Source organism: Myotis yumanensis, unplaced genomic scaffold (genome assembly GCF_028538775.1).
Source record: "Myotis yumanensis isolate MYYU_CA2020_CCGP unplaced genomic scaffold, mMyoYum1.0.hap1 SCAF_8, whole genome shotgun sequence".
Taxonomy (NCBI): domain Eukaryota; kingdom Metazoa; phylum Chordata; class Mammalia; order Chiroptera; family Vespertilionidae; genus Myotis; species Myotis yumanensis.
This window is the reverse complement of record NW_027223759.1, coordinates 40,149,102-41,302,534: the sequence shown is the minus strand read 5'-3', so window position 1 is coordinate 41,302,534 and position 1,153,433 is coordinate 40,149,102. Positions and strand designations below refer to the sequence as shown.

At 39.7% G+C, this 1,153,433-nt stretch overlaps 13 protein-coding genes, 3 long non-coding RNA genes, 1 other non-coding gene and 6 pseudogenes across 47 annotated transcripts; 10 read left to right on the top strand and 13 right to left on the bottom strand.

Annotated features, from left to right (window-relative positions):
• The first annotated feature begins 107,203 nt into the window (after positions 1 to 107,203).
• On the top strand, positions 107,204 to 116,899 carry LOC139015637 (uncharacterized). Its single transcript, XR_011472471.1, has 3 exons — positions 107,204 to 107,281; positions 107,585 to 107,677; positions 116,724 to 116,899. It is a non-coding gene; the product is annotated as an uncharacterized lncRNA (long non-coding RNA).
• Positions 116,900 to 123,168: 6,269 nt separating this feature from the next.
• HNRNPA3 (heterogeneous nuclear ribonucleoprotein A3) lies at positions 123,169 to 142,420 on the top strand. 4 transcript variants are annotated; one of them, XM_070422698.1, is made up of 11 exons: positions 123,169 to 123,302; positions 125,273 to 125,395; positions 125,488 to 125,634; positions 125,713 to 125,923; positions 126,188 to 126,277; positions 126,360 to 126,455; positions 126,553 to 126,630; positions 127,087 to 127,227; positions 128,311 to 128,433; positions 128,527 to 128,596; positions 142,120 to 142,420. In XM_070422698.1, the coding sequence occupies exons 1-10, from the start codon at positions 123,231 to 123,233 to the stop codon at positions 128,577 to 128,579; spliced, it is 1,134 nt and encodes a 377-aa protein (XP_070278799.1). In that variant the 5' UTR covers positions 123,169 to 123,230; the 3' UTR covers positions 128,580 to 128,596; positions 142,120 to 142,420. The 4 variants fall into 4 exon arrangements, with proteins under 4 accessions (XP_070278799.1, XP_070278798.1, XP_070278797.1 ...); XM_070422697.1 differs by lacking the exon at positions 142,120 to 142,420 and adding an exon at positions 131,382 to 134,770; XM_070422696.1 differs by lacking the exon at positions 142,120 to 142,420 and adding an exon at positions 128,690 to 129,060.
• On the bottom strand, positions 137,879 to 187,681 carry NFE2L2 (NFE2 like bZIP transcription factor 2). Of its 4 annotated transcripts, none has more exons than XM_070422695.1 (5): positions 187,611 to 187,681; positions 141,949 to 142,215; positions 141,205 to 141,294; positions 140,000 to 140,188; positions 137,879 to 139,584 (listed from the first exon to the last, which is right to left on the bottom strand). In XM_070422695.1, the coding sequence occupies exons 2-5, from the start codon at positions 142,210 to 142,212 to the stop codon at positions 138,364 to 138,366; spliced, it is 1,764 nt and encodes a 587-aa protein (XP_070278796.1). In that variant the 5' UTR covers positions 142,213 to 142,215; positions 187,611 to 187,681; the 3' UTR covers positions 137,879 to 138,363. The 4 variants fall into 4 exon arrangements, with proteins under 4 accessions (XP_070278796.1, XP_070278793.1, XP_070278795.1 ...); XM_070422692.1 differs by lacking the exon at positions 187,611 to 187,681 and adding an exon at positions 169,599 to 169,795; XM_070422694.1 differs by lacking the exon at positions 187,611 to 187,681 and adding an exon at positions 168,066 to 168,148.
• On the top strand, positions 155,915 to 163,433 carry LOC139015208 (uncharacterized). 2 transcript variants are annotated; one of them, XR_011472420.1, is made up of 4 exons: positions 155,915 to 158,366; positions 161,075 to 161,179; positions 161,720 to 161,812; positions 162,136 to 163,433. It is a non-coding gene; the product is annotated as an uncharacterized lncRNA (long non-coding RNA). The 2 variants fall into 2 exon arrangements; XR_011472419.1 differs by lacking the exon at positions 162,136 to 163,433 and having other exon boundaries at positions 161,720 to 162,078.
• Positions 187,682 to 192,106: 4,425 nt separating the features above from the next.
• Positions 192,107 to 285,650, bottom strand: LOC139015209 (uncharacterized). 2 transcript variants are annotated; one of them, XR_011472421.1, is made up of 3 exons: positions 285,598 to 285,650; positions 236,646 to 236,770; positions 192,107 to 192,274 (listed from the first exon to the last, which is right to left on the bottom strand). It is a non-coding gene; the product is annotated as an uncharacterized lncRNA (long non-coding RNA). The 2 variants fall into 2 exon arrangements; XR_011472422.1 differs by lacking the exon at positions 192,107 to 192,274 and adding an exon at positions 219,165 to 219,259.
• Positions 209,581 to 210,335, top strand: LOC139015636 (small ribosomal subunit protein eS6 pseudogene; annotated as a pseudogene).
• LOC139015635 (ribosome biogenesis protein BRX1 homolog pseudogene) lies at positions 213,481 to 214,859 on the bottom strand (annotated as a pseudogene).
• LOC139015633 (myosin regulatory light polypeptide 9 pseudogene) lies at positions 250,289 to 250,829 on the bottom strand (annotated as a pseudogene).
• Positions 285,651 to 285,805: 155 nt separating the features above from the next.
• AGPS (alkylglycerone phosphate synthase) lies at positions 285,806 to 415,212 on the top strand. 2 transcript variants are annotated; one of them, XM_070422690.1, is made up of 21 exons: positions 286,624 to 286,666; positions 286,801 to 286,881; positions 309,953 to 310,042; positions 317,451 to 317,541; positions 320,428 to 320,548; positions 320,648 to 320,722; positions 322,421 to 322,492; positions 325,827 to 325,906; positions 331,534 to 331,614; positions 337,724 to 337,849; positions 341,344 to 341,452; positions 354,402 to 354,529; positions 367,042 to 367,093; positions 370,679 to 370,755; positions 374,013 to 374,125; positions 378,356 to 378,425; positions 379,940 to 380,001; positions 384,468 to 384,557; positions 393,742 to 393,841; positions 395,884 to 395,941; positions 409,364 to 415,212. In XM_070422690.1, exons 4-21 carry the CDS (start codon positions 317,467 to 317,469, stop codon positions 409,483 to 409,485), a joined length of 1,611 nt encoding a protein of 536 aa, XP_070278791.1. In that variant the 5' UTR covers positions 286,624 to 286,666; positions 286,801 to 286,881; positions 309,953 to 310,042; positions 317,451 to 317,466; the 3' UTR covers positions 409,486 to 415,212. The 2 variants fall into 2 exon arrangements, with proteins under 2 accessions (XP_070278790.1, XP_070278791.1); XM_070422689.1 differs by lacking the exons at positions 286,624 to 286,666; positions 286,801 to 286,881 and adding an exon at positions 285,806 to 286,068.
• Positions 299,592 to 299,663, bottom strand: TRNAE-UUC (transfer RNA glutamic acid (anticodon UUC)). The gene has a single exon. It is a non-coding gene; the product is annotated as a tRNA-Glu (tRNA).
• Positions 397,721 to 401,563, top strand: LOC139015420 (dolichyl-diphosphooligosaccharide--protein glycosyltransferase subunit 1-like; annotated as a pseudogene).
• Positions 415,213 to 421,981: 6,769 nt separating the features above from the next.
• On the bottom strand, positions 421,982 to 424,266 carry LOC139015632 (intraflagellar transport protein 70B-like). The gene has a single exon (XM_070423407.1). It carries the CDS (start codon positions 424,107 to 424,109, stop codon positions 422,112 to 422,114), a length of 1,998 nt encoding a protein of 665 aa, XP_070279508.1. The 5' UTR covers positions 424,110 to 424,266; the 3' UTR covers positions 421,982 to 422,111.
• Positions 424,267 to 478,691: 54,425 nt separating this feature from the next.
• On the bottom strand, positions 478,692 to 481,277 carry LOC139015631 (intraflagellar transport protein 70B). The gene has a single exon (XM_070423406.1). It carries the CDS (start codon positions 481,266 to 481,268, stop codon positions 479,271 to 479,273), a length of 1,998 nt encoding a protein of 665 aa, XP_070279507.1. The 5' UTR covers positions 481,269 to 481,277; the 3' UTR covers positions 478,692 to 479,270.
• A 9,414-nt stretch (positions 481,278 to 490,691) lies between these two features.
• On the bottom strand, positions 490,692 to 776,112 carry PDE11A (phosphodiesterase 11A). 2 transcript variants are annotated; one of them, XM_070422681.1, is made up of 21 exons: positions 775,201 to 776,112; positions 739,058 to 739,216; positions 694,863 to 694,913; positions 682,845 to 682,934; positions 675,474 to 675,614; positions 662,132 to 662,196; positions 645,756 to 645,888; positions 628,773 to 628,848; positions 626,561 to 626,628; positions 625,525 to 625,617; positions 600,889 to 600,939; positions 572,416 to 572,562; positions 572,071 to 572,178; positions 559,814 to 559,923; positions 549,705 to 549,795; positions 545,977 to 546,077; positions 533,275 to 533,352; positions 527,674 to 527,737; positions 520,121 to 520,195; positions 517,142 to 517,225; positions 490,692 to 491,780 (listed from the first exon to the last, which is right to left on the bottom strand). In XM_070422681.1, exons 1-21 carry the CDS (start codon positions 776,110 to 776,112, stop codon positions 491,625 to 491,627), a joined length of 2,853 nt encoding a protein of 950 aa, XP_070278782.1. In that variant the 3' UTR covers positions 490,692 to 491,624. The 2 variants fall into 2 exon arrangements, with proteins under 2 accessions (XP_070278782.1, XP_070278783.1); XM_070422682.1 differs by lacking the exon at positions 694,863 to 694,913.
• Positions 524,666 to 525,017, bottom strand: LOC139015630 (small EDRK-rich factor 1 pseudogene; annotated as a pseudogene).
• On the bottom strand, positions 719,728 to 1,095,466 carry PRKRA (protein activator of interferon induced protein kinase EIF2AK2). Of its 5 annotated transcripts, none has more exons than XM_070422685.1 (9): positions 1,095,253 to 1,095,399; positions 1,094,540 to 1,094,709; positions 1,090,885 to 1,090,966; positions 1,088,637 to 1,088,715; positions 1,086,833 to 1,086,950; positions 1,085,316 to 1,085,410; positions 1,082,375 to 1,082,549; positions 1,081,216 to 1,081,275; positions 719,728 to 719,738 (listed from the first exon to the last, which is right to left on the bottom strand). In XM_070422685.1, the coding sequence occupies exons 1-8, from the start codon at positions 1,095,315 to 1,095,317 to the stop codon at positions 1,081,253 to 1,081,255; spliced, it is 807 nt and encodes a 268-aa protein (XP_070278786.1). In that variant the 5' UTR covers positions 1,095,318 to 1,095,399; the 3' UTR covers positions 719,728 to 719,738; positions 1,081,216 to 1,081,252. The 5 variants fall into 5 exon arrangements, with proteins under 5 accessions (XP_070278786.1, XP_070278789.1, XP_070278788.1 ...); XM_070422684.1 differs by lacking the exon at positions 719,728 to 719,738 and adding an exon at positions 1,079,682 to 1,079,767 and having other exon boundaries at positions 1,081,215 to 1,081,275; XM_070422688.1 differs by lacking the exons at positions 719,728 to 719,738; positions 1,081,216 to 1,081,275 and adding an exon at positions 1,079,280 to 1,079,767 and having other exon boundaries at positions 1,095,253 to 1,095,466.
• RBM45 (RNA binding motif protein 45) lies at positions 812,796 to 827,046 on the top strand. 3 transcript variants are annotated; one of them, XR_011472418.1, is made up of 9 exons: positions 812,796 to 813,162; positions 818,963 to 819,085; positions 820,039 to 820,165; positions 822,692 to 822,814; positions 823,603 to 823,782; positions 824,655 to 824,784; positions 824,944 to 825,036; positions 825,221 to 825,387; positions 826,846 to 826,934. XR_011472418.1 is itself a non-coding variant. In XM_070422680.1 (9 exons), exons 1-9 carry the CDS (start codon positions 812,863 to 812,865, stop codon positions 827,036 to 827,038), a joined length of 1,425 nt encoding a protein of 474 aa, XP_070278781.1. In that variant the 5' UTR covers positions 812,798 to 812,862; the 3' UTR covers positions 827,039 to 827,046. The 3 variants fall into 3 exon arrangements, 2 of the variants coding, with proteins under 2 accessions (XP_070278781.1, XP_070278780.1); XM_070422680.1 differs by having other exon boundaries at positions 812,798 to 813,162; positions 824,944 to 825,028; positions 825,224 to 825,387; positions 826,846 to 827,046; XM_070422679.1 differs by having other exon boundaries at positions 812,798 to 813,162; positions 824,944 to 825,028; positions 826,846 to 827,046.
• OSBPL6 (oxysterol binding protein like 6) lies at positions 873,633 to 1,051,803 on the top strand. 11 transcript variants are annotated; one of them, XM_070422668.1, is made up of 28 exons: positions 873,666 to 873,701; positions 884,639 to 884,783; positions 953,734 to 953,914; positions 974,983 to 975,238; positions 990,897 to 990,989; positions 999,131 to 999,253; positions 1,001,925 to 1,001,978; positions 1,003,032 to 1,003,145; positions 1,003,262 to 1,003,432; positions 1,005,952 to 1,006,084; positions 1,008,701 to 1,008,804; positions 1,009,370 to 1,009,462; positions 1,013,667 to 1,013,741; positions 1,018,818 to 1,018,983; positions 1,021,730 to 1,021,863; positions 1,022,884 to 1,022,907; positions 1,033,903 to 1,034,010; positions 1,035,665 to 1,035,802; positions 1,038,276 to 1,038,363; positions 1,038,856 to 1,039,109; positions 1,039,838 to 1,039,975; positions 1,040,330 to 1,040,393; positions 1,041,801 to 1,041,879; positions 1,043,389 to 1,043,533; positions 1,046,177 to 1,046,321; positions 1,047,485 to 1,047,611; positions 1,049,536 to 1,049,658; positions 1,050,872 to 1,051,803. In XM_070422668.1, the coding sequence occupies exons 4-28, from the start codon at positions 975,137 to 975,139 to the stop codon at positions 1,050,978 to 1,050,980; spliced, it is 2,904 nt and encodes a 967-aa protein (XP_070278769.1). In that variant the 5' UTR covers positions 873,666 to 873,701; positions 884,639 to 884,783; positions 953,734 to 953,914; positions 974,983 to 975,136; the 3' UTR covers positions 1,050,981 to 1,051,803. The 11 variants fall into 11 exon arrangements, with proteins under 11 accessions (XP_070278768.1, XP_070278769.1, XP_070278771.1 ...); XM_070422667.1 differs by lacking the exon at positions 884,639 to 884,783 and having other exon boundaries at positions 873,633 to 873,701; XM_070422670.1 differs by lacking the exons at positions 873,666 to 873,701; positions 884,639 to 884,783 and having other exon boundaries at positions 975,023 to 975,238.
• Positions 1,095,467 to 1,099,588: 4,122 nt separating the features above from the next.
• On the bottom strand, positions 1,099,589 to 1,105,757 carry LOC139015196 (uncharacterized). Its single transcript, XM_070422665.1, is given in 2 exon segments — positions 1,099,589 to 1,099,783; positions 1,100,098 to 1,105,757. Coding segments are annotated over 2 exon segments (4,713 nt in total). The 5' UTR covers positions 1,104,616 to 1,105,757.
• On the top strand, positions 1,105,663 to 1,111,734 carry PJVK (pejvakin). Its single transcript, XM_070422666.1, has 6 exons — positions 1,105,663 to 1,106,423; positions 1,107,042 to 1,107,237; positions 1,107,744 to 1,107,885; positions 1,108,927 to 1,109,044; positions 1,110,891 to 1,110,989; positions 1,111,208 to 1,111,734. The coding sequence occupies exons 1-6, from the start codon at positions 1,106,213 to 1,106,215 to the stop codon at positions 1,111,498 to 1,111,500; spliced, it is 1,059 nt and encodes a 352-aa protein (XP_070278767.1). The 5' UTR covers positions 1,105,663 to 1,106,212; the 3' UTR covers positions 1,111,501 to 1,111,734.
• Positions 1,111,735 to 1,115,408: 3,674 nt separating this feature from the next.
• Positions 1,115,409 to 1,117,275, bottom strand: LOC139015475 (ADP-ribosylation factor-like protein 15 pseudogene; annotated as a pseudogene).
• A 130-nt stretch (positions 1,117,276 to 1,117,405) lies between these two features.
• FKBP7 (FKBP prolyl isomerase 7) lies at positions 1,117,406 to 1,128,313 on the bottom strand. Of its 5 annotated transcripts, none has more exons than XM_070423403.1 (4): positions 1,128,002 to 1,128,313; positions 1,126,399 to 1,126,550; positions 1,121,861 to 1,121,994; positions 1,117,406 to 1,117,734 (listed from the first exon to the last, which is right to left on the bottom strand). In XM_070423403.1, the coding sequence occupies exons 1-4, from the start codon at positions 1,128,208 to 1,128,210 to the stop codon at positions 1,117,573 to 1,117,575; spliced, it is 657 nt and encodes a 218-aa protein (XP_070279504.1). In that variant the 5' UTR covers positions 1,128,211 to 1,128,313; the 3' UTR covers positions 1,117,406 to 1,117,572. The 5 variants fall into 5 exon arrangements, 3 of the variants coding, with proteins under 3 accessions (XP_070279504.1, XP_070279505.1, XP_070279506.1); XM_070423404.1 differs by having other exon boundaries at positions 1,121,861 to 1,121,991; XM_070423405.1 differs by having other exon boundaries at positions 1,117,622 to 1,117,730.
• A 2,287-nt stretch (positions 1,128,314 to 1,130,600) lies between these two features.
• On the top strand, positions 1,130,601 to 1,151,424 carry PLEKHA3 (pleckstrin homology domain containing A3). Its single transcript, XM_070422664.1, has 8 exons — positions 1,130,601 to 1,131,006; positions 1,134,917 to 1,135,033; positions 1,138,003 to 1,138,158; positions 1,141,130 to 1,141,266; positions 1,141,708 to 1,141,872; positions 1,145,004 to 1,145,047; positions 1,146,939 to 1,147,054; positions 1,150,144 to 1,151,424. Exons 1-8 carry the CDS (start codon positions 1,130,967 to 1,130,969, stop codon positions 1,150,269 to 1,150,271), a joined length of 903 nt encoding a protein of 300 aa, XP_070278765.1. The 5' UTR covers positions 1,130,601 to 1,130,966; the 3' UTR covers positions 1,150,272 to 1,151,424.
• Positions 1,151,425 to 1,153,433: the final 2,009 nt, after the last annotated feature.

Sequence of the window (1,153,433 nt, the reverse complement as noted above, 5' to 3'; positions counted from 1 at the left end):
CAGGTTACTCTTAGTGCCTGCCCTGCCTACTATGCCATCAGGACCCCCTGCTGTAAGTGGGGCTAAATCACCTTATGACAGAAAGGGACAGGAATATGTTCATTAACACAGTAGCAAGGCATGAATACGAAAATAAAATACTTCAGTAAACTAGATATGTGGGTTTCAGTTTTCACCTCACTCATATCTGTGCATTTCTTAGATGCATTATTGTCTTGGAATGGTACCTAATTTACATATTTATTTTTAATTGCACTGCTGAGACCAAGTACAGGACAACCACTCTTCTCACAGCTTTATTAATACATTTAATTATTATAAAATCATTAGCTCAATATTGTGTTTGAGGCTGGCAAACTCCTTTCCCTAAATCACCATTTCCAATTTCCGATATTCATGCTCAACAGAGCCTGTGACTGCCACCCCCCTATCCTGACACATTCCGCTCACTTTCCTGCACCCCCACTGTAACGTGTACCCTTGATCTCCTGGGATCTAGAAACATCAGCGGCAGTCCTTGGCCAACTCAACTGCAGGAGGACCTCTCCTCTAGGTGTCTGCAACTCTGTCCCTTCACTGCCCCACAGGACAGCCTTCCTGCCCCACCGGGGCCTTTCCAGCCAACCCCAAAGCATCACCTACGTTATATTCCATCGCTGTTCACTGTCTACTGTGATGCTATATGTCATTTGCTTATTCCTTTGCACCAGTTACCACTTTATTAGCTTTCCCTGAATTGTGGTCATTTAATTGGCAAACATGGAAAGGAAATCAACAACACAGGAGTATAAAGATGTAATGAAGGTGGCAAGGAAGGTAGTGAGCAGAGGAATTAAAATAACGGTTGTCATTTCAGGCAACCGAATGCCCGAGAGGCTGACTCCAAGGTTGGTTTACAGACTGTGTTGCAGCACAATCCATGTCCACACCCTGCCTCACTTAAGGCCCCGCCTTCTGGAGACTTCAATCGGAGGTTCCGTGTTTCACAGCTAAGCTTGGAAAAGGCAGCCTGGCCTTACAGGTGGTGAGAGAGCCGGAGGGAGGGCCAAGGCCCGTGTCCTTTACATTGAAGATGTGACCAGAGGAGTCCATGGGGACATCCGAGGGGCCAGCCACTCCCCGGGAAGCCAGTCCCTGGGCCAGCCTCCCTTCCCCAGGCCAAGAAGGACTGAGTCCATTGCTTACACACTGTGACACAGGCAGAGCAGGTGGTGTAAGTGAGTGGGGACAGGAATGCAGCAGTTAGGAGTGCGTGTGCAAACTGCACAGAAGGAAGCAGCCACTGCTCAGTTTGCCCAGTAACGGCCACATAGGACTGTGGTCAGTGTTGCTAGCTCCTCTGATTTTCCCAGAGAACTCAGAAACCTGCGTTTTTATGCAAAGTTTCTGTTTGTAAATGTTATCAACAATTTTAAAATAATTTTAAACTATGTGTACCCTTGACTACAAACACACAGATGTCACCCATAGATTGCCAGTTTGTAATCCCTGCCTAATGCCCCAAAATTAAGCTCCGTGTCCTCTTTCCTTTCATTTGATTATTCCTTTTCATTGTGCGATCACTAAGCTTCCACCCTTCCCCTTGGCATTCCTTCTGCCTTCTCTTTTGTTTTGACTCACACCATCCTAATTCCTTCAGTCCAAACTCTCACTCCCTTCTCTAAATGCTGCCCTATAATTATTTTTAAAAAAAACCAAACCCCCAATCAACAAAGCAATTTATGAAAATGAGTAAAACTTTTAAGCCTTGCATTAAAAGCCACCTAGAAGACTTCTCTGTCACCTGTAGGCACTTGAGGCTCATCTTTGAATTGAATCTGTTTTATTCCTATTTGACATTGTCTCATACGTACATACACTGTTTTTTCTCTTTAAGTTCTTGACATGAAGAACCCTGTCAGCTTCCCCTGCTCAACCTGTCACTTGCCTCCTCTCCACAAGGTAACATTTCTGACCTCCCTCTTGGGAGCTAGCTGACAGTGGTGCCCCCTTGGACCTCCTGAGGGTGCTAACTCTGTCTAAGGAACTGGAGCCATGACTGGAAGCTCTGAGGGAATCATCTATACCAGTGGTCAGCAAACTGCAGCTCGCAAGCCACATGTGGCTCTTTGGCCCCTTGAGTGTGGCCACAAAGTTTCAATCGCACTGTACGTGTGTACCCGCACATGGTATTTTGTGGAAGAGCCACACTCAAGGGGCCGCAGTTTGCCAACCACTGATCTATACTAATAATAGCCTAGGTGGTTGTCATGCCCTCACGCATCATGCCCTAACGTCGTCACAAGATGGCCACAAGGGAGGACAGTTAGGGGCGACCAGGCCAGCAGGGGAGGGCAGTTGGGAGCAATCAGGCTGGCAGGGGAGCAGTTAGTCATCAATCAGGCTTGCAAGGGAGCGGTTAGGGGGTGATCAGACTGGCAGGCAGAAGTGTTTAGGGGCAATGAGGCAGGAGAGGGGAGCAGTTAGGGGGCAATCAGGCTGGCAGGCAGAAGCAGTTAGGGGCAACTGGGTAGGTGAGCAGTTAGGAGCCGGTGGTCCCGGATTGTGAGAGGGATGTCTGACTGCCGGTTTAGGCCCAATCCTTCAGTCAGACATCCCCCAAGGGGTCCCAGATTGGAGAGGGTGCAGGCCGGGCTGAGGGACACGCCCCCCCCCCCCCCGCATAAATTTGTGCACTGGGCCTCTAGTTTGTATATATTTATCCAGCACCTCAGAAGCCCAACTCTCTGCCAACACTAAAGCATTTTCATTCCTCATTTTCTGGATTCTTTCTAATTTCTGGTCATTTCACAGGACTAAAATGTCAAAAACAGGGCCAATCTTGAGTCAAGAGACAGTAGACAATTACCTATATACCAAGATTTACCAAAACATTCAATAGAAACTAAAAACTTCCCCCTCTGTCTACGATGGCTGAAACCTCTAGCCAAGTTTTTCATTCCACCACAAAGGTGCAGGAGGAGTCTGTGCCCTGGGAAAAGCTTCAGCAAATTTCAATCCATCCTAAGGGGGAACTGCCCCATGTCAGGCATTCCCCTGAAAGCCAGGTTTGATGATGGAGAAGGGGAAGACGTGGTGCTATGAAGTAGGGAGGAGGCCCACTGAGGTACTGAGATGAGAGGTGTGGCAGTTGCTGCACTATTTTGCCTGCATTTCTCACCTGCCCTGCTCCCTCTTTGCTCCTCCTCCAACCTGGAGCACAGTGAGTATTTTTGCCTGCCAATATTAGAAAATTTGGGGAAATACTTTGCATTTCCTGCAGTCATTCAGACAAGATTAAAACCCTAACCCACCTTCCACCCCACAACTCTGTACCACCCCAGCATTTACAACATTTTCACCGACAACTCGGGAGACAGATAAAGTCTGCTGGAGTGTTATGCTGGTAATTCCTGAATCAAGACTCCAGGCAGGTCCTTTCTCATCGAGGAATTTCACTTTCCTGGTCCAACAGAGATACAGCCCACAGGGCAAACTCCCATGTTGGGTATAATTCTTTGGGTGAAATATTTAGAAGAGTCCTGCCAACACAGAGCAGCAATTTCCATGCAAATTAGTGCCTGTGGGGAAAAATGCAATTGGCCCAACAACCGTACTGATGGGACAGCCCCTTCCCACTCCAGTGGGGTGTGGAAGCATGACTTGGAGAAAGAGATCTATCTGTTTTTTCAGCTTTTCTCCCTCTGAGCATAAACAACTCCTGTGTTTCAAAAGAGGCGTTCGCTCCACACTGCTGCTCCATGGCAAGGACTGCATGGAAATGAGAAGTTGTTTTCCCTCCTTCTCAGCAGGACTGTGAGAACAAAGGCAGTGTTTTTCAAAAAGAAAAGGGGAAAAAGCCAGGGCATTGTGAAACCAAAAAAGGCTGGTTAACCACGAGGACTTTACAAAGAATCATCACCATCATCCACTGAACTTGGTTAGTTCCAGGTGATGACAGTGCTTCAACACCACCACCACCACCACCCCGTGCCCCCCGCCCCCCTGCGCCCCCCCCCCCCCCCCCCCGGCCCCAGCACACACACACTTGACTCCCAGGGCCTGTGGCCACGCTGGGGCAGTGGTAGACGTAGTGGTGGAAAGAGTTCAGGAGATTGTGCTGCTCTCCTCCGCTATCAAGATGAGGCAGGGGAAACTGCAATGAATAACTGTGATGGAGTTGAAGTAGCTCAGGGGGCAGTATAGTGGAGGACAGGTATGTTTGCCCCAGTGCATGAAGACTTTCCAAGGGGTTCATGGGTAGGGATGGTTTTGACAGTCAAATCAACTCCTCCAAGTCCTCTTCCCTGAACTTAATCTGCCTAAGATGGGGCCACGAGGACTCTTTTCCAACAGTCTTTTTCCCATTTTGCAAATGAAAAGCATACCCTTGGCCCAGTATATTGCATTGTCTTGGGATGTGAAACCTCTATGGCTCTTCCTAAGGGTTGTCCTTTACTAGAAAAGCAGAGAGCTTCAGAAAGAAATACTAAAGGAGGCGGGGGGACTCATGGGAAGCCTCTTTCCTTCTTCCTTCCCTTCTTTCTTTCCTCCAATTCCTGGAGTCAATTCAGAAGCAAAAAGTTTCCAAAAGGTTGCATACTAGCCCACTTACTTGAATTAAAAAACAAAATAAGGGTTTTTTCCAGACTGAAAGTAGGCCCAATTTGGCAGAACGATTTCACAATAAGGACTAGCTTTGCCAATTCATTCATATGATGGACACTCTCCATAAATTTAATGAGCTAAATCTGCAAGGCCAAAATTTTGCTGAAAATAGATTTTAACCATGGATATGATATTCAGCACATCTAACATTCTTTGTAACTATTTAAATTTAAGATAAACATTTCAGATGTCAATTCAAAGAGAGTCTTTCAACATTTTCTTATGGGTTGTGGAGAAAAGAGAACCCTCATTCCCTGCTGGTGGGGATGTAAACTGGCACAGCCACTATGGAAAACTGTCTGGCGGTACCTCAAAAAATTAAGATGAGTTTCATATGATCCAGTAACCCCTCTCCTGGCATCTGCTTGAAAACTTGCAAACATTATTCACAAAGATATATGCACCCCTATGTTCGTAAGCAGCATTCATGATGGCCAAGATATGGAGACAACCAACATGTCTTTCAATAGAGCATTGGATACAGAAGGTGTGGTACATATATACTATGGAATATTACCCAGCTATAAGAAAAGATGAAATACTGCCGTTTGCAACAACATGGATGAACCTTGAGAATATTATGTTAAGCAAAATAAGTCGGTCAGAAAAACCTAAGAACCATATGATTTCACTCATATGTGGAATATAAAACTGAAACACACACACAGACAATAGTATGATGGTTACCAGAGGATAGTGGTGGAGGTTGGGATAGGTAAAGGGAGCCAAATATATGGTGATGGGAGATGGTTTCATTTTGGGTGGTTGGTTCTCAATGCAATATAGATATCTTGTATCATAGAGATGTATAATTGAAGCTTATATGATCCTACTAACCAATGTTACCCCAATAAATTTAATAAAAAAAAATACTATCAGTGAGGTTATTACTATTGTTCACTCAACAGATGAATAAATATTATGATTTCCTGATAATAGCTTGATTATTTGAAGTTATAAAAGAATAGATTTTTATAGTAAATATCATGTACAACAAAATTTCATCTTAAAAAAATAAAAGTGGCATAGTCAAAGGGCTAAAAATATTCTCTTATGGAGTACATGAGCGAAAAAAATAAGCCACTAGTCTACCTCATTCTTTCCAGATCAAACTACATATGAAGTGTCATGGCCTCTTTTCTTTCTCCCTCTCTGCCCCCAGCTCTATCCCCCACTCTCTTGCCCTACTGTTTTCTCAATCATTGTACTTGAGAGGAGCCTTTGTTCCTAGTGTTTAGTATTCCTTTTCTCCCCCCAAATAAAACGCACCTAAAAGACAGAAAAGTGGAGGGAGAATCAGTGGAGGCCAGATAATAAAGACCCCAGAGGACATCCCAAATATCTTGACGATCCTACAGATGAGGGGGCTGGAAGGAACAGACTGAATATCTCTGTTTCAGAAAAAAATAATAAACTGGTTTTGCTCCAGTTCCCCTACTGGACTAATTTAATATTTCCTTCTACCCGTAAGAAACACATACGATGTTCAAGGTCAAACACAGAAGCAACCTTTTTATTTAACTTTCTCTTTGGAATGCATTCCATTAATATAATTCCTTTTTTGTCCATGATGACCACTCCTGGCTGTGAAAATGAGTAGGGAAAAAATATGTAGATATAGATATAGATATAAAGATAAATATAGAGATAGAGATGAGAGAGAGAGAGAGAGAGAGAGAGAGAGAGAGAGAACCCATTCCCTTTGCTTGATTTCTAGGACACAGTGGTAAGTTTTTAGCATTACCAACAATCCTCAGAAAAGGAGATAAACTCCTCAGTGACTGATTAGCATTACTGCCTCTCTGGATCTTGTTCTAGACAAAATTTTTAAATTTTTTCATGCCATAGCCCCCTTTGGCCCTCTGTGGACTCTTATTTTTTCCCCAGAGTGGCTGTACCACTTTGTTTTAATTGTGGTAAGAACACTTACTAACTCATGTACAGATCAAATTTTTAAGTATACATTAAAGTACTGTTAGCTATAGCTACTGTGCTATACAGCAGATCTCTAGAACTTAACTCAGACTTTATGTCCATTGAACAACTTATAGTTGTAACCACCATTTTCTCTTCCATGAGTGACTATTTTAGGTATCTCCTATAAGTGGAATCATGCAGTATTTGTCTTATGACTTTTATTTTGCTTAGAATTTTGTCCTCCAGGCTCATCCATATTGTTGTATATGGCAAGATTTCTTTTGTCTTTTTTTAAACCTCTTTATGGAGTTATGGAGACATGCAAACAACTGTGCATATTTAATGTGTGTGACTTGATTCGTTTTGAGATAAGTGAAACCATCACCATAATCAATGCCACAAACATATCCATCACCAAGTTTCCCCTTGCCCTCTTCCTTTGAGTGTGATAATGACTTTAACGTAAGATCTACCCTCTTACAAAATTTTAAGTATAATAAACAGAATCATTAACTGTAGATACTATGCTGCACAGATCTCAAGAACTTTTTGATCTTGTATAAATGAAACTTTGTACCCTTTGACCAAATAACCTCTCCTCCCAGCCCCTGGAAACCACCATTCTACTATCTGCTTCTATGAGTCTGACTATTTTAGCTACCTCATCTAAGTGAGGTCATGTAGTATTTGTTCTTCTGTGTCTGGCTTCTTTCACTTAGCATAATGCTCTCCAGATCTGCCTATGTTGTCACAAAGGTCAGAATTCCCTTTTTTAAGGCTGAATAATACTCCATTGTGTATGTGTGTCTGTCACATTTTCTTTATCCATTCATCCGCTGATGGACATTTAGGTTGCTTCCATATCTTGACTATTTCATATAGTACTGCAACGAATATGGGGATGCAGGTATCACTCCTGGAACCTGATTTCAATTCTTTTGGAAGTGGGATTTATATGAACCCCTTCTCAGAATACATAAAGAAATGAGTAAGGTGGGGAAAGGAGATAATTATCTTAAAATACTGCTATAAAAATATTTTAAAACAATTTTGTGGCATAACATTTTATGTACTTTTTATTAACATATGAAATAGTAAGCATTGGCAGCAGGACTTGAGATCTATCATAATTTTACAGTAGTGATTAGTATAAATGATATTTTAAAATATCTGTAACCACTATAATATATCATTAAAATATCTATGATTTGGTGACAAATTCACAGATACTGCTGCTATTACTGAATTTGTTGCTCATGTACATAATAAAGGAAATGATACATTTCACTTAGAGCAGAGTGAAAATAAAGACAAGTATTTTTCCCATCCAATTTCATGGATCCCCTGCTCTAGACAAACTGCGGCTCAGGTAATATTTTGAAGGTCTGTGCACCTTCCCTTTTTGCCCCCTCTTTACTCTCTGGTGGGCTCTTCCTCCTTAAAGCATCTACCGTATAGTAATTTCAGTTCGCTGATGCGATGGCTCATGAATAAGAACACCAGTCATTGTCTATCATACATTATTTGTATACCTTTTAATATATATATATATATTATTTCAGAGAGGAAGGGAAAGGGAGAGGGAGATAGAAACATCAATGATGAGAGAGAATCATTAATTGGCTGCCTCCTGCACGCTCCCTGCTGGGGATCCAGCCTGCAACCTGAGCATGAGTCCCAACTGGGAATCAAACCGTGAGCTCCTGGTTCATAGGTTGACGCTCAACCACTGAGCCATGCTGGCCAGGAAATTATCTGTATAACTTTAAAAACCATTCAGGACATTTTATCAGTGAAACAATTGAAGTTCAGAGAGGGTAAATAACTTGCCCAAGGCCACAAAGTGGAAGATTTGATATTTAAATTCAGGTCTGTATGGCTTAAAGCCATTTCAACTACACCATACTGCCTCCTTCTGGTATAGAGAAATTTTGCATTTTAATAGAGAGTCTAAAAACCAAATTTCTACCAAAAACATTCCTAATGGATTTAAGGGGTCATCAGAAGTAGAGCTCTTTGGAGATAAGGAGTCTTTAGACACCCCTCAAATCTTGCTACATAAATGACTGTTCTCACCTACCACCCCACTTCTATGAAGAGATAAGGAACTGGGCCAAACTATAGAAATATGTCCATAACCCTTGTGAGGCCTGCACAAGTTACAAACATGTAGACAAACAGAACCCTTATACTATCTTTTTGAAGAAAAAAAAGGCGACTGTGGGAAGGATATTTCTTGCCTGGCTGCCATTGCAGGCGATGTTCTAGATGCATTCTGGATACATGGCCATGTTTTAAAACAGTTACATATGGGCTTCTTATGTTAACTTATAATTTCTCTTCTAAACTAAATGTGGCCAAAATACTTATGTTTGTTCCCCTCCCACCCATTTCCTCCTCTTCTCAAGTCACCCAAGTGTGCTAGCGTTCTTTTGCCTTTTCTGCTCACTCCGCCTGTGCCTGTCCCCTGTGGTATTGTGTTGGGTGGTCGCTTCCTGAGTCAGGTCCTCATTACAAGAGATTCTCAGTCTTCATCTATGGCTGCATAAGGTACACACTGAGGGACTGAGTCTTCATTACTTTTATTTAAAGGTGCTGGTCCTGGTTGTTTCATGCCAGGAATGGCTTCTTTCTTCACTGGAGCTTTTGCATTGTTCTGTCCGTGAGGCACTCCTGCTACATCCTTGGGTGTATGTCTGCTCTGCACTGATGTCGGCAAAAAAACTGAGCTCTCAGAGCAGGTCTTTACCTACCTTAATGCAATGTCTTGTGTTCCTAACAATACACTTGAGACTGAATTGCGGCGTTGATAAAAATGCAAGCATTGGGGTCAGAAAGATCTGGATCTCATAGTCCTTGCTCCACCACTTACTATGTGATCTTGGCCAAGCTACTTAATATCTCTAAGCCTTAGTTTCCTAGTCTGGAAAATGGACACAAAGAAATATATACTTCATAAAGTTGTTGAGGGGCTTAAAAGGGACTTTGTAGACAAAACAATTATCTCACTGCCCACTACTTAGTAAATCCCCCCTAAATGGTAACTATAGTAGTGGTAGCAGCACTGCTAGAGGTAACAATGGTGGTTAACAATATCTAATGGATTGAGGACAAAGATGACAAAGTAAAGTACTCATGAACATGCAAATGAATTTTAAAGCTCCGACCCTTTCTCTATAGAATATAAACTGGACTTAAATAAAAATATGATTATGGATATGGATATGGACATACATACATGTGCATTAAATCAAAATATTTATCTTTTCACCAGGTATATTTTATTTATATTTCTTAAATGTTCACATGGGTATTTTCTGTCATTCATTTACACCAGCTATTCAAATAATTGTACTAAGAGACTCTACCTGTCTTAGAAAAACATGCAGATGCAATAGTGGGGCTCAGCAGATCACAAAAAATATAGCATAATGAAAATGTCTCTAGAGCATCATAAAGAAAGACTTCAATATTTAAGATGGTTGGATTCACTCCAAGGACCGAGGCACAGTCTGCCTATCACCAGCTCAGCTTCAAAATATAGTTCTTGGCTCCAGTCCACAGTTCAATGAATGTGATCAGTGCAAATACAAGGCGAATAAATCTTAAAGATACTGGACTAAGTTGTTTCCCAACACAAGAACACAAGGGACAAGACATTCTTGATTAGTCAATACCCAAGCAAGTATTTCATCTTGGACTGGCTGATGTGAAGTTTCATGTTATCGACTCCCTGTTTGAATCTTCTTTGGAGAAAAGCAATATTCCACTTTGAATTGGTTATTATCATAACACCCTCCCCATAGTTAAGAACAGTCAATATTCCTTCATCTGGGAGATGCTTAAGGTCTAAGGTTTTATTGGTCCTGACATGAGGTAATCTGCATCATAATTCACATGCAATTCATGTCACTTATGCAGTTCACCCTCCTGAACAAGGGAGAATCCTCCCAACAGGGACTATATTTATCTGCCATTCACCTGCAGCTGTGGAGAGGAAACTGGGTGCAGGATAAAATTAAGGGCATTTTACTAGGAGAGGATCTGAAATTTTACTTCTCAATAGGCAGCAAAGAATTGGAGGAAACACCAAAAGTTCCCAGGCTTGATTTAAGCACAGTGTATTAATTTCCCAGTCCTGCCGCCATAACAAAGTACCATAAACTGGGTGGCTTTAATGATGTTTATTGTCTCAGAGTTCTGGAAGCTAAAATCCAAAATAGAAGTGTCAGCAGAATTGGTTCCTTCTGAGAGCTGTTCTGTGGCTGTCTCCCAGCTTCTGTTGGCCATAGGCGTTCCTGAGTTTGAGGACCGTAACTCCAGTTTCTGCCTCCATCATCAAGCTGTCTTCTCCCTGTGTGTGCTTACATCATCTTCCCTTAGTGTATGCCTATAACTGTGTCCAAATTTCTTTTATAGGAGAACTTTTATCATATTGGATTAGGGCCCACCCTCATGACCTCAATTACCTCTGTAAAGACACTATTTCCAAATAAGCTCATGTTCTGAGGGGGTTGGGACTTCAACAGATCATTTTTGAAAGACACAATCAACTCATAATATGAAACATATAAAACTTTGAGCAAAACAGAGCAAGGAAATGCCATAGGCATATTATAGTAATGTAGGCCCAGGAAAAAATGCCAAAGTAGCACAAAAGATTCCCATTCTAGTCTTCCAAAACTATCTTTCCATGGTTTAACCTCCTTTTCTGCAAGCTACCATTAATATCCTTTCACTTTCCATCTCTGTAATTCAAAGCACAGAGAACAACTTCACAACCTTTTCCTCCAGATCTGTTCTGGGATATCTGGCTTCCAAATAGGTTCTTCTGTTAGGTACAGGATCCCCTGGGTTTTCCATATTTGTTATTTCTTTAGCAAGAGGGTTTGGAATAACTTGCAGCCAACTGCTCTGTATGTTATTTTGTTGAAAGTTAGATGCACATGGTAAGTATCAACAGATGTGCATTAGTTGTAAATTGATAAAAGTCCTTCCAAACATTGGATTGTGACTTCATCTTTCTCAGAGAACATTTTTCCTCTCTTCATCTCTGGCCTCCAGTTTCTTAGAACTAACACCATTCAGGGGAGTTTAATTAAAGAAACTAGTAGGTTTATGATGTTGTTAGCCTGTAAGTGTTACCTCTGCCAAGGATTGGTCTTCTAGTAATGGACTTTCAGTTTATTTCAATGTGCTTCAAGGAAGACCACTGTGAATCTGGGAATATCTCCTTCCTTTACCAAAAGTACTAGAATATGTTTTAAGCTTTTGAACCTCCTAAAGGACTAGCTTGCATACAATATGAGAAATTAGGGACAAGAGACCATTTCATAGAAACCATATATCTGAACCCAACTCTGGGTATATGTGAGATTTGAGATTGTACCCCACAGCAGAATCAACAACATAGAAAGTAAAGCCAATGTGAGCAATGTTTAGACTAATCCTTGTAACTGTATCTTCCTCAAGATTGGATGCTGAGTTTTAAATATTCCAAAGTCAGAAAAGAAGCCATAATTCAAGGAATATGGGTTTTTTTACTAGAGAAAAATACCCAGTTCTGGGACTTACAAGAGTTACAGAATTATAACTAATTCTAACAAACCTGATAATAAAATACCAAACTCAAATGACCATTTAGTGGCATCATATTTTTGCCTGGGTAATTGACATTATAGGTCGGGATATCAAGTTACGGAAGGTACATAACTTCAGCAACAGCCCCCAAATTCATGTTCAACATGTGGATTTCTAGTTATTTCAAAAGGTACCAATATGTGTTATACGAAAGAAAAAGAACCATTAGAATCATTTTCCCAAAACTTGACCTATTAATTCCAGAAATAAAAGTCACTTAGCTTAATGGTTGTTTGGCTGCTTGTGCTAGTGTACCGATTTTAGATATTTTTCTTTCAAGAAAAATTGTCGCTTTACCGTAATACATTTTATGACACCTCATAACTAGGAGAGTTGAGTTGCATGATCTCAAAACTAGGACGGCCCTTAGAGATTATTATCTATCTTTTCAAAGTGGCTTTTACATACATGATCACTGTATCTTATATGAGCTTTCAACAGCTCTCTAAGGGAGATGGAAAGGATGTTAATAACTCAAAAGAATATGGAGGTCCGGAGTGGATGTGGGACTTGCCCAGATTCACCTACAAGATGGAGCCAGGACCTTGTACTCCATGCTCTCTGCATCCTCTTTTTCATTTCTATCTCACATTCATGTCACCTCCAAACACATCGCTCAAACACTTCCGCATCTGAGTCACAGTTTCTTTCCCCAGTCTTTGTCCATCATTCTCAATAACAGAATCATCCATGTTGATGACCACTAAATTTCTCAACAGCTCTCACTTTCAACTCCATCATACATTAGCCACAACTTGGATTTTCTCATCACCTCTAAGATGTCCATTCGGTTCTCCTTTCCTGACACAATCTCCTCACTTTCATCTCCTATCTCTATCCCCATATATCTACTCAATCTGCCCTTTACCATAAGAAGTCAGTCTTTAAAAAAAAAAACTATTAAGAACCTACTGCACTTGGGCCTGGGAAATCAGTGGAAGACTAGCTAAAGACAGGCATTGCCCATTCTGAACATCCTCTCTCAGCTTACCCCACCCTTTACCTCTTACTCAGTTAGCAGCTCCCCGTACACCAGTCCACACCTGCTCTGAAGGACTCAATTGTCTCTCTGGTAATGGATGGTGATTTCAATGTTACCCTCCCTAGCATCTTAAAATCCTTCAGTTCATTGATCATTCATCATCCCAATCCCCAAATCTGAGTTGCTTCATCGTTCATGTTCTCTGCTCCCAGACTACCTTGCTGCTGGATATGATCACAAAACTATGATGATTAGGTCCATTTCAAATTCAAATTCTCTAGCTTGACCTAAGACCTTTAAATTACTCCAAAAGGCCCAGAGAAAACCAAAATATGGGTGAATGTTTTTAAAATGCAGAGATTAGTTTGAAACAAGGTAGCAACTTATAACATCAGCTAACCAAGAACAGAATAGTAATAAATTCACTGTTACTGTTGGTGTTTACATAGAGATCAAATCAGAGGTTCCCAAACAGGAACATCTGGGGAGATTTTTTTTGACATACAGACTCCCAAGTCCCGTTTCAGACATACTGCATCTGAACCTCTGGGAGGCTTATGTCTAAAGCTCCCTAGGGGATGCTGATGCAGCCAATCCTCAGACAGGCATTAGAGTCCCTCTGGGCTATACTGTTGACTGGGCTTTATTCTGGGACACAATGAGGGGGATTTCTTCACTGAAGAGAAGTCCAGGTTGGATGGTCTGCCTTCATTTTTTATTTCCAGTTCTTTCTCCTCTACCTGAATCTGAAGCATGTTCAATGTTGTCTATTGCTTACACCCTTCTGTTCCATGCATGCCACTTAGAGCTGAACATACTGATACAACTTGGGAGCACAAACCCTGCCCGGATCAGCTGTGTCAGTCCAGAATTCCTGCCAGTGTAGAAACAACAGCGAGGGATGCACATGCGAATCCAGCTCATTCCAGCCCGCCAACCCAAAGCACACAACTTCCCATCTTCCCACTAACACCGACTGCTTGCTCTTTATGCTCCCTGCTCTCTTGCCTCGTGTGTAATGACTTCATGTTAGCCAGAATGAGCGTTTCTTCATTTCTGCCCTGTAGCAGAAATAAAAGCAAGATGCACGTTTTGTCTTTGCTGGACTAAACACTTAAATACATTTGCTGCTGCAGCTGGCCTCAGTGGATTCTACCCAGCGCAGTTCATGCCACTGTTTTTTAACATCTTTATGGTCAGTGAAAAGATCAAGCATTACCTTCAGTGATGGTAAGGTCCAAATAGCCAGTTCCAGTAAATCCCTGAAGATGAGTCATAGTCTGCTCAGTTGATTTTTAATAAATCTCCCCCACATGCTTCTTGATAAAAGCAGACTTTTCAGGATGTTTAAAAGTTCCCTACCACGGCTTTCCTTTTTGTACTTTTCAGTTGGCAAATTATATAAAATTATAATTTCCATCATTTAATATGGATATGACTACATGGTCCTTTAAAAAAAAAAGTTACCTGCAAATATAGGTACTTGACCCCAATTCCACACACACACACACACACACAAATAGGTAATACTCTAAATGTTGTCTTTTCTTGTCTTTTTTCATTACATTACAAAGGTTTTATACAGGTCAGCATTGTGGTGCCTCTTTACTTTCATTTCTGTAACAATCTTCTTTATTATTAATAACACTGATGGCAATAAAAGTAATAATAATGCCTGTGTTTCTTCCCAAGAGCACAAAGGTCTTAGCCCTGAATACCAACTTGCACTAAAATATATGACAGATGCTATATATCATTTTTTAACATCTTGAATTTCTTCAACAATTTTCCTTTAGTTACTATGGAAATTCCTAGCAATTGCCATTTACTAAAGGCATGATAGTAAAAAAAAAATTTTTCCCTTCTTTTCTGTTGTCCCTTTAACAGAGCAGCCTCACATTTTTAGTCTTTCAAGTCTCATATATACATTACAAAATCATTGAATTGAACATATATTAGGATATTAGAGAAATACTTGAGTTTTTCTTCTGAAGGCCAGAATTTACATAGGAGTTCTTCTAACAGGAAAGGTACCTAGAAGAGATGGCCATTACTTATCTAGAGGTAAGCTATGTCCCTGAGGAAAAGATGGGCTTCAGGCCCACAGTCTAGACGATTCTCTTCTCAGCCAGTCATTCACTCATACTCTTCCCTTATTAAATCAGCCTTTTGGAAATGTAACTTCTCCTTGAGTCACCTAGACTACTACTTACTGTCAATTAAATAGACTTTGATTTGTTGGTTATTTCCTTCTCAGCACCATATCTACCATCCAGAGGTAACCACGTGATAATGGATCACAAAATACAAATCAAGTTCCTATGACGCACAGAAAGATGAGAAAATCAAACAAAAGCCTTTGTTTAGCCCATACTTTTATTCATTTCAATTTACTACACATTTCTGGAACTTTTATTGTCCTGAAATAAGTTCCCTTGAAAACTGAACCTAGGGCAAGGCTTAAATTCTAAGCTTTATTGGGAGATGTAATCCAAGGGCAGCAAGACACAGTCTCTTGGTATAAGCTATACAGAAAGCTCTCTTGGAGTAGCTCATCAAGGGGTGGAAGAGAGGAATTATCTATCAGCTCCCTCCCATCTGTTATATCCTGGGGTCATACCAGGTCAGTTGCTACTCAGCAACTGGAGTGGAAGAAGGAGTCCAGAGTTCTAGAGAAACAGGCAAAGGCCAGAAAATCAGACACAAGAGAGGTGTCTGATACATTTACTATGTGCAATGAAATGTCTTGTATACTGTTTCCTAGTCAAATAGGAATCAAAATCATAATTAAATACATCCTACCTATATTTTCAAATCATAACTAAGAAAAAAATACCTTCTGACCACTAGTTTCCTTTGAAGAAGACATGTAATAGCATATGACTTTTTAGGTTATTTTCACCTGTGAATTTCATTGATAGCATTGCAAAGCAATGAACATGAGTTAAAAAAAAAAAAAAAAACAGTTGATCTTCTGGAGAACTTTCATTTGCTAAAGTCCCTCTAAATTAGCAGAATCAAGTAAATATTAATAAGAGCTTCTAAGGAAATATGAGAAAGCCAGTGAGCTCCCTAAGAGTCCTCCCATCAGGAAGGTGCTTAGGGATGACTCTGACTTCCTCAGCAGGATGGTTGTGAGTATTGTGTTCAAATGCTGTGGGAGAAGCCAGAAGAAATTTAGGAAGAGTAAATTACTCCCTTCATTAGTATGCAAATAAATATATTATGCAAATAATATGAACAGCACTGTAGTAGCTGTGGTTATAGTATTTTAAGTCTGTCTTACAAAAAAGTGTTTTAAATTCATCTGCCTGAAAAAATATATATATATATTTTCCTACCAAATTTTCCACTGAATTATTTGGGCCAAAATAACTCTGCATTTGATGCAATCTGAACCAGTATCATTGGACATATCTTTAAGTGTTATTAAAACACTTCAGCTCAGTCTAATTTATTTCTATCCCAAAGGTGTCCAAATGTCCTTAAGGACAGATGACTATACCTTTATCACTACCATCATTAAATATTTGGATTGAGTTGGAAATTCATTTTGGTTAGTAATGCCTGATGTGAGAGGAGTCATTTATTTGAAATACAGAGAAGACAACTGAATTCTATGATGTACCAAGTCTTACTTGCATGAATTAGAAGTTCAAGGTGCTTACACAGTTAACCCCAAATCCTTGGGCCACCTTTATTTTCAGTTTATCCAAAATTCCTGAAAACACAAAAAGTCTATTATTTACATTTGATCATTCTCTACCTACAGGGAGAAAAAGGCCCTCCAAAATAGTATGGGGGACCCTATCTTGTTATGGGTCTAGTCCAGCCGTGGGCAAACTACGGCCCACGGGCTGGATCCGGCCCGTTTGAAATGAATAAAACTAAAAAAAAAAAAAAAAAAGACCGTACCCTTTTATGTAATGATGTTTACTTTGAATTTATATTAGTTCACACAAACACTCCATCCATGCTTTTGTTCCGGCCCTCCGGTCCAGTTTAAGAACCCACTGTGGCCCTCGAGTCAAAAAGTTTGCCCACCCCTGGCTCTAGTCCATACGAAAGATGTCTTAGTCCCTGTATTAGTTTGCTAGGATTTGATAATAAAGTATCACACAGACAGTGGCTTAAACAACATAAACTAGTCATCTCATTTTCTGGAAGCTGGAAGTCCAAAATCAAGGTGTTGGCAGGGCTGTTTCCTTCCGGGGGCTGAGAGGGAAGCATCGGTCCCAGGCCTCTCTGTTGGCTTGCAGATGACCATCATCTCCTCATGTCTCTTCACATCATCTTCAAAATGATCAGTTTAAACTGAAAAGTAAAGCTCACAAACCCAGTGGTGGAAAAGAAAACAGTTTCTAACTTTTCTCTCCAACCAACTTAATCCCCTCCAAGTAAGGATGCCTTTTAGATTAAGGCAGACTCCCACAGCCAAGCTCTCAGGAACAGTTGGCCTTGATTATAGTGGCTGATCTCCACCTCACTCCACCTTTTAATGCTTTAAGATTTCAAAAGAGTGAACTTAGTGGCCAAATGTTCTACTTTAGGTGGGGATCCTCTATACTGAGACAGTATGCCACACAGCTTCCTTCTCACAGTATCTGCTTCTCCATACCTCAGCAAGTCATCTCTACTACTCATATCCCACTTTTAAGCAGTTCATATTTTCTCTATTATTCAGCCTAAGTTGGATTACCATTTTGTTGTTGTTGTTGAATTTCTTTTCCAAAACTGTCCTTTGCAAATTCTTTCATATCCATGGTGTTTATATATTAAATTTACATAAGTCTGTGATAAAAGGGCAGTCTCTGCTCCCAAGATTCTAATCTCATGTAAGGAGGCTACCAGGCTTATTGTAAATACATTTTTATTATTTTGTTGTAACGTTTGGCTTTTCTGTTACCTTCTCAGGGAACCAGGAATAAAAACAGAGAGACCTATGCAGGGGATGGGTCTCTGACCACACGAATACCCTCCTTTCCTGATGCATCTCAGGAAAGGGTGAAATTAGCATAGATAGACATCACTCAGCCTGACATGCTCAACAGATACGTTTCCTGGGAGAATCTAAAACTTCATTAAAGATCCAGGGCTACATTATGACTTGCATGGTCCCCTTCCTCCATTAAAAAAAATTAAAAACTATATTTTCAACTGCATTGGTATAAAGATGTCTATATTAATGCTATATATTAAGATATTTTCCTCAACCTAAAAACTCATTTTATCCTTCTGATTTAAAAAGAAATTAAGCCTGGCCAGTGTGGCTCAGAGGATTGAGCGATGTCCCATGCACCAAAGAGGTGGCTGGTTTGATTCCCGGTCAGGGCGCATGCCCAGGTTGTGGGCTTGATCCCCAGTAGGGGGCATTGGGAGGCAGCCGATTGATGATCCTCTCTCATCATTGATGTTTCTATATCTCTCTCCCTTCCTTTCGCTCTAAAATCAATAAAAACATAATTTAAAATTATAATATTAAATAAAATTATTTCATGGGTCCCTAGAAATATTGTAGATACTGTGTCTGTGCCTAATAGATGTTGGCCCTGGAAGCATCTGAGACACTACAGTCTGACATAAGGTTCCTAGTTGCTGACTGCCTTAACCAATTCATTATACAGCGTCAGAGATGCATTCGCCTTTTGTAACCCTTCTGGTACTAGCCATAACCTAGAGTTCTAGAAAAAAGGAAAAAAAAAATACAGGCCTACCGTGGCTCTGCATTTTAGCATATAGTTAGAGTAAAGACTGCATAAATGCTTCACACATATACACACTTATCACATCCCAATTCTCTCTGTATTTCCTTTATAGATATATAAAATAGCATCTTCTGCTTTTAAAGTATGCATTTTACAACCCAAAGTTACTGATGAAGAGAAAAAGGAAATTAACATTTACTGAGGGCATCCTACTGCCTTGTAGTAAGCACTGCCTTGAATGAATCCACATGTATAGTCCAGGAAAAGATGACTCTCCTCTTTTTTATAAATAAAGAAACAGACTAATTAGGTCAAGTAATTTGTCTAAGATAACAGAAGTTAGTAATGATTGAGCTAGGATTCAAATCCAGGTCCTATTCATTTCAAAGTCACTGCCTTTTCTATTGCATCAAATAGATTGAGTTGTCCCATTTAGTATCTTCAGATAAGAAGATTTGGAGTGACCTTTTTTTTTTTTTTTAAGAGAAAGTACCATTTCAAATTAAGGCACTTATCTGGTAAAATCATATCTTCTAACTGAATCACAAAGTTATTGAACCAGAGGTTACATTAGAAGATATGACTCATTCAATCCTTTCATATTCTGGATGGGGGAGGGGGAGGGGGGAAAGTCTCAAAGGATTTGTGAAATTCCCAAGATCACATAGATAGTGGTGCACTAAACACAAAAAGTAAAAAATAAATAACTTTTATAAATAAAGTACAAAAGAATAGTAGAAAACAGTTATATAAATAGTTATTTAGAACCATGTTTCATGGTTCAAATTGCTGCTAAACACACCTTTTTTATCTGTCATCACATGACACTAATGAAGTCAATTTCATATGCCTTTGAGTTGGTGGAAAAGCCGTGAGTCTCAGTAATCACGGCAAGCTCTATTAAGCTATAGGAATTGAGCTGAACTAGTGAAATACAATGCAAAGTGCTTCTATGATCAGAGAAAAGCCACGAAGCAGCCTTTAGCATTTGCCCTGAGCCTTAAAACTTTAGAAAGCAATTTCATAAACCCTACCTTCATTATATCTTACAACTTTGGGAGGGAATTTTTTAACCAACATATATAATTTTATTGTTTTTAAATTAAAAATAAATACTTGTTTTTAAAAAAGTTCAAAACAATACAAAGGTATATAGAGTAAAAAGTTAAAGTTTCCCTTAACCCTTTCTATGAATTCTATCTCAGGGCCCTTTCTCATCGGCAAACTTTAATATGTATCCTGTCAGAACTTTTACACACACACACACACACACACACACGCCTGTCACATACAGAAAAGCTGGGATAGAAGAAAGAGAAGGTTGATTGGAAGGAGAAAGCTTGGGGACAGAACTGAGATATTTAAAGATACATTAACATTTTATTTGTGACAGGCAATATGCCCCATGCATCACTAGAGCTATTAGAATTGTATTTTATGTTTGGTTTGGGACAGGGAGGGAGGGAGAGAGGGTAAAAAATAGTGAAAATCCTGCCAAAACCGGTTTGGCTCAGTGGATAGAGCGTCAGCCTGCGGACTGAAAGGTCCCAGGTTCGATTCCGGTCAAGAGCATGTACCTTGGTTGTGGGCACATTCCCAGTAGGAGATGTGCAGGAGGCAGCTGATCGATGTTTCTAACTCTCTATCTCTCTCCCTTCCTCTCTGTAAAAAAATCAATAAAATATATTTTTTAAAAAATAGTGAAAATCCTCAAGGTCAGTGCTGGATGACAGCAGATCCATCCCAAAGAGGATGGTTACTTAAGATACAGGGATTATAGAAATTGGGAGGAACAAAACCGTCGAAGACTTGAATCCCCAGGCTAAAGATTCTAGACGTGTGTGTTTTTTTCCTCTCTCTCTCTCTCTCTAGGCAATAAGAAGTCACTGGGGGCTCTTGAGCATGGGATGAATGGCGTAATTGATGTTTTAGGAAAATTCTTCTGGCAGCAGTAGGTAGGAGATAGACTGAAGTTATGGAAACCAATTAAGAGGTTAATGGATCCTTAAAGCATATATTCTCAAGGAAATAGTCTTAAATAAGGTCAAAGGTTTATATACAAGTATTTTCTCCACAGTGTCATAAAAGCAAAAGTGTTTCTGAAACATGGAAACAAATAAAATATCCAAAAATAGGCAAGTAAAAGAAATGATGGTATTCCCAATTCAATGAAACTTCATGGAGTCATTAAAAACAATATTTTTGAAAAACACTTAGTGACATGGAAAGTGTTGGCAATGCAACATTGAGTGAAAACACTGACACAAAACTGTGTATAACTTTTACACCAATTATATAGAAAATTTCCTTAAGAATACTGTTGTGATTATCTTGCTGTAGAAAAAGACCACTAGTCATAATGAACATGTTTCAGTTTACAATGTTCTTCTTCTTTAAGTAAATAAATTAAGTAAAAATGTTCATATATCAGCATAACTTAGTTAAAGGAATATTTTGATTTCTATTATTGGTCCCTGTTTACCTCCTGAAGTATAAGAAAGGTGAGTCAATAATAACTGGACTTCACTTTTCTGAGTAGGTCTTAGGAGTAAATAGGCCAGTGGAAAGGAAGACCCACTTCAGATGCAATATTACTGAACGGAGGGGAACCAGCGCCGCCTGTGCATGGGCCGCTCACAACACCAATGTTCAAAAACAAAAACAAAAATTACACATTCACACTCACGTGGAAAGGAAGAAATCGAAGTCGGAGCAGGGATTATCTCTGGAAAATGGCAGTATGGGTGATGTGTTTCATTGCTATGTTAATAAATAGGGATCACTTTGGTAATTAGGGGGATTTTTTAAAATTGGGTTAATTTGTTTAAATAAAGAAGCAAGTGCTTGCCCTGCCAGGTGTGGCTCAGTGGTTGAGCATCGACCCAGGAACCAAGCAGTCACTGGTTCAATTCCCAGTCAGGGTATATGCCCGGGTTGCAGGCTCGATCCCCAGTAGGGGGGCATGCAGGAGGCAGCCAATCAATAATTCTCTCTCATCACTGATGTTTCTATCTCTCTCTCCCTCTTCTTTCCTCTCTGAAATCAATAAAAATAGCCCTAACTGGTTTGGCTCAGTGGATAGAGAGTCGGCCTGTGGACTGAAGGGTCCCAGGTTCGATTCCGGTCAAGGGCATGTACCTTGATTGCGGGCACATCCCCAGTAAGGGGTGTGCAGGAGGCAGCTGATTGATATTTCTAACTCTCTATCCCTCTCCCTTCCTCTCTGTAAAAAATCAATAAAATATATTATATATACATATATATGTGTGTGTGTGTGTGTGTGTGTGTGTGTGTATATACATATATATATTCTTTTAAAAAAAAGAAAAAAGAAAGAAAGAAAAGAAATGCAAGTGCTTAAGTCTATGAAGTAAAGGAGCAGAGAAACCAGAAGAGATCCAGAATTGACTTCTGATTCAGAATCTAAAGACCTGATAAAATATAGTTTACAGTGTATACATATTTCATAGGTTTTGCAAATAAAGAGGATTATAGACATTTTAGACATTAAAGAAACTTACATAGGTAATTGTCTTGGGTTTTTCCCAAAAAGTCTGTGTAGAATAAAGTAGAAAAGTGAAATAGTACATTCTTTCTAACAAATCTTCCCCAAAACCTCAATAATGGGCCTTCAATCAGCACTGTCAGTATAACACAATATAAGAACTTTTGGACGTTTCAATTACTAATACAAAACACAATTTTTAAAAAGGGAATATTACACAGTATGACATTTTTGAAGGACATTGAGTTCTTTTCTTACACAAATTCTCAAACCATGATTCTATAGATCTTAGCACTGTAGCTACTTCATAAATGCTAATAGGACTATCAAGTTACTATAATGATTTATAACAATGAAGATGGAATTTCCCAAATTAGCAGTCCATTCTCCATTTTCTGTCAAAATAGTCAACAGGTAAATTCCATTTTTGCCATCAAGTTTCTATATTATTTCAGTCATTAAACTGAATGGCAATAAAATGAAAATTTACAGTGCCCGATTAACCCAATCCTCTCCGAGGTTTCCATGAGGAATTGCCTGTGGCCTTCCTCCCTGCCCTCAACTTTCCCCAGGAGAAATGGACATATTTGGACCACCCAGAGCTTTCTATCAACACTAACAAGAATTTTCCTGAATAAGTATGTAAAGCTCAAACAAAATCAAATAAAATTAAATATAAATCAGATATGCTCTAATTTCACAAATTAGAAGGAACAACTAAAAAAAGTTTATACCACAATCTAGAGGATTGGTGTCTGTAACAGCAAAGGATGTATAAGACATAGACATGGAGAGAGATTAACTAAAAAGTTTCACATGGTATGTTTTTTGCAGTCTTTGTTTGACATGTTCATGGTTTTTTCTGACCTCACACTAAAAAGCTCAGTCTTCTAATTTGTTTTTAAACCTCTGCATTGCTAGATAACATGAAACTAGTAAATTAAACTTCCTGAGGCACACTGGCATTATCAGAAAAATTTATTTAACAAATATTTACTAACCAGTTACTCTCTGAAAAGCACTATTAAATAAATAGATGTCAGAAAATATCCATTCATTTTACCAATAGAAATTTTAAAACCAGTAATTCATTTTCTGACTGTTGCCTATTAGCCACTCTTCCTCAAAATCTTTCTCTACCCAATAAGAAATGAAAAGTCATAAAATCCAAATATTAAAAAATTATTAATGTAAAGCTTTCATTTACTTATATTTTGTGATCTATTTAAGTACTATATATATATATATGGTATTTTTGTTTTATATATATACTAGAGGCCCGGTGCATGAAATTTGTGCACTCATGAGGGGGGGGGAGGGGGTCCCCTCAGCCCAGCCTGCGCCCTCTCACAGTCTGGGAGCCTGCAGGGGATGTCCGACTGATGGCTTAGGCCCACTCCCCGGTCATCAGTCGTATATCCTCAGCACTACTGTGGAGACAGGAGAGTGGGAGAGGCTCCCACCACCATCTCTGCACTCGCCAGCCATAAGCCTGGCTTCTGGCTGAGCGGCACTCCCCCTGTGGGAGCACACTGACCAACAGGGGGCAGCTACTGAGTTGAGCGTCTGCCCCCTGGTGGTCAGTGCATGTCATAGCGACCAGTTATTCTGCCATTTGGTCAATTTGCATATTAGCCTTTATTATATAGGATAACAATTCTAAGCTTCAAAACAGTAATGGGTCAATTAATGCATCTTTGCTTTTTTACCAATTTTATTGATATATAAATTGACATAACACATTATATTAGTTTCAGATGTATAACATGATTTGATATATGTATATGTTGTAAAAATGATCACAATAAGTTTAGTTAACATCCATCACCTCACATAGTTATAAATTGTTTTTCTTTTGATGAGAACTTTTAAGACCTACTCTTAGCAACTTTCAAATATATAATGCAGTATTGTTAACTACAGTCACCATGCTGTACACTATATCCCCAGAACTTATTTATTTTATTAGAAGCCCAGCGCATGAAATAGTGTGGCCCAGCCCACCCGTGCGGCCTCCCCATGCTTGCAGCCCTGTCCACCTGCGTGCGCCTCGCTGTGCTCACAGCCCCACCCAACCACGTCGATCTTTGGTCATTATAGTGTTAGGGCCACTGGGTTTTTATAATATAGATAACTGCAAGTTTATAGTCCCTTCACCCATTTTAGAAAGCTCCTGAAGGATACCAAATCCTACGGGATCTATATGTTCTGCAGCATGATTATATATATTTGGTAGCCTCTAGCTGTACAGAAAATTTTCTATGTATACAAATATGATTGCAATCCGAGTTTCCCCAGGCCTCCCCAACCATGGAATACAAACATAACCACACTAATAATTAGAACTCTACTAGTAAGTCTATGGGCTCTTGCCTCCTCCTGGCAGAACCTCAATACCCTATAAAAGTTTCTCCAATGCTCGAAGTGCTCTCTGAGGTCAGGTGCTTCTGAAGTGCAGGTGTGCTCATAAATAATCCCACAGCATCTGTTACTGCTCTCTCCGGCATCCACTGGGCACTTCCATGTCACCTGTCACTGCTGCCATTCACCAGAGGTACCAGAGAGGTACAGTGGGATGGGGACGATGCCCGACGTCTGCCTAATGTTGACCTTATAACCTGCTTAAAGTTTCCAAAGTAGTGATGTTTGTTTGACAGTATCAAACAGAATTTTAGCTTTTGTTTGTGGTTTCACTTTTATTGGCAACTTGCTCCCCACAGTAACCAAACCTCTGTTAGTGAGCCAGGCATGCTTGGCTCCTCCTTTCTTTAAAATTGGTTCTCTCCTTGGAAGTTCCCCAGCGCCCCGTACAAATATTCTTTAGGTGCTGTCCCATGCGTCTACCAGATGTATCCACACATATTCAAGCCCAAGCCCAGGCTCAAGCTGAGATCCCATATATATTAATCACACCTACTGGAAGGCTAAATGAAAGTGCTAACTTTGGAAGAAAAAATACCTTTTTAGTTTCCTCTAGAGAAGGGCTCTTTGGGTTTATTATTTTGAGAGAAATAATTTTTTTAGTTAAAGTAAGTCATTATATTTCCTCCTTTGGTATAAAATTTCACCAAAATAATTTAAGTTATGACCCCAAAATTCCCATTTGCTCACTCTCGCAGAATAAACGAGTCCTTCAACCAGGCAAACAGAAACATTTATATTTAATGGTGTCATAAATGGTTTGCAAAACATTTTAACCCATTGGTAATCCCCTGGGCCCTTACAAAGACTAAGAGAGCAGTTTAGGAATGCTTTTTCTAAGATTAGTAACATACACAAGAGTTCTAGTAACTATTTCACTTGGTAATTTTCACCTGGCTACACTGACAGTGAGTCTCAGGAGAACTGTTTTTCTCTGCTGATCTCATCATTGCTGGAGACTTATTCCCCACACACAACAGTTTTCTCACTGGTTATCAATCTGGTCAACGACACACTGCCTTTCTTTCCACAGTTCATTTTAAGATCAAGAGTTCTGATTGGTGTTTCAGGCTTCTTAGGGTATATCAAACATGATAACTATCCGATCTTGATCTTCTCACCTCTTTAACCCCCCCCTGATTCTAGTGAATACATCTGGCAAGAAATCCTGATTCCATCACAAGCAGAACTCCTTTCTTTCCGTCCTCAAAGACTTGGTTCACAATTTAAGAGGCAGGATAGCACAGTAGTCAAGAGCACAGACAGTGGACACAGATCACTCAGGCTCAAATCTCTGCTTACCTACTTATTAGTAAGCTTGGACAAGTTACTTGAACTCTCTGAACTCCAGTTTCCTCATTTTTAGAACTGGGATAATGATAATAGTAGGACCTACTTCATAGGGTTGTTTTAGGATTAAATGAATAATACATATAAGGCAGTAGGAAGAGTGTCTGGTACACAACAAACATTGGTTGTTGTTAATGCCTTAGAACTATTCTTTTCAGGACATGAGGAGGGAAAGCAGGTGTGATTTTAAGTCAGATACCAAATTCCATTATTTTAGCCTAAATCTAAAAGCAGTCTCTGGATATTTGGTCAGTGGCTATTGAGTGGCATTGAGCAAATGATTCTCTAAACCTGTCTCCTCACCTATAAAATGGTGCTAATTGAAAAAAATACATGTAAATTATGTGGCAATAACCTGACCTGCAGTAAACATTAATATTAACTGCTATATCATCTGTAATTATGTCTGCTTTATAGGAGTACTGTAATGAGATAAAATACATGAAGTACTAGCTTAATAATTTAATATTTACTAAGCCAGGGGTCAATACATAGTTTCTTTCTCTTTCCATTCTCCTTTTAAACCCTATAAAATTACATATCGTCTCTTCCTCAATTGCCTTTCCTTCCCTTGCCAACTATACCTGGAAGCTCAAGGAATAGACAGAGCCAATGATCATGTGGACTCTACCTACCACCAAGACCCTCCACATACTTATAATTGATAAGCAAGCCTTTATCAAAAGTGAAGATTTATGTGGATAATTCTAGTTCAAAACAGGTAGTTGAGTTTTGGGCAACATATCATATTAAGTATCAGTGCCAACTCTTCCTGGTAATGACTAAAAATACTGGATAAAATTTAAAACAACTTGAATGCATCCATATGAGTGCAAAAGAGTAAGAAAGACCCAGGAAGGCAGCACTGAATCAGCGTTACCCTCAAGACATGTTGCTGAACCCAGTATACGTGAGCATAGATTTCCATGCTCTGGAGACAGGTGACACAGCCCAGGAACCACCCAAGTTGGAGTGTCCTATTATAGAACCCTCATAAAATTGGGACCCAAAATCATACACTCAGTGAAAGAAGGGACTAAAATAAACTACCCATTTCCACCCCCAAAAGTTTGCATGGAAAACTAACAGTTTCAAAACTTGGCAGTGAGCAGAGTGGGGAGAAATTATACAGAGAATTAGCAACCACAAGCTGAACCTCACACAACTTTGCACCACAAATTTGCATTTTTGAAGCAGCCTCAATAAAACCTGAAGTCGATATTACTTAAACTGGTTCTGAACTGGTAATGCCCCAAGTACCTAACAAAAGCAAATGTATATCCTTTGTAGGAAACTGTCTCTTTCATTCCATGACACAGAGACACTCAATGGATAAATTTCCAAAGAAAACTAAACAACTCAAGAGTCAAAATTACTAAACACACAAGGAATCAAGGCCATGCATCAGAGGCAGCAGAAACAAAAGATAGCACAGACTCAAAACACTTCAAATACTTGAATTATCAGATAAGAATATTAAAAAGCATATTTAATCCTATACATTTTTAAAAGTAGCTGTTGAAATTAAACATTCAATGGACAGATTTAGCAACACATAATACATAGTGCATATATGAAATTAAAATATTACATAATTATATGAAATAAAAAGGGACATAAATTAGAATGTAACAAATAGATAATTAAGAGATGTGTGAGCATTATTTCAATAATGAAAACTTAGTTAAAATTATTTGTATAAAAGAAAACATAAAAAAGAGAAAGAAAGAAAGAAAAGAAAAGAAAACATATCTAAACTGACTCAAGAAGAAATAAAAAATATGAATGATACTATTACTACCAAAGATATTTAATCATTGGTTTAAAAAATCTTTCCCCAAAGAAAATAACTCTGGAGAGTTAACTGGTAAGTTATACTAACCACTCAAGAAACAATTTCAATTTTAAATTATTTCAGATTATAGAGAGAAGAAAAAATAAAGACACTACTCCACTCATTTTATGAGGCTAGAATAACCTTGCTACCAAAAATTCAACAACAACATTCAAAAAGAGGACTTTACAAACCAATCTTACTCGTGGACATAAATGTAAAAATCCCAGACAAAACAACAGCAAACTAAATTTTTCAAAGTATTTAAAGAAAGAAAAATAAGTAATGTAATTTCCACATTAACAAATTGAAGGAGAAAAACATATAACTATCACAACAAATGCATAAAATGCATTTGATAAAACTCAACATTCCTTAATAGTAAAAATTCTTAGTAAACCATATATTAAAGTGAACTTTCTTAATGTGATACAAGATATCTACCCCCAAAATTATAGCAAACAACATAATCAATTTGGAAATTTTGAAAGCATTCCACTTAAAGATCTGGAATAAGATAAATGTATGTTATCCCTACTTTTATGCAAAATTAAACTGGGGGGTCTGAACCAGTCAAATAAAGCAAGAAAATAATAACAGATAAAGAAAGAAAAAACCTGCCCGGCTGGTGTGGCTCAGTTGATTGGACATCGGCCCATGAACCAAGCAGGCACAGTTGGATTCCGGGTCAGGGCACATGCCCAGGTTTCAGCCTCTATCCCCAGAAGGGGGCGGGCAGGAGGCAGCTGATCAATGATTCTCTCTCATCATTGATATATCTATCTCTCTCTTCCTCTCCTTTCCTCTCTCTGAAATCAAGTTAATATTTTTTTAAAAAAGAACAAACTTGTCATGCAAAAATGATGTGGCTCTCTAAAAATATACGCTGTTAAAACAAAAACGTCGATAAATATGCTAAATGTAATATCATTATGCAAAATTTACTGTATTTCCCTATACCAGTAATAAGTAGAAAAGAATTGTAAATATGTAATTTCTTACAGCATCAAAAAAAGATGCTTAGGAATAAACCTAGCAAAAATTGTGCAAGATCATTAAGGAGAAAAACATAAAATTTTATTGTCAGATATTAAAGAAGACTTTAATTAATGAAGAACTCTACAATGTGATATTTTTTAAGAAGTGAGTGGTATATAGAACCTTAGGTCAATGAAACAGCACAGAGTCCAGAAACAAACCCATACATAAACTGTCATTTAACCTATGACAGAGGTGTTATTGCAAATCAGGGGGGAACTTAAGATTTTTTTTTTTCAGTAAATAGTAATGGAAGAATTTGTTTTCAATATGAAAAAATTAAATTACACTCCTTCCTCTTGGGGAAAGTCTGGGGAAGGGACAGGGATGAGGTGGAGGGGGCCAATGGAGGGAAAAAAGGGGGCATCTGTAATACTTTCAACAATAAAGATAAATTAAATTTTTAAAAATTAAAATCTTCTCTCACACAATAAACAAAAATCAGTTCCGGGTGAATTAAAGACCTAAATATAAAAAGTAAGACTATAAAATTTCAGAAGACAATCTAGTAGGACATCTTTATGGTCTCAAAGTAGAGAAAGATTTCTTAAATCAGACATAAAAAGTTCACACTGTAAAGGGAAATATTGACTCCATTAAAATTAATGTATTCTGTTGATCAAAACACATTTTAAAAGGTGAAAAAGACAACTCCAAACTGAGAGAAAATAATTGCAACACATTAAGTATCAGAATGCAAAATATATTTTAAAACTTCTGCAAATCAGCAAAAACGACAAACCAAATAGAAAATGAAGCGCAAATAGCCCATAAACACAAGAAGATATTCAACCTCGTGGCAAATAAAAGACCAATCCCAAATTGCCTGGCTTAAAAAGTGTGATACAGGCCCCAGGCTCTCTCCCAGGAGCACGCCCACCGGAGCCTTTCCCTTCCCCTCTACTTCTCCCACAGGCACTCATCTCCTAACCCCTAGGGGACCCCCGGAGATTTGCAATCAGGGAGCCATGGGCAGCAGCAGCTCAACCTGGGCTAACCCTGAACCTGTCCTCAAGGCCTCTATTCTCTGACTTCTCAATGAGCCAAAGTGACCCCACCTAGGCTCTCCTGTCACTTCTTCTATGCTAAGCCCTTCCTTGTTTCACTGCCCCCAGTTTTTTTGTTTTGTTTTGTTTTTGAATTTTTGTAAGAATTTGAGCCAAACTGATGACAATGTCAAGAAGCAAGATCTGAAATGCTCCAGAGAATGACAGTTTTTCAGTTTCTTTTATTTTTTTTCTTTATTGATTAAGGTATTACATATGTGTCCTTATCCCCCCATTGCCCCCCCCCACATCCCCCCACCACTCATGCCCTCACCCCCCTGATGTCTGTGTGCATTGGTTAGGCTTATATGCATGCATACAAGTCCTTTGGTTGGTCTCATAAATGTACTCTTAAAACCAAAAGAATAAAATTTAAAAAAAGAAGTGTGATACAACCAACTGTTTATGAGATTGAGGGGCAATGAACATGCTCATGTCCTGCTGGTGAGAACATAAATTGGTATAACGCTTTTGGAAAATACCTTGGCATTACCTAATAAAACTCAGTGTGTATATATTCTTTATGATCCAATGTTCCCACTCCCAAGTATATATGCTAGAGAAATCTTGTATATGTGCACCAGGAGACATTTAGAAGGATGCATATAACAGCATTATTACAGTGAAAACTGGAAAACAACCTCAATGAATTCAACAGACTAGGTCAATAATGTGGTATTTTTTTCATAATCAAATACCATACCATAAAAATTAATCTACTATAGCTATAAACCAACATGAATGGATCTCAAAAATAGTGTGTTAAATTAAAAGAAACATGTCACAGAAGAATATGTAGAGTATGTTTTCATTTATATAAAGTTTAAAAACAGTCCAAACTAAGCAATACTAGTACAGTGTTTGGGGGCATATAAATAGGCAGTGATGACCATTTGAAAAAGCAGGGAGAGGATTACTAAAGTTCAGAAATGTGTGTATTTCCAGAGCAGGAGAAGGACACACAGAGGATTTCTGGGATATGGTAATGTTCTATTTCTCAGCTTAGTGCTAAATTAGAGAAATTCATATAATTTTCCTTGAAACTGTAAACATATATCTCATACATTCTTCTGTACGCCTGTTATGTTTTATAACAGAAATTAAGATTTAAAACATTTAACATTTGCCTTGATTATCTGAATATTTTAGATTAAAAAAATTTTGCCTGAATTACAAGAATAATTATTTCAGTTTCCAACTTTGCACCTGTAAAAGAGTCACAGAACTGGGCGTTTTTCTCTATGATAAAACATTAAAAAGTACTTTTGCACAAACCTGTTTATTTAGCAATAGGTTTCAATTAAGCAGTGTAGGTTTTCATAGTCATTCAAAGCATGGCAGAAAATGATATCCCATCTCTTGTAATCTTAGCAGCATTTATAATATTCAAGGAATATCACTTCATATTAGTACTGTCCAACTGAAATATAGCACAAGCCAAACATGTCATTTTTAAACTTTCTTACTAGCCTCATTTCAACATCTGATCAATATTTTTTAAATTACTAATGAGATGTTTTACTTTTTTTCATACTAACTTTTTAAATTTTGTTGTGCCTTTCACACTTACAGCACATCCTGATCTGGACTAGCCTCACTTGAAGTGCACAACAACCACAGGTGGCTTGTCAGATACCATACTGGACAGCACAGCTTTGTAGTCTGCAAATGAAGAACAATCCACTTGGCTTCATCTCTAGAACTGAGGAGACCCACACACCAAACCCAGAGGCTTATTAGATCTCCAAACTACAAAGGAGAAAATTTCTAATTTTAGCATTAAGTAGATGGAGGTATCTTATTCATACAGAACAATAGAACTGGTCATTTTTATCACATCTTTCCTTTTTATATCCCTGAATTTCCTCTGGATTAAGCCTAACAGGAACTTCTTGTAAAAGGGAAATCATAATGGTTTGGACTTCATAATGGTTTTCCTCAGGAATCTAAAAAAAAATATTTTTAAAACATTGATTCTTTAATCAACAATCTTGACATATTCTGCCATTGCGATTCGTGTTTATGTAGAAAAAAAATAAGCCTTAGACTAGAATGTTTAATATCACATATGACAATCAAGACTGACACTGGGTCCCATGGGTCCCCTAAGCACACATACATGTTTCTTTAGGTTATTAGATTTTCTTTTGATTCCACCTATCCAATCATTCATGCTTAAGCCCAATCATTCATGCTGAAGTCCTTATATTATTTCATATTTTAGCTCTCTACTTCATTTCAATATTCTCCCACCTCTCAGTTGACTGGAGAAACAAAATTTAATATGATAACTTCATGCCTTATTTAGTAATGTTTCTAAAAGAAAATATACAATTGGTAAAAAGGTTTTGTTCTTTTTAATTTTGTAAAGACTAAGTTATAATTTTGGAGAACAACTTTTGTAGCAATAAAAGCCAAATACTAATTACTAGAGAGCTGAAGGATGAGATCATCAATATTTATGGGACTTTTCTTTTGACTCATTTTCACTATTTTGCATAGGAAATGTGAATTTTCTTAGTAAGTGCTGCTTAGTGAGTGTATTCTTTCTCCAGCAGTAATTGCATAAAGGTGTTACTAATGAGAACCAAACATTGACTTTCTGGGACTCATTTGTATGCTTATATATACACTCATTTTCCTGGTCTGTCCCTATTTTGTAAATTGTATTTTATCCATAGCAGCACAAAATGTTATTTCACTAATTTCCCATACATTGTTTTTCTGACTTTCAGATTTCAAAAAACCAACAACAACAAATACATGTTTTAATTGAGGGACTAGCATAAAGTTACCAAGTTCTTATTTTGCCAAGTACAGTTATAAAATTTTTTTAATCTACCACTTATTTTATCACCATCACTTCACTAAAGCAGTGATTCTCACACTTTAGTTCCTGACTCAGTCGGTCTAAGTTAGGGTTCAAGAATTTGCATTTCTAACAAGTTCCCACCTGCTGCTGCTGCTGCTGGTCTGGGGACCACATTTTGAAAATAACTGCATCCATGAGAGATCATTTCAGCAGGGAAAATGATAAAAAGTAATATCAGGATAAAAAAGGATCATTTAAATTGAGTAAATTTGGCTTATTTTTCTCATTTCTCCTGAGGTCAGTGAAAGTTTCACCAACAGTAGCAGTCCTTGAAGTAACATTTGGAAACCAATGCCCCAGTATGCTGTCTGATAAGGCAGCCCTAACCGGCCATGTGTGGCTATTGGAAGTTTGAAATATGGCTGCTTGAACTGAGATGTGCTACAAGATACACACTAGATTTTAAAAATTTACTACCAAAAAAGAATGTAAAATATTTATTTCATTAATAACTTTTATATTGATCACATGTTGAAATCATAACATTTTGGACACATTGAGTTAAATAAAAATGTGAGGAACAAATTGTCAGATCCTATCCCAGACTTACTGAATCAGAATCTCTAGGGATAGAACCCAGCAATCTGTATTTTAACAAATTCTTCTGATCCAGGTTGAAGTTCCAGGAGCATTTCTAGAACACTGCTTATCAAACTTTAATGTGCATACAAATCACCTGGGGATCCTTTAAAATTCAGATTCTAGTTCAGTAGGTCAGGGTGAAACTCAAGATTCCACAATTCTAACAAGCTTTCCCAGGTTAGATGCTGCTGGTCTGAGCCATACTTTGAGCTGCAAGGACCTGGAACATTTACTCTTTATGGAGCACTCCAACCCATAACCACTACAGACAAATCAACACACACTTCTCCCAACTCCAAAGAGTTCATGTGTCAAGATTCCAGTTGGGCTGCTCTAAGGGAAAAGAACTGTGTTCCTCTAATAGAAGGAATTGTGTCAGACCCTTTGAGAGCTATAAATAAATGCTCCCACTTAATTGTTTGCATTATCAGACAACCTGCCATGTTCATCTAATAAGAAAGTGTGTGCCTGTGTTCCTATTTTTCCAGTAGGTTAATGGTGATTCAATCTATTTAGAGCTGGAAGCTACTTCCACTAAGCTGAGACATTTGAATGAAAAATGGGCACTCCAGCTACATCTCCCTTGGCAAAGTGATCCATTTAATCAGCCCTGTTGTTTACATCTAGAGAGTGAGTTTTAATCCGAGCTACTATCTGCTGATTTGAACTAAGAGAAGGCAAAGAGGATTAGGGAAGGAGAGAAAACTCTTCTTCTGGGCTGTGCTGAGTCAGTTTGTAGTTTATCCATCATCTCAAGAGCCACTGAAGACAGGCAGACCTTCTCAAATTCTGCTTCATTCCCAGGAGACTGCATCATACTTCCAAGAAACAGCTGTCCCCATATTTGAAAGAGATGTTATATTTTTCTATTTTCTCCTCCTCTGAATCTCTCTTATGTATTCCCTACAATTTGCTCTAGGAGAAGAATATAGAAAAAAAGCATATTTACAATTGACTGGAGAGAAAAAGGCTTATGATCCAACAGAAGAGGCAGAAAGTGACTATTAATTGTTCTGGTTTAATAAACCAGAACACAGAAATAAGAAGTTAAGAAATGTCTATTATAAAATGTTGCCAATCATCTTTGAAATAAAACCATAGAAAGCTTTGTTTTTTAACTAAAATCTCTTTCATTATTTATTGTGAGTATAGGAAGGAAAAATAGAATTGAGTTTTTTATGTGATACATTATCCATCTCTTTTAATTTTGACAAAACCTATAATATATGCTACATAATCCATGTGAGGTACAAGAATATGCTATAAAATAGATGTTTGGCATATACACACCTAAATACATACATTTATGTGTATACTTTCTGATTTTTCAACATTTATGCAGTGACCTAAAACCAACCATTGACTTTAATTTATAAAAGCTTTGTCATGAGAAGTCAGTCCACTTTGTACCTAGTCCAGATGCCATTTGAAGAGACAATTATATAAATGCTGTGGCAATAAAATGAAAAAGCTGACTATTGAGGTCTGTGAAGATTGTTCCTTATAAATATACAATAACCACTTATTATTTGGATGAAGAAGGTAAGAACTTTAAATCACTGGGTTAGCTACAACGCAGTAAAAGGTTAATGTCAACTCTCCATTGTACTTAAGAACAGCCATCTCCTGGGGTAGGACACGCAGTCTCCTTCTGGTCACATGCAGTCTGACAAATTCCCCTTCCACAGGCCTGGTTTGGATCCCTGTTCCAGTTACCAGCATGTTGACTTTGAACGGGTCACTTACTCTCCTTACACCTTATACCCTAGTTCAGTGATGGCGAACCTTTTGAGCTCGGCGTGTCAGCATTTTGAAAAACCTTAACTTAACTCTGGTGCTGTGTCACATATAGAAATTTTTTGATATTTGCAACCATAGTAAAACAGACTTATATTTTTTATATTTATTTGATATACTTAAATGCCATTTAACAAAGAAAAATCATCCAAAAAAATGAGTTTGCGTGTCACCTCTGACACGCGTGTCATAGGTTCGCCATCACTGCCCAAGTTTCTTCAATTCTGGTTGACCCTGAGTGAACAGCAATGTTTTGCCCAATATCTTCCTCCTTGGATTCTAGTGCCCTGTGATTTTGAGTTCCTTTCTGAACACGGAATGACAAAATCTTTTCAGAGTTGTGAGATGTGTTCAAAGTAACACGTGTCCAGTTCCTGAAAACAGCTGGTGCTCAGTGGCTGTATGTGCAAATGTGAAGGCAACCCCAAGAGGAAGGGGTGCCACGGGCAGACCTCAGAGACCCGGTGCTCCTCTTTCCCTCTCCCTCCTGCGTGGAGGCCCTGAGCCCTGAACTCCGGCTCCTCTGACAACTGGGAGAGATACTTATTTTCTTTGATTAAACCACTGAAGGCTTGTGTAATCTTTTTAATGCCGTGGGATTTTCAGTTTATTCAGAAACCAATGCTTACTCTGCTATGTTCCCATTACACATTTTCCTTTCCTAGCTTTGCCCATTCTTTGGCCAAAAGATGATAGTGAGCAAATGATCTAACTGTAGGTCAGAAAGGTTCCGCATTGCAGTCACAATAAAACACCAACTCCTAGTGTGGTCCCTGCCCACCTCTCCAGGAGTACCTCTCCCCTCTCTGCACCAGCTGTTCCAAGAGAGTTCAAACATTGCCTTCTCTCAGAAGTTCCCGTAATGCCCGCAGCCCCCTCCCCATCTCCACTACACCCGGCACAGTGAACAGTAAGTCCTCACTGAACTTGGATAGGTCCTTGGAAACTGCAACTTTAGTGAAACGACTATAATCAAACCAATATTTCCTTAGGCTAATTGATATAAAAGCAAGAATTAAGTTCCTACGGCATATTTCTAGTCACAAAAAACATCACCAAACTTCTAAGACCCAAATCATGTAAATTAAATATTCAATAAATGTGAGCTACCCATACATTTAAGAAAGATTAATAAAAACAAATAAGAAAGCTGTTTTCCAACCTGTTGATTCCAGTTCAGGGTTGAGGGTGGCCAGAGCCTCTCCCAGCAGCTCTGGGGGCCAAGCAGGAACCTCCCTGGGCCAGCATCACAGGGCGCAGGCGCACACACCACACTCACTCAGACTGGGACAATACACAGAGAAAACCCACGCAGACACGAGGAGAACGTGTAAAGGCCACACGGTGGCCCCAGCTGGAATCGATTGTTTTCTCTTCACATCAACATCCAAATGAAATGAACCTGAACGAAACGAGAATCTGCTGTACTCTAATTGTCTGCTAAACTGAAGCTCCTGCTAGAGGCAGAACAGTGATTACCAAATTTTATCTGAATCACCTGGAGGGCTTGTTAAACCAGAGTGCTGGGTCCCCTCTTCCTGCCATAGTATGTCTGGAGTGGGGCACGAGAATTTGCTTTTCTAACAAGTTGGGAATGTTGATGCTGCTGGTCCAAGATCGTGGGCAGAGAGCCCCTGCTCTAGCCTACCAGTCAGTTCCTTGAGGAGAAGAACCCCAACTTCCTTTATTTGGTATCCCTAGTGCCTGACACAGAATCTGACATATGGTAGACATTCAAACAATACCTGTAAAATGGAAGAAATGGGTAAACTAATGAATCCCTTGCCATTTCATTTAGAGATGAAATGACAAATTGGTCTCACAGTACAGAAAGAACCCGAGATACCTTTCCACTAGAATTTAAATTCCCTTGTAAAGCAGAGGGTAAAGGCCACTCTGCTGGGCTCTGAGCTGCAGCACACTGACTATTTGGCACCACTGAAAGCTGCCATATGAAAATGTAAATTTTATTTTTAATGCATGAAAGCACCCCCTAGGATCAGAGACTGTGGTTTGATTAGAGATAAAAATGGTAAACCTTCTCTTCTCTTACATATCTCTTTGACAGTATTCATATGTGAATAAGTAAAAGAAGAGAAATAAGACACCGGCATTAGCAATGTCTTTGGGACTACTAATTTTATTTCAAAAATGTTATCCCCAAATCAACACCCTAACTCAGGTTGACCAAACTTCTCTCATCATCCGGGCATCTTGTTTAGAATATAGATACTCAAGGCTTCCGTGGAGCATAAATTCAGTAGGTATGTGATGCACCCCCCCCCCCCCCGTCTTTTTTCAAAGTTCCAGGTGGGGCCCAGATGGTGGGCTCATTACACACACACACACACACACACACACACGCCCACCCCTCGTGATTTTAATGTGCAGCTAGGGCTGAGGACCACTACAAGAACCAAGGAAAATTTTCTATTTTGGTCTAATATTTTTCACCTGGAGTAGGTTAGGTCATGGTGCAAAAGGCCAGGTTCTCAACCTGGAATGTGGCTTTGTTGCTCTTTGGTTTCCTGTAGGGAATAAATGTGTAAAGCATTTCTACCAAAGATCAAGTTTTGCGTCATGGCTCCATGTGGTTTGAGCTACTCCAACAATAACAATAGGGCTATTAGTCAGAAGACCTCAGGAAAAGGGGGAACTTGTCACAGGATGATGCCAATTACCCAATTATTCTGAACTCAAACTCTGAACCTTTAAAACTTGTCTTATAGCATCAGAAACATGGGTATAATCTGGAGAAGTAATTACATATCGAAATCTTGAGTTGGGTCAATGTCATGGTAAAATAAAGGTAGGCTCTGCAATGTTGGGGGGTAGGGCTAGGGATGGTCTTGCATTTGAGTGTAAATATGGTGGTTTCAGCAATTAATCTTCCAATGAAAAAAAATTTTCCTGTTTATATGCATGCTCTGTTTCGAGGGGAGGGATTTTATGTCATGGATATTATGTTTTAAAAAGAACTTCCTTTGTGCTATTTATTTAAGGTAAATTGTAGTTTTAATTCTGACAGTAAGCATTTCTATCTTTTTTAAATATATTTTTATTGATGTCAGAGAGGAAGGGAGAGGGAGAGGTAGATAGAAATATCAATGATGAGAGAGAATCATCAATTGATTGCCTCCTGCATGCCCCCACTGGGGGGTCAAACCCACAACCTGGGCATGTGCCCTGACCTGGAATCGAACCATGAACTTCTGGTTCATAGATCGACACTCAACCACTGAGCCACTGTGGCCCGGCAATTTCTATCTTTTTTAAATTATATTCTTTGGAATCATACTTGCTTTCCTACCTTTCTTTCACTCTCTTGCCTTCACATTAAGTCCCAAGAATAAAATCCAAGGTAGTCATCATGCACTGTACTGGCCTCTGCTCAAGGATCTAGGGGAGGCTAGTCAGGTTCAGTGAGGTCTGAGGCTCTTCGGCTCCTTGAACTGTTTAGTACTAGCACTATTTTTTACTATTGTGTAATAAAAGTAAATGTTTTCTAAAATGAACAGTAAAAAAATGAAGAAAAGTATATAGGCTTCCAGGACACATACTCATGGGGACTTTACAGCTAAGAAGTCATTTTGCTAAAAATAAATAAATAGTGTTGTGAAGTGCCATTTATTATTAGCACAGCATGAGCACAGGGAGTCACCAGATGAATGTTTGATGACAGTTTTCTTTCAGGAACTGCCCACATCTTTCATGAAACAACTACCATCAAAAAAATCATTTCTTATAAAAGAATAATTTGAAAGAAGAAAGAAGAACAATTTGAGGACTGAAAGGCTGCAAGTGTGAAACTAAAGTTCACTGAATTGTTCATAAGAATTTCAGGCACAATAAAGATTTTACACCCAAATATATTACAAAGAAATAGATGTAATGCTACACTAAAAGGTTACCACCCTAGGTTCATTTGCCTCAGTCTTTTTTTCCATACCCAAAGCCATAGCCTTCCCTTAAACAGGGGGCTAACCAGGTCTTACATCCATGTAATAGTCCCCAGTTTGATATTTGCAAAGTCTTTGGGTATCATTTGGTGCCCTGGACCCCACTGTTCATGATGGGAACCTGAGCTGCACAGGCTAAGGAAGGAAGGCATTATAGCAGGCTCCTGTCTGCTGTGTTCTCCCCTTATCCTTCCCTTTAAACTGGCCTAACTTATCTTTAACAGCTTCTTCTGTGGGAGGTAAAATAGTTGTGATGTACAGAAAACCTACAGCAAGAAAGCAGGAATAAAAAGCACCTCCCTCTCTCCTATCACCTGCATGCATGTGGCTACTTAAAAATTGTTAAATTCAATAAGATGTAAAATGCCATTCCTCAGTTGCACTAGCCACATTTCCAGTGCTCAATAGCCACTGTGCCTAGTGGCCACCATATTCAACAGCACAGACATAGAAAGATCTATTGGACAGCAGTCGTTTCCAGAGGGCATAGCTGAGGGCGGGAAAATGGTTCCCTTTCCACTGGAAGTGTCAACCAAGAAGAAGAGAAGGAAGACATACAGCAGTCCCCTATTTCTCAGAAAATGTTTTCAGTCCCACCAAATTCACCCCAGTCTTCTTCCCCTACACTTTCTCCTCCTCAAATCTTTTCCATATTTTCTGAGTGCAGAGGAGGAAGGGGGTGGTACTGTGTGAGAGATGTTAAAGACAGTAAATACATCTTGTTTTTAAAATGTGGTGCTGTGCCTGCATTTGTACTGCTGCCCCACATGGTAGATCAGCTCACTGGGGTAGCTTCCATATGGAAGTTGCTCTTGTAATTCCTAGATGCTCAGCAGGGGCAATTTATTCAGTTATAATTGTTTTTGCCATACAATCATGATACTGGTTGTTATTTGGAATTCATATTCATGCTGTCTCAAGTAATAGCCTTGGTAGTTTAATTTCAAAGATTTAAAATAATACTTTTAATATTAATAAATACTGATTTTGCTACTCCTTTTAAATAAAAATCTGATTGGCAACAACCCACATACAGTTGCAACACAAATAAGTAATACAATAATTAATAAATAACAATACAAGAATAAACTCTGTGTTCCATCTACTCACAACTGTAAACCTGCTTTTGCCTACCCTGTGTATTAAAAATATAAGAAGAGGAGTAACTAATAGTAGGGAAGTCATTTTTTTCTTCATGTGTGAAAAGCACAACCCTTTTACTTCTAACACACATGGGGAAAGACTATACTACTCCCATCCCCTTGAACTTAGATAAGGCCATATAATTATTTTTGGCCAATGCAATGAGGGCAGAAGTGAAGTAAATCACTTCCTGGCAAAAGCATTCATTGGCAGCCCTTGACTCAATGCTTCTTCCCTGCTTTGATGAGCCCTGAAGGATTCCACTGGCAGGTCATGTCTTAAGATGTTGAAATCTACATCTCTCTAAGAGATGACTACCTAGAGAAGAATTCCCCTCCCACCTACACACCATCCACATTGGACATGAAGGGTAAGGAAGAAACAAACCTTTCTAGTTTTAGCCACTGATACTGGCTAAATCCCATGATGATGCATCATGGATTTAACCAAACACAAACACATCATCCCCCATGTGCTTGGAGCTGTCCTTTCAGTACTTCCACGTGAATCCTTCTCCAACATTTCTTCCCTTCTGGGCCCACGAGCAGATCTCTACAACACATGGCACTGCTGCTACTTAGATACCAGAAAGTGAATCCCTGAGAGGAAGAAGTCGTGTATGACTCACCTAAATTTCCCCAACGTATAGCACATTACCTGAAAGTGGACACCTAGTGATTAGTTGAGTGGAGAATGAATGGACAGATATATTTACAGGTTGGTTCATCACTTCTTTAGCTCCTTTTTAATCCCCCTCTTCCAACAAACATCTCAAATAAATATACAACCTGTAAAAAAAAAATGTACTTTTTATTCAAACCAACTTCAAGGCAAGTCCCCGAATACCCCACCTGCCGCTGAAATCATATTTACATGTGGTTAAGCTCACAACCTCTGGAATCAGACAACCTCAATTCAAATTCTGGCTCTACTACTTGCCAGCATTATGATCCTGGCAGGTTGTTGAACTTATGTAGGCCTCAGTCTTCTCATCTGTAAAGTGGAAATATAAACTGTACTTCTCTCATAGGCTTGTGAGAAATCAATGACTGTAAAGCAGGGGTCCTCAAACTACGGCCCTCGGGTCACATGCAAATACAAATATTGTATTTGTTTCTGTTTTGTTTTTTTACTTCAAAATAAGATATGTGCAGTGTGCATAGGAATTTGTTCATAGTTTTTTTTTAAACTATAGTCCGGCCCTCAAACGGTCTGAGGGACAATGAACTGGCCCCCTGTTTAAAAAGTTTGAGGACCCCTGCTGTAAAGTATTAAGCACAGGGCCTGACACAGAGTCAACCCTCCATAAGCATTAGAGCAGTGATTCCCAAAGTGGGCACTACCGCCCCCTGGTAGGCGTTGCAGCGATCCAGGGGGGCAGTGATGGCCACAGGTGCATTTGGGGGCGGTGAGTAACTGCTATTAAAATTTTAAAAAAATTAATTTCCAGGGGCTGAGTAATATTTTTTCTGGAAAGGGGGCGGTAGGCCAAATAAGTTTGGGAACCACTGCATTAGAGCTAAAGCTTTGTTGCACCCAAGGTGGTCCTCAGGCCAGCAGCACATTGCATGATGCTTGTGAGAAATGCTATATCTTAGGTCCCACTTCCAGGCACCTAACCCAAAATCTGCTTTTTAACAGAACCCCAGATGATTTACATGCACATGAATGTTTAGAAGCACTGCTCTAGGGTAGTCTCTGGTTGCAACATTCTCTAATTTAAAGTAATTTTAAAAGATGTGAATGATCTTTTTTTCTCAAAGTAAAAGTGCTTAAAGCAATGGTTGGTTCTTAACCCTCACTGTGCATCAGAATCACAGGGTAAACTCTTATTAAAGAAATCACATATGCCTGGGCCCAACCCCACCAATCCTATACCACCCCAACTCTCCTAGGGACTCATTCTATCGGTCATGGGTAGGTGGAACCTAGGCATCCTATTTTTAAAAAAGCTTCCGAGGTGGCTCTAATAAGATCAAGACTCGCCGACTTAAAGAGAGTATTAATCTGATAAGGTTTTCACATGACTAGGCTTACCAGGAAAAGAAACTGGGTCAGTGGAAAGCAGTTAATCTGTAACTTGAGGAAAGGGTCCCAGTAAGCCCTGTCAGGTTTCTAAGCGCTCCACTGTCCTCCCCCAGGTTATGGTGGCCTACTCCAGTCCATCACGCCCCTCTCCTAAAATCTTGACCAAGCTGCTTTGACTCTAGCCTGGTACCCTCTCTCTCTTCTCCACTCTGCTTCATCCCCAGCTGCGGCTAGCCTTGGTGCAGACTATCTGGTGGCCCAGCCTTGACTTCTCAGTGCCCTTCTACTGGTTCACCCACATCCTATGTTTTTTACCATAGCTAGTCCTTGATCCTGGTCCTGATCAGAATTAGAAGAGATTTCATGAATATTTGCATAATATTTACTATGTACCAAGCACCATTCTAAGTGCTTTAAAATATTAATTTCTTTAATCCTCATAATAACCCTATGAAGTAAGAACCACTATTATTCCCATCTTTCAGATAAGAAAGCCAAGAAATGCCAAATTAAGGAACTTGCCTAGAGTCATACAATAAGTAATGGCAGCGCCAGGAGTTAGCCCCAGAGTTCATGCTCTCAATCATGCCACTCTAAAATGAACAAGTAAAGTAGGAGCTTCCTTTACTGAGATAGAGTTTTTTACAAAGTTTTCATGTTGTAAAACACTGGTACATTCAAAGCTGTTGCTGAGATCAAAGCCAGGTGAGTCTGAATGTGCCTTATATTCTGTGCCACCACCATCACTGAATTCTCACAGTAGACTGGGATATCTTAGAATATATAAAGGCAACACTACAAGGATGACATACACTTCTTTTTTTAACTTCAGTACGGTAGTTGAGTTCACGGTAGATGATCATTTGTCCCTTCTACTTCTCCCCACTCTATAGATACACACTGCAATGGACTTGCTAAATTAACTTAATTTGTCTGAATCCTTTTAATCTATGTTGTGATATTTTTGTGGCTGTTTTAAATTTATGTAAATGATATTATGCTAAAGATACCACTCTTTCACACATTTTTTACTGAACACTATTTTTTAAATCATAAGATGTTATTGTAAATCTATAGTGCTTCTATTACAAAATATGCATCCACCCCATTTTATTCATTCACTCCCTTTGTGATGGGCACATAGGATGCCTCACATGGTCTGCTGCCACAAACAAGACTGTGATGAATTTCTTTTGTGTACTAATGGACTTATGAAAGAATTTATCTAGAATATATACCCAGAAATGGTCATAAGACATTTATTGACAGATGGCTTTTCAGAATGGCTATACAGTCCCGACTCCCATCAACAGTACATGGGGGTTCCCCTTGCCCACATCCTTGCCAATATTTATTATCCACCTTTTAATATTGACAATTGGGTGAGTATGAAGTGATAATGTTTTCTGTGATTACTGATAGGTTTCAGCATCTGCTCATATATGCATTTGTTATATATTTCTAGTATATCCTTGCAAAAATAACCCATTCATATCTTTTGACCATTTCTTTGTTGAGTTTCTTATCTTTTTAATGTTGATTTACAGGTCATTGTGTACACCTTATATAAATTCTTTGTTGTTTTTAAACATTATAAATATCTTTTTATAGTCTATTATATGTCAGTCACATTTACCTATGAACTTTCACATTTTCTAGGACAAATAATAGGGACTTTTGGTAAAATGACATTCTTATTGTGGAAAATGGAAAATTTTAAAGGCATTTACTAGTAGCTTTCATAATTGCAAAACCATCCTTTCACCAAACCATGAGACACAATTACAAAGGAGACTGCCTGAAAAATACATTTGAAGTTCTAGTTCCCAGATTAAGATTAAAGAATGCTTTGGGTATATGCTATTAATAAGCTGAAGCCATTTTTTATTTATCCCACCTTGTTCCACAAAGGATCTGAGGAAGCTTACAAGAAAACAAGCAATAAAATTGAAAAATATAAATAACAAAAAATAATACAGGAACAGGGAAAATACAAGGCAGAATTGAAGGTCAAGACCAGGAGGAAACTAAGAATGCAGATATGTAGGCCATGGGGTCCTAAAAACTTACTAATGTTGAGCCAAAAATTTGGCTCTGAGCTTCTTGGCAACCAGAGGGAAAAGGGAAAAGGGAATACAATTAGGCACATTCAACGATACTCTCTTTGTTGATAAGAAAACATACAAGTTCCTTAAGGAAAGATAATCTTTTCCTGACCCTGAGTTCAAAAAGAGTTTCTCAGGTGGGCTTCATACTGGGGACAGTTTCCTAACTGATATCTCTGTGGTAAAAGCAATGTGCCTTATTTCTTGTGACACCTCTCAGTGAAAGCAAGTGGCCACCAAATATAATCAATTAAAACATTGGAAATGCCCCCGTCTATCATTTGCCAGTTAAATGTGGGAAGAAACGGAGACCAAAATAAAGTCCATCCAACTGAACTCTTTAAGAGTTCAATTTAATGTAAGAATCAAACCAAAAAACATCTGGAAGAATTAATGACACATTCGTTAAGCTAACACTAGCTGCCGAAATAGAAACCCCTGAAACTCTCAGCAGCTGAACACTGAATTTGGGAAGTTTGGGAACAGCAGTTTATTTCTTACTCATGTAAAGCCAAAATGAGAACCAGCCTCTTCTATCTTAGGCCGGCCGTATTCCAACACATGGGAACAGAACCATGCAGGGAGGTGGGAGGTAGGTGGTTATAGGCCAGGCCTGGAAGTGAAAATACATCACTTCCACTGGCTAGACCTTAGAACCCACTCAGCCACAGATTACCAGTTGTGTCTTTTAAACATTCCTTTATAACTTCAATTTTCCAAACCAGGGTACAGCAAATTACAGGCCAAATCTACCTCACCACTGTTTTCACATGGCCCAAAAGATAAGAATGATTTTTTTCATTTTTTAGTGATTGAACAAAAAAGTCAAAAGAAGAATAATGTTTTATAACATATGAAAATTAGGTGAAATTCAAATTTCAATCTCCATTAAGTTTTATTGGAAGAAACTGCATTCATTTGTTTATATATATCTACTAGAGGCCCGATGCACGAAAATTCGTGGAAAAGTAGGCCTTCCTTCCCCTGGCTGCCGGCACCGGCTTCCCACTGGCACCGGGGACCCAGGTGGCTTCCCTCCGGCCACCAGCAGGCACCCGGGACCCGGGCTTCGCTCTGGCCCCGGCTCGGTCCAGAAGGACATCTGGAATGATGTCTGGAAGGACATCTGATCTAATTAGCATATTACCCTTTTTTTATTATTATACATGGCTGCTTTTGCATTACTACACAACAGCAGAGTTAAATGATTGCAACAGAAACCATTAAAACTGGCAAAGCCAAAAATATTTTCTATATGGCCCTTTATGGAAAAGGTTTGCCAACTCCTGCTTTCAACTGATAAGAGTAACACATTGAGCAACACGTACTTCTAAGCAGTGACCTGAAACACAAATATTCCTGATTGGTGGTTGAAGTGACTCTGTGAACATTAGTGATCCAATGAGCTGATGGTAAAATTGATATCTTTGTTGAACATTGAGAAATCTAAACAAAATTCTGGCCATAGAATTCTCTGCAGAATTGGACCAAGGGGAACCTGCAGGCAAAGCCAGACGTTTTTATAAGAAGCATTTCTGGATCCACACCTATTAGAAAACAAGTGATCAATTAGCAACTTTTACATAAGTAAGTAAAGATACACTTGCTTTCTAAATACTTGATTAATAAGAAAGCATTTCTTCAATAGAATTGTTCAATAGTACACTAGCATGATTTGTTTATAAATCATTTAAATAAAACTTAAATGTTTAAAATAATTTATAATTTTATTCTAGAAAGGATTCTATTTTCTGAGAACTCTAAATACTTTAACTCCAATGGTGATGGGGTAAAGAATAATGGTAAATGGCTAAGAATCATATTTCATGAACCCAAATAACAAGATATTTATTTATACGTAGTTTCCTGAGGATCATGCTAGCATAACTTTCTTTGTTTCTTGATAACTCTAAAATCATATCAAGAACAAAGTAACTTCTTTTTACCAGAATGTCTTGTCAAACTCAAATATTAACTAATAGCATGTCTTTGTACTGAAGTTACAGAACATAAATAGGTTCACAAGGAATATACACAAGACCAGTTTAAGAACTTAAGAAAGAATAAAATGTACCAACATCTCAAAATAAGCTTTAAAAATAATCTTAGCATTAATATCATTATACTTCCTTCCCCCTTGAGCATCACAGTGACATAAAGCATAAGCCTCACAACAGTTTTTCTTTTCGCCACTGTGGTCCTCCAAAAGCAAGCAAAACTCGCAGCCCTGGGAACCCAGGCTGGCTGAGACCAGGAAGCCCAAAATTTGGGGATAACCTCAAATGTTTTTGTTCCAGGATCCAATATCAAACTCCTTATTTTATAGGAGGACACAGCCAGCGATGGACAGCATTGGCATTAGATTCCAGCCAACCCATTTCTTGTCCCTTAGTTCTTCCTCTATACCACAACTCATCCTCCTATGCACTGGCTCTCTGGAGTCATCAGTTTGCTGATTCAAGCAAGGTTCACGTAGCCTCCTGCTAAGGTAGATAAATGTGAGTCCAATACTACTTACTGCATGAACATCTTCCCAGCGAGACCTATAAAGCAGAGGCCCTGTCGGCTCTGTGGGGTCGGAAGATCCCATAATACCTTTTTGTAAGAGCTGAGTTTCTTTCAACCCTCAGGCCAAAGGCTCAGATGTCTCTCACCTTTCCCTTCAGACTGCACTGATTAACCATGATTCTTTTCTTCTCTTCTTGCCTGCTACCTCTTTCCTCTGCCACCTTCTTTGCAGATTATTCTTTTGTGGCATGCTGGGACAGATGATCCAACAACTACACAACTGCTCAACCGCTAGAGAATATGTCCTGGGCAACCAGACCCACCACATTTCCCTTACTATTCCACAATGCTGTGTGACAAATCCAAGATGTGTTTGTAGATTTATTTCTGTGAATATAATGATTTCACTAAGTAACTAAAATCATGATGAAATTTTGTCAATTTCCTAATTTTTTAAAATTCTAAGTCACCACAATCTGGGCTGCTTTTTCTTGGCAGATTAATTGGAGGAAATTTCTCTAATCAACCAAACTAAATTAATGTTATTCATTGTTACCTGAGAAAATGAAAAAGTAGTTTCCTATTTCCCTCATATTTTGGATGGGACCAGATCTCAATTAACAGCTTTGATTTATTTAAAATAAAAATAATGGTTCCTCTTTATTCTCTAGCTCTCAATTGTAAAATCCCACAATCTTCAATTAATAGTGATTTATTTTAAGCAAAAATACTAGCAACTTTTCCTTTTCTCATCCATTGCCAAAGTGCAAAACGTTACTTCAGTGCTTCTTCTACACCAAATCAGAGGGCTGAAGCGTGTTTACAATGCAGCATGGGAGATGCCATTGAAATGGATAAACATTGGCATCCTGATTTTCAAAATTCTTACCCAGTCATAAATATAACTTTTTTTCAAGAGGCTTAACTGTAATACTTCCAGGTAGACATCTCCTGGAGCTTCTGGTTTCTTTACCTGGGCCAAACTAGTATCAACACACAAAGGCTGGGAATACAGACTGTAAAGCATCTGGATTTAAAAGTTTAAAAAGGCAGATATCTGGGTGTTTGGGGTGTATATGAATCATCCAGAAGCCAGTTCATTTTCACAGAGACTCTTAAAAGTAGTTTCATATGAGCTACAAAGAGAAGGGACCATGAAAAGCATATAGTCGTACCCTTCTATTTAAAAATATACAAGCAACAAAAGGTTGTGGTTAAGAGCTCAACTCTTGCCCTAGTTGGTTTGGCTCACTGGATAAAGCATCAGCCTGCAGATTGAAGGGTCCTGGGTTTAATTCCAGTCAAGGGCACATGACCAGGTTGGGGGCTCCATCCCCAGTAGTGGGCGTGCAGGAGGCAGCCAATCAATGATTCTCATCATTGATGTTTCTATCTCTCTCTTCCTTCTCCCTTCCTCTCTGAAATCAATAAAAAAAATGTTTTTTTAAAAAAAGAGCTTATACTCTGGAATCAGATGGTTAGGGTTCAAATCCTGACCACCACTTTCCATTCTAAGAAACTGATCAAGCAGATTGTCTTCTGTAGCTTGGTGTTCTCAACTATAAAATAAGGATAATAATGACATTTACTTGGTTAGTTTTGTGAGGATTAAATAAAATGATATAAATATATAGGGTATCCCCAAAAAATGTATACACACACTTTGAATAATTATAAAGGCAGTGTTTATTAAAGTACATTTCATTTTCCAAATTGAGCTATTAGCTGTTACACTTTGTATACATTTTTTGGGACACCCTGTATATTTGAGGAGGAACACTTAGAACCTATCATTTGGTAAGTACTTGATAAACATTAGATTTTTTTTAAATATAGGTCACTAAGTTAAGGGCTGGGCAGTTATGTGACTTACCCAGGATGACAACACAAAAAGTCCTGGAATTCCTAGCCTTACCACTCCACGCCTGGTGCTCACTCCACTCTGCTATTCTCCTTCTTACAAATGTTTTTATCCAGTAGACTTAGCTATAAACATTGCTTAGCATTAAAGCAACAACTGAGGCTAATGCAATTGTTTTTGTCAAAAATAACGAAACACTCCCGCAGATACGGATGCAACTTGCATCATGTTTTCTAATTGAAGGCACGGTTGTGATACTACCCACATTTTCACAGCCGTTTATGGTGACTACTGTTTCCACCAGTTGTTACTCTCATTGCCCTCTGAGAGGAGTGATTAGTTCTGTCCCTACTCACAAAAGTGGAAACTGGGGACTAGATTGATCATAGAAACCAATCTCTCTACAAACCTGTAATTTTATGAAATTACACAAAGGGTTAGCTAGGTATCAACTTCTTCTAGGAAATGTGAACACTTATATTCTTACTTCTTCCATTTATATGACTAAATCTAAGAAAGAAACTCACTTTTTATGCCACAGAAGACCAAATGAGGCCAAACAAGTCTTCTAGAATCAATTTGAAAAGAGAAAGTAATCCCATTATCATCAATCAGGGTAGCAAGTCCTGGTTTAATAATTTTTTCAATCTTAGACCATCTCATACACTGAAGGAATTCAAATAAGATATATTTGGTTTTAATACTGGGATGGAAGGAAAAGGAATACAAGCTTACCTAACTTTTGTTTGTTTAAAAAAAGGATATTTAAAATATTTTCTTGATAAGTGCCCAAAGATACTAGTATATGAACAAGGTATTCATTACAATGTTGTTTGTAATGTATAAGGTATAAAGTAGATAGCAACTAAAATACCCAACATAATAATAAGAAACAGCAGTGGTAAATAGTAATTTGTTATGATCCCATTTTGATAAAAATCTAAGTGAAAATCATACTTCACATGTATAAGAATACAGAAAAGCCCCTAACTGGTTTGGCTCAGTGGATAGAGCGTCGGCCTGCAGACTCAAGGGTCCCAGGTTCAATATCGGTCAAGGGCACATACCCAGTAGGGAGTGTGCAGGAAGCAGCTGATCGATGTTTCTCTCTCATCGATGCTTCTAACTCTCTATCCCTCTCCCTTCCTCTCTGTAAAAAATCAATAAAATATATATATTTTTAAAAAGAATACATAAAAAAGAAGTTTGGAAGGGTATGCATCAAAATAATATGGTTTACTTCTGGGTAGTAGGATTATAGATTAGGTTTTTTATTTTTTTTGCATTTTCTAAATGTTTACCCTCATTTGTTTCATTGCAAAAAAAAAAAAAAAGTTTGTAGTACATCAAAAAGAGTTGTATCCAAGCCCGGCCAGTGTGGCCCAGTGGTTGAGGATCAACCCATGAACCAGGAGATCACAATTCAATTCCCAATCAGGGCACATGCCTGGGTTGCAGGCTCAATCCTCAGTGGTGGGCATTCAGGAAGCAGCCAATCGATGATTCTCTCTCATCATTGATGTTTTTATTTCTCTCTCTCCCTCTCCCTTCTTCTCTCACTAAAAATCAATAAAAAAAATTTTTTAAAATTTTATCCAAAAAAGTTAATATTAAGAGATTGTTTCCAATTATGTGGTACATTACTTTCTGCGTACCTCATACCAGATAAGTGAGAAATTACTTTATTTTCCTTCGGTCCCTGGGTAAATTGAGTTACCAACTAAAAGTCAGAGACAGAACTAAGACCAAAATACAAAGGTTCAGGATTTTAATTTTCAGCACTAAAGTTCACTTATTCATTTTTTCAATAAATATTTATTATGCAGGTAAAATGTAAGGAATAAATGATAAATAAATCCTCCTCTCAAAGACCATAGTTACTAAAAGAAAAAGGAATCTACTTAAAGTTAAAAAAGATAATATCTCAAGAGGTATACATGTGAAGAAGAGGTTTCTTTTTACTCAAGGAATTCAGGAAGTGATGTGAATCAATAAAAAGAACACAATTGAGATCCGATATTGAAAAGTTAAACTTGTATGGTTAGATGATGTACATTACCTTCAAAAAATTAACTCCAGCCTGGCCAGTGTGGCTCAGTGGTTGAGTGTTGACCTATGAACCAGGAGATCACTGTTTGATTCCCTGTCAGGGTACATGCCCAGGTTTCTGGCTTGAACCACAGGTGTGAAGGAGGCAGCCGATCAATAATTATCTCTTATCATCGATGTTTCTCTCTCTCCCCCTCCCTTCCTCTCTGAAATCAATAAAAATATTTTTAGAAACAATTTGAAAAGTGAACTCTATAAAGTACAAAGTGAAAAAAGTTGTGAAATAAAATGTGTTTAATATACATATGTTACATAAACAGGCACACACAGAAATTTGTATACTAAAATTCAGCAATCTAAATCTCTAGATGGGGGAATTATAAGTGGTTTTAGGTTTCTGTGTTTTTATCATTTTGTTATCCATCAGACTGTTTTGCTACAATGAACCTGAATGGTGTATTGCAAAGCAATAAATAGGGAAAACTTGCCCATGGCAACCAAATAAAAGCTTGCATCATGCCAAGATTAATGCTGAACTCTGAAGGAGTTAATGCTGCCATGAGATAGATTGTGACCGGAAAGCAGGACTTGCCTACTTTTCTGATAGCTCTGGCTCTGATTCTCTGCATCTGACAACACTGAATGAGTGGGACAAAATTGTTGTCTCTACTTTGGTGTAACATTCAGAGAACTGAGTAGATGCCTAAAGACTGAAAAAAAGGACCAAAATAACTAGAACTCTTAAGGGTGTTTGCAATTATAGGATCATGAATAACCAAGGTGACTTCACAAAGAACCTGCCCTGTCTTGGTAATATACAGTCATCTTCTTACATAGCAAAGTGGCAGGCCTGGTTGGTCACAGAAAATAAATTGATGAAACCTAGCTTGACTTTAGGAAGGCTTTTGATCCTGTCCTATAAGACATGCTGGTAAAATATGACCAGGAGCAGACAACTGTTCATTAGCTAACTACAGCCTGGCTGGGGAGCAATAACTAAAGCATTCAAATTTAGGAGATCACAAATGGTGTTTTGTAACATCAAATAAGACTACAGACAGAGATGCCAAAAAAGGGGGCTTCAGAAGGTTAAAATAACAATTTAAGATGAAATTGCATAAATTACCAGGAACAAAATTAAACTTAGTATGAAAACTGTGCTCCAGGTATACCTGGATTGTGGAAGACAAAGAATTTGAAATTATTTGGATAGAAATGTGACTACCAATGGGCATTACACTAGCAATTTAAAATACAGCTCTGACAATGGATCCGGAGTTAGGACTATGACATGCATTGTACACACGTCAGCACTTACCACACTGTATTGTCATTGTTTGTTGGCAAGTCATTCTCTCCCTCAAGGTTTTTGTTCTGTTTTTTTTCTTACTGTATTCCAAGCACCTAGCAGTCTGGCAAGAGGGGCTTTTAATAAATCTTTTAAAAAATATTTTTTATTGATTTTTTACAGAGAGGAAGGGAGAGGGATAGAGAGTTAGAAACATCGATGAGAGAGAAACATCGATCAGCTGCCTCCTGCACACTCCCTGGGGATGTGCCCACAACCAAGGTACATGCCCTTGACTGGAATCGAACCTGGGACCCTTGAGTCCACAGGCTGATGCTCTATCCACTGAGCCAAACTGATTAGGGCTTAATAAATCTTTAAGAATAAATGAGCCCTAGCTGGTTTGGCTCAGTGGATAGAGCACTGGCCTGCAGACTGAAGGGTCCCAGGTTCAATTCCTGCCAAGAGGACATGCCCAAGTTGCAGGCTCGATCCCCAGTCGGGGGCGTGCAGGAGACCAATCAATGATTCCCTCTCAACATTGGTGTTTCTATCTCTCTCTCCCTCTCTCTTCCTCTCTGAAATCAATAAAAATATAATTTAAAAAATGAATGCATGAGATCATCTTCCTGTCTTCCTCAGAATACCTCCTTGGAGCTTTGTATTTAAAGGTGGATATGAATAATTTGCTGACTATTCAGGGGAGAACTTAGAAAAGCTGAGGGGTTGATAAATGAGAATTGGATTATTCAGTTTATAGAACTGGATTATTCAATTTATGGAAAAGAAAGCTGGTGGTACATTAGATACAATACTCAACTTCTGAACTTATCTTACACAACGTATGTATCTTTTTTGGCTAGGAATGTCCCAGAATGGTTGGGTCTGCAGCCTAGTTCAGGGAAATAGGACATTAAATATTGTAATGGATAATAACAGCAACAACAAAACTAAAATATATTTTACTGAGTCCTTTCACAAAAGAGCAAGCTACTGAGCTCTGGTGATGAAGGTTACATATGAGCCCCTGTGAATTAAGGAACTGTCCTCTCAAGGAACCCCTTCCAGAGCCAGAACCCCACAATTTCATGATAAATATGAGTTACCAGCCATCATCATAAGCTTTGCACAATTAAGAGAAAAATGCAAAACTCGAGTTTATTTTTATGGTATTTATGTTCAAGTCATTATAAAGATCTGTATCAATAAAATACAAAATATAATGTGGGCCCTAACCAGTTTGGCTCAGTGGATAGAGGTCGGCCTGTGGACTGAAGGGTCCCAAGTTCGATTCCGGTCAAGAGCATGTACCTTGGTTGTGGGCACATCCCTGATTCGGGGTGTGCAGGAGGCAGCTGATTGATGTTTCTCTCTCTCATGATGTTTCTCTCTCATCGATGCTTCTAACTCTCTATCCCTCAACCTTCCTCTCTGTAAAAAATCAATAAAATATATCTAAAAAAAATATATATATATATATGTATATATAAAATAAATGTTATTATATATATAATGTGGATGGATAGTATGTAGATTTTTGAAAAATTCTATACTTCTTCATGTATATTTGTATAGATTTTTTTAATTAGCTGGTTATTTATTAATTCAGGAAGTTCTAAATAAAATCTTTAATAATAAAAGTATAATATGCTAATTAGACCGGACAGCCAAACAACCTCTGGATGTCCTTCCGGATGACCTTCCGGATGAAGCCAGGGCTTCGAGGGCTGACTGAGGCAGGCAGGGCTGTGAAGGTCAAGCCCCTTGCATGAATTTCGTGCATTGGGCCTCTAGTATAATATAAAATACAATATAATTATTTCTGTTTAAAATGTGAAACCTTTGTACCTAATGTTCAGTATATGCAGTAATATATGGCTGTAGTAAGAAATAGTGAAAAACTACCCCAACTCTTGTTGATTCTTCTGGTTTAGTTATAGAATATTATATTGTTCTATTCCTTGGCCATTGTTTTTATTTGCAATACATAACTGTTCTAATAACCCATTTGTCACCAAAAAGAGCCTTTGGGTTTTGAGGTGCTTTTTTTTCTTTTCTAAATATTAGTGAAAGGGCCCCCCAGACCTATTGATTTAGCACCAAATTTAAATAAGCCCAGAAATAATCTCTCTCTCAATCTTTACATTGAGTAGAACAAGGTCAGAGTGGGCATCTTCCAAATGTGAAGGCTTAATTGGAACTAATTCTTTCATGATAATAATGTATATTTAAGATAGCCACTAAAAATTGTCAATGCTAATTTAGTAGATCAATTCCATTAAATGCTTTGAACTTTTCACCACTTGCTAATCTCATCTATTAAATCAGCTATTTTTGTTAAAAATCTAAAGCTATGACTTAATATCAAATTACAACAATGCTGGCCAGACCTAAGAAATACTTCCTATGTGTGAAATATAACCCTAAAGGATCTTATGTTGGATTCAGCTATAAGATTCTAGCCATAAAATTTCCTGCAGCCAAAATGTGGAGAGATTTTATCAGTCTACTGGCAATTGGCATTATGCTAAGAAGCTTGCAGGATTGTTTTTGATTTCAGAAACACATGGGATTTTTTTTTCTGAAGCAAAGCTTTAATATTTGTGATTATTGGTTATAGACTAAACTATATGTTTCAAATTTTATTATCAAACACCAAGTAACTTAAGTAATAGTTCAATTCAGATCATTAAAGCTATCAAGATTTTGCTCAACATTTTAAGCAATATAACTCATTAATGTAAAAATAATACTATATTTATTAATTAGCTAATGAAGAATTTGGAGAGAAGAGACTCCACAGCCCTATCAAATATCTACTATGTCTCGTCTGTTTGGAACTGGACTTCTAAGGCTATTTTTATTCCCTGTGATTTACCACCGGTATCCTCTGGGTGATAGTTGAGGAAACAGATGCTGGGAATCTCTCTGCGCTCAGTTCCTGAGAGGAGAATTCTGACTCACAGCCCTGCCAGCTCGTGGCTTTGTACTCGCACATGCCGAGGGGGTGGAGTAAAACGTAACCGCCTGCCCAATTTCCAGTCTCTCATTGCCAGTTTCCTCAAAGTTTCCACTTACGCACTTGACTCCCTTACCAACTTCGTTTGAAGTTCCCATTCCGAAATCCTGAACGGCATGTTCCCAGGATACGTTTAATTTAAAAAATAATAATAATAACTATTCTACGGGGATTTTCCAACTGAAATTAAAAAGTAAATGGAAAACTGGGGATTGGGTATTCTTTTTTCAGGGTTTTTCCTTGACCGTTAATTGGTAGGACTGATATCTAAAGAGGGAAGATGCAGAAAAAAATTGTAGAATGTTCCCTTCTAAGCTCTAAGCCCGCTTTCTTGTGGGGAACCATAAACCTTCCCAGAGTTTCCTGCACCCTGTGATTTATTGTGAAAGAATTTGAACTAAAAGAGCTCTATATCTATTTGGAGATTATAATTAAACTGTTAATAAAAATTAATGTTTATTAAATGTTCATAAAGTATAGCGCAATATTCTTTCTTCGTGCACCTGGACTAATAAGAATATGGGGGTGGGGGCTCTGCAGTTTAAATACCTTTTATAATGGATTTATAACAGAAGCACCTTATAGATTGAGAATTCAGTTTCGGAAAGCAACAGTTCCTATTAAAACTATTACTTTGTGGAGAAATTAAATTCACTGGTTAATCTGTGCTTTACAAAGTTCTTTTAAAAACCTACTTTATTTTAAACAATAGGACCTAACTAGGTCATTTTTATAATTTATTTTTACATAAATCGATGAGACTTCCTAAATCAGGCACCACTGAATTATCTAAATGTTTACTTATTAATTATATTACTTAATGTGATTTAACGATAGCCCAGAATAATGGATTTAGGCTATTTTTAAATTATGGAAATTTAGCAATTGTTATCGCATTTCAGATCAAATGAGTTTAAGTCGATGAATTTGGTTTCATAACATAACTGCAACACCTCTGTGAGAATGAGGAAACAAGTCAACTTACTAATTTAATGAAAATCTGTCAGTTCTTGGTGGGGAAAAGAAATGTTTATGTTTATTAGCATGTAGATCAAGCAACCACGTAAAGACTAAACTATTGATTTTCCATCATAGACACCTAATCACACTCAGGTTTACCACTGTGTGATTCTCTGTGGAAGACCTCACTGGTAGGTAGATTGGGCACAGTGCCTCCTCACTGCCACCAAATAAATATTTCCCACCAGCCACAGATAGACATGTACATACAGTGCAAAGTTAATAATATTCTAACAGAAAATGAGGAGCTTTGCAAAAGGCTACTTGAATGAAAAAATTTGGTGAGGTGCCCACAATGAGCAAAGAACTTTAAAATGCAAGGGATTCTCCAGTGGAAAATCCTTACAAGCAGCTCTACAACAGGCAAACAGTCAGCATAAAAATTTACATTTTAAAATCTATTCTCCAATAATATTGTGCACAGATATTATAAGGATTCTAAGAAAACCACACACACACACACACACACACACACACACACACTGTAAATGACGCTAAACTACTCTTGGAGTTGCAACAAATAACTGATGTGTAACAGTTACACTCTCGGTCTCTCTGCACTAAAACACGAAAATAACCAATTGATTCAGTCAGACATTTGAGCAAAGAACTTCAGTCAACGGTGCTGGTGGCCAAGTAGTTGGCCACCCAGGCAAAGAGGTAAATTCACCACCACTTACATATAAATGAAAAAAGACAGGTTGGCAATATGCTGATGGTGACACAGACGGGAGCAGGGGAAAAATTTTTTTAAATGCATACTTCAACTCTGGTATATAAATCACAAGGCTAAAATCCCTCCAACATACACACTTACAATTGCCTAATTTAAAAGTCCCAGGCAGCACCATCATGGGTAAGATATATTTTCATTTTAATGTATCCCTTATGCCATCAAATGGCCTGATTAAGTGTAATATTGAAAGTCAATCCTGTGGCATCTCAAGGGTTAAGTTCTGGGTTGTGAGTAATTTTGAAAAAAATCTCCCAGTAAGAATCAGGCTTGAGCTAGTTCAGCGAAAGGTACTGTTCTATAATGAGGCTTGGCCTGGACCAATCCCAGTAGAATTAATTTTGTGCTGTAGGACACCTAGATAAATTAGTTTTGCTTTAAATATTGAGTCCTAAAAGAGTTAAAAGAGGGAGAATATCAATCAATAATTTTTAGATTAACTACTTTGTATATGACAAAACAAAATTAACTTTGGCATTATAACCCCTTCTTCTGGCATTTCAGATGAACCCCAAGTTTAAAATAAATAATTGGAGATTTTAAACCAAAGCAAACATGTGCATGTGCTTGTTGGCACAGCATATCAACTCACTTTCTGGTTTGTAAAAAGAAAAGATTACTCATATTTTATAAAATTATAAATATGTTTACTTTTAGTTATTAAAATCTGAGAATTAAGAATGCCAAAAATATAGAAATAAATATAGAAATATTTCGGGGGGGGGCGGGTAATGGAAATACTGAGGTAGTTAAGCTTCGGAATTAAATGAAAAAATAATATCTCAGTTGTTAGATTCCCAAATTCTATTTTAATTAATTCCCTCAATGTTTACCCATTATTTTCCTTTTATAAAATTGATTTCTATTGAAATATTTGTGCAGAATTAAAATCATGTCTACAAATAACAACAAATTTAAACTAAAACTCCCTTGTATTTTAATGGCTTTTTCTGGTTAAATGTCCACCAAAAATGGTAAGTACAAGATTCATTTCCATGGGAGATGAAATCAGGCTTTTAACCTGGCCAATCGCCCATATAAACAATCTTCAATGTTATTTTGTCATCATTTGGTAATTAAAATGGGAAATCACAACCATACTGAATTTACACCCATGTGCCAAAAAGTTATTTAGCAGATAACTACAGATAGAGGAAATATCTCTTTAACAGACTCTTACGGATACATCTACAGGAAGCATCGGGCTTTTAAACAGCCGTAAAAAACAAGCAGCAGTTGAACAGTGGCACCCAGAGGTGAAAAGTATATTACTCCTAGAGATTTATATGGTTAACCACGATCTGTTTTTGAGCCATCCTTTTTGTCACTTCTAGGTTTTTCACTAGTAACATATCAGAAATCATTTTTTTCTAAGTTGCATATTGAAATGCCATATTTTAATAAATAAAATGTTACATTTTTATAAAAACACTACTTGTGGATTAAATGGCATATCAATTTCCTTCCTTCAAAACAATAAACAAACCAGCTGAACACCAGGCCAATACCTTCCAGAACTGAATCTAACGCTCACTCGCCTATGGCCTATCAAAATTATTAGCTAAAACATTTTTAAGAAATGGTTCTGCAACTACTACACAGTTTCCATACACCCCAAATTGTGTTTTTACTCAAAATGTTTATGTCAAAATACTGCATATTCCTGAACCAAAATTATAGCCCTGGGGAGATTTTCAGAAATCCCTACCAAACCCCCCCATCATTATGACAGCGGAGGATGGGGATGGGAGTAAGTGCTGTGCAGAGATGAGAAAAGGAAACAAGAATAAGGTCTTATTCCACGGAAAGTTTAAATAAAGTCTATTTTGACCCAAATGAAAATGTGCCTGATTTTTAATTAAAGAAGCTCCATACCTTTGAACCTGCCAACTAGCAGCTGCACTTAGCATTTGGCTGGCGCTGGCTCCTAAACTAAACTGCAGAAAACACCTCCTCCTGGGTCTAGTCACCTGCAGGGAGCCTCAAATAAACCTTCGTTTGTGGGGCCAGCATAGGTCAGGTTTTTTAAGAGCCTCAGAAGAACAGTTTTATTTACGCTCCTGAGCTGAAATGCACAGATGTACTTAGTAGAGAGGGTTTTTCCAGGCCGCTTATGCCTAATCTATCACTGCTTTTCATCTGTTACTGAGTTTCCATTACCTTTTGTCAGACGTTCTCTCCAAGATCCCGCTGCTTCTTTTTAATCACCTAAGAAGCAGCACTGATGTCACAAGCTCCAGAAGAAGGCTCATCCTTTCTTATCTGCATCTTCAGACTAATGGTGAGAGATGAGCTCCCATAAACTTGACCAAGGCAGGGAAATGCTGCCAAAGTCATTATCCAACCACTTAGAATTGGAAGCGATCTGTCCCTTTTTTAGAAGAATGCTAATAAAGTTTAAAATAATTTTACAAGGCCTTCAGCATTTCATACGCAAAATAAAGGAAATGGCCCAGTGCTATTCAAAAGAAAAATAAAATATCTCACTTCCTACTATCTGAAATCTACATCAGAATATAGTCTCCATTTCGCATATCATTCGTCTGACAGAGCTGAGAGAGGCTTATGTCTGCGTGAAAATTAGTATTAAAATAATCTCTCCTTTTTGATAGCTTCTTCTTGTCTTTTTTTTCCCCTCTTTCCCATAAGTAGCAGCATCTACATCAATATGTGGACATTCAGGGGTACCTTCTATGCGGCATCTAAGTCGCTAGCAAGCCGTTTGCCCGTGAACGGGCCGTGAACTGCAGCCACATGCCTTGTGCCTGCTTGTGGCTAAGTCGCAGAGAGCACAATTGCAGGCTTTCTCGGACTCAAACCCGCACCGTCATTGCTCATCTTTGGTGATTGCATGATTACAGTAACAGCGTGAAGGAGCATCAGACTTACAGCATTTGGGAGCAGACCTTACGGACGCTGCTCCTCATGGACCATATTGATCTCTCCAGCCATTCTTCCAAACCCCACAGCCGTTCCCAAATCTGCGCCCAGCGGAGGCAACACGCAGAAGTAGATCCGGGCGCCATCTAGTGGATTCTCCCGATCTGGGGGCGTCGGCAAGAGACTGTGGGGTTTAGATGAAGATCCTGGGAACAATACCTAAAGCCAACCTGTAAAATAAAATGTTCTTCAAACTACAATAGAAGCAGTGGGGAAGGGGGCTTATCTAAAGACAAAGGAAAAGAGGAATAGATACATGCACTCAAACGGCTCTTACAGGAATTTCACAGCTGATTTTTCAATATGAATGTTAGTGTCAAAGTGCCTCATTTATTTATATATTTACTATGAGAAGGAAAATGTAAAAAGCTTATTTTGCCAAAATATTGCCACTTGTCTGTGATCTCCTAATTGCTTATCTCCACAAACAGTATTTCTGTATGATCTGAAGCCTCTGCCGCAGTAGCGGAGACTATTAAATATTGAATAAATAGCTATGACATAAATAGATGGCTGTCTCTCTGTGAATAAATGCTCCGGTTATTCTTCCCTTTTGATGAGCTAAATATATCAACAATAACTGACATTTACTGAGCTTTACTAAAGCAGGCTTAAGTGCTTACACATGTTCTTATTGGATGCTCACGGCAGCCCTATGAAATAAGTACTTTTGCTATCTTTATTTTATGCTCAGGAAAGCTGCCTCTGAAAAGTTAAAAAGTTCACCCAGTTGACACAGGTAGTAAGAGACAGAGCTAGAACCGGATCTCAGTCTGTCTCCAGGGCCTGGCCTCTGAACCACTATACAAACTGCGTCTAACCTCTGAGTTATTGAATCTATGGCACACTATGATCTTTTTACTGGTTGTCATATTTCAATGATTCACTTTACAAAAAAGTAAATAGTTATCATTTATCCCATGCAAAATCTGTTATTTAGATAGCTGTTAAAAGTATTCAAGTTGTTCTGAATTTTTACCATTTTTGTTCTTCAAAGAATGAGCTTACTAAAATCAAAAGATTTGCACAGAGGAAGGAAGAGAAATTACTTTGCTGATCAAAGGACTAATGTGAACTGACTGCCTTTAGCTAAGACTGCAACAATGGAGTGGAAGAGCTAGGGGAAATGTGAGATCTGCTAATAACTGTTTCTTTGTTTTTTCAGTTCACCTGACCTCTTCAAGCATTTTAATTTAGAATTGCTCCTCACAGCCCTCAGGGTTGGTCTCATGAGTAAGCAAATCAGGAACCTCACAGGAACCACCTGCGGGGGCTTATTTCAAGAGAATTGGAAAGGACTCCCAACCCCCTAAAATATTTAAAGATGTTTAAAATTGCTTTCTTAGAGCTTCTTGCCTTTGACTGAATCGACAAAGGGACATTAGTCACAATTGTTCAAAACTGGAATAAACCACAAAATGGGTAAATAACATGATACATTCATACAATGAAATATTATTCAGCATTTAAAATGAATGCACTAGGCAGGGTCGGCCAGTGGGGGGGGGGGGGGGGGGTGTTGAAAGCTTCATATTCTCTCTCTCTCTCTCAAAAAATAAAATAAAATAAAAAAATAAAATAAAATGAATGCACTAATGGCACACACACACACACACACACACACACGACAAAATATAATTTGGAGCAAAAAAAGCAAGACACAGAATACACAGAATTCCACTTACATACAATACCAAAGCAGGTAAAACTAAACTGTTGCTTAGGGATGCATAATTCAGATGGGAAAACTACAGAGAAATGCAAGGACATGAGGCCACAAAAGTTGGGCTAGTAGTTGCCTCTGAGAGGAGACTGGAACAGGACAGGAGACACAGGCAGCTTCTGGAGGTTCAGCAGTGTTTCATCCAACTCTTACGCTCATCTCATGTTCACTTTGCTGTATGTTTTATTTCACAATAAAAATGTAAAATGAGCACATCCAATGGTCATTCAAAAATGCATCAGGAAGAACACAGAAAGCTTTATCCATCACTTATGTTTTGGTGAGAATAAGTTTATTAGCTCTATGATTGCGAGCAGACTTGGGAGGAGAGGAGAACAGAGCAAGCATGAAGATTAAATTTTAGAAGAGGGTAATGGTTGGATTGTGAGCTCTGGAATCAGACAGACCTGGACTTGAACTAGAGGCCTGCTGCTTGCCAACTGTGGGCCATGGACTGAGGTATAAACCTCTCAAACCTTCCACTCTCCACCTATAAAATGAAGACTAGAATAGGCCCTGCGTTATAGGATTATTATGAGACTTACGAAATGTACTGGTTTTCGTTAATTGCCCAATAAATGTCTTTTTTTTTCTTTCCCAGAGATTGGGATTGGAGGAGAAAACCACCATAGGCAGTAGTAGAAAAATTGAAAGCTCAGAGACTACCCTCACTGTATGTATTTTCCACTCATCCCTTGTCACTTCCCCGCTGGCTTCTTTACAAACCACTCACCTGAGATTGCTCCAGCAAAGGCCACCAGGGACCTTCTTGTTACTACACCCAATAAACATCTTTTTCTACATCCTTTGACATTGTTGACTGTCCTTATCCCTTGAAACTTTTCTTCCCTTGGTTTCTTCAATACTCTAAGCAGTGGTTCTCAACCTTCTGGCCCTTTAAATACAGTTCCTCATGTTGTGACCCAACCATAAAATTATTTTCATTGCTACTTCATAACTGTAATGTTGCTACTGTTATGAATCATAATGTAAATATCTGATATGCAAGATGGTCTTAGGCGACCCCTGTGAAAGGGTCGTCCCATCGCCAAAGGGGTCGCGACCCACAGGTTGAGAACCTCTGCTCTAAGCTGCTTCTTCCTTGCCAAACTCCTACCCCTAGCCATGGACAGGCCCTTGTCATGTCCCTCCTGTCCTCCATAGCCTCCTAACCGGTTCTCTCCAGTGTGGTCACTCCCCACACTTTAGCCAGAGGGTTCGTCCTAACATGTAAATCTCATCATGCCTCTTCTCCAGAGCCTTCGTATGAACCGCTGTGATCCTTAGCCCTGGAGCAGCTGATCTGTCTGTCTGTCCTGAGGCTCCTCTATCGCCATGCTAACTTACCCAAACTCATGTAGACTTTCTTGCCTTTATACCACCTGTTCTCTCTGCCCGGAAGGCTCCACCCTCCCACCCATCCCTCAACACTTGGCCTACCTCACTTACACATCTTCAAAACTCAAGAGAAATCTCTTTCCCACCTACTACCCACCCCTTCCTTTGCAATCAATACAATCCCTAATTATTCTTGAACCACTGCATTACTTGTGTGATGATCTATGTCCTCAATAAGACAGTCAATTCCTTAAAGACAGGTACTACTTCTTGCTCGTCTTTGTATACCAGCACCCAACACAATGACCAACAAACACCTAGGTAAGTGAATTGATGAATCGGGCAAATAATCAATTCTATCCCAGCTTTACAGGACTACCATTGCCATCTCTTCTACTGCAACTCTCTCATTCATTCCCTTTTCTAAAGGGAAAAAGAGTTATGTGTCATATCCTGGTCCTTTAAGCCCTGTCTTCTAACATTTCTTAGTCTTGTCATAATAATTATATTTTTCCAGATTATATTTAACTAATGAGCCACTTTCTTCAAAAAGGAGAATCTCATCACAATAAGATTATTATGACAAGCATTTTCCACACTTTGTTCTTCATGCCCAGAATGGCATTGGTAAGATAAGACATTTTAAAAGTCAATAGCACTTATTTTGAAGTTTAAACTATCATGTTAAAAAAAAAAAAGTCATTTCCTTAAACAGGAAATGTATTAATAATGGCACAAAAGACAGTACAAGTCATGCTATAGAATACAATGTTTCCCTTCAAACAGAAAATAATGTCCTTATCCTCAAGAGTAGTAATTCTTTACCTTAGTTGTTTAAAAAATAAATATAGGAGGGGGAAAATCTTAGCACCCTTCATCTTGCATTTGCATATATTTTGCTGAGTTATGATCATGTGATTTAAATAAAGATTTAAGTTGAAACTATCTGAAATTTAAATTGCAACAATACTTTCTAGTTCTCACTAATCAAATAAGTTCTTTTTACTTTATACATATATTTTTACACCCATATTTACAAAACTATTATATTTTTGCCATTCATCCATTCTATTAAGCATCATAACTCAACAAAATGCTCTGCAAAGAATGACTTGTTAAAATACATTTTTACAGACTCCCAAAGTTTTTAGGTTTACTTACAGAACAGGAATTTAAAATGGAAACACTTTTGGCATCGTTTAACTTATGTTTTATTTGCAATTACTTGGGATTAAATAGTATGATGGTGGGTTCCAAGCAATGTAATTATACATGGATCTGAATTCCTGAGGTGTTACAAACAGTGTATTTTCATTTCCTATTAGCTAAAAAACATATAGCCTTATATTCTGTTTCAGTTCACTGCCTAACTCATTTCACCAACAGGTCTGATTTTCCCATTCTTACCTAAATAAAATGTCCCCATTTGATTATAATGCAAAAATTTAGTTTTGGTTTCACAAAAACACGTCAGAATTAATGAGTTTAGGTAAAATATTCCACTCTTTTTCCAAAGTAGTTAACTAACAGATTTCCTGGAGCCAATGGATGCTGGTATGGACTGAGTCAGCTCATCAAGTGAGCATATGATTGAGGAAATGGTTATGTGAAGATTGTAAAACCAATGGAAGCCCTTATTTTCCAGGCTCAGGAGAGAGAGAGAGAGAGAGAGAGAGAGAGAGAGAGAGAGAGAGAGAGACATCAATGATGAGAGATAATCATTGATTGGCTGCCTCCTGCCCACCCCCCACTGGGGATTGAGCCTGCAACCCAGGCATGTGCCCCTGACTGGAATCAAACCTGGGACCTTTCAGTCTGCAGGCTGATGCTCTATCCACTGAGCCAAATCAGCTAGGGCCATCATTGATGCTTCTATCTCTCTTTCTCTCCCTCTCCCTTCCTCTCTGCAATCAATAAAAGATATATATGTATATGTATTTTTCAAAGAAGCAAAGAACAATCGGTGAAAAAGGAGACATATGTAATACTTTGAACAATAAAAAAAAGTACATTATTTTAAAAATACTGTTTTGAGGAATGATTTAGAAATGCTTATTTTCTGCTCATTTTTTTGAGCAAAGAGGGTTCAGTTCTGGGTTGATGACAGAAACAGAGATGAAATTTTATTTTTCCATAAAGCTAGAGGTTGCAAAAATACCTCAACATGAAAAGGCACATCTTTTTTTATGGGAATTCTTTAAAAGTTAGAGGCCCCGTGCACAAAATTCATGCACGGGTGCAGTCCCTAGGCCTGGCCAGCGATCAAAGCGCAAGCATCTGGCGTGGGAGGGCAGGTCTCAGCTGACCTCTGGGCCCTGGGCAGCACCTGGGCCCCTGCGTGCCCCCCCTCCACCTGAGTCATGGCGACTGAGGCCCCACGCGGAGATGTGGTGAGTGTGGCTGGATGTCGCAGGCCAGGGCGCAGCGTGGGACTCTGTGCCACCCATGGCGCCACATGCAAACCGGGCGGGCAGCAAGCTCTCTCCTAGCTGGCCTCACAGACCAGCTCCTGCACAAATCCACAGGGAGCCGACCGGCTCCTGTGGCCCCGCTCACCCGGAGGAGGCCAAGCCAGTGCAGGGCGGGCTCCTCAGAGCCCTGGTGTCCCAGGGGAAGGTAGCAGAGGGAGTGACAGTGAGCTCAGTAGACACCCCACATTCTCACTGCACCTCCGTTCCCATCACCCCCGCCCCCAGGTAGCCTGTGAGAAGTCACAGCACCCACCCAGGTGCCTCAGGAGGTTGGTCACCAACACCCACTCCCAGTTCCCTGTCCCAGCCCAGGGCCCAGCCCCAATCGGGCAATCAGGGTCTGCTGGCCGCTGGTCACCATCTGCGGAGCGATTGGTGGGGTGATTGGGCCCCTGCTCACATCCGCCTTGGCCTGGCATCACCCACTCACCTGCTCCACCATCCTGCCGAGGTCCCACTCTCATTGGGTCCCATCGGGGCTGGCAGCACCTCCACTGCCTCCTGTTGCCAGTGCCGCATCACTGACAACCGCCATGTTCTGAGCCACCCCGCGGTGGTCAGTGCATGTCATGGCAAACGGTCAAACTCTCAATAGAACTCCGGGTTGAGGGGACAATTTGCATATTAGGCTTTTATTATATAGGCTATTTTAACCAAAAGCCAAGCAAGAGAAAACATGGTGACATCAAATCTACCTTTTTAATAAACTTGGATTGGTTTGAGTTGCAAAGGGTTGGGTGCAGAATTCACTCCACTGACTTAGTGAAAACTGAGAAATATGCCCTTGAGCACAGTGTGGGTGTAAGAATGACTCACTCTTCCACTGTTTCTTTTTTTGTTTTGTTTTACTTTGTTTTTGTTTTTATTAATTTCTTTTTTTATTGTTTAAAGTATTACATATATCTCCTTTTTCCCCATCGGCCCCTCCCCAGCCACTTCCACCCCCCAGGACTTCCACTGTTTCTTGAACTGGTTTGTGAGCAAAGATACGTGTTACTTTGTCTGGTGTGGTTTGAAAAGGATTTAAGGAATCCAGAAGTTCCTCATCTATTCAAAAACAAAACAAAACAAAATTATTTTTTTCTGCCCCAAAGTATCTTCCTTATGAATGTGTGGAATTGCACCATTCTATTAAAGTAAACAAAGGAGTGAGTCTATATACTCCCAGGGGACAGAGGCCATCACTGCCTCACAATCCCATCCCCAGGACGAGATCAGGGCCTGGCACAGAGGCTGATCAATAAATATCTGTTGAATGAACATGTTTACTGACATTTTTATGCAAAGGAGGATTTTTAAATGTTGTTTGTTGCTTTTTTCTTATTAGATCTCTTCCTAATGCATAAATGCTAGAGTTTAAAGAATTGAAAAGCTAAGAAAGGGAAACTTTGGGGTAAATAAAGTGTATTTATTCATTCAGAATGGAGATGAGGGCAAATTTCTGACTTGTAACAGTTTTTTTGGCCAGCCTGGTTACAATGTAATAAATGAAGAGGACAGAATAAGTGTTCTCTTCTAACATATGAATTTGGTTACTTAATAATGGAGTACATTCTTTCTTTAGTTTTATTTTTCAATAGAATGTTGAAAGTTTACTCTCAGTATTATTTTGCATTGGTTTCAGATGTACAGCATAGTAGTTAGACAATCATATATACTCTACAGTGCCCCCCCCCCCCCACCAATATTCCCAGTAACCACCTGGCACCATACGTAGTTATTACAATATTATTGACTTTATTTCCTACACTGTGCTTTACATCCCGGTGACTATTTTGTAACTCCCCATCTGTACATCTTAATCCCTTCACTGGAGTACATTCTTTATCATCAAAATTTTGTGATCCAAAAATCAGTGGGTGGTAGTATGTCCTTGTCTTTATAAGTTCCTATAAATCCTAATTCTAGTTTTACTTAATTGAGCTGTTGGGATGGGAGTGGTGGGTTGACTGACAAAGAAATAATTCCAGCATGTAGATTTTCACTAGCCTCTCCTATTATCAGATTTCACAGTAATGATTATTATTGAGATGGAGCAGTAATATACAAAAGGAGGACAAGTTACTGATTTTGGACACATTTTAATCTTTATGAAAAATCTTACCCTATCACCAGGGCACTGTGGTCCTGTGTTAATTTGCAGTTTGAACCTAACGATTGAGTGAGGCATCGGAATATGTCGAATGGAGAGCTGTGTACTGTAGTATTATGCCAACTATTAGATTACCTTTTAAAGAGGGAGAAAATATACGGCAGGTTTCATTTCAACACTTGGAAGAAAAGGCAGTAAGGTTATGTTAAATTCAGGAAGGAAAATTGTTTAAGTTGCATCTTGGTTAACAATTTGGAAGCATCCATTGTATTACTTTTGTAATGTTATTGAGCTAGTTTTATTAAGGCAAATTTATAGCAATGTTAGAAATTAATACCACTCTTATTTCCTCCACTGCCTGGCTTTATTGAATGCCATGGGGCATATTAATCAGTAAAGCCAAGTAGTGCATGAAATAAAAGTATAAATTAACCTGTAACATGAACATAAAAGGGGCTTAATAAAATAGAAATAAATAACACTTTAATGATAATCAACCTGACCTATCTGAGCCAAGCAAAAATTGTGATAATGCCAAACACAGGATCTAAAGAGCTCTATATATTTATATAAAGTTAGATGGAAGCAAGCATTGACATGGAAGTCAAAGATGACAATCACGGCCACATAAGTCAGAAATGACATGTTGCCTGAATGGTGGTCCTCTCAATTCAACAGGTAAGCACATGTACTGCATTAAAAGATTGTGAACACTGGGCAGCTAACTATTCTAAGTTCCCACTTCTTGTCCAGTGGTTTAGAAGAAAATGATTGTTTTATTGGACTTCCCCCTCCCCCCACCACCCCAATATATTCAGGTATTTTCAAAAGTACAGTATATAGCTCTTAAATTTATTGATATATGCCATATTTTCTCCAAAAAATTTTAAAATATTGTATTTTATTAAAATTTTTTAAATATCTTCTCTATCTGTAATTAGGACTCTTTTTTAAATTATTGTACCTTTTCTTTCTGGATCAAGTACAGTACAGTATTAATATCACTATTAATAGAGGATGTTTATAAATCATATTTTTTTAGAAAAAGGACTTTACTGAACAACATTTACATAAAACTCAAGGACACTCTAATTTATTGCCCTTCAAAAAGTGTTTCCTATGAGCATATAATTGAATCAACTATGATACCACAGTGTATAACCCTTACTAAATGAAAGTCAAAGCTTATTTAAAACAAGTAGCCATAGAATGATATTCTCGACTCTTCACAGAAAAACTGAAACAGCCATAAACTTCAATCTAATCTATAAATTGACATTTACCTATGAAATCAAAAGGAGTTCATGGGGGCAGAGGGAGAGACATGTAATGCCTATTATTTTTATAAGCATCTGTTAACCTCTCCAGGTTGATGGAAGAACAAAGCAAAATAACCCCTTAGCATTTGAAATAATAAAATATGTTCCCTGAATGTAAGATATTATTACTAATATTCATGGGAAGAAAATACCCAACACAGATCTACTTGACTTTTTCTCCTGGATCTTAGCATTAACAGTATTAATCAAGGAAGATGATATAAAAACACTTTAAATCATATTCTAAAAGTGTGTGAACAGTGACTTTAAATTATAACTTCCTTATATTGCTTTCTAATGCTAATGCTAAATCAATTTGATTGCATCTTCAAGGATCCTGTTCCCTGTCACCAAATCAATCTCCCTGGAATATTATTCCTATTACATTTCCCTCTAAAACCCTCCCTGACTCCCTCTGCTCCCAGAATAAAGCCCTAACTGCTCAGCCCACATCAAAACTTCACAGATAGCCCTACCTGGTTTGGCTCAGTGGATAGAGCGTCGGCCTGAGGACTGAAAGGTCCCAGGTTCGATTCTGGTCAAGGGCATGTACCTTGGTTGCGGGCACATCCTCAGTAGGGGGTGTGCAGGAGACAGCTGGTCAATGTTTCTCTCTCATCCATGTTTCTAGCTCTCTATCCCTCTCCCTTCCTCTCTGTAAAAAATCAATAAAAATAAAAACTTCACAGATAGCCCTCATACTCCCATAGGTACCCAAACTTCCTATGTCCTGGTCTAACCGGGCCCCTTTGCAATCCCACCCCTTTGTGATCTTTCTGCCCTAAGAATCTTTGCCTCTCACCACAAGGACATACTCCAGGCCTACCATCAGCCCCTTCCGACCTTCAAGGCTCTCCTCAAATGCTACTCCCCCTGAAAGTTTTCTGATCACAAATTGCTTTTTTACAAAATAAGTTTTCAACATGGAGGGAACCATAACTGTAGATCCACAGAATTGTTGATCCATCATAGAATTTTTCCATCAAAGAATTTTTGTTGTTGTTTTTGTTAATCTTTACCCGAGGATATTTTTTCCATTGATTTTTAGAAAGAATGGAAGGGAGGGAGGGAGGGGAAGGAGAGAGAGAGAGGAACATCAATGTGAGGTGTGAGAGAGACACATTGATTGGTTTCGGGGGCTCCAACCTGCATCCCAGGTACTTGCCCTAGACGAGGAACTGAACCTTCAACCCTTCAGTGTGCAGGGCCAATGCTCTAACCACTGAGAACACTGGCCAAGGCCACCTTAGAATTTTAAGTCTTATATTGTTTGTCTTAAATTCTTTCTCAATTTTTAAAAAATTGCATGTGTTGTACTGTGTCTTTAGCAATGTAAAGTTGATGCTTAGCTTTAAGCTATTTCTTTTGAAATTCAAAAATTACTAAATAGGAATTATTTAAATTTACAAAACCCTTCGTAACATAATTATGAAACTTCACATTGTGAGGTGACTTTTCTGATATCATGGGCAAAATCACCAATGCAGGTATGTGAATTCCTTCCCCTCCAATCTATATATTTAAAAGCCTAAGCAACTGTTACGACTGGACAACCAGATGGCTGGCCAGTCACTATGACATGCACTGACCACCAGGGGGCAGACAATCAATGCAGGAGCTGCCCCCTGGTGGTCAGTGCTCTCCCAGAGCCAACTTCCCGCAGCCGGCTAACCTCCTGCGGTCCCATCCCCTGGCAGACCGGCCTGATAGGAACTGGGCTAGACTGCCCTGATCAGCCCCAATAGCCAACCAGGCCAAGGGACCCCACCTGTGCACGAATTCATGCACCAGGCCTCTACTAGAGCAGAATAATCCAGGATGAGCTACAATATATGAAATGTATGCCCAGAGACATTACAATGGCTTAGAGAGCAGAAAGTCATTCAGATATTCTGAATTATTTTACGGAAGTGAAAACCTACTGACCCAAGAACCTCATCAAACATAAGGAAACAATATTAAAGGCCACTGGGCTTCTGCATTTTATTAACTTCAAAATTGAAAATTGTCTCGGTCATAGTAGAACACCAAGTGATTGTGGTGGGACCTCCCCTCACTGTCATAATCTCAAACATATGCCAGATGGTATGTTTTATTTTCTATGCTTTATTTCAGATTATTTTTTAAGTTGTAAGTGCCAGAGAACAGCCACAAAGACTATATAGAGATTTTAGCTGATTTCATTTTTTGTAAAATAACAAAATTCAGAACAGGTTTTCCCCTGGATTTAAAGACGGAGAAGAAGCCCAGCCAGCATGGCTCAGTGGTTGAGCATAGACCAGGCCCAGGTTGGGGACTCAATTCCCAGTGTGGGGTGTGCAGGAGGCATCTGATCAATGAATCTCTCTCATCATTGATGTTTCTATCTCTCTCTCTATTCCTTCCTCTCTGAAATTAATTTTAAATTTTTTTAATAAAATAAAGACAGAGAAGAGAACTCTTACTGCCAATTTCTTGCCTATCAATTATTCATGATGATATCCTAATCATTTCATATAATTAAAGAATAAAAATTGACCCTCTTTGACTTAAAATTATAATAGTCTAGCAATGGTGATTATCTGTATTCTAAATATCTATGTTATAAATGTACATAGATTGTAAACATCTTTGTTATAAAAATGTAAAACAATTATAATTATTATTATTATAATAATCCAGCTGGAGAAACTGCAGAGCATAAAACCATATGGGCTCCCCCTGCTGTTTCTACTGCTAAACTTAACTAACATATCCGGTTGCCAGAGCTTGGTAACCTGATTTTTAAGGCTGATTCATAAACAAAGGGTAAACAAAACAATAATTAAAATGTTAATAAATCAGTGGGTCAAGGGGAAGCGGAGACATGAGATTGTCCATGCGTTTAGTGTAGTAAGTAAGCATTGTGCATGAAGGTGACCATTGTCTGGAATTCCAAAGGCTATGCTGATGCACTTCTGGGGACCATCAAGGCTGTTCTGCCACTGCACTCAGACTAATAAGTTTGCTGTGGAACTTTGTCAGATCTGAAAATTATATACTGACCACTGGCAAATTGGACACAACATCGCCATTTCGAAGCTGCAAGTGCGACATGTAGACTAGCCCAAGCCCAACAGGGCACACTAAGGAGATGATTTTGGAGAAACTGTAATGACATTGAACAGGAGGCTAGCTTAACATCTTGTCCAAGTGAGATCCCAGGCCTCCTCTGTGATGGCTGCTTGGCGTTCTGCAAGCTAATGAGGGGAACCATCTGCAGGACTGTGCTGGCAGATGTGTCCCCCTCATACTGTGCCAACGGCTCCTAAATGGGGAAGTCTATGGAGGGCTCCAGGATCACTCTGCGAGGGAAGATTGTGCAACTGTGTAATCTAGACGCCAAGCAAATATTTCATTATTTGCATATATGCATTTTAGTATGCTTATCTTTTCAAATGTGAATATCAGAAAGATGGGTGAATGTACTTATTTGGAAATGTGTTTATATGTTGTCACATTCAGAGACACCCATGAGTAAAAATGATACCCTACATATATTTCTTTGTAAAGATTCCATAGCCTACTTCAAATGAAAGGAGGATCCAAATTGAGTGGACTGGTTATTTGCCAATATTACTATTTCATCAGAAAAATCTCCAAAGACATTTATACATACTCAGGTATGTTTTCCTGCCTTCGAATGTGTTCATTTTGCAATGTAGAGTAAATTTCTAATTTTATAATATAAAAAAGTAATATGAAAGTAAACTCAAATGATAAATCTTAAAATAGTTATGAGTAAATTTCAAATTATGATGGAATGACATTTCAAAGCATTCACTCAGCAGCATATGGGAAATTACATAAGGGTTATAGTAGGCATCAAAATATTTTAAGGCAACCATTAAACAGTTTTAAAGACAGACCTAGTCACAAACTCAGCATTTAAAATAAGTACTTACATACCACAAAGCTGTTTTAAAAGAGCATAAATTATTTTATCTTGCTGAAATTCTCAAAATGTTATGGCAATTCAACTCTATCTTCCAAATTTAGTTCCAATTAATCTACCGTCATTGAAAGAGCCTTGTTAAAATTATTTTTCTTTTTCCAAAAACAATGATAATAATACTCCTTTTCAGGTCTTGATTTGAAACTCTTATTCAATGATATAGGCTCAGCTTTCATCTCAAAAGAGAAATAAAAGAGACACAGAGGAGACCAAATAAACTGAAGATTTTAAGATATTTAACCAGGGCCTTATTATATATCAAAAGTTACAAGATGCTTAAGACCAAAGAGAAAATGTCTACACTTTAAATTGGTGAGTAACAAGGTTAGATGAGTGTGTGTGTGTGTGTGTGTGTGAAATAAGCAGCTTTTAGCAAAAGTGTAAAATAACTTAAAATAGCAGTTTATGTAAATCTCACACAGCAGCACCATGACCAGCTATTTTACTATCTAATGTTTCACATAGAGAAGGCTTTAATGTATTTAAAATGTAGTTCTGTTATAGCAGAGTAACATAATTTAGACTGCCAAGTATAACTGCGACAATCTTCCTGCCTGAAACCTCCTCTTAAATTAGATCTGCCTTCCAAAAATATTATTACAAGAAATTTCATTTCTGATTACCCTCTTTCTCTTTAGCATAGATATAGATGTACAAATGACATTTAAAGAGAAAAGTTCCTCTTACAAGCTTCAGCTTGTTTTCATAATAAATTCCACCTTGAATATTAGTACTAATAATTGATTTTAGCAATAAGCAATAGAGTTATAAACAGCTCCAGTTACTTAATGAATGTTTCAACTTCCGGTTTTATTTATTAGCATTTGAAGTCCCTGCATACCCCTAGTAAGATCAGTTATGACTTAATTAAATGAGAAAAATGGCCTGCCAAAGATTCTTTGTTCTTAAAATAAATACTGCATGTTTTCAGTTTTCCTGCAAATCATCATAACCTATTTCAATTTGAGGATAGATTGGGCCCTAAGCCTAAATTTATTTCCTACATCTCAAATAAAGTGGGGGACTTTTTTTTTTTTGCCTGAAATTTTAATATATTTTTCATTGCGTACTAGCTACAAATACTATCTTAAGAGGTTTCTTCTGCTTTATTAACCATTTGAGAGTTATTCATCTTAGGGTTGTAACAGTGAGAAGGTTACTGCCCTGCCTGTTCACAATAGAAATATTTGCTACTTAAAAATTATCACGAATTTAGACTTACAACATGTCTGGCCTCAGTGTTTGTGAAGAAGTCCCATAGTTATCACATGTTCTAAGTATATATTCAAATATATCTACAAATGAAAAACAAAAAGCTAAGCATTCCCTGACAAAAGATTAAGCTGCTCCATCAACATGGCAGGAATATTTCAAATACATGATCTCTTCTCAAATCCTTTGGGAAAAGATTGCATTTGTCTGGCCTCTCCCCACCCCGTCCACCATTTTTCTCTACTTTTGTCTATAATCCCGGTCCACTCTGCAATGATCCCCCATTGTATTGATGGGAGGCATCGTTGGGGAAGGAGGAGGGCAACAAGATGACAGACCTCTGATTTGAGACCAACAACGTGGCTCCCCTCGCCTACCACTAGCTGGCGCCAGAGCTCTAAAGATGCAGTGATATAGCGCGTCTTCGCTTGCTAATTAACAAAGATGCTTGCAAACTGACAGTGGTCATCCGAGGAAAATATTAAATAATTTTAACTCTGAACATGCCATACAGCAGCAGCACAGAGTTTACCATTCCAATTAAAATACCTTCATGGTATGCCTCCAAGCTCTGAGAGAGAGAGAGAGAGAGAGAGAGAGAGGTAACATTAAAGATTTCATGAAGGGTTTTTTTCTCATCCAAATAAAACGAGGCGAAGTCTTTTTTCCTCCACTGTACATATAAAACTTTAAAAATTTCCGGTTATATAATGCTCTGTTAACCTAAATAAAGTGCCTTTTTTATTGTGCCTTTAGCCTAAGACAGAAGTGTCTGACACATCAGGGTCACACAGGGAAAGCGACTTGACTGCGTTAGCTCCTAACTCATGCCTACACCTTCCTTTCCTTCAGCTTTGCACTCTTGGCCTGTACGCTCCCAGACAGCAGCTTTCTCTCCTCCTGCCCTGCCTCTTCTTGTGTAAGCACGGCACTGACTTTCAGACACTCCTTGGCGGCAGATCTGTGGGGAGGAGCTGGCCAGCCATTCTAAGGGCACATAATTGCTCATTTGGGGGGAAGGTGGCCTCTGGACAAAAGAACAGGTTTGCTTCATGACATCAATTGTCATAATGCAAATACGACATGCTGACATTTGGGTCTGGATAGAAGGTGAAAATGAAATTTGATGGACAGTCCAAATTTGTGCATAGCAAACACAGTGAAGGAGCTCCGTGTGCCTGCAATGTAAGGGACGGTCGGGTCCTATCCTTTGCTATCAGTCGTAATTTTGTTGGGCCTTTCCTGAAGACATGAGGGGGAACTACGTTAACCACAACCTGGAATGCTCTGATCTTCATGCGAACTACAGTTATCTTTCATTACTTACTGGCCTTGACCTAGATAGATGGGCGGCATCAGTTGCTACTGAAGCCTGCAGGTCCCTCTCCGAAGCCTAGGCAGGCCCGAGTCCTATGCACAGTTTAATTCATATTCCACCCAACATGCCCGTTTTATTTCCAGTTGAAATTGCTCATTTAATTGCACTGTAAGTTTTATGGGGTATGCCCCAGGCTGCGTTCTTTATGCTAGGCATTTCAGTATTTATGGGCAGAGCTATACCCAAAACTTCAAACATAAAGTGAAACCAGCAAAATATGCTCTCCTCCGGTTCCATAAATACTTTTCACCAGTTTCATTATTTTTTCCAATGAAATTAAATGAGTGTGTTAAACCTATCACATAGACTATTGCTTGGTGTCTCTAGAGTGCTTTTGTCCTTCATATTCATATCTGATACAGCTCTGCTTTCCTGCTTAAGAATGAGACTGCAAAAGAACAAGTGTGGTCTATTCTGAGTAACATAAAGACTTCCTCGGTCAGTAGTCTATAGAATTTTTATCCATGAAACTAACCTTTTTTATTTTTTAAAATGAACTGTGACACCTACACACAGTATATAAACACTCCAGATTACAGATCTAACACATGTATTGCAGAATAGGGTTAGTTTAAAGAAATAAATGTCTATGTCAGCTGGCTGCCAACCACGGTTTCTGTGTTTGGGGGCAGGGGCAGACAGGCATATAATGTTACCTGTAGCAGATCAGAATACATTCCTAAACTCAAATGCTAATGAGGTTCTATTGTGTTTACTAAACCTATGATTGCTTCTATCTGTTGCTGTTATCCCATTACATTCCTTTGCCTGTGTCCTCAGTAGTGGAAGCAGTGGTGGAGCTGGAGCCCTTCTACGTATCAGCAATGGGCAGAGTCACCTGCTCACCAGCACTGGGAAGATAGTGTGATCAAGAAATACACTTTGGTGCCCTGGCTGGTTTGGCTCAGTGGATAGAGCATCGGCCTGCAGGCTAAAGGGTTCCAGGTTGGATTCCAGTCAGGGGCACATGCCTGGGTTGTGGGCTCAGTCCCCAGTGAGGGGCATGCAGGAGAAAGCCAATCAATGGTTCTCCCTCATCATTGATGTTTCTGTCTTTCTCTCCCTCTCCCTTCCTGCCTGAAATAAATAAAATGTGCGAAAGAAAGAAAGAGAGAAAGAAAGAAAGAAAGAAAGAAAGAAAGAAAGAAAGAAAGAAAGAAAGAAAGAAAGAAAGAAAGGAGCTTTGGTTGTGTTAAGCTATAGTTAAATTTCTTTCTCACGCAAGGCTGAATGGGAGGGCCAAAACTGATACAGTAATCCATGGTATTAGGGACCCACACTCCTTCGGCTTGCTGGCCAAGTGTACAAGGCCATGGACTCATGCCCTAGGATCCCCAACAGCAGGAAGCAGGAAGCTCCCAGAAGCAGTCTCCCTTTCACGTAGACACCCCCCTGGCCAGAACTCGGTCACATGGCTACACCTAGAGCTGCAAGGGAAGGGGAATGAATGAGGAGAATGAGGCTCAGCAGAAAACTGTGGACAGTTTCACTACATATTCACTTAACTATCAAATTCACTCAACTCTCAAACACTCCTTTGGTAAATAGATTCTGGTGATAGGACTGCACTCCCCGCCCCCCCACCCCCACCCCCACCCCACTACCACCACCATACATTTTTAAAAAATATATATTTTCATTGATTTCAGAGAGGAAGGGAGAAGGAGAGAGAGATAGAAACATTAATGATGAGAGAGAATCATTGATTGGCTGCCTCCTGCACGCCAGGGATAGAGCCCACAACCGCCCTGACTGGAAATCAAACCATGACCTCCTGGTTCATAGGTTGATGCTCAACCACTGAGCCACAGGGGCTGGGCTCCACCACCATACTTTATACAAATGCAGAAGCAATTAGACTATTGATCAATGTGGATGATAAGAGGTTGAGGCACCTGAATTTACTTCATCATTGGGGAGAAGCTTTTTTTTTTCCCCAAAAAACTTTGTTAGTGAGACATTCTGAGATAAGAGTCCTTATCATAACCTTCAACACGATTTGATATAACACTATTTGTATTAATTCCATGCACTTGCTTATCTGGCTACTTTTAAAGAAACACCACAAAAATCACATTTATATTATCTGCTATGATATCTCCTTAACATCCCAGAAATACAAGATGTGGAGATAATGAGTTTGGCTGTATATTCATTGTTTCTTGCGAAGACCAGACTAAAGAAAAATTGATTGATATAATCAATTCTAACTTTGGGGAGTTGCTTTCCCATGTGTCTGAGCTTTAGCTAGCAGCAGGAATTAGTGCTGCCATCTTTTTAAAAATATGTTTTTATTGATTTTTAGAGAGAGAGGAAGAGAGAGGGAGAGAGAAACATCAATCAGCTGCCTCCTGTATGCCCCTCACTGGGGATCGAGCCCACAACCTGGGCATGTACCCTGACCAGGAATCGAACCAGTAACTTCTTGGTGCATGGGTCAACACTCAACCACTGAGCAACACGGGCCAGGCTAGTGCTTCCATCTTTAAGGATACACAACACAGTTAATCCACTTCCGAAGACAGCCATTGAACAGACTTGGTGAAACTGGTCACAGCAGAACTATGTTACTGCAGAAAAAGCCTTGTTTATTTAACAATATACTCAGTTCAAAACAAAGTTAAAAGACTGTATGTTTGTTTTAGTTTCACATCTAAGTTCATTTTTGGCCACCACTCCTGTAGAAAAAAGTTTTATTGTCAAAAATGTGTTTAAGCATTTCTTATGAGCACTACACCTAGGCCAGGAAGGAACATGACCCACAAAGTATTTATGGTCCAAGATGTGGGGAGAAGAAAGACAAACCAGTGGGTATGTGGCAATTTTTGTACCAAATTAACCATCAAATTGCAAATCAAAAAAGGACCTGAGGAAGGCAGTGGCATGGTGTCACACCCTTCTCTCATTATCCTTTCGTTTTCTTTGCTTCTTTTCCTCCTCCCTTACTTTATTTACATAGGGGGAGATCTATTGTCCATTGGTGGATTCAAGCATGCCTGGATATGTTTGTCAAACTGGTGGGGCAGGCCCAGCAGAAGCCTGAGGGGCCCCTGGCAATGGACTCAGACTGGGTCTGCTACTTACATTCAAACACATCCAGACAAGTCCAGCGAATTAGAAGAGAGTAGGAGAAGGGGCAAAGCGTGAGATGCCAAAGTCTCCCAACAAAAGAACTCATTCTCAGGGAGGAGCTTACTTGCATGATGTGAGGACTGCTTTATTTTCCCCTCTCAAAATAATTCTCTTTTTTAAAAATTGAGGTTTAATCAACACACAACATTACATTAGTTTTAGGGATACAATGTAATGATTCAACATTTGTATATATTATAAAATGATCACCATAATAAGTCTAGTTAACGTCCATCACTATATACAATTACAGAATTATTTTTCTTGTGATGAAAACTTTTAAGATTTACTGCCCTATGTCAGATATGTTCATCACTTTGGAATGTCTAATCACTATGTTGTACACCTGAAACTAATATAATATTGTATGTCAACTATAATTGAAATTTTTTAACATTAAAAAAAGATTTACTTTCTTAGCAACTTTCAATCAGACAATACAGTATTGTTAATTACAGTCATCATGCCGTACATTCCATTCCATGACTTATTTTATAACTACAACTTTGTATCTTTTAATTCCCCTCAACCCCACTGCCCCAGCCAGGTAACCATCAATCATGCTAATCGGTCCAATTTTAGCATATGTGCTACTGAAGGGAGCACTCAGAATCATTCTTATGACTGTTCTTAAGCCTAGGAAATTGGACACAGGATCAGAATCTGTGTACCTAATGGGATCATCACTGTTAGAAGCTTAAGCAGGATTTGCTATCAGGTTAAAAAACAAGGCTGAAGGGTGCCTTTGTATACATTAGAGAAAGATGCCCTACATCAGAGCCTGGCCAAGGGAGAAGCTGGGGCAGGTAACTGACTATAGTTCAAAACCAGATAGCCACATGTGGCAGCCCTGATTGGAATGAAGTTCATGCTAGTAAATGAAGGATCCGAAAGTGCCTAACTTCTGCATCGGCCCAGCCACCCCTCTCCCCAGAGGTCCTGGGAAAGATATTGAAAGGCAATGAGAAATGGAAACTCCAAGAACCAGACACCTAAATGCCAATGCAAAGCTTTCTAGTTAATAGGCTAAGCACATGGTTTAGGCTTAACTTCAAATGAGTTCCTTTCCTCCCCGTTAGCCTAACTCACATCTTGGCATCTTCCATCCCTTAAGCCCAGCTAGTTTCATGGGATAAAAGACCAAAGTAAAAAAATAGCTCAAATAGTGACCCACCAAAGCTAAAATCTGGCCTAACAAAAGCCTGAGAAAGAAACGGGAAAAGGAGTGGGGACAGAGACCGAGGGAGAGTGAGCTCATGCTTAAATTGCCAATACTATGATACCATGGCTGACCCCAATAGTCTCAAAGTACAATTTTAGGGAGCCACTACAGCAAACTGGTGAGGGGAAAAAATTGGAGCGCCAAGAGTAATGTGGAATAAATCAATACAGTATCCCAATACCATTACCCAAAAGGAACAAAAATATTAACAAGAACTTAAAGAAATATTAACACTGTTCCCTGGCACATAAAACACAGAGGAGTGGCATTTTCCCAGAACACATCCATTTCTGTAATTACTTAACTGATTAATCCACTAAATGCTGAATTTACAAAACTCCAAGCTCACAATCAAGAGTTTTTACTTCTTTTGATACATCTTAAGACATTTTACATAATTTAAGCTGTCATTTTGTGTAGATTTATTAGAAAGCTAATGGTATGTAATGTAACTTTATTAGTTTTAGGAAATAATAAAATCAGTACCATCTCTTAAAACAAATAGTGATGTAAAATAATAAAATGACTCAGAGTTCTTCAAATTATAATATTTACTCTGCATTTTACTCAGAAATGAAGCAAATATCCAACCGAGGCATGGTTTTCCAACTTCTTTGTGGCCCAGAAAACCTTTTTGAAAAGCTATATTTTACATAGGCATTCTCAATAAATACAGGTAAAATCAGATCTGCTCCAGGAGTGTGCTCATAAATGTTTGACAAGGAGCTCCCCAAGAAAAACTGATTTGCAGGTTTGCTGCTTTCTGTGATGGAAATGTTCCCATCATGGCCATCGCTGAGCAGACTTGGGAAGAGATGTACATCATCTGACCGTGTGATCAGCCACCTCTGAAACCTCTGCACACCTCAGCACTCATCCTCTTCTTTCTACCTTAATGACTCCAGGGACACAATTTGAAAACTCGCAGTTAGATAACTTGGTACAGGAAACTTGTTGGTGATGATCTCTAAGATTGCAAAGTTTCTGCTTACTAATACTCAGAAATTCTTTTTTCCTAGTCTTATGATTCAGTGACAGAACTTTACAAATACATAATAGGAACTTAGTAACCACCAATAAACAATTTCCCTCAACTCATTCAAATAACCTTTTGCCCTTCATCCTATGGCATTCTCAATATATAATGTAATACATTTTGTCTTAAATTTAACATGATACAGAATTTTTAAAAGGGCACATAAATTCTTAAAAATTTCCTCTTAACATTATAAAAAATTAGACATTATCTAATCCCCACTTTTCCTGTCTCCTTTTCCTTGTCTCTTTCTCTCAAATTCTCTTTCATCTCCCTCTCTCACTCTCTCTTCTTTACTCTCTCCAAAAGTTATAATAAATTTGGAGACATATAGCCTGGTTGAATGAGAAATTTGTACAAATGTGGAGCACAGTTTAATCCTTTGCCTTCTTAGCCTTAGAATTGAAGGATATGAGCCTTTTGATTTGGGGGAGTCTAGAGAGAAGGCCAGAAGCCAATTAATTCCTTCTCGTGTTTCTGTCTCAGCCCATATGCCCAGTTAGAGAATGCTTTTGGGAACGTGATAGTCACCCATGGATAAAAGGATGAAAGGAAGAACTGATGAAGAATCCCATCTTTTGCAACTTTTTAGCAATACCCATGTTTTCTCTCCTTTTTTTTATGTTTTGCTTTCTTGTTAGCAAATAACCACTCCATTATTTTCTTCTTTACATGGCTCTCTCTCTAGTCACCTTCTTTAGATTTATATTGCTGGATTATGCTACCAGGGAACAAAAAATAAACATTTCCTCACACATGCTATGAATCCACAGTGAAATACTACTTATGCCCTGACTGGTGTGGCTCAGTTGGTTGAGCATCATCTCTTGCACCAAGAGGTCAAAGGTTTGATTCTCAGTCAGGGCACATGCCCAGTTTGTGGGCTCGATCCCCACTAGCGGGGCATGCAGAAGGCAGCCGATGGATGTTTCTCTCTCTCCCTTCTCTCTCCTTCTTCCACTCCCTCTCCCTCTCCCTTCCTCTCTCTCTAAAAAAAAAATCAATAAAAATATCTTTTGAAAAAAACATAAAAGAAATACCACTTATGTGGTAGGCAGTTAGGCAGACATGAGCAGAGCAAGGATGATGGGCCAAGTACAGAAGATCACCAGGGTGGAAAGTCCCAAGTGCCTAGCAATGAGCAAAACTGGGAACAAGGACAGCGCTCCCAGAGTAACGTTTCTTCCCCTAGCATATGACTGGTCATGTGGCTAGGACCCTCCCCTGACCTTTTCTCCCCTGGCATGTTGCTAGTCATGTGGTAGAACCCTCAAAGAGTACCCTCATTCAACTCCCATGTGGGCCCTTGCACAACCATTCCCTTAAGCATTACCCCCTAGGGATTACATCTAAGCCTCAGTTATGCTTCAGCTCCAGGCCAAGAAAAGCAACAAAACCAGACAAGTGACACCATGGCTGACATCAGGACCAGCTGCATTGACTAATGACCCCCTGCCCTGGCAATGACTAATTAGTGGAGACCATGACCCTGAAAGGACACGCTCAGAAAGCTAACGACTATTTTGTTGAGATCCTCCCCTGGACCGCCCCTAAAATCCCCAACCTTAAAAGCTTAGGATGGAGGACCCAGACTGCTCTCCCTCTTGGGAGCATGACTGTGCCTTTCAGTCCCCTGCCTCTTTCCCCCTCCCCCTGGCACATTCCCTTTCACTTTCCCTTTCCCTCTCCTAAGCTCCAAGTGCCCTTCTTTTGCCCTATAACTTGTTTCCTGAGCCCATGCCCAGCTGGCTCATTAGTCCTACCTCTGTGACTTTCTAAATAAACTGTATCTTACAGTTTGAGTCTTGGCTCTGAATTCTTTCTTAACCAGAAGGCAAGAACTGAGGTTGCTGAACTGAGGTTGAACCACTGGTAGCATTATGGTGCCGTTCCTGCAGCCAGCACTTCATAGCTTTTTTTCTCTGCAGATCAAGTTAACCAAACAAAAGAAGGGGGTAGGCCCAGGTACACAGACTTAAGTATAAAGAAGGAGCCCTAGAAGGTGGTCCTTCCCAGACTGTGGCCCAGCTGAAAGGCTAAACCAGTTCACAAATTCCACACACATTTATGAAGCAATTACTCTGTGCTAAGTACCTGCTAGGTGCAGAGGCTCTGGAAATCTCTTCTGCTATCCAAAAGCTCCTGTTTGCCCTCATTCTTGCTGTTTGTTTTTGTCCTTTGTTTTTTGCATGGGCAGGGAGGTGGGCAGTCTTTTTCATTCCAGGCAATGTTTACTTACCATGCATACGCCCCCAGAGAGTTATCTGGGACGCTAAGAAAATGTCCACCAGAGTGACTGTGCCCTCTGCCTGGAAGGAAGTGGGGAGTGGTGATGCGGGAAAGGAAGGGAAGGAAGAGAGGCAAATATGTCCTCTAGATCAGGCTAGGCACATTGAGGACTTGGGGAGAGGGGCTTGTGAAGGACTAAAGACTTTCAGAAGAAACCATAGGAGAAGATCTAGCCAGGGGTCCTCAAACTACGGCCCGCGGGCCACATGCAAATACAAATATTGTATTTGTTCCCGTTTTGTTTTTTTACTTCAAAGTAAGATATGTGCAGTGTGCATAGGAATTTGTTCATAGTTGTTTTTTAAACTATAGTCTGGCCCTCCAACGGTCTGAGGGACAGTGAACTGGCCCCCTGTTTAAAAAGTTTGAGGACCCCTGATCTAGACTGTACTAATTTAGGGAGAAAGAACTCCAGAAGGAGCAAGGGTAGGAGAGGACAGGAAGAGAACCCTTGCTAATGGGTTCTCTTTCACAGGGAAAATGATGAGAGGGTGAACTTTCACAATCAGGAAATGCCAGGGAGCGATTCCAACATTGGTGTTGTAGCATTCTTTTATGTTTTAATTGACCACCCATCATTTCTATTATTTAAAAAATTCATCATATATGAAAGAAAGGACATGTCTTTCATTATAAGTACCTGTGTAAATATTTAATTGGCATTTCGAGACCTCCAAACATGTAAGTGATTTAAAAAAATTGCTTCCCTGAAAAACATAAATTCTAAATTAACCAAAGCAAATTCTGAGTTATCTCAGAAGCTTACTAAACGTGAGCAAACTTCTAAATGTTCTTCAGACGTCTCATTATCTGCACCTTCTGTTCTTTTGCTGTCTGCCTGTCCTGGGGTCTTTACCCTTCACTTTCTATGAGGCTCCATTAGACCCCCTTGCTCTTACCACCCCATTTAAAGTTAAATTGTTGCCAAAACCGGTTTGGCTCAGTGGATAGAGCGTCGGCCTGTGGACTAGAGGTCCTGGGTTCGATTCCGGTCAAGGGCATGTACCTGAGTTTCGGGCACATCCCCAGTGGGGGATGTGCAGGAGGCGGCTGATCGATGTTTCTCTCTCATCGATGTTTCTAACTCTCTGTCTCTCTCCCTTCCTCTCTGTGGAAAATCAATAAAATATATTTTTTTAAAAATAAATAAATAAATAAATAAAAATAAAGTTAAATTGTTGATTGTGCTTGTCCCTAGATGACAGCCTCTTATTTCTTATAGCCCATGGACAAAAGCTGAGCTCTATGACATTACTAAAGATTTTCCTAATCCCAAAGAGGACTCCATTGGGTTTGCTAGAGAATTTCTGCTCACTATCCAAACATATGAGCTAAGGTTCTCTGACCTCTATCAGTTTATCCGTATGCTTGTAGGAGAAAGAGAATGGCTAAACAAAGTGTAATGGCAAAACTTTGGGAGGATTTTTCCCATCAAGAGGAGAAACCATGAATGAAGCCTCAAAGCTGGCTCAGGGGCTTCACATATGCATATAAATTCTTTGCTTAATCTCTTTCCATTCCCCCACCCTTCTCTCCCCCCACCACCCCCCCCCCCCTCCCCGAGATCTGTCAGTCTGTTCCATGTTTCTGGACCTATTTTTTTCATCAGTTTATTTTGTTCATTAGATTCCACATATAAGTGAGATCATGTGATATCTGTCTTTCTCTGATCATCTGAAAGCCCATTCTTATTTGCTTTCACATAAGAAGGAAGTAATACTTGGACAACAATGCCTCAGGGCTACCCTGAAAATGTGACTCACTTTTTCTGATATGTGGATGACCTTCTCCTCTGCTCTCCCTCTGAGAAGCATTCCTTGAAGATTGCCTTCACCTCCTTCGAGAACCAGCAAAACAAGAGACATAATGTATCTCAAGAGAAACTTCAACTCTGTCAAACTCGAGTTAAATATCTGGGACATTTAGTTACTGATAAAGGTCTCCTCTTGTGAGAAACCAAGATGGCGGCATAGGTTAACGCCGGAGTTTGCTGCCTCGAACAACCAATTCAAAAATACAACTAAAAGATGGAACGGACATCATCCAGAACCACAGAAAGGCTGGCTGAGTGGAAGTTCTACAACTAGGAGGAACCGAGAATCAGAGGAGGTGCAGTGCTGAAGTAAAATACTAAGGTGCGGAATGCGTGCGGCGCGGGCTGGTGGCTGAGGGCGCGGTTGACTGTTTCAATCTGGAGGGAGCCTCAGACTCTGAGCTCCAGATCCGGGCGAGTCTCTAGGGACCCAGACTCAAACGGGAGAAGCGGGACTGTTTGGCTTCGTTCCCTCCGAGGTTTGCAGTGGTTGCTGGGACAGAGAGGCAGAGCCCCTGGGGACGGACTGAGAACAGCCATAACTGCTCCCTCCTCGGCCCTGTTGATCCTGTGGGACCCGCCCTGCCCAAGCCCTGCACAGAGCCATTTGCCGTATAGCCTCAGGCAAAGGCTAGATTAGCACCTCCCTAGAGGACAGAAGTTCTCCCACTGCAAACACAGCTGATTATCACAGCCAGTTGGCCTGGAGGTCAAGTAGTAATTATCTACAACAATCAAGGCTTAACTACAAGACTGCTCACAGAGACCACAAGGGGGTGCACCAAGAGTGTCTACCTCAGGTAATTGGGACACTTAACACGGAAAGCCACTCTATCGACACAGCGAAGCATAAAAAAAATGCCGAGACAAAGAAACAGGCCACAAAGGACAGAACCGGAGGAAAGCAGGCTACTGGATATAGAATTCAAAACCACACTTTTGAGGTCTCTCAAGAGGCTTCTAGAGGCTGTTGATAAACTTGATGAGATGTACACGAAATCTAATGAGACCCTCGATGGTGTGATAAAGGACCAACTAGAAAGTAAGCATACACTGACTGAAATAAAGAATATTATACAGACTCCCAACAGCAGACCAGAGAAGCGCAAGAATCAAGTCAAAGATTTGAAATGCGAGGAAGCAAAAAACACCCAACCGGAAAAGCAAAATGAAAAAAGAATCCGAAAGTGTGAAGACAGTGTAAGGAGCCTCTGGGACAGCTACAAGCATACCAACATCAGAATAATAGGGGTGCCAGAAGATGAGAGAGAGCAAGATATTGAAAACCTATTTGAAGAAATAATGATAGAAAACTTCCCCTACTTGGTGAAAGAAATAGATTTACAAGTCCAGGAAGCGCAGAGAACCCCAAACAAAAGGAATCCAAAGAGGACCACACCAAGACATATCATAATTAAAATGCCAAGAGCAAAAGACAAAGAGAGAATCTTAAAAGCAGCAAGAGAAAGAAACTCAGTTACCTACAAGGGAATACCCATAGGACTGTCAGCTGATTTCTCAACAGAAACTTTGCAGGCCAGAAGGGAGTGGCAGGAAATATTCAAAGTGATGAATAGCAAGAACCTACAACCAAGATTACTTTATCCAGCAAAGCTATCATTCAGAATTGAAGGTCAGATAAAGAGCTTCACAGATAAGGAAAAGCTAAAGGAGTTCATCACCACTAAACCAGTATTATATGAAATACTGAAAGGTATCCTTTAAGAAGAGGAAGAGGAAAAAGGTAAAGATACAAATTGTGAACAACAAACATGCATCTATCAACAAGTGAATCTAAGAATCAAGTGAATAAATAATCTGATGAACAGAATGAACGGTGATTATAATAGAATCAGGGACATAGAAAGGGAATGGACTGACTATGCTTGGTGGGGGAAGGGGTGTGGGAAATGCGGGAAGAGACTGGACAAAAATCCTGCACCTATGGATGAGGACAGTGGGTGGGGAGTGAGGGCGGCAGGTGGGGTGGGAACTGGGAGGAGGGGAGTTATGGGGGAAAAAGAGGAACAAATGTAATAATCTGAACAATAAAGATTTAATTATTTAAAAAAAAAAAAAAAGGTCTCCTCTTGGATTCTGATATAATCCAGGGCATTTTAACTTTTCCTATACCCAAGACTAAAAGGCAACTCAGGTGATTCGTAGGTTTGGCTGGACGTTGTAGCAATTGGATTCCTAATTTTTCTGTCATGGCTCAACCTGTATATTCTCTTCTCAAGGCTGAACAGACAGAGTCCCTTACCTGGACAGAGGGATCCCAGAACTCCTGCAATGAAATAAAAGTCAGTCTTTATGATCTGCCTGCTTTAGAACCTCCTAATTACCAATTGCCTTTTCTTTTCTTTTTGTCCATGAAAGTGAGAGAAATGCCTTAGATGTCTTGACCCAATGACATGGAAACCAACATAGGCCCATTGGATATTATAGTCAACAATTAGACCAGGGGCCAAAGATCACCAAACTTGTATGAGAGCTATTGAAGCCACCACAAATTTACTACAACATGTAGAAGAGATAATACTGGGCTCTCGACTGACTCTTTATGTGCCTTCTTCAATTGAAGTCTTACTTAACTTTAATCATACTCAGCTCCTCTCTGCTACCAGACTAACCTCCTACAAAGTTCTTTCGTTGCCTTAATGTGACTATTGCTACTCTAAACCCTGCTACTCTCCTCTCTCTTCCCTCTGACAAAACCCCTATGACTGCCCAACATTAGCAGACCAACTAATTCTCAAATTGATTTACAGGAAACACCTTTTGAAAATGCTGAGATAGTTTTGATTACTGATGGCTTTTACCTAAAAGATGAAAGGCCATTATCAAGCAGGCTATGCAATTGTCTCACTAAATGAAACCATTGCAGACAGTCTCAAAAAGCAGAGCTCTAGGCATTCATTTGAGCTTGCAATTTGGCCAAAGATAAAATGGCTAACTTTTATACTGAGAGCAGGTACGCTTTTGTTGTTGCATAGGACTTTGGTATGCTTTGGAAACAGAGAAGATTGTTGACTTCTTTCTGACAAAAGATAAAAGGAAGTTCTTATCTTCTAGAACTCTTAGAGCAGTGGTTCTCAACCTTCCTAATGCCACGACCCTTTAATACAGTTCCTCATGTTGTGGTGACCCCCAACCATAAAATTATTTTCATTGCTACTTCATAACTATAATTTTGTTACTGTTATGAATCGTAATGTAAATATCTGATATGCAGGATGTATTTTCATTGTTACAAATTGAACATAATTAAAGCATAGTGATTAATCACAAAAACAACATGTAATTATATATGTGTTTTCCGATGGTCTTAGGCGACCCCTGTGAAAGGGTCGTTTGACCCCCAAAGGAGTCTCGACCCACAGGTTGAGAACCGCTGTCTTAGAGGCTATCCAATTACCTGCATCTTTAGCAATCATAAAAATTCCTGGACATTTAATGGCAAATGTGGAGAAAAATATAGAGATAATCATTTGGCTGACCCTGCTAAGTTACCAACATTAAAACAATCTCAGCCCTAATGGAAGCACCTATGCTACAGGGTGAAGCAATTGGGGATTTAAAAGATAACATTATGGAAGCACAGCATTTGGCTGTTGAACAAAACAGAAAGAAATGGTTAGAACAAGGCTGTAAATTTGACCCTAAAAGAAACTTATGGGTAGGTCCAAATTACTGACCACTTCTCCCTGATTGCATACAACATCATATGTTATAATTTGTACATGAATTAACTCACTGGAACACTGACAAAATGGTTTCATGGGAAAACAGTATTACCGGAAGCCATCTCCAAAGATAGCTTCACCAGCATACTAAAAATGCCAAAAGCACAACCCTAGAAAGTCCATTCATACCTCTACAGGGCATTTTCCCTTGCCTATAGGACACTGAGGTCTGGCAAATGGACTTTATTAGTCGTCCCCTTCTCAAGGATACAAATATGTTAGTAATGAGCTGTATGTTTTCCCATTAGGTGGAAGCATTCCCATGCCTCACAGCCATAACCTCAGAAGTAAATAAAATACTCCTGGAAAAGATCTTCCCCATGTGGGGAACTCATTTCACTGGGCAAACTCTACATTCTGAAAGATCTGGTCAATTTTGTAACATTTCCTTTGTGCTTGTCATTCCTAGTTCTCCAGTCTTATAGAACTGACTATCAGGATAATCAAAACTCAATAGGAAAAAATTATATAATCTTTTTTTATGATTCAAGGGTTTATTAAGTCACACATGCAAAACATACTGCTAATTGCATTAGCAAAAGATCAATGAAACATATATATTTTTAAACTGCCTTGGCCTAAGGCTCTCCCCTTGGTATTGCTCAACCTAAGATCTACTCTCTTTGGCAAAGACAGACTGTCTCCTTTTGAAATTATTACTGGCAGACCATGAGATTAGATCAAGAAATGTCTGAACCTGCACTGATAAGAGGAGACCTCCTGATTTATTGTAAAGAACTTACAAAGGCCCTTAAGACTAACTCATAGCTTGTAGAGCAATCTTTCCACAGCACGTTCCTGGGAGACAAAAATCTGTAGCATCATGGTCTTCACCTGTAGATTACATCTATTGAAAACACCTCTCCATAAAGATGCCCTTCACAGAGAATATAGTCAATATTCTAATATTGTAATAGCTATGTATGGCATCAGGTGGGTAGTAGACTTATTGGGGTGATCACTTTGTACGTTATATAAATGTCTAATCACTGTGTTGTACACCTGAAACTAAGATAATATTACTAGAGGCCCGGTGCACAAAAATTTGTGCACTGGGGGGGGGGGGGGCCCTCAGCCTGGCCTGTACCCTCTTGCAGTCTGGGACCCCTCGGGGGATGATACCTGCTGGCTTAGGGCTGCTTCCCGGGGGACTGGGCCTAAGCTGGCAATTAGACATCCCTCTGGCAGCCCGGCAGCCCTCGGGGGATGTCCACTTACCAGCAGGGAGCAGGCCTAAGCTGCAGTTGGACATCCTTAGCACTGCTGAGGAGGCGGGAGAGGCTCCCACCACCACCACTGTACTGGCAGCCATCAGCCTGGCTTGTGGCTGAGCAGAGGTCCTCCGAGGGAGCGCACTGACCACCAGGGGGCAGCTCCTGCATTGAGCGTCTCCCCCCTGGTGGTCAGTGTGTGTCATAGTGAGCAGTCATTGCCAGTCGTTCTGCTGTTAGGGTCAGTTTGCATATTACCCTTTTATTATATAGGATAGAGGCCTGGTGCATGGGTGGGGGCTGGCTGGTTTGCCCTGAAGAGTGTCCCGGATAAGGGTGGGGGTCCCGCTGGGATGCCTGGCCAGCCTGGGTGAGGGGCTGATGGGTGTTTGCAGGCTGGTCAAGACCCCTCACAGTGGGGACCCTCACCCCATGGAGGTTTGGCCAGCCTGGGTGAGGGGCTGATGGCTGTTTGCAGGCTGGCCACATCCCCTTTAGGGGGGGTCCCCACTGGGGTGCCTGGCCAGTCTGGGTGAGGGGCTGAGGGCCATTTTCAGGCTGGCCAAGTCCCCCAGAGATGGAAGCTCCCAGCCTCTCCTTTTTCTCTCTTTTTTTAAAATTCTGGGATTTATTTACCTTCTATAATTGAAACTTTGTTGCCTTCAGTGGAGCTCAGAGACGGCCGTGGCAGGCGGGAGCTTGGCTTCCTCCATCATTGGGGCAACCAAACCTCCTGCTGGCTCCAGCTCCATGGCTGCTGGCCGCCATCTTGGTTGGATTAATTTGCATATAGTTGCTCTGATTGGCTGGTGGGCATGGCTTAAGGCATAGCAAAGGTACGGTCAATTTGCATGTTTGTCTTTTATTAGTGTAGATACGTCGACTGTAACTTAAAAGTTAAAAGAAAAAAAAGATGCCCTTCAGACCCAATGGAAAGTGCATATCAGGTATTACCCTTCTTCAGGCTTCTCCCTTATGTGCTGGAATCCTACTATATTACCCTACCCAAGCTTGTCATTCCACTTTATACTTGATACTGTCACTTATAGGCTTTCACTCTCACCAGAATCTTACTGTATTCTGTTTTCTTAGGTTTAGAAAAGTTAAGGTCTCTGCTCCTTTCTCCTAATTTCCTTTCTTGCTTTTGCCCAAACCAATCCCCAAAGGAAATGTTGTTGATGATTGATCTGAGTCCGAGACATCACATTAGGCCAAATTTACCATTGAGCAGGTTTATTGTGTGTTTAAAGGTCATCCTCCCCTCTTTTTCCCACGACACTACATCAATTAGTAGACAGATTCAAATTCCCAGAAACCTCTTTCTCTTTATATTCTTTCATGTAGCCAAATTAGATGATAGCAAATGAAAGCAAATTTGAGAAAAGGATTGTCCACAACCTCAAAAGAATCAAATCTTCTTTAACTTTGATTGGACCCTTAACCAGCACTCTCCAGAGGAAATACCTAATGCAAAACAAATGCAAAAATTTAAAAAAAAAAAAAAGCTATTTTTATTTTAGGAGTGATCCAGTTACTTCAGAAGTGACAAATACTGAAAAAGGAAATTAATCTAAAAAGTCACATTTTATGTTTTACATAGTAATAACAATACAAATATTCACAAAAATGTTCCTATGTAAGAAAGGTAGAAGAGGTGCCTGGTTAAGTGCTGCAAATTTGTCCTGAGATGGCGTGAAGAGAAAGTTACCATACATATATACATATATAAAAATAATCTACTAAAACTTCTTTGTTTAGCCTGGAAGATATGGGCTAATGAACTGAAGGAAATTAACAGACAGGAGGATATTCTGTTGCTGGAAGAACTTGGTGAAAGTGCATTAGGAAGGCGATAGAGCTCTGGTTCTGGTCTCTATAACATGGCGCTCACTGAGAAATACTATCTGCAGGAATATACTATTGATTCTTTCATGAATATGTTTTTATTACTTTATAAGTGCTCTGGATATTTTTTAAAAAAGATAAAGCAAAAGGGATAAGGAATTAAAGCGTGGAGTTTAACTTGGACTTTGCCCATGTTCAGCAATTAGACTTTGGTCAAATTACTCAACCCACAATGAGGAGACAATTTTTGACTGAGTTGGGAGGAAATGATAATAAATGGTTGTAAAGTACTCCATTACTAAATACTATCATGATCAAGGTTTGGTAATGTTTTGTGATTAAATTTAAATTAAATGTTTAATTTCTTAATCCTAAAACCAACATTTTCTCAGAAACATGATGCTAGCCAGAGATTCCTGAGTCTTCCTGAGGCAACCATAGGAGACTGTGCAGACAAACCCGTTTAGAGGAAGAATGCTTCTAAAAACATCACAGTGTAGTTCCTACCTAAAGTATTGTGATATTTCATTTCAAAGTCAAAAATTGAAACAGGTTCCTTGGGCAGAATAGCTTTTAGACACCCCAAAATCAGCCCTGCAGAACTAAGTCCTTAACCTGTAGGATCTGATGCTATCTAAGGGTAAATAGTGTCAGAATTGAGCTGAATTTTAGGACAGCTAGTGTCCAAGAATTGCTTGAAACCTTCCATCCAGTGTTGGAATAGGGTGCAGAACTTTTACATGTCTATCATGAAACCTTCGTCAATCCCTAAGACCATCAATTCTTTCCCCACCTCACAGAGGCACAGCACTTTAGTCTAGATCAGTGGTCGGCAAACTCATTAGTCAACAGAGCCAAATATCAACAGTACAACGATTGAAATTTCTTTTGAGAGCCAAATTTTTTAAACTTAAACTATATAGATAAGTACATTGTTATTAACTTAATTAGGGTACTCCTAAGGCTTAGGAAGAGCCACACTCAAGGGGCCAAAGAGCCGCATGTGGCTCATGAGCCACAGTTTGCCAACCACGGATCTAGACCACAGGAATCAGTACTCGTATATTGTCTCCCTGTCCTAGTCATATTCTGAGGACAGTGAAGGTGTCTTAAGACATTTTAGTGTTTCTAAAGCTTTGCATAGTATTGCACATATACTTGATTATCAACAAATTCTTGATTAATTAGGATATAGGTCTTAGGAGTCTGAGGGAAAAAAGATGACATTTATATCCAAGCATTATATTGCCTCCACATTTATATCAAGGCAATTATTTATTATGCATGCAATTTGAAGATATTGGTATAAGAATAGGTCTTTATCATGAAAAAGGTGAAGGGATTAAGTCAACAAATTGGTAGTTACAAAATAGTCATGGGATGCAAAGTACCGCATAGGGGATATCCTACATAATAAAAGGGTAATATGCAAATTGACCCTAAGGGCAGAACAACCAGTTGGTTGCTATGATGTGCACTGACCACCAGGGAGCAGACACTCAATACAGGAGCTGCCCCCTAGTGGTCAGTACACTCACACAGGGGGAGCTCTGCTCAGCCACTAGCTGGGATGACCACAGCTGTGAGCACAGTGGCGGTGGTGGAAGCCTCTCCCACCTCCTCAGCAGCTCTAAGGATGTCTGACTGTGGCTTAGGCCCGCTCCCCGCCTAAGCCATCAGTCAGACATCCCCCAAGGGCTCCCAGACTGCCAGAGGGATGTCTGACTGCCAGCTTAGGCCTGATTCCCCAGGAGGGGGCCTAAGCGGGCAGGTGGACATCCCCCAAGGGGTCCCGGACTACAAGAGGGCACAGGCCTGACTGAGGGAGGCCCCGACCCCCCCGTGCACAAATTTTCGTGCACCGGGCCTCTAGTAGTCAATAATCCTATATAATAAAGAGCTAATATGCTAATTAGACTGAACAGAGGAACAACCGTCTGGACATCCTTCTGGATGACCATCCAGACAACCTTCCTGATGAAGCCAGGGCTGCAAGGGCCGGCCACGGCAGCCGGGGCTGCAAGGACCAGCCGAGGCTGCGAGGGGCTGTGAGGGCCTGCGAGGGGCTACAAGGGCCAGCCAAGGCTGTGAGGGGCTGTGATGACTGAGCCCCTTGTACGAATTTCATGCATTGGGCCTCTAGTATTGTAATAACTATGTATTATGCTATGTGGGTTATTGAAATATCAAGGGGATCACTTTGTAAAGTATATGATTTAACCACTATGCTGTATACCTGATACTAATACAAAATAATATTGAATGTAAACTGTAATTTAAAAATAAAACAAAAAGATCTTTATCAGTTATTCCTAAGACCACCTGAGTTTATACTGTACATATTCTCAGGATTTTATTTTTTCAGATTCATGAAGCAGGCCTGTGCTTTTGCCAGTTTACTGGAAAATAGAGTCAGAGGAAGATTAGAGTGCTCTTGTTTTATTTGGTAGGTGTAAACCCAGGGCAGTGAGAGAAAGTAGAGTCAGGAGAGAATGGGAAGCAATGAACAGGTAGGCTTTATGGAAAAACTGTGCCATAGGGCATTTAGTCCATGAAAGGGAGGGAGGAGGGTGATGATCGACCTGCCACACTCTCCTGTTTCTACTGATCAAAGTTCATCCCATGTGTAGTTAACAACCAGCCCTGTGCATTGCATCATTCAGATCCTTTGGCTGCCATTTGGGAAGCCAGATACCATGCTCTTGAGTGTGATGTTTCATCCAGTCTCACAGTGGAGGGAGGAACCAGAAACTCAACAACTGGCACAGCAGCAGCCAGAAAGAGCCAACACTCCCCACAAGCAACTTGGCAGCCCCAGTCAGCTGCGTTTGGGCTAAAACAAAGCAATCTGCCCTGTAGGGGCAGAGAGAATCTAAGGAAGTGCATAAAATGACTCTGATATAGTGTAGCATAAGGTTCAGAGGACAATAAGACCATCTCCCATTTTCTCTGAGAATTCTTTTCCTGAAATCTAAAAGCAGCATATGTTCATTACCATAATCAAATGGGACGCCTGGGTTTTCATTCGGCGTGCATAGAACAAGGATCTTTGCTCACTTCAATGGAATGATATCAGAGTGTGTCTGAGATAAAGAGGTATCCCTTCTGGCAGCTACACCATACAGGGGTGAGCAGTGAGAACTAGCTTCTCTATTTTCCATGTAATACATGATATATAAATAATCTATAGCTTAGTTCAAAATGTATTTCACAACAATTATATACATTTTTCAGGGGACTCAAATGTGCAGCTTCCACAAGGAAGTGGGCTATTGACAAAATGGCTCCTTACATGAACTCTAAGAGAAAGCAACACATTTTAGTTTCCACATACAATAAGCCCTTTCCATTGTAGGCCTGGCCCCAGGGTGGGTGGAGTAAGCCCACTTCCGTTTCATCCAGGGAAACAGGTAATATCTGCAGGGTCTGGGGCAAGAGTACAAATGGAGGCCACTGCCTGCAGGCTGCCCCCACCTTCTCTCCACCTCCTGCTCAGACCCACATTAGGAGGGACCTCTGGAGTATTCTTGTGGACAGGACAGCCCATTCGTCTAAGGAGCTCACAAAATGGTGCACCTTAGGAAGGAGAGATGTAGAGAAGGGACACTGAAGGCTTTGCTGTGTGCTCTGGGTTTGTGGGGAAGGAATTCAAGGGTCCCAGGAAGCCAGAGCATGGTCTAGAGCAGGGTTGTCCTAAGAAAATCATGAAAGTGCATATCCTACTGAAGGTAGATGAGGGCAGAGGACTGGCTCTGCTCTGTTTAGGCTGAAGGCCTTCCCAGGAGTGTTTAGGAACAGAATCAGTACTGCTTGTTATCTGCAGATGACATACTGGCATTTGGGGTGGGGTGAGTGGCTGCGTGTATTTCTAATGCGAGATGAGAGGCTTTGTTTCTTGTGCAGCAATTTTTTGTTTTGTTATCCTATTATGTACTCTAGTCAAGGAATTGATTTTGATATTCAATAGTTTCTAGAGCAGAGCTAGTTTTGAGCAGAGAATTGCCGAAACAGACTGGTGTGAAGATGTTAGAAATTATATGGTGAGAGATTACTAGGTGATAATTATAACTTCACTTTAAATTGTGTATTGCAAACGGCTTTGTTTCTCTCGTGGATGAAGACACAGGGAGGATTTGAGGATTTAGCCAATCTCCCAACCTAATTTCTCAGGGAGAGACCTTGGAAATAATTCATTCTTCTGGCATGAAATGATATCATATACTATTTTTATTACAATTTATGCCATTTTGCTCTTCAATCTGAGAGATTTATTGTGAGAAAGTAGCTAGTGGCTTAATTTATACCCCTTAACTCACACGTCTAATTAGACGAGCAAAACCCAATTAGCATCTACATTTCACACCACTTTTAAAAGAAAAATAATCTTTACTAAAAGCCAGTTCTGGGAGAACCAAGATGGCGGCGTAGGGAGCGGACCTGTGTGTGCTGCTCTCTCACAGCATCATTGAAACTATCAACTATGAAGTAAACAACCGCCACTCAGAACCATGGGGAAGTTGGCCCAGTGGGAGATCTACAACTGGAGGAAAAGAAAGAAGCGCAGTGAGACTGAGTGGGAGCTACGGAGGCACCAAAACCAGAGGTACGCAGTCACACGCCACGCGGGCTGCAAATGGATTCTCGGTTTTTTACGAACCCTCGAATCCTCTGGGTTTGCTCGGGGCGGGTCTCTGAGGCCCCAGATCCCACAGGGAGAGGCGGCCACGGCCTTGCAGTGGTCGGAGAGCGAGGGAAGCTCTGACACGCGGCTGCTCGCCAGCACCGAGGGACAAGAAGTCCTGGTGTCCCGGGGAGGCGAGGGGCGCGGAGACGCCGCCATCGCTATTTCCTCCATGCTGGCGACTCCCTGTGACCCCGCCCTACCCTCAGGGCTGAGCCAGAGGCACAAGAGGGAATGACTGTGCTTTTACAAACTCTCAAATCCACTGAGCCGGTTCGGGCGGGTCTCTGAGGCCCCAGGCCCCAAGGCGAGAGACGGCAAGGCCTTCCAGCGGTCAGAAAGCGAGGGAGGCTCTGGCGCTCGGCTGCTCGCCGGCACTGGGGGACGCAAAGTCCTGGTGTCCTGGATAGGCAAGGGGCCGCTGAGTCTCCGCCCTGGCGACTCCCTGTGACCCCGCCCTACGCAATTTACATTCCCATCTGGGCTGTGCCAGACTCAAGTAGAAACGCCTTTGCTTCTGCAAACTTTCAAATCCACTGAGCTGGTTCAGGCGGGATCATGAAGCACCAGACCCTACGGGGAGAGGCAGCACGGCCTTGCAGCCATCAGAAAGCGAGGGAGACTCTGTTGCACAGCTGCTCGCCGGCACTGGGGGACACAAAGCCCTGGCAGAGATTCAAGGGGCTGCGGAGACTCAGCCAGTGCTATTTGCTCCGCCATGGCGACTCCCTGAGTCTCAGCCCTAATCAATTTACATCCCCATCCAAGCTGTGCCAGGTGCACAAAAAGACCCACCTGCGCTTTTGCAGCCTATCCCAACAAATTGCAGACTTCAACTGCTCGCAGCCATGAGAGACACACTCAAGAAGCAGACCCAGGAGAACCAGGATGGCGGCATAAGGAAGAGACCTGTGCGTGCTACCTCACACAACAACATCGAAACTACCAAATATCAGACAAACACCTATCATACAGAACCATGGGAAAGTTGGCCCAGTGGAAGCTCTACAACTGGAAAGAGAGAAAGAACATTGAGACTGAGTAGGATGTGACACCAAGTACAGAGCCCAACCCAACAAACTGCAGATTTCAACTCCTCGCATAGAAAGAAGCGCATTGAGACTGAGTAGGATGTGCAGAGGCACCAAGTACAGAGCCCATCCCAGCAGGCTGCAGATTTCAGCTCCTTGCATCTGGGAGGGACGCAATCGGGGGGCAGAGTCGGGTCCGGGGCCGGCCAGGGCTGGGCCTGACTCGGCCGGCACTGTGGAACTGCTGTACCAGCAAGTGCACAAACATGCCCACTGGTCCCAGTCTCTTGTGGGGCGCTGGGGGACAGCAGACAGGCAGTCTGTGCACTTGGTGGAGGGCAGGAGTGCTGGATGTTCAACCACCAGGAACGCCTGGAGATTTTGTCTGGTGGGGAGCCGCCGGCAGGGGACAGAGGGCCAAACTTCCTGTTTCCCCGGTAAGGCTGGGATGGCCCCGGTGAGGTTGAAACGGTCCCGGTGTGGTAGGGACGACCCCGGTCAGGTCGAAACGGCCCCCGTGAGGTAGGGACCACCCCAGTCAGGTCGAAACGGCCCCGGTGTGGTAGGGACGACCCCGGTGAGGTTGAAACGGCCCCCGTGAGGTAGGGACGACCCCGGTCAGGTCAAAACGGCCCCGGTGTGGTAGGGACAACCCCAGTCAGGTTGAAACAGCCCCGGTGTGGTAGGGACAACCCCGGTCAGGTTGAAACAGCCCCGGTGTGGTAGGGACAACCCCGGTGAGGTTGAAACGGCCCCCGTGAGGTAGGGAAGACCCTGGTGAGGTTGAAACGGCCCCCGTGAGGTAGGGACGACCCTGGTCAGGTCGAAACGGCCCCGGTGTGGTAGGGACGACCCCGGTGAGGTTGAAACAGCCCCCGTGAGGTAGGGACGACCCCGGTCAGGTCGAAACGGCCCCGGTGTGGTAGGGACAACCCCAGTCAGGTTGAAACGGCCCCCGCGAGGTAGGGACGACCCCAGTGAGGTTGAAACGGCCCCCGTGAGGTAGGGACGATCCCGGTCAGGTCGAAACGGCCCCGGTGTGGTAGGGACGACCCCGGTCAGGTCGAAACGGCCCCGGTGTGGTAGGGACGACCCCATTCAGGTCGAAACGGCCCCAGTGTGGTAGGGACAACCCCGGTCAGGTTGAAACGGCCCCCGCGAGGTAGGGACGACCCCGGTGAGGTTGAAACGGCCCCCGTGAGGTAGGGACGATCCCGGTCAGGTCGAAACGGCCCCGGTGTGGTAGGGACGACCCCGGTCAGGTTGAAACGGCCCCGGTGTGGTAGGGACGACCCCAGTGAGGTTGAAACAGCCCCCGTGAGGTAGGGACGACCCTGGTCAGGTCGAAACGGCCCCGGTGTGGTAGGGACAACCCCGGTCAGGTTGAAACAGTCCCAGTGTGGTAGGGACAACCCCGGTCAGGTTGAAACGGCCCCGGTGTGGTAGGGACAACCCCGGTCAGGTTGAAACGGCCCCGGTGTGGTAGGGACGACCCCGGTCAGGTTGAAACAGCCCCGGTGTGGTAGGGACAACCCCGGTCAGGTTGAAACAGCCCCGGTGTGGTAGGGACAACCCCGGTGAGGTTGAAACGGCCCCCGTGAGGTAGGGAAGACCCTGGTGAGGTTGAAACGGCCCCCGTGAGGTAGGGACGACCCTGGTCAGGTCGAAACGGCCCCGGTGTGGTAGGGACGACCCCGGTGAGGTTGAAACAGCCCCCGTGAGGTAGGGACGACCCCGGTCAGGTCGAAACGGCCCCGGTGTGGTAGGGACGACCCCGGTGAGGTTGAAACGGCCCCGGTGTGGTAGGGACGACCCCAGTGAGGTTGAAACAGTCCCCGTGAGGTAGGGACGACCCTGGTCAGGTCGAAACGGCCCCGGTGTGGTAGGGACAACCCCGGTCAGGTTGAAACAGTCCCAGTGTGGTAGGGACAACCCCGGTCAGGTTGAAAGGGCCCCGGTGTGGTAGGGACGACCCCGGTGAGGTTGAAACGGCCCCCGTGAGGTAGGGACGACCCTGGTCAGGTCAAAACGGCCCCGGTGTGGTAGGGACAACCCCGGTCAGGTTGAAACGGCCCCCGTGAGATAGGGACGACCCCGGTGAGGTTGAAACGGCCCCCGTGAGGTAGGGACGACCCCGGTGAGGTTGAAACAGCCCCCGTGAGGTAGGGACGACCCCAGTCAGGTCGAAACGGCCCCAGTGTGGTAGGGACAACCCCGGTCAGGTTGAAACGGCCCCCGTGAGGTAGGGACGACCCCGGTGAGGTTGAAACGGCCCCCGTGAGGTAGGGACGATCCCGGTCAGGTCGAAACGGCCCCGGTGTGGTAGGGACAACCCCGGTCAGGTTGAAACGGCCCCGGTGTGGTAGGGACGACCCCAGTGAGGTTGAAACAGCCTCCGTGAGGTAGGGACGACCCTGGTCAGGTCGAAACGGCCCCGGTGTGGTAGGGACAACCCCGGTCAGGTTGAAACAGTCCCAGTGTGGTAGGGACAACCCCGGTCAGGTTGAAACGGCCCCGGTGTGGTAGGGACGACCCCGGTGAGGTTGAAACGGCCCCCGTGAGGTAGGGACGACCCTGGTCAGGTCGAAACGGCCCCGGTGTGGTAGGGACAACCCCGGTCAGGTTGAAACGGCCCCGGTGTGGTAGGGACGACCCCGGTTAGGTTGAAACAGCCCCGGTGTGGTAGGGACGACCCCGGTGAGGTTGAAACGGCCCCCGTGAGGTAGGCACGGCCCCGGTGAGGTTGAAACGGCCCTGGTGAGGCTCAGACAGCCCTGGTGAGGTTGAGACTACTCCAGTGAGTTGGGACAAATAAAGGGGACCAGTATGGACTGATGAACAGGGGTAGATACAGAAGCAGAGCAACATTGAACAGAATGTTAAACTACAGTGGGAAGCCTGGGGAGGGTTGGGGGGGGGATTAAGAGACCAACTGAAGGACTTATATGCATGCATATAAGATTAACCAATGGACACAAGACACGGGGCGGGGGAGGCGGGGGGTAGGGGCCGGGGGAATGTCAAGGGGGGGAAGAAAGGAGACATATGTAATACTCTTTGTAATACTTTAAGAAATAAAAATTATTATAAAAAAAAAATAAATAAAAAATAAAATAAAATAAAAGCCAGTTCTGAGTCTTAAGAAACAAAATGCCGATTAATTGAGAGAATCAATTGGGGGAAGATTTGAAAGCACAAAAATAAGCCTGTAAGCCTTATTTGAAGTCACCAGAAAAGAAAACAACTCTGGTTCAGGCACCCCCCCATCATCCTGCATCCTGAGCTCTACCGAATCTATATGGAGAATTTTCACTTCAAAACTTCTAATAAAAGAAGGAATTCAATATTATACTTTAATTTTTTTTGGCATTTTACTCCAAGTATACTTGGCAGATCATGGGCTTTATTTCAGAAAATTAAAGCTTTTATGGAATGGCAGTTGCCTTCATCCTGCACAGAGGCCCAGGGCTGGCTAAGCTATTGCCGGTGTTAGTGTGGCAGGGCCAAGAAGAAAGACATGGGTAGAGTTGCTTTCATAGAGATACATTTATCTCACACTATCCCTGTTTCTTGTCAGACCTATTTTTTTCTTCCAATCTTATTCTTATTAGCCATATGATCTTAGGCAAATTAGCTTCTCTGACACGTAGGGTTCTAAACTCTAAAAATGGAAATAACAGCCCTGACCAGTGTTGCTCATTGGTTAGAGCATAAGCCTGAGCAGTTAAGTGTTGTGGGTTCAATTTCAGGTCAAGGGCATGTACCTGGGTTGCAGGTTCAATTCCCGGCAGTCAGGGTGCCTGTGTGAGGCACCAACTGATATCTCTCACATCTATGTTTCTCTCTCTCTCTCTCTCTCTCTCTCACCCCCCCTTTCTTATTCCCTCCCTTCCACTCTCTCTAAAAATCATGGGAAAAAATACCCTGGCGTGAGGATTAACAAAATCATATATAATAAAAGGCTAATGTGCAAATTGTCCCCTCAACCGGAAGTTCAACCAGGAGTTTGACCAGGGGGTGGGGCCGGCCAGCCAACCACCCACAGCCTCTCGCCCTGGCCGATCTGGCCGACCCTGATGGGGGAGGGGGGGTGCTGGTTGGACCCCACCCATGCACAAATTCGTGCACCGGGCCTCTAGTGAATAAATAAAAAAAATAAAATGGAGATAATAAACCTACCTATGGCCAATCAAAAGATTAATTGAAACAATGTTTGCAAAAACTTTTGGCAACTAGCAGGCTCTTAATCTATGTGCATTTCCATTCACCTTCTACCTTTTAAATATAAGTGGAAGAAGAAGCCATATTGTTCCTACCTTGTTACCTTTTTTTTTTTAATTATTGATTTGAGAGAGAGAGAGAGAGAGAGAGAGAGGAAGGAAGAGAGAGACAGAGAAACATAACTTTGCTGTCCCATCCATTCATTCAGTCATTAGTTGATTCTTGTATGTGCCCAGACCAGGGAGCAAACTTGAAACCTTGGTGTAGCCAAACAATGCTCTAACCAACTGAGCTCCCCAGCCAGGGCCCTACCTTGTTATGTTTATTGCCTAGAAATTCAAGCTCACAGCACAGGAAACAGCACAGAATCTAATGTTGAAATTGACAGAGAGCCAGGAATGGGGGAGATGGCTGCACAGTTCTTACCTGACAATTATTCAACTCTAGTTAAACTGGTTCTCAAAGAAATGAGCAAGAATCTCTTTTTAATTTAAATATTTGTTTTTAAATTTTTTTACTAATCAGGAATTTTGCTTTATGAATACTTTTTAGAAACAACCTTTGCTCCACATATTAAGGGATACTTTAATGACACCTTGGACTTGGCTCATACTACCCATGTAAAAAAAATGCATTGGCTAGAATGTGATATTCTTGGCAACTAAAAATAGCCTGGTGTCTGTCCTTCCATTGCTATGCTGAAAGACTCCTTTCAGTTCTCCAAGGTGTGTGGTCACTAAACATGAACAAAACTTAAGTGTTTGACACAGAACTTTAGCTTGATGACTTCAGAGCACATATTCTTTATTAACTGAGATGGTGCCTTGTTCATCAGAGCCCTGCAAATATTAATGAATATATTATTGAAAAAAGCTTTTGTTATCAAATAGCATAAAGGGTGCACAAATTCTATTGTAAAACTTAAGTAAGCTCTTCATATTTGTCTACAAATAAAAATCTCAACATCAATGATAAATTTATAGTCTATGTATATTTGAGGCTTTTATGAACATAACAGAACTCCTAAAAGTTGGTTTTATGTGCTATAATAGAAACCATAAACACAGCCACCTTCTTATTTCATATCTGTAAATACTGTAATTCAGGTAATGCAAATAAAAACAAAAATCTAGCATATAAATATTCAACTAATAATTATGGTGTAAATGAATAAAGCTACACTCACTGATAAAGATGCGGCCTCATTTGAATTTCATTTCTTCTCTAAAAAGTGCTTCATTTTATGTAGTTTTGGATTTTCCTATTCCTTTATGCTACCTCACTAGTATATTATTACATCAATAATTAGAAGAATAAAATATGGTATAAGTTAATGAGGGAGTTGGACTACATAATTTCTAATATTTCCTCCAGGTCTAATATTCTAAATTCTATTACAATAAAATTTCATAAATAATATAAAGAGAGTGAGAGGATAATGACATCATCATAGAAACAATTAAACTAATTGAAACACCTGAGGCATAGAATCCTGTCTTTAATCCAATCAGGCAATTATATTTTGATGGGTTTAAATGTACATAGAACTTCATTATTATAAAGTGAATTATAATAACTGAAAAGAACTGTCCCTAGAGAGCAAGCAACACACTCATGGTCACCTGCCAACCTAATGAAAATTTTTTAAAATTACAAAATATTGAGAGAAAATTCTTTAAATAACCTTATTAGACTTTATTTGTCTGTCTTGGTCAGTTGGGCTGCTATAACAAATACCATAGAGTGGGTGGCTTAAACAACAAACATTAATTGTTATAATTCTGGAGATTGGGATGTCCAAGATCAAACCAGATTCAGTGTCTGGTGAGGGCCCACTTCTTGGGTTGCAGAGGACAGCCTCCTTGCTGAATCCTCACATGGCAGAGAAAGAGAGATCATCTCTCTGGCGACTCTTTTTATAAGAGCATTAATCCCATTCATGAGGGCTCCACCCTCATGACCTAATTACCTCTCAAAGCTACACATCCAAATACCAACACACTGGGAACTAGGGCTTCAAGCTATGAATGGGGGTGGGGGAGACATTAAGTCCATAACATTGTCCTTTTTATTAATGTGAGTTGTTTGCTAAACAGTATTTATATTTTTTAAATATATTTTTATTGATTTCAGAGAGGAAGAGAGAGGGAGAGAGAGATAGAAACGTCAATGATGAGAGAGAATCATTGATCAGCTGCCTCCTGCACGTCCCCTACTGGGGATTGAGCCTTCAACCCAGGCATGTGCCCTTGACCAATCGAATCGGGGAGCCTTCAGTCTGCAGGCCGATGCTCTATCCACTGAGCCAAAGCAGCTAGGACTTTTTAAATTGATTTGAGAGAGAGAGATAGAGAGAGAGAGAGAGAGAGAAACATCAATGTGAGAAAGACATATCAATCAGTTACCTCCCAAATGTGCTCAGACCGGGGATCAAAACTGAAACATAGGTATGTTCCCTGACTGGGAATCTAACCAGAGACCTTCCTGTGCCTGGGACAACCCTCCAACCAACTGAGCCACAAAGACCAGGGCATTAAATAGCAGTCCTGAGAAGCATGTGAATTTAGAAGTACAGTGATAAAAAGTTGAATCCAGCTCCATCTCCAGTGAACTGTGTGGCCTTGGATCACTCTCTTTGTCTGGGCTTTGATTTACTCTTCTGTAAAAGTGTAGAGAGCATAGAAACCAAGATGGCAGCATAAGTAAACACTGGAGTTTGCTGCCTCGAACAACCACTTCAAAAATACAACTAAAAGACGGAACAGACATCATCCAGAACCACAGGAAGGCTGGTTGAGTGGAAATTCTACAACTAGAAGGAAAGAGAAAAGCATACCGAGACTCAAAGGAGGCGCAGTGCGGAAATAAAATACTAAGGTACAGAGGCGCACATGGAGTGGGCCGGCTGCTGAGGGCGCGGTTGTCGTTTTCAATCGGGAGGGAGTCTCAGGCTCTGAGCTCCAGTTCTGGGCAAGTCTCTGGGGACCCAGACTCATACGGGAGAAGCAGGACTGTCTGGCATCAGTCGGAACTCGAGGGCAACTTTCTCTTGAAGGGGCTTGCAGCAATTACCGAGACACTGAGAAGCAGAACCTCTGAGAGCAGCCATAACTGCTAGCCCCGCCCTGTTGATCCCGTGGGACCCGCCCTGCCCAAGCCCTGCAGGGAGGCTTTTGCTGGATAGCCTCAGGCAGAGGCTAGATTAGCACCTCCCTAGAGATCCAGGAGCCAATGTACCTAGAGGTCAGAGTGGGACCATCCAGTTTGCAGCTCTGTGGAACCATAAAGGACACACTCAGGGGGCAGACCCAGTGAGCACCAAAGCCCCATTGAAGCAAGTCTTGCCCCGGAGTGGTGTCTCCAGCACAGAAGTTCTCCCACTGCAGACACAGCTGATTCTCACAGCCAATTGGCCTGGTGGTCAATTCCTCCCAGTGATACCTACAACAATCAAGGCTTAACTACAACAAGACTGTGCACAAAGACCACAAGGGGGTGCACCAAGAGTGTCTTCCTCAGGTAATTGGGAAGGCTGAACCACTGGGCCTTAGAGGACACTTAGCACAGAAAACCACTTTATCAACACAGGGAAGCATAAAAAATGCGGAGACAAAGAAAAAGGACACAAATGACAGAAATGGAGGAAAGCAAACTACTGGATATAGAGTTCAAAACCACACTTTTAAGGTTTTTCAAGAATTTTCTAGAAACTGCCGATAAACTTAATGAGACCTACAAGAAATCTAATGAGACCCTCGATGTTGTGATAAAGGACCAACTAGAAATTAAGCATACACTGACTGAAATAAAGAATATTATACAGACTCCCAACAGCAGACCAGAGGATCACAAGAATCAAGTCAACGATTTGAAATATGAAGAAGCAAAAAACACCCAACCGGAAAAGCAAAATGAAAAAAGAATCCAAAAATACGAAGATAGTGTAAGGAGCCTCTGGGACAGCTTCAAGTGTACCAACATCCGAATTATAGGGGTGCCAGAAGAAGAGAGAGAGCAAGATATTGAAAACCTATTTGAAGAAATAATGACAGAAAACTTCCCCTACCTGCTGAAAGAAATAGACTTCCAAGTCCAGGAAGCGCAGAGAACCCCAAACAAAAGGAATCCAAAGAGGACCACACCAAGACACATCATAATTAAAATGCCAAGAGCAAAAGACAAAGAGAGAATCTTAAAAGCAGCAAGAGAAAGAAAGTCAGTTACCTACAAGGGAGTACCCATACGACTGTCAGCTAATTTCTCAACAGAAACTTTGCAGGCCAGAAGGGAGTGGCAGGAAATATTCAAAGTGATGAATAGCAAGAACCTACAACCAAGATTACTTTATCCAGCAAAGCTATCATTCAGAATTGAAGGTCAGATAAAGAGCTTCACAGATAAGAAAAAGCCAAAGGAGTTCATCACCACCAAACTAGTATTATATGAAATGCTGAAAGGTATCCTTTAAGAAGAGGAAGAAGAAGAAAAAGGTAAAGATACAACTTATGAACAACAAATACACATCTATCAACAAGTGAATCTGAAAATCAAGTGAATAATCTGATGAACAGAATGAACTGGTGATTATAATGAATCAGGGGCATAGAAAGGGAGTGGACTGACTATTCTTGGGGGGGGGGGGGGGGGGGTGAGGGGGATCCGGGAAGAGACTGGACAAAAATCCTGCACCTATGGATGAGGACAGTGGGTGGGGAGTGAGGGAGGAGGGTGGGGTGGGAACGGGGTGGAGGGGAGTTATGGGGGGAAAAAAGAGGAACAAATGTAATAATCTGAACAATAAAGATTTTTTTTTAAAAAGGGTAGAAATGAATTAAACAATCTCTAAATTCTCTTCCTGCTCTAAAATACTGTAATTACTACCATGAGGGTTTGAAATTTTCGATAGTTCTAAATATTTTCAAGAATTTTGATTTATCAAATGTCTCTCCACCAGATCTAGGGTTAGAATTAGAAATTTGGTATTTACATTTGTTTGAATGAAAATACACTAAAGAAGAAAAGGACATACATAGAAAATGATACAGGTTTAAAAAGTAAGTGTTTATTCCCCAACTCTGTCCACACTGCAAAGTTGCTCCTACAAATTGTTTATTTTAAGGTCTTACCAACTGGGTATCATAAAACCTAGCTAACATACTAAGAAAATGTCAGGGAGTATTAAAATGTAGTAATTATTGCTATTTTGAAATGTCATCTTCCTGTTTGTTTTGCTATTTATATTCCATTTTTTTGTTGCTGTTGATGATGAGTAAGATTAATCCTTAACATCTGGGAGCCCCGTAACCAAGGTTGATTGGATCAAAGATAGACACCTGAGGTAACTAGTCTGTCCACTGGCTTTCCTGTTTGAAACGGTATTCTGTCCCCTCCCACCAAAGATTTTAAATATACACCTAAAGCCTGAAGGTGGTTTGCTGAAAGGTCACATACACTTAGAGGCTCTCTGCCACTTGGGGAACGTGTGCATTAACGTGCCAGCTACATGAAAGAGGAAATGGAGTAGAAGTGCTACAGAAGAGGAGACAGTGCTTGGCCCCGGTGAGACAGAAAGGGGAGAATATAGATTCTTTGGTTCCTGACAGTTTCACAGTTAACAGCCTTATTTCCTATGAAGCCTGACTATATTTGATTTAGTGAGATCTTTATTATACCATGTCCTCATCCTTTTTATTTAAACTAATTCAGATAGCTTTCTCTTCCTACTTACAAAAAGAGCTGAGTTTAAAACAACTGCCTGTAGGGCTGGCTTGATCTCTGATGGGCAGTGAATAGAAAGCAGTGCTTTAAAAGGACTCCATGGACCATCTAAAGTTCTTGGTTTAACAAGCTCTCTGTTGCTAGTTTACTAGGAACAATTATATAAGCGCCTCGCCTGGACTTAACTGACTCAAAGTGCTTCCTGAGAACGGACTAGAGACCCAGAGAGACTGGAGGGTGAGTTAGGGGGTTCTGATTCAGTGGAGCGGTGAGCACACCCACTAACTGAAGTGGCTTTACCTTTCAGTAAATAGCAAGACTCATTGAAGGAGAGTCAGTTTTCTGTATTTTAGGAACTTAACTCAGATTAACTATCTCACACAGTTCTAACTTTAGCAATTACACTCGCATGTGACCAGTTTGTCTTTGTTACTTATTATAAGGCCTAGACTAAGGATTATGTCATTTCAAAAATAAGGGGGTTTTTTTAGCCAAAAGAAGAAAAAAATTCAAAATTATTTCAAATTTGAGGATCAAAATTTGTGCCAATTATCCCTCAGACACATGGAATCAAGTATTCTAAACATGTTAGCACATTTTAAGCTGCTATGTACTAAATGATTTTTACTTAAGCTGCTGGGGTCACTGCTTAGGTGTATTTGAAACTTCCTTTCTCCCCTCTCTCTCCACCTAACATTTTTTATTGCTCTATTATTTAATAATAATAGTTTCTGTTTTTTAAGTTGTCTTATACCTAATAGTAATAGTTAAGGCTTAAGATAAATTCAAATGTAAAATAATATTAATGAAGTAATATATAAATTTTATTTCTAGAACTCATTAAAACTTTTTTAACTTTAAATCTTTGTATATTAGAATATTCGTAATTATTTTTTCATACAGTTCATATGATATCATCTGATTTAAGGAACATTTGACCAAAACATAGTTAACCTGCTGAAAAAAGTACAGTAGGAATATAATTATATGCAGATAATTAAAATAATTAAAATTAAAGAAATCTGAGATATAAACTGAAAAGAATTCATCTGGATTTACTAGTATATCTAATAGATAGTATTTAAAATATTATAACTACAACTTTCAAAGACCATAGTAGTATTTGGACTGAACTGATTCACAGTTGATATTGTAGTTTGAAGTAAACACAGATAATATGCTGGTTAGAACATTCTATAAATAAACTACAGGGTATAAATAAGACCCAGAGGTGTATTATCATTCTAAATCCAATATGGTTAGTTCTACTGAATGGAAAATGCTTGTATCTTGCAAAAAGGGAAAAAAAATATTCAGTGTTCTATCTGCTCTGTCCATACAATCCTTTATAGTGTTTTTCTATTATGTCAGATTTCTAGTAGTGGTCCTGCTTTGTTCTCTCTTATATTTACCCTCAAGAACAATCTGAATTGCATTGATTTCTACTTGCAGTTTTGTGATTGTCATAATTGCTGCAAAGGACTAACCAAAAGCATAGATCTATCACATAAAGATCAGAAAAACATTGTTTGGATTTAATATTGCTCAACTGTAAAAATAAGTATAAATCAGCCTTTACCCATTGGGACCTGCCATTTCCTATGGATTTAATGTTATTTCCATTTCATTAATTGAAAACACAACTGAAAGCATATTTATTCATCTACTAACTTTTGAAAGTATTGTGGGTTATCACCATCTACATCATGCTACATCAACATCTATGAAGAATCAATAAACACCTATTTTCTGAGCCTAAGTAGACTTCTTAGAGTCCTATTCTTTCAGCCATTTTTCCATTTTGTTATAATAATAATCCATATATATAAAAGCCTAAGCAACCGGCTGACCGGCAGACTGGCCAACCGGCCAACCAGTCCAGTAGCTATGATGTGCAATGACCACCAGGGGGCAGACGCTTGATGCAGGAGCTGCCAAGCTGCGGTGACTTGGCAACTGTGGTTCTCGGGTGACACATCCAGAACCAGAGAGGAGGGAGCCGGATTCCGGGGTGCTGTCACCCAAGAACCGCCTTCTCGCAATCCAGGACCCCTCAGGGGATGTTGGAGAGACTATTTTGGCCTGATCCCCACAGGCCAGGCCAAGGGACCCCACCAGCAGATGAATCCATGTACTGGGCCTCTAGTAATACATAAAAGTTAACTTTTTGAGTTTTTCTGTATGTCATATTTTAATTAATTTAATCATATAAGAACCTTATAAAAACCTTGTAAAAAACAAAACCAGAACCACTGGCAAGAAATCTGACATTATAGGAAAGGCACTATGCAATGCTATAGGGATAAAGTAGAGAGAATCCCAAATGTCTTTAAAAAAAAAAAATACAAGCAATCTCTATTTGGCAGGACCAACTACATTGAATTTTACAATAATAATGTACCTCTGGTCTTATGTAGTCATGTAGAATGAGGAAGGTACTAGTATTATTATCTCCTTTCATACAGGAGTGATTAAGTAACTGGTCTTAAGTTTCAGAGATAGCAAGGAGTAGTATAATGGGAAATGAATATACTATGCTTATATAAAGCTACCCATATTAATCTTTGTAAATGTTAAAGCCAACTTGTTACTCCAACCTGATTTTTCTCCCAAACTAGAACTTGCATGTTAAAATATTTGTTTAAAATATACTTTACAGTTCAGTGGTTTCAGTTCCTAAAGAGCAGCCTGACCTTCAATGCTCTGGCTAATGCCAACTGCCCAGACACAGAATTCACTGACAAAAAAACAGACGGCCAACTCAAGAATGCTGACCATGAAAGTCCATATCAGGACCAGCAATGTCCACAGCCCTTCCCCCTGACCTCTTTGTTCTGTTTCCCCTCTCCCTCCTTATAAAAAAACTCTGCATGCACTGAAATGTTAAGATGGGCTTTGAGACAAGAAAATTCCATCTTCTTGGGTGGCCAGCACTTGAATAAACCATTTTCCTTCACACTAGCACCTGTATCACATGTTTGGCTCTTATTACAGCAGGCAGCTGAACCTGGGTTCAGTTACAGTGGTGCTGGAGTTCAAATCTGAACAGTCTGGCTCCCAAATACTTGCTGTAAATCACCATATTATATAGCATCTTTGCCAATGTGGCAAAAATTGAAGGCCAGAACAAAACAGAGCCCCCTCTGAAATTGAAGGCATCAGAGCTGTGCACATCCCAAAGTACAAACCTTCACCTGCTGCTACTCATCAGATCCCTTAGCTAGCTAGAGGCTGAGGTCCCATATTAGAGGTTCTTGTTAAGGACTTTCCTACTCCCTTCAGCCCTACCTCCAGGCTCTTCAGGCAGCATGGCAAAGAGAGATATCCATCAGGCTCCTTTCCCTCTTGGGACCCATTTCCTGAAGAAGAAGCCACTTTGCATATAGTAGTTTATATTATTGAAGACAGGACAGAACCAGTCTTAGCTAAAATTATAAGATAGAGAATATTCCTTTGTCACTTTCTCAGCTAGCAAAACCCATTTCCCAGCCTCTTGTTGTACTCAGAACTAACCTACTCTTGACACTCAATACCTTCACAATGGGTTGCCTTTGGGCTCCCCAGAGCTCCCTACCCCAGGCCCCATTATGACTTTCTACTCTGTAATGCCCTCCATCTTGAAGTCTCATTCTTCAAACTACCTCTCTTTTTTCTGTGGCAGAAATTGCTCATTATTCCCTCAATATCTGTATGTCCCTTCTTCCATAATGATAGAGATCCCATTTTCTGACTTCTTCGGAGTCACTTAAGATCATGTCACTGAGTTTTGCCCAATGGGATATGAACATACATCATGCGAGCAATTTACAGGAAATGTCCTTAAAGAAAGGTGATGTATCCTTCTTTCCCTTTTCATCCTGCCTGCTGGCTACAATGTAGATTTAATTTCTGGCATGAAGCATAGCAGATAGCAATATAGAAGAAGTCTAAGTCTCCAAGTCTTGTGGAATGCCAAGCCAAACTTGGACTGACAACCTAATGAACTAAAAAGACTTCTGGAATATGACAGAGAAACAAACTTCTACTTTTTTTACTATTATCTTGAACATTTTGTTACTTGCAGGCAAACTTAACCTAACTATTTCCCTCTTTCTGTTATTGAGCAGCAAGACTTGTGGCTTTGTTAATATAAACAGAAGAGTATCCTCTCTGTATCACAGAACTGTATGAGCCCGTGAATATTAAGGGAATTTAGAAAAATACTCTCTTAAAAACTCAGTTTGCAAGGCTGCTGACATGCACAATACTATTTTGCTTTCAGAAACTATCATGTAGGTTTGTTTCCTTTCTATCTCAAATCTTAATTTCCAAGTTCTGCCAGTTAGATGAACACATCTGCCAACTAGAGCAAAGGTTGTGCTCTGAGAAAAGCAAAAGAGAACATCACAATAATGGTTTTCAAATATCATCCTGTTAAGTTACCCGTAGGAAAAGAGCTAAGTCTTGTTCTTTTGCACTTCTTTAGCCATTTCCCATCCACAGAACCAGCAAAATTCATCTTTTAAAAATGACAAATTCATGGAGACAGAAAGTAGACTATCAGTTCCCAGGGCTGGGAGGAGGGGAATTGGGGAGTTAATTGCTTACTGGGTACAGAGTTTCTGTTTACAGTAATAGAACAATTGTAGACATAGCAATGATGGTTACACAATGTTATAAATGTAATTAATGTCACTGAATTGTACATCTAAATGGCTAAAATGGCATATTTTATGTTATACATATCTTACTATAATATAAATAAACAAACAGACAAACAAACAAAATGTTGGGAAAAAATGTTTATTAAGGGAATAGAGATAATGATGCCCATCTCTAAAGCCTTATAATAATCTGTCTCTTTCTACTTCTACTTCTTTTTATTCTGTTTCCTAATTTTTGTATATACTTTTGGAGGTTAAAGAATGTGTCTAAGATACACTGCAATGGTAACCAGCATATTTTGTTTGTTTAGCTGTATAATTGTAAATAAAAGCACTTTCCTTAGTACATGGTTTCCTCTATTTATATTTAATGATGTGTGGGCAGGAGAAGTAACTTCTTAGTAGCTCATACCAAGATTCCTTTTACTGAGAGAGACTTTATTTGAGCAGAGCTCTGAGGTGAAAGGGAACCTGAGCTGGGGACAGACATTCCTTCAGCTACACCATACAACACAGGAGAGAAGGAATACCTCACTCACATTTAAGCCTGTCAAACCTTCGACCTTGATTAATTTATAAATTATCTATCTCCTAAGACTGTGTATAATTTTACATAGTGTATAGGATTAGCAGACTCTCTTTCAGATTTATGTCTTCAGAAAAGACTTAACTAAATCAAGAAACTACAAATATCCTTGTTAGGAAATCTAAAGTTTAAAAAAAAAAAAAAGTGCCCTAGCTGGTTTGCTCCGTGGATAGAGAGTTGGCCTGTGGATTGAAGGGCCCTAGGATCTATTCTCATCATTGATGTACTTTCTTTTAAAAAATATATTTTTTATTGATTTCAGAAAGAAAGGAGAGGGGAGAGAGAGAGAGAAAGAGAGAGAGAGAAACATCAATGATGAGAGAGAATCATTGATGGGCTGCCTCCTTCACATCCCCTACTGGGGATCGAGCCCTGAACCTGGGCATCTGTCCTTAACCGCGATTGAACCCGGGACCCTTCAGTCCACAGGCAAATGCTCTCTCCACTGAGCCAAACTAGCTAGGGTTCATCACTGATGTTTCTATCTCTCTCTCCCTCTCCCTTCCTCTCTGAAATTAATAAAAAATATACTAAAAAAAATGTCCTTGCCCTGGCCAGTGTGGCTCAGTTGATTGGAGTGTCTTCCTGTCCTCTGAAGGGAGGTTCAATGCTCAGTCAGGGCACATACCCAGGTTGCTGGTTTGATCCCATGAGCACATACAGGAGGTAACCATTTGATGTCTCTGATCTCTCTCTCTCTCTCTCTCTCTCTCTCTCTCTCTCTCTCCTTCTCCCTCTTCTTCTCTCTTCCTTTCTCTCTAAAATCAATGAAAACATATCCTCGGTGACGATTTTAAAAAAAGTCCTTGATTGGAGGCAAAATGACACTATATCGTATGATGCTAAGGCAATGATTAAAAGGACCAGATAAACCAGAAGAAAGGAAATTAAAATCAGCAGATAAAGTGAAAGTATTCTAAAATGTAAATGGGATCTAAATAAAGAAAATATTATTTCCACAGCTCATGAGTATCAGAAGCTGGTTCTGCTGACTCAGAAGTTTACCTTCCGGCTCTGGCCAGGTAGCTCAGTTGGTTAGAGTGTCATCCTGATACACCAAGGTTGCTGGCTTGATCCTGGGTCAGGGCATGTAGTACATGAATCATCCAGGGCACAGGCATAAATAAGTGGAACATCAAATCAGTTTCAGTTTCTCTCTCCAAAATCAATCAATCAATAAATTAAAAAAAAAAAAAAGACCCGGCTGGTGTGGTTCAGTGATTGAGCATTGACCTGCGAAGCAGGAGGTCATGGTTTGATTCCCAGTCAGGACACATGCCTAGATGCAGGCTCGATCCTCAATGTGGGGCATGCAGGAGGCAGCCAATCAATGATTCCCTCTCATCATTGATGTTCCTATCTCTCTCCCCGTCTCCCTTCCTCTCTGAAATCAATAAAAATATATTTAAAAAAAATAAAAGTTCACTTTCTATCTTCTTTTGACTACCCAGCATTAAATGCCGTGAGACGTCATCTTTTTCATCTGTACATTTTCCCCTAGTCATGAAGATGTCTTCTCACTTCCCTGTATTACCTGAGGATGTGGCATCCAGCATAGTTTTCTACTCCAAGCCCTACTGTTATCAGAGATAAATCTAATGTCCTTTTCCAAATAACCCAACACTCTGCCTTCACATTTCACTAACCCTCTCACTCTCAGGAGGCATCATCTCCTCTTTATTTCAGCTGCCCAGTTCCAAGGACTTTGTCATCACAAAGGACTTCTCTGCCTCTGAAATATTATGTTTATTTACCCCACTTGACAACAACCTTTGATCACAGCTGTGTTGTCCAATTTTTTCCATACTTCTTTTTCAATATCTGGGCCCTTGATTGTTCAATTTTCTCCCAAATTCATCAGTCTTAATTTCTTTATTTAGTCTTCATGATCCATAACCTCAGCCATTCTTATCAATACTCTCAACTCCCTTGTTTCCCAAGACCTCCTATCCCACTCCACAATCCTAGACCAAACTAACTGGCTGACTTCTTTGTTCACACTCTCAGTCTACAGAGACCTGCTGGAGAAAATTACCCAGCTAACGAGAGAGTCAGAGACCCCACATACATGAGAGATTCAGAGACAGAAAGGGAAAATGAAAAACAACAACAACAAATACACACACACAATGTGTCCCAAAAAATATATACACACTTTGAATAATTACAAAGTTTATTAAAATACATTTCATTTTCAAAATATAAGAGCTATCAGCTGTTAAAGTGTATATAAATTTTGGGGACATATATATATACACACATATGGCAAAGGCCTTGGGGCTTCAGAGAGGAGGAAGGTCATTACAGGATATTAAGAAGAGTAGATGTTTAATAATTAATAGTTTACCCAGTCATACAGATAGGTCAAAAGGTTATCTCTGACGCGGGGGAAGGAAGGGGAGGGATGAGGGCATGTGCTGGGGGTTAGGGGTGGCCGGGAAGAGGTCAATGGGGGGGAAAGGAGACTTATGTAATACATTAAACAATAAAGAATTTAAATTTTTTTTAAAAAGGTTATCTCTGACATCTCTTAGTATGGACAATACTTTTAATTTAAATTCCTTCAAGCAGTTAAGTGGGGATGCAGAAGTTTCTCTTGCCCACAGGGTCTCAGTTGACTTTAGCTCAAAATAATGCCTGTACCACAGAGGCACACCTTGTTCTGAATCCTTACAGCAAGAACTTTTGTCTTTTCTTTTTCCTAGTGATGTATTCTTAGCACCTAAAACATTGTCAGGCACATGGCTGGTGCTCAGTATATATTTGTTGAATGAATAAATGAATCAATAAATAATAAGTCACTTGCCCAATCTTGAACCAAGTGCTGTAGTAGAGGGATTCAATGTTCTAATTAGCTAGGGACTGAAACATATGGTCTAAAATGAGTGATTCCATAAGAAAATCAAAGTACTATTACTCTTAGGGAACTATATGCTAGGCAGGCAAAAACACAGATATTCATCTCAAAAGATGTGGGAAATACAGGGAAGTCAAAGATTTTAGCCTTTCAAAGGTCCAAGTTGGGACCTACCTGAGACATAGCAGTCATTGTGTATGACTCATCAGTACTTCTAGTATCAAGTTACCTCCTCACCTTTTAAATTACCCACCCATTGTATGTGTGTGTGTGTTTGTGAAAGAGGGTGTGATACTTTCCATCATCTTAATCCACTAATCCAGTGGTTCTCAACCTTCTGGCCCTTTAAATACAGTTCCTCATGTTGTGACCCAACCATAAAATTATTTTCGTTGCTATTTCATAACTGTAATGTTGCTACTGTTATGAATCGTAATGTAAATATCTGATATGCAAGATGGTCTTAGGCGACCCCTGTGAAAGGGTCATTTGACCCCCAAAGGGGTCGAGACCCACAGGTTGAGAACCGCTGCATCAGACCTGACCACCACCTCAGCCTCCCAGGAGACATATACAAATTCCCTGTGGGCTCTCAGGCATGTACCTCACTCACACCTTCTTTCTCAGGAGAGTGGTCACTCCGTGGAGAGCAATGGGTGCATTTCACCAAGTCCCTCAAGAGGTTCCAAACCTTTATGTTACAAAACCTTACAGAAACAGAGGGCAAAAGATACGAAAGAGGGGAGGATCCAGAAAGAAACAGAGACAGCACCTAAAGGGAGAATCAGTGTCCTTAATAAAGACAAGGGAGGAGAGCATCAAACAGGAAGAATGGGCAATAGTAATGTCAATCTGTGGGTTAGGGAGGTGTTATGAACTGCATGTTTGCATCCCCCCCAAATTCATATGTTGAAACCGTAAATCCCAATGTGATAGTAATGGGAGATGGGGCCTTTAGGAGGTAATAAGGTCATGATGGTGGTACCCCATGATGGGATTAGTGCCCTTACAAAGAAGAAACATGCCCAGCCAGTGTGGAGCAGGAGGTCATGGTTCAATTCCCGGTGAGGGCACATGCCGGGGTTGTAGGCTCAATCCCCAGTAGTGGGTGTGCAGGAGGCAGCTGATAATGATTCTCTCATGAATGATGTTTCTCTCTCTCCCCTCCCCTTCCCTTCCTCTCTCTGAAATCAAAAGAAAAAAAGAAAAGATGAAGAAGAAAAAGAAACACAAGAGCTAGCTAGTGTGAGCCCTTTCTCTGCCCTGTGAGGATACAGCAAGTAAACCAGAAAGAGGCTCTCACCAGAAACCAACCATGCTGGCACCCTGACAGACTTCCCTGTCTCCAGAGCTATGAGAAATAAATGTTTTTTAATTCACCCCGTCTGAGGCATTTTGTTAAAGTAGTCCAAACTGACTGAGACAGGAGGATTAACATTGAGAATAGAAAAATTAATTTGACATTTAGATAATCATTTGTGACTTTGGAGAAAGAATTTCCATGGCCGAGGGCAGAAAACTTAAGAAATTAGTGACTAATGAGGAAGTGGAAGTAAATCACAAAATGGCAAATGAATAAATTGCTCAAAAGGGAGTGACAGCCTGCTCTAAACAGAGCACTACACTAGGCACCAGGGCCAGCTTCATGGGCATCTGACATTTACAGTCACACAGGGTCCTGTGCTCAGAAGGGTCCTGGCATGCTTACTGATTTGATGTCAGGATCTTGAAATTTTAAATAAAATTTGAAAAAAGGGCCCTGCATTTTCATCTTGCACTAGGCCAGTGATGGCAAACCTTTTGAGCTCGGCGTGTCAGCATTTTGAAAAACCCTAACTTAACTCTGGTGCCGTGTCACATATAGAAATTTTTTGATATTTGCAACCATAGTAAAACAAAGATTTATATTTTTGATATTTATTTTATATATTTAAATGCCATTTAACAAAGAAAAATCAACCAAAAAAATGAGTTCGCGTGTCACCTCTGACACGCGTGTCATAGGTTCGCCATCACTGCACTAGGCCCACATACAATGCAGTAGGACACTTGGGGTACTGAAGGTGACTGAAAATATTTCATGCATCATTCATTCACTTATTTATTCAATGACAAATACATAAGTTGCCTACTATGAGCCAGGCACTCTAGTAGTTTCTGTAGACATGGTGAAAAAGGTAGTGAACACAACAGAGGCTTGACAAAAATATATAAGAAAGGGTTGTTACTTTCAAGAATATTAAGATGTAAATACAGCAAACTATGACATGACATTCCACCTCAGTTCCTTTGTTGTGTGGCCTATATGGCCCCAGTAAATGTATTCAACTTTCCTAAAACCTAGTTTACTTAAACAAAATTCAACCTAATCTAATTGGCGTTATTAAGTGATTTATAAATTGGGCAGCATCCAATCTAGCAACGAGAAGGATGCTCCAAGGGGTTGTACAAAATGGAAGTTTTTCATAGGCAGAAAGAGGATGTGACTAAGTTGAGAGTGGATTATTTCAGTCAAGAAAATCTTCCCTTAGGGGAAGGCAGAGGGTCCTATCAGACAGATTACCTCACTAATGTGGGTCAGGAAATTCCAGACTGATTGGTTTAAAATTCCACTATTGGGAGAGGCTAAAACCACAATTACTTAAGTATTAAATTTAGGTTTGGTATCCAAGTGACACCATATTGGGCTGTGGCTTTTCTTTTTAATAGCATCTAAAAAATGAGAATAACAGGACCTATTTGTAAATTAGGGGAATTAAATAAGATCAGGAATATAAGGCTCTTAGAACAGTGCAAGATACGTGTTAAGTGTTTAATAATGTGTGACCATGGTAATTTCTAGCACCTAGTATGGCCAAGCACATAATAAGAGTTCGATAAGTGACTGGTTTGTTAAATGGGGGTAAAAAAGGAATTTCAGATCTGGATAGGTTGATATATTTTTGTATAAATGTAGCTAATATGGTTATACAGATTCACACACACTTAAAACATTGATTAGGCCTAGAAAAAGATATAAAAGAATATATAGAGTGTCCCCAAAAATACACACTTTACAACTCATAGCTCAATTGATGTTTCTTTTCAGATTTAACGCATTGGGATTAATAATTATTCAGTGTGTATACATTTTTTTGGGACACCATGTATACTGAGTGGTTGATTGTGGTCAAATCTGTGTCATAAGATTTTTAAAAATATATTTTTATTGATTTCAGAGAGGAAGGAAGAGGGAGAGAGAGATAGAAACATAAATGATGAGAATCATTGATTGGTTGTTTCTGCGTGCCTGCTATTTGGGGACTGAGCCCACAACCCAGGCATGTGTGTCCTGATGCGGAATCAAACTGTGAGTTCCTGGTTCGATGCTCAACCACTGAGCCACCCAGGCTGTGTAATAGGATTTGAGGGAACAGATTTTTGTTTAGTGTTTTACTTTATATACTCCTTATTTAAAAACCAAGATTTTAGACAAATAAAGCTACCGACATATTCTGAATATGGTGGCAGGTGACAAAATTTATAGTTTATTACAATTTTTCTCTTCTAAAAATTACTGTCCTCCTATCTAAAATATTTTCATTCAATTTATATTCTCTTTCTTTTAGTTCTGAATCTGTCATAATTTGCTATTAATCTTGGAAAAAATCAGTTCCTTAATCTGCATTACAGCGTCCTCACTCATAAAATAAATCACACAATCTAGACAGTGCTTCTTAACTAGTGGACTATGGCATGCTAGTGTCCTAAATGTGAGTGAGAAATTGGCCCCTCCTGCAATGAGGCCGTTGAGAGGGGTCAGGGGAGGTCAGAACCCCCCCTGGACCAGTACCTTTCTCCAAGAGCAGCCTTGTTGAGAGGTCCTCAGGGCAGCGTGTGCAGAATAGTCTGGGGCGTATGCCAAGCACTGTAAACAACAACCAACACTTAAAATTCTGCTCTCTGTGCTTGGCCAAGGATTCCTGCCACATGGACAACTATCTGCAAAGCTCAACATGGACCAGACATCCTGGAACCAATACACAAGTTTCTGTTCTAGGTGCCCAAGGGGGACAGCACACAGCTCCAGGGGTAATTTGTCAGGGACTGAGAGAGAAGACTTGACTGACTGGGGTTCCCAGTGGGCTCAGCTGCCAGCATTGCCCTATAATATTTGTCTTAACATGTAAGTGTCTATTTCTTTCTCTTTCTTTTTTTCTCTCTCTCCTCTCTCTCTCTTTAGAGAGAAAGGGAGAGAGAAACATTGATTTGTTGTTCTACTTATTTATGCATTCACTGGCTGGTTCCTGTATGTGCCCCAGCCAGGACCAACCTGCAATCCCATGCATCAGGACAACACGCTCCAACCAACCGAGATACCCAGCCAGGGCTAGTGGCTATTTCTATCCCTCTGTGACGATGAACTCTTTTTTTTTTTTTTTTTTAAATATATTTTATTGATTTTTTACAGAGAGTTAGAAACATCGATGAGAGAGAAACATCAATCAGCTGCCTCCTGCACACCTCCCACTGGGGATGTGCCCGAAACCAAAGTACATGCCCTTGACCAGAATCGAATCTGGGACCCTTGAGTCCCCAGGTCGACGCTCTATCCACTGAGCCAAACCAGTTAGGGCATGATGAACTCTTTTAATGGCCTTCAGACTAGCTGTTGACAATGTAGGCTAGAGTTTCATTGTGGAAATCTTGATATAAAAATGTACTATTAGTTTGAAATTCATTTGCATGTTCATATAAAATTTCAACATTACATTTGTCAATAAAAGAAAAGGAGGAGCTGTTATTCTTTAAATATAATTACAATTGTAAATTTTGAATGATGGTATAAAATGGTTTTAATATTTTATCACCCACTTATGCGATCAGAGTCCCTTACTGATAATTCCTATTTGGAATATGAGAAGTTTATCATTAAAAAGTCGAGATCAGAAACTGCATAAAGCCATTTCGACCGTAAAACCTAATATCAAAATATATTCATAGGAACAAGTTCAAAATGATCATGAAAAAAATGTGGAAATTTTTTATTTGTATGTTTTATTCAAAATGATTTTTTAATATTTTCTCTAATACATTGTATTTTATTTTAACATAATTATATAATTTAAAGAAAATGTTATGAATTTTTTAACCAGCCAGCATTTAGATGTCTCCAAATCTTTGTTTATGCAACCTTGTGTGCTATACACAAAATAACGTTTTCTGCATGTGTTGTGATATGAAAGTCGAGGCCCTAATAGATTATTTGTAAAATCTGTCTGCTACTCCAACCCACCTTAGAACCCTTGTCCCCTGTTCCTCACCCCATGTACAGTTTCCCTCCCTCCCCCCTTTTCACACACACACACACACACTTACAAGAGAGCCAGGGCTACAAGGACAGCCAGCAACCAGGGGTCAAGTTTGTGTCTACCAGGGTCAAGAACTCAAGCAGGGATATTTATATGAGATACCATGTGTCCACAGAGTAGAAACTTTGTAGAAGTAAAAAATAGCTAATGTCTAAACACCACAGAGTCTGGATGAACAACAAATCTGGATGAATCCAAAGGGAGGAATCCACATTCTACTGAAGGACAAAAGGTCTGAATAAATGGACTGACATTCATGTTTCTGGATGAAAGTACTTAGTATCCCATCCCCCACCATTTCTCAAATTAATATCAGAATTTAATGCAATTCAAAGAAGAAAGAATAATAACAGAAGTTATTAAAAATAATTGATTAGAAAAAATAAAAATAATTGGCTAGAAAACACCTAGACAACATGCCAGAAAGTGAAGCCAAGTGATCCGTTTTCATGATCATCCTTGCAGTTTCTCACCAGGTACTTTTGTGTGAATACCCTCTTCCTAAGGACTTTAATTTTTCGTTTTTCTACATATTCAGAATTGAATCAGAAATCAAGTTATCGCCCTAGCCGGTTTGGCTCAGTGGATAAGAGCCTCAGCCTGCAGACTGAAGGGTTCCAGGTTCCATTCCGGTCCAGGGCACGTGCCCAGGCTGCTGGCTCGATCCCCAGTACGGGGCCTGCAGGGGGCGGCCCATCAATGATTCTCATCATTGATGTTTCTATCTCTCTCTCCCTCTCCCTTCCTCTCTGAAATAAATAAAAATATATTTTAAAAAAAAAGAAAGAAAAAACGAAACCAAGTTATCCATGCCTATTCATAGTAAATTCAAGAGCCTTTATATGTTAAGGGTAGACATTTCCCAACGTCTCAACGTGTTGTTGTTGGGTATCCGCGCGCCTGAAAGGCAGAGACGGAACAGTTTGCTGGTGACACTGGAGTCAGAGCAACAGGAGGAGGCTGGTTCGGAGGGTTATTTCTTCCAAGTTACATTAAGGACTGGTGACTGGTTTCTGCCCTGAAAAAGTACCTTTTGTTCCTGTCTGCCAAATAAAACACCGGTTCTGCTTGGGCAATGCTAAATAAACTAACACATTCTTATTTTTTTGTGCTCCTTCTTTCCCAAGTCCCAAGGAGACTATTCCCTATTTGTCAACACAAACTGTTTTTTAAACAATTTACAATATAATTGATTAAATTCCTAATCTTTCTTACGGTAGGGACACTTGCCAATTATAGTCACTTTCACCGGTACCTTTGTTTAAACATGGGTCTAGAGATGAACCGATGTTTCCTGAGTGTTGGAGATGACCAAATCTTATCCCCATTTTCATTTAAAAAAAAAAATACTAAAACTGAAGCTCATTTAGGTCAAATGATTTAAAATCAGTTCGGCCAAAAAAGGAGTGCATCTCCAGTTTTGACTCTGTAATGGATCTTGTTCATTATGCTTCACAACACAATTAGAAGCACTAAGGAAAAAGTTACTGGCCATTAGGGAGCGTACCTTGCTACCCGGCTTCTAAAGTCTTGTAAATCATTCAATTCCCTAAATTCCATCCCCAGGAAAAGTTGCTTCAGCTCTTTCCTTGGTCACTAGGAAAATGTTAGAAAATAGTGCCGGCGGATTTGAGATCAGTGCGAGGCTAAGGAACTGACCTCGACCAGTCCTGCCGCAGGTCCTTAAGGGGACAATTTCAGTGTGAGAGCCGCGTTTTGAGGCCTTTCCAAAGGCTCGTGATTCATACATGTCGGCGGCAAAGGGATTTCTAGCGCAGCCCCGACAGCGGGCGCCGACAGGCACGGAGACTGGCCGCTTGTATTTGGAAACACGCGAGGAGAAGCCGAGGGGCCGAGGGGTCTTTCTTGGGACCTTAAAGTACAGGAGAGAACAGCGTGGGCTCATGCAGGCCCGGGCAGTGGAGTTAATTCGGACATGAGACCTACAGGCCTACATGGGGGAGAAGAAAGAAGCGCGAGAAGAAAGGGAAAGGCCTCTTTCTCCGGTGACGCGCGGTCACGAGGCGTTCTCCCGACGTGTGCGCACACCATTGGCCGAGCCCGAGCAGACGTCCCCGCGGCCGCCCGGGCGCGAACAGCGGCAAGGGCGGCGCCGCACTGGAAGTTGAAGAGGCGCGCGCGCTCCCGCGACCTGCCACGCCCCCGCTCTCTGCCCGCCAATCCGCTCGCCCAGTCCCTCTTTGCGCCCAGTTAGCCACGCCCCCCCGCGTAACTCGCCCCTCCTCCACCAGGTCGGCGGCGCGCGGAAAGCGCGTCACGTGACGGCTGGCCCCGCCTCTTCCTCTCGATCCCATATTGAACTCGAGTTGGAAGAGGCGAGTCCGGTCTCAAAATGGAGGTAAAACCGCCGCCCGGTCGCCCCCAGCCCGACTCCGGCCGTCGCCGCCGCCGCCGGGGGGAGGAGGTATTAGGGGGAGAGCGGGGGGTTGATGGGTAGTGGCCGGCGTGGGAGGCCTGGCTCGATGGGAGCGGGGAGGCCGGGTGGCCGGGTCGGCGGTCCCGCGCTCTGCGTTGAGACGGGCGGTGGGAGGGGGAAGGGAGCGGGCCTCGGAGACCTCCTCGGGGCCTCCCGCCCGCCTCGCTTTCTTCTTCGGCTGCACAGGTGGCCTTTCGGAGGCGCGGCGTGGCTGGGGAGACCTCGGGAGGGGAGCCGGCCCGCCAGGCGCGCGGCCTCGGATTTAAGGCCGAGGGAGGCATGGCGGGCCTGGGCGGGAGCGGTTGGGAGGAGGCGGTGGGGGAGGGGAGGGGACGACCAGGCACATCCGGGAGAGCGAGCAGGCGGGCGGCGGCCACATTGACATTGATCCGCTGCCGCGTTACGAAATGGCGCATTGGCCCGCAATGGCCGCCGCCTGATTCCGCCGCCGGGAAAGAGCGCGGGATTGGAAGGGAGAGAGAGGAGGCGGCCGGGCAGAAAATGCCGCAAATGGCCTCGAAGCTTGGGCGCAGAGCTTTTTCTGAACTTAGGCTGGCACATTTCTAGGCCTGACAGACGAAAGAAAATAAAAATCTTTTTTTTTTTCCGCAGCATCCAGTTGAAGATAAATTTTTAAAAAGTTTGCTGCTATGTAATACTTCCTGATCTGTTCTTGCTAAAGTGCTTAAAACTATACATATCTTCGCGCCATTGTACAATGGGAACTTCAACATTTTTTAATGTTTTATTCCCATGGCTCTGGTTATAGTTTTGGGATTTTTATTTTGGAGGACTGCAACCACAGTTGCATTTTCATGTGCTTGAGATAATTTTATGTGAGGCATAGTTTGTGTGTGTGTTGTTTTTTTAGTCATTTTGGTGTTGCTAATTAAATGCACTTAACCAGGACTTGAAAAGATAAGAGAATTAATGCTGTAGGCTATTAATCATTTAACATTTTTTTCTAGCATGTGACAGTCTCTTCGTATTATTTGACTTAACAACTGTACCTTTAGAAGACACACGAAGACATTAGAATGTAAATGTGAGCCCCTGTATGTAAGGACTTGGGATGAACGATATCTTAATGCATGGACTAAATGGCAATTCATGTAATTTATTAAAGAGCTGGTTAAATTGTAAAATAGTTCAGTCCACATCTTTAAGGAAAATCTCATTCTTTTCAAGCAATAAGCTTTATATTTAAATCCAGCTTGCCCTTTTTGTGACCTTACAAGATGTATTTGAAAATTTTGCTATGTGATACATACAAGTGCACATAGGTAATTTTTGCAGCACATAACCTGGTTACCAAAAACTGTCAAGATACATGGTGGATTTTTTTAAGAGTTTTTTCTGAGGTGGGGAGTGGCGTGAATTCCCCTTTTAAAAAATAATTTATTTGAGCCACACTGACAACGATGTCAGGAAGTAAGATCTTAAATGTTCCGGATAATGGTAGTTTTCTATTTTATACAGTTGGAATTAAAGAGGGAATGTAAGGAAGATTTTTCCATTTCTCAGAAATATCACTCAAGACTTTTACGTTGTACCTCACAGCGTTGGTTTAAAATGAAATGCTTGACATGAGAAGAAATGGCATGGATGAAAAAGTGCTTCTACAATACTTAGGGTTCTTAGTAGCAGCATCTGAAATAATCTATTTCCAGGCCCTTTTGTAGCTTAAAATTGCGGGACTTTTGATTTTGGGATTCCCTTGGACTAAAATGTAGTTGGAGTGATGTTGGCATTTAAATGGCTGTTTATAGGTTTTCTTGGTATTTTAGTTCCTTTATTAAGTTGATGTGATTTGTATGATCCTACTCCAATTTTTAACTGGACAAAGTGATAATGGTACAGAATTTGATACTGAGTTTATTTGTAGCAAAGTAAAAGGCTTGTGCATCTTAGCAATTCACTAAAAGATATAAATAAAATGTGTTGGTTTATTTTCTCAGGGCCATGATCCTAAGGAACCAGAGCAGTTGAGAAAACTGTTTATTGGTGGTCTGAGCTTTGAAACTACAGATGACAGTTTAAGAGAACATTTTGAGAAATGGGGCACACTCACAGATTGTGTGGTAAGTTACTAAAGGACAAAAAGGGGTTTTTAGAAAGAGGTGGAAGACTTGTGGAGGAGTGTTTCAATGGTTTAAAACTCTTTATTTTGTAGGTGATGAGAGACCCCCAAACAAAACGTTCCCGGGGCTTTGGTTTTGTGACTTACTCTTGTGTTGAAGAGGTGGATGCAGCAATGTGTGCTCGACCACACAAGGTTGATGGGCGTGTAGTAGAACCAAAGAGAGCTGTTTCTAGAGAGGTATTTTAATACCATGTTGTATAACATGAAATTGTTGTAAAGATTTGTGTCTTTTTTTAACTTGCATATTTCTTGTAGGATTCTGTAAAGCCTGGTGCCCATCTAACAGTGAAGAAAATTTTCGTTGGTGGTATTAAAGAAGATACAGAAGAATATAATTTGAGAGACTACTTTGAAAAGTATGGCAAGATTGAAACCATAGAAGTTATGGAGGACAGGCAGAGTGGGAAAAAAAGAGGATTTGCTTTTGTAACTTTTGATGATCATGATACAGTTGATAAAATTGTTGGTAAGTAGCAAGTTAAATAAGAAAGCAGAAATGGCTTTTTTGTTCTCCACTAAATTTGCTGAACTACTTAATCTGTATTGTGCATAAAGTGTATGGTTCAGTTTTCATAAAGTGACTACACTTACGTAACCAGCATCCGAATCAAGAAATAAACGGTAACATCCTAGATATTTAATGTTACGTGTAGTGCTACAGGATATCATTTATATGTGCTTTTTCAAACCCCAAGTAACTTTTGTTTGTTTGATTTTAAAAAAAATTTAGTTCAGAAATACCACACTATTAATGGGCATAATTGTGAAGTGAAAAAGGCCCTTTCCAAACAAGAAATGCAGTCTGCTGGATCACAAAGAGGTGAGTAATACCGTACATACTTAAACAATAAATGTGAGTGGTGTTTGTAAGATTCTTAAGATCTTCCTTGCCTGTGTTAAAGGCCGTGGAGGTGGATCTGGCAATTTCATGGGTCGGGGAGGAAACTTTGGAGGTGGTGGAGGTAACTTTGGCCGTGGTGGAAACTTTGGTGGAAGAGGTAGGATGATTATCTTATTTCTAAGTATGTGTCTTCCTAAAATTTATTGGTGGGCTGAATGTTACACTTTTTAAATTCATACCTTGCTTTTCCTCAGGAGGCTACGGTGGTGGAGGTGGCAGCAGAGGTAGTTATGGAGGAGGTGATGGTGGATATAATGGATTTGGAGGCGATGGTAAGTTTTTTTAAAATTTGATATTTTGTTTCCTGGCTTTATAGACAATTAAGTGTTTTTATTTTTCTAATTTCAGTCAAAATTGAATGGCTTGATGGCTAAAGTATGCATCTAAACTAATATAGAAGACTTAAACTTATTTCCCCCTAAGGATTTAACAGTAGCTAATTATTTTTGGCCAGTTATGTTTATTGTACTAGTTAGTTGAGCTGGCGTACTATCTTAGGAGACTTCACTATTTTCCTTAGTGAAATTTAAAGAATTAAAAAAAATTTTAATACTAAAATATATTTAAGCATTTATGTTAAATTCTTACTAGCCCAGATTTCTTGGTTCTGTTAACCAAGCTTTAGTGCTAAATCAATTCATTGACTTATTTTCCAGTGGTCTAAATGTAATACAAACTAGAGTTCAGTTATATATTTGTTTTTGTGACCCAATTTTTTTTTTTTTTAGGTGGCAACTATGGCGGTGGTCCTGGTTATAGTAGTAGAGGAGGCTATGGTGGTGGTGGTGGACCAGGATATGGAAACCAAGGTGGTGGATATGGTGGTGGTGGTGGATACGATGGTTACAATGAAGGGGGAAATTTTGGCGGTAAGTTTTCATTTGTTTTAAATGTTCATAGTTTATAGTTCCATTACAGATGTTTAAAAGTGTTAAAACGTAGCATTTGGTCAAATTTCATGATTTGTAAAATCAGAAATTACTTAATTGATGGGTAATTGAACTGAATTTTTTTATTGTGCTTATTTAGTAAATTGGTAAAATGTATTCAACTCTATCTTGTACTTGAAATGGGTGTTTATCAGTAATTAGGATTTTACTAATGCTAAGCAATTTTAAACTGGACAAATGGGAATTGTAAATTGTTGAAATGAAGAGGGTGTCATCTGGGGTTTAAATGAGGAGAGCACTTTAAATCTCAGTGTGTCAAAGATACATTGCAGACTATAAGCAAGACTGCATTATTATATTACTGCATGACACTAAAGAGCTTTGTTACAAATGCACTGCATTTTTGGACTATTAATGTATCAACAATAGATTTTTATTAAATTAACTTAGAGTACTTCTATCATTGACTTAAAAGTTGTACTACATCAGCCCTAATCAGTTTGGCTCAGTGGATAGAGCGTCGGCCTCCGGACTCAAAGGTCCCAGGCTCGATTTCGGTCAAGGGCATGTACCTTGGTTGTGGGCACATCCCCAGTAGGAGGTGTGCAGGAGGCAGCTGATGGATGTTTCTCTCTCATTGATGTTTCTAACTTTCTATCCCTCTCTCCCTTCCTCTCTGTAAAAAATCAATAAAATATATATTTTTTAAAAAGTTGTACTACATCAGAATTAGAGTGAATCAAACACAGTTTTGATGGTGTTAGTAGTATGAAGGAGAGAATGTGCTGGAGTTTAGCATCAAATACAAACAAAATATGAGCTGTCTAGATACATGCTCTTGGGACCATTTTTTACTCTTTTTCATTCCTTACCCATGTCTGAGGTATGCTAGTGGGCCTCAGTTTGTGGTGGAGAGAATTTGATAGTTCTCAAATCACTTTTCAAAGAGTTGCAAGTTAGTGTTGTAGAGTATGCTGTCATGATGGTTAAGATGATATATGTATATTAGAAGAGGAAATAATTGTGTAAATCAGCCACAAGTAAAAACCTTTGTAATTTCAGGTAACTATGGTGGAGGTGGAAACTATAATGATTTTGGAAATTACAGTGGACAACAGCAATCGAATTATGGACCCATGAAAGGGGGCAGTTTTGGTGGAAGAAGCTCGGGCAGCCCCTATGGTGGTAAATAATTTTCATTAAAACTTTTTAGAACTTTTTAATTTACAAACTCATGTATCATATTTCTTTTAAAACTCTCTACCTGCATATTTCCAGGTGGTTATGGATCTGGTGGTGGAAGTGGTGGATATGGTAGCAGAAGGTTCTAAAAACTCAGCAGAAAAGGGTAGGTATAATTTAAATTTTTAACATAATGATAAAGCATATGTGGAACTGTTCACTGAGTGTAATAATTTTTTTATCCTGTATTATTCAACAGGCTACAGTTCTTAGCAGGAGAGAGAGCGAGGAGTTGTCAGGAAAGCTGCAGGTTACTTTGAGACAGTCGTCCCAAATGCATTAGAGGAACTGTAAAAATCTGCCACAGGAGGAACGATGATCCATAGTCAGAAAAGTTACTGCAGCTTAAACAGGAAACCCTTCTTGTTCAGGACTGTCATAGCCACAGTTTGCAAAAAGTGCAGCTATTGATTAATGCAATGTAGTGTCAATTAGATGTACATTCCTGAGGTCTTTTATCTGTTGTAGCTTTGTCTTTTTCTTTTTCTTTTCATTACATCAGGTATATTGCCCTGTAAATTGTGGTAGTGGTACCAGGAATAAAAAATTAAGGAATTTTTAACTTTTCAATATTTGTGTAGTTCAGTTTTTCTACATTTTAGTACAGAAACTTTAACAAAATGCAGTTTTGAAGGTGTTTCCTTGTGAGTTAACAAGTAAAGAAGATCATTGTTAATCACTATTTTGTATGAATTTTGCTAAAGTTAACTGTAAAGAAACACCTACTGACTTGCAATTTAAGGGGAATCTATTCTCCCCATTTCCAAACCATGAAATGAATGGGCTCTGACATGTGGAGAGAATAGATATTTGTATGTTTGCAATGTGTGTTTTAGATAAATAGAATTGGGTATTTAAATTAGCATATTTGTGACTTTGATGACATTAAGATTTACCTTCAAATGAAAACTCAAAATTCCTACTTGGTTTTTGTGCATTTTCTTTCCAAATGTAATCATGGTTTTAGTGTGTTGGCTTTGCTGAGAGTCTGAGCTGTGTTTAGAACATCTCCATTCTACATTCACCTTGGTCACATGTGAACTGCTGCCATAGATTTATTTGGGTGTAAAGAATGTCTGCTGCCCTCTGTTTAAATTCTGGAAAGGGGTAGTGGATGTTTTTCCTTTCCCCTTCCATTAAAAACCATTTTTTAAAACTTTTCAAAGTATAGGACCACTAAGCCTGCTGTATCTGAGCAAATTGGTGGCTACCTTTTTTTCCTTTTTAAAGCACAAGAGGCCCGTAAATCTTTCGTTATTTTCCTTGGTTTAACTTTTTTTTGATACAAGCTCTCAAAGCAAGAGAATAAAAATCATGCATTGTTGAACCCTTAACTGGCTGGCATGCTTTCCTGTTTGTACCCTCTACATTTTACTGGATGAAACCAAGGACAGTCTAGATATAATTGGCCCAGATGACATAATGCAGTAGAAGTGTACCACAGTTGCTTAGTACAAGCTTCCCACTTCCCAAAGATCTGAATTCAAATTTGGATTGTCTGAGTTCTTAATCAAAATCCCAAAGAACACACTGTCATTTCTCTGTGTATGCTTGAACTTAAATCATGTTGGTATGAGCTAATTTGTTTGGAAGACCCGGGATAAGAAGATTTTTAGATGATAAGGTCATACATATATATAATTATATATATAAACTAATGTCTACTGTTTTGCGCCAGCCTAGTGCTCACAATTTAATTCAAGCCCTAAGTATGTGCCCTGCTGTTGTTATTTCTTTGGCAGTTGAACATTGAATTCAAGGTTCTTACTTTTGTTTTAGGAAGTACTAAGCAAAAACAAGCAATAAAAAGGGGAGTTGGGCGTGCTAGTGTTTGCATATGCTCTCTTGTTGCTCTAATTCTGTGCCTCTGTGCATTAATATTTGGATGCATGCAATGCCAGCATGGAAATTGGTCTTCACAGATACTGCAGTTTTCCAGAAAACACTCACAAACCAATAAATGTAACAGACAACATGCCATTTGTTAATGGACGTATGTGAATAAAGCAGCGTAGAAAATAGGCAAATATTAGAAAATGGTTAAGTCTTTACAACTTCAAGTGTGGTTATATAAATGGACACTGTCAATGTTTATAACTTAAACCTGGGTACCTGGTCAAAATAATGCTTGGGAAACATTTTATTAAAATTGAGCTAAATTGTCTAAAGTTCTTTTATTCATATAATAAAGGTTGAAGGAATGGGGGTGATTAACATTTCCTGTTTCTATTTTTGTGAAATTGTTTGACACAACCTTGACAGTATCCTTTAATGGCATATGAAGTTAATTGTACTGTTAACAAACTTTCTTACGTTCTGGAACTAGTTTAATAGTGAAATATATTTTCAGTAAGTTGATGTTTGCAACCTATAAGCAGGTGAAATGTGTGTATGTGACCTGTTTATAAGTTGTATTTAGCTTAGTTCTTGTGAACAGTGGAAAAGTAAGCCATGAGGAGAGCGATTTAACCAGCTTTAAAGGACCTAAGATGTGCTGTTTGAGCACAGTGTGGATCAAAGGAGACTCACTAAGACAGGACTTCAGCAGCCTTTTGAGTATGGACAAGTCAGCATAAATAAAGAATGACAAGGCAGCAGCAAGAGCTTCAACTGAGAAGTGAAGGCATAAGATACTATGGTGATAGTGAGCAACTTTTCAAAAGCTAGTTAAATCTGCTTATTACAACTGAAATATCGAAGAAAGTAGCAGGAAGGAGCTCTTCGCCTTTTGGAACATCAATGAGAGATAGTTGCCCCAGTCACTAGGTCTAGCATTTAGACCTGCAAGGAAGGGCAATAAGCATTAGGTAAGGCTTGAATTTGAAATTTTTCACTTATTAAAAGAGTACTTTTTTGTAAAGCAAGGTAAGAGTAATCTTTTTGATTTGCAGGTTGAATGAGAACCCTTCTTGCCTAAATGAGGAATGTCTTTCCTACCATCTTAAATACGAAGGTTTCTGGCTGGGTAAGGTTTGTAGCTCACAGTAAAACCTGATGACACCATTTGTTTCCCTACAAATTTATATTACACATTTAAAACTACTAGGTACATTAGTAAAATTGTTCAGCTGAAACTTGATTTTGGAACCACATCCAAAACATTTTAAACAGTTTTTAAAACTTTCCTGCAAATAATCATGAGTGTTCATGTTGAGTGACGTGTGGCCTCATGTATATAATTCATTGTTGGTGTCTTTAGGGTAAAGTCAGTTTTTGATGAGAAAGGGAGTGACCTCAAATTTGGCAGTTTTGTAATAAGCATGATTTAGTTATAACAGAAACATTAAGCCTGCCAGTCCTCGTTCTAGGGAAAACCTTGGGGTGAATTTTTAAATTGCCAGATTGATAAAAATATAAAAATGGTCTTCATTCAAGTGGCCTCATATATAAATTCTCTTGCATATAAAATCAGGGAGTCATTTAGATTAATGGCATAAATATTTGGTTCTTTTTAGGGTTGTTTTGTGTGTGTGTGTGTGTGTGTGTGTGTGTGTGTGTGATTTAACCTGTTAACCAGAAGCAGTGGGGATCTAGTTATTCTAATGCTCCCTTTTAAAAGACAACTTCCCAAAGAATAATTAAACTATTAATTTCTGTGCAAATCAGTTGCTGATTTCATAAGGGCTTGTTAAAAATTGAAATTTGACAATTTACTTTAAAAACAACACTTGGGAATAGATGCTGAAAATGAAACTAGTTTCTAAATTATAAACAAATGAAATTCTTACATAAATAGGAGTAAGTTTGCCATAGTTTATTCTCACAAAATGAATGGCTGGCTATCTAAACCAGAACTAAATTTCTACACCACTTTAGAAAAGTATTAAAAGCAAGGCAATTATTTTGATGAATTTTATTTACAGCATGGTTTTAGTGAAGCAAATTCCCTAAGATAAACATTTTCTTTTTTTAAAGGTGTTCTTTTCAGTCTACCTAATTTTTTTTATGAAATAAAGTGATTTAATTTAAATGGAGTTACACTGTCATTACTGAAAAATGTGATGCCCTTAAGTCATAGCACCAATAAACAAAGTTCATAAGGGAAATGGTCAAGGCAAACTTATTTACATTGTCAAAGCAACTCAAGGGGTTACTGCTTTTCACATGTTTTAAAAACAAGCAAAAAAACTACCTTTACACCCATGTCCTAATGAATAAAATTTGGTAATGAAGACCATTTGTTAAGGAACTAAACAATTGGGATGCGCTTGGTTTGAGGAGTTCCAATATAGAAGTCACAATTTGAAACATTTCTAGTTAATAACAGTATCTTGGATTTCTAGTAATTATGTCACAAAGTATAGGGGAAAAGCATGCTAATGTGCAGAGGTAATATATTAGCCTATGAGTATTCAAATTTTCTATTTCAATGTCTTGATTTTTAAGACTTAAGAGGTGGTCTGCAATGGATTCAAATGTTTCATTTGTAGGATAATGAAATGTTTACAGAAAGCTAACTTTTTCATTAAAATATTTTTAGAAATGTGTGTGTGGTTTTGTCACTTCACAATGTCCGTGTAACTTAAATGCTATAGGTGAATATGACATATTTTACTAACAACAGGAAACAAAAGTGGGTTCTATTCACTGGAAAACATTGACCTGGGAAATGGGCATGGAAAAATATCTAAAACATAAAGCTTACTGCCATTTAAGGATTTAAGTCTTGAAAAACAATATGTACATACTTGGGTGATAGGTGAGGGATCAATGATTTATTGGGGTGGGGGGTGGCACATGTAGTTAAGGATACTGGAGCAAGTGAAAAACAGTTTGGGAGGATGAAAAGGGGACTCCTCCCACACCTTGGAAATACTAGGTTTCCTAAAGGCATTGCATTGACTGGTTGAAATTTCATGCTATGATGGTGGGTTGGGCAAAAGCTTTCATGAGATCAAGTTCTAAACTACAGTGTTGCAACTTAAACCAAATAAAGATAATAGTCATCTGTTAAGTTTAAACAGTTTTTGAGTTAGGATTTTGATAAATGTGAAATAAAAATATAACACAAGTTATGTGGATTCTTAGTATTAACAGCTGTTAACATGGTAAGTGAAATAATTTGAATTGAGTCCACATGGGACTTTTAGCTGTCAATAGGATTGCAACATATTTTGTTTGTACTCAACACTGGTTACATTATATGCAGTGGTTTTATATTCTGTAGCTGTAAGTACTTTATAATTCCAGTTAATACTTGAACCCAAAACTCATTTCCACCAAAATAAGTATGTTTTCTCCAAATGAAAATATTAATTGAAACTAGGCAAAGAAGAAAAATTAGAATCCTACATGTACTCATCACAGACCAATTAAATTTTTGATGATCAGTGTTATTTTTGCAAAAAAATGGGATCCTGTTAATATTAGATTGACTTAGAATTAAAAAGTACCAAGGATTAAGAGAGTAAGGTAATAGGTAGCTTGCCCATCACGTTTTCAGACTGGTAATGGCAAAGGTGCATTGAGAACTGCCTTCATGTATGTGGTAGAAGTTAAATGGGCACAGTACTGAAAATCAGCTAGGAAATAGGAATTTACCCATATTCAACTTAAAAACTTTATTGATAAGTAATGGATAAGTAACATACAAGGGTGTTGACAGCTTTAAAATACTTCAAAGGAGTCAAAATGGTTAAATTTCACTATGCCATTGCAGCTAAAGGGTTTATAATCAGGAAAATTCTAATTGTATCTGAAGGTTGCAAGGTAATTTTTTAAAATAAGCTGTGTTGGTCCATGCATTCTATCAAATGAGTTAACATTCTTTAAGATATATACTTAACGTAGAAGGAGCGCTGATAAATTTTCTATTTTGATTCAATCTTCTATTACACCTTTAAATTTTTAAATCAGTAAGAAAATTAAAAACTTGAATTTTGTGAGCTTGGGCAAGTTATTTGGGACTTAAACTTACTCTTATGCCAATGCTATCTGTCAGTAGTTTGGTGATGCCAACTGACCCCCTTAGAATGTTGATTTCATATGTATTAAATATGTAGAAATAAACATTACATTGGAAATAGCAAAATATTACATTTGGTTTAGTAAATGTGCCTTAAACAGAGGAGGCTGGTGGTGGGTCTGATGTCTAACTTTGAAGTGATACATAGGTGGTATTTTAAAATACTTGGCAACAGTAATTTGATGTTAAAATTGTGATTTTTTTTTTTTAATGATAGAAGTACTGTGTATACCATTTGTGGTTTGCTGTCTATAATGAAGGATTGTTGAATTTTACTAGTGTTACTGAAAATAAAGTAACTTCTTCCAATCAAAATTCTCTGCCCTAAATTCTGTCCAATTAAAAACTTGTTTTTACCTAACTCCTTAGTGGGTGGGGTGGGCACTAGGAAAGTAAAATGGAGATAATACCCACCTTCATTGAGTGTATGGTTAAATGTAAAAAATGAACTTAAAAGAGCTAAACCTAGTGCCTGGTCCATGATCTCTAAAAATAGTGTGTTTGGTAATTAGTGTTACTGCCTTAAGAATATCCTGGAGCAAATCTAAAGTTTTAATGGGTGATAATTATGCCAGTGTGTCTCTCCACAGTGATTAAAGTTTTTATGGCATTAAAATTTTTCCAGTTCTGAAAACATTAAAAAATAAAAAGCAAGTGAAATTGGCCTAAGTAGGCCAATAGGGATGAGAATTGTATATGTTGGAGGCTTAAAAGCAAAAGTACGGGTATGGGAAATACTATAAAATACATTTGAGCAGCCATCCTCTCCCTTAAAAGCATGGGCTTGAGAAAGCAATTTTTTTTTTTTTAAATATACCAAATGCACTGTCGAGCAACTAAGGTTTCTAATAAAATGTTTGTTTGGCCCTGGCCAGATAGCTTAGTTGGTTGGAGCATTGTCCCAATATGCTAAGGCTTCAGGTTCAATCTCTGCCTTGGACGAGAATAAACCAGTGAATACATGGATGAAGGGAACAACAAACCTCTAAGATCAATTAAAAATACAAAACAATGATTAGCTAAACTTAATCAGCACACAAAGCTCTCATTTCAAATCCAGATCAAGAGATGAAAACTTGGCTTTTTTTTTTTTTTTTTTTTTTTTTTTTGGTCAGTAAGTTAGGGTTTGTTTTACACAGACCTCAGATTGTGGATTTGTTCCACACCATGCAATAAAGTGAGCTGTAATCTTTGAGGGTGGAGAGTCTTGCCTTCAATTTGTAAAATATCTAAAGTGCAATAAAGTGAAGCATAAACAGGTGTGCCAGGATTTAAAGGTTTTGTTTCTAATACACAATATGTTCAGTAGTTCAAAGTAAATTTTTTTCCCCCAAGGTTGGTAAAGTTATCACCACCATTACAAGAGGAAGTTTATTTTTAATTTTTACTGATTTCAGAGAGGTAGAGAAACATCAATGAGAGTATCATTGATTGGCTGCCTCCTGTACACCCCCTACTGGGGATCAGGCCTGCAACCTGAGCATGTGCCCTTGACCAGAAGGGAACCTGGGACCCTTCAGTCCACAGGTCAATGCTCTGTCCACTGAGCCAAACCGGCTATAGCCAGGAAGAAATTCTTGACCACACAAGGAAGCTCAACAGAATCTTCACATTAAGTCGTTTTCAATCTGAGCTTCCCAGTTACCAGTCAACTTCTCAAGTTAATTTGACTTGAGTTTCTTTCACTTGCAACCAAAAGGCATCCTAATGTAAGGCTAAAGAAAATGAGAAAATGCCCATAGTGTAGATACAGTGCTTTTTGTGTAGTAACTCAGTGTTATGCTCACTTTACAGATAAGGAAACAAGCCTGATTGCTTTGAGTTACTGGAGGTCATTCTAGAATGGTGGTAGCAAGCCCAGGCTATCTGGCTTGAGCCTGTGGACCTCTGCACTGTATTGCCTCTAATGATTAGGGTTCTGAATAATTTGCACGTAGTGTTTATTCTAAACATGCCTAATCCTCAAGTGAATCTACATTTCCCCACTTTAAAACAAAACCAAACAAGACAAACATTTGATTAGGCGAGGAAATAGTGGATCAATGCTGTGAATGGTTTATTCAGCAGCAGATTTTGAGGGGCCTTGATTTTTTACGTTTAATCTCAATGTGAGATGAAACTGATTTTAAGTGAAATTTTTTCTTTCCTACATCTTCCTATAACTAGTCTTTGCTATCTCTGGGGATCTCAGTTCTTAAAGGTGTTCAAGTCCTTGACTTCACCTTCATCCCATATCCATTCTGTCAAAACACATTTAGTTTCACCTTTGAAACAAAATCCAGTGCCCTATCACCCCAAGACGCCATATTCCATGTGATCACTGCAAAGCCTCCCCATTGGCCTCCTTGCTCCCCACCTTTACCCTATAGACCAGCTAGCGGTCGTCAACCAGTGGTCTGCAGATCGCTGGTGGTCCGTGAGGTCCGAAAGGTTGGCAACTGCTGGTTTAAGGAAACCTTTGGAGCAGCGGTCGCCAGCCAGTTGGCCGTGAGGTCCAAAAGGTTGGCAACCGCTGCTCTAGACTATTCTCAATACAAGGCAGGGGAGACCAAAATCTGATGTTACTCTTACTTGACACCTCCCCACTTTGCTGGGTAAAAGCCAAAGTCCTTATGAAGGCTTAAGAGAGCTCTGCCACGTTCACTCCTCTACCCACTCACCTCTTTCTCTCCCCCCAACCCTCATTTTCAGCCATATGGGCCTTGTGGGTGTTTTTTAAACAGGGTTCAGAGCCTTTGGACTTTGTGTCCTGTCTGAAATATTCTTTTTACTCAACAGAATGGGTTTCCTATGCAATCTCAATGAGGTTTTACCCTATTTCAAATTGCAATGCTTTTTTACTGGTCTTCCCAATCCTCTTGCACAGCGTAGTACATTTGCTGTCTTTCCCCAGTACTAGGAGGACGGGTTTCTGAACAGTTTTCATGTCAAGGTAGAACACTTTACTGGGTTGAGATACCTGATGTTGAAATGATAAAATAGCTTCTTGATACACTTTTCTATATTTCTAGCACCAGAAGTTTAGTATAAAATGCATATTTTCACCCTGTTTGGCTAAGTGGATAGAGCTTGGGTCTATGGACTGTAGGGGCCCAGGTTTGATTCTCGTCAAGGGCATGTACCTCCATTGCGGGCTCCTTCTGGTTCTAGAAATATAGAAAAATGATGTGTTTCTGTCTTTCCCTCTCTCCAAAAAAAACACACACATAAAACAAAACAAAAACCCCAACCCAAAACCAATATAAATAAAACAAACCAAAAATATATATTCAATGGAAAAATATCCTCAGATGAAGATTTTTTTTAAAAAAGCGTATTTTCAATGAAAGCATTCTGAAAAAAACACCTAAATGTGACCACGTAATGTCATTGAAAATACTGTGAATAAATGCAAATGAATTACAAATAATTTAACAATCGTATTCCTTTATTAGTACCAGCTTTTCAACTAAACAGTTTTATTTTTGCCAGAGCTAAACAATAAAAAATGCCATTTTTTTGTTCATATGATATTTATTAAAAAAGTACATAGTGGTTAGTTTTACAACAATTTGCTTTTAGCCAGATGTCAAAACATATAAATCTATGAATGTAACAAATGAGATAAGAACAGTATAAATAAGTTTTTGTAGTATTTACAGGTATACAGAAACTAGCCCAAATGGTGTTCTAAGAAATTAAGTTTGCAGTTAAAGTGAAACTGATTTCTGCATACTGAGAACAGTTTAATGCTTTTAAAGTTTTGTATTATTTTCTATACTAGTTTTGACTATAATTTTGCATAGAATTATAAAGTATATTTCTGCATTTCACATCACAGTAGGAGCTTTTAGTATATATAATAGTACAAAAAAAAACAACAAACAAAAACAAAACACTAGCTCAGAAAAGGTCAGATCTTTCCATATCTAGGTTTTCTTAACATCTGGCCTCTTACTCTTGGGAACAAGGAATACGTTGCCATCTCTCGTCTGCTGCAGGGAGTATTCACTAGGAGAGTAAGGTTTTCCGTCTTCATCTCGGAGCATGCTGAAGACTTCTAGATATAAGGTGCTGAGTTGTTTTTTCAGTAGATGGAGGTTTCTGTCATTTTCTCCTTTTTCTTTGAGCAATTTTTCTTTTTCATCTTTTAAATGATCCAAATCTTGTTCCAGTTCCACTATATTTTCCAGTTTTCTTTTTCTGCAATTCTGAGCAGCCACTTTATTCTTACCCCTCCTACGTATATCTCGAATTAATGCAAGTTGAGCCTCATTGAATTGTTCCTTGGACATCATTTCATTGAAGTCATCAACAGGGAGGTTAATTATTTTTTCTACAGGGAATGGGATATGGAGAGCTTTCGCCCTTAGCTCATCTCTTGTGAGATGAGCCTCCAAGCGGCTTGAATGTTTATCTTTTGTGAATGGGGTTTTGCGATGACCAGGACTTACAGGCAATTCTTTCTTTTGTGTATTTTCACACTGGGCATCACTTACTGGGGCACTGTGCCCCCGAGATGGTGACGGGGGGTGAACTGTCTCCCCAGAAGTCTGAACTGGCTGTGTTTTAGGACCACTGTGTTTGACACTGCCAGCGGCACTGTCTGTCTCTTCCATTTCAGAATCACTAAAGCCAAGTGGTGTGTCTCCATAGCCAGAAGATTCCACTGAGTGTTCTGGTGATGCCATGCTGGGGCTTGTGTTCGGTGAAATGCCAGAGTCAGAATCATTGAATTCTGCTGTGCTTTCAGGATTGAAGGCTTTACAAAGTGATAGATCAGAAACATCAATGGGCCCATAGAGAAGTTCAGAGAGTGACTGGCTGAAAGTAGCCGAGGAAGACATGCTGTTGTTGATACTGGGCTCCTCTACGAAAGCAGAATAAAATTCATCACCAAAATCTGTGTTTATGGTGGCATTTGAATTTAATGAGTTCACTGTCAGTTGGCTGGGGTCTTCTGTGGTGAGGATGCTGCTGAAGGAATCCTCAAAAGCATTGAGAAAAGGTGGACTGCAGTTACCTACTTCCTTTTCCAGTGTAGGGATCGATGAGTAGAAATGATAACTGTTGTCAATGTCTGCCTGTTTGGTTTCTGGACTTGGAACCGTGTTAGTCTCAACCAGCTTGTCATTTTGAATATTAAGACACTGCATGGAAAATAAGTTTACATTCTGTAAATCAAGGTTAAATATTTTCAATACCTGATAATCTATATCTGAGTTAAAACTTCCCCACCCCCATTCTCTCCAAGCTGTTTTCGTCTGTAATTCAGAGATAAATATCCATTTCCAACAGATATTTATGCCTCAGCATCTGTATTATTTTCAGAGTTTCTAGGTCAGACCTCAGGTTTACAGCTTATCTATCCTCACATCCAGCCCCTTTAACTAACAAAACTGCATTTGAGTGAGCATGGGCAGCTCTCATGACTAATTTAAAAGCACTCTCTAATCATCCCTATAAATAGGTGGCATATAAATAATAAATAACCAGAATGACTAATTTAAAGGGACTGAATATAAAATAGCATCTTTGGTATTTATTATTTTAGATCTTAGTTACCTGTAATTCTGGAATGGATAGTAGTTCCTCCCAAACTTGCTCAATGTCCTGCTGCATATTACCTAAGTCACTGATTAGCTGAAGGACAACAGGTTCAGATGACTGAGTCTGACTAGGTGCAGTAAAGACTGGGCTCTCGATGTGGCTGGGAACATCAGGAACAAGTGATTGAAACGTAGGCGAAGAAACCTAAAATCAACAAGGCATTTATCCTCATGAATCTGCTGTCAGCAGTGGGTGAGTGCCCTCCAAGACACTATCACAACACCTCAAGCTGGAACTGGCTGCAGTTCTGTATTCTTCTTAGAACTACTTATGACCCCTATTTCCATACAAGGAAACATCTTTTTTTCTTACCCACCTGACTCCAAATGTACTTATTTACTGGTTTGTGTTATCCTATGCATCTGAAGGCAAACTTGAAAATGGGTATTCTTTAGGATTTAATTTGTATCTTTTTTTCCCCTGCTTTTATTTTTTACAAGAGGCCCAGTGCACTAAATTCGTGCACGGGTAGGGTCCCTAGGAGTGGTTGGCGATCAGGGCTGATCTGTGGGGTGACTAACGGGGCGACCGGGTGGGGGAGACCCCGCTGGCACCCGCCTTGGCTGGCCTGGGCCTGCGGGCAGCTCCTGCATTGAGCATCTGCCTCCTGGTGGTCAGTGCTCATCAAAGCGACCAGTTGTGGCTTTTCACATATGCATACCCTTGATGGCCTGGGCAGTTTTCCCGAGTGTTCTTAAAGTGAACACACAGATTTGAACCTCTTGATATGCATGATTTTGTGGGGTTTTCTAGGTCAAGTGAATAGTGGACCATTTTCAGAGGTAACCTCTTGTTGCTTTTGGGAAGAAGAAGCTGTATCTTTGTGCTTCAAACACAATAGGTTTATAAAAATTGTTAAACAGGTTTTAGTGTATTACTCTGCTTGCCTACTCACCAAAATTTATTTTTTAGTACTTATAACAAATGTGTTACTTAGTTCCATGGTTATGCTAATCCATGCTTCTGGCTGTGCAGCAGTAAACGTTTTGGGTTTTGTATTGTGTGGGGATCTGTAAAGTTACATATAGACTAAGGTTTCATTGACAGATTTCATCCTAAAAAGTTTTTCATTTTTTTAAAAATGGAGAGACATTAAAGGGACCCATATAGGATATATCAGATATAGCTGTGAATTTTGCTGTGAATCAAATATTACATACCTCATTGTCCTCTACAAACGGGAATGTCTCTGCCAAAAGCTGCATGCAGTTATCGAAGTACAAAGCATCTGGTTTGGGAATGTGGGCAACCTGGATAAAAGGGAAAGATAAAAATGGAAAACAATTTGTTTAATGTTCCATTCCTGGGTTAAAGGTTCATGATTGATGTTCTGAAAATGTTTACATCTGTTCAAATCAGATTTCTTAGTTCAGAAATCAGTTTAGTGTCATAATTAAGAGCAGAGAATCGAACCAGACTGCCTGGGTTCAAATGGGCTCCCCCAATTTCTTTAATGCCCGGGAAGGTTTTTAACCTCTTTGAGCTTTAATTGCTCATCTTTAGATAAAATGGGGATAATGGTACCTAATTCAGATAATCGTTGTATTGATTAAATCAATCAGTATGTCAGGTGCTGTAGGACAGTCAGTGCCCATCACAGTTGGTGCCAAAGTAATCCCTACTACTGGTTCCACTGCTGCCACCACCACTTCTGCAGCCTGATCCTCCGTGACGCTGCTATAGCTTACACAGCTCTTTCATGTGATTTATGTCCTCCTAATCCTTAAAATTCTGTGAGGTAAATCAAGTATTGAACTCATCAGAAGGCCAAGGTTGGGAATGACTTAACAGTCATGAAGACATAGTAAAAGGCAAAGCTGGAATTCAAATACAGATGTGTTAACTCCCGAGTCAATGTTTCCCCTTAAACCCTGCTATCTTTCCAAGAACTGAGTACTCGGTACCTGGGAGTAGTTGGCAGATCCACTGGTTTCTGATGGGATATGTTGAGCTGGCTGAATTGGGAGGAATTCACCTGTCTCTTCGTCTAGTTGTAACTGAGCGAAAAAGGCTTTCTCTTGCTCCTTTTCGAGTTGTTCTTGTCTTTCCTTTTCAAGTTTTTTCTGTTTTTCCAGCTCATGCTCCTTCCGTCGTTGACTGAAGTCAAATACTTCTCGACTCACTCCAAGATCTATATCTTGCCTCCAGAGTATGTCAATCAAATCCATGTCCTATGTTCAAGACAAAAAAGGAAGGACAGAGACATGGTTAAGATGGTTTTAAAATAGCAGATACCACAAAATTCACCTTATACCATTGTTGATGATGGGTAGTGGGGCAATTACAAACAAAATCTGAATGGGAACGTAGATCCAATGTTTTAGAAGGGCACAGTTAATTCCATACTTAAAGAACAATAAATAATCTACAAACACAGCCATCCATTTTAATCATTTCTTACTTGGATTATTAATGACTGGGTGATGGTGAGATCATGAAAGAGCAAAGTTAACAAATGTTGCAAGTTAAAATTCCGAATTAAAAGAAATCCCAGAATGCAGAATGTAGAAATTAGATCAAGCACGCCAGGCCATTAGAGTGCTTATATGGATTGAATACATAGAATTTTTTTCCAAACTCGCTTAGCAGATGTCCAGTTAAGAGGAGGAAGAAAACCAAACAAATTGTCAGTCTAGCATTTTTGAAATACTAGTATTACCATTCTTCCTACATTGGTTTATCTCTGCCCGCATCACTTTTTGCTACTTTGCTGCTGTAGCTCACTTATTAAAACAATTTCACCTTGACTTCAGTTTTACCTCCTGAGGCATGAACAAATGGGTAAAGTCTTAGCTAAAGGCAATCCTGTGACATGGGTGAAGCAAGGGGTTGCCTGTTGACTACCAAAAAAGTTGGGAAAGGGATACTGCCCTCTAGGTTTATTCCTAAGAATTCATAAATAACCCTCTTTAAAAAACAAACAAAACACACAACCAAAAAACATGGCTCCAGGGAAGGATAGATGGCATTAAGTTTTAAGATAATGGGAGAATCCTGCAATGAGGGGATGGTTATTTTGATTTATATAACAATGCTTTGACTGAGAATCGAACCGTGCCTACCTGGTTTATAGGTCTACACTCAACCACTGAGCCATACTGGCAGGCCATTCTAGCCTTAAACAGTATAATCTATAGCAGGAGTGGGGAATGTCCAGCTCTTGGGCTGTATAAGGCCTGAGAAATCATTTGGTCTGGCCCTGCCAAGGCATTAGAAGTAATTTAATTAACTGTTTGACCAAATATAGCAGGCTTTTTAAGTTGACAATTTTGTATGGCCCAAGAATCCTATATAATAAAGAGGTAATATGCAAACTGACCATCACACCCTCGCACAAGATAGCCGCCCCCATGTGGTCCACAGATGGCCTGCAGGGGAGGGCAGTTGGGGGCAACCAGTCCTGCAGGGGAGGGAGGGCAGTTGGGGGGACCAGGCCTGCAGGGGAGGGCCGTTGGGGGAATTGGGCCGGCGGGGGAGCAGTTAGGCGTCGATCAGGCTGGCAGGGGATTAGTTAGGGGGTGATCAGGGTTGGCAGGCAGGCGAGTGGTTGGGAGCCAGCAGTCCCGGATTGTGAGAGGGATCCCAGATTGGAGAGGGTGCAGGCTGGGCTGAGTGCATGAATTTCGTGCACCAGGCCCCCTCCAAGTGCACGAATTTTGTGCACTGGGCCTCTAGTGATGTTATAAATATCCAAATGGCCCCTGGCAGAAAAAAGGTTCCCCACTCCTGAAAAACACATGGTAGGTATAGTTAAAGCAACACCTGTAGTCTTTAGAACTGGCTAGGATAAACCTGTTTAAACTGAAATCTTTAAGGGCTTTCTATGTCAGGCATTGTTCTAAGTATTCTGCATATACAAACTAGTCCTCAGAACAACCACATAAAGATAACATATCCCTACTTTACAGACAAAAATAATGAGGTTGAGAGAGAAGGGAGACTACTAGAAAGAAAGTGGCTGGGAGGGACATGCACTGGGCAGCTGCAATCATGGACTGACTCATGCTTTTTAAACTATTAGCCTGAACTAAAAATAAAAAATCTGATCACTGGCCAGTGGTTCCTAAATTGGACAGGGTATAAAATCAATCCATTGTTTCAGATACTTTGCTTTGACATTTTGGTAGTGTGAAGTGGCCAGGTTACAGAAGGCTGGATTGAGACAAGTCAGGTGGATCATTTTCCTGGCCACAAGCAAGAAAATAAGCAATGTAGAAGCTTTCATGGCTGTCTTCTCAGGGAACTCCCCATTAACATAAGTCATTGGAATAATTTCCATTTTAAAATAATTTGTTTCCATTTTAATGGGCATGTTTACCCAAAGGTCATGTGAAAGACAAAGGCCAAGGTAAAATTTCGGTTAGGTTGGGTCATATCTTCTTAGTGAATCTAGATACATCAGAACATCTTATCTAGACTTTTCACATCTACTAAATGCTAGCACTAAAATGCATGATCTCACAATCTCAACATCCTAGTCCGTATAAAATAGGCAGTACCTTTCCTACCAATCTCAAAAACTGATGCAGAGTGTGCAGTGAGCTATTCAGAAGATCAATAAAGGAGAAACCAAATACTGTACTTGTCCTAGTGCCCAGGGACCACTCTGACACATACATCCCCCCCTCACTTTCCCCAGACTGCCTAGGCCTGGGGCTTCTCCTTGTTAAGAGATCCCAGGCCCTGGCCAGTGTGGTTCAGCTGGTTGAGCATCGCCCTGTGCACTGAAGGGTTGCAGGTTTGATTCTTAGTCAGGGCACATACCCAGGTTGTGGGTTCGATCCCCTGTTGGGGCGGATATGGGAGGCAACCAATCAGTGTTTCTCTCACATAAATGTTTCTCCCTGCCTTCCATTCTCTACAGAAAATCAATAAAAACATATCCTTGGGTGAGGATTAAAAAAATAAAAAGATCCCAGGATAAGAACCAGTATCCAGTTTTTTAAAAAAATAAATATTTTTATTGATTTCAGAGAGAAGGAAGAGGGGGAGAGAGAGAGAAACTCAATGATGACAGAGAATCATTGATTGGCTGCCTCCTGCATGCCCCACACGGGATCAAGCCCACAATCCGGCATGTGCCCTTGACTGGAATCAAACCCGGGACCCTTCAGTCCGCAGGCTGACGCTCTATCCACTGAGCCAAACCAGCTAGGGCTGTATCCAGTTTTGAGTTTTTGTGTTTTTTTTAAATATATATATATTTTTTATTGATTTCAGAGAGGAAGGGAGAGAGTGAGAGAGAGAGAGAAACATCCATGAGGAGAGAGAATCATGGGTCGGCCGCCTCCTGCACGCCTGCTAGGGGGCATCAAGCCCACGATCCAGGCATATGCCCTTGACTGGGAATCGAACCCGGGACCCTAGAGTCCACAGGCCAATGCTCTATCCACTGAGTCAAACTGGCCAGGGCCAGTTTTGAGTTTTCATAAAAGAACTGAAAGAGCACTTAAGCAATTTATGTTGGAAACAACTCACAAATCTATTCCAAAGTATCCCTAGAATGGCTGGAGGAAAATTTCAAATGTAATTCACAAATTATTAGTGACAATCACACCAAGAGTTTGAATAACTCTATTCTTTCTTTTTTTTTCCTTCCCACCAGATGAGATGTCTTGAGTGGGTTCAGATGGTTTAGCTATAAATTTAATACAATTATTCCATCCCACCCCTGATCATACAGATATTGGATCAAATGAATCAAGTGAAAGAACTCTCTATAAATGTAAAGCACATGCAAATACTGTTATGCATGCTGACAGTGGTGAGTCCTGCTACTAGCTATAAGTGAAACCAAACTCCAGGCTATAGGATAATCAAGTTGTGGACCTAACTATAGTGAGTTCCACAACTTTATTATAACAAAGCAATGAAGCTATCTGGTTCCTCAGGGGTCTGAAATCTGAAATTTCCCATAATGTGATCAGGAAAGGACATCTTGATGAATCCTTATTAACAGACAGGAAAAATAAACCATGAAATGAGTATCATTTGGATCAGATCCTGAGCACCTGTTCTCATATCTGATCTCAAACAATGGGAACCATGGGGGACAGAGGACTCCTACAGCCCTAGCATACTGTGTCCGCCAAGAATGCCACCAAAAGATGTTTCAAGTGACACCTGGGCAGCCTTCATTGCAATAACAATGGGCCCCGAACAGGTTTCAAAGTGTTCTCGGGCTTCCTCTGTGTTTGTGTTTATTTTTATGTAATGTTTAGTTCTGCTATGAAAAGTCTCTAGAAGAAAACTCCTGCTTTTGAAAACTAACAGTTCTGCTCAAATCTAGATTGCAGCAACAATGGGTTTCTTGTCATAGCCTTAATATGTAATACTGTGTTACTCAGATTTTTGCCCAAATTTCAAAAGAAAAACACCTGCAGGGATCTGATACTGTATGAAATACTCAAAGCTTTATGTTGAAAATGAGAACAGTTTGTCCATCCAAGGCTCAGTGCCAGGGCATCCCACAGGCTCAGGACCGTGTGTGTCCTATGCTCACTTAACAGGCAGTGAGCGTTTCCTATAAGGAGCCCTGTGACTAGACACATGACTTCTTCCACAAATGACCCATCCTGGCAAAGCTGAGCACCATCGAAAAGGAAACAGTCTGGGTGGAGCCGCAACGAACAACATGACACTGGTCAGGGGGAAGGGAAGTGCCTAAGGAAGAACTGAAACCGCTCTGCACGTAAATCCCAGGCCCTGAGGAAGTACAACTGTCCTTTCCCCTCCAAGCGCCATGCAAAATGGCGGATAAGAAGGGTTTGGGGACAGAAGGGAAAGGAGGGGGATGGTTTGTACAGCATCCCAACAGGTGTTTCCTTAAGATCTTTCCAAGGGCAAGGCAGGCGCTGGCTGTGAACCTTCACATGCCGCATGGAGCCAATGCTGCAGCCACTTAGTGTTTGAATTTTTGCTGTTGTCCTTTAGTGATACCTGACTGTGTTCCAAATTATGTTACCAACTGGTCTTAGACAAAAGATGGTTTAATAGGAAACACAGGGTGAGGGCATGAGCAGGGGTGGGGAGGGTAAAGGGGGGATAAGGACACATATGTAATACCTTAATAAAGAAAAAAGAAACATAAATGTTCAACAATTCACATGAAATCACCATCTGGTCAACAGAAATACTCATATTTAACACATATATATCATCATTTGCCATCTGGATAATCTGTTACATGTTTTATGGGAAATCTGAAGTTGGACAATTAACTCGAACCAGTTTAAAACAAACATCTTCGTTCCAGGATAAACAAATAAGAAAGGCTTTGAACACAGAATGCCATATTAAATAGTTTTTTTGCAAGCCAATTTTAGTGCCTTGAACAAACCAGCATTTAGCATGCTCAAAAAATCCTCCCAAAATCAGAAAAAATAAAGCAAAAATGAAAATACCAGAAAAGATATCACAACCTTCTCCTAAATTAAAGCAATTCACTAAACAGAGGCTTTTTTGGAAAGTATTTGAAATGAAAAATAAAATGGTTACTATCATACATTCAAATGTGTAAATGGGACCTGCACCCTCCAATATCCTTTCTTTCCTTCCGTCTCCCATATTCTGTTTTGTCCTATGAATGACAGGAAGGTGGTGGGAGGTTTCCTTCTAAAAGTAAATTTCACCAATAAACCGCTAGAAAAAATAAATTATAGGTTACTAACTTCATTAACAGAAAATAAAAACTGATCCTCACTTCCAATTTTATAGTATAAGGTTTTTTTAAAATATATTTTATTGATTTTTTACAGAGAGGAAGGGAGAGGGATAGAGAGTTAGAAACATCAATGAGAGAGAGACATCGATCAGCTGCCTCCTGCACACTCCCTACTGGGGATGTGCCCGCAACCAAGGTACATGCCCTTGACCGGAATTGAACCTGGGACTCTTCAGTCTGCAGGCCAACACTCTATCCACTGAGCCAAACCGGTTAGGGCTATAGTATAAGGGTTAGGACAATATCTCATGTTATCCCTTCTTAAAATCATGTATTTTCATTAAGAAAATAAATCTTTAAAAAAAACATTTTTTTTATTGATTTCAGAGAGGAAGGGAGAGGGAGAGAGAGATAGAAACATCGATGGGAGAGAATCATTGATCAGTTGCCTTCTGCACACCCCACACTGGGGATAGAGCCCGCAAACCAGGCATATGCCCCAACTAGGAATTGAACAGTGACCTCCTGGTTCATAGGTCGATGCTCAACCACTGAGTCATGCCAGTAAGGCTAAATCTTAGTTTGTTCCTTTGAGATCTGGTTATCCAAATATTAATCACTACCATTCAGAGTCTAAGTTACACCTGGTAATGTTTTTTTCCACACATTTCAGTCTTTGTATTATACCCACGTTGTTAGATTATTTACTTAAAGTTAAATCTGATCTAATATTTTTTCCATAGAAGCTACTCAAGTATTTTTGAGCAAAACCGGATGGAACATGAATCATATCCTACCACATTAGGGTATAAACCAAATGAAAAGCTATAGCCTACAAAAACAACTGAGGGCATGCCTGAATTTTGCAGAATTTGTAAAACAAGAAAATTCTCCTTGATTCAAAAGGCTATTCTTTACAGTATAATCCTTACTAAAGTAAAATGACACCAAGCAAATGTATTTTTAAAATACATCTATCTTGCTGATGACCATTATGCTTTATAAATATTTATCTATCCGTTTACTTCTCTTTGCTTCTCTCCCACTGTTTCATTACAAAGTACACAACACAATGCCAATCATTTTCTCCATGAGAATTCTAGAGAGGGCAGATGACAGCTTACTCTTTATAGCAGGGGTCCTCAAACTTTTTAAACAGGGGGCCAATTCACTGTCCCTCAGACCATTGGAGGGCCGGACTATAGTTTAAAAAAAAACTATGAACAAATTCCTATGCACACAGCGGCAGCAAAAACACCCGGCGGGCCGGATAAATGTTTTCGGCGGGCCGCGTGTGGCCCACGGGCCGTAGTTTGAGGACCCCTGCTTTATAGTTATCCAACATTCAAGTACTTTTGGTTCTACTGGATTGATTTGCTAACTTTTGCACATATTGCTTCAATAACTGTGAACTAGGTGATTAAAAAAAATCATTGGGGGGAGGTGGAAGAGGGTATATAGGGGGAATAAATGGTGGTAGAAGGAGACTTGACTTGGGGTGGTGAACACACAATACAATGTACAGATGATGTGTTGTGGAATTATGCAGCTGAAACCTGCATAATTTTGTTAACCAGCAGCACCCCAATAAATTAAAAAAACTAAGATTGCCTGGCCAGTGCGGTTCAGTGGTTAAACATTGGCCCATGCATGAAGAGGTCACCAGTTCATTCCTGGTCAGGGCACATGCCTGCTGCAGGTTCGGTCCCCAGTAGGCGGCGTGCAGGAAGCAGCTGCTTGATGTTTCTTTCTCATTGATGTTTCTATTTCTCCCTCTCCCTTCTTCTCTAAAAATCAATAATAAAAAAAAGCACATTTTAAAAATAAATAAACTAAGAAATCTCCCCGATTCTCCCCCCCCCCCCCCCCAAAAAATATAGAGTACAAATGTTGTCGATGGAAAGACCTCCGGCCATCTAGGTCAAATGTAAATGTCACCAGGTTTGTTTCTGTGTAATTACAGCTCCATTTAAAAAAATAACTGACCTAGCAACTAGTTATATATGTCAACAGAGACTCTTTCAGTCTGCAGGTCGACGCTCTATCCACTGAGCCAAACCGGTTAGGGCTAACAGAGACTCTTAGTGTAGTAAAAGTTACCACTAATCCAAGTTTTTCTTCTAGATAAGTCTAAGGATTACTTCCCTAACCTTCAACAACTAGAGATTTTTAACAGCATAAAAATTCTCAAACATACACCAAGAAACAAATTATTCAACAAAAGAAAACCGTAGATCACAAATTTGCTCTTCCCTGGTTGTAAACCATCCTGCTGCCCTTTTGTTTTTCAACAAGAATTTTCCTCCGTCTGACATGTTACTCTGTACACTTTCATGGACTGCTTCCTGTTCAAAAAAAAGTCTCTCAGCAATGATTCAATCCAAGAAATATGATACCGCCAGTTTACTGGAACTCACCCATTACATTTGTCTGCAAACTGCAAAGCCTGATGCAAAGATAAAGCAAGACTGGAAAGTGACTCAGAATAGGAACTTGGATTATTTATTTTCCCAAGACACACAGGTAGTGGGCCCAAAATAAATCAGAAAGTTACTTTCCAAAATAGTAGGTGATCCCACTTGCAACCAAAAGTGCATGGATCTGACGTTCCTATTAGATCCAGGTATGAGAAGTTTCATACCTGGATTCTAATAGAGCAGTGATTTTCAATCTCTTTCATCTCATGGCACACATAAACTAATTACTAAAATTCTGTGGCACACCCAAAAACATACTTTTTGGCAATCTTACAAAAATAATAGGTATAATTTTGATTCATTCATACTGGACAGCTATTGTTGTGTTGGCTGTTATCAATTTTTAATTTGACAACCTAAGGGAAAAGAGGTCAGCGCCCATAACTAAATAGTTAGGTATTGAATGTTTTTTTGCTTGTTTGTTTTTTTTAAAAATATATTTTATTAATTTTTTACAGAGAGGAAGGGAGAGAGATAGAGAGTTAGAAACATCGATCAGCTGCCTCCTGCACATCTCTTACTGGGGATGTGGCTGCAACCCAGGTAGGTATATGCCCTTGACCGGAATCAAACCTGGGACCTTTCAGTCCGCAGGCCGACGCTCTATCCACTGAGCCAAACCGGTTTCGGCGGTATTGAATGTTTTAAAAGTTATTGCGGCACACTGGTTGAAAATCACTGCAATAGAGTTATTTCTTGTTGGTTAGTATCTATGTCAGCAGGATGCTGCTGCTAGCTCTCAAGGGATTTATGTATGGGTTATCACTATAGTAAAACCTCGATATAATGGACTGAATAATTCAGGGGAGGGGAAGTCCATTAAAGCTGAAAGTCTGTTATATAATAAAGTAGGTTCTTCGAATGTGTATGTTAAAAAAACTGACAAATTTGTATACCTGTTTTTACTTATGTAGACATATTTGTATAATTAAAATAAATTATGTATGAAAAGTTTAATTTCACAGAAAAGGTTTCTATATGTATTACAGTAATGTTAAATTTATACTGAATAGGTCTAGTAAATGCATGCATTCACCAGTCACCAGGAGTAAACAAATGCACCTGGCTGGGGCTCGGCTTAGTGCAAGTTGGAATATTGGCTGGCACTCGGCTGGCAGTGGTTAAAACTGCTGCAGAAAATCATACCACGTGACAATGGAACCAATTACTGCCCTCAATTCAGTGTAATCACGTGTTAATCATTCGCAGAACATTGTTTAGGAGTGGGGACCCTTGGATTTAAATATGTAGACTACAGTTGTAGATATGTAATATTTATTTATGCCGGTAAAATTACTATAGTGTTTTTTTCCAACATATGGCCTATTTGCTAAAATTTGTTAAAAATAACAGTGAATAACAAAAAATCTGTTAATTTATTATAAGCAAATCTTGTTTAAAAGCATTTTAAAATTAACAAGGTGTTGCCCAGCCGGCGTATCTCAGTGGTTGAGTGTTAACCTATGAATCAGGAGGTCATGGTTGGTTTGATTCCCGGTCAGGGTACATGCCTGGGTTGCAGCTCAATCCTCAGTGTGGGGCATGCAGGAGGCAGTTGATCATGATTCTCTCTCATCATTGATGTTTCTATCTCTCTCTCCCTTTCCCTTCCTCTCTAAAATCAATAACAATATATTTTTAAAAAAATTAATGGTGTTTTCACATATGACATACAGACCGGAAATTTTGTCTCATATCTGTTGAAGTCCACAAAAGGTTTTACTGTACTTTGCCAAGAGAATGACTTGGTTTGATAAGCAAATTTTAGGATACATTTTTCTAATCTCTTCCCCACTTCTGAATAAGCCATATATGTATTCAGTTCTGGATGCTGTCCTCCACATAAGGAGCCTTTGAGAGTAGGTCTCCCATTACTCTGAGAATGATTCTCCAGGGAAACACACACACACAGGCACCCACCATTATTGGCACCAGAATCTTCAGGAGCATTGGGTCTAACTCCCTAACCTACGTTAACTTATGTACACTGACATTAAGTGGGTGTGGACTAATGAGGTGACTCACATATCCACTTTGGGGCCAAACAGCCCTACATGGCCGACCTTGTGTGCCCTCTTCTACAGGACACCCCCTTGCCCCCGTGAGGGAGGGCAGTGCTCCAGCATGCTCAAACACTTCTTGCCCTAACTGGTTTGGCTCAGCGGATAGAACGTCGGCCTGCGGACTGAAGGGTCCCAGGTTCGATTTCAGTCAAGGGCATGTACCTTGGTTGTGGGCACATCCCCAGTTGGGAGTGTGCAGGAGGCAGCTGATTGATGTTTCTCATCGATGTTTCTAACTCTCTATCCCTCTCTCTTCCTCTCTGTAAAAGAGTAAATAAAAATATATATTTAAAAAAAAATTTAAAAAAAACCACTTCTAAACTGAGTGATCCTTTATCTAATTTGGGTAATGAATATGTAGAAAGCAATTATTTATTTCAATCTTAAAGCTCCTTTTTCAGATTTAACTGCCTACAATTAGCTCTTTTTCTAAAAATTTAAATTCTTTATTGTAGCTTTTCCCCCCAAGATATATGTGTTACTGATTTTAGAGAGGAAGGGAGGAGAGAGAGAGAGAAACATCAATATTGAAAGAGAAACATTGATTGTCTGCCTCCTGCATGCCCCCTACTGGGGATCAAGCCCACAGTCTGGGCATATTCCCTTGACCAGAATTGAACCAGGGACCCTTCAGTCTGCAGGCTGATGCTCTATCCACTGAGCCAAACTAGCTAGGGCTACAATTACCTTAAAAAAAAAAAAAAAGAAATAGGACAGTCATCCAGGCTTGGGGGACATGTAAGTACTATGTGAAGTTTGTTGCTGTTAGCCAAAGACTTGTGTGCCCATGGTGGTGCTAAACACTGCTATCGATGATGATTTTTAAATATGTATATTACATATTGTAATATAGAGAGAGCCTATTTAAAATACTTAGCTTCCTTTTAAAAAAAAACTGCAGGTCCTGTTAAAATATGTTCCAAGGGGTTTAATTTTCTTAGTGTGAACTTTAAAACTATAAATTATTTCTTGAAATAATAAGCTACTAATGGTTAAAATTTCATTTTACCAGAATGGTGGTAGTTACAATAAAGGTGATCAAGATCAACAAGATTAGTATACATATAACCATAAATGGATCATTAATCCATCTACCCATCTAATACATATGTAGAAATCACCTCTCAGGTGCCAGGGACTGTTCGAGGTGCCGGGGACACAGATGAAAAATGGTCTCTGATCTTAGTTTTGAGATATGATGAGAAACTGTTAGAGATAAGGCATCACTAAACTGCACAGAAAGACCGCACATGGGTGTGACAACTGACAAAGTACAGCAGTCACAACCATATGAGCATCCTACCCAGTAAACCAAGGGTTAAGCCTGGTTTTCCAAAGGTCTAGTGCAAGCCAACATCTAATAGCAAAGGAGGTTACAGAGGTGGAGAGAACACAAAACAATGAAGACATCCCCACTGTATGCATTCTTAGAGGCAATATTTTCCTCACAGAGGCTCAGATTTCCAGTGCAAGGAAAATTCTCATATGCAAAGACACTTCCTCCTGGCATTTGGACTTTTCAGTGAGTATGATTGATTCATCTCAGCCAAGATGGGAATTACTGCTAATGCCACACTGTCACCGAATGCTACAAGTAGAAGGGACCAGCGGACCCACACAGGCAGCCCCTTTCGTTTTTCAAATAGGGAAACAGGTCTAGAGGGCGCAATTACTTGTGCCAAGGTCTGAGATCAAGGATTTCAAAATCACCTTTGGTCTACTTTCCTGCTTTTACAACTCATGCCAAGTTATTTGGCAGAGGGAAAAAGATATGTTTTTGAATTAGCATCTCTTGCTCCAGCTTGCCAGCCTCTGGGTACCTAACAGCCTCTATTATAGCTGGTGTTGCATGGTTTACAGGCATGTTCTTGGGCCGTCCCTATCTCATTTGAGCCTCACTGAAGTAGCATGAGGGAAGGTGCTTTATTTTTATTTATGGATGAGCACATTTAGGCTTTGGGCATTGAGCAACCTTGCCTGGAATCACATGTCCAGCAACTAGCAGAGCCAGGATTTAATCCAGAACTGTTTCTGAGCCTGGCAGGCTCTTCTCGTGCTGTGGTGCTGATCTCGGTATTCACACAACAGGACAAGGGCTGAAAACTGGGTTAGCCCCAGTACCCTCTCCCCAAAGCACAACACTAAGACTTGGAAGGCAGCCCTCTTGACACTCAGACCTGACTGCCCTGAAGACTTATGGGTAAATCAGGTCAACGTAACTGAATAAGGAGAGCTTAGCATATATTAATCCTTCCACAAAGCCAGTATTTTATACTTTACATGTCTTATCTGAGCTTTCTTACAATGGTCTTACTAAGCTGTAAACTCCTGGCTATGTCTTCCGTAAAAAGATATTCATTATTCATATGTACCATAATAATGTTATTTAACATAATTATGTAATAATCAGCCCCTTTTGGGTTTTAAGTTATTCCTAACCTTTTGCTATTACAAATAATACTATAATGAGTATCCTATACATAAATCATTTAATAATGTGTGAGGATACCTGTAGGATAAATATGTAGAAGTAGAATCATTATGTCAAAGAGTATATGCATTTTAAACTATGATGGATACTGCCAAATAGCTCTACACAGAGGTTGTACCTTTTACACTCTCACCAGCCATGTGTGAAAGTGCCCATTCCCCAACTTATGTGTGTGTCCTTTACACCTTGCAGCATATTGGCACATGGTACCCACTCAATAAATACATATTAACTGTTTGTAAAGATCTCCTATGTTAATTCCAGAATCATTTCAAAATTAGCCCTTCCCACTATCTTTTAACAATAAAATTAAGGCTAAAGAAGAGAATAAACCTCACATACAGAAATGTCAATTGGCCAGAGGACAGCATTCTTTAACCACCAGTCCATGCCCAGCCTCGCTCCAGCCAAGCTAAGTTTGGTTGGTGACTTTGGAGCTGGTAGAACAGTGGCAAGGACAAGAAACGTAGAGGCCATGGTGCACACAGATAAGAGAGAGGATGGACAAAGTCTCAATAGGTGAAACACTCAATCATAACAGGCAAAATCAGCAACTTCAGCCCTTCTAACAGATAAGGTAAACTTCAAAGAAAAAGCAAGTCCAGCCCGGATGACCCATTTACCAACTCATTAAAGAGCCATTCTTTCTAGGGAAGTGTTTCTCAGGAACAGATGTTTGTTGGCCATTAAATTACATTTAGAATGCATAACTGACTAAGGAGAGCTGACAGTGATCTTGGAGATCATAGTCCAAAGCCCAGGTTTATGAATGAGGATCCTGAGGCCCAAAGATGCTAAATGGGTATCTGACTGAGCAGAACCCAGGAGGGGTCATCTGGTCAACCCAATACAAATTAGATTTTAAACTAGACTTTCCTATTACAATTTCTATTAATTAAAGATTCATGAACTATTAGGAATTACTCTGAAAACAGACCTTTACAAAACTGTTATATAGGATTTGATCCTGCAGCCAAATTACTGGCCTATAAAACTCTGTTATTAGGAGAAACCGATCAAAGTTTGACGCTCACTTTTCTGTAGAAAACTTTCCTCCCCCCCCCCCCCCCCCCCAAGCTCAATACAATCTGGCTAAGAGCCTCGAAGCTCTAAGCCCCTTCAGACAGGTCTCTCTGCTACCAAAAGCAAAAGTGGTTCAAAATTAATGTGGAGCCCTAAGAACTCCCAAATCATGAGGTCAAGGCCATGTACCCACTAAATGCACATTCCAAATGGACTCATCCAAAGGCTCACTAACACCTGGGAACAGTTCTACGTCTCCCCGGAGAAAGAAAGCCCTTGGAGACACCAACCCTTACATCCGTAGTGCTTTAAGAGCACAAAGCACTTGCATCATGATGTGGCATTTGTAGCAGAAGCAGCCCTGTAAATCTGATGGACAAACCCATAAATCAAATCACCACTCAGTATGTCATAATGCCTCCCTTTGCTTCTCTACTCCTCAAAATATAAGTCAGATTCTGGTTTGCTCTAAGAGTGTTCACTGTAGTTGTTGTGTTTCCTTTAAATCAGTTTTGCTACACGCCTAGGAAAACAATAGCATAAAACAGGCTTAACACTTTTACCAAATGTTCTCAATCTAACTGAATAATAAACACATGAAGTCAAGCCTTTAGTCTTCTCAAGGACAAAAGCTGTGGGTTTATCTGCTTTAAAATCTCTGGCTTAAAAGGACTTAGGTTAAAATCTGAAAGACAGCCCTGACCGGTTTGGCTCAGTGGATAGGGCGTCAGCCTGCGGACTGAAGGGTCCCAGGTTCGATTCCGGTCAAGGGCATGTACCTTGGTTGTGGGCACATCCCCAGTAGGGGGTGTGCAGGAGGCAGCTGATCGATGTTTCTAACTCTCTATTCCTCTCTCTTCCTCTCTGTGAAAAATCAATAAAATATATTAAAAATAAAATAAAATAAAAAGGTTGCTAGTGACAATGTCTTTGGGGGGAATTCTGTTGAATTCTCAATTCTTCCGTTTTATAATCTACTTCCTGAGGATACAGTGGGAACATTAACCCTTCCAAACTACACGAGGTAGTATTTATACTATTTTAGCAATTATTTGTAAAAAGCTTTCTCAATGACCTGAAAGTACTCATGTGAATCGAAATTACTAAGAGGGCTCCAAATGACTAAATGAGTCATCTTAACATTCTTCATCAAAGTTATGGTCCAGGTGCCACACAATCACCATGATTCTTTATTGCCAAGGTTATCTAATGACTGAGTAGAAATTAAGGGGCATTAGGTGATGGGAAAGTGTTATCTGTCCCAACTAAGATATGAATAATCCTGAGTCTGGAAATATTTCAACTGCTTTCAGATGTATGTATTTAAAAACGCACAGTACCCACTTATTGCCAATTGCCTGGCATCTATTTGGAGCTCTTAAAAAGGAAATTATAATTAGTGTATATATCATATTACATTCACTTCAAATAAGTACAGGAATCTTATTTTTCCCTTAATGTAAATCTTTTCAATTAATCCAATAAATAAATATGTAAGAACAGTGGTTACTTAGTGAGCCTTCACATTAAAATTTGAGAATGAAAGATTGCAGTGCCAATATTTTAAGTACAGATTAAAGACAGGTATGGCCCAATCTAAGTAATAATAATGGCTACCACTTATTGTACACTTTCTATGTGCTCAACACTATTCCAGGCACTTTTATTCATTATCTGTTTTGCTTATAACAATCTGTGAAGTGGGTAGTATTATCATCACCCTTTTGGAGTAAGGGAACTGGAGCATGGAGAGGTGAAGGAATTTTGTGTGAAGACCCCCATCTAATAAATGGTGACAATGAGATCCAACCCAGGTTTATATTACAGAAGCACTTAACTAGCACAGGCTCTTGCTTCAGACTGACCTCGGCCTCTTTAAGGGAGTAAAGAATACTCGCTTAGGAAGACCCGCGGGGTGCCAGTTGGGGCTAGATTTGGCCTGGCCACCTAACCTCACTGTGCTGTTCCTCTAAGGGAAAACCCGGACAGAATATACATCCTCACAGAATTCTTTTTCATATGAAAAAACAGTATGCAGATACTCCATAGAAGTACAGGACAACTCAGGGGTGAGGTATTAATACTATTAATAAATTCAACTCCTATTGCAGATGTCAAATGAACATGAGAAGCATCTCATTTTCAGGCTTCTGTGTCTGACCACATACAAAAAATAGACAGTGAGGTCCTAACTTGCTTATGTATCTATCAGACATCTGCATGGCAACAACAGAGGGTGCTGAGTGTAAAAAGTTTTCAGCATGTCATCTCCCCGAGGGTCTTAGAGGGTTCTTTTCCTTTTTTTTTTTTCTTTTTTTTTTTCGGTCAGTTACTTAGGTAGTTATTACTAAAGAAATACTTTAGTCTTTAAAGACTAAAAGAGGGCGTGGGCTTTGGAAGAAGGCAAGGCCACAAGGGTCAGCTCAGTCCATGATGGGATTTAGCTTTCCACTAACGTACTTCTACTCTCCAAACTCACTCTGTTCGTACAGCTTGCTTGTGGACACTATTCCGTTCCTAAGCCCAGAGCCCCAGGATAAGAAATTTGCCACATGTGAAGGAGTGTATCTGGGAAGGAGTTCAGTGAGATGGCTTATCAATCCACGTAAGTACAGGGGACCCAGCAGACAAGCCGAGGGTCCCACGGGGAAGCTGGGCAATGTGTGGCTCTCTGCTGTCCTAGGGCGCACATTAAGGCCTTGCTAAGGATCGGTTTTCTGTTTGAAGACCTTTCAGTTGCCACAACAATCAGCCCCTCACACGTGACCAGGGACATGTATATGGAAGACCACAGGAGAGTGAGAAGTTTATAGCAAGGAGCAAGAAGTGGTATGGATGTTTATGCTGTTACATGGCTAGAATTCAAGGAGGTAATCTAAGATGACCTCCACACATTCGAATATCCCTGACAAAAAGGAAATGGGACAATAATCACAACCACCAGTTGCTGAATGTGTACCGTGTGCTCCATCTTGTGCCCAGTTCTGTTCTTCATTTAGGAATGCTGTGATGCAGACATCAGCTGCATCTTAAAGAAGATAAAAAAGGCACATCCCACTGTAAAGTCTATCAGCTTAACCTCTCACGGCCTGAGTTCTTTGCCTATAAGACAGGGACAATGCTCCTTACCTCACAGGGCAGAACAAGGAGTGCATGTGACAAAACCGGCTTGTTCAAGCACTCAGCACTCTGCCCAGCCTAGGGCAGGGCCTGAGAGGCAGCAACTGCCATCACCAACACGGTCAGACGCCCACCTCTGCTAGCTCGGGACTCACAGCAAAGCCCCTGGGAGGGAAAAGCGAGGATACTCGTTTGTTTTTTTCCTTGGATGAATACTGCCAATCATTGGGACTGGCAGCCATGGATGAGACTGTCAGAGGTGACAGAAGACAGTAAGAGTAAATCAATCTTAGAAAAGGACAGAAACAGAGAAACCCCCCCCTGTGCCTCCCTGAAGAAAAAATCCATCCTCACAGCAAAATGGCATCTCTGGCTTGTCCTCCTCTCCTGACATCAGTGGAATTAGTACACTGGCGGGTGGGGTTCTGTTAAAACACCGCACTAACAGGGCATGCAAATTTAAGCACAAATGGTTGTGTCCTGGGGCCAAAAGTAGGAGCATCGACTCCCCTACAAACTTTAAAAAAATTGGTTTTAAACAGTTAACAAAGGTACAGTTTAGAGTTGGAATTAGAGATCCCAATATTTGTGCTGATGCCAAACCTGCTCAACCGCACTCACACACAGAAGAGCGCCCTCACCATCTCTCTGCCTTCAACCTCAATTCACAGGCCATAACAACTCCTTGTCCACATCCACTTCATGTGTCTTGCCCTTTCCAAAACCTCCCATGATTTCCAGCTGCCTTGTATACTTGCAGTGCCATACACAGGCACGTGAAGGCCCTCAACAGACCCCAAAATAACCTTTCCAGCCCTAGTGACCGATTATGCAGCCACAGCCCATCCAGCTGGTACCTGCAGCTTGAGCCAAATGAAACCCAGGGCTTATAAAAGAGTCCAGTTAAAACGCTACCTCTCCTCTGTACAGTCATGAAGCTGTCATGTATCACAGAGGAGCTTATATGAACACAAAGTTCCTAGAGCGCAGTAACAGACTCACGCTCATGTTTATTGAGCAATTACTATCAATTAAGTACTAGGCACAGTGCCAGACATTAGTTACAAAAATGAATAAATGACAGTCCCTATCCTAGAAGAAGTCATACCTTAAGCAGGAGGATAAAGATGTAAAGTAATTTATAGTCATTATGATATGAAGCATGCCCTATAACCCAGGTGTGAACAGAGCGAAGGGATTGATTAATGAGGAGGGGCAATTTGAAAAGCAAATGTCCTTCAAGGAGGACAACATATTTGCTGCATTATCTTGGAAGAGCAAAATAACTGCATGCCTTGAAAGTTCCCCAGGGTGTGTAAATACCTAATAAATATTTGCGGAATGAATAAGTGTACATTTACACCCAGAATTCAGTATTTTCATTGTATACTTAAGATATCTGGGATTAAAGAGTTCTAATTATCAAAGTAACAAATGTATCATGTTTAATATAATTTATGACCCAACTATTTGTCATAGAAAATTATTTAACTTCATTTACAGTATCGATACTTCAAATTATTCTTTGGGTGCTCTACTAGACACAAAGTATTATATCTTAAGAACTATAAATGCACACTCCAAGTTAACAATGAAATTGATTTTTTGAAAGAACATGATAGTATCTTCAAATACCCATTAAAGAATTTTGTAATTTGGATAATATAACAATTAATTAATCAATACAAATGTTAAGTGTATTGTATTAGAGAACACTAGTTATTTCCCTCAGAAAAAAGACAAGAAATGGACAACCTCACTTTGCCCCCATAATCAAGACTTTTGTGCTAAACCATCAAATTATTACATTGCAACCTCTTCAGTTATGCTACAGCTTTCCTTACTTTTTTACCTCAGTTTTCTGACATCTTCAAAAAGCATCTAGTATGCTGAAACCGGTTTGGCTCAGTGGATAAAGCATTGGCCTGTGGACTGAAAGGTCCCAGGTTCGATTCCGGTCAAGGGCATGTACCCTGGTTGCGGGCACATCCCCAGTAGGGGGTGTGCAAGAGGCAGCTGATCGGTGTCTCTCTCATCGATGTTTCTAACTCTCTATCTCTCTCCCTTCCTCTCTGTAAAAAATCAATAAAATATATATTTTTTAAAAAGCATCTAGTAAAACAGGCAGTAAAGACCCAGAAAGAGATTTTTAACTTCATCTTGAATATTAAAAATGCTGTTTATCTTTTTCAGACCAATTCTTCCCAGCTACAGGCCCAAGAAATGGTAAATCATGGTAACAACTACCATCAAATAACATCGCTCTGTTAAGGGAACTGGACTACCTACTCTACCTGAGTAAGTGAAATGTACCTGGTCCCTCTGGTTTCCAGGGCCGTCATCAGTTTCTATGATCTCTCTCTCTCTCTCATTACCCCCTTTCAGTTTAGAATACAAGGTGTGTGCGGGCTGCCATCTGAGGAGATGGTGGGCCTCTCTATAAAGATCAAAGAAGATTTCCTGAGAACAAGCAGTAACATTCTAGAAGTGAATGCATCACAATGATTCCATTGGGTTGCTGCCACCACTTTGGAATGTTTGAAATTGTATGGGGGTGGATGGGTCCACTTTCCGGTTGTCGTAAAATGTCCTGCAATGTGGAACTGTCCTCCACTCCAAAGAGAATCCGTACAGCCAACGTGCCAGCAGCACCCTCTTTGATAAACACGGGGTGAGCCCCTTGAAACTGGGACACTGTCTTAGTTAATTTTTGTAAAGAAGTCCCTTATTCTTTAGCATTCAGGAATAATCCAAAAAAGCTGCATTCCTCCTGGGTTCATTAAAAGGAATCCTGTAAACTAATCTTTTTCTTCTCAGTCCCTCTCCTTTTCATTGCAGAACCCATTTTTTCAAGTGAAACGTAACCTGGAATCTCCCACTTCAGAGTCACCATCCTCACAGTCGCAAGGACTCTCCCAAACGCGCAGCCTGGTAAAGAAGTTCCCAGCAGAGAACTGTTTCTGGGGAGAGAAAAGAATCTGAACCAGAGGACGGTTTTCATTCTTGGTCTGGTCTCAGCTTGGGAACCAGTGGAAGGGAGCACATGGTCAGGGGTGAGGGGAGGACCCAACCAGCACAATGTAAAGCTGCCCTGTCCTTTGGAGTTGATTTTAATTATGTTTCACCAAGAACTGCCAAGAATAAAAACAACGTCCTGTATTATTTTCCTATTACAAGTAAAAAATGATCGTTTTAATGTTGGGTGGTTTTCATTACCAGAATTTTAATGATTAAAAAAAATTATTTTTTGCTAGGTCAAAAAAATTGATGGTTCCTGAACATGCTCTACACACAACAGCAAGACTACAGTATTGTAAAACAAACCAGCAAGAAGTACAGGTCAGCCCTCAAGCACCTGAAGAAGGAGCGTAGTTCCATATGTCATGCCTCTGCTCCCATTCTGGTCACAGAAGGCACAAAGCACGATGATCATGTTCCCCTCTACTCTATTCCCTTAGACTGGGAATAGGTTGGGTTCTGCATCCATGTCTGATATAATTTTGTGCTGAAGCAGAGCAGACAAAAGATTGTCAAGTCTGGAGTAAAGCAAAATTCCATACTTATCAGTAGGCCACCTACATACCCAGTCAATATTGTCAATGCTGCCTCTCACACAGACTTTAGAGGGTGAGGGCCAAAATGGTACTAACCCACCCTGAATGTCGGCTACATTCCAGCAAAAAAAGAAAGAAAGGGCATTTAATGGGGAAAATGATTCATTAAAATACAAGTATAGCCCTGATCAGTGTGGCTCAGTTGGTTGGAGCGTCCTCCCGTACACCAAAAGGTGACTGGATCGATTCCTGGTCAGGGCACATACCCAGGTTATGGGTTTGATCCCCTGGTTAGGGCGCATACAGAAGGCAATCAAAAGATGTTTCTCTCTCATTATCGATGTTTCTCTCCCTCCCTCCCTCTCTATAAATAAATAAAATAAAATAAACCTTTAAAAAAGAGAAATACAAATATGTATCACACAGAACCTGTTAACACTGAAATTCTTCCGTTTTGAGGTAAACAACTATCATGCACATCTTCAGCACAAAACTCATTAAGAACAAGTGAAGGAATAGAATACTGTTTTTTAAATCTTAAAGCAATAGGAGGGGATGAATTAACATGACTAGTTAGAAAAGCAGGCAGCTTTCCAGGGGAGATTAAAGGTACCCCTCCAATGGGAGGATGGTTGGGACAAGACTGGAGTTGGGCTGCACAACCTCTGCTTGGCAACACTGGAGAGAGGCCTGGCTGGCTGGCACAGGGTGCAGCTCCCTTCTGGGCGTGTTCCCAAGTTGTCAGCAAGGTGGGGCTAAGCCAGCTTCAGAAAGCCGGGAACCACACCCTCAAGTCTCTCAAGTGGGACTGCTGTGCTGAACATCTCCATGTCTCTCTCTCCCCCTTCCCATTCCCTCCCTCTTTTTCTCTCTCAAAAACAACTCAGAAGTTAGCCCCAGTTTCCAAATATGTAAACCAGGAAGCCATTCAGGTGAGTACAGATGGTAGCCATTGTGGTCAGAATATAAAGTGGACTTTACCAAGTAGATACCGAGAATCAAAAAATTGAGTTGCTAAAAAATGCTTTGTAGATTTAAGGTTTTTTATTTTTTTTATTGGGAAACAATAATAAGGCTCATAAATACAGCTGTGTGGCTCAGTTGGTTGGGCACTGTCCTATGCACCAAAAGGTTACCGTTCCGATTCCCGGTCGGGGCACATGCCCAGGTAATAAGTTCGTTCCCTGGTAGGGGTTGTGCAGGAGGCAGTGGATTGATGTTGTGCTCTCACATCGATGTTTCTCTTTCTGTGTCCCTCATTCTTCCTCTCTAAAAATCAATAAAAATATTAGAAGAAATACAGAGCTTCCTAGGGTAAGGATAAGTTCATCTGGGCCTCTAGGCTCTACAACACCTATCCCAAACACCTGTCCTCACTGCCTTTTCTATGCTATTCCCAAATAATCTAGACTGCAGGTTACCACAGGCCACATTCCTGACAAAACATGAAAAACTTCTACTGACCCACTTGGGGAAAACCTTTCGATAAAAAAATTACATCCAAATCTCCATAAAGGATTAAAGAGCTCAAGTTATATTTACTGAATTTCAAACATTCACCAGGCACCTTAAAACAGTTCTCAGATTTAGGTGTTGCTCTTAAGGCTGTGAATCAGTGAACAAATATAAAAACACTTCCTTTCATGATTTCAGTAAGACATCCTAACCAGCTTTTCTAAGTCACTATATAAACATCAGTGGCCACCAGGCATTGGCTGTGCAGGGTTCTCAAATCTGACTGCACATTGAAATCCCTTCAGAAGCTTGGAAAACTTCTGTTGTCTGGGTCCTATCCCCATAGACTTTGATTTAATGAGGGATATGGCCTGAGAAGCAGTATTTTAAAATACTAATGGTGATTCTAATAGACAGCAAACAAACTGCTATAGGAAATAAATATATAAAGTGAAAACAACCCAAATATCAACTAATGAGAAGATAAATAAAATTTTGTGTATCGACACAATGGAATAGTATTCAACAACGAAAAGGATTGGACATGCTACAACATGGTCAAACCTTGTACACATTAATGTTAAGTAGAAGAAGCCAGTCATACAAAACCACAAATGGTTTGATTCCATTTACATGAAATATCCAGAATGGATAACTTCATAGATACAGAAAATAGATGAGTGCTTACAAGAGACTAAGAAAGTTAGAATTGTGGAATGACTGCAGTGGATATGAGGTTCTTTAATATATATAATTGATTTCAGAGACGAAGGGAGAGGAAGAAAGAGATAGAAACAGCAATGATGAGAGAGAATCATCGATCGGCTGCCTCCTGCATGCCCAACACTGGGGACTGAGCTCATAACCCAGGCATATGCCCTGACCAGGAATCGAACTGTGACCTCCTGGTTCATAGGTCCATGGTCAACCACTGAGCCACAAGGGCTGGTAGAGGGTGTGAAGGAGGCAGTGGATTGATGTTGAAAATGTTCTAAAATTGAGTGTAGTGATGGCTGTACTAGTACAACTCTGAATATACTAAATCATTAAACTGTCCACTACAAACAGGTGGACTGTATGGCATCTGAATTATATCTCATAAAGCTGTTAAAAAAGAGTGAGAAACATAAATTCTATGCTCAGCTCTCAAGGAACTTAAAATTTAGTTGTAGAGAGAAAAAAAAGATACAGATAAGACAAGCATCGAGAGATTTTTAGAGACAATTAAAGAGAATTGTCTAATGCAGAAAGTAAAAACTCTTAGATTCAGGAGGCTTGAAAGCCAAAATGTTCTGATATTTTTCTTCTCTAATTTGAAAAAAAAAAAGAGAGAGAGTTTGGATCTCCCTCAGTATGCCCCTGATACCACAGACCCCAAAGTCTCTATTTCCAAGCTTGTGAGAGAGGAAATGACTACTTAGAATTGCCAATTATATATATATATACACACATGTTTTTATTGATTTCAGAGAGGAAGGGAGAGGGAGCGAGAGATAGAGACATCAATGATGAGAGAGAATAATTGCACATCCCCTAATGGGGACCGATCCTGCAACCCTGGCATGTGGCCTGATCGGGAATCGAACTGTGACCCCCTGGTTCATGGGTCGACGCTTAACCACCCTTTGAGCCACACTGGCCAGGATATATATATATTCCTTCAGATTACAGGCTGTTGATGGATTATAATGAGTCTCAAGTCAATTATCAACAGGGCCTCTGAAAGACAGATTTGGTGCTCTAAATTGTTCCAATGTCGTGGATTTGTCTTTGCTACTACCAGAGTTTGGGTTAAATAAACTTACACACAAAAATACTTTCATATATGAGGCTTTGTGACAAATGAGTATTGTAGAACATGTACTATAAAAATGGGATGGAGCCTGCAACCCGGGTATGTGCCCTGACCCAGAATCAAACCATCAACCTTATAGTACATGAGAGGATGCCCAACAAACTGAGCCACACTGGCTTAGCATAAATATGTATCTTTACTATCAAACTTACTTTGGACCACTACTTGAAAAGATAGAGTCAACAGGAGAATGTTCTAACTAACAAGGCAAACAAAGGTGAACAAAGACTCTAGTAGCTAAGAGATTTCATTAAGAAAAAGGAAACTGTCCATGAAAAATATGAGGCAAAATCTAAGACACCACTGAAATCCCAGACATTTTTAAAACTATTATTAATATTACATTAATAATCTCTGTAGTTCCTGCCTCTCCTTTCCTCAGTTTTTCTTAAAGTGTGAGCTTTTCCTCCTGTTCAAAACTTAACTAGTCCTGGTCCAGTTTGGAAGTGGCGATTAAATGCTATGTGAGTCAGACTGCTTAGATTTGAATCCACCTGTACTGCTTAATAGTTGGGTCACTTTAAAGCAGAACTCTTGGCCTCTCTATGCCTCTTTTCTCACCTGGGAACTAGAGATAATAGAATCTCCCATGGGATTACTGTGAAATTACGCATATGAAGCAATTATCGCACTGCCCTCACATGCAAGTAAGTGACCAATAACACATCTATTATCATCTTACTGCCAAATTCTTCCAAGTTTAAGACACTGAACCGTTAACCCCAGATGAAGGAAAAATTAAAGAGGAAATATTATTTATGCAAAACCCTTTAAATAAATTCATTCAGCCAAGAGAGAAGAAATTCCCAAGGGGGAGGGGATGGGGGGGGAGGTAGTTCTTATAAAGATGGTTCCTTTTCTCATGCAGTTCTGTAAGTATAATTAAAATACTTACAGAATAAAAAAAATAAATATTATGAAAACTAATGTTTTTGGCTTCTAACTCTTCCTAGTAATCCTAAAGACAGACAGGGTTTTTGTTTTCCCCAACATTGTTTATAAAAACCCAAGTTAAAAAGGAGAGATTCCAAAATGGCCCAAGTTATTCTTCATGCAGAAAGACTGATGTGAGTAGTGTACTCATGCCTACATGCTGCTTCCACAGTCCCTCAAGACATTTTTCACATCGAAAAAGGCAAGTTGTTCTCTGGTTAACATTCATTCAGGAGAAGAGAGGCCTGTCTTATTTTTCTTTTAAAAATAATCTTATCAGGCTAGTCCAAGATTAGTTTCATCCCTCACACATTTTCTCTCTCCAAGAAACCCTTGAAAAGAGTAAGGGATGGTTCCTTCCTCCTATGGGAGATAAAGAATCTAAGATTCTCCTCACCGACTTATTCATCAACACCTCCTCTGCACAGAGGGTGAAAAACATACCCTAATACCACATCAGACCTGGAGTTTCTTTGACAAAAGGTCAGAATCCATTTCGACTCTTTGTTCAAATCTTTCCCGACTACAATGATTTAATATGAATCAGTTATAGATATGAAATTCATTCTAAATTTTACTCCATTATCTTTTTTCATAGTCGTCAAATATGCAAATTGATGTCTGATTACAAAGGTGGAAAAGGAGTTCTCTTATCAAACATAACTAGAAAATTCACATTTAAATGAGAACGTATATAACCTTTATGTACTATATAGAATGTTAAATTACTCAGAAAAGAGAAAAAAAGTAAAAATGGGGAGTTCTAGGCCACAACTCCTGAATTTAGGAAAAGGAAAGTCCATTAGCATCATATATCCTTCTGACTTGTAAATTACTGTATACATGGCCATACACATTACTCTTGAATAGCAGGTAAATCTGAAAGCATACTTCTTCAGACCAATGAGAACCAGAGGGTTAATACAATCCCAATCATTACTGGGGGAAAGTTCAAGACAAACAGTTTTAAAGAAAAAAAAAAAAAGCACAATACATTGTCACTTTAGGTCTTCAGATCAGTCACATTAGGTATTTACTGTACTTATTAAGTTACACATTTCCTTGAACCAAATCACAAGAACAAAACAAAACAACACACCAATTACAAAAGAAAGAAAAGGAAATATAAACATCTACTCCTTTAAAAGTCCCTACAAAGTATGAACAGAAACTGATTTCCACGTTTTTAACAAGTTACAGAACTTCATAGCAAAGCATTATGAAACACAGGTGTCCCATCCTCGGTTCTTATAAAGGCAGCAGCATGCTCAGAAATTGAGGCAAATTCTCAAACAGAAAAGGAAAACCATAGAAAGCACCCGAGGGAGAAATAAGACACGAAAGCCTAAAAGCAACAGAAATTCTAATCTACACTCGCAACTCTTACCCTTGACAGCACAAAACAGAGTATCCTGCCTTACACATTTTGGAATTGCAATTCCGAAACGCTCAATCCAAAGACAAAGCCGCCCTGGGGAAAAAATAACAATTGCGCAACAGATCAACAGCTCCAACTTGTCCCTTGGCTCCGGCGAGGCAAGGTTTGCACGCTATGAAGCAGGAAAGGGCCAACCGAGGGCCGCCCTGACAGCCAACCGGCCGCTGTCACGGAGGCCAAGGCCACGCACGCGGGGCGCGCCCCCGGGAGGCACCGTGGGCGGATGGAGAAGCGAGGGGCGCGGCCGACCCCCACCGCGGAGTCCGTGCCCCGCCCGTCCTTCCCGCGTGGGGACCGGACCAGGGGTCTTCCAGTGGAGCCTTCCCCACGGCGCGAGGCCCGGTTCAGCAGCCGCACGTCGGGGCGCAGTAGCGCACTGGGCACTTGGGGCCTCCTCTGCCCCGCACCGGGGGGCTGGGTGCTCTGGCCAAGCTGCTAGGAGACCGACCCCAGGGAGGGACAAAGGAGCTCTCGGGGCGGCCGGTGATGAGTGAAATGCGTCCGTTCTCTCTAATGGCTTCAGACTAATAGCTCCTGCTACATGGTTTTGACAGTTCACTAGAGGATTCTGCTTGAGGGACCCCTTTCTCAGTAGAAGAGGTGGGGAAATACATAAAAGAACTCCAGAACCAGACTCGGATTAATTAGCAGGGTCCGCCGGGAGCACAGGGGTTTGGAAAGGTGCTCCTCCTCGGGCACCTTTGGGTGCCTACCTGTATACCCCCCCCCACGCCCACCCTTTGCCTCGCCCCTCCTCCTTCTTGACAGTAAAAGATGCCTGGATGGATCTGAGAACAGTTCGCCCAGTGCTCAAGCTAGGCCTTCTCCAGCAATAAACCCGTCTTCACCCCAAACTCGGATGGACTGAATAGTGGCCTTTCTTTTGAAACCACGGGCGCACGAACCCCGTCTCTGTAACAGGCCCCGCGGGGTGAGGAAACTCCGGCTGGTGCCATCGCGGGGCCGCGGGGCGCGGTCCGGCCGGAGGGGACCTCAGCTCCCCCAAGAGCGGCCCCGTGACTAGGCACATTTTTGCCGGCTCCCAGGCGGGGGAGCCGCACGGCCCCGGAAGTGCCGGGCCGGGCCGGGCCGGGCCGCGCCGGCTCAGACCGCCAGCGTCCGCCCTCCTGCCCTGCAGCCTGTGGGCCCGCTCAAACTTGGGGGGCCAGCTGGGGAACCGCGGCCAGAGACGCCCCACTCGCTCCACAGCCCCCAACCCTCACCCACACGCCCTTTGGGGCGGCGGGCACCTGGCCGGCGGATCACCCGGGCGCGCCCCCAGCCCCCTCGCGGCCCCTCGGGTGCCCGTTCTCCCGCCCCCCGCGGCACTAAGGCAGCGGCTCCAGGGGCGGCCGCGGCAGTGCCGGCTCCGGCCACAGACGGGAGGAGAAGCCGGAGGCTGCCGCTCCTCCGGGACCGCGGCTCCCTCGCGCCCCCGCCCCCATCCTGGTGCCACAGCGGGGCCGCGGGCGGGGGCAGCACCTGCTGGGACGGCAGTCCCGGCGGCGGCAGCTCCAAGTCCATCATGCTGAGCTGGGGACCGTGCTCGGAGGCTCCCCGACGGCGGTCCGGTGCGGGCTGCCCGGCGCGGCGCGGACCAGGCGGCACTGACGGCGGCGGCTCCTGCGGGCTCCCGGGGACTCGCTTCTCCGCGGCCCGGCCCTGATCGCCGGCCGGGCTCCAGCCCCGCCACGCCTCCCGCCCCCGAGGGCGGGGCAAGAACCCGGGCCTTTCCTTCCCCGACTGGCCGCACGGGCAGAGCTTCCGAAAATCCCCCACCCACCCCCGCCCCGGCCCCGGCTGACGCAAGAAGCTCGCGGGCGGGGGGCGGGAAGGGGCCGCGGGCCGGGGGCCGGGTGGGCGGCGGCGGCGGCGGCGGCGCCGGGAGGAGGGCGGCACGGGCTCCCGGGGCCCTGCGCTCCGGGCGCCCTTCCCGCAAGTGAAGCCAGCACTCTCCGCCCGAGATTAGGGGTTGTTTGCCGAAGGCCTCTCGGGGTCAGACGCTTCGGAGCAGTTTAAACAGTTGGAACAAACGCGGCGGGGGCCCGGCTCCGGCGCGGGTGTAGCAGCTGCGCCTCCCTGATTTGGAGCCGAGTACCGGGCCCGGCTTTATCTCGCCTCGCCGCCCGCGAGTGGCGCCAGCCGGGGGCGGGGGCTCACGCCTGGGACCCGGCGGTGCGCGCCGCGAGGGGCCCTCTTGCCCTCTGTCCCCTCCGGGGCCGGGGCTGGAGGGACTTGCCCAGGGGAAGTGGGGCCGCGCGGGGACCTCGTGCTCCCGGTCACCCTGGACGCCCTCCGCCGGCTCCCACGCGCTCAGTCCGGCGGCGCAGGACCCGAGGGCAGAGAAGTCTCTCTCGGGCGGAGACCGTTCTTTTCCCACCGAAGCTCACACACCGCACCGCAGACGGCGTCCTGTAGCGCTGCGCGACTTCGACATGCCATCGTCTTTATACGTTTCTTTTCACGTACTCGGGATATAATTTTAAAAGTGAACATTTTAAAAAGTTATCAAATAGTTTGTATAGTATAGTAGGGATCCGTTCTGTAAAAACATGTGCTTAGGAAAAAAGGTGAAAGTTCACTAAATATTAATAGTTGTAGGATCACGAATGATTTTTATTTTTTTCTGTTACTTTATGTTTTCAATCTATGATGAATATACATTACATTTTACATTAAAAACAATTACATAAAAGTGAATCACTGCCCACAAAACTTAAAGTTCTTGAAAACAGGAATGTTGTGACATCTTAAAGATTTAAAAAAAAGAATAAATGGGTTTTTTTTCTTTTCTGTATTAATAGTATAACTTTAACAAGTATGGTTTTAAGTTTCTAGCTTCTTGATATTATGCAAAACCAGGTGAAGTAGAGCCAGCGGTGGTGGTTTTACTATTTCATTCAAAAAACTTCTCTCTCTCTCTCTCTCTCTCTCTCTCACACACACACACACACCCACCCACACACACACATGACCATAGCAGGTCAACACTCAACTTACTTTCTCTAGGTTGCATAATTTGAACACTCCCAGGTTTTATCAGTAAACTTATATGTTCAAATATTCCTTGAGGTAAGTGAAGCCTAAATTAATCGCTTGTAATTGAAGCAAGCTTCTTCAGCTTGAATTAAACCCTTTCAGATGTTATGTGAAAAGCCTGTAAAATGATCTGCACACTGAAAAAGAAGCCTTAGAAGAAATTATTTACAATGAACCTGACATGAAACTTGCAGAAACAAAGTAACATTTCTGACTCAAAGAAGGGCAAAGAGTATATTGTTTAACAATTCGAGTTACTTATTAACTACTACATCCCAGAAGGTAGACAATGAACCCAAGAGATAGGAGATACCAAAGTCATATATGACATAGCTGCTGCCCTCAAGGAGTTTATAAAGTATTTGGTATTTCCTTGTTAAGCAACAAATTTCCATTGAGTTTAGACTGAATGAAATTACTTTTACAAAACTGCAATTGCTGGGAGTATATTATTTCAGCCACCTGCAGAGTATTTTCAAAGGGAGTAGAACAATATCAGAAGAGTCTGAACATGTTTAAGAAAAATAAACACTAAGGAAAGCTGTTTGGTACTGAATGGTGGTTCAGCACACAAGCAAAAAGGGAACCCTGGTCTCAGACCGCTCATGTCAAGCAGATTTCCAGTCTTGGCAAACACTGAAATGGGACTGTCTTCATGTAAGACTTTAGGCCTTGCCCTCTACACTTACATATTGTGCTGTGGGGGCACCACTACTAGACGTTAAGAAGCTCCAGAGGAACAGGAAAGATAATGCCTGTTTTTCTCTCCTGTCCTGGTGCCAAGGGATTCCTTTTTATTGCCAGGATCTCCTACCTACTATTTATTTTTCCCCCTAATTGCTTTCACATTCTACTAACCCTTCTACATTTCCATTCATGTCTGAATTCTCTGCTGTCTTTGGAAACACAACCTTCCATATATGCTTGAAACTGTCAGAATTATAATATTTGCTCTAGAGTTGAAATAAGCATTATCAAATAAGCCTTCTGAGCACAGCGTTTGGATAATGATAATGCAATGACCCATTTATTTCACCTTCTCTGTGATCTAAGCTGCCAAGTTTGCAAGGCCCAAGAAAGTACTTACTGTTTCAAAACCTTTCATTACCTTGAGGTGTCTTTCCTCTTCTTTTCACTTTCCCTTGATTGTACTCCATGTTTGAGCCAGAAAATATCCAGACTCTGTTGGAATTATGGTTTAAGTTCTAAATTTAACAATTGGAGTTATTAGTTTATACTTGGAGTGTATCAGGCAGTTAGTTTTTTTTTTTTTTAAAAAAAATATATTTTGTTGTTTTTTTACAGAAAGGAAGGGAGAGGGACAGAGAGTCAGAAACATCGATCAGCTGCCTCCTGCACACCACACCCCCTACTGGGGATGTGCCCGCAAACACGGTACATGCCCTTGACTGGAATCGAACCTGGGACCCTTCAGTCCGCAGGCCAACGCTCTATCCACTGAGCCAAACCGGTTAGGGCAGGCAGTTAGTTTTTAAAGATGGCACCTAAAAAAATCACCACCCCCACGCCCAATATTATGTAGTTTTCTGACACTGAATCAAGGGTGGCCCTATGACTTGCTTTAAATTATGGATGGAGGCTGGAAGTGACATGATGTCAGGTCTCCACTTTAAAAAGATCTGACTGCTTTTAATGTTACACTCTTAGAAGTCAAGTAAAAAGTTTAAAATTTTCATGGGAAGAGGGGCTATGGGGAGAAGTCCTGTGGGATGAGTCTCCAAGTGGTGAGAGAAACTATGTGAACAAAATCACCAGACATGTGAGTGAAGAAACCATCTTGGCCCTTCCAGCCCACCTAGTCATGCCCCAGAGGACTCCAGCCCCAGCTGCTATCTGACTGCAACTATACACTGAGTGGCCAGATTATTATGACCACTCCATCAGTACTTCATTGGGCCACCTTTTGCCTTCAATACTGCGGCGATTCTTCTTGGCATTGACTCCACGAGATGTTGAAAGGCAATGCGAGGAATCTGACACCATGCCTGATGAATAGCACTGTCCAGTTCTGTGAGGTTTAATGGTTGTGGAACCAGCTGCTGGATGGTTCTTTTAACTTCGTCCCACAAATGCTCAAATGGATTGAGTTATGGTGATTGTGGAGGCCACGTAAGCAAGGTAAAGTCTCCCTCATGTTCTTGAAACCACTCCTGCACAATACGAGCACCGTGGCATGGCTCATTGTCTTGTTGGAAAAAGCCATCTCCATTGGGATACGCCATCAACATGATAGCATGAACTTGATCAGCAACGATACTTAGGTATGTTGTGCTATTCAGACGTTGTTCCACACGAATTAAAGGGCCCAAATCATGCCAGGAAAACATGCCCTAAAGCATAACACTGCCCCCACCAGCTTGAAGGGTTGTACTCATGCATGTGGGGTGCATGCTTTCATGCTGTTTCCGCCAAATTCTCACTCTGCCATCTGCATGATGCAACTGGAAACGTAATTCATCAGACCACATGACTTTTTTCCAGTGCTCGACTGTCCAATCCTTGTGTTCCTGTGCGAATTGGAGACGTTTTATCTTGGTAACTGCAGACAGCAAAGGTGTTCGAACAGGCCTTTGGCTTCCATATCCCATATGATGCAGTGTACGGCTAATTTGCCTACAAACGTCAGGTGGTCATAATAATCTGGCCACTCAGTGTATATGACGACTCCAACAAGACCAGCAGAAGCCTGCCTGGCTGAGCCTCATCAGAATAAAGAATTGTGAGAGATTATAATAAACTGTTTTTAGCCACTATGTTTTGGTGAGGCTAACCAAAACAGCATATATTGATTATCAATATATTGAATATCAAGGGTATGTTTTCTCCTGGCTGCTTTTTGTTTGTTAACCCATCACTGTGAGCACATATAGGCACGGTACCTTCCAATTTAATAGTGTCTCAAACCCTCAGAAGCAAACTGACCTCCCTGTGCATAAGGAAGTTATCTTCCCTATAATATATGCTTGTTGCTACATACAAAGTAACACCTCCTCACAGCATGCACCAGTATCATACCATTAGATAAGTGATGGAGAGATATTCTACTTATCAAACACACTTAAGGAATTCAGACATTTCATCAATTAAGTAGGTGGAGGTTACAGAGATTCTGGACCTGACATGATCTTATTTAAACCAGTTATGGAAGATACTTTCTGAAAATCTGCTGAGGGAATTTGAACTTCAGGAATAGCATGCCCAGTGGATAAACTGAACTCCAGTACAGCAGTGTTCAGAATAATTAGTGTATTAATTTCAAAACACACCCATAACCTTGGTTCCTTGGTGTGCATACCTCACTATGCAAACTACTAATACAAAGAGCTGTAAATCTCCAAAGCCAGTTTTAACTTGTAGTTTCCTGCTCATAATACAAACAGTGCTCTGTAGAAACTGCAGTGCAATGCATAAAGAGAAAAATCCAGAAGTTTAAAAGAGTGCTTTTGAATTATATGTGGTGATACCTATTAAAATATACATGCACAGAAAAAAAAAGACTGAAAATATGCTTAAAATGTTAACCATAATTAGCCCTCACTGGTGGGCTTAGAACTCGGCCCTCGAACCAAAGGGTTTCAGGTTTGATTCCCTGTCAAGGGCACATACCCGGGTTGCAGGTTCCATTCCTGGTCCCTGTCGTTGGGGGAATGTGTGGGAGGCAACCAATGGATGTGTTTCTCTCACATCTATGATTCTCTCTCTCTCTTTCCTCCCTCCCTTACATTCTCTCTAAAAATCAATGGGAAAAATATCCCCAGGTGAGGATTGACAACAACAACAACAAAAAAATGTTAACCACAATTATTCTGATGGGTGATGATTTTATTTTTCTGCATTTTCCTAAATAAACATATATTACTTTTATAATAATAAGCAAAAAATGTGGGGGGTGGGGGTAGGAGGGGTTATGGGAGGAATATGGGCTTCCCCCCAAGCTATTGGGTCCACTTCATTTTCAAATTAAATTTTAATTACATGCTTTGCAAATCTTTCTGTATCAAGAAACAAACTAAAGTGGAGCCTGGAGAATTTGACCACATCTTTAAGTGTGGTTTAAGGGTCTAAAAATCCTTTGCCCTTTCAATCTACTGCTATATTTGCAAAGTTTCGCTCAGCAGACTAGGACAAGGATGGAATTTTGTGAGTACATTGAGTAGAGCACAAAGAACTACAGCTTTGGAGTATATGCAAAGTTGCCCATACATAACACTGTTGTATGGAGAAAATAAACAGAGTACAGAAAAACACTTATGCCTAGAGCTATGTCAGCAAGGCCAGTTACCAATTTTTTTTTTTATATATTTTATTGATTTTTTACAGAAAGGAAGGGAGAGAGATAGAGAGTTAGAAACATCAATCAGCTGCCTCCTGCACATCTCCTACTGGGGATGTGCCCGCAACCCAGGTACATGCCCTTGACCGGAATCGAACCCGGGACCTTTCAGTCCACAGGCCGACGCTCTATCCACCGAGCCAAACCGGTTTCGGCAGTTACCAATTTTTAATAATGGGCATCAAATATCAGATAATTTTCACTTTCCTCTTTCTACTTTTCTGCACTGTTCAAATTCTTACAGTAAGCATTTTTAGAATTAGGGTAAAAATCAGTTAAATTCTTTTCATTTTGACAAACAAAAAGCAAGACACTCTGATGGACAAACAGAGTATCCCCATGGGCAGACCTTGCAGACAAAGCCTTTAACACTCTTGGAGACTGGAATGTCAAAAAAGGGAAGTAAGTTTTGCCAAGATAGTTATCTTCTGGCATTTACTATACCATGGACTCTTATTTTGGCTTTTGAGGAATATTATAATTAAAATAACCATTCAAGGTCTTCTTGCTCAGAGATGGCAAGTAGATTTTACTTTGCCAACTCCAGTTGGTTTGGTAGTGGCTTCCCACAATGCTTTGCTGAGAAGAATTCAGAAGCAGCTTCCTAATTTGGTAGAAAATTTTCAGTGATTGATTAATAATGTCTGCCATAGACACAGAATGACAGGAGTGGTGGCATACATCAGGTGTTTTCCCTCCCTGATTTAGTGCAACATTTGAAGAAATAGGGGTGAAGTGGTTACCAATGATCACTAGCTATTGGCAGAGCCAGGAGTAGAATAATATTTCCTGACTCCTGATACTATGTTCTTCTTATGCAACAAATTGACTTGGACTTTTGAAGGAAAATCTAGTACTGGGCCAGACCTGAAGGGCCAGGTGTAAATTTTATTTACATGTCAGCACCTTATTTTTGGAGGAGATTAATAACCCAATTTATTAATGATAATAATTCTATCATGTATTTGATTCCCACAAATCATGGAGATGTGATTAGGCCCAATATTATAAATCAGGAGGCTACAAAACAGTTGAGTTGCTCAAAACTCAAGAAAATAATTACCTAAAACTGGCTGATTCTAAAACTCGGGCTCAATCTACTCTAGGTTAGGTCTCTGTAGAGTCCCTTGTCTGTGCAGTATTTACTGAGAGTACTCACAGCAAAGCTCCCTGAAGATTACATTTTTCCACATTCTGTTTAATTAATTCCCCAGGGACAGAATGATAAAGTAGTTTTCACTAGATAGATAACTTGCAAACAAACATGAGAACAGAATTCTACATTTAAGAACCTCAAAGTGAAGAGCAGGGAGAAACTAAATGGATTGTTTGCAACTTCAGCCTTTCTACCTAATGGCGGGGCTTTTACCTTTCTATTTTAATGATGAGGTCTAAGAACAAGGTATAAAATGTACCGACAAGACTATAAGCTATTGTGACCCTTGCACTTCCTCCAATAATTAAAGTCCTCTGGCTGTATGCTTCTAAAAGGCCTAAGATACTAGTAAAGGGGTGGGCAAACTTTTTGACTCGAGGGCCACAATGGGTTCTTAAACTGGACCGGAGGGCCGGAACAAAAGCATGGATGGAGTGTTTGTGTGAACTAATATAAATTCAAACTAAACATCATTACATAAAAGGGTATGGTCTTTTTTTTTTTTTTTTTTTAGTTTTATTCATTTCAAACGGGCCGGATCCGGCCCACGGGCCGTAGTCTGCCCACGGCTGTACTAGTAACTTGAATGCTAGTTTAGGGCTTTCTCTTCTTATAAGATTCAGGTATCTGTTCATCACATTTTCTTTCTCCTGATGGAAGATAAAATATTTCAGTCTTCGGGGTTCATAAACTGTCAAAAGTTGGTGATAGTGGTAACACACAATGGAGTCAAGACAGTCTCTTCAATAAATGGTGTTGGGAAAATTGGACAGATACATGCCAAAAAAAAAATAAAACTAGACCACCAACTTACACCATACACAAAAATAAACTCAAAATGGATAAAGGACTTAAATGTAAGATGGGAAACCATAAAAATACTAGAGGAATCCAAAGGCAACAAAATCTCAGACATATGCTGAAGCAATTTCTTCACTGATACAGCTCCTAGGGCATTGGAAACTAAAGAGAAAATAAACAAATGGGACTACATCAAAATAAAAAGCTTTTGTACAGCAAAAGAAACCATCAACAAAACAACAAGAAAGCCCACTGCATGGGAGAACATATTTGCCAATGTTATCACCAATAAGTGTTTAATCTCCAACATTTATAGGGAACTCTTACAACTTAACAAAAGGAAGATAAAAAATCCAATAAAAAATGGGCAGAGGACCTAAATAGACACCTTTCAAAAGAGGACATTCAGAAAGCTAAGAGACATATGAAAACATGCTCAAAGTCACTAATCATCCAAGAGATGCAAATCAAAACAACAATGAGGTACCATCTCACACCTGTCAGAATGGCTATCATCAACAAATCAACAAAGGACAAGTGCTGGAGAGGATGCGGAGAAAAAGGAACCCTCCTGCACTGCTGGAGGGAGTGCAGACTGGTGCAGCCACTATGGAAGACAGTATGGAGTTTCCTCAAAAAGTTAAAAATGGAACTCCCATTTGACCCAGTAATCCCTCTTCTAGGAATATATCCCAAGAAACCAGAAACACCAATCAGAAAGGATATATGCATCCCAATGTTCATAGCAGCACAATTTATCATAGCTAAGATTTGGAAACAGCCTAAGTGCCCATCAACAGATGAATGGATTAGAAAACTGTGGTACATCTACACAATGGAATACTACACTGCTGTAAAAAAGAAGGAATTCTTACCATTTGCCACTGCATGGATGGAACTGGAGAATATTATGCTAAGTGAAATAAGCCAGTCAGAGAAGGATAAATACCACATGATCTCACTCATTTGTGGAATATTATGAACAACATGAACTGATGAACAAGGACAGATCCAGAGATGGAGAGGCATTGATCGGACCGTCGGGCCTCAGAGGGAAGGTAGGGGAGGGTGGGGATAAGGGGGAGAGATCAACCAAAGGACTTATATGCAAGCATATAGGCCTAACCAATGGACACGGACAATGGGTGGGGGTGGGGGTGAGGGCATGAGTGGGGGGATAGGGGGTAATGTGGGGATAAGGACACACATGTAATAACTTAATCAATAAAAAAAGGTAAAACAAACAAACAAAAAGAATTCACCTGTCTTTTTAAAATTGAGTTTGGACTGTGGGCCATGTACTTTATATGGATTATTTCATTTAATCTTCTCAGAAAGCCAATGACATCAGTATATTATTACCCCTTTAGAAATGAGGAAACTGAAGCTTGGAGAGGCTAGCTAATTTCATCTATGGTCAAGCAGTGAGTAAGTAGCTGAGCAGGTCACTCTGGCTCTAAAGTTCTTAAGCATGAAGATTTGCTGCCTCCCATGGATATTTAAAAAAAATGGCAAGGGTTAATTGGGGATTCAGGTAGCAATGTTTTGCCAAAAATTATCCATCCAATTTATTCACTTAAAAACCAGCAGTTGATGAGGGTACCATGCTGGGGGAAGACCAAGATGAATTCTACTCTCAAGGTCCTTATGGCCCAGTAATAAAAAATCACAATAGCCCATTTCCAAGAATTGGCGAACGCCACAGATGAAGCAGGCACTTGAGCTACCCAATCTAATGGCAAAGGGTCAGAGTTGTCTCTTCACGTTTATGAAAACTGACACAATGTGTTTTTTTCCAAACAGCCTTATTGAAGTATAATTGACATATAATAAATGACACATACTTAAAGTATACAATTTTATAAGTTTTGATTATATATATATAGAGACATTAATGCAATCCAGGTAATGAACATTTCCATCACTCCCAAAAATTTGCTTGTGCCTCTCTTTTTTTTTAATCCTTATTCCAGGATATGTTTTATTGATTTTCAGAGAAAGAGAAAGAGAGAAACATTGATTGGTTGCCTCCTGTACTCACCCTGACCAGGAATTGAACCTGCAACCTTTTGGTATACAGGATGACACTCCAACTGAGTCACCCAGCCAGGTCTGCTTGTGCCTAATTTTAATTCTGCATCTCCCTGTCCCCCATTTCATCCCCAGGCAACCATTGATCTACATTCTGTAACTATGAATTAATTTGCATGTTCTAGAACAGGGGTGGGCAAACTTTTTGACTCGAGGGCCACAATGGGTTCTTAAACTGGACCGGAGGGCCGGAACAAAAGCATGGATGGAGTGTTTGTGTGAACTAATATAAATTCAAACTAAACATCATTACATAAAAGGGTATGGTCTTTTTTTTTTTTTAGTTTTATTCATTTCAAACAGGCCGGATCCGGCCCGCAGGCCGTAGTTTGCCCACGGCTGTTCTAGAATATTATAACTGGAATCATGTTATGTATTTTCTTTTAAGAAATAACCTGGCTTCTTTCACTCTGCATAATTGAGATTCATATATTGGCTTGCATGAATTAATACTTAATTCCACTTTATTGTTGGGTAGTGTTCATGGTGTGGATATACCATAATTTGTTTATCCATTCACATATTGATAGGCATTGTGTTGTTTCCATTTTTTAGATCTTACAAATAAAGCTTCTGAACATTCATGGACAAGCTTTTGTATAGATATACATTTCATTTCTCTTGGGTAAGTACCTAGGAGAATGACTGGGTATTATGGTAGGAGTATGTTTAACTTTATATGAATCTGCTAGACCTATTCCTATTTACATTCCCACCAGCAATCTATCAGAGTTCCAGGTCTTCCATATCCTTGCCAAGACTACTTGGTATAGTCATTCTAAAGTACACAGACACACACACACACACACACATACACACACGCGCGCGTGCGAGTCACTGTGGTTTTAATTTGCATTTAATTTTCATTCCCCTAATGACTAAAGATGTTGACTATTGTTTCATGGCACAGCGGTTTTAATGTATAATGTAATGTTTTCTATATGTTCACTGAAAGGAAGGGATACATCCCTACAATATACTTCACTTTTAAAAATTATGCTGTTAGATAATTAAAACCATGCTGTTAGATATGGTAAGAAAATGTCATTAACTATTAATTTAAAAGACATAAAAATTCCAGAAAATATAAAATATGTACCTTCGTGCATATTTGAGTTCTGAAAAAAAGAAACTACAAAATACTACTTTCAACTGGTGCCTCAGAATTTCTTCTACACATCATGCTTTGATGGACCCACTTGTGTTTCCTGAACTGCTTTGAGAAGCAGCAACTATTACCATTTTTTTCTCCTTGATTCCTTTTCCTTTGAAACCCTTGTTATTACCATAAACAATTTTAATGAACTTAGTTAAAATACTCTATTAACTACCTTGACAAGGTCACTGCAGTTTTTTTTAAAAAGGCTGTAAACACTAGATAGATAATTTGTGACAATAGTGACTTATAAGACAGAAAGTTTTTATTGTACACTATACACTACCTTTTCCATAAAGGAACATTATGGAGGCATTTCTTTTTCTTTCTTTTTTATTGTTTAAAGTATTACAAATAGTAGTACATATGTCTCCTGTTTTTTCCCAGTTGACCTTCACCCAGCCTTATGGAGGCATTTCTTGCTAAAGTTTGCCTATTCTAGTCTCTTGAGGAAGTAAATACTGTATTATCAGCATTATGTCCTCTCAATTTCAATTGTGCACTCCAGGAAGGTCACTTAATCTCCTTATAATCAATACAAATAATAAAGAATCATTGTGTGTACTGTGTGTTGTGCCCTATGTGAGACTTGAGTTTATTGAGCACCTACTATGTATGAGGTTTTACTTCCACGCACTTTATATGTGTCACTTCTAATCCTCACAACAACCACTTTACAGGTGATAAAGCTGAGTTCAATCTGATACAGTAAATTGGCCAAGGTCAGCCAGTCCCATGATTCAGTAACTTGTCAGAGTTCATGTGAAATCCTAGGTTTAACTCATTCCATAACCTTTGCTCTATTCACTGGGCCAAGCTAGGTCCCAAGATACTACCCAATGCTTTGTGAATAATTAAATAATGTAGGGACTATGATCTATACCATTTTTGTCACATGACACACAGTTATTAAAATTCGGTGGCACATCAAAAAATATGTTTTTTGCGGATCTGACCAAAAAATAGGTATAATTTTGATCCATTCACACCGGATGGCTATTGTTGTGTGGCTGTTGTCATTCTTTAATTTGATAATCTAAGAGAAAAGAGGTCAGTGCCCCTGACCAAATAGTTAGGTATTGCATGTTTTAAAAATTCTTGCGGCATACCAGTATGCCTCTTGCTGCACACCAGTTGAAAATCGCTGACCTATACAATAATTTTTGCCATGGACCTTATTTAAATGAATGACAATCTTTGAAGAGTGAAGTAATATAAATTGTGCCATAATTTCCATGTTGAAATTCAATTTAAGATGTCCATATATTTGTTTTTCTTTCTTGATCGCTGTTTACCAACCCTTTACTATTGATCGTAAATACATTGCAAATAAAAGTTCCTAGAAATCTGTATCTGATTGCTAGTAGCTCATGGGTAAATTTGAAGAATATCACTCTAAGAGGCATAATTCAGATTTTATAATATGATTCCAGGTCCATGGTCTTCAAAGCTAATTGCCAATCAGTGCCAAATTCAATAATGGAACTTTACCCAAATTATCTCTTTTACTACAGATCACTTTCATGAATGAAATAATCTATACCTTGCTCTGAGTGAGCTATGCATTGATCATTGGCCAGAGAGTAAATGTCTTACTTCTTAGGAGCCTTAAGTAGAAGAGTGTGTGTGTTAGGAGGAAATTTGCACTAACATGGCTATAAGAAAAAACAACCAACAGGTACGTCTTAAAAGAACATAATAATAGTATAAAAATATTATAGTACCTTTAAAGATATAGCAGCCTTGATATGTATATTAAACACTGTAGAGCAAAGCAGTTCAAATGAACAAAAGATAAGGTTATTAAGAGTTTGAACATAAAAAGGTAAAGGAATATCATGGAAAACCCCCAAGTAACCTCACTTCTACATCGATCATTAAATAAATATTTGTTAAATGAATGAATAATTGTATCAGTAGATTTGTTGATTCCTAAGATTTCTTCCAAAATTAGCACTGCTTTTATAAGAAGATGACAGGAAAGAGAGTACATTATATAATCACTGTTTTGTTGTGTTGTATTAGGGCTCATATTAAAAATATCAGCTGCTAGTATGGTTAGAGACCATGGTGTTTATGGTGAAAGAGGGAAACTATATATGTTGTTTTATAAATGTTTCTTATTAATAGATTTATAACATTCATTTTCTACTCATCAAGGAATTATTCTGAGTCAAAGGAACATGATCTTGAGGGGTGTCTTTGTAATATGAGGTTTGCTTTATTGCACTAGTAGAATGTCAGGCTCCAGTCAGAAAATATTTTTATAATTTAAAATAATGGCAGTGGAAAATAAGGAATAATTCTTAGTGTTCTTTGTAACATTTTATGTTTGTAACTTAGAAGTCCTTGCTGGCTGAATTCTGTGGTACTACTGCTAAGAATATGCTGAAATGTTAGTGTCTTAATTTCAAATCCACGTAATACTTAGTACATTAGAGCGAATGACCTCTGCTATTCCCTTTTACATTGTGACTTAATTCAGAATTATTTTCCAACTCACTTTTATATATACCCAAAGTCACACAGGATTGTGTGTGCTATGTAAGCCCATTGGCGCACTGTGAGCCTGCAGAAGGGGATCAATATTTATTTCAGCTGCTTACCTTTGATCTAAGCCAGCGATTTTCAAACAGTGTGCCATGGGACGCTGGTGTGCCACAAGAATTTTTAAAATATGCAATATCTGACTATTTATTCAGGGCATTGACCTCTTTTCCCTTTGATTGTCAAATAAAAAAAATTACAACAGCCATCACAATAACTGTCCAGTGTGAATGAATCAAAATTATACCTATTTTTTGTCAGATCTGCAAAAAGTATGTTTTTTTTGGTGTGCCGCAGAATTTTAGTAATTAGTTTATGTGTGTCATAAGATGAAAAAAGTTGAAAATCACTGGTCTAAACAAATCTGGCATTGCTGCAACAAGACAACTTCAGGGACTCAGAAAATAGTTCTTTCCTTGCCTAATACAAAATTTTTTAAAAAGTCTCCTATTGTTTATAAAGTTAGCAGGAAAGCAGACATCCTGATCACAAGGGCTGATGATTATGGACCTCCTGTCTGAAGACAGAATCAGTAACCAGTCCTGTTTAGCTAAGAACAGCTCAGTGTAACAGCACCAATAGGAATCCCCCCTCCCCCATGTAATTATTCCTTTTCTTCTTCTCATAAAAACCCCTTACTTCACCCTGTAATTGAGACTATTTATCTTTCTACCTAAATCTGTATACCCCAAATTGCAATTCTTTGATTTCAAATAAATGCCTCGAAATGGATTCTTGTTGGTTTTTTCTTTTTTCAGGTTGATAATAAGAAATACTATATATTAGGTCTTCGTCACATTTCTGGTACTGAGCTCCTAAAACCCTTGTAATGTCTTAAGTTAGGAGAGCAGGGAACGTGTCTTTTGTTATGTTAATGAGAAAGTACCGGAAGATTGGGGGCTGGTTGCCAGGGGAGCCAACTGCGTGATTAGAAGGTTGGAGCTTTCAGTCCCACTCCCCAACCTCTGGGAGGGGAGAGGAACTAAGGATTGAGTTCAATCAACAGTGGCCAATGATTTAATCAGTTGTGACCCTGTAATGCGGCCTCTATAAAACACAAAAGGAGAGGGTTCGGAGAACTTCTGGTTGGTGGACAGGTGGAGATTCCGGGAGAGTGATGTATCTGAGGAGGGCATGGAAGCTTCGAGATCTTTCACGATACTTTGTCTTATACATCTCTTCCATCGGGCCATGCCCCGGGTTATATCCTTTATAACAAACTGGTGATCTAGTAAGTAACATGTTTCTCTGAGTTCTATGAACCACTCTAGCAAATTAATTAAACCCAAAGAGGGGGTTGTTGGAACTTCTGATCTATTAGAAGCACAGGTGACAATCTGGACTTATGACTGGCATCGGAAGTGGAGGGTGGACAGTCTTGTAGGACTGAACTCTTATCCTGTGGGATCTGACACTATCTCAGGTAGATGTCTGAACTGAGTTGAACTGTAGGCAATCCAGTTGTGGAAAAACTCCTCCACCCAACACACATTGGAATTGGTATCATAACCCTTTAATTATTTATTCATTCCTATTGACCATTTTTCTATTGTGTTGTCAATTTTTTATCTTATTTATTTCAAGTAGTGCTTTGAATGTATGTTTGTATGTATGTGATATGAATAATTTGTAATATGAGTTGAAAATACTTTTTCTCAGTTTGCCATTTTTTCATTTATTTTTAAAAAATAAAATTTACATTCAATACTATTTTATATTAATTTCAAGCCATATTTTTACTTTAACTATGGTGATTTATTTTTTGCCACACAGCATTAAAATTTTTTTTTACATAATTGAGTCTATCAATTTTTAAATGGGTCTGATTTGAATCCTCATCAAGAAGAATGCTGGCTTTTAGCATAACGTCTATGTTTTTTATCACGTTAAAGAAGTACTCATCTGCCCTGGCTGGGTAGCTCAGTTGGTTGGATTCAAGGTTGTGGGTTCAAGGTTGTGGGTTCAATCCCTGGTCAGGGCACATACAAAATTCAACCAATGAATGCACAAATAAGTGGAACAACAAATCAATGTCTTTCTCTCTCTCTCTTTCTCAAAAATCAATTAAAAATTTTTATTTAAAAAAGTACTCTTCTATTCCTATTTTGTGTGCTTTTTATAACACTGTGAATCTATAAGCATTTCAATAAATACCAACCACAATAAAACTATTCTTCTGACCTATCTATCCTCCCAAACTCCAGTCTCTTGCTGATCACTCCCACTGGTGGAACTAGACAGAAGACAGGAAAAGGAAGTGCCCAAAGGTCAGCTTCCATAGCACAGAGCAGGAGAGAGAAGGGTAGAAAGTAGATCTGGAAGAGCAGACATAGTAGATCCAATGCAGAAGCCAATAACAGCTAACAAGGCAGCCTCTCCATTAGTTGAAAACAAAAAGGTTACTAGAGGTGGCAAAAGCAATTTTCTTGAAGCCAGTAGCATCACTTTTGTGTATAGAAGTGGGGCCTCAGTTTTAGGCCTTTTTACATTTTGGAAAGCTGCTCATACTAACCCTTTCTACAGCTAATGTTAACAGGCCCAGGGATTGCATTTCCTGGTCAGGACTGACTGAGCTTTTGAATATAGATTCCCTCCATATCTAGCACCTTATTTTAAAAAACTTGCCATTCCTTCCTCAAACCTAAAAATAATGTTCTAGTACAGTGGTCGGCAAACTGCAGCTCGCGAGCCACAGGCAGCTCTTTGGCCCTTTGAGTGTGGCTCTTCCACAAAATACCACGTGCAGGAGTGCACGTACAGTGCAATTGAAACTTCGTGGCCCATGCGCAGAGGTTGGTATTTTGTGGAAGAGCCACACTCAAGGGGCCAAAGAGCCGCATGTGGCTCTCGAGCAGCAGTTTGTCGACCACTGTTCTAGTATGATGAGTATTAGACGGGTCAGTTGTCAGCACCGGAACCAAACACTGTATCTTTGGGAAAGAATCCAGCAGAACATGCCCTTGTTACTGACACCTTGGCCAGCCTCCAGGGGTGTCCTGTTCAGGCCTACCTCAGATGCCTCACACCTCAGCAGCCCTGGCTTGGAGGACAGAGATTTCACGTGACTGTACCACACGATGCCCTCTTGGATGGGCTGGTTCTTCCCTTCGGCCAAACATGTGGAAACTGTTCCAAAGTCCACAGCAAACCTGGCCTTCTACTATACAGGCTGTATATTCTGGGAGAAATTGCAGGTCATGGGGTTGCCAGACAAAATAGAGGACACCCAGGTAAATTTGAATTTCAGAGAAGCAACGAATAATTTTTAGTATAATTACTTCACAAACATTGCAAGGGACATCCTTACATCAAAAATTTATTCATTGTTTAGATGAAGTTCAAATTCAACTGTTCATCCCATATTTTTCTTTGACAAATCTGGCAACCCTCATCACAGGGCTGTTCCCAAAATAATTCTCCACTATGCTTCCTACTCCCTCCTCCAATTTCAAAACCCCTCCACCGGAATTAGATTCACTAAAGTGATAAGACAACCTAGGAGGGGTGTTAAGATTTACTTTTGAGGCCTTTGCTTCTGACTTTAACTCCCATTAGCAGGGATTAATTTATCTGATCAGTAACTTGGTTCGGGCACTAAGAAGGACATTTCCGTGGTGGTTGAGAACAAGGGTGGATCGTGAAAATGTTCAATCCCAGCAGGGGTGTGGAGAGGGAGGATGGGTGAAGCTTAAAGGAATGCATGCAGGAAAGGGAATGTTGAAGAGCACTTGTACCATGTGACAGTTTTGCCTGACTGGGATCTTGGCATTCTTTCCTCCTCCATTCTCCCTTTTTCTCCCTTCTTTATTCAACCCATACTCATCCCCAGGTGCAGGGCATGAGCTAGAGGCTGGGTCTCCGCAGAACAGAAAGCAGAGGCCTGGTGGAGGAAACAACTGCCAAGCAACCAAGGACTGGGAGCAAAACAGACCAGGAGGAGAAATAAAACCAAGAAATATTTTAAAATTAGGCACTTGACATTTAAGAACAAAAAAAAGCCCAAAGTTAGCCAACAACGACTGCTTATTGCCTGATTCAAAACCTCTGAATGACAAAACTTCTGAAGGAGGAAGTGATGGGAGCACGGGGCAGCCTGCTGACCCTTCTTTCTGCCTGAGTACTTCTCCATTCCATCCTCTGGGCAGCAAGGGAGCAGAGACAGACAGCAGCAGCCCTCTCCGCGAAGGCGCTGAACCACACAGCCGCAGCTGACACAGTGGCCCTGTCTCAACTGAATAAACCAGATCACAGACTGATTTTCGGAGACTGACTCCATCTAACCAGCTTTCCCTGATGCTGTGGCCTGAGAGGCAAAGAGTGCAGTCAGTCAGGAGGCAGACAAAGCTTTACCTCACATGGTGCTTCCACGGGGCCTCCTATTGGTGCTGGAGACTGACCGTTCAGGGGAGCCAGCCTTGATAAAGCTGTGAGGTGCAAATATGTGTTTGCTGCTATTTCCTCACCGAGGGTTTTGAGCTGTAGCCAGCATTCCTGAGGCTCTGCTGCAAGGCCCTGCCCAAGTCCAGCCTGTGAAGAAAAACAGAAGGCTCCAATCAAGTAGAGTGGTCAACTCATCTTGGTTTGTCCAGGACTTTCCTGGTTTCAGCACCAAAAGTCCACACCCCAGGACTCCCTTAATCTCAGGTAAACGGGGGCAATTGGTGAACCATAACCAAGATGTTAAGGCTTGGGTACCTGAACGTCCGTTTCCTCAGCTGTACAATGCATGAAATAGCCAACACAGTTTCTCACCTTACTGCCCCATCTAACAGTCCGTGATCTACCCTCATACTCCCAAACAAAATGCACTAGACCCAAGTCCTGAGTTCACTTAATCTGATGATAAACTAATGATTGGTGTGTTAACAGGAAAGGTTGATAGGGTTTGCAGAGAAATTTTAACAATGGCTCTGGGAGGAAGGCGTATGGCTGTAGCCGAGTGGTTCTAATGGGAGGAGTTCAGCTGGGAAGATGGGGTGTGAGGCTCTGTGCCATCCTAAGAGGAAGATATTTTGGGGCAGGTGGGTGTGGAGGCAGCCAGTCTGAGAGAGCTGGGTTGGTGGGCTGGTTTCAGCTGCTCAGCAGGAACAGTAGCCACAGGCAGGGCAGTCTTGTCGGACTTGAGCCAACTTTCACTCTATGATGTGAATCAAGTCCGGTAGTTGAAACCAGAGGCTGAAGAAGAAGGAAAGTATAGTCTACTGATAGCACTATTTTTTTATTTTTAATTTATTTTTTAATTTAAGTTCTTTATTGTTTAATGTATTACATAAGTCTCCTTTTTCCCCCATTGACCTCTCCCAGGCCGCCCCCAACTCCCAGCACATGCCCTTCCCCTCCCCCCACATCTGTGTCCATTGGTTATGCTCATATGCATGCATACAAGTCCTTTGGTTGATCTGTTACTCCAGGGGTCCTCAAACTTTTTAAACAGGGGGCCAGTTCACTGTCCCTCAGACCGTTGGAGGGCCGGATTATAGTTTAAAAAAAACTATGAACAAATTCCTATGCACACTGCACATATCTTATTTTGAAGTAAAAAAACAAAACAGGAACAAATACAATATTTGTATTTGCATGTGGCCCGTGGGCCGTAGTTTGAGGACCCCTGTGACTTACTCCCTCACACCCACTCCCCACCCCCGCCTTCCCTCATAGGTTGGACAGTCTATTTGATGCTTTTATGACTCTAGTTCTGTTTTTGTTCATCAGTTTACGTTGTTCATTATATTCCACAAATGAGTGAGATCATGTGATGTTTATCTTTCTCTGACTGGCTTATTTCACTTAGCATAATGCTCTCCAGTTCCATCCATGCTGTTGCAAATGGTAAGAATTCCTTCTTCTTTTTTTTTTTTAAATATATTTTTATTGATTTTTCACAGAGAGGAAAGGAGAGAGATAGAGAGTTAGAAACATTGATGAGAGAGAAACATCGATCAGCTGCCTCCTGCACGCCCCCTATTGGGGATATGCCCGCAACCAAGGTACATGCCCTTGACCGGAATCGAACCTGGGACCTTTCAGTCCTCAGGCCGATGCTCTATCCACTGAGCCAAACCGGTTAGGGCAGAATTCCTTCTTTTTTATAGCAGCATAGTATTCCATTGTGTAGATGTACCACCGTTTTCTAATCCACTCATCTGCTGATGGGCACTTAGGCTGTTTCCAAATCTTAACTATTGTAAATTGTGCTGCTATGAACATAGGGGTGCTTATATCCTTTCTGATTGGTGTTTCTATTTTCTTGGGATATTTTCCTAGAAGTGGGATTACTGAGTCAAATTACTGGGAAGTTCCATTTTTAATTTTTTGAGGAAACGCCATACTGTTTTTTCACAATGGCTGCACCAGTCTGCATTCCCACCAGCAGTGCAAGAGGGTTCCTTTTTTTCTGCATTCTTTCCAGCACTTGTCATTTGTTGATTTGTTGATAATAGCCATTCTGACAGATGTGAGATGGTACCTCATTGTTGTTTTGATTTGCATCTCTTGGATGATTAGTGACTTTGAGCATGTTTTCATATATCTCTTGGCCTTCTGTATATCCTCTTTTGAAAGGTGTCTATTTAGGTCCTTTGCCCACTTTTTGATTGGATTGTTTATCTTCCTTTTGTTAAGTTGTATGAGTTCCCTATAAATTTTGGAGGTTAAACCTTCCATCATAAAACTACTAGATTTAATAAATGAATTTGGCAATGTAGCAGGATACAAAATTAACACCCAGAAATCTATGATTTTTTAAAAAAATATGTATTTTATTGATTTTTTACAGAGAGGAAGGGAGAGGGATAGAGAGTTAGAAACATTGATGGGAGAGAAACATCAATCAGCTGCCTCCTGCACACCTCCTACTGGGGATGTGCCTGCAACCAAGGTACATGCCCTGGGACCTTTCAGTCCACAGGCCAACGCTCTATCCACTGAGCCAAACCAGTTAGGGCCTATTGCTTTTTTATACATCAATAATGAACTCACAGAAAGAGAAACTAAAAAAAAAAAAAAATCCCATTTACCATTGCAACACAAAAATTAAGGTACCTAGGAATAAATTTAACCAAGGAGGTAAAGGACATGTACTCAGAAAATTACAGAATGCTAAGAAAAGAGAAAGAGGAAGACATAAATAAATGGAAGGATATTCCGTGTTCATGGATTGGTAGGATCAACATCATTAAAATGTCCATCCTACCCAAAGCAATCTATAGATTCAATGCAATCCTCGTTCAAATACCAACAACGTATTTCAAAGATCTAGAACAAACTCTCCAAAAATTCATCTGGAACAAGAAAAGACCCCGAAAAGCTGCAGCAATCTTGAGAAAGAAGAAAGAAGTTGGAAAGATCACAATACCAGATAACAAGCTGTATTACAAAGCCACTGCTCTCAAAACTGCCTGGTACTGGCATAGGAACAGACATATAGATCAATGGAACAGAACAGAGAACCCAGAAATCGACCCAAGCCATTATGCCCAATTAATATTTGACATAGGAGCATACAATGGAGTCAAGACAGTCTCTTCAATAAATGGTGCTGGGAAAATTGGACAGATACATGCAAACTAGACTACCAACTTACACCATACACAAAAATAAACTCAAAATGGATAAAGGACTTAAATGGAAGACAGGAAACCATAAAAATCTTAGAAGAAGCCATCGGCAGCAAAATAGCAGACATTTGTTGTAGCAGTATCTTTACTGATACAGCTCCTAGGGCAATGGAAACTAAGAAAAAAAACAAAACAAATGGGGCTACATCAAAATAAAAAGCTTCTGCACAGCAAAAGAAATCACCAACAAAACAAGAAAGCCCACTGCATGGGAGAAGATATTTGCCAATGTTATTTATTTATTTTTAAATGCATTTGCTCTAAGCCCCGGTCTGTCATCTGAAATACAGATACACAGTTATCATTTGGAGGTAGTTGGGAGTTCAAACTCTGGAATTAGCACCTACTAACTTTGTGATATTGGGCAAGTATTAGGTGGCCTCACATAAACTTTCTGATATTAGGCCTTTTTTTGACCTGCAGAAACAGGAATGCTACATGGTTAAGCCTGATAACTCACTCTCTCTTTTCCCTGAAATGCAGATAGGCACCAACCTACCTGCCGAAGACCCATGGGAGCCCAGAACAGACAGATGCACACTCCCTGCTCGGTGGTGTGGCTGCCTCCTCTGCCTCCATAGGCAGAGAAGCACAAGGGCTCAGAGACTCCACCAGCTGAACCTAGTGGGCCAGATGCTTCCGGGATGTGGGACACTGACAAACCAAGGTGGATCAGACACCTTAGCTGAATGCAGAACTGCCTTCGAATCCCAGGGTTAGCAAAGAAGAATAAGGCCTTTGACTCATTGCCACAGATTTTTCAGGTTGTTCTGAGAACTGAAGATTTTGTTTTTCCTCTCAGTTCCAGAGCATAGCAGAGGGCTTACATGATGGGGTTTTGCTCTAACAAAACTGGGCCCCATCATAAGCCTTATATCTGTGTTTATAGCAACCACACAATGCATCTGTCTTATTCAATTTAAGCATATACCCACACGTGCACATGCATTTGCGAAGCAAATACAAAACAAATTAGATAACCTCATCATTATCAGAGTACAAAAAAGTTACACTGGATTTTTTTTCTCTCAGTAATGAACAGGAAGCAATAAAGAGAGGAAATATAAAAAACATTTTGCTGTAGTATTAGCATTATAACTAAATAAAATTTATTAACTTAAGTAAATTCACTTGGCTTTTTATATCTCAAGGAATCTAAGAAATAGCTTTCTTACATATAATGAGGAAGTACATCTTTAAGTCTCTTAATATCTTTCTTCCGTATAACACTCCTATGTCTTGCCTGTTCTTTTCTAGTTCATTCTTTTGGCGCTGAAGCAATCTGTTCACAGAAGAAAACACCACAATCCTTAATTCAAATGATAGCTGGGAAAGTCTTTGGACTCCAAGGCCAGCACTTCCCTACTGTGAAGATCCCAAAGATATGATGTCAGAAATCTAAAAAAGAAAACAGAAGAGAGGAAAAGAAAAGAGAAAAGAAAATAACCTTGAAACTGGCTTGGTTTAAATTATCTCTCAAGCTGGATTCTTTCAAATGTGAGAAAGTTCAGCGCTCAACATGTATTAACAAACGGTGTTTACAACAGAAATGCCTGGTTGTGCCTAATAATGGCTTTGCTCTTTGAATTAATTCCTTCCTGGTGACAAAGACTGAGCTCATAAACTATGGGTATGGCTAGGCAGGGCACTTTTGTTTGGCTTGGCTCTCTTGAATGAGTAGAAAAGGCTTGGTTAGGCACCTGGTATTTTGTGGCCAGTAATTATAATACAATTGTTACTCTGCATTACCGAAACTTCATTTTTTGACCAAAAGCCAACTGTACTCTTTAAAGCAAACTTCTTTTGAAAGATTAGTGTGCTTTGAAATGATTTTAAAATCCAATCCACTTTGCAAATAGGATTTGGTACAAGTCAGATTTTTTTTCAAGTGATGTTTTGCTTTAATGCAGCATCTCTGCCTGTCGTTTGGTCTGAGTTCCTTCAGCTCTTATAAGCAGTGTGCAATCTTTCCACTTAAGCAGTCTTTAAATATGTGTGTGTGTATGTGTGTGTGTGTGTGTGTGTGTGTATGTATGTATTTCTATTGATTTCAAGGAAAAAGGAAGAATGATAGGGAGATAAAAACATCAATGATGAAAGAGAATCATTGATCGGCTGCCTCCTGCATGCCCCACACTGAGGATCGAGCCTGCAACCCAGGCATATGCCCTTGACCGTAATCAAACCTGGGACCCTTCAGTCCACAGGCCGACGCTCTAACCACTGAGCCAAACCAGATAGGGCAAAAAATTAGGTTGATTTATAATGGAATAAAGATATACTTCTTGCATACTTGAGTTTGTATACTGAGATCTGTGCCTAATTTAGTTTGAGCCTCTGGGGAAGACAGTGTGCTATAGTGGAGGGCCCACTAATGTGAGAGAGAGTTGTGTGACTTTGGACAAGTCATGTGACTACTCTGGATCTCAGGGTCCTTGATTTATAAAGTGTGTGTATGATGCCTGTCCTGACAACTCATAGAGCTGTTGTGAGAAATGGGATGCTGCATGTGGATGTCATAGAACCCAGTGCAGGGCAAGGAGACAGACTAAATAGTATCAAATGCAAAACATAATCAGAAGAAAAATACTATGTAATAACTTTAACTTATTTGAACTGGAAGATAGACTGGTGACTCAATTTCATTTTTCTCTTTCTGACACACAAAGGCAACATTTCCCTGCCTCCCCTGCAGTTAGGATGGGGCCTTATCATCAGGTTCTGCGTGGGATGCGGCAGAAGTCATGGAGAGTGCTTGCAGACTTCGCCACAAATCCCACTCTGTGGCAACTGTGAAGGCCAAATGTTGAAGATGATGGTATTTTAAGATGAAAGGAGAATGAATTCCAAGGTCACTTCTTGAAGGAGTTAGTTGTTCAGGAGGGACCCTACTTACAGTGGATTGTGAAGTACCATGTAAACTTTTATCATAAGTCAATATTTTGGGTTTAATGTGTTATCTAGTCTATCCTGATTAGCATAGTAGGATAACAACGTATTATTCTAACATGATATATACGTATCAGGTATGTATATGTAAGTTATAAGGTGTCAAGGCATGAAGAAATGGCTCAGTCTATTTCTTTCTTTCCAAAGTATGAAGAACATAAATGTTCAATTTGTGTTCCTGGGCAAAGATGTCACAAGCACAAGATACGATGACATTCAAGTCTATGGCTTTCTCATTAGAAGCACATTTACCTATAAACCTGGGGGAAATTGCTCACCTGGAGTTGACAGACCCCGGGCTCTCTGCATAACTCATGGCAGCTGCTCCTGCATTGAGGTTTTTACCTTGCAGGGCTGTCTTAGCTAGGAGACAGCCCCTCCCTCCTCCGCTCAAACTCTCCATGGACACTCAGCATTGTAACAGAGAGGACCCAGGAGATGTTCTTGGACTAGGCAATGAGGAAACCCATACTGTAGGGAACACCACCATTATAAAACATATCAAAGCAGCATGTTTTGCAGGTTTGCTTACTGCTCCCTCCATTCCCAAAATAGTTTCAACATGCACACATCTGCAGCTTAACTTCTGTTCCAGGCACCAGAGCTGTACTCAGACCAAAACCTCACTGCAGCCCTGGAGACTGTCCAGCTGCAGACAGCAGGACAGTGATGCTTTCCCTAGAAATCACACTTTCTTTGTCTAGGACTGGCAAGGAAGCCCTGTTATCTTTGAGGCCCTGGGCTTCAAATATCCTCTGTGGCATGCCTGGTCACCACCCCTCTGCGGGTAAAGCTTTATTCTAACGCCTTTGGACCTGTGAGTAGCATCCCTAGGGAGGGCTGATCACTTCTTTCCTTAACAAAAACTACCTCCTTTGGACCAGTTAACTGGCTTTGATCCCTGGTGGAGAATCCTGCCCAGTGGGCATGCAGACTTGGGCCACTGGTGACACAGGACAAAAGAAGAACCATGAATACAATGGGAAATCTGTCAACAAAATGAAATAAAATCTTAAATCTTCCTCCTGATGAAGACCGGTAAGTGCAACTGTACTTTGAATAAATGGTGCTGACTTTCAGAAGAGAAGGCATTAATATACTTTCTCTAGATATTATTATTCTTCTGAGAATTGATAACCTGAAGAATAAAGATACTTTGTTTCTAATTGTTGCTTTCTGAGAATTGGTAACCTGAAGAATACACTTTGGCTGTTTCTAATTGCTGCTTTCTAAAATAAATGCTTTAAAAATAGTATTACCACTATGTGCTTATTGTAGTACACTGCCAAGTACAGAAACATATAAAAAATGTTTTAATAAGATCTATCAGCTTCTGCCTTTTGATAGTTAGCCATGTACATACATGTCTATCTCTCCTCTACATTATATGTTTCTTGAGGAAAGAAATCATAGCATTTCTTTAACTTTGTGTAGCTCATAACACCCAGACACAGAGCCTTGACTACAGTAGAGCACAGTAAATGTTTATGAAATGAATACCATTCTATTAATTTAGGAAAGTTGGTGTTTTCACCTACCTTTGTGGACCAGAGTCTCCAAGGTTGAAAACAAAATTAAAAAAAGATACCTGCAATCAATATTACCTATACCTGGCAGGGGTGGTGCCTGATTATGGATTCTGCAGCCAGACAGACATGGTCTAGAACCCATCTCTGATCTTATTAGTGGTGTGAACACAGCCAGGTTATTTCAATGCTCTGAATCTCTGGGGCCCCCACTCTTGGACCCAAGCTGATGGAATGATCGATACCTGAAATATTGATGCCTGGGACTGTCCCAATTTTAGCACTGAAAATTCCATACCCTGAGAAACTCCTCAATCCTAGGTGAACCAGAAACACTAGTCACCGTACAGAGAAGTGGGACAAATCACACACTGGCTCTTGAAGCTTCTATTTGAAAGCAAAACACAACACTTCTGCTCATTTCAGTGACTCAAGCAAATCACATGGCCACAAAGAACTCCAACAAGTGGGGACATGTCATCCCCACTATATCCAGAGGAGGGGACCTGGAAATATTTGATTGCCAGCTCTAATGACTACCACACCTGCTTTCTTCCTCCTGCCCCATCTGGGTTTATAGTCCCTCAGGTGACTTTCAGCTCTAGCACCTGACCCTAGAACATTTATTGTCAATGGACTTCTGTTACCTCTACTACACTCTAAGAACAGCATTGGTAAGTGGATGCTAAAGACAGTATCAGCTTCTCCTTCAATGATATCCATTCATTTATTTATCGATTAGCGGATTCATTTATTAGACAAATGCTGATTGAACCCCTATTGTGCTGGAGATGTGCTATGCAATATTATGTAATCTTCAATACAATCCTATATAATAAAAGGGCAATATGCAAATTGACCTTAACAGCAGAATGACTGGGAATGATTGGTCACTATGACACACACTGACCACAAGGGGGCAGATGCTCAATGCAGGAGCTGCCCCCTGGTGGTCAGTGTGCTCCCACAGGGGGAGCTCTGCTCAGCCACAAGCCAGGCTGACAGCTGCCAGCACAGCAGTGGTGGCGGGAGCCTCTCCCGCCTCCTCAGCAGTGCTAAGGATGTCCGACTGCAGCTTAGGCTTGCTCCCCGCTGGCAAGTGGACATCCCAGGCTGCCAGAGGGATGTCTAACTACCAGCTTAGGCCCGATCCCCCGGGGAGTGGGCCTAAGCCAGCAGGTGGACATTCCCCGAGGGGTTCCAGACTGCGAGAGGGCACAGGCTGGGCTGAGGGACTGCTCCCCCCCACAGTGCACAAATTTTTGTGCACCGGGCCTCTAGTATATTTATAAGCCCAATAAATAGTGAGCTGGTAAGAGTAGGCTTTTACTATGCTGTATATAGATTTCATTTCCTCTATTAAATTATTTTATGTTTTTTCTCCTGCCTCTTCTCAACATTCACTAAATAGACTGAATTTAGAAGCTTAAAGTAAGTTATATTAATAAAGTACTCAAACTAATAAGCTGAAGACTGCTTAGCCAAAGAGCACTGCTGGGTTTGGGGAATGGGATAGGACTTAAAATTGGGAAGTTGTGGTGCTCTTTCATATTTGATGGTCCCTGCAGTTTGATTATATGCCATTAGTGTGCCATTAGCCATTCCCAGATGCAAGTAGCTGCTTCCAAAAGTCTAGGTCCTAGTGTCTCAATCATCTGTGGAACATTGAAAAACCCATGCCCAGGCCACATCCTGAGCCAATTAAATCAAGATTTCTGGGGTGGGGTGAGACTCAGGCATTATTTTTTAATACTTCCCAGGTGAAGCCATTGGTTCTCACATTTTAACATGCATCAGAATCACATGGGGGGCTTGTTCAAAACATAGATCTCTGGCCCTAGGCCGGGTGGCTCAATTGGTTGGGTGTTGTCCCGTGCACCAAAAGGTTACTAGTTCAATTACCAGTCAGGACACAACTCCAGGTAGGGAGCTGATCAATGCTTGGCTCTCACATTGATGGTTCTCTCTCCCTCTCCCTTCCTCTCTCCCAAAAAATAAATAAAAAATATATTTAAAAACCCCCACAGATCTCTGGGTTCCATCCCCAGAGTTTGTGATTTAATCAGTCTGGGGCAGGGCCTGAGAATATGCATTTCTAACAAGTTCTCAGATGATAATGTCTGGAGACCGTATTTTGAGAAGCACTGGTCTAGGAGATGTCCAGTATCCTTAAAAACTAAATAGGATAGTGACAGGGAGGGCTATTCTTGGTTTTTATGATCTCTGGAGGAGTATATAGTATGATAGTATGCTATGCAATGTTTTGCAATCTTTTAAAAAAATATACCTAGTTATACAAATTGTTTTTTACTTAAGACTATATGTTTTAAAAAATGAATGGAGAGGGAGAGAGAGATAATTAGAAACATCAATGTTTCTATCATTGATCAGCTGCCTCCTGCACACCCACACTGAGAACCAAGCCCTGACTGGAAATCAAACTGTGACATCCTGGTTCGTAGGTCGATGCTCTACCACTGAGCCACACCACCCAGGCAAGATTATAACTTAAGACTATTTTTACTTAAGACTATATGCATTTCATATGAATGCATATGAACTTGCATTATTCTTTTTCATGAGTCTATATCACCCCATTGCAGCTGTGTAGCATAAGTTGTTAAATCAGTTTCCTATAAATGGGTTTACTTTTTTCTTTTGCATTCAGACAGCAAGACAAACAGCTCTATGAAATTTTTTGATCAAGATTATGTCAAATTTCCATTTTGATCCAAACTGCCAAACTCCCTGGAAATTTCCAAGAGTCAGTACAGTAGCAAGGGTTCTTCTGCCAGTCTGCCTGGGGTCAGCTAGTGGCTTAGCCACCTACTAGTTCTGTAACCTGGGGCAAATTATATTCAACCTCCCTATGCCTTGGTTTTCCCAAGCATTAACTGGTGAGAGTAGTAACTCTTTCCTCACTGGGTTGTTATGAGGACTAAATAAGAGACTACATGTGAAACAGTACAACACCTGACACAAAGCAAGTCCTTGGTAACTGACACAAAACAGAAAACAAAAGGACAGGACCAGGCAAGTAGAACCCCTGAGACAATGGTTGTGACACAGATTATCCCATCTTGATTTGGGCCTCTGCTTCCATGTAGCACGAATGGTTCCCAATGACCCCTACATTTAGGCTACACAGTTATGCTGCACTGATGGGGCTTGTGTTACAGGCATAGTATGCCTAAGGGGTCTGGCGCTTTCACTAGAACCAATGTGACTTCCCTGAGGCTCAGGCCCTTGCCTTTGCCTTAGGTCCTATCACAAGAACTGACACAGAGTAAGTGGGGATTCTAACACTAGAACCTTCAAAGGAGTGATGTGCCAAGAATGAGATTTAATGCTGACTACAGGTATAGGAGGCTTACCTGGAGAAACTGAAGCTGAAAGAAAAGTGACTTGCCTAACATTACACAAAAGGAAATGATGGAGGTGGAATTAGTCCAGGAGAAAGCATTGCTTTCCATTGTGCAAAAGAGTCTCCAGGTCTCTCTCTGATGAAAGGAATGGTGTTGCCCATGTAAAGAAATGATGACGATGATGATGGACTAGGACAAGAACTGCTAATTAACGTCACTTGAACACCATGGATCAGTTGCTGTACTTAGCACTTTACATGGATTATTTTACTTAATTCTCATGACCCTATGGCTGTGTTCACTGTGTGCCAGCTGTACTTTCAAGCACTTTGTACATTCAGATTCATTTCATTCTCACAATCCCACCAGGTAGGTACTAGAATTATCACAATCTGTATTATTGTACAGATGATGAACGAGGGATAGCTAACTTGCAGAAGGTTAGTGAGTAGTGGGTTCACAGTTCTGACCCAGATATCCTTGCTGTTTTGTTTGGATTTTTTATTTTTAAGATTATTTTGTAATTAAAAAGAATTTTTTTCAAAACTATAAAAGAAAGTTTATTTAGAAAGTCACACAGAGAGAAGTGAGCCGTAGAAGAAATGGTCTCAGGAAACAAGTTGAAGAGGCAAAAGAAGGGCCTTTGGAGCTTCAGAGAAAGAGAGAGAGGCAAGGAAAACATCCCTTGGAAAGGCGCAAGTGTGCTCTACAGAGAGAGCCGCCTCCTGTGGGAATTTTTTAAATTCGGGTGGAGGAGGTTGCATTAACCACACTGTTTCATCCATAGTACCCTCTCTTCATTGGTCTCTGCAAGGCCCCTCTTTGGTTTTTATCTGTCTTCTAGCTACCTACCTACCTACCTACCTACTTATCATCTCCTCCCATTCTGCTCCCTCCCTCTAGAACAGTGGTTCCCAACGTGGGGCACACGTTGGGCGATTTGATTTTTTAAGGGGGGCAATTCTAGAATGAGTTATTAACAGTGATTTTTTTTGCATATTTTATGGTTCTAGCGGCCTCATATACAGTATATAAATATATATGGTGACATATTTATGCATTTCAATTCTCTATATGTTTTGAAGCTTTATTTGCTATTTTTTCATATCACTTCATATTATTATTTTTAAACAATTTCTTTTTAAAAAAAATATTTTATAGATTTTTTAGAGAGAGGAAGGGAGAGGGATAGAGAGTTAGAAACATCGATGAGAGAGAAACATCAATTCAGCTGCCTCCTGCACACTCCCCACTGGGGATGTGCCCGCAACCAAGGTATATGCCCTTGACTGGTATCGAACCTGGGACCCTTCACTTTGCAGGCCAACGCTCTATCCACTGAGCCAAACCAGTTAGGGTTAAACAATTTCTTAGTGATTTCTTCCTCAGTACTTCAACTATCCTTTTGTTCTTTTATTTTTCTCTTTCATGGATGCCATGTTCTTTGGGAGCTTGTTTAGAACACGTTAATGGCCTTTTAAACTTCCTCCACGTGAATAGGAGTTCACTTTTTGAATAATAAGAATTACATGTCACAGGTGGGGCATCAGGATTTTAGAGATGCTTAGGTGGGGCGTGGCCAAAAAAGGTTGGGAAGCAATGCTCTAGAAGCAACCATTCTACTGTACTTAATGAAATGTACATCTTGCTGTTTCTGTGAGTTGCTGTAAAATCTATGCTGTAACAGGTTGCGTGTTGTGTTGTGTGCAGTTTCTTATCCACTCTTCCAAGGGCAGCAAAGGCCTGTGTTAAGACTGCTGCTGCTATAGGCTGCCCTAAAATGCCTCCACTACCGTTCTAGAAAAGTTAACTCTCATACTGCTCTCACTCTTGATGTGCATGGAGCCAGTAAGTTGAGTCTGAGGACATGGAAATCATGTGGTCTTAGTTCCATTTACAACTAACACATTTGGGTTAATATAGTTACAGTAGATCTGGAAAGGTCAGCAAGATGAAAGGATAAGCTAGTCCAAGGGTTGGTGGAGGTCTGGCCTCACATTCATCCGCTCTCCTAAACCCGGGTCACCATGTAAACACAATAGGCTTGCCATAAAACATGGCTTTAGGAAATTCCCCTTGCCTTCCACTTCAAACCAGATTAGGAGCCCAGGCCTCTGCAGAGAACTGCGTCCATCAACACTGGAGCTTTAGCAAAGCACCTAACTCACATATCCTAGTCAATTCCTGATGGTCAAGAAAACAATGTTCTAAAGCTAGAGGTGCAATTAAATCTGTATAAACCAACCAATATAGTCATCCCAAACTCAGACCCAGTTGAGGGCAGGAGCACCTCTACCATCCCCTAGTTCAGAATTCAACCTTCATTCCTGCCATGCTTTTCTCTCAAGGTCCACATTTCAGCTGCCTACTGGACAACACTGCCTGATGCTCACTGCTCTAAACTCAACAAATGAACTCATTGAGTTTCTCCCCTGCCCTCCAGGCCTGCTAGATCCTTATGTTTATTTATTTATTTGTTTGTTTATTTTTCATTTATTTATTTTTAAAAAATATTTTTATTGATTTCTGAGAGGAAGGGAGAGGGAGAGAGGCGTAGAAACATCAATGATGAGAGAGAATCATTGATCAGCTGCCTCCAAAAGCTAGGCATATGCCCTTGACCAGAATTGAACCCAGGACTCTTTAGTCTGCAGGCCAACGCTCTGAGACAAACTGGCTAGAGCTAGATCCTTACCTTTATCTTTTCACTCCCCCAAGCCAGAGATTCCTCCCTTTGTCTTGTCTTCTACATGCTATACATGTCAATATCAGTAAGTTCTAACCACCCAGTGACTCATATCTCTTTTCTCTCTCAGTGCCCACCACCTTTGCCTTTATTACTCTCACCATATAAATGAGTTAGTACGTTAGCACTCAGCAAATGGCAGCTATTGCCATCTCATCCATCTCTTCTTTCTCATGAGTGTCATACACGGTTGCCAACTCAGTTATGAAAGCATGGTTGTAAGCATGCCACTTTCCTGCTCAGAAACCACCCATGGCTTCCAAATTCCATTGCTTGATATATGCCCTGCACATAACTCCCATCTATTGTTACCATAAATTTTTCAACATTCATTTCCCTTTATGTGCCCTTCGCACCAGCTAAACTGAATCAGTATTTCTGCTGCGAACACTCCACACCTTCTCACCTCCTTTTCCATCACCATTGTTTACAGTTCATCTTCCCGGAGTAACCTCTGTTCCTCCAGCTCTGCATTTTCAAATACTAGTTATTCTTCAAAACTCAATTACCATGCCACTTTCATAAAGCCAGCAATGGATGCTTTGCTCTGCCCTGCCCCCATAACTGGAAGTTATTGCTCCAGCCTATTAGTTTTCATAGCTCTTTATCTAGACCTCTCCTACAATACCAAACATTTCCTTTGTGTATTAGTTTTTTTTTAAATAACAAGACATCATTTGTTAAAATGTTAATGGTCTTTTCATTTAATCCTCCTAATGTCTCCATGAGGTAGCTACTATTATCCCCATTTTGTAGGTTAGGAAACTGAGATATGGAGACGTTAAATAATTTATCCAAGAATGCTTAAGCGGTCAAGCCAGGGTTCAAACGAAAAGAGGCTTACACTTCGTAACCACGACTACACAAGACAATAGACAAGGAGCTCCTGGGTAGCAAAAAACCTTGTATGCTCCATCCTTGCAGGTCACAAAGTACATAATGCCATTCATTACACTTTAAAGAAGCTCAGTAGAAAGAGGTACAGATTTGGTGGGTAAATTCATGACTATTCTATGGTGTTTGATGCAAATACTGTGGTTCCTTTTTCCTACTGCTCCCTTTCCCTGTTTCTTTCTTTTTGCCCCTGTTTTGCCCTCAGCCTGTGGAGACGACAATAGTTATCAGGAAGGACCAAAGGGCCTCTTTCAACTCTAAGGAGACTCTGGAGGGGTTCACCTAGGGCAGCGGTTCTCAACCTGTGGGTCGCGACCCCTTGGGGGTCGAACGACCCTTTCACAGGGGTCGCCTAAGACCATCGGAAAACACATATATAATTACATATTGTTTTTGTGATTAATCACTATGCTTTAATTATGTTCAATTTGTAACAATGAAAATCCATCCTGCATATCAGATATTTACATTACAATTCATAACAGTAGCAAAATTACAGTTATGAAGTAGCAACGAAAATAATTTTATAGTTGGGGGTCACCACAACATGAAGAACTGTATTAAAGGGTCGCGGCATTAGGAAGGTTGAGAACCACTGTCCTAGGGAGTAGAGGCTTCCTGAGTAGCATTCAGGCAGCACCCTTCTTCAGCTGGCAAATGCTCTGCATTTTGTAACCTCAGGTCATTCCAGAGAACAAACCTTTTGAAATAAACACAGGGGAATGGGCCTTTTATTATCTCCAGATGGACAGAGCAGCCTTGGAAGATGCGGAAATAATTCTGGTATGCCTGGATCACACTTCTGTTATCTTCCAAAGGGAAAGAAGGATCCTTTCACTTAGAAGTGGTAACTTGTGTTAATTAAAAAGCCAACTTGGACTAAATTCTGAAGATTGAACCTTTCCCCATCCAGATTTTTCTGGTTTGCGTTTTATTTAATTTTGTATCCCCTTCCCTCTTTTAAAATCAGATATTAAAGTGGGTAGTGTTAACATAAAAAACATTCAAACCTGTAAATAATTTTTGTGAGTTTATTTGAGCCAAACTGTCGACAATTGCCAGGAAGCAGAATCTCAACGTATTAGGATAATACTCCGGAGAATGACATTATAATGAGTGTCACACACGGTTTTATATATTACAATCAAAGGAGACATAAGTGGGTTACATGAAATCCACTGATGATAGGTTAGGGAGGCAGGAGAAAGAAAAGCAGGGAAACCTCTGGGATTGGATAAATAGCAAAAGGATAGAAACATACTTCTTTTACTTAAGTGGGTACAGGATAATTAACAGTCAACAATTAACATGATAACAATAACAATGAAGGAATTTATGGTGCATTTGGTTGTGCCCTGAGAGGTCAGGAAAAAGGAAAGTTACAAGTTATACTGACATTTCACAGGTTTGTTATCTTAGATGCAAAAAGACAATAGGCTCAGTTAAAGTAAAGGTTGACCTTTGTCAAGGAAGATACACTACCCACTATAAACTGCTTTTAATTAAAGTTTTAATTTCAGCTCATCCTTTGTGGTTACTTTAGGTCTTTGAGTCTGCAAGACTGCTATGCAGGCCTTCCCTGAGCTTGTCAGGTTAGCATGTGGCCCCTTTTTTTCATCCACATTAGGAACACACACACACACACACACACACACACATACACACACTTGCAAAACTGTTGTTTTTGAGTAGTTACCCAAGATTTAGATGTTATTTTATAAAACAAGGATAAAAGTAGAATGTCCTTTAGGGCATTAATGGAAGAGGATTTGATAAAGCATATCTGTGTAATTTTAATTTTTACTGTTAGTGGTGGCTGGTTGAGCAGCATTCACATAGAAGGTGCCCAATAAATATTTATTGAATGAACTCCATACTTAGATATTTGGGCTATAACAATATAAAATATAATTTCAAAATTGATGGTGCTACCTATTGGTGAAGATATAAAAGGTAAAATGATCACTTACGTAATAAGTTACTTCAAGTCTCCCAATCATTTGTTATTTATTCCCACAGAGGTTCTAAGAGTAATTTGAGGGGCTGGAAGGAATAGCTTGCTTGGTCCATGCAGACATGAGGCACTAATGTTTTCAATTCAGTTGCTCTCTACTGGGTACCTATTAAGGGCATAGTAATTTGGAAGATGTCAGAGAAGTGAAGATATAACTAACCCCTGCCTTCAAGGGGCATCTTAGCTGGGTGAAAAGAGAAGACATACCTTCTGAAAACAATCAACAAATGCAATGAAACAATAAATAGTTTGACATTATAATGCATAATGCTCATTCAAAATATATAGTATATTTTATATATTATATGGTAACCATGCTTTTTGGACTCCCAGGGCAAAAACATATCACAGTGCCTGGGACTTAGTAGGCAATTGATAAACATTATTGAATAATTGAGGTCTTAGTAGATACATGTAGCTTATAGAATTTAAAATCCAGACAGGCAAAACAAATAAAAAAATATGTGTCAACATAGGAAGTCCTATGGAAGAAGAAGTTTGAGTTCTGTTCTGGAAAATCCCTCAAGGGATTTATAACCTAATACAGATGAAGCCAGCAGTCTAGGGAGACCTCTTCTAGTCTTGGGTTTGTGTTTGAGCTTGGGGTTTTGTAATGTGTTGTGCCAACCCATACTTTTTTCTTATTCAATGACTGAGTTTTTACTCATTCCTGGTGAAGTCCGAAAGCAAAGGAAAAGAAGGTGGCAGATAGGGGGTACTTGCAAGACTGTAAACATACATTTTACTCCTGAAGTGTGTTGTACAGGAGTAGTATCTGGAGTATGCAATTGGCCTAGAAAAGTTGTTCCTTCCTCTCTTCAACCAACTCCACTATATACTCCAAATTCTTATAATATTTGGCAATATGTACTAAGTCTTAGAATAATCATATCTTTTGATCCATTACTTTTCCTTCTAAGAAAGTATGCTAGAGGAAATAATTAGAAATGTGAACAAATGCTTTCTGGAACAAAAAGAAAAATGTGTATTCAATATGGAAACAGTGAAGTGTTTTGCCTTCAATGAGTATCTGTAGAGAAAAAAAGAGAAACTTTATTTTTTTTGCTATAGAGATGAGACAATTCTCACATGCTATTAAAAAATATGGCACAAATGTGTATATGTAGGTGATGCCTAAATAAAAGGATTACGGGTTGTTTTGATTTTATTCTAGTGTAAGAAAGTCTTTGAAATTCAGTGGGTAAAATTTAGTTTACACATTCTAGTATTTCTCCTTTCACTGTTTTTGACTAGACTATTTTACAACTTTGTAGAGAAAAAAGTTAACATATAGAAAATGGATAGCCCTAGCTGGTTTGGCTCAGTGAATAGAGCATCGGCCTGCAGACTGAAGGGTCCTGGGCTCAATTCCGGTCAAGGGCACTTGCCCGGGTTGGGGGCTTGATCCCTAGTAGGGGACGTGCAGGAAGCAGCCAATCAATAATTCTCTCTCATCATTGATGTTTCTATCTTTCTCTCCTTCTCCCTTTCTCTTTGAAATCAATAAAAATATATTTAAAAAATAAATAAAACAAAATAAAAAGACAATGGATAGTAATGGACAGTTTCCTGTCCATAGATATATAAATGATTCCTATTAAGACATATACATGAATTTTGTCTGGTAGATAATATAAATCTCCATAAATCAAATCCATTTGAACTGGCTATAACATCTTACTGGTTCCCTCATTAATTAATGAGTTAAAAATCTTTGATATGTTTTCATTTGCTATATAAATGAGTCATAATTTTACCTTTTTTGAAAGTTTTCCTTTAATACTCTATACTTCCTATATTCTGAATTTTCTACAGTAAACATGTGTGGCTAATTTTTTTAATTTTTTTTTTTTTAGAGAGAGAGGAAGGAAGAGGGTAAGAGAAAGGGAAACATTGATATGAGTTGAACATAGATTGGCTGCCTTCTGCACGCCCCCTGCTGGGGATCAAGCCTGCAACCCAGGCATGTGCCCTGATCTGGAATCGAACCAGCAATCTTTTGGTGCATGGAACAATGCTCAACCTATTGAGCCACACAGGCCAGGGCTGTGTTGCTAATTTTTAAGTAAACTTTTAATTTTAATTTAAATACAATATGCATATGTACTTAAATTTAAATATAACATGTATGCATACTAAATTAAAATGTATGTTTTAATTTAAGTAAAGCATGCCTGCATACATAGGTTTATAGCTCAATGAATTTTCACAGAATCAATACACCTATGTAACCAGTCTTCAGATCATGGAACACATTATTACCAACCCAGAAGTTGTCCCTGTGCTTCCTTCCTAGTCTCCCCACCAAATAGGTAAACACTATCCTGATTTCTAACATCAGAGATTCATTTTTTCTGATTTTTACTGAATTTTCTATCCATGGAGTCTTATGGTATATACTCATTTGTGCCTGGCTTCCTTTATTCATCATGTTTGTGAGATTCATCCATGTTGTTGCATAAAGTTTTAGTTCATTCAGTCTCATTGTTGTGTAGTATTCCATTATGTCAGTGGTTCTCAACCTGTGGGTAGCGACCCCTTTGGCAGTCGAACGACCCTTTCACAGGGTCGCCTAAGACCATCCTGCATATCAGATATTTACATTACGATTCATAACAGTGGCAACATTACAGTTATGAAGTAGCAACGAAAATAATTTTATGGTTGGGTCACAACATGAGGAACTGTATTTAAAGGGCCAGAAGGTTGAGAACCACTGCATTATGTGAATAGATTATAATTTATCTATTCTACTGTGGATGGGCATTTAGATTGTTTCTGATTTGGGGCTACTACAAATATTGTGCCTATGAATATTTCTGTACATATATTTTGGTGAAAATATGAATACATTTCTGCTGACTATCATAGATATTAATTTAAACTCTGAAAATAAGCTTCCCATTTTTCTCTACAGAAAATTCTTCTGATTAACACATTCTTTTTAAATGTAAATGTATTCCAGAAGAATTAATCCTTACTAATGCCTTATTGTGAATTCTATAATCAATAATGAGATCAAAAACTAGTTGAGAAGTTTCCACTGGTACTGAAGGATGTGAAGAAATAATCGGGGGAGGAAAAGGGAGTGGAGATTTGGATCTGACAGAAGACAGTGAGCCTTGGGACATTAAGGGTGGGGCCAGGAAGAAGAAGGCAGGAGATGGGAGATGCACTGACTTTTCCACTCAAGGTCTTGGCTGTTTGCCTTAGCAAAGAATCACTACAACGATTGCTAACATGGTTTATTTGCTTTAAGTAGTTTATAGCTGGCAAAGTGCTTTCATATCTTTTACTTCATTTGATTTCACTTTCACAAGAAGGTTGGTCTTTTATAGCAGTTCTTATTTTAGACGTTTAAAGCTTAAAACTAGACATCATGGTTGCACTGATAGGTGAGGATTCCATTTCCTCCCCATTGAGGCCAAGCTCCATGATCTAAGCACACCTAGTTCATCCTCTCCAGATCAATTTGGTACCTCCCTATCAGTGCCCTTCTCAGAAGTAGGGAAATAAGGAGGAATTAAAAAGCAGGAAGAAAAAAAGGAATGGAATTCTGATATAAGCTAGAATACAGACAAATCTTGAAAACATTAGGTTAAGTTAAATTAATCAGACACAAAAGAACATCATCAACAACAACAAAAAAGCAGGAGGAGCAGAAAATACACAGTCACCATCTCTTTTATTATCAAACATTTAAAGGGCCAGAAGGTTGAGAACCACTGGTCTATCCAAGGTCTATCATATGTGATCAAGGTCTATCATATGTGATCAAGGGCCAAAAAAGATAGGTCAGACTAGTAGGGGTTACACTTTGGCTTTCTGATAGAGGGCACTGACCCAACGAAGAAGATGGTGGGGTAGGGTGGAGTGGGTGAGGGTAGTGTGAAGATCTAGGATAGGCCCAATTCAGCAGGCTGGTGGGGGTGTGCATGGAAATAATTGTTACAATGGCATTAGAGTTGCTGAGCACAGTCAAAACTGGAAGGAAATATTAGATACCTAAAAGTTCTGGGTAAAATGGTGCGATGGACAGAATATCCTAGAAAAGTTATGCTAAGTTTGGGGATGCAGTTGGGTATTGGATAAGTGTTTTAGCAGCAAGTCCAAGATCTTGGAGGTGATGAACAAAGAGACCCAGGTTGAGGTGTTGTCAGGCATCTTAGTGGAGCTAAGAAAACAGATCTTTGTCTCAAGAAAGATTTCCAGAACTTATATCTGGACTGGTACCTGTTTGAGATTTCCCCAAATATGGTTCAGCAGTCCTAATTTCAGATGACAGGGGAGGCAGCGGTGGTGCCGGCCTCCTGTGAATGGTCAGGCAGAATGGGATTCACTTGAACATCCCTGATAGGTACTCTTCTTTGTCTTGCTTTTCAGCGCCCTGAGAAAGGATTAAGGCTGATCCATGCCAACCCTGTCAGTGGGCTCACTCTAGCTTGGCTAGCAAATTGTTGTTGACAGCCTCCAGGTGTGTGTTTTCTTAGAGATGGATTCCATGCAAAAAAAAAAAAAAATGCAATTCTTGTTGCCAAGGCATTAATTTAACTAGTAAACAAGGTGCAAAATGCTTAAGGGGAACATGAAGGTTTTTCCAGGCTTCCCACTTGGGCTTATCGAGAACTGCTTGTCTGCTTCCCAACTGCTCTGCTGTATATAGTGTGTTTTATCATTTTTTCTTAATAAATATTTTAAAGATTATTCTTATACTTTAGAACCCCAGCATTATACACCCATAGGGAGTCTCTCATTTAATTTGCAGAATAAACAGAGTAGGATTCCCATTTTAAATCTGTAAAAATAAAGGAGCCCAGGAAATTAAATTGTCCTTCATCACATAATAAGGTATTAAAACTGGATCCCTTGTAATGAGGCATCTATCCATGCATCCATCCTCCATAGAGCACATGCAGTCTTGGAGTGTCACTCTCTACAGATCAGAACCATTAACCCTGAAACTTGGTCAGGTGACCACCTGGGGCAGATTTCCACAGGATTGGACCCCAGGCAGCGTTCAGCTGCATCTTACTCTCTAACTTCGAAAGTTGCTAAAGGATTTGCTTATCCCACATGCCAGAGATAAATGGTTGCTCGCTTGTCCTTTCAGGATTTCAAAATTATTCTCTGGGGACAGCCCAATCCTGATCCTTCAGGTTTGCAGTCAGAAACGTGGATAAGCTTTTTCGTGGCGCCTCGGAGACTGCCGGCTGCTTCAGGATGAAGCTCAACATCTCTTTCCCAGCCACTGGCTGCCAGAAACTCATTGAAGTGGACAATGAACGCAAACTTCCTACCTTTTATGAGAGGCGTATGGCCACAGAAGTTGCTGCTGACACTCTGGGTGAAGAATGGAAGGGTTATGTGGTTCAAATCAGTGGTGGGAACGACAAACAAGGCTTCCCTATGAAGCAGGGTGTCTGGACCCATGGCCGAGTCCACCTGCTGCTGAGTAAGGGGCACTCCTGTTACAGACCAAGGAGAACTGAAGAGAGAAAACATAAATCTGTTCAGGGTTGCACTGTGGATGCCAACCTCAGTGTTCTCAACTTGGTCATTGTAAAAAATGGGGAGAAAGATATTCCTGGTCGCACCGATACCACTGTGCCTCGTCGCCTGGGGCCCAAAAGAGCCAGCAGAATCCGCAAACTTTTCAATCTCTCTAAATAAGATGATGTCCACAAATATGTTGTGAGAAAGCCTCTAAACAAAGACGGTAAGAAACCTAGGACTAAAGCACCCAAGATTCAGCGTCTTATTACTCCACCCACATGTCCTGCAACACAAACGCAGGCGTATTGCTCTGAGGAAACACTGTACTAAGAAAAACAAGGAAGAGGCCGTAGAATATGCTAAGAGAAGAACAAAGAGACATAGACTGTCCTCTCTGAGAGCTTCTACCTCTAAGTCTGAGTCCAGTCAAAAATGAGATTTTGTAACTAACAAATAAAGGAGAGGAAAAAAAAAACAACAACAAGAAAAAGAAACGTGGATAATTCATCAGTGAATTCCTTTTCTATGGCATCTTCAGTTTTTTGAAAGACTTTTTAAATTTATATAATAAAGTGGTAGCGTACTTAATGTTTCTGCTACAAATATCATTTTCCAAGTATATATCAAATTCTGAAAATTTTTTTCTGACTGATGAATATAAATTTGAGTTTCTTAAAATTTTAAAAAGCATTTTATACAAGGAAAAAGAAAAATAATTGGGCTAGTTATTAGTACCATCTGACACAAATTGGAATTTGATGAGGTGTGTTTTTTCCTTACAACTTTGAAAAAGCTTTACTTATTTTTTTGCTGTATAAATTTTATGATTTTAATTGTTTACTGATTTTTTTTTTTTTATTCTTTTATTCTTTCAGGTTAATTTATTTTGTGTGTTTTTTTCCTTTTCTAACTTTTGTTTTGAATGTATAACTACTTCATATTAATTTCTTCCTATTCTAGTAGTTAAAGTGTTTAAGGTGTACCTTTGTTTGCAAGTAAAGTTTTATTTTCCTATAATTTTAGTATTTTTGTTGTTGCTACTTTAGAGATATTCTATTTTAGTTTTGATTTCCTTTTGACTCAGAAGAACTTTATTTATTTATTTACTTTGACTTTTCAATTAAATTTATTGGGGTGACTTTGGTTAATAAAATTACATAGGTTTCAGATGTACAATTCTATAATACATCATTTGTATATTGTATTGTGTGTTTACAAGTTAAGTCTCCTTCCATTACCTTTTATCCCCCTTATAACCTCTTCTACCTCACCTGTCACCTCTTCCCCTCTGGTTGGGATTGGGTGAGTTTTGTAAGATACAAAACTATGGTGCTGTGATATCATTTTTTAAAAAATGAACCAGGGTTTACAACCTGGGGATGCACCCTGACCAGGAATCGAACTGTGACCTCCTGGTTCATAGGTCAACACTCAACCACTGAGCCACGCTGGCCACTGGATGGGCTGGTATTATTACAAAGTGCTCTAATTGAGGCAGCAGGAGGAAATGAGTCATGAAATCTTGTTGCGTTTGGAAAAGAGAATGAGCCATCGGGTGCCCACAGGCCAGGTGAAGGTGGAATGAGAGCTATGGATATGGTTAAATTTTAAAATGTAGTTTTCTATATTACAAAAGGAACACTTCCTCATTATTCAAATAGAAAATAGGACTAAATAGAGAGGGGGAGAAAATAAAACACACCTTAGTACGACCACTGATTACTAATTTCTGCACTAGCTTTCCATAGTTTTGGGAATTAATGGTTAAGATTAAGGAAGGGAGGAATGAGAATTACCCTTGAAAGTACCTTAAATCACTCAGTGTTGGAATAAAACTGTTGCTTCCGCAGTTGAGCACCTAATGAAGTAGTTGCATTTAAAAGCCATGTTATTTAAATGTAAACAAACAAAAGTAAAAGGGATCTGTTAACACTAGAATCACACACTGCATGATCAGTCACTTAAAGTATGAAAAACTCGTGGGACCAGAAATGGGTCGCATTCACATCTCCTCTTTCAGATTTACTTTGGGTAAAGTTCAAGCTAGTTGAAAGGAAGGTACAGCAGAAATCAGCACTCCATTTAAAATGTACTCTCTTGCTCTTTGCCTCCTCTCTTCTCTTCCCTTGTTCTTTCTCTTTTGCCTTCTGCCCTTACCAAGTTTAGGTGTATCCTAGTGAAACTAAGGGCAAAATGGTGTGATGCTATATTAACATATTTATATCTATCCTTCAATAACTTTTAAAGTTACCAAAATACATACATACTAATGAAGATTTTCAAATGGTACAGAATGTATAAAATAAAAAGGGGGAAAAATCTCCTTTTCCCATCCTCCTCTCATTCCTCCTCATTCTTCCACTTGGAGAAATGGAAGCAAGACCCAGAGTTGGGTTGGGGAGTAAAACCAGGAGGAGTTTCTTTTTACACCTTTATAAATTGTGTTCTTTCTGAGAGTGTGTGTTTTAAAATCATTTTAGTGAGATTTGGAGAGCAAGAGGAGATTAAATACATCTACTTAGCCCACCTCCTTGAACCAGAAGCCCTTTAAGAGCTTTTAAAACCACACTTACATTCACACATTTACTTTACAAAAATTGAATCATTGAGTACATATTGGTTAGTTACCTGTGTTTGTCCTTAATAACTTTTAGACATCTTATCACATTAGTAAATATTTGTCTATACCATTACTTTAAATAGAAATGGTACATAATACAGGGTATGGCAAAAGTAGGTTAACAGTTATGAATACATGAAACACAACTGTATTGGTATTTATTAATTATTGTATTATTTTCCATACGAACAATTAGAAATCTACTTTTGCCCCACCCTGTGTATGGATGTATTTATTTAACTAAACTCTTATAGTTGGATATTTAGGTTGCTCTTGTTATTTCTGTATGATGAACCTAGCTTGGATGATCTACCTAGTAGTTCAAGCTTTGTATATATGTTTAATTACTTCCTAAGCATAGTCCTAAAATTAAAATTGCTCACCAAAAGGTATGTGCACTTTTAAGGCCTTTGAGTGTACTGGGCACAGTGTATTGCTGTCTTGCATTCTAACTGTGCAGTCTAGAAGCTAGCAATGAATTCAGCTTCTTTTCTAGGGTGGGTCAACACTTCAACCTGCTTTCGTGTCAAGATCTGCCTCATCTTCCAAGTGGAAGTTCCCAGCATCAGGCTTGTGGGAGTGGAAGCATAATCCTTATTCCAAAAACTGTTGTGAGTCACTATCAGCTTTCCTTTCTCCTCCCTCACTGAGTCCATACCTTTTTTTTTTTCTTCCAGAGGTGGAATCAGGCTAAGGTTTCCACTGGAGTGGATTGGAAAAAGGTATCTATTCTAGGTCATTCTTGCTTCCAGGTTGGAATTTACCTTAAGATGAGCTCTTATGTTATAAGCGAATTTAATAAATCTTAACCAATTTAACAAAGTAAAACAATCTCCAATCTTTGAAAACCATTAGCAATAAAAATGGCTATTGTTTTTTTGTTTGTTTGTTTTGAATTCTAGGAATATTTTATTTAGAAAAACAGATACTACTGAAGCCACAAGATTTTAATTTTTTAAAAAATGCCACACTAATTAAATGTGAGATAGTCCTGAATAATAGAAGTATTTACATGTTGAATACAAAATAAATATAAAATAACTTAAAAATTAGTTATCCAGTGGTTCATTTTGCATTTCCACTGTTAATCTTCTGTTTAATTTTTCTTTGTCTTTTGTAAACCCTTTTCTTTCTTGCTTTCAAATCAATGTTTGACTCTGTTTTTACCCACTGTATTTCTATAGGTTTTTCCTCAGCTGGTGTAACAAAAACATCTATAGTGGGATCATGTGGAAGAACAGTCTTTGGTTTTCTTTCTCAGTTTTTGCACCTCCGTAACTTGCTCTTTCTCCTTGTATTTTGCAGCTGTGATGGATCTTATGACATGCTGATGCATGTTTGGTGACTGGTAGTGAGGATTTTCATATAAAGTTGGTCCTCCAAAACTTCCCTGGAAAATCTTTATAAGATTTAAGATGAAACGAGGTCCTATTTCTACAGGAGCAGCATCTTCTGTGACCTGAAAGTTCCGAAACCATATCCTATTATCCCAACAGTGAAAGTAAACACGTGGTCCACAAATGTTTGGCTTTTGGGACGGTAGCGTGGTGTACTAAAGATCTGAAGTAAGAGTTCTTTTAACAAAGCATAATGTAGTAATTCATCAAAAGCAGTGGCAAAAGACAAAAGGGGCCGAGAACCTTTCAAACAGTTTCCAGTCATCTTTAGTTCAGCGAGGGGATGAATATTTTGAACTAAGAATTTAGCAGATGGTCCATGAGGTGAATTTGAAAGCTACATATAGAGATCTTGTTTCTTCTTAGCTTCAAAATACATTGCAGTTTTTCATTCCACAAACCTCATTAATCACAAATAACTTACCTTTAAGATCCATTTTAGTATCTGCTTTAGAAGGAGGCATCAACATTCTCAAGTCTTGCATTAAATGTCTTGTTCTGAAATTTATTCCTCTGGAAGAAAAGATGGTAATCCGTTCCTTATTTTTCCACTTGCCTTTGCAAACGGGGCCTGGGATGCGATTTCTGTCTTCTTCCTCTGCCTCCTCTGCTGCCTAGCTAGAGGCCTGGCATCTTTTTCATTCTTTCTCCTCTTTGCCGGGACCACCAGGCCTCCACGCCCCTTCCTCTTGGTTGCCGCCATCTTGCCTCTGGCTATTGTTTTTTTAGGTTCCTCTGGGATGGAGAGTTATTTTGTAAGATTAATGTGGATTTTCTGACACTTGGGGCAATTCCCCATCTGATTTGTGTTCCTTCCCATTTGAACACTTGACAGCTTTCACAGGCCTTCTTGGGGCATGAAGAAAACCTAGCACATGGGCATGTACATACACATACCCACCATCTATACTCCTCTTTCTGTTTTTCTTGCTTTTACTACTGTCATACCACCACCACCAAAGTCTAGCAATGGTTTTAAAATGTGTACCATGATTATATGGCTCTTCAGGGCACTTTCTAGGTTAAAAAGCAAAGGAAATATACAAATAAAATGTCAAAATCTGCTTTAAAATGTATAAAGCACTTTCACATATCTCATATGGTCTTATAATATTCCTATTAAATAGATATCATGATCCCATTTCACAGGTAACAAATCTGAGGTGGATGGAGGTTTAAAAATTCCTCAAGACAAGTTTAGGGTTATGTTTTAGTTCAGTATTCTCCCCTTCCTGCAGGTGCTATGCTCAGGGGTCTCATGCTACTGAAATTACTCTTAATCTGAGGAGAAAGCAACAAGATGAACTGAACACTCTCTGGGGTTAGGGATTTTAAGTTGCTTTTTAGGAAACTTGGACACTCTGCTTTCCACTGGGATCATGAACTGCTTGCCCAAGCTCCTGTACTGGACCTACATGATGGAGTGGAGAAAATGTTTCTGATGATCCCTTCTCTACAATTAAACTCATCACGGAAGTCTAGGATGAAATGGTCCAGTACCACTAGGTCCCACAGTAGGTCATCTTACATTCAACAAATGAGGGATGCATTTTCAGGAGATTTCAGATTAACAAGGGTGATTAGAACTTAGAAAAACAATGCTGTAAAGTCTTAAATGATCCCATGCCAAAGAGCTCTGTTTTCCCTGAAGTGGCTAGAGGCACTAATTTGCTCAAGTTGAGAACTGGCGTCAGTAAGAAGCCTGTATGTCAGTCTAAGAGAGTTAAAAATAGAGAAAATACTAAAGTGGCCAGGTTTATAAGTTAAAGTTCTTAAGAAATGCAAGGACTGTAACATGGTTACATGGTAATCAAGGAATGTCACCAGATTGAGTTCCAAGAGTATTTGGGGGAGACACATGTTCATATTTGTCTATAAAAATCTTATATGTGGTGGTTAGGTGCCAAGTTCATCCCTAAAACCTATTAAAACTATACTGACTCTGAAATGGCACTTTCAATTCCCCCAAGATTCCATTCCCATCCTAATTCCTGTGGAAGCCATGAGCATACTAAAGAATTGGGAAATTCAGACTGGAGACTTACTGAGCTCTGAGGTGGACTATGGGTAGAGTTAGGCCCTTTAGGGGTCAGTAGCTCTCAAATGAGCAGAAGAGGCAACTTTTCTTCTTTTAGGAGATGATCCAGAATAAAGGGCCATCAAAAACAATAGCTGTTCATATATCTGAGTCCAAAGTGTCAAATCAATGGGTTAGTGATTGAAGGACTTACTTTTCTCTCCAATTAAGTTAAATTCCTTGTGTTTCCTATGAAAGGGACTCTTGTACTTCTTTTGCTCCCTATCCCATTCAGTGTCAGAACTTGTGTGGGACATATAGCTGGTGCCTTTCAATTTGCTTCATGAATCGAGTAGAGATTAACTAAGATGACTGACATGCCTTGTTGTGATTGGTCTTTTTATTTTTATGTACCCAAGCATGAAACAGCTGGCCAACAACACAGGCATCAGCTACGATGAACTAAGGGCTGTGCACCTGCTTTGCCCCGATGGATATGAGTGACCCCACCAATCTGGTGTCTCCTTGCCCATTGCCAGGGGGGTGGTGTGATGGGTCTTTGCAAAGATAAATTTTGGAGGCAAGTGGAAATGATATAGAGAGGTTTGTCTAATATCTGAGGGGGAGGGTGGGACAATAGATTACTGTATTTATGGGCATTCACACAAAAGAGTAAAGAAAATCAATCCACAGCAAAAGCATCACCATTAACAAGATACAAGGGCATGGAGCATATTATCTAACCTCAATGTACTCACCTATAAAATCTAGATAAACTAGAACTATAATCTAGATTATGATGAGGGTTAAAGAAGAAAATGCATATAGAGTGATTAGAAGAGTACTTGACAAATAGGACCTGGAAGAACCTAGGGGCAATGGCTATCAGGTACATCTATGCAGATGGTCAGACCTCTATGGGACCCAGAGACAACAGAAGGTTCTTAGACATAAAGAAGCCATGGGACCCCCATACAGTACATATCAGTCTTGGCATAGCACTGTGAATTTGTTAAGGATCAGCTAAGAAACCCACCTCATTGTGAAAGCCCTGGAACTGTGTACAATCCTGAAACTGTGTAAATTGCCTTGGAAATGACCATTTCAGTTTGACCTGAAATGAGCAGTGTTACTTTTCCTAACAGCCCAGACACATGGTGGCATGAAACTGAGTTGAATAGAAAACCTACTTCAGCTAATATTTATTAGGGAACCAAAGATTCAGGTACAAGATGCGTGAGAAGAATTTTGCTCTAGATACATATCGTTCCACTGGCCATTCTGTGATTTCTGGAGAGGACTCTATTGGGGGGAAGGCCGGTGTAGGGAACCTAGGGAACTTGTTTCCAAACCTCCTTTATACAAGACCTTACAAAGGATTGAGACATCAATTATTTCACACGAAAAATAAATTGTAGGGGGTGGGTGTGCCTATAAGTGGGAAGAGGTAGAGTGTGGGGAGCTTGTTTAACTCTCTTAGAAGAACCCACTTTTTCTCAAGCCTTTTAGACAATGCCCTGTATTTGAATATATATTAGATTCGGTTGTAAAATTAAATTTCTTTAAGAGTATTCTACCATTCACATTTATCCACCAAGTATAACCCTGGTTAGAATTTCATTTATTTGGAAGCAGATCAATTCTCCCTGTTATTTCTAGAAAAGAACACAGTGCTCTTGTAACAATGATGACATTCCAAGAGGCAGGGTAAGAAAAAAAGAGGCAAAGCAACTGACTGAGGTGAACTGTAGCCATTAGGGAAGTGTGGAATGTGGAAAATGGCTATCCCAGACCATCACATTTGAAAAGGGGTTCAGAAAAATTCAGTTTGGGGCTGTTTTATAATGAAAAAACTCAACTAAGTTAACTGTTAGATGTGGTCTCTTGGCACTCAGCATTCATTCTTACCACCTTTTGTGGATACCTATCCTCACTCCACAGTATTACAGAAGTTGGAAGGCTCAAAGCTGTATTTCCTCTTTTTCACCATACACAAAAATCAATACTAGACAAATTATAAAGCTAAATGTGAACAGTAAAACAATAAAGCTTTTACAAGAAACATAGGAGAATACTTTATGACCTTGGAGTCAGCAAAGATTTCTTAAACTGAGCATACACAAAATAAACAAACCAGAAAGGAAAACCTCAAATGAACTGAACTATGTAAAAATTTTGAACATCATCATCAAAAGGCACTGTTAAATGAGTGAAAAAAATAGCCATAGAGTGACAAAAGGTATTATCAATACATTAGTGGCCTGGTGCACAGATTTGTGCACATTGAAAGGAAATTGATTAGAAGGTGGCTGGTGGGAAGGACTGGGTGAGATGGGCTGGACACGCCCTTTAGCCAACCTCTCTCTGTCTTTCCCCGGCCTGCCGCACCTGGGGCAGCGCCACGGCTTGAAGGGTGTCCGCGGTCACCGCAGCTTGGCAGTAAACCAGATTCGGGGCTGACAGTGCCCAGCAACAACATAACCCACTGCCAAAGGTGGAATCGTGTGGCCCTGGGAGAAATTGGGCTCCCTCCTCTCTGGTTCTGGGGTGCATCACTCGAGAACCACTGCTGCAAAGTCACCGCATCTTGGCAGCTCCTGCGTTGAGCATCTGCCCCCTGGTGGTCCGTGCGCATCATACCTACTGGCCAGTCGGATGACTGGACGGTCATTTAGCCTTTTATATATAGAGATATACCCAACAAAGGGCTTACCCTATATAATAAAAGGCTAATATGCAAATAGACCGAACAGTGGAGCAACCAAACAACTGAACAACTGATTGCTATGATGTGCGCTGACCACCAGGGGGTGCGCGCAGAACATGTCGGCTGTCGGCTGCTGTGGGATGGTGGAGCAGGTGAGCGGGGGGTGCCAGACTAAGGTGGGGTGCTGGTTGCTGTCATCGGGGTGAGCCTCTGGTGGTTACTGAAAACTCTTTGCTCCTGCACACTACAGTCTTGTCCGGCGCTTGCATCTGCTGCCAGCACCTGGCACCGGCCCCGATCACTCAGCACTGTCAGTGGGTGCGAGCGGTGGCTGCAAGCCCTGATTGCCCCTGAAGGCTTCTCCACCTCCCCCTGCTCCTGAGGGGCGATCGGGACAGCAGCCACCACTCGCACCCGCTGACGGCGCGCTGGCCCCAATTGCTCCGCGCCATCAGTGGGTGCAAGCAGGGTTGGCGCCGTCAGCATGGGAGTGGTGGAGGCGGGAGTGGGGCTGCCAGCAGACAGGGGGCTGGGGGCCAACGGCGGAAGGGGCTGGGAGGGGGCGCAGAGGATGGGCTGAGACTGGTCCCTGTGCCCACCGCAGCCTCGCGGTTCACAGTTCCTTTCAAGGTGCATGAATTCGTGCACTGGGCCCCTGGTTTACAAAAGAACAACAAGAAAAAAGTCAGATAAGACAATAGAAAATTGGGAGAAATACTTGAACAGGCATTTCTTGGCTCAAATACTAGAGATGGAAAACCCAAAGTTTTGGTAAGGATGTGGCATCTCCACTATTTTGGAAAACTGTGTGGCAGTATCTACTTGAGCTAAACATAAGCAACCCCTATAACCCAGAAATTCCACTCTTATATATCCAATGGAAATGCATATGTTCACCAATGTTCATTAGCAATGCTATTTGTAATAACCCCAAACTAGAAACAACCCAAATGTCCATCTGCATTCGAATGCAAAAACTGTGTTACCCATCCAATGGAATTCTATACACTATCACTATATACAACATAGATAATTCTCACACATATAATGTTGAGTGAGAAAAGCCAGTCACAAAAGAGTATATACTGTATTCCACTTGGTTTGAAAACAGGCAAATTTGCTCTATTGTATTAGAAGGCAAGATTGCAGTTATTTTCAGGGAGGAGAATGCCTATAAAAGAGCACGAGGGGAGCGTCTGGGGTGACAGTCATTTCTGGCTCCCAATCTGAGTTATGGTTACATGGGTGTGTTCACTTCATGAAAATTCATCAAGCTGTCTGATTATGATTTGCACATTTTTTCTATATGCTATACTTTAATAAAAATCGACTCATAGTTTTAAAAAAAACACACAACTATAATTTTTAGACTTCCATGCTAATAGGATTTTGCCAACCAGATACGATAATGTGAAATTTGAAAGGAAAATTTGTCAGTTTTCTCTGCTATTTGTGATGTGCGTGCTGTATTAGATATTATTTTCATTGGCAAGACTCTCTGTGCCTCTGTATTGCCACCAACCTCATTAGTGAGAAGTAGCTACGATGTTGGCAGTAGTTGCCATAGCTTCTTGACTTCTAGATTGCTGCTATGTGGTCTGACCTGGGAGTCTAAGGACAGTCCTCTAACTTCTGTTCTTTTAGTCCCCCTCATGGCTCTGTAAGCATTTAATTCTTTGGATTCAATATCTAGAATGGTGTCATCACTGAGCCCCCGTCGATATATCAACTAATAACACCGCTAACAGGCGATGGAGTAAGGTTATGGTTGGTTTTAAGACTCTTAAAAAAAAAAATTACCATTGGCAATCCCAGAACTTTCTTGAAAGTTCTACCTTAGAGCTAACCTAAATTTATTCTGATGCACTGTAAAGCCATTTGCTTCACAGGATATGCTCATTTCTGCTGCCACTGACAAATGGTTCTTGCCCTGGCTGATATGGCTTGGTTGGTTGGGTGTCATCCTGTGCACCAAAAGGTTGCTGGTTCAATTCCTGGTCAGGGCACATGCCCAGATTGCAGGCTCAATCCCCAGGATGGGGCATGCAGTATGGGGCAATGTTATGCTTTCACATCAATGTTCGTTCTCTCTCAAAAATCAATAAACTATTAAAAATAAAAAGTAAATAAAAATGATTCTTAAGCCATCCTTTGTCTTTTCTTCACAAGCTAAATAATTCCAGTTCCTTGAGTTTTTCTTTACATGTTCTGCAGCTCTTCCCAGTTGTGGCTATTTGAGTGAAGTACAGGGTACAGCAAAAGTAGGTTATTCATATAGAAAAAGTAGTTGTTCATATAGAAAATAATACAATAATTAATAAATATAATACAAGAATAAACTGTGTTTCGCATACTCACAATTGTAAATCTACTTTTACCCCACCCTACATTCATAAAGGACTGCCTATTCTGGTAGGATTAACTGTTCCTTTCTTTTGGGCATACGCCCAGGTTTACATTTGCTTATCTAACCAAAGCCCAACTGTGCTGACTCAAGTTTAACTTATGGTCCAAGCCCAGTATCACGCTATTATTAGCCAAAACTTCCCATGGATGGAGGTAGACTTGTAGAAGGCTGAAAAATAAAACTTGTCAGCCATAAGCAAGAGTTTTTACCTGTCTTTCTAATAAAGAACAATATTTAATATAACAGCATATAAACAATGAGAATCACCAGCCTAAAGAAAAATTAGTTGATAGTTGAAGAGGGATTACTGAATTGTGAAATTGTGCAGTTAGAAGGGACCTTAGAAAGAGTCTATATGTACCAGGAAATGGAAGCTCAGATATTTATGCAGGCTTCTCTTCAGTGCTTATTCTGAATCCTCTTGCTACTCAAGGTGTGGTCCTCAGACCAGCAGCATCAGCAGCACCTGGGAGCTCCTTAGACATGCAGAATCTCAGGGCTCTTCAGAACCCACCAAATCAGAACCTGCATTTTGACCAGACTTCCATGTGATTTGTATGCATGTAAAAATTTGAGAAGATATAGGCAAAAACACCACAGGTTCTTGTTTTACTATGTAAAATCTTGTCTAAATTATATTACATAGAATACCTGATCTCCTTTGGGCAAGACCTATATTATTACAGGTCCTGGTCTACTAGGTTGTTTGAATAGTTGGATTAAAGACAAAAGAAAAGCTCTATTGATCTCTGGAAAAAGAGGGCATCTATTTGAGCTGTACCCATTCAGATTTTAATCTGCTAGAAAAATTAATAGCCTATTTGGTGGTAGCATGTCCTGTAAAAATAAGTGCAATAAAGTGAAAGTATTTAAATAGATATTTAAACTATGCAGTCATCAGTGATTTAGTTTTCAATTACACTAAGGTAATTACCCTAGAATCCACCTCATTCACCCTTCTGTGAGAAAATGCTGGATTTGCCGATGCTTTCAGGCAATGACTGATCTCCACTCCTTGCTGGCCAGGACCTGAGTTCATTTACTTTCAACAGTTTAGGGTGTATGCTAAGAATATAGAAACACCCTTTGTGATCCTTCTCACAAAGGAAGTTGCATCACTATTAAGAGTGCATGTGAGGCCACAGGCCCAGTCTCTCAGATTGGAGAGGGCTCACATGTAATGGAGATCTGGCCCATCACAGAAGGGTGAGACTGGATGAAGGAGTGCCCCTCAGCTGGGCTCTTCCTATAACCGAGGCTCTAAAAGTTCTCACACAGAGGAGGGCTTCTGGGATGCTGGGAATGTTCTGTTTCTTAATCTAGGTGCTGGTTACATGGGTGTGTTCAGTTTATGAAAATTCACTGAGCTGTTCACTTATGATAAACACACTTATATACGTATGTTATACAACAACAAAAAATTAAAAAGTGAAGAATGTTAGAGGAGCAGAAGAGCTGATTTCTGTCCTCTTTTCCTTCTATTCAGATGCAGGTGGTCTGTGTCCCTTACTTTGAGACATACTGCCCAGAGCAATCTAGGGCACTACAATCAGGGAAAATTCATGAGCAAGCTTCATTAACCCACCATATTCATAGAGGTGGACAAGTACAACCAAATAAATAATAGTGCCTAATGCAGGGTGCATTGTGTTCTGGATGCTATACAAACACATTCTGCTGATCATAACATCCTTGGGAGGATAATATATCTATATTTTTTAATTTTTTAATTACAGTTGACATTCCACATTATATTAGTTTCAGGTAAACGGCATAGTAGTTAGACATTTATATAACTTACGAAGTGATCCCCCTTGGGAGGACAGTATTACCTCCATTTTGTAGATGAGGCAAATGGCATCCATAGAGGAGGCTGAACTGAGAGTCCACGTTGGGTCTCTCAGGACCAAAGTCTATCTTATTTTTGTTTTGTTTTGTTTTTGTTAATCCTCACCCGAGGATACTTTTCCATTGACTTTTAGAGAGAGTGGAGAGGGAGAGATATATATAGAGAAACATCGATGTGAGAGACACATTGATTGGCTGTCTCCTGCACAAAGATCCAGCCTGTAACCAAGGTATGTGCACTTGACTGAAATCAAACTGGGACCCTTCAGTCTAAGGGCCAATGCTCTATCCACTGAACCAAACCAGCTAGGGCAAGTCTATCTTATTTTTACCAGTGCCAGTGCTGACAAAGCAAGTCACAGAACAGCCCAAGGGAGTGAGAGAGGACAAAGAAGGAACACAAGACTTTTTGCCAAGGTTAGTAGTCATTAAGTGTATATTGCAAATAGGCACCTCCTGTGTTTTAGCTTCTTGGGTAAGTAGATAGCATTTTCTCAGAGGCAATGCCCTGAGACTAACCCTACAGGGCCTCCAAGCACCTGAGAGAGTCCTAGACCATGTCCCAAACTTGGCTGAACATCCCTATCATCTTGGGACAGTTTGAAACATACAGATCCACTGGCTCCACCCTTGAGGTCCAGATTCAATGCATTTGGGGTGAGGCCTGAGAAACTCTTTAGAAAATCACTCCAGGTAATTCTAATAATTAGCTGGATTTGGGAACCACTACTATAGACACCCTGACCACATGAAAGAGTCAGACCTGGATTTAACGTTGGTCATAGTTCATAACAAGCCAACAAGGTTAAAGCAAAAGGGCCCATTATGGGGTGCCCGTGAACTGAATAAATGGAACCGGATGTCAGGAGAACTAGAGCAGAATAAAAGGAACTTTGCTATCATGAGATGGAAACTTGTGACTAGTTGAGGCCTGAAAATAAAAGGCCTGCACCTGTTGTGTCCTAGGTGTTACACTTAGAGTTCCTCTGCCTGTTCATAAGGAGAACTCTAAAAGGTTATTTTTTAAAGTATTATAAAAAAACATAAACAGTAAAGTGATTTAATATCTCAGATGTCAATCTCAGATCCTTGATCTAGTTTAGATGTCTGAAAATTTTGAACAGAAAATGGATTTTGTAAAAAATTTAAGGAGACAGTATTGCAAAGGTATCAAGATTCAAGGGCACCCTCCCCTGCCCCCATCAACCTGAACTGGTTTATTCTAGATTTAAATGACGAACTTGAACAACTCAAACTTCCATTTGACCCCGTTGTTCAGTGGTGAAAGTACAGAGGTGATTATGTACAGTCAATAATGTCCCTATCTCACCTGTCAACTAGAACAAATAGCTAAAACTGATAAGTTGATAAAGTGCTTTGTTTTTATTGAACAGTTAATAACTTACTCTAAAGTAGACTTTAATTACTAGATCTTGCTAACAACTGACATATGAATTAATTACCTTAAATCACTGCCAAGTTTAATCCACATACAAGTTTAAAGGAGAACTACATAGCACTCAAAACTAGGGGAAATATTAATGACATAATTGATATAACACAGTTAAATCTATTAGTCATCAGTATAAATGGGGACAAAATACAATGAGCAGTAAAATAAGCCTAGAATTCAAGCTAACCGAGTTTACAAAAACCATCTCAATCCAAGGCATGTTCTCAGTCCAAGCCCTTGTCTCATTTGAGGAAACAACCCTTGTGCCTCGTTTGTGAGATCAGAATCCCATATCTTAGTTCTTTCTACACATGGAAGTGGGTAAAGAGATCTTTTAGCCAAGAAATACATTCTGGGCCCAAACACTAGAGATCTCCATGAACTTTATAGAGAGTTAATATTATTATTCTGGATAAAAATGAGGACAAAAAGAGGAAATTCGAACACATACCGAGAGATTAAGGAGACCCTTTGTGTCCCCAAATTTACATTTCTGTTACCTCTGTGGTGAAATACCTCCAATGGGAAAGAATGTTTTTAGCTGCAAGTAGAATTTTTCTAAATGGCTCTAAGGGAACAACACAATTGTAAAAGTAGCTTTTATTCTAGAGTTTTTGATTTAGAAGTCACAGTAACCTGAGATATGACCTATTTTTTAACCTGTTAGAAAAAGAAATTATAGATATCAGAAAAGAGGTATTTTAAAAACAGTCTTTTCAACAAATGGTTTGCAACAAATGGTTTTTCACATACAAAAGGATAAAGTTGAAACTCTACCTCATACCAAATATAAAAATTAACACAAAATGGGACAAAGACCTAAATATAGGAGCTAAAAATAAAAAGGTTAGAAGAAAAGATAGGCACAAACTTTTGTGACCTTAGATTGGTCAACAGTTGCTTTGACATGACACCAAAAGCCCAAGCAACAAAAGAAAACAGAAACAAATTTCACTTCATCAAAATTAAAACTTCTGTGCTTCAAAGGACACCAGCAAAAAACCTATAGAATGAGAGAAAATATTTGCAAATCATATATGAAATGTGTATCTAGGACACATAAAGAACTTTTACAACTCAATAATGAAAAGGCAAATAACTCAATTTAAAAATGGGTATAGGATTTGAATAGACATTTCTCCAAAGAAGATATACAAGTGGCTAAAAAGCACATGAAAAGATGCACAACATCATTAACCTTCAGGAAAATTTCAATCAAAATTGCAATGAGATACAAGCATACCAACTAGGATGGTTACAATAAAAAACACAGATAATAAAAAGTGTTGGTGAGGCAGTGGAGAAATTGGAACTTCCATTCATTGCTAGTTGGAATGTAAAATGATGCAGCCATTTAGGAAAACAGTCTGGCAATTTCTCAAAAGGCTAAACATAAGATGACCCAGCAATGCTCATTTTAGGTAGATAACCCAAAATAAATGAAAACACATGTCCACACAAGACCTTGTATACAAATTTTCATAGCAGCATCATTCATAAGAGCTAAAAAGTGGAAACCACCCAAATTTCATCAAGTAATGAATAGATGAATAAAATGTGTTATATTCATACAATGGAATATTATTCAGCAATAAAAGTACTGATATATGTTGAAACATAGATGAACCTTAATTCTCTATGCTTTCTCTTCCTCTGCCAAGGCAATCATAGACTCGTAGAAGTACATATTGATAGGAAGGTGCTATAAGATCAAAGTAGCTTAAATATGGAGGTACATGGAAATTTACTTAGACCTACAGCTGACTTTGAGTAAAAGAGAAATAAAATTTTGAGTGTTTTAAAAAAACAAACCCCACCTCATTTAGATTTTAGAGTTGAAAGAGGATTTAGAGATATTTTATCTAGTCTAGGGTTTCTCCACTCCTTAGCATTATTGATATTTTGGGTTGGATAATTATCTTTTTGGAGAGCTGTTCTATGCACTGTAGTAGGATCCTTAGCAGAATCCCTGGCCACTTCCAGTTGTGATACCCAAAAAGGTTTTGTAGATAGTGCCAAATATCTCCTGGGGGTAAGGTTGGGGCAAAATCCCTGCTCCCCCTGCCTGTTGAGAACCAATGATTTAGTCTAGCATTTCCCAAAGAGTGTTCCTTAGATCGTTCCTTTTGTATATTGCTGCAAAAAAGGTGTTTCACAGTTTAGTACGTTTGGAAGTCAGTAAGCTAAATGAATTCTCTTTCCCCTTCCCCTCCCCCATATCTTACATCAGTATTAGTACCTGTACAGAAAAGTGAAGTAACTTGCCTAGTGTCACTTTAGCAACAACTTAATCATAGCTCTGAGTCCAGAACTTGGGTCTTCTCTAGCCCAGATCAATGTTCTCTTTCGACTCTTTTAGAAACCGAGCCTTCCACCTCTGAACTGGATCTCCATCAAGTTAGGCTCTGAGATTTATTGGCAGATTGTGAACTACTATTAGCAGGGTTCTAGCACAGACCCTCTTAAGAGGTCACCTCTCATTCTGAAATGAAAGATGTAACAGAGGGCATGTCAAGGTGCAAATGGAATGATAGCAGTAGGCCATGTCAGGCAATCCAGAGGCTATCTCCTCTCTCTTTTCTGTAGCTTAATGACTAGACATTTTCAGCTTTACATAATTCTACTCCTTAATTAAGATCCGATAATGAAGGAATGAAGATATAATGCATGAATTTGCAGGACAGGTCTGAAATCTAGCATTAATCAGATTTAATGTATCAGTAAGCATCTGGAACGCATGAAAAAGATGTGATAACATCTTCAACTTCAAAAGGATGTACTGAAGATATGTCCCAATGTTTATCTGATACGGTTTATACTCGAGGCCAAGCTAAGTACTTTTTTGTTTGTTTTTGTAAGCTGAGTACTTTGAATGTCATAGTAGGATAAAATGTTCACAGATTCTCTCAGAAAATTCACCTTAAATGTGGACATTAGTAAAACAGGGAAACATACTCTATCAAATGATATTAAAAATTGGGAGAAACAGTTTAAGGTCCCAAAACGTTTAAAAAATCCAAACTGGATTTTTGTTTTTGAGAGGAAGGGAGAGAGAGAAATAGAAACATCAATGAAGAGAGAGAATCATTGATCGGCTGCCTCCTGCATGCTCCTTACAGGGGATGGAGCACTCAACTTGGGCATGTGCCCTGACCAGGAACCGAACCGTGATCCTGGTTCATAGGTTGGTACTTAACCGCTGAGCCATGCAGGCTAGGCCCAAACCAGATTTTTAATGGACTTTTATTTTTTACTATCTTGGGATGCAATTTAGACCTAACTATATGTCAAATAAACTTACAATAATAATTTTTTAAAACCTTCCTTCACAACAGGTAAACAACACATTACAGGAGCCAGGAGTGCCCCTAACTTTTGTGGGACCAAGGGAAAGAGTACAAATAAAAGCCTGTATTTTACATGTGTAACTATGTAAAAAGTTATAAATATATGTCCTCTTCTCCTCATTTGATCACCCTAGCTTCCTAATGACCTGTAGGCCAAGTCTGAATGTGTAATTCTTGGATTCCTTGGAGTTCTGCACCAGGACGTGGAGGCATGGGGGCAGCTGAACCCCAGGCTGAAGCTGCCCCCTTCTCTTCCTATCCCTGGCTCTGTCTGAGAAGGGCCTCTCATGCATGAGTGTGGATGCCCCAGCCCACACATTCATACTCTGTGCACATTTCCGAGGCTCCCTTAGGCCACCTTCTGGCTGAGGAGTACATACACTATGGCACAGTCTGCCCTTAGGAGGATGGGACTGGGAAGAAGTTTAGGGGGTCCTTGGAAGTGGGCTTGAGGCATTTGGGCAAGGGATTCTGAGGTGGTCCAAGGTACCCAGAGTATGGTCTACAAGGGATCGATGTGGATTCTAAGCGGGCATATCCCATTGACCCCACAGTCTCCTCACTCTGTGGTGAGGGGGCACAGCCAGAAAGGGCCAGAGCAGAGCCCTCTAAAAGCCAAAAGGTGGAATCAGCAGGGGCCCTACATTCTGGAACGTGATAAATAGTCTAAGATGTGCAATCCTGATGCATACCTCAGGCCTGCTTCAGCAGGAGAAGGGAGGGTAGACCAAACCTGTCCAGACAGGGAAGGTGGATCATGCCTCGCTCACCCTGAAGGGTTCACAGAAGCTTATCAGTGCTTAGCCAAGCAGAACAGCACAACCTGGGAGAGTCTGCCCAGATTTAAATTCCAGTTTAGTTAATGATTTATAGGGGCATTCACCTTTCCACTTTATGGAGAAAATGTCTGGAAGACTCTGGTGTTTGTCCTCCTCCTTGTAACCCTGCTCACCACTGTTCTCATAGTGCCAAGGACCCATCAGCCCTCACATGCCATCCTCTTAGCCTATTACTAGTATTGACAATTTCAGCAATAATCCTGATAGGTGCCCTCATTTCCTTGGTCCTTCATCCATTCCTGTTTTCCTAATCCCTAGCCCTGAATGAAATTCACCAGGTAGAACTTTCTGTTTCTGCCCCAAAGCAGAAGAAATTGCTGGAGAAGATTAGAATTCTAATCCAAGCCAATGTCAGCTGACTGGTTCCCGCTGAGTCCTCACTACTAACAGGCAATTCTCTGATTTTTCAATCCTACCACCTTCCCTACTGCTTCTTTTCTAAATCGTCCCTACTTCTCTCAAGCCCCAATCCCACTTCCTGCAAATGCTCTGCCACCTTGCTTAATAGAAGAAATCAGAATTCTACAATATGAATCCCCGCTTTCTGCTTCTTCTCTACTAAGAAATATTTAAACAAGACATTCCTTCCCATCCTTCCCTCTCATTTCAGAGGAAGAAGAGAATCCTCTCCTTTCCAGGGTTTGTTTTCTCCTGGGTCCTGGCATCTGAGGATTCCGACGCCCTGCAAACACTGCATCATGCATAGTCCCTTCTCTGTTCTACATCTTCTGTTTCCTAGTATGCTAGTTTTCTTTTTTTAATATATTTTATTGATTTTTTTTTACAGAGAGGGAGGGAGAGAGATAGAGAGTTAGAAACATCAATGAGAGAGAAACATCGATCAGCTGCCTCCTGCACATCTCCTACTGGGGATGTGCCCGCAACCCAGGTACATGCCCTTGACCGGAATCGAACCTGGGACCTTTCAGTCTGCAGGCCGACGCTCTATCCACTGAGCCAAACCGGTTTCGGCTATGCTAGTTTTCTTACTTACTCTTCACTACATCAGAATATCCAATTTCTTGATCCATCTTCTACTCCCTGTCCCCTGTAACCTATCAACACCGACCTGGCTCACATCGATCACTATTGAGCCTAGATGTAATTATCCATCGCTTTGAACCTGTTTTTGTAGCATCACCAATCCCCTTGCCCTTTGGTTCTTCTGCCCCATCTTCCCAGCAAATCCCAAGTCTTGGATCAATCCACCACCCATTTTATCAGCTCTTACCATTCATAACCCAAGTTATTAAGGAAAATCACATAATTATGCAGACTAGTGCCAATACCAATTTTGGCCTTTAATCTCAGTTAAACTCTCAAGAGGTAATAATCCTTCTACTTGTCCTTCCTTGCTTAATAACATCTCCTACTTCCCTTGGTGGTAATTCTAACCCCATGGTGTTCGTTCTCTCTCTCTCTCTCTCTCTCTCTCTCTATATATATATATATATATATATATATATATATATATATTTATTTATTTCAGAGAGGAAGAGAGAGGGAGAGAGAGATAGAAACATCAATGATGAGAGAAAATGATTGATTGGCTGCCTCTTGCATGCCCCTCACTAGGGATCGAGCCCACAGCTTGGGCATGTGCCCTTGACCGAAACTGAACCTGGGACCCTTTAGTCCACAGGTCAACGCTCTATCCACTGAGCCAAACCAGCTAGGGCTCCTATGGCACTCTTAATCCCTACTCTTTCACTCATTATCTTCTAACCATCTTTCCTTTCTTCCTCTTTCTTTTACATTCACCAATACCAGTAATGCACACTACATTTTTCTTTCCTTTTTCTTCTACCCAAATCCAATCAGTGACCACATCCTGTTGATCTTCCCTCCCAAACATCTCCTAAACAGACCTTCTCCTTTTCATTTTGTCATTTTCTTAATTCAGGCCTTCAACTCTGCCTGGTCTTATTCAACTGTTCCTAAAAGGTATTCACTGATATTAGCCTTATCTCTCTCCAATACATCCTAGATAGGACGTTCAGAGGGATACTTCCTTAGGAAAGGGAAGTTAGGGATGGGGGAGCAGGAAAGAAGGGAGAGTCACAAGAGAGGAAGACCCAAAGAGAGATATTAAGGGGAGAATAAAAATCCCTGCCATTTAAACCCTCTCCTTGGAGAAGTAAACTGAGTCAAATCTGTATTGCTCACCTCTGCTTTGTGGAGTTGATTTGCTTTTGGAAAGACAAAATAAAGTACCAAGTCCTACTCTAAGGCAAAAAACAGTACCCATGAAGCCAGCTAATATCTGGCTTGCATGTTCAATTTATTCTTCATTCATTAATTTTTTTCTCTTTAAAAATACATATTTTTATTGATTTCAGAGAGGAAGGGAGAGAGAGATATATAAACATCAATGATGAGAGAGAATCATTGATTAGCCGTCTCCTGCAGGCACCCCACTGGGGATTGAGCATGCAAACTAGGCATGTGCCCTGATAGGGAATCAAATCATGACCTCCTGGTTCATAGATGAACCACTGTGCCACACCAGCCAGGCTAATTTTTTTAAATGAATGAATTAATTTCTTTTTGGAGAGAGAGAGAAACACTGATTTGTTGTTCCACTTATTTATGCACTCACTGGTTGCTTCTTGTATATGCCCTGAACCTGCAACCTTGGAGTATCAACGCTCTAACCAATTGAGCTACCCACCAGGGCTCATTAATTTATTTTTAATTTAACAAATATTTTTATTGAACACTTAGCATGTGTCAGGTACATACTAAGTGCTGGAGGATGAACAGTGATCAAAACAGACAGTCTTTGTCTTAAAAAGCATTTACAGTCTAGAGGGAGAGCAGATAAATAAAGCAAATTAAAAGATGACATAAGTGCTATAACATGAGGAGTGTATAGAAAGGACACATCGAAGTCAGGAGTGAGGTCAGGAGGGAGGTCAAAGAGGATCTCCTTAGGGAGGTGGCATTTAACCTGAGACCAGAGGAATGTGCAGGAATTAGCCAGGTATAGGGAAAAGTTAGAGAAAATCTAGGAATGTAAGAAAGTCCAGAGGCAAGAGAGAACATGGTGAGCCCATGGAACTGAAAGAAGAGGGGAAATTGCAGGAAACGAGGTAGGAGAAGTAAACTGGAGACATAACCTGTGAGTTTAAACTTTATCCTAAAGGCAAGGGGAAGCTATAGGAAGGTTTTAAACAATGAACAACCTAATCAGATTTATGCTTTGGAGAGAATATGTGACAGGGTGATATGTGAAGTATAAATGGAATGTATTCTCTCCATTTATCTCTCTCCTTGTGTTCTGGGCTGCCAACCTGCACCATGCCACCCACCAACACACACACACACACACACACACACACACACACTCCCCCAGATGCTTTTGTCTGTAGAGTAGAAAGCACATTAATTATTGTGGAGACGGTCTGTTGCTGAGAGAGCCCCAAACTCTACATTACAAAATTCAAATACAAAGGTTCTGCACGTTAACTCAGAGATGAAATCAATGAGATTAAACAATTCACACAAATTGTGAATTGTTTTTCCCTTCTGTGCTGGGAGGAGAGAAGAAATGAACTGATTTGGAAGAAGATACACTCGACAAAAGGAAGAGATGTTCCTGAATTGCCCACTGGGGTTGTGGGAGACATGGCTGCCCCTCTGAGAGATGAAGCTACATGAAACGTACCTGCATGAGCACCCGCCAACCCATTACTATCTGTCAGAGCCAGCAGGGTCCGAAAATCTAGAGGGCACATGGGGCCCTGCCTATCCTGCAAGGATAGACAAGAATGGCATTAGCAGGTCATGCTAGAATTAGGACCACTCCACATAGGACTAGATGGAGAGTTCCCACTCCATCACAGCATAGAGCCAATCACACACGGACCTCCATCCTCTTCTCCACTTCCCTTGGGCAGCCAGCCCCAGGAGACCAAGAGTAAGAGGCAAGAAGAGGGGAGGGAAGGTCTCAAATTGAAGTATGAACTGAAATACTTAGGTAATCTCAGTTTCAGACAAATCACTGGATTCACTTTAGAGCATTTAGAATAAATTGGCTGCCAAAAAAAGGCTGGAGGTTCAAATTCAGACAGTAAATTACTCCGGGAAAAAATGTTTCATTTTTGCATACCCGAGTGTTTCAGGACTCGTGTACCTATGTGGTGTCTTGCTTGTTACAATCACATGGCTACTGTGTGAGGAATGGTTTGAAAGAAAGAATGGATACAGGAAGATGGGGGGAGGGCTACGTAAGGTGTGAGGGTGCAGAAGAAGGATACAAGTTACAGGATATGAGAAACAAAATCAAGAGTTCATGGGGTGCAATTGGATGTGAGAGATAGTGAAAAGAAATTAGTCAGGGATAGCATACACATTTCTGGCTGCATCAATGCATCCATGGTAGTGCCTGTCACAAATTAGGGAGAATTCAGGAAGAGGTACAGGTTTAAAGAAAGTCAGTTCAGTTTTAGTTTAAGGTGGCAATGGAACATATAGGCAGAACTGATTAAAATGTAGCTATTTGGATATGAAGGACATGTCAAATGCTGCATAAGGTCAAATAAAGAGAACTGAAAAGAGTCTCTTAAATTTAGCTCCACATCGATCACTGGTTAGCCTGGAGAAAGAAATCTGGGAGAGTGAATGGGAAGTTGGAACAGTGAATGGAGATAACTTTTCCAAGAAGTTTAGCTGGCCAAGATGAAAGGGCTGTAGATGGAGGGGAATGTGGCTTTTTTAACCTGAGAAGGAAGGAGCCAGTTGAGAGGAAGAGGATGAAGAGATAGCTAAGAGTGAGAAAGAGTTACTGAGAGTGAGGTCATTGACAAGTCAGGAAGAGATGGGATTCAGAGCACAGGCCAAGAGATCTGCCTTAGATGGGGGAGGAGAACATCTTTTATAATAAGAGGCAAGGTGGGTAAAGATGCAAATTTATAGGTTGGCACGGAAAACTGAGACTGCTCATGTCCCATAACTTCTATGTCTCCCCTTAATGAGTGGCAAATAAAACCACCTACAGAGAACGATAGAAAGAGCAAGCATAGAGGTTTGGAAAAAGAGAAGGATTCTTGAAGTAGCCACTGGGGATTTGAAAGAAAGAGCAAGTATGTCAGGGCACTGTGGTAAGGCTGCAGACAGCACGGAAGTCGTACTTGAGGCTGCTGAGCATGACTTTAGGGTAGCTCGATCTGTGTGGTTGTGTGTGTTTTTCAGCAGAGTCCGGTAGTCCAGGTAAATAAATGGCCAAGGCAGACAACTGATTGCAAGGTACATATTCAAAGTTTGTCAGGTGGATGAAACAGAAGAATGAGGGAGCAATGGAGTTGAGGCCCTGGCCAAGTAGCTTAGTTGGTTAGAGCACTGCCCCAATATGCCAAGATTTCGGGTTCAACCTCCCATTAGGGCACATACAAGAAGTAACCAATGAAGCATATATAAGTGGAATAATAAATTCTCTCTTTCTCCCTCCCTTCCTCTCTAAAATCAACAAATCATACTTAAAAATAAATTGAGTTGAGGACACAGGTCAGAGGTAAATGTCATGAAGCATGAAATCCTTCCTGAGTAGAGAACAAAAAGGAGACAGCAAATGGATAATAGGTAAGGAGAAAGAAGAAAGAGTAGAAGTTTTAATAGATTTGGAAAGTCAACAAAGTAAAAAATAACCAAATGAGAAGTACTAGAGCAGTGGTTCTCAACCTTCTGGCCCTTTAAATACAGTTCCTCATGTTGTGACCCAACCATAAAATTATTTTCGTTGCTACTTTATAACTGTAATGTTGCTACAGTTATGAATCATAATGTGAATATCTGATATGCAGGATGGTCTTAGGCGACCCCTATGAAAGGGTTGTTTGACTGCCAAAGGGGTCGCGACCCACAGGTTGAGAAGCGCTGTATTAGAGGGACAGAAAGTCATGGGTTGGGAAGTGCTGTGGTTTCTTGATGACAAAGCCTGAGGGTGGCCATGGGATTGGGTGATTGAAACAGAATGGAGAAGGTAATCAGAAATGGAATCAAGAAACTGAGAGGTCAAGCATGCCTCATGGATATACCAAATGTGGCAGGTTGTTGGCAGAATTTGGCATGAAAAAGAATATTATGGGTCCTTTGTCAATATCTTCAATAAATAATGGGTATGGCCAGGCAGTTCGTAGAAGACAGCTGGGTTCAAGGGTATGACATAATGGTTCATAGCCTGGATATCAGAGGGCAGAACTAAGATCTATGGATGTGACAGAATCTGACCTAGTAGCCTCCACTTGGGAGGACTGCTGAGGAAGCAGTGTATTTGTGGGGGAAAGCCAGGTTTCTTAGGGCTAGAAAGCTAAAGAATGTTCAGTGAAAAGGCTAGGGTTAACCTGGACTTTGTTGATGATGGAATGGGATTCTTGAGATCACAGAGGAAAAGTTTAGCACTGCATGGAGTGGGTGGCTGAGTCAAGTATGAGGATAGAGGTCATAACAGGATAACTCATTGAAAGGGCTTCCCTTTTGGGCACATCAAGGACATCAAAGGTCTGAGGGGTGGTGGGTTTGACAGCTGCAAAGATACAGGAGAATTGACGGGTCAGGCTTCTTAAGATTCAGCATTGTCTTGGTATGTCACACCTCCAAGACTCCTGGGTCCCAGGAAGGAATGAGCTGAGTCTTGATTCCAGGGAAAGGCTCAAAGCCAAGGGGTGGCTCCTGGCCTGTAGCTCTGGATGGTGTGGGATAGGATGGCCTCTGAGATTCACACAGACTCAACATTCCAGCTTCCTTCACTGCTCACATTCTGCACTCAGTGCCTCTCTGCCTGTTCTTTTTAGGGGTTGGTTTTGGTTTTGTCTCAAAACTTAAAGCCCAGGGAAAAGCAGCCAGTAAGTAACCTTCGAGCACCAGGAGTTGTTCTGGGAAAGGCAGATAGCAAGTCATCATAGCATTAACCAATTTCAATACAAGGAATATAACAAGGCACTTCTTCAAGGAAGATTTGGTGTTTACAGTAATTTCCTGGAATGTTTACTTTAGTTAAAAAAAAAAAAGGAGAGAGAATATAAAAAGGACTCTGATAGAAATCAGACTTATGGTTGTCAGAAGAGAGGAGGTTGGGAGGCTGGGTGAAAAATTCAAAGGGATTAAATATAAATTGGTAGTTCCAAAATAATCACAGGATGTGAAGTACAGCATAGGGGATATAATCAATAATACTGTAATAACTATGTACTTAAAATATTAGGGGGACCACTTTGTAAAGTATATGATTGCCTAACCATTATGCTACATACATGAAACTAATACAAAATAATATTGAATGTAAACTATAATTGGAAAATAAATAAATATAATTAAAAAGACTTTGATACATTACCAAATTGAACTTTTCTTAAATATGAACCACAATCCACTTGGCCTTGGGTTGGTTTATTTATGTGCTATATTTATTTTCACTCCCCACGGTGAGTCTTTTTGTTTATTCAAAGGGTAAACGTCACATTTTAGCTTCTGTCCAGGTCATTACACATGAACAATTTAGTGTTCTTTGGAGCACTCTAGAGCCTTTTAAATGCCATATGTTGGAAGACACCAGCTTCCTATGTTCTCTCTGTCAGCGGATTTTGTTGTGAACATCTTGCTGGAAGACTCCATTTTATTGTTTAATGAAGAGATTCATGATACCAGAAAAAGTAAAGGTTTAAAAAAATCTTTAGTGGGGCTTTGCTGTAAACGATAAAGATCTTCTGAGTGTGTTCCACTCCTTTTCTCTTGAATTATTAACTCAGCCATAAGTTACATGCTTTTAATGAAGTGTTACCTTCATGCTAACTTCCTAACCTTCAGTGCAGCATCTGGTGACATGGTGATGACTTCGCAGCAGGTTCAAAGCATTGGTTGACAAAATGGTCAGTAAATAGCATCATTATATATCTTAAATGAATCCAATACTTAGAGAAAACCAGGTGGCTTGCTGTTTGGCTGTATCAGATGCCAAGCATAATGATGCAAATAATCATATTATCTGGCACTCTGTATGACATAGGAATATTGAAGGCATTATAAGATTCAGAAAACACATCTAGCATGAGTGGTCAGTTTCCTAATTCACAGATATCAGCTTATCATTAATTCTTTCCATCTCCATATAAATGATTAAATCCATTTCAAAAAATTGTCAACCATCATACCTTAGGTTCTGTTCATTTCTTCAAAAAGGAAGGGTGAATTGGGGGCAGGCTGTTGATAGGTGTTTGCTGCTGTAGAAGCCAGTCTGCTTTGAGGTGTTCTTGCATTTTTTCATCTGTGCTGCCATCTAGAGAGAAGAATTAGAAACACACAAAATAACCTGAAAATCCCAAATGGGACTTGAAGGAAAATGGATACTGCATATTGATTTGTAGAAAACTGTAAGAAATACCAGAGATTTGATGGTGATAATTTTGTCCCCCAACCCCTCTCTATCCCTCTCAGACACAAAACAGGATTTGGATGTCTGTTTATCGGTGTTTATGCCAACATTCCAGGCGTTGCTGGGGAGCCATTTCCTGAACTCAAATTGACCTCTTCTTACATAAGTAAAATGCAATTGTTTTAACATTCTGGGACCTCCGAAGTGGAGTCATTTTTCCATAGTTAAAAATTGCTGTAAATGCTCACATTCTGGTTTTCATTATTTGGAGATAAAATAACAGGGAAAAACGAGAGGAGTGGGGGGAGAGAGAAAGAGAAAGAGAGAGAGAGAAAGAATGTGAATGTGTATGTGTGTGATTTAACAAGGTGTCCTTTGAACACAGTGGGACAGTTTCCTGAAGTCAATGTGTTCTATAGCACCTATGAGCTCTGCAGGATGTTTACAGGTGAAACATTGGTCAAATAAATTTGGGGAATGTGAGGCAAAACCTTTTTAAACAGTTTTCTTTAGTATAGGCAAGACTTTCAATAGCTTTTAATTTACTAATGTACACTGTGAACTTGTAAGAAAGGTAAATGCTAGGCAAAGTTCCCTCAACCTGACCTTGAAACCCTAGAACTGATGTTCTGTGGAACAGACTTTAAAAAATAGTACAACAGCCTGGCTGGTGTGGCTCAGTGGTTGAGCATCGACCTATAAGCCAGGAGGTCACAGTTTCAGTACCAGTCCAGGCGCATACCCAGATTTTGGGCTTGATCCCCAGTAGGGGGCATGCAGGAGGCAACTGATAAATGATTTTCTCTCATCATTGATGTTTATACTTCTCTCTCCCTCTCCCTTCCTCCCTTTGAAATCAATAAAAACATTGAAAAAAATAGTACAACAGGGAAAGGAAGTTGGGCTGCTGCATGCACAGCATGTGCAAACATAGCAGTTCTCCCTCACATCTGCCCTATTCCTCATCTCTGTCTAAATATTTTTGAAGCTTTGCTTTGGTTTGAGTAAAGATTGGACAATTTAACTACCTTTTTTCCCCTAGCAAGAATGTTATAGGATTTGTTTGATAAGCATTACTTGAAATAAAACAAAATAATTTTACCTATAATTTAGGGTAGATTTTCTCCTTCAGCTTACATGTCAAATAGCAAGAAGATGGTCTTTATACTGACACATTTAGTGTGCTTTAACTCTATACAAGGTACCACTGCGTGGGAGAATAGGGAGAGCTGAGTAAAACGTGACTCTTGTCAAGCCATTAAATAGGTGGAGGAATACATTTATATACAATCTATATATATAAAAGCCTAAGTGACCAAACAACTGAATGACCAGTTGACTGGTCGCTATGACATGCACTGACCACCAGAGGGCAGATGCTCAATGCAGGAGCTGCCTCCTGGTGGTCAGTGCACTCCCACACCAGGAGCACCACTCAGCTGACGAACGGGCGCCAGATGCAGGGCTCACCGCTGGTGAGCACCGCTGCGGTGGTGTGAGCCTCTCCCGATTGGGAATGACTGGGTGCGAGCCTATGGCAAGCAGTGGGGCCAGGATGAGCGAGAGCGGCAGGCAGGAGCAGCAGGTGGCGCTAGACTGCTGGTTTCAGCCCAATCCCTGCAGGCCACACCAAGGGACCCCACCAGTGCACGAATCCATGCACCGGGCCTCTAGTTTACTATAAAATCCTTTAAAAAAAACAATTCAACTGCATAAATTTAAATATCATATTGACTTTATTTAATGACTCATGGATTGGTCAGCATCCCACCTAGAAAACAGAAAGATGCTCCCAGGAGCTGTATAAATGGAAGGATTTTATAGGCAGAAAAGTGGGAAGAACAAGGAAAGACCAAATTGTTTCAGACAGGGTCACCTTCCTTTAAGGCAGTGATTCTCAACCTGTGGGTTGCGACCCCTTTGGCGGTCGAACGACCCTTTCACAGGGGTTGCCTAAGACCATCCTGCATATCAGATATTTACATTATGAGTCATAACAGTAGCAACGTTACAGTATGAAGTAGCAACGAAAATAATTTTATGGTTGGGTCACAACATGAGGAACTGTTATTTAAAGGGCCAGAAGGTTGAGAACCACTGCTTTAAGGAATGAAAGAGGTCTACCAGGTGGATTATCTCACTAGGGCTGACCAGAAAATTATAGACTGATCAATTAAGATTACATTCCTGGAAGAGGCTGAAATTGGAATGAAGTTAGGTATCAAGTTCTAGTTTACTGACCTTAGCACAAGGGACTCCATTTGGGGTCTGTTGTCTTTGTTTAAACAATCCCTTATATAGAAAAATAATGGTCATACCAGATTCTTTCATCTTAAGTGAAATAACAGAATTTTGTTTCTGTGGAACAAGGCCATGTTCACTCATGGAACAAAATAGCCTTAAAGTTATCCTGTTGAAGTAGTATCCATTGTCAGAGAATTTCACCTTATTTAAAGAAATATTAAAATGTCAATGGCCATAAATATTTTTCTGAATTAATTCTAGAAAATGACATTCTTAATGAAACTAAGTGAACATATTAATGTTTTTTAAAAATAATTTTTCTAAACTTTAGGAAAAGGACTATATAATTCATACTTTTGACTCAAGAAGTAAAGTTTCTGTTTAGGTGTTAATAAGGATAATGATAAAACATCATCTTTCAAAAAGGCTACATATTATTTTCATTTTATAGAAGCAATTGGGCTCAGGGAAGTGAATAGGTTGTAAATGGTGGAGTTGGGATTTAATTTCATTCCTACCTAGACCCAAGTCCATATTATTTATTTCCCTTATGGTGGGCAGAGTAAGTTTAGAAAATGTTTGTATACTCCCTGATTTCCATAATCTAAGAATATGACTTGCTGAAGTGAAATGGGATAGCTTACCTGGGATTTAGTCTCCTATAGATAGTAGACTATAAGCTTTGTGAGAGCAGAAACCATTGGACCATATCTGTTCTCTTTACCATATTAAACCCAGTACTTAGTACATCCCTAGCAAGTTGGTCCTCAATAAAAATTTGTGCAATGAGCCCTGACTGGTTTGGCTCAGTGGATAGAGTGTCAGCCTGAGGACTGGAGGGTCCCGAGTTCAATTCTGGTCAAGGGCATGTACCTTGGTTGCGGGCACATCCCCAGTGGGGGATGTGCAGGAGGCAGCTGGTCGATGTTTCTCTCTCATCGATGTTTCTAACTCTCTATCCCTCTCCCTTCCTCTCTGTAAAAAATTAATAAAATATATTTAAAATTTTTTTTTTTTAAATTGTGCAATGACATACACACAAATGATAATGTTTTGGACTAGGGGTGGACACACATTAACACCTTCAATATCCTATTGAAGTTTTTTGCAGTACAATTCACAGTTATGAATCTGTAAAGATTCATAAGGTCTTTTCTCTCATGAAATTATCTGAACCTGGTCATGGGAAGTTTCCATATTTGCAAATGTATTTTCCAGTCAAATTTTAATAATTAATCAATGACATTGGGAGTCAGTTTGTGGACGATTGAGAATGTTCCCCTACATAGTTGGTCATTCTCTAACAAATTAATTCCCTGAAAATGGATAAAGAAAGTAGGGCCAGTGCATGAAATTTGTGCTTTGGTAGGGTCCCTAGCAGCTGCTGGTTGCCAGCTGCCGGCCGGGGCCTCCCTACCTTCCCCCTGCCAGCCCACCCACTGGTGAAACTCTCAGAAAAACTCTGGTTAAGGGGACAATTTGCACACTATGCTTTTATTATATAGGATATTCTTAGCACCCTGCTTCCTAACAGATTCATAATACATGTGGAAACTGAAGAAAGAAAGGAAAGATGGAGGGAAGGAAGGGAGAAAAAAAGGAAGAGATAAAGGAAAGAAGGAAGGAAGGAGGGAAGGAAGGAAGGAAGGAAGGAAGGAAGGAAGGAAGGAAGGAAGGAAAGGGAAAGGCAGGAAGGAAGGGGAATGAAAATGAGAGGAATCTTGAATTTTAGCCTTGGGTTGGCTGTGAACTTGGGCCAATCATTTGTCCTTTCTGTTCCTCAGTTTCCTTATCTGAAAGCCAGAGATGTTCACCTAGTTCAGTGGTCAGCAAACCGTGGCTCACAAGCCACATGTGGCTCTTTGGCCCCTTGAGTGTGGCTCTTCCACAAAATACCACGTGCAGGCATGCAGGTACAGTGGGACTGAAACTTCATGGCCCATGCGCAGAAGTCGGTTTTCGGCCTGGGCCAGTCTATTTTGAAGAAGTGGCGTTAGAAGAAGTGGGGGGTATTGGTCGGTCTGGCGACTGGAGATGCAGCGCAGGCGGGCCGCCGGAGACGCAGCGCGGAGGAGGCACTCGAGATTCATGCACGAGTTGAGTGAGCCAGTCAGTCAGCAGCCTCATTGTGCAGTGGTTAGTGCTAGTCCCATCTGCAAATTGCGCGGGTGACAAAAGTACCTACTCGAAGCATAAAGTTACCTGTATTTTTCCAACCAGCTGCAAATCCTACAGGTATTTTTGTCATCAATTTAAGAATTGTAATTATTTTGTGTTGGTGGCTTTATTATTATAAAATGAAACATTTTTTTAGGTGCCCTGTTTGACATGGCTACAAAGAAGAAGCAAAGAAAAACGGAAGACGAAAACCGTGAATTTAAAGTTGGATTGACCGAGACTTTCGCGTTTATTCAAAACTTAAATGGCCTTCCGACCTGTCTTATTTGTCAGGAAAAATTGGCGCATAACAAGAAATCAAATTTGGAGAGACACTTTACAACTAAACACGTGTCATTTAGTACTAAATATCCTGTCGGTGATGCAAGGAAGAAAGCAGTTGAGGAACTTCAGAAGAGTCAAGAAAAATCAAGTTCTGTATTTAATTATTGGATGCAATCTTCCAACAATGTTAATAAGTTTTGTGGTTAGTCAAGAGATTGCTAAGAGAGGAAAACCATATACAGACAGCGAAAACATAAAAAATTGTTTTATAAATGCATCCGAAGAGCTATTTCGGGATTTTAAGAGCAAAGCAGATATTCTACAAAAAATTAAAGAGTTACCATTGTCTGCTAAAACAGTGAAAGATAGAACAGTCAAAATGTCTTCGAATATAACCAACCAGCAAATCGAAGATCTTAAATTGGTTTCAGCTTTATCAATAGCAGTTGACGAGTCTTGTGACAGAAATGATAGAGCGCAAGTTTCACTTTTTGTACGATCTATTTCATCTACAGGTCCTAAAGAAGAACTTTTAGGATTATTGCCACTCAAAGGTCAAACACGTGGGGAGGATATAGCAAATGCTGTAATTGAGTGCATTGAAAAACATCATATTTCACTTGATAAAACTGTCTCAATTTCAACAGACGGGTCGAAAAGACGGCGTAAGAAACGGGTTTGTTGCTATTTTGAAAGAAAAAATTTATCACGAGATACTTACTTACCATTGCATCATTCATCAAGAAGCACTTTGTGCGCAGACATTTCCAGAAGAAATTTGCAAAGTTATGGAATTGGTGATTAAGATGATCAACTCCATTATAGTTAAAGCTCTTAATCATCGCCAATTTAAAGAATTTTTAGGTGAAATGGAGAGTGAGTACGCAGATCTTCTGCTGCATGACAAGGTACGTTGGTTATCAAGAGGAAATGTTTTGAAACGTTTCGCTTCCTTATGAACAGAAATTAAAGCATTTCTCCTTGAGAAGGGTGTTCACTATCCAAAACTAAGGAACGATCAGTGGATCCAAAAATTTTATTTCATGGTAAACGTTACGTATCATCTAAATCAGCTTAATCGTAAACTACAGGGGAAAGGAAACACAGTGTTTTCGATGTTAGAAGAAGTTATTACATTCGAAAACAAATTACCTCTTTTTGCTTAAGATTTTGAAAGAGAAACTTTGATTCACTTTCCAAGCCTGTTGAAACATCGCCATGAAAATAATTCTGATATTGACATTTGCTATTTCAAAACAACACTTTTAAATATGAGGGAAGCTTTTCTCAACAGGTTTCAGGAATTCAGAAACAGCAAAGCAACATTGGCCTTTGTTAAAAAACCTCTCAATGCTACTGTAACAGAATTAAATTTTTCTCCCTTTAATATTGACATTGGCAACTTTGAAATGCAATTGCTGGATTTAAAAAACAAAGAAATGTGGAGCTCGAAATTGGAACGTCTTTGTGCTGATATAGAAATAGTGGAGAAAAACAAATGTGAACTTAGTTCACAGCACAAGTGGTCTGCTTTGAAAGACCTGGAGAAGGAAGATATGTTGATTTTTAACACCTGAAATAGTATTCCTGACTCATATAATCAACTGAAAAAAACTAGCGTTTGCTGTTCTTTCCTTATTCGGGTCTACATATTTATGTGAACAATCATTTTCAAGCATGAGCCTTATCAAGAGTAAATTGAGAAGTCGTCTTATTGATGAGAACCTGGAATCGTGCCTAAAATTAAAAACAACAACATACAAACCTGACTTACCCAAACTTTCCAAGGAGATGCAAGGCCATTGTTCACATTAGTGTTTGTCAGTCATTGTCATGATTTAATTTTATGGATATTGTAAGGTAAATTGTAAGGAATTTAATTTCATCAATAAATAATATCACTATTAAGTATGATATCGAGTTTTATTCAATGTACCTATAGTTTAACTAAGACTTAAAACTTTAAGTAAAGTTTATTAAGTTAATTTTAGGGAACATTGTGGAGTGAAAGAAGATGTAGTGTTGAGGATTGAGAAAGGTATGTTGAGATAGTTTGGACATATAGAGAGGATGAATGAAAGGAGATAGACGAAACAAGTATACAAGACAAGGGTGGATGGGAGAGTTGGAAGGAGTCAACCTCAGCGAACGTACCTCAATCAGATTGAGGATATTTTTAGCGAAGGCCAGCTTAGGAGTACCCTAATTAAGGTAATAACAATGTACCTACCTATATAGTTTAAGTTTAAAAAAATTTGGCTTTCAAAAGAAATTTCAATCGTTGTACTGTTATTTGGCTCTGTTGACTAATGAGTTTGCTGACCACTGGGTGGGTGCCAGCAGGGGCTCCTTGATTGCCCCACTAGTTGGCCTGACAATTGGTCCTGATCGTACACCAGGGCTAGGGACCCTACCCATGCACAAATTTCGTGCATCGGGCCTCTAGTATGCATATAAGTTCTACAGTTAATATCCCTCCTCCTCACCTTCCCTCTCTAATTCGCCAGTCTGTCCCATGCTTCTATGTCTCTGGATCTATTTTGTTCATCAGTTTATTTTGTTCATTAGATTCCACATATGAGTGAGATCATGTGATACTTATCTTTCTCTGACTGGCTTATTTTGCTTAGCATAATACTCTCCAGGTCCATCCATGCTGTTGCAAATGGTTAAGAGTTCCTTCCTTTTTTTTTTTTTTACAGCTGCATAGTATTCCATAGTTTAAATGTACCACAGCTTTTTTTATCCACTCATCTGCTATGGGCTATCTTAGGTGAGTCCCTCATCAATTCAGTCTTGGATAACTGGAATAACCTTTAAGTGATTGGGTATCCAGAATGAGCATCTATTAAAGTGCTTGCAATTTTCTTCATTTTAATTTAAGTTTCACATTGCCTTCAAAACTATCTATTCAAATATTTTAAAGATCCAAACATATCACCTCTCTGCTTGAAACTTTCCAATTTGACCCCCTCTACCTACAAAATAACGTTCACACTTCTTAACATATTTAAGGCCGTATATGTTCTAATCTCAATCTACTTTTTCAGATTTGTCTTGCCTCTCCCACGACCAATACTAAATTATGCAAATCTAAGTTTTTAAAAAAATCACATAATAAAAAATGCGGTGACATTCTGATTTTTTTGAATTGCTAACAGTGGGGGAACTGAGGGAATTTGTGTATGGTATGATAAAATAGAGGTTACTAAAATATAAATCTATTACTTTTTGAAAATGTATTCTATATATTTCCTTTTGTCAATGATATGGAAATTCTTTTAATAGCAAGAGACAGAAATCTAATGGGAATTAGCTCTGGCAAAAATTAGAAATTATTGGCTTATGGATTACAAGGAAGAGTTAAAAAAAAATTAAGAGATGGGCAGGGCTGCAGTGGGGCCTCAGAACAGCTGCAGGAACTCCACTGCTACCAAAATTCCTCTTGGCTCCTCTCCGCTTGTCAGCTTTATCTGCTCTCACTGCAGACAGGATTTCCCTACAAAGTAGAAACATGGACACCAACAGAATGTGGGGGCAGTGTCCTTTAACAACTACGTGCCTGACTCTCTTTCTTGATTCTAGTTTGAAAAATCCAGAGAAAGCCTCTGATGATACTGGCTTATGCCAGGGGTCTATCTCTGAACCCACCCAGTGTCACCAGGGGAGGGGATTATGTAAGCACAGAAAAGCTCTGCCTGTAGTCATGTGGATGGTAGCAGGGGAGGGGAATACCAGTCAGTTCTTAGGAAAGAGCTTTTAGGGAAGGCAGTATCAATGACATCCATTAAAGTACTTCCTAAGGAATTTTAGTGAAATTAATTCAAAACAGCTGAAAATTGTATGATTAATTGTATTTCACCTGACTGAGAATCAGAATACAAGACTTTTTACTCAAAACAGTTGGTGGTTTCCGTATAAAAAAAGAAATGAGAAAGGACAGGGTATGTTCTGAGAACACTCCAGCTACGATTCCACCTAAGAGTTCTTCCTCGTCTTTTGTAAATAAAAGGTAAAAGCACAGAGGATAAAAATAACCAAGCCAAAGTTAAAAGAATAACAATACAGGGGATATAATAACAGGACAGGTTCTCTCTGCTCCAGAACCAGCATGTCGGGGAAGGGGTCGTGTGCATCTCTAGAACACGAGTGTCCATTCATTCAATGACTATTTAATGAGTCCCCCATTGTGCTGGGCACTGTGATAGGTGCTGGGGATAGAGCAGTGAACAAGATAGTCATGGTCTTTGACTTCACTAAGTTTATATTCTAACTAGGGAGATAGGCTTTAACTAATCATATAATTACAACCATATTATACAATGTGAACAAGTGTACGATGCCAGGGGAATTTCTGATGCGGACCCTCACTGACTCCGGCATATTAGGGAAGTTGTCCTTGAGGAAGTGACATTTGAGCTGAGCTCTGAAGGAAAAGCAGGGGTGTAGGGGCTAGGGTTAGGTTGAGGGCAGGAAAAACAAGACTGGTGGTTGCACCAGTGTGGATGGCCCAGAAAGAGTGAGAAGGCTAAGGAGGTGGGAGAAAGCCTCTTTGTGCATGGCCTTGTAGGCCCCATTCATGATTTGGGTCATTACCCAGGAAGCAACACATTTTTGAAAGGTTATTCTCGGTGCAGAATAGAGAAAGGATCAATGTGAGCCAAATATAGGTGTGGAAAGGCCAGTCATCAGACTACTGAAGCTTGCCTAGAGTCCAGGCAAAGAAATGAGGCTGACTTGGACTAGGATGGAGACAGTGAAGAGCGTCCAAATGAAATGTTGGGAGGAGGGCATGATCTGAAGAGACAGTGTGGCTTGACAATATTAATGTGTGCGTGTGTGTGTGTGTGTGTGTGTGTGTTCCATAGCAGTCAGATAATCTCAATAAGCAGGGGCCAGATTTTATATAAACAACTGCATTGTTTTAAGTTATACTCTCTTTTCCTTCTTTCCCCACACTCTCAAACCAGGCCCAAAGTCAGACCAGAATGTCAAGAATCAGTCATTCTTCTCCTAATCCCCATATACAGAAACTGTGCAAGATTTGCTTGTGGGGCACACCCTAGGCTTTCTTATTCCTTTCCCAAAATCTCACACTCAACTTTAAGCAGAGACAACAGGCAAGGATGTTAGGAAGATATAAGAGGAACCTTGTAATCAGCTATTAAAAAAATAAAAGATGAGCAAACGTGGGTTAACTGTACTGAATTAAAAATATGTATTGGTACAAGTTCCCCAGGCTGTCTTGTTCTGGTGGAGATGAAAGCACTTTTTACAGTGAATGCTAGCTGCAAACATGTGTGAGGCTCGTATCCGCTATTGTAACACCTAGCACTAGGGCTTGGACTTTGCAATCACTTACTAAATATTTGCTGAACTGAATCATAAACACAACATAGTGTAAGACAGGGCTATCCCAAGATCCTTAGGGCTACATATTCTTGGCACAATTTCGAGCCCCCAACTCCTTTCATTTCATTATAGAAAGGAGAAGGAAACGGAACAAATAGGGGTTTGGTCACTGCTGTGTAAACAGGAACTTTGTTTGAAGTAAGCTCTGGGTCAGGAGTTCTAGTAGTAACAAGCTGACCTTGATAAGTAAAGGGATTATATAACATGGGCTTTACATGAGATTTTTAATCTATTGTACTATGAAAAGCAAGGCCCACAACCTTATATAGATTTGGGTGAGGAAAGAAAAGCAAGCCAGCCGATTGTTGAAGGGAATTAGGGAGACTTCTCTGCTAATTTCAATCTTAAACTGAGATAGGATCCAATTGTGGGTTCCTTTCTCTGGGCTCCTGACTAGGAAGTGAGTTCCATCACCTGTTTTTATTTATACCAGCAGCTGTTATTGTCTAAAACAGTATTCTTCCTTCACTAAAGTCCTCAATTTCCTGACCACTTTCCTCACAACACAGAAAACCTAGCAGCCTTGCCCAAAACTTTAGTTCATCTAAATTTCAACCTGGGCCTCCTTTCTAGGCTACTTAGTCTTTTATAACCAAAGGAAGAATTATATATTTTAAACCCTCAAGATAAATATTTTATAACTTCTAATGAATTCAATTCTTTCCACATAACAATGAGGGTAGGTATATCAAAGCTGGCCAGGTATCTCCATGCATAGTTGCTGTTGCAAACAGTGGCCTCTACAGCTACTGGAGCTCACAGGACTTTGGGCTACAAATAATAGGTAACTGAGGCCCGAGCAAGCTTAACATTCCAAAGAGACAGGAGCAATGGTTGGACCCCCTTAATGTTTCAATCTGGGTAGAAGTTAAGGGTCAGTGTTAATATCTCATCATAATCTTCTGAACTTATTTGAAACACTGATGAGCAAGCTTTTCCTTCATTTTTTTCTGTCTTTTTTTTTTTTTTTTTAATAGAAACTCACATGAGAGGAGTCAGTGAGCATAATTCTCAAGGAAGGATTTCTGACAAAATATAATGATCAAAAACCAAATTTTCAACTAAGGGCCTATAGACACTGTATAATGCTCCTTCCTCATAACAGATATTCAAACTACTGCTGTTTATTATTTTTTCAAACTATAACATAAGGTTTATTTAGAAAGTTACACAAAGTAGTAGAAGTGAGCCAGCTGGCCTGGGTTGGCTCAGGAGACAAGTTACAGAGTCAGGAGAAGGGCCCTTAGTGCTTTGGAGAGAGAAAGGCAAAGGTAACATGCCCGGGGGCGGGGGGGGGCGGGGGGGGGGAAGCAGAGGGGAAGGCAAAGGTGCTGACATGGTCCTGAGAGGAAGAGCCCTCAAGCTGCTTCTTGAAAGGGCCCCAAAGGTCTTGCTTAAGAATGACAGACAATAGTCCTCGTCCTCCAGTTCCACTAGCCAGAAAGAACTGTTGAAATCGCAATTTTGGTCACAGGCTATCTTTTCAAGGTATCCTGTAACAAGTATTGACGTAGAAACACGAAAAACTCCCAGTAGAGACGAGCTCGAAGAAACATAAGCATTAAGTTGGCTTTATCAGGATCACTTTGAAGAATGAGCTTAGGCCTGAGTCTGGTTTGCCCTGTGCTTCCCCAATAGGAACTCCACGGCAATACTGTAGATCTTCTGGTTTGTCAATAGCAACTGCTTTTGACTTGACAACTAATGTAATTATGATAGACCTGAAATTCTAAAGACATATTCACCCTACTTGGATAAAGTTTCCTTGTCAGGGTCAGAAGAGCATAAAGAATCATCTGGAACTGTGTTAATGCAGTATCCATTAGCCAGATGTGGCTATATAAATTTAAATGAATTAAAATTAAATAAAAATTAAAAATTTAGTTTGTGAATTTCAAGTGCCATTTTTGAGTGCTCAATAACCACATGAGCTAGTGACAACCCATTAGACTGCAGTTATAGATCATTTCCATTATTATGGAAATTCTGTTGGACAACAGTGATCTGAAAGAATAATTTCTTTGTAAATATATCAATTACTAATTCAATTTATAATTCATTTAAATTGAGACATCTTCCCTAAATTCTTACTACAAAAACACAAGATAAGCAAACAATCTCCTCTCTGCCCCTTGAAATGGTTCTTTGATATTACATTTCTTTTAGTGCTTGTCATAATGAGGTAGTCTTTCGGATAGTTGTTACAACTATGTTCAAATGTAGCTCCAAGTGAGGGAGAAGGAGAGAAGAGGTCCTAATTAGTGAAATTTGGAGACATATTAGAGACATAGTAGAGACATAATCTATATTGTTCCAGCATTTGAAAGACTCTTGGACAAATGCTCCTCAGATCTGGCATAAATTTAGGGATATGAAGAAGGTCATTTTGTCTTGCCTCTAAATATACATTTCTCCACCTACTTACTGACATATAAAATTCCTTCAACAGGAAGAAAAAATTTTGTTAAACAATTACATTTACAAATTTTTTACACATTTTCTTGGGAGAAATACACTAAGCTGTAAACGATTTACCTCTACTACTTTCCAATAGCTTTTCATAAGAAATGGAAGAGAAATTTTAAACTCGCTCAATTCCTAGATCAAGGTGAAACTGGTTGAGGAAAGAAGGATTAGAAGGGAGATTAGAATAGATAGATTTTTAGAATTGAAAGAATAGATTTTTACTGTCCAATTTTGTGACAGGTTGGCTCTTGGTATTTAGGGAATATATAATTGAATTGACAGAATATTCAGCTCTAATTTCCATTTGCTGTGAAAGTGGGATTCTCCAAGACTCTCAACAAATTTGCTCTCAGCATGAGAATGACTAATACTGGTTTAGGGTGGTATTGTGTTTTGTTTTGTTTTTTAATTTTTATCATAAAGTTTAATTATTGTTCAGAAAAAAATCAGTGAATAACTTTCTCTGAAAAAATATACAGGGTGAGGCAAAAGTAGGTGTATAGTTGTTCATATGAAAAATAATACAATAATTAATAAATAATACAAGAATAAACTCTGTGTTTAATGTACTCACAACTGGAAACCTACTTTTGCCCCATGCTGTTTTAACTCTATATAGATTGCAGTTATACTGGGAGTGGCTGATAAGTTAAATTACCCTATTTCCAATTTTGAAAATGACAAAAAGTCAACTTCCAGTCTGATTATAAAGATGCATGTCCCCTAAATGGCTGAGGATAAATACTATGAGAAAGATAAAAGCTGTAAAGCTCAGGGCATGATATAGGCTCTAAGAGAAAGTCTCAGAAGTACCCAAAGGAGTGACAAGGAACAGCTGGCTACAATATGGAGTTCTTTTCAATCATCTTTGTCTTTTGCTCCATGTTTAAAAATGCGCATGAACTCAATGTAACTGAAATTTCTCTTTTTGTCCATAGGTGCTTCTCTGTACAGCTCATCCACTTCCTCCACTATAAACCGATTTCCCATTGTTGTCAGCTGCTCTCTCAGGTAATCTTCCTGAGTAGTGCCAGTTGCTTCCTCATCAAAGCAAGCAAAAGCATTTCCGATGACATCTTCTGGATCTGTGCCATTTAAGTTTTCAACAAACATCAAGACAAACATGGTGAAATTATGCAACCAGGAGCCTCATGCATTATGACATCTAGATACTCATCAGTTGGATTCTTCTCCAGGGAGGTAAGCATGCCATGTAAATCTTCCTTGTTAATGAAACCATCTCTGTTCTGATCAATCATGTGGAAGGCCTCTTTGAACTCCTGAATCTGTGTCTGGTCAAACATGGCAAACATACTGGATGTTGCACGTGGCGGGGGTGGGGGGTGCGTGGCTTCATGGTGGTCTTGATCTTTGCCCTTCTGCTCGACATGGTGACAGTTAGATCCCTGAACAGCTGCGAGAATCCAAGAACTTCGGTGACCCTCCTCACTGCCCTTGCTGCAGCTATTGCCACCCTTCTACACCCAGTGTGGTGGTATCTTAAAGATGCACTTGACTTTGGGTGATACTGTATTTCTGAATTTCAGCACCTGAGGAACTTTGGGCGGATATTTGGGACAGTCAAGGAAGACCCTCATTTGTGCCACTCCATTTCCCATATTTTCAGCCAAAAGGGCAGACATTGTCTTAAATGACTGTTGTTCTTTCAGCTGAAACCAGCTCAGTCCCATTTTTATTTTGGGGCATGTTTCTTGGCAACTAAACCAAGAATTTGCAAATGACCTTCTTTTTATTTTTTTAAAATATATTTTATTGATTTTTTACAGAGAGGAAGGGAGAGGGATAGAGAGTCAGAAACATCGATGAGAGAGAAACATCAATCAGCCGCCTCCTGCACATCTCCTACTGGGGATGTGCCCGCAACCCAGGTACATTCCCTCGACCAGAATCGAACCTGGGACCTTTCAGTCCACAGGCCGACGCTCTATCCACTGAGCCAAACCGGTTTTGGCGATGACCTTCTTTTTAATTTCAGGAGGAACTTCAGGAATATTATGAAAGTTTGCCTACATTTTATTTCTAAGTTGCAAAACCCACTAGATTAGACTAGAAGTCTCCTGCCTGTCACCTCTGGTCTCCAGCAGAGGGGAAAATACCTTATAATGTTTGTGGAATTGCTAAACTGCACTCCCCTATTTTACAGATGAAAAAAAAGGAAAATAATTTTCCTAAGGTCAAGGAGTGCGGGACCAGTAAAACAGCACTAGGACGGAATGTTTTATGTGTTCTTCCCGCTCCGCTCTGCTGATTTGTCACAACTGCTTTCTTTCTTTGAATATTTGGTTCTGGAGGCTGGTACAGCTTCCCACAGCTCAGATGGGTACACTTATTGTTCCTCTTTTATTTTTGCATTTTTTATTAATTTCTTGCCTAGCAGTGCTGAAAGCATCAAACATCAAATGACAGTTTTCTTTGTATACTAAGCAAAGAGAGTCTAGAGTTAAAGAACAAAAAATACTAGGAAGAAAAACAAAATATTATCAGCACACATCTCCCCAGGTGGTGAAATTCTAAACTATTTTTATTTTCTTCCTTACCTTTTTTGTACATTGTAATTTTCTATAATGTACATTAATTTAAACCATTTTTTCTCATGAATTACTTTATAATAAAAACATTACATATATGAAATCTCCTTCTTCTCCTATTTCCACTGTTTGAATTTAAATGAAGTAGAGCAGTGGCTTCCATTAAGCAGGGTGAAGGGCACATTAATTATCCTACAGATATTTGGGACAGTCAAGGAAGACCCTCATTGGTGCCACTCCATTTCCCACATTTTCAGCTGAAAGGGCAGACTGTTGTCTTAAATGATTGTTGTTCTTTCAGCTGAAACCAGCCCAGTCCCCTTTTTATTTGGGGGCATGTGTCTTAGCTCTTTGCAAATGTGTAGCCTTGCTTCTATGCTCACCAATCTATTGTGTTTCATATATATATATGAAAAAATATATTTTAAGGAAAAAACCCCACCTACACAATTTAAGACAATAAGAAAGCACAAAGCATCCCATGGGTTAGACTTTTTACTTCTTTTGGCACATAAAAGGTTATTAAATAAACTCCCTTAATATTGCACCTAAACTTTCTTCCATAACACATAAAGAGGAGGAGTATAATCCTAGGCTTTTGTACATGAGAAATAAAAATAAATTAAAAATAAGCCTAAAAAACTTAAAGATGTATGAGTGAGTGTGTGTGTATATGAGAGAGAGAGAGAGAGAGAGGGAGAGAGAGAGAGAGAGAGAGAGGGAGAGAAAGAAGGAGAAGAAGAAGGAGGAGGAGGAGGAAGAGGAGGAAGAGGAGGAGGAGGAGGAGGAGGAGGAGGAGGAGGAGGAGGAGAAGAAGAAGAAGAAGAAAAGAGAAGAAAGAGAAATGGGTCTTGGGTATTGTTCCTTATGAGTCAGCCTGGGTATGTTTTAAGATGTTTTTCTGCATCCACCACCACCAAGAAAAAAATCTATGATATCCCACAAAAGTTAAACTTTGACTTTCTTCCAAAGAGAGGAAATATGGAAAATCTGAATATTTCAATAACTACTTGATGCATTTGTTCTTTTCCCCTTATCCCCTCTTCTGAACCCCAACTACCTTCACCATACCAGTTCTCCAAATGCTAATCGAAATAAAAAATCCAAAAATGACATCTGCTTTGCTACTTTTCAGCTATGCTCAGAAATTAGCAATTAATGCCTAAGAAGCTGTGTCAATTTGCTCATTGACATTTTTCTGTTTAACAGATAGGTAATACATATATAATAAAAATATACATTTTCCCCAGGGGACTTCATTTACAGTATTAAAAAAATGAAGCTATAAACATTTTACCCCTAAGTTGGATCTCATGCAAAATAGTGGCTAACCACTGAGCAAGGTTATTTCCTTGCTCATTTTTTAAATTTTATTTTATTTTTTTGGCCATTAAAATTGCCTTCTTTGCATCTCCTTTTTGAGGGGCCATGTGTGAAGGCCAGATCTATCCAAAACATGATTATCCAGTTCAGTTAATGATTTCAATGACTTCTTATGGAAAAATCCCTCTGAAGACTGCCTCTTAGTAACCGTAATAAAGGTAGTTTCAGGAGGTGAAAGGAAGGCAGTGAAGGTGGCCTTTCTCTTCTCATCCTCCCTACTTCTCTCACTTCCCTTTGTCCCTTTCTCTCCATATGCTCTGTCTCCCTTCTTCCTCCTCATCTTTTCTCTCTCTCCCTTCTCCTTCTCTTTTTACCACCGTTTCTCCTATCTCTGTCTCTGCCTGTTACTGAACTTAGTGATGTACCAGATGGATGGACCTATTAATGTTCCCTAAGATACTTGTATATTAGTCTTTGGGGATTATGTCACAAGACTGTGTGAAAATAAACTATTTCTCATAGTTACTACTGTTATTGATAATAAAAATTATTACTACTAACAATTATAATTACTACAATTATTATATACCTTATTTTTGTATCATAATAGACATCTTACAAAAAGAATGTTCTCATCTTCTACCTGGCTTGATACTCAATGCTGCCACGTGAAAAAGGGGAGCAGCTAGTATTCCTATTTTTCAGATAAAGAAGTAAGGCTCCAAGAAGCTGATCTGCCTATAATAATAGCACAGGTAGATTGTAATGGGGTTGGCTCTGGAATGTAAGAGTTCTGGTAGCTGTGCTCTCTTACATGGAGTTGAAATTAGGTCACCTTAATAAATTTTAAGTTATAGCCAATAGTATTCAATAAAAAAGGTTTGTGTTCATGGATAAATGCAAAGGCAGGTAAAGGAAGTGGTGCCTTACTAGCAATTCTTTATACCTTTGGCAGATGTGGTTGAGGCAGCTTTGCCTGGCCTAAGTTCCAGGGACCAATCCTAAAGTACTCTTTGGTTGCCTCTGCATATTTGAATGTTAAGATATAAGCCCAGGATTTAACCAGACATGAAGGGTTTGGGGCTTGGTATAAAACAGTCATTTTCTTTTAAAAACTTGATACTTTTGAATTTCTTTACATTAAAATAGACTTCTAGGCAAAAGATAAATACCACATGATCTCACTCATTTGTGGAATATAGAGAACAACATAGACTGATGAACAGGGACAGATCCAAAGACAGAGAAACAGTGATCAGACTATCAATCCCCAGAGGGAAAGTAGGGGAGGGTGGGGGTAAGGGGAAGAGATCAACTAAAGGACTTGTATGCATGCGTATAAGCCAAACCAATGGATACGGACAACAGGGGGGTGAGAGCATGAGTGGCGGGGGGAGGTTGGGGGTTAATGGGGGGATGAGTACACATTTGTAATACCTTAACCAATAAATAAATTAAAAAAAATAGACTTCTAGGCAAAGAGGAATATATGGGGCAAGGTCAGTGAGACTAGGAGAGTACTGTAGGTGAAGTACAATAAATACAGAAGAGAGGTGATAAAAAAAAGGAGCATTGGTGCCTCAGGGCCTTGCCCAATCCTTTTGACCTTTCCATGAGCTCCTGCAAGGCTGGATCCAGGCAAGTTTGTACAAGAAGTGAACCTTGTTTTTTGCAGTTCTGGTGCCACCTCTCTCTGTACAACCTTAAACCTTTCCCACTAGTAACTGCCTACTGACTCCATGCCCTAAAAGTAACCCAGGCCCTTTCTCCTTTTCCATCTTGGTTTTATTGCCAGAGCACTCTGCTCTGGTGCCTAGTAGAATCATTGTATTACTCTGACAGTACATCAGGTGGCCATATTATCTTTCTGCCCTTATTTGTGAGAAAACTGTGAGATAGCTCTCTGATCTTTTTTTTTAATTCTCTCTGTGTGCTAGCAACTTGGTGTGTGAAATCTTGAACTGTCACTTTAAAATTGACCAGGAGAGAGGAGATAGGCTATGGTAGTGGAAGTAGTGAGGAAAAGGTGATTCCTTTTCTGGTATAACTTGGTGATGGATGGAATAGAAGTATCAGGACAAGAGACAACTCAAAGAGAACGTTCAGATTTCTATCTGAGATTGGGAGAACAGTGGCAGCACCAGTGGATTTGGAGAAATAAGTTATTGTAAGTGCAGCCAATCTAAGCTCTTGGAAGTCATAATTCTGGGAATATCTTTAGAAGAATGTAGACTAATGTAGTCTATACTATGCTAGTTATAGACTATACAGAAACTTTGTAAATTTAAAGAATATATCCAACAAATGAGCAGATATCATTGACTTGATAGGGCCTATGGATACTAATGACTAATAATAACTTGCATAAATCTCAGGACTTGCTAAAAATGTTATGCATGACAAACCATGGAAACAGCAATGAGAAGTTCATGATTTAGCATAAGTTGTAAATTATTTTGTGACCCACTAGTCCTGCTATTTGCTTTTTCCCCAGCTAAGGGAGAGATAATAGAACAAAACATGTCTTTGACTGTAAATGTCTTCAAAATATTTGGTATTGCCAGGATAACTCAGAACAATGAGACTTGCTGGCATTGCAATACTTAATAGAACTACTTGAGTTAATTACTTTAAGGAAACAAAATAAATACATTAAAAAAACCAAACCAGACACAGCTTAGAAGTAGTGCAAGTCAGATCTGACTTTGCTAGAAGCCCAGGCATTAAGAATCCAGAATATGAGGAACCAAGATGGCGGCATAGGTAAAACCCTGAACTTGCTGCCTCGCACAACCACATCAAAACTACAACTAAAAGACAAAATGGATATCATCCAGAACCACGGGAAGGCTGGCTGAGTGGAAGTCTGACAGCTAGAGGGAAAGAGAAAAGCGCATTTAGACTGGTAGGAGGTGCAGAGGTGAGGAAGAGCAGAGGTATGGAGGCCTGTGCGAAACGGGCTGGCAACTGGGTACACTGTGGTCTTTTTCAATCAGGTGGGAGATACAAACTCCTGACTGCTCTGAACCCCAGTTCCAGGTGAGACTCTGGGGACCCAGACTCATACGGGGAGAAACTGGACTGTCTGGCATCGGGACAGAAATACGAGGGCGGCTTTCTCTCAGAGGTGGTCGCAGCATTCACTGTTCCTGCACGGGGCTGCGGGACACAGAGACCCAGGGACCTATCCAGGGCAGGGCCCACGGGCAACCATTACTGTTTGCACCTTGCACCGCCCTGTGATTCCCTGAGACCCCGCCCCACACAATTTACAACCCCACCCAAGCTGTGCGCAGAGTCGTTTGCATATGAACAGCCTGGCCTTTTGCAACCTAACATAACAAACTGCAGCTGGGTCAAAGAACCCCAGAGCTTCCAAAAGAAGGCCTAAGGCTCATCAGCAGCCTACATTGCTTCACAGAGGCACCTCATCTGGGCACCTCCAAACCCTAAACAAAGAGGAGGAATTGGCAGATCTCTCTGTAGCTCCTGCTGGGTGGCCTCAGGCAGTGGCTGACTTTGCACCTCCTTGGAGATCTAAGAGCCAGTGTACCCAGGGGTCAGAGTGGGACCACACCAGATTACAGCTCTTCAGATCCATAAGAGACACACGCAGGGGGCAGACTCAGTGAGCACGAAAACCCCACTGAAGCAAGTCCTGCCCCATAAGGGTGTTTCCAGCACAGCAGTTCTCCCATTGTAGACACAACTGGTCCTCACAGCCAATTGGCCTGGAGGTCAATTCCTCCCAGTGATACCAACAGCAATCAAAGCTTAACTACAACAAGACTGTGCACAAAGCCCACAAAGGGGTGCACCAAGAGCATCCACCTCAGGTGACTGGGGAGGCTGAGCCACTGGGCCCTATAGGACACCTAGCACACAAAGCCACTCTATCAACACAGGGAAGCAGCCAAAATGCAGAGACAAAAAAACAAGTCACAAATGAAAGAAATGGAGGAAAGCAAACTACTGGATATAGAGTTCAAAACCACAGTAATAAGGTTACTCAAGAATCTTCTAGGAACCTCGGAGAAATTTAGTGAGACCCTTAAGGATATGAAAAAGGACCAATTAGAAGTTAAGCATACACTGACTGAAATAAAGAATAATATACAGAGATCCAACAGCAGACTAGAGGATCCCAAGAATCAAGCCAAAGATTTGAAATACAAAGAAGCAAAAAAACCCAACCAGAAAAGAAAAAAGAAAAAATATTCCAAAAATATAAAGATAGTGTAAGAAGCCTCTGGGACAACTTCAAGCATATCAACATCCGAATTATGGGGGTGCCAGAAGAAGAGAGAGAGCAAGATATTGAAAACCTATTTGAAGAAATAATGACAGAAAACTTCCCCTACCTGCTGAAAGAAATAGACTTACAAGTCCAGGAAGTGCAGAGTAGCCCAAACAAAAGGAATCCAAAGAGGACCACACCAAGACACATCATAATTAAAATGCCAAGGGCAAAAGACAAAGAGAGAATCTTAAAAGCAGCAAGAGAAAACAGTTAGTTACCTACAAGGGAGTACCCATATGACTGTTAGCTGATTTCTCAACAGAAACTATGCAGGTGAGCAAGGAGTGGCAAGAAATATTCAAAGTGATGAACACCAAGAACCTACAACCAAGATTACTCTACCTAGCAAAGCTATCATTTGGAATTGAAGGTCAGATAAAGAGCTTCACAGATAAGAACAAGCTAAAGGAGTTCATCACCACCAAATCAGAATTATATGAAATGCTGAAGGGTATTCTTTAAGAAGAGGAAGAAGAAGAAAAAGGTAAAACTAAAAATTATGAACAACAAAGTGACAACAAATACATATCTATCAATAAGTGAATCTAAAAATCAAGTGAATAAAAAATATGAACAGAATAAACTGGTGAATATAATAGAATCAGGGGCACAGAAAGGGAGTGGATGACAATTCTTGGGGGGAAGGGGGGTGGGGGGTGCAGGAAGAGACTGTACAAAAATTGAACACCTATGGAGGAGGACAATGGGGGCGGTAAGGGCATGAGAACCAGGTGGAAGGGAGCTATGGGAAGAAAAAAGAGGAACAACTGTAATAATCTGAACAATAAAGACTTATTAAAAAAGAAAAGAATCCGGAATAGGACCTTGTTAACTTTTAGTCTGACTTTGTATTCTCCATCTAAGCTTCTTTATCATCATTAGTTGAATACCCCCGGGATGCTTACACCCATTCAGAACAGGCCAAAGATGAAGTTTTAGAAGGTTACTTTCTAGAAAAGTGGATAAATGCACAAAGATGATTCTTTGTTTTTTATGGGTAAAAAAGGTGAAAGAGGTTATGAAGATTATTCATGAAATTTAGGGTAGGAGATCATCTGTCCATTTTATACAAACATGACACTTTTTCCACTTCTGAATCCCATTCTGTCTATAATGCTGTTGCCAATTCAAGTTAAATATCAAAGACAAAGACTGAGCTGCTAATCTTTTCATACTCCACCACATACAATATTCCTATCACAGCAAGCATCATCCTCTCAAATAAGACAACAGGAATATACCTGGAAGCATGATGATTCTTTCCATATGCTGAGATATTATCAAATTTCTTCCTTGTCTTTTAACAACATTCTCCTAAATCTGTACCCGTCCCTCATCTTAAGAAGTACTAACTCAACAGACAGTTGAATCTCAGAGGGAAGGCAGGGTGGGAGGGTGGGTAGGAAGAGATCAACCAAAGAACTTGTATGCATATATACATAACCCATGAACACAGACAATAGGGTGGTGAAGGCCTGGGGAGAGGGGCCAGAGTGGGCTAGAAGGGGTTAACTGGGGGAAAATGGGGACATATGTAATACTTTCAACAACAAACATTTTAGAAATTTTTTAAAAAAACAACTAACTCCTTGCTTTTTCTACTCTACCATTTGTTGAATGTTCAGTATTATCTCGGATTCTTATTCTTTCACCCAAGGAATTAGCAAACTCACAGACTTTAGTCACTCATTTAGATTATGGCTTCCATGTTTAGAAATACTGAATTACATGTGTACATGTGAGTGTTTATGTGTGCAATAAGCTTTCTAGGTCTGTTTATACAGTGGTTCTCAACCTTCTGGCCCTTTAAATACAGTTCCTCATGTTGTGACCCAAACATAAAATTATTTTCATTGCTACTTCATAACTGTAATGTTGCTACTGTTATAAATCGTAATCATAAATATCTGATATGCAGGAGGGTCTTAGGCAACCCCTGGGAAAGGGTCATTTGACCGCCAAAGGGGTCGCGACCCACAGGTTGAGAACCACTGGTTTAAAAGGTTCAATTCTGCCTAATTGGCTGAATGTACCCTATAACTAAGAGCAAACGTTTTTATTATGTAGATTTAGTTTAAGTGTCATGTTCAAATGTTAAGAACAGGTCCCCTGGACCTTCATCCAAGGCATTAATAATTTAAACTTCGGACTGACCACTTTGAACCACCATTCACAGAATGATTCACCAATGACCACTGTCCTTTTGAGGCTGGCATTAGTTACTTGTATCTGAGCACTTGCTCTGCAGGCCCTTATAATTTAAGCTACCACATCCCAAAGGGCTATAAATAAGTGCTGGGAAAACACACTGTATTATACAACGTTACAAAGAATTTTTGGAACCTTTAGTAAGCTAACAGGTAATGGGACTTTACAAGGAGGCAGAATTACAGCAGTGTTTCCCAAATTTATGACAGCAGAACAAGAGAAACATGCCCTGTTTCTCTGAAATCCTACAGAATTTACATTGGGAAACCTCAAACTAGCTAAATTTCCCAAGTGGCATATTCCTGCAAACCACATTCTTCTTTTCTCTTCCTCAAAAGAGAAGTGCAGAATACTCCACAGGTCTCTGGAAAGTAAGCAATTGCTACTTAGGTTTGGGTCAACTCTTGACAGAGCACCAGAACAACTATCAAACTAGAGCAGGGGTGGGCAAACTTTTTGACTCGAGGGCCACAATGGGTTCTTAAATTGGACCGGAGGGCCGGAACAAAAGCATGGATGGAGAGTTTGTGTGAACTAATATAAATTCAAAGTAAACATCTACACTAATAAAAGAGAAACATGGTAATTAGCGTACGACCGCTACCCTTCCCATTGGCTAATCAGCATATCCTTATGCAAATGAACTGTCAGTCAAGATGGCGGCAGGCAGCCATGCACTGAAGCCAACAGGGAGGCTTGCTTGCTCCAGTGATGGCGAACTCCAACGTTCCCCACCTCACTTGCCGGCCTCTCAGCTGCAACTCTAAGCAACTATGTTGCAAATATAGAAGCTAAACAAAACCCTAGAAACCGGCTTTCAGTCAGCCGGGCTTCAGCCAGCCGGACCGCAACATTGTATCAAATACAGAAGGTAAAGGCCAGAAACCTGCTTTCAGCAGCCGAGGCCTCAGAGCTAAAGCCGGCCCAGAATAGAAAAAAAGGAAAAGAAAAAAAGGAGCAGTTGGGGGCTTCAGTCACCCTCCAGCCTGAAAACGGCCCTCAGCCCCTCACCCAGACTGGCCAGGCGCCCCAGTGGGGACCCCCACCCTGATCCAGGACACCCTTCAGGGCAAACCAGCCGGCCCCCCCTCGTGCACCAGGCCTCTATTCTATATAGTAAAAGGGTAATATGCCTCCCGGCACCGGGATCAGCAGAGCAGTGAGGTTCCCGGCACCGGGATTAGCGTGACAAGGGGCAGCGCCCAAACCCCCTGATCGCCCTGCGGCTCTGTGAGTGACAGGGGGCGGGGCCACAACCTCCCCATCAGCCCTGCTCTGTTCGTGACAGGGGAAGGTGCCCCAACCCCCTGATCATCCCTGCTCTGTGCCTGGTAGGGGGGAGCTCCCCAATCCCCTGATCGCCCTGCGGCTCTGTGTTTGACAGGGTGCGGCGCACCAACCCCCTGATCGGCCCTGCTCTGTGTGTGACAGGGTAGAGCCATAACCTCTCCATCGGCCCTGCCCTGAGTGTGACAGGGTGCAGCGCCCCAACCCCCTGATCCGCCCTGCTCTGTGTGTGACAGGGGGCGGTGCCCCAACTCCCCTATGGGCCCTACTCTGTGAGTGACAGGGGGAAGCTCCTCAACCCCCTGATCAGCCCTGCTCTGTGCATCACAGGGGGGAGCTCCCCAACCCCCTGATCGACCCTGGTCTGTGTGTGACAGGGTATGGAGCCCCAACCCCCCTGGTGGGCCCTGCTCTGTGAATGACAGGGGGCAGCGCCCCAACCCCCTGATTGGCCCTGCTCTGTGAGTGACAGGGGGCAGCACCCCAACCCCCTGATCGGCCCTGCTCTGTGTGTGACAGGGGGTGGCGCCACAACCTCCCCATCGACCCTGCCTTGAGTGTGACAGGGGGTGGCGCCCCAACCCCCCAATCAGCCCTACCCTGAGCGTGACTGAGGGTGGCATCGCAACTTCCCGATCTGCCCTGCTCTGTGCATGACAGGGGGTGGCGCCCCAACTCCCCAATTGGCCCTGCTCTGAGCCTGACCAGGGGCTGCACCTAGGGATTGGGCCTGCCCTCTGCCACCCGGGAGCAGGCCTAAGCCAGCAGGTTGTTATCTCCCGAGGGGTCCCAGACTACGAAAGTGCACAGGCCGGGCTGGGGGACCCCCCCCCCCCCCCCCCGAGTGCACAAATTTTTGTGCACCGGGCCTCTAGTCATTACATAAAAGGGTACGGTCTTTTTTTTTTTTTAGTTTTATTCATTTCAAACGGGCCGGATCCGGCCCGCGGGCTGTAGTTTGCCCACGGCTGAACTAGAGTCTAGTAGTCACTTAGCCAGTTCTAAGATGGAATGCAAAGATCCTGACTCTTAATGTAAACAGTTATTACACTTGTTATTTTGGGGTGTGTGTGTGTGTGTGTGTACAATTTTATTGAATCTTCAACTTAAAAAAATTTTATTTCCCATTTATCACTTTAGATACCCCAGCATTCTAGCTTAAGGCTAAAGTCAAAAGATTTGCCTAAATAAAAAAGCAATTATTAGCCATGAGGCTGAGAAAGGGAAAGTGAAACAGAATGTAAAGCTTTATTAATTTTTCTCCAATCACATTAAATATCTATGAGCATTTGAATTATGGCTGAAGCAGATTATATGTTATTTTCCCCTTATGTGAATAGCGTGTTATAATGTCATAAAATGAACTTAATTGGTGTCATTTCTCTTCAAGAAGCCATATTAATTGCTATCTCAGCCAGGGATGGGTACTTTAAAAGACTAATACATGTTATTGACTTGTTTTGGTATTTTTATGTATGTCAAAATTAAACTAAGTTGGGTTGTCCTTTCCATTCTTTCCAGGATTTTAGGCATTACATTTAGCCTTTTTCTATTTTTAGGACATTTTGTTTATCTTCCAAGGTATAAAATAGAATGACAAATGACAACATGTACTTGAACAGTACTTTCATACAAATTATTTCATTTGACCCTAACCATATCCCAACAGGTGAAAAGAAATTAAGATCTTAACCCAAATAGTAAATAAGGTGAAAAAAGTTAAGGAATGAAGAAAGAGAGCAAAAGTTTTATTTAAGATCATATATTTTTAGGTGGTAGCACCAAAACCTCAACCCAGGGCTCCTGACTCACAGCTTTAAGTTATTTCTATTAAGAACAGGAGAGCCCTAGCCGGTTTGGCTCAGTGGATAGAGCATTGGCCTGCAGACCTACGGGTTCTGGGTTTGACTCCAGTCCAGGATATGTCCTCTGTTGCAGGCTCCTCCCCGCCCTGGGCCCTTGTCAGGGCACATGCAGGAGGCAACCAATCAATGTGTTTCTCTCACATTGATATTTCCGTCTTTCCCTCTCTCTTCCACTGTTTCTAAAAATCAATGGAAAAATATCCCTGGGTAAGAATTTAAAAAAAAAGAGCAGGAAGTTTTTCTTCCTCTCCACTACTGAGATATATACCATGCTAAGTATATTGAGCAATTAAAAATATACACCAGCCATTTCTATCCCTGATCCAAAGAGTTTGACTTTCTATTCTACTTCAAATCAAAACCAACTGTTGTACCTAACTAAATTATTTTATAAAATTTGGGAATAAAACAACCACTACCCAGAAACCATTAAAAAAACACACACCCAGAAAATTATCTTTACATGGTTAATTGTGATCACTTTTTCTTCCCTGTGTGATATTTTCCTCTCTCCCCCCTTTAAAATGTATAACTGGAGAATGCTTTTCTGTTAACATTTAGATCCATTTTAGATTACATCTCATTTCTTATTTATCTGTCTCTCATCTTGTTGCTATAAAATGACAACCATCCTTTATGTTACTCTTAGGTAATTCATCCTCAAATCTTGTCTAGGTATCAGGGACAATTTCCTAAAATACCAGGGTAATTCTGAAGTTAGTTTCTTTTTTAACATATGCATGTATTCATTTTAATTCCTATGGGAGTCATTGGGGGGCAGGCCTGCCCTTAGCAGATCTTGGATAGAAGGACAAATGACTGATCTTGGATGTAGGTATGTTCTGCCTGACCTCTCCATCTCTCCTAACCCCCTTTTAGGTGCCTGGTATTCTTGTGGTATCTCTATTCCTGGACTATCAAAACTTGTTTTTAGGAAAGAATTATATATTAACCAGTTATTCTTTTTTGAATATTTGAGGCTTCTCTTACATGTTTGTATAAAACAAGATTTATTTTCTATACAACCTTTGTTACCCCCTACTTCACACATACACACACAAATCATACAGAATAAACTTCTATCTATGGTTAAGGTCAAGCCAGTCTGTGGGAGTTCTTAAAAAATAAACACATGAGAAAGGAATTAGACCTGCTACTATGATCAACAACAATCTTTTCCTGGGAAAAATGTCTGCTAAAGTGAACCTAAAAAGAAACCCACATAATTTAGCTGTATAAACATAATAACTCATAGAGAATGAACCAGAATGAGCTCACTGTTAAAGACTAACAAATATATTATTTTAATTTGGGGGGGGTGAGGTATTATAGGTATTTTATTCTTTAGAGTGGTACCAAAAAAAATCTCCTTTGAAGAGATACCAATGAATTATCTTGACAAGAAGAAAATACCTGACAACAATTTAAATCCACATGTTCTGATAACATCAAGAGAGGACTCAAAAAGGAATCTGTACTTCAGAATTGTAGGATATTGAGAGTACTGTTGGGTTGGGAGGAGATAATGATTAATAGTGACTATTAAAAAAAATAGTGACTATTAGACTCAGAATGAATGGTCATATGCATCAAACTCTTTCCATTAAGGAGAGTTAATTTATTATTCAACCAATTTTAAAAATGATTATCTGTTTTACCAATGAGTAAAATTATTATAAAGCCTATTTCTTTCATGATAGCTATTATGAAAGTGAAAAAATGTCACTCATCTTTCTCCTTCCCTTCTTCTATACTTAAATAATCACTTTATTTTGTAGTTTACTGATTTTAGAGCTACTTTTGAGTGTGTTTGTCTATTTTTAATGAGAAGATATCTACTTGCCAATAGACCACATATCTTATTATACGCTAATGAACATCATAGTTGAAAAAATATGATTCTCTGTGGACTGTGGAACTTATCTATCATTTCAACAGTTTAATCACATATTATGTTATTGGTGAGTTATCTGCAATGATGATTTACATTCTGAAAGTTTGGTAGGAAACCCTAAAATATTTTTTTAAACTACCAGTGCTAAAAATCAATACACACGTATTGAATTAGTGATGAATATAGAGAAAGAGACTGTAGCATAGCTTTTAATTTGGTATGTATAAACTGAGGCCTAGGGATAGCTAGGGACTGCCAGTTTATAAAGGTTTTAAGTTTGTTGAAGGCAAAAACCATATGCTGTATTTTCTTTCTCTTTTACCATGATTCTTTGGGTGGGATGGTTAAAATTATAAATCAACAAAAAAGCCAGACTATAGCATTTGTGTAAGATTGAAGTCCACCAGGAATGGGACAAGAAACCAGGAACTGAGCTTTGGCAGAGGCACACATGACCTCACTTGGGAACGGTAGGGATGAAACAGAATTTAGCAGCAATTGCTATTGTTCTTTTCAGCTCTGAATAAACTCAGTAATCCCTTGGCTTAAGTGCTTGATGGGGTATCCACTTTTATACACAAAGATTTAAAGTGGTAAGGTATTTTGAAAGTTGTAAATGATTGGAAGTTATTATTTGTCTACTTCTTTAATAACAAAATCATCCCAGATGGATTGGGGTCCAACTTCACTTAAAGACAATCCTTGCAAATCCATTTTCATGTATCCTATCACTGATATTTAAGAGATTTTTCTTTTCTATTCTACCTGTAGTAGCCAGCCTCCAAAATGGTACCCAGTGATCTCTGCCTCCTGGTATTCACCTCCCTGTGTTCTCCTCCTATGATGTTCTAGGTTTGGTCTGCACGACCAACAGAGTAAGGCAGAAATGATGGTATGTTGTTTCCAAGATTAGATTTTAAATGACTATGGCTTCTATATTGGGCACTCCCCCATATGCTCGCTCTCTTTGTCTTTCTCTTTTGCTCTGTTTGTTCACTATTCTCTGTGGGAAACGCACCGCCATGAGGACACTCAGGCAGCCCATGGTGAGACGTTTGTGGTAGGGAATGGAGATTGGCTAACAATCTTGTGAATGAACTTGGAACAGGATTCTTCAGCTTCAGTGAAGCCTTGAGATTACCACATCTTCGAAAGAGATCCTGAACCAGAACCACCTACCTAAGCCATTCCTGGGTCTTGACCCTCAGAAATCATATGAGATAATATATGTTTGTTGTCTTAAGCTACTAAATTATGGGGTGATTTGTTAGCCAGCAATAGATAATCAATACACCATAACTGCATTAAAATGTGAAATGCTTTCTTTACGTTAGGTTGAAGAAATGACCTCTTTCGCTGTTTCTGCAGGTGGCAGTTAATTGCTCACCAGGGCTCTTTTCAAAGTGCTTTGCAAGGCTACTGTAGACAACAACTGAACTGATGATGTCTTGGTTCCCTGACAGAGTTAATCCATATTATGGAGGATAAACACATTAATCTAAGGCAGTGATGGCGAACCTTTTGAGCTCGGTGTGTCAGCATTTGAAAAACCCTAACTTAACTCTGGTGTCGTGTCACATATAGAAATTTTTTGATATTTGCAACCATAGTAAAACTAAGACTTATATTTTTGATATTTATTTTATATATTTAAATGCCATTTAACAAAGAAAAATCAACCAAAAAAATGAGTTTGCATGTCACCTCTGACACGCGTGTCATAGGTTCGCCATCACTGATCTAAGGTATCTATTTACTCACATTGGTTAACCTGATCTTGCAATTATTACAATGGCTGGGTGGTTAAGTAGCACAATGTGTTTTATAGCTGTTTTTATCATCCCTCACTTTCATAAATGTGGGGAAATATCAGTTTCAGTTGATACTGGAGAAATTGTGGCATTAAAGTTAAGGACTAGTTGAGACTGCTAGGACCACTGATAAATTTGCATTTATAGAGTGACATTATTAGCATATTTAATGTTTAAGTGTAGAGAAAGGTCATGCATACTAAGAATTTTTTTCCTTCTTTATACTTTTCTATCCTTTATAGATTTTTTAGAGTATGCATTGATAGTTTTGAAATAGTGATAAAAAGGCAAAGTTAAAATTTTAAATATAATTTTAAAACTTTTTATTATGGAAAATTTGTAACATAAAATTAGAGAGTATATGAACCCCCATGTAGCTATCATACAGCTTTAACATGGCCAATTTAGTTTGATTTATTCTCCAGTCTTCTTGCTGCTTACCTGATTACCACCTATATTGGATTATTTGGATGCAAATACAAAACATCATATTCTCCCATAAGACAAGGTATTAACAATTTCATTTCAAAGCTGGGAAGCAGGAGCTTACCTACTGTTCTCACCAATTGGTTCTAAGGAAAATGTGATTTAGCTGAAATATGTATTTATTTTAGGCAAGTTGCGTAACGGGTCATTAACCTGTATTCAATGATTTTTATAAGCTAAAACTGATTTTTCACACATTTTAATGGTAATTTTATGTTTTCACATCCTGAATTCTCAGTTTCTGCAATGTTTCCCCTGACATTTTAAGATCTGTTGGGTAGCTGGAAGATCTGTAGGTTGATTATAACAAACAAATTCCCGCAATGATGGAGTAGTCTTTAGAAAATTATGGTTCGAACTTGGGGTGGTGCTTCCCATGCCTACAAATGTACTTGTACGAAGGTACAAAAGGGCAGGTCAGTGGGTAGCCACTGAAGTCTGATTTTCCTAACCCCTAGTGCTTTATAAGTACCACCAAGAACTAGCATAGAAAGTGCTCATTCAAATACATTATCTTCGCTTCTCCTTTGCGAAACCCCTGGCTGGTGTGGGGCCCAGATCAGTCCCTCATTATTATTACATCTGGTGTCATGTTTTTCCAGCTGGTGCACGGTTTCCCTGTAGAGATCCCTTGATGTCCATCCCTCTACCAGCCTCCTGCCTGCTCTCCTGGGGCTCATCCTATGACCCTACTCTACACAGGCAACTTCTTCAAACCTGAACTGTGATTAAATGGATGGGTTTAAATCTGCTTATGGGTCGTATGCTTATCATAAAAATAGAGTGTTAGAACTGACTACAATTAAGTTTTAGTAATGTGAATTTATTTCAACTCTGTCTCCTCCAATCCCACCACATGTAAGCAAATAAGAATATTACCTTTAAACCAGTAACTTTGGCATTATTTTAAGAAATAAGAAATGAATGTGCTCACAGTTCCTGATGTTTGAATGCCTTCAAAACAGAAATGAAAAATTATCTAACACTTTTACACACCCCATTATTTTGCACACAAAGCTTAAAATAGGCTGGATCACGGATATATTTTGAGGACTAGAGGGTCATACAATATCTTTAAAGAGCATATTTCAAAAAGACAAGAAATTAGCAGGATTAGTTGGCCTCCTATGACTCTCCTCACATTCCTGTATTGCAGTCTGGCTTATCAGTGATTCTACACAGGGCTCTATTTTGGGGTGTTTCCCACTTTGGCTTCTCCTGGGGGATCTTTTGGAATTAGCCTTAGTTGTCCTCCTATGACTTTGTCTATTGGCTCATGGACCAATTTTATTGTTCATTTTACTGCCCATGAATACCTCCATTGCTCACTTCACTAGCCCTGCATTATATTGATCCAAGCAGAAACACAGAAAAGAAAAAAGATAGATCTAAAAGACAGAAAGAAAAAAAAAGGAAAAGAGGGGAGTAAGTGTTAAAAGATAAGAAAAAAAGTAAGAAGAGCATAAAGAGGGGTGAAGGTCTGGGCTGGGCGGGGGGTGGAGGCAGACTGGGAGAGGACAATGGGGGGGAAAACAGGACATCCGTAGTACTTTCAACAATAAAGAATTTAATAAAAAAGAAGAGCATGAAGAAGCTACTATTTAACTTTGCTTGAAAATATAGTCATTTGCCCTAGCCAGTTTGGCTCAGTGGATGCAGCGTCAGCCTGCAGACTGAAGGGTCTCAGGTTTGATTCCAGCCAAGGGCACATGCCTGGGTTACGGGCTTGATCCCCAGTGGGGAGTGTGCAGGAGGCAGCCTATCAATAATTCTCTCTCATCGTTGATGTTTCTATCTCTCTCTCCCTCTCCCTTCCTCTCTGAAATCAATAAAGAAATATTTTTAAAACAAGAAAATATAGTCATTTAGCCCAGCTGATGTGACTCAGTGGTTGAGCATGGAACCATGAACGAAGAGGTTTCTGGTTCGATCCCAGCTCAGGGCACATACCTGGTTTGCAGCTGGATCCCCACAACATAGATGATGTTTCTCTCTCATTGATGTCTCTATCTCTCCCTCTTTCTTCCTCTCTCTCTAAAAATCAATAAAGGGAAAAAGTTATAAAAAATATATAGTTATTTAATATGTCAAAATTTTAAAAAGTAAATTTCAAAAGTTAGATATTGCTCCTTTAAGTAGCAAATTGAGGGGTACAGTGGAAATACTGCATGGGTGGTTAATAGGTCATTTTAAACATCTGATTCAAAGTAGCTTTCAATTGGCCCCAGGACATCTTGTTAACTATTTACCACTGATCTAAATGCAATGATAAACATATCTTTGTAAGCCTAAAATGGAATGAGCTGGATTTATTTATTTATTTTCATTATTTATTTATTAAATTTAAATTTTTTATTGTTTAAAGTATTACATGAGTCTCCTTTTTCTCCCATTGACCTCTCCCCAGCCACTCCCACCCCCCAGCACATACCCTCACCCTGCTACTATCTGTGTCCATTGGTTATGCTCATATGCATGCATATAAGTCCTTTGGTTGATCTCATACCCGCCTCCTCCCCCCGCCTGCCCTGCCTACTGCCTTCCCTCAGAGGTTGGACAGTCTGTTTGATGCTTCTATGTCTCTGATTCTATTCTTGTTCATCAGTTTATTTTGTTCATTATATTCCATAAATGAGTGAGATCATGTGATATTTATCTTTCTCTGACTGGCTTATTTCACTTAGCATAATGCTCTCCAGTTCCATCCATGCTATTGCAAATGATAAGAGTTCCTTCTCTTTACAGCAGTGTAGTATTCCATTATGTAGATGTACCACAGTTTTCTAATCCGAGTGGGCACTTTCTAATCTGCTGATGGGCACTTAGGCTGTTTCCAAATCTTAGCTATTGTAAATTGTGCTGCCATGAACATAGGGGTGCATATATCCTTTCTGATTGGTGTTTCTGTTTTTTTTTTTTTCAATATATTTTTTTATTGCTTAAATTATTACAAAGAGTATTACATATTTCTCCTTTTTTCCCCCCGCCCTTGACAATCCCCTGGTCTTCCCTACCCCCCAGTGTCTTATGTCCATTGGTTATGCTTATATGCATGCTTACAAGTGTTTCTGTTTTCTGAAGATATATTTCTAGAAGTGGAATTACTGGGTCAAACAGAAATTCCATTTTTAATTTTTTTGAGGAAACGCCATACTGTTTTCCACAGTGGCTGCACCAGTCTGCATTCCCACCAGCAGTACAAGAGGGTTCCTTTTTCTCCGCATCCTCGCCAGCACTTGTTATTTGTTGATGATAGCCATTCTGACAGGTGTGAGATGGTACCTCATTGTTGTTTTGATTTACATCTCTTGGATGATTAGTGACTTTGAGCATGTTTTCATATGTCTCTTGGCCTTCTGTATGTCCTGTTTCGAAAAGTGTCTATTTAGGTCCTTTGCCCATTTTTGATTGGATTGTTTATCTTCCTTTTGTTAAGTTGTATGAGTTCCCTATAAATTTTGGAGATTAAACCCTTATCAGAGATAACATTGGCAAATATGTTCTCCCATGCAGTGGGCTTTCTTGTTGTTTTGTTGATGTTTTCTTTTGCTGTGCAGAATTGTTTTATTTTGATGTAGTCCCATTTGTTTATTTTCTCCTTAGTTTCCATTGTCCTAGGACAGTGATGGTGAACCTTTTGAGCTGGGCGTGTCAGCATTTTGAAAAACCCTAACTTAACTCTGGTGCCGTGTCACATATAGAAATTTTTTAATATTTTCAACCATAGTAAAACAAAGATGTATATTTTTGATATTTACTTTATATATTTAAATGCCATCTAACAAAGAAAAATCAACCAAAAAAATGAGTTTGCGTGTCACCTCTGACATGCATGTCATAGGTTCGCCATCACTGTCCTAGGAGCTGTATCAGTAAAGATATTATTAAGACATATGTCTGCTATTTTGCTGCCTATGGATCTTCTAAGACTTTTATGGTTTCCCATCTTATGTTTAAGTTCTTTATCCATTTTGAGTTTATTTTATGCATGGTATAAGTTGGTGGTCTGCTTTCATTTTTTTTGCATGTATCTGTCTACTTTTCCCAATACCATTTATTGAAGAGACTGTCTTGACTCCATTGTATGCTCTTGCCTCCTTTGTCAAATATTAATTGAACATAATGACTTGGGTCAATCTCTTGGTTCTCTGTTCTGTTCCATTGGTCTATATGTCTGTTCTTGTGCCAGTACCAGGCAGTTTTGAGAACATTGGCTTTGTAATATAGCTTGATATCTGGAATTGTGATCCCTCCAACTTTGTTTCTTTCTCAAGGTTGCTGCAGCTATTCAGGGTCTTTTTTAAATTCCAGATTAATTTTTAGAGAGTTTGTTCTAGGTCTTTTAAATATGCCATTGGTATTTTAATGGGTAGTGCACTGAATCTATAGATTGCTTTGGGTAGGATGGACATTTTAATGATGTTGATTCTACCAATCCATGAACATGGAATATTCTTCCATTTGTTTGTCTTCCTCTATCTCTTTTTTCAATGTCCTGTAATTTTCTGAGTACATGTCCTTTACCTCCTTGGTAAAGTTTATTCCTAGGTATCTTAATTTTTTTGTTGCAATGGTAAATGGGATTGTTTTTTTAGTTTCTCTTTCTGTGAGTTCATTTATTGATGTATAAAAAAGTCATAGATTTCTGGGTGTTAATTTTGTATCCTGCTACATTACCAAATTCATTTATTAAGTCTAGTAGTTTTTCGATGGAGTCTTTAGAGTTTTCTATGTACAATATCATATTATCTGAAAATAATGACAGTTTTACTTCTTTTCCAATTTGGATGCCTTTTATTTCTTCTTCTTGTCTGATCTCTATGGCTAGCACTTCCAGCACTATATCAAACAGGAGTGGTGAAAGTGGGCATCCTTGTCTTGTCCCTGTTCTTAGGGGAAATGGTTTTAGTTTTTGCACATTGAGTATGATGTTGGCTGTAGGTTTGTCATATAAGGCTTTTATTATGTTGAGGTATGATCCCTCTATTTACACTTTGCTGAGAGTTTTTATCAGGAAAGGGTGTTAGATTTTGTCAAATGCGTTTTCTCCATTAATTGAGATGATTATGTGATTTTTGTCTCTCAATTTGCTTATGTGATGTATCATATTTATTGATTTGCGGATATTGTACCAGCTTTGCATCCCTGGAATAAATCCCACTTGGTCATGATGTGTCATTTTCTAATGTAATGCTAGATCCGATTTGCTAGAATTTTGTTAAGGATTTTAGCATCTATGTTCACCAGGAATACTGGCCTGTAATTCTCTTTCTTTGTGGTGTCTTTATCTGGTTTTGGTATTAGGGTGATGCTGGCTTCATAGAAAGAGCTTGGAAGTGTGCCTTTCTCTTGAATTTTTGGAATAGTCTGAGAAGGATTGGTTTTAGTTCTTGTTTGAACATTTGGTAAAATTGCCCTATGAAGCTGTCCAGTCCAGGGCTTTTGATTGCTGGAAGTTTTTTTATTACTGTCTCAATTTCATCAGTAGTTATCAGCCTATTCAGGTTTTTTTATTCTTCCTGATTGAGTTTTGAAAGCTTGTATTTTTCTAGGAATATGTCCATTTCATCAAGGTTGTCCAGTTTGTTGGTGCAGAGTTGTTCATAGTATTTATTTATTTATTTATTTATTTACAATCTTTTGTATGTCTTTGGGGTCGGTTGTTACTTCACTTCTTTCATTTCTGATTTTGTTTAATTAGGGCCTCTCTCTTTGTTTCTTGGTGAGCCTGGCTAGAGGTTCATCAATCTTGTTTATTCTTTCAAAGAACAGCTCTTGGTTTTATTGACCTTTTGTATTGTTTTTTTGTCTCTATGTCATTTATTTCCACTCTCATCTTTATTATTACCTTCCTTCTGCTTACTCTGGGCTTTTCTTGTTGCTCTCTTTCTAATTCTTTGAGTTGTAGGGTTAGATAATTTATTACCATTTATTCTTTCTTTCTTTTTTTTTGAGGGAGGTCTGTAAAGCTATGAACTTCCCTCTCAGGACGGCTTTCACTATGTCCCATAGATTTTGGGTTGTTGTGTTTTCATTGTCCTTTGTTTCTAGGATGCTTTTTATTTATTCTTTGATCACTTTGGTAACCCAATCATTGTTTAATAACACATACTATTTAGCCTCCAAGTGTTTGATGTTTTTCATTTTTATTGTAGTTGATTTCTAATTTTATGCCATTGTGATCTGAGAAGATGCTTGATATGATTTCTATCTTCTTGAATTTGAAGAGACTTTGCCTGTTTCCTAATATGTGGTCTATCTTTGAAAATGTCCTGCGTACACTTGAGAAGAATGTATATTCTGTAGCTTTGGGGCGAAATGTTCTGAAGACATCAATTAAGTACATCTGATCTAGTGAGTCATTTAGGATTGCTGTTTCTCTGCTGACTTTTTGTTTAGAGGATTTATCCAGTAGTGTCAATGGGGTATTAAATTCCCCTACTATGATTGTATTGCTGTCAATCTCTCCCTTGATATCTTCCAGAAGTTTTTTTTATGTATTTGGGTGCTCCTGTATTGGTTGCGTAGGGATGAGCCTGATTTAACAAAGTACAGGGAACTTAATCATGTTATGCCACAAAAGTGACACTAAATTTATCTACTCCATTTGTAAGAATTGTATTTGTTAATATATGAATTGGATTTGGCAATTTGATTTAAAAATTTATTTTTATTCATTTCAGAGAGGAAGGTAAAGGAGACAGAGACAGAAACATCTGTGATGAGAGAGAAACATTGATTGGCTGCCTCCTGCATGTCCCCTCCTGGGGATCGAGCCCACAACCCAAGCATGTGCCCCAACCAGGAATCTAACCATTACCTCCTGGTTTATGGGTCAATGCTCAACCACTGAGTCACACTGCCTGGGCTGCAAATTTGATTTTGACATTTAGAAATCATTTTCAAAATGTAATTATATGAAATTAAAAAATATAAAAAATTTCAGAAAGAATGCATTAAAATACAACAATATGCCTTAAATATTTTTGACAAATTTGTTTAGTAGCATTGCATACTACTTCTTTGTGGCAATAGCAGTAACTACTTTTAGCACCCAGTTATCTAACGCTTTCTCAGCAACTGTTTTAGTAGACATATATAGAAATACATTAGAGCAGCAGTTCTCAAAATGTCTGGAAACCCTTGTGGTCCTTGAAAACATTTCAGGAGTTAGCAAGGTCAAAACTATCTTAATAAGACTAAGAAACTCTTTGTATTTTTCACTCATTTTCTCATGAGTATAAAGTGGAGTTTTACAGTAGTTATATGGCATGTGATATCTCACAGATTGAATTCAAAAGCAGATAAAAGAATCCAGCTGTCTTCTATTAAGCAAAATATACATTAAAGAGATTTACAAAACTAAAGAAATTTCATTCTTTTCTTTTTTACAGAAAATATAGTATAGTATAGGTAGACAGGTAGGTAAGTGAACATAATCATAAAAGCTCTTTAGAGGTCTCAGCTTTTAAGATTACAAAGGAATCCTAGATACCAAAAAGTTTGTTCACTTAAAACTTAGAAAGTCTACTACTTTAGAGAATTAATTGATAATTATTAAATCTTAATTTTATATGTCCCAGAGAAAATAATTATTTTAAAGTGACTTTTGACTTTGATTTCTAAAATACTTACACATTGATCATTTTATAATAAATCTGAATGGTAGACTATCAGAAATTATTCCTACCTAAAATCTGAAGTAACCAAGAAGCAAATAAATTTAAATTGCATAATGAGTTAGTAGCAGCGCTGTAAGAGAATACTCTTAACTCTACTCCAATGATTTGGCTAATAAATTTAAGGAACAAATGCTTCTACCCTATATACATTAATGTGATTGTGACATCCTCAAATAGAATAATATTGCAACAAACATGGAACCACTTCCAGCCACTTTCACATTCAACATCTTTACTTCTTTTTAAAAAAATATATTTTATTTTATTTATTTATTTTTATTTTTTTTACAGAGAGGAAGGGAGAGGGATAGAGAGTTAGAAACATCGATGAGAGAGAAACATCAATCAGCTGCCTCCTGCACACCTTCTATTGGGGATGTGCCCACAACCAAGGTACATGCCCTTGACCGGAATCGAATCTGGGACCTTTCAGTCTGCACGCCGATGCTCTATCCACTGAGCCAAACAAGTTAGGGCAGTGGTCGGCAAACTGCGGTTTGCGAGCCACATGCGGCTCTTTGGCCCCTTGAGTGTGGCCACGAAGTTTCATTCACACTGTACGTGCGCGCCTGCTTGTGGTATTTTGTGGAAGAGCCACACTCAAGGGGCCGCAGTTTGCCGACCACTGGGTTAGGGCAACATCTTTACTTCTTGAGGTAACTTTACAGGTGTAGACAGCTAATCATAATTCAATACTTTCCTGTCACTCCAAAATACTGTTAACTTCCTTTGTAGGAGTTCTTTAGGTCTTCATCCTTTGCTGATACAGCGTCTTTTTACAACTGCCAACAGGTTCTCAGGTATACCTGATAGGCCGACTTCCACTTGAGAATGCATTCCAAAATATTAGTATTTCCAGGTTTGTCATGCTAATCCCCTGCCCAAGAACTTATAATAGCTCCCACCAGATCAAGTGTTTATTTCTAAGTTCAATGTTCCCATATTTGGTTTCCCATTACCCACTTAACTTTATTTCTTTTCCTACTAATATGGATTATCTTTTCCAGGAAGGCTGTCTTCCAAACATCAGACTTACTCTTACTTCCATAATAACACTTAAAATTTACTATATCCTTGCTCATTAACCTTTAATACACCTGGGAGTAGTCATTACTATCTCAATTTTATAGACAAGGAGCCACACCTAGAGATAATAACGTGACAAGTTCAAGATAACATATCTGGTTATTGGTAGAGCCAATATTCAAATCCAAGTCTGTCTGGAAATGAAGCTAGTGCTCTTGGCCAATTAAATTTAAATGGGCTAAATGGATTTAGGATTTTATGGTTAGACTGCTTAAAAGAATACACCTAAATTATGTTTATAAGAAACACACCTAAAATATATGGATACAGAAAGAGTAAAAGTTATAGGATAGGACCAGAGCTGGTATAGGTAAACTTTAAGATAAAAATCATTATTATGGACAAAGAGGGATATTTGGTAACTATCAAAGTTTCAATTCATCAGGAAAATATATTAAGCTTGCAATATCTAATACAAAGCTTTAAAATACAGAAAGAAAAATTAGCAGTACAGGAAAAATAAGTAAATCCATAATAATTGTGGGAAATTTTAACATACTTCAATAACTGATAAAATAAGTAGACAAATGCCAGTTAGGACATAAGAAACTTGAACAAAAGAACTGTTAGGTTAAATTTGTATTTTGGAAACTCTCTATCCCAAAATAAGAGAGAATACTTAACCTTTACATATACAAATGGAAACTATTTGAAACTGAATAATAATGAAAATGCTATTATTAAAAGTTGAATAAATTAATTGCTTAGAGAGAAATTTCTAGCCCTAAACAAATGTATCAGAAAACAAACACACCAAAAAGGTTGAGAAGTCAATGAGCTAAACATTAATTTCAAGAAATTAGAAAAAAATGTAGCAGATAGGAAATGACAAGGAATATTATCAGATATTAATAAAAAAGAAAGCATACATATAATAGGATCAACAAAACAAAAAACTGGTTCTTTATAAGAACTGACGAGTGTGGAGAAAAGGGAATCATTGTACACGATTGGTAGGAATGTATTTCGGTGTAGCCACAATGGAAAACAATAGGAAGTTTCTCAAAAAATTAAAAATAGAACTGCCTTATGACCTAGCAATCCCACTTCTGAGTACACAGCCAAAGGAAATAAAATCTGAATTTTGAAGCTATCTCTACACCTCCATGTTCACAATAGCCAAGATATGAAAACAACCTAAATATCTATGCATGGATAAACGAGTAAAGAAAATGTCTCTCTCTCTCTCTCTCTCTCTCTCTCTCTCTCTCACACACACACACACACACACACACTGGAATAGTATGCAGGCTTAAAAAAGAAAGATATTCTGTTATTTGTGACTGTATCAATGAACCATACTGGAGGACATTATGCTAAGTGAAATAAGTCAGACACAGAAAGACAGTACTGCATGATCTCACATATGTGGAATCTAAGAAAAATTTACAGAAACAGAGAGTAGAATGGCTCCCTTGGGGGAGGTGGAAGTGGGTAGATACTGGCAAAGGGTACAAAGTTTCACTTATACAAGATAAAAAAGTTGTGGAGATCTATGTACAGCATGGTGACCATAATAAATTCTGTATTGCATACTTGAAACTTGTTAAGGGGGTAAATCTTAAGTGTTCTCACCACACACACACACACACACACACACACAGAAAGAAAATGGTTACTATATGAGGTGATGTATATGTTAATTAGTTTAACTGTGGCAATAATTAATATATATATATATACTAAAACATCAAATTGTTATGGTACCTTAAGAACATATAATTCCTGTTTGTCAATTATACCTCAATAAAGCTAAAAGAATTTTTTTAAAAAGCTGGTTCTTTAAAAAAGTAGTAAAATTGATTAATGCCTGGGAAACTGATTAGAGACAAAGAGAGAGGGAGCAAAATAACCAAATGTCGGGAAAGGTGGGACATACTACAGATCCTACAGATATTAAAATTATAACATAAGATACTATGAAAAACTTTGTCAATAAATTTAAAAATGTAAAGTAAGCAATGTGTTAGAAAAACATTGTCTTAAAGTGAAACAGTTTCAGTTTCAGAAACATTGTCATAAACGGAAATTAAAAATCTGAATAGCATTAAACTATTTAATGTGTAAATAAAAACCTTTTCATAAAAACTCAAGATTCAGACTGTTTCTTTGGTGAATTCTAACAAATGTGTAAAGAAGAAATAATGATCAGTCTTACATAAAATCTTCCTGGGACAAGAAAACAAAGGAGTCCTTCAAAAGGCCAGTAAAACCTGACAAGTTCCTATTAGAAAAGAAAAATAATAAATCAACCTTACTTATAAACATAGATACAAACCCTTAAACAAAAATTTAATACACTGTATTCAGTAATACATAAAAAGGCCAAAACATCCTGATTAGGTTGGGTGTATGACAGCATTGTAAAGTTAGTTGAACAGTGGAAAATCAACATACGCAATTTACCATACTAACAAAATAAAGGAGAAAAACATATAATCATCTCAAAAGCCACAGGAAAAAAACATCTGATAAAACTAAAAATCTAGGATTTAAAGGGGGGGGGGGGGGATTTCTTAATCTGATATAAGATTTATTTTAAAAAAGTAACCCACTTTAAACAATGGTGAAATGTAGTGAAATTTCCCTTTGAAATCAGGAACAAGATAAGGGTGCTATCATCACAACTTCTATTTAACACTATACTTGAGGTCCTGTCAGCTGGGTAAGGCAAGAAAAAAATACTGTACAGGTTTGTAAGGAAGAAAAAGAAATACAAGAATTGTAAAGAAAAAAATCAACTGTTATTATTCATTGTTATATAACTGCATGTAGAAAATCTAAAAGAATATACATACAATAGTTAAAATAGCATCTTACTGATAAAAGGTAGATAAAAATATCAATTGAATAGAACAGAGGGCCCAGGATAAGACTATTGCTATATGAACACTTGATTTTTGACAAAGGTGACAATGTAAAGTAAGATCTTTTCAAAAGGTAGTACTGAGGCAACTGGATACTCATATGGAGACAAAAAGAAACCTGATCTACACCATAAGCAAAAACCAATTCCAGGTAAACTGTAGGTATAAATGTGAAAGGAAAAATAAGGCTTCCAGATAGTAATATAGGAGATATATCACATTCACAAATAATGATATACAAATGGCCAACAAATATACAAAAAGGCACTTGATCTCATTAGTAATCAGAGAAATGCAAATTAAATCCACAATAAGGTAATCCTATCTAATAAAAGACAAAAAGGGTAATTAACCGTACCTCTGCTATGCTTCCCATTGGCTAATCAGGGCGATATGCAAATTAACTGCCAACAAAGATGGCGGCCGGCAGCCACACAGCTGAAGCGAACATGAGGCTTGCTTGCTCCAGTGATAGAGAAAGCCAAGGTTCCCTGCCTGCCACGGCCCAGCTCTGAGCTCCAGAAGTAACAAAGTTTCAATTATAGAAGCTAAACAAACCCCAGATACCTGCTTTCAGCCGGCCGTGGCCTCAGAGCTGGGAGCGCCAGTGACGGCAACAATGTTTCAATTATAGAAGGTAAATAAATCCCAGAATAAAAAAAGAAAAGAAAAAAAGGAGAGGTTGGGAGCTTCAGTCACCCGCCAGCCTGAAAAGGGCCCTCAGCCCCTCACCCAGACTGGCCAGGCACCCCAGTGGGGACTCCCACCCTGAAGTGGGTGTGGCCAGCCTGAAAACAGCCATCAGCCCCTCACCCAGGCTGGCCAGGCACCCAAGCGGGACCCCCATCCTGATCCGGATCACCCTTCAGGGCAAGCCAGCCGGCTCCCACCCGTGCACCAGGCCTCTATCCTATATAGTAAAAGGGTAATATGCAAACTGACCCTAACAGCAGAAAGACTGGGAATGATTGGTCAGTATGACACACACTGACCACCAGGGGGCAGACGCTCAATGCAGGAGCTGCCCTCTGGTGGTCAATGCGCTCTCACATGGGGGAGCTTTGCTCAGCCACAAGCCAGGCTGATGGCTGCCAGTACAGCGGTGGTGGTGGGAGCCTCTCCCACCTCCTCAGCAGCACTAAGGATGTCTGACTGCAGCTTAGGTCTGCTCTCCGCTGGCAAGTGGACATCCCCCGAGGGCTGCTGGGCTGCCAGAGGGATGTCTGATTGCCAAGTTAGGCCAAATCCCCTGGGGAGCAGGCCTAAGCCAGCAGGTTGTCATCCCCCAAGGGGTCCCAGCCTGCAAGAGGGCACAGGCCGAGCTGAGGGGACCCCCCCCCCCCCCCACCGAGTGCACAAATTTTTGTGCACCAAGCCCTAGTAGTACATAATAGCTAAAACTAACTAGACTGGCAATAACATGTTAGAGTAAAGGGAACTCTCACATGCTGCTAGGACAGTACGTTTTGTACAATCCTTTCAGGAAACAGTTTGGCATTTCATTATTTATTAAACATATGCATACTCCATGTCCTTTCAATTCCACTCTTAGGTGGGTACTCAACAAAAATTCTACCTAGAGATATATGCAAAAATGTTCACAGTAACTTCATCCACAAAACGAAAATAACTTGAATGTCCACTAATCATAGACTAGATGAACCCTGATATGTACATTAAATAGAATACTATACAGCAAAGAAAATGAATGTGCTATAACTACACACAACAATATGTATGAATCTCATAAACATAATGTTAAGTGAAAGAAACCAGATACAAAAAACAGACTTTAAGATTCCATTTAGAGGAACCAAGATGGCAGCATAGGTAAACACTTGAACTTGCTGTCTTGCACAACCACATCAAAACTACAACTAAAAGACAAAACAGATATCATCCAGGACCACGGGAAGGCTGGCTGAGTGGAAGTTCGACAACTAGAGGGAAAGAGAAAGGACATCTAGACTGGTAGGAGGTGCAGAGGTGCGGAAGAGTGGAGATATGGAGGCCTGTGCAAAACGGGCTGGCAACTGGGTACACTGTGGTCTTTTTCAATCGGGAGGGAGATACAAACTCCCGAATGTTCTGAACTCCAGTTCTGGGCGAGACTGTGGGGACCCAGACTCATACGGGGAGAAACTGGACTGTTTGGCATTGGAACAGGAATGCGAGGGCGGCTTTCTGTCAGAGGTGGTTGCAGCATTCATTGTTCCTGCATGGGCTGTGGGACAGGGACCTATCTGGGGCAGGGCCCACAGGCAACCATTGCTGTTTGCACTGCCCTGTAATTCCCTAAGACCCCCCCTACCCAATTTACAATCCCACTCAAGCTGTGCGCAGAGGTATTTGCATACGAATGGCCTGGCCTTTTGCAACCTAACCTAACAAACTGCAGCTGGGTCAAAGAACCCCAGAGCTTCCAAAAGAAGGCCTAAGGCTCATCAGCAGCCTGCATTGCTTCACAGCTGCGCCTTATCTGGGCGCCTCCCAAGTTCCAAACAAAGAGGAGGAATAGGCAGATCTCTCTGTAGCTCCTGCTGGGTGGCCTCAGGCAGTGGCTGACTTTGCATCTTCTTGGAGATCCAAGAGCCAGTGTACCCAGGGGTCAGAGAGGGACCACACCAGATTACAACTCTTCAGATCCATAAGAGACACACTCAGGGGGCAGACTCTGTGAGCACCGAAGCCCCACTGAAGTAGGTCCTGCCCTATAAGGGTGTTTCCAGCACAGAAGTTCTCCCATTGTAGACACAACTGGTCCTCACAGCCAATAGGCCTGAAGGTCAATTCCTCCCAGTGATACCAACAGCAGTCAAGGCTTAACTACAACAAGACTGTGCACAAAGCCCACAAAGGGGTGCACCAAGAGCGTCCACCTCAGGTGACTGGGGAGGCTGAGCCACTGGGCCCTATAGGACACCTAGCACACAAAGCCACTCTATCAACACAGGGAAGCAGCCAAAATGCAGAGACAAAAAAACAAGTCACAAGTGAAAGAAATGGAGGAAGGCAAACTACTGGATATAGAGTTCAAAACCACGGTTATAAGGTTACTCGAGAATCTTCTAGAAACCTTCGAGAAATTTAGTGAGACCCTCAAGGATATGAAAAAGGACCAATTAGAAATTAAGCATACACTGACTAAAATAAAGAATAATATACAGAGATCCAACAGCAGACTAGAGAATCCCAAGAATCAAGTCAAAGATTTGAAATACAAAGAAGCAAAAAAACCCAACCGGAAAAGAAAAAAGAATCCAAAAATATGAAGATAGTGTAAGAAGCCTCTAAGACAACTTCAAGCATATCAACATCCGAATTATGGGGGTGCCAGAAGAAGAGAGAGAGCAAGATATTGAAAACCTATTTGAAGAAATAATGACAGAAAACTTCCCCTACCTGCTGAAAGAAATAGACTTACAAGTCCAGGAAGTGCAGAGAACCCCAAACAAAAGGAATCCAAGGAGGACCACACCAAGACACATCATAATTAAAATGCCAAGGGTAAAAGACAAAGAGAGAATCTTAAAAGCAGCAAGAGAAAAAAAGTCAGTTACCTACAAGGAAGTACCCATACGACTGTCAGCTGATTTCTCAAGAGAAACTATGCAGGCCAGTAGGGAGTGGCAAGAAATAGTCAAAGTGATGAATAGCAAGAACGTACAACCAAGATTACTCTACCCAGCAAAGCTATCATTTGGAATTGAAGGTCAGATAAAGAGCTTCACAGATAAGAACAAGCTAAAGGAGTTCATCACCACCAAACCAGTACTCTATGAAATGCTGAAGGGTATTCTTTAAGAAGAGGAAGAAGAAGAAAAAGATAAAGATAAAAATTATGAACAACAAAGTGACAACAAATACATATCTATCAACAAGTGAATCTAAAAATCAAGTGAATAAAAAATATGATGAACAGAGTAAACTGGTGAATATAATAGAATCAGGGGCATAGAAAGGGAGTGGACTGACAATTCTTGGGGAAGCGGGTGTGGGAGGTGCGGGAAGAGACTGGACAAAAATTGAACACCTATGGATGAGGACAATGGGGGGGGGGGCGGTAAGGGCATGGGGTGGGGTGGGAACTGGGTGGAGGGGAGCTATGGGGAGAAAAACGAGGAACAACTGTAATGATCTGAACAATAAAGACTTATTAAAAAAAGATTCCATTTATATAAATGCAAACAAAGAAATAAGGACTGCATGCTCAATCATTAAAACTCGAAAGAAAAACAAGAAAAATGCATTTCATAAAACTCAGGACAGTAGTTATTGTTGCCAGGTGGCGGAGAGTTAAGTGATTGGGAAGGAGGGCATAAGGGAACTTGCTGGAGGCTAGTAGTGTTCTATTTCTCTAGCTAGATAAAAGTTACATGGGTGTTTGATCTGTGATAATTTATGACTTGTTTATTTTTGTCTGTTTGATTTTTATAATAAAAATATGTGTGGCCCAGCTGGTGTGGCTCAGTTGGTTGAGTGTCGTCCAATGCCCCAGGAAACCACCGGTTAGATTTAAGGTCAGGGCACATGCCCAGGTTGCGGGCTTGATCTGCAGTAGGGGGCGTGCAGGAGGCAGTTGATCTATTTGCTCTTGAGCATCCATGTTTCTATCTCTCTCTCCCTTTCCCTTCCTCTCTCTGAAATCAATGAAAACATATTTAAAAATGTGTTAAAATGCTAGAATTCCTTTATTCATGGATTACTTAGCACTCTGAAGATGAGTAATAAAAATCAGAGCAGTAAAGAAATTTCGTACATATTTTAGGAGCTAATCTATCTATTTAGACTTTTTGCATCATATTAGAAGAGAGAAATGTCATAAATGCAAATAAAGCTTACTTCATTTAAAATTCGACATGTCATTGTTTCATCGCTTGTTTCTGTACATGTGGTCAGTTCTCCATTGGATCTAGATTATTAAGGTTCACATGTTCCCAAGACTCAGCAGAACAGGTTCGTTGATGCCCTCCTCAATAGTAGTATATTCACTGTGGTTTTGCTTTTGTGGGAATCATAAGCATCTCAAAGGACCATGCTTCAAGTGAAACATTTGTTCCTCTTAAGTAGCATGAAATAAATTTCAGGGTACTCTGCTTGGGCTTTGCCCTTGTAAGAAGAAGGGGTAGGAAAGTCTTCATCAAGGTCAACTACATCACACTTATTCTACCTAATAGTATTAATAGTTTCCCCCCACATATATATCTTAATTCCTAATTAGCCTGATTATACCACATGGATGAGACATTGGCTTAAATACTTTTGCATCTCATAGGACAAAGTAAAGAATTAGGTATATAAAATAGGCTTAAACAAATGCTTTTATTGCCTGTATGTTTTTCCTTACTCTGCACATATTTGAAACATAAATCAGTAGTTTTTCCACTGGTACATAATTTTGGTTTACATCAAGCTTTTCATCACCCAGGAAAAAAGAATATTTGTTATCCTATTGATATCTGCAAAATTTATGAATATGCCTCCTGAGAGTTGACAAAATGCATGTCCATACCTCAATTTGGACAAGACTGAAGAAGTCAGTTAACTACATTTACATTTAAAGCATGCCAGTGGTGTTAGCTTGAGCTCTCTGGAAGTCAAGGAAAAATTAACAGACCCATCTCATTCCCAAAAGCATTTTGGCAAGAAATCTACTAATTTACATGATTACAAGCAAATATGCTAGTTGGTGTTTTAACGCTGTTCTAGTAACACCTGGAAAGGATGTGAAAACCTTGATGACTAAAGTTGCTGAACTCTTGAAATTGAGGAGCCTTTCTCTACAATTTACTCCTCTTCCTGTCCCTTTTCTTCACTCCTAGTCCATTTGAAATAGCCAATGGCTTCCTCTAGGAAGAGTACAATGATTAGAAGCAGCAGCTAAACAGGAGTTGGGCTCACTGATTCTAGAGTTAGACTAGATATTTAAGACTGAACTATCTTTTAAGATCTGTACAAACCAAGTCCTCCTACTGCCTGAATTTTTCAGCACTAAAGCATTCTTTTGTATTAGTCATATAACTCCTCAAATGTTTTAAGTTTTTCGCAAGAGCCAGTGTTAGAAAAAAGGTGGTTATTCAGAAAGGAGGTACCATTCCCAAGACATTATGCACATTATGCAGAAAGAAACTTTAATTTTGATGGTCAGGTCTGAAATCTAATCCACTGCTGAAACGATCATGGAGAACTGTCCTTTGAGATCCCCCTAATTTTACCAAGTGCCACTCCCCAGAAATGAAATCAATCTGTAGATAAGCAAGAAGTTTTGGAATTTTATCTGTAGCAAAAAAATAAAATAAAAAAAAAATTGGGTAATTTTATCTGTAGCAATCAAAAACTGTCTGGCAGAAATGGAAAGAGACCATAGGTTGCAACTCAGCTTTAGCATTTACCAGCTGCCTGACTGACCTAGGGCGAATCAGTGTCTCTGGAGCTTTTTTTTCATCTATAAAATGTGGATTACTTGAGATCTAGCCTCCAGCACAGTGGGAGGCACGAAGCAGGCGATGAGAGCATGACCGTTATACTGGTTATAGGGAAGGAATCCGTTTTGAGTTACTTTAGTGACTCCGCAGGGAGTGAGGGCAGAAGGGGAGCAGTATTAGCTTATGCAGGGAAAGGATGCATCTGGTTCTGTCAGGTCCAGTAGCACCGCCCACGCCTCTCGATCTGAGGTTTCTGCTCCCACAAGCTACTCCCGAGGCCCAGGGCACTACCTTGGGTACTAGGGCAACGCGGGGGCGTTTGTGGTTTGGGTCCCGGTCCAGCCCAGCCCGAGCTGGGCCAGTCCGGGGACAGTTCAAACTCACCTGCTGGGCAGGTGCACACGGTCCGAGGCGTGACCGCGGAGGCGGGCGGGCGGGCGGGGTGGGCGGGAGCGGAGAATGTAAAGCTCCAGGCGCATGGCACCCGCCGCCCAGTCGCCGCGGTGGCTGCCGGGATGCGCCGCAGCGAATGGTCGCGCCGGGCGCCGTTCTGAGTGACCTTTCACCCGCGCCCAGCGGTCCCGGACGGCGGCACAAGGCGGAAGCCATGGCGGAGGCGGCGGCTGCAGCAGGCGAGACGGGCGCGAGCGCGGGCTCCGGCTCTGCAGTGGACCGGGCCCCGGGCCGGGACCGCGCGGGGCGGAGGCTGCGGGTTCTCTCGGGCCATCTGCTGGGCCGGCCCCGGGAGGCTCCGAGTACCAATGAGTGCAAAGCGCGGAGAGCCGCGGCGGCTGCCACGGCGGCGCCCCCGGCCCCTCCCGCCGCGCCGGAGTCGGGCACCATCCCCAAGAAGCGGTGAGTAGCGGCTCGGCTCCGGCGGGCGGCGAGGGAGCAGGCCGCGCCCTGCGGGAGGGCGAGGCGAGGTGGAAGTGCAGGAACCGGTGGGCGAAGGCATCCGGTGCCGGCAAGTCCTGACACCTCGCCTTTGAGACACTGGACCAGACGCAGGGCTGCTAGGCGGGGGCGAGCGCAGTGAGAGTCACAGACCCGAAGGAGTCTTACTGGGGAAGCTTTGGAGAGGGCTCTTGCCTTGGCTTCCTCCTGCCAGGGGTTCAGTCTCTATCTTGAACTAATACTTTCGGGGCCCGGATCTTGGGATGGTTAGAAGAGGCTCTGTGTTGAACCTTCGAGGATGTTTAAGTTGGTGCTAGATGGTGAAGCTGCCCTCACTGGCGCAGGGGAGCTGGTTCTTGGAAGAAGGCACTGACTGGTTTCGGCTAGGAGCAGGGTCTCCTGCTTTGGGGGAAGACACCCAGGGGTGGGTAAGAAGTAATGAACTTCAGATACTCGATAGTGATTTTAGGGAGTGATGGTCGTTACTGAAGCGGAAAGATCTTAACTTCCTACTTTTTTGGAGAAATCCTAAAGCTCTGATGAAAGCTGCGAGGGGAAGGTATTTTCTGAGATGCGACTTTGTCAGCGTGGATAAACTTTGAGAGTGGGGGAAAAAATGTTGCTAATGATTGCGTGCTTTCATTGTGCCAGATATTGTGCTAAATGTGTTATTTCTTTTACTCCTGTCTCCAGACAATGAGATAGGTATAGTTATCTACCGTTTTACAGATGAAGAAATTAAAAAGATTTTGAAGGCTGCGGCAGGCTTGACAGGTATGCCGTGTGGCAGGTTAGAATTCGAAAGCACATCAAATTAACTTTAGGGTCAAGTTCTTAAGCTGTACTGCTGTTGGTGAATTTATTAATTCAACATTTATTGAGTCCTTCCTTAGTACATACCCATTGTACTAGGAATACAGAGATTTAAAAATGCAGTGTTTACTTTTCAGGAACTAATAGTCTTGTAAGATAAAGTTGTATAATACAGTCTGATAAGACACCAGCTGATAATCATAGCAAATGATCAATTAACCCAGTTTTGGATATGTATTTGTTAGGGCAAAGGCTTTCCAGAATAAGGATCGTCTGAGTAAATCTTGAAATTTGTGTTGGTATTAGCCTGACAATGGAGAAAAGTGTTCTTGGCAGAAAAAGTGCATTCACAGATAAAGCAGTGAGGCAGGTTAGGGAACTGCTGGGGGTGAAGTGTGACAGAAAGGGGTGAGAATGACAGGGGATGGGGGCTGGAGAGACTGGGTCTTGTTTGCGCCACTTTATGTGAGATGAAACATTACATTTGCCTTTTGGAAAGGTAACATTGGGGACTGAATTGAAGAAGGTTAAGGATATGGGAACATAGACCTGAGTTTGAATTTCCACTACACTTCCAGCTGCATGACTTAGGCAAGTCACTTAACTTCTCAGAGCTTCTGTTTCCCCATCTGTGAAAATGAAGACCATAATACCTGCTTGGCAGTGTTGCGGTGAGAACAGAAAAATGTAGGGTTCAGTAATCAAGTGCTTAATGCAGTGCTGGTTACATAACCCTTCAACAAATGGTAGATACAATTTTCATTCAGTCCAAAGACAGGGAGACCAATTACTAGTAAAAGACTTTTATCCTAAGAGAAATACTATTTGAAAAAAATAATAGGAGGTAAGTTTTCCATAACTTGGTTACTGAATGGTGGGGGATGGAGGAATCAAGGATCATATCTTGGCCTCTGGCTTCACTTGATATTATATTAGCTATCAGTGGGTTTAAAACTTAAGTTTTCCAAATGGCTTTATGTACATTTATGTCTATTCATTCACATACAACTCTGTGTGATTATATATTTACATGCAGGTTCACACTCTTAGAACTAAGTAGGTAGGTCAGTGTATTCCTATGGTTGGATTTAGGGGCGTTGGTCTACAGTATTTGGAGAAAAATAGTAAGTCTTGTAAGTCACATTGGGATAGTGAATAAGGCTTCCATGGCTGAAGATGATTGGTCTGGGGTCCCCTGTGTGGCTACACTGTGGTTTGAAGGCACAGCTGTAAACCATTGATGGCGTAGGTTAATTACAAAGGGTAGAAAACTCTATCTCAGTGGTTCTCAACCTTGGTGTCCGGAATGAGGCCCAGAAATCAGGATTTTAAAAAGATTCCCAGGTGATTCTAATGGTCAGCCAAGGTTGAGAACCACTGCTCTATCTGGTCTTTGATTTAGGATTAGGTGTGGTTAGTTGTAAAATCTAGTCCTATACTGCTGTTTTGAGGTTTGAATCAAATATGAGGGAACACAAAAACTTGTATTAAATGGAACATAACAAGTTTCCTCAGGGAGTGACCTATTTAATATATTGTTCATGTGGAACCCAGGTTTTCCTTTTAAGGAAGACAAATGATGGAGCAAGAAGGAGCCAGCATGTATATCTAATAAAGTGAGTGTATGTCAGTTGGTTTTTTGTGTTTTTTTTTTTAATATATTTTATTGATTTTTTACAGAGAGGAAGGGAGAGGGATAGAGAGTCAGAAACATCGATAAGAGAGAAACATCGATCAGCCGCCTCCTGCACACTCCCTACTGGGGATGTGCCTGCAACCAAGGTACATGCCCTTGACCGGAATAGAACCCAGGACCCTTGAGTCTGCAGGCCGACGCTCTATCCACTGAGCCAAACCGGCTAGGGCTGTCAGTTGTTTTTGAATTGTTTGGTGATGTATGTTCTTTGTGTAACTTTTATTACCTTGGATGATGTTATTGCTCGTAACTCTTTTTATCTCTTGACTGGTTATCGTCATGGAATTGGAGGAGTGACTTCTTGAAACTCCATGTTTTCGTTCCTCATACAGAATAGCTATGCATATGTTAATTTACGCAGTATTTATGAGTAGTTGCTTTAGGACATGCATTTTCCTGGGTATGAGAGGTAAAGAGGTAAGCAATAGGCCTTGGCCTGAAAGAATTCACCACCTAGCAGGGGAGATACACATTCCAGTACATGTTGGGTAGAGCCACTGTAGATAAAGGTACAGATGTAGCACAAAGGAAAGAAAGTGATATACTCTATATGGGAGGTCAGGGGAAGCTTTCTGGAGATGGTTTTAAAATATGGGTGATAATGTGGTTTTAAAATATGGGTGATTGAATGGTGAGGGGAGTTTGTATCAGGCAAAGGAAATAAATAGCAAAGAAAGGGGCATGAAAGTGCATATTGTATTTAGGTAACTCAGCAATTTAGCATAGGCAGAAGTGGGAGTAAAGTGAAAAGAAGAGGGTTCTGGCAGGTCATGAGGCCTCTGGCCTGTAGGTCATCTTTCATTCATTCACTCATTCATGCATGCATGCTTGAGTGCTTACCATGGAATATATAGCAGTGAACAAAAACTGCCCTTATGGATTTATATTCTAGTTCAGCGGTTGCCAACCTTTCAGACCTCATGGACCACCAGCGGTCCATGGACCACTGGTTGGTGACCGCTGTTCTAGTTGAAGTGGAGATAGTGAACAAACAAGTAATCTAGTACTATCTAGCACAGTGGTTCCTAATGCCTCGACCCTTTAATACAGTTCCTCATGTTGTGGTGACCCCCAACCATAAAATTATTTTCGTTGCTACTTCATAACTAATTTTGCTACTGTTATGAATTGTAATGTAAATATCTGATATGCAGGATGTATTTTCATTGTTACAAATTGAACATAATTAAAACATAGTGATTAATCACAAAATCAATATGTAATTATATATTCAATATGTGTTTTCCGATGGTCTTAGGCAATCCCTGTGAAATGGTCGTTCGACCCCCAAAGGGGTCGAGACCCACAGGTTGAGAACCGCTGACCTAGCAGATGGTATTAAATGTAATGAGGAAAAATGAAGTAGCTGAAGGGACTAGGTGATGGAGAACCCTTTAAGGAATTGAGTTGGAAAGGAACATTATCAAATTGGGTTTGGGTTTGAGAGAAATGACTCCAGTTCAGTGTTAAGAATGAATTGGAGAAGGATAAGGTTGAACATAGGGAGATAAGTTAGGGTGGGCAGCTGTAGCAGAACAAGTGAGAAGTAACAAAGGATTAATCCAAGATAATGGCAATGAGAATATTTGGAAGTTATTGCATTACATGCTACTTAAAATTATGTGACTAAATGCTGTGGGGGTTTGGAGATGGTGAAAATAGAAAAGGGATGACAGAATCCTGAGGAATGTGGACACAATAGCATTGACTGGTGAAATCAACTCACCTGGTTTCCTATGAGTTGATTCTAATTCTATCCAGGAACACATATTTTCATTATTTGAAGTTGCTGAGCAGAGTTTTGACGGTGATGGTTTACTTTTGGACTCTCAAGTTTTTTTTTAAGTGCATGTTACTTCATAAATGCTTCCGTTATGATCTTGCTTCTGAATGCAGTTTTAGTTTCTTAAAAATCATAGTAAATGTCAGTTAAGTATGTGACATTTTTATGCCTTAGTTTTGGGTTTCTTTAGTTTTTTTTTTAAGTTATTGTAATGTTATGACAAAGATAAGAAAAAAATTCTTCATTGATATCCATTGAATTTGTAAACAGTGATCTTAAAGTCTTTGCAGTGTTCAAATGTTATTTCTGAATTTATAGGATTATTTCTGAATTTATAGCATTTCAGCTTAAAATCATGTCTGAAGTTATTACTCAGTTACATATTTTAAATTTGTTGCAAGTCAGCCATTCTTACAGACCAGATTTTCTTAAATTTTTTAAGTATATAAAAAAATCACTTTTTTGTTTAGCTTTCTAAAACAAAAATAACATAACATTTGGCTTTGATTCTTTTAAGTATTTTTATATTTCATTCTGGATCTTTCTGTAGTTGAAATATGCTTACTCATTAAGGAAGGCTGTTTCCGTTTTAGGTAACTGCGCTTACTTTTGGTAAGGGAGTTTTGCCTTTTGGGTAAGATTTGGAAATCTAGGAATCATCTTATCACTCACTAAGAAAACTTTTGTATTGCATGTAATATTTGGCCTTGTCAGCATATCTGAAGTTACTAACCAGAGGTTTGGAATATAATGATGACCAATTTCTTGCTGGCAACGTCACTGGGACTCTTCAAATCCTATTTATAGTTGCCATGTCGGTGACTTCATACCATGAAGTGGGGAATGTTCATGCATCCCAGGACCTTGTAAACAAATAATATAAATTATTTAATTTGTTATATTCAGTTTGCAACTTCCACTCAGATTGATTATATGGTTGGATTTTGCCTTTATGTTTGAACTTTAAAGGAATAGGCATTAGGGATATTAAAATGACACCCACTTGAATTCTGTCATTCTGTCAACTCAAATTTTATAAATCAGAGGTACTAGAGCTCTCTGTGATTATGGAAATGTTCTGTAATCTGTGCTGTCCAATATGGTAGCCACTAAACACATGTGGCCATTAAGCACTTGAAATATGGCTAGTGTGACAGAAGAGCTAAATTTTAATTTTTATTTCATTTTAATTAATTAAAATTTAAATAGGCATCTGTAGCTAGTGATACCATGTTGGACAGCACAGGTATAAATTGAAACCTAACTCATTGTCTATCCTTTTTCATTCCCAAATGAAGTTACTTTTCTGGGTTTTCTCACTTCTCATAGTATTAGTACCAATCCTATGGTCACATCCTTCAACTTTACTCCTGAACCACTTTTCATTCTTTTCTATTAGTATTAAATTGTCTTTTGAATTAATTTATCCAAATTAATAATTCTTAGTCACCCTGCTGCTCATATTTATCTCATCTGGTCTTAACCACAAATCAGTAACTGAAGTTCATAAACACTTGCCAGAAAATAGTTCCTTGCTGGCTAGTAAATGGTAGAGCTTAGATTTGAGTCCAGTTCTTTTATCTCAAGTCTAGAGCTTTTTCCTTGATACTGTACTGATACCACCAAGTCCTATTCATTTTTTCTTCACCATCTTTCTCACATCCATTTTGTGCATTCAGCAAGAATTTATTTACTTGTGTTCTAGGTGTTTGGGCTACATCAGTGAACAAATGGGCAAAGATCTCTGTGTTCATGGAGCTTACATTCTAATGGGTGAAAAAATTAATCAAACATAATAAGTAAATTATTTAAGTATGCTAAAAGGTGGTAAGTGCTATGGGAAAAAGAAAAAGTGGAGCAGAGTAAGGAGGTTAGGTTCAAATTTCAAATAGGAAGTCACTGGAGAACATGACATTTGAGCAGATATTTGAAGGAGATGAGAGAGTTTAGTTATGGGGATATCTAATTGAATGAGTGATCCAGGCAGAGGAATAGTGTGTGCAAATATCCTAAGGTGGCGTATTAGGAGAGTAACAGAGGCAAGTGTAGCTGGAGTTAGTTCATAACCCCCCAACCCCAACCACTGTTTAAAGTCTGTACCTCTTAAACTTCAGCTTCTCACTTACCTGTCTCTTCTGGTTTACGCTTTTCAGGGTCTATTGTTTTTGGAACCTTTTTTTTTTTTGAGAATTGGAGAGGGGGCATTTGGCTATTGTCTGTTACCTCTTACCCATGATTTCCCATAATGTGAATAGTAACTTTAAAATCATACTGTTAAGTATCATACCATCTAATATCTAGGCCTGGAGCCTTTAATTCATTTAAAACAGCTAGATGCTCTCTTGCCATTGCCTCACCTGTTTGAAACTTCATCAGCCAAGTTTGTTGGCAATTATTCAGTGTTTTCTATGTGCTAAGTACTAGGGAAGATTAACACATTAGTTTTTGCCTTCTGGGGCTTACAGGTCTACCAAGGAAGACTGATGTGTCTTTTATTACTGCAAGGTCCTAGGTGCTATAACAGAGGTATGGGAGGAGAATGGTGACTGATACAGCAATGGAAGGGCAACTTCATTTCAAAGAAATATAGATTACAAGTGTTTGGAGATCATCATTCTATGTCAAGATGTTAATGCAAAAATTCTTAAATCTGAGAGTGAAAACATTGATAAGAGCATTGCCTTTGGATGAGAATAGGATCAAAAGAATTACTGTAGGAGAATATGGACAATATAATCTATATTTATAAAAACCAAGTGCCAGACGGCAGAATGACCAAAATGACCCGAATGACTGCCCCCCCAACCTCCTGTGGCCCCTCCCCCCAGGCAGCCCCACCCCTGATTGACCCCAACCACCCCAATAGGGGACGGGACTGGCTGGCCAACCACCCACAGCCCCTCCCCCAAGCCTGCCCGGCCAATCAGCCCCCATTGGGGTGGGCCGGCCAGACCCCACCCATGCACAAATTCTAATAAAGTATAAAACTGTTATGACAGTTGGCTATAGTAATGATGGGAGCCTTTAAAGTAAAGTATCTGGATAGCTTTTAGAAGTCTTATTTTGATAGCAACAGAATATGTAGAGTTATTTTACAATGATAAAAAATGTAAGGATAAATAATTTATTCTGAAATGTCATAGGTCTTTACTGCAGATAAAATAAAATGAAGGCAAACATCCAAACTAAGAGATATTCATTATAGCATCTTGACATTTTTTCAGATATGATGTGTGTGTATAAAGTCATGCTGTAATAATGTGTTTAAACGAATATTCACTGTCTTGTATATAACGTTCCATGAATGTGCAATACCTTCAGTGACTCTACAAGTATTGTATTATATGATGGTACTGTAAATTTAGTACCAACTATATTATATTGTTTCCAATTTTTTCCTATTATAAAGAATGTTATGATAGGCTTTTTATAATTAAATCTTTAAATATTTCCTTAAGGCACATTTTTAAGTAGAATTTTAATGAGTCAGAGAGCATTGGGATATATCCTTCATTTATCTCAGTGGGAAGAAGCAGAAATAAAGGACAACTGCTTATTTGGACTTAATTCTGACCAAGAATAAAGAATTAGAAATGATTTGAATCCTAGGAAAAAGATTGCCATTGTGTTTGAGCACGTTTGTATCTTATAATTTAAGAAAGCAGCTTTCTAGAAATTCAGTTTAAAAGGACATTTAGATGCTTTGGTCTGAGTTGCTAAGGGGAAACCAAAACATGACTACAGGGAGTCTAGGAAACAGTGCCTAGCCCTGCCTGGGTCTCAGGTGATGAGGAGAGCTGAGGAAGCTGGCTGAGATGTGCCAATTTAAATTCTTATTGTTATCAGTAAATAATGTACACTCCACACGTATTTTGACGACTTGTACTTCATGTTTGGGCAAATCCCTCTGTATGAGGTGGTGCACTTTAAGGATTATAGTGTCAGCAGTTTTCTTTCCTCCCAACATACCATTTTGAAAAAATTTAAACATACTGCAAAATTGAATGTTATAACACATACCAACTAACTAAATTCTGCCATTAATATTTTATTATGCTTGCTTATTACATATTTATCCATTAATCTGTCCTCTTCTTCATCCAGTATTAGTTCATCTCATTTTTGATGAATTTTAAAGAAAATGAGAAGATTCATTTTTAAAGTAAAATTTCCTACATTAGCTTTCACCACTATTGGGGGAATTTTTAAGTTAATATCTCTAACTCTTTAATCTCTATTTTCTTGGTGTTTTCACATAGTTATAATCTCTTCTTGAAATAAAATTTAAAAGTTCTATATTTTTTAAGTAAAAGGTTCTACTTTTGTTCTCGGATATTGGGCTTGATTCCCAAATAGTATTTTGTCTACTTAGTCTTTACAAAGTATTTGTACCTTCACAACATCACTATTAGACGGCTAGTCTGATTTTGGTTTTATTTCCAAATTTTTACCTGATATCTGTCATTATTTTTAGAAAATATATTCTAGTTTGCCTTCAAATTTTATACAAGTGGTAACCATTTTAAAAAGAATTTCTTGTTTTGTAGTATGTGCATTAATTAGGACTTCCAGTTACAAATATTAATTTGTAAGGCTGAAAAGGGGAATTTATTATAAGAGTACAGGGGCACCAAAGAACCTGAGGACAGGAATGGAGCTTGGCCTCCAGCTGGAATTAGAACTAAGAACCAGAAAGCTATCAGATTTCTTGCTGGCTTTCCTTCCTTCTTGCTAGTATCTACTACGTATTTCCCTAAGCAGATCAGCCTTTCTGCTCTTCTGTCCAATGGTAAAAGATAGCCACCCCTCTTCTCCAGCCAGTAGCATAGAATTATTGAACCCCCTTGTTCCCAATAGCTGGGTCACATGTCTACATTGCTCTAATCAGCTATTGCCTGGAAAGTAGTGGTCGTGCTCTTAGTATAAGAATTGCCCAGGCAGCTGAAAGAGCTGAACTAACTCTGGCCATCATGCCTTGAAAGATGTCACAGCCAGACCATCTGCTCATCTTTTTTGATGATTCCTTCAAGATTCCCAGAATCTTGCTCCATGAGTTATCCTGTTTATTTTCCTTAAGTCGTTGGTCTTTTATTTTTTTTTAATTGACATTTCCTGCTTCTTAAAGGCATGTGAATAAGAGCCTTTGAAATTGTTTTCTGCTTATGTCAGTGACCCCTGGAAATGGCCCTTAATAATTTAGTTATAAAATTCCTAGTCATCCTCTTAACCAGTTCCCAGTAGATATCCTGGTAGATATCCTTATCTCTTTCCTTAGCTCCCATGATATTGCACTATCCTAGTTTTCTTCCTACCCTTCTGGTAATGCTTTTGCTGACTTTTCTTCTTTTTGCTTCCTAAATTTACAAATCCTTAAGATCAATTTTCAGTTCTTTTGTATTTCCTCCCTTAATAATATCAGCTATGTAGACTGTATTAGCTTTTACCTCCATAGGGGGAATTCTGTAAAGCAAATCTTATGTCAAGATATATAAATAACTTTCAACATCTCCATTTCCTTCCCCATCTTTGACTATATTTTTAGGCACTTTGTTTTTTTAAACATTTTTTTAAACTAATTTCAGAGAGGAAGGGAGAGGGAGAGAGAGAGAAACATCAATGGTAAGAGAGAATCATTGATCGGCTGCCTCCTGTACACCCTCCACTGGGGATGGAGCCTGCAACCCTGGCATGTGCCCTGACTGGGAATTGAACCGTGACCTCCTGCTTCATGGTGATGGGACAGTGTTGGCCTTTTTTATGGTCTTGCCAAGGGTATGGGAGGGCTTTTCCCTGGATGACAGCAAAGAAAGGGATCTCAGAGGCTTGGTTTCTATGTTAAAATGACAAATGTTTTTGGAGATATTCTTATTTTCTTTGCTTTGTTTACTTTTATAGTGTTTGCAGAAATGAGCTTTACTCACTTATACATTGGTCTGTATAATAAGCTTGTGATTTAATTCCTCTTCCTATTACTAGCAAGCAGGGAGGGAGCAATGAAAGTGAATTGACATTTTCCCAGTTGATGGTAGAGAAAGTTTGGATCACCACATTGATTAAATTATAAGTGGACAGTGGAGGGAACAAATCACGAAATTTAAAGTATAGTCCAGGGAACACATGTGGCCAAGGGAAGTATACATCTTTTTTGGTTGTCTTTTGCTAAGACAACTTCGAGATACTGATTTGGGTTGTTTTCCTCATTTATGTAGCCCAGTACATGAAGCTAACCAATAGTGTGTATGGTTGTGTCTTTCTAGGATTCCAGAATGGCAGGTATCAAGCTTGTATACATGTTTATAGGTGTACATGCCTGAACACAAAATATTAGGAATATATACTACTACAAATAGAAATGGCTAATAGTCTGTACAGTATTCCCCCCTTATCCATGTGGGATACGTTTCAAGACCCCAATGGGTGCCTGAAGCCTTGGATAGTACCAAACCCTATATATATATACACACACTATGTTTTTTTCCTATACATACATACCTATGATAAAGTTTAATTTGTAAAGTAGGCACACTAAAAGATTAACAACAATAACTAATAGTAAAATAGAACAATTGTAACAATATACTGTAATAAAAGTTATGTGAATGTGATCTCTATCTTAATGTACTGTACTCACCCTTCTTGTGATGCTGTAAGATTATGATATAATGTCTATGTAGCTAGATGAAGTGAGGTGAATGATGTAGGTATTGTAGCATTAGACTATTATAAGGGTGACTTAAACACAAGCACTGCGATGCTGTGAGAATCAATCTGATAACCTAGATGTTTACTAAGTGACTGGAGGGCGGTAGCTTAAACAGCAGGGAGATGCTGGACAAAGGGATGAGTCACATCCCAAGCGGAAGGGAACAGGATGGCAAGAGATTTTCATCACGTTACTTAGAATGGCCCGCTATTTAAAACTTATAAATTGTTTATTTCTGGATTTTTTTATTTAATATTTTTGGACTGCAGTTGACTGAGGGTAATCACCATGGGTAGCTGAAACTCTGGAAAAGCAAAACTGCAGATGGGGGCGCAGGGGAGGAGAGGGGATGGTGCTACTGTATACTGTGATTTTCAAGTCAATAAGAATTAAATAAATTTTTCCTTAAAAGGAAAAAAAAATGGACTAATGCAACAAAAAAGACATATTTCTGTTTTCAAAGAGATATTTCATCACGCTACTCAGAATGATCCACAATTTAAAACTTAGTAATTGTTTATTTTGGGAATTTTTATTTAATATTTTCGGATTGCAGTTGAGCGTGATGAAATCTCCTGGAGGAGCACAACCTATGATGCAGTGTGAGCCTATATACAAATTCCCCTGAACAGTGGATATTATATAGAGATTATCAAAGAGATTATCCAAACAATAATGAATTTCTAATTGTTAGAATTTGGTAGGGAATAAGAGAAGTTTGGGGGAAAGGGAAGGCACCCCAAGAACCTGCAGTGAATAGTGAATGCCGTATTATTCTGCCAAGGGATAAGGTTGGCCTTGCCATATTTGCCCCAGTCCTCCCTTCTTTCCCCACTTCTTTGTGCCTCTGTCTATAAGATTTTTCCTCCCATATCTATATATTCCTTTCCTTCCATTCATCGATTCATAGCAAGTGTTATAAGGAATTGGACCTCGTGGACACGATTTTCTTAAAAAAATATTTTAAATGAAATTTTCTCCTCAACTAAAATATCACTTTATTTTTTAAAATTAAATTTATTGCCGAAACCGGTTTGGCTCAGTGGATAGAGCGTCGGCCTGTGGACTGAAGGGTCCCGGGTTCGATTCCGGTCAAGGGCATGTACTTGGGTTGCGGGCACATCCCCAGTAGGGGGTGTGCAGGAGGCAGTTGATCGATGTTTCTCTCTCATCGATGTTTCTAACTCTCTATCTCTCTCCCTTCCTCTCTGTAAAAAATCAATAAAATATATTTAAAAAAAAAATTAAATTTATTGGGGTGACATTGGTTAATTAGATTATGTAGGTTTTAAGTATACATATGTATGATACATGATCTGTATATTTCACTGTGTGCCCATCACCCAAAGTCAATTCACCTTCCCTCACCATATCTTGGCTCCCTTTTACCCTTTACTACCCTTCCACCCCTCATTCCTCTGGTAACCACCATACTGTTGTCTGTGTCTATGAGTTTCAGTTTTATATCTCAAATATGAATGAAATCATATGGTTGTTAGCTTTTTCTGACTGACTTATTTTGCTTAGCATAATATTCTCAGGGTCCGTCCATGTTGTCACAAATGCAGTATTGTATCTTTTCTCATGGCTGGGTAGTATTGTATGATATATATGTACCATATTGTCTTTATCCAATCATCTATCAAAGGATACTTTCGTTGTTTCCATGTCTAGGTCACTGTGAATAGTGCTGCATTGAACATAGGGGTGCATATGTCTTTTCGAATAAATGTTTTTAAGTATTTTCAGGTTGATACCCAGAAGAGGGATTGTTGGGTCATATGGTAACTCAGTTCTTAATTTTTTGAAGAACTGCTACACTGTTTTCCGTAGTTGCTGTGCTAGCTTACTTTCCCACCAGCAGTGACGATAGTTCCTTTTTACCCACAATCTCGCCAACACTTGTTATTACTTGTCTTGTTAATAGCCATTCTAACAGGTCTGAGGTATTTCATTGTAGTTTTGATTTGCATTTCCCTAATAGCTAGTGAAGTTGAGCTTTCATTTATCTGTTGGCCATTTGTATATCTTCTTGGAAGAAGTGTCTGTTCAGGTCCTTTGCCCATTTTTTAGTTGGATAGTTTGTTTGATGTAGAGTCTGATGAGTCCTTTATATATTTTGGATATTAACCCCTTATCAGAGCTGTTGTTTGCAAATATCGTCTCCCACTGAATCAGTTGTCCTTTTGTTTTGTTGGCATTTTCTTTTGCTGTGCAGAAGCTTTTTAGTTTGTTATAGTCTCATTCATTTATATTTGCTGTTATTTCCCTTGCCTTTGGGGTCAAATTCATAAAATCTTCCGTAAGACCAAGGTCCATGAGTTTAGTACCTAAGTTTTCTTATATGTAATTTATTGTTTCAGATATTATATTTAGGTCTTTGGACCATTTTGAATTAATTTTTGTACATGGGGACAAGCTGTAGTTTAGTTTCATTCTTTTGCATGTGGCTTTCCAATTATCCCAGCACCAGAGGATTTCTTATGGCGTTCCCACACCGGGAGTTGAACCCGGGCCGCCTGGGTGAAAACCAGGAATCCTAACCGCTAGACAATGTGGGACAGAGGATTTCTTTTCTCCACTGTGTGTTTTTGGCTCCTTTATCAAAAATTATTTGCCTCTATATATATATATATATATATATATGATTTTATTTCTGGGTTCTCAATTCTGTTCCATTGGTCTGTGTCTTCTTTTTTTTTGTCAATCCTAACCTGAGGATATTTTTTCCATTGCTTTTTGGAGAGAGTGGAAGGGAGGAGGGGGAGAGAGAGAAATATCAATGTAAGAATGACACATTGATTGGTTGCCTCTCTTACTCGCCACAACTGGGGCCAGGAATTGAATCTGCAAACCCAGGTATGTGCCCTTGACTGGGAATTGAACCTGAGACCATTTAATGAGCAGGCCAATGCTCTCACCACTGCTCCGTCCAGGGTTGTGTGTGTCTGTTTTTCTACCAATACCATGCTGTTTTGATTATCCTTGTTCTGTAGTATAATTTGAAGTCAGGTAGTGTGATATCTCTAGCTTTGTTATTTTCTCTCACATTGCTTTGGCTATTCAGGGTCTTTTGTGGTTCCATGCAAATCTATTTATTTTTTTGTTCTATTTATTTAAAAAATGGCAACGAAATATCACATGATCTCACTCATATGTGGAATCTAAGTAACAAAATAAGCTGATGAACGGAGTGGATCCAGAGACATGGAACAGAGTGTGGAATCTCGGAGGGGAGGCTAGGGAGGGTATGTGGGTGGGAGGTAATCAACCAAAGACCTTTATGCATATATGCATAACCCATGGACAGAGACAATATGGTGGTGAAGGCCTGGGGCAAGGGGCAAGGGTGGGCTGGAGGTGGTCTGTGGGAGGAAAAAAGGGAAAAGGGGCCATATGTAATAATTTCAACAATAAAGAATTATTTAAAAAATAAATAATAAATGACAACGGATTTTGATGGGGATTATATTAAATCTGTATATTGCTTTGGGTAATGTGGACATTTTAATTATGTTAATTCTTCCAATCCATGAACATGGAATATCTTTTCATTTCATTGTCTCTTTTTCAATCTCTCTGAATAATGCTTTGTAGTTTTCAGTATATAGGTCCTTCACATCCTTTGTTAAGTTTATACCTAGATATTTTATTCTTTTGGTTGCAATTGCAAAAGGAATTGTTGTTTTTGTTTTTTCATTTCTTTTTCTGAAATTTTATTGTTAGTATATAGGAATGCAGTGGATTTTTGTACATTGATTTTATATCCTGTAACTTTACTGTATGTATTTATTTGTTTATTGTTTCTAATAGTTTTTTGATGGAATCTTTAGAGTTTTCTATATATAGAATCATGTCATCTGCAAAAAGTGACCGTTTTACTTTTTCCTTCCAATTTGGATCCCTTTTATTTCTTTATCTTTTCTAAATTGTTCTGGTTAGGACTTCCAGAAGTATGTTTAATAGTAGTAGTGAGAGTGGACATTCTTGTCTTATTTCTGATTTTGGAGGAAAAGCTTTCAGTTTTTTACCATTGAGTATGATATTGGCTGAGGGTTTATCATATAAGAAGACCTTTATATGTTGAGGTACTTACCTTCCATACCCATTTTATTGAGTGTTTTAATCATAAATGGATGTTGTATCTTATCAAATGCCTTTTCTGCATTTATTGATAAGATACGATTTTATCCTTTGTTAATGTGCTGTATTACATTGATAATACAATGTAATTTTGGACACAGTTTTTGACCCTTGAATTCAGGCTTTAAAAAGTTTCTTCAAAGTGTATGTTGAAAGCTGACTCATTCTTAATGGAATTCTGTTATTTAAAGAAAAGTGTTGTGATTGCTAAGAAGCCCAGCAATGGGTTTTATAACAAATCATTATGGAATTTCTGTATATGTGTAAAAGAAAGAATTGTGTTTTTTAAAACACAATTAAAAACTGGGAACAGAGAGAAACCACACTGTGATTCAAGGGCTCAGCAGCATATTTGCTTCAGGTTTAGAGTTGTAGTAATCATGCTTATTTAGTACATGGCATTTGTCTATGAACAAATGGGAGGCCTTGCTTTTATTTTCCTCCTCTGATTCCTTATCATTCCAATTCCCCCCTCCCATGGGCACCTATGAATGTTCTTGAATATATGTCTATTCTTTTGTAAAATATTCAGTGTTATTCGGTGTGTATATTTTTAATTTGTTTAAACTGGTATTATGCTGTTGATCTTTTTGTTTCTTCTTTTGTGTTCACCACTGTTTAAATAATCTCTTCTTGTTTCTGTATGTATATGTACCTCAGAGCTTCATAGTATTTTTTGCATACTATGACTGCTGTATAGTATTTCACGATATTTACTTACCACTTACTCATTTCTTTGTGATGCCTCCAACTATTCTACAAACAGTGCTCCAGTGCAGTGGTCACCAACCAGTGGTCTCCAGACCACTGGTGGTCCGTGAGGTCCAAAAGGTTGGCAACCGCTGCTCCAGAGAATGTATCAAATATGTTCCCTTGTAGAACTGTGTGTGAATTTGTCCCAAATATATACCTAGAGCAGTAAGTTGGGTCATAGAAATGGCATTTCCTATGAAAACTTAGCACATGATTGTTCTGTAGAGCAGCTTACTAGAAATGCACGTGGATTCCTTTCTCCATGTTCTTGAAAACAACTTTCTATGTTGTAATCTTATTGTTAATCTATCTTATACTATAACATTAGAAAAAATAAGAAAGTTGATTAATAATTTGTTATGTAGAAGGGGCAAATTTTTATTATGGCAACTAGAGTTTTAAAACTTACAGTGGAAATATTGAGGGAAGATTGAAGTACATGTTGAAATTCAAAGTGTTACATGATAATGTCTAAGTTTTGCAAGAAGTCTTACTGTCTAGACTCGAGGGTAGGTATATTATCTTGTTTACTTGTCCAGAAACTTGATCTTACCATGGTCTATTGTCAATCATATTTACGTAGTCTGACTCAGGTTAACTATCTTCACTAGTTACCAGTTAATTAGAATGCTGGTAGACTAATTCATGATGAGAAAGTAAAATGCCAAGCCTCCTGGCCATTTCATTGGCCAGTTTTTCTCTGCAGGGAATTAAGTATAATTAGAAGAGATAGCTTGGTGAGTTTTAATCAGGGCAAGAGGAAATATTCTATGATCTAGTCAGGGGTGGGCAAACTTTTTGACTCGTGGGCCACAATGGGTTCTTAAACTGGACCGGAGGGCCGGAACAAAAGCATGGATGGAGTGTTTGTGTGAACTAATATAAATTCAAAGTAAACATCATTACATAAAAGGGTACGGTCTTTTTTTTTTTTTTAGTTTTATTCATTTCAAACGATCCGGCCCACAGGCCGTAGTTTGCCCACGGCTGATCTAGGTGATTAATGGTGTCAAGCTATCAAAGCCTAATGGCATTTATCTATTTTCTAACTCAGATGTTTTAACAATGTTGGAACCATGAGATTTGTAGCTGTGTTAATTATGACATGATAATCTACCCATAACTTCTATTTGATTTTTTCTGGTCTTTATTATAAAGGGGTTTCTCTTATAATACACATAAATTATTGAACTTATAAGTAAGCTATTTAGATTGACTAAATTATTTTAAAGATAATTAGTTGCACTGTTAGAATGAGGCAGTAAACTTGTAATTAGTTTTATAGGGATTTTGCTATTGACTTTTTAGAATTAATTTTGTAGGATATGTAGACTAGATATGAATATGGTTTTAAATCTATTTTAAAGCATATACATTTCAAATTAAATTTAGACTTAAACAGTATTCTATAGTTTTCTCCTCTCATAGAACCTTTATATTTCTAATGAGAACTCAGCTTCAATTTTAAAAAAAAGCCAGTAGAAATATTATTTTATTTATAGGATTTTTTGTAGCAAATCATTTCAGAGATATATCTGTTTATCTTGGTATCTTTCTCATCACTTTTTTGTCACTTCACTTTTATGATTTTTTTAGGTTATCTGGATCTCAAAATAATTAAGCATATATACAGTTAAAAAAGGATTTTAATTAGCACAGAAATCCTTGAAATGTTTTTTTATTTTTAAGTTTATTTTTCAAAATATATTTTTATTGATTTCAGAGAGCGGAAGGGAGAAGGATAGAGAGATAGAAACAATGATGAAACATCACCAGTCAGCCACCTCCTGCACGCTCTCTACTGGAGATCCAGCCTGCAATCAGGCATATACCCTGACCAGGAATCAAACCGTGATCTCCTGGTTCGAGGGTCTATATTCAACCACTGAACCACATCGGCCGGTCTATTTTTTAATTTTTAACTTAAACATATTGTACTACATATGGAATTAATTTGAATTTAACTGATACTGAGCATGGCTAGTTAGAAATCCAGCTTTGGGGCTTAAGTTTTATACTTCAGTTTTTATTTTTCTAAAGCTCTAAGATTATATGGCATTTTCTTATTTAAATTGGAAAAGATAGGTGAAAATTTGGTTTTCATTTGAACTGAGTGGTGAAGTGTCTTTTATTAGAATTTTGATTATTGTAATTACATTGGGGGGATTCCTTTTTTAAAGTTATTAACTAATTGAAGTTTTTATTGCTAATCCAAAATAAAACTAGATTAAAGCATATTTTAATGAAAAATGTTATGACTAGAAATAGTAATGTGTAAATAAGTTATGCATTTTCATCAGAATTCTTGTAGTTTATTATTAGGGGAATAATAATTTAACTGTTTATGTATGTACAGAGATGTAAAAGTAAAAATTTCCCATTTTTAGAATAAAGTAACTTTTTATAGTTTTCATAATAATGATAATAAAAATAATAATAATGATACCTCTAAATATTTCGGTTAAAAATTGTGCAAACAGCCCTGGGTATTGCAGAATACTGTGTCTATATAATGGGAGAATACTGCCACCTTGTGTATATATGATGCTATTTTATTTCTCCATTTTCATTTTTTATGCCAGCTAATACAGTAGTTTCTCACCATTTGGTACTGTATTCAGATGTGTACATGTTTAAAAAGAAACAAAATACTGGTGGTTGTTTTTTCATATAGTAAAATCAAGCCAAATTTTTCTTATTCTTGCCAGGAGGAGGAGTCTTCCATTTTGAAGACATTGGAATTTGGTGTAGTTAGATTTGGATCTAAGAATTGGCAAGTCTGAGAGATCAGCCTGGTTAATTGATATCTGGGGTTAGTTGAGAATTGAATTCCTTTTATTTGAATTTTATGGAAAGTTGGTGATTCTTTTATCATTCTTCATTTTAGTGCTTTTAATTCTTTGGGACCATTATTCCGAATGTCAGAATTCATTATTCTATATAATAAAAAGCTAATAAGCAAATCGACAGAACAGCGGAATGACTGGTCACTATGATGCGCACTGACCACCAGGGGACACACTGACCACAAGGGGGAGTGCCACTCAGCCAGAAGCCCTGAGTCAGGCTCACAGCTGGCGAGTGCAGCGGTGGTGGCAGGAGCTTTCCCCGCATACATGGCAGCGCTAAGGATGTCCAACTGCCAGGATGTCTGACTGCCGGCTTAGGCCCATTCCCCGGACCTAAGTCGGCAGTCAGACGTTCCCTGAGGGCTCCCGGACTGCGAGAAGGCACAGGCTGGGCTAGGGACCCCCATTCCAGTGCATGAATTTTAGGCACTGGCCCTCTGGTACTGTAGATAAAGGAAGTACAGGGCTTTGGGCTTACCACCACGACCATATTTCTTTTTAAAAAAAATAAATTTGTATTGATTTCAGAGAGGAAAGGAGAGGGAAGGATAGAAACATAAATGATGAGAGAGAACCATTGATCGGCTGCCTCCTGCACGCCCCCTACTGAGGATCGAACCCGCAACCCAGGCATGTGCCCTTGACCGAATCGAACCCGGACCCTTCAGTCCGCAGGCCAACACTCCATCCACTGAGCCAAACCAGCTAGGGCCACAACCATATTTCTTGATGTTTAAATGTTTTCCTTTATTTAGGTCAAGTACAGAAGGACTACTGTAATAATGACATGTAATAGTGCTATGAAAAATATTGATGTTATGAAAAAAGGGTTCCTTTAAATTATTTTGATTACCTAAGGAAATGAGTTGGCAGGTTTCAGGTATTATCTTTCTAAGGAGGAAGAGTCACCAGACTGCAAGTTCACTTTCTGATGCTCCCAACTAGCTTAGCTATGTAATGATGAGTTCTCTGGGCACCAGTTTCTTCATTTGAAAAATTGAGCAGTTGAACCAGGTGGTTTCTAAGGACCTTTTTAGGCTTTAGAATTCTATGATTGTGTAAAGTTTTCCTCTCTGTTTTTAAAATGTTGTTGTGGTAATGCCCTTCAGTGTACTCACTATACTCTTCCAAATAAGAAGTTATTTTAAAATTTAGTGTAATCACACAATTGTGATTACATAGAATAAATATATTAGTAATATGAGGGGATGCATATGTATAAAAGTTTAAAACTTGAAGTTTAGGAAATATGCCTACTTTTTATTTAACACTGGGAACTTCAAGATTGGCTTTGGAGTAACCTAGATATTAATTATATACTATTCAAGCAATATAACACTTTTTTGGGGGCAGAAATACATTCCAAATGCCTACATTTCAACTTCTGGAAACGCTCTAAAAGTTATTATAAATATGGTAAGGTCCATAGAGGCAGATTTTTCAGATTGAGATGCAAGAGAAAAAAAGGGACATTGGCCTATAGTTAAAAACTTGGAAGTTCTTGAGGATGTTACCCAACTGGAAATTTAAGGCCAAAGATTCTTCAGTATGTAAATTTTTCCACTTTTTCTTGTACAGCAGCAGTTATTTCCTGCTTATCTTGATTCATTTTTCTCATCAAGTGCTGAGAGTAAATACGTAATCAGGTTTAGGTTGTTTTTGTTGTTGTTAATCCTCACCCAAGGATATTTTTCCATTGATTTTCAGAGAAAGTAGAAGGGAGGGGGAGAGACAGAGAGTGAGAAACATCGAATTGAGAGAAACACATCGATTGGTTGCCTCCCACAGGGCCCTGACTAGAGCCTGGGATAGAGCCTGCAATGGTATTGCCCTTCACCAGAATCGAACCCAGGACCCTTCAGTCTAAGGGCCAATGCTCTATCCACTGAGCCAAACCAGCCAGGGCAGGTTTAGGTTTTTACTTTGAGACCATCTGGGAATAATTTTTTTAAATCCTAGGCATAATTTTAAGGAAAATGATTCTAATTGTTAAGCTACGTAAACATGCCAAATTCAACATCTGTATTGAAGCAATTCCCCAGTGCCTTGTGGTAATAATACCAAAGCAAAATAACTCTATAGGTATTTTTGCATTTATTTTGTGTAATACCAAACTTCTGTGTTTTTTTTTAAAAAAATCCTCACCTGAGGATAAGTTTCTATTGATTTTGTTTGTTTGTTGTTTCTATTGATTTTAGGGAGAGGAGAAGAGAGAAAGAAACATCAGTCAGCTGCCTCCCATATGCACCCAGACCAGAGATCAAACCTGCAACCTGGGCATGTGCCATAACCAGGAATTGAATCCACAATCTTTCAGTTAGGACAACACTCCAACCAACCAAGCCACACCAGCCAGGACCCAAACTACTATTTTATAGAGTACAGTCTTCATGACAAATTAACTACCTAATAAAATGCATTTCACATAAAAAATTTATGCACATATTATAAAACATTAAGTAAACGTGTTCATTAAAATGTACATATTATCTCTCTAATGTAAATTACTATGGATATGTGATAAAAATAAAATCTTAAGTAAATTATACTTCATAAACATGAAGAGAATGAAATCATGAAAAAAGCAAAGTGGATGATGACCTGATTTGTTTTTAGAAAGTGTAATATTAAGAAAATAAGTGTGTCAGTGGTGACATTAGTCATGAGTTTTTTTCTAGGGTTATTTTTCAAAAGGTTTCTTTCAAAACCTTTGTCTCCAGTGAGGTAGGAATGTGAAATTAGAAGAAAATATTGGGCAATAGTTTGCCACAGGCTCATCTACAAATGAAATCTCTGGATTGATAATCTTGAGATAATTTTGAATACTTTATTTTTTATAACAAGCATGTCAAACTCATGGCCAGTGGGCCACATGCCTTGAGTTTGACATGCTTGTTTTATAGGGACTACTAGAGGTCTGGTGCACGAATTCGTGCACAGGTGGGGTCCCTCTGCCCGGCCAGTCGGGTGGTCAGTGCGCTCCCACAGCCAACCCCCTCACGGCCGGCCAACCTCCCATGTTCCCTCCCCCAGGCCAGCCCCTGTTGGTCCCAATCAGGGCTGGCAGGCCGGGGGTGGGGGGTGGAGGGTGGAGGAGGGACTGTGGTTGGTTGGCCGGCCACAGGAAGTTGGCTGTGGCAGCACACTGACCACCCAGCCAGCTGGGGGGAGGAACCACGGGAGGTTGGTTGGCTGTGGGAGCGCACTGACTACCAGGGGGCAGCACCTGCATTGAAAATCTGCCCCCTGGTGGTCAGTGCTCGTTATAGCAACTGGTTGTTCGGTTGCTTAGGCTTTTATATACTAGTATATAGACTAGAGGCCCTGTGCACATAATTCGTGCACAGGTAGGGTCCCTAGGCCTGGCTGGCAATCAGGGCCGATCTGTGGGGCAACTGGCGGGGTGACTGGGGTTCCCCGCTCGCACCCGCCTTGCCTGGTCTGGCCTGTGACTGCTTCTGGGCAACCTGTTTGGAGGTACAAAGTGATCCATAGTTTGTGGCTGCCTCTGCTGGGTGTGTCTGGGAAAAACCAAGTTGTACATTAAGGCCAGCTTACACCAACACCAAACGTGGGCGCAGGTCAGCAAAAGGCCCAGGGTCTCCACCTGTCTCTATTTGCTGGTTCTCTGTTAGACTCAGTCCCACTGAAAGAGACTTTGGGGGTTCTTGAGTGGCATGAGGTAGTTTCTCAGTGAGTCACCAGATAGGGGTGAGTGGTGTTCACCGGATTGATACAGGTTTAGACTCTGTGCCACTGCTGCGTCTGAGGCCACTCAGCAAAAGTCCCAAGGTATACCAAGTCTAACTGTCACCTACTGGGGCCCGCAGACCTTTGTTTGGGGGCAGATTCTGAAGGAGTCATCAGGGTGAGGCCTGCAGAGTTTTCAGGCCCAAAGAGACCAAGATTTGGCTGTATGAAGGGAGGGCTTAGTACTGGTCGGGCCTTCGAGGGCAAACTGTACCCCGTCCTAGAGCCACACAACTCCGTCTGTCCCAGCTTCTGCCTGGACTTCCTACAGAACTGAGCTCAGTAGGGTGGGGGACCTAGGAGTCAGGCGGGTTGGGCTCGTGAATGTCCGTCTGGATATGGCTTCTGTAAATCCTTGGTTATACTAGTAAATCTTCTTATTCAGCTAATCTTCAGTTAGTTGTTCAGGTTGATTATTCTATATTTTAGTTATAATTACAGTTTTGTCTTGGGAGGAAGTGGAGGTAACTTCCACATACTCCACTGCCATCTTGGATCTCCAACTGAAAATTACCATCACTTTATTTCAACAGCCCAGATATACTAGAGTACCATGCTAAAACATATAATAAAATCTGACATAACACTGAAATGTGTTTGCTTATTGTGTTCTGCACAGGCTCCGACCTATTCTTTTGTAATGTGCAAAATTGAATGAGTGAACCCTTGATTTTGATGAAAATGATTTTTAAAACTATGAAATACGACATTTTGGAAACTAAAAATACCATATTGTTTTGGACTGCTGGAAACTGTTATAGTTATTAATTGTTATGTTAATGTTAATATGTAGGTCAAGGCAGAGGCTATACCTTGTTAAAGGATTTAGAATGGTTGTAGATGCAGCACTCAGATTTTTAATGTACTTTATTAAAGTGTCTGCTACTGATAATATCATTACTATTGAACCTACTTTGTAAATTGGTCTTTTTCATCATAGAAGATTATTAATTGTCATTTTTAAAATATGGCAAAAATGTGTTTCCTGTTCAAGTAATTTATTTTTATTGCAAAATTTTTTAGCCATCGTATAATATAAACTCAATAATGTACAAAATAAAGCATATTTTACTCTAAGGATTCTCCTTTGTTCTTTTTTCTTCTTTTTTTTCTTTGAATGCATTAAATGTAGTGGTTGTAGCCCTTTGTGAAGCAGGTGCTGCTCATTAGAGTGATTCTATGTTTGGAAATATTAATACATAGACATTGTGATATACATCCCATTTTATTTAAACAAATATAATATTAGTGGGATAAAGTCTTCTTTTAAATGACTGGAAAGTTAATAGTCAATGATAACTCTTTTGTTTTAAGATGTTTAGCAAAGGTCTCATTTACATATTTTTTCTTATTAGGCAAGAAGTTTTGAAATGGAATGGATGGGGATATAATGATTCCAAGTTCATCTTCAATAAGAAAGGCCAAGCTGAGTTGACTGGGAAAAGGTAACTGTTTATTCTTTCTTTTGGTATTTTTTTCCCCCACTTTTTGTTTCTATGAAAAATTTTAAACATAAATAACAAACATAACACGTTCAATAATAGACACACATAACAATAGAATAATGATTCCTCCCTTCATTTAAAATTTACCAGTATTTTGCCATAATTGCTTCTTTTCTGTAGTATTTCAAATTCTGACATTTTTATGTCAGTTCTAAATGTTTACATATGTGTCCCTTAAAAAATGAGGACCCAATACCGCCACTCATATAATATTGTCATACACCCTAAAATAATAAGTTTTATAATATATGATTGATTACCTAGTCCACATGCACATTTTCCCAGTTGTCTCAAAATGCCATTTTTATAGGTAGTGTGTTTGACTTAGAAAGTAAATAAGGTCTGCCCATATTACCTGATCCCCATACCATTGATTTGTCGAAAGTAACTCCCATTTTTTGTTGTTGTTGTTGTTAATCCTCACAGGAGGATATTTTTTCCATTGCATTCAGAGAGAGTAGAACAGAGGGAGGGAGGGAGGAAGAGAGAGAGGGAGGGAGAGAGAGAGAGAGAGAGACAGGCAGGGAGAGAGAGATGAGAGAGACACATTGACTGGTTATCTCCCGCTCATGCCCCAACCTAGGATGGGGAGGGAACCTGCAACCCAGGTACATGCCCTTGACTGGGAATCGAACTCATGACCCTGGTGCACTCATGACCAATGGCACTCTAACCATTGAGCGCACCGGCCAGGGTCAAAGTTACTCCATTTTTAATTCTGAGCATTTATATTTGGGTATGGGTTATTATGGAAGGTGAACAATTTTTGGTGAATGTAAATTAGTTTTCTGAGATATATTAGGGAAGAAGTGATGAAGAAGGATCAGGCAGTTGTTTGATAGCTTTCATATTGCTGAAATGTTTTTGTTAATGTGTTGGTAAGAATAATAAAGAATATTTGTATTGTACTTGGGATGGTGAACACACAATACAGTGTACAGATGATATGTTGTAGAATTGTGCACCCAAAACCTGTATAATTTTATTAACTCTAATAAATTCAATAAAAGGGGGGAAAAAGAATATTTGTATTGTTACTATTCCAGATACAGACAATTGTAAATAAGTTCTTAGTTGATTATAAGCAACACTGATCCTGCGAAAGCTGGTATTTTGGGTTTGTCTATTGAATTTTGATAGAAATTTTTTGAAAGGACAGTGAGTATAAATATATAATATTTGAATGCTGGCTCTAAAAATAAAAAAAATTAAGGCTAGGTAAAAATTGGATCAGCTATATTATGAATATCAGTATTGTACTTTGACTTAATATCTATTGGGCATTAATATGCTTGGATTAATACTTTTTAAATGTATAAAATATGTCAATATGTTGAAATATCAGCAAGAAAACTTTTATTCCTTTGAAGAAATTATTTTTCTTTAGAACATAATTATCCTATATTTTTAACTTAAATATACTTTGTACCTGAAACAAAACCTCAGGAGTAGTAATTAGGAACTAATTTTATTGAAGGTGTAAAGATGTACATTTGACCTTTGTTTTTCTTTCTTTTTTTTTAATCCTCACCTGAGGATATGTTTTAATTGATTTTTAGAGAGAGGAATGGGGAGAGAGAGACAGACAGACATCGATGTGAGAGAGAAATATTGATAGGTTGCCTCCTGTAGGTGCCCTGACCGGGAATCAATCTTGTAACATTTTGGTGTATGGGACGACATTCCAATCACTCAGTTAATAGGAAAAATAAATATTATCTACATTCTCATTTCCAATCCTTAAGTATGGCTGGACATAACATGTTGGTTAGAGGCTTAGTTGAGAAATTGTATATAATTCAGGTAGAAGAAATTTCTGATTAAAATTAAATTTACCAGTGTTCTAGATGATGAGTGTTTTATGTTTTAAACGGAATGATGTCTAATACAGTAGAAACTTATCTATGTAGAGATTGTCTTTACACAATCTTCTTGGAGGGTGGGGTAGAGGGAGTGAATCTTCTGAACGTAGAAAACCAATTCTCAGACATTGTCTTTATTTCTTTCTTTCTGTCTCTTTTGACCTTGAAGGTATAGCATGTTTGTTTTACAGGAGGGAATAAATAGTCAACTTGTACGTCAGCACAGTGCCTTTGAAAGCAGAGAATTTATCTGCTGACATTAGACATTGGAAGATTGCTGCTGGTGCCACTCTAATCAGGATGGATTCAATAAAGGCCTCCTTTTTTTGCGTGGTTGATTCCTGAGTTAGAGTTCAGTGGAGGTGGGAAGAGGACGGGATGGTGGGGGCAGGTTGCATATGTCTGGCGGAGCCTGCAAAGGGAGACCAGTCTTTGGTTCCCACTAAGACTCATCCAAAGGGTAATTCTCCATACACAGAAATGGAATTTAGTCATCTACAATAGAGTTAGTCATCTTATAATAAGTTGCCCTGTGACAAAAATTTCTATTGTTACAGTAAGAGTCAAAGGGTAGAAGAATAAGAAGTTTGTGATATTCCTAAAAGAGAAAATGGAGTTGTGACTAGAAAGGATGAGTGGAAAAAAAATACTGATTTGGTTGAACAGTATTAATGCGCCCTTTTGTTATTAATACTAGATTATAAGGAAAATTTTTGAAATTTTTTGTTAAGACTTGCTATTCCGGCTTTGTAATGGACTACACAAATATAGACCCTTTGCCATCTATAAGCACATAGGAAACATGGATAAAACACACAAGGAAGAAGTATAACAGAGTCTGAAAGAAAGGAAGGGAAATCGTTAGATGCCAGAAATTAATAGTGACTCAATGAAAATTTATGGAGATTCCCTTATTTCTGATCCAAAAATCATTGAAAAGTTAGGAAATTTTTTGAGGAAATGTGATTGATTGTATATATTTTTAGGAGAGTAACTTTGACATTTACAACTTAGCCATTAAATTAGATGGAATTATTATAAGGTATTTTAGATCTTAGGGCAAAATGAGAAGTTTTTTTCCCCGAACACAGTCTTATCTCCTGAACAGATTTGTAATTTGTCGGTCTATAAATCACTAGATTTATAATCCTGTTATTTTTTTTCTTCTAGATATAGATGAATTTAATCCTCATTTTAAGCAGCAAATGGGTAATACTTCAAAACTAGCTCTATAGACTTCAATAAACTAAAATTTTTGAAAAGTGTCATTCTTTGACTTTAAAGGTTACACAGCACAAGTTAGTGTTTACATGAAAAGAATTTGTCTGGGTTTCTTGCACATTGTATTTCCAGTGGCATAATTTTTCATTAAATTTTATCTTCAAGTATAAAAAGGCTATTGAATTGCTTAGCAGATGTGGAACTCACTCTGGTAGATGGTTGCATCTGCTAATATTTTGCTACCTCTATGCACTGCCCTGAGTTTAGTTATTATAAATCCTGGCATGCCCTTCCTTCTTAGATATTTATGCCCACAAAATTTTCTTTCCATGTACTGTATAGGGATTTTCATTGGACTTGTTCTGATTCTGTATCTTCTACAGTACAATCTACCTTGGTTCTAAGGAAAGGTGGTAATTTGATCTCACTTTATATTTTACAAAAAGACCATGTCTTAAAGTTCTCAAACTAATCTTCAGTCGTGATAAAGATCTATTCAGTAGTCTGTTTCAACAATTGGTATAGGCACTTGGCTTTCCTCTTATCACATTTCTGGTAAAATGTTCATGTTTCCTGTCAATATGTTCACCCTATCAATAAAATGCCTTTGCAGCTTTGACTGAACTGGGTTGTAAATTTTTTAAGAATAGGAGTCATAATACCAATTTAGTGTATCCTGCAATGCATAGTATAGAAAATAATACAATAATTAATAAACAGTAATAAAGAATAAACTGTGTTTCATGTTCTCACAACTATAGACCTACTTTTGCCCCAACATGCATAGTAGTTTTATTTGGCTGTCCCATCATCAATTTTGGCAGGGGGTAGGGGGAAAAGTAAAGAAGGTACAAGAACATTATAGTGAAAAAAATTACTGAATATAGCTACTGTGATTTTATAAATGTCATTCATAAAGAATTTTCATTTAATATCACTTGAAATGGTGGAAAGGGAAGACTCAGACTAGAGGCAGCATCATATAGTGGCTAAGAGCACAGACTGACTGAAGCCCTATTCATAATCTGATTCAAACCCTGGCTTTGTAACTTATTAGCTCTGGGACTTTGAGTAAATAAATTACTTACTTAATTCCTTAATTTATTTAAATTCTCTGTGCCTAAGCTCAGAGATAATAGTACTAAACTCATAATCTATCCTGTATAATAAAGATGTAATATACAAATGGTCGTTACACCGTGAAGTGTAACGACCGGACCATAGATCAGCAGGAGGGTGGGGCAGCTAGCTACAAACGGGTGGTGGAGAGCTACAGGAGGGGGCAGGGCAGCAAGCTATGGGGGGTGGGGGGCAGAGGGAGCTACAGGAGGGGGCAGGGTAGCAAGCTATGAAGGGGGATAGGGGGAGCTACAGGAGGGTGGGGCAGCAGGCGGAGAGCTACTGGAGGGCGGCATTGAATTATTGGCGAGCTACAGGCACACAGATTCGTGCGCAGGGCTACTAGTATATAAAAGCTAAGCGACTGGAATGACCAAAACAACTGATCACTATGACACACTGCCCCCCTCCCCGACCAGCCTGGCCCCCCCATGGGAAGCTGGCCAACCAACCTTCCATGTCCCTTCCCCCCCATTGGCCTGGTCCTGATTGGCCCCCATCGGGGTGGGTGGCTGGACTCCCCCCCCCCCCCCCCCATGAACAAATTTGTGCACTGGGCCTCTAGTATTATTATAAGTTAATATACATAAAACACTTAGAACAATGCCTGGTACATGATATGTAATGTATTTACTTAATAAATACATTAATAAAAATGTAAAGTACTGTTTTCAAACATTTAAAATTATTTTGATCTTTTCAGAGATTGAATTAGCCTTCATTATACTAATCTAGGGTAGGACAATAACTTTATTTATTTCTAGCACTTACTGCTATTTAATATTTTGTTACGTCTCAGAAGTATTTCTAAAATTGAAAAGTTGAATCTCTAAGCACTTGAGTTTTCTGCATCAACCTTCTCATATAAAATTTATATTGATGTTTTATATAAACTATTTAAACAGGGATTGAGATAAAAGATATAGGAAACAAAATTAGAGTAGCAAATTTTGTTTTTCTTTTCACATTATACCCACTCTGTATTGCTCTTTTGTGTGTTTTAAATGTGTTATATCCTCTTCATGTAAAGTCTAAGGACCTTACAAATCTATAGGTGTATTTTCTATCCCCTGTTCTTATTATAACTAGAGGCCTGTTGCATGAAGAGATTCGTGCAATAGGCCTTCCCTTCCCTTGGCTGCTGGCACCAGTTTTCCTCTGGCACCCGGGACTCAGGCCTTCGCTCTGGCTGGGCTCCGGCCAGAGCCCCCCCCACAGCCATCAGACCTCGTGGCTCCGCTGATCCCGGGGCCGGGAGGCCTCGTGGCTCTGCTGATCCCGGGGCCGCGAGGCCTCGCTGCTCGGACAGCTTTGGGGCCGTTTAGCTTCGCTCTACCACTTGGAGCCTATGTATGCAAATTAACCGCCATCTTTGTTGGCGGTTAATTTGCATATCGCCCCGATTAGCCAATGGGAAGTGTAGCGAAGGTACGGTCAATTACCCTTTTTGTCTTTTATTAGATAGGATTATCACATTATAAACTCCATGATATGTTACAGTTTATTAAACAGTCATATATTTTAAAGAAATTAAGAAATAGTCATTTGTATTTAGACATGTATTTACTCTTTCTGGTATTATGTATTTCACCTTGAAGATTTGAGTTTACATACTGTGTTATAATTCCCTTAAGCCTATAATATTGCTTTAGCATTTCTTATAGTGTAAATCTGCTGGTACCACATTCTTAAATTCTCTTAGTTATCATCTGAAAATGTCTTTATTTCACTTTTGTTTTGAATGATATTTTCACCAGATATAGATTTCTAGGTTAACATGTTTTTCCTTTCAGCATTTAAAAATTTGTTCATTTGTTTCCTGACCTTATTGTGTCTGATGAGAAGTCAGTCATAATTTTTATTGTTATCACATTGTATGTAATGTATCATTTTTCTTTAGATGCTTTTAAGATTTTTTTCTTCTTCTTCTTTCTCTAATTGCAATTTGGCTATGTTGTACCCAGTGTGAGTTTCTTTGAATTTATACTCTGCAAGTTTTCTGACCTTCTTGAACTTCTAAATTTTTCTCTTTCATTAAATTTGGAAACTTTCAGCCATTACTTTTTCAAATGCTTTTTTTCTCTCTCTGTTTATACATATGGTAGTCTTTTGTTACTGTTCCAAAGGTCCCTGAAGCTCTTTATTTTTTTCATTCTTTTTCTGTTCTTCAGATTGTATGTTTTATCGCTCTCTATGTTAAGACATCTTCAATCTGCTCTTAAATTCCTTCAATGAAATTTTATTCCAGATTTTTAATTATATAATTTCTATTTTGTTCTTTTCATAGTTTTTATTTCTCTGCTGAGATTTCTTTCTGTTACCTGCTAGGAATATACTAGTATTTCCCCTTTTGTCCTTTAGCATAGTTACAGCTACCTTAAAAATCCTTGTGTTCTATTTCCAATATCTTGGATTATCTTGAGGCAAGTTCTTATTAATTACCCTCTCTCTTGATTATGGATTATACTTTCTTATTTGTTCATATCTAGTAATTTTGGAATGTATCTTGGACATTGTTTAGGGAATGTTGTAGAGACTCTGGATTCTGTTACATCCTTTTGAAGAGGCCTTTATTTTTTTTTTATACACATCAAGCAGTTAACTTGACTGATCTCAAACTCCCATTTTTCCTCTGTGGTGGCGAGCAGCTGGGCTTAGTTGGGCTGCTTAGTGTCTGCTCCATAGATGTGTAATTCAAGTCAGCCTAACATTTGGACAGAGTATATAGTGCTCCCTCTCTCTCTCCTCTTCTGTGACTTCCCTGTACTTTTTCCAGGTGTGTGCTCACTTCAAACACTGTCCTCTGGTTCTTCAAGCCAAGAAGAATAGGTTTTCTGTATTTTTGTTTCTTTTTGTGGTACCAGCTGGGGCTTCCCCTCAAGCTAAAACCTGTTTAAAAAAATAAAAGGAAACCCATGTAGTGCTGTTTCCTTCTTCCAAACACACTCCCTTTTTGTTTGCTTTTGGTCTGTATATACTGCCTTCAGATAGTTGGGTTTTATTTGTTTCGTTTTTGTCCAGAGTTTATAATTATATGTGAGAGGGTTGGTTTGATAGGCACTACTTGACCATTACTAAAGCAGAATCTAAGATTTAAATTTAAATGAGGATAACTTACTCTAATGTTTTACCTTTTTGTACCTTAGGTACCCACTTAGTGGCATGATATTACCAACTTTTAAAGAATGGATTGAAAATACCCTTGGAGTAAATGTGGAGCATAAAACTACCTCTAAAGTAAGCAAACAAGAATGATGACAGATATGCTTAACTCTGTGTGTACGTGTATGTTTAATTCCAAATTAATTAGATTTATCTTTGTAATTCGTTATAGTTTTAATGCATTTATCATGTTTTTTTGTTTGTTTGTTAAGTTTGCTAGTTATAGTGATCTTGTTAAGGGTGTAATTTCACTTTTTTGTAAGTGGGATTAGAAAACTCTACCCTGTATACATATCAAACTAATGACATTCTTAGTATTTATGCTGTTATGATTTTACTAGAGGCCTGATGCACGAAAATCGTGCAAGAGTAGGCCTTCCTTCCCCTGGCTGCCAGCACCGACTTCCCTCTGGAACCTGGGACCTGGGCTTCCCTCGCAGCCCCAGCTTTATCGGGAAGGTTGTCGAGAAGGACGTCCGGTCTAATTAGCATATTATGTTTTTAATACATAGGATTATTTATTTCTAGAGGCCCGTTGCAGGAAGATTCCTGCAAGAATAGGGCTTCCTTGGGCCTATTCCTGCAAGAACAGGGCTTCCTGAGGCCAGAGTGAAGCAGAGAAGGGAGCAAAGCCGGAGGCGGGCTTTGCTCCTTCCCTTCCCCACCGCCTCGGCTCCCTCCCTTGTCCTCTGCTTCGCCTCCCTCCCGTGTCCGCCACCTTGCTCCCTCCTCTGCCACTTGGCTCCCTCCCGTGTGCACTGCCTCAGCTCTGCTCCTGTCTCTGCTACCTCCGATCCGTTCCCTTCTCTGCTGCTTGGCTCTCTTCTGCAGTGCTTGGCTTCCTTCTACACCATCTTCAGTCTTCGCTGGGCGCCTGTGTATGCAAATTATCTTCTATCTTTGTTGGGTTAATTTGCATACTCTTCTGATTGGCTGGTGGGCGTAGCAAAGGTATGGTCAGTTAGCATCTTTGTCTTTTATTAGTGTAGATTATTTGCTCTGGCATGGTATTCTGCATGTCCCTTTAACTGGCTATAAGTTCCATAAGTGCAAGGGCTATGGTTAACACTTTATTCTCCATTATATCCACCTCTACCATGTTAATAAGGAATGTAAATATTCAGTGAGTACTTATTTGATTTATTTAGAAACCCACTGATACATTTTATTCTTGTAATTAAACTAGGCTAAACAACTAATTATTTCCCTTCCCAAGCCAAATTCTTTTAACTTTTCTTAGAATATATCTTCTTTTATCTCCTTAATTCTCTCTCTCTTGACTATTTGTAATTACTTTTTTTTACATTGAATATATACCATATTCAGAAATTTCACCAGTTTTATTTACATGCATCTTTTTTCAGATTTCACCAGTTTTTTTATATGCACCTTTTTTTTCATATTTTTGAGCCCTTTTCATTTTCAGTAACTTAACAAATTAGTGATCTACATGTTTGTTGGAGGTTCTTTTATTTCCTTCCACTATAGGGTAGATTTCATGAGGCCAAAATTTTTTTCCTATTTCAGTGACCACTATCTCCCCGGGGCCTAGAACAGAGCTTATATTATCTTACCTAATAATAGACAAACATGTAAATTAACCATCCCTTTGCTATACTCACCAGCCAATCAGGAGAGTGTGCAAATTAACCCAACAAAGATGGCAGTTAATTTGCATACATAGGGGCGAAGCGGCAGAGCGAAGACTGAAGGCTCCAGCCGGAGTGAAGGCCTGGGTCCCTGGTGCCAGAGGAAAACCGGTGCCGGCAGCCAGGGGAAGGGAAATCTCTTCGTGCAATGGGCATCTAGTACACTCAATAAATATTTATTATCTAAATATATAATAATCCCACAGGAGATTGGTTCCAGGACCCTTGTGGTTATCAAAATCTGTGGATGCTCAAGTCCCTTATACAAAATGCTGTAATATTTGCTTATAATCTATTTTTGCATATAATCAACAGCAGGGTATGCCTACATATCACTTCATTCTTATGGATTCAGCTTGGCCCATGACAGATTCAAGTTTTGCTTTTTTGAACTATCAGAGATTTAAAAAAAAAATTTTTTTTTTTTTTATTTACCATTGGTTGAATCTGTGGATGCGAAACCCACAGATACAGAGGGCCAACCGTGTAACTAAAAATTAAATATAGGTCCTTAAGATACTAAAAGGCTATCTAAATATCATATATTTTTCTTTACATATTTTTATATTTTCTTTTTTCCAAATTCTATTATTGTTATTCTTAACAGCTTTGATTTGGGGAGCCGTTTATAGATCTCTTTCTGTATGCTAGGTAATATTAGGTGCTTTTCACAAAAATTATCACATTTAACCTTCTGTCCTAATGGCAGCTGTATAAATTTGGTGATGATGAAATCTCATTTAACAGACCCAGAAGCCAAAGCTCACAGAAGTTGGGTGACTTGCCCAGTGTCAGATAGCTTTAAAGTTGAAGATTAATTTTTCTAGTTACCTGTTAGTTGAAATTAAGTATCAAGTTTTAAAGCTGTCCTATAAAATGGGTTTATAACTTATATTGTGAGGTTTTTTGCTCTTCATTTTTAATTATAATTGTAGTATAGGAGATCATAAATTTTATCTATAGGTCAAGTTGCTTTCCCCTAGTCTTCTTATTTTAAAATTGAAGATTTGAGACTTTGCTATCTTCCTTGTTCTTGATTGTAATCTTTAGAAATAATAAAAAGGTGGGCTGTAGAAGTAAAAGAGGAAACCTAAGGTTTCTATAAGTTATGTTATAGAATGTGATTAATGAGACCATTTCCAATTTGTAACTATCATAAAGTTGGTTTCCATACATATTATTTGGTATTTTCCTATACTTCTGTCTTAGTTTGGATTAAAAACATTTTACATTTTATAGTCACTCACCCTAACAGAGGCATTCAAAATTTATTTTATGGAAATAAACCAAAGAAACCTATTTTATTTTCTAGGCATCCTTAAGTCCTAGTGATACACCTCCTTCTATTGTAAATGAAGATTTTCTTCACGAGCTTAAAAAAACTAATATTTCATATTCACTAGAAGCAGATGATCGGGTATTTAGAGCTCATGGTAAGCAATTTTATATAAATGCTATTTCTTTTAAATTTAAAAAAAAATTTCCTGTAATTTATGATGTTTTTGCATTTTATTTTTTAAACCACAAAACAGGTCATTGTCTTCATGAGATATTTTTGCTCAGGGAAGGAATTTTTCATCGAATTCCTGATATAGTTTTATGGCCAAGTAAGTTCTTCTTTTCCTTGTCTTCTTAATTTAGTATTGTTAAATTTTAAGTAAACTTAGTATTGGAAATATGTAATTTTTAACATATAAGTTGTGAAAAATAAGCTGGATTTTTAGTTTGGTAGAGGTCATAAAGTTCTTTCTTGATCTGATCATCCTGATTGATTTTGTTGTTGATTATTAGGTCTTCATTTTTAAATTAATTAATTAATTATCATTAGGAGGTCAGTAGAAATAAATATATTGGGAGGTCAATAGAAACATATATTTTTGTTCAATTTAAAAGCTTAATGAAGTTAGTGACAATAATGATATATTCAAACCATTAATTAAAATAATTAAACTCTTAATTAAAATAATTGATTACTACAAACTAATAATTTGTTGATATCAGCTTGTGAGCTAATAAAAGCATGGTGATCTCATATGAATAGTTAAATTTTGAGAAATTAATTTCATTCAGTTTTTTGGTTTGATATAGATGAGCTTTCTGTTGTTATTTTGCTCTGCTGATGCACCATATTTATATATATGGTTTTTATACCCATCTCTTCTGTCAGAAAATTTAAAGCAGAACAGGTTTATTGTCCCTTACTGTCCATAATTGCCTTTTTTTAGAAAGTTCCACTGATCTTCTAAAAGAAGTATATAAAGTATTTTTTAATGGCTTATTCATGGACTCTCAGTTCTTAGATGTGATCCTTCTACTTTGCAGGGAGTACCTAAGAGAAAAGTCATACTTTAATTTGGGGATAGAAGGGAGGTGTCATACATACCAGGAATGTCCAAGATTATATGTAGCTGAGATGAAATTACTTTCCTATACTTGTGATGTATATTTTTCTGTGTATTTGGTAATAGTATGGAATAAGTCTTTGGTCTCTGTTAGTTTAGAAATTTAGCAGCTCCTGAAAAGAATATGTAAAATTTAGTGGGTGAAAGTATGATGAGAAACATGATATTTACATAGTTTAAGTGTCCCACCACATGATACATATTAATTATAAAAATTTTAGAGTGGAGAAACCTAGCAGGTACTATATAACCAAATGGTGAAAGTTAGCATTACCAGAAATGCTGCTTCTCTACATTATGCACCTTCAGACATAACATGCTGATAAACGCACATCACTACTGTGGAATTCCTGCCAAAATGTATAATCTGAATTTAATCACGAGAGAACATCATACAAACCCAAATTGAGGGGTACTCTATGAAATAACTGACCAGTCCCCTTCAAAAGAGTCAAGATCATAATAGTCAAAGATAGACTGAAGTACTGTCTCAGATTAAAGAAGATTACGGGACATGACAACTAAATGCACTGTGTGATCCTGGTCTAGAAAAGAGAACATTAGAGGAATAGTTGGCCAAATTTGAATAAACTCTGTAGATTAGTTAATAGTATTGTATCAGTATCCATGGCTTGGATGTGATAATTGAACTATAGTTATGTAGGATGTAAGTATTTGCAGCTGCTGGGTGAAGGAAATTTTTTGTACCATTTTTGCAACTATTTTGTAAGTATGAAATTATTTCAAAGTGGAAAGTTAAAAAGATAAATAATGAACAGTTTGTTTTAGTATAGCTATTTCATATGTTAATGAGAAAAGGTTACTTGATAGCCCCATATTTTGCAGGATTACCCAGAATTTATTTATGTTTCTGTGATTAATTTATTTTCCTTTTTTCAACAGCATGTCATGATGATGTAGTTAAGATTGTGAATCTAGCGTGCAAATATAACCTTTGTATCATACCATTTGGTGGTAGGTATTGTGTCTTTTGAATTTTAATATGATATAAATTTGTTCTTTCAATTTAAAGTATTTGTATTTTAAATATTTGTGCCATCCACGGAAAACAAATATCTTTGTAATTATAATAAGGTTATTCTGAAAACTTGTTATGCTCCTCATTCTCTTTTAAGTAGAACTACCTAAGAAGTGATACACCTTTAGTTCATGGCTTCTTTTCCATATGTATCCTGTTGAAGCTGTGATTTTAATGCCTACTAGGTGTACCAGTTAATAATGCGGATTTTGTCATCAAAGAAAACATAATTTCAAGAGAAACATCAAAAGTGTGTTATTCAAAGTAATGTCCATCGCTAGCTACACATTTCCCCCATCTTTCAGGTAATTTGTGGATACCGTCCCAATAGAACTTTTTTTGTTTTGAGGCAAACCATTCAGAGACCCAATTTTCCACTTCTTCAAATGTTTTGAAACGCTGCTCAGAAAGTGAGTGTGCCATCGATCAGAACAAGTGGTAATCTGAAGGAGCAGGGTCTGGTCAATACGGCCGGTGGGTTAATACTTCCCAGGCAAGATCTTTTAACGTGTCTTTTACTGGTTTTGAAGTGTGTGATGGTGCGTTATCATGAAGCAAAATTACTTTGCAGTGTCTTCTGGCACATTCTGGTCGTTTCACAATCAAAGCGTGGTTCAAATTGATTATTTGTTGTCGGTAGTGATCAGTATTAACAGTTTCACCTGGTTTTAGAAGCTCATAATGCACCACACCTTCCTGATCCCACCAAACGCAGAGCATTGTCTTCTTTCCGAAGTGATTTGGCCTTGCAGTTGATCGTGATGGTTGACCTGTTTCAACCCATGATTTTGTGCGTTTGGGATTCTCAAAATAAATCCACTTTCATCACCAGTCACAATTTGATGCAAAAAGGACTTTCTTTCGTGCCGTTGAAGCAACATTGTACTGATGACTTTTCGGTTTTCCATTTGTCTTTTGTTCAGTTGATGTGGCACCCATTTTCCTTCCTTTAAAATCTTGCCCATTGTTTGTAAATGATCAGAAATTGTTTGCTGAGCAATGTTTAATCTTTCTGCAAGTTTTAAAGTTTGACCTGCATCTTCATCCAATAATGCTTGTAATTGTTGGTCTTCAAACTTTTTCTGTTGACCTGGACGTTCTTTGCCTTTCACATTGAAATCATCACTTTTAAAGCGTTTAGACCAGTGTTCACAAATATCTTGAGATGGAGCATGTTCACCGTAAGCTTCCCGAAGTATTCAGCAGCACTTTTCTTCAAAATAAAGTAATGAGTTAAAACTTCCCACAAATGCTTTTTTTTTTTTAATGAAATTCGACATTTTTAAGCGTAAAAATATCTATGATGTTAACACCTTCAGCAGATTTGACATTTGAAGCTTGCTGTCAATACAACAAAATAGCATGCATATCAAATCGAATAAATATCAACATATGTGTAACTCCATCTATTAAAAAAATCCGCATTATTAACCGCTACACCTAGTAAGTAAGAATATGTTTCTGCTTTAGTAATTGCTTTCTAACCTTTATTCTTATGGAGAGAATATTTTTCAAAGGCTAAATATACCCAACGTAAACCTTTGAAAAGGAATATAATGCAGCATAAAAGATGAACAGGGACAGTGATGACCAAATCAGTAACTTTTAATGAGAATTAATACTGTTTTACACCTTAAGACAAATTTGATCTTTCTTGATCTTTTGTTAACCACATTATTTTAATAACTTTCACAAGCCAAAGGAAATTGCCCTTACTGACTGAATTGGCTATGATGGAATGGTAATGAGATCCCCCAAAATTAGAAGCTTCATATTCTTCAGCTGATACTTCTGGTTGAATTAATAAAACAATGAATTCAACTTTTTCTAATCAAAGGCACTACAGTGCTACTTTTGTTGATTTTTTTTGTTAAACCTCACCTGAGGATATTTTTTCATTGCTTTTAGGTAAAAGTGGAAGGGAAGGAGGGAGGGAGAGAAAGAGAGAAAGATAAATGTGGATATGAGAGACAGACAGATTGGTTGCCTCCCGCACACATTCTGACCAGGCCAGAGATCAAATCTGTAATCCAGGTGCATGCCCTTGACCGGGAATCTAACCCATGACCCCGAGACACACCGGTCAGGGCTACAGTGCTACTTTTAATGCAATATTTTTTTAATTTTAAATGACTGACAAGCAAAATAGTGGTTATTGAGCACAGGCATGTTTTTAACACATTGCGTACCGCATAGAAATCTCTAAGACATACGCCAGGGACCGCACGTTTTTGGGCAAACTGCACGTTATTTAAATCATCATAATGCACTTTAGGTGTTGTTTTTCAATAATTATAACATTTTTATTTACAAAAACAATTAAACAATTAAAGTTCCTAGTACTTTTTAAACGTATGGTACTGCGTAAAACATTTTCCTCTATGAAGAGGGACCAAACAAAATTTACATAGTATCTAGATTCGCTCCTTTTTCCATGGGCATGAAAAACGAGAACACTCATGAGCGGTACGAAATGTGTTAACAGACAATTCATGGTCTCACCTTGTAAAATTAAGCTGAATCTCATGAATCAACACCCTCTGTAGTTCTTACCTTGTATTAAAGTGACTTCCACATGTTTTCTGTACAAAATGCTTGGAAGTACCAATTAAGAATTTATTCTGATATATGTTGATATAGATGTGGTTAAGAATTAACAATAGTATATTCTATATTGGTTTCAAGAAATTATTTTTTCTTTGACAGCAAATGTTAATGGAAAATAGAAGTACATTGTTCAGATACTTCTATGTATTATTTATTTTATATTAAAATCACTTTTCACCAAAGAACATACAGATTTGTTTTTGAATATCATATAGGCAATTATAACTTGTTTTTATTCTAATTTATTAAAGCCATTTTTATATGAGGATATAAGATATTATATTAAGTGATAAATGAATCTCATAATTATGGCAGAAAGTCAGTAATGGTGTCTCTAGTTTTATAGAATAGGTATTTTTATATTTTATTTTAAGCTATCTTTCCACAGTAATCATTAGCTTAGAACTTTTCTAATCATGTTTTTGGAGTTTCACAAATTGCTATAGGTTTCACTTGAGTGTGCCCAGGGGATAAAGCCACATTGCTTTCAGCCCCATAATAGTTCTTCATTTTGTCACACAGCATAAAATAAAGGTGAGTTTGCTTTTAGTGTGTTAGCATTTACAAACTACATTTTGCAAAGTAGATGTAGGTATTTCCATAGCAGGCCTATTTGTATTAGGGATTAGTCATATGTATATAAGTTGTTTTCTATTTTGGCAGGAGGAACAAGTGTCTCATATGGCCTGAAGTGTCCTGCAGATGAGACAAGAACAATTATTTCTTTGGACACTTCACAGATGGTATATGATTATTAAGATGTATTTGAAAATAGTGTTTGGTTTAAAAAATGTATTTATGGCTCAGTCTTAGTTGTCGTCATTAAAGGGTATATTGTCCATTTTGTTTTAAATTAATTTTATGATTATATTTTACCTTGTGTGTAGATTTTCAAAAGCTAAGCTCACTCTTACTCTAAGGCACATATCTTGATGGTTTCTACCAAATTGGCGGGTGAAATTGATGTTTGGAAAGCATGGATTGGAATATTGATGCAATACATGAACTAATTTGTTAAAGAAAACAAATATTAGTTAATTAAAACAATATTAGTTAAGGTTAATTTGAATCACCAAAACTTGTCCTCCAAATTTTTACTAATGCTGTTGCATGTTTTCTTTTGGAAAAATAGAGGAGCTAAGTACTTTTAATGATAGGATAACTTTTTGTAGTTTAGGCTATTGTGGTCCAAGAGTTAGATATTGTGGCATGTTAAACTTTTTAAAAAATATATTTTTATTCATTTCAGAGAGGAAGGGAGAAGGATAGATGGAAATATCAATGATGAGAGAAAATCTTTGATTGGCTGCTTCCTGCATGCCCCCTGACCAGGAATTGAACCGTTACCTCCTGGTTCATAGGTTGATGCTCAACCATTGAGTTATATACCAGTTGGGCTAAACTTTTAATTTGGGTATGAACTTTATCTTTGTATTGTCAACGATATTCCTGATTACATATTCCTCATTACAATAAAAAATATATATATTTTAAATCTTCACCCGAGGATTTTTCCCCATTGATTCTGGAGAGAGAAGAAGAAGAAGAAGAAGAGAGAAACATCAATGTGAGAAACATCAATCGGTTGCCTCCTGTATCCACTGCAACTGGGGATTGAATCCGCAACCTGGTTATGTGCTTTGACTGGCAGTTGAACCCATGACCCTTTGGTGCACAGGTTAATGCTCTAACCACGTGAGCCACACGGGCCATTGTAAAAAGAATTTTTTTTCTAACTGTTTAATTTGAAATTCTCTTAAATACCATTATTGGTTTTATCTTTCCTTTTTTCTCTACTATTTTAAAGCAGATTCTGGTATTTTGCTACTTTACTCCTAAATATTTATGTGCATCTCTTTAATTAACCAATCAACATTTAGGTTTCTAGTTGTCTCAAAATTTATGTTCATTTGTTCAAATGGGGATTCATACAAGGCCCACATTAACTTTTGGTTGTTTCCTTAAGTCTCATTGTAATTGAAGCCTAGTTCTTCCTTTTTGAATGCTGCTGACTTAGAGAAACTAGGTTATTTGTAATATAGACCATGTCATATTTTGAATTTGCCTGTTGCTTCTTCTTGGTGTCATTTAACTCTTCCTCTAGGTTCTGTATGTCCTCTAAACCTAAAGTTAAATATAAAATCTAGTTAGCTTTAGGCCTAGCTTTTAATACATTTTTTAAGCAAGAATATATCAAAGATGATGATGTGCTTTTCTGTGTCATGTCACATAGGGAGGTACATAATAGTTGTCCACTTTTAGTGTTGCTAAAATTGATTAGCAAGTTCAGATAGTGACAGCCTGATTATACTACAAAATTACCCATCAACCTTTGTCCTCATCCCAGAGTTTAAGAAAAGGGAGTTTCCTGCGGAGATAGCTTAAAAGTAACTTATTCTGAAATAGACTTTGGAATGTGTTTGAATTTCTGGCTCTTTATTTTACTATGTATAGATTTAGCTCTAAATCTGTTACTAAGTGTTTAAAATTGAGACAGTAATACTGTGGAAGGTTATTGTGAAGATTAAATGAGGTAATATATGTAAAAGTCTTTATATTGAGTAGATGCTTAAAATTCGGTGGCAGAATTTTAAATGTTAGGTTTCTAACCATTTATTTTGTAGAAAAACCTTATATACTCACTGTCTTTAACATTGGAATCTGTCCAATATTATAATGGATGCGTGGTCCTTATAATTGTGTTTTGCATTGAAGTATATAAGCTGTATCTGTGCATGATTTGCACAGTGTACTTCAGATGCAGTATGTACAAAATATGATGAAAATTAGTTGTACCAATTTTCTACTTAAATATATATTATAATACTAAGACCTATTGGCCTTGAAAGTTTTAGTTTTATTGTTGACTTGTATGGCATAGTATATAGTGGATGTAATAAGGTAGCCAATATATTATCTTTAGGTTTCGCTATTAGTGTCCATAGGTGATTTCTAAATTTATCTTCATTAGTTTGTTTTTTATTTTACTAAAAATATCTTTGGACTCCTGGTAAATATAAGGGATATAATTAATACAAGTATATAATTGCTTCAAGAATCAGTCTACTGGGGGAGAAGATGTATATAAATTACTATAATACCAGAGGCCCGGAGCATGAAATTCGTGCATGGGTAGGGTCCCTATGCCTGGCCAGTGATCAGGGCTGATCCGGGCCTTCAGCTGCCCGCTGGGGCCTTCCTTCCAGCTGTCAACTGGGACCTCCCTTCCCCGGCTACTGGCTGGGGCCTTCCTTTGTTCCACGCTACCCCCTGGTGGTTAGTGCACATCATAGCGAGCGATTAAACTCCTGGTCGAACTCCTGAAGGGACACTGCATGTTAGCCTTTTATATATATAGATCAGGTTCCATCAGATTACTAAATTTTGTCTTTTAACTTTACAGTTGAATAACTTTTGTTTAGCTGCCATGGGGCCAAAAGCTTGATTTTGCCATAGTTATATTGAAATCACTGTTTTCTTTTTTTTTTTTTTTTTTAAATCTTTATTGTTCAGATTATTACATTTGTTCCTCTTTTTTCCCCCCATAACTCCCCTCCTTCCAGGTCCCACCCCACCCTCCACCCTCACTCCCCACCCACTGTGTTCATCCATAGGTGCATGATTTTTGTCCAGTCACTTCCCACATCTCCCACACCCCTTTTCCCCCCAAGAATAGTTAGTCCATTCCCTTTCTATGTCCCTGATTCTATTATAATCACCAGTTCATTCTGTACATCAGGTTATTTATTCACTTGATTCTTAGATTCATTTGTTGATAGATGCATATTTGTTGTTCATAATTTGTATCTTTACCTTTTTCTTCTTCTTCCTCTTCTTAAAGGATACCTTTCAGCATTTCATATAATACTGGTTTGGCGGTGGTGAACTCCTTTAGCTTTTCCTTATCTGTGAAGCTCTTTATCTGACCTTCAATTCTGAATGATAGCTTTGCTGGATAAAGTAATCTTGGTTGTAGGTTCTTGGTATTCAGCACTTTGAATATTTCTTGCCATTCCCTTCTGGCCTGCAAAGTTTCTGTTGAGAAATCAGCTGACAGTCGTATGGGTATTCCCTTGTAGGTAATTGAGTCTCTTTCTCTTGCTGCTTTTAAGATTCTCTCTTTGTCTTTTGCTCTTGGCATTTTAATGATGATGTGTCTTGGTGTGGTCCTCTTTGGATTCCTTTTGTTTGGGGTTCTCTGCGCTTCTTGGACCTGTAAGTCCATTTCTTTCTCCAGGTGGGGGAAGTTTTCTGCCATTATTTCTTGAAATAGGTTTTCAATATCTTGCTGTCTCTCATCTTCTGGCACTCCAATAATTCTGATATTAGACTGCTTAAAGCTGTCCCAGAGGCTCCTTACACTATCTTCACACTTTCGGATTCTTTTTTCATTTTGCTTTTCCAATTGGGTGTTTTTTGTCGAATCTTTGGTTTGATTCTTGAGCTCCTCTGGTCTGCTATTGGGTATAATATTCTTTATTTCAGTCCGTGTATGCTTACTTTCTAATTTCTTTATCGTAGCATCGAGGGTCTCATTAGTTTTCGTGAGGCTCTGCACAAATTTATGGCAAGCCCTCAAAATTGCGATTCTTAGCTCCATATCCTCCATTTCTGTCATGTTTTTTTGTCTCCGCATCTTTTATGCTTTCTTGGTGCACCCCCTTGTGGTCTCTGTGCGCAGTCTTGTTCTAGCCAAGCCTTAATTGTTGTAGTTAACACTAGAGGGATTTGACCACCAGGCCGACTGGCTGTAGGAATCAGCTGTATGGAAAACGTCTGTCTTCTGGGGAGGCGCTAATCCAGCCTTTGCCTGAGGCGATCGGCAAATGGCTGTGCGCAGGGCTTGGGTGGGCGGGATCAACAGGGCGGGGGGAGGGAGCCGCTATGGCCGCTCTCAGTCCGTCCCCAGGGGTTCTGCCTCTCTGTCCCAGCAACCACTGCAAACCTCGGAGGGGCCGTAGCCAGACAGTCCCGCTTCTCCCGTTTGAGTCTGGGTCCCTAGAGACTCGCCCGGATCTGTAGCCCAGAGTCTGAGACTCACTCCTGATTGAAAACGACAACCGCGCCCTCAGCCGCCAGCCCGCTTTGCGTGCGCACCACCTCACCACCACACCACCGTACCTTTAAATTTTCCACGCTACGCCTCCTCTGAGCGTCGGAATGCTGTTGTTTTTGCTTCTAGTTGAAGAGTCTCTCCTCAGCCAGCCTTCCTGTGGTTCTGGTTGATGTCCGTTCCGACTTTTAGTTGTATTTTTGAAGTGGTTGTTTACGGCGGCAATCTCCGGTGTTTACCTATGCCGCCATCTTCGATCTCTCTCTCTGAAATCACTGTTTTCTTATTTTGAGAGTATAATTATGACAGTTTTATATAACATAAAAGTACATTCACATATATCATCTTAGTTAATATTTATCATAACCCTGTGAATTAAGCAGTACAGCTATTTGTATGTGTTCAAATTTGGAATATAGGCAGCCTGAGACTGTTATTTTCGTATTATCGGTTGTGTTCTTTCCTATTTATTATTAACTAGACTTATGTGCATTAGTTATTGCCATGAAATTGAACATATCAGATTGCAAAGAAAGCTTCTCTGGGATCCAGAAGAAGATTCTGTATGTTACCTGATTGCTCAACCAAACAGAAGGGGAACAGAATCTGCTCTAAATAGTAGAAAGTAATTCATCAAGATTCATATATATAAGAATTAGGTCAAATAAGAATGTTAAAAACACTTATTTGACAGGCATACATTTACTAAGTTGAGCCAGATGATAGTTTCTTCTTTTCAGCAGAAGGCAGGGATGTGCTTTGTTTTTGAGCTGGGGTCTGTGGTGCTGCTTTGGTCTATGACATCTGTAGGGGTGTCATTTACAGTATGCAAATGTCTTTGCAGGTATCTTTTTCTAATCTCAAGTGGACATCTTCTGATATTCTTAGATATGATTGCTAACTGTTAACAATAGTATTGATAGTATTGCAAAATGACAGGAACTGTGTATACTAACCTTTTTATGTGTAGTATCTCACTTAATTTTTACAGCAACCCTGTGATTAGGTATTGCTATCCACACTTTACAAATAAGGAAACACTTAGCTTAGACAGTTAAATAATTTGCTCATGATAAGAGGTATAGTTTAATTTAAATTCATATCTGAATAAAGACAGAGTCTGTGTTTTAAACCACCTCTTGTTAATATACTGCCTATGTTATATCTGTCATATATATTCAGGGATAAATGGAGCTTTCTGGTATGAGTAACCCTACCTGCCTAATTACTCTCTTATCACTTGCTGCTTTCAGTTAGGAAGTTCTGTTTCCTGTCAATAGTTCATGGAGATGAGACCTTTTTATTCCTTTGCAACAGAATCGAATCCTATGGGTTGATGAGAACAATCTGACAGCTCATGTAGAGGCTGGCATAACAGGACAAGAGTTGGAAAGACAGGTATGTTATTTCTTTAGTTAAAATTTTCAAAACTGGCATGTGTCCCCTCTATGAATGAAGTACCTTTCACAATACATTCACTGAACAAGTTTGTTCAGTTTCTGTTGTGGGTCAGGCATTGAGCTAGACACAGTAATGAATGACACCATCCCTTACACTTGGATAGCTTATGTTATATTACGACAGAAAGGTCATTAGACAATTATGATTCAGAGTGAGACTATCTAGGTGAAAGCTAAATGTGGGGTATTGTGACTCATCAAATGGGTTAGGAGGAAAGGAGTTGGACAAAAAAAATGTATCCTAGAAAATACAGCATTTAAAATGAGACTTCAGGATGAGTGAGAATTAACCAGAAAGTAAATGGGGTTAGGGAGAACAATCCAGTTAGGAAGCAGCATGTACAGAGGCTTTATAGGCAGCTGTTGCTTTTGGGGGCCTGCAGGTAGCTGAGTATGGCTGAGATCTAGTGTGTGTCTATGGGATAGTACACATGCTTGGTGAATGTGTATCGAGTGGGTGAACATGTAGTAATGATAAAGGATGAAGGTAGGAAAACATGAAGAGGTGAGATTATAAAGGGCCGTATAAAGCCCCTTTTAGAAGTTTGAACACATAATCTTTGTAATTAGATGCTTCTGGCTACTGTGTGGAGGATGGATGGAGCATGTAAGGGAAGGTTCAGAGGATGCTGCAATAATTCAGGCAATTGCTGATAGTGACCTGAAATAAAGTAGTAAGAATGGAGCAAAAAGGAACAAATTGGACATAGCATTTTTGGAAGTTGGTGGTAAATTGTATCAGCTGGGTAGATGTTGATATTTGCTACTTACTGAACTTCTCAATGTATAATTTTATTGAAAACTGCTCATCTCATGTAGTTAGTGAAACTCTTGGGGTCCTTACGTACTTTTGGGGGGATCCTAATTAATTTTTTTAAAACTTTAGGTTCCCTTTATGGTTTCTAAGCAGGCAATTATTAAAATGTATTGGTTCCTTCAACCTCCTCAAACATAGGTAAGATGTAACTCAGCTTTTATAAACAAATATTAGAATGTCCAGTTTGTTGATGTTCTTACCACTTAGTTCCACTTGGGTTACAGATACCCCCTCCTCTTTTTTAAAGGACTTTGAGGGATATGTGACATACTTATTGATCTTTTTTTTTTTTTTTTGTCTTTTTCCTTCTTTCTTGTAAAGAGTTGAATGAAATTGGTATGCCAGCCAACAATTCTATATGAAAGGCTTTGAAAAAAATTATTAAACTCTTTACTGTCTTTATTTTTAATTTCATGCAGTAAGAACAGAGAACTGGAACATATTTGTTGAGACATGTTAAAGATCTTCAGTAAGTCAAGGTTTTATATAAGTTAGCATAATTAGATTTGCTAATTATTATTGTTTCAGTGGGCAGAATAATAGTACTTAATGAAAAAAAAAACCTATAAAAAGTTCCATATTAGTCTTCCATATGCCTGAATGAGGCATTATCAACAAAGCAATTTTTTAAAAATAAAGGATGGCCTTTCATATCTCCAATTTTATATTTTTATTGTGGTATTTGATGTAGTATTTCAACCTTTCCAAGTTTTCTTAAAAGGTTAGATTTAAAATTCAAGGAACATATTTCTTTGAGATTTAAATGAAGTTTTCTTAGAGTAAGAACTTCTGGTATTTTACTTACTACTTCATTTCTCTAAATAAAACTTTCTTTTTTGCTTCTAGTAGACTATAATATAGTTTCTACTACTGTTTTGATCCCAATTCAAGTTCTTCCTTGTTAAACTCTGTGTCCTTCAGTTTCTATTTCAGTTGAGGTAACCAGCTAAAAACATCCTGCTTTTTCCTTTTAGAAGTTTTAAAATTACAGATATATTGTAGTTGTGTAGCACAGATTTTAATCTTTTTAATTTTTAAATTACATTGATGTTAAAATATTTAAAATTTAAGGAGGTCACTAACATGTCAATTATGAATTTTGGGAATTTGTTTTTAGGCTTATTAAATCTTTGACTACTTCATTTTATTAGTTAATAGCCTGGGGATGTGTGACTTATATTTTTCCTGCCTACAGACTCATTTCCCTATGTTTCAATTTCTTTCTTCATCTATAAAATGAAGATAGTAATTCCTCTACATAAGGTTTTCATTAGGATGAAATACATTAATAATGTAAAGTACTTAGAACTTATATCATTGCACTAATTTTTATTGAGCACTGTCTGTTTTATTCAAATACAGCTGACTTTAAGTATTCCTTCTACATGCCAAAGACTCCCAAATTTATATCATCACCTCACACTTCTTTTATGAACTCCAGACTTGTATATCCAGTTGCTTAGTTGATGTCTCGGTTTGCATATTTAATACACATTTTAGGCAAAATGTCTTAAACCAGTGGTCAGCAAACTGCAGCTCACGAGCCACATGCGGCTCTTTGGCCCCTTGAGTGGTGGCTCTTCCACAAAATACCGACCTCTGCGCATGGGCCACGAAGTTTCAGTCACACTGCACGTGCGTGCCCGCATGTGGTATTTTGTGGAAGAGCCACACTCAAGGGGCCAAAGAGCCACATGTGGCTTGCGAGCCGCAGTTTGCCGACCACTGTCTTAAACTAACTCAACATTTTAAAAATTGAATTTCTGTTTTTCTCCACGGTTGGCTTTTTCTGTAGCCTTCTCATTCTCAGTTGATGGAATTCAGTACTTTGGGAAGCTTGGGCTTAAATCCTTGGAATCATTTATTTTTATTTAGTTTTATAATGGTTTTATTGAGATATAATTGCCATGCAGTAAACTGCACTCATTTAATATCTACAACTTGAGAGATTTGCGGTTAAGATGGTGGCGTAGGTGAATGTGGTACTCAAACTCTCCCACAACCACATCAAAATGACAACTAAACTGGAGAACAACCACCATTCAAAACCATCTAAAATCTAGCTGAATGGAGGTCCTACAACTAAGGATTTAAAGAAGAAACTACATGGAGACTGATAGGAGGGATGGAGACATGGAAAGGTTGGTCCCACACCCACAAATGGTGGTTTAAAATTGGAAAGGATATCTTGGTTGTGGAGGGACCCTCTGAGGAGCAAGGGACCCCAGCCCACACCAGGCCTCCCAGCCCAGGGTTCCAGAGCTAGGAAGAGAAGTTCCCATAACTTCTGGCTGTAAAAACCAATGGGGATTGTGGTTGAGTGAAACAGGGCTCCTGGTGTCCTAGGCAATTTTACGCACGAACTTTCTCATACTCAATCTGAGCTCCAGCACTGGAGCAGCAGCTTGAAAGGAACCAGGGACATATGGGGAGGAACTGAATTGTCTGGCATCAGGGAAAGAGCTGGGGTGGGGCACAATTATGCCAGGCAAAAGTACTGGCAGAGGCCATTTTTCCTTTTCTGAGACAACCCCCTCAGAGTCAGCAGGCAGGCACTATATCTGAGTCCCCATCAGCCTGGCTTACACTGTTCATCCTACCCTGGTGATTTCCTAAGATTCTGCCCACCCAACTTGTGGGCCAACCCATGCTGTTTCCAGTGGCCTGTCTTGGCTCATGCTTCAGACTTTCCTAAAATCTCTGAAACAAGCATCATCTGGTCTCTGTGTACTCTAACTCTTGCTAAGTGGCCTCAGACCTCGCACTAGTGGCAGCTAGCCGTGGTTCACAGCTTGGTCTCTCCTGGGCACCTCTAAGCCCAGAACACGTAGCAGCCATCTGCAGATCACTCTGTAGCTCATGCCAGTAGCCCCAGGCAGGGCACAGACCAAGGCTGACCTTGCACACACTCGATAGACGGTTTCAGATCACCCCAGATTACAATCCTGCTGCCTCCATGAGTGACACACTCAATGGGTGGACTCAGTGAGCACCAAAGCCCTCTGAAGCAAGTCCTGCTCCATAGGGTTGGTTCCTGCACAGCAGTTCCTCCACTATAGTAGTAGCCAGTCCTTGCAGCTGATCAGCCTGGGGGTCAATCTCTTCCAGTGACGTTAACAGCAATGAAGGCTCAACAACAACAGGAGAATGCACACAGTCCACTTCGAGGTGCACCTTGAGCGCTCAGCTTGGGTGAATGGGGAGGCTGTGCTACTGGGCCCTTCAGGACATCTACTTTACCAAGTCTGGGAGACATAGCAGCTCTACCTAATACATAAAAACAAACATAGTGAAGCAGCCAAAATGTGAAGATAAACAGGTCCCAAATGAAAGCAAAGGAGAAATATCCAGAAAAAGAACTAAATAAAATGAAAGCTAGCAAGCTACCAGATACAAAGTTCAAAACAGTGGTTATAAGATGCACAAGAAACTTAATGAGAACTTCAACAACATAAAAAAAGGACATAGCAACCATAAAAAAGAACCAGTCAGAGATGAAGGTTACACTAACTGAAATAAAGAATACAGGGAAGCAATTGTAGAGTAGATGAAACCAAGAATCAAATCAGCAATTTGGAATATAAGGAAGCAAAAAACCCCCAATCAGAACAGAAAAAAAAGAAGAAGAATAAAAAAACAATGAAGATAGTGTAAGGAGCCTCTGGGAAAACGTCAGGTATATCAACTTTCACATCATGAGGGTGCCGGAAGGAGAACACAGAAAACAAGAAATTGAAAACCTATTTAAAAAATAATGACAGAAGACTTCCCTAACCTGGTGAAGGAAATAGATATACAAGTCCTGGAAGCACATAGAGTCCCAAACTCTGTATGCACTTATAGAAATAATTTAAATGTGTATTTAATTATTTGCTTCTGTAAAGGTAATGTGGAGATTTTGTCTTGAGAATATATGAAAATTCCCTGTTCAGTACCTAGCACATATAAGCTTCCATGAATATCTTTTCTTTTCCTTCTCCTAATTTCAGAAAATTTGAGAAGCAGTAGTCTTTTGAAAAGAAATAATATGAATATAGATTGTTTGGAAGTTAGGAAAGAAATATAACAGTTTGATAATCTTCATTTTAACCTGTTCAGTCATGTATTTAAGCTACCTTCTTGTGGTTGGTTATTAACCTCTTAAAATTAAATAAATATATTAAATATTTAGTGAAAAAATCCTATTATGTAACAACTGATATATTTTTAAACCTTGTTTTTCTAGCAACAAAACTAAAAAAGGTAAATAATTTGCATTGCTTGTGTGGGAAAGCTAACAAATTATATTTAACCTAATTGGCTCTCAAATTTTGGATTACAGCTTTCATACCATACTTAAATATGTGGATACAAACATAGCTGACATATTCTACATCTATGCATGGCTTACTTGAAAAATGGAAGCAGTTGCTTAACTGGATGACTATCAAATGGTCAACACAGATTGATGGGCTTGAGTACAGTAGACAGTGGGTATGCAGATGGTGGTGTCTGTACTGTTTGACATGAGATGGCAGAGTCTTTAAAAATGATTTCAGTGGAATGGCTTTGGTGTTGCAGTAAAGGGCATCCATTCAACCTCAGGTGCTGTGCAGCTGGTAAAGCCAAGCTAATATAGAAAAATGAGAAACAAGTGACTATTTAATGTACAGGAATGCACGATCTGCATTACAAATAAATGACAGTATTACATGCAGGAAACCTGGCCAGATGGCTGTACATTAAAACACACGACTCCTAGAGAGAATTAAGTACAGGCAATTTGCTTGGGTTTTCTGCAGGCCTGCTGCATATTATATTAGGGTAGGGAGAACAAGAGATTAAGTGCTTTATTTATTGAAAGTGTTTAGGTGAAGTTGGCAGTTGTTTAAGCATAATCTGATCTCCATAAGTATTTACATGGTCTCTTTGTAGAAAAAAATAGTAGGGCGGGTAGTTGGCTTTAAAATAGAAGGATATAAGGAATAAGATTGTCTTGTGAACTTGTGAAAAATACAACTGTCTTTTTGGACCATATCTTAGTTTTGTAAAGTTTTCCTTGACGCAAAAGCTTAAACATTTTTGTGGGGGACAAGTATGATGAAACAAGTATTTCTTTTTCTATATAGGTTTTAATGAGTACAAATTCCAGTGACATATGGGGATTTAAAAGTGGGAAGAGTTAATATGTTGAGTGCTTTGTGAAATGGGACCATTTTCACTAGTAAAACATTACATATTTGTTTTTCAGCTTAAAGAAAGTGGTTATTGTACAGGTCATGAACCAGATTCCCTGGAATTTAGCACTGTGGGAGGATGGGTATCTACTCGGGCATCAGGCATGAAGAAGAATGTCTATGGCAATATTGAAGACCTGGTAAATTTTTTTCTAGTTATTTTATAATCATTGATAAATATATAGAGATTATAAAGTGATGTAAGCCTTTAAAATTTAGTTGGATGGTGGAGTCCCCTCAGAAATATACTTATTTTGATTATGGTAACACTGATTGTGCAGTGGTCATTACTTAAGGCTGCTCCTTTTCAAGTGATTGATATTTAAGCTTGGTAAATGTTTCATAGTATCTGATATATAAAACATATAAATATTATTTGATAATCCTCATGGAGCTTCAGTGTTCAACTCTACCAAGATTTTAGTCAATTTATTTAGATGATCTCATCATTGTTACTCTTGCCTTAGGAGATTTTTATATTTTTCTGAAAAATAATTTTTCTATATAGAGTTAAAAATCCTGAATGAAAATGTTCTAGTGAGTGGCCATATAACCTCTAATGTTTTGTGTGCACACACCATTTTGTTTTACTGATCTGGTGTCAGTGCTCTAACAGTTATTATTATTTTTAAATATATTTGTATTGATTTCAGAAAGGAAGGGAGAGGAGGAGAGAGATAGAAACATCTATGAGAGAGGATCATTGAATAGCTGCCTCCTGCATACCCCCTACTGGGGATCGAGCCTGCATCCCGGTTATGTGCCCTTGACCCGAATAAAAACCGGGACCCGTCAGTCTGCAGACCAATGCTCTACCCGCTGAGCCAAACCAGCCAGGGCTGACAATTATTTTGATAGTGTAACAACTATGGGCATCCTGGTTAGGAATTAGGTATCGTTTGTTCCATTTGTACTTTTAGTAGTTTACCTGATAGTTGTATGACCTTGTGCAAATTGGTTCACCTTTCTAGACAAGTTTCCTCCTCTGTAAAATGGAACAAACAAATGTTAATTGCTGTAGAGTTATAAGAAGTAAAGGACATAAAATGAAAATTCTTAGTTCCTGGTACAGTAGGTGCTTCAAAAATGTTAGTTTCCTTATCAGCAATATTTTGATAACAATTTTAAATAACTTTATGAGACTATTAAAGTTAGCGTAGGGAGAACAAGAGATTAAGTGCTTTATTTATTTAAGTGCTTAATAATGTTCCTAACATTATTCTTAGAGTTACTTAGCTTTGCTTTTCAAATCTAAAGTTTCAACATTTTTATCAATATCTTCATTACTGGAAATATCAAATCTTTAATGAATTTTGGTTCTTTATAGTTACATCAGAAATTTAAGACTTTGTCTATATTATGAATACTTTTTAAATGTTTACATTATCCTGTTTATATATATTTTTACTGACTTTTAGAAATCAAATTTTCATTTTGCAATGAAAATAAATTCAGTTTCAGAGAGAGAATTTGATCCTTTTGCTATTGTATTATTAAGAGCTTTATCAGAGTTAAGCAAATATTTGACAGATTGCTATATTTAGTACTACTAAAGCATGCAATTTATTTTCATCCTTTATAGAGAAATTTAAGGGCCATAAATTATAAGCATACATCGTAATGTACTTATTTGCATTAGTAATTACTTAGCATATTTTACTTTTAAAATAAAATTTTTTATAATATATAATTTCCACTGAAACTGTCTTTAATTTCCATTAATTGCTTTTATGAAAACTGCTGAAGTTAATATATTCTTTTATGTGGTTAGAGTAGAATTCATGAAAAACATTAAATTTCTTGTGTTAAAAATATTTCTGTAATCAATATTGTTGCATAATTCTTTCAAATACAATAAATAATGATACTAATACCTCTTTAGTTGTTTGAAAAGAGCTGAAGATGATTAGTATAAACTTTTAACATTATAACCTGAAAATTGAGATGTCTTGGTGCTTTCTGTATGTTATGGGATAAACTTTTCATCTTACATTCTGGTTGCTACTTGTTTTTAAGGTCATTTTAAGGAAATCTGTAGTCCAACTCAAATATTTTTTAACTTAATGATTATCTCTTCATAAATGATTTCCTGATCATTTGATTAAGTGATTATGATTTTTATGGTTTGCTATAAAGTTGAAGCTCTTGGCCATCAGCAATAATCCATTGCTTCTGTGAAAGATTCCTTGGTATACTATTCAGTTATGAAACACAGATGGAAAGTCAGATATGCTATTATATTGACTAAATAAAATAATTTCTAACACTTTTAATATCTTTGTACTTATCTTTACAGACCATTTACTAAGCATGCTCACAAATATATAGATATATCTAGTTTTTAATATAAAAAGGATCATACCATGTTTATTCTGCTTTTTAAAATTATATTATCGACATGTTAATATGTAAATGAACATAGGTTTGCACATCATTTAAATAGAGTGCATATAATTCTTTCGTTGGTAATTCATAGTTTATTAAAGTAATTCCCTATTAATAAATATTTAAGTTGTTCTTGATTTCAAAACTATCAAAAACAAAGGGGGAAAATAATCCACTTTATTAATACTCTTAGCATACATCTTTAAATGTTTTTTGGGGGGGTAAGTTCCTAGAGCTTGAATTATTGGACAAGATGCTTAAACATTTTTAAATCTATGTATGCTATAGCCAAATTGCTCTACAGGGATTTTGTGCCAATTGACATTCCCACTAGCACTATGAGAATCCTTATTTTATTGGACTCTTTATTTATATTTTGCCTTGATTTTAATTTCTTTAATTGCTAGTAAATGTAAACTTTTGAAATGATCTCTTTGGCAATTTTTATTTCTTGTTTTGTAAGTTGCTTATTGATGTTCTCTGCTCATTTTCTTCAACAGTACATAGACTTTATTTATTTGTTCAAAAATCATTCCAAAAATGTGTTGGATTTTTACCTAACCATTTCGGATTCAGATCTCAGAAACTATTTTTGAATGACAACCCCTCCCCTATACAGTGTACTTAATTTTTCACCTGTGTGAAACATATCTCACAGATACATCACACACATGTCTCTCTCCCTCTTTAACTCAGTCACAGGATCTCCCTCTGCATCCCAACTTTGACCTGATCAAAATTAATACTTTAATCTTTTCACTCTTTCTTACTAAGTAAGCAGATTAGCTACGTTGAAGGGGGGGATAAGTCAAGAATATATATTGTTTTAGAATTCTAGGCAGTGTTTGAGATGAATGATAATGTTTCATAAATATTGTTAAATATAAGTGAAAGATTGAACCTATTAAAATATAATCATTGCTTATTTTTTCTGTCCTTTAGTTCTTTGCTACATAGATGACCTGAGACTAAATTTGGTTCAAAGAAATGTGCTTAAGGTGTTCCTAAGATAATGAATATACCTAAACCAATAGGAATCTTAGATTGATTTGTCCCTCTTTTAAAGTTTATAAAATTTATTTATAGTTTAATAATTACTAAAAGATATTAGAATTCTGAAGGGCAGCAACATTTATTACCTAACCCAATATTTAAAAAGTAGTGTTTTATATAAATATCTGGATGTGTGTACACACGCAACAGTCACTGACAAATGTCTAGAGTTTACATCATGCATTGTATTAAACAGGTGGTTCATATAAAAATGGTAACACCTAGAGGTATAATAGAAAAAAGCTGTCAAGGACCTCGTATGTCAACAGGCCCTGATATCCATCACTTCATCATGGGATCTGAAGGTAAATATAACTGCAAATTTATTATGAAAAAAATACATGTTACTGACTCAGATTTGTGAGAATCTGCGATATTGTGATATCAGATATTTGAAAGAAAGATGTATGTATTTAAATAATAGTGATATTTTTTAAGTTTCATTACTTTAGTACTTCATAAAGTTTGTATTATGAGGACATCTTATTAAATTTCCTTTTACATTTTACTTTTTTATAGTTTTAGAGACAGCTTGGTCTTTTTGGTTTTATTTGATCTTTCTTTTAGAGTTTTTAATAATTAAGAAAAGTAGTTGTTAGGATTAAAATAGTTTGCTTTAATATGTTATAACATTCTTTAATGTCTGAATAATTAGGGAGAAACAGCTGATAAAGCGTTGTTTCATGTCTTGTCTTTCTATAATTATATCTGTTATTATTGCTATTTGCTTTAAGAGAAATTTAAAATTCTATTGATTCATATACTTTTACAACTCTTGTTGGTCTTTTATTTTTTTCACTACTGAAGTGGTATCCTTTGCTTGGCTACTTGATGTTGTATAGATTAGAATGTAGTTCTTTATTTTATTCCAAATATTTAATTCCTATACCAATCAGAAAAAAACTAATCTTTCTTCGATTTTGCAAATTAACTATTATGTAGGCACTGTGAATTGAAGGTGAACATGTGATCATTTTTTAATTCTTAGAATGGTAGAAAGGGAAACTCCTTAAATACAGAGAAATAAGATAAAACAGGGTTTCTAAATTAGTAGAGGTACTCATTACTTACTTCAGAAGGTGGTACAGGCTGAAAAGAAGATAGATTTTGGAAACATTTAGCTATACGCATGGATAAAAACAGTTTATAATAATCTAGGGTAAATTCCAACTTTTGACACTAATATCAAGGAGGGAAAAACCCACTACTAGTATGTGTCTTAGGACATGCTAGAGGTCAACTATTGAGTTATGATCAGTGGAATAGTTTAGATCTTTTTCATAACAACCAATAACAAACCTTTGTCAAGATATCTCCCCAGTTTACTCTTAATTTTCGAATTTTTATTTTTTATATTTTTAATTAAATTTATTGAGGTGACATTGGGTAATAACATTTTATAAGGTTTCAAGTGTACAATCTATGACACGTTATCTGTATATTGCATTGTGTGCCCACAGTCACATCTTCCATCACCACATAATTGACCCCCTTTACCCTTTATTACCCCATTCCCCTTCCCTCTGGTAACCACCATACTGTTGCCCGTGTCTGAGTTTTTGTTATTTGTTTTCCTTGTTTGTTCTTATTCCTTTTCTGATCAGTATACTCTTCTAAGGAAAAAACAGAACAGTTTTAATGACAAAAATAAAATGTTAAATTCCTTTAAATAATACAGTTCTCTATTATTTTGGGACTTTTTGTAATATTGCATCATTTGAAAGTTAACTAAAAGTATGTAACTTTTTCCATCAGATGTCAAATTGAATAACAATAAGTGTCAAAAATTATAAATATAAATTATCTTTTCAAGTAACAACTTTAGACATTTTTTAAATCCCATTGATTAGCATTTTAAAAATTCTGGTTGCTAGGTACTATGCTGGCATACTCAGGACACAGGTAATAATAGACCATAATAATACAGTTCAATAGATTCTTTGATAGAAGTAAACACTGGAAAATATAGGCAAAAGGTCACATGAATGGGTATTAGGAAGACTTCCCAAGAGAAGCCATGCTCAAAGTAGTCCTGTAGGGTTGATAAGGAGAAAGTAATTTCAGACAGGGTTGAGGGATAAGGTGGGAGAGAATTGTCCTGCAGAGAAAAGTGCATGTGGGCAGGCTTAGAAGTAAAAAAGAACCATGTCTGCTTTATGAAGCTCTCAGTTTTTCAGTAGAATGGGAACATAAGATTTAATTGTAGGGTAGAGTGGGCAGCAGGTTGAAGGGCAGAGTGGTAGAGGTTATAGGGGTTAGAGATAATATGGTCTTTACGCCTTTTAAAATAATTTGAACTTTATCTAAAAAATTGGACTGCCTTCTTCTAGTTAATTATTGAATAAATTTAAGAAAGACAAACTCAATAATATAATAAATATGTATAAAAACATATATGCTAGGGTAAATTACTGTATTTAAATGAAATTTTCTTACAAATGTGCATGAAGAATGCCATAATGATTTAAGAGCATGAATTGTGAAATCTATTAGATATGGATTTCAATATTTACGTTCTTGTAACTTCGTGTAAATTAGGTAATTTTCTATTCCCAGTGACCTCAGCTATAATATGAGGATAATAAAGTAAAAATCTTAATAAGCTTTTTGTGAGGATTAAATGAGATTATGCTAAGCATTTTATAAGCATGTAGTAAGTACTCAGTAAATGTTAAATTTATCACTATTGTTGTGACTTTATTATTTTGGCATTAATGACCTTTACAAGTGTATTTATGGTCCCTAATCCCCATATCTGTATGTATGTGGATGTAAACTCATCCTAATATAGGCCAGGAGATAGCATGATTGAGTAATTTTATGTGAAATCATATTCTTTTATAAAATGTATTTTTATTTGCTATTTTGAACTAAATAATAACCTCCTGCCTTAACTGTGAATCATAAACTTTTCCTTGAGCTTTAATAATATTTTTCTTTTGTTGCAGTTAAATCATTTGAGGACAATCTTGAAAGCATTATCACTAAAAAGCCCCATTTTCCCCCTATCTTACTAAGTTACACATGTGACTAACCACTTTAATGTTTTTGTCTTGTTTGGTGTTATGAATTTCTTGTAGTTTATTTTAACAAGCAGCTTCTCATTTTAAATGCTCTAACATGATCAGTATAATGAAAATTATAATAAATAGTCAAAGCATTCGAAATGCTTTGTATTCTTTTCCTGTGTATGGAATTTACTAGTAACTTACAATGATTTGCTTTTCTATTTGGAAAGTGGTTAAAAGTACTTGTTTTAAAAACCAAACCAAACCCATGACCCACCTTTTAGCCTTTTCTGTAGGATGAAATAAATGCTTACTATAGGTTCTTTTTTTGTAGTCTTACTAGTCAACGTTTGGTTAAATAAAGCTTACTCTTTACTGGATTCCTCAGGAGAGGCACAGATGTATATCACATGAGTTTTGTAATGTTCTAAACTGGTTTTCTATGGCCTTAATACTTGCAGGTCGGCTTGAGTGGATGTGATAATCCTTAGGTCACTCTTTCTTTCTTTGTTTTTTGAAAATGCTGCTCCACTGTATGTTGTTTTAAAGAACCCTGATGCCAGCTTTCTTGCCTTTGTAACTCATTTACTCTTTTTTGCCTGGAGGCCCTGAGAATTTTTTGTTTCATTATTGTTAAAATTTACTGCTTTTACAACTCAAGAGTTTATTGCCCTGTCATTTTGCTCTGGTACCTAGTACACCATTTCTGTGTAAAAATTCAGATCTTAGGGTTGCGTTGGTGGTATAGTGGTGAGCATAGCTGCCTTCCAGATCTTATTTTCTTTGTGGAAATTTTTTTTTGGATTGTAGTGTTAAATATTAGGGGTTTTCCCATTGTTTTTATTTTTCTTATACATGTAACTGATTTCCTTTCCTTCTTTTCCATTTCAACCACTGTTTCTCTGACCTTTTTTCTTGATTTTTTTTATTTCATTTTCATTCTCTTGGTTATTTTTCTATCTTTCTTCTATGCCCTTTATTAAATTTTCATTTGAATCTATGCTGTTCTGTTTCTTTCCTGACTTTGGTCATCTCTTATTTTACTTCTTGTTTTTTGTCCACTTAAGTTTTTAGTGTTTATATTTCTGACTTAGGAATTTTTTCATATCCCCAAATACTTGTTTGACAGTATTTCAGTTTGAAATGTGTTACAGTTTTTAGAATCATGGTTGGTTTGGGGAGGGGAAGCTTTTCTCCCACAGAAAAGTTTTTGTTTACATTTTCTGATTTTTTCCAATAGGCTTTTATGGATTTTGGTCTGCTTTTCTGTTCCTGTTTATTATTTGGAAAGGATTCCTAGTTTGTTTTGTTTTTTTGTTTTTTTAGTCACTTCTAACCTCTTTTGTGCTCCTTGTTTTATGGATGATGGTGGTTTTGTTAAGAGAAGGCATGACATGCCTTGTGTCTCTTTCATTTCTATGAGATTTGTAATTTTTCTTTTTTATTTTATTACTAGAGGCCCGGTGCACAAAAATTTGTGCACGCGGGGGGAGGGGGGTCCCCCAGCCCGGCCTGTGCCCTCTCGAAGTCTGGGACCCCTCGGGAGATAACGACCTGCTGGCTTAGGCCTGCTTCCGAGTGGCAGAGGGCAGGCCCAATTCCTAAGTGCAGCCCCTGGTCAGGCTCAGAGCAGGGCCGATTGGGGAGTTGGGGCGCCGCCCCATCATGCACAGAGCAGGGCGGATCGGGAGGTTGCAATGCCACCCTCAGTCACGCTCAGGCTAGGGCTGATTGGGGGGTTGGGGCACTGCCCCCTGTCACACTCAAGGCAGGGTCGATGGGGAGGTTGCGGTGCCACCCCCTGTCACGCACAGAGCAGGGCCCATCAGGGGGTTGGGGAGCTGCCCCCTGTCACGCACAGAGCAGGGCCGATCAGGGGGGTTGGGGCTCCGTACCCTGTCACGCACAGAGCAGGGCTGATCAGGGGGTTGAGGAGCTCCCCGCTGTCACTCACAGAGTAGGGCCGATAGGGGAGTTGGGGCACCGCCCCCTCTCACACACAGAGCAGGGCGGATCAGGGGGTTGGGGCGCTGCACCCTGTCACACTCAGGGCAGGGCCAATGGGGAGGTTATGGCTCTACCCTGTCACACACAGAGCAAGGCCCGTGGAGGGGGGTTGGGGCGCCACCCTCTATCACCCGCAGAGCAGGGCCAATCAGGGGGTTGGGGCGCTGCACCCTGTCACACTCAGGGCAGGGCCAATGGGGAGGTTATGGCTCTACCCTGTCACACACAGAGCAAGGCCCATGGAGGGGGGTTGGGGCGCCACCCTCTATCACCCACAGAGCAGGGCCGATCAGGGGGTTGGGGCGGCGCCGCCACTGTCACACTTGAGGCAGGGCCGATGGAGAGGTTATGGCTCTACCCTGTCACACACAGAGCAGGGCCTGGGGGCGGGGAGGGGTTGGGGCACCGCACCCTGTCACACACAGAGTCACAGGGCAATCAAGGGATTGGGGAGCTCCCCCCTATCAGGCACAGAGTAGGGCAGATAGGGAGGTTGTGGCCCTGCCCCCTGTCACACACAGAGCCGCAGGGCGATCAGGGGGTTTGGGCGCTGCCCCCTGTCATGCTGCTCCAGGGGCCAGGAGGCCTCGTGGCTCCGCTGATCCCAGTGTTGGGGGCGGGGAGGGGTTGGGGCACCGCCCCCTGTCACACACAGAGCAGGGCCGATCAGGGGGTTGGGGAGCTCCCCCCTGTCACACACAGAGTAGGGCTAATAAGGGAGTTGGGGCACCGCCCCCTGTCACACACAGAGCAGGGCAGATCAGGGGGTTGGGGCACTCCCCCCGTCACACTCAGGGCAGGGCTGATGGGGAGGTTGCAGCTCCACCCCGTCACACACAGAGCAGGGCCCATGGGGGAGTTGGGGCGCCTTCCCCTGTCACGAACAGAGCAGGGTGGATAGGGAGGTTGTGGCCCCGCCCCTGTTACACACAGAGCCGCAGGGCGATCAGGGGGTTTGGGCGCTGCCCCCTGTCATGCTGCTCCAGGGGCCAGGAGGCCTCGTGGCTCCGCTGATCCCAGTGCTGGGAGGCCTCGCGGCTCCGCTTGACACCGGGGCAGTGAGGCCTCACTGCTCAGCTGATCCCGGTGCTGGGAGGCCTCACTGCCCCACTGATCCCGGTGCTGGGAGGCCTCGTGGCTCCGCTTGACACAGGGGCAATGAGGCCTCACTGCCCCACTGATCCCGGTGCTGGGAGGCCTTGCAGCTCCGCTTGACACAGGGGCAGTGAGCCCTCGCTGCTCTGCTGATCCTGGTGCTGGGAGGCCTCGCTGTTCCACTGATCCCGGTGCTGGGAGGCTCCGCTGATCCCGGTGCCGGGAGGCCTCGCGGCTCCGCTGATCCCGGTGCTGGGAGGCATATTACCCTTTTACTATATAGGATAGAGGCCTGGTGCACTGGTGGGGTCCGGCTGGTTTGCCCTGAAGGGTGTCCTGGATCAGGGTGGGGGTCCCCACTGGGGTGCCTGGCCCGTCTGGATGAGGGGCTGAGGGCCGTTTTCAGGCTGGCGGGTGACTGAAGCTCCCAACCTCTCCTTTTTTTCTTTCTTTTCTTTTTATTGTGGGATTTATTTACCTTCTATGGCTGTCACTGGAACTGAGAGCCGGCTTTAGCTCTGAGGCTCGACTCCAGCTCTGAGACCTCCGCTGCTGAAAGCAGGAATCTGAGTTTGTTTGGCTTCTATAATTGAAACACTGTTGCAACTCCAGCTCGGCCAGCTGGCTGAAAGCATGGGGTTTGTTAGCTTTTATAATTGCAACATAGTTGCTTATAGTGCAAGCTCAGAGCCCAGCAGCGGCAGGCGGGGAACCTTGGCTTCCTCCTTCACTGGAGCAAGCAAGCCTCCTGTTCGCTTCAGCTGCCTGGCTGCTGGCCGCCATCTTGGTTGGCAGTTAATTTGCATATCATCCTGATTAGCCAATGGGAAGCGTGTCGGAGGTACAGTTAATTACCATGTTTGTCTATTATTAGATAGGATTTCCCTTCACTGCTTTATCTCCAAGGAGTACCATACTTCTCAAAATATGATGCTCCCTTGAATATATGCCCCTTGCTTCTCTAAGGCTGCCATTTCTGGTTCCTCCCATTTTCAAACCCCTCCAATAGCCAGGGCTATGGATTACCAAACCTTGTATAATATTTTGAGATTTCTGTTGCACTTTTGCATTCTGGGGTTGATTTTGACTGTGCTTCCTCCAAGTCCTCTGCTACTCTATATTCTTTCTTTTGCAATCTTTTTAAAAAATATATATTTTATTGATTTTTTACAGAGAGGAAGGGAGAGGGAGAGGGATAGAGAGCTAGAAACATCGATGAGAGAGAAACATCGATTCAGCTGCCTTCTGCACACTCCCTACTAGGGATGTGCCCACAACCAAGGTACATGCCCTTGACCAGAATTGAACTTGGGACCCTTCAGTACGCAGGACGATGCTCTATCCACTGAGCCAAACCGGTTAGGGCTCTTTTGCAATCTTTTAAGCCTCCTCTTATTTTCTGCTCTTATAAGCTTGTAGCAGCTGGAAGGCTGTAGAAGGTCTTTTGGAATTTTTTTAAAATCTCTACTTACAGGTAATTTGAAGGTCATAATGTTTTGTTTTGTTTTGTTTTTTGTCTCTTTGTAATACTGAAGGTATAGTTCCTCAGTGGTTTTATTTGTTTTTCCTTGAAATTTGTTATTTTTGAGTATAAGATTGATTTTTATGGGGTTTTTTGGGGGGTTAAGTAGAGGGAGAGGATTCAGAATCAAATGACTGCCATTCTTCTCTGCCTTGAAGTCACCTGAAAGTATATTTTTAAATTATGAAAGATTTTATTTACTTCAAGCAAATACTTATATTTTATATTAAATAATAATTGAAGCATTTAATTTTCTTTATTTTAAAAATGTTTTTATTAATTTTTAGCAAGAGAAGAAGGGAGAGGGATAGAAACATGGATGTGTAAGAGCTACCATGATAGATCAGCTGCCTCCTGCACGTCCCATACTAGGGATTGAGTCCGCAACCTGGGCATGTGCTCTGACTGGGAATCCAACTAGGAACCTCTTGGTTCATGGGTTGGTGCTCAACCACTGAGCAACACCACCTGGGCAAAGCATTTAATTTTCTTAAAAACATATTTGAAAATTATAAAAAAAAATTAATTTTATTTATTAAATTGATTGGGGTGACATTGGTCAACATGAACATATAGGTTTTAGGTGTGGGTTTCTATGTTACAAAATCTGTATATTGCATCATGTGACCACCATCCAAAGTCAAATCTTCTCGTCACCTTATATTAGGACTCTCTTCTCTCCCTACCTCCTTCCCTCTGGCAACCACCACACTGCTGTTTGTGCTCATGAGTTTCAGTTTTATATCCCACATATGAGCAAAATCATATGGTTCTTAGCTTTTTCTGACTGACTTATTTCACTTAGCATAATGTTCTCAAGGTCCATCCATGTTGTTGCAAATGGCACTATTTCATCCTTTCTTATGGCTGAGTAGTATTCCATTGTGTATATGTACCACATGTTCTTTATCCAGTCCTCTATCGCAGGACACTCTGGTTGTTTCCATGTCTTGGCCACCGTGAATAATGCTGTAATGAACATAGGAGTGCATATATCTTTGTGAATACATGATTTCGAGTTTTTGGATATATACCCAGGAGTGTGATTGCTGGGTCATATGGTAGCTCTATTCTTAATTATTTTGAAGAATCGCCAGACTGCTTTCCATAGTGGTTAGTCCAGTCTACATTCCCACCAGCAGTGAATGAGGCTTCCCTTTTTCCACACCTCTCCAATACTTGTTATTGCTTGTCTTGTTGATAATGACGTCCCCTTTTTTTTCCCCATTGACCCCTTCTAACATGCACCCATCACCTCCTTACCCCCAGGCCTTCACCACACTATTGTCTGTGTCCATGGATTATGCATATATGCATATAAGTTCTTCCCACCCACCCACCCACCCTGCCTTCCCTCTGAGATTCTGCAGTCTGTTCCATGTTTCTATGTCTCTGGATATATTTTGTTCATCAGTTTATTTTGTTCATTAGATTCCACATATGAGTGAGATCATGTGATACTTGTCTTTCTCTGACTGGCTTATTTCGCTTAGCATAATACTCTCCAGGTCCCTCCCTGCTGTCTCGAAGGGTAAGAGATCTTTTTTTTTTTTTTTTACTGCTGTATAGTATTCCATGGTGTAAATGACCACAGCTTTTTTATCCACTCGTCTACTGATGGGCACTTGGGTTGTTTCCAGATCTTAGCTATTGTAAATTGTGCTGCTATGAACATAGGAGTGCATATATTTTTTCTGATTGGTGTTTCAGGTTTCTTAAGATATATTCCTAGAAATGGGATCACTGGATCAAATGGCAGTTCCATATTTAATTTTTTTGAGGGAACTCCACACTGTTTTCTGTAGTGACTGCACCAATCTGCATTCTCACCAACAGTATACTAGGGCTCCCTTTTCTCCACATCCTCACCAGCACTTGTCATTTGTTGATTTGTTGATGGTAGCCAATCTGACAGATGTGAGATGATACCTTATTGTCATTTTAATTTGCATCTCTCTGATGATTAGTGACTGAGAATTTTTTTCATATGTCTCTTGGTCAACTGTATGTCCCTTTTGGAGAAGTGTCATTTTTTAATTGAGTTGTTTGTCTTTCTTTTGTTAAGTTGTATGAGTTCCTTATATATTTTGAATATTAACTCCTTATCAGATGTATCATTGCCAAATTATTCTCCCATGCAGTGGGCTTCCTTTTCATTTTGTTGATGGTTTCTTTTGCTGTGCAGAAGCTTTTTATTTTGATGTAGTCCCATTTGTTTATTTTCTCCTTAGTTTCCCTTGCCCTAGGAGTTGTATTGGCAAACATATTGCTATGAGAAGTGTCGAGATTTTGCTGCCCGTGGTTTCTTTTAGGATTTTTATGGTTTCACAGCTTACATTGAAGTCTTTATCCATTTTGAGTTTATTCTTGAATATGGTGTGAGTTGGTGGTCTAGTTTCATTTTTTTGCATATACCTGTCCAATTTTCCTAACACATTGATTAAAGAGACTGTCTTTATTCCATTGCATGCTCTTGCCTCCATTATCAAATATTAATTGAGTGTAATGGCTTGGGTCGATTTCTGGGTTCTCTGTGCTGTTTCATTGATCTATATGCCTGTTCTTGTGCCCATACCATACTGTTTTGATTTCTATAGCTTTATAATATTGCTTGAAATTAGTAAGTGTGACACCTCCGGTTTAGGATTTCTTTGACTGTTCAGGGTCTTTTGTGGTTCCAACAACCATAAATTTTAGGAGTGGTGGTTTGAATTTCTGTAAAAAATGCCATTGGAATTTTGATAGGGATTGCATTGAACTTGTAGATGGCTTTTTCTAGTATTGACGTGTTAACAATATTAATTCTTCCAATAAATGAACATGGAAGAATGATACCTTTCTATTTACTGTACTTGTGTCTTTGATTTCTTTTATCAATGTCTTGTGGTTTTCAGAGTAGGGATCATTCACCTCCCTGGTTAAATTGATTTTTAAGTATTTTATTGTATTAGATGCTGTTGTAAATGGGATCAATTTATTTGTTTTTTATAAAATTCATTGGTAGTGTATTTAAACACTATTAATTTTTGTATGTTAATTTTGTATCTTGTAACTACTGAATTTATTGATTAGTTCTAAGAGCTTTTTTGTTGAATCTTTAGGATTTTCTATATATAAGATCATGTCATCTGCAAATAGAGACATTATTACTTATTCTTTTTCAATTTTGATGCCTTTTTTATTCTTGCCTGATTGCTCTAGCTCAGTGGTCGGCAAACTCATTAGTCAACAGAGCCAAATATCAACAGTACAACGATTGAAATTTCTTTTGAGAGCCAAATTTTTTAAACTTAAACTATATAGGTAGGTACATTGTTATTAACTTAATTAGGGTACTCCTAAGGCTTAGGAAGAGCCACACTCAAGGGGCCAAAGAGCTGCATGTGGCTCAAGAGCTGCAGTTTGCCAACCACGGCCTAGGACTTCCAGTATCCCCACTGTTCCTACCCAGGCAAATTAACTGACCTACAGTTTTGCTGACATCTCTAATAAGTTTACTTATGTCCTTCCAATTACCTTTTACCACATTTTCTGCTATTTTACAGAGTTTCATTACATAAGCATGATCGATTAAACCAGGGGTGGGGAATGTCCAACCCATGGGCTGTATAAAGCCTGAGAAATAATTTGGTCTGGCCCTGCCAAGGCTTTAGGGGTGAGTTAATAAAATGTTTAGCAGGCTAATTTTTAAGTTGATAATTTTGAATGGCCCCGAATGATGTTATAAATATTCAAATAGCCCTTGGCAGAAAAAAGTTCCCCACCCCTGCTAAGTGAAAGGAGCCAGTTAAAAGACCACATATTTTAAGATTCTATTTATATACAATGTCCAGAATAGGAAAATTTATAGAGATGGAAAATAGATTGGTGGTTGTCTAGGTCTGTGGTGTGTGTGTCAGGGAAGTAGGGAGTGGGAAATAGAATGATTGTTTGATAGGTTTCTTTTTTGGAGTGATAAAAATCAACTTAGATTATGATTAATGAAGTTGCATATATTGAATTTTATACTTTAAATGGGTGAATTTTAGGATCTGTGAATTATAATTCAAAAAGATGATAAAATCTAATCACTTTTCTTATCTTTTAAAATGGACAAGATATATCTTTTGTATATATGTAATTGGGCCAAAATTGCAGAGATTTGTGATTTTACATGTCATAATAGGGCCATATTTGATATCTCAGTAGGAAATCTCCTCTATATGTGATCTAATGTAATATAATTTACTTTTTATGGACTTAGTACTTTTTAATCTTGTATTATATATTGACATTTTATTTTAGGTATATTATAAATTTATTTGGAGCTTTGATTTTTGTAATACTTTTCATTTATTTCAAGTGTTGTAGTGAAGTTCCACAATTTCAAAAATTTCCCTTTTTCTTTTTTTTTTCTCTTTTTAAATATATTTTATTGATTTTTTACAGAGAGGAAGGGAGGGGGATAGAGAGTTAGAAACATCAATGAGAGAGAAACATCGATCAGCTGCCTCCTGCACACTCCCTACTGGGGATGTGCCTGCAACCAAGGTATATGCCCTTGACCGGAATCGAACCTGGGACCCTTGAGTCCGCAGTCTGACGCTCTATCCACTGAGCCAAACCGGTGACTCCTTTTTCTTTTTTTATAATTCACAGTTTACTAATAGTATTAATAATTTTTATCATTAGTACATCAGAAACCACTGATTTGAAAAGCTTGGCTTGTGAATACAATTGTTTTTAACCATGTCTCTTCAAATATTGTAGTATAGATATATAGATCATGTAGTTACATTTAACTTGTTTATTTTCTCTGATTTGTCCCCCACTCCTCCATGTAAGAAAGAAAAGAATATTTGTTTCATTGGTGGTCCTCTTGTGCTATATATTTATGATAAGTTTTGTCTATTAAATATCTGGGGTTTTTTGTTTCATACAAGGGAATCTCCTTTGCCTTTGTCTTTTCCTTGTATGAATTCTTAAGAAAAAAGGCAAGTTATAATGGTCCCTCTAATTTCTTCTGTCATCTTCAGTGCTCATGGAAAGTTCTTTTTGTCCCCAATAAATTGTTCTCACAGTAAAAATAGGCATGAATGCATATAAGATACAAAAACCTGTTGCTTTTCAAATATCTTTTTCTTTTAGTAAGTTGTAATACTTTTAAAAAATGTATTTTTATTGATTTGAGAGAGGAAGGGAGAGGGAGAAAGAGATAGAAACATCAATGATAAGAGAATCATTGATAGGCTGCCTCCTGCATGCCCCATATGGGGATTGAGCCCACAACCCCGGGCATGTACCCTGACCGGAATTGAACCATGACCTCCTGGTTCATAGGTTGACGCTCAACCACTGAGCCATGCCCATCGGGCATAAAACTACTTAAAAATACCCTTCTTGGAGAAAGGTAACCTTAAAAATGTTTTAAAATATTTATATATAACCAAGAAAAATGTATTCTATAAACTTCTTAGAAATTAGAAAATTTGCTTAGTTTTTCTAGAATTCCCACAGAATAGATTAAATAGATTTAAATATGAATAATAGAATACATTAATTGAATAAATAGATAAAATAGATTTAAATATGATTTAGAAAATTGGCATGTGACATATTGGATTATTCCCCCTTCTTTTACAGGAACTCTTGGTGTGATAACAGAAGCTACAATAAAAATCAGACCAGTCCCTGAATATCAAAAGTATGGCTCAGTAGCTTTCCCTAATTTTGAACAAGGAGTAGCCTGTTTAAGAGAAATTGCAAAACAGGTAACAAAACAAAACAACAAAAACAAACCCACACATATATACTTATATTTAAAATTCTACTGCATAATTGATTTTTATGTCACATATAATTTTCATATTTTATTGTATTATATTTGTGATTTTTTTTACCCAGTCCTATGTGAAATGCTAATGTTGTAAAATTATCCCTTTAAGTGCAGCTGCTATTTTTTTAAAGTAATTATACACCTACTTCTTGGTCTAAAGAGTGTTATACAATTTTAAGCCAAGGTAAGAAATATACTTGGGTTAATGGCTTCTAATGACTTTGCCTTTTATTTAATGTTATGTTTTCTTAAGTTATTTTTGAGTAAGATGGTTTGTTATGAATTGAAGCAATATTTAATTATTCTTGAGAAATTTGTTGAAATTAAAATAAACAGCTGAATATTAATGGCCAAGACATTTAGAAATTACATATAAGTAATTAAACTTGATCAGTTCTTAGAATGTGGTGCTACCAGGCCCTACTTTGTTTTATAATATTACCTAATCTATAGCTTAAATTAAGTATTATAATTTAGTATAGCATAATATAATATATTTAGTAAAAGAATTTCCTTTTTTTCTCTCTTCTTAAAAAAGGGATATATTTTTCAAGAGTTTTAAAATACGAGGTAATGCAAAGGAATTTTATTTATTTAGTTCAATGTATCAATGTGGAAATTCTTGCATTTCTTTAGGCATTTGATTCATTGTTTGAACTACAATGGTTTGTGAAAAATTCTTATTTCAATATTTCCTAATAGAACCTAGTTAAGGGAATATACTTCACCTTCTTCTTGCTTTCTCCAAACTCCTGGAATTCTTTAATACCTCAATTATACTGGACTAGAATCTTGAGGGCAATGGAGTTTTCTTTTCTTTTCTTTTCAAATATATTTTATTGATTTTTTACAGAGGAAGGGAGAGAGATAGAGAGTTAGAAACATCGACAAGAGAGAAACGTCAATCAGCTGCCTCCTGCACAACCCCCACTGGGGATGTGCCCGCAACCAAGGTACATGCCCTTGACCGGAATTGAACCTGCGACGCTTCAGTCCACAGGACGACGCTCTATCCACTGAGCCAAACCGGTTAGGGCAACAATGGAGTTTTCTAATGTTACCTATCATAGGTTATCCTGCAGTTTTCCAGAGCAGAGTGGAGGGAGGATCTGATAAGGCAATAGGATTTTACCTATCGAGTACTCGATATTTATTGTTGACTTTAAAAGGTACTCAAATTGAAAGTAGTGAAGAGTCCTATCTTCCAACTATCCCAAAAGGATCACTATGAATGTTTTAAAGAAATTTAAGATAAGCAAAAAAAAGTTATAGTTACCCACATATTTACCGTTTTCATGCACCCAGTTTTACTTTCTGAGACACTCATTCTTTCTAAGTTTCCCACTTTTAGGAAGGTCAGCTCTGTGGACTTCTCACCTAATCTAACAGTTAACAAGGATAATTTTTATAATTTTAAAGTAGCTTCAGTTACTTATCATTTAGATTGCTTCTCCCATCAAGACTTGGTCATAGGCCCCTTAATATTGATGGTCTTACTCCTAGGTGCAGGGGAGAGTTTAAAAAGAAGTATAGTCCTGGAATGAACATTCTTAAACTTGTGGCAGGTTACTTTGGTGGGGTTAAAGTATAAATGAATACTAAGAATTGAAATCCTTAAGTGCTCCTAATTTACTACAACTTTGGGGATAGATAGTATTATGCTATGTGTTTGCTAAAATAATGATATGGTAACAGTATATTTAAAAGTAGAATAATTAAATAAAGGAGGAGTGAAGATAAGTGTTAGGAGTAAATATCTGAGCAATAAGCACTATAGTTCATATGTTTTCTTATACTATAAGCGTCACTTAAAGGTCAAGGATAAACCTATATAATTTTATTAACCAATGTCACCCCAATAAATTCAATTAAAAATAAAACAAAAAAATAAACTAAGATGAATTACCAAGAAAAAAATTTAAGATACTACAGGTATCCTATATAATAAAGAGGTGATATGCAAATTGACCATCACTCCAATACACAAGATGGCCGCCCCCATGTGGACACAAGATAGCCGGCAGGGGAGGGCAGTTGTGGGCGATCAGGCCAGCAGGGGAGGGCAGTTGGGGGGGACCCAGGCCTGTAGAGGAGGGAAGTTGGGGGGGACCAGGCTGGCAGGGGAGAGCAGTTGGGGGCAATCGGGTCAGGAGGGGAGCAGTTAGGCGTCGATCAGGCTGGCAGGGGAGTATTTAGGGGGTGATCAGGCTGGAAGGCAGAAGCGGTTAGGGGCAGTCAGGCAGGCAGGCAGGCAAGCGGTTTGGAGTCAGCAGTCCTGGATTGTGAAACGGATGTCCCACTGGGATCGGCTGTAAATGGGAAGTTGGACATCCCTCGAGGGGTCCCAGATTGGAGAGGGTGCAGGCTGGGCTGAGGGACACACACACACACACACACACACACACACACACCATGCATGAATTTCGTGCACCTGGTCTCTAGTTGAGAAATAAAAGAGCTATTTGCAAAGCAGTATGGTTTTGCCTCCGAATACCTAGAAAAATGGGAAGCTAATCCATAATAGATTATATTTTCTTGTCATTTCAAATCCTTCTTAATGAATAATTTTTTAATTCTAGTATTTTTACTTTGTATTATAATTTATTCTTTGTGGTAAGTACTTTTATTTATTTTATATATATATATATTAGTAATTTTTTACAGAGAGGAAGGGAGAGGGATAGAGAGCCAGAAACATCGATGAGAGAGAAACATCGATCAGCTGCCTCCTGCACACCCCCCCCCCACACCCCCCCAGGGACGTGCCCTCAACCAAGGTACACGCCCCGACTGGAATCGAACCTGGGACCTTTCAGTTTGCAGGCCGACGCTCCATCCATTGAGCCAAACCAGTCAGGGCAGTACTTTTATTTTTATTTACTTTTTATCTTTGTCCAGATTGACTATTCTCCCCCAAAAGCTTTAGCATTAAAGGTATAGTTCAGATTATCTCTTGTTCAAGTTTTGAATGACATCTTTTTAATTTACCATTATTGCCTTAATATTTTATAGCAAAATAAACATAAATGCCAAATTATATTTTTAAAATTATTATACAATTTATAAAACTAGTCTGATTTGTATATATTTTTAATAAAATATCTCAATTAGGTTACATTCAGTCTATGTTGGCCAATTCTGCCCCTGCACAGTATTTCCACTCCGTGGAACACAAACTTAATGTTGTTATATGGTCTTTGGAGTAGAGGAAGACATATTTTAAGCATTTCTGAGTGCTCCATCTGGTTTTTCACATTTCAAATACTCCCATGTAAATATATCTAGGTTTCATTAATGCAAAAAATGTACAAGTTTATCAAAATCTTAAGTTTATAATTTTATTACAGTTGAAATGTTGAATTTAAACATAAATAATTGGTGCAATCTGATGTTATTTTCGTTACAATTTTATATGCCCTGATAGTAACAGAGAAGAGCTACTTTTGCTAATGAAAAGCAAGGAACGAAATTTTCCTTCCTCTTTACATAAGCCAGTAAAAATTGTCCTTTAATTTGTTTTAAGAAATGCTTTGGATATTCACACAGTGAATTATATTGAATTATCTAGGAATAAATAAAGATGATAATTGATAGAAAGTGCCACCCTGAGGTTAAAAAGCAGATAAAAAAGAAAGCTCCTTTCAGTCTATAGTTTCAATAATTTGGTGTTTTGTACTTAATAATAGACAATTTTTAGAGGTAAATACCATGCAACTAGAAAGCTTGCCTTACTTGAAACAGATGAAAAAGTCTAGATAGGTAACATTTTATTCTCAAATATTGCTCTTCTGGGATGGGTTGAAGAGATCAACCAAAGAACTCGTATGCATATATGCATAACCCATGGACACAGACAATGGGGTGGTGAAGGCCTGGGATAGGGGATAGGGGCAGGCTAGAAGAAGTTAATGGGAGGAAAAGGGGGACATAATGTAATACTTTTCAACAATAAAGATTTAATTTAAAAAACATTGCTCTTCTGAAAGAAACAATTAAGTTTCTTCACTTTTGGGGGAAGTTACACATTTTGCTCCTATTACAATGCACATATAAGGAGGCATTATTGTTTACCTTCCCTGGAAATGGATAAATGCTAGCATTATAGCATACGGACATTTACATAATAGTTTATAGAATGTACAAATCTCACATGTCAAGAATGTTACTGTATGTGCTTCCCTGCTTTGTAAGAGTATTTTCAGGCAGAAAAATTGAGAAAATTACCAGATTTTGGCACTATTCATTGTTCATTCTGCAATTTGGGTTTTCAGTTGATAGCCGAGGAATTAAGATCCATTAAAATAGACGGTACATGCTTTATGATTGTGCCAAATTCCTGATTGAATAATGAGTTGGCTGCTTATAATTCTTCACTGTCATTTTATAGCACTTCCATTTTGCAGTATTTTCAGACTTTGAAATGGGAAACTATTTTGGATGAATATCTTTTGGAAAGGAGCATATGTGATTGTTCACAAATAGAGAAGGGCTCTGTGTGTATTTTCATCACTGTTCTTACTGAAGGAAATAAATTGAGCAACATTATACTGGCAGCGGAAGGATTCTGCTAAAGTCTCTCTCATCTGATCTTTGTCCATGTGAGGAATTTTCCTCTTTCAATACTTCACTACCTTGTGAGGAGCTAGGAAGGAAGATTTAGTGGAAGATTAATGTGATTTTATCTCATAAGTGGCAATCCAGTATAATCTCCATCTTTACTCAGATGGGTAAGTGACTTTTAAGACTTTCTCAGAAAGTAGATTCTTACTAAAGCCTCTCCGAAGGGGGAAAATTTTGTTTTTTAATCACAAGAGCAGTGTCACATATAATATTTTATTCTCTTTTATTGTTGGTTTAAAAATAAATTGAAGGGAAAACAGTGAAACAAGATCTAAAGCAATTTTTGAAGTTTGGTGTGTTTTTTTCTCCCCCTAATAAAAATTTCAGAGTTATGCCCTATGGTATTGAGAGATGAACAATTGTTCCATTAAGAGGAAACACTGCCTGTATATGTGGCATGGATTAGTATGCAGTACTCCAAAAACTGTCTTTCTGAGTATAAGAATTAGGTTTTTAGAAATATAGATTAGAAGGCAATTTTTTCTGTCACTACCTTTTGACAAGGGTAGCCCTTTCTACCTACCATCACTTTTATATTAAATAATTTTAAACTGATAGGGTGTTTTTTTCCTAGTGAGTATAGGTCATAATATGGGAAAATATACATAGTTTATGTCTGACACCTCAGAATGTTAATATGCCTCAATTCTGAATTGTTCTGTTTCCAACATGATTTATCCTGGAGGGGTTCAAATACATGGAAAGGCTTAGCATTTGTAGTATAAAATAATTAAAACTTTATATTCAGTGGTAATTCTGAGAAGTAATTTGTTACATGTAGAAAATGGAATTGTTATTTTAAATCATTTTTTGAAAACATACTTTTCTTCCTCTAAAGCAAAGAGAATAGCCATATGTTGGTTAATTGGATTTACTCTGTTACCCAGCAAAATATGTTAAACTTTAGGACAGTTATAAGACATGCTCTTGACCAGAATCTACTCAGAACAAGTCATTATACCTTTACTAAACTGAAAATGTAAAATTATGACTTGGGAGACTGTTAGGCATTAACTTTTGGCCCTCTCTCAATATAAGAGGAGGGAAGTATCTACTCTATAATGCATTATTTCATTCTTTCAACTCGAGATAATTCTTATTTTAAAAAGTTCTTGTTGTTTACAATGTAGACTCCCAGTTGTAAGCCAGTATGTCATTTCAAATAGGACCAGTTATACAAGTAGCCTTAAATATGATATGATTAATCTGTGTTACCAATTCTGATTAGTGAGGGGAAGAACTAATTCTGCCTCACTTTAAGCTTTTATATTTAGAAATTTGCATTAATAAAATTCTTTCACATATTTTTTTAACTCAAATTTTATATTATCATGTCTTTTATGTGTGATAGTAGGTCTTAACTTTATATCCAACACAGTACAATGGACATTATGTAAGTTAAATAGACATGGTTTTTGTCTAATAATCACTAAGGATGTTGCCTATTATATATTTTTCAGTGTTTAAATTTGTGTATAGCTATGTACAAGGGGTTTGGTTTTGAAGCATTGACTTCTGATACTGTATGAGATTAGTAGACTCTCCAGAATAGTCGTATGGCTCAGAAATTTGGGCTGCTCTAGAATCTGCACAGAAAGTTTGTTTTACTCCTTGAAGAAACAAATCTTTTTCAACTCAAAGATGATTTATTTCTCAACCATGATACCAGAGATACAGAAATACCATCTAGTGCTTCTATTTTATGGTTTATTCTTATGAAGTCAGAACAGTAGAAATCCTGCAGACATTTAAAATGTGTTACAAGACACCTTAAATGCTTCTCATCTGAATTGTAAGTTCTGGTTTTTTTTCTATGGCAAGAGTTTATGAATTGGCTCCATAAAATTTTCAGAAATCTTTTGATGCATTTTTTACAGGAACTATTTAGAGAAAATTATTAGATTGAGAAATCTGTTGCTTTTTAACTTAGTTCAGAGAATTCTAAGTAAATAAGACTAATCGGAGTGGGTTTTTTTGTTTTTTTTTCCGGTTACATATTTAAGTGAATTCCTGTTTATAGCATCATTAAAAGGAAGAAATTTCCAGCAATTTGACTTAGTTTTATACACCTGCTTTAAGGCTAATGTGGTTATTTCTTCTTTGTTCAGATAAAACAAAGATATTAATATTTCTTTATTAGTCCATAACTATCATTTCCTCATATCTTTTCAGATTATTTACTAAGTACACTTTAGGTCCAAGTCAGGTGATATTAGAGATTCTGGCATGGGCACATTTATCATAGTAGGAAAGAAATTAATTTCTTCATTAACTTTAGTTCGAATAAGCAATTTTTGTTCGAGTGTTTCTTAAATCCCCTGAATGTATCATTAACTCACCATTCAACTTGGTAAAAATATTCCCTCTCATGTTAGTTCTAATCACCTACCACCAGGGGTCACTTTAACTCAAGGACCCTTTCCCCCTTTTCTTTTCTATGGAACACTCATAGCATGAGAGTGAATTTAGAGCCCAGATTCTCAGAATGTGTGATGTCTCTAACTTTTAAAGGAAATCTTCTGAGGTTTTTTTAACCTACCAAATTAGTTTTCATAGCAATTGAAACATAACCTAATCGTCATTATAGGTATAGTAACCCAGAATGTTGTTCTTTTTAAGTTATTGTAACATTATTTTGGTCTTTTATAGGAACTTCTATTTAATTACTCTGTAGTGACAGCTTTTAATTTAAACTCTTAAACCTTTTCTGCTTTTTATTTTTAGAAAAATGTACAATGATGTACAAATTATCAATTTATAGAGGATCATAAAGAAATATAGATGCTATTTTTTTAATTGAGTGCTTTACTTGAGAATTTACTTGTAACAGTAACTGGAAAACTCCATATACTGACTTTTCAAAATGTGCAGCACTATTAAAACATGAGACTTATTAAAGTTATTGGTTTGATTTTGATAAATTTTGAAAATCAGTGTTGAAAACTAATATTTATTATCTAGATACAAAAAAGTTTTTTAGCTTCTTAATATTTTTTATAATATAAGTCTATAACCACCTACTCTGCCTTAGTGTAAATAGAAACAGTGAGTGACTGACTAGTTTACATTACTCAGCAGTCAACTTAAATATAATTGAATATCGGTTGCTATATATGTAGCAAGTAACCTAAAGCCTCTCTTACTTATTTTTCCAACGTTTTAATTTGTAACTTTTTGCTCTATTTTTTATGTTTGTATATGTTTTCTGCGCCATTTGAAATTAAGTTGCATGCTTTATATGACCCTTGACCACTAAATATTTCTCCTAAAAAAAAAAGAAAAAGAAAGATGTTCTTTATAACCACAATGCTGTTATCATGTCTAAGAAAATCAGCAGTAGTTTCTTAATGCCATCTAATATTCATTCTATAATCAATTTATTCCATTCGTCCTCACAATGTATTTTGTGGATAGTGTTGTCAAACTAAGATTTTTGTCAAGGCCTGCATATTGTGTTTTGTTTCAGAGATTGAATTCCACTAAACATTTACTATACTAAATGTTATATACTTTTCCCCCATTTTCTGATGTTTGTTTGCCAATGTTGATTGTTTTCATTAATAACACCTGCTATTTAGATACAAGTGAAGTAGAATCTGGCCAGTAGGAGATGGAATTTACAGGTTGTTGCTAGGAATTTAAAAGGGTTTTTAAAAAATAATGACAGAATGGCTCTGAATGCTTTCTCATATTTTACTGGTGTACTTAAGCCAAAACATATAAATATGTATGTTGTATGATATTTTATTTTATGAAGAAAAGAAACTTGGTTTAATCAGACTGCTGTGTGTTGTTAGAAGTTGATATGCCTATTTTAATAAAACATTTTAGGAAAATTGATTTTCCTTTGGTATTTTGGAAACTGGTAATATTTTTAGAAGCATTAACCTAACTACCAAGATATCTTTATACCAATGTTTGACATTACTGAGATAGTAGATTTTTTATGACTATACTAGTGGCCCGGTGCATGGAATTCGTGCATGGGGCGGGGGTATCCCTCAGCCTGGCTTACACCCTCACCAATCTGAGACCCCTCGGTGGATGTCCGACTGCTCGATCCCTGTGGGATCAGGCCTAAACCGGCAGTCAGACATCCCTCTCACAATCCGGGACTGCTGTCTCCTAACCATTCACCTGCCTGCCTGCCTGATCGCCCCTAACCAGTCTGCCTGCTGGCCTGATTGCCTGCAACTTTCCCCCACTTCCGGCCTGATCACCCCCAGCTGCCCCCTCTGCCGGTCTGCTTGCCCCCAACTGCCCCCTCCCCGCAAGCCTGCTCATCCCCAACTGCCCCCCCCCCGCCAGCTTGCTCACCCCCAACTGCCCCCCGCCCCCCCGCCAGCCTGCTCGCCCCCAACTGCCCACGGGTACCCTCACAGATAGCAGGTGCTGATTAGGGGAGGAGGGCATGATTGTTTCCTGGGACTGTAGTTATGGAAGCTTTGCAGAGGGTTCCGCAGGCCTCGGAGGGGCGGGCTCTGGCCAGCAGCCCTGTAGTAGTGGTCGTCCCTGGAGGCGCTGGTGGGGGACAGGGAGTTAGGGGGGAACTAGGGGGGCAGTGAGGCCAAAGGGGGAGTAACTGTCAAACCTTCCCACTTGGCGCCATTCTTTAAATTGTATGTGGCTGTTTCCCAGCTGTACCTGCTCAGGGTGGGGCTCCAATCTCCTGGAGCGGGGTGGGGGCCGGGCCATGGTGGAGCCAGGCAGGCTAGGAGGGCAGGTTTAGCCGAGCCCCCACCAAGGTTCAGCTCGCTTCAGCTGTGGAGACGGCACTGCTGCTGTCGGGGCGGGGGAAGGGTCTGACCCTGGCGGGCTGCTCAAGTCTGCCTCCACCTGGGTCTGGAGTTGTAGGCAGAAGAGGCGTGCCTGGCCCCAGCGAAGGGGGCCTGGCAGTGGCGGGCCGTGGGCCCCGGGTGCCTCTCGAGCGCTGACGGGTGGTCGCCGGCGTACTGTTGTTGTGGGTGCCCCTGGCAGGGGTGGCGGGGGAAGAGATTGGAGTCGGAGGTGCGGGCTGCAGTTACCCTCGAGGCTGGGTCTTCTCCCCATCCAGTCAGCCTCTCCGTCCCCCCAGGGGTGCGGGGGCTGGGGTAGGGTGTCTGTGCAGAGGAATTGGAAGAGCTCCCCATGGCTGTTTCCTCTTCCTTCTTCGCAGTCCGGGCTCCTGTCAAGCACTCTCCTCAGAACCCCAGGAACTTGGCACCAGCCGCCCACCTCCTGCTGCGCACGCATCAATATGCAAATTGGTCATTACTGGGACACCGTAACGGCAATTAGCATATTACCTCTTTATATGTATAGATACTTTTTTGTTGTTAACCCTCACTTCAGGATATTTTTTCCTCATTGATTTTTAGAGAGAGTGGAAAGGAAGGGGAGAGACAGAGAGAAATATCAATATGAGAGACACATTGATTGGTTGCCTCCCACACATGCCCCAACTAGGGCCTGGGAACAAGCCTGCAGCTGAGGTACATGCCTTTTACTGGAGTCAAACCCAAGACCCGTCAGTCTGCTGACCGACTTTAATCACTGAGCCAAATTGGCCAAGGCATAACTATATACTTTTAATAAGATAAGGAAATATCAAATAAGATCATTTTCATGTAATATTTTGTTTCAAATACAACTTTAAAACTGTGTGTGCATGTGTTTTAAGTGATTTTTTTGGAGGCTCTGTGGTGTATTTGAAATATTGCTCATCTAGCAGTCAAGATAGCTTGATTCTGGTTCTATCTTTACTATTTAATTAGCACCTGACTTCTGAGAAGTCTTTTGATCTCTCTGGTTCTTGTGTTCACACCTGTAAAAAGAGGAACTGTTACCTTGACAGGGTTGTTTTCTTATATTAAGTAAAGATTTATGAAAGCAACTTGGAAACCATAGGATTCTATAAAATTCAAGGTTATTTTATGCTGTGATTATAAAATTATCTAACATTGTTTGTTTAGATTTGTCAGTGACTTTTTATTTTTTATTTATTTTATTTTATTTATTTATTTATTTTTTATATATTTTATTGATTTTTTACAGAGAGTTAGGGAGAGGGATAGAGAGTTAGAAACATCGATGAGAGAGAAACATCGATTCAGCTGCCTCTTGCACGCCCCCTTCTGGGGATGTGCCCACAACCCAGGTACATGCCCTTGACCGGAATCGAACCTGGGACCCTTGAGTCCGCAGGCCGACGCTCTATCCTTTGAGCCAAACCGGTTAGGGCTGTCAGTGACTTTTTAATATAGATTGAATTATCTCACCTTCAGTATCAAAGCTGAGTAAATAAGTTGTATAGATTTGAAAATAAGAATCTAGTCATTTTTCAGGGTAGAATAAAATGTGTCCTATGAATTATTTAAAAAATTAAGTGTCCAATTAAAAACAAGTAATAGCAAAAATGTCATAACACACAGTTAAGGTGTATATTAAGTTTGAGTGATTCCCATAAATCTCAATATTGTGTTGGTACAAATTTTATTGATAAACTAGAGGCCCGGTGCATGAAATTCGTGCATGGAGGGGGGGGTTTCCCTCAGCCCAGCCTGCACCCACTCTAGTCGGGGACCCCTCGGGGGGATGTCCTACCACCGGTTTAGGCCTGATCTCTGTGGGGTCAAACACCCCTCACAATCTGGGACCGCTGGCTCCTAACCACTCACCTGCATGCCTGCCTGATCGCCCCTAACTGCCTCTGCCTGCCTACCTGATCACCCCTAACTGCCCTCCCCTGCCGGCCTGATCTCACCCCCAATGGCCTTCCCCTGCTGGTCTGATCTCGCCCCTAACTGCTCTCCCCTGCCGGTCTGATTTCGCCCCCAACTGCCCTTCCCTGCAGGCCTGATTGCCCCTAACTGCCTCTGCCTGCCTGATCACCCCTAACTGCCCTCCCCTGCTGGCCTGATCTCGCTCCCAACTGCCCTCCCCTGCAGGCCTTGAACTCGCCCCCAACTGCCCTCCTCTGCCGGCCAATTTGGTTCCGATGGGTCAGTTTCTATGCCAGTCAGCGTCTCTGGGCCTATCAACGGGGCCTGATCAGAAAGGCAGGGCTGATCAGCAGGCCCAGTGGAGGCCTGGAGAGAAATGGAGGTGCGGCTGTTGGCCAGGTTAGGAGAGAAAGAGAGGCAGGTTCTGATCAATGGCTGCTACAGAGGCTATGGATCAGACCCTGCCTCTCTCTCTGCAGGTCTCTCTCTGGGCCTGATCCGCAGCCCCCTAGGCAGTCAGTGCTGGGCCGGGTGCCCGCAGTGGCCCCAGTCAGCCTTCGGTCCTTACGACCCTGGCTCTTTATTATATAGATGATAATACTCAGAAGATAGATGTTTTAAAAGTTCATGACATTTATCAAAATTCTTTTATCTGAAAGCAACCTCTTGGTAGCAGTTTATCCATGTTAACAATTTGCCTAGAAAATAAAATCCCATTTAGGGTGCAGCTCACTTTTAATTCTGTGGGAAAGTTGTAGCTAATTTAAACCTTGCTAGTGTTTGTATTGTAATGTTTTAGCATCACAGAATGAATATGAATATCTGCTTTTCTTGTTTTTCTTCCCTTGCAGCTTTTATTGTGTGCCAAAGTAGACATGACACTGGTGCAGTTTTAGATGGTTTAGATACATAATCTTATGCCTCAAAGTTTATAGCTTTTTTCATACAAATAATCTTGAAAGAGCGTAGAATTCTAGATACTGATAGTTTTTCTATGGATTATGAGAAGGGATAAAAAGAGTAACAATTCCTAGACTTATCTATGAAGAAAGATGACATTCCTATATTACCTGTTTATCTTCTTTCCTTATTAAATTTGTATCACATTTTTTCCTTTTTAAAACAGAGATGTGCTCCTGCATCTATTCGCCTCATGGACAACCTGCAGTTTCAGTTTGGTAAGAAAGAAATGGTGATTTTAAAATCTGCTCACTAAGTAACAAAAATTTATGAAATACCAGTATGTGCCAGGAAGATTACAGAGTGCAGAACTAGAATGATGAACATCATAGCTCCTACCATTCAGGAAGTTCTCTGTCTAATGAGGAGAGACAAGTATATAAATGAATGGATGTAGGCGTGATGGAGGTTCTATGAAAGAAAACTGCACTGGCTACCCTGGTGTGCAAGTGAGGGTTGGTTGATGGCCTGCTTGATTTTGCTTGAAGTCGGTATAAAGAGATAGGAAAGGCTTGTTAAAGGAGGGTGATTTTTTAAGTAAATCTTAGGAGATGAATAGAAATTTGCCTGAGATGGTCTCTTCCCCTCTCTCCTACCAAATCTGTTCAGTTATCAGCAAAAATATGAAATTGTAAACCTTAATGGCATATTTTAGTCCTGTGTGGCTCAAATAGAGGTTAGGGTGAGAGTTGTTACAAGAGAAAACTGGATGGGTGGACTAGGGCTTTGCAGGATAGGTTTAAATTTTATCTTGTCAGCAAAGGGATTTCTTTGTAGAGGAAATAAAATAAATCAACTTTACATTGTAGAAAGCTCATTCTGCTAGCATTCTGCAGGATAGATTAGAATGGTGCAAGCATGGAGAAAGAGTTGAAATGGCTCAAAAGGCAAACGTTGGGGGTCTTGGTCAAGGTAGCAGCAATGGAGATAGAAAGTAAGCAATAGATTTTTTCAAAGACCAGCTTGCCAACTGGATATAGAAGGTTAAAGAAAGGTAAGAATTGAGGGCAACTCCTGGATTTCTCATTTGACTGATTGGATTGGTAGAATAAGTCTAGAAGAGATGTTGATTTTGGGGAAAAAGGCATTGCAATGGGCTATATTTAAGGTGCCCTTGGAATACTTAGGTGGAGAATTCAGTAGCAGTTGACTGTTTCTTTTTCTCCCTATTTTGCTTAAAGTATTAAACTTTCTGACACAATTTCTCATCTTTTCAATTATAGTTTATTGCTTCTATATAATTTTCATAAATATCAGTTTAGTTGGGATTTAAGTTTATAGACTTTAAGTATCCTCAAAATAGTCCATGAAATTATGGGAATGATTGCTCAATAACAAATATAAAGACTAAGATAAAAGTTCTGTCTAAAAGTTCTGTCTAAAAGTAGCTTAGATTTTAATTTAGGTAAGAATGGTTATTATATAAAAACTTAATTGTCCTGGCCAGTGTCGCTCAGTGGTTAGAGTGTTGGCCTTCGCACCAGAGGGTCACGGGTTCAATTCCTGGTCAAGGGCATGTACCTGGTTTTCAGGTCTGATCCCCATCCCCTTGGGGCTCATGTTGAGGCAACTGTGATATACATTGTTGAGTATATTGAAATGACCTACAGATTTCTCCTGTAAACTAAAGTTTGTCAAATTTAGGGGATATTCTCATTCATTTTTATATTTCTTGAACCTATCACATAACAGGCACTTACATGTTGACTGACTTAATCATCAAATTAGCAAAAAGAGGGTAAACAAATCTTGGATAGCACATAGCGTAGTGCTAATATTAAGCCCAGTATTAGTAGCACAATTTATCCAGTATCTCCTCACAACTGTTCCTCAAAATGGTCTTCCTAGTTTACAAACTACTCGAAAGCTTAAAATTTCAGTCCAAGTCCCAAGTCATATGTGGTAGAGCTGAATTTGAACCCAGTTGTATCTGTTCCACTGTCTCAAATTACTCATTTGAAATATAGATATTTATTAAATCCTTTTAAATTATTTAATTGACACTGTAAGAACATATTTACTAATTAAACTGTCCAGTTAGTAAATTTGGAAACTAGTTACTTTGTTTCCTATAAAAGGTAAAATAAATAGCTGGAATGTATTTAGAATGTAATCAGTTTAATAGTCAACGTTAATCTAAGTATAAGTAAAAGATAATATGCTCAATTAGTACAAATGCTTGACCCACTTAAAAGTTAGTATCACTGTTATAATAATATGCTTTAAAGCTATCACATCAACTCAGTATCAGGAATATATGTGACTGCCTCCCACCAGTGATAATGGACATTATACTGTGTTAAGATTAACATATTTCCTTAAGCATTATTTCACATCAGAGTAGTAATATTTAGGGTCCTCATACTTTGTGTAAAGATTATGTGGATTAAGAGTCTTGTTTGAAGAACATATAATTTCAGTTTCTTGCAAGAACACGACATACACACTCACACATATATGTTTGTATGTTTCCAATATTCTTAAAGTAGGATGAATTCCATTTGTGACAGAAAGTGAATTCTTTGCTATGTTATTTCTAACTTTATAAATGCTAGAAATGTTACCTATTAAAGCACTGGTTATGCTAGAGAAGCATCTCTGGCAGGTTACAATAAAAGGAAAATAAAACCCCAAACAAACCTCTTACTTGTGATCCAAGAGCTCAGAAAGATTGCTAGTTTGATCTCTGTCCAATCTGCCTTTCATTTTTGTTGTGTTTTGCTTTGTTCTGTTATAGCATGATATCTAACTCGTAGCCTCTGGTGAAGACTTAATGTTAGCTATTCTTTTACTCAATGCACTTTCCTATTATAATAAATAAAAATGTAATAAATATTACAGATTCAGACTCTATTAAAAAAAAATAGACTGTAAGTAATAGTTTTTTCCCCAGAAAATTTTTTTGTTTGTTTTCCAAAAAACTAGTTTGCTGTGTGTACCTATTTTAAGGAAGGGGCCATACTTTAAACATAAACAAAATCCCAAAACCTTAAAGCCTTTTCTAAAAATAAAATTTTTATTTGGAGATAATTTAAATTTACTAGAGGCTTTAAAGTTCTTTATAAAAATTCTATATAAATGGTACACCTCATTTTTCTGAATTGGTCTCCTAACACTAAGGCCAGATGCAGGACTCTTAAATATAACAGTCATGAGAGTTAAGATGTTGCTACTCTGAAAACAATGAGATCAGTAAAAGACTATCACTCAATTAAGCTCAATCTGTGGGCAAAGATGAATTTAACAGACTCTGAGACACCATTTATGTTATTTTGGCAATTTTAATTCTCTGAGTGTGATTAAGGAAGCAATTACTAGTTTTTATGCCAAGAATTCTGGATGAATTAAGAATTAATTAAGAAACAACCTTAAATGTGATATTGACTTAATATTTGATTATAGTTCTCAATGGTTTTTGCATAATTAAAAAAATAAAAGTAAAACGAGTCACCATTCAGTGCTCTTAATGAAATAAAAATTAATGAAGTGATTTTACTATGAATAAAGTGCACCATTAAAAGATAACCTACACTATGTGTATTAATTATATAGAGTAATTTGAGTTAAAAAAAAAAAGAGCAATCAAACGGGTTTTGTAAACAGAAAATTGTGACTTTTGAAAGGAGATGAAGATAAAAGATGTAGATCTTCATACCAATAGGTTTTCTATAACCAGCAGATTTTAAAAATTAAGGTTATGAAAACATTCACCTTTCTTTTAGTATACTAAGTTAAAGTAGCCTCTTGATCTTCTGAAAAACATAGAATTTGTTATTAATTTAAAATACTTTTTTTCTTCTTAGGCCATGCTCTTAAACCTCAGGTTTCCTCTATTTTTACATCGTTTTTGGATGGATTAAAAAAGTTTTATATTACAAAGGTAAGAATTTTTATGAAATGCTAAAATTTTAATGCTTAGGATATTCATTGATTTTGTTTCCTGTCTTCTCCCCCTTACAGGTACTTATTCTAAGTATGTTTTTCCATGTTGTTGTGTACATTTCATAATGATTTTTCATGTTGAAATAAAAAAGTAAATCCATGATGCATTCAATTTCAGAAATTAAACCTTTTTCTCAGATTTGAAGTTCCTAAAAAAACACTGAATTAAACAGTTTCATGCATATAACACTTCTTATAGTTTGAATTTTTTCTTTATTGTAGATATATAGAAGTGAAATAAGAGTGTACATTTTTTTTAACCTGTTGATTGCTTAATTCCTTTCTTAAACGTTTATACCAGCTTACACTACCTCTACCAATACATATGTGCCATTTTTCTGTTGCATCCTTGCTGTTGCTAGTGGGATTTTTATTTTATATTCTAAATATCCTGTTTCTTGAAACTCCAATGAGACTGATTATTTTCCTGTATTTTCTAGATATGATCTTTGTGCGCATTAGTTGTATATGGTTATTTCTCCAGGGGTGGCAACTTCATTTTTTTTTTCTTGGTGCTTTGGTGTGTGTCCTTTGAGTAATGGAATTATGAGATGCCTTTGTCATAAATGTTGTAAATAATTTTCCTGGTCAGTGAATCCTTTTCAAATAAGGGTTTTTCTTTTTGGTACACAAAAGTTTCAAATCTATATCCTAAAAGGTCTGTGGTCATGACGCTGTAATGGTGGAATAACCAAACAACCGGTCACCAGGAGGTGCTGGAGCACCTCTCACCCCCACCCTCCACCCCACCCTGGGGCACCGGCAGCATCGGCAGAGCGTCACAGGGCGGCGGACATGGCCCTGATGGCAGGCTAGGCCTAGGGGACTCTACACACACACTATTTAATCGTGCGCTGGGCCTCTAGTTTTTATATATTTTTCTGTGATTATTTAATTGCTTCTAAGCTTAGAAAAGCCTTCCTTCACAACTATGATTAGGACCATTTTCTTCTCTCTTGCTATTTTGTTAAATGGGAATTAAATTTTTTAAAAATCTTATTACTATTTGAATTTTTTCAATTTTATAATGAGAGATAGACCTAAATTAATCTTTACCGATCCTTCTCCCAATTGGTAACCAGTTGTGAAAACACCATTAACTAATCCCTGCTTCTTATATTGATTTGCCATGTCCAAGACATCTTATATACCTTTCCAAGAAATAAACTCCATTTAAATGTATCAAATTCTTTTTTAATTAGCTTTTGTTTCTAAAAAGTAAATGAATTTAATTGCTGTAGGTCTTGTTTTTGGAATTTTATCTCTGTTGCCTACCAGTTTATTATCGTAGAAAAAATTTTAAAACTCTTCACTATTTCAGAAAGTCCATATAGATTTTCATTAGGATTAAGATAAACTTGTTTATTAATCTGGGCAGGAATTGACAGGTTTTATAATATTTATGCACTCAGGAACATATGACATATTTTTTAGACATGTTTTTCTAATGAAGTTATATATTTTCTTTTAGGTTATTCTTAGCTGTTTTATATTTTAATTTTATAGATAAGAGCTCCTTTGAAAATATTATTTAATAAGTTATTGTAGTATGTAAGGGTGCTGTTGGTTTTTACTTTCCCCCTATATCGTTTATTAATTTCTATCATTTTGGTAGTTTCACTGGATTCTTTATTATAATTATAATTCTTATAAGTTATTTGTTGTGTTTACATATCAGTAAGTCATTACAGTTGACACTGAGGCATACTTTGAAGTGAAGTGTTTTTTCATAGTTTTATTCTATTGTGATGATCTGAATATGTGCATTAGTTCTTTTTGATTGCCATGTAAAGTTCCAAAGCTCAATTAAAAAAAAAAATTAAATAATTGTTTATTTTTCAATTACAATCGACATACATTATTATATTAGTTTTAGGTGTACATCCCAGTGATTAAACATTACATATCTATGTGATCATCCCAATAAATCTCACACCCATCTGACACCTTACATAATTATTAGTATACTAGAGGCCTGGTGCATGAAATTTGTGCACGGGTAGGGTCCCTAGGCCTGGCCAGTGATTTGGGCTGATCAGGGCCTTCAGGCTGCCAGCCAGGGCCTCCCTTCCCCGGCTGCCAGCTGCTAGCTGCTGGCCAGGGCCTTCCTTCATTCCATGCCACCCCCTGGTGATCAGCACACATCATAGCAAACGATTGAACTCCCGAGGGCACAATTTGCATATTAGGCTTTTATCCTATACTAATAAAAGACAAACATGCAAATTGACCATACTTTCACTACACCTTAAGCCACGCCCACCAGCCAATCAGAGCGACTATATGCAAATTAACCCAACCAAGATGGCGGCCGGCAGCCACGGAGCTGGAGCGAGCAGGAGGCTTGCTTGCTCCAGTGATGGAGGAAGCCAAGGTTCCCTGCCTGCCGTGGCCCGGCTCTGAGCTCCACTGAAAGCAACAAAGTTTCAATTATAGAAGGTAAATAAACCCCAGATACCTGCTTTCAGCCAGCCCTGGCCACGGAGCTGGAGCGAGCAGGAGCTGGCTCTGAGCTCCACTGAAAGCAACAAAGTTTCAATTATAGAAGGTAAACCAATCCCAGATACCTGCTTTCAGCCAGCCGTGACCACGGAGCTGGAGCAAGCAGGAGTGGGTTGCCCCTGGCCATGGAGGATGCCAAGCTTTCCGCAGGCCTCCGCTAAAGGCAACAAAGTTTCAATTATAGAAGGTAAATAAATCCCAGAATAAAAAAGAAAAAAAGGAGAGGCTGGGAGCTTACGTCACCAGGGTGCTTGGCCAGCCTGAAAACGGCCCTCAGCCCCTCACCCAGACTGGCCAGGCACCCCAGTGGGGACGACCCACCCTAAAGGGGGTGTGGCCAGCCTGAAAACAGCCATCAGCCCCTCACCCAGGCTGGCCAAACCTCCATGGGGTTAGGGTCCCCACTGGGGTGGACATCCTCCGAGGAGTCCCACACTGCAAGAGGGCATAGGCCAGGCTGAGGAAACCCTTGAGTGCACAAGTTTTGTGCACCGGCCCTCTAGTATATATAGATTATTGACTATATTCCTTATGCTGTACTTTACATCCCTATGACAACCAAAGTTCAGTTTTCAAAGAGTTGGTGTCTTAGAGTCCAGATCAGAAAGAAAAAAAGGAGCAAAATGTATTTTGATTTACTATTTTGTAGGATAAGATTCATCTATAGTAATTACTTTATTTTTATTTTTTTAGTTTAAAGGATTTGATCCAAATCAACTAAGTGTCGCTACGTTACTGTTTGAGGGGGACCGTGAGAAGGTTCTTCAACATGAAAAACAAGTATATGACATTGCTGCAAAATTTGGGTATGGCTTTCAGTTCATAATGTCAAGAGGAAGTTGACCTAAAATTCTGATATCTCAAAGCAGTTGTTAATGTTCCCTTTCTAGTATTATATTTGTAATATATGATAATCAACTTAAAATGTTGTGTTTACTTTAAAAATTTGTAGAAAGCTAGATTAGTATGTTGCTCTTGTGAAATCATATATATGACTATATTAAATATTACATTTTTCCATTAATGCTAATTTTATAGCATTTGCTATTTGTTGTGCTAGAGTGAAATAGGAAAAAATTCAGTCATGTTACTATTTAATGATAATAATATATGTATAAAAATGTTGTTAGTATGTTTTTAAAAGGAAATTGTGCTTAATCAAAAATATTTGATAAATTACCTATACTCCACCCCCTGTCACTTATTATTTTGTGCTGGTATAAAGAAACAGAAAACATTTCATATCTATAATCAACTGAATAATGATTGGGTGGTTTCTGTCTGTCTGCTTGATGAATTATAAGATTGATTTATGGGAACTATAGTGAAAATGCCATTCATCAGGACTACATTTATTTTCCTTTCCTCTTTAAGTACATAAACTAACAGTTTTCTGGATACCTGTCTTTTTTTTTATTCCAGAGCTGAAAATATGTCATGCACATTATACTTATTCTGAATTCTTTGTGAATATTTATTTTTATTGCTGGTGTATTTCAATCTTTAAGTATTTATCAGAACCATTTTGTCAGTTTTATTTCATTTGAGCCAACTGTCATGAACTATCTTTTCATGAAATGCCAGTTTTGTTTTTCTCTTTTAACACCAGCCATTTACAGCTCAAAAGTAAGAATGAATCATCCTTAACATGAATCCAGGTTTCTTTAAATACTGATCCTAAGGCCCCAGAATTATTGATGTAATTCTAGCAGTTTGCTTATATTACACAAAACATGTATCAAATTCACCCATTAAAAATAGGTTATGGAAAATGAGATATCTATTTAAATCACAGGTAAAGCATTAAAAACAGACCTTCATTAAGGTCTCATTTTTTGCTATTACTATTTGTTATTTCTTAGTTACATTATAATTAGTTTCTCAGTGTACCACGTCCCTTCTGTGTTGAACAACCCAGGCTGTCATTAGGCACATGACATAGAGCTCTTTGTATGTTTTTGATACTTGGGAATATCTCTGTGGGGTTTTCTAGAAGTCCTGTTTTGCCCAGTTCTCTCTAGTACTAGGTCTTTGCTCTAATCCCTGAAAGATTCAGGGATATTTTTCTTATTTTAAGATGCCACTCTCCCAATCCTTGTTCCTCAATCATTTTTTCTTCTGCATAACTACATGGAGGAAAGCTCTGATAAATTTCATTCTGCTAAAGTTTTCATTGTTAGATTAGCTAATGTATTTTATTTTGAATTAGGGCATTATTAATCTATTCTTTATTTTCTGGTTATTATTTTTAATTTTCTGTTCCTACCACCTCATTAGCTTTAAATTGATTGTTTTTAATGCAGTATTTCCAACAGTTTAGAACATTTTTCCTCCTTGCCTTCCACACGTACCCAAACTCTGTTAAATACCTTTGAACACATAGTCCAACAGAACATAATAGCCAAATGTTGAATAAATATTTTGGTTGTTGATCTGTGTTGGCTAGTACTGTACTTTAACATCTAAGAGCTAAGCAGAATAAACATTACCTGTCAGCAGGCGTGACAAATATATTGACATTTTATCATAGAGCTTCAGATAATATGTTATTGTTATTTTTAAAATGTGCGCTTAAGTTGTTTAATGTAATTCAACATGAGAGTGATTAGGTTCACCAGATGGGTCTTTTATGTAAAAAGATTGTCTCTCATTCCTCTTTCATTAGTGTTCCCAGTCCTTCTTCATAAAGTAGCTTTAAATTTGTTTAAGAACCTTGTTAATTGTTGTTTGAAATTTGTGGTAGAGAGCAGGAAGTAGGGATTGGATGTTGCTACTTTAACATAAAGCAGTTAGAATCTTAGGTTTTTTGGGATTAATTTCTAAGCCCTTCTGTTACTAAATTTATTTATTTTTTTAATATATTTTTATTGATTTCAGAGATAGGGGGAGAGAGAGAGAGAGAGAGAGAGAGAGAGAGAGAGAGAGAGAGAGAGAGAGAGAGACATCAATGATGAAAGAGAATCTTTGATTGGCTGCCACCTGCACGCCTACTGGGGATCGAGCCTGGACCCTTCAGTCCGCAGGCGGACACTTTATCCACTGAGCCAAACCAGCTAGGGCCTATTACTGAATTTAGAATGAACATCTGATTTCTTTCTGCTTTAGATAAGAAAAATACATGTTCCTGTGTGGTTTGTCACACAAGTTTCCAAAGTAGAACCGAGCGTTCCTGACTCCACCCCACCAGATATTAGAAAAGGGTCTAAAGAAAAATGGCTTGACCTGGGACTATAAAGTAGGACTTTTACTTGTCCTAATATTAGAGAGACAGTCCTACTAAGTGTTACTTCTCACCAAATACATACTTAGCATGTGCCTTCTCAAAGATTTCCAGTGCAGGTCTTCGGCATCCTTTTCTGGTCTTCACATTCTTTTCCTTTTCTTTCCTTCCACCAGGATGAACTGTTTTCTAGGTCAGTAGTGTTTTTTCTTTCTTGGACTCAGTGTCTGATTCTGTTTCATATCTACTTGAGGTATGGATTCAGCTATTTTTCTCCAGTCACACAGCAATTTTCTGACTAGCTTCATTTTTGTTTTGGAGCTTTGTTTGACTATCTACCCCAACCTCACATCCATACACACCAACCCAGAATTTCCTTCCTTTTCTTACTTTTCCTCTTAGCTGTCTGGTATAAGTTTGCCTTCCTCACTCATTAACATTCTAGTAATATAGACAGCCTCCTTCATTTTATCATACTTCATTCTTAAGTAGTTCTAGCTGCCTTATCAATCTTTGCTACTCCTCTAGATGACACTAATTCAAATATATCCAGCTATACCCCTAAATCAGGAAATCTGATTTAGCCACTGTATCCTAGCCTAAAAATGCCTTACATTATTTGTATAGAACAAGGGTACATCTACATTGTGTTATTTACTTAGCAAATCCAAATAAAATTCAGGAGATAAAGGATTTAACTATAAGGTGTTCATTGAAGCCATAAAGAGAAATGATTCTTTCAGAAATGATTCTTAAGTCACAGAGTCCCAAGACCCATGCCCAAGAACAAGGAAGTTCAGTTACGGTATTGAAAAGGGAGACATAACAGTTAATTATTAATCATTACCCGAAAAAGTCACAAGGAAAGATTTTTTTTAAAAATCTTGTTTTATTGGGGAATCTTTAGTGGGTACTTTGAGAGTGTGGGATAAGTTTTATTTAGTTGACTAAAAATAGTTAAAATTTAATTTCTGCCTGGTGATGGAAAGAAGCAAAAATAAAGAAGTCTTTACTGAAGGAGTAGAAATCATTCATAGTCTTTTAAACAGAATAACTTTTGAAAAACAGAACACTTAGACTGTTATGGATTAATTTTAACTGGATTACCAAATGTAATTCCTATGGCTAAAACTACTTTCTAATTGAAATGGACAGTTCATGTGTTCATAGTAATAAGAACTTACCTGTTGGACTTATACTTATCTGTACGTTGCTTCATAAACTTTAAATATTTCTCTGTATGTTTTCTATCATTTAACTCGTAAGTTCCATAAATAGACACCATGTCTAATATTTTAAATACTATGTGCTCAAGTATTCAGTAAACGTTTTTGTATTTGGAAGATCAGTCCAAATACAAAGTCAGTCATTGCACATCTGTATATATGAATAAGACTATAATAATACATGAATATATGAGTCAGAATATAATAAAATAAGAGTATTTTAAGTATCTTATTTTGATTATGAAGAATTATTTAAGTTTGATTCTCATTCTAATTTTCTTTTGACAATATGGATAGAAATAGTTGTATTCATGAGGCAGTTTTGCTAGTGTGGTTGATAAAAGTTTGAAGTTAATGACCAAACTGAAATATTAAAAGTGCTTTCAGATTTTTGTTATTCAAGCTTAGTCTCTTGATGGCTCTTTGATATATTTATGATAAATGAGAGTAAAGTAAAAATGAGATGCAAAGTAATATATGTTCATCTGTTAATCATTTATCTTAAACATTTATCTTGTCATATCAATTTGGTTAGTTTTATATATTTTTAATAGTTCATTTGAAATTTATTAACAGTTTTTTAATTACAGTGGATTGGCAGCTGGAGAAGATAATGGACAGAGAGGTTATTTGCTGACCTATGTCATCGCATACCTTCGAGTAAGTTATCACATACTTCCCTTGTCAATTTCTGTTGCAAACAATACTTTTTCTTACTTTGAGTGGATAAAATTATTTTCTTAAATTTTAACCAACTGTAATTGAGCATATCATTTTACAGAAACAAAGGATTAGTTACAATCTACCCCAAGTTCTCCCATAGTAAGAATTTTAATGTAATTCTAGGTAAGATCTAGATTTTAGATTGCGATGATTTGATAGGTCTTCCTGCAGCCCTCTCCTCCTTGCCATGCTGAAAAGGAAAAGTGCTGTGTTAGAAGTTGTGATTAACAGATTTACAGATCATGAAAGGTAATAGATGATTTTAGATCTTATAATTTTTATCTCCATAAATTATCACTACTTTATCTCTCATAATAAGCATTATGGGTATCATAATTTTGTTAGGCACTTTCTTTTAGCATATTGACCATTTTCTCATAATTCTACATTCATAATTCTAGAAAATGAAATGTAACTAATAAGTACAGCATAGACACAATCTGAAGTAAGTTTCTTAATTATTAAGATTACTTCATTATTAAGTTAATGTTAAAAGTTAATAAAAAACAAATTAGAGATTTGGTGGGTAAGGATGGAGATTTGTTTTATTTTATTTTTTCTTTTCCCAGTGCTTAATACTGTTGTCACCAAATATATGTTTACTGAATAAGTGAATGCATAAGAGAAAAAAACATATTTTAGATCAGTAATTTTAGGATTTTTCCTGGCAATCAGTGGTAGAGTTTAAGTGTTTCATTTTTCTAGAAGTGAAAACTTAACATGTATTGATTTTTCTACCTTAGAAATTTTTCTTTCATATCTTTATATTTCTGTGGTAGCTTGTGAATTGCTCTTTTCAGTTTGGAAATTACAGGAATTAGTATTATAAGTTACTTATATAAACATTATAGTTTCTATGGTATAATATATATATATTTCTAGCAGTGGTGTTTCCAAATGTTCTGTCTATCTAGACACTGTAGAGAGAGGCACTGTATTTTCTAATTTGTTTTTAAAGAAAAGCTGCTTTTAAGAAAGGGAAATAACTTCTTCTTCCTCTAGTCTCCCCTCCCCCCACCCCACTTTCCTACTTTCCTGCTCCTTCTATCCTGATGGCCATTTTTTTGGTATTGGTTAATTTGCTGCTTAGGCCACTAAAAATCTATTCTAGTATTCTCTACATGCATATCGATAGTTCCTGGATAGAGACGCCATTCATTGCAGAAATGTTTGAATTCCTACCATGTGTCAGGCACTCTGCCTGGTGCCAAAGGTGCAGAGGAGAACAAGACAGACAAAGTTCCTGTCCTCCTGGAGGTCATATCTCACTCTTAGGACCACTTTCCAGAGCTCTTATGAGGTGGATAGTAAAGAGCCATGGAAATTAAGGTGGAAACATGTAATACCAACAATTGCACGAAATACTAACAATGAACATGAAATACAAACAATATTATTGGTTCTTCTGCATCTGTTGTACTTTCTTGATTTTTGTGTATGTGTCTTAACAGGACTTGGGTTTGGAATACTATGTAGTAGGAGAATCTTTTGAGACTTCTGCTCCTTGGGACAGGTAAAATGGAATAAAATGCCTGCTATTAAAATATGCTACAAGTCGTTCAAGTAATGTGTCTTTGTGTGTGAACATGTAAACTTAAAATTTTATAAAGAAACATTGAAACATCATAATCACCTTTATTTAAATTAATATCCCCACTACACTATCATATTTGGAAGTCATTTTTTTCTTGTTTTGCAGCAAATTTGTTCATATTCCATAGTAGGAAGTTATTGTTGAACTTTATATTTTGAAGAGTCATATTGAACACTGAATGTCACTATATGGTTTTATGTAACTTTGATTTAAATTCTTAAGTGATTAATATGCCTAAATGTTCTCTAAAAAGTGGCCCCAAATTATAAAACCAGTTAAGTTTTTTGTGATACATTATTTAGCTTTTGATATTTGTATGCATACTGTTAAGCAAGATCTTAACTTGCATTTAATTGATTTCTAAAAGATACCTAATTTAAGAAATTATGTATTTTTAAATTGCATACACATACAGATATTGGTGAGGAAATTAGTAGTAAAAACTGATTAGGAAATGTGAGGTGGTTTTCTTAAAAAGTGGACTGTGTTCCCTGGCCGGTGTGGCTCAGTTGGGTTGGAGCATCGAAGGTCACAGATATAATTCCCGGTCAGGGCATGTACTGAGGTTTCAGGTTTGATCCCTGGTTGGGGCGTACGGGAAGCAACTGAGTGATGTAGCGTTCTCATGTTGACCTTTCTCTCTTTCTCTTTCTCCCTCTCTAAAATAAATTTTTATGAAAGTAGACTTGTGAGTTAACTCATAAAAATTCTTAAGGAACTTGTTAGCACGTTTTATTCTAGGATAGCTTATATTTTACTGTTTAGTTATAAAATTAACAAATTATTTTAAATCTATAAACCCCCATGAATCTGTCTTTTAGATATTATATATCTTAACATTTTGTTCTACCCTAATGTCCTTTTTTTCCTCCCCCAGAAAACTTTTTACTTTTCTACGTCCAGTGTTCGTCTATGATGGGTTATGATTTTGGGTGCATTGCTGCTCATATTCTATACCTTGTAAGATAACCGAATTTTATAGTATGGATCTGTTAATCACAGCTTTTTATTCTAAATTTAATTTAGAGGGGAATAAATCTTGTCAATAAAAAGAATTAACTCATTGACATCTGACACTTTTGAACAACATATATAGTTTGGCAGCTATTCATTGTCTCAAATACCATTTTAGTGTTTAATACCTTTCCTTGCAGGGTGAAAGTGGGTTATTATAGTGTTACTTCTTCGGTAGTATGTATTTTCTTGTCACTAATCATTACTAACTGATGGTTGTCATTTTGTCTTTATTTTTCCAATCATGTACCATCTTTTATTTTTACTTACCCTTTCTTTGTATATACTTACATATTTAATTGACTTACTGGCAATATCTGTTTTATACAGAAGACTACATATTTGGTTTGTTTTCATTTAAAACAACTTCTTCAGCTGAAGTTTTAAGAAATAAAATTAACGGAAAGCAGCTACTTTCCTGACATGAAATTTTTTATCCATTTAGCAATGTTTTTTCTTTCAAACCTAAGCTGTATAGAGATCATGTTTAGCAGCAACCCATGGGATCACGGTCTTCAACCCTCACTCATTAGTAGATCACTTGACCTTTTCATGCATAAATATCTTAAGGGATTATGGTTCTACTAGTTTTTGTGTATTTCTCAGTGGCCCTAACACAACTGCACCTGTAGTCCAGTGAATTTTCTGCATAGAGTTCTATGGAGGTACTCTGAAATAGTGTAAGAAAGCAGCCTAAAAAATAGCTATTTTTAAGAGGTCCAAGTGGAGATTTAAAGATTTTGAATACACCAGCATGAGACTGTGATTAAAACCAAGGGAGCAGCCCTAGTCAGTTTGGTTCAGTGGTTAGAGGGTAAGCCCACAGACTGAAGGGTCTTGGGTTCAAGTCCGGTCAAGAGCATGTACCTCGGTTGCAGGCTCTTTCCCAGGTGGATGCAGAGGCAACCAATTGATGTTTCTCTCTTACATCGATGTTTCTCTCCATCTCTCTCCCTTCCACTCTCTCTAAAAACCAATGGAAAAAAATATCCCTGGGTGAGAATTATCGACAACAAAAAAACAATAAAAAAACAAACAAACACCAAGGGAGCAGATATAAGTGTTTGTATCTGCTCCCTTGGTGTTATGTTTTTTTTTCCATTGTTTTTTAGGGCCTAAGAAAGAAGTCCAGGGAACCTCAACATTTAAGGGATAATCATACAAATAAGAGCAAAGGAGATCGAGGAATAATATCCAGATGATTTGGAGGAAAACCAGTAATGAGAGAGAAACCCTGGGAAATTTTTGTCAAGAAGGAAATAGTTAATAGTGTTAAATTTGCTAGTAGATCAGGTGAGAATTTAAAAGTATACACAGTTATGCTTATCTCCTATACTAGAGGCCCCGTGCATGGATTCATGCATCAGTGGGGTCCCTTGGCCTGGCCTGTAGGGATTGGGCCGAAACTGGCAGTCCGACATCCCCCGAGGGGTCCTGGATTGCGAGAGGGTGCAGGCCAGGCCAAGGGATCCCACTGGTGCATGAGGGCCTCTAGTATGCATATAAGATCTTTGGTTAACCTCTTCCCGCCTTCCCTTCTCCCTTCTTCCCTCTGAGATTCATCAGTCTATTCCATGTTTCCATGCCTGTGGTTTCTGCTCCTGCATTGAGCGTCTGTCCCCTGGTAGTCAGTGTGCATCATAGCTACTGGCTATCTGGTCAGCCGGTTGCTTAGGCTTTTATATAGAGAGAGATTGGTCCAAATGGATTGTATCGACCTTTGCACAAGTTTTGTGAGAGAATACTTTCAGAACTCCCTACAAACCATTTCTAGAAAGGACCCCATTAACGGTTATAACCTTTCGGTTTTGTTCTTTATCCCATCTCCTTCTCCTCCTCATTATTATTATGGGTTATTATTATAATTCTTATTTAGCACTTAAGTTCTGTTTTCTAGAGTGATGTTATAAATTTGTAATATTTATTAACCTCTTAAAGTATTTTTTTAAATGGATTTTCAAAATTTCAGTAATATAAATTTATATTTCAATAATATAAATTACCACAGGTTTTCTAAAAACACACATTCTTCCCCTGGCTGATGTGGCTCAGTTGGTTGGAACGTCATCCCATGCACCTAAAGGTTGCCAGTTCGATTCCCAGTCAGGGTACATACCTAGATTTCAAGTTTGATCCCAGTGGGGGTGCATATGGGAGGCAACTAATTGGTGTTTTTTTCTTACATCGATGTTTCTTTCCCTTTCCCCTTCTCTAAAAAATCAGTAAAACATCCTCATGTGAGGATTAAAAACCACACAATAAAAACATGCATTCTTACCATTCCATAAATGAAGCATAGATAATATTGATAAATTGTGTTTGCCTGCAGTTCCCATAGAATAAAGCAGAATTTAAGATGACTGTTTTGTAAAATTAGAATTTATAAAACTTTCGAGTACTGTATTTATAAAAATAAAATGTGACATGCTAATAAAATATTAAAATCCTTTTCATATTTATATTTTATTCATATATCTTTTGTTTTATTGGAAATGTAGATAACTTTAATGTTTTATAAAGCATAATCTATTTAATGTTATTATTTTCATCACATTTGTTTTCACACAATCAAATCAGCCTTGAGACTAGAGAAAGGTCAATCTTTGGAGTTTCTTTGGTATCTTTTCTATTCTCATGATTCTAAGGACACCAGGGTTTAAAATACCGAATCAATATCAGTACATAGCCAGGATATTTATTGGAGGATAAAGTGGCTTTTATATACTTTAAGAGTTTTATTTTTCATATGAAACAAAGTATGTAGTTAGAACAATATGTTACAACTCACATTAAAACATAGATTGTTAAGTATTATCAATCTCCCCTCATCTGTTTTTATTGACTTAATAAAAAGACTAGCTTTACACAGGGTTACATGTCCAGTCAGTTTTATTGAACTGGATGTTAGCTCAGTGCTTTGGAATAGGCTGTTGAACATGTGGGTATAATATCATGATTATTAATTAAATTATTTTAAATTAAAAACTTTTTAGACATGGATATAAGATTGGTACTTCTATAATCTAGAATTGAGTTTTATTAACATGTTTATAGCTTTAAAGTTTTTAAAATCTTGCAATTAAATTTATTTTGAAATTGGGCTTTTCTAAGTGTAGGAAACAGTCTTCTGGAGACTGGAGTATACTGTTGTCTTTCCTATGGCTAAAAAGAAAGGAGTTTGTTCCCTTTAAAGTTATTAATGGAAGACTCAATTTGAGTGATAAAGGTTCTTTTTCATTTTTTAAGGAATAAGTATGACAGCTTTAGTTAAGAGAATTTCTGACTTGAAGGATACCAGATAAAGCAGCATTTATTAGATTTTTTTGTAACTTATTTGAAAACTTAATATGGTATTCAATTATGTTTTCTAGAGTTGTAGATCTCTGTAGAAATGTGAAAGAAAGAATAATAAGAGAATGCAAAGAGAAGGGTGTTCAGTTTGCTCCTCTTTCTACATGCAGGTGAGTTTTTTATTGTTCTTATAGTACTTCTTATTCTGAAAAAAACTATTTTTAATTAATGAGGAATAATTGGTTAGCTGAAGAGAAGCTTCAGTCTATTCTATTTAGCAAGCTTTCTTAAACTTCACTTGCTACCTTGTTAGGATTGTGCCACTAGCATTTTTAGCAGTCCTGGGCCCTTGAGAAGTAAAACACCCCTTTGGTGAGTGAGCTTGTAGCTCTCTGGACAGCATGATGGTGAAGACCCAAATGTCTGAGCACCTGGAATAAGAGAAGACCTTCTTAACTGAAACTATAAATTATATAAACACTGAGTGGCCAGATTATTATGACCACCCCATCAGTACTTCGTTGGGCCACCTTTTCCCTTCAATACTGCGGCGATTCTTCTTGGCATTGACTCCACGAGATGTTGAAAGGTGATGCGAGGAATCTGACACCATGCCTGATGAATAGCACTGTCCAGTTCTGTGAGATTTAATGGTTGTGGAACCAGCTGCCTGATGGCTCTTTTAACTACGTCCCACAAATGCTTAATTGGATTGAGATCTGGTGATTGTGGGGGCCACCTAAGCAAGGTAAAGTCTCCCTCATGTTCTTGAAACCATTCCTGCACAATACGAGCACCGTGGCATGGCTCATTGTCTTGTTGGAAAAAGCCATCTCCATTGGGATACGCCATCAACATGATAGCATGAACTTGATCAGCAACGATACTTAGGTATGTTGTGCTATTCAGACGTTGTTCCACACGAATTAAAGGGCCCAAATCATGCCAGGAAAACATGCCCTAAAGCATAACACTGCCCCCACCAGCTTGAAGGGTTGTACTCATGCATGTGGGGTGCATGCTTTCATGCTGTTTCCGCCAAATTCTCACTCTGCCATCTGCATGATGCAACTGGAAACGTGATCATTGGACCACATGACTTTTTTCCAGTGCTCGACTGTCCAATCCTTGTGTTCCTGTGCGAATTGGAGACGTTTTATCTTGGTAACTGCAGACAGCAAAGGTGTTCAAACAGGCCTTTGGCTTCCATATTCCATATGATGCAATGTATGGCGAACAATGTGTTCAGAGATCATTTGAGAGGATCCCTGATTAAGATCTGCAGTAATTTGATGCATTGTTGCCCTTCTGTTGTCTTGTACCAGTGTTGCCACTCTCCGTTCTGCCCAAACATTGACTAGTCGCTGACGGCCACAATTTGCACATTCAGACCCAGATTTTCAGCTGACAGTCCAGTCTTTAAACACTTTAACAACAGCTGCTCTTGAACATATAACGAATTCAGCTGTTCTGCTGATACTCGCTCCATGGCTCCGAGCGCCAGCAATCATCCCATGTTCAAAGGCTGTTAAATCGCGTTGTTTACCCATATCTTCAGAAAAAAATCACTTCTACTGTCGTGGTAAACAACCTGCTTCCCTATTTATAATGGTCTGGCCCTCTAGCAACTTCAGCGCGAAATTATAGCTAATTTGCCTACAAACATCAGGTGGTCATAATAATCCGGCCACTCAGTGTGTGTATGTGTATATATATATGTATATGTGTATGTATGTGTATATATATATATATATATATATATATAGAGAGAGAGAGAGAGAGAGAGAGAGAGAGAGAGAGAGAGAGAGAGAACGAACTATAAGTTACATACACAGGCAACATAGTTCTTCAATAAAGAAAAAGCACTTTAAACATTTTCTCAATTGTTGATTAAATGAATGTGTGTGGAATTAAGGAAAGAGTGGAGCAAAAGATCCAAATGAAGATTAACTCTGCTTTCCAATAGATCTTTCTGCATTAATGGAAATGTTTTGTATCTGCCCTGTCCAGAATGGTTGCCACAGGCACATGTGGCTTTTGAGCTGTTGAAATGTGGTTAATGTGAATGGAACTGAATTTTAAATTTTATTTAATTTCAAATGATTTATATTTAAAACACGTGTGGCTGGTGTCTTCCATATTGGATATTTATGCCCTGTATTGAGTCATGTTTAACTGAAGATCTTGTTCTCTTTGTTAAATAGCAGCAACCCCGATGAAGGTTTTCTTGAAAAGGGATATTTTGTATTAAATCTTTTGATATTAATTTCCTGTGTAAAAACTAGAAGATTAAATATATTTAGATTGAACTGAGCATTTAAATTCTCTAAAATGTTATTGGAATGAGAATAAAGGGAATTTTGGATATTTTGTTTAACTTCCCAAAGACAAGTCCTCATGAAGGCATTTAGTTGTTATTGTCTTAATATTTTGATATAGCATGATAATTTGCATATATTTGCTTTGCAAGACTAGAAATGCTTCTGTACTCTTTAAACTGCTATCTCTTCTGTGATATTTTTTTGTCTTCTCTTTACATCCTCTTACCTTATACTTCCCTACTGCCATATTGTGTTTCTTGGTTCTGCTATTTCTCTCATTGAAACAAATGTCTTTTAGAATTTGATAAATTGTGCATCTGCTGGGTAAGAAAGTAAAATCCTAACAGGGCATGTGAAAAAAGCACCTTTCTCACATTAACTGTTCGTGTAAATCAGGATCTCTTCAAAATAGCCTTTTCTGCTTCTGATGTGATAGAGGCTTTGAAGAGCATTTCAGGAAGCACCCAGTCAAATCTGTGTATTAACATGTAGAACATGTGTATTTGGGGTAGAGTCAAAGAAGTGAAACCTAAAAATGTAGGTTTAGAGCTTATTGGCTGGGCATTTGGTATATCTGAAGAAAAGGAAAAGAGAGGGCCTAGTTATGTACAAGGCTTATAGCAAAGCTACTGATGGCGTAGTGACTGATCTTGGAGAGAATCTTCCCAAATAGAGGTGTAAGAATGTACTTGTAAAAAAAATTTGGAGTCATTTTTAAAAATGCAACTTTTGTCTTAAAGTCTAAGAAAAGTAACTTTATATTATCAACCCAAGTTGATAGAATAAATCCTTAATAATGTGAACAGGTTCTATGACTTTAAGCAAAACAATGTATAATGAAACTAATTTTACCTTAGGCTAATTGATAGAAACAAGAGTTAAGTTCCTACTACATCTCATCAGGCATCTCATCTACACTAATAAAAGAGAAACATGGTAATTAGCGTACGACCGCTACCCTTCCCATTGGCTAATCAGCATATCCTTATGCAAATTAACCGTCAGCCAAGATGGCGGCCAGCAGCCATGCACTGAAGTGAACAGGGAGGCTTGCTCGCTCCAGTGATGGTGAACTCCAACGTTCCCCGCCTGACTTGCCGGCCTCTCAGCTGCAACTCTAAGCAACTATGTTGCAAATATAGAAGCTAAACAAAACCCTAGAAACCGGCTTTCAGTCAGCCGGGCTTCAGCCAGCAGGACTGCAACATTGTATCTAATACAGAAGGTAAAGGCCAGAAACCTGCTTTCAGCAGCTAGGCCTCAGAGCTAAAGCTGGCCCAGAATAAAAAAAAAAGAAAGAAAGGAGCAGTTGGGAGCTTCAGTCACCCGCCAGCCTGAAAACGGCCCTCAGCCCCTCAGCCAGACTGGCCAGGCACCCCAGTGGGGACCCGCACCCTGATCCAGGACACCCTTCAGGGCAAACCAGCCGGCCCCCCCTCGTGCACCAGGCCTCTATTCTATATAGTAAAAGGGTAATATGCCTCCCAGCACCGGGATCAGCGTGACAGGGGGCAGCGCCCAAACCCGCTGATCGCCCTGCGGCTCTGTGTGTGACAGGGGGCGGGGCCACAACCTCCCTATCCGCCCTGCTCTGTTTGTGACGGGAAGGTGCCCCAACCCCCTGATCAGCCCTGCTCTGTGCCTGATAGGGGGGAGCTCCCCAATCCCCTGATCGCCCTGCGGCTCTGTGTTTGACAGGGTGCAGCGCACCAACCCCCTGATCAGCCCTGCTCTGTGTGTGACAGGGTACGGTGCCCCAACCCCCCCCTCCTCCACAGGCCCTGCTCTGTGTGTGACAGGGTAGAGCCATAACCTCTCCATCGGCCCTGCCCTGAGTGTGACAGTGGTGGCGCCCCAACCCCCTGATCGGCCCTGCTCTGTGGGTGATAGAGGGTGGCGCCCCAACCCCCCTCCACGGGCCTTGCTCTGTGTGTGACAGGTAGAGCCATAACCTCCCCATTGGCCCTGCCCTGAGTGTGACAGGGTGCAGCGCCCCAACCCCCTGATCCGCCCTGCTCTGTGTGTGACAGGGGGCGGTGCCCCAACTCCCCTATCGGCCCTACTCTGTGAGTGACGGGGGGAGCTCCTCAACCCCCTGATGGGCCCTGCTCTGTGCGTGACAGGGGGGAGCTCCCCAACCCCCTGATCAACCCTGCTCTGTGTGTGACAGGGTACGGAGCCCCAACCCCCCCTGATGGGCCCTGCTCTGTGCGTGACAGGGGGCAGTGCCCCAACCCCCTGATCGGCCCTGCTCTGTGGGTGATAGAGGGTGGCGCCCCAACCCCCCTCCACGGGCCTTGCTCTGTGTGTGACAGGGTAGAGCCATAACCTCCCCATTGGCCCTGCCCTGAGTGTGACAGGGTGCAGCTCCCCAACCCCCTGATCTGCCCTGCTCTGTGTGTGACAGGGGGCGGTGCCCCAACTCCCCTATCTGCACTACTCTGTGAATGACAGGGGGGAGCTCCTCAACCCCCTGATCGGCCCTGCTCTGTGCATGACAGGGGGGAGCTCCTCAACCCCCTGATGGGCCCTGCTCTGTGCTTGACAGGGGGTAGCTCCTCAACCCCCTGATGGGCCCTGCTCTGTGCTTGACAGGGGGTAGCTCCCCAACCCCCTGATCGGCCCTGCTCTGTGAGTGACAGGGGGCAGCGCCCCAACCCCCTGATCAGCCCTGCTCTGTGCGTGACGGGGTGGCGCCGCAACCTCCCCATCGACCCTGCCTTGAGTGTGACGGGGCGGTGCCCCAACCCCCCAATCGGCCCTACCCTCAGCGTGACTTAGGGTGGCATCGCAACCTCCCGATCCGCCCTGCTCTGTGCATGACAGGGGGCGGGGCCCCAACTCCCCAATCGGTCCTGCCCTGAGCCCGACCAGGGGCTGCACCTAGGGATTGGGCCTGCCCTCTGCCATCCGGGAGCAGGCCTAAGCCAGCAGGTCATTATCTCCCGAGGGGTCCCAGACTGCGAGAGGGCACAGGCCGGGCTCGGGGACCCCCTTCCCCTGCCCCCCGAGTGCACAAATTTTTGTGCAGTGGGCCTCTAGTCCTATATAATAAAAGCCTAATATGCAAATTGACCAGTCGCTATGACATGCACTGACCACCAGGGGGCAGACGCTCAACACAGGAGCTGCCCCCAGCCCGCAGGCCCCAACCAGTGGCGGTGGCAGAGGTGGGGCCGGCGAGCTGGTGGCACCAGGCCAGCCAGAGCAGGCCGCCCCCCCTCCCCAATTGCCCCACCTGTCACCCCACAGAGGGGACAGGCAGTGGCGGTGGGGGTGGGGAGGCTGGGCTGGTGAGCGGGTGGTGCCAGGCCAGCCAAGGTGGGTGCCAGTGGGGGCCCCCCTGTCACCCTGCAGATCAGCCCTGATAGCTGGCCAGGCCTAGGGACCCTACTCGTGCACGAATTTCATGCACCGGGCCTCTAGTCAATGTTGTTATAACATTGAATGAAATGTTGTATGAGCACCTGCTGTACTTTATTGTTCTGTTTACAATCTAGTCCAGTGATGGTGAACCTTTTGAGCTGGGCGTGTCAGCATTTTGAAAAACCCTAACTTAACTCTGGTGCCGTGTCACATATAGAAATTTTTTGATATTTGCAACCATAGTAAAACAAAGACATATTTTTGATATTTATTTTATATATTTAAATGCCATTTAACAAAGACAAATCAACTAAAAAAATGAGTTCGCGTGTCACCTCTGACACGCGTGTCATAGGTTCGCCATCACTGATCTAGTCTCTCAGGCCTGTTATTATACTACTAAAAATAAACCAGGCCTAATAATTCAAAAGTCATTTGTTATCAGTAAAATTTGAAACAGTTAAAATTATAGAATCTTTTACTATATAGCTAAGGAATTTTTATTTTTAGTCTTGTCCAGTGGCAACTTAACAGATTTTATCTCTCCTTTCTCTTTCTGCCCCACCTCCCTATTCAATATCTCTGGAGACTTCTCTCTTTCCATTATGAAAATATCATTGTGATAAATCACTGCTTATTGAAAGTGATTGGGAAGTAAAATATCCTGCCTTAGGCTATCTATAACAACACCTAAGTCTTGGTTCTTCAGAAGGTACTCACAAGACCTAAGGATATTCATTATGTATTGTAGGTAGATAGAATTGATATACTAGACTGAATTGGCCGTATGTCATTAAGTAGCTGATTTTATAGAAATAATCTTTTGAAAGGCTTAAATGCTCAACTTCTGTGATTATCTTATAAAATCAAAGTTTAGAATGTGCAAAGTCTAGTTATTTGGATGGTTTTGATAAATAGGAATCTTAAATATACTTTTTCTAGTTCATACTTGATTAAACTAGCATTTAATAAGAATTTGACTTTAGTTTGATTTGAACTGCTTAATAGTGGACAAGGAGATTATTCTGTGTTGAAAGTAAATGTGTGAGGTATATTTTTTAAACTAGATTTTTAAAACTAATAATTAATAACAAAGATTAAGAAAGAAAAAATAATTATAGATATCATTGAAATTAAAGATCCCAAGGAAAATAATTTAGCTGTAAGGTGCATTTATTGAGTTCATTTCATTTCCATCTGTTAAAACGTACTTTGCCTACTGGAATAGAAATTCCAGCCCTAAATTTTCTGAAGTTTTATGGAAAGGAATTCCTAGCCAGGGAATCTGACAAGTTAAAATATTCCAAAAAGTGTACAGCACAAACACTTTTAGAAATTAAAGAATAGTAGAATGACTGGCAGCCACAATATCACTTGTCAAGATGATTTTGGAAGCAGTTAGTGTTTAACTTATCTTAAGTGATAGAATTGATCTATTAAAAGGTGTTAGAGCTGAGTCACTATCTGAAATGGACCAAAATTGAAGTTTTCTAAAAGGTGTTCCATTATTTCTACTTTGTTTTTCTTTGAAATACTGATCAATCCAGCCCTTTTTTGACTTTAGAAGCCTCTTACCACTGAAAACTGAACTGTGTAATATTGATCCTGTATTTGTTGGAAGGTGGCAATACTCTGTTAATTTTTAGTTACATTTTCTACTTATTGATGTTAACTATTCTCACGAATGATGTATATTTTACTTTGCTATAAACTAATTTCATTCCTGTTTCCTTGAAGTTTATTTAAATTTGATTATTCAAAATGATAATGCCATCATAGTTAAAATGGTTCTCTAGTTTTTCTTAAACTTTGTAAATCTGGTACTTAGCCCTTTGCACTCTGCTGTCCCCTCTCAGGGGACATCGGAATTCTAGCATATCACTCGGATGTCCCCTCTCAGGGGACATTGCAGTTTATTAGTGATTATGGGGAATTGAGTTATTTCAACGCAACTTTTTGAGACATGCATGTTTCCCTGAAGTTTTATCTTGAAATGGCACAAGAAATTAAATCAAAATATCGTAAAATTACTAAGATATATACAAGAAATGTCAGCGGGTTTTGTGTCGGATTAAACAATAAACTACATATTCCCGATGTGGGACAAAGAAAACGGGGCTGCATTGTGTGTTCTAACAGGAAAACACCTGGTGGCAGGCGTCAAACCACTTATTACTGTCAAACATGCACTAATCAGCCTGCAATGCATATTGGGGAGTGTTACAAAACTTATCATACTGTACAAAATTATAAACAATAAAATATTGGTTTTTTTGCAAATATACATTCCTCGATGTCACCCAATTCATATAAGTCCAATATCATTATAATACGTTACTTGGTTCCAAAATTATACTAAATAATACGAGGGTCTGTAAATGCACGTTTCCGCCGCAAAGTAGCGTCGAGTAGCTGGTAGCCAATGTCCAGAATGGTTCGGAGTGCAAAGGGTTAAAATGAAAATATTCAAGGGAATATTTTCACTCTTTTTTATGAGAGTGAATTAACACTAGAAGAGAAACACAGCTGGCAAATTGACAGTATTATTGTTAAATAGTTCATTTCTTCTGTTCTGAGGCACCTAACATTTGACCTAAAAGGCCATTAAAATTTTAGGTTAGATTCTGTTGTAAGAAGAGTATTCCCGCCTTCTGTTAAATTCTTTGTGGGAACTCTGTGAATTGTATTCAGAGATTTGACTATGATTCCCTTAGCTCCCTTTTAATTGCTTCACCTATTTGCATTTTGAAAGCCCAGATATATGTGTGTATGTATATTTATTTACTAAAGGCCCAGTGCATGAATTCATGCACAGGTTAGGTACCTCAGCCTGGCCGGCAATCAGGCCAATCGGGCCATCTTGCCCAGTCTCAATGGAGGCTAGCCGGCCGGGGAGGGACCACAGGAGGGCTCCAGGGCATGTCCAGCCCTCTTGCCCAGTCCCGATTGGCCGGACCCCAGCAGCAAGCTAACCTACCGGTCAGAGCATCTGCCCCCTGGTGGTCAGTGCGCATCATAGCGACTGGTCCAGCGGCTGACCAAACGGTCAAACACTTAGCATGTTACACTTTTATTATATAGGATATGTGTGTGTGTGTGTGTGTGTATACAGTTTGTACAATTCAGTTTGTTTTCAAAGTCCTTACAAATTATTAAATGTGAACTTAGCGAAGATGTATTTTTTATCTAGTCTGATTATTTTCGGTATTTGTACATTTCTCTTTATGCCTGGCTTTAAGGTCTCATACTTATTTCTGTTAATTTTGAGGAAGTTTAGAAGACTTACAGTGGATCACTAAATTCCAGCTAGTTTGTTTTGGGCTGCTTTTAGCTACAATATACTGTTTTTTAAAAAATCGCTTCTAAGGAGGTGGAAATTTTATTTATTTCAGGCTAATTGGAGAAACAATTACATTGCTTTAAAATTTTAAATTTTGGGAGGATAATAATCCAGATTTACCAAAAAAAAGTTGTAAAAATAGTACAAATAGTTTCTGTATATCCTTTGTCCAGCCAATCTGAATTTCTTCCATGGAGTAAGAGTCTGGGTAGAGAATGAGATTATGGCTTAAGCAAATCATTCAGATGATCTTGCCTTTAAGTTTCCAGGCATTAAGTCTGATTTCACTCAACTAAAGCCTTGTGATTCTGTCTGTTTGATTTTTAGGGTGACGCAGACTTATGATGCAGGTGCATGTATCTATTTCTACTTTGCCTTTAACTACAGGGGAATAAGTGATCCATTGACTGTGTTTGACCAAACAGAGGTAATTTTGCATACATCAATATAGCTCTTACATTCTTTTATTAATTTTGATAATCTTTGCCATCAATTTATAAATTTTAATTAGACTCTTTGATCATTTGTGGTTTACCTGGTTGATATCCCATAGAAATGAGAAGCATATTTATTGCACTGGTTTGTATACTGAATCTAATATTAATCTTCTATAAATATATTACAATGTTCTAAAATTAATATTCAGTAGCTCGTGATTTTTTTTATTGTTACTTATAGTACATAATACCAGGTGAAATTAAATAACAACAGAATAGGGGAATCCTTGATATCACTGTGGCAGCCCACTCATCTCCAGATGGTGGCTATTGAGGTCAGCAGCCCTAATGCTTTTGGTCTGTGTTGCTATAATATCCTTATTCTAGGTTTATACTTTGTTTGCTAAAGCTGTATGTAGGTCATTGAGGTTCATTCGCTAGCAGTTTTACTACATTTCTTAAATAGCCTTAAGCCTCTAATTTTTATAAAACCTTCTGTTTCATGGTCAATATTTCTTGTTACAAGTATGCCTAGAGTTTAAGAAACAGACTAGAAAAATGAACTGGGAAGACACTGAGGTTTGTCAAAACCTCAGGTGTCCCAGAGTTTTAACTCTGTTATATGCCTACCAAAGATAAAACTACAAGGTGATTTTCAGTGGACACTTTTAGACCCAAACCATAGATAGGGTTTGATTGGTTCCTGCCTAGGCCTCTCCCCCCAACCCAACTTTTTTGAAGTAAAGTTGAAATAAAGTAAATCAAATACAGTTTGATTAATTTTTATGTCTACATACACCAGTGAAATCGTCATCCCAATAAAAATAATGAACATACCCATCACCCTCAAAAGTTCAAGTCCTTTTCCATCATTTTAACCTTTCAGTGTTTTTGTATTGCCCTCTGTCTGGCCAGTGCTCCTTCCCTGTAGTACTAAAGAGTGAAATTATTCCTTCCTTCACAGCCCAAATTGCCATTCTTTAAGTGTTACTAATTTTAAGTAGTTATTATTATTTTATTTAAATAATTTGTTAGAAGATATAATCTCTTAGAGCATAAGTCATACCATATTTATGATTCATTTGAAAAATGCTAAGTGATGAGGGTTCTTATAAATTATTTTGCAACGAGATATTTGCTATCTGTCCCACATGGACCCTTTTCTACCCTGGCCTACCTCCCTGATGGTTTGTACAACCTGAGTAATTCTGAGAGGTTCAAGGCCATGTAGATATTTCACTTTATTGCTATTACATTCTCATGAATTGAATATAATTTCAGTTTCTTTACCCTTTTTCACCCCGTACTTCAGTGATTCTTTACTGTGCTTTAAGCCTTTATGTTTCTCACCATAGTGCTTTATAAGGAACGTAGTCAGGACCTAATATGTTGGGAGGATAAAGGAAGGTGTTTTTTTTGCACCCTTAAATAGCAGTAGGTATGACAAGTAATTTGCCCCATAAGGGCTTTTATGGTTGATTCCTGATAACTTTGTAAGTAATCTTGAGTCTAATGCCCAATGTATGCTATTAGGTCAATAATTTAACTATCTAAGCCTCGTTTTCTTTAACTGTGAAATATGAGTAATTGTAATTATTCCATAAGACTATGATAAAAAATAAATGAGTTATTGTAGGTAAATTGCTTAGTGCTTTTCTGGACATACAATAAGCAGTCAGAAATGTTAGTTACTATTATTTATTGGTAGAGTGAGATGTTAACTTCAGAGTAGAACCTGGTTTTGTCTGTACAAAACGTTTTTTCATTATTAACAACTTACTGCTGCAAAATTGATTGTTTTGCCTTTTTTTCTTTTCTAGAATCTGGAAGTGACTATTGCAGATATTTTGACCATTTACTGGAAAAAACTATAAAGCTAGGCTATATATTTTAATTGCTTTAAAAATGCAGAAAGGATAACGAGGCTTCTGATTTATCATTTCACCCAGAAAATATGTGCCTCCTTTGGGAGTTGGATCTTCCGCTCACTTCAAAGTGTGAAATCTATTTATTGTATTGTTTCCAAATATAGGCAGCTGCTAGAGAGGAAATCCTCGCTAATGGAGGGAGTCTATCGCATCACCACGGAGGTATTTTTTTGTTGTTGTTATTCCTCATGTAAATTTCTGATATTCCTAATGTAAAAAACGTTTGATTTGGTAGAATGCCAGGAGAGTCATAATATAAATAATATGAAAGCACTTGAAATTTCTTGGAAGATTGTGTCTGTCACTGAGGTAGTCTAGGTATGGCAGTAGCCAACAGAAGTTTGATTTGATAAGCCTGCTTGGATATGAACCTAAACAGCCTTCTGAGTTCTCAGGGAACTTCATGTTCGCTAAGACCACCTAGCTTGCCTCACAGATATTTGACCATTGCAGCAAAAGTTTTTAAAGGGAAAGAAATAAAAACAACGTAAGTGTTTTTCAGCTACTATTGAAATGTAACTGGACATCAGTTTATATCATATTTTGAAGAGTTGTTTTTCTGCCCACCCTGAATTCAATAAATTAATCAAGATAGGATGTGAAAAAAATTTTTTTAAAATTTTAATGCTGTTTTGTTAGTTGGTGACCATTGTGGTAAATATTAAATTTTATGAAAGAATTGATCACATCACTAATAAAAATTAGGGTATATCTACCTAAGTACTAGTTTATAAAGGTATATGAGGCAGTTTTTTAAGAGTGAAACAGTGGCTATTCGATCATTAAAATTGTAATTTTTGAAGTTATCCACCTGTCCCCCTTAATAGAAATTTGTTCTGAGTATATCCCTCAATATAATGTGGTGCTTAGGGAAATAGATATATTTAGGTTTTAAATGTAAAAATATTTTTAGGGAGGAGCATAAGGAAAAATAACCACAAATTTAAAAATTTAAATTCTAAATTTAAATTTAAAAATTCAGCTCCTAGCTCTGCACTGGATTCTCTATATCCCTCTCTCCCTGTTTGATTTTTCACCATAGCATTTAGCATTATCTAACATTACATTTTTTTTTTTCTTAGAAGTAGCTATCTCTTCTGCTTTTTAATGCTGTCGTGTGCTTTCCAGATTATAAATATTATTGGTCCATTAGGCAATAGGGTTTCAAAGAATTATACAGTGATTATTTCTCTGAAAAATCTTACAGTCTAGTAAAATAAAATATTGTAACACTCAAAAGGCCACTGATCAAAGCTGGCTGGATTATATCATTACCACTTTACCACAAGGTAAGTTTCCCATTTTCCTTGAAAAGCACTCAAAGAGGTAACTTTAATAAACATGTAAACGCTACAAATGTTGAAACAGTGAAGAGAAGGGAGATAGACTAGGGAAAGGAATTAACATTTATAAAGTTGTAAATATTTGCCAGGTGTTTTGCATAAATCTACCTTAATTCTGCTTGAAATGCCTATAGAGTAGATACTATTTCTGTCTTTCAAATGAAGAGAGGTTAAAACACTTGAGTGTACAGTGTACAGTAATTTGCCCAAAGACCTGAACAATAATTGTGAGTGATAGAAGTTGAATTTCAATTCAGGTCCTCATGCTTCAGTGTCCCTGTTCTCTTGCTTAAGAGCCTAAAATAGTGAAAATAGGTAAAAAGCTAAAAAGTGAAATGAACAGCCTTTGAAAAGAGACACAATTTTAAAAGTATAGGAAACAAAATACTAAACATTACTGTTTTTCTTTTAAAATATAAAACCTCTTTGTTTTTTTAATTTTGACACTAGTTTACTTGCCCTGCTTTAGATGTTAAAACAAATGAATTAATAATTTTAATTTCCTCATCATAGATATTTCATTGTTTTCTAAGTCCTTGCACATAAGTCAGTTTGACTTTCTGGTTGTTTTTGTACTTCCTCATTGTAGGTTTCTAACATGTCGGCAGTAGCAGATAATAAGACAAGTGCAGGTCAGAGCTTGTTAAAATAAAACTCCTTGTATAATTTATGTGCATTTTCAGATTCTAGGCTTATTAGGCCTTTATTTGCTGAAGACTCTCAACTTTGATGGAATAATTTATTTTTAGAAATTTTTAACTGGTAGCAAGGTTTTACTGCATATTAATGTATCAAGAAGTTCTGCCTCATTTAAATATAAATCCTTTATTTCTCTCATATTCAAATTTTCTGTGCGGTCAAAAATATGACTGCATGGAAACAAACTAAACTACCTAGTTTCATCTGTTGCTTAGAAGAAGAAACTAAAACCTGAATACAAAATGTATTTCATATGTGCTGGGAAAATGGAGATGTTTTCGCTTTGCTAGCTTATCTTCTAAACTGCTAAACATCGGAGTGCCCCAGAGCTCAGCCCTGAGCCAGTTTGTTCTGTGTGTTCATTCACTCCCTTAGTGATCACCTCAGGACTTAAAACACCATCTGTATGCTACTGACTCCCAAGTCCCAGAAGGCATCAACTACCACTGCCACGGGGTTAGTGCAGCAGCATCCTGACTGTGCTTCCACTCTTGCGCCTCTCCTGCTGCTGCTCTTGCTGCCAGAGGGATCTTCTTAAAACTCAGTGTTTCCTCCTCACATTCAGAACAAAATACAAAGTCCTTGTCAGAACCTTCAAGGCTATACATGGTGTGTCTTTCTCTCAGTCCTCTTCTCTTACTACGTTTTTCCTCTAGCAGTATTGGCCTTCTTGCTACTCCTCAGACATATCAACCCTTCAAAGCCTTTGCTATTTGTTCCCTCTTCTTCTGATATTCTTTCTCTTGCCCCCCGTCCCCCCCAGATATTTGCATGTCTCACTTTCCCCTTCATTTTCATCTCTGAGAAAAATGCCACTGTCTTAGAAGTGTCTTCCCTGATCTTTTGCATAGTTTCTGTGCTACTCATTTGAATAAATTCAGTGAGGTTATTAACTTTATCTTGTTCATCACTGTGTTCCCCAGTCTCTAGAACAGTGGCTGTTTTATGTAGTAGATGCTCAATAAATATGTTGAGTGGCTAAATGCTTACAGAATTGAGGAAGTTTTCAAATTATCATATAGCTTTGAATCTTTCATATTAGAATGACATTAGTTTCATTGCTAATTTAGTTTCAAATGTTTAATAATCTGGCTTTGTTTGATTATAGGGTCTAATCATGGAAAGGCTCAATTAATCCATAATATTTCTCGGTAAGAGAATTAATAGTCATTCAGTAAAAAAGTAAGGTAAAATAATGTGCTATCTCTACTGTATAACACCAGCATTTTAGTGTTCTTCCATGGGGGCATTATGTATGTAAGATTCCATTCAAACTTGGTCTTAAAACAAATAAAAGTTTGAGAGGTTTATAACCATAGGGGAAAAACAGAGGCTTTGCAATGAAATCTGTATTTGACTCCTGACACTGCACTTAACTAGCTGTGTGACCTTAGGATAATAACTTCTCGGAGCTGAAGTGTTCCCATCTGCAAAACAGGAATAATAGTACCTACATCATAGATTATTGTAAGACTTAAATGTGATAATTTATGTAAAGCATCTAAGGTGTCCTGCATATGGTAGGTGCTTAAAAAACAGTAGCTTCTTAAAAAAGGTAAAATCAATAGTCTCGCCAGCATGACTCAGTGGTTGAATGCTGACCTATGAACCAGGAGATCACGGTTCAATTCCTGGTCAAGGCACATGCCCAAGTTGTGGGCTCGATCCCTAATGTGGGGCATGCAAGAGGCAGCCGATCAGTGATTCTCTCTCATCATTGATGTTTCTCTCTTCTCTCTCTCTCTCTCTCTCTCTCTCTCTCTCTCTCTCTCCCTCTCTCTCCCTCTCTCTCCCTCTCCTTCCCTCCCTCCCCTCCTTCCTCTCTGAAATCAATAAAAATATATTTTTTTAAAATTTGTGGGCAGTGCCCTCCCCTCCCCCAAAAAATGAAAAAGAAAAACTGTAAAGACCATTAAAGATTTATGTGTTACTCAGCTTGAAATAAAAGGTCTGGGAAGAAAAACTCAAAAAAATTTTTTTCCACCTGGTTATGGAGGTCCCTGCCATCGCCTGCTTCTGCTCCTACTTCTTAGGTGCCACTGGTCAGCAAGGACATGAAGTGCACAATGGACCTGAGCAGACACCTGGACACGGTGACTGCCAAGGTGATTCTGATGCACCCAAGTGACAGCTTCACATCTCACGCTGCCTCCTTTCTTCTGGCCTCGGAGCCAGAGCTCAAAACACAGCTGGTGCACCTCTGTCTATATGTGAGGGGAAATGATGAGGAAGAGAACAACTCTAGAAGTACGAGAAACCAAAGTTAAGGGTAAAAGTGGAGATTCTTAATGGTGAAGCTCCCAGTGCATTTGATCTGGGGCCAAGATTTCAGTCATTGTGGAAACAGTTTATACCTATGTGCTCCAGCTATATTCAACCCAGATCACTCAATCAGAGAAAACAGTTTGTGGTGTCTGAGGCCAACCATTATTTGTACACTCCCCATCCAACAAAGACACAAACAATGCATGTGAAGTTTGCCTCCCAAAATGTTAAGAGGTACACCAAGTTGGGGAACTCCACATGGTTTGAAAACCTCCTAGATTATGGACCTTTTAGAGATACCCCTGCCTATAGTCAGGATGCTATTTAAGTACATTATGAGAACAACAGCCCTTTCCTTACTATCACCAGTATGATGCAAGTCATTAAGGTTTCTCACTGGCATAATATTGCTGCAGAAGCAAATGTGGACTTGAAGCACACCGGGCTGTACTTGGGGCCTTTTCCACACTATGATGACCAGAGACAGCCAGAGAGTGGTTTATCCTCCATTTGTTCTTTTAAGACCATCCTCCCTGCTGATGCCCAGGATGTTATTACCAGGATGAGATTGGCATTGTTTTCGTTAGCCACTTATTTTGGATGACTCCATGGAGATGGAAATAAAGCCTTGCTTCCCTCTTTTGTTGGGTGAAAGACCCATTACATTGATGACTACAACCTCTCAAGCTATGATTTGGAGTATGCATTGAAGATGAGGTTTGTGGACCAGCTATTTTATGAGCAAGCGAGAGATTTTCTGACTGTGGAGATTATGCCCAAAGGAATATCCAAGTTGACAGTCCTTAAGAAATCAGCCGTGACCCAGATGAGCTGTACTACACCTACTTGGGCACATTTGGCTGCCCTGTGATTGTTGCTTACAAGAAAAATCTGGTAAAACAGAACATCCGGGACATCATAGTACACCAACATTCAACAGGGTGCTCATGCTGCAGGAGCCCCTGCTGGTGGTGCCATTTCTGCCTCTTGTTCTTCACAGTCAGGAGCCACATCAGACTGCTTTTCCATCACAAGGGACCCGACCAAAGAAGCCAGGATGAAGGTGGCCTGCATCACAGAGCAGGTCTTAACCATGGTCAATAAGAGAATAGGTCTCTACCGTTACATTGATGAGACTATCAGTAAGTATAAATGGTCCCTCAACAGTGGCAAGAAGAGCGTGGAGATGGAATACAAGGCCTTGACCCATGAGATTGCTCTGCCGCAGTCCAGGCCTAAGACAGTGCTCTGACCTGTGCAACCATGTAAAAGAAATGCAGAAACTGGATACCCGGGTCAAGGAGCTGGTGCTGAAGTCAGTGATGGAAGGTAAGCAGCTGGTGGCTGGCAAGCTCAAGAAAGAGAAGCTCATCTCGGAAAAGCGACAGGAGTTGGTCACTAACATCAGTCACATCTTGGATGCTCTGTAGCCCCTGCCAGCTGTCCCCAGGGTGGGCCAAGATGTTGTGTTTACAGATGGCGGGTGTGTGTGTGGGGGGGCGGGGGGGCGGTGATAGTGGTAGACGTCGAGGCCAGTGAATGCTGGCATCTGTATTTTGCAAAAGGCCTTCAAAAAAGAGAAGCCAGGCTCTGCCTCAGGCAACACAAGAAGCCTCGTTTCTGTCCCTAAAGTGTTTTAAAAGAAAACACCAAAAAACTTGAATTGCATTTAAAAATAAAATATCTGTGTTTTGAACAAAGAAATGGTATTTGATTTGTTTTGTTCTGAAGGCTGTATTCTTTCAAGCCTGTAAGCTCCTTTTTTTATGCCCTTCTAATTCCTGATGTTTGGGTGTTTTGCGAGTGAGTGTGTACTTTTTAAAACATGTGTGGCCAAAAGAAATCAAGAACTGTGGGGAAAATTTTTTTCATATAATATATTAGTTTAAGGTGTAAAATATAGCGATTAGACATTTATATAACTTACAAAGTGTTCACCCCAGTAAGTCTAGTATATGGTTTGTATTCTTAAACCCTCCCCCTAACCATTGAGGAAGAAGTTACAGTTTATTTGAAAAAGTTCCAAATTCAAGGGATATGATTCAACAATCGTCTTAACATATTTTCATCCATAAACTGCAGTTGGTCTCACTCTATAGGAAGTTCTGTTAAAATCTGTTTGAAAGAGAAATAATTTCCTTCACACTATTGACTGCAAAATTTGGCATAGAAAAAATATCTATTTTCATAAATGCTTTTCTGCTTAAAGTTAATCATCTAATTTGTAAATTTCAAATATTCTGTGCTATTCAGTATAGATTCATAAAGCAGAAACCTTTTTATATAAATTTTAAAGAGTGGGTTTAATTGTCCTGCTAAACTTAATAATAGAGATTTTGAGAGATTACTTATGTATTAAAAAGATTTTCCTTAATTTGCATCTTGAACTTAAAACTCAAGTTTACCTCATAGTAGCATCTTTATTTACCGACCTTCAGGCAGAGTCATGACACTCTCAGTACCATTTTTGAGTTCAAGAGCAGGAGGGCTGGGGGTTGTGAGAATATTGATGCAATTTCTCTTAGAAGGTTTGGCCTGTAATTGTGATTAATAACAGTTGCTTTCACTATCTGGAAACAGACAGGCTGGTTTGTCTGCCTACAATCATGCTGTGATAAATGGGGCTATTTTAACTCTGGTTTTGTGTATCAAAGAAAACAGATGTAGTCTGGAACTGGAGGCTATAGGAAATATAAAGCCTGCTTAACTTAATCTTCATAGTGCTTGTTTTTGTAACTGACGAGCTGGTCAGTTTAAACAGCAGAGTTTATGTCAGACACATATTTAATTTCAATTTATGACTTAAGTTTTTAAGTTGTTCATTTGCTAAAAATTAAACCTAAGTCCTTGTCGGGAAGTAAAAAGCCTTGATTACATTTTATCAGTCTTAGTTTAAATATTGGTGTCTTTACCTAACCAAAATTATTTACTGCTGTTCAGAGAATAATTATGGAGCATCTGCTTTTAGCTATTTTGTGTGATCTTAACAAAATCCAATAGTATCAGAAACTTTAAAAAGAGACTGTTCAAAAGAATGAGCAAAAGTTCAGTTTTGAGGCCATTTGTTAAAAACCTGTATTGTGAAGTAAAAGACATACAGATTGGAAAGGAAGAAATAAAACTGTTGCTATTTATAGATGATATGTTTGTTTTCATAGAAAATCTCAAAGAATCTACAAAAAATGCTCAGCAAGATTGCAGAATACAAGAGTACACACAAAACCACATTTCTACATATTAACAAACATACGGAAACTGAAATTTAAAATACTATTTGCAATACCATTTACAGTTGCTTCAAAGAAAATGAAATAGTCACAAATCTAACAAAATATATACATACTTAGGCATAAATCTAACCAAATAAACACAGGATCTGTATTCTGAAAATTATAGAGTGCTAATGAAAAAAATCAAAGAAGATATAAATAAATGGAGAGACTATATTCCTGGATTGGTAGAAAACTGGACATAGTAAAGATATCCATTCTCCCCAGATTGATCTGTCTGTTTAATGCAATTCCTACCAAAATTTCAGCAGTGTTTTTAGTAGATATAGAAAAGATTATTCTAACATTTACATAATAAGGCAGAGGAATTAGACCGCTAAAACAATTTTGAAAAAAAAAAAAAGAATAAAAGGCACAGGAATCAATATACCTGATTTCAAGACATAGCTACTAGTACAGTAATCAAGACTGTGTGGTATTGGAGGAAAGACACATTGATCAGTGGAACAGAATAGAGAACCTAGAAATAGAACCACCCAATTATGTCCAAATGTTGACAAAGGTACAAAAGCATATAGATTATTCAACAAATGGGGCTGGAACAATTGAACATCTATAGGCAACAACAACAAAAAGAACCTTGACCTCATACCAAAATTAACTCAAAATAGATAATCGACTTAAATGTAAAACATAAAATAATAAAACTTTTTTAAAAAACACAGGAGAAAATCTTTAGGATCTAGAGTGAGGCAAAGAGTTCATAAACTGCTAACCAAAAGTACAATTCATTAAAGGAAAATTTGATAAATTGGATCTTATCAAAATTAAAAATGTTTGCTCTGTGAAGGACTCTGTTAAGAAGATGTAAAAATAAGCTTCAGAGTGGGAGAAAATGTGTGCAAACACATATCCAACGCAATACCTATATCTATAATATATAAAGAACTCTCAGAACTCAATAGTAAGATGCAAACACCCACCAGAACGCTAAAATTAAAAAATAGTGACAATATCAAATGCTGGGAAGATGTGGAGAAACTAGATCAATCATGCATTGCTGATAGTAATGTAAAGTGGCACAACCATTCTGTAAACAGTTTGGCAGTTTCTTATAAAATCAAACATGAAACTACCATTCTACCCAACAGTTTCACTCTTGGGAATTTATATCAGAGAAGTGAAAACTTATGTCCACAACAAAAACCTGTACATGAATATTCAGAGCAGCTTTACTAATAATAGCCCCAAACAGCCCAGATGCCTTCATCTAGTACAATAGTCCCCCTTTTCCACAGCTTCACTTTCCACAGTTTCAGTTACCTAAGGTCATTGATGGTCTGAAAATATTAGATGGAAAATTCCAGAAATAAACAACTTATAAGTTCTAAATGGTAGGCTCTTCTGTGTAGCATGATGCTCCATCCTGGCCAGGATGTGAATCCACACTATATATACTACCTGCCCATTAGGCACTTACCCATCTTAGTTATCAGATAGACTGTGATGGTATCACAATGCTTGTGTTCAAGTAACCTTTATTTTACTTAAAAATGACCCTAAAGTGCAAGAGTAGTGATGCTGGCAACCCAGATATGCCAAAGAGAAGCCATAAAGTGTTTCCTTTAAATGAAACAGTATGTAGGTATAGAGAAAAACATAGTATACATAGCCTTTGATACTACCCATGGTTTCAGGTTTCCATTGAGGGTCTTGTATCAAGGGTAAGGGAAGACTACTGTAAATGGCTAAACAGTGGTATGTCCGTACCATGGAATACTACTCAGCAATAAGAAGAAACATGCTGTAGATAACTGTGGTGCATCGGGACAATGCTCCAATCAACCAGAGCTGACATTTTAAATATTTAATAAGAGAAAAATATGATCAGATATTAATTGCTTTGTTAACATAGTATTCATGAATTTGTCATCTTGTCAAACATGACTTTTAAGTATCCTTAAGCATTAGATTCATGAATAGTCATAATCCCATTTCATAGGCCTTTAAAGGCTGGGTGTTAGCATCTCTTCATTTGGCTAACATTTAGCATGTACCTCCACCAAAATCAAACGCACAAAATGTGCTTTGCACAAACAAATGGACAACTAAGTCCTCTTTTCAGGTTGAGACCTGTGACCCCTCTGAAGAAACATGATCACTTTTAAAATAGGACTGTAGCGTAGTTCCTGCTAAGTCTTCAGGCCCTTAGAACACAAAGAGTAGTTCTAGATAATTTTTGATGGCTTGGCTACACATAACACCTTCCCTACCCACTCCACTCCCACCTTACATACACATATTTGTTCCTTCTTTTATGCTGTTAATCATACCACAAAATGCATTCTTTCTTGGAGATGTTAGCATCCAAAAAGGATTGTTGAGCCTCTGATTTTAGTATCCCCAAAAACTTCGTCTTTTCTGTTCCAAAAATAAGTACTTAAAAATGTACTGTATATTGTGGAAGAACACAAAATGCTTGTTTTATACAGTCTGTACATTATCAGAAATTAAATGATAAAAAAGTGAACTCCACTTTTAATTTAAGGAGATAAAGAATTTCCCCCATTTATTTTCTATTTTGTTTAGTATTGGGCTGGCCTATGTTTTTTGTATCTTTAAAATGCTTGTATGACTCTTAAGTGCCTGATTTAAGTACTTTGGGAATTATATATTTAAAATAATTATGAGCTGTGGAATACAGGATCCCTATCTTGTTTGCAGAGGTGGTGGAATTGGCTTTCTGTAGCTCCAGTGTTGACTCTCAGGCTAGGTTTATACTTCTAGAAAATCAGAAGTTAAAGGAATATAATTGAGTCAGTGTTGTGAATATCCTACATCAGATAATACCAGTCTGCAAAGAGCATTAAGTTTCATGTGATCTGAATGTACACATGCCTTTTCATGGGTAACTATACATGCAAGGAATGTTTCAGTCCTGAGGGACCTATTTTTGCTATTTTTATTAATCTACTAGAGGCCTGGTGCACAGATTTGTGCACCGGTGGGGTCCCTCAGCCTGGCCTGCACCCTCTCGCAATCCGGGGCCCCTCGGTGGATGCTGGACTGCCAGTTTCGGCCCAATCTCTGTAGGCCAGGCCGAGGGACCCCACTGGTGCATGAATCTGTGTACCGGGCCTCTAGTATGATCTTTGGTTAATCTCTTCCCGCCCTTCCACCTAACCCCTTCCCTCGGAGATTCATCAGTCTGGTCTATGTTTCCATGCCTGTGGCTTCCGCTCCTGCATTGAGCATCTGCCCCTGATGGTCAGTGCACATCATAGCTACCGGCCTGTCAGCCAGTCGCTTAGGCTTTTATATATAGAGATTATCCCTTCTTCCAATATGACATGCTACATGAAGGACAGAGTATCATTTCTATGTCTGAAAATGAGCTCTACAAATGTTTAAGAAGCTACTATAGAGTTGTGCACAAGTGTGTTCATGTGTCCAGATCAGTATAGTCAGCTAATTTCTAAATGCCTTGCAGTACAAATAAAGATTGTACAAATGGCATAATTATTATTGTTGGTTAGCTCTAGAATAAAAATCCTCTACTTTGAAGCATGATCCCTCTTTTGGATTAGAGCCTTTGCTGTTTTGTTGTTGTTGTTTTAATTTATTAACTCATTTGAGCCAGAGAAGGTTCTCTTGAATTTTATAAAGACTATTTCCAGTAATTGTCTTACTACAAAGAATCATTGAACATTTTTACTTAAATTGTATTTTTAGGACACTTAATCCTACATTGTAGTAGACTTAATTGTTAAGCAAAACTAAAAAGATTCCTAGTCCCTTTAATTGCATAAGCCATGGTTTCTGATCTCAGTTCAAATTCTATTATCATTGACAGAAGACGCTCACAGACCTCTGCCATGAAGGGGTTAAATTCTTTTATTAAATATGTTTATGAGGGGCTACAGCTATGCTGACTGTACTGCCTTTTTATAAACTTTCTAGTCCACTAATCAAATGTATGTTAGATTGATTATTGTAAAAGTATAAACCATAGAAAATTTGACAAGATAGATGTGTAAATTATCCTTCTGACAGAACTAATGATGCACTCCAAGCACCTTCTGTTTTCCAGCGCTTGGTGAGCGACTTCATTAAATATGCAATGGCTGTTGGGTGGCTTCTCAAATGATGGTTCAGTTCCTTGTGGAATTGCATTATTACTAGAGGTGTAAAACCAGGCAGACAAGCTAGCTGTTGGGCATCCTGCTGAGGTTCTAATGTGCTCCATCTTGTTGGAGCAGTTGTTTGCAGTCTTTTCAGGACAATTAGATCCATAACCACAGGACACATTCAGTGAAACTATATTACAGATAACAGTGGAGACTGGCAGTGACTGCTTTCACCCCTCTCTGCTGAGCTGCCTCAGTGTGGGGAGCTTATAATAATGCTACTTCTGCCACTCACAGAGTAGTTGCTTTTTTTTTTTAATCCCTTAGAGCAAATCTGGAAATAACTGATTTGTAACTTTTTTTAAGTTCTTAAAATCAGAGGGTATTTGAGGTGAAAAAGACTATAGATTTTAATCCCTTTGCAGATAAGAAAACTGAGGCTAAAGTCCCTTTGGGAGATAGTAGGAGGACCCAATAGAACATCTTTTAGGTAGTAGAGATTACATGAATAGGAATTTGTACTGTTTGGTTTCTAATGTTAAAGCTCTTTTAAACAAAAATTTTCTTTTTTGAATTTGAGATTTTTTTCCTTCTGTACCTCCTTTTATTCCATCTTAACACCAGCAATGCTTTTTTATTTCTAGAAGCAAAGTAGAAATATTTTGCTTTCTGAGGATATCAAGTTATTTGTTGTTTTAATGACAATTTGATGGTTTCCTGGAGAACTGGGTACAAAAGATGCTTTGAATTGAGCTTGAAATGGCATTAAGGTTTCCAAAAGGCAGATGCTATGGTGTGTCACTGTAGCCTGATAAATGGGAGTGCATTTTAGAATGACAGGCTGAATACTTTAATGAAGAAAGGTTTCCCGTTTCTGTTGGCCAGTTAAATCACTGTTAATGACTTTGGATCAGTAATGAACATTTTTGGAAAATGACCATTTGAATTCAGTTATTATAATAATATATTTGAAAAGTGCTAGCCACAAATAGTCCTATCCGTAAATTAAAAGATTTATTCATTTCACCATAGATAAGTCAGCAGATTGCTTTGCTTTTTAAAGCAAATTGACATTTCAGATTTTACAGATTTAGTACAAATCCTTTCTTATAAAAGTTGTACTTAGAAAGGTTATGTTTTTTATGGAGTACCTTTTAAAAGATGATTTATGCTGCTAGCCATTATATTATTTCATTATTCTCAGAAAAAAATTAGACCAAGAACAAAGAAGGGGAGCATTATCCAGTAGGTAAAAGCAAAAGACTAAATTTAAAATGGGTTAGGTGTTTGATTTATTTAGTGCCTAAAGAAATCTCTAATTTGGGGGAAAAAATAGGAAAAAGTAAACATGCATATTTATTTAAAAATATGAAAATAAAATGCAAATGGAAAAGCTTCATAACCAGACTGTTTTTCCTTAAAACCCAGGGTTCAAATTTTCTTAAAAATTTTAAAGCTTTTGTTCTCCTTGAAATATTACAAATAGGTAGCCTGTCATTTTTGCTATATTATACCCAACAGATTCATCTGAATGTGATGTTTTTCTTGAGTTAACTTCATTTTCTCTGAAACTTTGGCTGTTTTGGTTTTTAAGACAGGAGGTTGGTTCTTTTGAAATGCATGTTTTTCTCATTTTGTTATTTGTAAAATGGGCCATAATTTCAGTCCAAGCTTTCTTCATCTTCATTTCATAGTTTACAGAAAAAGGAGACACTGTGGAGCACAGGCCTCCCCTGGGAATACATTGGGCTTAATGAGCTTGATAGTCTGGTGGGCTCAATAAATCAAATAAAGCAAAACATTTCTCATTTTTGAATAAAAGCATTTATCACACAGTGTTTGTTCATTCGTGGTCACAAGATTGATCGGTTCCCAGCATCACCGTGTATATTGAAGCATTTTTTATTATGTTTTTTTCAGTGGGCAAGTTACGGAAGCAATGGCTAAAAGAAAGTATCTCTGATGTCGGCTTTGGGATGCTGAAGTCTGTCAAGGAATATGTGGACCCCAATAACATCTTTGGAAACAGAAACCTTTTATAAATCCATTACTATTGTTATGAAAAAATGTCACTTTTTTTTAAAGTCTTCAACTATGGTTATGCCAGTAATCATATATATCATGGACTATATTTTGGCTACATTTGTTTGTTGGTTTAACATAAGTTTGTTTCATTCTGTAATTTGTTTTGTTTCTGCATTTGTGGATTGACAGATGGTATTCCTAAGTCTCTCTCATTTGGTTATCATTTCAGATTTTAGTAAGGCAGCACAAGTCTGCCAGTTGTTATGTCAGAGGAAGATGCTGCCAGCTGTTTTGTATTGATGTTTCTTCTTAACAAAGGCAGATTTTAGTGTTATCTATTGCTTACCTAGCTTTTTAAAAACAACATATCTGGGAAGCAGATATCTTAGGAAGAATTCCACTGAGGAGTGATGCACATGTATGGTTGAGTGCATTCTAGTGTGACTAGGCCATTAGGGGAGGATACTCGTGAAACAAATTTGGCAGTCTGTTACTTGGGATGCTTTCAGTTCTGTAAGGTGCTTGGTCTACCCTTTCTTTTTAATTAGTATACAATTATAAAACTTTAAATCATCAATATACAAATTATTCTGTTTGGGGACGTGTTTTTGTTCTCCATATTTCTGTTTCTACTGAAGTATGAGTTGTATTTGTATCACTGAGATAACCTAGTGTTATATCTTATTTCATTCATAATATGTTTTATAAGAAAAGCTGACTTATTGCTCATTGTATGTGAAGAATAGGTTTACCATGAAATGAATGCCTCTAATCAACTTAGAATCCTAATGTTTGTAATTTCACATTCCTGTTGCTGAGATGCAGAAGCTGCAACAGGAAAGAAGGAAGACTCCTTGCATTTAACATCTCCAGTTCGAGGAATTGTTTGGCTAAAGAAACACAGTTATCATTTAGCTATTGAATGTGAAAGCCTCAACAGTTTCAATGATAAATCTGTTTTTTTCCCCAATTAACCCAAACAACATGATACATTTTCATGTAAAAGTAAAGTTTCAGTTTAATTTTTAATAATGGTTTGCCTTTTTTGAATTACTGGTTTAACCTAAATTTTAAAAAGCTAATGTTTTAATACACATAGCATAATCAAAAATTTGAAATATCATATTTCTTAAATAATAGGACATTAATCGCATTTAGCAAACATTTTTACATTCAAATCTGGATATTAAAATACATGAAATGATTACTTTGAATCACTGTCAAAGTTCATGATTCACATTTTGAGATGGATTCTTTTCTTAATGCAATACCTAACTTTTGATAATTTTTTAAAATTAATATTTGGTCAGATAATGTAGGTCAAAATGCAGATGAGCCTGTAAAAGGACACACTGTCTGTCTATGTAGCAACAGCTCCAGAGTATTTTTGGGCAGTTTGATACATTTTATATCTGAAGTAGCCTTAACCAGAAAAGTAAAAATTGACAAAATGGTATTTTTAAGACTTCAAGATGATAAATAATTTTTAATTAATAAAATTGGCCTCAAACTAATAAATCTGTAAGCAAATAAAAATTAAATATTACTTTAACAACAAAAACAAAATATTGGTATATTTGAAGCTGCCTCTCTACATTGGTGATTTATTTTTAAGTATAAAATTTCCAGCAGATCTGTGCTTAAAGCCCTTAATGTTTGAAATAGTTGGATACTTGATGAGGAGATTACATTTTATTTGCCTCTAGAATTATAATGAAACATCAGCTTTATAAAATGCATCTATTCATGAAGATGATTTCTCTAATTGGTAATCAAAATGTAAAATTTAATATGGTACTAATATCTCACTGGAGTGTATACATGTTTCTGAGTGATTTTTTTAAAATAAAACTTACAGATTCATAAGCAGATCAATTTTTTTTTTGCATGTGATTGTTATAGCATTCTTTCCCAGGGAGTTCAGATTTCAACAACCTCAGAAATTCTGTATTTGATATTAGGAAACTATAAATGCAACACCTGGAATTGTTGTGTTCACTATTCTACATGAACCCTGTGGAAATCAGTGATTGATGTCTTTTGTTTTCCTTCTCCCATGTTTGCAGAACGCCCCAGTCGATTTTATAGTGATGACCACGTTTTGTAGTTGGGATCATTTTGAAACACAGGAGCACTCATCAGTGCAGTTTCACTCTGATTTAGTAAATCAGAAAACCTCCCACTTTCATACCCAGCTCTGAGAGGTGCCGCTGCATATACTTACGTGTGTGGAGAGCTAAGTTCTTGACTTCAAGAAGCACTTAAACCTTGCCTTGTATTTCTGAAATATCTGAAAATGGCCTCATAAAAGTTAAAGCCTGGAGAACATTGTGAGGCTTCCTAACTCATTTTGAATGAGTTTATTTAAAATTTTAAATTCGGTATTTGGTTTTCAGTACCACATAACACTGGCTTGTCTTAGTCATATTTCTAACATTTTATTTGATTGATAACACATTTGGATTGGGGTTTTAGTGGGAATGGGTACTTGCTGCTAGTGAGAAATGACATTGAATACTAAAGACTCAATATGAACAGGCTTTATTGACCCTTAGAGTAACTTGCCTTAATGTTTGGTGCAATTGACAATACATAAGTGAATATAGTCCTGTGTGGAGTAACTTGAACTTTTTTAGTTTAGTAAGAATTGTAAAAGGCACAAGTTTATTGTACCCAGCATATTACTACAAAGAAGGAGGATTAAATTCTTTCCTCTTCTGAGGAATTGAGTTTTCTTCCTAAATGCTTACATTATTATGTATAGTACAGTTACTTAAAAGTTATTTATGAAGCTGGAAGCCTTCTGTATTTTGGAAAACAAATGTAACGGGTGAGTGTCCATCAGTGTGTACCCTATGCCAGATACAGATGGCTCCGAGGAAACCTCTTTTGCAGATTATTCCCAGTAACTGCGAAGTCCTAGCTTGCGTTTTTTAAAATGCCTTTGTGCATGTTGGCTCCAGAGATTTTCCTTTGTTTTATTCTTTTGTAACTACAACTTCTTACCCATTGCTGAGCAGGGAAGCTTTGTAGTCCCAAGCTGAAGCGTGTAATCTTGGCTGTTCAAATGGGGCTGGGTTTGCCGAGCATCTATTCTACATAAATGTGGAACACAAATGGTTATGTATTAGGAATTGATTCACAAACCGCATGTGCTGGTGCTTACGGCAGCCAAAATGGAAGACTGTGGAAAACGTATGTACATTTTAAGAAACACTGAGACAGGAACTAAAGACAGCTTTCACAGTTTTTTGTTTACCACTGAATATTTGGCAACTTTGATTTTAATTAGGCCGTAGCTCATGGTGGGGATAAAAGCCAAAAGTAGCAAGTGCCAGTGAGGATTGAGAATCCAGAATCGCCTTTGGCTTTATAAGTTATAGAAGCTTCGCTTTGCCCAAGGCTTCCTGTTCCCAAATGAGCCATGTGACAGTATATTCATTAAATTTTTATTTATAAATTTCAATTTCCTAAAAGAGAAACAACACATACTTTGATGCTAAAATTCAGAAAGCATAAAAGATTTTTTATTGAAATGCAGTGTCTGACATGGAGGATGTGAATTACTCAGCTTTTGCTTCTTAAGCCAAACAGTGTTTGTCTTTAGTATGAAATGTAACTGTAAAAACGACTTGTAATGTCAACAGATTGTAGAAACTTATATTATTAATAAAATGGACCTGGGTCTGAGAGTTTTCTTTCTTCAAAGGGAGTGCAAAGCTGTTTGTTGTTCTGTATGCATATGGGTTTTCCTTCTAGGTTTACTTTTTCATCTTCATATTTTCACTGATTTCACTAATTTTGAAAACAAAATCATTTTTTATCATTTTATTAATGAAGCATAATCAAGTGCAACCTAAATATAACTAAATCCCTTTCTATTTATGGCTGAGTATATTGTTAGGTAGGTTTTATCGCTCTAATTCTTTTTTAGATCAGTGTTATATTCCTAGGAGGTTAGTCTCCAGTGAATCTGAAGCATTCCCCATTTGAATCTTGGAAGATCCACAAAGAATGAGCACTCTAGTGCTCTTCTAACTACAATTTCTTAACACACGTGAGTAAGGACCACAGATATATAGGACACTCACGCCAAAGAACCATCACAGAATTAAGTATGTTAGCTCTGTGAACATGAAAAGATTTCTTTTTTGGTTCTCAAAGGAGATTATTATTTTTTTTCCACAAAGAAAAAATAAAAACATTATCATTAGGAATATTTTTCAGAGACTGAACTTCCAAAGTTAAGAGAGAAAAGGGAAAAAAAAGTTTTAGTGTGGATTTCTAAGTAGTACATAATGCTTTTTTAAAAAAATCCTCACCTAAGGATATGTTTACTGATTTTAGAGAGGAGGGTGGAGGGAGAAACATGGATGTGAGAGACACAGCAATTGAACCCACAACCTAGGTATATACTTCAGCTGGGAATCAAACCCACAACTGAGGTACGTGCCATACCAGGAATGGAACCCGTGACCTTTCAGTGTATGGGATGATGCTCCAACCAATTGAGCCACCCGGTCAGGGTCATGTATGCTTGTGTTTAAGGCTTCTTAATATTGGCAGTGTTTTTCAACATCAGCTCCCTATGAAACATTTGTTTAACCCTTCAAATAGTCTTGTTCACATACACAAAGGACATGAAATGCTTATACTGGTGTACAATTTCTATAAATAATTATCTTTTGACCTACTTAAAGAATATCCCCAAAAGATCACAGTGCCTTGTTGGGTTTTGTTTTTTTTCTTCATGAAATAGCCATTATTTAAAATGAGTGGGAGAGAGTCTTTAAAAGACAGATATTGTTTAGCGGTTCAGGGCTCTTCCTCTTTAAGAACATGTCAGGAATTAAGTACTGGTATGTAGAAACACTGAAAATTCTTTCCACAGTGCTTTGGATCACCCATTCTAGCATATTTAATTGTATGGTGCATCTGTACTCCCACATCTATTCAGTTGATGGGGTTTATATGTATTTTCAGTTTTATATTTTCATTTCTACTGCTCCAAATTAGTAGCCCTCAGATGTGGCTTGGTGAGTGTGACATATTTAGTTCCTGAGAGACCCACATCATGCTCTTTGATGTTTGCTTACACAGCTCCCTGAGGAGCAAGCGTGTGTGTGTGTGTGTGTGTGTGTGTGTGTGTGTGTGTGTGTAGGGGGTGTGTGTCCTATTTTTTATGTTGTGTTAGTCCTTTTTTTGTGTGATAGTGCCTTCAGAATAATGAATATTTATGTTCCTGGACAATGATAAATCTTACAAGAAATATGTGTAGATTATATTTCTTATTTTTTGTCCTTTTTTTGCTAAGCCTATGAAATTCTTTGGCTCTGATGCAACTTGACTTGAATAATTATCTTATCCTGAGTCTTCCTCCAAGGCAGTACCTATTCTTCCTACTGCCAGTACTGTAGTAATATTTTTGGAACTACATGTGGATAAACACTTGTATGTAAGCCATTATATTGCTGTAACTAATGCATACTAACAATTCTTCTCTTTACGTTTATAGTCTAAAAGTGGGTATGTAGTGGGAAGAGAAATTCTAACATAGCTTTGTCAATTCAGACTGAGCCATACTGTTTTCCACAAGGGCTCCACACATAGTCTATCTACTGTGCTTCCAGTGTATGTTTGCATTCTCCTTTTATTGCTTTTCCTAGACTGTACTGTTCTATAAGCAAATGCCCATGTGTGATTTTTAAAATGTGCTGGGAAAAAATAAAATAATACCTAAACCACTCATTGTTACAGGAATTGTTGCTTATTTCATGTTGATTCCATTTAACTTTTGTTGACAGCATCATGCTGAGTCAGAGAATAAATAGGATACAGTCTGTACTCATGAGTAGCCTCTCCAGTAGTGAAGCACATGTGCACAATGCTGATTTTGTCCCTGCCCATGGCTCCCACACTGGAGGGAAGGTTGTAGCTGTCTAGGCTGTGGAATGACTGAGAATTAGACCTATTGAATCCATTTTAGTTGACAAATTTCAATAATCACTTGCCACACTAAGATTTTAGCTCTTAATATTTAGTTAAAAAAAGCAATTTTCTACCTAGCTTATGTAAGTTCAGACTGAATGAACCTTAAAAATCATCTCATCCCGTTTTTCCCCCCAAAACATAAAAATTATTTTCTAACCTCCCCCATCCTCCAGGCCATAAACAATAACCAGTCTTCCTGAACATTTGTGACCAAATGGGAATTTACTGCCTTTCCAGGAAGCCTTTTCCAACTTCTGAAATCTTCAGGTATTAAGAGGTTTTGTTTTAATTTACTGCAATCTGTCTCCTTTTATCCATTAGTGTGAGTTAGGTCTTCTTTTGTCATAAAGAATTATCCAATTGCTCTACTGAAGGGCAGCTCTTCAGGTATTTAAAGACAGCTCATGTTCCCCCAGTCCCCTGCCAAGTCTTGTTCCTGTCAGTTCTAGATCCTTCACCACCCGAATCTCTCTTTATATGTGCCCATTTGATAGTCTTAAAGCTGTGGTGTCTAGGCCTTAAAAAAATGCCTTTTGGGTGGATTCTGCACTGTCATCTCACGCTGAATTTGAATTTAACAAGGGCTTTCTTTTCTGCATGTGCCATTTTATTCACATCTCCTTGAAGGCTGATTTTTTTAAAAGCCTCATTACTTATATTTAAAGGCCTCACTAAAATTTGCATCTTACTGGATTTAGTTCTAGATTTAAGAATCTTGATTCTTACCCAGAATACTTTGTCTCCCATCAAGCTTCGGGTCATCAGAATTGAGACATGTACTATCTGCCTGAATTATCATCTAAGTGAATTCACAAAGGCCTGCCCAATAACATTCATGAAAGAGCCTTCAGGGTTCAGGCAGCTACATTTCCACTTCACATGCTATTGTCACCTCATGTTTTTACATTGTGTCCACAGATAGGCTTTTTCCCAATGAATCAACATTTATGCCAGACAAACTTTAAGCATGCAATTACATTTACTTAATTTAATATTGTCAGCAGCCAGACTGAAATCATTTAATAAAGCTTGCTGCTCTGATTTCCTGTGTTACCCTATCAGAAAAACAAATGAGGTCTTACTACCATCACATTTACTTTTGCAGGTGTTTACCCTCAGGGGCATTTCTCTTTCAATATACTCATAAACCCATTTTCTGCTGCATTTTTAAAAAATATATTTTTATTTCAGAGAGGGAGAGGGAGACATAGAAACATCAATGATGAGAGAGAATCACTGATTGGCTGCCTCCTGCACGCCCCCTACTGAGGATCAAGCCTGCAACCTGGGCATGTGCCCTTGACCGGAATTGAACCTGGGAACCTTCAGTCCATAGGCCAACACTCTATCCACTGAGCCGGGGGAGCGGGCCTAAGCCGCAGTCTGGACTCCCTCTGCATGAGGCGACCGGGCTGATCAGGGGAAGGCGCCGCCCCCATCATCCCACTGCTGCTGCCACTGCTGGCCACGGTGGCTGCAAGGCCTGAGCCCCGGGCCTTGCAGCTGCCTGAGCCCATGGCTGCCATGAGCCCACGGCTGCCGTGAGCCCTGGGCCTCGCAGCCACTGTGGCTTTGTCCCGATGGACATCTGGAAGATGTCTGCCCTAATTAGCATATTACCCTTTTATTAGTATAGATAGTTCTGTCATATTGTTTGTTTTTGTTTGTTTTTTAATATATTTTTATTGATTTCAGAGAGGAAGGGAGAGGGTGAGAGAGAAACATTAATGATGAGAATCATTGATCGGCTGCCTCCTGAATGCCCCTTACTGGGGATCGAACCTGAAACCAGAGCATATGCCCTTGACCGGAATCGAACCAGGGAGGGATCCTTCAGTCCATGGGCCACTCAGCAAAACCAGCTAGGGCCTGTCATATCCTTTGTACTTTGTATTTCATTGTGCCGAACTGAGAAGATACTCTTTAAAAATGACTGAAACTTGTCACTGTAAATCTGTGAAGTAACTCAGGGGAAGGTATAGTTCTAAAGGCTAAGAACACAGTACGAAGAGCCCCATTCTGGAGATTTTGTGTATGCTCTTATTCTTCTCTACCAACTACAAGTCACTTTCCCTATTGGGGCCTAATGTCTTCTTTTGTAAAATGAACATCTCTGAGGTCCCTTCTCAGTCTCAGTGATTCTGAGTCTTCGTATTTTTGCTGAAAACTACCCTAGAATTGATCATTGCTTTAATAATTTATTTTTTAATTTACCCCTTATTAGCTATTGTGTAGGCACTTAACCCTACACAAGAGGTAATGACTATTTTTGCAACAACCTTGTTTAGTGAGTGTGTCGTCCCCTTTTTATTGTTGAAAGACCAGGTTTAGCAAGGTTGAGTTACACCTACTGTAGGTATCTGAGTAATGGCATTGCTGAGATATGGAGCCAGGTGTGACAGAACCCAGTGCCTCTTTGCTTCGCTGCTCTACACTGCCTGTGCTGGGTAGTCAGTCTACAGAATTTCTGCGTAAAAAAAAAACCTCACCTGAAGACATTTTCATTGATTTTTAGAGAAAGGGGAAGGGAGAGAGAGAGAGAGAGAATATTGATCAGCTGCTTGTGCACCCTGACCAGGGATTGGACCCATGACCTTTTGGTGTACAGGACAAGGCTCCAACCGAGCCACACCAGCCAGGGCCAGAATTTCTGCTTTTTAAAGTAGACTATTAGTCACCAGTAATAAAACAGTCTCCTCCTGTCTATGGAGTGGAAGCCTCAGAAATATCAGAAGCCTTTTGCGTCTGATGCTGTCTTTCTCTGGAAATGTTTAATCCATTGATGCCTTTATGAAACTCATAAAAGGAAGTGCTGCATTTGATGGGCTTAATAACTTTGCATTTTTATAATTTTAATATTATATTCCTTTGAGCTGCACTTAAAAGTGTAAGAATAACCTATTACTATAAGTTATACATCTTCCTATAGAGACTGAAATTGAAAGAACTGTTTAAGACTAAAGAAATGTTTTATTATAACATAGAGCCGATCTATATTAAAAAAAAATCACAGTTCCTTAAGATTGCTAACTTAATTAAGTTGCTGTTGAAGGATTTGGACTACATTAAGGTACTCAAAAAGTTGTGTATATCTTATAGCTAAAATGGAAATATAAGTTTAGAATCTGGTGATTACAGTAATGGTAATTATGTGGTTGGACAAACAAGAACCCAGAGTTACTGAAACTAAGGGTGATCCCACTGGAAGATCAACAAGGGATAAAAGGCAGTTAGTAAATGGTGGATAGTGAGCTGAAAGTCACACTATTGCTAGGAAGCTACTTCGTGTGACAGAAAATAACTTCAGGAAGGCAGCACAACCTCCCATATATGTCCATATCACCCATAGTTATTAAGAAAAAGACAAAGGAACCTAAGATGAAAATTGTATTAGAAAATGCTGAGGTTCACCTGAAATAAAAAGCTTTTCTTTGGTGATGTTATCCTTTTAAAATTGGGTGGTAGCCACACTCTGCTTACCTGGACAGACCTCCAGCACTGCTCACCTCAGGCTCCAGTGTGGAAATGAGCCCAAGCAAGGATTATAGACAGGGAAGAGGGGTCAGAAAGTTACTCCCCTAAAGCTTCCCCTCCAAGCCATTTACCCTTCTTATCGCACATTTCCTAGTAGGCTTATTTATTTGTACATCTAGAAACAAATTATTCTAACCTCAGGTCAAACCTATCACTGACAATTCTATATGGATTCTACCTGAGGTACCCTTCTGAGGTTTGAGGCCATACCTATATGTTCCTATATCACCCTCTGGGAGGAAAGGTCATCTGCCCAATGACCCACCTCCATCTCACACAGTTTTCCCATTTCCCGGTTGTCCATGAATGGGTAAGGGTTAGCCACTATACACCTGACCTTTAAAAATGGCATTAGTATGAACATTCATGCCACAGCTGGGGCCAAATTCAAGGAGGGGCTGTCATGAGTAATATGTCATGCTACTGATCAAAGGAGTCTGCTTGGTTGCTCTGCACACAAAGATCAAGTTCTTGTTCATGTCTGAGAAAATGAAAATAACTACTTGTGTACAAACACATGCTTATATTCTGAACATGTGGAGATGGGGAGGTTGGCTAATATTATAAAATACTGCATTTAATATTTAACCTCTTTAAAATATGCTAGGCAGATATTTTGACGGAATCTTAACGGACTAAAGCTTTAGAAATACAGGGAAATCTTTTTTGTGTGTGGAGAAACAGTGCACTAAGTTCGTATGTCCTAGGAGCATAGAACAAAGCTTTTCATCAGAGTTTTAGGAATGAAAGCCTTCATTCAAATGGCAAAATATGGAGTCATTGTAAAGTCATTAGCCTGTTAGTGTCAATAAGCAGAGCTGAGTACTTTAAAGGTGAGCTTAGAAAAGCATATCCTAAAAATAAAGGAAAATAAGTGCCTGGGGACTTAGGAACACCCTCACAATCCCAGTCTCCTCCAGTAGGCGTGGCTCATGAGTCTTTGCTGTCACGAGGTAGCCATCTATCAATCCCGGTGGGTGCCTCTCTGGAGAACCACAGTAAGAAAGGGGACAAATGCCATGATTGACCTTTATTCCTTTACTCATTGGTAGGAGCAGTCAGGATTTCCTGATGCATTACTCACCAGGAAATCCCAACTGCCCAGCGGCAAAGGGTTAAAAACTGTTCTCAAAAGCTTTTTATGTTCTGAAAAGCTAAATTACACATAGATGCAAACCACAAACACACAGCACCTGGGTAAATAAAGTGTGGCTGAATAAAGGCCTGGCTATTTGCAAAAGGGAATCTGGAAAACATTTACTTTTGAGTGGTTAGTGTTACTTACACTTTATGCTTTTTTTTTTTTTCTTAAGAAAAAAGTAGTTTGGAGGAAATGTGCAAAATAAAATCAGAATTTTAACATGGCTGTTGAAAATAAGATTTCAGTTCATTTACTTTCCAGATCTTAAGGGGCTACGAAGCTTGAGGCACAGAGCTACTGCACAAAAAAAGCAACGTTTTTAATACAAATATTGTTAAAGAACATTTTCTAGATATATACCTATGGAATGGAATGCACTGAAGAGATCATTAAACACTGTCCTCCAAATATGGAGTGAAACATAAAAATGGTAAATGGTATCAACATTAAAAATGCTGTGAATTCAAGACCACTGTACTTCAGAATAAGCCAACATTTCTGATAGATCTAACAGAATATGAACACCCCGGAGGTCATGTTACAGAGGATTTATGCTGAGCATACTTCTAAGTACCAAAGTGGCTAAGTGATTTCTCCTGGAAGGAAAAAAATCATCTCATTATGGCAGGGGGTTCATTAACTTTCAGTAGAAAACTATTAGGTTGAACCATAAGAAATTGCTAGTAGGTCAAAAACTGAAAATCAGCAATTTCATATAATTCAACCTAGTACTTTTTTTTTTTTTTTCCCTAAGCCAAGTCATGTTGGTGTTGACTGATTAGTGGAGAGAAAAGGGGTGGGAAAATTACTAAGTGGAATTAGTGGAGTTCTTATTGGGAGGGTTCTGGGTGGGAAACTAGCATTGTGAAACTGTCAGATAATGTTACAGAATTGACATTTCATTGTGATAGAGGTAGGAGAGAAGTTTGATGAGGTCATGGGAATAATGTAGATTTTTGCTTACCCAAGAGGATACAACATGCAAACAAATCTAGCATTAACATATCCTTAGCAGGAAACAAAAAAGTAGTAATTAGAACTGAGTTTTTAGGGTACCTCTACCATGAGTCACTGTGAGGGATAAATGAGAGCAGTTAGGAAAAAGAGTAATAGTATATCTATCTTGTTCATATATTAAAATTAACAAATGGAAGAAAACCATTCTTTACAACATAGCATCATAAGGCTGTTAAGAGCACCTGACTTCCCACCGAGTCTTGCACACTTAAAAGAAACATAACCTAAGTAGTTTTGGTTACATAGAATGTTACATCTATATTTAAAAACCCTGGCAAAACATCCTAAAGTCTATGTAAATGTATGCATTACAAATTAATTATGAGGGCTAATGGTGAGGTGAGAGGACATAATCCCCAATGTTTTATACATTTAATTGATTTCAGAGAGGAAGGGAGAGGGAGATAGAAACATCAATGATGAGAGAGAATCACTGGCTGCATCCTGCATGTCCCCTACTGGGGATTGAGCCTGCAACCCAAGCATGTGCCCTGACCAGGAATTGAACCCTGACCTCCTGGTTCATGGGTCAATGCTCAACCACTGAGCCACAGTGGCCAGGCCCTAACGTTATTATTAAAAAGCTAGAAATTCTATATAGTAAGCAATGAATTCTAGGCTTGACAGTGCTAAGTTCTTGGATAATGTAATCCTTGTGCAGGGGACTCTCAAAATACAACAAAGCACACATGATAACAAAGGAAAGGGAACAGGCATTACAAGTTCTAATACATACTATCCCCATTCCGTTTTGAATGTTTCATAGATACATGTCCAAAATTCTTATATTTCACTTAGTGAAGATTTTAAAAACATGTTAATCAAATTATTTTTATTATGACTGTAAATTATACAAAGTTCAACATGTAATAAAGTAAAGATACCAATGGCTAAATACAAATAAAACAGTACAAAATACAGATATAAACCAATTATGCTATAAGCCATTATAAAACATGACTATATATTCCATCCTATAATCTCATAAATCAAAGCTTTTAATTGTCTGGATTCATATGTGACCGTATTCTTTCCAATATGCATTCTTTCTTCTTCCAGGGGTTGTTCAATAACAGCAGGCACGTTCCTGCCATAAACTTCACAGTGTTCTAGAAACTGGACGCATTCTTGAATAACATTGTCACGAAGCATGATAGTGTGTTTTGACATGTTTTCTAATAAGGACAAGAAGCATCTTTTGGCATAGTACCAGGTATCAGTTCCCAGTTTTTTATTGTAAGGTTCCAAGCTTTTGATAACTCGAGAAATCCCAAAGTCATAGTTTCCTTTGGCACAGTAAAGTGTCCCTATCACCAAATTCACAATGCAGAGATGGTAGGTTTTCTTATCTGGGTCATCATAGGAGAGCTGCTCTTCCTCCTTTTCAATCTTCCTCATCAACTCCTCAGCTTCTTCATTTTGACTTGTCATAATATATGCAACACAGAGGTTAGCCAATACAATAGCACTCACATTCAGGATGTTGTCATAGTGCTTCTTGACTATGGGCTCATAAAAACCGATGGCTTCTTTGTATTTGTTTTCCTGCATGAACAGAACATGAGCCACATTCAGCTTCCATACATCATGGTCATTGCAGAATTCCACAGATTTGCGGAAGATCTTTTCTACCATTGAATAATTTTCAAGGTTCCAGTAGATCTTTGCCTGGGCCATCAATACGGGAATATACTTCTCCAGGATGTCATCATACTCATTCACTGCCTTTTTGACCCCTTCATCATCTCTAATGTGTCTTCCTTCCTGCACTTGCACGGTGAGTTTCCGAAGTTGCTCAGTCAGCATCCCGGCTAGCCCATCCAGCTTAATGAAGGCCTCTTCAGGAGCTGTCTGGCAAGTAATCATGGCATCTAAGAAGTCATAGAGATAAGGTGTGAGGAACTTATAAGTCAAGTGGGCATTCTCTGCCAGGACATCGGCTGCTAGGTCAAAATACTCATATTTGCAGTAGAGCAGCAACAGGTTGCCAAAGGTCTCTGGGGGAAAGGGGTTCTGTTGGAGCAAAAACTGTAGCTTTTCAAACCCTTCTGTAGGCCTGGCATCCATATTCATCAGCGCCTGGTTGTGCAGGGTCACAGGGTCTAACTCTTCCTCTGCCCTTGGTGGCATGTCAGTGAGGGCTTCCTGGGCCACCTCATAGTTTTTCAGTTGGTATTCTATGGCTGCCTTAAGGTTGAAGGCTTCCACCAGTGCAGTCTGGTGAAGAACAAAAGTGTTGCCAACACTGTGAACATCAATGCCCTCGGTGGTCATGCCCACACCTAGCTCTGGGTGCTGGCGGATGCCACGCTCCACAATGTCAGCGATATGCTTCAGTGCTGGGCCATATTGTCGGCTGCTATAATAGGCCAAAGCCAGATTGTAGGAAAGGTCAGGCCGGTAGCCCGAGGCCTGCAGGGCTGTAAAGAACTTGGTACACGCAGCTTGATACTGTCCCTCCTTGTAGAGCAAACAACCCAGGTTGACCTGGCTATCTGACTCGTTCTCACCCCCACTGTCTTCACCCCCTTCCCCACTCAGCAGCTGCTCCACCAGGCTCCTGGCCCCGGGGAGATCGCCCTCGCTGTACTTGATAGCAGCTTGTAGACGGAGGACCCGGCTGTGGTAGGCGGGGTTGTCCAACAGGAGGAAGGCGACCCGGGTGGCCTCGGGATAAAGGCAAGCCTTGTACAGCGCCTGGGCCTGGTACAGGCGGTACTGCTCCAGCTCCGGGTGCAGCTGGCTCAGCTGCTCATAGCACTCGGCCGCCATGGGGAACTCCTGCAGGCGGTAGTAGCAGTAGCCCAGCAGCGACAGGCCGGCGCGGCTCCTCGGGCTCCGCTGCAGCTCCCTGCCCAGCAGCTGCACCGCCTCGGCGTAGCGGGAGTCCCGGATGAGCCGGTACACGGCCGCGGTGAACTCCCCGTCGGGGATCCGCGTACTGCCCAGCCCCGCCATAACCGCCAAGATGTTTGTGCGTCCCAGTTACCAAGGCAACAAGCCAACCGGAAACGGAAAACCGCAAAGAAGTTTGGTTGTTTTGTTTGTTTTTGTGCACGTTCCCAAAGTTACTTTTAGCGGAAGGGTCATACTAGGAAGAAGTCATTAATGTGAGGTGTCCATACCTGATCTCGCTCCGGATGAGTCCAGGAATGTGAGCATCTTTAGTTTGTGAGGGGAGAGAAATCGGCTCTAAGTAATTCAGCGACGAAACTCCTCCTCCCGGCATGCACTGGTTCAATTGCGCCTTCGCGGGAACGTGCTCGCGCTGCATCCTGGGAGGCGTAGTCTCTGAGCGGCCGGGAGATAAGGCTTGGCTCACCTGTGCTCCTGTTGCAGGTGAGGGTTGCCGCCTACCTGGTGCGCCGCTCGGGTCTCAGGCTTGGAACAGGGAGGTTTAGGTTCTGAAGTCCCTTGGGTTTTGGAGCCTTATAGGCGGTGTCGTTGTGTGGTGCGGTTTCCCGTCGTCTTAGTGAAAGGAATAGAAATGGAAAAGGCGGAATGTCAACTTTGTTTCTCCCCGAATTAGAATCGGTTCTGTTCTGTTTTCGGGCCGCCCTGAGGGCACAGGTTCTAAGAACAGAATAGTGCAGCGACGAGGAGTCCTTATTTTGAAGTTTCCAAAGATAAACAACAAGAAAGAGTGCTTTGGGTGGTACCTGGTACTGGGAGAGGATTGATTGGCTTTAGTTCCAAGTTTCTCCCGCTCCGAGTTTTCCGCAACAATGGATATTAGTGAGCACTTATTAGAGTTTAACCTGGTCCTACAGCCTGCCTTGATCCTCCCAAAGGTCACAATGAAGTAGAAACATTGGAAAAAAATTGTGACCTCGTTTTTTACAAGAATGAAAAATATAACAACAAAAAACCCACAAAGTGTTCCGTTTCCTATGAACTCTTACTCTTCTAACTCGGAGTCTAGACCAGTGGTTCTCAACCTTGGCTGCACGTTAGAATCACCTGGGAATCTTTTTAAAATCCTGATTTCTGGGCCTCATCCTCCGGAAATTCTGTTTCTTTGTTACTAATTTTGTGGCCCCACCCCATAACAAAGAAACAGAATTTTCGGAGGATGAGGCCCAGAAATCAGGATTTTAAAAAGATTCCCAGGTGATTCTAATGTGCAGCCAAGGTTGAGAACCACTGCTCTAGATCTGCCCTACCTAATTAGCCAGTCTGTGGTGTGTGTGGTGTGTGGTGTGGTGTGTGTGTGTGAGAGAGAGAGAGAGAGAGAGAGAGAAAGAGAGAGAGAGAGAGAGAACCTGTACTTGTCAGGCTTTAATAATGTTTTTGGATATCACTGAGATGAAAAAAATTGGATTTTTTTTCAGTTAAATTTCTTTTTAAATTGCCTACACTTTAATTCTCTCTTCCTCCCCCACCCCCAGATTCTTAGTTTGAAGATTTCTGTGGAGATTTGTTAGACTGTACAAGAAACCATTCTGGATTTTATTTCTTCCCTTCATCATGTATTCAGAATAGATTCTCTGGATTCCATGTTACTACCTCAGGGCTATTTTTATGTAAATTCTTTTGACTTTAATAGTGCCTATCATGGGGCAGTGAAAAACTAGGGACTTAATTATCTTATAAAATGATATTGGATGACTAATAAAAAAACATACCCATAGTTTAGGCTGACCTGGACACTCTAGAATTTGTGGGAGATGAATATACTTTTTCAGTCAAACATTTGAAAAGTAGACGAAGATAACAAAAGACAGAACTAGCTTATTCCAGTGAGGTACTGGTAAATGTTCAGCTTTCATGATAATAAAATTAACTATAATTTATGAACATCTATCACATGCAGTCCCTCTGTTGGTGGCCTGGCGTGAAGGGGTTGTCTTTCATACTCTTCTATGATTTTCATTAGCCTAACAACCACACAAATGAATATAGTCCAAGTAAAAGCATGTCTTTGCTATATAATTAAAGACTTTAAGGCAAATCCCTTATCTGCCTCTTTCATAGTATTGCTGCCAATAAATATTTTCTATATATACGTGTTGGAGCCACCATCAACCATATTGCATAGCACTCTATTAGACTATTCATATATATTATCTCTAATTTTAATAATCTCCCCGTATCCTGCATTGACAGAGGGAAAAAAGCAGCTGACTCATGATATACAAATATAAATTCATTAGGAAATAGTTACTGATGAATTAATTGAATGGATGTATTACATCAGAATCCAGTTTTGAAGGAATACTAGTCTTGCTTTTTTGGATTGTTATTTTCCCATTAAAACAACCGTCCGACCAGTGTGGTTCAGTGGTTGAGCATCAACCTATGAACCAGGAGGTCACTGTTCAATTCCCCATCAGGGCACATGCCGGGGTTGCAGGCTTGATCCTAGGTAGGTGGCATTCAGGAGACAACCAATCAATTATTTTCTCTCATCATTGATGTTTCTACCTCTCACTCCCTCTCCCTTCCTCTCTGAAATCAATAAAAATATATTTTAAAAAAGAATATTGGTAAGGAACTATCCCTTTAAAAAACAACAACCAACTTTGTTTGAGCAGTAGAATTTGAACTTCCTGGCCTGAGTTGCAGCTGTGAGCAGATGTTAAGAAGTGATTAGTGAGAGGTGGTCTAGGTTTTGAGAAAATGCTGTTGGCCTCAGGGTGGATTTTGCTACATAAGAGGAGGCATGCTTACCACATAGAAGAATTTCATTCAGGCCAAATGTATAGGAGCTGAAAGCATGATGTTTGGTTCCTAACATGCTTATCTTTCTGCCTCCTAAAATGTGAGATGATCAAATCCCATGTACATTCTACTTGGCATTCTCTTTTAAAACTAATTGGAAATTGTTGTTTCTTATTTCTCTTGTAACATGACTACTTCTTTTTGGTAAATATTGTTTACTTATGAGTATTTCAACCATAGCTATGGTTAAACATCTTCCTTGATAAAGGAAAACCTACAACATCATTTTCTAAGTTATTATTTCTGTTTCTTGTTCATTCCAGACCATTTTCTACAGGATGGCCCACTTGAGAGGCTCAGTATCCTTGCTTCCTCTGGAGTCCCTGTGTGTGTGCATTGATTTTTTTGTCCCTATCTGACCCTCTTTCCACTACCTTTTGCCTCTTCCTCCCCACCCCCATCCTATAAACGGGAGAAAAGAATAAATTAGTGCCAAATTTGTAATGTAGTTCACTGATAGGAGTAATCTTTTAAGACGTTTGGAAAAGACTATATGCTTAATCAACATTTGGAAATATTTATGCTCAGTTGTTGAAAAATTTAACCTCTTGAGAGCTTAGTCATTTTTCTCTGGCAGTTCCAGCTCTATTAATATTTTATGTATAATATATGTCCTTCTTGATATATTTTGCTTTTGATCAAATAGTTTCTTTCTAGAAGTCCAGTGCACTATCCAATGCCAGAGCCAGGTTAAGCAAATAGTTCCTATTTATCCAAACTAATTTATTAGGCAGAATACAATAACATGGTTTATAAGAAGGAATTATCAGGGAAGACACAGTTGTGGGTACGGCCATTGAAAAATTCATTCCCCGCAGTTGGAGTGTGTTATCAAATGCACTGGTGGGGCTGTTACCCAAATCACTTAATTTGAGCATTTTTCACTGCTCCTATTTCAGAGAGATAAGAAATGATTCATGGTATCACTTATTTTTGCCAAGAGTGATATCTTTCATGGTGAGATATATCCTGTCTATGCTTGTTTTCATTTCTGTAATATAGCCATGAAAATAATACATTGGTGGGAAAGGTCTTGAAGTCCATGGTCAGAAGATGATATTTCTTTTTTTAAAAAAAATCTTTATTGTTGAAAGTATTATGTATGTTCCCCTTTTCCGCCATTGATGCCTTCTGGCTCGCACTTACCCCCCACCACAGGCCTTCACCACACCATGGGTCTGTGTCTATGGGTTGTGCATATATGCATACAAGTTCTTCCCATCTACCCCCACCTCTCCTCTGAGATTCAACAGTCTGTTCCATACTTCTGTTTCTCTGGATCTATCTTGTTCATCAGTTTATTTTGTTCATTAGATTCCACATATGAGTGAGATCATGTGATATTTATCTTTCCCTGGCTGGCTTATTTCACTTAGCAAAATACTCTCCAGGTCCTTCCATGCTGTCTCAAAGGGTAAGAGATCCTTCTCTTTTACTGCTTCATAGTATTCCATGGTGTAAATGTACCACAGCTGTATCTACTGATGGGCGCTTGGGCTGTTTCCAGATCTTAGCTATTGTAAATTGTATTACTATGAATTCTGGGGTGCATCTATTCTTTCTGATTGGTGTTTCGGGTTTCTTAGGATATACTCTTAGAAGTGGGATCACTGGGTCAAATGGCAGTTCCATGTTTAATTTTTTGAGGAAACTCCATACTGCTTTTCATAGTGGCTTAAAGGAAGATGTCATGAGTCTCTGAACATATTGTCTAGCTTGCAAAGCCTCCAAATTCTTTTTCCATCAGAGTGTCCCATGAAGGCTTTAATTATCAGCTATCCAATTGTCTGCAAAGTACTGTACTAGTCCTTAAGGCTTTTCTCATAACTCTCTGGAGAATTATGAAACACATTCCTGGGGCCTGTGGACTAAGGGACCAACACAGAACCAAGCCTGTCTTTCAAGCCCCCTGCTCCCACACTCCCCAAATCCAGTGAATCAAGTTCTGACAATTCTGCCTCTGAAATATTTCAACCCCTTTTATTTCTCTTCAATTTCTACTACTGCTGCTCTGATTTATTCCACCACCGTCTCTCTCCTGGACCTGTGTCAATGTTCCTAAATGGCTTTCCCTCATCTCTTCATGGGACACTTTCAAAGATTTCAAAGCACTTTTTGTCCCTCTTTTGTTTTACATTGGGAATCTCATTAAGCCTTTAAATGCACTTTACCGTTTCTCCCAGGAGATCATAAGATCCTTGTGCAACATAGAATTCTAGGGAATTCTCTTCCTAACTCAGAGCTTCTGTCTCAGGTGGGTAGGATATCACTCACCCCAATGATTCTTGCTGCTTGAATATGCGAATATCTTGGGACTGAGCCTTCATATGATTTGGAAAGGAATGGTTGCTAAAATGGTATTAGAAGTTGATGTATAAACTTCATTTGATTTAGTCACTTTCTTCTAGTGAGGATTCTAATAACATTATTTTGTTTTATAAGCCCATAATTGCTTTTCTTCTGGATGTCTATGCCATGGAGGTGTTCTTTGCCCTCTCTGTGACTTTTAATCTTTAGAGGTAGTTTTGTCCTTTTCTAGCCCCAGAACCCTGCAGACCTAGAATACTATCTGTATAGGGCATAGAAAACAAACAAACAAACAAAAAAACCCCACACAAACAAACAAGTCCCCATCCCCCCACTTTGGCATAACATACTTGAAAGAGATAGCTAGTTCAGTATAAAACCATCTGAAGTTGATTCCCTGTTCTGCCATCACCAACAACGTAGCCCTGGAGAAGGTTCTTAACATTACTGAATTATAGTTGCTTTATTGGTAAAACAGGGACCACACTAATTCCTTTGTTCATGATAATACAAAGCATCTGGTCCATAGTAGGTTCTTAATATTACATAACTGGAGCTATTGAGATTCCTTGGAATAAAATTACTGAGTTAAGTATGTCATCCAGGAGTAGATGTTCTCTTGACACTTCGAATGTTATGTCCCCAAGTGCCTGATAAACTCCAGAATGTGCAGGGACAGTTATCTGGCATAAATTAGTGTATTTATTAAACCCACTTCGTCAATAAATTAAAGCACAACTTAAATATTATATTTTGTTCGTGCAACAAATTATTGAGTGCTTGCTCTACCCAAGGCACTGTGCATTGTGAAGAATCTGGAACTTTCAAGAAACATACAGTCCAGAGGAGATACCACAAATATATTTAAAAAATCACAACCCAGACAATGTGTGCAGTGCCTTGACTGATGCAATGTGACAGAGATTCTGAGTTTATAGTAAAAACAAACTCTCATTCAGCTAGAGCAGTGGTTTGCAATCCTATCAGATGCTGTGTTCTCCCTTTTATAACAAACTAGAGGCCCGGTGCATGAAATTCGTGCACGGGTAGGGTCCCTAGGCCTGGCTGGTGATCAGGGTTGTTCAGGGCCTTCTGGATGCCAGCCGGAGCCTTCTTTCATTCCACGCCACCCCCTGGTGGTCAGTGCATGTCATAGTGAGCGATAGAACTCCTGGTCTCCCAGTCCTGAGGGGACACTTTGCATATTAGCCTTTTATATATATTATTTTCCAAGGCCTTCTTTACTATTTTGAAATATTATAATATGTAACATTCTACATACATGATTCATTTTCTCTTTCTTCTTTCCTTCCCTTCTTTTCCTATTTCTCCCCCTTAAATATCAGGTATATGAACTAACTGATCAGAATCCTTGATTATTGACATATTCTCCATTATTGATCCAGGCAAGGTCCTCTTCTAGTGTTCTGTTTGTTCTGCTATTTTTTTTTAATTATGTGGATTTGTGACACTACATATTTTTTAAAAATATATTTTAATGGCCCTGACAGGTTTGGCTCAGTGGATGGAGCGTCGGCCTGCAGACTGAAGGGTCCCGGGTTCAATTCTGGTCAAGGGCATGGACCTTGGTTGCGGGCACATCCCCAGTAGGGAGATATATATATTTTATTGATTTTTTTACAGAGAGGAGGGGAGAGGGATAGAGAGTTAGAAACATAGATGAGAGAGAAACATCGATCAGCTGCCTCCTGCACACTCCCTACTGGGGATGTGGCTGCAACCAAGGTCCATGCCCTTGACCAGAATCGAACCCGGGACCCTTCAGTCCGCAGGCCAATGCTCTATCCACTGAGCCAAACCGGTTAGGGCACTGCTAGTTATTTTTAATATAATAACTGCCAGTGACATCACCACCCAACATAAAAGGCAGGACCTTTACCCTAACATGCCTCTGACTCTACAGATACCAATGCTTCCCAAACCATCCTCTTGTTTCCCTTATCCTAGGTAACCATCGACCTGAATACCATGCTTGTCATTATCTTGCTTTCCTTTTATATATAGTTTCATTATTGCATCTATATGAGTTTCTTGAACATATCTTAATTTTAGTTGTTTTAGCCTTATGAAAAGGATTCACATAGCATATACTCTTTTCATTTAATGTTACAATCTAAGATTCATCCACATTGCATGTTTTAGTGTGATTCGCCTCTTTCTACTACTCTACTATATACCATTGTGTGAATATTCCATAGTTTACTCATGTCATCTGCTGAGGGGCATTTGGGTTGGTTATAATTACTGTTTTAAACAGTGCTGCAGTTGCCCTGGCCGGTGAGGCTCAGTTTTTTGGAGTGTCGTCCTATACCCCAAAAGGTTGCAGGTTTGATCCCAGGTCAGGGCATGTGCAGAAAGCAAGCTGATCGAGCTTTCTCTCTCACATCAATATTTTTCTCTCTCTTCCTCTCTCTAAAGCAGTGGTTCTCTACCTGTGGGTCGAGAACAATGAAAAGACACCCTGCATATCAGATATTTACATTACGATTCATAACAGTAGCAAAATTACAGTTATGAAGCAGCAACGAAAATAATTTTATGGTTGGGGGGTCACCACAACATGAGGAACTGTATTAAAGGGTCTCGGTAAAGCATAGGAAAAAAAGTGCTGCAGTGGACATTTTTGTGCTTCTTGGAGTACGTTTCTACCTAGAAGTGGAATTGTTTTGTCATTAGAGTACTTGAATGTTTAACTTCAGTACATAAAGCCAAACTGTTTTCCATAATAGTTGTTCTAATTTATATTCCCATCAGCAGTGTATAAGAGATTCTATAAATCCACATTATCTCTTTGTATTGTCAGAATTCATGTTTATTGGCCATATATAATTTCTCTTTCATGAAAAGCCTGATTTTGTCTTTTACTCATTTTATGTTAGATTGTTAGTGTTTTTCTTACTGATTTTTCGGAGTTCTTTACTCATTATTCTAATCTTACATCAGTTATTGCAAGCATGTCTTTCTAGTTTGTAACTTCACTTTCTTTAAGATAAAGTCTTAAGTATAATGTAGTCAAATTTATTCATCTTTTTTTATATTCAATGCTTCTTATGTGTTATTTTTAAAACATTTTTTTATTCCATGACTAGATATATCCACATACAATTTTAAAATTCTGTTTCCACATTTATATTTTTAATCTGTCTGGAGTTGATTTTCATATTATGAAAATGAATAACCATTTTTTTCCTTTGGCTTCATTTATTTTTTGTGGGTTTTCAACAATTTTTTGTTTTAATTTTTTATCTTTTATTTTTCAATTACTGTTGAAATTCAATATTATATTAGTTTTAGGTGTACAGCATAGTGGTTAGATATTTATGTAATTTATGAAACGATCTCCCCAATAAGTCTAGTACCCAACTGGCACCACACATAGTTATTATAATATTATTGACTATATTATTTATGCTGTACTTTATATTCTCATGGCTATTTTGTAACTGCCAATTTGTACATCTTAATCCCTTATCATTTTTCATCCAGGCTCTCAACTCCCCTCCTCCCATCTAGCAACAATCAATTTGTTCTCTGTATCTCTGAGTCTGTTTTGTTTTGTTTGTTTATTTTGTTCTTTAGATTCCACATATAAGTGAAATCATATAGTATTTGTCTCTGTCTGACATTTCACTTAGCATAGTATACTAGGTCCATCCATGTTGTCACAAATGGTAAGATTTCATTCTTTTTTATTGCCTGGTAGTATTCCATTGTTTATATGTACTATTTTGTAATCCAGTTGTCTATTGATGGGCACTTGGCTATTGTAAATAATGCTGCAGTGAACATAGGGGTGCATATATTTTTTTTTGAATTAGTGTTTTGGATAAATACCCAGTGAAATTGCTGGGTCATAAGGTAGTTCTATTTTTTAATTTTTCAAGGAACCTCCATACTATTTTCCATAGTGGCTGCACCAGTTTGCAATCTTATAGTGTCTGTTTTTATGCCTGTATTATAGCCTTGTAATATAGTTTGATATCAGGCATCATAATATCTCTAGTTTTATTCTTTCTCAAGATTGGTGTGACTATTCAGGTCCTCAGCTTAAATTATTAAACAGTCTCTTAGTTTACCTCGATTGCATATGCCTCTTCTGTAATATACAGAGTTCCATATATGCATAGGCTATTTTTTGGGCTCTCCATTCGAATCTATTACAGTTTATCAAGTTTTGGACCAATACAACATTATCTTGATATACATAGCTCTATTACAAATCCAAATGTGGTTGGGCAAATACCCCATCTGAACTCCACTTTTTCAGAAGTGAAGAGTCATGGCTCTTCTTGGCCCTTTGCATTTCCCAACATACCTAATTTTTAAAAATCAACATAATACCCCCACCATAGTATAAAGAAGAAATAAAGGAAAATGCTTTATAAAATAATATGTAGTTTAATATATATGTGATAGGTCATGACAACACCAGAAATACATACCCACAAATATTGAGAAGGCCCCCCTAGAGTAGTGCAGCCACCATTGTGAGCTGACAGGTTTAAGAAGTGAGGAGCTACCATAAAGTGCCCTTAAATGATGGGGAATATTTAAGCTAGCAGATTTGAGAGAGGGAGGGAGAGGTAGAATTTCAGTGCAAAGGCAAAAAATCACAAGGTATGTTTGTAGAATGTTCATCCTGACAAAGTTGGGAGTGAGTTGGAAAGAATTTTTTGAATGTGTTTGTTTATTTGGGGGGTGCTGGTGCAGGCTAAGGTTAGTTAATGCCTACATTACAACCCCTTGGTTGGTATAGTCCAACATACAGCTGACCCATCTGCTTTTCTTTGGGCAAATCATCTAGAGACTGAATTAAGTTCTGAGAACATAAACCAATAAACCAAAGCAATAAATCCAGCTTTAATAAAAATGAAACAGCTTCCCACATTTCACTTTGAGCCGTAACTTTATTAAATACATTTACCTTGTATTTTATTAAGCACATTTTTAACAATCTTTTTTTTTAATTGAAAAGTTTTTTCTATTGTTTCACTTTGCCTTTGTGGATAGCTTAGATCTTTTGTAAAACAAAATTTGGATATTTTTAAGAGCATGATTATTGTTGCCTGATAAGCCATATTGTAGGAGAGTGGGGAAAGGGCCCCAATTTGATTACATGGTGACTAAACTGGCCTAGTGAGAATTGCAGTCTTTGTTGGGTAGAGGTCCTTAGGCTGTATTTCATTCTGTTGACCCTAGATCTAGGGAGTCAAAGGGGAAGCTATTTGCTTGCCTCTTTAGTAATTAGCTTCTTTTAAAGATTCCCTGTAAGGATAGAATAACTATTTTTAAAAATATATATTTTATTGATTTTTTTACAGAGAGGAAGGCAGAGGGATAGAGAGTTAGAAACATCAATGAGAGAGAAACATTGATCAGCTGCCTCCTGCACACCCCCTACTGGGGATGTGCCTGCAATCAAGGTATATGCCCTTGACCGGAATCGAACCTGGGACCTTTCAGTCCGCAGGCTGACACTCTATCCATTGAGCCAAACCAGTTAGGGCAGAATAACTATTTTTTTTTAAAAAAAAATTAGTAAGACAGTGTCTCATAGCTAGTGTTAATGTTGGAAGAGTATATTCAGAATGTGTGTTTCATAGTCTGAAATATGATATAACTGATGTAAGTTTGTGAAGGGTTTTGAGCCTGATTCCAAATACATTAACTCTGAAAAAAAAGTACAATGTTATTTAACCCAGACGTTCACTGTACCCAAATCATACTCTTTTATGACATTTAAAATGTTTTTTTACTGCTAACATATTTCAGAATTCCACCACTCTAGCTTGCCAGTTTTTGCAAATAAAATACAGGACATCTAGAATAGGAGAAGTATATTTTGGACATATATTAAGAGGTTATTTGTTTCTTTGAAATTCAAAATTAACTGGGCATTCTGTATTTTATCTGGCAACACAGATAAATATTTCATATTCAGATTTTTCACTTTCTACTGAATTTTTTATTTTCTTACATACTACTTTTGGTTGCATATCCCTTCTTTAGGTCTTATAGCTATACAAATATGGAAGACACTCATTTTCCTTACTCTCTACCAAATACTATTCCCACCAGGTACAGAGTAGGAGTAAGGGGTGTGTATGTGAGAATGATAGTGCTAGAGAAGCAGTAAAACCATAGCTCTTATGCAGGTACAATATGTAACTGCGTGTGAAAAAGAAGGTCAGTTCATTTGGGTATATTTTTATATATTGAACTAATTAAAATGATCTTCATTAATTAATAATGATCTTCATTTTTCTTTCAGAAAATTAATTTAATTCAGTTCCTTTTAATATAAGATATCCATGGTATCAATGGTAGAGTAAACAACTTATACTGAAAAGATTAGCTATTCCTAATCTAAAAAGTCCATCTATCATGTCCTACACTGAGAATTTCTCACTCCTTTTCTCTTCTTCTTAAGCCAGGGACTCCCCACTCTCTTGCTGGGCCATTCCTTTCCATCATCTCTTCTCATCTCTCCTAGTTTATCCCCTTTTTCAGGTCCCTCTTCCTCCAGCACTGCTCCTGGAAACTCAAAAAAACTTCTCACTTTATAAATCTTCTTGTGTCATCCAGCCCATGTCCTAGGGACCATCTTGCTACAGCCAGAGTGGCTTATCAAAATGTTTTAGCAGACAGAAGTCAAGTCTTCATCAGTCTTCTTCATATTCTGCTACCAGCTCCTACAAGTTTTCTCCACCCTGCTGTTATTAAAGGGGAGAGAAATGGGGATCAACATGCAAATTGAACCAGGAGAATGATGAATGGAGGGTCCCTCTATGGTCCTTTGATTTAATCTTGAGCCACTGTGGAAAGAGGGGTGAAGATCAGAAGCTAATGGAGCTGCCCAAGAGAGATTTCACTGAATCAAGAGTGAGATTCCCAAGCCAGGTGACAAGTCAAGGCTCTGAGGTGACAGAAAGAGGCCTTCCCTGACCTTTCCCTTCTTCCTTCTGGTATCAGGAGCACAGGAAATCTTGCTGGTACTTGGGACAGATACTGACATTTTTTCTGCTGGGCAGTATCTCTTCAGACTGGGTGTAGGCAGCTGGAGGAAGAACCACCACTGAAGAAGGATGGGTTACTCCTATTAACAGGCTGGTTCTCAGACTCCTCTGCAGCTGCCGTTTGAGTCCCCCATAGCTAAGAGACATTATAACAAGTGGCAAAATAGGTGAAGGGAGGCATCACACCTGGTTATTGGGTCTATGGAGGAGGCGTTAATTAACTAGACCTCAAAGGATTTCTCAGCAGGCAGTCTCACTTTGAGAATCTCTTATGTAAAGAGAAGTGCATCCATATATAATTGTTTAGAATTGTTGTTACTAGTTAATGGGATGTAAAGACAATGGCTTCCTGTCAAGGAAACTATTGCATTGCACTGTAGATTATCAGAGCGTTCTCTCCATCTGTTTTTAACAGGTAGGTTAGCAATATTGGTGGCTACATATAAGAACATGGGATAGTATGAGGATCGGACTAGCCCCGAGACAGTGACCATGGACCATGTTAGTTCATTCTACCTTCACTACAAATGTCTTTTAAAACTCACCTCCCAACGAAGAAAAACAAACAAGTAAAACTCCTACCAATATAGAACAAGAAAAATGGCAACCAAGATGTGTCTCTGAGGGTCATAGAAGCAGAGACTCTTGTCTTTTCTCTCCTGGGAACCACAATCAGTACAGCTCGCCAGGATGACTCTAACCCTCTCACTTAGACCCTGAGGTTGGGGGGCGGGGGGAGGGGATGTTAGGAAAAGCTGCCAGCTCCTGGTGGCCACACGAGAAGCAAATCCATTTGGTGGATGGACATTTTTAAAACCTGCCACATATGTTAGCTATTTTTATGGCAATTAAATTGCTGGGGGATCTGTGAGGTGATTGCACAATAAAACCTTTCACAATAAACCATGTGGAAAATCATCTAATCCAACCCCTGGAGGTCAAAAGCCACAGTAACATGTTGCTCTATTCCAGGAAGAAGAATTAAGACTCTTTAGACAGGTAGCTTTTCCCTTTTTTCTTTATAATCTGGTGCTCCAGATTTGGGGAGGAAGATAAATTGTGTGAAATGGCGGTAGTGGGGCCAGGGAAGGGTGGGGAGGCCGCCCTTGCCAAGGTGAACCTAGAGAGTGCTGTGCCAGTGACTTCCAAAGCAGTGTCATTTCTATGCCACCCATTTGCCATCCTCAGGAAGTAGACATTCTTCCCAAGGGATATAGAGGAAGAAAAGGAAGAAGAACAAGGAGGTAAGGCATGTAAATCAGAACAGGATTTCACAGCGAAAGGAATTGGAGTTTGGGAGGAGTGAAAGAGATCATTATGATTATTTATTGAGTTATAGGTATGGGAACACAGCTTTCAAACCATTGGGGATCCATTTCCTCTTGTGCTGAGGAAATGCAATTATTTAATTGAAAATAAAAACTTGTAAGATTTCTAGGACACAAGCTTACTGATTTTCAGTTTGATGATTTAAGCCTCAGTCCTTTAGTTAAATGAGTGTCTTAAAACAGTGATTCTCAATGTTTTCCATCTCATGGAACACATAAACTACTAAAATTCCGCGGCACACACATATATATATATATATATATATATATATATATATATATATATATATGGTTTTGCTGATTTGACAAAAAAAATAGGTACAATTTTGATTTATTCACACTGGATGGCTGTTGTGTTGGCTGTTGTCATTTTTTTATTTGACAGGCAGTGGTTCTCAACCTTCCTAATGCCTCGACCCTTTAACACAGTTCCTCATGCTGTGGTGACCCCCAACCATAAAATTATTTTCGTTGCTACTTCATAACTATAATTTTGCTACTGTTATGAATCGTAATGTAAATCTGATATGCAGGATGTATTTTCATTGTTCGCGACCCACAGGTTGAGAACCGCTGGAGGGAAAACAGGTTAGTGCCCCTGACTAAATAGTCAGGTACTGCATGTTTTAAAAATTGTGGCACACTGGTTGAAAAATTGCTGGTCTAGGAAGTCATTATAGTTAAAAGAGAGTCTTGGGGCCAAAAACATTTGAAGTTTCTCAGTAACTTCTGAAAAATGACTAGTTAAGTTTATCTTCATTTGAAGTTCATTTTTAAAAACTCCTATCATTCAAGTTTATTATTTTTTATTCTCTAGAATGGGCTTGTAATGAAGTCAGCATGCTAGTCAGCACTCTTATCTTTTCTATCCATTTGTTTCAAAATTTGAGGTTCAAAGCACATCTGAATAGTATGAAATATCTGGTTAGAACTGCTTAAGAAGACAGGAGGACAGGGTTGACATTAATCAGAATACCATCAGATGTCAAATTCTCATCTCAAATAACTGAGAAATAGTCTCCCTCTCATTCTCACTGTGTGATGCTCTAAGATCCGTCTGAGGAACAACACATGCATTCATGCCATGCTCACTGATCTCAGGTGCAAATGCAGGCCAATACTGGATAAAGGAATGTGGACAGTGTTCTATCTGCCTAATTCTAAACACCTTCACAATGTGGTTCACTTCATTGAAGGGTGGTTTCTGATCAACAGGCAGATAAAATAACTGACCAATGTATAAATTTTCATATCTTGTTGAGTGTAATGCCAGGGACCTGAAATGTAACATTTCAGCACAACCCCCAAGATCTTGGACACCTTTGCTGTGTTGGATCTTAGGGAGCATTTAGCACAAAACTCTCATTTTACAGGTGACAAAAAATGAGGTTTGGAGAGGTTTGTGTGGGGGTGACTTTCCCATTTAATAAACTAGGCAAGAAGTAAGGTATTTCACTAGTATGATTTGGGGCTACTCTGGACCTCTTGCTTCTCCTATGAAATATGGTTTCCCTCTTGGTCCCAGTAGCCCTGTGTTCTTTCCACTATACTGTATCTTTCATTTCATTCATTCCATAGTAAGGAGTAGTTGTTTAGAAGCAGCTGTCTATCCAGCATCATATTTTTCAGCCTCTCCTCCCTTCCTGACCCTCTTACCCCTTGTATCTAGCTAGAGCCAGTTCTTACCAATGGGATACTATGGAGAGGAGCATATCATTTCCAGGCAAAAGTGATTAGGCAGTAGGTGTGTTGTTTCAATCCTTTCTTTTCTATCTGCTGACTGGAATAAGACTCTGAAACCCAAGGGGATGGGAGAATCACAAGATGGAAGGAACCTGAGTCACTGAATCACCCTGTAGAACAACTGCATTGGACTGTTACATGTATGAAGAATTAAACTCTGTCTTAAGTTGTTGTTGTTGAAACAATTAACATCACCCTGACTAATGCAGTTAGGCAACAGGCATTTCAATGCTTACTGTATGCATGGTATTAGATGGGGTAGTAGGGATCCATCAGTGAATAAGACAGAATTGCTGCCCTCAAAGAGTACATCCTGCTAAGAAAAGATATCTACACTAATAAAAGAGAGATGCAAATTGACCATACCTTCATGATGCCCACCAGCCAATCAGGAGTGGGTATGCAAATTAACCCAAGAAAGATGGTGGGTTAATTTGCATACGCAGACGCCGAGCGGCCGGGGGCAGGACGCAGGCATTCCGCACTGCCCCAGCCGCTCCAGGCCTCTGGGCAGCATGGGAAGGGGGAAAGGCAGCTCCTGGTCGGAATGAAGGCAGAAAGGTGGTTCTGGGCCAGAGCGAAGGCAGTGCCGGCAGCCAGGGGAAGGAAGGCCCATTCTTGCATGAATCTTTGTGCATTGGGCCTCTAGTGTGTGTGTGTGTGTGTGTGTGTGTGTGTGTGTGTGTGTGTGTGTGTGTGTGTATATCTCCCAACAGTTGCAATATAGTGTGATAAGTACCAGATAAACATGACATTCTACAAGAGAACATAGTAGCCTGGGGCATTTCAGGAAACACTCCTAACAGATGTAGCATTTAAGTCAAGACCTGAAGCAGAGCCTGTTAGATGGGTAGGATGGTGTTATGAACTGAATGTTTGTCTCCCCACAAAATTCATAAGTTAAAGCCCTAATCCTCAATGTGACAGTATTTAGAGATGGGGCCTTTGTAAGGTTATTAGAGTTGGATGATGTGATGAATGTGGGCCCTCATGATGGGATTAGTGGCCTTCCTAATCTAAAATGAGGAAGAGATAGGATTTCTCTCTCCTCACTTTTTGAGGACACGGGGGAAAAGGCAGCCATCTGCAAGCCAAGAGGAGAATCCTCATCAGAACCATGCTGGCATGATGATCTTGCACTTCCAACTTTAGAACGATGAGAAATAACTTTCTATTGTTTAAGCCACCCCATCTGTGGAACTTTGTTATGACAGTTCTTGCTGACTGAGGCAGATGGGTATTTCGATCTGCAAGGAGAACCTCACATTACACTAAGGCCTTTGAGTAAGGTTCCTGGGAAGACAGCTTCTGTCGGGCACATTCCTTTCAGTGACATGTGAGGATGATGAGGTGAACAGGGAGGAACCTGGGGCGTGGTCTAAAGTTTAGGCAGGCAGAAAAAATTAAGGAATTGGCCTAGAAAAAAAATAGTTCTAGTGGTATCCTGTAGCTTCTTCAAATGCTATCAGCTTGCACATCAGATTTGATACATTTTAGCATCAAAGAGAAGATAGCTGCAAAAAGTAGAGCTCACTTACCATAACATCATTAAGCAGACTTGGGCTTCAGCTCTCAAGTAGAATACTGTGTGACCCTTCAGGTTGGTTGCTTCAGAGCCCCACAGGGTTTTGGGTCTAACACTAATGAATTCCTCACTCCAGAGAGAGAAGTCGTTATTTGCACCATGGTTTCTGACTTGGCAAATAACCAGAGGGAATAAATCAGAAATCTTCCAACCCATTTTCCAATAAGCATCATCTGGCAGACTTTTTTTATTATCTTTATTCTAGGCTTTTTTCTCACCCTCAAATCTTCGCAAAAGAGGAAGAAAAACAACAGAGCCTCCCTTCTCTCAAACCTTGTCTAATCCTTTCATAATTCAAGATCACAGAGCTGCTGTAAAAACCCAGCCTCAGTGCTGTGCTTATTCCCTGTGTGCTTGGCAGAGCAAGCAATTCCATTTACCAGCACTCCAGTGAGCATGTGGTGATAAATAAAGCTGCCACCCTCCGCTTGCCCACCGTGTTTAAAGTGACACATTGGACAAGTAGGTCTCTATTGCCTCCACTTTTTTCATAAAAAGGCTAAAAGTGGTCTGTAAATGCAGTAAATCTTAATTTCTAATATAAACTCCAAACACAGAAAAAAAATAATAGCCAGTTTAGACTGAAGTGAATTTGATGATCTGATGGTGAGGGTTTGAATACTAAAGAGATAAAGCAATCTGAAAACTAATTCCTTTGCCTCCTGGATGTGTGAGGTTTCTCCTTTTCTCTCCTTGAAGCAAGCTTGTATTCTCCACAGGCAACTACTGGAAACTAACAACACAAATGTAGGCAGAGCAAAGTCAACAGGAAAAAAACTTACTAACTGCAGATGCCCAGATTTTTAAAATGACCTCTTGCCCTAACTGGTTTGGCTCAGTGGATAGAACATCAGCCTGCGGACTGAAGGGTCCCAGGTTTGATTCCAGTCAGGGCATGGACCTTGGTTGCGGGCACATCCCCAGTAGGGGGTGTGCAGGAGGCAGCTGATCGATGTTTCTCTCTCATCGATGTTTCTAACTCTCTATCCCTCTCCCTTCCTCTCTGTAAAAAAAAAAAATATATATATATATATATTCACACACATATATATAAAAGTAAAGACATTTTCTTTAAAAAAAATGACCTCTTGTTATGATGGTTCATTCCTATAGTAGTTAAGTTTTATTGCATAGTTACTATGTGACAAGTCCATGCAGAGTTCTTTTAAGTGTATATCACTGACCTTCTGAGTCTGTGAACTTTCTTTTCAGATTTTGCAATTCCAAATCAAGGGCATTGTTTTTCCTTTACAGCCAGTAACAGGACAATGACTTTTAGTTACCCATTGAGTACTAAAGCCTGAATGGGTGATCTCTAAGATGAATGAGTTACCTTGAGACCTATAAGAATAGGTTGATCATAAGAATAGGTCCCTTTGCCTGGCAAAGCCCTTCTCAGTTTTGTGAAACCTACTTGTGAATCTATTTCCAGCCCCTCTGATTCATCTACTTTGTGCTCCAGTCTCATTGCACATTTTTCTCTCCCCTCACCCCCATGCTTTCCCATCGCTGTACATTTGCTCTAGGTCAGTCATTTACTTTGCCTTTTTCTCCATCTTTATTTCATACTCTATTCTCTAGCTAACCATCAAGTCCAGCTCAAATTTTGTATGTGCCATTAAGCCAGCCCTGATTCTGCTTCCCAAGCTGAAGGTCACCTGTTCTCTTCTGGCCATCTAATCCTCTTTATTCAGTTCAGAAATTATCTTTGCAAAGATATTCACAGCAGCATGGTAATAATAGCAAAAAATGGGAAGCAATATAAATGACTATCAATAGGTTGTCAGTAAAATAAATTACTGTATTCTTGTATATTGTGGAGGACAATACAGCTAATAACTTTGATGATATAGATCTCTATATTTACTGATTTAGAAAGATGCCTACTATAGATTGGTAAGTTAAAAACAGGTATGATCCTATCTTAGTATATTACTATACAAAAGTAATTTAAATATCATCTGCATCAGTCTTCAATGGCTCAAGTCTCCCTCCTCCCTTTCTACCTCTCCATGCCCTGACCTTACAAGTGGCCTGAGGTTGTTTCTGAAAGTCCCCAAATGGTGGGGAGGGAGGTTTATGTATGCCCATAGCTGCAGTCACCATCCCACATTTGCTCTTCGAGGGTGCTCTAAGAAGTTTCATTGCTGAGTGAGAAGATGTTGGCTCAAATCCCAAATCACTTACTAGCTTACCATCTTGGGCAAGTCATTTTCCCCGAGGCTGTTTCTTCTTTTACAGATGGGAGTGACAGTGTTACTTACCATATCGATTTGTTATGAAAGATAAAGGAGACATAAATATTAACATTATTCATACATCATAAAAATCTAGAATGGCCATGATTAAACACATACTTAACCCTAACCCTACTTCTGTAACCCCTGATAATTCAGATGACTACCAATTCAGATGACTTCTGAGAATTTTTAAGCTCTGGTTATTTTTTTTTTTAAGGCTCAGAATAAGAATGACACCTACCTGACCTCCCAGAATCTAAACTTCAACTGAGCCTCTAACCTCAGTAGTGACCTTGACTCAGGATGTTTCTCACCATGTTAGTGGATATAGCAGCTCTTGTTAGGAACTCACAGGCCATCCTTAGGCTCTCCTCTAGCCTTCCAGATGGGACCCACGACCTCAGATGTCAAGCAGGAGCCCTTCATTGAAATACAAAAATGTGCTTTCCCAGGAAACTGAGGGTTTGAACAGACCACATGGGGGAATGTTGAGGGACATTAAAGAAATGCCCCCATTTTCTCTTACTTCTTCACTGCTGAGCCTTCTGGAAAGACTTGTCTGTTCTGCTCCAGAGACTATGATCACTTTTGGGGGTGTGGATTGTGTGTGTTTCCCCTGTGGAATGGTTTCTTTTGTGGGTGTCAGTTAAGTTATGAGGTGTTAACAGGCTCCTGGAAGAACCATCACATCAAGTGGAAGGTGTTAGGTTTTGATTCCTTGCTGTGGTTCAGGTTTATTTCATTTCTGTCTCCTCCCCCCACCTCCGTACTCTCACTTGGGCCCATAACTCCAGTTATCCTTTTTGCAATTTGTTTTGGGGGCACAGACACTACCAGTAATTGCCCTTTACAGCTTTGGAGGGAGGCTTTTCTTTCCACACATGAAGAGGTTGGATGTTGATGGGAAAACCTGCCGTGGTCAAATACTTGGCACTCTTTCAGTCCTCTTCTGGGAGTGGACACGAACTGGGTGGATCCTTACTGCTATGGCCAAGTAGTTAACTGAAACAACACACATGTGTTTATGTTCTCATGTGCAGTGTTTTCATTTTAATCCCACTGTACCCCAATCTTTCAAAAGCTTGCTCTGGGTCAGATGAAGGAGGCTTTTTCTGCTGGTCATTTTTTATTTTGATAAATTCACACCCTCAATGGCAACTCTGTTGATGGATGATCATTCTCTCTCATATTTTCTTTCTTGTCTTTGATTTAAAAATAACACATATCCATTGTAGAAAATTTAGAACATAGAGATGCACAAAGCAGGACATAAAGTCACACATTAACCTGTCATCCTGAGACAACTGCTATTAATAATTTGTATGTCTTTCTTCAACAATCAAATAGAATTAGGACCATCCCATTTATACTCTTTTGCAAACTACTTTTTGCATTTAACATATTACAACCATGTTACTATGCCTGGTCAGGCATTCTTACTCTTCAACATCACTGAGAGCTCCTGTGCAGATCTCGTCTGACTCCTGGGTTGAAAGCAATGGCCCAACTCCTGGGGCTGGGAATAGGCTCATTGGAGCCACTATCCCAGTTCTGAACATGGCTATATACTTACATAAGGAATAATCCTATATAATAAAAGCCTAATATGCTAAGTGTCCAATGTTCCAATGACCGGTCATCTGTTCAACCAATCAAAGCGTAATATGCTAATGATATGTTAAGGCCGCTCAACCACTGGCTATGACCTGCCCTGACCACCAGGGGGCAGACAGTCGATCCAGTCAACCAGTCGCTATGATGTGCACTGACCACCAGGGTGCAGATGCTCTGACCAGTAGGTTAGCTTGCTGCTGGGGTCCGGCCAATCAGGACTGAGCGAGACAGGCCATACATGCTCTGGAGCCCTCCCGTGGTCCCTCCCTGGCTGGCCAACCTCCCGTGTCCCTCCACAGCCAGCCAGCCCCAGTCGGGACTGGGCAAGATGGGGCCGGCCATGCTCCCCAGCCTGATCGTGCACTGGTAGGGTCCCTCGGCCTGGCCTGCGCCTTCTTGCTATCCGGGACCCCTCGGGGGATGTTGGAGATCTGGTTTCAGCCTGATCCCACAGGCCACTCCCTTTGGGAGGGCGCCAGACACAGGGCTCATGGCTTGCTAGCGCAAACCTCTGTGGCAGCGCAAACCTCTCCTGATCAGGACTGATTAAGTGCAAGCCTATGGCAGGCGCAGTGAGGCCAGGATGAGCAGGAGTGGCAGGTTGGAGCTTCAGATGGCATTGGACTGCAGGTTTCACCTAATCCTTGCAGACCACCCAGAGGGGCCCCACCTGTGCATGAATTCGTGCACCAGGCCTCTAGTGTTAGCATAAAAAATGAAAAATATTTCCATGTCAGAAAGAACCCAAGAAATCTGCTCAGGGCCCTGGCTGAGAAACTTAAGCATCGTTTCTGCTTGTCTTTCTTCAAGTGTTCACAGCTTGGAATTTCATTTTCTTGTATTCATTTATCTGTTTATTTAGACTTTAAAAAGTAAAGTTTAGGCTCACAAAATTGAGCAAAAAATGAGCAGAAAGTATAGAGAGTTCCCATATATCATCCCCAACACACAGCAGCCCCCATCCCACCATTAACATCTTCCACCAGAATCGTACACATGTTGCAGTTTGTGAACCAAAATTGACATATCATTATCAACCAAAGCCCAGTTTATGTTAGAATTCTCTCTTGGTGTTGTACCTTTGATGGGTTTTAATAAATATATAATGACATGTATCCACCATTATAGTATCATAGAGAATACACTGAGTGGCCAGATTATTATGAACGGCCAGATTATTATGACCACCCCATCAGTACTTCGTTGGGCCACCTTTTGCCTTCAATACTGTGGTGATTCTTCTTGGCATTGACTCCACGAGATGTTGAAAGGTGATGCCAGGAATCTGACACCATGCCTGATGAATAGCACTGTCCAGTTCTGTGAGATTTGATGGTTGTGGAACCAGCTTCCTGATGGCTCTTTTAACTTCGTCCCACAAATGCTCAATTGGATTGAGATCTAGTGATTGTGGGGGCCACCTAAGCAAGGTAGTCTCCCTCATGTTCTTGAAACCACTCCTGCACAATACGAGCACAGTGGCATGGCGCATTGTCTTGTTGGAAGAAACCATCTCCATTGGGATATGCCATCAACATGACAGGATGAACTTGATCAGCAATGATACTTAGGTATGTTTGCTATTCAGACATTTATAATGATCTGGCCCTCTAGCAACTTCAGTGCGAAATTATAGCTAATTTGCCTTCAAACGTCAGGTGGTCATAATAATCTGGCCATTCGGTGTAGTTTCACTGCCCTAAAACCCTTGCTTCACATATTTATTCATCCCTATCCTAAACCCCTGGCAACCACTGACCATTTCTGCTATCTCTATAGTTTTGCCTATAGAATGTCATAGAGTTGGAATCATACAGTATGTAGCCTTTTCATATCAGCTTCTTTCACTTGGTAATATGCATTTAAGGTTTCACGATGTCTTCTTATGGCTTGATAGCTCATTTCTTTTTAGCACTTGATAGTATTCTATTGTCTGGATGTATCAGAGTTTATTTACCCATTCATCTACTGAAGGACATCATGGTTGCTTCCAAGTTTTGTCAAAATATGAGTAAAGCTGCCTTAAATATCTGTGTGCAGGTTTTTGTATTGGACACAAGTTTCCAAGTCTTTTGGGTAAATAACAAGGAGCATGATTGCTGAAATGTTTAGTTTTATAAGAAATTGCTAACCTGTCTTCCAAAGTGACTGTACCATTTTGCATTTCCGCCAGCAATGTATGAGAGTCCCTGCTGCTACGCATCTCTGTTTGCACAGTGTTTTGGATTTTAGCCATTCTCATAGGTAGTGGTAACTCAACTCAACTCTCCTCCCCTCCCCTCCTCTCCCCTCCCCTTCGCTCCCCTCCCCTCTCACAGATAAAAGCCGTTCCTATTTGGAAATGCCTGGAAATGAGTGTATGAATATGAATTTAAACAGATTATCTCCTCTCTATTCTTAAGCAGCTGTGCACTAACTTCTGCTCCTTAGCCACAATTTGCCCTTTGGTCACTGTGTTTCAGCAGCATGCTTGGCACACTGTAGGTGCTTAGAAAAGATTTGCTGGTTGCATGGCTCTCGATGACCTGACTGTCTCTGCTTTTGAGAACCATTTGGAGAGATTCAGACTAGCACGTAGGCATATGCACACACACACACACACACACACACACACACACGAGCCACAGGCATTCTTCTGCACCAGCTGGGGACCATATTGCCCAGGCCTTTGAACCCCAGACTCAAAGTACCTCTAAATGTTGGCCTTTGGACTACAAGTGATAATAAGTGAATAATATTTCTGGTGAAATTTTATTTTGGTCAATAATCAGGTCTAGTATTGTCTTTGAGTTTAAGTCAATGAAAAAGTCACTATTCTTATGGCAGCCCACATAAACAAGTTCCACACCTGCATCGATGGACACTCACATCTCGAGATGTTCACCATCTGTCTCCTTTATTTTCCCCTTCCACCATTGTTCTTCCAAGGAGACCTACCATTTAGTGAGTCCCCTGGAGATAAACTTACCCCACCCCTCTTTCTTATGCTACCACTGAGTTGTGAGCATAAGAAACTTGATAGGTGGCAACAATGTTTATTGGATCAATAATGTACCTTGTGTCTGATATAGAGGTCTAGAGTTTGCTGGTAAAGAACAACATAACATTCTGGGGTTCATTGTTTGGAGATACTATTGCAGTTACTTGCAATAGCAGAAATCACTACAGGTTTGCCCTCATGAGCCTAAGCCCATGGCCAAATGTAGAACCATTACTTCCTAACCCCCACCTCCTGCTTATTGTCAAAAACACATCACACATTGTAGCAATCATATTGCCAAAGCTTTATAGCATCCATAAATTGAAAACTACTGCCCCTGACAGTTATGGGAATGTTTCAACACCAGATCATGTTGACTCTCCTGGAATGTGTTTGTGAATGTACTCTGCCAGCCTTCGAAGCTGTTGACATCAGAGGCTGTAAGTTAATTAGATGTGGCCCCAGAGCATTGTGGGTCTTTCTGTCTAGGAGGATTTTAATTTTTTCCCTTAAATTCCTCTCTTCTTTGATTTGGTCCCAGCTCAGGAGCTGTTTAGGCTGCCATATTTGGCAGATAAGAAAGCCAGATTAGAGGAGTCCACATTGCTGAGAGTCGTAATGATGCCTGTGATCCTCTTTCCTTTCTTCCCTTTTGGAAAATTGCAGTAGGAATGACCTTAGACAGTGGGAAATGGTGGTGGTCTTGGATTCTGCTCTGAAGGAGAGACTATGGATGGACAACCTAAGTGTTATGAGTAGGCTCTGTCTGACTATGCCAGGGCAACCATCTGGACATGCTACTGCTGAAAACTATGTTGTGACTCCATTCTAGTGGCAGTGCAAGCTGTGGGCTCCCTGGCTTGTGTGCCATTGTTCATACACATGTGTACACATGTGTGGAAAATATGTGTACATGTGTGTGTAATGGAGTTCTGGAGAGGACACCCCAGGTGTTTGGAGGTCCTCTTGCTGCCTTATTTTTTTTCCTCTGCTCTAACATCCTCAGCCCTCACAAAAATAAGAAGAGAATTCCCACTGGTTAGAATATGTCTCAGAGTATATACATATATGGTCTCTATTCTGGAGAAGCCAAGAACGGAAGGACCTGGCCAGTTCTGTCATGCTTCCAGGAAAATGTCTGCCTATGACACCTTCAAAACTTGGTCCTTCTCCCATTACCAGCATCATCATAAACTGAGAGATCCACATAGATGCCTCAGCTGACAGGAGCCAGGTAGAGTGACAGAGAGAAGTGGGCATCTGGGAAGTTGGAAATGAAGCCAATGAGGTCAGGGAGAGCCCCATAGAGCTGTTTGCTGCAACTAACTTCCCTGCTTCTGTTAGTACTCATCGAGTTTCATGTGCAGAGCACTGAGCAAGACCAAGAAGGAGACAGAGAGAAACTCATCTCTGCTTCAGGTAGTTTACATTCTAGTGGTAGAAAGTACACATGCATATCCACACAAAGTCACATATATATGTGCACAGAAACAAGGCCAAAATCACATAAACAACAAGTGGGTGGTGACTGAATAAGTGCCTCATGAGTTCAGAGGAAGGCAACAGAGATGGCTATGGGATGAGGCATTTAGAAAAGCCTTTAGAGACAGGAGAAACTTGACAGAGATTCAGGTAAGCGTGGCTCAGGTAGAGAGGACATTCCAGGCCAGGGAACAACTGAAGCAAAGGCAAGGAAATGGGAATGAGGAGGTGTGTGCAGGTGATGAGAGCAGGTGGGGAAAGAGGATGAAGGGAGGTGAGTAAATAAGCCTGGAAGGATAGAAGATAAGGTCCCCAAGGGCTGAGGGTTTTGTCCATTGAATACACTGCTGTGAGTAACTATAGCCTGCATTGCCAATTTATTTTGTTGATTAGGGTTGTGAGGTAAAGTGAGGCTAGAAACTAGAAGAGCTTAAACTCCTTTAGACTGTTCTCCAGATGCGTGCAGGGTTGGGGTGGGGTGAGTACACCTGGCAGATGATATGCAGAGTGAGTGAATAGAGGATTGTTCTTAGATGTCCATATATATATACATACACACACACACACATGACCATTTGATTGGTAGCTATGATGAGCACTGGCCACCAGGGGGCAGATTGTCAATGCACAGGCATGGAAACATGGAACAGACTGATGAATCTCAGACAGAAGTGGGGAGAGGAGAGAGCGGGATGAGATTAACCAAAGATCTTATATGCATACTAGAGGCCCAGTGCACAGATTCGTACACCGGTGGGGTCCCTCGGCCTGGCCCACACCCTCTTGCAATCCAGGACCCCTTGGGGGATGCTGAATGCTGGTATCAGCCTGATCCCCGCAGGCCAGGCTGAGGGATCCCACCGGTGCACAAATCCATGTACCAGGCTTCTAGTTAAGAAATAAATATGGTAATCTAAGGATGAGATACCAAGGGGCTCAACTACCTTAGAGACAGCTTGGAAAAGGGGGCCTGTGTGAGAGGCAGAGATGGTTTTAGGGAACAGACTTACCAATACAAGTTGCAGGAATCTCGGGAGACCCTCTCACCCATCCTCCTTCCTCTTTGAGACAGGATGTGCCTTCTGGGGCACACTTCTCCTTGCCTTGCTGCTGCAACCCTTTAGCTGTAGAAATTTCACTGCCAGTTAATGTGGGACAGTTTAAATTTATCACCATCCTCAAGTGTATCCTATAGAAATGACTCCTGCTTTAAGCTGATTTGTGAAATCTTTTATTCATTTATCCTTCAACAATTACCAAGCATGTACTTTGTGCTCAGTTCTTTGCTAGGCCCTGGGGAGCCACTTTGTAAATCAGACCTCACAGCTGCCCTCATGGAGCTTACAATTCAGTAGGGGACAGACATTTAAACATGTGTGCAAGTTATAAAGGGCTGTACCTCTGCAAAGGCATAGTGAGCACATGAAGGAGGATGTAAGTTCTGCTCTGAGGTGTGAGGCCAGATCTTAAAAGAGGAAGTGACAACTGAGGTTTTGCTTTAACGGGTTCACCAAGTGGAGAAAGAAAAACAAGGAGAGGATGTTCCAGCAGAGAGCAAAGAGTACAAAAGCCTTGAGGGGAAGACAGCTGGTGTGGGCTTTGAAACTGGGTTCTCAGCCCTTTTGGTGGGTATAGAGGGCTGGGGATACTATAAGTCAGTAGATCACAATGGCCTGATTCAAGTGTGTGATTTAAAACAGTATATTTGTACCAAAGCAAATAAGACTATTATGAGACAGAATGCAAAAATAAAACTTATTTTAAAACAAAAGATTTCAAAGAGATGTCAAGATTCATGCAGGCTGTTTTATAGTATGCACTTTGTCTTAGCTCAGGCAGCCATAACAAAATATCATAGACCTGGTAGCTTTAATACAGAAGTCTCTTATCATTCTGGGGCTAGAAGTCCCAGATCAAGGTCTGGCAGGATTGATTTCCGGTAAGGGCTCTCTTTCTGGCTTGCAGATGGCTGCCTTCTTGCTGTGTCTTCTCATGACACAGAGAATTCTCGTCTCTCTTCCTCATCTTATAAGGACACCAATCCTATTGTATTAGGGTCCTAACTCCTCATAGGCACTTTCTCCAAATACAGTCACATGGGCGATTAGGGATTCAACATATGAATTTTAAGGGACACAGTTCCATTCATGGCACCCCAAACCCAGGCATTTAGGGGAAGATATTTCTTCCCCTTCTTAAGCCAACAGTTATCAGTCCTTTGAGAAACTTCATGTGAAAGTTGTGGAAAAAGGAGAAACTTGCAAGGAGTCTGGAGAAGTAAGCCAGAGATTGACCCCAAGGGGCCCTGTATATGTGCTAAGGCTTTCCTGAGTGCAGCAGAAGCTCCTGAGAGGGAGCGATATGGGCAGGCTTGGGTTTGCAAGAGATCCCTCTGGCTGTAGTGTGGGAGAGTATTGAAGGGAGCAGCCTGGAGGCAAAGAGAGAGGCTGGTTAGGAGGCTCAGGCCCTAGGCAGGTAACAAGCTGGAGACCTGAAAGGTTATATAAAGGTGAGAAATGTTTAGGAGATAAAGTGAAAGAAATTGGTGCCTAATTTGATTTAGGGGAAAGAGGAAAGAAAATGGAGGCATCTGGGTGACTCCCAGGATTTTGGTTTGGATGAATGCTATCTCTCTATTCAGGTTTTTAAGGAAGTGGAAACCGCTCCAGGACTCCCCTCTCAAAGGTCTTTCTGACTTGCCAACAATAATCGGGGCCCCACCTATCCTTGACTTCCTTAATTCTTCCACCATTTTCTCACAGTAAAATCCAGTTGTTGGCAAGTTAGAGCAAACATTGGAGTGAAGAAAAATTGAGATTTTGGACACCTGTTCATTTTGGCCACCCAGTTGTTGTCCAGCTCTCCTCGGGTAGAATCCTAGTTTCCGTTTGGGAATATGCCCTCTACTGTGTTCTGTGAAGTCTTGGTGGGTCTGCCAATCAAATTAAGGTAATCTGACTGACTTTGTTTGGATCATTTTACCAAGCATAGCCAATCAGATTCATCAGGAATCTTGAACAGCTTGATACTGGGACCAAAAGAATGTTCTGGAGGGATTAATATGTGTTTATGCTCTGTTACCCTGACCCCAAGACCTTCCCTTCTTGCTGCCTTTTCTAAAACTAAGTTAGTCAGCCTTTCTTTGATTCCATGAGCTACGCTGTGCTTTAAGCAAATTCCTTTTTTCAAACTTAATATACTTGGTATTTATTTGCTGCTTGCAATTAAGGAACCCTAGCTGACGCCCAGAGGATAGCAGGAGATGCCCTATATCTCACAACTATCTCTGTTCAGCTTGTCTTGTGCTACAGAAGGAGGCCTGAGACCACTCCTGCTGTCCCATTATCGCCATCCCAGGCTCTGCACAGGCCCCCATGCCCACCCAGGCCCCCATTGCTTATGGGAATTTCTTCTGCTGTCTTGCCCAGTTGTCAAACTGTAAGGAAGAGGGAGTCATAAACCAGTGGGCAGTGGAAGATCATCCACAGTTCTCTCCTAACAAGGGCATGGAAAGGACAATAGACATTCTGACCACTAAAAAGAAAGTGAAAATGGAGAGCCATAAAGATAGTGAAGGACAGATGGAGGTGGCCCCAGGTGAGCTTTGCCAATGCGACATTAGCTTTCTCCACTTGTTCTAAAGGTACTATTTTCCAGGTTCTGCTGCCAGAACTTTCTGAAATGCTAGGCCTATGTGCCAGGAAAACTAGAAAGCCAGCCAGCCTGGGCTACAAGTGCCAGAAGATCACAAACCCGGCCACTTATAGCAGTTTGCCTGATATTTCAGTGCCTTTTCATTTCTGCCAAATGGATGTGACCATCAAGGTAATCTTTCAGGTCTCATGGTCCAGGTGGCATGCCCAGAGAAGCAGACCCAGCCTGGAACCCTGAAGCTGGCCTCTGGCAATGGTTTGGGGCTCTAATGAATGGCCCTCCTTGTCACATTCAGGCAGGTTTGCAGCCAACTGGGAACTTCAGATCTCAGTTTCCCCAGCGGCCAGGAGCGATTGCAGAACATCTGTCCATAGTTGGATCAGGATTCACTTCTGTTTCTCTGTACTCCTCTGAGCTTCCTTTGAATAAAGAGGCCTCCCACTTACTTCCCCATCCCCATCCTACCCCCATAAGTTGGCTGCCAAAGAGCATTAATATGCAGATATTTGTGTTTTATATTTCTACAAAGAAATATCAAAGCCAGCGATAACATAAACATTGTCTTGAGCAGGTGCATGCACTGTCTATCCCCTATCATTTACTGAGCACCTACTATGTTCCAAACATTGTACCCTGTACCATGGGAAAACCCTCAAGGGACTTGGTTATCTTGCTAGTGTGGTACAAAGACAATGTCATAAATAACTGATCTCAAGGTCTAAAGCTTAGCTCAGGACACAGAAGTTGTGGTGGGGAAGGGCTGATTCTAAATTCCTCATGTTCTATAGGAGAGATTTTGTACCATCAGAGTATTGCCTGCGCCATTCTTTGGCCCTTAAATAGCTCCTTGAATGGTCACCTTTCCTTGTACATATGTGGTTGTCTCTCCATTTATAAGGGAGGTCAGGGAGAGACTCACCTTTGAGCTCATGCCTCAAAAGGTGTACAATGATTGATGAACTTGTTTGCTCAGCCAAACTCAGGGACTTTTAGGGATCACGTTAGGGCTCTTTATGTGTCTCAAAGTTGAAGGCATGGTTTGGCCAGCTGTCACATCATTTAACACGTGGGTTCATCCAACCCTGCTGTTTTAGACAGTGCTGCTTAAGCATGTTTACACAGGACAAAAAAAAACCAACAAGCAAAACCATAACTAGTCTTGTCTAGTATTTTATACAAGGAGAAACCCAACCTGCTTTCAATTAGAGTACAAACAGTATATCTACTCCTTACATGATATATGTGCATTATAAGAGTGATTCTTATCAGTGGTGAGAGATTTTGTTAATCTAGGGAAGGAGTCCCATTCTGAAGATGAAAGCAAAAATATAAAAATGAATGTTAGTATTAAGAGCAGTCATTGAGAACTACTATGCTATGTTTGGTTTAGTTCTCACAATAACCCTGTAAAGTAGATATTGTCCTTCCTTTTTGTTGTTTGTGAAAGTGAGGTTCAGAGAAGTCAAGTAACCTCATCGGCTATAAGTCTATTGAGTGAAGGAGTCAGGATATGTACTCCTGTGTGTCTGACTCCTTCATGGAGGAAAGGTAAGCTGCTCCATAATCAGCATTCACAGTCTCTGCTGGATGGGCAAGAGTCTTCTGTATACCAGTTCCCTCTCCTCACAGGGCCTTTGGATTGGTTAAAATCCTCTTGTCTGTGTGGCATGGGGTTGAGAAGATGGGCATCTTGGGGAAGTCTCTGGAATGGATGGTGCAGAGGACATTCTGCTGGGAAAAAATCTGCATGCCCAGCTCCTTGGCCAGTGAGATACCATTTTAGGGACTGTGGGGTGGGGATCCACAGATGAGTCAGGAATTCACCTGTGGGAAGAGTGAGGATAAGAGGACCATGGAATCAGCCCCAGATTGGGCTTCCCACTCTGAGATCTCAGAGACAGGTTGAGATTCTAGGGATTTCCCATGGCTCCTTGTACTCTATAAGGGACCAGCTGCAGGTCAGCCCCCTCCCTAGATTAGCACTCCCTCCTGCCCATCCCAATGGAACTGAGATGGAGGGACTGGACTGGAACAGCAATCTAGGGGGTCAGGGAACCCTAGGAGTGACCCACTTGGAATGAAGCTGATCTTTGTCCCAGCTGCCTAGAAGGTGTTTGCGAAGGTAATTAGAAGGAATCTGATACAAGGGCTTTGGAATATCTGTAGTTGATATGCAAGGGACTGAATAAATAGCATATGACTCTTGTTTTTTCCTTGACTAAGGCCAGGCTTGGCCTGAACTTTATTGGAAAAAACATATTTTTAGTTTCGGTGAGATTCTATTATAGAATTATCCTGTAACTCAGGCTCATTTCAAATAAGTTAGGTTTTAGAGGTGTGTGCTTAGGTTGTCAAAGAAAAACCAAACCTGCTTCTCCTCTCTTTCCCAAGCCCACTTGGTTGGGATTTCTGGATGGTGGGGTGCTCAGAAATGCTCCTACTTGACTGTTGTGCCTTTTGAAAACCTGAAGGTAGGACTGATTGGGAAATAAGAGCAGGGTCCATGGAGAGTTTACAGCTAGATCATTTCAGGGGCATATCAAGGGATATATTCTTCTCATTCATTTATTAATAATTCATTTATTTTCATTCAAAACCATTTAATGATAGTTTGTATTATTTATAGCATGCATTTTGTGAATATACCAAAGTGCAAAAGAGCATCTATGATATGAACTCCTTACTGTTTTTTGAGCACCCATGTACAGATGTGAAATCACAAGGACACACCCATCCAGAGCTGTTATCATGAGCTGGGCACTGAGGAAACTGCAGAGGCGGTATGGACTCTGAGGCAGGCCATTGGAATCCAGCCTCTACCAGCTATGGGACCTTGGGTGACTTATTAGTTAACCTCTCTGAGTCTTAGGTTCTTGTAAATGGGAATTAAAATACCTGCCTTGAAATATTTCTTTGAAGATTTGAAGTAATAAATTAATCCATAGAGACATCTAATCATTTATTTATCCATCAAACATTACCTCTTTATTATGCATTAAGCAGTGTGCTAGGCAACAAGAGAGGTTTCAGTCATTAGTAAAGTATGGTCCTTATACTACAGGGATTCAAGTATGGAAGAGTTGAAAATTTTAACAAACATTAAACTGGGGTGATAAAGGAAATAATAAAATATGTGCTAAGTTCACTGGTGTTACAAAAGTAGGAGTGGAATTCCGAATTCAAAAATTACTGTAACAGGTAATGCTTTGGAAAGATAAATGATGTCTTTATAAAGAATTGCTGATTATAAATCCAGTCATTCATTCATTAAACAACAGAGATGCTTCAGATGGGCCAGAAAATTAAGAGAGGGTTCCCTGTTTCTTTTCTCAATTTTCACTATTTCTGCCTCGGTTCAAGTTAGCATTGCTTATAGCCATTGACTTTTTACCTTCAGATTTCCCCACTACTAATCCGTTTGCTTTTTAATTGCTTATTGATGTTAATAACAGTTCCTTACATCTAGATAGCCTTTCACCATTTACAAACTCTTCCTGCGAATGTCACTACAACCTGATGAGGTATGGGAAGGACAGAAGTGATTATCCTTATTTTAAAGGAAAGTTAGAACCTTAGAGGTCAAGTGACTTGTTCAAAGTCAAACTCCAATTCAAACTCACCTCTTTGGGTCCAAGCCAGGACTTTCCCTTGTTTCTCAAACAAGCATACTAGACTTTTAAAAAATATTATGACTTCTTGTTCCTCAACATCATTAACAACTTTGTTGTTAAAGTTCAGGAGAAGCATCTGTTTGACTAGAGATTTTTGACATTCCCACTCATTCTTGCCAAACCTGAGATTAATTAAGCAGTACAACTCTCATTCCAGAGGCCTCTTGGTCAAGCTCCTGTCATTGGCATGAGGGAGATTTTCACAGTCAGAGGGGGGTTCTGGATGAAACACCTGGCAGGCAGGGTTTTCCCTTGCTCACTCTCCAAGAGGGCATCCTATGAAGGGCAGATGTAGGGTTTAGGAACACAAGAGTGTGCCACGAACAGCTCTGGTTCAGGAGGGCTGCTGAGCAGTGTTCTGATTCCTTCTAGTGTTAGAATAATTGTCTTCCTAGTAGCAATTGCTTCTGCTTCATTTATTTCATTTATTCCCTCCTATGTTCATTCATTCATTTATACATTCATGGAACATAAATGAAGCACTGGATATGCATTGGGGGTGCCCGTAAGAATAAGGTCTTTCTTTATTTAGATCTATACTGGATATATCAGTCCTGTGCCTGCTTCACTGACTTCCCCTCCATAATCACAGCCCTCCTGTCAAGTTGAGCAAATGTGGTGCCATGTGACCTGTCCCTAAAGCCCAGACTGATTGGACCTGAGCTGGCACCTCACCCAGAGCAGCCATCCAATATACTGATTCATAGTATGGCCTGGAGAGAGGGAGGCAGTCCAGAGCTATAAGGCAGGCCTGAAATTAAGTTGGAACCATGGCTGGCTGAAACCATGAGTAAGCTGAAATGATGGGGAAGAAGTGCCTAAAGAACGAAGGATACAATGGTAAGCAAATAGACAAAATATCTCTCCTTATAGAGTGAAAATCTTTTAGAGGGTGCTTGTATGGACACAAGGCCCTACACCAGTGGTTCTCAACCTTCCTAATGCCACAACCCTTTAATACAGTTACTCATGTTGTGGTGACCCCCAACCATAAAATTATTTTCGTTGCTACTTCATAACTGTAATTTTGCTACTGTTATGAATCGTAATGTAAATATCTGATATGCAGGATGTATTTTCATTGTTACAAATTGAACATAATTAAAGCATAGTGATTAATCACAAAAACAATATGCAATTATATATCTGTTTTCTGATTGTCTTAGGCGACCCCTGTGAAAAGGTTGTTTGACTCCCAAAGGGGTCGCGACCCACAGGTTGAGAACCACTGCCCTACACAGTCTAGGTCTTTCCCACTCACCAGCTTTATGTCCCCAATGTGCATTCCAGATCTTTTGCAATTTGCCAATCCAACATACAGTTGCTGGGAAGTGGCAGAATTCTTCCCATCACAGTACAACTGTATAGAGCAGTGATGGCGAACCTATGACACGCGTGTCAGAGGTGACACGCGAACTCAATTTTTTGGTTGATTTTTCTTTGTTAAATGGCATTTAAATATATAAAATAAATATCAAAAATATAAGTCTTTGTTTTACTATGGTTGCAAATATCAAAAAATTTATATATGTGACACGGCACCAGAGTTAAGTTAGGGTTTTTCAAAATGCTGACACGCCGAGCTCAAAAGGTTCGCCATCACTAGTATAGAGTGTGCCTTCTACATCTCTTAGCACCTGTTCAATAGTAAGGCTCAGAATAAGTACCATCTTCTCAGGGGTCTTCTCCTTGACTGAGTCCCATCCCCAAACCAGTGCAAATAGGGAACCCTCTGTATATTCACAGAATGCCATATGTATATGCTCTTGTAACATTATCCCTTTCATTGATTCATCTATTCAACAAATATTTTTTAAACAACACCATTGTATTAGACTACAAATTATGTACTACAGAATAAAATACAACTCTTAGCCAAAGGTCTCCGCATCTTTTAAGGGAAGACATTCCATTGAGAGTGTGTAATCCAGTATTACAGGTGCTGAGATCACTGTCATTGGTGGATACTTGTTGGTTTTCCTAGAAGACTAATTTTATTGTAGGCAAGGACTGTAGACAAGTAAATAGTTGCTGAATTAATAAAATATGAGGAGGCTCATTTAAAGTTGTTTAGTTTTTGCTGGAGTAGCAACGATGCTATTTCCCATGTGTTTTCCCATCTTGGAAATTTACCTTCTTTCTCTGTTGGTTTCCCAGGGAAGGGAAGAGCAAGTCCATTTAGGGGAGGAAGAGGAGGAAGACATGACATGGCGGCAGTTCATATTAAAGAAGAAGGTGAAGTAGGAACCTCATCCAAGGCAGGAAAGAAGGAAAATGAAAGGTCAGACTAGAGTATTCTCAACACTTCTACTTGGGATCCAACCTGTGGGGTTGCTTTTGTGAGAGGAACATCCAGATAGACTTGAGGATACCTGTGAGTATGACTATTCCTTGTATCTTCAGGGACAGCTGAAAAGGTTATATACCTCTCAGAAGACTCATGAGAGGCATGGCCCCACCTCCTACCTGATGCTGGAAGATAGAAGTAGCTGAGGGAGGTTTCAGATAGATGAAACTGAGCTGGAACTTCCTAAGGCCCTTGCCTATGGAATGGTGAATAGTCAGGGCCAAGAAGTGCCAGTGGCTTTGAAGAAGAGTGGTAGACTACATGGAACATGGGTCAGGACAAGAAGCCATAATATATGCTTCATAACTGGAGGGAAATGGCAAGGCTTATTGTCATAAGCAGCAGGTTGCAGCACATTGTGAAAAAAACACCAAAACAATCCCAAAACCCCCAAACACAATTGAATCGCCTACACTTGAGTTTAGTGGCTGTCAGTGCCATTGAATATCTTGCCAGGGACAAGATCAGTGAACCACTCTCAAGTGGAGACCTAGTTCACTGACCCAGGAGGCATGCTATCATTTAAAAATCTCAGGGAAGAATTCTGTTTAGTCCTGGTTGGATTATCTGCCCAACTTTGGAAACATAGTATAAGGTACTATGACTGGGCCAAAATGTGTCACATGTTCCCATTCCTGTGGTCAGTGGAGTTGAACTTCTTCCAGAAGATAGGGTATGTTATGGGAGAAGGTTACTGAGCAGATAAATATTTAAAAAAATAAAAATAAGGGGTCCCTATGGCTTTCTACTGCATAGCAGTAGCTGGCATAGCTGCATATTCACCACCTTGTGTTCCCTTCAGTTAGCCTGAGAGGCATTTTCACGTTGGAAACGTTCTCCTGGTCTGGTATGTGATCCAGATCCATCCATCTCGGTGAACTTTATTTTTGTCCAGGGCAAAGCTTTAGACTTCTCCCTTAAAACCAGTTATTTCCATAAAGGATCTGGGATACATGGAGGTGGGATTAATGCATGCAAAGGAATGGTCAGGCACTGCAAGATGGTGGGTTCCTAACAGGGATGTTTTCAATTAGTCATCCTCACATCTCAGATGGGGAGAGGTTAAAGAGCCACTAAGGGCATGTCAGCACAGGCTACACTGCTTCCAGTTAACGGCAGGTGCTATTATGGGAGCAATCTGCAACCAGGATCCCACCCCCTTTTCAGGGAGCATGCAGTTCAGAGTTAAGCGTTTCCTGGTAGGAGAGTTCACAGGGCCACAACTGATAGGGGTGGGAGATAGGTAAGGGCCAGGTAGGGTTGGAATTGGAGAAACAGCCAAATTAACCAATGACCAAAATAACATTATTACACCAATAGAAATATCAATATTTCTGAACATAAAATACCATATTGCAGTCACTGGATAGATACCCCATATTATTATTTTTAAATGGCATATCCAGTATTTTGTACTGTGGGATAAACTCTCAAGACCTAGTCCACTCATGTTTCCCATTCTTCTCATCTTTCCGTCCCCAGGACCCCTGATCTAGACTCCAGCCTGGAATGAGATAAGCTAATTGTGGGAATAGGGGGGAGGGTGGCAAGAAGGGAACTGTAAGTAAAGATGTGACTCCAGAGAACAGAGTCAGAAGTGAGGGCAGCTGAGCTGGCCCTTACAATATGCAGGTTTCCCAAGTGCTGAGTTTGGCAGCCCGCTGTGCCATCATGGAAGTAAAATCTGGTTGAAGGGGGAGCAGGGAACTTATACAAGGCCCAAAGATTCCCCCAAGACAGATGTTACTGCTTCTTGGTAGCCTATTCCTGGAGGGGAGAGCAGAGAGATGGAGTCATGTAGAATGACTTGCTCCATATGGTGAGATTGTCCAGCCAGGAGTTGTAATGCATTGAGGTGGTTCCCTAGTTTGGTTTGCTTTCTGGAAGCTGAAAGCCTCATTTCTCTGAGTAGGTTTTCCGTTACATATTGTGCTCCCAGGACCTCAGCCTTCAGTTTTATCCAGCACCAAACAATGTAGGTATAGGCCCCAAAGAGGACTCCAACAGTGTGTGTAAACGCCCCAGTTCCTGAAATTGATATGCTTCTCTTCCCATTACCTCTATTCCCACACATACCTATTACATGAATTTGAAATGCCCTGTTCATATAAAGACTGCTTGCTGTTTCAAGCCATTCCAGCAATGGGTAAAGGCATTTAAGCCATCTCTTTTAGTGCAAAAGACAGAGCTATGCTAAGCCAAGCTACAATTAGCTTTGTATGTTTTTTGTCACAATCACAGTCTGCCATACGTGAGACCGAGATGAAATGCCATTCCAGCTGACTCTGACTCTGTGTGAGTATGTGTATTCAGGCACTTATTTAAAACATAACCACAGGCCAACGTGCCTTTATCGAAGCACATGGATATCATTACTGCACTTGCATTTTTGGTTGTAAGGAAATACAGTAGACAAAATCTCAGTAGACAAAAGGAGAACACCATAAAGTTTTACAACTGTGGGACAAAAGATTGCAAAATGTAGGCTCCATTAAAAAATTAGGAAATCTGCCGAAACCGGTTTGGCTCAGTGGATAGAGCTTCGGTCTGCGGACTGAAAGGTCCCAGGTTCGATTCCGGTCAAGGGCATGTACCTGGGTTGCGGGCACATCCCCAGTAGGAGATGTGCAGGAGGCAGCTGATCGATGTTTCTCCCTTCCTCTCTGTAAAAAATCAATAAAATATATTGGAAAAAAAAATTAGGAAATAAGTTTTTTTACCTACTTGAGTAGGTTTGTCTCAGACTGATTCATAGAGCTTAGTCATTACGTGTGATGAGAAGATTACATTCTCACAAAGAAATGGAATAAGAATTGGAAAAACATCGGTTTTTATATCTTTGATCTCAATCCCATTGTATTCAGACAATGCAAACAGAGTTTCTCACAGGCTTTCACTATGTAAAAGCTTGTTGATATTTTGAATTTGTGGTGCTTGTCTTTTGCAAGCAGCAAAGATGGACACCATTAAGATACCTGTCCCACAGTTTTCCTCTTGATTAGGTGCTCCACCAGACTCATTTTCAGGAGCAAATCCCATTCAGATCCTGGAAAGATTAAAGCACCTTAACCGTTAGTTCTAAATATAGTTCCTCTGGGAAGAAAGTTGAGATCCAGGAGTCCCGAATGAAACCCAATGCTTTAGGAGACAGCTTGGGTTGGCTTAAAGCTTGCTCTCTTGAGGGCCATTGACAAAGCTCTCTCTACTGTGTTCTGCTACTGTATTCAGTGCACTGAGTAAATTCTAATGTTCCTAGGGTTTCCCAAATAGCCTAGAAATAAAGCTGGCAGAAGAGAGCAATATATTTCACTTAACTAACTTTAACTACATACCCAAAGTTATTTCTTTTCAAATAGCTCATGAAAGGCCTTGCTCAAAATTTGGTGGCAATAGAAATACTTGAACATGAATCCATCAGCTGCCCTTTAAGTCTCTAGACTTTAAGTACATTAAGAATGAAACACCACCCTGGATGCTATAATCATTATAGGTCTGTATTTCTTTTCCAAAAAATAAAAAGAACAGTCACCACTCTCACAACAACTGGAGGAAAACTCAATAGAAACTCAACACTTTTTCAATGAGAAATACCTGATGTCATATATTTTGTTTAATAAAGACCAAGTTGGCTGTACACAAAGCCAATTTAAGAATGTGATCTGTAACTCACAGTTTTAATTACACGGAGAAAAAGTGAATGGGTTCATTAATGCTGTGAAAAGGAACAGTGACCTACCTGCCAAGTGGCAAGGTGGAAATAATTAATCTAGTCAATTAAAAAGAAACAGATCATTTAAAATGCAAAGGCTTCCAGGTGGTGCACTGCATTCTGCTATCTGGGATTGCAAATTATTACTGTCACTTCAGGTCTTCTCAATTCGTTGTTCTTCATCCTTTCCTTTTATTTATGTATTTTTGCCATGCCTCAAATCTAATAGAAAAAAATGTTTCTGAGCTATAAATCACCACCTGTTTCTCTGTTTTATGTTCTAAAATATTTATTTATTCTAACATGTACTCTGGAAATGCTCCAGGGAGTTACCAAGTTGCTGGTACCATCTCTTTGTTGGGGTCTGTTCTATCTTTCCCTTCAAAATTGTTTGCCTTCTTTTGGGGTTTTAATAATATTTTAAAAGTGCTAGAGTCTGAGCCACACTGTCTGGGTTATCTAATCCCATTTATGATCCTATAACCTTGAAGCTTGCCACGGCCCGGCTGTCAGCACCAGATTCTAAATACAGAGGGTAGTGTATTTGCTCCATAGAACCGGAAATTAGTCAAACAGTTACTTTTCTACAAAGGTTCATAATTCCTCTTGACATTTACAAGCAAGTAGTAGTTTTTAGACATAGAGTGATCGAAAAACACCCCAGGCTGCGTTGCAATGCCCCGCGGGTGCAGCATTTGCGCAGAGCTGTGGGAGCTCTGCTCCACGGCGCCCAGGCGCCCCCCAGTCACCGCGCGCCCGCCTATCCGTGCGCTGCAGAGACAGAGACACGAAAAAGAGAGCCTGTTCGTAGCTTAATCCTTTCAGCTGGTCCAAACCCAGCCCCAGGACAAATATTAAGATCATGTTAACTTTAATCATGGCCAACCTTGCAGTATCTGAGTTTTAAAAATCTGCTCAAGTGAAGGCGGTGTGTGTGTGTGTGTGTGTGTGTGTGTGTGTGTGGTGAGAGTCTGGCTGTAAATTTCTGGTTGTTAAGGAGGAAAATATATCTCATCTGAAAAAAACAAATGCTGCGGTGGCGAAGTGAGACTTGAAAGTCTACTTTCTAGGTGTTAGACTTGGCTTGTTAGAAATGGCGAGGGAGGCGAGAAGACCCTTTTCCTTGATGTGCTCAAACAAAGTAGTACATATTGTCAGCTCGGCAGGAGGCGTGCAGCGACCATATGTGCAGCGCCCAGCGAAATGGAATAAACAGCTGCTGCCAGGAATCCAAGGCCTGGCCAGGAGGCAAACCCAAGTCCTCCTGTTTCCAAAATAAAAATCACCAGCGGGATTCCCCTTCCTGCAGTTCCAGCCAGTAGTTTTATAAAAGCACAAAGCATAGCTGTATTGTGGTTTATCATAATCCCTTACATTTGTAGAGCATTTTACCGTTTACAAAGCACTTTACATACATTATCTCATTGGAGCCTCATAACAGCTCTGGAGAGTAGGAAGCTCAGATATTGTGATTCCCTTTTCACAGATGAAAAAAGGAAGGTTCGGAGAATGATGGTGAGCTGGGCCCCAGTGGGGTCTCCTCCCACCTAGCCCAGAGCTGGCCATGCAGAGACCTCCTTCCTGGGCTCCTCAGGGGGACAACAGGGACCCTGGGAAGGTATCTGTTTTTTGTGTAGTTGAAGTGCAAGCTGCACCTTCTTTCCTTTGTGCAAACATCAGCTCCCTCAGCCAAAGAACTTGTCCCCCCATCGTTGGAAGCAGCAGGGAGGCAAGTAGGTTGGAAGAGAGTAGGGGCGGGGAGAAAAGCTCCTCCACGCACTGCAAGTGGAATCTGGTTTGTCCTTGATGCGGTTACAGCCGCCATTTCATTTCCAGCACATGCTGCAGAGATCAGCCACGGGCACTCTGGGCTTCAGAACTGCAGGGGGGAAGAACTTGGATATTGTTCAGTGGTTTTCTCAGACACTGCCGCCTCTGTACAACACTTTGCAGAGAAACAGGCTTTGCTTCTGGAACTACCCACCCGGCTTTGTGCTCATTGTGAAAGCAGATGTACAGAAAAGATCTGCAGTGCCTTTTTGTAAAAATCCTCTCTATCCCTGAGGAATGGCGGGATACTGTGCATTACAGTCCTACCCTATGGGATAGAGGACATTGTGGGTAGGTGCTGGAGAGGCTGTCGTGGACGGCTTTAGTTCTGAAATAGGGAACTGCTCTCTGGTAGAGACTAGGAGACGTCTCTAACATGGACCTAGTTTCCTGATCAGGTTCATTTTTTCTTATTTCCACCAGGGTGAGGTATAAGCATGCTTATTACTTTACCTCTTATGTTGTATCTGCCAGTCTCACCAATGGCCACATTAATTTCAGGGACGATACAGTCTAAATTGATATTGAGAAGTATTTCCCAAATTTTCAAGATTCCTTTCCTCTTCTCCCTCACTTTCTTTGCCATGCATGGGTCTGCTGGGATTACTTTCATCCCACCTCTTGAGTCTCCTCCTTCCTGCTTTGAGGCAATGACCGCCCCCCAACCCCCCCCCCCCCCCACACACACACACTTTTTGTGCAGAACAGTATTTGGTTTCTTTTCTGCTCTGCCCTGGGTTGGGGTGGGGGTGGAGGGGCAGGAAGCAGAAGATTGCTGGAATATTAGAAGAGCTTCATTACCCAGGGCTATTGTCACCTCCTCAGGCCTTTTGTGTGAGGATGGAGTCAGAAGGTTTCCAGTTCTTACAATAGCCCATAGATTGTTGGCTCCAGAGTTGAAATCAGTTCCTGCATTTTAGACACTTGAAAGAACCACTTCCAGCCTTAAAGCAGATACTGACTTGCAGAAAAGAGGTGTTAAGGGTCCACAGAGGTTTGAGCAAGATGCAATGGAACACATGGGTCTCTGTTGTTTGCCATACACAGGTCTGATTATGGTCAGTGTGGGGTGCCCAGAACAGCAGGAGTTTACTCAAATCTTTGCCTTAGGTAAAGCTTTAAGAAAAACACAACTGTTTTTAACGTTGGTTCTAAGAGGGTAACGCATCCTTAGAGCACCCACACATAAACAGCATAGGACTCCGGGAAATTGGCAGAGAGACAAAAGGCAAGCCAGATGGTATATGACAAGACTTGGGCTTTGACCTGGGATTTAGAAGGGAGGAAGGACTAACCCTTCTGGACCACAGGCTACAGTATGGAACACATAGGAAGACAGCTCTTGGTGCACAGTAAACCACAGCTAAACATATTTAAAACTAGAGGCCCAGTGCATGGATTCGTGCACCGGTGGGGTCCCTCGGCCTGGTCTGTGGGGACTGGGCTGAAACCAGCTCTCCGACATCCCCCTAGGGGTCCTGGATTGCAAGAGGGTGGTTCTCGGGTGATGCACCCCAGAATCGGGCTTCCCTCCTCTCTGGTTCTGGGTGTATCACCCAAGAACAGCAGCTGCCATGTCACCGCAGCTCAGCAGCTCCTGCATAGAGCGTCTGCCCCCTGGTGATTATTGCGTATCATAGCTACTAGTTGAATGGTCGGTCGGACAGTCACTTAGGCTTTTATATATATAGATGTTGTCCAGGGAGCAGCAATGTAAGAAATGAATGCAGTAATTTGAATAGCCTCACAAAAATGGCCAGCCAAACTCAGTTACATCATTTTCAAAGCCCAGTACAAAATGAAAATATGAGGTCCCTTGTCCATAAATTATCAAATATTTTAAAAACAGTGGCAGCAGAGGATTAAGCCAAGCATGGGTCCCTTCTGTGTGCAGAGCCCTATGTGACTGCACAGCCACCCATAAGTTGGCTATCTGTCCCCAAAAGAAAGAATCCAAATGTGTAGGGTACACCATCAAAACTCTCTTCTGCACTCACTTTACATAGCAATCAGAGAAAGCACTTTGTCCTCTCCACAGAACAGCCGTGCCAACAGGAGGAGGGAGGTGGACCTCCCTAAGGTCTAGTCTGAACTGAGGTGTCTTCACTCTGCAATGGGGACTGATTTCCTGTCTCTCTTCCTTCCTTTCCTCCAAGGCTGGAGGGAGAGGGTGGCTCCTTATTTCAAGCTGTTTGCCAGTTTCTGCTTGGTCTGGAGTTGCCTTGGCTCTCTAAAAAGGTTTCCCTTACACAAGATTTCTTTCCCACTTCCCTCCTTCTTAGCAAACACTTAGCTCTTTTACAGATTCTGAGTATTTTGGAGGCAAGTTCTGTGGGCTTTTATTAGATATATACTGTAATTCCAAACTGTGATTACGTGATGTCTGGCTTTCCCTGAACTCAAATTTAATATCCTGAAAAATGGGAAGCTTTATTGCAAGGCTGAAGTACACCAGCAGTGGGGACCTGGGGCTGAGCGCCATGGGGCTGCTGATTACTTTCATCCCACCTCCTGAAATCCCTAGCTGGCCATGGTTTGATGCTTGTTAACCTCCAATTTGCCTTTTAGATGGACTTTTTCATCCTCTTGAGTTATGTTTATTACACAATGGTTATAACATTTTTTTAAAAAGACAAATCATTCATAATTTTACAACCTTAATACTCCAACTGTTTTCACTTTTCTACATTCTCTTATTGTACTGGGTTATATTTTTAATTGTTGCACTCATAATGGAGCTATATTTTTTTTGTTCTATAGTTGAATTTTAATCCCTTCTATATTCAAAGCACATTTATAAACTTAAAGAAGATAGATGGACAAAAAAGCAACAAGAAGTCTTAGAATTGCCTTGAAATGGAAGCCAAAGCAATAATGATTTAGAGGCAGAGAGCCTAAGAAGGTGGAGCTGAAGTGATCTTATTGGTTACCTGGTTTTGTGCCTTTATTTCACAAAAAAGGAAACGGAGGCCCAGTGTTAAATTACCTGCCAGGCAGCTCCTAGAGACAGTCAGGACTAAACAGGCAGAAAATGCCTTTTTTCTTTTTTAGCATAAGCTGAATAGTCCCTATTTCCACAGTAGTATCCTAAGTTCTTTGAGTGTCTATCCTTCATTTGTGATGTGGGAGTTGGAACAGATGCTCTTAAAAATCCTTTCAACTCTAAAACTTTGAATCCAACTTGAAATGAATCCAATTGGACCCCTGCCTGTCAGCCCAGAACGACTACACACATAATGAAATGTATGGTAATGATTAGAACATTCCCTGTTTTAGCAAGATGTGTCGTGCTGACTGTGGCTCACCAGATCCTAGGAAAACTTCAGACTGGATCTCAGACTGAAGTGCCACGGTACGCCCACTGGTGGACCAGTCCATAGGCTAACCAGCTCCTTTACAATTCGTAACTCAGAGGGAAATGATAGGGTGTTCAGCAAAGACATGGATTGACAATCCTATTTCCCAGTGCGGTGACCATGAAGTTAGCCTTTCAGAACACTTTTGAAGCAGAGCGAGGCCCCCTCTACTGGTAGGATTCCTCATTCACCAAAATGTCAGGACTTGTTAGGTTTGTGGGAAATGAAAAAAAAATTAAAACAGGATCAAAACAGATTCTAATTGTAAGGAAACACGAAGAAATGTCTACTCTAAAATCTCAACTTTTCAGATAAGGAAACAGAGATCTGTGATCTTTAAACTTGTTTTCTCACAAATTTGTTAGGCAACATTTTTCTGAGGAAATTTTCACACTAGGTGGCAAAAAATCTCTGTATTAAATGTGAAGGTCCTGGCTGGTTTGGCTCAGTGGATAGAGCATAGGCCTGGGGACTGAATGGTCCCAGGTTCAATTCCAGTCGGGGGCACATGCCCAGGTTGTGGGCTCGATCCCCAGTGGGGGCAATGTGGGAGGCAGCTGATCAATGATTCTCTCTCATCACTGATATTTCTGGCTCTCTCTCCCTCTCCCCTCCTCACTGAAATCAATAAAAATATTTTGGGGAAAAAAAAGTGAAGTTAGCTTTCTGGTAGAAGGGCCCTGACAAATACTTATTGAGTCAATAATGGATAAAAATCCTGCTTTTGCTCGGGGAAGTGTAGGGCTCTCCCCCCTCATGTGAAATTCTGTGTTCCATTTGCCCAAACCACGGTTTCTTAAACTCTGCCATTTGAGTATCCCCAACAGGCTTCTTGCCATAGCCAAGTACTCTGTGCCTTACTATTTTTCTTTGAGCCAAGTCATTTTTTATTTTAGTCTCATCCCATGTAATAGAATCCGTGAAATTTTAGGTTTGATATCTCTTGTGTATGTAATATGTGTGTGTATGTGCGTGTATACATGCACTCAATAAAAGAAACACATGACTATTTTAAAATGTTCTGTGTGCCAATTAAATTCATCTCACTTAATTATCTCATGTGCTTGCCATGCTTTAGAAAATACTGAGGTAAATATACCTTATGTGTAAGTCATGTAAATATAGTAGTCATAATTTCATTTTCCATTAAAGGTGAGTCATTTATTGCTTTTCTTCACCAGGCTCTCCCTTGTGCCTCACTCTGTGTCTTGATGTCTTTCCTTATCCCCTCTCCATCCTTTCACAGTCCTTTGGTTCAGTGTGGGTATTTCCTTCCCTTAGGTGAGGAAAACTTTCTCTATTTCCCACAGGGGACCGTGCCTCATTTGATACAGAACTCCAGGAAACCATATCGAAACAAACTGGTATTTGACAGGATGAATAAAAAGACCTTTGTGTTCTTGTCTTTTTCTAGGAATTGGGGTTTGAGGAATATTGAAAAGTGATGTTATTTCTATTTCATCCTTACAGTGAGCTTCTCTGAGGAAATGGCACATAAACACAGAAAGTCCAATTTATAAAAACACATTTCATAAATTATTCCTCGAGGAATATAATGGAGAGTCTGTTTTTGTCCAGGCACTGTGCAAGTTGTGTTACCTCTAGGAAAGAATGGAGATGAGAGAAAGGCTGATGTTCATGAAATCTTTACCCTTATTAAACATTCCTGCAGAATTAATTCAAGCTTTGTTTCTTCAGAAATAAAGGCAAGCATTATGCATTTATTGCTGGGTGAATATATTCAATTCCCAGCTAGCAATAACTTGGTGCCACTGTGAACCCCCCTTTATATACAGTGGATTATACTAGTAGGTATTGAAGCTGATCTGTAAAAAATCAGTTTTAAAACCTCCTGTCATTGTATTTTTTTGTTTTAATTTATTATAGCATCTCTGTCAACCCTTAATGAGAAGTGAATAAATAGGTTTTGAAACAAAATATTTATATGTTTAAGCAACTTTGGATCGAAAGAGCTCAGAAAGAGTTGCTTCAAATATAAGCTGTTTTATAAGAAGTATACTACATAAAGTTAGAAAACTCTTCTTCCAAAAGAAAGAATTTCAGTGAGTGAATTTTCATTTTGGTAACATTTGCATAGTAGTTTTAAAATGATATGGAAAATTTTTACAAAATCGCTTCTGATAAGCAAAAATAAGTGAAAACTACAGTTACAACAATGTAATTCTATATACCTTATTATTCTGGGAAAATGTAAGCAAATTCAATCCCAACAACAGTTGACCTTTAAAACACTCAGACTCCAGGGCCCATGGGGAGGAATGGGTGCTCTGCGTTTACTGTGCTGCTCCGAAGAGGCTCTTTCTGATGGCAAACAGATGGAACCCCCAGCGAGAGGCAGATTTCTGCTGCAACTATCACAGGGCTTGCACGGTGCCTTTCAAATGACATCAGTCAGGAAGTCAGTGACTGGAGTTTCAGATTTCATAGAAGGATTTTGCTTTTGCTTTTTGTAAGCCCAAAGATGGCAGGAGGAGGCAATAAATTCTGTCTTAGAACCTCTCCTGGTAGATGTTTGAAGAGATTACACAAGTAAATCAGTTGTCCCAATCCCCTGATGTGATATGGACCATCCAGTTTGAATTTGAATGCCTTTTTCTACTAGAGAACCAATGTAAGCCAACAACTCAGAAAAAATTCGTCCTAGTAGGGGAAATGAAGTGCTGTGGGGATTATCAAGAACTGAAGTGTTTATTTTTGTGTGAAGCTTGTTCTATAACCAGCTTTATGACTGGAAAGGGCCAAAGCAGTACAGTACATACGTTAGCATTTCTCACTGGTGAGATTAGGTTGTCTCACTTTAATACTGAGGTTTACTAGACATGAATAAATGCTGCTGTTGTTTTCATTTTCATTTTTATACTTCTATTATTATTATTGAGATTTTTTTTATTAAAACAACATTACATAATGTGAAGGAAATTCTAAAATGGAGGAATATATTTTCTGTATGAGTCACTATATGCATTGGTATTTATCTTGTGGTTTTGCCAAGAAACAGTGAGCAGGCCTTAGATTTAGGGCTGCTCATTTGGGTAGAACAATTTTTCTCCATTTTCTTCTATATAAGTGAATGCTTGTCCAAGAATATGAAGGTATACTCAATATCATGAGTGGCTGTTGCAATTTCAAAAGACTGAATGAGCAGTTAATACTAATGAAGTCAAGGTTTCAAGCAGTGTCTTTACAAAGATCAACTAATTTTGTCCTATTTACTAGAACCTAAGGAGTGACGCTGGTTCTCAAGGAAGACTGGATGACTTACGTGTTGGGAATAAGCATAAGATTTCATCACCTTTTTGACAACACTCAAAATGTATTACCTTAATAGGGTGAGTGTGATCTGGGTACTTTTAGACACAAGTGACAGAAAAATCTGGCTCAAGTTTAAGCAATACGGCAGTTGGGTTTTTCCCATTCTGCAGAAGACTCAGAGGTAGGTCAGGCTCTAGGGTGGGTAATAACTGTGCCTCAAAGATGTCATCAAAGACTCAAGTTCTTTCTTTTTCTTTGATTTCTTCAAAGTCACCTTCACCCCTAGGTTGATTTCTGTCATAGTTATAAGATGGTGGTAGCAGATGCAGATCAACAATGCCCAGAAAAAAAAGAGTCCTTGTTATACCTTTTTTTCTTTTTCATTTTTTTTAGAGGTGAGGAAAGTTTTCTTATTAGCCCTTCAAAGAAGTCTTCTCACACCTTGGTAAAGATTGGGTCACATGTGTACCCCTAAATCAATCACGGAAAGAAAGGATTACAACAATAGGTATAGATCAGTGGTGCTCAACTTTGGCTTCATTTGGAAAGTTGAGAAAAATAGTGACACCCTGGGTGCCACCCTCAGAGATCCTGGGGTGCAGCCTGGGGCAACGAGAGGTTTAAAAGCTCCTGAAGTGATTCTATGCACAGCCGAGGTTTTGAGAACCATACATTTAGACCAAACATCTAGGCCTGGGGGTGGGAAAGGGGTAGGGAATGGATATTGGATTATAAACCACCATACACATTGAATAGTGTTATATTTTCAAGGTAAATTTAAAAGGATGTATGCACATGTATGAATACACACATGGGATTGGAGTCAGATTTGGAGGAATCCATATTTATTGGGTGACCAGATGAATGGATGAATGTGGACCATATTAGAAGAACAAATTGGATGCATCCAAGGCCAGTCAAAACCATCTGTGAGGGTGGTTAAGCTAATGCATATATATAGAGTTACTTTTGATTTTAGCAAAGCATGATAAACTAAAGAGTGATGGCAACAAATGATATTTATGAGTCTTTGAAGGAAAAAAAGTATGAGAGTACACTTAAACTTTGGAAACCCTCTTTAAAAGGTTTCCGCTATCAAATTTCATAGATCTAGATACTTCAATATTTTTCAAATTCTTTTTTGAAAGCCAAATATTTCTTAAGAATTTTTGAATACATGAGAGTAAAAAGTTTTGTAAGAGGTTTCACTAGTCAAAATGCTACATATGAAAAAACCAGAATATTCCAGACTAAAATGCCTTAAAATAAATCAGATGCCTTAATTTTTTGTATTTACTCATCCTATATAATAAAAGCTTAATACGCTAAGTATCTGGTCAACCAATCAAAGGGTAATCTAATCTAATAAAAGAGAAGCATGCAAATTGACCACACCTCCACTACACCCCAAGCCACACCCACCAGCCAATAAGAGCAACTATATGCAAATTAACCCAACCACGATGGCGGCCAGCAGCCACGGAGCTGGAGCAAGCAAGAGGCTTGGTTGCCCCGGCAATGGAGGAAACCAAGCTTCCCGCCTGCCCTGGCTGGCTGTGGCCTCCACTCAAGGCAACAAAGTTTCAATAATAGAAGACAAATAAATCTCAGATACCTGCTTCCAGCCAGCTTCCACTGGGAGCTTGGGTGGCTGGGGGCCGTGGCCAGCCTGCAAACAACCATCAGCCCCTCATCCAGGCTGGCCAGGCACCCCAGCGGGGACCCCCACCCTGATCCAGGACACCCTTCAGGACAAACCAGCCTGCCCCCACCCATGCACCAGACCTCTATCCTATATAATAAAAGGGTAAAATGCAAATTGACCCTAACAGCAGAATGATTGGGAATGACTGGTCACTATGACACACACTGACCACCAGGGGGCAGACGCTCAATGCAGGAGCTGCCCCCTGGTGGTCAGTGCACTCCCACAGGGGGAGCTTTGTTCAGCCACAAGCCAGGCTGATGGCTGCCAGTACAGCAGTGGTACCCCGCCTCCTCAGCAGCACTAAGGATGTCCGACTGCAGCTTAGGCCTGCTCCCCACTGGCAAGTGAACATCCCTGGAGAGCTCCCAGTATGCCAGAGGGATGTCTGACTGCCAGCTTAGGCCTAATCCCCTGGGGAGTGGGCCTAAGCCAGCAGGTGGACATCCCCCGAGGGGTCCCAGACTGCGAGAGGACACAGGCCGGACTGAGGAACACCCCCCCCCCCCCCAAGTGCACAAATTTTTGTGCCCCGGGCCTCTAGTATACTAATGATATGCTAAGGCTGCTCAACTGCTTGTTATGACGTGCACTGACCACCAGGGGGCAGACGCTCAATGCAGGAGCTGCCCCCTGGTGGTCAGTGTGCTCCCACAGGGGGAGCACTGCTCAGCCGGAAGCCAGGCTCACAGCTGGCAAGTGCAGCTGCAATGGAGGGAACCTCTCCATCCCCTGAGGGCTCCCAGACTGGAAGAGGGTGCAGGCCGGGCTGAGGAACCCCCCAAAGTGCACAAATTTTGGTCCTCTCGTGTTTTATAATTTCTTTAGGTTGGATACCAGGATCATTTCACTCTCAAACAGAGTGCACCCCACTCCCATGCCCCTCATGCATCCTTCACGTGTCAGCTATGTTTGTATAGAACGGTGGTTATCAACCTTGGCTACATATTACAGTTATCTGGAGGGACTTTTAAAAAATGGATCCCTCTCTTTCACTTCCATTTCCATAAATTAAAATGAAGCTTTAGGGTTAGGGACCAGGAATCGCTATATTTGAAAAGTTTACCAGCTGATTCTGATGTAGAGCAAGGATTGAGAGTTACGAGTACAAAGGGGAAAATAGGAAGTAGATGGCAGAGACTCAATCTGTTCTCTTGTTCTTAGCTTGCTTTTAATTTTTCCTTCCCAAGATGTAAGCTAAACTGAGTAATCAATCTTGTGGAAGAGTGTAAGCATTTAATATCTGGGCTCAAATGGGGTTTGCAAGTAAAGGTAAATCTTTATGAAGCTTCAAAAGACTCTGGAAACACTCTGAAATACTTGTGGAAGCAGCTAGCCCCCTACTGCGATTTCTGAATAAGTACTGCATACGTATCCTTTTGTACTGAGTTGCAGAGAAAACTTCTGACAGCTGTGTTTACTGTGGTTGTTGGCAAGAAACTGTCGTGGAGAGAAGAAAAGCACTAACTTGACAAAGGATAATAAAACGTGATTTTAAAAAAAAGAGGTGATGGAACAACAGGTGGGTCAATGATCTTTGTGTCCAACCACAGTTAAATCTGTGCCTGTTGCAAATAATATGTGGTGACTACTCAAGTCCCCTCCAGCACACTTTTGAAAACTATAGTATAATTTAGGCCAGCCCAGGCATGTGCTCAATAAGTGTATTTGGGAAAAGCAAATTAACCCACAAATTAAATCAGCAACAGAAGTAGTGAAAGTCATAGCTCTGGAAAAAAAATGCTTAGAATCAGAATAATTTGGGAAAAAAAGAGTGGAGTATGGTAGAGTGGAAAGAGCACAGGAATTGAGCCAGAAGGCCTGGATTCTGATCCTGGCTTTGCCACTGTTTGGCAAGTCATAGAATCTCTGTGAGTCTCCGTTTTAGGATTCAAGAGATGAGCTAGTCCAAGCCCAGGGCTCATTGTTGCAGGTGCATTTCCAATGTTTATCATAATGTGCAATTTGTAACTTAAGTCATATCTACAAATACTGTAGAAGAATGAATTTGTGATTTTTTTCCATTTTATATTCCACACGATTACTTCCAGGATAATTCCACAATTTGCCAAACATTTCACTATAAATCTTATATATACATTGTCATAAAAAATAGTCTCCTTACTTTCTGAAAGGGGCTAATAACTATTTTCAGCATCTGGTCAAATCATGGATAACTCACCTCTGTTCTTTGGCATTTTGTGGGAACATTCATTAAATGTAATGAATTGGTACAAGAACAAGACCGGGAAACAAAAATGTCATATAACTACAGGAAAAGTTTTGACTTTTCTGGTAAACACACAAAATCATGGCATATGTGGGTAGGTGGTGTAGCAATGCAACAGAATCTTTTAGGCAAGGGTTTCTGTTATGATTTGATTCCTGAAGCTTTCATTTGCTTTGCAGTATCGGGGTGTGACCACCTCTTGCCATAAATCTAGTATTTCCTGACTTAAAGGACTAAACATCTTATATTCCCCAAAGTAGATATTCTCCTTTCCATATATGAGGTGAATAAACTCTAGGAGATGGCTTTGGCAAATTTGGAACTGGGACCAAGAGGTTGAGTCACAGAATAGCCTCTGGTCTTATGCAGCAGAGGTAGAAACACTGACCAGCTGGTTATTTCCTGGTGAGACTTGACAAGCTCTTCAAGAGTCTTTGGACAAATTTTTTTAAAGCAGCTGTCATGAGTGCTGGTGAAACCTTTAGTCATGTGTCCTTTATCTTAAGCATTTGGTTCTTGTACTAAAATAATTGGAAACTAAATAATAATAGCAATCAGTACTTTCTCACACACCTTACTGGGGTCCTGTTTACACAGTACAATTTTAGCCATTTGTTCTTTTGAACTAGGTATCCAGTTATTGATAATGATGTATTTAATTTCATGAACATGTGCAAATTTCATTTTTGCATAAAGGACTTGGACTCAGTTTACATGGTCACCTAATAATATTCATGATAAAGTTATTGGCAGTCCTACTTAAACTAACAAATGCATAGCTTTCCTACTAGAGATATAGAGAACTCTATTTTCTAATTATTTTTCTAATATATACACATTATGATGCTGTATGTGATGGATCAATCTTGGCCCAAGTCCAAGGGAGATGACTTAATTAAACAATCAAAAGATACTTAAGATCCTCAATTTGTGGATTCTAGTATAAAGAAATTCTGTTGTAAAACCCCCTCCCCCAGGAGAATATTAAAACAACACTACACTGTACCTATGGCTAATTAATTAATTCATTCATTAACGTCGGCTAATGCCTGGCTCTACTTTTCAATATAAAATTATTATGGCTACAAAAAGCAAGTGTCTTCTAGAGTTAACAGTACATTTAATTCCCAATGTCACATAACATTTTAAATAATAAAAATATTGCAGATCTTTAAGATTTCAATCACTATTTTTCAATTGAGGTCAAAGAGTTTAAAAGAAAAATATAGAGGTTACAAGTATACAAATAAGGCTCATTGCATTCTACAAATTGTTTAGATCCAGTGCTTTTGGTGCATACTCTTAAAATTTTCTCTGGCTTTACCAGTTTGAGAGTCACTTTTAAATATATGTATATATTTAAAATATATATGTATATTTTATTTTAAAGAGGAGGGGAGAGGGAGAGAGAGATAGAAACATAAATGATGAGAGAGAATCATTGATTGGCTGCCTCATGCATGCCCCACATTGGGGATGGAGCCCATAACCCGGGCTTGTGCCCTGACCGGGAATCGAACCGTGATCTCCTGGTTCAGAGGTCGAAGCTCAACCACTGAGCCATGCCAAGAGTCACTTTTCATTGATAAATGTTATTTTGATTTGCAAAAATGAGGTTAAATGGTATCTAAAGTCACTTAGATAATCAGAGTACTATCCTACCTGACACGTTGCTAAAAGGTTGATAGGCAGTTTTTACACCTGCTTGTGGTTTCAACTGCCAGCTATCAGAGAAATGTCCCTATAATTGACAAAAGGGAGAAGATAAAAGATTTTTTTAAAAAAGGAAAGGAAATGGGGTGGTTAGGTAGGTAGATTTTTCATGTATTTTCTTGTCATACATTTTGTAGTAGTAAGTACTACTACCTCCTAAATACATCATTTGAAGGCAGAAAAAGGCGACACTCAGTGAGAAAGCTTTATAAACTAGGGACTGTCTTCTGTTCCTGTGGTTTTGTCCTTTTGGAAGGCTGCATGTCCTCTTCCCCTTGTATTAGATAAAACAAGGGCGAAAGGACTGGTGATGTGATTTGGTGAGTTAGCTATAGAAGTAGCTCTGGCATCTGTTACTTCCACTCTGTTACTTATTGCCTCTGCTCGGTTAATGGTAGCAGACATTTGATTAACTGCTGAGATTTGGAATTGAAGGGGATCCAAGGTGAAGTAAATCACATAGCTAAATCTCTCTTTCATCTTCACCTCACCTGTTCCTGTTCCTAGATTTCTGGCAGACTGGCAGCTGAGGCCTTCACCTCAGGGCCAGGAAAGCCTGTAATTATTTCAAGAATAAGTGATTTAAAATGCATATTATAATAGTCTGGATATATATTATTTATATGATAGTTTGTATATCATTTTTTAGAAGAATTAAGAGCAAATATCTTAGTCTTTTCATTGTCAGTTCAGTGTTTTCCCTACACTGAACATATTAGAAAGCTTCCACATTTGATATTTGCCCGTATTCACAAGGAGACACAATCAATTCTGGAAAATGGAGGGAAGTGTCTATAATAATAAAAGTGTAATATGCTAATTAGGCTGGATGTCCTTCCAAATGACCTTCCAGACGAATCCAGGGCTGGGAGGGCTGAGGCAGCTGCTGCGGTTGCCTCAGGCTGAGGCAAGCCACCACAGCTGCAAGGGCCAAGTCCCTTGCAAAAATTTAGTGCATCGGGCCTCTAGTTGATTATAAAACTTAAGACCAACCAACCAACCAACCAACCAAATAATGGAGGAAAATTAAATCATGGACTAAACCTCAATAGAACCAAGAAAAAATTATCATCCATTTAATACCTGTACTTCTCAAAGAACTTGGGCCAGTGCCCAAATAGTCTGTTGTTAAAGAACTAAAAAATGGAGTGGAGCCATACAATTAAAGTGATAATTGGTCTTATTGGAAACACAGTCTATCTTGTAATGGCACAATGAAACTGTTTTCTTGAGAAATGGTCCAGCCATGGCTAGCAATTAAAGGCAAACACACCCACTCTGAAAGTTCATTGGCTCATGTCACATTCTTTTTTAACAGCCTAAAGTAGAATATAAACTGCTTTTAGGGTACCTGGTTCCTTGCTTATATAAAGATATCACCTAGCAATTGTTGCATGAGGGCAAGACATGGTGACTGCTACTAGCAGGGAATGCAAACTGATTTAGCTCATATTATATGCTCCCTTCTCTTCTTAAATGGAAAACTTCCTCAAACTGAATATTTATTATTACTGTCATCCTTTGCATCTTTACAAAGCTCAATAAATAACACAGGATAAATATAGATTTTAAGAGTGAAATATAGGTAAGAAAGCCAAAAACCATTATCAGACATGAGGGTGGAACAAATAGTAAAGCTTTTGTAGCTTATAGAAAATTAAATGCCTGAGCAGAATGATTGAGGTTCATAGTGAGAACTCCAAAACACTATTGAGAGGCTGTTAAATATGACATTTGTATTATGAATCTACCAGATATGACTTCAGAATCCATTGGTAGACCATTCCTTCTGTTATATGAATAGGATAGGAGGTTGATAGGATCATTGAAACAGCATACCAATTTTTTTCATTTTCAAGAGGCCAGAAAGTAGAAATACAAGGATAAGAATTAAAAACTTAGTCTAAAGCTACCTATTATTAATGTTAGAGATAAATTATGGAAATAGTATGATTATATCTTATGTTCATGTTTGTATATTTAAATTATTAATAAACGGAGAAGAAAAATGGAAATTGGTCAATTGTTTATTGTCTTCGCACCATAGCACCACAATTTTGTTATGGCACAAGAATTCCCCGAGCCTTGCATATTAAAAACCAACCAAACAAAATCATCAACAACAAATAAAACCCCACTTAGAAGGTCTATGCAAAATGTATGCATTACAAATTAATGTAATTATAAGGGTTAATGTTGGAGTACAACACAATATTCTTGAAATGATTATTAATGCCCAGATGTCCTACACATTAACGGAATCCTGGACTTAATAGTGCCTATTCCCTGGTTAATGTAATATTGTCATGGAGGGTTCCCTCAGGATATACCAAAGCACAAATATGCAAAGGACAGGGAACACAGGCACTAGAAATACTATTAAACACAATTTCCTCATTCACTTTTGAATTTTCTCATTCAAGTTCTTTTATTACATTTCATTTCATGAGATTACTAAAAAAGAAAAGTTGCAACTATATTATTTTAACTTTTAAAGGATAAAAATTTCAACAAATGTAAAGAAACCAAAGGACAACTACAGACAAAAGAGAATACCATATATAGGTAACAAACATGCCCATTAACAGACATGACTACATATTCCATCCTATAATCTCATAAATCAAAGCTTTTAATTGTCTGGATTCATATGTGACCGTATTCTTTCCAATATGCATTCTTTCTTCTTCCAGGGGTTGTTCAATAACAGCAGGCACGTTCCTGCCATAAACTTCACAGTGTTCTAGAAACTGCACGCATTCTTGAATAACACTGTCACGAAGCATGATAGTATGTTTTGACATGTTTTCTAATAAGGACAAGAAGCATCTTTTGGCATAGTACCAGGTATCAGTTCCCAGTTTTTTATTGTAAGGTTCCAAGCTTTTGATAACTCGAGAAATCCCAAAGTCATAGTTTCCTTTGGCACAGTAAAGTGTCCCTATCACCAAATTCACAATGCAGAGATGGTAGGTTTTCTTATCTGGGTCATCATAGGAGAGCTGCTCTTCCTCTTTTTCAATCTTCCTCATCAACTCCTCAGCTTCTTCATTTTGACTTGTCATAATATATGAAACACAGAGGTTAGCCAATACAATAGCACTCACATTCAGGATGTTGTCATAGTGCTTCTTGACTATGGGCTCATAAAAACCGATGGCTTCTTTGTATTTGTTTTCCTGCATGAACAGAACATGAGCCACATTCAGCTTCCATACATCATGGTCATTGCAGAATTCCACAGATTTGCGGAAGATCTTTTCTACCATTGAATAATTTTCAAGGTTCCAGTAGATCTTTGCCTGGGCCATCAATACGGGAATATACTTCTCCAAGATGTCATCATATTCATTCACTGCCTTTTTGACCCCTTCATCATCTCTATTGTGTCTTGCTTCCTGCACTTGTTTAGTGAGTCTCCGGAGCTGCTCAGTCAGCATCCCGGCTAGCCCATCCAGCTTAATGAAGGCCTCTTCAGGAGCTGTCTGGCAAGTAATCATGGCATCTAAGAAGTCATAGAGATAAGGTGTGAGGAACTTATAAGTCAAGTGGGCATTCTCTGCCAGGACATCGGCTGCTAGGTCAAAATACTCATATTTGCAGTAGAGCAGCAACAGGTTGCCAAAGGTCTCTGGGGGAAAGGGGTTCTGTTGGAGCAAAAACTGTAGCTTTTCAAACCCTTCTGTAGGCCTGGCATCCATATTCATCAGCGCCTGGTTGTGCAGGGTCACAGGGTCTAACTCTTCCTCTGCCCTTGGTGGCATGTCAGTCAGGGTTTCCTGGGCCACCTCATAGTTTTTCAGTTGGTATTCTATGGCTGCCTTAAGGTTGAAGGCTTCCACCAGTGCAGTCTGGTGAAGAACTAAAGTGTTGCCAACACTGCGAAAATCAATGCCCTCGGTGGTCATGCCCACACCTAGCTCTGGGTGCTGGCGGATGCCATGCTCAATAATGTCTGCAATATGCTTCAGAGCCGAGGCATATTGTCGGCTGCTATAATAGGCCAGAGCCAGGTTGTAGGAAAGGTCAGGCCGGTAGCCCGAGGCCTGCAGGGCTGTAAAGAACTTGGCACACGCAGCTTGATACTGTCCCTCCTTGTAGAGCAAACAACCCAGGTTGACCTGGCTATCTGACTCGTTCTCACCCCCACTGTCTTCACCCCCTTCCCCACTCAGCAGCTGCTCCACCAGGCTCCTGGCCCCGGGGAGATCGCCCTCGCTGTACTTGATAGCAGCTTGTAGACGGAGGACCCGGCTGTGGTAGGCGGGGTTGTCCAACAGGAGGAAGGCGACCCGGGTGGCCTCGGGATAAAGGCAGGCCTTGTACAGCGCCTGGGCCTGGTACAGGCGGTACTGCTCCAGCTCCGGGTGCAGCTGGCTCAGCTGCTCATAGCACTCGGCCGCCATGGGGAACTCCTGCAGGCGGTAGTAGCAGTAGCCCAGCAGCGACAGGCCGGCGCGGCTCCTCGGGCTCCGCTGCAGCTCCCTGCCCAGCAGCTGCGCCGCCTCGGCGTAGCGGGAGTCCCGGATGAGCCGGTACACGGCCGCGGTGAACTCCCCGTCGGGGATCGGCGTACTGCCCAGCCCCGCCATAACCGCCAAGATGCCTGTGCGTCCCGGTTACCAAGGCAATAAGCCAACCGGAAACGGAAAACTCCTAACCCGGATATTACTTCGCAACGGAAGGGGACCGTTAGCAATATAAAGGAATCACTGAACAGGGTCTCTGGAGTACTGATACAGTCCTCGAAGACGACTTGCGGAGGAAATGAATTGGGAAGAGAGAGGAATCCTCTCCTGGTAGTTTTGCGGCGGAAACTCTACTTCCCGGCATGCACCGGTCAAATGCACCCAGGCCACTTGGGACTTGGCCGCTGTGCTTTCTGGGAGATGTAGTCTTTGCGGGAGGGAGCCATAGCCTGGCAGATGGGGTTTCACTGGATTTCTGTTTCTATGTAGATGAGTTGCTTCCTCTTGTGTCATCTTGGTCTTTGGCGAGAGGGCGGAAGGTTTGTGGTCGTGTGTCCTATATACTACGTGCTGCATACATGTGTTGTTTCGTGTTTTGTTTTTGTAAATTAATGGGATAGAAAAGGTGGAATATTTCCTTGGAACTCCCCTAGACGTCTGTTTTTAAGCTGCCTTGAGGGCACACTTTGTAAGAACATAATATGCAGAGACCAAGAGTCCTTATTTTTTGCTATTTCCACAGGAAATGGTTTTGTGAATCTTATCAGGTATGAAAGTCTTTAAATTTTAGATCCAAGTGTCTCCCACTTCCCTTTTTAATAAACAAGTATTACTGAGCAGATGTTGGTGTTTAAACTTGGCTGTGTTTTCTGCCCTGTTCCTCCAAATTTTTATTGAAATTAAGAAACAAATCTTTCTTACTCTCCCTATATCCCCACTGATTTTCCATGATCTGTATTGACCTGTCTATACCCAAGAAAAACGGTGTTTGAATAAAAGCATCTTTGCTATATATTTAAAGACTTCAGTGACAGTCCTTTATCTGTCTCCTCTATAGTTTTGCTGCCCCTACATCTTTTCTATATATACAATTTCAGAGCCAACAGCAACTGAAGTATGTGACTCTCTATTAGACCATTTACATGTATTAATTTTAATCTTATTGTCCACCCTATAGTCTATATATTACAGATGAAGAATCTGTCTACTAGAAAGGTTCAAGTGACTTGCCCAAGACCACACAGTTAAATAGTTAGTAGCTGTGCCATGATATTCGAACAGCTAGTTTCAGTAGGAAATAGTGACTGATGAATAATCTATTCCATATACCTCCTATAGATGAGTTTTTAAGGGCTCAGTGTTTGGTGCCAAGTTGTATGACAATGAATTAGTGGGGGTTTTTTCTGCATTAAAATAAGCAACCAAGTTTGTTTGGGTAATAGAAAGGTGAGCTTCCAGGCCTGAACTGTAGCTGTGGGCAGATGTTAAGGAGTAATGTGGGGGTGGTATAACTCCTAGTCACTTGGAATAGCTTGGAGGGGACTTTTATAGACTTGTGATTGCTCCTATCATAAAGCAACCGATTTTATGTACTAATTCAGTCTTTTCCTTTGCTCAGAAATTGGCAGAGCTGTGTTCTTACGGGTGGAATCAGACAAGGAAGCTTCCACTGTATGAATACCAAGAAAGGGACAAACTACACCCATTTCAGCAGGGTTGAGTAGGGCTCTGGCCACCTACAGAAAGCAGTTGATGAGGATCACCATAACCTTACTCCGAGGCCTTTTTCAACCCAGTCTCTGTGTGCACCATTTAAGGGCCTTCAAACCAGGGAGGTACACGGTTGAGGGATGCTGGCTAGTGCTGCTGAATATTTGAGGGTGAGTGGAGGAGGATCTTCACCTCTACAGCTGCCTAACTACACTTGTCCCTTGGACACTCAGGCTCCGTATTTTAAAATCCTTATGTATGAACTGTTACTTTGGGTGAGTTGCTATTAAATCAAGGTAAAATGATAGAACATGGAAACAGGAAATTGTGTTATATATCTCTTTAGTTTGCCTCTGTTTCTCAGAATTGCATCATGAAAGCATTCACCTTCAAATGGCTTCTTGGAAACATAAGAAAGATAAAGGACTATCTGCTCTCTGATCCCTACCGGTTTCAGTTGAGGTCCCCCTCTTTGTGTTGGTAACTATCTGTGAGTGTGGCAGCAGAAGTGGGCAGGAGGGAGGCTGTTCTGTGTCTTCCCCCTTATTTCATGTGCTGGCTTGACAAAAGCAGGACTTTCAGCTTAGACAGATGGAGGGCAGGTTCATTTTCAAAATGAAATGAGTGCCCAAATCACACTGTGAAATTGGCATGACCATCACTGCTGCTGTGATAGACTTTTATTTTGCCGCCTATAGGCAGTTGGGGAATAGGTTTGGGTGTTTGTGTGTGTGTGTGTGTGGGCAGGGGGAGAGATGGTGAAAGAAGACCCTTTAATTAATGATAGAAATTCTGGAAAGCAATAAATGACATAAATGTCATAAGGATCAGTGTGTTTCCAAAACGATCTTGAAAATCTGGAGCATATATCAAAAAAGTAACTGTATTGTGCCATTCTAGCAATAAGAAAGAATTTAGTGGTTGCAATAAAATGATTTAGTGCCTCATTGGAAGGAATTACTTTGGGAAAGTGGTGTTGGATTTTGCTGCATAAGGGGAGGCATGTTTACCACGTAGAAGAATTCCATTTAGGCAAAATGTATAGAAGCCAAAAGCATTTAGATTAAGCATTTTTGCTTCTTAACATGCTTATGTTTCTGCTTGCCAAAGTGTGAAATGATCAAATTCTATTTGTGTTGTTAATCTATTTGTCATTTTCTTTTAAAACTAGTTGGAAGGTATGTTTTCTTATTAATCCTGTAAGTATCCTATTGGTAAACATTGGTCATTTATGAACATCTCCACAACCATAACTGTGGTCAGACAGCTTCCTTAATGAAGGAAGGCATTTTCCAGTTGTCATTTCTTCCCCCCTTTGTTCCAGGCCATTTTCTACAATATGGTCAGTGTGGGGGGCTCAGTTATCTTGCTTCCTCCCTCCCCCATCTTCCACCATAAACAGGGAAGAAAATAATAAATTAGTGCCAAGTTGGGAATGTAGTTGACTGACTTTTAGGAGTATCTGTTTAATCTTTTAAGACTTTTGGAAAGATTGTATTCCAAATCAAAGCTTAGGAACATTTGTACTCAGAGGGTCAGACATTTAACCTCGTTATAAATTCTTCTTTCCTGGTAATTCCAGTTTTATTAATTTTTTAAATTCGATTTTCTTCTTGAATATAGCTGGTTTTTTTTATTGAGAGATCAGACAGAGGCCAAAAGCCAGGACTACAGGCTTTATTAGAGGAGAAGGACCTGCCAGGCTGTCTTGCAAGGGGAGGACAGCAGCACGTGCAGGGGTGGGCATACCTTTTGAGGGGTGGAATGGGAAAGGGTGGGAGGCTTAGTGTACTTGGCGCACAGATTGGTGGCTTACTGATTGTCCATATAGGACAAGGGCTTAGGGTATTTGGCAGGTGTGGATTGGTGGTCCAATGTATAGTCCATATAAGGTACCTGGTTAGTCACTCAGGTATTTCCGGGCTGCAGGTTACGTCATACTCCGCCCACCAGTTGGGGGAAGGGAGGATCTATCATTTATCAAGTAGTTTATATTTGGGGGCTTATGGTGTTATCTAAATTAATTTATCAGAGATCATAGCAGCATATGATTTATAAAAGGAATTAGAGAAGGCACAACTGTGGATACTGGCATTTAAAATAATCAACCTTCTACCCAAACAAAGAACTACTCCAGCCCCTGTGTTTATAAGGGTACTTTTTGTACCGAGACCAGGCCCTGCTTTGCCTAACTTCCCTCATGGTCTTTACAGCTCTTCTGGGAATTTGGTGATTCTTATTGTTGGCCACACGTGAAAAGCATGGATTAAAATGCCAGTGGTTGCTGCAGCCAGCACCGAGGACTGGTGATTGCTTAAGCTGGCCAGTAGGGGCCACACTACACCTCTTCCCTCTCCCCCCACTCCCTCCCCCCACCCCCTGGGCACCTCCTCTTCAGTCATTTGAATTGGCTTTGGGTCATTTGCTGCAGTTTGTTCTAATAGAACAGGCACAATGCTGTAAGAATTTTAAAGTTTAAGCGCCGAAGCCATTGTGTAATTGTATGGCATCAGTGTGGCTGACGGCCCTGGATGGATGCAATCCCCCTGTGTAATTGCCCATGCAAATTTGAGCAATCTGTGAGGACGCTGGAACCTGCATTTGGCTGCAGACTCTTCTCCCTCTAGGAAAATTTCAATAATTCGAATTATTTTTTCATTTTTAAAGTGTTCCAAGGAGAGGGCTGTCCCAGTATCCTTCTCACACAGGCAAACATCACAGATCCAGGCCAGGTTAATGGGCTAAAAGTGATCACCAGAATTTAAATTGTTGGTATTCAGATGCGTGCTTGCCTCTTTCAGTCCTTATATCCCCCTTATGAAGAGAAAGAGTATTCCGAAGCTTTAGTTAAACATTCAGCATTTTATTAAAAACAAAGATACTTAGGTCTTTTAAAGCAGCAGAATATCTCAAAATCAAGGATTAGTTACTTGTGAAATGGCCAAGCTGTCTATAATGTATTCTTACAATGAAACATCAGCCTGGGAAATCTACACGAAGGGAGTGACTTCAGACAACTCAATTGAAAACATATTTCCTTTCTTTTGTGTAAAGCAATAATTAGGAAGCAAATCAGTAGGAGATCCTTTTTAGATATTGTACATAAAAATAAAATGGCAAAAGCAATTTTTCCCTAAGGGAATGAGACCCAACAAAACCTAGCCTCTTATTTCCACACCACCATGCCCTTCCTTCCTTCTTCCCTCCCTCCTCCCTCCCTTTCCTTCTATTTTCTTTCTCTCTCTTTCTTTCTTTTTAAATTCATCTCAGTATGATTTAATCTAAATCTGAAGAAAAAAAATATTGTAACAGACACATATGCACACAGAAAATAAATACAAAGATAAATGTTGGCCTCAAATAACATTTTTTTCACAGCAAATACTTAATTACTTAATAAAACAAACATTTCTGTAGGAGTGTGTACATTCAAAACATTGTTATAGATTTAATACACAGATAAACATCTTTAGCACTGTTGAGAAATGTACCAAATATGCAACAACATTCAAAATTAAATTAGAAAAGATGTACAACCCCAAATTACTAGCTGAGGTAAAGGTAAACAATGTAAGGAGGACATCAGTCATTACTAAATCCAGGTGCTCATCATGAAATTCTCCAGACACACTGCATTTCATTTCTGCCAGCTACATGTTTTATTCTATTATCGCTCACTTATGAAACTTAGGACATTTTGGCCTTCTTGTAGCCAGACTCAGCCTTTAAATTTCCTGGTACATTTGAGTTTTGGGAGTTCCTTCCAGCACATGGCAGAACAACAGGTCATGGAACTTCGCTACAGTGGCTCTGCCAGAGTTCTTAGGTTCCCAAATCAGGTTTTCTTCTGTTGCTTTAATGAATCCTTTCTGGGTTTTTTTTTTTCTTTTTTTCAATTAAAACCCTTTTCTTTATATTTAAATCTGTTTAGATTTCAGTCCCACTTGAAGGGAACTACTACTGGAGATAAAACTATATCTTATGTCTCTGCAATTCACAAAGAGTCAGCAGGAGAAATGGATTTTTAAATAATTGTACTGCAAAGTAAATTAAGCAGACTCTGTTTAATGACCTAAGGCAAGTGGAAAAATTTTGATACATGAAAACAGAAACTGAATTACTTACCAATAATATTGTTATTACACTAACAAAAATGTAAAGGTTATTTCTTTTTTTAAATTTATCTTTATTGTTGAAAGTATTACAGATGTCCCTTTTTCCCCCCACTGACCTCCCTCCCTCTGTCCTCGACTCCTCCCCCCCCCCCCCCCCCACCTTAGGCCTCATCACACTATTGTGTGGTTATTTCTAACCTAACATGTATGTAAATATAAAATACTTGGAAATGAATAGACATCTCAGATTTTAGAAACAGAAAACACACATGCAATTTTAACTTCTTTTGACTCGCTTTATAAATTTACTTTCAAATTAAATTGACTACCATTTATGGGATATCTATGATATGAAATCATCTAAAACTGTCCTTTATGCGATAAAAGTATATATATTTTAAAAATTGTACTGATGATAATATCTTTTATGATCACTAGAGGCAGGCTCGGACATATCTGTGGTGAGGTTATTTTTAAATCTACCCCATATATGTAATTTTTTATTTTGCCTTTAATGAGATGACCTTTTTAGGTTTATTCCTATTTTATTCGAGAACAGAAAACAAGACAGCTCTCTGAAGACATGTTTTTAAAAGTTCAATACGGCTGGTCCTTTGGTGTGGAAATGAAGTCAGTGCTCTTATTTTACTAACAGAAAACCTGAAGCCTGGAGAGTCCCAAGATAACAGGTCCAGCCCGTGGCCAAGGCAGGATGGAGCCCTGGTCCTGCTGTGCACGGATGGCACCCTTTACGGTTTGCCAAGCTGACCCTACTGGCCAGGCTTGCCAGCTACACAGTAGCTTGTGCATGTGTCATCTCCACACTGACTAGTAAGAGAAGAAATAGCATCTCTAAAACAAATGCATCTTGTGGAGAAAGTAGGATGAAGTCATTTCAAACATGAATGCCAAGAGACCCGAAGAAGCAAACATAATCTGGTCAATTGGAGGTTTTGTAAGAAGGCTCACGTTTTAAATGCTTTCCTCCAATAGGAAATAAATATAATAATAAGGAATGGGGAAATTTCGCTTTCTCTGTTTTGGAAAAGCTGACTATATGGATAACTACACATACCTCACATTCTTGGAAAATTATACATTATTTAGAAAAGGGATTTAAAAACCTTAAACTCCCAAGAGTTCAACCTCTAACCCCCCTGGGTTGTTGCCACCCTCCTTTCCCACTGCCTGGGTCGGGAGGAACAGGCCAAGGCATTAGTCAGCAGTTTCTGAATTCTGACCCACAATAGGAAAGATACTTCCAGGCAGGAAAAATAGATGGAGGCAATTACAAACAGCTGCTTGATTGATGGTTGACACTGTCAGGGCTCCACTGTATGGCAGATTGCAATGATGTTGAACTCCCCTTGCTACCAGTGGACGTTGCTATTGGCAACCGTGCAGTGAAGCCAATAAAAAGGCAAGGAAATGAAGGGAAAACTCAACCTTAGCGGAAGCCGTAGGGTCTGTGCTATAAATTATGTTCCCCTCAGCACTATGCAGCATCAGTGTTCAGGATCGCTATAGTGCTTGTAGCTGCCTGCAGTCTTCACGGGCCCTGGGTCCAGTTTTATCAGCAGGCACACGCTTTAAAATGTCGCTGTAGATAGTCTGGCATCCGTCTGTCTGGGCTATTTATATTGTTGGGGAGGATAACAGATGTGGGTTCGTCTCTGCCTCACCGGGTCTGCTTTGCAATTCCCGCTCGTGATATAAACCTGAGCCGGCACAATAGCCAGAGCAACACCTGCAGTGCTGCTGAGCTGCAGGCGCCCAGGGTCTGTCCCTAACTCCACCCACCCTTTGTTCCTCACCTGAGGAGGGACAGCCCGGCAGAAGCTATTTCCTTTATAGCAGAGTGATTCCGAAAACTGGCTTAATAAAACCCATAAATCTGAACAGCCTCCTCTTACCTGCTCTGCGGAGGCCATGTTCCTGCGCTCATTTTCTCCTCCCGGCCCTCTAGTCTCCCCTGCAGAGGCAGCTGTGAAGGGGAGCCAGGAACGTTATATTTTTGAACTCCCACTCCTTCCTTCTCTCTTTTGTCAAACCTCTCCCTGCTCAAGTATCTCTCTTTTCTAAGCAATTGATGACAGGATTGTGCACCCCCATGTGATTTGGTTAGAAGTGCATTTGTCTGTGTGGATTGACTTTCACCTTCCCTTTGGCAGTTTTCCGACCACCTGCCTCAGTCACTTCTCCTCCCCCTCTGCCCCCTTTCCTCCTCCTCTTCCTCTTTCTCCTTCTTTTACCCCTCTTTTCCTGGTTTATAATTTTACTTTGTTTCTTGCCACCTGGTCCCTATGTGTATCTGCTCTTCCCTCACTTCCGCTTTGGTACCTTCATTCACCCATTTTTTAAAAACACATTTCCTGAATGCCTGCTCTGTGCCAGAAAAACAATGTTCTTTGTGGACCTCAGCCCCTATTTCCTTAGTATTTGAGTAATGAAGTTAATAACTGATACTGGCCAGGGGCAATAAGAACAAAACATGGTTTATAAATTTTAGATTTTTCAGAGCTGGAGTGAACTTCAAGGTTCATCTGGTCCAGGGATTTTCAAACTCCTCGGAGCCCCTTATGGAGCACCATGTATGTAATCAAAGACATGTGGATGTGCAGGGGCTCTGGATCCCCAAACCGGTCAAGTGGAGGACTTACAGAGGATGTTTCATATCTTGGGGATTCCTTGTGAGATATATTTGAACAAAGAGTTACAAGGTTAAATGTGTTTGAAAACCATTTCCTAGTGTAATCTCATTTGACAAATGAGGAAACAGACTGAGAGAAGTTAGGTGAAGAGTCCAAAGTCATCCAGTCACTATGCCAAAGCTAGCTTCTCACTTCCCATTCTTTGGATAAGGCATAGCATGACCTCAATCTCAGGTAAAATGGGAAGCAAAGTGGCTTTCTAGTCCTTGCATTTATTTCATACTAGTGACCTGGTGCATGAAATTCGTGCATGGGGGTGGGGGGTGCCCCTCAGCCCAGCCTGCACCCTCTCCAATCTGGGACCCCTGGGGGGATGTCTGACTGTCAGACATCCCTCTCACAATTCAGGACCACTGGCTCTTAACCGCTCGCCTGCTTGATTGCCCCTAACTGCCTCTGCCTGCCTGCCTGCCTGATCACCCCTAACCACTCTGCCTGCCGGCCTTCTTGCCCCCAACTGCCCCCCCGCCAGCCTGCTTGCCCCCAACTTCCCCCCCTGCTGGCCTGATCGCACCCAACTGCCCACCCTGCTGGCCTGATCGCCCCTAACCGCCTCTGTCCTGGCCCCGCTACCATGGCTTTGTCCGGACAGTCTCCCGGAAGGTCTCCTGGTCTAATTAGCATATTACCCTTTAATTAGTGTAGATAGTTTATTCCTACCCATTATAAACCTGGCTTTCAATAGAATATGTGGTCTCTGCCTAGATCAGTGGTCGGCAAACTGCGGCTCGCGAGCCACATGCGGCTCTTTGGCCGCTTGAGTGTGGCTCTTCCACAAAATACCATGTGTAGGTGCGCACATACAGTGTGATTGAAACTTCGTGGCCCATGTGCAGAAGTCGGTATTTTGTGGAAGAGCCACACTCAAGGGGCCAAAGAGCCGCATGTGGCTCGCGAGCCACAGTTTGCCGACCACGGGCCTAGACCATCATTTGTTAACCTGCTAGACATTATTTCTAACACTCAGGAAAAATCCAAAATTGGAGACTCCTGCTTTTGCCTGTAGGATGGTACTGACAGTGACCTTCAGTTTTATACAAACACCATCACTAGGAGAACTCAAGGTAGTCAATGATCATTCTCCATGGTGCTGCTGTGTCCTGTGAAATGTCTCGCTGTTGGAAATAGTTTCTAAATGTTCATATGCCACTTGTGGTAAATCCAGCTATAGATTTTCTTTCATCCTTACTTTAATTAAAGCCTATTAATCTATTCCTTCTGGGAGTACAGTTGATCTACAATGAAGATTGAATTAAAAAAACTGAAAAAGGTGATCACAATCCCAATGTAATGTTATGAATCTTGTGTAAAACCCAATCAAACACATTTGATGTATTTCTACTACAGACTTTTTTTTAGGGGAAACGTGGGAATAGTTGGTGTTTATAAGGATAATATAGTTTATCTTTTACGTACACAAGTCTCCTGGCTCTGAGCCATCATTAAGAAGCTTTAGGATAAAAATAAAATACCTCTACAGCATACAAATCAGGATTCTTAGGACAGTCTGGCACTAAAGGGCACTGGGGAGAGGTGCAAGGGCAGGCATTGTTGCCTTGTAACAAATAAAAGAGCCATATACAAAATGAAGCAGCATTAGTGACGCCTGTACTGTTCCGTGTTCCCTTGGGTCAGAATGGGCAGGGCTGCCTGGATCCACAGCTGTCTCCTGCCCAGCGCCTGTCTCAGGCTCAGCCCATGTCTGTCCATCATGGAAAGTTGAGGATCTTGGGGTGTGCTCCCTGCCCCACCTCCTCCTCTGTCCTTCCTGTCACGCCCTTCCCTGTTGGCCACACTTGAAGGTGAAACCCCAGTCATGCTTCCCAGCTCATCCTCCAGACTTTCTGTCTGTCTGAGCTTAAAGGAACAATAGGATGAAGAGGCTGGACCGAAGCTGGCTCTTCAGGATGTAGTCATTTTGCAGCAGCAGCTGACCCTGAGGGTTAGTTACTGTTTGCCCCGGCCACCAGGAGGCCCGCAGAGGAGGGGGAGGCAGCTGAGACCAGCAGCCTTTTCTGGTGCAGCTCTTCCCACTTACTTCTGTTCTCAGACACCGAATCCAGCATCGGCTTCAGTTTCACATTGACCTTCACCAAGGCCTAAAACAAAACAATCAGAAGGTGGGGGAGAGAGGAACTGGAGTCACTGACATGATTTTCCAGCTTTCACGGTGAGAATGGAAACCGGCTGTGAGGAATGAAAGCGATGATTATTTGGTAACCACGAGCTATTTACAAGAAGTACACATGCATTGAGTGTCACTGTTTTATACTAATAGAGCCGATGCAGAAAATGAAAAAATAAGACAGGTGGCTGTGCACTACTCCCGGGTGCCAGCCAATTAGATTATGACCCTGTTTTAGATCCACATCAAGCAAGAGAGGAAAAAAAATATCTACTCACACATGTCTACTAATATGTGTATCTCTGTCTGCCATGGAGGCCTCCAGATCTCAATAGACCATGAACTTAAATTTTTACAAAAATAAACTTACCGTTTGCTCCACCGGAGATGACTCCAGGTGGACTCACCTGAATAAGAGGCCAGGTAAAATCTTGAAACAAGAGGAGGTTCTCATTTTTAAAGCAAGGATCTTGGAACTGTGCCAAAGGCACAGATCACTGGGAGAACATGTATGGAAATAGACATGAGGGAGAAGGAGTGTGGAAGAGAGGGACAAAGGGGTGTAGGAGAGATGAGGGAAGAGGAAATGTAGGAGGTGGCGACTGACCATGAGGCTAATGAAGGTCAGGATTTAGGGTCCTATTTGTAGGAGACCCTTCTAAATATTGCCTTTTTACTTAACTATGTGTTTTTTTAAGTCCCCTACTCCCCAATGGTATAAACTTTTGGCCTCACAAAGCTTGGATCACCCCTAAAGTGGAACAAGGATCGTGGAGCTGTGGGGTGTTAGCTCGTGGAAAGGTAACACTTCCCGTTTCCTCTTTATGCCTCGGCTCCGAGTTCTGTGGCCACACACGAGCTCCCCAGGAGACACCTCCCCGTGGAGACACCTTGCCGGTGTGCCCCGTTCACCACAAGGGAAACACACCACTGGGAGGCACCCCGCCTGAAAAGCTTTCTCCCAGCTGGACGGGTGGCTAGGGGGCGGCCAAGAGCAAAGTCCTCCGCAGGAGGAAGAGCTCTCTTCCCAAAGCGGCTGCAGCCACCTGTGTATCCCCTCCCCCTCCCCCTCCCTCTCCAGCAAGTGATAGGACCACAAGTAAAATGTAACTGGATGTAAAGTAAGCAGGTGAGGGATGAAGAGCCCGGAAATAACTGGTACCCCCGTGAGCAGTAAGCACGCCAACTTGGCTGAGATGATGTTCTCTCACATCCATGTCCCTTACACAGACCATATTCTCTCCCTTAAAAGTGATACTTACCACACCAAGCAGCAGCACCTACATTTGTTGTTGTTGCTAATCTTGGACTAAGGATATATTTTTTTCCATTGATTTTTAGAGAGAGTGGAAGGGATGGGGAGAGAGAGAGAGAAACATCGATGTGAGAGAGACACACCGATTGGTTGTCTCCCGCAGGCGCCCTGACCTGGGCCAGGGATTGAGCCTGCAACCCAGGTACGTGCCCTTGACCAGAATCTAACTGGGACCCCTCAGTCTGAGGGCCGATGCTCCAACCACTGAGCCAAACAGGCTAGAGCAACATCTAATTGTAAACCAGATGTATTAGTTATTCCATACAAAAATGAAGCAGCAATATAATAATTCAGGCAGCAGTCAAAATCCCATCTATGTCCATGAAAAAAATGCAGGTGCCTGTTCCTGCTCAACGCGTAGTGTTTTTGTTTCGCCAGCAGTGTGAGGTAGCAACCAGCGCCACGGTTTCATTGAGCATAGCTTGGCACCGGCTCCTCTTCACTCTGCTCAGGTCTTTTAATTAAACTGACTACTGTAATTCCTATGGAAATTAGTGTTTATGTTATTTTACTGCTACAAAAGCATTTCTCTAGAAATTTTTTTTTAATCCCAGGAGCACAAATTGGATTTTTTTTTCTGTCTGAAATGTAATTAAAAACTCATTTGATTACTATATTTCTGGCTCTGTTTTACTTATTAAATTCTAGTAATCAGTTTTCTTTTATGAAGCTGCTGGGAAATGATCTCAAAAGCAACACATTTTTCTCTACTTTGGCAGGTTCCCGAGCATTTTACTAAATTACATTCATAGCACCTGCCCGTGATTCGAGTTACTCCACCAATTTATTCCTTAAACCATTTTAGTTTATTTGGCATAGTCCCCAAAAGAGGTTTCTTGCCTTTATCTAGCTCTTTGTTCTCCCTCTTGCTTCCTTTGTGTTGAAAAACATCTTTTGGGGGAGTACATATTTCTCAGAATTCCTTCTCTCGCTACATTGTCCTTAAACACAGAATTGACATTCCAGACCAGTGGTTCTCAACCTTCCTAATGCCATGATCCTTTAATACAGTTCCTCATGTTGTGGTGACCCCCAACCATAAAATTATTTTCGTTGCTACTTCATAACTGTAATTTTGCTACTGTTATGAATCGTCATGTAAATATCTGATATGCAGGATGTATTTTCATTGTTACAAATTGAACATAATTAAAGCATAGTGACTAATCACAAAAACAATATGTAATTATATATGTGTTTTCTGATGTTCTTAGGCGACCCCTGTGAAAGGGTCGTTCGACCCCCAAAGGGGTCGCGACCCACAAAGGGGTCGCGACCCACAGGTTGGCGACCCACAGGTTGAGAACCGCTGTTCTAGACTATCGTTTTCTCTGGCAGGTGCTGGTTCTAGGCAAAGGTAGAAAAAACACAATCCTGAAGAATTATTCCCCCACACTGCAAACGTGTTACACAAATGCAGCTAACTGAGAGAATATAGGACTATTAGAAATTAGGAAGGCAAGGGATGACCCACACACTACGTTCCAAGGTCTGTCAGGAGGAGAATGGCTCCCAGTATTTAGAAAGGCATGGGTATTCCTAAAAGCTTCTCATCAGCAAGTGCCACCGGATGAGTTCTGTGCGAATGCCTCTAGGGTCTGTCTTGTTTGACTTGCTGTTCACTCAGTGAAAAAGAAAGAAACCACTTCTTGCCTGTCTGCTCATACGCAGAGGGACTCAAGGGTACCTCTGCTGTGCCATCAGCCCGGGGCTTCTGGGTCTCCTCGGTGGCATCCCTGTGGTGTGGATTTCCCGTTTTCATTCATGTCCAGAGGCAGGGAACTCACTACTTCCCAGGGGCGTTCAGTTTACGTTTGGTTTTGATTTTAGAATGCTGTTCCTTACATTGAGCGGAAATCTATGTCCCTGTAACTTCTACCTAATGGTTCCAGTCCTTGGGATGCTTGCCCTTTAAACCAGAAGCTACTGGGGCAATGTAGGACTGATGGCTCATGTGCCGCCTCTATTGTAGGGTAGGGCTGGATCTGCCCTAAGGCCCCTCCGCGGACCCCAGCTCTCTCTCCTGCCACTCCCTTCTCTGCTGCTCTTCCCTGGGAACTCGGACCTCCTGGGCCTCCCAGACTCCAGGCTCTGCCTCCACAGTGAGACCCTTGGACTCTGCCTGGGTTCCCCTCCCTGTGCTGCAGCCTAGAAACTCTCTGCAGGTAGGAAGCTGGGACGGTTGTGGGCTCACCTCACTTGTTCTGCTCTCTCAGGAATGACCATATGTGCTGCCTGTTGTCCACTGTCTGACAACTTGCATGCATTTCTCCTTCTTTCGGCCCCTGTTGTGACTCGTGGCCAGCAGTGGAAGTCTCGCGTTATTGGTGTTAAATGGTCTTGGGTATTATTCCGAGAGTTCCCAGGGAGAGTGGAAACAAGGCCTTTCTTCTTCGTATCTCTAGCTCCTAGCACAGTGACAGCCCCGCCTCTAACTCACCCTCACAGTGGTGGCAGGAAGAAGGGGTAAGGTTAGGACAGCTGCTGCTGGTGGCGAGCAGGGTCAGGACGTTCTGACCTGTAACAAAATCCTGCTGCAAAAACAAACCCAGAATGACCCCCTTGGGAAATGAACAGCGAATTCTCTCTTATTACCATTATTCCCGAGGCCTTGTTTTTATCAGTGCACCAAGCTGCTCTGAATCAGATTCTGGCCTTGCTTTTCCTCTGCCATCATGATCCATATCTGCTATCATTGGTCCCATAAGTGCACATCATCACTTCTTGGAATTCAAGTGCTGGATAGATGGGCAGATGTGGGACAAGGGAACAAGCAAAAAGAGAGCCATGCTCTTAGAGCGAGTTACTACGCCCATTCTCTGCTGTTGGAAGGGGAAACAGAGGAACCCCACCAAATGAAAACCAGCTTTATCTTGGAGCCCGGTAATGTCCAGCTATGTCATTAAGACCTTTTAAAAATGTGGAAGAATTCATCTGAGTTGGCTATTTATTTATTTATTTTAAGGCCAAAGAAAAAAGATGGTTTTCATGTCTTATTATTGAATTATATATTTCCAGAGTGCTGACAATAAGAACTAGTATTTTTCTGCTTTCCCCCATTCCTACCTTACCCAAGAGAAATAATCAGAAACTAAGAGGCCCTAGCTGGTTTGGCTCAGTGGATAGAGCCTTGGTCTGCAGCCTGAAGGGTCCCGGGTTCAATTCCTGTCATGGGCACATGTCCGGGTTTCGGGCTCGATCCCCAGTAGGGGGCATGCAGAAGGCAGTCAGTCAATGATTCTCTCTCATCATTGATGTTTCTAAAATATCTATTTTTTTGATAAAATATAAAAATAGACTTTGGAGCCCTTCTCAAATACCTGTTTGAGGCAATATTCCCGTTATGAAGAGATGATCATTTTACTACTGTACTATTTACTTTCTCAGTGAACACGTCAAAAAGCCCACTTAGGGGTTGGTATTTTGTAATGGAAAAAACAGCTGGCTGGCATGGCTCAGTGGTTTGAGCATTGTCCCATGCACCAAGAGGTTGCTGGTTGGATTCCCAGTCAGGGCCTATGCCCAGGTTGTGGGCTTGGTCCCCAGCAGAGGGTGTGCAAGAGGCAGCAGGTCCATGTTTCTATCTTCTCTCCCTCTCCCTTCCTTTCTCTCTAAAAAATTAATTAAACATATAAAAACTTTAAAAAAAAGAAATGGAAAATCATTGTCGGGATATGACCATCTGGTGTTCTCTCTGCTCAGACCTTCAAGAGGAGGGGCAAGAGAGCATGCAGGTGGCAGTGGGACCCAAAATGCTTTTGACTCCACATGACTGGCTGGTTGCATGTACAAAGGGCATCTCTGAGAAACAAAGGAGGCCTCTTCTTCTGGTAAGTGACTTCAGAGAGAAGTGTCCAGTTCTGGGAGCAAATCCAAACTTTAACTAGTGAACTGTTCAACTGCTAATCCTTCTTGGTTCTCAAAGGTTGAGATTATTCATGATTTAATCTAACATATTCCTGAATTTCATGTGCCAGGCTGCAATGATGCAGTTGGCTAAGAATCACGTTTGCCAACCTACTCTTCCATCTTGCTGTAAAGGCCAGAAAGTGAACTGATTGCCTAGAACTCGTCACCTTCCCCCAAACCCTCCTCTGCTGGTTTACTCTCCAGGGAACTGAGCATTCTCATCTCTACCAACTGCCCAACCCAGAAATCTGTGGGTCACCCATGACATCTCCCTATCCTCCTACACCCAAAATATCGCCAAGTTTTGTCAATCCTACTTCCAATGTGTCTTTTGTGTCAGTCTATTGTCATTTCTACAACCTTAGCTCAGACTACCATCATCTCTTCAGCTGCTTTAACCTGCTACAGCCTCTTCAGTGCCCCTGCTTCTCCTGGTTCCTGTCCAGTCCACTGTCCACATTGTGGCCACCCTTGAATGGTCACTCAAAATCACATATCCAACCTTGCCATTCTCTACCCGGAACCTTTCAGTGGCTCCTACTTGACACAAACGTGCTATAAGATCCCACCAGAAAAGGAGAATTGTAGTATTAACAGAGAATGAAATCCAGAAACAAAACAAAAGAAGAAATAATCCATAAAACCCGATGCAAATTTGGGTTATGGTACCAAACACAGAGTTTAGCCTGGCCAGTGTGTCTCAGTGGTTGAGCGATGACCCATGAGCCAGGAGGTCACGGTTCAATACCAGGTCAGGGCATATGCCCGGGTTGTGGGCTCAATCCCCAATGGAAGGCAATTCATAGATCATTCTCATAATTGATGTTTCTAATTCTCTCTCCCTTTTCCTTCCTTTCTCTGAAATCAATTAAAAAAAAACTCACCATATTCAAAACACAGAGTTTAGAAATGCCAAAAATAATCCCATCAAGTTTCCTAAAATCTTTCTGTGTATTGTAACATTTTCCTGAGTGAAAAAATATAAGCTAAACTCCACATGGTGTGTCTGGCAGGGGACTAGCCTAAGTGCTAGTTACTACATGTGAGAGCAGATGGAGCTGGCTGTGGGGCCCAGATGGGAAGCAGCAAACAGATTCCTCCTATACCTCGCTTCTTCCCTCCCCAGTTCAATGGCCTTTGAAACTCAAGGTTGTGTAAAAATTAATTTGCATTCAATTGCTTAAGATAATGTATTAACTACCATAGGAGGCTTCCAGCAGGTTTTAAAACTTGCTTTGAAAAACAAACAATCAAACACTAATGGTGAACACAGAAGCAAACCAAGACTTCTTTGGATAAATATTTTTAAACATTCACATTAAAGAACCCAGCTTTAAAATAAGTCTTTAGTGTGTAATTGCTAAAGTCAGAAAATTAATAATCATTTACATATGTTACACACATAACATGCCAGGCATTGTGCACTATTGGGTTCTTTATAGGCTAGAATGCAGCGGAGTATAAAGGGCTCGAGCCTTATGACTTCTGTCCCATTTGGGGGCAGTGTCATTTGCTCCATCAGGACTGTGATATCTCTAACAGAGATTGCTACTTTGCCTTCCTTGAGCTTCGGAACGGCCAGGGAGGTATGAGCGGAATTCATAAGGAGGGACTTCTGAGACAACTCTTAAGTGGGAGTTTATGCAACTTGGAGGTGCATCCTTTGCCCTGGCCTCTCTTTCTTTCTCACTGCTGGAATATTAACATGATGGCTGGAGCTACAGTGGCCATCTTGTAATTATGAGGCACCCCTGAGTATAAGCAGGGCCTGGGTTTCTGATGGCTATGGAACTGCCATATCATAGCAGCCTCAACTTGACTTCTCTGGGTTATTACTTACCACAGAGAGAAAAACAAATCTCTCTTTGGTTTAAGCTCTTGCGATTTCAGATCTCTGTCACTAGCAGCTGCATGCAATTCCCAATTGAGAAAATCAATGCTATGTTGTAGGTCTCCATTTTTTGTCTACCTGTGCAGGTGTCAGATAATTCTAGGCATTTTGATTCTTGAACAAATTCCCTGCCTTGGGGAGTTATACATTAATGTGTTTTGGGCAGTGGGTTATAAGTGGACTGTAATAGACAGCAGAAACTACACCAGAATCATTCCATGTGCTCTGAGTAGGCACATAATTCAGGTCAACAATAGGCGTGCCCCAGGGATTGGTGGAGGGATGGGGATAGGCATCAAGCTGGGCAATCAGAGCTCTCTCTAGGTTTACATGTTACTACTGGAGAGGAAGCTTTCTTTTCTCTTTCTTTCCCTTCCTTCCTTCCTTCCTTCCTTCCTTCCTTCCTTCCTTCCTTTCTTTCTTTCTTTCTTTCTTTTTTTGGGGGTGTGTGAATAATTACTGTAATAAACATGTGACCTTAAAGCTGCCAAGACATGTCGGGAAAGCCTGGTTGGGTGAAGCCAAAACATACCTTGGAGGCAGGGAGAGGGGACACGTGTCTTATGCTGGCCTTTGACTCCCCTGATGCAGCAGAAGGCACGAGCCCACTTTACCTCGAAGCTCCCCAGTTACTTGAGCTAAAGAAATTCCATTTCTGTTCTAACTAGGTTGAGTGAGTTTCTGGGCTCCAAATAGTGGGTCTTTTACTATTGTCATTTATTGTTCTGTCACCCCCAGGAATTACTTGGGATTGACCCCCCACCCCCCAGACTTTGAACTGGTGGCTGATGTGAGGGAGTCTCGATGTCCCCGGCATAAACAGCTGAGCCGCCCTCGTTCCCCAAGTTAATGAGAGCCAGGGACCAGCTAGCAGTTCTCTCTCTTCTCCTTGAACCCCCAGAGTCTGCCAGACTCTTTAAAAGCTGTTCAAAAGGTTGCTCATTCTTAGCCCATCATGGTATGGGGACTCGGAAAATACTCCGAAAGGATGCCAATTCCTTCTGGTGGCAAAGTCAGCAGCCTGTGAATCTTGGCTTCCGAGAAAGGAGGACTCAGAGGAACTGGTGGCAGCATCCGTTTAGCCTGGATTTTCTCTGTGGACCAAGAGAACTCGGACAGAAAGGACAAACAGCAACTAGATGTTATTTTCTCCTTAGTGGGAGTTCAATATTATTCCATGATTATTGTATTGGGTGAGAGTATTTTTCCAGATGGGAAGCCTATTTTTGTATATATGATATTTACTCTGTGGATTTGTTACTATTCAGCAATAACAGGTTGGCTATATCAGATTTTTGCAAATGTCAAAAAATGTTGTTAGGACTTCGTTTTGTTAGTGATATTTGAGATCTTAAAACCTAAATAATATGAGGCAGTTACCCAAGTAGCAGTAAAAATGTTAAAGCTACGGAGCTAATGCAAGCAAGCTCATTAGAATCTACCGAAAGAATGATTCAGATCCGTAATCAGAATCCTAAGGGCATAGTCCAGCCAAATGATAGCATCGACGTTTGCAGCATCGATGTCTAATATCCCGAAGACTAATTACAGTGCTAGTAATAACTTAGGAAGAGGTCATTTTCCTTCCAGGGTCTGGAGCGGATTGGCAGTGCCTGTAAAAGTGAAAATGCAACAGAGTGTTATAGTGATTTTCTCTTCCTCTGGTCTTTACCTTTCCATTTCCTTCGTGACCTCTCAGGTTGCTTGTTTAGCTTATTTTATTTATAAGCTTAAGGGATTCCTTTGTGGGGAATTATATGTACAAGTGACATTAACATTCTGAATGTACGAGACGGAGATTTTAGTCTCCTTGAGTTAATAGCATTGTTATTTCCATAACACAGGGCAAGAGTCTTAAACTCAGGTGTCTACAGGGCCAGGCCAGTAAAGTTAGTGAATGAAATACACCGCATGACATAATTGGGAGTGGGGGGGCCTATGGCAAACTGGACATTTTACAGCTTTAAAAACAGCATTCGACTAAATAAATAAGTCTGTGGGCCAAATCTGTTGTGGGCCACAGTTTGCTCACTGTGATTGACAGTGAGACACATCTTGCCAAAGTGAACTAACCGGAGTATTGAATGTGTCCCATGTTCCCGGTGCCATGCTAGGACCTCTCCAGATGTGAGCTGATGAACCTCACAACCATGCTGTGACATAAGTCTCCTCTGCCCTGTTTTGACAGATGAGGAGACTGAGATGGGAAAAAATAAATTAAAAGAGCCAAAGTTTACATGGTCAAGTGTACAGCAGAGCTGGAATGTCAGTCTGGGCCCATCTAAGTACAAAGCTCATGGTGTCTTCACATGAAAGATCCAACTGGGATATTGGTAGTGACAGGTGTCTCACACCTAACTGTGGTGTGGGGACAGTAGGCAACTTTTTTGTCCTAGTGTCTGTGACACTGTTTCAAGACAAATTTACAGGAGGGATGTGACCTCCCCGGTTAATGAAGAAACACCTCCTCCCAAACGTTAGGTGTGGACAGCGAATCTTTTATTTGTAACACATCTACTCTCTCCTGCCTTAAGAAAATAAAACCAGGGTTTTAAGTAATAAATAACAAGCAAGCCCAAAGACAGCCAGTGCAAATAGAAGCAAAGAGAACTGTCTCCTCTGTTATAATGAGCCCCTCTAGGATCCTGTCATAGGTGATCCTGTTGGTTGGGTTTTCGGAGCAGATTGGTAGCTAATCAATCATGCTCACTGGGTAGGCAATAGCTGACTGGGAAGGAATGGCTGCTGACCCAGAAGCCACAGCCTTTGATGAATGGGGTTTCATATAAGAGGTGGTTGGAACATGTAAGTAAAACACAGCCACATGGTAACAATCCACCTTGCCACACACCAGCATGCTACCTGGTAAAACTGTGCACCTGAGATTTTAAAGAAGTAGATAAAAATCTATAATTTTTTGCAAAGTTCAATGTGTAAAAAGGGCCATATTTAAAATTTAGTGTGTTGAGTTGCACAGAGTTGTTTACTATAGATTTTTTTTAATACTCCTTATGTGCCTTGAGTCCTAGGGTTCTCCAAACATGGGTAGGGTGCCTCTATGGGACCTATAAGAATAGATACTAGAAGACTCTATTAGCATTTGCTCTTCTATTTTTTAGCTTAAACTATCATCCCTTAGTATCTGCAGGGCATTGGTTCCAGGAACTCCATGGGTACCAAAAGCTGCAGATTCTCACGTGCTTAGTCTAAAACTAGAGGCCTGGTGCACCAATTCGTGCATGGGTGGGGTCCCTCGGCCTGGCTGGTGATCAGGGCCCATTGGGGCCATCTGGCCCAGTCCAGGGGGAGGGACCGCAGGAGGTTGGCCAACCATGGGAGGTTGGCTGCGGGAGCACACTGACCACCAGGGGGCAGCTTCTGCATTGAGCACCTGCCCCTGGTGGTCAGTGCATGTCATAGCTACCAGCCAGTCATCCAGTCATAATGGTTGCTTAGGCTTTTATATATATAGATGACAAAGTATTGGCATATAACCCACATATATCCTCCTGTATATTTTAAATCATCTCTAGATTACTTTATAATACCTGATATAATGTAAATGCTACATAAATGGTTGTTGTACTGCATTGTTTAGGGAATAATGACAAGAAAGTCTCTTCATGTTCAGTACAGATGAAAACATCATAGGCCTACCTATATAGTACACGTCAGCAACAACGTAACTTTTTCCCCCTGAATATTTTCTTTTTATAAAAAATATATTTTTATTTATTTCAGAGAGGAAGGGAGAGGGAGAGAGGGATAGAAACATCAATTATGAGAGAAAATCATTGATTGGTTGCCTCCTGCATGCCCCCTACTGGGGATCAAGCCACAACTTGGGCACATGCCCTGACTGGGAATCAAACCATGACCTCCTGGTTCATACGTCAATGCTCAACCACTGGCTTTCCTGAATATTTTCAATCCCCTGTGGGTTAAATATGCAAATGTGGGCCCTGTGAATATGGGAGGCTGACTGTATTTGAAAGTCCCCAAGGAGCCAAAAGACTAATTATTTGCACTAATGAATTGCTTAGTTACTGCCAGGCAAATCCAATAATTACTGAGCATTTCTTGTGAGAGTTTAAAAATGGTCCTCATGCCCAGCACAAAACAGTGCTCAGATCCGAGACAGGGGAAGCCATAAAGCCCAGCACCCACTGCTCCAGACCTACCGAGGACCAGACCTCAAGCACCATGAGAAATGCTCTGTCCTTAGGTAAAGATCCTTGGGAACAAAAATCCTCTATTATTTTGGTGGTTTCTCTCCATGTGGTAAGAGAACCTTCTTTTTCTTAACTTTACAATATAATTTAAGAAGTGAGATTTTGGAGAGAAAGAATAAAAGACAAGAAAGGAATATCTTACACATGCCACTGGGTGTATGGGGAGGATTTTGAATCATTAGCTGGCCTTCTCTTTGTCCTCAGAAAGGGGTCCATCTGTCTACGTTAAGACCTGGTAGAGGGCTTGTTATTGTGGCTCTTCTCTTCATTGCCAACACCCCACAGGATTAAGATAGGGAAAATGTCCGCATGTGTGGGGACAGCAGGACTAACACCCTGTAGACTTTTTAATTACATTTTTGAAATACCGTTTAAGGAAGGGAACATTAGAATTTTATGAACAAAAACTTTCTAATCAGCAAGATTTTCCATCTATTTAATGTTGGGGAGTTTTATATTAATTTAACTTTCAAATACTGACCACTTAAATTAAATAATTATCCCAATAAAAACACACATTAGATTAGTTTTTGAACTAAATTCTAAAATTTATGTGGAAAAATAAACAATACTCAGACAATACTGAAAGAGTAATGGGAAGGTAAAACTAGGCTTATCATTAAAATATATTATAAAGCGATGTTAATTAAAATAGTATGATGAGGCAGGCAAATCAATAGAATAGAACAGAAAGAGTAAAAATAGAATTAAATTTAAGGGAAATTAGTATATGATAAAGGTGACCTTTTAAATCATAAGGAAAAAGATTAGTCCAAAGCTAATAGGATAACTGGGTAACAATCTGAAAAACTAAAGTTGGATTCTGACTTCACACTTTACACCCAAAAAAATACAGCAAAGCCAGATGAACTACAGATTACAAATATAAAAATAAAGCCATAAAATACTAAAAGAAGTTCTGAGGATTTTTAAAATATAATTTTGGAATGGGGAAGTCATTCTATGTATGACATAAAATCCAGAAGCCATAAAATTTGATAACATAAAATCAATGTATTTCTGTACACCATAAACAAAGTAAAAAGATAAGTGACAACTTGGGAAAAACATTTGCCACTTTGCTACAGATTAAGGTCTATTTCTTAATATATAGTGATCTCCTACAAATCAGTATGAAAAGACCACCGGTTCAACAGAAAATGAGCAAAAATGAGAAGAGTTTACAGAAAAAATACAAATGGCTCCTCAGTAAATAAATCTAGACTAAAAATGTGATCAGACTCATTTATGACATGGAAAATACAAATGAAAACTATGAGAAAGATTTTGCACCTATCTTATGGACAAAATTCAAGAAGTTGAATGACATACTGTATTAGTAAGGATGTAGAGAAATAGGCAGCTCAGATATTGCTGGTGGGAATAAAAATTTGTTCAAACTCCACAAAGGAAAGTTGGTAATATATCAAAATTTCAAATGTCCATATGCCAAATGGCCAGTAATTACACTTCTGGGTATTAATCCTACAAATAAAGTGTGAAGATGATGCATTTACAATGATATTTATTGCACATTGTTCATGATAGTAAAGTATTAGAAACATCATCAGTGTCCTTAAATAATTAAAAAATTAATTATTGGTTAATACTTTATTCATGTATAAAAGCTAATACTCTACAATTACCGAAAAGAATGAGACAGCTGCTATGGACACTGAAAACAATAATCTCAAAAATAGATTAAGTGTGAAAATCAAGATATGGAGTGGGATATACACTATACTCACATATATGTATAGATACATATATGCCAGTACATTTGTACAATACACACATATGTGCATACACATAGATACATGTATATGAGCTCAGTGTATATAAATACATAGATACACTCTATAAAACAAAGTATGTAAACATTATGTATTAAAAGAGTGTAAAAAAATTTATGCTTTTATAGAGACCACCTTTAGACACATACATAAATTGGTTCCTGGTGGTTGGACAGGAATTGAATATCTGGGGAAACTTTTCTCTATTGAGTATCCTTTTTTGAACACTGTTTCCTGGGTGTGTATAAAATATTTTATGTAAAAGTTTAACATGAACTTTTTGATAAAGGAACTAGCAATATCTGATCATGTGTTGGAATTATTAAGTAGCAAGTCATCTGATTATTAATAGTTAAAGAAAGCTTACAAGTACAAGGATAAAAAAGAGAAGTGGCTCATTTCATAAAAATCAAAATAATTTAGGGCTTCACCACCATAATTCAAAAATTGTTTTAGTACCTTAATGTTTGTTGCCATGTTGTGTATAACCCCCCCCCCCCCCGCCCCCGTCACCAATTCCCAAATAAAGGCCGACTACCTCATTGATCCTAAACATTTCCTCTGAAAAGCGATCAATGTCCCCTGCCTGGCCATTAAATAGATTTTGAAAAACTCTTCAATCCGTATCAGTCTCATATCCTTATTTAGTTGCTCAAATTTGTCCTCAGCTGGGAATTGTGCAGGCAACTGTGATTCTGTTGTGTTCACCACTCATTTGAAGGGCCCCATCCATCATCATTTCTAGGCCTTTTCTGATGCAATGTAGCTTATTCTTTGTCTTTCTTAAAAACTGAATGGCTTTTAAATTATCCATTTATCTTCCTTCAGAGTTTCTGTTCAGTTTCTCAGGCCCTTTCAGGGCTGTCTTTACTACCTTGTTTGCTGACTTTTCATTCCATTGCTCCCATTCCTGGAGGCATCTCGGTTCACCATGCTGTCCTTTAAAACAAACTCCCTGGCTCCATCTGCGTTCTGCTTGTTTGACATCTGCATCACCACCATAATGTGGATTTCCTTTTTAAATCCCGTCCCTTCTGGATAGCTTTCAAAACTTTGAGACAATTTGTTTCAAATTTTATGGGTAGATGGCTGGGTATATCGGAACACACTTGAAAATAAAAGTCCAACGTGTTGGTTCTAAACCTAGTTTTGCTACTTTTAAGTCAGGTCACAGTGACCTTTCAGGGTTTTGCTTTCCTCAGCAAGTTTGCTTCCAGTTAAACATGTTAGTATTAACATCAGCATGTTGCTTCTGTTTAAGGCGACCCAATAACGACCTGAGGCTGACATAATGCGAATGCCTGCATACACTTCTCAGGTGGTCGAACTGGTGAGGAGCCCAGATGTGACAGCAGAAAAAATCTAAGTTGTGTCACTTAATATCTGTATATTCTTGGGCAGGTTTCAGAAACTCTGTAGCCTCAGTTTTCACATTTGAAAAGGGAGTTAAGAATAGTATATAAGTTGATATTGCTAAGAGAATTAAATCAGAAAAGGCTGGTAAGTCAGTCTCCTGCCTGGCACATAGTAACTGCTCAAGAAATGCTGTTGTAGACTCATTACATCTTAGTGAGACAGGCACTTTGGCTATTTTTATCCAAATTTACAACAGAGGCTACTGAAGCTGAGAGGGCATATTCATTATGATAATAATAATGACTGTATGGAGGGATTTAATGCATAATGTTAAAGTATTTCCACATCCTTCATCCCTCTTCATTCAGACTCTTAGAAAGGTTGACATTAACTATCATCAATTCCATTTGTCCCAAGAAGAAAGTCACTTTTTAAGGCCAGAGACCTTAAAAAAGTAGCACAGTAGAGTTACTTTAGTCAAACCTACAAGGCAGTGGTGATCACCTCAAGAAGAAAACTTATAATGAACTTTAGTTTTATGGGTGTGGAGGGCAGATTTGAAAGAGGAAGCTTATAAAAAACACTCAGCCTTTACTGCCTCATCTTAGGTCTCTTTTCCTCTGTCTCTTTCTCTCTTTATCCTTTCCTATTTAGATTTTCCAACTGTTCAGATCATCTATAGCACTGAGATCACGGTTTAGTAAGTCAAAGGTTTGGAGAATAATTCCTGCTTTGCTATTATTTTATGGTTCCATGGTTTGACCCTCCCTGTGCTTGTAGGAGGTATTAGTTCACATGCTGAAACTCCCCCTGATTCACTGGGGCCATTCTGCACAGCAAGTATAACCTCCTTAGTTTCTCAGCTGTGAAATAAAGACAGAAATGCTAACGCCCACCACAGGGCAACTCAGAAATGGCAGGTTATTTCGGGGCACGCTGAAAGATGCCTAGGGAAGGCAGGCTCTTCCTAACCCACTCCTTCCTGCTTCTGTCACTCTCCCTCACTGGCTGTGTTGCTGAGGCAGTGCCTGGGTCTCCCAGCAGCTGGGGAACAGCTTACACATCGCTGCTCCAGCTTGAATGGGGGCAGAGGTTGTGGCACTTAGTGTGGCTGAAGAACAGAGACAATGAATGCAAAGCAGTATAATGTGCTATCAAGGGAAACTACAGAGTCCCAGAGGCTGGGATATCTGCCTCCTGGGTGCAATGAAGGGTTTTACAGGAGCCTGACATCTGAGCAGATTCCTCAAGTTAGAGTGGGATTTTCTGGGAGAAGAGGGGAAGGTAGGCCTGGCAGAGAGACCTTGTAAGTAAAGGCGCGAGGATGTAGAACATTATTGGGGCAGCCATTTGGGAAACGGCCAGTGACCAGCTGTGACAAGAGCAGAGGGTACAAAGGAAGGAGGGAGAGGAGCTGAGCATGGAGGGAGGGTCTGAAGAACCTACAGTGAGATTTGCTTTTGGGAGCTAAGTCTAGTGTTAACATGGAGGATGGGATTGAGGGGTGAGACTGTGGAGGGGCTGCTGAGCATGACAAGGATCTGAGTGGCAGCAGCTGGCTGTGGAGACAGAGGAGAGCCTTCTAGTTATAGGGGACCTGGAGGAGGGAGGAAAATCATGATATGCTAACCTAAAATAGAGAAGGAAAACAACAGGCATTTGGTCTTGTTTTATAACATTTCCGATCTTTTTGATAAGGTTTTTTGAAGTTGCCTTTTTTGTTTGTTTTTACTGTGTGTTCTGATTCCTTTCCCTTTCATGTTTTTTGACTTGCTTCCATTCCTTCGTATGGTATTGTAGGCGTTCCTCAAACATACTGAGGCCCTTATCTGTTTGCATATATTTAAGTGCAAGACACAGAAAGACTTATTCAAGGGAGGATGTAAAGTGGGGAGGGAGAATAGGAGAAGCTGTGACTGGATGAACTTCATTTTAAGGGCATCCTGCAGGGAGCTGACTCTTTCTTCACGGAGGGAGATAAAACATCTCCCAAATGCAAATCCATGCAAGTCTTTTCTCTGAGGCTGTCTGTTTTCCTGGTGAGAAATCCCATTTTTCTGCTTCTGGCTGTTGGTGTTCTGGGAGCAGAGTTCTGCGAGAGAGGAGCTCTCTGGTCTCCCAACTTGGCAATAGTTGCAGAGGCTGTTTACTTGGTTGGTTGGGTTGGGAGAGATTCCTGAAACAACATTTACCGACTTCCAACCTTTCCTCTTGTCTGCAGGCTCATGGATCGAATTGCGTCCCCAGAAGATATGCCTAAGTCCTAACACCTGGTACCTGAGAATGTGGCCTGATTTGGAAACAGGCTCTGCAGAGATGTAATCAAGTTAAGATGAAGTCACAGTGGCTTAGACTGTGCTTTAAGTCCAATGGCTGCTGCTTTTTGAAGAAGGCCATGTGAGGAGGCAGGGACACATGAAGACAGAAGCAGCGATGTATCTGTAGGCCAAAGAGTGCCAAGGACGGTGGCAACCACCAGAAGATAGGAGAGAGGCATGGAACAGATCCTCCTCACAGCCCTTAGAAGGGACCAACCCTGCCATGCCTTCATTTCAGACTTCTAGCCTCTAGAACTGTGAGAGAATAGATCTCTGTTGGTTTAAGCTACTCTGTACTTTGGTAGGCAGCCCCAGCAAACTAATACTCCCCCCTCATGGCTGTACGTGGCTGCTCTGAGTCCTGAGCCTCCCAGGAGTTCCTTCTGAGAGACAGATCAGCTCACTTCCTGCTGGGGCCCCTCCTGCCCGCATTCTGGGAAGTTACTTCCTTACACCTTCCAATACCTGAGGACATCTCCTCTCCTCTCACATTCTATTGTCCTTTAAAAAAAATAAAAAGAAATACAACTTATTTCTAATCACAATTAATAGTATTAAATAAGTCAATAAAATATTGAGCAAAGAATTATCTCTATTAGCACAAAAAAAGTAGGGAATGACTGAATAAATGATGACAAGTCTACTGATTGGGACACTAGGTTGCCATTTAAAATGATAACATGAAAATTATATTAGGAATGTGGAAACATGTCATTAACTGTATGTTAAGTGACCAAAGTAGGTCATATTAGTGTATCTGGGTAAACATGTGTTTGCCTGTGGAGAATGAAGGGCATGACAGGAGTAAGAGAATGTGGGGTCCTTATTTCTCCTAACAGTCCGCTCTAGTGATTCGGATATTCTCTAAGGCAGTATCTATTTTCTCTGCTGTGCTAGTACTTCCTGAGTCCTTACCAGCAGAGCTAACAATCTTACTTGTGCTAACATTTTGCTCAAGGCATTATACATCCTTTCTATCAGGCTTTTCCAAATTCTTCCAGCCTCTTTCATTGCCCAAGGAAGTTTTATCTTTTAAAAAATTCCTTCTTGATTATATTAATGAAATTCTCAGGAAGATGAAGAGATAAACTAGTGAGGTCATTCCACCATGATTAATTGGCAACATCACCCACCTTGACAGGCGAACGTGTTAGATCAGGGACAACTTGACATAAAGTATTTCTGAGAAAGTTTTCTATAGCAACCAGCTAAACAGAGTGCATTAGCCCATTCAGTCCTCTAGGAACTGCTCTCCCTGGAATCTCTACCCTGATCCCTGTATCCTTCCCACTAAAGCATTTAGAGTTTTATTTTGTAGATGGGAGGTTCAGCAAGGTAGAGCATTGCTGGGCAACATGGGATCGCCCTACACTTCCTCAGGGCTGTATAGTGAGAAAAAGTAGCAAAGTAGACTGAGAGAACTTGGCTTTGAAATTCTGGCTCTGCTACGTATTAACAACTTCACTTCAAGTCCATTAGCTTCTTTAGGTTTCAGGTCCTTCATATGTAAAACTTAGACAATTAGACATTATAGGATCCAGAAAGGAGTATTTTCTTCCTTCACAGATTAGGGTTAAATTTAATTGTGTATATAAAAGCAGCTTGTGAACTTTAAAACTTAAGTCTGTATCCAGTGGCAAATGCAGTCTGCTCCAGTCTGCATAGGGATACTCTTGTATCTGTAGGACTCTGATTCTGAGCCTCTTCTCCAAAAACTCAGTCTGACAGAAGTCTCTGACTCCGTTTGAGACTGGCTAACAGACTCAACTGTTGGGCTGTCATATTGGTGTTGCATGAGGTGGCGAGCTTGGCTCTCTCTGGTCACATTGCCATATAGCATCTGCTTGCTAAAAGGAGGCAATGTGACTTGAGTAATTTAATATTTTTATGGCTACAACTCAGATAATTAAATATGAGTGGTGATAGCTGAGGATTCAAATAGTGCCTCCCTGAGTTCTCTTAGAACACGTTGAAGATAGTCCTGAAGATTATTTGGCAATAGCATAATAAGAATGCTTTGTTTACCTCCTGCCTCACTTTCCAGGAGCTCAAACCATGCTGCCCCTCAAAAAGAACATTAAAGTGCAGAAATTTTGAAGGGGCATTTACAGTACAAGAAAATAATCTTTAAAAGAGGCCTTGATTCATGATCCGGTTTTAAAAAAGAGATAATTTTCCTTCTCTACCTACCTTCCTTTGTTCTTTTCTTCCTCCTCCTCTCCCTCCCTTCTTCCCTTTTTCTGAAGGGAGTCAAAGAAGAGAGTACCATAAGAAAGAGGTAAATTAGCTGTTAAAATATGCTTTTGAGCCTGGCTGGTGTTGCTCAGTGGTTGAGCGTGGACCTATGAAGCAAGAGGTCAGGGTTCAATTCCTAGTCAGGGCACATACCTGGGTTGCAGGCTTGATCCCCAGTAGGAGGCGTGCAAGAGGCAGTCAATCAATGATCCTCTCTCATCATTGATGTTTCTATCTCTCCCTCTCCCTTCCTCCCTGAAATCAATAAAAAAATATAGTTTAAAAAAATGCTTTCTAAAAGAACTAGGAAATAACTTAAGTAAAAACAACATTCCAAGCCTTGTATGAACTTGGAGTTAAGTGATTTCTAGCTTCATGATTCCAAAGGAGAAACACTTTTTAAAAATAGTTATTTATGCTGGTCAGCTGGGATAAGGAGAACTAGAGCTTATCTTAAATTCCACCTTCAAAAGCCTTATCAGGGAGTATATTATCATTTTTTTTTTCACCAGAGTCCAACATTTTAATATGGATTTATGATGGCAATTTTGAGCTCATAAAATGCATATGAATAGGGATGGATTAAATGCTACTGTATAAGGAAGAGGTTTTTTTTTTGTTGTTTTTTTTTTTTAGTTGCATGAAGTAAAATCAGTGAAAGTGCATTTTAATTTTAAAAATGTATATAGAGCTGGTTGATTTACAAAGTAAAACTTATTTTTTAGAGGTGGAACATTACAAAATAAAACATCCTGGCATCAGGAAGAACTTTGAGATGTAGCCAAGGATGTGAGATGCCTTCACCGGCTGCACGATGCAGGGAGTGGCATGAACATCAATGCTCTTCTAGGAATGAGCCCTCTGCTATTCAGCACTTCCTCCTACACAGCACATAATTATTTGATGTTTGTATCAATAACTGTTAAGTATTATAGGATCTGAAAAGTCTTCAAAGTAAAAAAAAAGATTAATTTTAATCATGATAAACTTGTGTTATAATTTCTTGAAATCATGCATATAATATACAATATAATTTTTTTATATCTATGTATATGTGCTAGTTCTATTAACTAGAATGATGACTACATTTTCTGACAATGTTGAATAAAAGAAAATTTCATGTATTTCCTAGTTGAAATAACTCAAAGCCCTGAAAAATTCATGGCTATAAACTGATCTTTTACATTAGAATTAAGGGCCAATTCAATCATATGAAAACTAAACCACTTTCTAAAAAGATATGATAAGCCATATACTTCTGGTTATGGGTAGGAATATAACAGCGCATACTCAATGATAGGTTTTATATATTTATAGATGATAATTTAAAGTGACATCATAACCCAACTTTGTACATTCATTCCACTGCTTATAATTAAATCTGTAGTATTGCATCCTATCACTCCTTCCTTTTTCTTCATTCATTTGTTCAACAAACGTTTACTGAGCAATTGGAATAGGCTGGGCACTGTGCTGGACACAGGAATACTCACACATGGCACTCTGTACTGTGATGATCTTTGTGGGGCAAAGGAAGTGGGGAGGGTGATAGGAGATGCGGCCAAGAGGCAGGGGATCTAAACGAAGGCTCCTCATTCAGCTCTGAGAGAGAATCACCCTCAGCTGCAGCTTGGTGTGGTGAGAAAGGGGCTTTCTAAATCCCAGCACTCTCCCGTCCCTGTTGAGAACCAAGCCTGGTTAAGTCAGGCCATCCAGTTTTATTACAAAGCTCTCAATGGAGAGACAGAGGAAACCAGATAAGGGCCGTTCCATCCAATAAGGAAAAAAGAATTTTCCAACTTTCCACTGTCTGTTGCAGGAGCCCCATGACATTTTTATAAAGACACAATAGTCTTGCCAAACTTTTCCTTCTTTTAATGGAGAGGGAGAAAGGGAGAAAAGGGGAGAAGGAGAGAGAGAGAGAGAGAGAGAGAGAGAGAGAGAGAGAGAGAGAGAGAGAAATACTACTCTGGCTAGATGCTGTCCAGGTCAAGCTCTTTTGCATGATCTGTGGGGGGAAATCTACTCTAATATGAAGACCAGTTTGGGATGAGCTGAAAATCTGATGATGTTCATCTGATTAAGTCCCTCAATCCTTAACAAACAGAAGATTTATAATGCCTCTGTGCATCATTGAAATTTTTGGTGCACTGAGGTTTGATTAAGTCGAGAGTGAAAATAAAGGGCAAAAACGTGGCCTGCTACTGCACAGACAACTCAGCGTGACGCTGGGACATCAACGTTCTGTTTATCCCTAAGGCTGGCGCAGCAATGGCTTCAAAGTTTGATGGTGTCTTTTTTTAATTCTTTCTTTTTTTTCTTTGTATTTTTCCCCCCTCTCGAAAAGACTTTGAGCAGCAGGCTAATGGATCCCCAGCGGGGTGCAGAGACAGCAGAAAGCAGGGGAATCAGATGTCAATGTGTTCCTCCCAGACACCCTGCTAGGACAGAGCCAGCAAAACCCGGCTTCTGTTCTCCCCACCAACACGCTTTGCTGGTTCCCTGCCCACTCTGGGCTCCCTATATGCTTCCTGATTAAAATGCTGTCACAGATAAATCATGACTTCTGCCTGTTAGGACTATTTTCTTTTTTTAAGAAAAGTTTGGAACTACAAGATTAAAAAGATGAGCAAGTTCTGGAGAATTATATATTCATCTATAAACATGGCACCTCTCCCTATTATATAACTTCTCTGAAGTTGCCTTCCCTTTATTTCTATATTTTTATGCATTTGCTGTCAGTCACTTTCAATCAATCACTAGAGTACAGAGGTAACTTCCTGCTGAGCAGATGGGTGGAAGGTGGAGGAAGAAAGGGTTCTCCTTGTTTTATCTCAGCATAGTCACAGAGATAAGGGTTTCAGTTTTAGAGGCGATGGACACCCAACATGAACCGGCGTAGTTCCTGTGAGTTCCCATCCGGGCACACAAATAAGTAGCTCTTCAGGCACCCGAGACTGGCCCTTATCTTGACCCTTCGCTTGGAGGAGAGACCAAACTCCGCAAACTGGAGCGCCAGCAGAGAGGGCGTGATCTATTTTGCTATTTGACATGCACAGCCCTTTCAGAACCATGAAGTAAAACTGAATGATCCAGTGAAAGTAATGAAGTCAAAAGCTGTATTCAAACCACGTTAGTATCTCCGCCTGCCTCACCAAACTCTGGGTTTGGTCCGAGGGGGACACCCAGCGTGGAGGGCCCTGCCAGACTGCACCTCTCCACGCTGCTCCACCTGCCAGGGGACCCAGCCCTCCATGCAACATCCTCCGGCGCTATGAGCTTTCTTGCCACCAGAACCGACCCCATCTTGGGGTCAGGGCCCTGGCCATTGAAATAAATGAAAGGGACAGTCTTTGTGTGGTAGACATGATTGTCTATCCTTTTGCCCTCTGCCATGCTGACTTAGCAAGGCCACAGTGAATTCTCATGCTCTGTAATTCAGGCCATATCATTTCAGCTTTGGGATCTCTGCCACCTGCATACTTTTTCATTTGCCTTCTATCCTCTCGGATTATGTGTTGTTGCACTTTGTTGTTCAAAATCCCAAAGGACAACCCGAGCTCCTGCAGAAATTTTGCCTCAGCAATTAGTGTCACATCAGTGACTCCCCTGCTTGGTAAGTTGCTTCCAAAAGATTTGATGTCTTCACACTAATGGTGATTTCTTTCCACTGAGGATTCCATTGCAGTGCTGAAGTGCCCACCGTTAAGTAGGATTATCTAGTTCAATGATGAAAAATCATTGTGTGAGATGGAACAAAATAGGGACCCTCAAAGAGGATAGTTAAAATCACTCTACAAAGTTCCAGTTTGTGGGCTCTTTGAAATGTTGGTTTCAAACCTTGTGAAGAATTTACAAGTGGAACCCATGAGATTCTTCTTAAAAATTAGCCATGATAAGGAATTTTAAAAAGAACATGGTTTTCATGCTTTGTTAACTGAGAAGATACAGCAACAGATGTAAAATAAATTTCTTTTAAAAATATTTTTTATTGACCTTTAGAGAAAGAGGAAGAGAGAGGGAAAAAAAAACATTGATGTGAGATTGGAATATTGATTGGCTGCCTTGTGCATGCCACCTATTGGGGATGGAACCCTGACCGGGAATTGAACCATCAACCTTTTGGTACATGGGACGACACCCAACCAACTGAACCACATTTGCCAGGGCTAAAATACACAGCTCCTTTTACATGCCTCTGTAGAATGCCATGGCTCTTTCCATTTAGTTTAATAAGAAAAGATAATAGGAGAACTATCTAGCAGAGGTAGAGAGGCCATCATACCAAAACTAAGATGGGGGGTGAGCAGGAGACAACTCTAATTGGGTGGTAGTGCCACTAACATTTCTATACGTTAATTTACCTGAGGATAAAAATAGCAGGTATCTAACCTTATGGATAAGTGGCAAAGTAAAACAGATGTGAAAAGTCAGGAATACTAAACAATGTGATGTGGTAATATCACTCCCTAAATTCTGGAAATTGTTATTTTCAGTTTAAGCTTTCTTTTTAACCTAAAGATTTCAAAGTGTTCAATAGGGAGTATAAAATAAGCTCAAATGATTGTGAATCAGTAATTAAACAATTAAATTAACATGGAAAAGCATATGAGAATTCTTGCCAGCATTTACTATAACCAATCACGTGGGAAGGGGTATTTACTTTGGGTTCATTCCAAAGTAGCTTTGCAAACCAGTACCAACAATTTATCAGCTCCACAAATACATGTTTTCACCCTCCTAAGCTTTACCTCCATAAAAGGAATCTATTAATTGCAAGAATAATTTATTCATGCCATTTATTACTTAAGTGTGCACAAAAAAATAACTTAACATGCACTGTCAAGGTCAGTTTATAGTAAAGGAAGATCTTCCTGACCCAACAGCTGCACAGCTTATTCAGAGATACCAGGATCAAGGATGAGAGGAGAGGACAGAAAGAAAAGAGAGTTGAGGATCCTCTTATAATTAAGGGTACATCATTTTTGATTTTTCATCCAATCTTGCATTATTAAATAAAACTATATTCCAATTATAATTAATCTACTTTAGATTATTTTAAACTTTGACTTTATATGGTTATATATTGAATGGATAACATAAAACAAAAAATGAATTTACTTTTGTTATTTATAATCATTAAAAAATTGCATTTCCATGTTCAAGACAGTATTCTAAGTGTGTGTGTGTGTGTGTGCATGTGTGTGTGTGTGTTTAGGTTAATGTAACAGGACTCAACAGTTCCTAAAAGTGCTAAAACCAAGTGGTAGATAAGCCTGAAACTTAATGATTGTGAGGTCCTTAAAAAACAATACTATGTCTTTAATGGAGTTACACGGAGTGAGAAAGGAAAGCAGTTTTGCTTTCCCTGCATGTGTTTCTCATTTGAAGTTAGAAAAGAAGTTCAGTCTGATTGAGCTAGGTGGGGGGTAAAGAATTTGCCAGATTTTACACATGAAAGCAAATGCTTAGAAGTGGAATTAAAAGTCAATGTACACCAAACCGTTCATGTTAACTGATGCCAGCCCTAATCCATACTCAGAAAGTGGAGGGTGAACCTTCACAGCCGATGGCACTTGTCTCCTTGCCAGGGGCAGGTCCCGAACACCAGAGTCAGAAGCTGTTAGCACATCTTGCTCAGCATTCAGTGGTCTGCATTTGTCACATGCATCTCGGAGACAGGGATGTTAGGATGGAAGGGGATTTACAAAACTCCATGGCCCAGACCATGGGGTCAGAGCAGAAAACTGTGGTTCATGGAACCCTCATGATATTCATGAACGTAAAAGAAAAATTGTAAAAAAAAAAAAAAAAAAAAGAAAGAAAAGAAAAAGATTTTCACAGCCAAATGTTTGAGAAAGTTAGAGTTAATCAAGGTTAAACATGTTTCTTTCCTGAAGGACTTCTCCCAGGCTTCAGTATTTCAATGTGCAAGGGAGATTCCTAGTTATTGGGCCTGAGAGCACCTCTTTGAAGAGGTATCTATTAGGCTATGGCTACATACTGTGTTCCATGGGGCACAGTTTGAGAAACACTGAGAAAAACATTATTATCCCTGAATTATAAATGAGGGAGTTGAGGCCCATGAAGATTATGTCCCTCAGGTGTTAGGCTTCTAGGCCAACTTTCTCAGGGCCTGACAAAACATCTGAGAAAACATCCACTGTAACCACGGTTCTTAGAAAAATACATACCCGAAGAGGCTCCTAAAACGAAAGTTGCAAGTATGCTATATACCCTCTTCTGGCCCAGTCAGGGCACACAGACCCTCCCGAATCGTGAGTACCTGGTACAGAGGCATGCAGATGCTATCGATCCACTCCAGTTGCAACCGAGGCAGTTCATCCTTCCGGTTCCGATCAAAAATAGCCTGGGATGGGGGAGGAGAACCTTGCTTTATTACACCCGACAGTTTTACAGGTGCTTTGTCAACTGCTTTGCCACAATGATCCAATTTTTACCAGCCAAACACTTCACAAATCACAGTCCATCTTTACACGTACTTTCTTTTCTTTTATCTATGATGAGAAATAAAATATTTTCACCTCTTTTTATGAGATTTGTAAGCGAAGTTATTTGAACTTTACAGCACGCAACTCCTTGGGGCCAAAATCTGTCTCCAGATACAAGTAACTGCCGCTAAATCAAGTCATCAGGTCACTGGGAATTGGGTACAAGTTTTATTGCCACCAAACTGATGGAGGCTTTTTATTTTCCGTGAAAGAGGGTGGGATAGATCAGAAAAGATACTTGAAACCATTTCATTTTAAATAGGAACTATTTGTATTAATTTTTCAGGGTGGGGTGTTGATGTGGAGTTGTGTGTTCTTCAATAAGGTTCTGTCTGTCATGAATAAATTCCTAATTTTTAAAATCTATCACTGAATGGATGATGGTAGGAGGTACCCATTCTTTCCCGATTCTCAGCCTTTAAACTTTATGGTATTATAATGTTTAGAAAAGTTGGCTGTGTTTGTGAGAAAAAGAAGTGACATATATCTAGGTAGCAGGTATGAAAAGGGAAACCATCAGTAGGAATTGGAGGGGTAAAATGGATTCCTTGACCAAATACTGCCATTCTATGCCAGGGAGAACGTCCCTCCCTTTGTTCTTAAGGGCAAAGGTCAGGGTCTAAGAAACAACTGACCTTGCCCTGCGTAACTGTCTTTCCTCTAGATAAAACGTGCCATCCTGTCATTTTGGTGCTCACATAGGTCATGAGGGCAGATTCAAGCCACCCCCTTAGGAATGTAAACTGGTGCAGCCACTATGGGAAACAGTATGGAGGTTCCTTAAAAAAATAGGAATAGAGTTCCTATATGACCCAGCAATCCCTCCTCTGGGTATCTACCTGAAAATTTTGAAAACATTTATTCATAAAGACATATGTCGTCCTATGTTCATTGCAGCATTATTCACGGTGGCCAAGACATGGAAACAGCCCTAGCCGGTTTGGCTCAGTGGATAGAGCGTCGGCCTGCGGACTGAAGGGTCCCAGGTTCGATTCCGGTCAAGAGCATGTACCTTGGTTGTGGGCACGTCCCCAGTGGGGGGTGTGCAGGAGGCAGCTGATTGATGTTTCTCTCTCATTGATGTTTCTAACTCTCTATCTCTCTCCCTTCCTCTCTGTAAAAAATCAATAAAATACATTAAAAAAAAAAAAAAAAAAGACATGGAAACAACCCAAGTGTCCTTTGATAGATGATTGGAAAAAAGAAGATGTGGTACATAAATACAATGGAATACTACTCAGCCATAAGAAAAGATGAAATCCTGCCATTTTAGACAATGTGGATAGTTCTTGAGACTATCATGCTATGCAAATAAATCAGACAGAAAAAAATCAAGAACTGTATGATTTCACTTACACGTAGGATATAAAAACAGAAAGCAAAAAATAAAAAAACTGAGACTTTTTTTTTTAAAGGGAAAAGGTTTTATTTGAAAATAGATATGTGGCTGAGAGAAATTTGGGTTGAATTAGGTTTTACACATTAACTATGTATTCCAATTTAGTATCTTTATTTTTATAACCAAATTTGGTGACACCAAATTTGTTTTCAAAATAAAGGCATATTTAAAAATCAGTATACATATATGTTGCTTTGAAAACTAAAATAATTGGTGGATGTTTTAACCTATTCTGCACATTTTATATAAATGAAAACATATACTATGTGACTGGCCTCTTTCACTTAGCATGTTTTCAAAGTTTATTCCTGTAACACACATCAGCTCTTCATTCATTTTTATTGCTGAATGATATTCCACTGTGTAGATGCACCACCTATTATTTATCCAGTTATCATTTGATGGGCATTGGGTTGTTTCCACTGTTTGGCTATTATGAATATTGCTACTATGCAGTCTCCTGACCTTTCAGAGGTAAGCAACAGATTAAGGACAGTTAAAATTAGTGAAACTGTCTATTCTGACTTCAAGTAGGTAAAACTGTTTAAGCTAGGACCTAGTTCTGCTGCTTTTCCTTGCTTTTAAATGTGAGTAAAGAAAGGGGTCTTAAAATATTCAAAACTCAATGCACACATTTCCTGAGTTTCCTTGAATCAACTGTGCTGTGCCAGACATTAAAATACGTTGCACCATTATTGGAGCCAGTGGGTTTTTAGCTAACCATTCATTAAGAAAAAAAAGGCCGCCCCCTCCTTGAAGGTGTAATCAAGGCATTTACTAGTATATCTTTTGTATCCTGATGAGTAAAACCAGCACCAGTCTGAGCCTACATTAAGCATTCTCAAATAATATTTGAATGGATATGAACTGCTGTAAATAGCAATTCAATCAGCAGAACCTAAATCTCCAGGTGAAACTTTTCATTCTGTAATGTTCAAAATTGGAAAATAAACTCTTCAACACTCATTTACGACAGCTGCCTGTTCTAGTTTCTCAAGGCTAGACAGCTTGCCTTTAATTCTTTTTTCTGTATTTGTATTCCATAGTAGCCATTGACCACATCTGAAATACCAGCCCTGGGCTCTGAGTTATTCCAATGCCACTCTGCACATCCTCTCTCGTGCCTGCTTATCCCCCGTGGGTGCTCGGGAAATTCTTGTTAAGTAGCTCACCACTCTTAATCAGACACCTGGGAAAAAGAGTGCTTAGCATCTAAGCTTAATTAAAGTTTTAAACTTTCAAGAGTGCTTCCTTAAATCTATTCTTAATTTCCCCCTTTTCATGTGGTTTGAAGTCATTTTTTTAAAATGTCACTCAAGAGGGTAGATACATCATAATAAAAGGATGAGCTTACTGAAGGGGTGAGTTTGAGTTCTGATCTCTCCCGATCTCCTTGTTCGAAGAACTCACTGGTTACAAGTTCGGCCACCTGAAACATGTAAATATTTCAATTTATGGCTATGTCTAATTTATCACCAGACTAAGAAGTTATTTCTGGCTTATGTGTATGGCAATTATCTTCAACACACAATCATTTAAAAAGCTTATGAGGAAGTACCTTTTGTGCTTGAAGGTTATTATAGAAATTAATCAATGAAACAGATTTCCTTTTCATCAGAAGAAACTGTGCATTGTAATTTTAGATGCATGCCAGCATACAATTTCCAACAGCATGTATAGCTGGCATATTTGGGATGATGCAAATAATAAGCTAATAAGACTTCTTACATTATTAAAATATAGTTGTTATTATAATTAGCCCATGTTTGGTTGTTTCTATGTAGATTCTTTACATTGTTGCATACTTTTATCTTAACTTGGTTTAATCTTGCCTTCACAAAGACTCCTGAACTGCCTCGCCCTACCAACATCTGTGTGCACTCTGGAAGGAGTCACCCTGGGCGCACCCCTGCTTTCTGCTGGGAAAACCAGTTGAGGGGCAGGACTAATGCTAGAGTCTCTGCTCATACCAGACTTTTACAGTGTGTCATGATATAGTTTGAAGAACATAATTTGCTCTTCAGGCTGTCTGAATCTACGTACTAAAAGTGTTCATTTGTGGCAGGTTCTAGTTGGTCCGAGCACAATTAAATGACTATTCTATCCCAAACCACAGATATTTATCCAAAGCAAGGACCTGTGTTTTCCTCTTCTCATCCATTAGTGTGGATGATCAGAAGTTACTGACCATAGTCAAGCTAAAGAACTCTTCTGAGTCCTGTGCTTCTAAGGATAGCTTCGTGGGAAGCAAATTGATATACTAGATACGTGTTGAACAGGTATTTGCAACAACACTGTGGTGTGCATCTAGAAAATCTCTGAGATGAGCTAGCTGGATTTACAAAATATTGGAAGAGCAGAAAAAACCCCTAGACAACCAGATGGCAAAAAGACCTGGATCCCCAGACTAATTTTTCCCTGTTCTAGGCTCTTATAAAAGTGAGGTTCTTAGGCCTGGTGAAGACTTGAATGCCTAATTCTGGTTAAGTGCATAGAATGAAGATAATTACCCAAGTGTACCTTTTATGAGCTTTGTCAACCATAAATCATAGCATTGATAAAACATAAAAACATCACACACACACACACACACACACACACGCAGAAATCTGAGAGTAGCAAGTATACAGTCATTTATAAAGAAATAGAATATTTAGCCAGTTCAGATTTTAAACATTTAAAAAATTCAACAGCATAAAACTAGTTGGAACTGACTCAGTATTTATGGGACTTGTTTCACTTCTCTGCTCTCCAGTCTCTGCCACTACCTTTCACTTTAGTGCTCAGGCCCGTGTCCTTGTCTCTGGCCTTTTAAGGGAAGAAATGGTCCCCTCAGGGCCTGGCTTTATTTATTCAGTCCCCAGCACTCTCCCTCAGACTGCTCTGAGGTGGGTCTTTTACACTGAAGAACACAAATGTACAATCAGGTCACTCAAGGCGGGAGTCCTGCATAGGTCTGTAGCCCCTGAAAGGCACAGAAATCAAAACAAAATCTTGTCCTGGATCTTTCTAAAGTGGTCCTGGGTGTCCCCCCTGTGCATCTTTCACAGCTAAACTTGTACCACTGTGTTCCTTGTACTTAAAAACCCAATTAGGAGCATTAAGTGGCTCCTGATTGAATTTTGTATTAAAGAGGGGAATTGAGATGCTAATCAGGCCTTGGGGGATCACTGGGGAAATCCACATGCTTACCATCATGTTTGTGAGGAAGGAAAAGTGGAATAGACACCAGTAAAAAAAAAATTTAAGAGGGAATTAAAAAATAAACAAACTTCTAGGAAATTAGAAATACATTTATGTTTTTACTTATTCTTATTTTAAAAAGATTTTTAAATTGATTTTTAGAGAGAGAGGAAGGGAGAAGGAAAGCACGAGACATCAATTGGCTGCCTGCTGCACACCCCCTACTGGGGATCCTGTCTGGGAATGGAACCTGCAACCCTTCAGGAAACCTTCCGGACATGGGACAGTGCCCAAACAGCCACACCGGCCAGGGCCATTTATGGTTTTAAAAGAAGGTTCCATTGTTTTTATTCAAATGGTTCCTAAAATCATGGGAATGATATTTTTAAAATACTTTAACTTATTCAATTTAGAGACAAACAAATGAGATCTCCAATTTAGAGGTGTGACAAGATTCTGATGGAAACATTTGGAAAAACATAGCATTCGGATTTATTTCCTTGAACTCTTGAGTTTCTGCATTTATCAGCAAAGTTCACATGCTAAAATTAAAATAATATTTACACCAGTGACCAAGGAGACCATCTACAAGTGGCCATTGGCCTCTTTGGTCTAAAATATCAAGCAGAAACTTTTTTCCTTCCTAGTTCTTTGTCCTGTCACTTTCCTGCCCCCAAGCGGCTCCTGCTCCTTTAGTTCCTTCTTGACATGCATTTCACTGGGGTTTCTGAAGGCCCTGGCACATCATCCCTCACCCCCTCCCTTTCCAATCTTCTCTATTTTTCCCCTGGTCCCCCTAACTTTCTCCCACTCTCCACCCCTCCACTCCCCTTCCATCCCTACCATGGTGCCCCCTCCCCGCTAGGACTACATTTCCCCCAACACCTGGAAGAGCCACCTACCTCTTCTCTGCAGTTTATTCTCAGACTTTACTGCAAGAGAGGCCTTCCCACGCTGGGAAGTGAAGGGTGGGCAGAGATGTAAAAATAAGCTACTCATCCACACCAATTGTGTGTTTGGGGTGCATCAAAAGCTATGTTTTGGGTATGTGTAGGTCTTTAATGTGCTTCCAGGCCTAATGTAGAGATTGGCAAATATCACCCAGAGATCCTGAACTTGGAGCTTGAGCCCATGACTGCTGGGGAATTTGGTCATCTCCCCTGGGGAGTGGGTGAGCATGTTTTGCCTTTTGCCTGCAGGAGGAGAATGAATCATATTTTTGGTGATTAAAAGAGCAAATTATGGTAGTCATGTTTTCAATAATTATTTCTGGCTTTTTAATTTCTGGGCACATGGAGGGATTATATTCCCTGGTTGGGCAGGGTTTTGTGACAAGTTCTGGCCAATGAATTGTTGGAAGATGAGGGGTTTCATTTCCACTGCAAGACCCACAGCGCATCTGCTATAGTGATACAGACAGTGGCTGCCCCTTTAGCCCGTGTCCAGAAGAAGGACAAAGCGGTAGGTGCCAGCCCACCCTGGATGCACACATGCAGGAGTCATTTGTTGGTTTAAGCCACTGAAATTTTGGGTTTAGTGGCAACATCACCTATCCTGCTGACACGCATCATTTAAAACTGCTGATTGAGGCATCCTGTAAAAGAAAGCATAAACTGCTGGGAAGAATGAAGGCTTGGGAGCCTAATGTGCTAAGATTCTAATATCTAGCTCCACCGTTTGCTAAGCCTCATTTTTCCCATTTGTGAAATAGGGATAATTACTGGATTAGTTTCTTGGGGCTGCCATAAATTATCACACACTTGGTGGCTTAAAACAACAGAAATTTATTCTCTTAGGGTTCTGGAGGCCAGGGGTCCAACATCAGTTCACTGAACAGAAATCAAGGTGTCGGCAGGGCCACCCTCCCTCGGGAGACTGTAGGGCAGAATCTATTCTTTGCCTCTTTCACGGCCAGCATCCCTTTGTGGCTGCCTCACTCCAATCTCTGTCTTGTCTTCACATTGCCTTCTCCTCCTCTAATTGTGTAATCTCCCTGTGCCTGTCTCCTATAATGCCACAGGTGATGGGGTAGAGACACCTGGAAAATCCAGGATAATGATGGTGATAATGATAATGATATTGATGGTCCTTAACCACATCTGCAAAGACTCCTTTTTATTTAAGGTAAAGTTTACAGGTTCCAGGGACTGGGACCTGAGATCTTTGGGTTGCCATTATTCAGCCTACTACAGTAACCACACCTACCTCAAAGTGGGTTTTGAGGATTTAAATGAGATCTCACATGTCTATACTAATAAAAGAGTAATATGCTAATTAGACCAGATGTCTTATGGACATCCTTCCAGATGCCCTTCCAGGCAAAGCCACAGTGGCAGGGGCTGAGGCAGAGGCGGTTAGGGGTGATCAGGCCGGCAGGGGAGAGCAGTTAGGAGCAATCAGGCAGGCAGGCAGATGAGCGGTTAGGAGCCAGCTGTCCCGGATTGCGAGAGACCCACAGGGATCGGGCCTAAACCGGCAGTTGGACATCCTGCGGGATCAGGCCTAAACCAGCAGTCGGCCATCCCCTGAGGGGTCCCGGATTGAAGAGGGTGCATGCCAGGCTCAGGGACCCCCCCTCCCGTGCACGAATTTCATGCACCGGGCCTCTAGTATGTATATAGCTATCATTTAATATTCCTTATTTACTTATTCAATCAATAAATATTAGTTATGCATTGTTATATGAATGTACGATATTTCCCTAAAATATGAGGTCTTTTTTTTTAAAGTTTAAAATAGTTTTTATAAAGATATGTTGTAACATGTAATGACTGTTCACTCTACAAAATCTTAATCATAGAGCTTATAATACACCTAGTTGGCAGTAGCACCCAGGTTTTCCAAATTGTCAGTCATCATTTTTCTCTTGTTTGCATAGACTTCTTCTCATTAGCTGCTTTCTGCTTTTGTTGCATGATCTCAGAGTCTCTCTGTTTTCTCTGAGAGGCAGTCAAGCTTTCCTCTTTTCTTTTTCCCTTGCTAATTTCCTGGGATTTCTTCATGTTTTTCTGGCTGGCAAGTTCTCGTTGATTTCCACAGGCCATGCCGACCACCGCACCGAGCCCAGAAGAGCGACTCCAAAATATGAAGTCTTAAGACACCAAGTCACTAGCTTAGACCTCACAGTTCACATAGTAGGTGCCTCCTAAAACTTAAAGAGATATTACCCTCAAATACTATTAATAATCAAGGATTGCTTCAAGGGTGGGGAGACCAAGATGGTGGCGTAGGTAAACACCGGAGACCGCTGCCGCAAACAACCATTTCAAAAATACAACTAAAAGACTGAACGGACATCACCCAGAACCACAGGAAGGCTGGCTGAAGAGAGACTCTACAACTAGAAGGAAAGAGAACAGCAAATCGAGGCTCAGAGGCGGCGCAGTGTGGAAAATACAAAGGTACCGAGGTGCGCGCGCAAAGCGGGCTGGTGGCTGAGGGCGCGGTTGTCGTTTTCTGTCGGGAGTGAGTCTCAGACTCTGGGCTCCAGATCCGGGCGAGTCTCTAGGGACCCAGACTCAAACGGGAGAAGCGGGATTATCCGGCATCAGTTGGAACCTGAGGGCAGCTTTCTCTCCGAGGTTTGCAGCGGCTGCCGGGGTTCTGAGAAGCAGAGCCTCTGGGAACGGGACTGAGCTTGGCCATAACTGCTCCCTCCGCCCGCCCTGCTGATCCCGCCCCACCCAAACCCTGCGCACAGCCATTTGCCGATCGCCTCAGGCAAAGGCTGGATTAGCGCCTCCCCAGAAGGCAGACGTTCTCCATACAGCTGATTCCTATAGCCAGTCGGCCTGGGGGTCAAATCCCTCTAGTGTTAACTACAACAATTAAGGCTTAGCTAGAACAAGACTGCGCACAGAGACCACAAGGGGGTGCACCAAGAAAGCATAAAAGATGCGGAGACAAAAAAACATGACAGAAATGGAGGATATGGAGCTAAGAATCGCAATTTTGAGGGCTTGCCATAAATTTGTGCAGAGCCTCACGAAAACTAATGAGACCCTCGATGCTACGATAAAGAAATTAGAAAGTAAGCATACACGGACTGAAATAAAGAATATTATACCCAATAGCAGACCAGAGGAGTACAATAATCAAACCAAAGATTCGACAAAAAACACCCAATTGGAAAAGCAAAATGAAAAAAGAATCCGAAAGTGTGAAGATAGTGTAAGGAGCCTCTGGGACAGCTTTAAGCGGTCTAATATCAGAATTATTGGAGTGCCAGAAGATGAGAGACAGCAAGATATTGAAAACCTATTTGAAGAAATAATGGCAGAAAACTTCCCCCATCTGGAGAAAGAAATGGACTTACAGGTCCAAGAAGCGCAGAGAACCCCAAACAAAAGGAATCCAAAGAGGACCACACCAAGACACATCATCATTAAAATGCCAAGAGCAAAAGACAAAGAGAAAATCTTAAAAGCAGCAAGAGAAAGAGGCTCAATTACCTACAAGGGAATACCCATACGACTGTCAGCTGATTTCTCAACAGAAACTTTGCAGGCCAGAAGGGAATGGCAAGAAATATTCAAAGTGCTGAATACCAAGAACCTACAACCAAGATTACTTTATCCAGCAAAGCTATCATTCAGAATTGAAGGTCAGATAAAGAGCTTCACAGATAAGGAAAAGCTAAAGGAGTTCATCACCGCCAAACCAGTATTATATGAAATGCTGAAAGGTATCCTTTAAGAAGAGGAAGAAGAAGAAAAAGGTAAAGATACAAATTATGAACAACAAACATGCATCTATCAACAAATGAATCTAAGAATCAAGTGAATAAATAACCTGATGTACAGAATGAACTGGTGATTATAATAGAATCAGGGACATAGAAAGGGAATAGACTGACTATTCTTGGGGGGGAAAGGGGTGTGGGAGATGCGGGAAGTGACTGGACAAAAATCATGCACCTATGGATGAACACAGTGGGTGGGGAGTGAGGGTGGAGGGTGGGGTGGGAGCTGGAAGGAGGGGAGTTATGGGGGAAAAAAAGAGGAACAAATGTAATAATCTGAACAATAAAGATTTAATTAAAAAAAAAAAACTTGGTTCTTCAAGGGTGGGGAAAAAAGGAGAAATATGTAATACTCTTTGTAATACTTTAAGCAATAAAACAATAAAAAAAGAACATGAATAAAAAAATAAAAATAAAAAAAAATAATCAAGGATTTTAAATTGTGTAATTATGGCTTGAAAGCTATTCTTGTTTTAGAACTAACAGTTGTTGGGGGTTTTTTTGGCAGTGAAACTAGATAGTAAAGGCATGATTTTTGGGATACAAATTAATTTGGATCCTGCACACTATGGCCAAAGAGCCCTCTGATCTTGAAATAGTATTTAAAAAGAAAAATAGAATTTTTTATTTACCCCCTTGGATTTTTTTTTTCAGATGTGGAAAAGGAAACCTTATGCTAAAACATAATTACCTGTTCAAAAACACTATTTTTGAAACTCATGCCTTAAGAAATGGTCAAAGTGTTATTTGGATTTAGTGAGTTAAAAAAATGTTCCAGAGTCAGAAATATTATTAGTCAGCGGGAGCACAATAAAGAAGGCTGGGCAATAAACTATGCGGAGCCTAAGCCTCATGCTATTTTTTGCACCATGTTAATACCGATGCAAATTGACTGGGGTTTCAATGCCTGCTAGTCAGGGCTCTGGGAATATCGTCCCCCCCAGTCCCTCCTCTGCTGAGCCCTGCCATTAATCACCACTTGCCTGTCTCGAGATCTCCCACGGTTTGGTCACGGCTCCAAGGTCACAGGCTGTCATTAACATTGATCTGAAAAACAGAACCAAACAAAACAGCCTGAATAATCTTTTGTTGCTAAACAAACCCGTCCTGGATACATAAATAAACAAAATGGAGCGGAGGCAAGCTCACATCTTTTCCTCAACAAGGGAAGCACTGTTTGTGGTCCCCATGTTTAGCATCTCCATCCTGAGGCCACACGGCGCAGGAAGACAAAGCTCGAATGCTCCCTTGGCTGCCCTTTGTTTTGTCTGCAGCAGATGGAGGAAAGCAAAGCGTGCCTTTCTCTATACCTGAGCTAAGCACGCTCTGCCTAAAATAACAAGTAATGGACAATGCTTTGTATTTTTAACTATCAGCAAGGGAGTCAGTATATCATACCATATACATAGCTGATGAATCTAATTACCAGCTATCACTGATGGATGGGAATGGAAGAAAACCCACACCAAAGAGGTGAGGCACATGCTGCCTTAGAAGCTCCTTTCCCTCTCCTCCAGGGAGCTAAGATTTATGGGTGAGGCCCACACCGTTTTTTTCCAGTTTCCTGCCTGGCTGCCACCGTGTGTGATAAGGGTCACGAAGAGACATTCAGCTACAGCTTTCGTGCATGTGAGCATGTAAGAAAGCACAGGGAAGATCCGAATCAGATTACGGAGGAGCAGATTTCTATTGGGTTCAACTAGAATTCACACTGAACTGTGGAGAAACTGCAGAGGACAAGTCAAATTGTAGAGAGCTCAGGGGTTTATAATTGGATGTGGTGGGAAAGGGAAAAATAAAACACACTCTTTGTCCCAAATCTGCTTTCTTTGTACTAAGAGCAGCAGAAAGTGATGAAAAGTAATGACGGATCCGGGCTGGGAAACCACATCTTATCCAGCTCCTTTTGGAAGAGAGGGGTGTTGTTACAGGTCAGAGGGCAGTCCTGATGTCAGGTGTTAACACTCATACCCCGCCGGTCTCCGGGCCTTGGGAACATGTCTGCTTCCCAGATGGCGGAGCATGCCTAGATGGTGGTGGGCTCTGTGCGATTCCACCAGGAATCCCTCCAGGGAACAAGTAGAGGAGCTAACAGGTCATTCAGAACACAGCCAGGCGCATCAGCATCAGCAGCCCTCCGGGAGCCAGGCGGCATCTAATCCCAACAGCCCTGTGCTAGGTAAGCAGTGGTTCTCAACCTGTGGGTCGTGACCCCTTTGGCGGTGGAACGACCCTTTCACAGGGGTCGCCTAAGACCATCCTGCATATCAGATATTTACATTACGATTCATAACAGTAGCAACACTACAGTTATGAAGTAGCAACAAAAATAATTTTATGGTTGGGTCACAACACGAGGAACTGTATTTAAAGGGCCAGAAGGTTGAGAACCACTGATATAGAGAGACACCAGTCTGTTCTTCATACTTGATCTTCTGTAACAAGCACTTCTGCAGCCCACGGTTTGCCTGCCTCTATACGAGGTGGTCTACCAACTAACTCCTAACTGAATGAATCCTTATCACAACCCTCTGAGGTAGGCAGACCTCAGATCTCCTCTTGCTACACTCGGATGCTTCTCATTTTAGGTTCTGCTGGTACCAGAGGGGAACACGACTGTAGGCAATGCAGTAGAATTTGCCATCTCTTTCCTGGGCAGAAAATAATCTCTCTAAACTTGCCTATTTTTACCATAACTTGGATGATTACTTAGGTTCCATCTGCTTGAGACTTTGAAACTTAGTTCTCAAATTCATATTCATATCACCATTAATCAGTTAATCAGTAAGTTCATTGTGTTCGTGCTAGGTGCTCTAATAATGATAATTCTAATAGCTACCACTTATTGAGCAGGCTTACAGGTAGACATACTATTATTATTTCTATTTTACAAAGCAAATAATGTTTTTGCATTCCTTGATCAGAAAGGTTAGGTTGCTTGCCCAATATTACACAGCTAAGAAGTATCAAAGCTAGGACTGTTATCCATAAAGTCTGACAAAAGAGTCTCTACTTTCAATGAATACTTGGCAGTGGAGTAGAAAGTCTATACAGAGAAGGAAGACAGAAAAGGGCCGGGGGTGAGGGGGGATGGTGGGGTGTCTGAAACCCTTATTTGATTGGCACTTGGGAGTTAATTAAGGTTGAGGGCTCAGGAGGGACCTGGCAAGACCTTTAAGGAGAGAACTTTAGGAGGTAGATATGAAAACAGTTTGAATAAGGAGAGAGTGGAAGCAGGGAACCAGCTGACAAGCATAAGTTGATAAGAGCCTACAACAAAGAAGGACAGGGGAATGGAAGGGCAAAATAGGGTGGGAGATTCCATAGGAAGAACTGAAGGAGGAGAATGAGCAGTTTTACCTTATTTGTTTTAATCCAGCCTCTGCATGAAGTGAAGAGTCTTTTTTGACTCGGAAGAGAGTGGGGAGGGAGTTTGTACCAACTGCTTTAGTCTCATAATTCTAGTCCAATTTACAGTTAAGTGGTGTCAACCTGCTCAGTGTGACTGAATGAATGAGCGGTCAGTCACGAGTCTCTGTCTTAGTGGGGTGGGTAAAGAACGGCACTGTTTTAGACACCCAACCCTCACAGCAGGTCATTTTTATCACACCTCTCCTCTACATGCCAACAGTAGTTCAATAAAGATCTTTCTTGACTTGTTCTCTAGTTTTAAAACAATTTGCAACCTAAAAGAAATAAATTTTAATTTTAAAGATATATTCAAATTCAGTAAAAGATTTCATGTATGAACTGAATTTTGTACTTACTAAACAAAAATATTCCACCTCGCAGTTTGCACTCTATCATTGCTTTACATTATAAACACAAATAACCACCTCCCCTCAAATGGCCACATAAAATCACAGAATTGAAGAACTCAAGTTATGTGTTTTCCATCCTTACCATCACTGTACTATCATTGTTTGCTCTGAATATACTGTTTAGAAGCAGGGCCGTGACACTCCCAAAGGTTGGAGACACACAGGACACCTGGAGGCAGTGCAAAAGGTTCTGAGCCAATAGGAACTCTTGAAAGTGTGTCCACCTGTACCGGGGGCTGACTATATACCTGGATATTCTTGGAATTAACTTACATATAATTAATGCATAAGTAATAATGTGCTCTTTGAAGCTTTCCTATAAATTATTTTGATACTCAACAGTATTCTCAGCAATTGTTTACAACTCGTACTAACAAAATATTTTTCTCAGGAGTATCTCATCATAGACATTGTTTAGACTGCAGGCACATGGTGATGATAAAAAAAGACACATTTAGTTGGTTTTATCACTACTTTAAAATTCCCTAATACAGTGCTCTCCAGAGCCCCTCCCCACTTGGTGCACATGGTCAGAGTCTAACCGTGAAATGAGGAGGGAGGGCAGAGCTAGGGGGGTGGACCTCCCGGAGCACCTCTATTTTACATATACTTCCAGATAAGTTGTTTTTTGTTGTTTTTGTTTTTGTTTTACATATGAGGTCCCTGCCAAAAGTATTTGAACATCTGCAGGAAAACATCCAGGAGGATATGAGGAACAAGCACTGGCATTTTAGGAGTTGTGCTCAGAAGAAGCCAGGCCCAAAAAAGTGGGAGTCATTTAAGAAGAGATGGCAGCTGAAGCCGGAGGATGCTCAAAAATGAGAATACCAAACCCAGGTCCTTGGGGGATAGTTACACTTCGGTGGTAGTGGGAGGTGGAAGCCTAGAAAAGGACAAAGAGAACAAGGAAGAGTCAGAAAGAAAGTGGCAAGTCCAGAAGAGCATGGCTTTGCAGAATCCAAGGCCGGAGAGAGTTTTAAGAAAGGAAAAGCCAACACAAGTAGGAGTTTATGAAGAGATCAGGGAACCTGAAGAGAACAAAGGCTGTAGAATTGGATTCCTGGGGGCTGACCGATGCCTTTCAAAAGCCACAGAAATCACATTCATAGACTAAATTCCTCTGTAGGGAAATGGCTAACTACTCTGTGTTAAATCTACATTTTGGAATACTATGGAGCATTAAAAGATGATGAGTTATGAACATGAAAAGAATTCCAACACATATAGTTGAGTGAACAAGCAAGTTCAGATTACATGTAAATACAGAATTTATATTAAAACAGATAAATTCATACTAGATAATTTTTCCTATGGTTCACGTAAATGTCCATGCTTTGGAAATGGTCTGGAAAGATACAGCTAACTGATAGCACAGCACAGCTATGCGGCAGTGTGGGGATTGGGAATGAAGCTCAAAGGAAAGCTGGAAATTTATCTGTAATGTTTTAATTTGTTACAGAAAAATACATTCCTATAATTATTTACAGAATGAAAAGTTACTTAAAAAGAAAGAAATTGCCTTGCAAGAAGTTAATAGGAGTTGTGAGGAAAGAAGAGAACTAGGATTGTTCTCTTCACACCTGGAATGAAATTTCTCAGCTTAAGAAGAAGGTAGATTTCAGGGATGAATTTTTTGGCTGAGGAGATGGAAACGTATTTTTAGAAAAGTCATAATGGAAACACACACACGAGATTTTGAAAATGCAAGTCGAGAGAATACAAACAAGGTCGGGATGCAGGTGGTGGTGGTGGAGGGGATGAAATTAGGACACAAGTGGAGGTGCTGGAAGGTTCCCCCTCACCCTCAGGAAAGGACATAGAAAAGGTCTGTCAAGATAACAGACAAAGAGTAATGCAGAGAGGGGGGAACAGGAGGGCCCTCTAGGGAGACAGCGAGAAGAAATTGGCTTCAGGGGGACAGTGCAGGGGAGCTCAAGTTCTGAAGGCGGGGGCAGAGGTTTCAGAGAGCAAACATGGGAAGGGGAGGTCTGATGGGGTCCCACTCGGGGTGATCCCAGCGGCTGTCTGCTGTGGAGCAGACACAGCAAATCCATAATCCTGGCCTCACAATTCCCAGGAACAGTCAACAGCTCTGGAGTAGGAATAAGACAGCAGAAGGTCCTAGATGGCTGAGGTGGGGATGGCAGAAGGCAGGGGACGGTATGACACAGACAGAAATAGAGTCTCGCCAGCTGGTGTGGCTGCAATCGGTGGTTAAAATGTGCCACATAAAAATGATGGTTTGCGGCTGTCTCTCCTAAACAACCGGGAAGAAGTCCTGTGAAAAGTCTAGAACAGACTCCTTATTTTCCCCACCAAATGGTTCCAATTGGTTTTCTCGCTACAATACCTGTCGTCTCTAAAGAAAAGCAACAGTGAACTCTGCTTTCCTTTATGCTGTGGAACTTTTCTGAGATTCAAACACCGCCTCCCCGCCACTCCCCACCCCCACCCCCCGCCGCCCCCAACTTGCACACCCGCCTTTTCTGGAGAAAAATGAGGTCATGGCTTGCTGAAACGGAACCAATTTGAATATCATTTTCTAATTCTGAATGCAAATTTATGGAGAGGAGACAATATAATACATTAGAAGGCAAAAAGACATTGTCTATCTTTTATCCAATTATTCAACTAATCTCTCACTGTTTGAGTGTAAGCTAAGATTTGCTGCTTTAAAAATCATTTGCGTGCTCTTCGCACTGTCAGGAAAGCAAAGCTAAATCTTCAAATAATGAAGAAACACAAACAAGAGCTTTCTCTTACCGAAATATATCACGATGGGGTTTGATGTTCCAATCGTATTCTCCTTTACTGACAAGTTCAAAGAATTCAGTTCTCCTCCTGCACAAAATCAAATGAAGAAAGAAAACACACACCTGGAATGAAATTTCTCAGTCTGCGGGTGACATAAACACATTTATGGGAAAATATAAGACCACCCGAACCAAGTAACTTAATATTTGAAATCATGAGGCTAAGGCACTATCAAAATAAATCACTTCTTAAAAAATGTTGAGGCTTCAAGAAAAAGCCACCATCATTTCTGACTGTATTTACAACAGAGAAGATTATTGAGCCATAAAACAGAAAACAACGTGGTCCTGCATTTAGGATTACTTGCTGGAAGCCCTTGCTGCACCGAACGTCGGAGAAGAAAGGCAAGGACAAATAAAAAGCAGGAACAAGTTTGCAATGTTCTTTGATCATTCAGCATAGAACGAGCTGTATGATGACCCAAGATAAGCTCAGCTCCCTGGTAGTAAATTCAGGACGAATCCTTTTTTCTAGGTAAGAAAATAACTATTTCAGCACTTTACTGTTTAAACACATGAGCTACGGAGTGAAAAATAACTATGTTTAAGCAGTGGGTCAGGCACCTACTTGCTGTGCAACTTTGGGAAGTCACTCAAACCTTCTGAACTTCAATTTCCCAACCTCTAACATGGGGATTAGGTTTGCTAACTGGTAATTATCGTGAGGATTACATGAGATGACATGCAAAGCCCTTCGCACAGTGTTTGCACATTTTAAGTGCTGGATACACACACACACACACACACACACACACACACACGAGGATGTAGAGATATGTAAAAGACAAGAGAAAATACTCCTCAGTTGTGAAAATAAGGGTGATTTATTTCTATTTTCACAACTTTAATCTAGTTAGATGACTTCATTATTTTTATAGTGAGAAAGCAAAAAAAGAAAAGAAACATCATCATCATTTTAAGTCTTTAAGAATTATTTCCTATGGTTTCACCTTCTTGGCTCTTCCTAATGAGAGACTATTTAAAGGATCCTGACATACGGTTTCCCAAAGTACATCCCACAAAATACCAGTCTAGTAGGTACTCCATATAAAGGTACTCCCAGTCAAGTGGGTTTGGCTTTCTTATCAGTAAAGAATAATATTAATGGGATTTACATTGTTAGGGTTGGTGGGAAGATTAAATGAAATGATTTATGTAAAACACTTCATAGGGTACCTGGCACACAGTAGGTGCTCAGTAAGGATTAACTAGTATTATGCGCAGAAGGGCTGAGTTCACTGGCCCAGTGTTTTGCAGCTGGTGAGCAGCGGAGCTGGGCTACAAACAGCCTGTTAGAATAGCAACTGTCCCAAGCAGCTAAGATATGTCCCAGGTGTCCCAGGAGAACAGAGCAAGCCACTTAGTTCAGCTTGAAAAATCATAGAAGATCATGGAAGGCTTTCTGAAGAAGCTTGTCAGTCATCATCCCTGTCATCATATGTACCTGGGTGTCATTTCAATCCTGTGAGTTATTCTAAAAATCACCAGAATGCTAGCTCCAAGAGGACAAAGACCTGGTTCATTTTTGTTCACTCCCAGATCCCCAGTGCCTATAACAGTGCCTGACAGGCAGGAGGTTAGTAAATTTTTGTTGAATTGATCCACAAATGAAAAAGATAATCTCATAAGACTATTCACATAAAAACATAACTTTCAGCTACTAGTTTCACCTAGATTCTACTTGTTCTGGGTCTTCACAGTTGCCATTTGGAGAGATGGAGATAAGAAAACAACATAAAACCTATCCAAGAAAAGCCCTATCAGATTCTTGAAGACTAGATTCTAACTTGAACCATGTGGACAACATAGTGAGTTCTAGGAAATTTAAGAACACCGTTGTCTGACCTTCCTTCCACTGAGTATTGTTATGTCTACTGACAGCATGTTAGAGGTATGAGACATGACATTTTTGATGCAAACTGGAGGCATAGTCACCTAGGTGGCTAACTCAATACAAAAAATATATTTAAAAAATACAAATCTATGACATGCCAACCAAACAGAACCGTAAGAATAAATTCCCCCATGATGGAAAGTTTAATAGTTAGCATTGCTGGTCTGAAAGTCTTAAATCAACTGAACCCCAAATCAGTCCACAGACTTTCCATCACATTATAACAAAGCTAGATTTTATTGACAAAAGGGAATATCCACTATCCCTAGAGGATGGTGGATAGAGGAGGGCAGGAAGAATTTCTTGCACAGGGCACAGAAGAATGTGGCATACTAATTTTATTTTCCCCCCACTGACAAAACTATACAATTTCTTAAGAGGCTCTATTCATTCTGGTATCCCAAGGTTTGGCTATGACCTCATATGGGAATAGGAGACTTCCTTCACACCATAGTTTTATCAAGATGAACATGGGAAAAGTCCAGTCATTGGTGGAACCATGTACATCATACAGCTGGTAATATATTTGGTCACATAAATGACAAATGGATACTTTAAAGTTTAAACCAAAGTACATTTAAAAATTTTTTTAAGTTTCTGAAAATTAACATCTTGAAAGACGGAGATCATCATTTTCATAAGGCAAAAGGGTTTTTGAAGTGATGATATGCAAAGGTCACATAACAATATATGCCTCTCTCTCTCTCTCTCTCTCTCTCTCTCTCTCTCTCTCTCTCCACGCGCGTGCACACACATGTATGTGTAAAACTTCTGGGTCATAGAATGATTTATTTTCTATATTTAACTTGAGTTTTCATTATTATAGACTATTAGAGGTATACAGGGTAGGGCAAAAGTAGGTTTACAGTTGTTTAGTATGTGAAACAGAGTTTATTCTTGTATTATTATTTATTAATTATTATGTTATTTTATATATGAACAACTTGTAAACCTACATTTGTCCCGCCCTGTATGAAACCTTTGAGAACAATTTACTGTCATTTTGTAGGTGAGGAAACGCAAGGTGAAGGAAGACGAAGCTGAATTGCTCAGGGTCCCAGGGAAGTTGTGGGAAGATCTAGGTAGATTCCAGGTCCCCAGCCTCCCAGAAAGCCTTGCGTGTTGTGAGGGTATGGAAAGCAGTGGCTGAGCCCCTTCACGAGATGCCATGGCACCATGGACTGCCCTACTAGTACCCAGTGCCATGGCAGGCACCACACAAGGGGATGCTCCAAAGAAGAGCTGCAGATGGCCCGGGCCAGCTTGGGTCCATGGCTCCAGGTGGTTTATTTCTGAACTCCTCCTTGGTGACAATCATTACAAAACAACAATGAGAAATTCACTGTGCTTTTTAAAAAATGCATTTGCCCACAAAGCCTTTTAGCACCAATATGTGTGTGTATGTGCATTTTTACAGAGTCAACAGCATGACCATTTGTGCCCACAAATTATATATAAGACTCCCTGGATCCGGACTCCTCTGCCACAAGGACCAATATCATTACCTTCTCAAGTACAAGCCTGAGAACCTTGTTTTTCAGGGACAATGGCAAACGCCTCAGCTAGTGAAAAGCAGCTTACTGGAAAATCTCATTTATAATCAGATATCTTTTTATTAGGGTTTTATCCTGCTCTTGACGTAAGTTCCACTCAGAAAAATATAGCAGTCTTTCCAAAAGCATCATTTGAACAGAACTGCTAAAATTACCTTCAAAAATCATTGTAAAGTTTGGTTACCAGTCACCCATCACTACATTGAAAATCTTTCTGGTTTGTAATTTATCTGCAAGGCACCCTTTGTTGGTACAGCGAGAAATCACCATTCCTGTGTATATATATATATTTTTAAGTTTATATATTACATATTCTTTACCTATGTATCTAACTGTTCTGAATCTACCAAGAGTCTAAGAGCCCATGAATGTTAGGAGAGGCGGCAAATCACGGTTGTGACTCTCCTGAAAGTCCAGCCCCAGGGTCATCAGGCAGGGAAGGCAGGAGTGTGTGTGGGCAGCTGGGTGGGTGCAGGGGAGGAGCTGGATGTTGTCCTCTCAGTGTTCTTGCAGCTCATTCAACAGGCAAGGGTACATCTGCAACTGGTTGCTAAATGCAAATTCTGAGAGGTTGGGGACTTTGGATGTAAAAGCACCGGCGAAGAGTAAATTAATATGCAGATGTTAACTCCAGTCATTATGACTAAAGAAACAAAAGTCATATATTTAATTTGGAAAATGAATTATCTTCCTGCTTAAGTAGTCCGATAATGCAAGGACTAGCTAAGAATGAAATCACCTGTCTGATGCTGTGCTGATGTTGACAACACGAATAAAATTGGCAAAATGCAGGAAGTGGAAAGACTAGAGTGACTCTGAATGTTAAAAATGGCAGAAGATTAGACAATACAAGGACCTAACCATCAGTTCCCTTAAACCATAATCACCAGGTGGAAGTGGTTTAGGGCGGTGCTAGATGGCACATGCCCCAGTGGCCCCTGCATTCACTTTGGCTGCAGCACTTGTCACGCTTTGGTGTTACTGTTTTTCTCTCTTCCCCACTGGGCTCTGGTTCCCTAAAGGCAAGAAACATGCCTTTTCTACCTCAGCATCCCCAGCAGCTGCACAGAACCTGGCATAAAGGAGGCATAGTAAGTGTTAGGGAATAAATTTCTCACTTTTTTATACAGTTGCAATATTGGGTGGATGGGGATGTGGGCATGACTATATGTAAAATTGCTTTGAAATGCATCAAGAAGTACCAAAATATTTCTTCCATCAACCTTCCATAGGGCCTGTTGTGCTAGTAGATTAATTTATCAGACTTTGTTAAAATATAAGACTGTTTGGAAAAGAGCAATGGGTTAAGCCCTACAAGTCAAAACACCTTACTATACATTAATCTAGTCTCTTCCTTTCAATATGGCGGCTAGTTGAGTGCAGGCAACTGTGGAAGCTGATGACACTGAACATAGTGGGCTCTTAATAAACGTTTGTTGAATGAATTAATATTCCTGTCTGCATAGGAGTAAAAACATTCATTGAGCTCTTATTGGATTTTTAAAAATAAATTGCTTATGATATTAATCTAATTTTTAAAAGATGGTCAAACGATGATTCCTAGCAATCCTAGATGAGTTAGTACATTTTGCTGTCATTATCAGATGCTTTTGAGAAATGCTACTTATTGCATCCCTTTAGACTGGTTTAGAAACCAATAGGCTAAGCATTTTCCATAATTGTTGATGAATGTTTATAGAACACAAAGGGAAATGAAAAAAAAACAACTCATTTTTTAAATCTGATTAATTAGAAAGCCAACCAAAAAGGCATGGGGCACCCATTTGATTTATAAAATTTGAATTATAAATCCTCAGTTTAAAGAGTGGTCTGAGGCAATGTGGCCTGGAGATTGAGCATAGACAACGTGAGGACTTCGGAAAAAGTCTGACCCTCTCTAAGACTCGGTATCCTTATCTATAGGATGGGGATAACAATATCGACCTTATAGTTGATCTGAGAATTCAGTATCAAAAAAAAAGTTCATATTTTGAGAGCTTGTTATGTCAGGCAATGTGTCAGGTAGATTTTGGGGTTCCCAGAGTGAGATGTCTGCATTCGTGGAGCTCCTATTCCAGTGGTGATACGGGGAGATACCTAGAGCAGAGCTGGGCACAGAGCAGGCACCTGGCAGATGTGAGAGACACTGATGTCAACACGCCCTGTTGGGGGGCGATGCTAAACTATAATTGCTACCTGATGGCAACACCCCCAAGGACTGTATTAGAGCTAAATAATTTTCAACTTCTGATGCCCCAGCTTAGCTCCATGCAATTGCAGTCTCTGCCCCACCAGTCAGGCTCCTGAGCAACTGGAACCTGGAGCCTGGGCCCCACCCCCCAATCTGCTGGTTAGTCTGCAGTTAGTTGAATTGCTATGGCTTGCTGCCCAGTATGCTTGGAACTGGCCTTGGACATGGGCATACTCAAGTTACTGCTGCCTTCAATGTCTGAGTGTTCCCAGGACTGGCCTCAGTTTCCCCTTTAGTGCTCTTAAACTAACAATCCTATAAGTGCAGAGAGAACGGCAGAGTAGTTCAAACGTTTTGGACCCCAACTACTTGGCATCACTCTCAGCTTTATTAGTTACATTGTGAGCAATTTACTGGATCTCTCCAAACCTCAGTTTCCTCAGGTGTATTTGAGCTCAAACATAGTACCTATTCTTATGGGACTGCTCTAAATATTAAATGGGATAATGTGTATATAAAACCCCTAAGTAAGCATTCAGGAAATATTGTTTTTATTAGTGTGAAAGCTGTGACAGTTGCATAGATCATCTTTGTTGACTTCCATGCAAATAGTACAGGGCATTGTGATTTCCCTTTGACATTTTAACTCATGTAATTTTGGATCTCTCTCTTTGCAGACCTCAAGTGTTATCTTTAATTATAGAAATTTTATTTAGTTTCTGGCTCAGTGGGTCTTTTCTTTATAAGGTATTTTAAATGATCAAAGTTATCAAATTTAAATTATTTAAATATTAATTGTTTAGATTATTTGAATCTTACTTATTTAAATTACCAAATTATCTTTCAAATAGGTGATCTCCTTTGACCATCACAAGGACCCTAGGGGATTGGTGTGGGTGAGGTGCCTATCCCCATACTGCTGATGAGGAAACTGAGGCAAAGGGAGATTGAGTGACCCTCAAAGTCACATGGCTGCATACTGATAAGGTATATCTAATTCTTGCTTGGGATGCTGAAATTACTACTTAAATATCAAAGCCTTGTTCACTGCAAGGACTTGGAAATAGACACAGAAATCAATTTTAGAAAATCATTCAGCAGAAACTGGAAAAAGTTTTAGTGAGTTGGAAAATCAGGCTGAAGAATTAACCCCCAGCTTTAGGTGGTGAAACCTAGATATTCACACTGAGGTGTTTTTTTTCAAACTTGTGAATTCTACTTTTATCTGTCGGAGAGAATCTTGAGGACACCTAGAACCATTAGAAATTAAAGTTACAGGGCTTTGTGGTTATTTTTAAAGAAGTCCCACCTTTCCAGGAACCTTAAGTTTTTCCCTGCATCACAGGAGATCCTGCCCCTAGGAATGAGTCCTGCGCCCTACACCAAAGGCCTGGCCCTTCCTCTAGCCAGCTTTCCCCTTCCTAGGGGAGGAAAGCAGTGTGTTTCCTCTCTGGTTGACTTCTACTGTCATGACTTTTGATGTGAGTAGGCAGGGCAGAAGAGCCAGTGCTGATCCAGACTTTCTCTAGGGCTGCCTCGCACCCTCCTGGCCCACCTTTCTCAGCCATTGCTGCCTCAACCAGCCAGTGCCCAGCTCCCGGCTCACTGGCCCAGCTTTCTTTCTGCCCTGTCGTTGCTCTGACCGCCCCTGTGGGACTGGATGCTGTAGGCATCCCAGCCTTCAGGCACAGATGTCCGGAACTGGTGTGGGAATTAACGACCATGGAGTAACCTTGGCTGATGGAACGTGGAGGCTGGTGGATAATTTTGAGGTGCAGCATAGGGTCAAGGCTGGCTGAACACAGTGGTGACCAACAAGGGTCTGTGTCTTTACAATAGCTTTCCTACTTGCCGCTTTACTGTCCCAGTCCCCACTCCTATTCCTGATGTCACCTCTAAAATCAACCTGATCGCCTGCAAGCCCTTGTCTGCAGCTCTGCTTTGGGAGAGGGCTCGGGGAACTCAGGCTGCTTCTCAGAGTAAACCAATTAATGTACAGCTGGGAAGGTCAATATTGCCATGGAATTTAGCCCCAATTCAAATGACAAGTCTTTCTTGATTATTTTAATTAGAGAAGGAATATAGTGATTGTGGAAAAAGCCCTAAAAGAGGAGGCTTTTTCCTGTCTCTGACACTTGCAAGATTTTGTGTAATTTTTAGCAAAGTGTGGGTTCCAGTTTAACCACTAATGATATATGACCCAAACTATACTATTTAACAGTTTCGAACTCAGTACGTGATGTGCAAGAAAAAGATGACTTAGATGACATCATCTCTAACATCCCTTCCGGTTCCACACTATCAATTTGTGAAATAAAAGCATCCGGTGGCAGTTTGTAGTAGTTGCTTCCCCCTCATTAACCCTAGGGATTGTTTTGGCTAAAAATATGGCAACACCTTAATGCAACTTTTGACAGGCAAGTGAATCAGCCTCCAGAAGGTCCAGATTAGGGAACGAACAGCTATTCAGAACCTCAGGAAACAATAACGGTGACAAAAAGAGAGCTAGCAGCTTCCTTGGGAGTCAGCAGACATTAGCAGGGGCTGCAGCATTAAGATAAGAACAGAGTAATGAGAAAACGAGCTGCAGCCACTTCCTGGACTGCATTCCAGCAGTCACTCGGTGATTCGTCACGTGGCTAACAGGGCTTGATAAATGGACTCCAACTGGTGAGGTTTTTTTCTCCCTTAGAAATTACTTGGAAACTTGGCTTGGGAGAATGCTTCTACTTTGAGGAAAATAACATAAAATCTTACAAGTGTCAGAGACAGGAAATAAAAATATTAAAGGGATACAAGCTTCGATAAATCCCAAATCAAGGTGCATCCATTCAGAAAAAGAGGGAAGATCATGATAGTTAAGTCAAACATGAAAGCCACTAAACATGCAAAATAAATAGGCTATAAAGCAAATGAGGCTGTAGATGTAGCCATTTATAAAACATACAAGACATTTACAAGACATAAGATAGATAACATAGGTATTATCTCCATTTTACACATGAAAAAAAGGCTCAGAGAGGTATATCATTCATCTGATCACACACAGCTAAGCAGTGGTAGAGCTGGGATTAAAATATATATTTATTAAAGTAATACATGCACATAGTTAACAAATCAAACATTACTAAAAAGCACAGAGTTGAAAATTTGCATATAAGTTTTGACTTTGCAAATATTTCCATCACTCCTTGGGGAATTGGTTCCAGACCCCTCAGATACCAAAATCTGCAGAGGTTCAGGTCCTTTATATAAAATGATGTTGAACAATGTATATAGTCAGCCCTCTGCATCTGCAGAGTCCCAACAGAGGACAGAAAATACTATTTTAGATCCATAGTTGGTTGAATCTGGGGATGTGAAACCCACATATGCAAAGGGCTGACTGTATTTATTGAAAAAAAAAATCGGTATTAAGTGAACCTGCACAGTTTAAACCTGTGTCGTTCACGGGTAAACTGCATAATAAAATAAAGCAGTGTTTTAAATAGTTTTGCCTTATTCTTTGACTGTATTTCCCAATGCTATCATTTGATTTTTTACTTTGGCCATTATGTTTTTAATTTCCAAGAGCTCTGTATTCTTCTATGGTTGTTCCTATTGTGTTTTTTTTTAAGCATCCTATTCTTGTTTCATGGATGTAATACCTTGGCTCCCTAAGGATATTACCGATAGTTTTTTGTTTTCTTCCTTTCCTTGTTTTCTCTGACTCTACTTCTTTGTTGGTTGTTTTAGCCTCTGTGTTTCATATCAATGTTGTGTGATCCTGGTTATCCATTTGAGTGCAATAGCAAGACATTAAAAGATTGAGCTACACTTGCGTGTGTCCCACACATACATTGCATGGGACATACTTATACCAAAAATTATTCATTTGTTTATCCAAAATGCAAATTTAACTGGACTTCTTGATTTCCATTTGCTAAATCTGACAACCCTGAGTGTGCAGCTTATAGACTTCTAGCTTCTGGTGACTGGACTAGGGGTGTGGGCTTTGAATGCAGAGACTCCTTCCATTTTGCATCACCCCCTCTTCTGAGCTTTGCATCTCATTTCTCCACTCCAGAGCCCTTCCTTACATTTCTCCAGAGAATAATCCTTTGGCCTTCTGCAAGTGTAGGGGAAAGGAAGTTATCAGCTATGCTGGTAGAAGACTTCGTAAACTGACTTTCTAGTAATCACCTGTCTTAAGCTCTAAATGTCAAATCCACTTTTCATGGTGCCTTTGGCTCTCAGCCCCCAGTGAGGTTCTGCAGCGCCAATGGGCTTGCTTCTCAGAGCTGTCTTCCTCTGTGGGTCCTACTTTTCACTTCTACACTGCTCAATCAGTTATCATTCGTCAGCTGGCCTTCTGTTTGCACAAATGTGTTGCCATCTCTTATCAGTTATTGTGTGCCCCCTGTCTTTTTCCCTTGCAGATTTGTCCTTTTTTTCCCTTTTAAATTCATTTGCCAATTCAGTAAAATTCCAGGAGGGAGAAGACATAGACACTTGGGCTCAATACACAAAGTTTAATTAGAATGCCAGAATGAAATTTAAATCCAGACCAGTAATTCGAAAGCCTTTACTTCTTCCACTATTCCCATGTCATAATGCATTCAGCAGGAGCCAACAATAAAAATGTGTGGCACACACTGACAGTTGTCTACTCCAGTACCTCTCCTCCCCTTCTTTCTTAGTTATAGAAGTCCTAGTTTTCAGTGGGACAGTGATTACAGTCATGGGCTGCTAAACAACAGCGATCCCTCTGAGAAATGTGTCACTAGGTGATTTCATCACCGGGCAAACATCACAGAGTGCACTTACACAAACCTAGGTGGTATAGCCCACTGCACACCTAGACGATATGGTATTCAAGTCATATATGCCATCTGTTGTTGACCAAAATGTTGTTGTGCAGCACAGGACTGTACCAGAATAAAGGCTTCCTTTCCAACCTTTCTTCAACCTAGGTATGGCCAAATAACTAAATTCTGACCAATGAAATGTAAGTGGAAGTGTTCTTGGGAATTTCCAGAAAACTCTCTTAAAAGATAACTTGCATCACCTTTTGGCCCTTTTTTCTTCACTCCTTCCTTTTTTCTGTTAGTTGGGATGTGGGTGGACATTGAGTAGCTATCTTGGACTTAGGTAGAAACTATGTGTTGAAAGTGGCAGCACAAAAAAACAAAAGTAGCCTGGGTCCCTGGTGACTCTACCAACTACAGATTGTTTATCTCCAGACTTCTTCTGTGTGACAGAGAAGAAAGCCACTGCTATTTTGTGTTACTTTTTTGGTCCCTTATAATTGAATCTAATACTAACTGATATAATGCCCAAGTGCAGTAAGATTACAAAGGGGGTGACATAAGATTCCTGAAAAAGGTGGTAAAAGAGATGAACCTTAAAGGGTATTTCAGCCAGATGGGGAACTAGAGGGATAAGATTCCATGTAGGAACAGTAATATGATTGGGGCACAAGGGGCACGGCATAGGTGTTTTCAAAGGGTAACACGTAGACCCGTCTGGTTAAGGAAGACAAATCATGTAGGAGAGAAGTGGAATAAAAGAATAAAAAAAAGGTTGGGGGCAGATTATGGAAGGCCTTGAAACTCAAACCAAGTTTAAAGGTTGCCTTGAAAGCAATGAAGCCCCTAAAGGCTTTTGCAACAGAAGTAAGAGGTACATGTCTAGGGTTAGACTGAAGAATTTCAGTCTTCTAGAATATAAAGGTATTATAGAGATACAGCCAGGGGAGTGAATCTAAATAGAGAAAGAAGAACATGGGTTCAAGAACTCATCCAAAGGAGCGAGGAGAAAAGAAACTTAGAAAGGATCCAGAAAAGGAGAGAGAAAGGAAGCTGGATGTTGGGGGAAGATAAGAGAGTAAGAGAGTAGAAATTGGCAATGGGAAGTCAGTAAATCTTCAGATTTCTCAAAGAAGTTAGAATATATTAGAAATGAGTAAAGGACATTGAATTTGGGGACGAGGAAGTCTCTGGTGACTTCTGAAAGTATAATTTTGATAGAATGTGGAGGTGGACACTACTCTTTAAGGTAAAACGGGTGTTAGGAAAACAAAGGTACAAATATGCTCCATTTATTTTAAAAGGTAGGCATTAAAAGAAATGTAAATTGAAAAGCAATTAAGATCTCCATGGGGTAAGTGAAATAATTTTTGAAGGAAGGAAAGTTGTTTGGTCTTCAAGAAAAAAACTGTGTATATCAGCAAAGGAAGATATTTCCAGGCTTCCGAAAGAGGTGGTGCTTGATAGAGCAGGTCTTAGAGGAAATGAGAGGGATGGAATTTCCAGCTCAGGTGGAGGTCGAAAATTGGGGGGTGGGGGGGGGGAGAGGGGGCAGCTTTTCCAAGAAAGAGAGGTAGAGGAGAGGCAAGGAATGAAGGTTTGGATTTCTAGTCAACCTTCCAGCAACAAACCTTTTTCATTAGCATCAGCAATGCCATTTTAGATATGAAGAGAAATAATAGCCTAATATAGAAATCAGAGTCTTTAAAAATGACCACCACTTAGTTTCAGAGTCAAGAGTTCCACACAAGCCCTAACCGGTTTGGCTCAGTGGATAGAGCATCAGCCTGCTGACTGAAGGGTCCCAGGTTCGATTCCGCTCAAGGGCATGTACCTTGGTTGCGGGCACATCCCCAGTAGGGGGTGTGCAGGAGGCAGCTGATCGATGTTTCTCTCTCATCGATGTTTCTAACTCTCTATCCCTCTCCCTTCCTCTCTGTAAAAAATCAATAAAATACATTTTAAAAAAAAGAGTTCCACACAAGGATCATAAAAAATAAAGAGAGCTCCAAATCTTGTGGTGGTAGCCCTGATTTTCTTATCTTACAGACATCACCTTAATAAAGTTTATTTAGATGAGGGGAAAACAACAGCAAAACGTTTAGCTCATTTACACATTGCTATCAGTGCTAAAACAACAGGCAACCCTTAAACTGCACCTGGAAATTAATTACAGGATGAAACTTTAGATATCCATTTGTCAAATAGATCAAATGCCGATACCTACTCAAAGTACAGCGTGAGGTCTGTTGCCAATATTGACTGCTTCAGAAGCTGCATGAGGTCACTATAATCCTTGGAGGACAGATTAGCAAAGATGTTGTGACCCTGTAACGAGAAAGTAAAAAGTCACAAAAAAAAACCCATTATATATGAGTTTTTGATTGCATGTTTTTCCTATATATATTGCATATTTTTTCTATATATATTTAATATATATAGGAAAAACACGACAAACCATTTTTTAAAAAGCTTAATGAAATTTTGCACAAATACAAACATAGTCCCTGGCAAACATAGCAAAGCCAGAAAGTGCAGTCATCTTTGAAAACTACCAAGGGACACTTTATTATGTCTAGTCTTAAAGAGCAAACTCTGAAAAATGTTGACCTTGTCTTACTATTGGGTGTATTTGTGCTAACAACTCCATTTGACTACCCATTTCCTGTGGAATTACTGAATGAAGAAGTTAATAAAACATTTGGGGATCTTTATGACCCTAAAATAAATACTAATTTCACTAATTAAAACTCAGGTTGGCGTTTTGGAAGTACTTGCTATGTCAACAAATGACTTTAAGGAGGAGAAAAAACATTAGACCAGAGGTTCTTAACTGGGGGTGATTTGAGCAATGGGGACGTCTGGCAATGTTCAGAGATATTTTTGCTTGTCACACTGGTGATGGGTGCTACTGGCATCTAGTGGGTAGAGGCCAGGGATGCTGCGAAAGGTCCTACAATGCACAATTTGGCCTGAATAGCGAAGATGAACCAGGCCCAAAATGCCAGAGCAGCTGAAGTTGAGAAACCCTGTGTTAAACCATGAAGATCATCTAGATAAAGCGTGTGTGGCAGATTAAATTCAGTACATACTTCCTGAGTAGTTAGAATGTATATGATATTGTTCTCGGCATAGTTCTTGGGACTGTAAAGATGACTTCCACCTGGGAAAATGTGAAAACACACCTGTATCTCCATACCTTTGAAAAGAACATTTCATCAAAACGTGTTTTAGCTACACTGGCAGCTGTACAATGGTTTTAGTGAAGTGGAAAATCCTTTTGCAAAGTGACAGACAATCCACTTAATTTGCTTTGAAAGTCAGGACTTCTCATTTATCAGGTTTTCTTAGCATGAAGTAGGAACTCATAAACACAGGGCCCGGGAACTGGAGCAGTCTGATACCTCGCGTGGAGAGCCAGAAGATGGTGCCGGAGGAGGGGGGGGAAATGACTGCCTAAGAATAAACTATTTCCCAATGAGAAGTAAATTAATTATTTCTGGGAACCAGAATATCAATTAGTAAATTACCGCCTACCAGGCACCAGATGAAAATCTGCTTCCCCGAGTTAATTTATCTCCTTGGGTGAACCCACCACTTGGTAAAGACTAGAGTATATTGGTTCCACATGGGACCAGGTCCAATATTATTAATAATTTTCAAATGAACTCTCCCAGACCCTTAATTCAGCCATTAGGAAGAAGACAAATAACTAAAGGAATGCCATTCCATAATTCTGCCCCGGTTTCTTAGCCCGAGCCTTGCCCTGCGGATCAATCACAGGCTGGTATACTGGGGCCTGAGAAAGGGTGGTTGGAAGCTACCGACAAGTAGTTCCTGGGATTCAGCCATACATCTAGCATCTCCCAGTGAAAGCGGTGCAGACACTCCTCATTTTATTGCGCATTACTTCATTGTGCTTTACAGATGCTGCATTTTTTTAATAAACTGAAGGCAAGATCCTCCACCAGCAAACATATTACGACTCTCTTTATTGCGATGGTCTGGGAGTGAACCCATGATATCTCCGAGGTCTGCCTGCATAGCTGTTAGGAGCAGGTCACAATAAAACTAATGTGAAGTCCAGGAGAAAGCTGGTCTGCATTTGAAGATCTTGATTATTTTGTGAGAGTGCATTTCACCACTTTTAAAGGACGTAGAGAGTAACTAAGCCAGTTGTTTACAGATAACTGAGTGACAAAGCTAGCCAGATCAGCTTTAATACTGATAAAAAAAAAAACACATTATTTGCAATCAGTGTATTGTTTATATGCAAATTGGCTTCTTCCAGTGCCTCAAGAGTTCGGTCCTTGAAATAGATTTGTGTCCTTGAAATACTGCTTCCATTTTGCTTAGGCACAGGGGTGGGGAATGCTGGGCCTGCGGGCCTGTAAAATCATTTGGTCTGGCCCTGTCAAGGCATTAGGGGTGAGTTAATTAAATGTTTGACCAAAGATAGCAGGCTAATTTTTAAGTTGATAATTTTGTATGATCCGCAAATGATGCTATCAAAATCCAAATGGCCCTTGGCAGAAAAAAGGTCCCCCCGCCCCCCCCCCCGAGAAGGGTGGTATGGATGGAAAGAGAAGCAAGTGGGGGAAGAAAGGTCTGGGGGACTTTTGCCTGCCCACCTAGCGGCTCTGTCCTTTGCATTTAGGAAGTGAGTGATGATGACATCTGCAATTCTGCCCTTCTGAGGTCAGGGCGGGAGGGGATGGGGGAGCCCGGGGCACGGCCTGCACGCACCAGTTATGCTCACTGCATAATAATGTTATTATTCCGGTCCTTCATAGAGAAGTCTTGAGTGAAGGGCAGCCAAGATATTTTATTTGTCTGAAGACAAATTCTGTGTTAGTGGGATTTGTTTCCCCAAACAAATGAACAAATGATCTTTCAAGAAAACTTTGATATCCTGTGCATAATCCCTGTTATGACAATGGTGGGAGTGCCTGGGATTTGAGGTATAAACCTATCCTGTTACTAGTGCAGAAAAGACAGCCTGAACCCAAGTTCCCCCTGTCCTGCCTTCCTTTGCCACAGCACTCGGCTAAAACATGGCTTTCATAGGGAAATTTCCGAGCCACACACGCCGGATGCTGGTTTCTGTCAGAGTTACCGAAAGCCTAACTGTGTTGCTTCCTTCCCAGCTGAAGAGAGGTCTCCCCCAGCGGTTGGCCTGCCCCAGCCACACTGTCCACTCTCTTTCTGGGATCGAACAAGGCCTTCATGATGTTACAAAAGACATGCTTTCTCAAGGTAGGCTGGAGGAAAACCTCCATATTTAATGATGCTATTCCAGCCACACACACACAAACAGCCTGTACGCCTGCAGAAAACCGAACAAATCCTTTCCTGGCGATTTCGAGCTCATGCCGCCTCAGCCAGGGTCAGTAGTGGTTTTCCTTTTCTCTGCGGAAACTAAAAGTAGAAAAGCACTTCCAAGTCCTGCAATCCTGGGTCTCAAATGTAGCTGCGATTCTCACTTTCAGACTGGTCCCACCAGCAACTTTAAGTGCTTATTTTATGTAGATACCTCAGTTGTGCTAATAAAGTGTAACTTTATCATCCTGTTTCTACCTTCTTTTAATGGGGCTGTGCGTTTCACACAATAGGAAGGTTGGGCCACTCACTACTTGGATCGAGTCCCTGTGTATGGGCTTCTATAGCCCTAAGGAAGGTAAGCAAGTTGGAGGCTATCTTCTCTGCTAAGTGAATGGGAAAAGCTTCCAAACCAAGAATGAATCCCAAATGAATCAGCTCCAGAAGAATTTGAACCCATTCCTTGGTCAGGCATCTAACTGAATTAAAAAAAAGCCACACAAAAGGGCCTAGTCGTTTGACTTAAAAAATCTGTTCCACTTCTCTGTGTTTACCTGTGGCATTACAGAGAGAACTCGGAGGCAAGGTTTCATTGATTTTTCCGTCAAGGGGAGAAGCAGAACGTTAGGGCCGTACCTCACTCTGAAGGATCATCACTGCGTGGTTAAAATGGTGGTGCTCTAAGGTGGCGGAGGTTCCATAGAGCTGGGCCAGGGCAGAGCCGCTCCTGAAAGAGGACAGAAGGGTCAGTGACCTGACAACAGTTCCCCACACCAGCTCCTTGGATCAAACGAAGGACCATGAGCAGATACATTCACAGGTAACTGCTTGTTAGTTCACTAATCTATTAAGTAAACCTTTCAGGAACCTTCTCTGTGTTAGCCTAGACGCAGTGGATGATACGACGTGAATAAGACAGAATCTATGACTCTAAGATATTTACAGACTAGTAAGGGAGATGAGAAGTGGTCATAAGGAAAATAAGGCATGTAGCACACAATTGAAATACCACAGAGAGTGTTCTAGGTTCAAGCAAAGTGCTTTAGCTGCTCTGAGAACAAGAGGCATCATTTCTGGCTCTGGGGATGAGAGTAGACTTCATGAACTAAATCTTACACAGCTTCTGAGTGTCAGAACAATTGTCTATACCAAATGTATTTGACTCTCCATGGGAAAAGACCTTGTGAATATTTTGCCTTTATTTAATCTACTTTATGTGTTTGGTTGATAAGCTTATATTGTGGTATTCCAGCCCACAGTTATGCTATGATATCTCAGTGTAGAAATATGGAAAGTTCCCTGGATTTAGAGTCAGGGCAGTGACTTGGTCACGTGAAGATGCAGTTTCTTTGTCTCTAAAATTATGGTAATACTATCTACTTCACCTGTTATTTATGAGAATACAATTAAATCCTTGAAAGTACCTACACTGCCTGGCATGTAGTAGATCATAGTCTATGTTAATCATTAGTTAATAATTAAAACACAAAGATATTTCCATTATAAATATATAAAATGTTAATTGATACTTGGAAAGACTTTTTTTTTTAATTACCTTTAAATTTTGCTTATGTAGAACAACCCATTCCTCAACAGTTTCAATTTGGCAAAGTGTTCATTTAAATGCTCAAGTGTGTTCATTTCCAATTCTTTTGGAGTAGGATTTAGAGCATCTTAAGAGTCAAGAGAGCTCCAGAGAATCCTAAGGTTTAAAGCACAGTCATGGGATTTGGTTGAGGACCCATCCAGGTCCTTGTGTTTATGGTCTGTAAGGAGACCAGACATTGAAAGGGCAATTTGGACTTAACTTGAAAACACTGGAGATTGATGGCTCACCATCTTCTCTGCTAGTGAGAGGAGCAAAGAGTGCATCCAAGTGCAACATGAAGGATTTCGGTCATAAGCTGCCCTCCACCTCCAGTGTGAAGCAGTCTAAGACCATGATCAGTTCAGGGACCCTTGGAAAGACTCAGTGCTGACCACATGTTGGAAGAAAAGCAGCATTTAAATACTGTAGGGATTATTATGAATAGGGCTTCTCAAGAGGATACGAGATTTTTAAGGAGGGTACTAGGTTTGGGTTGCTTCTTTAAATCTTACCTTAATCTATATCCTATATAATAAAAGCCTAATATGCAAATTGACCAAATGGTGAAATGACTAGTTGGTGGGGGCCAGGGCCGGCGAGCAGGCAGTGCCAGGCCAGCCAAAGTGGGTGCCAGCAGGCAGAGGGAGGGGTTGGCGATTGGGGGAGGGGGCAGTGGTGACTGGCAGCGGCAGAGGGGGGTCAGGCTGGCTGCTTGCAGGCCAGCTGGTTGCTTTTAGCAGAGGGAGGCCACCAGTAGCAGCAGTGGGGCGATGGGGGGTAGGGCCGGCCACAGGGAGTGGGCCTAAGCTGTCAGTCAAACATTCCCCAAGGGCTCTCGGACTGCGAGAGGGCGCAGGCTGGGCTGAGGGACCCCCCCTCGAGTGCACGAATTTTCATGCACAGAGCTTCTAGTTATTTAATAAGTGAACATGTTAGGCTAATCTTAATAATTATTGACTAATAATTAATGTTAGATATTATTTCTTAACATAGATTTCATTTTTATGAAAATACATTTTTCAAAAAGCACAATGTATTGTGTCTTGGCTATATTTGCATTGGCCTTTGAAATTCTAGAATACTTCATATTTATATGTGATATGCATATGCTTGGCATGGAACAGGTGCTTAAAAATTTAAGCTGCTTAAAAAAAATATTAGCTGCTTGTTAATAAGCTTGCAGTGGTATGTCTGAAGTTACAGTTAAAATTGGAAGAATGATCATGATAAGTGTGTTAACATATTTTACAATAATGCTATTAACAATAATAGCTATCATGAGTAAGTACCTATCATGCACTAGGCAACAGATTAACAACTTAATACATTATTTTATCTGGTCCTGAAAACAACCAGGAACTAGTATTTTCTTTTTACTTTACAGATGAGGAAACCAAGGCTCAGAGAAGTTATGCTACTTTTTCAAGGTCACAGGGCTAGTAAGTACAAGTTCTGGATTAGCATCCAAGTTTTTAAGCTTCTTCTCTTCAGATAATGAGAAAGCTGATTGTAACTTACACATTTCTGATTTTCGATTCTCAATTTTTGTCAAGCTGGTTGTCGTCAATGAAAGAATATTGCCAAATTTAATTCAGAATTCTATCAGTATAACTACTAACCGCAGACTCAGATTCCTATGATTCGTTTCTACTGCTCAGCCATTCCTGGATGTGCCCTTACTGATAGCAGCCATTGATGTAAAGTGGGGTCAAGATGCAATATATTGTCTCTCCCTTCATCACTTTGGTTTAGCAGAACCCACAAAGTTAAAGCAACTAGATGATCCTAAATCACTTTATATTTTCTTTTTTGCAGTGTGAGTAGGATGTTTCCTCCTTTAACTAGGGAACAGCTTATAACAAATACACTGGTGCCTCCCGTGTTGCACCTCTCCCTCTGCCCCAGATCCGCATGGTTTCTGAACCGCTGCATTTCATCAGAAGGACTCTCAGGGTGTTTGTGCAGGTGCAGCCTTTGACTTCAGTGGTTTGAGCATCTTCATCCTCAGATTCTCTCTTTGTTCTCTTTTATAATTCCATTTTACATCTCCCATCCTCACACAATACTAAGTTAATCACAAAAATGTGTAGATTTTGCAATAGAGCCAGACTAATGCTATGAAAATGCTATGAAGACACTCATTCATTCATTCATTCATTCATTCATTTATCATTCAATAATCAACAAGTTTTGATGATAGCTATGATGCCAGACTGCAGGCATGTGGAATACAAGGTAAGCAAGACATGGCTGTTACCCTCAGGGAGCTCACAATCCCCTAGAATTGTGTAGAAAATTTTCTCTGACCAGACTTACACTAACGACCTTCACCTTTCTGGAAGCAAAATGTCATCTTCGGATTACAAATACATAAGCCGTGAACCTTGTAGGATGGCGAGGGTGAAGTACACAGTCATAAAACTTGATATTAATGGCAAAAAATGAAATGTATCTCTTAGGATAAACTTTATTGAAAATATTCTACAAAATATGAGTTATTTGGAATGTTAAATGGCATTATGGGCAGGAATAAAAAAAAGGGCCCATAGTCTAATGCATTTGGAAAATGCTGGTTCTAAAAGTTAAACTGTTTCTTCATTGTAGTATCTCCCAGAATGTAAGAACACGCATTATGGTTCTGCAGGAAGGGAACATAATATGCAGCATTAACCAATCGTACTTGATCATAAAATCATTTTTTATTTTATTTTTTAAATATATTTTATTGATTTTTCACAGAGAGGAAGGGAGAGAGATAGAGAGAGTTAGAAACATCAATGAGAGAGAAACATCGATCAGCTGCCTCTTGCACATCCCTCACCGGGGATGTGCCCGCAACCAAGGTACATGCCGTTGGCCAGAATCGAACCCGGGAGCCTTCAGTCCACAGGCCGACGCTCTATCCACTGAGCCAAACCAGTCAGGGCATAAAATCATTTTTTAAAAGAGGCCATGTCTTTCATGTAATATACTTTGTGTAAAGGTACACTTCTACTTTTTCATATAAAATTTTGGAAAAAAACAAAACAGTCCAAATCAATCACATATGGAAAAAAATGGACTTAAACTCCACACCGCATTTTTATTGTCTGTGGTAAGTATATCCATTATATAAGTAGTTTTGGGGCACACATGCCTTAATAGTGAATATATTATATATATTTATGCATATATTTATGCAACGTGTGTGGAGAGAGAAGGAGAGAAGGAGAAATGAAGAGTCTCCAAATTCCAGTACTTATTCATGATGCTCATTACTGAGTAGGTCTTCCCAACACACCAAAGTTTTTCTATTTTGGACAGGAGAAACTTATTGAAAAGGAAAGTCAAAGTAAAGCATTCTGTCCCCATAGGCATTCAAGCACTTTGCACAGGCACCAAAAACAGGCGTGTGAAAGGAGGTGTACCTTCAGAACGTCCCCAGATGTGCATATGCTGTGAAAAAGAGGCTTAACGGAAGTGTGCAGCCATGGCTTATAGAAAACTTAAAAAAGGAAAACTATGAAAGGTAATTAGGAAAGTGGGAATTGTTGGGAGGTGGTGAGGAATGGGATTAGGCTGTCATGGCAGATTAATGTGCCCCAGTATTTCACTTCTGGGACCTGGCCGAAAGCGACAAGATGGGTTTTCATTCCCAAGAAATGAGTATAAGAGATTATGCTAGAAATGAACAGAAGTCTCCTAGGAGAATATACTACAAAGCTGCTCGGTACTGATATTTAATCATCAGGGGCAGCTGTAATAGAGAGGGGGATGAGTGGGAAACGCTGTCCCCGGAGAAAACAGGAGAGAGGTGTTAACAGAGCAATTTCAAAGCACTGTGGTATCGTTGCCCTCTCTACCTATTGATCATTCATGGCACGTACTTTAATACTTAAAAATTAAGAATAAAATATGAAAATGCAAAGGTTCACTTATCAGAAAGGCTAAGAGAATAAATTATACTCTGCTATAACCAACTTTTTATTGTAGAGGCATTTTGCATTTTATATAGTAATGTGTCCCTTGCTAAATGTCTCCTGTTTTTTTACAGCCTTATATATGGAAAAAAAGGTAGCATATACTTTGCTTTACATAATAATTGGTGCATTTAAATTATATTTCCAAATCACTTGAAAGGTTGACATTTGACTGTGAATACTTTAAGGGAAGGGACTGTTGGTTAGACTTTATTTCTCTCACAATGCCTAGCACAGTGCCTTACACATGCAAAGCACTCAATTACTGGGGAACAAAGAAAGAAATGAGGATGGCCGAAACCGGTTTGGCTCAGTGGATAGAGCGTCGGCCTGCGGACTGAGAGGTCCCGGGTTCGATTCCGGTCAAGGGCATGTACCTGGGTTGCGGGCACATCCCCGGTGAGGGATGTGCAAGAGGCAGCTGATCGATGTTTCTAACTCTCTCTATCTCTCTCCCTTCCTCTTTGTGAAAAATCAATAAAATATATTTTAAAAAAAAAAGAAATGAGGATGTAGATTTCTTCCTAGGGATTTTCTAAACAATGGCACACACATAGTGAATAAATCTTATTCTAATCAATAAAAAGATAGTTCCTTCACTGTGTTGTAAAAGGTCTCTGTCAGCATCCATTGTCAAGGGAAATTTTAACTGAGGTTGGGTGGTGGTGGCATTCGGTGTCCCAAGTTCAAAAGTGACTCCATATGATGGGGCAGGGCTGATGGATGTCCCATCTCCTAATCATCTTGAGGAAACACATCAGATCATCTCGGAAGAGGCAGATTTGATAATATGATATGAGGATGCAAAAATAAATTAAAAAATGAAATTGAGTTCTAGTACCAGCAACTTAATACCTATCTAATATTTTTGAAAACTGTTTAATCTTTCACAAGTAACCTAAGATCTGGGTATGTCTATTTCCATTTTTATAAATGAAGGTGTTTAAAAATATGACTTCCAAGGTCTAGTTCAGTTCTATGACTTTTATAGCTCCATGTCTTAATTTTCTGTGTGTCAGTTATATTTAAATTTTCCAGAGCTCACGTATATATGGCAAGTTAGCCAAGAAGCTAGAAGCCCAAAGTCCCCAAATAAATATCACTGAGTCATGAGGGAGTATGATGTGGTGATTAAAGAATGGCTTTTGAAATCAGATAGCCCAGGTCTAAACACCACTCTACCGCATGAATATGGCCAAGTTACTTAACTTTCCTGAGGCTCAGTTCCTCCCATAAAGTGGAGACAAAAATACCTACCCTAACAGGGATGTGGGAGAGCACTTGAGAGAGTCAACAACAAGTAAATTGCAGTTCTTTTCATTGTCCCAGGTACTGTTAGTTGCAAAGAACAGAACTAAATCAGAACCAGCTTCCCTAAAAAATGTTTGATTAAATGATACCAGGAACTCTGAGGGAGCCTAATTATCACGAGTATGGCTGGGTCTCCTGGAAATAGGAGTGGAGATGTGTAAAGCCAGAAATCAAGTCTGATCTTTCTCTGTTTCTCTAGAGTTATACAATTTCTTATTTCTGCGTCTCTCCGAATATCTAGTTTCTTTCCTTTTCTCTGCACAGTTTTCTTATCTGCTTGACATGGGGTCATTGTAGCTCTCCCAAAATGGCAGCCTCAGTTCCCAAGTCTGCAGGTTGGATGTCAACAGTAACTGGGCAAATTCCTAAGAGATAAAATATGATTAAGTGGGTTTTAATTAGGGATGTACGCTTGGTCCAAAGAGCTGAGAGGTCAACTATTAAGAAGGTCTGCCTCTCAGTGTGATAGACAGGCTCTCGCAAGGAGAGGAGAGGGCCAGTGGTATCTGGGTACAAAATATTGTACACTTGACTCTTAAAAGAACCCACAGGGTGCTCACTCTTGTTTTATAGAGACAATTATAACACATATATCTTTTCTTTATGCAGAAGTGGCAGAATGGTAGGGGACTAGAAAAGGGATGCAAGAGGAAGATACAATGATGTCATTGCCTAAGAGAGAAAGACATCCTAAAAATATAATGAAATGCAGATACAGGAATTGAAACATAAAGAATTGTAAGTACTATATGATGAAAGTATATCCAGTTGACACTTCAGTAGACTCTAGGGATTGAGGAAGTGAAGATAACATCATACCTATGACCATAAAAACTGTTTATAATAATCTTTAAAAAGTTATACTTATTTAAAAGTCAGAAAACTTTATTGAAAGCTATAGTAAGATAGTTAAAGTCTTACCCATTCATGCATCCATCATTCATTCTTCATTCATGCAGCAAACATTCATTATGTTTATTATGCTCCTGGTATTTGTTTTACATCATGAGAATTCAAGGAGAAGGGGAGACATGCCTGTTAATCATCAATTAAAATAGAGTGAGAGGCACACTTTTAAAAAAAAAGCACAACTTGGGCATTATATGGGCACAGAAAGTTGACAAGGGGAAGTTGCAGCAGGGATAGAACCCTGGGTAGTGCTTGCAGGGGAAAGGAGAAGACGGGCATTCCAGGCAGGAATACTGGGTAGCAGGGGGAAGTGAACTAGCTTGACCCCTTTGAGCATTTCAAATAGCCCCTTGGATCTGGAGCATAGATGCGTGGGTGCAGATGGGGTGGAAGGAGTGAGTGCTGGGCTAGAGAAATGGGCAGGAGCCTGGTTGAAAAGGGCCTTAAAGGGCTCAACTAAGGAATCTGAACACTATCCTGAAGCCAAGGAGGCTGGTGAATGGCTTTTAAGCAGGAGAGTGGGCTGAGCTTTGAGAATTACAAAGATTATTCTGGAGTGCCAAGGCAAGAAGCTTAGAGGAGAGAGTTGGGCTGGTTATAGCAACTCAGGAGAGGCAGAGAAGCAGTAGTGACTTAAAACACAAAGATGTTGAATTTACGGATACTAAGCAGGGAATCTGGATGGCTTGTGGATTTCTCGTGGTGCTATTCACTGAGACAGAGAGAAAGAAACCAGTATAATCAGAAAGACTGAGATTGAGGTGACTGTGAGATTTCAATAGGAGGTGCCCCTCAAGTGGTTGGAATCAGTGTCTGGAGAGAAGAAGAGAATTATGGATCCAAGATCTGGGTTTGGGACTGATCAGCAGATGGGTGAAGGCCTGCATGAAGGATCATGTAGAGCAGGAGAGAAACAGGAGAGGACATCAAGAGTGCTGGCTGGGACAGGAGGAGACAGGCCTTGAAGCACACTGAGAAGAAAGGCTAGAAAGGTAGGTGAAATCCTTTGTCTTGGAGGCAAGGGAAGAGAGAGTTCTAGGAAGGAGGGAACAGAAAATGGGTCTCATGGCAAGAAGGGTCAAGAAAGAAGGACAATAAGAATGTCCAGCAGCTCTGGAAAAAGGGGCCATTGATGGCATTACTGGGGGCAGTTCCCCTTGTGAGGTGAAACTGGTTGCCCTGTGGGAGGGCAGGCATTGGGGAAGTGAAGATAATGAGCTCTCCACGAAGACTGACTGGAAAGGAAGAGAAATAGAGCAGAAGCGAAAGGGAGAAGCATGGATTGAGGTGGACTTTTTCAAGAAGGGGGGTGGATTGTTCATATTAATAGGATGCTGAGAGCTAGTAGGAAGGGGAAGGGAGATACAGGGCAGAGAGAGAGGAAGATTAATGGAGCAAGGTCTCAGAGGAGGGAGCAAGGAAGGGATCCAAAGCCGAGGTGGAGGGATTAGCGTCAGACAAGAGGAAGGACAGCATTTTCACGGAGATAGGAGGTCAGGAGGAAAGGATGGGGCCAGACAGATAAGTTTGTACATGGCAGGGGAGGAAATTGAGGGAGTTCTCGATTGATGGCCTCAATTTTCTTGGTGAAGGAGGAGGCAAGGTGATCTGCCGAGGAGAGCGGGGGAGGTGGTCGACAGGAAGCGGTTTAAAAAGGGAGAGTGTTTAGTATATAGAACTTCTGGAACTGCTAAGAGCAATGGAGGACACAGAATCTGGGGAATACTGAGCATCTAGTGATGCCACCAGTTGGGAGCGTATATTTGGTGTATCTCAAACTCTCACGACTATGACATTTTCTACTAAAGCCTTTAAAAGCATAGGCAGAGTCACATGAAATTGAATTGCTAGATTGAACTGGGGCTGAGTTGTTGCAGAGTGGATGTCACAGAAAGTTAAGAGTGTCAAGAAACTGTAGGATATTGAGAAGGCAGGGTTGAAGTGATGGGCTATATGACCCAGGATGGATAGAGAAGGGCACACAGTCAAAATTCATTTGCTAGATCAGGAGCAAATGTAAGTGGCCAGGACTCCAAGGTATCAATAGGTAAGCATTTTGGGGAACAGAAAGGGATGTGGTCTGTTGATGTTTCAGATTATGCGGGTGCACCTGTGAGGGGACTTTGAAATCGGTCACCTGAAAGTTAATTATACCACTTTGTTGAAGCCTTTCTTGACATCTCCATTCCCAAACTTTTTCCTCCAGCTTCTGAACTCACATATCATTTCGTCTGCAGACAGATAGTAAGAACATTAAAACTGGACCCTCAATATACGACTCAGGAGATCTGGGTTTGGGTCTTATTTCCAGCGCTTGTATTCTATGGCCTTGGCCACTGTGTGAGCCACAAAGCCATGGCTATCTTGACCAGTCTAAGTTGCTTAAGGACAGATTATTCTGTCCTGTGCACATTATGTGCCTTCACATCTCCAGTACTGATGCAATCTCTTTGTTTGTTTCCCACCTTCCTGTGGGAGGAGCAGAGGCCTTATTCCTCTGGCTTTGCTTTTCTTCCCTGCAGTTTATATGCTATCCAACATGAAAAAAACACCTGGCAGAGGTTCTACTGGGAAAGGAAGAGATATTTTGCCTCATAAAATTTAAAATTTCTTAAGCCCAATTTTCTTTTAATAGTCTCGAAATCAGATTTTAGAGTAGCAAGTCCAAAAGGCTTACAAATGCCATGAAAACAAATATTCTGGGGGGAAAAATAGGCCCTTTAAAATCTGTGCTTTGTTATCTGACTGAGCTCAAGGGAGACAGACCAAATCAACAAGCATGACATGGAGGGCAAATTTGCAATTAAAAGAAGAATAGGGAATTATAAAGATGGATGGGCCCCTTGGCACACGAGCCCAAGCCTGCGTGGCCTTGGCCTTGGATACCAGAAATTAATGCTTTACTCTTTAGCACTGGTCACCTTTGGCTCTGAACAGAAAGGCAAATGCATTAAAATAACAACAATTAGAACACTTACTTAGCTTGGAAGGCATTGTTGGTTCCCCTGTGGTCGAGGTCATGACACAGGCATCCCACAATCACCGCGAGAATTTCCACCTCGGTCAGAATCTCTTGAAACCCGGCGGTCTGGGAAAAAGAGAAAATGGCAACAGTCACTGCCCAGGGCAGGGAGGATGGATAAGGTTCGTCTGCCCAGCAATAATCAGCTCTGTTTTCATACCCACATCAGTTAAGGAAATGATTAACTGCCACCCCCTTAGATGGTAGTGAGTTGGGTGGCCACTTGCACAGCCTTGATCCCACAGTGATGGATTAGCTCCCTGTCAAGTTGCCCCAGGCTGGCCTGCCAGAACTAAGCTCAGACCATTGTGTTCCCCTTTTAGAGAAGAGGCTGCACTATCCAGATACAGTGACGGTTTGACAAAGGCCCAGAGCAAAATGTGTTCTGTGAGTCTACATTTCAATGATGAGCATCTAGTGGTAGGGGAGAGGGGGCTGTGAATTTAGAACTGAATGTTATATCCACCAGGAGCCACTCAAATGAAAACCTGCAAAAGAAAACACTCCCACCCCTTAATATTAAAAGAAGCAACTTAGAAGTACGGAAATGGTTACATGATGATATTCTAGATGTTATTCTGTAAGTGCCTTCATTCATATTAGCTTGGCGGACAGATTAAATTCATACAGATAGTAAGGCAGTGCATGTCTTGATTAGGCAATCAGATTGAGGGTCAGCTGGAGTATTGTTGGAATTCTTTATTATCCTCTGCAGCTTGCTTGTGTAGTGCATAGGTGTGGTGTGATTTCTTCAGTACAACATTCTTTTTTTTTTTTTATACATTTTATAGATTTTTTACAGAGAGGAAGGGAGAGAGATAGAGAGTTAGAAACATCGACGAGAGAGAAACATCGATCAGCTGCCTCCTGCACATCTCCTACTGGGGATGTGCCCGCAACCCAGGTACACGCCCTTGACCGGAATCGAACCTGGGACCCTTCAGTCCGCAGGCCGATGCTCTATCCACTGAGCCAAACCGGTTTCGGCTAGTACAACATTCTTGTTTCTAATTTTCTCTTCACTATTGTTTTCTGTCCTGTTTGACTGGAACTCCAGTTAGTTGGACACTGGACTTCTTGTATTGATTTCCTTGTTTTGTCTTTTTTTTCCCCATTGCCCATATTGACTTTTTCTCTCTTACTTTCTATGAGTAACAATATTTTTCATCTATAAGAATTTTTGGGTCTCTGTTCCTATTCTAATAGCATTCTATTCTTCTCTCATGGATGCATTATCATCTTTTATTTTTTTGAGGATATTAATTATTTCTCTGAAATCCTCTCTGCTCCCTGATTGCTTATTTCCTCTGAGCTCTATTTCTCTGTTTAGTGGTTTCCTCACATGCCTGGTAGTTCACACACACGAGTAAATCAAAGTTCACCACACACCAGTGTGTGAGGAGGGAGGTCTGCAGATTGCTGGGCCCTTATCAGGGGGCGAGCAGATGACAGCTGGCTTTTGGCTGAGATCCCCATGTGTCCATATCTAAGTTCATTTCCTCTGGACTTTTCAGTCTCTTGTTTGGAAATGGCATAAACACAGGTTTGGCATCCTGAGAAAAGAGAAGGCAGCTTCTCACCTTTGAGGATATAGACTTTTACTTAATTCTCTTATTTTCAGGGTGTACCTCACCCTAACTTTTCTGTTGCTGGTGTCCCCACACTTGGGGTTTAGTTTCTCCAGCAAATACTCTGGTTTCCTGAATAGGTGAGGGAAGAGGAGCCCTCTGACTACATGGAGAGGGGATGGGGACTTGGGGATGCAGAGCTTTCATTGCCCTTACATCCTATTTCTGTGGTATCCGATACCTCCAGTTCCTGAGCTCTGGTAGCGTTGGGGGCTGTTGTTTCTCGTGTGTACCCCTTCCGCTACCCACTCACCTTGAAGGCACTTGGGTTGGACTTTCCTCTTCTCTGCTAAGCTATGAACCACCCTCCCTCAATTTTCTACCTTCATCTATTAAGGTTCCATGAGAGGTGGAATTTATGTTTGTTTCTTATCCCTGTTATTTGGGGGTGATTTTTGAAAGGAAAATTGGACATGAATATCTGTATCTGTCATGTCTGTCATCTTGAAACTATAAGTCAGTTTAGTTGGGTTTGGATCTTGCTAATACTAAGTAAAACCTGAGAGTCTGCCAAGTATGAAATATTATTCATGATACTTCTCACAAAGGTGAGAAGCTACATAGAAACTGGTGCTGTAAACAATGAAATGGCACAGAAATTTAGAAATATTTCACCTTTGAAAATGCTATTGATTAGAACTAGCTGATGCATTAAAACAGTAAGAATAGGGATGGGATAATGTTAAACTAAGGTCATTTAACTAGAAATTTAGGAAAAGTTAAAGTTAAATGTCATCAAATAGACTCAATATCAAAATCCCAAATTATTTTTAAGCTATCGGTTATCACCCATTATATAATGTGATGGAATCTATTTTACTCTAATGTTTTTCTGTGAAGAACATCTTCCCTCCCATCCTTGTCCCTTCCTGAAAATCCAGCATGAAGTCCTTAAACTATTTGTATCATGGATACTTTGAGAATTTGATGAGAGCCATGGACCCTCTTCCTAGAAAGTATTCTATGATTTTGTAGTGTTCGAAGACCATGGAACCCACCTCTGGATGATCCTCAGAATAAAGAAACCCTGAAAAACAGTACACACCCAATTACACAAAACATATTTGCCTCTCTCAACCGTGATACCTGAGTTACTGAAGCAGCACCTATCTCTTGACTGTGATTTAGAGCTGCCTGGTAAATGGTTTCTGAGAGTCGTCAGGCCTAAAAAGTGTCCACCTGACACTAAGTGTCCATTTGCTCCTCCCCCACCCTCATCCATCTTCTTTCTAGTCTTATTCCTTCCGACCTACACTTACATTGAGGAGAAAAGTCAACTGCCTGCTAGAGACAGTATACTTTCAAAAGAGAACAGAGTGGAATCTATAAAACAAAATAAATGAATAAATAAAACAGAAACAAACTCATAGTTACATGGAACAAACTGATGGTTTCCAGATGGGAGAAGGGTTGGGGGGCTGGGTGAAAAAGGTGAAGAGATTAAGAAGTACAAAATGGAAGTTACAAAGTAGTCACGGGGATGTCAAGTACAGCAGAGGGAATATAGTCGATCATATTGTAATAAATATGTACGGTGCTAGATGGGTACTAGACTTATTGGGGGACCGCTTTGTAAGTTATATAAATGTCTAAAGGTTTAGGTGTACACCTAAAACTAATATAATATTGAATGTCTACTGTAATTGAAAAATTACAAAAAATTAAAAAGATATAAAATTTATGAAGGTGGGGCAGCAGGAAATGTGAATGCATTTATTTTATGCTCGACTCTATTTTAGTCTTTTATTTTCAAATAATATTATATCTTTTCTGCTCCTGGTCTAATAATTACTTATTTTAATCTGTCTTCTCACCTGTATTCCCTCATGGTCCATTATCAGAGATGTAAAGCAGTGAATACAATATACCGAGGTAAAGAGACATTCAAGGCACATTGACCTAATTCCCACATCACCCTCTCCAGAGAAGTCTGTGAGCACCCTCTGAGAAGGCCTCCAACAGTCCTCTGTTTGGCTAAAATGTGAGCTGGGATAACCCTACCCCAGCCACTACAGCATATAACCACTGAAGCTCCAAAGGACCCAAACAGCAAGGCTGTTTCACAGGGTCCCCTAGGCTACCCAGTATTTTCCTATCATAAAATTTGAACCAGATAGAAAGTGCCCCTATTTCAAAGCTGGTCCTGTACGACCCTAGTGAAAAGGAATATCATGGCCAGAGAAAAATATGAGAGACACATCGATTGGTTGCCTCCTGCACTCGCCCTGACCATGGCTGGGGATCGAGCCTGCAACCAAGGTACATTCCTTTGACTGGAATCAAACCCATGGCCCTTCAGTCCTCAGGCTCTAATCCCTGAGCAAAACCGGCTAAGGCACATGATAGGTGTTTGTAGAGTCTTTCTTCTCCCTTCGGCCTTTTCTTTCTTCTGCAGAAGAGAAAAGAGCACAGCTCAGACAACTCCTAGGGGTTTGAAGAACATGGTTTCTCAAGGAAGGGCCTCCCCTAGACGAATCTGTGCACCATGTCCCTAATCTGTCATCATGTCTCAACCAATCTATAGACAACTTCAACCTGGAAGTGTGAGCTTAGGGCTGAAAGGCAGCATTTCCATTTAATTTCTGGTATTCCTTAAGTCCTAATGTGCAATATTGCAGGGTCACTGTCTAGGGCAGGGGTGGGCAAACTTTTTGACTCGAGGGCCACAATGGGTTCTTAAACTGGACCGGAGGGCCGGAACAAAAGCATGGATGGAGTGTTTGTGTGAACTAATATAAATTCAAAGTAAACATCATTACATAAAAGTGTACGGTGTTTTTGTTTTTTTTTAGTTTTATTCATTTCAAATGGGCCGGATCCGGCCAGCGGGCCGTAGTTTGCCCACGGCTGGTCTAGGGCCTTTGTTTGGTATATTATTAAAATTAAATTTACTTTAGCCAAAGAGTGCTCTTTGAGGGTTTCATGTAAATGCCACATATAAAGTGCTGGTGTCTTCTAACAAATGCCCCAAATTATAATGTTGATGTCTGGCCCAGCTCTGCTAGACCGTCCTTCACATGAGGTGTCTGTCAGTGAAAGTCCTATGAGAAGTCTGCCTTCAATCACTACCCCAGCTGTGAGTAGATCAGAGTGGCGAGGGCATTGTTAAGACACATGTTTGGGCTCCACGGACATTTACCGCTGGCCCAGCGTGCTTCTTTTTAGGATTCTATTTTGTTGGCTTCGGGATGGAATGGCCACCTCTCAGCATGCAAATCCTAGGGCAGGCTGGTGGCTATCAGTCTATTCAATATGCTCCAAAGCAGTGATTTTAGGCAGAGGACTTGATCAAGTTTAAGGTGGAAGCAGATTTCAGTTGCTTACCAAGAGTGCTTACAAATAAATTGCTGCTGCTTGATGCTATAGCCCATCTTCTTTTCAAAAAAGGATCCTATCTTTGCCAACCAGAGATGATGAAAGCACAAGGGAGACAAGAGCAGGTGTTCACAACCACAATCCTCTCCTGTGAATAAAACCCTCTGCACAGACTGCAGCATCGAGGCTGAATGGTCACGCCCCCTTGGTGTTTACAGTAATGTTTTCCTGCCAATATGTAGATCTGCTAAGCTAAAAAAATAGGTACTGCCATCTCATTTTCTGGCCCAAAGTCCAGAACCTTTCCAGCCACTAGGGGACCACCATCCAGCACCATGTTTACACGTCTCCTTCACCAGAGGATGCGATACAATACAGAGCAGTTGTACTTTGTCTAATTATCCACGGGAGCGGGATAGTTTTGTCAGATTTGCTTGTCTTTCTGTAGCCAAATCTTGATTTGGTCTTTATTAAATATTGATGGAAGTCTACAATGATCCTTTCCTTACTAAGCTCAGAGTTGGAAGGACCCTACAGTCTACACTTAAATACTGTTCTATAACCAGAACCTTCTCAGGGCACTCACTACCAAATCATAAAACCTAAGTTATACTTTGGATATATCTTGTCTCTCAACCTCAAATCATATTGCAAATGCTTGCCCATATAAGTCTCAGAATGGCAAGTCTGCAAAACTTAATGGTGTGTCTGCTATAATTATATGTGTTGAGTAAATGATGCATGAATAAAAAAATTGGATTTATTTTAATCAATTTTATTTAGTTATTTATTAACCATTTCCATGACTTAATTTTTAACCTATTAGTTAGAATAATTTTTAAAAAATTATTCATTTTGGAAAGTCAAAAGCATACACAAAATAGAATCTGATAATGAACCTCCATGCATTCATTACCTAACTTCAACAGGAAGCCATGTTTAGCCAGTCTTGTTTCATCTATATTTTCACATGCATTGTTTTGTTTGTTTGTTTGCTGGAGTTATTTCAAAGCAAACCTCTGGCATCTAATATGCTTTATTTCATTCTCAAGAAGTCCTGATGGGGTTAAATAAAAATTATTTAATATACCTCTCCTGTTATATTTTGATAAAATGTGCAAAAAGATACACAAATGGGATAAGGAAAATTTCAGGATAAATATCTTAACAAGATGTAAAAAAACAGGCTTCCACTTCAATTTAGAAAATACAATAAACACAGCTCTATGTATGTAGCACACCTACTGTACTTAAAAAAGAAACCAAAGAAAATGCATATTAGATTCTAAGGACTTAACTTTCAAACACTAAGAATATATGTACTTTATGATTTTTTTGAGAACAAAGATGGCATATTCTGTTCATGTTTAGAAATATAGTTTATATTTTATGATAAATTACTAGTGAATTGGATAGATAGTCTAACCTGTGGTTGGTGAGGACAGAAAATGAAGCAGATCACGTGGTCAGCACTAACGGCGCAGAGAGGCAGCCCCTCCCAGTGCCACCGGAGGCCAGGTTGATGAAGTTCAAGCATATGAGACCTCTTCTAACCTTCCCCAAATTTTTACTAGCCATCCTTCAGCCAAAATTAAACATGAGACTCTTAAAAAAATGAAAACTTTTTAAAGCTCCCAGCTGGACACCCTCAGGTGCCAGGTCTCAGCCCCAAGAAAGTGCCTCTACTGAGTCATAAACCGTGGAAATGGAGGCTGTGATAAACGAGCCTGGCTCTGCTGCGAGTCTCCCTGACCTGGAGGATTCGGCTGGCGTCATAAAACACAAGTGACAGATTAAGCAGTTTACCAACACCATAAAAATCTCAAGAATAAATTCACTTTAATCAAAAATGCTATATTGTAACTAGGCAGCCCCAGTCCCCAAACCGCATACATTTCCTTACAAGCCCATGTCCATGAGTAAGAGCTTAGCCTTTTCCCCAAATGCCGGGCATGGCTATGTTCATACGGTTTTACAATTTACATGTCCTAAGAAAAATACTCAGCCCTGGCTGACGGTGCGGGAGAATTTATTTTCACTAGAAAGGGAATGACCCATAACTCATGCATGGCAGCGCTTAAAGTGAGTTATGGAGGTTACTCTCTTGTGTGAGGAAATGGATTGGATTATCCTTCTGCCCAATTGTATGTTTGGTTATTAGCACACCAGGTTCTTAATTATGTGTGGCTTTGCCTTTTTCTTTTTATAAAACAAATGTGGATAAAGGAATGTCAGCTAGAAGCATGGAGTGCTTGATTGGAGCTCTGATTATGTGGCCAGAGAGAATAAAAATAGAAACCTTCTTATAAGATTAAGAGGCAAGAGTCTTAAGTATAATTTAAACAATGTATTCAAATTGATTCGCTCCATAGTTAATTTATAATGCCCTGTGCTGATATTCTGCAAAAACATTAAAAATCACTCCTTTTTAAAATTAAAAAATTGCCATTCTGAAAGTTATACTGGAAATCAATCTTTCCTACATGAAGATTAAAGAATTGATTTTTCTAACATACAGGTTTTATTGTATTATTATTGTATTATTAGTAGGGAAATGCAATGTAAAATGATGTTTGATGATTACAAATATGACTGTTGTTTTTTTTACTTTATTACAGTCTGTTACAGAACAAAACTGGTAGCTTTCTTTGTACTTTTCAATGTTATAATCTAAAAGCAATTATTTTTTCTGTTGAAATTAGGATTCTGGTTATTGATAAAAAATATTTTAGTTTAAAATTCCACTGGTTCTTTTCTTCTTGGGGAAAAGAGTTCCTATTGTGTTTCTGAGATCTTTCAGGAGAAATTTGCCACCTCGAAAATCAACGGCTTCCCTGAAAACGGCAGACAGCAGCCAGCAGACAGCGCATTTTCCTCAAGCCGGCGAACAGGACGGATTTTTCTCCCTAAACGTCCCTTCTGCTCTCTAGTTTGAATTATCAATAAAACGGCTTGGCTTATCTGTGAAAATAACCTTGTTGACAACACAAATAAGGACTTAAACAAAACATGCTACCTTCACGTTTAAGATTTAGGAAGCCCCCAGGAAATGTCAGGGGGTGTCAGTGTGTTTGCCGTGATAGTTGGTCATTATTAGTGTTTAACTGCAATTCCCCACCAGCGCCACGCGGCTAGCACCACTATAAATTTTAATGTGATCATGTGCTCTACTCTTTTCATATTCAGTGAATTCTGCAAGATCATAATATTCTGTATGAACCCTAGCTGAACCTCAGTGTGATAGGATGAAAGAACAAGATTTCTAGCAGTGATAGTTGTTCATCATTTTACAGTTTTTGGGGAAAAAAACTGGACACTGAGCAACATGGTTCCTTGAATCATATTACCCCAAACTAAGTCCACGCGTTCAATGAATCTTTGTTGAGCCCTCCAGGATGCAGGGCATGGCCCAAAGTGCTAATGACTACATTTATGGGATAGTAAAGAACACTGACTCTTAAGGAAACCTTCTCCCTGCCCCCCACTCTGGAAAGTCTGTCAACGCTCGTACATCATTTATAAAACCAAAAACTGTCTCTGCAACCTTGGCTCCACCACATGCCTGTTATTTTGCAGGGTACAAACAAAAGCACGGCTGTTTCCTTTATCTGGTCTGTACTGTGAATATAAGAAGTGTGTTTGTCACCTTTCATTGCGCATGTGCTCGATGGAATATCTATTCTACAAGCTTCTGTAAATAAAGAGAATATGTATAATTATTCTTCATCTGCAGGTTTTTATTCCTTGTCTTAATCACAAATTATAAACGGCACTATATACTCTGTTTATCCGAGGAATTAAAAATATTTGGAAAATTTCAGCTATTTAAATATCTCTTTAGAAGCAAAGAATAATGTTGAAGCTTTTGTTTCAAAAACCTGGAATCCAGAGGCATGGAATAAATAAGTCATTAACAAGGTTTCCAGTGAACTAAATTTCCACCATTTTATATAAAATTGCCTCTCCCACAAAGCAGTTTGTTCTTTTTTTTTTTTTTTTAATTTCTAAAGGAACAAAACTGCTTTGTTACCTAGACATAAGGTGGGACACTTTTGCAGAACATAATTCTCCCAGTCAATAGTTTATTCTCTGTGTTTGAAATGATTTTAGGGTTAAAGGTTAGGAATCTGGTATGTATATTTATAATTTGTTTGTGCTGTCGTACATAGGGTCATAATTTGCTCAGCAATGACACACAACTATGAATTTTCCCATTGCTAGAGACAATGGGCTTAAAAAACACACCCATAGATGCAAGGTCACGGGGAGAACGCCTTATTATTCATGCTAACAGCTCAGAAAGAAAGGAGGCAGATTTCTTCATGTGGGAGGGGCCCTTTTGTACATACCGGCTTTGTTGGTGTCTCTTTTAAAACAAAAAAAGAGTATTGGGGGGGGGGGGGGGGATGTGCCTCAGTGTCTCCTGTTCTCTAAGAAACACTTTCAAGGAAGGTTGGTAAGGTGTGGCGCCCCCGCTTCCTACCCCACCTCTCACTCCTCCCCCACTTTCCTGCCAACTGGCTGGGAAACTTTGCCTTGGAGCGCCATCTAGAGGAAAATGTAGCGCACATAGGCCATGTTTCCTTGGCTTTGTGACTCAGACTGAATCCGTACTTGGATTTCCCTCCCAGATTAATAGAGATTTTGGCTCTATCTTAACACGTGGAAACAGAATAAGATATAACTAGACTGTAAATAGAATCACTTACGATAAAAAATACCAGTGAAAGACCCTAATACTCTTCAGGAGTGTCCTTTCATGGGAAAAAGTCGGTTATCATTTTGCCATAGATTGAGGTCATATTCCAGAAATTAGGATTGATGAATGAATTAAATTCACTTTTTTTCTTCAGTGATCAAGTAACATTTTGTAATTCTATAATTATTTCCTTAGTTAAAAAGTTCTAATGAACTAGATTGTCCATGGTCAAGATGGAGAAGATATTGCTTGTGTTAGGAACATACCAACGCTGACATTTTCATTGTAAACCTTAGTCAAGTTCAGCAAAATTTGATGAGCAGAAAATAATATTTTTTACAGATGTGATTACTCCTTTCAATTCCAGGGAGAAAAAAATAACATTGACCAACATATTCTTTCCAAAGTCATGTTTTTATTTTGCAATACCCGTCCCCCAACACACCACAAGAGAACTTTAATAGCAAGCTCTCTCAGTTTGCCTAGCATTAATACAAAAACAAAACCCAAGTCTTCTCAAACAGTGATACTCCTCAAGGTTGCTGAGCAGACTTGCAAAAATAACTATACCCTTGAAATATTCTGGCAGTGTGAGTACCACCATTGTGGTGACGTAGTTTGAGAGTTCTGCTTTCTTCGACTTCTTGAAAAGGATCAAGATGGTCCATTTTATGGGAACATTTACTGAAGACAACTGGGCATGCATTTCCTTTTACTCCTAAGTGCCCACCCTGATCCTGCCACTCTTGCCAGCTTCCCCATCCCAACTACTTTAAGGCTTGTCATGAAAGTCTGCTTCTACCGTTGCCATCTCTAACTCACAATGTCATGGCCAGCCATTCCTTTCCCTTGGTTGAAAAGGTTCCTGTTTCCTTATTTTGAGATTTCCCTATAAATCCATAGGTTCTCCAAAAGAACGGGTTAATAATTTCTTTATTGAATGTCCTCTGTGTGCCAGACATATGAACTCTGCACACAGAAAATAATTCCTTGTCCACTCAGATCTGATATGAAAAAGCAAAATGAAAGTGGTTATTATTATTTTTGAGCAATATTGGCACTTGAGCAATTAAGGCTCACAGTTCAAAGCATCTTTCTTCCTCACGTGACAGGCTGCTTCTCATGGTGTAAGTTACAGAGGATGGGGCCAGTCCACTTTTCCCAAGCTAGTCTTCTTGTTCCTTATGCAGTTGCGGATCCAAAAACAAGTCCTTGAGTGTAAAAGTGAAGACATTTTTGTCCCATCTTCTTGTGCTATCAGCACACTTGAGTTCATCAATCCAACATGCGTTTCTTGAAAACCTATCATGTGCATGACAGAGTGCAAGGTGCTGGTGAGGATCTCAATAAACAGGTGCTGAGCCAATAAGTGAAAGTTATTGAAAGAACAAGAAATTATATCTTCAGCCTCAAGAAGCCTACTCTGTAGGAGAACAGGAGACTGTAACTTAAAACACATGGCAGACACAGCTCAGAGAAGTAAGTGATTGTTGGCGGATGCTTGAGGAGAAAAGGGAAGACTTCGTGGAAAAACTGGCATTACATCAATGCCTTAAAGGATGAGTACAGTTTGAATTGGCAGAGAATTTCATGAAAAAACGGAATACTCTTCGCTCATTCGGGCTGAAAGGAAATGTATGTCGTTTGGAGTTCCCTGTTTTGGATTTAAGTTTTAATCTGGGTGCAGAGATGTAAGGTATTTAGTTTCTGTTATGTGAATCCAAAACTCATGTTCTCCTTTCATTTTATATAGTAAACATGTTCACACGCACATACACACGTGTATGCATACAAAGGCATGATATATAACAGTGAGGCTAAAGAAATCAATAAATTTAAGCCAGGAAACATTTTATTAGATGATAGCTTAACAGTCTAAGTTGAAAAATCAGGCCAAAACAAGCCTTATTTCTTGCCAGCAAATGGAGATGAATAGAGAATTTTGTTTCAATCTTTGCCACAAACATTTGCTTTCAGATTAAATTCCAAGGCTTACTTCTGGCAAGCTTCCCTAGTTTTCTTCATAAAGAAAGACTGCCCACCACGACTGGGTTACAGCCCCTGGAGCGGAGATTTCAAGCCTAGTGCACCCCTACACCCTGAGAACATCCACTCCCTCTCCCTCCGGGGCTTCCCTTGGCCGCCCTGGCCATTCTCCCAGATCAGCCTTCTCAGGATTTCCGTGTCCCCGGGGGTAATGGTCACACACCCCTACTTTGGCTTTCCACCAGCCAGTCTTATCCAGTAATCTCTTTGTTCAGTTACTCATCCCCGTATCCTTTGCAAAAAAAAGATTACTTTGTAAATCCAAGCATTTCTTTTGTAAAAAGAACCAGTTTCCTAAGATAAAACATTGAAGAGGCTCAAGTCATCATTCCAAGACTACACCTGCTTCAAACGTCAGTGAAAGCTCAGACACTGCCGTGAAACATGCCCTCCCATAACCAGGGAGGTAAGTTCCATGTAAAATAAATCACACGGCAATGTGTCACAGACACGGAAACGTGAAGCAGAAGGCCTGGAGGCCCACACAACTGACAGATGACTCTCACCGTCACTAAACACACTTACAGTCAACATCGCAAACATCAGCTGGCACACGTTGAAGGCGTGTCTCCAGTTGTGGTACAGAACCATTCGATAATTTTTCCTCACTGTTAAAAGCCACCGGCACAGTGTCTGAAATGGGAAGGGAAAGGTTGTGTCAGGCAGTTGTATGTGTGTCTGGCGGACCAGTACCCAAACGATGCCTCGGAGTCATCTTGGACGATTCAGATCCCTTCACAAATATCTCATGTAATTTTTTTGGTGACCCTATGAGGTGTGCAGGGAAAGTATTATCATCCCCAGTTTGCATTTGGGAAACTGGAGGCTCAGAGTAGCTGCCATGGTGTCACCCAGGACAGAACACCTTACCTCATAGTCGATTTTAAATTTCTGAACCATCCCCAGCTCCATGAACATCCGAAGAGCAGCCGTGATCATGGCATCAACGTCGAGAGAAAAGTCATCAAAATGGATGTCATCGATGGCAAGTTCTGACACCAAAGGGATGTTGGCTGCCTACGAAAGCAGAAGACATAAGTCAAGGCAAGTTCACCAGCTTTTCCAAGCCCCTCATCTCGCCCTCCTCTCCTGCTTATCTGACGGGCCACATAAATCAGACCTGACCTGCACTTACACCCTGATGCAGCTAAACTCGGAGCTGGAAATGTCTTTTGTTTCTGAACTGCAAATGCCCCAAGCAAATGAAAGGGGGAGGGTAAAAGGAAGCTAATCTGAAGAAAAAATATACACACTGGATCTAGTCTGCAGAATTTAGAATACAAAGCTGTCTAGTTTACTGAAACCACAGTCATACAATATATTCTGATGCATATTACAGAGCAGTAAATGCACGAAACATCTGGGCAGCCAGCAGCTGTGAATTTTAATTGCTGCTAGTCAGGAGAAGGACATGGGGATACACTGCTCTGCCTTGTGTTTTGTAACCTTAAATCCTGTAGCTGTGCACGTGCTCTTTGTTACACGCGTTGTGTATATTCGTAAGGATGGAAAGGATCAGAAAGCACATCTCTGGTGCAAAATGTGTTTTCTTAATAAAACAAATACTTGTAGGGTTAGTATAGGCATATGCTTCATTGAAGGAATACATTTGCAAGATGGTTTAGCTTCACTATCTCTAAACCATTTGATAATTTTAACATAATTACAATAGTGGTTATACAAAGTTGTCCCTTTGTATCTGAGGAGAATTGGTTCCAGGACCTCCATAGGTACCAAAGTCCATGGATGCTCAAGTCCCTTATATAAAATGGCATAGTATTTGCATATAACTTACATACATCCTCCATATACTTTAAAGCATGTCTAGATTACTTACAATAGCTATGCAAACGGTATGTAAATACTTGTTATATTGTTTAGGGCAGTGGTTCTCAACCTGTGGGTCGCGACCCCTTTGGGGGTGGAACGATCCTTTCACAGGGGTCGCCTAAGACCATCGGAAAACACATATATAATTACATATTGTTTTTGTGGTTAATCACTATGCTTTAATTATGTTCAATTTGTAACAATGAAAATACATCCTGCATATCAGATATTTACATTACGATTCATAACAGTAGCAAAATTACAGTTATGAAGTAGCAACGAAAATAATTTTATGGTTGGGGGGTCACCACAACTTGAGGAACTGTATTAATGCGTCGCGGCATTAGGAAGGTTGAGACCCACTGGTTTAGGGGATAATGACAAGAAAAAACTTTGTACATGTTAAGTTCAGACAGAACCCAAAACCATCATAGGCCTAACTACATAGTATAAGTCAGCAACAACGTAACATTTTTGTTCCAATAGTTTCCATCTGCCCTGGGTTTAGTCCTCAGATGCGAGACCCTGGATACGGAGAGCCAGCTACATTCATTGTTTTCAAAACACTCGTGTTAGGCAGCTGTCAATCAATTGTTCCACACAAATTTAAAGGTGAGAAAAAAATATTTGGGAATATATATATATATATATATATATATATAATATATATATATATATATATAATTTTTCTTTCTAATTGTATTGGGTTTACCATATTTTTGGGGCCAGTCTTGGTAAGGGAATAATTTCTGTGTTTTCAGATTATCAGGGACCATTCTGTTTCCATATTTCTAGTCTATTTCCTGGGTGTAAATTCCCAGGGAATAACTTATGCCCTGGGACAAGTTTGGCTGAGCAATGAAGTCCAGGTCTGGTGACTCTAAGCATCCCAGAAACCATATAATCAGTCCTTTCTTCCCACCTCCATCTTCCTCCACAGGCATTTACATCTCTAGGCTAAAATCCAGGCACAACATGAAAGAAAAATGAACAAATACATAAATTACAAGACAAGTTACATTCTGCAGATTGGTTATTTTCATTAAAAAATGAATCAGCTTATCCTTCAGTGAATCATTGTAAAATATTAGCATGTTTGTAGACTCTAGCTCCTTGGAATTAAAAAGGTAAGACTTGTGAAATTCAAACCTGGTAGCGGTAGAAATAATCTCTGTGTGTATGTCCTTATTTGAAGTTCCTGGCCTTATGCTAAGCACTTCAGTACATGTTTTTTACTTTAAAAATATTTTTAAATCAAAGTTATACATAAACATAATTATTTAAGAGTTAATTAGGTCTGCAAAGCTAGACACACCCCCACCCCAACTCACACACACACACTTGTGGAGCTCCTCTGGCGCCAAATTTTTAATTATTTTGTTTGAAGCATTTTTATTAACTTCCCAACATTGAAGATGAAGCTGTCTCACACTTTATCTGTAACCTCTGTGATCTTCTACACTAACCCTTCTTACTTCCCAATATACAGGGTAGGTCAAAAGTAGGTTTACAGTTGTGAGTAAGCAAACACCGAGTCTAGTCTTGTATTCTTATTTATTAATTATTGCATTATTTTCTATACTAATAACTGTATACCTACTTTTGCACCACCCTGTAATAATATAATAACTTTGTTTAGAGAAATATTCAGGGTTATATTATCACAGCTATGTAAAAGACAGTCATAGCTAAGTCATTAAATTTACTATGATTATTTTTCTTTCCTTGACAGCATTTTTTATTTTGCAGAGTTAATAATTATCTTTTTAAATCTGTGCTTAGTTTTCTATATACTTACCATTATTTCAACCCCCTAAATTCTGCACAATTATCTAAGTCTCATGTGAAAAAAAGATTGGATAGCGTCTTAATTTTGTTTCATGGGTACAATATCTTCTCTTACCTCTCTGCTGGTGTTAATGATAATTCTACTTGACATTTTCTTCTTCCTTCATACCTCAGAGTTTCTGCAATCTGTACTGGGGGGCTTCTATGTCTGATGCCTAGCTTTTGCCCCAGGGTGTTCCTCCACCATACTCCCAGGGGCGTCTCCATCTCTCTTTTATTTCTGTATCCGACATCTTTCTCTCTTCCTTGTGTCTCTCCTCATTACAGTGAGGCATCTTCCAACAGGTTCCCAAGTGGAAGTGTGTGGTAGGAAAATGTGTATGTCTGATTGTTTTCATATTATTGTCACAACTGATGGATAATTTGTCTAGATACAGATTTCTAGGTTGGAAATAATTCTTGGAATTAGGACTTGGAAGGCACTGCTGTTTCAGCTTTAGATGTTACTTTTGTTCAGAGTCTCAATCCTTTGAAAATGACTCCCTCTCCTGGGCCATTTTTGTAGGACCTTCTTTTTGGCTTCCAAAGTTCTGAAATGTCATGAAAATGTGTCTAGGTGTGAGTTTATTTTCATTTACATTCCTAGGTACTTTTGAACCCTTTAATCTGGAAAGTCAAGTACTGTAATTCCAGAAAAAAAACAAACAAAGTAAAATACTCTCTTTGATGAATCAAAAAAATCTTTCCTCCCTTATTTTTCAGGAATTCCTTTTATTTGATCTTTGGCCTGGTTTTATTTCCTCTTTGGCCTGGCTCATCTTTTCTTGTCCATATACTTCTTTTTAATTGTTTAAAAATAGCATCCTATTCCTGGCTGGTGTGGCTCAGCTGGTTGGGTGTTGTCCTGTGCACTGAAGGGTTTCTGGTTCAATCCCCAGTTGGGGGCGTTCAGGAGGCAGCCGATTGGTGTTTCTCTCTCACATTGATGTTTCTCTCTCTCTCTCCCTCTCCCTTCCTCTCTCTCTCAAAATCAATTTTTAAAAACATTTTTAAAATAGTATCCTAATTTTGTTTCATGGATCAATATCTTCTCTTGCCTCTCTGAGGATGATAATGATAATTCTAATTGACATTTTTTTCTCCCTTCATACGTTACTTTACTCCCTTCACTTTGTTTTAATTGTAAAAACAAAGAACATAAATTTATTCTTTTAACAATGTTTAAGTGTACAGAACAGTATTGTTAACTATCTGCACATTTTTGCACGATAGATATCTAGAATTTTCCATCTTGTATGACTGAAACTCTGTATCCAATGAACAACTCCTCATTCTACTTTTCTGTTTCTATAATTTTGACTACTTTAGATACCTCACATAAGTGCAATCATGCAGTAGTTGGCTCTTTGTGATTGTTTTATTTCACTCAGCATAATGTGTTCAAGGTTCACCCAAGTTGTACCATGTGACAGTATTCTTTTGTATATAAGGCTGATTAAATATCCCATTGTATGTATATACCACATTTCTGTATCAACTCATCTGTGGAGCAGAGGCTGTAAGAGCATTAGAGGCTTTCCCTTTGGTTTTCTGCTCCTGTTTAAGCAGGGCTCTCAAAGCTTCCATTAGAGCTTCTGGGGGCTTCCGTGTAGGGGAATCTGATCGACTGTTTATTTGGGGAAGCCACCAAAAGTTGGTATCTTTGAGACTTTGCTCTTTAGCTATTCAGATTCCCCAGGGAAGCATCTTCCGGCTGGACCTGGTGGGGAAGGGGCGTGGAGGAAGAGCCTCAGCACTGGTCAATAATTCTTCATCAACCCCCTGCACTCCCACCTCAAGTTTTGCACTGGGGTCCCCCTAATCCGAGGACCCGTTGTTATACCCTCTTCGGAGGACGAGCCTCCAGTCTTAAGGCGTGGAGGAATGAGACGAAGGATCTAGAGATCAAACTGCTCTTAGATTCTCTCTTTATCTGTTTATAGCCCCACCTTTATCCTTTCTTCCAAATTAGCCAATTCCTGAGCTACTTGGGGGCAAGAGTCTGTGATATAAATCTATTTGCCTCTCAGCTTTTCCCATTGCTAGCCTATGTTTTCTTTCTTGGTTTTGCTAAGTTACTTAACACTTGTCCATTCCTTTGTTTTTGAGAATTTATGCCTTAAAAAATATCCCAGCTCTAGCCAGTTTGGCTCAGTGGATAGAGTGTGGCCTGAGTTCCAAAGGGTCCTGGGTTCGATTCTGGTCAAGGGCACGTACCTCGTTTGCAGACTCCTCCCCAGCCCTGGCCCTGGTCAGGGCGAGTGCAGGAGGCAATTAATCGATGTGGCTCTCTCACATCGACACTTATCTCTGTTTTACCCTCTCTCTTCCACGCTCTCTAAAAATCAATGGAAAAATATCCTTGGGTGAGGATTAAAACATAAATAAATAAAAATAAAAAGTATTCCTTTATTGTTGTTTTAATGTGGTTGGTTACGGAACATAATAAAGTTAGTGTTTTTACCATCTTTACCTAAAAATCATGGAAATTATCTTTCTTCAAAGTCTTAAATAACCCGCTTGGAGAACTCTGGTGAGCTAGCCTTTGTCTGTAGTCCCTTTGCCTCTCTGTGCCTGGGCCAGGTTGCACCGTGTAGACCTTTCTCTTTTTCTGAGCCTGTGTGTTCACTCTCGTCAACCCTGACCTCGCTTCTTGGGCTGTGACTACCTTAGAGGCAGGCGCCATGTTTCCTTCCCTCAGGAAAGCTCTGGAATGACTTTCTGTCTTCATCACAGGTTTCCAGGCTGTGCATACAGAGAAAGCCATAGACTTAGAATGATCTGTGCTTGCTTTAATTTGTTCAAATTCAAACTCAAATACAACTGGAACCCCATTTTCCAAGACGGTAAAAGCCCAGCCCCCAACAACACAGGTGGCTGGTCTCCCAAGAGTCTGGCAAAGGAGGCCTAACAGAAATAGCAATGGAGGCAGCATTGCGTCTCCCCAGGTGGCCCTGTCTTGTAGATTATTAATCGTGGGTTCCCTGCTGCCATTATAAATCCTCTACTCTGCAAAGGCACTAAATTCACTTAATTATCTTAAAAATTAAAGAATATAGGCATTTTTTCATTATGAAATGTTAATGGAAAGGAAATAAGAACATTAAGTTGAAAAATGTAAGATGACCTCTGGTTCACTAGACCCATCCCTATTGACCTTGTCTTTTTCTCTCTAATAGGTTGATTGATCCACAGTTAAATCATACCAGCCTGTAGATCACCCCGAGCCCTGTCGTAAACCCTCGCTGGCACTTGTAGATGCAGAGAAAGTCCCAAGCCTTTCAGGAATGACCATTTTCAGCTATTTTGAGACGTATGGACAGTTTGCAACCACATTCCTAAATTCAAGAGCAGTTTCTGGAGGAAACTATGAAGAATAAAGAGTAGTGTGTGTTCTGAGGAGGCGGGCACGAAAGTTTAGGCTGCAAAAGATTCGGGGAAAGCCTTCTGTTGCCAGATTCCCTTGTTATGGATACACAAGCCTACTATCTCTTCTGATAAGCAGACAGCGGGATTGTATCTTCCAAACCTATAATTACTCTAGCCAAAGGATATTAACAAAACAAATCAGAGTCAATTTCTCCAAGTGTCAGTCTTCGACTTTTAAATATTTATAAGGCACCATATCCCTAAATCAAAGAGGAGTGCTACAATACGAAATAACTACTGAATTAATAGCCAGGAAATAACATTTGGATAAAAGAACCATTTACTTTATTGCAGCGATAAATGAAAACACAGAATTATGAGTCTGGGAGCTAATATGAATAATGTTCCAGAATTAGGACTTTAACTGGCTGGGAATACCTGGTATTCTTTGACCATTCCTCTTTTTTGTTTGGGTCTTAATAGGTAAGTGGTTATCAAAGTGAGTCATAAAACTGCCTCCTCTAAAATGGAAAAGGTAGCTTTACAAAGAGGCTGTTAAAATACAATCCTGGGCCCTTTGACACATGAATATTACATTTCGTATGCTCAAAAAAGGGGAAGAAACAACAAAGTCGGCAGTGGTCCAGCCCTAGTAATTAATTCAAAGGAGAACTGACTTATTGCCAACCCAGCCCACTCTCTCACCCCTCTGAACAAAGTGGGGGACTTTAGGATTCTTGGATTAATGATGACAGGAGACTGACCGTGATGATGAGGAAGAAACTGTAAAGTTATTTGTTCCACCAGCACTGTTATAGCACTTACCACATGCAGGCACTGTTCTTGTACTTTCTATACTTATTAACTCGTTTGGGCTTCACTAGGACCCTAAGAGGTAGGGAATATTTTTAATCCTATGTTACAGAGGAGGCAACGTGTTCAAGTTTGTTCAGTTGTGATTGGCGGAGGTGAATTTGAACCTGGGGAGGCTGGATCTAGAGCCTGACTCCTAAGCGCTCTATGCTTGAGGGCTCTCCATTCCTGTAGGAAACAAATGATCTTGGCGCACCATGGACAGTGCTTGGGATTCAGATCCAAATGGACTAGCCTGTAAACCCATTTCCATAATGAGCAGCCTGAATCCATTTGAGGGGACAATATTTTGGTCCTTACTTATATGAATCCATTTGGGGAAATCTCCAAACTCAAAAGTGACTATAGACTAAGCCCCAGTTATTAGCTGTGTTTTGATTAGAGCAAACACAGAATTATCTCAGTCCTCTCCAGACCATCCTGAAAGAATAGCTTGTCCTCGGAGGGGGAAGAGGCAGAGGTGAAGGCTCAGACCGGCCAGCAGAGCACTCCTGGACTCTGGTACCATCCTTGCCCAGGCAAGGTGCCTGGTAAAGTAAGGCAAACAACCATCATCTCAACATGGGCTGAATGGGTGAGCCAGGCTGGGGGAAGATCTACAATCCCAAGTGAGCTCTCTTTCCTCACTGCCTGAAATATCACCATTAGAGTTCCGTCAATAATGGTCAGAGACTTCTTCCCTAGTAAAATGAAAATACCTTTGATGCAATGGGGTGGAAAGAAAGGCTCATAAAGCAGAACAGAAATTGAGGATAATTCCTTAATGAATGAAATAGCAATTTAATAATTGTTTCAACAACTAGACAGAAAATGATGAAAAGAGAAAGAAGGTGAGGGAATTTTTGCACCAGCAAGAGGTGAGGCTAGGACATCAGCCCCTAGTGATGTATCAGGGTTTGGAAACCAGTGAGGTGGTCCTCCACTTGATTAACCAACAGCTAAAGACTAAGGGACATCATACTCCCTGTTTCTGTAGTATGAAATCCCAGGTTTATGAAAAAATCGCCACTGAGAAGAATTCACAGGGACAAGCACACACTAGTACTGCACCATGACACCTAAGGCACAGGGGGCAGCAAGGGGCATGGAGCCTGGAGGCCTGTGGAGTCGTAGAGAATGACAATGTTGGAGGATCAAAGGAAACTTGAAGCTCAATGTCCCCTCTTCATGGTTTCAGCAAAAGTCCAACTGCCCCTGCCCTGCGTGCTGGTATGATGGGTCCCAGTGCACTGTAACAAAGTTCCACACCCACCTGGGGAGCAGAGCCGGGTAGCAGCAACGCCACATATTGGGATTAGAATTCACTAATGGAAACAGTGGGCCACCCTGGGGGTCAAGAGGAGGGTGCGGAGCCACTGACCAGGGCGTGGTTTTGTTTGGGTTTCTCGTTCACATCAGGGGCCTTGTCCCATGTTCCTCTCCCCTGGTTCCCTATCTTGAGCCCCATCTTTTTGTCCTGCTAGTTGGGGTTAGGAGTACAATCTGTCACTGTGGACATATGTGGCTGGCCACCCATCATCACTTTCCAGTGAGCTAGTGAGAAGAAATATTTCAATATTCATGCCTCCAATAGAAACTATTTCCCATCCTGCTCACTTGGAAAAAAATAGTCTCAACTTTCCAAGTTTTTCTTGGTTTCTCTCTGCAGCAAGATAAGTAAGAATTTATATACTTTTACGGATAGATCCAGGAAATATCTGTATTGGTTTATGCCATAAGAGCATATGAAGCATTATACAAATGTTTCTACTCTTAGGGCTGAATAAAGCAATCACCTTCAGTGAAGAAGCAATCTCTCACATGAGGCAGGGGGTGCAGGGCCCATTCCTCAGCCACAGTTCCCTGTCTTGAATCATACCTAGACTTGTTCTCAGATGGATGAAAGTGTCCCCCAAAACACACTCACACATCATCCATGCACACCATGCCATGAGCACACACACACACCGTTATTTTTAATTTGTTTTTACTTCTATCAGATATCTTATTAGTCCTTTCTGTCTTGCCTTTCTATCAGACTGTCCTCAGCACTGACCAACATTTTAATTGTACTCTGACTCTGTGTTGGTCGTGTATGTTTGACTATTTGACTTAAGCTGAATGTGCTGGATAGGAAAAAAAATATTTTGGAAAGAGAATTATAAATTTAGAAACCCCCACTTAAGAGTTAGTGAAAACATACCTTTATTAATTATTAACGTTGTAAAGTTTATTCAGAAATTTAACAACATTAATAATTTTCACTTAAACAATTAAGAACTCAACCATGCTTAGACAGATTGGCTCTTTTTGTTGGTGCTGAGGAGCCTACGCATTGAAGATGCTTTTCCCCCTGTTGTGCATTACTGAGATGTATGATGTATCAAGCATCGTACAAAACACTTTAAAGTATCTCACTTAATACTCCAATCGATAATGCTCCAATATCAGTACCAATTTATCCCCCTTAGCACAGATGAGGAAACGAGGTTAAGAACATAGGTAAGTAACTTGCTCAAGGTCATATAACTAGAAAACTGCTGAATCTGCCTCCCACCCCTTATGTTTATAACCTCTACCCTGTGTTGTCTTCACAACCATTTGATGTTCTCTTAGCTTAGACTCACGGTGGCTTTGCCATAGCATTATTAAATCCAGGTGTTCTTGTCCATGCAGTATTTATTTACTTTCCTACTTTGTAAGTCTGTCTCTCATCATTTATAAGCTCCTTATGGAAAGGAATAAGTTTCTCCAATGTCAGCAATTATTATAGTTTAAAATTATTTCTTGGCTAGTACTTAATAAATGTGGGTTGGTGATATTCTGAGTGCATGTGTGGAGCCAAACAGATGGGCCTTTGGATCTGAGTTTTGCCACTTGCTAAAACTGTGGCTTTGGGCATCTATTTCCTCTTCTGTAAAAGGAATGTAACAATAACCATTTATCATAGTCATTAAAATCATTAAGTGACATAAAATACTTAGCACAGTGCCAGGCTCCTACTAGGCCCTCCATATACTATGACAGTATATTAGTTTGCTAGGCTGCCATAATAAAATATCACAGACTGGGTGGCTGAAGCAACAGAAATTTATTTTCTCACAGTTCTGGAGACTGGAAGTCCAAGATCAAGATATTGGCATGTTTGGTTTTGCCTGTGCCTCTCTCCTTGGCTTGCAGATGGCTGCCTGCTAGCTGTGTCCTCATATGGCCTTTCCTCTGTGTGGGGCATCCCTGGTGCCCCTCCTCTTATAAGCACAACAGTCGTTTCGGGTCAGGGCCCCACACTTATGATCCCATTTAGCCTTAATTACTTCCCTCAAGGCCTCATCTCTAATACAGTCACTTTCTAAGGTACTGGGGTTGAGTTTCTACATATGAATTTTGTGGGGACATAATTCCACTCATTACAGATGATTATCATTATTGCAGACTGATTGAATACTAAATTTCCAGAAATTCAAAACAAATAATTGGTGGCAGACTCAAGAATGGTAGTCCCCTTCAGAAGCATCCTGATTGCAATTCTAGTCCTTCCTCTCCAGGGTTCCTTAGAGAAGGCAATCTAGAAAGGCTCTCTCCCCATATTCTTTTTGGAAAGAAATATATTCAGTGCTGGGATCAGAAGATACACTGGGAGGAAACATGATTCGTCAAGCTCAGGCTAAACACTAAAAATTAAGGATAGGGGTAGGGGGCTGTGAACTTGACGAATATACCTTACCAGTCACTGTCTTATCAGGTGGTTTTCTGTATTGGGCTTTTTATGGGGATAGCTTCTGAAAGGAATGCTTTTCTGCTCAGTGACTGCAATGAATGGTATTGTTATTCCTGATTTTCCACTCCCTTTCATGCCCTCACACTGCTACATGACCCTGAGCTGCCCATGGATGGTGATACTTCCCTGCCCATTGACTTCAGGTTTGGCCCGCGGAATGTGATGGAAGTGATTGTATACCAGCCCACCCCACCCACGCATATGGGAAGCATCTATAAGCCCCATCTGTAGTTCTGCCAGTTTTCTTGCTTGAATCCTATAGTGAGGAAGATACCTGAGAGACCTTTGTCTCATGCTCACTCAGCTCATTAGGAACAAAGGAGAAGAGGGGTGGGCCTCTGAGTATCACTCAGACTGTCTGAAAATGGTAGAATGTTGGTGTCTTCCGGTCTAATGTAAGAAAGGTGGACTAGCTTGCCCGAGGTTAGAGTACCTGCTGGTGTCAGAGCCAGGATCAGGGCTCTTTCTACCAGACCTGCTGCCCCTTCCAAGGGGGACTTCCAATGCGAGGCAGAATTTACCAACCTTCTGGGCATTCTGCTCCATCTTTCTTAGGTCTGACTCTAATTAGCAGCATTCTGTAGCTCTGGCTTGTGTATGAGACATTTCAGATGATGCATTTAACATCATGATCATATTTATACTTCTACACCAAGGGAATTCCAGCACACAGAAATATTTTTAATAAATCGACTTTATAAATATAATAAAATTTGCCCACGAGAGGATATTCTTAAAGTAGTAATTACCACCGAGAGGGAATAGTTTTTCTTTATGCTAATGATCCAATTAAATGGAAATTTTAGATTGAGGCCATTTTATGGACCCATATTTGAGAATAGCATACTAACCCATTTAAGAAATAGAGTAGAAAAATTGTAAATGTATATTCCAAAAATGAATCAAGGCATGTTTCTCATCATTCCAATTCCTCTTATAAAGACACACCAGGTGAATAGAGCCCTTTCCTATCTTATCTATTCCTGTCTTATTAAATGCTAAGATCATGCAGTGCCTTCTGCCACCTGGTGACAGTGTGTGGGTAATTCTTGAAGAGTCATGAACTGCATGGGGAAGGAAGAAAGCTTTTTGCTCTTATTAGTGTTGCTGGAGATAAACTATGGGCATGAGACAGGGGCTATTTTTTTATTCTTTTAAAGGTCACAAAGGATAAGTGATTATAATAACATTTCACCAACTGACTCTAGGTTTTCACTAGTAAATCCAGATATTGATTTTAAAAGCTGAAAATTTTTCATTCAAATATTTCTGATAGAGCTGTAAATCCTTAAAATCCAAATCTTTTCCTGAATGAAAGATCTCTGAAAATAGATGATGGATTTCATGGGCTGTCAAAGCAAAAAATGTTACATTTCCTATTTTGTCATTGACTATGATATAAAACATCTGAAGTTAGATTATTTATACTGATACAATTATTCTTTGGCACTGGGAGCTGTTTTCTGAGGAATAAAAATAAAATATTGAAAATAGGTTTTTGTCAGAACTAGAAGTTTTTTCTGCTTTTGAAGTAGGTGGTGAAAAGTAATGTGGATAAATGCCAAAAGCTATTTTATTTGAGTCAAATACAGAGTATGCTATTGCAAGTAGAGGCCAGAGTGAACTACCTTTCCATCAGACACAATATATTTTAGTAACCTTCTACCATTATTTTTGCTGAAGATAAAGGAGTTCATCTTTTACTGCCCTTTTCTTTTTATTGATTATTGTTCTTTTTTAGATTTCTTTCCCAGAGGTCACCAAACATTAGGTTCGTAGTTCAGTCAGATTCACTACATTAAAAATTATTCTTCTCATTCTGGGTAGTGATTGTGGAATCAAGAAGCTAGTTAGCTTTATTTTCTATGGCTACAGACAGTGGTCCTCACTCCAGTCAACTTCCTCATCAATAGATGTTTCATGAAGGGGCTCATTAAAGGAATGTGGTCAGATAAAGCAAATCCAATATCACAGCTCCCAAACTAGGAATTAATGAGTCTGCAAAGTCATCTTCTCATAGTGAAGACATCAAAGGATAATCATTAGGCAAAATTGGGATGTGTGTGTGTATCAATAGCCATATAAATATATACATGTCCACTAATCTGCTATTTTAAACCCCATAAATCATTTTGTAAATAAGAATCACAATTATATGATGCCAAATATTCTTTAAAAATTGCTGTACAAATATGTATATTTAGAAATCCAAGTATCAATATATTAAAGACAGTTCACATATGAAGTTATAGACATGATCATTCTCTCCTCTATATTAACTATAATTTCCCGTAACTTATGAAACAAAGTCTAGCATACATTTAAAAGCAGGGTTTACTGCAAAGAGCATTTGTAGACAGTAGTTCCATTCCCAGCCTCGATAATGACTTGAGTAAGTTGTTTTTCTCTCTCTGAGCTGTAGTAACCTATCAGATCAAGAAGGCCCAAATCACCAATTGCAGAGAGTTGCTTTGGTGATCAAATTAAGATAACAATTGCCCTAACCAGCTTGGCTCAGTAGATAGAGCGTCGGCCTGCGGACTGAAGGGTCCCAGGTTTGATTCTAGTCAAGGGCATGCACCTTGGTTGCAGGCACATCCCCTACACCTTGGTTGTGGGCACATCCCCAGTAGGGGGTGTGCAGGAGGCAGCTGATCGATGTTTCTCTCACATTAATGTTTCTAAGTCTCTATCCCTCTCCCTTCCTCTCTGTGAAAAATCAATAAAATATATTTTAAAATAAATTAAGATAACACATGTAGGGCTCCTGACATATAGTAGGCACTCAACAAATGATAACAATAATAATAATTGTTATTACTATTATTTTCATTACACCTAATGAATAACTTCTGAGGCCCTTGTCTGCTTGGCATGGAGTATGATCACTATTTCACTGTGACTTAGAAATTGCTGATTGCTCTCTACTACCAACCAGGAATAGAAAAATGATGAGGTCGTTGGAAAAAGGAATAGGTCAGATATTCAGAGAATGTCCTGGGTAGGAGGGGAGATGCGGGCTCAGAGAGTTCCCTTCTCAGACCCTGAAAACTGGAGTTTAAGTTTCATTTATAACAGTACATAATCTCAGCCGCACATAAGAAACCTTGCCACCTCTGCCCAGTAAAACACAAATCACTGACTACCCGTTTTTATTTTAGGCAGTTAGATAGTTAGTACATCGTTAATTCTTTCACATACTCGAGCTCAGTATCACTGTCAGTTCCATTTTATTTCCACCTCCTTTCTGAGATCCCTGGTTGGAGGTAAAGGCCTGCCCTCTGAGCGTCTCCTGGTAGTCTAAGGCAATGTGAATTGTTAGGAGTCCCCTTCTTTGAGGCAATTTACAACTCAAAACAGCAGCACATTTTCTTTTCAGGGTGGAAATACTGACAATAAAATGCAGCAGCTTTGAAATATACTGACTTGCTTTTGGGAAATTCCTGAGACACGTCTTTACTGCAGCTATTATTTAATGATGAGCATGATAATGAAAGGCTCATTCTCAGAAAAGTGCCAGTGCTGGGATCTGGATGTCCTACGGCATTTCCAATTACTGCGCACGGATGCCTCCATTCCCTCTTCTCAGGACTTGCCGTGCTTTTCCTTTGACAACCTGGGGACCCAGGCCAGTGTGTGCTCAGACTGGTGTTCCCTGGCACACTGTTATAGAAGCCAGTTAGCAGATGGGCTTTGAACAAGGTGTGGACAAAAATGACTGGGCAAAGTTATAGTAAAGTCACCTATTTAACTTTATTTAATGGGGTATTTACCAAAACACCTTCCGTGGGTGTGTGGCACATCTATGGCTATTCTGTGGAGTGGTGTTCTGTGAGACCAGTTTGGGAAACATTAGCTAGACCTGTGCTTTTCATCCCTAGCTCCATACCAGAATCTCCTGGGTGATGCGGAACACACACAAGGCCAGCCCTCTGCCCGCTTCTTGTCAAACAGTCTGGGGTGATGTCCAGGGCTCACTATTGTGTTTAAGGGCTCCCTTCCCTGGGCGAGTCTAACATCCAGTCAGGCTGAGAACCTGTGACCGAGGCCTGTCACTAATGACACTTAGGCATCCAATGACCTCCTTTCTCAGTGCACAGAGCCATGGTGAGTGAGAGAAAAAAATCCCAAAGATCTGACGTGTCTGAGAAAGAAGTTTTCTCCGGGGTCATATCTGGATCACCAAGTGATCTTAAAGCTTTAGGGGACAGGTTGATGTGTTGGTTTCACAAGCCTGCTCCTTTGCACTTCTTTCTCCTTGGTTGTCACCTGGGAATGGACAGGCTACCTGTTTCACCGAGAACCTTTCTTGGAAACCCACATCTGCTAATACCTTGACCTTAGGTAAGCGATGAATTGCACTTCCTCACAAAAAATAAAAATAAAAATAAAAAAATGGTAAGAACTTCTGCTGTAGGTAAACCTCCCAAGGTGTTCTATGTCTCCCACTTGAGCTAGTAGGTGACAGAAGAAGCTCCTGAAATGTTCATTTAAGTGCAGTTTACCTGGGAAATGAAGGCTGGACAATAGCTCAGTAGCCTGGAGCCTTGGAAAGCCTATTATCTAATGTAAATTTCTAGCTCAAAATTGTACCTTGAGCTTTTCTAGAGTTTTCTTGGAATAGAAAATGGATTTCGCTTCCTCCTTATAAATAAGGAACCAACATATACTGATTAGACAAAACAAGAAAAGAAAACTATGTAATTTTATAAACTCCTTTTACTAGTATAATCTCTTGGGCAAATGAGATTCCTCATCCTTTTCACTGAGAGTATAGGAGGAAGACAGAAGGCATTTACTGTTAACTGAGCATTTGCAGTGTGCCAGCATAAATTCAGTTCTTTCCATATTCTTATCCTATCGAATCCTTACACAACCCTTTGTGGTGATTCCCATTATCCCAGTTTTCTGACTGTGGAAAGGGAAGTTCAAAGGGGATAAGGCAGTGCCCACGGTCCCACTGGAAGTGTGAGGCAGAGCTGTGACTTGAACCCAGGTTTAGTGACAGTGAATGCAAAACTGACCCCAGAAAAAGCATTTTCCTGCCTCTGCGGAGCCACCACAGGAACAGGCTGGGCCTCCAGGCTGAGCTTGCTGGCTATTTAGAGCTCAGAATGGTCCAGGGTTTCATCCTTCCTACACCCCAACTCTCAGTTCATTTTGTATCACCTCCAAAGTGGTGTCTGAATCTCGTAAGCATTTTCTCCTCAATGTTTTACTGTGCTTTGGAACAAAAGAAATGTGAATACTTACAAAATGTATGTGTGCAGGCAGATTCACATAATGGTAGCAACATTAGCTCTGGATTGCACCTGGATTCCAATCTTATACTTGTGACCTATCAACTCCGTGACCTTGGGTGAGTTACTTTACTTCTTAGCCCATAGTCTCTGCATCCATAAAATAAGGTAATACTAATATTTATTTGCTCAATGGATGGAGTGTCAGCCTGTGAACTGAAGGGTCCCGGGATTGATTCCGGTCAAGGGTACATGCCCGGGTTGTGGGCTCGATCACTGGGGTGGGGGTGGGGGGCTTGCAGGAGGAAGCCAATCCATAATTCTCTCTCATCATGGATGTTTCTATCTCTCTCCCTCTTCATTCCTCTCTGAAATCAATAAAAACATATTTAAAAATATTTATTTCATAGACTTCTGACTGAACAAGCGTACAACTCAGGTCTCCTGAGTTTAATTTTCATTAGACTCATACCCCCAGACATTGAAAATAACACAAAAATGTTTCACAACTTTCCAAGGCTTTTCATTTGTGAAACTCAGGCAGGTTCATGAATTTTGTGTCATTTATTGATTCATCAATTCAGTCATCAATGTATTACCTCAGTCACTCAAGAAATATTTCTTGAGCACCTGCCCTATGCCAGGCATTGTGTTAGGCACTGGAGATACAGCCATTTTCAAGTAGCTGACAGTATAGTGAAGGCAAATTTGACTGTATCATTTTCTACCCATTAGAGATACACAAAAATGTTATTCACATACTAATTTACTATAATGTGAATCTAAAATTAACATGATACAAAAATGGTATTGGATTTATAGTTAATAGGTTGTCCACTGTGAATTATAATTACTAATAATTACGGTTAATTTCCAATCTGGCTAGTTCTGTGGAAAAGCAGACAACCCTTCCCTCCATTTTTAAAAATATATATTTTATTGATTTTTTTACAGAGAGGAAGGGAGAGGGATAGAGAGCCAGAAACATCGATGAGAGAGAAACATTGATCAGCTGCCTTCTGCACACCCCCTTCTGGGGATGTGCCCGCAAGCAAGGTACATGCCCTTGACCGGAATCGAACCTGGGACCCTTGAGTTCACAGGCTGATGCTCTATCCACTGAGCCAAACCAGCTAGGGCAACCCTTCCCTCCATTTTGCTGCTCTAAGCCAGCAATGATCGGCTGCCTTTGTGAACTGCAGGGGAGAGTTTACACGGAGTGAGCTCTTACAACCAAACTGCCTGCCCTGCGTTCAAGTCCTTAACCAATGTATGTGTTCCGGGCATTGAAGACTTTAGAGTTTAACTGCTTTTCATCATTGAGAGTGTATATCCTTCCATTATACACCCTGAAGTGATGAGAGATTGGGTCCTCAGTGAGGACTGGGTGTTGTCAATTTAAGAATTTTTTCCCTTGACTGGCTTCCAGCACATTCTTTTCTGAGTATCCCCCAATTGCTTTTATTTCACATTTACACAGTCAATATTAATTCTGTTCTATAGTAGCATTAAAAGAGAAAAAAACAGAAAGAGAAAACCCTTTTTTCCTGAATGGGACCACCTAACGAGGAAACAAGAGGAGACTGGGCGGCACATCAGGCAGCCTATATTCAAGGCCCAGGTAACCTTGACTTGCTCCTTGGGCTTTCTCTGCGGGGAAAGTCAGCCTGAAGAGTTAGGTAGAACTTTTTAAGGGCATGAAAATTCACAAGATCAGATACTGATTAAGTGACTTATGGGATTTGCTTTGCATTTAGAATACCCATTGTCAATGGCATCCCACTTCTAGAAGAGGGTGGCTTCATTGTTTCCACACCAAACGCCCTAATGCATTTCTCACTGAGGCTCCACTTTCGGCAGCATGTCCTCTGGCCAGGCAGATAAGACTGGGGTCCATCCCATGCATCCTATGACACTGCAGACAAAAACTACCTGCCCTGTTACATGCTATTTTTAAACAAGCAATTCTCATTTGGGGGGAACAAAAGCATCGTGCTTAATGATATTTATAAAATACCACAGTCGTGGCTGAGAGGGGCCTATGTTCAAGCATCTGGCCTTACCCCTTCCCAATGCTTCGTCTTGATCTTCACAGTTGAAGTCCAGCTGGATTGGCCTCCTTTCTAGCTGACAGCGAGAGAGCCAATGAAATACCTTTTCCTGTTGCTGGGTGACTGCAGCAGCTTAAAGCCTGCCATTGGCTGGCTGGGTGTTCTGTGCAATGCTGATGCAGTAAGCTGGCAGAAGAGTGACAGGTGGGAATAGCTATGCAAATATATGACTGGCCTGATGTTCCACTGGAGAGGAAAACTATTTCAAGGCTGAGTGACAACTATAACATACCCTATTAGAAGAAAAATAAATCTCCCTGAGTCTACATTTAGGCATCGGAAGAACAGTTATGGGAATGCCACAGGAAAAAGAAAAATAAGAACCATCTCGAGGTTGTCTTACACTCAGATACCCTGCTTTTCATGATCTGATTAGCAGTTCCACCTGTCCTAGAAATATATGTGGATTCTACATACCTTTGTTTGTTTTGTGTTGATACATTTAAAGCCTAAACTTGTTAATTCAGGGAAATAATTTTCAACTATGTCAAGGAGGCCTTAATTTTCTTTGTCTCTTTGTCTTCAGTGTCCTCTTCTTTACCTTCCCCCCTTGACCTTCAAGTCCAAAAATCTGGCAGCCACAGGATGTGGTCAGTGTCGGGGTCAGCACTGGCTATGTTTTATCTCACTCTGTCCACTTAAAATATTTGCATCCTGGTGGGAGGATAAGCAAAGTCTTGTCTAAACAGCTTTGGGATTCTCTTTGCAGCCAGAGAGAGCTGTTTGGGTACAAGTAACTGCTTTTGCTAACACCAGGTTAACTGTTCACACACAAATCTGCCAAAAAACCTCTAGGAAAGAATGTCCTTCTTCTAATTGAATTCTAATAAGTCTGGGAAGTAGATTAGGAATTGAGCTATTTTACTGTGGGTTCAAACACCAGATATAGGGATGTTTGGTCTACTTGATCTGCATAATTCTCCAGTAGGTTCTAATTAGTTCACAAAGAGACGACTATTCCAGAAGGAATTTGTGGATTACTGTTTGATCCAGGTGAAGTGGGCTTTCTGGTTATGCATCAGAGCCTCCAGTGTTCAAGCACAACAGAAAGATGCTGCTGTGATATAACCAAATGTAACAGCTGTTAAGGACTAATTCCTGGGCCAATCTAATTGCCATGCCCCTGGAAGCTATACTTATTTGTCTTATAACATTTGGGTGAGTTTGAGAGCCAAGTCAGGGTGACCATCAGTGGGATTAGCTGTGGAAGTAGAAATGCTTGAAGGACATAATAGAATATTCTTTCAATAACACAATTTAAACAAAGTGACTTAGGAAATCATTTCAGCACATAGATCACAGGTGGGTATCACCCAGTGTCTACAAATGATGAATTACAAAGAGGCTGTTATAAGCATCTCATCGGTGCTGAAGGAAATGTATGCTTTCCACAAGAGAGGTCATGGGCAGGTTTGATAGGAACTGAAAGTCACTATCTGAAAGTTACATGCATGTACACCTCCCTTGTGACGGGCAGCTCTGATACTCTGCCTCGTATGGTTTGCTTTCTAGGAAAACTGGTCCTTCTTCCACTCCAACCACGCCTTTCCACCTGAGAGCTGACATAGTCTTCCATATGACCACACCCCTGTCACAGTTGATTGGTCCAGGGATGGGCACTTGACCCAAACTGGACCAATCAGAAAACTTCACTGAGATCCTCCAAACTGGAACTTGAGAATAGTTCTTTCTAGAGGGGGTTGCTGAGAGATGAGAAACATAGGGCCTGACAGAGGCCACGTTTACCCCATTATAAGGAAAGCCAGGCTGCAGAGAGCACACCTGGGAGCTCAGTGCTGCAATGGCATGGCTTTGCACATTTGGCTCAAGGGACCACCTGGGTGCTTGCTGCAGGCAGCCCTGGGAGCAGTCAGGAGGCTCTGCCTGCAGCAGTTGGCCTTGCAGGAGCACATTCTGTGGGACAGGTTTTCTTTTTGGTACTCAGTGTACTCCTGTGTGTAACCCTTCCAGGGAGGAACTTTGGGCTTATGTACAGTACACAGAAGAAGAAGATTTTTCGCCCTACTCAATCCTGCTTTCTCATGAGTAAACTATACAGCGGGAGAAAGAACTCATGAGGAGAGACACTTGATCACAGCCCAGCGCAGATGGGGACATTCCTTGTAATAGAATATTTGGGCCTTTGGTTTTTAAGGGATTTATCAAAATGATCAATCTTTGCTCTTGAATATAACTCTTCAGAGAACCGAGGAAAGCTGTTTTCAAGGAGACCACTGATGGTTTGAAACATATTTCAGGCAGAACATAAATTTACCCATGGTCTTAAAGGGAAGGTGATTCCTGTGATTTTTCATATAAGAGCAATGTAGTCGAAGAAAACCTCTCTCCCTTGTTTCTTTCTTTTCTGAACTCTAGGGCTTTCCCATTGGTGGCGAGGGGGAGAGTACAGTGCCCTTCCTTAAAGCCCAGCTCCGGTGTTTCACGGGATTGTCTGACAAACTTAAGCCCAGTGCTGAGGACTGAGGATGCCCATCTGTTTCTGCAGAAACCATCCCAAAGCTTGGTTTTCACAGAGCTCTCCTGTCTCCAGAAAGGCCTGAGATGGTCATAGATGTTAGAAAAATGAACTTGGTAAAGAGAGGAATGAGATCATTCGGCACAAGAATTGTTTGGTACTTACCCTTTGGGTAGAAAAATTGCTTTTAGATCTCACGAACCTATCTATCCCTTGAAGTTGATATTCCAGAGTGCTAAAGGCTGAGAAAACACACCTATTAAATGGTAGGGCTGGATTACTTTGCAAACTATGTAAGCTTAAAAACAAACAAACAAGCAAACAAAACCACCCTCAGCAGACAGAGTCTGTTGAAATCTGAACTCCTCTGTTAGTGACTAAACCACAAGCACAGAAGGGTTCATAATCAGACTATCAGGATAGGGCCACGCCAGGACCCAAAGAACCTACATCAAAAAAGGCCCTGTTATTTTGAAAGGGAATATGACACGTTCAGCATGCCTACCCATATCACAATTTCCCAATTTGCACACTATGATTAATTGGGCAGTTCTTTGTACCTCACTTTCATCATCTATAAAGTAAGAAAAATAATAATCGGGATTTTGTGAGGATTTATTGAGTTAATACAGGTCAGGCACTGAAAACAGACCTGGCACATGGTAAACGTACATCAAATGTTTCTTATTTTCCAGGTGCCCATCACACTGAGTGGTCTGAGCACATAGACTGGGTAGGAGAGTCCAAGGAAAGGACCTCGGCAACAAGAAATGAGGCCTCCGAATTGGCAGTGTGCTAGTCCCTCAGCTGCCTGACCCGTCAGTGGGTTACAGCCACCGATTCTGATTCCTCCTTTAAAGTCTACTGTTAACAGCCAATGAAAGAACTCTGACAGCACTGTGAATCGGTGAGAATGCTACAGCTATGTAACAGCACAAGTCTTAGTGAATAGCAATATTTAAAATATATAATGATTGGTGTCATGTTATCCCACAGTAAGCCCAGAAAATGTATTATAAAGCTCATCCACCTGTAGGTGATTAACAGCAGAATAGTATTTAAGCCTTTTATCCCCGGATATGCTGCAAAAAGCCTGCACTTTTGTAAGTTCTTGCCAGCCCTTCTCACACTTTCTCTTTTCACGGATGTGTGGATCTGGTTACAGTGAGTCTCAAGAAGTACCTGGAGCCACTGCTCTGGGCCACCGCCTCGGGCCACCTCTGCGGCCAGCTGCATGGCCCCACCTTGGGAGGATGAGGTAAAATCTGCTTTGAGCTTGGATCTCTTCTACACTGTGGTCCTGTAGAAAGGAGTCTAGAGTTTTTTGTTACACAGTGACTGTCATGGGCTTTCAATTTTTATTAAAATTCTTACTTGTTCACACCCTACTTTTTTTAAGCCCCAACCAAATGTTTGAGGCTCTGGAAGGGAACATCAGCCTGTGTTACATGACAGTCTTAGAATATTCTCTGTGGCAATTCCTGTTTACAACTCGGAGGTTAATTTCTTGGTTTTATGCATGTAAGCATCAAATCCAAGCACAGTAAAATCCTGCACAGATGTGTCATTCACCATGGGTGTTCTGATGCCTGGTTATGGTGGTGTCTTTGTAAACTCCGTGAATCGCTTTCAGGGGAATAAAAAGCACCCGAAGCAGAGTTGATATTCTACCAACACACATTTCCGAGGACGGGAAAAAGTGTGCTCAATAGCTCCACCAGCTCTGGTAAAGAAAGGGATGCATCTGAAGGGGCACAGCACAGCCACAGAGATGGCTGGGTTCCAATCCTGTTACATGCCTGCTGCAATATACACAGTATTAAAAACAATGGAGCAGCTGCCCCGCTCACCTCTGACACCCAGCACGCCACCTCCGTGGTGCCTGTCCTGCCACCCACTGGATGGCTCGTTGGGATACAGCAAGCGAGAGGGCTGCACCCAGGCTTTGTTGATAAGGCTGAGATTTCCCCAATCCTTCTGCCTTGCGCCTGGGCAAATGAATAAGCTGCCTGTGTCACTAACATATTCCAGGTCATGCACACACACAAACATTATTATATCTTGAAATTACTTTTAGATTACTGCCTTTCAGGTTTTCACCATTTTCCTAGAAATGTGGCTCAGCAAATCCTTACGTGGAGCAAGGATGGCACCCAGTGGCCAAAGTGTTTCATCTCGGATCTTGTTTTCTCACACATTTGCTTGTCTCTTTGGAGACAATTGCCTGCCACAGAGCTTTTTCTAAAGCCAGAGTTGAAACTCCAAATCACTTAATCATCCCTTTAAGCTAAAGTATTCACACACACACACACACACACACACACACACACACACACCGAGGCAGCATACAATTATTCAGAATAACTTTTAAAAATTCTTTAATTTACCTTAAGAGTCTTATGTTAAAGCCGTCATATTCCACTTGTGCGGATTACTACCCATAATGTCCCTAATATCAGCATCCCTACAGGAAATATTATACAAATATAAACCCAGTCTCACATTCTTCATGTCTGCCCCCCAAAAGTCTCTAGTTGATGAGTTCTCATGCCTTGAACATACGACCGTATCTCCTGACAAGTGCTTTATCATTAAACTGATGTTCACAATCTCATATCCTGCTTATCTTTCTCACAAGGTACTTGGCAGTCCCGGAGAACACAGGATAATAAAGTGGGGCTGCTCTTTTTCCTTTGAGCTTTCCAGATGTCCAGAGATTTCTGTATAGCTAGATAGCCAATCAGAATATAAGGAAGACAAGCAAGATGTCAGAATAATGGATCATTTACTCTCTTGCAAAGAATGATGCAATATCTTCATAATGTTTGCTGTTTCCAATTTCCTTAGGTTCCTAAGCAGTCTGAAACCCTAGGGCAAGAAGTCACATGGATGGCACAACCACAATACTAAAAGGAGTTTCTAATAAAGTAGCATTATATATTGATTGCCCAAAGAACACCATGAAGAGTCTCTTTTTAAAATTTCTGTTAAGTTCAGCGAAAAAATCCTGTTTTTCTCAGACATCATCACCATTCATACTTATTTGGCCCCTAAATTGTCTAAATGCCACAAAGGTTCCAAGAATAATGGCTAAATCAAAAGAAATGACTTCAGGATACAATTCCATGATGTTGCTTACATTTTCCTATCCAGCCACTTGAAGAGAAGCATTGTCTTCAAGGTCGAAACAAAACATTGGGGAGGAATAATCAGCGAAATAGATGTGTTTTTCTTGCTAGTTCTTTGGTCCTTGGTTGCCTCATAAGTAAAACAGAGCTGTAATAAACCCAGCTCTCACCAAGAGGTTGTGAGGCTCACATGAAACAATGGGTATGAAAGGCTTTTATATACTCCTAAGTCGTATTATTTAAGACATTTCATTATTTAAACATTTATAGGTGGCATTAGTGTATGAGTCATGATTCTGTTGGTCCCAAGGCACCATATGAAATATCTAAGGGTTTTCTGCAGTCCCAGTGGCCAGAGCTGCCCCTTTAGGCATCTTTGTAAGGTCACAGACACAGACAGACAGGAGAGAGCACACATGTAAATAGACAAAGCAGCCACCAGGCCCCTTGGTTTATTTAAAATGTCTAAGCCTTATCTGCAAAACAAAACCATTTCCAGCTATACAATGCTATAATTTTATCATCTTATAAAATTTATCTCTGAGAAGGAAAGAGCAAATAAAACACAAAGCAACATAAAATTAAGAAAGCACCATAGGGTCCTTAAAATTTTTGAATATCCAAAGCTTTACATGTAGATCCTATTTTAAAATTGGGATGTTTGGTGGAGAAGTTGGCTTAGCTTGATTTAATTACATATTATAAGTGATTTTCAAAGCCCACCAGGGCTATATTCTATTTGAGAGGTAATATAATAGGATAATACTTGTGAGGAAGATAGGTGATTGGGTCAGTTAAGACAAGAGTCAGTCTCATCACTATAAAAACTGTACATTAATGCTACCTCAAAGCCATATAAAAAGAATTTGGGTATCTTATTACACCTAACCTATTCTTCCTCCTCTCATGCCTGCCTCTTGAATTGAGGGGGTTGTTTTGACCTCAAATAGTATTTATGCCGAGTTTAATATCCGAGATTTTTTTTATCATCATGGAAAGTCATTGAACCTTCAGCAGGAAATTGACTGCCGGGAAACAGCTGAGTCCGCATCTGAAAGGGCATCTGCTGCTCTACAGCACAGGACTGAGCCGGGCAGCCTGCACCGTGTCTGTAAATATGTGGAGTGCTTTGTGGACCAATGTCCCTGTGTTCCTACGTGGTCCTCTTTATGAATTGTGTCTTAATCAAGTGCCACATCAGAAAAAGGATGGTTGTACTTTGTCACTCCTGAGTATTGGAAATGTGGGAAGAGGGGCCGTGAGGTCAACTAGGGCTGCACATCCAGGCTGGCCTTCCCTACTGAGCCAGGCAACTATGCGCGGAGGGCTCTTCAAGGACCCACCTGGCCAAAATACATCCTGTGGTGACCCTGACCACCTCTCAGACCAACTGAGATAGCCACTGTTTCATACTCTTTCCATTTGAAAACAGAACAGGGGCCCTGCCTCCGAAAGTTCACTATGAATGTCTAATATCCCCCGGAGGAAGGATGGACCTGGACGGCTTCCTCCCACCTTCTTAATCCCACAGTTAGCACAGCTGAGCTGCTGCTTTCTGTTGTTTGCTGTTGACACTCTGAGCCCTTGTGCTTGCTCTCAGGGGCCCTTAATGCACTGAAGCTATAGAAATCCCATGTCTTTTTTGTCCACTCATGTTCTTAGCTGAGAATGTGAATCCATGGGGGGCTGGGGTAAGAGATGCATCCAAGAGACAAACCCCACACTGAATTTGGAATTATCCAGACACTGAGGCCTATGGCCTCCACTTCCACTAGGAAGAGTTCTTGACTCAGAAGGCCACTCATGTAAGACAGGCTACATATCACTGGTTTTTAGACATGTCTGCATCCCAAATGTGAACAGCTTCGGCTACAACTGGAGTCTGACCTATGTATGCATGTATTGGACCTTTAGGATCTTCTTAGCACTAGATAATACAGTAAAATCATTTTCTTCCCAAACTCTGGCTTAATCTCTGAATCACTGATCATTAGCTCGGCCTGAGCTGGCATAATACAATACATTGAGACTCAACCATCCTTTAACTCATGAGATCTCTGGTTAACTCTGATTCCAGATTTCATCTCTTGCTCTCTCTCTCTCTCTTCTTCTCTGTCTCTTTCTGTCTCTGTCTCTCTCATAGATATTTATTTATTATCTCTGTTAAAAAAGTATTGCAGGTATCAAAGGTTAAAATATTTTAGAATGTAAGCATGGTTTGTCTGTACATATTGGGCAAAATATACATAATTTAGCCACAATGTGAGGAAACTGCATTGGACATACTCTAGAATGAAATTTAGGTAAATATTTTTTAGTGTCCATGTGCAGGATTATTTTAAGCTCATTACATTTTAATGCCATTGCTGTAGTTAAGATATCAGCTACCAATTATGATAATATCTTATTTGCTTTATATATAAAAAAGCCATTAGATTAAAATTATCTACTATATCTCAATTACATTGTAATAAGATACTCATTAATATCTTTCAGGATGAAATTTAGAATAAATCAGTTAAGTTAATAATCTTGATAATTTTACAGTGAAATAACCCTTTGTTGTCAAGTATAAATACTTCATATTTTTAGTATGTTTGTGAGCTAACAATAGAAAAGCATGCTAAATTCCAAATCAACAGTGTTCCCCTTAGTTTAAGCAAAGAATTAAGCCTGAACACAGGGTAATACCTTTAGAGAGTAGACAGCTATTGATTTTGGCCTGCTATAGCTCTGGCCATGTCCCATGCAATAGCTTTTGTGGGCATATTTCGTCCATGTAAGCTTTGCTATATTTCTCCCTGACTGTCCCTTCCTTCTTTTAGCAATGATGATAATTAAAACAGTAAAAAAAAATATAAAAGAATAAAGTAGATATGGAAATTATTTCCATAAATAGAATGTCTAGGTAACTGAAGTTTATTAAAGTAAAAAAGCTTTAAATATTTTTCATAAAAATATTAGTAAAATATACATAAAATATAAAGAATAATTACATATAGCCACAGTTTTAACATTTTCTTAATGAATAATTGTTTTAAGTTATGGAACACTGATGTCGTTTGAATTTATTTGGTCATTCATTCATTCACTCATTCATCCATTCAAGCTATTTATTGAGTGCTACCATGTCCCAAGGACTGTGAACGGCAAGAGAGACAGAGCAGTGCACAAAACATACAAATAGTGCTGCCCTGCTGTCACTCACATTCTAGCCGGTATTTAGGATGTTTATCTCTACAACAAAGGGGCCCTGACTCCTATGGTTTTGGTTATTCTGTCTCCTTCCTTTGTTGTCAGTTGTCACCTCTTGCTGGCACCACGGCTCTCCTGATCTGGGTCACCATCGCAGGCCTTTTCTATATCTCTGGATGGAGCCAAGCAGTGCACCTGAGGCTACGGTATGTTCCCTGCCCTTCCAAGCAGCTCCTTCATCTCTACTATGAGTTTGGGGTCTTCCCTCATTTCCTTTTTTTATTAGTGTGACTCAACTCTAATGACCTGATTAAATTATCAGGCCCAAAGGTCTCTGAGACATTTTTCCTGGAAAGACAAATCATCTAGGTGCAAATGACTCGTAGAAGAGTAGTTGTCATCAAGTATTATTACATACAAACATTACAATCCAAAACATTACCTTTCTTGTAGTGGTAGCTTGCTTGATAATGAATAACTAAACTTCCACAAAAACTTAAAAAGGCAGATACCTAAACTTTCAGAAGGGAGAAAAGTCAGTTTCTCCATATATCCACATTTTGACCATGGACTATTAGAAGTGCAGCAAGAGGAGCAAGAATTCTGAGCTACCTTTAAGGGAATGGTGATGACTAAGGTGAAAAGGAATATCTAAGACACATACACTGATGCATATGACATCAGAGGTGGAAAGGGGTCATGCTGTGAAGCCTGATAGTTAAGCACTCCAGTTCTGGGACCAGACTGCTATACCTCTTACAATTGTTTGACCTTGACCTATCTATTCAATATCTCCATAACTCAGTTTACTCATCTGTAAAATAGTACATACTTCACAAGATTATGAGGCTCAAATGAATGAATACAGGTAAAATGCTTTGTATTGTGCCTGGCCCATAGTAAACACTTGGTAAATGTTACCTATTATAACCATGCCAATTTCTTCATTTATTTTTACAGATGAAGACACAGGCCCTCAGACTTTAAGTCAGTGGTTCTCAACCTTCCTAATGCCGTGACCCTTTAATACAGTTTCTCATGTTGTGGTGACCCCAACCATAAAATTATTTTCGTTGCTACTTCATTACTGTAATTTTGCTACTGTTATGAATCGTAATGTAAATATCTGATATGCAGGATGTATGTAGGCGACCCCTGTGAAAGGGTCATTCGACCCCAAAGGGGTCGCGACACACAGGTTGACAATTGCTGCTTTAAGTGAACAGAAAGTTAGAGGTAAAATCAATGCCCAAACCAGGCAACCTGCTTCTCACCATATTCCACAGATTTTTTTATATCCTGCTTAGTTAACAAATAGAAATAAATACTGAAATCATTTCAATGATCATGAAGAGGCTACGCAGTTACATATGTCTCTCTTACCCTCTAAACAGAACTATCCAAACACACCATTGCCCAGTTCTGTTCCCCCAATACCCAGTGGGCAGAACTATTTCTCCCGAAGCAAGCGACAAAGGTCAGAAAGTCATGTAAAGCTTAATTTTATGCCCTAATAGGGCACCATTTGCTTCCTTACCTTAAACTTGTCAACTTCAGCTTTTGAACATGTCGCATGGTATGAGAGCACCTGATTCAAAAGAAAAGGGCGGGGGGAAAGGTTTAATAACTAGACATGACTCTATTTTCTGAAATTCTCCTGGCTTAAAAATAAACATGGCTCATGAATATCACCTTGACAAAGTAGTGGATTTTAATGTACAACAAAAATTTTCCAATAACACTCTGTGACCCAGATTGTCAACTATGCAATTACAGTGGAATCTGTTTTAACGCTGAATGGAACCGTAGCTCACATTAAAGGCTAAATATTTTACACGAGGATGCTTTTATAGGCAGTTATTTCATCAAAGGAACATGATGTGGCTCAAGACCACAGTTCCCAAAGGATGTGAATACTTAGCCTGTGAAATGCTCTGGAACATAAATAAATCAAAAGGTGGTGTGTGTGTGTGTGTGTGTACTGTGGCAGACACTGTGATTGTTGACTCAACTTCTATCTCTGGTCTATTCTGACTCGCTCGCTCCTATTATACAGGGAAGATTATACAATATGCCCAACCATATGCAATGTTTTTTAGAAGAGGATTAGATTTCCCTGCCTTAGTATATGACTAGCTTTAGCCAATGGAATATGGGGGGAAATGACAGATGTCACTTTTGAGCAGTCTTTAAGGACCATCATGTGGTTCTTCCATCGCCATTTTCCCTCAACTGTGGGAAATGCACAGCCCTGCGATGGGCTACACTCACCCAAAATGATGCATTGAGCAGAACCACAGCTAATGATATGTCATGGGAGCAATAATCAACCTTTGTGGTTTACCAGCCCATCATAACCCAGTCTGAAGGCTGACTACAGCTAGGGGTGGTCATATGGGGTGGCCAGGTGACAATGCTGGTCAATGAAACGTAAGTGGGAGTGTTGGGGTTGCCTCTGTCTTTTCCTTTCTCTTCCTCCCTGGAAAACAGTTGAAAGGCCTGGAGGTGAGGCAAAATCTGGTGTTTATGAGTATGAATGACAGCTCGTTGTGGATAGTGCAGTAGAACGGGAAAGAGAAAGGAGCCTGGCCCTGGACTGTCCTGCCTCAGACTTCCTGTTATGTAGGACAAATAAACACGTTTGCTTGAGTCAGTACTGGCACGTTATAAAGTTTGTTATATATACCTACATATGCACACACACACACGTTAAATCTTCTATACTACTAATCACATTCTTAATCTATACAATTTCAAATAAAGAAGTCTGGGAAATGCTAAATAGCTCTTTAACTACCAACCTTACAGAATTGTAGTGCACATCTGGCTTTGAAAATTACAGGTTTTATTTGTTTAAACTCAGCATTTCCCAAATCTAATTAGTCATAAAACTCCCTTTTAGGTGATATATTAATCTAGTAACATTCCCACCTAGTCATCTATTGACCAAGAACTTTGAGAAATGACAACCCAAGGCATGTACCATCTGTGTGATAGAAGCAGGGCCACCTTGTCTCACAGTGGTTAGAATACAGACTCTAGAGCCAAAAACAAAAACAAAAACTCCTAGGCAGACAATAGTATGGTGATTACCAGAGGGAAAGGGGAGAGAAGATGGTAGGAGAGGGTAAAGAAGAGATAAATAGTGATGGAAGGAAAAGTAAAAAAAAAAAAGAAAGAAAGAACATACCTCTAGAGCCAGACTGCCCCTTCTCAGCTACTGGATTTTGGGCAAGTACTTTAATCTTTTCGGGCCTCATTTGTAACATAGTATAATCATAACACTATACAGGCATTTCCTGTTTAACATCAGTAACCTATTTTTGAAAATCAGAGATTCTACTTGAAAACACCAATAGAGCGCCCATTTTTTTAATTAAAAAAATTATAAGGTATTATAAGACTTGCAACCACTTCCTAAAACTTAATGAAAGAAAGTAAAATTCACATGTATGTGTGAACAAAAAATAAAATTTGGATATAGATTGTTTTAAGTGTTACTTAAATTCAAAGGCTGACTCTGATCATAACCAATATAATTCTTAACAAAAAGTTGTTTTATAATCAGTAGTATCTTCTCTTCCATTGTGAATACTGTAATCACTCACTTCTTTTTCCCTAGTGTTCCCAGCACTTTTTCAGCTTTGCGAGGGACTGTCAAATACTAAGTAAAACAAGAGCTGAATGTTAAAGGCGTGGTGGTGACTCAGTGAGGACCAGTTGTCTTTCTCAGAGCCAGCAACCCCGGAGAGGCACACCCTCATTGGGAAATTCCAAGTGGTTCTCAAAATGTTTGCACATGATTTGGACATTTTTTAGACCAATTTAATTTGGAATGAAAATCAAAACTTTCCTATGCCTCCTTTTGTTAAAAACAAAACAAAACAAAACAAAACAAAACAGAGTTTTGGGAATATAAATATAATTTTTCCAATATAAACAAGGGCATAAAATGTCGTTTTGAGAGATAAATATGTTCTGTGAGGTTTAATAATAAAATTTAAACCAAGACTTTTTTTTTTTTACTGGAAAAATTCTGTGGTGTGAGTCTATACCTCAGACAGTTCTTAGGAAGATTAAATGTGATTAATACATGTTAAATATCTGGCACACAAACAATCAACTTATGTTTATTATATTAATATTCAATTACAATTCTACCATATAAATATTTGGTAGAGCATTATGTCATCATATTATCTTTACTGTCTCATAATTACTAATTGGGATTTTCATTGCGAAAATAACTAAATAGATTTTGTTCTTCTGGCTTGGTTTTACTTTGGCAAACTTTAATTTGGCTGTCATCTTATTAAAATCTCTTACTACTTACAAGTCTCTTTTTGCAAATTCAACCTTCAACATTCATTTTTATTTACTTAAAAAAAACTCCTCACAAAAACTCAGGTTGAAATTCAAAATCTCTGCCACCAGGTGTTGCTTAGCCGGGCTTTCACTATGTCAGACATTCTGCCCACTACTCTTACTTCATTTTTCCTTTATTATTAAAAAGAAAAACTATTAACTCCATTAATTAAATGTATTTGAATCAGTGAAGCAGACTAAGACTTTTGTCCACTTAAAATTTTGTTTTATATGTTATTATTGAGTTGAAGTTCTCGGTATATTTTATTATTTTTAAGTTAAATTTATTGAGGTGACATTGGTTAATAAGATTTTATAGGTTTCAACTTACATTTTTATTTTATTATTTATTTATTTTTAATTTATTTTGTTGCTGAGAGTATTACAGATGTTCCCCATTTTCCTCCCTTTGCTCCCACCCCACCGCATCCCAGGCCTTCACCTGTCTATTGTCCGTGTCCATTAGCTATGCATATATGTGTACAAGCTATATATTTTAGATATAAGTCCTTTCTCAGATGTCTGTTTTGAAAATATCTCCCAGTTTGTGGCTTGTCTATCAAATTTTTTCCTTTTTTATTGTTTTGTTTTTTTTAATTGTGAAAGAATTCCCACCATCTAGTTAATTAACACATCCATCACTTCATATATTTATCTTTAAACAAAATTTGGTGAGAACCTTTAAGTTCTACCCTTTTAGCACATTTCAATTATATAATGCAGTGTTTTCAACTTAGTTAAAGGTTTGTATCCTTTTACCAACTCAATTTTCTTTCAATGAGCAAAAATTTGCAATTTTAAACAAGTACAATTTGTCATTTTCTTCATTATTGTTATTGTTTCATGTGTTCTTTCTAATAAATGTTGCCTAACTTAAAGTTGTGAATACATATCTCATGCTATCTTCTAAAAATTATATACTTTTATCTTTTATGTTTTGGTCTATGATACATCTGATATTAAATTTGTGTATGGTGTAATATTAGGACTTTAATAAAATGAATGCCTTGGTTACTTTGTCATGGTTCTTAAATTTTCCTGGACCAAAACCCTCTGAGAGTTCATTCTGAGATTTTAGCCTCTCTACTGGCTAATCTATTAAGTCCATAGGAACTTTTATTTTATCTATTTAACAAAGTTAATGACAAGGAAGCTTTTGGTTTTACCTTTTGAATCTTTTTGTTCTGAGAGTTCTCGTTCCCTTTTGCAGGATTCTGAGAACCAGGAATGAGGGGCCTTACACAAAAATCGTTCAACCACCTTCTCCTAAAAGTACAGCGCCTTGTGGATACGCAGAAAGGAATCCTCAGTTAATAAGAACACTTTGTTCTTGCAGGAGTAACCCTTGTATCCCTCTCATGTATACTATCAACATAGCTATCTCCTTTAGTGATGTTGTACACTCTCATGGCTTTATATATCATCTCTGTGTTGACAACTTCCAAATTTAGCCCTACCTTCTCCTTGAGTTCCAAACTCACATATCCAACTACCAATAGCTCTAACTTCCTACTTCATCAATCCCATTTCATCACTTCACTGGCATCTCAAACTTAATATGTCTAACCACACATGTGGATTTTCCCATATGTAGTAGACAGAATGATCCTTCCCCCTGCCAAGATGTCCACATTCCAATCCCTGGAATCTGTGAGTATGTGTATGTTACATGGCAAGGGGGGATTAAGATTGTCGATGGAATTAAGGTTGCCAATCAGATGAGTTGATAAGATTATCTTGGATATCTAGGTGGGCTTGGATATGTGTGGAAATTTGTTATAGAGGCCATAGGAAATGAATGTCATAAGTCTGTCTCTCTCCTTGTATCCCCCAGCTCCACAAATGACACTCCATCTAATCAATTGTTTAAACTGGAAAATTGATGTTTATCCTTGATTTTTCCCTCCTACTGTCCCTCACATTGACTCCATTAGAAAAACGTGTCATTTCCACTCTGATATTTTGACTGTTTCCACTTCTATTACACAGGACCATGGCGCCAGCCTCTTCTCTTGGGCTCTGGCAACAATCTCTCAATGTCTACCGTGACCCCCTCCCATCTCTTTGGCATACATCAGTCAGAATTATATTTAAGACACATAAATCAGGTCTTGCCATCCCCCAGATGAAAACTCGCCAGTAGCTTCTTATTACACTTAGAATAACATCCAGATCCCCAATAGTGACCTGACAGGTCCTGCACAAGCTCACTCTCGGCACTCTCTCACCCTGGGCTTCATGCTTGCACTCTCTTCTACATACCACAGCCACACTCACCTCCCTGGGTTCTTCTATGCACCCAGCTCTTTTCTACTTAGAGTCTTCCCCACCCTCGCCACCTGATTGCTATTTTCATCCTCCTGAAATTGGGTTAAATGTCACCTGTTCAGTGAGGTCTTCTCCTACTACCTCAAAAATCCACCTAACTCTCCATTTTTCCAAGGTAAGCTATTTCCTTCACATCATCTATCACAGTTGGAGTTATGTTAGTTTGTTCATCACCTGCCTCCCCCACTAGACTGCAAACACCATGAAGGCAAAGATAAGATCTGGTTTTGATCACTAAGGTATACCCTGTTCTTAGCAGTGTGTCTGATATTTAGCACTAAGTATATATTTGATGAATCAAGGAATAAAAAAATAAAATAATCTTTAAAGAATCTCTCTATTTTCCATATTATTAGTGCCCCTAATTGATGCTTTCTCCTCAGTGGATCATATGTCTTAGAGAATAAGCTAAGCAGTGTTGGTAGGGTTACCAGATTTAGAAAATAAAAATGCAGGGTGTCCAGTTAAATTTGAATTTCAGATAAACAATTAATATTTGCAATATGTGGGACATAGTTATAGTAAAAATATTATTTATTATTTATTTGAAATTCACATTAACTGGGTGTCCTGTGTTTCTACCTGGCAACTCTACTTCTACTTGCTCCAAATTAAGGAGGCTGGAAACAAATGTGGAAAACTCCAAGCCACATCCCTAATTATTCATGTTCCTTTCCTTGCTCCCACCCCACATTTCCCAGTGATTTTTTTTCTCCACAACATTTTATCTGGCAAACCTACCAAATGCCATGAGTGTGGAATATTTTCAGCAATGCCAAATAACCTCATAAATCTAAAATCTGTGACAAATCCATGGATACCATTGAAGGAAATATAACAAAAGTAATTCCTAGTTACTTTTAGCATAGCCAATATTCAAAAGGGAATCATTACTGTTATATACATATATATAATCATATAGCACAGCTAATGACTAAAAATCAGGTAAAATTCTATAGTTGATAACAAAACTTAAAGAATTATATTTTTTAATTACTATTGTCAAACCTTCTTGGATAAGTTAAAACTTCCTCCATGATTCCAGGCTATATTAATTTTATAAGAATTCCCTAAGTTATACATTTCATATCAAGGACCTACATATACCATCAATTTTTGAGTAATGATTGAGTAAAAAAGCTTTAATTGAGTGCATCATAATAGTTTTGAAGAAAGAAGCATTTGTAAATCTTAATTATATAAATATTTTCTCTATGCGGAACATTGCTAAATTATGGGAGTTTAGCCATACAAACACACTCATTAATTTTTGTACAGCTAAATAAAATTTGCATAAGGCTTACATACAAAAGTAAACAGTGTATGCACAGAACACAACAAATATTAAACTTCCACAAGTAAATTTCTATCCCCGATTGATTTATCTTTCATTTGTATTAATTTAGACAAATTTTAAAGTAAAAAGTAGTGACAGGTTTTTTGGTGAGCTTTAACACAAGAAATCTTTATAGTTACAAAAATAAATCAGTATTTGCAAAACCTTACCAACTTCAATTAATTTTTAGATTGAACTTGCCCCTAGCAAAACAAAACAAAGCAAGATAAAGCAATTATCCGACCCACGAACAACAGAGTAGAGAAGTCATGTTTTTATGACGAGTTTCCACAGCAGGAGAAGATAATTAACTATATTTCAAAAGAAAAGCAATGAGCAGAGCCATGAGATAGGACTGCTATATCAAGCCTTGCCCTCTGCCACATGCGGTTCCAGACCAGAGCCAAACGCTTGCCTGGCAGTCCTAGGAAAGGCCCTTGAGTAAAATCTCTCGTATCAATAGTTTTAAATGTTATTATTTTGGATTTGAGCAGAGAAATGAGAAGTGGACCATTACTTATATTGGCTGAAAGGATCACAAATGTAAAGCACCACTAAACAGGAAGGAGGAGACCAGACCTCTGCGGACCCAGACTGATTGTCTCTGGCAGGAAAGGACTGCGTGAATATTTACTGATATGTTTATGGCTCTAGTGGCAAAGTGGCACTTGGAAACCAAACTGATACAGAAGTTAATTTAAGCTGATCTGGAGTAAAGTCCCAAATAATTTATATTGATGAACTCCAAAGAAATAAAGAAGCTTTGCTCTCAGCAGCAGGCCTCCAGCCAAGAACGGTGACAAACCACAGGGAATGAAAAATCAGTTTACTTGGGTGACCTGACAGAAGTGCCATCTAACTGAGTAAAGAACATACTCCAGCATCTCTTAACACCATGATGACAGGCTTCAAAGATACGGTGACTGGATGAATGTGCAGAAACTAAGAAATCATGTTTCTGCTGTCAAATATTTAAGAAACTGCCTGCTATTCAATGGAATGAAATGTTCAAAAAGGGAATTCAGATATATAACTGCACCTGCCATGTGATCTGTTATCATGACCTTCAGAATATCGGTCATAACATATTTTTTTAAATCTATAAAAGGACTTAGACTTTTAAAATGTAAAGTAAAATATAAGCTACCTGCCAAATCTGGAGTCATAAATAAAATACTCAATTGTCAGAGTAACTTTAAAATCAGCTGCTTTTTCACTCTACAGGCAGAAAAGAAGGAGCACACATGTAGCTTAAGGAGGAGCTCAACAGGAAGGTGTGCTGTGATTGATTAGTGATGTCTTTCACAGGCATTGCTTGGAAAGAGTGATGGCATATGTGCTATGCATTGCAATCATTGGAAAATAAGAAATGACTCTCTGGATCAAACTATTCAGTCAAGAAATCTATTAATGAAAGAGATGTAAACATATATTTTGAGAAAACCGTAGATGCCTAAATTTATGATTAGGGATACACCGAAAACATAGATGTAATTTTGATTTTCATTTTGTATTCGGTGACATTTGTGCTGGTAATAAACCTATTAGCTCTGTAGCTAGCCTCTGGCCCTCTGTGATATAAGAAACAGTGACCTTCTCAGGTAAGAGGCTAAAAGTTCTCTCTTTGACTTGTAGGACCAATTAATAGAGGGTATAAGAGACTGCAATTACAAGACAGTACCAAGAAGTTCTTATTGAGTCCATCTTACTGGGCACTTAAGAGAATTGTTTTTGGTTTGACAAAGTTGGCTTCTTGTTTATATGGAAATAAGAAGAAAATTAAAGCATCTACCAAATTGTGTTCAGGGGGGTTTGAGTAAAAGGAGTTTTCCAAAGAGCTCGGTGTACTGAAATCTACCTTGACGACAGTGTCCCCATAGAGGAAGCTTAGACTTCTAGGTCAATGGGAGACCTGCTTATCTTGGCTGGATTCTCTTTTAATTAATCTTGACAGAATAGATGTGCCATAATTGCATTATTTCATTCAAAGCTATGGAGTTAATTTAACCTCTCCAGTGGTTTGAAAGAGCCCTCAACTTAGAATGAAGAAAGCATTCATCACTTATTCACCCAAAGCAAAGATTTAACTTAACCATTCTAGGTCAATTACAGATTAAAATGTGAATATTGGTATTCCTTGCAGCACAATTTGCATGTGGTCCCTTGAAACAGACAGACCTGGGCTTGAATCCTGGCTCTGCTTCTAGCTGTGCAATGCAGGCTACAAAAACTCCCCAAATTTCTAAAGGTTCCTGAGTCCTACTTTGCTAATTTGTCAAATGGCAATAATATCGTCTACTCTTACCTGTTTAGGTGAAGGTTAAATTATATATTTATATATATATCTCTTAACATAATGCCTGACACATGATAAACATTTAATACATGCAGCATTTTAAACAGCACCAAAGAATAACAACAATAGGAGAGGAAACAATAATAATGTAAGTTAATTTAAAAAAAATTTTTTAAATAAATAAGCCGGAACAAGTTACCATGGGGACTATGCTAAGTTACTCCAAAGCTCCTGCTGGGTATGGAAACTCATGCCCAGGATCCCAAAGCACATTCCTTAGACCATGGCACTGGCAGCAAGTCATCTGAGGGTAGATTTGATTTTGGAAAACTACCAAATATCACTTAATAGAAAATAAAATGAAAACATGGTCTACTTTTTATTTAAAAAAGCAAATATGCCTATGAAGTACTGAAGTTAATTTTTTCTCTCTAACTGGCAGAACGAGCCCTCTAAAATGTAAAAGTTCCTCTCCTGCTGACACCCTTCAATGATTCTCCTCCACCTTCAGAATCAGGTTTAGCACAAGTGACCTTGGGATGTGGTCCCTGCTCCCTGTGCCCTGCCTCTCCCGCTACATGCTCTTTGCTCTAACAATACCGAGATGCTGAGACTTCCTACAACAGCATGCTACCTGAGCCCTCCCTGCTTCTGCTTACCACGCTCCTTCTGCCTGGAGTGCTCCTGCTAAGTTGTCTTTCAAAACTGTAGAGCTCACGGTCACTTGCCACTAAGAAGTTATCTTCCGTACAAAGCAATACTAACTGAACTCTCTAGTTTAGACGCCCGTCCTCCATGCTTTCCAACCTTGTCTCTGTCTGTCTCCTGAAACTCATAAACCCTGATGGGAACCACACTTTCCCTTATCTCTATCCTCTATTAGACTGAAATTACTGGGGATGTTGTATGCTAGATTGTGAAGTAGACATATTGTCTACTTCATGTTGTTTTGCTGAGGGTCACGTGAGTTCTTGGCACATAGCAGGAGATCTACTCGTTACATTATGATTATGTCTTGTAAACCTCACAGTTCCCATTAGAGTGTTTCAAAAATATTTAAACATGCATAGACTCCACTGTTGACTATTTTTGTAGGGAAGCACCACTTGTTCATATCCATAAATTCTTTGCTGTTGTTAAGAGGTTATCTTACTGGATTACCTTGCTGGTATAAAACAATATCTGATAAATGAAGTAGTAGTGGATTATAACCCAAAGTATAAAATAAATATCCATCATTCTATACTGAGATAAATGATAGAAAAGACAAATACCTTGTATAGAAGAATTTTAGATAATATATGTAGCTACTCCCCCTCAAGGAAGTCACGCATAACTCTATTTCGTAGGTGTGGCTGTGCCTAGTGGCTCCCTTCCAAAGGGTACAGTATGGAAAGTGCGGGTGGGGAATAAGTTTACAGTGGGGAGATTTGACAAACACTAGCTGGGCCAGGTGATCAAGGTCAACATCAGTAATGATAAGTCATATTGAAAGTGTGTATCCTTGATATGATGTGATGAAGATAGTACTTTTCTTTGTGGTCTTCCCCTCAAAACCTCATAATCTCAGCCTAATCCTGAGAAAAACATCAGCCAAATCCCAAGAGGGATATTTTATTACAAAATACCTGACCAGTATTTTTTAAAACTATCTAGGTCATCAAAAAAGAAAATCTGAAAAAACTGCACAGACAAGAGGAGCCTAGGGAGACATGATAACTAAATGTAGTAGGGTATTCTGGATGGGATCCTGTAACAGAAAAATGATTTTATGTAAAGATTAAGGAATCTGAAGAAAATATGGGCTTTAATAATGCCACAATATTAGTTTATTAATTATAACAAATGTACATACCAATGTAATATATTAATAATTTGGGAAACAAGTGCAGGGTACATAGGAACTTCTGTACTATCCTCCCAATTTTTCTGTAAATTGAATACTATTCTAAAAAAAAGTATATAATCTGGCTGATTCTCAATATAGGCTCTCCAATTTCTCACAGAACACCCAAATGAAATCCCAGAAACAATCACTAAAACTGAGAACCCACTACTAGATTCTGGGAAGAATTTTCACCAATTTTAAGGCAGATGCAGCTGGATTAAGAAAAATAACTGGTGGCTTCACCATGTTTCACCCCCTGAAATAAAGCATCCTCCTGGCATGAAAGAAGACAGAGGGCATTGTTCCTAATACAGCCCCCTGGTCTGAAAGGAGACAGACAGGAGAGCATTGTTCCTTTCAAGTGTCAGGCTCTCACTAAGAGGTGCAGGATTGGTACGAATCAAAAAATTAATCAGTTGACCTTCTACTGAATGACAGCTGTTTTTGAAATATTAGCCTTCATCTTGGGGGAATAAAGTCACTGCAAATAAAACACTGAATGATGGGCGAGTTATAATACAAGTAACAACTGTTATTGGCAATTTATGAGCATTGTTAAAGACTATTTGCCTTATTCCATGTCATCCTCATAACAATTCCACAAGGTTGGGAAGTGAGAAAAATGAAACACAGAGAAATTAACTGACTTGCCAAGAGATGCACAGGTAGAATGTGGCAGAGCTAGAATTAAAACTCTAACAGTCTAATTTCAAAGATCACACTTTTAACCATTTTACTGTACTTCATAAAAACCCAGCCACAGTGTATGCTGAGACTTAAGATTCTTATTGCTATTTAGTTGTGATCTTCATCTGTACTTGATTGCATTTGATTCACTCATCAAACATTTTTTGCATGTCCACTGTATTGTATGCCAGGTCCTCTGACAGCACTGGACACACAACAGTGAACCAGACACATAGACACATCCTTGAACATAAGGGATTCAGAGTCTGGCTTGGGGAAAGAATACACCTTTCAGCCCAGCAGAGGCACCGGAGACCCATGCCTACATACTAGATACTGAGAATCAGCCTAGAAACTAACTTTGGTTTGCTCCCATTTTGCATATCTAATAAAGGGGCTTCTGTAGTACATAAGTGGACAGCAAGAGAGGCTCAAGGCCAATTACAAAGCCTTGCCAGTCGGTAAGCACTGAAGCCCAAGGGAAAAGGGGCCCCGTCCTGAAAACCCAGAGAGACTGTACCTCTGATAATGACTTCATGTGAGGGCCATTACCTTTCAGAAATCTTATGCTTAATGTCTTTAATAAGCTGCACGAAGAAAGAGACTTATTAAAACTGGAGCATAAAACCGTATAGGTAAATAAGTTTAGATGAAATTTTAAAACAAAGAAACAACAAATGAAAAAAATGAGATACCAAAGCTCAACTCTCACTTTTTCAGGGAGGGCTCTCTCTTGGATGTATCTGTAGTTGCCCCATTTCCACTTACTCTTTACTAAAACATCCTGCTTTGTTCCCTGTATAACAGATTCATTGACTTATTACTGCCTGTCTTTTCCTGCCAGAATATGGGTTCATGAGAATATGAATATTATTTGTTTGTTCACTACTCAATCCTCAGTACCTGGAATAGCATTTACCACAAAGTACCTCAACAAGTATTTATTCAATGATTGAAAATACAGATAATAAAACACAAATGAAGATGGATTAACATACAGAAAAGAATCCAAATTATAGCTGCAGAATTTCAATTGACATTGGAGTTAATAAAGATTTTTTTTTAAATGCAAGCACTCAGGATCAACAAATCAATGGAAAAGAATAGATAGGACTGAAATAGAATGACACGTGGTCATTTGTTTTTCTAATGAAGAAAAAATAATTTTTCAGTAAATGATACAAATAAAAAATAAACTGCAACTGCTACAATACACAAAAATTACTGAGGTGGATCATAGAGTGAAATGTAAAAGCTAAAACTATAAAGCTTTTAGAGGAAAATATAGGAGAATATATTCTTGAGTTGTGTGAAGGAAAAGTTTTCTTAGAAAGCAATAACCTTAAAAATTATTTTCATGATAAATTAGACTTCATCAAAACCCAAATTATCAATCTTCTCATCAAAACATACCATAAAGAAAATGAATAAGCAAGGTCCAGATTTGGAGAAAATATTCACAACACACATATCTGACCAAACACTTTTATCTTTAGGTTATGTAAAGAATTCCTATTCAACAATAAAAAGACAAGCAATCTAATTAAAAGTAGCAAAACATTTGAACAGTTCACAAAAGAAGATACACAAATGGTATATAAGTACATGAAAAAGTATGTAAAATTATTAGTCATTAGAGAAATGAAAATTAAAACCACAATAAAATATCATTAAATGCCTACCAGAATGAGTAAAATTAAAAACAAAGACAGCATCAAATATTGATGAGACTGTGAAGCAACTAAACTTCAATTTTTACTTGGTAGGAAAATGCTATGGTACGATCCCATTGAAAAAAATTATCTGGTAGTTTCTTGTAAAAGTAAATATACACTGGCCTTTGGACCCAGTAATTTTAATACTCGGTATTAGTTCAAGAAAAATAAAAGCATATGTTCACAAAAATACTTGTTCAAAATGCTCATAGCAGCTTTACTCATATAGCCCCAAAACAGAAACACCAATGTATTGATCAATAAGAGGATAAATAAACAAACTGTGGTAGATTCCCACAATGGAATACTACTCAGCAATTAAAAATAAATAACCATATATACCCCACATGGATGAATCTCAAATGCATTATGCTGGTTAAAAGAAGTCTTATAAAAGAGTATATATTGTATAATTTCACTTACATGAAGAGTATTTCACTTAAAATAAACAAGTAAAACTAATTTATGGTGGAAAAATCAGAACAGTAGTTGTATTTGGTGGGGGGAGGGTGTCTCTAGGAAGAATCATGGGAAACTTTCTGGGTGATGATACATCAAGATATATTTTCTATTGAGGAATAATAAAATTGTTGTTTTATGCTGAAAACATTTTGGGGTGATTTGATAGGCAGGATTAGATTATCTAAACAAAATCCATGTCTAAATATGTATTAGAAATACAGTTCTGTTAATACAGAAAAATATAGTTTTCTTGAAAAAGTAACTGTATTGGGTAAAGTAATGATTTACTAATGATAATGTAATTAAACATGAACAAAAACTAGCAAACTACAGGTAAGCACATAGTGCATAGTTTATTTTCTTTCTTTTTTAAAAAATTCATCTTTATTGTTGAAAGTTCAATTTATTTTCTTGCATAGCAAGGAGTTAAATGATGCTAGTTCATGTTTATCTTTATTAATTAGAAAAAGATTGATAAAAGAATGCTTTGGTAAAAAAAAAAAAAAGCATGATAAATAACTTCCATTTCACTGGAGTAAAAAAATAATCAAGTAATCAAGTGAACATTAATTTCTAACTAAGTAGATTTCAAGGTTTAGAAAAGGGCCCAGGCATCAATATTCTTTAAAAGCTCCCTGGTTGATTCCAATGTGTGGACTGTGTTAGAATACGCAAAACATCCAATCAGCATGTCATTCTTAGAACTTTCTTTGGGCAATAAAAAGCAGCAAGTGAAAAGTTAAGCCTACACAGTCTATTTGGTTTGTCTTCACTGTGCTATCCAAAGAATTCCAGGAAAGGTGGCATGATTATTTTCTGAGGGTCTTTTTAAAAGCCACAATTTGATCATAATTTATATACCAGTTCAATAAGCACCTGGCATTTTCACAGAGAACAGCTTCCAATCTGTTTTGTTTTGTTTTGTTTTTTAAAGTAACTTAAGACGTAGTAGTGGCTACAATGGGGTAACTAACTCCTGCATAGCCATTTTAGGAAAGTGATTCATTTGGGTTTCCTTTTCTCCTTTCAAAAAGTGAAGTGTTTAGATAATTCTATGTTTTCAATAAGGGAAAATTTACAAGTGGGAACAATTCCATTTCTGCTGATGAGTTGTACTTGGCTTTGTAATTTATATCTGTATTCTTTGCACCTGCAAATAAACACAGGTCTTTCAAGGGTCAATATTTATCATTTAGGGCTGGATCGTGGCCTGACAGTAAAAATAAAAATAATGATAATAATAATAATAATAATTTTGGTAGGTAATAGGATATTTAAATGGGACTTTTTCTATCTGAGTTTATTGTTGAGATCAACAGGTACTACATTCTAAAGAGAGATGCTAGGCCATGCAGGCTTTATATGCAAGATCTGGAAAGAAGATGCCCCAAACTAGCTCTGCCACCTCCAAGTTAAGGTGCTTGTTGCCCATCTCCGCCCTGTGTAAATAAATAAATAAATAAATAAGACTTCATGAAAGAGCCCATATTGAGAATTTCGTAGGGATTCCAGAGAACCACTTGTAGAACTTTATATATATTTCCCTAGAATGTGGCATGGGAACTGGTACCTGCCTAAACATTCTAAAAGTTAGTGGGCGGAAGGAGAGAGCTGTCTTTGTATAATCCAATGGTTGGAGATTTGTGAATTGTCCCATGAGCCAAATGTACCCCATGAAAGATGTCCAGGCTTAAAATGACTCTAGCCACAAAAGCAACAGTAGTGTCTATCAACAGAGAAATGAATAAACAAAATTTACTTAAATGGAATATTATTCAGCCTTATAAAGAAAGGAAATCCTGATACATACTATAACACAGATGAATCTTGAAGACATTATGCTAAGTGAAATAATCCACAAAAAGACAGATAAGTCACAAAAGGACAAACACTATATGATTCCACTTAAAGTAGCCCCGCTCTTAGCCAAGTGAATATGTTTCAAGACTCCCAGTAGATGCCTGAAATCATGGATAGTACCAAACCCTATATATATTATATTTTTTCCTATACATATATCCTATGATAAATTTTAGTTTATAAGTTAGTCACAGTAAGAGATTAACAACAATAACTGATAATACAATAAAGCAATTATAACAATACACTGTAATAAAAGTGTTGTAAATGTTGTTTTTCTTTCAGCAGACTTGCACAAATTTCTTTTTCCTTCTTCACAATTTCATGTATAGAAAATTCATTTTTATTGTAGATCTTAACAATCTTGGCTGGCATAATATTTTTTTTTTCTTGTTAAGTTGAGAACTTTCACTTTTTCACTTAAAGGAAGCACTTTATAACTGCTCTTGGCTTATCCAATTGCCAACATCACTATCCTTGCACTTTGGGGCCATTAGTAGGTAAAATCAGGCTTCAAACACAAGCACTGGGAAACCATAACAGTCGATCTGATAACTGAGGAGGCTACTAAGTGTCTAATGAGGGGGGAGCATCTACAGCGTGGATACACTGGACAAAGGGATGATTCACATCCCGGGTGACAGAGTAGATCAGCATGTGATTTCATCACACTATTCTGAACAGCATATAATTAAAAATGCACAAATTGTTTATTTCTGGAACTTTCCATTTAATATTTTAGGATCGTGGGTGACCACTGGTAATTGAAACCATGAAACTGAAAAGAGAAACTACAGATGGGGGGGGGCACTACTGTATATGAGATTCTAGAGCAGTCAAATTCATAGACATGAAGTAGAGTGTTGGCTGCCAGGGGCTGGGTGGAAAGAATGAGTGTCAGTGTTTAATGGGCACAGAGTCAGCTGGGGAAGGTGAAGAAGTCCTGAAGATGAATGATGGTGATAGTTGCACAACAATGTGAATGTACTCAATGCCACTAAACTGTACACTTGACAATGGTAAGTTTTATGTTTGTTTATTTTACCACAATAAAAAAAAGATAAAAACAAAAAGATGCTGACCAAAAGGGCTTCCTGGAAGACTGAGATGATGCCCACAGAGGAAAGGTCTGGATGGGCTGGCCACTGGAAGCCAGGGCCTGAGAGGAGATTGTAACCTGCCAGTCAGCAGAGGAAAACCTACATCAGGGACTGCCAAAGGAGCCCAGCCCCAGTTCTCTGAATTTATGAAGGCGACTCATGATAAAAAGCAAATGTTGGCATCTGACACAGAGGGCCTTGAAACCAGGTTAGGACAACATCATTTTGCCCTTTCATCCTTCCTTCCTCTGGCTCCTGTCTTGGGAGAGAAGGTGAAATGATGAAGATAAAGAAATCCATTATGACCGTCTCCTGACCATAAGCTTCTAATCCTAAGCAAGGGAGAATCTTGGAGACTATTTTACACCTAAGTGTGTCAGAAGAGCCATGAAATCTACCAGGGAGTTCATCTAATAGCAGGGAAGAATGATTCAACAGAGTAGGTTTGGAAAGGAAGAGGGGGAAAGTCTAGCTCTTTTAATCATCCAGTTAGAGAAGATTCTCTCCTTGGAGCTTAGGAGATTCCTCATGGGAGAATCATCTCTTTCACTTCTCTTCTTCCATCAGGAAGTCGGGTTGGCCCCTTCATCACTATTCAAGGAAATACCTCAGGAGACATGGTACCTGGGAAGAGGTCCCTCCCAAAATAAATACATACAAACATACATACATACATACATACAAACTTTGTACTCATGGCCTGTAAAGTGGGAAGGGAACACAGAGGTGATACTACACAAGTCCATGGCCAGCCAGAGTGGCTGCCAGCTCCTCCACCATAGCCCGAGCTTTTCCCTTTTAGAATATTGACATGCCAGACCAAAACAATTATTTGTGGCTGCATGTATTCATTTGTTTAATACACTTTTATTGAGTATCGTGATATTTAAAATATCTCTAAGATATGATCACATACTTTAAGGAATACATGTTACAGCAGAGGAAAACATACAGAGTCACAATTAACTATACTACAAGGCACAGAGAGGAATAAATAAACCTGGAGTTAAAAGCTTTAGGGAGAAGATCACTTTTAAATCAAGCTTTGAAAGATAGGATACTTCTGACCGGAGATGCTATGATTAAGATAGAGAATAACTAAAGTGGAGAGGGTGTTAGAATGAAGCTCAGATGGCAGAGAAGCAGGTGGTTGATTTGTAGACTAAGAAGTAGTTGAGTTTGTAAGTAGCATAGAATACTCTGAGAAGAGAAATGAAAGCCAGGGTCGGAAGAAAGTTTGGTACGAGATTTCTATGGGTCTCAAAGGCCAGAAACTTTGTAGTATGATAGGTAATGGGGGAGTAATTTAAGGTCTATGAGAGCCTGAGTGATGCAATCTGAATTATGGTTTAGGAAGAACAAATAGAAGGCTATTAACATTGCTCAGTCAAGAGGTAATGAAGCCCTTAAGTAGGATGATTGCTGTGGCAATTGGAAAGGAGAAAATGGACAGGAGAGGCTTTGGGGAGGTAGAATAAATGGGGCTTGGCTCTTGATTGCATATGCCCTTTCTGTACCCTCTGGTTGACCCTCATTCCTTTCCTTTTCTGATCATAAAAGTGTATAATGTGTCCCTTAATACACTGACATATTTTCTGGAAAATTTCTCATCAGTATTAGGTAAAGCTTCATTTGCAATATCTATGAAAGACACCCCAAAGCACAATCCTTGATGTTCAAAATGAAGAAGTGATATTCCACATCTACACTTGTACTGTATTTTCTCTGTACTCTGGACTTAAAGGTAAAGTTCTCCCCCTTTTGTCTTCGATCCTTACTTTCAGAAAATGTGAACATAAATTAGTATGTTTCTTGTTGAAGCTCTGGGTTGCTCACATAGAATGGAAATCATGATCATAAAATTAAAGTTATTAAAAATGATAGTAAAGTCCTCTCTTTGTTCCAGTATTCAGCTTTAAGAATATCTCTGCTCTCTATGAGACTTAGAGTACTAATTTTATAAAGTCAGAAGAAAGGAGTTGACTCTGGCTGGTTTGGCTCAGTGGATAGAGCATCGGCCTGCGAACTGAAGAGTCCCAGGTTTGGTTCCAGTCAAGGGCACATGCCAAGGTTGTGGGCTCAATCCCCAGTGGGGGGTGTGCAGGAGGTGGCCAATCAATGATTCTCTCTAATCACTGATGCTTCTATCTCTCTCTCCCTCTTCCTTCTCTGAAATCAATAAAAATATAATAAAAATATTTTTTAAAAAAGAAGAAATTTAGTTATTGAGCAAAGAACTAAATTTTGAGAAATTAAGAAAAGCATCACCCTGGTTGGTGTGGCTCAGTGATTAGAATGTCGGCCTGGGAACCTAAGGGTCACGGGTTCAATTCCTGATCAAGGGCACCTGGGTTGCAGGTTGACTCCCCACCCCTGGTCAGGGCACCTGAGGGAGGCAGCCAATTGATGTGTCTCTCTCACATTTCTTTCTCTCTCTCTTTCTCTTCCTCTCTCTCTCATCTCTCTCCCACCCCCGCGGAGAGATACACTCTACCACACTCTCTGATATCCTCAGGTGAGGATCTTTAAAAAGAGCATCTATCAGAACAATTGTATTTATAATTCAATGGTTAACAAAATCATGATAATGTATTACTCACTTCATTTTTTAAAAGCCAAAAGAGTAGAAAATATTTTGTGTTTATGTTATTATTCACCATTTGTGGATTAGACTAAAATGAGCTGAAGTGGCAACAGGGAAGGAACTCTCCAGCATGGCAAGTCTTTTCTGGAAGGCCAGTTGCCACTAGAGATATGTAATTTCAGAAGAGCTGCATGGCTATTTTTTGACATGGGAAATTTTGTATTTCCATGCCCTGGACTTTTCTGCAGAAGCACATAGGGTAACACGTGCCACAGATAACAGGCTTGCATTGAGTGAGCAGTGGTGAGCAGCAGTGAGCTGTAGTGAGCAGTAGTGAGCTGTAGTGAGCTGTAGTGAGCAGTAGTGTGCAGTGGTGAGCAGCAGTGAGCTGTAGTGAGCAGTAGTGTACAGTGGTGAGCAGCATTGAGCAGTAGTGTATACTGTAGTGAGCAGTAGTGCACAGTGGTGAGCAGCAGTGAGCAGTAGTGTACTGTAGTGAGCAGTAGTGCCTTCGAGCATAGCAGCTATGGCTGCAGTGCTGCTGGGATGCTCAATGGTGTGAAACAAGGTGTGTGAAGGATGTAGGAAATGCGGATCTGTTTTCAGCTCAAACTTCAAGCAGGAAATGATCTTCCAGATCAAAAGGGGCAAAATACCAAACCCCCCCAGCCTCCCAATGAGTGCAGTTTTCCAGCAAATCTTGGGCTGAGGCGACTGAACTCGGTGCAAATAAAGGACAGCAAGTGCTCCGGTTAATAGAACAGCTAACTTTCATTAGGTGCTAACTTTAACTAAACACTCTCTCTAAACACTTTCCTTGCAAAATTTTACCTAACTGTTAAAACACCTTTCTTATCGTACCCTTTCAACATATGAAGAACGTGAGATTGAGTGGTTAAGTAGATTGACCAAGATCATTTAGTCTTCACTAGATTTATCAGACCCACGTCAAACAAAAGGCTTTAAATCTTGCCCCTACACCACTTTTTGCTGAGACAAGGAAAGCAGCCTCCTTCTGTGGGGGCACTGATGCCAAGCAAGGCCTGCAGGAAGCGTGTACTTCTAGCGAGCGCCGAGCGTTTCTGTGAGCATTATTAGCCTTCCCGGGGAATTTATCTGGAGAATGTTTACTTCCAGAGGATGCACCAAGTGGGTATTTTTATTTAAAATGCCTGGGGGAAAGAATGTTTAAAACACAGAAGAGAATGCTGCGCTGTCTCTCATGAGACTCTTGTATTCAATTTACCTCTCCAGACCATGAGGCTTCTAGGGTGGTTATTGTCACTGGGGGCCATGGGGTGGTTTATTCCCTTCACTCTTGTTGCCAATTGAAAAAAGGACACTGCAATAAGATTATAGGAATGAAAAGGCTACATTCAGACATAGATCTTCTTGGGCAAGATCAAGGAGGATAAAAACTGAAAAAAATAAGCAAAAATGAGACATACAAGAAGAAGAACCTGGCCAGACCCAAGTGGGGAATCTTCCCACAATGGACAAAGGGGAGAGGGTCATTACCCCAGGTCCTTAGGGAGGAGCCAATGAGATGATGTAAGGAGAGCGTTGCTTGTGGTTCTGTTGTCCCTGGCTTGGGAGCACAGGTGCTCACTGTCTCTGTCTCTCTCTCTCAACCTGTTGTTGTTGTTACTTACCTTTAAAATTTTGCCAGGCCATTTCTATCCTTATAAAGTAACTTAAGTGCCTTATTGGACTAGGCTGGTTATAAATACATAGATATAAACAACATATTTTTAATATAAATATTTAAATTAATATTATATTATTAATATTCATGTACAATATTTATTAATACATAAATTTTAAAAATATATATTCATTTAGAGGTTAATGCATACTATAGTTCTGTAGATCCCATTCCAGAGTTTGGGTTTAGTAGCTCTCAACAAATCATTTTTTATCTTCACAGAGTCACATGAGATAAGAAATCCTTCTACTCTGGAGGTGCTAGGTGACATCTGATTTTCCAAAGGAAAGAACATGAGGACTTTCATCCATTGATGCTCCCATTTATTTGGAAATATCTGCTGTATAGCCCAGAAACGAAATTGCAAGTAGCTTTCTGACCAACTAGCAGTCTAAGCAGAGCTCGTGCAGTGAGAATGCTCTTTTAATGCTAGACGTTCTATGGCAAATTGTTATGAAGTGAGAAGAGACCTCCCCTCTGATCCCAGGCTCCAACTCTGAGCCTTCAGTTCCCTGAGCCCTGGGCTGGCAAGAAGGTGGGATGTGGAACAGCACAGACACAAGTCTGTATTGTGAACAGCACAAGGAGTTGGACTCTTCAGTGCCTCAGAGGTCCCCAGAGAAGGGGAGGGTTCCCTTTGGGCAGTCATAGCCATGGGTGAGTGAACTTGAGCCCTTCTTTAGCTTTGAACAAGAAGCCCTGTTGGGTTGTTGTGTCTCAGTAAGATGGTAATGCTACAGTTACTCTTCTAGGTATTTTGTTACTAGGGATCTAAAGAAAGAAAGAAAGGAAGAAAGAAAAGAAAGGAAGGAAGGAAGGAAGGAAGGAAGGAAGGAAGGAAGGAAGGAAGGAAGGAAGGAAGGAAGGAAGGAAGGAAAAAAAATCATTCTAGCTACTAATATTCTTGTATATGGATTCTTGGGCTAAAGAAGGGGTGTATGCCACCTGATCAATAGAGTTAAGAATTTGGTATCTGGTGAGGTAGGGGTTGAGTGGAGGTGGGAGGGATAAAACCAAGATGGCAACACCAGAATTCTGACTGGGAATGCCACTTTTGACACTGGCACAAAATAATGCACACAGAACATACAAGTCCACACATGTAAGTCAACTTCTGAAAGGGTGAGATTGTCACAAGGCTCAGAGTTGTGCTGGAAATTTTGGAGTATCAATAATCATTTCTGTGTCTAAATACAGAAGGTATCTGAGTTACACCAACAAGAGGGTGTTCACTATGAACCCAAATAAGCAATTCATGCATGAATAGACTGTGACGATATTAGCACTTTCTAATGGAATCTGTGGATTAGAAAGTAGTGTCAGTGAGAATGCTGACTTTCATTGACAAACAACCATCCGTGCTTCAACCCAGTTATTGGGTTGCTTTAACCCCTTCTCAACAGGAGGAAGATTTACTATGAGGGAGGTAAGGAGTAAGAATATGGGGAGATTTGAGATGTTCTATGGTTCTGTGTATGTGTGTGTGAATTATGCCATGGCAATAGGAAGTAGGGTTTCAGTGGGGCTAGTATATTGTATGCCCTCCTTTTTATAGTTGAAGAAACTAAGAAACCATGGATGGCAACTCTGGAGATCAGAATTTGGTGATGGTGAAGGAGACATGACTCAATATTTGCTGTTCCAAATTCCTGTCCTTTGCTCTTACTCCCAATACATGGTGATTTCTCAGTAATAAATATACTCCTACAAGTGATAACGTAGCATTATTGCTATTTATATGATTTTATTGAGTATTAAAATATTCACATGCATCATTTCACTTAATACTCCCAACTGAGGTACATGACAGAGCTAGGATTTGAAAATAGTTCTGTACACAGACCTTAACCCTCTTATAGTGATTTTTATTGGTGGGTTGCATGTTTACAGTTCACCTATGTATTAATTCATTCTCTAGATATTGTTTGTATTCCTTATTGCAAAGATGTTACATATAACAAAGCTAAACTAGCTCAGAGAAAGAGCAAAAAAATACCTTCCTTCATTCTCTCCTTCCCTCCCCCCATTCAAAAACCACTCAATAAAAGTAAAAATTTTAAAAATAAATAAATAAAACAAAAACCCTCAAAAATACTTCCTCTGTATTAAGCACCCTGTTAGGCACTGGGAATAAGATTGCCAAAATGATAAAAATCTCTGTGCTTCTAGAATTCACGGTTTAGATAGGAGAAAAAAGTATGTAAATAGATAACTATAATATTATGTCTTGTAAACCTCAGAGTACTGCAGGTAGCACTGACTTATTTTCCTCCTTGGTTTTCTTTTTCTAGTAACATCTCACTTGGTACATAGAATATTTTGAAAATTGGGTATGTATTATACTATACTAGAGGCCCAGTGCATGGATTTGTGCACTGGTGGGGTCCCTAGGCCTGGCTTGCAGAGATTGGGCTAAAACCCACTCTCCAACATCCCCAAAGGGGTCCCAGATTGCAAGAAGGCCCAGGCCAGGTCGAGGGACCCCACCGGTGCACAATCAGGGTCAGGGAGAGACCGTGGGAGGGATTCAGGGAGTGTCCGGCCCCTCTCACCCAGTGTTGATTGGCCGGACCCCAGCAACAAACTAACCGACTGGTTGGAGCGTCTGCCCCCTGGTGGTCAGTGCGCGTCATAGCTACCGGTCGAACGGTTGCTTGCGCTTTTATATATATAGATTGCTCTATAAAGTATTATCTTGGCACTGACATTTTATCTGCCCTACTTAATAAGTGTTTCATATATATAAACAAAATCTTTGGTAATAGCGACAGAGCAGGAAAAAAATAGGTCTGGGTCAAAACAAGCTGGGATTCAGGGGAGATAAGAAGCAGGAACAGACTGTTGAACCTCAGAGGGATGGCAGGGGAGGGTGAGTGAGAAGATATCAACCAATAAACTTGTATGCATATATGCATAACCCATGGACACAGACAATGTGGTGAGGACCTATGGGGTGGGGGACAGGAGTAGGCTGGAAGAGGTTAATGGGAGAAAAAGGAGGACCTATGTAATACTTTCAACAATAAATATTAAAAAAAAAAAAGAGTTGTTCTTTTACCTGGCTGGCATGGCTCAGTGGTTGAGCATTGACCTAGGAACCAGAAGGTCACGGTTCGATTCCCGTCAGGGCACATGCCCAGGTTTCTGGCTCGATCCCCGGTATGGGGTATACAGGAGGTAGTCAATCAATGATTCTTTCTCATCATTGATGTTTCTATCTCTTTCTCCCTCTCCTTCCTCTCTGAAGTCAATAAAATTTTTTTTTTTTAGAAAAAGAATTGTTCTTTTAGAACTTAGTGGGTCTGAGAATATGTGGTACAGGTCTGGGAAAGAGGTTGGAGTTCTTCGTGGGATGTGTGTTGGGGGCGGGGGGGGGGGGGGCGGGGAGAGGGAGTTGGGAGGAGTTGGATAATGCCAGGAGCAGCATCCACTATCTGGGTCACACATTTTCATAGGGAAGTTTTCTCTTATGGTAAGAAAACTTGTGAATTTCTGGAATATCTATATGCGTTCAAAATAAGTTCATAATACACTTAAAATCCTGAGAAATTATTTTTGAAACTTCACTTTTAATGAACCTAATATTTAAAATTTATATTTAACCATACAACATATATGGATGGGTTTCAAAGAATCTGTGAACTTCCTGAAATTATATATAAAATTGTGTTCATCTGTGCATTCTTCTATAGAGGGTCTCTAGCTTTCATCAAATCCACACCCATGACTCTAACATGATTAAGACCCAATAAATAGATCATTAAAAACTGAGAAATTAGCAAGGATTTTTCCCCTCATAAAATTAGGGCTTTTTAGCGTACAATTCTGACATAAATATTGTACTTACATCAAGAGCCACAGACTGTTTGGCCCAGGACTTCTTCACTTGATCATACATAATTGTGTTGTTGATGCCCAGGCCACAAAAGATGACAAAAGCCTAAGGAAGAGAAAGCCCACTAATTAAAAATTGCAGTAACTCATTGGAATAATCTAATATAAAAGCAGGCAGTTATCAGCGATGGGCCTGAAAATATAATTTTATTGTACACGGAGTTAGGCCTTGGGGAAATATGCACATTAAAATTCATAATTACTATTGTCTTGTAACAGCTTTGTAGCTCACAATGTACATCAGAGGAAATGTTAGTTTACTGTCATTGTGAAGAAACGACTTCATGCATTTCAAAACATGCTTGCGGTCTGTTTAAATGTGTTCTTTATTTAGGCTGTGGACTGATGTTAGTCATTCCATTCCAATTGACCCAAAGCAACCTCTTTCAGTATATACCCTTTAAAATATTTTGGTAAAGAAACCAAGTGAGTTTACCCACCGTTAAATGTTAAGAGGAAGGAGGATTGATTTGGAACCAATTAGTAAAGAAGCTGTGAGGTATTCTCAGCTAAAGAAAATAATCATGGAGTTTTCATGTTGGTCACTAGTACCAAGTCTACAAGGAAGCCTATTCAAGGCCAACCTCTCTAGCTAAAGGGCAGGCTGGAGGAAAAGGAAGCTTGTAAACATAAGAGGTGATGATGACACAACTGGCAGAGCTGACTAGGGGGTCTCACAGCTCTGAACACACCCAAACAAGGCAAGGATAAGACAATTAACACTTTGAATAGAGAGTAGCTGACTCAGTTCTGTAAAAAAAAAAAAAAAGAGGATAAAACTAATCAATGGTCACAAAATAATCTAATTAGTAAAAAAATAGAATCAAATACTACCTAAGCATCTATATAGTCTTTAAATCTTCTTTTAAATTCTGTCACACAGTTTAAGTATAATGATAATTAATGATTATTTATCCTTACAAGTCTGGGCAAGCTGCAACCAGGAGACTATTGGTGTCTCAGCTATAACTCTTGCTTTATTTTCTTACCTCAAAAAGTCGTTGATCTGCATCATCAAAAGGTTTTCCATCAAGTCTATTTAACACTTGAGCCACTCCTGTGGGAAGAGTTTGGCATATGTGGTCATTCTCAGCACTAGAGACTGTGTTGCTACAATATAGTAAGCACCAGCTGATTCAATGCCTCCTTTAAGTGACTCTAGACACCCCAGTTTAATCTCTGGTCTCTCTAGTACCTGTTATGTGCATGGCAGCAGATCTGAGATGTGCTGAAATGCAGTCTACTTTCCAGGCTGTGAGACCCAGAGTAGGTCTCAGTGAAGTCTGGAGTTCTACCAGGCATCAATCTATTTCCTGAAAATGGTTTTCAAGATGACTGTACACAATAACTCTGATAAATCTGGCATACACACACACACACACACACACACACACACACATATATGAACAGTTATATATATTTAGTTATATGTGTGTGTGTGTGTGTGTGTGTGTGTAGTTTTTTATTTTTTTCAATTCCCTGAAGCACAATATTTGAGTGAGACAGTGTGACATAGTGATTAACACTGGCCCTGAAGTTAGACTGTCTTAGCTCAAATTTCAACTCCATCATCAGTATTAACTTGAGCAAGTTACCTAAATTTTTTAGCACTAAATTTCCTCATCTGTAAAATGGGGGTTGAAATGTTAACTATCTCAGAGGGTTATGAAGATTAAATGAGATAACGTTTGCATGTTTGTAAAGCATATTACTCAAGGGGTAATATGTTAGGGATAATGATACAGTTAACCTTCAAAGCAAGGTTGGTGCTGTTGACTGCTACCAGTACTTCCTCTTTCCAAAGTTCATTTCCAGCATTATACCAAATGTTTGGGCACATGATTATTAAAACCCATAAGTTTAACCAAAAAAACTCATCAATCTTAAAAATCACTCTCCTGTGTCCCTATTTAGTACAAAGAAAATAGCTATAATTCTAAAGCATGCTTCTATTTTTTAAAACACCTAACTTCCCACCAGGGAGGTAAGTCATCATATGCTAAAAGACATATATAGTTAAATGCAAATCTTTTGGCATGTAACAAGCAAGCTACAGTCTTAATTTTGAAAGAATAACAGATGTTTACTGTTAGGAATGAAATGAAAGACTGTATGTGAGATTTACATTGGACATCAACAGATAACATATGGTGTTTCTTATGGACTTCCTCTTCTCTTCCAACTTAAATATATTTAAAATTCGGTACATGATACAATTCCATGCTTTGTACTAGGGGCTCAAATTTTTAAATCTTAGAATATTCTGTATGTTCAATAATGTACCAATGTTTTTCTGCAAATTAAGCAAACAGATGAAAAAATTTTTCTTAGAATTCAAGTCTTGACAACCTTTACAGAGTAGCAAATTGGTAAGTAGCAGTGTCTTAGAGTTTAAGAGGCAAACTTGGGGAGACAGAGAGGCAAATAGATGCATTGATTACCAAATACATTAGTTACCTTATACCTTAGGGAAAAAATCACATTTTCATTGCATTTCAATAATTTTAACTAATGCTTACATCCTTCACGACTTCTTTACTTTAATCACTGACCTCTTCTTGCCTAGACTTCCTTCTTAGATTTAATATTTTCCTGACTGGATTTTTGAAGGGAGAGAAGGGAGCAAGGAGGAAGAGAAGAAATGGAAGCTGCTTTGGTCCACAATTCCCTTATTCTGGGGAAAGTGTAGCTAATTTCAGAATCATCCAGACAGAAGGATGTATGTTCAGTATATGTCTAGTAATTCATGCTCCTTCTTTCTTTGCATTTAATCCATGTGTAAACACATAGATGTAAATATGTAGATGTAGTGGGAGAGTTTGTACTAGGAGTTAGGAGGCCTGAGTTTTAGTTCTAACCCTGCTAGCAATTCACTCTGTGATTTTATTCATCTCTGCACCCTCTGCCAGCTCTGCCTCAGTTTCCAAAGGTTGAGGTAAAAGAATCCTATTAGTTACTTTATGAGATCCCCTGCAACTTCAAAAATATTGGTTCTTATTTAAAGGAAGAGATGTTTGTTCATTGATGGGATTAATGTAGATTCATCAGAAGTCTGCACTTACGAGATAACACAAGAGTATGAGACATAGGTTGATGAATCCTAGACATAAAAAGGGGAACACATAAAAAAAGATATGGGTGTATTTTAAATTAAATTTGTATTTCTTAAAAAAATGTTTGAACATTTAGGTAATGTCTTACCAATTATTTGGTGGCTGCTATTCCAAATAGGTACGCAGAGAACGGATCTTATGTGAAAACCAGATATCTGGTCAGCCTAGGATATAAAAGTAGTTAATTGAAATTAAACATTATCTACTCACTTCTCTCTTACTACTCCCTCATAACAAGTATTTTAAAATAATATTTAAAAAGACACATTATAATTTAATTTTTAATGTACACCTATCTCTTTTAATTTAAAACCTCACAAGGAAACCAAGACCTAACCAAGTATGAATCAACCAAAGGTCCCATACCAAAGACAAGGATGACAATGATGATTATAAGCTAACTTTTACTGAATGTTCACTCCATGTCTGACACCTGTTCAGGGTTTTCACATGAATTATCTCATATACTTATCAGATAAGACTTAGAGAAATTGACTACCTTGAAAATGGAGAGACTGGCTCAACGGAAGCCAGACAATAACAAACACATCCATCAACTTTATCTTCTACAAGAACAAAGTGGGTTTTTTCTGCTCCCTAAGGACAATGTCTACATTATAGCAATGCTAGTGAGCATGAGGAGAAGGAAGTCAATTTTAGAGGAATCTGGAAGGCATAATGTATAGTCTTGGGCTAGCCAGAGCAGCACTAGAATGGTTTGGGTCTGTTTTGTGTTGCTGAGAGCCATACACAATTGGTGGTGGTCCTGAACCAGCACTGAGCAGTAGGCACAATTGCCTCGGTCAACTGTAGGACAACTGTAGGCTCTGTCTAACCTCCCTTAGGAAATCTGAAGCAGCTGAGGAAAGAGGTCACAGACCAAGAAGAAAGGGGACATGCGGTAAAGGAGATAAACAAGTTCAGAGTTTGAGAGGCTGGTGGTGAGAAAAACAAAGCTTAGACTGTCAGTGAAATTAAAGAGATTTTTTTTTTTTACCAAAAAATCAGTGCAGTTTCCCAGTTAACGGATCTAATTAAAGATGGTTTATCTCTAGGAGCCATCAAAACATACTTGTCATATTTTCCAGCCTCTCAAAGGTAGTTAAAGAAAATGTTAAATTAATTGATGATAATTTATTAATGTGCAATGTGTTTCCTTTCCCTAGAAAGATATGTACAACTTTAACAATAATCTCAAACAAAACTTTATCCTCCAAATGCCAATCTACTGGACAGAAATGATGGCACTGGAACAAGCTGCGAGAGATGTTTCCAGTGGGTCATTTGATTTCCTTGAAACAACAAAGAAGTTGTTTCTTTTTGCCCACCTTCCCTGCACATGGGATCAATGCTAATGGCTCCTACAACAATGCCTACAAGTCCCTGACATGAGCATTCCTAGAAAAAAATAACAACTGACCTTTGGGCTTAGAACTGAGGCACTGTCTCCACAACCTATGCAGCAATGTTTGTGTGACTCTTAGAACTACGGGACTCCTATTTATCTTCAACTACCCCATTCTATATTCTCTTCACATTTTAGTAATCCTCCTCAGCTTCCTCACCCTCCTGGACATCTGGAACTCTTACATCCACTGTCCAATCATCTCTACCATACCTACTCAAACTAGCCTACCCTAAGTATCAGCAACGGGGAAATTATTGGTTGCAAATGCATTTCAACAGATCCACAGAGCTCTAACTCTTCTGGTTCCAATTGTGTGCATTTCCCTTTGTAACAGAAATGTAAGTGATAGAACAGAAGGCATTATGAAGGTGTTATGGAGAACAGACAATGAACTGTCCTGCTGGGCTAGCACTCAGTATCCCAGATTGCAGGGGTGTTTTCCTATTAAGATCTGACAGACGAAATGGACTTTAATTTTCTATGTTGAAGGATCTCAGAGACGGTAGCCCCATTATCCTTAAGTGCTCACGATAAGGGTAAGAACTATTGAGTTGTCTATAACAGGCTTTAATAAAAAAGGTCAGGGAAAGAACATCATATGGAAGAACTGTGTATGACTGAAGAATGACAGAGTTAAGATCATAATACCTTCGATTTGACTGTAACTCTGGGCATTTGCCACCATGGCAGAGGAGAACTAGGCACTGATGGTTTTCCCACTGTTGAATTTTTGACACATACATAGACTGCCAAGCCATTCATGCATAAAGCCTGCCCTACTTTTTAGTTATTTTTTGCCATTCCCCTTGCTGCACTTTCCCATTAAAATATTGAGTCCAATTATTCATTCCTGTTGCAGGCAGAAAACAAACCCTTCATATAATGGTTCTGAAATTCTTTTCATCACTACACTAATGGAAGGATATATTAAATTAAGCAGTAGAATATTGTACTTTATGTTGACTAAATAATGGCTTGCTGTGCATTAGTATATTTGTTTTAAGGTGTTCTTTTGAATCTAGTATGAAAAAGAAGAGCAGAAATCTTCACAGATGATGTTCTAGAGCACAGATAACTATTGGGAGTTGAATTCTCAAGCACAATGCCAACTAAAGCAAAGCCAGAATAATTGCTTCATGGGGAAGATATTTGTAAACAGAGTATGCAATGGCAGGTCATCTGCAAATGTACTTTATGTGCATGTTATTGGGACAGTTTCAGACAAGGATCTTAGAATAATATCCAAGCAACACTCCATGCTGGCAAAGGCAATAGAAAGTAATCTATTTGAATTCCCTAAGGATATAGCGAGGCAAGTTAATTTACCTAGATCTTACGTTATTTCAATTCTGACTTTCAATAATAGTTTATAGTTTTTAGAGGGCTCATGATAGCTTGGTAAAATATCTACTTATATAAAAACCCTAGGTGTAATATTACGGCCAGAACCGCGACCAAGCAGAAGGAAGTCAGTCCTGCAGGGGTTGTCTTGGCAACGGCTGCGCCCTCCCCCCCGAGCTGTTTCCTGGAGCTGTTTCCAGTGAGGGTGGGGTTTGAGGCAGGAACCCACCCTCAGAGCGTGGACCCACTGAATCCTGGGTCACTTTGCCAAGGGCTGTGCCCTCCCTGAGCTGTTTCCTGTGTGGCCTGAGGGAAGAACCCACCCTCTGAGCACCAGGAGCACCCAGCAGCAGTCAGTCCTGGGTTGCTGAGGTGGAGGCCACGGCATGGTAGAACTCTGAGTCTGGCCCAACAGGGGGCATGGCCGACCTTCAAACTAGACCCTGACAGTAGAAAGGAGGGAAGCCCCATTCCTCACAGAATCCGCTGTTGGATAGCTTGCTATCTGTGGCCTGCCAGCCGGGAACCCCATTCTCCTGCATCCCAGACCCTGACAGGATGGAGGAGGAAGCCCCATTCCTCACAGAATCGACAGGTGGCCAGTTTGCTGTCAGGCGCCTGCCAGCTAGGAATCTTATTCACCTGTACCCTGGCCCCTGACAGCAGGGAGGAGAGAATATGTTTCCTGGAGGGTGAGGTTTCAGGCAGGAACCCGCCCTCAGAGCAGAGCGTGGAAGTGAAATGATTTGTAATGGATCTATTATTGAAGCTACCTTTGGAAATACTATATCTATAGATCAGTGGTTCTCAACCTTGGCTGCACATTAGAATCACCTGGGAATCTTTTTAAAATCCTGATTTCTGGGCCTCATCCTCCAAAAATTCTGTTTCTTTGTTACTAATGTTGTGGCCCCACCCCATAACAAAGAAACAATTTCTGGAGGATGAGGCCCAGGAATCAGGATTTTAAAAAGATTCCCAGGTGATTCTAATGTGCAGCCAAAGTTGAAAACAACTGCTATAGATAATATTAAAAATATATCTAAATGTGCAATTCTTTGTCCAAAAAATGAGCATGTTCAAAAATTAAATGAAGAAAATTTGGATATACTCGATGGAGATTTTCACACATATTTGAGTGATGATTCCATTGATTCCACAGATGATGCTGAAAAGGAAAATTTTCCCATCGGATTTCTTAATAGTATTACTCCTTCGGGAATGCCATGTCATAAATTAAAATTGAAAGTGGGTGCAATCATCATGCTATTGAGAAATCTCAATAGTAAATGGGGTCTTTGTAATGGTACCAGATTTATTATCAAAAGATTATGACCTAACATAATCGAAGCTGAAATATTAACAGGATCTGTAGAGGGAGAGGTTGTTCTTATTCCAAGAATTAATTTAGCCGAAACCGGTTTGGCTCGGTGGATAGAGCGTCGGCTTGCGGACTGAGGGGTCCCGGGTTCGATTCCGGTCAAGGGCATGTACCTGGGTTTCGGGCACATCCCCGGTAGGAGATGTGCAGGAGGCAGCTGGTCGATGTTTCTCTCTCATCGATGTTTCTAACTCTCTATCTCTCTCCCTTCCTCTCTGTAAAAAATCAATAAAATATATTAAAAAAAAAAAAAAAAAAAGAATTAATTTATCCCCATCTGACACTGGCCTCCCATTTAAATTGATTCGACAACGGTTTCCTGTGATGCCAGCATTCATGATGACTATTAATAAATCACAAGGACAAACTCTAGACAAAGTAGACATATTCCTACCTGAACCCGTTTTCACACATGGTCAGTTATATGTTGCTTTCTCTCGAGTTTGAAGAGCATGTGACGTTACATTTAAAGTTCTAAATACTTCATCACAAGGGAAATTAGTCAAGCACTCTGAATGTGGTATACAGGGAGATATTAGAATAAGTTTAATCACTTTATCAGTAATTGTTTGCATTACTGTTGTTTTTGTTTTTGTTTTGTTTTGTTTTTTAAAATATATTTTATTGATTTTTTACAGAGAGAAAAGGAGAGGGACAGAGAGTCAGAAACATCGAAGAGAGAGAAACATCGATCAGCTGCCTCCTGCACACTCCCTACTGGGGATGTGCCCGCAACCAAGGTACATGCCCTTGACTGGAATCGAACCTGGGACCCCTCGGTCCGCAGGCCGACACTCTATCCACTGAGCCAAACCCATCAGGGCATTACTGTTGTTTTTATATCATGTTTTTTGTTGTTTTCATATCATGTTTTTGTTGTTTTCATATCATGTTTTTGTCATTTTTATATCATGCCTCTGTTTTTGTTATATCCTTTTGTTACTGTTTATTTATTAATAAATTTATATATTATTTTCATATACATTTTACTAATTTCCTTTCATCTCTCACACTTCTATTATAGAGAAAGGGCAAATAGCAATATTAAACTATCTCTGCTAATTAATTCCCTTTTAAAAAATATATATATTTTATTGATTTTTTACAGAGAGGAAGGGAGAGGGATAGAGAGTTAGAAACATCGATGAGAGAGAAACATCGATCAGCTGCCTCCTGCACACTCCCCACTGGGGATGTGCTCGAAACCAAGGAACATGCCCCTGACTGGAATCGAATCCGGGACCCTTGAGTCCGCAGGCCGATGCTCTATACAATGAGCCAAACCAGTTAGGGCAATTAATTCCCTTTTAATGTGCACAAATTTCGTGCACCAGGCTACTAGTAAAATATAAAGGGGCTAAAATTTTAAAGCATCTTTATAATTTTGCCTGATTATACAAAAATAATATAAACACTTGTGAAATTTTTAAGTAAAAATAAAATCAAAAGCACTGACCTTGCCATCTCTAGAAATGACAACTATTAACATTTTGATGTAACTTCTTCCTTATCTTTTTCTACAAATATATATATTTTTTTAGACCAACAGCTTTATTTAAAAAATTAAGACAGAGACAACATAATTTAAGGAGATAAATAAGAAAGAGGACAGCGAAGTCTCCCTACTGCCACGACCCTGGCGGCGTCGGCTTCAGCTGGGGCATCCGGGAGCCCTGCAGCCGGAGGCTCTACAAATATATTAAAATACGTTCTACACCAAGTTATTCTACATTTAATAGTATTTAAATCTGTATTTTAAAATATCTTTTTATTGATTTCAGAGAGAAATGGAGGAGAGATAGAAACATCAATGATAAGAGAGAATCATTAACTGCCTCCTGCACGCCCCACACTGTGAATCAAGCCCTCAATCCAGGCATGTTTCCCAGTTGGGAATTGAACTGTGACTTCCTGGTTCATAGGTCAATGCTCAACCACTGAGCCATGACAGCCACATAGTATTTAATATATTTATTAATAATATAGATAATATATTCAACAAAACTAAACAATATTCAATGATAATGTCTTTTGTATACTAAACATCGTTTAGTTATTGGAGATACATCAGTGAACAAAACTGACAAAATCCTGACCTTCATTGAACTTACATTCTATGAGGGAAGACAGATGGTAAACAATACAAAAATACATAAATAAATTACATGTTAGAAGGTGTTTGGGATTAAGGAAAAAAATAGAGCAGGATGAAAGGGATTAGGAATACCAAGGACGTCAGGCCTTGCTAACAGGTAACATCTGAATGATGATTTTAAAGAGGTGAGGATGTGAGTTATGCAGCAATTGGGGTAAAAGTATTTCAGCTGATGGAGTAGCCAGTGCAAAAGCCCTGAGGTAGGTGTGTGAGCTGCATGTTCTAGGAATTACAAGGAGACCGGTGTGGCTGGAGAAGTATGAGAGAGGGCTGGGGGTGGATAATCAGAAACCAGATTGCGTAGGGCACTGTAAGCCTCTGAAAGAACTGTAAATTTGGCTGCTACTCTAGTAAAATTGCAAAGTTTGTGAGCAGAGTTGTGATATGTGACTTAAAATTCAAAAACATGGATACCCCCTCCCAAGGAGCAAACGTCCGATAAAACTACAATATCCACGAACATAACTCATGAATATGTGTTTCTTAAGCCACTATAAATAAATATAATCAGTTATATTTAATAGGTCATTTTCATCTTCTATCCTTTTCAAGGATCACAGATTCTTGTGACAGAATAAACATATTATGATCTTCATAACATTGCAAAATTTAAAACTCGGAAATTTAGTTCCAGTCTGTGACTATCCTTATATAACCATTCGGTCATAATTTTCCACCCATAAACTAAGGAGCTTGGCTATAAAACCATGTATGCTATCAGGCCCAGCAGGTACTACTGCTAAGAGTCAACTTGTACAGCCAGACAGCAGGCAAGGAATCACTGTGGGTCGTCCTCTAAGTCGCTCTGCTCACCGCAAGGAGGGGACTCCATTAAATATTTAACACAGCCACAAAGAGAACACCCAGCAGGTGGATAACTATGATTACTTGCCCGATAGCCCTCGCAGCAAGCATCTGACAGCACTTAGGATGAGCTTTATATCACTTTAAAACATTCCTTTGTAGCTTTTATCAAAAGAAAGACCAACAGTTTCAAAACTGAGATTTCAAAATAAGGATCATTCACTTGCTGCATATTTTTGGGCAAAGCTTCAGGTAAGTTATTATAAGGCAGAAAATTCACAGAAATTGGAAATATACTTTACACTTTAACTGTACAGTTAAAGCAAATCATGATAAAATAAATGATCTCTTGTTAAAGAAAATAGCTACTGACATCATGAGTCCCCAGACTGACAAGCTTGGTGTGTTCATCGAAACTGGAGAAGAATCTACCAAATGTACATGAGAGGATGTATTGGGTTCAGCACCTGCCGTTAGAGATCTGAAGAATCTATAAAATGGTCCACTGGGCAAGTCATTCATAGCTGCTGCTGAACAATTTCAATCCTGGAGACGGGAACGCCCTACCTTCTGCCACTGATCAGGAACATCCACCTGGGCTTTAACATGAGCAAAAGCTAAACTTCTAATGTATTAAATCACGGTGATTTTGGAGTTTGTCCATTGGCTTGACTGATACAGTAGTTTGAATGTAGGCACCAGAGTTGTGTTTGAAATGAACCAATGTGACTGGCTTTTAGCTACGTGCTTAAAGGATCGGTGGGTTGCTTGGGGGTGGGCAGTGCAGTTAGCCCCTGAGACTCGACCACCCCTGATCTGCCTACGTAACCTGACCCTTAAATGCCTGACCACTCTTGTGAAGAGTCAGGTCTGCATATCGCTTGCCCCTATAAGGTAGGATCTGGTGATCATCTTCCCAAGGCAGCACAAGGCCACAGGACATACATCCAGCCTTCACCACCGGTGGATATCCACCATTGCTCCTTCTCTAACCAGAAAAGAGAAAACCTGGCCTTCCTGAAGTCCTGCAGGCTGTCAGATTATGGCCACCATCCCTTCTTTACTGTCAACAATCACCCTTCCTCTTTGTGTAGAGACTTTTCTCTTCCCCATGTCTCTGGAGGAAGGGGACATTAAAGTTCCCTTCTCCTCTCCCTTCCCCTCTCCTTTCTCCCCATACCCTTGACCGGAATCAAACCTGGGATCCTTCAGTCCGCAGGCCAACACTCTATCCACTAAGCCAAACCAGCAAGGGCTGTTTAGAGGGAAGATCAAACAACCTCAAAAAGAATTGTTTTCAATTTTCAATTGAGGGGTTATTTTAAAGCAAATAGATGAACCTGGTGAAAGGGAGAAAGGAAGAAAAAGAGTGAGGAGGGAGTGTGGGAAAGAGGCTTTGTAATGACTTCCATGTGAGGACAGCCTGGGACCCCTTTCTCCAACCTCATCTCCTTCCATCCTTTCACTTTATGGTTGAAATACATCATAATTCCCCAAATTGTACACTATATCAAGCCTCTGGGGTCTTACTTGGACTGCTCTGTGTCCAAGTAGAGTTCTTTTTCCCTCCCTTTGGTACGGATTCAAAACCCTCTGCCTTTCTCCTTTCCTTCTTGTAGCGGTTCTCAACCTGTGGGTCGCGACCCTTTCACAGGGGTCGCCTAAGACCATCGGAAAACACATATATAATTACATATTGTTTTTGTGATTAATCACTATGCTTTAATTATGTTCAATTTGTAACAATGAAATTGGGGGTCACCACAACATGAGGAACTGTATTAAAGGGTCACGGCATTAGGAAGGTTGAGAACCACTAGGGAAAAAGAAGAGAGGAGAAGAGCCCTGACTGGTTTGGCTCAGTGGATAGAGTGTCGGCCTGCAGACTGAAGGGTCCCAGGTTCGATTCTGGTCAAGGGCATGTGCTCTAGGAGAGTCTTTCTAATTCCCTTTTCCTGTCTGTGCGAGGTGCCCTCCCCTGGGGCCCAGTGCTACCCTGTGCTTATCTCTGTCATGGTTCTAGTCATGTTGGATGGAAATAACCACTCTGATCCTCTTTTCTAGTTAGATTGTGGGCTCCTCAAGGACAGGAAGGTCTCTTACTCATTCTTTTTAAATATATTTTTTATTGATTTCAGAGAGGAAGGGAGAGGGAGAGAGAGATAGAAACATCAGCGATGAGAATCATTGATTGGCCGCCTCCTGCATGCCCTCTACTGGGAATCGAGCCTGCAACCCAGGCATGTGCCCTTGACTGGAATTGAACCCAGGACCCTTTATTCTGCAAGCCAATGCTCTATCCACTTAGCCAAACCATATAGCAGGGGTCCTCAAACTTTTTAAACAGGGGGCCAGTTCACTGTCCCTCAGACCGTTGGAGGGCCGGACTATAGTTTAAAAAAAAAAACTATGAACAAATTCCTATGCACACTGCACATATCTTATTTTGAAGTAAAAAAAACCAAAATGGGAACAAATACAATATTTGTATTTGCATGTGGCCCGCGGGCCGTAGTGTGAGGACCCCTGCCATATAGGGTGATGACTCAGCACTACTAACATGTGGGGACAGATAAGATGTTGGGCTTGTCTTATTTCACTCCTTCTTCCATTCCCATGCGGAATCTTGGGTTGTCAGCCATGTCTCTTGCTTTCTTCTCTATTCATCGAACACCAGGTTCATCTATTTCAGCAGTTCTCAACCTTGGCTGCCTCCAGAATGAGGCCCAGAAATCAAGATTTTAAAAAGATTCCCAGGTGATTCTAATGTGCAGCCAAGGTTGAGAACCACTGTTGTAAATGATCCTTATTCATCACATATGCATTGGTATTGGTTGGTTTAGTACAATCATCCAGGAGGGAGGAGACAAGGGAGAGAATATAATAAATCTAACTTTGTTGAACTATTCATTGGTTTCTGGTGATTTTTTACTATTGGGTTTGATTTCAAGAATAGTTCCTAAGGAAAAAAACATTGAGAATGGACTCCCTCCGGAAAAAAAAAAAAAATACTCCCTAAATGGTGTAGAAAGAAGTATGTTCATGTACTCCACAATGAGCTATAAAATCATTCTTCTCTGGTTAAAATCTTCATGGGCCTTAGTAGAAATAAGTGGACCAAAGACACTCAAGGCCAGAGAGGGTGGCTTTCAAGATGAACTCTGACCCGACGCTTCTTCCCGTTCTCTTTTGTGTTGGTTCTCTATGGTGTGGAGGAAACTTGGAAGGGAAGAGAGAATTCTCAGTGAGTGTAGAAAAGAATAGATTCAGGCCACGTGAATCTATTCTTGAAAGAGAAACTTAGGTGGTAATTTATTTTACTGTGTTCAGATTGTCCCTCCATCCTTTCTGTGTCACACTCCCTTCCAGGTTCCTGTATCCCCAGGTTTCCTTTCGATGCTAATGAGAAGTGAGCTCCATCTTTAACCTTCTGGCTTCTTTGCCCTCCTTCGCATAACCACCCAGATCACATCAGTTCTTTCCCTCTGTTCTGCTCAGCTTTCCCTAACCCAGTGGTCGGCAAACTCATTAGTCAACAGAGCCAAATAACAGCACAACGATTGAAATTTCTTTTGAGAGCCAAATTTTTTAAACTTAAACTATATAGGTAGGTACATTGTTATTAACTTAATTAGGGTACTCCTAAGCTGGCCTTTGCTAAAAACGTCCTCAATCTGATTGAGGTACGTTTGCTGAGGTCGGCCCCTTCCAACTCTCCCATCCACACTCGTCTTGTATACTTGTTTCGTCTATCTCCTTTCATTCATCCTCTCTGTATGTCCAAACCATCTCAACATACCTTTCTCAATCCTCGACACTACATCTTCTTTCACTCCACAACGTTCCCTAAAATTAACTTAATAAACTTTACTTAAAGTTTTAAGTCTTAGTTAAACTATAGGTATGTTGAATAAAACTTGATATCATACTTAATGACGATATTATTTATTGATGAAATTAAATTCCTTACAATTTACCTTACAATATCCATAAAATTAAATCATGACAATGACTGACAAACACTAATGTGAACAATGGCCTTGCATCTCCTTGGAAAGTTTGGGTAAGTCAGGTTTGTATGTTGTTCTTTTTAATTTTAGGCACGATTCCAGGTTCTCATCAATAAGACGACTTCTCAATTTACACTTGATAAGGCTCATGCTTGAAAATGATTGTTCACATAAATATGTAGACCCGAATAAGGAAAGAACAGCAAATGCTAGTGAGTGTAGAAAAGTGTTTGCTGTTCTTTCAGTTGATTATATGAGTCAGGAATACTATTCCAGGTGTTAAAAATCAACATATCTTCCTTCTCCAGGTCTTTCAAAGCAGACCACTTGTGCTGTGAACTAAGTTCACATTTGTTTTTCTCCAATATTTCTATATCAGCACAAAGATGTTCAAATTTCAAGCTCCACAGTTCTTTTTTTTAAAATCCAGCCATTGCATTTCAAAGTTGCCAATGTCAATATTAAAGGGAGAAAATTTAATTCTGTTACAGTAGCATTGAGAGGTTTTTTAACAAAGGCCAATGTTGCTTTGCTGTTTCTGAATTCCTGAAACCTGTTGAAAAAAGCTTCCCTCATATTTAAAAGTGTTGTTTTGAAATAGCAAATGTCAATATCAGAATTATTTTCTTGGAGATGTTTCAACAGGCTTGGAAAGTGAATCAAAGTTTCTCTTTCAAAATCTTAAGCAAAAAGAGATAATTTGTTTTCGAATGAAATAACTTCTTCTAACATCGAAAATACTGTGTTTCCTTTCCCCTGTAGTTTACGATTAAGCTGATTTAGATGATACATAATGTTTACCATGAAATAAAATTTTTGGGTCCACTGATCGTTCCTTAGTTCTGGATAGTGAACACCCTTCTCAAGGAGAAATGCTTTAATTTCTGTTAATAAGGAAGCGAAACATTTCAAAACGTTTCCTCTTGATCACCAACGTACCTTGTTATGCAGCAGAAGATCCGCGTACTCTCCATTTCAACTAAAAAAATTTTTAAATTGGCGATGATTAAGAGCTTTAGCTATAATGGAGTTGATAATCTTAATCACCAATTCCATAACTTTGCAAATTTCTTCTGGAAATGTCTGCGCACAAAGCGCTTCTTGATGAATGATGCAATGGTAAGTAAGTATCTCGTGATAAATTTTTTCTTTCAAAATAGCAACAAACCCGTTTCTTATGCCGGTCATACTTTTCGACCCGTCTGTTGAAATTGAGACAATTTTATCGAGTGGAATATGATGTTTTTCAATGCACTCAATTACAGCATTTGCTATATCCTCCCCACGTGTTTGACCTTTGAGTGGCAATAATCCTAAAAGTTCTTCTTTAGGACCTGTAGATGAAATAGATCGTACAAAAAGTGAAACTTGCGCTGTATCATTTATGTCACAAGACTCGTCAACTGCTATTGATAAAGCTGAAACCAATTTAAGATCTTCGATTTGCTGGTTGGTTATATTCGAAGACATTTTGACTGTTCTATCTTTCACTGTTTTAGCAGACAATGGTAACTCTTTAATTTTTTGTAGAATATCTGCTTTGTTCTTAAAATCCCGAAATAGCTCTTCGGATGCATTTATAAAACAATTTTTTATGTATTCGCTGTCTGTATATGGTTTTCCTCTCTTAGCAATCTCTTGACTAACCACAAAACTTGCAATATTAACATTGTTGGGAGATTGCATCCAGTAATTAAATACAGAACTTGATTTTTCTTGACTCTTCTGAAGTTCCTCAGCTGCTTTCTTCCTTGCATCACCGACAGGATATTTAGTACTAAATGACACGTGTTTAGTTGTAAAGTGTCTCTCCAAATTTGATTTCTTGTTATGCGCCAATTTTTCCTGAAAAATAAGACAGGTCGGAAGGCCATTTAAGTTTTGAATAAACGTGAAAGTCTTGGTCCATTCAACTTTAAATTCACGGTTTTCATCTTCCGTTTTTCTTTGCTTCTTCTTTGTAGGCATGTCAAACAGGGCACCTAAAAAAGTGTTTCATTTTATAATAATAAAGCCACCAACACAAAATAATTACAATTCTTAAATTGATGACAAAAATACCTGTAGGATTTGCAGCTGGTTGGAAAAATACAGGTAACTTTATGCTTCGAGTGGGTACTTTTGTCACCCGTGCGCGATTTGCGGATGCGACTAGCACTAACCACTGCACAATGAGGCTGCTGACTGACTGGCTCACTCAACTTGTGCACAAATCGCGCGCGCGCCTCCCCCGAGCTGCATATCCCGGCCCGCCTGCGCCGTGTCTCCTGTTGCCAGACCGACCGACACCCCCCACTTCTTCTAACGCCACTTCTTCAAAATAGACTCACCCAGGCCGAAAACTGACTTCTGCACATTGGCCATGAAGTTTCAATCGCACTGTATGTGCGCGCCCGCACGTGGTATTTTGTGGGCCAAAGAGCCGCATGTGGCTCTCCAGCCGCGGTTTGCCGACCACTGATCTACACCATCAGGCTTTGTGTGGAGAAGATTTCATCCTTTTAGCCTCTTGGGGAGGGCTGTGGATCAGTCTGAAGTTCATTTCATTCATTATTTTTAAAAATATATTTTTTATTGATTTTTTACAGAGAGGAAGGGAGAGGGATAGTTAGAAACATCGATGAGCGAGAAACATCGATCAGCTGCCTCCTGCACACCCCCCACTGGGGATGTGCCCTTGACCGGAATTGAACCTGGGACCCTTCGGTCCGCAGGCCAATGCTCTATCCACTGAGCCAAACCGGTCAGGGCCCATTTCACTCATTATTAAAATAAACAACTGGCATTTGTTACTGGGGAAAAATATACTTGAGAAGAAAGAGAGCCTAAGCAGGTAAATAATTTTGATTTTTCTGGTGTGATACATAACACACACACACACACTCACACCATATACACACATTTATAGGACAGATCTACTAAATGCCACATCTCTCTCACTCTCCTCTCCCTTCTCTCATCTCCATTTATATTGATAAATTCCCTTCCATTTTTTTCTTCAGCATAAGAAGAAAAAACATAAAATAATTTTAAATTCAAGTACCATGCAAACACATCATGTAAAAATCATGATATAATGCATCTTAAGATTTTCATTTAAAATCTAGTATTAGCTGTGTGGCAGATTGAAAGTACATAGGTAGAAACCCAAGAAATAATGACAGTCTAAAATAAATACACATTTTATCATAGAGTAGAATGTGATTTCATGAAATAGTCACCGCTTCAGCTACCACAGTTTACTGTTTTCAGACATCACTGCTTCTAACAACTGGATCAGGGCATGAAATTTTTATGCTCAATCCCACAGAAATAATTGTTGCCTTTTTGCTCAACAGTCCACACTGTTGTTTCTATGGATCATCGGGCAGTCTCCCTTACTGGGATGGAAAGCTAAGTGTGGAGAAAATGTAAAAAGCTGCATCACTAATCAGGAAGAGACATGCTAAGAGTCTGCCTATAGACATAAGGATATGGTACATTCAAGCTCACCACATTGTATTAGCAAGAAGTATTCTTGAGATATTACTAGTAATTATGCTAGCTACACGGCTGTTTTTCATGAGAAAAAAGAACAATGATTGGACAAGAATTTTACATTTCCTATAAAGGTGAAGATGCTTATCATTTATGACCAACATGTCATTCTCCTAGGTACAGACTCTAGAAAATCTCTTGAACCTGTGTACTTAGAGACAGCAAAACACTGAATTCAAATGTCTATCAACAACATAGTAGATAAGTACAGTGAGGCATATTCATACAATGGGATACTTGGCAGCAGTGAAAATAAATGAATGAATTATAAATTCATGTGACTAGGGATTATACGTTGAACAAAAAAGCAAGCCACAGAAAACCATACACAGTAAATAACTTAACTTATAGAAATTTTGGAGACATATAAAATATAACAACATATTTTGCAGGGATTCAAATCTATGGGATGAAACTGTCTAGAAAAGCAAAGAAACATTAAATTAAAATTAGGATAGTGGTCACCTCTGGGGGGAAATAAATAAGATGGGATTAGGGAAGATTAATTCAATAACTCAAAAGCAATGATCTTTTTTTTTTCCTTAAACTGGATGGTGGGTATTTATTGAATCATATTGTGTTATACTTTTACACACTATATCTTATGAACCAACTTTTTTAAATGGTATAGTTTGTTGATTCTTTTTGCTTCTCCAAAATTTGACTTCATAGTCCAAAGCTAAGTGCAAAATAATAGTAATCCATACCAAATTTAGTGCAATAATGTGGGGTAGCATGCAATCATCATCCCTTGACATCTAATCTAACATGTTGACATTGTAACAATAAATTGGCAATTTATGATGTTTCTTCATAGCTAGCCTTTCTGTTTGTTCAGTTATTACTGATGTTAATAATAGAAGACTGAAAGCACTTCATAAAACTGTGTTTAGAAATCTGTTCTTTGGTATTTTCTAAAATTAAGGAGGAAAGAAACACAGCCAGAGGCCAAGCTTTATAAAATCAGGCATAGCCCAGTCACAATGCTACCGTATACAAATATTGACATCTATAATCATTTCCTCTCCGCCAGGCATAGAACCAAGGTAGTGGTGCCTTCCTTACAGGAGAAGCGCTTTCCCAAGGAAGATAAATCAAAATTCAGATTTAATGAAATAGACCGAACAGAGCTAGAGGGCAGTCAGCATTGGGACAGCTAAAGGAGCACACAGGAGAGACATGTAATATGGAACTCCAACTGGGAGTTCATGAAAGAAACTGATGCTCAATAATGAAGAGAAATACATGGAGGATGTAGCCTGGAGAAAGAGAATTCCAGGCAATTGCAGAGAAGCGGTGAGTTTAGGGAATTGAAAATTTCCCTGCAGAGATCTGTGAAGATGATCTGACTAAAAACAGATTAGACTTAGATTCCGGGCTCCCTGCCATTGTCATGTTCTACTCACACACTGGAGATAGCACAGAGAAGGAAGAGAGTAAGGGCTGTGAACTCTGAGACTAGGACTGGATCCTCGTCTGTCTCCAGAATCACAGACCAGCTCTCAGCGTCTGTAAAATGGGGATGATGACACCTACTTCCTAGGGTGGCACAGATTAAATGTTCAGTTGTTATCACTAATCTACCTTCTGTTTTGTAGCAGTGTGATCTTTCTAAAATATAGCTCCTGGTTCTCCCCCATTTAAAACCCAACTACTGTTCTGGGCAACAATTGCCCAGGATAAATACTCAAATTTCTTAACATACCTTTCACCTCTTTGAGTGATCTGGCCTGTTTCCCTCTCCAGCCTCATCCATCCGGCCCTTCAGCCACATTAACTCATCTTGGTTCCCTAACTCTTCAATAAATTAAAAGTAAACTTACAATTTATTGAATACACGTAAAAACATTTGATAAGTTTGGGTAAATTCATCTGCATGATAGTCTGTACTAACATTTTAAACTTCTACAAATCAGAACCTATATTGCTTTAGTATATTCCGTATATCAGCACAATTATTAACATTAAACAATAACAAACCAATTTACTGTTGCTCTGGAGCAATTTTTAAAGATACAGTAGTCGTTCTAGTATGTGTTGGGAAATAACTATGTTATATACACATTTTCATTATTAGCTATTTCATAGTTTAATACTAATTATGATTAATATAAAATATACATGGGTACATTTAATGCATGGGTACATGAATATGGGTACATTTCATATAAAATGTACCAAATCATAAAAGACCATCAGACTAATACATTAATAGCCACTTGGCCACAAATCAGGGTGGAGAGAGGAAATTTTCCTGTCAATCAACTGTAGGCAATGCACACAATCCAATCAGAGGGGGAAAATGCAAAAGAATTGCCAGTAAACTCCAGGGTTGCTGTCAATCTGTATGATGTCCCTTTTTTGCTTCAATCAGCAAACCATCAACAGAGTGACAACCGCACCTTTAGACTCCTGATGACAAGGACTCCTCTTACCTCGGCATCAAAGCGCGGGTCCTGGTAGGCATCACTGATGTTCACGGGAAGGCCTGTGGAGGCCACGAGCTCCGCAATGCTATTATTTATCAGCCAGTCGGAGTATGATGATTTCTCCATGCTTTCTTTGAAACTATCAGGACACCAAGGCAGGAGGTAAGAAAAATGAGAAACATAAGCTTTCTTGAAAGCAAACCCTATAAAACTACACTGAAAGCAGGACTATCTATCCTCATTACAAAGGGATAAGTGATATTAGTCCTAGAACAATAGCGGGACAATTATTAGAATCTACTTCAAAAAGACTTACCTGTTATAATCCTATCTAATAATAGACAAACATGGTAATTGACCATACCTTCGCTATGCCTCCCATTGGCTAATCAGCACGATATGCAAATTAACCACCAACAAAGATGGCGGCTAATTTGCATACTGCAGGCAGGGCGGGACAGCACCATCCTGCCTGCCCTGCCACCATCCGAGCCTGCTATCTGCGACCCAGGGCAGCAGGCGTCCGTGTGCGACCCTCCCGGGGCATCCCATGTGTGCGCGACCCGGGGAGGCGGGGCAGGCACCGAGGGATCGGGCCTGCCATCTGCTACCCGGGGAGCGGGCCTAAGCCAGCAGCAGGTGGTTATCTCCCGAGGGGTCCCAGACTGTGAGAGGGCACAAGTGGGGCTGAGGGACACTCCCCCACTCCCCTTCCCCGCCAGTGCACAAATTTTTGTGCACTGGGCCTCTAGTGTAAAATAATCAAATGATAGATTCTCTATGATCCAGAGAGCAACTCTAGATTGTATTTAGGCCCCAAAGCAGGCAGACATAAAGTAGATAATCAGATGATGACCAAAATTGAGGCTAGAACGCCAGCGCAGTGCCATGACAAATCCCACTGACCTCCCCAGCCCTCTCCCCTTAACCGATCAGACTAGATGTTTGGCACCAAGAAAAATAAAACCCAAGAATGAGGGGAGATCAGAAAATAAATTGACAATTTACAAATTTTTAAATGTAGCAAAAGAGTACATCTAGACCCATGGTCGGCAAACTGCGGCTCGCAAGCCACATGCGGCCCTTTGGCCCCTTGAGTGTGGCTCTTCCTAAGCCTTAGGAGTACCCTAATTAAGTTAATAACAATGAACCTACCTATATAGTTTAAGTTTAAAAAATTTGGCTCCCAAAAGAAATTTCAATCGTTGTACTGTTGATATTTGGCTCTGTTGACTAATGAGTTTGCCGACCACTGGTCTAGGCTATATGTAATCTTAAAATTATGTAACTATTTTTGTAGTTTCAGAGTATGTTTTTTAACAAAAGCACATTTTCTACTTGCCAAATCTCATTAGAAAGCCTGTTTTACCTCTACTGACCCCTCACTTCAGTCATTCAAATTATACTCATATTTAACTTAGATTAGAAATTTTATGCTAAATGATTTTGTGAACTTGACCTTTTATCACTTTCATGACAAACATCATATTTACAGAAATGTAAGAATCAGTAAGATTCCCTGCTTCCTCCTTCCCTTCCACCATTTCTTTCCTGGTACAAACTGAACTCTGACGGCCAGGAGCTGTGGAAATGCAAATTTGAGTACTGTCCAAATTAGCAATATTAAGGTAAGTTTTCTTGGAGGATGTGAGATTTGTGGCTTAGCAGGTGATAACTGAAATTATGTAAATGAAAGCAAGTATACTAGGACAATGTTTTCCAAACTACATTTGTCCAGGGAGATGTTAATGAGTGCAGTGCAGCAAGAATAGTAACAACTCTACTGACTTTTAAATCTAAACTGCCTTATATATAAGCAAAACACTACACACTGTACACAGTACTTGTTGTTATGCAAGTATATGCCTGTGTGGAATTTGTGCCCTACTGGGAATGCCAGGATCTGGCATGGCGAGGCCCCGGATGCATGAATGAGTGGGAAGCATAGGCATTATTTGCCATCGTTAATATATTTCGCTTGTAATGATTGCTGGTCTGTATCTGATAAGTTCAACATATTTTTGTGATGCTATTAACCCTTTATTGCATATTACACATTACTAGTACATACACTTAATATCTATGGATCTCTGCCTGAAAAATGGAAGTTTTAATAAAAAGCTGAGTCATATTTCTCAGATGGTGCCTAAATTGAAGTAGTAAAAAGCTGAGGACTTCAAAGATAAAAAAAAAGTTTTTACTTTCGAAAAAAACCTGCAAAGGAACAATAAAAATAAGGTTCATGTTTCATTTTCTCTTGATTATATTATACCTGTGAGAAGTGAAACTTTATGTTGTGTTGCAATACAAGAAAAAAAGAAGGAAGAAACGTGATATGCACATGGTATGATGATCCAACTTCATGGAGTCATTGCCAAGTTTATAAAAGGGTGTGGCTGAATGTTTCTTACAGCAATGAATTGGTCTGTCAATTCACTCTGTACTGTCTGTGTACTGTATTCAATTCCATGATTTTTAAGAAGTGTTTGTGATAAAACAGTGTGGAAAGTGCTGACCTAATGTTTGGGGGGAAGAAAAGCTACAGCAGGACCCTGGGGGTGAGTCAGGGAAGGAGTCTGAGGAAACAAGGGTTGGGTAGGGAAGGCAGAGGGTGGTGAAGGGGGACCAAGGAAGGAGCCAGTTTTATCAACAAGTGTCCAAAGTCTTTAACCTGGGTGTTCCAGAATGGGCAAGAGTACAAGGAGAAATTGGAGGGGTGAGGAGGAAAGCATGGATAGGGGAGGAAATAGCGGGAACAAAAGACACAAAGGCAGCGGCAGCAGAGTACAAGGGTGTGTTCTTGGAACATCGATTAGTCTCCTTTGATGTGAGCACAGGATGCATATTGTGGGGAAATGAGACTGAACATAAGTTCTGGGCTCAAAGGTGAAGGCTTTGACCAAAGAGCTGAGTTATAACCTAAGTTATAGGCAATGAGGAGTCACTTAAGAGTATTATTCAGGAAAGTAACATGATTCAAACTGTGCTTTTAGGGGACAAAGCGCAAAAAGAATTGGCTACGAGAGATTGAAGGTGAGAGAGGTCCTTGTACACCATGGAAGTTGTGCCGGTGGGAGATGATGATGCTGCCCACTCAAGAGGTGCTGCAGAAGATTCCACAGGGCTCGGCGGGCAGGCGGCAGGGGCTTGCATTTCACCCTTGTGTGCCTGTGGCACTACCAGCAGAAGCGAGTGCTCTGAGGAGTGGGGATTGAGAAAAGATTAAAGACATTCTGTAACCCGAGAACACATTATTCATTGTTGAACCTCTATCAAATCTTCAGGACTGAAAGCACTGATACAGAGTTGGGATTATCTTTGGGGAGAATAAAATGGATGCGATCGCTCAGGGAGGATACATATAAAGAAATCTATATCTAGGGGAAGGAAAGAGAAGAAAGGCAATAATAAAGGGTGAGGGGATAAAGAGAAGATATTTTTAAAAGGCAAACAAATTCATTATCACCTATGGTGGGCCAAGGGCCAGGATGGGTGCTTTACCTAACGAATTTGTTTTGTCTTCACATAAATCCTATGAGATGGGTGCAATGCTCTACATTTTACAGACCAGAAAGCTGAGGCTCAGCTAAGTTTCCCTCAGTGCAGATGGAATTTTCAACCACGTGTGACTCCGAAGCCCCAGATTATTCTGCTTCTCCTGCTGCCTGCCTCTCAGGGAAGGAGCCGATGGGTAGGAGTAGAGCAAAAATGCTGGGTTCTCACCTAAAGAAAAGGAGGGACAGTCAACACAACAGAGAATTTCAGGAAGATGCTGCAGATAAGAAACACTTCAGACTGAGAATGCAGGCAAAGGAAGAGGGAGGAGAAAACTTTGGATTTGATAAACCAGCATTAACAGAATCCCCTAAGAAGGTGATGATGGAAATACTCACTGAGCAGGGGCTCCTGAAAGATTCATTTTTGTGGGAAACTGATATAGGGTTAAGCCTGGACTGACCTGCTGGCAAAGTCACAAACAAGTCCTAGCTTAGAGGGCACAGTCCTCTTAGCATAATTAGGCTTGACTTTATAAGACTCCCTAGATCTTATCTGGGAAGCTAATGGGCTGAGGAAGTGCAAGAACAGTGTAAACAAGTGAAACTCACAAGAACTGTGTAACTATGGTAACCACTACCTTGTTTACCTCTCACTATAAAAAGCTTGGTGAGGCCTGAGCACCGTGGAAGTCCTTCTCCTTGAGTTGGACTTGCTTGCCTGGTCCCCCAATATTCCCAAATTATCTCGTGTCTTTTCTTTTTCATTTGTTGTGCGGCTCCTCTTCCAGACCCGAACCCTGAACCACGCAGGACGTGGAGGGAAACACTTACGACACATTTTAAATGCAAAACATGCTTAGATCTGATTTAACTAGGGCTGCATAGGTATTGAAATCATTATAAAATTGCTGAACAGTGTAGTAGACAGTAGACCTGACTCTGTGCAAGGCACTGCGCACAGGCACTGTTGAGTTGGTTTCTAAAAGGCATAAGCTATGGCTTTTGCCCTCCTGGGGGTTGTTGCCCCAATGGGGAGATGAGAAATGAGCACACTGACATTTAAACAATACATAATTTCAAATCAAGAATTCATCACAAGGCTGTGTCGTCTGGTTGCCAAGTCAACCGTGCCAATCATGAGTGTGGAAGAAATGCAGGGAGGGAGAAACTATTGCAAGAGCTGCAACCCAGCTAAAGCTTCGGAGAGGAGGGGAGAGATGAACTGACCTATAGCTACAACAGTGCAAACAGATTTTCTGAAAACCACCTCTCCCTTTCTTCAGTTCCATGGTGCACAGGGACATAAATTAAGGGCCAGTGTGACAGTCAGAGAGAGGCAGTCAGGGAGGTTGATTTGTCACTCAGTATTTATATCACGTTCTGGCTTTTGCACCATTCAACTTTCCAAATCCTGATGCTTTGCTGTAATGCAAATCATGACAGTGAGTCAAAGCTTTCAAAACTTTGCTTTTCCTTACAAAAGTAATTTTGTTTTATGATTAAAAGCATGAGTTTAAGAGTCCGATATACCTGATTCAAATATCTATTTTGCCACTTACTAGCAAAATGATCTCAGGCAAGTTACTTACACTTCACCTATACCCGTGGTTGGCAAACTGCGGCTCGCAAGCCACATGCGGCTCTTTGGCCCCTTGAGTGTGGCTCTTCCTAAGCCTTAGGAGTACCCTAATTAAGTTAATAACAATGTACCTACCTATATAGTTTAAGTTTAAAAAATTTGGCTCTCAAAAGAAATTTCAATCGTTGTACTGTTGATATTTGGTTCTGTTGACTAATGAGTTTGCCGACCACTGACCTATACGATAGGTATGGTACTACTACTTAGATATTGTGCAGACTAAAGTAATAATTTATATAAGTGTTTAGCACATTATCTAGCCCATAGTAAACATTTTTAAAAGCATCAACTTTTTAACAACTTCTAAAGTAAATTATGCATCTGGCAGGCAGTTTCCCTTTGTACATTTCAGCAACATGGTGCTGTGAATTTAATCACAAAGGAAAGGGTCCCAATTACTTCTGCTTCTTGAGGGACACATCTGGTTTAGAGGATCAGGTCTTTCCTTCAGGTCCTTTAAGGTCAGCTCCTTTAGATTTACGAGACTCCTTTTATTCTGTGTGACTTCTTCCCAATCAAAAGGGTCAAAGACTAATATTTCCTAATAGGTCTTATTTTTAATAGGCTTTGGAAGCTTAAATTAATATCCAAAATTGAATTAACCAACTTTGTAGAGCCCCCCAAATCTGACCAGAGGTAACAAAGACCAACAAATCCAGCACTAAGGTTTTCAGTTTGGGCCAGAACCAAGATAAGGTAATTCACTACAGTTTAGAAACATATCAATCATTTGATTACTCTGCAGTTTGTGGGTAAAAATGAGATCACGTCAGTTCACTCGATCTCAGCTGCCATGTGCAGAACTGCAAGACTACAGACAACTTCAAGTCCTCTCCCCACCCCAGTCTCTAGAGAGACATTCTTTCACTTGAGACCCCTAGTCAAAGCCCACTGCTTGGAATCCTCTTCAGGGGGGGGCAGACACTGGCTCTTTGAGCGCCAAAGCCTTAGGGACTAAAGGAAGAATACTCTCCCCAAGCTCTGCAGAGTGCTTTGGCCCCTAGTTCCTAAGGCCATGAGCTTGTGTCTACATTGTCACAAGTTTCCTCATAAAACAGCCCCTTTAGCTTCTGCTCATACCCCTCTCTGAATAGGTAGGGAGTAGGGCTGAGCTGACCATACACGGATGGGTTCCTGTGGACCATCTCCTTCTTTCAGCAAAAGAAAAAAGTGTTTATCAATCACCTCATGCAAATGGATGTCTGGTGTGTGTGTTGGTGGATATCTGTGTATATTGCCAAGATACTTACTGCACACCAGGGCTCTAAAAGAGAGGGGGAAATGGCTTAGAATTCTGGATAACAATCATTTGTTGATAAAAATCAAAAGGTGGTTGAGAAACCATTAAAATATTCCCAAAATCCGTTTATTTGTTTGTTTTAATATCTGTCCATGTTTAATAGCTCCTCATGTTCAAGACATAATGCTACTTTGACACCTACAATGAGAATGTTTTTTAAAAATCTGACATAAGGAAAAACACAGTAGCAACGTTTAAAAATCCTTGAAATGCAAGTGTGAGAAAAGTAAAATAAATATCATATAAATAAACTTTAGTGATACTCCTCAAAAAGTAAAAATTACCCATTAGCTTATTTTAATTCTAGGATTCATTTATAACAACAAATGAGTTGTAAATCCTTTAGGCTGTTTTTTACTAGAACCAGGTGCATGGGAAGATGTAGGTTTTTAAATGAGTTTCCTGTGAAGGGCTGCAGTTTACATTCTCCTTCAGTGGCATCTTGCTTCCAAGTGGGAGACTCAGACTGACTTCAAACAGAGCTTTGTGAGCTCAAATATATTGACGGTGGGGAGATAAAAGGGAATTACTCTGTTACAGAAAATATAGCTGCTCCTGAAGTGAGGGTCAGTGAAGTAGACAGAAACCTCAGGGTCAACAAGTTGCAGAGTAGTGTAAGAGAAAAATCGACACAAGTAAAGCAAAACAAGACAAAATAAAATACCACAGAACAAGTAACTTCACCTCCTAGAAAGTCTGAAAAACCCCTTAGCTAAAAGTTCAAACACAGAGAACTGTATGAAAATAAACTCAACGAGTTTTTAGAATTATTAATTCTCAAAGCGAGTCTCCAAATTACAAGACAAAATATCTGAATAAAATGATGTTGATCATTAGACTGTGTCTGTATTGACGTTTGTGTTCTTAACACTAGAGTTTACTCTAGTCTTCACTACAGACTCCTACTACTTCCTTCTTTCAAGAATGACCATTGATTGGACCCCCACTAACTACTAGACGGTAGTGGGATTGATTAATCTTGCATGAAGTGATCAATCAGGGTCTTTGACTTTTTGCTGAAAGGAGTTGTTGGCACATGGGAACCCATCTATATGTGGATGGTCAGCTCGTCCTGCCCTAACTTATACACAAAGAGGTATAGGCAGAAGCTAGAGAGCCCATACTTTTAGGAAGCTCACAAACAATGACAATGGATTGTGATTAATACCCAAATGGAAGGATGTACAAGATATTATGGGAACAGAGAAAAGAAGGATCAATTCTGGTTGGGTTGGGAATGGGATTTGGGGAAGCACTTCACAAAAGAAGTTGGTCTAAGCTGGTCTTTATAGGATTAGTAAGAGTTCATCTGGTAGAGAAAGTAAAAACAATTCAGACAAAACCACAGCATGAGCAAAGCTTTAGAAGTGTGAGGTTTTCTGTACTGATATGATAAACAGTAGAGCTAAAACAGGATACACGGTGGAAGTGGTGAATAAGGCTACAATACTAGTAGAAGAGGTCAAGCTATGTATTGTGTGATTTCATGAACATATTTTGCATCCACAACCACACATATACTGATGACTCCTACATCCATATCAGCAGCCCATTGAGTCCTAAATTCCATATATATATTTCCAAGTACTTTCTGGATACATCCTTCAGATTATTCCAAGGCTCCTCAAATTTCTCGAGACTGAATTAACACACTTTCCTTAATGTGCTAACAATCATTAATAAAAAGTGTCACCATTAAGTAAAAATGGTTTAGGAACATTAGGTTCAACATAGGCACAATCTATCTTCTCATTGTCAATTGCCCTCTGACAGCTTGAGTATTATCCATTCGAGGTAGGATTCAGAGAGATGAAAAGTCAGACACTCCAAGTACTCTTTAGAACAGATATTTTTATGCTTTGCAAACAAAAACTTATTTTTGATCTTTAGGTTGTGCCTATACTATTTGCCATTTTGCTTCATTCAGAAGAGGTCTATCTGATTGTTGGTTCACAAAGACAAACTCCATTCCTTATGTTTTCTTCTCAGGTAAGCCCTTGGCCCTTCTGGAAGCCTCAAGCTAGGCAACGTTATTTGAAGTTGTCTTTCAATTAAGAGATTAAGAAACTAAGTCAATACCAGTGGGACTCAAAGCTAGGATCTCAGCAGGAGACTCTCAAACACCCAAAACAGGGACATTAATAATCTCCTACTGGTTTCAGTATATCTTTGAAGGTTACTAAACAAGTCTTTTAGTCACAAAAAGTAATGCAAGTTTAATTAGCAAGCAAAAGCAGCCTGTCAGTTCTTACACTGTGGTAGGAGAGAAAGATGCTCTAAGTTGCAGAAGTTCCTTGAAGCTTTTCATGATCTGCAATTGGACTTGCCTTTAAGGTTTTGCCTTAGGGCACTTCATCATACTCTTCTCTCATTTTAAGCATTCTGTGTTATCAGAAATTAAGACATGGTGACTAAAGAACACACATTCTATCCTTCATTTCCTCAAGTTGCACAATTAGAATGATGAGATTTATTACTCCACGTAGTTGGTGTCACTTTGGGGAAGTGTGCTGTGACTCTCAGCATTGCTGTGAGTGGTTGGTGCCTACAATTTTTCATCATCTAGTGACAACTGATTAGTTTCACAGTCAAGCAAATCTGGGGGTTTTTCTTTTTCTTTTTTTTATCTTGGTTCAACATCTCCTAGCTGTGAAACTACAGATAAAGTTTAATAACTCTGATTCTTAGTTTCCATAATGGAAAATAAGAGAAATAAAACTCATTTTATAGGGCTGTTTTGATGATATAATAATATATTGTTGAAGAATGCATGGCACCTAGAAACCTCTCCATCAGTTCCTTATACCACAAATATACTAGTATTTCTTTTATTAAAACACCAAAGTAAGACACGCTCTGTTTAACCTTTCATTTCCTGAGGCAGGAGAGATGTTACTGTTTTTTTACCATGGTATCAATGTCAGATTTGGAGAGGAGCTGAAGAGACAATATGCTAGCTGGCAAAACCGTTGATAATAGAGCACACAGTTAGAATTATATCCTGCTAGATGTTCAAGAGGCTCCTCTGCACCTCTCCTTGGGAACACTGCAGCCACTCCATCCATTTGGTCTGGATTGAGGACATATCTTCCCAGCAAGTCCTGGGCCTATGTCTACACAACAAAAATGGAAAAGTGGGCTTATTGTGTTAAAAAATTAAGTAAAGCATGTTAAATGAGAGGCCACCGAAAGTACAAGAGTCAAATATTAAAGCCATTGTTAAGGTTTCTGAGTTGCCATAATTCTATTTACTACATAGCATCAATCTAAGGGACAGCTGACCCACATAGGCTACTTTATTATGCTTGATCTCAGTGCTTATTCATGCATCTTGTTGTTCATGGAATGTTTTTATAGCCTTCATTCTCTTTCCTGACAGGTTTACTAGAGTGACAAGCCCACTGGTCTGAAATGAATAGGGGTAATGAAAGGGTTTGTATTTTGTTTGAATTTTCACGTTCAAAGGCATGAAAAAGAAAAGAAGGAAATTACATATCTTTAAGAGCTAAACGTTACATGCTTGGGAAATACGTGTCCTTGAGATTCCTAAGAGTTTGAAAAGGATACAACTTCATGACAAATATTTCCTCTCTTTCACGAGGTATAGGTTTTACAATTAACACCATACACATGGGACATGGACACATACACACTGCTGTGGTGGAGGGTTTTAGGAAATGAGGTTATCTGGAGAGGGAGGAGGGAACATGCAAGCCCAGAAGTATAGTGACATGGTTCCCTGTGGTTAGGTCAGATATACAGTGTCAGTAGAAACACCCCTAACTCATAACGCTCTGTGTATTTTTACGGACAGAATGCAGGAAGTGTCTGGGTGACTGTAACACGGGAGCTTCCTAGTAAAGAAGTGGCCTTGATGCTGAGAGGGAGCCTCAGAGCTCAGTGTCTGGAACCAGTCTTGTCTTCTTCCATCGAGCTAACTTAGACCTGCTGAGCCACTTCTTTGCTAAACAGCTGAAAGGGGGTAGAAATGAGCCTCCAGGGCCATCTGGATCTCCCTTCTTCAACGGGAACAGTAAGTATTGGTTATAATGAGGTTCAGTGGTCTTGAATGTGTCAGACAATGAACAGTAGAAAAAAAATGTCCTAATGTTCTTGTTAAAGTTACATAGGAGCATAAATCTTGCTTATGTTCCAAGATGACTGGTGGTAGTGGTGATGGTGCTGTTTTAATTTTTAATGTTTTCAAGGTTTTTATTATTTCCTTTAAGTTAGAAGAGACACCATATTTTTATTTATAGAAAATAGCCAGTTCATGTTCTCTAGCACAGTACGAGAAAGAAGATCCACAAAGAAGACAGCTGAAGAAAGAGGATACATTCATCATATGCTATGGAAATAATGTCTTATATCAATATGTAAGTTTGTCTAACATTCCCCATTACCCTAGGTAATACAGAAATTAAAAAGAAGGTTAAAAGAAGAGGAGAAGCCTTCCAAATTGACAGAGTAAAAAACACTGAAAATTTGTTGTTCTATAAAAACAGTGGGAACACTAGCAAACATTTTCAAAAGCAACTTTTTGAGAACTCAGGAAATTAAGGAAAGCCTTGCAAAAATCCAAAGAGTGTTTATTCAACAAAAACAGCTGAATCTTTGTAAGGACAGCAAGTTTTGTGATATTTTAACTTACTTGTTCTGCCATTTCCCCTCCCCAGCTCTAGCGAAGCTGTGAAAACAACAGTCTCATAATCATATTAGCTGTGAAAAACAGCAGCGTAGTAGCCACTGGCACAGAGAAAACTGATTTGGAGCTCCCCACCAGTCCTATCCCCAGATAATTGTCATTATTTGACCTGTCTGGCAGCTCCATGGAAATCTCCACTCACAGAGCTTGCCTTTATTCCACCGGGCTTGGAGCTGACCCACTGAGAACAGAGTTTACCCCTAGGGCATTTGTGGGGGTTAAAACCCAGAAACATTGCAATTGCCTTAGGCAGGCATAACAGTTGCAGCAGCTAACTGATATGAAGCTGACCAGAAAAATTAAGAGAACCATGAGAATAAAATATTCCTAGGGGGTTCTGAAAAGCTCTGACATATTTTTGGAAATCTAGAAGGGCATGCACATTAGTAGAGTTGTATGTATGCTCAGGAAATACCTGAAAAGGACTTAATCTCTCAACTCTGGCTGACCTTGAAATTCTGTTAGTAGAAAGTGAAAGTTAGGTGAACTTTCAGTCAAAAACAATGAAGGTATTCCACAGATGCACACTGATCCCCTCAGCAAGGCTGGAAGATTTACTGGCTCAAGGCTTTCAAGAAAATTTCTGGCCCTAACCGGTTTGGCTCAGTGGATAGAGCGTCGGCCTGGGGACTGAAGGGTCCCAGGTTCCATTCCGGTCAAGGGCATGTACCTTGGTTGCAGGCACATCCCCAGTGGGGAGTGTGCAGGAGGCAGCTGAATCGATGTTTCTCTCTCATCGATGTTTCTAACTCTCTATCCCTCTCCCTTCTTCTCTGTAAAAAATCAATAAAATATTTTTTTTTTTTTTAAAAAAGGAAATTTCTGTTGGGTCATTAGCTGACAATTAAACTAACCAAGAAGAGAATTCAGTTGCCACATCACAAGAAATAATAGTTCAGGGATGTCACTAAATAACAAACAGCAGTAAATAGAAACAACAACAAATCCTAGATGGAGTGAGTGAGGAACAAATCTAATTTCTAGAGTTTCCACATTATATTATTTAAAATATTCAGTTTTCAACCAAAAAAAAATGAGCTGTACAAAGAAATTAGAAAGTAGACAGGAAAAAAGCAGTGATCCACTCCTGCCCGCCCCATATGCTGTCAAAAGAAACTGTCCCTGAAGCCCAGATGAATTTACTAGACACAAATTTTAAATTATCTATTATAAATTGTTAAAAATACTAAAGAGAACCATATCAAAAGAAAATATGATAACAGTGTCTCACCAAATATACAATATTAATAAGAGATGGAAATTATTTTTAAAAAGAACCAAGTAATAGATCTGGAATTGAAAAGTATAATCACTGAAATGAAAAATTCACTAACAGGACTCAACAGCAGAAGCCAGAAGGAAGAATCACCAAACTTGAAGATAGGACAACTGAAAATACCTAGTTATAGGAACAGAAAAATTAAATACATAAAAATGATGAGTCTCAAAGACATGTGAGACACCTCAAGCCTATGAACATATGCATAACAGGAGGAGAGGAAAGAGGGTAGAAATAATATTTGAATGAATAATGGCTGAAAACTTCCCATATTTGATTAAAATAAACATTAATCTATACATTCAAAAAGCTCAACATACTCCAAGTAGAATAAACTCAAAGGGATCCATACCTAAACACATCCTGATCAAATTGTTGAAAGCCAGTTACAAACAGAAAATCTTGAAAGCAACAGGTGAGATGCCATTCATCTCGTACAAGTGATCACAACAAAAGGGCTGTGTTGTGGCCATGCAACAAACTACAACACATGGTAGGGAAAGTGAGCTTTCTTCCTGCTTTGGCACAAATTACCCAGTCTTGCTCAGGTTTGGAAAGGTCACCAGTGCATCTGAGACAGTTCTGGGGACACAACACTGGTGAGAAGTCCAGTTATGCTCAGAAAATTCTGGAGTGGTCAAGGAATCCCACACCAAGCAGGTGGTGTTCTGCCATGTCTAGAGGGAGGGGACTTACAGGTAGGCACTTGGAAGAAATGATGAATTAGCAATAAAACTGGTTTTTCGTTTTTAATCTCAGGGATTCTCAGAACTACTTCAAGAGTGGCTTTGGCAAGGGACTGTGGGTCTTAAACTATAAGGGGAAAATGACCAAACAGCCAAGTATACATTATCACTGTTAATGGGACTTTATAGCCATGGTCTGGAGGCCTGGCAAATCTGGTTATGCTTATATTATATTCCTAACCTACTCCTACCCCTATAAATTGGCCTTGAGATCCTTGAAGACTGAGACTGCTGTTTTTTTAGTCTCTGTAGCCCCATTACCTATCAGAGTACTCAGCACAGAGTAGGTACTGAATATGTGGCTGGTGAATGAAGAAATAAAATTAATCAAAGAATAATGACTGCCAATGGACAAATTTAGAACAAACAAGTGGAAGTTGTAGGAATGTAATTCAATTGCCTTTCTAACATACATTTCTAACAATCAGAACCCCCTATCAGTGGAAGAAGCCCATCATGATATCATGGTAATCTTATCACTGATGGAATTGTCAAGGATTTTATTTATTTATTATTTTTTATCTATTGATTTGAGAGAGAGAGAGAGGAACATTATTGTTGTTCCACATACAATAAACAACCAATTTATGCATTCATTGGTTGCTTATTGTATGTGCCCTCACCTGGGATTGAACCCAGAACCTTGGCATATCAGGCCGATGCTCTAATGAACTGAGCTACCCGGCCAGGGCTTAAGGATTTGGTATTACTTACATGGAGACCAAGAGGAGACTGGCCATGACAAAGGAGTTAGTCATATAGAAAATAAACAGAAATGATGAGTCAGCAACAAAACTGGTTTTTAGAAAAGTCTTCAAGGACTGTATAAAACTCAGCAAGCCTTAAACAAGAGTTCATCAGAACTGAAATGGTACCCGAAAACATTGGTAAATGAAGCCACAGGTGCTATCCAGAGGACTAAGGTATCCAATAGACATTATCTGTAATGAAGATGTTAAATGATGAAAGGTTAAGGAAAGATTTACAAGATGTTGAGAGAAGGCTGTGATTTGTAGACTGATAGCCTATTTCAATGTCTCTTCCATGGCCATTGGTGAAGTAAATGCTAAAGCCACTTGTCTTTTTCCCTTTATCTCCCTATAAATGACCGAAGGATCCCATATCTACAAGAGGAAAATTACTAGACAATGCAGGAAAGGTCTTCTGAGATAAATGAACATTCTACATTCATTCAAAGGCCATAAATAGAATGATTAAAAAGACTATCTCATAATGTCAAAGTTCAAAGGCACTTTTCAAATGTCTCTTTAAAGACAATCTGACCTTTCTTTCTTTATTATTAGAAAGTTTGCCAAGGGCAGTCTGGGCCTTGGGTCATCTCATTTTGACATGGCAGTCCTTTCGGCATTAAAAATAATCAAAAGACCAAGAATATTTAACTCTGCAGTGACTCTGAGGACACAATCAAGAGCATAGAAAAGAACAACAGTGAAGTATTAGGACTTCAAAGGTGTTTTAATAATTCCATAAAGCTTTTCCCCCTCATATATGAAAGAGATAACTTATTTGAGGCGATGAAGTTATCATCAGGAGTAAGCATGAATAGATATTTTCCCCCAATATATTTCATGTGATTTTACATTAAAATTTTAGAAAAATTGCTGAACAAACCATCAGTAATTGTCTATGTATATTTTTAGATATAGATTAGCTAACACTATAGATTTAAACATAAATACAAAAAACAAAAGGCTTTTAAAAAGGTTTCTTTTTCCTTTTTCTCATTTTAAAGTGTAATTTATAGACAGTAAAATTTACCCTTTTTTCTGCTTATTCTTTTTAAAAAAATTCTATTGATTTCGGCGAAGGGAAGGAGGGTAAGGGAGAGGAAGAGGGAGAGGGAGAAAGAAACATTAATGATGAGAGAGAATCATTGATGGGCTGCCTTCTGCACAACCCTACTGGGGATTGAGCCCGAACATGGAGCCTGAAACCTGGGCATGTGCCTTGACTGGAAATCGAACTGTGACCTCCTGGTTCATAAGTCGATGCTCAACCACTATCGCAAGCAAAATATAAAATAGTTTCATCACAACCCCAAATTCCCCTGTACCACTTCGTAGTAAACCCCTCTCTCCATTTCTAGCTCCTAACAATACTGGCCTGCTTTCTGTTCTTAAGAATGTCCTACAAATGGAATTATACAGTATGTAACAAAGGCTTCTTTTAAACTTTGTGCACTTGATGAAAAGTGAAGTAACTAAATAAAGTGTCCATTTTAATTTACTGATTTCTATTTCTGAACTCAAAGGCAATGATGTATAAAATCAAATTACCCTTGAAACAGGCATTACCCAGGGAGCCTTTTGAATACATAGATCTTTAGGACTTCACTTTCAGCATAGTGAATCAAAATATCTCAGTTTGGGTCCTGAGAATTTAGTTTTTACCAAGTTTGATTCTGACTGATGAGCAAGATTTGGGAAATATTAACCAAGTGGATATTCACTGAGCCTTGGTTTTCTCCTCTGTCATGCAAGGGTACAATGCCTACTTCACAGGATTATTTGGGGATTAGACTAGTACCTGCTGTACTTAGCACTCAAAGAATAAAAGCTGTTCATCTTGCTAACATTAGTATCAGTTTCATCATTATCATCCTCATGCTGTCCTGAGCACTTTACCTGTCTTTCTCCATATTTCTGCATTTTGGTCAATTTTACTATTTTTAGCCTTTCCTCTAGAGATGACAAGAATAAAGAGAATACATTTTTGCAGCAGCCCAGCTATTATTCAGGGCAGTGCAAAGCTAACAGAAAGTCACTGATTGTTCCCAACCCTCCCTTTTAGCCTGTTAGAGCCTCAAAGATACATTAGAGGCAAAAAAAAAAAAAAGTGAATGACTAGAAACTCTCACTCTTTTTCCCCAAGGGATGCTATTACCCAGATATAAGGAAACAAAAAAGGAAGAAGAGAAATGAAGGACAGAATAAAGGAGAAAAAATTGTCTGTCTGTGTTGTTAGGAAATATCTAAAAATTTACTCCATTCATTAACAGCTTGAGATGTATACACATGCATTTTTAAATTACAGTTTTTGTTTAAGCCCTGAAAGACAGAACAGTGATGATATTTGGCTGTACTCGCTGGTCTAAAAAAAGAACAACTCCTCTCCTCAAGGAATATATGCAATGCTGCCAACCCCAAGGACAGAAGACAAGGATCAAAAGACAAACCTGAAACTCACAAGCCCTACCTGTTCTCAGCTTCGGCACTGCACTTTGGGGACAGCAATTCAAAGGATTTGGTAAACTTCACCACCTGCCACACAGAAAGACAACAAATTCAAGTCAATTAAGGCTTTCTCACAGTTTAAAACAATGCAGTAAACAGTTTTAATCTTTGTAATGGCTATTACAATAATTGGAGATTAGAGAGGGTTTTTAAATGAAGAAATCCCAAGATTCTATCCTACTTTTGTTTTCTTTTTACATAACATATATTTCAAAGTTTTATTACATCTTACTAACTATGTATATATTTTACAATAAGGTGAGTAGTATTCTGTGGTGGGGAGGCAAAGGGACATCTCATTTGAGTGCAATTTTTTTTACTGTCCTTTTATCAACCCAATCAACATCCATGAAGGCTAACCACCTTTTAAAAAGGATGCCCTCTGTCAACCTCAAGCTCCTGAAGTTACCTTCATCATGGTTCTCAAGTGAACGTTTTGCTGCCACTGCCCAAAGGGTAAAGAGGAGGAAGTCACTTTCTTCAAAGATCATCCCCAGTGTGGACACTTCCCCCCTGACCTGTCCAGTGATACCAGCGCACCTACCAAAAGAGCTTGATCAAGATTTATTACATTGAATGGATTTATGGTCACAGAAAATGTAAAGGTAGTTCTTATTATGAGCTACCATTGGCTCTTACTATGGGCCATGCCCTATGTCAGAAGCTTCTTTGTTTAATTTCCCTATTACAACTCTGTAAAGTAGGGATTTTCATCTTCAGTTTCGCACAACTAGATGGGGAAATTAGGAGTGAAACAAATCCGCATGCTCTGGAGGGCCAGCTGTTTCATAACACTAAACATGTTGAGTGGGAAAGGCACTGTTTCTGTCCCCTTTTCACAAGATAAGCTACATGATAGAAAAACGAGTTCCTTATACGGAAAGGAATCATCTGAATGTCACTGGATGCTTCCAAGGTTGACATTTAGCTTTGCCTGTGCCAGATGCAGTCATGCTTCAAAAACCTTTTAAATTAACCACTTACGGGGAATTGATGGGCACCTGAGAAAATGATTTGGAAACTGGGAATAGCTTAAATATTTAAAAAGCTTTATCAGTGAGGTAATGGACCCAAACTAAGAAAATGCAACATTAGGAAAAAGATAAAAGAAAAGGCATCACAAAGAAAATTGCATCTGACTTGCTCAATGCAGGGCAGTAACAATAGCTCAACTGCAAGAAAATAATCTTGACAACTATAAAACATATTTCATTATATAGTCTAATGTGGCAAATTCTATTTCCCAAAGATGGCACAACAATGTCTCCTAGCCCACATCCCTCTCCATGAAATGACCCTGCCACCTTCCGACCAAATGGTACGTCTATGCTCTCTCTCTCCTTGAATCTAGGTGGGTTTCTGACCACTTTGACCAATAGAGTATGTGGAAGAGATGCTGTGTGCCTTTTAAGGTTGTCATAAAAGGTGATGCTGTCTCTGCCTCACTTGATGGAATCCTTGTGTCTGGAGCCCTGAGTCCACTATACCATAGAGAGAGGTCACATGTGGATTCCCTGGCCAGCATCCCAGCACAGGCACCAGACATATAAGTAAGCAAACCTTCACCCAAAGCCCAAATTTTGGTCGTTGCAGGCAAGGAAATTGCAGAGCAAGGGCCGTGTGCCTTTATTGAGAGTCATGGGTAGGGGAGCTTGTGGCACTCGGGAAGCACTGTCACTGGGTAATTTAAATGTAGCTGGCTCAAACAGAAGGGAGGGGAGGGGAAAACTGGGGAAGTCATCATGAGGCCTATCGCTTGAACACACATATTGAGGAGCGGGACCCAGAATGGGCAACAACTAGGCAAAAGTTCAAAGGAAGCAGGGTGATTGCCGACACTGGGACCCACTGAGGCAATGGTTCTCACAGCTTCATGTTACACAAACTCTTTCCTGGTCCTATAGCTATGCACATGGATTATCTATGTAGAAATGGAAATGATTTTTGTGCAGTAGAAAAGATAAGCCCATCGTAACAATTTTGTTGTCCTGGATGATAGCAGCCATTTTTAAAATCTAACCTAGCAGTCTTATGCCAGCGTTCTTTCAGGGCCTGCCTTAGAACTGATTTTACCACATTGCTGGTTTCTCTCATTAATGAATTCAATAAATCTTTGATACATGCTTGCTTTAGATTTGTGCAAAGGTTAGGCTTTTAACTTTTTGAAAGCAGTTTATTGACACAGCAAATATGTATTGTCTGTATGTGTCAGTAGAGCAATAGGCCCTGGGGCTACACATGTAAAAGTGAAAAAAAAAATCCCTGTGTGTATGGAGCTTACTTTATGGTAAGAGCTTAATTTGTTCTGGCTCCTCAAAAGTAGCGCTCCCTAGACTATTCTTAGATCTCACAAGGCCAGGGAGCCACAGAGAGACTATTTGCTATCACCAAATAATAAATCCCTCAAACTACCACTATACCCTAAATAATTCTTAAAGTTAGCCGAAACCGGTTTGGCTCAGTGGATAGAGCGTCGGCCTGCGGACTGAAAGGTCCCAGGTTCGATTCCGGTCAAGGGCATGTACCTGGGTTGTGGGCACATCCCCAGTGGGAGATGTGCAGGAGGCAGCTGATCGATGTTTCTCTCTCATCGATGTTTCTAACTCTCTCTCTCCCTTCCTCTCTGTAAAAAATCAATTAAAAAAATATATTTAAAGTTAAAAAGGTAGGATAATAGTAGGATAAAAAGTATAAGTGTTTATGTTTGCAGAATGAGGAACTGTCTGTGCCTTAGGAAAACAAACATGGGGAATGTCCAGAGTTTAAAAGAGAATAAAGATCTTTTAAACATGTTTTTTTTTTTAGCTGCTAAGGGATAGCGGCTTACAAAAAGACAGAAAGTAGAATAGAAAATCCTGAAATTTTAAAGCTATAAAAGTTGTAAATCTAGAATCATAAAGAATAAGATAAAAAAAGTACTTCTTGATGAAATGTCAGAATGTGTGAACTCTTGAAATATCAAAGAGGAACACTTTTTTATTGTTAATCCTTATCCTGAGGATAAATTTTCCATTGATTTTTAGGTAGAGTAAAAGGGAGGGAGGGAGGGAGAGAGGAACATCAATGTGAGACACATTGATTGTTGGCCTCCTGCAGGAGCCCCACCAGGGCTGGGGATCGAACCTGTAACCCAGGTATGTACCCTTGACCAGGAATTGAATCCGAGACGCTTTGGTGTTCAGGCTGATGCTCTAACCACTGAAACACACCAATCATGGCAAAAAAAGAGGAACTTTAAAAACTACCAAAAGGAAGAAACATGTTTTTCTAAAATGTTAGAACTTTTAATTCCAACCTAAATCACATGCTGGGGGGAAAACAACAACCAGGATGTAACATTTTGTTTTATTTTATTTCCTAAACTCATGTTTAATAAATAAAGGGAAAGTCAAAGATTGTGCATCTTTCAACTTCAGCACTCCACATCATGGAGAGTACTAGTTGTGTCCCCCAGTAAACCAGGCCATGGTGTGCTGATCAAAGTCAGACACTGGATTCGTGAACTTTGGTGTTGATCTTGTGTGTAATAGAGTTAACCTTACCCAGAGAAAGGTCTGGCCTTTGCCCTTGGCTCCTGAGAGGTGACCTCTAAGCCCTTAGAATGTCCAGCCATTCCAAGTGTCTTTGTTTACCCAGGTGCATTGGGCCAGCCAGATAGTAACAATGTGATTTAGGTTGAGGGCTTTGAGCCACACCTACAATGTGATCTGGGGGTGGGGTCTTTGGATCACCTGGTGTAAGTTAACCTTTGGAGGAGATGGAGACTGAGGTCAAACACATGGGTAACCAACTAGGTTTTGGTGATCAAACCCCAGTGAAGAATCTGGATGCCAAGGCTCAAGTGACCCTCCCTGTTTGGCAATACTTAATGCATGTTGTCACACATTGCCGCTGGGAGGGAGCACACCTGGATGCTCCACTGTTGGAACCCTCCTGGACTCTGCCCATGCATCTCTCCCATGGCTCATTTTAATCTGTCTCCTTTCCTAATAAACCATAACCATGAGCATAACAGTCTTCAGTGAGTTCCGTGAGCCCTTCCAGCAAAATACTGAGGCTGAGGGTGGTCTTGGGAAGCCCCAAATTTGTCATTGGAGGTATAAGCGAGGAGAGTATTGGAGAGGATATTCCCTAACTTCACACCTTGTGTGATAATTCTTAGAAATTTATTAAAAATATAATGCATTTAAGTAGAAAACTATTTATAGTCAGACATCTGGGTTAAAAAACAGCAACAGCAAAAACAGTTGAATTATTTTGATAAAATTTAATGGGATATATAGTTTCACTGTGGAGATACAACTAACAAAAACAGATGAAAGCATAAATGAAAAAGAATAAAATTCCTGCTTTATTCGTTGACTTGGACCAATTGTGTGGTTCTTAGTTTTATTAATTTTTAAAATTTATTCTTTAAATCCAATTTTGATTTTATTATAGATGCACTAAATGAACATAGATTAAATAAATAAACATAAACTTATACACACTAAGTAAAAAGAGAATCTTATAAAAGAAATATCAGAGGCGGCTTATAGGTCAATTAAACTGAACAAAGTGGTTCTGAGCTCCACTGGCTGTTGATCAGCCCTGATTACTACACCCTGGGGAAGGCAGTGCACATGCCACAGTGAAGTAAACAAAATATCCCCACGCATCTCTGCCTGTTCTTTGGAAAAGCTCCATGGACAGTAGTCTTTTTGATTTGATATTTATCAGGCACTAGTTGGTCTGATATCCTCTCCATTTTTAAAAACATTTAAAAACAACTTAAAAGTACAAAAAAAAAAAGTCATGCTGAAATAGATATTCCTACCACCACAAAGAAAATAGAAATGATCTAAGTAATCCACCTTTTTTTAATTAGGGTTTTCTTAACCCCCATTCTATATAATAAAAGAGAAACATGTAAATTGACTGTCCCTCCACTACGCTCACCAGCCAATCTGGAGTGGGTATGCAAATTAACCTCATTGCCTTCGTGGAGACTGACAGCAGGTAGGAGGCAGCTCACAGGGCAGCCTGCTTGGCCGTTGCGGTGGGACCTGGGAGCAGGCAAGTGCAGCCACAGGCAGCACCCAGCATGGCCTGCTTGGCAGTACTGCGGTGTGGAGCAGGCAGGCCTTGCAGAGAGCAGAGAACCACTGGGAGTGGGCTTAAGCTGTCAGTAGGACATCCCCTGAGGACTCCCAGATTGGAGAGGGTGCAGGTCAGGCTGAGGGACACACACACACACACACACACACGCACACACCCTCCCTATACAAATTTCATGCACCAGGCCTCTAGTTTTTCCATAAGAGGACTACTCTACAAGAGCAAAATAATGATTGAATGCTCATCCACTACTATCCTTCTTGATAAATTATTTATTCACTCAATTAACATTTATCAAATGCTTAGTGTACCAGGTACTAACTCACAACACAGTACAGAGGGGAAGCAATTCACAAATGTAACATTTCACCATGGTATATATTAAAAGTGCTAGAAGTGCACAGAGAAGGGTGTTGAAGGAAGGTTCGTGTGAACTATGTCTTGAAGTGTGAGCAGGAGTACTCTAGGCTGAGAAGTGAGAAAATTTTTCCAAAATTAGAATTTTGGTATTAAACAGAGCACTCAATAGAGTTAACTGAACCTAATTCAATAAAGGGGCTAGTTACAGAAGCATAGGCAACTTCGTAAAGTAGGGCCTAGCAGCTTTGGAAAGCAGCCTTAGGTCTAAGGGAACACACCAGAGTGTAAGGGAGAGAAGGAGGCATGGAAGGAGGGGCTGGAGCTGTGGAAAGGAGCCTTACAAGAATCCAGCCATCTCTACAACTGGCAGAGAAAGATCAAGGGGAAAAATTACCTCCAACCTCTCTCTCCTTTTGCCCTTGAATCTTCTGCTGATCCCTCTTATTTGTAAAACTCAACTGGAAGCTAGAGAACAAGAAAGCCCAAGTGGCACAGTATGTAGAGATTAGTTTTCAAGGACACTGAGCTAAAAACAGAAAGACTGACAATAGATGGGAAGAGGCAGGGTTTGCAGACAATAGTCAATACAGAGTTGCTCTTCACCTCAGTCCTGTGCTTCCAAAAACCAGTAATGATAAAGAAAACCTCTTACTGTTTTGTCTTCCAGAATTGGTTAACCTCAAATGACCACCTGCCCTTGACCTGTCTCTATCCTTCCTCATGACTCCCCCAAGATGCACAAAAATGATAAAGATAACTTTCTTATCTACATGCTTCTGTAAAACCCCAGACCCCTTTCCTTTTCTTTGAGATGTTCCTTATTAATGAATGTTCTCCCTATTGCAATAACCTGGATGAAATTACTTCCTTAATCTCCTTGTGCATTCTGTCTTTCACTGGAACTATATGTGCAAAAGATACAGAGCAAATACCTGCATAAGCTAACCATGGGGAGGTTGGGAGTGGGGAGAGAAGAAAGGAATAAAACGAAGCTGAAGGCAGAGAAGAGAACCAAAAGCTAAGTTGATAGCACAGGTGACAGACCGTGAATGTTGGGCAGGTGCACTTGCCAGCCGTGAGCCCAGCTTCTGGCTGAGTGGCGCTCCCACTGTGGGAACACGTTGACCACCAGGGGCAGCTCCCGTGTTGAGCGTCTACCTCCTGGTAGTCAGTGTGCATCATAGTGACGGTAGTTCCAGTCGTTCCGATAGTTTCATCGTAACGGTCGCTTAGGCTTTTATATATATAGATTATTATATATTTTACTAGAGGCTCGATGCATGAAATTCGTGCAAGAGTAGGCCTTCACAGCCCCAGCTGCTTCGGCCCTCATGGCCCTGGCTGCCTTGTGACCCTGCAGCCCCCCCCCCTGCCCCCCCCCCCCCGCCCACTGGTCATTCTGGAAGGTCATTCCACCATCTGGTCTAATTAGCTCTTTATTATATAGGATATGTTATATATGATTTAAATATGTTAAATATATGTATATATTTAAGTACACATGCATAGCTTTAACACATATGTAACATGTATACATATATGTATATTTAGCTTAAATAAATGATATATCATTTATTGTTCTCACACTCAACTCACATCACTAATCATGTATCATATATTTATCATTTAACAAATTATTAAGGATGTGAGTTGAGTTAATTTAGTGACATAACTATTAATAAAGTTAATTAATGTACACAAACATATGATCTGATATGTTAATTATTAATGATGAGTATATACATATTATACATTCATCAGATAATCATCAGAATTTTTAGATATCTTCCATTTTGCACTCTAGAAAAAAACACGTGGAACAAAATGAAACAGAGTTTATGTTAGCTACCTTAGAAGGAGAAGAAAAATTAACGAAAGAAAGATGAGAAAATGGAAAGAAAGGAAATTAGCAAGGAAAACCTGGAGCAATTTTTACTATCCATTTAGGACGGAGAGGATTGAATTGAAGGCTGTTCCAGCACAATGGTGATCACCCCATCTCTTTCTCTGGGGAGTTGGATTCAGGGAGCTCATCTAGTTTAGTGGCTTAACTATATGTGTATTTCATATGAACCAAGAAGTTAAGGAACATGTTGGAAAACAAGTGTAGTTTGTGTTTCATGATTTAGAAAATGAACTCCAGGAACTAGCTTCATATTTATAAGCTCAGCTATAAAGTATTTCATAGAGTTCTGGACAATGACACAGCTGCCTGCCATCAGGATGATCCATGAAAGAAGAACACTTGTAAATAGTGGTGCTGAGACAGTGCCTGAGGACATAAGATTAAAATAGCTACATTTGCTTTCTTTGACTAAGCATGGAAAGAAATAGACATGATAGTAGATACATAAGCTAGAATGGAACGAAGAGAAGCGATAAAAATTGCTTAGACAGGTTCATGGAATGGCATATTAGCAGGGAATATTCAGTTCAAAGGACTAATAGTACCTAATGTTGACAGCAGCTAGCGATGGAACAATCCTTTCATTTTTTTCAGTCTAGTGGAAAATACCATTGACAAAGTCACTTGAAACTGATTGATTAAAACACTTACGAGAAGCAATTAATTTTGGCAGGAGAGAGGGTTTAGAAAGGCATTTCTCATTTCTATTTTTGGTATTCACTGAGTAAACTGATCAGTTTACACCTGACTGGCCAGTTTAACAACTATGAATGCAGTCTCTAGACACTGAGTTAAGAGTGTGAAATTTAGTTCTACCACTAAATTTAAATTATATCCTCCCCTTCCCCCTCAAATGTAGACAGGTCATAAAATATCATACATCTGTAATAACCAGCTTTTTAAAATATTCAAATCACAAAAAAGTAATTTGAAGTTCTTGTCTCCTGGAATGATTCTAATGAAATAGAGAAAAGCACAAGTTATTTTTTGAGGAAGAAAGTTTGGGCGTATTTTTTTCCCCTAAAATGATACTTTTTTTTCCCGATTGTAAAAAGTAGTGTATGTAATGCCAGTAGAGATGGTGCTATAAATTCATGCTTGGGCACATCTGTTCTCTTCCAAAAACAAAGACTGATAAAATACAGAAAGAGAAAACCAAAAAAGACATCCATCTAGAAGTTAAAGGGAAGAGAAAAGCGATGGGAAAGGAGGGACCAGAGAGGAGGGGGAAACAAAGATCTCTCAGACACAAGCCTGGAGACAGGCCTGCTGTGTGCCAAGTCTGAAAAAAGTCAGGCAGCAATGGTTGGAATGTCAGCCTCCTACTGGAGTCTGGGGTCTGAAAGTCTTCCTTGGAGACAGATGATTCAGCTTTACCTCCAGAAACTGGACCAAACTGTCTCTGGTTGAGTATAATATTATCACATAGCAGGAGACCCAAGCCACCCATAGAAGACCTGGTTCTTGACTAGGGGCCATGGAACTGTGCAAACTACTAGACAGGGAGGGAAGAGTGCAGGAAAGAATGAAAGAAAACAATGGCACAAACAAATACACAAAAACAGTTTTCCATGAAAATAAACTGCAATCCCAAACTTAAAAACACATGCACATTAATATCAACAGAATTGGACAAGATGACATAGACAAATCTCAGGCTGATGATTTAACAAACCTCTATCAGAGAATGACAGATGAGAAACAACACTATTAAGACTATAAATGATTTGAACACCATCATTTTGTTCTTGACTAATGGGTCATGGAAAGTCAATGGGAAAAGCCTCTTTTGGAAACCACTTTCCTCCCTGATTAAAAGAAAGACGTGTGAGAAGAAGTTTCCCTTTCTTCTTCTCCTGATGCATAGTTATCTGATGACACGGTGCCTGGAGCTGCGCCAGCCTCCTGGATGGTGAGAGTAAGAGCCAGCTGGTGAAGGCGGACCACTGAGACAAACACAGGGAAATAACGGAGCCTGGGTTCTTGATTATATCATCTGGCTGCTGCACAATCCCCAGAACTGCCTCCTGCAGACTTCTTGTTACACAAGATACAAATCTTGTTAAGTCCTTTTCCCTTGTATATTCTATTACTTGCAGAAATCCCCCAAATTGATCTATGAATTAAAGCAATTTCAATCAAAATCTCTACACAGTTTTTCATGGAAATGGATAAGCTGCTTCTTCAAATCTGTGTGGAAGAGCAACAAGTCAAAAATTGGCAAGCCAGTTTTAAAGGAGAACAACATTGAGGACTTGCCCTATCAGATACCAAGAGTATTCTAAAATTATAGAAATTTAGACATTGTGATACTGGTGCAGAAAAAGACCCATAGACCAGTGGGACAAAATAGTGAACTCAGGTATATATGGAAACTTAATGTAATATAAAAGTGGCATTACAAAGTGGGGGGTGGGGAAACAGTTCTGAGACAATTCATACACACACACACACACACACGCACACACACACACAGCTTTACACTATACAAAAAATAAATTCTATATGGATAAAGATGACCATAAATACCAGATGGGTTAAGGAAAATATGAGGAAGTCATTCTAACATAGAAGTAAAGCAGTTAAAAAAACAAACAAACTGGACAACAACCAGTAAGTACAAATCAAAAAGGAAGAATGATAAATGTAACACATTGAAATTAAAATACTCCATGTAACCAAGATACCTGTTGGGAGAGGCACATGAACCCTGAATGCACAGTCTTCCTGTTGTGCCTACACTGCAAGACCCCAATCTCTCTAGATCTGGTTCCTTTCACAGGATTGTGTTCGTAGTGGACAAACTTGAGAGATGAGGTAACAGCTCTCTCCACACAGCAGGCTTGATACCACTCAATGGAAAAGAGGTGGATTCTCCAAGCACAATATTCCTCTTCGGAAATGCAGCCCACTGCATGTGTGGGCATCTGCTGCCCCTGCGGCACTTGGGGGAGATGGGGAGCCAGGACAATTGTAATGGTTTATAACGTAAAGTTTACATTTGTTTCTACAAGTACATGACCCATCATTTTTCGCCTTGGTTCTAGATGCATTCAGTACTCAATACTAGTCTCATTTATTATGTCTTCTTCATCACTTGCTTGGCTGGATTTCAATCTCTCATATTTTTCGGGAAGGACAGCTTGGAACTATATTTGCTGAACTCTTTATTGTAATTTAAAAATGTCTATCTGTGGCTTACATAATTGAATGTAAATTGATTGGATTTAAAATTGTGGGGTCACATTTTCTTTCCCTGAGGACTTTGTAGCTATTGCTACGTTTTCTCCTAGCACTGGAGAACGGTACACGGAAGTCTAACACCAGAATACATTCCTTCCACTAGGGTGACTTGATTCTTTTGTCTGGGTGCCATGCTTCTTGATTATCTTTGAAGTCCAAGCAGCAACCTTGGCAAAATACCTCCACAGCTTCTAAAAAGGAACTGAGCAGATTAGTCTCCTCTTTGTGCATATAGTTCACTTTTATCCCCAGACCCTGACTCTCTGGATGAAAAAGAAGAGTTCATCCTCATGTTGAGAACAGGGTAGGGGGACAAAGAGCAGAAATGATGGGGAATGGTCCAGAATTTCTGCTCTGATCCCCACAACTGCAGTCAGAATGTTCAACTGTGAGAGTTAAAAGGTCTTTTGAACTCGCGGTAATATACCAACACCTTTATGCTTATACTATCTAATCTAGTGTTTTTGACCCCCTCCACACTCTGTAGCATAAAGCTACTGCTGTCACTACTACTACTGCCTCCAGCACCTTCCATATCAATTTCTGTCATCAATTTTCTTTGATTTGGGAAAGAGCAAGACCACAGTATAACTCATCCATGTTAAACATGTTTTTATTGATTTCAGAGAGGAAGGGAGAGGGAGAAAGACATAAAAACATCAATGATGAGAGAGAATCATCGATCAGCTGCCTCCTGAACTCCTCCCACTGGGGATTGAGCCCGCAACCCGGGCATGTGCCCTGACCAAGAATCGAACATGACCTCCTGGTTCATAGGTCAACACCCAACCACTAAGCCATGCTGGCCGGGCCATCCATGTTAGAAGACTGGCAAGAATGACCACCTTAAGCTGGTTGAAATTACTTCCATGTCTGTTTATAACTGAACTAGCAAACAGTGAGCTTGTCCTGGTCCAGATTTTACCTGGCCCCTCAGCCACTTGCCCTCACAGGGACTTAAAAGTGACTCAAGGAATCCCACTCCTTCCTGCCCTTGCTTAGTGAAAGCTCACAGCCTGCCAGGCACCGAGGAGCAACCACCCCTTCCCACTCCTTTCAGGGGCTTAGAGTCAGAGGATAGGAGACTCTAGCAAGTCATTCAACTGTCTCAGCCTTATATTCTCATCTATAAAATGAGGGTGATGATAATACCTATCTCATCAGGATGCAGTGAGGATTCAATGAACTCAAGTGCTTCACAAAGCAACCAGAAGCACTCCATAAATATGGGCTGGGGTGTGTGTGTGTGTGTGTGTGTGTGTGTGTGTGTGTGTGTGTCTACCAAGGTTCCACTGAGTTTTACACAGTCATAGGATACTTGCAAGACAACTGTTGGTATAAACCACACTTGCTGAAAAAGAAAAACCCCAACTCTGCTAAAATATGGGGGAACATTCCTAAACATTTTAAACATATGTGAATTTTAAAAACATAATGTTGTAAGTTTTACAAAACTAATTAAATCTCCAAAATTTACTTCAAGTTTTATTTGTGAAATACAAACTGAAAGGAAAAGACAATAACCTTTTCTAGGTTAAGTACAGTAAAGTACCACTCTCAGAAGTATGAAAACAAAATTTCTAGACAATTCTTGGTCTTTGAAGGGAGTTTTCAGCAAAGATATTAAATTGCTGCTGAAGGGTTGGACAAACTACGGCCCGCGGGCGGGATCCGGCCCGTTTGAAATGAATAAAACTGAAAAAAAAAAAAAAGACCGTATCCTTTTATGTAATGATGTTTACTTTGAATTTATATTAGTTCACACAAACACTCCATCCATGCTTTTGTTCCAGCCCTCCGGTCCAGTTTAAGAACCCATTGTGGCCCTCGAGTCAAAAAGTTTGCCCACCCCTGGGTTAGACATTTAACTTTCAGGAAGGTATACTGATGATGATCATTATTTTCAATATTGTTGTGTATTTACCCAGCAGATTTCCCCTAAAGAGCCACAGGCCTTCACAGAACCTGAAAGCTGAGGTGCAGCAGCCTTAGCCCTTGACCTAGCTCCTAGCTTGATGCTGGCCTTTGGAGTAACAGGAGCCCCTGCGGTGAAGGAGAAATGAGCCTCCTCCATCTGACTGGGCGTTCTGTGCAAGTGTCCAGAGGTCCAAGGCAGCAGGCAAAGAGCCTTTTTCCCAGGCCAGAAGCAACAAGACAAACCTCTGCTGCACCGCCCAGGCCACCTGAGGCTGGTCACCCCTATCAGCTCAGTCCCAACTGTGTGGGCTCCAAGAGCCAAGGGCACCGCTTCTCCAGTGTTAGTTTGCTCCCTCCTCCCAGTAAAAGGACCTTGGAGCATTGTCTGGACTGCAATCCATGCCCATCAGTACTCGGGGCCTTACTGGGTGAATGTGAAGCCAGACCAGCACCTGAGCTTGTCTTCTATTCAGCTCTGTGAGACTAGGCCAAGCATTCATCCCTTAGTTCCCTCATCTGTAAACACATGGGACTGAGATATACATGTCACTAAGGTCCCTATCAGCGTAACAGTCTGTGTTTCTAAGGTGACAACAATACAAGACTGAAAACGCATGTAAAAAATAAAAGACTTTAATTGTATAAAAAGTCACCCCATAATTAGAAGAGTCATGAGAAGGGTGGTCCCAGTCCCCATTTCACACCCTTACTTACAAATAAACTAAACTTTATTGCATTCCCGCAGTCTCCAATTCTACATGACAGAAAAAAGATGGCTTACTGGTGACTCGATGTCCTCTAGGAGTAAAACAGAACAGCGCTCGCATTTCAGCAGAGTTTGGGCCCGGTGCATTATTTTCTTGACAATTTTCTCCAGGTCAGTCTGTTCCTCAAAGAGGTCGTTAACCACCTCTAGCAAAGCCTAGGAAAGATGAAAGGGATGTATTTAGATGAATACATGAGAGAATAAAAATGTTGATATTTTTTTCTCTCTCAAAATTCCATTTAGTTTTTGCTGTAATAAAGTATAAATATTTTTGTGTGGCTAATTTTTAAAACATTAATGATTATTTTGACATATTTCAATAATTTTGTTTTATAACAGTTTTGAACTGCAAAATACAACTTGAGAATAGTGCCAGTCTATAATCCCACATATTCCCACATATAGCTATATGACTATATCCCATATGGCTAATGACTACATGACTCATATAGTCATTAATTATAGGCTTCCCCTCCACCCCCACACACAGTAGTTTTTCTGCGATGCAACTAGGTATACACCCAACGTTTTATAAGTAACGAATACCTGATTCTCTCAAGAGCACATTTATTTTAGAAAATTACAAAGCAGCTCTTCACCCCATCAGGAAGAAATAGCTTCTTGGTCAAACTTGAGACTTATTTTCGCTAATACACATCTCTCACAGAAGTCTGAAAGAATTATAGCGGTGAATGCTAATTAGGTTTCAGAGTCTTCCAAATATATATATATATATATATATATATATATATATATATATATATATAACCCCCATTAATCTTTCTGCACAGAAGTATTGCTTCATCTCAATTTGTCCAGAAAAATATTTAAATTCTATATATAATCAGGAAAGAAAATACTATTAAAGTTTAGAACAGGAGAATAAAAGGGAAAACAAACAAACAAAAAATTTCTAACTTAAAAACTGGGTACTCATTTAATAAAAACAAATTCTAACTTAAAAAGAGTGAATAGTTTTTCTACTCATTGCAAAAGCAAGTTGTATTATCCAGCTAAATTTGTATGTTATTTAGCTGTTATTTTATCCAGCTAAATTTGCTTGCAATTTTTGCACTGAAATAATCGTTATTTGGAGTTTTTTATTACATGGATGTTTCCAGAGGTTTAAGAATAGTGGGCTAAGCCGAAACCGGTTTGGCTCAGTGGATAGAGCGTCGGCCTTCGGACTGAGGGGTCCAGGGTTCGATTCCGGTCAGGGGCATGTACCTGGGTTGCGGCGCATCCCCGGTGGGGGATGTGCAGGAGGCAGCTGATCGATGTTTCTCTCTCATCGATGTTTCTAGCTCTCTACCTCTCTCCCTTCCTCTCGGTGAAAAATCAATGGAATATATTAAAAAAAAAAAAAAAGAATAGTGGGCAATGTACAGGTGAAAATATTATGCTGCTATCCAAGAGCAATCAGAAAATTACACAGCCAGTGAATTGGCCAGAGGGTACTTTATTCAATTGAATTTAATAGGATGTGTCCTCTCAAGTCTGATCTCTTGCAAGAGGATTTCATGGGTTTTCAAATTCGCATCTATTCAGGGAGATGGTGTTGATCATCATCTTAGGGACATGGTTGATTTTCAACTTTCATAATGAATTTGATTTGTCCTGAAACCATTTGAAAATTTCTTCTCTGAGTCTATTCAGGTACAAAAGCATTTGAATGAGTTAATAGATCCATGAAATGAGTCTAGTTCACTGAGCATCTAAAAGAGGACCAAATATCCTAAGTGTTTTCTCTAAAGAGAGCTTGTGGAAATGGCTAATGAGGGCTCTATGATCCCAAAGCAAAGAGCAATACCAGGAGGTGAAAAAAGTTTTAAGTGCATCCTGATGATCTGGCATTTGGACAGCAAATTACCATAGAGGTCAATGTGCGATAATTTCATATCCAAATACAACATTAAAGATGAAGCAATTGTCTGAATAATTACCAACAGGAATTCCCTGTTATTAAGAAGGAAACATTATTTCTTTAATCATCCGGACTATTTCTACAGATGGATCATATTAACTGAACAATTATTTAACTTTTCAATTTGTTGTGACTGCGTGATAGGGCCTCTGGGACCCACACACAAGAACATTTATCTCAGAGGAAAAAATCATTCTGCCTTGAGTCTTGCACTGACAAATCGCATTATAGCAACTTTATTGTTTCTAATTAAAAATTGCTGCTGTACTAACAAGTAATAAAATTTTTTTCAAATAACAATGCAGTCTACCTCCAGAATAAGAGAAAGAGAAGAAAACCTGCATGATACGCAATTCAACAGACATCAGAGCCTTTCACACAGGTGAACACTCCCTGCTTCCTGACTTCATAGGCATTTCCCCCTCCTTCTTCTAGTGACTTTCTTTTTGTTCCTGGCCTCATTCTTGGATCTCTTCCCTTCTCCTTTTTCTTTAATCCTCACCCAAGGATATTTTTCCATTGATTTTTAGAGGGAGTGGAAGAGAGAGGGAAAGACAAAGAGAACTACCGATATGAGATAAACACACTGATTGGTTGCCTCCTGCACTCGCCCTGACCGGGGCTCAGTCCAGGGAGGGGCCTGCAACCAAGGTATGTGACCTTGACCAGAATCTAATCCAGGATCCTTCAGTCCACAGGCCAACACTCTATCCACTGAGTCAAACTAGCTAGGGCTCTTCCCTTCTCTTATCCACAAATTCTCCCCCAGATTAACCTACCTGATTGCCTAGTTTGAAATACTATCTATATGCTGATTACTCAACTGTTTACCTGCCAGCTGTACAAACCAGTCATTTTTCATTCATTTCCCATATCAGTAAGCCTTGTGTATTTCACCACTAATTTTAGGGGGAATCTCTCACTTCTCATTGACCGAGTCCTAGCTACAGTATTTTTTTTTCAGCTTATTGAGATACAATTAACATATAACTGTCTATAAGTTTAAGGTATATAACATGATGATTTGATACATGTATACTATATTCAAAATGCTTACTACAATAAGGTTAGTTAAATTATGCATAGCCTCACATAATTACATTCTTTGTGTGTGGTGAGAACATTAAGATTTACTCTCTTAGCAACTTTCAAGTATATGATAAGTATAGTTACAATGCTGAATATTAGGGCCCCAGAATTTATTCATCTTATAATTGAAAGTTTGTACACTTTGACTAGTCTCTCCACTTGCTTCACACCCCAGCCCTGGCAACCACCATTCTACTCTCTGTTTCTATGTGTTCTGCTTCTCATTGATCCAACATGTAGGTGAGATCATACAGTATTTGCCTTTCTCTGACTTATTTCACTTAGCACAGTGCCTTCAAGGTCCATCCATGTTGTCAGAAATGGCAGGATTTCCTTCTTTTTATGGCTGAATGATATTCTGTTGTGCATATACTACTATACACCATAATTTCTTTATACACTCATCCATCAATGAACACTTAGGTTGTTTCTATATCTGGGCTATTTTGAGTAGGGCTGCAATGAACATGGGGTTGCAGATATCTCTTTGGATACATACCCAGCAGATTACATGGAAGTTCACTTTTTAATTTTGTGGATCACCTCCATACTGTTTTCCATGGTGCACAAGAATTCCATTTTTTCCACATCCTAACCAACACTTGTTACTTCCTGTCTTTTTTATAAAAGTCATTTTCGTAGGTGTGAGGTGATACCTCATTTGGGTTTTGATTTGCATTGCCCTGGCAATTAGTGATGATGAGCATCGTTTCATGCACCTATTGATCATTTGTATGTCTTCTTTGGGGGGAAAAATGTTCAGATGTTCTGCCCATTTGTAATTAGGTTATTTGGGGGTTTTGCTATTGAATTGTATATTTTTGGATATTAACTGCCGGGAGCCGGTCCATCCTTGCTGCTTGACACAGTTGCTGCAGGGAAGAAACATCTGCACAGCATATGTTTCAAGGGACCTGGCGTATATGGCATACTGTTCTTAATATGTTTGCTCCCCTTCTTGGCACTATGTGTTTTAACCAAGGTCACCTCTCCGAGAAAGGTTGTTTCCCCAGGGAGGGATTTTCCCCTGAAGTTAGGGAGAGAATAAAACCCCTTAACTAAGTGCCAGGCGGGTAGTTAATCACTTTAACTAAGAACAATCACACTTAAGCTACATAATCTTTACTCCCTGGAATGGAGATAAGAAACAACGCCCTAACCTTTGGATAGAAATTGATAGGATTAAAATCAACTGGTATAAATACAGATGTAACAAGACAACAGAAAACAGAACCTAAAGACAGAACCTAGACAGAGAACCTAGAGACAGGACTTGGCTGGAGATCCTACACAGAACCTAGAAACAGAACCTAGCGAGAGAACCTGGCTGAAGAACCTAGGGACAGAACCTAGACACAGAATCTAGAGACAGGACTTAGCTGGAGATCCTATACAGAACCTAGAGACAGAACCTAGCGAGAGAACATGGCAAAAGATCCTGGACAGAACCTTGCTACAGAACTTGGCTGGAGAACCTAGACAGAACAAGGCAGGAGATCATGGATAAAACCTGGCTGGAGAACCTGGCTACAGAACATGGCTACAGAACCTGGCTGGAGAACCTGGCTACAGAACATGGCTACAGAACTTGGCTGGAGAACCTAGACAGAACCTGGCTACAGAATCTGGTGGGAGAACCTTGCTATGCTGATCAACTGAAAGCAGCCTCCATGTCCTTCCTTCTTCGCTGACCCCGTCCACACCTTTGGGGACCCCTGGACCTGTTGGGGTTGGACCCCAGCAATTAACCTCTTATCTGATATAAATGGTTTGCAAATATTTTCTCCCCATTCCATAGGCTGTGTTTTCATTGTTTTTATTGTTTCTTTTGCTGTGCAGATGCTTTTTAGCTTGATGTAGCTTCACTTGTTTATTCTTGCTTTTGTTGCTTGTGCTTTTGTGTCAGATCAAAAAAAAAAAAAAATCACTGGAGCTTTTCCCCTCATTTTCTTCTAGAATTTTTACAATTTCAGGTCTTACATTTAAGTCTTTTTTTTTTTTTGATATATCTTATTGATTTTTTATAGAGAGGAAGGGAGAGGGATAGAGAGTTAGAAACATCGATGAGAGAGAAACATCGATCAGCTGCATCCTGCACACTCCCTACTGGGGATGTGCCTGCAACCAAGGTACATGCCCTTGACCGGAATCAAACCTGGGACCCTTGAGTCCGCAGGCTGATGCTCTATCCACTGAGCCAAACCAGTTAGGGCTACATTTAAGTCTTTAATCCATTTCAAGTTAACTTTTGTAATAAGATAGGGCTCCAATCTTATTATTTTGCATGTGAATATCCAGTTTTCTCAACATCATTTATTGTGAAAAAATATCTTTTCATCAGTAAATATTCTTGGCCTCTTTGTCAAATATATATTGACTGTATAGACATGGGTTTATTTCTGGGATATGGATTCTATTCCACTGGTCTAGCTATCTGTTTTTGATGTCAGTGCCATACTGTTTTGATTACTATAGCCTCACAGTATAGTTTAAAATCAGGAAGTGTGATGCCTCCAGCTTTGTTCTTTTTCAGAATTGCTTTGGCTATTTGAGGTCTTTCCTTTCTGTCTCTAGACACACAGACCAAGCATTCTCCTGCCCCAGGGCCTTTGAATTTAATATTTCTAATGCCTGAAATGCTTTTCCCAGATCTTTGTGTAGCTTTGCTCTTTTGTTTCATTCAGGTCCCCACTTAAATATTACCTTCTTATAGTGGCCTTCTTAATCACTCTCTGAAATAAACATTCTCCCAAACTGTCCTTCAGGGACCAGTCTCTATCTCTTTATCTCACTTCATTTTTCTTTATAGCTTGTCTATTGTCTGTTGTTCCCACTAGAAGGCCAAGTTCTCTGAGGGCAGGGACTTTGAACAGATAGTGTCTGAAGAGTACCACATAATAAATATTTGTTGAATGAATAAATAAACTGTGCTATACATGAGGATGTAAAGATTAATAATATGTGAAGCGTGCTTTAAGGAGTTCAAAATGTAGTTGGAGAGGAGGGTCATCAATAAATACTATAGAGTGTGATAAGAATCCATAATAGACCAATGGCAGTATACACAAGGAAAAACAAACACAGAGGGCAAGATTAACTAGAAGTCTGAGCTGGGTCCTGAAGGAAATTCAAGGCAAATGGTAACGGGAGTCAAAAGGTGGACATTAGGCACTGAATGCAGAGGGAGAAATGTGGGTAAAGATATGAGAAAGTGAAGCAAATAGATTGTTTTCTGGAAAATTGGGACTATATTGCTAGAGTGCCACATGAAAGGAGGGGTATGGGACTAATGACAGGACTGATGATGAAATAAGGATCCAAATCAGAGAAAAGGTGTGGTATGCTATGCTGAAGAAGATTGCTGTAGTAGTGAACTGTGTTTATATGTGTACTATGAAATATTCATCAATCATAATGCTTAGCAAATGGAACTTTCAATCAATTTGACTACCAATTAATTGAGGGTTTCCAACCTTTGGGAACGTCTCGCTAAATATATTTTTAAGTTGTGACAGCAATTTCCCTATATTTAAAAATATAATGAGCCTAATATAATGTAACCTGTTTGATAGTTTAATATTTTTTGAGCATCTGTCTTTTTTTCAACTATTAAACTCTATAACTGGTGAAGAAGGTATATGAGGCCAATCTCTGTGCGTGTGTGTTTCTTTACAATCCTACTAGAGGCCCAGTGCATGAATTTGTGCACGGGTGGGGTCCGGCTGGCCCACCCCGATTGGGGCCCATTGACGGAGGGGCCACGGGTGGTTGGCCGGCCGCCCCCGCCCCCGATTGGGGGCCGATCGGGGCCCAGATCAGGCTGGTTGGCTGCCACAGTGCACGTCATAGCCACCAGTTGTTCCAGTTGTTCTGGTCATTCCGCCTTTCCGGTCACTGGGCATAGATAGAAAGATAGATAGATAGATAAAATAGTATTTGCATATTGTTCGGTTATCTTGTGATGGTCTGCCAGAAAACCTTTCAGTTCAAAAACAAAATCTGTGAAATGGGGTGAAATCATTTATAATATTCCTTGTTTCTTAAAGAAATTAAATTGTAAAAATATTACTAAATTGTGTTATTGTTTCAGAGCTATAAGAAAGCAAGACTATACCATCTGATAATATAGATGTGAAATTAATTTCCTTTTTAAAAGAAGCTGGTACTATTTCTTACATAAAAAACAACAGAGAATTTGTATCCACCTCCATTTGGGCTCATTGCTTAAAGGGGTCTTCAACCACAGACTTGTAGGATTATAGAACTGAAAAAGATTCCTGGACAGTTCCAATGTCATATGGGGTTAAATGACTCACAGACTCTTGAAAAACAGAGAGCTTTGAGGGTTGTGAACCAAATTTCTTTCTACTTACCCTGCTTCTTTCATATTCTTTCCTGGAGGCAGCAAATACCTGAGCATTAGATATGGCGATTCCACAGAATGGAAGATACATCTGCATAACCTGGGGGCAAAGAGAGTTAAGAGCATTGAAACATCACTGAACTAGATTCCACATTCCCTGCATATACTTAATTGTAATACTTTCTTTTCCACCATAGAGATTGCGTAAGGCATTATTGATACTGGTAGCTTAACTTCAGAGTTAACTATAAGATGGTCTCAATTAAGCTTTAAGTAAAGATAGTAACATCTAAGAAGACATAAAGTAAAGCTACACATTATGATGGCTATGAGACAGGAACTGTGTCTAAGTCATCTTTGTCTTCCTTCTTTGAACAATGAGAAATGAATAAACTCTGATATATCTAGAATTTAAGGCTCACACTCAAATTTAGAGGTAGGCAGCATATAAGTCAATTTCTTGTACATATGTAGCTGTAGCATGGAATCTCAGCTTGATCCTAGAACACTGTCAGCTTCAGATACAAATATTCCTGTTAGGATTGGCCCAGTAAGAACTTAGGGGCCAGAGAACCTAGTAGCCTCATGCAAAAGAGCGCAAACTGTGTGCTACTCTGCAGACATAATTGGACATGAATGCAAATTTGTAGGATGGTCCTACAGAAGTCTGTTTGAAAAAAGGCTGGGAATTCTTTAAGAGAGCACTTCTCCTACAGGAAGAAACAGGTCTGACTGATCCTAACAAATCTTTCTCATCACAAGGGGTCTAGTGTACATCTAGGGATTTTCAGTACTGCCTGGTATTCACACGCAAATTCAATTCCACAATCTCTAATTCCAGAGGAAAAGAGAATGCCCCAAATAAAAACCTAAAGCATTATCTCCCTAAACTCTTCATAAAATAGGATATTGTGACAATTATATATATTTGGGACTTCTCTAAAGCAGAGGGATAAGGGCATGTTTTTATATTACATTCTCTCTCTCTCTCTCTCTCTCTCTCTCTCTCACACACACACACACACACACACACACACACACACACCACATGCCCTGCAAAAATATACAGAGCAGTCACAAAACAGAGCAGTTTCTGCCATGCGCAGAGGGCAGAGCAGTGTTCACAGTTGTGGGGAGGGATGAGAACAGCAGGAGCAGATCTGCCCATGGACCAGAGAATGCAGGACACACATATGCAGGTCTGAGACACCCCTGGAACACCCAGAACATAATTACTTGGAGTGAAAGATGATTTTGCAGTGGCTTGAGATGGACAAAAGATGAAGGAAAATTCAATTAAAACCTTGCTTTGGCTACCTGGGCATACTCAACTCTGACCTTGGGTCCCCAAAAGTATTTCAGAATGCTGTAGAAGCTAATACTGTGACCCCAGTCTTAAAGAAGAGAGAAAATAGTAGGATTGGTATTAAGTAGAGGTATAAAATAAATGGTTTCATTGTTGCAGATATTTTTCAGGATAAATTCCTTCACCGAATTTGATTTAAAGTAAACCAATATTTAATAAGGACCTGCTTTATGCCAGATACTCTCACTTCATTTCTTCATTTGAATTGCACATCAATTCCCCACGGAGGAGCATTATGTACTAGTATTTTACAGACTGGGAAACTCAGTAACTTGCTCAAACTCACACAGGAACTCAGGCGCATCTAATTCTACAACTGATGCTCATTCCTACAACATGTTGCCTTCAAGAACTAAATGTTATTTCTGTTACCCCTTCTTTCCCCTTTCTTACTCCTCCTCCTCATGCCTTAAGAAGTTTGTCAATAAACCATTACAAAGCTGTCAACCTAAAGCTGTTGGATACTCTGCCAGAATTTCCCTGCCTTGGCCAGAATGGGACCATTTTCAACTTCACCTACACACTCAGACAGCATTTTCTTGCAGTTTTCTGGTTTTGTGTTTTTCTCTGCAGTAGAGAGATTGACAGTGATGGAGGTGGAAGGGAGGAGATGTGGGTTATTTATTTTAACTTTCCATCTTTTCTTCCTTTCTGTATTTATTTGCCTTCAGGGGCTAAGTTTAAGGTGGATTTTATAGGTCAAGCACATAGGAAGATGGCAATGATCAAATAAACATGTGAAATGCTTTCTAATATATCACAGGCTTGCTTTAATTTGTTTGTAGTACCATTATTTGTTGAGCTACAAGCATTGTGTATAATTAAAAAGAATCTGACTTTTAAATCAGATGACCATTGTCCTTTATTTGGCTGTTCTGTGAGAAAGTCAACAAGTCACTCAACCTCTCTGAACTTACTTCTTTATCAGTAAAATTCCTGGTTTAACTGGATAATCTTTCTGGTCCTTTTTGTTCTAATATTTGGAGATTCTAATAATTAGAAACATCAGTGAACTGCAATATTCTATTTGCTAGAGAAAACAAATAATTCAATAAACATGCTCATATGTTAGTCAAGATAATCACTTCTAGTAGTCATTGATATTTATAAAGTCCTTGGATATGATGTTAAGCCAGGGGTCCTCAAACTTTTTAAACAGGGGGCCAATTCACTGTCCCTCAGGCCATTGGAGGGCCGGACTATAGTTTAAAAAAAAACTATGAACAAATTCCTATGCACACTGCACATATCTTATTTTGAAGTAAAAAAAAACAAAATGGGAACAAATACAATATTTGTATTTGCATGTGGCCCGCGGGCCGTAGTTTGAGGACCCCTGTGTTAAGCATTTTATATATACTACGTCATTTGATCCTCACAATTATGTGGGTTATACTATTTGTCCCATTTTTCAGAAGAGAAAACTGAGGCTTTATAAACTTATCCAAAGTTGTTTGAAGATAAATCCTCCTGGGTCTCTTACATTTCTGCACATCTTAGAAACAAAGGTATCGGCTCTGTCTTTCAAGGTGTTTGTATAGTGAACAGCCTTGGAAAAAAGATAATGTCTTTTCCCAGAGCAAGAGCAGAATTACTATGCAATATAATTAAGATAAGATCACTCTCTGGAGCAGAGTTCAGGCAGGCTAACTGTCCATAATAAAAGATTTGGCTTCCCTACATTTGAGGTTCCTCTCCCATAACACATGCCCTGGGTAATCTACATGATAATGTTACTGGAGATTTTATCTCAAGCCAAAGCACCTGTTCACATAGCATTAAGACTGTTGTTTGTTTGTTTTCACTTGTCTTATAAGTTTACATATAAACTCCACAACATAGTTACTTAGTACTTGTAATTGCAAAGTAAGAGCCCCCGGAACAATTACTAAAATTCATGTTAAATTTCTTTACTCCTTTGTTCACTAAGCCAGTTGCTATTTTTTTTATTTCATTGATTCTCTCCTCTACTATATTACATTTTCCTTTATTTTAGTGATAAAACTAGAAAAGTTATGTACAGACTTAACAAAATCTAAATTTAACACCTTTAGAATCCTTGCAAATAAAATAAGGACCTTGGAATACTTTAACTCTTAACACTACTTTCCTGGTATACATATTACTTTTTTTCCTTGTTCTGTCTTGTTTTGTTACTGTAAATTGGACATCATCATCATTATTATTATTAGTTGATGCTTACTTATATTTAACCACAGATTTACCAAATTTTCCCTATTTATTCCTTTCAGCATCTTTTCCCTCCCATTCTGGGATTATTTTCTTATCTTTAAAAGATAATACTTTAGAATATCCTTTAGCATTGGTGGTAAATGATTTTTTTGTTTTGTATAAAAATATCTTTATTTTATGATCATCTTAAAAGGTAATTTAGCTGGGTATACAATTTTAGGTTGACAGCTATTTTCTCTGTTAGAATATATTATTCTCCTATCACGTGCAGTTGATGATGCTAAAAAGTCATCTTTCAACCTAATTCTTTGTAGATTATCCATCGTTGTCTTTGGTTTCTTTTAGAACCTCTATATGTCTTTGTTGAGCAACTGTACTTTTCCATCCTCAATCAAAAGCTTAATGAATCACACACACACACACACACACAAACACACACACATACACACACACATATAAATATTACTATAGAGACAATATCATACCTTCATGACACATTGCAAACTGATAGGAGAATTCATTTACAAAGGGAATGATCTACACTGTATCATTCATTCATTGGCACAATAATTCAACACTTTGGGCCCAGATTAAACTCCATTATGAATATCCATATGACAATATAATCAATAGAATTTCTATAGAAATGTACAGGATAAGCAGACAAATACATTTTGAAAGCAGGAAGTAAGAAGAAGCTAAAGTAGTAGGGAAATAGAAGATAATAAAAACTAAAATATTTTAATATCCTTTTTTTCCATCTCAGTGCAACAGATATCTTTTTTAAAAAAGATCTATCGCTCTATTCTGTTCTTTCTGAAGTCCCCCTCCTCCATAAAAAAAAAAAAAAATACTAATTTGGCTTTCACTACCTAGTTTCTGAATGCCAAAAGGTAAAAAAAGCCAGAATGACTAAGAAGCTAATGAGTCTGTACACCCTTGTGCAGCACTTTTCAGCTTGAAAGCACTTTATGGACATTGGCTAATTAATCTTTACAACATCCCACTAGAAAGGGAGTTAAACTGAAAACCATTAAACAGTGTGAAAAAGTCACTTTAGCCCTGGAAACTCATGAAAAGTATCACTAATAAGCATAAACTGTGAGCACTGGGACTTTCCATCAATGTCCTAAGAAAGACAGTATGTACCAAGCCTTTGTAAACTTATACACCACAGAGAAGGCTATTAAAACCCCATGATCTGGTCTGGTCCAATTATATATCATTAAAGAACACTGGGGTTCTACACTAGAGATTCTCAGTGAGGGGCCTGGGGCCATCCCCTTTATGGACCCACTCCTGGAGGCAAAGCAGCTTGAAGAGCCACATCACTGTCAGGCAAATTAATGGGTTAGAGGAGCCTTTCCACCATCATGCAACATCTTCCTCTGTGCAATTCCTGAGATGTGGCTCTATGTCCCTTCTGCCCTCAGGCATTAATTATTAGGCAAAGCTTCACTGATTTGGGTCCCACTAATTTGAAATTGGTGATGTTTTAAGATAGCTGTAAAACAAACGCTAAAAAGAAAAATCTTCAAGTAGAGTAACATTATCTTCACATATAAAACATTTTCCACATCTTTTAGAAATAGACTATTAAAAACACTTTTAAAAATGGGTTTGAAGTTTTTCAGACTCCAGAGGAAATTCCCGCTTCTAGAGTAGAGTTTGGTTCATTGCAATTTTGTGTCTATGCGATTTCAGTAAAATCAATAGGTCAGGTTCTATTTCAAAAATCAGTATCGTATGAATCATGTCAGCTCACACCAAAGTACATGCTCTTGGCTAAAACATGCCTGTTTCTAATTGTGCTGTGCCCTTTTGAAGAAAACAGTCTCCAAAAAATACACTGAGGCATAAAGTACCAAATTTATTATTGTTGTTGTTTTTTAAAAAAATGGAATGCAATAGATAATATGATCATATACTTTTAAAAATTGTCACTCTAAGAATTAACATTCTAAAGAGAATGGGGAGAGTTCCTTTACAAAAGATGAGGGAGAACATGAAGACAAAGGAGGAGAAGCTCAATCACCTTCCACTTCTCCTTCTTAAGAGAGGGGGATATAGGTGTTTCTGCTTCTGCCCCTGGGTATTAAAGCCAAGACCCCAGAGTACTTGGAATGAACATCCTCCCATTATTCTCACCTTTCTCTCTGAAGCTAGTATTGGCTAAAATATCCCCAGGAAGCCAAGCTTACTCAAAGATAGAAAGGCTGAGGAAGTAGCCTTGCAAGTAACAAGTAGTCTTGAAGCATCAGTACCTACCCCCTGTGACTTTTTAGAGGCTCTCGTTGGCTGAGCACTTAAGTCATGCATGGACTAGTCATATCATCCAATAACTTTATTTCTATTTGGCCCTGTCCCCAACTCCTGAAATTTTAGAAAAAATAGCCCTCTCATATCCAGAGGCAATTCTAAATTCCACACTCTTTATTCAGACACTCCACTGGAGGGAAAACCTTGAAAGAATCCATTTCAGGAGCGATGTCCGAAGATAATTTGTATTTTGTTTCTCATCATAGGTTTCAACAACAACAAAAAAGTACTCATATTTCTACCACTCAGGGATAACCACCCATGACATTTTGGAGATTATCATTCATGTCTTCCTCTTTCACTTTCTCTCCCCACATAAACTCAAATAGGTTAATCCTATACAGAATATTTTGTTACTGGGTGTTTTTTTTCCAGCTATCATTTATTATGACAAATTTCTACGGATGTATAATATCTCATTGTATAGTCCAGAAAAAGGAAATTTATCTTGAAAGAAAGTAGCTTAGTGGTTGCCTGGGCTTGTGGTGGTAATAAGATTACAGTGGCCCCACCTTACCCTCGGGCATATGTTCTAAGACCTCCAATGGATGTCCGAAACCTTAGATCAAGTATGTCAAACTCAAAGGCTAACACGGGCCAAATAAACAAGGTTTAAGTTTATGTGGGCTGCAAAAAAAACAAAAGCTTCAATTTTCATAGAAACATAGGTTTATTTCGATAGAGACACGTTGAATACAAAGGGCTGAAATAAATGAGTAATCATTAACATAAAATAATAGGACATTTTAATAAAAATTAATATTTTTTCTTGAACATTAACTTACCAGACACTGAATAACTGCACAAATTAATAAGCGTAACGCAAATAAACCTATTTTTCTTGTTATCTGAAAGCGAAATATTTCCTGTTGCGCACACTAAACAAGGCAGTCCAAGACTAATGATGTGGCAATCGGCTGCTAAAATATTTGCTGCTAGTATTAGTGAAGAGAAATGGTGCACCGGCACATAAGGGAAATGAATGCAACATGATCATAGTAATCAGTCATTAGCGAACATTGTAGATCGTTATTAATATTTATGTATAACAGGATATTGTAAAAATTAAGTTATGAAATTTTTATTAAAAAACATTTCTTACCTACCATTATATTGGCTGGGCTGCAAAAATATTCATTGTGGGCCGCATGGGTCCTGCAGGCTGCGTGTTTGACATGCTTGCCTTAGATAGTACCAAACCCTATATACTAGCATACTATGTTTTCTCTTACGCATGCTATAATAAAGTTTAATTTATAAATTAGGCACAGAAAAAGATTACCAACAATAACTAATAATAAAATAGAATAATTATTACAATATATTGTAATAAAGTTATTTAAATGTGGTCTCTCTCAACATATTTTATTGTACTATACTCTCTTTTCTTCTTGTTAGGTGAGGTGATACAATGCCTATGTGACAAGATGAAGTGAGGAGAATGTTAGGCTATAGTAAAGATTACTCTAAGATACCGCAAGAGTTGATCTGATAACCAAGATGGCTACTGAGTGGTTAAAGGGTGGGGAGTGTATACAGCATGGAGATGCTGACAAAGGGATGATTCACATCCCAGGATGGAACGGGATGGGGTGAGCTTTCATCATGTTATGCAGAATGGTGCACAATTTAAAACTTATGAATTGTTCATCTCTGGAATTTTCCATTTAATATTTTCAGACTATGGTTTATGAAACCATGGAAGGTGAAATCACAGATGAGGGGGACTACTGTACTACCTTAAAGTCAGCATTCCAAAACAGTTAGTTTGTCATCTCAATCCTCTTCTCATCCTGAAAAAAAAAAGAGCTTCCCAAAATGCCCCATATGTGCCAGATGAACCATTTAAGTTGTAATCACCCAGTTCCAAACCCTTGAAGTCATCTTTGATTACTATGAATATATAGGCATAAGCAAGTGAGCAGTTAGGCAGATTTGGAGCCTCCAACCCCATACTAGAGTTTCTCTGGTCCAGAACTGTCATCCCTCACCATCTGTGGATTATTGTAACAGTAACCAAGACCCTCTCATACTGCAACAGACCAAGAATCCACTAACCTTTGGTTTTCCATCTAGAAAAGTCATATGTTTAAATACACTGGCTGTCTATCCCAATGTGCCTTGTTGTCATAATTAAATAATGTAAGAAATAATATAAATCCTTACACATATTAAAAACTAGGTTTTTTTCATACAGTACTATTTAAAATCTCATTAGGAACACATCAGAAAGTACCACCAATATTTAAGACTATGGCTTGGTATTTTATAGGTGCTTATGGAAGACATGTAATAATCTCAGGAAATATAGTGAGGAGATATAAAATTGCTATTCAGAGAAACACTCCAGACTCAGAGGGGATTCTTCAACTTATACATATTTTTTTCATTTTCCAAAAAATAATTCATCATCAAAATGCAACACCAGTGACATGGTTAATAAACTATAGTATTTTTTAATTTCCAACAATATCCTCCAGTAGAGAAGAAATAGAGAAGGCTATGAAAAGCTTGCTTAGAGCATTAATATTTAACTAGTATAATAGGACCATAAAGTGAATATTATAAATGTAAAAGCCTGGATCAAGTCCATATGTTGTGTCTATTCAACTAAAGCACCGAACTGGTGCCTTGTAATTTCAGGACATTCTTCATGGACAACCTTGAAGACAGATAGGGCTTGATGTTGGCTTAACAACAGAATTTTGTGAAGGGTTAATCATTAATACCAGAGTAGAGGATCAATTCAGAGAGGCAAAAGAAAATATTCTATGTGGTTCATCATATTTCAGTAAAGTTTCTCATTCTTTATCTTAGAACAGTTTAGCTAACAAGCTAGGAATCTATATTTAAAGCCAAAAATGCTTCATTGTCCCCATCCACACTTTTCACTTCTCACCCATTCAGTCTGTTAGCATGTAGTAGTCTCATCACTTCCTTCAGCTGCTGCTTCTTTTCATAATTCAAATGCATATTGTAAGGACCAAATTCCATATAAAGTAAGAAAAAATAATAAAAATATAAGCCCAAAAGAAAGCAGGAAGGAAGGAATAAATTTTTTTAAGCTGAAAATAATGGGGAAAAAACTAGTAAAATTGATAAATTATTCTAGAGATGGTTCTTGTAGGGAAAAAGCAGTAAGACAAATAAATCACTAGCTAGTTTAATCAGAGGGAAAAACTCAAATATATTAAAACAGAAGTGATAATATATAATCAGAGCTACAGAAAAGAATTGAAAGACTTATAGTAGACTTCTTTATACAATCCCAAGCTTATAAAGTTGAAAATCAGATGGAAACTTGTGAATTTAAAGAAAACATAAATTCACAAAATTAAATGCAGAAGAATGAGGAAATCTGAGTAAACCAATCACCACAAAAAAATAATAGAGTTGAAGTAAAATCATTCTCAGAAAAGGTGCCAGGTCTAGATAGTTTCATAGGCAAATTCTTTCAAATCCCATGATATTAAAATTATTTCAGAATCCAAAGAAAGATAGAAACCCATCAAGTATTTTCTGAAGATATAATAATCCTGATAGTGCATCCTAATAAAAATAGCACAAAAATAAGTACCTTATTAAAACAGATTAGCAATATCTTAAGTAAGAAATATTGGAAGATTGAAATTATATAGTATATTAAGAAATTGAATTTATGAAAATATTAAAAATAATGAAATATGACCAAGACTTTCTATTCAGAATAAACTGATGGTTCAATGGTGCAAAATCAATTATTATAAACTTTTATATTAACTTGTAAAGAAAAAAATGTCACCTTAATATTCTAAAAAGTCATTTAATAAAGCCCACTACCCATTTGCCATGAAATTTTTAATAATCTATAAAGGACATAAAAAAGATTTTTTAAATGGAGAAACAGGCCATATTTGTAAATAAAAGGACTCAACAATAAAAAGAGATCAATTGTCCCTTAATATTAATCTATAAATTTTATTATACTAAAAACTGGAATAATATGTTTGGAATTTGAAAAATAAAAGCCATTTTAAAGTTCAAATCAGAGCCTAACTAAAGCTCACACTACATAAATGCTGTCAAGTAGAGTTCTGCCTGAACTAAAAGCAGTAACACTACTTGTTTTGGTCTTAAAGGGCAAAAATTTTCCTTACTAGTATCTCTGACAGACTAACTCTACCAAGTAAGATTAATTTCATGACTGCTCTACTCTTTATCCATTGACCGTGAAAGAGAGTTAGACATGGCTGTCAGCTCAAGGAATTAATAAGACCCAATGTCAGGGACAGGGAGTGAACTCCTTGATGCCAGAGTCAATATTTTGTTCATTTCCCTGCCCCTCTGAAACAGGACACAATATCTGACACAAAATTTTCTCAAGAAATATTTCTTGAATATATGTGACTTTATGGTATAATATGTATCTTCAAGTTCTATCTGCTGTTAAGCTTTTTTTTAGGCACTATCCTTTACCAAGAGAGTATATAGTGCCAGTCTTCTCATGCACACACCGCAACCAGGAAGCGTAGGGGACAGACGTGGGATGGAGTGGACAAAGGACTAACTTTTAGATTATACCAACTGTTCTTGCTTTGAGAAAGAATAGGGGAGCAGCAACAATTTTCTCTGAATCTATATCAATTTACAAGGGGAATGAAGATAACAGAAACCAAACAAACACAACTCTCTGGTTTGGGGACCACATTTGATGAAACCATTCTTTAGTTCGCCAAGAGTCTTGATTCGCTGGGCAAAATATTCAGCAACACTGAGAGGTCAATAAAATAAAAAGTAAATGAATATTTAGTAACTGCATTAACCTTAAGAAATGAAGACTATATACTTTAAATAATCTTATCTTACTTTTTTAAATACATTTTTATTGATTTCAGAGAAGAAGAGAAAGGGGGAGAGAGAGAGAGAGAGAGAGAGAGAGAAACATCAATGATGAGAGAGAATCATTGATTGGCTGCCTCCTGCATGCCCCCTACTGTGGATTGAGCTCACAACCCGGGCATGTGCCCTTGACCAGAATGGAACCTAGGACCCTTCAGTCCACAGGCCAGAACTCTATCCACTGAGCCAAACTGGCTAGGGCTAAACTTATCTTATTTTAAAGACTGCATCAGTATCTGAAAGCTGCTGGGATAAACTGGAAGCTTCATCTGTACAAGAACAAGACTTGTTTCAGTTCCTAGTTCCTGTGAAGTGGCATCTGTGACTTGCTTTCTCTTTCTTTTAACATCTGTATACTTGACACTCTCTTGGGTTTATTTTACACAATCACAATTATATGACTTTAGGAGGTTGTGTGTGGGTGAATGTGAGGGGTGGAGAGGGAGAGCTAACTTTGTAGTGGAATAAATTCCATTTAGAATTTTGTAAAACTTTTCACCCCTCAATTGGACATCAAACTCCCAGCACAGAAATCACAGGGCAGAGTGTTGCTTTTCCTCCAGCCTGCTTCTAGTGGAAATCTAAAGACAGCAATAAGATATATAAGTAGGTAACTGCTATTTGAACAATATTCTAACTCTTATACAAGTTATTTACTTAATAGACCAAAGTTCCAGGATAAATCCTATATAATAAAAGGCTAATATGCAAATTGTCCCCTTGAGGAGTTCGACTGGGAGTTCAACCAGGGGGCAGGGCCTGCCAGCTGACTGCCCACAGCCCCTCCTCCCTTGGCCCCAATTGGGGCAGGCCCGACCCCACCCATGCACAAATTCATGCACCGGGCCTCTAGTATAATTATAATGAATAAAATACACTCCATGACAAGAAATAGGAATGAATCACTATTTACAAGTGTGAGAGAATAAAGGTGGGCTGTTCATTTTGTCAGCATATGTATGTAATTTGGCAGTTAATACTTTAGATTTCTCTTTTCTCAATTTGAAGCTTATTCTTTGAGGTCTAAATTGATTAATTAACTAAGTGCAATTTAGCAGCTATATTATAATATTATTATGTATTTGTGCTGCTAGTCATAAAATGACTACTGTTTCTGAAGCTACGTTTTTCTGATAAATTTGAGATGTACTTAAAGATGCATTTATTCTTTAAACAAGTTTCTCAGTGCACGCAGCTGACAGCCCATACATGCTTATAGAGTGGAAGGCCTGCATTCAAGCAGACAGCAAAGTATGTATTAGCAATGTCTACCTTGCAGGAAATCAACAGCCACATCCAATACCTGGGTAAGTAGTCAATGAACTAAAACCAGATCAGGAGAGACAAAAATATAGTCTTGGTATGAGTCCCAGTATCTTTTTGAGGAAGCTCAGGTGAAAAGCAATCAGAGATAAAAATAGAATACTGAATAATTACCAAGCTCTGTGGCCCAGCCCTTCCTTTACCTGAAAATGACATGGAGAGAAGAATTGAAAGGGTAGGAAATCTCATTCCACAAATATTTATAAGGAAGCAGCCACATGCACATCAACTAATACAAGGCCCAGGGTCATTTTGAGAGCCCTGAATGAAACAAAAATGTTGGTTCCTCTGATCACTTGACTTGAATCCCAAAGAGGATCCATGAAACAACTGGGACCTTGTAATGATCCACAGAGGATTGTGGGGAACTTGGAGTCATAATTGGCCTCTGAACCTTAATGGAAAAGCCATAGATGTTTCACACCAAGGAGAGCCCTGCACTACAGCTTCCCAGCCAATCTCACTCCCCTTGGGACTCATACTCAGTCATCTCCACACTTTTCACCATTAGGAACACCTTTTGTCCCTTTTTTCTAATTTTAAAATCTTGGTCTTTCTCTAAATTTACTACTATGGAATAATAATTTGTTTCTCATTTTTTATTCATCAGAGACATATAAAAATTCGAATCAGGCCTCCTGATAAGAACACTGATAAAATTTCCCTAAAAGACATTTTAAAAAACCTTGTTTTACTTCATCTGTGTAGATTAGTCCTGGTTAAGAAGGTTATCTCTGTTAGTTTTATAAAATTATTTAAATTATTCATGGATCCTGCCTCTTACCAACCACCTATTAACACCCAAACTCTTATCACCACTGCTGCCTTCTCAGACTTCGAGGTGTCAGGAGTCTCTTTATTAGGAATCACTAGGCTAAAATAGCTACAGATTTACTTAGGTCCAGAAAACCAGAGTAGTTCAGCCGTGACATCATTTCACTATGCTTATCTAGGCACAAAATTTTTAAGGTAGTGTTTTTGCTTTTGGTGTGATGGTTGATCATTTCAAATTGGCATTTATGCCCATGGAAGTGCAAGGTTGCATTTGCTCAGAGTCATGACACAACAAATCACAGGCAATACCCAACAGAGTGCATGAACTGACTCTCTTCCACTCATTCCTACCAGCCTGAGGCCACATCCTGGAATCCTTAGGGGAAGAGCAACAAAGGTAGATCTTTCTGGGGCCGGCTGCTCAGGGGAATGCTGAGAGAATGAACTTGAGATGTGGAGCCAGAAGGTATGTGTTTGGGTCCTGACCATGACCATAACACCTACCAGAAATACATGGCATTGGATTAAGATAATTAACATTGGCCAAAAGGAGTAGTAAGGATCTCAACCCCACCTCCCTATCTTAAGCAGATGTCAGAAAGAACAAAACACCTAATCAGCTATCAATTTTCTCTGTTTGGTGTCTTGGAACACAAAATCACTTGTCATACTCTGTCTCATCTTTATATAATTTTGCTTTATTTTCTCCTGGCACTCTTTGGGCAATTCAGTTTCATATGTAGATATCTATGTATTTATAGTAACCTGCTTTAATTGGGTTTCATAGAAAAAGATGAGTGGAATATCATTTGAGGAGTGTGAGGTGTCGACAGAGAGAAAAAGGGCACATGCATGGTTCACTAGACAGATTAAAGTTTAAAAAATTATCAGTGAGTCTGAGGCCATAATAATGTTTTTACTATTTTTTCCCCTTGCTGTCCCAGAACACACTGCTAATGTTTTCTATGCATGGTCCATTTTGAGTTGGGTTGTATTTTGGCATCTGCGTGACAATGTCAGAGTTACAGCCCGTCATTTCACACTGGGTTAGTGACACTTGGATCTATTTTTCATTCAGTTTCTAGAAAAAATTGTCACTCTTTTCCAGTGATTTGAAGCCATGGACAGAAAAGCATCCTGGTGCCCCTGATGCAGTTTAAACAGAGCACTGTGTAACTCATGCCTTAATCACATCGCTGCTCACAGGTCTCCCCATGTGAAAATATGCTGAGAAGGACAGGTTTCTGAGGCTGCCCATCACAGGTGCTCTACCATTGGGAGGTGAATATTTGAGAAGTGCCTTGGATTGGAAATGTATTTATTTATCCCCAGGGTTTAACAATTAAGGAACACTTTTATTCAATTATTTTATATTTTGAACACCACTGAGATATTCTTGGGAGCTGCAGTTTTCTGAGAGTTTGAGTTTCTAGGAGGACTGTTAAGGCTAATTTCCATGACCCTAAATTATCTGTGAGGCCTTGCTTCCCACCTTTCTGCAGAGAGAAATCGTGAAGGCTTTCACGGCTCTCTCATTGGAGTGGCCATACGTTGCAGTTGGCTTGGAAATCTGGCTTATGCCTCTCTGCCCATTTTCTTTCACTTGCACAAGTGTCCTGATTTGGATGGTGAATTATTTGGATGACCACCCTACCTCTAATATACTTAGCTAAATAAATAAATCCTGAGAGCGACATGAAAGACAAACAACGGGTGAAACACATCGATTTAATAAAAGAGTAAAATCTTTATTGGCAAGGAGCCATGGCTCTTCTCTTGTGAAATCTCCCTGCGAAGATGATCTAAAGTTGCTCTTTACCTTTTCTTTCCAAAAAGCTGCAATGGGATGAGCAAGAATATGTTAACTTTGATCGGCTGGCATGGCTCAGTGGTTGAGTGTCGACCTATGAACCAGGAGGTCACGGTTTGATTCCCGGTTAGGGCTTGTGCCCAGGTTGCGGGCTCAAATCCCCTGTGTGGGGAGTGCAGGAACCATCCAATCAATGATTCTCTGTCATCATTGATGCTTCTATCTTTCTCCCCCTCTCCCTTCCTCTCTGAAATCAATAAAAAATATATTTTAAAAAATAAAGAACACATTAACTTTGCCTTGAGCCCTTAAGTGAAGAGAAGGTCTGTACATGCAAGATAGGAAGCAGAACAATGGTGCTCCCAGGAGCTAACGGAGGGGCGGTGCATTTTGCTTTCCTTTGAAGATTTTTTTTCTGTATATTAAGAATGTAGTGTTTTCTTCAGAGACTCAATGAGTATCTGCATCAACTAAAATCATGTATTTGTTGTTTGGGCTGTTTCTTTAAAGGCAGCAGGTCAAAAGGTAACCCTGATTCTGTAGGAATTATATCTGAAAAAAGTACTTAAGATACTAATCAGGATGGAATGAGGTCCTGGAAATTTATGCTATTTTATTTATTCCAGAAAAGCTTAATGAAAGAGGTGAGATTTCAGCACCTGCTTGAATGAAGGATGCAAGTCCTATTTATAATACTTTGCCTTCCTGTTAGCCTGCTGTAGTCCTAGCTAATACCATTATAAATTTCATTTAGAAAACAAACATCCTGGTACAACATTTAGAATTATTTTTTTAAATATTTGCAATTTTATTTGCAAATAATAGTTATCAAGAAATCATCCCTGCCCTAGCCAATTTGGCTCAGTGGATAGTGTTGGCCTGAGAATTGAAGGTTCCCAGGTACAATTCTGGTCAAGGGCATATACCTCGATTGCAGGCTGATCCCTGGCCCTGGTCGGGCATATGTGGAAAGCAACCAATCTATGTGTCTCTCTCACATCGATGTTTCTCTCTCTCTGTCTCTCCCCCATTCCTTCCACTCTCTCTAAAAATAAGTGGAAAAATAACCTTGGGTGAGGATTAATAAAGAAATAAACAAACAAACAAACAAACAGTACCTTGAGGCACACAAATAACATAGAACTTGACATCTTAACCATTAAGTGTACAATTTAGTACTATTAAGTATACTCACTTAGCTGTGAAACAGATCTCCAGAATTTTTTGTCCTTGCAAAACTGAAATTCTATACCCATTAAACAACTCCTCTTTTTCCTCTCCTCTCGGCCCTGTCAACCATCATTCTATTTTGTTTCTATAAATTTGGCCATTCTAGGTACCACATATAAAGTGGAATCATAGAGTGTTTGCCCTTTTGTGACTGGCTTATTTCAATTAGTATGTCTTCAAGAATCATACACGTTGTATCATGTGATTAGATTTCCTTTATTTTTAAGGAAAAATCTTAGAAATAGAATCTGGGGATCAGAAAATGGGGAAAATTTTAAGGATCTTGATATACTTTGTCTAATTCTTTTCTAGAAAAAATTACACTTGTTCCACTTTATACTCTTCTATACAGCATGTAAAAACTCCATGCCAGCTTGTCCTCTCAAACTCTAGGTATAATTATTATTTTGAAATCATTGTTAATAGGTAGAAAATAGTATCTATAGTGGACCACTGAACAATGCAGGGGTTGGAGGCACCACCCCCTTGCAGTGGAGAATCTATACATAACTTTTAACTCTCCCAAAACTTAAGTACAGTGTCTCTTGGTGTCCAAGGGATTGGTTCCAGGAGCCCTGCAGATACTAAAATCCAGAGATGCTCAAATTCCTTATATAAAATGGTATGCAACAGTGATTTTCAATTGGTGTGCTGCAAGAATTTTTAAAACATGCAGTACTTGACTATTTAGTCAGGAGACTGACCTCTTTCCCCTTAGATTGTCAAATAAGAAAATGACAACAGCCTTTGTCTTTGGCCATCTATACTAATAATAGGTGACTATGTAAATTGTCCGGGACACCATCACAGTAACAGTAACAACCAAACAGCAGGCTGCGTGGGGCGACCAGGCCGGCAGGGGGAGTTAGTGAGGGATGACCAAACAACTGAACAGCAGGCTGTGTGGGGTAACCAGGCCGGCAGGGGAGTTAGTGAGAGATGAGCAAATGACTGAACAGCAGACTATATGGGGCAACCAGGCCAGCAGGGGGGGGCAGTTGGGGGCAACCAGGCCAGCAGGGGGGGCAGTAAGGGGTGACCAGGCCAGTGGGGGGTGGGCAGTTAGGGGTGACCAGGCCAGCAGGCAGAGGCATTTAGGGGTGATCAGGCTAGCAGGGGGTGGCAGTTAGGAAGGATCAGGCTGGCAGGCAGAGGCAGTTAGGGGTGATCAGGCTAGCGGTGGGGCAGTTAGGGGTGATCAGGCTAGTGGGGGGAGCAGTTAGAGAGGATCAGGCAGGCAGACGGGTGAGCAGTTAGGAGCCAGTGGTCCCAGATTGTGAGAGGGATGTCTGATTGCCTGATCCCCAGGTTCAGGCCTAAACCAGCAATTGGACATCCCCTGAGGAGTCCCAGATTGGAGAGGGCACAGGCTGGGATGAGGGGACCCTCCCATGCATGAATTTCATGCACCGGGCCTCTAGTAAATACATATATCAGACTTGCATCTTATTGGTCATGTCTCATAATGAGATTGCTTCTAATTGGTTAATTTTTGGTACCAGAAATCCTTATATACAAGTACAGGCATCTGATTTTTTTTAAAAAGTCAGTTTGGAGCAAAAAGAGTCAAAAATTACTCTTATTTTTTTGTTAATCAATAAACATTATATCTATTTTTTATCATATCAGCAAAAAATATATTATATTTTTTGGAGTGCCTCAGAATTTCAGTGATTAGTTTATGTATACATGAGATGAAAAAGGTTAAAAATCACTGGTGTAGAAAAATGCAGTTTTTTATTTTATTACTTAATTGGCCATTTTTTGTATGTATATGAGTTAAATAAAATTTTTCCTCTATCAATTTTCTGCTCATATTTTTGCCTATTTTCCCACTGGTATAAATTATTATAAAAACTAATAATAAAACTTGATTACCTATAAAACTGAATCCTAGTCTTGTCACATGTCATATGGGGAGATCTTTCCTAACCTCCTGCCACTTCTCATCACCCAAACTTCTTCATATTATAGTTTATTTCCACCATGCTAAATTCTTTGCCTTTATAGGACAGGCTAGACTTTTTTAATGACTCTTTTGTTTATTCTATGTTAGAATGTCATTCTCCCATTACCACCTAAGAGATTCTTACTTATCTTCCAAGACTTAAATATTTCTTCATGGAGTAGACTTCTGCTATTTTTGCTGAACAGCATCTATTCCACCTTCTTCTAACAGTGGCACTTTGATTTCCCTCTGGGAATTACTCTTCCCCCATTGCATACAGCCTTGATTGTGCTGTCAATCACAGTGTCCTGTTCTGTCTGAGCTAAGGAGTAGGCACTTGGCCCATGGTGGGATGATTAGACTTTCTCTTGGGAATCTGAGAGTAGTGACACAGGGACAGAAAATATTTAGAGCTGATTCATTCCTCAGCAAATCCCTTCAGTGACTGCCCTTTAGTTTCTTCTATCTTGATACTCAAAACTCTCCAATTTAGGTCCTTTCTGATGATATCTCTCTCTCCTGTCAGAAACCCATATCCTCCCAGTAAATTTATCTCTGTCTTTATTTTAAATCTCTTTTGGCTTGTTATCCTGAATTTGTTTCCACTGCATATAACTAAACAGATAATATTGATAACTGATATAACTCCTCCATGGAGCTCTCTCCGACTTTCAGAGATTTCTGCCATCTCTCTGTGGAACCACCCCAGTCTGTACATTGTGCTCACAACATTATACTATAGGTATTTGTTTTCGATCTTCCCTCTCATGTGTGATTCCCAGGCATTCATTGCTTTCCCTGGAATGCCTAGCAAATGACCTGGAACATTTTAGGTACTCACCAATGTGGCCTGAATTAGAATGATTATTAAACCTCTCAACTCAAAGAGTCACTTGTCTTCTCCAAAAGAGAGAAAAAATATTTTGAATTTTGTTGCCAACTATCTTAATTTGGCTTAAATTAAGAGCAAGGCCTATCAAAATGACTTAAATTAAAAGAGCAGGTCACTCATGAACTCAAGTGTAGCACCTCTTTTACAAAAAAAGTGGGAAATATCAGACAAGGGTCTGAGCTGTCACAAATTGTAGCTTCAACCAGGAAAAAAAAATTCGGATGCCAAAGCACATCTAAAAGAAGAGCCACTTTAGCACAGAGCCTCCTGTGACAGTTCCCACAGTTGAGCAATCCTATGTAAAGATTAAAAGCATAAATACAAATTACATGAATTTTCCATTTCAAACAGAAAGACACTTTGTGTGCATATTTACAAGAAGACAACTAAGAAACCCCTTAGTTGGAAAGAGGTTAAGACAAGTTAATATCATATAAGTTGCATTAGATCCTTCTGAATATTTATTCTCTCCATGCTGAGAACACTGAAGCATTAATAGTCGGAAAATAATCAGTTCCAATTTTTTCATTAACGTTGAGTACAAACTGTTACTTTGAAAAGAACCTTCAGATTTGAGTAGTTCTGTAATTCCATCTTCCGTTTCCCCTTCTCCAAAATGATGTTAAAGCTAATTTATCATTCTCAGGCATGAATTCTCATGCTCTTGGGGAGGAGGGGGGAAATGTGAACCCTTGGTGAATCTCTTCTAGAGGTGGAGAGAGGTAAGCATAAATCTTACCGAATCACATGGAAATTCCCAAGAGTGAGGAGATGAGTTCTCAGATGGCCAGAAACCCCCTTCAGAGAAGGAAAATACACAACAAACTCTGAGGTTATTTTTCAGAGGACTGGCTGCAAAACCTAATCATGCTAGAAATCATTGAAGTACAAAATGGAAAAATATGAATATGTAATTCCACTTCAGTCTGTGAATGTGTCTTAGGGGAAAGCTTTGTAAGTGGGAACTTTCTCGCAGGATTTTGCTTCCTTTATTTGATTAAAGGCACACTCATAGTAACTGTAAATTGCTTTCCTTCTATGTGCTCTCTCCTTGTTCTCATTGAAATCCTGCATCCTACAGGTAGGTGTTCTGAGGCTTGCAGAATGTCAGAGGCTGTTCACTGTATAGCTACAATACCAGCCAAATATGTATAAATGAAGGAAAACCAAATGTCTTACAATTAAATTATTTCATTTTAGCACAATTACTCATTTCCATCATTTCAACAGCATATCAAGTATTAAAAAGTCACTCATAATATAAAAGTCAGGGAGTTTTCCTGAGACAGACTGGAAATTTGAGCAGCAGAAAAGAAATTGGAAAATTCAATAGTTCTTGGAATCAGTTCCACATCCAAACAAGTTTTTTTATACATCTGCCTCCGTTTGACATAATGAAGGAAGATAGTACAGCAGGGCATGTATATAATGACTTTCCAGTAGACAAAGGGACTTCATTGTCCAGAAGAAACAGAATCAAGTTCCTTCAATAATGACAGACACATGATTCCCCAAGAAAGCCATCCTGGAATTTATCAAACACATTGTTGTGTACAAACAATTCTTAACCTTGGCTAAAACATTAAAATCACCCAAGGAAAGTTCAAACACCCCCCCCCCCCTCAAAAAAACAAAATAAAACCCAGTAAGTCTGATCCTCACCCCAGGAGGTCTGAGACTGATACAATTGGTCTGGTATGGGATGGTTCTAATAGGCAGACAGGGTTGAGGAGTACTGTGCTAGGACCTCAAAAATAAAAAAGATGCAGTGAAGCACAAATCTCATATTATGGAGAAGCAGGTCTTCTTTAATTATCCTAAAGCATGCAGGACCTATGGGAACTAAACTGGCAACTTTCTACTAACCTAACCTGTTGGGACCAGCGGAGCAGAACTCAGTTTTGGGGAACTAGAAAGCTCTGTCCAAAAATTCTTCGTCTCTGTGATCAGCTGTCTGGTCAGTCTGATTCTTTTTCTTGAAACAACAGAAAAGGTTTAATTATAGAATTACAAGTTATCCTATTCTGTCTTTCCATCTTTCAAGGCAGAACATTGCATCTGTGCTCTTATAGTATGGAATGGCTAACCTTTTTTGGTGAGAATTTAATGAAAGCTGAGTAAGCAGATGCACACATAATTTTTGTAGAATTTCAGTGGGTTCACAAACCACCACATACCACTCCCTAAGAGCCCAGCTTAAGTACTCCTGCTTTCATGGCTTCTCCATGGGTTAGTGGTCAGGGGCTGGAAGGAAGGAAAAGGAGGAAGGGCAGTAAATGAAGCAGTAGAGCCTGGAGGTTTGCCAGGATGATGCTTCTCAGTTCAGGTGCATGAGAATTGCCTGGGGACCTGTGAACTGCAGATTCTGATTAAGGTCTGGGGTGGGCCTGAGAGTCCACATTTTTATCAAGCTGCTGCTCCACATTTGAAATAGCAAAGTACCTAGAAGTAGATCATCAACTTACTGGCTTCACATAGTACCTAAGGACATAGACATACAAATAGTTCCACCTTTCTTGAAAACCCAGTATCGCATATAACATATGCTATTTCTCTCAGCAAAAATGGATATAGAAGATGGTAAACTGAATTCTTTATTTTCAATGGTCTCAAAACTCAATTGTGTTTCTCAATCGTGTTTCTTTTCATGGAACCGAACGTTACTAATGCAATAGAAGTAAATTTTTTCATTTTGAAAACAACAAAACAAAACAAAAGAACTGCCCCTGGGTGATGTTGCTCAGGAAGAAATGAAATTCCATTATGTAGTACAATGTGATTTTTAAAGCAGATTTGTCTGGAAGAGAATTCTACTTGAACCAGTTATGAGCTGAAACCAGCCTTTCTGAACCAGAAAGTAACACAGAGCCCATTGAGCTACATGATCTTTCAGGTTATTAGAGTCAAGCCGGCAGTCAGACATCCTTAGTGTTGCTGTGAGGCGGGAGAGGCTCCCGCCACCACCGCTGCGCTCGCCAGCTGTGAGTCCGGCTCAGGGCTTCTGGCTGAGCAGCGCTCCCACTGTGGGAGTACACTGACCATGAGGGGGCAGCTCCTGCATTGAGCGTCTTCTCCCTGGTGGTCAATACATGTCATAGCAACCGGTCGTTCCGCCGTTCAGTCGATTTCCATATTAGCCTTTTATTATACAGGATAACTTTTTATGTGCTTATGTCTATTTACCCTAATAAATTGTAAGTTCCTAAAGGAGATAATATGTATTTTACATTCCCCAATGTTTTGCCCAGTCCCTGGTACATGGTAGGCATTAAATATTCCATTATGTAGTACAATGAATAAATGATCACAAATATATCAATATCTCCTAGTCATAGTTTGTAGATAGACAATCAGTAAAATGAAGATATTCAATCCTTCAGTTAAACTTAAAGAGGCCATTTAATTATATACTGAATTCATACATGTGGTATGCAATTTTGGATATAAAATATAACTCTATATTGCTGTGACTGGTAACTTAATGCCAAGCATAGGAGATTCTGGGTGTTTAAATTTTAAAGTGATAGCTCTAGATTTTATGAGAGTAATAAACAGTAATAGATCTTATGGTTAATTGATGTGCCCTGATTTAGACAAATCTAATAGATGAAAGTCAATCATACATCAAAGATAAATTAGAGTGAAATAACTTACATTGCAAAATAAATTTATAATAGAAGCCATTTAAACAGCAAATCCTGACATATTTTAAATATAGTTCGATTCCTATTTTAAGAGCCTATTTATTAGATACATTAAGGTGTGCTTTATTATAAAAATGAACACAAATAGATACAGGGAGAGAGAAAAGGTTAAAAGAGCAAAAATCCCAGAAATTTTCATATTTGAAATGAAGATTTAGTTAATATTGAATTCATCCTATTTAGAACTGCTACTTTCTAAAGCTCAAAGTTTTAATTTAAAAAAGAAAAAAAGAGAAAAGGTTGCCTACAAGAATTTTTAAACAAACTAAATAGGGAAACTCTTTGGGGTGGTGGGAATTATCCCTGCTCCCTTATCCTAAGCCTTATGCTAGAAAATTAAATAAATTTTAACAGTCAATAAACTTTGAGCATCTATGTTCTTTATCTCAAACACAGAAGACTAAGAAAGTTAAATCTGCTTCAAAATGATCAAGCATCTTCTGCTACATTTATAAGGATTCTTGCTTAATTTTGTAAGTTAGTAACGGGCCACACCAGTATTTCTGCATCTTCGGGATGAGCTTTACATGGACTCTCAGGGAACCATCAACAAGAACTGTGCCTGAGCATGTGCTGCTGTAACCGTGCATTCCACAGACCCACAAATGTATATCACCGTACAGTGACCTACCCTCCAACATGGAGAATCATGACATGTCAGAACAGGAACAGGTCTTGAAAATCCTCTAGTACAACTCCTTCAAATATGAAAAACAGCCCCTCCAAAAAGAAAGTAATCTTATCAACTTTGAAAGATGAGCTCCAGTCCAGTGACATTACTAGGTCCTCTCAGGCCACAGTCCACCTTCTCAGGTGCCCTTCTTCCCTTGTCCACCTACAAGCAGGTCCAGGGAAATATCCAACTCATTCTTGTCCTATTCTCTGCAACTCTCTCAAAATCTGTTCTCAGAAGTATGATATCTAAAATAGCTCTTACCTTAAAGCACAAGTAAAAGGCGACTCTCAAGAGAGGATCTAATGAGCCACAAGTATAACTTAGGGATAGGGCAGGGTGGCTGGTTGGGGACTGGAGCCATTCTGTAATTCAAGTTCGAGATGTTTCCAATGGTCTCCATCATCCAGCCCTACCCCTTCAGGCTGAGTTAGGTGCTGGGGAAGTACTGTGTGCTTTACCATGGCATTTTCTCTACTGATCTATCATTGTGAGTGAGTGCCTTCCAGCGCGGAGGCCCTGAGTCTTACTCATCTTTTTATCTCCAGTGCCCAGCATGATATCTGGTATATAGAAGATCCTCAATAAAGGCATGAATGAATGAATGAATGAATGAGCTCATTCTTGGTATCTGTTCCATAGGGTTGTTGTAAGTTTAAGACACCTAGTGTGAGGTCTGACAAACAGTAAGTGCTTACTAAACTGCAACCTCTACAACCTGACCCAACCCTATCCTGATGCCACTCTACCCTCCCCAGACTGCACACATACTCCCAGCACCTCCTCTCTATACCTGTCAAACTAGACCAGTTTGTTCCCCTTGCTTCGTTGATGTACTAAGTGCTGGGCTTTGTGCTACTAGTAAGCAGTTTACCAGCAGTATATCAGCTAATTGCACAACAAGCAAGGAGATGGATACTGTTATCATTGCCTTACTTAAAGTAAATTTAATAAAGGCCAAAAAAACACCCAAAACAACAAAAAAATAATAAAGGCCAAGATTTTTGCCTTTTGTGTTCACTATTACTTCCTGTTATTTGGAACAGGAATTGGCACATAGTAATTGTTCAATAAATACTTGCTGAATAATTGGAGGAATAAATGAATAACTACTTTAAAAGGAAATTGAGACTGAACGAGACCAAACCATTTGCCCAAGGTCACACAGTTACCAAATGGTGAAGCCAGGATTCAAGCCACAGTCTGATTGATGCCAATGTCCATGATCTCAACCACTGTCCCTCACCCTCTCAAATGAAAGAGTGGTGATTTAGTCAGACAAGGTGCTGAATTTGGTTCATCCCACATAGATTTGATACCACCAGGCTAAAAAGACAGAGAGACCATATTTATTTCTAACACTTAACTGTAAGAGATTATTTCGTCTCCTAAAAAAATCAAGGCTTATCAATGTACACATTTACTTTCATGTCAAATATCAATGAATTTTCCCTATAGTTCTTAAAATAAGAAAATATTTCACTCAGGCAAACCTAGATAAAAGACAAATATTTTTCTATTTGGTAGATTTTATTTGATTGATTACAATTTAATCTGCACCATAGAATTATCCTAAAGAAGAAATTGTTTTTTCTATAGTAAACTAAAAAAGATTTAAAATTCTGGTACTCTCCTAATCCATGCTGATTAAGACAGTAAAAAATATTACTATATACAAAGCTAAGTAACCTGAAGCTTAAGGAGACAGCTGTTTCAAAAAAAAAACAATAACAAACTATTCAAGTGAAAATGCTTTTCTATATATAGTCAAGTAAATTCCTATAGGATGATCCAACTTTTCAGCTATTTTAAAGGCTCACTTGCATTGGCATGATAGCCATAATTCCATTGTTAATTAGAATGTAAGTTTAAATACCCATTGTTTCATATGCATCATATTGGAAAATTGTGCATCCATTAAGCAGGGAATAGATATGTTGCCTGTAATATATGATACTGAAACCTGAAGGTCATCCTATGTGTACTAAATCTCATTTAGAGAAAAGTTATAAGCAAGCTCATTACTACAAACATTCATTATCATCAACAACCTGATCTTAGTGACTAAAAGAATGATGCATAGCTATTTAGGTCAGTACTAATCTTGTAAATAGCTATTCTCTCCAGGTGAATAACAATCCTTGCTGGTAAGTAGTAAAGAATGCTGATTTTATTTCTTTAACTGGTTATTTTACTACTTTGTGTCTCCTAGGGAAAATATGAATGTTAAAAATACATATAACCAGACAGATTAGTAATTCTTTAGCTTTTGTTTCCAAGTAAATATTCTTGAGTATATACTATATATCTAGCACTCTGCTAATTGCTGGAAATAAAAAAATGAAAAAGATTTGACCTCATATTTCTCTTCAGAGAGAAGCTAATAATTGTATTTCAATCCAACAAACATTTATGGAATAGTATTATGGGGGATTTTTAATAACTGTTAGTCACTTTAACTGAATTCTTGGATGAAGGAATTGAGTAAGAAAATACCAGGAGCCAAACCGGTTTGGCTCAGTGGATAGAGCGTCGGCTTGTGGACTGAAAGGTCCCAGGTTCGATTCCGGTCAAGGGCATGTACCTGGGTTGCGGGCACATCCCCAGTAGGAGATGTGCAGGAGGCAGCTGATCGATGTTTCTCTCTCATCGATGTTTCTAACTCTCTATTTCTCTCCCTTCCTCTCTGTAAAAAATCAATAAAATATTTTAAAAAAAAAAAAGAAAAAGAAGAAAATACCAGGAGTTGGGAAGATGCACTCTAGGAGTCCTGTAAATGCCAAGAATTGCAGTGACTTAAGTGTGAACAATGTATGGGCTATGTGTTTAGAACTGAGACTCAAGAAGTAATTGAGACTCAATTCTGAAATAATTCACATGGCATCCTAAAGCGTTTGGATTTTGTGCTAGAAGCAATAGAGAGCGGTCAAAGCCTTGAAGGAGTGACATGGTCACATTAAGACTGGAAGTAAGCCCTAGCCACAGTATTCCAGAGGGAGCAAGCATCAAGACTATGGAAGATATAAACTATCACTTGTAAAGTGATAGATGCAAAGTCTCTTGTAAGCAAAATTGATAGAATTTTACAAACAGTTAGATATTGGCCATGAGATTAAAGTGAGGAGTGGAATCAAAGATGACGCAAAGTCTCTGTCAGATAGCTAAAAGAATGATGACACTACTGAGTAACTAGAAAACTCAAGAGGAAGAGTACCGTCAGGGCACCAGGGCAGGAAGGTCATGGGGTTAGTTTGGGAGGTGTAGTATTTGAGGAGCCAGCAGGAGTTCTAAGTAAAAATAACCTGTGGAACCTTGAGCTTCAGAAATGAAATACACCCAGAGACCTACTTCAGCATGACAGTGAGAGCTGATATCATATGCACTAATGAGATTCCCAAGGCGCTGAGTGGAGAACAGATGATAGCACTTTTGTTTGTTTGGGGTTGTTGTTTGTTTTGCTTTTCTGTTTATATATATTGTCAATAATGTATATTACTGACAGTATTACAGATGTCTCCCATTTACCCTTCTTTACCCCCTTTATCCAGCCCCTACCTACCCCCCTAGGTCTTCACCATCCTGACTATGCATAGTCCATGGACACAGACAAAAGATAGCACTTTTGGAAATGTCACCACTATAAGACCAGGTAAAGGACATGAAGCAGAAGAGGTTCAACAAGGGAAGCTGGGGCAAGTGGGGAAGCAGAGCAGTGCAGCATGGAGGTGGCAGCCATGCGAGGAGTTTCAAGGGGAGGGACAGGAGGTACTCTCAGCTGCTTCAGGGAGATTAAAAGGACAACTAAAAATACTTGATACTTAGGGGATCAGTATTCTTGGAAGCAAATGTTTTTACTGTTGTTTGATCCAATGGTCGTGTAGGAAGATCATGAGTAATACAGTTGTCAGAGGGATAAAGGATTCTGTAAGACTGAGAAGTGGAATAGCATACTGCTTAGTAGGTGCTCCTTGTCCCAACAGACATTGCTGCATAGACAAACCATCCATCAGAGGCCTTAGACAATGCACCAAACAGCAGCTATGTATGCTGAATATTGAGTTAGCTGTCTTATAACAATACAAAAATAGTCAGCCACCCTCTAGAGCAGTGGTTCTCAACCTGTGAGTCGCGACCCCTTTGGTGGTCGAACGACCCTTTCACAGGGGTTGCCTAAGACTATCCTGCATATCAGATATTTACATTATGATTCATAACAGTAGCAACATTACAGTTATGAAGTAGCAACGAAAATAATTTTATGGTTGGGTCACAACATGAGGAACTGTGTTTAAAGGGCCAGAAGGTTGAGAACCACTGCTCTAGAGCATATTTCCATTGACTTTTTCTTTTCAAATAGTTTTTTTTTCTTTTCTCGAACACATTGTTTACAAAGTTGGGAGGAGAAGTCAATAGTTTTACGTATTTGGAGATTAGAACTCAGAGAGGCTAATTGATTTGCTCAAGGCCCCACAGCTGTTTAATGGCTGTACTGGTGAGGTTAGGAAAGCTCACTAGCAATTATCCTGCCCCCAGTGATGATCCTTTCTCTTTTAGGAGGCTATTCACAAAGCCCTGGACATCGATCTTGCCATACTACATGGCTAAACTAAAGGAAATTAAAAATAAACTATAAGTCTAAAACAGATCTCTTCCAAGTTGAAGACTGTAGGAACATCCTTTTTTGACTGGTTATCAGCAATCCAGCACACATTTGCATATATAATTGTAATAGTCACAAAACCATTGTGGGGTTGTTGTTGTTGTTGGTTGGTTGGTTTTTTTGCTTTAGGTAGTAAAGATCAACTTTACTTGTGCAATGCACTCTGATAGTTTTTATTTTATATCCTACAACTGATATACTGTTAATAAAAAAGAAGGCACTCATTCTAACATTTGGGAAAACAATTCTGCTCTCAGAATTATAGGATTAATTTCATTGATGAAATTTTGGACTTCAAGTGTTAGTCCAGGTTTCACTAATCTGATACCTACACAGTACAATGCAGGTTTGTTTAGTATTTGACAAAGACCCTGATTGGATTTTTTAAAGAAATCTTTTTGAAGCAGAAAATTGACTCAGTGTAGTTTTTCACTCCATTACACATATTAAACTACACTGATTTGGGTCATGGAAGGAGGCAGGAAGAAATGGAGAGGTGTGGGGGAGAGGCTGATAAGGTTATAAATCTCAAATTACAAGAAGACAAGAGAATATTGCCAACCCTTTATTGTCAGAGAAATGAAGTCTTATTTGTGCCCTTGTAAATGGTGGATGGGTTTGCCAGTGAATGCCAAGAGTAATTCTCCTTCAAATGGAGGTGAGAGTTCAGATGAGACGTGAGGATGTTGTAACCCTAAACAATCCAATGAGGAGAACCAGATCCCCCCTCCCCCCCCCCCCCCCCCCCCCCCACACACCAGAATCCAGAATAAAACAGACCTGGGTTCAAATCCCAGCTCACACACTAACTGTGACCTTTAGCAAATCACTTCACCTCATGAAGCTAGTATCCACATCTGCTAGTATATTGGGAAGCTAATAATAGATGTCTCAAGGTTGTTATTAGGTGTAAAGTGCTCATAGGGCAATGCAGTAAGTTCAATATCATAAGTGCATTAGTTTTCCTGGGCTGCCATAACCAATTGTGTGGCTTAGGACAACAGAAATTTACTATCTCACAGTTCTGGAGACTGAAAGTCTCAAATTGAGGTATTGAAGGGCCATAATCCCTCTGAAACCTTTAGAAGGAAGCTTCTGGTAGCCTCAGACATTCCTTGGCTGGTGGCAGCATAGCTCCTCTTTCCCTATATGTTCTCCCTGTGTCTCTTCATATAGTCTTTCCTCTAGGCATGTCTGTCTCTGTGTCTAAATCTCTTCTTTTTACAAGGACACCAGCCATATAGGACTAAGGCCCACCTCAGTGACCTTGTTTTAAATTGGTTATTTCTGCAAAAACCTTATTTCCAAATAAGGTCACATCCTGAGGTACTGGGGGTTAGGACTTAAACCTCTTTTTGAGGGGAACACAATTCAACCTATAACTATTATTTACTAAACCATCCTGCTAGAGATATTTTGCAAGAGGTAGGTTAGTAAATATGGCACTTTAAAATTGCAGAATATCCTTCTCTAGTGATTCATTTTCTGTGTTTTATTTTAAGGAAGGAATACTTAGTCTTTTTCATGTAATGACTTTGGTATAAACTTAGAGAATTTCCTGTTTAACTGAACCTGAAATGGTTCAGTGTTGACATCTGTCAGCCATAGTTTTCTGGTCTTGAGGAAAAGAAAACTACCACAGACCTAAGCAGCCAGGCCTGCAAAGTATATATCCCAGAAAAAGGGCATGCACTTCTACTCTGAACTGTGTTAGTCATATAACAACCTCAAGTGCACTCATCACAACCAGAATGGCTCTTCATTTAAAATGGACTTTAAAGGAGTATAAATTACATACTTATTAATTAAACTGAACTCTTTACAACCAATTTATTTTTTCTCCTTCAACGTTCTTAATGAGTAATACAGACTTTTTCTTTTTGTTGTCCAGTTATCTCTGCCAAAACCCCAGTTCTAACCCCACTTTCCTCATGCAAAATAATATCCAAACACTACGCATTCATTTCTACTTCTTCACATGCTTTATATAATGACATGTGTTTTTGTCCAAAACAGAAACAAAGGTTTGACCTCCTAACACTGCCATCATGGGTACAACTAAAAAAAGTCATCAAATTAGTTGACATAAGAAATAAAAATAGGAATACCTGAGGACAAAATGCTGGCCAGTAGGGCATACAGTACCTTTATTTTTTATTCAGGGCTATATTGACTCACATGATTCAATGCATCAGTGATATCCTCTAACAGAACCACATGGCAGAGAAAAAGGTTCATATGCCATTGTGAAGAGAGAAGAAGAGTGAAAATAGAGAGGAGAAATGAGTCAAGGATTTTACAATTTGCCAAGATAAAATTTCAGGAACCAAATTTTTGTCCTCTAAAAAGTGCTGCTAGTCAAATGTAATTTCTTGACAGTTGGGGGGGGCGGTGGGGGAAAAGAATCAAAGTGTAAACCTACCTCTCCTTATACCATAGAAGTGATCATAAAAAATATAATTATAAATTAAGCCTTCATAGAGCAAATCACATTTTCCCTTTGATTCCATCATATATTCAGAGATGATTTGTTTTAATTTTGAATTTGCCTTCAGTAGTGGTCGTTTTTTATTTTAACAATATTTTGTCTTTACTTCAGTTTTATCAAGTAGTTAGCAACCTGAAAATAAATAATTACACGCTGGGGACACATTTCTTAAAGAAACTGCTCATTTCAGATTTGGCCCCAATTGTGGGGCCTACAGTCCGTGCTAATGGGCGGCAGTAACGGATCAAGGCCACAAGGTGGCACTATAAGCAGTGGGCTATTGTAGCTTATTTTAATCAGCATCTACTCTAAAAATTGATGCAGTCTAAGTGGCTCTAAAGAAAACTGGAGAACTCTGAGACTGTAATGCAAAACAGAGATGAGAAAAAAATTACATAAATGGAAAAAAACAGCTATAAGCATTATATAGAAAACACATTTAAGGTCCTTTGCCACTTGTAGGAAGCCACTTTAAAGACTCCTATAATTATTTATTAGTTACTTAAAAATAAAATATAAATTCATGAGGGTTTTGTTATTTGATGGACTAATGGAAACTCTTTCATATGTCTTGTATTTCTTCATCTTTTTTACTTTGAAATACATGGCACCAGTGAATTTATAATTAAGCTGCAAGACAGACAGAAACTAGTAATTGTTAGTTCACTAGTTATAGCCATAACATAAACAAATTTAGTCATCAACTCTGTGAAATCTGATTGTTTCAGTCAACTAAGCGAGGCAACCGACATTGACAGCTTAGAAAGTGACCTTCCAGATAAAGAATTCTGAAGCTGATGAGGGGCTCTTATCAGAAATGCATGACAAAGCCAACTCCCAAAGTAGCACCAATTAATAAAACACATTAGTGACACATCTTTTCTTAAAGCACTGGTACCCATATTTCCTTCTATGAAATTCTTACTTCTACTTAGCAGCTATCAATCAACACCAAAATGACTATCTTTTACTGTGCAATTGGAGGTGGGGGAGGGTGGCTTGGGAAAAGAAGTGGTTTATATAAAAATTTAAAGTAAGCCAATTACTGAAAGAGAGCTACTATAAATTGAGAGTGTCTTAATACTACACTGATTTTAAATTGATACTGAATGGAAGAGCTAAAAATGATGCATAGCAAAAATGCATGAAATTGCTTGCTCATCTAAACAGATTGTAACGGCAGGGCAAATGAAAAATCAGATAGCTCATATATAAAAATCTATAATTAATAATTTTCTCATGAAATTAATATCGCTGAAGGTATGTATGATTAGCATGTGCATACTTTTTAAATGTTTATATAAAATTGACATATAATATTAGTTTCAAGTGTACAAATAACAATTCAGTATTTGCGTATGTTGCATGTACACTTCTAACTGAGCCAAAGAAAACCCAGAAAGAAAGCAAATATAGGTTGTACCAGAGCCTCCTTCAAGCATTTTCAAATTAAAACCATTATCCTTCACTCTACATTAATTTGCACCTACTTATCTGTTTCAGTCCCCAATTAAATCAAAGCTCCTTGGACTCAGTAACATATCCTCTAATTTTAAGTCCCCACAGTCATAACAATAACAATAATAAAATAAAGGCTCTCATTTGTTAAGTTCTTATTAGATGCTAGGTATTGTGATAAGTAGATATCATTTCACAAAAACCTCGCCCAAAACAAACAAAAAAAAACCCATGAGAGTAGTACTAATGCTTTCTCTGTTAATAAAGAGGAAACAGAGGTATAAGTTAATTTGCCAACTTTACATAACTCTTGAGAAGCAGGGCCAAATTTTGAATCCAAGAATACTTTATGCCAAAGCCCCTGGCATGGTTGTAGAGCCGAGGTTGAGGAGAACAGTTAACCACACATTGTCTGAGGTCTAGCTGCTCCCAAGCTGGCTGGCTTTATAGTCTTGGCACATTACTTACTCTGTGTCCTAATTTAAATTTTTGTTAAATATATTTTTATTGATTTCAGAGAGGAGGGGAGAGAGAGAAACATCAATTATGGAGAATCATTGATCAGCTGCCTCCTACACACCCCCTTTGGGGATTGAGCCCACAACCTGTGTCCTGACCAGGAATCAAACCGTAACCTCCTGGTTCAGAGGTTGATGCTCAACCACTGAGACACACCAGCCAGGTCTAATTTAATTTTTACTGAACGACCCAGCTGTTCATAAAGTAGAAATTTAAAACTCTTACCTAGAATCTTCCAGATTTTCTCAAGTATATCCAAACTATACAAACAAACCTCTTTGTGAAACATATTAACGTGCTTTAGTAGACTAATAAATCAACTGGCACTTAATATAACTAAAATAAGGTACATATTTGATGTCCAGTGGTGGTCCTCAGTGGCTTCTGATAGGTAACACTGTGCTGTGACTATTAGCATTTCAGGCTATTGTAGTCAAAATAGTGCTTTTCCTCTTCAACAAATTTACTAAAATGTCTACATGTCAAGCCGGGTCGGCAATTGAAAAGAAGACTTTAGTTGAATAATAAACTTTTTGGGGACAGTGATAATTTAGAGTACTGAATTTTAACGTTACTAAACCTTATTAAAGGATTGCCATGGTTTACCCTTACCTCTATTTCACTTAATTTATGTGTTGGTTTCATTTACCAAATATCCACAGCCTTCTGGGAGTATTGGGTAATCTGTGAATTGAGCTAAAATTACATAAGGCAGGGAACGCAGAAGCATAACAGAAGCTCTTATCATTTTCTGGTGACTCATTTAAACCAATACAATCAGTAAGGAATAATATTCTCTTCTCACTTTCAAAGGTGTTTCACCACCATATTCAGAGAAATTCATTAACCCATTAATCAGTGGCATAGGAGGCAATGCAGTATAGTAGAGAGAACTCTGGAGTCAATGTGTAAAACTCACGGAGCTTAATTTAAGTTCTACCACTGACCAGTTGTGTCTCACTAGACAATTTACTTCGCCTATCAGCCTCGGTTCCCCGTTCTGTAACATGGGAGGATTTCTGCTCCTGAACTTTAAAATTTGAAGAACTGGTGCAGTGCAAAGACAAAAATATTTTCCTCGTGGGATCCCAGGAGTTTTATAAAATACTACATGAAGAGCCAGAGCAACGCCCAGGTCCTTGTATTTGCTTCTTTAAAGTTTAGACCTTATGTTAGAGAAGGGAGGAGTTACCCTAAAACACACAAGCCAAAGTAATCTCGGACAAAAACCCTTTAATCTACAAGTTTTCTCAAATAAGAATCTGCCAGACATGATTTCAAGTAGCAAGGAAAAAATAACAAGGGAAAAAGAGAACTTAACTTTCAGTGTCTTTTTATTACTTTGGTCCAAAACTAGGGTAAGATGAACCCCACCCTGCTGCATGCAACTGCAGACAGGGAGAGGGATAAACAAATGAGAGCTGAGGTGTTATCATCGTCCACGTTGAGATATTCAGGTAAGTGGGGTCTAAGGTCTATCCCGCCATCAGGCTAATACACTCCTGACTCTCTCCCCCTCTTCTCAACTGTCCTTCCCTGCTACAGCATCAGCCTGGTGGAGCCACAGACCTGGACAGAGCAGAGGACAAGCAGAAGCATCTCTGGCAGTGGGAAAGGTGATTCCTGACCAAAGCTGTTCCCAGCCCTTCGGGCTTGCTCTGCTCACTACAGGCCATGTTTCATGACTGGGGCGTATGTGCTGTTCTCTCTCTTAGACACAGTATGGAGAGAGATTAAGAAGCTGGTTCCAGACCTAACTCTACTGCTTCCGATTGATTATGTCTTACTCTCTGGACCTTAGTTTCTTCCTCTTAAAAAATGAGATTATAGCCTGACCGGCCTGGCTCAGTGGTTGAGCATCAACCTATGAACCAGGAGGTCATGGTTTGATTCCCAGTCAGAGCACATGCCCAGGTTGCGAGCTCGATCCCCAGTGCGGGGCGTGCAGTAGGCAGCCGATCAATGATTCTCTCTCATCATTGATGTATCTACCTCTCCCTCTCCCTTCCTCTCTGAGGTCAATAAAAATATATATTTTAAATGGGATTGGAACACCTCACTAAGTTATGCTACCATTGTTACTACAGCTGCAGCTAACAGTGAAGAAAAAATGGAGGCCTGATACATGGAGACTTATCTGAACAATGTCTGGCAGCCTGGACTTGTCAAGAGTCCATTTGCATGAGACACAGGGGCGCCTCCAGGGAAATAATTCTTCCTGGGGAAGAAGGACAGACCTATGAGCTTAGCCCTGGGACAACGCCTCAATTGTCAGAGGGAAGTTTAGTAGGATAATCTGCTTGTTGGCATTCAGAATTGTGACTGACCTGCCCTCCATGTGCTTATGTTTGATTCCTAAACATAATCCCAGGGTGATGGTGGTTTCCAGCCATGACAGGGAGCCCTGTGGGAGGCAACTGAGCTAAAGCCATCTAAGGGGCATTGCCTCCATAAGGTTTAGAATGTTTAAGGAAAATAAAAGGACTTGTTCATAAGCACATGTCCAACATCGCCCTGGAGCTTCCCAGAAGTAAATGGGAAGGTATAAGGGGGTTGAAGACACCACAGTATCAAGGATGACTGAGAGGTAGAAAAACATGATTTATTACTAAGTAGAAGCTCTCTTAATGACCTGCACTTGGGCAACTTACAACACAAATTAATGACCTCCCCAAAAACATACTGACATATCGAAGGCATGCTAAGAGGCTGTGGAGAGGAAACCAATTCTCCTCTATTATTTTGGTCCAAAACTGCCCCACTCGCTGAATGTGTTTGCTTACCAAGTGTCAATTGTATTTGTTCCCAAATCTATTTATGTCAGTTGCACTTGTTATTGTAAGTTCAGGTTTTTTAATACTATATGAACCAAAAAACGTGAAGAAAAGAGAAATGTTTTATTTTTTTCTAAGAAAATTAGGTTGAAATTCAGAATTTGATAAAATTGTGTCATCAAAAGAGCTCTCAAGTTTGATGTGGGTAAAACAATTGTAAAGCATAAAAGCCTAGGAAGATTCTAGATTTCTTCAGATTTCTTCATAAGCACCTTTTAACTCTAGTTCCATTTTAAATAAAATTCAATTATCAATCATAGATAATGCATTATGAGTATGGTTTATTTATGAAAACAAAATGATTCTCTAGGCAGAAGATTCACAATAAAAAACAAACAAACAAACAAAAACACTTGCACAACAAGAGAAGATTGTCCAATAAATGTATGTTAATATTTTAGATTAAAATATTTAAAAAGCATATGTATTATTTTGAAATAATTCACTATTTTAATAAATTTTGGGCTTAACTAGTCAATTAGCAGGCCCAATTGTATTGTTATCATCATAAATAGCTAGTTATTAATATTCATAATAGAAAGAGAGCAAAGGGGAGGCCAGATATTATAACCATGTCATCTGGGCAGCTTCACCAGGAAGCTACAGCTTCATTCTCCCCAGGGAACCAGCAGTCCATTCCCTGCAGATCACTGGGGGAAGGGATCCAACAAAGGTGGAGAAGGACACATGTGCAGTGAAACTGGGGTGACTTAGGGAAAGTGCTTGCCTGTCAGTCTAGCCTGAGGAACAATGAATTGGCTAGGGGGGTGAACCCCAATGCAAGCCCACAAAAATTCAGGAATACATGATCCGCAGGCAATGAATTCTCTCTCACTTGTTCTCTTCTCCTCTGGCGCTCTTGCTTGTGACCTGCACTCGCCCTGTGCACTCGGCCAGTCTCTCTCCAAAGCATGTGGCCTTAGAAGCAGCACGGCACTCCACACGCAGGACGCTGCACTGGACTGTGCTTTCATGGGGAGCAGAGACTCTGGGCAGTGGCCTTAATTCTAGCCCCGCTGAAGACAAGATTGGACTTCTTCCATGGGAGATGGACAGAGATGGGCTTTGGAAGGGAACTCCCTTGTTTTTACATCATCAATAAAGCTTTCCATGATACCTCATCCTCCCGTGGGGGCCTCAGGACATTCTCTTCCCCACAGCACGCCAAGAACTCCACTATTCTAAGGAGCATCATTAGTGAAATATTTACATTTCAACTGCATTTTCCTTATCCCTAAGTGGGGACAAAGGTACACCAAACTGAGCCGTCACATAAAATAAAGATGCAACATACGAAGGTGTCTAATGCACTGGACAGCGTCATAAATGTAAGTTTCATGTCCCTACACTGAAGTTATTTTTTTCACACCAGAAATAAATAGATGTTTTGTTAAACTGCTAGGTGAATAGAAAATAGACTGTAGTCTGTAGAATTTGTTTGGAAACAAATTTTCTATGTGTAGTTATTGCCTTAGAAAGATGGGGTTTATTCTCTTCTTATGGATCTTCAGAAGAAATTTCTTTGCTTTAATTTTTATTATTCATTAAAAGTTTTTAGTTTTTGCTTAATACTTTGTGATGTGGCAAAAAGAACTAGGCCGTGTTCTTTACTAGCTTTTTAATGGCTCTAGAAAATTCCCACAAGAGAAGTCTTTCTTAAGTTATGCTTTCTCCTCCATTGTCACAGTTCATCCATTAAAAGCTGACCAGCTGTGTAAATTAATGTCAGAAGAACAACTTCAGAAATAATTTCTAGTGAGTTAAACATGAAACGTCACTGGGTGCCACCAGTGCCACACACCAAATCTTGTAGAACAACGTTTTCTCAGTTCTTCCAAGTTTTCTGAGGAACTTCATTTTAAAGCTCTAACTAATGACAGCAATCCAGGTCTGGAGCCATAAGCAAAACATTCACCTTTAGCCTTCTGTGATTATCCCAGGAATTTGAGAATGTCACCTATACCAGAATGAGCCTTCAGGAGTCACCTCCCAGTGCCTCCGTGGCTCCACCTGACCCGGTAGCAAGCATACATAACGAACTCTTGGTTCGACCCTCTTAAACTTCTCAAAGAAGGAGTTTCTACTATGTAAAGGAGTGTGTGCTATCGTGATCCATCGTGGGACTTCAGTGGTTTCCCTAAGTTTAATATTGTGAGATCCTATAAACAAAATGTATCCATCATGTTCCTGCTTTCTAAACAATGTAGATTTAAAGAATCCCTCTCTAGCATTATACTTCCTAATCGAAGAGCCAGGCTAGCTTCCTGGGTATGCAACCCGGCCAATCACACAGCAAGATTTAACGCTGCAAGTCAAAAGGACAAGCTCAGCCATGGTCCTCAGACAGCAGCTGTGGAAAGTCTGTTCCTGCGATAAGTGTATGAGCCACGAGATGTACATTGAAATTAGTGCCTCTGAACCTTCTTGGATCTTCTGTAGCTCCATGATTTTCTCCTTGCTTAGAACTAACCAGAGTCATCCAGACGCACCGAGGTTAGGGTATCACGTCTGCTTGCAAAATTTCAGTCTGATATCTCAGAAAGGACAACAAGTAGGCTTGATTGCTGAACTTTGGTGAACTCAGAGTCCGATCCAGTTGTTTCGCACAGCATCCTGTTAAGAAATCCTCAATACCAGTCATACAATCTAAAGCAATCGATAGCCCGAGTGCCTCTGTTACGTCAGAAAATACATAAAACTGACAATGTGAGCAATTCGCTCTGCTTCAAGAAAGATAAGCAACTCACTAGAGATGTGGAATGCTGTTTCCTAAAGCAATATCAATTCTTGGTGTGGTTATAAGGAAAAGCTATTAGTCATAGCACAAAATGAATGAAGTTCAAAGAAATATTCTTCCCAGGGCTAAATCTTTCTATCACACCCCTAGGGAAGCTACAAACGTGAAAGGAAATAAAGGCTCATTTCCTGTGCAAGACAGAGGACATTGCTTTCTGTGAATTCCTTTATGTACAAACTAGGGATTTATGCCACTTATCGAAGGGAAAAATGGATCCACTAATTGATAAGCTGGGATCAAAATCCCAAGTTATATGTATGCATTGGCAAGGTTCTTCGTTAATAGGTGACGCATTTCCCCACCTTGAGAGAGAACAGTTTTCGTGGCTGGCAAGTCAAAAACTGTTTTTTTGTCTCCTTGAATGGTGTTATTCATCCAGTGCATTCTCAGTGAGTCACTCCCCTCACCTGAAAGTCCTTCTACCAGACACTTAGGAGCATCTATCTAAACACCAGGGGTGTCTCATTTGTGGAATATAATGAACATAAACTGATGAACAAAAATAGATCCAGAGACACAGAATCATCGAACAGACCATCAAATCTCAGAGGGAAGGCAGGGGAGAGGGGGTGGGCTGGGGGTGGGGCAGGGGAGATAAGAGATCAACCAAAGAACTTGTATGCATATAAGCATAACCAATGAACACAGACTATAACAGGGTTGGGGCGGGGGGGGGGGGGGAGCGGTGAAGGTCAGGGCTGGGGGATGGGGGCAGGCTGGGAGAGGACAACAGGGAGAAAAGGAAACATATGAAATACTTTCAACAATAAAGAATTTAAATAAATACCAGAATTGCCCTCCAACCCCTCCCTGAGTCAGAAAGATGGGGCAAATCAATGGCATAATAGGTCAAGACTGACTGTAGAGTCAGAGATTGGCATCACATCCTAGTAACCTGAAGTCTACATCATCTGGCCATGAAATGTTTATTCATATCCCCACATTTTCCATCAGCTGTCTCATATTCTTTAAGGAACAAAATGGAGAGGGAAAGAAGAAGGGAGGAAGGAAAGAGATACAACCTAAAACACACATTACTAGTTTCAGCTTTATACACACACACACACACACACACACACACACACACACTAGATAGTGAGCAAACCCGACGTTCTCTCTCTAGTGAACCTCACTCCAGCACCAATTGAGATCGGTAGGGATGGGGGTGGAGTAAGGGTTAACCTAGCACAAACTACATATGGTTAGTAAGCATGCACTCATCGAAGAAGGAAACATGAATTACTAGTATTCTAATCAAATAACTGCTTAGTCAATAAAAATTCACTTATACCTTGAATTTTCTGTATCTCAGATTGCAATTCAACCTTTAATGTCACAATAATGGCACGCACTTACTTTTGCCTTTTAAATATGTGGTTGATTAATAACAGAACTTACGGTTTTAATGTTAACATGTTATAGTAGTAAATTTTCAGCATTACAAGTTCCTGGAGCTATAGTTTGAAAAAATATTTAAAATGCAATCTAGTTTCATATTTTGAAGTGAAAATACATGTACTGATTTTCATAAAACACCTGCAGAAAGAATCAGACAGGGCTCTTGCTGGTTCTCATGAGGGCAAGAGTTTTTAAATGCTGCAAAAGTCTGTCTAAAGGAAGAACATTATCTTCTTCCTATAGGTTTCCTGAGTTTATCTTTTAATTGAGTATGTACTGGGGGGGGGGGGGGGGGGCATTTGGGCCATAATAAAATCTCTTATTCTCAGATTCCAACTGTACAGAAGACCCTCATTAAATTTCTAACTCTTCTCTAAATAACACATTTACAGTTACAGAAAAATTCATTTACAATAATGCTTTTGGGAGAGTAACAATAACCCTTTGGAGGCTTCCCGATGATAATAGACAAAACAACATTTTACTGCTTTTTTCCTCTAAAATAAATGTCTAACATAATGTTAATAAAATATAGTAGAGTTAAAAATAGCATGTGAAGAGCTATGGCTCAATATCATTTATCAAGTGCTAACTGAACCGAGCAATATATCAAAACAATAATACACTACCAAACAGAATTCATGCTAGAAATAAGAGCAATACAAACCCAAAGTTAAAAAGTTCCAAAAAGTATATAAATTAATAAAGTGGAAAGTAAACATTGCTCAGAATTAGGATGGGGTTAAGAATGGAATACGATTCAAGGGAGTCTGTTGACTTTAATTTCTATGGGCTTTAAAATGCCTGCATCAAAAACACTTGAATCAAAGACAGATGATAAAGAGAAGTTACTAAAATATTTCTACCATTCATACTATCTACTTCCCCAATAAATATCTGCCTTCTACTTTCTCTTAACCTATTTCCACCAACATTTCTATTTCTTATGGTTCTTAAGAGTACATTCCATATAGAGTTTTGTTCCAATGGTTCGTTTTATTCTTAAATACACTGTGTTAACTATTTGGCCAGAAATCAATGATCAGCAGTAGACAGTTATATAATTCTTGAGCCAAGCAGGCTACTTATTTACATAACAATTTTTGACTTAATATAACCTTGATCTATCCAATATCCAAACATCAGCTTGAGTCAGAATTCTGCCAGCCTAGAGTCTCATCTTAGCATTTTGACATTATTCCAGCATAACTGAAATTGTAATAGAACATGACAATGTGTACTTTACTTCAATGATGGCTGGAGATCAGAGATTCCTTTTTTATCTTTTTTTTTTATTCTCAACTCTTATGGCTGAAAAAAATAATATAGACTCTTTATAAATTCCTTTTATGGTGGAAGAAGAAACATTGTAGGCTTCAACACCTGTGAGCAGACAGGCAACACTGACAAATTGCTTCTGAAGAACCTCCTCAACCAGAATTTTCCTACCCATAAAATGGGATATCCATGTGGTGATACCCACCAAAGAAACACAGAGTTGAACAGGACCACCGCTGTTGTCTGAGCCTCTTTCCATGGGTAGCCAAAAATTCAAATTGTAAGGAGGGTCCAGGAACATCAGAGCTTAAAGACACAGATCCAACTCTCAGTTCTGTAGTTTTCTAATTGTGTAACTTGGAGCAAATCATTTAAAATCTCAAGAACTATTGTTTTTCTCTAAAAAGAGAACTTGAGCAAAACAATTTCTGACATATTCTTGCTTTCTATGATTGTCATATATTCAGAGCAGATGGTTCTTAACAATTTTTCATGAGGATTTGTAAAATAAGTTTCTTATATCACTTTCATCTCTTTAACAAGCTTATTGAGCATCAAATCATGGAAAACTGTGATTTCATTGTTATAATCTTCCATTTTTCTGATTGGTTAGCTGTACTTTCTGGCATATTAAATGACATCACTTCTACAATTAACTCAATGAATATGCTTTGCTTTGAGCTCTCTTCTAGGGAGTGAGAATAGTCAATGCATAAAATGACAAGCCAAGCAGGAGAGAAAATAACATTGACCTCCCAATTCCACTCTTAATTTCCTGGTAGACAAGACAGACTGTGGTTACCTCATCTATAAAAAAAATTTAACAACTGTCTTACCTATCTCATAAGAATATTGAGAGAATCATATGCGTTATTACTTGTGTGAAGATTAAGAGCTCCACCAATGTAAATTTTGTGGTTATTATAATGATTGATGCTTCCAATAGCTTCAAAGATAAGAAATGCAACAAGCTGTATACCTGACATGTATTCTACCATCTTCCAGTTGACTATCTTTCTAAATATAGCACCAGACCCACAGGTCTATCAGTGGGTGGAGCCTTTAGTTTCCAGAATAAGTGCAATGCAAACATTTTACATCATCGAATCATGAAGAGCAGAGAGTATTTTTCCAAAGTATTTTTCTGGGAATAATTATGAAGGATCATCTTCCAGGTGAATAGCTATGACCTTATACTTCCAGGACAAATAGAACTGTGTTTTATATACTGGTCCTCCTGAAGATGTAATTTCAAGGACAATGACTTATTACTCTGTGCATGGCAGGGGGAACAATAACCCTTGCTTAACCCAATGATCTGTGCATAATCTTCCCCCTGGCAACAATTTGAAGACAAGAAAGAAAGAAGCAGTTTGGTTTCCAGTTTTCCTTTACTTAAGAAACCTGTGCTGCAGGCCAGAAGTTTGCCATAATTTGCACAGTTTTGTTGTTTCTGAACGGACGTGTTCTTTAGAGCATAATGCAATGAAAACACTCGTGGCAACAAGCCACAAGCATCAGAATCAAATCTTAACACGATGGGCCTTCTGAATCTAGAGCAAAATGAATTTCCTTTCAATCTCAAAAAGACAGCAATTCCCATCACTCTGTCTTAGAATTTAAAGGAACAGGAAGAGCAGAACTTCATGACTATCATGAAGGTATCCTGTCAGTAGCGAAACTGAGATTTAAAATAAATTGAGTCAAACACTAAAAAGGAGCAATGGCCATTCAAAGGTTTATCCAAGGATTGTAATTCTCTGTGTTCATGACAGGGGAGGATGATTCATGGCTTAATTTGAAGTCTCATCCTGGGTTTTAAAAGAGAAAGCTGGACAAAATACCTAGAACAGGTGTCAGTTACATTAAACCACAAGTACCACTGAGAAATCAGAACAAATAGAATTGATGTCAGTATTAAATGATCTGAAAAATTAATCAGAAACATTTCTTAGTGACAAAAAGAAAACAGAGTATAGAGTTTTTTCATTGTTTGTTTGTTGGTTTTTTGGGTGTTTTTTTGTTTTGTTTTGTTAATTCTCACCCGAGGATAACATTGATTGGTTGCCTCTCACATGTGCCCTCACCAAGCTGGGGATCTAACTCAGGTATGTGCCCTTGACTGGGAATAGAACCTGCAACCCTTCAGTATGTGGGCCGACACTCAAACCACTGAGCAACATCATCCAGGGCAGATATGTATAGGTTTTTGAAATTAAGTACATCAAATAATCAAGCACTGAACATGGACTAAGATGTCCCTGAAGCTACGGTGGACATAATTACTCACTGCTATCAAACACTGAGTGGCACCTTTAAAGAAACGGTATTGATTTCCCAGTCACTTATTATGTACTATAGACAGCAATTCTTCCAAAACACTGAACATGCTTTTCAAACAGACAAAGCATGTTCTGGCCCTCTGATGGTGTCAATTAATTCCAGGGAGGAATCATTTTTAATTCTCTCTAGTGAGAGAGTTCCGTTATTGCATTTCAGTTTCATTTAAAACCCCTTTTCAAGAACTGTGTCTAATGGACCTTCAGAGCATCTCTGGGCAGCTCTAACTTACATAACCTCATTTTTCAAAACTGTTCATTACTTTCTCCTCCTCTTAACATGCTCTCGCTCCAGCTCGGGGCCTCCCTGGGGGACTTGGCTGCCTGCTTTGGTAATACAGTAGTGCCTGCCTTTGAGACTTTTTCCCATTTCTAAATGGAGTGTGCAGAATATGAGGGGGGTGGGGGCAATGCTCCTTAACGTTGTTGATTGGCAATGAAATCAGAATCTGCCAGTGAAAATAGCCTACAATCATATCTAGCCAGGATATTATCCAGGGCGCATGTGGGAGACATAAAAGGAGCTAATGGAAAATGACAAAAAGAAAGGGTTTTATTTCTGCGTCCAATACAGAAAAGAGGAAAAGGAAAAAATAAATATTCAAGTATATCTTTAAAGTCAATACACTTTTAAAAACAAGAATTACGAAGTATGCTACCAAGTCATTTTACATTCTATTTGAAATTTTCCAACAAGGAATTTAATGTGGCTTCATTTAAACAGCATACTTCATAATTTGCTAAACAGAGACTAAAACCCTCTAAGTAGGCTGCAGGGTCATTTACACTGGAACACCCCACTTCTCTGCTCAGTGAAACTGAGCACTATTTGCAAATTCTGACTCGAGGCACAAATTTTTAAAGCAAAATAAAATTACTGTTACACCAATTTCATACACCGTATTTTAATACAAATATGTATTGAAAACCATAAATATAAAATAGTTTGTCATTTGACAGTGAAAACACACAAATGAAATAAGAGAAAAATATTATTATCTAACTTCATAGTTGTATGTATACAAAGTCATCATTATTTTTTTATAATTCCTAACTAAAACTAAAAGAGCCTGTTAGTTTTTCTATTTTTCTCACATACATAAAGCTTAAACTTGGTTACAATATTTATGACATATTGAAAAGCTACCAGGCAATGTAATTTAGAAATAATGTTTCACTCAGTCACACAATCTTTCCCCCAAATTATTAAATGTATAGAATCTCAAATTATATTTAATCATCGATTTATGTGCATCAGGTACAGCACAATCTATGTATGCATGAATCCCTGACTTGAAGATGACACACAGGAAGGACTGAACACCCACCAAGCATTTCCATATGCCATGAGGAGATGAAGAAGCAGAGACAATACCCAGCTCGGCCACATACAAGCCGAGTGATCTGGACACATTCTTCAAACCTCTCCCATTCCATATTCCCATGCATAAAATGAGAGTGATAACAATTAGCCACAAGGTTGTGGAGGATTAAATGAGATAATGTACACCAAGCATGTCAAACTCAAAGGCTAACCCGGGCCCAATAAACGAGGCATGTGGCCCGTGAGTTGGACATGCTTGATGTACACAAAGCACCTCACTTAATAAATGGTTTCTGTTCTTTTCTTGTTTAAGAAGAAAAACAGACATCAAGAAATACTGCATGCTCTTTTGATGTCCATAATTTTCTTTAAGTTCATTAGCAACGATTATGTGAAATTTTGTGTGAATGTAGAGGGAGTCGGTTTAATATGCCATTGAGGAGCAGACAGTTGCCCCCAGGGGTCATTAGAAGCCCTACTCCAAATGTGGCATCATAGTGCTGCAGAGATCTTCACTTGCCATCAATAGGGGCTTTGTCAATGTTAGCAATGCACTTTCACTGGTGGAATTAGTAGCTTGTGGAATTAAACAGCACAGCAGATATCAGATATGGACTGTAGTTAGTGGTATGCAGGATATGTGTATCCACAGCAATTTTAGAGACACTCCCCCAAACCTTGCATTAGTAAGGCACAAAAATCTAGCAAGTTCCAAATATATACCCTAGAGATGGACCTTGTGGCTGTCCAATCCTGCCATAAGGTCAAAAATTATGGTTACCGGATGCCCACCACAAGAACAAAGAAATTCTGCTTCTGAAATATTGAGGGATGTTTAGATCATCTAAAACAAAGAGAGCTTAGACTTCAAGAAGCTTACTGAACAGCCTCTGAACTATTTGATCCAACGTCCCAATAAAGTTGATCCAACGTCCCAATAAATTTTTGTTCAAATAAATGTCTTTATACGCAGCAGAATTTGGTTTGAAACCTGCTTTCATTAAAACCAAATAGGAAAGTAGTCAATTCCCATGTACTATACACTATTTCAAACTTTTTGGAAGCTATTCTAATGTACCTAAGAGCTATTATGAACAGTCTAGTAGTTGTGTGTGAACAAATTGGCTTAGGTCAGTTTGCTAACCTTCTTTTCTAGTTAAAAAATATATTAACTTAGACCAATAGTTAATTAAATCCTATGAAATGCATGGACACACAGAATAACTTTAAAAAGTGGAAATAACGTAAAATCAGAAATCTAAGAAATGCAATTTTTAAAAATGATAATATTCAAGCCCTAGTCGGTTTTGCTCAGTGGATAGAGCATCGGCCCTCAACTGAAGGGTCCCGGGTTCGATTCCGGTCAAGGGCACATACTTCAGTTATAGGCTCAATCCCTGGCCCTGGTCGGGGCTCTTGTGGGAGGCAACCAATCCATGTGTCTCTCTCACATCAATGTTTCTCTCTCTGTGTCTCTCCCCCTCTTCCACTTTCTCTAAAAATCAAGGATTAACAAAAAATAAAATAAATGATAATGTTCAGGCTGGTAAGGGTTCAATGAGTTGATATACTGCTATTATCATTATAGAGTAATACAATTTTCTGAAGAGATAATGGATGAAATTTATCAAGAGCCTTAAAAATAATTGTTTCACCAATAAGCACATGAAAAAATGCTCAACATCATAAGCCACTAGTATAAGGCTTTGTGGTTTTGATAGACCACAATGAAAAATCACTTCATACCTACTAGGATGACTGTAATAAAAAAGACAGATATAAGTATTAGCAAAGATTTGGAGGAACTGGAACACTCATACATTGCTAGTAGAGTGAAACAGGGCAGCCATTTTCAGTTCCTCAAAAGGTTAAACATTAGAGTTACCATATGACTCAGCAATTCTACTCCTTGGTATATATACAAAAAAAGAAATTTTAAATATGTTCACCCAAAAACTTATATGTAAATGTTCATAGCAGCATAATTCATAAATAGTCAAGAAGTGGAAACAACGCAAATGTTCATCATTGATGATTAGATAAATAAAATGTGATAGATCCATATCATGAAATATTTGGCCACAAAAGGAAATGAGGTAATACTGATACATGCCACAATGTGGATGAATCTTGAAAACGTTATCTTAACTGAAAAAAAGCCGGTTATAAAGAACCACATATTGTATGATTCTAATTATATGAATTGCCCATAGATAAATCCATAGAGGGTAGACTGAGAGATCTGGGGGCAAATGGAGAGTTACTGCTAATAGGCAGGGGGTTTCTTTGGGGTGATTAACTGTTCTAAAATTGAGTGTGGTGATGGTTATACATCTCTACAAATATACTGAAAATGATTATACTGTATACTTTAAATGCGTGAATTGTATGGTATGTGAAATATTTGTCAATAAGGCTGTTATAAAAAGTTAAGTTTCAAACTCTTTGACCCAGTAATCCTAAACATCAGTTTGAACCATAGGAAATTACCAATATTTTTGGCCTACAAAACAGCAATTCAATATAGCTATCTTAAGGTGTGGTCCAAGATTTATTTATAAAGAAGTTCATTCATTATAATTTTATAACATGATTTTGGAAATAACCTAAAAACTAAGGAATAAAATAATTAAATAAATTATTACATAATTACATGATCAATATAATATAAACATATAAATTGCATCCTTGAAGAATTGTTTAAAGCACGATAAAATACTATGTGTACTACATGATGCAAATTATGGAAATATATCTTTATTTATAGGTAAAAATAAATAAAGATAAAGAAATACACCAAAAATACTAACAGCATTATCTCTGAAAGTTAAGGTTGTGGGTGATTTTAGTTTTTGCAAATTTTTTATAAGCTTGTATTACTTTGATAATTAGAAAATAATCTTATCATAAAAGGAAAGGAAAATAAAACAAGAAAGACAGAGATGCCCAACTCAAAGATAGCCAAGTATACTTGGAATTCTACTAAATTTCACTTTTAATAAAAAATAATTTGATTTAAGTTTTCAAAATTCCAATTCAAGTATTTCAGCATTCTAAGGTAAAAAGAAGCAACACTAAACTAGTTATTCAAAGAAGACAGTTCTCAGTTTTCATTTGAAATCTCCAGTAAACAAAAATCTACAACACCCTGTTCTAGCTCTTCAATAATAATTCTTTCTGCCAACAAGTGCTTATTTATTTCCAAGCTGTGATTGCAGATCATTCTTCCTTGTCCAAGCCCTGTACAAGTAAGAGATAGAATTTATAAGACAGTTTTTTGGTCATTTTTGCATTTTTAGAAGTGGCTTGACTAAAAGTTTATTTCATTTTCTGCCAGCAATTAAAAGCCATGGGTGTAATAGCCCCTGAATGTCAGAACGCACCAAACTCCTCTCAGCCCCTGGCCTTTCCCTCCCAGATACCCCTGTATCCTGTTGGTCCAGCACCGAGTAAGCCTGGAGGTCTTAATTTCCCTGGTTCAGATGATAGTTAATTGACATTGTGATTGCAGCTTAATACTCCTGAGATGGTGCAGCACCAAGATATTTGATGTAAACATAACAAAAAGACAACACTTTTTTGTACTTCAAGTTTAGCGCTTAGGACAGTCTAGAGGGAAGCACACCTTATGTGAACAGCTGGAGTTTAGAGAAAGAAAGAGACTCAGTTGAAGAGTTCGTCAATTTATCATAGTTATTTGAGAGAGAAGCTTTGGAGCAAATCTTGCTCTCTAATAAAAGATCCTATTCTACCTCGAACCTTTTTTATATTACCTAGACTTAATTAAGCACAATAACATGAATAAAAGCTACAGAAAAAAATGATGGATTGTCTAAATTTTTTAAATTATATAGCTAATCACTACTTGAAGTTATGTTATTTACCTTATACATTTACTTTGTTTATTGTCTGTCTTCACCGCAAGAATGTAAACTCTGAGAGGGCAGGAATTTTTGTCTGTCTTATTCATCAGCTTAACCCCAGTACTTGGAAAAGTACCTCAAACAAAGTAGTGCCTACTAGGTAGAAACTCAATAAGCAGTGAATGAATGCATGGTTTTTCCACATAACAAAACACTATTCAGCTATTTAAAATGATGTTTGTATCCGTGGTCACTCAAAATCTTCCCCATTTTGCATTGCAACAGTTATAGTCCTATAACTAATAAAGTTCATTAGTTCATGGTCCTGCTATTTCATGATCCTGCTAAATGCAGACTATTAGACAATGTTCTGCAAATATATGAAAAGAGATAGAAAGGATGCTGTATCTAAACACGTATCATTTCCTCGATAACTCTTAGAAACGTAAAAAGAGAAGCTAAGGAAGCAGGAAATTACAAATACCAGCATTTCAACCATCTGAGAACATCAGGATTTTTGCAAGGGGCCTGTAAATCTGCAGCCATAGTGTGGGTGATTTGCATCTGAAATACAAAATACACTGTGTAGATATTGCCCTTCATTTTGTCAATTGTTGTATTAATGGGTTTTTTTTTAAATTCCTGAATATTTGGTCATTATTTATTTTCTCAATGAATGGTTAGTCAAAAACTAACTGCAGTCACTGGGGACAGCAGAAAATAAAAAGTTAAACTATAAAATACTAAGAACTACTATTAAGGACAAATAATAATCACTGTCAGAATAGTCCTACTTAAGTCTGAGATGATAGAATTTAATTTGAGCCTTGAAAGAGGGTGAAGAGGAGGATTTTGTGCAATTAGATAAGAATATAAGTAAAGGTATGTCTGTGGGAAGCACAAACCAAACCAGGAGAAGGGTAACCAGTTCTTGAATGTTAACCCAAAGCTGGGCCCTGCAGGCAGCCTTGCCTTCTTACCCTGAAGTTAGATTCTGCCTAGGGAAGAGCCAGAGAACAGAACTAGAAGTCTACAACAATACTTCTCCAACAGAAACACTCCCTGACATCTGAACTGAGTTCTGACAGATACAGTGTTGGGAATAGTGTTCTTGTTAATCTTGCTTGTTTCAGAATCTCCTGGACAGAGATAGGCCAGTGGACATACAGAACGTGAACAAATGGGTCTCTGAGGCTCTTGCAGTTTCACAGTGATTATATGGGACCCGGGGAGTAGAGAGTTTAAAAGTAGATAAAGTATTGCAATTAAAAGTGAGGAGAATTCAATCCAAATTTTTCCAGGACTGAAATCTTACTGGTCAAATATAACTTACAATCATGAGCCATCTATTGAGACTTTTAAAACCTTTTTGCTAAACACTGATTATTAATTATAATTTTATTGCAACAGATTTGAAAATCTAAGTTAATTGCAATATAGGTAGAAAAAAGATAAGAACACATAGGCCACTTCTTACAATTAGGTAATTCACTGCTCATTTAGCATTTGAATATCCAAAAGACAATGGAGTATAATTGAAAAACACATAAATTTGCCTGAGAGAGTGGTTGTAATCCCACTACCACATATATAACAAGCTTTTTAAACAACTTTTTTTTTAAAGATTTATCTTTATTGTTTAAAGTATTACAGATGTCCCCTCTCTTTCCCCATTGACCCTTTTCACCTGCCCTCTCTCCCCACCCACAGGCCTTCACAACACTACTAAAACAACTTTTTGAAAAGTACATTTGTGTAGAAACTAACTCTTCATAATACGACAGAAGAAACATGTCCATCTTTACTCCCATTTTGTTGATTTTATTAAACTGACTAGTTGTTTAAGTATTGGTTATTATGACAAAACCAGAGCATGCAGCCATGTCTAAAGGCTTTTAAATAAAAAATAAAAATCAGCCTAGCCGGTGTGGCTCAATGGTTGAGCATCACTCTATGAACCAGGAGGTCACAGTTTGATTCCCAGTCAGAGCACATGCCAGGGTGTGGGTTCTATCCCCAGTGTGGGGCATGCAGAAGGCAGCCAATCAATGATTCTGTTTCATCATTGATGTTTCTATCTCTCTCTCCCTCTCCCTTCCCCTCTGAAATCAAAACAAATATATATTTTTTAAAAGAAAAATCAATCCTATGCCAGTCAAATTCCATGCAAGTCACATATCTCTGTGAGCTGCATTCTGCCTTCTGAGATCACCAATTTGTAACTCCTATGAGCATGATGTATTCAACATCCGTTCTCCTAACTAAAGTGAATTGAATTTCTTTTGCAGCCTTAACATCTCACCAGGATTCTAAACATTGGGCTTTGCACAGTCAGGAACAGCTTAAAAATGTAAGCCAAGTGCTTATAAAATCTTCCCCATTATCTGTCTGAGTCTCAGACCTGTTGCAAATAACAAGACTCTAGCTTCTGTGATACGCATTAGCATCATCCATGCACTTTCCTCAACACCAATTGGCAGGGCAGGGTCACCCATAACAAGTTCCTGGCATGTGGCCAGTCCGGAGGCAGCTACGCTCAGTTGGCTGCATCCCAGCTATGCAGGATGCCTGAACATGTTGACAGCAAGGAGAGCAGAAGGATAGCTGAACACTCCAAATAATGCGCTGGAGGGAGGTGACCATAGGCTAAAGAAACCCTATGGAGATTAGCCAAAGAACATCTTCAACCCACAACTACTTGTACGTCAGACTGTTGGAAAGCAACTGCAATGCACATATTCTTCGTGCAACACCACAGTAAGAAATGGCTCCTTGAGGCCCAGGGATAGGCAACCTGGCAAAGGTGGATAAGAGCCTGTGCTCATTTCCTGATACCAGGTTTCATCCGGAGGGCCCATACATCTTATAGGTAACAAATGTTTGCTCCCATCCAGGTCTCATTATTTTATTCTGCAAAAGATACCTCCCTTCATTCACCCAGGAGTAATGAAATGACAAATTACTTGGATGTCATACCACCTAAATCAGCTAACTTGTACATATCACTGAAAAACAGGCACATTTGCTGCAAACCCATGTGAAACAGAAAATTCCAATCATCTCTTCTGTATGACCTGCCTTTGGGGTGCACTTACAACATGAATTACCAAACACGTAATTTGTTGGGATGTAACTTAAATTATTAACATGTGCACATGGCAGACTATATTTCACACAATTCTCTAACCACTGCTGATTAAATTATCACTAATTATGCAAAAACTTTAAAGAGCATAATGATTTTAATGTCATTAAAAATGGAAGTCTGGCTTTGAAATGGTGAGATTTCATGAAGCTTATTGAATGATAATTAGTACTACTTTAAGCACTTTACATCAATTATCTATTTTACTCCTCACAACAACCCTGTTATGAAAGTTCTAAAGTAAAAAGGGATTGAGTGCCCTGGCCAGGTGGCTCAGTTATTTGAAGCATCGTCCCATCCACCAAGAGGTTGTGGGTTCGATTCTAGTTCAGGGCACATACCTAGGTTGCGTGTTCCATTCCAGTGAGGGTGCTTACGGGAGGCAACTGATCAATGTTTCTCTCTAACATCAATATTTCTCTCTCGATCTCTCTCCCTAAAATCGATAAACATATCCCCAGGTGAGAATTTTTTTAAAAAAGGATTGAGCAGCTTGCTCGAGGTCACAGCTAAGAAAAGCAGGGTAGCCCAACCGGTTTGGCTCAGTGGATAGAGCGTAGGCATATACCTTGGTTGTGGGTACATCCCCAGTAGGGGGCGTGCAGGAGGCAGCTGATCGATCTCTCTCATCGATGTTTCTCTCTGTCCCTCTTCCTTCTTCTCTGTAAAAAATCAATAAAATATGTTAAAAGGAAAAGAAAAGAAAAGCAGGGTGAAGACTGAATCTGCCTTGAAGGCCATCTGATCTGAAGCCCCTACCTAACACTAAGCACCAGGCTTCCACTTCCCTTCCTTGTTTCCTTACTTGTAGGTGGCACTGAAACTATGATTGCTGGAATTTCTACTGGTGGATGTGGGAGAAGGTTGTCTGAAGCCTGCTGGCCAACTAAGGAAAAGTAATTTGAGTTTTAAAATGTGAATTGAACGAAGACGGCAGCACTCTGCAAGAAGAGGTACATGTGTGCTGCTACCATTGGAAATAGAATCAATATTTCTGAAAGCTATTTGGTAACTTGGAATGAGAGCTGTAAAGCTTTTCTTGCCCTTTGGCTCAGTAATTTCAGTCTTTGGAGTATACTCCAAGGAAATAACATAAAAGATAAAGGTAATTTGTTCCAGATGTTCATTCAGGGGCTATTTGTATTCGTGAAAAACTAGAAACAACCCAAATTTCCAGTAATAGGACAGTGACTAAGCAAACTAGGCTATGTAGAAAAAGAAAAAAGAAAACTTTATAATCCCTAGAAATAGCACAGTAGACTACACTGATCTGTACATATGTGTAAGAAATAACTTCACATTAAAAAGTAGAATACAAATTAGTGGAAGCATAATCTTGTACAATCAAGTAAGAGACTGCATGCATTAACAATAACACAAGAGAACTGAATTTATAAAGAAGTATATCTCTCATTTCATTGTTGAAATTCCAAAGGTGGAACTGCCATATAGATTATGCTTATAAAACCTACAGACTTAAATTATACAGAGATTTTTGTTTTTTAATCCTCACCCAAGGATATTTTTCCATCGATTTTCAGAGAGAGTGGAAGAGAGAGGGCCCACAACAGAGGTATGTGTCCTTCCCTGGAATTTGGTCCAGGACCCTTTGGCCCGCAGTCTGACGCTCTATCCACTGAGCTAAGCCAGCTAGGGCTATACAGAGGTAGTTTTTTAACTGAGACCTGACTACATCTCACATGTATTCATGGGCTGTCAGTAAAAGCTAATCTTTTATAAGGACTTACTATGTGCTAGAGGCTGTTCCAAATCCTTTTCCTGTAATCATTTAATCCCCCTACAGCCGTATAAGTATTATTATTATAACATCTCTTCTAAGAGAAGGAAATTAGAGCACAGGGAGGCTCAATAACTTGCCCACAGTTACACAGGCTCTAGCCGAGGTAGAATTTCAACTCCAGTAGACACATTATTTGGCCTGTATGCCGCCATTATGCCACAATACTTTCTCTTACTGGAAAGAAGTATCTAGAGCCTGTTTTTTCCAGTTAATCATTTCTAGATTTTGCTCTTTTCTTTCTCACCACTCCTGTTTGGTTTATCTATAATAATAAAAGGGTAATATGCTAATTAGACCAGATGTCTTCCGATGTCATTCCGGACATCCTTCCTGATAAAGCCGGGGCCAGAGGGAAGCCAGCCCAGGTCCCAGGTGCCTGTGGGTGGCCCAAGGGAAGGAAGGCCTACTCTTGCCGGGGCCAGAGGGAAGCCAGCCCAGGTCCCAGGTGCCTGTGGCAGCCAGGGGAAGGAAGGCCTACTCTTGCATGGATTTTCATGCATCAGGCCTCTAGTAATATATAGAATCCTTGCAGAAAAGAACAATAACCAGATACAGAATTTGAGATAAACACAATCTGCCTGCCCTAACTGGTAAGGCTTCTTCTGAGAAGTGAGGCTAGAGTAGGGTTTTTTAATTAGGAGAGGGAATTGGAAAGGTTGGAAAATAAAATGCTACTGTGGGAACATGGGATTCTTGCAGAGGAGAAAAATACATTTGGAGCAAGGAAATACTCAAATGAGGTTGAATCTAAGAAATAATTTGCCTGGGGATAAATAACAAAAATAGAAGAACAGTTCAAAAATAAAAATGTATGTTCTACACTTGCCTTTCTTAAATTTTTTAAAAGTATTTGTCATTTATGGTCTTATTTAATTCTCATGCTGTAGAATGGTGGATAGCATAATTTACAGGTGAAGAAACTGAGAGTCAGACAGTAAGTAGCTCACCCAAAGCAGGGTGCTTGTCCTTAGCCAAGCATGAACTCGGTAGAGCTAAACATTAATGCTGTTCAAGATAGGTACAAACCCCTGCGCAGACTATGCAGAGCTCACGAAGCCCTAGCTCATAAGTATAAATCCACTGAGAAATTCCAAAAAACAAATCTAACATGAATGGAATCGGAACTTAGAATTAAAAAATAATGGGATCTGATTCAACAAAAAGGGCAGAGTGAAGGCAGGACTACATCTAAGTATAAACTAAATGTTTGGGAGATGCCATGGGAATGTGATTGTTATTTGGAAAGGCACACAGCTCACATCTTTCCATCCAAATCCCTATAAGGGGCACATTATTACAGGACTCTCTCATCTTTGGTACAAAATGCACAAAAGGAAATTTTTACATTCCATGGAAACATTTGCACAGTGACCTACATTTTATAAGTTTTTAAATTCCTCACCTTCTCACCTGATTATGTGCTATGAAGGCCTATCTTTTCTTCAGAATTCAGATCAAACGCCATCTCTTTCAAGAAGCCTTTTAAGATTCTTCAACTGAAACTAATCCTCCTTTTCCTAGGCACCCATAGCATATCCTGGGCATGTCATTGCTGAACTTGCCTATGGCTTGTGCAGCTCCAGGATGGAGTAACATGTTTGAGATTTCTATCTGTGCTTCCTATGACACCAACACACATGCCTTGCACATTTTCGTCGTTTATTGAATTGGTAAGAAATTGTGTGAGGCCCTATCAGGCTCTACAGGTTTATAAACCTTTTCTGGGATTTGGGCTGTTCAAATTCAACTACAGAAATGACCTCAATAAAGACTCTTTACACTTAAAAATCTTGTTTCCTTATAATCATATATTATGTTGACCTTTTGTACCAGATATTTGCATTAATTTAATGCTTTAGTAATTAGCATTGGCAAATAACTACCTCACATCCATAAGGTTAAACTATAAAGTGTCTTTTTTTCAAGATAATATATTCTTTAATTTTATACATTTTTTATTGTTTAAAATATTACATATGTCTCCTTTTTCCCCGATTGACAACCCCCTCCCCCAGCCACTCACACCCCCAAGGGCAAGCCCCCACTGCCCCAGTGTCTGTGTCCATTGGTTATGCTAATATGCATGCACACAGGTCCTTTGGTTGATCTCTAACCCACCCCTGCCCCTGCCTTTTCTCTGAGGTTGGACGGTCTGCTCAGTGCTACCTTTTCTCTAGATCTATTTTTGTTCACCAGTTTATGTTGATCATTATGTCCCACAAATGAGTGAGATCATGTGATATTTATCTTTCTCTGACTGGCTTATTTCGCTTAGCATAATGCTCTCCAGTTCCATACATGCTGTTGCAAATGGTAAAAGTTCCTTCTTTTTTATAGCAGCATAGTATTCCATTGTGTAGATGAACCACAGTTTTTTAATCCACTCACCTACTGATGGGCACTTAGGCTATTTCCAAATCTTAGCTATTATAAATTGTGCTGCTATGAACCTAGGGGTGTAAAGTGTCTTTTTTAATCAAATAGGATTATGCCAGTCATTAAACTGAAACAAACTAACTTGAGATTTGCTTTTACCACAAATTTTAAAAATATCCCACCTGATTCTATTTCATCTGAAGGTAAGAGCTTTAAAACCAGAACTTCAACTCTTTGAAAAGTCTCTCTTGTAATATGAGATGGGGAATAAACTACTGGTGAAAGAACTTCAAATTTATGAGCAAAAAGTACATCACTTCTACCAGGGTCAATTGCTCTTCAGAAATGAAAATAATGTTCTTTTTATTAGCAATTTTAAATAACAATTAATATTCATTTACTTGACGTTTTTATATAAGAACTGAGAAAACAATTCTTTGTAGTTGTTATAAAAATACAACAGAAAGAGCTGAGTTTCTGAAATACAGTAATCTTCTATCTCCCCTGTTTTCCATTGGACCATGTGTGGTGGTGGTGTGATCCTTGATTGAAAAGCTTACTTATAAGGAAGATAAAGACCAGGGAATAATAAGAATACTACTGAGGCTTATAATGAAAAGCAAGCTAAGAAAAAGACTAAGTAATTATTTTCAATTATACCACATTCTGTAAAATATCAAAAGCTCCCATTACATTTTAACATGAGAAAAGGCTCTTTGATTCATGAATGGGCTAATCCAACAGCTATTCACACAATTCCTGTCCTTTTCAGGGAGAATAACAATCAGTAACCAAGAAGGAGAATGAGAGTCATGAAAGGAATGAAATCTTACTTTTTCATCATCTTCAGTAAATGGAGCACCTTCAGGAATCTTATTTATCGCTTGGGCCACACCAATAATCTCACCATCACTGCTTCGGATAGGCATGCACAATAGTGATTTTGTCTTGTATCCAGTCAGCTTGTCAATTTCATCATTGAATCTTCTATCCTAAAAATAAGACAGAGTATTAACCGCACTATGCACTGTCAGAGAGGAGAGAGAAATGTACAAGGGTGGGTAAAAGTAGGTTTACAGTTGTGACTATGTGAAACAGTTAATAAAGCTATTGTAATAATCATAACCTGCATGTCTTTTCCCATACAAACAGCTATAAATCTACTTTTCCTACCCCTGTATTTCTGTGTAAGGTACCTTATCAGAGGCAACTTTAGCCTGAAATTTTTAATAACAGATTTGACTTTATGTTGAATTCACTAAAGAGATATAAATGAAAACAAATCACCACCATAATTGTTAGCCAAGAGAGGAACTTTAATCCTGACTACTTGTCAAAATTGGGGAAGGGGCAAGTGATTTTAATGGAACTCCACGCTATGTTATTTATTAAAATGTGTTATTTCATATAGACACCTGGCTATGAAGTATCATATAAAAATACACAATAAATGTATATTAAGCACTATGAAAAAATATTCATAAAAGCACTACTTTACGTTTGGTCACATGAATCTGTAAAAAACAAACCTCTGAGCCCATAGTGATACTTTTAAAATAATTTTTTTTAAGTGAAGTGGGGAGGAAGGAGATAAAATGTTTCTCTATAGAATGTCAACAAAAAAATGTAGAAGGAATGGTCAAATTATATAATACCTATTTATTCTAACTACCAAAATAATAATGGATGCCAGCAAGGACCATCAATACAGGCTAATACCATTGGATGAAAGGTTGTTGTTAAACAGGATATTAACATAATCTCAAAGTGACACCCTAAAGACTCCTTATTAAATTCAAAAAGAAAGATGTCTTTATCATGAAGAGACGTAGTAGACACCACCTTAAACAAGTAACATCATCATTAATGAGACAAAAGAAGATCTTGTGCCTCCTGATGAGATTCAGGAAAGGACATCATGAAAAAAATTAAGAAAAACACAGATTGTTGGTCATTCAGAAGCCTGACCTGGATTACTCAAAAATGTCAATATCATGAGAGATGAAAAAGATTTAAAATAAAAGTAAAATAAAGCCACAGGGGCTGTGCTGGTGTAAAAAAGACTGGAGAGACTTGGAATCTAAATAAAATGTGTGGTCCTTTATTGGAAATTGTTATGCAATTCTTGGAGGGGACAATTAGAGAAATTTGAACATGGACTTTATGTTAGGTAAATAGTGGTATTGCAATTATGTAAGAAAACATTCTTATTTTTAGGACATACATGCTAGGTGAAATGTATTTTGAGGTGAAATGTTACAATACCTTCAACTTACTTTCAAACAGTAAGAAAGAGAGAAAGGGAAGAGAGGGAGGGAGAGAGAGAAAGAGGGAGGGGTAAAGGGAGAGGTGAGAGTAAGAGACTGGGGAATGACTGAATCCTGAAAGGGTAACAGCTTCTTAAGGTGTTCCAAAGGCCCTAGTCAGTTGGGCTCAGTGGATAGAGCGTCGGCTTATGGACTGAAGGGTCCTGGGTTCAATTCCAGGTTGTGGGTTCAATCCCCAGTAGAAGGCATGCAGGAGGCAGCCAATCTATTATTCTCTCTCATCATTGATGTTTCTCTCTCTCTCCCTCTCTCTCTTCTCTCTCTCTCTCTCTCTCTGTCTAGCACAGTGGTCAGCAAACTGTGGCTCGCAAGCCACATGCGGCTCTTTGGCCCCTTGAGTGTGGCTCTTCCACAAAATACCGACTTCTGTGCATGGGCCATGAAGTTTCAATCGCACTGTTCATGCACGCCTGCACATGGTATTTTGTGGAAGAGCCACACTCAAGGGGCCAAAGAGCCACATGTGGCTCACGAGCCGCAGTTTGCCGACCGCTGGTCTAGCACCATCTAGAGCTATGAATTTTATCTGACTCAGGGCCTCAGGAGGCTGGCTGTTGACTAGGTCTGTGGTATACCCAATATCACAAGGTCAGGAGGCCTTAAAACTCCATGTAAGGACTGGTTCTGATCTGGGAATCTATGGAGGTCACACTACATCCTTAGCCAGGGAGGAGAGAGCCCTGAAAAGAGAAATCATAAACTCAAACCAAACCAAATCTCCTGTTCAAGATGAGCATGCAACCATACTTTCAGAAAAACAATTAGTATTAAAACAATTAATGTTAAAACAATTTGTATTAATTTTTTTTAATTTACTAAAGAACTATTATGCGTCAGGCTCTGGGATGAGAGATAGAGCAGAAAGCAAAAGAGAAATCATTCCTGCCCTCATGAAACTTGCATCCTAGTAGGTGAAGTAGATGGCATATCTATATATATAAAAACCTAAGCGACCGGAACGACTGGTCGCTCAATTCAAGAGCTGCCTCCTGGTGGTCAGTGTGCTCCTACAACCAACCTCCCATGGCCAGCCAATCTCCTGTGGTTCCTCCCCCGGCCAGCAGGCCCTGGGCTGGGATGGGGAACCAGGAGTAATTGGCGGCAGACGCAGGTCCTTTCCCAGGGTGTACAAGGGCCGGCTCCCTCCTTGGGGCTGGCAAGCAACCTCCATTGCCCCATCCCTAGCCCTGGCCAGAAGGCCCCGATCAGCCTGCTGCTTGCCCACCACAGTGGCAGTGTGGCAGCAAAGGAAGGAGGAGGGGGGGAGGCAGGGAACCATGTGGTGGCAGGGCGCTGATGGTGGCGGGTTGGCATCTGGCGTCCATTCCTTCCGTGCCAGGCCCGGCGACCATCTCCTCCTCTCCAGCCCGGCCCTAATAGGCCTGGTCCTGATCAGCCCTGATCGCTGGCCAGGCCTAGGGACACCACCTCTGCATGAATTCCGGGCACCGAGCCTCTAGTAAATGTATAATCATATATTGTGGTGATACTGAGGAAAAGATCAAGGTGCCAAGAGAGACTTCATCTGAGGGACCTATTTTTATTGCAATCAAGGAAGGTCTCTCAGAAAACAGAACAAGTAAAGCTGTGACTTGAATCATGAGTAAGAATTGGCCAAAGAATAATAGAAAGAACTTTCCAGGAAGCTGGCACAATACATGTGAAGGTCCTGAAGCAGAAGTAAGCAAGTTCCCAAAATTCAAAGGTCAATGTGGTGAGAGCATACAGAGTAAAGGGGAGAAAGGGAGAGGTGCCATATTAAGTGAAACAAACAAGCTGCAATCTGATATCCTCTTTATAATACTACCAATATTTAAAAACAACACTAAGTATTATATATGGATTCAAATATGAAGCATAATTATAAAGCATGCATGGGAATAATAAACTCTAAATGTATATAAGTGGTTACCTCCAGGGAGGAAGAGAGGAAATGGCATCAGGGAGAGGGAGAGGGAGAGGGAGAGAGGAGGCTTGAATGTTAACACAAACTTTCCTTCTTTAAAAATAAACAACTGTGAAGCAAATAAGTACAATGTTAAGATTTTATAACATTGGTGGTCTATTCTTAACTAAATGTTTGAAACATATTTTAATAAAAATTTAAAGGCCATTTTTTAAAAACTAAGAACTTTGTGGAAGATGACACAGGATTGGAATAGGGGAATCCAGTTAGGACATTTCAGTGGTCCAGGTAAGGTGAGAGGTTGGTCTGGGTTAAGAGAAAGGCAATGGAGGTAAGGAGAATTAGATGGATATACTGAAAATTCAGTCTACAGTATTTCCTGATGGATGATTAGTTGGGGATGGAGGACTAGAGAAAAAAGAATGAATCTCAGGTTTTAATTTGAGAAACAATATAGAAGGAAATGCCATTTACTGGAATGGGGAGATTGAGATGAAGGTGAAAGTCTATATATAAAGACAAGAAGGTGGAAAGAAGACCCTGGGAGACCAAGATGGCGGCGTAGGTAAACACCGGAGACCGCTGCCGCAAACAACCATTTCAAAAATACAACTAAAAGACTGAACGGACATCACCCAGAACCACAGGAAGGCTGGCTGAAGAGAGACTCTACAACTAGAAGGAAAGAGAACAGCAAATCGAGGCTCAGAGGCGGCGCAGTGTGGAAAATACAAAGGTACCGAGGTGCGCGCGCAAAGCGGGCTGGTGGCTGAGGGCGCGGTTGTCGTTTTCTGTCGGGAGTGAGTCTCAGACTCTGGGCTCCAGATCCGGGCGAGTCTCTAGGGACCCAGACTCAAACGGGAGAAGCGGGATTATCCGGCATCAGTTGGAACCTGAGGGCAGCTTTCTCTCCGAGGTTTGCAGCAGCTGCCGGGGTTCTGAGAAGCAGAGCCTCTGGGAACGGGACTGAGCGTGGCCATAACTGCTCCCTCCGCCCGCCCTGTTGATCCCGCCCCGCCCAAACCCTGCGCACAGCCATTTGCCGATCGCCTCAGGCAAAGGCTGGATTAGCGCCTCCCCAGAAGGCAGACGTTTTCCATACAGCTGATTCCTATAGCCAGTCGGCCTGGTGGTCAAATCCCTCTAGTGTTAACTACAACAATTAAGGCTTGGCTAGAACAAGACTGCGCACAGAGACCACAAGGGGGTGCACCAAGAAAGCATAAAAGATGCGGAGACAAAAAAACATGACAGAAATGGAGGATATGGAGCTAAGAATCGCAATTTTGAGGGCTTGCCATAAATTTGTGCAGAGCCTCACGAAAACTAATGAGACCCTCGATGCTACGATAAAGAAATTAGAAAGTAAGCATACACGGACTGAAATAAAGAATATTATACCCAATAGCAGACCAGAGGAGCACAAGAATCAAAACAAAGATTCGACAAAAAACACCCAATTGGAAAAGCAAAATGAAAAAAGAATCCGAAAGTGTGAAGATAGTGTAAGGAGCCTCTGGGACAGCTTTAAGCGGTCTAATATCAGAATTATTGGAGTGCCAGAAGATGAGAGACAGCAAGATATTGAAAACCTATTTCAAGAAATAATGGCAGAAAACTTCCCCCATCTGGAGAAAGAAATGGACTTACAGGTCCAAGAAGAGCAGAGAACCCCAAACAAAAGGAATCCAAAGAGGACCACACCAAGACACATCATCATTAAAATGCCAAGAGCAAAAGACAAAGAGAAAATCTTAAAAGCAGCAAGAGAAAGAGGCTCAATTACCTACAAGGGAATACCCATACGACTGTCAGCTGATTTCTCAACAGAAACTTTGCAGGCCAGAAGGGAATGGCAAGAAATATTCAAAGTGCTGAATACCAAGAACCTACAACCAAGATTACTTTATCCAGCAAAGCTATCATTCAGAATTGAAGGTCAGATAAAGAGCTTCACAGACAAGGAAAAGCTAAAGGAGTTCATCACCGCCAAACCAGTATTATATGAAATGCTGAAAGGTATCCTTTAAGAAGAGGAAGAAGAAGAAAAAGGTAAAGATACAAATTATGAACAACAAACATGCATCTATCAACAAATGAATCTAAGAATCAAGTGAATAAATAACCTGATGTACAGAATGAACTGGTGATTATAATAGAATCAGGGACATAGAAAGGGAATAGACTGACTATTCTTGGGGGGAAAAGGGGTGTGGGAGATGTGGGAAGTGACTGGACAAAAATCATGCACCTATGGATGAACACAGTGGGTGGGGAGTGAGGGTGGAGGGTGGGGTGGGAGCTGGAAGGAGGGGAGTTATGGGGGAAAAAAGAGGAACAAATGTAATAATCTGAACAATAAAGATTTAATTAAAAAAAAAAAAAGACAAGAAGGTGGATAAACCAATATATTAAGCAAGGTGAGGTGCATCCTGTGATGACCTAGTCAGTGGTTCTCCACCCTGGTTGCATGTGAGAATTAGCTGAGGTTTTCAAAATACCAGTGCTTGGGCTCCACCACATCACAAATTGAATCGATCAATAATGGGCATTGGTATTTTTCAAATTGGAATTTTTATTCTCATATGAGAACAATTTTCCTAAATGATAAAGAGCTTAGTCATGATTGAGATCAATAAAATTCATTGATAGAAAGCCTTAAAACAGGAAGAGCAGCATAAATTCTGGTGGTTGCATATCAGTCGTGTGGACCATGTTAGACTGGGCTTGAAAATCCACTCTGGAGTAATATGTGACCTAGCTACTCTTACTTTTGTGATAATCTGCATCCCTGGAGAAGGGCCTCATCCACCAAAGTCCAACTCTGAGTAGACCAACCACCAACACTATGAGGTATTCTTTGTCAAAATATCCAAAGCCACACAAGAACAATAGAACGATTCAGAATGATTAGGGGACACAAAAATGTTATCAGCCCTTCCTACCATCTCTTCAACTATCTACACCCACCTGATAAATTTGTAACTTGAGAAGAAAAAATAATTATGTTTATATATGTAGTAAGTGTTAATCTTCCCACTTAAAAGTTGAGAAGAAAGATTTATTTAATTAAGTCTTAAAAATAATGCAGCTTAAAATATGGTTTGCCCATATCTCCATTACACTACTTATGTAATTCTCCCAAATTAACTCAAAACTTGATATAATCCATCTAAGGGGAGGTCAGAAGAGCTGATAAAATAACACACTTCCCTAATGTGTATTAATCTGTAGATTAATTTCCCAATTTAAAAAATGAAGAAAGCTGAGCCCAAAATTGAAGTCTAAATTAGTTGTGGGAGATGAAAAAAATTAGGAACATAATTAGATGAAGAGACATATTACTCTGATGTTATAGGTGAAATGAAAGTTCAAAAACAAACGACAGCAAAAAAGATAGATTTTGCTAGCTAAGCAGTGATCACAAGTTAGTATAATAGTGGGGGAAACAAACCATTGTAGAACACACAGCCAGGGACCACAACTAGTTGAAGGTCAGAAAAAAATCTCCCAAGTAGGTGAAATGCCTAAGTTGACACCTAAAGGATCTGTGTCCCAGGAGAAGGACACAGTATTCAAAATTAGCAATAGAAAACTGGTAAATTTGAGGCATTAATGGAAGATGAAGATGGCTTTCAAAGGAAGAATCAGGGATGTGACAGGAAAGACTAGCTGGAGGCTGACGAAGAGGGCCTAATGACCAGGTTTAAAATTGTAAATTTATCATACAAGAATCAAGGTCACTAGAGGATTTTAAGAAGGTGGGTGGGAGCAATATGACTGATTCTTCATTTTGGAAAGACCACTCTGGCTTACATATAAGGAATGGATTGGAAGCAGGAGATTCTGATGAGAGATAGACCATTCTGGACCAAGATGATAGTTAGTGGTGGTCAGGGTGATGGGAAATGGGCTGAATTAAAAGATATTTAGGAGGTAAAGTCAATAGGACTTGCTGAATAATTTGATGAAAGGCTCTTAAAGTTAGAGAAGTCAAAAATGACTCCATATATCTGATACAGGTACTTGGATGGGTGGTGGAGTGACAAATGCAGGGAGGGAGAGATTCTAACTGAGAAACATAAGTTCCCTTGTGGATGGTTTGAGGTTTAATGGACTATGGGCCATCCACACGGTGGTATTGTTCCCAAAGTGTGTGTGTGTGTGTGTGTGTGTGTGTGTGTGTGTGTGTTAGGAAAAGGAGTTAGAATGGAAAATAGAGACTATTTAGGAAAGGATAAGGAACTCTGCTCAGTAATTCTTAACCTGGGGTCTTCAGTAGTTTACTACACTCACAAGCAAAGCTCCATAGAATGCCAGGTAAGGAGGAAAGAGGATCAATAAGAATGTAGAAACGTTGAGCCTATTTATTGCTGAAAATGGAAACTTGAATAGGAAACTAGCAAATGCTTCTAGTTTTATAATGAAATATTACATGGACAATGGTGTCCAATTTTTATTCATCTCCCTTGGGTCAAAAGAATAAGAAATTATCTACAATAGTAGAGTTTTCTAATATAGTAAGGGCTTCTTTAATAAGGTTAGTACCATCTGGAATGAGTTTCTTATGATTGTGGTAGACTCTTCTCGCTTCTAGCACTTATATCATAATATTTTCCTATCTCAGACATTTTGTATTATAACTGCTCTTCAGAAGTCCAAAGATCTTCTAAGTGCCTTTTGTACAGACCTATTTTTTTTGCATGTGACAATCAGCTACAATTTTTAATATTTAAAAAGACAAAGTAATAAGGCCAAAAACAATTTTTACTTTTTAGCAATAGAACTGTGCCCATTACATAGAGAACAGTAACTGCATACATTTCTGACCTAGGATCTTGCACTTGGCAGCTTCTTTTGTAAGTTCCTGAATTGAATGCTATGCCACAGAGCACACCCAGAAAAGGGGTCCCACCAGCAAGGTCAATGGAAGGTTTTAGAAAGAATCAACTTCTGCAGTCTGAGCTTTCAGGTCCTTGAAAAAAGAGCTAGGTTCATTACACTCAGCAATCCCAGCCAGCCCCAAAGAGACATATTTTAGAGGCACATAAGAAACCTAAACGTGCCCTAACTGGTTTGGCTCAGTGGATAGAGCATTGGTCTGCGGACTGAAAGGTCCCAGGTTCGATTCCGGTCAAGGGCATGTACCTTGGTTGCAGGCACATCCCCAGTAGGGAGTGTGCAGGAGGCAGCTGGTCAATGTTTCTCTCTCATCGATGTTTCTAACTCTCTATTCCGGTCCCTTCCTCTCTGTAAAAAATCAATAAAATATATATTTTTTTTTAAAAAGAAAGAAAACTAAAAGCAAAAGGAACTCCATATTCCTTTACACTTTCTCACAGGAAGCACTCAAGGCTCCCCAAGAAAGGAGTCAGAGCCACAAATCTTCTACAGGTGTCAGACTCATGGTAAGAGCAGGTACCATAAGATCCATTTTATCCCCTATGTATTTAAGACTTCTCTCCCAGCATTTTATAGTAAAATTCCCCACTGCTCATGATTAAGCCAAGAACTTGAGCACCATTTAACCTATACGAGTGATTGTTTTAACCACAATCTCAATTCCACCTTGTGTCCTTTATAGCTAAGTGCCCGAACTCTTCAAGTCTGAAAATGTCCATAACTGTAATTATGTTTTTAGAATATACAAATGAGGAAACATGTAAATGCAAAGAGCCCCTATTCATTCCATAAAACATACTCTGTTTTTCATCGAGTCTGAGACATGGCATACAAGGGGAAAGTCTTTCAATCCATGAGACCAAAGGAAGGAAGCATAAAGAAAAAGACTGATAAATATGATTAACAAAAGTTTTTCATTTCAGTAGCTCAAAAATGATACAAACAAAATTAAAAGTAAAATAAAAATCGGGAAATGTTTTTAAACATGTATGGCTGGTAAAGTGTTAAATTCTCACAAATCAATGAGGAAAAATTAGCAATGGATAAGAATAGAAAATTAACAAAAGAAAAAATTCTATGGACTATAAATATGTGAAAACTGTCAAATTACAACAATAAGTATAGATTTTTTTAATAAAATTTAAGATAGGAGAATCGAAGATGGCGGCATAGGTAAACACCGGAGACTGCCGCCGTGGACAACCACTTCAAAAATACAACTAAAAGTCGGAGCGGACATCAACCAGAACCACGGGAAGGCTGGCTGAGGAGAGTCTCTTCAACTAGAAGCAAAAACAACAGCATTCCGAAGCTCAGCGGAGGCGCAGTGTGGAAAATTTAAAGGTACGGCGGTGCGGTGGTGAGGGTGCGCGCGCAAAGCGGGCTGGCGGCTGAGGGCGCGATTGTCGTTTTCAATCAGGAGAGAGTCTCAGACTCTGGGCTCCAGATCCGGGCGAGTCTCTAGGGACCCAGACTCAAACGGGAGAAGCGGGACTGTCTGGCTACAGCCCCTCCGAGGTTTGCAGCGATTGCTGGGACAGAGAGGCAGAGCCCCTGGGGACGGACTGAGAGCGGCCATAGCTGCTCCCTCCCCCCGCCCTGTTGAGCCCGCCCCGCCCAAACCCTGCGCACAGCCATTTGCCGATCGCCTCAGGCAAGGGCTGGACTAGCGCCTCCCCTGAGGACTGAAGTTTTCCCACAGCTGATTTCCACAGCCAGTCGGCCTGGTGATCAAATCCCTCTAGTGTTAACTACAACAATTAAGGCTTGGCTAGAACAAGACTGCGCACAGAGACCACAAGGGGGTGCACCAAGAAAGCATAAAAGATGCGGAGACAAAAAAACATGACAGAAATGGAGGATATGGAGCTAAGAATCGCAATTTTGAGGGCTTGCCATAAATTTGTGCAGAGCCTCACGAAAACTAATGAGACCCTTGATGCTACGATAAAGAAATTAGAAAGTAAGCATACACGGACTGAAATAAAGAATATTATACCCAATAGCAGACCAGAGGAGCACAAGAATCAAAACAAAGATTCGACAAAAAACACCCAATTGGAAAAGCAAAATGAAAAAAGAATCCGAAAGTGTGAAGATAGTGTAAGGAGCCTCTGGGACAGCTTTAAGCGGACTAATATCAGAGTCATTGGAGTGCCAGAAGATGAGAGACAGCAAGATATTGAAAACCTATTTCAAGAAATAATGGCAGAAAACTTCCCCCACCTGGAGAAAGAAATGGACTTACAGGTCCAAGAAGCGCAGAGAACCCCAAACAAAAGGAATCCAAAGAGGACCACACCAAGACACATCATCATTAAAATGCCAAGAGCAAAAGACAAAGAGAGAATCTTAAAAGCAGCAAGAGAAAGAGGCTCAATTACCTACAAGGGAATACCCATACGACTGTCAGCTGATTTCTCAACAGAAACTTTGCAGGCCAGAAGGGAATGGCAAGAAATATTCAAAGTGCTGAATACCAAGAACCTACAACCAAGATTACTTTATCCAGCAAAGCTATCATTCAGAATTGAAGGTCAGATAAAGGGCTTCACAGATAAGGAAAAACTAAAGGAGTTCATCACCGCCAAACCAGTATTATATGAAATGCTGAAAGGTATCCTTTAAGAAGAGGAAGAAGAAGAAAAAGGTAAAGATACAAATTATGAACAACAAATATGCATCTATCAACAAATGAATCTAAGAATCAAGTGAATAAATAACCTGATGTACAGAATGAACTGGTGACTATAATGAATCAGGGACATAGAAAGGGAATGGACTGACTATTCTTGGGGGAAAAGGGGTGTGGGAGATGCGGGAAGTGACTGGACAAAAATCATGCACCTATGGATGAACTCAGTGGGTGGGGAGCGAGGGTGGAGGGTGGGGTGGGAGCTGGAAGGAGGGGAGTTAAAGAAAAGAAAAAAAAAAAAAAAATTTAAGATATAAAGATACCTAGCTTTATTGAAAGTTTTAGTGAAAAGTTTACTTTTATACACTGCTGGTGGGAATATAAATTACTGCAATAGATAGAGAGCAATTTGGCATTAAGTAGCAAAATCCTTTAAGACTTTTATACACCTCAATACAGTAATTTCATTTCTAGGAATTTATGATAAGGAAATTTTGAAAAATAAATATTCAATAGGAAATTGATTATATTATGTTGTATTCACACTACCACTAAAAAGTGTTATCTTATATTCTATATGCTGTAAGTGATTTTATCATGATATGAGAAAATTATATGCATGAAAGAAATTGAGAAACAGGACTAATTAGCATAGTTACTTCAGAGTGATGGAATTACCATTCAGGACAGTGCTATAACTTCAAAAGTGCCCTCCAAAAGATAGAAGTTGTCATACTATTGGATTGCCAATAAAAGAGAGAGACAAGATTTATAGCAGCCTGGTACATAGGTCAATGCTCAACCACTGAACCACACCAGTCGGGCACACCCCATACTTTTAGCAGGATATAGCAGAAGTCTAAAGAGCCCTGTTATTTTTTTAAGCATTATCACCCTAGGTATAACACTCTTTACCTTAAAAATTAAGTCCAGCCCAGCTCAACCACTGGGGAACACCCTGGGAACCACATGTAGGAATTTCACATGTACAGAAATGAGCTTTTAAGTAATACACCCAAAGCCACAGGCAGTTGAGCCTTGATAGTCATAGAGGACTGCTTGATTTTCCTAATCTCCACAACACACTCAGGTTTATATGCCAGATGGTCTAAACCTTAATTATGAAAACTTGAAACAACTTGGGTCCAGATCCACAGCAACTAGCAAAGACTTATAGTTGGAATGAAAATTTCTTATTGTTTTTTGTCTTGTGATCCTAAATTTAGTCTCCTAAATTTAGCATTTGAAAAGAAGACCAAATCAGAAAGCCAAGAACATATAAAAAGCAGTCAGTCAGAGGGCAAGCAAGAGAGGAACAATGTAGGCATACTATTTCAAAGAAGACTGGGAAGTTCAGAGCATTTGGTGGGAGACAAAGCCTGAAACAATTTCCTGAAATTAGGAGCTATTGGTCCCCTCGCATGTGGGTGATGAGGTACCATTTGAGCTGCTGGAGAGGAATATTTCATAGTGGGTTTTTTTTTCCCTTTTACAATATAAAAATGAATTATAGCTTTTAGACATAGATTCTAACCAATATTGTCATAAAGACAATTTCTGGTGGTGGTTCATGCAATGTGGCCTTATACTATTACAACCATATCTGGCTGATATTAAGTACTCAGTGCACATTTGTGAAATAGAATTTAAGGAATGGTATGTTTTTTGATAAGAAACAATGCCATTTTCCTCATAGACCATATCTATCAAGAGCAGATGATTCATACTGAGGCCTTATAAATAGTATCAATTCCTTAGAAAATTCTCCACTAAGCCCTCCCTTCACACTAAATTCAAAATATTAGCCAAATATGTAGACATAGATATAGACATGGACATGGACACAGACATTGATATACCCAGAAGAGACAGGTCAGAATTCTACTGACACTAAAACTTGCCTTGAAGAGAGAGCAGCAACACAATCTGGCTTTGTAGCAGCAGTTCATGACTTTGGCTTTCATTCTTGGTCTTCTAAGCCAGTAGACAAGCATAAAGCAGACAACATCATACTAATTACTCCAGCATTGCATGTGGTAAGTTAGGCTTTAAAAGCAGTCCTAAATGAGACTTCTGATCTGTTTAAATTGCAAAGGAACTGAGATAATTTTGGAACGGGTTGATTCTTCAGAGCCCACCATGGACCTGGTATCTATGCCAGGTGTTTTACATGCTTATAATATTCACAACAGCCATGCAAGGTGAGTATGGTTGGTGCCATTGTACACATGAAGAAGCTGAGGTGAAAAAAAGGTAACTTACAAAATGTATGTAATTTACCAGTAACCGAACTAAAGTGCTAACTCAGAGATGCTTGAGTATAAAGCTTGGACTCTTTTCACCATACTACACTACTTTGAAGAATTAGCCATTTATGCTCAGGGACACTGCCCATGTTGTTAAATGCTGCTCAAAAACCACAAATAATACTACATTCAGAATACAGAACAACAATCAAACTAGCAGCACTAGGAACTCTCCATTTCCCAGATCCTGTCCCCAAAAGGTTTGATTTACTTCCTGCCTTGAGTTCTGTGAGATTTCCCTTGATATTATCTCCAGGATGTTCTCCCTTATCCCACTTACCATGGTTTATTGCTTCAGTGGGTGTCTATCCTCAGCAATCAAGCCAATCCATGACTAAAGCAATAAATGTACCTAAAGGGCTTCCCCTCCAGCCAAACAGCAGAGCGCTGTTGAACCAATAAATCACTGTTATGGTTATAACTTTGATGCCCTACTTACAGTCCACCTATAGTTTCCAAAAAGTTTCAGAGTAAAGAGAAATGTGTGATTTATTCCAGGATAATTTACTTGCTTCTAATACTCCAGAGATCCAGGTCTTTCTCAGAGACAAGAGTACATATCTTACTTTACAATGGATATATGCAATTATAAGATTTTCAGAGAATAACTCCAGCTCTGCCTTGAAAATTATCAGTATCTCTAAAATATCTTGGGAAATCTCTTAACAATTCCCTCCAGTTGATTGCTAACGATGTAAACAAATCTCAACAAGTTCTAGAACTGACCAGTTGTGATGAAAAATAAATGTTTTCATTTTTAAAGAAACTATTCATGTTGCACACTCACAACCCAGCTTCCAAAAATAACAACTGTGTATTCTATGTCAATGTTGTCTTATAACTTTGGTAAAGGGTATTGTGAAAAGATGCTGAATAGCTCATTACTCACTGTTTATACACACAATGGAGGCACTAGGTTGTGGTACTTAAAAACACAAATTGTGACTCCAAAGAATCTGGGTTCAAAGCCTGGCTCTCCATCTTATTAGCTGTGTGATCCTAGGGAAGTTACTTAACCTCGCTGTATCTCAGTTTCCTCAACTGTACAATGGGTTGATAGTAGACCTACCTTATACAATTGTTGTGTGAAATAAATGAATTAATATGTGTAAAAGTGCTTAAGTGAAGCCTGGCACATAGTATGCTCCTTATAAATGTTAGCTATTACTACTATTACTATTTGCCTTCAAGGCGTTACTTAAGACCCCTTGTCCCAATCTCTCCAAGCATGATACAACTGCTGGGATCTTTGCAATTGATATCACCTGATCTCAAGGAATGTAAATTGCTAACACAGCCTTTGAAAGGCATTCTAACAGATTTTTTTGAACTTCATATTCTGTCAAAGAGCCACCTTCTTTCACAAACAAGACTATTATGACCTTGAATATGTGAGCATAACACACGTATAATCCTTAATATCTCCCATAGTAGCAAAAGCATAGAGTCTAGACACAATTCAGACAACCTGGGTTTGCAATCTGGCTCTGACACCTACTCGCTGTGTAAACTTGGCAGGTTACTAAACCTCTCAAAGTCCAGTTTCTTCACATGTAAAATGTGGAAAGCAATGGTATTTACCTCATAGAGCTTTGTGAGAATTAAGTGAAGTACCTAAATCTAGCACAGTGTCTAGCACATGGACTATTCCGTACTTTTCTGTGTATAAGATGCCCCTAGGCATAAGATGCCCCCCCCCCCCATTTTTCCAACCCACAATTAAGAAATCAATATTTTAAACATTTTCCTGGTTTTCCTCTTAAGGCCTTATTCTTTTCTGGCATCTTAAGGAGTTGTTCTTCCTGTTTTCTCCACTTTCTGATCACACACTCATTGGGAGGAGGTCCAAATTGTCTCTCTGCAGCTCTATTTCTATGATCTTTTTCATAGATTATATTCAGTTTGAATTTTGCAGAGTAACACAATTGCTTACCGGTATTTATCTTTTTATTTTTTGACATCTTTATGGGCTCAGAATGCTCCAGTCCCTGTTGCATCTGCTCACTCTCCACCTCCACCTCCAATTACGGCATCAGCTGACATCAGTAACAATAAGGCTAGTGATTCCAGGAAGCCTATTTGACAAGATATGGGCAGTTACGCACCCACATGCCCACCTACGCACCCACTCCCTCCTCAACTGACTCCTGTGTATAAGACCCCCCTCAATTTTCAGTATAATGATTTTAGAAAAAAAATAGTGTTTTATACACAGGAAAATACGGTGCTCAATAAATGTAACCTACTGCTATTAACTTTTTCTGGTTTGGTTAGTCCAGCTGATATCAGTTTTTGCCTGAATTAATTGGAAAAAAAACACAAAATTATATTAGCAGTTGATGCTTTAAGGCCTCTAAAATATAACATGAAGTTTCACTAGCAAAAGTCTTTTCTTGTGTCATTAAATTTCAGGTTTAGTTCAATTAAAGAAGCATTTTTGGAAAATTTTATTATAAACTTTACAGTATAAAATAATCCTGGAGTAGTTATCTAAGAAATGTATAGAAATATGTTGAGAAAGTGGTTGACCTCTATAATAGAATCATCAATGCTTCCTACTTAATTTTTGTTTGTTTTTATAATCTAAGAATTGGGATCAAAACTTCAGGATGACAAAATCATAATTAGCAGGTTAGAAATTATCTAGTTGAGGAAGGGTGTTGACTGCCCCACTCAAGTCAGGCAGACATGGTTTGCCTTTGGCAAAGCTGAGCTAGTCCGTTCCTCTTTGCTTACCTAGCAGTTTTCCTTTACTATTCTCAGTCTCTGAATCTAAACTAGGCCCACTCTTGTTCTTACCAAGTGGTCAATTTATTTCTGTTATTGTTAACTGCCAATTTACTTGTTCACTGCTGATGGGCTCTCAGAGATGTTTGGAGATTCTTATAGTTGGAAAAGCCAGAAAGAGGAGAGGATTAAGTTATAATAGTAGACCTATAGGTTGTGAAGTTGTTAGTTTCAAGCAGAGACCATTCATTGCCCAATATCTTTTGCCCTATCTAGGGCCTATCTTGGTCCTGGGAGCTCATTCATATTCTTAGATTGGATAGATTATGTATAAGAACTTACTTTGATATTTGACTTAGAGACAAAGAGACTCAAATCTAACAGTGTAATAATTGGCTATGTCCTCTACTGCAATTAGTGGGAAGACCCAGAAGCAAACTTGAAGCCAAATAATCTTCACCCAATGAAAATACCATGGAATGGCTTATCTCCAGCCTTCCCAAAGATATGCGAAGACAACGAATTACCATGCAAATAGAGCAGGTCATCTGTCCAGGCTCCCATGGATGCAAGTGCAGGGCAGTTCAGCTATATTTCCCTTTCCTGCTCATGGGTCTCCCATTGTTCTTTGTCTTCAAAGAGAAGGTGACTAGAATAAAAAATTCCTCAAATAATCTGGCCCCACCTTCCTATCCCCATTCTGTGTGGGAAATAGTTAAGAGTAGATTTAAACCCATTAGGAGGCAGATTCAATTATCTAGGTCCGTGGTCAGCAAACTGCGGCTCGGCAAACTGTGGCTCGCAAGCCACATGCAGCTCTTTGGCCCCTTGAGTGTGGCTCTTCCACAAAATACCAACTTCTGTGCATGGGCCACAAAGTTTCAATCTCACTGTACATGCGCACCCGCACGTGGTATTTTGTGGAAGAGCCGCATGTGGCTCGAGAGCCGCACTTTGCAGACCACGGATCTAGGTGAAAGATAATGGTGATTTGGTCTAGAGCAGTGGTCGGCAAACCACGGCCCACGAGCCACATGCGGCTCTTTGGCCCCTTGAGTGTGGCTCTTCCACTAAATACCATGTGTGGGCGCGCACTTTCAGTGCAATTGAAACTTCGTGGCCCATGCGCAGAAGTCGGTTTTCCGCCTGGGCGAGCCTATTTTGAAGAAGTGGCGTTAGAAGAAGTGGGGGTACGTTCGCTGAGGTCGACCCCTCAGATTGAGGACGTTTTTAGCAAAGGCCAGCTTAGGAGTACCCTAATTAAGTTAATAACAATGTACCTACTATATAGTTTAAGTTTTAAAAATTTGGCTCTCCAAAGAAATTTCAATCGTTGTACTGTTGATATTTGGCTCTGTTGACTAATGAGTTTGCTGACCACTGGTCTAGAGTTATGTCAGTTGACATGGAGAAAAATGGAGACTTGAGATCTGTTTTAAATAGTGAATCAAAAGAACTTTCTGATAGCTTGAATATAATGGGTGGATAAAATAAAGGAATAAAAATGATGCCTAGGTTTCTGGCTTGGGTAACTGAGGATAAGGACAATAATATAGGGGCAAGAGAATGTTGCTGGCCAGGGTGGTGGAAGAAAAAGTTATCTCAATGTTTCAAATATAACAATGTATTTGAGAAGTGGTGTGGTGAGAGGAGGAATGACTCTTTCCCCCTTCTCCGTATTCCATAAGGAGACATTTCCCTTAACCTCTCCAGCCTTTGAACCCACCCCTTGCTTCTCACTATGGAAGTAGGGTGGGTAAGTTATATCATTAGGGTACTAGGGAGACTAACTAGGCATACATAGCCCAGCTCTTAATCTTCTGAAGTCAGGCTGCTCACAGGAACATACCTCTGTTGTATTCCTCAAGGATCTAAGTTTCAAAGGGATAGGTCCCTTTAGTGGGGAGGAATGTAGGTATCCAGCATTGTCTGTGGCTGGGAGGGTAGGTCTATCTAATTCTGGAAGTATAAGCCCATAAATATAAACCTATAACTGCATAATAAGTTATAAGTGTAATATTTTAATATCCCATTTCCTCTTTTGTCTTATGTCTCATCTTAATCAGATCAGGACAAAGAAGAAACATGTTGTCCATTGGTCTTCTCAGAGCCCCAGAGTGGGAGAAACAGTGATGGAGGAATACAGAGTCCTAACTCTAACACATATGGCCCTGTGTCCTCAGGCAAATGCCAAAATGCTTCCTTCCTAATCTATAAAAGGATAGATTGCTAATCTATAGAGAATAACAGTAACTTCACCTTTCTCACTAGATTGTGATGAAAATCACGTGAGAGCCCAGCTGGCATGGCTCAGTAGGTGAGCATCGACTTATGAACCAGGAGATACTGTTTGATCCCCAGTCAGGGCACATGCCCAGGTTGTGGGCTTGATCCCCAGTGTGGGGCATATGGGAGGCAGCCAATCAATGATACTCTCTCATCATTGATGTTTCTATCTCTCTCTCCCTCTCCCTTCCTCTCTGAAATAAATAAAAATATATATTTTTTAAAAGATCACATGAGATAACTCTGTCAAATGCCAGGCTCAAATAAATACTCAGATACAGGAAACATTACTTTTAATTCCAAAAGCACTGACTAAGGAACTGAAAGATGGAGTTTCTGCAGAAAACACACACAAAAAATGGGCAAACTAATATTTCTAGTGGAATAAAAATTAATATAGATATTTTCCTACCCATTTCCTTAGGCACATAGTGGTTTATCAAAAGTGAAAGCATGCAGGGCGGGGGGAAAAGTAGTCTAATATTCATTTATTCAAGTTTTCCTATTTCAAATGTTGAAAAACTAGCCTATTCTTTAGCTTTGTACAGTTATAGATTTTTGAGAATTAGCAATGCATTCATAATAAATGAATTCCTTTATCAAGGAAGGAAAAAATGATCTTTCATAAAAGCTGGAGAAATTAAAACAGCAAACAAACAAAAAATTCCACACACAAGCCAGGCATTATGTTCTGCTAGAAATAATGAAGCAAGATGCAGAAGCTAAGGTTCGATGTGGTTTTCAGTCAAGAGATCCTGTCAGCTCTAGGAACGAAGCCACACAGCTTACAAAGTCTGGTTGACTTTCCCTTTGATGGATCATCACGAAAGGCAGCAAGTCCTGTGGCTGAATTTTAGAAATGACTAAGCAAGTTTCAGAGAGTTAATACATTGAGGGAAAAACAGAGGCGCTTAACTCCCACACGCTCCTGGTAGATTCAGGTGAATGGAAACTCTTTCTCTTCTGTGTACAAAAGGAAAAAAGGAACCCTCCAGGGGACACTCACTATCAAGAACTACAGGTTAAGTGAGACAAGACCTTAATCAGCCTGAGAATTGTTAGTATGGTAACTACTGTGTTGCTATTGTTAAGAATTCCTGGTGGATACTGGGCTAAGAGACTTATCAAAGAAATAATATTTATCGTTGTTCTCATTTTAATAAAACTTGGTATACCAAATTTTTTAATACTAATTTCCCTGTCACTTGTTCTACTTAGAATGTACTTGAGGGGTAAGGTCTTTTTTATATTGCCAGGCAATGACCTACAGGAAACAAATTACAGCCAAGGGCCACATGGAGTAACAGTTTGAAATGTAATTAAAATCTGTGTGTTTTAAAAGAAAAACAAATATTTCATGTGCTTGATTTTAAAATTAGAAAGAAAGGTACAATCACAGGTCATATGGCAATAAAAAAGAAACTTGGTTGTTTTCTGAGGGTAGTCTATGAGATTTAAAATTTTGATTTGTAAATTAAAAACTGGGAAAAAATACTTATTTTCATGTTATACCCATTTTAGGTTAAGGTCATTCATGTCCAAGAGGGCAAGAAGAGGACAGGGACAAAAAGAGAAGAAAGAATAAGGAAAAAGAGAGACAGGCATGATGAAGGATAGGAGGTGGGAGGGAGGATTGGAAGGGGGGAAGGAAAAGAGGGAAAGTTGGGAGGGACAAGGGCAGGAAATTACACAAAAGGAAGACAGGGATGGGATGTCAGAAAAGAAGAAATGGAAAGCACAAGACAGAGAAATGGAGAGAAAAGGAAATATAGGAAGATAGAGGAAAAGGAAAGAGGTTGAGCAAGCCAGTGGTTCATATGTTAAGTGAATGTGTTTGTTAACACTATTGTTCTATGAGCTTTGGGGCATTAACAATTGTGATCATTGTCTTTGGGAATGTCATTTAACTACTGTATTTAACACAAAAGGTCACAAGAATTTCATACTTCTCAAAGGATTATTTTCCACAGTAATGATGATGATTCAAATAAAAATAACTAGCCTGAGCCGGTGTGGCTTAGTGGTTGAGCATCAACCTATGAATCAGGAGGTCATGGTTCTATTCCTGGTCAGGGCACATGCCCAGGTTTCTGGCTGGATCCCCAGTAGCAGGTGTGCAAGAAGCAGCCAATCAATGATTCTCTCTCAACATTGATGTTTCTATCTCTGTCTCCTCCCTTCCTCTATGAAATCAGTACACACACACACACACACACACACACACAATATAATAATATCTAGAGTCCAAAAAGGAATCTGACAATCTTGGAGAATACTTCCAGGAAACAAGTACAGACTAGAGAAACATAAATACATTTTGTTCTTTGGGGGAAATGGAGGTGTTGGTGGTGCTGCTGCTTCATTCGCTTTCATCAAAGGCTTGGTGCTGGATTCTCTCTACACATTAATTTGGTTTAAATTACCCCTCCTCCCAATCAGAGAGCTCCCAGTCTGAGGTATTATACTCTCCCTAGCAAATTATTCTACCTTGCCTAAAAGACATCACTACCGCTATTTAGGTAAACATGAAAAGCAGAATACAACTCCTTTGCTCCACAGTTGCAATTATTAACTTCATAATCACTATTTTCCAAAAGCCCCAGACCTGTTATATTAGTTATAGCTGAATCTATTTTTTTCTTGCTTTCATCTTCCCAACTCTGTTCATTCCTCTTCCCTATTGGTAGTAGATGAATTGCTTGGTTCTCTGTGTCTGCATTCTCTAACACATTCACAGCCTGGAACACTGTAGACCTGTACCTGACCACTTGACCTAGAAACCCTATCCATCCATATGTATAAGAAAGTGAAAGGAACCTTGGCATAAGGTCAATATTATTAGCTAAATCCTTGGTCTTAATCTGACCTTGTAACCTAGTAGTAGGACCTAGGACACTTGCACTTGTGATTGAATTCTCAATTACATTCCTTTTTCTTACTTGTTCATACAACAAATATTTCTTAAGTACCTAACTACTATGTGCCACACACAGGAAGTGCTACAAAGCTGAGAAAGTCATAGCATCTGCCCTTAAGGAGTTCACAGTCTAATGGAAAGACACGTGAGCCAAAATTTAAATTACCAAAATGCAATAAATAGCAAGAGTCATATGAGCAAAGTGCTGTGGAAGTAGGTAGAAAAATAATGAACTTCCATGGGGAATTTGACATCCCAATTACTTAATCTTATGAAATCATAGTATAGGCATCCTGGAATGGCTTTATGGGTGTGCAACCAGTGTAGTCACACAGGATCAAATGCCGAGAAGCATCACCCCCCAACCACCACCACTTGAAGTTTAAGTTGGATTTGTGTTTTGTACGTGAAGTCTGGTGCAGCATGCCCTAAGGACTCACACACAGTCCAGCCTCCTCAGCCTCTGCTCCCTGCCCAAGCCTCATGATATCCACTTCTTTCTACCTAGGGTGCAACAGGGTCAGGTTGATGGAGTATGAAAAGGGTGGGTGCCCATATTCTGCTGTTGCCCTCCATTTCCAGTGAGGTCATGCGGATGAGAAGGGTCAGAGGCCCTATGGTATCTCAGGGTGGAGCAAGGCACTGGCTAACCCCTTCCCAGGAAGACAGTACCATGGCATGTTCAGTAAGCAACTCTGTGGTGCCTCTCACCCACCCCCAACCAGGTACTGGACATATTCTGTCACAGAGATTGCAATCCTTTGGAGTTATTCAACTGTCATGGGTCAGGGTAACTGGCACAGGGATATTGATTTCCCTGAACACTGCCAATACCCCATTTTTTATTTTTCACTGGGTCCCACAAATTATGTAGCCAGGTCTAGCCTCAGCCCCTCAGACCTTTGAGCTTAGAGGCAACAATCTCCTTAGCAAATTTCCTCCTTCTAGAGTCCTAGTCTCCAATCCATTTTCAACAATCCATAATAATAAAAGTGTAACATGCTAATTAGATCGGACAGCCGATTGACCTTCCAGATGTCATTCCAGACATCCTTCCAGACGAAGCTGCCACGGCAGGGATCAAGGCAGAGGTGGTTAGGGGTGATCAGGCAGGCAGGCGAGTGGTTAGGGGCGATCAGCAGGCAGGCAGAGTGGTTAGGGTGATCAGGCAGGTAGGTGAGTGGTCAGGGGCAATTAGGCAGGCAGGCAGAGTGGTTAGGGGTGATCAGGCAGGGAGGAAGCAAGCGGTTAGGAGCTAGTGGTCCCGGATTGCAAGAGGGTGCAGGCCAGGCTGAGGGACATCTGCCCCCATGCACGAATTTCATGCACTGGGCCTCTAGTGGAAAATAAAACAGCAAGAATCTCTTCCCTGCATTGTTAAGATATTCCAAAGCCCACCTGATTTTCCCCTCAAATTGTGTTGTAGGGAATTAATCAAGCACATGAGCCCTAGACTGTGAAAACCAGGAGTATCTGCTAGAGAAGATAGCTAACCACTTGAAGGTCCTAGACTTTGAGCTACATGAAGTGGCTGTATGGGATCCACTATGGGGCAGGGTTAAACTATATTTGCCAGCCTCCCTACAGCTAGGTATGACCACATGCCTAAGTTCTAGAGTCTAGAAAGACAATAAAATCGGAGCAGGAAATGATGGGTGCCACTTCCAAACCTGACCCACAAAAATTCCCACTTCATTTGTTCATGTCTTCCCCCCTCATCTGCTGCCTAGATGTTGGTGCTGAAGCAACCTGGGAAGCCCACATTTAAGTTGTTGGAGGCCTGGGAAGAAAGGAATCCAGTGTTGGAGGAGAGCTACCTGCCAATCAGAAAGACCTGTGCTGAGCTTCTGAAGAGTGAGAAAGAAAATTCTGTGGTGTTACCACTGTGTGCCATTGAGCCTAGGAGGTGTATTTCTTAAAACAAATAATACTCTATTAATACATAGATATATAAAAACTTTGGAAAAATACGTACAAGAAAGCACAAAAAAAGTAAAAGAGAAAAATCAGCCTACCACTCTGAGAGCACCTCTATTAATGTTTTGCCATATCACCTCCCAGCCTATCCCCAGGCACTAGTCCAATCACTTTTCTACTGAGTCCTCATTATATATCAAATAGCATGTTAAGCACTTTTTATATATAATTTTATTTAATCCTGACAATGACCTTTGAAGATAGGTGTTGTTACCCCATTTGAGGATTGCAGAAAGGAACAACTGGAAAAGTAAAATATGAGACAACTTTTAGGTGGTGGAACTGGGAACCAAATCCAGTCTGATTCTGATCTCAACCCCTCCCCTCAGGCTTTTGTTGTTATTGTTAAAAAAAAAAAAACTGGAATGCTATTGTCTTTTAAATACGTTTCTCTAAATATTTTGTGAGCAACTTCCTGATTAAATAATCTATTTTATTATGTACCATAATCTATTTATCCAACCCTCTAGTTGGATGTCCAGGTTGATAATTTAACACTAGTTTAAGTAACACTGAAATGAATATTCATATTGAAAAATGTTTGCACATAACCATAAAAATGTCCTTAGGGCAATCTGGAATTGCTACATCAGAAGTTATGACTATTCTTAAGGCAGTACATGAGTATTGCCAAATTGTCCTACATCCGTGATTTCCAAAGGGGTAGGGGGAGGATTTTACCCCCAAGGGACATTTGACAGTGTTTGGAGACATTATTATTAGTTCTTGTCATGACTGGGCAAGAGCCTAGTGGGTAGAGGCCAGGAATGCTGTTAAGCCTCCTACTATGCACAGGTCAGCATTCTCCACAACAAAGAATTATCCAGTCCAAAATGTCAATAGTGCCACCTCTGAGACACTCTAACCTACATAATGGTCCCAACAGTGCATGTCACTCTTAAGATGAAATAAAAAGCTGTAATAAGGGCTCTTCCATTCATTTAAACATGATTTACCAAGGACCTACTGTATTCCAATACACTGGTAGGAGCTAAGTTAGCATTGAAGGAGGAGGGTCAGATCAACAGCCACGAGTAAAGAGATGGCATAGAAGTAAATTTTGGTTTTACTTGCTAGAGAGAAAGCACATCTATTTCATCTTATGCCCTCATATCTTTTCATATCATTTTGCATTACATGATTTTTATAGAATTTTGCATTAATTGTACAGGCTTCCTATAGTTGCTACAAGAAGTGATTAACAGTGTTACATGGCTACATATATGAATACTTGATCCTGATTATTTCAAGGCTATCCCTAAAGAATAAAACTGGTTATTTCTTTAACTGAAACTCAAGATCTTGGGTATATAACTTCCCTGCAATGACAGTGATCTCTTTTTCCTCAGTTGATCTTTTTGCTCTTTAATTTAATGTAGCAGATCACCTCAATTTAGTCAATTCAAAGACGAAGAAGTGTTTTCCTGCCCTTCCTATTTTAAATCAGTAGACTCTCCCTGATTGCCAGTTCCTTTCCTTCATGGCTACTCGTGGGCTCACAGCAGGCATTGTTTAAAAAAAAAAAAAAAAGGGGGGGACCAAATCAGAAGCTATTCCTCTTGTTTCTTCATTTGAGAAATGGTGGCAGAGCAGAATGGGTAGAGATACTTTGCTCCCAACTGTGCTATCAGCCTCTTCAGAGGTTCTGTGCTCCTCTGCCTGCTGGGTCAGTGCCTGGCACATTCATTGCCACTGGCTGCTCTCCTTGCTTCTCTGTATGATAATGACCAGACTACCATAAAAAGGAAGTACTGTGGCTACCTTGGGCTTTCAAAGACAATGCTCCAAGAAGAAGAAGTGAGAGAAGAGCTTGACCCCAATCTCACATACCTGAAGACAGAAAAAAAGCCAGCCTTAACCACTGCCCAGCACATACACCCTCTCACTCAGTGGTCCTCCGGAAGCAAAAGGAGAAAGAGAGTAGGAGGGAAATATGGGTACTCCATAAAGGGAGCCATTTGAGACAAGGAAGCACAGCTTCACTTTTCCAGGGGACCTTATGCACAAGAGAATAAAAATCTAGACTGGTTTCCTTAGCAACCCTGGGATAATCTTTCCCACACTATCCCAAGCCTACAGTTCTTAATTCCATTATAGCCGTTATTAAAACTTTAAATATGTAACCATGCACATTAAGTTGCCAAATACCCATAAAAACTATTAGCTCATTAAACTTGCACAGCCATTTAAATGAAAACGGAGTACCATCTAATTTCTTTAAAATGAAAAAAGTAAAGGTTAAAACATTCTGATAATCTGATAAAGTACTATAGGGAGCATCAGTAGAAAAAGGGTAATGCGCAGTATTAAAATTAACATCATGTCTAAACAGAAAAACATGAAATAAAAAGGTATATCTTTTTTGCAAATAGTCAACATATTTAGAATAAAATTGTGTCATAGATTCCACCTAGCCCAGTGATGGCGAACCTATGACATGCGTGTCAGAGGTGACACGTGAACTCATTTTTTTGGTTGATTTTTCTTTGTTAAATGGCATTTAAATATATAAAATAAATATCAAAAATATAAATCTTTGTTTTACTATGGTTGCAAATATCAAAAAATTTCTATATGTGACCCAGCACCAGAGTTAAGTTAGGGTTTTTCAAAATGCTGACACGCCGAGCTCAAAAGGTTCACCATCACTGGTCTTAGCCTAATAAATTATTAGAGCTTGATTACAAGCACCAAGATTTAGTGTTCATTTACCCGTTAATGTCAGCTCCTAGAATTTATTTCGTTTACAAGTACTGGACTCAAATAGTCATTTTTTTTTAAATCTCTAGGATTTCAAGAATAAAATTATAAATGACCAATCTGGATATTTCATATGGAAATTTAAAGCACAGGAACACAATGGATACTTCTGGGAATTATATATTATACTAGAAAAATAGACATATTGATTAATTGTAAAAAAAAAGAAATTAACATAACCTTATTTTTATGCTTGTCAAATGCACAACATGTATTATGGCCAGTAAATCCTGACAATCTGATGTTCATTTAAAGCATTTGATTACATTGTAAAGCAATCATTACCTGTGTATAAAGCATCATGAATGTTAAAATGTAGCCGAGATTTGTTTTAATCAGAATGGGAATGATTGTCATGAAGGAGAAAGGTCTTAGTCACACATCTTTAGAAACCACATCACGACTTGCAGGGCCACATGGGACAGACCAGGGAGAGGGCAGGCATGGCCCAGAAGGAATGAGTGAGACAGGCTAGGTTCCCTGAGTAAGTTTAGGATTCGATAGTTTGAATAATTTTGACAGGCTCTGGGCCATAGAGGTGATCCCTAGATGTCCAGTACCTGTCTCCTGGGTGACTTAGGGCAGGGGAAATAGTGGCTTGTGTGACTGTTGGACATGTGGGCTCTAGATATGTTGCTTTGTATATCAAAGGTACTCTTGGAGGAGGGACATATACTATCTGCAGTTATTAGCTGGCCCTGGGAGGGGCAGGCTCTCCAGGAGGATCAAGGCTCCAAATGCCAGGATATCAAGAATCTAGGAAATAAGAAAATATAGTCAATTCGGATACTACCACTTTTTAAATCAGTTCTCCTTTTATGTGCAAGGTCCTCCCAGGCCCTGGTGGACTGTGCATTTAAAATACTAATAAAGCCTTACATTTCTTACTTATCCTTATGAATGTGCTTTTCCGTGATCTCATTAGAATCTAATGGTTAGATTTAATGGTTATATCCTTACGAATTACCATATGTGGTAGACCTGTATTGACTATATTATCTCTATGTTATAGCTGAAAAAAAATAAGGCAGAACTGGAAATAGAATCCAAGATTCCTGTCTCACAGTCTAGAGAATGTCATTTAACACCCTGACGTCTTTTACAGCTTCACCACATGATAGCAATGTAAGAATTTAATCCCCAAATGGGCTTAGTCGGGTAGTACAGGGAAAGGTTTTACAACTAGACCAAAGTTATCTGTTCCCTGTACACATGTTTGGCCCAAGTTACCTCCCATAGAGTTTCTTCTGGGAAACTGAATATCAGGAATAAACATAATTACTTGAAGAGAATAAGACAACCAAATACCATTATGGAAAATGGTGTTTCTAAGCTCATTTTCTACATATTTCAGTCATTATGCTCTAAGTACTGATGAAACTTAGTATCCAAATATAAAAGGATGTTCCTGTCTGACTTGGTCTCTACACACACATCCGTGATGAGTAAACTAACATCCCTGGTAACTCCGGATAGTTCCCATTTGGTTCTCCAGATGCACTTGCCACCTTTTACTGCCCTGTCTGTGCCTGAAGGCTGACGCCTATGGACAACTGCACCAGGGCTTCCTTTGCCCTCTGGGCTTCAAACAAGACTGGGTTCAACCAATGAATGGCATTGGTGGGAGAGAGGGTGTTTCCCAGTGGCTGAGCTCCTCTCTCCAGCACCACAGCTTGGGCTCTCCCACAGCGGTAGCTCTCTCAGGGTTCTGGTAGTTGCACCCTCCTCTTCAGATCTAAGGGTGATGGTTAATTTCTACATAACAAGAGTAGCTATACTATTTACCTTTACAGACCTTATTATTTCATCTAGGAAGTAGAATGAGGAGGAGGTCAAGCAACCACCCAATTTATTGGTGATAACTATACAAAACAGAAGGAAAGAGATGACTCTCACTTGGACATGCCCCTTGGACATCTCATAATATCTTGGAAAGAGTAGGATATAAATGCAGCCATCTCAGAAGTTACGGGACCTTTCCAGAGTATGTCAAACATAAGATATATAATCAATAAACTTGAAAGAGTCATGTTTCTGAAAAATAAACATTAGATTGGTCAATGAAATAATAAGGATTCATATTCCCTATTATAAATACTTATCAGGTTGGTCAATATAATCTCCCATATCTCAACAGATTTTCAAAGAAAAAATCCTCCCATCTACAAGAGCTAAGGCTGTAAGGCAGGCATATCAAACTCAAAGGCTAACGCGGGCCAAATAAACAAGGCATGCTGTGAGTTTGATACGCCTGCTGTAAGGGGTATTTTTCCTTCAGTAGGTTTTACTATATGATGGGGTAGTCATGGGAAGACTAGAACATGCAGTTAGCCCAAACAATCGTGCTGTATCCTATGCTTCTGCCTTGAAGCTGGCAGTGGACTGTTGTTTGTTGTTACTATTTGGTCAGTGGCATGGTCTCCACATACAAAGAAGTAAAAGAAAAAAAGAAGAAGAAGAAGAAAGCAAAGGAGGGGGTGGGGAAATAGGAGTCTAGCAATTAACATGAAGATTTGATCAATGCAGAAAGCAATTCAGATAATCACCAGTTATCTGGATGGTTTTCATAAGCCTCATTTAAAAAATAAATCTACAAAATAGGGTCCAATGAGTTCAAAGATGTGTTCAGAGGATGAATTTCCTGGTTTAGCTGTCTATATTGCCTGACTAGGCGCAACTTTCTGCTTGGAGGTGGAGCTGACCGCATAAAGGAGGTATAAGTGGTAATTATTCAATTGAATAGAAAACCTTGCATTAAACCCTATATGATCCACTGCAGTGAATGAGAAATAAGAAATCATGATCTTGATCTTGAGTGCACAGACATGATGTCATTTAAATACCCAAATACTTATAATACTAAGAATAGAAAGGAGCACATTAAACCACTGGAGAAGTTCAAAGGAGGGACAGATCATGTCCAGTTTGGGTGGGAGGGGGCAGGGATTACCAAGAGTTTCATGAAATGGGCTTTGAAGGGAGAAATAATTTAAATTGGCAGAAAAAAAAAGAAGGCAAAGGGACAGAAGTGTGCATACAATAGTTAATCAGTAGAGGCCACAAAGGGAGTGGCTGAGCATGAAATTTCTAGAATCCGGACATCTCTTTGAATCACAGCTCCTTCACTTCCCAGCCTCAGTTTCTCCTTCTGTAAAATGAGGTGGTAATAGCTACCTCCAAGGATTGTTGAGAGGATTAAAAGAGGCATTGCTTTCATGTCTGGCTCATAGTTTAGTGCTCCTTAAATGGAGTTACTGTTAATCAACAGTGGAGTTTCAGTTTCCCTTTTGACTATCATTATGTTTAACTTTTTTAAAATTGATACCCTAAAGAGGTGTCTCAAAAGTTCCTCATTTTTTCATTCAGGTGAAAAAGATTTCTTGTACTAAATTTGCAAAAGCCAATGCTATATTTTATGATAGGAAACAGAATTCATCATTAATGTGTGAAACCACTATTCAGTCCTTGAAACCAACCAATTAATAAGAAACTCTTGGAAATATTAAAAAAAAAATACAGTTTTTAAGGCCAAGAAACCTTCTTTGCTATTTTAATCCTCAAAATAAATAAATATATAAATTTAGCCTGAATGCCTATAAATGACCAGGAACCCAAGTTTCTCCTAAAATATTACAAATCCAACCCACTATTTTATAACTAAACTGCTTTTCTTGGGATTCAAATTCTAGTTTCCAGAAGAATGTGGTTATGTTGCAAAACACCACCCTCAAAATACATGACTAAAGGAGCAAGGAAGGAGTGGACCTCAAGGATCTTGGTGACTTTCCTATAAAACGACTCAAAGCTATTTCAGAGGAAAGCTTCTTCGACACTATATTACACATGAAATACTAGCTTCCAAACTGAGCCAGCCAGCCTTGTAAATAAACAGGTGACCCAAACCTCGGGAACCAAAATAGTCAGATTAGTAAACATTTAGCTTAGGGGTTGGGGAAAAATGAAGTTAACCTTAAATTACCTCCCCAAGATTCTGTAGAAACTGTACTTTTTTGTAATCTGTCCTCATGTACAAAGCAGCTAATGTGATTTGTCACTGTGCTTATCATGATCATGTGTCTGTCAGAAAAGGGGGTTGAAATAGCAAATATTTCCTGCCTCAAGCACAAAATCAACTCCGCTTCTGGGCTAGTGAACATGTCTGTGGGCTTGGGGGCATTTTTCCAACACTATGTGCAAAGCTGAAATAAGATTTCATGAAACTCTTTTATAATACTAGTGCTGGAGTGGGATCAACAGCTGCCTTTTAAGCAAGTCTCAGCAACTTAATCACAGAACTAAACCCATGTCTGTCAGCACTGGCTCATTAGGGAATGAAGCATTTTCATCACTGATTTTCTAGCTACATGAAATTGATCCCTTCTGAGGCCAAATGTAGTTATTTCAATGGAAATTATTCTAAAATAAAATTTAAAAAATTAAAATTCAGTGCAATGCATCATTAAATACAACGTGTGTATAATTTTTGTTTTGTTTTGTTTTCCATCTCCTCTCTTCAAGGATAAGCAATCAGCTCTCCTTTCTTATATCATGAGAAACCAGAGCAAGCTATGAATGAGCAAAGATGAAGAAAGAGTAGTCCTGGAAGAAAGGATGAAAAACATAGGAATAGAAAAGCACTCTCCTGGCATTTAAAATGGCACATAATTTAATTAGGATGGAGCTGAGGCCATGCGAAGCAGTATACACTAGACTGGAATAATATTAAACTTTTCCACCTAAGACTCAGTGTGACTCAGAATCAGGGCCAGCATCGTGAGCATGTGACCAGTGCAATTGCGGGTCTCCCTGCTTGTGATTTAATTCTATCTTTGAATTTATGCTTTGAATCTGTGCTTTGGAGTCCAATGGGGAAATGGCCTATGAGCCTGGAGCTTGAAGCCTCAGCCCACACTCAGTCTCCCCTCCCACTGCTTGCCCAGGACTGCTTCTCGGCCACTGCTCCCTGCTCCTTGGTGTCCTGTGCCCCACCCAGACTACCCATTTGTCAACCCTGCCCTGAGACTGGGAGCCACAACCAGGTCACATTCACTGGGAGAGAGGTCCATATCCCATGTCAGCCACTGCCCTCTGCTCTTGGTTGGGGTCCAGGTGGGAGTGTGAGGAGGGGTCAGGTGCTCCATCAAGGGGAGGAGCAAGGCTGTGGTCATCCCAGCCCAGAGCTGGCAGCACTGTGGCGAATTCAGGCAGACAACTGAGCGGGAGCCTCTCACTCACCCCCAATCGAGGTACTGAGGATTTCTCAGCATGGAAGTTGAAATGACTTTGGGGCCACATTTCTGCTGTGGGTGGGGCAGCAGACCCTTAAGAAGGGAAGATTGATTTCTTCACCTCCAGTCAGGCTCCTGCTTTAGTTATCATTTTGCACTGAGTTCCACAAATGATGTGAGTAGCTTGACTTAAAATCTTTGTTTACCCAGCTTCTCTTACGGTTTTTGTATCAGCATTACCCTTCTCCGTATCACCCAGGTTTAAAATCTCTGAGTCACCATTGACTTCTCTGTCCTAGTCCAAATCCACACCTGCAGGACATTTCCCACATGTTCCCTGCTGTCCATTTCCACTGTTCCAGCTTTAGTTCAGTTGTTCTTCATGGCTCTACCAGACCACCTTATAGACTCCTAATTATTTTCACAGCTTTGAGCTTCCCCTTGTTCAATCCATTCAGCCACTGCCACCAGGTAACCCAAACCATCATTCTGATGATGCTAAAATGTTTTAAGGGCCCCCTGTGGCCTACTATTAATGAAGTTCAAGCTCTTTAGTCAGGTATTCAAGGTCTCTTCTTCTTTTGCCCTCCCTTTACTTTTAAATATCAATTCTATAGGATATGCAATACTTTGGCCAAGTTAAACCACTCACTGTCCTCTGTACACAATTGGGGCTTATTTATCACCTCTCTGCTGAAGCCATTCTGCTGTACCTTGATCACTTCCCCTGATGCCTCGGCCATGTCCAATAAGAAAACCCAACCCTTTTCCAGGCTCAAATGGCACCTCCCCCTTGAAGTCTTCCATCATGAGCCAAGTCACAATGAACCAAGACATTTTCCTCCAACACTAATGCCATTTAGTTTGTGTCATGAAGTACAGCTTGACTGTAAATATGTGGAAGGCAAAAAGCATGTCCTCTCATTGTTGTATGCCCACAGGCCTCCAACCTGAGCCTTAGGTGAATAACGGACACTCAGTGTGTGTTTGTTGGAACTAATGAATGAATAAATCTGTTGTGTAAATAGATCGGGTTTCCTGAAAGCCTGGCACACCTGTAACCCTTCTGCGTCATCCCCTTTCCTCTTCTCAGTTCACCTAACAAAATATCGTGGCTGCTTTTGAAGCCCAAAGCCCATCAAACACCTGTATCATTATTATCAGCAGTAACAAAAGTACCATCTCACACTTTTTATTAATGTTTAAAGTGCTATGTTCTGTATGCTTAGAATAATCTCAAAGAGAACATCTGTTACTTGAGTGCTCTTATTTTCAACCTCTTGAGGGCAATTTTTTCATTACTAAATTAAAGTGGGCTGTTTAATAACTTATAACTGTCAGGGGAAAATGGTATATTGCAGCCACTCTGATCTATGCTGTATATCTAAAATGAATTTTTTTTCCACTTGCAATTCATTATTTGTCATCAAATTTCAAGTCTGTTTTTTAGGACTAATTGAGGAAAGTAATGAAAAATAATGAAATAAACTAAGGAGTATTTTGCTGTGAAAAAAAAACTTTTACTCAACTTTAGTATTTCATTAGACTATCTATCCGTGACTCCAAAATGCCATACTTATCATAATCTCCTAAGTGTCTTCAATGCCTTTCTCTCAACCTTATTCTGAACCTCCAAGAGGATCATTAACCTAATTATCAAGTGATTAAATTCTGAGACTGTGTGATAATTGCATCTCCTGAAGAAAAAAAGTACACTAGTTGAATCTGAGCAACAAAGACCTTTAAAACATGGTAGTTAAAGAATCATGGAAGATGGTCATATTTTTATATAGGAACTTCGAGATGTTCACAATATATGATCGGAATTACAATAACATCATGATAAAAGAACATGCATTTGGAAGGTTGCCAGTTTTCATTAAGAAAAATCTATAACAGCATAAAATGGATGGGGGAAAATATTAGAACTTGGGAAGGATGCAACATCAATATAACTCTATAAAAAGTTTGTAAGTTACTAAGGGGAACAAAGTGTAGGGATAGGCTATGGTCAGTGTTATCAATCACATTTAGGGAAATCTCAAGTACAGGGTGGAAGGATAGATATTTCTCTATCCCTTGAATGTAAAGTTGATTCTAAAATATTTAGTTTAAGGGGGGAGCATAGCTCAGAGGAAGATTAGGCTGGTCAAAATGTGCTCAATTCACATCTCAGTCCCAGATAACGGGGGGAAAAAACACCTGAAAATGAGATAAAGAGAAAGAATGCTAGTAAACTAGATATCGTCATAGTCATTATTTTCTGTTACTATTTCCTGAGTAATTGCAGTGTGCGGGTAATGTTTGAGGGAATTTAATGTAATATCTTATTTTTATTTTCTATTTTTATCCTCATCCAATGCTATGTTTATTGATTTTATTTTTTTAATATAGATATTTTTATTGTTGATAGTATTACAGATGTCTCCCATTCCTCCCCCCTTACTCCCTTACTCCCAGCCCCTACCCATGCCCCCTCATGTCTTCACCACCCTATTGCCCGTGCCCATGGACTATGCACATAAGTATATAAGTTCTTTGGTTTATTTATTTTCGTCCTCCCATCCCCACATCGAGGTATGTCAGTCTGTTCTGTTTATTGGTTGGAGAGAGAGAGAGAGAGAGAGAGAGAGAGAGAGAGAGAGAGACATTGATGTGAGAGAGAAACATCCATTTGTTGTCTCCCATACACGCCCCAACAAGGGATTGAACCTAAAACCTAGGTATGTGCCCTGACCGGGAATCAAACCTGCAACCTTTTGGTGTACTGGGCAATGCTCCAACCAACTCAGGCACCCAGCCAGGGTTCATTTTATTTTCAAAACAATAATCTTTGCCATGTAAGTGTCGTTTCCATTTTGCAGATGAGGAAACTGAGACTCAGAAGTCAAGAAATTCTCCCAAGGTCACACTATTGGTTTTTGTCATGTATCACAACAAAGAAAAGAAGTAGTTTCATCAAAGAGTAGTGTAAGTAAAATATAAAACACACTGTGTTAAAAATACATGAAGGAGGCCAATCAGCTTAGAAAGGGGACTTTCTAAGCAGATTCAAATGAATACAAACAGTGAACTAAGATCGTAAACTCTCAACCCATATAACACCCTTCTTTTCCCTGCCTTTGCCAGTCCTCCCAACAACCCAGTCTTACACCCATCATTACTACCCTGAGAGAAAACAAAAACAAAACCTCTCCCTGCCCAATGTCAGCTTTCAAATATTAAAAGGCAACTTTGCTTTACACTCTGTCTTCAAAGCAAGAATAGGGCCCAGAAGAAACATCAGCTGTGAAAATCTGATTTTCTAACACCTCTAGCCACAGTTCTAGTCGGCAGGAAGACAAGTTAACTGCTGAGGAAGCTGGGAATTATGCTCTTGAAGAAAGGACAGTATATGAACAGTATTAAATAAAAGTCAGGAGCTGAAGGAGGGGAGTAAGAAATAAAGGCTATATAAATGGGAGAAAATCAATTGGTGAAGAATGAGAAAAGCAAAGGCAAAAAAGAGAAAAGACTGCAATTCCATGCTATAACAAGTGTCATCTGACTAGGAAGGGGTTTTTTTTTAGCCCAAGCACACAATAAGAATGTGGAAATACTGGGAAATAAGAGTTTATGATTGCTCAACTTTTTACAGAATCCTCAACATATGAATTACTAAATGCTTTTATTTCTCCCCATGGTTTTCTGGGATTGTAGGAAAAGAGACACTTGTTAAAGATTACTCATTGGTTACTTGACCTAAACCTATTGGTCTTCAAGAGGTATATAATGAATAATGTACCTAATCAATACAAAAAGGTTAACAAAAACGGTATTTTGACAGGCATCCCTTAACATTAAAGTGTTATAGTGACACCTCACAAAAAAAATGAAACTTGGTTTAATACAAGCTAGTCAATTTTCTATGTAAAACTGTCAACTTCCAGATGAAATATAAGTTTACCTTTAATGTCCTTCCCACTACTTTTGCTGTTCTGATCAATAGCAACCAAACTCTAGAAAAACATATATCTCCTTTAGACAACTGGAAGGAGTGCTCAATTCTTATGAACCCTGAAGAAGTCTCAGAAAGTGGCATCCAGTTTCACCATGTTCAGTAACAGAGACTGAAGAAATTAGAACTGACTGGCTTTCAGATCCAGGGTAATATCAAGTTCAAGTCACTGTGAAAATGAAAGGCTTAGAAATACCAGATGACAGCATGTTCAGTTTCCTTTTCCACTTGTAATTAGCATGTTTACCCTGCTCATTGCCTTTGGAGTTGCTAGAAAATTATCAATTTTTTGTTTGCTTCACAAACTAAAAACCTACTGCTCAGTCCTATCAAAAACTGATTGCAGATAATGCTGCATCCCAGCCTACAGATAAATCACCCCTCTACTTTCCCAACCTCTGAAAACTCAACAACAAGGAAACAGTTAAAATAGATGCTAAATAGACTCAAATGTGTCAGAGGACCATTCTCCTGACCTTCCCTCTCTTCCTCTTCTACCCTACGTTGGAACTCATGCAACTGTAAGCTGGAGAAGGGGATAGGAAAGTAGTTAGGCACTCTGTTCCCTTTCCAAGCACAAATGAGAATGAAATGCATTATGATCCCAAAAAGACAGCAGAGACACCAACAAGCCCATTTTCTTCAGACTAACACTGGAATTCTGGAGTAGACATCTTTTTCTATCACCCCACAAATACATTCTAAAACCATACACCGACATTCTTAAAGACAAAGTATCTTGACTGAGAACACATGCTATCATTGGATGCAAAATGTAACCCTTGTTCTGTATGAATTTTCCACAAACCACTGTGTGTTAGGGAAAGACCATGACATCAAAGATGGTGTAGCAACACTCTAAGTGATCTAAACTCAGAAGGAATTTAAATAGCAAGATTCGTATTGTAAAGAGTCTAAATTAATGTGTTTCTGGATGCCAAAGGGTAACTGAAGGCTCGGCTTCCAGGCCAGTGGGGCTCTGGAAGGGGGGGCAACGCAAAGTCCTACCTGGTAGGCATCAGGAATGTTGACCGTTTCTCCATGCTCCCCGACATAGCCAATGATGCCTTTGCCCCAGGGGACCTGCACCTCGTTTGAGTTCTCTGTGCTGCTGCAGGGCAGCAGTGGGGTTCCTGCGTGCACATCAAACAATTTGGAGACCAAGCTCTTCTTGCCAGCAGCCACCCTTTCCACCAGGAAGAGAGAGCAGCGGTCAGCATCCACCATGAGGCAGACGAAGATGAGGATCTTGTAGCTCAAGCTAGTGAGGTCGAGGTCATTGGAGATATCCTTGACCAGTTCCAGAAAGAACTGGCGCTCGTTATGCTTTTTGAGGTGGCACTTGTAGTCCATGGCCGTAGGGGGATATTGAGGCAGATTCACTCTCGATTCCAGCAGGGCACTGAGAATGTGGGCTGTGGTGGGAGGCAGGGAGCTGGCCTTGCGGAGAAGCGCCCTCCGCCGCACACTGCTCAGGGGCTCCTGGGCCCGGGACGTCACTTGTTCATCATAGGTCCTGTTCACGTGGATGGCTTTGGAGCGGGCAAAACTCTTCCTTAACTCTTTCTGAGAAGCTTTCCGCTGCATGTTCCCATCCCCCCGGCCGCCACTGGCCCAGCTGGGACTCAGGGGAGCCCCACCACAGTCCCCGCCACCCGGAGGGGGCTGGCTGCTGCCTGAGCCACTTGGTCCAGGGCCACCACCAACGCTGCTGCTGCCTCTGCCACCGCCGGGAGCCATGCCGCCGGTGCCCGCCGGTGCAGGCCTTGGGCCTACAGCCCCCTGACTCTGACTGTGCCTCTGCAGCCACTTCTCCACCATCTCCTGCTTCCCCTTCCGCATCAGGTAATCCTCCAACAATTCTGGGTGCCTGTCCAGGAAAGTTTCCACCTCCCCGAAGTCCAGGGGGGAGGCTGTCATGGTCCCAGCCACAGCTTTCCCTGCCTCTTACACTTGGACCCAGTGTTTACCTTTCTCAGCCCCCTAGCTGGTCCTCCACATGTCCACCCCACCAGGACTCCCAGCTCTGGGCGGAGATTCTGCAGAGCAGTGATTCCTAAGGGGCTGGGGGCGGCCTTGCCTCCGGGCTCAGAGAGTGGCTGGCATGAATTCCCACCCCTCGTCCTGCAACTCCGGCTCCGCACAGGTGCCCCGAGCGCGCCGAGTCGGCCACAGCGTCAGTCCTAGAAGCCGGAGGTGTCGCTGCGCTCGCTCAGGCTGCGCCGCTGCCGCTGTAACCGGAGGAGCGGACCACTGTGAGAGGGAGGTAGCACAGGACACGCCCCTGAGTGAGGCGAGGAGCCCGGAGGGAGGCGAGGGGGGAGGAGTGAGCCGCGGGGCCGAACCTGCCCCAATCCACCGCCGGGGTGCCAGGCGGTGCCTGGAGTGTCTCTGCCCCGCGTGAATCGGCGCCTGGGAACTCAGCCGACTCCTGATTGGAACACGCATTGAGGGAGAAACGCACCTTGTTTCTTCCCCTTCCTTCTTACCTTACCTCCCCACCCCTTCCTACGCCCTGCCCTTTAAGCCCTTTAAGCCTCCAGCGTTTCAAGGAGGCTCCATGGGGGCCTCGTGGAAGCCCCTAGTACAAGGAAGTGCTGATGTTTTGCAGGAATCAGACCCAGAAGCTTACCTCGAGGACGTGAGGATGCTCAGAGACAGGCAGGGTAATTTTTCTGCGATGTGACTGTGGACTTTTGGTTCCTAGGATTCCTGGGACTGCCAGCTAACACTGCCCAGCTCCTGGTGGGTATTCGGTAAATATTAATGGACCTGGATTTACCCCAAATTAGTAAATGATGTCCCCCTATCCGAGCAATTCATGACTTGAACCAAATTCTTGGTCCTGGGATTAGAGGAGGGGAGGGTGGGACATGGAATGAGGGTGTAAAACACAGTTACTTGGGTTAGGGACCCTGCCTAGGAGCATATAGCAAAGTGGACTCCAGGGCCTTGGGGGCTTCCGTCCAAGCCAATCCTGCACACAGGATGATTTCTCTTCTTGTCATGACTTGCCATCTCCTTCTTTCTCCACTCAGTCTGCTTAGGATGCCAATGCTCCCTTTACCCTCAGTGTCTTGGGGCTTGTGAGTAAGATTTCTCCTCTGTGGGAGGCTGGGAGGCTTTTCTTTCTCTTATGCTAGGGATGCTCCAGATCTGCTAGTCCAGCGGTTCTCAACCTGTGGGCCGCGACCCCTTTGGCGGTCGAACGACCCTTTCACAGGGGTCGCCTAAGACCGTCCTGCATATCAGATATTTACATTACGATCATAACAGTAGCAACATTACAGTTATGAAGTAGCAACGAAAATAATTTTATGGTTGGGTCACAACATGAGGAACTGTATTTAAAGGGCCGGAAGGTTGAGAACCACTGTGCTAGTCTCAGCTAGGAGGGCTGAGAATAACATCAGTTTCCCTTGGGCCTTTTCTAAACCTAGTGGTTAAGCACAGATGATCTGCCAGTTAAGAGAAGCAGGCAGATAACACTTTCTTCAAGCCCAAGAGTCTCCTCTTTTGTGAGAAACAAAAAGCAGTTGGAGAACCATCCAGTTCTCTGGGAGAGCAGGACTATCTAGAAGTGATCATACAGGATGTCAGCAGTAAGGGTCATTGAAAAGAGCTGCGGAGGAGGCAGGTAGCAACTTCCACAGGCTTCATGTGGCAGGTGCACAGAGGTGACTCACACAGGGAACAAAGCTTACTCCTGGAAGAGGTCCTCAGACCAGGTGTATTGAACACTTCCTATGTTTTGATTACTTTAAAGTAACATATTAGTTTAATCCTTACAACAGACTTATGAGGTGGGGACTCTTATTTCCCCATTTTAATGATGGAGATACTCTGAGAAATTGGGTCACTTACCCAAGATGCACCATCAGTCGGTGCCAGAGCTGGGATATGATACATTTAGTTTGGCTTCAGAGTGAGGCACACTCTCAGCCACATCACTGGATTGTCTCCCACCTGTGTCAACTGAATCCTATCTGTGCTAGGATTTGGGCCAGTAATAGAGCAGCAGGGACTGGGGCAGCATTCTTCTGGCAGGAGGAATAAATTAATAGTATGTGGCATTTTCACTGGGTGTGGCCACATCTCTGGTAACTTTAGTGATTCATCAGTAAAGATGGTCAGATTTGTGCACTGGATCTGGCTTGTAGGGACTCATAAGAGTTAATTTTAGCATCTCTTTCTAACTACATGTTCAGTGACATCATATAGCCTGCAATCAGCCATAATGTGAGTACTTATACCATGAAATTCAACAAATGCTATGAATAAGGATTTTTTTTTTTTTTGCAGATTATTTGTTAAACATTTATCAGCACTCAGTGGAAAAAATCAGTTGTCCATCAAATGATGAACAGATAAATAAAATGTGGTATAATTATATATTAGAATCTTATTTGACTATAACAAGAAGAAATGATGTGCTGATGGATGCTACAACTTGGATGAAACTTGAAAAGAGTAAGCAAAGTGAAAGAAGTCACTCACAAAAAACCACATCTCTATATACTGGTATATATAAAAGGCTAAGTGACTGGCTGATGGCTGACTGGCCAGTAGGTATGACACGCACTGACCACCAGGGGGCAGACGCTCAATGCAGGAGCTCCTGAGCGACAGCAATTTTGCAGAGTGCCCCTCTCACACTCTGGGACCCCTCAGGGGATGATCCCCGAAGGCCAGGCTGAGGGACCCCACCTGCCGGAGGAACCTGGCTCATTCTGCAGACACCCTTTGAACCCCGGTGCCACCCCAGGTGTGGCCAGCCCGGGAGGGACCACAGGAGGTTGGCTCCAGGGCATGTCTGGCCCGTCTCGCCCAATCCCACCCCGCCAGCCACCTTCTAATTAATTTCTTTTCAATGTGCACGAATCTGTGCACTGGGCCTCTAGTATTAAATAATTTCACTTATATGAATTGTCTAGAATAGGCAATTCCATAGATTCAGAAAGTAAATTAGTGGTTGCAGGAAATGGGGAAAGGAGAGGTTGAGAGAAAGGGAATGACCACTAATGTGTATGGGGTTTCTTTTTAGGGTAATGAAAACATTCTAAATTGTATTGTGGTGATGATCCCACAATTCTTTGAATACATTAAAACCATTGAATCATGTACTTTAAGTAGGTGAATTTTGTGGCATGTGAATGACATCTCAATATAGCTGTTATAAAATAACAACAAAAAATCATTTACCAGTGTACAAATGGTCATAACACAGCAACAGGGTTGTTCATAGAGGCAAGAAAAGCACAGAGCATCCTCAAGGAAAGGAGAGAAGTAGACCAGCCCTAGGCTTCCTGGAAACAGAAGGCTCGATAAATAGACATTTCCTTAATTCCATCTTCCATGTATTCATTATACAAGCAGTTGTTTAGCATTTATTGTGCTCCAGGCTCCAGGGACGACAGAAGTCTCAGACAAAACCTCTGCTTTTGATTGGGGATCTCACAGTCTACAGCACCAAGAGTAGGAGCAGAGTAGAAAACTGGGAACGGTGGGAAATGAAAAATGAATTAAGCCTTTCTGGCTTGGTTTTGAACCAGCTGTAACCTTGCTCACTGATTGGTTCATGGGGTCACAAGAAATTGATGGTTGGGTAAGAAAATGAAAGAGTGACAGAGAACACTCATAAACTAGTCCAGAAGGCTGTGACAGAAGTCTGCCTAACAAGATCTGTGGTGATATGGCCCCAATTACAATTTCCTCTTAATCTCAATTTATAGAATGATATGTGTATTAGTCATGATCCCAACAGGAAACAGAGCACACTCAAAGTAATTCCAGGAAAATTAATTTACACCTTAGCTGATTTAGCTCAGTGAATAGAGCATCAGCCTGTGGACTGAAGGATCCCGGGTTCCATTCCAGTCAAGGGCACATGCCTAGGTTGCAGGCTCCATCCCCAACAGGGGGCGTGCAGGAGAGAGCCAATCAATGATTCTCTCTCCCTCTCCCTTCCTCTCTGAAAAAATATTTTAAAATATATATATTTTGCCCTAACCAGTTTGGCTCAATGGATAGAGTGTCGGCCTGTGGACTGAAGGGTCCCAGGTTCGATTCCGGTCAAGGGCATGTACCTTGTTTGCGGGCACATCCCCAGTAGGATGTGTGCAGGAGGCAGCTGATCGATGTTTCTAACTCTATATATATTTTTAAAAAGATATATTTTTTTAAAAAACATTAATTTACAAAGGGACTCATTATAAAGTGGAGTACAAGTAAACCACAGGGATAGTGAAGGAACTTGGGCCTCACATCAGCAGAGAAGTCACCACCCTAGACCTGATAGGAGGAGAAAAAGGTTACCAGGACCCAGAAGGAGAGAGGCTTGTGTGGTGACAACTGCTTTAAGAGGACCAGGCAACAGCTTGTCAAACACAATGACAGCTCAAGTTGACCTCAAAGGAGGGATATCAGGAATAAATACCTTGATTTCAGTCTCTTCCCTCCCTCCCTCTTATCAAGACCAGACTCAAATAGAAGCTACAGGGTATTGGAACTTGTTGGTGGAATCCATGTAGATTGTCCTCCCTTGGCAGAGAGTAGGGAAGGTCAAAGGAAGATGTGGGAGGCAAATGAAAAATACTTTGCCCAGTATGGAGCCTTGAAGAGGTCCCTTTAAGAAATAATGGATTTTATAGCTCCAAAGAATTTTCTATGTAATTCTGCCCTCTTCTGCTCACCTGCTAATTCCATCAAAACTATCTATAATAGCCCTGACCGGTTTGGCTCAGTGGATAGAGCATCGACCTGCGGACTGAGAGGTCCCAGGCTCAATTCCGGTCAAGGGCATGTACCTTGGTTTCGGGCACATCCCCAGTGGTAGGTGCGCAGGAGGCAGCTGATCGATGTTTCTCTCTCATCGATGTTTCTAACTCTCTATCCCTCTCCCTTCCTCTCTGTAAAAAATCAATAAAATATATTTTTTTAAAAAATAATGATAAAATTAAAAAGACTATCTATAATATACTCTACAATATCATTTGCAGTTAACAGAACCCTTTAAGAGTGCTAATCCTGAAAATGTATGTTATTGGGACGAAATATTAGTCAGCTCAAGAAAGAAGCTCTGCAGACTCTGTCTCTATCCACCCTCCCTCTTTCCACCAAATTATAAATATTGGCCAAGTAGCCTATCCTTAGAAAATACAGAAGGGTTTCCTATTTAAAGTTTTCAAGAATAAAGGCGTCCTGTTTGATCAAAACATTTATTACTTTATCACTGCCATCGTCGATTAGCATTTATTGAGCACTCAATGTGCAGAGCACTGGGTTAGATGCAAGATAACTTTTGTTATTCCCAAGAGGACTCTTTAAATTTTAGTACTGGATGGAACCTTAGAGATCATCTAATACTCCACTTTCATTTTGCACATGTGTAAATTGAGACCTAAATTAGACACATAACTCCTCTAAAGTCACCTGCTAAGCACAACCTCTGATCTGCTTCTGGTTCCATCCCACCCTTATCAACATTCCACAACTTGATACCAATCTCTTGAAGCCAAGGAATTTCTGTCTCCTAAGCTTTTTTCCTAACCATTTCATCTCCTAAGACTTTCACTGTGTGACTAATAGGCATCGTCAGAAAGGTTGATGCAACTTTCAAAATGAAAATTCACTTCAAAAAAATTATAATTGGCATATTATTTTAGGAAATAGGGGTCCACAGGATCAAACAAAAGATGATTTATTCCAATTCCAAAAAATTAAAATCTCTGAACTGTAAGTTCCACAGAGATGTTTATCTTTATAGGAACTTAATGTCAAAGTGGTCACAGTCTATGCCAAATCCAAGCCTGAGGTGCTGTAACAGAGGGGTTCTCAGGAAGAAAGAACCATAGAATTATATATAGCAAGAGGATAAGTGAGGATAGATAGATAGATAGATAGATAGATAGATAGATAGATGATAGATAGGATAGATAGATAGATAGATAGATAGATAGATAGATAGATAGATAAAGAGTATTGGTTCACATGAATATGGGGGCTGAGAAGTCCCATGATCTGTTGTCTACAAGCTGAAAATCCAGGAAAGCCAGTGGTATAATTCAGTCTGGGTCCGAATGCCTGAGAGCAAGGGGAACAAATGATGAAAATTCTAGGCCAAGGGCAGGAGAAGATGAGATGAGATGTCCCAGCTCAAGCAGTAAATTAGCAAAAAAGGGATTAATTCCTTCTTTCTCCACCTTTTGTTCTATTCAGGCCTTCAATGGAATAGATGATGCCCAACCACACTGGGGAGAGCAATCTATTTCATCCAGAAACATCTTTACAGACACACCCAAAAACAATGTTTAATTTGGGCACTCACGACCCACTCAAGGTGACACATAAAATTAACCATCACAGGTGCCTTACCTGGTTTTAAATTTTATAAGCACCCCCCCACACACTCTCTTTATGCAGAATCTCAACATGTATCTGCTTAAATTGTCATTCCATATCCTAGTTGTGATTTCACCTTAGTCCAGTAAAATTTTGTAACCCATACTAACTCACAAGAGAATTATAAATATGAAAAGTCACTGTGTAGATTAATGTGTGCCAAGCAGGATTAATTAGATTAGCACTGACCAGCTGGGCATTTGGGAATAAAGTATATTTCTTTCACTTCAGGAGAAGAAATTATACATGTAAATTCTGAAGCATGTATTTACACACTACTTGGACAAATTTAGTTGTGCTACTAAGTATAATTGACTTAATTTGTAGTATCATTGACCAAATTAACAAATTGCCCCATCCTATAAGACAAAGTAAGAAGCTACCATATTAAGAAGCTGTGTTTTATCTTCCTGTGTGATCAGTCCTCCAGCTCCCAAACATTTTGGTCAGATATCTGTTATAAATCATTCAATACTTGGTATGTATTCAACCCAACATAATGCATTTTATTCTCCATTTAATTTTTTTTACATTAAAGCACATTTTATTATTCTTTTATTTACCTCTTCTTTTTACAATTCAGAAATTAAAACCACTCTGAGCAATAAGTCTACCTGCATTCGTAATTGCATTAAAGAATATAAGTACCCAGAAGCTAATTTTTTAAAATTTCAAGATATCTAGGTAAACAATAGTGCCCGCTGAAAGTACAGAAAGAATAGCATGTCATAAATTTTTTAGATATAATCAATAGAGTATTACATCTCAGAAGAAAAATCAGTAATAATCAAAGTTTCTTTCTGAAGAATGGTTTGTTGATAAAATAAATTGATAGGCTTTTAACTGTTACAAAATGTTTTGTCTATATTTGCAGACTCACACTTAGAAGAATATGAACAAATTCAGTATTTTAAAAATTCCTTGAATCTTTATAAAGGTAGCTTTACTAAAAATGTCTTAAACAATCAAGTGTTGAGTTAGACATTGAGGATATAAAATAGTGTAAGGGTCATCCATTTCCTCAGAGAACATTTATAGTTTAGCTAGGGAGATAGGCTAATTCCATTAAAGCACAACTGATAAGACAAGATATTATTGATAGAGTATGACAGACAAGGAAATCTATAAAAGAAATCATAAATATTCTTAAGTATCACATGATTTTGTTTATATTCAGTAATAATCCATAGTTAGCATTAATATTGAAAGTGTAGACCTAGTAATCAGAACAAAAGAAGGGAAAAATGGAGGGAAAGTCAACAGTAAATGATTTGTTTTCATTTAGAAAACTAACATATAAGAATAACAGTAGAGCCCTGCTGGCATGGCTCAGTGATTGAGCATTGACCTATGAACCAGGAGGTCATGGTTCGATTCCTAGTAACGGCACATGCCTGGGTTGCGGGCTCAATCCCCAGTGTGGGATGTGCAGGAGGCAGCCGATCAATGATTCTCTCTCATCATTGGTGTTTCTATCTTTCCTTCTCCCTTCCTCTCTGAAATCAATAATAAAAATATATTTTAAAAGAAAAAAGAAGGGTAGAAATAAATATTAAATACTGGTCCTTTCTTCTTAATTGCCATGCTTTCATTCACTAAATCAGAAGTAATTAATCATACCAGACATTGCTCTACATATTTTATAGGAAAAATATGATAAGAATAGAATAAAGATGCCTTATCATTTAAAAGACAGCTTCCATTTGTCTCATCTGTTATTTATGGCTTGATTCAAAGATGAAATATTACTCCCAAGAGTAACTTTAACAGCAAGTAATATAAAAAAATAAATATGTCAGCTCTTAATTATTTATTTTATTTTTTCAGTGATCATGATAAATGAGAGACTAGAGCACAGCCAAACAGCTATAAGTTTCAAATAAACATTTTTTAAAATATACTATACATTAGTTATAAAATATAACATTTTAATGTCAGAACTTACCTTCCAAAAATAAATACAGCAAAATTAAAGACAAGTTGAACTTTAAGAAACTATTAATCTCTTGCCAAATCAATCTTATTATAGACTATAATGTAAAATAGTAGCTAACATAATTAGTTATTATTCTGTACGCTCTAATTACATCAGTGCTCTGTGCTATTTAAGAGCAAATAACTAATGTATCCCTGTGCATTGTGCAGCCACTCGATGCACAATGGAACCTAATGTTGGATATTTCTCCTGAAATTTTAGCCTCTGAAAGATGGTCTCACTAGTATATATGGCGGGGAGGGGGGGGCGGTTCCAGCATAAAACCTGGTTCTGAATGAGACTCTTGTATGCAGAGAAAATTTCTTTATCAATTATTTTGCACCAAGAAATAGAACAATTTAAATGTCCTTCCAGATATCAACATTATAAACATAGTAAGCAAAAAATGGCCAAATTATTCAATTCATGCAATAATACAAGAAGACAAAAAATGTGGTTCATTTCAGTCTCTCACCCAAATACTCTTTCAAGCACAGTAAAATGTATCATTTGTTAACAATGACCAACATAGGCATCTTTCTCAGCCTGGCTGCCTTTTCTTGCACTCTTTCATCCATCTCTTCAGATGGGGTTTCAGCAAATTTTCCCTATTAAAAGAGCTTCACCCTCCAGGGATATTCTGACACTGACCTCAGAGGGAGTTTTAAGCATTTTTTGTTTGTTTGTTAGTGGTAGTGACTTTATTGTATTGCTTCTAAACCATAATTTCTACTAGGTAGGGGTAACAAAAATCACTGAAGAGAAAAGAAAGGTAGATGTAAGAGAACTAAATATTTGAAGGAGCATGATTGTGCCAGGAAATTTAATCAACTTAAGGAGCCAAAAAGCAAGAAGCATTCCTTACAAAGATGACTCACTTGCTGCCTGGCCAGCGTGGATCAGTGGTTGAGCATGGATCTATGAACCAGGAGGTCAGAGATAGATTCTCGGTCAGGGCATGTGCCAGGGTTGTGGGCTTGATCCCCAGTGTGGGGCGTGCAGGAGGCAGCTGATCAATGATTTTCTCTCATCATGGATGTTTCTAACTCTCTCTCCCTCTCTCTTCCTCTCTGAAATCAAAAAATATATATATATTTTTAAAATATGTCACACTTGCTATTCAAAATAACTGTCTGTGCTGGTTTCCATTGATAAGAAAAGCATGTGTTCAGGGGAGTCTTCCAGATCAACACAACCACCCGGTCAGGAAGTCCCAGCATTACTTCTCCCGGGCACAGCAGCCGCCACTCCTTTTGAAAGGCTACACTACAAATATATACAAATAACACCACCCTCCCAAAATACATACAAAATAAGTTTCCCATTGACTCACTATGCATGAAAATGTTCTTCTTTCTGGATTTCATAAAGTGTGATTTACTGACACAGAAAAAAAAAGTCACACAAATTTTGCTTTTGCATTTGTAACAAAATTTTAGTGACTTTTGAGCTATCCTTTTTTCTTTTTTTATGAGGATAATATATGCTTGTAAAAAGTTAAATATAACAAGATTATATAAAGGAAAAATAAAAACCTTCCATTCCCAATCCCCAGAAACACAAACCCATCAGTGTGGTATGTATTAATAAATAAATAGTCATATAGATACCTTTGTGTATACATACATGTACATATTTTTGTATGTGCATAGAAAAAACTATATTTAAAATTGAACCATTCCATAATATTTATCTGAAATCTGTTTTCTTTACTTAACCGTGAATTATAGACATCTTTCCACATCAGTACAAGTAAAACCTTCAAAATTCAAAAAAGAAGGTTTTTATCTTAAGTAAAATGTAACATTCCAAGAAGAAAGACAATGTTTATTATATCCAAAATTATAAGAGAAATAACTTACTCTTCTAAATCAGAATTTATTCTCTAATGCTAAATTATCTTCTTGAGTAGCTCTCCAAGGTTCTTAAATAACAGTGAAATAGAATCTTCTAGGCCTAGCTATCAAAGAATCTGCTAACTAATGTTTCATGCTTCAAGTAAAATTGCACAATAATTTGATTACTCTATAATTAATCTAAAACTGGAATTTTCAAAGGCTTTATTTTTTTTGCCACGTGTCAGAATTAGAGAAGTAGTAGGAGACCAGGGACAGTTAGAAAAAAAGCTATTGATGTCACAAGTCAGAATGCAGATATGAGCAAGTCTGAAATGGGAGCTGGCAGACTGCATGCAAATAGAGAAAGCAGAAAGAAGAACGGAGAAAAGGTCACAGCAAAGAAAACCATTAACAAAATGAAAAGGCAACCGACTGAATGGGATAAAATATCTGCAAATCATATATCTGATAAGGGATTAATATCCAAATATATAAAAACTCATAGAACTCAATTGCTAAAAACACACACACACAAAAAAAAAACTCGCAAACAATCCAATTTAAAAATAAGCACATCTGAATAGACATTTTTCCGAGGAAGACATAGAGATGGTCAACATGAAAAGATGTTCAGTGTTATTCATCAGGGAAATGCAAATCAAAGCCACAATGAGATATCACCTCACCCCTGTTAGAATGGCTATTATCAAAAAGACAAGAAATAACTGTTGGCGAGAATATAGAGAAAAGGGAATCTTTGCACTACTGATGGGAATGTAAATTGGTGTAGAACATAATGAAATTTTCTAAAAAATTAAAAATAAACTACATATGATCCAGCAATTCCACTTCTGGGTTTTTATCCAAAGAAAACAAAAACACCAACTCAAAGAGATATCTGTATCCCCATGTTCATGTCAGCCTTATTCACAACAGCCAAGATATGGAACAAACTAATTATCCATTGATGGATGAATAGATTTAAAAACTGTGATATATATATATATATATATATATATATATATATATATATGACATTTTGTTGTTGCAAGCCCCCAAGATTTTGTAACTACAGCAAAGTTGACTAATACAGAAATTGGTACCTAGAAGTGGGGTGCTGTTTCATGACCCTATCTTCAGCAGCAAATAGTAGGTGGCATGGAAACTGTTATTTGGAACTAGAAAAATGGTGACCCATGTTATAAAGGTCAAATATTTGGTGAAATTGTCACCTACAATAATTTGCACAACAGATTATAAACTTAGTGAATTTATGGCTTTGGGTTACTAGTTGTATTGAACAAATTCTACAAAAGAGGTGAGCTCAGGGAAATAATTGGCCTAGTTACAAGCAGGATGCAAGGGAACACAGAGAATCCAGAAATCCTAGGAGTTGCCACCCTAAAAGCTGCAACTATTTCTCATCTCAACTTCAGATTAAATTTAAACATACTCTGTGCAACAAAGGCCAAATAAAACTCATTCTTGGAGGGGGAAAATGGCTCAGGAAAAAGAATGTGACTCCATGAAAGCACAAATGTGACTCCAATGGTAAGCACAAGCTACCACTAACAAAAGGAATAAAAATTACAGACTTTTAGAGATAGTTGTACTATCAAAAGCACCACCTTGTTTAAAAAAGGACTGTGACTGTCCTAGCTGGTTTGGCTCAGTAGATAGAGTGTCGGCCTGCAGACTGACGGGTCCTGGGTTTGATTCCAGACAAGAGCACATGCTGGGTTGTTGGCTCGATCCCCAGTAGCGGGTGTGCAGGAGGCAGCCAATCAATGATTCTCATCATTGATGTTTCTAATCTCTCTCCCTCTCCCTTCCTCTCTGAAATAAATAAAATATATATATTTTTAAAAAGGACTGTTACCATTAAACATATAAAAGCAATTTTTGCTTTGCAGTCATTTGGGAGCTTGACTCGCTAGATGGCTCCCTCTGTCTGACCCCCTGACAGAGATGGTAGGAAGTCTGGACTCAGTGGGACTCTGGAACAACTGAATCAATTGATCCCTCTCACTCTTCCCCTCCCAGCTGAATCATTCAGTTCTCTCCTTCCCCCGCCCTCTCCCTCTGCTCTTTCTCTACAGTCTCAGACCCTTTCTCCATAAGGCTTCTCCATGTGGTCTCTCCAGCAGGATAGCTAAACTTCTTACAAGGTGGCTTGGGTCTTACAAAAAAAGGCAAAAGGAGAAGCTGCTTAGGATCAGAAATAATATAATATCACTTCTATCACATTGTACTGAATAAAGTGAATCAACATCAGCCCAGATTCAATGTGGGTGGGGACAATACAAAGGTCTGGAAGCATGGTTTATTGAGGGCCATCTTTGGAGACCAGCTACCACAAAGCGCAATGAAAATTTATTAAATAAACAAATTAATTAATGATTGATTGATTAATTACTGCAGCAGACCACATTTTTATTGTGGTAAAGGTGAGCACATGATGGTTTAAAACTATCACCCTGTTTTTATTATCAAATAGTATTTATATAACCATTATTTTCACATAACATTCCAAAACTATATCAAAAAAAGAAAAGAAAAATGAACCAAAAATAGACCTCTTGACAAGGTTAATACAAAAAGATTTTATTTAAAATGTTTTGATTCCATGATTGTTGCAGTTTTTATTAAGGAAAGTTAAATGTGAGGAAGTAGATAGGAGGGAAGGATGTGATTCTGTTTTAAATACTGAGTCTTCTTTGGACCAGATTTCTCATTTTCAGAGATATTTTATTTGCAGAACCATTTGTTTAAATGCAATCCTCCTCCAAAGAAGACTCGGTATTTAAACAGAATCACTCTGACTAAGGAAGGGTGGAACACCCTCCCTACTCCGCCATATCCTTCCTTCCTACCTACAACTGCTTTTGAATAAAGGATAGAGAGGCTAGAAAAATTGATGATTCACATACTCGCATTTTACAGTTGAGAAAACTGAAGTCCAGACTTTTCCAAAAGCAAATACCAACTTCATATTAAACCTCAAAAATGAGACTAGAACTTGGGTCCTGATTTCCAAATATCTGATTTTCCTACTTTTTATGTGGAGTTCTAGCTAGATCCATTCTTTTTTTTTTTTTTTAATGATACAGCCAATTTGGACAATTGGCATTTTCTTTCTTTTTTTATTTTATTTTATTTTTAAAGATATTTTTATTGATTTCAAAGAGGAAAGGAGAAGGAGAGAGAGAGAGAGAGAGGAAAGAGAGAGAGAGAGAGAAACATCAATGATGAGAGAGAATCACCGATCGGCTGTCTCCTGCATGCCCCCCACTGGGGATCAATCCCACAACCCAGGCATGTGCCCCCCGACCAGAATTGAACACGGGATCCCTCAGTCCACAGCCCAACACTCTATCCACCGAGCCAAACCAGCCAGGGTTAGATCCATACATTTTAAATTCATGTTGTCCACCCCTTTCTGCACCCCTCCCTCTTCCTTCTTCTTAGCGTCTGTCAGGAGCTCTTGTGCCCTCATGTAACAATCCACCCCTACTTCCACCTGCCCTGACTATCATAGTATTCTGAGCTTAAACAAGATCCCACTTTGTGGGGACTGAGGAATTCAAGCTGAACAACTGAGTGAAATTGTGCTTTCAAACTCACAATGTGGGAAGCCACCCACTGCCGATGCTATCATGAGAGTGTACCAAAGAACGCAGAAGGCCGATGGACCTTGGGCATTAGCAGGGCTAACACCAAGCACCACTGTTCGTGTTGAGATAGCAATGGCTTGAAGCAATTTCCTGACCTAATAGCCTCAAAGTAAATGTTTACTGGACCTTACTGATCTTTACTAATCTTTATTGACCTTAGAGACGGTCTGTCTGCTACCTGTTTACTGTGCTCTACTGAGGGCAAGATGTGTATCTAAAACTGAATAAAAAGCAGATAAGGCCAGGTTTTGGTGTGCCTCTTCAAGAAAGAAGGTCTCCACCTGGCCCCCCATGCCTTCTAAGTTCCTATTTTTTGTATAGCATTTCCATTTGTGCGTCGGCCCCTCCTTCAGATCCTGAACCCTAGCCGTGCAGGTCGCGGCATCACAACTTGACAATAATGATGACTGATTATAAAAAATACAGAGAAGGAAATTTGATTCTAAATTCCTACCCATGTTCAAATTTTAGAAGAATGTGATGATGAGGGAAAATAAGCAAATGAAATACTAAAAAATCATGCTGTATTATACCCAACATCTTGTGAGACAAAAGGTTCAATTAAAAAAATAACTCTTCTTGAAAAATAAATGTGTGTTTTTTTCCCCACAAGAACCACTGACTAGAGATTTTTATCTGGGAAGTTCTTCACCTGCTAGTATGAGAAAACTTAAGAACACAGAACTAACAATGTCCCACTGCTTTCTCAAGAGTTCTGTCTGAGTACTCTTAAACACACAAATAACTGCCAAATTAACCCATCTCACATGTTTACTTTAATTACATGAAACAACACTTTATTCTTCTAGATCCTTATAAAGATATATATTAGAATTGTCAATGGTAAAAGCAATAAATGTACATTTTATGTAATCATCCAACTACCTACAGTATTTTTAGGCATATTTTTATTGCTATGCAATCAGCATAATATTTCCTAGCCAGTGAAGTCTCCGGGTTCCTGTTAATAGTCCTAATAAAACAAGAATACTTACTTTTTCTTTCAGATTTCATAATCATAGGAAACTATTCACTGCTTTTCAAATCCCAGGCAGATTTCTCATGTGACCAGCTCTAACCAGGAACCATACAAAGAAGAGAATTCTGGCAAACACTGTTACAGCTTCGCTAAATTAGCACAGGATAAAATTACCACAGTGCCCAGAAGACTTTTTTTGTAAATTGATCCTAAATGGATTTAAGCCTCTCAGAGACAACATATATTTACTCAATGAAAAAGGCTGTCATAGTATAGAATGTTAATTACTGCATTATTTTGCAAGTTTCCCCCAAATATTTTTTCTACCTAATACCAAGAACACTACTTACCAGCAAAGAGGTGGTTCTCTTGCTCTTACTAGAATAAACATAAATGTAAAGCAACATTCAATATCTTATTACTAATTGAGCAATGTTTAAAATGAATCTACTTAATAATTCTCCATTTCCACCCAACTGCCTTTCATCATCTCAGCTTTCTTCATGCTATCTTCTTTCTACTCCTAGATCAGAAGTCTTCAAACTCCAAACATAAGGCTTTCTTGCTCCTCCCTGCAATGGTCAAAGCCACCAAGTCCATCTATTTGTCAGGGTTGTATAAATCTGAACTGTAACTATGAATATAAGTTACATTTAAGTTGCTTCTCACAGAGGATTAAATTAGGATATAAGGTATGTCACCTAATTCTACCTCCTTGCAAACCCTACTCAGCTCTGAGACTGGCAACACCTCTAATACATTCTTGAAGTCCCTACAGATGTCTCTGCCCTCATCAAAGAATTTCTCCGGGGAGAGAAGAAAAAAAAAGCTTTGACTGAACTTTCCTTGCCTCCTCTGCCCCCCTGCCCCCCACACACACACCAAGGCACACACTCCTATTCATTACTGATGTCACCAGGCTCCATGAGTAGTATATTCTCTCCTACTTGCCAGAAGCCCTAAAATTGAGTTTGGCTCTTAGGTGATTTAATAGAACCTTCTGGAAATCATAGCTTTTTCAACCATGTTCCCCTCACTTCGGGAACTTTCTCTTAGGATATCTTCTCAGTAGTAGCACCCACTAATAAGTTAACTAGCAACATATGATCTCTATGTTATAATGAACAGTCACCAGGAATTACAGTAGGTACAAGTTGGTTTGGGCACATGATTTCTCTAAGTCTCAATATAGACAATAAAATCCTCCTTACATGGGTGTTGATTGTAAAATGGAGATGAAGTAATGGAGGCCCCATCCTCACTTATGACCCCTGTCTTTACTAAGGAAAAAGCTTCTCCTTCTTGCATTGGCCCTAATCACTTGGGTGACAGGGTACTTGTCGGAAGAGTGCATGGACACTGCAAGAGCTGCTTCACATCACACAGGCCCAGGTGTGGACTTGCTCCACCATGCCTCACTCCCAATTACTGTGAGGTGGGAGGTCTTTCCATGCTAATGGTTGAGAGGTTTTCTCCTCTCTCCAGGTCTCTGCTATCCCTCCCTGCAGTCCAGCTTTACATTACTCGGAATCACAAAGGTATAAAAAGATGAATGCAAAAAGATTGTTATGTGATATAAATATTTATTAACAGGAAACATACTTTCTCCTTTTCTCTAGGTTTTATTTTATGTCAACCATGGTCAATAATTTGCTCTGTTTTTTTTCCAGTAATATTCCTAAGCTGAGATCAAATATTTGACTTTCTTTTCCCTACATTTGTAACTATTATCTACACTAATAAAAGAGAAACATGGTAATTAGCGTACGATCCTACCCTTCCCATTGGCTAATCATCATATCCTTATGCAAATTAACTGTCAGCCAAGATGGCGGCCGGCAGCCATGCACTGAAGCGAACAGGGAGGCTTGCTTGCTCCAGTGACGGCTGACTCTAACGTTCCCCGCCTGAGTTGCCGGCCTCTCAGCTGCAACTCTAAGCAACTATGTACCATGTTGCAAATAAGAAGCTAAACAAAACCCCAGAAACTGGCTTTCAGCAGCCGAGGCCTCAGAGCTAAAGCTGGCCCAGAATAAAAAAAGAAAAAGAAAAAAAGGAGCAGTTGGGAGCTTTAGTCACCCGCCAGCCAGAAAACGGCTCTCAGCCCCTCACCCAGACTGGCCAGGCACCCCAGTGGGGACCCCCACCCTGATCCAGGACACCCTTCAGGGCAAACCAGCCGGCCCCCACCCGTGCACCAGACCTCTATTCTATATAGTAAAAGGGTAATATGCCTCCCGGCACCGGGATCAGCAGAGCCGCGAGGCCTCCCGGCACCGGGATCAGCATGACAGGGGGCAGCGCCCAAACCCCCGATCGCCCTGCTTCTCTGTGAGTGACAGGGGGCGAGGCCACAACCTCCCTATCCGCCCTGCTCTGTTTGTGACAGGGGAAGGTGCCCCAACCCCCTGATCAGCCCTGCTCTGTGCGTGATAGGGGGGAACTCCCCAATCCCCTGATCGCCCTGCGGCTCTGTGTGTGACGGGGGGGAGCTCCCCAACCCCCTGATCGCCCTGCGGCTCTGTGTGTGACAGGGGGGAGCTCCCCAACCCCCTGATCGCCCTGCAGCTCTGTGTTTGACAGGGTGCAGCGCCCCAACCCCCTGATCGGCCCTGCTCTGTGCGTGACAGGGGGTGGTGCCACAACCTCCCCATCGACCCTGCCTTGAGTGTAACAGAGGGCGGTGCCCCAACCCCCCAATCAGCCCTACCCTGAGCGTGACCAGGGGCTGCACCTAGGGATTGGGCCTGCCCTCTGCCACCCTGGAGCAGGCCTAAGCCAGCAGGTTGTTATCTCCCGAGGGGTCCCAGACTGCGAGAGGGCACAGGCCAGGCTGGGGGACCCCCCCACCCGAGTGCACAAATATTTGTGCACCAGGCCTCTAGTTTATTATAAAAGGCAAACATAGCATAATAAAAATTAAAGCTTGCTGAAACCAGTTTGGCTCAGTGGATAGAGCGTCGGCCTGCGGACTGAAGGGTCCCAGGTTCAATCCCGGTCAAGGGCATGTACCTGGGTTGCGGGCACAGCCCCAGTGGGAGATGTGCAGGAGGCAGCTGATCGATGTTTCTCTCTCATCGATGTTTCTAACTATCTCTCTCCCTTCCTCTCTGTAGAAAAATCAATAAAATATATTTTTTAAAAAATTAAAGCTTAGAGAGACCAAGATGGCGGCGTAGGTAAACACCGGAGACCGCTGCCGCAAACAACCATTTCAAAAATACAACTAAAAGACGGAACGGACATCACCCAGAACCACAGGAAAGCTGGCTGAAGAGAGACTCTACAACTAGAAGGAAAGAGAACAGCAAACCGAGGCTCAGAGGCGGCGCAGTGTGGAAAATACAAAGGTACCGAGGTGCGCGCGCAAAGCGGGCTGGTGGCTGAGGGCGCGGTTGTCGTTTTCGGTCGGGAGTGAGTCTCAGACTCTGGGCTCCAGATCCGGGCGAGTCTCTAGGGACCCAGACTCAAACGGGAGAAGCGGGATTATCCAGCATCAGTTGGAACTTGAGGGCAGCTTTCTCTCTGAGGTTTGCAGCGGCTGCCGGGGTTCTGAGAAGCAGAGCCTCTGGGAACGGGACTGAGAGTGGCCATAACTGCTCCCTCCGCCCGCCCTGTGGATCCCGCCCCGCCCAAAGCCTGCGCACAGCCATTTGCCGATCGCCTCAGGCAAAGGCTGGATTAGCGCCTCCCCAGAAGGCAGACGTTTTCCACACAGCTGTTTCCTGCAGCCAGTCGGCCTGGTGGTCAAATCCCTCTAGTGTTAACTACAACAATTAAGGCTTGGCTAGAACAAGACTGCGCACAAAGACCACAAGGGGGTGCACCAAGAAAGCATAAAAGATGCGGAGACAAAAAAACATGACAGAAATGGAGGATATGGAGCTAAGAATCGCAATTTTGAGGGCTTGCCATAAATTTGTGCAGAGCCTCACGAAAACTAATGAGACCCTCGATGCTACGATAAAGAAATTAGAAAGTAAGCATACACGGACTGAAATAAAGAATATTATACCCAATAGCAGACCAGAGGAGCACAAGAATCAAACCAAAGATTTGACAAAAAACACCCAACTGGAAAAGCGAAATGAAAAAAGAATCCGAAAGTGTGAAGATAGTGTAAGGAGCCTCTGGGACAGTTTCAAGCGTACCAACATCAGAATAATAGGGGTGCCAGAAGATGAAAGACAGCAAGATATTGAAAACCTATTTCAAGAAATAATGGCAGAAAACTTTCCCCACCTGGTGAAAGAAATGGACTTACAGGTCCAAGAAGCGCAGAGAACCCCAAACAAAAGGAATCCAAAGAGGACCACACCAAGGCACATCATCATTAAAACGCCAAGAGCAAAAGACAAAGAGAGAATCTTAAAAGCAGCAAGAGAAAGAGACTCAATTACCTACAAGGGAATACCCATACGACTGTCAGCTGATTTCTCAACAGAAACTTTGCAGGCCAGAAGGGAATGGCAAGAAATATTCAAAGTGCTGAATACCAAGAACCTACAACCAAGATTACTTTATCCAGCAAAGCTATCATTCAGAACTGAAGGTCAGATAAAGAGCTTCACAGACAAGGAAAAGCTAAAGGAGTTCATCACCACTAAACCAGTATTATACAAAATACTGAAAGGTATCCTTTAAGAAGAGGAAGAAGAAAAAGGTAAAGATACAAATTGTGAACAACAAACATGCATCTATCAACAAGTGAATCTAAGAATCAAGTGAATAAATAATCTGATGTACAGAATGAACTGGTGATTATAATGAATCAGGGACATAGAAAGGGAATGGACTGACTATTTTTGGGGGGGTAAGGGGAATGGGAGATTCGGGAAGAGACTGGACAAAAATCGTGCACCTATGGATGAGGACAGTGGGTGGGGAGTGAGGGCGGAGGGTGGGGCGGGAACTGGAAGGAGGGGAGTTATGGGGGGGGGAAGAGGAACAAATGTAATCTGAACAATAAAAATTTAATTTAAAAAAATAAATAAATAAATAAATAAAAATGAAAAAAAAATTAAAGCTTATGTCTGCTATATTTATTCAAATTACAGAGAAATGAGTATGCTATCTCCATCATCAACAGCAGTTGCTAGGCTTGTAAAGTATTTTGCACATGTAGGGACTACTGAAGCACAGTAGATTTCAGTTTCCTTCCCTCTCCTCCTCTATCCTGACCTTATTTACATCCTTAGTGAGCAGACAAAAGTAAATTCAGATTCTGAAGGTTATTTGATCAGATTACACACAAAAAGAAATATCAAACTTTATTTTAAAATGTAAACTTACTACAGGTTGATCAAGAAAGATCAAATGTGACTTCTTTAAACATGCACTGTTTGAAATTAGAAAATTTAGCTTACAACTAATATAGTTTTTAGGTTATAAGAATATTTCATGAAGATGTTGCCTGTTTCAAATATTGAATAAGATCTTCTCTCTCACTTTTCTTTTTAAAAACAGCAAAGACCATTTTAGTTCTGGGGTTATATTTCTTTGGGTTTTCCAAATATTCCATCAGAGTTTCCTCTCCCCAGATAACACTTATGAAGGTGAAAATAAGTTTTAAGTTTGTGTTGCTACATTTGTAAAGCTTACTTTCTGATGTGACCCACATATGTGAGCAAAAAAGTACTCTTGGATTCAATAGGAAGGCTATTTCTTATAAATAAGAATATTTACAGTTTCTGACCTCCAAGAAAATTCCAAAATTAGGCTTTTTGCTGCTCTATTCATTGGCTTCCCTGTAGAAATCCAACAGTCACATGCTGTTTAGGATTATCCAAGGTACACCAATGAACTATCAACCCAAACATGTTGCGCCTAAGCAGTACTCCATCCTCCTATAATCACAGACAGTTCCTTCTAGAAAAGATCTTACAGATCAACCCCTCATTTTGCAGATGAGTAAATGAGGACCCAAAGAGAGAGGAATAACTTGCCCTAAAATGACAAGTCTACATTGAGTCAAGAATCTGTGACTACCAACTCATAGTTTCATGTTTTTTTCTGACAATCATACCAAGCTGTCTCTGTCCAGGTCTCTGCAAAAACCTATGATATCAGGAATCAAGTTTTATGATGAAAGGGAAAAGTTGCCTCTACCATTTTTCCTTTTTAAAATCAGTCAAAAAGAACATGGACAAAGAGAAACAGAAATGCTAACTCCACTGTTGATAAAATTTTTTAGGAAGAACCTATAACCCCAAAAGTAATATAATTAGAACACTACCAAGGACATAAAACTTGAACCAGAGTGAGAGGATACCAATCATTAATAATCTTGAAAAAGAAAAGTCTTCCAAAGTAAATGACAAATCCTGAGGGCAAAGTCATAATTCTCTGGCCCAGAAAGCCAAGTGTACATCGACTAGCTGGAAAGTCTCCCTAAATTTTAGACACTAGGAGGGCCAGGAGGGCCGGGATTAAAGAATAAAACACAGACTTGCCATCTTAAAGGAAGAATTCTACCTTACTATAGAATAGAAAAGAAAATGAAGATGTTGAATAACCCTAGAACTATCAGTCTTTGTCAGCTGAAGTTAAGAGCCAAATAACAACCCACCAAACTTACACACTTACACACCCAAATGCATATACATATCTAATACATAACTGTGGATAAGGACAACCTCATAACTAATGGAACACTCAGATCCTCACTTTTACTGTCCTGCAAATAACCAGTCCAAGAAGAATGAATAATAATCAAAAAGAAATCATCACAATAGAGCACTAAACACACACAGAGACACATAACATACATACACACGTAGCACAAGGTAATATAAATAATTAAATGAAAATACACATAAAAAATTATATACAATAAGATGAAAATCATGACATTTCCATTGATTCAAAAAAGGTCTTTATGAATCAAGGGCTTAAAGCAGAGCTACAAAGGTCAAAGAGAAAATGATAAAAACAGAAAAAGACATAAATGACAGCAAAAAGAACAGATGTTGCTGATAACACAATCAAGCTTTTGATAAAAATAAAATGGAAAGAATAATGAGTATAAAATGATCAAAGAGAAAATAACAGATACAAATGATATTTAGACAAAGAAGGTCCAAACCACAATTTTTGTGGTCCTAGTAAAATGTTTAAAAAAGAAGTGAAATCAAATACAATAATTAAAACACTAGAGGCCCGGTGCACAAGATTCATGCACTCGGGAAGGGGGGGGTGGTCTCTCAGCCCAGCCTGCAGCCTGGGAGCCCTCTGGGGGGGGGGGGGGGGGGAAGGTGTCCCAGAGCCCTCGGGGGATGTCCCACTGATGGGGAGCGGGCCTAGCCTTCAGTCAGACATCCTTAGCGTTGCCGTGGAGGCAGGAGAGGCTTCCACCACCACATCTGCACTCGCCAGACTTGAGCCTGGCTTCTGACTCAGCAGCGCTCCTCCTGTGGGAGTTCATTGACCACCAGGGGGCAGCACATGCATTGAGCATCTTCCCCCTGGTGGTCAGTGCACGTCAACCAGTCATTCCACTGTTCAGTCGATTTGCATATTAGCCTTTTATTATATAGGATAATTCAAGAAGAGTTTCAAAAATAAAGTCCCACATCTACCAATTGTAAAAGCACATGTCCCACAAGAATCTGAAACAGATCAATCAAGACTTACACACAGCCTATTAAAGTTACTAAATTTCAATAAGAATTTCACTGAAACTTAAAAGGGAAAAAGAACAAACAAACTAACAATAAAACCAAGTAAATTATAATTGCAAACAATCAGGCTAGCTTCGCTTTCTCCAAAGAATAATTCAACACAAAGCATACAAAATCCTGAAGAATTAAAGTGTCACCCAATAATTTTATGTCTAGCTAGATTATCTTTCAAGTGTAATGGGAATTCCCAGATGGTTTTAAACACCCAAGAACTAGGGTAATATAGTTCTAGTAATCTTTTCTGGGATAACTACTGATAAATAACCTTCTACCAACCAAAAGAGAAATGCAGACACTATGGTAACAGTAGGGAATAAGCACAAATACCATTTAAATGTAAGACAGATGTTAAAACAACTGTGGTAAGAAAAAAAAAAAACAACTGTGGTAAATATGGTTAAATAAGATTGTAAATGACATATATCATGTCAGAGTAAAAATAACCTAAGTAGCAAGAGTTAGGAGACAGTGTAAAAAAAGGGGGGGAGGGGGATTGCGTAACCACTTTTGACTTTCTCATCCTTCACAGTGTAAGATAAACAGATATTACTTAAAGTACATAAATCAAATAACAGATGTATATGGATATCATTTAAAGTATAAATATGGCCCTAGCCAGTTTTCTAAGTGGTTAGAGCATCAGCCTGTGAACCAATTGAACCAGGTTCAATTCCAGTCAAGGGCACATACCTTGGTTGCAGGCTCCTCCCTGACTGGGCCTTGGTCAGGGCTCATGCAGGAGGCTCACATTGATGTTTCTCTCTGTCTTTCCCTCTCTCTTCTACTCTCCCTAAAAAAATCAATGGAAAAATATCCTCAGGTGAGAATTAACAAAAAAACTTTAAAAATTTAAATATGGCCATTAAAATTACAAAGAATTACCAAATAAAATTAGCTGGTAAAGAGAAAGAAATAGAGGAAGATGGAAGAAGTGATCATACATAATTTCCTTATTGCTCATATTGAGAAGTATCCTTTGGAACTATATGAATTTTCATATAATGTATATGGATTTCAAAATATTTTTTAAATTATTAACACATTTATGATTCAGTGTGTTCCGTTGCCTCTTTTTTACAGCAGTTTTTTTTTTTTATTATTTGGGAGAGAGAAAGAAAGGGAGGGAGGGAGGAAGGGAGGTAAAGAGAGAGGAAAAAAGAGAAAGAGGGAGAGAGAGACATCGATTTGCTGTTCCACTTATTTATGCATTCATTTGTTGATTCTTGTATATGCTCTGACCAGTGATTGAACCCACAACCTTGGTATATCATGATGACACTCTAACTAAACTACTGTCCAAGTAAGTTAGTTTAGCTAATATGCTAACCCCATGATATGTTTTCTTTAAAGGCTCAAGAAGGCCTGAGTCTGAATCCCAGTTCTATTACTTCTTAACACAGAATCCTGGGCAACTCATGAATTAAATCAAACAATTTGTCAATAAAACCTGCTTCAATTATCATTGTCCCAAAAATGCAAATGGCATATAGGTATTCAATAATACCTATTAATGTATTATTCTCAAAAGAAAATTTTGGATCCACTTATCAATGTGTTTAATAACACAACATAGTTATTCAAAATTACTAATCATTAAGAAAATGCGAATCAAAACCATGATGAGATACCACTCCACACCAAATAAGATGGCTACTATAAAAAACAAAAATAGAAAATAACAAGCGTTGTCAAGGAGGCAGAGAAATTGGGACCCTTGTATATTGCAGTGGGAACATAAATGGTGCAGCTACTGTGGAAAATGATACAGCTGCTTATCAAAAAAATTAAACACAGAATAATCATATGCAGCAATTCCACTTCTGGGTACATTCCAAAAGGAAGTGGAAGCAAGGACATGCATAGATATTTATAAACCCATGTTCATAGCAATATTCACAATAGCCAAAAGGTGTCCACAGGCATGTGACTATATAAACAAAATGTGATATATACATACAATGGAATATTATTCAGCTTTAAAATGGATGAAAATTATGGCACATGGTACAACACGAATGCTAAGTGAAATAATTCAGTCACAAAAAGACAAACACTATATGAATCCACTTGTATGAGGCACCTAGAATAGTCAAATTCATTAGAGACATAAAGTAGAATGGTGGTTGCTAGGGCATGTGCAATAGGTATAGAATTTCAGTTTGGGAAGATAAAAAAAGTTCTAGAGATGAATGGGGATACGGTTGCAGAACAATGTGACTGTGCTTACCACTACAGAACTGTACACTTAAAAATAGTTAAAAGGATAAATGTTATGTTATATATATTTTGCCACAATTTTTTTAAAATCACACAATATAAGATTATTATTACAATCATGAATTTAAAATTATACTCTAAGCAAGTCATATAGTATTCTTTAAATGAGAATTTCCTTATTATTTTGAAAACTAAAATAGTGTAATTATTTTCAATTACTTTCATACATAGAAAATTAAAAAATGATTGACAGTTTTTTACAATTTGTATTAAAACTGAACTATTTAATCCTGGTTCTTCTTAATTATTCAAGTCTGATTTTGGACAAGTCGTACTAAAGTATTTTTTAAATACTTATTTTATTTCTAAGTAACCTAATTTAAAACCCTATCTCTATTAGCATATCAAGCTGCTTACACTATTATTTTTTATCCAGTTTTATTGAGATATAATTGATATTAACACAGTATAAGTTTAAGGTGTACATGTTGATTTAATACACTTATGTATTGAAAAATGATTACCAACTTAGAATTAGCCAAAACCTACACCTAATCACATAATTACTATTTCTTTTTTTTTTGTATTGAGAACATTTACGATGTACTCTTAGAAACTTTTAAGTATATAATATAGTATTATCCTATATAATAAAAGCCCAGCGACCGAACGGTGGAACGACCAGAACGACCAGGCAACCAGTCACTATGACGCCCACTGACCACCAGGGGGCAGACGCTCAGTGCAGGAGCTGCCCCCTGGTGGTCAGTGCACTCCCACAGTGGGAGTGCAGCTCAGCTGACCGGGATGAGTGGCATTCCCACAGCGGGAGCAGCTGCTCAGAGGGCGGGTCCACAGCCTCCGGGATAAGCCACGCTCCCAAGCAGGCCAATCCCTGCCGGCCACACCCCCCCCCACCAGTGCCCGAATCCATGCACCAGGCCTCTAGTTACCTATAATCACCATGCTGTACATTAAAATCCCTAGAACTTGTTAATCTGGTAACTGAAAGTTTGTCTCCTTTAACCAATATCTCTCCATTACACCACCCTCAGGCCCTGGTATCTCTACTCTGTTTTTTAGTTTGGCTTTTTTATATTTCACATATAAGTAGTATTATACAGTATTTGCCTTTCTCTATTAGACTTATTTCACTCAGCGTATTACCCTCAAGATTTATCCAATGTGTTGCAAACGGCAAGATTTCCTTCTTCTTTATGGCTGAATAATATTTATATTTATATCTACATATATATAGATATATGTATATACACACACAGGTATGAGGTAATATCTCACTGTGGTTTTGATTTGCATTTCCTTGATGATTAATTATGTGAAAACCTTTTCATCTACCTATTGGCCATTTGTGTGTCTTTGGGAAAATGTCTATTAAATTCCTCTGCCCATTTTGATTTATTTTATTTAATTTTTTATCCTTGAATATGCTTTATTTTATTAAAAAATGAATTCTCAAACATATATTTATTGTGCTAAGATATATATATAAAATGTATCATCCTATTTTTTTCTTTTTTTAATTAAAAATTTTTAATGTTTACATAATTGCAGGTGTTCCCCTTTTCCCCACCCTTTGCCCACCTCCACCCACCCCCACCTACCCCTTCCTTGGCCTTCACCAAACTATTATTTGTGTCCATGGAGCATGTATATATGTTCTTTAGCTAATCCCTTCACCTTCTTTATCCAGTCACCCCCACTCCCCTCCCCTCAGGCACCAGCCAGTCTGTTCCATGTGTCCATGCTTCCAGTTCCATTTTGTTTGTCAGTTTATTTTGTTCACTAGATTCCACATATTAGTGAGATCATATGGCACTTGTCTTTTTCTGACTGACTTATTTCACTTAGCATAATACTGTCCAGGTCCATCCATAAAAGTTCCTTGTTTTTTATAGCCACATAGTATTCCATTGTATAAATGTTCCAAGCTTTTTTATCCATTCATCTGCTGATGGGCACTTGGGCTGTTTCCGTATCTTGGCTATCCTATATAATAAAAGCCTAGGTGGTGTCAAGTGTGACATCATCAAAAGATGGCCGCCACAAGATGGCTGGCAGGGGAGGGCAGTTGTGGGCAATCAGGCCGACAGGGGAGGGCAGTTGGGGGCGACCAGGCCAGCAAGGGAGGGGAGTTGGGGGTGATAGGGCTGGCAGGGGAGCAGTTAGGCATCAATCAGGCCGGCAGGGAAGCAGTTAGGGAGCGATCAGGCTGGCAGGTAGAAGCAATTAGGGACAATCAGGCAGGCAGGCGATTGTGACTGCTGGCCGGGTTGAGGGACACCCCCCTCCCATGCATGAATTTCATGCACTGGGCCTCTAGTTGTAAATAATGCTGCTATATAGGAGTGCATTTATTCTTCCTGACTGGTGTTTTGGGATTCTTAGGACATATTTCCAGAAGTGGGATCACTGGATCAAAAGATAGCTCCCATACAGTAGGTTCTCTTTTCATTTTGTTGATGGTTTCTTTTGCTGTGCAGAAGCTTTTTAGCTTGATATAGTCCCATTTGTTTATCTTTTCTTGAGTTTCCCTTGTTCTCAGAGACATATTGGCAAAAATATTGCTGTGAGAGATGTCTAAGATTTTACTGCTTATGTTTTCTTCTAGTAGTTTTATGGTTTTGTGTTTTACATTTAAGTTTTTTACCCATTTTGAGTTCATTCTTGTGTATGGTGTAAGCCAGTGGTCTAGTTTCATATTTTTTGCATGTGCCTGTCCAATTTTCCCAACCCCATTTATTGAAGAGCCTCTGCCCATTTTTTTTTTATTTTATTGATTTTTTACAGAGAGGAAGGGAGAGGGATAGAGAGTTAGAAACATTGATGAGAGAGAAACATCGATCAGCTGCCTCCTGCACACCCCTCACTGGTGATGTACCCGCAACCAAGGTACATGCCCTTGACCGGAATCGGACCTGGGACCCTTGAGTCCGCAGGCCGACGCTCTATCCACTGAGCCAAATCAGTTAGGGCAACCTCTGCCCATTTTTAATCAGGTTGTTTGTTTTTTCACTAATCCATTGTAGGTCTTTATATATTTTGGATATTACCCTCTTATAGATATAGGACTTGCAAATATTTTCCTCCCATTCTTTAGGTTACCTTTTCATTTTGTTGACTGTTTCTTTTGCTGTACAGAGGCTTTTTAGTTTGATGTAGTCCCACTACATCAGTTTTGCTCTTATGGCTTATATTTTTGGTGTGATATCCAGAAAATCATTGCTGAGACCAATATCAAAGAGTTTTTCCCCTGCGCTTTCTTCTAAGAGCTTTAGTTTCAGGTCTTAGATTTAAGTTTCGAATTCATTTCAATTATTGTGAGTGGTATAAGATAGGGGCCTAATTTCATTCTGCTACATATCATTCTTCTTTCATCAGTGGAACTAACAAATAATAACATCATCTTCCCAAATAAGTCACAAATGTTACTTAAATTATCTGACTTAGGGAAATTTTATTTCTAATTCTTAAATAATATTAAAAGCCAAGCCTTCTACACAGCTTTTAATCTTGACAACAACCTATAATGGAATATATAGCTGTAATAAGTTTTAATATGATTTCAAATCAATGCTAATAAAGCAATAAAATCCTCAAAATATTGCCTGCTAGAGAAACAAATACTAGGTTTTACCTAGTCTACAAATTAGGACTTCAAAAGTTGACTGCTCTTGTAATAAGACAATAAAATAACAAAATGACACTACAGAGAAAATATTACTTTAAAGATTAAAGAGCCATATCAATGCAAACAATAAATGCATTTATTCAACATTTTATCAACTGAAAATCCTACCACAATAAATGCAATTCAATTCTGACACTAACTGCCTGCCTGAAACTAGCACAGACTTCATTGTCCCCAATAATATTGGCCTCATTTCAGACACCAGCTGCATGTTCAGGGTCCCCAAGTCACCCAAACATCTGGCTATAAATTTGAAGTATCCCAGGATCCCTTCAAATTTGATAATATGCTTAAAAAAATTCATAGAACTCAGAAAAGCACTATAATACCATTACAATTTTATTATAAAGACCAGTCAGATAAAGATCTCTTAATAGATGTAAATGATTGAATCATTAGCCATGTGACTAAACTCAATCCTATCCCCTATCCCTGGATATCTGACAGATATACTCAGCCCAAAGTCCTCATTCTCTAATCACATGGTTAGTCTTTCCAGCTTGGCCAGGCCCCATCTTGAAACTATCTAAGAGACTAACACAAATCACCTCAGTAGCACAATCACAGGCCCTGATCCCAGGGACCAACCTCGAATAACAAAGACAGTCTTTTAATTCAGAAAGTCCCAAGGTTTTATAGATTCCTTCCCAGGAACCTGGAAAAAGACCAGATGAATTTCAGTATTACAGAATACCTATTAACCAGCATTTTTGCCCATACGAAATACAATGATTTTATGTTAATAACACCTATGCTGATGTTTTAAAAGATGCTAAGTCACCTTTGACTGGACAAAGATTAGATTTCATTCTATTTTGTTTTAATATAAGTATTTTCTAATTTATCTATGTATTCATTTTATATGTAAATATGGTCCTTCATTAGGGGTTCCCCTGAAAGAACGTGGATTTATTTGGAAAGAGAATCACTGCAGATATGATTAAGTAAGTTGAAATGAGATCATATTGGAGTTGGATGGGCCCCCAATCCGATATGACTAGTATCCTTATGAGACAGCTCTGTGAGGACAGAAACACACAGGGACCATGTGATGACAAAGACTGGAAAAATGCAAGGACAACTGGAAAACCACATGCAAAAATATAAAGTTGGATCACTACTAAGAGTCAAAATTAAAATAAAACTATTGGATAGAAAACACAGGGGTAAATCTTCATGGCCTCAGATTTGGATATGGATTCTTAAATTTGATGCAAAAGCACAGTGACATCAACAACAACAAATAAGTAGACTTCATAAAAATTTAAATTTTTTGTGCATTAAAGGGCATTATAAAGAAAATGAAGTAATCTACATAATAAGATAAAATATTTGCAAGTCATAATTTGATAAAGGTTTAATGTCCAGAATATATAAAGAAGTCTTAATAGCCCTAACCGGTTTGGCTCAGTGGATAGAGCGTCGGCCTGCGGACTCAAGGGTCCCAGGTTCAATTCCGGTCAAGGGCATGTACCTTGGTTGTGGACACATACCAAGTAGGGAGTGTGCAGGAGGCAGCTGATCGATGTTTCTCTCTCATTAATGTTTCTAACTCTCTATCCCTCTCCCTTCCTCTCTGTAAAAAATCAATAACATATATTTTTTTAAAAAAAGAAGTCTTATAACTCAATAACAAAAAGACTAACAATCCAAACAAAAAAAATGGGCAGTGGACATTAATAGTCAGTTTTCCAAAGAAAATATATAAATGGCTAACAAGCACAAGAAAAGATGTTCAAACCTGGCCAGAATGCCCCAGTGGTCAAGCGTTGACCTACGAATCAGGTCACAGTTCAATTCCTGGTCAGGGCACATGCCCAGGTTTCGGGCTCAATCCCAGTAGGGAGTGTGCAGGAGGCAACTGATCAATGATTTTCTCTCATCATTGATGTTTCTATCTCTCCCTCTCCCTTCCTCTCTGAAATCAATAAGAATATTTTTTAACAGAAAAGAATGAGGCCACAGAAAACTATATGTAACAATAATTTCTCATTTATTTATATTCTCAGCTATAAACAAATCTGCCAGATTAGATCAAGCATTATCTAAAAGCAATCAAATAATATTGCTGAGTTCAGTCAACTTCAGTACTCATTTAATACTATTGTAGTGGACAATATATGGTTCTAAATAGAGAAGATTTTATTATATGGTGATAGTTATACACAATAAATTTAGTACAAAGATATTTTGGTTAAGACTGCCAAAAATTCTGTTACATAACTAAGTAAATGCCTCCTCCATATAAAATAATGTAAAAATTAAAATAATCTGTATTTATTGAAAAAATGTAGTTTGAAATGCTAATGAATGCAGTACTTGGGTTTTGTTTTCTGCTCTTTGTATTCTTTGAAAAATGGGTACATGGGAGGGGGGGGGATGGATTTCAACACAAGCTACTATTATAGAAATTCTGAAAATACCTAATTCCTTGACAGTACAGTTCTGAGCATATTTTTACCTTCATTATTACCGGGAACAGAAAAAGTTTATGTTATTATGACAATATTGAAAAATACAATACTGGCTAACTAAAGTTAGCTATTAGTCAGAGAGAGGCTAGTACTTCATATACAGTAACCTGCAAAATTAATATCTTACCAATTTCTTTAAATCTATGTAGAAACCCGAAACGGTGTTAATAACACACCTAAAGGGAAGATAGAAATTTTCTCTGGGCAGTAAACAAAATAACTAAAATGTTAATCAATATTTTAGATCTGATTTAAAAAAAAGCACTGTAAGAAAACTCACTTTATCCGAGAAGCTTACTTAAAAATTCCAAACTTCACTCAAAACATTGCATTCAATTTCTACTTATATGAGTTCTATCAATTCTCTATCTAGATACAGAATTCATTGAGTCTTTGAACAAGAGCCAGAAGGAGAAAGACTAGCCACAAAAACTAATTTCTGTCTTTTAGCAAAACACATTCATTATAACCAAGAAGCTTGTATCATATAAAATCTAAATGTTATCTCAATACTACCTAAAGAATCTTTATGTCAAATTTTTATATAAAGCAAAAATATTAAATTAAACGTTATTGGTACCAATTCCGGAAACTATACATTTTTTAAAATATATTTTTATTGATTTCAGAGAGGAAGGGATAGGGAGATAGAAAAATCAATGATGAGAGAGAATCATTGATCCCCTGACTCTTGCATGCCCCATACTGAGGAACCAGCCCACAACCTGGGCATGTGCCCTGACAGAGAATTGAACCATGACCTCCTTGTTCATAGGTTCATGCTCAACCACTGACTTGTGCTGGCTGGGTGCTAGACATTTTTTTAAAAAAGAAAAAAAAACTAAAGTTTTCTTTACTCATATAGGTGTCACATGCAGGTCACTTATGAGAAAATTTCCACTATTAACTGTTCAAATTCCCAGTGTTGATAATAATGAAAACATTCACTACTGTGCAAGTACCAATGGCCCTTGCATCAAAGTGCATTAAAACCAACAGATTCAGCAATGGCAGGAAGGAAGGAAGGAAGACTAGGAATGATACTAAGGGGATTAATTTTGTCCTATAATTATCTGGCACTCTACTAGTATTTAGAAATTAAGAAGAAATATCTGCCGAAACCGGTTTGGCTCAGTGGATAGAGCGTCGGCCTGCGGACTGAAGGGTCGCAGGTTCGATTCCGGTCAAGGGCATGTACCTGGGTTGCGGGCACATCTCCAGTGGGGGATGTGCAGGAGGCAGCTGGTCGATGTTTCTCTCTCATCGATGTTTCTAACTCTCTATCTCTCGCCCTTCCTCTCTGTAAAAAATCAATAAAATATAAAAATAAATAAATAAATAAAAATAAAATAAATAAATAAAAAAAGAAGAAATATCTCACTGAAATATGTGACATGTGGAATGAGAATGTTATCTCATCCAGGAATGAAGTAATTCTAATGCTAAATAGGATAAGAATAGCAAACACAGAAGGGGTAGTGAGGGTAATCAACCAAAGAATTTGTATGCATATATTCACAACCCAAGGACACAGACAATAGGGTGGTGAAGGCCTGGGGCAGAGGGGTGGGGTGGGCTGGAGGGGATCAATGGGGGAGGGGGGGAGGAAGTATATGTAATACTTTCAACAATAAAGATTTTTTAAAAGAATAGCAAACGCTTATATATCCTTACAGTGTGTTAGGCATAGTCTAAGCTCCCTACTGGGAATCCAGCCCCCAATACCTCCCTTCCCTCACATGGCAACCTTTTGGTGCATGGGTCCAGGCTAAACCACTGAACCACACCAGTGGGGCAAGTGAAATACTTTTTAACATTGGTGTATACCATTGTCATTTCTCACTTTCCCTATAAACAGAGGAATGTAGCAAGAACAACCAAGGCACCAATAAAGCTTTCCAAATTTACAAAACCCACAAAACTGAAGTGACGAAAGAGGGAGGGGAAGCTCACTGGAATATTTTAAGTGGGATTCTGCATACTGTAGTGCAAAAAAGTACTGAAGTGGGGTGCATCACAACGATGTGATTCTGGGGGAGTCACTTCACGCCTATGAACACACCCTAACCCCACACTCCACAGGAGTCTACCGCCTTGCCCACTTCCTATGGGCAGGAACTGTACCAAGCAACACCAAACCGCAGCCCCAATTTTCCATGAGTTACAATTAAGCTGGGGTAGGATTTAAATGCTACATTAAAAGTTAAACCATTATAAATGAGCTACACAAAAACATGGTAATACAAGAACTGACAGCAAGTTGGCAACCTGACTGCTAATTGCCAAAAGAATGGAATGGAGTATGAATGGGAACAGGGAGTGAATCCCCAAGGAACAGGGGAAACGATATGGAGAGAAGGACTGAGAAAGCTACAAGAAGACGAGTGTATTGAAAGCAGACAGGTGAGAAAGTCAATTTGAGTTTAGGAAAACATGAGAGAGGAAAGTAGCTTACCTATGGTTACATCATTACTCAGTGAGACGTGTGTGGTAAACCTGTGACAGAGAAATAAGAATATTAAAATATTTGTAAGTGTTCAGCAATCAAGGAATTTGAGAAAGTGACTGAAAATTTGGTGAATTAGGTAAGTGGAAGGTTTACCCAATATTCTTTTTTTCTAGAGCTCAATCTGAAATACTTTCCTGCCATGAAGAAAATGTTCTTTTTGTGCACTATCTACTAGCCACAAGTAGCTTTTGAGCACTTAAAATGTGGTTAATGTGACTAACGGAATTTTTAATTATTTTAATTATAGTTAACCTTAATTACTTTAAATGTAATTGAAATAACCACAATAGCCAAAGATTTAATGAAACTATTCTAAAGTGTGAGTTTTGTCCTGTGATCTACATATTTAAAAGATGTCTTCAAATTGATTCTAAAGGACCAGGTCTACTGGAAGGAAAAAATTCAAAAGTTAAATATTCACAAACTCAAATGAAGACATGCAAACTCAATAAAACAGAAACTACCATTTTCTGAGTGCTGACCATAGGCCAGGGTAGGTGCTTGCATATATTACCGGTAGGCTTTAGCCTTACAGATGGAAAATGAAAACTTTGGACTATATGAAAGTTTCTAATTCACCACCAATAAATATCAGTGGCAAAATCTACTAAATATTGGCAAATAAGGCAAAACAGTTGTACTTAATTAAATATATGAAGACGAATATTGATAACCAGTAAGCTTCATTGCAATTACATCATAATTCAAGAAAATCTGAAAAACAATGACAAGAATTTACTATTTTCTCCTTGCATTTCAAAAATAAGTCACCTCTCATTTCAATATTACCTCTTATTTTTTAAAAAAATCAATAAAGTTTTGCAAGAAAATTTTCAAGGGAAATCTGAATTTCATGTGAAATAAATATGTGTTTATCATTCTAATAATTGTGAATTATATGCTACATGTTTTAAAGACTTGAAACAACTTAACCTGCAAATACCCAGCACATTTTTTCTCTAATATTAGACCAATTAATAATCATTCTTTCAAACCTCAGAATTTCATCTGTTTTAATTACATGTAAATCATGTTCAAATATGATTTCATATTATTTGAAACATAACAACTGTCATTACTGAGTGATGGAATGTTCTAAAATTGATTGTGGTAATGGTTGTGAACATATTAAAAACTATTTAAGTGGGTGAATTGTATGACATATGAATTATAGCCAGTAGAGCTGTATTTAAAATAAATTGATGCCAATGAAGAAAATATTTACTGTATTTTAGTAATTTATAAATACACTTCTTATTTTCGTTGAATATGCGGTATTTCACATGATTGAGTGGCAAAGAAATTTTGCTTTCTTAGCATTTCCCAATATATCTGTTCCTGGTTTTGCTTTATGCAATCTTTAATCATTTCTTTAAGAAAGAAAAAAAGTAACTTCTCTGAATATCAGCCCTATATTTTCAGGATACCAACAAATGTTTTACAGAGCAGAACTTGTCCAGTAAGTGGTTGAAAAAAATTGTGTATTTTCCACCAGATGGCACTGGTGTGCTAGAATCTTTACACTTCTCACATTATTGTTACTCGACCACATTGTTTTTATTCTCTTTGGTCTGGATAAGATAAAAAGAAGTGGAAGGTTAAGATAAAATACGTCCTTGACTTGGGGGGAAAAGGATACATATGTAATACTTTAATCAATAAAGAATAAATAAATTTTTAAGAAAATACCTCCTTGACTTGCTAAGCTCCAGGGTAAATGGAGCCCTTCTTTTTAAAAATGTGGAATGAAATGCAGGGAGAAACTGTCAGAATCTTGTGCTAAATTCAGGGGGAGAACCCAGAATGCCTGACTGTTAGTTGTCATCACACAGTTATGCAATACCCAGAGTTGGGGAGCGAACGCCATAGTCAAAGAGAGCGAGAAAATACATCTCCATTGTGCCATTGTACATATATTATCTCATTTGATCTCTAAGCTATTCGTTTCATATATATTTTCTCATATACTCCTAACTATACAAGCTTAAACTATTAACTGCATGAGCGAAGCAGAGTGACCATTTTGTTCAATACTATATCACTTCAGTATAGCTCAGTACCTAACACATCAAAAACATTTGCAGGCAATCAAAAACATTTGTTTTAGATGAATGGATGAATGAATGAATTAAGCTGGAAAACTACCCCATTAAATAGGTAAGATTATTTCTACTTTACAGTTGAGGAAACTGCAGTTGGAAATGTGAGGTAACTTGTCCAAGCTCACACAGTTCAGGCAAAAGCATTGAACACAATCTGACATTACTTTGCATTATATATTTTCATGTAAGATTTCCATAATAGAATAGAAGTTCTCTGAGGGCAGGAATCATGTCCTTGCTATTCCACATTATATGTCTAGCTCCTTGACCAGAGCCTGGAACATAGTTGGCACACAATATTTCTCTAAGTTCATAGCAACCCAGATCTTAGCAGTCAAGGAACAAAGAGCTCGGCTCCAGGACCGCTTTCTGGTTTATTCCTTTCCCTTCATTCTGCTGCCAATGCTATATCCAGGCCTTATTTCTGGGTTTTTGCTAGTTTTCTGAAAACCTCTCCTCAAGGCCCATTAACACGAAGCCTTAGAAGTTATGCGCGTTACCTACACCTTACCATTTCTCCTCGTTTCACAGTTGAGTAGTCTACCCTTTCTGCTCTCAAACGCCCAGGGGTGCTTGTGGGAGCTGAGCAGATTAGCAGAGGCATCGGTTCCGGTTTGGGCTCTGTTACCTGTAACTCTGTTACCATGGGCTATTCCACGAGCCTCAGTTTCCTCATCCCAATTTTCTCAATAAATGAGACTGGAATTGGATGAGCTCAAAGGTTCCTTTCAGCATTAAGGCTTTTCCATGTTAATTCTATGGTTCTCTTTTGAGCTGATGACCAAGATGGCAAGTTTGGGGAAAGAATCCTCTGAGGGTGGTGTAAAGCCAGAGTTGGAAAAGCCCGTGCGACAGACTAGGCTGCTCTGGCCACCGGGTACAGGGTTGCACACCTGATGTTTGGACTTGGGCTCCACTGGATTCAAGACCAGGACTGAGTCAGGCTCCTCCGGGTCGCCAGGGGGCGCTGCAGGCCGCTCGCCAGAAGCCGGCAGCCGCACAGCGGGACAGCGCCAGACTCTTACGTCTTCCGGAAGCGGAGCGCCGGATCCGCAACGGCCAGGTGTGCAACGGCGGCGGTGGCGGGCCTGGCTCCCGCGTCCGGCGGGGCACCATGGACGAAGCAGGCAGCTGTGCGAGCGGCGGAGGCTTCCGCCCGGGCGTGGACAGCCTGGACGAGCCGCCCAACAGCCGCATCTTCCTGGTGATCAGCAAGTACACGCCCGAGTCGGTCCTGCGGGAGCGCTTCTCCCCCTTCGGCGAGATCCAGGATATCTGGGTGGTGCGGGACAAGCACACCAAGGAGTCAAAGGGCATCGCCTTCATCAAGTTCGCACGCAGCTCGCAGGCCTGTAGGGCCATGGAGGAGATGCATGGCCGGTGCCTCGGCCCCTATGATACCAAGCCCATCAAGGTGCGTGCCCGGGTCGGGATACCCGCGGGGACGGTGTTCGGGGGTGGGGATGGGTCTCGGGCCTCCCTCCCCCCGCAGCTGGGTCGGGGTCGGGCAGTGGGAGCCTGTCTGCTCCCGGGAGCGGACTAGGCGGCACCTGGCACTCTGGGGACGAGGGGCGGGGAGGACGGCCTTGGGAAGAGGGATTTTCAGGACCGCTCGCGCGCCTGCGTCGGGGTGCAGGGATGGGGGAGGGGGCGGGGGGGAGGTGCGGGTCCGGCCCGGCTGCTGTGGCGCCTCCGGCCACGCCCCCTCACCCACTACGCCCACGGTCCCCGATCTGAACCTCGGGATTCCTGGCCCAGCTCTGGCCCTGGCCTACTTCGAGGGCTTCTCTGACCCTCCTCTCTCAGAACAACACCCCCCCCCCCCCCCAGTTGACCATTATAAACACAGATGACTCTGCTTTTCCACAGTTAGGTATGGGGTTTAACAACTTGATACGAGTGCATTCAACTGTGGCTCTCTGGTGTTGGGCATTTTCCCACTGCCTGACAAATGTATATAATATTTAAGTGCAGGTGATTAAAATGGCTCATATTACATATTTATCCCTTTTTGGGATTTTCAAAACCATTTTAAATAAGCCCTATCGGTGAAGGTATGAAGAGCCTGTGTCCTGTTACTGCCGCTCTTCTTGGAAAGCAAACCCAAGTGAACTGCCTTAAGAAGAGCCGACTCATTGTGATGGATGGTAGTGTAGTTGTATTACGTGATGCTTTGTGTACTTAGTTCACCCTGGGGGTATTTATACTAAGTTTCTTCACTTGTCTGTAAAATTAAGGTAAATGACACATGGCAGGAAAGGTAGTTTTGAGGGTTATATGACAGGCTCTGCTTTTAGCACAGTGCCTGGTACAAGGTAAGCCCTCCTATATCCTTGTTGTTGCCGAGATGTCATTCCTTACTTGCTGTGAACGGAGAATCTAGCAGTTGCTTTACGGTGTACCCTTCGCCTGTCCTGCAGAACTAGGTAGCTTTCCACAGAATTCTGCTTTCTCAAAGTTTTTTCCACTTACTACAGCAAATGAGAAGAATATTACCAATATGGACTTACATACATGAAACACATATTTCCATTTCTGGAGGTCTTTTCTTTACCCCCTTGTGCAAAAGAGGAGGTGCCTGGGACTGCATCAACAACAGTAGACACGCCCACCTCTCCAACCCTTTGACATGGGTGACAACAGATCCTCAACAAAACTAATTGTAAGGCCACAGCATATTCTAGATCGGGGATTTGCAAACTTGTTTTCTAAAGGTTCAGATAGTAAATATTTAGGCCTTGTGAGCCACATACAGTCTGTCAAGTACTCTTTATTTTCAACGGCCCTTTAAAAATATAAAAACAACTTAGGTTCTAGGCTGTAGAAAAACAAGGCTGTAGTTTGCTGACTCCTGCATTAGATTGATCATTTTCTTTTCTTTTTTTAAATGTATTTTATTAATTTTTTACAGAGAGGAAGGGAGAGGGATAGAGAGTCAGAAATATCGGTGAGAGAGAAACATGGATCAGCTGCCTCCTGCACACCCCCTAACTGGGGATGTACCTGCAACCAAGGTACATGCCCTTGACTGGAATCGAACCTGGGACCCTTCAGTCCACAGGCTGATGCTCTATCCACTGAGCCAAACCGGTTAGGGCATAGATTGATCATTTTCATCTTCTTCCAATTATGATCTTGGGGAAGAGGGTTTTTATACTTTTGAGTAACATAACCACAGAGATTATAACTGAAAACGTGCTCCAAATTTGAAACTCATAGATCTCCTTTCCATCATTAAATTACTATAAGAGAAGTAAAATTCCCAACACTGAAATGCACCTTCCCTTTTAGCCACAGAGAAATTAAATTACTCCCAAAGATAATAAAAGTTTAAATTCTGTTTTTCACATTTTTGTTCACTCATTTTCAGGCAGAGGGTTGTTTCACTACAGTGCCCAGCTAGACAGTCTTAAGTTCATTGTTCAGCAGCTGCAGCTTGAGCTGTCTTCCACGGGAATGTAATTTTTTTTTTTCAGTATTCCCAGTTAAATTAATTCAGCTTTAATTTTTTTCATGTACTTTGCTTTTGCAAAATTCCAAAGGATCTACCTACAAGACAAATTACAAAATTACAGCACCAGGCCTACAGCCAGTAGATGTCCAAGTAAAAGTCATTTTGTTACTAGCTACATTATCTAAAGGAAAACAGTAAACCTAGGAAATACAAGAGAAAAATAATTGGTTTTTAGCTTTGCAAGAATGTCTCTTAGAACCCATAGTCTGTGAACATAAAATCTCAGGACTCATCCATTAGGAGATTAATGATACATGTTGTCTACTTACATACTGTCTCCTTTATCAGGTATATGAAACATTCCAGTCTGCTAATATTTAGAAATATGTGATCTGATGGCACTTCCATCTCAAGTCTTACTACCTGAGACTCCTTTTCCCTCTCTGGTATCCTCCCATATACTTACAGGTTCCCTGTTGTCCACTAGACTGACTTTATAGAGGGCCATTTCCCCATTAGTCAGTGTTAATAATATTTCATAATATAGTGGACATACAGTGAAGATTTACTGAAATTGGAAGTAGACTTTACCTGGGGATATATATCTGACTGTGTCTTGTAAGCAAGTTCCACACCTCTGTGACAGCTGTTTTCCAAGCAAACATTTCAACCTTCTTCTTTAAAAAAAAATCCTTTATTGTTGAAAGTATTACATATGTCCCCTTTTTTCCCCCCTTTGACCCCCTCCAGCCCGCCCTCACCCCCCACCCCCCCCCCCAGGCCCTCACCTACCCATTATCTGTGTCCATGAGCCATGTACACCTTCTTTTTTAATATTCCTGAAATCTCATGGCTTTATAAGCTCTGAGTTTTTTAGTTGCTGCCTCTTACTCTATAATACCATAGGTCCAGATTTTGTCATTCTTAAATGACATAGAGCCCCCCCCCTTTAAAAGAAGAAAAAAACCTCAAAAGCCTTTGTGTAGCAATTTATATTAATTTTATTACTTTTCCTCAAGTTATAAAAATAAAACTAGCCATTAAAATTTTTGTATATAACTCTATATACAAATCCACAATCCTATTTCGAGATTTTAATATTACTCTGGAATAATATAAAACAGGTGGGGAGCTTTTTTTTGGTGGGGGGGATATTTATAACATCATTCTCGGGCCATACAAAATTATCAACTTAAAAATTAGCCTGCTCTATTTGGTCAAACATTTAATTAACTTATCCCTAATGCTTTGGCAGGGCCAGACCAAATGATTTTGCATGCCTTATACGACCTGTGGGCTGCATGTTCCCCACCCCTGATATAAAACCAAGACAATTTTACAAATTAGAGCAATATAAAATTAAATTCCTAGTAATAATCTAATGCCATAGATGATGTTTCAATAAAACTCAATTATCAATAGTAGAAAAATAGAGCCTCAAATCATTCTATATATTTTCTTACTCAGTACATCATTTGCATTGTCACTGAGATGATTCAGAGTATGGTAATATTTTTTTTTTAAATCCACCAAGGATTAAAAAACCTAGATATGTGCCCTGACCAGGAATCGAACCCACAACCTTTTGGTGTACTGGATGATGCTCCAACTAATTGAGCCACCTGGCCAGAGCTATCTTTTTTTTTTTTTAAAGAAGATTGATGATAGAAAAAAATTAAGAATATGACCATCTAGAATTAAAGCCAACTATGTCAAATATTACATTAAACAAATATACTAAACATTCCAATGAAGAGGCAGAGATTGTCACCTTGGCTGGTGTGGCTCAATTGGTTGGGCATCTTCCCATGCACTAGATCTTACCATGAAAAGGTTGCCAGTTCAGTTTCCCATTGGGGCACATGCCCTGGTTGTGGGCTGGGTTCCCAGTAGTGGGGTGCAGAAGGCAGTTGATCAGTGTTTTTCTTGCTTAAATATCAAGAAAAAAATCTTTTGAAAAAAGTAGATTGTCAGGATTAAAAAAAAAGAATGAACTAAATGCTATTTACAAGAGACACTTTGGGTATAAAAAATACAAAGTGGTTGAAAGTAAAAGAATAGAAACAGCTGGTGTGGTATCAGACAAAATTATCTTCAACAGGAGAGGAGTATTAACAGATATAAAAAATATCAGTCAAAAAGTACATAACAATCCATATTGTTTATGTAGCCAATAATAGAGTTTCAAAATACATTATACATTATTGATAGAACTAAGGAGACAAATTCACAATCAGATTTTTATACATTCCTCTCAGTATCTGATGGAACTAGTAGACAAAATCAGTAGATATGTAACATTTTAATAACACTATCCTATATAATAAAAGCCTAATACACTAAGTGTCTGGTCGGCCATTCAGCCAATCAAAGTGTAATATACTAATGATATGCTAAGGCCGCTCAACCGCTCGCTATGACATGCACTGACCACCAGGGGGCAGATGCTCTGACGGTAGGTTAGCTTGCTGCTGGGGTTCAGCTGATCGGGACTGAGTGAGATGGGCTGGACACGCCCTGAAGCCCTCCCTCAGTCCCTCCCTGGCTGGCCAATCTCCTGCATCCCTCCCTGGCCCCAATCATGCACTGGTGGGGTCCGTCGGCCTGGCCTGCATCTGCTCGCAGTCTGGGATGAGGGACTCCCCACCTCCTCTAATGCACAAATTTAGTTCACCGGACCTCTAGTTAACTATAAATTGGCATTTAGTGAACATTACCCAATAACTGCAGAGTACACATTCTTTTTCAGTGCATTCACTATTTTTGGTAAACCAGAATCCAAACGTAAAAATACATTTGGAAAAAATAGTGCAGAGATTGGTAATCCTATATAATAAAAGACCGAATATATAATAAAATAATAAAATAGACTGAATGGCAGAAAGACCGGTCACTATGACATGCACTGGCCACCAGGGGGCAGACACTCAACGCAGGAGCTGTCTCCTGGGGGTCAGTGCGCTCCCACAGGAGGAGCACCACTCAGCCAGAAGCAGGGCTCATGGCTGGCAAGCGCAGCGGCAGTGGCAGGAGCCTCCCCTGCCTCCGTGGCAGCACTAAGGATGTCGAACTGACAACTTAGGCCTGCTCCCCAAGGGCTCTCGGACTGCGAGAGGGTGCAGGCCTGCGAGAGGGCGCAGGCCGGGCTGAGGAATCCCCCCTGCGGGGGGGGGGGGGGGGGGGGGGGGGGGGCGAATTTCGTGCCACAGGCCTCTAGTAGCTCATATAGGAAGTCACTGCAGCCCAGCCAGGTGCCTCAGTTGGTTAGAGCATCTTCCCATACACCAAAAAGGTTTCCAGTTCGATCTCCAGTCTGGTGGGTACATATGGGAAAAACCAATAGATGTTTCTCCCTTTCTCTCTCTAAAATCAAACATATCCTTGGGTGAGGATTTTTTTTAAAGTCATTGCAATAAAGATTGCTTAAAATTTTTTCATTTTACCTTATTACATTAACCTACCATGAACTTCATACTAATAATGAATTAAGTATACTTAAGGAATAAGGCCCTAGCTGATTTGGGTCAGTGAACAGAGTGTTGGCCTGCAGAGGTCCCAGGTTCGATTCCAGTCAAGGGCACATGCCTGGGTTGTGGGCTCAATCCCCAGTAGGGGGCGTGCAGGAGGCAGCCAATCAATGATTCTCATCATTGATGTTTCTCTCCCTTCCTGTCTGAAATCAATAAAAATATTTTTTAAAAAGAATAGGAAAACAACTGATTATTTTCACATTATTTTGTGGAATTTATTTGTTTCTTAGGTTTTAATTGCTCAGTCCAGATCATCTGGAAATCACCGAGATGTAGAAGATGAAGAACTTACAAGAATATTTGTTATGATACCAAAGTCCTACACAGAAGAAGATCTACGGGAAAAATTTAAGGTACTTACGTTTTCTAATTGGCTAGCATTTGATAACTCAATCCTAAATTGGTTGCACGGTTACTAAATCTAAAGTGTGATGTGAGTTAGATCATTAGATTGGTGGTGGGAATTAAATAACTATTTTTAAGCTATCTTTTTCAATCTGTATTAAACCTAGAATAAAGTAACTTTAAAAATTATAGACTATATAAAAACTGGAAAATACATACGAGCATCTTGGTGTATTAGTTCACATAACCTTTAAATTAACTCTGTGAGGTAGGTAGAGCTATTAGTACCAATTAACAGGTACGGAGACAGCCACAGAGAAGATAACTAAACCACTTAGTTAATAAGTGGCTGGGCCAAGATTTGAACCAGAAGGTTCATTTCCAGAGCCTCTGCTCTTAACCACTAATGAGCAAGACTTTGCAGCTCTCAGACTGTTCAAATTCTTACTCTCCCTTTATAACTTGGGCAAGTTATTTGATTTCTCTAAGGCCCAGCTTCCTTTTCTGTGAAATAAGCAGTAAAATATATATATATAGGGTGACCCCCCAAAATATATACACATTTTAACAGCTGATGGCTCAGTTTGAAAATCAAATGTATTTTAATAGATACTGCTTTTATAATCAAAGTGTGTGTATACATTTAGGGGACATCCTATATATATCTCGAAGGACTGTTGTAACAATAAGATAGTATATATAAAGCAAATGCTCACTAAATAAACATTTTCATTATTTTGGTTATTATTTGGTTATGTCATTATTATGGTTATTTTTCTAGTGCTTCATTAGTTTGTGGCATTGTAAGTCCATTATTAAAAATGACTTTAAATTCTAACTCTAATTTCTTTTTTTGGCAAATAAGAGGTATAAATAAATTTTAAATAGTTCTGAGATAATCCCTGTTCAGTTATTAATTTTGACTCTTCTAAGATCTCTCTTTTTTTTTTAACTCTCATAGGTGTATGGAGATATCGAGTATTGCAGCATTATTAAGAATAAAATGACTGGAGAAAGTAAAGGTTTGGGCTATGTTCGATACTTAAAACCATCACAAGCTGCCCAAGCAATAGAAAACTGTGATCGAAGTAAGTATGTGTTTGTTTAACATTGTTAAAAACTTTTTTAAAATTACAATTATTCTCAATAACTGAATCTAATACTGGTTTTTGTTAATAATCATATCTACTAATTTAATCTTAGCATTGGGAGTTTAAATATATATAGCCCTCAGATGAAAATTATTTTGGGCTATGATTAAGCTTTCATTGAGGCACCATCTTGAAAAGAAATAGCAACTATATTAGCTCAGTAAGTGAAAATGTTGTTGTCATATTTTGGTTATTATTTCTATAGGTTTGGATTGGTTTTTTTGATGTTCTTTTGTTTTTAATATATTTCTTTATTGATTTCAGAGAGGAAGGAAGAGGGAGAGATAGATAGAAACATCAATGATGCGAGAGAATGATTGGCTGCCTCCTGCACGCCCCCGACTGGGGATCGAACCCACAACCCAGGCACGTGCCCTAGGCTAGAATCGAACCTGGGACCCTTCAGTCCGCAGGCCGACGCTCTATCCACTGAGCCAAGCTGGCTAGGGCTGGATTGTTTTTTTGTGGGTTTTTTTTTTAAGTACATATTTTACAATATTAAGTATTTAAGAAATTGATCTACCCTTTCAGGTGTTTTTTAAAAATATTCATATTAAAATAAACTCAATAAGTTTTAATATTTATTCATATTTTGCCTAAACTCTAAATAGAATTTAGTATACTAACAAACCTAGGTTAAGGATAGCATTTATAAGTTTGCTAATATAGGTAAGTAAATATACATTGAGTTAATTTCAAGCTATAGTGACATTGATTAGATCTGCTGTTGCCTGGTACACATCATGGAGAATAAGAATGATAAAGAAGAGCCCTGGCTGGTGTTGCTCAGTTAGAGCATCAGCCAGGGCACTGAAAGGTCACAGGTTCGATTTCAGGTTAAGGTTATGTACCTGGGTTGCAGGTTCATTCCCCACTCAGGTCCTGGCGCTTGTGGGAGGTAATCAATCAATATGTCTCTCTAACATTGATGTTTCTCTCTCTCTCTCCCTCCCTCCCATCCACTCTGAGAACAATAGAAAAAATCCTCAGGTGAGGATTAATAAAATTTAAAAAAAAGCAGCAGCAGCCAAGGAGAATTTTCCTTACTGTGATACTTCTAGATATATTGACCTTTAGAAATGCGATATGCAGTAATTAAATTAGTGTGTTTCAGGATATAAAAATTTATACATACTGCAAATAATTGTTGTTAATTAGGTAACCCTAAGGTACACACCAAAATTTGCTCTCAGAGCCTTCTAAATTTCTCACTCAGCATTAATTGAATACCTATAGTATACTCATCAATAGGTTAAGAAGAGGCTTACAAATGAAATATAAAATAATCTTGTCATTTAAGGAATTTATAGCTATATTACATAGCCAAGATCTAAAGGGCAAAATATAAAGAATAAAAGAATTTTTAAAAGCTCTTTGAAAGCAAAGTGTATGTCTTATTTGTCTATTTCTGTCATCCCAAGTACCTAGTATAGTAATAAACCCTTAATAAACATTTATTGAGAACTTAAAGATACTGAAAATAATCTAACAGGTGAAAAACAAGTACACTGAATGAACATGGGAATACATTGGAAGTTGGATTTGCATGTGATGGGGAGTAGGCTGGACAGAAGGTGAGAGCTACTTTGGATTGCCTTGTAGATTGTTTTAAAAGGAGAAAAATAAAAACTATTTCAGTACAGTTGATCTAACCACAATATCAAGGATGGATTTCCAGGTAAAGAATTCAAACCGGCTACTTTCATCCTTTTTGAAGCCATTGAATAATACAATGGGAGCTGTGAACCTTCTTCTTTGAAACATGTCCATATGCATAAGCATTTTGTTTCGAGTTTCAGAAGGTTCATGAAGGAACCTTCCCACCTTTTGAAGCTCATTCTTGCATCCTTATTTAAAATCCTGGATCCATAGGCGAAGAGACCAGTTGAAGGATTGTTGTAATTAATTGAAGAGAATCTAAATTAAAAACAGGCAGGGAAGTTAGAGTGAAATATAACACATCTTAGTGTATTTCAAAGGAATAATCTTGATGACAGGTTTAATGTTAAGAAGCCTATAGGATTTGATGTTGAGGAGCCTGGGACAGTGAATGATGATGTCATCTGTAGTTAGGGGAGATTAGAAAGAGTAGCATAGAATTGCTGATCCTTCATGTCTTACATTGACCCATAATTTGGAATTCTTGCTGTTTTTTATTTGACATTTTTTATATTCCTAAAAGCAAAGAAGTAGGGTCTGGTGGAGATGGCAATTATATATATTTTGTTTTATACAATTATACAGGGTATCCCCCAGAAATGTATACACATACATTTTTTTGATAGCTCAATTGATGTTTCTTTTCAGATTTAACCCATTAGAATGAATAATTATTCAAAGTGTGTATACATTTTTGGGGGGACACCCTGTATTTATAAAGCTGAGTCAATCACTAGCAATCAAGTATATTTACAGGTATGTTAAATTGCTATGAAGCTTGAAATTCATGGATTCTCTTTTCAGGTTTTAGGGCAATCTTGGCTGAACCCAAAAATAAAGCATCTGAATCCTCAGAACAAGATTATTATAGTAATATGAGGCAGGAGACTTTGGGACATGAACCTAGAATAAATATGTTTCCATTTGGTAAGTGAGCTACCTTTACCTTATAGTGGAAGTAGTACATACAATCTCAGCTGACTTTTTAAAAGTATTATTTTATCAGCAGTCTGTAATATATCACTTAGTGAATAAAAGTCATAACTGTAGTGGTGCTTTTGTTTTGTTTTGTTTTTAGTTTGTCATGACTTCTCATGTCCTTAATATTTAACACTTATTTTAACTTACTTTCTTTATAGTTTTCTATGGTTAGTTATGCATTTTTCAATATTAAATTGTCACTACCACCTTTTTGGGTGAGCTGCTATCTCTACGCAGCTGGCCAAAAAAGTATGAAAGACATAGACAGATATTTCCTCAGTATTGAATCCTAAAATTGTGTCCCTAAGCCACTGTTGCTTTAAAATTAGAGCTAGAGAAAGGAGAGGAATAACAAAAGTAGGAAGCTAGGAAAAGGGGGGAAATGAGTGGTGAAAGTAAAGACTGTGAATGTCATTTGGCACAAATGTTCTTTTAGAAGAAACAGGTCATATTTTGCAGTTTCGCATACTAAACATAATCCTATGAAATTAGTCTACACATTTCTGCTTATGTTTCTGTGTTGAAGGCTGGGCAGTGGGCAAAAGTTTTCAGTTTTCTTGTCATTGGTTCCTTTTGTTGGTACTGATTACCAAGAGCATTCTACAAAATACAGTGCCTTTGTTCAGTGGAATGGACACAATGAAAGTTCATTTTCTTTTCTAGTACCTAAAGTGTTAAATGAATTCTTGAATGTATAGAAATTCAAAGATTTACTTTTTTCTATATTATTGGAGAGCAACAACCTGAATTTTCAAGTTTTGACAAGAATGACAACAGAGGCCAAGAAGCTATCTCCAAACGCCTGTCAGTTGTATCAAGAGTTCCTTTCACTGAAGAGCAGCTTTTCAGCATTTTTGATATAGTACCAGGATTGGAATATTGTGAAGTTCAACGAGATCCTTATTCAAACTATGGTAAAATAATGTCTACATTATTTTTAAGTGTGTATTTTGTTAAAATGGCTTTTCTCCAATGAGACTTCATATGTTAGATACTGTTTGTGTGACAATTTTTCTTTTTATCTGCTTTAAACTTTAAATACAGTGATTTCTTAATAAATAAACCCCTGGGAATATGCCTTCTTTCTACTGAGTCTTTTTTTTTTTAATATTTTAACTCCCACAAAATAGAGCATTTTCTATTTTTGGTTGTTAAAAAAAAAAAAAACCTCAAGATAGGGTCTCTCTTTGTACTCTTTTTTTTTCTTCTTCTTCCCACCCACCCTCCCTCGCCTTCCCTCTGAGCTTCCGCAATCCATACTCTTGATTAATGCTAGGCAAATTTATAAACCCTTAAATATCCTCCTCAGCCCTACATCTCTTTTTCTTAAACTTTATACCTTGAATTGAAACTTCTTTCCTTCACTTCAAGTACCTACTTTATACTTCCCACTCTTAATAGAAGCAAGGCTGTAATATCAGCCATTTGAACTTTTAACTAATTAATTGATTAAGCCTATTATCTATTGTTAGCTTAATCCATCTTGTATTTTTAAAGCCTTTTGACTTTGAAAGGCTTTTTTCAAGAGAGGCATTTAAAGGGAGGTATTATCCTTAAAATATCATGTTCATATTTTTACCAAAATCTGGCTTATACTTTGCTTTGTAGGAACACAGCTATTACACAGGTGTGTAAGCGAACTTTGTTTTCTGACACACTTGATTCTGTATTTACTGTCTGTATGATATTAGGGTATTTCTACATTGTTTCATTTTTGTGGCAATACCACAAAAGTATTCAATCTTTTTTCTCTTTAACTCCTCTATATTATCTACCTTTGTTTTAGGTCATGGAGTGGTTCAGTATTTCAATGTAGCATCAGCTATTTATGCAAAATACAAGTTACATGGATTTCAGTACCCTCCTGGAAATCGGATAGGTGTTTCTTTCATTGATGATGGGAATAATGCCACAGAGTAAGTACCATTCCAGGAATGTCTAAAGCCAAGCTTTGGGTATTTGTGATTTGAAAAATAAAAATATAAAACAATCTCTCAGGTGAGGAGGCCATACAAAAGTTACTGTTAAGAGACAGTATTTCTAGTTTTCTGTAAATTATCAGTTGTTATCTCCAGTCTCCTTAGAAAAATGGCAACACAGATGGTAGCTGCACAGCTTGCATCAGTGGTGTGGAATAACCCAAGTCAGCAGCAATTTCTGGTAAGTAGGTAAGAATTTAACCTTCCATAGGGTATAAAATAAATGTGGCCTTGGTTTATTACCTGTGTAAGAACATTTTCAGAGCTATAGTAAAAGACCACATAGGTGCCATGATACTCATCTCTTTAGCACTTGACTTAAGATCCCTAAAGTGTAGTTTTTCTTTTTCTCGTTTTGTACCCACCTTTTCAGCAGCAATTTGGAGGAAGTTCTGGATCACAGTTGCCTCAAATCCAGACAGATGTTGTACTTCCATCATGCAAAAAAAAAGCCCCTCCTGAAACTTCTGTGAAAGAAAGACTGTTTATCGTGTTTAACCCTCATCCTTTACCTTTAGATGTATTAGAGGATATATTCTGGTAAGATATCAGTTCTACAAAGTTACATTTTATAATATGATTTGTTTAAACCAGTTCTTTAAGCACTCACAATCTTGAAACTTCTTAAATCCAATACCTATTAGATAGAGATGATTTGTTCTGTGCTTTAAAAAACTATTGATATCACCTTTTAAAATATATGATCATTTCCTTATCTATCATTCACACATCCTATGTTTCCACACAGAATTAATTTCCTGTTATTTTTTTTTTTAAGGCATAAACCCATAGGATTGTTTTGAAAAGCATACGTAGAATGGACAAGTCATCTGTTCATATAAGATACATCTGCATACACCTGTCCTCTAGAATTCTTTCCACATAACCTTCTTATTGTAGTTGTAATTTAAATGAACAAAGTTTACTAAGTATCTTCTGTTTTGTTCATACTCTGTTGTATCCTTAAGGATTTTATAAAAACTTCATTGAGTAAACAATTACTTGATTGTATGGAAGAACATATAATTAGTGTAAAAAGGGGGAAGGCTCTTGTTTATTTCTGTTTTTAATATAGCTCCTACCTTAACTTTTTCTTTTTCCCATGTGCCTTACAACAATGTTAGTGAATTAAAAAGATAGTTAGGAAACTTACCAAATAGCTGCACAAAATGTCAGGTATGTGGTTCAAACTCAAGTATTTTGACTCTCCTTTAGCTGACTCATTTAGTTTATTTCTTGAACCTGTCCTCTGGTCCAGGCAGGCACTATGCTAAATGCTAGAGACATTATATAAACAAAACATTATAATAGGTAGACAAGATAAAATAGTTATTGTCTTAGAGATAACCTTATTTAGGAGACATATAAGTAAATAGGGAATTTCAACCTGGTAAGATTAGTGCTATGAAAAGAGTGGACAGGCTATGAACTTAGTAGGCTCCCTGAAAGAAGTAAGGTATAGTGGAGACCTGAAGGATAAAAACAATTTAACTCAGAAAGAAAGCTGGGAGTGTGGGTGGTTATTGCTGCCAGAGAGAATGTGAAAGAGGTTATTAGAATATGGAATTTGAGACTGAGGGAAGATAAAGCTGGAGAGGGCAAGAAACTGTCAAGAAAGGTATCTTAAGGAGTTTGTCTTATTCTGGAGGCAATGAGGAGCTGCTGAAGGGACTTTTAGGGAGGAAATGATATTTGTGTTTCAGAAAGATCACTCAGAAGACAGAGTGGGAATGGATTGGAGAGGGACAGGGAAACTAGTAAAGAAGATATTAGAGTAACCTAAGGAAAAGGTAATGATGGTCTTCATGAAAAAAGGAACCTGAGTGAGAATGAAGAGAAACTGACAGAGAAATGTTTAAGAAGTGAGATTGAATAGGAGATACGATATGGGGAAAGAGGTGAAAAGGGAGTCCAAAATGGACCCCAACTTTTAGACCTGAGCAGCAGTATTTAGTAACGTCAGTTGATTTTTTTTTTTTTTTTTTTACTTTGTTTCAGTCGTTTTGGTAACCTGATAGAAGTTTACCTTGTGTCAGGAAAAAATGTGGGGTATGCGAAGTATGCAGATAGAATAAGTGCTAATGATGCGATTAGTACTTTACATGGAAAGATCCTGAATGGAGTCCGACTTAAAGTTATGCTAGCAGATTCCCCACGTGAAGAATCTAATAAACGACAAAGAACTTACTGATTCTTGAGGTAAGCCTTTTTAAATCTGAATTTTGAAACACACTGGCTAAATAGTGTAGCAAGAGGAATATGTATAATATGTACTTTAGGAATTTCTTTTTAGAAGTTGTCAGTTGAAAGCACTGTGGCTTTCAATTTTGCTGATAAAACCAGTTCAGATTAATTTTATAAAATTATTTTTTTAACTTGAAATTTTTAAAACTTAAATGGTTTCCATGTTTACTGGAAGAATGTTTTTGCCCTTCTATAAAATAAAATCATTTCAAATTGGAAAATTAATTACTTTTTAGTTTGTGAATGTCATAGATATTAAGAGTTGAACTTTTTTACTATATGCTTTCATAAACATTAAAGTTGAAGTACTTATAAAGATTTTTAACTTGAAGACTTAATGACTTGCATTATGAAATGAAGTAATTTATAAGTCTTTATAAAGAATGTTTTCAGTTCTCATTAATAAAATGCCTAAAGCACAATATCAAATAATAGAACTTTGAACCTAAAGTTGGTGTTTTCCTGGACTTATATATATAAGCTTGTGCTTTAAAACTGCACATTCAGAAAAATATTCTTTTGTGCATATATGCATTAAAAAATAATCCTGACAATTTACCAAAAACCCTTTTGTTTATCATAAATATTGATACATGCAGCCATATAAATTCCTTTTATTAGTTTTCAGAAATCGAACTTAAATTTTTGTTTTCTCTAACAGTCAATTTATATCTTCATGGGTTGGGGAAACATTCTTGTAAATGTAGAAATGGTCAACTATTTCACATTTTTATTCTATAAATGAATTCTGAGCTTCAGGAGGAGGAGTGAGCGTTTTCTCTTCTCACACATACTAGCTTCCCAAGTCCACTGCTAGTCAAATGGTAGCAGTTGGCAAGCCCTTTGGATGCACATTTTTCACTTGAAGTTTTCTTTCTGATAAAGAGAATTATCAATATCAGGATGAATTGGCTCAAGCCTTCCTGCTGATGACCATTCCCTAGTAGAGCAAGTTAAGTGGTTAGTTCCTCCTTCCTAGAAGGCAGTTGACAATAAGAAGTGTTCATTGAGCCCATTGTGATTAATCCTAATTTAGAAATGTTTTCAGCCGAAACCGGTTTGGCTCAGTGGATAGAGCATCGGCCTGCGGACTGAAGGGTCCCAGGTTCGATCCCGGTCAAGGGCATGTACCTGGGTTGCGGGCACATCCCCAGTGGGAGATGTGCAGGAGGCAGCTGATCGATGTTTCTCTCTCATCGATGTTTCTAACTCTCTATCTCTCTCCCTTCCTCTCTGTAAAAAATCAATAAAATATATTAAAAAAATAAATAAATAAAATGTCAATAGAAATGTTTTCAAATGTTTTATTTGATTACAAAACCACACCCATTACTCCATACAATGTAGAAATACTAAATTGCCAGTGAAAAAGAATTAGCAATTCTTTTTTAAAACAAAGCAGTTATTTGTGTTTACAAATAAAATGTTAAGAACTGACTTGTTTAGACAAGCTATCTTCTAAAATAGCATGAAAGTGTATTTATTCATGTCTGAATATTTCAACATATAAGTAACAGTTTTTTTATTCAAAGAATTTTTTAAAAAAAACTTCTTAGTATCAGAAAAATATGTAAATTAATCTTGTAGTTGAATCTTTCCTAATGGTTATGATATAATATGGAGAATATTAGACTTAAAATGAGAAGAGCGGAGTTTGAATTCCAACTGACACTTAACTATGATTGAGCAGATCTCTTCACCTTTCTGAGGCTTTTTTTCATGGTGTTATTGAAAGAACAATGTTAATTATTTAAAATGTTTTTTAAAATTTTGTAAAACTTTTATATTGGTGACTTAAGTGAAACCTTTGAGATATCATCTCCAAATGATCATAAACTAAAAGTTTAATGATACAAAACTACCTTGAGGTTCTCTGGTACAGAACTTTATAATACCCTGTAATAGTGATGTACATTCATCCAATTTCCTACATTTGAGGAAGTGCCTATTTTTCAGCATGACTAGTCATGAAATATACATCTACCATTTTCCCTTATTGAACTATTTATTATACATATTTAGAGCAAAGATGAGGAGGGTCAGATTAGTGAAATTCACAAGGACATGACACCACTCAAGAAGACTAGTTCCTTTCATCTCTGAGGAATAAACCCAAGTTTCAGTGAGCCACACCTAGGAAATAAGAGAAGAAACTGGTCTAAGAATATAACTTTGAGAGTAGTTGACTGATGTTTTGAGATGAAGCTGATATACAAAATATGCCTCTATTTGAGGAAAAGAGAAATTCTAGTATTTCATAGCATTCTGATTTTGTATTAATTTACAGCATTTTCCCTCCAGAAATTCAGTATGTGCTTGCATCATCCTTCCAGGTAACTTTGGTTTTGCTTATTTGGGGGCATCTATGAATAAGTAAGCAGATAACATTGGTTATACTGAAATAAAGGAACAATTCCTAACATTTTAGGAATACTATATACAACAGCTGTTTCCTTCCAGGTGATGATTTTCATACTTGTGTTGTGTTCTTTCTACAGAACAAAGACTAAATAATGACATAATCCTCAGCTGACTGACTGAAAATGTGACTGGACGCACTCCCTGTGGACAGTTGACAGCTTTTTTTTTCATATGTTTGATAGTCTGTGCACAACATTGTTTTGTCTGGGGAGCAGGGATTGTTGACATTTGTTTCTTAATCTACACATTAATGCTAAAACTAATATAGTAGTTGTTTCTTAGAGCAATATGTTGTTATGTGTAGTAGAAATAAAGTTTTCTTTGCTTAACTAAATCATGCCTTATTTATGTGAAAGTTGAGAGTGAAAGATTTAATAGATAGTGTTTAGAATATGACTAAATGACATATTTCATTGATTTGGAGATGCACGTTTTTCCACTTCTGCAATTGGAAATGTCTCAATTATTGATTGTGTATCATAGTGTAATTGACAGCCTTTTTTTCTTTCATAGTGGAACTTAAAGATGCTTCTTTCAGTCAGTTGCATCTTAGATTCAATAAAATATGGTAATTGTTACTCAGTCTACACATGAAGATTGACTACTTACATTTACTCTAAGGCAAGAGCCAAACACACATCATTAGAAATATTTTTATACAGTATTTTTATAGTTAAACCAAAATTTGTTGGTAATTTTGTGAATATCTTTTAAGATCATAGAGAAATGGTGATAATGAAAAAAATTAAATTGCTGATAACTTTTTTTTATAGTAAGTTGAAATAAATGTCACTGGTTTTGGAGGGTGGACACTTTCCCTTTACAAATACAGAAATGTAATGGCCACCCCAAAAATATGACATGTAAGCAATTTTCAGAACAGATTGTGATAGGAAGAATAGTCATTTCAGAAAATTAAAAATTAGGAACCTACTCTGCTTGTATTTTGAAAATCCAAGAAAAATTTTTATCAGCTCTTGCCATGAATACTATATATCAGAAAGGATATATCTAAGTCAAGAACTTGGCACCTTAAAAAAAGACATTATAATTGGTACACAGTTGTTAAAGCATCACTTAATTACGTCTTCATTATGCCTCTAATATCCTCAAACTAAAACTAGTAAAAGATTAAATTCACTGAGCATAATAGAGTGTTTCATGCTTGGACATCCATTGAAAAATCAAAATTCTCTTTTTGAATCAGAAATTTTAGTAAATATAGATAAAATTTTTAGTCTTATCTTCCCAGGCAAGACTTACTGTATGAGAATTGAACCAGGTATCTGAGTCAAAGGACATATTTTAAAATGCTCTCTTTATAAAGGAAAAATCTAAGTGAGGAGAGTTGAGGATTAATTACCAGCACATCAATTTAGTCATCCCAAACTCATTCACTACATACATAGTTCCATTTTTACATATTGGAATTAAATTGTGCCCTACAGGTTATCTGGCTCTACCACTAAGTAATGCTTGAATTCTACCCATCCCCACCCTCAAACATGTCTGTCAGGTGGTTAACTTAAATGGTGTAAAGGTAGGGAGTTTACTACTTCCTACCTGAGACCACCTTTAACATAAAATTTGACTATCATTTTTGCTTCTTAATCTTTTAAGTTTTTCACTAAGCCAACGTTGAGAATCTTTTTCATGGTTAAGTATCATATACCCTTTTACCCTCCATATTTTCTATTCAGATTAAATAATCCCAATTTCTCCATCCTGCATTTAAAGTCAGGTAGCCAGTTCCAGAAAATAGTTTTGTTTTCCATGAGGTTTATTTCCTTGAGTCTTTTGTATAAATTCTAAAAAGACTTGTATAATAGCTCTCTGCCCACAAAATACTTCTTTGCTCTCATGATGCAATTTTCTGTTGAGTTTTCTCTCCCAGTTAGTTGCATGTCTCAGTAATCAGTGGGGTCTTTGGCTTTGGTGTGCATTTAATTTAAATCCTCTCATTCATTTAGCCTTGCTCCTGCTTTCCTTGCAGTTGATCCCTAAAACTTTATTTTTAAACGCCAGAATAGTCATTTTTCTTAAAATGAGGAAATTCTAGAATCTAAAATAGCATTTAATAATCTAGTGTTTATGTCATTAGCTAAATGTTTACTTCTCAAATGCACTTTGGATATCTATCTATATATATAAAAGCCAAGTGACTGAAATGACCAGAACGATTGGAATGACCGGTTGCTATGATGCACACTGCGGCCTGTCAACTGGCCCAATCGGGGACTGGGCCGGCCAGCCAACCTCCCGCAGTCCCCCATCCCCATCTGCCCGGCCTCAATCGGGGGCAGGGGTGGGGCCGGCGGCCAACCTCCCACGGCTCCTCACTCCTGCCGGCCTGGCCCTGTTTGGCCCCGATAGGGATGGGCCAGTCAGACCCACTCGTGCACGAATTTGTGCACCAGACCTCTAGTAAGGATATAATATTTAGATGCTCTGTATATGTCAGTTACTAAATTATTAACATAGCAGGGTTTTTATTAGGTAAGTCTTTAATGTAGAAAAAAAAGCTAAACAAAATGGTAATTTTTTTTTTAAAATACAGTTTTTACTGATTTCAGAGAAGGAGGGAGGGAGAAAGAGAGAGAGAGAGAGAGAAAGAGAGATAGTGTTGAGAGAGAATCATTGATTAGCTACCTCCCATATGCCCCCCTATTGGGGATCGAGCCTGCAGTGTGCCCTGACCAGGAATTCAACCTGAAACTCTTGTCCATGCTCAACCACTGAGCCACACCAGTCAGGCAATTTTTCTTTTAAATATGTGGTTTAAATAATAAATCTGATCAAACTCTCCTGCAAGTTCATTAAGTCAAGTATTTTATGGTAGTTTACAGAAGCCGAAAGCAGCTATCAAATTTGCTGCTTTTAGAATATCATGTCCCAAAGTATGTTTCTTGAAGTAAATACTAGTGTCTTAAGAGAGTTCTGTGTGTTGTTTAGGAAATAAATTTTCATAGTCAAACATATTGAGAAAATGTTCCACCAGTTTTTTACCATAAAACTTCTCAGAGCCTTTCGTATGTGCTTGAACACCATCACTGTTATCTTCAAAAGAGAACCATAGTTTGCACTTTCATAGTTTGCTTTATGCACTGTGAAACGTATTTTTAGAGGCACACTATTAACAAGGCACTGGTATTGCAAGAAATATATATTTTAGGAAAGATTCTTCTAGAATATATAGTTTTTATTCATATGGTATGGTGCGGTCTTGTTTACAAGTTCATTTTTAAAACTTTTTCCCACTCCAGAAAAAAGGGTAGTGCAAAATACTAAGGAAATTATAACTCTAAATTTTTAGTTTTCTCTGATCTTTGCTCTTTTTTCATTGGGAACCTACTAACCATTAATTAACCAAAAGAAAATAGAGATTTATACCAGTTGTGATAAACATTGCCACTCCAAAACTGAAGTGCAGTGGTTCTTAAACTTTGATGTCCACAAGGGTCACCTCAGGTGTTTGTTTAAAACACAGGTACACTGATTCTGCAGGTTTGAGGTGCGTTTTTCAACAAGCTCCCTACGTAATTCTGGTGGGGTCAATGGCATGACTTTGCAGTATGCTGGCCTACAGGGATTCCATATATTGGAACTTAGGTTAGACTCATTGTAACAGTAAGACATTGAGAAGCTTCCAAGTCTTTTTACCTTTGGCATTTTTTGGAATTAAGTATCTGTTTCCCCTAAATTTAATATCAGTAAATATGAATTGCAATGAGAAATTCAAAAACACAGCCAGTCTCACAAATAGCAAAATATCAGGCCAGCTTTTTCTTGTTAGCAATGTCATTTGGTGTTTGTAAAGGATGGTTATTATTTGCTTTATACCTTTCAAAACTTCTACCTAATTTCATTTTTTATTTACACTTATTCTGAGTTGCATTGTGTTAATAAATTACCAAAGATTTTGGCTCTAAAGAAGTACATAAGCATATGTCATTCTTTTTAAATGACAAAGGAGCATGATGTGATATAATTATTATCCGTGTCTAAAAAACTGAAATAGAGTAATCACAAGGGTACAGAAATACATGTATATGTATGTGGTATTCTTGCAATTAAAGTGAATTCTCTTATAAAATTAATGTTTTTTTGGTACACCCAAAACCCTGTTGATTATAGATGCACTTTAACTTTTAGTAACTTCTTTATAAGTGTATAAAACTAAAAATTAGTGAAAGCAAGAATAAATAAAATACATATATATCCTTTTTACGCAGATATAACTGATTGCTAGTTTTATTTCTATCCATATATGGATGATGAGCTATATTAAAGAAGCATAGCAATTATTTTTATGTATGATTGCAGTAAAGAGAAAATATATAGGTCTAAAGAGAAAACATAAAGTTCATCCTTATTAGATAAGTTCCATTTTAATATCTGAATTTTAATTAATGGATTGCATTATTTCCTTTTCTAGAAACAGTAACTCAAGAACACATGGATCCTGGGAACTGAAGGTATGGTACTGCTAGGTGATCAGATAGAAATATTTAGTTAAAATATGAAGTTGGCAGTTCATTCATTACAATGACCATGCTTTGACTTTAAGATAAAAATGACTTGTCCTCAGGGGAATATGCAGGTTTCACTATACTTTGAGAAAGTTACCAGGCACTTTGAAAGTCCATTTGTGTGATTATTACAGGAACAGGAAGTCCTGTGACTGTTATACATGAACTGCAGCCAATATCTGGACGTCAAGGTCCATGAGAGTAGCTAACGTGCCAAGTGACCAAAGCCTCGACTGCTGTGGCAGCCTAGAGACTGCCTTTCTGACCATAATGCTGCAGAAGTGGTGGAAGGAAGCCGCTATTTTAGAGACTATCTTAGGAAAATTATTTGTATTTGAGATACAAAAATCAGAAACTGTTCAGGCAAGTACTGTTTGCCACAGAAACTGGGAAAAATATTGAGCACAGCAGGATAACCAAAGTGCTTACTCAGAGATACTCTTATGAATCTACACTCTGAATTTTCCTGCCTCTGTTTCCATTTCTGATTTTGGAGGTAAATGATGAAAGGATGTTGCTACTGATTTTCTTACTCATACACTATTATCATTTTCTAGAGTAATAATACATAGGTCACAGCCTTCTTTAGCACAGAGTTCTTATGGATTTTGTTCTGTTATTTTTTTGTTTGTTTTTAATGCTAAAAGAAGAATTAAAGTCATCTACTTTAAAGTCATCTAATTTACTGGAAGGTCTATGAAAATACATAATTTAATTTTTATTGGGTTCTGAAGATACTTTTTGCGTCCTTATATTATTGCTCCATTGGCACAAAAGACTTTCTCCCTCTTATTAGTATATCAGTAACTTAGGAAATGTGTCATCGTGACATTTGGCAGAAGGTAGAGAAAGAGATAACAATAGGATTGACTTAGGAAGGATCTGCAGTAGCTGTCAAGAGCACCAGGACTGGCTGACCTGCTTTGGCAATGTCAATATTGGACAAACAATGTAAAAAAAAAAAAATTTATTTTTAAGAGTATACTTGGAGGGATAGCATCCATCTTTGCTTTAGCATCACAGATCCTTACCAAGGTACCATCTTGGCTCAATCCTTTCACTAGAAACTCTTAACAGGGTTTATTTCCTACCACTTTAACTCTAAGTCTGTGGTTTGTAGGCACTGTCGTATTGTCCCATCTTCAACCCAGCCCAGTCTTATTTCCTTGCAGTAACTAAAAGTAATTTGACAACAGCAACAAAAAAAGATGAAGTACATCTTTATATCATCCCGAAAGATTAGCAATGTCCCTGGAACACCCAGTTTCTACTTAATGACTTCAGTTACTTACAGTATAGGAAAGTGTCATGTCTTCTATATCTTGTTGATAAGATTAGCCTTCAGTTTCTCCACGAGCAGGTTTTATATATAATACCAACATTACCTTTTTGGAAAGTAAAAAAGATAAAAAAGGCAGTGTAAATACAACATCTGCAATCCTCCTTTCCCAATTTTCTGTAAAAATACTCGTGAAAACATTCAAATATGAAAAAAAAATCAGTCATAGGAACTTAGGTAAGAATACTGGAAACTAGAAGGAATTTTTACTAAATAAAGCAGTAAAGGGTAGATTTTTTTTTTAATGGCTGAGTCAAATTTCACATTGAAAGAACTTGTCAGTAAAACTTGCTTTTCATCTGACTCCTGAGGCAGTCATTGAGAGTCCCGTCAGAAGAGGCTTCATTCTGCATTTCTTAACTGTGGTGCTGAAGCGGCCCTGTCTTGGAGATTTTCTTTAACCAAGAGAACCACAGTTGGCGTTAACCTGGGCAGAGGGGTCATAAAAGAGATCCCACCTCTGACCAGAATAATGCTGAATGGCAAAGGCAGAACAAGTGACCCGAACAGATCTTAGTTCTGCCCCTTGGCAGATTTAGGGTACTAAAAACAGAAATTTTTTTGAAAAATTTTAAGTGTTTTTTTTTCAGCCACTGTTCTAAGAACTTTGTTCTTATTACCAGGAAATTCCTTACACTCCTAGCCTAAGCCTAGATCTGAAGGACCTCCTTGGGTTTCCTGGAGGAATGAAATGAGTCTAACATTTCTGACCATCTGGTAAGTAATACATCAGTACTTGAGTGGACTGCTGAAGAGCTAGAAGGATTCCTCAGAGTCTGCCAATTCTGTAGTTGGCCTCGCTAAATCAATTTTCATAGAGAAATGAGTAACTAAACGGACAAGAGATTTGACCAGCACTTCGCAAAGAAAGCCAAGAAGGGATCACAGGGGAGGGGACTCAAAGGAAGGGAGGATTGGGTAAATTCTTTATTTTTTTTATAAAGAAATTAAAACCTCTTTGTTACGTTAGCAGTTAATGTAAGTTTTAGAGTCTTTTTTAAATCTTTAATCATATTAGTCATCAAGAAAATGCACATTACAACTACAGTAAGATACCCTTACACTGGTAAGAACAGCAAACATTAAAGTATTGACAATACCAAGAGTTGGTGAAAGTGTGGAACAACAGGAACTCTCATTAACTACTGGTGGAAGTCTTAACCACTTTGGGAATGTTTGACAAATAACTGCTAACATTGAAACATATCTACTCTCAACTTAGTGATTTCACTTCTAAGCATATATCAACAGAGATAAGAACATATGTATACCCAAAAAATATGTACAAGAATGTTCTTAGCATTACTCATAATAGCCTCAGAGTGAAAACAGCCTTGGTGTCCATCAACAGAATACATACGAGATATTGCAAATATCTATATAACAAGGAAATGAGTTAACTTATGCTACATATAACAATTTGGATGAATCTCATAATTGTGATGTTGACCAAAAAAAAAAGGAAGAGAAAAACAGCCAACAGAAGAAAATATACCTTTAGGCCCAATGGAGTAGGGAGAGATCACAAAAGGGGCATATGGTGTGTTAGTAATCTCTCTGACCAGCATGGTGATAATAACTGAGCTGTACTTTTTGTGGTTTATGCGTTTTTGTGTTATTTATCTTATAGTACTTCAGTTAATGTTTTTATTTCCTAATGAGTTAAGCAAAATCAACACAAGGTGGGACAGACTTCTGCAGTGAGAAAAGAGCAGTATCCTGAGGCATTTAAGGAAGAAGGGCTTTCAGGAACCAGATCCGAGCTACCTTTGTCAGTGTTATATATTGTCCTGAACAGTCTTCCCTTTAAGGGATTCTGTGGCTTAAATTACAATAAACCAAAAATGCCACAGTAAAAGTTAAGCAGCACCCGCAGATGAATAGAGTTTAAGAGGAAAGGTACAGGTTTAAAAGGCTGATTATGAAGATTTTCCTTTGAATAATAGATGTTTCCAAACAAGACAGCAGAAAATTAAATAGTAAATAGTTTTAACAGAAGGAACCTCAGTCTATAAAAAGGCTCATGTCTGAAGATCCTCTTCACATTGGATGTGGGCTGGAATGGAGCAGTACCCACAGCATTGTGTAGTCAGGATTTCTCTACTCATCCAAACGTGAAAGTAACAAACGTTCTGTGATATGCAACGCACTGCTCATTTGCTCTATAGAAAGGAGTTACTTGAATATAATCACTACACTACCAAAATGAATCAAAATTAAGAATAAAAGGAAAGAAAGGCCAGTCGGTGAGTATTGAAATCAGTGAAGTTCCAAGAAGGAATGGCAGTTTCTTTATGGAGCGGGGTGCAATGTGTATTTTTTTTACTTTGCAAATTAAATGTAAGTTTAAGAATCTTGAAATCTGTTAATATGGTTAATAATAAAAATTAATAACACTGTCTCCTGTCCAAATCTTTGAAAAAGCAAAGGAAGTACTTTGACAAAAGAAAACACTTAGATCAAAACTGTTTAAATTCTAAAAACAAAATAGAATGATTTGCTTCTTCCGAGAGATCTTTAATCAAATTATATCATACCATAAAAGGTATCTCAGAATATGATTTGAGAAAGTATATGCACAGTCTCTAATAAAATTACAATCAGGGCCCTGGCTGGGTAGCTCAGTTGGTTAGAGTATCTGCCAAGGTTGTGGGTTTGATCCTCGGTCAGGGCACATACAGTATCAACCAATGAACGCCTAAGTGGAACAACAAAACAACAGCCGAAACCGGTTTGGCTCAGTGGATAGAGCGTCGGCCTGCGGACTGAAAGGTCCCAGGTTCGATTCCGGTCAAGGGCATGTACCTGGGTTGCGGGCACATCCCCAGTAGGAGATGTGCAGGAGGCAGCTGATCGATGTTTCTCTCTCATCGATGTTTCTAACTCTCTATCTCTCTCTCTCTCCCTTCCTCTCTGTAAAAAATCAATAAAAATATATTTAAAAAAAAAAAAACAACAACAAATGGATGTTTCTCCTCCCGCCCCTCTAAAATCAATTAAAAATATAAAATTGTAAACAGTAGTGAAGACAACAAGCCCTAACAATATATACCTAGGATAATATAGGATTAAAATGCAGAAGTACAGTGGCTTTTAAAATCATGTAGAGATGCTGGTGGGACCTTAACAGATGTTCTGTGTACTATCAACACACAGCAAATAGAAGGGAGAGATTACCCTAAAAATGGAAAAAATAAGGCAAAAAGAAAATAGCTTTTTCTCAAATGGAATGGTTTACAAATCAATCAGATGGCAATATTGAATGACAAAGGCAGCATAGAGGACCCAGCTGATTTAGAATATTTGCAGCAGTCTACGGCCATACCACCCTGAATATACCCAATCTCATCTGATCTGGGAAGCTAAGAGAGTTGGACCTGGTTAGTATTTGGATGGGAGAATATTTGCAGTAGTATTCAAAACAAAACCTCTCAACTTGTTCTTTCCAGACTCTGTTCTAAAAACAAATTGCAAGGAAATCACTTATTTTCTATCCCAAGCCCAAATCCTTTGACCTTGTTGGGTTTATTTCCCAGAGGAATGAGGTGGGTCTGCATTTGGTGCCCACATGCTGAACATCCATCAGCATCTGAGGAGTATAAAAGCTGAAGGCAATTCTTGGAACCTGGTAAGCCCCTGTAGTGCATTTTAAAGGGCAGAAGTTGCACAGTTTCTATTCTTTGACCACAGGGTACTAAAGCTAGAAAATAAAAGCACAATCACCTGAAAAATAATTTAAAAGCTCTCTTCTGAACAGCTGTTTGTTTCATCAACAAAAATGTAGAAGATGATATGTTTATGCTGAAAAGGAAATTGATAGCCATTATTGCATAGAGGAAAATGTGAGTTAAACATGCAGCAACACTAGAAACAAAAGTAACAGATAAGATTAATCCTATATAATAAAAGCCTAATATGCTAAGTGTCTGGTCTGTTCAACCAATCAAAGCATAATATACTAATGATATGCTAAGGCAGCTCAACTGCTTGCTATGACATGCACTGACCACCAGGGGGAAGACAGTCTGACCAGTAGGTTAGCTTGCTGTTGGGGTCCAGCTGGTTGGGACTGAGCCAGATGGGCCAGACATGCCCTGGAGCCCTCCCACGGTCATCGCCCCCCACCCCCACCCCCCTTCAGCCTGGCCTGCGCCCTCTCATAATCCAAGAGCCCGTTTCGGCCCAATCCTATTCAACGCAGGAACTGCACCCTGGTGGTCAGTGCACCCCCACGGGGGAGTGCTGCTTAGCCAGAAGCCAGCTCACAGCTGGTGAGTCCTAAGGATGTCCAGAGAGCAGCCCTAAGCCATCAGTTGGACATCCCCCGAGGGTTCCCTGCCTGTGCCCTGCAGGCCGGACTGAGGGACCACCCCCCCTCGGGTGCATGAAATTCTGAACAGTTAGAAATAAGTTAGAAAAATGTAAAAAGGCAACCTCTTGGAAAATGCATTTTCTAAAAAAATCAAAGAAATAAGGTCATGAGAAAACAGGAGTCTTTTAAAAGTAAATATTTTCCATTATATTCTAACATTTGGTAAATGGCTAAACAAGTTATGAAAATCCACTAAACAGGAATTAGAAAACCTGAGCAGGTTAACCAAAGAAAATATTCAGGTAGTTACCAGTGAATTATATCTCCTCAGAAGATCCCTGGTTGACTTTATGCATTATAGCAGACTTTTGAGAAGTACATTATTCCTATGGTATATATTTTTTTCCTATAGGCAAGAAAAGGTGAATGTACACATTCATTTTGGATAATTAACATTACCCTGACACCAAAACTGAAAGGCAAAAATGAAGGCTATAGATTTTTAGTTCTCCCATGAATGTGCTTGCAAACAAATCTGAGTAAAATATTAGAAAGTACAAAGAATATGTCCAAAGAACATCATTGCCAAGTAGGGTTTACCCTTTGATGTAAGAGCAGTTAAGAAAAAACATCCCACTCTAGCCAGTTTGGCTCAGTGGATAGAGCCTTGGACTGAAGGGTCCCAGGTTCAATTCTGGTCAAGGGCATATGCTTTGGTTACAGGCTTGATCCTCAGCCCTGGTCAGGGCATGTATAGGAGGCAACCAATCAATATGTCTCTTACATCAATATTTCTCTCTGTCTCTCCCCACCCTTTCACTCTCTAAAAATCATTGGAAAATTATCCTCAGGTGAGGATTAAAAAAAAAAAAAAGAAAAAATGTATCCCCTAATACATACCTTGTTTTTTTTAAGTGTAGTTTTATTGATTTCAGAGAGGAAGAGAGAGAAACATCAATGATGAGAGAGAATCATTGGTTGGCTGCCTCCTGCATGCCCCACAGTGGGGATCGAGCCTGCAACCTAGGCATTGTGGCCTGACCAGGAATCAACTGTGACCTGGTTCATGGATCAATGCCCACCCACTGAACCACGCCGGCTGCCCCGCCCCCCCCCCCCATACATATCTTAATAGGATCGTAATGAGATCTACTTGACCAATTGGTACTAGTCCTTTCTTGAAATCATGCGAATGTTGTGGACTATTCAGGTTATGCATGGTTTAATTGAAACAATAACTAGCTGGAGGGGGGGGATTAGCTACATTTATTTATGAATATACATGACTGCTATATAATGGGAGAAGCATGGAATAGATTGGTGAAACAACTAAAATGCCTAAAACTGTCTCTTAGAAAATAATTAAATTTGTTGAGCCCTTGTTATTTGCCAGAGACTGGGTTAAATGCTTTACATACATCTCAAAACCTATGTACTATTCCTGTTTTATAGAAAGGAAACTAAAGTACATTCAGAGAGAGGAAGTAACTTTCATTACATCTATTAACATCCCACTGGTCAAAGCAACTCCCATGGCTGAACCCAAAGTCAAAGTTTCAAAAGTTGACTGTCTTTTGTGGAACGAACTTCAAAGTTACAATGGTATAGGATAGGAGTACAGAGAGGGGAGAAGAATTTAGGCCAGTAATTTATTTTTTTACTTTTTATTATATAAAGCTTATTATGGAAATTGGCAATATATAATATATACAGAATAGAGTAATGACCTCCTCCATGGCAGTATGTGGGATACTGGTTGCCAGGCTGAGCTTCTGTCCTGCTTCAGGAAGCATGAAGCTTCCCATAAAGCTGTAGTGCAGAGTCAGCAGCAGCTTTTTAAATCTTCCTTGTGAGGTGGGGGGTAAGCAAGGATCACCAGCCAGCTCTTCGTTTTAGTGAACCTGTCTCTGATCTCCAACTCATCTAGGGCACTTTTATTCCCCAAAGGGATATGGACTCTCCATTGCTTCTACCTACTTGACCCAGTGTCCAGCAGGGCCTTGGCTCCAGCTCCTACTTTCTTCATTGTATTTGTTTTCTGTCCTTGGCTCAGAAAAATGTATCTTATTGAACAAAGTTCTTTTTTTAAAAAACCTGTCCTTCCTTCCTCCCTTCCCCTCTCTCTCTCTCTCTCTCTTTCTCTTTCTTTCTTTCTTTCATATATTACTAGAGGCCCAGTGCACAAAATTCGTACACAGAGGGGGAGTGTGTCCCTCAGCCTGGCCTGACCTTCAATCCAGGACCCCTCGGGGGATGTCCGACTGCCGGTTTAGGCCCAATCCTGCAGGGACATCCCTCTCACAACCTGAGACTGCTGGCTCCTAACCGCTTGCCTGCCTGCCTGCCTGATTGCCCCTAACCACCTCTTCCTGCTGACCCGATTGCCCCTAACTGCCTTTGCCTGCTGGCCTGATCACCCCCTAACTGCCCTCCCCTGCCAGCCCAATCACCCCCTAACTGCACCCCCCTGCTGGCCTGATCGCCCCCTAACTGCTCCCCACTACTGGCCTGATCGCCCCTAACCACCTCTGCCTCGGCCCCTGCCACTGTGGCTTTGTCCAGAAGGACATCCGGAAGATGTCTGGTCTAATTAGCATATTACCCTTTTATTAGTATAGATATGTCACATCTATGGATTTGGAGCAGGGGGATAACTAGAAACTTGAACTCTCAGCAGCATTGCCATTCCCAAAGTCTACAATCCTAAATGAAGGTTCTCTATATTTTTCTGTGATAGTTTTTTAAAATAAAATCTTTTTAACATCTCTTGGCACTTATGCATGCCTAAATTTAGTACATTACAAAAAATAAAGAGTTTCTTGAAGGATAGATATTCACATTCAGTACACTTTTTTAAATGATCAGACAAATTATATAAAAGAAAAATAAAAAAACTTCTTATTCTTTTTTAAAAAAATATATTTTATTGATTTTTTACAGAGAGGAAGGGAGAGAGATAGAGAGTTAGAAACATCGATGAGAAACATCGATCAGCTGCCTCCTGCACACCCCCCACTGGGGATGTGCCCGCAACCCAGGTACATGCCCTTGACTGGAATCGAACCCGGGACCCTTGAGTCCGTAGGCCGACGCTCTATCCACTGAGCCAAACCGGTTTCAGCAACAGTTCTTATTCTTGCCACTAAATTTAATCATCAAAATGTGTATGTTAAATATTAGTGTATTTTATCACAGCCTGCTCATCCCACTCTCTTCTCTATGCCTTATCCAGATTTTTATCTTTTTTATTTTCTTGGGTTTTTTTTTTTTTTACTTTTTATTATATTAAATGTATTATGGAAAATTTTAAATATATAATATACACAGAATAATATAATGACATCAATGTACATGTACCCACGACTGCACTTTATAATTATTAATCATGGTAAACCTTGTTTAATTTATACCAGGGATAGGGGAACTATGACCCACAGGCCAAATCCAGCCTACTGTTGTTTCTGTAAATTATCTTCATTGGAGCACAGCCACGCTCTTGTTTACATGTTGTCTCCGCCTGTTTTCCTGCTACAATAGCAGAGTTGAATAATTACAATAGAAATTGTGTGGCCTGCAGAGCCTAAACATTTATTATCTAGCAATTTACAAAAAAGTTTGCTGACCCCTGCACTATACTTTCACCCACTCCCCTCAGCAAAAATGTTTTTCATATTTTAAAATATTTCAGTAGGCATTCTAAAAGATAAGGACTCTAAAAATTAATACTACACTTACATACACACATAAAAAGCCCAGATTTATTTGTATTGTCTCTCCCACTGAACAGCAAGTGGGAATTCTTTAATACATTTTTTCTTTCTAACTCGTTGTTCAGGTTCACCCATAGTCTAGCAAACCATTTTCTTACCTTTGAAAGAGCTGCAGACTTTTCTTTCTTTTCATTGGTATTTCCTTCTCAGTAATTTTAACAGCTTAACACTTTACCTGTGAATGACCCCAAAGAATAAATACTCTGAATTTAACAAAGAATGTGAGAGAGTTAATAAGCAATAATAGCACAATCAGAAAGATTTTAGCAAAATTGCAATTTAAGTATATTAAAGGTCCTATGGATAAATATGGCATATATAACCAATCTTGCATTTCTAAAAGGCTACTAGTGTTAAACATTTTTGGCCACGCTGGTTTTATTCTTTTCTTGAGAAAACCAAGTTTAGCCCTAGCCGATTTGGCTCCGGTGGATAGAACGTCAGCCTTTGGACTAAAGGGTCCGTGTTCAATTCCAGTCAAGGGCACATACATTGGTTGCAGGCTCCTCCCCGGCCTGGGCCCTGTTTGGAGCTTGTGCAGGAGGCAACCAATCGATGTGTTTCTCTCATATCAATATTTTCCTGTCCTTCCCTCTCTCTTTCAGCCTCCCTAAAAAAAAAAAAAAAAAAAAAAAAATCAGTGAAAAAAATATCCTCAGGTGAGGATTAAAAACAAAACCAAAAAACAACAGAAAAAAACAAGGAGTTCATTTTTAGAGGTTTTAACAGTTAAGTGATTCTTAAGGTTTCTAAATAACACTTGATATTAAAATGTCTCTTTATAGTTTACATAACAATTTTATGGGAGCTATCTCATTCAATATTTACAGCAATCTAATGAGATAGAGATTAGTTCATACTAATGGTATGATCTATAAATGGTTCCACTGATACACAAGCCCATGTTATCTGCTTAAAGTCCACCAATCATGCTGCTGAACTGGCAGTCACAAACGACCACAGGGCAGTTTTATCACCTTTGACAGGCCTCGGTTACATAAATGTAAACTATGTTATGCGAAGTATTATTAACTACATTACTTCCAAGATAGCCTAAAGATCCACATCTATACAGTGAAGATATTGGAATAAACTTATGAAATCTGTACCTTGGGAGGTAGGATTTCACGCACAGTTGTATCTTTAGAATTCAAAGAGCAAGAAACAATCCATTATATAACTTTCATGAACTCTTTGGCCTTAAACAGAGGTTCAGAGAAATGCTGATTCCAGCGTTCGGGCAGAGGAAGTACAAACTAAACCTGGAACCTCTTCCTGTGTGATGAAGTAATAACAGAAGTTCTTTGTACCCTTTTGGCAAGCTTTCTGTACATTTGACACGGATTCAAAATGAAAAGGCTTTTTACAAAATGCTGCACATCAAGTTACAGCAGAGTCTCACAGATATCTGTCACGTAATGCCATTTTTCTTGGCCGCAGGTATAGCTTCATTACAAAGATTTCTTGCCAGTCTTTCTGCCAGTCTTTTTATGAAAAAAGAAAAAAAAGATAGTATTAAAGGCAATTGCCTGTAAATGCTTTAATAATAATCACATTTATTTTTCTGTTGGGAAGGGTGAGCCGTTTAAAAGATAAAACAAGAATATTCATCTATTCAACAAATGTTTGTTGAATGACTACACATATCAAGCTCTGTGGTAGGTGCTAGTTACCTTCCCATGATACACTCTCCAAGTTCCCCTTCAGGACTGAAGGCCTTATTCCCCCAGCTGCTAGCAGTGCTATGGGCAGGGCGAGATAGTCCTCAGCTGTCAGTCTCTTTCAGGGATTGTCTCAGTTGAAGAGTTCCTTGCCAAAGGAGACACTCCCTTCTCAGGTAGCTCTGCATCCAATCACAGGTCAATGTAGACGTATAAAAGCTTGGCCCTCTTGCCCCAATTTAAGGCCTTCCGAACGGTCATCCCATCTTCAGAGCATTCCAAGGGGAAAGGCTTTCACTGAGAATCCATTACAGCTCAACTTTTTCCTCTGCCAGTTCCCTCCCTTTCTTTCCCTTTCATAGATGATCATGAGGACACTCTTCATGAACCTCCTGCTCGCTACCCTCTGACTCTGACTCAGAGTCTACTTCTCAGGGAAGCCAAACTGTGCCATCCTCTTTCATTGATTTCTCTCTGGAGCCAAAAGGGATCATTACTTTTCAATTTTTTGACTATTGAACATGGTTATAATTTGTAACATGAAGATTGTATGACCTTCCCTCTTGCCTACTCCACTTTCTGTTTCTTTATCAGCTAGCATGAAATATAGAGACTAAGAGACTAGAAACAGAAAGAACATAGGCAGAACCCAACATCTGTCTTGGGAAGGCAAGATTGAGGCATATGATAGGTTTGTCTTTGCCTCCACCTCCCTTTTCTTTGCTGTCTCTCTTTCAAATGCTCTCCCAGTGATCCCCTGTGTCCACTGTAGTCATATTGTATGCCTCCTCCTTTCTCAAAAGACTAACATATTTTCATTGAGGTGTGAGGACTTAATGTGTCATTCTCCTTAAAGAGTTTGCAGTAGAAAGAATCTGTTGTTGTTAGGGGTTTTTTTTTGTTTTTTTTTCAGGCTTGCTATAGCTCAGAGCACTCCCACAGAATGGTAGAAGGAAGGTAATGAATCTGTTGTCATTAGTAAGGTGGATGTTTTTGGTACCCCACTGAACCATCCATGTAGGCAACTCTCTTCCCATTTACACATCAATTGAAGTTCCCTTATAATAAGCCTTGGGAAATATCTTAGGAAAAACTAGTTTTGGGAACCACTTCTATTTGAAAAATTGCTATAAATCTTTTACTCTAAGTATTAACAGATTAAATCACTTTTTGAAGGAACAATGAGATTTGATTCTCAGTGACATAAATTAGCTCTATTTCATTTGTTAACATCTATTTTTAGCACACGTGGGTAATACAAATCAACGTTTAGGTTAAGGACTGTGAAATTTAAAATTCTGACAAATTAGGTAGTCTTGGATATCACTAAATGTATACACACCTTGAATGATTATAAAGTCAGTGTTTATTAACATACAGTTCATGGGCTGCTTTCAGATCTTGGCTATTGTAAATAGCAGTGCATATATTTTTCACCTCAGACCTGTCAGAATGGCTATCACCAACAAATCCACAAACAACAGGTGTTGGCCAGGATGTAAAGAAACCCTTGTGCACTGTTCCTGGGAATGCAGCCACTATGGAAAACAGTATGGAGGATCCTCAAAAAAAGTAAGAACTGCCTTAAGACCCAGTGATTCCATGTCTGGGTATAAATCCAAAGAAACCCAAAACACTAATTCAAAAAAATATGTGCACCCCTTTGTTCATTGCAGTGTTATTTACAATAGCCAAGATATGGAAACAACCCAAGTGCCTATCAACATACAAGTGGCCCTGATCGGTTTGGCTCAGTGGATAGAGCGTCAGCCTGGGGACTGAATGGTCCCGGGTTCGATTCCAGTCAAGGGCATGTGCCTTGGTTGCGGGCACATCCCCGATGGGGGGTGTGCAGGAGGCAGCTGATTGATGTTTCTTTCTCATCAATGTTTCTGACTCTCTATTCCTCTCCCTTCCTCTCTGTAAAAAATCAATAAAATATGTTTAAAAAAAACACACAAAAAACAAGTGGATAAAAAAGCGGCGGTACATATATACAATGGAATATTACCTGTCATAAAAAAAAGAATAAAATCATACTATTTGCAACAGCATGTATGGATGTAGAGGATATTATGCTTATTTAAGTAAAATAAGTCAGTCAAAGAAAGACAAAAACCATATGATTTCACTTATATGTATAATCTAAAAAACAAAATAAGTGAACAAACAAAAAATTGATACAGACTCATAGACACAGAGAACAGACATGGTTTCCAGAGAAGAGGGAGGTTAGGGGACTGGGTGAAAAAGGTGACAGGATTAAGAAGTACAAATTGGTAGTTACAAAATAGTCACAGGGATGTAAAGTACAGCATTAGAAATATAGTCAACAATCTATATATATAAAACCCGAATATGCAAATAGACTGAATGGCGGAACAACTGAACAACCAGTTGCTATGATGTGCGCTGACCACCAGGGAGCGCATGTGGAACATGGCAGACATTGGAAGTAGGCGGCAGAGCACGGAACATGGTGGGAGTCGGCCGCAGCAGGATGGTGAAACAGGTGAGTGGGGACACCAGACCAAGGCGGGGCACTGGTTGCTGTCATCAGGACAAGCCTCTGGTGGTTACTCAAAATTCTTTGCTCCCCCACGCTGCAGTCCCACCTGGTGCTCACACCTGCTGCCGGCACTGGCCCCGCTTGCACCCACTGCCAGCGCCCAGCGCCTGAGGGCTTCTCCACCCCCCCCCTACTCCTGAGGGATGATCAAGGCAGCAGCTGCCACTTGCACCCACTGCTGGTGCCGGCCCCAATCGCTACATGCCATCAGTGGGTGCAAGTGGGGCCGGCGCCATCAGCACATGAGAGCTGAGGTGTCGGGAGCTGGGCTGCCAGCAGACAAGGGGACTGGGGGCTGTGGTGGGAGGGGCTGGGCGGGGGTGTGGAGGATGGGCCAAGACCTGCCCCTGTGCCCACTGCAGCCTCACAGCCTACAGTTCCTTTCAAGGTGCATGAATTCATGCACTGGGCCCCTAGTATTATAATAACTATCTATGGTGCTAGATGGTTACTGGAAATACTAGGGGGAACACTTTGTAAAGTATATGATTGTCTAACCACTATGCTGTACACCTGAAACAAATACAAAGTAATATTGAATTTAAACTGTAATCTACACTAATAAAAGAGAAACATGGTAATTAGCGTACGACCACTATCCTTCCCATTGGCTAATCAGCATATCCTTATGCAAATTAACTGTCAGCCAAGATGGCGGCCAGCAGCCAGGCAGCTGGAAGCGAACATGAGGCTTGCTTGCTCCAGTGACTGCAGACTCCAACGTTCCCCACCTGACTTGCCAGCCTCTGAGCTGCAACTCTAAGAAACTATGTACCATGTTGCAAATAAGAAGCTAAACAAAACCCCAGAAACCAGCTTTCAGCAGGCCGGGATCTCAGAGCTGGAGTTATACATTGTTTCGATTATAGAACACAAACAAACCAGATAGCTTCTTTCAGCAGCGGAAGCCTCAGAGCTAGAGCCAGAGCTAAAGCTGGCCCAGAATAAAAAAAAGAAAAAGAAAAAAAGAAGTGGTTGGGAGCTTCAGTCAACTGCCAACCTGAAAGCAGCCCTCAGCTCCTCACCCAGACTGGCCAGGCACCCCAGTGGTGACCCCCACCCTGAAGGGTGTGTGACCAGATGCAAACAGCCATCATCACCTCATCCAGGCTGGCCAGGCACCCCAGTGGGGACCCCCACCCTGATCCAGGACACCCTTCAGGGCAAACCAGCTGGCCCCCAGGCCTCTATCCTATATAGTAAAAGGGTAATATGCCTCCCAGCACCGGGATCAGCGGAGCCACGAGGCCTCCTGGCACCAGATCAGCGTGACAGGGGGCAGCGGCCAAACCCCCTGATCACCCTGTGGCTCTGTGTGTGACAGGGTGGGGCGCCCAACCCCCCCCCCCACCCCCAGGCCCTGCTCTGTGTGTGACAGGGTAGAGCCATAACCTCCCCATCGGCCCTGCCCTGAGTGTGAGAGTGGCGGCGCCCCAACCCCCTGATCGGCCCTGCTCTGTGGGTGATAGAGGGCGGTGCCCCAACCCCCTGACCTGCCCTGCTGTGTGTGTGACAGGGGGCGGTGCCCTAACTCCCCTATCGGCCCTACTCTGTGAGTGACGGGGGAGCTCCTCAACCCCCTGATCAGCCCTGCTCTGTGCATGACAGGAGGGAGCTCCCTAACCCCCTGATTGGCCCTGCAGGGTACGGAGCCCCAACCCCCTGATCGGCCCTGCTCTGTGTGTGACAGGGGGTGGCGCCACAGCCTCCCTATCGATCCGGCCTTGAATGTGACAGGGGGCGGTGCCCCAACCCCCCAATCCGCCCTACCCTGAGTGTGACTAGGGGTGGAATCGCAACCTCCCAATCCGCCCTGCTCTGTGCATGACAGGGGGCAGCACCCCAACTCCCCAATCAGCCCTGCTCTGAGCCTGACCAGGGGCTGCACTTAGGGATTGGGCCTGCCCTCTGCCACCCAGGAGCAGGCCTAAGCCATCAGGTCGTTATCTCCCGAGGGGTCCCAGACTGCAAGAGGGCACAGGCCGGGCTGAGGGACCCCCCTTACCCCCGAGTGCACAAATTTTTGTGCACCGGGCCTCTAGTTGAGAAATAAAAATTTAAAGAGTGCCTGTTTCCATCTTTCACCAACATTGAATTTCAAAATTTTTTACAATCTTTGGTGAATGACAGAATGAAGGGGAAAAACAAGTACTTATCTCATTTTCCTAATTAAAAACTTCTTATTAGATTTTCTAATTATGCAAATCAATAATGTTCATTACAGGAAAATAGTTTCTTAAAGATGATGAAAGTAGCCATAACACCAAGAGCAACAGGTAATCAGCATCAACGCATTCTTTTTATATGTAAACATTTTCTGTTATGGCTTTTATTTTGTGTGTGTGTGTGTGTGTGTGTGTGTGGCAGCGGTGAGATTATTCTTACTTTTGATGTTACGCATACATTAGATAGATTTTTATGTATATTTTCTTCCAATTATTTTAAGAATGTGCTTAATTCTTAAATTTATAATTGTGATAAAATACACTTAGATAAAATTTACATCTTACCCATTTTTAAGTTTACAGTTCAGCATGTGTAAGTATATTCACATCACCGTGCATACAATCTCCAGAACTTTTCTGTCTTATCAAACTGAAACTATAGCCATTAAACAATTCCTCATTTCCCCTTCCCCCAGCCCCTTGCAACCACCGTTCTACTTTGTGTTTCTACGAATTTGACTACTCTACACACTTCATATATGTGGAATAATATAGTATTTGTTCTTTTGTGCCTGGCTTATTTCACTTAACATAATGTCCTCTAGTTCAGCCATGTTTTACTATGTGTCAGAATTTTCATTCATTTTAAGGCTGTATAATATTCCATTGCATATACAGGATATCCCCCCAAAAATGTATATACACTTTAACAGCTGATGGTTCAATTTTGAAAATGAAATGTATTTTAATAAATACTGCTTTTATAATTATTCAAAGTATGTGTATACATTTTAACACTATATAAGTATATAGGGAGAGATAGATTTATAGATATTTATCACGTTTTGTCTATTAATTCATCTGTCAGTGGATGCTCCAGAAGTGGAATTGCTGAATCACATAGCAATTCTATTTTTTATTTATTTAGGATCTTTGTATATCACATTTTTGTTAATTTATGCATCTGTCAGTGGATACTTGGGTTGCCTCCACCTTTTAGCTATTGTGAATAATGCTGCTGTGAACATGGATATATAAGTATCTGTTCATGTCCCACATTTTACTTCCTTTCACTATATACCCATAAGTGGGATTGCTGAATCATATGGTAATTCTATTTTAAATTTTTTTTTGAGAAACTGCCATATATTTTTCATAGTGGCCACACCATTTTACATTCCCACCAACAATGTATAAGTGTTCCAATTTATCCACATCCTCACATACACTTTTTTTGTGTTTTTTTTTTAATATATAGTAGCATTCTCATGGGTGTGAGGTAATAAATTTTTTCTCCCTTTCTCTTGCTCTTTCTCTCTTCATATCTTTATATCTTGCACCTGGTTCTTTCTGGTTATTAGCTTTAAAATTTTGAACTAGAAACATGGCCTCTGATGGATCCAAGCTCATCCTCATAGCTTAGAACCAAATAGAAATAGAAATGCTTCCCTCTTAGCTTCAATTTGAAAAATCTCAGGGAAGCATGCTGATTGGAATAGATCAAACCATATACACATTCCTTGGACCAATCATAATAGCCAAAAGGGTGTAATATAATTAACTCTTCTTGCATCATATGCATATCTTTTTGAGAGGTGGTGGTTACTCTGTAATAGAATGGCACCTCCCAGTTAGACCATGGAGAAAATGAACAATTCCCCCAAATTAATTATGGGCTGAATAGGACAAGTATGGCCATTTGGAGAATCATTGTGAGCTGGGTAGCCAACCCAATGTGTGTCTACTACACAAAGAAGTCTTAATATTTGTGTCTACTACACAGATGAAACCTTGATAGCTAGAGTTTGAGTTCTTCATTCCCTGCTATCTTATTTTTCTCCTGTTTTCCACAAGAGATGTAAAAGAAAAGCAGACTACTCTGATGAGGAATTTCCTTCATGCCAACCTGCCTATCTTTTTTTCAGACCCATTGTCTAAAGACAAGGCCTAGTATTTGATGAAAGGTGTACTCTATTTTAAAAGAGTTTTTAACTAGAAATTGTGTATTCACCTGTAACATTTTGAAATTCATATGCTTATACTCTTGTTCATGTACTTTTCAGTTATATCTTCTCCGAGAAGGTCAAATATTACATACCATCTGTTTCTGTGAACAGAAAGTACATGTTCTAATAAATAGAGCTTTTTGTAACTAAGAAAATAAAACTCTGTGTTTTTTAAGTATCATGATTTAAAAACCCCATAGTAGGAAACCAAATTATATAGTTTATTGTTAAGTGAAATGGTGGTTCATCTATTGCTATTGCCATTTAAAACTTCATTTACATGTAACATATTAATATAATATGTTTTACTTCCTTAAAAAAGAATGAAACCAAATTTAATTTTTTTTTTTAAATATATTTTATTGATTTTTTACAGAGAGGAAGGGAGAGGGATAGAGAGTTAGAAACATCGATGAGAGAGAAACATCGATCAGCTGCCTCCCGCATACCCCCCACTGGGGATGTGCCTGCAACCAGGGTACATGCCCTTGACTAGAATCGAACCCGGGACCCTTGAGTCTGCAGGCCGATGCTCTATCCACTGAGCCAAACCAGTCAGGGCCAAATTTAATTTTATGACAAGGAAATTTCCATGATCTTCTACACCACTAAAATAATTTTTAAAATAGTGTTAATATTCTTAATATTATTCTATGTATCAGAAATAAACTTCTTTAACATCCTTTCTTTTAAAATATATTAAAATATTTAACCCCTGATTCTGAGACCCTAGATCTTCAAAGCCATGAAACAGCGATAATACTTAATCTAAATTAACTGATAGTGCCGAAACCGGTTTGGCTCAGTGGATAGAGCGTCGGCCTGGGGACTGAAAGGTCCCAGGTTCGATTCCGGTCAAGGGCATGTACCTGGGTTGCATCGATGTTTCTAACTCTCTATCTCTCTCCCTTCCTCTCTGCAAAAAATCAATAAAATATATTTTTTTAAAAATTAATTAATTAATTAATTAATTAACTGATAGAAGAAGAGCTGCAGAAAAAAAATCTACTCCAATGTCTCACAAAGTGCCCCTAATGGAACAGTAGAGTAAGCTCGGACTGTCTTGATGTCCCCATCTGTTCCAGATCACTTTGTTTACAGTATCATTAAGAATTGTATCATCCCTAAATATTAGGCAAAATTAGCATGAGATTTTTAGGTGAACAATGTATTAAAATACAGGATAATATAACAATATAGTAATGCTTTCCCAAATAAAGGATAAATAACCAATTTGGGGGGGGAGGGGAAACAGTACAGTAGTCAACATTATTTATTTAATTATTAATACATTATACATGATCATTGAAATCATCAATTTTAAAACTGTGTATGTTTTGCTTAAGATGTCATGTTAACCACTGATCAGACCTCTTTCTGGTGAAACTGGGTTGAAATATCCAAAATAATCTGTAATAAAAGAGTTTTTGAGTGATAGGGTAGGCAGCTTTGAGCACTTGTTGAAAATGTGTTCATTGTGTAATGATTTGTATATCTATATTTCAAATTATAAGCTTCTAAAAATATTTCAGCAGCTGCAACAAAGCTAGAAATGAAAATAAAAGGAGTTGAGAAATGATCGATTTGCACGTTTCCTTTTGCCACTGTCAGTTCCTCAGAGAACTATGACTTTGCATCTTATTCATCTCAGTAATTTCCTGGCTCAGGAAATGTGTGTTGAATAAAAGGAAGAATAAAATAAGGAAAAAGATGATGGGAGAGGAAAGGAAGAAAAGTGGGGAGAGAAGGAAGAAAGGAAAATCTTAACTTTTTTGTGTTTGCTTTCATTGTGGGTCAAATATCACTTGAATAGGCCCAGTGGGAGGAAACGGGATTCTAGAGAATCAGAATGCCAGAGACACCACATTTCTGTAACTACTAACAGGATAATATGATGAATCTATATTTGTCTGCAACTTGGTCTTTCTTAGAATTGACACCCTCATTGATTTGATCTTTACCAGTCTTCAAAGCCAGAAAGGTGAGAGAATGGAGGGCATTCAATCACTATTTCTTCCCCCATCATCTCCAAATCTAATTATTTTCTTTCCAAATGCCTATCAAACCTGTCCCCTCCTTCAATTTTAATCTTGGATCTTTGATGTTAAAACAGGGCAGCCCTGCTGGTTTGCTCAGTGGTTAGAGCGTTGGCCCAAACACCAAAGGATCTCGGGTTCAATTCCAGCTAGTCAAGGGCACCTACCTGGGTTGCAGGTTCCCCAGCTCCAGTAGGGATGCATGCGGGAGGCAACCAATCTGTGTCTTTCATATCAATGTTTCTCTCTCTCTCTCTCTCTTTCCCCCTCCTCCTTCCCTTCTACTCTCTAGAATCAATTGAAAAAATATCCTTCAGTGAGGATTAAAAAACAAACAAAACAAAACAAACAACAACAACAAAAAACCCAGGGCATAAATCCTGAGAATTTTGCTAAATATCCAGATTTATAAATACTCCTCAAGTAAGTATAACTGAAAAATTGAAGTGCCCCTATCAGACTCTTAGTAATAAATATAGGATGAAGGTTATTTCTAACTTCTTAGCATTAATGCTAATACTAAAATAAATTGCATTCTGCATTCCATTTCATCATTATTATGATAATATTGCCATGAGCACCCTGAATCTGTGTACCTGATGGGGAATACCATCCTTATTAAGATGCATAGAATGCCTTCTCACTAGTTACCCGACTAATACTACAACTAGCCAAATAGCAAAGATACAAGAGTTCCTAGAACACTATGTTGGAAACAATTGGGGAAATTGACACTAACAACTTCTATGAGTATAAATTAGTACAGATACTTTAGAAGACAATTTGATAATATTTATTAAAATTTTAAAAGCATGCACCCACAGACCTAGCAATTTCACTTCTGGGAATTTACTTTATAGATATACTTGCATGTCTGTGAAATGATTTATGTGTTAGGATACACATTATATTAGCCAAATATTATAAACAAACTAAATAGCTATTGTTATGGAACTGTGGTAATTAATTTTATATGTCAACTTGGCTAGGCCACAGTGCCTAGATATTTGGTCAAACGTAATTCTGAATGTTTCCCTGAGGGTGTTTTTGGTTGAGGTTAACATTAAATCAGTGGACTTTGAGTAACTGAAGAACTGTATAGAACAGAGACTAACCTCTGATGGCTTTTGAAGTCAGTGCAAACATTGGCTCTTCCCTGGTCTCCAGCCTGAGAGCCTTTGAACTTGAACTACAGCATCAGTTCTTCCCTGGGTCTCTAGCCTTCCAGCCCACCCTGCAGATGTTGAATTTGCCAGCCTCTATAACTCCTTAATCATGTGAGGCTCCTTAAAATAAATCTATTTCTGAATATATATGCCCACCCTATTGGTTCTGTTTCTGTGGAGAACCCTGACTAACACAGAAACTGATTAAATAAAATATGGTAAAAACATTCAATGGAATATTATGCAAATATTAACAAGGAATACAGTACTTCTATAGGCATTAATATAGAATATTGTCCAAGAGGTGTTCTTCAATTAAAAAAACTTTAGTATAGAACATGTATGTAGTTATATGTAGTTTCTACTCATATGTTAGCTTCTTTGCATATTGGAAAACTCTTGAAAGACACAAGAAACTGATACCAGTGGTTCCTCTGGGGAGGGGAGCTAGACTCTTGGCAGCAGGAAAAAGAAAGAAATTTCTTTTTTACTCTAAATTCTTTTTTTACATTTTGGATACTATAAAGTGCATCAACTATTCAAAAAATAATTGATTATTTAAAATATCCTTGAAACCGGTTTGGCTCAGTGGATAGAGCGTCGGCCTGGGGACTGAAAGGTCCCAGGTTCGATTCCGGTCAAGGGCATGTACCTGGGTTGCAGGCACGTCCCCAGTAGGGGATGTGCAGGAGGCAGCTGATCGATGTTTCTCTCTCATCGATGTTTCTAACTCTCTATCTCTCTCCCTTCCTCTCTGTGGAAAATCAATAAAATATATTTAAAAAAATAAATAAATAAAATAAAATAAAATAAAATAAAATATCCTTACTTTATTTTAAGCCAAATGTGTTTTTATTATAAGTCTATCTTTGTTCTGTGGTGTTTGAGAGAGTTAAGTGAGAAGAAACAGTATTCTAGATCACTTGAAAATAAAAATTTTAGCCCAGCTGACCTATGAATCAGGAGGTCACAGTTTGATTCCCAAGCAGGGCACATGCCGGGCTTGAGGGCTTGATCTTCAATGTGGGTCGTGCAGGAGGCAGTGATCAATAATTCTCTCTCATCATTGACGTTTCTATCTCTTCCTTCCTATCTGAAATTAATAAAAATATTTAAAATAAATAAATAAATACAATTTTTATTTAATCTCAGTCTAAGTCATTATGAGTTATGGTGTACAATAATTTTTATATTTTGAACTTAAAACTTATAATAATTTTAATTTCAATTTATTACATTGGTCTATGCATTAGCTAATTATAAATATACAAAAGCATGTTTTTATGAAGCTTATATATTTGTAATTTAAAATTTGAGTCATTAAAATTTAAGCAGCAATTACAGTGAATTTCAGAACTCAATGTTTACCTCATTTTCCTCAATTATTACTATAAATGCAAGATTTCTTCTAGTCCTTAAATCTTTAAAAATGCTTAATAGAACTTTTAAATGGTAACTATAGTTAACAGACTGTATCATATATTTAGAAATTACTAAGAGAATAAATCTTAAAAGTTCTCTCTGTCTTATAAACACACATGCAAACTAGGTAAAGTGATGGATGTATTAACTAATCTTATTTTGATCATCATTTCACAATAGAAATATATCAAATCATCACATTGTAGTTTGGCAATGTTATATGTCAATTATATTTCAATAAAGCTGGGGAATGGCAGAAGAACTTTTAATATTCATCCCAACTCCAGTAATACTTCCTAGAGAGAGATGTCACAATGAAATCCATCAAAACATGCTTCCAAGTTCTTCCCACACACAAATGATACACCTGTCATCTCTCCCCGTTGTATTACTGTAATTCAGTCAAGTTGGTTTTGGATCATAAAAGTTCTTTTTTTATCTAACAAAGTTATTGAATTTTAATCTAGTGAAGAATAATCCATTCTGAAGAAGCAATTCCCAATATATCTCAGATGGTACGAAAAGTAACTTGTTTAAAAAAAAAATGCTTCTCCAAAGTATACTTCCATAGGCAGTTGTGAAAATTTTGCATTTAAAAATCATGGATACATAGGCAATACAACTATTGCTATTGTAAAAGCCATCTGGGGTAAAAGAGATAAGAGATCGCTTAGTTAGACTTTTTAAAAATATTTTAAACCATTTGAGAAGAATGAGAGTAATGGAAATATATGAGTATCCTGTTAATGAGTAAGGCTGGAGGAGATTAGGGGCGATCAGGACTGTTCCTGATCCAATAATCTACAATAACCAAATAATGCACATAACAAAGTTACTGACCTCATGAAAAGATTTGAGATCCACATATTTAGCATTCCTTATGTAACAATAGATACTAGAAGCCCTAAATACCTTCTCAGACAACTGACCTCATGAAAAGATTTGAGCATACACATATTTAGCATTCCTTATGTAACAATATATACTAGAAGCCTCTAACCCCTCTGTCTGCCTGCCTGATTGCCCCTAACCCCTCTGCCTGCCTGATCGCCCCTAACCCCTCTGCCTCACCCCTCACCCAGAACCCAGGATTCTCTCCTCCAGCCGATTGCAGGGACCGGGACCCAGGATCTGGGCCTCCCCCTCTCTGGCTGCAGGCACTCAGGTCTCAGGCCGGCTTCGCCCGGGCCGGCCAAAGCCGCAGGGGACCGTGGGTGGGTGGCTTCACCTGGACCGCAGCCACAGGTGCCCGGGACCGTGGGGTGGGCGGCTTGTCCCTCTCCCAGGCCACAGCCACAGGCGCTGGCTCCAGGGACTGCAGGGCAGGCGGCTTGTCCCTCTCCCAGGCCACAGCCCTAGCCACTGGTGCCTGGGACCGCAGGGCAGGCAGCTTGTCCCTCTCCTGGGCTGCAGGAGCAAGCGCAGCCACTGGCGTCCGGGACCACGGAGCAGGCGGCTTGTCCTTCTCCCGGGCCACAGCCTGGCTGGTCCCTATTCCTCTTTCACAAGCTCATTTGTGCCTGGCTGGTCCCCATTCCTCTCTCCCAGTGTTGAGTGTCTGAGCCATTACGGTGTGAGAGCATGATAACCATTTGCATATTGGCTCTTTATTATGTAGGATTTTATTGCTTGTAAGATTTTTATTTGGATTTTCCAAATATACAATCATGTTATCTGCAAATTATGATCATTGTACCCCATCTTTTCTCTTTATTTCTTTTTTTTTTTTTTGATGGGGTCTGGTTGCAGGAGCATTTATTCCAATAATGCCGGAAGTATGGGAGAGCATTCGTGTTGGGGTCCAGCCCCAGCAGGTCCAGGGGTTCCCAAAGGTGTGGACGGAGTCGGCGAAGAAGGAATGACACGGAGGCAGCATTCAGTTGATCAGCAGCCTAGCCAGGTTCTCTAGCCAGGTTCTGTCTTTTCTCTTTATTTCTAATTGCATTAGCTGGTACCTCTAAAACAGTGTTCAAAAAGTGATCAGCATTAACCTCTAGGATATCCTTGACTTGTTCCTGACTTTAATGAGATGCTTCTAGTTTTTATCCATTTAGCATAATGCTAGCTTTAGGGTTTAGGTAATTATATCTTCTGTCCAGAAGATTTTATTCTATTTCTACTTTGTTAAAAGGTTTATTCTTGAAATCAATAATTGATATTGAACATTACCAAATACATATATTGGAATTATTTTACTATTTTCTTCTTAGATATATTAATGCAATGAATTACTCTATTTTGGATTTGATACTATTGAATTATCTTTGCATTTTTAAAATAAACCTTACTTGATCTGGTATACTATAATCCTCTGTGCTATTAAAATCTACTTGTAATTATTTTACAGGAATTTTGCACCCCTGGTAATAACTGAGATTAGTTTGTGTGACTTTTTAAATGCAGTCATTGGGTTTCATTAAAATAATTTAGGGGGTTTTTCACTTTTAATATGCTCGGAGACACTTTAAATGCCCCTGGAATTATCTGTTCCCCTATGAATTCCCTGTGAAAACTCTAGGCCTAATGCATTTTGTGAAGAGAAGGAGAGAGTTAGGTTTTTCATGACTTTATTTCTTCTATTTATACCAGAAGGTAATTGGTCCTTTTGGAGTTTCTGTTTGGCAAATTATATTTACCTGGTTATAGCACACCCAAATATATTATGAATAAGATAGTCCTTATTGTTAAAACAGGGGATATAACTTTTTTCCAAGTGTCCATTTATCTATGCATTCCTGTCAACTTTATCTTCAGACATAATGTTATCCTATGGTAGTCTCATGATTCTTTTGATTTCTTCTGTATAAGTGATTATTTCTCCCTTTTTGTTTCATCTGTATATTTGTGCTTTTTCAATGTTTTTGTTATTAAGACTACTTAACAGTTCATATTATATTGTTACTGTTTTTCTTAAAAAATAGTTTTTGCATATATTTATTAGTTTTACTATTTTACTATTTTTTAAGTTATTAATTTCTGATTTATCTCTTTTAATTCTTTTCTTCTCTTTCCTTTAGATTAATTTGTAGTTTATTTTTAACTTGTTCATAAGTGTATTTTTTTTCTTTTTATTAACAAAATTATTTTATGACTTTATTATAAAGTTACTGTGCATTGCTTTACCTACATCTCATTGGTTCTGATACAGGTTTTTATTGTTGTTGTTTCCTATATAGTCTCCAATTTTAGTTTGAATTTCACTTATCACCTAAAAGTTCAGAGAGCTCCTGCTTTTCAAATTTCTGGGTAGTAGTGGTAGAAGCGTTGTGTAATCTGGTTATTCTATTAATTTCTACTCTTACTGCATTGTCATCATAGAATGTTATCCACCTTGGCATTTGTTGAGATTTTTATTTATGACTTAATGCATTGTCAATTTTTATAGATTTTTATGGACACTTTAAGATATATCCTTCTTTGTAATAATAAGGACTATCTTATTCACAACATTATTTAGGTGTGCTGTAATTTTATTTTTTGTTTTCTTGATCTGTTGTAGACAGAAGTGATTAATTTCCCACGACAGATATGTTTCCATTTCTTTTTACATCACCTTCTATTTTTGCTTTATCAATTCTATTTTATTTGATAATAGATATAAATTATTCATATTTTCCTAATGAATAGAACCCTTGAAACATTATAAAGGGCCCATGTTATTTTACTGGATAGTTTGGGGCTAAATCTAATATTGACTGGCATAAGACCACAATCTCTGCTTTTTTTTTAAAATTAGCATTTGGTTAATTTACTTTGGCCCATCCTTTTATTTTTACTCTTATTGAATAAAATAAAACTTTTGTTTTAGGTATATCTCTTGAATTCAGTGCTGAATTTGCTTTGTGATACAACTGAAATGTACTTTTAATTAGTGAGTTTAGTCCATTTATATTCATTGGCTTACAGACATATTTGGTCTCAGTGTTTTCGTAATTGTTTTATATTTTTTAAGGTATGTGACCATTTTCTGGAAGGACAGGGAAGGCCCTGGCTGATTTTGCTCAGTGGATAGAGCCTTGGCCTGTGGACTGAAGGGTCCCGGTTCAATTCCGGTCAAGGGCACATGCCAGGGTTGTGGGCTCAATCCCCAGTAGGGAGTGTACAGGAGGCAGCCAATTGATGATTCTCTCTCATCATTGATGTTTCTATCTCTCTCTCCCTCTCCCTTCCTCTCTGAAATCAATAAAAATATATTTTTTTAAAAATATGTGACTAGTAGTCAGTTTCCTTTTATTTTTTTCCCTTGTGTATTTCTCCTACTAAATAGGAAGGCTTATATTGTTCTAGTTGTTATCTTTACAACCCCAACTTTATATAATGCCCCCATCCTCTACTACTTTCCTACCATATGCATTTACTTTCTTCTTCCCCAACTCCTACCCCTCACAACTCCTGTTAGCTTTTCACTTTTGCATTATCAGGCATACAAGGCACTTCAGTTATGTGATTGGCTTTCCTTTGCTTGCCTTTTATACTTATAATTGCTTTCTAAGTCTTTAAAATTTTTGTGATTTTCATTTCATTTTGCTCACTTCCTCATTTCCACCCAGCTTGTCCCTTCCTGTATTTTTGGCAGGACCTACTTGTCCATGTATTCCTTCTCATTTTGCTTTCATTTCTATGATGATTACATTTTTTTCTTCCACGTGCACTCTCAGCTTATACCCTCATTCTTTCTGTTGTGTTAACATATGTTCTCTGCTTTATGGGTTTTTTTCTCTCGTAGAGCAGATTCATTCATTCTGATTTTAAAATTTATCATGGAATGTTTGATCATGATTTTCAGCTGCTCTGTGGAACTATTTTTCTGGTCAATTTGCTTTAACAACCCTTTGTTTTGTTTTTTCTTTCTTTTCTCTGTGTATCAGCTTTATATGGATACTAGAGGCCTGATGCATGAAATACGTGCAAGGGCTCGGCCCTTGCAGCCCCAGCTTTGTCCAGAAGGTTGTCCAGAAAGATGTCCAGAAGGTCGTTTGGCTGTCCGGTCTAATTAGCATATTGTGCTTTTATTATTATAGATTGTACACATTCCTTTTTGATTACTTATCTCTGAAGCAGCTGAGTTTTTCCTGTACCTCTACTTGCAAGGGGTTCATTGGCTGAAAAAGGACAGGGCCAGTTACTGGCTAGCTGAATTTTTTTTCTTATTTTTCTCAATTATAGTTTGCATTCAACACTGTTTTGTATTAGTTTTAGGTGTTGAACTTTTTATAACCTTGATTTTGTGTAATTTCGTTTAACCTTTACTTTTCTTCAGCCAATGGAGACAGACAGGGACTTTTCACAATGCATCTTTCTCTTTCTGCTCTGCCATAGAGAGACTGTTCCTGTAAATAATGCTTGTCTATGTCCTCGTTTAGACCCTCCTCCACAGCTTCTCAGAACCAAATCAGATCCAGGGGTGCTCTCATGGCCAGCATATGTACCTTGTTCCTCCTGTTATAAACAAGGGATTTTTATTTTGGAAATAAAGATGTACCTTTCCTCTTTAAGAAACATTCTTTGCTGTCTTCAATTTGGCTTATGTCCTACACTCCACCAAATCTGCTCTTATGAAGTACCAAAGGTTGTTCTTAGTGACCTCCATGTGGTCAAATCCAATGCACACCTTCCTGTCTACAGGTAGCATTAAGATTTATATCCATAGACCCTCTCGCCACGTTCACTGGGTGCACTCCTGCATGATCTTCCTGCTTTGAAGGAACCATTCCACTTGTTTTGTGGTTTGGGATTTTAGCTGTGTCCTTATTTGAATAAAATATATAACTTGTGAGTTTCCTTCTTTCCTTTTCTTTTTTCTCTTTTTCTCTTTCTTCCTATATTTCTTTCATACCTCTTATTGTTTTTGAATGACTTCCAGTGAGAGAAGAGAGAAATGGCAACTTCACACTTCATCTTAGAAATATTTTGAAGTTAAAAACAATAATCACATGTGAGAAGTGAGATTTATGACAAGCAGTTGAGTGGAATATTGTATCATTCATCAAGATGGGAAACCCTAGAGGTTTAATAAGATAAAAATCATTGAATTCAGTCTTATACATGTTAAGTTTGAAATGCCTGTGAAATATTTAAATGGAAATGTTAGGTAGGAAGTTTGAAAACAATACCTATAGCTCAAAGATGCGGTTTGGACTGGAGAGGTTACCTAGAAAAGAGAAGCATCTGGCCCTGGATGAAAGCTTAGAGAACCCCAACATTTAGAAGTTGGTAGATGTGAGACTGTGAGGAGGTGAGTCAGAGAGATAGAAGGAAAATCACGAGAGTGTGATCTCCTAGAAATCAAGAAAGAGAATTGGCTGTTTCAAGGAAGAAGTAGTTAACTTGTCCAATGCAGCTAAAAGGTAAAGTAAGATGTAGATAGAAAGGTGTGCACTGGATTTGGCCACGTGGAAGTCACTAAGAACAACCTTTGGCACTTAATAAGAGCAGTTTTGGTGGACTGTAGGACAGAAGCCAGATTGAAGAGTCCTGTGGAGGGAAGTGAGGAGATAGAGATGTTTTGCTGTGAAAGCAAACAGAGAAATGTACAGTAGCTAGAGAGATGATGATAAGATCAAGGAAGGCTTGTTAGAATGGACAACACCAGAGCATGTTTGAATATTATTGGAAATAATCCCAGAGAGAGGGCGTGGTTGATAACTCGGGAGAGAGGGGATAACTCAGGGAGCAAAGTCCTTGAAGTGGCTAGCGTCACTGGGATCCAGGGCACACATTGGGCACTGCCTTCTGAAAGGAGATTTCAGGTTTGTAGATGGGTACAGGTGCAACGCAAGAAGTTCCTGTTTCTATTTTCTCAACAAAGAATGAGGCGAGATTGTCAGCTGAGAGTTTTGAAGTGGTATGAAGTAGCAGATTGAGGATGGAGAAGAAAGCATGAAACAGTGTTTTGAAAACCAGAAACAAAGCTACAGGAAAAGTAGCTTGGCTCAAGTAAACTCATAAAAATTCAAAGATAAAAAAGGAAAAGAAAAAATATACCACCCTGCTTCTTACATTGAATCAAGTGCTGAGTCCTTTATCAAGAGCAATCTACATCTGGAGCAGACTTGTGCTTGATCATAATTCTGCAGCAACAGGCTTATCAAGTACACAGGAAGGAAATGGTTAACAGCAGCCAAAATATGACTAGTGATAGCCAGTCCTCAAAATTTCCCAGTCGGAAGCCTTTGGAAGGATGAATTAATTCATGAAATCTTATATATATCTGAACTATACTAGTATAACTTAGAGGCTATATATTTAAAGGTAATGAAAGTTAAAATAAATAAAAGTTAGGGCCAAGTAGCATTAAATAAAAGTCTATCTGCTTTCTAAGATTTTTAAATTTTTTATTTGCTTTATTCATACCTTTAGTTTTCATAAATACTTTTCATGTTTTTGTTTTTGCCATCTTAGAACACTCTCTTATATCATACATAGTTATCTTCTGTCAGGGTTAGGGGTGCCCACTGTGTACAGTTTTTGACTCCCCAAAAGCTTAGTTGTCCCTTGGTATTCATGAGGGATTGGTTTCAGGATCCCATACAGATATGGAAATCCATAGATGTTCAAGTCCCCTATGCAAAATGGCATAGATCAATGCTTACAGTCGGCCCTCCACATCCAAGGATTTCCAGCTGCAGTTGGAGCCTGGCTGTTGTGGCTCAGTGGTTGACCATTGACCTATGAACCAGGAGGTCACGGTTCGATTCTGGTCCAGGCACATGCCTGGGTTGCAGGCTCAATCCCCAGAAGGGGGTGTGCAGGAGGCAGCCAATGGATGTTTCTTTCTTATCGATGTTTCTATCTCTCTATCCTTCTCCCTTCCTCTCTCTCTCCAAAATCAATAAAAACATTTTTTAAAAAACGAAAGCGAGGCTACATTTAAATTAGTTGTATTTTTCTCTAATTCTGTCCACTTCCTCTGACTTTACTGTTTAGTGAAGATACTTTGGAAATGTCAGAGTGTCAGCTCTGCTAAATGGAACTGAAGAAAAGCGCTGTGTTTGGGCCTGGGGTCAGGTGTGGATAGGTTAGGAATCAAAATGAGAAAACCTAAGGAAGTTGAAAAATAGGACCCTTTCCTATCTTGACACTTACTTCTGGGTCTCTTCTATAATAAAAGTTTGGGAGGTAGGGCATATGGTTTTACTCATCTGCATTCATTTATTCTTCAGATGCCAAAGGCTCACCTCCTTAGGCGGATATTAGTCTTTATCTGTTTAGCCTGTGAGTTAGGTTTTGAAAAAATAAAATATTTATTTATGAATTACTTTTGGCAATTTCCTCTCTGTATCCCATGTTGAAGAATTTGACTATCACTGTTTATGAATATCTACAAATCAATTTAAAGCAATGGTTCTTTTGTTGTTTTAGAAGTTGAGATATATAGAGTGACTTGGATATTTTTACAGTTCTATAATGATAGAAGGGAGTTTAATAGCAAAGCAGGAAGATTGTGAAGTTTTATACTTATGGGGCAACTGGTTTATGATTTTTCTTCCCAGGAAATGCTGATGTTAAAACATAAATGTAAGTACAGACCAGCATGGTTCTTGTGTCAGATGAGGGAGCCATTGCTTTAGAGGCCCTTTCTGCACTCCCCTCCCTTCCCCCAGACACACACCTAAATTCGGGCAAGATATGTGTAGGACTCACCAGAATCTTTGCCCTCTACTGTACCTCATTCTGGATTATCAGGAACCTGGTGCCAAGGGACAGCTCTTTCAGGGAGATGTAGACAGAGTTTAGATGTCGGGGCTGGATTGTCTCTCTGTGTGAGCACAAGACCATCCTCGGATGGGTTAGAGCTGGAAGTGGGAAGAGAAGAGGTACAGGACACAGGCAGGAACCAGTGCCATAACTTCCTACACTGCAAAGGCATCTGCTTAGAACTGCAAGGAGTTTGGAAATTCTGAATACTTGCCAGGGCATTACAAAGATACAGTTGTCAAGGTAGGAGAATAGGACATATTTTATTAAACTGTTTGACTTATAACTCTTGAATATATATGCCTATGGTATGTGGGCCTCCATTCATATTTCTGCCCAGGTCTTTAGGGCAGGACCTTGTCCAGAGAATAGGGAAGTGTAGGTCATGTTATATGTGAAACAGAGACTCTGTTTAGGGACAGTACTTTATATGTGTGTAGATTCTCAGGCCATTCCACAAGGAGCCCAAGGCTGTGGTTGTCCGTGGACAGGTTGACTTAAGGTACATGTGCTGGGCACAAACTTATCACTGAATAAATGGTTAATTGAATCAAGCTACTACTGAATATCTATCAATCACCCACAGTATTCATGGCTTTAGACAAAGAGCTGCCTTCATGGAGCTTATAATTAAGTAGAAGGAAGAAGACAAGTCTAAAACTAGTGGGAAAGAGTAGAAAACTGTAGGAAGAATGTGGGAAGTAGTTCTGTGGTGTAAGCAAACTTTTCGTAAAGATCATAAGATTTGTGCTTCATCTCCAAGGAAAGGTAGACTTTTGGAAGGCAGATATAACCCAACTAACATTTGTCCAGAGTTCTACACAGGAGGTACTTCACATCCTATATAATAAAAGTCTAATATGCTAAGTGTCTGGTCGTCCAGTCATCTGTTCAACTAATCAAAGTGTAATATGCTAATGATATGCTAAGGCCACTCAACCGCTCGCTATGATGAGCACTGAACACCAGGGGGCAGACACTCCGACCAGTAGGTTAGCTTGCTGTTGGGGTCCAACTGATCAGGACTGAGCGAGACAGGCTGGACATGCCCTGAAGCCCTCCCACAGTCCCTCCCTGACTGACCAAACTCCTGTGTCCCAAACTGAGGCTTCTTAAGGTCAACCAAAAAAAAAAGAGAGAGAGAGAGAGAGTTGAAAGGACTTTCTCACTCTGTAAGTCAATGTCTTTAAAATGCATGTCTGGGAACCACCTAAGTCATCTCAACACACCTTTGCTATATGCCTCATTCTTTATACTGTAGTAGTTGAGAGTCTAGAGACAAACACAGGTAAATGACCCTTCCATAAACTGGGAGGAAAATATAGAGTGCCTCAGGTCAGCAGCATCCACTCCTATGCTAGTTAGTCTTAGAAAACTTTCAATGCCCTTAGAATCCTTGTCCATCAAGAAGGTTGGGTTGTTGCTCCCTTAGCTCCTCTGGAGAGGAAGGAGAACTCAACTAATAGCAAGTACACTTTAAGAATCTAGTTCTGCAAGAGATTGGGCTAAATATGTTCTGGTTCTGAGTTTGCTTACATTGAAGTTTTGGTTTTCAAATTTGGCCCTGAGATATGAAGCAAAGCTAATTTTATTCAAAAATATTGGGGGAAAACTTCATTTTGAATTTTTGTGCATGTAAGGTGTCTGTCATGTATATGCCCAAACATTCCACTTTTCCATGTGGCCTGATCTTGTGTTTGAGTATATGTGTTTCTGTGTGTTTTATAAATGTCCAAAGGCCCTGGCCAGTGTGGCTCAATTGGTTAGAGTGTCATCACATGCACTGAGTAATGGTAGGTTTGATTCTTGGTCAGGGCACATACCCAGGTTGTGGGTTTGACCCCCGGTCAGGGCGCATACGGGAGGCAATCAATTGATGTTTCTCTCTCACATAGATGTTTCTCTCTCTCTTCCTCTCCCTTCCTCTCTCTTTAAAATCTATGAAAAAGATATCCTCCAGTGAGGATTAAAAAAAAAAATGCCCAAAGAATGGATCACTGTTTTGTTGCTGGGCTGATAATGGTATTAACCCTGGTAACAGTCTCTCTCAGGCATTAGGATCTTTACCAGTGACCAGCATTCCCCAATATCTGGAGGCAGCAGGGCCCTATGTTTCCTCCCTAAAATCTTACCACCAAGTGAATAGTACAATGAAAACAAGTCTTATTCATAACTCTTACCACTCTACCACCTGGCCAAAACCACCTTTATCACTCATCAGAATGATGGCACAGCTTCCTCCCTGCTTCTACCCCCTTTTCCCTAGAGCCTACTCTTGAGACACATACAGACACACACCAAGGAGCTTTTTTAAAACCTAAGTCAAATCATTTCACTCCACTGCATGGACCGGTGATAGCTGCCCATCTTGTACAGAACAAATTTCAGTCCTCTAAGGCTTCTGGGCCCTACATGATCAGGCTCTCCACTACTTTTTTCTCCTCACACTCTTTTCTGCGCTCATTGTGTTACAGGCACTCTGGACTCCTTGTCCTCCTTGGAACATACCAGGCATGTCTTTATATAGGCTTTATAGTGCCTGGTCTCTGTGACAGGATGGGAACCTCACATTTCCATATGTCTGCTTGACTAACTTCCTCATCTCTTTCAAGTCGTTGCTCAAGTCTTCTCAGTAAAACCCAGATTGCCCACTTTATTTAATACTAGAGGTCTGGTGCATGGGATTCATGCACTGGTGGGAGGCATGCCCTGTGGGGATCAGCCCACTGTGAGAGCGCTGCTCATCCCGGTCAGCCGAGTGGCTGTGGACCCGCCCTCTGAACAGCTGCTCCCGTTGTGGGAGCGCACTGACCACCAGGGGGCAGCTCCTGTGTTGAGCATCAGTGCACGTCATAGCAACTGGTCATTCTGGTTGTTCCGCCATTCAGTCACTGGGCTTTAATTATATAGGATTTCAACTTGGCAACCCACCTCCATTTCTTCATATGCTCAGCTTTTATTTATTTATTTTTAAAAATATGTTTTTATTTATTTCAGAGAGGAAAGTAGAGGAAAGAGAGATAGAAACATCAATAATGAGTGAGAATCATTAATCGGCTGACTCCTGCATGCCCCCCCCCCCCCCCAACACTGGAGATTGAGCCCACAACTGTGACTTCCTGGTTTATAGGTTGATGCTCAACCACTGAGCCACATTGGCTGGGCTAATGTGCTCAACTTGATACAATTTTCGTATCACTTATGACTTTCTAAAACATGATGTAATTTACTTACCTGTTAGGTCTATTTGTTTATTGTCTGTCTCCCCGTGCTGGAATGTAAACTCTATGAGGGCAGGCTCTATATTTTGCTCATTTATATCTCAAGCACCCAGAATAATGTCTAACACAGAGCAGAAACTCAATAAATGTTTATTGAATTAAATTGATAAAATGGATCAAAATCCAACCCTCTACCCTAACAACCTATAAACTCAACAAAATCCCAGTTCTAGGTCCTTTTAGGTAGTATGATGGAAACTCTGAATGAAAGGTGCATTCTGAAGTGGATATAACAATATCCCCCGAGCTCCATCATCTGGGCAGATCATGAGAGTGTGGGAATGAAGGATTTTGGACTAAATGGAGTTTGGAACTGAAGATAGGCTTCTGAGCTTGCCAGATGCCTACCAGGTGTTCTTGATGGCAATATTCTTGGTAAGAAAAATTTTGGCAGTACATGTGGTGATCAAGGCCCTTCACCTTAGACCTAGCTAATATTATACCCCTCCTGCAGAACTTATTATTTCAAAGAGTTTGTCTTTTGAGTTTCTATTTGGAATGTAAAAATGGTAAATTTGAAAAAACAACAAAAAACAACCACCACAAAGCAAAACCACACTCCGAAAAAACACACACCCAACAAACAAAACACAAAAATAACCAACTACTTTACAAAGAGTACATTACAAAAGGAATGTCCTTCTTTATGTTCAAGTTCAAATTTGTAGCAAAATGAGAAATGCAGGATGCTTTCATAGATAGAGGAAGATACTAGTCAGAATTGCCAACGGAGATCTGATTTGTTTTCTATTCAATGAACCAAAAAGATGTCTTAACAAAGATAAAATACTCCATTGTGATGATATGGGATTGATTGAACAAAGTAGGTTAGTTTAGTAATAATACTAGTAAATTAGTTTCAAGGCTGAACACTCTCAATGAACAAGTACAAAGCAAAGCATGGATATTGGTGTTGCATGTTCATGACACAGCTAGAGTACTTACTTCCTCAGATGCTCTTGGCCTCTCCAGGTCTCTGGGCTACTTGCCCTGCCTTAACTGTTCCCAGGTGACTGACCCAGTACAGGCCTCCAGAACAGATCAGCCACAAGCTTAAGCCCTGGCAGGAAACTCAGGGAAGCAGAACCACGATGGGTATGTTGAAAAAAGAATTAATTATAGAAATTAGACCTCTACGTGTGTGGGAAGTAAGAATCTGAAAAGAGGTTGTTGAAGGATCAGAGACCAGCCCTGACACAAAGGAGCCCAAGTTGGTGGGGAAATCTGGAAGCTAAGTCCATCCAGCTGGTGGAGAATCCAACTGGTAGAGGAGGCCTGGTGTCAAAGTCTACGGAAGTTTGAGGACTCTTTATGACTACCACCCCTGTGAGGCTGTGACATCTGTTAGCCCAAATGTGGTTGCAGTTATTCAGCAGAGAGAACAGGGCCCTCCTGGGTCTGGACATTTTTCTCTTGCCACATCTAACCCATGATGACTTTTAGAGTTTAATGGCTACTACATTTGTTAAAATGAAACTCAAATCTCAGGTAATTTCAGTTTTGTCTATCTGAACAAATATAGACCTATAAGTCTATAGGGAAGGGGATTCTGGGAAACATAGTTTTCAGCATACCCAAGTTTCCTATAGAACAAACCAGCACAATTACCATACAATGGCTGCAGAGCATGGGGTTTGTTTCTCTAGATGCCAAAGGGATCAGATCATTCAACCTGGTTTTGAGTGTACAATTCTGTAACACATCATCTGTACATTGTATTGTGTGTTCACCACTCCATGTCAAGTCTCCTTCCATCACCATTTATCCCCCCTCTTCCCTCCTCTACCTCCTCCCATCCCCTTTCCCTCTGATTTATACTGTGCTACTGTCTGCATCTTTTTGTTTGCTTAATCTCTTCACCTTTTTCACCCAGCTCCCCTCCTCCCCTCCCCTCTGACAGCTGTCAGTCTGTTCTTATATCTATGAGTCTGTTTTTATTTTGTTTGTTAGTTTTGTTCATTAGATTCCACATATAAATGAAATCATATGGCATGGCACATTTACACAACGGAATACTACTCGGCTGTAAAAAGATAGGAAATCTTAACTTCTGTGACTCCGTGGATGAACCAGGAGAGCATTATGCTAAATGAAATAAGCCAGTCAGAGATAGACAAGTACCATGACATCTTTTGAGGAAGCACTAGCATTTCAGCCTTCCTGAGAAACCTCAGCTAAAATTGTACCCATAGAAAAACTGCAAATAAAAAGAAGTGTGAGCCCTAGCTGGTTTGGCTCAGTGGATAGAGCGTCGGCCCACGGACTGAAGGGTCCCAGGTTCGATTCTGGTCAAAGGCATGTACCTTGGCTGCAAGCTTGATATCTGGCTTTGGTCAAAGCGCATGCGGGAGGCAACCAGTGGATGTCTCTCTCACATTGATGTTTCTCTCTCTCTGTCTCTCCCCCTCCCTTCCACTCTCTCTAATAAAAAACCAAAAAAAAAAAAGGAAGTGTGAGAGTTGTACAAAAAGCATTGATGGTGGGGACTATGATTTGTGTGAGGCTCAATTCAGTTGTTTGTTATGAAATTATAGCATTAATAGTATTTTAAGAATATCATTATCTTCCTTCACTGAAAAAGTCCATGAACAAGTATTTCTCTGAGACAAATAAAAGGAATGGATTGGGGAGCAGAGATCCTTTTAGTCAACGTATGACTTGTGACCCAAACTCTCAGCAAGAATATATACTTAATGAAAACATTGCTCTCTGGCAACTTCTGAGCAGTAACACTGCCATAGCTCAAAAAGCAGTGAAAAGCCTGTTATTCGTATTTATGTATCCATGCCAGTCTGGGTTTTCAAAAGATTGTGATGGACAGAGTGCAGAAGCTTCCTTGATACCACTTGGATTGCGGGAAACGAGTTAAGTCGGCTCGCGTGAATTGCGCGTACTCCGCGGGAGCCGTCTTAACTCGGTTCATATAGATTTGCGGATATTTAAATATATTGTGATAAAGACATTCATATAGAATTTTTTAACCAAATAAAATAAAATCGTTCCGCAAAGTGTTCGCATAATAATTATTTTTTTATATCAGATATCTATCGGAGTACCGCTATTTTCAGTTAGTATTATTTTTATTTGCTTTAAGCGCGGGAAACCTAAATAATTGCCCGCGCCATCTTATATTTTGTCGGGAAATTCACCCGACACCGTAGTGATACGCAGTGTCAGCTCTCTTTAATCCATTTCCCCAAATGCCATCACATCTTATTGGATTGTTAACCAATGAGTTAGGTAGTAAGTAGACTTTTTCCCTTGATAATTAAACCTATTTTTAAAAATAATAAAACATACAGCTAATATGGAATAGAATAAACATGTGGAGGCATTCTTGTGATAACATATGAGATTTAGGTCCTTTTTAAAAAAATGTGTTTTTATTTATCTCAGAGAGGGAGAGATAGAAACATCAGTGATAAGAGAATCATTGATCTGGTGACTCCTGCACACCCCCTACTAGGGATAGAGTTCGCAACCCCAAGCATGTGCCCTTGACCAAAATCGAACCTGGGACCCTTCAGCCCATAGGCAGACGCTCTATCCACTGAGCTAAACCAGCTAGGGTGAGATTTAGGTCTTGATGGTTACTCTCCCTTCCTCAATAGTTTATGGTTGATTGGCATGAGAGGGTCAGTGAAAAAAATGTGAAAAGTTCTGAAGTTCTTTAGGTTAAAGACTCTGTATGCTTTCATCTCTTTTCACACTTTTGTATTTTCTTCTATATGGGGTTTGACTTTTCTTTTTAGAGAGAGAGCAGTTTCAGTAGTTTCTATCCATGGAACCCAGATGGAAGGAATAAAAAGGTGGGGATGATCAAATGAAGGTCAGCGGAGGTGGGGGAGGGGGTTAGCTTGAGAAGACTGTCTTCACAGGGAGGGAGTTAAGATGAAACTGCATTGTGTCACAGGCCCCAGCATCTATTATTTTATGACAAGACAATATGGCAGCATTGCTAGTTAAAGTGGAAGAAGCTAATTCAAAAGATGGGATTGGAGATTCAAGAGATTGTATGTGAGAAAAAGTGCATACAATTAATTGACTATGTTTCATAGCAAATCAGGATTTTATCAGCACAGAAAACAGTGAAATGCCATCACAGCTGCCTCAGTGGGTAGCATTATCTTCAATTTCTGAAGCCTCCCCCACCTCATCTCATCCAATCGGACCCCTAGACAGCCCACGAAGCACTCCCAGCGCAGTTTCAGTAACAATTGCCTGTTACAGTCAGTGTTCTCTGGATTTTTATCCCCCTGAAGATGGTGATGGCAGAAAAGCCTTGAGATTCTTCTGAGATTTCATCATCCTTTTAACAGAAAAAAAACCCGTCTGTGCAAATATTTAAATTACCCCATTCTTTCCCAGAAACTTTGCCTTCCTAGTAATCTGCCCTCCGGCATAGGCTGGGGAGGGTTTAAGGGTGGGAGAGTTTAAGGGGGTGGGAAGGTTTGTCAAGTGAGAACGATCCTTTCTTTCAAGGAGCCCAAGTGTACCTCGGCCTGAGAAGTTTTTGCTTCAGAGTGTCAGTATGGCGGGGAGCAGGCACACAGTCTTGTAGGTTTACAGATCAGGGTTTGAGACAGGGGGTCGGCCGCCAGGCTGCTGTTCCCTTCTGAATCTGCTCTCTTAGGGTGCTCACAGCGACCCCGCTCCAGGCCGCGAGTGCTCGGGCCATCCGAGCCACCCCTTGCGAACCCGGGCCGGCCCACCAGCGCTGGCCTGGGAGGGTGGGGATGCTTCCAGGGCGCTTAAGGCCCCCGGATGCCCGGTCAGGGTCTCCACGGCGGTGATCTCTGGAACCAGAGGTTCCCACGGGTACCGGGCCGGGGATGAGCCCAGGAAGAGCAACCCAGCGCGTCGGAGGTTTGAAGCGCCGGGCCCGCGGCTCTCCGGAGGTGCGCAGGGAGGGGTGCCCAGCGGGGCGGGAGCGCAGCCGAGCGCCGGCCGCCGGCCGCCGGCGGATCCACTCCCGCCAGGACTGCCAGCCAGGGGCGGGGAGCCCAGAGCGCCGCCCCGCCCGTGCGCCCCGCCCGTGGGAGAGGAGGGGCTGCGGCGCGGCGGACCACTGGAGGCGCAGCTCCTCCGCCGTCACCGCTGTCGGAGCTGGAGACCGCGGCTCCGCTCCCCAGCCAGCCGCGCGCCTGTCTGCCCGCCGGGGCCGCCTCCCGCCTCCCGCCTCCCGCCTCCCGCCGCTGCCGCCGCAGAATCGGCGGCGCGGCCCCTTGCCTTCCAGGTAGGTGTCCTAGCTGCACAGGGTACCCCTGGAGCGGATATGACGGTGCCCGTACCGGTGCCCGGGGGCATTGTGCGCGTCCGGAGGGCCGAGGACCCTTAGGGGCGCGCGGATGGGCAGCTTCGCTTTGGGCCCCTGAAGCATCATAGTCCTTGGGGGTCTCCCCTGACCGCGTAACCTCTACGACCGGGAGTCGGGGTTGGCGGTGCTAGTCCAGCCTGGCGGCCGAGGTAGGAGGGGGCGTCTGGGTCATGGTCCCCACTCGCCGTCCTCCCCTCCCGTCCTCCTCGTGTCGGGGAATTCCGGCCGCCTGGCTCTCGTGCCCGCAGCCCCCGCTCGGGCTCCCCCAGGCTGCTGGGGAATGAAGCTGGGGCCGGCAGAGGGACTGATGTAATTGTCAGCAGAGAACGGAACCCGCGCGGGTGAGAGCGCCCGCGCCCGCGCCCGCGCCCGTTCCAGCTGACGCCTACGCCGCACCTTCCACGGAATCCGGGGAGTCGGGAGGAGCGGCCGGGGAAGTTGTGCATTTGGTTTGATTGTGCGCGTGCACTGCGGACTGCCCTCGCGGGGCACCCCTGCCCACTCGGCTGCTGGCGCCCCTGCAGCCTTCCCTGCAGCCTTCGTCCACACCCCGGCCAGGGCCGAATCTGCCCCCCCCTGGTTCAGACCGGACAGCTTTAGCATTGCAGTCAGGACGTGCTTCCCCTGCACCCAGCCGGCTACTGCCCGCAGCTCGCGTCGCCCGGGTATTTGGGGGAGGAGGGGATGGGAGACCTGGGGAGGAAGCCGGGAAGAAGTAATGACAGCAGCAGATTTTGAAAAAAAGCCTCTACTGAATGAATATAAGACACATCTGCATGACCTATACTGATTTGGTGGCAATCTGTGATATACCTGAACGGTAGCTTCAACAGACCTAAAGCTGGGGAAAGCATTACATAATGGATATGAAGCAATTGACATGAAACTAAGTGAACCCTCAGGAGTGTTCCCTACCCCCCTCGGACCCAAAAGTCCTATAGGCTTTTTCTCTATTAGAATTTCCATTTTTCAATTGCTGGACTAGTTTTAGCAAATGGTATGTCGTATTCAGTTGTGATATTTTCCCAAATAAAATAATTTCTCTTGAATGTCTTTTCTTAAATTTAAAAACTGCATGCAAATGGATGGTAATGTATTACACAGCTAATTAAATGTGTTATTTCTTCAAAAGTAAAATGAGAAAATATCCCATCTTAATATCCTTAACTTTGTTTTCCTCTTGGCTATAATCCACCCACACCCCACTTGGCTTTTGGAAGCATTTCTACAGTTTTAGGTACTGCAAGCTCACAGTGTTGCTATTCCTTTCGAATGCTACATACAGCATTGCAGATACAAAGACTATTAATAAATGAAACAGAAGACCTCGCAGTAACTCAGAGTGAGCAGAGTTCCCAAGGTCGAAGGGAAGCTGCAGCGTAATTCCGCTCTAATCGCCTACAGAGAATATGCATAGCTCTCATTGGGCAATAAGAAAGGCCCTGATTGGTGGAATATTATTCATATTATTCTTTTAACCCAAATTTCATGTTTTCCCCTAAAAATAGTTTTTTTTCAAAGTAGGAACAAAATATTTTGAAATTAAATCTTTGCTTTTAGAAAGCCTAAAAACCCTGTTTTTGCTCATGTTTTCAGTTTTGATGAGATAACTCAATTATACATTCAGTGGATGTATTCCTTTTGGGATAGCTCAGTTTCAAATTATGACGGTTTATCAGTTGTCTCTTGGTTATATGATTTGGTTGGACTTTTACAGGATATGTTTTCTTGTTCCTAGATTGCTTTGACTGTATGTTAGCTTTACTTGAAGAAGAAAGGTAAAGTACTTCCAGGATGAAGTGTTTGTGGTTGGATATCTGGACTACCATTGCAGAAATAGATCTAGGTTAATGTATAAGTAAATAAAAGTTTTATGCAACTTTATTCATGACACGGATGAGGGAAAAGATTTAAATTTTAAATTTTAAATCATTAAGTGGATAATTACTTATTGAACACCACCTGTTCAAGACACTGGTCTAGGCATGTGGGAGATACAAATAAGAATAAAAAAGTCCCTGCCCTCAAGAGTTTGTCGTCTCGTTTGGGAGGACAATGCATGAATTCTCAAAATAAGGATTTTTTTCTTTTACTGCAATGTTTAAGTAATAATAATAACACCCCCCCCCCCCTTTTTTTTAGTCTGTTTTTAATCTCGGGGAAAAAGGTCTTATACTCTCTGTTGACGTCTGCGACATTTCCCCCCCTCCAACATTGTGTCATTAAGATTAATACATTATGTGTCTGTAACAAGTATTTCCCTGTTCTGCCAATTGCCTTTTTTTTGTTTTTGCATTAAAAAATATTGCAGAGTGCTGCTCGGATCATTCATGTTCCTGGGGCACTTGTGCAAGTGTTTTTCTTGGCCATATAACTAGGTATAGAATTTTTGATTTGTAGGGTGTGTGAATATTTAACTTACTAAATATTAACAAATTACTAGTATTTCCCACAATTGTATTAATTTACATGAGCCAGGGAAACAAGCAAACACAAATCATCAAATACAATCAAGCATTTATATGTGTGTTGAAATATACTTATTTTTAAAGGAAGAGAATGATGAACTTTAAACTTAGGGTAACAGTTATATTTTGGGGGAAACCAAAAGGATATGATGGGGAAGATCACATAGGTGCGTGTAAGTTATTGGTACTGATGTAGTTCTCAGGTGTGGTGGTAAGTTCATAGGTAATCATATTTTTTAAAAAGAGGGTCAGTCCAGCCAGTGTAGCTCGGTGATTCAGCATTGACCGATGAACCAGGAGATCATGGTTAGATTCCCAGTCAGGGCACTCGGTCCTTGGTGGGGTGCATGCAGAAGGCAGCTGACCAATGATGCTCATCATTGATGTTTCTATCTCTCTCTCCCTTCTTCTCTGAAATCAATAAAAATAAAGACATTAATGCTTTTTTTTTAAAAGAGGGCCATGCATGGATCAGTGATAATTTTAAAGTTCTAAGGAAAAAGAAAATAAGGATAATACAGAGTCTTCATAAGGCAGAACAGGCTACTGCACCAAAAGGCCCACACAGTGACAGTTGAGGGCTGAGGAAGCAGTCCCTGTGTACAGGCATGAGTTGCCAAGAGCTCATGGTGGAGACCTGCAGGAAGGATGAGCAGGCCTTGCTGAAAAGAGGAAGGCCATCTCAGAGGAAATGATATGAACAGAAGTGGAGGAAGCCATATGAAATTGTCCAACAGTGAACCACTCAGAGGGTTCATAAAAACATCTAGGAAGCCCTAGCTGGTTTGGCTCAGTGGATAGAGCGTTGGCCTGTGGACTGAAGGGTTCCAGGTTTGATTACAGCCAAGGGCACATGCCCAGGTTGCAGGCTCAATCCCCAATAGGAGATGTGCAGGAGGCAGCCGACCAATGATTCTCATCATTGGTGTTTCTATCTCTTCCTCTCTGAGATCAGTCCTATATAATAAAGAGGTAATATGCAAATTGACCATCACACCCTCATACAAGATGGCTGCCCCCATGTGGACACAAGATGGTCACCACAAGATGGCTGGCAGTGCCTTAGCTGGTCTGGCTCAGTGGATAAAGCGTCGGCTTGCGGACTGAAAGGTCCCAGGTTTGATTCTGGTCAAGGGCATGTACCTTGGTTGCAGGCGCATCCCCAGTGGGGGGTGTGCAGGAGGCAGCTGATCAATGTTTCTCTCTCATTGATGTTTCTAACTCTCTATTCCTCTCCCTTCCTCTCTGTAAAAAAATCAATAAAATATATTAAAAAAAAAGAGGTGGCTGGCAGGGGAGGGCAGTTGGGGGCGACCAGGCCTGCAGGGGAGGGCAGTTTGGGGGAACCAGGCCTGCAGGGGAGGGCAGTTGGGGGTGACCAGGCCTGTAGGGGAGCAGTTAGGCGTCGATCAGGCTGGCAGGGGAACGGTTAGGGGCAATCAGGCAGGCAGGTGAGAGGTTGGGAGCCAGCAGTCCAGATTGTGAGAGGGATCCCAGATTGGAGAGGGTGCAGGTTGGGCTGAGAGACAACCCCGCTCCAGTGCACGAATTTCATGTACCGGACCTCTAGTAATAATAATAATAAAAAACATCTAGGAAACAGGTGGATATGGGGGGTCAGGAGTGAGGAGAGAGATCCAAGGGAGGGCCCCTAGTTAGGTTGATGATGGAGATGAGTCTCCATTTGCAGACAACTAAGAAGGGAATTTCTTCTGATAGGGCCAGTATCACAAAATCTATATAGTAAGCTGACAAAAGGCAGAGCTAGGGAGGATAACCCAAATAGCTTAATATCCAGGACTATCTAACATTTTTTGGTGTTTGCTATTTTGATACCCATAGCTTTTTTTTTTTTTTTTTAAATATATTTTATTGGTTTTTTTACAGAGAGGAAGGGAGAGAGATAGAGAGTTAGAAACATTGATGAGAGAGAAACATTGATCAGCTGCCTTCTGCACATCTCCTACTGGGGATGTGCCCGCAACCCAGGTACATGCCCTTGACCGGAATCGAACCTGGGACCTTTCAGGCCGACGCTCTATCCACTGAGCCAAACCGGTTTCGGCGATACCCATAGCTTTGACTTTAACTCACTGGAAAGAAAAGGAAAGAATAGATAAAAATTAAATGACCTTGTGCTATATATTTTTCTATCTTTTTCTTTGTTATTCTTTTTCCATATACTAATATGAGAGAAAATCAGTGTAGAAGGAATTGAGTCAGAAATAGAACATCAACTCTTATTTTTTTATCTTGCATCTTATCAAGGCAATTCTCACTGTAACTCTTAAGACAGACCTATGTATCTACCTTTTGAAAAGAGTGTGGAAAGAGAATGGAGAACAACAGCACTATATTTTTAGAATCTTTTTTTTTTTCTTTCAAAAATCAAACCTAAAATAAACCTGGCCTCAATTTCTAGCTGTGGCTTTACTTCCTATCTTTTAAACCAGTGCTTAAGTTTTATCATAAATTTGAAGAAGTTACCTTGATATTTTTTATACATAATACAATGTTGCTACAAGTAACAAACTGTTATCAACTACAAAAGTCTGAAGAATAAAGTATCTAAAAGAACATTAAAATAAAAAGGTTTTGTTAAAACATCATTTCTGGAGATAAAGTCTAAAGTCTGATTTTATTTTAAATTAAGATACCATTTTTGTTTTTTGTTTATCTGGAGCAGCTAGACAAGTTTTTGTATATTCTCGCACCATAGGCAACAATCTGCACAATTTCTGTTGTATGATTTCCTTGGAATAGAAAAAATAGCACAGTTTGAATGGCATGTTTTGAAAAGACATTAATGAAATTCTTTTTGACTTCAGTAAACTTCAAATTGAAGAACTACAAAAAGAGTGTGATCTCCAAGGTAGGCCAACCAAACTAGGGTTCACGTGAAACTCAAGGGAGAAGGAGAGAGCAAAATGCACAAGAAACCAGGATAAAAGAATAGGAAGGTCAGGACAGGAAGTTAGTGGATATTATATCCAAGTTTGTCTTCCAGCCTCATTTCAAAAAGTGCCAACAGCCCTGGCTGGTGTGGTTCCATGGTTAGAGCATTGGCCCTCACACTGAAGGGTCAAGGGCGCATACCTGGGTTGCAGGTTCGATCCCCAGCCCCAGTCGGGGCATGTGCAGGAGGCAGCCAGTCAATCTCTCTTTCTCACATTGATGTTTCTCTCTCTCTCTACCCCTTCCTCCCTCCTTTCCACTCTCTCTAAAATCAATGGAGAAAATATCCTCAGGTGAATATTACCGCCCCCCCCCCCCCCAAAAGTGCCAATGGAGGAAATAAATCTGAAGGCTTATGGAGATCAGATATTAGAGAAGAGGTATCTCTCTACATTTTAAATAAAAAGCTTTGAAAAATCTTAAAGAATACAGACTGCATAAGATAAGAGTGATAAATTAAACTCCACTAAAGAAAAGATAGTGTGTATAACAGTCAGAAGATAAAATATCTCCAGACCAGCAAAAAACCATTTATAACATGTGTCAGAGACAAGGAATAACTCTTTAATATCCAAAGAGTTCCTGTGTATCAATAAGAAAAATGACTGGTAATCTAATAGAAAAAGGGGCAAAGGCAATGAATAAACAGTTCACAGAAAAGGAACTACAAATGCTCAACTCAGGATAAGAGAAATTAATTTTAAATTGTTTAGTCCAGTGATTTTCATACCTATTTTTTGTCATATCGGCAAAAAATGTATTTTTTTGGTGTGCCACAGAAATTTAGTAATTAACTTATGTGTGCCATGAAACAAAAAGGTTGAAAATCTCTGATGTAGTCTATTAAATTGGCAAAGATCTTGATGTTCATTACTACTTTATGGTGACAAGGTTTTGGGGAAAACTGACAAGCTCAAACATTGTTGGTAGGGGTGTGAAATGGTCCAGCATCTGTGTAGCAATTTGGAAATATTGCCAAAATTAAAAATTTACCTACCTTCTCATCTCAGGAAACCTAAGAGGTTGTTCTACAAATATACTTGTACATCACAAAATGAATTTGCACAAAGACATCCATTGCAGCATTGTCTGTAAACAAAAGATTTAGAGAGAACTAAATATCCATCAATATGGGATCACTTAAATAAATTATGAGCAGAAACAAAGCTAGGTAGCTGTTGAAAGGAATGAGGTCATTCTATATTTGCTGATATGAAATGATCTCTAAGATACAAGGAAACAAGTCAAGTTGCAGGGTAGTGTATAGCCCTTGGGGTTTAATATGAGTTTGTAGATATGTGCTTATGCTTGTAACTGTTAAGACTGTCTCTGGAAGGTGACCCAAGAAACTGATAATAGTGATTGCCCCTGGGGAAGAGAACTGGGTGGTTGGGGTGGGGATGGGAAGGACACTTATTTCATACACCCTTTACCGCTGTTTGAATTTTTAAATATGTGAACTTATCTATTCAAATCAAGATAGCTTTTAAATTTCTTGAGGCTCACTTGTACTGTTCAAGAATGTTGAGTAGTTGTAACCCACAGCATCCCTTTGCAACGTTAGATCCATGGTAGTTGCCATAAAGACTCACCCTCACTGTCCAGTGGTGTGGCTTAGTGGTTGAGCATTGACCCTTGAACCAGGAGGTCACAGTTTGATTCTGGGTTGCAGGCTTGATCCCTGGTAGGGGGCAAGTCCGAGACAGCGGATTGATGATTCTCTCACATCCCTGATGTTTCTAACTCTTTCTCCCTCTCCCTTCCTCTCTGAAATCAATTAAAAAACAACAACTCACCCTCACTATACCCTGATAGGCTAAAGTTCAAGGAGGAGGAAAAATGGAAGCGGTTGCCCTTTGGGACAGGTTGGCACACCTTGGTTCCCTGTAATTGCCCTGCCCTTGCCACTGTGACCCCACCTAGCTGATTTTACAAGGGACATTGTTTAGGACCTACCTGGGTGATGATGAGCGTTCATGGAGAACAGATTTCGAAGAAGGTGGTGGCAGAAGCCTAGGCTGGGAGAACACAGAAATGGAGATGGTTTTGATTGCTGCTCCAACTCCATCAGATGCAGCTTACAGTGATAAAATAGAGAAAACTGTTATTTTATGGGCCATGACCTTGAGATTCTCTCTACCCCTGAGTTTTGGTACGATGTCTAGGAATCTGCATTTTTAAAAGGTGGCCTTGGACCCTAGCTGGTTTGGCTCAGTGGATAGAGGGCCAGCTTGTGGACTGAAGGGTCCTGGTTCGATTATGGTCAAGGGCATGTACCTTGCATGTGGTTAGGGCATGTGGAGAGGCAACCAGTCGGTCTCTCACATGGAAAAATATCTTCGGGTGAGGATTAACAACAACAAATAATGTGGCCTTGGTTTTGGGAGTTCATTCTGGGAATAATTGATCTCTTCTGCCTTTCTTCGTTTATTGATGAGAGTATCCCCATTCATCCCTTAAAGTAACCATTTCCTGGAATAACTTTTTATGGTATTATACTCTTAAACACATGCTTTCATAAGAGTGATTGTTTCATTGTGCCTTTGTCCTCCTAGAGCCCACAAAGTGGTACCAAATATTAAGGTATAGAATAGTGAGACAACTCTGGCAAGGTAACTCAGTTGGTTAGATATGCCAAGGTTATTGGTTCAATCTCTGGGTCAGGGCACATACACGAAGCAACCAATGAATGCATAAAGAAGTGGAACAACAAATCAGTGTTTCTCTCTCTTCCTCTCTCTTTATAAAATAAATTTCTAAAAAAAAAAAAAAAAGGAATAGTAAAAGAGAGAAAGCCAAGGTAGCAGCTTAATGTTTGGTAGGTGATATCTTTGGGAAAAAGAAGTATTTGCTGATATAAATTTAATAAGCATGAGTTACATGAATTATACTGAAGAAAAGGAAAAACTTGGTGACAGTCGGAGGTATCATGCTGCAAAATAATTTTCCTAAAAGGAAATAAAAACAGTTTAATTATCATTAATACACATTTATGCAAAGTTAACAGACATAGCCCTTTATTAGGAATTGGTAATTTTAAATAAAAAATAGCAAAGTATACAGGAGGAAATGTTATATATCAGTCTCTTTTTATTAACTTCTAGGCATGAAGTCAGGGTTAAATGTGTATCCTAATAAATGAATCAAGTAAATACTATGCATTCCTTTCCCTTGTGGAAGTTCTGATAATTTAGTGGCTGTTTTCTTTTTCAAACCATTTCATTTGGAAATTAGGAGGGATAGGCAGCAGCCTTGTAGTGGCGTTCCACCGGAGCGTCAGGTGCCAGAGCAGGGTGATGTGGAGAGCAAAGGTTGATAGACGGGGAAAGGTCAGAGAGGCTTGCTGTCACAGGGGAGGAAGCACTGGCTGACCTTCAGGAGCGTGGCATTGTGCAGGACCTGTGGAAGTGTCTAGAAAACCCTTCCCATAACTTTCCGGGGCTATTAAAATTTCAGGATGCATTTGATCCTTAACTAGTATATCTAGTGTGTCTAATTTCTAGGGAATTTGGGAGGAATTTAACTGCATTTCTTTAAGAGCTTCAGTGTATATTAAATACATTGGGGTAACAGTATTGTGCCCAACTGCTTCTTCTTGCCACACATTTAACGTCTTTCCCCCCGCCATACATCCCTCTGTGAAAATAGCTACTATCTCATGGCACTTTGTATCGCAGTACACGGTGTCCCAGAGAAGCAGTATATATTTGACAGGAAGAGCCCTGGATAGGGACCATGGCTGCGCAAGCTCTGTCCCAGCTTCTCCACTTACTGAGCAGCCACCCTGTACACTCGGGAATCCTCATCTGCTAAATGAGGGTAAAATGGTGGTTGTTGAAGTGAGTTTTCTAACTTAGTACTTAGAGACAAAGTGCAATTATCAATCATTAATGAAACTTCTATTTACCTAGAAAACAAATGACCAGTGAACCAAAATGACTACATTTGGCTTTCGACTTGTTCAGCCATAGCTGATTTCTTGCTCACCTGCCTTGTGGTGCTATCAAATTCGGAAGTGCCTTGGACATGAAAAACAAATGTACAATTTTGTTACAGTTAGTTGTTTTTAATAGTCAACATTTTGGTTCTTTCAAAATTAGTTTATTATACTGTATTGGGCAAGTCTAAGAAATCTTAATTTCTGACCAATTTGGGGTAAAAAAGGCATCAGTCACCAAGGTCACTCCGGCTGCCCTTCCCTCTCCCCACCTGGTGGCTTTTTGTTCCCTGTCAGCCCCCATTGCCTTGCCATTGCTCTGTCCACACCAGTCTCTCTCTCTTCCCCATTTCTTCCATTTAGCACCCACCCCATCCTCCCTGAAACCCCCTGCAGTCCTGTCCCTGACAGCTCTACAGCTTCTGCTTCCCCTGCTTCACTGGGCATCTTCCTTTGGTTCCCTGCTTGTGTGTTTTGTTCTCCCAAACAGGGGGGAGCTCCTCTTTTAGGGCCGGGCCTCTTTCCTATGGCTTTCTGTCTTTAAAGCTCCTGAGAGGCCACTCTGTTGGACATCTGATTGCTTCCCTTGGAGCACACTTCCCTGCTCTGCAGCGCCTCATTTTTCTGGCATTTTCAAGAAACAAAGTATTCCTCAGAGGTGACACCCCTATTAAACATGAACCTCCCTTCACCCAACAGCAAAGCTTTTTTTAAAATGGAAAACTCGCTCAGACGGCGTGGCTCAGTGGTTGAGCATCCACCTATGAAGCAGGAGGTCACGGTTCCATTCCTGGTCAGGGCACATGCCTGGGTTTCGGGCTCCATCCCCTGTGTGGGGCATGCGGGAGGCAGCTGATCAATGATTCTCTCTCACTATTGATGTTTCTATCTCTCTCTCCCTCTCCCTTCCTCTCTGAAATCAATAAAGATATATTTTTTTAAAAATGGAAATCTCTCTAGAATGTTTTATGTATTTCACTTTAAAAATTGCTCAGAGACACCCCAACACCAGAGAGCCCCCTAATGTGTTGCCAGTGACTCCGGCTAAGAGGGCTCATGCCTTCTAGAAAGACGGCTTTGGCGGTGGGGCAACACTAACTGCTCCTTTACCAAATAACCTCAGAATTCTTTTCTTTTCCCTTTTCACTTGTTTGCCTTGAAGATCTTTTGCTTTCTCCTTTCATTAGTCATCAGGCTTCTATTGCATTTCCATGAGATGAGCCCTCTCCCGACACATAGAAAATATTAGTTCAAAAAGTAATGTTATTTCAGCCACATCTTGGAAGTAGTGAGTAAGGAATGCATTTTGCTGAAGCTGTTTTTCTTTATCTCCGAGGTTCGTTTTCCAGACAGTTAAGATGGTGCGAAGTCTCGCTCAGTGTTAGATAAATCTGGTACTAGACTTTGTTATTAGATTATAGAAGGGTTTATAGCTGTTCCAGTTACTGGAAATGAGTTATCATTCTGATATTCTTTTATCTGATTATCATTCTCAGGATCATTCATTTATTGCACAGAATATTTCTTGAGCATGTACTACATATTCCAGGCTCTGCTTTGAAGTCGGAAAAGGACCTGCTCTCCGAGAACTGACATTCTAATGAATGGAGACAACCAGTAAAAAGCACATTGCTGTTTCAGGTACTAGTCATAACGATGGTAGCAGTAAAGGTGACCGATGGGGCAAGGGCAGTTGTTGTTGGTGGTGGATATGTTGGTGTCCTGGGGCTGCTGTAACAAAGTACCATGAACGGTGTGGCGCAAAATGATAGGAATGTATTCTCACACAGTGCTGGAGGCCAGAAATCCAAAATCAAGATGGATCCTTCCTTGCCTCTTCTACCTTCTGCAGCCGCAGGAATTCCTCGGCGTGTAGTAGCCTAATTCCAACCTCTGCCTCCTTCACCTGTTTCTCCCTTGAGCCGCTGTCTGTGTGTATCCTCTTCATATAAAGACACCAGTCACAATGGGTTAAGGGCTGACCTCCTCTTAACTAATTACCTTGCAGCAACCCTGTTTCCAAGTAAAGCCACACTCTGAGATTTTGGGAGTTAGGACTTCAGCACATCTTTTTGAGGGACACAATTCAACCCCTTAACAGTGGGTTTCTTTGGGCCGGCTGGCCAGGCAACGCCTTGCTAGGTGGAGACATTCGAGTTGAGCCTGAATGATGGAAAGGGACGGGTTGTGGGAAAAAAATCTGGGTGTAGATTCTTTTCTGGCTGCGCGAACAACAAGTGCAAGAACCTGGGGAATGAGCCTGTTGGCATCTAAGATATGTACATGAACTTTACACTCTTAAAGAGGGCAAACAAATGTCGCATTTGAGAAGTTTACTTTTATAGTTCAAGTTGATAGGATTTTAGTTTTGAACATTCTTGAATGTTTTTTACTTCTGGTCAGGCAAAGACTGAAATAATTTTTCTTCAAAAATTAATTACTCCCCTAACTGGTTTGGCTCAGTGGATAGAGTGTTGGCCTGCAGACCGAAGGGTCCCTGGTTCCATTCCAGTCAAGAGCACATGCCCTGGTTGCAGGCTTGATCCCCAGTAGGGAGTGTGCAGGAGGCAGCCAATCAATGATTCTCTCATCATTGATGTTTCTATTTCTCTCTCCCTCTCCCTTCCTCTCTGAAATCAATAAAATAATAATAATAATTAAAAAAATTAATTACTGAGGAGCCAGGTCTTTAAACATTAGCTGTCTGTGACTCTGGGCATGGGACCATCTGCTTAATAAATCCTTATTTTCTTGGCTGCAAGAAAACAACACAATAAAAAATACTCGAAGACAAAACAAAACAAATAAAAACTGCTGAGAAGTCAGGCCTACTGACAGTGGCTAATCACATTTTAAGAATTTTGTTGATTAAAATTTCACTTTGCATTTTAATAGTAGAATTTTTCCATCACCATGTTTGGGTTATTAAACTAAAAGCTTAAAGTATAACAACATCTGAAAATTAAGTAGACTTTGTAATAGTAGAGATTATTCTCTAGTAATAAGAAATTAAGGTTAAATATATATAGCCTCTAAAAACCTATCATCATATGTTAAATTGTCATTTTCAACATGATTATAACATTATTGTGGTTTTACTCTGTGCCACCTAGAGCTAAGTAGCCTTAGTATGATTTATCTTACATATTTATGAATATTTTTAGTTTCTCTCTCTTTCTTCTCCCTTCCTCTCTCTCTAAAAATCTTTGAAAAGTCTTTAAAAAATCAATATAGAATACAAAAAAATCTATATGGAAATACAAATTTCACAAGATAGTCAAGACGATTTCATGTAAGACTGGTAACACCTTTAAGTATCCAGAAGTAGGATAAAATAGCCTAAAATATTGTAATATTTAATGCAAAAGTGACATTATGAAATATGCATTAGTAAATTATATATGTGTACTTTAGCCAGAACTTTGATGTAGTTAATACAGATATATTTGTTTATATTACTTATAAATAACAAGTTTCCATAAAAAGTTCTAAATAAGTTCAAAAATGCTTATGTAGATTTAGATTTTTATAGTGAATGGCTATTTAGCTAAGATTTGGGATTACAAGCACAGACTGAGATCAAAGCTGCCTGGGTTCAAATCTTAGCTTTGCCTTGTCCATCTGTGTGACCTTGAATAAGTCCTTTAACTGTTTGCCTTATTACCTCATTCATGAAATGAAATATATAAAGATAGTACCTAAAACAAAGGGTTGATGGGAGGATAGAGTGAATTAGTGCATATACACTTCTTAGAATGGATATATAGTAAGTGCTGTTATAATTTTTAGCATGTCAATTGCAAATTGATATATTAATATTCATAACTAGAGGCCTAGTGCACAAAATTTGTGCATGGGGGGGGCTGTTCTTCAGCCCGACCTGCACCCTCCAATCCGGGAGTCCTCAGGGGATGTCCTACTGACAGCTTAGGCCCACTCCCCATGGTTCTCTGCTGTCTGAGGGGCCTGCTTGGCCACTCCCGAGTTGCTGCGGTGATGGCCAAGCAGGCCCTGCTCTCAGCGGCCGCCCCCCGGGACTGGAGGACTCCAGTGGGGCTGAGAGGACTGGGCGCCGCCATATTTGTGTTGGAGTGACGGTTAATTTGCATATTACTCTTTTATTAGATAGGATAGGAAAATATGTAAAATGTACATACAGTCAGTATCTCTTATTCCTTGTTACAAATCATAAGCTAATTTGAGAGAGATAGGAAAATTTCCCATAGTGCTTGTAAGGCTCTGTTTTAATGGTAAAAGTATTTTATATGCTTATCCACTTAGTTACTTATAGCAATGACTATGTTCAAGAGATTTTGTTAGGTCTTAAGGGAAAAAGAAAGATGATTAAGCTGTCAATCCTGCTCTCAAGAATTTACCCATCCAATAGGGGAGATAAGACATAATTTAGTATAATACATAGTATAATGAGGTAAGTGTCACTTCAAGAATCTGATTTAGTGCTGTGAGTACCTCTGGAAGCAGGGAAGCATCTGAGGAGGTACTGTGAGTAAGAGGGGTGTGGCTCAACATTTAGGAACTGATGACATTTTTAGAAAATGGGAAGAACAGGAGGTATCTGAGGTAGAGAAGAACAGTTAGGTAAATGGGAAAAGGACAGAGAATCATGTCCCCAAGTCAAGAGAGGAATTTCTAGGAGGAGAGATGGACTATCATCCCAAATATTATAAAAAAGTCAAGGAGAAAACATGAAAAGCAGTTCCCTCTTCTTTTCTGGGGGCCAGAAAGATTGAGCTGGGGATTCATTGGCTTTTCTTGACAAAGTAACACTGTAATGGAATTTCTGTACTTATATAACTGAAAAAGCATAAGATCAGCTGGGATATAACTTATTTATATTGATGTGATTCAAACAAAGTGGAGGTTATTTATTTATTTATTTATTTATTTATTTTTAGTCTCTTAAAGATCACTTTCAAGACCACCTACCATTCATTTAGCATTTTTTGTCTGCCAAACATTCTCCTAAACATTTGAGATGATCATCCTCTCCTTTAAAGCCTTGTAGCTGCTCTTGCAGTAGATACTGCCACTTCCATTTTACAGATGAGGAGGCCATGTCCAGAGAGGAGATGGCCAGCTCACAATCCATCTATAAGAAGTGACCAAGCTGGATTCCAACTCAGCCTCTCTGGTCCCAAAGCCTGGATTCTTAACCAGTTATTTTAGGGATAAAGTTGTTTAATAACCTCAAGGCATTTTAGATGCAGAGGTGAATACCCAACTTTCACTGATGATCAGCCACACTGGCCTGCTTGCTGTCCTTGAAATAAACCTGGGTTATTCCCATTGCAGGGCTGTGGTGCTTGTTCTCTTTCTTTCTTTAGAATACTCTTCCTGCTGCTATGCCTCATGGGCTCCTCCTCACCTTTCCTGTGTCATCTGGAATGTCAGTGAGGCCTTTTCCAGCCCTCCACTAAAGTGCGTTCACCCCCACCACCACCCCAGGGCATCCCATCTGAGAACATCTCCTTCCTTATGTGTTCATTTGTTGTGATTGGTCTCCTAATTCTCAGTGTGTGCCTTAGGTACTGATGATTCCCAGGACCTAGGATAGGTGATCTAAACTGTTTGTGGAATAAATGCATGATATCTCAAAGATAGCCGACTTTAAGTAATTGGTGAGATTTTTTTTAAGGTTCTGGAGATGTTAGAAGTGTCGTTCAGATCAGCGATTATTTCTTTTCTATTTAACATGCACACCTTTTTTCAATAACTGAATTGACACTGGGTGGCATTTTAAAGGAAAGTCCTAAAAAATTTGCCTGTATTGAAAATGATACAAGTTAATTGTAGGAAAATTTGCAAATACAGAAAAGTATATTTTTTAATGTTATAATAAACTTTTACTTATTTATTTTTAATTGAATTTATTGGGGGTGACATTGGTTCATAAAATTACATAGGTTTGAGGTGTAAAATTCTATAATACATCATCTGTATATTGTATTGTGTATTCATTGCCCCAAGAAAGTGTATTTTAAAATGACTTATATGGCATCAAGAAGCTAAATTTTAACATTTGGATATATTATTCTTCAATTTTTTACAAATTGCTTTCTTTTACTCAACAATCTATCATAACTATTTCTGTGTTATTGATTATTCTCCTAAACTTTATTTGTTAAATAGACTTTATTTTTAGAGCATTTTTAGGTTCTTAGCAACACTGAGCAGAGATTTCCCATATACCTTCTTCCCTCAAATAAGTCCAGCTTCCACTATCAACACTTCACATGGGAGTGGAACATTTATTACTGAACCACAGCTCATAGTTTACATTCTGGTTCACTATTGGTGTTGTACATTTCATGGGTTTTGACAAATATATAACAACATGTACCCACCATTATAATATCATACAGAATAGTTTCACTGCCCTAAAAATCCTCTGTGCTCTAACTATTCATTCCTCCCTCCTCTGACCCCTGGCAACCACTGATCTTTTTAGTGTTTCGATAAATTAAAATTTTAATAGATATAGAATATTTCATTTTATGCGCATGCCATGTTTTACTTAATTTTAGTTGGATAGTTAGGTATTTTTATGGCCTCCTAATATATAAAGAGCCAGGGTCCATCACGACCTAAAATATCCTGATGGACGACCGAACACCAGGCTAGGGTCCCAGTGGCCTGCGGCGGGAGTCAGTCCTGGTTCCTGGCTGCCCGTGGGCAGCGGGAGGGAGCTGTGGGCCCCGGCTTTCCGCGGTGTGGCGGCAGGAGGGAGTTGTGGGAACGTAGCCATGCTGCCATCATACTGGCCTCTGGGTCCCACCCCCCGCCCACAGGCTCTGAGGAACCAGAGCCATGCTGCCATTGGACTGGCCTCTTGGTCCCTCCCCCTGCCTGCAGGCTCTAGGGAACCAGAGCCATGCTGCGATCTGGGAATCTTGTTCCCTCCCCCTGCCCGCAGGCTCCTGGGAACTGGAGCCATGCTGCAATCAGACTGGCCTCTTGGTCCTCCTCCATGGCCTGCAGGCCGGGGAACCAGAGCCATGCTGCGATGGGACTGGACCCTACCTGAGGGGTCCCAGACTGTGAGAGCTTGCAGGCTGGGCTGAGAGACCCTCCCTGAGTGCACGAATTTTCATGCACCAGGCCTCTAGTTATTAATAACCTGATGAATGGCTTTGGTAGAGATCTTTGTGTACAACTCTGATTATTCCCTAGAATGGCTGGATTAAGGACTAAGGAATATGTACACTTTCAGGACTTTGTCACTTATCCTTTAACAGCCTAGCCCAGGGGTGGGCAACCCCTGGCACGTGTGCCAAACATGGCACGCCAGTAACTTTTGCTGGCACGCGAAACCCTCTCTTATAATCTTCCATTTACAATTTTTTTCTTAATATCGACTTTTTTATTTTTCAGATAAATTCAGTGTAGGTGCATCTTAGATAAATAAATAATTTTACCTAACAAGTTATCTTAAAGACCATAGACGTGGATTGACGAGAGAGGGGAAGATCAGTTTCTATGCTTCTGCCTTAACTCTCCCTGCCTTCCTAGATCCGACCAGTGTTTTGGTTTCATCCACATACGCTTGTGAATCTTTGTTCTCAGTGACGAATTTTGTTAAGTCTCGTAATAGGAGTAGCCTGACGGATGAAAGTAGTAGCTTGTGCATATCTCTGAAGGTCACGAAGTATAAACCTGATGTAAAATCTCTGTCATCAGTGATGCAGCAGCAAAAGTCCCACTGATAATATCAAACGGAGTCATAAAGTTTTCTGTCGGACTATCAGTGTACATGTATACATTAAAAAATAAATGTATTTTTCATCATCATACACTGTGTTTTTGTCGCTCGAATGAATTTTATTATTTCTTCAAGGTTCTTCACATACGTACACCTTAAGAGATATCAAGTAGGCGTAACATGTTCTCAAAAAATTAGGGTTGGCACGCAGAAGAATTTGAGTCAGAGATTTTGCTGGTTTTGGCATGCACTCACAAAAAGGTTGCCTACCCCTGGCCTAACCCTTTAGACATTTAAAAAAAATAATTTCTTACTCCCACTCAGGATGTATGAGAGGGCTTAGTAAGAAAGAATTACCTATGGCCTGTTGGGAGTGCCTCAATTGGTTGAGCGTTGTCCTGTGCATCTAAAGGTTGCCAGTTCCATTCCCAGTGAGGGCATGTATGAAAGGTACACATTGATGTTTCTCTCTCTCTCTCCTTTCATCTCTCTAAGCAAGTCCTTGGGTAAGGATTAAGAAAAAAAAAGAATTGCCTATGAATTGTGAAAACATAGACACAACGATAGCTCATGCATGTGTAGTTTATTGTGTGTCAGCCATTGTTTTAAGCACTTTATTTGAATTAACTCATTTAGTTCTCACAATAATGCTGTTGGTTAGTACTATTATTAGCTCCATTTTAAAGATGAGAAACTGAGACACAGAGGTTAAGTAACTTGCCAAAGTGATTTCTTTAGCTGTAACATGGGGATATATTAGGACCTAACTTTCAAATTGTGTCGAGTTCTGTACTCTTCTGGCTCATAATAGGAGTAGCCTGACGGATGAAAGTAGTAGTAGTAGTAGTAGTAGTAGTAGTAATCAGTCAGCAGTGGTATTGGGAATCATCACTGCTGTAGTGGTAGCAGCATCAAACACATGGCAACTATAATAGCCATAGAGAATGTAATTGGCTCTTAGTTTTTAAGTTAATGGGTAAATATTTAAATAAAATACTTTTTTCAAATTTACCTTTGTCTACTTCACCCAGCATTTAGTACATGGCTGGTATTTAGTGACTATTACTTAATGATAATTTATGATTTTTTTTTTCTGAGAGAAAATTGGATGTAGCATGTGTCCTTTAGATTTTGGATTAGATGTTATGGTTTTCCTATCTTCAGTGTATAAATACTATCTGGCAGATAGTAAATAAGACCAAATTGTTAATCCTGATTGGTGACGAAAAAAAATAAATATAAAACCCAGTTTCCTAAAATCAAATGACAACTTCCATGTGTCATTTTGTAAAGGCAGCCTTTTAATTTTTGGCTTTATGCAGAAGTTCTGCTTTAAATAAATAAAAATAAACATTCTTTTCCCTCCTCTCTACTGTTCTTCCCCAAACCCCAACCATTACCCCTTCCACACACTTGTTATTTCTGTTGATTTGCTCCTGAGGATGCTTGTGTATTTGCTGCTCAGTGTTTTTCTTGGTCTTTTTAGAAGAAGACACACTGATTTTCCTGCCTGGATTGGGTTTGGGGCTATATTCTATGGTTCTCGGCTCGCTGAGATATTGAGTTTTCAACCTTTAGCTGCCCTTGAGTGACTGCTCAGACGTCATGGGGAGCCTCAGTGGGACTGATAACCATTAAGGGTTGTTTTTATTTTCACTTGTTAAATCCCCAAAACTAATGCTATTAAAGGGCTTTTCATAGCAGTTGAAAGCTCTATCTATTCATCTTTTTAACTCCCACGTCACATAGCCTTGTGCACAGTGGCCTTTCAGTAAATGTTGAATGTATAATTTTTGTTAATTGACTCATATAAAATTACACTGTACGTTGTTTGCTATTATAAATGCTAATTATAGCTTTCTTTAGTTTGTATTTACACTCTAATCTTTGGGAGCACAGAAGAAAAAAACTTGTTGAGTTTTTCCCTTAAGCTATAAAGGAAAACATTTGGAAAAGCAGTGCTATACTTCTACTAGTCTCAGATGTCCATTATAGGGTAGCTAATGGACAATTATTTGTTTCTCTATGTAAGAAATATTTTTAAAAACTCTGAGAAGAATGACTGACTATTCTTTTCGAGAAGGCTATGTAATGTAAGATGACCAGGTTTTAAGAATTAGATTTTTCAAAGCCAGGAATAAAGTAAACAAAGATTAAAATGCATTTCTTTATGTTGGAGATGCTGGAGCTTTATAGTTGCTCTTTTTAAAAATTTAAAACAGGCCATTTGACATTTCTTTGCAAAGCAATAACTTATGAGTTAAATGCAAGCAATGATCTGTCTTTTCAGATACTTTCAAAACTATCCACAAATCATGATAACTGTCTTCCTTTCTCCTCTGCCGGCATAGGCATGATGACTGTACGTAAAACAGGAAATTAGTAATCTCTTTTTGAAGGTGGTGCTGGATTGTTGTTCCTGATGAATTAGCTCATACATCTTCCCCCGAGTTTTGGCTTAAATATGCAACTCAGATGATAATATTAAATCTAAAGGTGCTTTGTGCCAGAATGTATTACTGTGTGGAAGGAGGGTGTTACTTGACAATTTTATGCTATTTTTGATAATTTCTTGGAATTACTTTTTTAAAATAGATAGATTTTCTTTAGGAATTCCAGAAAGCCTTTAGAGAAATATTCTTAAAATTGTATGTTATTTTATTTTTTTAAGTTATTTTATATATATATAAATATATATATTATATATATATTTATTTATTTCAGAGAGGAAGGGAAGAGGGAGAGAGATAAAAACGTCAATGATGAAAGTGATCGGCTGCCTCCTGCATTTCCCCTACTGGGGATTGAGCCCACAACTCGAACATGTGTCCTTGACCAGAATCAAACCCGGACCCTTCAGTCTGCAGGCTGATGCTCTAGCCACTGAGCCAAACCAGCTAGGGCTGTATGTTATTATTTTATTGAGAATTAAGATTAAAATCATCTTTCTGATTTTAAGGTAGTTAATTATGATTAGTACTCTGTTTAAAGAAAATAACGGGGATGGGGGAAGGGTGAAATGGGTAGAGTGGGGTCAATTATATGGTGACAGATGACTTTTGTTGGTGAGCATGCTGTAATGTGTACAGATATTGAATATGTTGTATCCCTGAAACTTACATAATATTATAAACCAGTGTTACCTCAATTAAAAAATATATATTGGTAGGCAAGGTTAAGAGTTCAAAGTTGATAGTCAGCTGATTTTCATAAAATCAGAATGATAATGAGAGGGAAAGAATGGCCACTCTTCACAATAATGGTTCAGATTACTTTGAGAATATTTTGTGACAAACAGATGCCTGAGTATCTGCCATTATATATTCTTAGTGTCTCAATACCCGAAGGCTTAACTAGCACCTTAGCCTTTTCAACATTGCTGAGTCACAATAAAGATCTTAAAAAATCATCTAGTCACCTCTCATTTTGTAGATGAGGAAACTGAGGTGCTGAGAGATTGAGTGAGGTGTCCAAGCCAAGCCAGACTTTACTGACCATCCCATTCCTGACTACTAAGCTATCCTGACCTGGTACATAGAACACATTAGGGTTGATTTGCAAATATTTGTACAGATATAGGGAAAATGGTGATGGGACCAGTGGTATTCCTATTCCTTTTTTAAAAAACAATTTTATGAGTTTATTTGAGACAAATTAACAATTACCCTGAAGCAAAATCTCAATGGGGCAGTTTTGCAGCTTATTTGATACATTAGAATCAAAGGAGGAGAGTAAGGAGGGTTACATGAAACCCATTGGTGGTAGATTAAGTGGGCAGGAGAAAGCAAAGCAGGGAAGTCTTTAGGATTGGATAAAAGATGAAATGGAGAAACACCACTTTTACATTGGTGGATACAGGATAGTGAATAATTAACATTTATAGCACATAGGGTTGGTATTCGGGGAACACAATAACAATGAGGGGTCCTGTGGTTTGTGCTCTGGTTCCTGAGGTTGTGCCTTTGAGGGTGGGAAAAGGAAATTACTCTGACATTCCAAAGGTATGTTAGGTGTATAAGAACAATAGACAGAGCTCACTTAAGGTAAAGACTGACCTTTGCTAAGGAAGCTATCTATAGTCCTGGGACCTGATTATCTTCCATGACCTGCCCAGTTGTGAGTTTGTGATCAGACCATCCTGGTTGGTTACTGTTGGTCATTGAGTTTCTCAGGCCTGTCTTGCACAGTTCCTTTTTCATTCACAGCCCCTAGCTGTTCTCTGGGCTGGCAAGCCCAGGTATGTGTGAGGCACCCAGGTGCACTGTGCCCAGTTCAGAACTGCTGTGCTATGGGCTCTTTTGACACGAGGGCCAACATTTCTTGTGTCTAATGATGATGGATTCTTTCAGCATTTGTGTGCCTGAAAATTGCTTTGCCTCAGTTTTTTTTTTTAATTTTTATTTATTTCAGAGAGAGGAAGGGAGAGACAGAGAGGGATAGAAACATCAACGATGAGAGAGAATCACTGATCGGTTGCCTCCTGCATGCCCCCCTCCTGGGGATCGAGCCCGCAACTGAGTATGTGCCCTGACTGGGAATCAAACTGTGACCTCCTGGCTCATTGGTAAACGCTCAATCACCTTCCCCCTCCTCCCCAGACTATTGCCTAACCTCTAAGGAACACCAAGAGACTTGCAGCCAGGGGAGCAGTGGGCAGTGGCACCTCATCCTGGATTAACCCCTGAACCGTCTCCAAGGCCCCCTATTCTCTGACTTTCTAGTGAACCAAAGCAGCACAGCCTAGGCTCTCCTGTTCTTCTGTGCGCTTCCTTGTGTAGTTTTGCTGCAGTCAATAAATCTTGCTTGCTTTTCTTAAAAAAAAAAAAAAAAGAAAAAGTTTTACATAGTCAATGTGGTGAATGTGAAAGCCTGGCTGTGGTGTAAGAGTTTCTCCAGTGATGTTCAGAGCAACTCAATGAGTTGACTAGAGTGTAACTGATTTGTTGTTGTTTCTTAGCTATTCCTCGTTTGTTTAGTGCCTGCTCTGTGCTGGGTTTTGTCATAATCACTTCTTATCCCCACAATAAGTTCAAAAGGTGTTGTTATTGATAATCGTTCTCCAACTCCACCCCCCTTCCCCCTCACCCTCAGCCCCAGCCCTTCTCAGTAGCACAGATGAGAAAATAGAAATGTCAAGTGACTGCCAGAATCCTATAGCTTGTAAATTGTATAATCAGATTATCAACCTAGTTCCCAGTAGCTTCAAAACCAACTGGTCCATACTACTTTCTTGCCAATATTGACATTTGTGTTGAGCAAGTGACTGGGGAATTGTGTGCTAAAAAGAAAGAGGTTGCCATGACAGCTCATGGTTAACTAGATCAGGAAAGGACGGCTGATGAATTGGAAGAACTCATGTTTCAGAGGCTTCAAGGTCTCTGTGGTGCTGACAATGGTAGTAATGGCCTTGAAAGAAACAAGGGAGCATGGAGTTAGCCCTGGGTGATGATGATGAAAGATATGGGAGATAGAGGTCCCCAGATTTTACCTGGTCTTCAAATTAGTCCCAGGTCTCTAAAGACAGTTCCAGATTGATTGTAGATCTGAAAAAAGTAAAACAAAGTAAGCAAAGATTTTTAAACAAGACATAGAGTACTCATCTGAAAGGAAAACATTGATATAATAGACAGTATTAAGTTTTCAACAGAAACACTGGCATAGAGCAACAAAGCAAGCAGCAGAGCAAGGAGAAGTTATTTCCAATACATAGATCCAAGTCATTTTTAAGTCCCTCACTGAAAAAAACAAGAAATTACATGTAGTCACTTATTTAAACACCAAAGTGTTGTATTCTTTCTATCTGAAATTCATTAACAAGCACGATGGCTCTGTGTATGTCCAGAATAGTTTGTCTAATCCTCTTAAGGGCATCATACCACTAAGCAGCACAGCGAAGTGATCAGTTTTAATTAGAACAGTCATTTGCCACACTTGAGAAGCATTTGACTCTTGGCTATAGAACTATCAAAAGTTGGGCAAAGAAGTATTAATTCTCCCATCCTTTAAAGTTATATTTCAAACTGTTAATAACAGTCACAATTGAGTCAGTATGTAACCTTCAACTACTCAAGCCTGTTCAATATGCTTATTGATCAGATTATGTATCTAATTTTTCCACAGTTCTTTAATATGCTATCAGGATTTACCTTATTTTGAGAAATTGTCACATATGAAGAATTACAGCGTTTTCTAATAGGTAGAAAGAAACAGAAAAGCACACCTTGAATTATTGTATGGGTAAAAAGCTTTCGTGTATTATGTGAACACAAAGGAAAGCAAAGATCTCAAATTATGTATTACTGTATGGTCAGGGATTATGAAGTAAAAAATAGCGATGAGACAGAGTCCACAGCAGCATGTGAAAATCAGAGTCACCATTTGATAGTTTTCCTCTCTATCTAGTAGACCAATGGGACAAGAAGTCAGAGCACAAGACTATGAAGTCACAGTAGTGTAACCTATATACTTGGTGATGTTATTCTTCCTTTGGTTTTCAAGGTGAGGAGAGAGTTAGAAAATTCATTCATGTTGAACCACTTATAAGAGGATTTAATTCAGTTATCAAACGTTTTAGCAACCTCTTTACTGACTCTCTCATATAAGAGTTGGGTTTTTCTTTAAATGAGAAAGTGATATAACTGGTGCACTATAGGTGGGCCTGTGCTTGTGCCCTGCGTGTGTGCTGACATGGCGGAGTGGTATTTCCTATGGCTGCTAGAACAAATTACCACAAGCTTAGTGGCTTAAAACAGCACATTTAGCACTGGCTGTTGTGGCTCATTTGGTTGGGCATCATCCCATGCACCAAAAGGTTGCTGGTTCGATTACCGGTAAGGGCACATGGCTGGGTTGTGTTCGATGCTTGGTAGAAGGCGTGCAGGAGGCAGCCTACGGATGTTCTGCTCTCACAGATTGCTTACTTCTGTTAAGAGCCCCATGGAGCTGATTTGAAAGCTTACACCACTCAAGTGGGGCTCTTAAACTGAGGGCTTGACAGACAGAGCCAGTTCCATGAGGAAGCCTGCCCTCACTACCTCCCTGTTATCCTCAGGCTTTTCCCGTTGCCCAGGCCAGATCTCACAGAGAATCATCTCCCAAGCTTCCGCCTGGAGGCTGTAGGCCGGGCTGCCATTTTTCTTACTTACTAAATAACTTAAAGGCTTTTTAACACATAAAAAGCCTTTTTCCTCTTTTGTTCCTTTTCATATTATTATTGTATGGATTCTGAAAAATAAAACTGTATTAAAAACAAAAGCTATAATTTAAAAATAAAAAAGTTGACAAGAACTTGTAAACTTTGCATTTAGTTCAGACCAGTCAGTGTTTTACTTTTAGGTGATTCAACCTAAGGGTATTGTTTGACGGCCATCTTTTAAATCTTATGACCTGATGTCTTGTCAAGTTTGAATATCAATTTTGGAAAACTGATGTAGACACAATACACCTCATGTACACTGGATGTATAAACAACTGCTCTTTCTCCCCTGGGATGGAGCAGAGGGTAGGGCCAGAACTGGGGTCAAGATGGTCATCTGCAGCCACATGGCCAAGTCCATATGGTGTGTGACTTCATGGATAGACCGAGATGTGTAGTCAGGGAGGTAACCCTCCTAACAAGCAACCCTCCTAGTCAATCCCGGGAAGATTGGACCTGCCTGTGTACAAATAGAGTAGCTGTATAGCTTTTGATATAGTTTCAGAGACTTTGGATAACAGTGTGTCCTGAAGGCACTAGGACCTTAGTCATCCGTTAATATTTTGCCTTGCCTAGGACTCACCTTTCAAGCTGTCTCTGGTCCCAGAACCACCTTTCCCTTCAGGGCTCCCATCAGAACATGGGTGATTTCAGCTCTTGCTTCTTACTTCCTGACTCCAGCCTGATGTCATTTTGGTAGGGAATCCCTAACCCTCCTCTATTTCAATAGTCCTGCCAGGCCTGAGTCTTTGCCTTACCCAACTCTGAAATACTCCCCACGTTCTCATCTTTGGATTTGGGTCTGTCATGTGGCAGCCTGCGGCCCCGCCTCCCAACTGCTGCCTCTCTGTTACCCCTTTGCCCAGATTCCTGGCTTGGAGCAAGATGAGTCTAAGGAGTGGCATCTTTGTCCATTCTAGGACTGCTGCTGAGGAGCGATATCCTTAGGATACTTAGCTGTGTCCAGTGTATTTTTTTCACAAAAGTATTGTTATAGGTGGTTAGGAACTTTAGTTTAACTCTGTGATGGCTTAGCGCATAGCTCCATCATTTCCAACACAATTTTTAAGGAAAAAGTAGGTTCTTATTTTCAAGCAGTAGACTTGAAAAGCCACCTTTTGGACACAACTCCCATTGGTAAGTTGGGGGCTGCCTTGTAACAACATGCAAAGGAGGGAAAATGTCATCATCAAATATTCATTAGGCTCCTACTTGTGCAACATGCTGAGGTGACTGCCCGATCCGTGGGCCTCCCCTCCGCTGGGCCTGTTTTTATAAGCTGTAATAAGGCCACCTTACAAATTGCCCTCTGCACCTCGGCACACTGTAGAGCTTTCTCTGAATGTCTGGTGTTGTACTAATGGGGAAGATTAAGGCAAGAAGCGTTCCTAGTCTGAGAAAGTGCAATTTTAATTTAAATATGTCCTTTCCTGGACCTAAACCCTTTTAGTCACTGAGCCTGCACTAATTTCTGTGATTCTTTGGGGGCTGAGGCACTCTTCTTACAGCTTTTTAAATTAGTGCTTCCTATCGGTTCAGTGTTTTCTTTCAAGTGAGACACCCTTAGAATAATGTGACACATGGCGATTTTCAAAAGATTAAAGCAATGTGTTCAATTGTGAGCCTTACAACTAATTGCCTGAACTAATTATACATGAAGGGCCAAGCCATTAGTGTTAATAAGAAGTGACTTTGGTAAGTACAGTTTGACCCAGAGATTGAATAACTATTGCAAACAATAACCAGTGAGGCGGGTAGCCATTGTATAAAACACCCTAGCTGGAAATTATTCATGTCTATTCAGATTGGGTTTTCCCTAAATTGTTACCCTTACACTTAGTTATTTCCTTTTCAGTGAAAATGTGCACCCTTTTGAGCTTGGAGGCTGGATCAGCTCATGGAAAAGTATTTTGAATAAATGAATGTGCACTCTATGAACATGGTCCTCTTGAATGTTCCTCTTCAGGTTCACTTGCGCCCACATAAAATGGCAATGCTCACAGGACTCCCACCTAGGTCTTCTTCCTCTACAATCTGTCTCTGTTTCACCTCATCAAGTTCTGAGTCAGCTAGCAAATCCCACATTGATTTATCTGGGCCAGGTATCTTCTGAATTGCAGATGCCCATTTCCACGTTGCTATCTTACAGGAATTGTAAACATGTGCTTCCCCCAACAGAACCTTAATCTCTCCCGAATCTGCCCTCTCTCACCTGCCCTGGCTCCTGACCTTGGCAAATTGTCCAATGCAACTCCATGTACTGTTGACTCCTTTCCAACCATTTGTCTCCATCCCCATCACACTGCCCTTGTCCCTGCCCCCATTGTCTCCGTTCTGTATTATAGCTTCATAACTGTTCTCCTCGAATCCGGTTTGCTTCCTTTCAAGTTATACACAGCTGCTAGAAAAGACTGAAAGCATTAATCTGATCACCCCACTATCTGCTGCAAAGTATGTAATGATAACCCACTGCTGAGGGTCAATGTCTTTCATTAGTGTGGCCATTTGATCTTGTATGCTCTTCATCTCTGATTCACAACAGCCCAGGCTCACTGGCCATCTTTCAGGTGCTTGAATTCATCTAGATCAGCCGTGGGCAAACTACGGCCCTCGGGCCGGATCTGGCCCATATGAAATGAATAAAACTAAAAAAAAAAAAAAAAGACTGTACCCTTTTATGTAATGATGTTTACTTTGAATTTATATTAGTTCACACAAACACTCCATCCATGCTTTTGTTCCGGCCCTCCGGTCCAGTTTAAGAACCCATTGTGGCCCTCAGTCAAAAAGTTTGCCCACCCCTGATCTAGATCCTTCCCTCCATAAAGCCATTGTATAGTTGGTTTCCTGGGCCTGAAATGCTCTTCCTCTTGTGCTCTACCTGGCTACTGCCTCCTTACCCTTCTAGTCTTTGCTTTAGTATCATTTCACAGTGACATTTCCAAAAGCCCTCCCCAGTTGGTTAGATTCCCCTACTAAATATGCCAACAGCATCCTGTACTTTGAAGCCATCATCATAATTGTAATTAAATCAGTATTTGTATAATTACTGTTTTGATGCCTGAGTCTCCTCCTAGCCTGTATAGTCCCTGAGAGCAGGGACCATGCCTATCTAGTTCACTGTTCTTTCCCCAGTGCGTTTCATAACAAATATTTGCCAAATGAATGTATAATGAATGCAGGTGGACAGAATCTGTGCCATATGTTATGTGTATTTGTACTTATGCTTGAATGTGGGGTTGATGTTCTAGGATTGAATGCTTCCCACTCCACAATGCAGCAATACTGTGAAAGCCTTATATAGATCTTGTTAACTGTTCAGCTTTTGCACCCTCTTCCCCCCTTTATTCTGGAAGTAGATTGTACTAGTCAGGGTTCTACCGGAGAAACAGAACCAGTAGGAGAGAAAAGATTTATTGCAGGAATCAGTTTACATGATTGATGGGGTTGTCTAGACAAGTAGGACAGGAGGTCAGGAAGGACAGGCTGGTTGGAACTCTTGGGCAGTGGGCAAAGCTGCTGTACAAAAGTGGGATTTCTTCAAGGGAAGCTCCAGCCTCACTCTTCAGGCAGTTCAACTGATTGAATCATGCCTGTCCAGATTAGGGTCATCTCAACTGATTATGGACTTTAGTCACATCTATAAAATACCTTCATAGCAACACCTAGATTAGTGTTTGAATTACTGGAGAATGTAGCCTGTAGCTAAGTCAACACATAAAGTTGACCATCAAATAAACAGTTAACAAGCAAAATTAACCATTAAAACCCCCCCAAACTTGGCATATCTTGGATTGAGAATGATTAAATATTTTATTCAGTGGGTTTCTTGTTAGCTATAGAAAGAATGTCTAGTTTAAAGAGATTTTTACCTATTCTGCTGAAGTATGCTAAGTAACCTAATTTCTCTACTATCCAAAACAAATGTGTGACTGACTATAATCAGTAATCAAATTTTAGGAAAATTGGTTCTTTTTACTGTACATGCACTGCTTCTAACAAGTGGATAACTGTGTTGTCCAGTTGTATTTATGAGAACAGCAAACATTTGCTGAGCACAGGGCTGGGCAATGGAGATACAAGATACTACCCCTGTGTTTCAAGGCCTTGCAGTAGATTAAGTAGACAAATAAGTAAACAGATAATTGCAGGCCTGGAGTTCAGTGAGGTTGCAGTATGAAATACGAGGGAGGCATTCTTTGATGCCAGAATGTGAAGTGTCCTGTGCGCCAGGCTTGGGGACCCAGCTTTACTCTTCAGAGAGAGAAGAGGTCCTCCTCTCTGTCAGGGAGTGCCATGTTCATAACATTTAGAAAGAGGAATCTGGTGTGGAGGGTGACACAAGAGAAGGAGAGAGTGTTAATGGCAGGAGTCTGAACTAGAGGCTGGATTCTAGCACTAGCAGAGTGTATCAGTTGAGTGAGGGAGAGGGAAAATTTGAAGATGACTTGAGGTTTGTTGTTTGAAAGATGGAACTCTGACAAGATTAGTAATGGAAGAGGGATGGATGTTTAGTGCAGGGGCAGGTGAAAGGACAAAAGCGAACAGTTGTCACTTACTGCGCATCTATACTGGGTCTGGTGTTTTACACACATTAATCTCATGTTGGTTGAGATGCAGCCGTGACATCTAGCCTGAATGAGATCTAAGGATTGTCTTGAGCCAAAGAAGTTTGAGGAATAGGCTTAGTGTTAAAGACCTTTTTTAGGTCTTCCATCTTTTGTAAAGGTTAATATAGGTATTCCATTTTGATTCTGAGAGGAAGTCTACTTATAATTAAAGATAAATGTCAGCTAGAAGATATTTGTAAAGAGAAAAAAAGCAAACATTCATGCTGATTTCTGTGTGTTATCTCACAACTCACAAACCAAATTGAAAAAAACAGTTTTTTGGCCTTGAACATTCCTCTTGGTACATGAAATTGTATCCATTAAATCTACTTTGTAAAAAGGCAAGTACTAGGGCTCTCACCAATCAAATCTGGGAAAATTGGAGGATCAAAATAAATAATATAGAGCCCAGGCCTGAGGATTTAGCGTGATGGTGATTGAATCCCCATCACCTGGCAAAACATGAAGGCTTTCATCCCAGCTTTCATCTGCTGGCACCCCTCCCTGTTTTGAGTAAGATTTTGATTTTATTCAAACAAAACAAAACACACTGATTTCCTTTATTAGTACACTGACTACTTAAACAGTATTAATAAAATATGTGGAACTATATGCAGGTTAAACGAAGGATTAATCTCCCCATTTTTACTCCAAAATAAATAAATCCAAGTCAAAAACCAACAAATAACTTAATTGAAGAGAGTACGTCTTGAAAAAAATGATAGTAATCTATTTATAAGCCGTGAAGTGAAATAAGATTCAATCAATCTGCATTGCTAAATAAATAATTGGGAATGGGGAGGGAAAGCTCTTTCTTGCAAGAGAGTGCCAACTAATAAATGTGGAAGGAGGTGGGAAATAGAAAAATCACCATTTGGCAAATAGCACATTGATGGTTGATGAAGGCAGGAGCTGTCAGTGGGTGGGTGGAGGTTTGATGAAAACAGGATATTGCCATAGTCTCATAGTATTTTTCCACAAAATACTCACTAATTACAAAGAAGGAAATGGTGACTTTATGGTGAAGATCGGCTGTTACAACTTTGTACAGATGATTGAGGTTAACACCTCAGTGATCCAATATCCTGTGCCTCCTGCCGTGACACCTTGAGAGAAGCACAGCACCATTTTTGGGGTCTTCTTTTTTTTAAAAAATGTTTTCATTGATTTTTAGAGAGGACATGAGATGAGGAGAGAGAGAAACTTCGGTCAGCTGCCTTCCACATGCACACAGACTTGGGATGGAGCCCGCAACCTGGGCAAGCGCCTGACCGGGAATTGAACCGGCAACCTTTCGGTACATGGGACGCTCACCCACCTGAGCCACACTGGCCAGGGCTTGGGGTCTTCTTGTCGGGAATACATGGACTGAGTCTGGTCATGAGGAAACGTCATATGGACCTAAATTGAGGGTAACCCAGGTTATCCTGGAGAATCAAAAGTTTTGACTCTTTAAAACTGTCAAGGATGAGAGAGACAGGGAAAGACAGAGGAAAGAAGGAGAATTATGGTTGTTATGTAAGGGAATGGCCTTGCTTTGGGAAATAAACTCTGGAATATACAGGAGTGAAGGGCTCTCATGTCCACAATTTACTCTCAAAGGTTCAGAAAAATACTGAAGACTAAACAATGAGGCAAAGGGGAAATAGGAAATTCTTTGTGCTGTTCCTGCAATGTCTTTGTGAGCTTGTAATTATTTTAAAATTGACTATCTTTAAAAGTTCTGAAACTCAAGGAAGGACCTAGGGACTGTTTGGACTGAAGGAGACTGAGAGACATGGCAAATGCAATGAGTGATCTGGATTGGATCTTTTTGCTCTAAAAGAAATCATTGGGATATTTGGCAAAATTTAGGAAGGTTTTTGGGTGAAGGAGATATATATATCTTTGTACTATTCTGGCAATTTATCTATAAGTTTGAAATTGTTTCAAAATAAAGTGTTCTTTTTTAAGAGCAAGTGCTTTTCTGAAATCCAGACTAACTTTAATTTCCTTTTGGTTTGGATAGAATAGGATAGACTTTGTTCCTGCTGGGAGAGGCCAGCCAGTCTTTGCCTTTAAAGAAGAGGACTGCATCATATTAAAGCTTTAGGACATAGCTAAGTGATGCTTCTATAGATAAGTTGACCTCTTGATTCTTTGCCCTCAAATGTAAATTCAGGGTAACTACATCTGCCTGGTCTGCCCTATAGGGTCCTTCTTAGAGCAAAATGAGAAATATGGAAACATTAATTTTTAAAAAGAGAGAATGCTAATGAAATGCAAGCTGTTACTGACCAAGTGGTGCCTAGGGATGTGTGATTTTATTTCCAGTATGTTAATGGAAGTATTCTGGTTTAGTAATGGAATGCCTTTTCCCTTCTCTTTTTTCCTCTTGTTTCCTGAGTATGTCCACACCTACCTGGTATCTCCTTTTGCTGACTTTTCTTTTCTCTCTTTGTTATTTCCCCCTTCTTTTATCAGACCTTATTTTTTTCCTCTTGTACAGTCCTTGCTTGTGTCTTTCTATTTCCTCTGCCTCTGACTCTGCTCTCCCCCTTCTGCAGGCTGGTTCCCGGCCCACTCCCTTGACTTTCTTCCCTTTTTGTTGTAGCTTCAAGGAGTCTAGATATCATACTACTTTTCCAATTCACCTTTATTCAAGAGAGAGGTCAATCTGAATTAGAGTCTTAGCAAGTAGACAAGACTGTTGGTAAAAATGAAGTTTTATTAATAGCTACTGGTTATTGAATGCTTACTATGGGTTGAGAATTGTATTGGGTGCCTTATCTATATTCACATTTAATCCTCACAGCAGCATGTTAGAGTAGGTGTTTTTATCCCTGGTTTACAGAATTGGAAAGTGAAGTACAGATGTTGAACAATGTACCCCAAATCAAAATTGATAGGTGGGAAAACCAAGTGTCAAAATCCAAGGTGAATTTCAAAACTTGAGGTGTTTCAAACCTACTATATAGCACAAGAGCATTAGTTCCATAACAATTGCGCCTTAGGGGCCAAGGGTGACGTTTAAATGAATATTAGTAAGAAGCCAGACACAGTAAGTCTTTTATTGCTTATTACACTGGCGGTGGAGAGGGGGCACCTGAATCATATGTCTGCATTTGAATGGCTGGTTCTTGGCAAGTAATTATTTATGATCAGCCCACATTGCTGCTGAAAGCCATCCCATCGGACTCCTTTCTGGAAAGATTCTCCTTTTGGAGTGTAACAGGAACTAATTACGTGCTATTAAATCTGAGACCCAGTTCCTATTCAGAGGTTCCAGTGGTAAACCTCTCTTGTCAGGAGCAATTAGTGGCACTGTGACATGTCATCGTCAGTATGCTCAACTGTGGACAGTAAATCCTAGGAGGATGGGTAGTTTTAAATAGCCACCTTCACCATCACCCCAATGCCACCTGAGCAGTGCCATTTCAAGGCAACAGATTCAGGACAATTTTCCTACTAGTATTCTGGAGGTTTCAGAAATATGAGATAAAGTTAATTTTGTAATTTTTCAGATTTTGAGTGCTTAGGAAAAGGGCTAGTGACATTGGGCAAATCCTGCAAAACGGTCTACAAGCTGATCATGGGGACTCTGCTCCCATGCAGCCCCCATGGAGTGACTGGCATGTGCCAATGGCACCTGGGCATACGCTTAACCAAAAGCAGGGATTTGAAAACATGTTTGGCTGAGGCTTGAGAAACCCAGTTCTAGTGTGTTAATGGGCTACCTTGGATTAGTGGGGAGTGGATCTTCCACCATTTTTTTAAAGTTGAAAAATGAGCGAACTTCTCATTGGAATTTGAAACCTTTGTTAATAAACCATACCCTATAGCTACATGTCCTTATTCTATTTTACAGAGAAAAGTGCAGGAGGAAAATGTAGTTTTCTTTTGGAAGTAGAATGTGTTACAGAAGCATCATTGGCTGAGATGTGTGCACAGCCTGCTCTATCGCTGGTGGTTGTGTGTGTGTTGTTGACATTAAGATTGCCTCCTGAAGTGGGATTTTCCTGTCGAGTTTGGATTTTTAGCATGTTGCGGAGACACTGCATGGGAAAATACAGTCACAGGATGTTTCTAGAGTGTGGCTGAGCGGTGAAAGCATGTCAAAAAAAACTGCCCTCATGGGATAACTGGACTGTGTCCATTAAGCCAGGCTCTGCCTGGGATGCCGGCTCTGAGATAGGCATAACTTGGAGGTAATTGACTCTTCAGTCCACTGAGGCCACTCAAGGATTCTCTCTGTGGCAAAGAACCTCTTTGTTTTCCCTTCCATTCTGAGGCATAGCTATTTCAACTAGACTATTTATGTCGACAGTGAATTCCAACCACCACAAACAGTCTCTGGAAGTCTCGAATGTGTACAACTTAGAGATGGCCACTTAGCAAATGCCTTAAAAAGAGAGAATGAAATGAAAGAAAAGAAAGAAGAAATATATACTTGATTAAAAATAATTTGGGGGCATTGGTGAAATTTGGGTGGGTAAGGGTTGTCAGTTATTTTAGTATAGGGTGGAAACATCCCTAGGAAACACCTGAGAAGCATGCAATACCAGTTGGAAGAATACATCTTAAACACACAACCTTTAATAAATGAGTGTGTCAGTAGTGAGTGAAACTAAAGGGAAGCTCCCTGCAAGTGTAGATGAAGCTATGAGTGTGATTTTGGGGGAAGTATAAATTAAATTACAGATTATTTGGCCCTAAATCTGTGTTGTGTTGTGTGTGTGTGTGTGTGTGTGTGTGTGTGATAAAATTTTCACTCATCTTTCCCAAGTAATGCACTTCTAAATATCCTTGCAATGATATTAGCTGATCCTCAGTTTTAAGATAAAAGTTAGCACTGTCCATCAGTCAATGCAGTCTATTTTTAGAGAGATGTGGATTGAATTAGCAGAGGTGTGGCTTTGCTTAGTGAGTAATACAGGATGATTAAGTTAGTCACGTTTTTGGTTTAGGAAGGCGGAGGGGCTGGTCTCACAATCTATGATACACAAAGTAGTAAGCTATAGGTACTTTTACTTGCCAGGAAAGGTGTAAGTGCATGGTTTTGCTGTTCTGAGCCCAGGTCAGAGCTGTCAGGTGACCCTTCACAGGCCCACCACTTAAATCGTCCCCCTGGAGTAACCACCATGGAGCTCTGTGCACCCTCTCAGACACCATGTTCTCTGTTGCACTGTGGCTTTTCTCTCTTTTTCTATGGTACATGATGGGAGTGGAGGGAAGAGCGGGAAGGCATCTGCTAAACCCTTATGGAAACCATAATGGTTTGTAGCATGTTCTGTCCAACTCCAGGAAGTTCTTCTGATTCTGTGTTATGCCAGGGAGCAACCCTAGGCTGCAGTTTCCCAGGTAACGGGCTTGCTTCCAGGAACTGATGCTGGTGATGTCATTTTAATCTCTCATCTATTTATGTACCTAAAATCCATAGATGTTCAAGGACTTGTTATACTCTAATTCATAGAGATTCAGGTTTTTGCAAAGAGATTTAATAATCTTGGCCTAAAGCAAAAGTTTGCTGAAAAAAATTAAAACAATCTTGGAATGTATGAAAACTAATTACAATTTTTATTAACATTTCAAAACTAAATGTTATGGGAAGTAGTATTTGTTCATGGCACACACACAAAAATAAGGTAAAATCTCTCCCCATCCCCCAAATAAAAATAACCCATAATTTCACTTTCCAAAAATAAATAACATTTGGTGTTCCAGTACTCAGATTTTCTTCCCTAGGATTTATATTTTTAAGTTGAAAAATGAGAAAACTTCTAATTGGAATTTGAAACCTTTGTTAATAAATTGTATCCATTTTTCACATAAATGGACACATGCTACTTTATAAACCTGAATCTCTCCTTACCCCTTGATCCAACCAGAGAAAATATTTGAACCACTTTTCCATATTGGTGACTATATATTTAGTATATCATCCTTTAGAATGGCTGTAGAGATTTGCTGGACAATATTGTGATGAACATGTTTGTGCACATGTTTGGGCACTTGCTTGATTATGTACTTAGATAAACTCTTAAATGTAGAATTTATTAGATCAAAGCAGAACATATGTTGATGGCATGGGAGACTTGTTCTGAGATTACTTTCCCAGAAGTTCATTCTGATTCTTTATCAATCTGTTATGAGAAAAATGGTTTCTCATTGTCTTAAATTGTATCTTTGTTTTCCAGGCTGAGCATCTCTCTGTATTGTGTTGCCCATTTGAATTTTGTGGTAAATTGGCTAGTTTTGTATTCTTTTTCCGTTTCTCTGTAGACTTATTCATCTCTGGCCTTATTGTTTTGTGAGAGCACTTCATGCCTGAAGGACATGGGTTTCTTCTCTGCATTATAGGTGTTTTTCCCACTAGATTGGAATTTCTATTGAGATTTAGTCAAAGGTAACATTAATTTAGTAGGCATGGGTGAGCATGTTTTTCAATATTGGGTCTTGCTATTTAAGAATAATGTTTTTAACCCCTCTGATCTAAGAAAATTATGGAAAGCAGAGGGGCATGGTGTGACTTTTTCCAGGCCCTTCTGTTTATTGTCTTGCCTTAGGGTAGAGCTGTTTCTAAATCATCTGAGAACATCAAGTAGCTAAAGTGTTTGCACCAGCTAAGTGATTGGGTTCCGTTAAGTGTTCTTTTTAATGAATTTAGTACACTTACCTATTGATATTCTTTTTCAAAGCTAGTATCTTTGGCTCTTTGAAATAGTCTGTTCACATGGGTCCTTATGGCTTTGGGAGTCTGACAATTTTATGGTTATGCAAATGTTATTGAGCTCAACTTGATGGATGTTCTCCGAGTCCTTGGTTGTGCAGAGACTGTGCCTTTAACTGTCACAGGGTTGGCTAGTGTGACCTTCACATCAGGCTGCGTGAAAACGCTTGCCAGGCATCCTAGGACAATTTGAAACGGTTGCCTGGGCAACCTCACTTGCTTCTAATCAAATGCCCCAAGGATAACCCAAGTCCCTGTGGGAATACCACAGCTGAAGGGAGGATCTCTGTTAGAGGAGCACTGGAAATATATTTGTCAGTTTAGGATACTATTAATGTTGAGGGAAGTGGGGGTTACGCCTGATTTGAACTCATAGAAGGGAGAGAGTGAAGGAAAAGGGAATCATGAGAATGGGGATAGGCGAGGTGGGAAGGAAGAAGGTTGCTCTGAAGTTAATGATAGAAATCAGAATAATAAATATGAGCAAATGTTTCATGCATTAGAAAACACTGTAGCACAGCCCTAGCCAGTGTGGCTCAGTTGGTTGAGCATTATCCTGTATATCAGTGATTCCCAAAGTGGGCTCTACCGCCCCCCGGTGGGCGCTGCAGCCATCCAGGGGGGCGGTGATGGCCACAGGTGCATTTGGGGGCGATGAGTAACTGCTATTAACATTTTAAAAAAATTAATTTCCAGGGGCTGAGTAATATTTTTTCTGGAAAGGGGGCGGTAGGCCAAATAAGTTTGGGAACCACTGCTGTATATTGAAAGGTCACAGATTTGATTCCTGGCCAGGGCACATGCCCAGGTTGTGGGTTTAGTCCCCAGTGAGGTGTATACAGGAGACAACCGATTGGTGTTTCTCTCACATCAATGTTTCTCTCTCTCTCTCTCTCTCTCTCTCCCTTTCCTTGCTCTCTAAAGTCAATAAAAACATATTAAAAACACACACACAAACACATACAACAACACATAGTATAGAATAAGCAGAAATGCATCACGAATGAAAACTGAAAAGTCATGTTTAGGAAAAAATCCATAGCCAATAAATGAATATCTGCAAAAAGAATGGTGGAGATTTCTGAGAAGAATACAATAAAAAAAATTTTTTTCACTGAAACAGACTTGTCCATGGGATGTGTTTCATCAACTCTGCTTTAAGGAACTAATACTGCTTTTTCCTTGAACTCTCCATTGTAGTCTGAGTAAATTATGAGTGATTTTCCCAGAATCAGAATGATGCTACTCAGAATTGTAGGACATGCTTTCACTTGTTATTTCCACGAATCAGAACTGTTACAGGTTTGAAACTAATGTAGTTAAAGTCATTTGTTGTTGTTTTAAAACAAAATGCTCCATAGCAGGATGGTTATTGTGACAGGCGGTGGTGTTTTAGCTGCTCAAATAAGCAGATTGCAGACTGGGGCAAAAAGGCATCATGTAGCCCTGGGGATTTCAGTGAGCTGACCATTCTCTGCCCTCAGTCAGGTACTTACCTTATTCTATTAAATGAAAAGAAAAAGTATATGACTTACTCCTGAAATAAGACCCCTCTTTGCAGATCTCAAACCAGGTACAGGAGAGAGGCAGATTTTACTGCAGTTGGAACTGGCACCTCCAGCAATGACAAAGTGGGCTGTCCAAGGTAGTCGCATAATAAAGGCTGGGCAGTGATGATGCTGTCCATATATCAGGCCCATTGAAAATATTAGCTTTGCTCAGATATTTTCTAGAGATTGGATTTTGTAGTTCCAGAAAACCATGGTTTCAATCAATCCTGGCAAGTAAGGAATGGCACATCTTAAAGGTGTAGCTGAGGACCGTTTAATGAGGGAATGATTTAAAGAGGAAAGAGCTGAGTTATGGGAACCCCCACTTAATAGCAACATTGGGAACCATGATCTCTGGGTCAGAAGGAACAAAGGCGAAGGCAGTGTTCCTGGGACCCAGGGAATGCGCTGGCCATGGTGCTGTAAGTGTAGATACAGCTGGAGCCTGGACAGGGGCAGGCAGGGAGATGGGGGTGAATATAGATACCTTGACTCTTCTTTCTCCTCTGCTCTCCAGTCTCCTGCTGGTGTCCTCTGTTAGCCAAATCCATCTGGAAGCTAGAGTAAAGGATCCTGAGTGATACAGTCTGTAGAGGTCAGCTTCCTGGAACTCAGAGAAGGTCAGAGAAGGTTGTATAATGGGTTTGGGGTGGGGAGGGCCACATAGAAAATAACCAGCACAATGTGCACATGTTCCCCTGTTCTTTAAGGCTCTCCTTGCACTCTGGAAGCATTTGGAAGAGAAGGTATTTATAAAAGAATGCCTACTATAGGAGCTGAGCAGGGACACCAAGCAGTCCTATGGTTTTCCCAGTTGATTACTCCCATGTGTGTGCTCCACTGAGTCTAGTGCATATTCTGTAATTACTGTTATTTCTTTACACGTGTGTCTCCCCCTTTAGACTTCAGGTCCTTCCAGGGATGAACTTCCTTTTACTTGTCTTGATTTCTCCAGCATCTAGCCTGGTGCCTGGCATGTAGTAAAACTTCTGTCTTGACACATCATCATTAAAATGCCAAGAGCAAAAGACAAAGAGAAAATCTTAAAAGCAGCAAGAGAAAGAGGCTCAATTACCTACAAGGGAATACCCATACGACTGTCAGCTGATTTCTCAACAGAAACTTTGCAGGCCAGAAGGGAATGGCAAGAAATATTCAAAGTGCTGAATACCAAGAACCTACAACCAAGATTACTTTATCCAGCAAAGCTATCATTCAGAATTGAAGGTCAGATAAAGAGCTTCACAGATAAGGAAAAGCTAAAGGAGTTCATCACCGCCAAACCAGTATTATATGAAATGCTGAAAGGTATCCTTTAAGAAGAGGAAGAAGAAGAAAAAGGTAAAGATACAAATTATGAACAACAAACATGCATCTATCAACAAATGAATCTAAGAATCAAGTGAATAAATAACCTGATGTACAGAATGAACTGGTGATTATAATAGAATCAGGGACATAGAAAGGGAATAGACTGACTATTCTTGGGGGAAAAAGGGGTGTGGGAGATGCGGGAAGTGACTGGACAAAAATCATGCACCTATGGATGAACACAGTGGGTGGGGAGTGAGGGTGGAGGGTGGGGTGGGAGCTGGAAGGAGGGGAGTTATGGGGGGAAAAAAGAGGAACAAATGTAATAATCTGAACAATAAAGATTTAATTAAAAAAAAACAAAAAAAAAAAAAAAAAAAAAAAAAAAAAAAAAAAAACTTCTGTCTTGAGTAAATGATGGAATGACTGTTTCCTAGCTCTTTCAGGGTAAATGTTTTACCTCCATAGTGCATTTTCATAATGAAACAGTTAATCCTCTTTCTCCAGTGCAGGGTACTATGCCCTGTTATTTTAAAGTGGAAGGAAAGGAGGAGTCACGAATCTCAGCTCCCTACTTGCTACAGCTCAGGCACTGGGAGTGGCCACAGGAGAGAAACTTCCGCCCTCATTAATAGCCACAAAGTAACAGTTTCATTATTTCCTCTGTGACCAACATGTTTACTGGTCCTTATACTAAGTATGAAACCAATGTCCATGGAACGTGTATGGGAAATAATCTAAAACTGGATAGCATGGTAGTGCCAATAAAATGCAACAGGTATACAGAGAAGAACAGGTGAGAGATTTTCTATTATAGAATAAATTAAATCTGAATACTACCTTAAGAATATTTATAGGGTCAGAGTAAGGAGGAGGGACTTGCCCTATTATATATCAAGGCCTGTTCTGAAGTTAGAGAAATTTAGTGTGGTACTGGCATTGGGACAGATAAATTGACCAATGGAAGATAAATAAAAGCCCAGAAACATGCCATGTTAGTTTGCCCAGGGCTGTCATAATATAATACCACAGACTGGGTGGCTTCAACAAATGTATTTTCTCATAACTCTGGAGGTTGGAAGTCTAAGATCAAGGCGATGTCAGGGTTAGTTTCTGGGGAGGACTCTCCCGTTGGCTTGCAGATGTGAGCACAGTGCTCACCTCTCTGAGTCCTCATGTGGCCTTTTCTCTATACATGTTATCTCCAGTGTTTCCTCTAATCCAGTCCCGTGGGATTAGGGCCATACCTTTATGGCCTCATTTAACTTTAGTTACCTCCTTAAAGGCCCTATATCTAAGTAAAGCTACTTGGGGGTTAGGGCTTCAATATATGAAATTAGGGAGAACACAATTCAGTTCATAACATTCCTATACACACAGAACTGTGATATGTCAGATCAGTAGGAAAAGGAAGGGCTATTCAGTAAATGGAGCTGAGAATAGATGGTTATCAGTAGGGGAAAAGATGAAAACATCCTTACTTCATACCACATTTTTAAAAATTAGAAGGATGAAAGTCTTAAATGTCAGAAAGAAAACCTTAATACTTTCAGGATAAAAGTCTTAGGCTTTTCTAAGTTTTTTTTTTGTTTTGTTTTGTTTTGTTTTTTTTTTTAGTCTTCAGAGGAGAAGATTTCTTAAGATACAAAAAGATAATATAAAAAAAAGATGAACTAACTGGACTATATTAAAATTGAGAATTTTGTTTATCTAAAGAAGCTGTATTGAAATTATATGACACCTGAGATTTTCTTCAATATAATTTGTGGGAATAGAGGGGAAAGAGGGATATAGATGAAACAAGATTGGTCATGAATTGATCATTTTTCAAGCTTGGTGTTGGGTACTTGAGGTTCATTATATGAGGCACACAAAATATGAAGGGATTAATGGTTTATACAAAAAAGTACGACCAATCAAGAAGAAAAGCATGAACAATCCACTAAAAAGATGGGTGTTTTATAGATACAGACAAGGAACCACACATATGGCCTAGAAATGTATCAGAAACATTCAACATCATTTGTGATGGGGAGGGAAATACAGCTCGGGGCCACAATGAGATGCTATTTTTCATCCATTCAGTTGGAAAAACTAACAAGTCTAATAATATCAAGTGTGAAGGCAGATGGAGGTCCAGAGGGTCTCATAGCTACCTTGGGAAATAGTTCCCACAGTACCTCATAGTTAACCATATAAAAGAAATTCTTGCACATATGTGCCAGAATTTTTGTTGCTTTCTTCTCTAAGGAGATCAAGGCCATCATATATGTGTTCTTTCAGCTTTCTTCTTTTTGATCTCCAATTCTCTGCATTTTTTATTGTCTCCACTTTCATTTCTCCAGTTTTAAAAAACTTGAAAATGTCTTTTCTTTTCCAACACTCACTCATCTACTTCTGCCCCTAGTCATATGTCTTCCCATTCCTGTGAGACCCTGATTTGTCATTATATCCCTCCCTTTTGTATTTAATTTGGTAATTCTCACTGTATGAAAATGCTCAGATCTCTCTGATCCTTTAGAATAGGATTTCTCAGCTATTGATTATTAATGTTTGGGGCATTATCATCATGGGGCACTAGATAATTCTTTGTTGTAGGGGCTGTGCTGTATATTGCAAGATGTTTAGCAGCAACTGTAGCCTTTACTCACTATACGACAGTGGCACTCTGGAGTCAAGACAACCATTTATCGTTCCCAGAATTGCCTTTCACGGGGCAGAATTGCCCCCAGTTGAGAACAAACTACCTCAGAAATTCTTCTTTCAACCAAGCCATTCCATCCATCACCTTCCTACTTCTCTTTTCATTCCCATTGTAACTAGGTTTCCCTGTGGACCACTCACTCCTTATCTCCACTTCCTCACTGTTCCATCAGTCCTGAGTCAGGCCTCTGACACTACCCATGACCAGACAACGATCGGGGGACCAAGATGACGTACTGGCAGCCAAATCCAACAAGTGGCCTTTTCTCAGTTCCTTAATTTTCTGCAGCTTTTTGACACCATGGCCTCATTTTATGTTATCCATTTTCTGTATTCTTTTGGGTTTCTTCCTATCTCTCTGTCTGTCTCCTTTAGGTCTTCTTTCTCCTGTCTTTCTCAAATGTAGGGACTCCCCTCTGTGTGGGCCTCTGCTGTGTGCTTTTTTATGGTTTCATCCTTTCTCATGTCTCTTCTGGTCACCTTTATGTACACGACTTCTAAGTATAGATTCCAAGTCTCAGCTGAACTCCAGGATTAAACGTCCTTTCGCCTTTGGGATATCTCCACTTGATCTTCTGTACTGCACTCGATCTATTTTAACATATTTAGAAACAAACTCCTCACTTTCCCTCCTTCACTGATGCCCATTCATGTATTTTCCTAACCTTTTTATACCATTTCAGTGAAAAAGCTTTGGGGCATGTTATATCCAAAATAGGATATTTATTAATACATTTTATACTCATACAATAGTATTATAGTACATAGGAAATTAAAATTTAGCAAAGATTAAATTAGCATTTAAAATTTTAAGTGAAAATTTTCTCTCAAAAATGTTAATAACTTAATATGCTTATTTTTTAAAATCCAGAGCGAATACTTTGTTATACAGCAATGTAAGAGCAGTTTATTTTGAGTCTTCATTATAATTTAAAAAGATACCCTGTAAACATGTGGATTTAGGTAGAACTATATTGTTTGCTACTTAGGAAATTGTAATTTTCAGGTAGAGTCGTGGTTATCAGGGGCTTGGCAGGGAGAGGGAATGGGGAGTTATTGTTTAATGGGTACAGAGTTTTAGTTTTGCATCACGAAGAGTTCTGAGGGGGATAGTTGCACAACATTATGAATGTACTTAATGACACTGCACTGTATACAGTATTCAATGATGGTTTAGATAGTAAGTTCTATGTTATGTGAATTTTACCATAATTAAAAGTAATAATTTTTAAAAAGCTTAGTTGAGAGCCAGCCACATATTAATTACTTAGTAAACATTGTTTACCGTGGCTATTGTTATTTATATACCAGTATCATTACTAATTGTCCCCACGAGTTCCTTTATACTTCTCAGACAATGTCCTAATTTTGATTCAATAATCAACCACCTTACCCATTGTGTCTCACACAATTACTTATATGTAGCAGGTAGTCAAGAAGTAATTATTGATAGGATAACATAGATTACATTCATTTTTTTGCTTTTCTTCACTTTAGGGATTGAGTTCTGTGAAATGGTATGGTTTATGATTAAATATTCAATTCATTTTGATTTGTTATCCTAATTGTACTAACAGCCCTCTGCATGAATGCATATTTATGGTAGAAATTTATGCTCCCAGGCAGTTAACACACAGAGTATTAGATACATTTTTATTCTAGAAATTATGTTGCCACATATTGTATATTGGCCATTTTAAAAGTTTTATTGGTGACTTTTCAAAAGATGTCTGACCAAGTTGTGCAAAGTTAACATGATTGCATTGGACGGAGTGGCTTTAAGATGATTTTAAAGTATATCTGTGAAAGTGTGATTGAGAAGCTATGTTTTTAAGGGGTTAGATGTGGAAAATATACACTCAGAGAAAGAAAAGGGAACATGTGGTCTCAATCTTTCACACCTAAAATTGCCTTTTACTTGCTGGCTTAACCAATATTATGTGACTCTTCTGATCACATTCACAAAGTAGCTACCGTTTATGTCTTTACTGGCTGCAGCAACCTTTTGAGCAGTTAGTTGTCTAGCTCAGCAGCCACTTTCCAGTAAAATGTAGTCACAATTCCCATATCTCTCTTGGCTTCACCGTCTCCTCCTCCTATTTGCCCCCTTTCCTTGTGAATCAGCAGACGTGGGTGACGTCATCTCTTTATCTGGCAGTCTCGCTGGTGTTAAATGTCGCCCTGCCAGAAATCAAGCCTGGTGAGTCTGCTTCTGCAGTTTTTGCTCTTATTCATACAGTGGAAGTTTTGAATGAACTAAGAATTTTGAATCATGGCAATTTGGTTAGAAAAAACAAAATTCAACCCAGATATAGATTAGGAATCCCTTTCAACATGAAACCATGAATCGGTGGTTGATCCGGTCAGTGATTTCTTACCATCTTATGTTGCTTTTCAAAAATACTACCAGTTGGCCCTAATGTGAATAGCATTGATGCCTTAAGTTTTTATCAAAGAAATGGTAGATGAACCTGCTTAATCATCTAAGCCCTGTTTTAAACATTAGAAAGTTATAATTTTAAGACTTTTTACAAGACAGCTATGAAGCAATATACACAATATATGTATGCATAAAACCTTCAAAAATGTACTTGTATTTTTTATATAAAATTTATTTATAAAACCATTGCAATTATATTCATATATAATATATTTTACTAATACATTTTATATAAGTATATCATTTGTAAAGATATATAAAATTGATAACATAAAAACGTATAAACTCTATAAGCCTGTGTAGTTGGCTTATTACAAAGACTTCTCTGCTTTCTCAGAATGGAATCGCTGTACTTGAGGGTGAGCACTATTCACAGTTCTAGGCCCTGAATCCCCATCTCATTGGCCTGCTCCTTAGCGTGGGAATAGGCTGTGGAGGTGAGTGAGAGGGTGGGAACAATTTCTTCAAGGAACACTGAACAACCTTTACTGGGTTGAGCTACTATTCTAGACCCTAAGAGTGCAATGGTACATGTGCTACATTTGTTTTATTTGATCTTACCACTTATTTGACACTTCCATCTGAAGGTCTCAAAGGCCATCTTTTGATCCCCTATTTCAACGAAGTCTTGTGCCTCCTATTGTGTTTTGTCTTTGCATGACACATCGCCCTCCATTTAGTGGCTCCAGCTAGAAACCCAGATCACCTTTGATGCCTCTCTCCCTCTCTCACACCCCCCCATACTGAACAGTGCCATCCATTCATCTCCAAAATATATCCCAAACTCATCCCCTTCTCCCATTTCCATTGCCATAGCTTTTCTGTTTCTTCTGCTCCTCCATCAGTTCTTTCAAAATACAAATCTGATTCTGTCACTGCTCTACTTAAAGTCTCTCACCCTCCCATTGTACTTGGAAAATGAAAACAAAACCCAAATCCTTTATTTGGCTCTGAATTATCTGGCTCCTGCCTACAACTACCACCTCATTCCATGCCTTCCTTTCCCTTGCACACTCCACTCAAAAGCTGCCAGTCTTTTTTCAGGTCCTTGGAATGCCCAGCTCTTTCTGGTCTCAGGCCCTTTGCACATGCTTTTCCCTCTTTCTGGAGTGTCCCTTCCCCCTTGGACCTCAGTCTTGGCTTAACCTAGTTCCTCTGAGGAGCTTTCTCTTCCTCTCAAGTTAAGTTAGGTCTCTGTCTTGTTTGTTTGTTTTTATACCATGTTCCTTTCCTTCTAGCATTTAATATTTGTAGTCATATGCTTAACTGTTGATTTAATTTTTTGTCTCTGTCATTAGACCATAAGGCCATGAAAGCAAGGACCAGTCTGCTTGGTTTAACACCATACCCTCAATTCCTAGCACTGTATCTGACACATAATAGGAGCTCAATATATTGCACGGATGAGTAAATGAATGTCTTTTTATAAAATGAGAATATTAATAATATCACATTTCTGCCATTTTCCCCTTGAGTGTTAAAGGTAGTGCATAGCTTTCTTGAAGACATTCAGTAGTTGGTGCTACTGCTATATATTTTGGGAGGCCCATGTGATTCTGCATATCCTGGTGTTTGTGTTCAGAGAGAGATTACCACTTATGCTTATTTCATGGTTCCTGACACTTGCTTAGCAATTTAATTTTAAATCACTACTGAGACTTGCCTCAGATGGAAAAAAGAACTTATCTAGGTTCTTTAAAATGTATGAGCTTTACTATACTGTGTAGAAGAGCAAAAATAATTTGCTGCTTTGGGAAAGAAGAAAAATGTATTTTTTCCACCTGTGTTATTTCCCCCCACAAAGGGCTAAGATACAGATGCCATATTATCGTTGTAATAAAAAGGTTTTGATTGAGTGGTGAGTAGGGTGGTGGCAGCCACATTAAAGTGTACTTTGCAGAGTGTATGCTTCCTTTCGGGGGGAACAGGGGTGCATCTGTGAAGTGACAGGATGGATTTGACCGCACAACTTCTTGCTTGTCTTCCACTGCTAGTGGGTGTCGACCTGAGGGAGCTCTATGCGGAGCGCATGCCTCCTTGCTCAGCCAGGATGTGGTGGTCGATTTTTTCTAGATGCCATGTCTAGATCCAATGGCTCAGTGCACTTGGAACATAATTACTTACTGTTTTCTTCTTAATTAAAAAAAAATCATTGACTCACACATATGGCAGCCTTTTCATAATTGCACTTCTGCTCATTTGAAAATGCTGTTACAAAGTGTTGGACTCTGTTGTTTGCTAGGAGTCTTACTAAAATCAGGCTGGGAACCCAGTGCGGGTTTAAGTATGATGGTTTCACTGTGTCATGGCATGGGACATAGAAACAATTCAGACACATGCCTTTCTTGAAGGGGAGGCTGGTGCTTAGTCCAAGTCCGTATGTGGTAGCACCTGTGCAAAATACTATGTTAGACCTCGTGTGGGATGCATGTAGGTGGAACAGATACTACCACTAGTGGAAACAAGGCCAAGTGGGATAGTTAGATCCAGCCAATTTATGCATAGGGCTGTTTGGTCTTCAAGGTGCATCCATATACATACTATGTTTTAGGGCCTCACAACAACCCTATGAGGTAAGTAGGTGGAGATTGAAAGGGTTAAAGAAAATAAAACGAGGTAGAGAAAAACTTACTGTGCTAGGCAAATATCTTGCAGAAAGCTAGCAGCCTTGAGCACTGCATAGCCCAAATAACCACTAGCCATCTGACACTGGGAGGAACCAGGAACGGATGGGACTCTTACATCAGCAGAGCGGCTTACAGCCAGCAAAAATTAATAAAAACCTATCTCTCCCTGCTCTCTTTGCTGATGCCGTTCTCGGTTTCAGCCCACCTGCACCCAGGTGCCTGAAATAACATCTCTTTTGATATATTATGGCCTCATGTCATAGGTGTGCAACCCCAGCTCACTTGGAACCTTTCAGAGATGTGTGTGACCAATTTACTGATGACAAAACTGAGCTTTAGGTGAGTTATGATGTGTTCAAAGAGATATAGGTGATAAGTGGCAGACCTGGCACACGAAGCCTGGTCTTAGACTCTAAGCCCCCAGCCTAAGAGTACACCCTATAGGAATTCAGAGGAAGGAGAGACGTTCATATGCCACTGGGATGCTGATCTGTGGCGCCCTGCACAGAGCCTGCACATTTCTCAGTCACAGTTTTAGAAGAGACCCTGACAGCTGACCTTGTAGCCTCCGTCCAGACCCTGGCCCTTTCCTCTCCCATTCCATCAGTAATATCCTCTTTCCATGTTTCTGTGGTTCTGATTCTCACCTGTCTCTCCACTCCCAGTTTGTCCCATGATCCAGCTTCCCTTCTGTGTCACATGACACCTATTGTCTTTCTCTACCTCCTTTCTTCTTTTTCCCGTGGGAGTGTTTCCAAATCTCCTATATGGATGCCATTCAATCCTCAACCTGAAACTGTGTGTCAGTAAGATCGTCAGAGGCTCAGTTCCTGTTTTCAGTCCTTTCTCTCCGGGATCCCCAGGCAGTCCGCCTCTGGACCAGCCACATTTCCAGAACGTCCCTCTGCAGCTTCAGGGTGCCTTCTCTTTTGGCTGAATGCCTGCTGCTGCTTGGGACCGTCCATGCTCTTCCTCCTCTCTGCCCCTTAAATGTGGAAACCCCGAGTTGTTCATGGTGCTCGGAGGCACAGGAACTGAATCATCCGGGGGCTGTTTCTCATGTCCAGCAGCTGCTCCTACCACCAGAAAGACGACCACCTCCAAGATCTCCAGGGCCCACACTCCCGAGGCTCCAATCTCTATATATCACATCACACCACCCCACACGGAGCAGAAATTCTTTCCGTCTGTGATGGAGTCATTCTCCAGCTTCCCAAAATAGAAGCCTTGGTGTCGTCTTCATATGGGGCCATCAGGAAACCTTGATGCTTTTATCTCAGAATGATTTATGATGACCTCCTAATTAGCCTCCCTTTCAGTCTTGCCTCACTCCAGAAAGTCTTTAATTTCGCCTCTAGAGTTACCTTCCTCTCAATTTAATCTGATTGTATCACTCTCCTGGTTAAAGGTCCCGACTCCCGTTTGTCTTCCCTGCAGGGCAAGAGCCAGTTCTGCTCACAGTCACTGGCACCAGTGCCCTGCATGCCGGAGACACTCAGAAACATTTGTGGGATGAATAAATCTGGTTCCGTTCTCGCTTGTCAACGTTATCTCCCTGCTACCTGCCCCCATGCTATCTTGTACTCAACTTCTCACCATTTCCCAAACACCTCCAGCTCTTTACTGTTTCCTGCTTTTTGTATTTCCTCTATGCCCCTTATTAAGTTTCAACTTAAATCTTTCTTTTCTTGGGCATCTCATAACTTATTCTTCAGTCTGGAAGAAGAAATACTTTTGTATTAATTTTCTTTGTTGAATTCAGTCAGCTCTCACTGCATTTCTTCCTTTTTTGTTCTTGACCATTATTTATGTTACTCTTTTCTATTCCTGATTCTAGATGTTTTTTAATTTCCCAGTTGCTGTGTGAGGATGTTTAATTCAGCTTGGAGTGCTGTGTTATAGTTTTCTTTTGCTTCGTGGTGTTTTGGTGGAAGAATTTTCAGCTGTTGTTCAGTTTCGTTCTGATTTTTCAATTTCTAGGCATTTCATGGGCATTCTTCTTAGTTCAGGGGCTGTCATTTCTGTCAGAACAGTGAGGTGTGGTTTCCTTAGTGGATGATGGTGGTGGGGATAGTTGGTAAGGATCTGGTGTGTCTTGTTTCTCTTTCGTTTGTGCCTTATCCTTAGTTTGTCCCTCTTCCTTCAATGCCATGCACCATTCCTTCTCTTTATATTTTTCTCTTCCAGAAGCAGCTCTGAGGCCTCTGGTCTCTCACCGTCAAGCCCTTCCCTTTACACGTAGCTTGTGCCGAGAACTACCAGCTCGGTCTCCGACGTGTGTGTGATATGTGGGCACTTAGTGCAGGACGTTCCTTCCTTGGGTGGTTTTGTCTATGCTTCATGGAAGTCCTCTCTGAGCCCCTGTTCTCCTGCTCATTGGAGTTCCCCCTCTTCACACCCACTAATGGTTTGCAGCAGCAGGAGCGCTTTTGGAAATCGGTGTTTATTTCTCCACTCAGAGGGAGCTTGAAATTTAGGGTATTCTCTGTCCCTAAGGATGCTAAATGGCTCAGGGCTTGTGATATTTGCCTTCCTGTTGATTTTTGTGGTCTTTTGGGGGAGGATGAATAGAGAGACTTGGACCCATGCAGCCACCATTGTCCTCCTGAAAGCTCCTGCAAGGAGAGTTATATTCTCCCCACTTTTATTTATTTATTTTTTTTAAATATATTTTTTATTGATTTCAGAGAGGAAGGAAGAGGGAGAGAGAGATAGAAACATCAATGATGAGAGAGAATCATTGATTGGCTGCCTCTTGCAAGCCCCACACTGAGGATCAAGCCCGTCATCTGGGCATGTGCCCTGACTGGGAATCGAACCCTAACCTCCTGGTTCACAGATCAATGCTCAATCACTGAGCTACACCGGCCGGGCTGTTCTTCCCACTGTTAGGTGAGAAAACCAAGACTCAGAAAGGACTTGGTCGGGATTGCAGATGCTACGTACCAGAATATAAGGAGACCCTGTTCTTTTGCTTATCTCAGAGGAAGTTTAATCCCTTATCATGGAGCTCGTTTATGGTTTAGCACAGGGGTGATGTAAATTTTCATGATAATATTTGAAAGTCTGTGTTGGGAAGTGAAGGTCCTCTGAAAATGCTGAATGTTTCTTTGAAAGTTTCAGGGCCAGTTGTGGTGTGACAGTATATAAATATTTCCAAACTGAAAGATTGCATGGCTTTATCTTTTTACAATGAAATGAATTTTTATTTTTATTTTTTGGTGATACTCTGTTGATGCATATTGTTGAAGATCAACAAAGAATATAATCTGATTTGTAACCCTGATGTTAGTCGTTTTAAGGTTAGTAAAGGACAGTCACTGGTAGGGAACGGGATTCTGCTTCATGGAAGAAGGACCAGGACATGTCACTCTCTGTCTACAGCAGTGTCAGGTTCTCCCTACTGTGAGGAGGGTGATGGAGACCTTTGCATGAAGTCTTCAGTCTCTGTCTTTCTCCTGAGCTTTGTGTTTGGAAATCTGAGTCTCCAACGTTTGAAAAACAAAAAGTACAAGAAAGAAAAAAATCACCTGAAATGATATTATCCAGAATTAACTATTGTTAATTTTCTGGTATTGTTTGCCATGAGGGTTTTTTCCTATTCTCTCTCTATATATGTTTACATTTATTGTTGAAAGTATTACAGATGTTCTGTTTTTAGCCCCTATTGACCCCCTCTGCTCCCCACCACGCCTACTGCACTATTGTCTGTGTCCATGTGAAGTGGGGAGGGCGGGTGGGAAGAGATTAATCAACTCCAAACAGAATATCATATTGTGTGCTAGTTTGTAGCCTAGGTTTTGGACATACCAAGAAAATGTGAACATTTTTCTACTAAATCTTTTGTGACATGATATTTAACAGCTATAAATTTCTTTAAATAAATGTGCCATACTTAGGTAATCAGTCTTTTATTGTTGATTTAGGTCATTTTTACTAGTATAGCATTATAGTGAATATTCTTGCAAATATATCTTTTATACACTTCTGATATAAAAGGAGTTACTAACTCTTAAGATTGATTGCCACATTTTTCTGTTTGTAGAAATAGAATAAACTATACAAAACCTTTCTCTGTCTATTTAGTTTTCTTTGACTTTTCATCTTTGTTTTGTGTTTGAATTTAAGGACCTCTCTTTAGAAGGCTCATTCGTTGACCTCTCCATTTTTCTTCTTCAGGGCTCAGTTTGCATCAAATTGTTTTATTTTCCACAATTTCAGGTGCCTTTTATATGCTGTTGACACCCAGACACTGAGCTTTTAGCCAAATTATAAGTAAATCTTTAGTTGATATTATAAAACCTCTAACTAGATGTTTGATTCATAATCTCATAGCAGCATACCCAGACCCTGAACATTTCTCCTCCTCCCTCTCTCTCTAGCAGGAGAGAGCCAAGGAGCCCAGTTACTTAACTGCCTACTGGACATCTTTGCTACAGTCGCCAGTAGACATTTCAAACTTCAAGTACAAAATAGTGACCATAGCTGCTGACATTTTATTGAGATTCTTATGTGTAGTAATCATGCCAAGTGTTTTACATGCTTCAGCTTATTTGATCACAACAGCCACATAGGTTCTTCCATAATTCCCGTTACAGATGATGAAAACAGAGGCACAGAAGCTTACATAGTAGCTAGTAACCTCACTCTACCCATTACAGATATACTGTGTGGTTTATAAAATGGAATGTTTGGTACTTTACCCTACAGCAGCGGTTCTCAACCTGTGGGTCGCGACCCCTTTGGTGGTCGAATGACCCTTTCACAGGGGTTGCCTAAGACCATCCTGCATATCAGATATTTACATTACGATTCATAACAGTAGCAACATTACAGTTATGAAGTAGCAACGAAAATAATTTTATGGTTGGGTCACAACATGAGGAACTGTATTTAAAGGGCCAGAAGGTTGAGAACCACTGCCCTACAGCGTCTTCCCAAAGTACTTCTTACCTTGGTAAACCGTGCGCCATCTACCAGCAATTCAGACCAGAAAATTGAGAGACATCCTTGGTACCTCCTTCTCCCTCATTTGTCATATCTCCTGGGGATGCTGCCTTCCAAATAGATCTTGAATAATGCCAGTGTTCTGTACTCCTACTGCACCCTTTTCCCCAAAAACCTTCGTTTCCTGCCTCAACAACTCCTAACCTATGCGTGCTTCTGTTCTTGACCCTCACATGGAGTCTTCCCAATAGTCTTTTAGAAATGCTAATATAACCCTTCACGCCTGTTGTTCACAGCCTCCCATTGTAGTCAGAGGGAATACAAATCCCTGCTTTGATTTAGAAGGCTCTGCTTCCCCTCGCAGCCTCACCTCACCTCCCTGGACTAGGCCACCCTTTCTCTTCCTCAGAGCTTCTGCACCTGCTATTCCTTCTGCCTGAAATACTCCTCCGCTCTGGTCTGCACCTGAATAACTCCTGCTCCTCTTTACGGTTTCATTTCATTTTATTTTAAATTACAGGTTATATTCAATGTTATTCTGTATTAGTTTCAGATATACACAGAGTGGTTAGACAATCATATCCCCTTGTTATTTCATAACCACCTGGCCCCATACATAGTTACTATGATATTATTAATTATATTCCCTATGCTATAATTTACATTTCTGTTCTGTAATAGTTACTTCTTAACTCCTTCACCTTTTTCACCCAACCCCACCTCCCCTCTGGCAACCACCAGACTATTCTCTGTTCTATGTTTCAATTTTGTTTGTTTTGTTCTTGAAATTCCACATACAAGTGGTTTTGTCTTTCTCTGTCTGACTTACTTCACTTAGTACAATTCCCTCTAGGTCTGTCCTGTCACTTTCGCAGAGCAGAAGCCCTCTCAGATCCTGATAGAAATGAAGATTCCTCCTTACATCTCCAACTCCTACTCTTCACCTTCACAGCACTGAACACAATCTATAGACGTATAGCCTTAGACTCGGACTCTCTTTTTAAAAAAATATATTTTATTAATTTTTTACAGAGAGGAAGGGAGAGGGATAGAGAGTTAGAAACATCATGAGAGAGAAACATCGATCAGCTGCTTCCTGAACACCCCCTATTGGGGATGTGCCCACAACCAAGGTACATGCCCTTGTCCGGAATCGAACCTGGGACCCTTCAGTCTGCAGGTCGACGCTCTATCCACTGAGCCAAACCGGTTAGGGCTAGACTTGGACTCTCTTATAATATAACCTTAGACTGGGATTATCTATCTGATATCTACCCCCACCCTACCCTCAGTGCCCTGAGAAAACTGTGGCTGTAGCAGTTTTGTTCACCTTGAACCTCAAACTTAAGCATAATTCCTGGTACATAGTAAACATTCATCAAATAGTTAAATTTAAAAAAATGAAAACACAGCCCAGCCGGTGTGATTCAGTGGTTGAGCACTGACCTATGAACCAGGAGGTTGCCATTCTATTCCCAGTCAGTGCACTTGCCTGGGTTGCAGGCTTGATCCCTAGTGTGGGATGTGCAGAGGTGGCCAATCAGTGACACTCTCTCATCATTGATGTTTCTGTTTATCCCTCTCCCTTCCTCTCTGAAATCAATAAAAATATAATAGTAAAAAATAAAAGAAAACACAAACATACTGAGCTCTGGCTGCACCGGGATGTGTGATGAGCTGGAATGATTTTTCTCCTATCCAAGGGTATGGATGTGTATTTGATTCTCTGTGTTTGTCCAGTGGGAGCTAAGGACTTCAGCCAAGGGACCCACCTTCAAACAAACAGGGGAGTGGAGAGCACAGGGAGTGGAAAGTGATACATAATGGAGGAGTAAGAATCAGTGGAGGGTAGAAAGAGCCACAGCTCTCCTTCTGTCTTAGTAGGAGACCCCACTGATCCCTAATAGGGGTTGAAATGTTGAATTAGACCCAGTTCTTACAGTTTTGGTAAGCTATTTACACTGTCAATATTATAAAGTCAAACTTAGCAACAGTTACTATGGGTTATTTTTCTTCCTCCTCCTTTCAACTAGAGTAATACCTGCGTTTAATTTCCGAGGGCATACAATTTCATTAATGGCCAGCGTGCCATTTCTGCTTACAAGGGCTTTCCGTGGGAGCAGGAAGGCCCTTCATGCTTGATCACTGCAGAGGAGGCGGTACAGTATTCAGCAAGCGCCTCTTAGAAACCGTAATATGTCATTCTGGCAAGTCAATCTATCCTCCAAGGCACCTATGTTGGGATCTTTTAAGGCTCACATTAGTTTCGGTTTTGAAGATGGTTGTTCTTTCTGATCACACACTCTTCCTGCCTAAAGCAGTGGGGCGACAGAAGAACTGTGTTTTAAATTCTGAATTCCCATACCAGCGACAGTGCCCTCAGAGGCACTGGTGCCAAATGGAGACAGTTTCTGTATTCTTGCTCTACTGCGTTTTCCTGGTCAGACCACAAATAATGGTGGTGGCAACCATCCTGTGAGTGTGCTTGTTATTGTGTAATTTCCCCTTTTGAAATGCAGGACTCTGAGCAGAAAAATATGGGATTTCTCATGTGTTCATGCTCGTGTGTTTGTCCTTTGGATTCTTAAGAATATCTGAGGCTGAAGCACAGTGTTCTGTTGAAACTGCACTTGTCCGTATGAGCCACTGCACCACAAATTCTCCTGGGCTCTTGGAGAACATAGGGCTGAGTGATTGGTTGCTAGTTACTGGATTAGAAAGCCACCATCCATTTAAAAAATGGTTGCCAAAAAGATGTAGAGTCTTGAAAGTTATCAGTTCATTTATTCTTTTTAAATACAGTGTTAATGTTATTAATTTCTAGTAGGGATTGGCAAACTTTCTCTCTAAAGGGCCAGATAATAAATATTTAGGGGCTCATGAGCCATACGGTCTGTCACCAACTACTTAACTCTGCTGTGGTGGTGTGAAAGCAGCCACAGGCAGTACATAAATAAGTAGACACAGCTGTAGTCCCATAAAACTTCTATTATAAAGTAAGCAGAGGGCAAGATTTGAACCATGGCCATAGTGTGCTGATGGAATTAGCATAATTGCTGAAATAAACACATTTAAAGCAGGGAAGATGATTTGGATGAAACAAACCAAAAAAGGGAGACATTTGCTCTCATGTGGTCAATGCCTAACCTCAGATTTTAGAGGGGAACTCAGTGGTTTTTGTTCAACACATGGATCTGAGTTAGATGCCATCTATATCACAGATAGCTGCATCATGAAGCCATTAGCTATTCAGAGAGACATAAATCCTACCCCCTTTTTTATAATTAATGCTAATACTTTCGGACTGTCTTTGGTCAGCATGGATTAGATGTCTGCTGTTCCCTCATTCTTGGCTTGATGAGGTCATGGCACAACTCTGTCTTAGAATAATTTAGGGTCTTCCACTAAAATAATATGAGTGTTAGCTAGACAGTACATTAGGGGTCACCTCATGTGATCATGGCCCCTGATGTGATCAGTATGAAGCCACTAGTTTCTCCACAATCCCTGAATGTCTCTGAGAGAATGGACTGTGTTCAGAATCCTGGTGGCAAGTATTGGAGAACATTCAAACCACTGCAAGTACAAGTTGTCACTGTTAATGAGTTGTGAGACCATAGGTTTCAGGAATTGCTTCTGAAGTAGAAATGGATGGCAAATTGAGTTGGTTGATCATTTTCTTTTGTGAGGAAACTTCTTGCAGGAAACATGAAAATTTCAGACATTCAGGATTACATTTGATGTGGGTATAGACTTGTTAACAATTCAGTGATTTATTGGAATTGTAGGTCCTGTGCAACCTTTTTTATTTCATAGTTGGGAAAATCAAGGTTTTCCCAGTAATATCATCATACTCATTTTCCTATTTTGCTGCGTTATCTGTATGTTATGCACTCCAAAGTTTCAATTTGGAACTAGTGAATCAAAAGTGGATATGACAGTATGTTCTTTTTGTTGTTGTTGTTTTTTTGTTAACCCTCATCTGAGGATATTTTCCCATTGACTTTTTTAGGGCGAGTGGAAGAGAGAGGGAAAGACAGAGAGAAACAAATCTATTGGTTGCCTCTTGCATGAGCCCTGACCAGAGAAATGACCTATTTTATTGATAGGAAATGTCAGACTATACGGGCAAATGTAAAGTTAGACTATAACTTAACTAAATTATGAAGGTTGTACTACCAGAGTGATAGCTGGAATGGGGGTTTTAGCTTGAAGCCTTGTGATTTTCTTGAAGTGACCAGCCCTTTCGCTGCAGTGTTGTGTAATGGGCTCTACCATAACAAAGGAATAAGAAATGAGCAGTTTCAATCTTATTTTTGATAATTCCATCTCCCAGAAAATCCCGTCGTTCATCCTTCCTAGGTAACTTTTCTGATTTTTTTCACCTGAGATTAGTACTAGACTAGACTAGATTAGTACTCTTCATAGGAATGGAATCTCTCAGTGTGGCTTCCTTTGTTCAGCATCATGTCCATGAAGCTATAGTCTTGTGACCCAAAGTTCAGTGCTGTTTGTTGAAACCAGAGCTATATCACCATTTCATAGTTTCAGAAAGATGATTCCCTGAATGATACCAGGAAAACCTAGACTCAGGCCTCATCTCTTCATTGCTTGTGCTCACGTGGAGAGGTGAGCAGTTTTCTTTACGTAAGCAGGCTCCATCTCCTCTGTGACAAAGCTGATTCTCTTTGGACAGTTGGTAGCTGGAAGAGGTACAGCACCATGAAATAATTTTCCTATAGCTGGCTGAGCATTTACTTGTTAGGGATGCATCCTCACCCCTCAGGTCCTCTATTGATTTCTGCTATATGTTTTTGGAGGCCTCTTGATCATTTGAAGTTGTGCTAATTTTTTAAAGCCAAGTATCAATAATTTTAAGATTCAGAAAGCCATTTGCCCGTCTCGTCATTGTTAATGATATTACTTAATGGTTCAGTTTTGCTAATTAAGTAGAAGAGAAATGATCAAAATAGTGATTAAATTACTGTACCCAGTGCTTGCATTTCATTTCATTTCATTTAATTTCAAAGAAATCAGTGAGGACTCAACAGTAGAATTAGATCCAAATGTGTTTTTCTTCTGTAGGGAATTTTCTTTGAATCCTTTAACTCATAATCTCTATTTTAGGTTAGAGAAGGACAACACAGACCCCAAAAAGGGCAGAATTATCCTTACTTTTAATTTTAGGGAAGAAATGTGAAAGAATGGCTATAAGAAAGGCTCATCAGTAGAGCAGTGAACCCAAGGATGGACTAATTTGTAGGTGCCTCTGGCTCCTTTGACAAGCAGCAATTTCTTTCCTAAAGAAGTTTAGACACTGATGTTGCTGAATTACTTATTTAACTTATTGGAAAGCAGGGAGCCCCAAAGGCAAAATTAGCTTTGACTTTATTCCCTTTGATGTTAATGGTAAGTTTGAGTAAATACTGGGTTATTCATTTTCTCATATGAAACTTTTGAAGGATGTGACTGGCTTCTGGTAATCTATCCATTGATGATCATTGGCAGAGATTCCATTCATTCATTAGGAGATACAGAATGGTAGTCTTCTAATTCTAACATTCTTCAATTATTAGCTGGAATGCTTCTACAAAGGGAAATGGCTGAATCAAGGCCTCAGTCACCCTGCGGTATAGCATGTCATAGAAAAGTGGGATAAAGGCTGAATCTTTTTTTTTTTTTTACCAGTTTAAGAATGAGATGGTTAGCTAGCCTTCTCCAAAGATTGCCAATTTTTTTTTCAAAGGTAGTTATGAACTTAAGGGTTTAAACATATTTGATGTGTTTTAATTCATCTGCATTCATTATGCTATTTTGGCAATTTTCAACCTTTTCTATCTCATGACACACATAAACTAATGACTAAAATCTGCAGCTCATCAAAAAACATATTACATTTTTTGCCAATTTGACAAAAAATAGGTATAATTTTGATTCATTCACATCAGATGGTTATTGTGTTGGCCGTTGTCATTTTTTTAATTTGACAGTCTAAGGGAAAAGAGATCAGTGCCCCTGACTAAATAGACAGGTATTTCATGCTTTAAAAATTCTTGCAGCATACCGGTTGAAAATTACTATTCTAGTTAATGATCAAATTGTGTGATTTTTGGCTGGGGAAGCCTCTTCTCATTGGCTTCTGAACAGTACATAAAGTGTGCATGTATATATCATGTGTGCATGCATGTGTTAATCAGTCATCTATTTATCTATCTTTCTATTTATTTATAACATGGTCCTACTAGTCTTTGTTCCCTGCTCATCATATTTTTTGTTTTTGGACCTGGAATCAGCCATTTCTTCAAGGAGCTGTGATTCCTTTAAATGCAAATAGTATTTCAAGACCCACTATGAACGCTGAAGGTGGTGACTCCAGTGTGACTAGTTGTTTTTCCTAGGCCTTTTCAGAGGCTAATGTTAAGAAATTTTACCTTTAAGTAAAATGCTTCATGAGTTCATACTGAATCTTCCATTCAAATAGAAGATTACTAAAAAATTATAATTAGTTGAAGAAATGTGGGGTGAGTAACCAAGGACTGTAAGATATTATAGGAGGAGCTAAGGGTATAGCTATACAATCATAGAAAATAGAACTGTAAAGGGATCTTGAGATATATGGTGTGTTTTTTTGCCTACTGCTTTCTCCTTCACAAAAGCTACTTTTGAATGTGTCTGAGAAGAGATTCAAGAAGGTGAAGCTTAACTATTAATCACTGGTCTCAGCAGCAAGGCAGTGGCTGGGGGCCTTGATGAGAAGTGACTTATGTAAAGTGAGGAGATCAAATAGATAACAGCAGTTCAAATGGAGAATTTTGTATTTTGCAAATTTCAACTTTGGTTGACACATCTTCAACTCTTATCTCACTTGGGAGTTGTTCTTGGAAAAGAACAACTTTTATATCTAGAGGTGAGAAATGTGGTGTGTGAAAAGGACAAAACTGACTACCTACAAAGGTAGCTCTGGTATTCCTTTTTGGTCAAGCGAGCTCTTTGTCATCATATTGTCACATTTCTACTACTGATGTTAACTTTAATGTTGTTGTTGTTATTATTTAATGAGAGGCAGCGTATAAGACACTTTGGAGTTTAGTATTATACAGGGTGGAAGCAAAAGGCCCTGGTTTCCATGTCCCCTGGTTAGTCTGGAAGGCATATGTGTTCACACATGTAGTTTATACCTAAGGCAAAACATACATGCGTGCATATTATCATAATTAGAGATGCAGACTCGAATTATTTTACTTACTCCACAGGGAGACCCTGTTTTAAATGATAATTTCTTTTGCTTTTGCTTTGCAGGAACTGCTCCCATACCGAGTTAAAATGCTAGTCTCAGAAGTATGTCCCTTTTCGAATCAAATATTTGTAATAAATGAAGTGAATATCTTAAATATTCTCAAATGTTTGAGTATTAAATTTTCTTTAATGCATATTGCAAAAGAGAACGTTTTTTGATGGAGAAAATGCAAATTTCTCAGCATTTAAGATTAGTATTAATATGTTAGCAAAATTCTATTTCATTATTATTTAGAATCTGTCTTCAAGGGGAGCATTTTATGATATATAAATGATCATTGTGTTTGTTTAGCTCAGTGTTCATTTTCAAAGATGAAATGTTAATATTTTGAAATAGTGAAATGCAGTATGAGAAGGACAGGCTTTGTTTTGAAATATCAAAAGGAAACAAAATAATTTAATAGACCCTCTCTCCAGGACTGTAGCTCCACTACATTAAAGGCAGAAGAGACTGGCCTTCATTAAGATTAAAAACTTCTGCTCTCAAACCAAGATGGCGGCATAGGTAAACACTGGAGATTGCTGCCGCAAACAATCACTTCAAAAATACAACTAAAAGACAGAACGGACATCACCCAGAACCACAGGAAAGCTGGCTGAGGAGAGATTCTTCAACTAGAAGGAAAGAGAACAGCATACCGAGGCTCAGAGGAGGTGCAGTTTGGAAAATACAAAGGTACGGAGGTGCGTGTGGAGCCGGCTGGGGGCTGAGGGCACGGTTGTCGTTTTCAATCAGGAGGGAGTCTCAGACTCTGAGCTCCAGATCCGGGCGAGTCTCTAGGGACTCAGACTCAAACGGGAGAAGTGGGATTGTCTGGCATCAGTTGGAACGTGAGGGCAGCTTCCTCTCCGAGGTTTGCAGCGGTTGCTGGGGTTCTGAAAAGCAGAGCCTCTGGGAATGGGACTGAGAGCAGCCATAACTGCTCCCTCCGCCCGCCCTGTTGATCCTGTGCGACCCGCCCCGCCCAAGCCCTGCACAGAGCCATTTGCCGGATAGCCTCAGGCAAAGGCTAGATTAGCACCTCTTCAGAGGACAGAAGTTTTCCCATGGCAGATACAGCTGATTCTCACAGCCAGTCGGCTTGGTGGTCAAATCCCTCTAGTATTAACTACAACAATTAAGGCTTAACTAGAACAAGACTGCGCACAAAGACCACTAGGGGGTGCACCAAGAAAGCATAAAAAATGTGGAGACAAAAAAACATGACAGAAATGGAGGATATAGAGCTAAAAAACGCAATTTTGAGGGCTTTCAATAATGTGCTAGAAGCTGCCAATAAACTTGATGAGAGCCTCACGAAATCTAATGAGACCCTCGATGTTGTAATAAAGAACCAACTAGAAATTAAGCATACACTGACTGAAATAAAGAATATTATACAGACACCCAATAGCAGAACAGAGGAGCGCAAGAATCAAGTCAAAGATTTGAAATGCCAAGAAGCAAAAAACACCCAACCGGAAAAGCAAAATGAAAAAGAATCCGAAAATACAAAGATAGTGTAAGGAGCCTCTGGGACAGCTTCAAGCGTACAAACATCAGAATTATAGGGGTGCCAGAAGATGAGAGACAGCAAGATATTGAAAACCTATTTGAAGAAATAATGACAGAAAACTTCCCCCACCTGGTAAAAGAAATGGACTTACAGGTCCAAGAAGCGCAGAGAACCCCAAACAAAAGGAATCCAAAGAGGACCACACCAAGGCACATCATCATTAAAACGCCAAGAGCAAAAGACAAAGAGAGAATCTTAAAAGCAGCAAGAGAAAGAGACTCAATTACCTACAAGGGAATACCCATACGACTGTCAGCTGATTTCTCAACAGAAACTTTGCAGGCCAGAAGGGAATGGCAAGAAATATTCAAAGTGATGAATACCAAGAACCTACAACCAAGATTACTTTATCCAGCAAAGCTATCATTCAGCACTGAAGGTCAGATAAAGAGCTTCACAGATAAGGAAAAGCTAAAGGAGTTCATCACCACTAAACCAGTATTATACGAAATGCTGAAAGGTATCCTTTAAGAAGAGGAAGAAGAAGAAAAAGGTAAAGATACAAATTGTGAACAACAAACATGCATCTATCAACAAGTGAATCTGAGAATCAAGTGAATAAATAATCTGATGTACAGAATGAACTGGTGATTATAATGAATCAGGGACATAGAAAGGGAATGGACTGATTATTCTTGGGGGGGAAAGGGGAGTGGGAGATGCGGGAAGAGACTGGACAAAAATCGTGCACCTATGGATGAGGACAGTGGGTGGGGAGTGAGGGCGGAGGGTGGGGCGGGGAACTGGGAGGAGGGGAGTTATGGGGGAAAAAAAGGGGAACAAATGTAATCTGAACAATAAAGATTTAATTAAAAACAACAACAACAACAAAAAAAAACCTCTGCTCTGTGAAAGACAATGGCAAGAGAATGAGAGGACAAGCCACAGACTGGGAAAATATTTGAAAAAGGCACACCTGATTAAGAACTATTATCCAAAATACACAAAGAATTCTTAAAATTCAACAATAGAAAATAACCCAATTTAAAAAATGGGCCAAAGACCTTAACAGACACCTCACTAAAGAAGAGGTACAGATGGCAAGTAAGCCCATGAAAAGATGCTCACCTCATGTGGCATCAGGACATGCAAAGTAAGACAGCAGGGAGATAGCCCTGTACTCTTAGAATGGTGCAGGCCCAGAACACTGAAAGGTGCTGTGAGGATGTGGAACTACAGGAGCTCTCTCGTGTGTGGGAATGTAAAACGGTACAGCCACTTCGGAAGTTTCTTTCTGCACTATCCAGCAGTCATGCTCCTTAGTATTCATACAAAGGAATCAAAATCTTATGTCCACACAAAAACCTGTTTATAGCAGCTTCACTTATAATTGCCCAAACTTGGAAACAATCAAAATCTCCGACACTGTAGGCTTTTGGCGAGTTCTTTTGCTGGCCAGAGCCACATTAAGCCCACATTTAGAGTAGAGAAGAGGACTGTGGCATGTTCAGCTGATGCTCGGGGAGCTGTCCTAGGGGGCCCCCTTTCATGATGACCCATGAATGCGCTGTGCTAACCCTGTTCTAACGGTTCCCCCTGGTGAATGCCAGTTGCTTTGTTCAATAAGATCTTTCTGTTATTCTTGAATTTTGGAAATTATTTAAGCAGGAACAGCTAAAATCCATAGATGTGCAGAAAAGAATATTAAAGCCCTTGAAATTACTTGATCTGAGGCATTATTTTATCATATAAGTGTCCAAATTGATCACCACACCAACACTGGGTTTGTACGGTACCACTTCCTTTAAGTACGATAGAGCAGTTCACAAATGCTGGTTAAGGAACAGGGACCACGTTCCTCCAAGTGCCAGATCCAGCCCTGTAGCACCTCCATGTCCTGTGAGTTCCCTAAGGAGCTCGGAAACAGCTTTGGCTCAGACAAAGGAGTTGGGGCCCATTTCACAGGCCAATCTTTTCTATCAGATCCATGGAAAACAGGACCGATATAACTAATTTCTAAACTGTGTGGCTGAGCAGGAGGAAACCAGAAATACATAGCATGTGATATGAACAAAAATGCGGCCTCCCAGCTTTGCTTGCCTCCACTCATTGCCATGACCTACCATCTTGGACAATGAGAGGTTGAGCTAAGTCATCAGGGAGAGAGGACCAGCTTGTTCTCCTCACCCTGTGCCTTTTTTGGGCTGTCTCCTGCCTCCCTTGCCTTTTATGCCCTCCTGGAATTTCCACCCTGTGCTTCAGCTGGAAGAGCCCCCTTGGAGCCACTAGGGTCACAGCCAGCAGCTGAAGAAAGGCTGGGAGCTGGGCCTGTAGTAGGATAGGACACTGAGTCGGAAGCTTCCCTCCAATATTATTCCCTTTGAGCATCTTTAAGTGAGGAAAAGAACCCTGTGCTAGTTTAAGCCACTAGAAATATGAGGACCCCTTTCAACACAACATTTCATTGTTTCGTGGTGATAATTGGGCTTTAATACATTCAGTCTGTTGACAATACTTGCTCTGTAGGTGCACTTGTGAGCCCCTTGCAGTAACTGCACAATCTCCCAGGGGTCCTTGGGCCATAGGTTGAGATCACTGCTAAGGACTTCCAGGGGAATGTGAAAACGCAAAGAAGAATATTAACAGTGGGCACAGTGGGAGTTTTAAAATATTTTATTTTTTAGATTTTCATACTGATTATTTGTTTCCATTTAAAAAGTGTTTGTGTATGTGTATAAATTGACTAGATACTGCCCCCAAAGTTTGCACAGGACACCAGTTTAATTTATGCTGTTTTCAAGCTCCAGGGTTGAATAATCGTCCCATAGCTGTGTTAGAGTCATAGAGTCTTTGACTTAGACCAGCTCTTGGAAGCCTGGTATTTTGGTGGCGAATATGAACTGTATCAGCATGCTTCCCCTACCACTGGCCTAAGTCTGACACGACTGAAGCATGTATGCTATAGGCTGAATGTTTGCATCCTTCTTAAATTCATATGTTGCAATCCTAACCCCCAAGGTGATGGTATTAGGAGGCGGGGACTTTGGGGGGTGATTAGGAGCCCTCATGAATGGAATTTGTGTTCCTCCAAAAGAGGCCCCAGAGAGCTCACTTGTCTTTCCATCTTGGGAGGGCAAAGCTAGAAGACAGTCATCTGTGAACCAGGAAGTGAGTTCTCACCAGATACCCAATCTGCTTGCACCTTGATCTTGGACTTGAGAGGCTCCAGAACTGTGAGAGACAAATGTTTGTTGTTTAAGACAACCAATCTGTGGTATTTTGTTATAGCAGCCCAAATGAGATAAGACAATGTATTAGATTCTTAAGACACTGGGGGGTAAGGGAGGGTAGTGGTTTGTCAAGGGCGGGGGGGGGGGGGGAAAGGATACTTATGTAATACCCTTTGTAATACTTTAAGAGGAAAATAAAAAAAAAAATAAATAAAAAAAAAAAAAAAAAAAAAAGACAATGTATTAGATTCTTTAATATATATTTTAATCCTCACCTGAGGATATTTTCCCCCCATTGATTTTTAAATTGTGGAAGGGAGGGAGGAGGAAAAAATGGAGAAAGAGAGAGAAATATCGATGTGAGAGAAACACACTGATTGGTTGCCTCGTGCATGCGGCCCTACTGGGGCTCTAGGGCTGGGGATCAAACCTGCAACCAGGTAGGGTTGTACTGGATTCTTAAACCTTTCTCTTTAGTTTTCATTATCTCTTATCCCCTTCCCTCCTCTCTCCCCTTCTTCTCTTCCTTTTCTTTCTTCCTTCCTTCCCTGCTTTGTTCTACAGATACCTGAGCACCATGTAGCTTAGGGAAGTTTATAGACTAATAGTAAAACATGTTACTAAAAAGAAATCACAGAAATCTCTTAATTGCAAACTGTGATAAATGCTGAAGCAAAAATGCTGGTGCTCTGAGATTGTGTGACAGAGAGACACAGGCCCCATGCAGGATCAGAGAACCTTCCCTGGGGAACTGACAGTTGGACTGAATTGGGATTAACTAGATGATAAAGAAAGGAGTGTTTTCTAGGCAGAGGAAACAGAATGTGCTTAAAGGAAGAGCAACTATGCTGTGAGATGAAGCAAGAGCAAATCACACTGAGATTTGTAGGGCCTTTCTGTTTGGGATTCTGGTCTCAGTCTTATAAGTGGGCCTTCATACGTGAAATGCTTTCTTGTGTCCAGATGAACACTGAGCCTAATGAACTATTGTATATGTGTTCTCTGATTTTCATGGGTTAATACTAACCACACAGCTCTTTATTGACTGCACTTGTCAATTTGAGTTTCCATAACAGAATGCCACAGACTGGGTGGCTTAAACAACAAAAGCTTACTTTCTCACAGTTTGGAAGACTACAAGTTCAAGATCAAGACACCATCCAGGTTAATTTGTGATGAGACCTCTTTTCATGGTTTGCAGACAGCCACCTTCTCACTGTGTCTTCATATGGCCTTTACCATGTTTGGAGAGAGAGAGAGAGAGAGAGAGAGAGAGAGAGAGAGAGAGAGAGAGAGAAAGGTGTGTGGGAGAGGGAGAGAGAAGGACACAGATTTTATCAGATTAGAGTTCATCCTTGTGACCTCCTTTAAATTTAATTACCTCCCTGAAGGTAATAGCTCAAAATACAGTGACATGATTGGGGGGAGAATGGGGGGAGGTCTTCAGCATATGAAATCAGCACATAACACTGACCTATATAACCTGGAGCATGACTTTGGATGATTGTCCCCAAGCCAATACCTCATATGGGCAGGTCTCCTGGGAGAGGACCGGAAGTGAAGCTCTGCAGCGTTTGGGTTTTTCCCTTTGAAAACCAGTGGGAGAACCAAGCAGAAACCGATTCTGTTAGGTCATCATGCTTCATCAGGGAAGCTGCAGGGCTGTGGTTGACCAACTTGCTCATCTCTAAAGTGGTTGTGACTCCTGTGAGGGGGCAGGTGGCACCTCACTGGGGTGCTGCAGGTCAGCAGGACAGTGAACCTGAAGCCTTAACACACAGAGGTAGGCTAGAGACTTCAAGGTACAATTTCCTGTCTTCAGGTGGTAACTGGTAGCTTCAAGAATCACTTGACACCTGCTATATATAACAAGACCACAGAGCAGAAAATTATGATGCTAAAACAATTCAGATTTCTTGCCCTTTTTGTGAGAACAATGATAACTAGTGTTAACTACATTTGATTGTGGATCTCATGCTTCTTTTTGGCACTTTTAAATTAGTGATGCTTAGAAAAGTCACATTTGAAAAAAGGATACTGGGGAGATGAACATGCAAGGCACCTATGTGTCATTCTCAAGGTTATTTTCTGGGCATGTTGATAAATATGGCATTAGCAGGGTCTTGAGCTCTATTGGAAGGGGAAGCTAGGGAGATGTGGCTATTTTTGTTTTTGTCAATGCATCACAAGCTGTCAAAGCCAAGTTTATTATTTTCCCCTCAATGACATCCATCTGTCGATTATCTTTTTACTTTCCCAAATTTAGCTCTTCCATATTCTTAAGCTCTATTATAGGACGGAAGGGTTAATGAAAGAAAACTTAGAATAACATAAGGTACCTCCTGTACTCCTTTGCCAGATATGTTATATGTAAGTATAGCTGTGTACTGTCTTGGATTTTATAGATTTGCAGACTTCATAGGTGGCAGAGAAAAGTGAAAACCTGGATAAAAGAACATTGGACATGAAACCTGAGGCCAAGAGAAGTACTGTGGAATGATAAACTAATGAACAGGAAGTTATCAAGGATATTGGTACTGATAATTGTACTTGCCGTGTATAAGACACAGTGCTAGGCATTTAAGTACACAGGAGACTTGGAACAAGCAAATGTTAAAATTTACATTTTAACTTAGACCAGCTGTAAATTTAAGCAAAATATAAAAGTAATTGAAGAAAAGTACCTATGAGTTGTCAAGGGTGGTATGTGATTCATTGCCAAATGAATAGTGCTACCAATGAAGTGATTGTCCCCAAAGAAATACACCATGTGGGCATGTATCCTGGGAGAGGACCGGATTTTCTCCACTAGCATCCAATCTCCTTAACAATGAAGACCTTGTATACTCTGTTTGCAATGATTAACATAGCATAGTGTTAGGCATTCATTGGAATGAATGAATGAATGGTTCAAGGCTAGGAAACTAATTGTTTTAAAGTAAATGGGTTTTTTGCTTGTTTATTAAAAAGGTAAAACACAGAGAGGCACACAATTCTTAAATGTAGGCTCAGTTAATTTTTTGTATTTCTACGTACAAAACCACGTTCAGATGAAGTCATGGTGCATTTCCAGCACACTGGAAGGTTCTCCAGGCCTCCCAGTTTGTACCACCCAGCAGTAACCACCATTCTGACTGCTGCTGCCGTACTCTACTTCATCCTGTTTTTTAACTTTTGTATAATTACAGTTACACAATGGTCCCTCTGTTGAGATTCAGCCATGTCGCTGTTGCTCTTACATGCATCAGCCGTGAATTCTTTTTCATTTCTGTGTATTGTTCTTTATGGACATTTGTGTTATCTCAAGTTTGGGGCTATTATGAATAAAGCTGCTGTGAACATTCTAAGACTTGTCTTTTGATGGACATAAGCACTCACTGCTCTTGGGCATATATCCAGGGGTAGAGTTACTGGATCACAGAGTATTATTACCTTTAGCAGATAATACTTGGTTTAGCAGACATTTTTTCAAAGTAGTTATACCAATTGATTTTCCCACTGGCAATGTATGAGAATTTAAATATGGATCCTAAGTTGTTTTATAGGTTTCAGTAACGTTTATTCAAAATGTATAAAGACCCATTAAAACCAAGGGAAGGAGGGAAGAGTGTTTTTCTTCAAGTTAGCATTGCTCATTTTTCTAGACTCTGAACCCTCAGGGCCAGACACAACATAGGCATTCAGGTGGTATTTGAGTGGATCCTGAGATAGGCCTATAGTTTAGGAAGGAAGTCAACTATGAGAGCAGAGCATAGTGGCAGCTGATTATGGAATTCTGACCTTCACAGATATCAAGGCTCCCAGCTCTATCCCTTGCCAGTGTCATGATGTCATTAATTCAATAATCCGGAGAGTCTGCTCTGTGCTGAGAACTCGTGTCCTACTATAGCTGCTAAATAAAATGGAGGGTGTTAGGCAAGACCTGTAATAACACAGTGGCTGGTCCAGGGATGGGTTAGTGACCAGAGCTTCCCTCCGCTCCCTGAGCAGGGCAGGTTTGTGGACTGCACCGTAAGGGAAACTGTGATAGGGCCCTGCAGCAGGGCTGGGGTAGGCTTAGGTCAGGTCTACACTAAGTAGGACAGAAAGCAGGCAGTGAGTGCTTTCAAAGAAGTTCTTCATTTTGGCTCTCTTATCAAGGAAAAATCTTCTATTTTCTTTGTGTGGGGAAGAGGATGAACAGGGAGAATCACAAGCATGACTGGATAATTTGAATCTGGAAATATAAGCAGTGTGACTGTTGGGTAAAGCTGCTTTAACAATAATAAAAGCGAACTTTGGGGACCTCCTGAGTACTAGCTATTCTTGTTCAGTTCTTATCATAACCCTGTGAAATGGGTCCTCTTCGTAGCCCCATTTCTCAGATATGGAAACTGAGAGACACGGAGAGAAGACATAACTCTCCCGAGGTTGGTCACACAGCTAGAGCATGACAGAGTAGGAATTTCCAGACACCAGGCTCTTAGCCACTCACGGCACAACAGCTGCCTATTAGTTTTGGTGCTTTAAAAAAAAAGTATTGCCCTGACCGGTTTGGCTCAGTGGAGGGAGCGTCAGCCTGGGGACTGAAGGGTCCCAGGTTCGATTCCGGTCGAGGGCATGTGCCTTGGTTGCAGCACATCCCCAGTGGGGGGTGTGCAGGAGGCAGCTGGTCGATGTTTCTCTCTCATGATGTTTCTAACTCTCTATCTCTCTCCCTTCCTCTCTGTAAAAAATCAATAAAATATATTTTTTTAAAAAATAAAAAAAAGTATTTTTCAATGACAGTTTACATTAATATTATTTTGTATTAGTTTCGGGTGTATAGTTTTGATACTCTGAAATTTTAAATTTATGGTCTTTATACGGGCCTCAAAAAGTTGACTATTTGACTTGAACACTTCAACAACTTTTGTATGTAATTTCTCCCTGTGACGGCAGATTTGTAGTTTGAAGAAAGCATGATGTGTAGAGGTGTTAGACTAACCCATAAATCTCAGTTTTTAAAAAGAAAAATTTTAACCTAATATTAATTGATCTATCAGAAAACCTGTGCGTTGGCAGCCAAACATTACAGTAATGGCTGTAAATTTACATATACTATGTGTGTATGCTCGAGAACTAAAGAATAATTCTGAAAAGTTGTGAGTTACAAAACCTTTTCACATAATTACCATCTGGGCACCTGTCTTGTGGTATGTGCTGTACAAGATAATCTCCAAAGCATCTTGAACTAGGTTTTATAGCCAAATCCCCATTTTTCAGATGAGGGAATTAAGGATTAGATAGGCTGAGTAAACTGTCCAGCATTTCATAGCTAGGAAACCTCAGTGCTGGGATTTGAACTAAGCCTGTTTAATTCTAAGGGCCAAGCTCTTTCTATGATACCGCAGGCTTCCATTTGTGCAAAGGAAACATTCAATTTCAAGGAAATTGCCCTTGTGTGATAACATCTTCTGCCCGTCTCCCCCATCCACTTTTTAATCACTGTATGACATCAAATTAACTTTCCAGGAGGACAATTTTGAATTGTAATGAATGGCATTGTTCACTGTGTCAAAATTTTAAAATTTATTCCGATTTTACTGCCAATACCATCTAAATACCGGAAGCTTTAGTCAGAAGAATTCTAATGAGCCTGATTTAGTTGTCAAAATTCCTGGGGAGGGGAGGGGGGAATCTAATGAGAAAACAAGTAAGTCACTGTGAGCACCAAATAGAAATCTAGCTGAATTGATACAGCAGAGGCCTAAGAAATGGGGCCGTTTGGAATAATTTCATCCAAGTAGCATAGGAGGTAAAAGAGACTGACCAAGAGAAATTAGGTCAGTTATTCAGTTAGTCATATATGAAAAAATACATATTATACCAATCCTATACTTGCTTTGGGTCTATTTTATTATTTCAAAACACTGTAATTTATGACAGTGCCACTAACAATGTTTACCCAATTTAAGAAGTTGTTAACATTATTTTGACCTCCATTTGCATTTGGGAGGTATATTTGCACTTTACAAGAAAATAAGTAGTTACTTTAAAGATGGGTAAGTTAAAACATTTAGCATCTCCTGCTCCCAGCCCCAAGGATTCATACCAGTAATCCAAGAGACACCAGCAATGTGATATTGGAGACTGGATGTTCCAGTTGTCATCGATATAAAAGGTAGAGCACTCACTGGAAAATTTCCTGTTAGCAGGGCACTGAGTTAAGACATCCTTATAAGAGTGTTCTTTCATCTGGGTTTAGGATTTTGGTCATCTATTCTTTCAAGATTTAGGGCTTAAGAAAATTACTTGTGTTTAGGAGTGCATATTAAAACTCATTTATCTAACAGTTTGTCAACTGAGTAGGCAGAGAAATGCTATCTGTGAACATAGGACTACAAACTGTGGGCAGCTGCCCAGGGGTCTGGGCAGAACATGCTGATCAGCACAGCCCTGGAGCTTCACCCCTGAGTGAAGTCAGCCTCTCCATTGTGATCTAGTAAACACTTCCATTCGTGCCATCCAAGTGACGCATTAGGAGGAGCAAACTTCTGCAAAGCAGTATCAGGATGCAAGGGTTTAGGAGGTGTTTTTTGTTCATCTTTCCCTCTCTTGGCTTTTGTAGGTTCTGATATAACCAGATTCTCTGATTTTTACTTTTTTGTGTTTTTTTTTTTGTTTTATTAATCCCCACTGGAGGATGTTTCTTCCATTGATTTTAGAGAGACTGGAAGGGAGTGGGGAGGAGGAGAGAGGAGAGAGAGAAGCATTGATGTGAGAGAGCCACCTCAATCAGTTGCCTCCTGCATACGCCAAAACGGGGGGAGGGAGGGATACTTCAACCCAGGTACATGCCCTTGACCAGACTCGAACCTGAGACCTTTGGTTTGAGGGCCGATGCTCTAACCACTGAGCAGCGCTGGCCAGTGCTAATTTTTGCATTTTGGTCCTTGGATATTTAGAGTTTAAGGCATAGTAGACATGGTGATGGAAATTATTATACATACAGGTCTTGGGAATTCTTTATCAAATCCCAGAGGTGAGCAGTGTTTTGAGACTGTAATAGGGGAAGCACAGAACCAATTATCTTATGATATCTCTAACTTGGAAGTGTATTATCAGTTCCGTGAGTGGGAGGGAAGCTTTTAATACGCCGCTGTCAGCAGTTGTTGGCAAATCAATGGATGGTAAATGTAAGTAGTGGTTGCCTTGCCCTGGAAGTAGCATGAAAATTCTCATTTCTCAACTTGCTTTACAAGAAAACAAGTCTTGTTGCATGTCGTTTTTACTGAAGCCTTTCTTCAGCAAAGCTTGTCTGAGTGCATGCTCCTGTCCATTTGGTTTCAGTGATCAGTCACAATGAGCTTTAGCACACTTCAGCATACGTCAGTGAAGTGTGAGACCTGCCAAGTGCAGATATGCCTGTGGTGCAGCCGGGCTTGCAAAGGTGGAGCTGGTGTGGATATTGCCCCCGAAGAGTCAGGTCTTGGGAAGAAAAGACACACATGTCAAAATCTCTGATCAAAATGGACTAAGGAGAGTCCAAGAGGTGCTGAGCAAAGATTATGGAAGTTAACCTGGAGAATTACTTCTCACTGAGCCATAGATAGGAAAGGACTCCATGTCATCCACATGGGGTCTTAAAGGAAGATGGGATTCCGGCTTTGGAGATGTAAAGGCAAAAGTTTTGTAGCTACAGGAAACCCACAGAGTAGGCAGAGTGGGTTTGTTAGGGAGAATTGCAAGAAGTTCTGTTTGGTTGAAGATTTCAAAAAGCCTTGCGTGAAAGATAAAGTTGGAAAGTTAATTGGGGTTAGATTATGGAGGCCCTTTAATACTAGGATAAGGAATTCTGGCTTTATTCTCTTTCCTTCCTTTTAAATATGAACTCAAGTGTTTAACTTAAGATCTGATTATTAAGTATGTTTATTAATAAAGACTAAAGTGACCCTTTTGGCAGTTTGTTGCAAAACAAAGAATAATACTGTTACACCACTGCAGTGTTTGTGGTATGGGTCAAAATGGCTGTTTTTTGGTTCCAAATCTTCCACCGAGCCATTGCCAAAAATGTCACATAACCCTAACACTCAGATGAAAGTCAGCTGCATCACTACATCATGTACTTCTTAGGTTCAGTGATGTTAGGATCTACGTTTCACAGCTTCTTTTTTTGATTGGGTGGGTGGTGCTAAGTGCCCACTATCCCATTTCCCTGGCAAACAAGCTGGTTTGTTTGAAAGCTGAGTCATTAAGCATCTTTATCTGTCTTCCCAGATTTAGCACTTTCCCTCCATATTGGGCACTTGGTGGGCAGTGAGGTGGCTCATTGATTTTCCTCCCAGGCATTTCCAATTTCTTTCTATTCAAAGGAACTTTTTTCATGTACCCTGTGGTGTGCCTTGGAAATATTCTGAGCTGATATTTCTAGCTATTGGAGGCTAATAGGAGAATTTTATCAGATAGGCTTGAACCACTTTTAAATGGATAAAAACATCAGTGAAAAGGGCCACCTTTGTTAGTATTCTCTGGCTAATTAACTCAGTTAACTAAAACTTGAAGTTTGGTTTTGCTTTGTGATTATCTCTTGGAGCCTCTAGTCCTGGCCATTGATTTCAATAAATAATTATAATAGCAAGCACTTACATAGTTTTACGTGTTTTAAACTCATTTAATCCTCAGAATAATCCTAAAAGGCAGTACTGTAACTATCTCCATCTTTACGGATCATGAAGCAGGTACTGAGAAGCTATGTCACTTGTCCAGAGTCCCATTACTGGTACTTGGCTGAGCCAGGATTCAAACCTACGTATTTAGGCTCCAGGGTCTTTACTCTTGACTTCATGAAAAATTCAGGGACATCAATAAGGATGCCCCTAGACTTAAGTAAACACTATATGTGTCTAAATACTTAAGGCTATTTATTTTGTGCAGTGTGAAGTTTTTAATCTAAGAAATTTCAGGCCAGTGTTATGATATACAGACACCAGAAATCTATTTAGCATCTTTTGTTGTCCACACACACTTGGGCACAGCTTCCCAGAGGTGACATGTGAGACCTGATCCAGGATTTAAAGGACTCCCCAGGCAGAAAAGAGCATTCCAGCTAGAAGGAACAGCACAAGCAAAGGCTCAGAGAGATGAAATAGCATTCAGTGTGCTCGTTTGGAGGAAAATACCATGTTCACTGTACCTGAAATGGTGGAAGACAAGAGTGATTGAGATGCAATTCAAGAGTGCAGATCGTACCCTTGTGTGCAGTTTTAAGATTGTCCTCTCAGTGTTCCTTCACTGAATCTTAAGGACATACGCAATTTTTTATATAAAAGTTCAGAGGGTTCCTGGGGCTCTGAAGCTCACCAATAGGCCCATAGTCCCCTTTCCTTCAGGCAGTAGAGAATAATTCAGAATAGAGAATAACACAATCAAATATATGTTTTAAGAAAGACAATTCTGATGATAAGGAAAGATGGCCTGGACAAGAGAATGATCAGAAGCAGAGAAGCCGGGGCCTGTTGTCAGTAATCTAAGCCAGAGATAGCTGAGATGCAAAAAGTAAGCCATATCTAAGAAATATATTGGGGAGAAACAAGTGAGAGGACTTGGGGTGAGTGGAATGGGATGGTTACAAATGGAATGCTTAAAAGTAATAGTTGTTTCTAGCTTCATTTAAGGATAAATAGGGTGTCATGAACTCAAACAGGAGACAAGGAGATGAAAGAGGCAAGGGTAAAGGTAATGGGCTTGATTTGTAGACTGACTGAGTCCATGCGATATTCCAATAGAAATGTCCAGTAAACAAAAATATAGTCTGAAAAAGAAGTCAGAATTGGAGAGAGAGAGATTTAGCAATCTCTAGCAAATGGTAGGTTAAACATTGAGAGTGTGACAGTGCCACCCTGGGGAAACCTAGAAGGAGAAAAGCTTAAAAGGGCAAAGGAAGAGTATTCAATAAAGCTGGCTGGGAGGAAAGACTCGGGGGAACAGCAGCAATATGGCGCATTTGAGGGCTTCCTGTATACTGGGACCATTCTGCACACTTTACATGTATTTTTTTTTAAATATATTTTTTTATTGATTTTTTACAGAGAGGAAGGGAGAGAGATAGAGAGTTAGAAACATCGATGAGAGAGAGACATCGATCAGCTGCCCCCTGCACATCTCCCACTGGGGATGTGCCCGCAACCCAGGTACATGCCCTTGACCGGAATCGAACCTGGGACCTTTCAGTCCGCAGGCCGACGCTGTATCCACTGAGCCAAACCGGTTTCGGCTACATGTATTAATTTGCTTAATCGTCAGACACCTCGTGAAAGAGTTGCATTTTAGTCATGTGGAACCCAAGGCACAGAGAGGTAAAGTAACTCGCACAGGGCCACTGAGCCTGTGAATCACTTTCAGTGTAACTTAGTGGTAGCGTTATTAAGCTGATGTCACTGAATAAAGATAGTTTTTGTCATAACTCTTTTACAGATTTAAATATAGATTGGTCAGCTTTGATGATAATAGTACTTACTTTCCCCCCTGCTCTATCAAGTATATAAAGTGTGATCAGAATTCATGAAGAAAGTATGATTTGAGACTTCCACAAATTTCCAAATTCCCTGGCTTTCTCTCACATGAATATTCTGTCAAGATGCCTGCATTTCTTAAAGATATTTTTATTTAATAAGTTATGCTTTCCTTGAAGTCTTCCCCCAATTATTGAGCCTTTTGGACATTAGTCAGAGTACTTCCTGAAATGATTTTTTGAGTCACATTTCCATATTTCCACTGAGAATATATGCTGGATTCTCTTAGCAGTGATGTAAGACATCTACATTCTCTTTTTAATTTACCCCGAACTTCTCTTGTCTCCTTGAATTCATCACTTCCTTCAAACTTCTTCATTTGGTTTCCCCTTTTATCACTCCACTAGCAGTGGAGATTTCCATTGTCACCCATTCTCTCAGAGTAATTTTCCCCCCTCACTTCATCAGAGATATGCACATTAAGGAGTGAAGAGCAACGAAACCACACCAAGGTGCCACAGCTGGGCTATCTGCTAGGACAGGGTCAGGAAAGTAAAGTCCAAGGGCCAATTGTGGCCACCACTCTTTTGTAAATAAAGTTTTATTGGAGCACAGCCATACTCATTCATTTACTTATTGACTATGGCTACTTTCCTGCACAGTAGCAGAACTGAGCAGTTGCATCACTTGGTAGACTGCATGGCCCACAAAACCTAAAATATTTACTCAACTGGACCTTCACAGGAAAAGTTTACTGACTCTTGCTCTACAGCAGCGGATCTCAACCTGTGGGTCACGCGACCCCTTTGGTGGTCGAACGACCCTTTCACAGGGGTCACCTAAGACCATCCTGCATATCAGATATTTACATTACGATTCATAACAGTAGCAACATTACAGTTATGAAGTAGCAACAAAAATAACTTTATGGTTGGGTCACAACATGAGGAACTGTATTTAAAGGGCCAGAAGGTTGAGAACCACTGCTCTATAGCATACTACTTAGAGAAGATTAAGGTATGTCCTAGGTGTGTTTCTAGTGCTCTATCTAGAGCTAATGGTGTTTTTCTTTTAATAAAATTTTGTTCAACTGAATAATAAATGGAGGGGTTTCTGTAATATTTGTTCTTTGGATATAAAACAAAGTTGTCAAGGGAGTAATAAAATTGTAGACTCCTTTAAGAAATCTGTAATCAGAATTCTTACCAGTATAATCAGTCATCTGAATTTTTGTCAGTATTAACAAAACTATTTAATTTGGGAAACACTTTTCTTTGGATTCTTAATAGATGTCATGTCCTTTTTTGTCCTCAGCTTTTGGGATTTAGAGAAATAAAATATTTTTTCTACCCGCAGAGAAAAAACAGGTCAAGTTGAACCAAGTCAAATATAAACAAAACAAAAAAATCAGGAAAAATTGGCCTGGATCATAGAAATATAACAGATTGAGAAAACTATGTTTTATATTGAGTAAATTATTTTAGTTTACTAGCATGTTGTCCATACTTTATATTACTTCACTCATGTTTCTGAATAATGGATGTGCTTTATTTCCCATTATTTTGGTAAGAAATATTCGAGACCAGATAGGATCACAGTCTGCCCTGTCACTTGCCCCTCCTGGGTGCCCACTCTCCCAGGTAGCTGCTCTGCCCTCCGTTTTGAGCTGCTTCTGTCTTCTGAGGTCCTCTCTGGCCTCCAGGTTCTTTTCCTTCCAATTTGTTCTAGATCTGGCTTCCTGAAACACAACCACATGACTTTACAGCCCAACCAATGAAATCTGGTCTCTCACCAGCATGTAAGATCTTCCACACTGTTCCAAACCTCATCTCTGCCTTTCTTTCCCCCACTCTTCTTTTTTGTACCCTAGACTCTGGATACTGGCACTACAGTCTACACCAAGCATGTTGAACTCATGGCCGGCGGGCCACATGCCTCGTTTATTTAACTTTCCTATCTCTTGATTTTCATATATTTTTCCTCACTGTTTGAAATCTCCTCGATCCATTTCTGCTTTTCTAGTTCTTGCTTGAATCTACTCATTTCTCAAATGCCTACTCTTTTGAGCAACTTCCTCTGATCTGCTTCCTACCCACTTCACAGATTTTAAGCTAGAATTATTTTCATGTCATGAACATCCATAGCACATTTTCTGCTTTTGTAGCTTAAACTGGTTATTCGTGTATTTTTACTATTATCTGTGGCTAAATTCTAAATGTAACAATCAACAAAAACAAAAGGAAGAGCTTTGTTTTTGTTGATTGTTACATCTCTATGTCTTTCTCAGTGTCTGGCTTTAATGTTTGTATATAACTGACTTATTGTGGAGTGGACAAATCAATCAATACTTAATGGCAGATATATGAAAACTCTATGTTACTTTACCTAGTGAATTTCAACTTGTTTGATGTATGGTAGCACTAATGAGATTAGATAAATTTCCAAGTTAAAGTCTGCTCTTCAATTATTGACAAGAGAGGCACAGTAGTTGCCAGGTGAAAGTGCCTGGAGTTTGTGTTTTTCATCTTCAGGAAGTTACCCCAGCATAACCTGTTTCCATAAACTGTTGGGTTATAGCACTAAAACTATTCTCCAACAATTTAGACACTGTAGAAACTCTCAGAGAACTTGGCAATATCACAGGTAGAAAGAGAAAAAGCAATTGTTTGTCTAAACATTGCTGCCAGTAAAAAAAAAAAAAAAGAAAAGCAAAATAATGATCTTTTCACAAGGTATTTAGTGGATATAGTAGGCAAAGTAAACAAGATGATGAAGAAGGGTCTTATAGCATGTCTTGTGTTACATTTTCTGGGAAAGCAATTTAGGATGTTTAACCCTAAATTAAGACCAGTCCTTCATGGAAATGAAGTAAGCATTGAATCCAAGTCATGGGCCACATAATGAATAGAAAAGAGCCCAAAGTGTCTGGTCTCTTGTTTGTATTGTGAAATGGACTTTGCTGTGTGCACTGCCAACTTTATAAAACTACTCTCTGGTTATCCTGGTTGTCTTTACTGACTTCACCATTTTAAGAATCTTTCTTTAGTATTTTACAGAATGATGAAGTTTGTTTTATCTTGTCTCCTTTTTATATTCTATGCATTAACTTAGTAGCTACGCAGGACACATACATCTTGTGTTCTGAGGGGCTTGAATAAGAAATGAGTGGAATGTGTGGGGAGTATGCTGGACAAGAATCTGGTGTATAATGGGCAAAATTCAGGCTGTGGGAGGGTGAGTCACAGGACTTACAGGAAAAATTCTATTGCAAAGATAATGGATCATTTGCTTCCTGAATGAGCCATTCAGAAGGAGCCCTTGCCAGATCTCTAAACTCCCCAAAGAGATTTTGCAGATATTCCTATCGGAGTACTTGTTGGCATAGAAGACTTTGTTCGAATCAACCTTTCCAACTTTCAATCTATTAATAGCTTAGAAGGAGGATGCCGGGGACCTTTTTGATCTGTAAAAGATATTGTTAAATTAGAACATGATTCTTTTTGTGTGTGTTGATAAAAACCAGGTATAATTTTTGTTTGAATATCAATTTTGGCTATAGTTTAAAAAGGAAACAACCTCTTCCCTTCTCTGAGTTTATTTCTTAGTGAGAGCTTTAAGAATTTATCTTCAGTGTGTGTTGTCACAACGTGTAATCAAACTTGAACTTTATAAGCTTAGTACCTTTGGACTTCTGCCCACACACAGTTTATGTGCACGGTAAAACAAGACCCTGTACAGTTTCTTAATTGAAATAAAGGTTAGTTGCCATTTGGTTAATGTCCTGTTTTTTAAATAAAACAATATATTAGTCACCTGGAAATTTGGAATTCAAATGTGATAATATAAATGTTTCTGCCCTATTCAAGTGTTTCAAGCTGAATTAAAACAAATACTCCTAATATTTCTGCCTTCAGTAACTATCAAGGATGATTGATTATATCTGAACTGTATATTGATGGACTGGTAATTTTTTATACAGAGTAGTCAGCCTCCCTGAAGGCTGTCGAAGGCACTCCACTTTATCGTGGTCGTCTCTTTGAAAGTTGCACAGAAGGTCCATATGAATGTTAATTATAGTCTCAGAACAAGCCAAAGCCCTTATTCCTTGGCATTGCATACACAGTGTGAAAATACACACTTTTGGCAAAATGGACAATAATAGATTCATTTCTTGCAAAGTGGGCATAAGTCAAAGCCTTGTAAATTTCACATTTTAACTCTCACACTTACTCTGTGCAGGGAAGTAAGGTCTGGTTCCCAGAGTCCACACAGCCCGGTAGGGGAGACGAGAAGTATAGGCAACACGTATGACCCGGATCACCTTACACCAGTAGAGTTGACCAAAGTGCCAGATGCCATGAGAAGATGTCCCTTTCTAGCTGGGAAGATCAAGGGAGGATCTGAGAGTTGTGGATTTGAGCTGGATTTTGAGGGATGTGTAGGCAAAGGCTAAGGGAAAGGATGACTGAAGTGGGGAACTGCTTCTTGGGCCAATGTCTGGTTTACAGAGGCTGGAGACAGGACACGCAGCGTGTGTGACGGGGAAGAAAGGGGAATCCCTTAGGTACGGCTGGCTATATTCATCCTGCCTTCTCCCTCAGCCCTGCTCCTGGACTGGGGGAAATAGAGGTGGAAAGGTAGCCTTGATCTTACCCTGTAGTTTTCTATTCTCTTTACCTTCTCACTTGTCAATGTACGATGGTAAGAAGTTATGGAGAATAAGACTAGGAAAGAGGAATGGGGTGGAGGTAGGAAAACTGAAATGCAGTTTAGCACAGGGGGCTCTTTACCTCATTTTTCTTTTATCTTCCTGTTTTAGTATTCTCTCCTTTTCCAAAACTTGGCAGAATACATTCTAGGAAAGAACAAGGAAAAAGAGGGATAGGGGAGTTTCAGTAGTTGACCACTCACATTGTTCTGCCTATAATTATACGGGATTAAAGAGCATAGATTGAGTAGTGTTTGCAGAAAATAAACAGATCTAATGCTGAGCATACAGAAATAATCTTGATGGACCCTAACCTTAGTTCTTCTATGTCATTATCATAGTCACCAGTTAAATTTTATTTAGGACCCACAAGACACATGGACTTGTCTTACAACATGGTAGAGATTCGAAATTTATTTATTTATTTATTTGTAGAGGTGGAGGGGATTTAGATCAAACATTTTCTGTCTTTTTTTGGCAGAAAAATGGTGCTTAAAGGAACATTCACAGCAGAGGATGTTGGGTAGACATAAATCTTGCACTTTTCTTGAGTCGTAATCTTTCAGGATATGTGTGTATAGTTACTTTTTCCTTCTCCGTAAGTAAAAAGAGCAAAAATCAGACAGTTAAAGAGTAAGCTAGAAAAATAATCAGACTGAGGTTGTTATTTTTAAAGCTGCCTTGTGAAGAAATGCACCTGCTAGAGCGGCTCGAAGGAAAAACTGCTGTCACATTTCAGGACCAGAGAGTAACCGAGTTAGCTTCCACTCTGGATTGCTTGTCAGGTTTTTCTTCTCCTTTTTAAAAATCTTTATTGTTGAAAGTATTACATATGTATCCTTCCCCCCCCCCCCCCCCCGCCCATTGTCCCCTTCTAGCCCCACCCCAGCCACCGCCCCAGGCCTTCATCACCTTATTGTCTGTGTCCATGGGTCATGCATGTAAGCATACAAGGTCTTTGGTTGATCTCTTCCCACCCTTCTTTTTTTCCTTGAAGTGAACCTATTTGATCTTCTCATAAAATATTGTTTCCTTGCCTTCTGAGAAACTATGTGAAGTTGAAAGCTGTTCTTTGATAGTATAATTAGCTTTCTGCTACAGGACTGTTCTGGGAGTTTGGGGACAGTTCTACTCTGTTAGGACTCATTAGAGGCTATTCGTGGGTCTATCAAGGCACTGGTATTGAACATGGATGTGCATGTGTGATGAAACCACTTCATACTTCCTGTTTTTAAAAACAGGTTTATATTGAATTGGAGGATTAAGTATATTTCTGGAAGAGATACTTGGCCCCGCTTAGAATGTATTGGTATATAATTTGAGCATTTTCTTACTCCAAACTCTGAGTAAGATGTAAATGATGTATGTTGCTTATTGCTGAGGAATGCAATGGGTAGCAATGGGTATGCCTTTGAAATTACATAAGATTGAGCAAAGGAGGCAAAAAGCTGAGATACCCTCCCTCCTCAGAAGATAAATTGGAAGGAAGTTTCTGATTGGCCATAGGCAAGTCCCCCTGAGAGACTCATGAAAGTTCTGTGGAGATGCACTACATGACTGTATTCTCTCTTTTTTAGCTCTTGCCCCTCACTGCAATACAACAAGAGAAGGAAATGAAGGAGCCACTCCTGTAATTTACCAGATAAGCCCAGCAGGGTCAATAGAGTTCCCAGGAGAAAGCTGCAGGCATCTGAGGATAAGCCACTTCGAGCAGCTTTGACCTGAAAGCCAACCTAGAAGACGGATTCCATTTACAAGGTGAGTTAGGAGGGCGCCAGCTTAAAATCAAAAGCGGGGTTTAGACTAGGCATTGTTTAATAACAGCAAGAGATTAGCAAAACATTACCTAATCACAGGTAGATCAGAACTAAAAAACATAGTAATCCTGGTTAGGCTTAGCCATCTTATTAAAAAATTCTGCTGTAATTTTTTCAAGGCTAGGAAGTAGAAAAACCACCAACAGATTTGTTAACCATTTTCTACCTGCATTGTGGCAGCATGTGGAAATAAGACACTCTCCTCCCCTTCTTGAAGAATGAACCTACACACCTAAGAATGCTTTAGTTATATACATAGATGCACACAAGCCCACGGCATGCATACACTGATGCTTAAAATGCATCTATTTTTATAATCTTCCACAGTGAACAGGTAGACAGTTGCTTGTTTTCTTTTTGCCCGTGAGACTGAAATAACGAATTTGATACCAGCAACACTGACTATGGGAACTCTAGGCTCCTTTGATATTTGCAGTTATTATTTTCAGAGCCACGTCACATATACTGTTTAACATCTTAGGCTCAGTGACTTCAGTCTCTACGGTTTGGATGCATCCCTCCCGGTTATACAAAGCTTTCCGGGAGTGTGTGCCCCCACAGCTCTTGAGGAGCTTTTGGAAGCTGTGTATCCTCTACTCAAACTCTTATTTTTTCTGGGCTGCAGGGCTGATGGTGGTGGTGGAGACAGTTCAGACGTCTGTAATTTGGGAAATGCTCCCCAGGTATTCCTCCACTCCTACCTCCCCTTGCATGAACTGGTCCCTCGTGGTAGGGCAGAAACCAAGGCTCTGTGATTTAGTGTGATTATTATTATGTGAGAAGCTTTCTGTTTATTACTGCATTATTTAAAATTACATTTAGAGCAGAGCTTGCAAATTAGTGGCCCATCGGGTAAATTTTAGACTATAATTTTTTTTAACCTGTAAACATTTTTTTTTTTATAGTTTATTTATATTCACTTTATTTTTTTTATTTTTTATTTTTTTTTAAATCTTTATTGTTCAGATTATTACATTTGTTCCTCTTTTTTCCCCCCATAACTCCCCTCCTTCCAGCTCCCACCCCACCCTCCACCCTCACTCCCCACCCACTGTGTTCATCCATAGGTGCATGATTTTTGTCCAGTCACTTCCCGCATCTCCCACACCCCTTTTCCCCCCAAGAATAGTCAGTCTATTCCCTTTCTATGTCCCTGATTCTATTATAATCACCAGTTCATTCTGTACATCAGGTTATTTATTCACTTATTCTTAGATTCATTTGTTGATAGATGCATGTTTGTTGTTCATAATTTGTATCTTTACCTTTTTCTTCTTCTTCCTCTTCTTAAAGGATACCTTTCAGCATTTCATATAATACTGGTTTGGCGGTGATGAACTCCTTTAGCTTTTCCTTATCTGTGAAGCTCTTTATCTGACCTTCAATTCTGAATGATAGCTTTGCTGGATAAAGTAATCTTGGTTGTAGGTTCTTGGTATTCAGCACTTTGAAAATTTCTTGCCATTCCCTTCTGGCCTGCAAAGTTTCTGTTGAGAAATCAGCTGACAGTCGTATGGGTATTCCCTTGTAGGTAATTGAGCCTCTTTCTCTTGCTGCTTTTAAGATTTTCTCTTTGTCTTTTGCTCTTGGCATTTTAATGATGATGTGTCTTGGTGTGGTCCTCTTTGGATTCCTTTTGTTTGGGGTTCTCTGCGCTTCTTGGACCTGTAAGTCCATTTCTTTCTCCAGATGGGGGAAGTTTTCTGCCATTATTTCTTGAAATAGGTTTTCAATATCTTGCTGTCTCTCCTCTTCTGGCACTCCAATAATTCTGATATTAGTCCGCTTAAAGCTGTCCTAGAGGCTCCTTACACTAGCTTCACACTTTCGGATTCTTTTTTCATTTTGCTTTTCCAATTGGGTGTTTTTTGTCGAATCTTTGGTTTGATTCTTGTGCTCCTCTGGTCTGCTATTGGGTATAATATTCTTTATTTCAGTCCGTGTATGCTTACTTTCTAATTTCTTTATCGTAGCATCGAGGGTCTCATTAGTTTTCGTGAGGCTCTGCACAAATTTATGGCAAGCCCTCAAAATTGCGATTCTTAGCTCCATATCCTCCATTTCTGTCATGTTTTTTTGTCTCCGCATCTTTTATGCTTTCTTGGTGCACCCCCTTGTGGTCTCTGTGCGCAGTCTTGTTCTAGCCAAGCCTTAATTGTTGTAGTTAACACTAGAGGGATTTGACCACCAGGCCGACTGGCTGTAGGAATCAGCTGTTTGGAAAGCGTCTGTCTTCTGGGGAGGCGCTAGTCCAGCCCTTACCTGAGGCGATCGGCAAATGGCTGTGCGCAGGGTTTGGGCGGGGCGGGCTCAACAGGGCGGGGGGAGGGAGCAGCTATGGCCGCTCTCAGTTCGTCCCCAGGGGCTCTGCCTCTCTGTCCCAGAAACCGCTGCAAACCTCGGAGGGGCCGTAGCCAGACAGTCCCGCTTCTCCCGTTTGAGTCTGGGTCCCTAGAGACTCGCCCGGATCTGTAGCCCAGAGTCTGAGACTCACTCCTGAGTGAAAACGACAACCGCGCCCTCAGCCACCAGCCCGCTTTGCGCGCGCACCACCTCACCACCGCACCACCGTACCTTTAAATTTTCCACACTGCGCCTCCTCTGTGCGTCGGAATGCTGTTGTTTTTGCTTCTAGTTGAAGAGTCTCTCCTCAGCCAGCCTTCCTGTGGTTCTGGTTGATGTCCGTTCCGACTTTTAGTTGTATTTTTGAAGTGGTTGTTTACGGCGGCAGTCTCCGGTGTTTACCTATGCCGCCATCTTCGATTCTCCTCAACATTTTCTTTTTGAAAATTGAATTAATCGCCAACATTGCTGAACAGTCTGGAAACTTCACATAGAATCAGATACCTGGCTTCTTTTGGAAAATTAAACATCTTGTCTTGTTACAATTGAAGTTTGCTAATCTTTATCATTCCTTAAGTATCTAACCCAACCAACCTTATAGATTTATGTTACCTTCCTGGCACCTGTAGGCCTTTGTGGTCAAGATTCCTGCTTTAGGGTGGAGGGGGGCAAAGGGAGAGAAAAGGAGGGACATCTGTAATACTGTCAACAACAACAACAAAATGATTCCTGCTTTAAGCATCAATTTCTTCTCTCTTAATGTGAAGTCACTCCCATGTACTTCACACATAATGCTGTTAGCCTTTATTCTCTTTTGGTATTTTATTATTTTATGTGAAATGGATATACTTTAAGAATGCTGGCTTTCTGAAGGTAAGCTGACACCTGCCCGATTTGCCTGTGAAGAAGGAAGACTCTTCCAAAAGCAGATGGTCCATTGTTCTTAGTTGGGAAATCTGATTTGATAGTAACAGAGTATGAATCATTCTTTCCAGGCCTTGAGGTTGTCATCTCAGAGTCTGAAATGTCATGACTAAGGCTTCCATTGCCTGACATGATTATTTTAGTCCTAGGAAGGTGAGGAAGATTCATTGAGTTGGCTTCTTTGTGAATGACACTTGTAGGGATTTAGAGTTCATTTCCTAGCCCTTTACTCATTCTGGACACCAGAGTGAGTCAGCAAGCAATCCACTGTGCCATTTACATATGCAGACTTTTGACATTGAGAAGTCTCTCCATCAGAATCAGATGTATCTTCTCCTTCCCATTTTGATCACTGTATATTATTGGGAACTGAACTACTTACAGTGATGTTCCTGTCAATTTGGTACTGAATCAAACTTTTATATAGTAACAAAGAGCATTAGTCATGAAAGCACTTCAAATTACAGGGTCCTTATGAGGCAAAGCATTTCTCTGTCTGCATTAGCTAAACTCAAACATTAACTATTGGATCATTGTTCACAAATGGGGGGAAATGGACTCCATCTCAGAACAGCAATCCTTATCCCAACAACCCATCAACTTCAAACAGGTAATGGCTGTTACTTAAGCAGATTTCAGGCCTCAGGATATCCATTTTTAATGTTGAAGCAAACAAGAAAACAGGCCGGCTGGGTTGGATGCTTATTTCAGTTTACTGTCCTTCTGGCTGCATTCCTTTGCCCTATCTCATGGAATCTCTTAGGTCAGTATTGCCTAGGATCCCTTGATACTTGACCACAAGCAAAGATGAAATGTACATGAGTCCTTTGACTATCAGGTTTAAGTTCATGGAAATAAAGTAACTGGAAATTTGTTTCCACACATTTGCTGGGTTGTGACTTGACTGAGAAATTAAACTCCTCTTTAAAAGGAAAAAGCAGGTGATTGGTACCTCATTTCCTTGACGAAATGTGTTTATTTTTATTCTTTTGTCATAGGAATTAGTTTGTTGCATGTATACTCAGAGATGCTTTCAGAAAGCCTCTTTATCTTTTTTCCTCGGAGTGCCTGTTATCAGCTTCACATTCCACTTCACTTAACTGCCTGAGAAAGGTTAGGCAGGATTGCAAAAATGGAACCAAAGTAGGGAGTGCTTGGGAGCCTTTGACACATAAGACAGAAATGTGGTGAGAAAGGAAAATTCAGAAAATCATCTCGCTAGTCTGCAAGTATAACATAGTTCCACAAAAACTGAAGAGGAGAAAGAATATTGGACCCCAGCGTGGCAAAGAGGCGGATCATGAGACATCTCCCCCAGGTGGTGGAGATGGGGAGAATATCCAAGGAGAACTAGCAATGCAGGAGCCATTTTACCTGTCCCTGCCTTCCTCCCTGGCCATTCCTCCTGCTCTGTCTCTCAGGTGTCTCTCTTCTAAGAGACACCCAATTCTCACAGCTGAAGGGCTGAGAGGGAGGTAGCAGGCCCAAAGCCGGCTCTTCTCTCCAGGAAAGAAGAGTGAGGAGACACTGAAGTTTCCTTCTCGCCCAGTTGAAAAGAATGGGAATAAGGGACCAGGAAAGAGTGTCCAGAGGTAAAGACTGTGCACTGGATTGTCTTTCTCAATCTGGTGAGTAAGATTTTAGAAAAATGAGTCACCTAAACCTCAGAAAATTTAGATTTGAAAAATAAGTACATATACAGTAAAAGTAGAAATGAAGAAGTAATTATGTGAAAAAAGGAGAATATTGTTAATATCAAGGGTTTCATATGTAAGTAGTAAGGGAAAGGGAAATTTTTTTCTTTTTTTGCTTACAAACACTTTTATTTTTATATTGAATTTATTGGAATGATTTGGTTAATAAAATTATATAGGTTTCAGGTGTATAATACTTCATCACCACCCCAAGTTAAGCCTCCTTCCATCACCATTTATCCCTCCTTTACTCTCTCCTACCTCCCCCTTACCCCCCTTTCTCTCTGGTAATCACCATACTGTTATCTGTGTCTATGAGTTATTGTTTTTTAATCCCTTCACCTTTTTCACCCAGCCCTCCAACTCCCCTCCCCTCTGACAGCTGTTAGTCTGTTCTGTGTATATATGAGTCTGTTTCTATTTTGTTAGTTACTTTATTTTGTTCATAATATTCCACATATAAGTGAAATCATATGGTACCTGTCTTTCTCTGACTAGCTTTTTTCACTTAGCATAATACTCTCCAGGTCCATCCTACTTTTTTATGGCTGAGTAATATTCCATTGTGTACCACAGCTTTTTATCCACTCATTTAATGATGGTCACTTAGGTTGCTTCCATATCTTGGCTATAATAAATAACACTGCAAGAGTTTTTGTTTTTAATTTTTTTTTCATTTTTCAATGTTTTTGTTTTTCTTACTATTTAAAAATTTAGAAAAATTTCAAATTTATACACAAGTAAAGAGAATAGTATTGTGAGCTCCCATATGCACATACCCAGATTCATTTATCCCTTTCCTCTTTCATTCTGAAGTCCCTAGACATAGACATATTATATCCAACATACATGCTTCAGTATGCATCTGTTAATATGAACATTTTTCTACAAAACTATAATGGCCATTGTCACACCAAACAATTGGATGCTAATTCTTTGATATCACTTACTACCTATTCCATATTTCTCAAAATTGTCTTTTTATAGTTGATTTAGTTACATCAGATCCAAAGTACATACATTTCATTTGGCTATTGAGCCTCTTAAGTCTCTTTTATCTGGTATGTTCCGCCCTTCCCAAGTCATTTACTTAAAGAAATCAAGCCACATGTGCAATAGAACGATCCACGTGCTGCATTTGTCCGATTGTTACTTAACCTTTTTCTCTGTCACCCAGATTATTAGAAACTGGAAGTTAGATTTAGAGGCTTGATTAGATTCAGATTCTACTTTCTGACAAGAATTCTGCTTCCGTGGTGGAGTGTACTTCATTTAATATCACCCCAGGAGGCCTATATGGTCTGGTTGCCCCACTTTTAGTGATTCTAAGATTCAACAACAGAATAGCTTCTGGGAATAATATCCTGATCTATTGTGAAGTTTCCCCCATCAATTTTTTTCAACTAATGACTTTGTTCTTTAATAATCATTGTCCGAATACATTATTTCATTAGGGATTATAAAACTGGTGATTTCTCCAACCCCCACCTCACCCCATCCTATCAGTCTTTCTACATTTATTAGCTGGAATTCTTTTGTAAGGCACAGTGCCTTATCAACTAGCATTTGGTGACCTGAAATACAGTTCAGGTAGGAAAGGCAGGGCAAGTGTTTACTACTTTGCTTTGAGTAGACCGTTTCAGAGATGGTTCTTCAGTTTCTTCAAAAGGTGATCAAAGATTTTTTTTTTTTTTGCTGTTTTAAGGGGATAGTTCCTCTTTTTCTTGAGTGTTATTGTAAATTCATAAATTTTAAAAATATTATGTTTTAATCAGTTGAAGTGATTTTATTTTTCTGAATGCTATAAATAAAACCTTCTTTGTTCATTGGGAGCCCTTTCAAATTGGCTCCTGTATATACATGCAGAAAAGAGAAACTATCATAAGTGAATCACAGTGAATTTTCGCAGACTGAACATTCCTATGTAATCAGCACCCAGATCAAGATACAGAACATTCCAAAGCACTCCTGTCCCCTTAGTTTCTTTAACCTGCTTCTTGGTACAACAGGCTGCCCCAAGCTCCTCTTGCTCATTTAATGTGAAGTCTAAGAGTCAACCATTCTAGGAGCTCCGATGCCTTTTAGTAGAAAATGGAATTTAGATACTACAATCTGGGCATTAGCGGTGCAGTCTTATCAGTTGTTTTTCAAGGGACATGGTAGTAAGTGTATATACTATATATATATATATACAATTTTAAAAATGAGTTTATATTGATTTTTCCAAGTTAACTTTATGGAGTGTTAATATTACTGGATTTGATATTTGTGTCTCTTCTCTTATACACTGAAAATCTTGGCTTAAAATAACATTACAGAACTTATTTGCTTATCTTTTAAGTACATCAAATGGTTTCAAATGAATAGCTTAGCATTAATCCTACTTATGGTTTTATTTTTATGTAGAGAAGAAATATAGAGTTTTATATACCATTTATTATTATCATTATTTTTGGTTTTTCAAAATTTATGCATATGGTCAGAAGATGAATTTTTCCCTCAGTCCATTTTTTTTTATTAATGTGGATATGTTTATTGGCAATGAGACTCAGTCCATTAAGTCTTTAGTTCACTAGATAATTTGAGTTATTGGCAACTCATTACAGCATAAGCAGGAGATGTTCCAGAAGTGACAGTGCGATTATTGTGCTCTTTAGATGGTGGATCAATATGTGCTGAATTGAATGCATGTATTAGTGTTTACTCCTCATCACAGTGCAGGCCCAGACACAGAAGAAAGGTAGACGCTCTGAATGAAGCAGAGAGTGTCCCAGCACTTTTGTTTTCTTGCTTTCTCCTATTTGACAAATGGATATTTTAGGATTGCTTATTTTGGACTGATTGCCCCCCTACCCCACCAATCCTCACCCAAGGATATGTTTTTATCGATTTTAGAGAATATGGGAGAGGGATAAAAACCGATGTGAAAAAACAACAAGACATTGGTCGGTTGCCTCCTGTATATGCCCCAATGGGGGACTGTACCACAGCCCAGGTATGTGCCTAGGAATTGAACCAGCAATCTTTTGGTGTATGGGATGGTGCTCCAACCAACTGAGCCACCCTGCCAGGGCTGGTCAAATACTTTGATTTTGGGATATATTTTATAACATTTTATCTTAGGAGAAATGTAAGAGTTCACTGAGAATATGGAAATAGGTAGTCTCTCCCTTTCTTCCCTCCCTCTTTGCCATCTAACTATCCTTCCTTTCTTTTTCCGAGGATCAGGCAATTCTTTGAATGTGAAGCTGAGTGCTGGCAATGGGTAGGAAAAAGAGGGCTGCTTAATTCCTCCTTTAGTCTTTTAAGTTTTTTTACCTATCTTCCTAACATGTCCCATTCCCAAACTACAATAAGATTGGAATCTAATATTTGTGAATTTTTAAAAATATGTTTTTTCATATGCAAGGATGCTTAATACTTGAATTAGTCTAACTTTGAGGGTGATTTAAAATGTTACTGACTTTTTTTTATTGACTTTTTATGTTATTCACTTTTCACACTAAGTGAATAATGCTGGGAAATCCTGTATGCAGTGACTCAATAATAGAGATCTACTTTGAAAGGCATGGACACAGACAATAGTGTGGCGAAGGATTGGGAGGGGCTGGTGCCGGGAGGAGGGGGTCAATGGGGAAAAAACAAACAACAACAAAAAACAAAGCAGATATCTGTAATACTTTCAACAATAAAGATACATTTTTTTAAAAAAGAGAGAAAGGTTTGGCTTTTGAAGAACAAGGATATATCAGGAGTAATAATTCTAATCTTTGCCCCAATAAGAAGTGATTTCAGAGATGTTGGACTAGCAGATAGGCTTCCAAAATGCCAACTGTGTAAGGCTGGTGGTAGACTTTAAAGGTTTGACATTTCAGAAACAATAATAATATAAATAGGTGTGTGTTTTTTTATCATGTATCTTATGTCACAGCTGCTATATTTAAAGTGTTCCTCATTCATTCATCTGTTCATTTATCCAGCAAAGTCATTTGAGTACCTATTCAGTATGTACCAGGCACTAATCTGGGCCCTGGGGTTAGAACAAGGAGAGCATGAAACATAATGGGTAAAGTCTCTAGGGATAGACAATAAGCCAATAAATAAATCATGTAACTACTGAGTAAGGTAAGTGCTGTGAGGAAAATGAAAAGAATATTGTGCTAGAAAGTGACAGCGTATGTGTCTATGCCGAGGTGACACAAGCTGAGGGGTGATTGCTGACTAAATTTTCGTGTTTAGAATACTAAATTTGAAAGTACTGTACAGTTTATTTAAACAATAACTGCAAATTTGGCACTTGAATTTATTTCCAAATGTGTAATTTTTTTCAACTGGCACTATACATAGTTAAACACTGAGGTTAAAATTTCTTTTGTCAGCTTCTGAAAACTAGAGGAAGTCTTGGGTGAAGGGTATATAGAAACTCCCTATAGTATATTTGTAACTTTTCTGTAAACCTAAAATTATTTCAAAATAAAACATTTAAAGAAAAAAAATAAAACATGGGTGAAAAAATACCAAAAAACCCCCCAAAAAACTTATCAAATAGAGTTAATTTACATTTTTCCTTTTTATTCTTAAATTCATTCATTTTCTTAAAATTTTCTTGGACTATTTAGGATGTCATCCTTCAGGTGGGAATTAGACAATCTTTTTCACGTGGTGCTTTTAGTGAAACGGGCACCATAGAGAAAAGAACAGGGCCCCTTTGGCCATCCTTTACACCTACTAATGCCCAGTGTCAGGCTTGTTTTAACCGAGAGCAGGGCCCCACCCTCTGGGTTGTTGGTTCATTAGTGTGGATGAGCTCAATAATTTCCATTTGGGATAAGTTCCCAGGTCTCGTGTTGATCCAGGGACTACTTTTCAGAACTTCTGTAGCAAACAATTAACACTATTTTTTCCCCTAAGCTTGGGATTTGGGGAAAAGAAGCTTTTTTCATCAAGTGACATTTTAAACCATCCTTTGAATTTCTTAAACTTCCAATTAATTATCTTTTGACAGGAGTGGATTCACTTATGACCCAGATGTCTTTTTACTGCTGGTTTTCAGTCCAATTTCTGTTGCTGTTGTCCCTTGTTCTCACCGCTCTTGGGGAGTTTTACTAAAAAAAAAAAGTCCCATTTCTGTTGTTTTTAGTGGTGTTTCGGAGTGAAATAGATCCTGTATTCTCTCTTCAAGCTTTATTCCATTTTGTGTGTCTTTTGAAGTAAGGTTTTCTTTCTTGATTTCCACAAAATCCCCTGAGGTGAGTTGGGCACAGAAGTATCTTCCCTGCATTGAGGAAGTGAAGACCTGAGACACAAAATCACGTGATCTGCTGAAAAAGAAGGCTGGAGCTCCAGCTTTCTGACACTCATTTCTTTGTTAATTCTAATGTACCATGAATATGACGCTCTTTCTGGACTTCAAATATGTTTTGTTAAGCCAGCAGGACTCCTATTCCTCCACTTTGTATCATATCTGAAATATATTTGAGAGTAAAATAATCCTAATAATTGTGTTATTTGATGATGCTCCTATATTTATGTGTAGGCTATATTTTTAATAAGGCTAGGCCACACAGTCTATTTAAAGATATAAATTAGGCCCTAGTCGGTTTGGCTCAGTGGATATAGTGTCAGCCTGCGGACTAAAGGGTCCCCTGTTTGATTCTGGTCAAGGGTACATGCCTGGGTTGTGCGCTCAATCCCCAGTAGGGGGTGTGCAGGAGGCAGCTGATCAATGATTCTCTCTCATCATTGATGCTTCTCTCTCCCTTCTTCTCTGAAATCAATAACAATATATTAAAAACAAACAAACAACACAAAAAAACACCACAGCGTATATGTAGTGGTGTACTGTTAAGTGTTTAAAAATAGGGTCTCAAAAATAAAGTGCTAATTTACATGGCTAATTTCAAGTTCCCAAGGGGACGTCTCTGAAAGCTGAGCTAGGGAGAGATGCACATGGTGGTCTCCTGAGCTGGTGCACTCACCCTGAGAGTGTGCGCAGATGACCACATTTTAATCAAATGCTGAAGAACCTGGGGCCTGACAGTAGATCCTCAGTTACTGTCAGCTGTTCCTTCCTCCTGTGACAATGAATGAGCATAATTGAAACCAATACTTATTGTGGATGCCCAAAGTAAGTTGAATTATGGGCACCCTGATATGTAAAGGTCTGCATAACATTGCCATTCTGGAGGGATGACATTTTTAAAAAATTCTGCTTAAGGTTCCTGACCATGAAATATCTGTGATTCGGTAGATAATGGCTAGTAAATTAGGTAGGTGGCAGGTGCAGTAATTCTGTGCAACCAGGCTAGCCCATTAGTGGTGTTTTGAAAGAATTATGCTGCTGCCTGCTGCCTCTATTCCTAATCCTAATGTACAACTTGGCACCAGGAGAACAGAACCTAATAATGGCCCAGGCCTCTAGAGTACCATTAGCAGCCTGGGGATGGGGGTGTGTGTCTTTATTTGAGGACAACTAAGAGGTTTTCTTTTGGGAATGTTGAACTTTGTATAGTCTTTCTCTTCAGCTGGCTACTGAACAGGTAGGGAACTCCAGTCTGCAAATCATTTGGGTTATTTTGGTTTGTCTTTGAGAAAATATAGTAAAACCAAAGAACTGACATGAGGGTGGTTATCTACAGGCAGCTTGTGAGCACAATCATCTGTTCTTGTTGGATATGACAGAAAACTCAAGTCTTAACTAAAATGGTAAGCCCAGTAAACAATATGAGTGGTTTTTGTGGCCCATGACATTAGACTACAGTAATGAAAGTGATAGAGTCCCCATCTTCAAAAATTACACAGAATCAATACAAAAAAAGCATAGTATAATGCTCATTCAATAATATATGTATGCATAAGTATAGAAGTAATACATATTAAAGTGACAATTCTGTCTAATAAAATAGGGAAGATTTTATAAAGAAGATGAAACCTAAGCACAAAGTAGCATAATATTAATGCCTGCATGTTATAAAAGTTATAATAGCTGATAATACAGGAAATTTCTTATTGTTGTAAAATGTACATAAAATTTACCATTTTTTAAAACATTTATTCATTTATAGAGAAAGATAGGAAGAGAGAGGGAAACATTGATTTGTAGTTCCACTTATTTATGCATTCACTAGAGGCCTGGTGCACAACATTCATGCACTGGGTGAGCGGGGGCGGGGGGGGGGGGATTTATCCCTCAGCCCGGCCTGCACCCTCTCACAGTCCAGGACCTCTCAGGGGATGTCCTACTGCCAGCTTAGGGAGAGGCTCCTGCCACCACCGCTGCACTTGCCAGCCATAAGCCTGGCTTCTGGCTGAGCAGCACTCCCCCTGTGGGAGCACAAGACCACCAGAGGGCAGCTCCTGCATTGAGGGTCTGCCCCCTGGTGGTCAGTGTACATCACAGCGACTAGTCGTTCAGCCGTTTGGTTGATTTGCATATTAGGGTTTTATTATATAGGAATTTTTTTTCTTGTTCTCTATGCATTCATTGATTGATTCTTATATGTGCTTGCACTGGGGGGATCGAACCTGCAACCTTAGCATATTGGGATGACTCTCTAACCAGCTGAGCTCGTTTTAACCATTTTGAAGTGTATAGTTCAACAACATTAAATATATTCACTTTGTTCTGTAGCCGCCACCACTATGGTCTGAATGTCTGTTTCCTCCCAAAATTCATATGTTGAAATCCTAACCCCCAAGGTGATTCTATTAAGAGGTGGGGGCCTTTGGGAAGGGATTAGATCATGAAGGTGGAGCTCTCATGAATGGAATTAGTGCCCTTATAAAAGACACTTCAGAGATATCCCTGTTGCCTTCCACCATGTGAGGACACAGCAACCAGATGGCCATTTATGAACCAGGAAGCAGGTTCTTACCAGACACTGAATCTGCTGGTGCCATGGTCATGGACTTGCCAGCCCCTAGAACTGTGAGAAATAAATATTTGTTTATAAAGCCCCAGTCTATGGTAATTAGTTACAGCAGCTGAATGGACTAAGACAGCCACCTTCCATCTCCAAAACTTTTTCATCTTCCAAACTGAAACTCTGTATGCATTAAACATGCACTCGCCATGCCCTCCTCCTCACAGACCCTGGCAACCACCCTTCTACTTCTGTCTCTATAAATTTGACTACTCTAGGTACTTCAGATAAGTTGAAGCATACAGTATTTGTCCTTTTGTGTCTGGCTTATTTCACCTAGCATAATGTCTTCATGATTCATCCATGTTGTACCACGTGTCAGAATTTTCATACTTTTTAAGGCTGAATAATATCCCATTGTATGACTATCCCACATTTTGTTTATCCATTTATCTGGGTTGCTTTCACCTTTTGGATATTATAAACAATGTGTATACAGACATCTGTTCAAATCCATGCATTAAATTCCCTTGGGTAAATACCAAGAATTGGAATTACGGGATCACATGGTAATTCTATTTTTAATATCTTGAGAAACTTCCATACCATTTTCAATAGCAGTGACACCATTTTACATTCCCACCAGCAATCTAATAGGGTAATTCAGGAACATTTTTAGCCTATGCCATTCTGCCTCCTTTGGCCAATTCTTCAGCATAACTCAAATCAGCACAGAAGCTATTGTTTTGATAGGAAATTGCTGTTGAGGATGTGTGCTGTTATGTAAGTCACCGGTACCCCAGTAAGAGTCTACACACTCAACATGGATTTATGAATTGTTATTTAAGGTCACAAAGCAGAGACTTTTTAAAAAATATTTCTTATTGTTGTTAAAAACTCTTTGCTCTCTGCTGATCACCAGTACCTATTATCAGTCATGGGAACCGTATTTCCAAATATTATTTTTCCTGTTAAAATATGAATTATGACAGTACCAAAGCTTCCTTGCAAAACATGTTAGCAAGGGTCAGAAACAAAGTGATGAATAAAACAGTGGCTGGAAAAATCTTAGAAAATTAGCACTGGTAAAATTACTGAGTGATGGTATCCAAATGGCCTTGTCAAGAATTCATGGCACATGCTCCCATCAAAATCAAATGTTATATGATCTCTTTATAGTAAATACGTTGTACAGCTTTTATACCCATGGCTATTTTTTAACCTGTGCTGGTAACAATCATTTTAGAAATATAAACTCACAAGGATACCTTTTGATAATGTGATGAAAGCTATTGAATATTTCCCTAGGAAAATATGATGCATGTATATCCACCGCTTTTCATATTTCTGGGGTTTAAAGAATGTTCTAAAGCTGTCCATGAATCCCAGATTAAGAACCTCTGTAAGTTAGTTTTGTATGCCATAAGTCATGTACCATAACCTAAAAAACCTGATTTGTTGCTTAGTTTATTCATTGATTTATTAGTAAATCAAGGGTAAAGTGCAGTGAAAAAATCTGTCAAATAGATTTAATAAGCCATCTAAGCCCTATTTTCCCTGCCTGTATACTGAATAATAGGAGAGTTACTGAGAGTGGATGAAAAGTACTTGGCATCCAGGACTGGCACATAGAAAGAGCCTGTTATTTTTATTGGTATTTTTTCTCTGGCACGATAGAGATAGCTGGGAAGGAGGTGGTACTTTCTTCTTAGGACTTTGACCTCAAATGATGTTTTTACTGTGCTGTCTTATTACTCTGTAATTTTTTGTAAGGCCACTTATGCTTTGTTAAGTATAAAATGAGCAGATGTCCAGAGAAGAAGGATTACTTGGGGAAACAGTATAAGTGGTAGTTTGATTGTTCAGGATAAGAAGTATTCCCTGATATCTTCTAACAATAATTTTTTGAAGATTCAGTTCTGAGAACAATTCAATGCATAATGCCCAAGCGCCAGCAAACCCTAAAACAGGAGGTAAGAGTTGGACCATATTTCTGGAATCTAAAGTGCAAAATCATACTAAGTACAAAATTAAAACTAGATTGGGAAGAATATATAATTATTAAATCTAGGGGCCAATGTCCTAATTAGAAAATATATCAGCTCAAATTATAGTTTTCTAATAAAGACATTATCACATTCTAACTTAACAGAGATTAGTGTGGTATTTGAAAATGGCTGATTTAAGCTGACTTTCAGGGAAACTTCCATATGAAAAGTTACAACTAAATAAGTAGAACAATGAATTCTTAAATTACTGGAGGAAACTAGAATCAATGTCACCTAAGGGAAGGGAAAACCTTTGCTGTACGAGGCTTTTACTTATATCTGAAATGGCAATGCCCCAGGTATAGTGAGGAACCATTTTCCCTCTTGAGTCAAGTCACATTTTGGCATAGTTTTATGTAATTTGTACAGCAAGGAAGTGCTTTCCCTGTGTATCATTTGAATTGTAGGCATACATAATTAACATTGTCTCTTTATAGTAATTTTAAAAACTTGGTTGTTACTTAATGGTTTATGAAACCCATATCTTTTTTATGTTTTCTTTTTAAAAATATGTACATTAGCACCCCCTCCCCCTCCATGGTTTTGTGCTTTCCATGGTTTCAGTTACCCAGGGTTAACAGCAGTCCAAAAATATTAAATAGAAACTCCAAAAATAAATAATTGCATGCCATTTTATGAGTAGATGATGACCCTTGAACTTAAAATATGAAGGTTTACTTTTTCCTGCCTTTTTTCTGTTTGCAAGATAATTTCCTCAGTTTCATCTTTCTAATCTATATATGACTAGATTTTTCTGCAGAATCATTCTGCGCTTCATTAATATCATTTTAATTACTGCATTTAAATGTGGTGTCATTATTTGTTTCCTTAGTTTCTTACCTATGCCAGTTTCAATTGCATCTGAGTCTATCTTATCATATTCAAAGATTCCATTTTTTATAAAAATTTTGCAAATGTGTAAAGCATTTGTACTCTAAAGCTCTTTGTCTTTTGCTAGAATTAATATTCCAAATAAGCCCTCATCTATCTCTTGCACATAATAATTTTCTCTCCTTTTAGGGGAATAATTTTCCATAGTGCTTTATTGACACACATTTTTTTAAAACATTTTTCTTTGAGATCTGCTCTTTGTCAAAAGATTATTTGTGCCAGTTATCCTTGGCTCCCTTCATGTTACTTGGTTAACATTCAAATCCTCCTTTTACAATTCACCCTGGAGGTAGAATGTAGGTTTGTAGAATGTAGGTTTGTCTATTTCATTATTTAGTAAAGCACCTTAAGAGAGTGGGGAGGAATCTTGGTCATTCACAATCAGAAAACTTGTCTCTCTGTATACTTTTTCTTTTTAGTTTTATAAATGACTGCACCAGAAGGCAGCCTGGGAAAGGGAGACTGTATTTTGGGGGTGCGTTGAGACATGTCCACGGTGCTCTTCCGAAGCCAAGACTGAAGAAGGCAGCGAAGGGCAAGACAGGGCCGCTTACTTGCTCTGCCTCCATGGTCTCAGAAAACACTTAACATGTGGGGAGCCTTTTCCTTATGCCTCTCATCTTTGGGGGAAATTGGTGGAGTTGCCAGATTTTCTTCCTATCACATCACTTCACTGTCTTGAAATGGGGAGTCCTATGTGGTTTCAGATATCCTCACTTGATCCCTGAATGAAGTGAGTCCTTAGATTTTATGACATGTGGTGGCCACCGTTCCCTAGTGTAAGTATTAATGGTCTTTTTAATTTGTTTAATCCTTTTAGTCATTTTGTTGTAGGAAAATGTTTATCAGATTTTACACTTCCATCTCATGCTTATCTTCTTGAAATTAGTCCTTGATTTCCTTTTTCTTACCCATGAGTTAATGACCTGAAAAATACAAAAGATTGCCTACCCTCTCTTAGAAAAAAGAACTTTAATATATAATGACAATAGACATTCTTTGTTCTAATGATGATCTTGATGGAAAACTAATTTATTCTGCCCAGCAGTACAGTGACATTTGCATTGATAAAATCAATTGATAGGAATGCCCTGCCCCAGGTGACTTGAAAAAGACAAACCATTCATAACCCAAACACTACTTAAAACAGAATCTAATATTACAGATTAATATTAGAATTAATCTATGGAGAATTATACCCTAATTTTATGAAGCTGATATTCCAAATTGAGGAAAATCTTGATTGAGCCAGGTCTTATGGCAAACCTCAGCTGTACTTGCAGAAAAGGAGGCCTTTGAGAAAAGGACGAAAATACTTCGCTTTTCTTACAGTTTATTCTCACTTTGAGATCCCAGTGCTCCAACCAAAAATGTGGGATCTTTTGCTGTAGAATCCCAAGAGTAATTCTGTAAAACTCCAGATTAAGTCATTAAGGCTGCGATGAAGATGGGAGGAGAATATTTTGATTTGGGTGGGGGATGGGGTGGGTTAGTGGGTGGGGGAAGACTCATAAGATACCATTTTACTCTTGATTTAGACACAGACCGATGGTTCCATCATGACTTAGAAAAGCTTAAAGCAAAACAAGTAGAACTTTAAAAGGGAAGTTGTATCTTCCAAACTAATGGCAAATATAAAGGTTGATTAGAACCATATTAAATTAATATTATAAGGAAAGGCAGATTATTTAAAAAGATATCCAGCTTTAAAGGAACAGAGAAGAACCCAAAAGTAAGAAGTATAAAATCATATCCAGGGGTAACTATTAGTTATGACATTAAATGGAAATGGGAAAAACTTCACTAAAATTAGATTTTTTAAAAAGTAATCCAACATGATCATTACTAGAAGAACAGAATGATGTAGAAAGTTTAAATATAAAAGAACGGACACATTTCATTTACCACTTGAAAACAGAGCAGATAATACCAAATAAAGCAAAAAAGTATTGAAATCAACAAAGAAGCTCGTTTTTACAATAATCAGAAAGTGAATATGGAGTTATTACAAACTCTTCCATGATAAATCTCATTGTTTCAAAATATACTGAATACAACCTAAATATCCCAGTACAAGAAAGGTTAAATGTATTGTGGTATATCTGTGTGGTGCCTAATATGTAGTGATTAAGAGTGGTGATATTGAAGTTTCTTTGTTCATAAGGAAGACTGTTACCGATATATTGTTGATAAAAGAAAGCATATTATAGGTAATATGCACATTATTCTCCTACTTTGGTTAAAGCAGAATCAAAATATTAACCATTGTTATTACTATGTGATAAAACGAGTCAATTTAAATATTTTCATCCATACTTTTAATCTTTCTATGGTAAATATAGTAGATTATGTTTTTGTTCACTACTCTTCACTGCCTCCCCCTTTGGGGGGATTATACTTTTATGCATCATTGACCTCAGTTTGGCCACATGACTTGCTTTGGCCAATAAAATGTGAGTGAAAGTAACATGTGCCACCTCAAGCAAAGGCATTCAGAACTATCTCATGGTTCTGCCATGGCTCCTTCCCCCTTCACGTGGCGTGGGGGTTGCTCCTTCAGCCTGGATGAAGAGGATACAGAACATGGCTGCAGCTGACCTATAAAGGACTTGTAAATGAGTAAGAAATAAACCTTTCTTGTAAAGACTTGAGATTTTGCAGTTGTGCTACCACATCACAACTTAGCTCAGGCTAACTAGTCCCCAGTCTCAAATGTGTTTCTGAACACATACAAGTTATGGTGCCTATGAAGAGCAAGTTCTAGGAGTCTTTTCTGCCACCCTTTGATTTAGTTAGGTCCCTGGGTCATTAATCTGAATTTTTTTAATCCTCATCTGAGGATATACTTATTGATTTTTAGAAAAAGAGGGAGAGAGAGAAACATCAGTGTGAGAGAGAACATCAACTTGTTGCCTTCCATATGTGCCCCGACCTGGGACTGAAACTGCAACCTAAGTATGTGCCTAAGTGGTAATCGAGCCCACAACCCTTCAATATATGGGACAATGTTCCAACCAACTGTGCCATACTGGCCAGGGCCCTAAATTAGAATTTTATGTTACTTAGTGTAAATGCAAATGGTACAGTACCTAGAAACCATTATAATGATCCCATTGATAAGAAGGAATGATGAGACAGAAAAATTAGATATTCATCTTTCATAATGATGTTATTTCCAGCTACAATACTTTTCTCATTGAGTATAAAAATTATGTTGGTGTTGACTTTAAATCTATGGTCTCTTTTGGGTGTAGAATAGGCAATTCCTGAAAATGTGCTTGGATAGAGATGAAATAACTATTTTTTAAAATGTCACAGCCATTCTTACACTCTAAGAATAAAGAATAAGTAGATGCAAGCTGATAACAGAGTTCATACTTCCTCTTGTAATGCATTTTGATCCCATTCAACCTTTTATTAGGTACTTGAAATCTTTTTTTAAAAATAAAAATTAATAGAAAAAACAACAATCTCAAAAACGATTCTTGGAATGGATTAACTTCTTCCACCTTTTCTTCATTCTTGATATTATTATAGATATTCATACCTATGATTCAACCAAAATGTTGCTCTTTCATCACAGACAACTTACCCTGAAAATGTCATTTTTAGTTAAAACAAAAACCAAGATTTTAGCATTATTGTTAATCAGAAAGTGAAGTCGGATGTGGTTAAGAAAAAACAACAGTGCCACAGAGGAAATGTTGGCCCTTGATGTAGCTTAGATTGGATTTACTTCCAAATGGATAACAATTTAATGAGTTTGGTTGTCTCAACCTCATCCCTTGGGGGCACTTGAGCACATCACAGAACCTCCATACTTTCAGCTCAAGTGTCAGCGTTTACTTGTAAAACATCTTGGACCAGAAAGTGAAGTGCTTAAAATTAAGGATCTGAGCAGTGTTCTTGCTTTCTGGTTGCTGGCAGCAGAGCTTGGCTTGAGAAATTTTAGTCACACTTATTAGACTGCTTTCATTAAAAAAAGGATTAGATGATTATTTAAGTGTCAATTTATGACTACCTTTTGTCAATACCAAATGAAACTTATCTTGAGCCAAGAATAAGTTCTTTACATTTCTATTAGCTCCAAAACTAGGAAAGAGCTCTGCAGCTCTTTGCATTTCTGTTAGCTCCAAAAAAACTTGGGTGAGTACTTTCAAGGAGTATAAGCATTAAGATAGGGGCTAGAACTTGGCCTTTCATCCTCTTAGAAGAGGATGAAGTTCATTTTAATGGTCAATGTTTTGAGTCACAGATTGGTGTGTTAGCATTTCATCTCACACTGTCATGATTACCTTTAAAATGACTTCTTTTAGCAACCTCTGTTGCCAGTTGAACCGTTTTTAGCCCTAGTACTACAATGCAGATTTTCCTTATATGAATCTAAATGAAAAATGAAGTGGTCCTTGGCTGTGGATAAGTGAAGCAACTCCTAGCACTACCCCAGTTCTGGGACCTGCCTGTCAACCTGTGGATGCTTTCAATCCTGTTGATTGTTGTGTTGAGAAAGTCATATATAGGTGTGCTGTAGACTTGGGCACAAATAACCGTGGATATATGTATTACTTCATCCTTTCTAATGGCTGGATCACATGATACACAAAAAAACAGGAGCCCTTTTGCCTTTTGTGACTCACTGTCTTATGTTGGATTTGATCATCACAAACATGAAATAACTGAACTGGAGACAAGCATGGAATGAGCTCTTATTATAACCCATTGGGCAGGGGAAATTAAATTTCAGAGGGAAAAAACTGATGTACTTGGACATGAGGGCCCAGCGCATAGCTCTGCTTTAAAACAAAGAGATTACAGCCTGGCTTTCATGGCCCAGTGATTGAGCATTGACCTATGAATCAGGAAGTCATGGTTCAATTCCCTGTCAGGGCATATGTCCAGGTTGTGGGTAGATTCCCATGTGCAGGAGGTGGTGAATCGATAATTCTCTCTCACCATTGATGTTTCTCTCCCTCCCCGTTCCTGTCTGAAATCAGTAAAAATATATTTTAAATAAATAAATAAATAAAACAAAGACTACCAGAGAAAAGTGTGACTTTAGCATATAGTTTCTTCTCACTTTCCTTTTGGACAGACTTTTGTTACACATTAACACTTTTCGTCTCCACCTTAAAAATCTAGAGGAAGAAATATTTCCTAATGTGTCAGAATTCTTCCTCTCACTAACATTTTAGTATTTTTCCTAAATATAAATTTACATAAGTTATAATTTGTTTGTTTTGCTTTCAGATGTTTTGGACGCCTTCAATATTTACCTTCTCTTTCCTAGTCCAACCTGATTCGTGAAATGGACTGAAGCCAAAAATTCACCTACTTCTTTGTCTGAATTTGAGACACAATTGGGATGACCTTAAGTGCACGCGACTAGACTCCAACCGCAGCTATGAGTTCAGATGAGAAGGGCATATCTCCGGCTCATAAAACATCTACTCCAACCCATAGAAGTGCCTCCTCTTCAACATCCTCCCAAAGAGAGAGTAGACAGGTAAGAGAAGAGTATAAAGTGCATTTTGTTATTTTATGCAAACACAGTATCATTAGGATATGATGGGGTTGCTAATTCATTCTGAAATTTTGTTATGAAGATTTTTATTCCACAGGAAAACTCACTGATTTCTGTAGATCTACCTGGAATAGAGGATCCTGCTCTTGCTTTTCTGTTATTTAGGATCCTTTCTTAGAGCGTAGAGCACAGGAAGGGTAGCTAAAAGCCCTGGAGAATTTTCCCATTCTGCACCTCGAGGCAGGAGCCAGCTATTGGACCTGGAATGTTGTGCTCTCCCTCTCTTCATCTGTGGAGATAGAAAGACAAGGGTCTCCTTCCAATAACTCTCACTGGTCGCAAAGCACTAACTTCTGTTTGGTGTTTCATGGAATCTGGTAACAAATTCAAGAATTAGATTATAAATAAAATTGTAGTATCAACGATATTAAGGGCAGTAAAAACTCAGAGAATGTTTAAAGTCAACAGAGAAAGTGAATTATTGTTGCTTAATTATCCCAGTGAGCCAACTCGGTAAGTTATTTTTGTTTACGGAGTTAATTCGTTGCTACCTCAGTGGCTATTCCACAGTCAGAGTGTGGGGATTAGTCATATGAATTGTCTTCATTGTCAAACAGGTGATTGTTTTGTCCAGTCCTTGTCTCTGTATTACTAGTTACCATTATAATATTATCTGTGATAGGATTTTTGTTGTGTAACTGGAAGTTCACAGTAAGCCAGTGTTGTTAACTTTTTATAGAATCTTTTCTTTAGGAGGACATTCAATTAGTAAACATTCTTACAAGGGTTTTTCCCTCCTATTTTATGTGTTCAAAATATATTGCCTGACACCAATCAGAAAGGATATATGCATCCCTATGTTCACAGCAGCACAATTTACAATAGCTAAGATTTGGAAACAGCCAAGTGCCCATCAGCAGATGAGTGGATTAAGAAATGGTGGTACATCTACACAATGGAATACTACGCTGCTGTAAAAAAAAAAAGACTCTTAACCTTTGCAACAGCATGGATGAACCTGGAGAGCATTATGCTGAGTAAAATAAGCCAGTCAGAGAAAGATAAATATCACATGATCTCACTCATTTGTGGAATATAATGAACAATATAAACTGATGAACAAAAATAGATCCAGAAACAGAGAAGCATCGAACAGACTGTCCAATCTTAGTGGGAAGTCAGGAGAGTTTTGGTTGGGGGTTGGTTAAGCGATTAACCAAAGGACTTGTATGCATGCATGTAAGCATAACCAATGAACACAGACAGTAGGGGTGTGAGGGCATGTGCTGTGGGGGTGGGAGCAGCTGGGGAGAGGTCCATAGGGGGAAAAAGAGACATATGTAATACTTTAAGCAATGAAGAATTTAAATTTAAAAAAAATATATATATATATATATATATATATATATATATATATATATATATACTGGTTTCTAGAAGTATAAACATCACTTATTCAGTTGTCCATATATAGACCTGGGCCTGAGCCAGTTCCAGATGTGATTTCATTCTTTTATTTATTTTAAATATATTTTTATTGATTTCTGAGAGGAAGGGAGAGGGAGAGAGAGATAGAAACATCAATGATGGGAGAGGATCATTGATTGGCTGCCTCCTGCATGTCCCCTACTGGGGATCGAGCCCACAACCCGAGCATGTGCCCTTGACCGGAATGGAACCCAGGACCCTTCAGTCAGCAGGCCGACGCTCTATCCACTGAGCCAAACTGGCTAGGGCTGAATTCACTTCTGGGCTTGTTCCTTGGAGAACATTCAGTCTACAAACCCTCCCAGCTCTCCCTCTCCCACTTCAGCAAGAGATTCCAGGAAAATCTATAAGAATCAGGGATTCGTTATGTTTATATCTTTTGCAGATTCTAAACAGATACTCTGCTATGGATCTTAGGGAATTTTGACATTGCTGTCCTTTATTATAGAGTTCAAAGAGGAGATCTACATTCTATTTATTAGAAACAGTTATACTATTAAGTAAATCTGTGATTACACACAGTTATAATGTTTATTGCATTGCATTTGTAAAGTAAATTAAGAGTACCATGAATGAAAACATTTATATTAAATAACCACTGCATGTGGAGAAGATGTTTTCTATATTTATCCATTTTAGTCTACCTGTCACCTGCTCCTTCATCCTTTCTTGTTATGGCTTCTCCATTTTCCTCGTGCCTTGGGCATTTAAATGGAGAGACATTTTTAGCAGCATGGCCTTTCTGGCAGCTGGAGGAAAGAAGGGATAGACCCAGCTCACCCTGGAGCATTGTGGTAAATGGAAAACTGATGACTGCCATAGAACCATCTGTCATCATTGTTGATCTGCCTGTTGCACCTGAGCTCCAGGACTAGCTTGCAAAACAAAGAAAAACTGAGGCTGGTCTGCCAGAGGGAGTTTGAAGGTGGAATGTGTGACTCCCAGCTGGCCTGTGCATGGAAAGGTGTACGATGGGATAAAGTAATCCTATCTAATAAAGAGGGAATATGCTAATTGACCCTCATGCTGTCACAAAATGGCAGCGCCCATAGCAAATAAGGAGGGAATATGCTAATTGACTGCCCTGCCCTCAAAGATGGCAGCACTCACAGCCAATAAGGAGGGAATATGTTATTTGACTTCTACGCCCTCAAAAATTTCGGTGCCCACAGCCCATAAGGAGGGAATATGCTAATTGACTGCCATGCCCTCAAAGATGGCAGCTCCCAATCCCCTCAGCCCCACCAGGGCACCTGCCTCCAGAGTCCCTCAGGCCCCTCAGCCGTGCAGGGCCGGTATGAGGTGCAGGCAAGCCTCAGATGGAGGATGCCCAACCACCCAGGGCCACCCAAGGCTCAGGTAACCAGGACTGGCCAAGGCTTGCACTGCCGGCAGTGGCATCAGCAAAGGTGTGATGGGGGCATCACCTTCCCCTGATTGCTGGGGTTGCCTCCCGCCCCTAAGGGCTCCTGGACTGTGAGAAGGGGGCAGGCCGGGCTGAGGGACCCCCCCCCTACAGTGCATGAATTTTCATGCACCAGGCCTCTAGCCTGTTCATAAATAGATAATGAATTCTAGGAAACTAGGAGACAGTGCTCAAATGTTTATTATTGTATAAGGAAAGAGTTTGCTTTCATTCCTGTTTACCTCAGCAAGTGGGAACTCTCCCAGATACTTTCTCCTCTGGTTCCTTCCTGCCTCCTGTTTTGTGTCTTTTCATCTTTCTCAAGGGAAAGAAGGAAAGAAAGAACAATTACAGTTCTGTTTTTTCCCTCCTATCTCAATTACTTCCTAGAATGCAATATTGACTTGTGGAAATCAGGATTTTCAGTGATCCTGTGATGTGATATGATAGTATTTTTATAGGCATTTGTTTTTGTGTGATGACTGTTTTCATAGTGAAGGGACATAGAGAAATTGTGATGAATTAGTCTTCATTGAATGTTACCATTCTCCTGATTTGACTGGCAATTTGGCAGATGGTGCCAAATTGCAAAATACATCCCTATTTCTCTCCTAAATTGAACATACAGGTAAAGGATCTAGCACAGGGGTCCTCAAACTACAGCCCGCGGGCCACATGCAAATACAAATATTGTAATGGTTCCCATTTTGTTTTTTTACTTCAAAATAAGATACATGCAGTGTGCATAGGAATTTGTTCATAGGTTTTTTTTTAAACTATAGTCCGGCCCTCCAACGGTCTGAGGGACAGTGAACTGGCCCCCTGTTTAAAAAGTTTGAGGACCCCTAATCTAGCACATAGCTGAGAATACAGCAATGCCTTAGTGTACTTTATTTGTCTCTCCTTCCCATGTTCTAGCCCTACATTACTAATTAATCAGTTGGGCATTTCTACTTAAATGTACCACTGCCACCTTAAATCAATATGTGTGAACAGTTTGCTATTGGGATAATCATTCTGTTATTGACCTAAGGTCAAAGCCATTCCTTTCCACTTTACCTCTCTCTCATTCAAAAGGTTAAAAAGTTCTATTGATTATTTTCTCCAAATATCATAATTTCTTTCTATTCCTACTGTTCACTCCTTAGCCTGGACTCTCATCACCTCAACCCAGGATCCTGCAGAGTACTCTTGTCTCACCTTCTCCCCATGGCCTCACAAGATCAAATTCCCTGAATACGGCAGATTCATGCTCAGAATCCTTCAAAGACTCTTAGCTATCTACACAATTAAGGCCATATTTTCTTACTTGGTATTCAGTAACCACCATGAACTAATCCAGCCTCAGTGTCCCATTTTCCTCCCAACCTGTACAGTCTTACCTGCTCACGGTTCCTAAAAGTGCCATATCTCTTTCTCTGGCCTTGTCTTTCCTGCATGGAATTCCTACCATCCCACTCTCAACCTGATACCTACCTATGCTTCAAGGACTGGCTCATGGGACACTTCCACTGGCCCCTCAAACCCACATTGCCCTTTCCCTCCTCTAAACTTTTATGGAACTTTTTGACAATATGTGATATATATATATATAAATATTCTGTACTGTGAGCTCTTTTACAGACTACACACTCTAATTCTTCAGAGATGAGCCTTGCACCTCAAATGTTTTAGTGTATCCTAGAGAATATTTTTAAAGACCTGCAACAATATTAGTCTTGTCTTTTTATTACAAAACTTCCATTCCAGATTTATTTGTCTTCTCCCAGCTTCCTTCCTCGTAGATAAGGAAAACAAAGAACGTTTGCCAAATATGTAGTAGGAACTGGCTGTCCTTCCTCTCTCTAAATTCTGTAGCCCAACAGGTGAAGAAGAGAGAGAAGTTGGGAAATAACATTATTAAGTGTTCCTGTGATTTCACTCAGTGTTTCTTCATCAATGAGAAGGTCAAGACTCCACTCAGTATTTAACAAGTTGGAAGACTAATAAATGCTACATTTATATTTTGGCCATTAGATGTTAGAACGTCTCACAAAATTAGCTGTGTGTGTGTGTGTGTGTGTGTGTGTGTGTGTGTGATCAACTATGACTCATAAGCTGCAAGTAATATATGTACTAAAATTTTCAAAAAGGAAATAAAGGAGTTGATTAGACATGTATGACTTATGCATAAATAAGCATTTCCCATGTATGCACCAAGGAAAACTCGTCCCTTGAGCTATTGCATGAAGAAAGGATTCAGTTGTCAAGTAAGTTAGAGAAATGCTAATCACAATCTTTCTTTGCAATGTATACTAATAAATTAAGGACACCAATAAAGTCTGTGGTTAGAACTTTATTTAACTGAGTACTTCTAGAATTTTGTACATTGTGGAATTTATTCTATTTCCCCAAGTAATGGATGTAAAAAATTCAGATTCTTTCTTCCATCAAGAAATTGGAAGGTCTAGGAACACTAGGCCCAAGTTCCAAATGGCAACACTGGAAATGGTAATGTTCCTCCTTAGATGGGACATTACTCTCTGATCAGCTTTTGTCTCTACCTCTCCTTATTATTTTCTTTTTGTAAATATCCATATTTTATTTTTAATTATGATTGACATGCAATATTCTGTTAGTTTCAGGTGTACTACATAGTGATTCAACATTTGTATATTTTATCAACTGATTACCCCAATAAGTCTAGTAACCATCTGTCACTGTACATAGTTATTACAATATCATTGATTATATATGATATTATTGTCTATAGCAGCAGCCCCACCTCTCCTTATTGTACTTCAGTACTTATTTGTGTTTCCTGCCTGGCCCCTGAAAACACTTGAATTTGCCAACAGTGATCTTGGATATCAAGTCAACCACAGTAATATTTAGGAGACTAAGGGTGATTTCCACTTGGATGTTAAAAAGGCATTTTAAATTTAGCATGTTCCAAACTGAACTCCTAATTTTTCTCTCAAAACTACTCCTTCCCAAAATTCTTCATTTCAGTAAACAGACTCTGTTCTTTCATTTGGTCAGGCCAAAAACCTTGCCCAGGAGTCACCCTTGACTTCTCTCTTCTTCTCACATGCCACTTCCACACCCTCAGTGAATCCTGTTGGTTCTACCTTCAGGATGTACCTATAATTTGACAACTGCTGACCACCTCCTCCCCCTTCACCCTGGTCTTCTCTTACCAAATACATTTTTAGGTGTTTCATTAGGCCTATATAAACATCATCCGGAATGACCGTAAGTCTACAAAACTGCTTTGTATAAGCTTTAAAAGTTAATGAATATAAAGAATATCTCACATGGGAAACTTAGAACAAATTTTTAAAACTATCTTTGAGGCTCTGAGGCAGATGTCTGTGGCAATAAGACCACTGCTTGTCCTCTAAAGTATCTGTATTTATCTCATGATAATTTAAGCATGTTCGTGGGAAAGTGGGAACTTAGACACTGAATATATTACAACACATACTTATTCACTTTTTCATTCAGCAAATATTTGTGAGTGCATATGGGCAAATCATAAATATATCTGCTCTGAGTTTATAAGGGTGATCAAAACTAACCAACTCTAACTCAAATATACATACGTAAATGTTAAGTAGACGTGTATAGGATTATTAGGGGAGGTATTTTGCTAGTGTTATCAAAGTTATGTTATTGGTTATCATATTGAAAATATTTGTTTTGGGTCATTTTAATAGCCTTGTTCAAAATCACAAATTAACTTGACTTCAGTGATCATTTTAAGTCCTCTGGAATTGTTCTCTTGCCTTTTAAATTAACCCTACATGTTCTGGAGCCTTGGCTCTTAAAGTGGCTTGGTATTTGTCCCCATTATTGGTCATGCGTTTGTAATTGCTATAAAGAAGTGTGATGGTAGTTGCTGGGGTTTCCTGTGATCTCCTTATATGTCTGTGAGTGTTGACAGTACAGGTGAGGAGCACATCCCCAGTAAGATCTGGTTCTAGTTCTTAAAGGCAACCATGCACTTTAAAAAGCTGTTTATCCACATGCCTTTTACCACTTCATAGTCACACAAGTACTCTTGGCCTCTAAATGGACCACTTGATGGGTCTGCATGGTATTTCTTACAGTGCAAAGTTTCCAACAACAGACCAGTCCAATGTGGGGCCATTGCTGTTGGTTCTTAATGAGTTTCATGTTTCTGTGCAGGAAAAGTCAAGATTGTGATGACTTTTTCCCCCCTCTTCAGGGATTTCCAGGTGCACTGTGTGGAATTTTTCCAGCAACTATTTCTAAAACTCTCTACTTCCATTCATTATAGTAGTGCTTTATCTGGAGATCTATTATTAATGCAATTCTGCCATCTTTCCATGAGAGCAAGATAATTGTTACTGTAGAGAAAGTAGAATTTCTGCTTCTTCAGTCGTGGCCTTCTGGCTTTGGTAATTTAAATATTTGATACTATTAAAAATATATTAATTCCTTGAAGGAAATTATTAAGAAGACAGCAGGCAAGTGTGTGCATGTGGTTTGCTACAGGAATTCAGAAGGATGCAGAGTCTGCCTTGCCATCCGCTGCTGATGCTGTTCCCCTGGCGAGTATCTAGGGCATCTGTCTCCACTCCCTGCGTCAGCTTTCTCAGTACATCCTGATGTGCTGGTCACAAGGTGCTGACTGCGGTTAGTGGGTTGACCAGGTAACACGGTGGCCATGTTGTTATGCATTCCAAAAAGGACACCCAGGTGTCATATACCTGCAGGATGTCTGGACATATTTTTCTGTGGCAATAAGGATGCACAAGATTCCTACACATTTATTCTTAGAGCAGTTATAACTGAGTTGTTAACTACCATTTATTGAGTGCCTGCTGTGTGCCAGCACCTGGGCAGCACTATGCATACACTGGGTGCCAACTTCGTGACTTGCCGTGTCTTCTGAGGTAGATATTGCCATCCCCAAATTACAGATGGAGAACACTGATGCTGAGAGAGTTGCATGGTTGCCAAGTCATGTGGTAAATGGCAGCATGAGGGTTGGTGTGCTTGTTTGTATGATGCAAAACGTAACCTCCTTTTCACTGTATCCCTGAAGTAAGAGCTAACTGGCTTACTCTTAATTCTTTCTTAAAATATTCTTTATTGTTTAAAGTATTACATATGTCTCCTTTTTCCCTCATTGATCTCTCCCCAGCCGCTCCCACCCCCCAGCACATGCCCTCACCCGGCTACTGTCTGTGTCCATGGGTTATGCTCATATGCATGCATACAAGTCCTTTGGTTGATTTCTCCCCCTCCCCACCGCCCGCCTTCCCTCTGAAGGTGGATGGTCTGGGCATTTATTCGAAGTAATTTAAAAAGATAGCCCTAACCGGTTTGCTCAGTGGATAGAGCGTCGGCCTGCGGACTGAAGGGTCCCAGGTTCGATTCTGGTCAAGGGCATGTACCTTGGTTGCGGGCACATCTCCAGTAGGAGGTGTGCAAGAGGCACCTGATCGATGTTTCTCTCTCATCGATGTTTCTAACTCTCTATCCCTCTCCCTTCCTCTCTGTAAAAAATGAATAAAATATATATTAAAAAAGGTAAAACACCCCTATGTTCATTGCAGCATTATTTACAATAGCCAAGACATGGATGCAGCTTAGGTGTCCATCAACAGATGAATGGATGAAGAAGATGTGGTACATACAGGAGGGGGGAGGGGGGCAGAAGTAGGTTTACAGTTGTTTGTATGGAAAATAATACAATAATTGATAAGTAATAATACAAAAATAAACTCTGTGCTTCAGATACTCACAGCTGTAAACCTACTTTTACCCCACTCTGTATATATAATGCAATATAATTCAGCAATAAGAAAAGAATGAAATCTTGCCAATTGTGATAGCATGTATAGATCTAGAAAGTATTATGCTAATGAAGTAAGTCTGACAGAGAAAGACAAATGCTATATGATTTCACTTATATGTAGAATTTAGACACAAAACAAGTGAATAAGCAACACTAAACAGAAACAGAGCCATGTATGCAGAGAATAAACTGATGGTTGCCAAAAGAGAGAAAGATGGGGGGATGTGTGCAAACGGTAAAGGTGAATAAGAGGTACAAACTTTCATATAATAAAGCATAATATGCAAATTGACCTAACAGCCGAACGACCAGCAAGCAGATGGTGCCAGGCCAACCAAGGCGCATGCCAGTGGGCAGAGGGAGGGGACGGTGATGAGGGGACACGGTGGTGACCAGCAATGGCAGGGGGGCGATGGGGGGGTGGGGCCGTCAGTCAGACATCCCTTGAGGGCTCCTGGACTGCAAGAGGGCGCAGGCCGGGCTGTGAGACCCCTCCGAGTGTACAAATTTTCATGCACCGGGCCTCTAGTTATAAAATAAGTAAGTCGGGGGGATGTAATATACAACATAAGCAATATAGTCAATAATACAATAACTTCACAGTTCCAGATGGTTACTAGACATATTGTGGTGATCACAACGTTAGGTATATAAGTGTAATTAACTATTCTGCACACCTGCAATCAATATAATATTGCATGTCAACTATACTTTCATTTTAAAAAGTACTTTAGAAGTTTCTAAATTATTTTGGATATTTTAAAAAACATTTTATATAATTCATAAATATAGAAATAGATAAGGTATAATAATCAGATGGACCATTTTAATGGAGTTAACTTTCAGAGAGCAATGGTCCAATTCCCCCTATTACTATCCTAAATTTGTATGAAAAGTGAGTCTAAACAGAAATTTGTAACCACAGCCTAAAATATTTCCAGCAGTTCCTTTATGTCTTTGAATTAAAGTAAAATGAAATGAAATGACAAGCTCAACAAACCAAGAGACTTGTTTGGCAGATCATGTGGACTCCCAATTTGAGACTCATGTTCCTGTCTGCGGGAGTTGCAAGCCATTCAGCTATTATTAAGCGTCTCATTGTCTGTATGTTTACCCACATCTTTGATACAGAGTAAACCAGACTGTAGTCATGTTGGCAGCTTTCCACTTGCTGCCCAGGAGATATTCAGGTTAGTGAATACTAACTGGGAACAAACTTTTACCAAATTGATGAGCTGCAGTGAAATTATGTGTTCTAGACTCCTGGTTCTATGCTAAATATGCATCAAGTCTATCTGAGCAGGGGGCACAAAGGGCGGGTAAGTACTTCCACCTTCTCTGTGTGTTCCAGGTTCCTTAAAAAACCAAACTGGAATGAACCTACATTCATCACTTGTCACAAATGTACCACTCTGGTGAGGGATACTGGTACGGGGGAGGCTTTGCATGTGTGGGGGCAGAAGGTATATGCAATCGCTGTACCTTCCCATTAATTTTGCTGTGATATTAAAACTACTCTAAAAATAAGTCATTAAAAAAAAAAAGCAAAAGGTTGACCTGGAAATTAAGTTGTAATTTTAGTATTTGAGGAAAAACTTGATTTTAAAAGATGAATTAACCCTTTTATGTAACCATTTATTTAACCTGCTTACATAATACATATAACACCTTGAAGGTATGTGGCATCTGTTTCCAAGTCATTGGGAAAGAATCTGAAAATAGCAGCTGGTGGAGAAAAAGTACAAAAAATTATAGCACAAATTATTATCTTAAAGGTAACCTTATGAAAAGAATTAATTTGTGTTACTGAAGATGTTGCCAAATTAAATTTGACGTGTTTGCCACTGACCAGTCATAGCTTTAAAACTAGTAACCAAGAGCTCCAGGATTAATCCACTTGATGTTTCTGTTTGAAAATTTGAGTCCTTTATTTTCATTTTATTCTTTTTACTTTAATGCAAAAAAAGTTGACTCCTTTAAATGTTTTCGAAAGTTTTATCCTGTTGGCGTTGTGGTTTTTATAATTCAGAGATGAAGCTAAAGAAGTTTAATGCCTAATCATGTGTTAATGATTACTGAAGGACTGTGCTCTAAAATTAATCAGAGAGCACTGAAAATTCCAGAACATTTTGACTGGCTGCACTGTTCAGTGTCTTGTGCTAGGATGGGATGGGCTGGGGGGTAAAAGGGATGGGATACCAAGATGAAGGTGAGCTAGTCCCTACCTCCAAGGAGCACCCTAAATTACTAGAGTCCAAGATTGGGTATGGTAAGTTTGACAACTGTCTTCTTAATATCTGTTGATATTAAAAATTTAGCATTTAAGTGCTTAGATATTTCATTAAAGTAGTGAATGGTTTTCTGTGTGGTTCTGTAATTTCGGGCATTTGCTTTTGGATTTAAAAACCATGAGTTTGAAGGCAGTCATTAAAGTAGTAGATTAATTTTCTGTTATTGGATAGGCAACGATAGTTCGGTTCTAGCGATATACAAATAGAGGGTGGACCAAAAGTAAATTTACAGTTGTTTGTATGGAAAATAATACAATAAATAATAAACAAGAATAAACACTGTTTTGTGTACTCACAGCTGTAAACCTACATTTGCCTACCTTGTATAAGACTGCTCAAGTTTGTATAAGAGCATTTGGCTTCTTTGATATCATTCTGGAGGTTAAATGAAATAGCTTATTTTTTGAAGCTAGTTACATTTATAATGGGTAGTTTTATAAATTATGCTTTAATTTATCAGTAAAATATGTACTTATTTGTGGTAATAAAAATACTCATTTACTTCTATTTATTAGTAACTGTTTTTATTATTTTCTGTATCTTGGCAAATAAACAAAATTTAGGGTATTTTTCACTCAGCTTGAATGTGTACTGTATTGTACTATGTTTGAAATGAATGAGCCTCTTTGCTCCCATAATAGAAACTATTTTGTAGAATCAGGTGGAGAAGAAACTAATATGTTCTTTGTGACAGGTATTGGGGTAATTTATAGATTCTGTCTTGGTTTGTTTGATCTCTAACCCTTCTTATCCACAAAATCCTAGCAACATTTTAAGTATCCCTGGGCAACTACTATAGAAGCAAAACTCTTTTGATCATACTCTAAATATCCTAAATTGATTCCTATGTCTGTGGCTTGGATCAGAAATTAGGGGATTTAGTTTGCTTCCCCGGGCTAAATTCCTGAATTAATCCTTTATTTTCTGCTTACCTAGTTGCTAAGGTCGAGTTTCTTTCCAAGTTCTGCTTTTCTTACCATGTTTATTTGTTGGGGGTTGGGGGTTGGAGGTGGGGAGGGTGAGGAGACAATGTATGTGTATTTTATTGCCCAGCAACCTACAAGTATAAGGATAGGGTAGGGTCCTTAAAGAGAAACTCAGACCAAAAATATTTCACTGGAAAAAATAAAGTAAGTTAAAGCCGTAGCCACATGGAACAAGATTAATGCTTGTGTTTACAACAATTTTTTGTTCAACCTTATTTGGTCGTTTGTATAATAAGGCCTCTCTCTAGAATATAAGCATCATAGGAGGAATTCTCTTGTTCCTTTTGTTCTCTGACATGCTGTAATCTGCACTTGACACAGTACAGATGTCTAACAGTGATTTATTGATTAATTCAACCAACACACAAGTGAATGAATGTATGAATGACACATATCACTGGCATTCTCTGGTTTTCTACTTTATTATATTTACTTCACTGAACTTTTTGGTTGATTCTATTAAATAGTGAGGGAAGAACTGTGTAGTTTCTAAAAGATTCTATTTCTTGATTTTTAAAAATGCAATATTGAAAACTGTTTTTCCTCCCTGGAGGAATTTATCTCAAATTATGAAGTTATTTATATCTCTGTAGTAGAGTGACACCTATATGTCTTTACTGCTTGTGGTTCTTTTTTAGAAAAATCAACTTAATACATTTGAAAAATAAGTTCATGTTTTTTTAGTTTCATAGAATATACATTTAGAGAAGTTTTGCTCAGATGTATTTGAAGAGTATGTGACACAAGGTTTCTTTCCCTCTACTAGTTTGTGTAATGTCTCAGGATAGTTTGGGGTTATTAATGAATAGATTTATATAATTTAGCTTACCTAGTGTTAAAGAAATTTTAAAATGCGTTAGTTTTTAAACAGTGCTTTTCCTCAAAAGAAGCATTATGAGAAAAAGAATAACTTACATGCAAGTCAGAATTCTCCATTTTAATAATAAACACGTTTTTAAAAGTAGTTCTTCTAGAACAGTGATTCTCAAATTTTTGGTTACACTCTTAAAAATTATTGAAGGCTTCAAAGAGCTTTTCCTTATATAGGTTATATCTATCTATATTTATTGTGTTAGAAATTAAAATGGATAGAATTTTAAAATATTCCTAAATTTATTTAAAAATAGCAATTGACCATCACATGTTAGCCTAGGTTCCTATCCAAAATTTCAATATGAACAAACAAATAATGCCATTCCCAGGTGGTTTGTTCCCATTTTTTCTGTTGAAGATCTGAACACACACCTCCAGTCTTTCACTCCATCGTATATCTTGGCTTTTGACTCTCCATCAAAAGGCGCTGGCACAGGTATGGGTACTCAGCCACATTTATCATTTTTCTCTGCTAATTCAAGTAGGTCTGGGAATGGAAAAAGCAGAGTCCCGGTTAATGCTTAAATTGTCCTTCGACACTGTAGCTGTCAGATTAGGAATTCTTGCTAACCCCTGCCCCATTGTATTTGGTGCCAAAATATCTGTTCTTATCTCTTGTGTTTTCTCACAAATTGGAAGAATGAGAACAATTCATAAATCTTTTCCTTCAGTTGTTTTCTTTCTAATAAATGGCTCAAAATGCATTCAGGTAGGACTTTTAAAATTTGTAATCAGACTCCTCGTGTTCAAGGTAATAGAAATAACCAAAAGCTTTAAACTTACAAAGAAATTAGAATAATTGGCTCAGATCAAAGTGTAATTTTCTTTATGAAAGAGCAAATGTTAATCTAATAGTTTTCCAGTGATGTATCAAAGATAGAGGGCTCACTAAGTAAATAAAATACCAACCTGTCTATTGAAAAAATGAAATAACTAGAGTAAAAACATTATACTTCATTTTCAGCCTATATCTGAAAATTAACTACACTGAGTTCTTTGATGTCTTTCAAAATTGTTCTCCCATAGAAAGTTCTTCATGTTTTTTTATATGTACAAGTAATATCCACTTACTGCATTAAAAAATTAGAAAAAGATTAAGAAGCAATTAAAAATTATCTATAATCCTTCCATCTTTGGATAGCTATAGTTCAATTCAAACATTCTGAAATATATTTTGGTTATATTATAACATCATTATATTCTATGTACTTTTTATAGCCTTATTTTTCAGTTGACAGAACATTTAGTGTATTTTTACATATCAGTGGACATGGATCCATATTGTCATCTTTAATCACTCCGTGCTATTTCCTTATGTTTGTATTATTCTCATATATATATGAAATTTTCTACTACAACAAATAATGCTTTAGTAAACTTATCTGTTCTTACATATTTGCATAAGTATCTGATTATTTCCTGAGGGTGAAAATTTAGCTGTGGGATTGCTGGGTAAAGGAGGCATCTACTTTTTTCTCCAAAAAAGTTTTTAATAAAATTGCAAAATTCCTCTTTAGATAGATCATACCCAATTTATACTCCCTTTCCTCCAGCCCTAATCCATTCTCTAATCTAATGGTTTAAAAAAATCATTATTATTTTGGTTTTCATTTCTTTGAATACTTCTGAGGCTGAGATGAACATCTTTTCAAATGTTCTGTGTGAGTTCCCTGTTCATATGCTTTGCCTATTTTTCTGTTGGAATGTTATCCAACTGATCAATGAACATTCAGATCAATGAAGACTCTTCATAGTCTTTGTAAAGGACATCTATTGTCTATTGTATTTAATGAGTTTTCTTTTCTGTGCACCTAAGGATTATTGTAAGACTAGAGGCCCGATGCACAAAATTCATGCACAGGGGAGGGGAGGTCCACTCAACCCAGACTGCACCCTCTCCATTCCAGGATCCCTCTGATAATCCAGGAGCACTGGCTCCTAACTGCTCACTTGCCTGCCTGCCTGATCACCTCTAACTGTCTCCTCCTGCGGGCTTGGTCGCCCCACGCAGCCTGCTGCTCGGTCATTTGGTCACCCCTCACCAACCCCACTGCGGGCCTGGTCGCCCCATGCAGCCTGTTCTGTCATCTGTTCGGTTGCGATGGTCACTTAAGCTTTTATTTATATAGATACTATAATATAATAATTATAATATAATTATCTCATAGGGATTATAAGAAACTCTAAAGACTAAATGGTATTAAAGTTCTGGGCTTTTTGACTTAAAATTTTCTCTTTGTATAGTGCCATTGGAGCGGTAAGCAGATATTCTTATATAAGGCTAATTGTGTATGTAGTAGATGTACCGATGTTTTAAAAAAATTGTGTGGCCCCTTGACTCCTTCTTTAAGATTGAGTCCAACATTGCAGGACCAACCAGTTCAGCAAATAAGAAGGGACAACAGGCCCTAACTGATTTGGCACAGTGGATAGAGCGTCGGCCTGCGGACTGAAGGGTCCCAGGTTCGATTCCGTTCAAGGGCTTGTTCCTTGGTTGCAGGCACATCCCCAGTAGGGGGTGTGCAGGAGGCAGCTGATCAATGTTTCTCTCTCATTGATGTTTCTACCTCTCTATCCTTTTCCCTTCCTCTCTGTAAAAAATCAATAAAATATATTTTTTTAAAAAGGGACAACAGAATCCTGGCTGAGATTTTTCTGACTGTTGCTACTCCCTTGGTTCTCCTCAGAACCCCGCAGTTTCTAACATAGCTCATCTGTGATCTCACCCTATGCCCATCCACACGAGAAATGGCTTATCTAACCCTGGGTTGTATTTCCCTTTATTCAGAGTTCCCACGTACTGGAGAGGACTGCTTCCTCTGGCACCGAGCCCTCCATAAGTCGGCAATTACTGGAACCGGAGCCAGTCCCCATCTCCAAGGTCAGTGATGGACTGTGGTGCTCGCTCAGATGGCCTGCTGCCTGCCCTGGGCCAGCTGCACTGTAAATAACTCACACCTGACTCCCCCGGGGTAGCTGAGGCGCCCCCTGCAGGGCTGCTCTTGCACTTCTTTCTGCATGCGGTGTGTAGGTTTTCTTTGCCGGCATGAGGAGGGAAGACATGAAAGTATATTTTGCTGGGATTTTCAGGATTACATATAGAAGTCCAGCATTCTCTATGTTTTGGGAAAAGGACAAGAGAAACTATTGTTATTCTGTGGTGAGCTGTTTCTGTTTCCCACGACCCGCACGGGAAAACGACAGGTTCTTGAGCGGAGGAGCTGGGGATTAAGAAAATAAAGAAAAAACGAGACCAGACACAGAAATAGAGAAAAGCTGGGGCCAGGTGGGGGGCTGCCACTCTGATGGAGAGACAGTCACACCCCACCACAGACAACACAGCGCATTTATTTACTTCCAAAGGGGAGGTTTAAGGTCAAAGGAATTTTGGGTGTACCCAGGTCCTATTCATTCCTCATTCCTGGCACAAGGACAGGATTTAGCATATCAAGACCTGGGTGGGTCAATTCATTCCTTATTCCCAGCACATGGATAAAGATAAGATATCAGTACTGATAACAGTCTCCGACATTTTGGGAGACTGTTTTTCCGGGAGACGGCCCTGCCAGTCACCTCGGACTCAGCTGACATTAATTTAAAGGTCATCCATGTGCATTCCCAGGGGGCCCTCTACATTATTCCCCATTGGAGAGATGAGAAAAGATTTCTGTACCAAACTAATAGAAAAAAATAACTGGGTCCAGTAATAATCTACCATATTGCCCATGTACTGCATACCAGGAAATGTACTAAATGCTGAAATATATTATCCCACTTAATAGAACCCTATGAACAGCCTTATGCAGTGTAGATGTTTGTTACATTTTTTAAATATGGAAACTGGGAATTTGTCAGTTGCTCAAAGACCAAAAAAAAAAGGTGCTAAGGGCAGAGCAGGGATTCAGACTTAGCCTTCATTAAGGCTACTAGTGGTAAACTAGTAGCCACCCAGCAGGGCTGTTGTACACTCCGAGTCCCCGGCTCCTTCTTACATCTGGCCTTCCTAGCAGTGAGCTGAGGAGAACCTGCGGATTATTAAGACCTTTTCCGTCTCATGGAAGCCAGTGTTCCCACCCCTTCAGCCTTCTCTTCCTATGACTAGCTAAATATCTGAATTCATTTTTGTCTAAAATGCAAAAATCATAAAGTCGAGGAGAAGTCATCCTACTCATCCGCAGCCTACCCGGCTCCCTGAGATTTTCAGTGGGCTGGCTCCCCTGTCAAGAAACCCAGAAAACAGGATGCCTGAGGATTTTGAAATCAAATATAAAAATAGCGCTTGACTTCCAAAGCATTTCAACTTCCAAATATATATAACTGATCCATCCACTTCCCTTGTCCTTTATTAAATAGAATCCTGGAAGAAAGAACACTCTACTACCCTAGTGTTGTGGACTGTGTACACTGTATCTCTTTATATTTTGAAGCTATTACAAGTGAGACGTTTACTCGATCAGACAGAAGTAGATTGCTAAACTAAGGAAAGGGGGAGTTATTAAACCACAAAAAATTTAAAATGATATGATTTCTATTGGAATAGCAAATAGAGAATGTTTACTTGGTAAATACAAGTAGTAATCTCTTTGAAACATCAGTGTTTTCTTATAGGCAGCTAAAGGAGAGAGAACAGATAAATAAGTAAATGCAGAGGCAACAGGAAGGGCAGCTAACATTTATTAAGCACCCACCTTGACCCAGGCCCTGGAATAGTACATATATTTCCTCCCTTGGTCAGCCCTCAACTCCACAAAGAGTACTGGTAACATTCTCATTTATGGAGACAGAGAGTAGTTGTCCAGCGTCAGATAGCTGGGAAGTATGTGGCAGAGCAGAGGGGAACAGAGACATGGTAGTGAGAGATACTCAGAGAAAGGAAGACTTGGAGACATATACAGAAACAGGAAGGAGAGGTGCTGGTGTTAAAACACCTAGGGAGCAGCAGGCACATAAGGCGTCCTCCGGCCCTGCCCCTCCCGCCAGCTGCATCTGTAGCCTCTTTGGCATCTCACTTTATAGTCCAGCTACCTCCACCTGCACACAGTTCCCCCACAGTAGCCATGCTCTTTCCTCCCCAGCTGGGGGGTCTACCTCTTGTACCCAGCCTGCCTGGGGTGCTCCCTGCTCCCCTCCCCTTCCTTGACCTGGCTAAAGAAACTCTGAAAACAGAATGCTTTTTTCAAATGCTGATCACCTTTCTACCCAACCCACCCTCAGCCCCAGACCACTTGGTGTAGCCAGTCCCATCACTATCACATTCATGTCTTTATTTCACATTCTTTCTTAAGTCAGGTTCCCTAGAGGGACATCCTGACACTGGGTGCTTGTAATTTGCTGGGGAGAGCCCTCTGGGGAGAGGGGCGAGGGAGGGGTCAGGGCAGGTGTGGAGCTAAGCAAGAAGGGCTTTGAGCTGGAGTCCAGAGCTCCAGGCCATGAATTGGAGCACAGAGTTGGTTTCACCCTGAGACAAGGAGGACTTTTTGTTCCCTCAGCCCTTTGTACCTTGGTTCCTTCAGTCCTTGAGAGCCAAGTGGGGAGAGATGCTGCAGCATAATTTCCCAGGCCCCAGTTTGGTGAAAACAGCTCTTCCCCCTTAGCCTTAGCAGTTCCCAGCGCTCACAGCAGCTGGAGCCTGGGCCCACTGGCCTGATTCACGGCCTGGGCTGGGCACCAGCAGCATCCACTTCCCATTACTCCTCCATGCTATTGTCCGCTTGGCTCTTGCTGTCGGATTAATACTTATGTTTTTGTGTTAATAGATACCATATCTTTGGGGGCCCCATGAAATCAGAGGGTCCAGATAGCATCTCTAAGCCCCTTTGAGAGAAGATGGGCTTCCTGGGCTCTGGTGGTGGTGGAAGAACATTGTTTGAAGTACACATTGTCCTGTCGCAGGATGTGTTCAAATTCTTTGGTACTTTCGCCTCCTAAAGCATTCTCTCACCCACCCACCCACACATGCATGCACAAAGAGTATGCCCTTAAGAAAGGAAATGTCTCTGATTGTTTTTTGGGTGTTTTTTCCCCCCAAATGAACAGACTAGGGCTGTTATTAGGTTACTTCCTGTGTTTAGTTATTATTATTAGATCAAAAATATTACTAAAACCTCTATAATAGCAAAAATGTTTATGTATCTGACTAGAGTCAAGTACTGACATGATCACATTAGGGCTTTGGGCTCTGTTCCTATTATAAGTAAACCTATGAAAATTGAAGACTTTTAATATCAATTGAAATTATGAAAAAAAAGTCTTCAATTTTTAAAGAGTAATTTTAACTTTCTTAAGATGGACCTAGTCTACTAAGCAGAGATGGGTGGTGCTAAATACTGAGCTGGGATGTTTCATTTATTACACACCTTGTTTATATCATTATCATCAGCATTTCTAATTAAATAGGGAGAATGTTGTTCGCTCTGGCTTTATCTTTGCCTCTCTGTCAGATTGACAGTTTATTTAACTGTAGGAACTACACTAGGATTCTTCTCAATTACTTTTGCTGGGTTTAGTTATTCTGCAGCAGAGTGAATGAAATTATTTGTTCAGAGCTGCCTCATTTATAATGAAGAAATGCATTTTAACTTTTCATCTGTTCTTTCTTACCCCTTTTTGTTTCCTCTTCAGTTAAACTCCCAAAGAAGAAAAAAATGAGTGTGTTAGAAATCAATAGCCATAGCCCCATAGGGACAAGCTGTTATTTCATTCTGGGTTTCATTAGGAAAAAAATTGAAAACATCTATACTTATTAAATGTTTCCATTTTCACGAGTAATTTGGAGTGTTCATCATACACGCCCACACACACTAAGGGAATAAATCAAAGATGAACACTAGCCTTAAAATAAGGTAAGATCTAGCCAATAATAGCAGTGCTATTCTTTTAGAGATTCTATCCATGGATGGCGCTACCAGAAATAGAAATGTCATTAAGCACAGTTGATATCTCTCTAAGAACAGAAAGAGTGCTAATGGATATATTCGTTTTGTGAGTATACCAAACTTTAAAAAAGAAATCAGTAGAAATCCATCATTTTTATGAAATCAAAATCCATCATTTTTATCTACTTTCTTAGTAAGAATAGAAATCCAAAGATACTGTACTTTGTATAAAAACCTACTTTCTTCTTCTGTTATTCTAACACTAGAGGCCCGATGCATGAAATTCGTGCAAGGGGCTCGGCCCTCGAAGCCCTGGCTTCATCCGGAAAGTTGTCCAGAAGGACATCCAGTCTAATTAGCATATTATGCTTTTATTATTATTGATTACTCATAAACTCTATTCTCCTGTTGAATTGCAGTTCACTATTAAAAAATGAGAATGCAAAGGACCCCCCTTTGTTTTCTGGATGACAAGAAACATCGTATACAGCCTAAAATTCTCATTTGCAACCTTTTTAAAATTACTTTGTCTAATTAACAACTTTGACCAGATCTATCCCAGTTTCTGACAGTATAATCTTCAAGTAGAAAATCACTTTTGGGGGTTTCTTACAGGTCTTTTTTCTTAAAAAACAAACACATTTTAGTGATGCATAATTTTACAGATCCTTTAAAGGGTCCTTAATGTTGCCAAATAAAAACTGGTGGGTGTGCTTCTGTAAGGTCTGTAGTTCATTCACTAAACACCCCTCAGATGACAAAGAAGATGAAAACTGACATTAGTTTTCCTGGGGTTTTGTGGGAATGTGTGTGTTGTAGGGTTGGGCTTAAAGAGGATAGAAGCATGATGCTGGTTTTAGAGGGCTTTTCAGAAGTCAGGAGTATCTCCTAGCCTTCATGATGTTCGAATAAAGCAATGTTCAGTGACATGTCCTGGAAACATCACTTTCTGTGAAAAGTCCACCCCATTCACATATATTTGGATTTGAACTTAGATTTGATGTGACCATAGAGCAAGCAGTTTCTGGGATGAAAGGAGAACAAAGGAAAAAGAGACATGGATAGTAAGCAGGCAGCCCTTTCCCTTCCTGTCCCCATGGCCGATATTAGTAACTGATTGTGGCACCATAGCCTCTGGGCCTTGTCAGCGCCTCACAGTCCTTTAGCGGGTCTGGGCAGCCACCACCCAGACATTTGTGCCAGTAAGTTTATGTGCCCTGGATTGGGGCCATTGGCTATTCCTGTTGAAGCCTTTGTTCTGGGATCTGCGGAAGACTCCTGATGGAATGTATCTTTTCAGAAGGCACCGTCCTGAGTCGTTCTGGGATGGGGCGCTCTGAGAGGGGTTGCCCTGATACCTAGAGCTGCATCCAGCTTTATGACGCTGGGGGTTTTTGCTTCCCTGCACTGTGGGCAGGACTGTAGCAGTTGTGCATGGGATGTGACCTTGTAGTTCCTGCCCCTAAATTATACCACATTTGAATTTATTGATGATAGCCATTCTGACAGGTGTGAGATAATATCTCATTGTGAGGATGTGGAGAAAGGGGAACCCTCATGCACTGTTTGTGGAATTGCAGACTGGTGCAGCCACTATGGAAAACAGTATGGAGGGCTCTCAAAAAATTAAAAATGGAACTACCTTATGACACAGTGATTCCACTTATCTGAAGAAACCCAAAACACTAATTCAAAAGAATATACACACCCCTATGTTCATTGCAGTGTTATTGACAATAGCCAAGATATGGAAGCAACCCAAGTCAATAGACAGGTGGGTAACAGTGGTGGTACATATATACTTAGCCATAAAAAGGGATAAAATCTTACCATTTGTGACCTCATGGATGAACCTAGAAGATATTATACTAAATAAATAAGTCAGACAGAAAAGACATATATCATATGATTTCACTTATATGTGGAATCTAAAGAACAAAATAAATGACCAAACAAAATTGAAACAGACTCATGGATAAAGAGAACAGACTGATGGTTTCCAGAGGGGCTGGGGGTTGGGAGGCTGAGTGAAAAAGGTAAAAAGATTAAGAGGTACAAATTGGCAGTTACAAAATAGTCACTTGGATGTAAAGTACAGCAGAGAGAATATAGTCAATAAGTTGTAATAACTGTAATGGTGCCAGGTGGGTATGGGAAATATTGGGGGAACATTTTGTAAAGTATATGATTGTCTAACCACTATGCTGTACACCTGAAACTAATACAAAATAATATTGAATGTAAAAAAAAAGGAAAAATGTCTTTTTGGAAATGTGCTACACATGATTACTTTGATACTATAATTTTATCAAGATTATCAAATAAACAAGAACTATTTTTTATTTACAAAATATAAGTAAAATTGCAGAATGTTTGCTGAAAAAAAAAATCATGCCACATGCATGAGATCTTGAATATGAGCGTTTGCCAGGCCAGCAGGTACTTTAGTGCTGGGCCCTCAGAAATCACCTGGTCTGACCCGTCCGGTGTGGTTCATTGGTTAAGTGTCAACCTATGAACCAGGAGGTCATGGTTCGATTCCCGGTCAGGTCATAAGCCCGGGCTTGATCCCCAGTAGGGAAGGTGCAGGAGGCAGCTGTTCAGTGATTCTCTCTCATCATTGATGTTTCTATATCTCTCCCTCTCCTTTCCTCTCTGAAATCAATTTTTAAAAAATTATTTTTAAGAAATCACCTGGTCCAGAGATTTTAAAACCCAGGATGTTGCTAAGGGCCAGTCAGCGGCCATGGAAGCAGGCCCCCAAGGGGGTTTGGGGGGAACTGGGACAGCCTAAGAATGGGCATCCTTCTCTCAGGGCATGCGCACTGTTGCCAGATCTTACAGGCTTTCACAAGACACCAGAAATTTGGACTTTTGAAATCTGAAATCTCCTGATTTTTAAGTGTTGACAACTCATTAAAAAATTATAAAAACCATAGATGAACAAAATATGTCTTATGGCAGAGGAAACTGTGATTTAATTCCTTTTTACCAGAGGAGGACGCTTGTGTGGACTTGAGCATCCCAGATACCTGGGCTCCCGGTGTGGTGCTTTTTCCAAGAACGTTCAAGGGTGTGTGTGTCTCAGGACGCGTGCCTTCGAAAAGCATGGACCTCTTGGTGTGTTTGGCGAGCAGGAGGTTGTATGTGCACTCTGAAACGCACACGGCTTCACTGAGGAGAAACAGGTCCCCACAGCGCTGCTCTTCAGCTTAAGGTCATGAGCCACTTAGACCCGTGCAGCCTTTCCATTTCTGCACAAAGAGCTAGGTCCACGCACTAATTGAACATTTGCCATCAAAACAGTCTTATTTCAAAAGGTTAAAGTGCCTCTGTGCTCACAGATGCACTGTCTGGAAAAATGCATTTTAAACCTTCTGAGTACATGCCCTAGCCCCGTGGTTGGCAAACTGCGGCTCGAGAGCCACATGTGGCTCTTTGGCCCCTTGAGTGTGGCTCTTCCTAAGCCTTAGGAGTACCCTAATTAAGTCAATAACAATGTACCTACCTATATAGTTTAAGTTTAAAAAATTTGGCTCTCAAAAGAAATTTCAGTCGTTGTACTGTTGATATTTGGCTCTGCTGACTAATGAGTTTGCCAACCACTGCCCTAGCCGATTTGGCTCAGTGGAAAGAGCGTGGGCCTGCAGACTAAAGGGTCCCGGGGTCAATTCTGGTCAAGGGCATGTACCTTGGTTGCAGGCTCAATCCTCGGCCCTGGTCTGGGCATGTGCAAAGGCAACCAATCGATGTTTCTCTCTCTCTCTCTCTCTCTCTCTCTTCCTCCCCCCACCCCCCCCCCCTTCCACTCTCTCCAAAAATCAATGGGAAAATATCATCAGGTGAGGATTAACAAAAAACAAAACAAAAAAAACCTTCCGTATAGGCCATTGAAATTTCATGCTACCCCAACCTCCAACTCTGTCTTGTGTCTGATGGACCCAGACTTGAAAGTCTATCTGGAAGCTCATTTTAACTTCAGCTCTAAATGCTTAGCTGGATCTGATTTGGAATTTGCTCCAGAATGTTGCTCATACTTCCAGTGGGTCCGACGCTGCTTCAAAAGCAACTTCTATTTAAGACTCTGTTGTAAGTGTGTCATGAAACACCAAGAAACCTGTGATTTGCCTTTCTCCTTTTCTCTCAGGAAGCTGACAGCTGGGAAATTATAGAAGGGCTGAAAATAGGCCAAACCAATGTCCAGAGACCAGACAAACATGAAGGCTTTATGCTGAAGAAAAGAAAATGGCCTTTAAAAGGTTGGCACAAGGTAACGTTTTCATCATATTCATCTTCAGCTCCTCTTTGTAAATAGAGGATCTGATTTGGTGTTATTAGGTGGGAAGCCAAGAGTATGGCTGTATGTGCCAACTAATTCTCTAGGCCTTGTTTCAGCCATTTGGGCTGCATGCAACCTGTTGTACCTGTTTAAGTCTGAGATCTGTGATATCTGTCTGCAGGGGGAAAATTATTTTAAAAATATTTTAAGATAACTTATTTTTATATTTTAAATCCAGTTTGTACATATTAATATCTACTCGGGGTCTTTTTTCACTTAAATTAATATGTCATTATTAAATATTCTTCTAAATGGAAGGCTTTAAAAAATGCATGCATATATCCCACTGGATAAACTTATTGAACCAATTTTCCACGATTATGGAACCAGTTCCCTTTTGCTGGATATGTATATGCTATTTATGTCTGATTTTTTACTGTCATGATGTTGTGATGACCATCCAATTAATTTCTATTTACTTCATTGGGGTAACTACCTAGAATTATTGTTACCAGTGCAAATTAAAGGTGGAAATTCACTGACCTTGGACGTTTGGTTATTACTCTTTACACTATATGGTTTATTCTTCTCTTCCCGACCCCACATGCTTTTACCATCCTCCAGTTTTAATTACAGAGAAAATATTTCGCACTTCATTGTTGCAGTGACCTGAGTAGCAAGACTTGTGTGATGCTGAGGGGGAACTTGTCCTCCGTTCTCAGTGTCAGCCCTTTGGTAGACCACCAGCATCTCTGAAATCGCTGGAAGAACAGGCTCATCTACTTGCCACATCTGCCGATGGATTTCACCTCAGGGCAGACAGATTTATTGGCTGGTGGTAGCTTGCCCATCGGCCCCAAGCAGGGAGGTTATGGATTATAAAATCCTTGAAGAAATATACTTTTTGCACTTTAAGGGAAAGAGTTGGCCTGGCTGGTGTGGCTCAGTGGTTGAGCATCGACCAGGAGGTTATGGTTCAATTCCCAGTCAGGGCACATATCTGGATTCTGGGCTCAATCCCCAGCAGGAGGCAGCTGATCAAAGATTCTTTCTCATCATTGATGTTTCTCTGCCTCCCTCCCTCTCCCCTCCTCTCTCTGAAATCAATAAAAGCATATTTTTTAAAAAAGGAAGACTTAAAAAATTAACCAATGGGAATGTTCCTCAATCCTCTATCTCTGAGGGTGAAGTAAAAGCAGGCCAAAGAGGCTCCCACAACTATTCCTTCTCACTTGACAGCCTCCCCTGAACCCCTAATATTCTCCCAATGCCAGGATTTCTCTCCACCCTGTTCTTCCTTGGATTTTGATCAGCTTTTTGTCTTTTGTTCTGACCTTACCACTTCACAGTTCCTCAGATCAGTGGCCCTGCTACTTTCATATCGGTTATCCCTGCTAAAATTCTTTAATAGATAGAAATGGAAAAAAGGGGTGGGGGTGTCAAATAAACCAATTTGATTTGAATTGCAAACTTATTTAGCACTCTCAGTTCGTGTTTCAGCAAAACTGGCTGTGGTTCAACTGCAGCTCTTTCTGGACCATGCCTTTGAACGTTTTGTTACATAAATAGTGGGAGGTTCTCCCTCGCATGACCTTTTCTCCTGGTCTCTCATGCCATCAGATATTTATTCAAGTATCAGCCCATTTGACTGCCCACGTTATGGGATTCGAGTAAAGTGTTTTTCAGCTGTAGAGATTCTTTCTTCCGGTGCTTACTAGTTGCCACCCCTAACCTATAACAAAGGGGTCCCAGTGGCCTTCTGTGAGTTCCATGCAGGGTGTCCCTAGCCTGACTTCCTGCTACCTCAGCAGCTAAGAGTTCCTGAATCACATAAAAACTTCCCAGCAGAGTAATTTTCCAGCAACAGAAAGACTCCCTGCATCTGTAGAGACTAGAAGAGGGCACTGGACTCATTGTTGGATTGGGTCCTGGGAGCTGTTTGTTCTTTTGTCAATTGCCCTTGGAAAGGAAATCAACAACAGAAAGTTCCTGAGTGTTTGTGGAGCAAAAGTGGCTGCATGCATTTGAATTGGATCAGGAGTATCTTGAAGGTGATGAAAATTGCCCAAAAGATTCCTTCCCCCCGCCCCTCCACACCCTCATATTTTAAACCCTTAATGTAGTTAAGAAATAATTATCTCTTTTACTAATAGTACACTGCAGGAATTTTGCAAATTAGAGATGCAAACATATTGCTAAGGCAACTTTCCAGATCACTCATTAATCATAGACCCAGTCCGCCGGCTTCTGTGACAGACATGAGCGTTTTCAGGAATTACCCATGATACCCAGGGAAATACAGGACTGAGAAATTCCCAAGCTCCTCACAAAATCTCTGTGACCTAACTCAGGTTATTCTTATTTCTCACTTTCAAAAAAAAAAAAAAATCCCAATATGATTCATTCAGAAAGTCTTAGCTACAGGTCCTGAGATTCACACCCTCCACCCAGCATAGCCACCCCTGTTAAGAAAAACCATGGTGAAAAGATTTCAGCTCCATTGCATTGTGTGTAAAAGAAACCAAGTAGGTTAACAGTACACAACTCATATATTAAAATGATAAACACATTGTTTACTAAATGCCAAGCAACATTAACCCACACTTGTGAATGTCTTATATAATTTAAAGTACAATAACTGGGGGTTGTTTGGTTCTTGCAGCGTTTTTTTGTCCTGGATAATGGAATGTTAAAGTATTCAAAGGCACCACTTGATGTAAGTAGCACACAAGGCATGTGTCAAAGATTGATGTAGAATTTGCTTGAAGTGCGTACACACCACAGCTGTGCCAGCCTTTGCCATAGTTACCAGCTTTGTTCACTTTTGTGCCTGTAATATTTAACAAGCTCCCAGACTTCCATGCTGCATGGAAGGTGTGTTTTAGGCTTCAGCTCAAGCTAACATAAAATCTCAAACTGGTGCATGAAGATTTAATTTCACTATTGTGCTGTCTGTTGTTCAAAGCAAGCTTAAACCTAAAAGTAACACACTAATAAAAATTAACTTTTCTGTCTTGGAGAGAAAACCCAAATAGGCGTTTTTTCTGCATCTTAATAAACTATGCTTTATGTGCTGTTTGAGATTTAAAGCAACCTTTGTTCTTGTCGATGCCCTTTTAATACCTATCTTATGAACTTCATTTCTATTTCATATCATACATTCTCTTATCTTGGGAATCCCAACTTACTAAAATTAATCCTATTTATTTTTCTTTACTGTAGAAAGTAGTTGTTTGCATGCAAAACTGGAAAATGCCCTCCTTATCATTGTGGAGTGGGGAAATAAGAGAGTTCAGTTTTGTTCTCATCTCTTCCATTGAATCGCTGTGTGTCCTTGGTCAGACGAAGGCAGCCAGAAGGAAGAGCGGGCTGCTCTGTGCTCTCTGGTCCCAGCTGCCCAGTTCAATCCCAGCGGCTGTCTGCTAGCAGATTACTTGGGGATGTTCTGGGCTGTAGGTCAAAGATGGACCACAGTTATTTTAAGAACCATTAGAGATATATTTTTTGGGATATAAGTTATACAATTTAGAATTATGAAAAAGGGGCCATTATATGTTATGCCAGAAACAGGAATAAGAGCTGAATATTCTTACTGAAATTGGTGTGGAGTCATGGCAACTTCAACTGTCCTCAGGTTAAGGACCTTAACCTCAGAACCCGAACCTTTTTCCCTTTCTAAAGAGAATTAAAGATGTCATTAAGCTCACTTCCGTAGAGAAACACATCATCTATCCTTCCAGCCTCTTTACTAGTGTTTTAAATATTTCAGATTCAAAAAGGGAAGGTCCACGGAAGCATCGATGTCGGACTCTCGGTCATGTCTATTAAAAAGAAAGCTCGGAGGATAGACCTGGACACAGAAGAGCACATCTATCATTTGAAGGTGAAGTTGCTTTTCAACACTTTCTCTGCCATTATCCGAGGAAATCACTTGCCTATATCAGTGGTAAACAGAGTATCGGTTTCACCATAACCTTCTCCTCTTGTTCATTGTTTTAGGTGAAATCCCAGGACTGGTTTGATGCATGGGTCTCCAAGCTACGCCACCATCGCCTGTACCGGCAGAATGAGATTGTGAGGTCACCAAGAGATGCTAGTTTTCACATATTTCCTTCAACCTCCACAGCTGAATCCTCACCAGCTGCTAATGTTTCCGTCGTAGATGGAAAGGTGTGTCTTAGAAATAAAAAAGTCAGCCCAGAAATTGCTTGGAAAGTTATGTAGGCCCGTAACAGAGTCTCATTTGACCAACCCAAAAGAGATGATTTTCTTTGTAAAGTAGCTCTCAGAAGACAGTAGTGACATTTGGCATCAAAGTTAATAACAAGTACGGATCAGGTGGATATGTGGATCACCGAGAGAATTAACAGTTGCTTTTCCTTTTTACGAATGGACCACAACTTAATTTTCTATAGCTTTTTAAGAATATTTGGAAGTGGGGCGAACATTTGATTAATTAGCACCTAGAAATTGATGTCTTCCTGGGTGGTAATAGGAAGACTACAAAGTTTTGAAAATGAAACTTGCTTTTTTGCCTTGAGATGTAATACATACATGACCCAGAGAGAGACGAGTAAATTCCCCCCTGAGGTTAATGCAAGTGGGCTAGAGAATTTGCCAACAATCTGAGCAGTAGCCCACTGAGTCAGGCAGTGTTAGGCATTTGACATATAGTCATCTCTAATCTTTAATATAGCGAAAGCTCAGAGACAAAACAGAATTTTTCCAGGTGTTACATGGCCATTAAACAGCTGAGCCAGGATCTGAATCCTCATCTTTCAGTTTCCTTTCCATTATTCTGGGTCCCAGATTGCGGAAAACTGAAGTTGTTCTTTGGGCTGTAGTAAGAGTTCATTTTCTGTGTTGCTGAAAAACTAGAGGTGTTGCCTATTAAAAATCAAGGTTAAGACCACAGGCAGGGAGACAGCTGTTTGTGCCTTTGACTCGATAATTAAGTTTTCCGAACCAGAGCCACATGGCCCTGCCCAGGGGTGTTCCAGCTTCCCACTTGGCACCTGATATTGAGAACAGGGACATCTGTGAATAACTGGCTGCCACAAGGAGCTGGATTTGAGAATGTTTCAGTGAAAATCCCCCTTTCTCTATTTTCTCATATATATATATGTATATAGTACACATATCTAAGTTTTCTTTGCAAAGCATTGAAAAACATCATGGAGTAACTGTAAGACTAATCAAATCAGAGTAAATAAAACACTTCTGTGTTCAGTTTTTATTATCTCAATGGAAATTACTCAAGTATTTCGTAGGCTCTGAAACCTTTTGGGTTGTAGCCTTGGCAAGGCTATTTAATCAGTCCTAGGAAGGAGGTGTTGAGCGAACCAGGAGATCAGAGGGTTAGGAAACAGGGCACTTACTGAATGACCCAACACAAGATGCTCAACATAACCCCCAAGTTTCTCTGAGCCTCCTGCCTTCCTCCTGCCTTCTCCCCACAGCATAGAATGAATCCCAGAGTTAGTCCAAATTAAACAAGAAATGTATCCCTGCTGGATATTTTTAAAATATAAATGTTTAATCCTTTGATGGTTCCAGCTTCTGCCTGCATCTTTGGCACAGAGTGTTGATAAAAGATACATTATTTTCATCCCTTTTGTTATTTATTAAATCACTTGGGTGATATCCAAGAACAGAGAGCTGAAACTAAATCCTCCCCACTGTTTGCCTTGGAATAAGAAAGCTCTTTAGCTCCGGTTTTCATAGGAGATCTATTGCCCTAGTTATGAATGACATTCTCTTAGATCTAACTCAGTGAAAAATTCCCAATACATTTATCAAAATGCAATAAAGTCTGAGGAGAGCTCTTAACACTGCTTGCATTCTGAGTATCAAGTCGTGAGACTTCTGAATGTTAATTGCTTTGTGGTCCAGTGTGGGTAACAAATAAGTCTGTGTTGGCTATGTATGAGCATCCTTCACTTCAGAATAAATTAGAAGGGACACAGCCACTTGTAATCGAAAATTAAAAAGCAAAATTAAATATGGAGTTTTAAAGTTGTTTCAGCTTTTGGGAAAATAACTTTCTGCTTTTTTTCCCACTGAACATTTACTGTACTCACTTTAGTATCTACATAGTTCATACAACTTTATTTCCCATAAAATACTTTTCATGGGAAGTATATCAGCTTTAAGTAATAAACTTGGCAAGACTACCTTTTTATATACTAGACTTTTCAGTATGCATTCAAAGCATTTGCAAGGTTACTTGCTGATGGATAATGTACGGTATTTAGCAATCACAGGTGACTACCTCGACCTTGAGCTGATCATGAGCATACAGAGAGCTTTTGTAAGGGAAAAGGCCTTCCATAATGAGTTGAGTCTGCAGTGAGGACACTGTATCCAATACGACATGATGGAGTAATTTAACATTGTTGGGAATTTGAGTTGGCAGGTCCCTGCGAGTATGAGATGTAACCTACTTGAGTGTTGTCCCATTCAGTGTACTGGCATAACAGAGATAGCAATTGATGAAAGTGTTGCTAGTGTTTATGAATTTTGGCTTCACTGAGCGTGTACCACATTTAACCAAGAGGCTTTCTCCATATTTTGATTGTGCCCTTTCTTCCTTTCTTTGTAAATGGTCTTTTGAGAGTACTTGTATTTTTTTAAATCACTTAAATGTACTGTTTCTGCTTAACTTCATTTTTTGTTGTTGTTTATTTTAGGTGCAATCAAACAGCTGTTCGTGGCAGTCCCCCTTGCCATGCAGCAACAGCCTCCCTGTCACCTGCACCACCGGCCAGAGTAAAGTGGCAGCCTGGTTACAGGACTCGGAAGAAATGGACAGGTGTGCAGAAGGTTAGTTCTTACCAGTGTGGGCTGTGAGCATAAGCCAAGCCACAGAAACAAAGGAGGTGAATCGTGGGTGCTGCACCTTTCACTTCCTCCACCTGCCTGATGCCTCAACTTTTTTCTTTTCTTTTCTTATTTTTATACCCCAGGTCCTTCTTCCCATGACTTGGGCTTCTTACCTGTCAGTTCTGCACCCTCACAAGTACTGAACCTGGTTTCGTCCTTACCCTGACCTCCACCCTCTTCAGCCTTCTCACCTCATCTCATTACCATTTCCCTTCTGCCTTCCGTAGCCTCCCAGTCCCTGACCCCTGGGGCAACCATGGGAGAAGTGCTGCCCCAGGAGTACCCTCCACCCTCACTCCTTGACTCTCTGCCCCATACTCCATCACACCTGTGCATTGCCTTGCTTGCAATAAATAGCTAGATTATACTGTATCTTATATCTACAGTTACCTGTTAGAGGTGTTCCACTGTGGATCAGTTATGAAATACTCTGAACTAACACGTGATTCCCTCACTCTGCCATCTCTGAACCTCTTAGTCTCCAGAAACCTTCTCCATCTGTAGGGTAACCACAATTATTAAGAAATATGAATATAATATTAACTGGATAGAAGACTTCATAGATAGACAGTGTTAGATGATCACCTCACCAGCACCTTTCTTATGATATAATTTTGTTTTTTATTTTATTTTATTTATTTTATTTTATTTTAAATATATTTTATTGATTTTTTACAGAGAGGAAGGGAGAGAGATAGAGAGTTAGAAACATCGATGAGAGAGAAACATCAATCAGCTGCCTCCTGCACATCTCCTACTGGGGATGTGCCCGAAACCAAGGTACATGCCCTTGACCGGAATCGAACCTGGGACCTTTCAGTCCGCAAACGGTCTATCCACTGAGCCAAACCGGTTTCGGCAATTTTGTTTTTTAAAAAGCAAGTTGAAGTGTAGGTTCCTTTTAGCCATTTTTTTTTCTCTCCTTCCCTCTCACCCCTTCTTTGCACTGCGTTTCTCCCTCATTTTTCCCCTTTTATCTTCTGTTTCCTACCCTTCAGAGCCACTTCCCCTTGTTTTCTATAAAGGGAAGGAGATGGGGCATACACAGGTGCTGCCTCCCCTGAAAGGGGGGAAGGGGCGGGAGCAGTGGAAGGGCACTGGCCTTTCCATTATCCGCTTCCTCCCACCTTCATTGGGTGCTTCCCTCTCTGAAGAAATGTAAGGCCATTGATAGCCAAGAGTTCCCTGGAGGGACAATAGCAGCACTTGAACAGCCAACCTGGGCTCCATCCTGAGGCAGATGCTGCTAAAAGGAGGGACTAAGGTGTGGCCTGTCCTTCAGATGAATTGCTCTCCACGAACTGTGCAGAGATTCTCAGTCCTCTATAAAGAGTCTTAGTATTTACCTTTCTATTTTATTTCATTGTGACAAAAAAAAAATTTTTTTTTAAATCCGCCAAAATGTCAAAAACCTCCCAAATACAACTATCTTTGTTATTTGACTCAGCTAATCTTTAGCCATATTTAACGGTAATCTTTTGTTGCCTATACCAAATTTGTAATAATTCAGATCTTTGAGATTTAATGAGAAACAAAGATATGTGAAATTTTAACCAACTGCCACAAAAATAAGGACGATCACTTGATAATTTTACAGATCTATACACATGCCTCTTCATAAACAGTACACATGCAGAAGTCATCACATAACTGGGAGCCATGTTCATAATATCACCAATTGAGTAAATAATACTAATAACTCAATATCCTCGACGGTATTGAATTTCACATACTAAAGGTCATTTTTTGTGTGATATTTCAATGTGCAGTTCTTTGAACGTTCATTTTTTAAATATATAAAAAAATTAAAAATAAAATTAAAAGTTATTTCTTCATTCTAAGCCATTCAAACAGAATGGGCTTCATGCCCAGGTAATGCTGCTCCTGCTGGGCCCGGCAACACACTCTGAGAATCTTTCGTTTTGTTGAGTGTAACATCTCCACTAGATTTTAAAGAAATCATGCATTGCCACACTGTTGTGAGCTAAATTAAAGATAAATACATTCACCTGACTCTGTGTTCCATCTTATTTTTCTGAACTTGACTTTGCCTCCACCCATATTCCAAGTAGTCACCTTGTAAACTATTTGAGGAACAGATAGGTCCTTTTTTTAAAAAATTATCTTTATTGTGGAAAGTATTACAGATGTCCCCCTCTTTTTCCCCGCATTGGCCCTCCTGGTAGACAGGTTCTTAACAGTAAAACCATACAACTGCTGAAGTTCCCTGGAGTGTGTTTTTGTGAGACAAGGGCACCTGAGCAGGAAAGGGAGCATACACAATTTGTCTGGCTCTCTACAATTTAATGGCTCTCTACACTAATAGCTGCTAATTTGCAGGAGTGCACTTTGAAGTCATCTAATGATAATCAGTGGTTTTATGGTTCTAAGCCAGAGAAGGGTCTGTGTGGGGGTTTTTTCTCTTTCATTTGCCAGTATCACCATTATATATAAACACGGGTCTGCCTAATCATATTTGCCACTGTTTGGATAGATTTATTACCACCACCACTCCCTGCCCAGTGCTAACATACTTTTATTTCTGGTTTTTGTTAGACCTTGCACACTGCCAGTCAAACCTTGTGGAACTTAGCAAACTCCTGCAAAATTTGGAAATACTTCAGAGAACTCAGTCAGCACCCAACTTTACTGACATGCAGGTAAACATATTACTGCTGGTAAAAGGACCTTAAGGTATTAGCTCAGAATTTTTACTAGATTGTTCCATGAATGTTTAAGGTAGCATTAAAGGGAAATAACTACAATGTAGATTAGTTTCTATTCTGGAATCATTCTTAGTATTTTGGAATCTTGGTGCCATTGTGGTTAGATGTCTAATTTGAAATGTCTTACATTTCAATACAAACTAGAAAAAATAAAAATCTGAATCATTCTTCTATATTTGTGTTACATTAAAAATGATAGCTTTGAAGGTATAACTTAGATGCTCTGCTCTCAGAATTATTACCATCTTTTCACGTAGAAAAAAAATGCTACAGATCTCTAATCCTGCTTTCATTTTGGATAGCAGAAAAATATATTTAAGTTCTCGTCTTTGCTTTTGAATGCCCACTGTGCATCAGATAATGCCTTCTCCTGGCTGGTTGCTTTAGGTGTCTAACAGTGAGTCTTGACTAACTTGCTCTGCTCTCTTTGTCTAGGCCTGTTTTGTATATGTATGAACTTAACAATACTTTGTTGCTTTTAACTGTTTGTGTAATGTAGGCTAACTGTGTAGATATTTCAAAGAAAGACAAGCGGGTCACAAGAAGATGGAGAACAAAAAGTGTCAGCAAAGATACAAAAATACAACTGCAGGTACAGACTTTACTTTTCCTCCATTCATATTTTTGCATACTTTTATAGTCTTTACATATCAGTTCATGGAAATTAAAAGGTTTACAGCAGCTTAACTGTTTTACATCCAGTGCTTTTCAGACTGTTATATTACCCAAAATAGAGGTAAATCTATCCTTTGTACTCTGATCTAAGTAAAAAGAATTTAAAATAGAGATACAAATTATTTAATATAGATATAAAGTGGCATTTTTATTCTGTTATGGCCTTAGAACCATTACAATATATCTTTTAAAACGTCATTTTAAAAATCTCAACTGACTATTCAGTGGGTTGTAATGAACATTCATTTTTATATAATAGATCTTAAAAGAGCCAAATTTTTACCTGTCGAATAAAAGAGTGAGAGCTGCAATAGATTGGAAATCAATAAACCTGGGATCTAGCCTGATTACTGTGATTTCCTAGCAATATAATTTTATGCATTTCTCTGAAATTTTCTGGGCTTCTATTTGTTCCTGGGTAAAGTAAAGGAATTAATGTGGTGATTTCTGAATTCCCTTTCAACTCTAAAGTTTCATAATTCTATAAAACAGATATTATTTGGCCATCATCAATCACATTTAAAATCTGAACTGGAGTCTTAGTTGTTCATAATAAACTTAATTTAAATTTATTTTCAATGTTATTTATTTAATATGAATAATTTTAAAATAAGATCCTATTTTGTTATTTTATTGCAATGATACTAAATATGGTAAATGCCTAAAACCTCTTATGCCATAAATCATATTATTTTTAGATCTATAAACTAGAATCTCTAATACTCTGATCCTAGCTGTATATTATAAAGGACTCTTGCCTGGCACAATCAAAATTCAACTTATGACTTTGCTTTGCTTTCTATTGCACTATAAATCAATTTATATTCTAATACAAAGGTAAAGGGAACTGTTTTTGCAGAATTCGTCAATGTCTTCTGAATAACTAATTCTTCTTTAATTCTGACTTTATTAATAACATTTTTGTGCCATAATTCTGAATGTGTAAATAACAAACTCTTTGTTGCTTTGCTTACTAATCTAATGTTTTTGAAAATAAGTTTTCATAAGCACTAAAAATTTATGGTTTATTTAGAATGTCCACATTCTCTGAACACAATTTATTGTGTTCCTTTGTTCAGTATGTTTTCCCCTCTATTCAGAAAATTAGTACTGTAGAGACAAATGTGCCAAATGACTTCACAAGAAAATTACCTAAAATTGCTTTTGGCAGTTCCATTTGTTTTGAGCACATGATTGTCTAGTTTTGTGGTTGGTTGTTTTTTTGTTTTGTTTGTTTGTTTTTTTAAATCCTGGTGTCTATGGTTATTATAACCAGGTAAAGGAACCATTATAAAAATTATTGATTATAATTAGCAATTATTTTAATCTTGTTTTTATAAGGTTTGCCATTGAACAGATTTCCATTCACAGCTGTTGTCTTGATTGGTTCTCAGTGAGTCTGAGTGCAGTGCCCCTAGCCACCCTGTGTGGCCACGAGGCCACCATAGTCCCCATATTGCTCAGTTTTCCTGAAGGAAATGGGATGAACTCTGAATACCCACCGTTACAGGCTGTGCTTTTCAATGTGCAGGAAGTTTATGAAGATTTTTTTAAGTCATTAGAAGAAATTATTCAAAAAAAGCAGGCAATATGCTTCATTCATACCCCTGCAACATTTTGGTGGGGGTGGGGGGGGGGGGCTTTTTTGTTTTTAAGTTTTTATTTATGCTGTTTTGCTTTGCTTTTGTTTTACCAAAAGTATAACAAAATGGCCCTGTGATTCTGGATTAATTATTTTTGAGGGAAATTGGAATCAGCTCATCCCCCCACTCAAAGAAAACTTGAAACTTACAAAAGTAGATTTAATTGCATCTCCAACTGGAAATAAACAGACTTGGGGTTAGCAGTAAGCTATTAATCATTCCCAGGGAAACCCTACTTCCACATGGGCTGACTGGTAAAACAAAAGGTATGCTGGCGGAAGGCTGCAGAATTTGGTACCATCTCTGGACCTTTTCTGCTCACTCAAACCAACAGGCCTTCCAGGATCCCTTAGGCTGGGAAACCATAAAATCAACCAGGAGTGGCTATGATTAATATAAATGCCGTTACTCATCAGCATTTTACCTATACAAAGACATAACATTTATTTTTACTGTCATGGATTACCACCTCCTCCCACTCTAATATACAGAATTTCCCTCCTGTTTTAAGTGTTTCTTGACCATGGGAATTCCATCTGATGGTGCCACGTACTTGTTTGAGCCCATAATCATCTCACTCCTTGAACCACTCGCTCAGATAGTCACTGTTGCAGCCAACTTGAGAGGCTTTGTGAGTGGCTCATTTTCCATCCCCTGTTTGTAACGCTTAGAATACCAGCCATTTGTGAATGAACCTAGACTGTTGGTGGTAGCGGTTATTATTATTGCTGTCGTTGTTATTGGTGCTTTCACTGAATTTGCGTTCAGCATTCTGTAGCAGTTTTCATTTTGAAATAATTATAAAACAGATCATTTGAAAAATGGACCCCAGGAGAGTACAAATGAACATGTTATACTGGGTGTTTAATTGCTTATTCTTACATAGGTTGTTAGATTGTGCTATTGATTTGAATGTGAAGGTTATGACCGTATTTCCACGAGAAGCCATTGGGAAGCTAGCCTCAGGAGTCCATTGTGTAACTCACTGAAGGCAGCATTTGTCCTAGAAGGCTCTGTGGAGATTACCTTTTAGAAAAACGACTTCCTGTCTCCCAAACTTCAAGTTTTCTGGTTCTAATAAAAATTCCAATATCATCCTTGTACAGTAACAGTTGGACTATGTTTTAACTGCAAGAACAGAATGATTTTTAAAGGGTTGCTGTAAAAGAGAGAGCTGCCAGTTTCCTGTGTTGCTGATGGCATGAATTACATACTAGATCCCTAGCTGTTGGAGAGGAGGAATAACAGGAGGTGTGAGTAGGAGATAAATGACTGGATGTCGTTCATGGGTAGCCATCTTAGATCTCACAGATGCTCAGATTACACTGTAGGCTCAAAATAAGTTCTTTTTTACTACATTAAACATACAGGGATTTTGTACAGAAAATTTTTTGGTGGAAAACAAATGACATATGTACATATCATATACGTACGCAAATTTAAGAACTTGGAAGAGAAATGTGATTGTAATTTGGCAACTGTAAAGAGAATTGGAGATAAAGGGATTTAAAATATTTTTCTATTGTTAACGACTAAAGCAGTCTTGCTCTTTTTCTCTATCTGGGCTGTTTGGTGGCCCTTAAGTGCATTTCAGTTAACTGGCATCAAAAATATTGCTCACAGCCCTGAAGAGCCAGGATCTGGCCAATGGAGGCAGAGTTGAGTGGTTAGAAGGAAATGTCACTATTCCTTAATCCCGCCCAAGAAGAGAAAGAAAGCTCAGGGATTGTTCCACCAGTTTATGCATAGGTGCACATCCCTGAATGAAACCTATGCTTTCAGATTTTCATGGCTGATTTTTGTAGGCATTGTCCCCACATACTGAGAAAACTGAAGATTTTTTTTCTTATGCTATGGGGACCCGCTTGGAAAATTCTTCAACCTGAAAATCCCAACGCCATCCCTAATGTGGAATTTCAGAGAGCTTCATAGGAAGGGTTTACATGGGGAGTTGAAGATTTCTGCTATCCCCGCCCCTGACTTTTTCCTCCCATCAGGAAACAAAAACATTCTGCCTGGCCAACAGAAGTTCCCATGAGAACCTGTTCATTTTAATTTTTGCACATTATTTTTTTAATTACTTTTTCCTAAACTTTTTTTTTTTTTGCTTCCATTTAGTGAATGCCTTTTGACTTCATATAACATGACGTGGCATGAATAAAACAGTGTGCAAATGTATTTTTACTTTGAAAGCACAAGCTATTTGTTAGTTTATGCCTTTCCATCTCTTTTTGGGGTGGGGGCAATATTAGCTGATAGACTTATGTGTTTGGTTATTCTGTGATGAGAAGGATGAGCTTTTCTCACAGCCTAAATGCCCCTTAGAGCTCTTTTTAATGCTAAGATTTAGGAAAAGTCGTCTTCAGTTAAAAACTCTCCCTCGCCCGTGTCTGATTATCTCCCGTCCTCCCATACCCTGCCCTCTCTCTGCCTCATCCCGTGTTTTTTCCTCCCTCCTCTTCTCTCATTCACTGTCAGGAAGGGCCATCTGTGAAGAGCCAGTTCGGCTCAACCCGGCGCCGGCAGAGGCTAGCAGCAGCCGTGGCTACAACAGTGAGTGGATTTCAATCTCAAGTGGACATTTAATAACATTGAGAAACTGTGTGCGTGTGCCACCTCCCCTGTCCTAATGTTGCCACTTGTGTGTGGCAGCATCAACTGTGGCTCGTTCCTGCGTTGGTATAGCTTTCGCATGCTCTCTGGGTGCCTTTGCATGGCAGGAGTGGACGCGGACATTGGTGTGTGAGTTGGTAAACTATTCCACAATCCAGTTCTCTATTCCTGCTGTCCATGTAAGAAATAATTTCAGTGCAAGGTTGCAAAACTTGTGGTGTGGGATTTCCTTAAACAATATTGTTTGTGTGTTTGTTTGCCATACTGACATTGGAACCTTCGCTGAGTTCTGTTTTTCTCAGAAAAGTCATGTTACTACAGACTTAAATTGTGCTTTTTTTGGTATCAATGTGACCATTTGAACAGGATGTGAGACTATAGACATGAGAGGGCAAGAAAAGGTGAATTTTTATGTCATCTCCAAATGGCTACACAAGTTATACTTAGCAAGGGAAAATTGTTTATAAGCTGAAAATCAGAAAATATAATAAAAGCAGAACAACCGCAAAGTTAGATGATGTTTAATCCATATGTAGAGGTTGGTTTGGCTTTTCTTTTTTAAATGGAAGGATATTAGGAGGACAGAGGAAGTGCTGAGGCAGATAAGGCAAATAACAAATTTAAAAAGGAAAAGTGTGCAGAATAGTCAACTGTCCATATGGAGCATAAAGTAGAACTTGCAAATACAAGAACCCTTTGCTGGATAAAAGTAAATCATAATATTTGTTTAAGCATGACATCCTATCCACTTTTTCAATAGAGTACAAGTTCATAACAATTATGTATGTTAGTTTTTTGGCTATTAGATAGTGTCTTAAGTTAATAATAGTTTTACTCTTGCTAGTGGTGGAGTATATTTTAAGATTAGAATTTCTGATAAATATGGAAAGGTTTTTGTTGTATTAATAGGAGAATGGGTACTGGTGCAAAGATTGGTTTTCTACTTTATGATTGGCAACTGACTCTTGCATTTTATTGAGGTACGTACCTGGATTGTTCGAGAAACAGAATTGCTTTGATTATGAAATGAACCAGTGACTTGGAATTTATTAGGGGACTGACTCTTAAACTCACATTTTTTGAATTTTAGAACAAACAAATTATTGAAATCAGTTTCATGTTAATGTATATCTTATGCATATACTCAAATGCAGATGAATAAAGTACATGCCACCTACATGGTAAAGAGATGTATAATCAGTTAAATAATTCTTAAATGTAATCTTTCATTTATAAATAAAAAAAATCAGGTGATTATTAGGGAACAGAATCTCAGCATAGAAAGGAAAATACTAATGTTTCCTTAAATAATGTGCTTCTAAGATGGCATGTAGGGAAGTGAATGTTTCCACTGTGTTCATTTTTTAATGGCAGATACATATAGTGAATATAATAAAGCTGGAAATAGAACCTATTTGAATAGAATGGGTTTATATTTTTTTAAAGTTGAGAATAGAAGAGAAAAGGCTTTTAAAAGATAAAAGTATGCATGCATACCTCTCAGGGTAGCCGTGACCATAGAAGTTAAGAATAACCTAGATGCATCTAATGAGAAAAGTTACTGGCAACATTTAGCAATGAATTCAGGAATAGCTTGGGGAGGAGGGAATTATTCTAAACCCTCTGAAATTTATAACTTCATGCACACCCGAGCATAGCAACATCTAGCAGGACCCTCAGCGGGCCCCCTTGGCCCCTCACCCATAACTCAGTGACCTGACACTGGTGACTCACCCTGTTTCTTTTATTACAGTGGCTCTCTTTCCTCTTCCCAACACTAAAGTTATCTCACATATTTTGAGCCCATCCTAACCTGCCAGTACTTTTTACCTATAATTCTTCCAAATGACTACTGGTCACTCGTTTTTCTTGCCCACTTGGGTGTCTGGGGCAGCTGAGATTGGCTGCCAATGAAAAGTGCACCCAAGGAGATGTTTCAGAGATTTATTCTTGTTCCCAGCACTAACACCCAAACGGTCCACTTGCAACATCAGCCAGACCCAACAGAATAGGAGTGGAAAAGGAGAAACACTGGCCCCTCCGCAGGGATGGACTCAGAGAGTCCCAGGCAGTCAGCACCCCCATGGGGCCCCTGTACACACAATGCAGAATAACAGCAGCAGACCTTGCTACTGGCTCTGTGAGTCATCTGCACTTAGACCTGCTGTTGTGTTTTCTCTTATTCATACATGTTTGTCATTGCTAAATTTCAGTGCCAGTAGCTCCCTGTCATTCCATTTGTCTTTTAATTTCTTCACGGACATGTGTTAAAAGCATCTCCTAACATCTCCATTCCAAGCTGTGGTCATTGGTACCAGAACATTCCAGGATTAGGCTTCCTCCCTGTCACAGCGTTTCAAGGAAAGCCCTATATTTCTTTCATGAGCAGGCTGCAAAGGCCACATTCAGTGCTGAGGGTTCTGGGTACAAACATTGAGAGCTGTAGACAGCTCCCATTCCAGCCATCACTGACGGAGAACCTAGTTGCCGCTTGAACTTTGTAATCCCATAATACCTAGATGGATGAGTAAAATACTAAGTCCCCAGACTGAAGAGATACTCAATTAGAGTTAGATTAATACATTCCACTTTGTATTCTCAACATCGTTTCATGAATTCTATCAGATGGCTCATTCCATATACTTCTTTCAACAACAACAAAGAAGATATCAATATAAACATTTTCAGTAGGAAACATATAAAAATTAGTTTTCATTATCCCAGGGGCCTGAATGCAGTTGGAATGCAGCATTCCAGATGTCTTTCCCTGGGAGTTATATACAAACCCACTTTGACTGGTTTAATTGCCAATTTAAACTTGCACTATCTTCAAAGTATAAATTTGTAGTTTATGTTTTTCTTCTGAGAATCTGATTCCAAATTTTAGTAGAGAGGCTGTGATCTCAGGGACAAGCTGGGTCCTTACTGTGCTCCCTGGGCCCCCACTGTACCATGTCTCCCATCGAAGCCTCTCACCAGCTCTCACAGCCACCTCCCTACCCACCCCTCTTCAATGCCAGGCCAGTCCTTGGAGTGTTGAGGAGACCGAGTGTAGATAAAACCCCTTTCCTTGATCATCAACGCATTCCATTCCCCATCACCAAACACCCACATTTCCTGTTTCTCAGTGCTCTTCTAGCTCTTTGTATTAGGAAACCATATCCTTAAATCTGAAACTTTCTGACTTACCCATTTCCTCAAGGTGTACAGCCTCTCCCCAGGACCTCCTGGTCTCCACTACCCTTCCCATGGATTTTCTTTGTCCCTCCTAGAGGGCTATGGACTGACTGCTCTTTCTAGATTTAGCATCACTACAGTGAAGGTCAGAAATTTCCTTTATCTTTAAATACTCATCCATATAAACCCCATTCCTTCATAAGCATCCCCAAAGGACTTCAGTTATTGTTCTCACAAGTGACCTGGACAGGATTCCAGCAAAGTATGAAGCCTAAGGACTCCATTTTTTCAAATAGCTTCTCTGCCATTGTGTGTATGCCCGTGCGTGCGTGCGTCTCTTCTGTGGCCAGTCAGAAACTGAGCTTGATGAGATGAAGGAGCTGTGCACATCTGCCAGCCCAGTGCAGCCAAGGTCCCCATGGAGGATGAGATAGTTACTTTGATAAATCCAGATACCAAATGATTCAGATAATACGTTCACATGGTTAGGGTAGCTGAATTTAGGGGGAAAGCTTCATGCTCACTTCGTCCCCCAGGAAGCCTTGGTATCTTTTGAGATATATAACTTCCTACCAAGGCAAAGTTACATCCAGAGGACCCTCTGTCCAGTCTCAACTGCCCTTACCCAGATCCACAAACTACAGGTTGGTCAGATTTTTTGGTTCTCTCCAAGTCCTTTGTCTGGCCTCTGTATCCGCCATGCACGTGCACTAGTTTGTGTTCATTCTCTATTTTTTCCTGTCAGGAAGTTTAAAGCAAATATTAAAAAATGGGGGGAAAGGACGAGGTTCTGAGATACATAAACACCAGACAAGATATTGGTTTCTTCCTCCCACAGCATATTTTCCGTTAGATAGAGGATATGAGTAATGCTATCATTTATATAAAATTCAGCTTGCAAAGGAGTCTAAGAGTCTGGTTCTTAAAGATAATTGAATGAGCATCTGTGCAATAAGAGCTAGGGGAGGTTACTAGTCTTATTTACAAGAGGAATTGGTATTTTCCAAGAATGTTTGGCTGACAGCATTTGTAATGGTCAGGTAGAATGTTCTAGAAGGAGAGGGCAAGGTGCTTTGCCTTCACCCATCACAAATCTAGTCCAGATCCAGCCTGGACAGGGAAGTATCTCTAGCCATTTGGAAAAATCTATAGTAATATGACTTTTTTTACTTAATGCTTTTCCATATTGGCTAGTTAATAAGCCATGCTCATACATGTAACCACATTGTGTTAAGATACAAAGGTAAACTACAGTAAATTATGCAATATATATGTCATTTACAAACATTTTGATAAATCAATTTCAAACTTAATTGTGAGTCTCTCTAAGCCATTATATTTACTACTAAACTTATTTATGTTTTATCTAATGGCTATGGGACAAGTAAATTTTCCTGTATGTGCACCTCTTGAATTTTTACCTGTTGGGTGAGCTCAGAAAGCAGTGAGCATAAAAAGTCCTCTGCCACGAGTACCCAGACCTTGTAAGACAAGGACAGCCACATCACAGTTTAGCGTTTTCTGCCATTGGTTTTTTAGATACAGCTGTGGGTTCAGAGCTGAAACTTATCTGGAATTGTGCCTTTCCTTGCTGTCATTCTGAAGTCACCTCACCCTGTACCAGTGAAAAGCCAGTGAGTCAGTCACAGTCCTAAATCCACTATGGGAAGTGAGACTTCCTCCCACCCCCACCACCTGCAAAGTAAATGAGTTCCGAGTGTCTCTTTGTGTGTCACCAGAGAGGAATCTGTTATTTGGAAGACGGGAAGAGATCTTTTCTGTGTGTGAGAATGCACTGTGCACTGTTGCTCATTAATGATTCGTATCTTCCCCTTTCAGGTTCCTTTCAGTGCCACCATGTCACCGGTTCGCTTGCACTCCTCCAACCCCAACCTGTGTGCAGACATTGAATTTCAGACTCCCCCTAGCCACCTCACTGACCCTCTGGAAAGTTCAACAGATTATACAAAACTTCAAGAAGAATTCTGTCTAATTGCACAGAAAGGTAACACCAACTCTAACGTGCCCTTTCGAGAAGTACTCTTCTTTGAAGAGAGGTTGCCATTTACTCCTTTATCCTTGTCTAGGTGGTCATGGGGAAAGATGAAATGGTTTATATACTGGTTGGAGTTCTATATACAGAATGCAGTAGGATACAACGCCTACATCTTGGGACAACACAAATCATAGGTTTACTGTTTTGACTGAGTAAAGAAAGTGTCATTGGTGGTGGGGCAGCGAGGAAGGAAGAAAGACAAAAGAGTTATCCTGGACAGGCCAGGTTATAAATTATTCTTGAAAGTGTGTGGTAAATGGAACATCTCAGCCAATACTCAAGAACCAGGTGGTGCAGGAAACCAAAGGGAGCACATGGAGGGCACCTCTGGGAATGCTTTTGTTTTAACTCTATTTTTATTGATTTCAGAGAGGATGGGAGAGGGAGAGAGGAGAGATAGAAACATTGATGAAAGAGAGACATGAATCGGCTGCTTCCTGCTTGCCCCACGATGGGGATGGAGCCCGCAGCCCAGGCATGTGCCCTGACTGGGAATTGCTTGGTTCATAGGTTGATGCTCTACTACTGAGCCAGGCCAGCCAGGCTGGGAATGTTGAAGTCAACAAAAATTTGTATTCTCAAACCATCAGCACAGATATACCATCAGATATTTCTTTAATTCTATAATCCTACAACAACTAAGCTAAATCATCTTCCCCCCTTTTTTTCTATAGGTTTCTCAGTTGGAATGCCAACACTCTTGCACCTGCTCTTTTACTCCTAGTACACCTTTATTACATTTCTTAGCTGGATGCTAATTATGTCACTAGACTAGAGTAATATTATTTTGCTTATAAAATAGCATTGATTACAGTCAGTAGAGCCAGTAACTTTTACTCATATTGGGAGAGGGAGTGTAGGAGCAGGTAGAATGAGACAAGTGTGAGTAGCTGCTAAGGGAGATGAGTACATTTGAAGGTAGTCCCAGGAAAGCTTTGTGAATTTAGTTGCAATCCTGAGGCTTTCAGGAAATCCAAGTTTCAACAGAATTTTAAAGCCTTTTGAAACAACATATTTTCTTTTCAACTGTGCGAGGAAAAAGAAAGGGCTTCTCTACGACTGTTGAGTGAACCCTTTAGAAAGAATTATGGATTTTGAAATGACTGAGTCTGCTTTTACAGCTGCCAGTGGGATTGATGTGTTCCAGCTATCAAGTTATTACCTTTAAATTGATGATGGAGAGAATGTAGCAATAAATCAATAGGTTGTGAGTCCCTTGTTATCCCACCATTTTTCCTCTTTAATATGGGCCAGTCTTTATGCTAAAATTTTCCACTTCTAAAAAATAACCTTTCTCAAATAAGGAAATTCCTCTTTTTAGTAGATCTTGAATATTATAGCAATTCTGTTATGGTAATGATGAGAGTTGTAAATTCAACCTTTTGTAATTTAAAATTAAAGACTGCCTCAGATTACACCAATGTATGTTGTTAGGTATGCAGGAGTTGGGAAGGGAACTAGAGTTTTTATTGTTACTTTTAAATCAAAATATTTCTAACATCAAGATATCCCTGGCTAAGAAAGGATTGCAGGTACTGTTCTTAAGACCAAATCAGTTCCTAACTCAAAGAGAACTAATAAGCACTTTCTAGATCAGCTGCCTGTTTTTTTGTTGGCAGTGATAGGGTGTGGCTGGTGATTCGGGCTGTGAAAGAATTCACAATGAAAAGAAGAGCTGTAGAGAGGAAGTTTGTTTTACTTTCCCTGAAGGGAAAGGACCAAGTATTGCTAATCAATACAGGGCAAGAAGTAAATGGCAGCCTGCTCTTCTAAGCAGAGGCTGTAGCTAAGCAACAAGGAAGGGAGGGGAATTTGGGGCTGAAGTTGAGTAGACATCAGGGAGGTTGTCTTGAAAAAATTATAGTTGGTTTGTTTTTCAGGAGACAGTCCAGGCAGATGTCCTGGGGAGGTGTCTTATCAGTATTTTTCCTAAGCCTGTAAAACATGCTTAGAATAAAAGTTATTAAAACTTCAAAAGAGGCGTGTTTGAAGGGGATGGGAGAAGGGAACTTTTTACTAACTAGAGACCCCTTGGTGCGAATTATCCCTGAGTTGTAAAAACAGCAGGGAGGAGGGGTATGCAAGAATGTAGCCTTGAGAGTAGCTTCTCTTGTCTCGCAGTTTGAGCAGAGGGGCTGTTTGAATCAGAGGAACTAACAATCTTAGGGTTTAATTGCCAGGTGCTTCTCATAAATTGTAGAAGGCTACAGCAAAGAAAAAGAAAGCCTTTTTTTCTGTCCTTACAGGCAAGACTTATAAAATGCTCTCTTTGGGGTGTAGACTTTTGGGAAATAATTTTTGGATAGTTCTAAATAATGTGCATGTGTCTTCATGGTACACAGAACTGCTCAGATGCTCTCATCAATTATGGCACAGTAAAACTTGTTCCCTTTTCCTTCTAGGAATTGTGAATTAATGTATAAATATTGATATTAGAATTGGTATGCTGCTCCCAAGTCTTTGTTGGCTTATCTGGTATGAAATGCTATTCATCCTGAATAATTACCATTACCATATTTGTTTTTTGTATAAGTATTATGATAGATTCAATTTTAAAGCTGACTTTTAATTAGGCTGTAATATAACCTTTCCAGAAAACATCTATGCACGAGTTAAAATGCGAAAAAAGTTTATAATTTTGGACATTCTTTCTGGACCCATTAGATCTTTGTTTTTCGCTTTTCTCCCCACCCAGTTCATTCCCTTTTGAAGTCTGCATTTAATAGCATAGCCATAGAGAAGGAGAAGCTTAAGCAGATGGTTTCTGAGCAGGATCACAATAAAGGCCACAGCACACAGATGGCAAGACTCCGACAGTCACTGTCTCAGGTAAACGAGAATGTGTGTTTCAAGCTCATAACATATTCCCATCCCTGTATGGCACAAATGGGGGGGGAGGCAGTTGGTCATGAGACTGTAAGTCTCCTAAGACATTGAGTATCAGTATTAAATATTATTACTTTTTTTCCATAAAATGTCAAGGTAAGAGTGAAATCAACCAAACTTACTTGCAAATATATAATGATTTTGGCTGATTGAATACTTTTAATGCCTCTTCATGGTTATGTATAAGGCAGTCTCTGGTTTAAAGAAAAAGAATCATGCATTTATACATGGTTTACACATCTAAAATATGGTCAGGGATATATTCAATCCAATGTTAGAACAAAAATCTACTAGGGCCCTAGCCAGTTTGGCTCAATGTATAGAGCGTTGGCCTGGGGACTGAACAGTCCTGGGTTTGATTCACATGCCTGGGTTGTGGACTTGATCCCCAATAGGGGGCATGCAGGAGGCAGCTGATCAATGATTCTCTCATCATTGATGTTTCTGTCTTTCTCTCCCTTTCCCTTTCTGAAATCAATAAAAATATATATATTTTTTAAATCTACTAGGTATTCCATACTTAATATTTTTTCCACTTAAAATACATTTCAATCTGTTACAAGTTACTGATTACTGTTATACCTCTTTTTTCCTGATTTGTACTCTTAGGGTTTTCTTCCTATTTAAGTTATGTTCTCTAAAGTTATACTTTCATATTTCAATATATATTATATAGTAGATATTACTCAATACATATTCATTATGTAGTATTCAATATATATTAAATTTATCTTATGAATATTAATTAAATCCCATGTATTTCAAAGTTGAAATTTCTGATTAAAATCCTTTCATGCAATACTTATGCTTTTTTTACACTGAGTACTTACTCTGAAATTAATATTTTCTTTAGTTTATAAATGCACTTTCAAAATTTTCGAGAATTCAATGCTGTTATGTGATTTTGCGTGAGAACTCAGTGTTTATATAAAATATTGTTCACTTCCTGGTGCCTTGGATCAGAGTGAAGGAGCAAGCAAATCCTGGGTAAGTGGTTTTCCATGTGGGTCAGCTCCTGCTTGAACACTTTCCCTCAGTCCCTAGGAATTAGACTGAAACCGTCTCGCCATGTTTTATGTACCTGAACTGTCAGTTTCTTTTCAATGTGAAGCTTCATGTTATTGAGTGCTGTTATCTGGACCATGTTTTCTGTGTTCAGTTAAGGTGAAACACTGCCAGTTAAGGTGCATATCCTGCTTCCAGTGCAAATCTAGGGACTTGGGAGCATGAGCATCAAAAGCAGCAACTATGTGCCCGTCTGCAGAGGGTTTTAAGCACATTAATGGTTTTCCCTGGACAACTCTCATGGCATGTATTTGTTACAAATACATGCTATGAGTCCATGTTAATTGACCTTCTAAATAATTATTCTAAAAGTATCATGAATCAGAAGATCAAAATAATGGTGAAGTAAACATGTAAATGTCGTCTTGTAAACGTAAAATGCACTCTTGCCCCTACATGCTGCAATGTTTCCTTAAGATGTATCTGTTTGTGGAGGCTTAGTAATAAGAAAAACAAGATAATGTGTTTGATTTTTGCTTGCTTGCTTGCTTTTATTTACTTGTTGGTAAGACAGAGAATGGCAAATAGATTCTGGGTTAGGGCATCCAGTGAGATTAGAAATGATGAGAAAGAGAAATTTTTTTATTTTTATTTTTCGCTTAAAGTATTACAAAGGGTATTACATAAGTGTCCTTTCCCCCCCCCCCCCCCGCCCTTGACAAGCCCCTGCCCTCCCTTACCCCCCAGTGTCTTATGTCCATTAGTTATGGTTATATGGGTGCATACAAGTCCTTCGGTTGATCTCTTAATCCCCTCTCTCCTCCCCCCCAACCCTCCCTGGCCTTCCCACTGCAGTTTGACAATCAGTTTGAGGCAGCTCTGCCTCTGTATCTATTATTGTTCAAAAGTTTGTAATGGTCTTTATTATCCATGAATGAGTGAGATCATGTGGTATTTTTCCTTCATTGACTGGCTTGTTTCACTTAGCATAATGCTCTCCAGTTCCATCCATGCTGTTGCAAATGGTAGGAGTTCCTTCTTTTTAACAGCAGCATAGTATTCCATCATGTAGATGTACCACAGTTTTCTAATCCATTCATCTACTGATGGGCACTTAGGCTGTTTCCAGATCTTAGCTATGGTGAATTGTGCTGCTATGAACATCTGGGTACATATATCCTTTCTGATTGGTGTTTCTGGTTTCTTGGGATATATTCCTAGAAGTGAGATCACAGGGTCAAATGGGAGTTCCATTTCCAATTTTTTGAGGAACCTCCATACTGCCTTCCATAGTGGCTGCACCAGTCTGCATTCCCACCAGCAGTGCACAAGTGTTCCTTTTTCTCCACATCCTCTCCAGCACTTGTTTGTTGATTTGTTGATGATGGCCATTCTGACAGGTGTGAGATGGTACCTCATTGTTGTTTTGATTTGCATCTCTCGGATGATTAGTGACTTGGAGCATGTTTTCATATGTCTCTTGGCTTTCTGAATGTCCTCTTTTGAAAGGTGTCTATTTAGATCCTTTGCCCATTTTTTGATTGGATTGTTTATCTTCTTTTTGTTAAGTTGTATGAGTTCCCTATAAATTTTGGAGATTAAGCCCTTATCAGATATGACATTGGCAAATATGTTTTCCCACGAGGTGGGTTTTCTTGTTGTTTTGTTGATGGTTTCTTTTGCTGTGCAGAAGCTTTTTATTTTGATGTAGTCCCATTTGTTCAGTTTCTCTTTAGTTTCAACTGCCCTAGGAGCTGTATCAGTGAAGAAATTGTTTTGGCATAAGTCTGAGATTTTGTTGCCTTTGTATTCTTCTAGGATTTTTATGGTTTCCTGTCGTACATTTAAGTCCTTTATCCATTTTGAGTTTATTCTTGTGTATGGTGTAAGTTGGTGGTCTAGTTTCATTTTCTTGCATATATCTGTCCAATTTTCCCAACACCATTTATTGAAGAGACTATCTTGGCTCCATTGTATGTTCATGCCTCCTTTGTCAAAAATTAATTGAGCATATTGGTTCGGGCTAATTTCTGGACTCTCTATTCTATTCCACTGATCTATATGTCTGTTCTTGTGCCAGTACCAGGCAGTTTTGAGAACAGTGGCTTTGTAATACAGCTTGATATCTGGCATTGAGATCCCACCTACTTTGTTCTTTCTCAGGATCGTTGCAGCTATTCGGGGTCTTTTTTTATTCCAGATGAATTTTTGGAGAGTTCGTTCTAGATCTTTGAAGAAGGCCATTGGTATTTTAATGGGAAGTGCGTTGAATTTATAGATTGCTTTGGGTAGTATGGACATTTTAATGATGTTGATTCTACCAATCCAAGAACATGGTATGTTCTTCCATCTGTTTATGTCTTCCTCTATCTCTTTTTTCAACGTCCTGTAGTTTTCTGAGTAGAGGTCTTTAACCTCTTTAGTTAAGTTTATTTCTAGGTATCTTAATTTTTTTGGTGTGATGGTAAATGGGATTGTTTTTCTAATCTCTCTTTCTGAAAGTTCACTATTGGTGTATAGAAATGCCTCAGATTTCTTGGGGTTAATTTTGTATCCTGCTACATTGCCAAATTCATGTATTAAGTCTAGTAGCTTTTGGATGGAGTCTCTAGGGTTTTGTATGTATAATATCATGTCATCTGCAAATAAGGACAGTTTTACTTCCTCTTTTCCAATTTGGATGCCTTTTATTTCTTCTTCTTGCCTAATTGCAATGGCTAATACTTCCAGTACTATGTTGAACAGGAGTGGTGAGAGTGGGCATCCCTGTCTTGTTCCTGTTCTTAGGGGAAATGGTGTTAGTTTTTGACTATTGAGTATGATGTTGGCTGTGGGCCTGTCATATATGGCTTTTATTATGTTGAGGTATGATCCTTCTATTCCCACCTTTCTGAGAGTTTTTATCAAAAATGGGTGTTAGATTTTGTCGAATGCTTTTTCTGCATCAATTGATATGACCATGTGGTTTTTTTCTTTCAATTTGTTTATGTGATGTATCACATTTATTGATTTACGGATGTTGTACCATCCTTGCATCTCTGGGATAAATCCTACTTGGTCATGGTGTATGATCCTTCTGATATACTGCTGGATCCGATTTGCTAAGATTTTGTTGAGGATTTTGGCATCTATGTTCATGAGGGATATTGGCCTGTAATTCTCTTTCATTGTGATGTCTTTACCTGGTTTAGGTATTAGGGTGATGCTGGCTTCATAGAATGAGCTTGGAAGTGTTCCTTCCTCTTGAATTTTTTGTAGTAGTCTGAGGAGGGTAGGTTTTAGTTCTTGCTTGAATGTTTGGTAGAACTCCCCTGTGAAGCCGTCTGGCCCTGGGCTTTTGTTTGCTGGAAGCTTTCTGATGACTGCTTCAATTTCTTCCATAGTTATTGGCCTATTGAGGTTTTTAGATTCTTCCTGATTGAGTTTTGGAATGTTGTATTTTTCTAGGAATTTGTCCATTTCCTCCAGGTTGTCTAGTTTGTTGGAGTAGAGTTGCCCGTAGTATTGTTTAACAATCATTTGTATTTCTGTGGGGTCTGTTGTTATTTCGCCTCTATCATTTTTGATTTGGTTTATTTGGGACCTCTCTCTTTGCTTCTTGGTGAGCCTGGCTAGGGGTTTGTCAATCTTGTTTATCTTTTCAAAGAACCAGCTCTTGGTTTCATTGATTTTCTGTATTGTTTTTTTGGTCTCTATTTCATTGATTTCTGCTCTAATCTTTATTATCTCCTTCCTTCTGCTCACTCTGGGGTTTTCTTGTTGCTCTCTTTCTAATTCTTTGAGTTGTAGAGTTAGATGGTTAACTACCATTTTTTCTTGTTTTTTGAGATAGGCCTGTAGAGCTATAAACTTGCCTCTCAGGACTGCTTTCATTGTGTCCCAGAGGTTTTGGATTGTTGTGTTTTCATTGTCATTAGTGTCCAGGATGTTTTTAATTTCTTCTTTGATGTCATCGGTAACCCAATCAATATTTAATAACATGCTATTCAGCTTCCAAGTGTTTGAGTATTTTGGGTTGTTTTTATTGTAGTTTATTTCTAACATTATGCCATCGTGGTCTGAGAAGATGCTTTTTATGATTTCAATCTTCTTGAATTTGTGGAGACTGAGAAAGAGAAATTTTTAAAGTTACTCATTTGTTTATTCTTTTATTCATTTCACTCAACTGACCATATATGAAACACGATGCAAGGTGTGGAATAGCAACATAGAAGTAGCCCGGACCATGTTCCCAGGAAGCTCATGACCTGACTCATGAGATGAGCAGTGTTTATCAGGAAACAGTTAAGCGGACCATGCTGTAGTCCATTCACATTGGCACGTGGATGGTGCAGATTCCCAGGGCTCTGGTCATTCAGAGGAACGGAGGAGCTCTGAGGTGTGAGCAGAGCCACAGCTCAGGAGGAACTGAGCCTTGAATTAGGCCTGAATATACAGCAGAAGCTCACAGGGAAGAACCTGATGTTAACATGTCAAAAGTAAAATACAGCAAAATTATATCAACTTTGCATCCTTTGGGTTAAATATTTCCTTCCCTCATCAAAACATATTTACTTACATCTAGATCTAGAGCCTCAATAGATTTTTGTTGTTCTTATATTTTTTAAACCAAAATGCTCAATTTTATCCTCGAAAGATGTAAAAAATAATTTGTTACTATAAAGACGGTTAGTTATACCCTATTCACAACAATTCAGTTCTTCTAATTGTGTATTATCACAGCATTTTGGCTATGTTCACACTCTAGTGTCAATCTCTACCTTCCCATGGAGCCAATCCTACTCCCCTCACCTCTGAGGCTGGTCTTTCTTTCACTGTAGCCTTGGCTTAGACATTTAAGTTTACTGTCAGTTCACTCTTTAAAGAATCACTCTCCATGGTTAGACCACTGGAGAGCTATCTGGAGAATGGCAAAAACATGGAGTGAACAGGAAGCATTAATCTAGGAAGAGGAGTTAAGCAGGTAGGGATCAGTTCATTAGGGACCACACAAAGGAGTTGAGATTTATCTTGTCAATGTTGGGGAGGGGGGCCTTAATTTTAACTAATGAGTGAAATCAGAATTTCAGAAATTGGAAATATTACTACATGTTTTTGTATATTAGAAAGATTACTGGTACAGTATGGAAGATAGATAGAATTAAGGCAAAATCAGTTGGGCAGACTCTAAGATGTTTAAGATAGTGCAGGCCTGAACTAGGGAGGTGACAGGGTGTGTAGAAGGAAGGGATTAATTTCAAAAACACTCAGAGGGAAGAATCAGCATGGATCAGAGATCAACTGAATATTAGAAAGGGACAAGGAGATAGAGTCAAAACTAATTTTTAGGTTGTTTACTTGCATAGATGGTAGTTCTTTCCCCAAGAGAGGGACTACAAGAGGAACTGATTTGGCAAGGGTAAATAATGAGTGGTTTTTGTGGAGACTGATGTGACTGTGGGAAATCTAACAAGTAATTAGGTATGTAGATCTTGAGCTCAGGGGAGAGATCTGGGCTGGAGAGAAAGATAGATATTCCAGTATGTCGCTGAAGTTATAGATGTTGATAAATTGTGTTTTCAGTCAGAATAAAAGAGAATAAATGGTGCTGCCGCAGAGAACATAAATAGAAGACAGGCTGAAAAAAAAAAGAGGATCCTTTGATGGAAACCCAGGGAGGCAGCCAAAGAATCTAGATAGCGATGACCATTGAGATCAAGGTTAAAGAGTTTTGATAAAGTCAATAAGGAAATGGTTAGCAGAATCTGATTTAGCAGCAAATAACATATAGACTGAAAGCAAATAAGGAGGCATGGAAGGTGGGAAACAATTAACTGGTAGAGCCATCATTTGGGTTGGCCAACTCTAATTTTATTGTTCCTCTTTTAATATAGCACTTAGAATTGAAGCAGATGTTAAATAACTTTAGAACATTGAGACAGTTGTTAATGTTTCTATATTAATATAACTTCACATTGCAGTGTGAATTTAGATAGCCTAAAGACATCTTTGATCCACATTCAAATGTTGTCAGTTAAATCCCCAGTTATTTATTTTATGACCCGTTAGCAAGTCAAATCTCCCCACAGGGAAGGAAGTAGATAGACTGTGTTTAAATAACTTCTTAAACTAGTCTAACATCTTTAAAGCATATTTTTTATTTGACATAAGTCCTATTTGATATATATCTTATGATTAAAATGCTGTTTTTCAATAAAGCTTTAAAATATACCAACTTGGCAAATTCCATCCTTTTAGAAGGCACAAAGTATATAATATACATGAAATTAGCATTCCTCACTACAGGCTCAGCCTAAATTGTTACCTGCCTTGGGCATGTAATAATTTGCAAGACTCAATAGTATAATGAATCTCTCTTCTAAAGTGATGTTTCTCCCCTGATCTGTGTGTACACAAAGACATACATAATTCTGTTGTTTTACCTCTATGAAACTTTAAAAGTAACTTTCACACCTGAGAGACAGTACAGATGCTGGATTCAAGCCTGTAGGACAGACCATTATATGTGACATCTAGCCCTTTATAATTGACTTTATTTCACAACAGCTATAGTTTTGTGTTTCAATGAATGTAAAATCCTGGACACCAAATTCAAGTAGTATCAATAAGACTAAGGTAACCTCAGCACTCCAGATTACTATAATAATAAAAGATTCAACTTAACTTGAGTCTGTCTTTAATACATTATACTTTATTACTGTTATTAATGTGATTTCTGGCCCCAAAATTTGTGCACAGCTTGTGCTAAATGCAGTGGGTGTTGTGTCTATACAAATGTGAGCATCAGAATATGATCCTTCTATTCCATCTAGAATTACTGTACTTCATTAAACCAAAATGCCACCAATTGTTAGATGGACCATCATTTTGGGCACTACTAAGAAACAAAAACTGCTGTCAATTAAAGTGAGTCGGTGCTTCAGAGGTGTTAAATGTGGGGGGGAAATGTGCATCTTAGAATTAATGAACTGTGGTGTGTATGGAAATGTAAGCAAAAATTTGACTTAAGGCACAGAGTAGCATAATTAAAATCCCAATCATAGAATTTACCATCCTTTAGCATTCACATACCCCAAATAGATATTAAATGTTGAGATAAAAGTTCCACATATATTTGTTTGTTTCTGAATTCAAGAGTTTTCTGAGACTTGGCCAAATTTTTTTCTGTTCAATGATATTCTTCATGGAATCTTTTAAATCTTTTTGTTTGTTTAGCTATACAGTAGCTTCAAATTAATATAATTATCAACATGAGTTGGCAATATTAATTAAGGCCTTAACCCTTTGGTCCATGGCTGATATCTGTAGTCTAAGAGGTAAAACTGAATGCAGAAATCATTATGCTCTTGATCATTCATGGCAGCTTTATTTAGTCTAGTAAAATTCAGTAACAGCCTAAGTGCCAATAATAGGAAATAATCGCTTATTATGCAACTATTAAAATCATGTTTATGAATATTTTGCACCATAAAATAAATGTTTATATGCAAAGAATAAGTGGCATGTATAACGTGAAGTATGCACCATTGCATAAGGTAAAAAATACATAGGAAAAAATATACCAAGCTATCAATGGTTGGTTGATTGAGTATTAAGGTATGAGTTTTTAAAAATATATTGCTACTTTTTGCATTTTCAAAATATTGCATAGTATAAACTATACTATAAATATACTACATTTTCCAAGTATATGTATTTTTTCATTGAAAAAACAAGGTTATTTTAAAGAGATATCCAGAATTTGATTCTTGGTAGCTCTAACTGGGACAGTTTCCATACTCATTTTCTCATTCCTTTTGAACCAGTTTTGCTTTGACCCAAAGAGTTTAAGTCTCTGATTATTCCATCTTGCCCTCTGTTTTATATCCTTCTCCAGCCATCAGACCTTTCCAGAACCCACAATTCCACTCAGTAAAGAGTATGTGTGCCAAAGTCTCACCCAGCCTATGGCAAATTCTCACCCATTACCTGGTTGGGTGGATGAATGGTAGTTCATAGCCAGAGAGATGGAGATTGGGGCAGTTGACTCTGGCTCACATCTTCAAGGTGATAACTTCTTTTATAGCTTGGGAAGGAGTTGTGTATTTCTTGGATATACTAGACTTGAGTGTGTATGAGATGTTGGGGAAATGCACATACCATGTGGAGAGTTTTAGTGAAGTCCAAGTTCATTAACAAAGGCAAGTAGTGAGAATAAGTACAGAACCTGCCTGGTGAAGAATCTAGGCAGAGTTCCTGAGCCTCCCTGTTAGGCTTCTGGTCATACATGCTGCTAGTAGACCAATGTTACTACTGACTAGTCCCCATAGCTTTTCTTGCTCGTTGGCTGATGGGAGCGGCTGGGGATCTGCCTCCTTTTTCCTTGCTTCGTCCAGGCTCCTTGGGTGCATTCCATACATTATTTCTGCCATAACCTGGCATCTTCCATATTAATTATCACTAACAGCATCATTTTACTGAGCATACCTGTATTCCTCAATGTTCCCAAGGCCTCCGAGATATAATTACAGAGAAAATAGTTGAGTTTTAGGGAAGGAAATAATAAATGTGGTCCTGAACACTGCCTGACAGCTCTACACCACAAAGCTCATTAGTTGTAGCAAACATCAGAAAGAGTCTCTAGGGGAGGACGGGTGAATGTCAAGTGGGCGGGGGGGAGGAGACATATGTAATACTCTTTGTAATACTTTAAGCAATAAAAAATAAAAATAAAAAAAATAATTTAAAAAAAAGAAACAGTCCATACGATCGAGGCAAAAGGAGGAGCTTCAGGGGAAGATGCACAGAAGTGGGCTGTTGCATGCTCAGTTGTATGCTCACACTTTCTGCCATTGGGGTTGTCAGAGTTGGAACAGTATATTTATCTCCATGCATTTTTGTGCTGTGTAAAACTTTTTTCTACCACTGCATATATATTATTAATAAAATATTCCTTTAAAAATATTAGCTCATTCCTTATGGGTATTAATGGCTAGAGGTTATCTTGTGTGCCTTCATGCGTATCTGTAGGCAGAATCACGTTCAGTGAATATTGGACAAGATGAGAGCTTAAATGAGAATTTCACTTTTTTAAATATCCAGAGCAAACAATTCTACAAAATGTTTCTTATAAACGGCAGACCTGTGTTTAAAACTCCCACCCTAAGGAAAACCATTACTTAACCTTGCCCTTGAGTTTTTGTGGGGTTGTTTCATGAACTCTGTTCCACTGGTAACAGAAAGTACAGTCACTTTGGAGGAACTATTAGTTGAGGTTTGTATGAAACCCTGAAATCAAGACTGTGATTCTGCAAATAAAACCATCAAACAACCTACCACAAGGCCTTCAACGTCCAAAACAGCAAAATACATCTGGTTCCAATTATTTCAGTAATTAAGACAACTTTCAATATATACTTTGAACAGAGTAATAATGAAAGAACAAATAAGCATGTGTGTAGTAGTCGCAGTGGATAGGAATAATGAAGTATTTTCTCTTTAAATGCTAAGTGAGATTTTGTTCCAAGAAAAATGACCCTGCCCTAGCTGGTTTGGCTCAGTGGATAGAACATGGGCCTGCGGACTGAAAGGTCCCAGATTCAATTCCAGTCAGAGCACATGCCTGGGTTGCAGGTTCAATCCCCAGTTGGGGGCATGCAGGAGGCAGCCAATCAATGATTCTCTCTCATCATTGATGTTTCTATCTCTCTCTCCTCCCTTCTTCTCTGAAATTAATAAAAATATTTTTAAAAAAGAAAAATGATCCTGAGCACTTTTGCAGAATGTAGACATTAGAATTCTTCCCTTGAAGCACGTGGTTTATTTATTAAAACTGGACACATATTTCCTCCTACCTGCAAATGTAATGACTATATCCACCTTTAATCCATCAATACTTGACTGTCCACCAGACCAAATGTGTTATATTTTACTGACCAGTTCTAAAGACTTTATACAAAAGCCAAAAGCTGTGAGTGAACAATTTTCTTCTCAGTAAACAGAAGCTGGATTGAAGGGAGAGAACAGAGACCATTCTGTGCTCCGTGCTCAAGGACTATGCACTGCACCATGCAGATGTGACATTAGCCACTATACTTTATCCTGGGTGTTTTAATAGGCACCGACTTATAATTATATGACATTTGTATATTGGTTTATTGTGTTCACTGGGCCTTGTCCTGGAAACTCGATGTGACTCTGGTTAGCTACATCTCTCATGTATATGGAGGATGCTCCCCTGCATCGATCTGATGCATGCACCTTTGTCCCCGGGCTCCTGTAGGGAGCCGTGCTGTGTGGAGCTGCTTTCCAGGCTGTGTTTTACTGGTGCTGAAAGCAGTGTGATGCAGATAACGTGAAGTTAGTTTCCTTTCTGTGTCCTGTTCTTCATTATGCTTGTCCATGTCTTTGCTGTTCAGTGAAGGCACCTTTTGGTTGCATTTGATTTAGTTCTGCTGCATTGTCGTATGTACTAATTACGTGCTCCTGGAAAATGAAAATACAACTACTTTCTTTCACCAAACTGAAAAATAATTCTCTAAAATATAAAGCCAATTCATTGTTCATTTCATTTCTAAATAATTTTTAAGGTAACAATCTGGTTTTCAGACTTTAGAGACTAGAACAAAAAAATCTGAAAGAATTAATAGCTTTAATCCCAAGGTCTAAAATGTAATATATATGTGGTGGTAGATGGGCTTGGGTGTAATGGGCCTGACCTAAGGGAGAGAAAATTCCATGAATCATTTTTATGAAATCCATGACCTCTTTCAACCCTCTAACCTACTGAGTAGTAGTAGTCTTATATGACACCAAATGAATCTCTTAATTCTGAGCCATTTGTTTCCTTTTTACCAGTAGGATCAGGCTTATGATAACTCCAAAAGTTACAGCTAAGGACATCATAGTTTTTGTTGTCTAAAATGTACCTGTGTGCTTGTTCTATATTATGCTTGCTTATTAACTTGAAATTACATGTGCGGTTTTTGTTGTTTTAAGGCACTCAACCAGAATGCTGAACTAAGGAGTCGGTTGAGCAGAATACACTCAGAATCTATTATTTGTGATCAGGTTGTCAGTGTAAATATTATTCCTAGCCCTGATGAGGTAAGGCTCAATTTTAATAGATGTGGAGTACTTATTTTACAGCATCTAAATCTACTGCATATTTTGTTTATTTTTATACAGTTCTTTCACTATTAACATCATTCCCTGCATAAATATTTGTGTTGCTGGCAGTTCAGTATTCTTTGGAGGGAAGGATGCACATGAGCTTGACATTCTTGGTGATCAGGGTCTATTTTTATGTATTCCTACGTTCACCGGATGCCACTGAATATTTAGTTTATGTCTCCTCCATCTGGTGAATTTTCTGTATCTGTCTCAGTCTTCATTTGAAATGTTCATATTATGAAATGGCTCATGCAATGTTTGTTTTTTTTAATGTTTAGCTGAGAAATTGCTAAATGAATATTTTCTTAAGGTTTATTTTTAAAGTCTTATCTAAGTAGTCGTCTGACCTTTCTAAGATAATACGAATGGTGCTGCTATTGCTGCTGATGATGATAATTAATAGCTAATGTGTGTTGAGTGAATGCTTATTATGTGCTGGGTGTTGTGCTAACCCCTTTACATGTGTTATCTCATTTGACACTCCCAATAACCCTCTGAGGTAGGTGCTCTTATTCCATTTTTTCAGAAGAATTTTTGAAGAAATGGTAAGAGGATAGGAGAACATTCAGTATTGGGGCTAAACTTAAGTGTGTAGTTATTTTTTAACACTTTTTAAAATTATTGTTTTATAGCATGAGAATTAACACTTTGCAACAGTGATATTAGACCTTTAGATATAGTCCTACATACAACAAGGTGAGAGTTTTACCTAATATGAAGGTCATATTTGTGCCAAAAACATGTTTTACTAGAAATCTACAAGTGCAGCAGTTCTCCCATCTAACTTCTTGAGAAATGTCATCTCAAGGCAGCTTCTCTGAAGTTGCTCACCTGCCTGGTACCCATGATCTCTGATGACACTAATGCTCGCTCAGCTGCCCAGGATCTAGAAGTATTTCTAAAACTCTATCATTTAAATATTAGTTAGCAGTCTCAGTTTGAATCTTTTTAAACCTGAAATGTTTACTAGAATGTACATATGTAGAATATATATATTTCAGTTCTCTTACACATATTTTAATGGAAACTTAAATATCTTCATTGAGAATTATATTTATCACTGACTGAATGAAAAATACAGTTTGAAATAAGGTTTAATACTCTAGTCATGTTTCCTTGCAAAATGACTTTTGTATATTCTGTTTTAAAAATTAGTCTTGTAGATTGTTTTCTAGGGATATTTATAGTGTTTCTTCAAATACTTTTTGAGGTTTAGTATACTAGTTGGAATATAGCTAGTAATGACACACATAAGTATATGAGAATGAACTCATTACTATAGTCAGTTTGGGGTATTAATAGGGACCCAGTTTGTTAAATTCCACTTAATATCAATTAGGCATAAATTTGAAATCAAGTCATGGTATCAGTACCTTTCAACTATGCCTTTTAGATTCTTTAGACATATTGGAAGAACATTTATGCAGTCATTTCTGAGTTGCAAGTGAAAATTACTTGTGGTCACCACTCTTTTAACATATGGTGTGAAATTCTCTAGAAATCTGGGTAGCACATCATGGTCTAATTTGAACAAATAGCTATTCTTTGTACCAATAATGATTGCACCATATGCTTCTCTCTTCTGTAGCCTGGCGAGCAAATCCATGTCAGTCTCCCTCTGTCACAGCAAGTAGCAAATGAGAGCCGCCTCTCCATGTCAGAATCTGTCTCTGAGTTCTTTGATGCCCAAGAGGTGCTCCTCTCTGCAAGCTCATCAGAGAATGAGGTAAGGTTCTTTGGGGTGTCAGCCCCAACTGTGAGTTTGTGTTAAAGAAAGTGAGATTCTGAGACTTTTTTTAAACATCATCGTAAGATATCCAAGTTGTAACGAAGGCAAAAGCATGAAAACTATGTTGGTTCCTATTTACTGAGCACTTAATGCTTCTGAACATCAACTTATGACTCTTAAATTTGATGCATAAAGGGAAAGAATCAAGCACTTATTCTAATTTTCTTGTATGATTTATATTTTAGAGTAACCAAATAGTTGATTATATAGAGTATTATATAGAAGGAGACTAGCTAATCATTGTAGAAAGAATGAAAGAATTTGAGTCATCATTCATGCTTGTACATGTATTATATAACACTAGAGGCCCAGTGCACAGATTCGTGCGGTGGTGGGGTCCCTCAGCTTGGCCTGCAGGATCAGGCCGAAACCGACATTCCACCATCCCCCTAGGGGTCCCGGATTGTGAGAGGGTGTAGGCCAGGCTGAGGGACCCCACTGGTGCATAATCGGGGCCAGGGAGGGACCGCAGGAGGGCTCCAGGGCGTGTCCAGCCCATCTTGCCCAGTCCCAATCAGCTGGACCCCAGCAGCAAGCTAACCTACCAGTCAGCACGCCTGCCCCCTGGTGGTCAGTGCACATCATAGTGACTGGCCAAACGGTCGAATGAATAGTCGGACACTTAGCATATTAGGCTTTTATTATATAGGATATTATGTATAAAGATATCTTAACCAGAGACGTGAATTTGAACTGAGAAGGATAATGTCTAGCATATTTAGTTGGGTAATTATGGTCTGGGGAGGTTACCACTGACTATCATATAAGCTTTATTGGATTGTTTTCATGCCCATGAGTCTTGGCAAGGTTGTGGCAACAAGGAATCTCTTATTTAGTCAGGTTTCAGAAATGTATTCTTTTACTGAAATTTAGTCAAGTAGGCTTTATTTTTATTATTATTATTATTATTATTATTTTGGCATGGGAGAAGCAGCCAAAATTTTTCCCACACAGTTGATTAGCAATATTATCACTTGAGATTGCAAATCTGTACTGCATTTTGACAAAAAAAAAATGAAACAAAATAGTTGCTAAATGCTATTTTTATATGCATAGATTATAGTTTGGAAGAAAACATTCTGACAATTAGTAGTAGTTGTTTTTGGATATTTGTAATTACCAGTGATTTTAGAAATATAAATGAGTGGAAAAGAGAAAGAAATAATGAGCACATATATCACTTTTATAATGGAGAAAAGGTAAAATAGAAATCTTATGTCAGGCACTAAATTTGATATGCACCTGCCTCCCAGGTCCCTAATCATGCATTACCAGATTCACAGACTCCCATTCACAACTGAGTACTTGTTTAATTATTCATAGTGATAATTGATGCTATCAGATAGACAAAATAATCAGGCTTGCTGATTAGCATCTCTTTCCCTGTAGGCACATCTTCATGGGAAGCCTAATTGTATAGTCAGGAGGTTGTTTGGTGAGCAAGGAAAGACTGGAAGCAGGAGAAGTGAGTTGAGTGAACTTGAGGCCAGGAGGGCCAGGATATAATAGCTTCAACCTTCCATCTCCTTAATGAGGGATACGCTGACACATGGATGGGTTATTTGTGTCTGTGATCCAGTCTCTATGCCCCAGGGACCACCATTCTGGAGACATGCTACCAGCATTTTCTTTTCTGACTCTTCTCTTTCTGAGCTCCCATTGCTGACCAGTTCTTCATCCTTCTTCAATCAAATTACAGTCAAACTGAACACTGCATTATCTGGGCTCTGACCCATCATCTGATGATTACAGCTTATCTCTTAGAAAGAGACCTTATTTCCATTTCAGAGTTCTGGGGCATACTCAACTGGGAGGCCGATTGCCCTTGGATAGACACTGGCAATGCAGAAATGAAGAAGATATGAAACAGGTTATTGCACAAGTCCAAGCAAGGTGGTGGTGTCGCCTTGGCCGAGTTACTCAGTGGGTTGGAGCATTGTCCTATACCCCAAAAGGTTGGGGTGCGATTCCCAGTCAGGGCACAAGCCTAGGTTGTGAATTCAATTCCCTGGTCAAGGCATGTATGGGAGACAACCAATTGATGTTTCTCACATCAATGTTTCTCTCTCTCTCTCTCTTCCTCTTCCTTTCCCTCTAAAAATAACTGGCTCATAGACTTGAGGGAGAGTCATAGGGCCTCCTTTTTTGTATATTCTTGTTGCATTGTACTGCAATATTTCTGGCTGTGTACTAGCCTCCCACCCCAGCTAAAACAGGGAGCTACGTATTTTGAGCCATTCTATATTCATGGAAGACCCTCAGGTGTTCACTGCACATATGTCAAATGCATTTCCCACGATGACCTCTGCTTTTAATTTGAGCAACATCTTGTGTTTAATTGTTTGATTTTCTGAACTTTCAATACTGAACAAGAATCCTGATCCTTTCTATATACTTTTTCCTTCTCTAGGCTTCAGATGATGAGTCTTACATCAGTGATGTGAGTGATAATATATCGGAAGACAACACCAGTGTTGCGGACAACATTTCTCGGCAAAGTATGCATCCTTTGAGCTTGCAGGTTCTTCTCGCTTCATGCCAAATTATAACGCTGGTGTTTCAGTGAACAATCACTCCCTCCCAAATTAGTTGTTCCTTTTGTAGTTGATAGTTTGATAGATTTTGTATTTGTATAATCTGTTGAGGTAAATGGTTCTAAAATCTGTTAGGTAAATGATTGTGAAAAGGTTTTATTTCTTGCTTAAACCAAAAATTGAGTCCTTCTTATTAAATATATTTAACTTTTAAAATTTTGACTTTTTTCTTGAATATTTTAGTATAGTTAACACCCTGTTTGAAAAACTGTACACTAATATTTTTTGCTTTTATTAGCAACCTTGTATTAAAATAATTCCATTCGTTCTTGAGGGAGTATAATAAAAGGCTTGAGAAATGTATCCCAGTCAGAATTATTTGAAAGGGTTATTTTCCTCCCGGGTTTTATGAAAAGCAAAGTATCTTTCATCATGATTCTCTTCTCCCGATTTCAGTCTTGAATGGGGAGCTTACAGGAGGGGCCTTCCGGAATGGACGCCGAACGTGCCTGCCAGCTCCCTGTCCTGACACCAGTAACATTAACCTGTGGAACATCTTGAGGAACAACATTGGTAAAGACCTATCTAAAGTGTCTATGCCTGTGGAGCTAAATGAGCCGCTCAACACCCTGCAGCATCTCTGCGAGGAGATGGAGTACAGCGAACTTCTGGACAAGGCTTCGGAAACCGACGACCCCTATGAGCGCATGGTAATAAATAACAGAGCCAAGCTCTGCGGGCATTTGTCAACCCCGGGCCTGGGCTAAGGCAGAATTCATTGTGATGGCACAGTTGGTTTCTGCATAACATTCTCACTGCATAGGTAAGAGAGGAATTGGTCTATTTGCATAAGTCCACTAGAAGATACACACTCTGTGACTTACACTTGGTTCTGAGTGTTTCTAACGTTAGGATGTAAAAAATCACTCTTCCTACGGGTTGAAGGCATGCTGAGCCTCGCTTTGTTAACTTTTCCCGAATGCCAAGAGACCCTTTTTGTTCGGGAACTTGGGTCTGAGGATGGAACCTCCTGTTTGTGCTTTGCCCTGGCCTCTGTTCTGCATGACTGTTGGAACACTTGACCTGCCCTCAGAAAAGCACCAACAGCCACAACCCTTGTGCACATGGCACTAAGATTGTGCAGACAGCATCACCTGTAAACGGGGTTTCAGAAACTTTGAACTTGTGATACTCAGGAAATTGGGTGGACAGATGAATGAAAAATACTTGGGCTTAATTGCCTGCTGGTTCCCATGAGAGGGGTTTAACCTTGTTTTCCCCCATGAGTGTATGAAGGGTCTGCGTAAATAATAGAAAATGCAAATGCCGTGCAGTCAGCACCCAGTGACGGAGGATGTAAAATCTAGAGGAATAAGGGACAAACAGACCTGGAAATAGTCTCTCCTATATTATTTTCCTTTCTTAAATGTTTTAACAGGTTCTTATTGCTGCATTTGCAGTTTCAGGATATTGCTCTACCTATTTCAGAGCAGGAAGTAAGCCATTCAACCCTGTCCTTGGGGAGACTTATGAATGCATTAGAGAGGACAAGGGATTCCGCTTTTTCTCAGAACAGGTAAGTCCCACTGCATCAGGAAGGCTTCTGTGTAGGTAGCTGGGCAGTTTGATGATGAAAATATTTTGTAAACCTCTGTTTGGGGTGGGTTACGATACTAATGGACAACTCAATTTATTTATATAATTGCCCCCTATAAATATATATAAGTTCTCTGTGTTTAAACACAGAAGTCTTAAAAGTTCAAGATTCAATAATTTACTTGTATATTTTGAGAAAAATTCATTAATAGAGATGGATGAGCTGAGTAGTTTTTATTTGGCAGAAGCCAATATACGTTGTTAAAAAAAAGTTGTTGTTTATTGAAGTTTTAACACTGATGTCAAAACTTTCTGTTTTGTTTTTAATTACCAGGTTAGCCATCATCCACCCATTTCTGCCTGTCACTGTGAATCCAAGAATTTTGTGTTTTGGCAAGGTTTGTTTTTCAATTACAACTTAAAAACCCAACTGATTGTCCTATGGGACAGTTTCTGGTCTCCAAAACTGGAACTCAGCTTACATTGCTACCTTTGGAACTTGGAGAATGTTCGTAATTGATGCAGAGTTCAGTTCAAGAAATTAGATTTCCTGTTTGAAATATTAAACCATGTTATCTAGGAGATGAGGTTGTTCAGGAAGCAAGCCCTATGGATCAGCAGAGCTCCAAGCTGACTGTGCCAGCTCGGGGCTATCACTTTACCTCATTGTGCCTCATTGTCTCTATTTTAAGCATGAAGATTTTATCTGCTATCTTCTTGCTTCCTGAGGGTGTACAAATACATCTTAGTCCTAAAGGAAGACTCTGTGGCACATCATCTGTGGTGACAGTCTACTAAGTATGTAAATATTGCACTGATTTCTGGTCTTTAAGTCATTGAGGTGTTTGGGTTGCAGTCTATTGAACCAATGCCCGTTGTCCAATCAGAATGTCATAAACTTGCCTAAAATAAAATGTTTCAAAATCCCTTTAGCAAGAATACATAATATTAAGTATAAATAGTTGATGTTCAGAAGGATGCTTCATTTGCTTCTCATACATCCATACTTCCTCAACCTGAAAACATGCAGAATGATAGAGCACTGTAACTGCGCTTTATTGCAAAATAAGAAAATAAATCATTTCTTGGTCATAACATAGAGTCAGAAATTTGGTGGGGTCAGCACTAAGCTCCCTTAGTTCATCAGAATGGGACCAGGTGGTTATTATGAATGCACAGGTAAACCTGAGTTTCCACAAGTCAAACATAAAGCTTCACGTGAGATAAAGTGCTGGGCCCTGGAGTCATATCTCACCCAGTGTAGGAACATATTCATTAAGTTAATCTCACTTTTTCATAACCTTATCTATCTGTATTTAGAAATTTTATTTTTGTGCTGGTCTCCCAAATCATATAACTCTTTAAATAAATGTGTATGTAAATCCATACTGCCATTAATTTTGCTATAAACTCACTTGTCTCTGTGTAAACTATTTCCACTATCTAGTTAAAACTTATAACAACATTTACCCAGACAGTAAGGCATAGTAAAGTATACATACGTATGTGTATGTGAATGTGCACACATACACACATGTATTATCCCAGGCTTTCCCCAGTTTTGTTAGTTGTAAACAAATATGAACCACGTGTTATGAAGAAATATAAATAGTAGGTTTTTTTGGTTCACAGTTAATTTTTTTCACTTTGGGCCATCTTTGGGCATTTGTTATGTTAAACCAACAATATAGAATCCATTGTAATTACAAAAGCTCTGTGAAATGTAAAGTGTTATACAAACTTTAGTTTCATAGAATAAATCATTAGACGTAGAGTATATATTTCTTGTCCTCTGACTGTCATAGATATCAGGTGGAAGAACAAGTTCTGGGGGAAGTCGATGGAAATCCTGCCTGTGGGAACGCTGAATGTCATGCTTCCAAAGTAGGTTTCTCTCTCCGTCCTTTTGGTCTCTTACCTGCTTTTCAAAATCAGAAATGGGTGTTTGTTTCCCTGTATGGCCAAAGCATCTGTTAGTTTTACCAAAGTGCTGAGAATGTTCTCCCACAAAAGCAAGCAAGAACTTTAGCATGTGCATTAAGCTTCCTATTTATCTCTTCACGTCCCCCAGTCATCAGTCAATACCAGGTACCTACCTGTCCCAGTCACCGTGTTTGCATTTTATATGAAAGAGTCTCATTTTGACCCATTTCTTCTTAGACAACTTATGATTTCATTTTGAGTTAATCTTAGATTCAGGGACTATTTTTAATTTCTAAGTTATTTTATTAAGGAAGAATGATAAAATTTTTATATGGCTGTTTTCCAAAGACTATAGCCTTTAAATCTTTTCAAATTAGTTGAAGTTTTCATTGAAGCCAAAGGCTTAATTAGTTTTGTTTCTGTCTTCAGTTTGTTGGTTTGGTTTGGTTTTTGTCTATTTGAAGATGGACTGGATATGGAGGAAGGTGGAGAAAGAGGAATTCCCAGGACCACAAAATAAACTGTCAATATTTGCAAACTCATGAGGAAGAAAGAATTTTCCCAGTGGTATATAGTTCCTACATCATACCAATTCATATTTTTTTTAGAAACTTAAAGCATTTTTTAATTTTGAAGTAACATTTTATTAATAAATATGCATAACATGCAAATGTGACTTGAAGCTATGTCACCTTGTTCCTTAGCAGAAAATCTGTAACCCTACTCCCTGCGGTTTGCATTACATTCATGCTGCCTTAGTTATTATGCACATCAGTCTTTTCCCGAAGAATCATTCCCAACTTTGGTGTTAACTTAGAAAGGGAAACAATGTCCTCAGAGTAATCTTTCTTAAATGCATGCCCTGTCTGCCTCTCTGTTCCCTGGAATCCTTCCACAGTGGCCCGTTGCCTGCAGGGTAAATCAGATGCATGGGTGGGTCTTGAGGGTTTCCCTGCTCTGCCCACTACACCTTTCTACCTGGCCTCCCACCACACACGCTCACTGTAGCACACCACTCCCAGTCCCCCGGTGCACCGTGCTCTTCTGACTTCTGATGCTTTTTCCCAGCCTCCTCTAGCAAGTCTTTCTTGACACAGCCCACATTACAGGCAGATCTAAGGACTACGGTCTCCCCCTTCTGTGCTCTCATGTTACTTCCTCATCATACCTTATTGTAAGTATTTGTTGGCACATCCATCTACCCCATCATACTGTTGGCTCCAGGAGAGCAAGAAACTGGCCCTATTCACCTTCGTAGTTAGCACCTGGCCCATAAAAAGCACTGACTTGTTCCTTAAATGAATGATTCATGTTGTAAATGTCCTTGAACACATAGAAACTTTCAACAAAGAAATGAAAAGAAAATGAGGGAAAAGGGAGCTTTGGCCAAAGAATATTCTCATTAGTAAAAATAGTAATATATATGTGTGGCTTTCATTGTTTTTTAATCCTTGTTGTATTCTTTGCTAGGTATGGAGATTGCTATGTGTGGAATAAAGTCACCACTTGCATACACAACATTCTCAGTGGGAGGAGGTGGATAGAGCATTATGGAGAAGTGACCATCAGAAATACCAAAAGCAGTGTTTGCATTTGCAAACTCACATTTGTCAAGGTAAATAATGACTTTAACAGTAAAAGAAAAATACCATGATATTCTTCCTCTAAGGAGGAAATACACCAATTACCTTCAACAGCCTCAAGTCTGTCCCGTATCATTGATACTTAAGAACATTTCAGGTAGGAAAGCTGAACCAAAACCAACTGACAGCATTCCTCAAGGCGTGCAGACTTCTGAGTGTGTGGAGGCCCAAAAATGCACCATCTCAAAACAGAAAAAAAAAAAATTCTTCTTAAAGAATTTCTTTCTTAGCAACCCATCAGCAGTTCATTCAGGAAAATTCCAGAAAACGCTTCTTGCCTTTAATAAGTCTTCTGGTTTCTATTTCTATTCCTGTTTTTGCCTATAACAAGTTCTCTGGTTTATATTCCTATTTTTATTCCTGCTTGATTACAACATGTTCAAGTGATCTATTTTAGGGACCTAATTATACTGCAGTTGTCTTTTTCTGAGAATGCATATAGATGATAGCTTCCAGTCACTATAAGCTTACCCAACTCTGCCACTATTATAATACAGATAAGTTCACGAAAAAACATTACCTTTACTAACAAGAGAAGATGTCTGGGCCCTAGCCGGTTTGGCCCAGTAGATAGACAGAAGGGTCCTGGGTTCAACCCCAGTAAAGGGCACGTACCTCAGTTGCAGGCTCGATCCCAGGCCCTGGTCAGGGCGTGCACAGGTGGCAACCAATGGATATGTTTCTCTCACATTGATGTTTCTCTCTCCCTTCTCTCTACCTCCCTTCCACTCTCTCTAAAAATCAGTGGGAAATCCCTAACTGGTTTGGCTCAGTGGATAGAGCGTCGGCCTTCGGACTCAAGGGTCCCGGGTTTGATTCCAGTCAAGGGCATTTACCTTGCTTGCGGGCACATACCCAGTGGGGGGTGTGCAGGAGACAGCTGATCGATGTTTCTCTCTCATCGATGTTTCTAATTCTCTATCCCTCTCCCTCCTCTCTGTAAAAAAATCAATAAAATATATATTTTTTAAAAATCAGTGGGAAAATATCCTCCAGCCCCGCCAGTGTTACTTAGTGGTTGAGCATCAACCTATGAACCAGGAGGTCACCGTTTGATTCCCAGTCAGGGCACATGCCCAAGTTGTGGGCTCAATTCCCAGTGCGGGGTATGCAGGAGGCAGCCGATCAGTGTTTCTCTCTCTTTCATCATTGATGTTTCTATCTCTCTCTTCCTCTCCCTTCCTCTCTAAAACCCATAAAAATATTTTTTTAAAGAAAAATATCCTCAAGTGAGGATTAACAAACAAAAAAGGATGTCTGGGATGGAGGTTCCTACAGAGCACCACTTTCCCTGGTCCCTGCTCAGACGTGGAACATGGGGTCATCCCTGTGCTGTTTAGGGGTGCTACCGAATCCATCAGGGTCCAGAAACTCCACCCACCCTCCTCATCTCTTCTAGTCCCGATCTCATTCTAGACACAGGTAACATACTTGGAGCCTTAATACTCAAAATTTTCTCTTCTGGTCGTGTTCATTTTAATGGAATACATTTATTTTAGTTTAACATGTTTTTCTTTTTTTCCTCTTTTTAAATAGGTTTATTAGGTGGCTCAGAACTGAAGAGCCAGGATGGTTATTTGCTCTGAATGAGTGATGACAGTAAATGTATGCATTCAGTTTGGTAGGCTATGAGAAACTTTGGTTTAGGTCTGCCCTGATATATGCAAAGCTCAGGGCAAGAATCCAAATGAAATCCCTATGCCATATGGGTAAATATTTGAAATATGTAAATCAAACCTACAACCTGTCAAATAAAACATCTTCTATTTTTTTATCCTGACAAATATATACCTTTCATAGCAAAGCCTGCCAGGCCAGGTCCGATGCTTTGGAACTTGAGCTAGAGGCCTGGCAGTACAGAGAGCCAGTCCTGGCCCAGGCTCCTCCCCACTTGCCCCCACCAGCAGCTCTGTCCTGCACTGCAGGCCTCACACACACACATAGGTGATCCTGCCCCACATCTTCGCTCTGTCCCCACCCCCTCAAACAGCCACCTCAGGCCTACAGATTCACACACTGGAGGTTGGTCTGTCCTTCTGTGGGTGACTCCAAAGCAAAGGCTTGTGCAGGCTGTGGATAGGCTTGGAGCCCATCGGACAGCAAAGTGTGGGGCTCTCCATACTTGGGGCCGGATCTAGAGCGAAAGCCATGGGATCTGGCGGGGTAAATCCCACTGACTTCACACCTTTTGGGGAGGAGCTTGGCTGGGAGAAAGCCAGAGCAGGGTCCTTATGGTAAAATTTAGCCATTTACAGAGACGTGAAAAATATTCCACAAACTACTTCCATAGCATTACCGGTTGAAAATCATTCAAATCCATGAGCAAAAGGACAATTCAAGACAGGAGGATCTGAGGGAGAAATTACTAGCCTATAAATTAGTGTGTGGTTGAGAGAGAAGTTTGAGCCTTCTCTGTGTCATACTGCTGAGCGATAGCGTGGAGTGGAGACTTAGAGATGAAGAAAGCCACCCTTCCTTACAAAACATCTGGAGCTGGAGTTCTGGAAGTGGTTTGAATAAGACACTTCAAGGTTAAGAAAATCTTCCACGTGGGAATTACAGGGATTGGTGTTGTTGAGGAAATCCGGTGTTTTCATGGGGTTTGGTTTTTCCAGGTGAATTATTGGAATTCTAATGTGAATGAAGTCCAGGGGGTTGTGATGGACCAGGAGGGGAAGGTGGTGCACCGGCTGTTTGGGAAATGGCACGAGGGGCTCTACTGCGGCGTGGCCCCGTCTGCAAAGTGCGTCTGGAGACCAGGTGAGACCCGCAGGAGTGTCCAGCCTCAGGAGGCGCCCGAGAGAAGTGACAGAGGGAGGGAAAGTCAATCATTCCATGGGGTCTACCTTATGTTTTCTTTAATAATGAGGTTAAAAATCTAGATGCTACGGCAAATGTAGTTCTATTTATATTTAACATGTAAATCATGTAAGTCCCAATATTTGATACTGAGTTGTAAAATTTAGGCACATCTGACAAGTGGGCTTCCCGGGTGTAAAATCACGCTAAATGCCTCCATTTCAAATGCTAAGTATGTTTAGTCAAGAGTTTAGTTAAATGAAATACACAAACTCAAATCCTTATTCCTAGTATTTATTCTGTTTTCATAAAGCAAAGGATAGCCTGTAAACGTCTATAATTCACAAATTTAATAACTTACTAGAATAAGTGATCTTTTTACTTGAGCTGCAAAAAGCTGCAATATGTTGACATTTAATGAAACACATCAAGTTCTGATAATATACTAGCACGTCATTGAATATCAAGTATAAATGGAACAAGTCCCATCTGACAAACATTTTCATCGCAATGTTGTCAGTTAAGCCCTAACTTTAATGTTAGTTGTTCGTTTCCTAAGTGACCTCCATGTGTACATCAATTTCCTGCATGTGGAGTGGCCAGTTCGTTCTGCAGTGATTTATTGAGTACTGACTGTGCATCAGGCTTTGCTCCGGACGCGTGGAATCCATCAACGAGCGACACATACAAAGATTCTGCCTTTGAGTTTAGTTTAAAAGTGTCAATAAATATTAATTTAGATGTGCATTTTTTTCTTTTCTAAAAGGAAGTAAAGTGTTTCTGGTGAAATCTCAATGTGCATAGCTAATCATCCTGGCATTTAGTTACTTAGCTGAATATTTGAGAGAAAAATTATGGTGTAGTTTAGCCAGTGAAGACTACTAGATATGTGCAAAGTTTTATTTTAAAGGCTAGAGTCTATTAAGTATATGAACCTATCAGTTCTGATCATCAACATAAAGTTTCCCATCTGACAAAATATAACCTGAAAAAATTTATCATCTACTGTTTATGACTGCAAATTTGCTAATGGTCTGGGTATTAGTTAAACACCAGGATTAAGTGCTTCTGCAAGTGTCTTGAACCTCTTTGCCTCTCACGATGGTTCATTGGCCTCATTCCAGGTTCCTTGCCAACCAACTATGAGCTCTACTATGGCTTCACAAGGTTTGCTATTGAGCTCAACGAGTTAGATCCTGTCCTGAAAGACCTCCTCCCACCGACAGATGCCCGATTCCGGCCAGATCAGAGGTGAGCGTAGCAGTGGCATTTAAAATGGACACTAGATCATGGCAGGTGCTACACGTGTCATCAACACTTACTTCCACCACCATCACTTATTTCTTTATTGAATCATATGTCCATTCCCTTATTTACTCAGAAATGTTTGAGTTTCCCACCCTGGGTAAAACAGCCTTCATAGGGTGATCAGGAGATTAGCTCAACAAAAGTTTCCCCTCCCACCCCCAAATTTACTAGAAGCCTACAAAGTCATGAATTTTCTCTCTCCACTAAATACATAATCACTCCTCACCCAGTATTTGTACCTCTTTACTTCTATTGCTCTGAAGCATGGAGTATCTTTTATACTGAAGAATGAGATAATAAGTTACAGAGACACCTACAAATGCTTTTAGTCAAAGTCTGGAGTTTGCCCAACATGGTTTGGATCTCACAGGGTGTGAGATGTACTCAAAATGCAGTACCTTTAATACCTTCTGATTCATATGTTTTATTATTCTTACACTAGAGGCCCAGTGCATGAAATTTGTGCAGGGGCGGGGCGTCCCTCAGCCCAGCCTGCATCCTCTCCAATCCGGGACCCCTCGGGGGATGTCTGACAGTGGGATCAGGCCTAAACCGGCCATCAGACATCCCTCTCACAATCCAGAACCACTGGCTCCTAACCACTCACCTGCCTGACTACCTGATAGCCCCTAACCACTCTGCCTGCTTGCCTAATCACCCCTAACCACTCTCCTGCCTGCCTGATGGCCCTAACTGCTCCTTTGCCTGCCTGATCGCCCCTAATCACCTCTGCCTGCCTGCCTGATCGCCCCTGACCACCTCTGCCTGCCTGCCTGATGCCCCTAACTGCTCTCCCCTGCTGGCCTGATCCCCCTAACTGTTCTCCCCTGCTGGCCTGATCATCCCTAACTGCTCTCCCCTGCTGGCCTGATCGCTCCTAACTGCCTCTGCCTCGGCACCACCACCATGGCTTTATCCAGAAGGATATCCAGAAGACGTCTGGTCTATCTGGTCTAATTAGCATATTACCCTTTTATTCATATAGATAGTTCTGTATTTGTGTTGCCCATTCTTACAGAATTAATTTTACTTTTTTCCCAAACCTTGTCATACAAATTCCATCCAAGATCATTTTCTCTTTTCAGTGTATTTGTGGTTTTATTTGTCTTCTGCCAAAATGTTCCCAGTATTGAAATGTTCTGCTACTCAGTTCTCCTGTATTCCTCCCCCTACCCCAGAGCACGCAGTCTCACTGTTTGACATTCACATGTAAGCATCTTCTATGATGTGTATCATACTGTGTCCCTGGTCTTTTCTCTCATTTTGGAATTTAAGTATTTGCAAATCACCATGGGGTCTGCTTTTTCTTTATCAATTCTATTTCTGTATTTCCTTTCTGAATTTCACTTATAATACATTTCCTTTCTGTGGCCTTTTGTAAACTTCCCCAACTGTTCCCTTTTCTTTTTTCATCAGTTTTACTCTCTCCCATAAAACAGGAGAAAACTCCTTCCTTCTCAATCTGTTCTAAAAGTAGATGGAGAACAGCCAGTTTCCACCCGCCATCCTGTGGCCTTTAACAAGTGCTTTTTGATCATATGGAAACGGAGCACCCCCTGGGACTCCACACTATTCTAACTCGTGGAGACCTCACGCCGTAGAACCCTAGACAGCCCAGGGAAGTCTCCATGCCCAAACCGTTCCCCTCTCACTCCTCCCCATGTGCTGCCCGTGCCAATTCCATCCCACACACAGGAAGTGTGCTCACTGATGGCAGGCAGGGGCGGTGTGGGCTGGAGCAGGGCGAGGGGATGCTCGGTCCCAGTGTCACTGTTCACAGGAACCAGAATGTAATTTCATGCAAATGAGATCATTTTTTATCAGAAGAGAGGATGATATATTAAAGGATGAACTGCTCTCTGCTTAGATTTTTGGAAGAAGGAAATCTGGAAGCTGCAGCAGCCGAGAAGCAAAGGGTGGAGGAACTGCAGAGATCGCGAAGGCGCTACATGGAAGAAAACAACCTTGAACATATACCAAAATTCTTTAAGTAAGTCAGTTCCTGCACCTAACAAGTTTGTGTTGTGCAAATGGTTTCCACAAGCAATGGGAAACTCCAGCTAAAGAGACAACGAAGGATAGTTTAATGTCCAGGGAACCGAAAGGTGGAAAAATTAAACCGATTTCAGTAAATGGCCTTGGCAGAGAAAATACTGGATCAGGATCAGATTTTGCACTTGGGAAAACCTTTTGTAAGCATAAAAGTAATTTGTTTGCCCAGCCAGTGTGGCTCAGCAGCTGAACATCGACCCAGGAACCAAGAGGTCACTGGTTCGATTCCCTGTCAGGGCACATGCCCAGGTTGTGGGCCCAGCCAGTGTAGGGTGTGTAGGAGGCAGCCAGTCAATAATTCTCTCATCATTTATGTTTCTATTTCTCTCTCCGAAAGTAATTTTTTCTCCACAGCTCTTTTCTTTTCATGAGCAGCAAAAAGGAGTGAGGGTCGCCCCCAGCCCAGAGCGTTCTTTGTCCTTCAGCTCCAGCCTTTCAGATGGTGGAAACTTGTTCCCACCCCCTCACTCAGAGACAGGATGGGACCCCTCTGCCCACAGGTCATCCTGGCTGCATATATCTTTCATTTTATCTCTGGCACGGGGGGCTTATGTCCATTCAGATTTGGTCCCTCTGTGGCGTGATCGTGGGTGATTATTACGGGATTATTTGCAGGACCATGTCTACATCACAGATTAAACTGTAGTTTCCAGGCCCATCTGCTGCCCTCCGGAGCCAGGACAGATCAGCTCCGAATAACCTCATCTCCCTTAGAGCAGCTGCTCTTGGCTGCCCTGGGGAGGAACGCAGCCTCGCCCTTAGGTGTCAGGCCCTGCAGAGAGCTTAGCTGCTGAGGTTGGTACTTTCCCGTGAGTGAGGCACAGACTGTCTTGTGGGTCTGAGGCCTGAAGCTCTTAGTTACCTATTGTACATACTTTGCTTGGGGCACTTCACTTTCTAGCTCTGCCTGGAGGGGATTTTTCCCTGCCCTCAGCCCTTCTCCCAATGACCCTACCCACCTCCATTTCAAATGTTTAACAACAGAAATCATTCATTTCCGGTCCAAAATAGTCAAGTCATCCGCAAGCAGATAGGACACTAGCTGGCTTACCAAGAACTGCGAATGGTTACCCAGGACTGCTTATGCGGCTTAGACAATCTGGTCACCTTGGTGTGACTTGTGTCTAATGTTGATTTTTCTGTTTTCACAGGAAAGTGATTGATGCCAATCAAAGAGAAGCCTGGGTTTCTAACGACACCTACTGGGAGCTGCGAAAGGACCCTGGGTTTAGCAAAGTAGACAGCCCTGTTCTCTGGTAACCGGGCATGGAGAGCTAGCCAACATATCACGCTCTGAATGAATTACTAACTATGCACAATTATGTTTCTTAGAGCTCCGCGTGGTTTCTGGGTCGACCGAACGCCGGCCATTTGCTTTTCTATTCATCTTTATAATGGACTTTCAGAAGTGCATTAGACAAGGCCCCTAACCACGTTTGGATCCTTTCTGTTTTGCTGCAACCATATTCCTTAAAAAATAAAATTAAAAAAAAAAAATCCACACCCTCCTCGGAAAGAAGAATCAAAGGAGCAGAATGTAAAAATCCAAAGTCTGATGAGTTTATAAAGAAAAACACACTGTAGCCGGTGCTTAAAGCCGATCCGGAGAGTTTAAAGCAACGTGACGTAAACCACGCGTTTGGAAGCGCCATCCCCTCATCAGAGGAGCTCCTGGGCTCAGGCTGGAGTGTGTCGTCCGATGTGGTGTACCCTTGCTGGCCTTGTCCATGAAGACGTGATGCTTCTCAGAACCTGTCCCATCTGTACGCCATTGTTCATGCCTTAAGAAATGCAAAGATGTACAATAAATCATTTTTTTAACGTGTGCTCATAGGTTTATGTGGAGGACAGACCTTTTGAATCATGGCATGATTCACTTTCTGGGACCAGAACAATTATGAGTGTAACTTCAGTGGATGAAAAAAAAAGTAAACAACATGTGCTTTACTTTGATGTGTCGGTTACTGTATCGTATGTCTGCAGGGCAAGAAGGAAACGGCGTGCCAGGTCGATTTCTGTGGTCACATTGCTTGTCAAGCTCCTGTCCTGCGTCCAGATAATAAACCATCCCCCTTGTACCTAACCTCACAGTGTGCCCTGTTTTTGGCAATATCTGTGTTTGATTTGAACACTTGGCATCCGTGTTAAAGCCGTGGAAAGAAATAACAATAAGCAGATGGCATTTCTGGTTGGGCTTAGGAGCACTATAATTGTTGAGTGAAGCACAACATAATAATACTCATTACTATCCTAAGCCCAGCCCAGTGGCACCAGTGCAAATCCCACTGGGAAGAGAAGCAAGAATGCTAGTAGCTTATTTGCATTGTTTAAATGAGTTCTATGCAAATCATGTTTTACATTTTCATCAAGTGATTCTGTATGCTACATGGCTATATATTAAGCATTTCCCTTGCTATTGGCAGAGATATAAAACTTAAGCTAAGGAGTTTAAGGGAGGGGGACAGAAATGTGTTTTGCATACTTCAGTATTTGTTCTTCCCTCCAGTATACAAAGGGTTTTGTAGGAAACTTGCATCCATATTCCTGAGTTTCTGCACGTAGATGACTATATAAATGCTTGTATGTTTTTTTAAAAAGTCTCCCTAGACATTAGTTATAAAATGACATATATTTAATTCCTAGTTAGGTTTTTTATTCTAGATTCTGACCATGAGGTTTTAAGTGTTATTTTAAACTCTGGTAACGAGGTTACTGGCATTTTGCATTTTGTTAAAAGGTGTTGATTTTAATATTATTTCTCAGCAAAGCTTTCCTAATAACAGCTAATCCACTATCAAATCTGAACTGCTTATGAGAGCATATGGCAAGCTCTGAAGTTTCTACTAAGTGGAGCAACATTTAAAACATCCCTCCTTGCCGAAACCGGTTTGGCTCAGTGGATAGAGCGTCGGCCTGCGGACTGAAGGGTCCCAGGTTCGATTCCGGTCAGGGGCATGTACCTGGGTTTCGGGCACATCCCCGGTGGGAGATGTGCTGATGTGCAGGAGGCAGCTGATTGATGTTTCTCTCTCATCGATGTTTCTAGCTCTCTATCTCTCTCCCTTCCTCTCTGTAAAAAATCAATAAAATATATTTTAAAAAATAAAATAAAAAAATAAAACATCCCTCCTTTGATCTGGGCCCTGCCTTGTGCACACAGTATGCATTGCTCTAGAATGAAACTTCACCCTCAAGTAAATCCCATTGCCAGGTCTAACTGTTCCACTTAAGCAACGCCCTCCCTAGGTTTCTCAATGCCTTCAAGTCCCATTTTAAATCCATAGGTGGCTTGCTTGGTGGTAGTAAAATGTCCCCTTGTTATCGATTGCTTTTCTTGACTCCCTTTTATCTGCATCCTGAGATACATGCCTATAATTTTCATTAGAATTTAATCAGAATTCTATAACTTCCTCATAAAGTCTGCTGTTCCCCGTTGGTAAAGCTTTAAATACCATCTCAAGTGGTTCCGGTCTGTACTTACTAGTGTTTCCATGAACCGTCTCAAACTGTTTCACCTAAAGATAAGGACAGAATTTTACAAAGTAGAGGTGTTCCAAGTAGGTAAGTCAGAAGGTGGGGGTATAAAGATACATTGAGTCCTCCTCTCCCCATCAGTTACCAAGGGATTTATCAGCCAGACAGCTGGGAGAGGACCCAGCACCCTCAGGGAAGCAACTACTGTTTGGGTTGTAATTGAGAAAAAGAATAACTAGTGGAGAGGACCTGTACTAGTTAGTAAGTTCCAGCCACAAATCAGGTAAGCGAGTGTTGGTCAGAGCTCACCTGAAACTCTGATGAGGATTTTAAACTGAGAATAAGAAGAATGTCAAGTTAATTAAAATCATATTTTATAATATCTCCGATTTAGAATCTCTCGAGATTTAGGCTTCTTGATTAGACTTCCAATACAAGTGGTCAATTGAAGTTTAGGTAATACTCCTATAATACCAGCTTCACAAACCTCCCCCTCAAATATTCAGAATGGAATGGCTTTATCCCCCACTTCATTTTTACTTCTGATGGATAGAGTGGTTTATAGAATTGGGAGACTTATTCTAGTTGGAATTTTCAACTGCAAAAATTGGGGGCTTTTGAGACTAAGCAGAAAAAAGGATAGACTAAGTATTAGATGAAACCTGATTTATTTTTTAGGATTTTACATAGGTCTTTTTATGTCCAGGGTACTTTTCTTATTTGTTTCTCCCTAAAGCAATAGAGGATAGAGGAGGACTCAGTATGCCTTTACACCTCCCTGTGAGGTATTCATCAGCTCCTTCATGTCTGAGCTGGTCATTAAGGAAAGCCGGACAAAGCGATGATGGCCCCTTGGACGTGACTGGCCTGCACAGAGCAACGGCATACACCCGCACAGATAAGACACTAATTATTTTGCTTCTGTATGCTGTCACCGGGGTACAATTTACCCTCAGAGTTTGCTGTCATTTTATTGTTTTTTTAAGTCATTGTATTTCATGGGTTACTCTAAAATCCTCCCATCGATGTGTCTCTCGCATCGCTGTTTCTCTCTCTGTCTCTCCCCCTCCTTTCCACTCTCTCTAAAAAAAATCAGTGGAAAAATATCCTCAGGTGAGGATTAACAAAAAAATTTAAAAATGAAAAATAAAATAAAATACTCTATACTTTCCAGGCAATTGCAAAAATAAACCTCACGTGAGATACCTTTTAGTAGTACATATCAATTTTATGTAACAAATTATATCAATTATATGTGACCAAAAAAAAAAAACCTACCAAATGTATTTTCTGGGTAAGATAAACCAATGGGATTTGTTTCAATACGAGAGATGCCAAGTTGTCATTTTCCAAACCTTTGCTCTGCATTATTCTGACCCCATGCCTTCCAGACACTCATTAGATCCCGCCCTAAGGAGCCCTGGGGGGCAGGATTAACGGGAAAACTGATAAAACTTCTTTTGCTTAGTTCTGGTTACGCTGTGGCTGGAGAAGTGTTTATCGTCATCACCTAATGTGCATTTTTGTTATTACCTTATGGACTTTAATTATCCATCTCGTCTAATCTTGTTATCTGTCATCCTAGATAATGAGGTGTCGATGGGAGCAGAGCTCCGCACACACCAGAGGGTGTAAACATGTTTGCACTCGGCTCAAGTGGTCCATGATGGCTGTGGCACAGTGAATACAGCGTTTGTGTACAAAATCTTGGTTTATTTCTATGGCAGCCATTATGTCAGGATGTATAAAATGTATCTAATTAAACAATTACGAATCTATTTTGTGCTCTGGGAATGTTCTTTGGGGGAAAAGATGGAAAAAATGTCATGGGAGCTAAGACGAAAGTGCTTCCCTTTGGATTTCTTTTGGTGTTTATTTCCAAAGGCTTCCCATTCATTTAGAATAATCAAACCAGGGTTAGAGCCTGTAAATTTTAATTTAATTTCTTTTGTAAAATTGATACATTTAAACTGGACATTGTATGAATCTCTGTGTTAAACCTGACTTTAATACGTAATTGTAATAACATACCTTTGTGACGGAATTTTAAGGCCTTGTCTCAGCCTTTCCTATTACAGAAAATGGCAAATTGTTTAAGAAAGAGTTAGTTTTAATTTTTCCAAAGTGAGGTCTGAAGAAGAATTAATTCTTTAAAAATTGTTGTGATAACCAGAACGCCCAACATCTTAAGCCAATGAAGCCCCATGGTTAAGGCAGCTTACAGGTGGCAGTTACCTGTGAGGCAAACGCATCCTTTTGTTTTCCAAACAACTATGAATTGGTGGGTTTTCTCCTTTCTGGTCCTAACCTAGTGAGCGGCAGGGAAACATAGGTCCATTCTCTGCACTGTGCCATTGAGTGATTGTAACATTCAGCAATGTGTCCAGTGTCAGGGTGAAATATCAGTATCAGAACCACTGCATGTAGCCTCCTGTGGGACACTGTTAAATGCTCATGGATTGAAAATTACTCCATAATTACATGTTATTAATGTCCTCAGTATCTCCAAATGGGTAGGAAAAGACATAAAACAAGAATGTCCATTTTCTGCAAAATCTCTATTTCCTATCATGCTTTCCTTCTACATAAGTACATTAGGGCAATTGCAGAGGGAAGAATATGGAGTTTTCAGAAAACAGATATAATGCTATTTGAGTTACGTCTGTTTCTTTAGTTAATAGAGCAAGCAGCAACTTAATACTGTGAAAGAGAGAATAATGCTAAAATTGCTACTTTTTTCATCTTAGGCACCAACTCCCCTTACTTATCCTCACTCAGTTATTTCTTTGGGAAATAATGTAGTTGCTAGAAACCTTTTAAGTCGTTTCAGGCTTATTTTCAGAGCTTTATTGAGGTGTGACTAACATACAGTAAGCTTTACGTATCTGAGCTATACAATTTGACAGTTTGAGACACTGTCACCACAATCACAACAGTGAACTATCAGCACCAGCAAACAATCCCCCCTCTATCATCCCTCTCTCCTGCCCCTCTCCAATCTCCAGCCCAGGCAATCACGGATCTGCTTTTTTCACTTATTAAAATCTGCATTTTTTTTGTATTTACTGCATATGGGTTTTTTTCTAGAAGGTGTGGGCATGTGGGTAGATGTATGCCTCCAAATTCCTCCCTGGCCACTACCCCGATACCCACCATCACATGGGCACACGTTACAAGAGAAAGAGGATGTTAAGTTCTAGTTCTGAGAGCCCGCTGACTACTTCAGGTTTGAAATACTCAGGAAACAATGACCGTTTTCACCTCGAAATGGCCACGTAAGTTAAGGAATTCACTCCCCTCTGTCGGAGGCCCAACAGGAGGGTGGGACTGACCCGCTGGCGGCACTGAGGGAGCCTGGGCAGTGTTCTTCTCTTGTTTGTGATGAACCAGAATGACTGCCTGGGAAACAATGTCATTTTCTGACGCTGATGAGGGGAGTAGTCTGTACTGAGTTGCTTCTTATTTGCCTCCCAAGCCCCCCTTTTGTGTCACAAACACCTGAAAGTCCCGGTGCTCAGAAGGCTGCTGCCCCGTCTCTGCCCAGCCCTCACTTCCTACCTGGAAACAGAGCTCCTACCCCCAGTTTTGGAAAAGAAGTGGAAAAGCCTGTTCCTCCAAAGTAGAAAACTGCCAGGGACTGTAACATCCAGCAGGACTGACCCCGAGTGCTGATGGAGAGGAAAGGCAGGAGTGAGGGAAAGAGACATGAAACACAGGGAAGGAAGTAGCTCCTCCACGTGGGGCCAGCAGAGGCGCCTGGGCTGCGCCGGTGGAGCCCAGGGGCCCAGGTTATGGTCTTTGAAGTTTGTTCCCAGGCAGGTTGATCCCTCAGCCTCCCTCCACCGATTCTGAGTCCTTAGATCTGGGGTGTGGGCCAAGAAGCTGCATTTTAATCAGCCCTGGGCCCCCAGACAATTTGAATGAACACTGGCCTAACCACCCACTCGCACCCTCCTCCCTGCTCCAACTTCAGTCTTCTTCTTTTATATATTTTTTAAATATATTTGTATTGATTTCAGAGAGGAAGGAAGAGGGAGAGACAGAAACATCAGTGATGAGAGAGAATCATTCGTGGGCTGCCTCCTGCACGCCTCCTACTGCGGATGGAGAGCAACTCAGCATGTGCCCTGACTGTGACCTCCTGGTTCATAGGTCGATGCTCAACCACTAGGCCACACCAGCTGGGCTAACCTCAGTCTTTTGTTTGTTTTTTCTCATAGTGACATCCAGTCGTGGGAAAGAAAGTCTAGTTCAAGAAAACTAGAGCTCAGGGACTTTGCCACGTGTCGCTTCCTGTCACTTTTTGACTTCTGTCCGGATGCCAGTGCTGTATATGGAGGGGAAGAGTAGGAGGACAGAACTTTGAAACCTAAATATGAGATTGTGTTGAGCCAGAGACTGTAAAAGTGTGTTCCTGGAGGCACCCTAACCAGCCCAGATAACTGAAGTGTACGCTTCAAAGCCGGGGTCAACCTCCCCTGCCCCGCCTTCCAGCCCCGCTGACACCCGGTCTGTGACTCTAAGAAGAGTCCTCAAGTGAGCGGTTGGGGCCCTGGCTGGTGGTCGCAGGCAAGGAACTTCCGGACAAAGTGCGCTCCTGAACACCTGGCTGGCGATTTCATAACAAGGTGTAGCAGCAACTTCTATATGCAGGTCAGTTTCTTCCCTGAAAAAATATATTTTTAAATTTTCTATTTGAAAAACTTCCCCTGTGAAATTGCTCTGCTTATAATGGAAGGTATAAAGGCGAAGGCAGTAGTCATGTACTGTTCGTTTGCAAATGGTCATTTTGAGATAGGAAAATTCAATTTTATCTTATATTACGGACAGAATTTCAAGCAACTTTCTACAGAAAAATAGCTTGGAATTTCCTTCTAATAAAAGAGAAATTAATCGCAGAAAAGGATTGTGTAAATGTGCCACCTCAAAATAAGAATTGTGCCTCTTCGGTGGGTGTTGTGTACAAGAATGTTAAATTTGTAAGAGCACAGGACACTCAATAAATTTTAAACAAACTATATAAAGGTTTTGTTTTTGGTGTATAATGTGTCCTAATGACCTGTCCACAAAATTAATATTTTTGTCTCTAGCAAGAGACTTCCAATAGGATGTAAAGGAGAGTGAGTACTTATTCTGACTACATTTCCAGCTCTCTTTTGTGTAATAATGATGTAGAAACTTTTCAAATCAAGTGCCAGAACCCAGGACATTTTCCTGAATTTTGAACTCATTTATAGTAAAAGACTTAGAAAGTTGGCTTCAGTTTTCCATTTGTTTAAATTGTTTGAGTAAAGCTGTAGTTCATAAAGACAGCAGGAAACTCAAGATTTTTCAAGAGATATTTGCTGTCTGTCACTGGCGATGGCAGTTCCAATAAAACAGTGATAATGTAGCCTGCTTTCAGTCTTCATGGGCGTTGTAAGTGGCTGATGTATCAGCCTTGGCCTCTAAGTCTCTAAAATATATATATGCCTAAGTGACCATTAAGACTGAACGACCGGAACGACCAGTCAACCAGTCGCTATGAGGTGCACTGACCACCAGGGGGCAGACACTCAATGCAGGAGCTGCCCCTGGTGGTCAATGTGCTCCCACAGCCATCCCCTGCAGCCTCTCCCCCTGGCTGGCCAACCTCCCACAACCCCTTCTCCTCCCCGCACCCCTCTTCTCCCCTGCCAACCTCCTGCAGCCCCTGCCTCCCCTGTTGGCCAACCTCCCATGGCTCCTCCCCCCCGCTGACCGGCCCCCCAATAAGCCTAGATCGCCAGCCAGGCCGAGGGACCCCACCCATGCATGAATTCGTGCACCGGGCCTCTAGTTTCTTATAAAGAAGGGGAGGAAGACATGTTTTGAGAGGCAGTTTCAAAGAAAGCAATATGCCAAACTTTGAGTCATCAGAATACCAAAATGTTATAAAAAAGTCAAGACTGGTTCTCAGCCATCCCTTTAAATGCCACTGCTGTGTCACCAACACAGGTCTGCATCAGCCTCTACGTTTTGTTCATTTGCTCCTGAGTGGTACCTGGGTATGCAGGCACCTACCAGGCGCAGCCTCTGCCTGGACTTGCTTAGCAGGATGATGGCAGAGCAGGAGGGTCTCAGAGTGGCTTTTCCAATCAGCAATGTTCACATTTATAGTACCAGACTGGGAGTTCAAGGTCATTTTCTAAATTCCTCACAATTTTGCCAAACATAGTAATAGTTATTGGAACATTCCAAACTTTTTTATTTTGTTCAGTGAAAACGATGTTTTTCCACAGTTCAGTTGAACTGGTGAAAATGCCTACAGCTAGTATTGTATTAGAACCAAAAAAATTAAAAATTAAATTACCATATGACTCAGCAATTTCACCTCTGGATATATACCTGTATACGTTTGCTAGGGCCGCCATAACAATATACCACAGACCAGCGGTTCTCAACCTGTGGGTCGTGACCATTTGCGGGGGTCGAACGACCCTTTCACAGGGGTCGCCTAAGACCATCGGAAAACACATATATAATTACATATTGTTTTTGTGATGAATCACTATGCTTTAATTATGCTCAATTTGTAACAATGAAATTGGGGGTCACCACAACATGAGGAACTGTATTAAAGAGTCGTGGCATTAGGAAGGTTGAGAACCACTGCCACAGACTGAGTGTCTGAAACAACAGAAAGTTATTTTCTCATAGGTCTTAGCCAGGAGGCCAGCATCGAGGCGTTGGTGGGCTCGGTTTATTCTGCGGCCTCTCTCCTTGGCTTGCAGATGGTCACCCTCTAGCTGCCTCTTCACCTGGTTGTGCCTGTGTGTGCTCCGTGCCTGCATGTACCCACGGTGTCTCTCAGTGTCCAAATTTCCTCTTTTTATAAGGAAACCAATCAGATTGGATTAGGGCCCACTCTAAAGACCTCATTTTAACTTAATCACCTTTTTAAAGACCTTATCTTCAAATACAGTCATATTCTGAGATACTTGGAGTAAGAACTTCAACATATAAAATTTTTTGGGGGGGAACACAATTCAGCTCCTAAAAATACCCAAAATAATTAAAATTAGGGTCTCAAAAAGATAGTAGAGCACCCATGTTCATAGCAGCATTATTCACAATAACCAAAAGGCGGGAATAAACACTTCTATCCATTGACAGAAAGCTGGATAAACAAAATGTGGCATATACTGGTATCTACAATGAAATATTATTCTGCCTTAAAAATGAAAGATATTCTGATACATGTTACAAAATGGATGAGCCTTGAAGACATTGTGCTAAGTGAAACAAGCCAGTCACAAAAACACATATGCTGTATGATTCTGTTTATACCAGGCATCTAGAATAGTCAAATTCATAAAAACAGAAAGTACAAGGGTGGTTGCCAGAGGCTGGGGGAGCAGAAAATGGGGAGTTAGTGTTTAATGGGTAAAGAGGTTCAGATTTGCAAGAGAAAAAGAGTTCTGGTGATTGGTGAATGTACTTATAACTACTGAACTGTACACTTAAAACTGGTTACAGTGGCAAGTATTACATGTATTTTACTACAATTGTAAAATTTTTAAATTAAAAATGACATAGCTGTATGCACTTATACAACTTAATTTCCTTGTTTTGATATTATACTATATTTGTGTAAATTCTCACTGTACTATCTTTGCAACTTTCTGTGACTCTGTCATTGCTTCAAAGCAAAATGTTTCTTCAAATTGCATTCTTGTGTGAAAAAAGTCAGGGAGTTATAGATGCCAATTCAATCTCTTGAGCCAGGATGACAGCTTCATGGAGGCAGAGATTAAAGAGCCTGTTGAACCACAGGCCTGCCCATGAGGGTCACTTTGATCCGGGAGAAGTCCACAAGCTGGCACCCAGCAGGACAAGGTAACCCATGGAATGATTATTACAAGTTATTAGCTTTCAAGGGAAGTTGAATTAACAAGTTTCCTTTTTGGCATTTGAGCCTTGGTAATGGCTTCCTATTGAGTAGAGTTCCCAGCGATAATTCCCCTGCTGGTCAAATGCCTCATTCACCCAACAGAGCCCCACAAAAGGCATCCCGAGCCCATCACTCTCCGAGCGCATCACTCAGCACCACGCTGTGAGGGCAGAACTGGACGAGTCGCCTCTGCCCAAAGCCGAACTGCAGACACAAGATGTATCCCTTCCTTTGGAAAAGTCCGTCTCCCCACCCCCATACAAATCATTGGGTCTAAAAAAATCTAAAAGTCTGTCTCAACTACCAACTCTCTGAATTTGAGCCGTCCCAACTTTTGAAAAGGGGTTGGAGGTGATGTCTAGCATTTTATCTACTTTCATCAGGTAGGATTCAAATCCTCAATTTTCAACTGTGCTGACGGCCTCTGGAAGAAATTTCTGGCTGCCTGGCTCTAAATCCTCACGTAAGGCCAGTTACAGAGAAAACTAAGGAAGGTCTCTTCTTTCCAGGCCAAGTAACCACGTTGTTTCATAAACACACAAAGGAGAAACACATTTCCCCGTTCACCACAAAAAAAAAGTCCCCCTAAAGGGCCTGGTACTGGGCTCACAAAGACGAACAGATTCCCTGTCCGCAGCGGCGTAGACAGAATGTTTGTGTCCACCCACCCACGCCAAATTCATGTGCTGAGACCTAATCCCCAGTGTGACGGTATTTGGAGGCGGGATTTTGGGAAATGAATAGGTCATGAGGGTGGAGCCCTCGTGAATGAAATTAGTGCCCTGGTAAAAGAGACACTGGAGAGTTTCTTCCTTCGTACGAGGTTACCGTATGAAGAGGATCGCCAACGAGGGCCGGCTCTTACCAGACATCAAATCTTCCAGCACCTCCATCTTGGACTTCCCAGCCTCCAGAACTATGTGAAATAAATTGCTATTGTGTCTAAGCCTCCTAGTCTGTGGCACTTTATTCTAGCAGCCTTACCTGACTTAGAAACGTAGCACACATCAAAAAATTAAGAAATAACATCTGGACTCTGATCATGAACTGAAAACTAATCTTGGATAAGTGATAAAAAAAAACAACCCAAAAGACATGAAAATTCTTCTAAACCCATTTTCGTGCCTGCCACAATCATGAGAAGCAAGCTTTCTTCTCTTTCCAGCTTCCAAACTGTGGTCTCCAATGAAGAGCATTCAATATTTATATATTCAACATTAACAATAATTTGTAGAAACAAAACAAGCTTCTCTATACCAGGTGCTCTAACACATTATCTCAGGGCGCCTGTGGGTCCTGGGAATATCAGGAGGACCATTTGGTAAAGGGTATGATTGTCTAACCACCGGGCTGTGCACCTGAAACGAACACAAAATAATGTTGAATATAAACTAGAATTGCAATATTTTTTCAAATTTAAAAATGTAAGAAAAAATATTATCTCTAATACTACAACAACGTCAGCAGGTGGTCTTATTAACCTCGAGTATAGAAATCGAGGCTCCAAAGAATTAAGTAACTTGCTCAAGTTCACAGGCAGGAAATAAATTCATTAAAGGTTTTTAAGTATTATGTATGGATAGGACTGCAACAAAAAGAAGGAAAACTATAGATATAAAAAGAAAATAATTTAAAATGTAAGCAATGCCCATTAAGAAAAGTGTTCTAGGTTTCTATTGCTGCTGATCAAATTATCACAGAGTTAGTGGCTTAAAACAACACAAACATATTATGTTACAGCTCTGTACATCACACATCCAGAAAGATCTCACTGTGCTAAGATCAAGGAGTCTTCACCGGGTTTACAATAGTGACCATGAAGTTATAATGTATTTTTTAAATTCCTGTTAAAATGAAACAACAACATAGCAATATAGTTGGCTTTTACTGAAAATCTTTCTCTCTACTGGGTTCTCACAGTACAGTGCCTTCCTTCCGGAAGCCTCCATTCCCAGATTCCAGAGGTGGACCCCTTCCTCCACCTTCAAAGCCAAGAAGATGAAGCCCAGTCCTTTTTGCCCTGACATCCCTTTCTGTTCTCTCTCCTCTGCCTCCCTCCTCCTCATTTAAGGACCTCTGTGCTTACATTAGGCCCATCTGGATAATCCACGATATCTTTTTATTTTAAAGTTAGTGGACTAGCACCTTGGCCACTTTGGCTCAATGGATAGAGCATCGGCCTGCAACCCAAACGGTCCTGGGTTTGATTCCGGTCAAGGGCATATATCTAGGTTGCAGGCTCCTCCCTGGCCTGGGCCCTGGTTGGGGCTCGTGCAGGAGGCAACCAATCGATGTGTTTCTCTCACATCGATGTTTCGCTCTGTCTTTCCCTCTCTCTTCCACCCTGCCTAAAAAACCAATGGGAAAATATCCTCAGGTGCGGATTAACAAAAAATATAAATAAATAAACAAACAAATAAATAAATAAAGTTAGCTGACCAGCAGCCTTAACTGGCCTTTGCCGTGTAATCTAACATGGTCGCAGGTTGGGGCCTATGGACTTCTTTGAGGAGCCATTATGCTGCCCACCATGGAGAGGTTTAAAGGCTGTTGAATACATTCATGCTAAACAGAAGAAACAAAACAAGCTTTCCATCCCACCACGATGTGTTGTTTACAAGGTTTCAAGACCTGTTCTCAGCACTGCACCTAACATAGCAAATGGTGAGCCAGGCTCTCTGGGGACCCCTGTCCTGTGCGAGTCTTCACTGGGTTTACAATAGTGACCATGAAGTTATAATGTATTTTTTAAATTCCTGTTAAAATGAAACAACAACATAGCAATATAGTTGACTTTTACTGAAAATCTTTCTCTCTACTGGGTTTCACAAGAGAAATTCTCTAAACAGGGGTGGGGAGCCTTTTTTTCTGCCAAGGGCCACTTGGATATTTGTAACGTCCTTTGCGGACCATACAAAATTACCAGCTTAAACATTAGCCTGCCATGCCCTGTCGGGTTGGTTCAGTGGTTAGAGTGTCAGCCTGTAGACCGAAGGGCTCCGGGTGAGTCCCAGCCAAGGCCACACCTTGTTTGCAGGTTCCCAGCCCCCGCAGTGGTGCATGCGAGAGGCACCCAAAGGTGTCAGTGTCACTTAAGAAAAAGGGCCTCTCATCAGACAATACAGCGCAGGTTGTTACAAACATAATAAAGATTCCGAGAAAGCATACTATAAGTGGCCTTGGGGTCTGTCCTTGGGCCAATATTTTTGCTCTTTACTCTGCTGATCCCATAAGCCTGTACCTCAAGGTTTAGCTGAAATGTTACAAAGGGAATTTCTATGGGAGTGAGTCACCCCCATTTCATAACCCAGTAAGGAGCATGCCTTCCGTGTGGGCATCACCAAGGTTTGCAGCACATTCATTATCTCATTTCATCTCCCAGCCGCCTGGGAGGAAGGTGGGCAGTTACCTCCCCTGCCCTGGAGGGAAATGGGGGCTGGAAGAGTCCATGTGATGTGACAGCAGTGGGATCAGGTGCCGGGAACGGGGACCACACACCGTGGAGCCCTGGGAAGAAGGCTGGGCTCGGAGTCAGAGATCCCAGTGCTTGCCTGGTTGGTGGCATGAAAAGGTGCTCTTACCTGTTCACCACGTTTCCTTTACTCAGCTCCCCATGGGCTGCTCAGAGCCCCAACTCAGGAGGCGGAAGTGTGGCCAAGGTGACATAGTGGAGCCATTTCAAAATGGAGTCGCAGCCGCCATACCAGAGAAACGGCCTTCCGTGTCTTGAACCTTTGGACAGTTAGGATAGGGCCAGACCTTTGAAACGGGCCCAACCAACATTGCCTTACAAACAGTTATTTATTTTAAAATGTATATATTTTTTATTGATTTCAGAGAGGAAGGGAGAGAGATAGAAACATCAGTGATGAGAGAGAATTATTGATCCACTGCCTCCTGCACGCCCCCTACTGGGGATGGAGTCTGCAACCCGGGCATGTGCCCTTGACCGGAATCGAACCCAGGATCCTTCAGTCCGCAGGCCGATGCTCTTTCCACTGAGCCAAACCAGCCAGGGCCCCCCTTCTATTCTTGATTTAAGGTCCTAGAATTAATGATAGTGGATTAAAAGTCTAATTTACAGACCTTTTTTTTTCTGGTAGAAGTACAAGTTTCTGTCTAGTTGAACAGATAATCCCCAATGTTATAATTTAACCAGTTTTGTATCTCACCCAGCAATCTTACTCCCTATAAATAAACACCCTCACTCCACAAGTGCTCTTTGAACTGGGCAGGGCATCTTCCTGGCTCCTTGGCTATTTAATGAGCTGAGTGAAACCTTTGACAGGTGTTCATTTTATGTTTTCATGGGTTAAGACTCCCTTTTGAGCATTACCCTTGGAGCATAGAGAGGTAAAGTGGGTGGCTGAGCAGGCAGCATGGTGAGAAGGACACGGGCTTTGAGTTGGCGCTGGCTTTGAGCCTGGCTTCGGGTAGCTAGCAGGCCTTACTTCTGGGTAAGTCACTTCACCTCCCTAGATTTCTCATTGCTCGTTTATAAAAGGGAAATAACATTACTTAGCTTGCACAGTGTCTATAAGGACTAAATAATACAGTATTACAGGACATGGCACCTAGTATTTGATAAATAGTATTATTATTGTCCTCCTCATCATTATCACTATCAATCATAGTTGATGACAGAGACCTAAAAACCAGATTTTTTTACCTCCAACCCAGTGTTCTTTCTAACGTCACAAAGGCACCTGTGTGATTGACAATTTATATCATGCAATGCTGTACCCAGAAGACAAACTTTTCAAAAAATATATTTGTATTGATTTCAGAGAGGAAGGAAGAGGGAGAGAGAGAGATAGAAATATCAATGATGAGAGAGAATCTTTGATTGGCTGCCTCCTGCATGCCCCCCACTGGGGATTGAGCCAGCAACCCGGGCATGTGACCCCGACCGGAATCGAATCTGAGACCCTTCAGTCCGTAGGCCGATGCTCTATCCACTGAGCCAAACCAGCCAGGGCTCAAAAGATAAACTTTTAAGTGACTCCAATTTTTGCTTTCATCCAAATAGCATGATATAAGCTATTGATTTCTAATGAACACCTCCATGAGAAAGGGACATATATACCTGTAATTACACAGTTTTAAAAAGTAATGATTCAATTAATGGGTGCTCATCAGCTATTTGTCCATGTAGAATGTAGTCACACTTTATACCAGTGATTCTCAACCTTGGCTGCACATTAGAAATCACCTGGGAATCTTTTTAAAATCCTGATTTCTGGGCTTCATCCTCCAGAAATTCTGTTTCTTTGTTATGGGGTGGGGCCACAACATTAGTAACAAAGAAACAATATCCGGAGGATGAGGCCCAGAAATCAGGATTTTAAAAAGATTCCCAGGTGATTCTAATGTGCAGCCAAGGTTGAGAACCACTGCTTTATACGAATTGGAGTTTATGTGGATGTTAAAGAGTACAGCGGAACTAATTTGCAACACTTGAAATAATGCAGGTGTGCACGATATAGAAAAATATTCGTCAAGAATTCATAGCTTCAAAGCAGGCAGGATTGGTGAATTGTAAATGTAAGGCAGCAGTGGGCTGATAAACCTAGAGGGCTGTCACCCGTAGGGGCAGTGTTGAAGTAGTGCCCTCTTGTGGACATTCTGAGAACAGCACCCTAATAAAGAATATTGTCAGTTTGAAAAGAAAATCCTATTGCTAGACCTAGAGGGCTCTCACCCTGCAAGAGATGTTGCAGTAGTGCCCTCTTGTGGACATTCTGAGAACAGCACATTTTTGAGAGCTCTAGGGCTCTCACCTTGCGGGGAAGTGTTGCAATGGTGCCCTCTTGTGGAAATTCTGAAAATAGCACTGTACTAATGAATTCTGCCAATTTGAAAAGAAAACCCTATTGATAGACCTAGAGCAGTGGTCGCAAACCGCAGCTCGTGAGCCACATGCGGCTCTTTGGTCCCTTGAGTGTGGCTCTTCCACAAAATACCACGTGTGGGCGCGCAGGTACAGTGCGATTGAAACTTCATGGCCCATGTGCAGAAGTCGGTTTTCGGAAAGGAGATGGACAAAACAAGTATACCAGACGAGTAACCTCAGCGAACGTACCTCAAAACAATGTACCTCCCCCGTGCTGCGTATCCCTCGGTCCGCCTGCGCCTCGTCTCCCATTGCCCGACCGACCCACACCCCCCACTTCTTCTAACACCACTTCCTCAAAATAGACTCGCCCAGGCTGAAAACCAACTTCTGCGCATGGGCCACGAAGTTTCAATCGAACTGTACGTGCGCGCTCACACGTGGTATTTTGTGGAAGAGCCACACTCAAGGGGCCAAAGAGCCACATGTGGCTCGTGAGCCACGGTTTGCCGACCACTGGCCTAGGACAACCCAGCAGGTCTTGAGTTGGAAAAAGCTTAAAAAAACACAAAGTTACTGTTTGTTCCAGCCAGTCCCTGATGGTAAGCCTCTGACCTCCCTTTTCTTTTTTTTTTTTTTTTTTCCCCCCCCAACCTCCCTTTTCTGAGAGCATTTATTACCATTGTGAATCCTTTCTGTGTCCCTTTGAGATGCATATGAATCTTCTACAATCCTTCTCAAGGGCCAGGGAGCCATTCTTATGACAGGTAAGCATCAAGAATAGGGCCCCAGTCTCCCAGATGCTGTGAGAGTGTAGGGGCCTAACTAAGCATGGATAGCAGATGCCAATGGTCTCATCACCCCTCTCCTCCCCTTCAGCACTTTCCCTTTAGCGGGCCCCAGTGTCTAACAGGCCTCCTGCCTTTTGTTCTGGAGGAGTAGAGCTCAGGTTACACTAGGTCTCTTCTCTACAACAGTAGTACTGATTAAAATCTGTCTTATGGCCCAGCCAGGGTGGTTCAGTGGTTGAGCATCGACCTATGAACCAGGAGGTCACAGTTCGATTCCTAGTCAGGGCACATGCCCTGGGTTGCAGGCTCAATCCCCAGAGGGGGACACGCAGGAGGCAGCCGATCAATGACTCTCTCTCATCATTGATGTTTCTATCTCCCTCTCCCTCTCCCTCTCTGAAATCAATAAAAATATATACTTAAAAAATCTCTCTTACAGCCTTTGCTGAGTGTCTAAGATACTAAACAACTAGCTTTATTTCTCTTTGACACCAGCATACTTTGTATCAAAAATGATGAGAGGCGAATAAAAGCAAGTCACTGTGATGTATCCTGAACACGTGTCAAACATGCAGGACCAGGCGGATCACGGAGACCACGTTTCCCGATACTGGGGGGCCGCCAGCATCCCCGTTCCCGCTGGGCCTCAGAGAACCTTACGCTGCACATGTAGGCCCTGGCATTTGGGTAAAGACTTGAAGGGCTCCCTAGGCAGGATTCGGCAGCTCCTTCCTTCTCTATACAGCTCCCCTCTCTCCGGTACCCTGCCCACAAACTCACCAACCCACATCCTTTACATTTCACTAGACTCCACCTCCCCACACCGCAGCCAGGAGCGTGCCCTTGGGCAGGAGCCAGGGGAACGGTGGGCTACCTCATTCTTTTCCTGTGTCGGGTTAACAGTCTCAGCTGTTGTCCAGTGTCTGAACATAGCTGCCCGTGTCTTTGTCCAGATTTAATGTTGTTTATGAGAGGAGGGCTGGCTCAGAAGGAGCTATTCCAGCACGCTGAAAGCCACGGGCAATTACTCTCACCTCTCACATTAGAGACGCGGACACTGAAGAATGAAAAGGTTAAGCAACCCGCCCCAAACCACACAGCTGTTTAAGTGTTGGAGCTGGAACGCAGACCCAGGTAGTCTGACTCCAGAGCTGCTCACTTAATTACTGTGTGAAAAATGGCTCTGTGCACGTACAGTGCTTTGTCCAGTGTTAGGACGCATGGTAAGTCCTTAAAGACGCCTCGTTAGTCCTAGCCCGTTTGGCTCAGTGGAGAGAGCATCGGCCTGGGGACCAAAGGGTCAAGGACATGTACCTGGGTTGCTGGTTCCTCCCCGGCCCGGGCCCTGGTCGGGGCAACCAATCAATACTTTCTCTCTGTCTTTCCCTCTCTCTTCCACGCTCTCTAAAAATCAATGGAAAAATATCCTGTCTAGTTTATGTTATTTTGAAACTCTAAAGCTCAGTATGACTCTGTTCCTAGCCCAGTGCCTCAACACAGAAGATGGTCCATAAAACATAAACATCACCACATCCTTGATGAACACACCTTCATTAGTGTCCTACCATGAGCAAATGAAAACAGGGCCTTTACTTAAGTCCTTTATTGCTTATGTCCTCTTTATTTGCATAAACAAAATGTTAAATCCTTATTCTGCTTCCTTTGCCATTACAATCTACCTTTATTCATTAGAGCTATAAGACAGAACAATCCAAGCAATCAAGCACAGATGGGCGCTCCTAGCGATTTCTGAATTCTAAACAGTAAGAGCTGCGCAGCGACACACCCATTGGCCACGAAGGAGAGACCACAGCCGAAAGAAGGCATGAGCTCAAGGACTGGAATGCAAACATCTGGGACGGAGCCCAGCAGGTCATCTACCATGTGATTCTTGACCTACCAACCAAATGAGCTCTACGTTTTCATGTTTCATGTTACATAAAAAAGGGTCATGAAGACATATGTCAGCCCACACATTTCCTTGCTTGCCTGTCTTCTGCCTTTTCTTTCCTGAGATACAGGTAAAGCTTTTCCAAACCTCGGTTATAGCCACTGGCACAGAATGCGGTAGACACTTTGCAGTTATGCACTCGCTCTGATTAGTAAAGGAAGGAAAATTATCCTGTTCAGGTCTTTTTTTCCTCGCTACCCCACTCTTGCCCAGGGCCAAACAAACAGATTCCGTCCGTCCCATCCACTTTGACCTCCTGACACTCAGACCGACTGCGCAGCAGCTGCTAGATCTTCATTGCTCCTTGTTCTCTGTGGGTGGCCCTTTGATACGTTCTTTAGAAAACTGCCAAGGGAAATGAAGAAATCGGGTAACGGTAATTTAAATATAATAACTGTGAGATTTGGTGTGTTGTTACCTTCTCCCCAACAAGCCCAAACTCCATTTTGATATCTGCTCTGTCTGTGGCAGAAAGCTCTGGTGATCTATTTGTGAATAATTCGGAACATGCTGAGAAGCTAGTAAACTCTTCAGAGAGGAGCACATCTTCAACCATTTCCACAAATAAACAGTTTTTCAGGAAAAGCTTTAATGAATCAAAACAAATTAATTTTTCCCCAATTTACTAAGAACTGCTGCTTAGTTCTAATACTCAGATGCTTTAAGGTTTGGAGTTTATACTTTTTAGAATTCATATGACAAAATGGGCTCTTTCATGATTTTTAACTGCTTTTTGGGACGTTTCTATTTCACTTCCTACATACCCTTCTAGAGGAATCTTTTCCAAATGCAAATATTCTGTCACAGGAGCCTATACACACCCCACCCACAGAGACCTGCAAAAGAAACACTGGCTACAAATTCACAACCAGTCCTTCCTCTATTATTTTAACAAAAGGCAAAAGATGAGTATTTGACATTGTAATTTTGTGTGATTTACCAACTCCGTGATTTATCTGATTTTTCTATTACTATCTTTTTGGACTGAAGTATAGTTCCATAGCCCAGTCGGGCTCCCCAGGCAGCAGACTCTGAGGAGACCGTGGCCCAGGGGCTCCTCGGGGAGAAAGTAGGATTGGGCAGAGGAGGAGTGGGGAGTGGCCCAAGGTTAGGATATACTTGGACAGTGGTAACTGGTTTTGCCAGCTGGTCAGGGGCCTGGAAAGAAACAGACTGGAAGACTGGGGACAGAATCTCTCCCTCCTTTGATCCAAATGTATTTCCCACCGACAATAGATTGCCACCTGACTCTGCCCAACCTTGTGACATGACGGGACTGAGGACCCAGCCCGCAATCGGTGGTTTTGGCTGCGTGGCCACTGAGCCTCCCATTGGCAGGTGCTGCGTCTCCACCGGGGCCCCGTAGCACATCGGAAGTCGTGCGTTGAAAGGTGTTTGCTTCTTTGCTATGGATGGCACGACCTCAATCCAGAATCCTCCGAGTGATTTTCTCATGAAACTTGTCATAAACTCCACACGGCATCTTTCCCCACCACTGGTGCATCTTACAGGCATGGTTCCCCAGGCAGCCAATTTAGGAAACCACAGGTGTAACCAGTTAAGCTGGTTAAGCGCCTTAACAAAATGCTGTTAAAGGACACCGGATGGTGCAGCAGCTCCTTAGAAAGTCTGGAGTCTGACAGAGGTGGCAGTTGGACAGTGTCTTTAAGAATACCTGCCCCCCCCCCCCCCCCCCCCCGCCCAAAGGGTTAGCTAGCTGGCTTAATTAGGAAGGTTTAGGGAATGAGGAGGGTCCACCAGAGAGGAGTACATAGATGGAAACTTGAAGACGCCAGGGTGCTTATCATCCTTGTACAGAGGATAGAGAAACGCCACAGCGGATGGAAACACTTCTGGCCTCAGCAATGAAAACAGCCATAAGCACAGGACAGACAGGGCTATCTCTGGCCTGAGCAATTACAGTGACCATGTGTTAGACCAACAGTAGCCCTGCCCTGAGCAGCTGGGAGGGCTGTCAGATAAGGCATCTCTGCCAGCACAACTGGGAGAAACCCACAAGATAAATCAAAAGTGACTCCAACCTAAACAGATCAGATGACCAAGTGAGGAAAAGTGATGATGTGTGGGTCCTGGGAGCTGATTACAGGGCGAAGGTCCCACGTGGGAAGGAGGGTCTGCCGCCTATTTAATGCCTCAAGACAAAGAAAGCAGCGGTCACCCTTCCTAGGGGCCCTCTGTCCGTCCAGGAGGGACAGAGTCTTAGGAGTAGGAACTTAGAGGACACCTTCCTTAGGTGGCCCCTCCGGACCAAGACGGACAGAGTTGTGGGCTTTGCGGTTCTCAACCTGTGGGTCGCGAAGAATGAAAATACATCCTGCATATCAGATATTTACATTACGATTCATAACAGTAGCAACATTACAGCTATGAAGTAGCAACGAAAATAATTTTATGGTTGGGGGTCACCACAACATGAGGAACTGTATTAAAGGGTCGCAGCATTAGGAAGGTTGAGAACCCACTGGTTAGAATTTAGAATGAAGGTCTTAGAGGTAGTGTTTGCTTTCAATAAAGTTTCTGTACTTTTCACCTACCACCTTTTGTCCGTGGCTTCATTCTTCAAATCCATTTGGACGAGGACCCAGGAAAGAAATCACCCTGCTCAAGAAAATAACCTGATAACCACCCCATCCCCCACCCCCCCACGCCGGAGCTGGGAAATCATGCACAGGAAGAACATGCCTTCTGGGCACCTTGCACTCAAGTCTCATTTTATCAACACATTTGAACTCCTTAGAACCAAATTATATTGTCCTTTTCCCCTCTTGGACCTTATCCTTTTTTTCCTTATGGAATCCTCCCCCCTCCACACACACACACACACACACACACACACACACACTCCCAATTTTCCCTCTTCAGTTAGCATTTTACTATGCAGAAGAGTCTAATGTCATCTCTTATAGCGACTTTATGTGCCTTCTCTATATTCTAGAGCATTCATAAAAACCTAATATCAGCCCTGACCGGTTTAGCTCAGTGGATGGAGCGTCAGCCTGCGGACTCAAGGGTCCCGGGTTCGATTCCGGTCAAGGGCATGTACCTTGGTTGCAGGCACATCCCCAGTGGGGGGCATGCGGGAGGCAGCTGATTGATGTTTCTCTCTCATTGATATTTCTAGCTCTCTGTCCCTCTCCCTTCCTCTCTGCAAAAAATCAATAAAATATATTTTAAAAACAACAACAACAACCTAAGATCAGTCTATTTTAATGACCCACAGGCTCCTCTTTATGCCGAAACTGTTTATGTTCTTTGTATTCCTTATTCTCACCAAAAATACCTAATATTCACTTTGTCATAGATAGCTTATAACATGAAACTAAGTTAAATGCTCTTAGAGTTGTAAGTTACAGGCATGGTTTTCCTTTATTATGTAGTTTTATTATTGTCAAAGGAGTCCACTCAGGTATGATTTTCACTTTTCAGACAGGACAATCTGTGCGGCCCATTTCCTGCTTGATTAACACTTTAGATGGTCAAACTCTACAGTGACTCGTGTTCCCGGATGACAGAGAAGGTCTGTCAGGCTGGCCAGCAGTGTGTGGGCTCCTGACTTCCTGCAGGAAAGACTGACGAGTCCATGTGATGTCGAGAGTGCGCTTACTCAAGCTGGGGGCAGAGCCGCACAGGAAGGGCCTAGAACAGACGCGCCAGGGGAGTGCCAGGGCTGCTCGGCTCGGTTCCCTAGAAACGTCTGGCTCGCTGGACAGTCAGAGGAAAAGGGGTCCTTGGAGAGAATTCAGAGGATGAGCCCAGGACAAGCTGCTGCTGCCCACTGCTCCCCTGATTGCAAGTCTCCTGGGGACCCTTAAAGTTTAGGAGGAAAAAAATTAAAAGTCCGAAAACAGGCATGGGCTGCTCCAGAGAGAGCCCAAGCTGGTATCCTGCCTTGAGGGTTTTATCTCTCTTCTGCAGGCAAAGATCTTAGAGGATCTTACTGAAGGTAAAAAATGAGGGAAGAGGTAGAAACACAGGAGTCATAATTTGTTTAAAGAGGTCATGATTAAATGTATTTCAGTTAGTCAACACAGGGGAAAATGTTTCAATAGAATATTCATTAGTTTTCCAGGTGCGTTTTTAATATGCTAGTGCAGCAAAACGATTGTATACGGGCCTGGCTGGCATGGCTCAGTGGTGAGCATTGACCTATGAACCAGGAGGTCACAGTTTGATTCCTGGTCAGTGCACATGCCCGGGTTGCCGGCTCAATCAGGAAGCAGCTGATCAATGATTCTCTCTCACTCTCCCTTCTTCTCTGAAATCAATAGAAAATACATATATATATATATATATATATATATGTATATAATTAGAGGCCCAGTGCATGAATTTGTGCACCAGTGGGGTCCCTCGGCTTGGCCTGTGGGATCGGGCTGAAACCAGCTCTCTGATGTCCCCTAAGGGGCCCTGGATTGTGAGAGGGCACAGGCCAGGCTGAGGGACCCCACCAGTGCACGACTGGGGCTTGGCAGGGACGCAGGAGGTTGGTGTGCCAGGGAGCGACCATGGGAGGGCTTCAGGGCCTGTCTGGCCTGTCTCGATCAGTCCCGATCGGCCAGATCCCAGCAGCAAGCTAACCTACCTGTTGGAGCATCTGCCCCTGGTGGTCAGTGCATGTCATAACGACTGTTTGGCCAGTCGACTGTCTGCCCCCTGGTGGTCAGTGCACGTCACAGTGAGCAGTTGAGTGGCCTTAACATATCATTAGCATATTACGCTTTGATTGGTTGAACGGACAACCAAACACTTAGCATATTAGGCTTTTATTATATAGGATATATATCTTCTATAACAGTGGTTCTCAACCTTCTGGCCCTTTAAATACAGTTCCTCATGTTGTGACCCAACCAGAAAATTATTTTTGTTGCTACTTTATAACTGTAATGTTGCTACTGTTATGAATTGTAATGTAAATATCTGATATGCAGGATGGTCTTAGGCGACCCCTGTGAAAGGGTCGTTCAACCGCCAAAGGGGTCTCGACCCACAGGTTGAGAACTGCTGTTCTATAATAATAAAAGCATAATATGCTAATTAGACCGGACAGCCGAACAACCTTCCGGGCGTCCTTCCAGATGAAGCCAGGGCTGCGAGGGCTGAGGCAAGCCGCTGAGGCTGCGTGGGCCGAGCCCCTTGCATGAATTTCATGCATCAGGCCTCTAATATATATACACTGAATGGCCAGATTATTATAACCACCTGACGTTTGTAGGCAAATTAGCCATATACTGCATCGTATGGAATATGGAAGCCGAAGGCCTGTTTGAACACCTTTGCTATCTGCAGTTACCAAGATAAAACGTCTCCAATTCGCACAGGAATACAAGGATTGGACAGTCAAGCACTGGAAAAAAGTCATGTGGTCCGATGAATCACGTTTTCAGTAGCATCATGCAAATGGCAGAGTGAGAATTTGGCGGAAACAGCATGAAAGCATGCACCCCACATGCATGAGTACAACCCTTCAAGCTGGTGGGGACAGTGTCATGGTTTGGGGCATGTTTTCCTGGCATGATTTGGGCCCTTTAATTTGTGTGGAACAATGTCTGAATAGCACAACATATCTAAGTATCGTTGCTGATCAAGTCCATCCTATCATGTTGATGGCGTATCCCAATGGAGATGGCTTCTTCCGACAAGACAATGCGCCATGCCACGGTGCTTGTATTGTGCAGGAGTGGTTTCAAGAACATGAGGGAGACTTTACCTTGCTTACGTGGCCCCCACAATCACCAGGTCTCAATCCAATTGAGCATTTGTGGGACGAAGTTAAAAGAGCCATCAGGCAGCTGGTTCCACAACCATCAAATCTCACAGAACTGGACAGTGCTATTCATCAGGCATGGTGTCAGATTCTTCGCATCACCTTTCAACATCTCATGGAGTCAATGCCAAGAAGACTCACCACAGTACTGAAGGCAAAAGGTGGCCCAATGAAGTACTGATGGGCTGGTCATAATAATCTGTCCACTCAGTATATATATGTGTGTGTGTATATATATTCCCATGTTCAAAGGCTGTTAAATTGCGTTGTTTACCCATATCTTCAGAAAACAATCACTAATCACTTCTACTGTCATAGTAAACAACTTGCTTCCCTATTTATAATGATCTGGCCCTCTAGCAACTTCAGCGCGAAATTACAGTGGGGCCTTGACTTACGAGTTTAATTCATTCTGAGACCGAGCTCGTTAAGGAGCTCATTAAGGAGCTCGTTAACTCAAATTACTCTATCAACTCAATGCAAAAAATCGGCCGAGAGACAGCTGGTGTCTCAAAAAACTTGTTAGTCGGGACACTCGTAAGTCAAGGCCCCACTGTATAGCTAATTTGCCTACAAACATCAAGTGGTCATAATAATCTGGATAATATATATATATATATATACACACACACACACACACACACACACAAATAAAAGACAAAGATGCTAATTGACCGTACCTTTGCTGCGCCCTAAGTCACGCCCACCAGCCAATCAGAGCTGCTATATGCAAATTAACCCAACCAAGATGGCGGCCGGCAGCCACGGAGCTGGAGCAAGCAGACTTGGTTGCACGGCGATGGAGGAAGCCAAGCTTCCTGCCGGCCCTGAGCCGGCTGTGGCCTCTGCTCATGGCAACAAAGTTTCAACTATAGAAGACAAATAAATCCCAGATACTTGCTTCCAGCCAGCATCCACTGGGAGCTTGGGTGGCTGGGGGTTGTGGCCAGCTTGCAAATAGCCATCAGCTCCTCACCCAGGCTGGCCACAACCTCATGGGGTGAGGGTCCCCGCTGGGGGGCTTAGCCAGCCTGTAAATGGCCCTCAGCCCCTCACCCAGGATGGCCAGGCACCCCAGTGGGGACCCCCACACTGAAGAGGCTGTGGGCAGCCTTCAAACAGCCATCAGCCCCTCACCCAGGCTGGCCAGACACCCCAGCGGGGACCCCCACCCTGAAGGGGCTGTGGCCAGCCTGCAAATTGCCATCAGCCACTCACCCAGACTAGCCAGGCACCCCAGCAGGACCCTCCAACCCTGAAGGGGGTGTAGCCAGCCTGCAAACAGCCATCAGCCCCTCACCCAGGTTGGCCAGGCACCCCAGGGGGGACCCCCACCCTGACGGGGCTGTGGCCAGCCTGCAAACAGCCATCAGCCCCTCACCCAGGCTGGCCAGGCACTCCTATATAATAAAAGGGTAATATGCAAATTAACTCTAACAGCAGAAGGACTGGGAATGACTGGTCACTATGACACACACTGACCACCAGGGGGCAGATGCTCAATGCAGGAGATGCCCCCTGGTGGTCAGTGCGCTCCCACAGCGGGAGCTCTGCTCAGCCACAAGCCAGGCTGACGGCTGCCAGTACAGCGGTGGTGGTGGGAGTCTCTCCTGCCTCCTTCAGCAGCGCTAAGGATGTCTGACTGCAGCTTAGGCCTGCTCCCCACTGGCAAGTGGACATCCCCCGAGGGCTCCCGGGCTGCCAGAGGGATGTCTGACTGCCAGCTTAGGCCCAATCCCCCAGGGAGTGGGCCTAAGTCAGCAGGTGGTCATCCCCTGAGGGGTCCCAGACTGCGAAAGGGCACAGGCTGGGCTGAGGGACACCCCCGAGTGCACAAATTTTTGTGCACCAGGCCTCTAGTGTATATATATGTATATATATATATATATAGATATATATATATAGAGAGAGAGAGAGAGAGAGAGAGAGAGAGAGACAGAGACAGAGAGAGACAGAGAGAGTTTGAGATTATTCTTTAGTCAGCTTTAGTGTTTTTACTTTTTGCTGTTGTTGTTAATCCTCACCTGAGGATATTTTTCCATTGATTCTTAGGGAGAGTGGGAGAGAAAGGGAAAGACAGACAGAAACATCGATGTGAGAGAAACACATTAATTGGTTGTCTCCTGCACGAGCCCAGAGCCCGGAATTGAGCCTGCAACCAAGATATGTGCCCTTGACTGGAACTGAACCTGGCACCCTTTGGTTTGCAGGCCGATGCTTTATCCACTGAGCTATACCAGCTAGGGCTTAGTGTTTTACTTTTTTTTTTTTTTAATATATTTTGATTTTTTACAGAGAGGAAGGGAGGGGGAGAGTTAGAAACATCGATGAGAGAGAAACATCGATCAGCTGCCTCCTGCACATCTCCCACTGGGGATGTGCCTGCAACCCAGGTACATGCCCTTGACCGGAATCGAACCTGGGACCTTTCAGTCCGCAGGCCGACGCTCCATCCACTGAGCCAAACCGGTTTTGGCTTAGTGTTTTACTTTTTAAAAAATATGTTTTTATTGATCTCAGAGAGGAAGAGGGAGAGATAGAATTATCAATGATGAAAGAGAATCATCAACCGGCTGCCTCCTGCACACCCCTTACTGGTGATAGAGCCCGCAACCCAGGCATGTGCCCTGACTGAGAATAGAAACAAGATCTCCTGGTTCATGGGTCGACACTCAACCACTATGCCACACCGGCCAGGTTAGGGTCTTACTTTTATCTTGGGCCTGTCTGGCTCTAATGGTTTTTTTTTTATTTGTTCCCAACTTCATCCGTCCTTGGGTTTGGCTGGCACTAATGGCATTAACACGTTAAGCGTCCAGCCCGTTTTGTCTTCCGGACGGAAAGTATAGTGTCAGTCACCAGTGACTGACAGGGCACTTAATGTGCTGAGTCTCTGTCCTTTCTCTTCCTGACCAGGGTGATTTGAGGTATTTACTCTCTGGTCAGCGAGGAGAGATATAAACCATTTGTTCTCAAGTGTCCTTGGTTGGGAAAGATAAGGTCTTGCAATTCACTAGCTGGCTCTAAATTGGTCAAATTGTTTGCCCTTGTTTATCTTGCCTCAGTTTCCCCATTCCACTCGCCCAGGAATTTTCCCAGCTCACTATCCTGCCTCACTCAGAGCTTTCCTTGGGCTCTGAACAGGCCGGAGACATCCAATGGTCTGCAAAGCACAGTACTGGCTGGAGCTGACAGGACAGACTTGGTGTCACAGGATGGTATACGGAAACATAAAAGGCAAAGTTAAAATCTGTGCATGACACTTATTTCCCCACCTTTTAATCACTCACTGCCTTGTTTGAAACCGTTTCTTGTAACTGAATTGAGTACACGAGGAAGTTTTGTTTTGGTACTACTAATGCTTTTTCAACTACAGCATTCATTGATGAATCGTTATGTCAAAGAAAAAGACAACGTTGCATATGCTTTGAGAAAATATGGAAGTCAGTCATCATGTATCAATTTATAAATTTTTGCTTAGGCCATAGGTTTTTGTAACCTTTGACTTTCAGAAGTAAACCATAAATAAGAAAATAATAGAACAGCCACATTACAATGTTACTTACAAGAATGGCTGAGAAGGGAGCCACAGTCAAGTCAGTAACACTTTCATAAAATGAGCAGAACCCATTAATACAACGGCTCTTTATCACCTGGATCCCAATACACAGCGGACCACCGTGTCCCCTGACATTTAACAGTCACATTCAATAAAAGCCTGTTAGTGCATCCTCAACCCTCTAAGTCTAAGGGGCCACCTGCGAATTCCCTTTGAAAGCCTTGCACAAAGTGAGGTTAAGCACCAGTAAGAAAGACTGTTGTTAGCAGTTTTATTTCATCATCTTCATCATCATCAATACACATGCAGTTTCTTCCTCCTATGTACATGGCATTGCCAAATGGGTGCTACACTCTGCCTGTGGTACAAAGTTTATAAATACAATATACCAATACAAAGGTGAAGCCATTAAAAAGAGTTAATAACAACTAGGAGATAATGAAATCTGTAGTGTCGATGGAATCTATGAAAGAGATTTAGAAACAACACACAAACTCAAACATTACAGTAAATGTGTTACTTGGGAAGGGGTGAGAGAGGGACGTGTTATGTGCTGCCGCAGGGTTTCCTAGGTTGTTTCACGTTTACTTTCTTTCTGCTATTATCTTTAAGTACTGCAAAGCATTGTGGGCGGCATCACTCTGTGCATTGCTGCAGGAGATCCCAGAGCCGTGGCAGACTGTGATAGGACTGGTGGACAGTTCTGCGAGGCACTGATACTGTCCGTTGGCACTCAGTTCCTCTGTAATGACATATTCAAACGTGACAGTTAATAAGTGCATACAAAGTAGATCCTTTGTCTAAGCGATAATTTTTATCACTGTTTTTCTCTAAGCATCCATGGCAGGCTACTCCACTTATCATCTTTGTTATTCTTTCTTAAAAATTTTTATTTTAGAGAGGGAGGAAGGGAGAGGAAGAGAAGCAGAAACATCGATGTGAGACACGTCCATTGGTTGCCTCCCGCATGTGCCCCAACTGGGGACTGAACCTGAAACCTAGGTATGTGCCCTGACGGAGAATCAAACCCGAGACCTTCCCGTCCATGGGATGATGCTCCAACCAACTGAGCCACATGGGCCAGGGCATCTTTGTTATTCTTGTACAAACAAAAAACAAAACCCAACTGCTCAGCTACAGCAATTCTCAAACACAGATGTGCTTTATAATCATCAGAGGGAACTTAGCAATGCAGGTGTCCAGGCCTTGCTCCAGCCTGCTCCATCACATATGCAGGGTTAGGGTTAAAAAATGCCAGATTCTTGCATTTAAAAAACAAACAAACAAAAAAACTCCCAAGACAATTCTAATGTGGCTATTTGAACAGTGTTTACAAATTATTGAACCACAGCAACTTTTTCAAAAGGGAAAAAAAAAGATTGGCTAGAAACCTGAAGTTGCATTTTTCATTATGAAGTCTAGGGGTATTTTCAGTGGACACTGAACTAGGACACACATGGTTCAGGGCAAGACCTCCTTTGCGCCTTAATGTTCTTTGGTTATAAATCTGTGCAGAGTCTAAGGGTTAGGGTGTTTTAAAATAATACCTAACCCAGGAAACAAATGCTCTTCTCATCAATGATGAATCACTCTTACTGAAGACAACAAGTAAGATCAGGGAAGAAGTAGAACACATGAGTCATAATTTGTTTAAAGAGGTCATGATTGCCCTGACTGGTTTGGCTCAGTGGATGGAACGTCGGCCTGCGGACTCAAGGGTCCCGGGTTCGATTCTGGTCAAGGGCATGTACCTTGGTTGCGGGCACATCCCCAGTGGGGAGTGTGCAGGAGGCAGCTGATCGATGTTTCTCTCTTATCGATGTTTCTGACTCTCTATCCCTCTCCCTTCCTCTCTGTAGAAAAATCAATAAAATGTATTTTTAAAAAAAGAGGTCATGATTAAATGTTATTTCAGTTAGTCAACATAGAGGGAAGTATCCAGATACAACGGGATTATTTAATGCCTGAAGAGACTTTCTAGTTCTAGCATCTAGGTTCTTTTATTTTTTTAAGTGAGGTAAAATTCACACAACATGAAATTAATCATTTCTAAAGTGAACTATTGAGTGGCATTTAGTACATTCGCAATGTTGTGCAACCACCACCTCTATCTAGTCATAAAACATTTTCGTCATTTCATCATACCACGAGGAAACACCACACCCATTAAGCAGCTGCTTCCAACTTGCCTGCCCCATCAGCCGCCTTTTCTGACCATCTGTCCATACTAAATTCCCAGCACATTTGATCCTAAAGCAACAGAGAAAATCAGAAGTTCTTTCAATCTCTAAACACCCTACTTTCCAGTGCTAGGACCTCTGAGAGCTAGGTCCCCACAGGTCACTGAAACTGGAATAAAGGTATCAAGTTCTTCACATATTATACTGATGGAAAATCAAGACGATAAACGCATGGACACAGTAGCCAGCTTTATAAACTGACTTAAAAGAAAATCCAAACTGACTTCCTCTCCAGTCATTCTGCATCTGTCTACCTAAATGATGAAGGGCTAGAGAAAATGACAGCTGGAATGGGAGAAAGCTATAAATTGACCTGCCCCATGTGCCTACCAGGATTGGCACACAGTGATGAAGTGGGGAGAGAGGTCTGGCGTGGGTTCTGTAAAGACACATTTATAGAACAAGGAGTGAGTTTGTGAGTTCTGTAATGACATACTCAAACGTGATGGTTACTAAGTGTATATAAAGTAGATCCTTTGTCTGAGCAATAGTTTTTATCATTGTTTTTCTCTAGAAGCATCCACGGTAGACTACTCCACTTATCATCTTTGTTATTCTTTTTTAAACATTTTTTTATTTTAGAGAGGGAGGGAGAGAAAGAGAAAGAGAAACATCAATGTGAGACACGTTCATTGGTCATTACAGAACCCACAAACTCACTCCTTGTTCTAGAAATGTGGTGTCTTTTTATCTGTCAATCTTCCCATCAGGGCGAGATAAATGGACAGTGTATCATGTATCTATAGTTACTCTTCCCCTAACCTGGCTCTACCACTGACTAGCTATGTGATCTTGGACAAGTTTCTCAACTTTTCTGTGCCTAGTTTCTTCATATGCATACAGAACCTACTTCATAGGGTTAGTTTGAGGATTCAATTAGTTATAAATCTTAGCTATTATTGTTTTTATTATTATAACTGTAGAGATGTTGGCTATTTTGAATATTATTTATGAGAATGGAACATATCATTTATATATTTTACTGCTGTGGTAATATATAGAGTTAGAATCCCTAATCAATGAAATTAATTATAATAGAAGTTTTTGTTTCTCAAACGTATTTTTAAAAGAAATATGTTTTGGGATAAGCAAAAAAAACCCCCTCATACCTATATCCAAATATGTTATATTAAAACCCTGTTCCTTGGCGATTTCACTGAGCAGCTGGATGTAATTCGTATTGGGAATACTGAGGAGGCTTCTTTTCAGTAGGTTGATCTTTTCACCAGGAGAATTCCTCAAGGAATGCCAAGTGCATCCTAAGGAATGTCCTACTACGTTTGTCTGAAAAACAGAGATGAAGGTTAAGACTCAGAACTGGGACCGGTTTCCAACTTTAATTAATTTAGAAGGCACTCACACTTAATAGTTTATAAAGCATGTTTAAATGGACACAATTTGGTTAACTTTCTAATTTAAACAAGACAACACTAACAAGTACACACATTTAACAAATAGCATGATGTTAAAAAAGAAGCATGTGCAATAATATAATGTAAGTAATAATTTTTCTTTTTTCATTTTTTTTAATACTGGAAGTATTTAAAAATACTTTTGTATAGCACAAATGTCTCTCAGTCAAATTTTCTGATAGTCAGATTAAGATATAAGATATTTAAGAGTACTATAAACAAATTTGCAAATAATTGCATCTGATTAGCAGAGCAATCTACAAATTAAAATATAAAGCAATTTTCATATCTTTATGATTTCTTGAATTAAATACTAATCACTGTAACCAAAAGCAGTAAAGCAGAAAACAAACTGTAGAAAAGGTGAAAAGTATGTTGGGTTTGAGAAGAACAAGTTATTTAAATGAATAGCAGGACGTCAAAGAGTTCTCAGACTTATATCGCAGAACCCAAGTGAGCTTATTTTTTTGTTTTCTTTCTCTTTTTCCTTTTTTCTCCCCTAAATCCTTCCTTTTTCACCTGTGTTCAGAATGTTTTACATTCCATGTTAGTTTATGTTTCTCAAATTATTTTTCTTTATTATGTCATTTAAAAAACCCACTACAACTACTCTTTGAACTAAGTAGGGCAACCTATCCTTAGTCTTCTTTATTAATGAGCCCAGACAGAGGTTAAGAAATTTTCAAAAGATCATAGGAATGGCTCTGATATAGAATTGAGTAATTTGTACAATTTACTAAATAGAATTTTACATTTCTTGATTGAAACTTTAAACAAAATTGTTTTTTTAATCATAATTAATTAACATGTTTAAAAAAACCTGCAATTAAAACAAACATCTAATGAATAGTGGTCTTTTTTCCTTACCTCTCCTTCCCCAAAGATTTCTGTTCCACTCCCCAGAGGTACTTGCTGTTAAACTTTTCTTCAGTATCCTTCCATAAATGTTCTATGCACATTCAAGTACACACACACACACACACACACACACACACACACAATCTTTTTAAACAAAAATGATAGCTTACTCTTCTACATCTTACTCATTCTTCTCATCTTTGCACATATATGTATTATATTTATTACCAGCCTCCAACTAAGAGTTTTAGGTTGTTTCTGGTCTCTTGCTTTTAATAACAATGTTACAATAAAAACTCCTTTGCACTTAAATGACTTTCTGTGCAGAAAAATTTTTAGAAGTAGAATTGCTGAGTCAAAAAACATGCATGCTTTTAATTTTGGTAAATACTTCCAAATCGATTTTGAACCACTTTATACTCCCATCAAAGTCTTAAAGGGTGCTTGCCTTCTCATATCCTCACCAAAACCAGGTGTTATCAAACTTTGTAGGTTTTGTTGATCTAAAATATGAAATTAGTATATTGTTTAACTTGCACGAATGAAGTTGAACTTTTTAAAACAGTAACTATTTCTTCTACTTGATTGTCTTTAAAATTCAATATATCCTACATTTAGCTCATTATCTGTTCCTCCTCAAATCTTACTCCTTTTCTGTGGTCCCCATATGAATGAATGGTACCACTATCTACTCAGCTGCCAAACTAAAAATGTTTATTTCCTCCCTTTTCCTTACTTCCCATATCTAATCAATGACCATGCCCCCTTCACTTTAGTTTTCTAAATAATTTTTAAATCTACCATTTCTACTGCCACTCCCTTAATTTAGGCCACCAACATTTGTCATCTGATTTCTATAACAGCATTCTAACAGGTCTCTAATATTCATTAACTCTTCATAACACAGCCAAGTGATTTTTCTTCTACTGGATAAATTAGAGCCTGTGAATCCAGATTAAAATTTTTTAATGACTTTGTTCTCCCCTCAGGATAAAGATCAATCTCCTTAATGGCCTCACCGTCTGAGACTCCCTCCAACTCTCTGCTCTAGCCATATGAAATTACTTAGGGTTCCTACACTGCATATGATGTTTCACTCCTGCTTTCTTCTCTCTGGAGTTCTTTTCCCCTACTCTCATCCTACAAGTCTTAATATACATATTACTTCCTCCAAGGAGCCTTCCCTAAACCCCCAGTCTTAGCTGGATGGCTTCTCCCATGTTCCTACCGCAGCCTCTGTAAGGGCCAGTCTAGTCCGTAGGGTTCTTTTCCCTTTCAGTCTGCTATAAACGCCTTAGGAGCAGAGACTGTCTTATCACTGTATGCCAGTTCCCAGCACAAAGCTTGGCACGGAGTATGAGCTCACTAAATGTTTCCTGAGTGGATAAATGAATGAATAAAGAAAGGGATGGGAATGCACTGTTAATGTGAAGGCAAAAATATCACTATGGGCCTATTATCTTTAGATCCTCATAGTATTCTCAATTTGTCTATGTCTCCCAAGCCCTCTGACCTATGACCCTGGCTCACATATAGCAAGCAGATTAAATTGGGGTAGCATGTAACTAAACAATGAAGAAGATTTTTAAAAACTGCAACTATGAAGTATCAATACAACAAGAAATCTAGGCAAGTTTCCTACAGCAAGAGATGCGGGGGGGGGCGGGGGGGGGGGGCAAAAGAGGGGAAAATGGGAAATATCTGTAATACTGTCAACAATAGATTAAAAAAAAGAGATGCTTAATCACATTAATGTCATAGCTGTATGATCATTACTCACTAAAGAAATGTGGTTCTCTGGAGAAATGTTACTGAATTTGGCAAGAAATTTCTCAGCAGCATTTCTCTTGGCTTGTTTTTTTGATGCCCCTTTTCCTAAATAATTAAAAAGAAATGGTAGGTTTAGAAAAGAAATGTGTCCACAGAGAATGATCAAACATATATTGCATTTAATCAGAGAACAACCTCATGGTTTTTATATACTAGTCTATTTTTTACTGACCTGACATCTTTGCTTGTTGTGATTCATATAGCTATTAATTCTTACATTTTTGAAGGCATTTCTTTTAACAGTTTATCTTTAGTAGTTATGCTTTCTGTTTTTCATTAACAGCTATATTTCCCTATGTCTAGTTTTAATGAATTCTGATCAAATATTCAAATTTATCAAGGTATATTTGAATTACCATTGTTTACTTCCTGCTTACAATTTTCTATAAACTGAGAATTATGTGGAATTTCTCTATCATGAATAAGAAAGGGGATACTGAAGTTGAAAGAGACCGTATATTTCATCTCCTTCCATACTTCTGTTAGATTTAAAAACTAAGGCCCAGAGAGATTTAGTTGCCTATCCTGCAAACCAAAGATTGCATCAAGAACAGAAGTTGAGGTACCTGCTTCTTGCTCAGTGCTTTCTGCACTGGCTCACACTCCCCTCTTTTATTTTTTTTTTTTTAAAAGATGGTCTCATTTTATTTTTTTATTATTATTATTTTTAAACATATTTTTATTGATTTCAGAGAAGGGAGAGAGATAGAAACATCAATGATGAGAGAGAATCATTGATTGGCTGCCTCCTACATGCCCCCTACTGGGGACCGAGCCTGCAACCTGGGCATGTGCCCTTGACCAGAATCGAACCCGGGACCCTTCAGTCTGCAGGCGAACCCTCTATCCACTGAGCCAAACCAACTGGGGCCCATGCTACCTCTTGAGGGCAAAAAGTAGCTTGTATGTTGAAACTAACACGTAGCCAAGGCAAAATTCCCTTTCAGGCCACTTTAAAAATAATAGAAACATGTTAGAGAAGTTAAATAGGAATCCTCAATAGTACTTTATTAAGTAACTTTTTTTCCTCATTGTTTATGGCCTTTACAACATAAAAGTTGCTATCATTGCAATGTTTTGTCATCTAACCTCTTATTAAGCATCTTATTTTCAAATGCAAACAAGATGTTTTCTAGTCCTATCTTCTAGAATAGCTGCCGAAAACCAAATGAGATTTCTTAAGTATTTAGTATATCACTGAGGATTGATGCGTCAATTAGTTATTTATTTTTCCATTAATAACTCTTGATTTTTAAAATATCAAATTAAAAAGTGTAAGTATTCTTAAACCAAATATTTACTTAAATTCATCCTCAGAAAGTTAGAGACAGTAGAACAGGAGTGTATCAATTTTTTCTCAACAAAAAAATTTGAGAAGTTGCCACCAACAGAAATTTCTATGGTCATTCATCATCTGAAAATACTCCAAATGTCTCCAATTGTATGAGGGTAAAAATAAATAAGTACCAGTTTCCATAAATGACTCTAGCTTGCAGATTGTGGTATATTCTCTCTTATGAGCGGGTCCTCCCTCTTGGGAAAGGGTATATTCAGGAAGCCTCCAGCCATGATGAATAGCCAATTCCTAGAAAATTGAGATGAGGCTTTAGTAGTAATTTTTACTATGCAAAGGCTCAATCACATAAATGACATTCTTTCATGATTTTGATCTCATTTCTATTTATATGTTTAAAGGAATAATGATATTCTGGAATAGAAAAATTAGGGAATACCCTTGTAAGTCCATAATACCAAAACTGAAGCAGTTTCCTGCTTATGAATGGCACTAGAGGCCCGGTACAGGAAATTTGTGCACGGAAGGGGTGTGTCCCTCAGCCCAGCCTGCACCCTCTCCAATCTGGGACCCCTCCGGGGATGCCCGACTGCCGGTTTAGGCCCGATCCCGGCAGTTGGACATCCCTCTCACAATCCAGGACCGCTGGCTCCTAACTGCCCGCCGGCCTGATCACCTCTAACTGCCTCTGCCTGCCTGCCTAATCAACACTAACTGCCTCTGCCTGCCGGCCTGATCACCCCTAACTGTCTCTGTCTGCCTGCCTGCCTGATTGACCCTAACCACCTCTGCCTGCCGGCCTGATCTCCCCCTAACCACTCCCCTGCCGGCCTGATTGCCATCTAACGGCTCCCCTGCCAGCCTGATCACCCCCTAACTGCTTGCTCCCCTGCACCAGCCTGATCTCGCCCCTAATTGCTTGCTCCCCTGCACCAGCCTGATCTCGCCCCTAATTGCTTGCTCCCCTGCACCAGCCTGATCTCGCCCTTAACTGCTTGCTCCCCCACTGGCCTGATTGCCCCTAACTGCTTGCTCCCCTGCCGGCCTGATTGTCCCTAACTGCTTGCTCCCCTGCTGGCCTGATTGCCCCAAACAGCCTCTGCCTTGGCCCTCACCACCGTGGCTTTGTCTGGAAGGAAGTCGGACATCTGGAAGATGTCCAATCGACTCGTTCTAATTAGCATATTACCCTTTTATTAGTATAGATTCTTCCATTAAGCCACAGTGAGCTGATATCAAAGAGTTCAAGTAGGAAGACAAACTGAGTAAAAACCTCAGAGCATATCCATAGGTTTCGCTGCCAACAGTTCCCAAAGCCTTTCCCCTCTGAGCTATAGACCCTTCTACCCACAGCTGGCTAATCACTGTAACTGATCAAGAGCAAAAGAGGAGCAGAGAGAGCAAACAGAATTGGAAAAGAGGGAGAAACTACAGAATAACTCATGGAGCAGGAAAGAGATCAAAGGACCGGTTGGATAATGGGGGGGCGGGGTGTTGTCCAAGAGAGCACACAGATAATCTGCAAGAAGGCTATTCTGTATGCAGAAATTCAGAGCTGAATATATATATTTGGTAGAATAAGCAAATGAAGACTTCTTCCCTATTCTTGAATTAGGCTACCTGATTTGAGTTCTTTAAATTTAGTCTTTTGTCTCAACAAAAGTAGAAAGAGGTTTGTCAAAAAAGTGGCAAGAAACATTCTTAAAGTATAAAACATATGCAGAGGTTCTGTTGATCTCAAATGAGAATTCCACAAGCCAAAGGCAGATACTGTATATGGAGGAAAATCCAAAAAATAAATAGGACAATAATTTCAAGTTAGCACTCTAATATCTAATGACCCTAACTTGGAAAACAAAATATTATACCATCTTATCTTTAAAATATTAATTCCCTGTCTTAGCCCTTAATTGTATCAATTATGACACCTTTCTTCAGTAGACAAAATGTTAAATATGGAAAAACTGTGCAACTTACCTGTAATGAGCCAATAGGATTAAGCTGGTTCTTTGGTTGCTTGGAAGGGTCAGGCATTAAGGGGTCAGGAACTGCAAAGCTAAACATTTTTTTAAAGTTATAAACCCAAATGATCTCCCCCAAGTTACCAAATACATGACAAGTATTTTCTCCTTAACCCTCTATGCCTTTGCTTTTGCTGTTCCTTCTACACAGAATGCCCTTATCTCCCACCTCTTTCACGAGAATCTGATCTACCCATCACCCAAGGTATATCTCAAATGCCACGTCCTGTAAAAAGCCTACCCTTTTACCCCAATGGAACAGATTTTCTTACTCCTTTGAGCCATTATAACATTTGGTCTGACACTTTCTTAAGCAAACTATTTTACCATAAGTTATACACTCTTACAAATACATGTAATTTGTCCATCCCTCACCACCTCTCGCCCCTGTTCAGACTGTAAACTCCTTGATGGTAGGGCCCATCTATTACTTACCTTCATAAGCCTTGTAGTACTTTGCATATAACTGGTGCTCAATAACATGTATTTAAGTAAAGCATACTATTGTTACAACTACACAAAAAGGGAAGACTAATAATTAGTCAGGAAATTTAGCCTGTGAATAATGTAAATCATAAATGCAGTTTTTTCATTCAGATAATTATGGGAGAAAAATCTGTTTGATATATCATCTGCTCTATGCTAGGATAACCCTAAGACTTACATGCATCCTAGATGGCCTGCATGAATCTGGTTTCAGCATCTGACGATGGTTATTAGGAAAAAAGAAAACAATCTCTTCTAAGTAATTTGAAATACTAACTACTTGGGTGATGGTGCCTGACACTGAATAAGCTACATTCCCAGGTACTACCATTGAGGCAACTGAAAGTCATTTCTTCCCTGACAAATGAGACTTAGTTATTGCCACTTCTTCAAGTTTCTTTTCTACCAGAATTTCAAGCTTTACAGAGGCTGATGAGATAAATATTCACTTACAATGCTGCATGTCTAAGCTACCCAAATAATTGTGATGACGAAGTGAGAAAGTCTCTATTAAATCAGGCCACTTTAGGTCTCATTATAGCTTAGTAATTCCCATTTTATCTGCCAAGAAGCACAAAAATACAGGGAGGGGCAAAAGTAGGTTTACAGTTGTAAGTACACATAATAGTTTATTCCTGCATTATTTATTATTTTCCATACGAACAACTGTAAGTCTACTTTTGCCCCATCCTGTAAAGTGCATGAGCCTTTTCTGCTGATAGAGTGAAGTGCTCATGTGCAGGAAGGACACAGCGTACACTCATTTCCACAAATACACTTAACACTTTGGGCTGATCTTGGGCTGCAGAGAAACAGCATGGCCATCACAAGCAAGGGGGAGATCCAGTACCTGCCATTTCATTTGGCATGTCTAAAAAGGTAGCATAAATCAATTATAGAATCAAGCATCATTTTATAAAATGCAAGGCTTACACTGGCTAAACTATCCGAATGGTTAGAATAATTTAGAAAAAGGGAGCAGCATTGCATGAGAGCCCAGATACATCCCTAAGTCAACAGTTTTGCTATGGCTGGGAAGCAAAAACCCCATGGGCCTATGCTATCAGCTATGAACAGATATGCAAACTGTTCTCCAAATATATTTGAGTGCATGCAAAGAAAAGCCACTGAAGGCACACCATATTCCAGGCTGTGCCCATTAGAAACCAAGGACACCACTTTAAGATACATGAGATCTCCAGGACCAACACTCTTTCCAAAAGCACCTAATGTGATAAAAAATTTATTTTGGAAAGATATGTCAAGAATTAATATCCCATTTAATATCCTTTTGTATTTGGCATACATTCTATAACAAAAGGAAATCTTTTTGTCTCCTTCCAAATAGAATTCCTGAGTGCTTTTAGCTGATCTTTTTCCACCTCACACCTTGCTTTCCTCAGTATAGAAATAATTAGTCTTAATACAGTAAGACACTGGTCAGAAAACCTCTGGTTTTCCACTGTTGCACCCCATCCGGAAAACAAACAAAAAGAAGCCTAGTTCAAGAGGGCCTTCATTTAATTGTTAATTGCTGGATTTAATTTCTTAAGGATAAATTGTACTTAAAGGATGATGGGTTTTCACAAGGAAATAATATTATAGGGCTAGATACTAAACACTGTTCACTCTGTTGCTTTTCCAAGCATGTTCAAACTTTTAATCTTACCTCCTCAGCCATATTTTTGAGCTGCAGAATACAAAGAAATTTAGCTCACCAAATACTTGCATTGGCTTTCAAAATGTTTATGGCAGCCTCTGCAGCTCTATGTTTCGCCAGCTTCTTACTTGTACCTTCACCTGAATTAAGGTTAACAACAACAACAAAAGTATATGCTGTGAAAATGTGAGGTCTGCATAGATGATTTCATAATGCAAAATAAAGTCAGGCTTTACATAGTTATGAAAACATATACTAATAAATATGCTATCATAAAATATTCACCACATGAAATACATTTAAAAAACCCAGTTCTGTGTGTGTGTGTGTGTGTGTGTATATATATATATATATATATATATATATATATATATACGCACATATATATTGCTTTTAGAGAGGAAGGGAGAGGGAGAGATAGAAGCATCAATGGTGAGAGAGAAAATCATTGATCGGCTGCCTCCTGCAAGCCCCCCACTGGGGATCAAGGCCGCACCCTGGGCATGTGCCCATGACCAGATTCAAACCTGGGACCCTTCAGTCCGTATACTGACACTCTACCCACTGAGAAAAATCAGCTAGGGCAGAAGTTCTATGTATTTAATTCTTTGCATACCTGTATAAAAAATCCATATTATGTGTCCATTATATATTTATTACATAAAGTGGTAATAAAGTAGCCCATATTACACCTTTTGAAGAAATGCAACTTCGTATTTTACTCTTCCCCTATTCACAGAGAGAAATTCTTCTGTAACAAGTTTCCTTTAAGGGAGCCACTCACAGAAAATGTGCACAATTTTATTCTAACGGCCTGTCCTATCCTGGATTAACCCCTTGATCCGATAAGCAGTCATGCCTATATACTGGGTTCAGTGTGGGAAGAATTATATGGGGAAGAAGGTGAGAGCTTCTGTTATGTGTCTTACTTACAATCTGTATCCTTTAGAGTAGCTAAGGGGGCTAGAGGGGATAGTCCTGACTGATCACTGACACTGATGCCTAACTATAGTAAGCAATCACATCTGGTAAATCCAATCTTTTTCCTCTGTGTTCAAACTAGGTGTTGAGAACCCTTCGAAAGTGGTATTAGAATGCTGACGTCCATTCCTCTGGTGTGGAAGAAAGGAGACGTGGAATAAATTTTGGAAGACACACACACTGTACTCATTTATCCACCAATGTAGGTATTAATAGAGAACTGAACAGAGTCCCTACCCTTAAAGAGTACAAACCCTAGTGCAGAATTTCTTCTGTAAAAGGCGTTTGAAATATGGAATGGTACATGTGATGGCAGGCCTAAGTGCAGGTTGCAGGGGAGCACATACAAGGGGCAGCTCCCTACACTTAGTAAGGATTCAGAAAGGTTTCACAAAGAAAGGAAGAGATAACTAAATGAAGACTTGAAAGATTAGTAAAAGCTAGTAACATGTAGAGAGCTAGGGGTTGAGAAGAACAATCTAGGCAGAGAAAAGAGCACCGGCAAAGGCTCAAAGATAGAGAGCACGGTGTTCTCAAGAGCCCCATGTAGTTGGATACAATAAGAGCTTGAAGGAAGAAACTTTGAGATAAAAGGCTAGAGAGTTGTAGGAATAGGAGGAGGGGGTCAGAGAGTGGCCTCCTAAATGTGTGCTTCTCAAACTCTAATGTGCATTGAAGTGCCTGGGAATTTTCTTAAAAAATATACCCTGATCTAGTAGGTCTGGCATGGGTCCAGATATTCTGCATTTCCATTAAGTTGCCCAGGTGGTATCAATGCTGCTATTGATCACAGTTTTAGCATCAAGGTTCTAAGTCATATCAACAAATTTATATTCACTCAGAGGGTAATGGGAAAACTACTGGATGAATTTGTTTTTTAAATATATTTTTATTTTATGTTTTTAAATATATTTTTATTGATCTCAGAGAGGAGGGGAGAGGGAGAGATAGAAACATCAATGATCAGAGAGAATCGTTGATTGGCTGCCTCCTGCATGTCCTCCAGTGGGGATCGAGCCCTGGCAGGGAATCGAACAGTGACTTCCTGGTTCATGGATCAATGCTCAATCACTGAATCACACCGGCTGGGCACTGGATAGATTTTAAGACGAGGAAGTACATGAACACACTTGAATGTCAGAAAGAACACTCTGGTTGTCGTGTAGAGAATGGACATCACAAGACTAGAAGCTCAAAGTGCAGTTATAAGACTGTAGCCATAATCCAAGGGGGAGATGACAGAGGCCAAAACAGTAGCAATGGGAAGAGAGCAGTGGACAGATTCAAGAGGTATTTAGGAAGATTTAGTGATAGCCTGGACAAGAGAGGAAGAAATCAAGGAGATCAGACACAAATTTCTATTATGAGCCAATGGGTGATGGTGGTCCCTTTACTGAGCTAAAGAAAGCAGAGGGAATGGATTTGAGAGAGAAGATGGATTCAGTCTGAGGTGATGAGAAACTGAGGTGTCTTTGGGTCCTCCAAGTAAAGATGTCTAGCAAACACAGGCTGATACATTGTTCTGTAACTGGGCCTGGGGGGAAGGTAGAGTTTTCAGAATTATCAGCCTTTAGATAGTATTTGAAGCCGTGGAGGCAGATAAGCTTGTATAGGAAGATAGGGCAGTGTAAGAAGAGTAGGGGACCTAGACAGAATGGTTGCTATAGGTTATTAATCACTGGTCTATAACACATTGAGGGGGGAAAGTCTACTTTTTCTTGAATTTTCATTGAATATTTAAAAATAGACCAGCTAAAGCAATAATTCTATGGTTCACATGAAGACTATTAAAGCTGGCACCTCCAATCCACTTGCCTCACATAGACAAAAAAAAAAAAAAAACAAAACTTCAAAATTGTCTTAAAGTAGCTTTAACGAAAATAGCAGACTCAAGATTTTCAGGGACACAAATAAATGATATCTTTAGATTATAAAATGGTAGGACTTCAGCTTTCCTGCTAAATTTTTTTCTTGACATTCTTCCAAATTAAATTTACTATTCAGTATATTTTTGTTTGCAACTAAATGGATACATAAGAAATAGAATGTCTAATTTACAAATGGGCAGCTTCAGTTATAATTTGTTCAAACTCACGGACCATAATAAGGTGAGTTTAAACTCTGAAACTTTACTGCTATGTAACCTTGGGCAGGTTACTGCTAATCTCCTTGAACCTATTTCCTCATGTATATATAAAAAAGGAGATAACAGCTCATTAAAATCCCTATAACGTGTCAGGAACTAGAAGCTGCTATGCAATCAATATAGAATATTCAAGCCATTTGCCTTCCTCATTTTGCTTGGATCCAGAATCGAGTGTTGTACAATGAGCCCAAAGTGGCAAATGAGTCCATACAGAAAGGGGAGAGGTTCAGAAAATTCTGGGGTCATGGAATCAGCTATAATCTATGAAACTTTAAAACTTGATAGCACCTACTGATCCAGCTATGGCTGCTCCAAGAACCTTTCCTGCTTCTCCCTAATTCTTGGAAGAACCCTAGGAGGATCCTAGGATGTTTCTGAGCTTCTCTTGGTATCTGGGGAAGAGAAAATTAGGGAGAGAATCAGATGAAGTTGGAAAATCCCAATGGCCTGAGATGAGAGGTCTCATTTCAAGAGCCTGCCCCTCACAGCTATCTCCAGTAAAAAGGGCACTTGCCCAACTGATAAACAGTATCAAGTCTTGACTGTCAACCCGCAGGGTCGTCGGGGGTTAACTGTGCATACAGACCTGTGCAGGTTATGTCACCAACGGTTACTCTGAAGGTGAAAGTGGGCACGTGTATTTGCATATCGGATCTTTCACATTCATAAACCGGGATGTTCTTGGTCTTCATGCCGTATTCGTGCAATACCTGAATCGGTGTTTTCCCTGGTTTAGCTGTAATCATCTTCCCCAAACTGCAAAAACAAAACAAACAAAAAAACACAGAAAAAGGTGTGCTTTGCATGCCAAAGCAGGGAGGGAAGCAGAAGCTTTAGAGAGGCTAGTTCTCAACGGTGACTCGCGAAGCACCAAAGCTCCCAGGGGCCGGAGCTGGAAGGTGCAGAGACTGCCCGCCCCACTGCGGCGGGCGCAGGGCAGGGGCGGGCAGAGTGGGGGACGCTATTAGGAGAGGTTCTGAATGAGGGCAGGGCGGCTTCGCCACCTCGCAGGACTAGGCTCACAAATCTCGTTCCCCGGGAGGCCGCGAACCACCGTCGCCTGCCCAGCCCCGACCCCAGGAAATGCAGAAGGGGCGGGGCCCAGCCGCAGACCCCGGCTCGCGCGCCACCGAGGGCGGGTCCGAGCGCCAGCGGGTCCGCCCGCAGCCGCGGGGGCGAGAGCGTCGGGAAGGGGCTTTACCCACAATGCCGCTGGGGAGCCAGGTTCCCCCGGCCCCGCCTCTCCCGCCCACCCCTCTCGGCCCTGCTAGGCGCGGCCCCGAGCGCCCGCGCGCTGACCTGAAGGTCCCGCTGTCCTCGCGCTCCAGCGGCGGGGCCGCGGCGCGGTGCCGGCTCTGGGACATGGCGAGAAGGGAGGAGGGCTCGGCGGCAAGAAGAGCGGCGCGGATCGACGTCCTCGCTCCCCGGGTCGGCCGGTCCCCGAGAGGAACGCTCCAGCGCCGCCGCCGCCGCCGCCGCCTCCTCCTCCTCCTCCTCCCCAACTCCTCTCCTCCCCTCCTCCGACCCCCCACCCCCTCGGCTCCCCTCCTGCGTCCCTCTAGCTAGGAGGACGGGCGGGGGCGGGGGCGGGGCCTCGGTGCGGCAGCGCGGGTCCAGGTTCCCGGCCACGCCCCCTTGCTGTCCGGGATCCCGGCCCACCTCCAAGCTCCGCCCCGCCCGCCGGCTCCTCGGCGTCTGGCCCCGCCCCCTGGTTACAGGCCCCGCCCCGTCTCCCAGCCCGGGCTCCGCCTCCGCGCGTACCCACCCACCTGGGGCCTCGGGCTTCTCGGCGCCCTGTGCCCGGCCTCTGGAGGCCTCAGTTCTGTGTCCTTAGAAGGAGGCCGTTTCCTGCCGGGAGAGGCTTGTGGGGCTGGCAAGTCTCACGGTCTGTGGGCCTGAGGCTCAGCCTTATTTTGTTTTTTTCAGGCGGGGTGAAGGATGAGGACTGCGTCGCTTTAAGCCAAAGATTTCAGAATTCCAAAGGCAAAATTTAGGGAGAGCATCCCTGGGCCCGGCCCGAAGCTGGAGACTCCCGAGGGCTGGGGGGCTCTCCCCTGGAGCCCTGCCCTAGGCGCTCGCGGGCACGTCCGGAGACCCCCCTCCTTCTCCCTTGCTCCGTGGGGCGTCATTGTCTCACAGGCTTTTGTCGCGAGATAAATGCGGGGCCTGCGGATCCCAGCAAGGCCTGTTAGGTGTAAAGGAAGGCTTTTCTGCGGACCGGATTCTAATTAAATATTGTTCTTGCACACCTGTGGTGCTGGTCGTAATGGCGTTTGCCTGCGATGCACCCCCTTTGGTGCAGTCGCTTCTCTAGGGACTTGCTAGCCCCTTGCAGAAAGGACTCCCTGTGGTTTCTTGGTGTTTTGGAAGATTATTCACACAAGGGGACATTATTAAAAACTGTTCTCTGGGGGGTTAGCACGTGAGCCCTGGATATTTGAAAGTAAATGTAAAAAAAAAAGTCCAGAATCTAATCAAATTGATTTATATTATTTGAGGCTTGCATTAACCTATTCTTCCTCCCCCTACCGTCTCTATATATGTATTGTATCGATTACTAGCTACCTAACTATGGCAATACAATATTTCAGCACTCAGATTTGTTTCTAAAGTGTATTTTTAGCCACAAAATTCTTTTTTTTTTTTTAAATATATTTTATTGATTTTTTACAGAGAGGAAGGGAGAGGGATAGAGAGCCAGAAACATTGATGAGAGAGAAACATAAATCAGCTGCCTCCTGCACGCCCCCCACTGGGGATGTGCCCGCAACCAAGGTACATGCCCTTGACCGGAATCGAACCCGGGACCCTTGAGTCCACAGGCCGACGCTCTATCCACTGAGCCAAACCGGTTCTGGCCACAAAATTCTTTTAAAAAACAAGCCAAATCCTTATGTAGCTCTCTTTAAAGGCTGAGTTACTGGAATAATAATAAAACAACGAAAATAAAGACAGTAGGGTCCCCTTTCAAAGAGATGTCCATGTGCCAACTTCAGAGTAAGAAACCCATATGTTTATACAGTTATTTATATGTATTGTGGTTTTCATTCAGTATTTTATAAAGATCTGCATACATTTGTTTCCTTATAGTCTGTGACTCTTGATATTAATCACTTGCTGTAATCATACTGTAAAGTCCGGGGTGCAAGCCGCTGTCACAAAGAACCAAGAGACGCTTTCTATGCAAACGCAAGGGGTTTATTTAGCTTCCAACATATGTCGGGGCCCACAACTTACTCTGAGCGCGGCAGAGCAGTGGCCGTGAGCCCCGACTAAGGGTTTAGGCATAGGTTATATACTTTTTCTAGCTAACGGGGGGAGCAAACGGGGGAAGCAAAGGGGTCACTCTTCTGGGAATCTTGGCGCCGTTGTGAATTAATGCCTGTCCATCTTCTTATCAGGTTGCTTGCTTTTCAGTTTACTCCCGGGCTGCAGCCATCTTGTAACCTCCCTGGCTGCAGCTGTGTTCCATAAAAGTTAATTGTTCCATCTCCCCCTCCTAACCTTCCTGATTGCCCTGGTGCTTGTTAAATGTAACACTCTGGTAACGCTTTGATGCCGTTTGTTCCTTGACCTTTCTGACCTGATTACACTGACGCCCTCTCATTCCCCCCTTTTTCTGTGGAAGGTTTCTAATCTTAGAGACTCTCAGGTTTAGCTAAGGCTGCATACTGTTGCCTGATGACAAGGAGTTTAATATCCCCTACCCTCTGTTGTATGAATTCCATAATTTTGTTTATGATGCAGGGCCCTATAGAGAGGATTAACAGTAGGATTATGAGCGGCCCTGCGATCGCTGACAACAGGGTTGTTAACCATGGTGACTGTGTAAACCAAGATTCAAACCAACCCTTTTGCGCCTCCCTTTCCTTCTGTCGCTCGGCTAGCCGCTGCCGAAGCTTGGTTATGGACTCCTCCACCACCCCTGTATGATTGGCATAAAAACAACACTCTTCCCTGAGAGCTGCACAGAGCCCTCCTTCTTGCATAAATAGGAGGTCGAGACCACGTCTATTTTGCAGAACTACCTCTGAGAGCGATGTGAGGGAGTCCTTAAGGGCAGTTACAGAGGTTTCCAATTTCTTTAAATTCTGATCTATAGCAGCTTGAAGCTGGTGCATATGGCTCGACCCCTGGATAAGGGCAGTGGTTCCAGTCCCTATCCCCACTGCTGTTCCAACTCCTAGGAGGACTGCTATAGTAAGAGACACTGGTTCCCTTTTAAAGCGGGTGACACGCTCTCCCACCATCTCCTCAAATGAACTTGCATCATGATATAATACTCGAGGAAACAAACGGACCATGACACAGAAGTGATGGGAACTATTGAACACAGCAGTGGAAATACAAGGGGTCAGACTGGTACTGCAGGTCCACCAAGTTCCTGCCTCTGGAGCCAGGTACCCAACTGTGGAGTTCATAGAGACAGTTCTGGCACAGAGTCGCCGGTGGCTCAGCGGGGGGGAACCTATGCAGAGTCCTTTGCCAGAAACCTCAGGGAGGGTTAGCTTGTGATCTCCTCCCCAACGGCAGGCAGAGCTTGTGGTCAGGGTGTAAGTTCCGTTTACTGCAGTCCCCTCGTAATAAGGGGGTGTTGCCGAGAGGCAGAGCCAGCAGGATCGAGTCAAATTACTTTGGGTTGCATTAAGGGCAGAGTAAGCTCCACTTACGAGGTTAAACAGGGGGAGCCTACCACTTGGGCTTCTCAGGGGAGGAGTCCCACTACTCGGAGTCTGAACAAGGTTGGTAACCTGGGGAGATTCTGTCACTGGCCCCTCCAAGCCACCCAGGGACGCCAGGGGCCGGAGTGGGGAGACCGGACGGACAGCTGGATTGGGCCCCACCAGGACTGGTGTGGTCTCTTGTCGTAGTTTGATAGTAAACCAGAGACCAAAGTCATATCCGGAGGCATAAAACCTAAGCCCCCATGTCCTTCCCTTATACCAGTGGGAAAGCTTGTCCGCTCCTCTGCCTTGTTTTGTTAAGGAGATATTTAATTCATTACACAAAGCTTCTGTTTTACATTCCCCCCTTCTGCTCCAGTGAACAGTTATCCAGTCTGAACTGGATCGGGTGATCCAATGAGCTGACCCCGTGGTTTCACACCCCCAGGCTGCGCAGTAAAGGGATTTAGGCCCACCACAGCTCTGTATCTTACTTCGACTACGATCATTTCTTGGGCAGACATAAAAAGGGAGGTGGCCTAGGAGGGTGCGTTTGCTATAATTTTGGCATCCTGCATTGGTATCGCTACTGGGGTAGCCCCTGAATTCGAGACCAGCGGAGGGCTTACTAGGTGCCATCGGGATGTTGTAAGGGTCCTCTACCTCTGATATGTCCCATGTGTCTAGGCCGACAGCTAGCTGGCATACGTCTGGAGATAAGGTGGGCCACCAGCTACCCGGAGTGTGGACACCTCTGGTTGACCAGACTACTTGCCCTGTTGGGTTGATGACTTCCCAGGTTAAAGTTACAGGGGCATGGGGGTTACTCGCCATCAGCTTGGCCGGGCAGGGGCTTACAACGAAAGCGAAGCTTAAGAGGGTTATCAGTCCTTTCCATTGTCCATTCAGGTCCCGGTGGCGGTGCAGGCTTGAGATGGGAGGCATGGATCCAGGGAGTGATGCCATCTACTTTAACCGCAGTCGGGGTGGTCAGCAGCACCACGTAAGGTCCTTTCCACCGGGGCTCCAAGCTGTGGGTCTGGTGCCTCCTCACGAACACCGAGTCTCCAACGTGGAAGGAGTGGGGCACTTTGAGGTCTCCTGGCTGATAGGCAGAGGCCAAGGGCTTCCAGACGAATTGCTGGATTCCCTCTAAAGCCTTTAACCTGGCAAGTAAAGGAGTGTGGGGTAATGAGTCTTTGTCTATGGTGGGTAACATTTTTGAGACCGGAGGTGGGGTTCCATACAGAATTTCAAAAGGGGTGAGATTATATATAGAAGGTGAAGGAGTGTTCCGAGCACGGAACAGGGCATAAGGTAGGAGCAAGGTCCAATCCTGAACGCCAGTCTCTAAGGCCAATTTAGTTAAGGTCTCCTTAATGGTTCTATTTATTCTTTCTATCTGCCCTGAACTTTGGGGACGATAAGCACAATGTAATTTCCAATTAATCCCCAACACCCTGGCCACTCCCTGACTTACCTGGGCCACGAAAGCAGGTCCGTTATCTGACCCAATTACCTGGGGCAGTCCAAATCGAGGAAAAAGTTCTTCCATAATCTTCTTAACCACCACCTGCGCTGTTTCTTTTCGGGTGGGGTAGGCCTCTACCCATTCTGAGAAAGTATCTACAAAAACTAAGAGAAATCTTAATCCATACTTAGCTGGTTTGATTTTAGTAAAGTCCACTTCCCAGAATTGGCCGGGCCGGCTTCCCCTGAGCCTTTTCCCTTCTGGCTTTTGCGATGGGTGTGCATTTACAGCCTGACAGGCTCGGCAGTTTCTTGCCATCTGTTCAGCTAGGTTTCTGTTTTCCTTGGCTGCTAGAGTGAAGGGCTGCTCTTTTAATAGCTCTTGCATCTTCCTGGCCCCCAAATGAGTGAGCTGATGTACATGCTGTAAGTAGGAGGCCGCCTGCTGTTTCTTATTCCCTGTAGCTTCGGGTGCCGTGTCCTCCTTAGGAGCCTTGTTCACTAGTGTTGGGACCTCTGCCCCTTTAAGAGCTGCTGCCTTTGCTTCTTTGTCTGCCCGCCGGTTTCCTGCGGCTACAGGGTCCGACCCCTTTTGATGGCCGGGGCAATAAACAATAGCTAATTTGGTAGGCAGTAGGACAGCTGCTAGTAGTCTAAGGATCTCAGCCTTGTGTTTAATGTCCTTTCCGGCTGAGGTTAACAGTCCCCTTTGCTGGTATATGGCCCCATGTACATGAGCCGTGGCAAAGGCATAACGGCTATCCGTATAAATGGTAGCTTTCTTCCCCTTAGCCAGCTCTAAGGCTTTTGTGAGAGCAATTATTTCCGCTTTCTGGGCGGATGTCCCTTCTGGCAGCCCCGCAGACCATACAACCCTGTCCTTGCTAACTACTGCCGCCCCTGTGCATCTCTTACCATCCTGTAGGAAGCTGCTGCCGTCCGTGAACCAGGTCACCTCTGAGTCTGGCAATGGGAAGTCCTTTAGGTCACGACGGATTCCTGCTTCTTCTGCCAGGATATCCTGGCAGGAGTGTAGGATCGGGCCTGCAGCCTCATCCGGAAGTAGAGTGGCAGGGTTTAAAGTAACTGGAGGTCCGAAGGTCACTCGGTCCTTGTCTAACAGAATGCTCTGATAGTGCGTGATGCGAGCATTCGAGAGCCACCGGTCCGGGGGCTGCCTGATGATACTTTCCAGCATATGAGGGGCCACAATAGTTAATTTTTGTCCCAGAGTCAGTTTGTCCGCATCTTTGGCTAGTAAGGCAGCGGCAGCTATAGCTTTAAGACAGCGGGGCCAGCCCCCAGCTACTGAATCCAAGCGTTTGGATAGGTAGGCTACAGGTCTTTTCCAGGGTCCTAAAGTCTGGGTCAAGACCCCCCGCGCCACTCCCCCTCGCTCCTCTATGTAAAGGGTGAAGGGCTTTTCAACATCAGGAAGCGCCAATGCTGGGGCTGATAGCAGGGCTCTTTTTATATCATCGAAGGCTCGCTGTTGTTCTGACCCCCAAGAGAATTCTGTGTCCCCCTTCAGGAGTGGGTACAGCGGGGCGGCTAGCGAGGCAAATCCCGGAATCCATAGTCTACAGAACCCAGCTGTCCCCAAGAACTCTCGGAGTTGTTTTCTGGAAGTTGGTGTGGGGATCTGCACAACAGTCTTTTTCCGTGCCTCAGTCAATCAGCGTTTCCCTCCCCGGAGAGTATACCCTAGAAAAGTAACCTCCTGTCTGCATAGCTGGGCCTTCTTAGCTGATGCCTTATACCCAAGCCGAGCGAGCTCCTGTAGTAAGGAGCGAGTCCCGTACTCACATTCTTCCCGAGACGACGCAGCCAGCAGCAGGTCATCTACATACTGGAGCAGGGTTACCTCCGGGTGCTGGGTTCTGAAGGTGACCAGGTCCTGATGGAGTGCTTCATCGAAGATCGTGGGAGAGTTCTTAAATCCTTGGGGCAGCCTGGTCCAAGTCAGTTGCCCTGCAAGACCAGCCTCCGGGTCGGCCCATTCAAAGGCAAATAGAGGTTGACTGCTTTCACAGAGTCGCAGGCAGAAAAAGGCATCCTTTAAATCCAATACAGTGTACCAGCTCCTGTCAGGTGGGAGGGAACTCAGAAGATTGTAAGGGTTAGGGACAGTGGGGTGTATGTCCTGTACCCTGCTGTTAATCTCTCGTAGATCTTGCACTGGTCGGTAATCCCCGGTCCCCGGTTTCTTGACGGGAAGGAGTGGTGTGTTCCAAGCTGATTGACAGGGCTTCAGGACGCCTCCCTGCAGTAGCTTTAGAATATGTGGCCTGATTCCTTCCCGAGCCTCCTTACTCATGGGATACTGCCTCACCCGAATTGGAACTGCAGAGGCTTTTAAGGCAACTACTACCGGAGGTTGATTTCTCGCCAGCCCTAATCCGGCCTTCTCTGCCCAGGCATCTGGATACTCGTCTAGCCACCTTGTTACATCCTGTTCCTTTACCGGGGAGTCATACAGGCGGTATTCATCCTCCATAGACATTGTTAGAGCTGTTACTACTGGTTGCTGGACTAAGGGGTTCAAGAACTCTACTCTGGGCCCTTCGGGGTTGAAAGTGATGCGGGCTTTTAATTTGGTAAGCAGATCTCTCCCCATGAGGGGAGCTGGGCAGTCAGGTATCACCAGGAAGGAGTGATGGACCTTTCCCCTTCCCAAGTCTAGAGTTCTTTTGGTGGTCCAGGCTCGGTATCGGCTACCGTTGGCCCCCCTTACTAGGGACCGCTTAGTTGACAGCGGCCCCAGTGGTGCTTGTAATGCCGAGTAAACAGCTCCGGTGTCCACCTCAAAATCAATAGGAGTCCCCTCCACATCAAACTTTACCCTGAGCTCGGGGAGGGGGTCCGAGCCCCGTCGCCCCTAGTCTTCATCCAGGGCCAGCAAGGTGGGCGGTTTAGCCTGTAGGCCCTTCCTGGGTCTCTTTGGGCAGTCTTTCTTCCAATGCCCATACTCCTTGCAATGGGCACACTGATTCGGGTCCAATTTTGGTCGCGGCCGTGGCCCAGCCCTGCCTCCCTTCCTGTTTCCCTCTTTACTGTTACCGACTGCTGCGGCCAGGATTTTAGTCAATGCTTTATCTCTCTTTTTATCCCTGGCATCCTCTTTTTCCTCTCTCTCCCTTTCCCTACGTTCCTCTTTCTCCTCCTCCGTTTCTCTCTTATGAAAAACTTTATCTGCTTCTTTAACTAAGTCTCTAAGAGTGAGGTCCTGCAGCCCATCAAGGCGCTGCAGTTTCCGCCTTATATCTGCAGCAGATTGGCCAATGAAAGCCATGGCTACTGAAGCCCTCTGGCCCTCCGACTCCGGATCGAAGGGAGTAAACCTCCGATAGGCTTCCATTAACCTCTCTAAAAAGATTGTAGGAGATTCATCAGAACCCTGGATGACCTCCCTTACCTTAGCCAAATTGGTGGGCCGCCTAGAAGCTGCCCGGAGACCCGCCACGAGAGCCTGGCGATAGGAGGACAGATGCTCCCTACCTTCTGGAGTATTAGGGTCCCAGTCGGGGCGAGCCAGTGGGAAGGTGTCATCAATAATATTCTGTAGCTGTGTCGGACGCCCGTCTCGTCCCGGAACGTTCTTTCGAGCCTCTAACAGGATCCGGTCTCTTTCCTCTGTAGTGAAGAGGGTCCCCAGAAGTTGTTGACAATCATCCCAGGTTGGCTGATGAGAAAACATAAGGGACTCCACGAGACCTGTTAACCGAGTGGGGTCTTCAGAGAAAGGAGGGTTATTATTTTTCCAATTATATAAATCAGAGGAGGAGAATGGCCAATACTGGAGGGCCGGCATCTCCCCCCCGTTCCCATTTTCCACCATAGGCCCGTAAGGGCGTAACGGCAGAGTAGTGGCCACAGGTCCTTCATCCGGCTGGCGCCGGCTCCTAGTCCGCTGTGCTGGCCCGTCGCCCGGTGGCAGCAGGGAAACCTCGAGGGTGGAATCTGGGGAGGCCACCGTTGGGGACGCTGGCAGGGGGGCTGGACCGGGCGCCGGAGAAGGCACTTGGTCAGGCCGCTGCAGTGCCTCGGCCGCCGGAGGCTGCAAAGGCGAAGCATAAGGTGGTGGGAAATCTAGGAGAATAAGATCAGGCTGTGAGTCCGGGAGGACCGGAGGAACAGAGGGTGGAGGAGAGGGGAGAGCCGGCTTCACAGGGAGGATTGCTGGCTCAGAGACAGACACCGAAGACCTAGGGAGAGAACCAGGGGGTAAAAAAGGCTTGACCCACGCCGGGGGGTTCTCACATAAGTCCTGCCAGACCAGGATGTAAGGCTCCTGATCTGAATGCCCGTGTCGGCCAGGCTGAAATACCTGTCTCCTTACCTCCCTGATGAGAGGCAGATGGAAAGACCCCTCCGGGGGCCATCCGACATTAAAGGCGGGCCACTCGGATGAACAAAAAGTCTGCCATTTACCCTTTTTGACAACAAGAGATAGGTTTTTAGCTCGTCCCTTGACTTCTGACCAGCGATCCAGGGTCAGAGACAAGGGAGTAGAGGCAGACTGGCCCATGACTTCGAACACACACACACCAATGACAAAAAACAAGGAACAAAGGACAAGGACAGACACAACGCGTTGAGACAAAAATCGGAGGATCCAAAAAGAAGGATTTACAGAACCAATTGACCTAGCTGGCAACAGAACTACAGAACCAGAATCAGAATCCGTACCTAACTGACGGAACAGACAGGAGTCCACCAGGCGTCCCTGGTCCTCTCCAGACTCCACCAGGGCGTCCCCTGGGGTTGTGGCCTGCGACCTCCCGACACGTCTGTCTGTCGCAGTCGGGGGAGGCTCACGCCCCTCCCCGACAGCCACCCGACCAAACAGATTTGCCAGCTCTAACTAAATTTGTGTTTCCAATATCTAAGCGATCGCTATTCAGAAAGGCGCCGTCACTTACCCCAAGAAGCGTCTGTTGGAACCCAGAGGCGGCTGCAACAAATACCTCGCTGCGTGCCCGGCGACAAGTGGGGGAGAGCCTCCTGCCTTAAATAGGGGGTCCCTCTCCTCCCCGCTGGGGGAGAGCCTCCAGCCCTAAATAAGGGGTCCCTCTCACCCCCGCCGGTATCTCGGTGGAACCTCCAAATGTAAAGTCCGGGGTGCAAGCCGCTGTCACAAAGAACCAAGAGACGCTTTCTATGCAAACGCAAGGGGTTTATTTAGCTTCCAACATATGTCGGGGCCCACAACTTACTCTGAGCGCGGCAGAGCAGTGGCCGTGAGCCCCGACTAAGGGTTTAGGCATAGGTTATATACTTTTTCTAGCTAACGGGGGGAGCAAACGGGGGAAGCAAAGGGGTCACTCTTCTGGGAATCTTGGCGCCGTTGTGAATTAATGCCTGTCCACCTTCTTATCAGGTTGCTTGCTTTTCAGTTTACTCCCGGGCTGCAGCCATCTCGTAACCTCCCTGGCTGCAGCTGTGTTCCATAAAAGTTAATTGTTCCATCTCCCCCTCCTAACCTTCCTGATTGCCCTGGTGCTTGTTAAATGTAACACTCTGGTAACGCTTTGATGCCGTTTGTTCCTTGACCTTTCTGACCTGATTACACTGACGCCCTCTCAATACAAGGACAATGAATGAAATGCTGAAACAATAAACTGTATACCATGCGGATTCAAAACAGTTCTTTTCTGTTGCCAGAGTTGGCATGATGGACTTGTGAAAGAATTCCCTTTGGACTAGGTACAGGGTAGCTGGTGTCCAGGCTAATGTTAGTGCCTAATTGCATTGTTCCCATAGGGCTGTTTCCCTCAAAACTGGCAAACTATTAACCTTGACCCTCATTAAGGACATTGCTAGCATTTTTAACTTATTAGTTTTCTGCGTATATTTTAGTGCTATGGACTGCAATTTCAAATTAGACTTACTTTTAGTGTATCACTTTACACTGTTGATCTATAATTCATCACCTGAGCACACCAAGGGAGGCAGTGTTGTGAACTGTACACTGTAAACTACTTGGTGGAACCATGCTTTGTATTTTAAAGTGTATAATTATATTTAAAATCAAGTAAGACTTAGATTTGTGCCTGATTTTCTTTGCAAATATGGATTTGTTATCTGAGGGTTGCAGTTGATGGATATTTGGATACTATATTAATATGTTTGCGGCTGCTACCAAGAGCTTTGTCAAGCAAGTTGGAGATGGAGGGAGATTAGTTCCTGTTCCAAGCCTCAGTGAAGCGGACAAATACCAACCTCTAAGTCTGGTGGTGAAAAAGAAGCGATGCTTTCTGTTTCCTAGATATAAATTTACCTCGACACCTTTTACACTGAAAGATATTCTACTAGGAGACAGAGAAATTTCAGCTGGTAAGCAACTTTTATTACTATGATTAACTTAAGTGCCTGAAGTTTGTAATAGTATCAAATCTTTATTGATTGAATAACTTTCAAACCTATTTTATAAGATTATTGTATAATTTTATTTCAGTTGTTTTATAAATTGTTTTAACCAGATCAGCTTAGAAAATGGCATAGTAATATATTTCTTCATCTATGAAATGGAGGTTTTATTTAATTTTACCTATCTCACATGGTCAAATGAGATGAAAATAATTTGTATTTATTTTTTTATCATTTACTTATTACAGTTGGCAAACTGAAATATATTACAGACTTGGTTAGAAAATAAATGGACATTGAGACAAATTATTTCTTAAAAACATCTGTTTTTCTTTCAACTACCCCGTGGGTCTTGATGCATAAGAAGTTCTGTCGAATTTGAGTTCATTTTAAGTACTCTAGCTATTTATTTCTTCTTGTTTTCTAATTAATTGAATGACTATTTTTAATCTTGGTTTGAAACTTTGCCTTTCTTAACAGGTGGGTAATGAAGTCTTAAATAGTAAATTAATGTGTTACCATATGTAATCTACAATAGAATAATTAGTGACATTTGAAAAATATTAACTTCCTTTTTTAAAAAAGGTATTTCATCTTATCAGTTACTGAATTATGAAGATGAATCAGATGTTTCACTCTATGGAAGGCGAGGCAACCATATTGTGAATGATGTTGGGATTAACGTTACTGGATCAGATTCTGTTGCAGTAAAAGCTTCATTTGGTGTAGTAACTAAACATGAAGTGGAAGTTTCAACATTACTCAAGGAAATTAGTTCACGGTCAGTATACTGCAGTGTTTTCATTAAAATTTTTAATTATATAAACTTCATTATAAATTATTAAAACATCCAGGTTTGTTTTAGTAATGTAATGTATGTGTTTGAAATAATGCAAATTAGTAATATACCCAAACTTTTGATAGGAGTAGATATCCAAAATCATTTGGTTTAAAGAGAATTTTAAATTGTTCCACAAAATTGCTTTGGATATGAACACATTTGCTAAATTATTGGATTAAAAGAATATAGGAATCTGCTTTCAACAAATATGCTGAGAGAGTCTCTCCAATAGACTCCTATAATAAGCATGTTTTAAGAAAATAGAACGGAGAGGCAGATTATTAAATTTCTTTTGAGCATACTTTATGATTTGTATTAAGCCTGCCTTGATTTACTTTTAGTTAAGGTAGACTGTGAATAAGTAATACATGATAGCAAAAAATGTGTTGGATGATATGTAATCAGATACCATAGATGCTTGTGACTGTCTCTCTTGTTTATTTTAGAAAAATTAATTTTGACCACAGCTTGATACGTCAGTCAAGGAGCAGCAGAAAGGCAGTATTGTGTGTTGTCATGGAAAGCATTCGAACCACACGACAGTGCTCACTGTCTGTGCACGCTGGAATTCGTGGGGAGTCCATGCGGGTAAAGCCACACTTATTAGGCTTCTTTTATTAGAAGGCTGCAAGGGAATTTTTTAAAAAGTACTCAAATTCTAATGGGACTTGTGTATTTTGTCAAATGTTGAGATTAAAGAACTGCAAGGATATATAGGATTTCACACAGTAATGGTTTTGTATTGTGAAAAAAAATCTAAGAAAATTTGGATTGTAAACTCATATAATATAATGAAAACAGAATACTGGTCCTCCTGAAATAATATGCATACTGGAGTCCCTCCTATTGCTATTTAAATACTGTTTTAAAAATAAAAATTAAATACTTTTATTGAATTCTTTGATATTATTTTTAAGTGATATAGTTTATACTTAAATTTTAAAAGTTGAATTTATATTTTTATAATAATTTTTCTAAAATAATATTGTCAGTGACTAAACATACTCCAGTGTAAAATCTTTTTTAAAAGTCTTAAAAGTAATTGTGTTTATTACTTCAATTATTATGTTTGGCCTTGTCATTCACAAATAATGACTTGATTTCTAAATGTTAGAAAGACAGGGTTCAATGATAACCTTTTCAAGTCTTTGAAAATAAAGCCTCCATTTAGCTGCTCACCAAATTGTTTAACGTTGAATCATTTGGGCATGAACTTAATTGTTGGTGATTGCTTTGGAAAGCTGCTGAAAGCTCTGGGGGCTTTGGAACAGCAGACAGGGTAGGCTTAAAAAAAAGCTCTAGCACTTAAACACAGTTGGTTTGCAGTTGAAAGACAAAGGCTTCTATGCCAGAGAGCTTAGCTATTGTGGTAGCACTAATCATTGGCTCCAATACCAAATAAGTGAGAGAGTGGTGAGTGCTATTTCCTAATATAGATCGAGATCCCATTGGACCATGTGGAACTCTGCTATAAAGTTCACTTCCAGTAGGATAATTCTTTACTTGGAGAAGTGTTTTGTTTTGTTTGTTTGTTTCCTTTTGATAGGATTGAAGGAAATGTTATGTTCCTCCAAAAAGCTATCCTTACATGTTACGCTCCTTAATGATGTTATTTTTTTTTTAATATAGTTTCATTTTATGGATGAACAGAATCCCAGGGGAAGGGACAAAGCTATTGTTTTCCCAGCACACACAACCATAGCTTTCAGTGTTTTCGAACTCTTCATTTACTTGGATGGTGTCTTTGGTGAGTGAGTGACTTGCATGAAATACTGAATTGATTACATTTTTAAGAATTTAATTCTCTCGCTTTGTCTCTCTAAGATTAGAAAAGTGATGCTCTCAGCACTGTCAATCTTTTTTCTAAAATATATTTTTATTGATTTCAGAGAGGAAGGGAGGAGAGTCAGAAACATCAGTGATGAGAGAGAATCAATGATTGGCTGCCTCCTGCACGTTCCCCATTGGGGATCAAGCCCGCAACCCAACGGGGCATGTGCCCTGACCAGGAATCGAACCATGACCTCCTGGTTCATAGGTCAATGCTCAACCACTGAGCCACACCTCTGGGCAGCACTGTCAATCTTATGCTTAGATGAAGTAGCTAGGAAATGCTCTCCACTCCCTACTTACCCAGTACCTCTTTTCTTCTTCTTGGTAAAGGCTACAGACTCCCACCACTCCACTTACAATTACAGATAAGAGCTAAAATGCAGTCCACTGACAAACGTATTCCTTGACTTATGGGGAGATAATACATGGCCTTCTAATAGGTAGTTTTTTATTATGGCAAATAGAGGAGTAAGTAGACAGTAAGATGCCTGAAGATGTCAGGGCACCCAAACTAGTATACCCAAAGATAACTTTTCTTTAATTTTATCTATCAGAGATCCGCCCCGCCCCAGCTCTCCCTAAAAATAACGTTAAAACTACAAATACTACCCCTAAAATTGTCACCTTATGTAATACCTCAGTGCAGCTCACTTTAGATTTCTACACTTTACAGACCTTTAAGGTTAGGAAGCCAGCCAGCTCAAGTCTAGGTGTGGGCCAAAGGACCAGGCAAGTGAGCCCTCTGGCCATGGTAATTTATAAACATTTTTAGACCTGTTTATGTTTGTTTCTGCAGTTCTAATGGAACAGGGACTCGGGATCCAGGAACAAAACAAAACATGCAAATTAAATTCTCTTTGGGTCCCTTCGGGTGTAGGTTTTTTACAATTATGTATATTGATAAGAGTCTGAACTGATACCCATCAAAATTTAAAATGTGCATACTTTAGCTTTACTTACACTTTTATGAATTTAACATATAGATATATTTACATGAAATGATATGGAGATAAGGATATTCAGTTCATAATAGTGGAAGATTGGAAATAACCTTAAGATCTATTATCAGCGCCGAAACCGGTTTGGCTCAGTGGATAGAGCGTCGGCCTGCGGACTGAAGGGTCCCGGGTTCGATTCCGGCCAAGGGCATGTACCTGGGTTGCGGGCACGTCCCCAGTGGGAGATGTGCAGGAGGCGGCTGATCGGTGTTTCTCTCTCATCGATGTTTCTAACTCTCTATCTCTCTCCCTTCCTCTCTGTAAAAAATCAATAAAATATATTTTAAAAAAAAAAAAAGATCTATTATCAGCAACTAGTTAAATAATGGTTCATCCATACAAAGGAATACTAAGAATGAGGAAGCACTACATAACCTGACATTGAATAATCTCTAAGAGATATTTGAAAGAAATGTGTGTAATATATAACATTTTGAGCCTAAAGAATTTATGTACATACATACATACATACATACATATTCCTTTATGCATGTAAAATATATGGAACATTTCTGGAAATATACACAAGAAAGTTAACATGGTTACCTGTGGGGTAGAAAACTGAGGCAGGGGTCAGGGTAGTCTAGAGACTTGTCACTATACTGCCTTGTTGTGCTCTTTGAATTGTGTACCATGTGAATGTTACCTTTCCTAAAAATATATAAAATTTAACTTGAACAAATACAATGAAGTCACGTACCAGAATTCATCAACCACAAAATCTGAGTTCAACTTATAACATCTTCTAAATTTCTTTCATAGACCTTTGTGTCACTTCAGTGTCAAAAGGAGGATTTGAAAGGGAAGAAACAGCAACGTTTGCCGTGCTCTACAGATTGAGAAACATACTATTTGAAAGAAGTATGTCCATGTCCATTGAAGAGTATTTCACATATATTCTTTTTCTTCTGGGGTCAATACTTGAGGTTGTCTATTAGTAATCCTGTTAAGAATTTAAATTTAAAAGCCAAATTATTTCATGACTGATGGCTTAGATTCACATGCTTATAAATGCAGCTTGGTTCTATGTTTGTTTTTTTTATTTGACTTCTGACACATTTCTCTGTTTCTGTCTTTAGATAGAAGAGTGATGGACGTCATTTCTCGTTCCCAGCTTTACTTAGACGACCTTTTTACTGACTACTATGATAAACGTTTCAGCATGACTGATATTTCACTCAAAGAGGGGACTCACATCCGTGTTAACTTACTTAATCACAACATTCCAAAAGGACCTTGCATACTCTGTGGGATGGGGAACTTAAAAAGGGAGACGGTTTATGGGTGCTTTCAGTGCTCTGTCGATGGGCAGAAGTACGTGAGACTTCATGCAGTTCCTTGTTTCGATATTTGGCACAAGAGAATGAAATAAAATGAAAAATGAATGCACTTTGCTGGTGTTTAAGGTGCAACTGTGCCACACACCTTTCCAAAATGAATTGTGGCAAATTAAAGAGGGAAAGAAATTAACTTGTCTGGGCATCATTTTCTTCATGTATAAAGTGGAGGTGATAACAGTCTCCTCATAACTTGTATGAAGGTTAATATTTTTATATGAAAAAAGGCTTAAATATAAAATTAAGCATGTAGATGCTCCTCCATAAAATCTGCCACCGTGTTATAAGTATTTTAGGGATTTAGTTTATCATTTAGGTAACCTTTTACATAGAGATTTTTTGAAATACCAACTTTATTTTTAATTGGGTTTTAATTAACATTTAAAGATGAAAAGAGTGCACAAGAGGCGACTTTATGGTGCTTTAACTATTGCCCTGTTTCTGGTAAAATGAGAAAAATGTGTTAATAATTTAATGTAACCTAAGTGCTTAATTGCAGTATCAAGTTAAAAGCACACTGAGCTCAGTGTGGGGCATTGTGTACAGTTAACAGGGTGACTGCTACTAGTAATGGGCTGCTATGTACATATGCTCGCTAGTGTTGGCTTTTATAAAACTCACTGCTGTCATTTTAAAGTTAAGACAGCTAGGAAATGTTTATTTCTTTTCTCCCCTGAAGATGTTTAAAACATTTAACATATTTAGTTCTAAGAGATCTTTTTCATCTACTCTGTAAGACATCTGAAATTTGTCATAAACCACCTAAATTTACTATATACCCTTATGAAAACAACTGCAAAAATAATATGTTCAAATTCTAGAACTCACAGTGTATAATTACACCACTCACTACTTGGTATATACCTATGAAGGCATAATGCAATCATGTGAATACGAACTACTTGTGCACTAAAGCATGTGGAATGATTAAAATTTTATTTTTTAACTAAGTGTGATTAGTTTCAGAATCTCCGTATTCATTTAACATCAACAATAATCTTCTAAAAGATAAGTTTAAAGGCACTTTGTATGCCGAAACCGGTTTGGCTCAGTGGATAGAGCGTCGGCCTGCGGACTGAAGGGTCCCAGGTTCGATTCCGGTAAAGGGCATGTACATTGGTTGCGGGCAGATCCCTGGTGGGGGATGTGCAAGAGGCAGCTGATCGATGTTTCTCTCTCATCGATGTTTCTAACTCTCTATCCCTCTCTCTTCTTCTCTGTAAAAAATCAATAAAATATATATTTAAAAAAAAAAAATAAAGGCACTTTGTATGAAAACAATGGGACAGAAAGGTTAGAATTATAGTTTGTATTATCTGATAATTTCCATTTATATCTTCTGTCACTGTATTTTATTTTAGACAGAGTATATGATTCAAATGCAAATATGAGGATACAGATCAAACAAGGGTCTAGTGACTTTTTTATATAAAGAAAGTGGGGGCAGTTTCAAACCAAAGCATAGTATTATCAACTTAGTTTACTTCCACTGAGCAGGTTTTTCTGAAGAAAGTAAAGAGATTAAGAATTGACTAAGCAAGTGAGAAGTTATAAAATAGGGCAGAGGAATGATGCAATATTGGCAGGAAGAAAAAATAGTAAATGTTTTTGTTTTATGAAGTGTCAAACTCTGTGCTATGCTTATGTGACACCACTAATCTGGTGGGTTTTGTGTTATCCCTACCCTTTTAAGTAACAGATTTTCTGGCAGTATATCGAAATAGGTTACAAGATTCAGTGGTTTGGAAAGAGCAAGTTTCAGGAAATGGAAAAGCTTCGTTTTGAACTCACCTGTTTTGAATAGAGCTATTTACGGCCTGACCATTCCTTCCTACACATGCAGTAGGCTAAACCTTACATGCTCCAATAAACATGTGCCCTTTCTTTGGTACCAACTGCATCTACAGCATCTCTTACCTCTTTTTCTCCACAAGTTGTACCATGTCATGATTTGACCATAACACAAAATTGCCATGGTACATTTATTTCTTTTCTCCTTTGAAAATGTATAAAACATTTACCATATAGTTCTGAGAGATATTATTTATGAATCCTCATTTCTATCCTCATTTGATATTCTCATGTATCCTCATGTGTAAAATAAATTCTATACATTTGCTGGGGTCCAACCCCAGCAGGTCCAGGGGTCCCCAAAGGTGTAGACAGAGTCGGCGAAGAAGGAATGACACGGAGACAGCCTTCAGTTGGTCAGCAGCCTACTCAGGACCTCTAGCCAGGATCTCCAGCCAAAGTTCTGGTCGGGATCTCCAGTGAAGTTCTGTTTAGGATCTGATTAGGATCTAATGTTTATTGTCTTTTTTTTTTTTTTTTTGCCGGATCATTATTTGTCACGGAGGATGAGCACACAGGACAGAATCAGGGGGACGGGCCTGGGCATCGGGTGACGGTGCTGTGCTGCTCGCGGCTACAGTGTCAAGACACCCAAGTTGCCGCAGACAAACATGAACATGAATCTTCTGGATCCACTCAATTAAAAAAATAAAAAGCTTAAAGATGATGTTTGATGTCTCAAAGGTAATGATTTCATTAAAACCTGCCCACAAGGTGAAACCACAAAAGCTGCGGTTCAACGCCACACCTTCCAGGGCGTGCCGGCGCCACCTCGCCGTGGCAGTGCGGCTGTGACAGCGTGGGCTGCGGTGTTTGGGGCTCAGCCACGGCCCTAAAAACCCCGGACATGCTTCCAGTGCTCAGGGGAGGGGCAGTTTCTGTCACTGGGCCACTTAGAATCGCAAGTGGTCAAAAGTCTACAAAATGTGCCCAAGCGTATTTCAACTACAAACCTTTATAGCCCCGATTGCTCCTGATTTAGAAAAGGCCAAAGGTGCCAAGCTTCAGGAAAACTGTGCATTCATCTCTATGCAACTTCACCATGTCAGAGAAACGAAACAAAACGTTCCTTGCAAAGACTGACTGAGCGCTAGAGTTGTGTACTTGCCACAGCCCCCCGCGTACTGGTAGGGGCACATGGAGACCCCGGAAAATCGAGGTTTACATGGGAAATAGCGACACGCCTTTTCACGGAACGGGGACACTGCAGGCCCCACGACACTACGTGAGTGCGTGACGGCTGGATGGACACATGATTCTCGTCAGTCAAACCCACGCCGCTCACACCATTGTCGGCACAGACAAGCCTGTTGGGTGGCTGTTAAAAATGTTACCTGTTATTTTAAAAAATTATTTTTTTCTATTTTAATCAGACACAAGATTTTTAGAAAAAGACCCCGATAGTAAGTTGCAGCTCGGCTTTGTGCAGGACAACCTTTCCGTTAAAAAACGCCGAGGGCTCGCTGACGCAGGAATCGGACGCGAGCGCTGGGCCTCGGTGTCCTGGAATGCGTCTCGGAACCGGGAGCGGGGACTTCAGACGCAGGGACGGAAACAATGCGTCGTGTCCCTAAATCCTCAGTCGCTTTCCCGCGGCGGACGGTCCATCCTGATGCGGGTTCCTTGAAGTTTCTGGTGCTCATTTTCCTCCCATCATCTATCAGGCCAGTATACAAAAAACTAAAAAATAACATAACATACCCCCGGAGAGATGGTGAAATGAGACACATACTCTGGGGAGCCCAGTCACAGAGCACTGCGCCCCAAACAGGGGGGCGGAGGCAGGGCTCCGAGCCTCCCGGATCCTTCCGGGGACCGTGCCCGCGAGCCCTGTGCTCCGTCACCGCGGCACAGGCGGGGTGCGTGGGGCAGGAGAGACGCGGCGGAGATGGTTAGTGGTAAACAGAGAACCGAGTCTCTCAGTAGTGTGTAGTTGACGTTCATGCCGACGTGCGGAATATTCTCGGGGGCGGAGAGATGAGTCTGAGATAACAGGAAAACAGACGCCGAACTACGAGGACGGCTTACCCCAAACACCGTGAAATGAGAACTAGCACGAGGCGCGAGGCCCGGGAACTGCTCCTCGCCAGGCTCACATCCTCGCGGCCTCCTGGTCCTTCTCCTCCAGCAGCTGGATGAGCCGGGAGAAGCCGTCCTTCAGCGCCGCCACGTCGCCCAGCGAGCAGGGCTGCAGGGTCCAGCGCTGTCCGCGCGCCAGCGGCTCCAGCTCCGAGTACTTTTTGACCTCCTGGGCAGAGCGGGCGGCCGGCTTGTCCTGGTGGCTGGCGAGGATGAGGAAGGGCAGCGTGCAGAGCTGCGGGTGCTGCAGGGCCGAGTGCAGCTCGCTGCGGGCCGTCTCCAGGTCGCCCTCCGAGGACGCGCTGTCCAGCACGAAGATCACGCCCTGGGAGCCCTGGTAGTAGCGGCTCCAGTACTTGCGGATGTGGTCGGCCCCTCCGAGCTCCTTCACATTCAAGACGGCGTTCTGGAAGGGCACTGCCTTTATACTAAAACCGGTGGTCGACACGACGTGCTCGGGGCTCTCGCTGCAGAGCCGGGACAGCAGGCTGGTCTTGCCGGAGCCCGGGAGGCCTATGCAGACGAGGTCATACTCGGGGCGTGCGGGCGGGGGTCCCTTGCAGCACAGCGCTCGGAAACACAGATAATCCACGTACAGAAGCCCTCAGGTCCGGGGAGACCAGGCACCCAGGGAGACCAGGCACCCAGCGCCCTCAGCATCCGGAAGGGCTCCGAACCCAGAAAAAAGAGCGACCTGTTTATTGTCTTGTTACATCTGTATTTATACCAGTCGATTTTAATCCTGTCAATTTCTATTACAAAGGTTAGGGCGTTTCTTATCTCCATTCCAGGGAGTAAAGATTATGTAGTTTAAGCATGATTGTTCTTAGTTAAAGTGATTAACTACCCGCCTGGCACTTAGTTAAGGGGTTTTATCCCCTCCCTAACTTCAGGGGAAAATCCCTACCTGGGGAAACAACCTTTCTCGACCTTGGTTAAAACACATAGCGCTAAGGGGAGCAAACATATTAAGAACAGTATGCTATATACGCCAGGTCCCTTGAAACATATGCTGTGCAGATGTTTCTTTCCTGCAGCGACTGTGTCAAGCAGCAAGGATGGACCGGCTTCCGGCATACATTTATCAAAAATTTGATGGCATGTCATTTTGTAATGTTCATTCATTCATGATTAATAACAAAATCATTGTGAAATGAAGTGACATAGGATAGAGATACTAGAGGAAAGGAACTACGAACTAAGAAATACCATGACATCAATTTAAAATCAAGACAAAAAGTTAGGGATGATAGATATAAAAGCCTATGAGAAGGAAGAGGAGTGGCACATTTATCATGATGTCTAAAGGAGTACAAGACTCAAAGCAGTCCAGACTGTATTATGCAGGGGTCCTCAAACTACAGCCTGCGGGCCACATGCAAATACAAATATTGTATTTGTTCCCGTTTTGTTTTTTTTACTTCAAAATAAGATATGTGCAGTGTGCATAGGAATTTGTTCATAGTTTATTTTTTAAACTATAGTCCGGACCTCCAACGGTCTGAGGGACAGTGAACTGGCCCCCTGTTTAAAAAGTTTGAGGACCCCTGGTTATGTCTGCTATAAGAGGCACGATTTGATCAAACATCTTTAACAATTCCCCATTGGAACAAATATATAAAGTCAGAAGCTTGCACCAAAAAGTACAGAGACCGTGTTGAGGCTCTCTGTGGGACAGGGTTATACAACATATTTTCCTGCATGCACACCAAAACTAGACTCTTCAGTTCAATGCTTTTTACATACTACTACCTACTCGTATGCTATGAGAGGTATAAACAGTAAAATGTTAATTCCTTGGTCCCTATTGAAAAATTTAAAAATGTGGGCATTTTAACATTTAAAACATTAAAAAATGGTTACTTACAACATGTGCACATGTTGTTAGGTTAGAGTTGGGAAGAGTTTTGTAGATTTTGCCATAGATGTCCTCCTATCTCTTGAAGCAGGAAAATTGCCCACTGGGACACACAGGTCAGTTTCATGGTGCTAAAACTCATGTTCACAGAATTAAATTTGCAAAATAGCCTCACATTTATTCCAAAGTTACATGTATTGAGGAGATCAAAATATGTTCTTATGGGATAAAGTAGAAAATACAACTTGGAGAAACTGACTTTGTTTTATATATAAAGTACAGTAAGTAGCTAAGAAAATTGAGAAAGTTTAAAAATATGCTATAGTTCATCATGTTGATATACATTGTATTCCTTGGGAGAAATGAAGCCATCACCATCATGGTCATTCTTCTTAAAAATATCTTCTAAAACTGCATTCTGATATGACTTGTCACGTGGCTTATCATCTTTTTCAAAGTCCTTTTTCAGGTACTGATCTATCTAGAGAGCCAAAATAACATTTCATTAATAAGAATTCACAATACATTTCTAGTAACTTTGAAGAAATGTTTCATAAAGAAACTCATAAGGAAGAAATGCTTATAATAAGTGAAATAAAATTTTAAAAAGCTGCTTGAGGTCTTATTTTTTTAACCTTTGATTCTCCGAAGAGAAACTGATCTTCCCCTGAGGTTATAGATGGTTAGTGGTATATGTTTAAAGATTAATATATAAATTGAATTTTGTTGAAACTAAATGCTTTCCAATAATCTACACTTGCCGGAAGCCGGTCCATCCTTGCTGCTTGACACAAACCACCAACTTGAGGACAGCTAAAATACCTTGACTAAAGAGGCCAGCAACCTTCTACAGGAACAAGGCTCCTTGTGTGCTCCATCCACTATGTTTATAGCTATGCTCACTGTCATTGCTTGCCAGTCTTCTTCCGAGTCTTAAACAGCCCAATCTGAGAGGTGGCCACTGATTTGCATGCGCTATCATTTAAAAAATAAAAAAGGGGGAATTTGCCGGAAGCCGGTCCATCCTTGCTGCTTGACACAGTCGCTGCAGGAAAGAAACATCTGCACAGCATATGTTTCAAGGGACCTGGCATATATAGCATATTGTTCTTAATATGTTTGCTCTCCTTAGTGCCATGTGTTTTAACCAAGGTCACCTCTCTGAGAAAGGTTGTTTCCCCAGGTGGGGATTTTTCCCTGAGGTTAGGGAGGGGATACAACCCCTTAATTAAGTGCCAGGCGGGTAGTTAAGCTACATAATCTTTACTCCCTGGAATGGAGATGAGAAACGCCCTAACCTTTGTAATAGAAATTGACAGGATTAAAATCGGCTGGTATAAATACGGATGTAACAAGACAATAAACATCAGATCCTAACCAGAACCTAGCCAGAGAACATGGCAAAAGATCCTGGACAGAACCTGGCTACAGAACTTCACTGGAGAACCTAGACAGAACATGGCAAAAGAACCTGGATAGAACCTGGCTAAAGAACCTGGTGACTGAACCTGGCTGGAGAACCTGGAGAACCTGGCTGGAGAACATAGCGAGAGAACATGGCACCAGAACTTGGTTGGAGATCCTGACCAGAACTTCCCTGGAGATCCTGGAGGGAGAACCTCGCTATGCTGATGAAATGAAACCAGTTTCCATGTCCTTCCTTCTTTGCCGACTCCGTCCACACCTTTGGGGACCCCTGGACCTGCTGGGGTTGGACCCCAGCATACACTGTCCACATTATCAAAGGAAACTCACTCTCAAGGATTTCCATTAATGAATAAAATACAAATTGGTGTTTTTATGATCTCTAACATTAATAAATATGTTGCATAATCAATAAAACCAACCACAGGTTTTAAAATATAATTTTCTTAATTGTTCTATGCTTCTATAGTTTTCCAAATCTATAGACTACAACAATGTCTCTAATAATAATGTCAAATAAAGAACAGATATTCTGAAGTATTTCCTTTTCTCTATGTAATATGGTATTTCTCTAAGCAAAGACATTATTATAAGCACTGCCTAACATAGCAGCTACTAGCCACAGACGACTACTAAGCACTTGAAGTATGATTACATAAAAATGAGATATGCTATTTGAGGGTAAAATACACAACAAATTTTAAAGGTAATAAAAATAACTTGGTAATTTTTATATTGATTTAATGTAAAATGGTAATATTTTAGATATACTGAATTAAACAAAACATATCATTACAATTAATTTCACCTGTTTCTTTTTTTTTAAAGATGTGATGGGACTCAATTATATTTCCATTAGAAAGCATTAATATATAATAAAGAAATCAATGCACAATGATCTAGAAATAATGTTCAGCTGGGCATTGTAGAGACAAGAGTATATGTAAAGGCTAAAGTTGAACCCTGAGAGGTTTTTAGCAATCCATATCCCAAACTCAATCCTTAGCTGGTAGACTTTAGTTAGAAAGGGTAATGGATCTAGCAACTGTTCTTAAATGGGACTTTGGTCCTATATGATGAAGATACATTTTCTTCCAAGTGAGCCTTAGAAATCCTATGTAGATATAAAGAATTTTAAATAGCATAAAATATTCCTCAGCTTCTAAATACATAAAATATATTTTCCTCATCAATATTGTCGACTATCCAAATGTACTTCTCTAATACATTGCAGTGAAGAGGTACAAAAAGGCAGTGCATAATTTTGCTGGCAATGGGGTCCATACTATTTCCACTTCGTTATTTATTAAAAACGCTGTATTCCCCTACTCCTCCACCTGACTTATACTGAAGAAATAACTGACTAAATCTTTCTGATGATGAAAGAAAGTTTATTTTAGCTCATGTGTGAAATCTAGACTTTGCCATGTACTGGTTGTGTGGTCTTGTATAAATAATTTAACCTCTCTGAACCTCAGTTTTGTCATCTGTTAAAGGAAGGAATCAATAAAAATATATTTGAAACAGATGGTAATTAAAGAAATAAGTAAAAACCTAAGGGCATAATAAAGTGGCAACATTTTAAAAGTTAAAATATATATATATATATTTGAAAAAAAAAGGAAGGAAATAGAATCTATACTGTAGGATTGATGTGAAGATTAAAGTCATGTTTACAGGTGTCAAGGAAAGATAGCTATTGTTACGAAAATCGAGCATGTTAAAATCACTCTTACCTATCTAGTGATAATGCAGCTAATCCCTGATACCCAAGAATGTAGGCAAATCTGGGCAAAATGTAGGTAAGCAGGTCTCTTTTTGGACTTTCTCTATTTCTATTTTCCAGAAAAGAACTGAAGATCCCCTAAGGTCTACTGAGGTGTATTCATACTGAAGAAGGTGTCTGTTGGTGTACAGGTGATATTGAGTGGTCTGTGTGCACAGGCTGAACTCTTGAGTACTATGTGAATTCATTGGCAGCTGCTGTTCATTCTAAAAAGGGTGATGGGTCCACAGAAAGTATTGTACTGGGAACAGTTTGCCATGCCTCTAATCGCTACTCTTAGGGAGAGGGGCATGATCCCCTTCTCTTATTCCTCTTCTGTTATTGATCAACCAAAGAACTTCAGGAAAAAGTCCTTACTAAGATTTTGGAGGAGGAAGTAGAATTAGGGTGGGCAAACGATTGGAGAAGGAAGAGGAAAAGAAACAGAAAAGGGTCTTACTGTTTTTATCACTTGAATCAATGACACAGTTGCCTATTTTTTTAAAGTGATTGCTGCTTCTTTATTTTTAAAAATATATTTTTATTGATTTCAGAGAGGAAGGAAGAGGGCAAGAGAGAGAAATATCAATGATGAGAGAGAATCAGCAATAGGCTGCCTCCTGCATGCCTCCTACATTAGCCTTGAAACATTCATGATGTCAAGTCCCTGAAAAAGGCAGGGTGGACTCATGACGAGGAATACAGTAGTGGAGTCAGATTGCTGGGTTTGCAGTCTGGATTTGCCACTTAGAGCTGTGGCCTTAAGCTAGTTACTTAGCAACCTGTCTGGGTGTCATTTGCACCTTCTATAAAATGGAGATGATGGTAATAGTGTTTACCTCATATATTGTCAAGGTCACATACTACTGGGTTTATAACTATACCTGGTACTGAGAAAGTATGAAAAATTATTATTACAAGATCTTTATTAATTCCTCAATTCATATATAAGACTAACTGGGGTGCAGAAGCTAGGTAGCTGAACTCCTGGGTTCAGTTTACTAACTTTGCAATCTACACAATTTAAATTCTTGCTAGCTTTTTTCATAACCTCATGTAATTAATCCTCACAATCCTATGAGGTAGGAATTATTTGCCCTGTTAGACATTCCTACAGTGCTGCTTAAAAGAAATCTGCTCCTGTAGCCTAGATGCTGGAAATGCCTCCTAGAGATTAGTATACTGTAATGGCCTTCTTGTAGGGAGAAAAGAAATTGAACAGAATGACTAAGTTTTGTTTTGAAAAAGCTTATTTTCTTCTTGGAGCTCCGATTTTTTTGTAACCAGCTCTTCTATTAAAAGCTAAGTAATCAATCCATACTAGGTATAAGTAAAAAAAATAAGAGTTGTAACAAAAATGTACTTAAAAGTGTGGTAAAAAAAATTAGGCTGTACACACGAAATCTGTTTGAATTACCTCGGTCTTGGAGAGTTGCCTGTCATTGTCTGTGTCTATCTGCTTAAATGTTTCAATACTTCGTGGTCCTTTGGTCACAGCATAAAGTTCAATCTCAAAAATCAATGTTGCATCAGGTGGAATCTTGCCTTCTGCTAAAAGTATAAATTTTAACAGTTTAACTTACATGAAGATAATGTTCAAATATTTACTCACAAGTAGCCATTACAGCACTATGATAATATTATTTTATATCTATAAAAATTGTGTTCTAAATACTTTTTAGAAATTTTTTCCATATGTTTTTAAACCAAGTCAGTTCTAAGAACTTAGGAGACCATTATTCCCTAATTAAATGAAAATAAATATCAATCATATAATTTTTATTAATATACCCATCGTTTTAAAGGAGAGAGAGCTGGTACAGAGAAGAAATGCCTGGGTAGAAAAATCTGAAAGCTTAGATCAGTAATCTTTTAGAAAATGATTTTGTATAGTTATTTGGGAGCATAAATAAAACATATATATAAATGTGTTTATCTTTCAAATTCTTTATAGGTATTAAAAATAAAGTGTAATAACAGAATAAACCAGTAACAATTTCATGAATAAATTTCTAAACACAATAAAAAATTTAAGTAGTTAGTTGAACAGATCTCCTTAATAAAGTTAATCTATTAACTGATATCACAGATGATTTTAGTAGTAGGCTTTGTCTATTTCAGATGTTCATTTCATTAAAATAACCTGCAGAAATGACTTGGTAAGAGGCAGTGGGTGGTTTGTGTCACTGGTATATTCCTAGAGTCTTTCAGAATGCCTGATTCTTATCACTCAAACATTTGGTGAATGAATGACAACTATCCTTTATTTTTAAAATGGCTAATTTTGTTCTTTTAAGAAAATAGTAATTTCTTTAATAATAAAAACCAGAGGATTCTCAAGTGCTTATATATTCCAAAGAATTTGAAAGTTACAGCCAAAAGGAGAGATCATCATCAGTCATCTCAAAGCCAGGCCATAGAAGAATCTTCCTGTGTATCACATGACTAATGTGACCATCCCAACCAAAGTAGCACCTATCACCTGATTTTAGAGTAAAAGAGCTAGAGATTGACTCAATGATCACTTTTTAAAACCCATTCCTATTCTGTCCAGTTACGATCTTCTTTTAATAAAACAATAATTAAAAACAAATTCCAAATACAAATTCAAATTTCTTAAGAAAAAATATTACAGGTTGAAGTTTCTGAACAATTCTACTATAAACATAGAAAACATTGCCAATTCTTTTTTTTTTCTTGCAAAAAACTATAGTATAAAAGAGAGAAATGTGCATTTGCTATAGAATTACTTGTATTTAGAGAACTGGATCAAAGACATAGGAGTTAATGTGAAGAATCTATACATACCACATGTACTGTTAATTAAAGCACAAACAAGTCACATGCATTTCAAGACATGCAGGGGTTTCTGCGACATGAGGCAAGGGCATTGTGCAGAAGAAAGACCTCTTCAAGTACTACCTAAAACAAAGTTATAACTTATGTTAGTTCTTAATAACTTATTTTTAAAAGCTTATTTGATCAAGAAGTTCTGTTAAGCAGTTACTTAAGGTCTACACTGCAACTTTTTAAATAATCTAATCCAAGCTATTTTAGTGCAGGTAAACTTGCAGTTAATTACATTCTAAACAACATACTTTTGTTTGGGCCTCAGTTCCTCTATGTGTAAAATGAAAGTGTTGGTGGTGTTACTAGTGAAATTCATTTTTTTAATATTTTTTGGAGACACTTCAAATTGAATATGAACCAACTTCAAGTCAAATTTCCACATCTCCACAGCAAGGGTTTTTGGTTTAATAATAGGTTAGGCAGCTTGTGTAGTCATCCAAACATAAATTAGTTTACAAAAAGGATAAACTAAGTAGTCGTTTGCCTTAAGGTAATAGGACTCTAGATGAGCATCTATTGATGAGGGATGTGGGTGTAGGCTGATAGGGAAGCAGGTGCTCTGGTAATAGGCAGAATGTGGAGGCATCTGATGGGACAACACAAGAACTGGAAACTGAAAATGAGATTAAAGAGACTGAAAGGCAAACGTCGCCTGTTATCATGTTGCCTAGAATTGGCTTCAACCTATGACAACATTTTTAGGACAAGTATTGCATTCAATTTTATTTATCTTCAATTTTTTATTTCTCTTCTCACTTCTTCTACAATTAAAAATAGGATATACAAATTATGGTTCAGTGGGAGCTATTTTGTTGGGACCAAATGATTGGTAAAAAGCATTGAAAATGAAGCTGTAGTTATCTGAAACTGTCTCTTGAGAAATTTTCAGTCTGACTGGGTCTGGCTTGCACCACTAACCTCCCTCCAGTCCAGTTTGGAGCAGTGGTTCCTCGTTCTTGCTGGGAAGAAGAGGTGAGGGAATCACTACTCTTAATGAGTAAACCAACAGCCTCAAAGAGGGCATGACGTTTCAATGAAATATTTGGGAGTTAATGACAATATTTTATTGGAGAAAATTAACCTTTAATTACTTTAATTATATACTCAATATTTCAAAGAGGTGGAGTTACTAAGGACTCTAAATAGAACGAAGAGGTGTTAAAGATTCTTTAGCATCCTTACATGGCAATAGGAAGCAAGGACTTAATTGAGAATGAAATATCAAAACTGTCCCTCTGACAGATTGCCCATTTCTAAAATTCATCTATTTGCTCCGCTTTTAATTTCGGTGTTTTTTAAAATTTTAATTTTGGAAAAATTAATAGATGTACACGGTGAAAAATTTAAACAGTACAATGTATTACAGAATGAGAAGAAATCTCCTCATCCTTGACCCTCAGACCTCCTTCCCAGGACCACTTCATGTCATCAGATGACTGTGTATCTTTCCAGATAGAGTCTACATGATGCATATGAGAGATTCTCCCTTGTACATATAAGCTCATTGAGGATGGGAAATCATTTCTGCATTGTACACAGCTTCTTTTTACTGGCTGAACAATAATCCATTTTATAGATATACCATGATTAACCTAACTGATTTCCTACTGATGGATACTAAGGTAGTTTCCAGTCTTTTGCTACCAAAAAAAGACTGCAATGAACATTCTTTTACATATACTTTTGTGCACATTCATGGTAATGGAACTACTTGGTCAGAGAAAATATGCATTTTAAATTTTGATAGAAATTGCCAGAGAGTTAGAATGATTTACATTCCCGGCAATAATGCATGAGCCTACTGTTTTTTCCATACCTTTGCCAACTTTTACGTCTTTGCAGATTAGGAAAGACTAAATGGTGTCTCACTTTTGCTTTAATTTCACCTTCTTTAATTATGAATAAAATTTAGTATTCTCATAAATTTAAAGGTTATTTGTATTTTTCGTTGTTATTTGTGGGCCACTTGTTTATAAACTTGTTTATTCCTAAGGGTAGGTCATTTTTATTATTTGTTATTAGGATTTCTCATATGTATTGCAAACATTTTCCCTATTTTACTGCCTTACCTAGCTTTTCAGATCTCACTCTAGGCTTTAAATATAGGTGAGATATTGAAAGATGCAGTTCAGTCCTTTCACATTTCAAGGCTTCTCCTAAATTTGGGTAATGGTGACTAACAGTTATTTCAGATGTTCTTTTTACCATGTTCCAGTGCTATCCTTTTACTCCAAAGTCATACGTTTCAGCTTCCCAAGTTTTATGATTTGACTTTGGTACTGCTTACCCAAAGGTATGTGCTATTTACATTTATGTTAAAAACAGACACTATGCTAAAAACAAATATGACAAACGTAGACCTTATAAAATATACAAGATCATTATGAGAGCTAACACTGTGTGGGAAGAACAACTCTGGCCAGAGATCCGTATTTGAACAATGTCGTATTTTCTTTATATGTAAAAACAGGAGGCTGGCTAGCCTGGAATAGATACAGCTAAAGTTTACTGTACCCTATAGTTCTGTAATTATTTCCTCTATGATTTTTAAATTTTATTTGACTTTTTGAGAGATTGAAAATTTTTAAATTGGAAGAAAATACATGTAACATAAAATGTACCAGTATAACCATTTTAAGTGTACACTTCAGTAGTGTTAACTATACTCACATTGTTGTGCAACCAATGTCCAGAACTACTTCATCTTGCAAAATTGAAACTCTATACCCATTAAACAACAATTCCCTATTCCACCCTCTCCCCAGGCTCTGACAACAACTCTCTCTTTTTGTCTCAATGAATGTGACTACCCTTGGTACCTAGTTAAAGTGGAATCATATAGCATTAGTTTTTTGATGATTAGCTTATTTCACTTAGCATAATGTACTCAAGGTTCATCCATGTTATAGCATGTGCCAGAATTCCCTTTCCTTTTTAAGGATGTATAATATTCCACTGTATGTAAATACCACATTTTGTTTCTCCTTTCATCTGTTAAAGAACACGTGTTATTTCTATTTTTTGTTTTTTGTGAATAGTGCTGTTATGAACATGGGTGTAGAAATATCTCTTTGAGACCGAGGAATAAATATTAAAACATCTTACCATAGCCTTCTTTTCCATATGCAAATGAAGGGGGTATTATCACTTTTCGCTTCTCTCCAGGGCACATATCCATCATAGCAATGTCTAGGCCTTTTATGACTTGCCCAACACCAAGAACAAACCATTTGGGGTGGCCTTCATTTTGTGTCCGGCTATAATAAAAAGCAACATTTAGGTAAGCTGATTTCAAGAAAAATGAAATCAAACTAAAAAAAACCTGGGCACCCTGGCTGGGTGGCTCAGTTGGCTAGAGCATTGTTCCAAAAAGGTTACAAGTTCAATACTGGTTGGGGTGATAAGGGAGGCAACCAATCCATGTTTCTCTCCCACATCAATGTTTCTCTCTCCCTCTCGATCTAAAAGTTAATAAACATATCCTTGGATGAGGATAAAAAAAGACAGCTGGGCATTTAGTTACATTAAAATTGGAGTCCCCTTTAACCATCTCTTTTCCCATACTATCACTCATTCTGAACCCCCTGGTGGGTGTTTGGCTCAAACTTACCTCATAATAGCCAGAATGAGGTACGATTTGTCATCTCATTTTCTTTTTGTCATTTTCACAAAAACTACTCAACAGTTAACTTTTTAAATGGGTCTTCTGACCCTACCTAGCGGTATGACTTGTCAAAATAATACATTTAACCGGTTTGGATTTGTTCTAAAAAATGATGGTGCAGTTTTAGCCACGTAAATATTTTAAAGTTATTTAAAATTTGTACCCTTTCTTCTTAAATTTCTTTATTTTCCTTTCAATAGAAAGAACTAACTTTTCCCAGGTCCTATCTTTATAGGTAATAGCAGAGATGAAGAAAAGACATTCTCCCTCTGAGTAGTAAGCCTTTAATTAAATCAGAGTAGGCAGTCATGGGATGAGGGGTCAGGTGGAGGACACAGGGCCCAGAAGTCATCGGGGAAAGTTGCTGTGTGTCTTCTTGACAGTTGGAAAGTGGCCAATAGTCTGTAAATATGGAGCTTCTGAAGGCCAGACAAAATCCCTTAAACTACCCTATCCAACCCTCTGTAAAGACACTCCAACCAGCAAAGGAAAAGTGTGAACATCCTTACACACTATGCCTTGACTTACGTCCGTAAGTCCCAAGGGTGATGGGAATGGTCGGCTGTGTGTGTGGACATCGTGTATTTTTTTAAAAAAATTGATTCAGAGAGAGGAAGGGAGAGGGAGATAGAAATATCAATGATGAGAGAGAATCATTGATCAGCTGCCTCCTACATGTCCCCTACTGAGGATCAATCCTGCAACCCGCAACAGGGGCTTTTGCCCCAGAGGAATTGAACCTTGACCACCTAGTTCATGGGTCGACGCTTAACTACTGAGTTACACCAGCAGGGCCATAGTCTCTTTTTTGATAATTTCTTGGTCCAACATTTTCAATAACTTAGAAAGTAATATTCAGCTTCATAGAGAACTACTGCATCTAATCTGATTTCCCCCTTAGGAATAAAAGCCTCAACTCTTACTGTTAAAAAACAAGAACCAACCAACCAACCAACCAACCAACCAATTAAGCTCCTGCATGCTGGAGGGAGGCTAGATTCTGCGCATCAACTGGACGTGACAGCGGTCCGCGGCATTTCCTACCTGCAGTAGAATTTCGTGCCATCTTTAGCCAGGTAGCCGTCATAATGGGCATTTAGCAGGTCTCCCTTCTTGCTAGTCTTAGAACAGTTTTCCGGACGATGCACAACTTCTATTTTCACTTCCTCTGTGCGCTCCTCTTCCTTTTGTCCCTCAGCAGTAAAAATGCCCCACACGTAAAAGAAAACGATTAATCTGAGCAACAAATGCATGATTCCTGGAGTTGGCCCCAGATGACCGCTGCGTCCCCTCCCGCGTGTCACTCGCGCCCTGTGGTCCTCCAGGCGGCGGAGTTCCGACGCGTGGCAGCATTATCTTACGTCACAAAGGGTCAGGGTGGGGCGGCGCGGGAGCCCCGCCCCCCCGGTTCCCCCCCCCGCCCCCCAGCGGCAGGGCCTGCATCAGTCTCTAAGGCAGCACTGATCACTTACTTGCACCGCTTCTCGCTGGCTCCGCCGATTTTACAGCCGGTTTCCTCAGGGTTCGTGTAGCAAAGCTGGCGTTTCCTAAAATGAAACTGGCAAAGACGAAACAAAACAGCCCCGGGTGGGGTGCAGTCAGAGGATATGGTTGTCGTTTCTGGGCATAACAGGCTTCTCTGCAGACCCCTAGAGAGCTGGCGGGCATCGGGGGAGGTGTTCCGGGGTGTCCTGGAAGGCCCCCGGCTAAGCCACACACGGCCCGGAGGCCTCCTGGGCGCGAGGAAACAGGCGCACTGCTCCCCACCTTATTTTCCACCGCGGAGCGCACCCCCGCGGGTCCTACCTGCCCCCCACCCCCGGGGCCGCCCTGGATGTCAGGGCTCAGAGAGGTGCGCCGTGTCGCTCTTCTTACCAACTCTGCCAGTCGGTAATCACATCGCACGAGGAGAAAACGAGGTACCGTGGTCCCCTCGTATCCTCATACCCCATTATCCTGCGGGGGCTATGTTCCAAGACCCCGTGGATGTCTGAAAGCAGGCTAGGGTTGAACCCTATACATATATTTTTCCTCTAATCCATACCTATGATAAAGCTTAATTAATAAATTGAGCACAGTAAGAGATTAATAACTAATAATAAGATAACAATTTAAAACAACAGACTAAAATAAGGGTTATGTGAATGTGATCTCTTTCTCTTTGGACATATCTTACTGTCCTGTACCACAGCATGGATGTGCTGGACACAGGGATGGCTCCTGTTTTGCAGGAGGGAGCAGGACAGCAGATTTCCTCCGGCTACTGGGAACAGGCACAACTGAAAACGTATGATTTGTTCATTTCTGGGATTTTTCCATGTAATATTTTCAGACCGTGGTTGGCCTGAAACCACAGGAAGTGGAAATCCAACGACTGAAAGGGGAGGACTTCCTGTCCCGTCAGTACTGGGCATTTTGTTCCAATCTCACAGCCAATATGCCTGAGGGATTCAATGAAGCCTGGCACAAAGCCAGCTTTACCTCTCAACATTGTAGAATGAAAAACGTTCGAACATACAGAAAAGGCTGAATTTTACTATCACCGTGGGCTTACACATACCGCTCAGATTGTATCAACATCTAACTATAGTTGATTTAGGACCTCTCCAACTACCCTTCTCTGTATCAATTCATTAATTCACCTTAATGCCAAGTGAATATCCAAAGACTTTTTACCAGAAAGGCTGAGGCCTTTATTAGGTTCTGGAAGGGGAGATGTCATTCTATCTCCCTCAGGGATGCTAAGAAAAGCCACAACACTGAGCATGCTACATCCGCTTTGCTGAAACCCTTCAAAATTCCATAAATCTGAAAATTACCGCCAATCCTGTAAGATGATGATCAATTCCAAATAGGATTTTTAAAAATCATAAAAGCTAGGGGAAAGCCCCCATTTTTAGTAAAGCCAACTCCAAACTGATTCCACGTTTTATCTTCTCAGTGGTTCTCAACCTTCCTAATGCCGCGACCCTTTAATACAGTTCCTCATGATGTGGTGACCCCCCAACCATAAAATTATTTTCGTTGCTACTTCATAACTGTAACTTTGCTACTGTTATGAATCGTAAATATCTGATATGCAGGATTTATTTTCATTGTGACAAATTGAACATAATTAAAACGTAGCGATTAATCACAAAAACAGTATGTAATTATATATGTTTTCCGATGGTCTTAGGCGACCCACAGGTTGAGAACCGATGTTAACTGAAGATGTGCTGATGACCACTCCTTGGGGCCCCTGGCTCTTCCTGGCCGAGGGCTCTCAGTAGCCCCCGGCCTCCCGGGGACATAGTTTGTGGGACCCCTGAATGTGAGGACAGGAAGAAACATAAATAGGATCTTTTATTTTCTTGGACTCCCCCCCTCCCCCCCCCAGAAAGGCCCCGAGGCTCAGTTATGTAAAACCTGAGAGCCCTGGGGAGCTCATCCTGGGCGGGCCCCGAGCCTGAGGCCCCCGGGGCGGGCGGTCAGGAGCCAGCCGAGGGCCCGAAGGGGATGGAGAGGAGCCCGGGGCGGGCAGGAGTCCCCGGGTGAGGAGTGGGGCCGAGCGGGCCGCGCCGCCGGGGAGGGGTTTCCCGGGCCGCGCCGGCCCCTTTCAACCAGGAAGTGAAAGAGACGTCGGGGTCAATGAAACCAGCGGGGAGCCTGGGGGCCAGGAAGGCGGGCGCGGCGGAGGGAGTGCCCGGCGCGGAGGGCGCAGCCGGGGCGCGGGACGCGAGCGGGAGGCCGGCCGCGGTTCCGATCGTCGCCGCCGCCACGAGGCAGGCTCGTCCGGGGATGTCTGAGCCCGCGCCTCGCGGGGCCCGAGCTCCACGCGGCGGCCGTCGCCCCGGCCTCTGAGGGCCGCCACGTACCGGCGCGCGCGGGCGGAGGGGCTCGGTGCCGCCGGGCCGCCCGGGAGGGGCCGGGGCCGGGGCCGGGGCCGGGAGCGGCGGTCCGGACTGCGCGCCTACCCCATCGCCGCGGCCGGCGGGCCAGGAGGATGCGCGGCGCCGGGCTCTGAAGCATGGAGGGCGTTCTGTACAAGTGGACCAACTATCTCACAGGTCTGGGCTCGGGCGCCCGGGGCGGCGGGCGGGAGCGGGGGCGGGGGAGGCAGGCCGGGGGCTCCGGCGCCGCCCGCCCACCCGCCCGTGGGGACCCTCCGCGAATGGGCTCCTCAGATTCTCGGGCTTAATCCCGTCCGGTGCCCCTGTTCGAGCTCATCCGGCCGCCGCCAGGAGACGGTCCCCGATGGCGCACCTTCCGGACGGTGGGAGGTGCACCTGGCCCCCGCTTTTTTGCGCGCGCGGTAATGCTGTTTCCTCCCGCAGCTTCCTGGGCAGTTTCAGCAGCTCCAGGGGCTGTTGCAATCTCTGTCCTCACTCACACGCAGCTCAGCGTATTGTTAATAGGGTTGTCAGGGTGTAAGACTAGAATGGGCCCTTGAAGATCAAGATTTAATTTTAAGAAATGTTCTCTCTCTATAATGTTCATTTCCTAAGCAACGCGGTTGATTTGAACAGTTCTCTGGTTGAGGTTTGGACGTAGAAGCATTGTTTTGGAAGCTGTCCCTGGGTAATATTCTCTTAGGGGTTGGCTGTCAATGGAGGTGGCCTTATATTTTGGATTTCAGGTAAGCGTGAGAAATAGTGGAAGAAAGTGCAACGTGCAGAAGTGGAGGAGGCAAGTCAGTTTCACCCATGAAGTGGGTTGCAAGGAAGAACTCCAAAGAGTTAGGTGTGTTTTTTGTAGAAAGGAGGCCACAGAGAAGGCCCTTTTCCATGACACCAACAGCCTGGCTTATTGAGTCTTAAGTCTGAATTCCAGTCCCATCTCTGCCATCAACCAAGAGTAAGGACAAGTTACTTATTCTCTCAAGAGCTCAGTCCAAGGCCAGGGTGATCAAATGGTTTACCCCGAAGGTGCCTTCCAGTCCAGAATTCTATGATCTCACCAAATTAGAGGAAGGGGAATGGGTTTAAAATAAGATTAAATAGCAAACATTTCTTGGCCCATTATAATAGGCAAATCTTGACTTGTTGCCCACTTATTCACTCTGCCAACAGTATTAAACCGTTAGTAATTGTATGGTACACTTGTGTCCACCTGACTTTGCTCACAGTCTTAATGACTTTTGCCCATAAACATTTTGAGGCATAAGCACTGAGCTACAGTTGCCCATCTTTTTTTTTTTTTATTATTATTAATTACAATGCTAATGCCAGATTTATAGCACCAAATGCTTTATCATTTATGATAGAGGGATGTTTTGTCCACACTAAAATGTCAGTTTGTTTCTATAAATATTTTAATAGGAAACATTTAAAAAAGACGTTTTTATTAAGTATTTTCATACTGTTTAGATGAGATATTAACTTTAAGACAGTAGTTTGTGGTTTGATATGCAAATGATCATCTCATTGCAGATGTTTATAAGCACAGTGTCTTGGGAGGTCTTTTGGAGAAACTACTTAATGCATAGCCCAGAGCAATGGCCGATGATTCCGGAGATGAGTCATAATTATTCTTGTGTCAAAATGTGGTCTTAGTGGCTGGCTGTCTTCCCATCTTCTATAGCACTGAGCACCAGCTGGTTGAGGTTTTAACCACTTGTGCTTAAGGTTTCAGTCACTGCAGAGCATTTAAATTAACTGCTAGTATGCACTTGTAGAAGCTTAATAAAATTAAATCTTTTGGAAGAATTCCATTTTTAGAATTTAAATTTGGCTCAATGGCATGCTGATTATTAATTTTAGTTCATCTTAGGTCAGAAGGATGAACAGCTGTTTATACTGGGTGATTTTTAAAGAACCTTCCAGTTCTGTAACAGTGTTCTTTGAGAATCCTTTGTAGAGAAGAGGGATTTCAGTAACATTTGGTAGTTTGAGATAAAAAGAATATGTTTTTTAAAAAAAGAATTTAAAAGAGAGAATACCTATGAGTCTTTTTCACAGATGTAGCCCTATACTTCATAAATGTGTGAATCAATTAGAGATGTTTTTATTATTATTATTTTTAAAATATATTTTGACTTTTTACAGAGAGGAAGGGAGAGGAATAGAGAGTTAGAAACATCGATGAGAGAGAAACATCGATCAGCTGCCTCCTGCACACCCCCCACTGGGGATGTGCCCGCAACCAAGGGACATGCCCTTGACCAGAATTGAACCTGGGACCCTTCAGACTGCAGGCCGATGCTCTATCCACTGAGCCAAACAGGTTGGGGCTAGAAATGTTTTATTAAGTATTTCTTCAAAAAGGTGTGAAGAGAAAGAGGAGTCTTTGATTAATTAACCATGGCTACCTTCCAAGTTGCTATTAATTCTAAGTGAGTCCTTTTTCTCAATAATTGTTTTAAAGACATTGTATCACAATATTGCAAGCTTACAGAATCACACAGGGCCTGGGGTGGAGTGTTTTTTCACACTGCTTATAATTTGTTTGCCAAGGTGAATTAGTGTTTGGAAAGATAATGTTTGTATTATTTCTATGTATGCTCAATACAACATACTCATGAATATACTCCTTACCTATACTCATGGATAACATGCACTATCTCACTTTTCTGGTATTTAATCATTCATTCCATCGGTCACTTGAGCAATACAGTTTTTTGTTAGTACCTGTCTGTACCAGGCACCATTCTAGGAAGGTGCTAGGAATTCAGTGATGAATAAGATAAAGTTCATGTACCAAAAGAACTTACTTTCTAGTTTGCTAGGCCTCATTAGGGAATATAGTGTTTCATAAAAATAATTTTCCAAGCATTTAAAACTTTTTTGGTGGATATCCATCGCTCTGAACTGTATTATGACATTCCTTGCTGTGAAATTTAACCTTTTTATGATGACTCAGCATTGTCATTTCAAAAGTGTTACAGGTAAAAGTTTTTGGCTAGGTATATCCTGGGTCTGTGTAGGATGAAGAACAACTTCCCCCATCTGTCATTATCTTAGTACTGTTTGGCCCTGGAAAAATGGAATTAAGTAATTATATAGCAGGCTTTGTCCAAAATGAGCAGGCTGAAGTGTGGTTTAATAGTCACAGAAAGAACAGGGACAGTCACACTGCCTCCTACATGGTCACCATGCTACTAATCAGTGAACTGTTAAAAATTAGTAGCATGCTTAATAAGATTTCAGGGAATAGAGTTTGGCTTGCTGAGCTCTGAGGAAGGCCATCATCCTCATCCCTAACTTCTTGTTAGTGATAGTTGTGTGCTCTAGTCTCTGAATAAATACTAATTAAATGAATGATTGTAGTTTCTAGCATTTCTGCCAGAGCTGTGCAGCAGCAGAGCAAGGAGAGAGGGGTGGTTGGGAATCCATGCTCACCACAGGGTATGCAGCTTCTGTGTAAGAGACTGGAATTCATCCAGCAGCACTCACCGAATGCAAGGGCGCTTGCTTAGGAAACATATTTTATAAGAGAGGGGAAGGTCACATTGTAGAATTAGAGAGCTAGGTGGCACCTGAGGGGTCTTCTTGTTCAGTCCACTCTCGAGACTTGGCATTTTTGATATTTATTGAAATGAAAAGATTTGACCCAGGTTATCCAACTAAAGAATCGTAGTAGAGCTGGGTTTGTCCCCCGCCCCCCCCCCCCCCCCCCCCCCCCGTTATATCAGAGCCCAACTCTGTTCCCTTTTAGAAGAAGGGGGCATATATATTGCACCCAGGGTAGGGCTGTATTTGAGGATGGGACTTACGGGTTGTTAATGAGAAAGTAGTAAGCCAGAATAAAGGTATTTCTCCCTATATTTATGCCGATCTAGCCATTTCCTCAGAAATCTCTCCCAACAAAGTGGAGATTGATGCCAGAACATTTTGGGCAGGGCTTGCCATTTAAAAAACTCATTGTCAGAATGTTATTTTAGAGCCAAATACATAACATGGATGGTAAGTTTTGAAATCATAGTTTTCTATGTGATGAAAGTAATTTTTTATTAACTTTTCATTATTTATAATTTTGTAGGTTGGCAGCCTCGTTGGTTTGTTTTAGATAATGGAATATTGTCCTACTATGATTCACAAGATGATGTTTGCAAAGGCAGCAAAGGAAGTATAAAGATGGCAGTTTGTGAAATTAAAGGTAAGTGAATATATGGAATTAGAGGAAGTTAGGTAAAGGTAAGTAAAGGGTTCTGCAGCATACTCCAAAAATGGGAAAAAAGCACTTCTAACTAAGTAGGGATCTTCTAATACCATTTATTTCCTTAGCATTCAGGAGTGGCACTTAGCATTGTTAAGCATAGTTTTTGATATTTCTGTCTCTATGAACATACTTTGAATTGAATTTTAAAAGTACTAGTGCACATCTTCCAATATGGACTTTAAAAATAGTTTCTTGTGGATGCCACTTAAGTGTCCATGCTAAGTCTACAAGTGTTTTCTCTTCATTCTCGTAGAAAGGCATTGTAAAGATTGAAAGCTGAATTCTAAAGAAGCTCTGTAGGTTTTTGATAAAGTATGAAGTCAGAGTCATAAAATGGTTCTTGGCTGAATCGAAGATAAGCTCTTCTGAGTAATAGAGATGTTTTTCTTTTCTTTCTTTTTTGGTGATCTTTATAGTTTTAAGGAATACTGGTCAGGAATATTGTAGGAAGCCCCTCTATTGGAATTCGATGTTTTTCCTATGAATAGGCTGGGGTTATGGGTTTTAGGAGGAAAATCACAGAGGTACAGTGCCATTCTCATCATATCAAGAGTGGGTACTATCAACATGACATGTCACTCTTAATGTTAACCTGACCACCTGGCAGAGGCAGAGTTTGTCAGGTTTCTCTACTGAAAGTTAACCTCCCCCCTTCCATACTGTGTTTTTCTGAAATGGGAGAAATAAAGCAGTAAGTCATGCTGTAATTTTCATGAAGGAACATTTTATGAACCATTGATTCTTTTGTATGTGTGTTTGGGGTGTGTCGGATGGAGGTAGGTAGGTAGGAAGGTAGGAGAGATCAAGCAAAATGATAGTGAAAAGTATTGAATTCTTTTAAGAGAATTGAAGGAAAAACTAGAGTGTGAATGTTAAACTCCTTAAGGGAGTCATGACTATGTAAGATATAGAATCACCAGTCTGGTGTATTGTTACTTGCATATTCCCTGAAATATGTGGGATTAATTTTGTTTTTTATTTTTATAAATCACACAAGAAAAGCATGTTCAAAGCATAAGTTTTTATCTTTTTAAAGGGTGATGGTTTTATCTCATCTTATTCCCCAGATTCAATTCCAAATGAGATTTGATGAGAATCAGAAATCAAACTACCTTCAAAGTTTAAAAATTTGCCAACTTTGAGGCTTTTAAAAGACTATTAGTGGCAGAATTCTAAGGCAATTCCCAATGTTTTTAAGCCATGGCAGCATTTTTGTTGTTTTCTGTTTAAAGTAATCATTTTATTAAAGAATACTATACTCATAGAAAAGGGCACAGATCTTAAATACTCAATTTGAAGAACATTTACCAAGGGAACATGCTTGTGTAACCACCACCCAGATCAAGAATTAGAATATTACCCTCATCCCAGATGCTGGGAAATTATTGTGTCCCCTCAGCCCCTAATTCCTCTAAAAGGTAACTATTAATCTGACTTTATCACCATAAATAAATATTTAGAACATTGATAAATCAGTATTTTCTTCTTTCTTTTTTTCAAACATTTTTATTGATTTTTTTTTTTTCAACAACTCAATAATGTTGTTGAGTATTTTTTTCAGATATAATTAGCCATTTGAACATCCTCGTTTGAAGTCCCTTTTCAATTCTTTGGCCCAGTTTCTAAACTGGGCTATTTTTCATGTTGATCTGTAAGAGTTCTTTATATAGTCTGATGATTTTTTATATTGCAAAGGTATTCTCTCACTCTGTAGTTTGCATGTTTATTCTGTTAATGGTATCTTTAGATGAACACACGTTCTTAATTTCAATAAAATCCGATTTATTAGCTTTGTTATTAGACATTTTTATGTCCCACTAAAGAAATCCTCTGTTACCTTCTTGAAGCTTTATTGTTTTACTGTTTATATTTAGGTTTATATTAGGTCTGTGACTGGCTTAAAATTTATTTTAATATATGGTCTCAGGTAGGTATCAAGATTCATTGTTTTTTACCCTTATATGGCTGAGCACAATTCTTTTTTTTTTTTTTTTTTATTGCTTAAAGTATTACAAAGGGTATTACATATGTCTCCTCCCCCCCCCCCCCCCGCCCTTGACAATCCCCTGGCCTCCCCTACCCCCCAGTGTCTTATGTCCATTGGTTATGCTTATATGCATGCATATAAGTCCTTCGGTTGATCTCTTACCCCCCCCCCCCCCCGCCCCCTTCTGCCCCCCTACCCTCCCAGGCCTTCCCGCTGCAGTTTGACAATCTGTTTGAGGCAGCTCTGCCTCTGTATCTATTTTTGTTCATAAGTTTATAATGGTCTTTATTATCCATGAATGAGTGAGATCATGTGGTATTTTTCCTTCATTGACTGTGAGCACAATTCTTGATGAGCTCTCTTTTGTCCGAGCATCAAGGTGGGTTGTGCAGGAGAGGAGGAAGAGGATGGAGGGGAAAAGATCTTCAAAATACTCTTGCTTTCCAAGTGATTATGATGTGCCCATTACTTGAGGACAACATGGCCATAGTTACCATTTGTTGTGCTTCATCTATATGCCAGGCACTATCCTAGGCTTGGGGGATACCAAAACACAGACTCTGCTTTCAAAGAATTCAGTAAAAACTGAGTGATAAATATAATAATGCATGTGTATTTAGGGTAGTACAGTTGGCCCCAGGGGAGGGAGTTCTTAGTTCTCACTTCTCAGTACATGTTATATTTAGTAGTTAATTTTTGGTGTTTTCTCTTTGGCCTGGCACCACTGCCAGCTGGGATAGATGTGAGAATGGCAGTTTGGAGGGTAGCCCCTTAGGGAGCAGCACTGCCTGCATCTTAAGTCATAGTTTGTTGATTGAAGTGTCTGAAACATCTAATACTGTGTAAGAGTGATGATGCTTTGATTCTCCCCAACTTACTTAATTCCATGACTGTATTTCTCCTTTGTTTATCATAATAGTCCATTCAGCAGACAACACAAGAATGGAATTAATCATTCCAGGAGAGCAGCATTTCTACATGAAGGCGGTCAATGCAGCTGAAAGACAGAGGTGGCTGGTTGCTCTGGGGAGCTCCAAAGCCTGTTTGACTGACACCAGGACTAAAAAAGAAAAAGGTAACTGTGCCGAGCCAGCACAGCCAAGGGTTCCGTGAGCCTGAGGGGGCGGCGAAGGATGTAGAAAAGACAAAGAGAATAAGCTGGGTCTAGTAGGTGGATCTTCCTGAGCCTGGCGAAGGCCACAGAGAGAGATCCAGACAGCAAGCTGAGCCTTTATTTTATAGCCAGAGGTAAACAAGGTAGTGGTCACCATAGTTACAATGTTCTTGTGAGTTTCACTTGTTTTGGCAGCACTTGCTACATTACCCTCAGTCCATTAGCTACCCAGATAAGATCTAGGGAGCTTCATAAGGTCAAACCTAATTATGCTAAGAGGGCTGTGTCCCCTAAGCTGGGACTTCTTTGTGGATTTGCCAACCGGTCAGTCCGAGGCTTAACCCTATAGCCACTCCCTACAAGTAACTTCCCTTGCAGTAAGAATATTTTCTTAAACACAAATATAAATTGTCATGTTCACTTATAGTAAGTAATCTATCCCAAAGACATAATCAGAAATGTAGATTTATGTACATAGATGTTCATCAAAGTAAAAAAAAAAATTGTAAACAATTCAAAGGTTTGAATTCAGGGGAATGGCTCAGTAAACTGTATAGTGCTTACATAGGCTGATATATATGTAGGCAGTAACATGTTTACAAGGAATTTTAATGATGTGAGGAAATGCCCAAGGTTAACTGATAATTGAAAAAAAACAGGATTCAACATAATATATCCATTCATTGGACAGCTCCGCAAAGATAGATAAGAAGTGATAAAGTTGTTACCTTTGGAAAGGGAATTTGTGGGAAGAAGACTCACTTTTCACTGTATACCTTTTGACTTTATTGTGTACATACATTGTCAATTTAAAAGGACTAAATAAAAATCAAAAGCAAAGCAAATAATGTATGGTATTCAATTATATGTAGATATAATGTGAAAATAACAATAGTATTTATATCTTGGTAGTGAGATTGTAGTAGTTCAATTTTTCTTTCCTGTATTTTTGGTTTTCCAAAATTCTTCATTGACCTTATATTACTTTTATAGTTAAAAACAATAGAAGTTATCTAAATTAGTGAAAGCAACTAAGTTATGGATATATGAAAAGAACATCATGGAAAGAGTATGGCTAAGGGTAGGATAAGAAGGAATGAAAGGTGGGAACAACCCAAACGTTCATAGACAGATGAGTGGATAAACACAGTATGGCATATACACACAATGGAATATTGTTCAACCTTACAAAGGAAGGAAATTTTGACACACGTTACAACATGGATGAATCTTTAAGATATGCTAAGTGAAGTAAACTAGTCACAAAAGGACAAATATTGTATGACTGCTCGTAATATGGAGTATCTAGAGTAGTCAAATTCATAGAAACAGAAAGTACAGTGGTGTTTTCTAGGGGCCAGGGGAGGGGAGAATGGGGAGTTAGTGTTTAATGTGTACAGAGTTTTGGCTGGAGAAGATGAAAAAGTTTTGGAGGCAGATGGGAGTAATGATTATATGGTAACATGAATGTAATTAATGCCAGCACACTGTGTATTTAAAAATGATTAAAATAGTAACATATTTTACTACAATTAAAAAGAAGGGATGAGGTTATATTTGAGTAGGAGGTTAAGTTAAGTGGGCAGCTAGAGCTCTTTGGTCTACTCTAGCTAGAGTGGCTCTGTGGCTAGTACCACAAAGGAGTGCCACTGACTCAGGGATGCAGAAGCACCAGGATCTGCTATGTGTATTTTTTCTCCTTCCTCTGCTGCTTATTCCTCTAGTTTAGAAGGTATTGGTAAGTGAGTGGCTGAGATTATGGCTGAATGTTTAGTCTGTCCAGATCTATTAAACAAAAGAAAGTGAGCTCTAAATTAAAAAATTCTGAAAATAATGTAATATGAAAATAAAGCTGTGAAAAGAACAAAAAAATAAATGAATGTTTATGTAAAATAGTTTTAACTACATAAAAACTAAAAACATTTGTATGCCAAAATATACAATAAAAGAGAACTGACAAATCTTGAAATGTATTTTAGAGTATAAAGGACAGGTGAAAGATGGCTACATTTAGTGTATAAGAAACTTTATAAATTACCAATTTATTTATTATTAAGAGAAAACCCAAACGTCAGAACTGGAAAAATGAGTTAAGGACAAGAAAAGTCAATTCACAAAAGAAAAATGTAAGCACTTTTCAATGAAAGATGAGTGATGGAATGGAAATACCTGTATAAGACATTCAGTGGTCATCACCCTGTCTCTGGGGATTAATCTACCCAAACTTCATGTTAGACATACAACTGCCAATTTTTTCCCATTAATCTTAAGAGAAGGCGTTTCCTTAGAGTATTTGTATCCTATTTCCAAGGTCTCACACTATAGATATTATATTTATTTTCTTTTTAAAAAACCTGGCTTAGGAGAAAGAGGGAGAAAGATTGGTGCCATGAGAGATGAAAGAGGGAGGTGTGGGCTTGCTCCAGAAAAGAGAGAGGGTGCACAGAAAAGAGAGGGAGCATGCTGGGGAAAGGAGGTGGAGAAAGGCTGGAAGGATGTCTGCTTGGAGAAGGAAGGCACAAGCATATTTTTGAGGGCAACATACCCAGAACGGCAGGAAAGGGCCATCAGATGCAGGCTAGTGGCAGAAAAATGGCACTAGGCCTTAGATGAGTTGAGCTGGACTTGAGTTCAGCTTGAAAGAATTCAGAGCCAAGGAACTGAAATTATAAGGGCAAGTTTATTTAGAAAGTTACTGAGGTAGTAGAAGGGCCCTTGGAGTTTAGAAGAAAGAGGTAGTTAGATAAGAGCTTTGAGAGATGAAAGAGGGAGGGGAGGCTGGGGTATGCTCCTAAAAAGAACATGCTGGGGAAAGGCACGGCATGCTCCGCAGAGAGAGCTGCTGTCGTGCTGTGTAAATGATTCCATTTTATTGCTTTTCCCCCAAAGTGTGAAAATGATCTAATTGAATGTTTATGTATGTTCCTTTTAGAAATAAGTGAAACCAGTGAATCTCTAAAAACCAAAATGTCTGAACTTCGCCTCTACTGTGACCTTTTAATGCAGCAAGTTCATACAATTCAAGAATTTGTTCACCATGATGAGAATCATTCATCTCCCAGCATAGAGGTATAACAGGGATATCCTTTTATATCTAATTACGCTTTGCAGTACTTTGCTATCTTCAAAAAAAATGGGAGTTTTTATTCTACCAAGGAAGACATGGGGCAGACATGAATGGTATCTGCCACTAAGTAATTCTCCAGAATTTTTACTGCTGTGATCACCTTTGGAATTCAGATAGTTATACAATTACCATTTAGGTTAGGTTTATCTAAGATAAATTCTGTACATGGTTTATCAATATAAAAAACTTATTTTTTCTTGGAATCTAATTTCATACATTGTTTGCCTGAGAGATAGGTAATTATTATTCATGTATGGCTTTAATTTTCTAATGTAGCGTATTTTAAATAGATTTGACCATAACCTAGTCAGATGTCCTAGTCAGTACTTGATTAAGTCTACATAGTCGTGTATGAGTGTTCAACTCTGTGTGTAATTTTTCAGAACATGAACGAAGCCTCTTCCCTACTTAGTGCCACATGTAATACGTTCATCACAACGCTTGAGGAATGTGTGAAGATAGCAAATGCCAAGTTTAAACCTGAGATGTTTCAGCTGTCCCATCCGGATCCCTTAGTTTCTCCTGTGTCACCTTCTCCTGTTCAAATGGTTGGAACTTACAGTTTTTCTTCTAGTAATATTGCATGTAGTTCTGTTTTTGTTTTTATTTTTTAAGGGTGGAATCTGACGGTGGGTGGGAAATAGTCAACAGGTTCATTTTTTAAAAATTGTATTAGCATTCTCTATTGGAGCCTTTCATCTGGTGAGCTCAGCATGTGCCAAGGTCCTAAGCCCCTCCCCCTGGAGGGGCTGTACCATTTACCCCATTGTGCCAGGAAAACACTACAGTGTTCTCTGGGTGCTGTGACACGAAAACAGTTGGGGAAAACTGTTCTGTTTGGTAAAAACATACAGTGGGGTGATGTTCACCCACAATGGGATAAAATTAAGCAAATCTTCACAGAAGTTGTAAGGAATTTGAAACAACTTGTTGCAGGGGAAACAGTATTTTGTAGTCTGCATTTGGATTTGAACCCTCTGAGTAGGCAAGTTTCTTAATCTCTCTGGACCTCAAGCATTTGTAAAATCAAATGTCTTCTACATCAGAGGCTCTTTGCAAAACACCTGACCTGTTTATATTAGGGGATGTTGTTGGGTGAGTAATCCTAAAGGAAGTGATTTCTGTTAAAGGGGGTATTAATGTAATGTGATTTTCTTTTATTTAAAAATTTTTTAAATTATATTTTTTTTATTGATTTCAGAGAGGAAGGGAGAGGGAGAGAGAGATAGAAACTTCAGTGATGAGAGAGAATCATTGATCGGCTGCCTCCTGCACACCCCCTACTGGAGATTGAGCCCACAACCCGGGCATGTGCCCTTGACTGGAATTGAACCTGGGACCCTTCAGCCCGAAGGCTGACACTCTATCCACTAAGCCATACTGGCTAGGGCTAATGTGATTTTCTTATATCTGATCATTAGATAAGTACTCTTTTTGTGAGGGGCAGCATATTTGTTGTCCTTTTCAAGCTACTAAACTTGCTCTAGCATGCTGTGGGGAACTCTCAGGTGAGAGAAGGTTTGATGAGACTTTACACTTTTTTCATGAAACTGTTTTCAGGAGCCCTTTTTTAGAAGGAAAAATGCCACCTGGCTACTATTCTAGCAATTACCTGAAGACTTATTTATTGGAAAAAAGAATAGGTACAACTTATTCCTAGGTTCTGTTACCTACCCCAGCAAATTTAGTCATAAGAAATTTAGTAAAGATTATTATCTAAATTTACTTAGATCATTATTTTTTAATCAATGTATGTCTTCTCAGATAGGTGTACCATGAAAATGAGCTTTATGGCCAGATTAGTTTGGGAAGTGCTAGGTTAACTTAAAACAAATTGAGTTTCTCTGTCATCTCTGTCATATGTCTTTTATGCTCAAGTGTATTATGACCTCTGAGAAGTGGTGTGCATTGTTTCTGAAATTTGTTTGGCAATTATACCCTTTTTGTTTATTTTTGAATAACATCTCAGGACTGTAGCGTTCAGTAGAACACAGTTTGACAGTTTTGCTTTTAGAATAATTATAGACATATTGTGAAATGTGAAATAACACAATATTGCTCAACAAAAACATGATCTTTTGAGATGGATATTTGGTGCTGTGTTCCTGAGATTGATGGACAAGAGGTTCACTGTTCTTTTTTTTTTTTTAAGGTGTACTTTATAGAGCTAAATACAGTAAATAAACCTCAAACCTGCCTTGTTTGTATTGAACTTCTGAGAACAATGCCTTCTGTTTCAAATGCTCTATAGTCCGAGAGGTCATATTTGTATTGATGTATAAGAAACTCTAATAACTATTTCTCCTCTAAACCAAAACCTTTTATCAATAGAAACATTAAACCCAAACTTTTTACCAACAAAAACATTACAGGTAATCCAGTCAGAGGCTGCTTAGTTTTCCTTGCCATGCCATTTTCTTGCACACATAAAGCACAGATTGTGGCTTATGGTAATTAGTCCTGGAGATAGGGAAAGTGAGGTCACACAGTCTTCATGAGAAAACCCCCTTTTTAAAAAATAACACGAGTCAATGAAAAACAAAACATTTGAAAATTCCAAAATTAACCTGATAGTTATAACCATTTTATGTAGTTACTTTCATTATGGTCCTCTTAAAATTAACTTGCACTCAATTATATTTCAAATCATCAGGGAAGTTCAAACAGTGGCCTTTTTGATGCACAGATTGATGATAACTGTAGTGGGGATGTTGTTGGGTGAATAATCCTAAAGGAAGTGGTTTCTGTTAAAGGAGGTATTAATATACAGTTGCATCTTAATGTCAACCAGATAATCCTGGACTCATGGATGGCTCATAACTGCTATTTCAATTGGGATTTCTCAGAGCAACTGGTGGCTCATGTAACAAATGTACAAGATGTTTATTTCCATAACACAAATGTTAGACACAGATTGGACCTGTAAGACTCTTGAGCCTGTATATAAAAGCAACCATTCTTAGCCTTTAATATAAATTTCATTATTTTGTTACCTTGTTAAATATTGAAACAACTGTTTGGTTGCCTCTATTTTTTTTTATCTGTTGGATTTAGTATTTGTCATATTTATGAACGTTCAGCTTAATCAAATTTTATTTATTTGCATTTTCAATATGTTTTTAGAAACCTATTTGAGGCTTAGGGTTCTTCTGAGTTCTTTAAAGACTTGAATTATTAATGCCATCTTCCATGAAAACCATACTTTAGAACATCTGTGTGACAGCTACCTGAATAATGAATGGTAAAGAGAAGCTTGGTTCCTAGACTCTATTCCTGTCCTTTAAAAAATATATAGAGAGATTTATTAGAATATTTTCTGGCTTACTAGATACACCTTTTTATAAAAAACATTATGATTTTTGGGGGACTAGGTAAGTATACTCTTTTTTATATTTATGTATATACACACACAAACACACATATGGTACAAAATTTAAAATTTGGTTTTTAGTATTGAGAAAAGAATCCAACATGTTTTTGATATGTGTTGAGAAAGATTCCCATTAATGGTTATTAGGGAGAAAGCTTGAAATTGTGCTAATAATGTTACTTGAGTATGTAAACATAATTGTTTTGGCCAGCCATTTTTTTTTTTATCTGAATAAGAATGATAATATATTAGAGCTGCTTTATTTTACTTGACTAATGGATTATGCTCACTTTTTAAAAAAATTTCTAGATGAAGCGTTCTGTCAGCCACCCTGGTCCTTGCAGTTCAGAGAGGTAAAGTAACCTTCTTTTGACCAAGTTCTCCCAAATTTATAGCTACTTAGGGAAATTATTTGAACATTTAACATAAAGTGGTGTGGAATGTAAATTCTATATGGGCAGAGTCTGGTGCTGATTTGCTCAGCATTTCTATCTCTTAGTGCTTAGTATAGGGCCTGGCCACAGTAGGTAGTCAGTAAAGAAAAAAATGAGTGAATAAATTAACCAGCAAGGTAAGCCAGCTATTATACCTCTTTGAGATATTTAAAATTATATTAAATTATATATTTTGATGGTTTATAAATCAAGTTTTGATATAACAAGGCTCCAAAGTTTAGGCTCATTTTGCTACTGCTTTTAGTGCATCATATATTCATACTGAGCTGTTTTTCTTTCTTTTAAAAAAGTATTTTTATTGATAAAAAAATACTTTTATTGATTTCAGAGAGGAAGGGAGAGGGAGAGAGAGATAGGAACATCAATGACAGAGAATCATTAATTGGCTGCCTCCTACATGCCCCCCACTGGGGATTGAGTCTACAACCCCTGGCATATACCCTGACCGGGAATTGAATCATGACCTGGTTTATAGGTCAATGCTCAACCACTGAGCCACGTTGGCTGGCTGAGCTGTTGTTTTATTAGATTCTAAAGATCTTACTGAAGAGAGAGAAAAATCAATTGGTATTTTAAAGTATACACACAAATGTATACACACACTTTGAATAATTATAAAAGCAGTGTTTATTAAAATACATTTCATTTTCAAAATTGAGCTATCAGCTGTTAAAGTGTGCATACATTTTTTGGGGACACACTGTATATTCATTCAACACATTTAAAAATTTTATGTGCTAGATAGATCTTGCCAATATCCCAGGCTACTAGAGTATTTATCTTGGTAGGTGATGTTCTTGTACATTGCTATGGTTGTCTTATTTGGTTCATTGGGAAGTGATGAAATTATAGTGACATTAGCACTTACTTCTTTACATTAAGAATAAGTGCTGAGCCCCTATTATTGCTTTGTCACCTTTTTTTCCTCTCTGATGATTAAATAATCCTTGATTGAACTATCATGTGCTCAGAGGTGTTAAGTGATGTATGTGCCCCATGTATCCAATCCTATCGGAATGAAGAGTTTTACCAACAGAATTTTCCAGAAAAGTAGCAGCTTGATCCCTTTGACAAAATTTTACATTTATAAGAGAAAGTTTTCTGAACTGTATTTTATCCTTTGTACCTTGGTAAATAAGATATAAACTTTTTTTTCCTTCTTAATGAATCAAGGTTGTCATTAAGAACAGTAATGTTGGGCTTTAATACATTGATAGCCAAGATGCTATTCAGAGGCAGTGATTTGTTTCTACATTGAACTTTTTATTGATTTTTCTAATTTTTGTATTTTTTAGATTGTTTTTTTAAATAGTTTTTTTAGCCTCCATTTGCCATCTTTGTCTTGCTGCTGTCAGTGAGTTGACCTTTAGTATGCTTCCACACTACCTGCCCATCCCTCTTCACCCTGCTGTTTTTAATCAGATATGGATTGACACTAGATCTGTGCATTTGTGAAATCCATAATTTTTAGTTTTTAAACATTTGTTAACCATCAGATATGTCTTCTGTCTAGCTGGATTTTCCTTTATTAAAAAAAAAAAACATTTTACCCCTTTTCCATTTAGTTTGTCTCAAAGGTCATATTCTCCAGGTTATCAGCTGTATTCTAAATGATTTGACTTACTTGTGGCCTGACCTCTGAACAAGTAGAACTTAACTAAAATAGAACTTTGGGCATAAAGATAGTTCCTCTTTCATTAAAAGAAAAGTCCATTTAAAACTCCAGATAAGTTGAGGGTGTTTTCATTTGTTTAAAACTACAGTTTAATGCTTTTTATTTAATTTGCAGGAGTAGCCACTCTATAAAAGAACCAGCGTCTACACTTCACCGGCTCTCCCAGCGACGCCGAAGAACCTACTCAGATACAGACTCTTGTAATGATATTCCTCTTGAAGACCCAGATAGTAAGTTAGATGGGTCTGTCTCTTTCTTTGGTGTATTCAGCAAAATTATTGTGGGGCTTTGTAATTGTTGAAATGAAGAATACTGACAAGTGAACACCCTACTTAGGCCCTTAGATTAATTCCTTAATTCAGAGCTAAGCAGACAATACATAATCAACAGAAGCTCATATATCATCTTATAAACGTCTTTGTTATTAACTGAGAAGTGCTGAGTATCTCTTTGTAAATACCTTATCTTAGACTTATATAGAATACCGAAGTCTTTTACTCCCACTATATTTTAGTAATTACTTAATAATTTTCTACTCCCAATACATTTGCATTTAAAGGGCACTTTAGAAGAAAAAGAATAAATTGTGGGACTTAGGGCAAGTTCAAAGTACTAAGAAAATAAGAAAAAAATACAGACAAGTTCTAAGTTCAGAGAAAAAGTCAGCATTGTTATTTAAATAATTTGAAATGTCCAAGGAAAATAATTTTTTTCCTGGTGTTGGTAGTGAATTATAGCAGCATTTATTCCTATACCTTTTTATCCCTTACTATTTAAAGAGGCAGCATTCTGTGATTGAATACTTTAGGAAGGGTTTTGTGATTTAATAATTTTTCTTTGCAGAGAAAAAGCTTTAATAGTGTGTCAGACGATCTATTTAGACAGTAGTGAATATGATTTCTACTGAACACAAATATGGTCATATTAACATTAATAGGCTTTTGCTTTACAAAGTCTTTACTATTGCCTATGAAGTCTGTGGGCTAGAAACTACATACAGTTCCCAATTCCGTAACAGATTGTGTTCCAAGAGTTCATTTGTAAGTCAGTTGTGTGGAACATAGGTCTTATTTCCCTTATGGAAATGATGGAAAATGGCAGTTTGATTGTTTAAAAAAAAAATACACACACACACATAGATTTCAGAGAGGAAGGGAGAGAGAGAGAGAGAGAGAAAAAGAAACATCAATGATGAGAGCAAATCATTGATCGGCTGCCTCTTGCACACCCCCTATTGGGGAACGAGCCCACAACCCGAGCATGTGCCCTTGACAAGAATCGAACTTAGGACCCTTCAGTCTGCAAGCTGATGCTCTAGCCACTGAGCCAAACCAGCTAGGCAGTTTGATTCTTTGGTTGCCTAGAAGAGCCCAGCTAATTCACAGAATGGCTAAAATGGGACAAAATAAATGGTGTTAGATTTCTAGTATTTGAATATATTGAAAACATTAAGATAGAATTGGTTTACTCACCAGGATAAACAGGTTTAGTTAGAGGAGAATGTGGAGTTCATGAAGATGGTGGAGATTCTAAAAGGGACTGCTGGCAACTTTCAGATCCTTAGAAGTTGATGATATTTTTTTATGCCTATTTTTTTTTTATTTTTATTTTTTTTTATTTTTATTTTTCGCTAAAAGTATTACAAAGGGTATTACATTTTATGCCTATTTTTATTACAGAACTAATACTCTATTTATTAATATAGAGCACCGATCTGTGCTCATTATCGTTTTGAATTTAAGTTGGGACAATGGGTAAAGAAATGGAGGAGCCCTCGCTGGTTTACTCAGTGGATAGAGTATTGGACTGTGGACTAAAGGGCCCCCGGGTTCGATGCCAGTCAAGGGCACATGCCCGGGTTGCAGGCTCGATCCCCAGTAGGGGGCGTGCAGTAGGCAGCCGATCAGTGATTCTCTCTAATCATTGATGTTTCTATCTCTCTCTCCCTCTCCTTTCCTCTCTGAAATCAATAAAAACCTATTTTAAAAAAATTTAAAAAAAAAAAAATGAAGAGAGGAAAAGGGTGAGGGTGATAGGGGGGAAGGAAGAAAAACTTTCCTGGGGCAGTTTAGTACAACTTGGAGGAGGTAAGGAAGAGAGAAAGAGAGGTTAGGAATGGGGGGGAAATGTTACCTGAGGCAAGTGTTATGTATTCTGAGTAACCTGTTCTTTCTGCCTTCTACACATGACCCTTTAATCCAGAGCTCATGAAAAAGCTCTATATGCTGCCTTTTACTAGATGCCAGTTCTTCTCTTCTTTAAGGGAAACATTTTTATTTGTGATAGCTAAATTAATTTTTTTAAAGCTAGCCATTTTCCTTAGCTCTCCTGTTTTAGGCACTGTGGTCTTGACTTTCTGAAGACAGTTTTCATATAATACTTAAGTGTAAAGCCTATTCCATTTAGCATTCCCCAATTTAATTGTAAAGGAGTGTAACAAAACTAGTCCCACATGCAGGCTCACACACTTGCATACATATTCATGTGCATACATGTATCTTGGTCCTCCAGAACTTTTTAAAATTGGCAACTGTAGGCGAGGTTAGAAGTTTTATCCTTAGATTTCCTTCTGTATGTCCTCAACTTTAGTGTCCCAGTTAGTTGACAAAACAGAAACTGAATTAGCGCTTTCTTAGAAATATGGTTTGCAATTGGAAGTCTTAGTTGAAAGGCTTTATTCCAAAATGTTATTTTCTTTAAGAGACCCAGCTGCTTCTATTTTTTATTAACTATATTAAAAAAATAAAAGCAATAAGAATTTAGGTTAAGTTCAAGCAATATGTTCCTATAAAAGTGCAATTGCCTTGGAACCGGACCATGCCGATATGTTAAGCTCTGTTCACGTGCAGCTTCAGTGATAGTTTTGTGAGTTGCATTCCAAATGGCAATAGATAAGTTTCAATGTGCTTTACTCAGAAAGTCTAGTGATGAAAATAGCAAGACCCAAAGTAGTCTAGTTCTGTTACCAATTGTGTCATCTTGCCTTATGCATGTAACCCTTTTGGGGTCTTGGTTTCTTTGCCTAAGAGCAAGGAGGTTGAGTGCCCATTATGTGCCAACCATGGTCTTAGCAATGAACAAAATAAATATCTCTACTTTCAGGTAGTTTCATAATTTATCTCATGAACTCTGAAATTTCTTTCAATGACTGCCAATAGTAGAAAAGTTAGATTTTTCTTTATTAAGCAAATAATCAGAAAAATTAGCAGAAAGATAAAGGAATTCATATCCCTGAATAGGAAACTTAAAATGTTCTTCACAAAGGATATTGGAGTTAATATTGATAGGATATTTAACCTTTTAATCAATTTGTTAATAGGGCCTGTTCACTGTTCAAGAAATACACTTAATGGAGATTTGGCATCAGCAACCATTCCTGAAGAAAGCAGACTTATGGCCAAAAAAAAATCTGAATTGGAAGATCCTCTTTCATCCATTTCTTCCTGAGGAAACAGAAATGTCCAACTTCCTCAAAGTATTGCTATGCAAAAGCTGCTGTAATTAAACTATGTCATAGGGAGTAGTTTTTCCCTTAGGATTTCTCTGCACTTTATAGAATATTGTAAAACAAACAAAAAACCCACATACCTTTGAAGTGTATTTTATCTTTATATAGTTTATTTGCAAGAGTATTTTCCTAATAACTTCACAGTATGAATGTGCATCTTTTTTTCTTTTTAAACAAATGATGGTGTAACATTTTGACATCCGTAAGGACAAATGTAGATATTTTTCTAAAAAACTGTGAGTGACTGACAGCTTAGTCAGTGTATTGTAGCTTATAAATATGAAATCTTATAAACATAAGGTTTCCGTTGGACAGAAGTGTGACATATGTAACTTGTGCCATGGACCAAATGGTCACTTTACCCCAGCTGAAAACGAGTTACCATAGCAGCTTGATGGTGATTGTACTGTATTCCTTTAAGCAAAAGGAAACATTTAATATTCTTACATATTTTTAGCCCAAATACCATGACATTGAGGATTTTTTTTTTAAAAACCAGACTTGTGCTGTCCTTCATATGTGAAGTTGACACTACTGATTTGTCAAAACCAAATGTTGGGTTAAAGTATTTAATTTTTATTTATTTATTTTTCTCTTGCATCAAAAATGACCTACCAAATTTAAGATGTGTATACATTGTTATTTACACTGTTCTGGGAAAGAGGCTAATGTTGTAGTGACCTTGCTCACTTCTACCAGAGAAATAAACGGCTTTCAATGGAAGAGGATTTTAGTGCTTTTTTCCTAAAATAGACATTAAGCTGCTCTTTTAAGGTATTAATGTTTGCAGCTCTTCAGAATATCTAGAGACATTTTTAAATTTATGAATATTTATACAAAAAAGGAATTCTGTTAAGGCAACTGCTCTACATCACTTGAGAATGGCATTATTTAATTAAAGAACAAATAGCATTTTTTGGTAGTTCCTGTCCATATCTATTGTCAGTGTTTGCCTTGTAAACTGTTTTTCTAAATTCACTTTGGAGTGATGGTTTTGTCCAAGGTCTTGGATGAGGAGCACTTTAAAACAAACTGGTTTGGTGTTTTTAAGTTAATCATGTGTTTAATAAATATGTGGTTTTTGCATTCAAACTCATCACATAATACATTGTATTTTTTTACCTTTGTTGATATTCTGCTTAATTTTTATCAAGTTTTAATAGTATTTGTTATGTCTTTGATTTTGTGTATTCAGACCTAATAGTGAAAACACAAATGATGCATAATTTTAATTTTGTTGCCTATGAGTTTAGAATAGTGTGACCTATTTTACTTTAAAATTCTCTTATAAGTTTATGTGAGAATTTTTTTTAAGAGTCGATGTTTGGTATTTACTTTATTAAAATAAATCTGTAATTATAGGCTTTCTCCCTTAAGTTAAAAATGGACATATGCAATCTATAGTCATTAATATACATTTAGATAAACTGTGTGCTCTTAAAGTATTTTATTTTATTTTATTATTATTTTTTTATATTTTAAAAATTTTATATTTTATTGATTTTTTACAGAGAGGAAGGAAGAGGGATAGAGAGTTAGAAACATCAATGAGAGAGAAACATCGATCAGCTGCCTCCTGTACACCCCCTACTGGGGATGTGCCCACAACCAAGGTACATGCTCTTGAACAGAATTGAACCTGGGACCCTTGAGTCCGCAGGTCGACACTCTATTCACTGAGCCAAACCAATTAGGGCGAAAGTATTTTATTTTAAATAGCACTCAGATCATTAGACTGTATTAAATGGAATCTTTTTCTGTTCTTACGCTGTACTTCATATGTCTAATTTGAGAAAAACTTTGATAATGTAGTGTTTTCATGTTGAGCAGATAATCAGATATTTTGTTCCTTTTTTTTTTTTTTAGTAAGAACTTGCATAGTGACAAGACTATGAAGTTCAAGGTGCTACTGATAGGGAGTTTTCCTGGTAGTTTTATTTTTTATAATGAAAACACTACAACAAGGTTTTGAACTCCTAGAAAATAAATTCACTTTCTATTGTTTTATCCAAAAAACTCAGTTCCTGAACAGTTTTTTGTAAATATTTTTTTAAATAAAATGCAGTCATTTCTGGAACATATCAAATTTTCTTTCTTGAAACAGGTGCTTTGAAAGGTTTGCTCTGTTCCTAAGTATGGCTTTTATTGTGAAATGGAGACACTTTTTTTCTCTTAGGAGCCAATATATATGTGAAATCATTTTTTGAGGGGATGTAAGTATATCTTGCATTACATTTAAGTTTTGATCATTGAATAGGTAGCATGAAGCAACCTATAACGCTTCAGGGAACCTGCATTTTGAGCATTCCTGTATATTTTTAAGTGTGCTCAGCTTTTCTGAATTTTAAGAAAAAGATGAAGCAAAGCAAATAACAATTCTGTAAGGATTTTAGCTTGTCAGTATTTTTTTTTTTTTAAAGTGTAACTATTGGTTGTTCCTATTTTGCTTTGCCTAGGCCATGGGATTATTGAGAAATTTGGATACTGTTGGTATGTAGGTGATCTAAGCAAAACCAGTACTTGCTTTTCTTTTCATGTACCTGGTTTCTGTTGTGTGGGAATCGCAGACCTCTGTGATTAAAGCAACTTTCATGAGAATTACTCTGTAAATGGACCAAATTTAAACTTCGTTATATTACATTGAACTTTTATTAGTCCATTTCGAGTCCAGAAATGGATGCTATTGCTTAAACTTAAATTCCGAGGCAAGAGGTTATGGATACTTTGACCCGGAATTGTAGTTTTTCTTTATGCATTACTACATTTAGTGTTAGCAATCATCAGGAGATCTCAGGAAGTATATCCTTAATATGTTGCTATTATTCTACTGTTTATATATACTAATTACATATACATTATAATATTACTTTGGATTCTACCAATTCTTTACTTTTATTAAATGAAGTGGCTCTGGGTTTGTCCTTTTTTTCTTGTTGTTAATCCTCACCTGAGGATATTTTTTCAATTGATTTTTTTAGAGAGAGTGGAAGGGAAGGAGGAAGGAAAGAGAGATACATTTTTTTAGAGAGAGTGGAAGGAAGGAGGAAAGAAGAGAGAAATACACTGATGTGCAAGAGACACATCAATTGGTTGCTTCCCGC

Excerpts from the sequence above, each read along its gene's own strand:
- HNRNPA3 (XM_070422698.1), top strand. The coding sequence starts at position 123,231 with ATGGAGGTAAAACCGCCGCCCGGTCGCCCCCAGCCCGACTCCGGCCGT. Across the intron at positions 123,303-125,272 it reads GCCGCCGCCGGGGGGAGGAG|GGCCATGATCCTAAGGAACC; the intron begins GTATTAGGGGGA and ends TTATTTTCTCAG. Across the intron at positions 126,631-127,086 it reads TAATGGATTTGGAGGCGATG|GTGGCAACTATGGCGGTGGT; the intron begins GTAAGTTTTTTT and ends TTTTTTTTTTAG.
- NFE2L2 (XM_070422692.1), bottom strand. The coding sequence starts at position 169,643 with ATGATGGACTTGGAGCTGCCGCCGCCGGGACTGCCGTCCCAGCAG. Across the intron at positions 142,216-169,598 it reads CGGGACTGCCGTCCCAGCAG|GACATGGATTTGATTGACAT; the intron begins GTGCTGCCCCCG and ends TCTTGAACATAG. Across the intron at positions 139,585-139,999 it reads TATCCATTCCAGAATTACAG|TGTCTTAATATTCAAAATGA; the intron begins GTAACTAAGATC and ends TTTTCCATGCAG.
- AGPS (XM_070422689.1), top strand. The coding sequence starts at position 285,821 with ATGGCGGAGGCGGCGGCTGCAGCAGGCGAGACGGGCGCGAGCGCGGGC. Across the intron at positions 320,549-320,647 it reads TCGGGTATTTAGAGCTCATG|GTCATTGTCTTCATGAGATA; the intron begins GTAAGCAATTTT and ends ACCACAAAACAG. Across the intron at positions 380,002-384,467 it reads ACTTCTGCTCCTTGGGACAG|AGTTGTAGATCTCTGTAGAA; the intron begins GTAAAATGGAAT and ends TATGTTTTCTAG.
- LOC139015632 (XM_070423407.1), bottom strand. The coding sequence starts at position 424,109 with ATGGCGGGGCTGGGCAGTACGCGGATCCCCGACGGGGAGTTCACCGCG.
- LOC139015631 (XM_070423406.1), bottom strand. The coding sequence starts at position 481,268 with ATGGCGGGGCTGGGCAGTACGCCGATCCCCGACGGGGAGTTCACCGCG.
- PDE11A (XM_070422681.1), bottom strand. The coding sequence starts at position 776,112 with ATGACAGCCTCCCCCCTGGACTTCGGGGAGGTGGAAACTTTCCTGGAC. Across the intron at positions 739,217-775,200 it reads ACATTCCTGATGCCTACCAG|GATAGAAGATTCAATGATGA; the intron begins GTAGGACTTTGC and ends TCTTATTTTTAG. Across the intron at positions 549,796-559,813 it reads AACAATGCCTTCCAAGCTAA|GAGCGGCTCTGCCCTGGCCC; the intron begins GTAAGTGTTCTA and ends GTCCTCTTTCAG.
- RBM45 (XM_070422679.1), top strand. The coding sequence starts at position 812,863 with ATGGACGAAGCAGGCAGCTGTGCGAGCGGCGGAGGCTTCCGCCCGGGC. Across the intron at positions 822,815-823,602 it reads AATAAATATGTTTCCATTTG|AGCAACAACCTGAATTTTCA; the intron begins GTAAGTGAGCTA and ends ATATTATTGGAG. Across the intron at positions 825,388-826,845 it reads GTATTAGAGGATATATTCTG|TCGTTTTGGTAACCTGATAG; the intron begins GTAAGATATCAG and ends ACTTTGTTTCAG.
- OSBPL6 (XM_070422667.1), top strand. The coding sequence starts at position 975,137 with ATGAGTTCAGATGAGAAGGGCATATCTCCGGCTCATAAAACATCTACT. Across the intron at positions 1,006,085-1,008,700 it reads AATGGACAGGTGTGCAGAAG|ACCTTGCACACTGCCAGTCA; the intron begins GTTAGTTCTTAC and ends GGTTTTTGTTAG. Across the intron at positions 1,041,880-1,043,388 it reads CTGAATGTCATGCTTCCAAA|GTATGGAGATTGCTATGTGT; the intron begins GTAGGTTTCTCT and ends ATTCTTTGCTAG.
- PRKRA (XM_070422688.1), bottom strand. The coding sequence starts at position 1,095,317 with ATGTCCCAGAGCCGGCACCGCGCCGCGGCCCCGCCGCTGGAGCGCGAG. Across the intron at positions 1,094,710-1,095,252 it reads GAGGACAGCGGGACCTTCAG|TTTGGGGAAGATGATTACAG; the intron begins GTCAGCGCGCGG and ends TTGTTTTTGCAG. Across the intron at positions 1,086,951-1,088,636 it reads ATCCTATTGGCTCATTACAG|GAATTGGCTATTCATCATGG; the intron begins GTAAGTTGCACA and ends TCAATTTTCTAG.
- PJVK (XM_070422666.1), top strand. The coding sequence starts at position 1,106,213 with ATGTTTGCGGCTGCTACCAAGAGCTTTGTCAAGCAAGTTGGAGATGGA. Across the intron at positions 1,106,424-1,107,041 it reads AGACAGAGAAATTTCAGCTG|GTATTTCATCTTATCAGTTA; the intron begins GTAAGCAACTTT and ends TTTTTAAAAAAG. Across the intron at positions 1,107,238-1,107,743 it reads CTCAAGGAAATTAGTTCACG|AAAAATTAATTTTGACCACA; the intron begins GTCAGTATACTG and ends TGTTTATTTTAG.
- FKBP7 (XM_070423403.1), bottom strand. The coding sequence starts at position 1,128,210 with ATGCATTTGTTGCTCAGATTAATCGTTTTCTTTTACGTGTGGGGCATT. Across the intron at positions 1,126,551-1,128,001 it reads GGCACGAAATTCTACTGCAG|CCGGACACAAAATGAAGGCC; the intron begins GTAGGAAATGCC and ends TTTTTATTATAG. Across the intron at positions 1,121,995-1,126,398 it reads ATATGGAAAAGAAGGCTATG|CAGAAGGCAAGATTCCACCT; the intron begins GTAAGATGTTTT and ends TTATACTTTTAG.
- PLEKHA3 (XM_070422664.1), top strand. The coding sequence starts at position 1,130,967 with ATGGAGGGCGTTCTGTACAAGTGGACCAACTATCTCACAG. Across the intron at positions 1,131,007-1,134,916 it reads GTGGACCAACTATCTCACAG|GTTGGCAGCCTCGTTGGTTT; the intron begins GTCTGGGCTCGG and ends ATAATTTTGTAG. Across the intron at positions 1,141,267-1,141,707 it reads ATTCATCTCCCAGCATAGAG|AACATGAACGAAGCCTCTTC; the intron begins GTATAACAGGGA and ends GTAATTTTTCAG.